The 1,087,828-nt window shown below is 37.6% G+C and overlaps 1 protein-coding gene and 1 pseudogene across 1 annotated transcript; one reads left to right on the top strand and one right to left on the bottom strand.

Annotated features, from left to right (window-relative positions):
- The first annotated feature begins 190,508 nt into the window (after nucleotides 1–190,508).
- On the top strand, nucleotides 190,509–865,771 carry SGCZ (sarcoglycan zeta). Its single transcript, XM_028526929.2, has 8 exons — nucleotides 190,509–191,662; nucleotides 653,632–653,826; nucleotides 752,789–752,890; nucleotides 810,863–810,950; nucleotides 830,905–831,027; nucleotides 850,738–850,810; nucleotides 858,391–858,514; nucleotides 864,277–865,771. The coding sequence occupies exons 1-8, from the start codon at nucleotides 191,624–191,626 to the stop codon at nucleotides 864,466–864,468; spliced, it is 936 nt and encodes a 311-aa protein (XP_028382730.2). The 5' UTR covers nucleotides 190,509–191,623; the 3' UTR covers nucleotides 864,469–865,771.
- Nucleotides 510,335–511,406, bottom strand: LOC114508957 (annotated as a pseudogene).
- Nucleotides 865,772–1,087,828: the final 222,057 nt, after the last annotated feature.

Raw genomic sequence — 1,087,828 nt, 5'->3', positions numbered from 1 at the left:
ATCATTTCCAACTTTTTTTGCACTTTCTAACTCTGCTCCAGCCAGGCTAGCTTTCTTGATTTCCTCGAGTACGTCAACTATACTGCCTCTGGTGTTCACAGTGCCATTCTAATTGGTGAAATTCTTTTCATATGGTTAGATGTTCACATGGCCTACCATGTTCACTTTATTTAGGCCAAGGCCCAGATCTCCTAAAATGTCCTGTCCTCTTTGCTCGGGTCACCCTTTCTGAAAATATAAGTAAACTCCTTGCCCTTCACACACACTCCTTTAGCATTTTTATAGAACTTATCACTACCTGAAATTATGCTTTTGTTTTCATTTATTCCTACTCCTCCTCATTAGGATTCAAACTCCATGAGACAGGGGCTTTATATCTACACTGTCCAGAATAACCCTAGTTTTTCATTTTTTACTGATGTTAGGCTTTTGTATCCATCGATCTGTTTTTTTCCCATGAGAATGTAAACTGCAGGAAGTCGAGGGCTTTATTTTCTTCTTCTTTGAACCCACGCTACCCAGAATGGGGTGTTTGTTGAATGATGGTGTGAGTCCAACCATTCTCTGTTTATTCCCTAAAGTACAGCACTCATTGTGTCACTGTTTTTGGTCCACGGACTTTCAGTCACTCTTTACTAGGTCCAAAAGGAGGTCCAAACTATTGACAGTGGCTCATGGTCAAATGCAACCTTTTAGTCTTGCTCTAATATCACCACCATCAAACTGGAGGATGCTCCAAAGGTTACATCAGCATTTTTAAAAGAATTAATTTCCAAAATCTCAGCTACCATGTGTACTTTCCTAATGACATCTATACACAATATGGATAAATTTTACAACATAAACATCCAGACACAAAACAAACACATTGGAGTTTGTGAAAAGAAATGAAGACCAACCACATGAGAACAGGCAAAAGCTATGTATTCGGAGCTTGCTATAGCAAGAGAGTCAGCCACCATCACCTGAATTTGGGCAGAGAAAAGGCAGGTAGAAGAGTAGAAAAGACTGATAGCAGAAAAAGGGGAAGGTTACAGGTATGCCCTGAGGCTATTGGCATGCGGAAGCTGCAGACAGGCTAACAAGAAGGACAACTTTTGCGATTGGTTGGCGGTGTATATTTGGCTTTCTCTGGTTGGCCCTAAGTTGGAAACAGGGACAAAAATCAGGGAGCCGTCATTATTTGTTACAGAGATTACTTTTGGAATCCAACTGAGGATGGGGGCTGGTTGCCAGAACCAACCATGTGATTAGAGGGATGGAACTTTTAGTCCCACTCCTTGACCTCCAGGAAGGTTAAGAGGGGCAGCAGGTTGATTCAATTGCCTGTGTCCAATAAGTTAATTCTTTCTGGCTATGTAGTGAAGTGTCCATAAAAATTTAAGAGAGTTTCCAAGTTGGTGAACACATGGAGAATCCAGGAAAAAGACACATTCGGAGAAAGTATAAAAACTCTATAGCCCTTCCCACATACCTTGCCCTACGGGTCTCTTCCATCTGTCCCTGACTTACATCCTTTTATAATAAATTGGCAACCTAATAAACAATATACTTCTTTGGGTTCTGCGAGCCACTCTAGATAATGCATAGAATCCAAGGGGAAGGTCGTTAGACCTGCCAATCTATGCCATTTGGTCAGAAACACAGGTGTGAGGATTTACAGGAACTTCAATGTCATAACTTGGGGGCTCGGCAGGTGAAATTTTGTATTTTGAGCTCTGAAGTTGTTTTCAAGGCTTAAAAACCACCTGCAGAACAAGCAGTCTCCCTGTGCTGATAGTATGCTTGATAAAGTGCAGCCACTGCACGGTTGATAAGCAACACCCCCTGTACTGGAACTGCTCAACCAAAAGCCATTGTCCTGTGCGCTTGAATGGGCACTAGGACTTTGAGAACTGCTTAATTGCATGTTACCCCTTGTTCTTACCACTGAAATTCCATTTGCCCCCACCAATCAGAAAATGAAGAATGTAAGTTTATGACCTCCTTTCCCTAGCAGCCCTTGTCTTTACTGATGATCATCCGCACCTTATGCCTTTTGAAATCCCTGCTTCCCCACCCCTGTCCCATGTGGGAATGCATCCTCAGGTCATATTGAGGGCCACATTCTCTGATTTGCAAATCATATACTCTACAAAGTATCCCTCACAGTATTTCCAGTACCCACAGAAGAACACATTTTGACATATATACACACAAAAGAGACAGTCTATGACAATTTTATCAAGCCATAAAATTTAAAAGCCAGAGTTAATTGAACCCTGAAGTTTAGAAATGAAATGGAAGAGGAGTCTTCTAATGAAATAAAATAATCTGCTGTAGACCAGACAATTTCTTCATGACTGTCTTCCCCTTTTTGTTCCAAAGGAGCTATCAAATAAACATTTCGCTAATGTCAAAAGTTCCCTCAGTAGTCACTGCAATTTCAAATTGTCTCTGGGGAATGTCACCAGAGGGTGAGTACCCATCACACTTTGGAAACATTAAGGAAGCAGGGTTTGGCCTGAAAGAGGTGCAATTTCGGGTTTAGAAGTGCCCGTGAGAGCCCCAGCAGTCAGTAAGGCTTGTATTTGTGCAAACTTGTATCTCTGGAACTTGCCCTGATCAGGGGCCAGGCAAACCCCCTGGCTTTGGGCAGCTGAAACTACATAAATCATTTCTCACAAGACTGAGGGAAAGCTCGTTTTGAAATGGTGATCTAAAGCACTTTTACTCAAAGAACACCAGTGTAAGGACACCCGAATTCCTCCTTCCTCAGCACTGGTTCGGGGATAGGCTGTCCAGGTCTATTTCTATCCCCTCCTTATACACCTAGTCTTCCTCATGGAGACTAGAAAAGCAGATGATCATATTACTGGAGAAATTCAGTTCTTCTTGCCGATATAGTAAAGAATTACAGATCAGCAAGCCTATTAGTGTGCAAGCAAAGTCTATCAGTGTTAAGCGCTCCTGAAAGAGAACTGGCCTAGCTAAGGTGGGGGTGAAAGGCAAGAAAGAGCTTGGGTGGCAAGAGCAAGGGTGGCAAGGGGCATCAGGTCCTTTGTTCTGAGGACTTACATAGTTGGTGGGATGGGGGTGAGGGAGTTACATATCAATTAGTGGGTAAAGGTGGTGCCACCTTCCCCTGGGGGATGTGACTATCCAAATGTAGATATGTGTAGGAGTTCTTTCCTAGATAGTGGAAATGGTGCATAGAATTTCAAGGACTCCCTTCCCGCCTTCTATGCCTTGGGATGTTTGGGACACCCAGCAATCTTAGATAGTTACAGAAGCCTATAGAAAGAAGCCCAGTCTTGAGGACTCTCCCCTCCTCCTGTACTAGTATAATTTTGCTTGTGGTGTTCTCAATGCCTGTCAATCTTATTGAATCAGGCTCAAGACTGCTGGGTCAACAGATGATGTGTGCCTTCCTTTGCTTCTAGCCTCTTGTATTAAGTTCTTTTTAGATTATAACAGCAAGGACTCTACCTTTATTTCCCCTCTGGCTGCCCATTCCTAGCTGCTACCTAACAATAGAAATAAATGCTACAAAGGCATTTGTAGCATTTCACCAAATTCACAATATACCAATTCACCAAACAATTCACCAAAAAACAATATACATCTGATCATATGACTCAAAAATCCCAAGATAACTTATTTCTAAGTGATAAAAAAAAATAAATCCAATGCTGAACCACCAGAATTAAATATTGATCAGAACTCAGCTGAGAGTAAAACGAATCTACCACCCATGGCCAGGCTGACCCCTTGAGCACATGAACAAGCAGAGATCTCAAGGGTCTCCAGTGTGTACATTGTTACTAAGTCTAGCCTCCTGCCCCAATAGTAAGGGTGTCTGCTGAATGTTGGTGGAACCTTCATTTCTATTAATATCCTCCAACCGAGGAATATACTGGAAGGCTTATGTTTTGGGGGGGGTTCAAGGAAGTGTGGCTTTGCTCTGGATTGAGACCCATCAGAAGCAGGGAAGCTTCCAAGGTAGGCTATCTTAATACTTTTTATCTAGAAGGTTAGAGGAACAAGGTAGACCTAAAGATAAAATTAACAACAACAACAAAAAAGACACAGTCACTTTATTAGGTGGGAGAGGCAGATGTTTGGGCAAATTCATGGTTTGCACGGAGCCACTCTTGTCTTCGCTCTGACAGATCATGGAAGGGAACTGTCTTTGTCTCGCTCAGCCACCCTCACAGAGTGGACTGGTCTGATGCTCACGTTCCGTGAAATCTTCCATATTCAACAGAGGAACACTAGGGCCTGTCGTTAGAGCCAGACTGGCTCCAACCTGACTGAAGCCAGGAGTGGGCTTGTTCTTTCTCATCCTGGGCAAAATTATCCTAATTTTCTAATCAAAGATATCATAGGCTTCTTGCGAGGATTAAGATGAACAAAACATGCAAGGAAATGATTACAAAGCTCAAAATATATACACTCTTAAAAAACACCTGACAGTATTATGATCCTTTTCCATTCCATTGAAAATATGTCTCCCTCCCATCGAGGACACTTTGGGGACAGGGACTGGGTTTTATTTGTATTCCCTGCACCAATTTGCACTCCCTGCCCCAGCACTACAATGACTAGAGTGTTTGGGAACAAGGGGTGTGGAGTTGGACTCTTTGCCGTACTTCTTCACTGGCAGAGTGACCTCAGGCAGATTATATTACCTCTTCATTCTTCAGTTGCTTTATTTGTAAAATAGGGATAATAGTGGCACAATGAAGATGAAATAGCGAATACAGGGAATTTAGAGCAGTGACTAACACATTGTAAATGCTATTTATTAACCCCCATTGTGGTCAGAGGTGCTGAATAAATATTTAATAAATGCAGACATTAGGGTAAATACAGGAGTAGGGGCAAGAGAAAAGATATGCGTAGTTCTTACCTAAGGAACATGCGTAGTTATTCAGCATGTTTCCCTTGGAATACCTCTAGCTGCTGTGTGGAGAATGGGCTACACAGCCAAAGGATATGAGCAGAGGCTCAACCCACAGCCTATTGATGTATATGATGCAATACAGGAACGTGAAAGTTTTTGCCCTAGACTACTATACAGAGGCTCATATTGGCTGTATGGAGTCTGGAAACCAAAAGTTGGAAATAGTAGGCATTGATATTTAATCCCAGTGGACTTTTCTCATTTTCCTAAACATAAGCACTTATTAGACAGAATATCTAAGTGATTTTTGTATATTTCAAACAGTTGGATCTTTAAACCAAATGCTCTGTGAAGAGCATTTCCTAGAAATACTCCAAAATAAGAATGATTTTGTATGTTATTCTAAACTGTATCTTAATAAATAAATAAAAACTGAAATATTAAAGTATCTATGTAATCAATAGGAATTAAATTATTACTATTATTATTTTTAATCCTCACCTGAGGATATGTTTATTGATTTTAGAGAGAGAGGAAAGGAGAGATAGAGAGAGAGAAACATCAATGTGAGAAAGACACCTTGATCATTTGCCTCCCACATGCACCCCAGCTGGGATCAAACCCACTAGATAAGTGTTCTGACCAGGGATCAAACCCTCAACCTTTTTCTATAACGGACAACCCTCCAACCAACTGACCTATCTGGCCAAGGCTGAATTAGTTTTATAAATATTCTTAGACCTCGACCTAAAACCAATTCCCATAGTATTAAATTAAAATATTTCTTTTTATTCATATAATTTAGTAGCATTTATAAACATTCATTGCATATGATATTTTCATTACTGTTTGATTTTGGCCCTAGAACTTTTATCAAAGTGAATTTAAATTAATACTTAAAACACGGTATAATAGAATAGTCTGGTAAAAGATTTGTGAAATAGAGTCATAATACTGAAGAACACACACCTGTGCAATTACTCCTTAGAACTTATGTTTGTGTTTGGGTTGATTTCAGAGCAATGCCCAGCATATGATTTGATTGTGTTGAACAGTTGGTTATCTCAAACAGCATTTCGCTTGTTTGTTCATCATACTCCGTGTATCTGGAGCTGCCCATGGAACATATGTTAGGATCAAAAAATATCTTTTCAGAGAGCTGTTGGTTGGCTAACTGAGGGGAACATGAGCGAGGACATTATTTTCTCAAGTCCTTATATACTAGATGCTCTAAGGTCGAAGTCCAAAGTCTGGCTGCTTTTTGGCAGAATGCAGCCAGAGTTTCCTAGACACACTAAGAACATTTCGTTCATCTTAGAAATTATATAGAAGGAAAGTAAGGATATGGACAGATGATTGAAGCTGTTTAATTCAAGCAATCTGGAGCAATTTCTTAAAAAAAGGAGAAGACTCCAAGAGGGTCACAGAAGTGTGTAACCAGTATCTCTGAGACTCTTGAAATAATTAAACAAGTGTTCTACGGAGCCAGGAAAACATTGGAAAGGAAGCTATGCGGCCAGGTGAGCAGACGAGATAATTCACTTTCCTTACTATGCCAAGCAGGTTGTCTGAGGCTGGACCGATGCGAGGTTGCTGCAGAATACTTAACCGTGTTATTTTGATTTGTGGTTCTCGTGGCTTAAAAAAGCTGTAATTCATTAGGATGCAAGTGAACAATTTAACTTACTTTTTACTTCCTTTCAATGATATTTTGAATTATATGTGTGTGTATATATGTATGTATATACACACACACGTGGTTAAATTAAACTTTTAAAATTAACGAGTGAACTATATACTGAATCTTCAAATACATGACTTTCTTCCTATTTCCAAAACTCACTAAACAGGGTGTCTTATATGCTTGTATTCATATACCAACATTTTATTTTACTGAATAAATGTTCATTTTAACATTGTCATTTTGAAGGAAAGAAATGATGAGTTGTTTTTTTTAACACCACAAATGCTGAGCTGAGTAGTATGAGTTTTTTTTCATATTAAAAAGAATATTACACTGAATTTATAATCAGTCATTAAGTTTTATTGGTAGAATATTATAACATATTCTACTGGTTTCCTGCAAGAGTTTATAATATATTCTAGAAACTAAATTTGTTATCAAGAAATATGTCAAAGGATATTTTTTGGGGGCTAAAAGCAGGACTTACCAAGAAGTTCTCATTATAAGTACCACAATTTATTAGTCAATTGGATTAATGTGCAATAATTTTATTACTAAAAATTATTTTACCCATTAAATTATATATAAGTTAATACAGGGTACAAAAGGGGAATGTATAAAGAATATTTTTTAAATGAGTGAAAAAGCACTTTAAGTCAGAGATTTATTTCACACAATGACACTGAAGCTGTTGTTCCTAATGGTGCTTAGTAAGCCATAGAGTGCCAGTCCCACTGAGAGTAAAGCAATTTTAAATCCACAGGACCTGTATTTTCTTTATCATCAGGTGAACAAGCCAATAGTGTATATCAGTCTGCAAATTATAGTAAACCTGTAGTGACTCGGCATGATTGAAAATTGAGAATTCATCAGTTATTCAAATTAATTTAATTTTTTCATGCTCTTTGCTTATGAATTCACACAATTAAAAATTCTAATGTAGCCCTGGCTGGTGTGGCTCAGTGGATTGAGTGCCAGCCTGTGAACCAAAGAGCTGCTGGTTTGATTCCCAGTCAGGGCACATGCCTGGGTCGTGGGCCAGGTCCCCACGAGGGGGTGTTTGAGAGGCAGCCACATATTGATGTTTCTCTCTCCCTTCCCCTCTCTCTGAAAATAAATTAATAAAATCTTTAAAAAAGGAACAACAGGTGTCTGCCTTATTTACAAAAATATTCTAATATAATCAGTATACTTAATATTTAAATTATATCAAATATCATTTAGTAGTTATGATCCAAAACCTCTTCGACATCAAATGGTGACTTATCATCATTATTGGTATTTATCTGTACTTCACATCCATGCTGTGTGCTCTGATCCCCTTAATGCTACCCACCACTCAGGCTTCAAATCCTCAAACTCGAGTCCTGGTCCTTCTCATTTTATACATGCACTGCTGTGTAACACTCCTGCTATTTCCCTCTGCATAGAATCGAATCCACCACTAAGATGAGTTTCCTGGGAGCATATTACCCTTATGTCACCCTTCTACTTGAAAACCCTCCCTGGCTCTACAGCCAATGAATACATTTCAAAGCCCAGATTCTGCGTTCCAGCCTTTGTCTTTCTTACCTGTCTCTTGTTACTTTCCTAAGCACTTTGTGGCCAGTCGCTTTCTCGTTATAGCCCCACTGACGCCATTTCGCTACCCCCACACTCTGTGTTTTGCTCAGTGTCTGGGTTTTCTGGCTCCCTGTCTTAGGCCCTTTCCAGTCTACAATGCTGAAATCCGATGCTTTATCATGTATGACCCAATCCAAGTTCCTGTTTTTCCAAGAAGTCTTCCTGGAATCTTCCAGTCCACCATGAGCTGGATTTCTGAGTTCTTTGCCTAGTCCAATCATTAGACAATTAGTGATATATTGCAGCAGTTCTCAGACTTTTTGAACTCAGGCCCGTTTACACTTTTGAAAATTATTGAGGACCCAAAGAGCTTTTGTTTATGTGGCCTATCTGTATCAATATATGCCATACTGTGAATTAAAACTGAGGGGAAAAGTTATACAATTTATATAAACATAATAAGTTCATTGTTGCTTAACATAAATAACATTTTTATTTTTTAACATTTTAGGGAAGAGAGTGACTTTTTTACATTTTTACCAATCTCATTAGTGTCTGGCCTAACAGAAGACAGCTGTATATTCATATTGTTTCTACTTTTAACCTGTTGTGATTTTACACATCATATAATTTCTAGAAAACTCCATGTTTGCTTGTGAGAGAATGATAGTTAAAAAGAGTTTACCATGGAATAAACTATGGGTTTGGGGATCTAAAAATGAGTTTACTTGGCTTATTTATATCTACTTGTAAAAAAATAAAAGAAACAGGGAAGTTACATCAAGTTACAATTATTTGGCACAGATTATCCTATTTCTGGCATTAAATTTCAAATAAACTTTCTTCCAATACTAATACTGGGTTACTTTTCACAATGCCTATTCTTAATTGAAACAAATATATATTTCCATATCAGCATAAACAAAAGCCACTGACTTTACATAAATGTAAGATACTATTTTTGTTATAAGTCCATACCATATTCCAAATTCAAAGGTAAATAACTTTAGGAATTACTTAAGTCACCACTAACTCCTTTCCATTAGAAATTATCACTATAATTTAGTCTATTAATTGTCCCAATTGTTCACTATTATTATGGCTGCATAGTTATAGATTTACTAGATGATATTATTTACAGTAGGCTGCACTGGTGTGGCTCAGTGGGTGGGGCATCCTGCTGTAAACGAAAAGGTTGCCAGTTCGATTCCTTGGTCGAGACACATGCCTGGTTTTCCAGGCAAGTCCCTGGCTGGGGGCATGTGAGAGGCAACCAATCAATGTTTCTCTTGCATATTGATCTTTCTCTCCTTCCTTCTTCTCTTCGCTTTAAAAGTAAATAAATAAAACCTTATAAAAACATTATTTATAATAAATAAGCTTACTCTTTTTGAAAGTGCTAATTAACTTCTATTTAATGTTACTGCTTTCAAGAGTACAAAATTATGTATGTGGTATGATCACAGCACTAATATACACAAAGAAAAAATGATTTTATTTAAGTGTTAGGATTATAGATTGGTTTACTCCTCTATTAAAAATATATTTTTAAAAGTTATTTCAAGTCAATTATTTGGGAAGTTGGCAATGCATTTATTATCTAATCAACAATTATTTAGCATGCTACTATAGGGAATGTGGCACATTGATGGGTATTCTTAGTATTTAAAATAATTAAAATAAATAATCCTAGCCCTCAAAAAACTCACATTTTTTTGGAAGACAAAGCAAGCACTCCTGAAAGTTACATGAGGAGTAAGTGACACTATAAGAGATACAGACTCTGCTTTTGCAATCATTTTCATCATTGTAAATATTGGCTAAGTTTTTTTCTCTTTCAACAGGACTATAAGGATAGGGATTTTGACTTCATCCATGTCTACATCTCCTAGTCCTATCACACAGTCAAAGTTTCCAGTATTTTTAAAATACCAATGGTAGCATTTGTGGGCCATTTGCGATGTGCAAAGGCAATAAGAGGTTACAGACTGGAATCAGAGAGGTAGCGAGAACTATGATGACACCATCAAAGTTATGGAGCAGGAACCCCATGAAAGTCCTCTATCACTTCTGGGCATGTGAAGTAAAAATATTATTGTATAAAGCAGAGGGGGGCTGTTTTGTGGCATCCTAGAGGGCTCTTTTGATTCCACGGAAATATAGATTGGTGGCATTTAAATAGAAAGTAGCTAAGAATAGCCCAAAATCATTTTAGAACCCTATTAGCCCCTGAACCAAGAGGTTTGCATGAACTTTCTCACTTGCACATGAGGTGATGAAGGCTTTCTGAGGCTTCACATCTTGCTCAAGCTCATGATGTTGTTAAGTGGGAGAGCTAGAAGTAAAATCCAGTTTTACTGTGGCATTCATCTCAGTCTTCCTGGTGTCAAAGATATTTAAATATGTCTATCTACTTACACAGTCAGGAGTCCTTATTGACAAAGAACACCTTATTCTCTTTGGTTTCTCTCTTGGTCTTTCTTTCCATAATGCCTTTCAGAAAGGAAGTGCTTGTTGAAGCTGGATTCACCTAATACATGATTAACAAATGCATCGTGCGGCTTGAGAAAAATAGGAGATGAAAGGATAGCAAAATAAGAAGTAAATTGGAAGGATAAAATTCAAGATTTCATAGCCTGAGTCTCACCAGGTACACCGGCAGTGGGAGGAGGGGTTTGGAGGTGCGCTCAAAAAGACCACCAGTGAGGTGGCTGTTTTTAAGACCCACCAGTGAGCACACAGTCTACTACTTCATTTACCCATTGGTAACCCAGTGTCTCCCTGTTGGCATATCGAGAGTTACGGCGGCTATAACCACATGCCAGGATTGTTTTATTCCATATTGAATGGGACGGTCAAAGAATGAGAGAATTTTTATGCAGAGAAATATTTAAAAATAGAATAAGCACCCAGCTGCCTTTGGTGGTGGATATAGACCTTTCTACAACTACAAGACTACTGAGTCTATGATAGCTCCAGGTGCTATAATTTATGACTAATAAACTAATGGAGATCCTGTGTACCTACAACACAGGAAAGAGCTATGAAAAATGGCGATTGGATAAAATATACCTCTGGGACTAATAGCAGAAGATATTAATGTCCTTACAATATTTAATAAGTTTCAATTATGGTTTTAGCTCCAAAGAGAGTTTTAAAACCGTCCTAAGATTAACCAAATAAGAGAATAAAATGCAATCATTATTCTCACAATGATGACTCCTCCATCATGCTCCACCAATTTAATTAAAAGATGGGTGATAAATTTTATGTCAGCAGATGGGTATATGAGAGTGAGCAGGGAGCCAAATCAATGAGCCGAACTGCAGGACTACACACCACGGTTGTAATAATGTCTTTGTTGTATAAGCAAATGCTATTTTATGTCATATTTGCATACAGAGATTTCATTTATTGATTCAATTTTAGGATAGTCTTGTAGTATTATGGGCATAATTCAATAAACAATTTCAAATACAGAAGAGAGAACAATATAATGTAGATTGATTCTACTTTATTTTGTAAGATGGCATTATTTCTTCATATTTCGATGCAAATGTGATCATCAAACATGTTTAATTTTATGAAACAGATGACAGATTATTAGCATTGCTAACATACTCTTTTAAGTATGTGCTAACAGCACCCTAAAATAAACCTTCAGTAACAGGAAGCTGCTTTCAGCCCTATATTTTTCTCTCAAAATTCAAGTGCACTGTCATGACTGGCGGCCATTCCTAAAAATAGGTAGATTATTTAATGTCCCTTTACAAGTCTACATACAAAAAGAAAAGGACATAAACATTATGAAAACTGAGAGTATCTTGACAAGAAGTGACTTGGTGATATCTTAATCCAAATTGATTAATTAAAAAGAAAGTTCTATGTAACACGTGTGTGTATATACACATGCAATATTATGTATAATACTGTACATATGTTAATAATTCTAATAATATGCCATTAACTAATAGATATGTTTATATTATATATAAATATTTCCTCTGCTACAGAGAATAAATAAACACTTGAAAAGGGCCTGACTATAATTTTTTTCCTAGTTTTTTCTATTTACTTGATTCTATTTTTTCTGAATAACACACTACAAAAATAAAACCATAACATATATAATTTGCGACTGTTGTAAATATAAGAACCCACAAATTAAAAGAATATATTCTTGTGGAAAATACTTTCTTCTAAATGATAAAAGATAATGATTATAAAAATACTAAACAAATCATGAAATTGGAAAAGGGAAATTCCAAGATATGAGCACAATAATTATGCTACGTGGAAGGAGACAGACAGAGAAGGACCATATTGTATGATTCCAAGTGTGAAACCTGCAGGACAGGTAAATACTGGGGGATGGACAGCAGATCAGCGGTCATGAGAGGGTGGAGGGAGGGAGGGCAGAAAACAATTGCTAATGCCCACAGGTTTTTTTAGAGTCATGAAAATGTTTGGGGATTAGATAGTGGTGATGGTAACAAAACTTTACAAACATATTAAAACCATTGAATTATATGCCTTGAAGGGGTACATTTTATTGCATGTGAATTATGTACCAATCAAAAACAAAAAAGATTTAAAACTGTATTATAACTTTTACTTCAAGATGATACACATCCAAAATTATGTACAACATTGCTGGAAATCTGTTACTTATGTTTCAGGGGAAAAAAGAACAATCAAAAACAATCATAAAACCTGGAAATACATCATTGAAGGTGAAATATTTATGATATAGCTCATATTCTAAAATTATTTAATGTGATATCTACCAACTGTGTAAGACGCATTGTAAATTGAAATACAAAGAAAGTCTCTCTTTCAGGTTTATGTTGTTGAATTTGATCATTTTGTCAAAAAGTACCATTTATCCAATAATTTTGTGCAAACCTTAAATGTGAATGTTGTTTTTTTTTACCTCATACTAAAAATTAGGAAGATCTCTCAATCATTTGGAGTTTTTGTTAATCACCCTAGCCTTGCTGTATGTTTATGTGTGTGTGTGTGTGTGTGTGTGTGTGTGTAACCATGCTTGACTCTGTGTATGTGTGTGATTGGCAATAGAGTAGGGAGCAATGGTGTGGAGGTCAGCTGGGTGAGTTGGATGTGTACGAAGGATACTGTATTAGCAAGAAAGGGTTTTGGGTTCTTATTTGGGAATAACTTTTTATGACCTTACAGAAATCAACTTACTTCTTTGTTCCTCAGTTTCTTCATCTATAAAATCATGGGATTGGATTAAGGTAAATTATGGCAAATAGGTATGATCTCAAGTGACAACTCTGAGCTACTGGTAGAGGTTCCCTGGAGTTCTTGTCCAGAAAGTCCAGGCTCCCAAGGCGAGGCCAGGTATTAAGTAGTGACAGCACTCGCTGTTATACGGGAAGGGGGGGATTTAAGCATTGGTACCATGGACTAGTGGAATTTTAGAGACCTTCAAATTTCTAACATTTGATTACATTGTATTAAGACTTTAGCCCAGCTGGCAAAAACTTCAACCAATTGTATTAAAAACAGCACAAAATTAGTCATGTCGCTCTTTAAAATTAAACTTAAGTAGTATTAACAATCTAACATTATATCCTAGTGTTAAAACCATAGACTCATTTGGAAATATATTTTTTCTAATGGATAATGCCTGTTTTTATCTTTTGTGGGATTGTCTTATTACTCATCATTTTTATTACTCAACAAACGTTGGGTCAATAGTGAATGGCCTTTTATATTTCATAGGGTTAGTTGTCTAAATAGAGCCTGTCTAAAGCTGAAGCATTTTTGCCTTCTGGTTAAAGGTAGTGTGAATTTAAGAGAACACTTCAAGTAATGAATAGTACAACAGTTTTGTGGAGAAGCCACAATCTTTCAGCTCCAATTTATAAACCTGCTACCTTTAGGAGAAGTAATCTGCATGGTAATGGACACCCAAACCATTTTGGGGGAAAATAATCACCTGCCATAATATGAAGTGGCTATGTACGTATCAAAAAAAATACAAAAAGAGCCCCAATGTAATGTGTTATAAATGAACAATGCCAGCAACAGAGTGGGGGGTAACCAAGGAAGCTAGTAAACAAAATGAAATTGTCAGTGATTAAGGTCAGGTGAGAACATAGACACATTTTAATAACTTGCTTTAATAAGTTGAAGTGATTTCTATATATTGGTTGGCAATGCATTCCTCTGTAATTGTCTTAATGGTCATTACATGCTGAGTATATCAAGGACAAAATATAGGAAATATATATCAATTCTAGGATCAGTGAAGCTTTGCTGATACACTAGATGAGGATGAATCAAATTCAGTTAACTCAACCATGAAAGTCATTAACAATAAGTAACTATAAAAATCTATACTAACTTGACCTCTTTCTATACTCTTCCAAAGTCCCCTAAACCTTTTTAGGATAGTTTTAAAAAATAGATAATTCTGGGAAAGTACTAAGAGCATGATAAAATTATTTGCATAAAAAACCTCTCATATAATAAACTGTATAAATTTTTGTGTCTAAAAGCACTTGATTAATAAAAACTCCCTTGCCGTCTTACTCTAGGTGGATGTTTGTACATCCAACAAAATTTTTTTTCAAATTTCACAAGTAATGACGATCCAAGGAAAGTGTAACATTTTGACACTGGCTAGAGTCAGGGAGACTAAATATTCATACTAAGTATCAGAGAGTAGGACTTGAGTAAAATACACATCTATGTTATTCATCCACCTTCCTTAAATTAGTCCATCATCCAGTGGTCTTATTCCTCAATGGAGCAAATTAAGAAAAAAATGTAAGTATGTTTATCTTTGACAGTATTTTCATCTCCTGGTAGCTGGTAGAGGTGGATTAAAAAAGAAACAACAAAAAAAGTTGTCCTTCAAAAAAACGGTAAAGTAGAAATTGATAAGCGCATCCTAAATTTTACGTGGAAATGCAAGAGCCCCTAAATAGTGAAAACAGTCTTTAAAAGGAAGAACAAAGTCAACAGATTCATACTCATTCTAAAACTTTCTACAAAGCTGCAATAATCAAGACAGTGTCATCTTGGCCATTAGATTTCCCATGGGGAGAAAATGGATTCCAGACATAAACCCAACATCTGTTGTGCACTGATTTACAAAGCATAATTATATACTAACATTATCATTTATGGAGTATTCATTACATGCTAGACATTGAGCTAGAATATTTACATACTTCTTATCATAACCACAGCCATGGTGGGTAGATTTTATGACTCCATTTTACTGACAAGAAATTTGAGGCTAAGAGAGTTTAAGTAAACCAACTAGTAAATGGTTGAGTCCTAATTCTGAATCCAAGTACACCTGATTCTAAAGTGTGATTACAAAGAAATCATGAACATCACTGTATGTGAGGAATTATTCCAACTGATGGACATTGGGTAGGCCTTGTGGATAGAGGACACTCCCTCCTACTTTCATAATGTGGGAGGAGCGTGTCCACACTCTTGCCATTCGGCAATAAGATCTTTATTATTTGTTTAGCGGATGTTGAGGTACTATGGTTTAGGAAGATTCTGATACTTTTGAAATGGAAAAGACACCAATTACAAAAAAGAAAGGCATTTCAAAAATAAAACTGAAATGCTGCCATTAGTAGAAGAATTTGGTTTGGCAAACAGGGACAGAGTCCTGAAGAACAGGAACAATATGGCAGTATTAGGAATGTGTTTCCTTTTCAGTAATTGAGTAAACTGGTATTAATAAAAATGATGATAACTAATACTAATAAAACCTATCACTGCTGAGTGCTTGCACCTTCTTCGTACCAGGCACTGGGTTAACTTATTTAATTCCTACAACACCTCTCTGAGATAGGAATTCTAATGGCCTTTATCACTGAGGAAACAGCTTACCAAGTTAGAAAGCTGGTCCATGGCTGTGTCAACAATGGAGCCAGGCAGCCGGGCTCCGAGGCCCGCACTAGGAGCTGTTACTCTGGAGTATTAAGTCTTGTCTTTGCCGGATGCACTTTGGGCCTGGCTGGACTCTAGTCTGAAGTTCAGGGTGAAAGGCTGTAGAGACACCAGAACTGATGAAGGTAGACGAATGGTGGGGACAAGTTTTTGAATGTTCTAAATTTTCATAAACTGTCTGAGTCTCGAACTTTGACGGGGCTAGGAAGGTAGGGAGAATAGACAAGAAAACAATTATTTGGGATCTATCCATAATGGAAGACTTAAATTTTGTGCTTTTAAACATTTCAAGTTATTTTGTTCTGTTGTTTTTGAAAAACGTTCACCAGGCCAAGGCTAGTGACCCGTTGGAAGAAAGAGAATTGAGAATCTTTAATTTTGGCAGTCACTGAGGCTTAATGTGCATGAAGAGAAGATACATCATGGAAACTTTTAAGTTCTAAAACTGTGTTAAAAATAAATTACTACTGATGTTTCCTGTCCCATTCTCTTTGTCCTGGTAGCTTAATAACTTAAAAAAAAACACAACTATTTAATGTTATTTAGTGGGACTTTTTTGTTTATTTTTAAAAAAGAATTTAAAAAGAACATGATCAATCTATCAGGTTTAACTGGAACCTACACTATTTTCAGTATTTCTGGAAACGAGACAAATTAAAAAAGTTATTTCATTTATAAAGTCAGGTCACCTAAAATGCTTCTCTTCTTTGTGACAGCAGTGATTAGTTCATGATGATCTACAGATCTGATTGGCAGTTAGATCATTGATTGACTTTAAAAAATCAATGTACTTGATTTAAAAAAATACTTTCAAAAAGGGAATACCACAAGGGAAAAGAGTCTGGGGCCTTTGGTAATAAATTGAGAACAAATGACATAAAATAGGGGCTCTTGAGAATATTAAATGTGCATTAAGTGTGGACTAAGGTAAAACCTGACTTTCTCTTCCATTTCCATCAAATTTACTCCAAACTTGTGTTTGAAGTAAAACCAGCCACCCAGGCCTCTTTGCCTCTGCAAGGTGACTTCCAGATATCCAATCTGCCTGTCTTCTGCCTTCAGAGCCTCTCTACCCTGGTCGGCCTGGAGACCTCCAGCACCAATCACATGACACCCTATTATCCTTATTATATGGCTTTAATAAGCACTCATGTCCCCTGTCACCTTCCACATTTACACCCTAATCTCCTATTAACTGGTTGCATTCACTCTGTTGTCCCAATCTATTGCACAGTGCCTCTCCATCTACAGAAATACTGCTATTCCCACTGGAATTCATGGCCTGTCATAATTCCTCTGAATGTCCTTTCACTCTCTTGTTCTCAAGGGAACCCGGCTTTCTCTTCAGCACCTCGCTTCCCCTACAGCCTCTCAGGGGCTCACGTGGTGGCTTCGAACTGGGTCAGCTCAGCCAGGCTGGAACCACGTTGCTCAGAATTCTCTTCCATGCAAGGCTCTGGGTGGAAATTGGATGGAAGACAAATCTGTAAGAGATCTGGAAAGCAGAGGGAAGCGGCAGCCCTCATGTTCTTCTACAGGTCTGTGATGCATGCCAGTGAAAGTCTCTCTACTCTCCTCGCTCACCTTGTCTGCATGCAGAGGCAGGTTGGGCCCTCCCTTGGCTCCTCCAGAACCTTCCAAATCACCTCCTTCCATTTCTCCAAGTTCCATGCCAGGCAGGCGTGATGTTCCCTGGAGAAAGCCTCCACTTTTTTCTGCAAGTCACCTGCTGCAGGCAATGTTGCAGGCAATGGGAAAGGGTGTCAAGGGATTAGAAGGTACAGGAAAGGGGGTGATTATAGTGAGGGTCAGATAGTGTAAGGTGGGCACGGAAGAGAGAAAGGGCATTTTGGAGATGAGGAAAAGTAAATGAGAGTAGGGTTAAGAAGTGGTCCTGATAAAAATCAAAGGAATGTTGCAGTGAGGATATAAAAAATGTGTTGACATAAGGTGGTGATTGGAGGGTGAGAAGCATAGAATTAAGATTTTAGGAATGGGTGGATTCTCTTTTTGGTAATAATAAGACTAAGGTTAACCATGGGAATGAGTAGTTAAAATCAGTTAAAAAACAAAATCACTAAAGGGAATGAGTTCAAAATACAGGGTACCAGAAATATTATCTATAAAGTTTTTGAAGTTACTAAAATTAATATTTGATTGTAAATTATATTGAGTGACAGAATGCAGATGCAAAAGAATATACAGTGTATGGTTCTATTTAGATGAACTTCAAAAACAGGCAAAGCTAATGTAATGTGATAGAAATTCAAACACTATTGCTTCACATGCGTGCAGGGGCAGGGAATGGAGACTCATTGGGAATGGGCACAGGAGAATGTTCTGGGATAATAGAAAAGTCCTACATCTGGTTTAGTGATGGTGACATGGATGTACCAATCTGAGAAAACTAATTTGATTGCATACTTTATTTTTTGCATTTTTGTTGTATAGAAAGTATGCCTTATAAGGGAAACTATATAAAAACAAATAAAAATGTTTAAAGAATTTCAGATATGAAAAAGAGAGATATGGAAGAGCAGGCAGGTGGAGGGAGAAAGAGAGGCTGGCTTGGCATTGGAGAGGCTGACAGTGAGCCAGGGGTGAAAGCATCAAGATGAAAGCAGCCATGGGAAGTAGTGGGTGATGCAGTCTGATGAGGCGAGATTTGAGACCGAGGTGTGGGCAGCGGTTTGGGAAAAGCAGGGAGAGTGATTTGGAAGCTGCAGTGAAAAAGAAGGAAAATGTCTAACTGACCCCCACACCCAGGTTCAGAAGGTCTGTGGGGAAAATAAAGGGTCATATGTATTTTCTGAGGTTTAGTTGGGTAAACAGAAGTACTAGGAGTGATATGGAATAAAGGAACTTATTATATGGATTAGACCTGACACATTTGTAGGAACTGGAGAAGGAGTCTATGGAAGCCTCCAGCCTGTGGATCTGAGGGACTAAAAGTCACTATAGGTCAACAGGGCCAAAAATTGGGAGGAAAATCTTGAAGGGGAGAAAAACAAGCAAACTGAAATGCATAAGGATGTACCAGAACATGTGTATTTCTCCTTGTCTCCAACCTTGACAATGCAGGTGATCTGCAAAAGAAGATGAGAAAACCTAAAACACTGTTTATTTCCAACGCTCCATTCAATCCACACCTGTACTTGAGCAACTAATCAAGGCTGATAAACAAAAACCATGCTGGCTGATTTAACTTCATGGCTAGAAGCCTCAGTTGGATTTCTTGGCAACCCATGCAGTTTTCTGACCCATGCCCTCTTCCACTCTCCTGGAATGCTACTTTAAACCTATTCCTCTTTCCTCCAATCTTTAATACTTTGTTGTTTTCACGTTTAAGTTTTGCCCTAGCTTCCCATTTCACTGAGAAAATCAAAACAATCAAAAGAAGCTTTCATGACTCACCACCCCATCTGTTCATTCATGCAATTCGTCTTCTTATGGTCTCTTTCCTCCGGAAGCTATAATCTTCAGGCTGAAACCTACACTTTCACACAAATCTCATCCCCATTTCTTTATTCAAAGTAACCAATTTAGGTTTTGCAACCCCTTCTCCACATTATCAATTTTTCCGTCTTTAATAGGTCATTCTCATCAGCATACAAACATATTTTTGTCTCTTCCATCTTAAAAAAACAAACAAAAAACTTGTCTTAAGCGCGTTTCCCTTCCAGTGCCCTGCCCTGCTTTGCAACGCAACTCTTCAAAAGCATTGCTTATAATTGTTGTCTCTAACTCCTGTCCTCCCTTTCTCTGAGAACTTAACTCCAATTAGGCTTTAAATCCTGTCACTCCAATGAATTGCTCTTGTCAAGGTCTCATTCACTGAGAGGTGATTTCTTCTAGTTCTTTAGTGTTTTTATGAGCTTTGTGAAAAGAAACTGATTCCCTTTGCTCTAGGACATCTTTTACGGATGGTTTTGTAACAATCTGGAGAGAGAGAAATAGTGTCTCATTCTGGGAAAAAGTCAAGTATTATCAGCATTTAGATAGCTTAAGCCTAGGGACTTAGAAAGGGTGCAGGAGGGAGGGTCTCCATCTTACCTCCATTAAATGAACCAGTGTGGTGTCCACACGACAGCCAGGGGATCCTGGAACATTAACTTTCTCGATTAAATCGAAAGGAACCCCAATGGCATTTGCTATGCCCTATGTGCTTATTTTTGCTGGAAAAGATTACTATGGCCTCAGGTACATGGTTTGCAGCCATTGATTTGATGAATAAGTTAATTTGCATTCTTATCTAAAAAGGGGGTCAGAAACAGTTTGCATTTACACAGAAAGAAAAACAGCAGTTTCAGTTTTGCCGCTAGACTATATTGTCTCTCTCATCCTCTGTCATAATATTGAACAACCCACAAAGGTCTCTTTTGTCAGGACATTCTGCATGATATCACATGCTTGATGTCACCTGCAGAATGTGCAGAGAGAACATTGGTCTATGATATAATGCTGATCAGATAGGATGTACAAAAGGTGCTCGCGTGCTGGAAACCTTGGTAAGATGGCCAGACTTAAGTTCTATGAAGATTTACAAGCCTGCTTTGTCAGTAAAATTCTAGGGCTCCGGCAGTCAGGGAGATACGTAAATATCTTATCAAAGGCAAAGGGCAAATCATTGTGATTTTCAACTTCCATTATGGCGAAGGAACGCCAGGGAGAACTCTCCGGGCTCCTGAGGCAGCTTATCTCACACCGCAGAATAATCTCTGGAGCCGTGCGTACTGTACTCTGGATAACACTACGTGCTGCCAGACTCGGGAGGCTCCCAGGGCTGGAAGGGGCTCTGCAGCAGGTCCAGACTGTGCTGCAATCTTCCCTTGCACTTGGGCCATAGGACTCTGAAGATGCCATGACGTGTAGTCGTATCAGTGGTGGGAAAAGATGCTACCCATATGGGAGATTCACAATGTAGATGGTCAGGTTTCTTTTTTTTTTAAGATTTTATTTATTTATTTTTAGAGAAGGAAGGGAGGGAGACAGAGAGAGAGAGAGAAACATCAGTGTGCGGTTGCTGGGGGCCACGGCCTGCAACAACCCAGGCGTGTGCCCTGACTGGGAATCGAACCTGCGATGCTTTGGTTCACAGCCCACACTCAATCCACTGAGCTACGCCAGCCAGGGCATCAGGCTTCTATAGCAAAGTCATGACACCTTCAGCAGACAATACACTCTTTTGAAACATAGCTTCTCAGTTTGCTACTGCGTGCTGGTAGGCATGAAGAGCCTGACCACGAGGTACTGCCAGAGGCTAACAATGGCCCCCCAAAGGCACCCACATGCTAATACCCGGAACCCATGAATGCTTTCTTATATGACAAAAATCTTGGTAGATGTAATTAATTAAAGATCTTGAGATGGGGAAATTATTCTGGATTATTTGCGTGGGCTTTAAAAGCAATCACATGCACCTTTATAAAAGGGAGGCCGAGAGAGACTTACTACAGACAGATGAGGAGGAGGCAATGCAACCTTGGAGGCATATTAGAGCATTGCAGCCATAAGCCAAGGAATGATGGGGCTGGAAGCCACCAGGGGCCGGAAGCGGCAAGGAATGAATCCTTCCCTAGAGCCTCTTGAGAGCATAGAGTCTTGCCCACTCCTTGATAATTGGCCTGGGGATATTGATTTTGGACTTCAGACCTCCAAAAGTATAAGAGAATAAATATGTGTTCTTTACGACACCACATTCATTGTAATTTGTAATTAGGACACTAATAGAGATACGAAAGGATCCTGTAGCAATAACTACTAATTATGAGTGAGTCTGTGAGGCACACCAAGTCATGATGTTTGTAAGGCCACTGTAATATGGAAGTGACACGCTGGATTCCAGCATGAAGAGGAGCAAAGGACTCAAAAGCAAGTGTCCCAGACCCCCAGGCCATCTGCTACTGTGAGACCAGCATCTCTTCTTTAGCTTATATCTACAGACAAAGGAAGATCTATGGCTGAGCCCACGTTTAGTTCACAGAGTTTGGTTTCCCTGCTTAGAAAGCAGGTCTGGTCTCAAGATACATGGGCTAAGGACATAAGGAAATGGGCACCAAGTGTGAATGTTTGTATCGCATGCTAATACCCACCAGTGAGCACTTACCAGGGAGAAGGAACTAACTTGACAGAAAGGTCTGGCTGATTGATGCCAGACAGGCTCTGCCATTAGTCACCCCCACGCTGGTACAATGGCATATAAATGGAGTGGTCCTGGGGGCTGGGACGGAGGAGGAAAATGATCAAGGTTAGTTTAGGATTTAAGACGAGCTGCAGAGGTAGAGGTTGCCGTTTGTTCCACTGAGCTTTCTCCTCTGAGTTTCCCTGCAGAAGAGTGGTTCACTGGGTTCTTGAAGGAGATGTTCCCAGAATGCGTACGAATGGTGGCTCCAAGCGGGACAGGCACAGGGTGAGAGTGGGCACTGTGGTGTGCTGCCCGCCAATGATATGCTGTTGTTCCAGCTGCTGAAAGCTGCTGGGAAAGCCTTTGTCAGCCAGTCCTCTTCAGGAATGGCCGTGGCCCTGGGAAGTCTCTTTGCTTAGTATCACAAACCTTCCTGATCATCCCCGCTGCAATGGCTGATCTCAGACTGGCTTGTGTCTACTCTGAAGGCAACTTCCAGCTCCAGAGCCCCCCAGGGCATTAGCTTGGGCTGTCATTTGTCCTCCATCAGAGCTCAGCTTCTCTCTCTGTCCATTCTTGCTTCTTCTTCTCTCTTCCACACATACCCCTTCATAAACACCCTACGCGCTAAACTCCATCTCAGAGTCTGCTTTCCGGAAAAGCTAATCTGCAACAGACAATTTAAATATTCCTTGATTTAAAAAGTGATAAGAGGCTATATAAATTCAGCAACTGAATAAATTTGTTTTCTTAGTCATACATGTTTGAAAATTAGTGTATATATGTTTATGACGTATTACTTATTCAGCCTATGTCAAGAACATGAGTTTGAGAACAGCTTGCGGTACATCTTTAGTCCAGTAGAGATATACTGCCCATAAGCTGGAAATCCTTGGTCTACTTGTTACGTAGGTATCTTATGTCTAAGGCACATTGTTTTATTACCTGTTAGATAAAGCATTGCCCCATGTCACTCACACTATTTAGATAATAGACTCCCTATGACATGTGCACACTATGAAGGAATGCAGGCCTAAAGTGAGTTGGAGTGTACGTGGCGCCCTGAAGGACCAGTGGGGACAACAGAGCCTGGGAGAAACTCGAGGACAGCAGCCACAGCAGAGAGTGGAGCAGCTGGTGGAGCAGCAGGCTGGGGTGGCGGGCTTATTCTTGAACAAAGATTTCAAGCATGTTATGAGTCTAAAGAGAAGGAAGTACAAATAGTACCATGTTGTGCAAACAGCAGCTGGCCTTGTAAATCAAAGGGCAAATTTCATGTGCGCAACTCACTGAAGTGGTTAGAGCATATTTAATGCCTTTTTCAGTAAAAACCATTAGTGGACCCCTTTGGCCATGAACAAGGAGGTATTTAGACATTCTTATATCTTACTCTCCAAACCCAAATGAAAGTAAAGTTTATAATTGGCTAATTGATTACTCAAAAGGAACATATAAATTTTATATTCCGGGTGTAAAATTAATTTAAGATTTGTCTGTAGTGCCAATGTTTGTGACTTGTTAGACTTTCAAAATATAGCACCTACTTTTTCTAACTGGACAGTTCAGGCTCTGAAGGAAAAAATTAAGTTTTATATTTATTTTTAAATTTTGTTGCACCTTCATAATGCAGTTCCAGTACCAAGTGTTCAATAAATATTTAGGAATTCATTTTTTAAGGTGATGTTTAAAAGTTCGACTCATACAATATAGTAAAGTAGTACAGAATTTGGAATCAGACCAGGGTAGAATTTTAGCTCTTTGATTCAATGTATGACTTTGGATAAGTATTTAACAACTCTAATTCTTATTTTTTTAAAAATAATACCTACCCCAAAGGATGTTTATGAGGGTTAGAGGTTGTATCTATGAAGCACCCAGCACCGTGCATGCGGCACAGGAGGGCTCAATAAGTGGTAGCTGTTTTGATCGATTTTGTCTTCTTTACAATGCAGTATAGCACTACTAGACAATCAACTCCCTTATTTTTGCATACTTTGTATATTTTCTATATGTAAAAGGATAAAACCTAACCTGGATATCATTAAATGATATATTAGAAATGACTTAATTTGTGTCTGAAGTAACCTGCGAAGTCATCCCATCAAATCTCCTACTCAGTGCATTGTCTGCCACATTCCCAGGACCACCACTTCCTGTTTGAATACTTCCAGGTACAGGGCTCCTTCCGCCTCAAGTCTTCAGTTTGGGACAGCTCTTAGCATTAGAATATGTGAACTTTAAGGTAAACTAGATTAGGAAACTCTTCATCTTCTTCCCACTGGCTCTCTTCGCCTTCTGGAATTGTGTAGGCATGCCTCTATTACATACAAGATCTTTGAATAATGAAATACTATTAATAGTGAAAAGCTAATGTCAACTGTCACATTAGCATTATTTATATGAGAGGTGGACAGTCAGGGGAGACTTCAAAGACTCAGCTTTTCTTAATTTAGTACTAACTCCTATTGCCTTCACATTGTCCCGCTACCCACATAGGATTGGCCACTCACTAACATATTGAAAGGAGTATATTGCAAGGCAAACCATTTGGTTTTAAAGATAATAACTTTGGAAAGTGATAGCTTGACATTTTTAAAGTCAGTATTTTCAGGGTAATTGAACACAATCAATTAGAGAAATTAGGTCACATCATCAAAGGAAGAAAGATATGAAGCAAACTAAGAAGACTGAAATAAAACTAAACAAATGGTAAAATCAGGAAAAATGGTCCTCAAATATAATACCCAATGAAGAAAAGAGTGTTTCATTGCTCAGCCAGAGAAGAAGAAAAAATGAACAACATATCATGGGATACACACTAAAGATTTTCAGTTTATACATTCCTGTCCCTTCAGATAAGATTATATGTTAGGTGATTGGCTGAATCATCTTCCCATTATATTCAAAGATTCAAGATTGAAGCTATTAGGAAAACATGCAGAATATCTGAATAGCATACTTAAGGAACTGCAGATTTTTTTTGCATTACTGTTAGCTTCAACTTTTGAGAAAAGCAGTATAGAATAAATTCCTGAAAATTAGTGAAATAAAAATAATGTTTATCTTAGGAAATGTAGAAGAGGAAGGGAGGATTATTCATGGAAATTACAGAATGATCAATCTAAAGAATGTCAAAACCAAGTACAGAGAGCCCTTGCTTTGCATAGTTCAGATATGCACAAATGTCAGTTACCACACTTTAGTTAAATAATACCTGCCCCACGACACCAGGGCGCATGGTTCCAGTGCCACTATATGTTGACCCAAATAAGTGCACAAAGCACAAACTTAGCTGCTAGCTCTTCAGTCCACAAATTACTGCATAAATAATGGATGGGCAGCATGATCAATGACCAATCACATCTTTCAAAGTCTATAATAGGTTGCTCTGCATCTGTTATTTAGTGTATGCGCAGACAGCAAAGTGCGTACTTGTGGTCCTTCCTTGTCTCCTAGTGACAAACCTACATGCCATTTTAGAAACATAGTAATTGACAGAGGGAATTAGCCAATAAGGAGGGAAGCACAGCCAAGAAATAAAAAGTGACAACACTGAAACTGACATTCTAATTGAACATTAGGATGTCAGTTAGAGAAGTAAGAGCTGGTAATGGGAATGTTGACATTGGGTTCCCCCAAAGACTAGATGTGCAGCCGGGGGAACTTCATGAAGGGGAACTTATAGACAGAAAGAAGGAATATGGTTGTGACAAAAGAAATAAAAGTGTCCTCGAGGACGTGCTACCGGCAATTTCTCCACTTTCGAGGGATTCTGGGGGATATGCTCTGACACTCACAGTGCAGAAGGTAAATAAAGTAGCTAATCCAAACTTAGGACAGAGTATTATGATTCACCAGGGAATAGAAAAGGTGCTCACTCCGTATCATAAACTGCACTGGGAAAAGAAAGCGAGCACTGTTCAAATTACTCCTAAGTTTTTCCGCGAAGAAATAAGACACTTTACTTCTCAATTTTCTAATGTTTTAAATTATGGACAAAAAAACCCCATATTTACTTTACTGGTTTTAATTTCCCTATTTATTTATAGTGAACAATAAGAGCTTTTAATATTTTGAAAAAAATGTTAAAGATCATTGAATAATCATAATTCTTCCGATCAATTATTGAAATTGCTTGGCACGGTTTCAGCTCACACAGTCATTTTTACGACTCGGCGCCGCTGTTCAAAGCAAGAACTATCTGCACTAAGCAACTGGTTTGCATGCGCCAGAAGAATATAGCACAAATTATTTTTATAGAGCAAGGTGCTCATAATTAATTTTACAAAAGTAAATCTCTGTCCTACTAAGAAATGAGAGAGGGACAGGTATGTTAGATCTCATTTCAGATGAGGCTCACATACATAACTCTTCTGGGGTTGTTGAGCATTTACTGCATGTCTTCTAATGTGGAGAAAACAGAAGCATTTGCTTTAGTAGCTTTATAAAATAATCATAAATCTAAATGAGCACAAATGAGGCAACTAGAGAACAATTAGGTATTGAATTCTATTCATTCCTGATAAGGAGAGATTAATGTGATGATAGGTTTCTGGGGGAATTGGCCTTAGGGTATATTGGGGATTTGAGTTAAGATGAGGATCAGCCCTGGCTGGTGTAGCTCAATGGACTGAGCGCTGGCTTGAGGACTGAAAGGTCATTGATTTGATTCCCAGTTGGGGCACAAGCCTGGGTTGCAGGCCAGGTCCCAAGTTAGGGACATGTGGGAGGTAATCGATTGGTGTTTCTCTTGCACATCAATGTTTCTTTCCCTCTCTTTCTCCATCATTTCTACTCTCTCAAAAAGTAAATAAACAAAATACTTAAATAAATAAATATATAAGATGTGAACATGAGAAGGATTTGGAAAAATGGAGAGGATATTCTAGAAATGAGATGCTTTACATCACCACAAGATCACAAATGGCCTGTTCACATACCTGATATTCCTGGGGCAGGGAGTACCAAAGGAGTCCACCAGGATATACAAACACGTACTGGGGAGTCCACAGACACAGGAGAGCATAGACTCTTTGGAGCCAAATGCATAACCCTCTGTGGGTCAGTGCTAGGTCAGAACAAGGGGAGGACAAGACAGAATGTCAGACAATAGAGGGTGAACTTGCCACTTACCCAAAGGATCATGCAAAGCAAAGACTAAATTCAAAAGGCTAGAAAAACAGTCAGGAATGCAAAGGATAGCATGAGTTCTAAGAACACTAATTTTGAACCTGACTAAAATTTACCTCCACCAGGAAATACATGGTTCTTCCTCGGGAAGGCATCCCTTTATAATTTCCAGTTGTAGTTAGCCTGTGACCTGAAGATGGCAGCATTGCATTCATTCTCTTACAAGGGGGTGGAGATGAGGGGGGAAAGACAGCTGTTGACAGAGCCTCTGCAAAAGCACAAGAAAAATGACTGTATTCTGGGAAAATGATGGAATAACGCTGTCTCCAAATGATAGCTCGTAGGAGATGATACACAATTCTCTAATTAATGGGAAGAGTGTCAAAGATAGTTCATATATAAGAACTACAAGTAGGTCTGTACAAACCTGCCTTATTTAATCATGAACAAGATGTATAAAATAAGCTGGTAACTATATAAGCATACTAGAGGCACAATAATGGAAAAAAAAAGAATAAAAAGGAATATGCAGTAAAAGATCAAGGATTAGAGACTTTTCTTACAATGCTGTATACCATAGAAAATATTTAAAGAATATGAATTAAATAAAACAAAAGTGGATGACAAAGAACAGGTAAGGCATGGTCCAAAGTAAGGAAACATAAAGAAAAATGGGATTTCTTATGAATGGACCACAGAAAATAGAACACAAAAGGTAATCAGTTATAATATGGCATGTTTTTCCAGGCATGAGAAGGAGCTGATTCCAAAGGGCATCATTCATACCAATAAAAAATATCGTCACTGATGTGTATCCTAGTAGGTAACTGAACACTTATGAGAATGAGAGACCTCGCTGGGACTGTGGGAAATAACAACCAGTCACTTCCAAGCGGTGAAAATCAGACTGACCGCTGACTTTTTCACAGGAACATTCGCTGCAAGGGACAAATGAAGCAAAGACTACTAAGGGAAGAAAATCCGACCATAGAATGAGTACAAGTGCAAACAGCAGATTTTCTTGGATATGAAAGATCTCAGGGAATAGACCATGGACAAGCCCCCTTACAAGAAAACAAACAAAACAACAACAACAACAAAGTACTGGAAGGTAAACCTCCAGCCAACCCAGAGAATCCAGAAATGGAAAGTTTGTTACAAAGGGCTGGTAGAGAACATTGGATTCATTTAAATCACAGTTAAACAATTTGAAAGTTTGTGGGTTTGTAACCAAATATGAACATTAAAAATCCCACTAAAATAGACATAATATTAATATACATGATAGGCTGGTAGGAAAGAAAATAAGAATATGTAGCAATGCAAATGATTTATTTTTTTTAAGATTTTATTTATTTATTTTTAGAGAGGGAAGGGAGGGAAAAAGAGAGAGACATAGAGAAACATCAATGTGCGGTTGCTGGGGGTCATGGCCTGCAACGCAGGCATGTACCCTGACTGGGAATCAAACCTGTGACACTTTGGTTTGCAGCCCACGCTCAATCCACTGAGCTACACAAGCCAGGAAATGATTTATCTTTTATCGTAGAAAAGCAATCCACAGGTAGCTAAAAATCATAATGTTTTCCTTTATTCTTAATCTCAGAGATATTTTTTAAAAAGAACTAATAACTCATTCTCTTTCAGAATATTTATCTGAAATTTAAAAATATATTCAGTTATACCTTATTTCTCTTTTGTCTAATACAATTAGCAACAAAATTTAATAGGACTTAAAAAGAACATAATATTGTATTAACACATTCTCCTCATATCATACTTTACTTCTCCCTTTTCTCCTGTTCCATATGTGTGAGGACAGAAGTATTTTGTATGTTTTGCAAATGATTTGGTAGTTTTTATTCTGTCAGTGGTTGTAGTTTTAAATGATTTTTCTCCCACCTAGAATTTTAATGTAGCTTGATTTTCTGTGTTTTGTACAGATATTATTTTAATTTAGTAAAAGTCATAACTTAAAGTAATGTGTACTCAATGTTCAACTTACAAGAAAGTTGAAAAAAGAGAAAAAATCACTTATCCTATCATACAAATGACACTGCAATTAAAATTGTGCTTCCTGGAATTTTCCTTTTTTTTTCCTGTCCCTAATAATTTCTTACATGTAAATTTGCTATAGTTTGTGTATATCATGCTTTACTCCACCACAGAATTACTTTTCTATGCTATTATAAACACTTTATAACCATCCTTTAAATGAATGTGTACTATTTCACAGTGAATATATATGTCATAATTTAGATTAAGTATACTTTACACAGTTTTTCAATTATATAAACAGAATTGAAAGTTCTGTAGTGGTTCATACAGGTGAATACTGGAGTGACTGCATGCTCATACTCAACTTCTGTTTTGATTATATTAATCTTTAACCATGAAATCACCAGGATAAAGCTAGAACTTGTTTTCTTTCTGTGTTTCAAAGAATGAGGACTTGGAGAGTGAGGTTGAGTGTACAAGATTTCTGGATTTAAAATGAACCACCTAATTTATGGAACTTCATTTAATTAATCAAAATTAATTTATTGTCCTAGTTTCTAAGCCAGTGTAAACAAAGTGAGGAACCAGGTACTCAACTTTTACTCCTACAGTGTAAAGAACCGTGAATGATTTAATAGTACATCAATGATGTATGCACATATCTATATTAATCAGGAAAAGCTGTATGCTGCAGGAACAAAATAATCCCAAATATATCAACAAACATATATCTCTTGCTCACCATAGATATCCACTGAAAGTAAGATTTAGGTGTGCTCTGTGTCATCGTTACTCCAGGATCCAGATAAAGAAGACTTTATCTGTTATACTGCCCAGGGGAAAGAGGTCATGGCTTTTAAGAGTTCTGCTTATATTTCCCACCAAGGAGTAAGAGGCAGGGATGTGCAAGGATAAGCTTCCCAAGGGGAAGGGCATCAGAGTGAGGAAAAGTGGACTATTTGGCTGGAAAACTAGTTCAGTCATGAGGACTGAATTGTGGCCAATTCATATGTGGAAGAGCTGACCCCTAATACCTTAGAATGTGACTGTGTTTGAAGACAGGACCTTTAAAGGGTGATAAATGAGGCCACATGAGTGTGTTTTAATTCAATCTGGCAGGTGTCCTCATGAAAGGAAGAGATTAGAACATACCTAGAGACACCGGGAACATGTGTGCATAGAGAGACAACCATGTAAAGAGGGAGCCAGAGGGTAAGCTGCCTGTAAGCCATGGAGAGAGGCCTCAGAAGAAACCAACTCTGCTAGCACCTTGACCTTGGGCTTCTGGCCTGAGAAAATAAATTTCTGTTGTTTCACCACTCAGTTTGTTATGACAGGCCTAGCCGACTAAGACAAACATAGCATTTCTTCATGAAAATTTCTATGGATATTTTACTGATTTGTTTAGCATTGTAGAATCCAATTGGGAAATAAGCAAGGAAGAGAAAAATAAGAAAAAAAAATAAAGCAGGAAAACAAGGAGATAATTGAGTCAATATCTTATTTATGATCTAGAATTCTTTGAGTGTTTATACAAAAACACAATATGTGCATGCACAAATATATTTCTCACTATATTTTTTTCATATAAATTGTTCAATGTAAAAAATGTGGTAAATTTTCCAAGTTGATTCATTGATTGCAAGTCATTCTTTGCAGAATTAAACTATCTCTGCAATGAAAGTTTGATGTTAGGTTGTAGGCAAAGTTTCTTGAGTATCCATTCTAGAAAACTTAAAAAAAAATAGAGGATGGGGGACACAATATCACAGAAAACTAGAGGGAGGTAAATTTACCCCCTGGTCAATGGGATTTGAAAATTCCAATGTTTAAGCACAATATAGAATAATTTTTTTTGGCAAATAACATTTTGAAAATATAAATGAGCTCGCTCTTAAACCTTAATATCTGAGGATTTATTAGCTTTGGTGATACAGGTGTTGTGTTCCTTAGAGGGGAAAAAATCACTTTAATAAATAAAAAGACCATAGTGTATTAAAATCAAAACACCCTCTAAACCTCTGAGCTATACAAAATGAACAGAGTATGAATGGAATACAAAGGAATCCAATACATTAAAAGTAAGATACACATTTTGGGTGATAAATATATTTCCTAGGACTTATAGATTTTTAAGTTAGTATACTCTACTCACTGTTTGCATTGAATCAGGTATTACTGTTTCTTTTTTTCTTATAGAAGAGCATTAACCCTATCTGAAAAATCACACAATTCCATAGTCATTCCTTGGGTAGAGGCTGCACTTCGGTGTGTTAAAAAAATCACATTTTTTGAAAATGGAATTTCTAAGTAGGAGCAAATAAATATTACAGGAATAATTTTAAAGATGTCTTTGAAAGCTTGATGTACAGAAAGCCAAAAAAAAAATCTCATTATGTTGTTAAAGTTCCAGAAGTTCTATTCTACTGAGCTCTAAATGTTCATCAAACTGAGTTATCCTTGTTAGAACAACCTAATTAGAAAGGAATATATTCTGGAATCACTTAAATCTATCAGGGGAAGAGAATTAATGCAGCTATATCATCTAGACTTTCAGAGTGCATACATCCTATTAATGCTAATTACATTTATAAAATGCAAATTACTTACTTCCCTTTGCTCTGTTTATTTATGTTAATGTGCACAATTTAAACTAAGGCAAAAAAAAAACACTTAAGCTGATAATCTTCATATAAAACTAAAATGATCAGTTTATTTAAAAAACCAGCTATTGTAATGGTATGAATCCCAAACTACTCTAAAGCTTTAATTTTCCAGGTTACTTATTTATACTTTTCCTTTTAATTTGACAGAAATAAAAATATCTGTACAGGGTTAAACAGTTTCTGATCTCAAAGTTTATCTTGGGGAATTTAAAAATTGCTTTTGGGATCTGTCTAAGAGGCTGAGAGATCAACAGAAAACTGGCAGATGGGAAGAGTAATATTGGTACTAATTAACCAAATCCAAAGATGATACTACTTAAAAACTGTCTCAAATGCTGCCTGAACTGTGAGAGCCCCGTACAAAGGTGTAGGGAACTGTGTGCACACTAGTTCTGTCTCTGGGGACAGACCGATTTGGATTCTGGCCTCAGCTCTGCCCTTTACAAGTTCTGTAACTTTAGGCAAGTTTCTTAACATTTCTAGGCTCATCTATAAAATGAATCGCATCATCGTATAAACCATTTAGGGTTATTGTGGAGACCAAATAGGGTAACTTAAGCCTTCAGGGCTCAGCGAGGTTCCTGTCCATGTAATAATTGCCCCATAAAACAAGCTGTTATAATCGTGTAGCATCAAATCTTGTATAAAAAGGGACACCTATAAAAGTAAGTTGTGGGATTGTAGCAGTTGATGGTTATCACAACGTTTAAGGAGGTGATAGCAAAATAAGGTAAATGAATCCCTCTATCAACACGTGTCGCCAAAGAGAGGGGCGCCTGGAAGAGAAAGGAAGAGTCCTTTCTTGGCAGAGTCACGTGGGCACTTCCGAGGACGGTGGTAGACAGGCGTGTCGGGATGCTCGGGGGTGGAGGGGCACAGGACTGGGGTGTGAGTGCACGTGAGCACAAATGAGACTATGAGGAGGGAAATGATGAAAAGAACCCCGAGGTCGAAGCTCTGAACACTGATTTCCTAGTTACTTCACTTATTTTTAAAATGTATTCTCTTGTTTTCTTGATTGTTCCATTTAAAGATTTTCTGCTATGACAAAACAAACGTACATGTTCACCTGTTAGGAAGTGTCACCCAACCTCCCAGCTGTGAAATTCCACACGACAGTCCCTGTATTTTCCCAGTAATGATGTTGCATTCTAGAAGGCATGCAGCTTTTCCTGTGCCTGTCCTGTTCATTGAAATGAAGTAACTTTGCTCAGTAAACCAGAATGTTTTACTTGCTCTAGGAACCCACATCTCCCAACCAATGCTTCCCGTGCAATGCCAACAAGACTGCAACTTGAGGGGCAAATTCTGATGAAACCAGCTTTGTTCTAGAATGTTTTTGTGTGAAACTCTGTTTGTTTGTTTGTTTGTTTTTATCTTGGCCAAAGGACCAGAAAAAGGGCCACGGAAAGTGAAGGGTGTGGATATAACGCCCACTATTTCCTCTCATTTCTTTCGTGACCTGCATGACCCAGCCCCAGGTGAGGCAGCCAACACACTGAGAGGAACCTCACCTTTGGGGCAGAGAAACCAGGGAGAGAGGGCCCTGTGTTCTGACTTGTGTGTGTGTGTGTGCGTGTGTGTGTGTGTGTGTCTTTCTGTAGCTTTTCTGTTGCTGTTTTGCCCATATGGTGGCCGGAGTCACACTGAACTGTACTTGGAAGCACGAGCAGCTACAATTCTGGCTGGAACCTACTCGCTGGCCCAAGGTCTCGGGAAAGGGCTCCTGGGATCTAGGGAAGTGCATAGGACCTTGGGGGTGGAGAAGGGTTGTCCTGGTGTGGGTAGGAACCAGCACAAGTTTCAGACAACTGATCCACAGGATGAACCCAGAGCAATGTAGAAAAGGCACTGAAACTTGAACCATGATAAATGTCCTGGGCTTCCCCCTCAGTGGTACCTAAGCAAGAGAGCCCAGAATTGGAGAAGTTTTGAAAGCTGAACAGGTGTTTTAAGTGTTGCCACAGGAAATGGGATAGAGCTTGTGAGCTGAAGCTAAAGTGACTGATTTCCTGCTAGAATACGAACAGCAGAACTCTACAGAGGATTTTACTAGGGCCCAGAACCTCACAATATGTAACAGTACTCAACATGCTCAGGATAGAATCCAAAATAACCTAACGTAGGAAGAACAAGGAAAATGTGACCAGTTCTCGATGGAAAGGAATAATCCTTTTCTAACCTAAGATGACTTAGATGCTGACTTATGATAAGACTTGACATCAGAACAATATGTTCCAATGAGATAAAGGTAAAGACATGGGGGAAAAAGACATTTTCAGGAAATAAAGAGAAACAATGAGAAGAATAAAAAAAAAACAAATACAATAGAGAGAAAAATACTAAAGAATACAAGAATGTCTTAAATTAGGGGCATTGAAATCACAGTGGTGAGATTGGTGAGGTAAAATTGTTGGGAGAAATAATGGCTAAAAATTTCCCAAGTTTGGTAATAAAAGACATAAATATATAGGTTAAAGAAGCTCAGGATATGCCAAATAGGGTAAACTCAAAACAGTAGGGTCAGACTCATCATAGTCAAACTGATAAAAAAACAAAGATAAAAAAAAAACCTCGACAGCATCAACAGAAAAATGACACATTATTCATAGGGAAACAATGACTGAATGCTTCTAAATTTAGTAATCATGGATGTCAGAAGGCAAGATAAACACATTATTCTCGGTGACTTAACACTCCTTGTTGTAGTAACCAACAGAAGAAGCAGACAGAAAATCAGTAAAAATACATAAGACCCAAACAACCCTAGCAACCAATTTTTATCTATTTGGTATTTATAAGATTCTCTACTCAATATAATTACTGAATTTTACTTCATCAAAATTCATATATATATGAATTTTTATATATATAATACAAAATTCATATATATGAATATATATATTCATATATATACATACACATACTGTCAAGAAAATAAAGACAATCCATGGAGAAGATATTTGCAAATGATATATTTTGCAAAGTACTTATATCCAGAATATATAAAGAACTCTCAAATCTCAATAATAAGAAGAAACCAGGCAACCACAATTTTAAAAAAGGCAAAAGATTTGAATAGATACTCCACCAAAGAAGACACACCATTGGCAAACAAGCACATGCAAAGATGCTTTGTATCAGTAGTCACTGGGAAATACAAATTAAAACCATAAAGAAATGTAATTACATGCCTATTAGAATAGCAAAACCAAGCAAACAACAACAACAAATCCCGGAAAAAAACAAGCCTTGGCAAGAATAAAAGGGGTAACTGGAGCTCTAATGTATTGCTCGCACTATTTATAAAACAATGTCAGTTCAGCTGTTCCTTATAAAGTCCAACATGAACTTATCATATGACCCAGCAAATCCCCTTTTAGAAATGTATCCGAGAAACATTAAAGCTTATCCTCATCCAGGAACCTGTACATGGATATCGACAGCAGCATTTTTCATGATTGCCAAAAGCGGGAAAAAACCCAAATGTTCTCAGTTAGGAATGGAGAAATAGTGGCCCATCCACACAACGGACTCTTATTCAGCAATAAAAAGGAACAAACAATGGATGAATCTCAACAGCGTATGCTAAGGGAAGGCATCAGGTGCAAAAGGTTGTATACATTATGATTCCATTTATGTGATATTCTAGATCAAGAAAACTGTAGAGATGGGGAAGATAGCGGGCTGTCAAGGACTGGAGATGGAGGAGGGGCTTGCAGGGTAGTGGGGCTCTTCTGGATCCCTCATTTCGGTGGTGTCACGCTTCACTAACAAGGTGAAAACTCATAGGACTGTGCAAAATAATGAACTTTAGTTTGCTCACTATGCATTAAAAAACAAAGACCTCAAGTTAAAAAAAAATTAAGTCCTTGACTGTTGATGATATCCTTGCCTTGACATCCACTTTGTGTGGTTAAGGGGCCTTCAGGGCCTTAAATGTCCACTAGCCCCCTCATGCATGCCCATGACCAAGTCGCCACCTGCAGAGGCACAGGTGAGTGTACATTCCTGACATGACTTTCCCAGTGGTCCTTGTGATCAGCAGGCCGAACCTTCCTCTGGGCGATTCTTAGATAAGATGCACAGGGAGCTTGCCCAAGCCCCTGGGTACGGGTCTTTTTGGTTTAGGTTGACCAATTCAGCCTTAGCCTGGAGACCCCAAGTTACTCCACCCACGCATGCCCATAAAGGCCCAAGGCCTGCCTTCTCAGCCTGCACTCTCACACAACAAGAGAGGTTTTGATTATTTTCAATGTATTTTTGTCTTTAATGGAAGAAATAGCCAGACAAACAAAATTCAGAACTTCAAAAGTCACTTGCACCAGTGATTTATTTATAGCAATGCAATACATTGACGTAAGTATGATCTTGAACTTTTAGTTCATTCCCGTGGATGACAAAGTTTTATAAATGTATTTTATATTCACGTTTTTGTGGCCAACTATCATTGGTCTTGAAAATCTTTCACCATCTCTTAGGCTTTAAATTACAGACACTGTCTGAGACAGACATTTTGGAAGTTCACATAAAAATGCAAGTCGAGTATTAGGCATAAGTTAGAGAGACTTTTATTTTGCTCTCTCTATGTGGTATTTGAAGCAGCTTAGCTCCAGTTGGAGAATTCCTCTTAGATAGTCCCACTAGAAAGATACCAAAGAAATGTTCTCAGCTAAGAATTATTTTATATATTTCACAGGGATTATTGGTGAATTAAAAAAATTTTCACTATGATTATAACTTGATTGAATAGGGTAACCTATTAATTTTTCCTTGTGCATATAGCCGGAAGACACACTGAATTATGTGGCTCAATTATGGTATTAAATCTGTGGCACTGGGAAGAAATTTCACAGTTGTAAATTTATAGCACTATAATTCATGAAGTCTTTTATGAGAATGTACACTTCCTCCCTAAAAATTTGAGTAAAATTAATACATTTTCTCTTAGAAGTGAAGAAAAGATTTAATAGTAATACATACATAGGATATATATTTCTCCAGAAACAATAAAAATTCTTTTAGGATAATGTTTTGCATTTTGGAATTGCCAGGAAATGCAAATAATAGCATTTTATAATGAATGAGCACTGGGAAGCAAGTTTCTTGCAAATTATGTTATATCCATTTCTCATAAAACTGACAATGTGATATCGTGGAAAGAGTATGTTGTGAGGGGAATAAAATCTTGAGTTCTATTTCCTGCCATGCCATTCTCTAGCACCACCCACCCTGAGTTCCTTAGCTTGCTAGATACTGATTATCCCCTATGTGAAATAGGAATAATTAAGAAATACATCTGATTTGTTTATGACTATTAAGTGGATTAAATGAGATGTTCGTATAATGCCTGCATATAATAAGTGCTCCAAAATATGTCCAATTTTTTCAGGCACTGGAGGGAATTGACATTCAGTCTCATAACCTAATCTCCAAATAAATAAATTCTTACTCTATTCTTTTTGCATTTTTAGAGTTTCATACTTTTGTTGTAACATGAAAAAAAGACATTTTGGTACTGGAATAATTTCAGTCTAGAACAAAAGTTTATTTCATTTAAGAAATTTACTGTAATATACATGGAAAAACAACAGAGTAATGTGCAGATTGGAATGCAGACAGTTTAAGGCCACACCACACCAATTAAGTCAAATTTGATGTCAGTGGCTGTCAACCTGTTGTATTGTTTTTTTTATTTTTAAAACAACTGTACCGAGTTATAATTTACATAGAACACAGCCACTTTAATTACACAGTTCCAGTTTTGACAAATCTATACCAGGTGTAACCTCCACAACAATCCAACTATCAAAATATAGAATATTTCCATAAACCCAAGATTTCTCTTTTTTTAGCCACCCCCTCTCCCCTTTGATGACCCTGTCTCGGAGGTCACACAGGTCACTTCTGCTGCATATTATTAGTTGAGACAGTGAAAGGGGAGGAGCATAGGCCACTGCTGAATGGAATCACGCTAACTGATGCCAGATTGTAAGGAGAGCATGTGGAGCCCAAGGCATATTGGTGCAGCCATCTTTGTGAAGTACAACCGGCCACAGATCTGAATCTCAGCTTCAGCAAACACTGAGCATCTACCGTGTCCACAGCCTCCCTTGCTTTACTGTTCTGTCTGAGCTAACTCGGTCTGCAGAATAACCTTGCCACCTAGCTATCACGTCCTCCATTTTATGCAGAGAAAACCGGGGTTAAGAGAAATTAATTAATCTTTCTGAGCTCTTCACATAAGCTGTATGGAGCACAGAACATGAGGCTATAGGGTAAATGTGAGTTTAAACTCTGGTTCCACTATTGGCTGTGTGATGGAAAGCATAATGAATAATTAGCTACAGAATTCCCAGAACTTTTAGCAAAATCTCATGCTTTGTAATATAAACTGAATCATTTGTGTTGTGTTTCAGTTTGTAAGTGCCCTTCACTTCATTCACAACTGTAGATAAATAGGGAAGCCGCAGCAGTAGGGGAAATGCCCACATCTAAGAACAGGCACAGTCTGAGGTGTAAGCCTGATCTTTACTTTTTGTAAAAGGCAATTTATTGCAGGGGCAATGTAGTTTTACTTTTTGTTATTTTGTATCTTGCTGTTAGCTCAATAAACCTTTTCCCATTAAGCAAATTTGAATTTGCAGCACTGTTGATATACTGTTAAATAATTTGCCACTTAAAATCAATGAAGAAATATAGAAAATGTGCCAATTAAAATAATATGTGTTTGATGTAGTTCCATTCCTTTACATCTCTTTCCTTTTGCTTCCCCTGCTTTTGGGGTGAAGTTTACTCCTTCCAGACCAAGGAGTTTAGTGTCTATGTTTTCTTCTATGTATTTTATTGTTTCAGGCCTTATATTCCAGTTTTCAATCTATTTTGAGTTAATTTCTGCCTATGATGTCAGATAGCAGTCTAGTTTCACTCTTTCACGTGTGGCTTTCCAGTTCCCCCCACACCATTTAACTAAAAAGCTTCTGCACAGCAAAACAAAGCATCAACAAAAACAAAAAAGCAATCGACTGAATTGCAGAAGATATTTTCAAATGTTCCCTCTGATAAATGGCTAACATTCAAAATATGTAAAGAACTTAACAACACAAAAACAGTCTGACAAAGAAAAATGGGCAGGGGCAGAGGACCTGAACAGATGCTTTTCCAAGAAAGACATATAAATGGCCAACAGATACATGAAAAGGTGTTCTACATCACCAGTTGTAAGGAAAATGCAAATCAAGGCCATAGTGAGATACCACCTCATGCTGGTTAGAATGGGTATTATCAACAAGACAAGAAATAAGAAGTGTTGAAGAAATGTGGGGGAAAAGGACCCCCACTCACTGCTGGATGCAGCCACCATAGAAAACAGTATGGAGGTTTCTCAAAAAAATTAAGGATAGAGTTACCATATGACCCAGCGATCCCTCTTCTGGGTATCTACCCCCCAAATTCTAAAACATTTATGTGTAAAGATACATGAACTCGGAGTTCATTGCAGCCTTATTCACAATAGCTAAGACATGGAAACTCCCAAGTGTCCTTTGATGTATGACTGGGCAAAGGCTGTGTGATTCATATATAATAGAATAATACTTTCTCAGCCATAAGAAAGATGAAATATTGCCATGTGCGACATCTTGGGAGGATTATGCCAGTGATTTAAGCCAGACAGAAGAGTACAAGAACAGTATGATTTCACTCATATGAGTGACTATAAAATCCAGAATATAAATGAACAGAATATAAAATACAAAAATAAAGAATGAACAAATAAAATGAACAAGTGAAAAAAACAAAGCCATGGACATAGACACCAGAATGATGGTGTCCAGAGGGACAGGGCAGTAGGGAGAGGATGGAGACGGCCAAGGAGGTCAAATGTAAGGTGAGGGAAGGAGACCGGACTTCAGGGGGTGAGCACACAGTACAGTATTCAGGTGTCATGTCATAAAGTTGTACACCTGACGTTTATGTTATTAACCAACACCCCAATAAATTTAATAAATAAATAGGATGAACTTGAAAAATATTTTTTGCCATTACTTAAAAGTTTGAAGACACATTAACCTTCTAAGGTGAAATGTAAAAGTTTTCTCTGAAATCCTGAAAAGTTCTGTTTGCTTTAAAACATTGTCCTAATCATTATAACCATTATAATGATATTAACTCCATGAACAAAGCATAGAAGATCATTTCAAAGTTCAAGGGGCAAAACGCTTCCACCAGCGGATGTGTGTGCCATTCATTTCATCAGATAGAACAGCGGAGGATGGCAGCTCTCGGCCCTTTGGTCCAGGTGTGCAGGCTTCTGTGCACTGCGTTTCTAAGCAGATTTCATTGTTTTCAAATGTCTCTGGCACATTGCTTAAAAGCATGAAGAAATGTGTGATTTTAATCTGTGGCAGTGCGTAGAGCTCAACTACTTTGGTTGGAGGGGTGTAGCAATAATAAAGATTTTTAACTTTCTCTCACACTATTTTAGAATTCTGAAAGCATTAAGAAAATGCAGCATAGATGAAATACATCCGGACAATCATCTTCTATTAAGATCTAAAGCTCTACCTAGATAGGAAAAGGTGTATGACTGTACAGCTAAAGGCAGAACTGACTTTGAGATAACAGAAAGAGGCATGGAGTCTCTGCACCCTCCGAGCCATCCCCCTGGGCAGTCCCAGAAACCAGTCACCTTGTTTTTGCATGAGAACCCATATCTATATCTCTCATTTCATGGTTTTTCCTGCAGTCATATCTTCAAGAACTCGGGGGAGAACATCTTCCCTGCATACTAATCTATTTAACTCAAGACTACTGAGGCATAAAATAAATGCACTCTATTCAGAGAGCAGGATAATTCCGAGTTGAATAAGTAATGCCAAAACGGTAGTATGAGAAGTAGACAGAGGAATGGCTTTGCAACCAGCTAGATCTTTGCATTAAATACTCTACCTGTTACTGGCAAGTGGTTCAATTTTTCTGAATATCAGTTTTCTCATTTGTAACCTGGGGTTGCTGTGTGGACTGGAGACACTGACTGTGACTCGCCAGCACAGTGCTGGAACATTCCCAGGGACTTATTAAATCCAGGGCAGTGAATGAGATATTTTTGGTGCTCCTACAAAACACCTGAAGGCCAGTCTACTGATACAAGCCACGAGCCCACCTTGATCAAACTCGGTGCTTTACATCAGTGACACACTCAGCAAATGAAATGCTTTCTATGTGCCAGGCAAGATCTTCTTTATAGTAACAGTCCTTGACTTTAGAGTAGGGTGTCGTCAGTCTCAAACTGCATTAAAAAACATTATGCCGTGTGATTTTCTCTTGGCAATCCCAGGAGTGAGGCGGAGCAGACATCATTATCCCCATTTCAGAGAGGATAAAATTGAGTATGGTACTCAGGGTCCTGGCAAGAAACATATGGCTCATTCAATTTGGGCAACATGAAGAGTATAATAAATATACCACTTAACAATTACATGGTCATGACATGTACCCCAGAGCTAGTGGCAAAAGAAGCTTCTGGTCCCCTCTGGCCTGAAGGGGCAAAGAGCGGTGGGAGAGTGTTACCCAAATCCAGAGAGAGAGGCCTGCCTGATAGGACTGTGGCCTGCTTTAGGAACACAGCCAGTCCATAAAGATTCAACAGGAATGAAGCCAGAGGAATAAATATCTGACCATCCTCTCTCTCCCTTTGGCCTATTGCCATTGCTCTCACAGGCCAATTTCAATGGGAAGCCAGGGGCTAGGGAAGCCCACTAACATAGCCTGTAGCATTCACCCACTAATCTACTGAGCAGAGTGGTGAGGGGCCAGTGTATACGAAAGGGCAGCCAAAATGATCCAGAACACGGTGTTTTAACAAGGTTAGACGATTTGGGCTGAGATTATACAGATATGTGCTCGAACTGGACCTCAGGTGCTTTAGATCATACAGACTCATTCCTTTATTTTCAAAACCTGCTGTGTTATCTTCCTTTATTTTAGTATCGCCCTCCTATGCTTGTTCCCTTTAGAGTCTTTATTAGTTTCTGTCTTCTACTGTCCTGTCCCCTTCCAACACATTCAACCAGTTTGCTAGTTCATTAGCAGTAAGGAGCTTTCTTTTTAATCATTATATTACTTTTTTTTCAATAGAAATAATGGAATAGATGCTCGCTGAATGAATGAATGAATTCATCCATGCATTCAGTTGTTCACTCCTTTAACAACTGTATGAAGAGTGCCTACTGTGTACCAGGCACAGGGGGCAGTAAAAGCAGACATGGTGCCTGCCCTTGTGCTGTTGTAAGATTTATACCAAATGATCACATTAACATGTGCACAACTTCTCAAGCTGAACAAAAGGAACAGTTGCATGATTATGACCTCGGATTTTGGGGAGAGCTTCCCCGTGGAAGTCATGCTTTGCCTGAGACCCGAAAGGTGAGCAGGTCGGGTGGAAAACTTGGAAGACATTGGGAACAAGATGTGCAAAAACCCTTTGGCCAGAGGGAACGTGGCGTATTCAACAACATAAAGCCTATGTGGGAGAGACATGGAGAAAACAAGAGAGAGGGGAGGGAAGGTGGCCCCGAGGAAAAGACCAGGAATCGGTCTTGTGTTTCGGTGTTTCTCCCAAGAGCAATGGAGAAAAATGGAAGGGTTTAACGGGGGAAATAACATGACTGAAATTTTATTTTAATGAAAGTCACAGATATTGCAGGGCTGGGGGAGGGTCCAGGGTGGATTCAAGGAGACTGGGAGTAGTAAGGCTGTTGAAGACACTGGCTGTAGTTCCTCTTCTTACAGAAGGAACTTCTTACTGAGGGAGATAACCATTCCTTTACCGATTGCTTGTATTTCCCCTCATCTTTTAAACAATGCTGCAAAGAACATATTCCCATGAGCTTGCTAGTATGTGCATGTGTGAAGTTTTCCAAAACACACCTAGATGCCCTGATTTTCTTTAGGAAGCTATGTCTTCATCTCTCTAAGCCTGATGTCTTTGGTAAACCTGGGTTCCCCTTAGCTCCTGAGGTGCCCCTGTGACTTAGGCCTGGGCTAGCAGAATACTGATTTGGGAGATTTGAGAGATTTTTCAGGGGACTCTTCGGAAGAGTGAGAGAGAGACAACTTTGATGGACACATTGATGAGTACCAACTATAAGCTGGAGATGCTAGCAACTGCCATCTCAAGTGAAGAGCTTGCTTGAGGACAGATCCAACAGAGAGGGGGATGATGCCAGGTTATGCTGATACACTGATTTTCTCATAATTTATTTGGGCCTGTGGGCTCAGAGATGCTCTGGGCAAAGGCTACTTCAGGAATCACGTGTGCTAGTAAATTTCCCATTGTTTTCCGTTTGAGTTTGGTTTTGCACTTGAAACTATAAGTGAAATAATAAATAATCAAGTATGTCTAAGTCACAAATGAAGTGAGATCTGTTATATTGCTATAAAAATTAACATATACTAAATTCTGAAGAATTATTTAGGCCCTGGCTGGTGTAGCTCAGTGGATTGAGCGCGGGCTGTGAACCAAAGTGTCGCAGGTTCGATTCCCAGTCAGGGTACATGCCTGGGTTGCAGGCCACGGCCCCCAGCAACCACACATTGATGTCTCTCTCTCTCTCTCGTTCTCCCTCCCTTCCCTCTCTAAAAATAAATAAATAAAAATCTTTTTAAAAAAAGAATTGTTTAGCCCTCACCAATATTAGTTATATTCATGTAGCACAGGCATTTGAATGGAAAGAAATGATACTCATAGGCACAGAGAATTGTTACAAAGCATATAGTAAGCTACGTTGGGAATTAACAAAAAGACAACTGGGAGAGTCTTTGAACAATATTAAGAATACCTCGTGTTCCTTGCTAAGCATGTCTACCACCAAAAATTATCCAGGACGGAATAAACATAACTATTATCTAAGTTTAAAGTGCTTGAATATTATTACAGAGAACATGGAGAGTATATTGAAGCAGTCACGTGAGCCTCCAGGACCTGTGCGGTCCATACTGAATGGCTCCGCAGGGCGGGTGATTTGGAGCCTCCTGATTATGCTCCTCTATGCGAAATGCAGAAGCAAACAAAGGATCCTAATAGTAGCAGCTGTACCAATGGGCATTATATCCATTTTTATGATCTAGAAGTGGAGCCCTAGGAGAAATCTCTATTCAGTGCTATTCCCCCAAATAGACGCTGTTTTTCTGAGAACTTGGTTTTTGTCTTTCAGGCATGTGAATTGACTGGGTTTCCCTAGGAAAAGTTTAGTGTGAGAACTGATATCAAACTATTGAGTATGGATGTTTAACTCTTTCACATACATGTTTATGTGTATGATATATTCACATGCATACATATGCATGATTTTTAATATTATCTCTACCTAAATTTATACTGTCCATGCTATTCATACCATCCTATTATATTTTATTTACAGTTTTGAGTTACACTAATTTTTTTTAAGATTTAATTTATTTATTTTTAGAGAGGGAAGGGAAGGAGATAGAGAGAGAGAGAAAGAGAGAGAGAGAAACATCAATGTGTGGTTGCTGGGGGTTATGGCCTGCAACCCAGGAATGTACCCTGGCTGGGAATCGAACCTGGGACACTTTGGTTCCCAGCCCACGCTCAATCCACTGAGCTACACCAGCCAGGTGTACACTAATTATTTTTGCACAAAAGTAATTAAAAGTGACTTGAAGCATTTTCAATGGTAAGATATTTATCTGGTAAATTATAGGAAAGAGTAAAGAGTAGAAGAAAGCATAAACTTATTATCAGAAATGCTTTAAGATACCGAGCACCTCTTTGAACTCCGAGTTCCTGTTCGTCTTTCTATTTTAAGCCCCAGTGGAAGAAACTCCACACTGACTGCAAACTTGCTGCCTTCTCATAAACTAGTAAAGTTCTGTCAGAAGAATGAAACCTGATCACATGTTCCCAGTGGACTATTTGTTTCCGTTCTTACTAAAACATCCCTAAAAATGTGGTACAGGATGAACACGGACACCACGGAAAGTAAGCTTGACAAATACCCCCATGATGCCCGGTGAGGGAATTGATGCTTGGAGGGCAAAGCTTTGAACCTTGACCCCACTCGGGTCAGGCTCCTCTGCGCCCCCTTCTCCACTAGGCCTCCACGGTGGCCTTCTGTGTCTATGGCCTGCTGGGCCTGATCTAAGGAGAATCCCCTGACCTTGATTGTGACCCAGCTCCTTATCCTCCATCCTCCCAGCTAAGACCCTAGTCTGCCTTTAGGAAGAAACCTGTTAAACCCGTTTACCAAGAATCCTACTGTTCTTGATGTCTCCTCTGAGTAATTTTCTATTCATGGGGACTCTTCGCTCTGTTTCTAGGTTGCAAATTCTCAGCTGTCATTGCTGTATTCAATGTTGAGCTTAGTTCTCAACTGAAGTCTCTCTCTTTGATGGCAGTAATATGAATAAAATCTGTCTGGCCAGTGTTATCAATTTCCTGGGGCAAAATTTTTCTGACCTTAGGAAGCAAACAGTTGAGGCAATCACAGACACACACGTACACACACTCTCTTCAGGCTGTTGCATATGACTCATTGTATCTTCACTTCATGAAACAGATGGCCTGAAAAGAAAAAAAAACAATTATCCATGAAACATGTTAAAGAACAGTGATGCAGACTTTATTCAACAGGACTATTGCAACATTCAGCTCAACTCCAAAAACAAGGAAAAGTGGAAACACATCCCCAAGGGGCATGGTGTATGTGGTGGTGGGGTGTGGGGATTAGTGGATGGAAAATTACTAAGAGGAAATACCAGGGGTAAGACGAGGATTCTGGCTGAACTAACTTAATAGAATTTTTGCTGTAGACAAACCAGGCTGATAAGACATCACCTGGGGGTTGGTGGAGGATGAGGAATGTGATGAGATATCCAGGGTGATCCACACACACACACACACACACACACACATATATATATATATATATATAGAGAGAGAGAGAGAGAGAGAGGAAGAGAGAGAGAGAGAGAGGGAGAATGAATCTGGGATCTAGCTAAACTGACAGCAGGGTTTCTGCTAAAACTGAGCAACACAGAGGTGAACACAAAAGCCCCCAAATAGGGCCTCGGGGAGAAGAGGAGTTCAGAGGAGCATCTCTAGGGTTCCGGCATAGAGAGAATCTTTGTCTATACCTCCCAAATATCAGTTCTTTGACTCAGTAATTTAAAATTTACTCTACATAGAGAGGAAGGTAAATGTTTTCCTACATCCTTAATGTGATATCCAGTGAGGCAGGAGACTGCACTTCTCCTGTACCTCGCCTCTTCGTTTGTTAGCTTCCTTCTCCTGGGGAGAAACGCAAACATCCCAGCAAATGAGCGGACAGGAAGTAGGAGTGCGGAGCTGGTGGAGAACATTCTGGGACGAGTGGACCCAGGAGAAGGACGGGCTGGGAAACTCATTTGATCTTGCTCTACGTCGGTTGAGGTTCTGGAGAAGCAGCAGGCAAGGAGAGAAGCAGATCGATAGGGGAAGGCTTATCAGATACAAGATGCTGGGCACAATGCTATGAACATCAACACTGTTCAAACCGCAGACATGGCGGGGGCGGGGGTGGCGGCGGAGAGCAGGAGGAAGGAAGGAGGAAAATGAAATGACCCTGACATCCTCTTGTCCCAGGAGTGAGTGAGAATAAAATCAAGACAAACAAACAAGCAAAATGTAATAAAAAATACTGAAATAGAGAACAGGCTGACAGTGACCAGAGGGGAGAGGGGAGGGAATTTCAGGGGGAAAGGGGAAGGGTTCACAGGAACAAGTATAAAGGACACATGGACAAAAACTAGGGGGGTGGAAATGGGAGGGAGGTGGGGAAGGCTGGGGGTGGGCTGGGATGGGAGTAAAGGACAGAAAACTACTTGAACAACAATTAACATAAAAAAAATTAAAAAATTTAAAAGAGAAAAAAAGAATGAAAACAAAGTGTAGGCTATGAACATTACTACACCACAAGGAGTCGAAAATCTCTCCTGGTGGGTAAAAGCAAACGTCAGAGTGATCCATTCAACAGCCTATTAAAAAATTCCAGCAAAATGTTTGGAATAATTGACAAAATAAAGGAAAAAAGGCAATAGTTCCTATGCAGAAAACATGCTGAGATGAAAAGTGAAAAAAAAATTGAAGTGTTGATAACAGAATTGGACAAAAAGAAGGTAAATGAAGTGAAATAAGGATTAGAAATAGGTAAAAACATCAGAGTAAAATGGGGATTCATCCTGGCAGTGAAGAATGAAAATGGTTCTGAGGAAATAGCAAAATAGGGATGTGGAGAGCAACTTTTTTTACTCTTTCCAAAATGCGAAGGATGACACACAAAGTTAAAACCATGAGATAAGATGACAGCGAAGGCAGGGTTCCTGTGCCTGCCAGATGTTCCCGCATTTAGTTCAAGACAAAGTAGGAAGAGGAATCGCAAGAACATCTGGGCTAGCCTGCTGGGACCGTCAGGGCTGATTTCTTGGGGGGCCTCTTCCTTGCTGAACACAGCTGCCTTTCCGCTGTGTCCCCAAGTGGCCTCTTTTCTCTGTGTGCGCGGAGGGAGAATCTCCACATTATCTTCCTCTCAGGGCACCAGGTTTGTGGTTTCAAAGCCTCCCCCCTAGGACCTCATGCAACCTTACTTTTCTCTGTAAAGGCCTTATCTCTGAAGATAGTCACATTGGGGGTTAGGACCCTAATAATCTGAATTTAGGAGGGGACACATTTTGGTCGATAACAACAGCCATTCAGGAAAAAAACTTTGTACAAAAACAAAACAAAACCATGAAACAACTAGTATCACAGTTCAAGGATATGACCTTTTTTTAAGAAGATTTTATTTATTTTTATTTTTAGAGAGGGAAGGGAAGGAGAAGGAGAGAAAGAGAGAAACATCAATGTGCAGTTGCTGGGGGTCATGGCCTGCAACCCAGGCATGTACCCTGACTGGGAATCGAACTTTGGTTCACAGCCCACGCTCAATCCACTGAGCTACGCCAGCCAGGGCAGGATATAACCTTTAAATCCAGAAGACATTTCAGCAAGGTCTAAAGAGTTGTAATGGTACAATATTATAACTCAATTCATATACATGTTAGTAATTTAGTTGTTAGAAAAATAAAGAAAAATTAGCAATTTGTCATTAAAAATTAATGAAGATTAAAGACACAAATTGTAATTACTGTTATGTAGTTCATATAAGTAAGAATAAATACTGAAAAGTATTTTAGGAAGAAATGTAAAGTTTAATAAAATATTTCTAAATTAAAATGCTCAAAACCTAAAAAGTTGGTGGCTAAGCAGCAATGAAAAGAAGTAATAAAAACGCACTAAATGCCTTGTTTAAAATAGATTTGTCTCAAAAGATTCTTTGTCACTTTTGACACTCTTGACACTAACTTGCTTCAGAAATATAGGCTAATGATAACCTTTGAAAAACATAAAGGTAATTATGTCACTTGTTCAGTTATTTTCATTTTTCCTACATAGGGGACGTTATATCCACCTCCCTGAAGGAAGGCAAGTGTACGTGATGTAAAATGTCAAGAAATTTTACCAACAAAAAAGTTGGTAAGCGGCAGCTTGCAAGAACGTACGAAGCCAGAGAGGGTCTCACAGTGCTTAGATGAGATAATGTGCAGCCAAAAGAAAAAGTCATAAAGGTGCAGAGCTGTATTGTTCAACACGGGAGCCCCCGTGGACTTGTGGGTATTTAAATTTAAAATAATTTAAATGAATTAGAATAAAAAATGAGTTTCCTCAGTCACACCAGCAACGTTTTAGGGGATCGATAGCCCCATGTGGCTGGTGGCTACTGTGTTGTGCAGCACAGGGAGAGGACACCTCTGTCCTGGCAGGCAATTCCCGGGTGCGGTGTTGTCCCGAGAGTGAACGAATAGTGACAAAGGTAAAACGCACCTGTCAGAGTCACCGTTGGAGCCCTGCCCTATTTCACAGAGGGACCCACTTCGTCTTTCGAATGTTCTCCTGTTTGAAGAAACTAGTGAGGCAGATGTGAAAAAAAAATGCCTGTAGAGGAGTGTTTATTATAGTGTTATTTGCTATATTGAAATATTTAAGATATTTTGTCCAATATCCTGAGTTGGTTAAATAAATAATGTATCCAATCCAATTAGGCAAGCATTAAGATTTGATTTAGACTTTTTAAGTGAATTGAAAAGATATTTATGATGTATTGTAAAAAAAAAAGAAAACAATGGTGCTAAAATGGATGTGTCACATAATTTTGCATATGTGTTTATACTCATATAGAAAAGCTTGGAAGGATTTACTCTTCACATTTGTTTCTGAATACTGCGATTTTAAATTCTGTGTGTGTGTATCTAGACTACACATTATCTTATCTGTTTGTTACTACTCTTTCATCTCAAGGACCAGGTTTCACTTGTGTGGCAAGTTTAGAAGATGTTATTGAAAGGAAGCATGCAACAGACTGATGGCTGTAGGAGGGGAGGAGGGAGGGGAGAACAGTGGAAGGAAGGGGCAGGGACTGGTCAAAGCCCATGTGTGGACGATGCAGGCACAGGGACAATGGAGAGGGCATTAACTCTGGCTAGAGGGGCGGAGGGGGGCAAAAAGGAAAAAAATGGGACAACTGTAATAGAATAAATAAAAAAAGATGATTTAGAAGACTGGTGCTTTGTGTGTATTGGCACATACGTTATTTGGGAACTAAGTGTTTATAGGGCTGACTCTTTGTTCCACGTAAGAGATGCTCTTTTTACAACATACAGTGAATATATTCTTTTTTTATTGTTCAAATACAGTGGTCTCCACTTTCTCCCCATCACTCTCCTCCACCCCCTCTACCCCCACCTCCCACCCTCAATCCTACGCCCCTTTGGCTTTGTCCATGGAGCCTTTATACACGTTCCTTGATGACGTTTCCCCTTCTTCCTCCTCCCCTCTGGTTACTACCAGTGAATACTTTCATATGGACAGAGCTTCACTGACCCCAGAGTTCTATCAGTCACCGATCTTAATTACATAAAAACAGACTCTGAACGACCGTTTTAAGGAGAAAAGAAACTTACTAAAAGGATCTTGGGTGGATCAGAGAACCTCTGTGGCACTGGGAAAACAGGCTGAGAGGCTCCCGAGCCAGAAGAGATCCAGAGCAGCCCGTTGTGAGGGCATCGCTGAGATCTAGACAAGCAGCCTGCTCGGCTGACCCTGCGGCCCTGTGAGCGGGATGCCACAGCAGCCGTCACTGCTCCCGGCTGAGAACTGCAGCTGCTGGGGAGGACACACCGCAGACTTTCGTCCTGGACATCCCTAGCTCTTGATTCAAAATCCGACTGATGGTATTGGGGCAGGGACCTGTGTTCTAGCTGCAAGCGGAGGCCAGAGGAGCAAGGACGGAGCATTGTCAGCTTTTATAATGCGAGGTGTCTCTAGATCCTGAGCAGTTAGCTCCCCGGGGGTGGTGATGTCTCCCAGGTGTCAGTAAGGTAAACGAGTAGCAATTGGGATTAAGATTTAGTGGTAACAGTAGTTTGTGTGAATTGAACCATGAAATTATTGAGGGTTTGCCATATGTGTTAAAAAGACTTTCGACAATTGTGATTTGAATTTAATAGTAACAGTAGTTTGCAATTGTGATATGAATTTAATGGTAACAGCTGTTTGTATGAATTGAACCATGAAATTATTGAGCGTTTGTTGTATGTGTCAAAAACACTTTTTTGAAAAGTGTTTTAACTGTAAGAGCACATTTAATTTCTACAAACCACCATCTCAGATGGTTATTGTTAGTGTCCCCATATATTTAGCCACAGAGATGTTATCAAAATTGACTGGGGTCACAGAGCTAATGAGCCATGTGATAATGATTTTAATCCAGGAAATTTGGTTGCAGAATCCATGCTCCGAACTCTGTTGCTAGGCTGTCTTCCACATCTTGAAATAAGGCTTTTGTGGTGGCAGTGGGGGATGTATAAATATTTACTGTAAACCAGCTTCATTAGGTATCTTTCCACACCAGTAATACAGAAGTGGGAAAAGCTATCATTTTGCCATCAGTGTAGCTGCTCTGGCTTCCCTTGCGCACAGCGAGCCTGGGACGTTTTTGTTTGTTTCTGTTTATCCCTTACGTGAGGCTGATATGCATGCAAAATGTCAGATTTTTTTTCCGGGAAAGAAAACATTTGCCAACCATGGAACATTTCCTTTGCTGACATTATTTCGACTTTCCCTTCTTCCCATACCTACTTGAAAATGTTTTCATTTTTGGTATAAATACTGCATTTCTCAAGGTCACAAAAGAAATTTGGATGGACTAATAAGTTAAATATCAAGAGATCTTTTAATAAAGGCAAAGAGCAACTGATTACTCATTCCTTTAATTAAATGCATATGGAAATTACTCTTTTTTTCTCCAGAGTAACAGTTTACCGCTTGTAGATGATATTTGCTCGAATTTTACAACTTCCCAAATTTTAAGAGAAGGCAAAACATACTGGTACTATCCCTTTTCAAGTAAGGGCACTACAGTGCACCGATGAACTATGTAACTAGGGTCAGTGGCTAAATTAGACGGTCAGTACAGATAGGCTGGTGGTTTTAGTACACAGAGATGGGTGACCCGGTCCATCCCCTTTGCTTTCTGTAAAGGTCAGCACACAGCTTGTGACTGGGACAATGGTTTTGAAGACTGTCTATCCATGTCACCTCACATTAGAGTAGTATAGTGATGATTATTATTATCAAATTATTTGAAGTTTTAGTAGTGTCCTCCAAACAATGAAATCAAGACTCTTTTTCCCAATCATTAAAAAATAAGTTGAATGAGTCTATATATTTATTAAATGCTCATTTAAATCTCAATGGCATTGCCTGTTTACTTTTAAGGCATCACTAAATAACAAGTCACTCCTGTCAGCATCTTTCAAGAACAACTGATTTTCCATCAGACTTTTGACTTGTTAATTTGTGCAAATTGCCAATGCAACTGCTCTGAAGCATGTTAACAAATCAGTGTCTTTTCCCATCCAGCTGCAGTTTCTTTAGCTGTGATCATCATATCTTCAACAAAGACATAAATGCATGGATTTCCTGAGTAGCCAAGAAATAGACAGACAAGACTGAAGTGTATTTATAGAACTTTCTACTGGAGGTAATCACCTGGGACTTTATAAAATTACACAGAGGGCTACTTCTCAGGTACAGGGTAACTATTACCAATGTGTTGCCTGGGGGTCATGTGTAGATTATATTGAGCTAAAGGAATCTATTTTGTCTTGCCAGATTTGCTGTCAGGTATTGATGCTCCAACTAGCTTCCAGCTAGCTTCCACCAAGAGCACAACTTTCCTTGGCTAGCAGTTCATTTTCTTTTTTCAGGGTTCCTTTCATTTTGTAAAATCGATCAAAGATGGCCATGACTCAGATGGAACCCCTGCTGTGTATGTATTATGTAACCACAAATAATTTCGAGAAAGAGGTTTTAAATTTGCCTGCTCAATTCTTATAGCTAAGTAGGCAGAGTTGGCTTAGCTTAAATCCTAAACTGTCAGCATATGATTTAATTGATGATTTAAATATGCATGTTGATTGGCTTGTGTATGTTTTTCATTCTAAATATTAACTGTTCCTGCATCATTTCCAAGTTTGTATAGTGTATCAGTTTAAATTTTTAGAAATTTTTGTTAGCAGCTCTGACTGTCTCCTTCCATCAAGATGAATCCTGGAGGAATGAAAGATGAAAGGAACCAAGAAAACTGTGGGAAACCTTAGGGCAATGGAGAAGGGCATGGAGTTAGGAGATAATTGGGTGACTTGATGGCTTTGACCTGGGCAGGAGACAGTTTCAAAGGACTATGGCAGAAGGAGTAAAGGAGACTTTTATTGGAGTTCTGCTCTTGCTTATCCCCACCATTGCCTTGAGACAGGCACCTGAGCATGAAGACCCCAGAAAAAGATGTGCATTATGTGCATACCAACTGTTCTCTAGCATTTGCTTTCCCATCCCTTCTTTTCCAAAGGGCTAACAATCGTAATCTAAAGAGTGTCTAATGTGGCTTTTCTTTGGGAAGTGAAGAGCCAAATCCTAGATAATGTTTTATACACTGAGAAGCTGTTGACCAGTTTTTGATGCCTTGGTTCCTTCATCATAGGACTTACAGGTCAAAACAATGAGATATTTGAGGAACATAACTATTTAGAAGGGGAAAGAGGCTTACTAGACTACGGATTCTTATTAGGAAAAGATATATCAGAAAGATGGGCCAAAAATATACAACTAGTCTAATGAAATGTTCTAATCATTGGTAGGAAGAGGTTAGCAATATGACTATGAACAAGGAAACATGAGAAAAGACCACGTATAAAAATTAGGAATATTTCTGAAAGAATGAACAGAATGTATGAAAATTAAATAATTCATTAGAAGTCTATATTAAGGAAATCTTCTAAAATAGAAACTGGAATTTTTTTTCTGTACATGGTTAAATAAATTCTAGTTTTTTTGTGATTTCTGAATCACACATGGTCTTTGTTATAATGTAATTAAAATGATTTAACATGTAAAAACCAGTCTGAGCCTTTGGTCATAAAAACTAGCAATCAGGCCAATTTGAGCCCCAAGTTTGCTGAGAAGAAGAGCAAATTGAGTAGAAAACATGAAATATCATTATAAAATATGCATGGGAATGTAAAGGAATAATAATAGTCAGGAAACTACAGAAGAATAGGAGCAGAGAGGAAGACTTAAGAAATCAGTTATCAGGACCTATTATGAAGTTAAAATAATTAAGAAAAAGTGAACACTTTTGGGGGGGGTAGAAAAATAGTTTTCTATGGAATAGAATAGAGAGCTTAGAAATAGAGTAATTTATTTGAATTTTGATATAGAGAGAGGTAGAGAAAAGAGGAACTTTTCAATGAACAAAACTGGAAAAATAGTCTAAATAGATAAAGAAAAAGTTAGATTTCATATCTTACAGATGAAATTAGGAAAAACAAACCAAAGGCAGAAGAACGAAAAGGAGAAAGAGAAGTCAAACTCAACATCTTTAAAACTCTTAGAAGAACATTTGTTGTGTACCTTTTACATACATGGTAGAGAAATATTTCTTAAGATTTGAAAGGCACTGTCTTAAATAAGAAAATGTAGATATATTTGTTTATATTAAAATGAAGAACACTTATTCACCAAAGCACACCATTATGAAAGTGAAAACACAACTGCAAGTCAATGGAAGATATTCATGATACAGAAAACCAGTGGAGGATTAATATCAAGGATATGTAAAGAACTCTATAACCTAGCAAGGAAGGCACAAATAGCAAAGTGGGTTTTCCTGATTAAACAAACAAAAATGTTTGGGCATTAATCCTATGTGATCAATAAAATGCAAATGAAGACCACAAAGAAATACTGTTTTATATGTCTTTTACAGTCAAAATGTAAAAGTTGCATAATACAGAGTTTTGGAGACACTGTGGTTGTATATTTCCATACCCTATGACTTAGTAATTCCAGGAAATAAGACAAATTTTTACACATATGCAACATTAGAGAATTACAGAAATGTTTATAGCAGTATGTTCGCCATAGCAAAAACCAAGAAATAATTCAAAAGCTTATTATAGGAAAGTGAATGAACAAATAACATTATAGTTACAAAATGAAATAATTTACAGCATTCAAATTATGGATTAATCTTAGTTATATACTATTAAATAAAAGAAAATGTTTCAGATGATATTTCAGAGCCTGATACACTTTCTTTAAAATTAAAAAAAAATCCAATGTTCAACATACTTCTTAGGAACACATTCCTACATGTAGGAATACATGTAGAAAGTTGGGACGAAATGGAGTTAAAATCAGATGGCAAAATAGGAGCTAACGGTCAAGGTCTTCACTTTTGTTTGGGATCATGCACTGAAAGGTGCTTATTTCACTATTGCAGGTAACCACTTAAACAAAATCAGACCATGCATGAGTCAGTGATGAGTGTGTCGATGATCAAGGATGATCAGGATGAACATACAACACAATTATTGCACCTAAGGTCCAATTGAACAATGTTAGAGTGCATACCGCTTCTCCCAACTTTTCAGATAAAAAGAATTCATTTTCTTTATTATTCAGAAGATAAGAGACTCAGAACTAAAAACCAATCATCTTCAGTGGGGAAGCATCATCAGTTTATATTTACTAGAACAAATGGCCACTTTCTTCTAAGCAATATTTTAAAAATGTATTAGACTTCAGCTTTGAGTATGGCAAAGTATTAATACATAAACTCTGCCTGCAGGAGGCTGTGCTGGGGCCACGAGGTGCATGAGCCCAATGGCACTGAAAGGGTCTAAGATTGTGAGTCAGTCTTGGAAAGTGTTTAATGAGGGCTGTTCTTGCCTTTCTGATAGAAATCCTGCTTGAATATTTTCACCAAATAGACCAGATTCATTTTATTAAATATCTGTTGAAGTTCCTAAACCTGTTGTACAATCTCCTCAGATGTTCAACACCTCATAATTCTTCAACTTTCTATATCCCCAGCCCTATCACTCATTTTGCACTTTTGATAAAAGTCCTGAGCATATCCCAGATATGACAAAAAGTTGCATTGGTATAGTATTTACTGTGCTTAACTTGAAGCTATGAACAAACATCTAGCTGAATTAATTTCATTTTACATCCAACAATGGTGTTGCCCTTGTAGTTCTGAAAGCTCTTCAGTTCTACAGTGATAAAAATTATTTCAGGTATTTATTTTGTGGCTGTTATTAACTGTTAGTATTCCAGCTCAATTGGGAATTAAAGAAACTCTTAATAACCAATTAGTATAGACATTTGTATGTATATCAAATTTTAAAAAAATGCAAAAATAGAAGATTGGTATGTATGTTTACATTAAAACATTAAAATTATATAAGATTTAAAAATAAATTTACTTAGCCCAGTATAAAGAAACATTTTTCTGCAAATATGAATATTAGGAGATCATAGCTGAGTCATAAGGGTAAAAACTGAATAAGTGGCTAAAACTGCTATCAGTGATGGGACAGATATCAATTGTTTATCCATTAAGTATTTTCTTTCTTCACTTTCTTGTGAGCAGGCTGTATTATAGGGTCCTAGGAGTTTGTAAAATAGTGAAGGTTCTTTAATAGATGATAAGTGTTTAAGGACCAGGGGGGCGGCATTTCGTGACTTATAGGTGACTAAGAGAACCTGGTCCAAGTTGCATAATAATACTTTATTTATTGCATATCCTATGTTAAAACCAATTCTAAGCACTTCCCATACCTTAAATCATTTAATTCTCACCTGACAAGTGACTTGGATATAAATTATATAACCATTGCAATTCAATAATAAAAAAAGCGACTGAAAATTGGCCAAAGGATCTGAGTAAGTAGATTTGCACCAAAGACTTTATACAAGTGACCAACTGCAATGTTCACTAATTTATAGATGACGAAACAGTCACACAGGCTAAAGAGATTGCCCATGGAGGCAGAGTCAGGATTTGAACCTTTGCAAACTGGATCATAACCTCTGCAAGATGACTACCTCTTGATGTTATCTTCCCTATGGTAGTAAATCCATTTTCAGAATTCAGGATAATATTTCTCCAGAAGAATCAAGTTTCCTTGCCTTAACCAACTGCATTATTTTAAATAGAAACCAACCCTAAATTTAAACCAACATTTTTTTCTAACAAACATGGCAAAAGGTTGACTTAGAGATATTCGCTTCTTAAAATTCAGTCTATTTTACTGGCTGATGGTGGTGCTGATATCTATTTCCCTGCCCGACAATTTACTTTTGCATCCATACAAAGTTGTTAAAGTTCTAGCTTCGGAAATACAACCTGGCAGCGAGCAGAAGGGATGCTGGTACCTTAACAATAATTCTAAGTCACCAATACCCTCCATCAGAGAAACCAAAGGAAAGAGAATTTACTTTTATCTAGCGAGTGTGGGACAAGTTCAACACCAATTTCTCAATTGTGATGGTGTATTAAACAGTGATGATACAAATGACATCTTTGGGCAATTATTTCCTCCCCCCCCCCCCACTTTCCTTCCTTTCTTTCTCTCTCTCTTGTTTATTTATAGATATTTAGGAGACAGCTGTTTTGATCAAGCAGCACGTAAGTTTGAATAATTATGGAATATTTGGAATAAGAATTTTCATCAGGAGACTAGTTTACTATAAACTGCTTAGCATGAATTTTAAATAACGTTATACATATTGGTAAGAATAGAATATATATGCTATTATTTTAGCTAGTCTGAACTTAAAGAGGCTCTCCATCTCTGCAATTCACATAATAAACTAGGCTCAGAGGAGCTTCCCCTCTCCCCACAGTGGCTTAGAAGAATGTCAATAGGAACATTAAGAAAATAATTGACTAGGTCAAAATTACAATAAGAGATATTTACTATTGGCACTAGAATTGGACTGGATAAACTTTCCCGATTGTGCATCTCATGTTCGCCTCCTTTTATATGTTCTTAATTAGAAAGCATCTGGCAAATGAACACCTGAGTGGCACAAAGGTATTAGGATGGAATAATAGCTCTTCATACTGTTTAATGGGCTGTACTGAGGCAACTTTTTCAGATCATGAAGCTTTTTGATTATTCCCAAATAATTAGTGTTGCAAAGCACCATTAAGTTAAGTTATCTTTTTCATTCACCTGTACTAAAGACAGAAGGAAGGGATAACTCATGTAGCTGGGTTTACTATGGTCTGGAGTCAGAGATGGTTATCAGTACAGAGTTTCTCTAAAACCATCATGATTGTGCTGCTAGAGTGAAGTGATTTACACTCACTTCTGGGTGCCCAGAGACTGCTATGGCATCACATATTTTCAAAAGTGGACGTACAAAGCTCTGTTCTTGCCCATGAGCTTTACTTGCCTTTTTAATCAACGGTGCACTTGTGCATTTCCTTAATAGTGTTTCTTGGCTTCTGAAGCTCCTATAAGACTTAGTTTAGTAAGAATCTATCACACTATGTTTAAAAGCTTCAAAGAGTTAATTAAGCCATATGCATAGACAGGGAATTGGAACATAGTAAATTGGTCAGTATGGTTCCTGGTGACCAAAATTACTGGTTCTTCAAGATACGGACTGGAGTCTGTTATCTAGAGAGTGTCTCAGCAGAGTAGATATAGAGTGACTAGTGACAGCCAGGTTGATGGTTTGCTTACTGGGTTAAAGTCTCATTAAATTGACCCAACAATGAAACAAGCACACATCCAAGCCATGAGCACTTGATAATTCAGGAGGGACTATATGATACACATGCGAACAGCTATGCATCACAGCTATACATCACTGGATGTGCCTCCACCCATTAGTTAATTCATTAACTCAATATTTTTGAGTGCTTATGTGCCAAGCAATAGTCTAAATCTAGGCACAATAGCAGTAAACAGAAGGAGCAGAACCGTTGTTTTCATGATGCTTTCTCAAGTGATCTCCTTGAAACATAAATGAATACATGGGTTAAAACAAAGCTATTCACTATTTAAATATGTTATTGCATATTTGTTATATTATTTTTTCAATCAACAGAGTTAATTTTCCTCAGGTTAGCAATGCATTTTACATTTTCAATTGAAGGTATGGAATCTTCATATTTAACCAAAGACATAATAGAGTTTTAAACTTCTATTGTCTATAAAGCAAATGGACTTATAACCCATTTTATTTACAGTTAGGTTTCCTTTCTCCCTCAGAGATCACATGTTCATGAGGCATATGATGGTTTTTTTTTCTCTGTCCAAAACTTGGTCATAGTTGGGATCTCCTGGAAATCCTTGAAGACTTCTACTGCACATTTCTGTTTTATATTTAATGTAAGAAATCTTCCATTGTCCGAGGCGTCATTGTTTTGGGCAGCATTATGAAAGCAGAAATGTCCCTCGTGTGATACCAAAGGGCTGTCCTCTTAGTGTAAGAATGAAAATAAATAAAAGCACCAGGTGGAAAGAAAGAGCAAGAAAACCTGCATGTCTCAACCGCAGCACTGAGTAGGGGGAGGAAAAACAGCGTGTATCTCCTATGAGAATTTGACCAACCAGATATATGTTCTGAACTCACATCGCCAAGGCATACCTGTTTAGTTGTCTTAAACGACTGATATGCTGAATTGGTTAGTTTTCTCTTGGGCCTGTTCTAGGTTCCAGGTGCTCTCCAAGTTAGCAAGCCCGCCTTCATTTTCTGTCATGATCCACTCAGTGGTTCCCAGTTCAATACAGAGTACTCAGGGAACACGCAACAAATACAAAAACCAATTTAATCTGTGTTTTGTAATGTTTGGGTTTATAGTACACTTCTCAAGAAAAGCATTATTAGAGTAGTAACATGATGAAAACTCAAATTCAAATTTTTTTTTTTTTGGTCAGAGGAAACCTTTGAGTTTGTGAGTTTTAGTACATTCTTCTTTTACTTCTTGAGAACAATACTTCACATAATAAACAGTCAAGTGGTGTCACATTTGTTTTACTGAAACAAGCTGCAGTGATTTCACTGTTATTTTGAAAGACGCAGTTCTAAAATTGCTTTCCTCTTAAAAGTCATATCTTTTGTACGAGGGCCTAACTGTGGCAGACGTATTTCTTTGGAAACATTTCAATACATGTAAAGAACTCTCTACATCATCAAGAGGAAATCACTGAAAGAGGGAAAAGGGGAAATGTACAATCATTTTGTCTTATGATGCTCTGTGGAAATTTAGCTGCAAGATACTTTTAATGTTCAGTTCTTAATCTTTCTTAACTCCTAGGTATTGACACACATAGCATTGCACTCTTAATCTAACCCTTATTGGCTTTCCTCTCATTATGCCCATCTCTTTTCTACTGTTTCACATTCTTTCTCATTGCCTTTTGGGGCCAGTTTCATTAATTTTTATTTTCTGAAGTACCTCTCTCTTAATAGTTCTTCTTGACAGCCCTGTGGGATTACTAACAGCTTGGTAAAATAAACATTTCACAGGCAGCAGTAGAAGGAGAAATACTACTTGAAATAAATACTTGTGAAGACCTAAAACTTTTAGGACAGTGGCAGATGTAAGCATTTGCTTGGAAAACTGCATAATAGAAGTTGGAAAATGTGTGTTCCAAAAGTCTTTTTTATTGACAGTCCTCAGCCTGTCCAGATAAGAATCCCATCCATGTCTTTTATAGGACACACAAGCTCTATGCATAATGCTAATAGGCTACTCGGGAGCTGGCCAAACCACAGGCACCCCCAGCACACTTGAACTTCACAGTCGGTGCTCAATGACTAGTGCTGATTAGTTACCTATTGTGCTTATTGGTTACTGATTCTCAGTTTCTTTTGAACATAAAATAGTACATTGCTTTTCTCCCTCTTTACTGAGTATAAAATTCTCATAATTGCCTATGTAATGGAACAGATACCTGGAAACTTTTTGTTTTCAAAGTGTTATGAAATACCACAGTTTCTCAGGCTTCTAAAGTTTGAATAATTAGTTGTTTAATGTTGCTAAGAACTTTCCACAGCTCATTAGTATTGGCAGGTTTCTACACCTTCTTCCCTTTCCTCAACTTAATTAAGATAGCTCCACACTGAGAGTGGAAGAGAAAGACCACAGTCTGATTTGCCAGCCCAGAAACTTAACCGTAAGCCAACAACTAATCAGGAACATTAACTGTAAAATATTACAGCTGGCTTCCTCCTAGGAAATATCTCACCAACAGGGCACGCCATGTCTCCAAGATCTGGAGCACAGACCACAGGAGGTGGTGATTTAACATTTTCACAGGAGGCTGACGTGTAGCCCCATTGCCTCTGTACTGCAAATTTACTCTAACTCATTCTTTACGTTATTCCCTGGCGTGGGCATGTTAAGACCTAATTAATAAAAAATCCCGCAGTGACTTACTGTCACTTGACTTCTAAGCTGGACACATACGATTTTGCAGGTAAGGGTCCAAGTCTACATTCTGCTCTCATCCCGTGACCCTTGACCTTATGTAGTCCATGTAGCATCTGACTAAACTTACTCCCTGAGACTTCTCACAGCCTGTTCTTTTGCCTAGATTTTCTCCCTCTCCTTGTGTGTGTGAGGAATTTTTGCTCATTTCAGCTCAAATGTTGACATCACCGGGAAGCCTTTGCTTTTTTTCCAAGCAGAATTACTCACTCCCTCCTTTCTATCACCATATGTATGCCCCCCGGTAGCATTGCATTGTCATGGTCACTTGCCCGCTTACACCTCCTCAAGATTAGAAACTAGAGCTTAACCTTCATCTGGCCCCCACCACAGCTTCATACTGTGAAGGCTCCTCAATAGTTAATAAGTGGATAGCTCTTGTCAGTATGTCATTTGGCATTATTTCATAAAATACTACTGTCGTACCTGGGACACTTTCCTTAAAATATTTCATTAAATAAAATAACATAATTTGGGGTGTGTTTTTGTCTTATGAATGTGAAGATGACATGTGAACATAGAATTAATAAAAGACAATAATATCAATGAACAATAATTAGCCTATTCTGTGATGGTGAGTTATATTATACATCCCATGTAGGAGAGTCCTACAAAGCTTCAGTTCTCTTAGAGATGCAATATAATATCCTCTCCTGGTGGTTAGGAACCTTGAAAGTCACAAAATTCTTCTTATGGGACAAATAGAATCTTTCTTAATGAAGTTTAATAATGTTTCTTGGTTCATTCCTCAAGGGTAATTGCCAGTGGCTGAGTCTCATCAATCAATTAACAAATCAGTAAATGCTATTTATTGAATTCTTACTACATGGTCATCACTATAATTACAAATTGAAAAACATAAGATGTATAAGACATCATGATTGTCCTTTCGCAGTTTTCAGTTACCTATAAGATGCTTCATGGAAAAATCATTTATTCATTAATCCTAAAATATTCACTGAGTATCTGATTTGTTCTAGAGACTGAGCAAGAGACCAGGGTTGCAAAATAGAGTTCATCCTCTCTGAAAATACACCCTTCCTATTTTTAAAACATATTTATTTATTTATTTATTTATAGAGAGAGGGGAGGAGAGGGAGAAAGAGAAGGAAACATCAATGTATGGTTGCCTCTTACGCGATCCCCACTGGGCACCTGGCCTGCAGCCCAGGCATGTGCCCTAAATGGGAATTGAACCAGTGACACTTTTGTTCACAGGCTGGCACTGAATCCACTGAGCCACACTATCCAGGGCCACTCTTCCTATTATAAACACTTGTACAAAAGAGTCATGAGTTTTGTTTGAAGCAGGATGCTGGTCATATTCAGTGGCTACAGAAGTCATGGGTGTTAGAGTACCATTGATTGTATCAGTTATTTATTGCCAAATTAATTATATATAACAAACACCCCCAAATATGATAGATTAAATAAATAACCATTCATTATTTCTGCTAACTGGGCTCAGCAAGGCTTATGCATGTGTCTTTGGTTCACTGTGTGTTGGCCAAGTGACTGCTGATACTGAGTAGGCTCTCTTGCTAGTCTAAGGTCTCACCTGAGTCAAAAGACTAGGCTTTATGACAAAAAAAATGGCCACTAGTACAGTCAATCTGCCACAGTAGAGTAAGCTATCCATTGAGAAGTGGATTCCAAGCTACAGTGACTAGAACCCTTGTGTTAAAGATTTTTCAGTCCTTTTCCATTTCAAATGCAGGTGGTAGGGGAGGTTGGGCTGATTCTGATTAAACAGATGGTCATCTGATGGATGTGACCACTGAATCACTAACCACAAATGAGCTTGTAACAAGTGAGCCTGTTAGAGCAAAGAGGGGGCTATAGGAATATGAAGAAATCACCAACACCACAAGCTGACCCCCAAATTCATGTCTACACTACAGCAGATACACTATTTCTCCGTTCCAGTTGCTGCCTGTAAATGGTGACTGGGGAAGAGACTTCCCATTATCATACTTCTCTGAGAGGCCTGAGTTACTGGCATTTTTCAAATTACTTACTGTTTGGGTTGGATTGTGTCCTCCAAAAAGATATGATGAAGTCTTAACCCTAAGTACTTCCGAATGTAGCCTTATTGGGAAATAAGGTCATTGCAGATGCAATTAGTTAAGAGGAGGTCATACCACAGTAGAGTGACCCTTAATTCAAAATGACTGGTGTCCTTATAGGGATAGGAAAGAGACACACAGAAAAGAGAATGCCACATAAAAAAAACAAAACAAACAAACAAAAACAAACACAAACAAAAAACAAAGAGAGAAACCCAGGGAGAAGCGGACCATGGGGCGATGGAAGCAGAGATTGGAGAGATGTATCTGTGAGCTGAGGAATACCAAAGGTTCTGGGTTCCTTCCAGAAGCTGAGAGAGAAGCATGGGATGGATTCTCCCTCAGGGCCCTCAGAAGAAAACAATTCTGCTGACATTTTGGATACAAGTTTCTAGACTCCAAAACTGTGAGGGAATACATTTCTGCCATTTTGACCTTGACGTCAGAGTACTTTGTTATGGAATCCCTAGAAAACTAACATAGATTTTCGATCTTGGAGTTGGAGTGTTGCTGCAACAAGTATTTAAAAATGTGGAAGTAGCCATGAAATTGGATAATGAAATTGCATAATGGGTAGAGGCTGAAGAATTTTGAGGAGCATGACAGGAAAAGTTTAGATTGCTTTGAACAGAAATTGGCTGCACAGAAAGCTCCTATCATCTTAGAGATGATATATTCCATGAACAGAATATCAGAAATAGGAAGGGTAAAGATGCTTATAGTGAGGTCGCAGATAGAAGTGAGGAACATGTTACTGGAAAATGGAGGAAAGATAATCTTGTTATAAAGTGGCAGAGAACTTGGAAGAATTCTGTTCTGTTGTTTGGTAGTGGAGAGTAGAATTTATCAGCAATGAACTTGGACATTTAGTGGCAGAGGTTTCCAAACAAGATGTGGAAAGTACAGCTTGGTTTCTCGTTACTGTGTACGATGCGAGAGAAAGAGACAGATGGAGGAATGACCTGTTAAGTAAAAAGGAATCAGAACTTGATGATTAGGAAACATTTCTACGTTGCTGTGGCTTCTACCACAGCACCAACCCCAGCAATTCCAGAATGGTCACCCCATCTTTTTTTCTTTGTAAGAAATTAAAAATTTTTTCAATTACACTTTACATTCAACATCATTCTGTATTAGTTTCAGGTGTGTGACATCGTGATTAGACAATCATATACTTCACAAAGTGTTCTCCCTGACATCCAGTACCCAACTGGCATCAAACATAGTGACTACAATATTATTGACTACAGGGAACTGGTCCACTTGGAAATGGCAAATGTAGCCCAGCCCTACTGGAAAACCGGCAGGCATGAGTCGGCACACAGAAGCCAAACCCACGGATTGGCTTTCCCATGGGAAACCAGGCCTGCGTTGCACCTAGGCGGCTTTGAGGCTTGCTTTTGCTAAAATCCCCTCACCCTGAATTGAAGCTGTAAATGTTTACTGCACATCCTTAAAGTGACTTCCTAAAGTCTGTGCTAATTCTCCCAAGGACGGAGTGTAACCAGACCAATAACTCTTATCAGTCCCTTGCATTTGCAACATTTTTTCCTTGTTAATTTGTAAGAAGTAATCGGTAACATCCTTTCCTTTGTTATCTGTAAAAAGTAATCACCTAAAGCAATCCTGAGCATAATGAATGAGAACCTTCTTTGATGTATGCTGTTAGAAAGCAATAACGGCTTGTCCAGGCAAGGGTCGAGGTGCTCTCTTTCTCAGAGAGTGGCCATGCTGGCCCTTTTTCTCCACGGGACTTCGGTAGTCCATGTGAATTTGTTTGCTTCATCCACGACATACCAACCCCGCTGGATGGAGTCCGCATCAATTGACTATACTGTACTTTACCTCATCTTATCTTGACTGTGGTACAATTGGTGACTGTTCTGGCTTTTAAAACCACACATTTACTCTCCAAACACCCTGGTAGGGCCACTTACTAACTATCCAATAAATTTACCTTCTGAGGCTTTTACCTTGAGGAAATCTCACATCCCCCTGCGTTCCCTCAAGCACCACAGGCCCTGGATCGCTTCCCCTCCCAAACTCCTTCAGCCGTCACTGCAGGTCCCACGGGAGCGCATGCTGGCCCATCCTGTTCTCTGGTATCGTTGGGGATTAGGATTCCTGCCTGACAACTGCTGTGAACTCTCACTTCCTTTTACATCCCCAGAGTGCCCAGCACCTTGAAAGGAATATAGTGCTGCTCTTAACTTGCTGATTGACTGATTCTTGACCTTTTGCTCTGACAAGTAGTTGTCATGAACCCATGGAGCAAATTCTCTGGAGGTTTGCTGGTGGTGTTGGGCGTGGGGGTGCGGGAAGGTGAGGATAAAAGGGAGGAAAAGCATCGCACAGAGCTGGAGAGGCAGCTCCATCTATGCTGCCATTACTCTCTGTCCCAGCCGTGGACCACAGGGCCTGGAATAAGGACCATTAGAGTCCCTTCCCAGGGATGTTTATTGAGAGACACTGCATTCTCACTGGTAAGAGGTGGATCTAACACATTGGGAAGCTGGCACAGGAGACATGTTACCTGTCAGCACTAACCCTTTGTTCCAGTCCTAAAGCTCAGAGCCTGGAGGTAGGTGAAGTGGGGGAGAGGTTTCAGGCTGGGGAAGTGGATGGCTGGTGAATGGGCTTGCCCTGTGCTCCCTTATGGGGCCTTTGATGGAATGAGAGTAGTTTAGGGGCCTCAAGGGAAAAAGGTTAACAGCAAGAAGATTTCACAAGTTGCAGAGGGTGGCAGGATGGAGCAAAAAAGAAAAGGGACCCCTGGACATGGACAACAGTGTGGTGATTGCGGGAGCCAGGGGCTGGTGGAGGTGGAAGAGAATATAAGGGGTATAAGTGGTAATGGCAAAAATACAGACAACAAAATTTTAAAAAGTGGAATACAATGAAGAATAACAAATTGCCAATTTCTGAAGACTGATTTATGGCAGGAGAAATGGGGTGCTCATAAAAAGGACAATTTTCTTTTCCCATGGTGCCTCCTCGTTGTTCTGACGGGGCATGTGTGTCTGGATTTCTGCTTTATTTGTAACAGCCCTTACATTACAGAAAATATACTCTGAATACTTGTCTTAAAAACACTGAGCCCAAGGAGCTTTTCACACAAGCAATTAAAAACATCTTCAGCTTTGATTCACTCCTTTGCAATATTTTGATTTCAAATCTGACACTTAAGTCCTCCACAAAAATAGCAAGCAAATTTCACAACAAATACACATTTAAAGTCTAAATGTTCTCAAGTGATATTTAGAATAAACCAGGATTCGCTTTATTTTTTAAGTTAAAAAAGACTCCCATAAATTATAAATATATTCTGCTTTGGAATTGTGAAATGACTTTTCAGCAAATCAAAGTATTTTTATACCAACATGAAACTTCATTATGAAAAAGTACTTTTTTGGTGCCAATGCTTTTCTTCATGTTTGAATATGAAGGGCAATTAGATCTTGAAAGTAGCAGGTAGTCCCTGGAGCACTAACACTGCTTGACAAGGAAAAGGTTCCGTCTCTTTACCTTTACCTTGCTCAGAAATCATCTCCTGAGCTTAAGTACTCTAGAATTGAAGGCCTCTGATCTAAAGGGGTTTTAGTGTATGCCTGAGTTTCTTTGCTTTACAAAAACCATGATTTGAAACAACGCTACTTAAGTAAGATAGAGAGTCTGCAATTTGCAAACCCCAGGTAGGAGGACAAGATGCTCTAGTCCTTGGACTAGCTATGATGAGGAACAAGATCTTCAGCAGTGAATGTTTTAGCCTGTTGACGTCCTGTTACCTGGGAACCCCCTTAACTGTTTTCCTAGATGCTGTAAGAAACTAGAAAAGAGCGCTGAACCTCTTTTTGATGGTAATACTCAACTCTCAGCCAACACACAAAAGAAATTTTATTTGAAGGCCTTCTCTTAAGACCTCTTACATGTCTTTATTGGTGTAAGTCTAAAACTATTGTCTGAGCGATCAGTAAGAAAACGGATGTGTCTTTCTTTAGAAATTATAAAATGGTAGGTAAATGTTTAATAGAGGGATGGATTCTTCGGTGACCTTGACTCCTTTGCTAATGCGGCCCTGCCGATGCTAAGCAGGCATCCCTTTTGCTTCCGAGGAAGGCGGCTCACCAGAAGGATCCCCCCTGGCTACTTTGAAGGCCTAATACAATTCTCTCTGTTTTTTGACATTTGTTACCGACACCACAACCAGTTTCTTGTCTTGTTTAGGATCCCCATGGAGTCAATCTGAAGGCAGAACACGAGGAGAAAGGAGTCCAGTGGTTAGGCAGCGGCCAATAAAGATGACCTACATTCCCGCTCCCAACAGGTAGGCCTGTAAACCTGGAGTGCGTCTGCATAGGTCATTGCAAGGAGTGCGAGACACAGCACTTGTCTACAAGAAAAGAATTTTCAAGAGGCTTTGGGAATAGTTTCTCTGACTGAAAGAGAGAGTTCTGTCTGAAGGGCAGAAGAGAGAAAGCTTTAGAAATAAAGCATAAACTCCCTCCTGTGCGTTTAGACTCTGAAACCTGCAGGTAAACAAGGCAGCGGGGGAATTGGGAGCATTTGCACAGGGGGTGAGGAGAGAGGCAAGCAGAGGGTGGTTACCCCTCGTTAGAGTCCTTGACATTAATTAAACATCTTTTAAATAAAGAAGGTGTTCGGTTATTGTTCTATTGCATGCAAGATTTACATTTATTATGCCAAATGCCGAAACTGTTTTGTATAACCAAGTCATCTGCGCTCAGTAAATTCATGCATCTGGGGGACCGACAGGATGTGTTAGCGGAGGATTCCAGCATGCCTTACTCTGTGTGTGAAATTCAAATGCCCTGCTGGAGTGAGCTCATCCTCTGTTTCCACATCAAACACTGCTCCTGGTTCTTTCTCTCCTGTCCAGCCATTAGTGAGCGGGATCCTCAGCAGCACACTGGGGGAGGAGCTGTCTCCTGCTGTCTCAGCTTGTGGCCCCGAAGGCTGTCCCCGCCGGGGGCTGACACTCTGACCGAGGGCTGCTGGTTCACATGAACAGAAGGCGGCTTTGGCAGTCTCCTTCCTATTTCTTACTGGTCTCCTGTGTCTATTGATTTGTAGTGCTGCTGGTTATGAGCCTGGTACGGTGACAATCGATGGCATTTCATAAAAGTAGTAACTCCCCACTCCCTCATCCATCCAGTCTCTTGGACATTCTTCCGATCTCTTGCACCTATCTTGTTCCTTCTCTCCGTAAATCTTCACACATGCCAACTATTTGACCTGGAAGACTGTTCCTTCCCCTTTGCTTACTTGTCCATCTTCCCATAGATAGATAAATAGAAGATGCTTATTATATCTTCTCATAGGCCCATGAACTTTTTTAAAAAATAGGACCTGTTAGAATGACAATTATACCTTTGTGGTGTGATTATTTGACAAACGCTGTTCCTCCCATTAGAACACGTGCCTGCAAGGTGCAGGGATGAGCCTCTTCTGGTCTGGCGGCAGCCTATCAAAGCTGCCCTGTAATTCTCAGAGGACCCGGCACAGAGAAGGAATGCACACAACCTGGGTAGAATGAATGAACAGGTGAATAAATGAAGTGGATGGATGCATGCAAATAAAACCCACAAATGCTTCATTGGTCTTTTGTCTCAAAGTGCTCTTCTGCTTATAATGTCCTCTGGTGTTTCAATATTTGGATTACCTTCTTTCCTTCATCTGAGAAGGGTCAAGTCCCAACTCCTGCATGAAGTAATTTTGAACTATTAAATTCTCACCTAATCCTTTCTTCCTCCAGCTATCACACATCATGGACACACTTGGCCTTGCATTTCATGGTAGCCCCCTACATTTTGTCCCCTACATTTGTAAAATGTGCCTTCCTTACCCGATTGTGGGTTTATGATGTCACACAGAGTAACTTCCTACCGTGCTGAGGACAGCACTTGACACATAGTGGGTGCACAAATCAAGTTGATGCAATACATTTTGATTAAATACATTTAACATTTCTGGTTTCGTTAAACTTTTATCTCAGCCCTGGCTGGCATAGCTCAGTGTATTGAACGAGGGCTGCAAACCAAAGTGTCGCAGTTTCGATTCCCAGTCAGGGTACATGCCTGGGTTGTAGGCCATGACCCCCAGCAACCGCACATTGATGTTTCTCTCTCTCTCTATCTCCCTCCCTTCCCTCTCTAAAAAAATAAATAAATAAAATCTTAAAAAAAAAACAACTTTTATCTCAAGCTCTATGAAGAAATGCATTTATGGCTATAAGGATAATAATTACTTTACTCATAAAAAATGGATTGGGTTGGGTTAGGGTAGGGGTTATTAGCAGAACATTTCAGGATTATTAAAATACTTCACTTATGAGAACAAAAATATAAAATTAAAGATTAAAACTGTATAAGTCTTTAACATTTTTTATTGTTGTTCAATTACGGTTGTCCCCATTCTTCTTCCCTCATTACTCTCCCCTGCCCTACCCACCCCCCACCTCCCACATTCAATCCCTCCCCATTTTCTTTGTCCATGAGTTCTTTATACATGTTCCTTGACTTGATTCTTCCCCTTCTTTCCCCCATTACCCCCCTCCCCACCCTCTGGTCACTGTCAGTTTGTTCTTTATTTTCAAGTCTCTGGTTCTATTTTGCTTGCTTGTTTCTTAAGTGACTCAATTCTTCCCTTTTTGGGGGAGAGGTATTTGTCATGGTGTTAACACTGTTAGGATGCAGGGTGGGGAGCAAGTCAATCTTTGTATTATATTGTTCACCCCTTCCAGGTCTTCCTTGTTATTCTCTGTCCCTGACTCCCTCCTACCTGAAATCCTTCAACACACAATCAAAATCCAGTCTCCATATTTCCCTGTCATACTCTGTGCCCCAGAAGGTTGACACCTGAAGACTTCATGACCCATGCTCTCTTGCCACATGGATTCCAACTGGTTGACGCATGAACAGGTCAGAGGAGAGAATGAGAGTGACATCAGGGTGAATATACCTAGTCTTGACCTTCGTGTGCTGTGTTTCTGGCAGTGGCTGCCATCTCTTATGGATTATAGCACCTTTTCGTCCCTGTCTATGGATTCAGTACTCACTGAAACATTATTTCCAAAACATTATTTTCTCCCCTTAACTGTTTGCTGCTGAGAGTACCAGGGGCTTTCTCCTCTGGTCTCTGAGCACCTTGAGTTCATTGTCCATCCCTTTAGCACTGTTCAAGCCTCTGTAAGTGTTCCTTCTTTTTTTTAAGAAAATATTTTGAACCATTGAAGTTAGATTCTGTTTGCTGGTAAGAACCTGAGTTATTCACAGGTGCACTGGAGCATCATCGAGATGCCAGTTGCCACATCAGAATAAAGTCCAGACCTTATGTATTTATGTGTGTGATTTTTAAACTTAATCTTTGTTTTAATTACTAAACTGTAAGCTACATGAGGGCAGGGACCATAGTTATATTCCAATCAAATAATACTGCGCCACACAAAGAGTAGTTAATAAATATTAGTTAATGAGTCATTGCCTTCATTCAGTAAATATTTATTGTATTTTGTGTGTTTTGTGCACTAATTGACATTAGAAGTATTATAGTGAGGAGACAAGGGCCAATGAAGAAGAAGGGTGGGGAGTGATGGTGGAAGAGCTGGCTATGTTTGCCACTAATTTGGATGAGGTGGTTATGAAATGTCTCTTTATAAAAGGTGATTTTTGGAGCAAAAATTAAAATAAGGGGCAAGTAAACTAAATGTAGTTAGAGATGAACTACTGGCAAGTGGCCACAATGAAAACCACCAATGCACAAAGAAAAGAGCAACAGAAGAAAAAAGGAATAAGAAAACCACAGAACAGCCAGAAATCAATAAGATGGCATCAATAAGTCCTTAGTTATCAATAATTAAATGTTAATGGGTTAAATTCTCCAGTCAAACAGCAAGGAGTGGCTGAATGGATAAATAAACAAGACCCAGTTCTATTCTGCCTATCAGAGATTCACTTCAGCTTTAAGGATACACGTAGGCTTAAAGCGAAGAGCAGGGAAAGATATTCATGAAAACAAAAACCAAAGGAGAGCAGGGATGGCTATACTTATATCAGACAAAGCAGACTTTAAGTAAAAAAAAGCTAACAAAAGATATGAGGTAATAGAAGTGGTACACCTTAGACTTATGTATATGTCCATTAGATGTTCATGAAGCTAGAAAAATGAATCTAAAGCTGAAGGGTCACCCATTTCTTTTACAGAAACCAGTAGATATGTTGGTTCCTGGCAGGAGTGAGGGAATAGAATCTACAACCTTAAAAAACTTACTTTCTAAAGTTTTCCAGTCTTTCAGAATGGAAAAAATAAACCCGATATATAACTCATGTTCTCATTTTATTGTTTAGCCTTATACTTAAAGAAAACTCACAGGTGATCATTCCAGCGTCCTTTGAAGCCCTTTACAGTCTCACTTTGGTCTGAGGTCTGCCTTTTTCTTTTTCTTTTGACTTGGTGATCCTAATTTCATATGATTGCTTTGAATGGAGGGCAGTGATAAAATAAAAGAGTATCTCTGAAAATTATGGAATGTTCAGAAGCTCACAACAATAAGGGCTAGAACACTTCTGGTAAAATGCAGTCACGATACAAGGGTCACAGTGATTTTTTCCTAGCTCAGACGTCATTTATTTTTATGAGAACATCCATCTCCCCCCAAAATTCTTAAATAACTGAGGTTTCTCCAGGAACAGCTCCTATGCGTGCTGTGACAAAGCCCTCTGGGCTTTGTCAAAGCATCTGACATTTTCTTCTCTTATCTCCATGCTCGTCTTGGATCCCACTGCAGTGGCTTTGACACAACGGTGCATTGCCAGCAGAGGGGCTGCCCAAAGGCTGTGCTGCCTCTGTGGTTGGTGTTCGTGCAACGCCTTCCCCTGCACTGCTACCTCCAGTGACACCTGTCTGGAGTCTGACAGAATGCCTCCTCCGGGAGCTAGGGGAGCTTGTGACCGATGCTAGGCCATCCTATAGGGTCCATGCTTTGTTCATTTCTTTTATCCCCTCATCCTAGAATCCACAAATGAGTTCAGGAAAACCAAGGGGGACCGAAGGATTTTGCAAACTGTATTGAGGATCCCTGTCCCCCTCAGTCTTGACCCCTGAACAGGGCCTGATCAGTGTGCCTGGCCCTTTATTGTTTTATCATAAAGGAATCACAGTGTACTGGCTACAGGCAGGGACACTGATTAAGCCATTCGTGGGTTTGGGACTCAGCTCTGCTGCTGACTTGCTATATGCATTTAGACAAATTAGAAATAAAAACAAAACCAAAAAACCTCTCTAAGGCTGACTTTCCTCACCTGTAGAATGGACAAAATAATGATGGTGAACATTACAGGAAGTATTATGCTGTTTCCCAAAAGCTTTAGATTTAATGGGTCACTAAAATAACACAAAAATGGGAGGGGGGACATGCCAAGTGTGATCATCTACTATCGCCTCAACTTCGAGAGAGAAATTGCGTGATAACGCAAAACAGAGAATATGGGGCTGTACTTACCAAGACAAGGGAATTGGCAACTTCATACAGCTCTCCGTCTGTCCGCCTGCCTGTCATATGTCTACATATCTATCTTTGCATTGTCCTGGATCCCTCAGAAGTGCTCCTGGTCCTCTTCAGACAGAGGATCTTCTATAGACCCATGTTAACTTTTTAGTGTTTTATTTTTACTCTGTCCGGACCTGCGGTATCTTGAGCTATCCTGAGTTTGAGGCAACGTGTGTTCCAGACTAGCCCTGACCAACTCAGCCGTTTCACATCCAGTCCTAGATCTTCCCAGATCTGGGATAAAATTGAAATAAGAGTGTCACAGGCCAGTTGAGAGCCTGAGTGTGTTGCTTGTTCTACATTCTTGTTTTCGGCTCTGCAAATGGTATCTGATTCCACGGTGACAGTGATGTTATAAGGCTCTACATACCAGAACACAAGGCAGACGGGATTTTAGAGACGGAGTTTAATTGTATTTAGGGCATTGATAATGCATGAGTTTCTTTTCTAATAAGTAAAAATGCTTAGAGGTAACAGAGTGCTTTTAATCTTGAAAGAATTTTATAAATATTGATTAATTTATTATTCTTTACAGGCCAATTAATTTTCATTCCTTTGAGGTAAGAATTGTAATTATGCCAGACCAACAGATGGGAAAAAAGAAAATGGGGAGAAAATAAAAAAAAAAGAGTTGCAATTTGATAATCCTGACTTAAATGGATATTTACTGTTTAATTTAAATACCATGAAATAAAATTTGCAGTGGATATTTTGGTAAGATACAATTAAAAATACTGCTACTTGTTCTTATCTTTATTATTTATTATTTCTTCCTTCACTCATTCATTTATTTACTCAGTTTATCCTTTTAACAACTCTGTATCAAGCACAGTGGTAGGTACTAAAAGTATAATCTTAAGTAATATATGTTTATAGTTCTTAAGAAGTTCCCGGTCCCCTAAAAGAAACAACCATGCAAATAATTAACAACAATTAGTGCTATAGGGACTGTCAGGTGAGTAAGAAGTGAGTTACCAAATAGAACTAGAGAGTTGAGGATAATAAAGGTGTCCCACGTAAGATGTTGCTCCCATTAAATCTTGAAGGATAACTAGTATGTATTATACAGAAATGGTGGCAAAGGATAACCAAGACAGAAGAAATATTATGCTTGAAAATGCAGATGTATGAAAGAGTGGGAATATTTAAGGGGACCCAAGCAATTCTTGAGGGCTGCAATAGAGGTATAGGTGGAAAGTGCAGAAGGATATAAAGTTAGAAAATAGACTGGACCAAGGTCTTGGTAACATGGAAGTCGGACATTAACCCGAAGGCCAATGGGATTGTAGTTAATAATAATATTTCAGGGTCCACTCTCAAAAATTCAGGCCCAGCAGTCTGAAGAAGGATCTTGGAATCTGTTTTAAACAAGCTCTCCCAATTCTTCTGATGCCAGTGACTTTTGGCTATGCTTTGATAAACTGATAGGCATTATGGCGAGTTACTGAAGGGACTTCAATAAGGAAACAATGTAATCAAATTTATATTTTAGAATTATACCTCTGGTGGTTATGTGGAAAATAGATTAGAAGAGGCTGGAGATGAGGGAAAAGGTGAGAGAAAAGACTCAAGCCTATTACAATTGTTCAAGAAGAAAAGAAGAATTTTGATCTAAAGTACTTGATTTTTTTGATGTTGAGTTTTGTAAGTTCATTATAAATTTTGGATATTAATTGCTTATCAGATGCATTGGCGAATATGTTCTCCCATTCCATGGGACGTCTTTTTATTTTGTTGATGGTTTCCTTTGCTGTGCAAAAAACTTTTAGTTTGATGTAGACCCATTCATTTATTTCTTTCCTTTGTGTCCCTTGTCTAAGGAGATATATCAGTCAAGATATTGCTATGAGCAATGTTCAAGATTTTGCTGCATTATGTTTTCTTCTAGGATTTTTATGGTTTTGGGTCTAGTGTTTAATATTTAATCCATTTTGAATTTATTATTGTGTGTAGTATACGAAGGTGGTCTACTTTTATTTGTCTGCATATATCTGTCCAAAAAACAAACAGTCCAATAAAAAATGGAGAAAAGACCTGAATAGACACTTCTCCAAGGAGGACATACAGATGGCCAATAGACATATGAAAAGATGCTCAATGTCACTAATCATCAGAGAAATGCAAATTGAAACCACAAAGTGATATCACCTCGCACTTGTCAAAATGGATATCATCAATAAATCAACAAACAAGTGCTGGCGAGAATGCAGAGAAAGGGAAACCCTTTTGCACTGTTGGTGGAAATGCAGGCTGGTGCAGCCACTCTGGAAAGGAGCATGGAGCTACCTCAAAAAACTAAAAGTGAATCTGCCTTTTGACCCAGTGATCCCACTTCTGGGAATATATCTGAAAGAATCCAAAACACTAATTTGAAAGAACCTAAGCATCCCTCTGTTCATTGCAGCATTATTTACAATCACCAAGATAGGGAAGCAGCCCAAGTGCCCATCAGTAGAGGAGTGGATAAAACAGCTCTGGGACATTTACACAGTGGAACACTTCTCAGCTGTACAAAAAAAAGAATTTTACCCTTTACAACAGCATGGATGGACGTGGAGAACGTTAAGCTAAGTGAAATAAGCCAGTCAGAGAAAGACAAATACCACATGATTTCACTCATATGTGGAATCTAATGAACAAACTGAACTACCAGGAAAATAGAGACAGACTCATGGATAGAGAGCAGGATGGTGGCTATGGGGGGTATTTCAAGGGTGGAGGGATCAAGCAAAAATGTAAAAGGACTCACGGACATGGACGACACTGTGATGATTCTCAGAGGTGGTATAAGTGGGTTGAATGGCAATGGAAAAAATTAAGTAAAAATAAACAAAATTAAAAAAATTAAAATCAGATTCCTGGGCCCTATCCAAAAATAAGTCAATAAACGAACTAGTTGAGAGGGTTTAGAAAGGAGAAGTTAATTTGAGAGACATTTAGGGAGGGAGTTGGCAATTAATTCAAGGTGAGGAATGGGAGAAAGAAACATTTAAGATTACTCCTAGTTTCTTAAACAAGATGGTAGAGTGGTTGTGGAAAGAGAGAATATTCCCATGTACTGCCTCTTAAGTATGTGCTTAAAGAGAAGAAATTTGTTGTTGAAAACTGATCTATGCTCATGATCTGATTGGAACAGAATTATCGGCTATACCGGGCTGTAATTCCACCACTTGAATAGTAAGAAAGATGAAGCCATTCAATGTGTTGGATTGTAAAAGAGATAAACCATAGTCTGGGAGGCCAGTCAGCTGGCTGTTGGGATTATCAGTGAAGTTCTCACTATACTTATTCTAATAAACAAGAGGAAGGGAGGAGTCCGATGTTAAAAATATTTCCGAAGAAGAACCAACAGACTTTTGTGTCCACTTAAAGAGAGATGATTGATAAGGGCAATGACAGATAAAATTAATATTTTAAGCCAAATATTGAAAAGTTGCAGTCAATGATGAACTTGAGTTATTGGCAAGGAGAATGGGGGAAGGGGAGGGAAGCAGCTGGATTTATTTTTGGAAGTCACAGCATTGAGCTGCTAGTGGGACAGTCAAGGGAAGGAAGATTCAATGCGCACTTAAAGCTGCCGACCTGGGTCTCAGACGAAAGGTTTATGTACAGGCTGAGTGTTGTCAGCCCTTAATTGTGACTCTGCTTGTGGATGAAAACCTGGAATAACGTCAGTTGCTCTATACTGGCCCATGGTCTGAGGGTTTGTCAGAGGACACAGCTAGTTACAAACTTGGAAAATTTGCTTCCTTTTGATCCTTTTCCAATGGCTGAAATCAGAATAGTGTAGAATATTAATCAAGAATGTGTGTGTAATATTTTTGGAGGTGAATCATGTCTTGGTTTTGTACAGAAAGTCTGTAACTCAAAGTTCTTGTTTTTCTTTGGTATTCTATCCACAGCAGCAACTGAATAACAGCCTTCAAAAAGATGTGTGAGTTTAGATGAGTTCTTCAAGGTAAAAGTTATCCTCAAACCTACAGGGAGAATCCTCAAATGATTTTCTGTTTCAAGTAAAAGAAAGGGTTGAGAGGCTTGTCTCAGCACAGGTCTTTCAGAGTGAACTCAAATAAGAACAAAAATACAATTTTAACCACTTCTAATTTATTTTTTTTAAATCACAGTCACCCTAATGTCAAGTTAAAACATCTATTCTGTATAGATTAAAAACAATAAAAAAAATGCTGCCCAGGCCTCACTTCTGATTAAAAGACTTAGGACAGGCAGTTACAGGAAAGGCTATTTCATTGTTGCCTTGTGTTTTTTTGTTTGTTTATTTTTTTTTGTTTTTCAGAAGGAAGCTTTACTCCGCTCTCAAACCAGTGGCATACTTATGTGCAAAAACACATTGGTACTCTGGGTGTGCTAGTGATAAAATCTTGTCTAGTGAATTCCAGTTTTTTTTTTTCAGACTATTCTGAGAGAAGTGTAAATGCGTTTCATGGTGTCCATGTTGTACAAGTGGTCCCTACCAGTTTATTTCACTCTGAGTTGGAGCTCTCTGACCTGGCTGTTCTGTGGCACTGTGACGTCAGCTATTTCAGACAACCAAGGGCGTAACTCCTAACACGTGGACCAGTCTATTAAACAAATTACCGTGGATTCAAAAACAGAGTCAACTTCTCTCTGAAGAGTTTCCCTGAATGCGTCATGAAAGAACTTTCTAAAAACATTCATCAGTGGAGCAAGTGTTACAAGTTTACTCTCTGATGACATCATCACCCAGTGACTGCAATAGGAAAGCTAGGTGCCGGCAAGGACCTGTGGCTTACTGCCTGTGGTCAGGGGCGTGTGCCTAGGTCACACCCCTTCTTCTGTACTAGCACAACACTGCAGAGAGTGGCCCCTAAACGAATCTGCCCCATTTTATATTTGAATAAGTAAGCTTCTAAAAAATTTTCATTTTGCCACTCATGCTTTTCAGCATAAACCTCCAGATTAGTGAGAAAGAAATTGCAATAAGAACAATAAGAAGCCCTTATTTTACATTTTATACTACAGTGTAAATGACCTTCACCTATGCAATCTCACTGGTGCATTTGGCCGGGGTTAAATACTCAATGGTACAAATGCTACACTAGTGAATTTACGTTCTGGATATCATCCACATGCTCCACGGCAATCCTCCTCACAGACTGTCTATAAATGTGCACTCCAGCATCAGTCATTAGCCTTTTAATCTTAACAACTTTAATCCACTGTCGTTACATGTCAAATAGATAAAAGATGGGAAAGACTACTTAATACACAATGGCATGTTGCTAATCATGTCTCACAGACTCAATCTAATAGCCATGAACTCATATTGGAGTTTCTCAGCAGGTGAAAGAGCAGAAAAGAATGGGCTGCCCACTTGTAACTATATGGACAATGATCGAACTTACTTTGTATATTAGCTAAATTTGAAGAATAAATTTTACTGGAAATTACCTGTAGACATAAAAGACGTTGTAACTGAAAAAAATTAAAAATATTTCTGGACACAAACCATTAGAAAGCAATGTGCCAAGCATGATGGGAAATATGAAATAGAATAACGCCCTTGATGTTTTTAATGTATTCGCTCTATGCCTACATAAATTTCAAACTCAGTGATGACTGGTACTTTTATCTTGGGTTCCATAGGTAAGCCTCAGGAATCTGTAAAATTCTTGAAATTGTGTGCAAAATTTGTTTCTATATAGAAATATTTTTCTTAGATGAGTACTATCTTATCAATTCTCCAAATTTTCTTAATCACAAAGGGGTTGAGACCTATTAAACTAGATATGTACTTTCCTTCATAAAATACAAGAAATGACTCCTTCATGCCTCTATGAACATATAAATATAAATAGCAAGAAATGTAAATAGCAAATGCCAGAATTTTCTGTTGAATAATTCCTCTGTTAAAGTAGGACAACTTAGCCTCAACTTTCTTTCAAGTTTAATGTATCACTTGTATACCTAGTGCTCCTACTAAAGCATTCACTGTAACATTTTCACAAAACTCTGTTGCATGCTTCCATATAAAGTATGTGTTACATTTATTTATGCCATTAATTCGATTCACTATCAATTTCAACATTTCACTCTTTAAAAAGCCAATGGTCTGTACACTGGTTAAACTACCACAAAAATAGTCTGTGTTTCCAGAGCCATTTTAAACGATTTACTTCACAGGAGATTATGTACGTAGGGTGTGGGTAGAAAACGAATAAACTAAAAGAAATCCCGCACTGAGATATGGAAGCTGAACAGTTGGGTAAATTTTCTCATTAGCTAAGCAATTCACTTCCACACAGCAGTCTTACATCACACACAACTGTAATTTTTGGCTTGGAAAATGGCATCTCGTATGAGTCACGACTTCTCTGCCTAGCTAACGCTAGTTTTTACTATGAAGTCAAACCCGGGCAGGCAATGGTGTGATTTAGTGCTAGAGTAATGCTATAACTGTACTTAATGACTAGTTAAGAAAGGAACAATGGGGGTCCCAGTTCAAGATGATGGCCTTGGAATATCCAAAATTCACCTCCTTTCACCGACACACCAAATCTGCAGCCACATGTGGAACAGTTGCCTCTGAAAAAAACTAAAAAAAAATGGGCAGAGCAACCTCTTCACATTGGGCACATGAGAAGGAAACCCAGCTGACGTGGGTGAAAGGGCCGAGACAATTGCACCATAAACCCTGGCCCTAGCACAGCCACTCACGACTGGGAGGAAACTCAAAACACGAAGTTCGTCCTTGTGCAGCAAGGGGCTTGCCACTCACAAAGGGTGCCCCAGCTTGTAAGACCAGCACCTGAGGACTGAACTCCCCAAACACCTGCCTTTAAGACCAGCTGGGCTCATAAGACCCGTGGGGCTGTGGCCAAATGAAGGGTTTAAGGCACTTGAGTGTAGGCTCACCTGCCCGGGCCCAGGGCAGAAGCCACCCTTTGAAAAGACCCAGGCTTTGTATGAAGAGGTCTCAACTGCTTACTTCACAGCGTTGGTCTGAGGGGCAGAGGCCTGCTGGGCTTATCTCTGGGGACAGAGGCTGGTGGGGGCCATCTACCTAAGCTCCCCTGGGCACTGTCATTTCTTCCTTTTTCTTGTTTCCTTTCCAGCAGGTGCCAATTTCAGGCTGCAGACGACAGGCTCTGTCTTCTGCACTCTCCCTCCACCATGCTGAACCTGAAAGGTGCCATCTTTTCCTCTCTCAGTCATCCTTTCCTTCTTTTCTTTTTCTTCTTATTTTTTTCTTTCTCCAATGGGTGCTATCTTTACACTCCTTATCTGCTGTGCTCCAGCCGGCTCCAGAGCACAAACATTTCACAGACAGGAGCTCCTGCACGTGTCTGGGGACCTGTTTTTTTTTTTTCCCCCAGTTGCTACACAGAAGATGCCTGTTGATCACCTGGCCTTGGAGCTCAGGGGGTTGTGGGTTCCTGACTCCTATGGGACTGTAGCAATCAGAGATTCAGTTCTTGGCAGGCTCCCATTCCCAGGCCAATACATGTAAAACAAACTGGAAGGCACTCCCCAGCCTTTCTGTGACAGAGGCATACTTGCTGCTCCTGGAGATTTGGACCTAGGGGCAAGCTTCAGGGTTGGCATGCGTCAAGAGTCTACAGAAGTGTTTGAGGGAATGCAGGCCAGGGAATGCCATCCTTGCACACTGTCCCTCTGCTTTGTTACAGCTTAACAGTATCTTCCAGAAAGGAGCTTATACACTGTTCTAGAGTTTCCGATTTTTTGACTTGCCCAGCGGACACCTCCAGATCTCCTGGCTCTGGGAGACAGCAGGGTTTATGCTTGCAGTCTTAGTGTCTGGTTTTCCAACAGCATGGGTGTAGGTGCTGCATGAGGTCCTCCCTTTGGGATACTGACCGGTCTTACAAGCAGCCAGAGAAAACAACTGGTTACATACAAGGCAACCCTCAGAAGATTGTCAGAGGATTTATCAGCAGAAAGTTTGCAGCAAAGGGGAATGATAACACATATTCAAAGTACAAAAGGAAAAAATAAATCAATCCAAAGTCTCTACCTAGCAGTTATCATTTGCAACTGAGGAGAGAAAAGAGTTTTTCAGATGAGCTAAAGTTAAAGGAGTTCATCACTATTAAACTAGACTTACAAGGGACTTCTTTAAACTGAAAATAAGGGGCATTAATTAATAACAGAAAATATGAAAAAGTAAAGGTAAGTGTATGTTAAAGGTAGTTGATTACTTTTAAAGCTAGTGTGAAGATTAAAAGACAACAGTAGTAAAAATAACTGTAACTACAATAACTAGTTAAGGAATACCACAACATAAAAAATGTGTAATTTATGACAAAGGAGCTGAGACTATACAATAGGTAATGAACTGTCTCTTTAGGAAGTGGTGCTGGGAAAACTAGAGAGCCACATGCAGAAGAATGAATCTAGACTACTATTTTACACCACACACAAAATTAACTCAGAGTGGATTATGGATTAAAGACTTGAATAAACGATCTAAAATTATAAAACTTCTGGAGTAAAATATAATATGTAAGCCCCTTTACATTTGCCTTGGTAATAATTCATTTTGGATTTGATGTGAAAACCAAAGGCAACAAAACAGCAAGACTCAGTAGCTGGGAGTACATTAAACTAAAAATCTTCTATACCGCAAAGAAAAGCCATCAACTGAATAAAAAGACATCCTACTGAATGGTAGAAAATTTTTGTAAATTATACATCTGTTAAGGGGTTAATATCCAAAATCTATAAAGACCTCATACAATTCAATAAAAAGAATCAACAATGCATTTAAAAAACAGACACAGGATCTGAATAGATATTTTCCCAAAGAAGACAAACACAAGGTCAACAGGTATGTCCAAAGATGCTTAAGATCACCAATCATCATGAAAATGCAAATCAAAACTGCAATGGGACATCCCCTCACTCTCATTATGATGGCTATGACCCCAAAGACCAGAAATGGCAAGTGTTGGTGAGGAGTACACAAAAAGGGGCCCCTTGTACACTGTTGGTGAGAATGCAAAGTGTCACAGCCACTGTTGAAATCAGTTGGGATTCCTCAGAAAACTAAAAATAGAACTACTGTATAATCCAGCAACTTCACTTCCAGGTACTTATCTCAAGAAAATGAAAAAAGATATCTGCACCCCTATGTTTACTGCAGCATTATTTACAATAACCAAAACATGGGAAAATAACCTAAGTGCCTGTTGATAATAAATAAAAGATGTGACGTATGTGGCATACATACCATATACACGATATGTATATAGAATGGAATATTACTCAGCCAACCAAAAAATGAAATCTTGCCACTTGTGACAACATGGATGGACCTTGACACCATTATACTAAGTGAAATAAGTCAGACAAATACCATATGATCTCACATATATGTGGAATCTAAAACAAAAGCGAAAACACGCTTATAAATTACATGGAACATACTGGTGGTTGCTAAAGGCTGGAAGTGTGGGGCTGTGAAGGGAACAAAACACACAGATTCCCAGTTCTAAAACAAATGCCATGAGGACACAATGTACAGACAGTCGATATGCTGTATCACATATTTGAAGGTTAGTAAAGGAGCAAATCTTAAAAGCTTCTAACACAAGAAAATTGTTACCTGTGTGGTGGCGAATGTTAACTAGACTTATTGTGGATGATCATTTTGTAATATATACAAATATCAAATCATTTATTGTATACCTGAAATTTATATAATATATTATATATCAATTATACTTCAATTTTTTTAAAAAGAAAAATAACCAAATGATAGCTGGCAGCAAATTAATAATAAAATTTATTTTGGTTTTAAAATGAACTCTGAGGTCAGTTTCAAAGTAGAATTTTTCTAAAACAATTCCTTTTAAATTGATTGTAATAAAATAAGTAGATACTCTCTAGGTTTTACTTTGGAGAGAAGTACCATTTGCACATGCAAATGTGATGTTTTGTTTAAAAGAAAATGATCTTAAAAGGTTATGAAGAAGTACGATAGCATTTCAGAATTTTGGAGGGGATTTCCTCTGGTGTGATTAAATAAGGATGGTAAATATAAGGAGACACAACTAGACCTGAACTTCGGAAAGTGCTCAGAGACAGCGGAGAAGGGCAGGGGATGTGTTCCTGGAGTGGAGACGGAGGAAGGACACGCACAGTGCAAGGGAAGTGCCAGACACCCCAACAGGACAGTCAGTTTGTCTTGTGTCACTTGCATAGGAAGGCAAGAAAAATTATTTCTGAAAAAGTTGAGATTAGGTCATAAATAGTCTAATTCCAAATCTTCTGTGCTTTTTTGTTATCCATCCAGATTAAGAACATTTTTTTTCCTTTGACCTCTAGTAACACTTTGTATCTGTATCATTCATTGGCATTTATTATTTATAGTCCTTTTTATCAGTCATCTTTTCATACATATTTGTCATTTTTCCAACTACATTGTACATTTTTTTTTAAAGGAAGAGCTCTGTTTGTAAGCTATATGGCACACCTAGCTAAGTTTTTTGGTATATTATAGAAAAAAAACAAATAAATGTGTGTAGATGGAAAACTTCCCTGTATTTTTGGAAAGTTATTACTTTTGTAGGATCCATCTACAGAGCAGAATCCCTGTCTGATCCTCTCCAGATCACACGCAGGGACAAGTGAGGCTTTATGTGTTAGAGGAGGGAGATTACTGGCTTCAATTTATATTGAGGATTTTAATTCCAATTATATTATTGGCTTCCTTTTGGACCTAGGCTTATAGATTCTCCTCTGTCATCTCATTTGTAAAACTGAGTTATCTCTACCTCCTTTAATTTCAAAAGAGTTTTCCCACAATTAGGGCTGACCAATAATAAAAAAAAGGTAGAAATAAAGAAGGGATGAATGACCATATGCATGAGGGGATATAGGATATAGAAAGGACTGTACTGTACAAGAAATAACCTCTGGAGTCACAGCAAACTTAAAGATTTCATAATTTTAAATGATTAACTGCAAAAACTTGACAAACTGTGACAGTAGCTATAAATTAAAGGCTGATCTTTAATCCAGTGCTGTGGAGAAAGAACATTCAAGCACACACCGGTCTGCTAAGCCATGCTGGTATAGAGACAGCCGCCATAAAGATACAGTGCAAGGAACAGTAACGATTAACCTCTCTGGATGGCAATTTCTTCACCTACAAAGTAAGGGGGGGTGTGGCAGCGACCTTCAAAGACCCTTCTAGTTCTGAGTTTGTTTCCAGAATCCTTCAGTTCCTAAGTCATTTCTGCTGGAGAAATGGGAGAAAGTGTGATATTGCTCTTTACTGGTGGAATGGAAGAGCTGGCTCTCACTGGATGGTGAAAGAGTTTTACATTTGCAGGAATTTAGGGAGCTGGTTGGCATCATGTGCGTAGCTAGAAATTGGCCAGATGACACTAAGGAGATCAGCAACTCTACAAATCAGGACACCTCCCTGAGAGTTGGCTGTTAAACTTTTATTAGCTCGTCAACACTGGTTCTACTTGACCATGCCATCCTGGGGACAGGGGGAGAATTATACAGTCATGGACACACACACACACACACACACACACACACAAAAGAATGGGAAAGACTTAGACAGCAGCTTGGAAATACTTTAGAACCAGAGAATGTACGCGAAGACCAAGACATGGTGGACAGAAAGCAGAAAGCAAATGGTAGTGGGAGAACGGACTTTTGGCTTGCATGGCTGGGAAGTATAGACTTGAGTTACAGCCTCCGAGTGCTCATCAGTACAATGTATATCGAGCAGGGGACAGTGGCTGTGCGTTACAGGTTTGATTAATACAACATGTAATTGTGTCCGATCAAAAGTATAGATTCTATGTTATTCATCGGAGCATAGGTATGAAATTTCTTTAAACACATTTTAATAGTTAGTCTGGTTATCAACGATGGTTGCTATTAACCAAGTCTGTGTACAATGGCAGCTCCTCTGCTTGCTCTCAGCTGACTTGCTGCTCTGCTCGGTAACAAACATGTCTTCCTCTCCAGCCAAATGTCCATGTTATTCAGTCACCAGTTGTAAGAAAATTGGAAGTCATGAAAACATAAAAAAGTTTTAGGTTGGAAAGACTTAAAATGTGATGTAACCCATTCATAAGTAGAATGACAAATTATTAGGCTAAAAGTTTGAGATCTTTATGCCCATCTACTCACTAGTCACTTCATGATACTGGATCTACTTTAACTTTTTTTAATACTTAAAAAAATGCTCTTCCTTTGCTGATATTTACATTTAGACACATAGGTGATATTTAAGCTACATTTAACTTTCAGAAAGTAAATTCAGTGCCTGCTTTTCAAAGATTCTGATTCTTAATGAATGTATTTTTTTCCTTTAATGTGTCCAGTGATTAAGCGGGAGATTGATAATTGAATCTGGCACAATATGAGAATACAATTCTAAGAGAATGAATTGTGTATATAGATTACACTTTCAACTTTTTTAAAGAAATTGCACACATTATGATTTTTCTCTTAAGTACAAGGTACAGTTAAAATATGTACTATTTTCCGTATGAGTTCAGGATTGCCATATTTAGTAAACTTAAGACATTTTTCCTCAAAATCATCTTATTTATGGTCAAAATTAAATAATTTATAATATTTTTCCTACAGTTTCTATCACCTTATTTTGTTCTATTTTTTTGTAAAGGTTTCATTTATTTATTTCCAGAAAGAGGGGAAGGGAGGCAGAAAGAGAAGGAGGGAAACACCAGCATGCGGCTGCCTCTTACACATGCCCAACTGGGGACCTGGCCTGCAACCCAGGCATGCGCCCTGGCTGGGAATGGAATTGGCCACACTTTGGTTCACAGGCTGTTACTCAATCCATTGAGCCACACCAGCCAGGGCTATATCACCTTATTTTATTTATTCATTTATTTATTTATTTACTTTCTTTTAAATATATTTTATTGATTATGCTATTACAGTTGTTCCATTTCCCCCCTTTACACCCCTCTGCCCTGCATACTCCTTCTCACCCATGCTCCGCCCCCTCTTAGTTCCTGTCTATGGGTCGTGCATATAAGTTCTTTGGCTTTTCCATTTCCAATACTATTCTTAACCTCCCCTGTCTATTTTCTACCTACCATTTATGCTTCTTGTTCCCTGTACCTTTTCTCCCACTTCTACCTTCCCCTCCCCACGATAACCCTCCATGTGATCTCCATTTCTGTGATTCTGTTCCTGTACTAGTTGTTTGCTTAGTTTGTTTTTTTTGTTTTTGCTTTTTTTTTAGGTTCACTTGTTGATAATTGTGAGTTTGTTGTCACTTTACTACTTATACTTTTGATCTTCTTTTTCTTAGATAAGTTCCTTTAACATTTCATATAGTAAGGTCTTGGTGATGATGAACTCCTTTAACTCGACCTTATCTGGGAAGCATTTTACCTGCCGTTCCATTCTAAATGACAGCTTTGTTGGATACAGTAATCTTGGATGTAGGTCCTTGCCTTTCATTACTTCAAATACTTCTTCCAGCTCCTTCTTGACTGCAAGGTGGCTACCTTCCTGGAAGTCTATTTCCTTTGCCAGGTTAGGGAAGCTCTTCATTATATTTTCAAATAAGTTTTGATTTCTTGCTCCTCCTCTTCTTCTTCTTCTTCTTCTCCTTCTTCTTCTTCTTCTTCTTCTTTCACCCCTATGATTTGGATATTGGAACATTTAAAGTTGTCTTACAGGTTCCTAAGCCTCTCCTCATTTTTTTGAATTCTTGTTGCTTCACTCTGTTCTATTTGAATGTTTTTTTCTTCCTGCTGCTCCAAACTGTTGATCTGAGTCCTGATTTCCATCCCATCGCTCTTGGTTTCCTGTACATTTTCCTTTATTTCACTTTTCATAGCCTTCACTCTTTCCTCTATTTTGCAACCATACTCAACCATTTCTGTGAGTATCCTGATTACCAGTGTTTTGAACCCTGCGCCTGGTAAGTTGGCTATCTCTTTATCACTTAGTTCTATTTTTTCTGGAGCGTTGATCTGTTCCAAATGAAAGATTTGGGACTTTTTGTTTGTTCATTTGTTTGTTTGTTTCAGCATGCCTGTTACATAGTAAGGGGCGGAGCCTCAGGTAATTGCCAGGGTGGGGCAACCCAGGTCACTGTATGTGGGGGAGAGATCTGAGAGGGAGCAATGCTACTTGCTCAGCTCTTGGCAGCTTTCAGTCACTTCCTAGTCACTACCTCCACAACCCACAAGCAAACGGGCCCTTCTGGTGCTGATTCCCAGTGAGTAGTTTTGTGTACGTTCTAGGACCCTATGGATCTCTCCAATGAACTCTCCTGTGAGGCTGAGGGTTTCTCCTGCCACCTTCAGTTGGAGGTTTTGAGGCTTTATTTTCCTGGTGCTGGAACCCTGGGTTGTATGGTCTATCTCGATCCTCAGTTGTTCCTTCTGGTTTATCCACACACAAATGTGGGACCACCTGGTCCATCAGCCGTCGCCTTGCCATGAGTCCTCTCTACTAGGCTGCCCATCTCTGTCCCTCCTACTGGTCTAGATGAATGTTTACCTCTAACTCCTTGGTTGTCAGACTTCCATGCAGTTTGATTTTCTGTCAGTTCTAGATGTTTTTTGTTTTTAAATTTGTTTTTGTCCTTCTTTTGGTTGTGTGAAGAGGCATTATGCCTCCATCTTGGTCAGCAGTCTCTAACTCCCTGTATTACCTTATTTTAAAAATATACTTAAGTTGCATTTGAAAATCTTAGAACATTAAATTTGCAAAGGAAGACAGTCCAGGCCAATAAAAAAAACTTTTAAATATGTTCTTACTACATTCCAAGCCTTGCTAAATTTTACATTAATGTTATTTTTTTAAATCTATGTGGAAACCCAACTAGGTAGGTACTTGTTATGTGTTGAATTGTGGCCCCTCCTAATCATATGTTGAAATCTAAACCCTCAGTACCTTAGAATGTGACTACATTTGGAGATAGGGCTTTAAAGAAGCAATTAAGGTAAAATGACGCCACATGGTAGGCTCTAATTATACATATATATATATATATATATATATATTTATTTATTTATTTATTTGTTTCACTGTTGGTTCCCTGTACATTTTTCTTTATCTCACTTTTCATAGCCTTCACTCTTTCATCTATTTTGCAACCATACTCAACTATTTCTGTTAGTATCCTGATTACCAGTGTTTTGAACCCTGCATCTGATAAGTTGGTTATCTCTTTGTCACTTAGTTCTATTTTTTCTGGATGGTTGATCTGTCCCCAAGTTTTCCAAGCTACCATGTGAGAGGAATAGCCGGGCATGTGACCCAAGAACCCCGGAAAAATGGTGGGTTGGTGATTGTTTCAGATTCTGGAAATAGCACATATATGGGATCCTATATGGGATTATATATATATAACAGACAACACACAGACAGACAAATGAGCGTGTGCAGACAAGATGAGAGTATGTTCATCTACAAGCCAAGCCAGAGGTCTCATAATTAAATCAGTCCTTGGTCTTAGGCCTCTAGCCTCCAGAACTGTATGAAAATAAATTCTTGTTGTTTAAGCATGGCCCCTTCCATGCCCCAGTCTATGCTGTTTTGTTATGGCAGCCCTAGCAAACTCATACAGTCTGTTTTTATTTCTATTTTATATGTAAATAATCTGAGGTCTAAAGAGATTATATGAAGTATCCAAGACCACATGGACAGAAGGCAGTTAAACTGAGACTCAAGCTCTTGTTACTTACTAAACAAATATCTCTTTATCACATACCATGTGCCAGACACTATTATTTCCAAAGATATGAAGGGAAAGAAACAAATTCCAAAATTGGAGCAGGATTAAGAATTCCAGAGAATAAGACTAGTTAAGTAGTCCCTGCTGCAAAACTGAGCACTGAGTGTAGACATTCTAGGTGTGGCTAGTGGCAGTGATGGCGTCTCAGGGTTTTTGTCATGTCAGGCTCCTCCTAGTGTCACAGTGTGAGTTTACTGACTGTCCCCAGAGTTTAAAATAGAGGTTCACACATGTTTCCAATAGAAAATAAAATGAAAAAGTAAATCAATAAAAGGAATCGTTAGCAAATAGAGTTGGACAATTCCCTTCTCTCCCATCTCTTGGAGCTTCCCATTATATATTAGCATATTAAAGATTCTAGAGCAAAGAAACGTCTTTATCTTTGCCTACTCCTGTTTTCTAACTTGATTGATAGCAAGACCCTTATTTTCCACATTTGCTGTTTACACGCCACAGCATTAGTTTTCTCAGGCACACATTTCTAAAAAACACTCACGTAGTAATAGGTTTTTTTGAAGGAAGAGGGAGTTAATGGCGAATCCTTTACTTCACAATGAATTATTTGAACTGAGTTTCAAAAATTGGGATCCCGTTACAATTTGCATCATTATTTTAAAACATCAAAATATCAAGCATACATATTTAATCCAAATTAAGAATTTCTAAAGAGCAGTTTGTGTTTAAATGGGAGAAATATTAAGGAAGATTCTATGCAATAACAATTACATTTAACCACATGAACTTGTGTCTGTACATGAAGAATCAACTGCATCAAACTCACTAACCTGAATGAAAAAGTTTTAAAATTTCAAAGTAATAATTTTCATGTTTTCCATTGCATCTAAGATGTTATCTCCACGACAGAGAGGATAAGTACATATTTTGTTGAAAGCCATATGTAGTAAAAGTTATGTAAATACTATCTGGCATCCATCTGATGTCTCATCTTTAGAATTGATTTTTACAAAACATGTGTGATGCAAGGGGAGTTTTCCAAGCTACCATATAGTCAGGCATGTGATCTGAGGACCCCGGAAAAATGGTGGGTTGGTGATTGTTTCAGATGCTGGAGATAGCACATGGTATTTGTTGTCACACTTGTCCTAACAAATGCCAATCCCCCGTCCCAGGCAGGTCTGTCTCTCTGAGTTTGGCGAGTCCAGCATCAGTCCTTGTGCTCAGTGATTTAGAGAGAACACTACTTCACGTGTGTCTTACTTAAGACAATTCAGAAACTTAAAAAAAATGAAGACTCCATTTTACAAAATCATTGCAACCTGAAAAAATTTATTTTATAGAGCTATCTATTGTAAGTTTTCCTTTTATATTCCTTTTAATATACATACAACTTTCTAAGAAAATATTTTTTACTGGGTGAATCATATCAACATAATAATAGATTTTCTCCATAGTCATTTTTATATATTCAATTATAATTTATATTTAGCCTTTAAGGCACAGAAACTTAGACTATTTTAAAGGTATAATCATTTTGCATATAAATGGAATTTCAATGGGATAACTCTACACAGTGTAAATTATGATCTTTATTATAATGGTTATATATTTTAAGGAAGAACTAATTAAAAGTATTTTAAAATAAATACCTTAATTAATTTTAGAGATACTCATGTGTATAGAAGTAAATGCTTCTATTTCAGTGGTGTGTTTTATAGATCACAGAATGCTAATAATGCAACATTCATTGTGAATAGTTCTCATGTATATAGTAAAGATTACTAAATGCTATTTTAACAAATTATAATTATATTTTTCACATTACACAAGTTACATACAAATAAAAATTATTTTTAAAAACTTATTGAAAATCAGACACATGTCTTTAAAGTAATTTTAATATTTATTATTTTTGAGCTTTCTAAAACTTTGTCTTTTTTATTAGTATGGTTACCTAAATTGTATTCACTTACATATAGGCATAACAACATACTTGTATACAAGTGAAAAATACCTCAAGATTATATAGAACTTAATAGTTAGATAAGTCTGTGTAATCTAATTATATTTTATAATAAAATTTTAATAAAAAGTTGGAAGATATTTTGTTAATTTTTTTTGTTAAGGAAAAAAACTATATATTTTGCTAAATATTCTCCAAGCTTAACTTTTTTCCTGAAATTGAAGAAACTTACTTAAAATATTATTTATTTTTTGGCTTAAAAACCTTTGGAATGATTTCTGATGGGGCATACTTCCAATTTCAAAAGGGTATTACTCAAGGATAGTTTCTGTTTTTTTTTAATGTTAGATTTTTCAGGGGCTGAATTCCATGTTAAAAAATAACAAAGAGACAAAAAAAATAAATGTTTCTCAGCTCTCTTTTAGTTCTGGAGTAGACATGTATTTGTCTGTCCAGTATTGTATTTTAGGGAGGTCACCTCTCCCTCTCTCTAGATACAGTCTACGCAGTTTCCATGACCCTGAAGTGTTCGCCCTGATTGTGCCTGACCGCCACCTGGCCCTTAGCGTGTGGCCTGGGATCTAGGCCTGGCCCCGCAGATCACTGCCAGGTGTGACTGGCTCAGTAATTGGCTCCTACCGTGTCCTACCTGGGACTTTTGAGGTTGTCACTGTGATTTTTATTTCCAAAGATCATGTAAACCTAAAGCTTTTTGAGGCCACTTCTTCTCTAAGGGGGTGATCTTCCCAGAGAATGAAGCAAACAGGAAAGTAAAGAGTAAAGAGATAGAGGTGTAACCTTGTTGGTCTTCTTTGAGGGACCTGAATTCCACTGAGACTAAATCTAGCACAAATCTGGACCATCTTGTTACATGAATAGGACCAAACGAAAGCAAACCAGACCAAAGTCAAACAATTCAACCAACCAACCAACCAACCAACCAACCATTCTTGAGGTGGCTGGATTAGCTTTCTTCCACTTGGAATGAGGAGTCTTGCCTCATAACCACATTATTTTATCTGAATATTAAGACTTTGAAAATTGAAAGAAAACTTTCTGTGTTTAACAAACATTTATTGAGTTTCACATATGTTCCAGGCACATGGTATTTAGAAAAAAGAGACTTTGTCTTTTGCAAACTTGTATTTTAGTTGCAGGAGATAGGCATAATAGCATAATCACAAGTTAGTAAATTCTAATGTAGCTGAGATGATAAATTCTACTGAAAAAAGTCTGAGCAGAACAGGGAAATAAGGAGGCAGAAGTGGGAAGGAGTTATGGTAATTTGAAACAGGGAAGGTTGAGTGTGCCTCATTGAAAGGGTGAATAGACAAGGCTGTGGAGGAGGTGAGGGAGCCAGGCAGGAAGGTACCCAGAGGAAGAGAATTCCAGACTAAGCAAAAAGCTGTTATCACTAGAGAATCTGCCTGCTGTATTCAAGGAACAGTAGGGAGGTGAGGTTTTTATATAAAGAGCACAAGAGAGATGGGGTCAGTAGTTCATGGGGACATTAGGATCAAGAGAGTACTTCGGGGAATGAACCAGGGTGGAAAGAAATGCAGATGAGGGGGCAGAGTTGCTCACCGGGAAGAGAGTGATGGGGTCTCATCATTTGCCTGAAGGACCAGCCGTGGACAGGAGATGGAGCGGGCGGCAGGGCAGAGCAGAGGAGTGCTGATGCAGACAGGTGAGACAGTGCGATGGGAGTCAGAGGCCATCTGCGGAGAGGGAGGATGGAAGAGGAAGGGCTGGAGGCTTGAGGATACAGGGCAATGGGTAGCCGGGGGTCTAGGAGGTTGGGAGAACCAATGGGCTAGGGAGCTACAGGGAACTGCTGGGCTTTGCAAGGGCCTACTTACAGTTTGTCATTTATTAAAAGTAAGAATAACTGATGTAGTTGCTTTTCTCCAACTCCATTCAGCTACATAGGTGCAGAGACAGAGACAGCAGCAAGCCGAATTTAACCAGGACTGTGGCTTTGCTAAGGGAGCATGACAAATTCAGAGAGGTAAGTTAGGGGTGTATGCAAGGGCTGATTTTAATGGTTGACAGTGAATTTTGAGCTGAGTAAGGAATCTACTGGAAACCTGAGTAGGTTAAGTGTGGTTGGTAAGATTAGAAAACGGAAAATACTGGGGATATGTTAAAAGAAGTATATGGCCAAGATAAGCGGTGGAGGACAGTTGAGTGGAACGCAGTGCAGATAATGGGGGGGTTGCAGGTATTTACAAGACATGACCTTGAATGTGACCATCAGAATGTGAGTGAATATGGTGTCTGGGGAAGGACAGATGGGGTCACTGAAAGAGAGTTCAAAAAAGTGACAGGCTCCTATTGAACTTGCTTGCCCCTTCTTCTGGCTAGAGTGAGAACATACTGTTGGGTCTGAAACTTCCATCTTGGTTGGACCTTGAGGTCACCTTGGTAATGGCATCCATGGAAAGCAAAGCAGCCAAGTAGAGGAAGCCAAAGGCCCTGGGGACTTTGAGGGACAGAATCTATTTACCGGATGAGGTAGACTGCCTGCCTGTGCACACTCATCTCAGCTGCCGTTGTCAATGCCTGTCACTCACAGCACAGTCTGATTCTAATTGATATCCTGCGAGCCCGTTGTACCATTTTCTCACCTTACTGTATCTAATTAGCTTAAATGCTGGAATTAGCTTTAAAAACATCTCTTTCATCCTTCAGGACCCAGAATAAGAGTCAAGCTCTCCATAAAGCATTAGTTGTCTCCCTCGGGCAGAATGAAACTCTCTCCTTCCTCTCATGCACGTGTTGCTAAATTCTGAATGTTAAAAGTTACATTCTAAATTCTTTGTCTGTGGAGCATGCACAGCCTCGTGTCCTCCCTGCTCATGCCTCGGTGTGGTGTTTAGCAGATAGTGAGCTCTCAGGCACTGGTTGAATGAAAGGCTGAATGGTCAGCGCTACATGGAATGAATTCACCACAGTCTCCAACGTAATAGAGGGCAGCTCGGAGCAAGACTCGCGACGGCTCTCGCCAGCGTTCGCAGATCAGAGGTGAGACAGACTCGGCCTCGGCGTGTATATCAGAGAGGTCTCTGAGACCGGAGCACGTCCCAAGGACAACGCACGTCACTGAGGTTCGCTTCACAGGCATGATACTCCCGTCCCTCCCAGTCAAGAAGGAAAAAAAAAAAGCTTGGCTATACGATGAAATGCCAGTACAGAACCTGACCACAGGCATTTGTGGACTTCTATTTCTTTCTTTTTTTTTTAAGATTTTATTTATTTATTTTTAGAGAGGGGAGGGAGATAGAGATAGAGAGAAACATCAATGTGCGATTGCTAGGGGTTCTGGCCTGCAACCCAGGAATGTACCCTGGCTGGGAATGGAACCTGGGACACTTTGGTTCCCAGCCCACGCTCAATCCACTGAGCTACGCCAGCCAGGGCTGGACTTCTATTTCTTAGTAGGATGGTTAGGATAACGGTAACTGAAGCACAGGACTCTCGTGGGATATTCTTAAAAGCCAGCGGTTAATGAGCGTGTCAGAGAAGCAGTGTGTTCTAAGACAAGTCAGATAGACCAGGGCAGGCACTCCTTCGTCTGAGACAATCCCCGACTTAAAAAGACATACAGGTGAAAATCATGTCACAGCAGGAATGTGCCTCAAGTTAGAGTCTGCACAACGTTTTGCCTGAGCAACACTATTTAAATGCTATTTCAGCTCATCATACCATGAATGAGGCACTCGACTTTGGGGTGTGGTCTTCTCCAGGAACAGGGGCACCGCCGGCGGATGCGGTGAGAAATCGGTTCTGAGTTCTAATCGGCTTGTTTCCCTGCAGTAGCGCTTGGCAAAAGGCTCGCTGCCTGCTCCACTCGCGCCCTTAGAATGGCTTTTAGATTGTGTGTTTGGGTCTGCAGCCCTTTTTGCAATCTGAGTACTCAATCCCGTTTCTGTCCCTTGTCAGCTACACACTGCTAGTTCACTGCTCATTCTAGCTGCCTTTGCTTTTTTTCTTTCAGTCTCCAAAGAGGTTTTATTTAGCTCATTTTGAATGAGAAGATCAGGTTTTCCTAGGGCTTCAAGCTGAAAGCTATCCCCACCCTCTTTGGTTAATACTATGATGCTGCTTGTAAATCAATCATACCAATGAGGACCCCCAAAACTCAGAATTTATTTACAAAAAATGGTGTATTTATTCTTATACATTTAAACTTTAGTCGCCTTCAAAGTACTCTCCATTGGATGCAGTACACCTAATGAGATGTTTTTTCCACTGCTGCACACAGCTTTTGAACTTGTTGATTTTGATGTCTTTTGGTGCTTCTGCTATTTTTGGTCTTACCTCTTACACATCAGCAAAACATTTCCCTTTGAAGACGTTTTTCATTGGGAAAACAAGCAAACAAAAAGAAGTCAGTTGGGGTGATATCTGGGAATACAGAGGGTGGAGCATGGATGTCCAGATGTTTTGGTTATAAACTGCCAAACACTCAGCAGGTGTGGGCAGGTGCACTTGTAAATCACCTATCACGAGATGAGCAAGTGTGCCGAGTCTTCAAAACCAATTCACTGAGGCTGACCACAGTCTCTCACAACTACGCCAGCTGGTGCACGGATACAGATGGGTTCCTAGAACACTCACCTAGTAGGAGAAGACTGTACTACAAGGGACTGGCCCCCCAGCAGATAATTCCGGGGGTTTTTTTTGAGTCCCCATCAATGACAATAGTTATAATTTAGCACCTCACAACCACAGTAATACAGGGCCGAACAAACTTCTGTGAAGATACAAAAGGAAACCTATCAAGTGTAAATGTTCAGTTTTAAGCTTTGTATGTGTTCTGGGGTTAAAGGGACATTTAGGTAACTAAAGTTACAAGAGTGTCTTTTTCCTAAAAATTTGATTTCTCTCCACCCACTGCTCCTTGATACATTTTATTATTTGATTTCAAAATTGCCTAATTTTCTCAGTTCACTTCTACATTCATAGGACTTGTCTATGTAACGCTTTTGAAATGGTTCTTTCTCTACTATCTACTGAGTGCCTTCAGGAGGCACCAAATATATTTTGCTTCTGTAGTTGTGAGTGGCTGGGGGTTGGGACATGACAGTCCCTTGCTTTTGCCTAGAGGTCTCCACAAGCATATCAGCAGAAAAGAAGAGGTAGTAAAGATTACTAACAAACATGTACCTTTTTCATGGCATTTTAAACCCTGAGCTGGACAGGGAGAGGTAAATTTAGGCCAGATGGCCTACTTAGACAGCATTTGACCTGGATCTTCTAAATAACTAAGACATTATAAGTGCAGATCTCCCGCAATATAGGTTCAGTTTTAGTTGTGTTTCAACAAAGCCCTATTTTTCTTCCATGCTCAAGCACGAAGGTAAATGGATGACCCCCTTGAAATGCATGCCCTCTTTTCCTAGCAGCCCACAAATGTTTTGCATAAAAGGAGATTGGGTTCTTTATTTCTAGGAGGCGGAGGAAAGTTCATTGTGCCTTATTACTGTAAAACTTGCCTATATGTAAAACTACCCTAATGTTTACTAGCTATTTTTAGCATGTACTTGCTTTCTCAGGAGAGAAGCTATAAATATAAAAAGGCACCTACTTGGTTGAACAGTAGAACTTGTGGAACTTGGTGCATGCTGAACCCTTGAAACTTTGGCACTGAGTGTGGTAGGATGAGCAGTAAGGGGTGGGAGATGGGATGGGATGGCGGGAAGGGGCTGTAGGCGAACTTGGATCTGAGTCTTAACTCTTCCTGGTTACATGACCTTGACCAAATTAGGTTTTAATCTTTACTATATCTCACCAATATGTAAAGTGGTAAATTTCTAAAAAAAAAATAGTAACAGTATCCAAGAACCAGAAGTGAGCTCATCACTTTACCTTGTCCTTTCTTTAGGGCAGTCTGTATTTACTTCTCAAAGTATTTTATAGTCTCCCTTGATTAACTGTGAATTAGAAGCATTTATCATTTACCCTTTACCAGCACTAAGTATAGGAGACTGTTCTGCGTGGCATGGGCCCAGCTCCCACTTGGAAAGGCCGGTGGGAAGTGACACAGGACCCAGGCCCACGGATGGGTTCCCCCATGTGGAATCAGGCCTGCATTGTCCCCAGGATGTCTTCAGACTTGCTTTTTGCTAAAACTCTCTCACCCTGAATCGAGGCAGCAAACGATTACTGCGTATTTTTAAAGTGACTTCCTAAAATCTATGCTAAGCCTTCCAAGGACAAGTGTAACCAGTTCAACCATTTTTCCCTTTGCATTTGCAAATATCCTTCTTCTGTGATGTGATTAGTGGCATCCTCTCCTTTGTTTTCTGTAAAAGGTAACCACCTAAAGCGAACCTGTGCATAGTAAATGAGGACTGTCCTCAATGTAATGTGCCCCCAAAAGCAATAAAAGCTTGTCAAGGCAAGGGTCAGGCGCTCTCCTCTTGAGAGAGTGGCTGTGCCATCCCTTTGCCTCCACAGGGCTTGGTAGTCCGAGTGACTCTGTGCCGTGTCTCATCCACAATGTCGCAGACCCCACGAGCCGGGGTCCGCATCAACTAAGCAGACTGTTGAATTTATAAAACCAACAAATGCATACTTCCTGTTCTCAGTAAGCTTGTACAATTTATTGATGGAAAAGGCATATAAATAGTTTTGCATATATTACTTGCATTGAATATTTACTTACAGTATCTAAGTTAAATTCAAATAACTCAATAAATACTTGAGTGTCTCCACTGTGCTAAAACCTACGTTAGAAGCCAGGGTTACAAAGACTGTGGAACCTGGAGGAGAATTATTGACCTTGTTCCTAATCAAAGAACTTGCATTACAAATTTAAAAAATATCCAAACTCATATGTGTCAGATAGCTTATTATATCCTCGTCTACAGCACTCAAAGTTATAAGCAAGTCATTAATAATATTGTGGGTCTGTATAAAGTTCTTTGGACATGGACATAATGCTAATTGATACTTTAATTACATAATTTCACAAATGTGTATCATTTTTATTTCATGAATATTATTAATCATTTCAAGATATTTTATAGCATTAAGATATTATCGATCCCATTGCATTTCTGGTCATATTATTTTATATGGATTTGCTCTTAGTCTGTGTAGCCCTATAGCAGAACCTAAGAGTGCTTTTAATTAGCTAATGCCGTTTATTCAAATTGCACTTTATACAAATAATTTTCTGCCATAGGAAATATGGCTACTTCTTGGATAAAGTGGCTACTATTCATTCATTCAATCATTCAACACTTTTGAATACTACTTACTCCTTTCCTGGAAACGATGCTTAGGTGCCCCTTCAGGCGACTGAAAAATAGACACAGTAGAGATGGTAAATGGTATCTACTTTCATGGAAAGTATGATTAGTTTTCATTTTTGTTTTTCCTTTTAAATGACCATCGGATATAACTATTGACAGCTAATAATTAATAATTTAACATATAGTATCAAACCATGTAATTTATTTAATAAATTTGGTATTTTCAAATTAATTTTAACCCTTGCTTCTCCCTCCACCCCCTTCAGACTACAAAAACTATTAGCTTGTGGTCTGGTACATAATTGCAGTGTTCAATCTTCCCAGCAGATGGCGATATGTGGTGAATGACAGCTATACGAAATCAAGTCTTTCGTTTTTCAGCTTTCATCCCAACGTGGATGCTTTCTAACAAGACTATAAAATGATCCCAGAAACTGACTAAATGCTTGAAGTACATTGAAACTTTCTGATAAGGTTCATAAGCTTTCTTTACATCTGTGAAATCCATGCATTTGAAGAGCCTAATACAAGAAAGGGGAATTAAAAAAAATAGATTTCCAGTAATTCATTTCCTAGAATTTGCTATGAAAACAATAAAAATGCACTCGGGGGAGATTAAATAAAAGCCTCCCATATGGTTTATTTTAAAGGTGAGTTGTTTTTACTTTTGTTCCAACACAAATCCAGACAAGAAATGAAAAATGCTATGGTGGCTAACATAAAAGTTGTTTAATTCTGTTTGGGGGAGAAATACAGGATGACATTAATGAAAGAGCTATAACATAAATATTATAGGAGTAGAGAGTAGCTATTTGATTAGAAATTGATTTTAGAAGGTTTGGCCTACTCTTCTCTGAATTAAATGCAAACCCCTAGAGATAGTTTGAATACATGGGGTACTTTTAGAAATTCAGTTACTATCTATTTCTTCTTCAAAATCCTTAAGGCAGTTTTCTTAATGCTATATTTCAAATTGTGTGCTCCTAAAAAGAAAACAACAAAATTCTGTCACAGACAATCAACAAAATTAGGACAGGTAAAAGAATGAGTAAATTACGAAATGTATTGATTAGTTAACAAAGTATTATAAAAATCCTTCTAAATAAGACACATTAATAAACTTCTGGCAGAATTTTTGTCGAATTGCTTTATTCGATTTTCCCAGAGTTGGGATCATAGGAATGAGCTATTATACAAGTTCAAGTAGGAAATTAGGTTCTTGCTAGACTATGTTCGCAGCTGAGGGAGAGCAGGAGATGCGTGTCCGTGGAAGACTGTCTGCTTGCCTCTCCAGCAGCCTCATGAACTGGAATTTATTACCCGATTTTATCAACATGCCAAAGGAGATTCTCTGAGAGGGACTAATCAACCACCCCCCTGAGACAGATGTATGAAAACATACTGCCAATTTATCTCACTCACACTAAGTCCAATTGTCACAAAAACTGGAATACTTATAATCGATCATATAATTTTCTCTCTGTAGGCAGATAATTCAGGCAGAGAGGCCACATTATAATTAGAAGTCTTCCTGGTGTTTATGTGTTGTATGACAAAGCTTAAATCAGAGGCCTGATTTGGGTACTTTTAAAAATGTCAATGAATTCAAAGTTTCACAATACCAAGAAATCAGGTGATCAGTCATAAATACACTGCTCCTGCATTTGTTATTCAAAACAATACTATCATATTTCAAAAGTCGTATGGATATATAAATTATTGCATGTTTATACCACAGTTACATGCATTAGAAATGAGTGAACTAAAGCTACACATAACACACAATGAATCACACAAGACATAAAATGTTACATGATTATAAACTAAACGTATGCAATCCATGCCGATATGAACTAATGACTGGATAAATCAATAAATGGGGGAGAACAGACAGCCCGTATACAGAAGAATTACAAATAATTTATGCAGATACTTTATCCCCAAATGGGGAAGCATAGCTCCCCACTCCTTCATTGTTTTAAGGCATTGTTTTAAATAAGAGCTAGGCCTAATTTCGGTTCTTTCAAAGTAGCAATGAATTTCATCCCTCAACCTGATGATCAAGGTCAACGTCAACAGTGATAACTTATGTGGATCGTACATACTCTTGATATAATGTAATGGGAATAGCACTTTATCCCTGTATTCATCGTCCCCCAAATTCACAAACCCACCCAAATAATGAGGAAAAAAATCACACAAATCTCACTTGAGCGATATTCTATAAAATACCTAATCAGTATTACTCAAAACTCCAAGGCCATAAAAAAGGCAGAAAAGGTCTGAGAAACTGTCACTTGTGGCATTAGTCCAGTCTAACAAGAGGTGATGACCAAATGCAACGTGATGTCCTGAATGAAATTCTGAGACAGGGAGAGAAAATGAGGGGGGAAAAAACTCATGAAATCTGAATGTAGTATGGACTTTAATGAATGATAATGCATTAACATTGGTTTATTGATCATGACAAATGGACCATTACTAATGGGGCGCTCTGGGTGTGGAGTTTATGTGAACTCTCCATGTTCTCTCTGCAGTTTTTCCATAGTTCCGAAACTGTTTCCAAATAGGAGTTAAAAGAAGTTGGCGTGTTTTCTCACTTTTGGGGAGGTATACAGAGAGCATTGCTCATGACTAGCTAGATATGTTTCCCAAAGCAGGAAGATATTATGACTTTATTTGTAACTTATGTGATTGGCTGTGGTCCAACGGAAACTCCATCATCATGCAATGGACAGAACCTTGTAAGGAAGTTCGACAGTTTAGTTCCATTGAATCGAGGTCGAAAGAGATGGGTAACATGGCGTACTCATACCCATTCTGAGAAGGGGTTTGACCACCTGCAGCGCTTGCCTGTGGTTCTGGGACTGAGGGAGACAGGGTTGTTCCAGCGTCTCCTCATTGGCTGAGCATTATCGGAGGAAGGCAATCTTGATAAAGCCTCCGAAGAATAATCTTCAGCCAGTGGGACCAAAGCCAGATTTTTCGTATTTGCAGATGTAGTTTTGTGCAGCTATGTGGGGGATTATTAAAGTACACTGCACATTTTCCAGTTCATGTCCATTGATATTCTGTCTCCTCAAACCGAGGCTAGGAGCTCGGGAGAAGATGCCTCAGACACATGGCCAGAGTTTGCCGTTGCTGCGTGTGACTGTGAGATGGGAAACACTCCTAGATGAATGTGTACGTGTGGAGGACACACAGGGAGGCTGAGGGTGTTTATATGCAGGGAATGGCATTATTAGAGGGTAAATATACAAATAGCTGTGTCCCATGGCTGATCAAAGCGGTACAGAATTCTCTAGACATGAGAATAGTGCCTTTTATGCCCTGGCTGGTGTGGCTCAGTGGCTTGAGTGCTGGCCTGCTAACCAGGGTCACTGGTTCGATTCCCAGTCAGGGCACATACCTGGGTTGTGGGTCAGGTCCCCAGTAGGGGGCACTCAAGAGGCAACCACACATCAATGTTTCTCTCCTCTTTCTTCCTCCCTACCCCTCTCTCTGTAACTACATAAATATTTTTTCTTTAAAAAAAGAACAGTACCTTTTCATTTTGCACTGCTCAGACTGTAGCTGAGTCCTGTGCTCACTTCAGGGCAAGGAAACACAGTTTAAAAGGGCCACAGATGCCTGACCTGTGTTAAATGAAAGCAAATGAAGAGATGAGAAAACTGGGAGCCATAATATTATGTGAGGAAACCTGAGATATCTTTAGCCTGAAGGAAAGGCACTGTTTCTATATTCAACTTCTTTTTTTCCAAGTTGTTATTATGAGAAGGATTAGACTTATTTCATGTCACTCCTGACAGATCAAAGTAGTAACAGGTCCAAGTTACAGGAAATAGATTTTGGAATATTACAAGGAGGCAATATCTAATAGAGCTTTGGGGGGATAGGTTAGTTATCTTACAAGGCGCTTTTCTCTGCTACTTTTTATGCAGAAGCTAGACACCTTCTTGAGAATGTTGAAGGAGGAAACCACTTTTGATGTAGTTAGACGATGGCATAAAGAAAAAGGAGAAGAGGGGTGAGGAATACAGGGTGCGTGATGAGAAGGCACGTTCTGTGTGTGGCGGTCACTGGGAATGAGCAGTTTGGCAGCCGTGACTCACAAGGGCAAGCCGACTAAGGCTGCCGACTATTCAGGGTTCTCCGGAGGACAGATCCTAAGGTCTGCAGTCAGCAAGCTGTGGGCTCAGGAGACCCAATGATGCAGTTCAGTCAGAAGGCCTTTCCAAAGACAGGAGAAACGTCAGTGTCCCAGAGTGGAAGAGAGTCAAGCAGGAGAAATTCTATCTTGTTCAGAGGAGGTTCAGCGTTTTGTTCTACTGAGGCCTTCAGCTGATCAGATAAGGCCCATCCAGTTTAGGGAGGGCAATCTGCTTTACCCAGTCTACCAATTTAAATGGTAAACACATCAAAAAACACCCTTACAGAAATGCTCGGAATGATGTTTGATAAAATATCTAGGTACTCCGCGACTCAGTCAAGTTGACACGTTAACTAATCATCACAGACATAAGACACTAGAAGCTACAGGTCTGGATTAAGGGAACAGTCGGGAGTCCTAGACCAGCTGAACTGGTTTACCGTGAGGAAAGCAGAGCGTGGCTGATGGGGGAGGGAGGTGATGGATGGCAGCTGTGGCTGTGAGATCAGCTGGGCAAGAGGACGTGTCATCAATAACCTCAAGTCCTCTCAGGCATTGTGGCTGGCCAGCGCCTTAAGGATTGGGCTTACTAGCAGGGTACAGGTGGATCTAAGAAGTGAAAGGGGTACGCCCTTGTGCAGTATATCACATCCCCTTAGCCCCTCCCTCACAGCAAGCACTGTCGTGGCGACCAGCATCACGCTGGTTCGTGCAAGTACAGCATGACACCATCCTGGGCCTTCTTCCATGCCACCGCTCAGAATGCGCCGAGAAGCTACTCAGCACTCACGTGTGTACGAACCGGAAAGACAGAGGAGCCAATGCCCCGGAGGCCACTCTTGACCAGTGGGGGGTGACAGCTGATGGACAAATGCTTGTCCCCTTCATTTTCCTTATGACATGTGCTTCAAGTAACAGAGGCTCCCCAGAAGAGTTCTTAGGATTGATCATTAGTCCCCAGTGGTTGTGGTCAACTTGCAGAAATTTGTCTCTGCTCCCCTAACCTTAACGACTGCTCCCTAAAATCACCTTCCAAACAAACCTTGGCCTTAGGCTCTGCTTTCCTAGGGAAGTCGGGTCAGCACACCAGATTAATGCTCATAATTCTCTGAAGAACCAAACTGGTCTCCTTACTGTTTTCAGAACATTCTCTCCCTGCCTGGACTTCAGGTGTTCCACTGTCTGCATCTTCTGCTTTCTGAAGTAAGCAGTGCCCACACTAAAGTAAAAAGGATCTAACGAGGTGGGCGTGAAGCAAGAAGCATTTGCCTTCGCAGGTCTCTTTTCAACTGACCTCCCCATCAGCTCAGAAGCATGTGCAGTGGGGCGGCACAGAGATACAATACCTGGTCTTCTCTCCAGAGGGGTGGGAGCTCCTTATATCCTTCCAACATCCTTGCCCTGGTAGGGCTTGAGCCAATGAATTCGTATTTCAAGCTTTACATTACCCAAGAACTCTTTGCATTATCCCCAAACTCCAAAAACAAGAAAAATAGGACCTATCCTGAAAGTTTGGTATCATTCTCTTTCAGTGTATTCTGGTTCACATACTAAGGCAGAAATGAAAGTTCAAATACAAATTTGTAAAACTAATATTTTTTGTTCAAGTTTCCAACAGTGCCGTTTAGAGGAAAAAGGGCCTTTAATTTTTTTTTTCTGTACGTATCTTGGTATGCAGCAAAACCACTGTCTATTTTATATTCACAGATGTCTTTCTAATACATTGCTGTTCTCGAGTCAAGGATTAGCATCAATGCTTGTCGCAAACAGTTAAAAATAGAATTTCATTATGTGACTACATAATAAGGAACTTTGGAGTGAAGATGGCATATATTTTAGATTTCAGAGATATTCAAGTATAAATGCCTCGTGTTTATGCTGTATGCAAAATACCCTTTCAAGAGGAATTTTGTGTAACTGAACTAATCAAACAATATATGCATTTAAAACTGACATGCCCATAGCATAATTATTGTAAGTATGCCGTATACAGAATGAATGCCTCTAAATGCAATATGAAATTCTTAATGATTCCAAATAGACTTCCTCAACTTGTTGGGTGTCCTTGTAGGAATTTGTGGACTTAAAGCTTGAAGAGGGAAGGCAGAACCTGGTTGTGAGTTCATAGGTCATGCCAGCTAGAAGTGCCGAGTCAGTAAAAACAAAACCCTAAAATTCATAACTAGTTCGTTGTCCACCCAACTCCAGGACAGCATAGTTTTAGAAATGTCAGGGTAAAAAAAAGTTCATATCAATAAAATAAAAAAAATATTTTGATACTGTGGAAAGCAATCCACGTTTTTGGCCAGAAGTTATGCCTAGCCATATCTAAACTAAGTATTCCAGGTAATAAGTGGAATATTTTATATTCTAATTAGAATAACTCTAGTTAGAGTTTCTTTGGATTAAAAACCAGATTTTAACATAGTAATAAAAGCCATTTACATGAAACTCATAAAGGAACATTTGAAACTCATTTTTCATTAAATATTAAATTCTTACTTAAGGAGCAGGAGCTAGTAAGGTTTGACCATTACTGGGATCTGTGAACAGAAATTTAGCAGCAATAATTTTCCTGCTTCCTTTCCTGCCTCCTACACTCAGTCCTTCCCACCCTCCCTCCAGCTCAGTGCTTTAAACAACAGAGATTTATTTTGGAACAGTTCTGAAGTTTGGAAGTCCAAGATCCAAGTGTTGGCAGAGCTGACTTCTCCCGAGGCCTCTCCCTTGGCTGACAAATGGCTGCCTTCTCGCTGTGTCCTCACACAGTCATCTCTCTGTGCTCATGCCGCCTGGTGTCTCTCCCTCTTCTTATGAGGACCCCAGTCCCACTGAGTTAGGGTCTCACCCTATGACTCCATTTAATTTAATCACCTCTCTAAAGACCCCATCTACAAACATAGTCACATTGGAGGTTAGGGCTTTAACATCCAGATTTGGGGGGTCACCTGGTTCAATCTGCAACATACACGGCATCTGTCCAGAAGGTATCCAGCCGTGTAATAGGAAAAATAGAGACATTCACTTCAGAAAATACAAGTTACAACAAACATTGCACACAGGACAATGACACCTCAGTCCCCTTCAAAGTAGTCACCTTGGGACCTCACACAGTTCTCCCAATCACCATCAGCTGCCCCATCATATTTTCCTGAATCTCACTGATGGTCTGAAATTTCTTCCCTTTCAAAGGTGATTTTAGTTTTGGGGAAATTCAGAAGTTGCAGGGCATTAAATCAGGAGTTAGTGGGGCTAAATCACCTGGGTGATTTGATGTTTTACCAAAAAATGACACGAGACATGATGCATGAGCAGGCATGTTGTTGTGATGAAGCTGTCAATAACCAGTTGCTCATAGCTGTGGCCTTTGGAATCATCTGAATAGATTCTGCAGAGCAATGTTCAAGCTTAATGCAAAATTGGCTCTACTCACTCAGTCATTTTGAATGCGACAGCCACACAGTACACATGCTCCCTCAGTGGCATCTACAGCCCCCACTGACTACTACAGTGAAGTCATCACTGTTAATGCATGCACATTCCAGTCCACTACCCTTGGCTGCCAGATTACATCAATGTCGGGCAAACCGTTCTTGTTATATTAACAATGGCTGGACTTTTCCCAGATAGACCTTATTTGTAAAGAGGATTTGATTGATAAAGTTTTTTATTCTCTATGACCACTACATACATAATCTTCTTTAGCGAACTATAAAATTGAAAAAGTTAATATGACATAATTCTTATCAAAGGAAAAAATTAATAGCCTAGCTTATGTGCATTGCCATGTCCATTGGGTCCCCTTGTAGCTAATGTGAATTAGGTGAAGTTTGTTTCTAGCATTTTCTCTCTTCACTCATCTGTGTACTTTCTTTCAGCATTGGTTTCTCCAGGAAGCTTCTTCTTCTCCTAGTCCCTTGTATTTCTTCTATCTTGCCTTCCCTTTTCAGAATCGAACATAATCAGTTCCTATCCACTTATAAAAAAATCCAGTTGAAAGGAATATGTCTCAGTTTTACTTAACCATCTGGCAGTGTTTCACAGTGTTGACCAGTCTGTTACTCCTTATATTAGTTTCATTTTTTTTTCAAACACATTCTGAAAATTTCCCACATCTCTTGATTTCTAGCTCGGACCTATGTCTACTTAAATTCCAGACCCACATAACAAGTGGACTACCAGACATGTCTGTTTGGGTATCACACAGACACTTCAAATGCAGCTGACTCAAACGGGGACCACCGTTCTTCATGCCCACCCCCACAGTCTTCACATTCTGTCTCAGCTGCCCTCTCATTCGTGTCTAATTCAGTTGTCCAGTCACATCTTTGACTCCTTCCTCTCTTCCTACATCCAGGTCACTGTGCTTTATCAGTCCACCAGGTACATTTCCCCTACATTGCACATCCCCGAGATTGTGGCGCTTCTAACAATCAATCATATTTTATTAATTAGCAGGTTTTTCCTTTCTAGTCCAGTGTAAAATGATACATTTTAAATCAATGAAGTTTTAAAATCTGTGAAATATAACCTTGTCATATCTAGTAAAGTGTACAATCTCCTATCCTTGAACTATGCCCACTTCTCTCCACTTCCTCTGCTGCTTCTCAAGGTCACACTAGTACCATTTGTCCTGAGGATTATTGTGAGAATCCTTCCACTTCTCTTTCCATTCACTAACTATCAGGGCTACCCTGCACCTCGGTTGTCTACTTTAAACTAACATGATCTTCTAAACTGAGAAGATTCTGGGTTTTGATTTGGTCTTTCCTAGGCTTAAACATTTTAATGAGCCCTGGGCAGTGTTGCTTAATTGATTGGAGGGGTGTCCTGTAAACCCAAAGGTTGCAGGTTCGATTCCTGGTCTCGGCACATGCTTGCATTACGGGTTCGAACCTCAATCTGTGTATGTGCATAAGGCAACTGATCAATGTTTCTCTCCCTCTTTCTCTCCTCCCTTTCCCTTTAAGAATGACCTCAGGTGAGGATGAAAATAAACATTTTAATGGCTTTCTCCTGCCACAGAGTAAAAATCAGACTCCTTACTAGGGCTGACAAGCTTCTCCATCAGTCCAACCTCTTAAGCATGTCACTCAGCACTTGGTTCATTTTCTGGTCTGTGGACTCACTGAATTCATGCCTGGGTTTCAAGCCTGCCTTCTTCTTCCTCAGAGAGCACATGCATTAGCTTCCAAACCCATCCCCCTTTTCCTCTTTCAGGTTTCAGCTTAGGCATTAGTTCTTTCATGAAATTTCCCTGACCTTCCCAAGTCTGGGTTAGACACACCTATTCTATAACATTTGATACTTCCCTGGTCAGCATTTACCTCTGTTCAAATTGCCTGTTTTTCTGTAGGACAGGATAAATTTTATGTTTATTACAATGATTTGTGTTTCCTCTGCTTCATTTCCCCTTTCCCCAGGAAGAAGCTAGAGCCTTTGCATATTTTTCGCCTTAGGCCTTTTTTCAAGGCTAAAAGAGCTTATCTTTTGTAAAACCAAAACTTATTGAAGAGATCAAGATAAAAGTAATTTTAGGATAGCGTTGGAAAGTATTATTTTCCTCTGTGAATGCTGCAAGCAGTGGGGACTTTTTCCTTATTCTCTCAAGGCATCTACAAAAGGTGCCAAGATTTGATAAGGTTGCACTGTTATACTTAGGGAAGGTTGCTTCCTTGACATGGGCCCCAACCTCATCTAAAATTCTAGCACTAAGGATGATAGATACAGATGCATCAGGGCAGCTGACATGAGGTGGGGTACCACATGGATGAGCCAGTGCGACCCAGTGCACACGGCCTCATAAAGATGAGGATATCTCTGGAATGGGGTGAGGAAGTTGGGTGAGAGTTACGGTTGATACTGAGCCTTTTGCCAGACTGGTAGGTTGAGGACTCCAAAACAGAGTTGAGCTGATTCCAGACAATTGCAAATCTTCCAAGTCCAATTTTGTGGACTTAGGTTCCCTCTCGCAATATCTGTGTCCTCCACCACACTTTCAGGGCATTTTTTCTTCTCCTTTATCTTGTTTATGTATTATTCAATGCCTTATTGAATGCTTTTCCTGACTGTATTAATAGAAACATGTGATTTTTCTTTTTTAGTCTGTTGATGTGGCAGATCACATTTAGTTGATTTTTGAATGTTGAGCCAAGCATTGCATACCTGGGATGAATTTCACTTGTTCTTGGTGTGTACTTTTATTTCATTGAAGATTTTTGCATCTATGTTCATATGAGATGTTGCTTATAGTTTTCTTTTCTCATACTGTTTTTGTTTTGCTTTGGTATTAGGGTAATGCTTGCCACATAGAATGAATTGGGAAGCATTCCCTTTGCTTCTAGTCTCTGAAAGAGATTGTGAAGAATTGGTATAATTTCTTCCCTAAGGGGTTTTGATAGAATTCACCAGTAAACCCAGCAGGGCCTTGTGCTTTCTGCTTTGAGAGGTTAAAATTATTGATTCAATAGGCCTATTCAGATAACCTACATTGTCTTGTGTGACTTTTGGCAGACTGTGTCTTTCAAAACAGTTGTTGCATTATACCTAGATGATCACAGTTGTGGACATAGGGTAAGTCAAGACAGTTTATAGCTCACTGAAGCTCTGTTCATATTTTTTCAGTCTTTTCTATCAGTGTTTCATTTGAGGTGGTTTACATTACTATGTCTTTAATGTTTAATTATTCGATGTCTGTTTCTTCTACAATGTTTAATCTGCTGTTAATGTCATCTAGTGTATTTTGAAATGAATTTTTTTAATTTTTAGAGAAGTTTTAGTAGTTTTACAGCAAAATGGAGCAAAAAGTACAGAGAGTTCCTCCACGCTCACTCCCCCCTCTTACCGCCTCCACACCACTGACCTGTCTATACACGGCGGTACTTGTACCACAATCAGCGCACTGTCACTGGCACATCACGATCATCCAAAGTCCATTGTTTCCTTTATGGCTTATTTTTCCTGTTGTACCTCCTGTGGTTTTTGGCAGATGTCACATGCCAGTTATCTACCCTTATTGTTTCAGACAGTGTAGTTTCACTTTATCAGAACTTCTCCGTGTTCCAACTATTCACCTCCTCAGCCTCCCCCGCCCAAGTCCTGGGGAACCACAGACATTTTTGATGGAGATATAATCGACATATATACCACTGTGCCGGTTTTATGCATAAAACACAGTAATTTGGCATGCGAACATACTGCAAAATAAATGCCATATTAAGTTTAGTTAATATTTATCACGACACAGTTATAATTGTTTTTGTGTGTGTGATGAGAACTTTTAAGATCTACCCTCTTAGTAACTTTCAAATACAGTTATGCATCACTGAATGGTAGGAATACATTCTGACAAAGGCGACATTAGGTGATTTGTTGTGTTTTGTGAACATCACAGAGCGCACCACACAAACCCATGTGGTGTGGCCTGCTACACACCTGGACTATACAGAGAGCCCGTTGCTCTCTGGCCCTAAACCCACACAGTGTGTTACTGTCCTGAACACTGTAGGAAACCGCAACACAGCAGTAAGCATCTGTGCATCTAAACACAGAAAAGCTTCAGTACAAGGGCTGTGTAAAATATAAAAAATGGTACACCTTGCGGGACTGAAGTTGCTCTGGGTGAGTCAGTGGTGAGTGAGTGCGGAGGCCTAGAATGTTACTATATACTACTACAGATTTTACAAACACCATAAACTTAGGCTTCACTAAATGTAGACAACAGCAGATTAAGTCAAGCATAAGAGAAAGTAATGCCACTAGGAGATGCGGTAAACGGGAGACATATGAGGCTGGTGCTGGCATAACACAACTTACTGTTTTACAGTTAACATTTTTTTACAGTAGAAAGAGTACATGCTTGAAAAAGGGTAAAAAGTGTGGTAAATATATAAACCAGCAACAAAGTCATGTATTATCATTATCAAGTATTATGCACTGAACATAACTGTACACGCTATACTTTCACAGGACTGGCAGTGCAGTAGGTTGGTTTACACCAGCATCACCACAAACGTGAGAAATGCACCGAGCTACGACACTGCCCTGGCGATGGGAAGTTTTCAGCTCCATCATTATGTGATGGGACCACTGTCGTGTGTGTGGTCTGTTGTTGGCCAAAACACTTGTCATGCAGAGAGCACCACTCTACACAGTATAGAATTATTGACTATAATCATGTATATAATGGACTGTGCTGTCCATGAGCTCCCCAGGATTGATTTATCTTATAACTGGAAATCTGTATTTTCTGATGCCCTTCACCCATTTTGCCCATCCCCTCACCCTTGCCTTTGGGAACGGCCAATCTGTTCTCTTGAGGTTTCTTTTTTTTTTTTTCTCTTGATTCTAACTGTAACTGAGATCATACAGTATTTGTCTTTCTCTGTGTGACTTATTTCACTTAGCATCTGCTCCTCCATCCATAGGGCTTTTCTTGTCCTCCCTCTGTTCCCATCCATCTCAAAGAATCCTACAATTTTTAAAAGACTTTATTTATTTTTTAGAGAGAGGAAGGGAAGGAGAAAGAGAGGGAGAGAAACATCAAAGAGTGGTTGCCTATCATGTGTCTCCTACTGGGGAGCTGGCCCTCCACCCAGGCCTGTCCCCTGACTAAGAATTGAACCAGCGACCCTATAGTTCACAGGCCCACACTCAATCACTGAGCCACACCAGCCAGGGCTCAATTCTTAATCTCTGAAATAAAAATATTTTCAGATTGAAGAGATACCCCAGGGAATACCCTGGTTCCAGACGTAGTTCACCTGAGTGGATTGAATCCTGGAACAGAGATGGACAATGGTAGAAAAACCCGGTGAAATTTGAATAAGCTCTGTAGTTTCACTTCTAACACTACATCAGTGTTAATTTCCTGGTTTTGATACTTTTACTGAAGTGATGTAAGCTATTAATATTAGAGGAAGCTGAATGAAGAATATATATAAACTGTACTATTTAAAAATTTTTTTTGATAGATATAGGGCTTTTCAAATTTTCTATTAGATTTTGTGTTGTGTTCATTTTTAAATGACAGCCTTATTAGGGTGTAATTCCCATACCATAAAATTCATTCTCTTAAAATGCACAATTCAGAATTGTGCAGCCATTACCCTATGTAATTTTAGAACACTTTCAATCACCCCAAAAAGAGATACCATACCCATTAGAAGTCATCCCTCCTCCCCCCAAAGTATCTCCTGCCAATCACAAATTTACTTTCTGTCTTTATGGATTTGCCTGTTCTTGACATTCACATGTGTCTTTTTGTGACCGGATTCTTTCACTTAGTACAATGTTTTCAAGGTCAATCAATGTAGCATGTCAACACTTCATTTCTTTTCATGGGTGAGTAATGCTCCATTGTGTGAATATATCACATTTGTTAAATCCATTCATCAGTTGATGGGCATTGGGATATTTTTATTTTTTGAAGGGGTAATGCCAGCTTTACCCATTTTCCTTCTCTTGGTTCCATAACTAGAAGTAGAATTGCAAGTCCATGTGGTAGCACTCTGTTTAATATTTTGAAGATCTGTCAAACTCTCCCAAAGTAACTGGACCATTTAACATTTCTGCCAGCAATTTTTCTACATATCTTCCCACAGAGATGTAATTCTTTGCCTTTTTAGTTTTAGCCATCCTAGTGGAGATCAATAAAGTACTATCTGTCCTTGAGGGTTTGACTTGCGTTTCTCTAGTGACTAATACTATTAAGCATCTTTTCATGTGTATATTGAACATTTGCATTTTTAGAGCAATGCTTATTCAAATCACTTGCCCATTTTTAAGTTAAATTATGTATAATTTTTATTTTCGAGTTGTAAGAATTCTTTGTATATTCAAGGCATAAGTCCCTGATATGATCTGCAAATCTGATATGTGATTTGCAAACATTTTATCTTCTTCTGTGAGTTTTTTTTTTTTTTTCATTTTTTTGATGGTGTCCTTTGAAGCACAGAAGTTTGTGATTTTGGCACTACCCTGTTTACCTACTTTTTCTTTCTCACTGGAGAGTTTGGTTCATATCTAGGAAACTGTTACTGGATACAAGACCATGTAGCTTTACTTCTATGTGTTCTTTTAAGTGTTTTGTAGTTTCAGCCATAACATGGAGAGCGGTGACTTATTTGGAGTTAATTCTTGTACACACGGTGTGAAGTAGGGTTTCAGTTCCACTTTCTTGCCTGTGGGTATCCAGCTGTCCCAGTGCCATTGGTTGAAAAGATCTCTGTGCTGTTCCTGCAATTTTTCTGTCAGTGTGAAATTATTTCAAAATAAAAATTAAAACTAAAAGACAGCTTTGTGAACTTGTAGTGCTACCTTTTGGCTCTGACACTCTGAAATGTGACCTCCCAGTGATTCTAGGGAGCACAGTGTCCGGAGAGTACGGAACAGCAGCAACTGTCAAAGGCTGACATCCTCACGCTTCCCAAAGACCCTGGTGTCCTCTTCACCAGTACAACCTTTTTTTGCCCAAGTGTACACGGGGCCATCCCATGATCATAGGGAGGGAAGGGAAGAATACTCCATTCTCCTATGTGAAACCCAGCCTCACAACCCCCATCCCTGAGACTTTTGACCTGGTTCATAGTGTTTTGTCAAAGCAATTCTCTGACGTCCACTGCATTTACGATTGCCCATTATCATGTCCAGCTAAAAACAAACAAACAAACAAACAACAACAACAACAAACCTCGTACCAGCAGAGTATTTGGCCATGTTGCAAGTATTCTTGCCTTAAGGTTGAACACTGAATTATTTGATTAAATTATCCGTTAACCATCCCATACTCTGCACCCACTGCAGGCCAAAGCCATCTCACACTCATTCTCACAGCTGCTGCTGCTGCATCTCAGTCAGGTCCTGTGTGTTTCCTCCATTTGATAAGCTTTCCCTCCCGTACTCTAGACTGGCTTCCTGCGCAGTCTGTGCTGACCCTGACCTTGGGCACTTTCCTGGAGACAATGGGAAATGCCCGGTACAGGGGCAGGCAGGCATCGCGTCTCAACGCATCTGCCAAATGTTTAGATTCCCAGGCAAGGGGAGGCTGCTCTCCTTTCTCAGGAACTAGGTGGCTCAATGAAACAAATAGTTCATTTAGTCAACGAGTACTTTTCAGAAACGATCCTTCCCAGGCACACTCCTGCCTGTTTCTGATTTCTAGATGTGTGTCCCCTGTCGGAGGCAAAAGCGTTTTGTTGTTGTTGTTGTTGTCGTCGTTGTTTTTGTTTTTCTGTCTGCCAATATTCTCTAAGAATGATTAACTGGTGATTCCATCTTTTGTAACTGGGTCTAATCACTAGTTCAAGCTTTAAAGTAAACGCAGCCCTCGTTGGAGAACAGGAAATCACATAGAAATGGGATTTAATCAATATACTTTACAAAACCTTACCCCGATCACTCTGTAGCTGTTGCTATTCACTCAGAATATATGCTGTATGTTCATTAAGGAACCAATTATGTAACAGGAAGAAACAGGTTAAGGAAAAGAATAAAGGGCATGCAATTTATTTTTAAATATAGAATTACTGAACTGATATGAAAAACACATAATAAAGCCAAGACCAACAAATACTGATAATGTATCTATTCAAAGTTAATTCTGGAACTTTGCTGGTGTTAGGATATTTTTTTTTACTCTCTCACCCTATTTCTAGAATTATTCTCACTTATTGAAGGAAAAGCCACTCTTCTGGCTTATCATATGTTGGAGAACCAAAGAGAAGAATTTTAAAAAGAATGTTTAATATTACCTTTATTTGTCTTCAGTAGCCTAAGAAAAATGATAATGAAAAAACAGGCCAGTATTTTTTACTTATTTTTGACCCATGAGGATAATTTTCTTTTCGGGCAGGATGCACACTTATTTTTTCCCTGTGTATCTGAATTGGAAAAATAATCATAACCTATACAATTAGCAGTTTCTCTTTTGAGCCATAGGGTTGCATTTGTGGCTATTTTTTGGAGAGAGTTCAGAAGTTTCATTTTTCTGTTTTTGCTTTGGGCTGTTGTCAAGAGTAGCTCTCTGTACGACTCTGGCTTCTCCTGAAGTTTTCTCTGTAACCAACTTTTGGAAACGTGCTAGGAGGAAGAGCAGCTATGTTAACTACACCAGCTTACAAGGGATGTAAATGTGAATAGCATCTCTCACTTCATAAATTATGTCTAATGGGAAATTATGTGTTTTCTCTCCCGGCAACTCTGCATCCTTCTGGTTTGTAAGTCCTTATTCCCAAGACACGAATACTTTCATCAGCTGCACAACAATGGTCCAGGGAATAGGATGCTGACTAGCCCAAAGCTATTGATGACTCCTCCTGTGCTAACGGAGTGAACAATAAAGAGGGTTACAATGTAATCTTAATGAGTGGAAAGAAATAGGGCTGCTTATAGGTGATGGAGAAGGAGGACATCTGTCCAGGCCCAGTGCTTCCTCTGCGGCACATTTTAATTGTGTCACGTGCAGGGTATGAGAAATTTTGGCAATCACACGCCGGCAAGCCCACCAAAAACTCACATCCTTTAGAAATAAAAACTTGCTTCACTCTGCAAAAGCACACTGACCAGCTGAACTGCTGACTAAAAGACAAATGGAATGTGAGATGGGAGGAGTATCAGATGAATGAATATTAGTAGTTATCTCAGATAATAGGGATCGGTGGCATGCCTAGGATGTTTGAGACCCAGAGCAGATAATTTTTCAACATCTGCCATGTGGTAGAAAGAAAGTTTCTAAGATGGATTCTAGTGATCCCTCGTTCTTCGTATTTATCCTGTGGTGTAATTTCCTTCCACATTGCACCAGGGTTGGTGTGCATAACCAACAGAACATGGCAGAAGTGATGCTATGTACTACCCAGTGTAGATTATTGAAAAACAACAACAACAATGAAAGAAACAAACAAAACAAAGAAAACATGGCTTCCGTTTTGGTGAATCCGTCTGATAAAGGTCACTTGCTCTGGGGAAAGCTGTGTAGTGAACACTCTACGGAGAAGTTAACATAGCAAGAAACTAGAGTGTCCCACCCATTTGTGAATGGGCTTGAATCAGGTCTTCCTGCGCCAATGAAGTTATCGGACACAGCCTGGTCCAGCAGTTTCACTGCCTGGAGCAGAACCACCCAGCAAAGTGGCCTGCATCCCTAACTCTCTAAATCCTTGCGAGACAATGAATTCTTGTTTTGAAGTTGTTAAGTTGTGGGGCCATTCGTTATGCAGCAATAAATAGCTATGCACAGCCTTCTTAGTGTTGACAAAATTATTTCCAGTAATAATGATGAAATAAAATATAATAATGGTCAGAAAACAAAGGTAGAGAATAAAAATTTCCCTTTTTTGAAATTGTATATACAATTATGCCAGTTTCAAACAAAGAAATAACAAGTAAAAGTGAATATTATAGTACAATAAAGAATGAAGTCAGGTTAATATTCTTAATCACATTAATATATTTTTTTCTAAAAAGGAAATAATTTAAGTCTATGCATGGTTGTTGCAGTTTCTGTTTTGTGGACTCTTTATAAACTTGATAATTTTGTTAAAATTTATCTTCTTTGCATATTTATGTTCAATACACAGTATAGCTATATTTGTCAATCTACCTTAGCTTAGATGTTTGACAAGTACTTATTAATTTAATTTCAATTTTTTTTATTGTTGTTCAATTACAGTTGTCCGGCCTTTTTTCCCACTGCTCCCCCCTGCCCCATCCCCTCAACTCCCACAGTCACTCCCGCCCCATTATCCGAGCCCACGAGTCCTCTATCCATGTTCTTTGGCTTGGCCCTTCCTCTTCCTTCTCCTGCGATCCCCTCCTTTCTCCTCTCTGGTCACTGTTGGTAACAGGTATAAAATTGTTTAAAAAGAGTTACCTACTGTCTTTTTCTTCTCCTATATTATTATTATTTTTAACCCTGTTGGTAATGAATCATGCTAAATTTTCTTTTCTCTTTATCATGTTGATGTCTATAAAAGAATTGATTTCTTGTCATCTTTCAGTCCTGTGTCATTGGAATCTTGTCTCATTGCCGGAATATAATCTCTGCATGTATTTTCAGAATTTTTCTTAACTATATGTGATCTTGAAAACATTACATTTTCCCAAGTGGGTCTGGCCTTATCATGGTGATTCCAATTGATCTATGAAAACTGGACTTGGTTCAGCTTAGAAATATTTTCGTTTATTAAATAATTTGTTCTATTCCATTTTTTATTATCTCTTCCTCAGGAAGTCCTAGCACCCATGTTGTCAAATAGCTATTTTCTGTTTCATATCTCCCATCCTCTTTCTCATTTAAAAAATCAATCTTTCCCTCTGTATTCTGCGGAAAATCTCATTTATAATAACCCACTCTTTTTGAAACTTTCTGCAGTTATATTCTTCTACCACATGTCTTTCATTCTATCTCTCTCGCCTAATTTTCCTTTTAATCTCTGCTGGACTTTTGGGCAGTGCTTGGTTATATCATCTCATTTTTATCATGTCCTGCACACAAATTTCATTTTTGTAGAATTGTGCATGCATGCACATAATGTATTTTCTCTTATCCATTTATGAGAGCAGGCTCTAAAAATGCTCAAGTCCTCTTTTATTTCTGAGGAACTTTTGGCGGGCCACCCATCTCTGTTGTGGAGCCCCACATTTTGGCATTTTCGGAAAAGCATCATGTATGGATCCACCAGTGCCTTGGACTATAAACCAGCCCCCTCGAAGTATGTGAGGGGAGAGGCACCTCTAGTTTTACTGCTCTGGAATATGAGCACATGTCTCTGGGGAGAGAAAGAATGTTCCATCTTTACCAACCTGGAACATCGCAGGAAAGTACCTCTTAAATCTTTCCAGAGGAAAACGCCGTCTCTATCTCCCAAGATCGTTATTTAATATGTCTTTTCTTCAGAAGGCCCTGAGCATGCAAGAAACACGGGAGATCCATACAGAACTGTCTCCCTGCAGGGCCCTGATTTACAGCCCAAGCGTGCGTTGTGGCTCTCTCTGGACTCCTTCCAGCACTGATCCCGTTCCGTCAGGTCTTGCCTGGCTGTTCCCAGATAAGCGCCGCTATCCTGTTGATAGTCTGCTTCATATACCTGTTTAAAAACCGTAAGCCTCGAGAACAATTGGTTTGGAAGTCTGATAATATGTTGTGGCTAAATACATCCTGGAAGGATATTGTACTATCATCTCTTTCCCCTCCAGCCTTTGCCCATGGAATTAAGTCAAGCAAACATCTCGTATTATCACTTATCAGGGTTGTGCCATTCTTTTTCAGAACACAGTGTTGGGCGTTAACTTCAGCCTGTGTATACCTCCTAGTTGCTAAATTTTTATTTGTACTGCTTTCTAGCAGGCAGCCGGCTAGCTACAAGGCACATGAAGGGTAGACTTCCTTAGGTTCCGATTCTAATACATCATCTTTTTAACATTATATTGGGACTTTGGGTAAGAATGAAAATAATTCAGGGGCCTGTTCTCACCTCATCATTTAACCAGGATTCTTTGACATTTTATAAGTGGTTTCTGTCTTACAAAAAATCTTTTTAAAGAAAATATTATATATTTTTTATTATTGAATTTATTTTCATTTTTTTTAAAACCGTCTCTTGATTGGTTCTTGGACAACCTATGGAGACGGTAAATTGACTTGATATTATTTACTACATTTAATGATATAGGCTCTATTCTTTAAAATATTTATAATATGTTCCTTGTATGCTTGTGGACAAATATAGAAAAATAAAAAAATTAAGAAATATTTTCCCTGGCTGGCATAGCTCAGTGGATGGAGCGCGGGCTGGGAACCAAAGTGTCCCAGGTTCGATTCCCAGCCAGGGTACATTCCTGGGTTGCAGGCCATAACCCCCAGCAACCGCACATTGATCTTTCTCTCCCTCTCTCTCTCTCTCTCCCTCCCTCCCTTCCCTCTCTAAAAATAAATAAATAAAATCTTAAAAAAAAAAAAAAAAAAAAAGAAATATTTTACATGAAGTGTGAAAACTTCTTTTCAATAAAAATAAAAACACTAGAGAGGGAGCTAAAGCATACCAAAACTTCAATTTTTGAGCAAATTAAGACAGAATTCAGGACATTTTACAAGGAGCAAATACTCAAAGTTTTAGGATAGCATTTATTTCTAGAGCATGAAGGTTAGTTTCTTATTTATTTAACAGCACCATTTATTTATTATACAATAATGAATTCACAGTAGACATATTCAAAAGAACATTTATGTACAAACTGTAAGAGGTTGTTAGGACACTGTAACCATATTATCAGCATGCAATGTAATTTCTGAATACAAGGATGAAAGATACCATTATTGTATAATCTGGATAGAAACTAACTTATAAATGTTCATATTTCTTTCATAGTGACAATTAGAGATGTTATTGCTTTTATTGCTGAAACAATGTTTCAGTTTAGAAGTTGGATTTCTTGCAAAACGCTCAATAATCTTCCTCTTTTATTTCTTTAAGATGTGTTTTCATTTTATGTTGCATGCTTAACAAAACCGTTTCCCTGTGAAGTCGCAATAGTCATAGAACAACGTGGTATGGAATTCCATGAAGTAACTGACAGGTAAATCCCCCCGTGAAAGTGCAGAGAGGTAACAGAAGGCATTATGTGTGGGACCCCACCTTTGGGAATTCTTGGGTGGGCTCACTGGAAAATACCTCGGCTCAGCGCCTTTCTCTCCCCCAAGAATAAAACTGCCTGTTTTAGTATTTAGTAAACATGTTCGACAAGTTAAATACATTTTTACACAAAACGATTTCAAGGATAATGGTGACTACATGTATCAACTATTAATGAGATGTTTTCATTAAATTCAAGAATTTTACTAGGTTCTATCTAATCAGCAGTAGTCTTGTATCTCAATTTCCTTATTCGATAAAATGACTTGAAAGGAAAACTCCTATAAATTTGCGGGAAGACTCCCTCAATGTTTTTTTTTAACATATTTGTGAAGAAAGAAGAAACGAAGGGACCTGTACTGTATCTGGGCCTGGTTTGTGCCAGGCTGTCCCCAAGGGGTCGGCCCAGGCGATCCCATCTGATCCTCTCCTGTGGTTACATCATTACACAACTTGCAGACCAGGAAACTGAGGCTCCAAGAGGCCGATCAGCCTAGCCAACCTGGAAGATCAAAGTCCTCCCAGATTCTTCCTCCCACCCTCTCCCACATCCAATGTTAGGTTCTTTATATTTTTAATCTCTTCAATATGTTTTTAACCCCTACCTTCCTTGTTACCCCTATTTATACTCTACTAGTTAGGTTTTTATCTTTTTCATTTTGCATAATGCAATAGCTTCCTACCTTCTCTCTCCGATTTCAGTCTTCCTCCTCAAGCCAACTACTAAAAATGCCAATAGAGTACTTCATTAAAATATAAATCAGAAAATGTCATTCTCTTTCTTACAGCTCTGTAGTGCGGAGCCCAGGCCTCTAAGCACGGCACATACTGACTTGCACACGTGGCTCGCAATGATTCCTCTACAACTGCTCTCCTGTTGTACAGCTACCACCCACTGTGTGGTTTAGTAAAACGGAAATGTTACTAGTCCCTGTTTAATGCTACTTTATGCCTGTCTTTGGTATTCAGTGTGTGCAACTTTGTGTTTTTTCATCTTTCTGTGCTTAGATATTTTTATTCTTCCTTTTCTTGCCGGTGAAAATGGGTTCTTGAGGTGTTGTGAGAAAGGGATTTCAGAGGGCATATGTGTGGGGAAAATTTAAGTGTACTGGCAAGATCTGTTGGGGCGAAGGGAAATAATATGCCCTCAGGGATGTAGAGGGTGGGCAAATCTAGCAGCGATTGCTCCAAGATCCTTGATAATCCTCTATGTATTTTCTTTGCTTTGGGGATTGAGCAGGCTTTCCCTCAAACTATCCAACCGACTTCCTGGGTTTTCCCAGGCTTGTGCTGGGCCGTCCCCCTAAATAATCCCTTTCCTGGACCTTCCTGGGTTCCTTGCCCATATCCAAACTCATTCCTTCCCCAGACTAGACTGCACCCCTCAGGTCACCATTTTAGCTCTTATTACCCATGTGTCAAATTAGAAGAACTTCTCCCTTGCCTTCTTGGCTTCTACTCTTCATGTGCCAAAAATACTGCTGTGTTATCTGGTTTCTACTGCATCACCTAGGAAAGGCATTTCCTCTTTACTGGCTCTTCCTCCCCTCCCCTCCCCCCAGTAATCCCTGAGGAACCAGACCAGCAGTAGTTCCCTGGGGAGACTGGGAAGCTGGTCCCTCTTCCTCAGTGGGGAAGGGAGTGGAGGGATGTTAATCCCTTTAGCAGGGGTTCAGCTACCCCCTGGGGTGTCTAAAGGTAGAACTTCCAGATCTAAGCTTGATTAAGTATAACGTTCAGACTCAATCAGGCCCAGCTAGTTTAGCTGCCTTCTCTTTTGGTAACTCCTAGCTGCCTACACATGTCATCCTCTTTAGGGAGCTGCTGATACTTTCAAGACTGAGTGTTCCTTCTGTACATTTTCATAGTGTCCTGTGAATAGCTCCATAATCACACTTACTGATTGCACCAAAACAGTCTGAATATTTTACATAAAATTGAAAATCCATATTATTCAGAAATACACGGTTGGGGATACAAAAGTTATTACTCATTGTGATTCTGCTTTTACAAATGTGTCATTGTCTTTATTAGGGTTCCCTCTTGGTTCAGGACATTTAGCATTCTGACTCCCTGAATAAAAATGTCAGTAAGTCATAAAATTAATAAATCACTAGTTTTCTTACAAAAAAATCCAAGGTATTTTAACTGTTTAATCATGAAAAAGATGTTGAAATTTTCTTAAAATGTTGAAAAGTTTTGATTCTTCGAGTAATTTTTCCAAATTGTATTTATGCTAAAACTCAATATCTGTTGTAAAATTAAAAAAAAATATGTCCCTATGGTTGGACCTGAGGTTGAGAGTTAAGTCCCTTTGTCTCTGATGACCACTCCTGGAAAATTCCAGGGACCGTAGGATTCCCACTGCATGCTGTTCAGGTATCATTGATTTATTGCAGCCCTACACTTTCTCTTTAAATGGTAATGTACCTTAAAATAAGTTTATTCTCACTTTCTGAACACTGTTCTTTACTTCATAGTAGTTTCAAAACACAGGTTATGAAAACTCTGCCTCTTTCTTTAATGTTTGGGAGTAATGTCAGCAAAATGATGGACTAGGAGACTCCAGGCCATTTTCCCCCCACGGAGTTACCAAATAAGTGATAATAAATGGATCGAAATACTTTTGTAAGAACTGTAGAAACCAGTTATAAAGCTCCAGCAACCAAGTGAAGACCAAACCAAGAAAAGAGTGCATTAGAAACAACTGGGAGTTCTTTGAAACATTGCTCATCGTTGCCCCTGCCTCCCTAGTGCTGGGTGGGTGGTCAGGAGGAGGCTACATTTCCTTGCTCCTTACCCAGAACAAAGGGAAGTACTGGAACTTGCTTGTAATGCTCTGGCTTTATGGAGGGCTCCCTTAGGACTGGCTTCTGTCTCTCATGACTTAAGCACTAATTGGACTGATTGGAATGGTGGCGCAGTTTGGGTATTAGGCTGGAGATGCTGAAAGCGGTTGGAGGCATCACGGTGCATTAGAGCTGCAGGAAGTATGCAGACCCTTGGGTACCTGAAGACAAGAGATTATAGGCAGCAAAATACAACAGCAATAAAAGGCATCAAAAAATGCAGGGGTAAGACCCCTGGGAAAATGAATATATTTATACAGCCATGTATAGAACGGGAATAAAAACCAAATGCACAGAGCCAGGAATGGTGCATTACCAAAAATGGTTTAAGAGAGCCATGAGTCCTTAAGCCAGACTGAATAGTAGAGTCCTTTTTCTGCACAAAGTTAGTCTGTAGAGACTGTAAGAGGTGACTGGTTTTCAAATATTCTAAGCTTCACAAAAGGTCACAAAGCAGAGAAAGATACCGGGAAGCATTCAAAGGAACACAATAAGTCTGGAAAGATTCTGAATTGCTTGGTAAAGAATTTAGAACACGTTGTCTTAAATATGTTCAATGAACTAAAAGAGAACATGGACAGACAACTAAATGAAGCCACGAACAAAATGAGAGTATAAACCAAGGAATAGAAATTATTGAAAAAACAATCAACTAAAAATTCTGGAGCTGAAAAATACATAACTGAATTGAAAAATTTACTGGAGGCAACAACACCCTTAAAGAGGCAGATGAAAGGATCAGTGAACTTGAATGCGATCATTTGAAATTAACAAATTAGAGGAGCAGCCCTCAACAACATAAGAGAACAAATGTTGATGAGAATGTAGGAAAATTGAACCCATTTGCACTGTTGTTGGGAATGTAAAATGGTACAGCTGCTGTGGAAAACAGTATGGCAGTTCTTTAAAAAAATAAAAATAGAATTACCATATGGCTCAGCAATCGTACTTCTGGGTTACATTCAACAGAATTGGAAGCAGAGTCTCGAAGGGATATTTGCACAGCTATGTTCATAACAGCATTGTTTACAATATCCAAAGGGTAAAAGCAACCCAAGTATCCGCTGGTGCAATGAAGTCATATTTATCCTTAAAAAGGAAGGGAATTCTGATACATGCTACAACATGGATGAACTTTGAAGACATTATGCTGTTAAAAAAGGCAGTCACACAAACACATATATTGCATAATGTTACTCATAGGAGGTCTCTAGAGCATCCGATGCACAGAAACAGGAAGTGCAGTGCTGGACCCGTGGCTGGGGTGAGAGGGGATGGGGGTTTGGTGTTTAAAGGCGACCCATTTTGCTTTTGCAAGGTGAAAGATTCTGCATATTTCTTGCACAACAATGTGAGTATCGTTAACACTATTGAACTACAAACTTAAAATGACCAAAATAGTCAATGCATGTTATGTGTATTTTACCACAATTAAAAACATTTAACGATGTATAGATTTATAGCCTATATTAAACAGTATGTTGGAAATAACTAATAAATTATTGAAATATCTTCTAAATAATATAATACAATTTATAAAAACCCTAAACAATAATTATTAAAAACTATTTCACAAGGGTCTGGAGAAACATAATATGTCCTTGTTTCCCAATTTTTTAATTTCTATTTCACCTAGGAAATATATAATTGTTTTTCAGACACTGGAAACTTCTTTATAGCCATTCAAATTTGGCATTTTTCTTACAGGATTTTACATTTTGATGGTTTTCTTTATGCATGGTTTGTAGTTATTCAACCTGACATACTATTTCAATTTTTAATAGTAATAGTTTACTCTAGCTTACCTCTTTTTATCATTATCACTCACCGATCATTTCGAAAAGTTTGACTTTCAGTTGCTAGAAAATTTTCCCCTGCACATGACTAAATGTAAGGCACAATGCCCTTAGACCCTTTCGTCTTACTGAGATTATTTTCACTTGCACCTTTAAATGTAAATATCCTGATCCCTCAGCCCATACATAGTTGAAATCCTAGCATTTCCCCAGTAAGAATGAGGAGTCTTAACAGGCATTGCCCCTCCCAGTCCCGCTCATGCTGGGTCCTTTCTGTGCTGAGTGCCCTGTTGGTGACGTGTGTCACCTCGTGCTCACGGAAACACATGACCAAGGCTGTACATTCCTTGATTTCCACAAAATCATGGTTAGAAAATGTTTCCATGCAGCAGATTTCACAGCTAACTTAGGAGGAAGTCATGCCCAACCACTGTAAGTGAATGTTCACTATTGCTCTTTTTAAAACTTCTCTGGCTGTTCCTGCTAAATGGAATTTACTTTTCTATGGATTTCCTACCTACAGCCTTTTTCTCTTTGCAGGGAGGTGACCACTGCTCCTCACTTATTGCTGTCCCCTCCCACCCCCTTCACCCCATTTCACCTCCTCATTTGTCAGGTCCCCCATACCTTCAGACTGAATCCTACAAGCACTTCCTCTCATTTTTGAAATCTTTTGCAAGGCTCAAATTCATAATGTCCAATCATTTAAAACACACAGAAGCACAATATAATAAAGAAAAGTGCACACATCTTTAAAGTATAGTTCAGTGAATTATCATGAAATGAACAAATGTATGTGACCACCATAGAACTAAAAAATAATGGAATATCATCAGTCCCTGTAAGCCCCATTATGCCCAAATTTCTCTATCTTTATTTAGCCACATTCACATATGACTCTTACAGAAGTTATATTCTTTTTTTTTAAAGATTTTATTTATTTTTTTAGAGAGGAAAGAGAGATAGAAAGAGAGAGAAACATCAATGTGCGGTTGCTGGGGGCCGTGGCCTGCAAACCAGGCATGTGCCCCGACTGGGAATCGAACCTGGGACACTTTGGTTCACAGCCCGCACTTAATCCACTGAGCTACACCAGCCAGGGCCAGAAGTTATATTCTATATGTTGTGTTTTTGTCCTCTGCGTTTCACTCTGCATATTTTAACCTTGTCAATTTTCCTGTTAAGCAAATCTCTCTTACGTTGTGTAATTTATTAAACCCATCCATGAATTTTAGTTTGTTTTTATACTTTTCAGTTTTGAGTTTCCACCCAGCTCCTATTTATAGCTCTATAGCTTTCAGTACTGTGTCAAAATTCTTCATCCCATAGTTTAATCCCTTGGGCATATTAAGTAAACTTGTTTCAAAATCTGTATGCTATCTTCTTTCTTCTATATCCCCTGCAGATGTGTTTATATAGCATGCTGTTTCTCTTGGTTTTCACTAATGGCCTTATTTTCTCTTACACCTGATATTTTTGCTAAATGCTGGACATGATATAGGAAAAAATTAAGAGCTACTTGGAAGCTCTGGATGATGCCATTTTTCTCTAGGGAGCAATTATGTTTGCTTCTGGTTGGCTGTTACTTGAGGGATAGTTGTAGTATCAGATCATCTTAATCCAAGCAATACTTGAGGTGATTCAAAACTGGCTTCTGGTTTTTGCTTCTTAAATTCCAGATCAGCGTTCCTTCAATGTGTGTTTTGTTGGGTTTATCACATCATTCCTTATTGGTGGCTCTAAACTACCTTTGTTTAATCCTTGTAGTTTCATGAATCTTTGGAAATCTATGATCAGTTTCTCAGGCTCTTAGTATCTGCTTCAGGTTGAGTAGAAACATCTGGTGAAAGAGCTACCCTTGAATCTGGGTTAACTTCTCTGAGTGACCTTTTCTCCTGCCTGATGTGTTCAACATATATCTTATAGTTTGTACTGGTTTTCTCGTATCTCAGCAGGAAGATTGGCATGAACCATCTCGTCTGCCAATGCTTGAAATGCAACTCCTAACTTTCCACTTTCATACAAAGTAACTTTTGCTCCTATTACCTATCTGGCTAAGGGTTTCATTTCATATTGCCAAAAATTAATTAATGTGTTCTGCTTAATCAAAGGGGAGGAAGGCCAATCATTTCAGACTTTGCTCTTTAGCAGCAGTAAGTCTCTGACATTTTAGATTTTTCCTTAGATCATTCACATTCAATTTATGTGAAGGGTAGAAATGCAGGGCTCTATTTTTTCCATCTATATGAATTATGACATCCTTGCAAGAAGCAGAAAGAACTACAGTTTGTTGTACCTGTTGCTAATAGGGAGACTCATTTCTTAGAGGACTGTAATATTTTTCTCTTGTTAGATCAATGGTAAGTTTATCAAGGGCAAGGATTGTATCTTAATTCTTATTTTTATGTATTAGCCATACAGTAAGTAGCTGCTGAATGAATGAATAAATAAATGAAATAACAGCTAAGCCAGTACTGCATGCTGACAGCACCATTGAAATAGTGTTCTGAAGAGTTCCAGAAAAAGGAATCGGAGATTATCTGATTGTCTTTGAAATACTACCCATGGAGCATGAACATTTTCCTTTGTATTATGAAATAAAAGAGAAATCAGAAAAACGTAATTTGACAATTAGAAAATTTACTAATTGTTCAAGTATAGTTATCTGCATTTTCTCCCCACTGCCCCAGCAAATGCAAGTGCAGACAACTGTACTTGAACAACAATAAAATTAAATTAAATTTTAAAAAAGAAAATCTACTATTTGTCATGTGCTCAATTACATCATGTGAGTGATATGCTAGGAATTTTCTTCTCCTCTTTGGCTCAATGAAAATTACATTTATTTTTAAATTATGTTAGTTATTTATTTGCACATTCTGATTGCATAAGGCATAAAGTTATAGAAGGAAAGAGAATTTGCTTGAAGTTTTTGGTAGGGTAATACAAAATTTTGTGTAGATAGACTTATGCAAACTATGTTGAATGCAATCTTGCTGAATGTACTTCAGTAATAAGTAGAAATATCTAACATCTTCTAAGCTGATGAGAATAATATATGTGAAAGTATTTACGTGAAAAGAATCCATCTAAGACATTAGCCTGAGCAGAATTTACGTTGCTAATGGCCTGCATAGAGGTTGCTAGGTACACTCTAATGCAATAAAATGGAAGAACATTATTTCAAACTTACTTAATTCAATTCATTTGTTATTTTTAAAGTCTTCAAATCAGAAATTGGATGCGTTGACAGGCTTAGGAGTAAAATTACAGTGTTCTATCATTTCTTAGAGAACAGAAAGAAAAAATCTAAAGTGACAACGTTTAGTTAAATGACATAGTACCCCACTTAAGCTAGGCTTGGATATGTTAGGTCGTTATTAAAGCTTGATTTCTGATAAGTATGCCTCCCTACACCCGAATATCTTATGTTTGGTTTCAACTTCCTTTTCCCTATGATGCAAGTGAAGTTTATGAAATGACACAGGAAATGCAAGGAGAGAACACCAAGGTAGTTAGCTGCATGGTGCGGATGACAGTTGACTTGAGATTTTCTCTAGGGTTACTTCCAACTTAGATGTGATACTTGAAGCAAAGAACAAGTTTTGGGGTATTATCTACCCACAATTAAAATGAAAGATAATTATAATGTTCTTTCCAGTTTTGCTATTTTTATATCCAATTCTATTCTATACAAATCCCTTCCCCAAATACAAATGCCATCCACCTTAAATTTTCAAAAATATTTATTTTTCTATAAGCTCTACAATAATGATATTCTACAAATTTTATAAAAAGGAAGGAAAACACCTAATTTCTCTATCTTATTTTGGCTATTTTTATTCTCATGGGTATAACATGAATAATTAAAATGATAATCTGTCTCTAAAACTTCTTGTCTACATTCACTTAACCTGGGTTATTAATAAAAATATCGAACCCATCAGAAACATATCCTCATTTCTTTCTGTAAAAATTATATTTGATAAAATTACAGTCATTTCTTTAGTATTTCCATATGAAGAATAGAAACTTATTCTCAAGCAATCATCTTTTTGATTTAAAATGCACAAAACTATTACTTGTTTTCCATCTAAATTATTTTCTTTTATTTAAGACCATGTAATTTTCACAGACTAATTTTTTAAGTGCCACCAACTGATAGAAGTTAAAAATAATCTGGAAGCATACAGGGTGCTAAATGAAATGGTGTGTAAACTTTTTTTCTTAATTTCCTAGGAAATTATTTTATGCTAGAGTATTAAGAGGAAGCTTTTTAGGTGGCAAAGTTTGCTGGAAAAGTTATCTAAAGAGCTGTTTAAGACCTTTTATAACAAAACATTGAAGGAAATTTTCTGTAAATATGGCAACAGAATTTTTTTAAGATTGAAGGAGGAATCTTTCCACTCTTTCCTTTGTGACCATAATTCTGCTTTCCCATTTTTCTAGTGACTGTAAAGTACTTGAAAACAGAGTTACTGCCCTCATCTCCCAAAGCAAGTAAGTGCACTGCAGGGCACCGTTTTTCAAATTTGTCTAGCACCTACACCTTCCTTCCAAAGGACTCTGTGCATGAAGAATACAGTCATTTGTCACACAGCTAGAGAATACAGACGTTATCACACAGCTAGGGGTCAAACTGCTCCAGCGGGGGCTCCCGAGAGACTCAGACCTCTAGGCTTGTAAGGTAAAGCATAGTTTGAAAACCATAGCATAATTCAGAGATCTTGCTTCAGAACCAGAAAAACATAGTTTAACATCAGATTCGCCACTTTATAGCAGTGTGATCTTGGACACTTTAATTTCTCAGACTTCTAATTTCTTTGTAATAGATTATCTTCAAAAAGAGCTGCCAGTAATATCTACTATCTCTTTCTGTACCTGCTACTCCCTTTAAGTTGAGCCAGGGTTGTCACTCGAGAGATTAATAGAAAATGGTCGAATAGAAGCTATGCCAGTTCTGGGACTGGGTCTTAAGGACACAGGCAGTGTTTGCCTTCACACAGGGGCCCCGAGCCACTGTGTAACAAGTCTGATTCACCTGTTGGACGTGCAGGTGTGTCCTGCTTCCATCGTTTCCAGCCATCCCATTTGACGCATCAGATATGTGGATGAAGCCACTTGGGGTGTAGCTATGAGTGAACCCAGCCATCATTAAATGGAGCAGAAGAACCACTAGGCTAAATTCAGACAAGACACAGGATTATGAGAACTATTACATCATTACTCTTCTAAGCCCCAAAGGTTGTGGGGGGATTATTGTACAATGATGAAAAAAGAAAGCATTTTTCATCTACAAACTTGGGTTAATTGTCATTAGTTGCTAACATTATTGCAAGAATTTGAGACTTTATACATAATTTGGCCAATGTAGGTGCTCAAAGATTTTTTTCTCTTTCTTCCATTTTCCTCCCTTCAATGACTTTTCCCCTTCTCATCTAAACTCCATTGCCTAAGATGTTGACAGAAGTGGGAGTAAGTTTGACTAGAGGGAGCACATACGGACACTTTGGGAGAGAGGAACACCCAGATGGGACAAGTTCCCCACTATCCATGCCTCCCTTCTCACTTGCCAATCAAAATAAATCTCAGCTGCAGAATGACCAATCAGCCTCGTTCAAGTGTGTGGTCTCTTCAAGGTTCAATAAATACTAAACCTCTTTATCACATTTGCCCTGAGACACTTGAGAAATTAAACAAAGGAGTAGAAGGGAAGCAAGAGCATATCCTCACAATTGCTGGTTGAGGAGGGTTGGAAGCTTTAACTTGTGAGAACCAAAGGCGGTTCCAAACCCTGAATCCCAGAGCTATACAATGACCCCATTATTCCCGGGGATAGCTGACCTGGTAGAATCCTCTGCACTGGGCAGAAGCCCATGGCAAAGCTGAGCTGAGTGCTACCTTGGGACTGAGTCTGTGAAGAGGCAGAGAGAGGCCAGGAGCTACTCTCACAGTTTTCTCTGCACAGAGAGAGGTGTCCCCAGAGTAAGGGAGCAACATCTCTCGTTAATCTCAACTTCTGTCCTGCTAGAGATTTCCAACTCTGCAACCTCAGAGTATTATTTAGGTACACATCGTGCATGAACTCTTTCTTACTGTCTGCTTGTTTATACCTTTCCATAAACTCCCACACTTACAGTATTTATGGGGTGATTAAGTACATGTAAATATGTATTCTTTTCTGGAATAACTGCCTAGTGAATGCCTTACTAAAGTACAATATTAAAAAGTAGCACTTCATTGGAAACAATTATTTTTGAAAAAACAACTTCGTTCTTGAAAATGGACTTTACCTGCTGGAATGGGAGTAAAATGGAGAAAACTGTACTTGAAAAATGATTAAAATAAAAAATATATATATACTAAAAAAACACAACAACAACAACAAAAGAAAATGGACTTTACCAAAAAGCCCTTATAGTCTAGTTGAATAGCCTCCATGTAGCTTAGCTTGTAGGAATTGTTCTTATGCATGAAAACATTAATAACATACAGTAAATCTCCAACCATTTGCGAGCCTTTCTAGGAAGTAATCATGTATTTGTTCTATGATTTTCATCACAAATTGTGCCCTTAGAACCCTTTTGTAAATGTTTTCTTAGGAAAGTACTGTGAGAGCAGATGCATCAATTATACAGACCAGTAAAATATTTGCATTTCGGTAGTATTATATGTGATAGAAGGAAGCACATTTCTGAACTGAAAGTTTTACTTGTCTTTACCATTTTTCTAAGAAGCCAAGTCTAACTACAAGTCTCAAAGATTTAACTCAAAGAGATACAGCTCTTTTGAGAAAGACGACCTGTTCTAGATGTGACATGTGGTTGGGTGGCTAGACATTTTGGTTTGCCCAGGATAGGTCTGATTTATGCCAGCTGTCATGGTACAGTTATCAATAGTGCTCTCTTCATCCATAAAACTGTCTATGGCATGAACAGCAATTATATAGTCATCCTATATCTAACTGTAGTATTTGAACAAGATTCACCACAAACCATATACAAAGGTCTACACTCACAAATAATTAGATCTCAAGCTTAAATCATGGTATATTTACCTAAAATTAAGCATTCCTTGGGAGAAATTATTTGTAAACCATATGTCTTATAAGGATTTAATATCCAAAATATATAAAGAATTCATGAAACTCAAGAGCAAAAAAATACTAACCCAATTAAAAAATGGGCAAATGACCTAAATAGATATTTTTTTCAAAAACAGGTATATGTGAATGAAACAATGTTCAACATCATTAATCATACGATTCCATATATTTGTCTTCTTCTGCAATATTTTAGTTTTCAGTGTATAAGTTTTTGCCTTCTTAAATTTATTGTAAATATTGTATTCTTTTGGATACTATTGCAAATGGAATTGTTTTCTTAGTTTTTGGATTTTTATGCTACTGTATAGAAAGATATTTGTTTTTGTGCTGATTTTATATTCTGCAACATTACTAAATTTATTAGCTCTAAAAGTATTTTTGTGGAATCTCAGGATTTTCTACATAGCAGAGAATGTTACCTGCAAAGAGTATTTTACTTCTTCCTTTCCAATTTTTTTGTTTTTTCTTTTTCATGCATAATTTCTCTAGCTAGACTTTCCAATATTATGTTGAATATTAGTGGCAAAAAATGGCATCCTTACCTTGTTTCTTAAGATCTTTTACCACTGAGGGTGATGTTAGTTATGTGCATATAACTTTATTTTAAAAACTAACTATAGTTTGTCTGTAAACATTTTATGATGCTTAAAATGAAATTGAAATATTTATAATATCAGTTTGAGAACTCATTTTGTAGATTATCTAGATTTATTAAGGAAAAAAATTAAGGTTTTTGTTTCCAGAAAACCCACCTTGACAAACTGTACCTAAAGATACCTGTTTGTGTCTGAGAAATGATCAGATAACTTCATCTTATGACAAACTCCATTTTTTTTCCCTTTGACAGTTGCCATAAAATTTCATCTGTTGATGAGATTAGGATGAAGGATGAATTTTTGAAACAAAACATAACACACACACACAGGCACACAAAACAAGGAAGACCCTTGTCCTTAGATTAAACATACTTTGAGAAAAACTTTCTGAGAAATTATGGGAGGAGGCTTCTGATAAGAGCAACAGATGAGCAGCAGATTCTGAGGTCTGTGAGAAGGGGCTTTAATAGTTGGTTGTCATTGCTCTCACCACCATTCAGTGTTTCATCGTGGTGCACTGTGCGTGGGGCACATGGTACGCTTGTCCATCTCGCTGCGCAGACTGAGTTGTTTGGCAAACAGCGAGCAGTTGAGAAAATATTTTCCGTCTTTGTACTGTCATAAAGCAAAATTATAAAGAGTTATCACTTGAGGAAATGAGGGAAATCAACTGAAGTTTTTTTTTTATTTTTTTAAGTAAAATATTTACCTTTGCCTAAGTAAAATATGAAAGAGACCAGGGTTTTTAAAGATGATTTTATCATCAGTGGATGCATGCATCTTTGAAGAAATCCTCCCTATTGCACTACCCCAGGTTTTAATATCCCTCCAGTTCATCCCCCCCAACTTTATATAGGCAGTGAGAAGACCGGAGAATGAAATACACTTCATGAATTTAAGAAAATAGCTCAAGCTTAAAAAAAAGAAGTTCATGTTTAAATGTTTGGATGTTGAAGGAGAGATTTATCATTGTGTGGAAGGTTAAACCAGATGACCTGTCTAAGCCATTCCCATTCTAAATTCTGCAATTGAGGAACTTGCCATTGTGTTTAACTGTGTGGTAGGATCCAATTAGCTATCCTGTCAGGACCTTTGTGAACCTTGCAAAAATTATGCAAACTTGTAATGAGTGTTAACAAGGAGTTAGGTAACTCCTTTTTCTAGCAGGAGAAAATTCATTTTAATAACATTAGAGTAATGCAGTTGCCTTAATTGCCCGAGCAATGTCATTTAAAGTTAACCAAGTACATATGAATACAAGGCATTGCACAGAAAATAAAGACAAAGTACATATTAGACTTCCATTATTCACAGCAGGCTAAATTTAGACCATCAGCTTCATGAATTTGTTGCTGAGTTTTCAGTATAACTGTCAAAAAATAAAATAAAAATAATTACGCCTTTAGTCAGATATTCAATATGATTGGAGTATGTCTATTTTATATAATCTATGCCTTTTTTCCTGACATATACAATTATGTGTTTGTATGAATGTAAAGCTATTATATTTATCACTTTTATGTACATATATATTGTTCTGTTCACATAATACATATGCATAAATTAGCCATCGATTTCTAAAAACTGATTTGTGTATGAGTTTTATGAGACAGAATAACAATATTGTGTCTGGTAAAATGAAATAATACTTTGTCAAAAATTGATATTCTATTAAAATTAAATGTAAAATAAATGATTTCTTACATAGAAGTTAAGTTTCATTTGAAATCAAGACTAAATATATAGAAAGATGAGAAAAAAAGCAACTCATGGCAGTATAGCTCTTTTAAATTATGGTTGTTATATCATTGCAATTGTCATTTACCACAGAGAGAATAGAGAAAGCTTTAACATGCCATTTTACATATTGATTTAGATTGATTTAGATCAGATGATGGTGATGGCTGGGGTGATGATAATATAGTAGGTAAAAGACCCAACAGGTTGGTGAAAATAGAATTAATTAGGAAGGTGCTTATGGATGAGCTTGACCTTGATCTGGACTTCAACTATTTGGTGGAATTTGAATAATCACAAAAAGACTTAGACATCCTATCACTCTGACTGAATGAAAAGCACTACTTTTTGTTTCATTTTTCAAAGTGAAACTGGCTTAATATCCCTCCCAATTACAAAGATAAAGATCATGTAAGAATGATAATGGCGGCGAGGCTGTGATCTTGGTGTATGCCAAGTACAGAAATTTTATGTTCTATAATCTAGGAAAGATGACAGCACAGGTAAACACAGTTGACCTCCTTGCAAAACCACATCAAAATTACAACTAAATTATAGAACAACCAGCACTCAGAACAGTCAGAAATTGAACTCAATGGAAGTCTGACAACTACAGAATTAAAGAAACCACATCCATCCAGACAGGTAGGAGGGGCAGAGATGTGGAACAGGCTGGTCCCACATCCATGTGTGGTGGATTAAAATTCAGGAGAGATATCTTGGGAGCAAAGAGCCCCAGCCCCATATCAGGCCCCCAGCTCAGTGCCAGGAAGTGCCCACAATTTCTGGCTGCAGTGGCGATTAAGTTAGTGGAAGAAACTACTGGAGTCCCAAGCAGTTCCTCTTAAAGAACCCACACAAAGACTTAATCAGACTCACTCCCTCTGAGCTCCAGCTCTAGGGTAGCAGCATGAAATGTACCAATGACATTCAGTGAAGAACTGAAAGGTCTGGTATCAAGGCAAGAGCTGGGGGACAGCTTTTTTCCAGATAGAAGGGGGGTGAGAGGCCATTGTCCCTTTTCTGAGCCCTCCCCTCACAGAATGACAGAGACACCATCAACCTGGCTATCACTGTTTGCCCTGCCCTGGATATCTCCTGAGGCCCCGTCCCACCCAACTTAACAACTTTTAACGGTGGCTTTTCTCCACATCCTCATCAGTATTTGGTGTTGTCAGTGCTCTGGATTTTGGATATTCTTGTATGTGTTTAGTGATACCCCATTGTGGTTTTAACTTGTCTTCCCCTGATGTCATGTGGTGTAAAATATCTTTTTGTATGCGTATGCCATCTGTATGTCTTCTTTGGGGAGGTGTCTGTTGAAGGTTTGTGCTCCCACTTTAATTCTTTTTCTGATTGTGGAGCTTTAAGAGTTCTTTGTATATTTTGAATAACAGACCTTATCACATGGTTTTTTTTTTTTTCACAGATATTTTGTCCCAGGCAATGGCTTGTCTTCTAATTCTCTTGATGTTGTCTCTCACATATCAGAACATTTTACTTTTAATGAGGTTTAGTTTATCAATTATTTCTTTCATAGAGTGGCTTTCGGTGTTTTATCTAAAGAGGCATCACCAGGTCCAAAGTCGTCTAGGTTGTCTCCTGTTATCTCCTAGGAATTTTTAGCTGTATGTTATATCTATGAGCCATTTTGAGTTACTTTTTCTGAAGGATATAAAGTCTGGTGTCTAGATGCATTTTTTTTTGCATGTGGGTGTCCTGTTATTCCAGGATCATCTGTCGAAGAGACTATCTCTGCTCTATTTTATCGCCTTTGCTCCTTTGCAAATATCAGCTGGATAGAATGTGAGAGTCCATCTCCATTCTGTTCCATCTGATTATGATCAACTAATATCTGATGGAAAGCCAAAGTCTTTGTTAAAAAATGCATGTGTCTCTTTAGGACCACAGTATTCTTATGGACTCTGATACAATATGTACGAGAAATTTGGAACTCTCCCAGGGTTATAACTTCTAAAGATTTTTACTGAATAAGTTGAATGACTAAATGTTGTAATTGTAATACACACGATAAAGCGACTGTTGTCTATGTTGAAAGGAGTAAAATATTTTGAATAAGAGAGGTGATTATCTTGCTCAGTTGTGTGCTAGTCAGTAATACTCGACACATTAAAGCTTGAAGAGGTCTTTTAGAAAGTTGTGGAAGCTTTGAATAATGTAAAATATTCTAAAGAAACTATACTGGAAAAGAGGAAACTTAAAGTCAAAACAAGAGCTGTCTTCAAATATGAGGAGAGCTGTTCTTTGGAAAAACACAAGAGACTTTACAATGTCTCAAGGGCAGAACTCGGGTCCCTGTACAAAGCCACCACTGTGGCTGATAATTGTCTCAACATGAGGACTAGCTGAAATATCTGAAAATAGAATAGCTGCTTTCAGAGATAGGAACTAAGGGATTTAAGAATCAGACAGGAAATAGGATTAGATTGTCTCTAACATTTATTCAAGCTCTGACAATCTGTCCTTCTGAGAAATTTATGACTTCCAGATTACCTGGTACATGTACTATTTATGAAAGGGAGTTCAGAGACCACTGGCTAACAGTATTTTCTTTATCCTCATCCACATGCATACATTAATAATGTTATCCCAGTGTAGACATATCATTTATTATGACTTTGTGACATAGAAGATTAGAAAAAAAGGGAAGCTCCAGCCCTAAGCACAGATGGAGAGGTGAGTGAGGAAGAGTCACGCAGGTATGGTTTGGAAGGGTGATCCCATCAGGAAAGGCAGCTACCATCAGGTCATTTAACAAGGAATGCCAATCACCTTTATCTCATCTTTTCTTTTATTTTTAAAACCATTGCAGTTTCCTGCTTTCCTTTCCTTTCTACTTTCAATGGTGCACTAGAATAGAAGGATGGTTTTCTCTTTAATCTACCCTTCTAGCCCTAGGCCAAAAGAGTCATTGCTGCTCTACCCCTATGGTATTCTCATCATCAATACACACGCTTCCTCCAATCCCCTGTTCAACACAACTTAGCTGAGCTATACTGCATTCCCACCACTGTGTTAGGCATTGGGAAGAGGATAATCAAGACAGACATAACTCCCCTGTATGTTTCACATGGCAAATGCCAAGCTCTCTCGTGACCAGCGGTGTCTGCATGGGTGAGCTCCGATGACCCTTTCTAAACAGGTATGGTCTGTAGGCTGTAGTTGGAGCCAATGTTTCCTTAATAAGCAGCCTGTATTATGTTGAAACTGATCATTTTAACTTATAGCTTGTAGCATACAGATGTGTATAACTACTGTGAAGTGTTTAGCCTAAGTTATACTGTAGAGTATTAGGTCTAGAATAGACAGAGTCACAGATGAGTTTAAGAATATGGGGAAAGCCATAGGCTCCTTCCTAGTGTAATACATACATGCACACTCGCACAAAAGGGTGCACAAAATTTGGGGCATTGATGGCCTTCCTTAAGTTCATTTATAGATTTTTACATCTAGGGTCATGAACCTTTCATAAATAAATTCACTTTAGAAAAAAAAGATCCACTTTTATATTTCCACAATGTAGTTAAGAATTTATATTCATTCAATAAATTACTCTTTTGCCATGGCTCTCTATTCTGAGGTGTCTTTTGGGTGTGTCTGTTGGTAAAATTAAGGCCATCAGCCTCCAGGAGAACACACTTACTCCTCAAAGATTGAGTGGCTCTTCACTCTTTGTACTGAGCTGGACTGTAAGGCTCCGGGGGTTCAGTGGGGAAAGTTCTAATCAGGAATGCTTTGTACAGATGGGAAGTAGAGTTGAACTAGGAGGGTACGGGATGTCACTGCTATTGCTTATTGAAGCAGTGTCGTCATTTTTGGTGCACTGATGCAGATTCCATTGGTGGTGCTAGAGAGTTGTTCAATTAGGTGTTTTATTTCCTTTTTTTGGAGTGTATGCCTGGATATTAGGGGAATTCATAGACAGAATATCAGAGAATACAACTTCTGCTTTTAAAAGAGCCACTTTTGAAATTATAATTTTAATGTCCATTGAATATGAAATGAGATCTGTAATGAATAATAAAATTCCCTGAAAGGATGATAGAACGGCGTTTCTGACTCAGATTACAAGATTTGAAAACCAGGATGTTGGATTTACACTTATTCTCGACATTCTCAACTCCTTCTATGTTTTTGTGGTTGTTCATTCTGACTTGGTCTGGGAGACAGCTTCTCTCTCTGATTCAGCGTCCTTTGCGATTAATATTGGTCAGTTTTGTAAAGACATATGAAGTGATAGATAATTCAAATATAGAGGAGTTACCCATGAACAGAATAAGCTTAAATAAACACAGTTAAAGGCATGATCAAGCTTAACCAATTATGGTGAATGTGCTAAATCACCAAATGGGAAATTTAAATAAGTATAGAGCTATAAATTTTAGGGGAAAAAGACACTAAACAAATAAAATTTTGGGCATATCTGACAATGCACAGATAGAACAAAAAACCTAGGAGTTATAAAATGGAGAGCAAAAAAAACTACAGAATAAGTCACAGTTAACTATACCAGCATGAAAGCTGAATACAGTAAAATAATAATACTGAATTTAAATATAATGTGGTGACCTTTTTATTATGTCTTAGATTTTACAATGAATAAGGACCATGCAAAACTTGATATGGTTTGGATTTCATCCACATACCATTTGTATTCATTTCTTATCTTTCCATTCTAATTTTCTCAGAGGCTACATTTTATAACTTTGCAGTTTCATACAAAAAGGTGATTAAAATTCAACTAATAAAAAAAGGAAATTGGGGTGATTTGGTCTGAATGAAAAGGACTGGGGAATGATTTGATTGCTCTTAATCAGATAATGGAAACTAGACTATTTTTATTTCCTCATATTATAGGATAAGTGGCAGTCTACATATTTGTTTATAAGAATTAAAAAAAAATGAGTTCCACATCAAATGTATTTCCAGATGTTAGCCTGATTGAAGTTTATTAAAAGTCTGGTGAATTGGGGTTTGTTAAATAGTTTCTTGATATACGTCTTATTCCTGTGATATGGTAGAGTTATGTTTACTTAAACCTTTTAAAATATATTAAGTCTGTTCAGTTTTTCAAGATATATTATTTTGGGTGAAGTTAGTTTTATGTTACTCTAAAATTAAGTTTACTAATATTGAGGTCAAACTCTATCACTTTAAAATATTAATGCATTTGAATATTAATATATTTGTTTTCAGAATTATTACTCTCAGTAAATTCTATAAGACAGCTGAAGACTGCCTCAAGTCAACAGGGTTAGAGGACAAGTCTTAGAAATTAACTATTATAAAAATAGCAGTCCTGGCTGGCGTAGCTCAGTGGATTGAGCACAGGCTGAGAACCAAAGCATCGCAGGTTTGATTCCCAGTCAGGGCACATGCCTGGGTTGCAGGCCACAGCCCCCAGCAACCACACACTGATGTTTCTCTCTCTCTCTCCCTCCCTTCCCTCTCTAAAAATAAATAAATAAAATCTTAAAAACAGAAAATAGCAATTTTTAATAATATAGGTTTTTTCTTCTGTTCACAAATGGCTTAAAAATGATCTAAATAAGAAAATATCTATCTATCTATATCTATACCTGTATCTCTATTTATTTGGCTACATGAACATCATATTTGAATATCTGTATACATATATGGGTATATATAAATTCATCTATATGTGTATAAATATGTACATTATATATATTTAAAGGGAGAAAGAAAATGGGACAATATAAAATTTATTCCTCCAATCAATAGTTTATGAAAATATGTACTTTAAAATCTGTTTATATTCTTTTAAAGTCAGACCCAAGAGCATGGATATATACAGAGTTCAGAATAGGTAAAAATCCATTTTTTTAAATAATAAATATACAAAAGATGACTGAATATTGCCCACTAAATTAGTGTGATAATTGAAGGCAAAAGAGAGATATTTGGAAATACACTCCATTTAAAAAAAAATACCTGCTGTTTTCCTTTCATTTCAAGAAAAATAGACATCTTTCTACTTAAAAGAAGATGATAGCATTCAGATAATGTCAATTGTAACCCTAATGGGATTCCAGAATGGTGCGTAATTATATCAGTAGGAAAGAACTGTGTGGGCCTCGTTATTTAGGCTTAAGCTTGGAGGTAACAGAACTGACAAGGTGAAAGCCAGTCATAGGAGATAATAGTGAGAAATGTCATTCTGTGTAAGTCAGTCTCTTATGCTAATAGAGATAAATAAGGAAAAAGGTTTATAATATTACATACAAGTTAAATACAAACTAAAATTATTAATTTTTACTAAGTTTTTGACTACCAGGTATTAGATTTAAAATGATGAGAAGTGATCTTTTGAGAAAATTCACATGTAAGAGTTTGATAAGTGGGAACATTGGCAAACCTTACTTTTCAAGACACGTTAAGCCCATAATTAAACTCGACAAGAAATCTACAGCTCGGAAGAGGAGTCTCACCAGCCCCTGACCATGCTAGGCTCATCTCAGACTTCCAGCCTCCAGACCTAGGAGAAGTCAGTTTCTGTTGTTTATAAGCCACACTGTTTATGGCATTTTACACAACAGTATGAGCTAAGACACACTTTTGTACTGAGTGATCTATTTGCTAAAGTTCAAAACCAAACACACCTAATCCATGGCGCTAGAACTCTGGATAGTGGTTATCTTTAGATAAAAGGAGGAGTTAGTTATAATTTAGGAGGTGGCCATGCATACAACTTCTTGTGAACTTGGGCAGTCTTCTTGTTCAACAGAATCTTGTGCAATCCCTCACATAAGCAGAGGTTCACGGATTCATTCCATAGAGTTAACTGAGCTATACAACCCTGACTCTGAAACATTCCTTGAGAGTCTAATATGCACAAAACATTGAACTGGGCTTTGATTTAGGACTTCACAGATGACAGACACTGTCCCTGTCATGGAGTATACACTTGGGTGGCGAGGTCAGGCAGCCACACAGCAGTGAGACCTGGGCACATGAGAAGGAGTAGCAGTGGTCCCCCAATTTGGATATGGTATGGTATGGCATGGTAAGCAAAAATTTTCTTTAGGGAGTAACATTTATGTGAACGCTTGAAAGAATGGTAGGGTTTTTTTAAAAAATGGATATGTGTTACAATACACTAACAAGTACAGGGGCCAGAAATGAAACTGCATTTGTGTGGACTTGCTGAAGGTATCAATGCTCCACACACAGAAATATTCATTTTTTAAATTTTCTTTGCAACTGCATTTGCAATTTCTTCTTAATAATATTTTGTATATTGGAAATACATAATGAACCTTTTATTTGCAGCTACTGTATTAATTAAATTGCAGGCTAAACTAATGTAACAAAGACTCCAAAATGCAGTAGCTTAAAGAGATAAAAATGTATTTATCTGATATATAATAATCTAGAGTTTGGAGGTGGTGTAAATCAAGAAAACAGGTTTGATTACAGAAAGTTTTTCAGCAACCTAGTTTCCCCATCTTACTGTTCTCAGCATATTGTCTTCATCTGTGGTTAACGTGGACTCGGCTCCTTGTCTACCTTATAGACCAAGGGAAGAAAGAGAAAGGAAGATTGTGGCATGCAATTTGCATTCATTTGAGGAAATAATAAAGAGGTTTTAGGCATCACCTCCACTCATCTTTCATTGGTCATTCCATGGTCATGTCTACACTTAGCTGCAAGGGAGGCTGGAAGGTGTGGTCTCTAGCGGCATGGCCCTGTGCCCAGATACAACTCTATTACTATAGAAGAAGGGCTGAATGGACTTGGGGGAAATGAGCAGCCTATCCCGACTACCTATTTCTCAAGGCCCTTTGTGATGGTGAGAAAAATGTCATGAATCAAACACAAGTTAAATGTGGGAGATCATGAGAGTAATTTTGCATTAAACAACTCTTCCATCATTTCAATGGAATCACATTTCCAATGCATTTCTTTCCTTTCCCAGATCCATATTTCTATCTGACAGCAGTTTACTTGTGCCTAAAAGACTTCCTTAAGCATTTCTTATAGTGTTTGTAGTCTGCTGGCAATGAATCCTTTCAACTTTTGTATGTCTGAAAATATCACAATTTTATTTTAGGAATATATTTTCACTGAGTTTAAAACTCTAGGCTGAATTTTTTTTCAGCATTTTAAAGATGTTGCTGTATTCTTCTCTTTTTAGTGTTTTTTCAAATAGGAAATCTATGTTATCATTATCTTTGTTTCTCAGTACATAATGTACCTTTTTCTTCTAGATGCTTTTAGATATCTTGGTTTTGAACAAATTGATTGTGGTTGATCTTGCTGTAGTTTTTTCTTTTTTTTTTTGCTATGGGTTTGCTGAACTTCTTAGATCTTTCAGCACAGGTTAATTTTTTTAAAGATTTTCATTTACTTTTAGAGAGAGGGGAAGAGAGGAAGAAAGGCAGGGAGAAATATGAATATGTGGTTGCCTCTTGTGTACCCCCAACTGGGGTCCTGCCCTGCAATCCAGGCATGTGTCTTGACTGGGAATTGAACTTGCGACCCTTTGGTTCACAGGCTGGCACCCAATCCACTGAGCCACAGCAGCCAGGTGTAGTACAGGATAATTTTTATGCTGGATATTAATAAGATGAAGAAATTCCCATCTGATGACTGTTTTTTTTTTCTGTGAAATAGGAGGCCATTCATCTATCGAGAATGAGGTTGTAAGTGGTATATCAGATGTTTGAAGTGTTGAAAAATGTTTACTATGAAAAGCGTGAGGGCTTTGCTGGTGTTGATGACTATTAACGTATGGTTTCACCAATCTCAAGATTTTGCTGATGTTCTAAAGAAGATTTTACCTTTTCTGATACAGGCATCAAGTTATTGATGGTTATTTGGAAAAAAAGAAGATACAGATTTTGCCAGTTGAGTGATAGACTATTAAGTTTGTGTTATGCAGAGAAAGAAGTGAATGGAAGTGGTAGTTGAATGATGAGGACACATTGGAAGGGGTCCAAGAATCAAAGATTCTGAAGTGATGAAGGAATCGGTATAGATGCATACATTAGAGGTCTAAAAGAGTAGGAATCTAGGGATAAAATATGACATATTTTAATTTAGCATTTCAGAGTTGCTGCATTTCTGTACAGTGGCATGATCCAGTGTGACCATGCAGGAGGCAATGCCAGCATAGCATGGACATGGGCTATCAAAGAAGTAAGAAGGCAAAGAACAGGCTAGATTATCCACATAAAGGGTGAAACGCTCAGGGCATTAACTAGTGCATTGTGCTGGAGAGGAAATCAGAGAAGCAGGGACCAAAACCTCACTCCCTGAGGTGGCGTTCTAGGAGTCTGGGAGCTGATCAGAAATGAAGAGGAGTCAACTGTGGTGGAAAGGGGATCAGTGGCCTGAAGAGGAGCACCCGTGTTCCATGATGGTGGAAAAGTAATGCCAGAGAACCGAGAAGGTGACAGTACCGACTCCGATCCTCGAAAAGCAAGTGCGTGGGGCATGGCTGGATGGGCAGACGCATTGAGAGGAGGTCATCACTCAAATGGGTGAAAATGAAGTCTAAAGGACCAATATTCTCTTTTACTGGTTAAGAGTTACTCTGGGTGGATCTGGTCATAGCACAATTGAATGAAAAAAAAAAGAATAAAGAGGAAAATAATCACACAGAGAAAAGTACTACTGAAAAGAGAATATATCGAGCTGTGTAGTAGGAGGACAAATAAAATTCGGAAAATAATCACTGCAGTACTCTACAACAAATCATCAGGAAAATGCTTGACAAAATAAGATAGCTTCTATTGGATTAAAAAAAGGGGGGCGGAAATTTTTAAGGAATCCCCCAAAAGGCAATTACAATCCATACTGGAGTCAGTAGATTGAAAAACTAATTTAAAAAAATCATCTCAGCAATGTAAACTGCTACCAAGAGTTGTTGTTCAATGTCTGTGAAAACCATTTTTTTTTTCCTGAAATAGAAAAAAAAATGAACGCAAAACAAGTTAGTAAGTGGAGGAGTGGATATCATAAAATAGTCTGTGAAAAGAGCTCTTAGAGTTGGAAAAGTTTCTTTACTTAATAGAAATGTTAGCACTTTCTGGGCTCATTTATTGTTTGGGAGTTCACAGAAGTTCATTTGCTTCCTATCGGATCTCAAGGTCAACACTATTATCTTCAGTTAAATCCCACACAGTCTCACTGAACATTCAATAACGGTATTTTGGTTCACTTTAGCTACCATGGTGATATCAAGAAAGGTGGAAATGCCTGGATCCGAAGTCTTTAAAAAGGTTTATTTATTTTACTGAATTGGTTACAGAATAGCATTGATTTCCAAGCTGAGACTTAAGGTAACCTGAACGCTGGAAATCAAACTCATAGGCATTGTTCTGCAAATATCAGAACGGTGCCATCCTCCAAAAGGAGCTCCTCAGAGGAGCCCCGAAAGAATTAAATGAGGGAAAATGCCTTTTTAGTACTTAAAGGAGAGCCTAAAAAAATCTGTTGGAAGACAGCAGTCTATCAAGATGAGCTGGAAAATATTTATCACTGATTAAATTCAAGTGTTTTGCGTAAAGGACCGGAAAATAGAATGTAGCATCAGACCCAAATGCTATCAGTGAATAAATGAAATGACCTAGAATACTTCTCACGTGCAGTTGTCATTTCTTATATGATTGTTTTCATTGCAAATATGACAAGAGCCCAGATTCCTGCCATTGTTTTCAGCTATTTTGTTTCACAGTTGTATTCTGTGATTGAGAAGTAACTATCACATTTGTAGGAGGAATTCAGAGGGGTTTCAAAACTGTCATAATTCCCCCAACAGACAATCCTTTCTCAGTTAAGAATGTGGCAACACACTAGTATGGGAGAGGTTTGGGGTCCTTCCCTGCCATTTGCCGGACTGTCAGATTTAATGTCAGCTGGCTGCCTTTTTCCTGAGATGTTCAACCGCTTTCAAAAAAACAGTTATATAATCTCATTAATTTTCTCAGAATCCCTGTGCATATGGTACTGATATTGTTCTTTTAAAAGTGAAAGATTCTGAAGCAGGGCAGCCAAATGCCTGATGATGAAGCAGCAAAGAAAAACTGCTTATACAACCTCAGACAATTGGCGTGGACGCTCTCAATTAACATAACTCAACTTGCTCTTCTTTTTTGAATGAGTCCCCTGGTGCCCTCACCAGTCTGTTTGAAAGGTCTCTGGGAGTTGGGAGAAGCAAGCAATAACGAGAGATGTAGGTCAGCTCAGGCTAGAAAATGCTATTTGCACAATTTCCTCTCGCTGTTTCTATGAAGCCCCCTTTCTTCCTAGTTTTTAGCATGCTAGAATTGATGGATGAGAATGAAAGATAAAATAGGGCTGTAGAGGCGGGCAGTGTAGATGGGCAACCAGAACGGTATCCTTTTTAGGAAAAGTGTTTTTTAGTTTTATTTGAGAGGTAAAGCAAGCGAAGCCCTGTTCTTGACCTGCATCTCACGTGGGGGGTGGGAGGCGGGTGAGCTGGAGTCTTGAAGAAGCCTGCTTAGATGAATGAAAACGGGAAAAATAAAAACAAATGAGTGAAGTTTGATCCAAGTCTCAAAATAGAATGAGTGAAGTCCCCTTTAGAAAGCTTTTCTTATTTTTACTGGAATTCATTTTAACAAATAGCTACTACAGTTCATTAAATATTTTGACTGGGACTATTTGAAGCACTTACTTATAGTAACTCATGCAATCCGCATACATCCCAAGAGGTAGCTATTATGGTTTCCACCCATTTTACAGCTAGGGACACTGAGTGAAGTTTTGTGACTTGCTTGAGGTGGCACGTGGAGCTGCTTAGCATGGCCCTGGGGTTTATACTCGTAATGGTGATGGCATTTTACCACTCTAGTACTAAAAGTTTCTTTCTTTACATTTCGTTATATTACTATTCATACTGATTTTAATTCTGTGGAATATACACTAGTAGACACTGCAATGCTTCTTCTGACAGCTCATGGGATTAAAGCATAGTTTGGCAAAAACCAAAAGCATACTCCTTTGGACACCACCAGCATGGTTAGACTCAACTCCTCCATGCAAATGACAGAGAAGGGGAACCAGAAGCATCTTACCCTTGGTAAATTAGCTACCCCCTGAGGCATGTTGGCGGGCTTTTGGGACCTATTGTGCAGTAGATAAATGAGAGAGAGAGAGAGAGAGAGAGAGAGAGAGAGAGAGAGAGAGAGAGAGAGAGAGAGAGAGAAAGAAGAGAGAGAGAGAATGAATAGATAAATAGATAGATCCTGCCATATACATTTGTTTGACTAGCATTCACATGACCAGAAAGTTTAAATCTTTCTTTTCTGGTTTATACATGCTTTATCTATGCATTCAGTACATTTTCTGAGACACCGTCTTTCATTCTGATGAAACAGGATTTGAACAAAATAATAGGAAACTGCTTTCAGAACCAGGCTGACATGCAGTGGCTGCCTCGACAGGGAGTGGGCGCAGAGGGCAGAAGGCGCCACCTATTTGGCTGCTCTTGCTGAGATACTGAAATACGTCCCTGTGGACTGGTGTCCGATGGCCTTTCTGTTTATGGTTTATCAGGCCTCCTTGGAGTTGCTTCTACCTTTGTTGGCTGTACTTTCTGGCCTCTCATTTATATTCTGGGATACCGTTTGCCAATTTATTCTTCTCTGCTTTTAGTTTTGTTGACATTCTTATGCTTTTTGGTCCTCGGAATTTTCCCTATGTAGCTATTTTTAAAAACTTGTATTTCAATTATTTCTAGGGGTTTGTGCCAAGGGAGGAGACCTTGGTGTGTGCTCATTCACCATGTCAAAAGTGAAATTCATACTACGATTGTTTAAAAGTATTTTTGAAAACCCTGCTTTGAAATTGTGTTCACGCCTTGATATACAAGGCCTACTCAGGAAGTATCCAGCCATGCAATATGAAAAATAGAGACATTTATTGAAGAAGACACAAGATACAAGAAACATTGTACATAGGACAATGATGCCTCAGTCCTCTTCAAAGTAGGCATATTGGGACCTCACACAGTTCTCCCAGTGAATTTCACTGATGGTCTGCAATCTCTTCCCTTTTAAAGGTGATTTTAGTTTTGGGAAAAGCCAGAAGTCACTGGGCTCCAAATCTGGGCTGCAGGGAGGCTGAATCACCTGGGTGATTTGATGTTTTACCAAAAAACTCTGCATGAGATGTGATGTATGAGTGGGCACGTTGCATGATGAAGCTGCCAATTACCAGTTGCCCATAGCTGTGGCCTTCTGAATCATCCGAATAATTTCCCTGGAGGAATGTTCAAGCTTCATGCAAAATTTGATGCAGAATTATTGTTCTACTTGCTCAGTTGATTTGGATGCAATAGCCACACAATATACACGTTCACTCAATGGTGTCTACCACCCCCACTGACTAGTACAGTGAAGTTGACATTCCTCACATGTATGCATTACAGTCCACTCTCCTTGGCTGCCTGGTTACACTGATGGTACGCAAGCCATTCTCGTTATATTAAGAGTGGCTGGAAGTTTTTCCAGATAGATCTCATATATTACTTGGGATTTATTAATAATGTATATATATTTTTTCCCCTCTGAACTGACCACAAGAAATTTGAAGTTAATTCTGGATAAAATGGGTGATTAAGTGGAATAAAGACATTTTTGGCAAAAAAGAAAAAAGAAATTAACAAGTGGTATGGCCATAGAATCATGAAACTGATTTTGTTCCCGAAGTAAGAGTTAATCAGCATATTAGTCTTCAGTTATTTATTTGCTCATTTATCACATTTGTTCAAGAAATATCTATTCTGTGCTGAATATTTTGTATGCATTCTTTAGGCATTCCCCACTCTTTGTTCCCTGGTCATTTTGGAAAAATATTAAAATTGAACATGCAATTCCCAACAAAGTGTCTTTATGTCTGAAGAGCGTTTACCAACTACTTCTGCCTGCCCAAAGCACTGCATACAAGGGTGGTTACTAGACGTGATATTATCTCTCGATGATATACAGTGAAGCATCTGGATTAGCCATGTATTAGCCAAATTATTTTCACAAAGGTACAGTGCAGCAATACTCTGTAATTCAGAGACATTGGTATTCATGTCAGAGCCATGAAGCGCTTCAAACACTCAGGGTATAACAATTACATAAATTTTGTTCTTTGATGTGTCTCAGCTAAAGGTTAAACTGTCCAACTGCCTGTCCATCATGTCTGATTGTTAAGGTACAATCATATAGTTTTTGTTTATCTCACACCGTATCTCAACTAGTGAGTCGGACAAATGCAGGGCTGAGACCTAAGATCTTCTCCTTTTCTCCTCAGTGTGGAAATGGCACTTGTGGCTCCAGAGCCCTTTCTCCAAAAAAGGACTTTCCTGGGTGTTGTGTTTCCAAATTCATGTTTCACACGTGGAACCCAGATATAGAATGCACACAAGAAATAACATTAGGGTTTCAATAAGTTCATATTTAAAGAAAACTATGAGGATGCTGTCCTCTTAAAAAAGGTTAATAAATAATATTGCTACTCATATTGTAAATGATACTATAACATAGTTATGTATGTATGTATATATGCATGAATGTATTATATATGTGTTTAGAGTTTTTATATACTAAGTCTGAATAATTGGCTGTGCACTAGAGCCAACTTTTTGAAAACTATAATCATAATTTTAACCTCCTATCCTCTGCAAGAAATTCAAAGGGAAGAAATTCAATATTAACCACCAATATAAAAGGAAGAGTTAAAATGAGAAATCAAAGAAATTGTTTAGGTAAGTTTTGCCTTATATATAGTTCCATAGTTTTTATAAGAAAGCACTTAGCACATTTGGACAATAACAATAATTCCCTACTTTAAAACTGAGCAGTCTCTAAACTTTAAGATAATTCTTATACACCGCATCTTTAAATTGTCAAAGATATCACATGTTCTAATTTTGACCACTTAAATTCATGGTTTTGACAAAAAGTTGTAGTTCTTAGCCTATTTTATGAATTTAAAATTGAAGATTACTTTTTCTTGCTTCTTGGCTTATATTTCTTTTAATTTGCCTACTGTATAAAAAGTTATTAATATTATTGTTAGTAAAATGCATCTTCCTTATTTATGTTAAGTGTGACCACTAAACCATAGTTAACTTCAGTGAATATTTTCAAGAAACTGTATGTGACAGAAGGTACCGCTTGCATTCTTTGTCTCCCCTGGATGCTGCAAACATTTAGAGGACTTTGGAGAACAAGGCTACCAAGTTTGCTTGGGCTGACCTGAAAGAAGCCCCCTTTCTCAGCACGAGACTCCAGCTGCACCTCAGGGAGAAGAAGACTACACTGGGTCAGTGGCATGGCCTCCTTTGCCATCTGGAGTCTCAGAGAAGCACGAGGAGCCTGGAGAGAGTGCCATGTTCATGAGCAATGCTATCTCCTTGCCTTTCGTCTTGGAGGAGACGTGAGAGGGAATCTCACCTGGTTTTCTTCCCTAAGGTGAAGAGAGTGAGTGAGCCTTCAAAAGAATCATTCTTTAAGTGTGGTTGCATTTCCAGGAGGGATCATCTGCTGGATTGCTGCTTTGCCCCCGGACTACTCGTGAGCCCTGGTGCCAGTAGAACAGTGACAGGGAGACATGGCAGGGTGGGATGCTGAACCTAAGTGGAAACGAAGCTGGCCTCTCAAGTCCCTAGGTGAGGCAGCTGGAAGACGGCTCCTGCATGTGCCCACAGCCCCAGTGAGATGACACTGGAGTCTGGAATTTTGCGTGGGAGCACTACAGGATGCCAAAGACAATGGCGTCTCAAAAGAAGGAAGCATGGGTACTATCCAATGAAGATTTGAAATGACAGTTTGATTTTAAATGACATATGCAGTTGAATGCATAAATAATAAAGTTTAGAGGTGATGGAAGAGCTGGAGAAATAGCTTAGGGTGTCACGCAGAAATAGATGACATGCAAAGCCTTGGCACTGGATGTTATCTAAAGTGGCTGGGACACAGAGAAAAAAAGTGGCTCAGGACGAGCCCTTGGGTCACCTCAGTGTTCAGTGGTGAAGCAGATGGGTGCAGTCTAGTCACATCATGACATTAGCTTGGGTCGTGGCCCAGGAGTCTGAGATTCCCACTTCTAGTCACAATTTATCAGTCTTAAAATTCGCCCACATGGACACTCCTGCTGAATTTCCCATAATCATCGTAGCTTTTAAGCCCTTTATTCTTCCTCCCTACCAAAATTTATCATGTCACCTTTGGGCTTTTTTGTTGGTTTCCCTCTCCTTTGGCTGCCATTGCAACAACACCTTTATCAGAATCACAGAATTCCCGAGTCCGTCGACTTTCTCTTCTGCAGCCAGAGGGTCCCCAACCCCGGGTGAGTTTTATACTGACTTTGCACTTTCTTGCACTAAGCTGGATGAACACCTGCAGTAGTTCACAAAAGCATGACAGAGCATCCACCGCAACTGCTTGGTATCTGTACATAACCGGTGCACTTGAAACGAGAGTCCTTTCTCTCCCCAGGCAGTTTTTAATTTCTCCCCTGAGTGACCGTCACTGCTACCAGCCACAGGTGCTTCCCAGAGAAGTGTCCCACTATTTTAAGCTTCGTCTCAGTTGTTTATCCTCTCGCTCTTAGAAGATGTTGCGTCCATTTTTCTCTGATCATGGCAACATCTTTTGAGCACTTACAACTTCATATATCTTTCATTCAAACCTTCCCATTCTTGTGGAGCCTTCCTTTTCACCAGCTCTAATGCCGATGCTACATGTTCCCATTCCTTTTTTTCCTCCTTGGTAATTGGCTTTGAAGGTGACTCTCCCACAGCTCTTTTCTACTTTGTACTTATTTTTATCCATGTCTTGCCACTTTCTGCCTGCGAACACAATTGTTTATGTCTCCTCTCTCTGAAAACAATCTCTCCCTCAAGTTACCCTTCTTAATCTTTCCTCCCCACCATGCGTCTTGGAAAAGTAGTTACACTTGTTGCCTGCACTCCATTACCATTTTTCCATCTCCTGTCACTTCAATGCTTAGCCCCCCACGTTCCTGACTCTCTAATCACTGATTCCGCATTAATCTTCCTAGTGTTCCTCTCCTTTGCCTGCACACGGGGTGGCCAACTCTGCCTTCCTTTGTGAGTTTCCCTCGTTTCTGGAACATGAGCCTATTTTTCACACTTATTTTAAACTTCTTTGGTTTTATGCTTGATCTTCTTCCCTTTTCCACATTCTATTTGTTATGTTTTCCTTAAGTTTGTTTAACTGCTACTGTCACCGTCCTGGCAGTCGTCTTGCCATCCTCAACATCACTGTCATTGCCATCATCTCCTCCTTTCTCTCTGTTCACAGTCTGTTCCCCCTCAAGGTTTCCTCTTTCCAGACTTGTTCTCGGCAGAGTGCTTATCTGGCTTTTAGAAATAGATCTGTCAGATCTATTTCTATATTCTGCTTTTTTTCTTATCGGTACCTTAAATTTAACAGATTCAAAAATGTACTTATTCTCTTTTTCCAAAACTGATTCTTTCCCCCAAGTTTGAAATTTTGATTTATGACAGCGTTATTCTTTCAGTTACTTGGACCAGGAATTGTCAAAGATACAGCTGGGTTTTTTTTTTTTTTTTGCTGTATTTCACAACCTCCCAGTCATGTCAGTGACAAGTAGCCACTTTTCTAGCCACAAAATCCAGAGATAAAGAAGAAAGGATTTTGTCTTTCCTGTTTATTCTTTTTGCCAAGTGCTAGTTCCTCTAGACTGAACTTGTACACTGCTTCTCAGATTGTCTTTGATATTTCCATTTCTTGATAATATAATTTATGTATCTACTTCTATTTTTTTACATGTAACTCCCATGTTAATCTTCCCTAAGCACAGAATTAATGATTTAATTCTCCATTGCACAATGCTTTTCCATTACCTAATAAATTACATTATGTACATTCAACCCAATGTATGATTGCAATTTCCCCTTCCAAACGTATGACCCATTGCATCTTTTTCTGTGTGTATTCTCTACTTACATGATGATATTTATCAAACCCTGAATCTTCTTTTTATTCCCCCAGACATTTATTAATTTCTCATACTATTTTCTCTGCCTGGTACATTTTATTCTCTGTGTCTATTTATTGTAATTTAAAAATCACTCTTCTATGTAAGACCATTTTCTGATTTCTTTCTGACTTAAGAAACTAGAAGTGGTTTTGGACTCCCTCAAAAAAAATCACCTTTTAATTGGAAGCAAGAAAGAAACTACAGAGGTGTTAACAGAAACTACAGAAGTATTAAGAGGTAAACTGGTCACCACCTGACCTGGAAGGGTAAATGGTAAAGTTAAGCTCAATAACTGGTTCTTTTAAACACAAGATACCAAATACTAAATGGGAGGGAGCTGATTCTGCTGCGTTGGGATCAATGATGAGAAAACAGTAAACTAAATAATGCCACAGATCTGGTATCCTGTTATGAATTCCAGTTCATTATGCCATCCTTGTTTTCACACCACCCCCTTTTATTTACATGAACAAATTCAACAGTTCTGACATCCCTATCCATAGGAGTGGCTCATCATGGCAGAGATTCTCATGGGTAGAGGCAGGAGTGGGTCAGCACTCTCTTTGCTGTAGAGAACATATTCCAATCTTAGTGGAGGTGTCAGGCAGAGGTTGAAAAAGCACCACGAAGATCATGGGCAGTCACTCCCAGCTTCCCTCCCTAACCAATGTACTCACTAGCATACACTATTTCCTACACCAACCACTGAACGTTTTTGAAGGCAGATGCTAGGTATTATCCATTATTCGTATCTCCAGATCACTTAATAGAGTGAGTGTGTGGCACACAGTCGAGACTATATAAATCTCTGTTATGACTGAATGAATAGGCAATTTGAATTAAAAAAATCCACATAGTTTCCTTAATTACAGAATTAGGGTAATTTTTCCTACTTGAATATAATGTAAATCCTCTTCATTTATAAGCCATGAGGGTAGATACAATGATTTCCTACTTGCTTCTGATAATTATTTAACAAAGTACCTGATCTTATTCTTGTTATAATATTAAAGCCTGGAAAATCATATTTTTAATCACTGACCATAAGATGTAGTTTTATTCCAGACCCTAGAGTTTAATAATCTTTAAATCACTTTTTTTTTGTGAGTGTGAATATAATGAAACCTTAAAGAGAGGGGAAAAGAAAATATGAATGAGTATAACTGATTACTTAAAATTTCTATTGAAGGGGCATTCATGCACAGACAAATTATTTTGTTGAGACAAAATAAAGTACTTGACAAACTATCTCACCCAATATTTAACTTTCTTTTGAAAAACAATTTGACATGCCAAACAATGATATAAAAAATATAAAAAAGATCAGTATAAATGATATATTTTAAAAGAAATATTAATAAAAATCCATCAAGCCCAATATGAAATTAAAATATTATTCTTGATAAAATTTTATATTATTTCTAATATCAGTTCAGACACATGTTAAAGAATGATACTACAAGGGCTTAATTTTTAACTATTGGGGCTCAACCTGTGTCAGGCAATTTTTTAAATTATATTGTATAGTCTGTATTAATGATTATTAATCTTACCAACTGCTTTACACATATTATCTCTAATATCTCAATAACCTTGCAAGGAAAATACTATTATCTTCACTAAACATAAGAAGCGACAACTCTCATGAATTAGTGCCACACTAGATATGAATACAGGTGTGCCTAACTCCAAACACTATGTCATCACATAGATAATCTTTTGCAATCACAGTGCAATATTTATTTGACATAGCATGTTTTGTAGAATGTTTCAGTAAATATTATTACTTAATTTCCTCTTTTGCTTTCTCTAAGTTTAGATACAAGTCAAGTAAAAACAACGTTAACAAGAAATGACCTATTGTCCACCAGTGAGGAAGCTTTCTTGTACAAGTGATTCTCTAGCTATACCACTACATACCATTTGGATTTGAATATTTCAAATAAAATGTTTCATGCAGAAAAACTAATACTCTCACACACATGCCACATACATACATGGATGCAAATTATATGTTTTGCATAGCCAGAATTCCAAAGAGAGGGACAAGTAAACCAGAAGTCAGTATGTCTTAAAGAGACAGGAATACAAACAAAATGGCAGGCAAAAAAAATAATAATCTCAGTTGTAAAACAAAAGTAAAGTTCTTACTATAAAAGTACCCTGAAAATCAGAATATTTATAAGGCTACAGGTCCTAACAAACCCCTCAAAGAAAGCACTTACTATTGCCTGTAGTCTCATACACTATCTGGGTGAGTCCATCTGTTGTCAACAAATGCTTAGTTGTCAAAGAGAGAAATTTTGTTCATGTTTGATGGTGAAATAATATTACGTAAAACAGTGCTTTATGTCATCATTTCTGGACCGATAACTGATAATCACCAATTGACTCAAGTCAAATTGTGACTCTTCTGGAGAGGCCAGTAAGAAAAAATCATAGTGTAGATGCTTATAGGGTTTGTCAAAAGAAGCTAAAGGATTTTGTAGGTGTCTTGGTCAGGAGAAATCATTCAATAATTCATGTGCCATAAATTGAAGTAGATTGTTCAGGTGAATGATGTCTGTTCATTTGTCTTTGTACATGTGGCATCATAAAATGAAACACAATACGGAGGTCCTCTGACAGGCCCCTCTGTTTGTAGAAATCTAAAATTGGAGGATCCACTGTCTACATGCTTGCAGAATAGTTAGTCCTGGCTGGATCCACTCTCAAGGCTGGGTCTTGCAGCCCTGCTTTTCTTCATTTGATGTTAGCACTGAATTTGTTACTGGTCCCTGCCTTTCTTCATTTGGATGCTGTAACAAAATCACATGACTTATAAACACCAGAAATTTATTTCTCAGGAGTCTGGAGGATGGGAAGTCCAAGGTCAAGGCACTAGCAGACTTGGTCTCCATTGACAACCGTCTTCTTATTTGGCCAAGTTCACAGGGGGGAAGGGGCAAAGGATTTCTCTGGGCCTTTTTATAAGGACACTGGTTCCATTCATGAAAGGTCCACCTTCATGACTTAATCACCTCCCAAAGCCCTCACTTCCTAGTGCCATCACCTTGGAGGTTAGGATTTCAATTTGTGAATTTTGGAAGGCCACAAATATTCCTAATGTAGCAGATTCTATATGTAAGATTCAAATAACAGAATATATTATATGAGCAAGGTGGAAGTTGTGCATTAAGACTATAGAATTAACATAGAAAGCTAAATTAAGTGATTAATGATTCTGCATCCATTTTGAATTTAGAATGTTAGGATAATATTAAATGGATCATAGACAAATCTACATGTATTATTTGGATGCTTAAATATTGCCTGTATCTGAAAGCATTATTTTTCTGAAAGCAGACCTAACAAAATGTGTTGATAATGTCACATGACATTTATGCATTTATATTTCCAGCAGTTAAGAAAATAAGTACCAATAATTTAAAGATTTTTTAAAAATATATTGGTTTTATTTTAAACAGTATTTTTTGAAAATGTATTCCTGAGGAATAAAGTCTCTGTAAGCTGTTAGTAAACATTAGGTGAAAATGGGTTCTGGAGGATAAATATGTTTGAGAAGATAAGGGTTAAAACCAGTAGTCTCTTTCAGGACATCAGAGAAGTTTTTAAATGCTAATGAGGGGAAACCTGGCTCTGGGTAAGGTGGGTGCCACACACTTCCATCCTGCATCTCTTACCAAATGCAGCTTTAAAAATGGAGCAGGAGTTTTGTAAGACTCTCTTCACATTTTTAAATCCTTGTTTCTTCATTTTGTTCTAGTTATATGTTTATTTTTTCCTTTTGTTCCAAACTGTTGCTTTGACTCCTGGTTTCCTTCTATCACCATTGGTTCCCTGAATATTTTGCTTTATTTCAATTGGGTGTCTGAATTATAGGATACCAGAGGGAGAAGAACAACAGCAAGAAACTGAAAATTTATTTGAACAAACAATGAAAGAAAGCTCCCTCAAACTGGTGAAGGAAATTGACTTCCAGGAAGTCCAGGAAGCCCAGAGAGTCCCAAAGAAGTTGGACCCAAAGAAGAACACACCAAGGCACATCATCACTAAGTTACCCAAGATTAAATATAAAGAGAGAATCCTAAAAGAAGCAAGGAGAGAGGAGAGAGTTACCTACAAAGGAGTTCCCATAAGACTGTCAGCTGACTTCTCAAAAGAAACCTTGCAGGCAAGAAGGGGCTGGAAAGAAGCATTTGAATCATGAAAGGCAAGGACCTACATCCAAGATTACCGTATCCAACAAAGGTTTCATTTAGAACGGAACGGCAGATAAAATGCTTCCCAGATAAGGTCAAGTTAAAGGAGTTCATCATCACCAAGCCCTTATTATATGAAATGTTAAAGGGACTTATCTAGGAAAAAGAAGATAAAAAATACAAACAGTAAAATGACAACAAACTCATAATTATCAACAAATGAATCTAAAAAAAAAAGAAAAACAATGAAAACAAAAACTAAGCAAACAACCAGAACAGGAACAAAATCAGAGAAATGGATATCGCATGGAAGGATTTCAGAGGGGAGGGGAAGGGAGGAATTGGGGAAAAAGGTACAGGGAAGAAGAAGCATAACTGGTAGGCATAAAATAGATGGGGAGAAAGAAAAAAATGGTATAAGAAACAGAGGCCTAAAGAACTTTATGTACAACCCATGGGCATGAACTAAGTGAGGGGAATGCTGGAAGGTTGGGGGGCAGGGAAGAGGATGGATAAAGGGGGAAACATTGGGAAAACTGTAATAGCATAATCAATAAAATACTTTAAAAAATAAAAAGGGAGCAAGATTCATAGAGTAGCTATTTGAGTTTTCTTAAAAGTAAGTGGAAATTATAGTGAATGGATTGGGGAAAGTTACCAGAATAAAAATAGCACTGACAAAGTTGTGAGCTCACCAGCGTGCTCCTGTTGTTTCTACTGTCCTGGGTTCAAGGCTCTCTGAACCCCTAAGTGGACTTTGATATAGATGGAAGGAATTCCAGGAGAAATTCTCTGGTTTAGATTTGAAGAATAAGAAAGGGGTCCTCTGGCAGTGACTTGGGGTGGAGGAAAGTAGGAGCATGCAGTCATCTAAAATTCTGAAGAAGAGGATGCTTCTCTGTTCGGAGGAGCTGTGGTCCTCCAAGGTGGGGGTGAAACTCTGTTTTCTCTCTGTTTGTCCTTCTGCCCCTTGGCTCCAGATGTGAGTGTGTTTGGGGAAGTACATGGTAGAGGTAGGTAAATAAAGTCCCAGCTTTTTGGTCAAAGGCCCAAAAGGGAGATCCTGAGGGGGGGAAAAGTACCAGAATGATCACAGAGCTCAAAAAAAAAAAGTGACCCAACATAGTTTGTTATGACCTCCTGTGCTCAGCCCAGAGCTGCACATGCATGGATCTAATCGTCAACAGTTCACCACAGACTTGGAGAGCTGTGGTGAGTGATAGACCACCTCTCAACTCTCAGAATGGCCACAGGGGTCACCTACCTGGGGCAGATCCTACAAATTCTTCAAAGACTTTGAAAACAGAAGTGACATTGGAACCAAAATGTGTTTACAGTCTGCTAAAACAAAGATTTATCAGCATTCTCCCAAGGATTACAACAAATCTCATATCATCATATTTAATATGTCTAGGATGAGGATGCAGTCCCAACTTACTTGGCATACAATATCTACCAGGTTTTGGGGATAAATTTGGAGGTTTGGGGCATTGTAGGAGAGTAGGTTGGCTTTTTCTGTTTTCATAAAGACTCCGTTTGTAAGACACGCCATACCAGTTGTCCTCAATGTGGAGGGCAGTTGTTTTTGATTCTGTGGAGATTCGGGCTGGCAGAAAGGCACTGAGCACCCCCACCCCCCCAACATCCAACTACATTATATCTAATTGTCCACCCTTCTATCCAGGAGATCTTCAACTGAGACAGAAATCAAATGTTTCCTCTGTTCTAGATTCAGAGCCCTCTATCTTTGGGATGTTTTCTTTCCCTTTGGGAACATAATTTTCATTTAGCTTAGAGGAGGAGGCCTGAAGAAACTTTCTATCGAGCTCTGAATATCAGCTTCCAATTTTCCAAGTTTTGACTACAGGGTAACTTTTAAAAAAATCATTTCAAATATCTTGTCAGGTGTCAGCTGGGAGAAACAGTAAATATTTCTGGCAGTATTAAAAAACAAACAAAGATTCTATGGTCCCAAAATATGGAGTCACTTCCAGAGATAGCCAAAAGAAAGGAGACAAGTGCCCTGAGACATGGCAGCAGTCAATAGGACCCTCCACACAAGTGGAGGGTGACCCACATTTCTGTCCAGCCGTTTTTGGGAGCTGCCAACCTGATGGAGAGGCTGCCCGGGCATGTAAGAACCACCAACCTGCATGTCCCAGACAGGTAGAGAGCCAGTCCAAGCAAGGGCTCAGGACACCGCACCAGACAAACAAGATGGCAACAGTGAAAGGACCAATGCCCATTGGGCACCCTGGAACCGAATTCACATCAGTGTGAACTTGAAAAGAAAGGGACAATGCATGTGTACTTTCATTTCTCAGCCGGGAACTCCAGAAATCTGGAAGAGCTGACTCTGGTAAGAATTCTCACTCTTTGCTGGTTTTTGCCAGTTTTCCCAGAATCCCATCTGCAGGGTCCAGAGTAAGTGGGATTTCAAGTAGAAAGTATAGTTCTGTTATTTACCAGAAGTTGCTAAGATTTTTACTAATATTTGTTTTAAAGTCTCCTTGGCTGTTTAATGAAGTAACTTGGAACCCTTGAGAAGAGAAACCCTTGGAGTCCTGTCCACCCCAAGAGAAACTCACGCAGGGACCCCATCCTCCAAGGGTATGTATGGGGCATTTGAGTTGGTGTGGAACGATTTGACAAGATAAAACCTTCAAGGACATTTTTTCCCACTGTCCTGTTCGATTGTAAATGATGCACTGATTTCTGGGCAAGTGTTTTATGATGGACCATTAGGAGAGTGCCACGAGCTGCTCAAGATGCAAGGCTACCGATTTGGTGGACTTTGGGGAACAATCTTTGTTCTCAGCGGAGCAGAAAGTTCATTCAGACAGAGGGTTAGTAGCCTGAGTACTCAAGTGATGCAACATAGAGGAGAGTATGAGAATCCATATCAGTCTTAAAGTCTTTTGATTTGGGACCTCTTGTATCTTTAATTTTTCATTAGCCTTTGATGAAGCTCTTTCAGAATCTTGAAGCCTTTGAGAGGCTTCTGCATGCCAATAGGTGTTTCATTTTCTTTGATTTGGGAACCCATGCTTTCAAGTGCATGTCTTAAATTAACAATCTTGTCTAACTGGAACATCCCTGTAGTGGCCGTTATAAATCTAGCTTGTCTTAAGACTTTGCCATTTTTGTAGATATGTACAGCTTTGGGACCATAGTTCTCAGACAGAAAATAAGCAGGTATGCCAAAAGTGACACACTTCATTTTTTTAAAAAAATTTCAAGTACACTATCTCTTTAGCTAAGTCTTGGTGTCTCAAAGATAAATGAAGAGCCAAGAGGAAGATGCTGTTGGGCTGGGGGTTTGTGGTGTTTTACAGTGTATCTTATGGCACAGAAGGTTCCTGGAGTTTGGAGGCTGAGCTGGTATGGACCCAATCTGTTCTGTGGCCAACTTGTCCTAGCATGGAGTCTTAGAGTTCCATGGCCAGTGCTCTAACAGCTTCTAAGTGCTCAACTTGTGTCCACCAATTTTGCAGCTTTGGCTTCCAAGATTCCCATGAGTGAGAGATCTATTATTCCTTTAATGAGATTTAAAAAATATAGGTAGTGGCAGAAGTCCTGTGACTTTTAATAGCCTAACTTGATCTTGATGGTCAAAATAGTCTGAATTTCTTAATCTATTTTCCCAAATCCTTTAGTGGTTCATGTTGTGGGCCTCAAGGCTTTGTGAGTCCCCTAACGCCACCGATTGTGGACTCCTGATCCAGTGGTACCTGGGTACTCATCACTAATTTGTTTCCACAAGTGGCGAGCAAGCGGCGATTGCTGAAGCATTTTCTCTAGCAGGGCGGCATTGTGACTCATACGAGTGCTGCGAGAGCTGAGCAGGCACCGAGTGCTGGAAGTCTGTTTTCTCATCAAAACATGATGAGTACCAGGTTTGATGAGTTCTGAAGCCAAAGGACACCTGGGAGTGACTGTATTTTGGAACCTTTCCAAAACCACAGAACATTTCTAGGAACAATCAATCAATCAATTTAAATAAAATTTGCTTGACTCCGAGAACTGCTCGAAAGGGAGTGGAACTCAAATCCGAGAGCGACTTACCCGCAACCGTCCATGAGAGCAGGTGCCTCGGCTGCGGGTCTCCTTGTCCCAAAGGCCAGAGTCTGTCAGCAGTCACCTTCAGCTTCCATTCCTCCTCACCAAGAACCGTTAAAAAGAGATCAAAGAAATCTTTTCGGTTCATACAAACAAACTTTATTTAATACTTCATGAAGTAGACAGTCTCTTGTAGATAACTTCAAAATGAGGTGGAAGACAGAAGCTCTTTTGGATAAACAGTGAAAAACAAGGGAGAGAAAAATAAAAACTATGTGATTGGCTGGGACCACATAGTCAGCCTACTTTGGGGTGAGAAGTCCAAGCTATTTTGGCATTTGGGGATTGGCTGACTAGAAATACCATGTTTCTGATCGAGCAGAGCATTTAAAAGGGCACAAAAGTTATCTACTTTTTGGTTGGCTGATGTGGCACCCTTGGCAAGAGCAGTTCCATGTTGAGCCTAGAAAATTATTTCAATGCAGATACACTGTCATAATCTCATCTGAAACATGTGCTACTGCTGTCATATACCTTGATCATCTGTTATTCTGCATGAATAAGGGTTTAAGTAGAATTAAACATTTGTCCAGCATTAGTTTTATTGTCCATAAATAACAGAAAGACCATCTAGAAAAGAGTGGCCATAAGTGAGAAATAAATCTCACATTGGCTTTATGCCTAGGTCTAATGAAGGAAAAGAAGGTGGGCCAAAAGGAACAATAATTCAAAAGGGGAAGCTGTATGTTCTTTAATTGATTTTTTTCAGAGGGTTCATTAATCCTGAGGTGTTGGAACTTGTGACCAAAATTGGGGTTTGTCAAGTCTACAGCAGCGGGGTTACCTTGGGCATTATCCACAATAGAAATTTGGGCTTCTCAGAAAATAAGCTGCAGATTTATTTTTAAGTAAATAAATTACACACACACCCTCATACACACATAGGCAGTAATTTCTTGGCAGTCACATTGCCCTAGTCTAGCAGAAGCCACTTTCTGCCTTTTGTTAACATATTGGCCCGAGAGGCAGAATTCAAGACTGATTGCACTTTCCTTTTATAAGATGAGGCATGGTAGGAAAAAAGACATTTGGGTAACAGCACAATGTTTCTGATACCCTCAAATAATTAGTTACTTATATATAGAAAAAAATTAAAACAAGCCTGACAACTAATTAAATTTACCAACTCAATTAATTACTTAGCTTTTAATTTTAAGAAGTATCATGCCTTCCTGATAATCTTGAACAATCTCCTAAGACTTGCATATGTTAGGAAAATGTGAAAAGCCAAGAGGTACATTTGTAAGGGCAGGACTGTGGTTACATGCCACGTGGTAATTCTGTGACATGTGTTTTAAGCATGATTGTACTGCCAGAAAAAATTAAATATTATAATATCACTTTTATTGTTTTTATTGCCTTTGTGTAGGGGAAATGTTTATAAATGATTTACTCTGTTTATCGCATCCAGTACTTGTGTTTCCTCATTTCATAGGTGCTTCCTATCAAGACAACATCATACAAAAGCCAGCAGCACTGAGGTCAGGCTCCATCGCTGGTAAGTGTGCTTGGCAGATGTTCTACACCCTGTTAAATAGGAGTAGCCCCTGCCCTGCCTGCGTTACCAAGTTATCACGAGGGTCCAATGAAATGGTAGCACTCGGTTAAATGAGATACTAGAACAACATTGATTCTTATCATTGGCATGATTGCTCATATTCTCTGAGAACCCATCACTGTTGAAATCCTACTTTCATTACATTGTCAGGTTATTTCTATGTAAACTTTACATTTGTTCACTGTCCTTTTAATCTTGGTATTTGTGTTGCTTCTTTAAGGGTTCATTGTAGTAGAATAATTTGTGGATACCAATATGATAGATATCACAGAACCTACCTTGGTGCTTTGTTCATCCCTTGCATTTAACAGACGTTCAATAACGGGAACCCGCCAACCCCGGGGCAAGGGTGGGGAGCTGGGGCCGTTCGTTCCTTGCTCAAAGGTTTCCTGGGCTTTGCAATGCTTGGTGCAGAGTTAAGAGGGAAGCCCTTGGAGAAAAACCACCTGTGTCATAGCTCACCTTGCTCCTTTCTTAGTTGTGTGAGCTTGGACAAGTGACCAGAGCTTCTCTGAACTCTGTTCTCCGAGGACGACATCAGGACAGCAGGATGTACTTTGTGAGGTTGTTGTGAAATACAAAGCACGTGAAATCAAAAAGTACTGCTTGGCACATAATACATGCTTAACCGACATTCACTGCTGTTATGAGAACACATGAAAATCCACAGCAAGATTCTGTGCCACTTGGCCACAGCTCACCCCATCTTGACTGTTCTACAACCTCTGCCCTGAGCACCCTTCCCACACACACACTTTTTCAGTCTGGCCACAGATTGGTTTTCATTACATGCTTCAGTCATGGGATGTGGACTACTTTACCCTGCCTTTAAGGTGTTCGTACTTTGCTTCTCATCTACTTGGAATACTCTTTCCATTTCTTAATTCCTACCTGTCTTTCAGGGCTCATGGAAACTGTCACTTCTCCGGAGATGTCCTCCTAATCCTCCTTAATATACACAATTAGGTCAAATCTTCCTGTTGATTATTAACATAGCTCCCAGGACTTAATGTTTAGAACACTTAACACAATCATTATTAATTTTGCAATTCATTGTTTATTGCCACTTATGCTAAAATTTTCCTGTTTACTTCTGTACGTCTAGAACTTAGCTCTGTGTCCTCCAACAGATATCTGTGGAATACATAAACACAAGAATAAGTAATCCAATCACTTGGTAATCTCGAAGGCTTAACTTCAATTGGGAAAAAGAAAAGGCACTTTTCAAAATGTCAAAGAGCCATGGTTTCGAGCACATTTAAATTGTAAATACCAAATGAAATATTTGTTATCTTGTTAGTGCTACATAAATTTAAAGCATTGTTGTGATTATGATTACCTAGGAGCATTTGGTTTTCTAAAGACCAAAATAAAAAACTCATGACCTATAAAATTTCCTATTCAATTCATTCTCCCCAAGAAATCATATAGGTTGGGGAAAGGCTATCACAAAGCTGTCCATATACAAGTGAAATTTTAGAAAATGAACAGGTTGCTCAGAATATTTCTACAGAACAGTTTAGAGTGCAGCATAATGGATAATTATTAAGTAACATGCCTCTAGCCTAAATTAGACTTGAACAAGCTGATCAACCTCCCATTCAAGGCAGAGCTTTGAACAGGTTTTCATTAACATCTGGTATTTCCCAACTCACTTTTCTCATTATTAAAGCCAATAAATGGCCTGGGTTGAGTTTATTCTCAAAGGGTCTTTAGAAGGGAATTGACCAGATCTGTTTACTACTTTGCTTCCCAAATGTTGCCCAAAATATCCTTTGGTGATCAATGCATGACTAGCATTCTAGAACCTATTAAGAACAAAGCATTTGGAATCTGCTATGCTCCAGGCTTCACTCCTAGTGGAACTGTTAATTAATTTGCTAAGAAACCTTTTATATAAGGAACTTATTTAAAATGCCCAGACCTCCTTGAAATTCAATTCAAGTAAAAAGTTTACCCTTGCAGATAATTTTGTGTATTTTCTCTGATAAGTCGGAGTTCTGTATAATTAAAAATATTTCCATTTGTTCTTTTTCTTCTGATATAGTCGTGGCTGACTGTAGCAACTGACTTACCTGAATTCCCTATAAACATCTATATAATTTATTTGCCCTGTGTAATATACTGCCAGGTCTTGAAAGGGCCTAAAAATCGAGCAGATATATGTAAATTCTAATTTGCAAACAAGGAAACAAAGAAACCGACAGGAACTCTATAAAGTGCCTTCTGTACATGGCTGGTGATTCCAATATCCAGACATTCCCCAAAGCGGCTTGATGCTTAGAAAGCTTTAGGGAACCAGATTGATTACTTTTTTCCCCCTTCATGTAATAACCATTTAGATAAAATGATATGTTGTGATTTTTTCCCCGAAGCATCAATAAAGGAACATCATGGTAATTTATTAGATCTTAACTGCAGCCCAATTCTCTCCTTGTCCTCTTTTACACTGTATCGTCCTCAAGGACGTGCCCCATTTCCAAGCTGTATGGTATGCACTCAACCAACCATACAGCGAAAGACGCTGCAGAGCGAGAAAGATACTGTCTGGAGGCGGGGTCGTGATCTTTCCCCTTTCCATTTTTTACTAATTAGAGAGAAATGACGTGGGATTCTGGCAGAACAGAAAGACAATGTGATTTCAAGGGAGTCAGTGGTAGGTTTGGATCCCGATTACTTCACTCAGTAGGTAGACGCTGACCAAGTTACTTAACTTTGTGCCTCAGCATCTGCTCACGTCAAGTCGGTGCGATGCTATTACGAGCGTCACATGAAGCCGTGTATACGAACGGCCAGCCAGAGAGTAGGTGTTTTCCGGGACTAGTTGTTGATTTTAGTGCTGTTGCTGTTCATAAGAGCATTGGTGGCCTCTGCATGTCCTTTCTCCTTTTGCTCTCTGCTTAGTGAGGGGAAATTGGTAAGTGGGTGAGTTTTTGGTTCCCAGGAGGGACTAGCTAAAATAAAATCCTCGTTCAAGCAAAACAATAAACCAAGTGAGAACTCTTAATATTTCTCACTTATATGTACTGAATGGGAGGAGTTAACAAAAAAAAAAACATGTAATAAACCTAATAGCAATGGCTGGTCAAGGAGAAAAATGGGTAGAAGCTCCTTTCATCAACAAAATGTTCTTTAGGTCCCTCACTGTGGCCCAGGATGGCTGTAAATGTGGCCCAGTGCAAAATCGTAAATTTACCTAAAACATTATGAGATCTTTTTGTGTGATTATGTGTTGCAGTGTATGCAACGTGTGGCCAAAGACAACTATTCTCCTTCCAGTGTGGCACAGAGGCGGCAAATGCTTGGCGGAGAGTCTTTCTTTGTAGGCTTCCCTCCTGCCCTGACCTTCCCTCAGGGTCCACCCCTGTACACAAGGCTCTCAGGTAGGTTGGCAAATTCACTCCTGGTGTGATGTTAATGGATGACAATGGCTTCCGATACTAAGCCTTTCTTGGTGACTTTGCCCTTGAAAAGGACTTTCAGCAGATGAAGTGGGAGGCATTTTGAAATATGGGTCCTTTTGGGTTTCACCATGGCAACATTTACCAAGAAATTTCTGAACTGAATAGTACTTACAAGAGATGCTAATTGGAGGGAAGTGATTAAATGCATTATGGAGATGCTAGGTTAAACTAACTTGAGCTGATTCACTTGCTGTAATACTGCTTGGTGCCCTGCATAGGCGATGTTCATTGTGTACAGGACTATGCAAAATCAATAATTAAACAACTGATGACTGAGCACTTCCTATGTACCAGGCATTGTTCTAGGTGCTGGTGATACAGTGCTGAATAAGGCAAATAGAGCCCTGCTCTGGCAGAGACCAAAGGTCAAATGCTAAAGCTGTGTTGAGGAAGGGTGGGGGGAGGTCAGGAAATAAATATGTAAACAGGTACATAAACAAAATACTTTGAGATAATGTTAAGTTCTAAGAGAAGATAAAATACCACGAAAGGTAGAGATTAACTGGTGAGAACAGTTTGCTTTAGATGGCATGATCTAGAAACTTCTCTGAGAAGAAAGGAAGAGTCCTACAAAGCTGTGAGGCAGGAGAATTTCAGAAAGAGAGAAGCGGAATAAGCTAATGTGGGAAGGAGCTTGACGTGTTCACTCTTCCATAACATTGACTTTGAAAAGCTTTCCCCCTAAATGTCACAAAAAAAGAACAGTGTCCCACGGGACACGGTGTGAGTAAAGGTGCTCCATGGTGTAGGCAACCCCCTACTGTTAGGGGCCAGTCCCTCTCTGCCTCCTGCCGTCACCTGCATGGCGGGCTGGAACTCCTATCTCGTAGATGTTGCAAGATTTTTAAAAAGAGCCAAAGAGAATGTCTTCTACATAGAGATACTAAATAGCTGTCACTTTCTTTTCACTCTTTCATGTTGAAAATCATCCAGGGAAATAAGATGTTTACCGCTTAGTGCATGCTTACACTAGTTAGTAATCTCTCCTGCTAAGTGTCCTCTCTAGTTTCTTCATGCTAAATCACTTAATCTTATTATTAATACAATACAACGTAATACTCACAATATCAGGGGAAGAAAAGTAGGTATAAAAGTTATGAAATGACGAATAGTTTCATTTCCATAATAAAAAAGCAATTCTTTTTTTACCAGTAAAGGGTACCCTCAGAAACTTGCCATTGGTTTCAGATTAAATCCTAGAGTAACTATTCATGTTTTTTTGTGGTTTTCCTGAAAATAAGTTTTAATCATAAAGACATGTCTTAGTAAATATATAGGCAATTACTAAATATAATTATAGAAGATTGTTTCATCTCTCAATTCCATAGAAAGAAGTATAATCCCAGGCTATTTAAATTAAATTGAGTCTTGTATTTTTTTAAATGTAAAAAGTATTAATCTTTCAATTTATTCAAAAGGAAAATATTAGGTGAACTTTTCTTAGTGACTCATTTTCCACAATTTCAGAGAAAAAAAACGATAGAAATGGAGTTGACTTTAGACATGAACAGAAGATTATCTGTCAAAACAAATACTTTCATATGACTTAGAAAGGACCTATTTAAAGAAATGATAAAGATGTCTGTCTAAAAGATTTTAATCTTAAATGTACAGTATTAACAAGTTTCACACTTTTACTTCCATTAGTATAGGCAACTTACAGGTAAAATAAGATTATTCTAGTAATTTGTTTTCATCCTTGCTGCCACGGAATTCATGTGGGGATTTTTGACAGGCAAATTAGTCAAATACAGGATAAATGAGTAAAATGGAAATTGAAAGGCTAGTGTAATAAGGCAAAACAATAAAATGACTAAGGCTTTTAAAATTAAAATAGAGCTCATTCATTCAAAAAAAAAAAACAACAGAAAACCAACAACCAAACAAACAGTACAGAAGGTAGAAAGGGGAAGACCTTCCACTGTCCCCAATCCATAGCCCTACTTTGCAGTGGTGTCATTATTAAGAGCACATTTTTGAAATGCTTCCAAACCTTTGACATATAGGTAAACATGAAGTCTGTCCAGAAAAAGTTCAGCCATTATTAATGCAACAAGAACGGTTTGCCCGACTTTGATACATTGATGGAATCTGGCAGCCAAGGAGAGTGGGCTGGAATGCGTACGTGTAAACAATGATGACTTCATTGTACTAGTCAGTGGGTGTGGTAGATACCATTGAGTGAGCATGTGTACTGTGTGGCTGTCACATTCAAAATGACTGAGTGACTAGAGCAATGACTCTGTGTCCAATTGTGTGGTAAGCTTGAACATTCTTCTGCAGAAACTACTGGGATGATTCAGAAGCCTGCAGCTGTGGGCAACCGGTGATTGGCAGCTTCATCAGGACCACATATGTGCTCACGCATCAGGTCTCGTGCAGAGATTTTTTGTGAAACATCAAATCACCCAGGTGACTCAGCCCCCCTACAGCCCAGATTTGGCGCCCTGAGACTTCTGGCTTTTCCCAAAACTAACATCACCTTTAAAAGGGAAGAAATTTCAGGCTGTTGATGAGATTCAGGGAAATATGAAAGAGCAGCTGATAGCGACTGGGAGAACTGTGTGAGGTCCCAAGATGCCTACTTTGAAGGGCACTGAGGCATCATTGTCCTGTGTACAGTGTTTTTTGCATCTTGTATCTTCTTCAATAAATGCCTCTATTTTTCATACTACATGGCTGGATACCTTCTGGACAAACCTCATACATCAAATATTTTTTTACACAAATGGGAGTATTATTAAACATGATATTCCTCACCTGTTTTTTAACTTTTCAGTATATTTTGGAAAACGTTTCTATTAAACACAGAGCCTAGCTTCTCTTAGTAATGATACTTGTTTTCCATCAAAGGGATTTATAACAATTTGTTGTGCTAATCTCTAACTGTGGTGAGCAGTTAATTATTTCTATTATGTCACTTTCACAAACGGTACTTTTCTGAAATCATATCTGCAAGCCCTGCAGTGTTGCCTGCCGGTTGTGTTTGGTTCCCATGGTCTGCCCGGCTCTCTGTAAAAGGAGGCTGAAGGGTCTACAGAAGTGGTTTGAACACAGCCCAGTGAAAGGGCTGCGACAGAGCCACACAATAAGGGGCAGGAGAGCGGCGAGGACACTGGCTTTGCCCTACCCTCCGCCCCGCCCACCTCCTGTACAGCTGTCACATGTGGAATTCTTCTCTTGTTTTCCTACTTGTTCACGTACGAATTCACTGACACGCTTTGCAGGTAATTTTATGTTATCAGAATATTGAAAGTAAATCCCAAATGACATTGGATAAGCATGTGTTCAGGTCCTCTGCCCCCTTTCTCTAACACACACAGATGCACACACACCCACACTCACTAAAACCACCACCGTCGCCGCCCATCGCTTTGCTGCTGCATCCCAGCACACGGGCTTGTCCGGGATGGCAGCGACTTCCTGTAGGGATGTCTTTCTTCATGCTTTTCAGCACCTCATCTTGTGACACCCCCCACCCCTACATCTACAGTGTTATAAACATGTGTGTATGCATATGTATAGGGGTTAGCAACAGTAGGTTTATGGTTGCAATTACACAAACCACAGCTTATTCTTGTATGAGTATTTATTTATTCATTAACTATTATATGTATTATTTGTCTTCTTCCTATTGTTAGTATTTCATATCCTTATGTATGATTTATCTTTTAAGTAATGGCTAGAAATGTAACCTACTTTGCCCACCCCTACATATATCTAAAAAAATGTGCACCAACACTTACCAGTGATCATTTTTGGGTAATAGGGTTATGTATAATTTGTATCCCTTAATTTTCTTTTTGCATCTTGATAGCCTTTCTGCATAGACCAAAAAACAACTGTTTTACAAAAACAGCCAGAAAATTTTTTCCTTATCTATAAGCCAAAACTTTTATGTTACTGTCAAGACATATTTTCTCTTTTTCTATCTTTATTTGAACAGAACAGCTAAGTACTATTTTTGCACAGATTATCACCTATACATTACAACCCTCAGGTATTGTAGACCTATTTTAAAATTGCCTTCAGTCTTCTTATCTTTTGGGCAAATTAATCTGTTCTTCCAGCATTCTCTCTTGCCTTACTTTCCAGTCTTCCTGATCACTATGGATTTTTCACTGAACTCTCTGAACTCTTAGATAACCAAAAGTTTTTTATGACAGAAGCAGACAAAATATAGTGCCTGAACAACTGTCAGCATGGCTAATTGGAGATCTGTTGCAGAGAAATGCCAAATGGAACGTCAGTGGGTAATGGCAAGAATCAATGTGTCCCCTAGCACTTCTGCGTGGGCAAGCCGTCCTTACCGATGTCTCCCGGCAACGAATGGGACCCTTGAGTGCAAAAAGAGTTAATGTAGCTTCCCAATGCCCCTAATTTATTTCCAGAGACTGTTTTCTGCTCTTAGAGAATTTGACTTACCACACTACAGGTCCCTTTGCTCACAGTATCAAGAAACAAAACCCCTATTTTCCTTTCTCATTGTTTACTTCCACAATTATTTCTTTTATACGGCTCACATATCAGATTGGGTGTGTTATGGAGTGGTCTGTGAATACAGTTTGGTTCTTCTAACACTTCTGCTAGCCCAGAAATCGGAATATAGAGGAAAAAAAAAGGCTAGGTTCTATCAGAAAATATTTATTGACCTTGCCTTAAACATCTTGTAAGTTTATAAAGTTAGGACCCATCTATCATTGGATTATGGAACTATAAAATATATGTTGAATTAAACATGAATATATTTTTAAGAAACACAATGGATTTGAAATTCATCCAGTTTTTCATTTTATGCCTTGTTTCCTGCTGTATTTGCATCTCAAAACATTAAGATTATATGTGGTATTGTGACATATTATAATGATATGGAGGATTACTAGATTTTGTTTACATAAAGACATTATAATACATATTAAGATAAATATCTGCTATTACTCAGGTTTCAGGTTCTTCAACTAGTAGCAGCTTACACAGAAATGTCTCAATTAACCTTATCTTTCATACCAATCTGTGATGCTTTATATTTTTGCATCAGATTCTCCCAAACCAGAAAAGAATCCCTGATTATAAATTAAGCCCCTTTCAAAGCTGCAGGGATTTTTTTTGAGACCAAGATAGTTGAACAGAGAATATTTCATACTCCTTGGCACTTTGCCAGTTGGGTGCTAAGCTTCCGTGTATCCACTCTGCTCTAACTTTTTTTAAGTCACTGTGCTGGTTAAAGGCGACCTAAGGATGATCTTTCTTTGCACAGAAATCTTTGTGAGTTTCTGTATGAACACAAATGCTTTTTCATTTGTTATGGAATCTTGAGTGAGGACATTGAGTGTTAGAATTTTTTCTTCACGAACTGGGATCGTCCTGCTTCTAGAATTTCTGCCAGTGTTGCAGGAGGTCATGGAGTGAGCGAGCGTGGCTAGGGGCTGACCCACAATCGGAGGCTCCTCACCTTCCCGCCCAGGTACCTCTGTCCTCCCGCCCCCACTCCGTTCCCACAGTGGGAGTCATCTTCCAGGTTGCAGCCTCAAGTCCTCCGTTATTGAGACCACCTGGACAGCGTACTGACAACACCGCTAAGGCCTCCATGTAAACGCGTGAGACTCTGGCGGCCGTGCGGCGATTCGCTCATGCTGCCGCCGCTGAGACAAGCCTTGTAAGTAAGTTCCCTCGCTGATGACACCTGATGACACCTGCCACCCATCCCTCAAGAAGTCCCTTTCTCAGGTCTCCCCTTGTCGTCTCTACATAGGGCCAGTGAAGCTCCCCAGATTTCGAGGAACAAACCAGCTGTGATATAAATTTGAAATGGTCTAGGTATCTCTTCCCTTGGTGGTTCCTGGCCACGTAGAACTTGGGAAGAGAGACTTGGAAGTGGGAAAACACCCTGCTCTGAGGCTTACCTCCCCACATTCCTCTGCAGCCGGACCCAGACCCGGGGCCTCATCAGGCGTGTGGGCGGAGGGATCCAGCAGGACAGTCAGCTGTCTGGACATGGCTGTGCTGGGCAGGTTCCGTTTATGTGGCCACCGTGACGGCAGGTGCACCTGGCTCAGGTGACCGTGGTGCACGTCTGGCCTGGGTCCCCGTGCAGAAGTGGCTTTCCAGCGAGCGCTAGGTGCAGTTGCCATAAAATCAGCTTCTTTACAAATTCGAAAAACCTTCTAATGTATAGCTTGTGAGCAGGAGAGCCAGCGATTTAGGGGTGGCTCTTTGCCCCGCAACCGCAGTGTGTTGATGAGTCCAACAAAAGTCGTTGATTTTTAGTACGTTACAGTTGTTTATCTTTTATTTTAAGAGTGAGAGTGACAGCCTCCAAGCTCCGCCGACGCTGTCGCTAAAAGCTGTATATCCACGGAGTTATTTTATACACATAGAGAAGTTTTGAAAAGATATATTGAAGAGACTGCACTTAGCTAATGTGTTTCTTAGCTTTGGGAGAATAATAGCTTAGAGATCTATCGGGAGAGATCAGATTAGATGTTAGGTTAGATAGCGAATGGGAAGGAGAGCTTGCTGGTTGAGCTTCTTAATCAGCCGCCCTGTTTTCGGGCAGAGGAAATCACCTGGGGCCTTGCACGGGGTCAGATGAAATCGCTGCCCCCAAATAAGTTGTTCTCCCAGTGCCCCGGGCCACTGATGGGAGAGTGGACAGCTCATGACTGCCTTCACCCTCAAAATTGAAGCTTTCCATCAATATCAAAGTTCTCTAAACCAAGGAAGTAAATCTAGAGCATCCGGGCCTCCAAGCAAAATCGGCCTGCAAAGGCAGTTTCAAACTAACATACCACTAATTACCCGGGGACGGTTGCTTCCCCTTCAAGAATCTACCTTCTCCGTTTACACTTGATTTACAGCAGCAGTTTTAAAACGGTGTGTTCCGCTGCACTTGGTGCTCCTTAGAGAGGTTAACCTCTGTTGGAAGCAGCTTTGTCTTCCTGACCAGCAGGGACATTTCACAAACCCGCGTTGCTCAAGGCAGCTTGGGCGACTCTGCTCATTGCAGCATCGGGTCAGCTTCCAAACTGGTGCGGTCTCGGAGGCCGTGGGTTTTACCTGACTAATCCAAATTTAGAAAACACAGTAAAGGATTCCAATATTATGTATCTAACAACATTTGTAAATAAGGATATTTTATGAGACACACTGAGCTAGCTGGCAGTCCATGAAGCTATCATTTATCTTCTCTCTCTCTCTCATTTCAGGGAACATTTTTAGTTTTGCAGATCTATTTCTTGCATAAGGAGCTTTATCATTTTTTTAAATTGAACATTATTGCCCAGAGTGAAAAGTCTAAGTCCTCCCAACGGCCCCAAGTGCCTCTCAGCATCCCGATGCCCGCCTCTACTTCTGTTCCTCCAGTAACGGCCCTCTGGCCGTGGCTTCCTCACTGATTTGAACACATTATGCCTGTTCTTGTCTAAGAGCTTTTGTACTCGCCGTTCCTTCTGCCTGAAACTTTTTCAATGGCTAATAAATGCATGTGTAACTCCTTTATCTCCTGCAAGTTTTTAGCAAGATGTCGCCTCCAAAAGGTGTGCCTTATCACCTCCTTTAATGTCCATCTTGCCCTCTCCTGGTTTTCCTCAGCCCTGTTCATTTGATCTCTTCTTGTTACTGAGCCCTTTCCCTGCTGGAATGCCTGCTATTTACGTATGTATTTTCTTTAGTATTTATTGTCTGGTGTCCTCTGTCGGAACATAAGCTCCAGGAAGGTGGGATCTTTCCAAGTTTTGTTCCCTCAAATATCCAGAGCATCTAGAAGAGTGCTAACATAGTCAGTGCTTGCTACATTATTGGTGAATGAATGGATAACCAAGCATTTATACTGCAGTAATTCTATGTCCCAGACAATGTGCTAGGGAAAATTACCGTGAATAAAACATAGATCTTGCACTTGATAAACAAACTAGTGAAATACACAACAGTGGTGGTAAAATAATTCGGTGGTGCACTTATGACAATGGAAATGAATTAAGGATAAAATCTGGAGAAGTATTTAAAGAAAAAAATCATGAAGTTTTTGCAATTGATTGGATAGTAGAGCATGAAGGAGAAACAACAAATTTTCAACATTTTAAAATTGAGATTAGAAATACTGAGAAATAAACACATTTAGGAAGTAAATATATAGATTTATTTCTCTATATGTTAAATATAGGATACGGGTGGTAATTCAGGGGTTGATGTGAAATAAGTTGAGAGCCTGAGAGAAAGACCTGAGCTGCAGATAGAAATCTGAGGGTCATTAATATTTTAAATGATAATTGAAGTTGTGCTTTGAATGATATTTTCAGAGATGGGGAGAGTAAAGAGGATCCAGAAAAGCAGATATGACATTGAGAACAATGATTTGAAAGGCTGGAGAAGAAAGACAACCTACAGAGGAGGATGAGAAGTTGAGCCTGGAAAGGTAAGAGAGAATTCAGATGTCAAAGCAGCAGAAAAGTTCAGGAAAGGAGCAGGCAATAGTGACGTGCTGCGGAGACATGGGCACACCACGGAGAGGTAATATAGGGTAATGAATCATCCCAAAACAACAATGTGCAATTCATACTTCCCCGTTTAAAGATAGATGTGCTTGAAAGACATGTGTACCTATGACTTTTGGGAGCAAGGGTTTTGAGTAATAAATATACAATTGATTGCATTTCAGAAAGTTCAGTCTTAAGGTTCCATGTACTCTTTGCTATGTTGCAATATCATGTGGTTCTTACTATGTAATGTGGGAAGACACTAGAACAGATGTGTTTCCATGAGCTGTCAGTTGGTGTGCTTATAGGGTGAAGAAAGCCTATTTCTATTTGATAGAAAACACTTATGCTATATTTATATGTGCTTTATCTAAATATATGCAAATGTGTGCACAGGTCTTTTATTTATACATAGCAGTAAAATGAATGACATCGATGGTGATTTAGCTATTGTGTTTAATACAATGTGATATTAATTTCCCGGATAAATTTGCAGGCCCTAATAATGAGGCATATTGCTCTGAATATTCGGTGTGGATGAGAAGTATTGGTTATATCTATTTCCTTAGGCATTTTTTTATCTTTCATGGAGAAAGGTAGTATTCCTTTCCTGCAAATAATAATGTATATTTTTATGAGTGTCAACTTCTATACTTTAAACTTCACTATAAGGAGGCAGTGTAAAATGCTTTATGCTTCTGACTTCTGGATTTTTACACAATTAGTGGCTGTTTTCTTCATGTATATTATTGGTTGAAATGATAATAGTGGGAAGAACACATTTTGCATATTTTTTTCTTATTGAGCATCAGAATAAATGCATTTTACTTTCCCCTATGAGATATGTCTTGGAAACAAAGAAAGAAGGCATACTTCTAAACCTTTTAGGACATGCATTAGAGGCAAGGTGTGTGAGGAAAACACGCAAAAGCGGACAGGACAGGAGAAGTTCTATTGTGCATGACAGCCTTGTGAAAGATATATGAGAAGAAACATAATGCGAAGCCATCAAAAAGCTTCAGAGAAATGGTTAAGAAAGTCTGATGTGACAGCATACCCAAAATGCCCCTTGCTATGGCCATGAGGTTGGTGATATTAGAGGTGGGACATATGGTCATTCTCATGACATGAGCCCCAAATATTTTCTTAGATACTGTAGGGGCCTCATACACAGCTGCTGAGCCAAAGCAAATGCTCTAGGCTGATCTCAGGAGTACCTCCGGCAAAGGAAATGTGCACAGGCTCTGAAGCATGAAAAGTTCTGGCACATTGAGAAACTGCATACGGCTCAGATGGAGTTGGTCTTATGAGTAGACCATTCGTTTTAAAAATTAAGCCTTGTAGGAAATGGGGGGCCCATTCTAGATTTAGAACAAAATGTTTCCTTAGATTTACACTGTAGAAAGAAGGTTCTCGTGGGGACCTGGAGGCACCAACTTTTAGGGGAAGGACAGAAGGAGATGGACCTACAAAGGTAAGCTGGGATGAGGAGGCAAACGAAATGTTGTGGAGACCAATGCAAGGGATTCAAATAAAAGATGCAGAGATGTTAAGTAGAAGCCACTGGATTTAGAGTCATTTCATTATTCTCTTTGCTTTTCCTCTGGGGAGTTTAAACAAGATTATAAGGGATTGAAGAGGGAACGGGTAAATAGGCAAATGGAGAAGGCAAGTTTACAAAATTATTTCTAAGAGCTTGGCTGGGAAGGGAAGTTGGACACAGAGAAATTGTAGGATTCAAATTTTTTCTACCTTTGGGGGAACAAAGAATTGGTTGTCTTTATATAGCATATATAACAATGGAGAGAAAGAGCTTGAAAATATGAGAGGAGAGTAAGCAAATTCTGGTTGAAAAACTGAAAAAAAAAACAACCCAGAACATAGGTGAAAGGTTTACTTACTCTCAGATAACAGGACAGAGATCTAGCTTTTTTCTGTCAGGGGAGGGGAGGAAGTTATAATGCGTACAGAGGTAGATGAATTTGTAAGTGGAGTTGAGGGGACGACTACTGAAACAGACAGGTGGTGGTTGGCCCAAACTGCAGAAATGCATTAGTAATGCTCAGGAAGCAATTTCCAATTTCTGAAGCAATGGTCAAGAGCTTACTGTTTCAATAAGATTAAAAAGCACCATTGAAGCCCATAATACGAATTGGACTAAAAGCAGATTTATGGACTAATGATGCTAGTATCTTCTAGACTCTTCCTTGCATTTTACTTATTTATTTTATGTAAGTTGGACAAGAAGATCATTTACAAAGTGCTATATTTACTTTCTTGATGATGAATCAATAAATAAAAATTAAAGATACATCCCTACAGCTCTTTTCTAATTTCTCCCACTTCAAAATTCTCTCTACTTATTCTTAATATTACCATTTCTCAAATTGTTGTCTTTTGCAATTACCTTGCAGCAACACATAACTAATTAATAATAATTAACACATAATTAAGGCCTTTCAAAAAGGACAAGATTGTCACATTTTGTGCATTTTTTTTTAAAGATTTTATTTATTTATTTTTAGAGAGGGAAGGGAGGGAGATGGAGATAGAGGCAGAGAGATACAGAGAAACATCAATGTGCGGTTGCTGGGGGTTATGGCCTGCAACCCAGGAATGTACCCTGGCTGGGAATCGAACCTGGGACACTACATTTTGTGCATTTTTAAAACCATGTACTGTATGTTATCTTATAGTAGCTGACAGTCTATAATAATCATGAAGTTCAAAAGAAAATCACCACTATAGCATGACATAATTAAAACAAAAAAAGAAGGAAGGTCAAGGAAAATACCTCGCATGGAAGTCACTCAGTAAATGTTCGCAGAATCCAAATATGTGTTGGAAGCCAGACCTAATGGAGACCCAGTCTCTGGCACGGGTGTATTCCGCTGTGACCGGGTTGTGTCTGATGCATCAGCAGTTGTGACGGAGGGCATTGCAGCTCAGTGAGATATTAGCAGGCCTTGGCAGGAGCAGCCTTGACATGGGCAGGGACCGGGAACCGTGGGGGCACCTTGGGGAGGCTCAATGGTGATCTTGTCAGAGGACATCAGAGGCCTAGCTCCTGACGCTGGCTCAGTAGACCCCCTTGGGTGCCACTGAGAGGGAATAGCAGACACTACACTATTACCAAAGAACTCCTCTAGGGAGACCAGTGAGATATCTCTATGGCATTCCCAGAGGCATCGGGGAGAAACTGAGGTGAAAGATGTAGGTTATCTAAAAAGCAGACGGAGAGAAATACTGTGCCAGAGTTGCTATTGAGATACTTGTTTTAATCCCCAGATGGGATGGCCAGGGAAATGAAGGTTTCATACTTATGGGTCTTCAATCCTCCTTTTCCCCCTCTACTCCTAAGTCCTTATCACTTTTTACTGCTGTCACTACTATTACTACCACTGCGGAAGTGATGGAAATAATAATGATTACAATACTTGACAGCAGCAACATTTTGTAGCGTACTTCTCTGCTATGTGCTAGTTTCATCTGAATCATCTCATTTCATTCTTAAAAATATAAACCCATACCATAGGTAAGACCCGGATTTTACAGGTTCAGAGTACTGTGAAATTGAAACGTAAAGAGATGCCTATCAATAGTCATATTCACATACCTGGTACGTGGAGCCAGGGCTCACCCAGCTAACTCTGCTCTCAGTACCAAAGTGTCTTTCTGCCTTTACCACAGAGGGGTCATCGGAACTCAGGGTGCTCCTTACTCCTGTGTGCGACAAACTTACATGGGACAGTGACAAGGAAAATCCCACGTGGCCAATAATTCTGTCGGAGACGCTTCACTTTTCTCGTCTCCACCCTTTTTGTTTTTGAATAGGTAAATTTGGTTAGCTTGCATAAATAGGACCATGTTGTATTGTGAGTTGATATCAAATGTGAAGTTATATATATTAGTTTGATTACAGCAGAAATTACAGTTGTACTGCTCTTGGATATTGGATGGTTAGTTATTTTGCATTGAATGTATCATTGCTCTTAAGCTATCTATATTTTAAGATTGTAAAACTTCCTTGTGAGTAAAATAACCCCAACTCTTTTATATTCATAGTTTTGGGTTTATTTATAATATGATTATAATATTATCATGAATATTAAAAAATAAGTTAAAGAAATCTTCCTACTTCCTCAATATACCTATTTTTTTCAGTTGATATAAAATTTTTATTGTGCAAAACTTTTCAGAACTTCTCCTTACAACAAGGTATAAGCCACTTATTGTGAGCACTATGAAACAAAGCCTGTCACTCATGCAAGAGTAAGGGATAGCAATATAGTTAGCAAAGGAAATCAAATATATCTTGATTTCACTTTAATTTAAAAATTATCCTTTTTGGGTATTACTATTGATTATATATTTCTAAATTTAATGGACAAGAATTACCTAAAATCATAGCTACATCATAGTGAATATCATCCTCTAGATTTCCATTTAATGAATGCACATTATAAACATGGTCATTCTCAACTGATCTCTTAAAGAAAATACAAATATTTTCTCTATTACTGAAACTTGACAACAGAAACAATAATACGATTTTTTTAGAAGCAGTTGGTCTCTGCTACAATAATCAAAATAGAGCTTTAGTCACTTCATAAAAGGAAATTGTTGAGATATCAAGGAGAGATTGGTTCAGCCAACAGATGCATCAAGTCAAAAATGACAGCATTGGTAAGAAAACGCAAATCTGTTTAGTAATAATATCCCATAAATTGATGGGAACTTAAGGCACTGATTTGCACCCCAAATCACAAGCACAAAGGCACACGGCAACAATCCCTACTAGGGAAGGTGCACAAAACCTCCCCTAAATGGTCCTGATGTCTCATCCAAGGACCATTCCTTCCCCGCGTGTGGAATATCCTCTGCCGATCATCTGTTTCAGTTCCATTTCCGGCTCAGCCACGGGGTCTCCCAGCTCCTGCATTTCTCCCTAACTCTGAGCCTGCAGCACGGTTGCTAACAGCAAGGAGAATGATAATAAAAACAAGGGCTTACACTTAGCTAGTGCTTACCAGGTGTCAGTTATTTTAAGCACTCAGAATTAATTAACTACTTTAGTTTTCACAACCCTCCCACCCCCAATTTACACATTAGCAAATTGAGCCAGAGTGAGGCGAAGAAACTTGCCCCGAGTTCATAGTTAATAACAGCGGACCTGGGCTCTGGGGCCCCCATCGCTGTGGGTATGCAGTCCTTCCTCTCAGGACCTTGCCTGGTCCTTTCTGGCTGAGCCTCGGCCCCTCACTCACCAGCTGTTCTCGCGATGACCTCCTACTGACCAGTGCCGCACGTGCGAAGTGCAAAGATTCACTTACTTCATAAACAGTTATGGGACTTTACTCCGTGCAAGGTATTGTGCTAGACAAATAAATGGGGGCCCGTTAAAAAGCTTAAAAGCAGGTTGGAGAGATAAGTAGTCGTGAAATGCTGCTTTAGGACCTTCGAAGAGGCACATATTGATTCCAGTTTGGCTTATGCAATATGTTGTAACAGTATTTTTTCCATAATAGAAGAAAGCACTGCTACCACTTGTTTGAAACATTGCATAGAAAATCTGTCATGGATGAGCTATTAGCAGTACTAAAACTGAATAATATTCGACTTACAGGTAGAGCAAGAAAAAGATGTAAATTGAAACACTGGAGGGAAAAAAATGAAAAACATAGTTTATCTATAGAGGATATAAGCATATTTTTAGCATGCAGGAAATCACTTCAGATAATTACATAAAATAATCCTATTTAGGAAACCATGATCAGTTCTATCATTTCTTTCCCTTATTTTATTGTATCACATAAACATATTTGTATCTGTTGAGATAGCTTCCCATTTTAATACTTCTGATTCATCCTTGGATAGGTCCTAACTCTGGGCTGCCCCACTGCCTGCATTAGACAGTTCTGGGGTGCATCTGGGCTTTTGTTTCTCTGTTTTGTTTAGAATGAAGGTTTTCCTACATTGATTTTATGGTCTCTCCCTGGCTTGGAAACAATGCTATGATTCCATGAGACAGTATGCACGAAAGTCCAAGTCATAATTGTGTTTTACTATGAACGTTGTTCCAAATATTTGCAGGAACACACAATGTCTGGAAATGAATTTTTGGAACAATTTGTTTTGTTCATCTTGACCATTCGATCCCTGACCTCATGGGTTGTTTAATAATTAGGAGATGTTTCCATTAGAGGCTTTTACTTTGGCACGGGGCTGGCTTTTGTTAACAGTCACTGGGCTATTCCACTATAACATGGACTGTAAAGGGCTCAGGACCTGAAAGAGGGAAGGTTTTCAATGCGTATTTGTGAATGAATGCACCAGTGGGTGGGTGGAACGATGCGGTGTGGTAACACAGGGGTGAATACACCTGCCAGCTGCATGCACCAATCTCCCACGCCTTTGGATTTCTTTACAGTGTGAGAGCATATGTTTACATAATTAAATGGTACCAACCATATTAATATTTTACTCAGTTTTATAGGCTTTTAAAATGTACAGAACCAGACTCCATGCATACAAATACTTTTATATCTATCCACTGTTAATGCAGTTTTGAGCTCTTCTGTTGTTTTTTTTTTTTTGCTACAACGAACAAATGTGCAAACATTTTTCTAGGGGCTTGTGTTGGAGAATGTTAGTGCTCACACATGTCTATGATCTCTGCTTTGCAGCTACACACCAATTCTGCATTTTCAGGCTTCCCTGCAATTAGGTGGGGCCCTGTGACCACATTTTATTGTCCTGTAAGCAGAAGTGGTGTGCAACATTTCCTGGCTTATTCCCAAGAATCTCCCCATGCCCATCCCTTTTCCTTAGCTAGAAACACCTGAAATGTGGCATTGGCTAATCCGTCAACCATGGCGAGGGGTCACATATCAGAGATTGAAAGGCTGCAGGGCCCCGTCGTCGTGTGGCAGCAGCAGGGTGAGTCTGGTGCCAGTGATAACTTGGAAGGCAGATCACCTACCCACTGAGCTTGCAGCTCGAGAGGGAAAAGTTTGAAAAGGTGTTGAGAGTGTGTAACTCACTAAAATTAGCTGCCTTTGGCAAGGTCTCAGAAGAAATATGAGGGGAGCTATCCAGGAATAGAAACAGTCCAGAAATTCGGGGCACCAAAAAGATAGCAATGTCGGCTGCTTTTAGGACCCGTAAAGGAAGAGATAAAAATTGTAGGAAGCTTCATGGGACAAAGGGTTAGTAAAAAAATTTAAGTTTCATAAAGTCAGTCAGACTTGTGGAAAAATTCAGGTACACAGTGCTCTCCAACCCAAGCCGTCTGTCTCTGTGTCATCCAGTAATCACCCGTTACTTTAACAAAGGAGACACTGAGAAGGAAGCAGAGAAAGTCCATCTGAGAATTTTATCTAGGAAAAAAATTAGGGTGTGGTCACCAACCTCTGAAACTGAATGAAGCAAATACGCCTATTGGCATCTGAGGGAATTCCACTGCCAAAGATTGTACTTTTAATATTGGATGCTCCAACTGCAAAACAGCTTTTGAACTCTTGTTATGAATTGAATTGTGTCATCTTCAAGAGGTATGTGTTGAAACTCTAGCCCCCTGTACCTCATCATATGACGATAGTTGGAGATGGGGGCCTTTGAGGAGGGGGTGGAGGGGAGGCTAGTTGGTGGGTCTGAGCCCAGTCTGTCTGGAGGTCTCATACGAGGAGGACATGCGGACACGCAGAGACGTGAGGGAGGCACACACTCAGAGGGGGCCATGCGCAGACAGTGAGGAGAAGTCAAGGGCAGGCATGCAGAATGGTTCTTCCTTCATGTTCCTCAGAGAAAACCAAACGTCCCAATGCCTTGGTCTCAGACTCGTAGTCTCCAGAACCGTGACAAAGCAAATGTTGTTTTTAGGCTACCAGTTTGTGATATTGTGTTGTGGCAGCCCTAGAAAACTAGCACAGCTCCCAAACTAACTTCAGCAGGAAGTGGCTCACCAAAGTGTTCCAGCTGCTGATAAGAGCCTACACCCCAATACCTGTGTCTGATGGGGCCAAGAGGGAGGAGAAACATGGAATAAACTTACAGAGCATGGAGGCAAGACCCCTCGGGACCAGGGGGTTCCTCACAGTAATATGAGGCTCTAATCAAGAAACACCATCTGCTCCCACAATTAGATGCCTGTGTGATATGTCAGGTTTTTTTTTTTTTTTCATAATTGCTAGAGGTCAGTGGGTGTTGAGTTGTCTCTAGTTCTTCCCTTTTTTCATGGGCCTGATTTCTCATGGTTATCTTGTACCTCTGGCACATTTGCATACAGCAATTTTGAAGAAAGTTGACTGAATTTAACTCCTAGGTGGCTGGACAATGAGAAGCCGCATCTGGAGAAGGCTGCTCTTAAGTTATGTATTCTAGACACTGAACTGGACAAAGTGTCTGGATGGGTCAGTCTTCCTTGGAAATAGGGTGATGTATTTTATGTGTGGTAATAAGGGAGTCAAGAGATGTTTGGTGGCTGAAAGGCGTCATTGTGACAGAGATCGCTAGTGCTCATCAGTATCCATGTTGTTTTTTCCTTTCTCTCCACAAAACCAGACTTCATTACGCAGTATCCCCTAAACTAGGTCAGGATGTGCAACTGAGTTTAGGTCATGAGAACGGTATAAAAGTCTGATATATATCAGTTCTAGGTCTATTCCATAAAATCTATTCCACATATATTTTCTTGCCTGTCTCTTGACTGGTTCAGGGTAATCCAATAGATGACTTAAGACTCTAGAATTCAGAAGAGCCACCAGATGGATTGTGTGGTACAGAGCTCTCACCATACTACCCCATATCGATATGTGATGTGAGCAAGAAATAAAGCTTTGCTGAGATTTGGGATTTGAGGAGCATTATTTATGTTGACCGATACAGAAATATGCTTGAGTAGACTCGCTGGATCATAGGCTGTGTATATTTTCAAGTTTACTAGAAAATGCCATTTCCCCCAATATTGTTGAACCAATTTATAGTTTCATGGGTACACTACAAAATTATCCTAGTAGCTCCATATTCTCCACAACACTTTCTATTGTCAGATTTTAAATTTTTTGCCAATATAGTGGCATAAAATAGTATCTGCTAAGAATTTAATTTGAATTTTCCTAAGTACTAATGAGGATGATTATATGTTTACTTACTCTTTGGCATATGTACGGGCAGCATATATACGGGCATTCTATATACATACAGGATGGCTTCCTGTTGGCATGCCTTTCTTCAGTACCCACGTCAGTTATTACTTAGTCCACTGCTTAACATATGCAGATTGCAGGAAATTTGGAAAAAATCACTTATAATCCCACCAGTAAAGGTAGAAACTTTTAATAATTGCTATATTTTTATTTAGTGAACACCTGTGAGAAAACGGAAGTATATCATAGATTTTTTCCTTCCTTTTTTTAAAGATTTTATTTATTAATTGTTTTAGAGAGAGGGGAGGGAAAGGGAAGTACAAAGAGAGGGAGAGAAACATCAGGGTGTGGTTACCTCTCGCACACCCCCAGCTGGGGACCTAGCCCACAACCCAGGCATGTGCCCTGACTGGGAACCAAACCAGTGACCCTTTGGTTAGCAGGCCCACATTCAATCCACTGAGCCACACCAGCCAGAACATGTTTTTTTCTTTTTAGCCAGAAGGGACTCTAAAGAAAAATGTACTCACATCTTTTGACTTTGTCTTTATGGTTATGCTCTTCACATGTGTTGTTTTACTTAATGGCTTTACAAAAAAACAGTATGTGATAACGTTGCTTTAACATTTATAATAGGAACTCATTATTTTATGGAGCCTGAAGAGATAAAACACTAATCACAAGATCACTAATCAGTGAGGGGAGAAGCCAACACTATAACTGATTTCCAGTTTGGTTCTCTTTCTGAGACATCCCATGTTAAAATATTTGAGGGAACTGGCTGGCGTAGCTCAGTGGATTGGGTACGGGCTGTGAACCAAGGTGTCGCAGGTTCGATTCCCAGTCAGGGCACATGCCTGGGTTGTAGGCCATGGCCCCCAGCAACCACACATTGATGTTTCTCTCTCTCTTTCTCCCTCCCTTCCCTCTCTAAAAATAAATAAATTTTAAAAAACCTTAAAAAAAAGTCTTCTTAAAAAATTGAGGGAGTACAAAAGATAAACACATTTTTCTGTACCTGAAATCCTAACATAAATGTTGAGATCTTGTCCTGATTTCCAGTTTTGTTCTCTTTCTATGACACCCCACATTAAAAGTTTTGAGGGAATAAAAATATAAACACATTTTTCTGTACCCAAAATCCTAAGGTAAAGGTTGAGAGCTTGTCAAATCCTAACCATAAACAGAGAACAGGATCATGGCAGCTGGGTATGTACCTTAGAACAGGTCATCGCGTCTGCTCTGTCTGCTATTGATGATGTCATAGAATCTATTTGCTCAGAGTCTCACTGCTTCTTCACACTGGGTGACTTCAAGTGCACTGACTGTCAATAAATATTATTGATTAATTTAAATTACATCATTACAAAGATCACATTGTTAGTGGTCCTAACATTCATATCACTCAGCCAATTTTGCCTTACGAGTTCAATGCCTTCTGTTACATAGCAGTGAAGTTTGATTGGCATATAATAATGGATAATCTTTTTTTTAATTCAGTGCTATGTTAAATATAGGCAGAAGTGAAAAAAGTTTAACTTTTCAGTCCCTTAGGTAAGTTCATCAACATTTATAAAATATATTTAGGAAATGTATTTTTTGTGAAATTAGTTTTCGATTATAAAGATAGAAAATTCACATTTAGCTCCCAGCGCAGCAGAAGAAGAAGGTGGAAATTTGAGCTTAAAATATTATCATGTGAAGTAGAACAATATAGTAAGAGAGAATTATAGAAGTGATTTTGTACCATAAGCTACAACTTACTATATACTGAGACTGCTTCTAAAATGGATTACTGGGAGAAAATCCATAAAGATGTTTCATTGTCTCCAGTGTTCAGGCCTCTGATAAACATGCGTTTACCCATGTGTGCTTTCCAAATCAAAACAAAAATACTTCATGACAGATACATTTACTCCTTAATCTCTAGATCCTAGAAGTTCACACGCCCCACCATGTTCTTAAGAAATGGCATCCTTTGCACACACGAGTTTCCAGGTGCATCCTCTTTGACAAGGAAGAGGGGCTGCAGCCTGGATTACAGACACACTCTGAGGCGCACCAGTGAGACGAGCCGAATCTCGAAGCGCACTAAGACGGAGCTGACTGCGTTTATAGCAGGGAAAGTTTAATAGTAAAAAGGAAAGAAGCTAAGGACCCCACGTTTGGGAAGAAACGGCTCCTGCCTAAAAGCTATTGCCAATCACATGACATTTTATTTGTAATTTAGGACAAAAAAATAGATATTTCTGGGGTTTTTAGGAAACCTCTTGTCATGCCGACACATGGCATCGTTCAGCTTGCAGCTTACAGGGAATGGACTCTCCGTTCGGCATCAAGAGTGGCTCAGTTTAGGTAACAACATTGTCACACGTTATTAGGCTTAAAAAAACTCACACACGGGCTCCCTAACTTGGTCCTCCCAGCAGCCACAAATGGGTAGGGTACGAAGTGAACCCAGGCGGGATCATCACGCTGCACAGGCTTCCGTGTTGCTACAGCTGGTGAAGCAGTTTGCGACCACTGGCTGGAAACATAGTTTATCATGAAAGACAGATGATTCCAAAGCTCCAGCCCCGTAAGCCCCGACTGTGCCTTCCTCTGTTTTTTTCTTTTCCCTTTCAAAGCAATTCAATGACAGTTTTAAACACTGCAGTATTGTACCTATTTATTTACTTATTTATATTCATTTTTAGCTGTTAGATCTAACCAATGAATTCAGTCAAGTTGCCAGAGGCAAAGTTAACATACAACAATTTGTAGCATTTCTATACGCTACCAACACATTTTTCTATTCTGCCATCTAGACTGGAGGTATCCCTTTTTAATTTATCACTATTTTTTTAGGTTTTATTCTAAGTTATTGGAGAACTCTGAAAAACATATGTAATAAGAATCTTAACAGTGACCAACAACTCGAAATTCTCTTCTTAGAGAAAACTGTCAAAGTTTTAAAGGTCCATGACAATACCACATGTTGATGATAATAGGGAACTCGTTGCCAACAGATATTAGTAAAATTTAAGGTTGCAAACACTTTGGACCCTATTCCATGCTTTAAAATAAGAATGAATTAAAAAACATTAAAATATTATTATTATTATTATTGTTATTTAGGTATGGCATATTTTTTGGAATTCAGTGTTATATATAAGCAAGCACTTTGTTAAGGTACATCATAAGAGATTACTTATTAAATTTAATTCTATTCATTTAATCATTATTTTTGATTTATTTTTTATTGAATTTGTTGACATTGATAAAATTATATAGGTTTCAGGTGTACAGTTCTACAATCCATCATCTGTATATTGTATTATGTGTCCATCATCCCAAGTCAAGTCTTCCGTCACAAGAGAGTCCTGGTCACCCTCTTCTACCTCCCCTTCCTCCCCTTCCCTCTGGCCATCACCGTGCTGTTGTCTGCGTCCATGAGTCTTTCTTTTTCCCTTTGTTTCATCCCTTCACCCTTCTCATCCAGCCCCAAGCCCCTCCACTCTGACAGCTGGCAGTCTGTTCTCTGTATCCATGAGTCTGTTTGTATTTTATTAGTTTATTTTGTTTGTTAGATTCCACATTGAAGTGAAGTCATGTGGTACTTGTTTTTCTCTGACTGGCTTATTTCACTTATAATACTTTCCAGATTATCCATGCTGTCACAAGAGGTAAGATTCCCTTTTTTTTTATGTCTAATAGTATTCTATTGTGTAAATGGCCTGCAGTTTTTTTACCCATTCATCTACCGATGGGCACTTGGGCTACTTCCAAATCTTGGCGATTGTAAATGACACTGCATGAACATAGGAGTGTATATACTCTTTTGAATTAATGTTTCAGGTTTCTTTGGATATATTCCCAGAAGTGGACTTGCTGGGTCATAAGGCAGTTCTATTTAATTTTTTGAGGTGGCTCCCTATTGCTTTCCACAGTGGCTGCACCCTGAATTCCTATCAGCGGTGCATGAGGGTTACCCTTTCTCCATGTCCTTGCCAGTACTTGCTGTTTGTTGGTGTATTGATGACAGTCATTCTGACTGGAATAAGGTAATATCTCACTGTGACTTTAATTTGCATTTCTCTGATGCTTAGTGATGTTGAGCATCCTTTCATATGTCTGTAGGCCATATGTACATCCTCTTTGTTTAGGTCATTGCCCATTTTTAATTGGAGTGTTTGGTTTTTTGGTGTTGACTTTTGTAAGTTCCTTGTAAATTTTGGATGCTAAGCCCTTATCAGATGTATCATTGGCACATATGTCCTTCCATTCCATGGGTTGTCTTTTTATTTTGTCGATGACTTCCTCTGCTGTGCAAAAACTTTGTCATTTGATGTAGTCCCATTTGTTTATTTTTTTCTTTTGTTTCCCTTGTCCTAGGCAATACACCAGAAAAAAATATTGCTATAGCAAATGTGCAAGATTTTACTACCTATGTTTTCTTCTAGGATTTTTATGGTTTCTAGTCTAACATTTATATCTTTAATCCATTTTTAGTTTATTCATGTGAATGGTATACGCAGGTGGTCTAGTTTCATTTTTGGCATGTATCTGTTTAATTTTCCCAACACCATTTCTTAAATAAAACACCTTTATCCCATTATATGTGCTTGCTTCCTCTGTCATGTATTAATTGACTATAAAGTTGTGGGTTTATTTCTGAGCTCTCAATTCTGTTCCATTGATCTATATGTCTATTTTTATGTGCCATACTGTTTTGATTACTATGGCCTTGTCCTTTAATCATTATTTTTATTTTATTTAGTGTAGACAAGGGAATAAAAGGGGAAGAGATTTCACATTAGTTCCCTAAAACAGAGTTTCAAACAACAATGGTATGCTAGTAAACAGACCATAAAATAATAATGTTCCATTTTATGGTATTATTTTGGTTATTCTCAGAATAGGGAAATTTTAAAAGTAGAAGTTAACTGAAAGCAGGTGGCTTATTTTAGAATTTAATCACATTATTTTCTTCTAGATTCTTAGACTTTCTTTTTCACTCCAAATGTACTTCATTCAAGGCCAATATTCCTTTCAGTTTTTTCTGGCTATTCAAAATGTTCTTTTAGAATCTGTTACTGTTTTACTCATCCCCCTCCATATCTGTGGCTGTGTCTCTCATATTTCTCCACTTCTTGTTAGAAAGGTGCCAGTAGAGCACATTGAAACACTGACAGTTTTTGGAGGCTTTATTGTTCTTGGTATTATGTTGGTTTCTCCTTCTGTGTGTGTAGGTGGTTGGGCGTAGCAATTTTAGGTTCTTCTATTGCAATATTTTCAGAAAAGTCACTTCTCTAAGCTCAAAAGCTTAGTTTAAAAAATTGGTATTAGGCCTGTTTACAGATATTCATTTTGCTAAAAAAAAATGAGCTCTTGAACTTAAACAAACCAACTCACACTGTCCACATGAATAATAAAGCCAGAGGCTTTCCTTTTTTCTAATTCTAAGATCGTTGATTTGAGGATGAAGGTGGAGATTTAGAAGATTCTTCAGACTTTGGTATGTGGTGTATGGTGAAAATTATTAGGGCTCTCTATTTCTGACCACATAAAGCTTTAGGTATATTGATAATCATTTTTGATGGAAAAGCGCAGTGAGGATCAAAGCACCTTGGCTGAAGATGTTTGACAACATTTCCTCCCCGTGTATTTTTTACAGTGTGTGCTCTTTGACATGTGCTGGTGTGCTTCTATTTCATGTGAATGACTACTTTGTTACAACGTTAGTTGCTGTACATTTCTTGTGAGCCTGAATGCGAGTTTTGATCAGGCTATTTTCTTTTGTAGATTTGTTATGTTTCTATTTCTTATATTGCATAGCTAGTTTAACATTCTGAGGTGGTTTTTTCCTAAAATTTCAAACTCTGACTATCAATGTTCATGACTCTGAGATGCAATTAATGATGATTTGGGGGATGTTTTTAAAACAGTATTTACCACAAATCTCTAAATTCTGCAAAGAAGATCTTCATTATCTTGTAACACTACTACATAAAAATGTATTTTCATGATATGGTTACTTTTAAAGTCATATGGCTAAATTATTGAATATAATTTTACCTAAAGTCTGCATTTATCAATATTTTTCCATGAAGTCTAAAAGGACAGGGGTTTATGTTCCTAGTTTCAATTTTTTGGTAGCTTTCATGATATCTTCTGGCTTCTTTTTTGGGATGTCTGTGTAGGCAGACATCCTGTGTCTCTTACTCTTTTTATCTTTTACTTTCTCTCGTTGTCTGACTTCTCCAATTTTTCTTTTCCTTTTCTTCCTTTTCTCTTTTTTTATTAAAGAAAAGTTGGAGTAGGAACACAGTATGGAGTTGAAAGTGAGCAGATTTTTTTAACTTAATTTCAATGTAGATTTTCTTTCTAGATAAGAAATGCGTATCCATGCTGTCATAGAGATGGCCACTTTGGGGAAGAGCTGAAGGATGTCTTTCCTGCTATGTCACAGTATTAACAGCTCACTTATTGTATCTTCCTCATCTGTTCACTTATCAAGAATTACATCTCTTACTCATAAAAATCTAATATTTTATATTTTAGTATGCTCTGTTGTCTATGTTTAAAATATCATGGAACAAAAAGTAAAATTTTTGAGAAATAAAGCTTTTCTGGGGCAAGTGTTTCAAGTATATGAACAGAAATGTAGGAACTAACCGGGGTCAATTATGTAAGTAAATTTTCTATTACTCTATACTAATGAATCATAATATTATCACTTTTTCATTTAATAATTACATAAAATTTAAATAAAATATGATCTCACTGTGTAGTCAACTAAAAAAAATAAAAGCACAACAAATGGAAAACAGGCTAGAGAGTTGTGAGAGCGGGAGGCCCACAACATTGTGAACTGTGTTCTTAAACCATACATGATGAACAGAAATTGTCTTGTCTACCGGGAAAAAAATATCTATAAGGTCCGCACTTCTGCAAATTAGTTAAAATAAGAACCTCAGAGTGGCATGTGCACATTTGCTTTACCCTCCTGGTGGAAGGTGACGCTGATGAATGTGTCCATGGACGAATGACTCTGAGCTGTAGCATCTCATGACCTGCAAGTGTTGCCATGCTGTTTTGCCCCTGCTTGGGGGTTATAACTGCTATTTGCAGTTTGTCTGTGAGTGATACATCTTTGCTAAAATTGAATCTTGCTGCTTTCACATACCCTGCTATGTGCCGGCATGGTCTCCGGGAGCAGCCACGGGTAGTTGTCTTCGTCTTGAAACTGTGGTTCAGGGCATTTAGATAAATCCCTTTTCTCAATTCACGTCCCCATTGTCCCATTGCCGTGTTTCAAATGGTTTAAAGTTACTACATTTTTGGATGATTGTCTCACTTACTCACATGTCAGTTGAAGTGGAATTGAGTTTTGATTTCCTTAAAAAGTAATATAAATAGAATTCAGCACATCATCTTTTATGATTAAATTTCATTTTTGATCATAGGAAGTTTTATCCTCATAAACTTGCATAAGAATTTATAAAATGGTGAAAGAATGGAAAGCCTCTGGGTAGATACTAAGACTCTGATTTGGAACTGATCTGGAAATCACATCCAGTCTCTATAGCACATGTAATGCCAATCTGGTCAACATGACATGTCGAACATCATTTCATATTATTAATGATGAGTTAAAGTCATTACATGTAACTTTAAAAAAATACAATTAAGCTTAACCTTTACTGTTAAATATAATATCACTTTCTTTTCCAACTGTGATTTTATGCCATACTAAGAAACTCTATGGAGTCTGCCTTTTTTGAATGGTGATTAAACTTCATGTTTATATTTGAAGCTACCTTTCTTGAACTGTTTCCACAATTGCAAATTTTAAAGTGATCTAAGAGATACTATCACTGTTAATATGCTCAAAATAAATTTGCTTATTATATTCATTTTTCTAAAGTTTAGGCCATAACAAGCTGATAGGAAATGTAAAATTACTTTATGTGGAAAAATTTGACTTTAAAAACCATACGTAATTGGTATTCATGTTGAATTGCTGATAATTTTTGGAAACAAAGTTATTAAGACATTATACATTTTATATAAGTTCATTTGCTCTCAACCCGGACCCTGATATTTTATCATATATTATGTAAAATGATTATGTAAAGTGAATGTTTAAAATTTATTTTGAGAATTTGATGTTCAGATCTGCCAATTATGGACTATCATGTATTTGGTGTTAACCTGGAAAGCTGTAGACACAAGTCAAAGTTTGAAAGAAAGCTAGCTTTGATAAGTTTTTGGAAGAGAACAGGCTTAAACTAAAGAACCCTTCAAGCTTGATTATAAAGCGGGGCGCTCTAGGCTTATCTGCAGACTGGGAGGGGTACACTGGCATTTGTGCATAGAGGGGGAGGAAGTCATGGAAGTTTTCAGACATTAGAATGGTGACCGCTAGAGGTTCTTCCCAGACGTACTTGTTTCTCCCAGGCATAGTTGTGTGCTTAGTACATGCTAGACTCCTGGGATATATCGCCGAATAAGAAAGGTACAGAACTTGACCTCCAGAGCTCATGGTCTACTGGAAGAATTAGACCAACAAATAGATCACAGATGCACACATTCAGTAGTGATAAACTGAACTGACTGCTATGAAGACACGACAGAGGAGAAAAATACCTGAGGGACTCACCTGAGGAAAATCCTCTGTGAACAGGTGAGTTTGGTCTGAAGCACGAGGGTTGAACTAGCGAGGAGGGCGAGAGAGCTGTCCCGAATGAGGGACAAGAGCCTGCGGCAGGTGGACAGGTAGACCATGTGGCTGGGGGACAGACAGGGAGGAGGGCGAAGGTGAAGTGAGAGGCAGAGCCCAGAAGACTGGATGGCGAACCTCTAAATCTGCAAAAAAAAGAGAGATTTTTTAGAAACAAATTTAATTACTTGCTCAGCTCCTTTTCTGAATCAAAAAACATTTTTATGTCTCACTAGCTTATGTGTCATAATAAAAGAAAAGGAGACTGTTCAAACAAATCCTTTCAAAAGTCAAGCTTTTACACTGAGACATTTAAATGAAGAAAATGAGCCTTTCCCCCAAAATGCACACCCTACAAGTTAAGTGTACTGAATGCTCACTGTCTATTTAAAGAAAAAAAAATTCCAATAAAAGATTGCTTTACCATAAGAAGCATTACTGCAGGAAATCTCCTTTAATATTTCTATTTGTCACTTTCTTTAAAAGGCTTTCTTAACTTAGAAAAATTCCATGGCCCTGGAAGCAGCAGAGACGTGAATACATGTGCATGAATACAAGAACATGCATGTTCTTCCCAGATCCGGGAAGAAGATGAGGCGACATGGGAAATGAATTAAAATGCTTGTCACCTAGTGGATTCCGGGCAGAGGGCAGTCTTTAAGACCCAGCAGCATAGTATTTGTCTGGAGAGGAAATGTTGCTTTTTGACAGATGAGAGAAATCCCCTTCGTGCTGGCTGTGGGAAGAGAGAAGTGCAGTCAGTCACCTGGTGGCCAAGGCCAGTAAAACAGCAAAGCAGGAAGGAAAATTTTTCTCTCTCTCTGGCTTTCCCTCTCTCCCTCTTTCCTCTCCTCTGTAGGAGCCACCTCCTAGGCTCCCAACTCTTTTAGCATAACCTTCCAAGGAGGACGCTTCCTTCAGACTTTATCTTCTTTTCTCCACTGAGAGAATACCTCTTGGCTGCAAGACATTTTTTTAAGTCTTATGCAGGACTTCGGGGATTTGGTGATCTCGCCAGAGACACTGCGAGCATTGCTGAAGCTTGGGACTCACAGGGTGCGAAATTAGCTCCCGAGTAAGCCTGGCGGAGGAAGGCTTTCATCAGAGACACTTCGCTCCAGTTTGAACACATTTGCTTGAAATTTGCCGCATGATGCTGTCCAGGGAAGCCGCTTTTTTTCTTGGGATGCAGCAATTCGCTGGTTTCTAAGCTTATTGCAGAAGAAGTAATCTTAAATAGCGTGGATCCCCCCCCCCTCCACACACACCCCACCCTTGCTTGATTCAACTGAGCTGCGTTGCACCACGGTCAAGATCACCTGTCACTAAATTTTTGAGGAAGTAAAACAAAGTGAATTGTAATTATCGTTTATTTATTTTCATCATTTCTAACCGGTGGAGGCGGCGGGATCACGGAGATGCGACTGAGAGGAGCTGCCGGGGCTTGGAGGAGGATAAAGCTGAGTTTAGGCTGGAGACTGAAAGACTAGGTTGTTTTTCGGTACAACTTGCCCGGTTCCTCTCCACTTCCTCCAGTTTCGCTCCATGGACAGATCAACAAACCTGGACATCGAGGAGCTCAAGGTACGTGGTCCTCCGGACGGCTCGGTTCCTTCCTCTCCGGCGCTCCCTGCTCTTTCCTCCGCTCTCTCTCTTTTTTCTCTGCCTCTTCCTCGCGCTGCTAGAATAGTTGGTGGCCCCGTGGGACGGCCAGGGGGCTTTTGCAGCGAAGCGTCCCCGAGCGCAGGCACCCTTCCCAGGGTCGAGGACACGGAGGAGGGCGGCTTTCCGGAGTCGCTGGCGCGCCCGGGCTGGGCTCCCCTCCCTGCCTGCTGCTCCCGACAACAGTCACCCTGTCCTCCGGCTCAGCTACAGCAGCACTTAGGGTGCGAGACCCGGCGCCGCCGTACCCTCGCTCCGGGAAGCGTGGCGGTGGCCGCGCAGTCCCTGACCGCGGTCGCCTGGCTGCCCCGCGAAGTTGCCCCAGCGGGGCGGCCACCCTGCCTCCTGTCGCCACTCCAGGAGCGCTTCTGCCCCGGCCCACACGGGGACAGCCTATTTCCGCTGGGAGGTTCACGGCCACTTACTCCATCCCAGCACTTAGCGAGACCCTCTCTCCCTCCGCGGCTGGCCAGGTGTCACCCACAGTTGCGTGGCCCTGGGTGCGAACTCCCGCTCGCTAGCATCCCTGGGGGGTGGGGTGGGGAGCGGAGTGACTGGCAGCACGTGAGAGGACTGGAGAGGTCCCCTGCTGGCCCAGGCGATGCCGGCACCCCGGACAGTGGTCTCTGACCGTCCTGGCGTGGCAGCGGGTCTAGGAAGTGGGGGGGAGGCTAGAGCTGGTCTGGGCTGCGGGGTGGGGGCCCGGATGGTCGCCTGGGCGGGCTCCCCGTGTTCCTTTCCCCTGCTGTCGGAGCACACTGTCCCGCACCGGCTCTGAGCGCCCCCCCCCCCCCCCGCCCCTCCTGCTGCCCACCCGGTACCCCCACCGCGCCCCCTCCCTCCAGGGTCCCTGCTCAGCTGCGAGGGGCTGGCTGGGGGAAACGTACACACTGACCGGTTACCCCTCTGCCTGTGGGCACTGCTGCCTGCAGTGCTTGTTTAACACACACACACACACACACACACACACACACACACACAACAACAACAAACCAGAAAATAATTTAAATGTCCCGCTCACTGGAAATGAAAAAGCGGGAAGGGAACATCCATCCTTTTCACTTGTCACGCTTCCTCATCACTAGGCATTTTCGGCACTCGAGTATGTTGCTTCGAAGTTTATTCATCTATTATTAGACATTCCATCCAGATGGACTCTTTGCTCAGGTGAGGATTTCAGTCACCCCTACCCACTGGGGACACTTGACCAGTGGAGGTTTTCCCCCAAATGTCAGAGGAATGCATTTGCCCAGTAAGCTGGGAGCGTTGGAGAAGTCCCCTGTGGAGGGCTGAAGGCTCCATCTGCAGCCGGCTCTCTGACCCGGCCGCGGAACATGCCCAGCCCAGGAACCCAGTTCTCCTGGCATGTGGAGCCCAGGTTTCCTGCCCAGGTGCTCTGAATACTCAGAAGAAGGGAGAAGGGACGGAGCAATGCGGTCTGGTGTTGGGCTGATGCAGGTGAAGGCGGTGGGTAGGGGACGATCAGAACTTACACACCACTTCATTAAGACTGGGTTTGCTGGAAAAAGGGAAGTAGAGATGAGGCATATTTGCTCCTCCAGTTAAAGTTGGGGAACAACAAGTTTCTGTTATGGCCAAGGTTGCAGTCAGTTAACCTTGGCCTGGAATAGAGATCTCCTGTCATCCCTGTACCACACTGACATAGGACACATGGCACTTGTGTACGAAAGGATCCTTTGCTCCCTCTTCCCAGCCATCCCAGTCACTGTGCATAGGTTTTGAGGTGCAAAGAACACAGGTCTGTGATGTATATTTCATGCGAGGCAAAGTCTCTAGATTATTTTTTGTTAAACATAGGGTATGGCACAGAGGAAAGCTGTTTATGAGAAATGGAAGGGAAAATGATTAGGGATCATCATTTCCCCTGATATCCTGTTAGTTGCCTACTAGTTGATTCCGCACCGAACCCCGGCCCCACTTAAATGAGTCAAAGATCAAACCCACTGTGGAAACTTATGTCAACTTTAGAAGAAGATCCTAGCTTCACCTCAAACCCACATTCAGATTCTCACAGCCAGAGTGTGCCAGGCTTTGGGGAGGAGCAGCAAAGGATGGAAGTGGAAAGGACTTGGGTGTAAGGGTCTGCCCTGGCAATGACTGGGAAGACACGAAGGGTGTTAGAGGCAAAGGTCTGTTGAGGTTGCTGAGAAGTTATGTCGGGGCAAGCCACTGCTGAGAGTCAAAACTGGCAAGAAAAGAAAGGTAGTCAAGCTTCGTGTAAAAAAAAATGAGAGCTTCCAGTTAGGGAACTAAATTTGTGTTGTCAGGTTTGACTACCCTTGTGGAACACGCAGGCTTTGGAACACCTGCGTTCTGGAACGTGTAGACTTTGTGCAGGTGGGTCACCGCGTGTGGAAGACCTCACCTGGCTTTCCTCGTACCAGCAGAGTCCATTGGCTTGGGTTTTGTAGACAGTTCCCCTGGAAGTTATTCTCTGGGGGCTTCTTGCTGAAGAGACCCTCATGGTGGTCAGCAGAGAGAGGCAGGGGGTGGGGGAGAGCTGGGGATACTTACTGTTGACATTAGTTCCTTGTTGACATTTCTCCCATGTTCCAAGGATGCTTCCATTAAGACCAGTCCACATAAGAACTTTTGTTTCTGTGATGCTTTAAATAACATGAAAAGAAAACCACTGTTCACTGAAATTGGATAAATAAATAAGTGTACATGAGAATACCATTTGGCTTAATTTTAGATCACTGGCGTCATTAGTTGGTAAAGTTGCTTACCTTAGGTTTTAGGAAAGAAAGATTAGGCTAAGGCTTTATCTTTTCAGTAAAGTCTTTTCTCTTTAGGAGATTTTTAAACAGAAATATACATTTGTTGTGCTGCATGTGTGAACATCAGTTTTTAAAAATATTCTGCTCAGTCAATGGTGTTGTCTTTTGCAAGTTTTTAAACTGAAAATAAGGTTTAATAATGAAGTGTTAAGCCATGGATGCCATTATCACAGAACTGAACATACTCTGCATATTAAAAGATTTACTGCTGGGAAAGTAAAATATAGTTACGTGTGCAGGACTTGCTAATGAAGGTGAGCGTGTTTCATCTTCGGGTCTGCACTCCAGCACCTGATGAAACAGATCGGCGCTGAACAGGGAGAGAGTTCTCATCCAAAGAATTTCTGTCTGTTCCTTTCCCTTTGATCTCTGTCTCTCTCTTTCGCCAATAAATGTGTAAACTTTGCCTGGATTTTGCCCTGGTGTTTGTTTTAAAGAAGAAACAACATCAAACAACACAAAATATGGGTTACTGCTTTGGAAATGTGGGTGTTAATGAATACTGATGTAAGATAAAATGCCCTCTATCGGAATCTCTCTGAGTTATTGAGCTCTTTGAGGAGTTGGTATTTCAAATAATCACTTTAGCTTTTATTTTAGCTCTGTCGTTGTCCCCTCTTTTAAACAATGTATACATACGATGGCCTGAAACAGAGAATACTTTGAGCCAACACTTATAAATTTGCTTTTCGTAGCATTTATTTATGAGATAGTAGGCTGAGTAAATGGGTATATTTAAATATTGCACATGACTTTTATGATTCTTTAACTGAGCTTTTCAAATACAAGTGTTAATTCACTTGTATTAGTTTGGCAATCCAGAAGGTATTCTTTCAGATGCTAAGTGTGTATTTGTAGGTAGTTGTAATTTAAGATCAAAAGCATAAAACACAAAATCGAGTAGCACAGTTTTTGCAATGTTGTTTGATCCTGGTGTTTACTTATTTGTTGGGACTGTTGCTTTGATGGGATGACTGGCTAGAAGTTAAAATGGGTGTTTTCATTACTTGCATAACGTAAACAATATCCTTCTGAAATGCATTTTTAATGATCATTTTGGAAGGTACAGAAATTATAAACTACATAGTAGACCCTGAAATGCATAAAACAACTTTTCAATACATGTAATTGTATTTGAGTTAATTAAATGTAGTCCAGTCACTGATGCTTAATATTATCTCTCTGATGTAAGTAAATTTTCATCTGTCAAGAACTTGACACTTGCCCTAGATAGACAAGAAAAAGCTTCCCAGAATAATACAATTAGGTCATTAAGAAAGTTGCATGGGTGGGAAATAATAATCTAGCAAAAAAAATTGCACAGGTCTTTTAACAAGTGGTTGGTTCAAAACTGCTGAGATCTTAAACCAAGTCTCATAGTACAGTCATCTATAATTTCAATCAAATAAGAGAGTTGGTGCTTAGAAGAATTCTAAAAAAAATTTTCTTTTCATCAATAAGATAGTCAGCCCAGGAAAGTCAGGCTTACTGCAGTGTAGGAGGCGTTATGATGAGTATAAGTAGGTGGTATTTTTTGCTAGTCATCCCATAGTGAAAAATAGTACACTCTAACAAATGTCATATTTTTAGCAATCTGCCTTACATATTCATTTCTTGGCTTAGAAGAAGGAAACATATTTGTGGATACTGAATGATTTGACCTGTTTCACATCTAGGAGAATTATAACTTCCTTCCATCCAGGTCTAGTTCCAACTCTCTTCTGGTACAAGGACCAGTCATGAAGATGTAGCAACAGTTAACCTTGATTTCTTTGTATACAAAGAATAGGCTTGTTGCATTGAAATTGAAATGAATTGCAAGTAGAAGTAGTGACACATGCTTTTTTTAATGCAGTTAGGAGCAGTGAGGGAACACTTTTGATATGAGTGGGAAAGAATTAAGAAAAATACTTTTGAGGTAAGTTGTGCAAATGACTGCTAAGGAAATCGTTAGTGGCCCACTGTCATCACTAGCGTATACTCCAGTCTCCACACTGGCCGTTGGAGCTTTGCTGATCTACAGACTTTACCAGTTGAAAATACATCAAATTTTGAAGGTCCGCTTAAAAAGAATATTTGAAGATTTATGGATTCAAATTCACAGCTCTACAAGATGGCTTAATGCTGTAAGACAATAATAAATCAGCATGTGTCTTTAGGGGCATTCCTTTTCTATGATATTTAGTGCTTCTCTTACTGTATTGGAATTTCAGCTAAAATACGATTTGGCAGAGCTTACAACTCTAAGTTGCTAAGGAAAATGACCATGCACTTTTGTTTAAATCTCTGTGAAGTTTTTGAGTCCATGCATTTAAATAGGTCAACTGCATACATGAATAAATGTGTATGTATCAAAATAAAGGTGTATGCGTTTAATTGTTGAGAATTGTTGAGAATTGTTGTGCTTGATTTGTGGTAAAATTCTTAGCTTTGAAATCTCTGTGACTAAAAGTCAGCTATATTGTTTCATCTAAATGTAGATTTTAATATACTAACATCTAAGTTTTTCTTTCCCTACTTTGTCTCTTTTCTTTTTCTTGCCAAGTGTTTAGAAGCATGGGATGACCTTATAACCTTAATAAAACTTACTAGAGACATCTAGGGGAAACACAGAACGAGCAACTTTGAGGATTACCAGCCGTCCCTTCAAGAGAATTACAGACTTGCACCCTAAATATTAAAAATAGCCTCATGACTCGATAATTTTATTGACCTTCCTAAACAGTAATATTGTAGATTCACTCTGAAAAATACTGATCGTGTTTTGTAGCAGTTACATGGCTTTGTTGGTACTAAATAGGTTATCTAGAATGCTTTGTGCCAACTTGACATCAGAAAGCTTTAGCAATAAGGGATATCGTTATCCAGCCAGAAAGGCTTTAATTGCCATGGTGATGTCCATCTGTGAAACAAGAGCTCAAGCTTCAGCCATCGACATTAATTGAAACGATCACCTCACACCAAAATTAAGTTCAGCAGGAGTTAAAAGTCACAGGCACCCCAAAGAACCAAAGCTCTCACCCCAAATCTAACAATTTGTTACCATTTGGGGGAGTGACTTGTGTGGTGGAAAAGGTAGTGAGCTGGCTGACGTACAAACCCTGGGCTTTGCTGTCTGCCAGAGGTGGCATCTCGGGCACATGCCACTGTCGTCTGCCTCAGGTTTCTCAGGTGATGGTGGTATGGCAGGGCGGGGCTTGCAGGGCGGGGTTTGATTTGTAGCTATCATTGTAATCCTTTTTAGCTGAAGAATTTGTTTGAAAGGTGTCTTCCAAACACCCACAATATGTGAAACCAAGAAGGGGTGAAGAGCTCCAGTTGGGGCAAGACAGGGCAGGGGCCCTATCCATTCTGCTTCCTGCTGGCCCTGCAGTGGCCCCGGGACACTGCCTAGAATGGTAGGACAGAGAAACAACGGTGAAAACCTCAGAGCATCGGTCTCTTATCTTGTAAGTCAGAGAAAATTTTTGAGAATGACTGTTTTTTTTTTTTTGTGCCCTCCTGGTTGAAAATCATTTTCAGGTTGATCAAGTTAAAATAGTTTTTTTAAAAAAAATTCCCAGGTATTACCTTGTCTGAACATGATAAGAGGGTTTTCTGATGACAACTGTATTCTCAGTTTATGGGTACCACAGTGGAGACCCGGAGAAATCAACTGAAATGCCGAGGATCACGAGGTGAGGGAATAGTGGAATGAGAGCTCAAACCCAGGCCCTCTGTTTCCAAATACTATGCTCTCATCCAGCACACAGGCCAGAACTGCAGGAAGTTCACAGAACTTTTGGTGGCAGAAGTTTCAAATCAAAGTGAAGGTGTTTGAGCTGTAGTCAGGGTATTTACTCTTGTCACAAAATACTGTTCACACTTCACATTTTATTTTCAACCAAGATACTCATTCCTAATCGGTTCCTTTGAACTGAGTTACCATTGGTTGATATTTATAAATAAAACACTAAGAGAAAATGATAGATAAACCATAAATTTAGGCCACTGGATAACAGTTTGATAACCTGTACCAATCCTTTAAAATAAACACAAAGAATCTTGTCCAACTCCACTATACTCCTTCATTATTCTACCTCTTGGATCACTGCAAATAATTTTGATTTTGTTAGGAATGTAAATTGGACTTAACCTCTAACATGGATTTAACAATCCAGCCAGGAGTACATTTGGAGTCCATTAATTATTGGTCTTGAAATAAAAAAATAGATCTGAATGATTATACTTACATTAAAATTATTAAATACTTAGCTTTTACAATATCCCAAAATTCTGGAAATAAATAACATAATTTAATCCATAATAAAACTACAAGTCTTAATAAAAATTTTAAAGACAACAGAATTAAGTGTGATTGTAATATAAATTTAGTTTTGAATTTTAATGTGATTTTTTGTGTCGTTTTTTCCAAATTGTATTTATACTGGGAATTACAAATGATGATATACAGATAACTCAGTATTATTCTGGAGAAACATTTCTTTTATATTCGTAATGGGGTCAATATTGAATAATACCTTTTGTGAGGAATGCTTTTCAAAACCTTTGCAAGTCTCAACATTTAAGAGTCTAACTAAAGGGTATGATTTGTCTAATAACACATATTTTCTCCCTAAGACCTGTCATTTTCTTGCATCTCTTCCCTTTCATCATCAGAACTAGGTATTGGCATTCCTCTAGAAGACCCTCAAAGAAGCACAGTTTCTATCATTCACCAAGTGACTGCTGAGTGACGTGGAGAAGAGAATATAATCAGGCTGAGCTGAGTTTTGCCTTCTGGGTTGTGGATCAGGTTGACTTAAACTGCTAGCACCTTGCATAAGCGTATCTGCTTTGTCAGTGTGTCCGCTGAATTATTAATGGCTGTATGTCTCAAACATTCTGGCTACTCCGAAACAGGTAAAAGTGCAAACCTGAAATTGGTAAGCGCTCAGAGGCTACTATATTCTTCTTTTCTGGAGGCAGGTAGAGCTTCATGTACTAACCCCCACATTATCATTACCTAACTTCTTTTCACATTGGCTTTTAAACTCCAATGTATTTTATAGAATGGTTAGAAAAATACATATTCTATACCTAAGATAAAAGAGCCTTTGATTCTTTCTTGGGTAAAAACAACCAATTCAGCTGCTATAAGCAAGATTTTTTTGTGTGTCTGTGTGAAATGTGCTATATATAATAAATCAGTGTCATAAATGGAAAATACTGTCGTCATTGTGATTACACAGTTCTCTATCTACTCAGAGTCCATGAGTCTTTTAAAACCCAAGTCAGAAGGAGAAGCGGATTAATTCAAGGAAAGAAATAGCTTACTGAAGACTTACTGCATTATGTTCTGGGTTTCTACCTTCCTCTCAACATGGGACTCATGACAGAGAAATTATACCTAGTCTGAGTACTGGAGTTAGTTAGACTTCTAAGAAACTGGTTTGGTATTTAATCTTATGAACCCTTTCAATCATGAAGCTCATTATATTGCCCCTTTGCCTTAGGTGCTCGAAAGCTTAGGGGAAGATTTGTGGCCCATCTCTAACAAATATACTTGTGTCTTAACCTAATTCCTAGTCTCAAAATACTTTCACTGTTCTTAAATACTTGTATAAAGAATTAGTGGTTATAAATGATTATATGCCTAAAGATTATTAAGATCCTTTGCAGAGGCTCAATTATTTTCATAATGTTTCAGTGGGCATGCCTCAGTATTTCACATCTCTCCCGAACAGCTTGTACCTCTGTTTCCTTTAATTGGCCAAGGGCTGCAAAGTTCAGAGTTTGACATGCTATGTGTACCCACGCTGTGGGCATGGCTTCCACCGCATGTAGCAGCTGCATAATTTGTAAACCTGTTTGCCACAAAAGGACCCCCACTCAACTCCTGGAGTAAAAGGCAACTATTAGCACTCACATTATCAGAACCTTTACTTGTTCTAAGACGTTCTGCCTGAAATCATCATTATTATTTTTATTGTAATCAAATTGGCCTTTGTGGAAAATGATCACCCACATTTGTAAGTCTCTGCCTTTTTAATGCCTGTTACTTTGGCCGGGCGTGGAGACATTATTTTACGGAGCGTTAAAATTAATGAGCTCATTATAACCAGCATTGTGTTGAACTGTTTTTAGATCCAGTTTGTAAAATCAATGTTTTGATCACTTGATTGCTCGAAGCCACTGAGGCAGTTAGACTTTAAATGTTTTACCTCATCTCATCAAGTTTTGGAAGTTGATGCTTCGTCGTGGTTCCAAGAGTAAGCATTCTGTGTACTGTCTTGGGTCTTAATGATGAAGATCCTCATCATGAGGTCATTCCTGGGAGAAATACAGGCATGTTATAATCATGGTTGGGAATACATAGCTGGATTAAGTTAAACATATTTCTTGATATGTGGCAAGTGAAGTTGAAGTTCATTCTCTTCTGAATACAATTACCATACAAACCTTTCATTTTCTAAATACAAATATGTTGCTACATATATGTGTACAAATATGTACATTTATTTCACTTGATTCCTAAAACAAGAATAGCTCTTAATACATAATAAAGAAAAACACAACTGACTTAAAAATGTTTAACATTGGTAACTAGCAATGTTTCTTGTATGTTTTCTTTTAACGTATTTCTTATTTACATGTCCCTGAAAAAAATTCCAGAAACATTTAGAAAGACATGATGCAAACATGCTAAAAATTTAGTATTATACGTGATAACACACTGCCCCAGATGATTAGTGAATACTATACTTCAAGTTGATTTCGTAGACTCTCAGTCTAGTAAAATTACTTGTGAATGTGCTCAGAGTATGATGTTTTTACCTGTTTTGTATCAATGTTGGATGTTTCATGAGATGCACTCCCCAGTCTACATCAAACTCCGTGGTCACTCAAATTCGTAGTGTGGGACTCCAGTGTTGTCCAGTGTGCACAGTGCGATCAACACGCCACAGGCTGAAATCCCATTTTTTCCACTTCCGGTTTTCTGATGAATCGCATCGGAGCACAAATGAATAAAAGTAAGAAGAAGAAACATCAACAAAAATGTGGGGAAGTTAATAGTCGTTTAAAGCTTCATTGAAAAATAAGATTTGCTTTAAAATCATCTGTGCGGGAAGGGGAGCTAGGGATAGGTGTGGATAAAGGAAGATGGCCCTATGTTAACAATTATAGAAGCTGAGTGAGGAACACATGGGAGTTATTTAGATTCTATTCTCTATCTTTATGTTTGAAAAATTTCCATAATAAATCAGTTGGGTGTTGCTCCGCGAAGTGAAATGTCGTGGGTTTGATTCCTGGTCAGGGCACGTGCGTGGGCTGTGGGCCGGGTCCCAGACATGCAAGAGGCAACTGACCCATGTTCCTCTCTCACATCAGGCTTTCTCTCTCTTTCTCCCTCCCTTCCCTCTCTCTCTAAAAAAAATGAATAAATAAAATCTTTAAGATAAACAGTAAATATTATGCTCACACCTCAAGAGAACATTGGACTTGACCTGATTTTCTGTCCTTCTCTTTGATTTTAAATAACCCAGGGTCTACATTTCACATGACAAGACCCGTGCTCCACGGAGGTATGTTGTTTGTTTAGCATGTTACCGTTCATTTCCAAGCTCGAGCTCTTAGGACCCTTTTCCATTTATCCCACTGACTCATCCTACTCATCGGAGTGATGGACACGCCATCATCCTGCATAGTCTGAGTTCTGCCCACCACACCTTCCATTAACACCCTAGATCAAGTTTTCTTCTTCTCCAATCTAAATTTGTGTCTAAAGTTCTCTTGTTTCAAGAAGTAGCCGTGGGTTTTTTTTTTTTTTGGGGGGGGGGGGCAGGTTGCTGTGATGCTGGCCATACTGCAGTGAATTCCAATGCGGCTTTGCAGTTGTGGCCCTAGGATTAGGGGTCAGGTTAGAATTACTGTGGATGGATTTATACATTCTCTTTCTTAGATTTAGGAAGTCATCTTGGTATAACTTGGGGAAGCATGGAGCTGGAAAAAAGAATGAGGCTGGTTATGAATGAAGAGGGATGTGGAAATTTTTAGAAATGCCACAGTTACCCTCAAAAATGAGGAAAGATGGTTTTTGGAAGCTAGACATGATCATCTTCACTGATTAGCTATGACGAGAGCTTTTAAATTCGGGGAAAGGAAACTATGGGTTTTTAGCAATAATGATGATAAATTTTGGTTTTCTAGCTTCATGAAACCCTTGCATTATACTCTCCCAGAATCATGAATTGTGTTTGACAATTTTCTTAGCTGATTTTCTGTATTTTTGACAGTTTGATCAGATTTCTCATAGTCAAAAGTATTCTCTGCCTGCGGGAATTTGCCAGCGCTGTCTCTGCAAGGTGGCCTGAGGACAGGGTGCTAACGGAGAAGGAAACCTAACTAGGGAGAGAGGCCGGTCTGAAAGGAATCTCAATAAATATAGGCCCAAGTGTTTGTTTTCCAAAATGCACATTTATCTGGTGAACTTGGTTATTCAGTGACCTATAAATCTCGGCTCTTTGTTCAATGCCTTTGAAATGGTTTTTATTTTTGTTATCTTAGTCTTTCAGTAAAACTTACTTAATCATCACAGCTGTGTTTTGGCCACTCTCTGGGGCTTATAATATGGGGTAATAAGAGTAAGGTAATGTTGGTATTTATAGATCAAAGTGGGAAGGCGGAACCAACATCTGTCTGAAGATGCCTGGTGGTAACAATAGCTGGTGAGTGAGCTTTTAAGAAAATGCAGTTTGCAGGAATGGGAGATTCTAGGAAGCAAGGTCTGTTAATGGTTCTTCAAAGGACATTTTCCCTTATTAAGTAACCAGCCAGCTTCCTGAAAATTTCTAACTAGTCTTGCCTCTGTTCAGCCTATTTGATAAGTAATCTACATTCCACATATCCAGACTTTCCTTTTAGAGTCAGATAATAATATTTAGTCCTGCTTAAAAGTCTTCATTGATTTCCTGTTGCTTACTTTATAATCCGCACTCTTCAACTGGATACAACATGCTATTGAGATTGCTCATTTCCAGGCTGTCTATGACCACTGTCTTCCCTACCTTACACACACACAGGTGCACAAAAGCAGGTTTGTGAAAGTCTCTGTGCCAAGTTGTCCTTGAATGTAGCAAGTAGACTACAGGAACGTGTAAACAATGAAGGCTAGCGATTTGTGGCTTTAGGAGATTGAACCTAAGTGCACTGCGCCACTGAGACATTCTTTTGAGTTAGTAAAGCTATTGTAACGGTCTTAGCTTGCATGTCTTTTTCTATATAAACAACTATAAAGCTACTTTGGCCCACCCCTATATATATGTTAATGTGTATATATGTACACATACATATATATACATGTACCATATATACACACATTCTACCTCGACTTCAATGAACTGCGCACTTCTCCTTGCTCATGCCAGTTCCCCTCCTTTTTTTGTAATATCTTCTATGTGCTTTTCTTATATGCACAGGAATGCAATTCTGTTTCTTTGCTGAGAGAATTCTGACTTGCTGACTGATACTTAGCCCCTGGAAGCGATGGTTGATTCTTCCTTTGTGTTCCTACACACTTTGTACTTTTAACTCCACCGTCCATTCTCAACTAAATTGTGTGTGGTAGAGAAAATGGTCTGTGTGATATCAATCTTCCGAGGCTTGGTGAAGATTGTTTAAGTGGCAGTATAAACTCAATATTCCTAAATGCTCTGCATTTCCTTGGAAAAATGTATATATTTTTTACTTGTGAGAGATCAAGTCTTATTAGCTAAGTATATTGTTATTACTGTTTTTTTAATCTGCCACAATTTTATGTTTTTGTTCAAGCTATAAATTATGAAAGACAGATGTTAAAATTTTCTGTTATGATGGTGTTCTTGCAGATATCTCTATTTTGCCTCATATATTTGAGACTACATTATTAGATACATATACAGTCAGAACTGCTATATTTTCTGGACGAATCGAGCTCTTTATTGTTGTAATGACCCTCTATCTTTGGCAATGATTTTGCCATGTTGCAATGACCCTCTATCTTCTGCCATAAACTTATTTTTTTCTGATTTTAATGTAGCTACACCAGCTTTAACTAATATCGTTAAATTGTTACCCAACTTTATTTCGGTTACTGTTTCTGACACGCACACACACACACACACTGTTTCTGAGATATATATAGTATATATAGTACAGTATATATATATTTCTTTCATCCTTTTATTTTCAACATCTTTGTATAGTTAACTTTTATATTTATCTCTTGCTAACAGCACAGAGCCAGATTTTAGAAATACATTTGGTTTGCCTTACCATTTACCACATTTAGCTTATTTATATTTATTGTAACTTGCAGTAGATATGGATTTTTTGGTACTGTCTTACTTCATGATTTTTCTTTATTCCAGGAACCACTTTCTACTGTCTGAAGTATACATGGTGGTAGCAACTACTATTTTTTTCTGTTTTTTTTTGAGATATTTCATTAATATATCTTTGTTTCACCCTTATGTTTGAAATATTTTTTTCTGGATGTACAACTCCAGATGAATAGTTTTTTTTAGAACACTGATGGTATTATTTCAATATCCTTTTGCTTTCAATATCTTAGCCCACGTGCCATTTTATAGAGATAGTGCTTCTTTTCTTTTTAGCTACTTCAAAGATCTCTTTTTTGCTATGATAGACCTATTTGTGATTTTCTTTTTATTCATCTAGATTAATATTATATAAGTTTTCTAAATCTTTGTGAATAAAAATATTGACTCTGTTTTTAATAGAGATTGCTAAAACGATTTTATCATCTTTTTCTGTAGCTTTGTTTGGCTTAGCAGTTTATTCCTTTTTTATTGCTGAAGAGCATTTCATTTTATGGATGTTCTTCAGTTTGTTTACTCATTCACTTATTGGAGGAGATCTTGGTTGCTCCAGATTTTAGTGATTATGAATATCTGCATTATAAACATTTGCACGCACATGTTAGTGTAGACATTAGTTGTTAATTCAGTTGGAAATACCTAGGAGCATGGCTTCTACATTATATAGTAAAGCTATGTTTACCTATTAAGACACTTGCCTAGCAACTGCAACTCATGGTGATTATAACATAGCTGTTTTTAGATCATATGTATGCATGCACATATATGAGGTTTGTTCAGAAAAAGTTCAGCCATTTTTAATATAACAAGAATGGCTTGCATGACATTGATGTAAGCTGGCAGCCAAGGAGAGTAGACTTGAATGCGCATGCATGAACAATGACGACTTCACTGTACTAGTCAGTGAGGGTGGTAGATGCTGTTGAGTGAGCATGTGAACTGTGTGGCTGTCACATTCAAAATGACTGAGCAAGTACAGCAATAAATCTGCATCAGATTTGGTGCTAATCTTGATCATTCCTCTACAGAAGGCTGCAGCTATGGGCAACTGGTGATTGGCAGTTTCACTATGACAACAAGCCTGCTAATGCATCATGTCTTGCGCAGAATTTTTGGCAAAACATCACATCATCCAGATGACTTAACCCTACTATAGCCCAGATTTGGTGCCCTATGACTTCTGGCTTTTCCCAAAACTAAAATCACCTTTGAAAGGGAAGCGATTTCAGATTATCATTGAGATTCAGGAGAATATGATGAGGCAGCTGATGGCAGTTGGGAGAACTGTGTGAGGTCCCAAAGTGCCTACTTTGAAGGTGACTGAGACATCATTGGCCTATATACAATGCTTCTTATATCTTATATCTTGTACCTTCTTCAATATATGTTTATTTTTTATATCACATGGCTGGATACCTTCTGGACAGACCATATATATATATATATATATATATATATATATATGTGTGTGTGTGTGTGTGTGTGTGTGTGTGTGTGTGTATGCATGTATATATGTATATATACATACATATATATTCAAAGCTGCAGCATGGAACCAACTTGATCCTATCTGAACCATGCAAAATATAAACATGTAAGTATAAACACTGAGGATTATAGACGATGTTTTATATTTTACATAATAATGCTACATACCACACCTCTGACATGTTAGATATTTATTACATCCTGGTTGATGTATGTTTAGCAATATTTGATGGTTGAGCACACTTTTATATTGGAAGAAATAGTGTTTTTTAATCTGCTTTTTTTGTTACCGCCTACAATACTGTCTAAATACATGAGCTAAATGATGAAGTAAGTAGTAGCCAGTTCCTGTGACTAATACTTAGCTACATTAGGCTTTTAGTAGATTCAACATTACTCTGTAGTGATGGGATAAGATGTCACCTTTGGGTCAGGCGGAGAAATTTCTTCTTTGCATTTCTGCAGTCAACTTCTAATACATTGCACACTTAACACATTATAGAAACTCAATTTTTGTAGCTGAGATCTTATTGCAAACTTTGCATCAGCAAGTTGATTTTGAATTTTGCATGTAACATTTAGCTTAGAGAGAATTTTTTTCCATTTTCCATATCTTTGCTGTTTAGTTCCAGGAATTAGTGGCAGTAATCCTGGTTCAGCTCAATGTCGGGCTGCTCAGAGGGAGAGATTCTTAGGCATCATGAGTCATCTCCTCAAAGTGTTGGTAAAATAACAAGAAACCTATGTGGTATGATTTAGATTCTTTATTTTCCCTCCCTCCTAGAAAAAATATTTCTGAATTGTCTGAGCTTTCAATCATATTTTTTGTTGTTTTTTAAATTAAATTTATTGGGGTCACGTGATTGATACAACTATGTAGGTCTCACATGGACATTTCTACAATTCATCATCTGTACATTGAATTGCATGCCCGTCCCCAAAGTCAAGCCTTCTTCCATCACCGTATATTCGACTCCTTTATTCTTTACTACCTCTGGGTCCCCGCTTCTCTCTGGTAACCATCCTTCTTTTGTCTATGGCTGTGAGTGTTGTTTGTTTATTTTTCTTGCTTGCTCGTTATTGTTTTCAGTTTTATATCCCACATATGAGTGAAACCATATGGTTGGGTTTTTTTTAAAGATTTTATTTATTTATTTTTAGAGAGGGAATGGAGAAAGAAAGAGAGAGAGAAACATCAATGTGTGGTTGCTGGGGGCCGTGGCCTGCAGCCCAAGCGTGTGCCCTGACTGGGAATCGAACCTGCGATACTTTGGTTCACAGCCCATGCTCAATCCACTGAGCTACGCCAGCCAGGTCATATGGCTGTTTTTATGTCTGACTTATATCACTTAGCATGGTGTTCTCAAGATCCATCTGTGTCACAAATGATAGTATGTTATTTTTCTTATGACTGAGTAGTATTCCACTGTATATGGGCACAACATCTTTATCCAATTATCTATCGAAGGACACTTTGGTTGTTTCTATGTCTTAGCCACTGTGAATAATGCTGCAATGAACATAAGGGTGCGTGTATCTTTGTGAATAACTGTTTTCAAATTTTTCAGATCGACACATTCCTTTAGATTAAGAGAGTACTTCTCAAACTACACCCTCATAACACCCTAGTTATCTGCAGCCAAAATACAGTGTTGGCAATGACCAATTTTACATTTTCTTTTCTATCTTAATTTTTAAAATTGTTTTCAAGTTGCTTCTCTCCATCCATAGGATCAGATCTTTTCCATTTCAAAAAAGGAAGAAGTTTCTCCCAGTTATTCCCTCTCACATCATCATGTCTGGTGTTCTTGTTGAGGCAGTTTCACAGTCTAATATAACCTTTATAGATATTTCTGTTTATGTTTTCCCCCCTGCAAAGTATACATGATCTGCACAAGGGCAGTGGTCTTGCTTGCTCACTGTGTTCCTAGTATCTAGATTAGTGACTGGTACATAGTGAGTGCTCAACTGTACTGAATGGATGAAGGAGTGAATAACTGGGGGAGAAGGCCTGTGTTGGGCAATCTGGCACGAGGTCCTGCATTACCAGAGAACAGGGCAGGCCCTCCTAACGGCAATGTGTAACAAGGAATGGGGAAAGGTAAGGTGGCGTTCCGAAAGTCGGGGAAGTGCTAGTTGGGAGAGGTGGCGTGATTTATATGACCGAGGGTTATCATTGTGCCAAACCTGTGTCATTATTAGAAACATCTCTTCTGCATTTTGCGGGCTGGACTGCACCATTAAGGATGGACTTCTAGTGACTTTATTTTCATTTCTCCAGTCTGGCTACTTAACCATAGCTATATGGAGCATGGTGAGACATCTGACCCATGCTGAGCCAATGAGATTCTCTCTCCCTGGTACATGGATGGGACAATCAGATTGTCAACTGTAGTGGATCCAATGTATACTTCTATATCAAATCGTTTTTGTCAATACTCCTTTAAAATGATTCTATAAAATGTGTTGATAATATAACTCACTTGCAAAAAATCTTTTAGAAAGCTCCCTTTAGCATTATTTTATAAGTGCTTTGATAATATAACCTACTTATACATGATTTCAAAAATACGTGACCTTATTGAAATGCAAAGGAGAAATACAATGAACTAAAAGGAAAGCTTTTTAAGAGATTCTACGTATTTCATATGTAAATGCCAGGATACAGTGGATGCAAAAGCTGCCACGGAAGATTGACAAGGCTGAGTTGTGTATGCCCCTCAAATGTCCCTGGTGGTGGCAGGGTATTGCCTCTCTTGCTGAACTCTGAGCAAAATAATATACAGCATTTCTTTCCATTTACATAGACGTTGTATTCCTGGACAGCTCATTAATTGTGCAAAAATTCATTAGCTTTTGCAAACAAAAGAAACAAGTGTCGAAGAAACGTGGGTTCAAGGCATGGCAGTATACCATGGTGCCTCGTGTTGCTAGGTTTTTAGGGCTCCCCAAATCACTGTGACAAGGACAAATGTCTTCACAAATTAACGTTTTCACTCTAGTGGGCAGTATTGCCCCAGTTGCAATATATTGAATTAGCTGATGAGGAAGTAGACCTATGTTGGGGGGTTGCCAGAATTCGAAATGGTTGAAAAGTAAACTTTTAGTGCACTGAGTACAGCACACAGCTGTGAGTGTGGGCCCCTGCTGCTGAGGAATGGGGAAGCCAAGCAGAGAGGAGGGAGAGAGTGCCCTCCTTTCTGGAGTCTTATGATTTTCCCTTGGAAGGAAATTTCGCTTCTTGCTCCTCTTCGACCTCCCCTCTCCTCATTCACACATTAGCCTGGTTTGATTTCTCACACTTGCGATTAAAATAACTTTGCGTGACTGTCCGTCTCTTATCAAACCCAGAGAAACTTTGGGATTTTTCATATTGATTTCTGTTTCTTGGAGCAAATAAAATTAGCGTTTATGCAATTTTCTAGAAGCTTATACCCTAGTTGAATCAAAATGGTGCAGAAACTAGATGCAAATTGTCTCTGGTTGTGACCAGAATGGCCCAGACTATCAAGGTGGGGACAAGGCAAGGTCTGTTCGCCAAGGCCGGTGGCCTCGCTGCTTGCCACATTCTCTCTCTTAGCCTCAGTGAGTCACTGCTGTAGGTAACGGACACGAAGTAGACATGCTGGCTAAGTAGCTCTGATTCTCACACTTTTTGGAGTAAGACTAGGTAACAGGAAGTTTGGAGTAGGACTTCGTTTATTTCAACAGAGAGTTTGTCCAAAGAGAGCTACGGAAATGATTTCAATAGACCAATTCCACATATAGTTATTACCTCCAAGACCTCTGGGATTAGTGTATAGTTTAGACTACATTGAGAAAAGTGATTTTCCCCTGTTGTTTCAGTTGATAAGTATGTTAGTAGGCATTGGTGTTTTCTATTTGTTCTTGAAATTGTTTTAAGATCTCTATTTTCAGCTATACATTTCTATTGCAGATACATACTTCAATGGCACCGTAAAAAGCTTTTGTATGCCTCTGGTTTTATTTTGTTCATCAGTTTATTTTGTTCATGAGGTTCCACTTGTGAGTGAGATCAGATCAGGAGACAAAGGCAGGGGAAATGAAATCCTGTCAACAATAAAAAAAAAAAAACTTATGTAAAGCACTAGTAAGGATTATGTTTGATGAAATGAGTATCTCTTGTTTCTATTTTTTTGCAGCAATCGTTAAACTATTTTTACATTTAAAAAGTGTGCTTCATCTCCAACAAGTGTGATACTAATCTTACCTCTCTTCCCTCGAAAGTCATTATGAGACACAAGTGAGTATGTGATTAGAAATGACCTATGTGCACAGGAGAGATTTCTTTAAAAAAAGATTTTATTTATTTATTTTTAGAGAGAGAGGGTAAGGGAAGGAGAAAGAGAGGGAGAGAAACATCAGTGTGTGGTTGCCTCTTGCGCGTCCCCTACTGAGGACCTCGCCTGTAACCCAGGCATGTGCCCTGACTGGGAATCGAACTGGTGGCCTTTTTGTTCTCAGGCCCAGGCTCAATCCACTGAGCTACAAATAGCCAAGGCAGGAGAGATTTCTTCTTAGTTAAACCACCAATTTCATTCAGTATTCATTTAAATGAGGTGGGTAACAGTCAGCATTCAGGTAAACGCGTCATCTGCTGTGCTCTGGCTCCTGAGACCCTCAAACTATTGTGTCACACGGTTGTTGGGATGTGAATTGTTTCTCTCTGAATCCTGGGGTGAAATTCCCATCACCACACAGCAGCCATCAATGGAACAGTGTGTCTTTCCCAAATGACCCTTCTGCTGAACTTGGCATTCTGTCTTTATCTGTGAGTAGCAGGAAGTAAATGATAGTATATGCAAGTAGCACCTGCGGTGGAAGCTTTACAACGTGTGCATCCAAGTTTATAAACTGTATCGACTCATCAACATACTTCAACTCAGCACAGACAACTCATAATTGTTATTTTGTATCTTGCCCAAACACACCCTTACATGTCTTTGAAAACTATATGCAAACAGAAATGTTTTGTAGAAGCACATGAGGAACTTAAAGACAACAAGTCTTATGACAGTAAATCACACATATAATCTCTAAGAGAGTTAAATTTATAGCATATGTGTCTGAACATAAATGAATTTAAACAATAACTGATAGACATATTACAATAAGAGCCACCCACTTAGCCAAGTGTCTTGTACAATAGTACTCCATACCTAGTTATTGAGCAGATTTTAATTTGACTAGAAGAAATCTTAACTTTCCCAGTCATGGCAAACTTGCAGTAAAACGAGTTGCAGCCTGACCAGGGAAAGAGAAACTAATGTAATCTCACAGCCTCTGAGGAGTCAATTATGTATCAATGTTCTCTGTCTTCTCTCGGCTTTGGAGCCACGTAAACATGGATTCACTTCCAGCTCCATTTATGAGCTTTGTGAACTTGGCCAAGTTATTTATTTACCTTCACTGAATGCCAATTTCCTCAAAGAGTAAAATGGGATTAATAACAACACCTACCCCATAAACGTTGTGGGACTATAATGAGATAGTTTTGTATTACTGTCACCAGTGCTTGACACAGAGCTATCCATCCATGTATCAGTTATTATTCCATTATTATTGTTAATATAATATTCATGAGAGCTGGTGTGACTGCTGAAACATGACTGGGATGTATAAAACATGGGTGTATTCACCTGTGTAGGGTGCTGGGCTCACCCTGAGCAGGGCAGCTGATGAGGTGGCCGTGTGGAACCATATTGCCAGGCAGCCGTGTAAAAATCGATCCTCAATGAGACTGGAGTGTTGGTCTTTGCGTGGCTCCATGGTAGAAGTAAATATAAGTGCTTGAGCTTAATAATACCAAAAGCTCTCTCAAGGTTCTTAACTGCCTAAAGGCAGTTTTTAATTTTAAGCACTAAGAAAAGTCAATCAGCCTCTACCTAAAAATATGCATTGGAATGTGTTTTGCATGCATTAAAACCTAATTTCACATCTCACCAAGTTTAACTACGTTTTTGCTCAACTAGTCTCAGATTCTGGGTATTTTATTTATTTATAATAGAGCGCATAGGTTGTTTAAACTTAGGTCTGCATTAAATAACTACTTTGCCTATTCACGTACTTTCAGCAATGTTGCTTCTTTGAGATATTTTAAAGTATAAAGGCTTTCACTAGACACTTGGGAAAAGTTATAAACTATACATAAGTTCTCTTTCAACCCACTGGGAGTGCAAAATCTGATAGAATGAAAAAGCAAAAATTTACTAAAATATATTCTTATTACATAGTCAGCGGTCTATATTGAACATAGTTTATTGCACGTATGTTTACCAAGGTGGAATTAAAATGACACATTTACTTGTTGTGCTGATTTGCACATCACTTCCGTGTGCAGAGTCCTTGTTTTGTAAGCCTTATTGCTATGGCTTCGCTTTGCTTGCACAGTTTATACAGGGGAATTTCATCTTTCACTTTATAAGTGGATAAGCTGGTTTGGGTGTGCTGATACTTCAAAAATGCAGAGTGGAAAAATGAATGCCTGCAAACCAGAAAACAAAGAGCAGGCATTGCTGGTGAAGTTCCTCTCCACATTTCTCAGTGTGGGGTTCAGGACAATGAGGGGCAAGCAGGAGACCAAGACGTTTGACTGTGGCCCTTGCCTGGGTTGGTATAATTTGTCATCAATGAGAATCCAGCTTTCCGGTATGGCACTCAACGAGAAACCACCACTGAATTTCTAAGAAGTTAGTTCTGTGAGTTCACTTCCTAAACCCCCCTTCATGGGTTATTGTATTAGCTGTTATAGTAGTCACTTTTTTGATCCTACCAATTTTGTAAAAGAATATATGCATACAAGCAGGACAGGATGTCTGAAAGGTAAAGAAAGACTATCAGTCCTCCCAAAAGATTGACTTCAGCCTGATGCTAGGATTCTTTACCCTATGGTCTTCCCTCCTGGCCAGAAATCTTCCCACAACTTTCTTACAGAAATAGTTCAAGGCATGATTCTCTGTCAGTTCTAGCGTTCCATCTCTTGGTAACTCTGTGTCTCCTTCAGCTTCATCTACTATACCCATTTTGTATCCTTTTACTTCTTTAAAATACTTGACATTTAGAAGATGCAATTCCAGAGGTTTAAAGTAGCACCACATTTTCTATATTTTCTTTCATAGTGAGTTCATAACAATAGCAATATCCATATAGCTTTTAAAAAATTATTGACAGTTTCCTAGGAATTCTGTATAGTTAGTTATACAGGAACTTCCAGGAGGCCTTTGATATGTCTAACTACTTTCGGAAAAATTTTGGAATAAAATAAAATGCTATATTAAAACTTCCTTTTCCTTGGAACTAGAGATGCCTTAGAATTCAATCTCATCCCCAGGGAATGAAATTATGGGCTCTGGGCAGGTGTTAGGAGTAATGGTTAGCGGAATAGAGGGGCCACACACGAGATATTCTGCACGCGGCTGTGCTGTATTAGCTCCATGTTTTCCTAAACTACAAGGGGACGGGAAGGGCGCCCTATTGATGGGAAAGGCTCAGGCTATGGGCAAGCATGCACTCCCACATTCAAACAGAACGGATGGAAAATAGTGTTCTTGAGAACACTAACTGATATTTTTAATTTTGGATTAGAGTTCCTACTACATTATCACCATCACAGTTTGCACTCTATATCCCCAGAATATTTTTTAAAATGTGTTTCCACTGTTTATTAGTGATGAAAGCACAATTGGTCCTTTCAGCGGGTGACTTGTTAGTAGTTTATTACTATTCCAGAGCTCACCAAAACTGATCCAAGTTTGGCCGGAGTCAGACTGCCGCCACATGGCTCAGTTCAGCTTGTCGTGGTGATGAAGCTTTGTAATTTGGACCAAGAAAGCCTACATTTGCTGCTCCTGTTGAGCTAAAAACACCCCTGGCAGGCTTCATGATAATCTCCCGTGGACTGGCCCCAATCATCCTGAGTAACCATTAAGAGGCTAAATGCACCCATAAACACCTATAGGCATTGCTAGATGGATAGTGGTGGGTTTATGTGTGCTCTAGACAGAAATATGAAATCTAGACTTGACCTGGAGCAAGTAAACAGTGCCTGTAAAAATAACGAGTTCAGCAAGATTTCAATGGTTTGTGTTATATTCAGAGAATGGAACTTTCCTGAAACTTCAAATAGTTTCTTCTTATGAATACCGGATATGATGAACTTGAGGGAAAATATTTTACGTGCGTTCTACATAGAACTGCTTTTATAAAGTACAAAGATTTATCCAAATGCAAAGTATTCACACATTAATATCTTGAAGAGCAAGGGTTATCTTAATTGTAACTCGGATGGATCTAGTTTAATGCCACAAGGTGCTACAATCTACTTCAGTTAAGTAAGAGGCTTATAAACTAATTCCTCACAGTGTTTTACATATTCATCAGTCTACATTGTCATTATTTTAAGATGGAAAGAGGGAGTTGTTTCAAGATTAAATGTTAAAAGATGCAAACTAACATGCTCATTTAATTAAGAACGCAGGCAGATGAGCCTGTGGGAAGAATGGCAACCTTAACATTGTGCTTTATACGTTGTACCTTCCACTAGTTTTCATCATAGTCTCATTATCTGAACTTCTCCTTTCTTTCTAATTGAAAGAACACCTGCTCTTCATTTCTTATTGAGTTTGCAGTTTCCATTTGTTTTTAGTAACATCTCTGAAGACCAATTGTCAGATTAAATCCTTAAAATTGTTCCTTCAGCAGTCTGGCTAGGCAATTATCTTGGAAAGGGGAAGTCAGCTCAACACTTTAAATTGTTGTGGCTGAGGTTTCTTAAGTATGACCTCTATAAGGAATAAGCCTCTTTTAGGAAGATGGATCGTAATGCAAGCCCCCCGCCATTCAGGAAACTAGCCTGAGATTGCGTGGGAAGATGTGCGTGTCTAGCATGACGGAACACCTGGCAAAACCCAGGAAGCAATTAGAAACTCTGCAGAGGGTTCGGATTTCCAACCTAAGTTTGATTAGCGAGTACACTGGATATTGTATAAGCAATTATACTCACAGACACATCAAAGTTGGATGAGTCAAAATTAAAACAATCAAGTGAACCTCAATGAGTGCTAACTTCCAAAACATGAAATGAAAGAAGCAGTGGTAGGATTTTACTTTCTTTTAATTTTATTTTTCAGTCACAGTTGATATTCAATATTACTCTATATTAGTTTCAGGTGCACAGCACAGTGGGTAGACGATCATGTAATTTACAAAGTGATCCCCCTGATATTTCAAGTACATACCTGGTGCCGTAGTTAGTTATTAAAATATCATTGACTGTAAGCCCCTTGACTATTTCGTAACCACCAATCTGTACTTCTTTGTCACTTCACCTTCTGACCCAGCCCCCAACCCACTTCCCCTGTGGCTACCATCAAGTTTGTTTTTCTGTATGTATGGATGTATTTCTGTTTTGTTTGTTCATTTATTTTGTTCTTTAGGTTTCAGTATAAGTGAAATCATATGTTTTTTGTCTTTTTTGTCTTATTTCTTTTTTAAAGGTTTTATTTATTCATTTTTAGAGAGAGGGGAAGAGAAAGAGAGAAATATCAGTGTGTGGCTGCCTATGGAACGTCCCATACTGGGGACCTGGCCCACAACCCAGGCATGTGCCCTGACTGGGAATCCAACCGGCGACTCTTTGGTTCACAGCCCAAGCTCAATCTACTGAGCTACACCAGCCAGGTGTCTGACTTGTTTCTTTCAGCATAATACCCCTCAGATCTATGCATGTTTCACAATTGGTAAGAGTTCATTCTTTTAGTGACCTAGTAATATTCCATTGTAGATGTGCACCACAACTTTTTTATCCACTTGTCTATCGATGGGTGCTTGGGTTGCTTCCATACCCTGGCTATTGTAAATAATGCTGCGGTGCACGCAGAAGTGCATATATCCTTTTGAATTAGTATTTTGGGTCTCTTTGTTTATACACCCAGAAGTAGAATCGCTGGGTCATAAGGCAATGCTGTTTAAAGATTTTTCAGGAATCTCCATACTGTTTTTCACGGTGCCTATACCAGCTTGTTCTGTTGGTAGGAAAATAATGCTGGATTTTAGATTTTACTATGAAGTAAAAATTGTAAGTAACAAATATCTTCACTTAAATGTGCACTTTTCAGACTCTCGCTTTGCATATTTTCATGGTAAATGAAAACAAATACATCAAATTATTTATTTACTTACATTAAGTATATTTTATAATTCCCAAAAAGAAAAGAGTAAATAATTTCAATTTGTGGGTCATTCATATTTTAGGAAATATTCTTAATGCCACTTTTGATTCCTTTTTCATTATGTGTAGAAATAGACTTTTTAAAAAATTTTTGTATGTATGTATGTATGTATGTATTTATTTATTTTTAGAGAGGGAAGGAAGGGAGAGAGAGAGAGAGAGAGAGAGAGAGAGAGAAACATCAATGTGCGGTTGCTGGGGGTTATGGACTGCAACCCAGGCATGTACCCTGGCTGGGAATCGAACCTGCGACAATTTGGTTCGCAGCCTGCACTCTACCCACTGAGCTATGCCAGCCAGGGGAAATAGACTTTCTTTTAGATGGCTGAGCATCGGGTAGCACATTCTTATACTAGATTAAAAATTGCAAAAGGCTAAAGTGAATATGCAAAAGCCTTTATTCGTCAATGGAATTAAACAGGGACACATTTTAAAACAGAATAGTGGCAACTTATGCAAATTAAATACTACTTGTATTCTTAAAGGTCACAGGGTACAGCTGAATGACAACAATCAATATATAATTTCACATCATTAATAACATGCTGCGTGCTTAGAATTACTTTTTTATTTTTGGAGAAATCTTATCCCTTGGGAAAGGTAGAAAACATTCTTTTGTTAAAAAGTATTTCAGTCCTTGCTGGTGAAGCTGAGTAGACTGAGTGCTGGCCTGAAAACAAAAGGGTCACCAGTTCAATTCCCAGTCAGGACACACGCCTGGCTTGTGGGCCAGGTCCCTCGTGGGGAGCACTTGAGAGACAACCACACACTGATGCTTCTCTCCCTCTTTCTCCCTCCCTTCCCCTCTCTCTAAAAATAAATAAATAAAAATTTTAAGAAAAAGTATTTCAATAATTATAAATTAAGAGTTTTTCATTTTCTCAAGAAATGTATAACATTAGTTTGTGGATCAGAAAGTTGGTGGGGTTTCATGTCAAGTATATTCTTTCTTCTTGTGCTGTAGGAATCCTTTGAAAATTACTTACCAAATGTAGAGATTCCTATATTTCACAAAATTTATAAATCTCTGTAGGATTAGGGTACTTAGGATTTGTAACATTTTTATGTGTATGCTGGTACTGCATTGTACATGAGCAAGTATTAGAGAAAATTTTAATATTTTACATAATTATTATTGGTACTAATAAGCCTATATTAGAACATTTGTTTCACAAATGCAAATTTTATTCCTTTGGATCTTCAAATGTTTTACATATAGAAACACTGAAATTTTTCCCTGCAATTTACATATCATTTACCAAAGGAAAATAAATGTGTATATTTTACTTTTGTGTATGTTTTATTTACACAAATAAAATATGACATAACATTTTTTAAAACCAAAACTTCTAGACAATACTTAAATGATTTTAGCTATAGAGTCACTCTTCTGGAAATTATATAGTTAAAACTTTAAAAACTAATATACACTAATTTTCCTTAAACTCTATGTGAGCTTATCTCCAATTAAAAGAGACTTACTTAAAAATACATTTAGTATAAATTATGTTTGGCTGATAGAATCTATTTTCCAACTTTCTCCTTTGAATGTACCCCTCAATGGTAGAAAAAGAAATATGGAATGCTTTTGTGCATTTAAATTGTAAATTTTACTGAATTCCATTTGTTAGAATTCTAATTTTTATTGTGTTGAGCATAAAAATAGACAAATATCGACACCAAGTTGTCATAATTTTCCATTGCAACAGATCATTGATCAGTTATAATCTATTGCCTGAAAGAGGAAGCTGAATACCATCTATTTTGTAGGTAATGATGTTGAAACATATTATAATATTTTCCCCATTTCAGCCATAGATTGTTCTATAGTTCCATGGAGAAATCTAACATCACCACTTTTAACATCTTAGTAGATTTACCAGCTAAAACTCCACATCATCCCTATGAAATCTGTATCTATTGCATAAGATAATGAAACACCTTTGTTTTCTTACCTGTAGGTCCATGGGGTCGACTTAGGGGAAATCTATGCATTTAAACACATTAGCAAATAACATTTTCCGAGTGTAGGCCAAAACTCTCAGTCAGGCCACATGATGTACTGATGGTGAGAAGCTGGGAAGTCAGATCCAAGAAGAGGGAGCAGCCCAGTAAAATGCCTCCCCAAATTGAATTAAAACAGTCACAACAGATAGCCAAGTGATCTTAAAGGAGTCTTACAAAGCTCTTTGAAAGAACTGACATAAGAATCCTGAGCTTAATTATTCTGATCCTTTTACGGTGGCCTAATACAAAATAAAAATGGCTAACTAGAGTTAATCCATTAAGATGTGGCTTCAAAAGGGTTTTTCTCACGTGCAGTTCTTTACAACGTGCTTCTCTTCTTAGAGTGTTAGCTAGTGTTGATGTGAGTGCAGACTAGCTAAATCATTGTAAGAACAACGCTAATTAAGAATGAGGGATCTTAAGAGATTTCAGAAATCCCTTGAGAACAGGAACCTAGAACCAGTCTTGAACTTACCATTATTTAGCTGCGCATAAAGTCATTTCTCAAGACCCTCTCATCAGCATGGAAAAACTTTAAAGCATTTTGCATTTCTTCTATGCATATAAATGTGACTGTTTTGAGCAACCTGATGGATACACACACTCAAAAGCCCATTTGATAATACTTCTGCTTGTTTGTTAATCAGTCTGCCTTTCGCACAGTGTTCAAGTCAAAACTTACATACCACATCACTAGAAAACTTATCCCCAAAGCAGAATCTAATAAAAATATTTCTGTTAAAAGAAAAACAGTCCTCATTATGTACAGAAATGGAACCTGTCCAAGTAGTCAGTCCATTTTCTGATAGCTTGGTCCAGCCTCACAAGGTGGTAGGAGTTTATAAACTAAAAAAAACAAAAACAAAAACAAAAATTAACTCAAATTCCCAATGGTTTACCTTACAATTACATGTCCCCAGAGTGTTTCAATACACATTTTTATTTACTAATTTTTTTTTTGCTGGAATATGACATGATGTAGAATATCTAAATGTAAATATTTAGATCTTCTTTAATATTATTTTCCTCTCCCCCTCCTTCTTCTTGTCTTCTGTTTATGAGAAATCTGGTCCTGATGAAATATTCTTCTCTCCACCAGCACACTTACATAAATGGGGAGGAGCTAAAGGAACGTGTGGTGCTGAAAGGTGCTGCATTTGTTTCTAAATAAACACATTTACTATTTTAAAGCAACAAAAATGTATTCTGTCATGCTGCTGGAGGCCAGTGGTCTGGAATGAGTCTTCCAGGGTTGAGAGGAAGGTGTCTGCAGTGACGGTTCTTTCTGGAGGCTGTTACATTGGAGGCAGGTTTTGCTGGGAATGGAGGGGTAGTAAGTAGTGCGGTACGAGGTTTGATAAAAAATGCAGATGATGAGAAATAGTTGAATGGTTAATGAGAAAAAGAATAAACACAGGAAACACAGAAGGCATATTGATCAGGAGAAAAGGCCCAATTTCTATTAAAGGTGGTAAATTCCGCTGGGGGCTCTGAAGTTTTTTTTATGTAAATAAGAGAAAGTTATATATTTTTGTGGCAGAGACGTACAGTGGAATTGATCTAAGATTTCTAGGCAGAGGCAAAGGAAGATTTGGGGGAATAAGGGAGGAGAAGCTTTTGAGACTATAAATATTAGATTCTAAGCTGGTTGGGGGAAAAGTAAAGAAAGATCCGTGAGAGTTAACTGAGTGAGAAATCAGGACTAGGAGATTGTTGGCGGAGAATAAGAGGCCTAAGTCTAGATGTTAAGAGCCAGAGGGGTCCCAGCTGAGTGCGGGCGTGGGAGTGCCCATCTGAAGGGGGATCGGTGATAAATCCTACTGGAGTGCGGAGTGCAAGGAGCTGAGAGAGTATTTTCTCATTCATTCTTTGTGTAGGGTTCTAAATCAGTTAAGAAGATGGGAGGACTTGTGTCCAGAAGACAGGGAGTGAAAGTGAGTGATTACATGGCTGGCGGTGGAGAGAGTAACTCCCTAGTGATTAGCCAAGCACCGGGGTGAAACGAAGGCAAAAAAGGCAAAGGGTGAGTGGGATGAACAAATTGTGACTATAGGGAAGTTTTTAATGGAGCAGAGTTATAAAGGACATAGTAGAAGAGTTTAGGAAGAAAAAATCCTGTAGAATATTGGATTAGAAAGAAGGAATCACAGAGAATTTTTATGGGGTAATACAATGCGGGGAGGGAGATGGAGGAATGACTTGATTCCATGCAGTGAGTGTAAGCTGGAGCTTTTGGCTGAAAATAACAGTAAATCCCACCTAGAGGTGCCTATAATACTATGAGCATTTACTCCCCCACGTATATAGACATCCAGAGTTTGTTCAGTTCCAGGGTTAATTCAGCAGCTCGGTAATGGTGGGATTCAAATTCTTTCCATCTTCCCACACACAGAAATCCTTTCTATTCGGGCCATTTTTTCAGGCTTGTCCCTTAAGATCATGGAATAAAGTATAACAAGCATTTTCAAAACATAGAAACCAGTGGGAAAAGAAGAAATGCCACCCTACCCTCTTTTTGAGGGCAAGTAAAGCTTTTCTAGAAACTCCACCTTTGTCATCTCTTAAGTATAATTGGCCAAACCTATGCCATATGTCCACAACTAGACACGGTTTGGAATGTTAGAGAAAACGCCATGATTAGCTCAGAACAACAAATATTTAACTCCAGGGCCTGGGGGAGATCCAGCTTCCCATGAGGGAGGATGGAGAGCTTTGCTTAGGCAGCAAAGGGTGGTACCCCAAGATAAGAACAACGTGCATAAGAGTTTGCATCATATTTTTGTCTGTTGATAACTGTGTGGCCTTGGGCAATTTACCACCTCCTCCTCTATTGAACTGGGATTTAATTTATGCAAAATCTCCAGCCCAGAAAAGGTACTGAAATAGCAGCTGCTGCTGCTTGTTTTTAATTTTTATTTTTTTGATTCTTGGAATAGGTATTTTAAGACAAGCCAAAAGCCGCCACTTTTACTTTCATGTTGACCTTTAATTTTTCTGTTCTTAAAAAATAAATGAAAGAAGAGATTATGGGAATAAAAAATGAAAATAGAGTGTGGGTCTTTCTAATTCCAGAGGCCTTAATTTAACAGCCCTTTCAAGTAGTGTCAGAAGTCTGTCAAAAGAATTTTCTTCCCACTACATGCCATATAAAAGTCAGAGAACTTTAGAGGCTTTGCAATCCAAGGACTTAATTTTCCTTGTAAATCTTGCTGAGTACATCAAATAATGCAACACAAACTGATCATAGAAATATTTAGTTTTGGTTCTAAAAAGTACTTTAAAAGTCATTTAATCGGAGACATTCATTTTAAGATGGAGAAACTAAAGGTATTTGTGATGCACTCAAGGTCATGAGTGAGTATCAATGTTAGAAATTCAGATAGTTTCTTAGAACTCCAGGTCTAGGTTCACAGCACTCTGAAGGACAATTTTTTTTTGCTATTAAAAATACAGTATTTTATTTAAAAATTGCATCTGTTTAAGGATAACTCTTTCTTACTTAAGGAAAGTATTAAGGATAACTCTTTCACTGTCTCTATGTATATATATTAATATATATTTTATCATATTAACTATATTACATATGCTATGTATATAACTATAAATATCATATATATTTTATATAAGGTAGGAGTTATTAGTAATGTACATTTGCAATGAGATTACAAGCAAATTATTCAGATGGGTTAGTTAGAAATTCTGTCCCAAACTCTACCTGTCACTGCAGATAATTAACTTTTTGCTATAATGTGCCATAACTTATGTTGGAAATAGCCAATGACATCACTGGCCTGTGTCTGGTGAGCTCCACCCCCACTCTTTTTCTGCAAACCACAGGGATCATGTGCTTCGACCTCCTTATACATTCTGCAAGGAACTTCTGTTGGCCTCCAAAGAAATGATTTTTCACGATATCTTCCAATGGGACTTTGTTGTGTTATGGTTCCTCTTTAAACAACAGGAGTAAACAATGTGTAGGAGACATATAAAACAATTTTATAGAGGTTAAAATTTTTAACTTAAAGGTCACTGAGGTTTGGAGGAAATCTGCAAGCACACTGAGCAACAAATGGGAGTGCAAAGCTTTTTCAGTCTATAATCCTTAAAGATTGGAGTGTTTGGAAAAAGTAAAAATTAAAAATTTTGAACTGCTAGATATAAATGTGTTTTCTTTATCAAACTTTCTTTTAAACTCACCCAGAATTTTTTAGAATCTCCTTCGCTCTCTACCTCTCTCTTTGTATAAAAGTGCTCTGGTTTCTCCTTTCTTAATGATGCTCTGCCCTAAATCTCATCATTCTTTCTAGCTACTGCCTTTTTTCTTCTTTCCACTCCCACACTGTGTAGTTGAATGATGGGGGAAGCCTCGGCTTCGAGACTTATTCCTCAGATCTTCTTTCCCGAACCCCTTGTGCTCGCTGATGTAACGTGCCCCTTTTAGCCTTCCTATCCTTCCTGGTGCCAAGTGCAATGACTTCCTCTGGGTCCTGAATCTCCTTATTCTATGGACGCCGCTGAGCTTTCTGCTCGCCACACCCCTCTCTCTGCCTGAGCACTCCTCCCTCCCTCATCTCTACCATCTACTTCTCATCCTTCTGCCATTTGGTTGATCATTCTGCTGGCTCTTTCCCTCATTTCTTTCCAACCACCTGTCTCTCACATATGAATACTTTTATGCATTTCTAGTAGCTTAATCTTTCCTGATGCTGTCTTTTTGGCACACTTCATTTATTCTTAAGCCTAAAACCTTCATCCCGGAAAATGATTCCCACTGTATGTCTAGCCCTCTCTTCTCTCAAAGGTCTACTTTTCCAATCACTGCCAAGCCTTTCTGCTTGATTAGCCAGCCATCAGCTCAAACTCAGTGCGTCTGGAGTGAAACAGCTTTCCCCTTATGAAACCCCTTAGTCTCTTGATGTCACTGTATCTTTTATTGTCTCAAAAATGCTCACTCTACAAAGACCTGAAGCATAACAACCATCCTTCTGCTTTGTCTGTCTCTCAAGCTCCATATCCCTTCAGTCTTGGACCTTCTGAGAATTATTTCTTGACAATGCCTCTCTCATTTAATCCAGTTTTTCCCCCTCTACGAGTTGTCCTAGTTTAGGCCCTAATTTGATATTATTTGTCTTATTGAAGCAATCTTTCTGTTCTTATCTTCCATCCCATCTTTCAGTCTAATTCTAATCTCTTCTGCACTCTAAAGGCAAATTCATCTTCCTGCATTATCACTCCGATTATGCCATTATAAATGAAATTTTAGATGGTGCCTATATTGGAAAAAAAATCTCTTTGGGCACTCATTAAAGACTCTTCCCCATGTAAAAGCAACCTATATTCCTATTCTCATCTTCCTTCTCAAAAGCACCCTCTGCTCCAGCTAATTGGATCAGTCACCACTTTCACAAACTGCTGATGCTCTTGTTGGCACCCTTCCCAGAAGGCCCTTTGTACTGCTCACAACCAGCGCAGCCAGGAATGGGAAGCTCAGTTCTCACCTCTTCTGCAAGGCCTGCCCCGACCGTCCTGGCACGAAGTCCTCTTCGCTCCCATAAAATTTGATGGCGTTTATTAACCGACCGATTCATTTTGCAGAGTTGTGCACTGGCGCGACAACCTGTTCCCTCATTACCTTAAATTTTTATTAGAAATGCATTTTTGAGAACTAAATCTATTTTAAATTTTACTGTAGATGTGCTTATTTCTATTTACGTAATTAAAACAAAAGATCTTAAAGCCAAGGGCCATGTTCCTTCATTCGACTTTTACTGTTTTCTGTGAAATATTTGGAGATGTGGAACTGAGTCATACTTGATCTTGTCTATAAATAGTGACCCTGTTGAGGCAGCCTGGTAGGTAAACGATCAATTTTGGCAAGTTGTTTAAAATGTGATAATAGAAATACGTGTGGGACCTAGTTAGAATAACAAGATGACCAATGCTATGAGGAGTATTTAGAAAAAGCCACTATGATAGGTGAGTTTGAAAAGGCTTTGTTGAGGGTAACATTTAAGAGGAGCCTTTCTTTTGTATCATGTTTCATTCTTTGGAGTGCAGTGAGCATTCCAAAGAAAGGGAAGACAGTAATTAAGTGAGGAAACAGATCACATGAAAGCTAATCCTGAATACATACATTTTCTAGTAAGATAGAATGGGTAAAAACTCAAGTCACTTTTGAAAACAAAGTAAGCTGTCTAGTTTGACTGAAGCATGTGTGTTTTATTGCTCATAAAAAATTAAAATAAAAAGTAATATAATTATAGATAATGTGGATTTAGTTCATGTTATTTTGTTAATCCTATCTGAAGGAACGTTCACTCATGTGTTGCCTTCTACAAGGAAATGTTAAGCTAAAACCCTTGTATAAGGGTTTTAATTTGAATTGTTTGAGTTTTATATTGGTGAAAACGTCATCTGACTTTGGCTTTCTGGAATTTGTACATTGCAAACTCTACCTGTGGCCTCAAGTCCATATAATTATTGCGAAACCATCTTGAGGTCATCAATCGTCTCATTATTACCTTGATTACGGAAAGTTCCTGTCAACAGTTTTCAATAAACCAGAGAGACACAGAATGTCAGGGCATAGTTCTCATTAAAGGTGGAGTAGATAGCTACTAGAACTGGCCATGATTTGAAAAATGAATAATTCTGCCCACACAAGTTTCTGTTTCTCATATATTATAAATATAAAGATAATGCAACAAGAAAATGAAAAATATTTTTTATTGTTAGTCACCTAAATGTAGCCCAGAAGGGAATTATTTAAATAAGACAAACTTCGGTTCTGTAGCAAAAGCTATATAACACAAAGTAGAGTAAATAAATTAGTTTGAATTCCATTTGTGTATTGTTTACATGAACTGCAAAATTAGTCATTCTGCTTATTTTAAGATCATTGTCAGTTCTTGGATAAGAAATACAAAGGAGGATTGTTAATCCTTACATGGGAAAGGAAATGAGTTATTCTGAAACACTGACTAAATTACATGTGTTATTTTAGTGAAGCCACAGGTATATTTTAAATGACTTTCCTGATGGTAGACTTTCCAGCGTTTTGGCAATTCATTTATTCTCACTTTTATTTGCATTCTGTTTTTATCACTCTACAATATCACTATATGATATCTACAAGCAGAACAAAAATCAAAACCAAAGCCCATTTAGATTTTATGCAGCCTGTGGCATTTGCATGGAGAATCAATGTGCGTCTTGCTACACAGTTACATCCACAAGGTGAAGATCATGTTCTGCGTAAGTCCTGTGCACTCTAATTTGAGCTGAACCTGATAAAACTGTGCATCATGAAACTGCAGTTTTGTCAAGGGGGTTGTACACTCAAGCCTGACATCAGTATAATAGAGAGGCCAAATAAAATCCTATCACCACAGATTTTGTTATTCCCAGTGCCAATGGCGATAAAAAATGTTTCAGAGTATGCATCTATATTTTAATTTTGATCAAACACTCAGAATAAACAAATATTGTTTCTTAGAGTGGAATAGAGTATGAAGTACCAGCAGGGGGGCCAAAGCAGAGGATAACAGAAGCAAGGAGGGCTTTGGGGCCAGACAGACGTGGGTCTGTGTTTCGTCCTAGCTCCGTCACCCCGCCCAGGTTTTTTGTAATTTTCTCATGTCTCAGTGATATCATAGTTCCCACAATTTAGAAATATATGTAAAACATTCTGGCTATAGAAAGTACTTACAGCCCTGGCTGGCGTAGCTCAGTGGATTGAGTGCGGGCTGCGAACCAAAGCATCACAGGTTCGATTCCCAGTCAGGGCACATGCCTGGGTTGCAGGCCACGGCCCCCAGCAACCGCATATAGATGTTTCTCTCTCTCTCTCTTTCTCCCTCCCTTCCCTCTCTAAAAATAAATAAATAAAATCTTAAAAAAAGGCACAGATTTCTTAAAAAAAGAAAGTACATAATATTCTTATCAAAGATGCTGTTATTTAGGCACATATTAACAATGTTAAAATATTACATTTGGAACCCTCCTTTGCTTTGAGATTTTGACTCAGGATTTTAGGTTGCAATACTGTTATCCAGTCAATTATGTGGAATTTTAATATTAGAATGCTGCCTTTCAGATCCTTACCTGGACCTACTCGCCTCGGGGTGGCTGAGGATGTGGAACAAGATGAGGACCTTCTCTAATTATTTTAATCATGAAAAAAGAATGAAAAACAAAACTGTGTCCATGGATAAAGCCTTTAGAAAAACAAGTGAATATGGAAAGAGCATTTTTAATATTGTTGACCCAATTAGCTTGCTATTTCATATGCATACATGTATATTAATATATTTTATATATACATACAGAGTGGGGCAAATATAGGTTTACAGTTGTTTGTAGGGAATATAATACAATTTTAGCCAGTAATAATACAAGAATAAACTCTGTTTTGCATACTCCAAGGGTAAAACTACCTTTGCTGACCCTGAACACATTATATGCTTAGAGAAAGGACTCCGCTGTGAACATGTTCCCCATGTCTATACCCTGCTTTTTCAAGGAGAGGAAAAGCCCAAATTTTATGGATTGCAATGGGTTTCTTTTCAGCAGCATAATTGCAATGTCTGAGCACATTTTTCTCTGTTAGCCAAGGGTGGTGGCATAGCAGGTTCACAAAGCCTTGAGTGGTACTGGGTGGGAAACCCAGAAGTGGACAGGAGACAGCTGACTCAGGGGGTTCATGCTGTTCGTTCCAGCACTGCTGGAGGTTCAGGCTTGGCCTTGAACTTACATTTATTAATGGTGTTTCCTTAGGCAAGTTTCAGTCCTCCAAGGATACCTCTCCACCCATGAAGAGTATCGATGATACCACTTGCTCTGCCTTGCTAGATTGTTATGAAACGTTAACTGTGATTCTAAGTGATGGAATGTGAGGGAACTCGGAGTCATCGGCAGGTGTCTGGGGTCCTTTCTGTGGCAGCCTCTTTGACCCGCTTGACGATAAAAGTACGAAGAGAAAAGAAAGTGTAGGAACTTTTTGAATGTTCATTTATAGTTGAATTTTGACTTCAGTTCTTATAACAAACATATTACTTCTGGTAATGGATTGAACACAAATTCCAGACAGGAGACTGAGGAAGGGGAGGCCCCGGGGGTCCGTCAGACACGGGTTTATGGCTCAGGGAGCCCCAGGGCCCTGCCCACGTGCTTTTATTCTGCCTTCTCTCAGTACTCGTGTTGTGGTAGTCAGTCCCTACAATTCCAGAACGTGGTAAATGCACATTTCTGTCTTCAGAATTGACTTTAGATTTGAATATGTTAGTATAGAAGCTTATGAAAACCCAGCAAGCTCATAACCAGAAGTAAATTTCTATAGCTTTGAGCCTTTGGGTTAAAAATTTCCCAAGTCAAAATTTGACTTGGGTCCTTTAAAATCAAGAAAAAGAAAGCATCTACCACAGCAAATATGCCATCAAACCTTAACACATGCTTTCATTCTTTACAAATCCTATTTATTTTTGTAATTGGCAGTTAGATTTTCTTTATGTTGTAAGTGGTTATGTAAAATAAAATAAACTAATACACTTAAAAAAAACACTTGCCCTAGTCCACCCAATTGAAAACAACAGGAAAAAATATTTTTCTCTTACAGATTTGACACTTTTCAGCAGAGGTTTTGTAACCATCACTGGTTTCTTAATTGAGGATTAATTATTCTAAAGCTAATAAAGTATAGCCTTGGTATTTCTGGCACAAAGATTTTATGGTAATTAGTAATTTCCTCTTTAATATTATTGGCAGGTATTAGCAAACTGTGGATTTGTTTTATTGCATGTAGAGGGGTATCAGCTGGTTTATTTCTTGTTTATAAAGATGATCAATTAATTTAGTTTTTAATCCTGAATTGAAGCCATAATTTGCTTCATGCTTTCCCTCCTGGCTGAAAATCATCATTAGTTATGACTCTGGAGCATTGCACAATGACAGTGATTTTAAGAACACAGGGATTATTCCAATCTCGTAAGTAGTGGTATTACTCAATTTTATTGCACAAATTTAAAAGATTAAAAAATTAAACATAAGACAGAAATAAATGCTGTGTTTAATGGGGATGAAATTATTTTAATGGTTTGTAGAATCACATTTATGAGCTAGACTGAAAATGAACTACAGATTTCTGCTGCTTTTCTACTAAAAACATGATGCACATTTTTTAAAGAGTAACATTGTGATTAGATATGGCAGTCATTCAAGAGGCATTTGTTAAAAGATAGAAGAAACGAATGAATGAGTGAATATGAAATACCATCCAAATTGTGTGAAAATTCCAGGATCCTGGACTTCATCTCTGTCCAAAAATTAAAGTTTCTAAAAATTTACAAAGTTATGGTAGCTAGTTTGGGTAGAAGAAGGTCATGAAGTATCTTTTGGACAAATTATTGTATGTTAAAAAAAGGTTTAAGTTACTTAGTGGGTTAAAAATGACAAGATTTTTATATAATAAAATTATTTCCCACTTTGTGGAGATATTCCACTAGCCTGCTAACCTGTGCTTTTCACTGACACCCCAGTTGGGCTCTAGGTTGAGTTCCTCGATAGGAAGGGGCAATGGAGGGGAAGAACTGGAGTCCCAGAGTGACCTTGGCCTTGAGGCTGTGATGGAGCGTGAACAGTGTGCTAGACACTTCTGTCACGCTCAGTGTTGTGTGTTTGGCTGTAGCGGTTGGCAAAGAGACTGGCATATAGAGCCTCTTAGTAAATAGTGGCCATGACTGTGGTGGCTGTTGTTCCAATTACTATTCCCTGTGCGGCATAAATTTAACAGTATGTGGGGAGGAGTTGTAGCTATTTGCTGTTGTTATGTGTTCATTTCAACTATTTGTATTCTAAAGTAATATAATTATTTTCATAAGATTTCTATGCATATGAACTATACCAGCTTGATAGGAGTTAAAAAAAAAAAAAAACTCTCCTGTTTCCTAACTTAAAATTTCAATAGCTTTTGATCACAGTGAATAGAATAATGTAGGCTAGAATAAAGGTACTTGAAGGGCCGGTGAAGTTTAATATCTACACTTATTATAAAATACGAGTCCAGTGAAAAATACTCACCACTTCTCTTTTCATAGTTTAACATTGTTATGGGTACAGTTTTGTGTCTCCTCTCCCACTTGTGTGTGGAAATCCTATCCCCCTACCCCCCAGTGTGACGGTACTTGGAGATGGGGCTTTGGGGCGGTGACTGGGCTTAGATAAAGTCACGAGGGTGGGTCCCCTAGAATGGGATTAGCTCCCTTACAAGAACAGAGAGGTCAGAGCTCTCACTCTCCACCACGTGAGGGCTCAGGGGAATGGCCCTCTCTGGGAATCAAATATGTTGACATCTTGATCTTAAACTTCTCAGCATCCAGAACTGTGCATCAGTGTCTGTGGTTTAAGCCATCTAGTCTATGGCATGTTTAATAGTAGTCCTAGCAGGCTGATATGAACATTAAACCATATTTTGGTATGAAAAATAGAAGTAGTTAAGATTTTGAGCCAAAAATTACTTTTACATTTTTTAATTAGCCTACTCAAAAATGTTAAAATGTTTATAATTGAAACAATATATAATCTCTCTGTATCTCTTTCTTTATACATATGCATCATTATATATATCATATCTCTCTCTATATATAAATATATAGATATATATAACTATAATGATATATAGTTACATATATCATTATAGATGTCATTGTACATATAGTATAATCTCCTACATAAAGGACTAGATGCAACAACTAATCATTGATAAATAAGTTTAGCTGAGGTGTGATATTAAAAGGTATTATAAAAATTAATTTGTTGTTATTTGTAGGCTACCCCCCTTTTTTTTTCAGGCAGAGCCCGCTGAGTCTAGCAGTGGAATAAGGGCACCACTAGGTCCTAATTCCAGAGCTGAGGTGTGAACTTGGCTGCCTGTCATTTCCTGGATCATGACTGGTTTGTAACCTTGGTTCACCAGCATTTTCTGTGGGCTAACTACTTTCCTACAATGAATTCTGTTCCTGCTTAAGCTCCTGTTGTCTACAATTGAGAATCCTGTTTGGAAAGATGGACATGCCTTCTTCTCCATCTTATTTTCATGAAATACACTTTTAATTTGTGATTTAAACCATTGTGGGCTTTTTGATATGTTTCCTTCCCTATTTCCACTCAGGTAATTTGATACATGTGTGCTGTCTTCACTTATTCACTAGTAATAAGTGAATATGTGCTACGTGATATATATTGGTATCCTAAATATTATAATAATTTAATACTAAATGATAAAATAATATTTAAATTATTCATAGCTGTTTTTCTTTAAATATTAGGGGGCATAACTTGAGATAAATAGAGATAATGAAATATTTTCAAATGTAGTTTTGAACTAAACAAGTTTCTCATTAAGAAAAGAACTAGATAGATCTTTGTACTTAAAACAAAAGCACCTAATGTATAATGGGGAATTTGGGAGGGGAGTTCTTGCAATTAAAAAAAAATCTAACGCTAAGAAATTATAAATGTATAAATCCCATTAAGAATATATAAAAAACAATTAGTTTGTATTAAGTCTCACTTCATAAAAGCCTACAATTTAAACTATTGCAAATTCCCATAGAAATGTGGGAGGTGAAATTTTGAGATGACAATGGGTCACAGCCTAAGGCTGCAGTATTGCCCTTCAGCACACTGAACGGTAGCATTTCAGGGTGAACTTTGCAGAGAGATATTTAGTTGCCTTGCAGCAAAATTCCCCTGATGAAGTTTGAGCCCCAGTCAGGTAGGGACTGTTGTCACTAAAGGGATAACGTATAACCTTTCTCATTATTGCAGCGTTGCCAGAGAGTGGGCTGCTGAAGAGAGAGAAACAAAGCTGCTGTGACAAAAAAAAATGCACAGGTTAGAAAGAGTGAAGAGGGCATGTGCCAGGGGCCAGGACCATGGAGGAAAGTCAGTCTTGTGTCAACAGAGCCAACAGCAAGCCCTTTGCAGAGCAAAGGTGTGCCTTCAGAGAAATCAACTGTCAGGCATTCTGAATGAGTAATCACACACGGATCCTATGCATAATCTTCAAAGGTTAATGAGGGCTCTGGCAGGAGGACAGAAGGCTGGAGTCAGTATACCCTGGGGCAAGAAAAGTGAGCACACTCAGAACAGGATTAGTAGGACAGCATTAGTTCAGTCTGGGTCTGCATTTGCAGGGTAAACGTTCTTACTGGTTCCCTCATCAGGAAAAGCTGAATATGGATCTCTGGACTTCACTGTATAGTATTTACCGTTTATTGTGTGGATACCGCTGTTTAAAATTTTTTAAAATGAAACTTTTGCCCTAAAAGAAATGGTGAGTCATTTTTGACATTTCCTTTGCATTTCCATTGTATTCTTTTACAAACATTGTCCCAGGTTTTAGGTACTTTACAAGTGTGTTAGTTTCTGATTGCCGCTGTAACAAATTATCATCAACTTAGATGCGTCCAACAGTACAAATGTAACTTGTTTACAGTTTTGGAGGTCAGAAGTTCAAAATAGGTTTTATGTGGCTAAAGCAAGTGGATGGTAGGGTTGTGTGTTGCTGAAAGCTCTAGAGAAGAATCTATTTTCTTTTTCCAGCTTCCAAAGGCTGCTTGTATAACTGGCCCCTTTCTATCTTCAAGACCAGTACAGTAGCAATTTTAAATTTCTTCCTCTATGTTTTTCTCTTCCATCCTGATGTCACCTCCCTCAGACCCTGACCCTCCTGCATCCCTCCATCAAGCACCCTTGTGATGACAGTCAGTGCACTCTGGTAATTTGGGAAGTTTTCTATCTTGATACCATTAACTTAATGACGGCTGCAAACTCCTTTTTGCCAAGTAACTTGTCATCGTCATAGGTACCTGAGATTAGGCTGTAAATATATATTTTTAAAGATTTTACTTATTTATTTTTAGAGAGAGAAAAAGGAAGGGAGAAAGAGAAGGAGAAAAACATTGATGTTCAAGAGAAATATTTGTAGGTTGCTTCTCGCAACTAGGGACTGGGCCCACAGTGCAGGCATGTGCCCTGAATCGAATCTTTTGCTTCTCAGGACAACATCCAACCAACTGAGCCATGCTAGCCATGCTAGCCAGGGAAGGGTGTGGATATTTGGGGGCGAGAGGGTGGATTATTGTGTCTACCGCACTAAGTTATGTACTGATATCGGTTTGAAGTTAGAACCTACCTGACCTTTAGGGTAGGGTTCTGATGGCCACCGTGAATAAACTTAGAGAATGCTTTATTAACAAGACCAAGTTCATTCCTGGCGAGTTGTCCCAAACAGAGGGCACGGTGAGGGTGTGTGCATATGTGTGTGGTTAGGGCCTGGACATGGGGAATAACTCGGGCCAACCCTTATTAGACAAGAAGTACTAAAAAACTACATTGAATCTTTGTTTATTTAAGCAAGGAGAAAAACGGATTTGCATAAGGGTCAACTCAAAAAACATTGAATGTTAACAGACCTGATTTTATTTTAAGCAAAGTGCAAACTAGTCTTGTCAAGTCTGTAAGTAGAAGCATGTGTATTCTAACAAGTTATATTGTCTACTTTTAGAGTAGAAGAATGCCCAGAGATTTTGGTTCAGCTGTTTAGCTACTAGACCATTAATATAGGAAATGTTTAAGAAGCAGTAAATGCTATCATTAACTTCTTACGTTTTCTCTTAAAATAAGGGTCGTGGCTATAAGTGGTAAAGCTAACTAGGCCCTGGTTAATCCTTCCCTGCCTTAAATAAGTTGTTGATTCTATATGGCAAGTGATGCCACTGTTACTGAACACAAGGGGGGTGGGGCAAAAGGGGGCTGATACACTGTTACCCGAAAGAAACCCCCGGGTCCGTTATGTCCGCCGCCTTATAGGAAAAGATGTCTCTCAATGCCAGAGATTTGTGAAAAGGAAAGGAAAAGTTTATTTAATGCTATACAGACTTAAAGTAGTGACCTAATATCTTCATCAAAATCCCAAAGTCCCTTAAAACACCCACAAACACACAGTACTTCCTTCCCCCTTTGCCCAGTCTGGGGTACCATATCTCAGGAAAAGAAATAGAAGTCCGTAGCTCAGGCAGTCCTCGGTTCTTCCCAGTAATCTGTCTCAGCTGGTAGGCCTCCCTCGGTTCCCGGAACCATCAGCTATGTCACTGGGATCTCTGCTAAAGCTGGGTGGTAGTTCCCCTACTAAAGCTGTGTGGTTCTGCCTCCCATAGCTGCCACATCTGGGTTTAAATCCCCGCACCAATCTTCCTCTGCAGCCCCATTTCTGACTCCTCCCACAATTGGCTACACCTGCCAGCACTCTCATATCCTTCCAGCTTTACTGGGCTGCCATCGTGAGTCTCAGCAGGCATGGCCCCATGTCATGGAGCCGATCTTCTCCAAGCTCCCACACAGGTGCTGTAACTCGGGGGACCTGACTCCAGTTACGTCTTGGTGGGGAAGTTACTTCCATTGCCCTGGCTTAGAGCATGGCCACAGCTATTTAATATATCTCTGTAACCAGTTCAAGGTTCTATATATGTTAAATGACCATGCCAGAGGTTAGCTGCAAAGCTGTTGTTATGCAAAACAGCTCTCAATGGCCCTGCTCCGTGTGTCCCTCCCCCTCCAACCCACACCTGTGGAGAAAGGGGTGAGGACATCCTAATATTTCCTGGACACCCTGAGTTTTGGGCCCTATTCCAAATCCTTATTTGGGGCCCACCTCTTGGCTGCACCCTGTAACACCACCAGTGGAAAATTATATTTCTATAAGAAGTATTCCACTATGGAGTTGCCACAGTATTTCACTAGCTGCTAATATTTTGGCCTGAGATGTGATTATTGGGATCCTAACTGATATTATTGTAAAACAACAAGGGAAAATATCACCATATTGTTTTCTGGCTTCCTTATTCTTTCCCCTCCTCCTCTTTGAGGAGTGTAGTGCTTGAAAATGGGGTACCATATGTAGATTACTTGAGTTCAAATTCTTGTCTCCACGACTTCTTGGCTGGGAATATTGGGCAAGTTCTTTGACTACTCTGTGCTTCATTTTATAGTTCTTGTTGCTTTGTTTTTTTCATTTTCAAAGTACCATTTGCTAGTAGCTGCTACATAGAACTATTATAAGTATTAAATGAGTCACTACATGGGAGGTGCTTAAAACAGTGCTGAACAGACAAAAATACTTAATACATGTTAAAATAAATAGCCAGTCCATCCAAATTTGCTGAAAGTCCAATGTGTGGCAGTTCTGAAGTTTTCATCTGTGGTGTTTTGGACCTCAGTGCTTCAGCATGCTTGCCAAATCGTACACTTATATTCAACCATGTATTGAAATAATCTTCCATGTTTCTGATCATTGTCCTACTATCATTCATAAAGGCTATTATGATTTTTATTCCCAGTCACATTGGGAACTTGAAGAAAAACATGCATTTAATTATTGTAATCAGGGAGACTTACCTGAAGGATATTCGCCTTTTTAGTCAGATGCTTCTAATTTAGGCTTCAGACAACCATATCACTGATATCCACCCCATGCTCAATATTTATCATTTCAAGTGGCAACGTTTTAGTGGTGGGCATTAAATAATTTCCACTGAATGGGCCAAAGGGGCCAGTTGTAGTGTCTCTTTAAATGCTTTTTAGTATTAATTGTTTTTTAATCTGGAAACTCTTCTTTCAATTTTTTGAAAAATGTATCCAGATTAAAATAAACCCAGTTCAGGATGTTTTTGCTTTTGTGGGAGTGAGAAACCACAAGGACACAGAACCCAGAAGGATTTCCTCAATGCAGCTCGCAGTTCTCTCTGAAGGTAACTATGAGGAAGCAGAAAATCTGAACAGAAATGATCATTTTTGGAGCCGTACAACGGCAGACTAGGAAAACATCACAGAACTTCACGGTTGTGAGCCTGGTTTGTTTTACTGATGATCTATGGGATCTTTTGATGTGTTTGACATTGGTGCCAGTCAGCCATTAAACATTGATTCTGAGGCTTTGGATCAGCTGCTAGTAGCTCTTTCTTTGAAAACAATGAAGATTTGGAAATCCAAATTTCAAAATGATCGAAGAGAGTGAAGAAGGCATGTTTTCAATTCTTGCTTAGTCACAGTAACTAGAAGATATTCAAATGGAATCATGCAATGCTTCTTTTAAAATGTTTCCCGGCAGGTTTGATTTACTATAAACTAAATAAACTGTGTGGTCCAGACCTTTTCAAACAGATTTTTATCATTCAGGTGCATTTGACATGATATTAGTGTTCATGCTTCACATTTCTCCCCGCATTACTCATTAAAACAATGTTCTGAAGTAGCCAAAGCTGTGTTTACATCATCTCCTGGGATCTGGCCACAGAAAAGAATAAAAGGATGTTGCCAGGGCAATTATCTCTACAGGCAAGAGGATTCAGGAACAAAAGTTTACACTGATGCAGAAATAGTTCAAAAACTAATATTTGGTGTAGGGATATTGTTGTTACTGGGGGAAGAGTTTTCAAGGCAGAGTTAAAATCACTAGACTAACAATACTAGCTCCCGTTGTGGAGTTTCTATGCTGCATAAGGGTCCAAGTGCTTTTTCCATATTAACTTGTTTAATCTTCACCATCCCTTCATGGAGGTTCCACTTTTATGCCATTTTTCAGGTGGGGGTGGGAACTGAGAAACAGTTTTGCCCAGGATTGTATAACTAGAGCTGAATTCCAAAGCCAGGAATCTGGTCCCTCCAAGATCCTGCTATAGGATTGGGCAGATGGAAGTATAATTTTTTTTCCTCCTGGATTTTTTTTACCTTTAAATATTTCAGAATTGTTTGGTATATGTAAGTGAGTAGGACTCGCCATTGCTGAAAATTTTAAGCAAAGACCTTACTCTCTTCTGGAATATAAGCATACTTTCTCAGCTCCTTTTATTCCTATGACGTTATTTGCGCATATGCCTTATTACCATAGATAAAGCTCATGTGAAACATTCACTAAACATTAGTTATTTTAATGTCCTTGCTGTCTGTTTTCCTCCTATCAAACATTCCCTACATTCATACATAGTAGATGATACGCATAAAGTAGACAATCTGAAGAAACAGAGACGTATTATCCAGGAGGGCTTGAGATCCTAATGCGGCTGGTTTAAAACTTAAGGTTTTGTTTTTTCAAATGTGATCACCTTAACTTACATTGTTTTCAAGCTTGAATAAAACTCGCATTTTTCAAATTTATAATTTAGTTTAAATCCCTTAAGCAGTGACATTCAACTTGGTCAAACATATTTTCCACATCGTTTGTTGTGATAAGTTAACCTGCCTGGGCTAGGTATATTTGCAAATATGAAATGAATACAATTTTTTTTCTTTTGGAGAAGGAATGAAATGAATGGAGACTAGATTACTTGAATATTGAGAATTTTTCTGTCTCAAGTGATGTATATATTTAAGTTTAGGCCCCTTTACATTTATCAGATGAATTATATGCCCATAATCATCTTGGAAAAATGAAATCAAAGGATTTTAGTTTGCTTGTTTATATATATGTTGCATAATTATTAAGCTTTTAATTGATTTCAATTATAATTATTATTATAATTCAAGTAAATATGGGAGTTTTTATTTTTTGTGACACTGTATTTTCGATCTTTATACTAGAAAGTTTTAATAGAAAAGAGTAAAAAGATACAGATCAGGTTAGGTCCTTGGGTACCACTGGAAACTTGAAACAAATAATTACGTACCTTTTCCCCTTGCAATTGAAATAAATAGTATTTCTTTTGCTGCTACAAATGTATTTTGGAAACAATTTGTCATGCCATTATTAATGAAGAAGACTTTATACAACTGCTAATCTTTGTGGACAGTTTTGATGGCTAACCAACCTAAGCACACACATTCTCAAACACAATTTTAAGCCAGAGTTTAAGAATGTACACAAACAATTTGATGGCTTTGAAATGCTCTAAAGAGTATCTGAATGGTACCAGTCAATATGTCTGTACCCTGCTGCATGCAGGGAGGGCTGGTTTCTGGAGGGAGCCGGGCCACTTTTTGAAGAGGGCTGGCCTATTGCAGCCACGAGGGTCTGTTTCTCCTATGAGTCTGTCAGCTAAGGGACAGGCAGGAATTCATCTCGTTCACCCCTGTGTTCTCCAATCCTGGTCATGCTCAGTGCACGGTAGGTGCCTAACACATATCAGAATGAATGAATGAATGAGTAAATTAGTTGTCTTTCATCTTTCCTTTTCCTGATTTGCTCGCAGACACTGTGCACAGAGTGCTCTATAAAAGTGAAGACTGATACCAGGGCTTCTCAAAGGCTGAACAAACTATAGCATAAAGGATCCAAAAATGAGCCAAACATCCTGTTTCTGGCTATGTGAGGGTGCAGTGTGGGAACTGGGGGTGGATGGGGAAATGTCGGGTAGAGCGGATGTCCAGGCACGGGTTGTGAAACAGTTGGCCTGTGCGGAGCTGGGAGAGAAGGTCTGCTGGGCTGCACCACAGGCAGTGCTGTGGGACGCTGCAAGAAATGAAGGTGGGTGGGTTGTAACCAGCTTGTGAAAGGCCCAGAATGGAGTGCCACGGTGAGGTTTTTGGACTGTAGAATACAGGAGGTTAATGGAGAGCCAAGGAGGAGATGAAACAAAGACCATTCTTAAGATGGCAGGAAGTTGTATTTGGGAAAACCCATCACCATCCTCATGGAATATTTTTAAAGGACAACTGCACATGAAGAGTCTTTTAAGCTTAGCAGGAGACAAACGCCAAGACTGTTGTTTTGACCATCGTGACTCAGGACCCAGGTAGATTTTTGGAAGGAGAGCACTCCTTATGAAAGCCAAGAATGACCACTTGAAGCAGGCATTTCAAGGAAACATCCCCTCAGAAAGTCGTAAATCTGCGGGGAGGGGAATGGGTTTGTTTTTGTATAGTGAGCATGTTAACACCATGAACAAGCCATTGTGCAGACCTATGTCAATTCTTTGTCCTGAATTTTTGTATTCCCTCATAAAATTGTCCTTCAAAATTTATTTCCTGTTAAAATGTAACCTAGAATCCTTTCCTTACAGAATTCTTATTTGTAAATGAAAGGATATAAGCATTCAGCTACATTAAACCCCAAGAAACCAACCAGTTTTTGGAAAGTATGTCCTGCTTCCTGAACCTCTTTGAATGAACAACTACATGTTTATTGCTTGCTATGCAATATACTCTTAACAGTTTTACAGTTTCTTCTATCTCTAAGAACAAGTTTATGCTATTTTCTGGATATTTAATGAATGGTTAAGTAAATGGAGAATTAAGTATCAAACTGATACTATTGCATTAAAAGAAGGAAATGCATTATTATATTGTTTTCTGGCTTCCTTATTGTTTTATTTTTTTCCTCCCTTTCCTTTTCTCTTTCTTCCTTCCTCCTTCCTTATTTCTTTCCTTTTCAAGTTAACACCTCCTTACACACTATAACAAAGGAAACAATACTAGTTTCAATAAAATTTCAGAATATGTATTTATTATTCCTCATGTGAAAATAACAGATTGAAAAACGTCAACACATTGCTTATATGCAAATATATTTTGCTAAGTACAAATGATCCTTCTCTGTTTATTAAAACAAGCACAACAGGATTTTTACTTGGAAAATGTTTTTAGTATTTAGAGCTATTCTTTGTGGGAAATGCTAAATGAGTCATGCCAGTGAGTGAAAACAAAACAAAATTATCCCAACACATTTCGTGACTACCAAGTAGAGAGACAAAGACAAAAATGTTCCCCAGTGAATTGATTTTTTATACTGGCATATGCCAATCTTATATTTATATTTTTAGCTCACTTAGGTCTACAGATACACAAGGACATTTTAAAATATACTAGCCAGAGAACACATCTGTACAGGACAATTCCTAGAGTAAACAATGCTTTAAGAGCTAATTCTATTTAAAAGTTCATAGGGATTCGATAAGTAGTCTAGAATCACACTAACTTTCTTAGAGCCCATTCTTTTTAATTTATTTGACTTGTAGAAGTCTCACATTATTTAATATTAAGATTAATGAATTATGATGTTTGGGAAAGCATTCTGCTGTCAAATTCTCTAAAGAATATTGAAATACATGAGAATGGAAATTATTGCTATGTAGGTATGGTTAAAAGTATATATGCATACATTAATAAATGTATTTATTGGCAGATTTATATATAAGATATATACTTTTAAAAAATTATAATAGTGACTTGTCACTCATCTTATTATTTTATTACTTATATTATATATTATGCTGTTTGAGAAGGCATGGGTGAGTAGATAGACGGCCAGAGTTAGAGACAGTAGATAAGCAGATGCCCCGTATTTCAAGTGAGTAAATATACAAAAGTTTTTTTGTTTTGTTTTTTAATTTTTTTAAGATTTTTTAAAATTTATTTTTAGAGAGGGAAGGGAGGGGGAGAGAGAGAGAGAGAGAAACATCAATGTGCAGTTGCTGGGGGCTGTGGCCTGCAACCCAGGCATGTGCCCTGACCGGGAATCGAACCTGCGATGCTTTGGTTCACAGCCCATGCTCAATCCACTAAACTACACCAGCCAGGGCACAAAAGTTTTTTTTTTTTATTTTATTGTTTATGCTGTTATAGTTGTCCCACTCTTATCCCCTTTGCCCCTCCTCCCAGCCCACTCCCCACTTCCATGATCAGTCCCCTCACTGTTGTCCATGTCCATGGGTCCTTCGTGTATGTTCTTTGACTAATCCCTTCACCTTCTTTCAATCTGTCCCCCCCTCCCCCCTCCCCACTTATGGCTGTTAGTCTGCTCCATGATTCTATGGTTCTGGTTCTATTTTGCTCATTAGCTTATTGTGTTCAAAAGAGTACTTTACATGGGGACCTGTATGTGTATCAGACAGGGTGTGGTAGTATCCCAGCGGACACTTAAAGCTGTGTCATCAACAGAGTACATTTGTCTGAAGCAGCAAGTTATGTAAGTGTTTTGATGAAACTGATTACATTAGCCTAAAAACAAACTTGCTGTGTAATTCTCACACATTAATGGTGAACCTGGGAGTTTTGTTTGGCTCTGTAGTGCATGAGTCCGTCGTCATTACCGGTCCTTCAGCGGAAGCTTTGGAGGACACTCAGCAGAAAGAAAGCTGACCCCCAGCCCTGCCTTCCCTGTCTTTCTCTTGACTCTGAGTTGTCAGATATACGACTTTGTTTCCAAGTGTGTATTGTGAGATTTCCCTAGTCCCTCACTAAAATTGCCATTGTGATTCTACTGCTCCTAAATTCTGACTTTAGGTTTTTACTTTACATATAGCAGAGTGACATTTGCGCCTGGACCTAAAAGACACCTTGGAAGTAAAGGGGACATTGCCAGCACGAAATCATTTTAGACTGAATTGCTCTCAGAATCTCCAATTTTTGGTTTCCACTCGTTAGTTAGGGGCCGGGCAGGAAACAGGTGACACAATTATCCGGATTATCTGGGCTTTCGATGAAAATTTAAGAAAGAAACGATCTAAAGGGGACCAACCAGGGAAGTTGAGGCGTACAGAGATCAGCAACACCTAGAAAGGATCATCAGGCCCCAGGCCAGAGGAAGGACCGCCTCTATCAAAGCCTGGTGAGGACTGACTCCGTTGGCTGCTGCTTGCAATAGTCCGCTGCCTCTCTTCTCCTCCCCCAGCACCTTGTGGTGACTCATTGCCTGAGCATAGTGACACCAGAGTGCCAGAGATCTCGGGTGATGAGATCTTGGAGGGCACTTTCCTAAGGCAAGGAGCAGGACAAAACAAATGCAAATGAACACACCTAAAACAAAAACAAAAGCAAACTAAGCAAACAACTAGAACAAGAACAGAACCACAGAAATGCAGATCACATGGAGGGTTAGCAACAGGGGAGTGGGAGGGGGAGAGAGGGGGAAAGGTACAAAGAATGAGTAGCATAGATGGTAGGTAGAAAATAGACAGGGAGAGTAAGAATAGTATGGGAAATGTAGAAGCTAAAGAACTTATGACCCATGGACATGAACTAAAAGGGAAGAATGTGGGTGGGAAAGGGTGTGCAGGGTGGAGGGGAATGAAGGGGGGGAAATGGGACAACTGTAATAGCATAGTCAATAAAATATATTTAAAACAAACACAAACAAAGAAGCAGGCAGGAAATGAATGAAAAGTGGCTAATGACTTATAACCAGCAATTCAGTTCCCAGCACAACTTCCCACCTTTGATCCTAAGAACCAAGTTTGTTTTTTTTTTCTTTTTTTTAATTAGGCCACATTTCCTATTTTGAGGGGATGGAGATGTTACCTTATCTGCTTTTCAAAGCTGTGGGTTTGGTGCAATCGTTTGCTTTAAATTTTACGCTAAGAGTGAACAATTTGGTTAGATCACATAATTAGTCTTCTATGAACTATTTCTTTGTTAAGTCCCGGGGTGCTTTTAGCACAAAGATAATATGTTTAAAAGTTCATCTCTGCACACTGGCATATTCATATTTTGTTTTTTTTCTCAACATGGCCATCCTGTAAGACTTTTCAATTAGACTGTTTTGCTACCAAAGGCCAAATATTTATAGCTGTGCCATATATAAAAAAATCATTGTGCTTAAAATGTAAGGTATAAAATATTGTATATGAAATTTAAACAAGAAAGAAAAGAGAAGAAAATGCTTTGGCTAACAGAAGAAAAAACTCGTGGAGGTGGTTTCTTTTAACACATCACTGGAAAGTACCCTTCATGCCGCAGTGCGGGAGCCAGATGAGCAGGAAGCCTCGCTGTTTCAAATGACCAGATCCTTCAGATCAAGCTTCCAGGCTGATGTACAAGGACCTTCACTTCACTAGAAATTTGATAGCATATTTATTATAATATGTATAATAAGATCTTTATTTCTGTTATTCATTTAAATAATTTTCAAAGTTTCTGTGCACAGTAAATTTTAGGAAGTGGAAACTCTTCATCTTCTTATTTAATGCTGTCCACAATAAATTCTCAAATGATTTTTTTATTCTTACTTGAAATGAGCCCACTTTTCCTCAAACTTTATTACCTTGGGTTCTTGACGTGGCTTTTCTCCTTTTAACTTTGCTTCTTGGTCTTGCGAGTCCTCTCTTTGAGAAGTCCTTTTCTTTCTCTACTTAATCCAAATTGTGCCTGTGTTTCACCATTTTTTAAAATTATATTTTATTGATTGTGCTATTATCATTCTCCTGATACTCTCCCTTTTCTCCCTCCACCTAGCCGCCCCCCCGCCACTCCCTCAGGCAGTCCCCCCACCATTGTTCATGTCCATGGGTCATGCATATAAGTTCCTTTGGCTACTCCATCTCCTGTAATGCACCTCATACCCCCATTTCTATTCTGTAACTACCCATTCGTACTTATTAATCCCATCACCTCTTCACCCATTTCCCCACACCCTCCTCCCATCTGGTAACCATCAAAATGTTCTCTGTATTCATGATTCTGTCTCTGTGCCTGTTTGCTTAGTTCGTTTTTTAGCTTCAGTTGTTGATAGGTATGTATTTTTGTTTTGATGTTGTTTTTCTTAAATAAGTTCCTTTAACATTTCATGTAATAATGGTTTGGTGATGATGAACTCTTTTAGTTTTTTCTTGTCTGGGAAGTTGTTTATCTGCCCTTCGATTCTAAATTATATCTTTGCTGGGTAGAGCAATTTTGGCTGCAGGTCCCTGCTTTCCATGACTTTGAGTATTTCTTGCCAGTTCCTTCTAGCCTGAAAAGTTTCTTTTGAGAAATCAGTTGACAGTCTTATGAGAACTCCCCTGTGGGTAACTAACTTCTTTTCCTTTGCTGCTTTTAAGATTCTTTATCTTTAACCTTTGGCATTTTAATTATGGTGTGTCTTGGAGTGGGCCTCTTTGCATCCATCTTGTTTGGGACTCTCTGTGCTTCCTGGACTTGCATGTCTATTTCCTTCACCATATTAGAGAAGTTTTGTTTCATTATTTTTTCAAATAGATTTCCAATTTCTTGTGCTTTCTCTTTTCCTTCTGGAACCCCTATGACCCTGTGATGTGAATTTTGGACCTCTTAAAGTTGTTCCAGAGTCGACAACTTTTGAGGAGGGGTTCTTTTTTCTTCTTGTTCTGATTGGTTGTTTTCTGCTTCCTTATGTTCCAAATCATTGACTTGATTCTCAGCTTCATTCATTCTACTGTTGTTTCCCTATAAGTTTTTCTTAATGAAAAACAATATTTCAACATTCTTGATACGTTACCTACACCTTGAATCCCCAGCTAGATATAATGTTAATTTACTTTGTATTCTCTTACCACACCCACCCCACTCGACCTAGCAGTTTATTTACTGATGAGCGTTGCTAATCCCAGTACCAGGGACTTCGGGATGAGGATGTCTTACTCCCCTGTGACTATCAGCGTGCATGAGGTGTTTTGCACTTTTAACATGTATTCCACCTGGTCTGTTTCTAGAATATATGGCATAATTAATCATGGCCCATAACTGAAGTACAATGTAAAAAGGATATTTAAATAAAATGCCTATTCATTAAGAAGTTATATCTGAGGCAAATTATAAATACCACTTAAAAACAGTCTAGTCACCATTTTAAATTTACAAAACACACAAATTAGGGCATGCCCTGTGTCCCATCAAGGATTATTTTCAAATGATCTCCAAGAATAACACAAAAATAAGCTTTTAAAAATGTGTATCTTATATATTTGAATATTAACCCCTTGTGGGAGCTCTTGTTTGTAAATTATCTTCTCCCATTCTGTTGATTTCTTTTTTTCAGTGGTTTCTTTTGCTGTGCAGAAGCTTTTTCAGTTTGAGATGGTCCCATTCATTTATTTTGCCTTTACTTCCCTTTCCTCTGGGGTCAAATTCATGAACTCTTTTCTAAAACCAAGATCCTTAAGTTTAGTATCTAAGTCTTCTATGAAATTTATTGTTTCAGATTTTTATTTAGGTTTTTGATTCATATTAGTTGGTTTTTGTATAGGGAAACAAACTTTAGTCTAGTTTCATTTGTTTATATGTGGCTTTCCAATTTTCCCAGCACCATTTATTGAAGAGGCCTTCTTTTCTCCATTGTATGTTTTTGGCTCCTTTGTCAAAAATTATGTGCACATATATATGTGGGTTTAAGTCTGGGCCTTCAGTTGTGTTCCATTGGTCTGTGTGTCTGTTTTTTCTGCCAATACCATGCTGTTTATATTATCGTCACTTTGTAGTATAATTTGAACTCAGGTAGTATGATACCTCCAGCTTAGTTCTTTTCTCTCAGGATTCTTTGGCTATTCAGGGTCTTTTGTGGTTCCATACAAACCTGATGATTTTTTGTTCCGTTTCTTTAAACAATGTAATTGTGATTTTGATGGGGATTGCATTGAATATATATTGCTTTGGGTACTATGAACATTTTAACCATGTTGATTTTTTCAATCCATGAACAGAAGATATCTTTCCATTTTACTGTGTCTCGTTCAATCACTTTTAATAATGTTTTATAGTTTTAAATACATAGGTCCTACATATTCTTTAAGTTTATTCCTAGGTATTTTATTCTTTTCGTTGCAATTGCAAAAGTAATTGTTTTGGGTTTTTTTTTCATTTATTTTTCTGAAGTTTCATTGTTGGTGTATAGGAAGCAGTGGGTTTTTGTCCATTGATTTTGTATCCTGCACTTCACTGTATTGGTTTGTTGTTTCTAATAATTTTTTTGGTGGAGTCTTTAGGGTTTTCTATATAAAGAATTATGTCATCTACAAAAAGTGACAATTTTAATTTTCCATGCCAATTTGAATGCCTTTTATTTCTTTCTCTTGCCTGACTGCTCTGGCTAGGACTTCCAGTACTATGTTAAATGGCAGTGGTGAGAGTGGATGTCCTTGTCTTGTTCCTGATCTTAGAAGAAAAGCTCTCAGTTTTCCACCATTAAGTATATTAGCTGAGCATTTGTCATATATGACCTTTATTATATTGCAGTACTTTCCCACTATTAACATTTTATTGAGTGTTATAGTGATAAGTGGATGTTGTATCTTATCAAATGCTTTTCCTGCATCTGTTATTAAGATCGTATGATTTTTATCCTTTATTAATATGATATATTACTTTGATCTATTTGCGTAGATTGAATCACTCTTGTGCCCTTGGAAAAAATTCCACCTGATCGTGATGTATTCAGTTCGCTCATATTTTGTTTAGGATTTTTGCATCTGTATTCATTAAAGATATTGGTCTATAGTTTTTTGTTTTTTTCTTTTCTATGTGTTGTCCTTGTCAGGTTTAGGTATCAGGGTTATGTTGGCCTCGTAAAATGTATTAGGAAGTAGTACTTGTTCTTTAACTTTTTTTGGAAGAGTTTGAGGAGGTATCAAATCTTTTTTGAATGTTTGGTAGAATTCATTAGTGAAGGGTTTACTTTTTGGAGTTTTTTGTTGGTTGGTTCAATTTCCTCACTGTTGATTGGTCTATTTAAATTTTCCAATTTTTTGTGATCCAGCCTAGGAGAGTTATATATTTATAGGAACTTATCCATTTCTCCCAAGTTATTGAATTTGGTGGCATATGGTCTTTCGTAGTATTCTACTATGGTACAGCCACTATGGAAAACAGTATGGAGGTTCTTAAAAAATTAAGAATAGTTACCATATGACCTAGCAATTTCTCTTCTGATATATCTACCTAGAATATTTGAAACATTTATTCGTAAAGACATATGCATCCCTATGTTCATTGCAACATTATTCACAGTGGCCAAAACACAGAAATAACCAAAGCGCCCTTCCTTTGATAGACGATTGGTTAAAGATGGGGTGCATATATACAATATAATACTACTCAGTCACAAGAAAAGATGAAATACTACCATTTGCAAGAACATGGGTGGAGCTTAACAATATCATGCTAAGTGAAATAAGTCAAACAGAAAGAGTCAAGTACCATATGCTTTCACTCACATGTGGAGCATGAAACTGAAAGCAATAAATGAATAGGCAAGAAAACAAACAACTAAAATTCATAGACGTGGACAACAGTATGGTTGTCACCAGGGGGGAGGAGTGAGGGGAGACAGTAAAAGGTAAAAGGTGTCAATGCAGACTCCGGCTCCTGGGGTCCACGACATTGTGGATGAGACACGACAAATTCACATGGACTACAGAGCCTGTGGGGGAAAAGGGATGGCATGGCTTCTCTCTCAAGAGGAGAAAAGCTTCGGAGTGCCTCGTCCACTCTCTCAAGGGGAGAGTGCCCCCCCTTGCCTTGACAGGCTTTTATTACTTTTCTAGGCATGCTATGTGATGGTCCTCATTTACTATGCAGAGGTTCACTTTAAGTGGTTACCTGTCACAGAATACAAAGGAGAGGATGCCGCTAATCACATCACAGAAGGAGAATATTTGTAAATGCAAAGGGAAAAGTGGTTGAACTGGTTACACTCATCCTTGGAAGATTTAGCATGGATTTTAGGAAGTTACTTTAAAGATATGCAGTAAACGTTTGCTGCCTCAATTCAGGGTGAGAGAGTTTTAGCAAAAGCAAGTCTCATAGTGGCCTAGGTGCAATGCAGGCCTGATTCCCCACAGGAAAATCTGTCTGTAAGCATGGCTCCTGTCTGTGCCCATGCCACACAGAACGTGGGGGATCTGGCCTGCATTCCCCTATAGGGTGTCAAATATGTAGTGATGGAAGATGATTTTTAAGCTTTATTGGGACATGCTTGACAAAAATCATATATATTTAAGTGTATAACATGATGTTTTGAAAGAAAATTTATAGCTGGCTAGCTAGATATACTGTGAAAAGATTATTACCATCAGGCTAATTAACAAATCTATCTCATTACATTGTTATCATTTTTGTGTGTACTGAGAACACTTGGGATCTATTCTTAGCAAATTTTAAGTATGCAGTACATTGTTACCAGCTATAGTCAGTATGCCATACATTGCGGCTTTGGAACTTACTCATTTTGAACTGAAAGTGTGTATCCTTTGACCAGTAGCTCCCATTTTTCTCTGCTCCCAGAATGGTCACTACTATTCTCATCTTTATTACTATGAGTCCAACATCTTAAGATCCCACATACACGTGAGATCATGTGGTATTTATCTTTCTGTGTCTAACTTACATAGTGTAATATCCTCCAAGTTCCTACCTGTTGTTGCAAATGAAAGAATTTTATTCTTTTCTCAAGGTTATGTATCATTTTCCTTATCCATTTACTATCAGTGAACACTTAGGCTTTCATATCTTGACTACTGTGAGTCACGCTGCAGTGAACCTGGCTGGGCAGATGTCTCTTTGAGATAGTGATTCTAGTTACTTTTGATACACACCCCGACTTTGGAATGTTGGATCGTATGGTATTGTAGTTCTGTTTTTATTTTGTGAGAAACATCCCTGCTGTTTTCTATAGCAGATGTGCAAATTTACATTCCCACCAACAGTGTATAAGGGTTTCATTTCCTTCACATCCTCTTAAATGTGTTATTGTTTGTTCTTTTTGGTAATAGCAATCCTAACAGGTGTGAGGCCATATTTCATGGTGGTTTTGATTGGCGTTTCCCAGATGATTAGTGATGTTGAGCAGTATTTCATATACCTGTTGGACATTTGCTTCTTTTCTTTATAAATATGACTATTCAGGTACTTTGCTAATTTTTAATCAGCTTTTTTCTTTTTACCATTGAGTTGTATAAGTTCCTTAGATATTTTGGATAGTAACCCCTTGTCAGATAGATGGGTTACAAATATTTCCTCCCATTCCATAGTTTGCTTTTACATTTTGTTGATTGTTTCCTTTGCTGTGAAGAAACTTAAGTGCGATATAGTTCTAAATGTTGATTTGCTTTTTTTTTTTACTTTTGTTGCCTATGCTTTTGATATCAAAATAAAATCTCATTGTCAAGAGCACTGTCAAGGAGATTTACCCTATGTTTTCTTTTAGTAATTTTATGGTTTTAGGTCTTATGTTTGAGTCTTTAACCCACAGGTGGCAAATACAAGGTCCAAGGGGCGAATCTGGCCCTCCACCTTGTTTTATCCAGACTGGCATCTTGTTTCTACCCAGTGGCAGCACCAAGCTCCTTGCCCCTAGTTAAGGAGTAGTTACATTTATACAGTCCTAAAATTACATTTGACCCTTTGAAGGCAACCGTGAGGCCAATGTGGCCTCCAGTGAAAATGAGTTTGACATCCCTGCTGTAATCAATTTTGAGCTAATTTTTGTGTATGGTTTCAGATTCCATTCCAATTCCATTCTTTCTCATGTGACAATCCAGTTTTCCCAATATCCTTTTTAATTACTAAATTTGTCGAACTTTAAGACACACCAGGCCATAAGACACACCCAGGTTTTAGAGGAGGAAAATAGGAAAAAAACTTTTGAAGCAAAAAATGGGGTAAAATATTTAATAACATAAACAACATAGGCTGCTGCCCCCACCCCACAGCAAGCCAGGCAAGCTACATTGGGACTATAAGATGCACCCCCTCTTCCCCCCATCAAATTTGGGGGGAAAGTGGGTCTTACAGTCCAAAACTGTGGTATGTATTCTTGGCACCCTTATCAATATATATAATATATTCTGTTCCACAATAATATATTCTGTTCAGTTATAATCTGTTCCACTGCATTTTAAATGCTTTGGTTTATTTCCCACTTTGTGAAGACAGACTAGATTTTATAATACACAGTACATTTTTATATTTACTATGCCATTAAAGAGATCCATGAAATTATTCCTGACATTTCATAGGTCCTAAACATGTGCCAGGTACTGTGTTATGTACTTGATAGAGACTGTCTCATTTAGTAACCATAGAAACATTAAATGATGCTTTTGTCAACGTATACTCATTGGCACCAATTGGATGCCAACAAGAATTCCCAATTCAGGGTGCAGTGAAGAAGGGCAGTTTATGTAGTGCAAAGCAGCCCCATTTGGATACAGCATGGCTGTGAAAACAGCATGGCTATGGGGCAGCCCTGGGTCCCAGTGGCCCTGGGGCCAGGTCTACATCTAGCTAGAGACGTCTGCTCTGCTCTGGAGAGACAGCTGTGTTTTGGCACCTGGGAGACCCTGGGAGCTAGTTTATGTGTACAGAAGTCTTCACTCCTGGTACCTGATTGGTCTATCTTCATGTAAATGAGGACTCTAAATCCTGACTGTTCAACTGGTCCAAAAGGTGCTGCCTGATTGGTCAGACTAGGGTCATTCTGATTGGTTGGAGCTGTGTAGCTCTGATTGGATGGAAAAGCCTCAGTTCTATTCGTTGAAACAGAACCCTGGATCCCCTTTATAAGGGCTGGCTCAAATGACAGAAACACAGTGCAGGCAGGCAATTCAGCCCAGAGACAAGCAGTTCAGTCCAGGCTTCTCTGTGAAGTGCAGTTTGTGTCAGAGGCCCCTGTGCAGAAAGGAAGGGCTAATGGGTCTGCTTTCCTTTTTTGTTTTTATTTATTTATTATTTTTAAATATGAGCCCAGTTAGCCACCAGGAGTCCTTCTTAGTAGGTCTTGCTCTCTTTCCCCCACCCCTCTCAGGGATCACACTATCATTCTCTCTTTCATAAGTCAGACTTACTATTGGCAGCAAGTTTGGGCTTTTAAGTCCTAGGTTTACTGCCTTTTCCTTGAGGCTGTATATAGTCTAAATGAGAAGTCTTCCAATGAGAGGAAATTAGTTGACCAGCCTAATGTGAACGTTGTAATAGGTAAATCATCGCAATATTGTTATGCTCCTCCATCTCAGTTTAAAATAATGATTTCTTTGATTTGAACTGCTAATAATCAGTTTTTAGTAGTGTGAATCCTTTAGTCTTTACAGACACATTTTAGAAATAAAATTATCTACTTATTGCTGTGAACAATTTAAATAAAACCTTTCTGTGCTCTTGCATAATTTTGAAAAATATCCACTTTTGCCAAATGTTCTGAAGAGATAACGTACACATCAGAAATGCTTCTATACATTTTAGTAAAGGTAAAATTCTATTCTCGGAAGATCTTTTAAAATAGACAGAGCATACAGTGTGGGACTAAAGTAGGTTCACAGTTGTTCACAATAATGACAAAACGACACAATCATTAATAAGTGATAAGAATACAAGTGTAAAGTCTGTGTTTTACCTCCTCACATCTGTACACCCAGTTTTGTCCCAGCCTGTGTTTCATAGGGTCAGACACTCTTTATGAGATTTGATACGGATTTCTTTGATATTTCATTCGGTACATATACAAATGGGTTGTGCACACAAATTTTGGGAGAAAATCTTTATATGTTATTTTAAATATTTATGTTAATATTTTGAGAGTTAGATGAAATGGTTTACTTAATTTCCTGACTCCTAATCCTTTCTGCTTTCCACTAGTCATACACATAAAATATTTGGTTTCTACTTTATGCATAAAAATTAGAGTAAAAATGATTTTTCCCTTTACACTCAGCAAAAAATAATGTTGAATAATTTAATTTTGCTAAATTGGCTTTTGCAATTCATTTTGTATAACCATTGACTATTCTAACATAGAAACCTCCATTTGGAAGCTATTAGTTCCCTTGGCTTACACAAATAACATGCATGGGATCAAGATCTCTTTTTCCTTTTCAGTGGAGAGAAAAAAACAGCATTGCTCACCATGTAGGTAGAAAACATGAGACGGGAAATGAATATACACTTACTCGTGGTTTCAGATGGAATTGAATAAAGGTTTTAATATGAGTCCCCACAGTTCCAACCAAGATAAAATATTTGACAGGCACAAAATTTCAGATGGCAAATACACCACCTGCAATAGGCACGGTGTTTGCCTTAGCCATAAAGATGATTGAGGGCTCACACACTAACAAGATTAAGAGGCAACAGTTATTCAAAGTGGAATCAGAAGAACTTCTCACTGTAGGAACAGAGTTTATTGCTGCAGAGAAACCTGAGCTAATTGAACTTTTACACGATGCCCACTGGATTTCCAGGTAAAAGTGAAAGAGCTTTCAGACTTTGACTAATTATCAGAGCACAGTGGCCCTGAAGGGTGGGTGTCCTTCCAGTCGGGGCTTCCTTTTTTATTAGGAGATCAACCTATTATCTCATGTGCCTGATAAAATTAAATAAAATGCAATGAAATGTTTTAAATAGAAAAAGATGTTCCACTCTACATCTGTTTTCAGCTACTCAAGCGTGATATACCGTTTCCTAAGGCTGAACAACTCCGTTGACAACTGATACTGGGTTCTCTTACCCTGCAAACACTTTTTTTTCCCTTTCAGCTTTTAAATATACTTCTTTCATTATTACAATGCAGGCAAACTAATTACCTGAAAGACTAGTTTATCTTATTGTAATTAAAAAGTGGGTAGCAGATAATATCTGTATGCAGAGACGTGGCTCCAACAGAAAGGTATTTAGCGGTCATTCTCCTTATCTCTCTTCTTGGTGAAACCGATTGTTTTTGCTGTTTTTAATTACTATTCTTACTTTTCTTTCTATTTCTGAGAATATTATTTTATTTGTTAGCCTAAATACCAGCTGTGCAATCAATTCAACACTTAGAATACAGATTGCTTCAAATAATCTAAATGTTGTCATTGCCATTTCTCCAAAGCATTTCATAGAATTATATAACAGCACATCTCTTGTTGTTGGATTAAATAACTCGTAGATGCTTTGCAATTTCTTACCTTTTCTTAATTTTGTAAAATCCATATCAAAATTCTGGTTGATTGTTAAAAACTCTGATGGACAATCAGAAATATTATATGGGCACCTTGTAAGCCTGTGTCCTGAGTCATTTAGAAGTTAACTATTGAAATATTTATTTTGGATAGAGCACTTTTCTAGTTGCTTTTGTGAGAGGGTAAATAAAAATATTAAAAACAAGGTCTCTGGATTCCAGACACACCTGATCTAGGAAACTCTCTAGTTTCAATGGGCTGTCACATTTCAGTCTGTTAAATAAGAAAATGGGTCAGGAGCTGTGGCACAGAGAAAGAATTTGAGCTGTAGTAACAGAATGGTCTCCAATAGGTATCCTGACTAAACCGGTGTACAAAATTATCCATTCATTTTTCTGTTTTCCTATTAGACACGGCAGCCTTAAGGCCAGTAAATCCCACTTGTCCCCCTTTGTCTTTCTATCTCTGGGAACAGGAAGCATTCAATTAGTGCTCATTTTGTAAGTGACTGATGGACTGACTGAGGAAGTGAAGTTAAAGTTCAAGATCCAAGGTGTCCTTGAGCAGCAATGGGACAATCATGACTGTTTGATTTCCACACGTGGATGGAAGTCCAATGACCTGCAAACTTAAGCTGTTGGACAGGCAGACAGGGCGGGTCAGAGAGATGGACATAATCTATGGCAAATGACTTCAGTTTACGTGGGGAGAAATGTAACTCGTGATCTAGTTACTTATATTAACACAAAGTTTTCCAGCTGCCATCTAAAACTTGCTATGAATGAGCTCTCCGTCATTCAATTCAGTTGTATCATTTAGCTGTTTCCTCTTACCACAATAGTATTATTTTTTCATTGGAAAGCGGTATCTGTGGTTGAATTAAATAGCTTATTCTTTAGTAAAACAATGTCAAAGAAAATATTTCAATTATAAAAATGGTCAACCATGGTATGGGAAGGTAAATTTTTCCATTGACATTGAAATTTAGTTTATTATTTTCTTAAACATCTGCTTGCCACATTTTACTCATGTTCAACTTATTAAAGGACACATTTCTCTAACTAATAGAAATGTTTTTAAGGGTTAAAAGAGCCTTCAAGAGCAATATAACTAAAATAGGCAGCTAAACAGAGCTCTAAGCAAATAAATCAACATTAAATTTGATAGTAATATATGTTAGGATCTCTAGTTAGGCAATAGGTACTAAAAATTTTCTTTAAGAAATAATATAAGCAAATTATTAAATATTTTTATTATAATCTCAATATTGAGTGAAAGGAAAAGAAATCATAACATCCAGGAAAATAGAGTAAAAGGAAGTTAATGAAGAAGGTTTCAGTATTAATATCTTCTATCCTAAGAACATAGACAGGAGTGGGAAGAGGTAGGTTTACAGCTGTAATGCAAATAAACAATATAATAATAAATAATGATGCACGAATAATTAATAGTGATACATGTTTTGCATACTCACAACTGTAAGCCTACTTTTGCCCACCCCTATATAAATGCAACTTAGCGTGATGGTCAGCAGCACAGCCTCTGATGGAGAGAGCTTTGAGACCGAATCTTGCATCCACCACTTTTTGCCCTGCCTCCATTTCCTCAGGTCTGACAGGAGGCTAACAATAGTTCATGGAAAAATTTAACTTCCCATACCATGGTTCACCATGTCTGTGGTTGAAATATTTTCTTTGACTTTGCCTTAGTAAAGAATAAGCTATTTAGCCCTGGCTGGTGTAGCTCAGTGGATTGAGCGTGGGCTGTGAACCAAAGTGTCGCAGGTTCGATTCCCAGTCAGGGCACATGCCTGGGTTGCAGGCTATAACCCCCAGGAACCGCACATTGATGTTTCTCTCTCTCTCTCTTTCTCTCTCCCTTCCCTCTCTAAAAATAAATAAATAAATAAGTAAAATCTTTAAAAAAAAGAATAAGCTATTTGATTCAATCACAGATACTGTTTTCCAATTAAAAAAAAAAACAAAACAAAACACTGTTGTGGTAGAGGAAACAGTGAAATGATACAATGAAGTTGAGTGACTGAGAGGTCATTCAAAATAAGCTTTAGATGGCAGCTGGAGAAATTTTATTAGTATAAAGTAACTGAAGACCAGTGACGACCTGATAGGATGTGGTGAAGATTAAATGTATGCGTGTTTATAAAGTGTTTAGAACAGCGGCTAGCACACAGTAAATGTTACGTAAGTGTAAGCCAAGAATAAGTAAATAGCCCATATGTAGGTCTTGAGAGAGGATCCCGAGTGAGGCCTGCTGCTTGCAGAGGCCGTGGGACCACAACAGGGAAACAAGAGGCTGGGAGGTCATGGTCGCTTTCTGCGGTTCCAGGCCCACGTCTCCAGCGTGCCCAGGAGACGCAGTGAGCGCGGAGTGGTTTTAGGGCAGTGTTTGAAAGGACTTCCATTGATTACGGAAATGTACTGCTACCTACCCTCACCCCTTTTCTTTCTTCTATGGTCCATCTTCATTTTCTGCATCTCGACTATCTAGGCTGTTTCCATGGCTTCATTGTTGCTTTACTATTACAGCATAATACTTAGGGAATGTTTATCAAATGGTTCTGCTAAAAACTCTCCATATAGTCTTTGAACTCTTGAGAGGTAAGACGCTATAGAAACCTAATACATAATTTAAAAGTTACAGAGACAATACGAGGAGCAATACATAGAAGCGGCGTGCTCAGAGGATGGCGTTTAGGTGTCCTGGGCATACTTCTTTTCAGAGAGCCAGGTTTTTCCTAACTCTCACACAAAATGCAGTGCAACCCCAGATTGCGTATGATTGCAAAGTCTGATGCTTTGAAGAAACGTCTGGTGACAAGTTGGAAAATGGCAGCTCTTTTCTTGCATTCATATTGTCTACGTATCAAAACACTTAGCAACATAGAACTGAGTCATAAAAAAATCACTGTCTAGGTGCCTTTAACCTGAAGTATGTAAGACTCTCTGAAAGTAATTTTCATGCAACTTGTGATAAAGAAAGAGATCAATTTAGTAAAACTTGAATGCCCTTTTCTTCAATGGCCCCATTTAAATGCTCCTTTTAGGGCAAATGAGGACAGGTATGAACTAGAAGACTTTTAGCTTCATTTAAAAATTCTTTTTTAAAATTTCAAATTATTTTATTGTTGTTCAGTTACAGTTGTCTGTATATTCTCCCCACCCTGAAAAATTCTTGATTATTTCTCCATCTCTCTTTATTGAATAATGTAAAGCTATAAGCATGAGTTCAGTTATTTGCCCACCACCTTACCAGGTCTAAGAAAACTTTGGCACTTACGAGCTGGTAAACTGAGATGCTCAGAATGTCACAGGTGTCTTTATTCTTTATAAGTATTGTTCAGAGTATAAGATCAGATACTTGAAGATAAACGATTCTGTTGTGGTGAATCTCTATAATCATAAAGTCAAAGCTGTTTGCTTCTTTTCTTTCTTCATAATTTTAATTACTATTTATCATGCCATGTTTGTATTTTGTCAATTAAATAAAATGCAAAAATCTTAGTTGACATTTTGTAGTTTTCACATTTTACGACATTTTTACTGATCTCTATTTTTCCTTTCACTCTTTCCACGCATGTATTTATTCATCCTCACGTATCCAATCAGTTCAGCCAACATCTGTGATGCACAAACTAAGATGGGTAAAAGATAAAACACTGGGTAAAACATCCAGTCCTGACCCTTGTGAAGCACACAGTCTAGTGATGGAAGATGGACAGTGTCTAAGAAAAATAAGTAAAATGCAGCATATTTTAAGAAATGATAAATGCTATGAAGGAAAATAAAGTAGAGAAAGAAAAGGAGTGTTTTAGAGAATGGAAGATTTGTCATGGATACATATGGTTGCCTGGGGAAGACCAAATAGGAAGGTGATACTAAAGAAACCAAGGATGACCTGGAGCAGGGCATTAAAGTGAATGTCGTGAGGCTGGGGCGGGCTGGCATATGTGAGGGGCAGCAAAGAGCTCAGTGTGCCTGGAGCCACAAGAGGAGAGTGGAGAGTAGCAACAGGTGAGCAGTAAGAGCAGAGAAGGAGCAAGGACCAGATTATGTAAAGACAGAGAAGCAATTGCAAGGACCTCAGATGTTACCCAGAGTCAGAAGCTTTTGAAAGATTGAGCAGGAGAGCATCAAGATTTGACTCAAGTCTTGAAAGGATCCTATTATGTTGAGAGTAGATAGAATGGGACCTGGACCAGTGACAGGCAGGCAATTAGGAGGCTGTCACAATGATCCAGGTAAGAGACATTAGGGGCCTAGACGGCAGGTGGTGGGAAATGGCTTGGGTGAGTATGCAGTTTGCAGCTGCAGTACATAAGATTTTCCAACAAAGAAAAAGAGACAGGGGTAAAAGATGGCACTATGGCTTTTGGCTTGAGCAACTGAAAGAAGGTGGTTGCCCTTAACTGGGCAGAGAAAAGCACCAACTGGAGCTGGGTTTGAAGGGAAGATCAGGAGGTTAGTTTGGATGTTAATTTGAGATCCCCGGCGGGCATTTCAGTGGAGACGTCTGCTTCAGTATATAGTTTTCATATGATAATATGTTATCTGCAAGACTTAGAGAAATTTGGTGATGAGCGTAACATGTTTGGTTTTCGCTCATGCAAATCTGACCCTCTTGGAAAATAGGGTTATGCTGCTGGGTCAGTCTTTGCTACTGGACTGACTCCTACTCAAAGCTCTCACCTTCACATGCATGTTCACAGCTGCATTACTCCAATAGTCAAACTGTGGGAGCAACTGCAGTGCCCAGCAATGAATGGATGTGTAAACAAAAGGTGGTATTGCAGACTATGGAATATTATTCAGCCTGAAACAATAAGGAAATTCTGACCCATGCCAAAACATGAATGAACCTTGATGACATTATGCTGATTGAAATAAGCCAGTTGTAAAGTGACAAAATACTACTTGATTTCACTTATATGAGCTACCAAGAGTAGTCAAATTCACAGACACAAAGAACTTAATGGGCATTGTTTCAGTGTTGCAAGATGAAAAGAATCTGGAGATTGGTTGCATGCACTTCAGACTACTGAACTTTGTGCTCAAAAATCATTACAATGGAACATTTTATGTTACACATATATTGCCACAATTAAAACTTCAGAAACCCTTCTTATCTCACTGCTACTGCTGCTCCTGCTCTCTCTTACTAGTCCATCCTAGCTACCTCCTCTCTTCCTCCATTCTTCCAAGTTCCTATCAGCCCAAGATTGTGGCAGACTTAGAGTTTGTAGACTGTAAGATCTGTAGACAGGGAAAGGCCAGAATCACTAGGCAGAAGTCAACCTCAAATGAAACATCAGGCATCACTGGCCCCAGAAAATTATCTGCCATGACCAGGCACAGACCGATCACAGCCCCCTGGGGCTCAGACTTAACGTTTTATTTCTCGGACCTTTCTTCCTCCCCAGACCTTTGTTCCCACCCTTGGTGTTGCGATCCCCAAGGACCTCATCTTCAGTCTCCAAAGAGAAGCTGTCTTTGGGAAATTCCGAACTCCTCTACCTTTATTTTGTAGACCATGCCTTGGCAGCCTCGCCACTCACATTCAAAGAGTCTAGCAGGGCATTTTCACATGAATTATGGATCCCCAATGAATTACAAGTTCCAAATGAATTTCTAAATGAGAAGAATTATTGCCCTTCTTTAGCATTCGGAGTGTGCTTCAGTAGGCTTTAGCATAAAATATTAGTGTTTTTTCTTAATACTACTTGTGAAAAATATTAAATCACTATGTACCTTATAGATTAAATATTAAGGAAGTCTTTTTAATGCAAGTATATATCAAATGCTACAGCTGTAATTTTGTATTTATTGCTACATGTATATAAGGAAATGCATGAATATGGTCTTGACTGAGAGTCTCAGGTAAATTACAAAATATCCCCAGTTTTTATTTGTAACTGCTTGAAGTTCAACTTTAAGTGCATTGGCTTCTTCAATACTTTATGAAGGATGGTTGCTCCCTCCAGTTTTCTGTACAGATTGTCGACCACCTTTTACTCATAACACACACGAGGCCTGATGCTCCAGTATTCTGCTCCTTCTGACTCTGTTGCATCTGCTCAGCATATTTGCTGCCCTCGGCACTCGGCCCTGTGCCTTCATGTCCCCTCTCTAGTGGCCTTCTCTCCCCTTCACGTGAGCCTTGTGCACGTGACACTCTGGCCAATGCCAGCTAAAACTGAGCAGAAGTTCTGTAGTTCCATATTTTCTTTTCCGTCCAAAGCAGGGGTCCCCGACCTCTGGGCCTCAGACCAGTTAGGAACCTGCCCGCACAGCAGGAGGTGGGCTTGAATGTAATGCCTTGAGTCATCCCAACACCATCCTGCTCCCCCTGGTCTGTGGAAAAAGTGTCTTCCACAGATCTGGTCCCTGGTGCCAGAAAGGCTGGGGACCGCGGCTCCAGAGAACAGCCTATTTCAGGTGAGGGCTCCTTCTACAGCATAGCTCTCTCAGTGAAGGGATGCACAGAACCAAGAAGCAGCTGACCCAGAGCCAACAGGTGCCGTGGACGAAAAATACACGTTGGTTGTTTTGAGCCATTGGGGTGTTATTAGCAAGACTCAGGAAAGCTGACGAGTGCAGACTCCAAGCTCTTTCTCTGTGTCTGGCAAGGTGCTTCGGTATTCTCCCGTTGCTGAGGTGGTGGACTTAGTTTTTTAATGCCCTGGTTTTGAATGGGGTGAGCACATTCCACTTCGGCACCAGCAGGGCTTTCAACATATTTCTTATGCAAATTATATATTAGACATCTATTTCGGTTCAGCAGCTCAAAAGTTTAATGTTTATATTTCCAATCCAGCCGTGCAACTAACTGGCTTTGCAAGAGAATTAGCCCCTGTTGGCCTGAGCCATTCATTCTGCGTAATGAAGTCTCTCATCCCCTATACATCTAGACTGGTCCTAGTTATATACCATCCCGGGGAGCACTGAGCAAAGAGTCTCTCAAGTAGTTTTCTGTGTTCTTTGGTTCGCATGAAAAACCTTGGGTAAGTTGGTGGTGGCCACGGAACGAAATTTCATTACTATTCTGCAGTTTCATTTACTCGAGACTTCGAGACTGCAAGGCAGGACTCCTTTATCTGGTTCCTCCCCTCCACCAGGCAGCCAGCCCCTTACCCACCATCCGCCGGTTATTTTCAGGTCACTTCAGGACACCTCCCTTTTTAACAAACAACAGACAGATGGAAAACAATTCCACAAAGTGATTTTCTCGGAAGAAAATTCAAGTGAAAGACAAACAAACAAAAACACTTATGACCTTATGATTCTCTTTGTTTTCACTTGATAGCTTTCTTCAATCATAATTTCACAGACTGTTGAGATCCGTTTAATGTCACTTTGGGTTTTTTGGCTTTTAAAATCTTTTCCCTTCAATTTATGTGGCTAACGTAGAGAGGAACTGGTTCTATCACACAAAGATGATTTCCCAACCAAGGGTTCTCTGAGGATTGGAAAGCCTGTACATTGATGGATAATTACAGAATTGAAAAAAAGCAGAGTGACTATTGGAAGATTATTAATTTGCTGAGTTTCTCGTTCAAAATATTTAGTTAGTACTTAGATCTTGCTGATACTTCCTATAGATCTGTGTTGTTCTTTGATCTGAAATACTATTAAAAAGCAATTCATGGTATAGTTGGCTCATTTTGAATATATATTATGTATATATAGGTGTGTATATGTAGCTATATAGATGTTCATTACCAGAGAGCACTAAAAATGACAAAAGTTGTAATGTCATATTTTAGCTTTTTACTGATAACTATTTAATTTGCCCATTTCTCCTACAAGAAAAGGAGTTATTTCAGAAGAGATTATGTATTCATCATCCATTGCAGCATATCAAAAATGTCTGTCTCACAGTTTCCTTTGGTCCACGTTCTGGGAGCAGCTGGGCTGGATGCTTCCGACCCAGCGTCTCTCTTGCGGTCACACTATTGGCTGGGGCTACATGCTCTCAGGGCTTGACCAGGGTTGGAGGGTCTCACGCACATGGCTGGCGGTTGGTGCTGGGCGTTGGCTGAGTGCCTCTGTATTCCTTCATCCTCCCCTCATCCTCCAAGGGAGAATAGCCTGGGCTTCTCTTCATCGTGGCTGGACTGTGTGTGAGAGAGAAAGGAACAGGGTGGGAGAGACAGAGACAGAGAGACGAGACAGACAGGGAGACAAGGCAAAGATTGGACAGAGATTCAGAGAGAGAGGAGAGAGAGAGAATCTAGGACAGGAACCAATATAGCCCATCACGTAGGACCCATCACTTGCACTATATTTCACTACTTAGAAGCAAGCTGGTAAATCCAGTGCACACTTCATGAGCGTCAACTACCCAGGGCTGAACACCTGAAGGTAGGGATTATTTCAGAAGCTGCCCACCAAAGAAATCAGAAAGCCACAGAAAGCCACAGAAATTCAGTTTAAGCCAAAAGAAGAATGCATGGTCTCTTCCAGAAACTAAGAAGAGAGTATAGTTATGCCTGGTGAGAAGCTTGTTAAAAAAAAATCAGTGTCTTTCTTTATGTGGATATCAATTTTCTAATCTCTGTTTCTCTTGTAGTGCCTGACTAGATATGGGCCTCCAAAATTCAAATACATTTTTTCAACTTGAGCGCCAACAGGGACCAACTTCGATTGCTTTGTTCTGATTCAAATCCCTGGTAATGAGACTCTCATTAGCCCAATTGAATCTTATTGCAATCATCTCTGTGTGTGAGCCCGTGGGTGGGGGTAGAGTTTGTTGTGGGCGTGGGAAGGCGGAAATGGGGGTGAGGTCACCTGACTTTACCTCAGCTTAGCAGGAGTTACGGATCCAGGCGTTTGAGAGGAGACCTTGTCAGAATGGAAGTGCAGGCCAATTAATTAAAATAAATGGCTGACTTAAGTATAATGCAGGTCTGAGACTTTACATTTTCTGCTTGGCAGAGCTAAACACTTCTGTTTTTTTCTCAGTTGTCATAACTCTGTACAAATTATTCATCTTAACTTTCTTAGTATCTTCCCTTCCTGATTTCACTGTTTTAGAAAGTAATGGACAAGTGCAAACAAAAAGTTACATTAACACTGCTGTTCAGACAGATCATGAGAGGTTTTGAAGTGGAGCTTTTACACGTCTGTGAAATTTCCAAAATATTTGCATATCAGAAAATGTATAAAAATCAGATTTTGTACAAAAGCTGTTTGGGGTTTATCAATGTCCAAGGAAGGACAGTGCAGATTGTTTAAAACCTGTATATGAATTGTAAAAATTATCTACATTTTAAAATTATAAAAGCAATACAGCTTCCTTATTAAATATCCAGACAGTACATAATTTTGTCAAGAGGAAATTGAAAATCACACATAAATCCACAGGCTAGGATAACAACCACATATATTTTGGTGAAGAGCCTGTCAGACTTTTTCTCAATGAGTATTTTCCAAAGATGGCTGTTTGTAGCTTGCTTTTCTCACTTGAGAACACACTGCTGATTTTCCTCACATAACTAAATATAGACGTATACAATTATTTTTAATGACTACACTGTATTTCTTTGTGTGCTGTCTCATGATGTTTCCAGATTCCTATTGATGTACTTTTTTGTTTGTTTCTAATTATTCTCCATTATCAATAGAATATCCTTGTACTATATCTTTGAGCACTCATCTGGTTATTAGTGTATATCTTTAGCAGCGGAATTGCTGGGTCAGTGAACATGAATTTGCATTTGAAAACAGATTCACCAAGCTCTCCTCCAAGAAGAGTGTTTTTTTGCAGCTGATTATTCTACCAGTAGTCTAGCAGTCTCTAAGGGGGCCTGACCCCCTCACACCCCATCCAAGCAGGCTGTTGTCGATGTTTTTAGGCTCAGCAATGATGTAAGTGGAAAGTGATATTTCACTGTTGTTTAATGTGCATTTAAAATCTTATCCTTAAGGCAGAAGGACTGGCCAGAGCATATTAAGTAGAGTCAGAGCGCTTGGGGCCTGGAAACGTGAAAAGCAGGGCTATCGGAGACTTTTTAATGCTTTTCACTCAAGTAATTTGCAACCACTATGTTGATGCTAGGTCCATAAAATTGTGTGGACTCTTCTGCTGCCTGGGCACAGTGGTGAGAAGTCTCGTTAGCCTGTGTGTTTTGTGCGCCTGTAATACTACACACCTACCCTCTGTCTTTCCGTTGCACTAAGTTGGTGACCAGTTCGTTGATACATGTGGGCTCTGACCCTGGGATCTACTTTCCCTCCCAGAGCTCCTCTCTTTGAGGAGCGGTGGTTATCCTTTGGACATCACTACTGTTAACTGGTTGTTTAGTGAACAATGAAAAGGAAAAGATAGTTGCTTCTCCCCAGCCCGGACTGGCCTGCAGAGCCTCCGACCTGCAGCGCAGACAGGAGTCCTCATCTCTAGTACTCGCTTCTGCAAAACAGGGAGGATTAACAGAGACCTCCAGAATTTTCTCTTGTGCCAGCTTTCCCCGGAGGGCAGATTCCGTGCAGCGTGCTGGCCCGTGATTTCCTTTGCTTGAGTTCACACAGCAGTGCGTCTGTGACATGCGGTCAGGAATTCTCCTGGTGTCAGTGCTGGTGCAGTCATACTCCATGTTCTTTCAGTCAAATCTTGGATGACGTGGACAGCCTGTGGAACAAGTATTATACGAGTCACTCCTTCCTGGAGTTTAAACATGTTGGAGTTTAATCTGGCAGTGACATCCAGCATTCAGTTTCTGCATGAGCATTTGTCTGAAACTCAGTGACAGGCCAAGCATCCAGGCATGTTTGGAAAACGGGATCAGTGCCACCCAATGAACTCTTGAAACGGGAAGCATCTTCTATCTGCTCACCTTGTAATCATAGTGCAAGTAAGACTCAAAAATACAGAAGAAAATTTTGGTGGACTCTTTATGGTTTTCTCTATAAAGAACCATGCCATCTGCAAACTGTCACTTTTACTCCTCCATTCCCAGCTTGGATTCTTTTTATTTATTTTTCTTGCTTGATTGCTCTGGCTAGGACTTCCAGTACTAAGTTGAATGAGAATGATGAGAGTGGGCACCCTTCTCTTCTTCCTGATCTTAGAGGAAAAGTCTCCAGGTTTTCACCATTGAGTGTGATATTAGCTGAGGGTTTGTCACGTACACCCTTTGTTACACTGAGATACTTTCCTTCTATTACCATTTTATTGGCTGTTTTAATTAAAATGACTGTTGTATCTTATCAAATGTGATGTCACTCATATGTGGAATATAAAACTGGAAGCAACAGATGGGTAAGCAAGAAAAACAAACAAACAAAAACTCCTAGATACAGACAATAGTAGGGTGGGTGCCAGAGGGAAGGGGGTGGGGGACTATAAAGGGCAAAGGGGGTCATGTTCATGGTGATGGAAGATGGTTTGCCTATGGATGGTGGGCACACAGTGTAAATACAGACCATGTATCATAAAAACATATACTTTAAATCTATGTAATCTTATTAACCAATGTAATCTCAATATGTATAATAAATAAAAAATACAGTAAATTCAGGAGCTGTACTAACCGGGGAAAATAATTGATGGTTACTAGACAGAGCATACTGAGGACCAGAGGGAGCACACGTTCTTGTAATTTTTATCACTCTGGAAAAGACTGTTTGCACCTTTGATTTGCTAATTAATTAGGGAGAAATGTAGTCATGCTATGACACCCAGGAGGTCATGCAGTGACACAGCTGCACACGTAACTCCCTTTCATGTGGAGGAAGCAAAGGAGCAAAAATCAGGTTGAGTCAAGGCGACTTTTCTTTCTCCACAATGAAGTTCATTAGCCACCAATGAAGCCATTAGGCCCAGCGTGCTGTATCAACGTAATGCTCATCAAATTCTCAGCGTATCCCCACAATTGTCACCCCAATTTTTGACTAAAGCCATCAAAGACAGGGTAAGTTTTTTGTTCATTTTATTAAAAAGGCATCAATGCATGTATTTCACTTTAGAAAAGTCCTTATTGAGTGAAATTATTAACTGAGTAGAAAATATTTTTCTCACATAGTCTTTTGTGGGCTGTGTTCTCTCTTCCCTAGCCTTTGCCTTTATAGTTGACTTTATGGTTTATCATCAATCTTCCCCCCTTCTGAGAATAAAAGGCAGCTCTATCCATACTGACACCAGGGCAGTGGATGTAAAAATTTGGACCGTGCGACCAAACTGGGCATTTGGGGTTTCCTACTCAGAAGGCAAGACTTGGCTGGCGCTTTGCCATGATCCCAGAAAAGCAGGTCAAATTCTCCCATGAATGATAAATAATGTACATCCAATAAAGTTTGTCCAGAGCATTCAGAGATAAATGTTTACATTGCATATCACATGGAATAATGTAAGAAAAAAATCCTTCTTTAGTGTCTCTGCCCCTCACATCAAAGTGCCTTCCCAGGAGCACGAGTTCCTTCCCTCCAAAGAGCCTTCCCACTTCAGGGATTGCACTGTGGGCTCAGCTTTCTCATCCGTGCAGACATGCCTGGCCATGAGCCAACCTCCCATGGACAGCTTTCCCTCAAGCCTGGTTCTCGAGGGGTTCCGCCATCCAGCTCAAGTAGAATATCACAACATTAACCAAATGAAACACATCTTCCTTCCTTTCCTTCCTTCCTTCCTTCCTTCCTTCCTTCCTTCCTTCCCCCCTCTCTCTCTCAAGGATGGAGGTCGGTTGGGGATGAGGAAGAGAGGGTGTGTTGAAGGTGAATTCTGCTTCTCAAAGGTTTTAGATAATTCAGGTTTTCAGGTTTTACACTATTATACTACCAATGTAGGAATGTACTAGGTATACGGTTTAGATTATTAACAATGAACATATATTTTTAATTTTGATACTATTTTAGATCTAAGTATTGGAAGATAACTTCAAGATGATCTAGACCAAATACACTGACAATGTGTTTCAGTTTTCAGAGCTTGGAAAGTAAGCTACACATTAAGGACACGTGGCATTTTATTTTCATGAGACCTGATGTTAGGATTGAGTTAGGAGATGACTAATTGCATTTCTTTGTATGCTATATAATTTTAACTTAATAATATTAAATTAATGGTAACCTAACCAAATGGTATTTATTAGGATGCTAATAAACGCCATTCAGGGGTTTATTAGCTAATATTGATGAATACTTCAGAGACAGTATCATATATCCATTAGATTCTGTTATCAAATTATATTTGTCTAAATAATTCATACATAATTTGAAAGAAAAAGAGCAATATAAGAATTGTAATGCAAATGAGTCATTGTTTGTTCCACTCATTCCCTGGAGTTTACTGTCAACTCAATTAGAAATTTCTTTTAGTATCACCTTCATATATGGAAAACAAAACCACACAACTGTAGCTACTACTTGTACTACTAGTTCTTGATTTTTTTACAAATTTACTTCCCTAAATAATTGATTAGAATTCACTTCTTTTACATTCCTAATCTCTACATATAAATTTATATCCCTTTCAGATAAAACTGTATAGTGAGTATTCACATCATTCTATCTTTATAAGCAGTGTATAAATTTGAGTTATTATATGCTTTGACTATATTTCATTTTTGCACAGTTTTTTTCCTGCAGTTAATACTTGTCTTTTTTTATTTGCTTAGTTTTCTATGTTCTTCTTAGTGATTTATTTGGAATAACTCAGAATTATTGATCTTCATTTCTAGTCACTCTGCCTTCCCTCATTATCTGACATCTTTTGTGGGCTGTTAACCACCCCCCTTACTCTCTTTGCCCTTGTGGTAGTTATACAATTATATTCTCTTTACTGTCATTTTATTCTGGTTCCGGGGAGGCAGATGAGATAAAAACATGTTTAATCTTCTATGAATAACAGGAATTCCTGTGCCACGGTCTTGAAATATTTTACCTAGTCTGCGTATCAGTCTAAAAGGCTGATATTATGTCCCCCCTTCTACATACAAGAAGACAGGAGGAGTCCAGAAATATTAAGTGGCTTGACTCCTCAAATCTGTCCACCTGGTAGGTCTGGGCTTTCCCAGCGGCCAGTGGCCCCCAGAGCTCGTTGCCTCGTGCCGGCATCACAGGGCGTGTCTGATGGGACAGCCCTCGAGCTCCCTGATGAGTTTCTTATCAAAACAACATTTTAATTTTTGTGATGCTTTCAAATTATCGTATTCTTTGGACTATAAGGTGTACTTTTCCCCCCTAAATTTGGAAGGAATATGGTTGTTAATGCTGCTGTTGAGTTCTGTGTACATTTGCATTGGTGAAGTATTATGTTATTGATGTTATTAAATATTTTACCTCATTTTTTGCTTCAAAATTTTTTCCCTGTTTTCCTCCTCTAAAATGTAGGTGTGTCTTATGGTCCAAAAAATAGAGTAGTTTAACTACTGGTCCTAATTTAATAGTCGATCCAATGAAGGCAAAGAACAGAAGATATAATGAGCATGTCTGAATTCCAAATTAGTAAGGAATTAGTACAAATGTTCACAGAGAAGCCAGCAGAACTGGAGAAATGCGTCAGTGCTTGGGGAATAGGGCCCTCTGATGAAAAGATGGCTAGTGGCTCTATGTAATCAAGTGAGAAGAAAAGGAAAAAAAAAACCGTCAAGTGCTCAGAGGAAAAGAATTCAGGGCTAAAAATTACAGCAGTTTATTTCCCTGGACAAACTTGATTTCTATTGTTTATAAAATTACATAGTGCATGAAGAGAATGTGAGAAACAGCTGGGAGGTATTGGGACTTAATTACAGCATTTGATATAGTACCCTAGAAAATGTTAGGTAGAAATTAATTAAAATTAGTGTCTCTCCCTAAGTATTGTTGTTTTCACTGGAAACAACGGAAAGTAAATACATCTTTTTCAACATGAAACCTGCTAAAATAAAGAGTATTTCCAAAAACAAATTGTAGGACCACTTTTAAACTTGGTACCCTGAATACCTTCATTATACTATGGAACAAGTTAATATCTGAGGACACAAAACAATTCTATGTAACCCTGAGATGAAAAGTAGTGAAAGAAGCATTAGAGGCATGTTAAAAATATCCAATATATAACTAAGAGATATATGATCAAACACTTAGAAATCAATGTTTTAAGTCTAACCCTCTTCCAAAACCTGTGACATCATTTATAAAGTTCAACTTATCTGATTATAAATCGGCAATTCATTACATCAACTTTAAAAAAGTGCCAGAAACTGATGTTTTACTTGATTCAGAAAGCAGAATTGAAACAGATATTTTGGTACGTCAAGGTGATGACCACAGACATGTAAACAAGAATGACTGCAGCCTCATAAACAATGACAATGACAATGACCAGGCTATGAGGAAATGCTAACTTACTTGAAAAAGTGGAAAAGCTAAACCCAAAGACGTGTTAACTCTTCAAGTCTCAAACTTATTAAATCTACCAATGATTTTTCTTTGTACTCTCATTTTCATAAGGCGTGGTTTTCTGAAAGGAGTAATTTATCAGAAACAAGATTAAAGGGGCACTGCTAACTATGTTCTGAAGATGTGGCTATCATCCATAAACTTTGGAAAACTAGAGAATGAAGATATTCTAAATGCAAAACTTCCATTTGTATTTCTCTGAAAGGCATTTTATTTCTTTTCGTAAGACAGTTCCCTTGCTTGAACCTTGGAGAAACCATTCTGCCTTTGAGTACTAGTGAGAAGAAGCTCTTTTATTCCTCCAACAGACACTTTTGTAATCCTACTATGTGCTAGAGTTGTGCCAGGTGGAGGGTGGGAAGCTGAATCAACATATATGGTCTCTGCCCTGATGGAGCGTTCATTTAAGTGGAGAACCAGGCTTTGCGTTACGGTGCAGCAGCCAGTCCCGTGATCGTTTTCCTTATTTCTAACGTCCACAACTTACGGCTTTACCACCAGCTCTTATCATTCTTCTGACGTTGTGCCTGCTCCTAGATGGCCATGGCTGTGAAAGGCGGTTCCTTAGCAACTGTAAATGCACCTTTTAAAGGCAAAGAAATTGCCATTAGATACTCCACGACAAGTCCTGATCTAGAACTATAGGATAACTTGCAATGTAATATATTGTAATATGCAGTAGAACTGTTTCAGATAGAATGCATAATGAATAAGAAAAAATGTAACATTTTCCCAGTGATGGTTCACCTGAAACCTCTTACCCAGGTCTGTGGTGTGCAGGGCAGGGCTAGGGCCTGGTCCCAGATTTGGTCTGCTACCTGTGTGGCACATTATTCTGAGTTAAAACAATTTGAAAGGAAAATTCTTTAGGCTCTAGCTGCTCCTCATTTTACAGGCTCCACCTTATGTTAAATAAATAATAAGGTACCACACCCTACATGGAATGTAATCTAACATTACTGGGGAGGTGAAGGAGCAGAACTTCGCAGAGTAAATGCAGAAGCAGCATTCATCCCGCCCCGCTATCCAAACTCTCCCCGGGGTAAATTCTTTCCCTAGCCTCGATATGCACTTAGACCCCAGAGCCCACCTGCTTACTCTTAGGTGGTCAAAAACCCTCTAGTCTCTTGGTCAAAAGGATAATCTCATGTACGTGTAATAAATATGTCCATTCCAATGGGAAGCTCACCCCAAACTTCCGAATCAGAGGTTCTCTCTCCTTCCAGATTCAGTAGCAAGGCAAGGTCAGCTGTTGCTCTTGTGGGAGCATTTCTGAGTGCCCCAGAAACTCTGACGCCAGGGCCCTCCAACGGAGCTCCTGGGTACATCAGCGCCCCTCCTGGGGCTGTCCCCTGTCTCTTCCCTGAGGCTCTCGCTTTGTCTGAGGCCTTCTTGGAAGGGGCCTTTGAAGAAATGCCCCCAGCTAGGCATCTAAGCACTCAGATCACACTTTCGTGTGTTGTCATTGTGAGTACAGTTACTCCCTAAAAGCCTTCCCTGTCTCGCAGCTGTAGGAAGCCTCAGCTAACCACGGACACGTAGGCATCTTTTCAAGGTGTGGATGGGCTGCAACTTGCTCTGTGTTTCCCAAACTCCAGGTCATGCATGTTATGTAGTACAAGCCCTAAGAATGTATATCTTGATACATTGTGATACAAGGTTAGTGTGGAAGCAACAGGCCCTCATCGTGATACAAGGTTAGTGTGGAAGCAACAGGCCGTGCCAGAAAACGTGAGCTGTGAGATCGGACCTAACTGGGTTCATTTCCACAATATCCCCCATCACCCCCAGTCCATATTGTGTGGGTGGTATAGAAAAGGCAAGTTATTAAACTGCCTGGAGTCCCAAATGAATTAATTGATAATTCCTCAGTGTGTGGCATAAAATACAATAGGGGAAAAATTTAAATGTAAGATTATACCACAAGGTGAAAATTAAATAAATCCAAAAAATGAGATCAAGCGGAAAGTGTGAGCAGAAACTGAAGACAGAGCCAGGGTTAACTTTAGTGCACACCGTGTATGCCATCCCAGTTTCCCAAGGGACAGAGTGTAGCTGCGAGCCCCTGGCGTGTACAGTTACTCGTTAATTTGATGGTGATCATCACTCCTGCAGGTACGCACAACTCGTCGCTGCCAAGACTGCACAGGTGTATTTGTTTCCATTTCCACAGTTCTCAGTTCCACAGAGGTTATCATGAGAAGGCAGAAATGAATGGATTTTTGAAATAAGGATGGATCGAGCCGGGTGACTGAGCTGTCATGATGGATAATAGATAAATTGCCATCTGATTTAGGAAAGCACTCTGAACCCAGCAGAGAAGCAGACGATACAGGTGGAGAAATAAATCACATGATTATTAAACAAAAATGTAAACATCTATAAAATTATTGTAGGATAAGAAGAAGGTATGAAGAATAACCAATTTGGATGATTTTCAGTTTTGCTGGTATTATTATTAATTTGCAGTTAATCTTTGTTGAATTGTTAACATGAGTTAAGCTCTTTAATGTATGTTACCTCACTTAATCCTCAAGGGAGAAAGCTTTCCCTCGACTCCGATAGAAGGATGAGGGTGCTAAGGTTGAATTTACCCAAGGTCACAAAGGACTTAAGCCCAAGACTGATTTTAAAGCCCCTTTTAACCATTATAGTGTTCACATTATTTATGATTCTTAAATAAGTTCTATAACCAGTGTGCATACTCACCCACATTTACATAGAGTAGAGGTACAAACAGTTTATAATGTGAGCTGCTTTAGCACAGAATTAGGTATACAACAGTAATGTGACGTGACGTGGGGGAACTTCAGTGACCGCTATGTCTTTTGTAGGCTGTCTCTAAGAAGAAAAAAGCTTTAGCCATCACAGTAATAAAGACACTTTCGAAATGGATAATTGATCTTATAAAAAGTGTGAATAACAGCATCTTTAGAAAATTTGTGTATTGATCCCTAACATAAATTCTACAAAACCAGTGTCTTGAGGCTTAAAAATAGCCCCCTAGACATACCCGCCCTCTCCCACAGTTGATAAATGTCCGTGTCCCTAGCCCTTTCTTTAGAGAATTTTGAAAGCATTAGGACATGAACTATGTTCAGAAAATGTTATTACTGAAATTGCTAGAGGAACTCGGTTTTGATGCTGATTCTCTAGTAATATTTACTGGCAGGAACTGGCAAGCTGCCAAGACCTCAGCAAAGACCTTCGTTTTTCCGGCCTGTTTATATTGATATTAATTTACACAATTTGTCAGGGAGGAAAAGAAAATTTAGAGAAATCTATATAAAAAGCAAAATGCTTAACCCAGGTAGTGCTTGAATTCAGCAGTAAGTGCCCGTCTGTTTAAAAATAGATAAATCAATGGAGCTGATACAAACTCTTTGATTCGTCTAATTGGCAATTTCTCATTACGTGATTCAGACTTCCTTCTAAATTTTGAGCTCCATCCCCTACACTTCAGTTCAGCGAGTCTTTATTTAGTTCTTCCTTCTGAGACACATGGAATGTGTCTCGTCACAAATAAGTCACCAGTGAGATGGTACTTGTGGCCTAATGCGCTGGGGTGGGGAGCTAATATCCACAGGAGGGCACAGGGAGTGCCCAGTCACGGGGATACCCTCCCAAATGGTGTGAAGCATTGAACCATACAATCAAGTCATTGCTGGTTGGAAGCTGTCCATCAAAGCTGCCCATCAAGAATGTTTCAATAAGCATGAACCATGCATAGTGGGACTGAGCGCGGTACTGTGTGTAACCTGAACATTGTTTGACACGTTTACCCGCCCTGATGGGAATACAGAGCCACAATTTGTAAAGGCCACCAGAGTTTGTAGAGGTCTACCACCTATGGTGTGAAGACAAAATAATATTTCCTCCCACAAATTTAGCTCCATTTACTAGAGTGGGTAAATGTTTAGAAACCTGAATATACAGATTTCTAGCCATTCTAATACAATACTGAATATTTTTGACCAGGTGACTTTGTTTTCTTCCTTTGTTGGAAAAAATGTGAACGAAAGAATGATAGAAAGCCATTTTAAATTTAACGTCATTTTATAACTCTCTTTTCAAATGAAAAACCAGATTAAAATGCAAAATCAGCTAAAATCGTCCAATGTAAGCAAATCTGATGTTTCTGAATTGTTTGCCTGAAAGTGTTCGGCAATATTTTAGGTGGAAAATCTCATCTGAAATATAATACCAGCCTTTAGGGAAATATATCGATCTTCTTAATAGCACAAAAATATAAACAGTAAATTGAATGCTTAAAACCAGAATTTGACTACAATGCGGAAAGAGTGAAAAATCAAGCACTAAACTTGCACTTGATTTTTGCTCTGCTTGCCCGCTGTGGGGAGCCGGACGTGGGCAGCCCCATGGAGAGCGGGATGTCTCAACGAACCCAAGTCGCTCTGACCCAGCAATTAAAGAGCAAGGCTGCAAGCAACGCAGCAGCAAACTCGTACAATAACTGCAGTTCAAAACAACATTCCTTAAAAAGTGTTGTTTCTCAGAAACAAAATGTTCAGAATGAACTGTTTTATATTTAAATGTCTTTGGGAAACCCTGCATACTATGTTCCCTACTTAGAGATTCAAACACTATATTTACACATTAAGAGCTCCCAAAATACCCATTTTCTGTTACATTTTCTAAATTTCTGAAATCTCATGTCTAACACAAGCATTTTATAGAGAAGAACTTGAACACTCTGACGTGGACTTCTTTGGTGACTACGTGGATTATGTAGAATTAGCTGCTTGTCCTTAAGTCTTCCCCATTCATATGGGTGCATGCTAGCAGGAGAGTCCTTCAAAGCTTACTTAAAGTCATATCCTGAAACTGAAAGGATTTATTTATTCAAAAGAAAAAATGGATTTTCAGTACAATTACAGAGACCTTTTCACTGCTTAGTTTAGGAAAACCTTTTGCTTGAGGAGGATGATTATTCATGAACGTGCCTTAGCTTAAGGTATATAGCTTACCTTAGATTTTCTGGTAGTTTTTTGATCATGTAATTTAGTTTGCATTTGAAGGTATAAAGGACACATAGAGAAAGCCCAAGTGGGGTAGGATCGAGGGTGGGAAGTAGGGATGGGTGGGGTGGGGTGGAATGGTGGGGGGGGGCAGAAATGGAGACAACTGTGCTTGAACAATAATAAGAAAATGAAAAAATAAAATCAAATTATTGGAAGTTAAAAAACACAAGATCCAGTGTTCCTATTGCTCAGCTCTCTTTAAATATCGTAGTCCTGTTAGAGTTGGTGTTGATATGGAAATGAAGGTTTTCCAGTGGATGTTAGAAAAAAAATGTACTGTAACGGAAAGTAAGTGTGACAGAGATAATAATGTTTGATTCTAAAAAGATGCTTAAATATTGATGGAATAGTCTTAAAAAGGCAGAGTACAGAATTAATTGGCCTCAGTCATCAGCCTTAATTAGGTATATTATAGATGTTGATCAGCATATACTTGAAAGATAAAGCTGGCATCTGATATTGATAATGTTATTAATTTTCCAGAATGCTTTTATATTTATTGGTAGTGTTAAATAACAGAAAATCAAAGACGCCTAAAAGTAGGCTCACTGCATCAAATAAACTTCACTAGAAAATTAGAAAAGGAGAATTATTAAGTGGTGTCCACACTTTGATATTAACACTGATTTTTCACAAATCTAAAATTAAAAATCTAATTAGGTTCTTTTTCTGCTCAGAGCAAATATAAACTTCAAAGACTAAGTGCTTTGGATATGATCTGATTTTTTTTTCATCTTTGTTTGTTTTAAAGCCCGATGTTTTGTTTTGCTCTTGCTGTTGTTAAAATGAAGGGCATTACTCACCTTGGCTCAGAGACACTGGCTCTCTTTCTGTCCCCCCCTCTTCTCCCCCCTCCTTCTCCCTCTCTCTCCTTCTCTATCTAAAATCAATAAGCATACCCTGGGGTGAGGATTAAAAATAGATAAGTAAATAAATGAATAAATGGGGACATTACTCATCAGTGAGGATGAGAGAGTGAATGGTACCATTCTTCTGTGGTTGTGTTGTAGAGTTTCTTTCCCCTGCAAGTGAGATGCTGCGAACGGTCTGATTGTCACCTTTGAGTAGAGAATGAACTGGGAAGGCTCCAGAGAAGAGTGCCTAAAAAGAGTGGTGATGGAAGGGAAGTCTAAAATAAATAGGCTTTTTCTGTCTGAGAAGACCAAGGCTGAGAAGGGATTTCAACAATGGCTGTAAAATCACCGAGCATACAGATACAGAGGACCTGGCTTGTTCTTCAAATCCATGGACCTTTTAAGATATGCTTGTTAACAAAATGGCTAATGAAATTTTAAACACTAAATTGAAAATACTAGTTAGACTTGATAAAAGACATATAGAAAATGTGAATGCACATGATGGGTAGATATTAAGAAATTAGGAGCATTGGGAATACTCTTATTTTTTTTGTATCAGAGTTTTATGAAGGGCTGTGTGTCTGGCAAACAAAATAAAAAATAAGGAAGGAAGAAAGGAAGGAAGGAAGGAAGGAAGGAAGGAAGGAAGGAAGGAAGGAAGGAAGGAAGGAAAGCAGGTAGGAAGGAAGGAAGGGAGAGATAGGAAAGAAGGGAATAGAATCTAAAAAATGAAGCCCTGGCCGCTAGTGTCCGCGCTGACCTCCATGGTGTAAAGACCCACCCTGACTGTTTCTGATCTGTTAATAGTTCAATGAGTGGCATCCCAAATTTGGGAATTTTTAACAATTGGCTCCCCAAACTCACCAAACACACCACTTAGCTCATATTTACAACATCTGTGAAAAAAGTCACTGTCAGAGAAAGACTATTATGGGTTGGACTATTAGTTTGAGCCACCAATGGGGAAGAAACCTACACTACTCCCATAAATTAGCATAATTGGATTAAAATGGCCATTTACAAATCTAGTTTCAGATGTCTTGTCTCCCATTTATATAAATTCTTCATTCTATCTCCATCCATCCATCCTCTGCAACCTCATAATGTGGTATGTGAGCTGCAAGAACAGGAAGACTTGGTTGAAGAGGAGAGTACAGTGCAGGATTCCGTAGTTAGATGAGACCTATCTCTTTGGCCATGTGTGTCTGGGAATACAGGTATCTCATACACAGTATCTATAGGGAAGTAAATGATGATGGTGCTGATGGTATGGGGACCATGGAGCATCCAAGGTGACCTTTCTTTCCCAGCTATGATTTCCTTAAGTGTCTTCCTTTCTTTAATTGTGCCCACATGTGCATGATTCTTGCTAAATAAATGGCTGTTTTGAAAGAAAATTTTATGAAAAAATAATAGCAAAATGATTTAGAATCAACTGAGGTAACAGCTTAGTGTAAGCAAAAGGAATGCTTTTGAAGGGCTTTTATATGCCTTTATCAATGTGGTGGATAACTTACATTTAGTCATTTTTTAGGGAGTGGCTGGAAGGTGTTAAATTCCTTGCCCTCTTATAAATAAAAAAGACTTGATTAGTAACTAACATCAAGTTAATGTCTTATTACAGAAGATCCAAAGACACATGAAATGATGTTCAATATCACTAGCTATCAGAGAGATGCAAATGAAAACCACAATGAGATACCACTTCACACCAGTCAGAATGGCCATCAGAAACAAAGCAACAAACAACAAGTGATGGAGAGGTTGTGGAGAAAAGGGGACCCTAGTGCACTGTTGGTGGGACTGCAGACTGGTACAACCACTGTGGAAAGCAGTATGGAACTTCCTCAGAAAACTAAAAATGGATCTGCCTTTTGACCCAGCAATTCCATTGCTGGGACTATATCCTAAGAACACTAAAGCACCAATACAAAAGAACCTTTGCACCCCGATGTTCATAGCAGCACAATTTACAATAGCTAGGTGCTGGAAGCAACCTAGATGCCCATCAGTGAATGAATGGATCAAAAAACTATGGTACATTCACACAATGGAATTCTATGCAGCAGAAAGAAAGAAGGAGTTCTGCCCTTTGCAACAGCTTGGATGGAGCTGGAAAGCATTATGCTAAGAGAAATAAGCCAGGCAGTGAAAGACAAATACCATATGATCTCACCTTTAACAGGAACCTAAACAACAAAACAAAGAAAAAGCAAAATATAAACAAAGTCACTGAAATAGAGGACAGACTGACAGTGACCAGAGGGGAGAGAAGAGGGAATTTCAGGGGAGAATGGGAAGGGTTTACAGGAACAAATTTAAAGGACACATGGATAAAAACTAGGGGGAGGATGGTAATGGGAGGGAAGCGGGGAGGGTTGGGTGGGTGGGCTGGAATGGGAGTAAAAGGGAGAAAACTGTACTTGAACAAAGATTAAAATAAAAAAAATTTAAAAAATCAATGTCTTGTCATAAAATAAGAAAGATTAAGGATAAAGATAAGGAACAAGCAGCTCTTTGAGAAATAACTTTCACTCCCACCAAAACTGTATTTACTTTTCTCAAGATATTTTTAGCCACTCCCCATGCCAGTTTCATGGGTGGCTTTGTGGGATAGGCAGGACGGAGGCCTTTGGTGATGTATATGAACAGAGCTGGCTCCAACAAGAGAGTGCAGTCCTGTTCTTTAACTAGGAAGAAGCCATTTATTGGTGAAAAATTTGCTTTAGGTTAAAGAACTTGTCTTATGTTTATTCCACTAGCCAATAAAAACTAGAGTGCAATACTCATGTAAATACTTACCAGTCTTCCAGGAATCAAGGTTTCCTTCAGTTAAGAATAAAAAAGACCCAGACTATTTCTGATTTCACTTTACTTAGACACGTAAATAAAATGTTATTGGGTTGTACATACAAGATATATTTGGAACTGTCCGAGGCACATTGCTTATTTTAAGTCACTGGGTAATAATCTATCACTACTATTTACAATGAACACATTTTCAAATCTTTGGATGTCCATCCTGAAGCTTCCTAAGCTTCCTTATTGATTGCATTCTGAGAAAGAACAGGTGACTCCCTTATGAAAGAGCAAGCTGCCCGGTTTGCTCATGCCGTAAACACCACATCCAGCACAGTGGTTCAGGCAATGTGAGTGCTCAGTCAATGACTGTAACACAGAGAGAATGTGTTAAGAAACATTAGGTAACAAACACTATCTTCAACTTGATGGAGTTAGTAATTACTTTATTATTCAGATCCATGCTGTAGATCTAGGTGATAAATATTCAGAAAACATAATAAGATATAATCTTAGGCAGTGTGTATAATTTTGGAATATAATCACTGCTTACAATTTGTAATTATTTATAATATTTAATAGTGGTAGAAAATATTTCTATCAAAGTCATCATACCCACGTTATATTATTTATTCTTGAAGTAACAGACATCAAAAGGGATTGAAATAAATTAAATAATGATGTAATTTAACTGTAGACAAATACCGTATTTTTCAGACTATAAGACACACACACACCCACAATTTGGAAGGAATAATGGTTGTTAATGCTGCTGTTGAGTTCTGTTTACATTTACATTGGTGAAATATTATGTTATTTATGTTATTAAATATTTTATCACATTCTTTGCTGCAAATTTTTTTCCCTATTTTCCTCCTCTAAAACCTAGGTGCATCTTATGGTCCCAAAAAACACGGTATTTCTTTTAAAAGGTGACTGTCAACCCGAAATGAGAAACATTTTCAGAAACTATTTAGCTTAATACAGTTTAGCGCACTGTAGGATGTGTCTAGAGATGATAGAGACCATTTCATTTTCAGGAATTCTGTTTGCTACAGAATAATAACACTCTCAGTAATTATGTGTGTATGAACTTTTTTTTCTATTTGCATGGGTTTTTTAACTGCCGTTCACCATGTCATCCCTTGGTCTAATTTGAGCAGGCTGGGTGTGTGAGCTCTGTGCAAAGTGCTGAGCTTGCAGATTTGTGTCCAGGGTCCTTCTGGTTAAGCAGACTACCCTGAAGTTAGCCCTTACAATGATGACATGCTCCATGGTGTTTCCCCACCCATCACAGCCAGACGCACGGGCCTCCTGTCCTTGGCTCTCCAGGAAACTTGAGAAGCATTAAGGACAAAGTATCTGGTTGGATACGACACTTTCAGGAATTTCCAAAACCTCCTGATAAAGAAAGGCTTCAAATTCATTTCAGGTAAACACCATAAATCATCCAGACTAGGATGTTTCATAACGATGAGGAGGAAAGAACAACTCATACCATTTGGCCTATCGAGTTACACAGGATGCATCACTAGTGTCATTTTTGAAATGCTGAGATTACTAATATGTGTGTGTATCTATCTATCTATGCATATGTGAAAGCCTGTTTATCCCACTTCACAAAGCAGGGTCCTGTTGTGGCCATTTGAAGGCAGAGGACACGCTCAGGGGGCACCCAGCCCCATGCAGGCTCCTTCCCATGCCACCTGATGCATAGCATCTTCGCAAAGGGACTGACACTGAATCTATGTGTTGTCACAAAGAATGGAAGGAAGAACTGTGATTCATGAACAAAACACATCTCTGGATGCACCAAAACTCAGTATTGTGACATTTATGTTTTTCCAGTCTTATGTTAACCGGTATCCCTATCAATGGCTTGTGATCAAGCTCTTTTCTCAAGTAATAAGAAGCCCTTTTTTGAATAATATAATTTTTCTCCTTACCTGTGAGTTTCTGACAAATTCCTTAAAATCTCTGTCTTCCATTCTGCGTGTATGAAATGAAAGGACATTTTGTGGCAATGAAATGTGGGCACCTTGGAAGAATATTCGATGAAAAACAACTTGGATGTCGCTGTCTAGATTCTGACTACTAAAAGATATTATGAATTGGATGGGTTTTGAGATGAGAAAGCCGACATAATCCTTTATGGTGTGAAGACTCCCCTGTAATGCTTTGAAAGAAAGCTTGGAAGGGTTCAGGGAGCCGTATGAGGGGTGGCTGTGTGTGGGTGTGTGCCCCAGTGGGTGCAGTGAGAGAGAGGAAGGGAGGCACAAAGTACCCTTGGCAAATGGAAAGAGTCCAGCCATTGAGTCACGCAGGCAGAAAGCTTGCTGGAGTGTGCGCATTTGAAAACTTGAACTCAACTAAGGAGAGACTTTGTTCAAAAGGACTATTGCCAGACAAGGGCAAGGGTTTCCTGTAATAGGAGATTGCCCCAACCATGAAATCTGAGAGCGTGTCAAGGGTTAGGCCAAAGAGGTTTTCTTGTATCAGGGGGAGTAAGGAAGACTTGGAGGGGCGAGGTTTAGAGAAGCAAGTGAGGGATGTTGGTGGGTGATGGGCAGTTGGTCACAGACTGGTTTACTCGGAGGTCAAGCCTGCTGTCCAGTGGGGCTGTGAAGGGGATGGGCCAAGTGCAGGAGTCTAGGGGAAGAAGAGCATCTAGGCTAAAGTTTGGTTAACAAGCATTTTGTTCCGATCGATCAGCTACTTATTTATGAGGCAAAGAGAGGACACTGGCAGGATGCGTGCCAGGCCCTGCCACAGATAAACAAGAGCATCCATGAGTCCTACGATAATTGTATGGGGAAGAATGTCTCTTTGCCATTTATTGGAATCCAAAGGGTGAGAAGATTTTGTCACTTTCACAGTTTTCCAGGACCGCAGGACTTGGGGAAAATTCAACATTGTCAGAACTCCAAGAACTAATGAGAGGAGTGAAACAGGCAGAGTGTGGTGATGGGGAGTCCCTGAGCAGATGGCAAGCCGAGATCCATTCGGGCAGGCCCGGAAACCTCTGTGTAAGGAGTGTCCGTTGGCAGCAGGCTGGAGTCCAGAGGCAAAATTTAATTCCTCAGAAGTAGGGTGTTGGGAATAAGATGGGGCCCCAAGCCTCAAAGTATATGAAGTGGCTTCTGGTTTCTAGAATAGATAAGCATTTCCATTTAGAGGGGCCAAGACATCAGTGCAGCTGTATTAAATCAGAAGTAGATTGGAGATTATTGAAAATAACTCTTCTACCACTGGGTAAGATGGATTCCAAACTCCAGAACTTAGTTCAGCTCTTATGGAATGGGGGAAGAGTGAGCAGGCCAACCCGGCATATAATATCTTTAAAAAAGATTTCTTCTTAAAGAAAATCGGTTTATTTTCAGTCTGAATAATAGCCTACTGCATCACGAACCTCTATCATTTCCATACTATATACTTAGGAGTTTCTTTTTATTTTATAGGTCAGCATCTTGAGTCTCATATGGGAAAAGCAAAGTTAAATTTAGGAAGGAAATAGAATATAAATAGCTATATTAAAGGATTGTAAGGTTTGAAAAATTACATGTCAAAATTGAAAATGTAAAAGTTAGATTCTTTGGGGTTTCTCTATTTTTAAGTTTCTGTATCTCTTCTGTTGATAACATTAATGTTGAATATTGAGTTATATTTTCCAAATGTTGAGTATAGTTTCTACATGCAAAAAGTGAGACTTTTATAAATGAATTGCATGTGGTTTATCATTTACTTTCCTTAGATTTTCTTTACTTTATTTAATATCCAAGAAGCTCAGATAATATATAAATATAAATGTATGCTACAAGAAGCTTGTCTTATTTTATTAATTTACAAGAGTATTTGTGAAAGTTTTATGTACAGGCAGAAAACATATCATCATTTTCTTGACCCATTATAACACAATTCCCCAGATGAATTCAAATATAGCAACAGCTTCAGAACAGCTCTCCATATCTGATTTAGTAAGCCTGGAGTTATTTATTCAAATTCTAAATGTGTATTCAGGATACAGAATGCTACTTAACAAGATTTCTGTGCTGTCTCATATCACTTAGTTATAACTGTGCTAATAACACCTGCCCTGGTATGCCTTATTTTGGTTTTATATATAACAAATTTAATGTATACATATAGCTGTCCAGAAAGTATCTAGCCATTCAATATAAAAAATAGAGACATTTATTGAAGAAGATACAAGATACAAGAAACATTGTACATAGGACTACGAGACCTCAGTCCCCTTCAAAGTAGGTTCTTTGGGACCTCACGCAGTTCTCCTGGCATCTCTTCCACTGCTCAAAACACTCTGCAAAATCCTTTGTTGGAATCACCATCAGTGGCCCCATTGTATTTTCCTGAATCTTATCGATGGTCTGAAATCTCTTCTCTTTCAAAGGTGATTTTAGTTTTGATAAAAGCCAGAAATCACAGGGTACCAAGTCTGGGCTGTAGGGGGCACTGAGTCATTTGAGTAATTTGATGTTTTGCCAGAAATTCTGTGTGAGACATGATGCATGAACTGGTGCATCGTTTGATGAAGCTTCCAGTCACCAGTTGCTCATAGGTGCAACCTTCTGAATCATCTGAATAGTTTCTATGGAGGAATATTCTAGCCTGATGCAAAATCTGATACAGATTCTTTGCTTTATTTGCTCAGCCCTGTTGAATGTGGTGGCCACACAGTGCACATGCTCACATAGTGGCATCTATCACCCCCAATGACTAATACAGTGAAGTCGTCATTGTTCAAGCTTGTACAGTCCAGTCCACTCTCCTTGGCTGCCAGGTTACATCAATGTCGCACAAACCATTCTCATTATATCAACAATGGCTGGACTTTTTCGGGACAGACTATCCCACATACACATACACACACACACATATAATGTCTTATTTTTATATCTCTGTCAGGTATAAACATTCAGTATGTGTAGTGATTCAACTAAAAAATAAATCTTAAAATGGAGTATTATCCTTTTTAATACTATGTATTTCAATCAGTCTGTAAAATGACATAATGCATAGAATTATTAAGTGTACATGGAATTAGAATGTGTCTAGAGACCCATATGAGACATCAAAGAAATGCTGAAGTGTTTTCTCCCTTAGTTCCAGACCGTAAGCCCAGCCTCGAGTCTCTGCTTCCTCTCTTAGTCCCCAGCTCCTCCCCACAAGAAAAGCCCAAGGGCTTTCCTCGCATCAGAGCCCTTTACAGATCTGATCTCTGTCCTCTAAACATCATCTCCTGATTTCTTTTTTTTTATTGATTGATTTTAAAGGGGGAAAGAGAGAGAGATCGATTTGCTGTTCCAGTTGTTTATGCACTCATTTGTTGATTCTTGTATGTGTCCTGACTGGGGATCAAACCTGCAACCCTGGCCTTGGCATGTCAGGACAACCCTCTAACCACCAGAGCCACCCAGTTGGGGCCATCTCCCAATTTCTTCCCACTTCTGCCACACACTTCAGTCATCCTTAACCGTAGTCAGGTCCCTGAATGGGCCATCGTTTTCAACTGCTCTGTACACACCCTTTTCTCTTCCTGTTAATCCCATCTCCTCTCATTTTCTGGGGGAACTTCCACACACCACAGGACATTTTCTCTGACTTCCCCATGTAGAGTTGGCTACTGTTATCTTTGCACCCTCACTATACCTTGTACTTACCTCCATCTTACTCCCAGTTCCTCGATGCTGCACTTATCTGTTCTTACCCTGTCTACCTCCTGCACTGAGAACTCTTTGAGGGCAAGAGGTCCACATTATTCCTGTTTGAATGTCCAGGGTTTTGCTGTGCACAGTGCCTTGCTCATAGATTACCAACGAGTGTTTCCTTAATTAATAAATACAAAGTTTGTTTTCAATTTTTTTTCTATGGAATAACTGGGGTAGACTTTAGTATATGAATACATTTGGAAACTATTTCCAAATATTATCTGATCTATGCACATAAAATATCCTATAGATTTGATAAGTTAGCTGTCAGGTATGTAAAATTTTAAGATCTGTCCTTTATAGTCCTATGTTAATTAATCTGTTTGAGTCAATCACACATTTTTTAATAGCATAGCAAGCACTATAAATGTGGCACTTCATGGTAATTAATAGTCATTTATTATTATGAAATGAGCTGGTATGTGTGTTTGCATATATTTATACTATGTCTCTAACCTCCATTTCATTGAAATCCTCTAGTAATCTACAGAGAATATAAAAATATAGCAGATTAAAATATGTTTTTTATTTATCTATTTCTGAACTTTGTAAATCAAAAATATAGTTGAAAAGTTGATAGAAGCATAACAATGAGAATAATTCATTCTTCTTGGAGAAGTCAGGGAAGTTTGCACCAAGGAGCTGCTTTTTATTCTAGATGTTTGATGATAACTAAGACTTTTCCAGGTTGCAGGTACCGTTCTACTCAGAAAAAATAGCACAGGCAATGGAAAAAGGCCTGAGCATGCTGGGTGTGCTCGGAACCCTGGGGCTCAGGTGAGAGTGGCCGTGGTCCCACGTAGATAAAGGAAGATGAGTGTGAAAAGATGGCAAGAAAACAGGTGTTTGAAAATCTAACAACAAAAAACGTAGCAATTATATGCAGATATCCTTTCCTGTTTAGAAAAAATTTATTTTTCTTTTGTGATTGGATCACATCCTTTATTTTATTGATGGGATATTCAAAAGAAGTAAATAATGTGTTGCCAAAAAAGTACTTGCTAAATAACAGAGATGTTCAAATAAAAGATTAACCTCCATAGAATAAGTATAAATCTCTGCAGATATTTCTTTTTTAACATTGTAATCATTTTTATAAAATACCAAGTTTGGATGTGCTTCCTTAAAGCAACTATTGCTATGTGTCATAGTTAAGTATTTACTCAATTTTTAGACCTGGTTTTCAGAATTTATTCTCACAATGTATTATAGTATAAAATAATTTTTTTTTACTAATTTCTTTTGCAGCAAAATCTATGTATTTCTTTTATGTAAATACATCCCCCTCCTTATTCATTTTCTTTTTTCTTTTTTAAAAAATAAAAACCACAATTGCATTCTCTTGCCTAGGTAATGGACAGATTTGAATTATAATGCAATCGCATTGTTTGATTTTATTTTTCCTCTTTGGCATTTCCAGTGTTCACACTTCATACTAATTTTTAAAAATTAGCTTGGCAAAGGGAACTGCACAACCACGAAACTAGTCAGAATCAGCAGAGAAACTGAGGGCTGGGCTGATATTTTGGCTCTTGCTTTTCCATCGAAGAGGAACCCTTTAAGTAAATAGGCTATTCCAGTATTTTTTGTTTGTTTGTTTCAAGAACACTTATTTTAAAGTGCTTTTAAAATTTTGAACTGAGCCATGTCCGTCATGGCTGGAAAGGCTGCCCTGGTGCTGCCAACATGGACTGTTTAGTTCAGGACTGATGTCTTTAGAGCTGAAACAGTGCTGCCCCTCATTGGGTTGCAATGGACCATTTTAGTTATTAAGGCTCATGGTTTCAATGACCACACTATGAAATTCTTCCTTGCCAAAGTTGATTTAGTTCTCAAGGATAAACACATTCTCTTTTCTTGCCATCCTGGTAACAGTGACACAATAGTAAAGGTGTAGTTTCAAAATATCAAAGCAAGCTCCCTCCTTTTTTAATTGAAATCAAAGCTATTACTGTGGTTGGATGGATGCTTACCAGAGTTTTCACTACTTTTCTGGTCTTATACCTAAGCTTCCTCTAACCCCATTCGTTCCCTGCATCACGTAGTTCTCATACCAAAATACACATTTGAAGAAGTCTCCTCCCTATCTACAATCTGAGAATGAATTTCAGAATAGAAATATAAACTTACCAGTAAGACTGCAAGGTCATTCATGACCAGCCCCACCTACCTGTTTTCTGTCCCCTGACCCAACTTACCTCCATCCTTTTTTGTGAATTGCCCTCTATACCCTGACCCTTATTTTGTTCACTTACTCTTCGGTTGTTGCATGACATGTGTTATTTCCAGAAAGCCTCATTTTCATCCTCTGAGCCTAGGATAGATGTTGCTTTAGTGAACTTCCCATAACGTTATTTTACTGCAATGCAGTTTGTGTTTATTCTCTATTTCTGCACACTAGGCAGAATCTACGAGAGCAGGTGCCTTGTTCACCTTTTGTCCATGTGTCATGCTTGTTACTTAGAAGGTAGTCCATAAATATGTATTAAAGGGATGAGATAAGAAATGTGGAAAGCGTGAGATAGGTAAGATACCAAAGTTCTTGTCATCAACTAGGTGACAAGTCTTGATCGAATTATCCAGCTCTCTGAGCCTGACCCCATTTCCTCAACTATAGAATGAAATCGTCTAGACTACACAAATTATATACCTCACCTGACCTAAAATTCTATTATTAAGCCAAAAATTACCAAGTATGATGGAAACATCAACAAAGTATTTTATCAACCAAGTATTACATATAATATCCAATGTGAATTATCTGAAAGAAAGAAACTAATAATGTAGTTGGAGAAAGAAGACCTAGATATGGTAAATAATAAGAATAAAAGACATATATCTTTATATTTGTCAAGGAAAGAGAGCTAAAGAGTGGTAGCATTTGGTTAATTTTATTTTGGAAAATGTCCTTAAATTTTTTTAAGGTGCTACATAAAGTAAGAAAATGCCTCCAAGTGAGAAGTTAATGTGGAAAATGTTGTCAGTGTCATGGCTGGGAACCCGTTATAGCTGCAGAAGAGCCTGAAAGCTTCGCAAAATGAGATTTTCTAGTCACGGAGCAGTACCAGGGTGCTATCGGTTGACAAATATCCACAAGTAGATTTTAGAGGTAATGTTTTGGGTCTGTTTACTTACATTATAGCCATAGGCATTGATTCAATACTATTCTCATTGAAAGCTCCAAATCTCCAAGTAGTAATAAGGACACTTTGCTTAGCGTGACACTAGGAACGATATGTGATATCTGTGCATTTTAACTTTTCCTGTCTTCAGTGGAAAAATTTAGTTTTTCCAGACCCCCTGAATCCTTTACAGGTAAGTGTTTTTACAGGTAAAATGTAACAACCAGAAACTTAATGATTAATCTTTATAACTAAGCTTATCTATAGGTACATGCATTTTTAATAGTACCAGGAGGCAAGATAGGAAACCTGGAAAACATTTATAACTGGCCATTTTTGGTAAATGAGGTACTCTAAATAGAGCAGCTAACATGGAGAGAGGGACATGCTAGGCTCACAGTGTTATCCCCATCACTTCTTGTTTGCTGCCTTCTTGGTCAAGCTGTTAGGCCGCTAGGCCATTAGGTCACAGGTTTGATTCGCAGTCAGGGCACATGCCTGGAGTGCAGGCCAGGTCCCCAGCTGAGGGCATGTGAGTGGCAACTGATCAATGTATCTCTCACACATTGATGTTTCTCTCCCTCTCTCCCTCCCTCCCTTCCCTTCTCTCTAAAAGTAAATAAAGAAAATCTTTAAAAATATATATGTACCTTCAACACACACAATTATTTGTATTTATTCTTTCCTATGGAGAACTTTTCTATCCAGAAAGATGACCAACAAAATACCAAATAATTTAGTTTCCAGGAAATGAGATTATTTGAAAGCATTTTCTAATACATAAGACTAGAAGATGATTTTCTATAAGGGAGGGAAAATGAAAAACGATCTCACTTATCAAAATTTCACTGTTCCTAAATATTGAATGTTTTGTTTTCCATATCACATTACTTATTTTTTTTACACTGTAAGTTCCTATTCAAAACGCCACAATCTCATTAGGTCTTTCCTGAGTTCCTCACTTTGGTGAAATGAATTTTTTCTCTGTACTCATTGTATATTGTTTAGTACATCCATAAGGTATTAGAGCTGGGAGGGAATTTATAGTTATTTTATGCAATGTCCAAATATATATGGATGAAGAAACCAGAAAGGATAGTAAATTAATCATTGTCTATTTTATATAAAATTTATCATATTTTTGTATTACATATATTAATTTCAGTGTTTCAATATTCCTGTTACTTTTAACAAATTTATTTAGTTCAAAAGGTTCTCCAAAATCCCAACCTATCTATCTGACCTTTATTTTCTGCAACTGTCCAACAGAGGTATTCAAAAGAGAACCTCTGTTCAGGTCAGAAGTTTTTGTTTTGTTTCTATTTTTCCAGAATATACTATCTTTTCCCCACAGCTTAGCACCATTTTTAAAGCTTTACTCACTGGACTTTGTCTTTTTGGTTGAAATCATTTCCATTCATTTTCCCACCCATCTACTTTGTTTAGGGCCCAAAGAAGCTTTCTAAATGACTCCAGCATGAGATCTTTCTCTACTTCTTTGTGCATTGAATTTTCTGTGTCATAAATTCCCACATTGTCATGTACGCATAGTATAGATTTGTTCATTGGTTGTTTCAGGCACTTACGCCATACGCCAACAACTGGATTGATATGGTCATCTTTCAGCCCAGTGCTGTTGCCTACGTGTGCTCACTGATTACTGAGAGCGTTTTCTTGGTACTGAGGAGAATAATTTATTATGTGCCACCATTTGTAACCTTGGAGGTTTAGATGGAAGCCCTCCAGAATGTGCTGAAAGCCCTGTGTCTAGAGGCCATGTACCATCTGGGTCTAAAGGAAATGCCATTTGTTGTCTCCTAGTAGAACAAATTGGAAAGACCTGGGAGAAAAAAATGAATGGTATCCATAAGTGTGATGAGGGTGCATGGGGACTTTTTTTGGACAGTCCTGGTTTGCACAGCTGTGAAATATGACTCCAAGTAGTCCTTGAAGAAGATAACTCACAGTCACCAATAAGGGCACAATGAAGTTGCACTGTAGATTCCGTGCACACACCTATTCACCGGTTCATATTCTCGTCACAAATGCACGTGGCAACCCAATAAGAAAGAAGAAAAAGTGAGGCTGGAAACCATTTGTCCGTTGGCTCACCTACCCAGTGTGTTCGGATGAATGGAATCTGACAGAATTCCCAGCAGGGCTGCTGCCATGGACTTGATGCTTTTGATTAGATATCAAAGAAAGCCATCTTCAGAGGCTGTCATTTGGATTAATTCCCAGGGCTGAGAGCTACCACAGTATCTTTGAAAAGAAATACTGTTACGAGGTATTCGTATGCAAATGTGGCAGTGATTTAATATATTGCAAAGTTTGAGAGAATTGGGAAAATCGACAAAACTGGCCTTTGAAGGTTTTGTTACTGTCTAGTTGCAGTGAAAGAGATAACAGTTTTGTGAGGCAGACCAAGAGCATGGGTGGTGGGTTTGCACGGATGTCTTTTCTCAGGGGGATAATGGAGGCTCTGTGGAAGCCCCTATCTATCCCATCACAAGACGGGATTTCAAAACCTTAATATCAGATTGCTGAGGTTATCACCTAGTCACTGTAACATCTGGTACATTCAAAAGAAATAAGCTTGGAGTTTTTTAATCTGAAAGTTAGTGTCACTTTAACAGAAAAAATCTAGGATAACAATAGGTATTAAACCACTGAAATTAGTCAATAAATTTATTGCAATAATGAGGAACACGTAGCCTTGAGCTGAGACATATTTAATAGTGCTGGGGTTAAATATTGTGCACGTCAGAGATTTTGATAGAAAACACCTGACCAACCTGATGAACGGAAACTTGATTATAGTTACATGACATCTTCTCACACTTTATGTATCCTTAAATACAGCATTTTCAAATATTATAATCCCAAGCAAAACTATAGACCATTGTTGAATCTACAAGATCTTATTTTTGTATGTATGTATGCATGCGTACACTTAGGTATTTATTTATGTTACAGTGCTTCCTTGGGGCGGTGCAGCATTGTTGGAAAAACATAAAAAGCAGAACCAAGGGGTGGTCAGGCCAGGTGGAGAGGACAAAGGAGGGCCGAAGGAGGCCTCAGGGGAGGGAAGGAGCTAAATGGAGGGCAGGGAAAGAAGAAATTTCTGCACCAGAGAACACAGGAGGAGCCATATCACTAAAGACAGAGCTACTTGAGGGGAATTGAGCTGTCATCGAACCTGAAAATAACCTGGCCCGATTTTATCATGCAGGGACGTTGTAGAGGGAAAAAAAAATAAGAAGATTTTAAAAAGTCAATGTTTGCTATTTGGAGCTATTTGCTTCTGCATAAATGTTTTTAATGTTCATTGCTTTTCTATCAGTCATGCTATACCTAGAATATTAATAAATGCTTCATTACATCCTTAAAAGGAGTAAGGACTAAAGCATAAAAAATAAACCGTACTTGTGAAAAAATTACCAAATCATAACGTATTGCCTAGTGTAATTTTCTGAAACAGTGCCTACTGCTGTAATAGCAGTGAACTAGGAGAAAATGTCCACTTCGTAATTTCGGAAGCTCACGTTAAGAGTAACCTCGCCGAGCTCTTCTCAGTATAATGCGCCTGATGTCATCGGGAACATGTCTACAGTCCTGGAAGAAGCCAGCAGCACAGCAGCGGACACCTCTGACTCACAGGCCTGCATTTATAACTATTTGGACCTCATCTGTGGGACTGTCACATGGGGATAATAACCTGTCATAACATAGAAAGCTTGGTTTCCTCCGGGGCCTTTCAATTCCCGCCCCCCCCAAATATCTCACTTTGAACAGAATAGAGATTTTATTCCCATTACAAGTCGAAGCTGCTCCTGATCAGGGGTTCTCAAATCTTCCTTTTGATTGACCTATTAACTACATTAGTGAAAAAAGACCCTTCGAGCCACCCATCCAAATGGCTCAGGTTTGTCCTATTTCTCACAGGCGTGCGCACGCGGAGGTTTCCACACACCCGCTCCCAAGAAGGATGGAGAGAAGAGATGGACAGGGAGCCGGTCGTTCAGCCACAGCGGGATCTCAGCCCAGGCCAGGAAGGCGGTTTGGGGGTGGGGGAGGGGGGCAGTGTGTTTCCTGCTCCTGTTTCCAGCCTTTTTCTTCCTTGGCTCTCTAGAAGGCACATTCAGAGAACCCAACTGAACAAAAGATACGCTTGAAGCCTCAAGACATTTTGACATGTAAAAAATAAAAACGCTCTCTGGGAAGACTTTTATCCACTTTCTTTGCCCTGTTCTGTCGTATTGGAAGTCTCTAAGAAAGGCCGACGATATTGACTGAATATCAAACCCTAAGTGCTTTGATGATTTAGCTGTTGAACTCCATAAATAAAGTCTGGTAGGAGATTTATAGAACTTACAACACAATGAGATTTGAAGACATTTTTCCTCCTAAACATCAAAGTGTTCCATGGAAATCTGCTGTAGCAAAGAGACAAACTGCAGGGAAATCTTATCTTTCATAATCATTCAACATAGATTTATTTAATCATTTCATTTTAGCTAGATGCATACTAGGTTTAAAAATATTTCTCCAAGGGTAAAAATCCACATTTATTATGTTAGGCATAGTAATTAATACCTAAGTGTAACTGGGTAATACATATTGAGCTTTTACATTTGTTCTAATATATAGAACATATATTTGTTCTAATAAATGGAGATTTTGGCCTTCGAGCACAGCTGACTGGTTACATGTTATTACTGATGAATGTGATAAAGCAGCCATTTATTTCCTGAGTAGTTAAATTGTCAATTTAGCAAATGGATTTTCTTATCCAAAGGGAGATTGGCGAAATAGTAACAATAACTCACATTTGTAGAGCATGTAAGTTGTTTACAAGTATATTATCTTATGAGATCCTGACAACATAATGAAAAGGAGGCAGAGCAAGTGTTCTTGCCTGTAATTTACAGATGATGAGGCAGGAATTCAGAGAAGTTGTGATCTGATCGATAGCACACAGCTGCACAGTGTAAAACCTGAGGCTTGAAGTCTCATTTTCTGGCTCTGTCTTTCTGTTGTGCTGTGGTTGATTTACAAATTAGTAACATTTGAATGGAGACAATATTTGCTGTAAGAAGTAATCAACACCCAATATGTTTGGAACAAGTATTCTTATAAATGAAATTTCAATGAATTGTTATAGAACTGTAATTTAAAGACATAGCATTTTTTAAAAGATTTTATTTATTTATTTTTAGAGAGAGGAGAAGGGAAGGAGAAAGAGAGGGAGAGAAACAACAGTGTGTGGTTGCCCCTCATGTATGCCTTACTGGAGACCTGGGCCACAACCCAGGCATGTGCCCTGACTGGGAATCGAACTGGTGACCCTTTGGTTTGCAGGCCAGCGCTCAGTCCACCAACCAGGGCTAAAGACATGGCATTTTTAAAGTATAATTGGCATACAATTTTATATGAGTTTCAGGTGTACAACATAGTGATTCAATATTAGTATATTAATACCTTATGAGGTGATCACCATGATAAGTCTAGTGACCATGTGTCCCTGTACAAAGTTATTGCAGTATTATTGTCTGTATTTCTTATGTTGTTCATTACAGACCCATATCTTATTTAGTGATAACTGGAACTCTGCTCTTCATCCCCTCCACCTTTCTGGCCCATCCACACACACACACACATCCTTCTCCCCTCTGGCGACCATTGCTTTGCTCTCTGAGTCTGTGAGCTGAAGAAATAGAATTTTAGTAGTGGTATCATTGTCATTGTGCTGGGTAGGTTGACGGATGCCATGAAAATTCATGAGCACGGCTATCTTAGAACTACCAGTCTAGAAGAAAAATAATACAATTCCTATCCCTAAAATTATACTCGTACTGAGACCATATATCTACAATTGCAGTTGCGTTTCTAGAACATTACTTGATGACAGCGTTTATTGATTACTAAGTTACTTTCAGTTTTAACACTACAACATAATGGTCTGTGACACTTTAGGAATAAGAAAAATAATAAAGGACTAAACAAAAATATTTTGAGCAATAGTAAATGTTCCTCTAAGATTTGTGTAAAGATTAGAACATTTTTTATTCTTCACTTTTCATGTATACTTTATTATGTATATTTTATGTCTTGCGAGATTCTTTCTTTCAGACAGCCTTCTCATACCAGTATTATTGAGAAGCGATAGGTGAATGTAGTTTAATAAAGTAGGACTTGTAGCCCAGATGAAACCCTTGACAAAACTTATCCTACATTTTTAAATTGATTAAAAGCCATATTTATCCAGTCTACTAGAATTTTTACCCATTTCTTGTTGGAATATATTTTATATGAAACAAATCTATGTTTGGATTTAAAGTAATAATTTAAACAATTCTTTTATGCAAATGAATTATTAGACTATTTTACACAATAAGATTTGGGGCAAAAACTATGTAATAACCCACTTGGTCTGAATTAATTTTTGCATTTAGTCTGCCCAAATATTGCTGATAAAAACAAAAGTTTATATTCCGGTTTTGATTGATTATTATCTTCTTTTTTTTCTGCCCAAAGTTAAATTTTAAAATGATTAGAAACACAATATTTAGCACCATTTCAAGACTGTAGATCAGACTTTGGAAACCCATTGCCCACAGACCCAATCTGGCCACACCATTTGTTGTTAATAAAGTTTTATTGAAACATAGCCACTCTCATTTACTTACATGGTATTTAGGGCTGCTTTTGCACTTCAATAGCCAGATGGAGTAGTTGCAACAAAAACGGTGTAGCCCTGAAAGCCTAAAATATTTACTACCTGGCCTATTACAGAAAAGTTTCTGAGCTTTGTTACAGAGGTTCCAATTTGTAGTCTAACTGCTACTGTTTTTCTACACACATTTTCCTACTTCATTATCTTTAATATCTCCCACCTTTGGGAATATGACTGCTTTCAGCAGAAAAACAGCTGTTCATCTGTGAATGAACCTTCTTAACCTTTTTGAGTGCGTGGGGAAGCTGTTTTTTTCAGTAGCTTACAATTCTTCAAAGAAAATTATTCAGTGGAAAATGGCCTAAACAACATTGGTTTGAACAATAGAGTATCTGATTCAGAGTGACTAAGACTGATTTATTTTATGCAAATTAATATTTCCAAGATAGCTTGCGGTAAGCACTGAAAATATTTCTCTCTGTAACCCTTAATAACATAGCTAGTGTCTGTTTTGAGAGGAAAGGCTTTGGCATGTGTTTCTAAGTAATAGTTATCTGTAGCTAATGCGTAATTTTCACCATATGATTAATAATTTGAAAAGGCACCCTAGGCAAATATGCTTGTCCTAGCATCCGAGATTCCCAGGTTAAACAGTTTTCCCATTTCCTGTGGCGATCTCTAAACCTTGCATGCATCTCCTTTTCCTCAAGGCATGACCTCCTAGGAGGACTCCACTTCCCAGACCCCTTGCAGTTAGGAGTAGTTCTGGTCAAGGACATGTGCCGGAAGTCACATGTGTGGCACTTGCTGCCAAGGCATTTAAAAGGCAGTATGCTGCCCTGGCTGGCATAGCTCAGTGGATTGAGCTCGGGCTGCGAACCAAAGTGTCACAGGTTCGATTCCCACTCAGGGTACCTGCCTGGGTTGCAGGCCATGACCCCCAGCAACCACACATTGATGTTTCTCTCTCTCTCTCTCTCTTTCTCCCTTCCTTCCCTCTCTAAAAATAAATAAATAAAATTTAAAAGATAAATACATTCTTTAAAAAATAAGTATTGCACATATTTTTTTTTTAAAAAGGCAGTGTGCTCCTGTTTGTCCTACCTCTGCTACCTCGGACACATGGGTCGAGATGGGTAGGGAGGAAGTCTGGGTCCCTGGCTTACTGGATGGAGGCAAGGCCCTGCTGACCCATCTGACTGTGTGAAGCAGAGATAAACTCATCCTTTTTTCTTTTTCAAGATTGTCAGACACTTAGATTTGCAGTGTATTGGTATTGCAACATGGCCAGTTTTATCATAGCTAATGAACTGTTTTATAGTAGCCTTGCTTGCAATAATGTATTGGTGCCTCTCTATTGTCTCTATTGGTGGGTTTGAAAGAAAATGTTTTCCTTTTCAGTGCTGAGTTGAGAGGAACACCTCACTGAACTTAGATTCAAAAGTTCAACATTCAGCCCTGGAAGGTGTGGCTCAGTGAATTGAGCATGGGCCTGTGAACCAAAGCATCACTGGTTCAATTCCCAGTCAGGGCACATGCCTGGGTTACAGGCCAGGTTCCCAGTAGTGGGGCGTGAGAGGCAACCACACATTGATGTTTCATTCCCTCTCTTTCTCCTTCCCTTCCCCTCTCTCTAAAAATAAATAAATAGAATCGTTAAAAAAAGTTCAGCGTTCAAGTTCACTTTCTGATACTTTTGACTAGGTAGCTCTGTTCACAATTCGAAAAAAAATAGATGAGAAATAGAACACAGCATTTATCTTTATTCTGGAATTGAGAATCAGGGTGCTCGCTGTGTGTAAGCATCTAGCTCTGGTCCAAATATGTGTGTTTTGGGCAACTACTATTACTTCAGGTGTCAGGTCAAGATTATTTTGTACTCCTGACAATAAGTAGAGCTCTCTATATACAGGTTTCTGGAAAGTAATCTCACTTTGTTGTTGTTGCTACTCAAGTAGTGATTTAAATATATTTGGAAGGTGGCTGGTACAGGAGTGTCTTCCTGAATCATTTTATGAATCAAAATATGTGTATAAAGAGAACAACAGCTAATTTTTATTTGAATAATAATTTTAACTTTGATAACACTAATCAGGCTGGAAAAAAATCAGAAGCTGTGAAAGCCAACATTTTTAAGGCCGCGCAGTCTGTGAGAGAAGTACAGTAACAAGAAGACAAATGTTTAGATATCCAGGATAGGGTTGTTTTATTTTTAACCACAAAAATGACAGAGCTCCATGATACTTATTTCAATCAAAAACTTGATTAACTAGAAACAGCTCCAATGTATCAGGATATATAATATATCAGGATCATATTAGATGAAGGTTATCTTAAAATGAGTAAGTTACGTGTCATATTCATCAGTAAACAATTTAGTTCTCTAATCTTGGGGGTCCAAGGAGGGAAATGCATACCCCCGCTTAAAAGCAGAGTTGAAGGACAGGATCGCATGGGCTCGGACAACCTCGAAGTGACTTCGGGACATGGGGTGGGGGAGGGGTGATGGTGGAAGAGGGTGTAAGGGGGATAAATGGCGATGGAAAAAAATAAATAAAACAAAAGCAGAGTGTTCTTGTTCTCAGTCAAAACATCATTGCAGGGGCATATGCCTAGGGGGAGAGGGGACCTGAGGCTGATTGGCAACAGTGTGCTGCAGCCGCGTGGACTCCATGACGAAGTGGGAAGATGCGGCTTTGCAGGGAACTGTAGGAAAACGGGGGAGAACGTGGCGGTGAAAAGATGATTGCAAGTGGATTGTCGAGGACCAGGCCGACAAGCTGGAGCTAAATACATGAACTTTTCATAATTTGAAGCAATGATTTTAGAAGGTGACCCTCAGGCAGGCTGCGCAAGGAATCTAAGAAGGAAGGACTGGAAGCCAGAACTCATTTGCATCATTTAATCTCACAGAGCTGGTTCAAGGAAAAGGAAAGTGACTTAAACAATGAAAATGACTGGGGAAGAAAGCCACTGAAGTCAGAGATGTTTGGAGGAGTAGCAATTTTGTGTTTGGTGATTAATTAGTCATTGGGCAGGAGTAAGGGAGGGTTAGGGTTAGAAAATGAGGGATGTTTAGAGCCAAGTATGAAGTCAGGCCCATTGGTTTCATTAGCTGAATTGAGGATTTGGGGGATAAAATTTAGCATGTTTAGGAAAAGATTCAATGAAATATAGAGATAAATAGAAACATTTGGTAAATATTTTGAGATGAAGTTAAATTAGGGCTTTCACATGTAAGAACTGATTTCATTTATATTTTGGTATTTAACAAACTAAGACTTATGGCGTCCCGTTAAAACAATGGTTTATTTTGCTCACGGATCTGCAGACAAGGTTGAGCTTGTCAGGGACGGCTCATTTCTGCTCCACACAGCATCAGTCCGGCCAGCTGGCCAGGGACTGGAGGGTCTCCCATCAAGGTGACTCTCTCCCATAGCTGGTAAGTAGGGGCTGGCTGCCATCTGAAAGGCCAGCTGGGACTGTGGGCAGGAGGGCCACCAAGGATTCTCACTAACAGGACATTTATGTTGTGAATTCACTGTAGATTCCTGAGCTCATGCTATATTTTTAAAAGCCATAAGATAACTCTAAATGTGCAGCTCTGGGAGAAGAATCTAAACTAAATGACCAATCATGTCTACTTTCTAGATATTGGTGAGGTCACACTCCTATTATTTTAAATATCAAAGTTAGTAGAAACCTGTTGTCTTTCATTTGTATCCTGAACTCCTAGAGCAGTTGTTCATTGGTTGTTTGCTGAACATATGTGTACACGTGACATGGCATTTAAGATCCACTTGATTTTATGAATGGAGCTTCCCAACTGGTGTGCAGCAAATGAGTTACAGATATGCGAAGATCTTTATCTGCTTTAGTCCCCAGACCCTCAGGAAACGGTGTTGAGTCCAGAATAGCCCCACATTTACCCCTGTGGGCTGTAAAAATATTATCATTCTATGAGCATGTCATACCATGAAAGAATTGAAAACCACTCGCTTAAGAACATTACTAATTAAGAAGGAATTTAATGGAGTTGATTAAAATTCAAATTAAGAAGTTATTAAAAGAGCAACCAAATGAAGCCATGGAGAACAAAAGAAATACATTAATGAAGACAAAAGGAAAAAAATAAGTTATCAAACAGAGGAGGAGAATTGATTAATAAATCAAAAGTTCTTTTATGGAGGTGAGAAGAAAAGACAAACTACTAGTAAATCTAATAAAAAAGTATATAAATTAGGCAAATGGCAGAATAATCACAGTGAAAAGGTAAATTAAAAGGTTTAGAAGAGAATAATTTGCCCGAGACTATTCGAATCAAAATGAAAACTAAATAAAATCGATGACTCCTAAGAAAACATAATCTCCAAAATTGATCTCACAATTGATCCATAACCATGGAAAATAATGAGGAACGTTTTCAAAGAGTAAACCTTCGAAAAGTGCTGGACCAGTCACTTCGGAAGTGAATTTTGTAAAACCTTTGAGGCATCCAGGACTTCAAGGTGATCCAAAGTGTTCCTGGTGCAGAGAAGAGAGATTTAGCTGTCACTACTATTTCTAGAGACATGCCCAGCATCTGTTCTCCCAGCAATGGGCATTTGTTCAAATTTGGTGATATGTGGGGTAAGTCGGGGTGTACTGTGACAATTTTTGCATTTGGGTCAGTCAGTCTTCTGCATGTCACAATTACGTTTCTGTACTCCAACCACTATTGAAGCTGAAAAGTTTAGTGCTTTCTCTAAGAAGCTCAGAGCTTCTTTATATTAGTGAGCTTACTCTTAGCATCATGAAGTGGGTGAAACTGAAGGGAAGCTCTAACATAGAGGTTTTTGGTAACAGTGCCCCAGATGGGTTTCTTCGTTTATCAAAGGTGTTTATAATGCATTAGACTCCACATTTCTCTGTGAGGCAATGAGGTATACATTTCTAAGGGCTTCCAGTTCTCTGTTTCATAGATAGGGAAGCCACGTGTCCCATTTTGCCCGGGATAGTCTTGGGTAATGTCTATGGTTCCTCCCGCTCCCATAGTTGTTGATAGAACCTCCTTTTAATCTTGAAAGTGTCCCAGTTTGGAAGATGAAATATATGGTCTCTCTATTCATGTACCGTAATGAAGCCAAGTGAGCAATTTTTTTGTCTGCATTGGAGAAGGCAGTTTGCTTTCTCTCCTGCTAGCACAGGCTTGCTGGTGAGTCCATGCAGATGAAAAACAGCCTTTAGCCTTTGTGTTCTTTGTCGCATATACTGAGACATTCCTGATTGATTCCAACACTGAATTGCTCACTTTTGTGAACAAGTTCATCAGTTTGATTAGTTGACCAACTAAATAGCTTCTTGAAAGGTCTGATACTTGAAAATCAGCCAGATTTAGAGGAGAAGTGGAACTTTCGGTTGAGTTTTCTGGGGAATGTGAAATTGTCGGATTTGCACAAAGAAAGACACATTGTGTGTGAGTTGCCCACTCTTTGATGACAACTCGTCCATAATGGTAAAGTTTTGAAACTATGCGCAGCGACTGCACTCACCCTGCGTTAGCCTGCTGCTTGCTTCTGCCTGGTGTCTGTGAGAGAGACTGACTGACCTGACAGGGTAGAGCTTCTGGTCGAATGAATTGTGCTTGGTAGCAGAAAACATCTGGGAGAATATGTATCCCTTTTCTGAGCATCCGAAGTCCCCATTCTTTTGGGGGATCTAATTTAATTTTAATTTAAAGGAAAGCTGCTAACTCAACTGCATGCCAACACTTAGGGGATAATTTGTGAGTATGAGGAAAGTATGAAAATGAAAACTTACGCCCTGGGTGGTGTGGCTCAGTGGATTGGGTGCAGGTCTGAGAACCAAAGGGTTGTGGTTTAATTCCCAGTCAGGGCACATGCCTGGGTTGTGGACCAGGTCCTCAGCAGGGGACGCGCAAGAGGCAACCACACAGTGATGTTTCTCTCCCTCTCTTTCTCCCTCCTTTCCCCGCTTTCTAGAAGTGGATAAATAAAATATTTTTAAAAATGAAAAGTTAGTAAAGGACCATCACAAATCACACAACTGAAATGAATAAATGGGTCAAATGTTATCATATAAGTAAAATACCTCTTCAATATATATTTAAGATAAACATGTTATAATTCTCCTGACTTCACAATAGAGAGCCTGCTGGCTTTGGGTCAGGTGATGGTGGTACTGTGGCTCATCTCATACTCCTCTTCGTCTTGATCACTGTGTTCCAACTGCGCTGCCTTCTCTCTATGAATGGAACGTTCTCGTCTGCCAATGACTCGGGGGTGTGGAATTGCTATTCTTTATTTGGGAGTGCTCCTCACAGATAGGTAGTTCCTTTCTATCATCCAATCTCCTGCTCAAATGCCCCACACTTGATGCTGTCCAATCTAAAGAAATAGCCCTGTTACTTTCCATCCCATTGTCCTGCGTTATTTCAGCCACAGGACTCTATTTAGATTTATTTTTTATTTTATTTAGTTTATTTTCTCTCCCACTAGCAGGTAAAGTCCACAAGAACAGAGGTCTTGTTTTACTGTGTACATTGCTACATCCTCAGGATCCATAAAAGATTTGGCATGCAGAATCTACTCAATTGTTGTTTGTGGGAAAAATTATATTGATACTTTTCTATAAGTTTTTTTAAAGATTTTACTTGTTTATTTTTAGACAGGGGAGAAGGGAGGGAGAAAGAGAGGGAGAGAAACATCAATGTATGGTTGCCTCTCATGTGCCCTGCACTGGGGACCTGCCCCACAGCCCAGTCATGTGCCCTGATTGGGAATCGAACCAGTGACCCTTTGATTTGCAGGCTGGCATTCAATCTGCTGAGCCATAGTAGTCATGTATTTTTCTATAAGTTGACATGCATAAAATTATTGAGCAATCATACAGATTGTTTAATGAACACATTGTTGTATATATTGTTGGAACTTCTCATTTCAATTTATAATTTAAATTGTGCCTAACACATGAAATCATCACAAATCAATTAACCTTGAGGCCAAAATAATACAATAAAACACCACTTTTCACTTGGAGGCATAATAAGCAAGTCCTAATGTTCCAACATTGCTTAGTGAAAAGGTACAACAATGCAGTACTTAAACCAAATACAAAATTGGGAAATTTTGTACCTCAATTCATACAATATATACTTGCTTTTCCTAAATAAATTATATTCAGATTGACACAAATAGGGTAAAAAACAAATATTTTTCTAAGCAATTATTGAGCTTTGTTCTGCAGAAATATTAGAAAGCAAGTACACAGTTGCATGATAGAGAGAATATGAAAGACTAACTTTTAATCTGTACATAAAGATACTCCTGTTTTGAGTTAGGATAACTCAGCTTTAACTCCTACAGAGAAATCTCAGCTTCTCAGAGAAGCTGGTAGAGTGGCTGTGAGTGCGTATACATTTGTGAGCTTCTGTTAGAATCAAGTAGGCAGCAGCTTATCTATTCTTAAAAACGTTTGAAAACTTTCTTTATCCTAAGTCTAAGAAAACATAACATTATCTTTTTTATTGGTTTATTGTTGTTGAGGTCGATAAACTTCTAAAGAATGGGCCAAAGTTTGAACTTCCTGTTTTTACAGTAATGGCCAACTCATCTTCAGACAAACTCTAACACTGTCCTGGAGAATGTGATGTGAAGAGCACGTATTTGTCTTGTGTGGTCAATAGCAATCTGCAAACAATTTCCAGATGACTTTCTGCGTATCCAAGCTTTATTTGGGTGCCTACACATCCACTCTCCTGTTAGCGGTATTATCAAATAGCTTCGAGTGGGCGCACCTTAAGCATTTGAAAGCTTTCCCATTCCGGTGAAGCCCCAATAATGCATGTGATGATGATCTCAGTTCTTTTCTGTCGTGATGAATTCTGTAGGACGTATTCAGTATGTAGCAGAGAGATATTAAAATATGCTTTCCTAGTTCCTTTGAAATGTAGAATTTTAAAAGTTATATTAAGATTACCAAGGAGATTTTACAATTGGCAGGTTGCTTTGACATCTTATGTATCCAGATGTTAATGTACAAAACAGCTTTTTAAGAATGTATTTTCTTTCTTTGAGTACAAAGAAATGAATATTCATAAGCACATGTAAATGAAAACTTTTCTCCTATTACATTTTTTATTTAATTCTCAAGCTAGCTATATCTTGTTTAAATTTTTTTCCCATTTCCAAATTATTGTAAAGACAAAGTAAGCATTTAAAAATAGTTCAGTGGTAGCAATACACATTTACATGTAAGTACTAAAACTTGAAACATAAGTGATCTATATCCAAAATTAATTATAGAGTTCTAAGGACTTATAGTACTAATGTAGCAGTATAATATCAACTCTATAATTATGGCTATTAGGACTGAGAGATCACAGTCTTTGACCGTTCAGTGGAACAGATAGTTAAGCCAAAGGCTGGAGACATAAAAGACCTTAGTAAGGTTTCAGAGCTACTAAGTCATAGGACTTACGTTCTATGATTCCAAGTCCAGGGTTCTCACTGACCAAATCATGGGCTTTTCACATAAACATTCTTCAAGTAGCAAGTACAAAAGCAGTGACTAAAATTAGTAGTTCTCTTGGTATATCTTTACTGTAATATTTATAGCAACACATCTCAGATTTTGAAGGTGGGCATAAGAATTATATCAGATACTTCCTTAAGATACAGATTTTTAAAAATTCCATCTTCAGCCAGCCCGTGGTAGAATTTGGGTCTGCATTTTTAATAAGTTTGTCTAGTGTTTCTTATTTTTTTAATAAATATTTTGGGTTATTATAATCTTTACACTCAAGCATAAAATGTGTAGAGTGTATACTCTGAAACACGTGTATCAAACATATAGGATCTCTATATGTCATTGAAAATTTGCCTTCCTGAATGACGGATTTCTAAAAATACAGGTTAATGTAAAACATATTTTAAAAATATTACTTTATTTTTTAGATTCAAGAGTTTTTGTTTAATTGAATCATCTCCATCAAAAGTTGTTGACAGGATGTCCTTATCCGCCATCTATTCTGGCCAAAAGAGGAAAAGAAAAAAGTGTCTGTTTGAGAGGAGTGATTGTCCTATCAATTTAAATGTCAGTGGTAATAAATGAAAACATTTATTTTAATATGAAAGCAGATTACTGCACGACTCCCATTTTCTATTCTGAGTATGTATGTAGCTGTCAGTCAAATAGGCGCAACAAAATTAATGTACAAAATCAAAGTAATCAGCTTTAATTGTTTAAGGAAAAATTCAGGACACCTATCAACCTAGATGAGGAACGACGTCCAAATTTTATTTTGGCTATTTAGCATTTCCCATGGTAATTTGCTATTTTAATTTTCCAGCCTCCTAAATTAACTATTCAACCTTTCCCTATTCAAATTTCTGCACACCTGTTTGGCATGAAGACATAAAGACTGAGAAGGAATGTCTGAGTCTCAGGCCAGACCGTTTACCCACCAGAAAGTCACTGACCATCTGTTTGCTTCCTGTTAACCCCTAGCTGTATCTTCCAATCCCCCACCTGCTGGAGCCTTGGCAAATGAAGTCCTCGTTTGTTGACAGCACATATGCCCAGTTTTTCTGGCTCCTAATCTTCCACTCGATGCCAAAGATCAGAGCGTATCTCGTGCTTTCAGGGATATGCTCAGGTTTGAATTGTACTGCTAGAGATGGAGACTTCCGGTTCAGACTCAGGACACCTGCGCCCCGCCCACTGAGCATCTCATTGGTATTCATGTGGTCCTCCTTTTTCTCTAGCAATCTTGGAGCCTCCCCACCCAGCAGTATTGCCAGTTATTGATACGATGCTCAAATAATAATAAAAAAAATACATAGATATTGGTCTCGGGAACTATGGGGTGTATGAGTCAAATCTAGAGTACTGGTTTTGAGGACTAAGCTGGGTGGTTTGACCAACCATGTGGTACCTTTTATTCACCTTTAGTGCACTCTTTGTAATGTTTGAGGTTTAACCTTTGGGTCATTATGTAAGTAAATGGCAAATAGTGATTAATTTTATTCTTTAGGAATATGAAGACCACTGCCTGCAAACTGTAAAATTTAACCACTTTTTTTCCTCTGAAAAACATGTTTTCATTTTTAACATACTCTGCTAGAAATAGAAAAGTTGGCAAAGAATATGTGGACTAATTAAAACTCTACTGAAGTTACGTAAATACTTTTACTACCTTCATGAGGCCACAGACTTTGGATGTAGATGGTCTGACAACTGTAGTATTTCATACTATACGTTTGACCCACATTTTGTGGGAAGTGCCCCCATACTTGATTATTTTCTCATTCAGCCTTCTTTGTGTATAATATTAACTCACTCAACAATAACTTCACCCATAAATTAAACGCACATTACTACATTTCAACAGCTACATTGATAAAATATGATGCATAACAATAGCTGATTTACTGAGTTCTTAGTGTGCGCCCAGCACGACCGGAAGCATTTTGTGTGCACCTCCTCAGTGCCCAGGACATGCTCATGGGATGAGCACTGTGACTGTGAAACTAGCAAAATACCTAGTTAAGTAACTCACTCAAGGTCAGGAAGGTTCCACTAATTTAAACTCAAGAACTATTTTAGTTGTCCGGTGCGAGACAGGCAGGAGAAGTGTTGAAATTAGTATCATACTTATTTGGACATGTGAAATTCTACTCTTTTCTAGTCAACTTAGTGTAATAATAACTAAAAGGAGCTAAAGTAATGAATACTAACTAGTCACAGTTTGTTATATAATTTTACAGCAAATTATTAGACTTCAGTGTATTCAGAGACTACTCCTATGTGATTATTTATAAAATTAGATTATACATTTATATTATACGACTATAGCAATAAACCAACATTTAATGTCAATTTTTCAACAAGTTTAAAGCATTTTTTCTCACTCATAATAGAAACAAAATGCATTACAATGAATACTTTATGATCAAATACATTTAGAGAAAGGATAATATTTTCTCTCAGGACAATTAAGAGCACCCATAAGTATTGTTATGTTACAAACAAAATTTACACTGTCGTTAAATTTTAAGTAAAAGGAGAAATTTTAAATACTGGTTCACCTCTGTAATTTTCAGAAGGAAATCTCACAGTAAAAACAGAAGTTGTTGGCAGTTGTGGTACAAATACCATGTAAGTTGAGCCTAGTTGTCTGATTATGTCCCAGAGGACATTGTATGCTTTATGACACATTGATGGTTTAGAGATGGCATCTGTAAGCATTATATCTTTGCTCGATGGCATGCAAGTCAAAGAAGCTGATGTGAGGGCAAGAGGGGAAAGGATGCCCCATGAGCAAGGCGCAGCAGTATTCTCACATGGGCTTGATTCTCCTTTAAAAAGAGGCTCTCATATTTCTCCTAGTTTTCAGTCTCTGGTGCCTAGTTTATGAAAGCATCATTTATTGTATCTTAAAAATATTCTAGACTCTGCAGTGTTACCCCAATACTTAACATCTCCATTTATGTAAAATAAATGCATTGCAATTATGCTTTTTAAGTACACGTTAAGACAGTCATTTTTATGGCAGAGAGAAAGAGTGAATTTCCTGAAGTGGTTACAGAAAAATGCATTGATACTTTAAAAATACAGAATTAATAAAACTGTACAGCAAAAAAAAAAGTAATTGTAGGCTTTCTTTAAAAAACAGATTCTTACACAATAGATGAAAAAGTGCGGGCCGAGGAGATAGATTGAACTTCAGCCCCAACACATACTGTGAGTGTGAATTTAGTCATCCCTAATTGCAGGTCCCTTATGTCATACATGAATGATCAATAACATGATCAAACACCAGAATATGTAAAGTGTTGTAGATGTGTGAATGCTCGGGAAATGGTATTTTTATACCTCCAGATTCCTTTTAGAGGAATCTCCAGATAAGATCAGTCCCCGACACATACTTTGGCAGCTGGACGTTTGCATTGTCCTCTTCCTGCTGCGTTAACACCGTGAGGGGAGAGACATGAAATATGAGGCGTATGATGATGATGGTACATAAAAGTGACACTTTATTTAAATGCCATAAATAAAAACATAAAACCTCATTTTAATTTAAGTAGCAAGAGAACTAGGTTAATAAATGCATGCTATGCATTGCATTTTCTTAGTTGAATGTTTATTAGGGATGCTAGCTTGTTTGTAAAAAATGACTGAACACTGAGTAAATACCACGTTTTGACTCTTTTCTATGTTGTTCTTTCTTCTTAAGCTTTTGAAGCTTTCATATGGTAGTTCAACTTAGCTGAACCCACATAAAAAGGAGATTTACATTAATGAATAATTAAATTCAGTATCTGAAATCAAAATCAGCCTTACTAAATAAACACTGTCAATTTTTCTGGCGAATTATTTAGTATACCCATGTGAACAAGATTTATTCAGGATGACAATTCATCGACCACAATGGTGTCTGAAAATGCTCTGAAATCAATCAGACTTTTGTTATTGGCAGAAACACATTAAGCCACTCAAAATTTCAAGTGTGCCAAAAATGACACAGGAAGTAAAACTAGTGTTTGAGTTGTCTAGAATCTGTCTCATTTTTGCTTTTACAGCAGGGCTGTTAACAATGACACCACATATGTAAATACCCCGACACGCACACAGGACTAGGCTGAGAGGCATACGGCAAAGACTGGAAAATGACACATCATCTCTGCAGGATAGAAGGCTTCGTGAGCCTCTCGATGTATATAGAAGATTCTGTTCCAAATTTACAACACCCAGCAGAATGTCATAAGTTAGCAATTTCAGAGCACTGATTATATGTCATACACTTTTAATCCCACAATAGTTCTATAAAGTGAGATATTTTTTACCCTAATTTTACAGATGGGCAAACAGAAGTACAGGGATGTTAAGTAATTTATTCCATTTAACAGTTATAACAGAAAGCTTAGTACAAATATAAACCAAAACCCATTTGTGAACCCAAATCTCATAGCTTACGTAATGAGGTCTCCTGATAAGATAAGCTATTTAATCACTCCACCAAAACTTTCTCTCAGGCAATAAAATAAATATCTCCCTAAAAGGAGATGTATACAAGGTAAGAAATTTAGAAATTTACTGACATTGTTAAAAGTATTAACTTTGGTTAAAGTATTCGTCTGGTTGGAAAAATGGATTAAGGTTACTCAAGGAAGAAAATGTAGATAAAAATAAAATTAATTTTGTCTCACTGAGTTATAAAGAATCCTGTATTTGAAAATATGAAAAGTTCACAAATCTAGTTGAGAAATAAGTAAAGATTTAGGGGGAGAATGTCATTCAAAAAATTCCCAGGATCACTTGGATTATAGAAGCAGAAGGAAGTGGGGATTAATATGATTAAAACTCTACAGCACATAGATTCAGGTAACTAAGTATCTTTCAGTAAATGATGAGCTTACTTAAGGACTGAGCTGCCCAAGCATCTAAGAGAAGACTATTAGACTAAAGAATATGAACAGCCTTTTCCAACCCTAAGTCTGTATGTTTCTTTAGCAACCATAGTGTATTTCTAAGATTATAGAAAATGTTTTCTTATATGAGCACAGAGATTTAAGGAGAAATTGGTATATTGTTCAAATAGTATTATAATAAGAATTTTTCATGTTCCAGTAAGATTTTCATATTTGGCTTATTAGAATATGCCTTTTATCAACAGTGTTAAAATGTTCTTTCTTCAAGAATGCTTATGAAGTTTAGGTTTTATTTTTTAACATTCATGGAAATTACTTACATTTCATAAAATAACCAGTTTGTAAGTCAAGAAACACACAGGCATACATATGAAGATACAGCATATATTTAAAATGCATTTTCTTAACCACAGAAAAATTAAACCTGATTCTAGAGCCTCAAGTAAATGAAACATAAAAACCCATACTGGGGAACAATTCTGGGTCCTGTACCGTGTAGGGGGGCAGGTGAGGCTGGGTGGAGAGATACCCATAAGAGCATGCAAACGAGAGAGTGAAAGAGAGGCTGACCTAGATTGGGAACAGCACAAGAGTGTTGACTTTTTTGCAAAATATAGAGGCAAGTCCCAAAAGAATGGCTAATTCATAACCAGCTGAGATGTGTGGACCTGAGTGAAAAAAAGAAGTAGTTGGTGGCTAGGATAGCAGTGAAACATGAAGTCATTTTTATGAAACTAATTTTTACAGAAGGATTATATGTTAGGTATTATTTTCTTGCCAAGACCAAGATATCAGGGGACTTAAAAGTGCTAAGTTAGACTAAATAGATCATTGACATATGTCACATTCCACATTTTACCATTTTAGTGAAATTGGTAATGCCCTTTCAGGGAATTAATTTCTCTTTTGTTAGAAACTGAAAACCAGCCTTTTGTTTTTGTTTCCCTGATAAATGCACCATCCTGTGTTTGTACTCTTAGGTCTCAGCAACATACCTGATGGTCTACATGATGTCTTTCACTGATTACTAGCCCTTTTTGAAAATCAAAGATCACTTATTCATTTAAGGGTCTAGGGCATTATGGGTAATACAAGGAAGTGCAGATAGGACTTATATCTTTAAAGAATTCAAGGTCCAAATGAGAATATAAGACTTAAGGACATTAAAATTAAATAATCAAAGGTAAAGCTTGGATATTGGAGTTAAATTAACATGGGTCAAATGCCAGCCCCACCTCGTTTTGCCTGTCTACATTTTTCTGAGTTATTTAATGTTCTTGAAGCCTCATTTTTTTTCATTAAAACCCAGATAATTGATTGTATAGATGTCCCAGGATTATTTAGAGGATAACATTAGATAATATGCATCTATCAAATGTTTTGCGTCTAACCAAAGGTCACTTGGCACTCAATAGATTGAGCACATAATCATCATTATTGTCACTAAATTATACTGAGCACTACTAATGAAGCCAAGAGGAAGACAATATGTATTTGGTGTGGTTTTATAAAGTAAAATAAGCTTCTCTTATAAGAGAAAGTCTTTGGTTTGTAGCTAAGTGAGACTCACATTGTATTAGAGATTAGTAACCAAAAAGATATTGCATTAGCCATTGGGATGTACTAAGACCCCGATTTCTTTGACAAATCATTTCATATTGCCAGCTTCATTGCTTTGAACAACTTTTTTAATGTCTTCAAATGTTTATTTTACTCATCTGAGTAAGCAATGGCATGAAATCAATAATCTCTGGGTGCCCTATAATTCATAGCAGACATAAAATGATTACAATATCAATATAGGCTGTCTTTCTTTGTGGTACTTAAAAACATCACAGACATACTTATCAAAAAAATACCTGTGGTATCTATAAGAAACACTGAGCAGTGACTGTGGTCACTATTGATTCGCAGAACATTAATGACCATGTACCAGCCAGGATTTCATATTCTTCTAGAAAACAGACTCAGTCATTTGGAGATGTGCCACAATGCCAGGCAATCACTTCTTTAAAAATTTCAAATGGCATGACAAATATTGTCAAATGTGTTTTCTTAGCCTTGAGAATATTTTGTGATTACTTTACTGATTTTTAGCAAGGTGGTTAAAGAATATAAAAGACTACAGAATATTCATTTGGAGCATAAGAAAGAATTTAACTCTTAAATTCAATTCTTTTAGGAGGAGGTAAGAAAGCTCTCCTGGATTTAACGAAAGAGGAAGTCCATTCATTAATGGAAAATCCATGTTTTTAGAAGCCCATTTTGATAGAGTGGGAAGTGAAGGAAAATATTTTTATGCCAGATAATTTACTTGAGATATTAATTTTTTTAATGAGGAAAGTAGGCTGTATGAATTATACATGTAAAAATTAGCAGCGTTTTTATTTCTTGGAGGAGATGATCAGCTATGTGCTTACAGATTCTTCAGTGATTACTGGGCTTGTTATTTGATTTAGCTTTATAATGAACCGATTTGTAATTGATCAAAGGAAGGTGGGAAATTGATGTGTACATTTCTAATCTGTGGTTTCCTTGCTTTCACCACACAGTTCTAATTTTCTCTGGGCATTAGTACAATCCACTTTGTATTACTGTGTCTGTGTTAAGGTCACCTCTGCTTCTAAGGGTAGATATCAATATTTCATCTTAACATGACTATGAGTTCATAAGCTGCAGATACAAGAGAGCATGCCTGTTTTCAAGCAAAAATTTGTTTGTAGAAGTAAATCAAAGGAATAAATAAATAAATTAAATTCAACTGTGAAACTCACTGCTTTGATCTACCCTTAGGAAAGGAAAATAAAAACCAAGTAGTTAAGTACTATCCGGATAAACCTTTTGTACATAAAGGAGTGTTAAATCAGCCTTTCAGAGTAAGGTCATTTTCAGAAATGACAGGAAGTCAATGGGGCAATAATCAGAAAATTATTGCTTTATTCAATTTAAGCCCCACTAATGGTTCTTTAAGTCGTATTGGCTTGATAAGAAGATAGAAAGGGAAATAACCCCAAAGTTCCAAAGGTGCTCTGAGGGATAATAGATGTAAATTGCAGACAAATAAGTATTGAAATGTCATTCCTACGTCCAGGTCACTTGGTGATGACTTTGCACTGGACATTTACATATTGTAAGCCATATGTCCCAGTTTACAATAATGAAGACAGAGATCTCATTCTTTCTTATCTTCACATGGATTTAGATAGACATTAACTCCCATCAACCCTACCCCCTCTTCCTCTATTGCTCTGTCCTTTACTCTTTCTGTGTGTGTGTGTGTGTTAATAGCCAACATGTGTTTATTTTCTACTTAACATAGCCTAAACCCCATGTTGTGGAGGGGTGGGGGTAGGTGGTGGAGATTCAAAATAAGTCAAACTAAATTACTTCATCTCTATCACATATATAAAGTATATGGCACATGGCTCTTATACTTAAGAAAATCACATTCTTGTTAAGAACCCAGAGTAATAATAGAAACAAATCTAAAGGACTACACAAGATAATAAAACGCCTCATGAAATTTCGATGTTCACATTTTTTCTCATTTAACTTCAACTTCCTTGTTTTTCCTCATTAAAACGAGTGCCTTACAAATGCAGTTCACATTCTGAGGTTAGAACTACGATGTGAATTTCGTAGGGACGCAGGTCAGCTCATAACATGTCCCACCAAACTGCTCTCTGGGGAAGGGGGCAGGATGCCAGGCTGGTGCAGGGAACTTCCCGGGCTCCCGATGACAGAGTGAATGTGGTGACGCCAAGCTCACTCAGAGTCCTTCAGTCAGGCACGTGGGTGGAGGATAGTGACTGGGCCTTGTGAACAGTATCGTTGCTTCTGAGAAATTGGCAGGGAAAAGCGAAGGCTAAATGCCACGTTTACACTGGAGACCCCCTGTCACAGCTTTCACAGAAAATCAGCCCAGAGCGTGGCCTGGAGCCTCCCTGTCATGGCCTCCCCGCAATAAGTGGGCCAGGACTCAAAGACAGGAAATAATGGAAAGGAGACCAGGATGGACTTTTTACAGCGATACACAAAAAATAAAAATTGTGAAAAAGAACAAGACAAAAAAAAGCAAATGAAAAACAAAATCACTAGAGGACAATCCAGAGAAGAAGTGGGACAGAAAAGAAGAGTTAAAGAGGATTAAAGAAACATGACCAAAAAAATCTGAAATGCACTTTGTTGAAATATCTGAACAAAACTAGGAACAGAAAACCTTTAAACAATGCAACTGAAGGAATTTTTTTCATAAAAAGGGAAGGCTTGAATCTACAGAATGAATGAACCAAACATACCTCAAGAAATGAACACAAACTGATTACAGTTGAGACATAGCCTAGTACAACCACTAAATTCTGAAGGAAAAGACTATTGCCTAAGCAGATAGATAAATTCAAGCCATCTATAAGGCAATAAAGTTAATTTAGTCTTATACTTACCCACAATAGTCAGGACTAAAAGAAAATGGAGCCTATAAAGTTCTTGGAAAAGAAGTAAAAGCTGAAGAATTTATAGACCAAAGCAAGCAAAATGTCTATGAAGGCATTTTGAACATGTAAGAAATCTGTGAATACAGTTTCCATGGTCTTTGATGAAATCATATGATAAGGCCCATACAATAATAATTTATGAAAGATTGTCTTGGAGCACTGAGTCCAAGTAAATGTATGCCAAAAGACTCAAATCACTGTGAATGTTATGGTTTTAAAAACAATGTGAGTTTTAAGTCCTGACAATGTAAAAATTACATCTTCAAAAGGCTGAGCTTGGGAGGAGGGAAGAAGAGAGAAATTGGGAGGCTGTGAATATATAAAGTTGAGGGTCAAAAGATATAGTTTAAAACTCATAAAGCAGGTAATATAAGTATTAGTATACTTAAGTAGCAAAATGATAACCATTAAGAAAATGGCATACTCAAGGAAATTGGGAAGGGAATGAAAATGTATAACTTACATTGTAAAGAAACGTATAGTAGAGTAACTAGAGAGAAAAGAGGATTAGGATATTATAGAAAATTACAGTTATAAGTGTAACCATGAGAATAAAAATACATCTAAATTATCAGAAGTAGTGTAGAGAAAGCAAGGACTGTATGTGTAAAGAACATTGCCTGTGATGATAGAACTAAGATCAAACATATCCATTACATCAATACATGTAGATGAATGTAAGTGGACCAAACATCCTATGAAAGCAAATGACTCATCAATTGTATCAAGAGGCAAAATCCAACATGTGCTATCTGCAAGAGAATCAGATCCTGCTGACGGCTTTGCTGGGACTGGATTCCAAAGAGCCAAGCCTGGAAGTGGGGAGACCAGTCAAAAACCTAGCACAGGTTTTCACAGGAGAGAAGATGGAGTGTTGATCTGGGATAGAGGGTGGAGTTAAGAAATCAGGAGAATTTGAGAGAAGAAGCATTTGTCTTTGACCAGATGTGGGACTGAGGGAGAGAGAAGGTGTCTCCAAGTGTTCTCATGGGATCACCATTAACTGAGGCGGAGAATGATTAGTCAGGGTTTTGAAGAGAAAGATGGTTCATGCATCTTCATCTCTTTAGCTGGGTGGACCTCTGGGCCACCTGAGTAGCTCGCTGGGTGCTTGGTGTTGACATTAACCCACATCTCACTGGCCGTGTCTAGGAGGAAGATACTAATTTGGAACTTTCCCCAGTAGAGGGAGTAGAACAAAGTTTCTGTCTAGTCTGTAAACTATATGGTAAAGATGGAAATGAAATTAAGGACAGTTCTGGATTCCAGCATAGGAGGGCGATGCAGATGGCAAATGGGAGGGAGAAGAAATCCCATTCTTCCTCATGTAGAAAAATTGAGTTTCGTTGATTGGCAGCCTTATTTGGAGACATACACTGATTTGTTAATATGCTAATATGTTAAGGATTTTATAATGCTTATGATAAAATAATTTTCACAGCAAGATCTTATTTCTGTTATTTTATAGTAGAAAAATCTTCCAAGCACAGCATTCCAAATTACTACAATAACTGTTATAAATACATGGAATGCACTTGTGTTCTGCTGCATGGGTTTATTTAATGTTAATAGCTCAATTTCTCCAATTTATTTCTTATCAGATACAGATGTTGAAATAATTTTGTAATGGTTCTTAACATTGAAACCATTGTAAGGCTTATTAGTGATACAATAGAGTTAAGTCAAATGTAGCCTCAAAATACTCTGAACTTCTCACTTTTTCTATTACATGTGACCAAAAAAATATATCTATTTTATTACAGCACCACGGCTCCATATGGAGCATTCCACACAAGTAATTTCACATTTCAAGTTGTTAAAATCACTTTGCTTTGGGCTTCAGAGCTTAAAACACTACCCACAGCTCACTGTAATTATGTAGGAATATGCGACTTATAAAATACCCTGGATTTTAAGCTCCCAATCAATTGAAATGAAGCACAGCCCATGAAAGTCTTTGCCAAAATGATGTTCCTTATTGAGAGGTAGCGCTCTTAGAAAATATCACATTTCCCCCCGTCTGTGAGATAGAAGAAGAGAATAGTCCAAGAGGAGACTCAGGGGGAAGCGGAGTAGAGGAAGCACGGCTGGAGTTTGCAGAGGAACCATATAGGAAGGAAAAAGAAAAGACTTTCTTGTTGACATAAATACTTTTGGGAGCACAGAACAGTTTAAAGACACAGACCCGGAGAGAGCTTCACCTTCTGGTGGACTGGGACTGGGGTGGGGATGGAGATGGTGGGAGGTAAGGAGGGCATCCCTAATACTAGAAGGCAGTTAGAGTGCGGCCTGCGATGAAAGGTTGGGAAACCAGAGCTCCTAGTGTATCTCCTTGCTAAGAGGACAGGAATCAAAGGCATGTTTACAGTGAGGTGTGGTCATACAAGAAAAGTTAATTCTGTGTGATGTGCGGGAACACTGAAGAGGTTCACCTCCTTGTCCTCCCTTTTCCTTACCTCCTTTCCTACTAACGTCGAACACTCTTGCTGTGGTCATTATCTCTCCCCTCCCATTGCTCCCTCCCTCTGTCTTTCTCCAATTGCCCTCTGGTCTCCAGAGTCACTCACGTCACCTCTAATATGCATACTTTCCTCCTTCCTCCTTATAATAAGTCTCCCTTTTCCTCAAATCCTGAAAATTTTCAGAGAAAGGCCACATGAGTAAATGAAAATAAAAACTCACAAAAATAACTTACTATATTTAGATGTGATTAAGTTTCCTTCATCTTCTTAGACTTGGGAGAGAAAAAATGCCCCCATTGTATGGTCTGGCTTCATCTTTTAAAAATCTACTGGAAGTCATAATATTCCAGATAGAGAGTCATATCTTTTAATTTCATCTATGTGTAATGTCAGTTCCAGCACCTATCAGTGATGCCTGGATGCTTACATTGCTTTGAAAATAATTGATTGGCATGCACACATTTCTTTTAGTGAATTAAATGTTCCAGCAGGCAAGCGTTGCCTCAAAATTCCAACATGTGCAAAAATTAGAAGCATTTGTCCATTGTGCATGTAATACTAAAGGCATTTTGTGTAATTTCTCCTCTAAATATAGGTAGCTTAGGTTAGTGTGTGGAATGAAGATGAGGTAACTGATGACAGTCTGCAGGGCAGAGTTGTCGTCCAGGCTCTGCCACTAAGCAGCTTTGCGCCTTTCCTCTCTTCACTCAAGATCCCTGGGCTTCAGCTGCTCATTTGCTAAATGCTGAGTGAGCTGCGCTGGAGCCACAGGCCCCGTGTAGCTCTGTACCACCTCGTGGCTTTATAAAAGATGCTTTAAAAGTCATCATCATGCTCATTTCCTTCTTAAAGTTCAGTCTGCTTTTAAAAGGAAGTGACCCCATCAAATGTCAGGGCATTTTAAAATGAATGCCATCTTGGAATTTACATGTGGTCCTTGTCTAAATTATTTAGATACACTCTAAAGGTAGGAAGCATATTGCTTTGTCCAGAAGCACCATTCCCTAAAGTAGGAATGATACCCATGTTCTTGTCTGAATACTACTGTCGGTCCTCTGGATCTATAGGTTCTGCATCTGTGTTTTCAACCAACCCAAATATTTGGATAAAAGATATGTGGGGAGAAAAATCCCACCAAGTTCCAGAAAGCAAAACTTGAATCTGCCATTCACCAGGTACTATGCTGACCCCAAGTAAGTGAAGGAATGTGTAGGCATACCCTGCGGCATTCTATGTGCAAATATAGGTTATACGCAAGGGCTAAGCCATTTTGTATAAGGGACTTGAGCAACAATGGACTTTGGTATCTAGGGGTGTCCAGGAGCGAATCCCCTATGGACACCAGAGGGACCACTGCATATATTTTAGCTGCAGTGTTTATATTTTCTAGAACAAACTAAAAAGTGATATGTTTCTATAGTTGGAACTCTGAAGATGAGATATCTAAAGAAAGATGTGAATTTACATAATATATTATGAAATTTAATTTCAAGGTATATGGCCCCAAAGAGAGTAAAGCTATGGGCCATGCAATACAGTCTTATTGAGGGTTTGCTCTGTGACCGCTGCTGGGTTAGGTGCTGAGGGTGCAGAGAAGAATGAGAGAGTTCTGCGTTGTAATGGAGAATGCTGAAATGTAGTGATTAGAGACGTACAGTCAGAGGTTGGGGTAGATGTATCAGGTTGAGCTGCTGCATCCATAAGGTGATGTCTCAGTTCAGGTAGGAAAGGTGAGAAAGTGTGTTCCAGGTGAGCAGGAGGAGGAGGGCCAGAGGGATGGTCATGGCAGGCAGATGACAGAGCATGGGCAAAGGCTCAGAGAGGAAAACAGTATCGTGGGTTTGGAGAAACACGAGTGGTTTCACATGGCTGAAGAATTAAAGGCAGAGAAAGCTTCAGTGGCAGGAGAGGAGAAAAGGGAGCAAGCCAAGACACAATGATGCCTTGTGTATTGTACTGAAGAACTTACAATTTACCCTGATGACATCGCAGAATGAAAAGAGGGATGTATGAATAGGATGCCTTCTGAAACTACTATAAAATACTAAAGGGAGTATACTTGTGTGGTGAAGTCCAGGGACAGGGACAACAGTTGGGGTGCCATTGTAAAAGTCTATTTGAAAGACGATGAGCTATGCTTTGTATAGTGGGGTTCTCCAGAGAAACAGGACAATACATAAAAAAAATCAAAGAATTGACTTGAGATTTTGGAGCCTGGCAAGTCTGTTCTTTGTGTAAGCTGGTAGGCTGGAAATTCAGGTAGAAGTTGACACTGCAGGCTTCTATCTGAAATCCACAGTAGGCTGGGAACACAGGCAGCGTTGTTATGTTTCAGTCTTGAGGTCAAGTTCCTTCCTCTGCAGGAAACCTCAGTCCTTGTTCTTTAGGCCCTCAACTGATTAGATGAGGCCCACCACCTTATGGAGGGTATTCTGCATTACTCAAAGGCTATTGATCCTGTGGTCAAACAGTAATCATATCTAAAAATGAACCTTGGCAATATCATCTAAACTGGTGTTGGATCAAACTGGGCTCCATAGCCTACCTAGCCAAGCTGACACACCAAATTAACCACCACAATGTATTTTTATTGACTGTGTGCATTAATTTTTGTGAATCATTACTCAGGATTTTCAGATGGTGTGACTCATCCTCTATTTCTGTCCCTCTCTTTTCCTCCTTCATATTCACTCAGGAAACTGAATTAGGATAGTGCTAGCAAATGCAAAATAAAATTACAACTGAACAACATTTTTACAGGTCTTTATCATCCGTTGCGAGGATACTCTGATTATTAAACCGGTGGAAAGGATCATTTCTCTGAATTAAAAACAACAACAAGAACAAAGACCCTTCAGTGTCTGCGTCTATACAGGAAGCCCACACTGGGGTGGGCGATGGTCAGTTTGGAGGAAACTGAGGATATCTCTGTATTTAAAATGAGTCTTCTCAACAGCTCTTAACCTTATGCATGTAACTCTTGAAAAGATCATAGAATCACTCCAACAACATCAGCAAAGCCACTGTTTTGTGGACAATATTTGCAAGTCCACATGTGATGCTTTTCTGGACCCTGGAAAAAACATCATTCTAAGAAGCACATATTACTTTCTAAAAACAAGTCTTGTATTTGGGAGCAGAGTGTGTGTTTATTTGGACCAAAAGCTGATCACTTAATGGAATTAGCTCTATTGAATAGATTCAATTGTTTAGTAGTGGATGAAATGTGTTGTAAAGGCTTTTCGATCTTTCCTTTTGAGGTTGGTATTTTCTCTCTTTCTACCTCCCTGCTGTGATTTCTTAATCTTAACTTTCCTGGTTATATTACTGTACCACACTGTTGTCCCATCACTGTCCCCAATTTAGTGTTCTCTATCCACTTTCTTAGCTAACAAAGCAACAGAATTAATATGTGACAGTGGGTTACATTGTAAGTCAGGACGGGTTGGTGTGCCTTATATTTAAGCCAGTGTGAAGCCCTTGAACATGCTACCTTTGTAGAGAAAAGGCTTGAATCACTGAGGTGAAATGAGTAGGAGGGATTTAGAGTTTCGAAGAAACCTGATGGGGGTGGGATGGGTTTGCTGTTGCTGTCGTATTTTTGGTACTCTTCAAACGACACTATGGATATGTAAATGGTTCCAACTAATTGTAATATCTTTAAGGTTCTGTACTACTGTGATGAGCTGAGCTGTGAGTTTCGCACTGATGAGTTTATATATAAGGGCGCACTTCGTAGATGGCCAGGCTATAGAGTCATTCTGAATTCCCTCCCTGTGCCTGGGGACCGGAACAGGAAGGTAGACTGTGTTCAGGGTAGACTGTCTTCAGTCAACTCACAGTCGTTTCATTTACCCTTTGTTCATACTCACTTTTTAAATTATCTTCCTGAGCTCCTCCCTGGTGAAGGGTTAATCAGATCAAACTACACATACAAATGAGGTACCTACAGAAAACCTCCAAAGCTAGTCTTTGTTTTGACTTTGAGGTTGCAATCCAGACAAAAATAGCACTATTATATTTTAGAAGTCATGTATATATTGTGAGTTTTTGAATGCATATTTTTCTCAATTCAGAGAAAGTTCATTTATTGGTAAAATGGAATAGTTGCAAAGTTCTTTATGCTGTTATAAAGCGTATTTGTATTATTTTATTTAATCCTTATACCCCTGGGAAGCAGATGTGTCAGGTCTTTTGATCCAGTTCTACAGGACGTTTTAAGTGTCTTGCTGAAGATCAGATGGACAATAAAAGAAGAGCACAGGTGAGGAGAACTCAGGTTTTCCTAAGTTTAACCTTGCTCCTTTTATCACATCTCATTCGGCTTTAAGAATTTCTCAAAGAAGCTTAGTTACCCTGGCAAAGAATTCATGGAATTATATGCCAATTGTTCAAATTGAACAAACAGAAACCGTTTCCAAAAAAAACTAGTAGGAAGAATATGATCATCTCTCATTTTATGCTAGCTCATTTTATTAAGTTGCTTCTCTAAGTACTTAAAAATTATACAATATAAACTTCATCACTAAAGACTGTACATTAAAAGAGGGAACTTAAGTAAGTGATTACTTTAAAACTCACGAACAATAAAATAATTTAAATTTAAAAATATCACGTTTTTCTTTTTGGTGAGAACATTTATGTTCTGCTCTTAGCAAATTTCAGTTATGCAGTGGACTGAGATCAACTGCGGTCGCTGTGTTATACATTGGATTATCAGACCTTTATGCTATAACTGAAAGTTTGTGCTATTTAAGCAACCTGTTCTTATTTCCTCCAGCATTTGTAATTTGATACCCACCTGGAATCCTTTTTAAATTTCTTCTCAGACTTCTCATTCTTTGGAGCCCTTAGCCAATACTTTTTAAAGCCTTTGTTATCACACCATAAAAAGCTTTAGAAATGTTCTCACCAAAAAGGAAAAAAAATAAGATAAATGTGAGATGATGGATGCGTTAATTAACTCAATGGGAGAAATGCTTTCACAATGTACATTTATATCAAATCTTCCCATTATACACATAAAATACCTTACACATTTATCTGTCAGTTGTATACAATAAAGATAAAAAGTATAAAAAATAAAAATCATGTTTTTCTAAAGGATTGTTTTTCTCCCCTTTAAAAATGAAGAAGCATTCTTAGGTAGTCAGAATGTTCTTAGGTATTTTCTAGGATAAAAGTTACCGAACACTTACTGAGCATCTGCTACTTACATCTTCTCTAAACTCTACTAAGAGAGGTGTATATTTACCTCCCTATTTTACTGGCCACTTTACTAACTTGTCTGAGGACCTCGGGCTGAGTGGCAGATCCAGGGTGGGAACCTCAGTGGTCTGACAGCAGCTCCTGTGTTTCTCCTGCTATACTCTGCCAGACTGGTCTCTACACCCATAAAAAATAAAAACGCTAGCCCTGGCTGGCATAGCTCAGTGGATTGAGCGTGGGCTGGGAACCAAAGTGTCCCAGGTTCAATTCCTAGCCAGGGTACATTCCTGGGTTGCAGGCCATAACCCCTAGCAACCGCACATTGATCGATCTCTCTCTCTCTCTCTCTCCCCCTCTCTCCCTCCCTCCCTCCCTTCTCTCCCTAAAAATAAATAAATAATAATTAAAAAATTAAAAAAAAATAAAAAATAAAAATGCTGATACACTCATTCAGCTAGCAGACTATGTCACATTTGCCTTTCCAAAGAGTTAGAAGAACTTAACTATAAGGCTTGTAAAATATTAAATCTAAATATCACTTTGAGCCTTGAATTACTCTTTAAGTAACATCCCTGTGCTATAAAAATCCATTTGCAATACATTTTCAGATGCAAGCTAAAGGATTTCAAAGTCTTTCTGAAAAGCCCATGGGCCCTATGCAATTTGTACTCCTTATATTCTTTCCTCTGAGTGCCTAGAAATTCATTGTTTAAATTACCTTAAATTCAAGCCCCAGCCAATTACTACATGTGCATTTTCATTTTATGTGTATAAATGTCTTACTGTTGCAAAAAAAGGAAATAAAGAAGCTGTGCATATATCATCAGTAGCAGAACCATGAAAAAATCTGTAGATATAGGGAGTTTTTCCAATTGTCCTGGTACACAGGAAGATTTCAGAGACGATGACCCTTAAAAGTGAGGCCTCATGATAATATGCAAATGTGAAAATAGATTTAGTTTATATAATTTTCTTAATGTAATTACTTATGTATTGTGGTTCTCTCAAAATTGTGGTTATGGTGATCAGAGGAATACTTTGAAGCTTGCTGAGAGTGACTAATATTATAATTAAAAATTTAGGTATCTTTCTTTGGGATAGTTAGTGTTGAAATGACATGTAGAGAAAGGAAATACTGCACATGTCACACTGGAAGGATTTTTATTGGATGTTGATAGTTTTGCTCAGTTCTGTGAGTCAGCGATTCTTAATTCTATTTTCACATATGTCTTTACCCCAAATCATTCTTTTGTCTCATCTTGCAGGAGTGGCGTATTTTGTGTGCATGGGTGTACATGCACTTACGTGTCTAGGCCGAAAAAAGACACACTTACAATGAAACTCATGTACACACATCCGCCTCTAGGGCTTGTAAAGGATAGCACAGGGTTTATAGTAGAAAATAAGGAAAGTGGAAAATTTCAAGATGCATGTGCATTGTTTAATATTGGGATAAGTGATCTGCAAAAGGGTGTGGGGAATGCATTCTCTGACTTTGCAGAGGATCTTAAAAACTTCAGGCTAGTGATAGGCCAAGGTGACCAAAATACATAGTGGATGCTAGAGAAGACCATGAGTTTAAAGTGAAGTGATATATGAACTCCAGGGTAAGGCAATACATTTAGGGGACAATGGTCAGAACGGTACTCATAGGAGGTCAGAAGTGAAATTAAGAATCGAGATCAGGAAAAGAACCTGCAGGCTCCCAAACACATTAGATCGGAGTACTGCAGGGAGGACTTAACCAGAAACAGTGTAAGATGAAATGTGAAGGTGCATTCTACCCCCATATAAAATTCTGAGGTGTGCACAAATGGGAAATACTAACTACTCTCACACGAATTTCTTTGATATCATAACAACCTTGTAAATATTAAGCATTTCTATACTTTGAAAAATATCTTTTCAAAACCCTGAGTATGGGATGAAATATTTGACTACCTTCGATACTTAATGTGTGAATTTTGATTATTAAATGAAGAAAACTGTCCTGGGATATTGTGTAATGGTGCCGCCTACTAGACCATACTTCTGCTTCAGCAGCAATCCCTTTTTGTCCAGGAAGGTTTAATTTTTTTGAATGTTGGATTTTATTAAATTTTGCTCTTATTGTTTCATAAAAGTTAATGTAAGACTGAAAAACAAAAGTGCTGACACTAGTATTAGAAGCATAGAACCTATAAACCTAATACTATAGAGAAAAGTTGGACTTGAAGGAATCAGCAGATTATTTAAACGACACCTGCGGCCTGCCTGGTTTAATTGGTTGACTCTGTGTGCAAAGATTATTACATAATTTTTAAAAATAAGAATATTTTATTAAATTAGGGAAACAACTTAAATGATACTATATCTTTGAAACTTTTTACAAGTAGGTACTTTCTTCTTATAGAATGTACTTACTGTTTTCAAGTTTTGCCTATTAGGCTTCCATTATATTTTGCAAATCACAGTGCATGTAACAGAGCTACGGAGATGAAAAAAGTAGTGAATATAACACTGGCACTATAATTTTACTATAAGCTATGTGATGTTTGACAAATTAGTCAACCATTCTAAGTGTCAGCATTCTCATCTGTAATTTGTGGCTAAAATGTTTTTATGTTGATAAATTAAGACAACTAATGTAAAACATATAACACAGTCCCTAACACAGTTGGATACTCAATACGTTGTGGTGGTTTTATGTGCTCTAATACTTAACCCACAATTGTTACCGTGCGTTTACAGAGTGGACAGACCAGGAGACAGATACAGAATTGGGGAACTTCTGCACAGGGTGATTACCAAAATGATGAGTCCCTCTGAAATGGGAATTAGAAAGCAAGAATGAATATCACAGTCACGAGGAGTGCTTTTCTTACTGTGGGACATTAGAATAAGAGGTTAACTCTCTATATCTCATTGTCTTTAGGATGAAATCTAACTTCTCACATATGGATTTTTAAGTTCATGTTGATTTGACCCCTGTTCACATCTCCAGGTGCATCTTTTATGACAGTGCTTTTATATTCTATGATCTTGACATTTTATCATAGTTTTAGTCACCAAGATGTTAAGTGACCTCTGTGCATGGCTACTTCAACTCATCCTGTAGGTCTCATTTTGCTCATTGTTCTCCCCTCCATCCCCATTCCCATTAGATGCCCCTCTAAGGTGCTGCTACATGGCAGCATGGCACAGGATTGCTTAATTGTTTGTATCTCTCGCTAGAGTCTGAGCTCTGTGATGAAGGCTTATGTTCAACTTCCTTACTTTGCCCAATACATGGCATACAGTAGGAAACCAATAAATATTTATGGATAGAGGTAGAGTTATAAAGTTGTTAGAGATAGAAAATATAAGTGTAATCAGTTAAAATTATATGAAATCATTTTATCAAGTGATTCAGAACACAAAGAATTGGTAAAAATTAAGTACAAAATGCCTCAAAAAATAGCTTGACAAAGTCGAATAGCAATTAGAAGCACTTACATAAGTGTTGCTTGAGAGACTAGGGACAGGGCTAAGAACCCTTATTTTCCAGACATCTCCACCGATTACTCTCTTGGTGACTGTAGTCATTTAACTTCTTTTGGCTGTAGTAGGTTTATCTGAGGAGTAGGGATAGTAAGTTTTATATACCTAAATGCAGAGGGTGAATAAAATAGATCCCCGAGGCCTCTTCTAGTTCTTAGACACATGATTCTTCAGACCATTGTGAAATTAAAGACAGCTAGAATTGGCGATATAAAAATTTCAGCCTTGTCTATTTAAAAATACTCATGTAAGAACAGGTGTGTGCTGTCCACAGGAGCTGGACCGTCTGGTTTTGAGTGAAATAAGATCATATGTAGAAATAAGTGACTAAAAATGACATAGTTACCAATTTTAAATTGACAGAATCATTTCAGCTTAAAAATTATATTTACTTACACACAATCTGCCTGTATATTTTAAAAGATACAAACTAATTTGTAAATAATCACACATTCAATCATAGTTTATGGTTGCATCTGTTTGTTAGTTCGGGCCAGTTTTCATATATAGAAAAATCATCCTGCTTCTGAGTTATAATACTTCTCCATGATAATGTATCAGGTTTGGAGTCATAATTTTTTTTGTGAAAAAAGATGTCAGTGAGAGGCGGTGGCAGAATTTGAGTGTTATGAAATGGAAATAAGCCAGTCTAAAAGCCTAGTGATACACATTCTCAAAAGGAATAAAGAGAAAAGGAACATATTTAATATATAGGGATTAAAAATGAAAGAAGTGCAGTAATTGAACACACTAGTAGTAAATTTTGGTTTGAAGCAAGTGTGTCAGAAGGTGCCAAATAAAGCAGAAAAAAATCATAAAATTTGATTGTGAAAATCTTAAAAACAGTAAGCGAAAGGTAAAATAAATATGAAAAGCCCAAATATAAAGCTTAGTAGTCATGGAACGTATTATCTTTACACATATAAAATAAACCATTATTTTAGAATATTAGAATAGTTATCATAATGTACCACAGAATGGAAATAAATACCTAAAATAACCCCCAAATGACAGACGAAAGAAAAAGTAACATAAACTCTTAAGTCCACTAATAAAAATACTAGAATCAAGTTACTAACCATAAGTGAGTTAAGAGTAGAATAGGTAGAGGACTGAAGTATGAATCATCTAATCATTCAAAAATGCATTTATGCATTTCCAATTAAGGTCATGCTGTAAAGCACTGGGCTTATAGAAGTAGACACTGTGACTTTGAAGAATGAATCACTTACTCAGAGAACTGGATCAGTAACTCAGTAATTACAGTGCCATGTGATCAGTGATGCCTTAGAAAATAATAGCAGTAAGCTCAGCATCCTAACAAGGCCTCCTGGGTTAGGGTGAAGAAGTCTTATCAGGAAGGAGTGTTTGGATATTACCCTGAAGATGAAGAAGGAACATCAAAGTGTGCATTTGTAGGTGTAGAGGTAGAGGGAAATGGAATTTGAAATAGAAGCAAGTGACAAGGCACAGAGAAGTGTGTAAGGCTTGGAGTGAGTAGCTCTGTATGGTTGGGGGGGTGCATGGATGTGGGCAGGCAAGAGGTGAGGCCAATGATCGACAGATGATCAGGGTCCAGATTATAAAGGGCAGAAATGATCAGGCTTGTGCCTTGGAAAGTTCCCTTTGCTGATGGCATGTGCAATTAATTCAGTGAAGTCTCTTAGAATAGCAAGGGGCAAAAATGAGGATGACGTAAACTGAGACTGAAGTGGAGCGGACATAATGATGAAAATGAACTAAAAAGTACTGATAGGACACAATTATACAATATATGTGTAGGCTAGGAGCAAAAAAAAAAAATAGAACTGCTAAGTTTTGGGCTCAGCGACAGAGAATGATGGTGTTTTTTTAACTTTTCTTTTTTGATTTTTAATTATTATTTTTTATTTTTTAAATTTTATTTTAATTGTTGTTGCAGTACAATTTTCTATCTTTTACTCCCATCCCAACTCACCCACCCAGCCCTTCCCTCCTCCCTCCCATTTCCACCTGCCGCTAGTTTTTATCCATGTGTCTTTTATACTTGTCCCTGTAAACCCTTCTCCTTTTCCCCTGAAATTCCCTCTCCTCTCCCCTCTGAACTCTGTCAGTCTGTTCTTTATTTCAATGTCTTTAGTTATATTTTGCTTGTTTCTGTTTTTGTTGTTTAGGTTCCTGTTAAAGGTGAGATCACATGGTATTTGTCTTTCACTGCCTGGCTTATTTCACTTAGCATAATACGTTCCAGCTGCATCCATGCTGTTGCAAAGGGTAGGAGCTCCTTCTTTCTTTCTGCTGCATAGAATTCCATTGTGTAAATGTACCATAGTTTTTTGATCCATTCATTTACTGATGGGCATCTAAGTTGCTTACAACACTTGGATATTGTAAATTGTGCTGATATGAACATTGGGGTACATAGGTTCTTTTGTATTGGTGTTTTAGGGTTCTTAGGATATAGTCCCAGCAGTGGAATTGCTGGGTCAAAAGGCAGATCCATTTTTAGTTTCCTGAGGAAGTTCCATACTGTTTTCCATAGTGGTTGTACCAGTCTGCAATCCCACCAATAGTGCACTAGGGTCCCCTTTTCTCCACAACCTCTCCAACACTTGTTGTTTGTTGCTTTGTTTATGATGGCCATTCTCACTGGTGTAAAGTGATATCTCATTGTGGTTTTAATTTGCATCTCTCTGATGGCTAGCGATATTGAGCATCGTTTTTCACAGAGACATGAACTGCTAGAGGCCTCAGGCAGTTAAGTGATGAATTCTCCTTGAAATATTTGGGGTTTTGTGCTTTTGCAACATATACATAGACATGCCCAGTAGGTATTAAATATGTGGATTTGGGGCACAGAAGTATAGTATGAGTGATGCATGAACATAAATACAATCATACCGAAATACAATGAAGAAAGAGAAAGGAATTTCCAGGGCAGGGAATTTTTGAGAATACTGATATTTGAAAAGTAGCTAGAGAGAATACATATGATGAAGGGGTGTCCTAAAATGTGGCAAATGTGAGTCTTAGGTTAAGGCCTAGGCAACTATATGAGGGCCAGACTAAAATATAAAAACAATAAATAATAAAGTAATTTCAGGGAAGCAAATATTTTTTCTAATACATAGGGAAATGCAGATCCTGAATCAAGGCCGCTCTCAACTATAAGCTAAGCTTAGGCAGGAAATGAAATAAGAAAGATGAAGCAGTAAAAATTCTCCTTAGAAAGAAACTACGGTAAGTTAAATATAAATAATATTAATGACTCAATTTCGAGTAGAAATGTCCCATGACTTCACTTAAGTCTTGTTCTGGATGTGTTTCAAATTATGACAGTAATAACCAGTCACACATGCTGGTTCACCAGGCTTCTGTGAAGCACTGTATGTGTAAGAATAATTTAAACCCGTGGAAAAGCAATTATCAAAGTCGCTTCAGAATAATGAAAACAGCACAGCAATGGCAAAAGTTGAAGTTCATTAAAGCCATCTGCACTTTACAAAGAGATTCTAAAAGACCATTGAGGGCTGTGAAGGGGTAAATTGAATTTTTTCCCCATTGTACTAAAACTTATATTATTGCCAATAATTTGTCAGTAGAGTTCCTAAATTATTTTGTAAAACTGAAAATTATTGCTTTCTTTCCAATGTAACTTTTTCTACATGTAGGGATTATTATGATGATGTAAGCCACCTCTTTAAACGCTATGCAAAAACCATCTCAGTAGAGGAGGGATAATATAAGCAATCAAATAACCAATCACATTTCTCAGTGGGGACTAGTATTGCATATTAAATGTACCTATGCCAGCTGGCACATTGCATGATTTTGATTGTTTGTATATTATAGTAATTTTCACTGGACTCTGTTTTTCTCCTAGGAAGTTCCAAAGAAAAAGTTTGTTAAATTAGTGGGAAATCATACACAGTAAAATGAAACTGCATTAATGTCGCTCCAGAGAAGAGATAACTTTTGATTTAGTCTCTAAAAAAAGGACTTTCTAGGCAAACTGAAGAGGTACCTGAGCTATGGGAAAGAAATTAAATGTCTTCAAATCATTTTCAAGTATATTGAAAATGCCAGTCTAAACAATTGATATTCATGCTCACATGCCCTTTGAGGACTCCTACAAGGCAGTACTTTGTTAGTCTAGGACTATTTATTAAGTACTCTTGAAAAAAATAAAACTGCATGTCTTTGAATACATTTTCTAGTTTGGTATCTAACTCAAGTGGGCTGAATCAGTTAATCCCATGTAGTGATATTTTACATGAGACTATAAAAATCATCTTAAATCCTTAAAACCTTAGGTAATATTTCTTCAGCTGAATCTCAAAACAACTGCTTTACCTGATGTTTCTCTCTTAAAATTATATAGTGGTGTTAAGATGTCATAACTAGAGTGTTATATTTCAAACTAAGTTTATTAGTATATAATGGGCTCATGTTCCATAAGGAACTAAAACATGGGCATGTGCGACTGATATAGATCTATTCAAGTGCCCATTCAGCCACCCTAAAACTCACTACAACTAAACAAAAGAAGTGAGATGGGAATGGTGGGCTTTTCCTAGGAATGTGGAATCCAAAAACTTGATTTAGTCAATAGTTTAATTACAGGTCTTAAATTTAAATTTTAAAAAAGTATATGTCACTGTTTTTGTAGAAGAGTTGATTTTATTTTCAGGTTTTATTTACACATTAAGTCCTATAGAGCTTGCATCATTATTTGGATGAAATACCCATTTTATTTTTTGCGGTTGTAAGTTTACCTTTGCCCTAAATGTAAAAGATAAAAGATGAAAGTGGTTCTTTAAAAACACTGATCTCACCTATAAAGGGAACCTAACCAACAAAACAAACAAGCAAGCAAAACATAACCAGAAACATTGAAATTAAGAACAATCTGACAGTAACCAGAGGGGAGGTCGGAGTGGGTAACGGGGGAAAGAAGGGGAAGGGCGATCAAGGAGCACGTATAAAGACCCCAAGGACAAAGCCAAAGGGGCAAAGGATTGAGGGTGGGAGGTGGGGGGCAGGGTAAAGTGGTGGTGGTGGGGGGGGATGGAGACAACTCTACATAAACAACAATAAAAAAAACAAACAAAAAAAGCCACTTTAGCAAAACTATAGTGTTTGTTGAAAGCAAGTCTGTAGAACATTCAGGGATAGGTTGCAATAAGAATTCCTTTATAATTTTCACTTTCTCAAAATGGAAGAACAAAGTGTCTAGCTCTGGTTCAGCAGAGCATCTCCAGAGTATCAGATTTGTCTGATCCTTTCACAGAGAAACTCCGGAAAAAATGTGGAAAGTGACTATGTAATGCATTGGAGAGTGACAACAACACAAACAATCAAACAAAAACAGGCAGCTGTTGCACAGGAGTTGACCCCTGTAGGGAGGGAATAGCACTGAGTAAAATTTTCATTTCAATGGCTTTTAGCCTGAGCATCTTGTGAGATGTCTCACAGTTAGATAAAACACTTTGCCATTCCTGCCTCGGTAACCAGGGGACAGAGTTTTGGTTAATCACAGCTACTAGGAATAGATGGGGGGAATTCCAGGAAGAAAAGGTCCAGGAAAATGGGGAGGAATTTCATGTTCTGTGTATAAACTTTACTCAAGTCTCTGGCTGGTCTCTGAACTTCACGCGCACATGAACCTTACACGCAACCTCACATGGCAGAGAATCTAAGCCATCCAGCTACGACTAAATTTACAGAGACTTGAACTCCAGCCATGGCAGGGCACAGAGACTTTTGAGTTTGAGTTTAGCTCTGTTAAGTCCCTGCTAAAACAACAACAGCAAAAGCAATACAGCTCCCTTCAGGGGACTAGAAGAACCCCCAGTCTCTACAGTGCATGGGTCCCAGAGTGGAGGATGCATGCCAGCTCTTCGTCCCAGAAGGAGACAGGACCTCATCCCTCAGGGGATTCCTGCCACAGACGCAGCCCTGACAGCAGCTTGGGTGAAGAGCAGGTGGCACCTTGAGTTCTTGGCAAACCTTGTAAGAACTCTTTTTTTAAAATTTTAATTGTTGTTCAAGTACAGTTTTCTGTCTTTTACCCCCATCCCAGCCCTCCTACCTCACTCCCATTTCCATCCGCCCCCCCAGTTTTTGTCCGTGCATCCTTTATACTTGTTCCTGTAAACCTTGTTCAGGGAAGCTCAGAGCTGTGGCACATCACGTCCCTCAACACCCATTGTTCTATTCCCCCGTTTTCAACTGGTCTGAGGGTAAGGATGAAAAATTCCTAGACTGGTGAACGGGAAGACTTTGGGGAGATCTGAGGACACCAAAGAAGAGTTCTTGGGCCACAGGACGGGGAGAGAGCTCCTCCTCACTATGCATGATATTTTCACTGGTTTACCAAGTGATGTTTTCCCAGTCACCCACTTTTGCTCATGACTCCAAATGTTCAGAGAATCAACATAACAACAACAAAATAATACAGAAACACATTTTAAATGGTGTCATTAATTTAAGAAGATTGATTGCATTTTAAATATCTGAAACCTACTTGTATATTTTCAATTCGATGATTTCTTATTTTTCTAACTTGAAAACATTGAACTGGTTGGTGATTATTTTCTAAATTTAATCTACCTCCAAGTTCTAATGCAATTTCCAGAAAAGCTTTACCTGTGGACATGCTCTTTTATGGAGGACCTGAAAGAAACTATTGCTAAATAACTGGTGTAAATAAACTAGTAATGATTTTGCTTTGAAAACGTATTCACTAAAACAAATTAGTTCATTTTACTAGACATGGCAATTCCTTTATTGGAAGTTTTTGTTTTTAATTTTATCATTTTGTTTCAATTACAGTTGACATTCAATACTATGTTGGTTTCAGGTGCATGGGGTGATTCCCTTGATAAATCTAGAACCCCTGGCAATGTACATAGTACAATATTATTGATGACATTTTGCATGCTGAAGTTTACATCCCTGTGACTATTTTGTAACTGCCAATCTCTTTATCTTTTTCATTCAACTCCATAAACTCCCCTCCTATGTGGCAATCATCAATTTGTTCCCTGTATTTATGAATCTGTTTCTGTTTTAATTATTTGTTTTTTAAGATTCTAAATACAAGTGGAATAAATAGTAGTGTTTGTCTGCCTTTCTGTCTGACTTATTTCAGTTAGCATAATACCCTGTAGGTCCATCCCTGTTGTCACAAATATTAACTTGGGTTTTTCTACTCTATGAAAGATACGATGCAGTGCATGCAATTTGACTAGTATTTATGCAAACTATATAAAAAAACTGAGAGTTACTATTTTGTTAGCTTAGGGTAACTAAAATCACTTAAGACTATGAAAATTCTTATTTTTATTTTATAATTTTTATTTAAGAAATTTATACGAAAGGAGTATAATTATAGATATTTTTCATAGAAAAATACTTTATCACCATGCTTTAAATAGGAAATGTAAAATAAATTCAGGATGATAATGCTTTTAGAATTTACAAGAAACTAATATTTTAATAAAATAATTTGATACAGAAAACAAAAAAAGTGTGCCCCATGAAGACATTTTAAATATGCCATTAGTTTTTAAAAAAGTTTTGATGTAAAAAGTTTCTTCCAAAACCACACATATTTAATTCCTTATTATTCCCCTTTTCTCCTTCCAAATTAAAATTTCTAGCTGTGCACAATGAGCATAGGCACCTTATGTGTGGATATAGTACAGATGGCTCAACTGTTTTTGAGTTGCAGTAGTGAAAATGCGAGGTAACACATCTTGTAATCTTTATGGTGAACCTGTAACGCGAGATTTCTTTAAGAGAAGACCTAAGATCCAGGAAATGTAACCTAACATCAGACGTGTTGACAGGGAGTCCTGCGATCACCGCTGTGCCACAGGCTCGCCCAACAGTCCGGACTTGAAGAGGCAGATGGAAATATCGGCAAGGACCGGCTCCGACACACAACCAAATGGAATGAGCAGATTATCTGATAAGTCAGAACATTTGGTATTCAAAGGTGTTTGACAAATCTGCTATAATATTAGCAGAGGTAGCACTAGGTACATGGATCATTAAGAAAAAAATCATTAGACTTTTGGGTGAAGTTTATTATTATACATGGTGGAAGGTGTGTTGACTGGTAAAGATGATCATGGGATGATGACCCTCAAGGAATTCTTCACTGGCTCTTGTTTGGATGGCCAGATGTTCGTATGGATTTACTCTGGTATCAAACATTGTCAGACTTTCCCAGTGAGCACTTTATAAAGTGTTCACTGACAAACTGAAAACTTTACAGTCACAAGTTTTGCTTGTGACTCCATATGTGACCATATGTCACCTACTTGTTTCTCGATGGCCTCATATCCATAATCCACTGCTATAGCCATCCGATAGACCTTGTAATCACTGACAATGGTACTGTCTCTGAATCAGCCGGAAACTGTTAAGGAATGTATCAAAGGTATTCTGAATCAAACTCTGCCATAGATTCCAGCTGGTGGGTCACGGATCGCAGTGCTCCAAGGAGGCTGGAAAGTGAATTTTAATTTCTACCTTGGGGAGGCATAGACTCCTAAAATGAGGAACTTCTCAGATAAAGGAGGGGTGGTCAGTGTCTTTAACTAGCTCTTCTGGTATGAGAGAGAGGGAGAGAGCACGTGAGAGAGTGCAGTATTCCTGAAGTCTCTGAAATATCGCTTCATCGTGCCAGGCATTTCACTGTTCCACACCCAGCCTTCACTGTTCCTGCTCTTTTGATCTAGCACCCCCTTCCCAGAAGGTCTGCAAGTACAACTGGACTGCTGATCCATTGACCCCACTACTGCCTCACTCTCCATTCAACTTTCTTGCCCCTTCCTTACCCAGCATAGATGCTATGGGTTCATCATTATAACCAAGTCCTTGAAAGCTGTCTTCACTCCCACATTGCTGTTTCCCTCTGCCATACTCAGGAGGCGGAAACTCTGTCAGGGGTACAGCCCTATGTTGCCCTGCTTCATGACTCCTGCTGAGCACTGTCTACTGCTCAAAATATCACACAGTTGTACCGACTAATTCCTTTTAAATTATCACCAAAATCTCAACTAGGCATTCAATGCTTCCTGGCATTCTAAGCTACCCTGTAATGCTTGCGTATTCAGATGGCACCATGCTCTTCTGGTTTGCTTCCTGCTCAGTCTCTTCCCCACTCCTCCTCCCCATTGCAACTTCTTTAAATCCTACAACACAGATTTTAATTTCCCCAAGTCTTCTCCAGTTTGGCAAATAATACTTCCATTCTCTATGTTGCTTAGGTAGAAATTAGGAGTTATAAAGTTTTCTCTTTATTCGCTGTCCTTACACCCTATCTATCACACGGTTCACCTCTGTAAGTTCCTACTACTTTGACGGCAGGCCAGCCACTGCTGTCCCTTACCTGGCCTCCTGCAGGGCCACCCATGGTCCTCCTGCTTCTGATCTTACCCCTCTTACAGTCCCTTCTCTAAGCACAATAGCCACAGTATACTTCCTGTGGTATAAAATTGCCACCTCAGTCCCTGATGTAAAAGCATTCTCCTTGAACTTGTAATGATAGTCCTGATCCCCCCAAGGTGGCTGTGAAGTCTAATATGACCTATGACTCCACTTTTACTAAAAATCATATTATGTTTTTTAAAAGACATTATCATTATCCAAACATATGTTGTTAACTGATTAGTGTGCATGTTTATTGTCTTTTCACTAAAATATGATAGAAGCATCTATGTTGACCATCCTAACTAAATTAATTACCTACTGACCTCTATTTTATTTCCTTGTTTTGCTTTTCGTCACTGTCCTGATGACTCCTCCTTCATATGTTGTTTATGGACTCAATGACATTTTAAATTTGTGTTGCCACACCGGAACATAAGCTCAGGCTTCTTATCAACAGAGTGTCCCCACCACCTAAAATTGTGTCCGGAACAGACTAAGCTCTGAAATTCTTGAATGAATGAATGAGTTAATGAGTAAATTAACTACATGATAAGAAAGATGAAGAATATAAATTGATAACATTTTAGACCAGCAATAGGCATTTTTATTCATGTAGTTGAACATGATTAGCTCTGAGTAAGAAAAACTGAGGCCCAAGGAGCACAGTTAATTATTGAAAAAATTGGGACTGAGTACTTAGCGGTCATCTACTTTACATTCCACCATGCCACATCGTGTCCTTTGTAAAGAAATGAAATTCTTTTTCTCTCTCTTTCTTTCTTTCTTGTTCATTTTTTTTACATGCCTAGGTCCATTATCCCTTCAATGTGTTTGATTTATTGCAGGTGCATAATAAATTTGTTTAATAAATGAAGGAATAATGAATACTGTAATAGTGTGTGTTGATAAATTATGTAACCTGGTAATATTCGGATTGCTTTACTTCTACTTGCCGTGAGAGAATATTCGATTCTCTCTGGTGTAGAACGCTATTGACACCTTCTCTCTCAGTCAGAAAAAGAGGCAGTTACTGTTTGTGTGCTTCAAGGACGCATTTTGAAGTCATGGTGCCTAATCAAAGAGCCAAGTGGGGAGCCTTCGACTAGGAAACGACCAGACCCCTTCTCAGACAGCACTTTCCTACGGCTCCTTCCCGCATGCACTTACTCAAGATGGGATGTGATAATTCTTCAAAGAGGGCTGCTGGCTGCACATGGGGTGAAGGCCCCCTTTGAACAGCTGCACCTCCCATCTGCTCTTCCCCTAGCAGTGCTGTGCTCCCGTCTAGTGCCGATCGGCCCCCATTGTGCTAATCAGGGCAAAGCCATGCCAAAGCATGTGCACCCAATTAAGGGCACTGCAGCTCACGCTCCCATCATAGCTGTTGGCAGCGTGACCTCGCACACTTACAGCCTCGTACACGCAATCTGGCACAGTCGAGTGCTCGGCTGTGTTCCACCGTTTATGCATCCATCCGCTTCACCTTCCGCTCGTCTGTCAGAAGCCTTGCCTGTCAGAATGCTGAGCAATAGCATGGAGAGGTGAACTGGGTCCGTGATGACTAACAGGTGTGGCGTTGCTGACACAGGCACGACTCGGAGACTTTAAAAAAAATAAATTTTATGCAGCTCAGGTCCCTAGAAAGGTAGATTTAATGAAGTGGAGCAGTATGAATAATACTGACATTTTAGTTCAACTTAAACTTGCATATAAACTGAGTTTTGTAAAATCTCCTTCAGACAGCTTTGACAATGGCAGAGAACTTTATTTAGAAGAGAAAAAAATGTTTAGATCAAGGTACAATTACAACGAAAGGAATGCAAGCATGTCATATCTGGATTTAGACACTCATTTTAAAAATATTTTTTAAATTTTTAATTATTGTTGACATACAGTATTATATTAGTTTTGGGTGTACAACCCAATAATTAGACATAATGTAACTTACTAAGTTATCACCCTGATAAATCCAGTATCCACTTAAGGGGATGTAAAGTACACTGTCATTTGTAATGCTTGTTTTTTTCGTGTGCACTAAGGCAAAGGTCACTTACATAAACAATAGCCGTTCATTTATTTACTCATCCATTTACTCATTAAGTAATAAGTTTATTGTTTATCTAACAATGGACCTGGTATTACATTTGGATGCCAAAATAAGACGTCTTGTTTTCAATCACAGAAAATATAGTAAGAGGCACAAGGAACAAGATACTTTTTATTTTAATTAATGTTCACAATAGAACAGGAAAACACCAGTGTATTCATCTCAGATCTCTTCATATTATCCTATGCCAGCAAACAGAAGAAAGACAAGAGCTCCTGGGCCACAGCTGGAAGTCCCAAAGGGCACTCAGATCTGAGGGCTTGGGAGGAAAGGGTCCTGTGATTAATGTTAGAAACAGCTATCCCTGTCCCAGGGCGGGGGGCAGGGGTGAGGAGGGCTGTTTCACAGAATAGACATTCTGGACCAGGGCATTCGGAGAGGAAAGGACTGGCTCAGAGACAAATGCCTGATTTAGAAAAATTTTCTAAACAGGTTTAAATGTGAACTGTAGGAGAGCATCTTCTCACTACATACCTTTATCTAGTTTTACTTCTTATATGTCACGGAAGTCAAATATTGAGTTCAGTTATTAGGAGAATAAAAGAAAACAGAGGTTTAGGTGAAAAGGTTAGGTCAAGGAGGACAGGCCTTTCGCGGAGCTGGAGCAGCAAAGGCTTGAAGAGCGTTTCCAAAGGATCAGGCTGGGTGTGTGGAGAGATGCAACTCAAGGACAGGGATTCGTTCTGCTCACAAGCTTTATTGAGCGTCACCAGGATGTGATTGAGCTCGGATAGCTGAGCAAGCACTGCTTCTCAAGGTCTCTCTCATGACCCGCTCTGGTCGGCGGTGGCAGCCGACAGCCCTGGATGAGTGAGGACTCCACAAGGTGCAGGGAGCCTGGGCAAAAGAGCTCCCAGGCCTTTTCCGCTCTCAACGCCACAGGGCCAGCCTGTTGCCCGGAAATGGGTATGCGTCCGCGTAAACCAACGATGCTGCTACTAATCAAGTCCCAGTGCCAGACCTAGTTTTCATGCTGCTTCTGAAATTCTCATACAATCGTGCATTATCTGTTCCTATAGTCGAGGACTGAGAAATCTTCCATATACACCCAGGGGCATGTTTTATATAAGGCCTACCTTAAATATGAAAGGGTAGCCAAAAAATAAAAACAATTACAAATACTAATAATTAATACTAACATTTCTTCAGAATGTATATGCCAGGTATTATTTTGAGTATAATATCCACATGAAGTATATATTATTAGAATATTTATTATATGGATGTGGCAAGTGGGGCACAGAGAGGCCAGCAACTTTCTCAAGGATGCACCACAAATCGTTTGCAGTGACTGAGTGTCCCTGGAGCTCGGGCGTGGGATGCGATGATGGGGAGCATGTTGTGACGAACCCTGTGTGCTATATGTACCACAAGGCGTGGGCATTGATCCTGGCGATGGGGAGCACCTCAGAAATTAAAAGCAGAGATGTGACGTGGTCATGTACAAACTAGTTTAGAGGCCTATGTGGATCGAGTCTTAGAGAATTTAAATAAGTTTGCAAAGATGACACACCTGGGACACAGCAGCGCTCATATATCCACCCGTGAACTCAGAGCCCACACCTCAAACCACTTTACCCTACTGCCTCTTCTAATCTAAGGCGTGGGGCAAGGGGGGCACATAGACAGAGGGGTCCTCCTATGGGGGGGAATCAGTGTCCCACCTGGCAGCACTCCAGGGGCTAGTAACTTCTGGCTGTTTCACCTGTGTGGTGTGGGAGTTGCGGAAATGAGAGTAGGAGGGACACAGGCATAAGAACTTCTGCGACCTCCACACCGCGCTCCGCCTGAGAAGTGGGGGCTGTCATGTATTTAAATGGAAGTTGAGGACCCCATGGGTGAGGCTGGAATTGAGCTAAACTGATCCACATGGATTAACATCGAAAGGAACTAAGAGAAATCAGAAGTTGGGTCACTACTTTTAAAATATTTTGATTAATGTTGAGATGATTTTGAAAATAAATGATTACTGTCATTTGATATTTACATATAATTTCATTCTGAACAAGATATTTACGTCAGCTCATGGAGGCATGCTGGTCAGTATCTGCAGGATGGTGCAGGTAACACCATTGTGCTTTGTTCTTGTCAAGATACCTGATTTTGAAGCATTGTTCAGTCTTAGAGTTTTCACATCACATCTACTTTGCAAAGGTCAACTACATCATGTTAATTTATACGTTAGATGCAAAATTCATTTCTTGCTTTCAATTTTGTCAAGGCATATAAAGAAGTCATGATTTAAGAATGGGAACTTCTGGGTCTAGGTGTCAGAATTTTGATACTCATAGAGCAGTGTGACATGCTGGTCTGTGTCAAATCCATAAGAAGCATATGTATAAATGGTAAGAAATGCTTCCTTCAGAACCGCTGCTCAGAAATATGAATGAAGGTAATCTATGTAAATGTCAGTGAGAAGAGAAACCTACATGACAGTGAAACATCTCTTAAGAGATGATTTCTCTGTTTCAATGATAAAGAAAGAAAGGAAGAAAGAGAAATCAAACTAATCCTCCCCCAACTTTCTCTTCTATGATTTATATATTTCATTAAACTCAAAAACGTACCAAACCTTATTCACCTTACTTGACTCTCATAGGCCAGCTCTCAGTTATTTGTGGCTCTAATGATGGAGGGAGGTAGTAAGCCACCTTTCCAATTGGATGCTAAGGACCAAGTGTGCAGAATAGCACAGGAAATGATACAGACCAGACATAGATCTCATGGAAGCAAGGACTCGTGTGCAATCAATCAGCTGCAGAGAATGAGAGGAAACCCAGGCAGGCAGAAAGGGCTATAGGAGGAGAATGGAGATCATCCATATGCACTCAGCAGAAGATAAATAAGTGACTATGTATCAGAATAAAAAAGGAAAAACTCACAATTATTGGAGAAGCAATAAGAAGGATGCGGTTCGTATCATGCTGGTGGAGTTTGTGCTGCCAGCTTCCAGAAAGGCTGACAGGAACGTGAGAGGGTCTTACGCTTGGATGGCTGGAATGTGAGACCTGCCGTCAAAGCAAAGTCTCAAAAAGAGGAAGATTACACTTGTAATTTTAAGAATTAGACACCAGCAAAAGCTCCAGGAAGGAGCTCAGTTACCGAACCTGCCTCGGAAGTAGTGTTCCTTAGATTTTCCCTGTTGGGGTCGTGGGGACTGAGCCTGTGGTGGGGTTAAGGGGACCTAGTTATGTGGCTTAGAGTGATGTGGAGAAGAATTCCAGGTAGAAAACTGTTTAACACCAGGAATAAACACACAGGGGCAATGTTTTCCATACAGAGTTCAGTGGACACCATTATCCCTCGATTTATTTTGTGATCAAATATCTTGGAAAATAGTGGTTGAAACAACATTAAAATTAGCTTTTTTTTTTACCATGTAACTATATTTTATTAAAATACTCTTCTCTATGTAATAAGAGTCAGTCCAAAAGCAAGTTGCCACAAAAGAAACTGTTCAATGTAAATGAGTGACAACATAATTGAATGGAATGTAGTCTATATAACAGGCATGGATGAATGAATGGTAAAGACTACAGCAGTCTTCAGCATTCACGTTAGGACACATATTTACGCGGAAAAATCTATTGACCGGTCTCTGCGTGTGTTAGTTCATCGCATTAAGGGGCGGTGGAGAGTGTTCCCGGTCCTTCCCTTCTAATTTGGTCTCCCCCTGCCTGGCCGGGGAGCATCTGCCTGATTGGATAGTGTCTGCACCGAAGAGAACTGACTACTGCTCTGATTAGCCACTTTGTCAAATGTCACTTGCAATCAATTTGGCTGATGGAAGGAGCCTTCAGCTCTGATGAGAACATCTGTTTTGTCAGAGCAGCGGAGCACCGGGACGCGGGTCAGTGCAGTCACGCTCGGGGTCCCGTGTCTGCGCGAGAGGGATGTAAACAAACAAATCTGCTTTGCGCGCATACATGGTGAATAATAAGTGCTAAGCGCAAACATGGCATCTCAGAGCCCTACCAAATTAATCCCAATCTTAAAACCCAAACTACTGTGGCTTTGCCCCCAGAAAAAAAGAATTTAAAGTGCACGTATACAAACATGTTTTAACTCAGTTCTAAAAAATATAAAGATCCAGGATGCCATCTACATTTGCCCTAGTACCTGTCTGAAGAACACTATTTTCATTTCTTTCCCAGAGAAGATACATAAAACACAAAGTCATTTTTATTCATCCCGAATCCACCTTTCATTTAAGGCCTGGCTCGATTGCCATCAAATCTACGGAGGGTCTCCGACTCACCAGACTGAGTTACACTGTATCTCTTGTATTGTTTGTCTCGCTAAAATAACATTTGATTCATGTTTGGCCTTGAGTGAAAATAACCTCTTTCTGTATGTATTTCTTCCTCTAGAGAGGTACTTTATAATGCTTATTAACCCAAGTATAATGTTTCTTATGTCGGTACATAAATATAAAATGCTCACAGTATTTACCATGCACGTGAGTTCCCTACCTGATATCTGGGGTGCATTCCCGACGTTCTGTATTGATGCGGTGACCGTGAGCCGAGGTGGTTTTGTTGAGCTTTATTTTCTGTAGTCTAAATACAAGGTAGATAGAAACAAACAAAATCATGTAATTTTCTATTACATCAGTTTTTATTCATACTGTTATAGTCATTAATATTTAGTGTAATGAAATAATATAAAATTACCTTTGCAAAACTACCTATAGAAGCTCTTGTGTCTATTTGAGCTGTGCTCTTGGTAGTAGATAAGTCTCCGTAACTTTAACCAACCCTCACCAGACCACATGAAGGCTAAGTAACTCCCAATTAACCTAATCCCATCAAGTTTTGTAATTCTCACAGCACCGAGCTGAATGATTTTCATTCAGCAAATTCTCAATGAGTGCTTTTCAAGTTGAACACAATTATGAGTATTAATGTTTTAAACTCAATCCTAATAACTTTGTTTCTTTATCCACTGTAGGTTTTGGAAATCTCTAAAACTTAACTATTTTTAAGACTAATTCTTGATTCCATATGCATTTTGGGGGAAACTATTTTATCTAGTTGGAAGCGAAACATTTGCACCAAAAAGCAAAGGCGGGCTCTCTTAAGGGTTCTGCAGAAAACTACACATAGGATGCCTGTTAGATGCCTGCCGAAGAGTTTCCACCTTCCCACTGGGACAGTTAATAGCTAATGAACCCAAATGGAAAGTGAATTTGTCCAATCGACTTAATAAGAGTGGGCAGAACGAGAAGCGTGTGATTCATGGAGAGCCAGGTTCAACTGTGCACTCCTGCCAAATGGATGTGTGGCCAGCAAAAAATAATTTTTAGTTGAGTGTTTTTGCAGCCCATGACATTTAGGCTTATTCAGTGTAGCATGGGCATTGTACATATATATTTTTAGTTCATACTCCTTATTTATTTACTTAGTGAAATTATTTATTAAATCATAATTAAACTCTTATAACACAGAAGCTGGCATACAAAAGGAAGCCACTAAAAGTCTGGTGAACGAATGAATGAATGAATGAAAAAACTATCCTATCTTGGGGGCCAAAGCCTGTTTTTTAAGTATCTTTTATTGATTATGCTATTAGAGTTTTCCAAATTTTCCCCCCTTCATCCCCTCTCTGCCCTCCGCCTTCCAACCCTGCAGGATTCTTCCCCCTTAGTTCATGTCCATGGGTTGTACTAATAAGTTCTTTGAGTTCTCTGTCCTCTATGCCATTTTTGATCTCTACCTGTATATTTCATGCCTACCAATTATGCTTCTTATTCCCTGCATCTTTCCCCCCTATTCCTTCTCTCCCCCTCCCCACTGAAAACCCTCCATGTTATGTCCATTTCTCGGATTTTGTTCCCGTTCTGGTTGTTCGCTTAGTTTTCGTTTTCATTGTTTTTCTTTTCTTTTAGGTTCATTTGTTGATAGTTGTGAGTTTGTTGTCATTTTATTGTTCATATTTTTTATCTTCTTTTTCTTAGATAAGTCCCTTTAACATTTCATATAATAATGACTTGGTGATGATGAACTCCTTTAATTTGACCTTATCTGGGAAACACTTTATCTGCCCTTCCATTCTAAATGATAGCTTTGCTGGATAGAGTAATCTTGGATGTAGGTCCTTGCTTTTCATGACTAAGAATACTTCTTTCCCGCCTCTTCTTGCCTGTAAGGTTTCTTTTGAGAAATCAGCTCATAGCCTTATGGGCACTTCTCTGTAGCTAACTCTCCTTTCCTCTTGCTGCTTTTAGGATTCTCTCCTTGTCTTTAATTTCGGGTAACTTAATGATGATGTGCCTTGGTGTGTTTTTCTTTGGGCCCAACTTCTTTGGGACTCTCTGAGCTTCCTGGACTTCCTGGAAGTCTATTTGCTTGGCCAGATTAGGGAAATTCTTCTTCATTATTTGTTCAAATAAGTTTTGATTTCTTGCTGTTGTTCTTCTCCTTCTGGCACCCCTAAAATTCGAATATTGGAATGTTTAAAGTTGTCCCAGAGATTCCTAAGCTTCTCTTCACTGTTTTGAATTCTTGTTTCTTCATTTTGTTGCAGTTGGATGATTATTTCTTACTTTTGTTCCAAATCGTTGATTTGAGTCCTCGTTTCCTTCCCATCACTGTTGGTTCCCTGAATATTTTGCTTTATTTCACTTTGAGTATGTCTCTCATTTGCTCTTTCATTTTGCAACCAAGCTCAATCAGTTCTGTAAGCATCCTGATTACCAGGGCTTTGAACTCTCCATCAGATAGGTTGGCTCTCTCCTCATCATTTAGCCCTCTTTCTGGAGTTTTGCTCCGTTCTTTCATTTGGGCCATATTTCTTTGTTATAAATATATTAATAATGTGCTATATATTTATTTTTATAGTATATGTTTTATATGTATCATATATTCATACACATAAAATATAGATTAGGTAGGTTCACTTAGAATCAAAGCTTTATCCATAAATGAATCAGCACCCAAACAATATGCAAATATAGGAAGGCTTCATTTCTGCAGGAAAGTGAGGGAGTGTGGGCAGAGGTTGTCTGGAGCACTTGGCATTAAAGATCAAGAAGGTTACCAAAGGTTTTAAAACTTTCGTGCAGAGAACCCTGTGGGGGCAGATCTGGGAGAGTGACCCAGCATAGTGCAAGGCGCTGATTGTCTCCTATTTAACTTAAACCAAACACTGTCCTATTTACTACTTTGTATGTTTGGCTTTCACAGGTGAGTCCTGCCACTTACAACTCAAAAGCACTGAGAGCCACAGTTTATTGAAACAGGAATTTTCCAAACCTTTTGACTCACAAACTTATTTTATTATAAAATGTAATCTCATAATTATTCTAAAGAATTACAAAGCAATTTCTTTATACTTATGTATTACATGCTTAAGAAATTATTTCTCTTGAGAAATTATTTTAAAATATAGACAACATATTTTAAAATACGTATTTTAATTTATATTATTTTAATAAGTTTCAAAAATATTAAGAAAAATGTTTTTTTTACCTTTGCTTGTTTCTAACAACTAACGTGCTGTTTAATTTACCTCAGATTAATTATGTAAGAAAAGCATGATATGTTTATTTCAATCTATATTCAAAACTACCCATTCTATTGTTTGGTGTGGTTTATCTGTTTAATGTGCCATCCAAAATGAGCCAGCATAAGTCTATACCATTATTAGCATGAATTTAACTAAAAATAAAGTTACTTGAAAATAATATTACAGTTGAAACCACCAAGAAAGTTAGTCAATGTCAGGCCAACTTTGTAACTGAGTTTTCTAGTCTTGGGACACATTAGAAGTTTTCACACTATTCTGTTTGGTGGGGGGAAAAGGTTATTTTATTAACCAATTAAAAAAAATAAAATCAAAACACTACCCTTGTCTTCTTTACTATAGTGAATTCTTAAGACTCCCAGTCAGTGGTTGAAGAAGCTGTGGTAAAACACCCCATGCGACTAGTCTAGCCAGGGCACAGTAGCAATGCTGAGTGCTCCGTGGTCAACAGTTAAATGATGAAGGAAGCGAGGGAAAATTACAAAGCCCTAGTCAGGAAGTTCTCATGTGCACGCCTTTTGGGAAACTGCTGAGGACTCCTGGTACCAAAGTAGAGAGCGCTGCAGCTGAAGAGCAGGTGAAACAGGTACCATCTGTCCCCATGCGAGGCAGTCACAGACAGTCACAATCCCCCCTTTATATCACAGGGGAGACCTAAGCTCGACAGAGTGAAAGTTGTTCTTGTTTGGTGTGGGGAGGGAGAAGATGCTGTAATATGAAAAAGAAAACATTTTATTAAATCGATTCTTATTTCTCAGAAGTTTATTAAATATGTTTATATTTAGACAGGCACACAGAGTTTCAGACCAAATATCTATTTCATTAGATGTAGGAGTATATAGACTTTTGATAAGGAAGAAAGCTATTTATATGTGGCTCCACCCCCATCTGGTAATAAATCTGGTCATAGATTTGCTATGTTATTCCCAAGGACCTATTGGTTAGTTTGGTTTAGGTCACCTTTAAATCTTGCCAGTTTAGAGTAAATGCAATGAGCTATTTGAAATGAATTATTTGGTGGCGCTGCGGGGTGCAGTACCTTGAAGGCCAGCAGCTGACACAGCAGCTCCCCCAGCTGTGGGCTGATGCAAGCCGAGCTTGCTCCAGAAGAAATGTGCACAGGATGGCAGGAGGCTGGGGAGCTGGCACAGAGGGTGGTGAACTCCAGCAGAGAGGGGTCAGCACTAACTTTCTTCTGATCCAGTGGTGGGGTTGATTGGAGAACCAAAGGTCGGTTTCAATACCTGTGGCTTTTCTGTAGGTAAATTTAAGTGTTCTTTTTTTTTTTTTTTTTTTAATCCTCATCATCTTAACTCACTGCCACAATGTGCTGGTAAAGAGAATATCTTTATCAGCTTATTATGAACACAAATGACTTTCCCCACAAAGTGACCATTGCTCATAAAAACAAGATGAAGAAAGAGAATGCAGCCAAAAATAAACTAGAAGAACAAACTACTTGTTTTCCTGTTGCTCATTTAGCCTTTTCCATGTTCTTATGTTCAGCATTACGTTGTGTTTCAGAATTGTTAGTTTCGTAATTGAAAAGGAAATAGAAAAGATTGGGACCGCATCTAAAAATTAACAGAATATTGGTATCTTTTGCTTGGGTTTCAATTATCTGGCTTATATATTTCATTGATATATAATTGTTGATATCCGTTTGTCTCCTACATAAATATTCAAAGTATTTTCCCATCTAAAAGTCATTTGTGTGTTTGTGTACATGCTTAGAGGCCATGATAAAATTATTTTGTTTTTTCTTTTATTTTATTTTTAAAAGATTTTATTTATTTATTTTTAGAGAGGGAATGGAGGGAGAAAGAGAGAGAAAGAAACATCAATGTGCGGTTGCTGGGGGTTATGGCTTGCAACCCAGGCATGTACCCTCGCTGGGAATCAAACCTGGGACACTTTGGTTCCCAGCCCGCACTCAATCCACTGAGCTACACCAGCCAGGGCTTGTTTTTTTATTTTCAATAAAGGAAAAGTATTAAGTGTATTAAAATCAGTATGTGAATTTTTATGTAAATTCTTGTTCTGAATTTGACTAAGAATTATTTTTGATGATTGATTAAATCATTGCATATGTGCTTTAACTGTGTATATATAGCCAATTAAAGAAATAAATATCAAGTATATAATTATTATGTATTGTATATTCATCTTATTTAGAGATATAGTCCTTTTGTATGGTAATAAGACAACCAAAATAATACTTCTCTCTATATATGTACAATTATGTAATTTTCTAAGTTATATTTGAAATACATAGCCAATGTAACTATGTCATGATCTAAAAAATACTTCAAAATGATTTTTTAAATGATACCAAAACATTCATAAATATACTAATCTAGTAAGTTTAAACTGATTCTGTGCATTTAAGATTTTTTTCTCAGTGTACAAGAACATGGTGAAATATCTATTTAAAATGAATGTATTTAATTGACTTCTTTAGAAAAAATATTATTTCTAAGGTTTAAATAATGTAAGCTGCCTCATCAGTCTGTAAAACATTCAGAGGATATATTTTATATATTTCATATCCATACATTTAGAAAATACAGTTTAAGCCCTGGCTGGTATAGCTCAGTGGATTGAGCATGGGCTGCGAACCAAAGGGTTGCCAGTTTAATTCCCAGTCAGGGCACATGCCTGGGTTGCAGGTCAGGTCCCCAGTGGGGGCCATGTGAGGGGCAACCACACATTGATGTTTCTCTCCCTGTCTTTCTCCCTCCCTTCCTCTCTCTCTAAAAATAAATAAAAGAATTAAAAAATAAATAAATAAAAGAAAATACATTTTACTTGTTAATAATTTTTTATTATTTCATTTATTTTAATTCTGGGGAGTAATTAAATTTGGTATATATGTGTGTGATTTTTAGAAATATTTTTCAAATAATATAATTGAATCTTATTAATTTATTGACTTTGGTAAATATATAGATTTAAAAATAAAAAAATATCTTTTTAAATAGTTGAATTCAACTGTAGCTCATCCTCATTAGTGATATTTTCTAAGACTAGACAGTCACTTCTTACCATTAAAGAATATTTACCATGAAGATGCAATTTATTTAAAATAAAACATATGGTTAAGTATATGTAACCATACTCTTGGAACCAAAATCAGTTTAAACAAATAAGAAAGAAAGAAGGAGCTCCTACCCTTTGCAACAGCATGGATGGATCTGGAGAGTATTATGCTAAGTGAAATAAGCCAGGCAGTGAGAGACAAATACCATATGATCTTATTTTACAGGGAATCTAATCAACAAAACAAAAAGCAAGCAAAATAGAACCGTAGATATTGAAATAAAGAACAAACTGACAGTAACCAGAGGAAAAGGGGAGAAGGATAATGAGGGGGTGCAGGGGAAGGGTCATGTATAGGAATGTGTATAAGGAACCATGGACAAAGCCAAATGGGTGTAGGATTGAGGGTGGGAGGTGGAGGTGGGTGGGGTGGAGAAGGATAGTGGAGGGAAATAGGGACAACTGTACTTGAACAACAATAAAAAAACACATAAGAGACTTCAGGCTAGTTTATCACCCTGATATACCCCCTAATGTAGCCATTAGGAAGGAGGAAAGAAAGTGAGGAGGAATGTGGTATAAAAGAACTAAAACTGTTGTTTTTTTAGAACCATTAGTATTTAAAACATAGAATCCAATTGGATCTATCCATATAGCTACTTAAATAACATACTTGCTACTTCATGGTCTTGTAAAGTAACTCATATATGTACTGAAATAGAAAATTTCCTTTACACCTTTGATATTAAATTTGCATTTTCAAAATTCTTGCTGGCTATTTACTTTGTTTATAAGTTAAGTGTATCAAATATATGAAGTATCAGTTACAACAGAGAAATAGCCTGCTGCTTTCAGTAAATTGTGTGCCAAACAGAATTAAAGACTATTGGAATCACATGGTATGAACAATAAGTGGCACTGCAGCCATAAAATCGAACCACAATATGCAAAACATGCATATATGCAAAATGCAAATAAGCACACATACTCAAATTCCTAGTTCTCAAAAAAATACAAACTTAAATTAAAATATTATTTTCTGGCCCTGGCAGGTATGGCTCAGTTGATTAAGTCACAACCTGCAAACCAAAGGGTTGCCAGTTGGATTCCCAGTCAGGGAACATGCGTGGGTTGGGGGCCAGGGTCCCAGTTGCAGGTGTGCAAGAGGCAACCACACATTGGTGTTTCTCTCCCTCTCTTTCTCCATCCCCCACTAAAAATGAATAAAATAAAAAAAATTAAATAGTATTTTCTCCATAAGTTTGCTAAATTTTTAAGAATATGATCATAGCCAGCGCCAGTGAGATTTCAGGGGAACAGGTTCTGTTGTACTGCTGGTGAGAGCGCATGCTGCCACACTCTTCTTGAGGCAGTGTGATAACATATTGGCTGAAAATTTCCAATTTAAATAATGTGTTCAGGGAACAACCACGGATTCTTACAAAGATCATGAAGATGACTGATTTACATAGAAAAATGAAGAAAAAATTAAATGTCTTCCATTGACCTTTTATAAAACAACTTATAGTGTATACAAATGATAAAAGCCTATGATACCATTTTGAACAAAATATAATGGGCATTTCTTCTGCTGAATTGGACACTAAATAGCATAAAAACGCTCCTGTGATCAAAAGTCAGGTAGGGGCTGATCACACAGCTGATAAGCTGCATTGCACGCAAACATTCTGGTTCCAAAGTTCACTTATGCTCCTACTCACTTGCCACATGGGAAGAAACTAATGTGAGCAAACACAGTTTGTGAATGTAATGATGATTAAGAGAGTCATATCATAAACAATATCGTAAGATAATTTCTGCAATTGAGGAGCATGCTAAAATGCAATTACACAGAGGGCTATATCATTAACTGGTATTTTTCATAGAAATGATTTCAAGTGAACACATTTTAGATAATGGCCAAAGCCTCAATATTACTGAAAAATGAAGGTATTATCCAGAATACAAAACCATATTCAACATAAGAGTTTTTAGGTAAAGAGAGGGTCTTGTGCTTTTAATAATTTCCCTGAGTTTGGACTCATAGAAATGAGCCATAATGTCATCAAACAGAGCCGTGCTATTTGTGTGTGTTTATTTTACTTTCCTAAACAATTCTGATACAATATTCCAATGAATGCCTTTGTGAGCTTATGGTAACATTTACTTTACCAAGTTCCCCATAAGGTTTAAAAATATATATATTTTTTTAAATTTTGCATTCAGGATCATTTAAACAAATACTATTTTGTCCCAAATATGTTAGCACAATATTGGGTACTTTGCTATTGAGCAGCCTAGGTATAGACCTGGAAATGAAAACCAGCTACAATATTTCAACGTATCATAATCTCAAAGACAACATTAGAGAACTGGAGGATTCATATGGCTCTCTTTTGAAAATACCTCACATATTCAGTGTCTTTTTTTGTCTCTGTTCATCCAAACTGCCCATTTCCCACAAAATATAGTGTCAAAGGGAAAAAATGGAAGATGGAACACTGCATAATGATGCCTCAGTCAATGATAGACCATATATAAAACAGCAGCCCCATAAAATTATAATGGAGCTGAAAAATTACTATTACTCAGCGATATCGCAGCCATCATAACATTATAGAGCCACACGTTACTCATGTTTATGGTGGTGTAAACAAACCCATTGTGCTCTATAAAAGCATAGCACATGCATTATGTACAGTACATAATACTTGATAATCATAATAAACAACCATGTTTCTGGTTTAGATATTTACTATACTAGACTTTTTATCATTAGTTGAGAGTGTACTCTTTCTACCTATGAAAAAAGCTTGCCGTAAAATAGTACGCCGTGTTAAGGCGGCAGGAGTCCCATGCATCTTGTGTGTCCTGCATCTCTGGATTGCATCATTTTCTCTTGTGCTTGATTTAATCCTGTGTTGTTTTGTACTGTGATGTGCCATGCAGGCTCGTAGCCTGGGAGCAGCAGGCTATACACCATACACCCTCGTTGTGCAGTAGGCTGTACCATCGAGGTTCGTGTAAGTGCATCCTGTGACGTTCGCACAATGACAGTCACCAAATGATGCATTTCTCAGAAGGCATCCCTGTCTTTAAGTGGCACATGATTATAATAACCACAGATAAAATCCTCTTGTTTATAGTCAAATAATTAAAAATAGAAACGTTGCATTTAAAATGGTACCCTAACTTACTTATTCATGTAATACGATGACATGGAAATTTAGAAAGTAACATTTTGGAAGGTATACTGCGTATCAGGCCTTGTGTGGGGTGTTCAGATATATGTCATCTTGGTCCCAGCCCATGGACAGTAATGTTCTAGGTTAGGAATGGCTGCACTCCTAGTGAGCCCTGCAGGCTTCTACCCCACCCTCGTGATTGTTGGGATTACAGGACACCTACCAGCAAAATCATTAGGGGAATTTGAAGAAGAGTATTTATTACTCACAGGTTCTGGAGGGTATGTGGCTCGTCTAAGGGTCACACAGGAAGGTCAAGAGAGGAAAGAAGCCTGAATCTGGGGTTCTGTCTTTTTTTAGAGTTCAGCTTGGGGGTGCCTACACTTTCTGGAGTTTACTCTTTATTAGTGACTTTAAAGCATAAGAGTGTGAATTTGGACACAGTCATTCAACAGATCAGTTATCTGGTTTACCCAGGAGTTTCCCTAAAAGGGAAACACCACCAGTGTGATTGGTCTGCTTCCTCATCTGTGTCGTTTTGCTAGAGGCTGCGTCAGACAGCTGACAACACGTTTATTCGAGATGGATGTCAGGCACTTACATGGCAATAAAAAAGCTTAATATCAGGCATTTACACTACAGTGTGCCATCTCATTTTACCCTAATTAAAGCAAATCGAGGTTATTTTAATATTCTCATTTTAGACATCAGGACCCTGAACTCAGGGTCTCAGAGACACTGAGATTTGAGTCTGTGCAACTCCCAAATCATGCCGTGTTTCCTCCCCCACGTCTGGTGCACTTTGGAGGAAACTAACCCGGTTAGAGGGCTGCAGAAGTGAAACACCTCTGGCTGATTCCAAAGCAGAGGAGCTAAGGCAGGTTGCTATGGCCTGCTTGGTTCCTGTTGACTGTTTATTTGAATAATATTTGAATATGTATTACCACTCTTTGGGGGCACTTCTGATTGCTCTGACATTGACCTATGAATAATTTAGCGTGGATGGTTGCTGGGGAGGCTCTGATGCGCAGCTGGCACAGGCACTTCCTGATAGCCTACTGCCAGAGTTAGAAGCACTGCTCGCTGGCTGCCATCCTTGTACACATTCCTTGACTTTCTCGTGCCTTCCTTGCTACCTCACAAGGTTGTTGTAAGGATTAAGGGAATTGATGCATGTAAAGTCCTTCAATGGTAGAAATCGCTGTAAGTGCTTAATACGTGTTAGCCATCATTGATATTATGGATTCTGTTTCCACGGGCTTCAGCCTAATGCAAAAATAAATAGCTTCCTAAGGGATTAGGTTGAGATTCAACACTCCTTCCTCCCTGGTGAGTGGCAGACACCACTAATCACAGGTGGCATTCTTTAGCTTCAGGCCTAGACAAGGCCTACAGGTCCTTACACCAAATCTTCAAGCCGGCTTCTAAGAAGTAATTGGGTTTGACATGTCGGAGTGAATTTATTTTGCCATACTGAACAATAAGACTGCTTTTTTCACGGAAAACTTTATGCATGAAGAGCCAAAGCGTCCTAGCTAGAGTTAAGCTACATTGATGCAGATTAGCTTTATGATGCACCTTTCTAAAAGTTTGTTTTAAATAATTCACACACACATACACACGAAATGAGGCATAATGATCTAAAAGGAAATATGTATTTCTTTCTTGAATGATTCCTCAGGAAACTTGTCTTCATCTATTAAATGCTCTAAAACTGCAGTGGTGATACCCTTGTGGCAGCATTTGTAAGTTCTATAGTAGTTTGTAAGTTCTTAAACTGCATCTCCCAGGTTCCTTTAAGTGGCCCTTGCTTTGTAGCCCTTTCCTTGTTAGTACGACCTCTGTGTAGTTTTGTGGATTACCTCTGCTGTAGTATTTAATGTGTAGTTGTCACTTAGCAAGTTTTCTCTTTAACCATGTGTAGATGCTCTAATGAAATAAAATCGCTTTTATCTCTATGTTCTAGGAGCCAGGACTGTCCCCTGTGTGCAGTACATATTCCATAAATATGTTACTTAGTCAAGTTCTGGTGACACTACCTAAGTCAAATGATATAAATCCTTCACATTTTTTCTTCTAATGTTTTATCACTTCTCATATTTTTTTTCCAGTTCCTCCAAGTACTTGGGCAGCCAACATATACTACTTTAGACAGAAACATATTCCTGAAAGTTCATCAGCCATTGCCCTGAAAATGTGAAAGCTTTACCATGAGTTTATCATCACATTATTATTAATATTTTATTTTATTACTCTAAAGATATTGTGGCTATTAAATTGACCTCATTTTTGCTCACATTCTAGGATCAACATATGTTCAATGCGCTATTATCTGAAGATGAAAATTAAGTCACATTTACAGAAAGATGATCTTTGGTATTAAGAAAACATTTATCTTTCACAAACCATCTTAAATATTATTTAATACACCCTTTGTCTGATTCTTCCATGAGGATTCTTTCCAATATCTATATTGCTTCTAAGCCTGGTGCACATTGCAATTATTGCACACATAATTCTATACTATAATTATTATTTGGCATAGATTTTATTATTAGGAAACATGTAGCTTCATGGAGAAATTAGCAATAGGTATACAGATTTTTCCACCTGCCCCCTAACCCACACATTCAGAGCTTCTCCATTGTCAACATTCCTTTCCAAAATGACACATTTGTTACAATTGATGAGCCTACCATGACATGCCATTATCACCCAAAGTCCATAGTTTACATTAGGGTTCATTCTTGGTGTTGTACATTCTATGGGTTGTATAATGACATGTATAATGTATACATGTCATTTGTATAATGTATAATGACATGTATCCACCACTACAGTATCATACAGAATAGTTTCACCTCCCTAAAAATGATCTGTGCTCCACTTTTCATCCCTCCGTCCCCTGTAACTCCTGGAACCCCCTGATGTTGTATAATGTTCATAGCTTTGCCTTTTCCAGAATGGCTGCTTTCACTTAATGTACATATACACTTCCTCCATATCTTTTCATGGCTTTATAACTTATTTCCTTTTAGTGCTGAATAATATTCCATTATCTAGATCATCCATTGTCAACCTTTGTCATCTTATGGCACACATACACTAATCACCAAAATTCTGTGGTACGCCAAAAATATATTTTTTGCAGATCTGACATAAAAAAATAGGTATATTTTTTTATTTATTCACACTGGATTGGCTATTGTTGTGTTGGCTGTTGTCATTTTTTTACTTGACAATTTAATGGAAAAGAGGTCAGTGCCCCTGACTAAACAGTCAGGTAAGGCCTGTTTTAAATATTCTTGTGGCATACAGGTTGCAAATCTCTGGCCTAGATATAACACAGTTTATTTATTCACTCACCTACTGAAGGACATCTTGATAGCTTCCAAGTTTTGGTGATTATAAATAAAGCTCTATAAATGCCATGAGCAGGATTTTGTGTAGATATCCACCCGTCCATGAGATACTGCAAGCTCATCCATGTGAACTCTTTGAAGACTTTGCTTAACACCTTTTTGTCTCTTGCACTAAGAACAATGCCTGGTACAGAGCAGGTAATTTTGCTGAATTGAAAATGTGTGGCATGGTAAATTGAATAGAGGCACATATTCCATTTCAGATCACTTGCTTGCTTTAAAAGAGACGGCATAAAGGATTTCTAATTCAGAATGATCTATTATAATCATCTCATGGAAGCCATTACTTTCAGAAGGCATGATGATGGCTTTATTGTGTTGAAATAGATTATAAAGGCTTTGGCTTGAAACTCTGCTACTCAAAACAGTGAAAGCATAATCAAAAATTGATAAACTTGCAGTGAAACAAAAATGAGATTCAGTATATTTACTTATTCTACAAGGGACACAGGACTTCTGGTTTGGTCTTTAAATCCTCAGATAACATTTTTCTCTCATAGGTAAAAGAAAAAAATATCCTTTTCATCTATTCACTGGGGAATTGTGCCAAAATTGCAGTTGCCACACTAAGGTTCTTTGATCCAGTTTTAAGAGTCCAGTCTAATTTATCTTTAAGGTTTTTCACACATACACACCCACACGCATCACACCCACATGGGATCCAGTGAAAACTTCACAGATAAATAAAACATTACATGTGTTTGGAATATGGCCTACATGCAATATTATGCGACATAGTCCTAAATACATTCACATATGGGCTTAGGTTTTTTTTTTCTATAAGTAAACCCCACTGTTCAAATGCTATTTCTGAGATACTTGAACTCCAATTTTCCAAGGCGAATTTATCAGAATCTTGGAAATTATTAAAGTAAGAAACCAAATCACGTTGAATTTCTTTATATTGCATATTGCTTGCTCTTTGGTTTTGTTAGTATAAACATTACACATAGACTACATTTAAATCAAATTTGTTCTATAAAAATACATCATTTGGAGCTCTAATCTCTGCTTAGGCATTGGTGTTGTACTAGGAAGTCAGGTCTCATGTGCATTTACTTCCTCAAAAGGAAGAAGAATGGCTTTCTCTGTTGGTACATTTATACTCAATCAGAAAAATTAAATTATGAACATGTTTGCAAATTGGACTTTAAGTTCCCTTGAACTTATGCTTCCCAAATGAATAGATTTGGGAGGATTTACAAACCTATAAATACCATGAAAGTACACGATTTTATTTTAGTAGTATGAGGATGAACAATGCAGTCCTGAGGCTAGAAATACAGATCCTAATCTCATAAATAAAAGTGCCAAACCTTTGCATCCAGAAAAGAAATAATTGAAGCTATTTGTAAAAGAATCACCTCCGAGATCGATGTACTTAGCATTTCCACCATCATTTTAAGGTTTTATACTTTACCCTCTTGAATTGGCAATGACTAAAGGAACCTAAGGAGCAACAAGCAAGTTATTTGGAAAATAAGCTTTTCATGGGACTGAATTCTACTTATAGGAGTAAATAAAGGATGCCTATGACTTTTCAGCCCTCGTCAAAGCTATAGAATTGGTACAGCCTAAAAGGCAGAAAGGCAAGCTATTGGTTAGGAAAAAGTCACTCTAAATTCCAATAGAATTAAATTTTTCTTAATACTATGATTCAAATATTTTATTATTTAACAAGTCAGGAGACAGTTGTAGCAACATTTATACTCTCTGGAAATAAAACAAAGCTGTCAGACAGCATTGTGCAGTGCTTAGAATTATGAGTGCCTTTTTAGCTTTTGTTTACTAGCTGTGTGTCCTTGGTCAAGATACTTAACATATCTGTGCCTTTATTATTTCACCTTGAGATGAAAGTGGGAAAATTTTCATGCCTTGTAGGTTTGCTGTGAGTAATAAATATATTAATATATATCATAGGCTTAGAATAGTACTATAGTAGAAGCTAAATAAATGTCTACTATAAATTGATCTTAAAGTTTAAATACAAATTGTGAGGCAGCATTGTACATTTCTCTCTCTCTCTCTTTTTTTAATTGATTCCAGAGAGTGGGAAAGGGAGGGAGAAAGGGAGGGAGAGAAACATCAACATGAGAGAGAAACATTGATTGGTTGCCTCTTGCACACATGCCCACTGGGGCTCAAACCTGCAACTCCGGTATGCACCCTGACCAGGAATTGAACCTGCAAGCTTTTGGTTTGCAGTATGATGCCCAACCAGCTGGCTCAGTTCCCTCTCTTTCTTTAAGAATTACAGGGAGAAATTGAAACTAGGGTATAACACAAGGGAATGCTGATTTGATAAGGACAGGAGATTTAACATATTTTTGAACTTTGAAGATTATCTGATATTCAGCCTAGCTGAAGTCACAACTTAATCTCTTGCAGTATCTTCAGATTTGCTAATGGAATTCTGCTTCTGATTACATACCATCCTGCATCTTTAGGTATAAGTGTTATATAAAAATAGAAGATAAGATATCTACCTGTAAGTATTCCAGAAAGGCAGAATTTCACTTAGAATGTGTCAAGTTCAATAAAACTATGCCACAAAAAGATGAAAATCCAGTAGCATAGATGCATGTGTGTGGCAGGTTCTCAAAATTTATTCCTTTTGCTGTTTGATCACAGACAAATTTTGGTCACAACAAAAGATTCTTTTTAAATTAGCAACCCATGAAATAACTTTCCTGTTTGTGTTAAATAAAGCCCTGGGCTGTTGATTACTATTATAGGGAGAAGGGTTCTATAGAGAAGCAATGTCTTTTGAACAGAGATGAATACGTTTCTTTATTCCAGAACATCTTGGGATCTTTAAAAGGTGCACATTATTCCTCTGTAAGAGGAGGATCAAAAACACGTTTGACCAAAGATGGTTTTTATTTGGTAGCAAAACAAAAACCATCTCCAGGTGCTCGGGTGTTAGAAAAACTGCCTGTGGTAAAGCTGCTGTGTTTGCGGCACCCAGCACGTACCAGGCCGGGGAGACTTCATTTCAGGTGCAAAACAATAATAATGGCAATTAATCTCCTCTGCAATGCTGTCAGCGGTGCCACTTTTGTCCCCCGAAACCATTTTCAAAGGGGGATAAAAGGATATTAACTGTCAATAAACCTACTGATTGCCAAGTAAACACGAGGGACTTACGTCATGGCTCACTAATACTCTATCTCATGTGTGTCCTCAAAAACAGAATTGTAGAGTGGTAGAGAAATCCACTGTTGAACTCGGTGTCAAAGCGAGAGGCCCTTCCAATAAATAAGTGTAATAGAGAAATGCTGCCCGTCTTTAGTCACACAATACATGGCTGTTCATGGAGACACTAAGTGAAGCAGACCCGGAGTTCCAGGGGCTTTATTAGGGAATGGCTTGGACAATGCATCTCTTCAGCCAAGCTCTGATTGGCAATTGAGTCCCTTTTATAATGTCACAGCTGTGCAGCTAGCTGTAGTAGTATCTGAACACAGCTGGCATCTGGCGTTGACAATATATGTAAATGGGAATTACTGCACTTTTGTTTGAACTTCTTCATGCCTTACATTAAGGAACAATAGCAAAGTTCTTATCCACAATTTTTTTTACCTTAATCTGTGATTTGTGTGCCTTTGTTTCCTGAAAAAATCCACTATGCAGTCATTACAAAGTTTCCTGATAATTGTTTTAAAAAAATCAGGACTCTTGCTTCACCCACAAAATATCAGTGCTTGTAAACAAATAGAAATTGTAGAACATTCAGAAATCATGTCCCTTCTATCATCGTAGGTTTTTTTCTTTCAGAAAAGAGATCAAATTTTTTTTGAAATGTTGAAAGGAAAACTCAGGTAGTTTGAGAATTTCCTTCTTCTTTTAATGAACTTGAAAGAAAGGTCTGGTCATTCAAACTATAATATTAAAAAATTCAAATTCTTCATATTAGCACTATTGAAATCTTTTGGACCTTAACAAGTAGAAAATGTTGTTTTACAGGGTATTCAAAAAATCAAGTATGTAGAGTTATGGCTTTTGGTATTTTAATTTTGTATATGTAAGTGTTTAGGGTCACCTTTGAAGACACAAATGTTTAAGCTACATAAGCCAGACTAATAATATGTAATATGCTAGCATGGTCTAAAGCACCAGGTAACATTTACATACACTAAACAAAAGGTAATGTTAGTAGATAAAAGCATATATTAAGTACTTCTGTGTAAACATTTCTAAACATTACAGCTTAGAATTCCTTCATATATATAGGGGATATACACGAAGCAAGAGTTTAGAAATAAATGCATATGTACAATCAATCGGGTACTTTCCTCACTAAATTCTAATCTCAAATATCAGAAATTATTCCCATTGCCACTGAGAATGTGGTTATAAAAATCAAAACCTAAACCCTTGCTTGGATATAAGAGCCTGTACCGCCTATTAGCAGCCCCGGGATTCCAAGTGTTGGGCTTTGGCATTTCAAACTAAGAACACTTGGATGATGTCAGCTTTCCTTCTCAACCTGTGGGTTTTTAGGACTGTCTTTTCACATTTTGTCAGCCTCTCCATTTTTCAGCCCAGGTTTTCTTGCCCTTCTAAACTGTAGCAGAAAGAAGAAAAGAGGCAAAGATCCAATTATGTGTCTTCAAGATGACAGCCTGAAACTCATGTCTCCCTTGTCTTGATACGAAAAAAATATAGTTGGTCTCTTAAAAGATGGAAATTTGTCCCAGATATGATCAAGCCTCTTAACGATGGGCACACAACACTCACATTGTTTTGTTTTAACTTGTTCATACTTTTCTTGGTTTTGAAACTCAAACATCTTATAGCAGGCCATAAATATTGCATTTCATTCTAATACATGTAGCCCAATAAAATAATATTTTGCTAAGTATAGCCATTTAATGTGAGCACCTCTTAGGTTAATATTCCATTAAATCTAGTGTTCTTTACAGTCAACTGCCTAGTGCCAAGATTCTGCTCAAATTTTTGCTCAAGACTGTTTGAAAATCACATTTCAGAGACTTGCCCTAATTATCCTGTTATTAGTGCTTCTAGTTCTGGCACCTGGCCCTGGTCACCCTGCTCTTCTCTGTGTTTTATTTGTAGCACTTAACCCCTTCTAACATATTATATAACTCACTTATTTAATAAGTTTCTTGTTTGTTGTCTCCATCTGTTCCCTTGCTAGAGAGTAGACTTCCCAGAGCCAGAAAATTTTGACAGTCTTATTAATTCATCCCAAGAATCTAAAAATGAAATGCCAGACACAGCCCACACTTAATACTTGTAGAATGAAAATCTCTGTCAGAAACGTTTCTTTGAATTTATTACCCTCTAAACAATTGTGATAATTATTTTCTCTTTCAGTTCGTATAAACCAAAGAAAGCCTCAGTTGTAGTTAAATTTGTTACTATCTCATTACCATCATATACAGCACCATCAAAAGCAGAATTTACTCAACATTTATTTGTGTGTGGTGCCTGATTACCTACAAAGTTTCTTGTTGGAATCATTATCACATAAACCCAAGACAGACTAGTAAACAAACATATGAAAATGAATCACATGTCAACTGCTTTGGGTATGAAAAGCCCCAGAAATTTGAGTATTAAATTCAAGTTACTATTATAATTGTGCTCTTTCTAATGTTCTTATATAATAGCTTCATGTAATTTATCCATGTTCCTGATTCTATAATCTCTATTTAACTTGGATGTCAATGATCTCAACAAAGCAAATTGGGCAAATTTTCCCAATGACCAGAGAACTAAACAAAGAAAACGGGGAAAGCAAGTCAGGCCAGTACTTGAAACAAGTTAGTATTTCTTATTCTGGGAGGCTCACAGGCCAGATGGATTCTCACATAACCTTTGTGTCTACTTTTTAATACTTTATTTGTGGATATACCAAAGTCTGTGCTTCTCAAACTCTCTCTGGCATGGGACCATTAAAAATATTTCAATTTGTTCCATGCCAATATTTTTAAAAATACAATAAAAATGTTGCTGCACTGTCAACTTGCTATAAACATGTCTAAAGGCTTACTGTTCATTTCCATGTTCATTTTGATGAGTGGGAACAAAGTCCAGACACTGGCATTGGACCTCAGCCTACACTTCCTGTGGCAGGGGCAACCACGCACTGAGGAGGAATCCACGTGTCCATCAATGGCCCATTTAGAACACTAGATCAAAGAGGGATGCCAAGCAGGAGAGGTGGGTGTGGAAGTAAGAAGGCACACCTGTTGGCAAGTTACTGTCCCCCACTCGAGGACAAAATATAAATATAGTCACACTTCACCTGCCCAGCAGGCAGGTTTAACAGAAGGTCCTCCTTTTAAAACCTATTCACAAACCAAGAGGCTTCCGGAGAAAGCTCAGGAGTTACCGCAATTGCTTCGGTGCGACTTGTGCACCAAAGTCATGAACTTGACTGACTCCACCGAAGAAGCTCTCCCTCAGACACTATTTAATGTTTCATGTCCAATTTTCAGCAAGCTTGATTATCTGATTTTCCAGCTCACAGACTAGAAACCGATGATGACAGCTGGCAGCAGGAAGAAATAATTGTTCTTTGGCAACTGGAAGAGTTGATAGCTGACTGAATAATCAGACCAAAAAAAGAGGAAGAAAATGCACACAGTAGTCTATGGCCACTTAGCGTGGGGCTGACAGTTGCTATTCACTTGTCCATGGCTTACTGTTCAAACATGTGGCTGTGCTGTGTGCTTTCTGTGAATGTTAAGTGACTTAAACTCTCTAGGTCCAATCACCATCCATGAAATGTGGAAAATATGTCTTTCCCAGACTGTTGGAATGTCAAACGGTGTAACATATATTAAAGGACTTTGAAATTGCTAAAATAACTATATCGTTGAAAGGTACTATATTATTATTATATCTATGTTTTAGCCAAGTAGAATTGTGTTATTTAGAATACTAATTGTATATCATCAAGATTCATTTTACAAGTATTTCACTCTAAATTTCTTAACATTTCATTCTTAAAGCAGATTTTACTAATTAAAACATTCACTCCTCTCATTACTTAATAAAATATCTAATAATTTCTATTATATGTATATTTGAACAAAATGAATTTTGTTCATTATAAATAAATAAATGCTACTAATTCACTTTAGGGAATGCATCATTCCTTGACAATGACAGACCTGCCACTGTTACCTCAATCAGGTCACCTTAACATTTCTGAGCCCGTCTCATTATGAATGTATGTGCAGTACCCTCAGGGCCAGTCCATGGTGTTATAGCAAAGACGAAACTATGAAAAGCAATTTCCATGCAAGGTTATGTTTTTATTTTATTACCTTATTTCTATAAATTGGGGACATTAGGATGTTTCTTGGAAAAATTATAACATGAACTTAGTCTGAAAAAGAGAGAGTAATATTTCAATAATTCCAGAGAATCTTAGAGGGAATTCTAGGCAGTGGGCAAGGTGTGGGTCATGCGTGGGTCATAGGTAGTAATGCTCATTTTCAAATTCCAGGAGTAACAAGAAAAGATATAGATCATTTGGATAGATCTAATAAGGCTTCAGCAGTGAGGCAAGTACATAGACACAAATCCTAATCAATGGAAGACAGTAGAGAGTATGAGACATGTGGCGGGAAATCAGACCCAGATTAACAATTCACTGACATGCAGAATGAGTCCTCTGAACTTTACTGCTATTTTTCCGCTCTCTTAAGTCCCAATGTGAGAGGTTTTCAGTAAGTCGGCTAAGAGATCTCAATTTCTAGCCAGTTGCCCTAAAGTGAGCAAGGCTTGTTAATTCACTTACAAAATATTTTATTTAATTATTTTTAGAGAGGAGGAGGGAGGGAGAAAGAGAGAGAGAGAAAACTCAATGCGTGCTTGCCTCTCACACGCCCCCTACTGGGGACCTGGCCCGCAACCCAGGCATGTGCCCTGACTGGGAATCGAACCAGACACCCTTTGGTTCACAGGCCAGCACTCAAACCACTGAGCCACACCAGCCAGGATAATTCACTCCCTGATTTAAAAATTCAAAATCAGAAGGGTATATACCCTCAGATAAGCCGGGAGATTCTCATCCACCTACAATGATTGGGGTTCCTGAACACAAATCTGAATAGGTCTCCTCCCACACATCTCCAAGCCTCTTTAGAATCCAGGAGATTCAAGCAGCAGTGTGTCCAGTGGTAGATAATGCCATAGGGTCGGAATTCATCATCCTCTTCAGATTTAATCAAGCTAATTTGCAATGAAACATAAGTTGTGGGGTTTTTTTTGCTTTACTCCACCACTTACATATTAGGTATCAATTCTAAATCTATCAGACTATAATGACAACAGCATTTTAACTCAATGCCATTATTAAATGACTCATTTTCAAAATAAAAACAGCTCCTGATATTGGTCTATTTTATGAATTCTTCTAACATTTAAATCCAAAGCATTTTAGGCAGATGAACTTTCTGGGTTGCAACACTGGCAAAGATTGATGAATATATATCTTTTTAGTCAAACTCTGAAATATTGATGGATTTTAATATTTTAAAAATTTTCTTCTGAACATAAAAATTTGATAATTTTGAATTTTTAGGATCTGCTTTGAGATCGGGAAACTAAACATTTTTAAACATGAGATGCTTTTTCAAATCCACTAAAATCATCACTTTTGGAGGAATTTTTAAAATTTTACCCCCTTCCAAAATGATGTAAATAATGAAGTATTCCTTTTTATAGTAAGACTATCTGAGAAAAAACCCTGTATTTATGAAAAAAGAAAACCAATGTGAATATTTTAAATAAGCACTGTTATGGTAACTATACTTTTCATCATTTACTAACATATATTAGCTAGGAACATGGCAGGTGGAATACTGACCATAATGAAAGGAAGTATTTTATCACCAAGATACATTGTAACCATTCTGTTGAATCATGCCAATCATATTGTTTGATATCATCCATCCACTCACAATAATACAATCATGCATTTCAGAAGTGACTTCAGAAGGTGAAGTCAATATTTTCTGGTGTGGAACTGATAGTGCATACTTCTTAATGAAGAATTACAGTGAGAGCCAGGAGCATTGACAGCGTGCATGAGGCCCTCTCCTCATGCACACATGCACCTCTGTCCCCAGCTGTGCTCCCATCTCAGTCCCACACCAGATCGTCATTTAATCAGTGTGGAAGATTCAGCTCCGCGAGCCTCTCCAGACGCCTTCCGTCACTGTGGCAATGTGCGCCCTGGACGGAGTCAGAGGTGAAGCGTGTGGGATTTTTAATTCAGTTTTATCTGCCTCGAAGCATCTGCACTGAGCAAGCCAAGGATACAGATTGCTGATGGTTGATCTGTAAGAAGTCTGCCTGGGAGGCCTTCTGGGCAGCGTGACTCAGCAGGGACGATTTTCTCCGCCGTTTGGCCTTGCGTCACCCGATCCGGCTCAAGGAGTCTGATCTCTTCTAAAAAGTATTTGATACAGCGATATTGATGGCTACTGCTCTAATCCACCTTGGATCCTCCTACATGCTCATCCAATGTATTCATTTATTTAACAATGGCTTGCCAAGGAAATCATCTGTGCATTCTTATGATATGTAAACCAGTGACTCTAAAGTCGACATCTATGCTTCTGGTCTCTCCCCCGAAGCCGGTGATGATCTCCATGATTTGACTTGAAATATCCAGCTATTTGTCTTTCAACTCTGATATGTCCCAAGCAGAACTCTTGCTTCCTGATGCCCCCAAATAGGCGAGTCTCCCAATATTTCCTCAGAGAAATGCTGAGGTCAGATGGGGTGACAAATGCCAGGTTTGTTAGTGATCAAAGCCATGTGGGAGGGTACACTGAATCACAGAGTCCCAGTGACATTCCTAAGACTACACTGACTCTCAGGGTAAGCTGCAACCCTCCCTGCCCCTTGCCGCCGCCCAGGGCCTGGGTAGGCTGGAGGAGCCAAGCATGTAAGCCTTCTGATGCCAAGTGTCACGAATAGCGGGAGGGAAGCAGCAGACTCCTTTCGCTTAGTTTCTTTTCCCAAATGTCACCAGTCAAGTAAGTCAAGCCCCCTCCCCTAGAGAGGGGCGAAGGGACTGAGAGACGGCTAAGGGGTGCTTTGCGGGAAGATCCTCCATGTGGAACTGTGAGCCCGTGAGCAAGAAGGTCCCTGCAACATACCCCATCACAGTGAATGACCCTGCTCAGGTGCATAAACCGCAAATCAACAGTGTCCTCAACTCCTCCTTTTGTCATGATCTGCCTCAATCCAGTTCTGTTTTCCTAATCTTCAGCCATGCCTTGAATTATCCTCTTCTCTACACATGGAAAACTGCAAAAGCTCATACTGACCCCTCAACTTCTACTCTTTTACCCTTGCTATCCATTCTCAGTGCTGTTGATCACATCGAATCATATTCCTTTTTAAAACTCTTTGGGGGCTTCTGAACCAGACGTATGGTATTTAGAAGGTAGGGCCTTTGGGAGGTATTTAGGTGATGAGGGTGGAGCCTAATGAAATTAGGGCATCAGTAATACAGACCCCACAGAGCTCTCTAGCCCCTTCCACATTGTAGTAAGGATACAGTCAGTAGCTTGCCACCTGGAAGAGGGTCCTCACCCAAACATGCTGGCACCCTGACCTCAGACTGCCAACCTCCTGTCTGTTGCTTAGAAGCCACTCAGTCTGTGTTTGTTTTTTTTTTGTTATAGCATTCCCACACCATCCCTAGAGGATGAAATAAAACAGGAGGGGTCAGAAACTGATATCAGAAACACATTATTTATTATGTATTGCTTTTTCTATATACTTATATTTCAGGTAGCCATATTTTAAATTGTACTCAGTTATATTGTATAATGTTAATTCATATATTCTAAAATAGTCCATGCATCATCATGTTTGTCAATTGACTTAAAAAAAGTTCGAAGTTTGACTGGAACCATTTTAATTTAGTAGGCTCTCCTAGGACTTTCAGAATTCTGCAGTCCATACAGAGCAGCCCCATTCTTATGGAAGGCAGCTTGGGCTGGCTCATTCCTGCCTGGAGGTAATAGCTCTGCAGTATTAACTGGGAGATCATGAACTGAGCCTTTGTATCGAGCCATAACTGTCCCAGCAGGATTTTGAGGCTGTCACAATGCCTGCGCCTACTCTCAAGAAATCAATGCCTTTATAATGTCATGATGGACCACTGGCCATGAAACCGATGGACCGAAGGGCTAACCATATGGAGCTCATGTCCGACAGGGTGTTTTAGGGGAAAGACCCGCACGTGGGTGCAAAATGGCCCAAGGCGATGGGCCCTTGACCATGGGTTCAGGTAGCTGGTGACTACAGCCTTACGTTTCTTGAATTCAACATGTTAGGGCTTAAAACCAATCAAAACAGCAGCATTGAAACTTTCTCAGCAGTAAGCATAGCTGTAAAATAACTATTTTTAAGTGCTCAGTGAAGAGATGAATAATAAGCAGCCCTTTCCACAAAGTCCCAACCAAAACAAAGCCACCATTCCTGCGAACATGGATGAAGTCATTCTGGACCTGCACCTGAGCCCATGCGCAGAAACAGCAGGCATGTCCCCCAGTGTCGACGCCTTGGGGGAGTGGCACCAGGCCTGGCCCATCTTTTGGCCGCCACGACTGCTCTGTTTCCAGAACGAACGGTTGCGCCATCTCGTTATTGACAGCTGCCTGCCAGCAGGTCTGGTCCACTGCGGTGGTTTCCCAGCTGTCTCCACAAACGCTGCAGGGCCTCAGGCTCGTTTTCCGGAACATCCTTGAAGCGTTTCTTGAGACCACTCACCCTTGGCCTATTTACCCTCCCTCCTTTCAGAAGAGAGATGTCTGAGCAGACAAATAGTTTTCATTATCCTCACTAGCCCTGAGAAATTGAGGAGACTTTGACCCGTCTTAGATCCAGCTCCCAAATGCGGCTGCAGCTTCAGTTTTGCTCCAGGTCATCCAGTCTTGACGGTGGATAAAAGGCATCAGTAGCACAAGTGGCATTTAACGGGGGAAGCGTGTGCCCTAAAGGTCTATGCCTAATAGAGGCAAACTGTCTTCCTCACCTGTCCCACAAATTCGTCATGTTTTCTATTTTCTTTATGTTTTGTAAGTTTAACTTTTAAAATGTAGATATGTTTCTCCTTAACATTTTTCTTTAAGATTTTATTTATTTTTCAGAGAGGGGAAGGAAGAAGGAAAGAGGGAGAGAAACATCAGTGTGTGGTTGCCTCTTGTGTGCCCCCCACTGGGGATCTGGCCGGCAACCCAGGCATGTGCCCTGACTGGGAATCGAACCAGCGACCCTTTGATTTGCAGGCTGGCACTCAACCACTGAGCCACACCAGCCAGGGCTCTCCTTAATGTTAATAACTACTATTTATTGCGAATATAATGTATGATAGAATGTACCATAGATGTATGGTAGATTTTGTTGCATATTATTTGTTATCCTCTAAAACAACCCTGAAATGAAGAAAACTGAGAGTCGTAAAGGTTAAGTCATTGGCCTAAACACAGAGTTGGCAAATGCTAGAGTCAAAATCTGAATACCAAGTTTGCCTGTTCTGAGATTTTTCACATCAAAAGATTACTGTAGAGAGTAATCAAAGGATTGGAAAAAAGGAAGGAGGGAAGGAAGGAAGGAAGGAAGGAAGGAAGGAAGGAAGGATTCATTAGGAAAAGGAAATAGGCATACTTAGTAATTTCAAGTACTATTGAGAGGAACTATTTGGTATTACATATTCCTTTGTATTATAGATAGTAAGGGAAAAATTAAATAAACCCCACTTCATTTTGTGGGAGTAAAATATATACTTAAAGAAGCTCTTTCCATATATAACAACTTTATGGTTCCATTATTCAGATCATGTTATTTTCAATCTGCTAGCTTGCTCATAAGTGTTCATAGCTAAGAATCTTATTTCAGTACAACCGAAGCACAATGTATTAAGACAATCCAATCCATCTGGATTTTTATTTCAGAAAAATGATATCCATCTCTGAATCAAATAATCAAATAAGGGAGATAAGTCTAATATATTTTCACTTAATGATTCACCATGTGATGCATCCCTTTTCTTCCAATTGCACATTGGATATCATTTTTAAAATGTTACTATAACTTCATTCCTTAAAAATCCACTTATTTACCATTAAGAAGTTGGCACCAGATGCTATTTCTGCAGACTAGCTCTTCAAAGTATAAACTTACTTAAGAGCAAGATAACGTTTAGCATCTTACCTGTGCTTTTGTACTTATCAGTGCGTGAGAAATCCAAACCAAATGCCATCTTCTGGCCTTAAAACCAAGTAGAAAAAAATTCACTGAAAAGCAAATGCTGAGCGGTGATAAAGAATAAGCATTTAATTTATACTGTCACCCATTGGACTAATAAGTAAGCAGTGAATATAATGTGTATGCAGAGTATAATTAGAAAAATCTCTACCTAGTCAATCAACCCATTAATATAGATAAGGAGGAATTGTAATAGCTTCTTTAATAATGTGACAGGGTAGATACATAGAGAATTCTATACGTAGGTTCACAAAGAGATGCAAATGTGACCTACTAGTTGAGATATCTCTGTTTTGACACAATTGCTTGGTAAATTAGGCCAAGACTAGATAATATATTTCTACTGTTAATCATTATAGTTAAATGAAAAAAATAATGAATTGATAGTATCATGCATTCGTAATTTTGTAGTATTTCTTTATCAACATCAACATAATTAATGTTACTGTATTTCATGTACATTGGATATTTGAGGTGGAGTAATAACATGAAATGATATTTTAGCAAGGATATAAATTTGCTTTACCAGAGAAGAGAACATAAAGTTTGGTGACTATCCAATTTTCTTTGGGAAAACATTTATCACCAACTAGAATTTGCTAAGACAATTTGGAATTTCAGTATTAAAATCTAGTATGTAACATCACAGCTAGTATAACAAAAAATATTACCATGTAATTGGCAACCTTAATGTCCTCTTACAAATAAGGCCATGTAATAATTTTTGATCACTTTTAAATTTTATTAAAATATCCATACACTCATTGGAGAAAACCAAATTTTACCGTTTTATTTAGATTTCTCACTTGAGCAGTTAGAAGCCCACTGCATGAATTGCTTTCACAAACAACACCAGGATGACACGCCCAAACGGACTGTCTGTAACGGCCAGTCATTTTCTTTCAAGTCCCAGAGACAAAGAATGTGATTAACAGGCTTACAACTCCTGGGATATTCTGGATGAATTTCAATAGCCCCATTTAAATATTCAGTCATAAAAAAATGTGTAATCAGAGCTCAACTGCTTTAAATACATAAAGATAATGAAAATTTTTGTCTGAACATTTAAATAACATGTCTATCTTTACTTTCCTGCCTTGGATGCATAAAACATAAAAACCGAAAGACAAGCAAATGAACAAACAAGACTGGTTTTGTAAATTTTTGAAATTTAAAGAAACGTTGCAGAAACAAGTAATCTTGATTCCATTATTTTTTGATTCATCAATAATAGATAAAACATCTGTCTCCTGGACAGGAAGTAAAACATTGTATTATGACGACATTTGAGAAGCCAGGGAAGAAGTGTGAATGCCTCCCCAGTTTGCCCAGGAACTGAGTTTTGAATAAGGACCATGTATGGGGAGGGGCGTCTGTGCACACTTTTGTTGATGGAGAACATCTCCAAGCTTCAGTGTCACGTTGTGGTTGTGGAGGACAAGGACCTTGGGAGGAGATGCGGAAGATTTCTGGACTCTCCCCGATGTGCTTTTTCAGCCACAACCACAATGTAGAGAAAATGCTGGGAGCACACAGTGTGTCTCAGTCATACTGTCAGAGTTAGCTCTCACTGGCTTCATCGCACGTCCTGCAACGCCAGCCCGAGAACCTCAGTCATCAGGCTGTTGCTGTGAGGACTTGCATCCCAGCCACGCCTCACATGGCGGTTCAGCTGTCTAAGCACATGTGTAAGGAGATGTGACTTTTGATCATTTAAAAATGTATTTTGTCTTCATCAAATTCCTAAATTTTTATATAAAATCACACTTCTCAAAGAAGACCACAGATATATAAGAAGTAAATGATCCTGGCTTTTTAAAAATTAAGAAATGAATACAATAGAAGCATAACAACCCAATGCAATTTGGAAAAACTTGAAATATTTTGTATTGAGATGTCTATGTGTATATGATATGTAATGTTAGTGTGCAACATTTCGGTAAAATCAAAGAATTTAATAAGCTTGGTTAAGTTTTTTTTCAATTCATCAATAGATGAAACATCAAAACCATTAATAAAGAATTTTTAAATTAAGAAATAAACATATTATTTATAAACTATTCATAATTGAAAGCACTCTTCTTTTTGTTTTTCTGTAGAAAAAAAAATATTTGTATTTGCTTCCTTTCACTAAAACGTAGAATTTCAAGGTTGTTTCTTTCTCGCTATTATTACAAACAGGCTAATGTTTTCCCTGTTGCTAGGAGATAGTTATTCATTTCTCAACAAGATCAAAGAGCCTCTTTTTCATGAAAGGTAACAAATGTAGATTTATGTTTATGCTTATATTTATTTTATACATATATTTTTCTTTAAAAACAAGCTAAATGTCCTTTATTGATAATCCTTTAATTATTAATTTATTAATGATTAGTATGTCTAATAGCATTACCATGTATCATTTTTAAACTTGAGTGAAAGAAGTATAAAAAGGCTTTAAAAATTTGGCATGGTTTTGGTCCGGGTTATGCAATGATCTCTTCAGAGGAAATTATTTTTGGATAATTATTAAAATTATGTTGAGACTCACTTAAATAAAAGCATTAGACAAATGCCCGTCTATATTAGAAATGCCATTTGTTCAAATTTTGCACTTGCTAAGTATGCATGTATATATATATATATATATATATATATATATATAGTAAACAGCTATGAAGAAAGTGAAGGGCATACACAAGGAATAAGCTTACCAGAGCCTCCGAGTTATCTTCTGATCCAGAAAGTTGAGAGGACTTACTCTCCTCCATGGGCAGTTAGCTGCTAGGAAATGACTAACTGGGGTTTATTTCTCACTAAATAGTTGCATGACGCTAGACAGACATTTGCTCAATCTCAGTGGGCATCCTTTTCTGGCTCTGTCCTGAGAAAGTAAGACTGGATCCATCCCTAAACTGTTTCACTGAAATAGATGGCTAAAACTCTGATGTTGATATGAATGGAGATTTATAATAGTTTCTAACACTATCAGCTGGACAACTGTAAAGTGTGGGCCAGGATATGTGAATCACAGGATATAGGGAATGTTTTCAAATGTGTGTGTGTGTGTGTGTGTGTGTGTGTGTGTTTTGGAAAACAACTTCACTATGAGGATAATTTTAACTGTGAGGGGATTGAACTTATTTATTTCTAGCTTCAGCCTCTTCTTTTTGTAAACTAACTCAGTGACTGTTTTTTTTTTGTTTGTTTCTTCATCTTATAGTTGAAGATATTGGGCCAATGAAGTAAATTGTGGCGGTCTTTGAATGGTTTTTCTTAACTATAGTTACCTCTACTATACATTTATGATAATGTCAAAGGCTCTTTGGATGGGGAATTAAAACAAGTAACAATTTCCATAGTCATAGTTCCAGGACCCAGGTCTACATTCGGGGGCCTGCATGAGGACTGGACCCAGACCTACCAGTCGGGATGGGGTGTCCATATGGGGAAAGGACCGAGTCTATAGGGAGGGGTGTCCCTACCGAAGCAGGTCCAGGTCTGCACTGAGGGTCTGCACGGAGCAGGCCCTGGTCTCTAAAAGGAGGAAATTGAAATGCAAAAGTAGAAACATCACAACCTTTGATAAAACATGATAGAAATTTAATAACCCATTTGCGAAACATAAACAGCCTCACCAGTTAATAAGAGAATACCTGAGCACATAAGAAAAAAATCAAAGGGGAGAGAGAGAGAGAGAGGCCTCGTGAACACAGGCAGCAGTGTGGTGATTGTGGGGCACTGGGGGGATGGGTGGAGGTGGAACAGGGTATGGGGAGCAAAAATGGTGATAGAAAAAATAAAATAATAAAGAAAAAAGATTAAAGGCAAATTCAAGAAGACATGTCACTTGGAATGAGTACACAGTGAGTGGATTGATACACAAAGAGACAAAAAATGGGACAATTCCCCAGCTTATTAAGATCCTTGGGATAAAGGGAGTTAGAATGAGCACTTTTCTCAAGGGTTATTTTTTCTGCTTAGACGTCTTTGCAGAATATTTGGAAAATACAGAGAAAAGACAATACATTTATGAGGTTAGAATTGATTTATTTGTACTTGGGGGTATGAAATTAATATTTTTGTGGAAATACTGAGTAGATTAAAAGGCGATATAAACTGTAATGCATATTTGAGTAGATTTAAAAATTTGTATTTATAGCATGCTGTGATTCTAACATATTTCTTGTGTATAAGTATAAATGACTTTTTATCTTCAAGGTAATACAATAATAAATGCTGCTGTCTGTTCCAAATGGTAATTATACTTCAAATAGTATTTAATGGGATACTTAAGCTTATTTGTTAGTTATTTCAATATTAGTATTCACTCAACTTAAGGACATTTTTTATTTAAATTTGGTCCTTTTAATTTAAGACAGTTGTAGCTAATACATACAAACTTAAAACATGTCAGGCATATTAATCCCTATTTTACAGATGAGGAAACTGAGGGGCAGAGATGTGCCCACAGCTGAGCATGTGACAGAGCCAGATGTCCCCTCAGCCACAGGGCGTGAGATCCATGATCTCACATTATACTACTATTTGTTCGAATTGAGAATCATAACTTGGCAGAACTATAATGCTGAATTAAGAATTTAAGAAACATTCTGCAAGATGTTTTAAAAACCAAAACCCAGAATTTTTCAAAAGTCACATTTAAATGTTTTATTTTGACACTGGACAGGGTTTTTCTGTAACAATATTATCATCAAAATCTTGCTTATAAAACTGGAGAAAATAAATTCCCTGTCTAAATATACTTTTGTATTTGCGGTTGGAAATGCTCATGGTAAGAGCATTTTGATATTGTGATTAACTATCAAATGGAATGTTTCCATTTTGGGTTGTTTTTTTTTCCCCTTACAGATATATATTTTCCCCTGGAACAGCTAATTGCTTATCTGTGGAGGGCAGAATGTTTTCACTCAGCTCTTGAATGTTGGCACTAATTGTGTTGCAGCAATTAAATGTACCAGCCAGAGTGCCAACTTAGTATATTATATTCCCTCTTACATTATTTTTAAGAGTTATTATTTCCATTTTTGAAAAATAACCAATAATTTGTTCTTCAAATGCATGGACAGCACTTTTTGCTTCTTGATATTTTAATATGCAAAAGTCAACATTTTAGCTAGTTTTCGTTGCATTACAGAAATGTATAAAGAGGTACATTCGAAATTTCCTGCTGGCATCATTTCCATTAACAGTCTTGCAAAATGAAAATTGAAAATTTTGAGATAGATTTTGTCAATTTATTTGTCAAAATGTCACTGGTTTAAAATGAATCCAGTCACAGAATTTTAAAAGGGGGATAGGTGGAGATGGAAGGAGACTTCACTTTGGGTGGTGAACACACAATTCAACATACAGATGATGTGGTATAAGATTGTGCACTTAAAACCTATATAATTTTATTAACCAATGTCTCCCCAATAAATTAACAAAAAAAATTTTAAGTGTCTAATCTTTTGACACATCCGACCATTGGTGGATTGCCAGCAAAATAAATTCCAACTTGAGTCCTATGACTTCTTATATTCTTGAGTGCATATTTATTAATTTTGGTCAGTTTTGGGGACTTATGCACAACATGAAAGTTGGTTAATTACTAATTATCTTTTTTCATGGGACAAATGACCTGATGGTCGCACTTTCCTTTAATATCAATGGGCTCCTAATTTTCAAAACAAATTAGAATGAGTTTCTCTGTTTTAAATATATTTTCTCTGATTATGCTATTACATTTTTTTCTCCCCTTTATTCCCCTCCACTCTGTATCCCTCCTCCCACCATCACTCCCCCCCACCTAGGCTGAGTTTCTTGACGTAAGTTTTCTTCAGTGTTGGATGCCAAATCATTGTTTACCTTTCTTTAAATCAAACGATCGGGTAGCAGAATTTTCCCCATTTCTCCTTCTGCTTCAGCACCAATACATGCTAGTCATTATTGCCAGACTCTAACCACCTGGCTGTGCAAGTGAAACTAAAACAGAATAATATTGAATGTAAATGGTAATTAAAAGACATAAAATAAGAAAAAACAAAAAAAGCAAAAGACAACAGCAATGCTATCAATTAATATTGTTTCCTTAATACATGCCATACAGTGTTATAAACCACATTATTATCTTGTTTAATTTAATTAACAGCCATTCCCAAGTCGAGTCCCCAGGCAACACCAGGAGGAAGCAGAGGGACTGGCTTACATCCCTCAAGTCTGTTCTCAGAGCCTGTTTTTCACCACGGCCTCTTGATGATGCAGCCCGATCATGCACCATCATCTTCTGCGTTATTAATTTAAAAACTTCATAAGAAGCAAATTGAAGCTTAGCTGATATTTAACCTTATCATCAAAAGATTTAACTAGTCCTTGTTATGCTGACACCAGTCTCCCAAAATAAATAGTTCTGACCTTAAAAGGTTGGAATGTTTCATTGTAATATGACATTTCAGATTCCTGAGAATAATTGCTGTGCTATTTTATTTTAATTGCCATACATAACATACGATGGACTGGGGAATTCTTCTCTCATAAGACTTGAACTATCAGATACTCCTTTCACAATGAATCTTGGAATTTTACATATCTGGTCCCGTTTTGTTTATTCGGTCATGATGGCCCTCCCACTGCTTGTGTTAGCAGCTTAGGTTGACTTCAGAGTGATATCACCCTATGCATTATGATATTTTTGTATTTTCAATTTACATATTCTGGGACAACACAGTGGGGATACATGTGAAACTAATTTTAATGCATTTTTAGACATTCCCCGAGATGACAGAGCACTCTAAAAATAATATTAAACATGTCTATGATAAGCATGCTTCAGTCTCTAGAACAGCATAGAGACCGGCTCCTGCAGCCTGTAGAAGCCTCCAGGTCTTCATTTGCAGGTCTTCAGCCCAGTGTCCCTGTCTGAGTGGAACTCTTTCCTGCCCGGTGCTGCTGTTGTACTACAAATTGACAGACCGTTTCAGGAAACATGGTATTTTTCTTTCGTGTTCTCTTGGTCTTACCCCAGTTTCTTGCCTTTTGCTAACTATAAATTGCACCTGGCAGCTGTATACCATGCGTGGCTAGTTCCTCGAGAGTAGAAAAAAGAAATTACACATATTAATCAAAATTCAGCGGTTGTACTGTGACTCCCAGGCTGATAACTTGAGGAACTGTGATGTACCTGGAGATTCCTGTGGTGTATGGAGATTTCTATGTTGTCTGATGACATGGATTTAGAGTGGTTTAGAAGGTTGTGAGCTTGGAAAAGGGGCTGTCTCTGTTACTGAGAAACGTGAGTGCTAGGCTCAGCATTGCGTGATTTTCTGGAACCATCAAAAGTTATGTGTAATTTGGATGTTTACCAATTTTAGTAGCTCAAATATTTCATATTAAAAAGTTGTAAATGTTCCAAACATGGGTAACTTACTGAAGGTCATGATGTCCCTTTTCTCCGCGGAAGCCTCAGCCATCCAGAATGTCGTCTTAAGCTGTCCAGGGAGCAGAGCACCAGATACAGCGGCAGTTTGCAACCTCTCTCCATTCATTGGGACCAACACGGGAGCTCACTTAGAAACACAGGTTCACAGACACCACATCAGATGCGCTGGATCAGAATTTGAGGCTTAGGGTCTAGGCTTCAACATGTGAAATCAAGGTCAGGGTCAGGGCCTGTCACACTTCTATTCCAGTCACCTTTCTAAAGCAAGGGATGGATCTTTCTAAACACCCACTGAAAACTTTTGCTATTTCTCTCTTGCCTTCCGGAGATTCCACACTATTTTGTACAGCATACATGACCTGGCCCTCATATCCTCTTTAGGTAAATTAATTGAGACTGCCTGGGTTGTACTGAGAATTGTTAGACTATGCAGAAGTTCATAAGAAAGGGTACTTCTGTCAACTGAGTGTTTATGTCCCTCCAAAATTCATATGTTGAAGTCTAACCTGCAATGGGAGGGTATTTGGGAATGGGCTTTTGGGAGATGCTTAGACCATTAGGGAGGAACCCTTATGAATGAGATTTGTGCTGTCATAAAAGAGACCCCAGCGACCTCTCTTGCCCCTTTCCACCCTGTGAGGACACAGAGGGAAAATGGCTGTCTATGAACCAGGGTTCTCATCGATACCGAATCTGCACATACCTTCATCTTGGACTTGGCAGCTTCTAGGACAATGAGAAACAACTGTTTGTTGTCTAAGCTACCCAATCTATGGATTTGTGTTGCAGCATCCTGAAAGGACAAAGATAAGTTCTGTGGTTTATTGATGAAGTCTGCCATAGCCTCAGGAGGTAGGGGTGCCATACTGTGTACAGTGAACTTGCTATCTGCCCTCTACCTGGTACTCCACGCTCGTTCTCACCACTCCCCTCTACCTGATACTCCACGCTTGTTCTCACCACTCCCCTCTACCTGGTACTCCAAGCTCATTCTCACCACTCCCCTCTACCTGGTACTCCATGCTCGCTCTCACCATTCCCCTCTACCTGGTACTCCATGCTCGCTCTCACCACTCCCCTTTTATCTGGCCCTAGGAAGTACCTGGGCACCCTCTGCATGTGCCACAGTCTCTTGTTTTTTTCTTGTTTTTAGCCAATGTTACTGCCTTGTCGGGGATTGCCTTTTTATCTTCCTCCTTCTTTTTCTTTGCCCGGCTACCTCCTGCTCACTTTCTAACTTCAACTCACATTTCACCTTTTCCAGGTAGCTTTCTTGATTTCTTTTCCTTGTTGTGACCTCTTTTATGAGCAGGAATTAATTAACACGTATCTCAGCAAGTATTACCATACATTACAACTGTTAGCTCGTTTTTCTTTATCTCCAAAAAATGGATTGACCTTGTTTTATTCAAGCAAAATGTTTTAGACTTAAAAGAAACCCTATGTGTCTAATGAGTGACTAAGTAGCTGGAGCTGCTTCTCACATAGGTGTGGTCACATGGTAATATTCACACTGTTTTCTGTAACCAGAGGAGAACCCGTCAGAATCAGCAAGAGAGAATCTAAAAGTTCCATTGTCCACCTAAATACTTCTGCCAACTAGCATGCATTTAAAAATATCCTGGGTGTATCAGTGGTTAGAGTGGGTTACACCCAAGATTACAGAAGTAGCTAAACGCCTGATAAATTCAAGTATAAATGCAATAAATTATTTTATTTTTTTTAGATTTATTTATTTATTTATTTTTAGAGAGGGAAGGGAGGGAGAGAGAGAGAGAGAGATCAATGTGTGGTTGCTGGGGGTTATGGCCTGCAACCCAGGAATGTACCCTGGCTGGGAATCGAACCTGGGACACTTTGGTTCCCAGCCCACACTCAATTCACTGAGCTATGCCAGCCAGGGCTTATTTGAGTTTTATAATAAACTTCTTTGACTTCATAGCCAATATCAATAGCTAGGATGTTGTAGACACATATAAAATAGTTTCTAGTGTATTTTTTTAAATCAATAGTTATACATAGATCTGAGTTGAATCTGGGCATAAAAGTACATTCAACATACAGCTGTATCTGAACAAGACAACACTCTAATATTAATGATTGCCTTCAGATAGAGATTTGTTCCTAGTAAAACCCCTGGCTGTTGCTGATGAAACTTGTAGTGGCAAGCTAGAAATGCTCTAAAGCCATGAGCAAAGTCAAAATGATTCTTGCACTCTGAATGGTAAGTTTGATTGTTCCTTAATGAAACAGTTAACTTTTCAATGGGTTTAATTGGAATTTCTACCCCACAGCACTAAATTTAAGGGATTAGTGATGCCAGGCTATCTATCATCATTTTTGCTGATATTAAAGGCATGCCACTTAGGCATTGAAAGTATGTATAGATTGGGTCAAAGCATTTTTTCACTGGAAAGCTTATAATTATAGCCCAGCAGTTTACTCAGAGGTTACTTTCAGCCAAGGATTATTTGTATCTTTCATGAGTAAATGCCTTAATCTGAGTTAAACAGACCTGTTCTATTTTGAAGAGTTTTTTTCATTATCTTTGCTGAGGAGCTAGGAAAAAAGTGTTTATGAACATCTGCTCACCTCTTTTCCCCCATGTAGGCCGGTGCTTCTGGGCCTCCAAGTATTGATGATTGGGAACTAGCTACACTACTTTCGGGGTATCTGTTTGAAAAAAGGGCATACTATTTACTTTAGTATGTGTTTTACTCCTTAACTGAATCTTTTTAATGTGTCTGGCAAAAGAGAGAAATACAGTGGGGAAATTACATTTCTTTACGCCATATGTTGAACGCAGCGACGTGACTATTTTCCAATTGCAAAAACTTTGAGTATAAGGATGTGTTATATTTTAGAGATGTGGGAAATAATGGAATGCTGATGCTGATTAATATCATCACATATTAGTAACAGCTAATTAATTTTTAATTGAGGCTGTGAAGCTAGATTATATGATCTTTGAGTAAATGTTACTGTGATAAAAAGGATCTGCATACTAACATATTTTTGCTTTAATCTTTATTAGTAATTAACTCTCTTATAGAAATATGCTGCTTACTTATAGAAAATGCATCACTAGGATTTTTTGTAGATGAGAGAATGTGTTCTTTGTCACAAAGGCATGTGACAGATAACATTTGCAGTCATCTGATGGAATAATCCACACAATAATGCACGTTTTAAAGTAGAAATATATTTTATCATAGTTAAAATCCTAATAATTCTAAAGAGTCTCCCTAGAATTGAATATTATTAGCCTATTAAATATGTAAATAAAATACTTAGGCTGTTATTAGCCTATTAATTATGTAAATATAATACTTGCCGATTAGATGTGGAGGGGAAAAGAAATAAACAAATATGTGATCATGAAATAAATGATTAGCTTTAAATATCGAAAATTTAGAGAGATCAATTCAATCTCAAACAAGTTAAGAAAGATAGCAGCACCCTCAAGAAAAGAGAAGCCCCCCAATATCTACCCACTTTTCAAAAATATGAACACAAAATAGCACCCTCCTTATCAGCCTGGTTGATAACAATATTACAAATATTTTCATTAAAGGCAAACCAGAGTGAGAGCAGTAATTATGGACTATTAACCAAGCATCTTCTCGTGTAAGTGGGGTGCACTGTATTGAGTGGTAGGAGCCAGGGCGGAAGTGACAGTACCTGCCAAACCTACCAAGGAGCTACATTTTGAATGGTGACCGTGCACAGGGAGTGGCACCTGTGCACACCGTTGTTTGGGACAGAGTGTTTCTCAGCCCAGTGTCACACTGCGGTCACCAGTGATGAGGACCTTGGGAAAAAATCCAGGTGATTACTGGAGTACTGATGAGCTTTTCCAACCATAACTACCACTTAGACAAAATGCTGGGTGGATACAGACACCGCAGTTAAAATTTCACAGTCAGTTCTGATTTTCTTCACCTGACACTCTGCAGTGCCAATTTGGGCCCCATCATCCGCCTGTTACAAGGACTTTCATCCCAATGGCCCTCACATGGTGAGCCACCTGTCCTCTGGTGCATGTTTAAAGAGATTTATTTTGGGGGGTCATTTTAAAATTCATTTTGCCTTGATCAGAATCTTCAAATGAATACTTCCAGAAATGACCACTGGCCTAAAGATAAATCAATGAATGCTGCCAGCTTCTTCAGGGCTGGGGGGTGTGGCTGTCATTTCTTTTTCCAACTGCCACCAGATTTCCAGTTTGTACTCTGATCTCCCACGCTGAGCACAGTGCTCGGTGATTTTAGTGTGCTGTGTTCATTGCCACTGCTTTATCCCTTCACTTTGGAAAGTGCCAAGAGACGTGGCTATGTTGGGGGGACAAGATCAGATCGAAGGTTTTGGAACTGGGAAGGGATGGTGTTGGTTGTCAGCGAACACCAAATGCAATTTTATTTCTCTTATATTCTCCATGTCTTTCTCTATTTCCACTCAACTCGGGAATGCCCATTTCTGGTGAAGACAGAAAATGTAACCTTGACAATTGAGGTAAACTAGGTTGTTTCTCAATCAACATGGGATCAGTCCAGGGCTTCCTTGGTTGATTCAAGATTTTCGTATGATCTGTGCTTCCCTAGGGGACAGAATCCCAGAGGCCCCTTCTGCTCTGTGGGCTCTGCTAACCCATCCTTTACACCCCCCCCCCCTTAGGGCACAGGAAGCCCATCTCTTCTTTCTAACACCTTATTTGGGAGCAGAGGACACCCTTGGGACCTCCTTCTCTGTCGCTTCTTCAGTTACTACTGAAGTACCACTCGAACACCATTTCAGATATGCCTTTCTTACTACTTTTGTATCTCTCAAGTTAACAAGTCTGTAGCAAACTCAGGTTACAGACACTTCTGCACTGGGAATCCCTTGAGTGTGACCGGGATTCCCACTGCCCTGGCAGCTCCGCTTGAAAGAACCCCAGGAAGGTTTCAATCTTCTATCTGGAGGACAGAGCACAGATTCTGTACCCTGAGTCTTCCATGGACATCCACACACTTCGAGTCCTGTGAAAGAGCATTTCTTTCTTAAAAACCAACGATAAAACAAGTTTTTTGAAACTTTAGGTTGAACAACTAATGTTTTTAGCCTAATGACATTAGCTTTCCCAAGGAGCCATGTGGCAACTTGGCATATCCAGTAATAAGATTAGAAATTGATTGTTTATGATGGCCATTCTGACAGTTGTGAAGTGGTATCTCATTGTGGTTTTAATTTGCATCTCCCTGATGGCTAGTGATGCTGAGCATCCTTTCATATGTCACTGGGCCCTCTGTGTGTCTTCCTTGGAGAAGTGTCTGTTCAGGTCTTTTGCCCAGTTTTTAATTGGGTTGTTTGTCTTTCTGGAATGGACTCATGTGAGTCCTTTATATATTTTGGAGATCAAATCCTTGTCCAAGGTCTCATTTGCAAATATGTTTTCCCATATGGTTGGTTCTCTTTTCATTTTAATGCTGTTTTATTTAGCCATGCAGAAGCTTTTTATTTTGATGACATTCCACTTGTTTTTTTTTTTTTTTCCTTTATGTCCCTTGCTCTAGGGGACATATTGGTGAAAATATTGCTGTGTGGAATATCTGAGATTTTTCTGCTTATGTTCTCCCCTAGGACTTCAATGGTGTCTCAGCTTATATTTAAATCTTTTCTGCGCCTCGAATTTACTTTTGCATATGGTGTAAGTTGGTGCTCCAATTTCTTTCTTTTTTTTTTTTTTACATGTAGCTGTCCAGTTCTCCCAACACCATTTGTTGAAGAGGATATTTTTACTCCATTTTATGCTTCTGCCCCTTTTTCCAAATATTTATTGACCATAGAGACTTGGGTTTATTTCTGGGCTCTCTCTTCTGTTCTGTTGATCTATGTGTCTGTTTTTATGCCAGTACCAGACTGTTTTGGTTACTGTGGCCTTGTAATATAGTTTGATATCAGGTACTGTGATCCTTCCTACTTTGTTTTTCTTTCTTAAAATTGCTGCAGCTATTCAGGGTTATTTATGATTTCATATAAATTTTTGAAATGTTTGTTCTATATCTGTGAAATATGTCATTGCTATTCTAATAGGGATTGTGTTGTATCTATAAATTGCTTTGGGTAGTGTGGATATTTTGATGATGTTAATTGTTGTAATCCATGAACACAGTATATGCTTTCATTTATTTGTGTCTTCCTTAATTTTTTTCTTCAGTGTTGTATAGTTTTCTGAGTGCAGATCTTTTACCTCCTTGGTAAGGTTTATTCCTAGGTACTTTATTTTTCTTGTTGCTATAGCAAATGGGATTTTTTTCTTACTGGGATTATACCCTAAGAATCCTGAAACACCAATTCAAAAAACCTATGCACCTCAATGTTCATAGCAGCACAATTTATAATAGTCAAGAACTGGAAGCAACCTAAGTACCCATCAGTAAATGAGTGGATCAAAAAATAGGGTCCATTTATACAATGGAATACTACACAGCATAAAGAAAGAAAGAGCTCCTACCCTTTGTGACAGCATGGATGGAACTGGAGAGCATTATGCTAAGTGAAATAAGCCAGGCAGTGAGAGACAAATGCCATATGATCTCACCTATAAGTGGAACCTAAATCAACAAAACAAACAAGCAAGCAAAATATAACCAGAGACATGGAAATAAAGAACAGACTGAGAGAAACCAGGGTGGAGGAGGGAGAGGGATAATGGGGGCAAATAGAGGGAGGGCTTTCAGGAACATGTATAAAAGACATGTGGACAAAGCCAAAGAGGGTAGGTTCGAGGGTGGGAGGTGGGGATGGATGGGGTGGGAGAGCTTGGTGGGGGGAAAAGGGAGACAACTATAATTGAACAACAATAAAAAATTATTGAAAAAAAAAGAAATTGATCAGTTTATATTCCCAAAATATTTCTCTTCTATATATCTTAAGAAAAAATAGGAAGTATATCTTTCTTCCTTAAGCCAGAGTATATTAATTTTACAGTAAAATGATTCATTTAGGGTATTTTTATATATGCAGTAAATATCTTTGTGTAATTCTATGGCCAACTATGAGAATAACAGCTATCATTTTCTTTTTGTCACACTGTATTAGAAATGTTAAAAAAGATCACCAGCTACATAAAAACTACAAGATGATTTGCAATGCAATCAATTCTACCTCCCAGAAAAAAGAACACTATTTTTGATCCATATTTGGCTAATAATGAGCCTTGTCAGAGAGGAAATTTCAAGCTTGTCAAGATGGCTTATGTAAATATCAGTTTTTACAGGAAATCCCTGGAAGAGCTGTTAGCGACTTACAGAAAGTCTATCAGGTTATACCATTAAAAATTAGGATGGTAGACTCAACTATAAAAAGTCAAATAGAAGCATAATTCCATTTTTAGTGATTATTGTAATTAAATTCACTGTGTGTTTTACATGTGAATGACTTGACATTGAGATGACAAGGAGAAAGTTCCGCTGCTCTGAAAGTTTGGGAGTAAATTAATTTTTCAAAACACGACCGGCAAGTTAATATACATATTAATTGATATTTAACTTTGTACAGTGAAATCATTTCCTAAAAATTAATTACTTTATCCTCCATTTAGGTTAATTATGCAGCAATGCAACTTTATATTAAAAGTGTAAATGGTTTTGATTTAATTACATTGTGATCATTAATAACATAGGTAAGTTTCTTCCAGTTAAGGTACCTGTGATCATGGAATATTTTCCCCAAATATTCTTGGAATATATTTTTATTTTATTTTGCAGAGGAATGGCTGGGAATGTAATAACAAAAGTTACCAGTGGGGTTCCTATGCAGAGTCAGAATAAAAAAAAAAATAACAACCATTAATTAGTATTTGCTTATTACAATGAGAACGAGATTTAGTAGTAGGAAGATTATCAACTTATCCTGAGCATGTCAATTCAATTATTGACAGAAATGTTGAAAAAAATGAATCTGTAAAATGTATCACATACAACAAGTTGGGTATGTAAAGGACACATACTATTTTTTCTGTGTATAAGTCAGGTGTTTTAATATTTGGGATGTTTTTATTTCTCTTTTAAGTATTTTCTTTCCAGGGAAAATTTAGTTTTTCTTTAATTTCAGTGTTTTGAGTCAATATCACAGTATCACTCCTTTGAAAAGTACATTTCATCCTAAAAAGGAAAATGTCTTGTTACTTAGCTATTAGTCCTTAAGAACCTAGAGGGATAACTTAACAAATCATAGGGACATCGTGATTCACAGCTTTCCAAACACAATTACTTTCAATAGTAGTTCTTCCTTAGTGTATCTTCTGTGTGGAACAGAGGGTTTAAATTTAACCCACAAACATCAGACCTGTAATATTTAGTTTGAAATCCTTTAAACTCATTTAAGGAAAAATATTTCATATGAATCATCGATTGAAGTTCATAAATCGACACTTTATATTCTCCTGTTTTGATGCTTTTTGCAATTATATATTCTAACACCTTTTATTCTTCACCTTGTACTAATTAGTGATAAAAGAATTTTCACCCATGTTGCCACCCACAAAAATAGTGGAAACTTATAAAAAGAACTCAAACAGACTACTTAAACTGTTATTATGCAATTGCCGAGTCAGGAAAGCTCGCCTTCGGCTTCTGCAGCTTGGTCTCATGTGGAGAAGAGGCAGGTCAAACTGAGTACCCTGCACTTAAAACATTCTCTCCATCTAGATTTCACGCTGGCAGTCTCAAAAGAAAAGTTATGCAAGATTTAATAGCATTGGAAGAGATAGCACTTAACCTAAATGTATAATTGGCAAAAATGTCAAATACTATTCCAAATTTCTACATATTCAGCAGGAAAATATAATTGACCTAAGATGGAATATTTCACCAGGAGCCAATCATGTCAGATTTATGCAGTGACTGAAAATGTGAATGTAATAACCCAAATCCCAAAGTCCACCACAGTCAGTGTGGACGGAACCGCACAAAGCACTAGATGGTCTCCCGCTTAATAACTGTGTATTTAGAGATAGGTGTTGTGTATCTGACAGTAAAATGTCTTTCCTACAATTTACCACAATAACATCAACAATACATACGCTTCTCAGTTTACCACATATCAATAATACTGGTTATTACAGACTTGAATATGAATTGGAACCCCACCAAAGACCAAAGCATGTGGATGTTTTTGTGTATTCTCTTTGTTATTTATTTCCTTGGATAACAAGACATGCATTATGTGATGTAAAGCTTTGTTATTCCATAAAAGCTTAGCACTACAATAATTCTAACTACCCAGTGAATGAGTTTGGGCTCTCCTTGGTGTTTCATGGGGTGTTCCTCAGCTTCCTCTCCTTTCGGGGATAGACTGTGTGCTAATGCCCTAAGAGAGTTCGGTGATACCCTCTACTTCAGCCCAGGCTTGAATCACTCCTGGATACACGAGGCAACAATTCATCTCTGGCCGTGACCTGAATAAGAATACATTAAACATGCACCCTGCATTCTAAATTACTTTCTGTTTTCTTGGAATTGTAATTGAAGGCAATGAGGTCAGTCTCTAAATCTCTGGGTATTTTAGACACTAGTGTTTTGCATACATGGTTAACCCTTTTTGCTGTGTCCCATGGCAGAAAATGGCCCAAGTTAAGGTGACTTCCTGTGTGTCATTTGGGTGTAGGAAAAGGAACGAATCTCTGCTCTCTCCCTTCCTCAGAAAGGTGTGACAATATGCTTTCTTATGCATGTAGGGATAATAGGGGAAGGACCATCAAGGAGCATGCATAAAGGACACGTGGGCAAAGCCAAAGTGGGTCGGTGGGGATGCATGGGGCGGGGTGGCGTGGTGCTGTAAAAATGGAGACAAATGCACTTGAACAACAATAAAAAAAGAAAAGAAAAGAAAGGTGTGGCAATATGCTTTCTCACACATGTACCGGGACATGAGAGCACACCAATGATACAGCCAGCTTTAGGCTAACGTCGTGATTTCTGGTGCCTTTTTCTCTCCATTGCAAAGTAAAATACAGAGAAAAGTGAACTTGATGTAGTTTTCTTCAACTTTAGTTTTCTTAATTGGCTGGAAAGTCAGGGAAGAGGCAAAAATAAGAATCCCGTTCCAAATCCGTCAGGAATATTTATCTCTTTTATTCATGTTTGACCATTGAGCATTTATTTGCCTTCAGATAAGCAGAGCCAGAATATAAAGTAAGGTGAGTAATTATCAGTTTAATAAAGGACACTGACACACTGGAAGGAAAAGGACATTAATAGTCATTTTACTGGAATCCATACAAGTATCTGGACACAAGTATAGAGAATATCAAAACTTCTGTGTTAAGTTAATAAAACATAATAGCTGTTGAATATAATCCTATACCCAGAATGTTGTCTATACTAAACAGAATGTTAAAAATATAAATGTACCCTACCAAAATTAATTTAATTTTAGTTCAGTGATTCAAAAATATCCTGGGAAGGCACTAGATAAATAAGCAAGATCTATCAACTTTAAAGTATTACATTATTGAAAAGATATTCATTGTCAAAATATCAAACCTGAATATGATTAAGCATCTAGATCACATGTTCAACTTTCAGGACACTCAGTGATCAGAAAATCAAGTTAAATGATATCGTGGGTTGTGTCCACCTAGTCCAGACCAAAGGACACTGAAAAGAGTGAAAAACAGCCTGTTTTCTTACACCCAAAAATGCTAGATAAAAAGACACAGATTTTCATAGAACTATAGAATAAAGGAGAATTAAGACAGGAAAAAGAATCTCTAAATGAGGACTTTACTTGTATTTGGCTTAAAACAAACAAATATTTTTAAAAATCATAAGACAGGGAAATGTGGATTCAGATTTGTGATTTGCTTTTACAATGCAATTTTTGCTGGTTTATGGATAATAATAGAATTGCAATAATGTCTTGCCAAATTGCCACTATTTCATACTGAAATAGTTAAAAACTGAATGCTATACTCTCTGGAAATTACTTCAAAATAATTCAAGCGGTTGGGCAGTATGGATGAACCCATATTGGCCATGAGTTGATAATTACTCAAGGAAATCCATTATAGTGTTCTCTATATTTATGTAGATGATTGAATTTTCCATAATAAAAAGAAAAGAAAGGTTCTTGAAACTAAATTTTATGAGCATAGCACTGCTATTCAAATACCACTCCACTCCGGTACATCTTTATAATGTTAGGTAAGTGTGCACTAAAAGGGAATATTGATTGAAAGAATCTGAGATAGTAAAGGCTTTGTTGTACATGTATAATAAAATATAATTCTAAATAGTTGAATATATAGAGAAACAAAAGAATATAAAGGGACAAAAGAGATGGAATATAATGGGGGCTTTAATGATAGATAAAATATAGACGAGTTTAGGGGATAGAAAAACAAGGGTTTGATGTTTTCATTTGCTGCTTGTCTAGTTAGGGAACTACTGAGTCTTCTGAGCCTCAGCTATCCCTTCTGTAAAATGGCAATAAGTGTACTTAGCTCAAAGAAGTATTGTGAACATTTAGTAATCTGCGAAAGTGCCTAAAACTATGAAATAATCCCTGGTGCTTACATAATACTTACTAGTGTGTTATTGACTTATACTATTTAATCCTCACAGCAACTCTGAGGTAAGTAAGTATTTTTGCTCTCAGGTTGTGCAGGGGAGGAAGTACAGGCACAGGGATTAAAAGAATCATTTAAAGACAATCAGCTAGGAAGTGGCTGAATTGGGATGCAAGCTAAGCCCTCAGCCTCCAGAATCTCTGCTCTTGAGCCAGGCATGTGCCATCTAGCAAAATGGCGCAGAGTAGGTGCTTAACAAATGTTTGAAGGATAAGTAGCAGTTGTTGCTTTTTGTGGTAGGACACGCAAACAAGCCAGTTTTTATTCATTTGGCTAACCCCCTTCCAAAATTATACCTTGATTTTGAAAAACAAAGATGAAAAATATTCTGTAATTTAATTTCTCTTTGGCAAACTGTTAAATTGAGCACTTACATTTTCACAATCATTGTTTATGCTCACAACAGCCACCGCAGCCAAATTAGGTAGGAGACAGTCTCCTTCTTGAACGGTTAAGAAAAGTGAAGTCAGGCGATGGTGAATGACTCGTCAGATATCATACAGCTTGTAAGTAATGGAAACTCTTTGTATAAAATATGTGTGAGAGTTGAATCCAATGCCCATTTGGATAATTTTATTATCCATGTACCTCGAGAAGGGCTGGAAAGCTAGCAATTAACTTGCATCTATTGTGGTAAAGATTTCAACAATGATATTATACTAACCTCTCATTACAATCTTCTGAGAAAGGGGCCATTATGTCATTTTTCCATAGGAAAAGACTGAGGCTCAGTGAAATTACATAATTTGCTCACAGTCACACAACCAGTAAGTTATGAAGCAGGTATTTAAGCTCAGTTTGGCTTCTCTCAAAGTCTATGTACCTTGAACTCTTGCAAATATTGGCAGTTTCTGCCTTCACTCACTTGAGAAAATAGCTGCCTGTATTAGTGTCCAGCAAGAAATGGTTCATTTCAATCTTCTTTATATTTTTCTGATAATGCCATTCCCTTTTGAAATGCTATTTTCTTGAATAGAGAATACATTTGATCTGGCTGTTATCCTTCCAAATATAAATGCATTATGATTTATCCACTAGGCTTAAAAGTGCAGCTTATTCATTGTCATGCTTGTTTCTCCGTGTATGTCCTAACACTGATGCTGTTCAGAGAATCATCTATATTGCCTGTAGAAAATTGGAATCTTCACGTTTTTGAATCATATGAACAAAAAACTCAAGTTGGGATAGAAGAAAGAGATTATTATTCCAATCTAGTTTTCAATGCATTGCTTGATGAGTTAAGGCAATTTAATGCTGAGGATTATTCTTATGAAGAAATGTGCCCCCCAGCCTCCTTGCTTTTTCGTGTAGGAGGCCTGCAGAATTAGCTCAGTTTATTTCAGTGGTCACCCAACTTTTCCCAGGTGTGTCCTTCCTGGGTGAGTGGCAGGAGTGGGCTGAAAAGAAATCTACCTTGTGCTCCCTTCATTCTGGTCGCATCTTAACACAAGTGGAAAGATAAAATTCTGTTATATAATATGTTCTGATAATAAGGAGTATGGAAGAGTTTGTTCCTAATGGGAACAAATTAAATCGGTGCCTATTTAGTTGGGCAAGATTATATAGAAGAAATGGGATTTGAAACGAGTAGCTAAGGGGTGATTTCAGTAAAGGACATCTGGTGACATCAGATTAGAAAGGTTTTCAGTGCAAGGTTAAGGCAATGTGCTTTATTACAAAGCAAATTAGAATTGATAGTAGACTTCTAAGCAGGGGAAACAATTTTATACCAGCCATATTTAAGTTAAGATTTAGTACGGCAGTCTTATCTTTAGTGACTTGTGTCAAGGAGAATTTATGAGCAAAGAGAGTGTTATTAGAGCCATCCGGATGTCAAGTAATGAGGTATGGTGTGGAGTAGGTGGAGGAATTGAGAAGAAAAATAGACTAAGGATGAGAATGAATAGAGAATGCATAAATGGATGAAGATGAATAGAGAGAGAAATAGACATTTTTCTATAATAATTAAGACAAACATGAAGATACTATATGAAAACAACTAAACCCTCTAAATAGAGTGGCATAAAAAAGGTAGGAGGACATTTCTGGTTTTATGCCAATCCTCTGGGACTCCTAGGCTCTCCGATCAATGAGAAGTAGTTTCCTTTTTACTCTTTACTCTGTCTGCTTCCTCTAGTGTCAGATGTAATCTGGCTCACTTTCCCTAGGGTGGGGAAAGCTCATGACCAGGCCGAGGGATTTCCTTTCCCTAGAGGGCCAACCATAGTCCGCAGGTAAGCATGCCACCCCAGGCATCCCAAGCACTGGCGTCTTTGCACTTATGTGATCTCCGTCATTTTATGTCTATAAACCTTGGTATGTCTGTTGGCCAATCAGTGTCTGCATAACTCCGAATTCTTTTTTTGTGTGAAGAATATGTGAGAGAATCATTTCAAAGTGATTATTAATATATTAAAATAGCGTATGAATATATCATTACCAGTGGTTAACCAATAGCGAGAAAAACAAAATACACAGCAACAAATTAGTGGAAACTAGGAAAATACAAAAATTCCTTTTCAATCATTTCTTTTTCATTTTAGGAGTATTTGTTTTTACTGACCCAAAGCTATCAATACCTATTCACATCCTGATAACCAGTTTTTTTTTTAAATATTTTATTTATTTATTTTTAGGGAGGGAAGGGAGGGAGGGAGAGAGAGAGAGAGAGAGGCAGAGAGACAGAGAGAGAGAGAGAGAGAGAAACATCAATGTGCGGTTGCTGGGGGTTATGGCCTGCAACCCAGGCATGTACCCTGGCTGGGAATTGAACCTGGGACACTTTGGTTCCCAGCCCACGCTCAATCCACTGAGCTACGCCAGCCAGGGCGATAACCAGTTTTTTAAAAAGTAAATGAATAAAGTCTTCAGTGCAGAATGTCAGTTGATTTAAAAGGCATGGTTTTGAATTCTAGGGACAGGTAATACTAGTGCCTTTGATTCAAATATGCTTAGTAAACATTTTCCAAAGTGCAGTCTGTGCCCAGGGTTTGCTCCGTTCGCTTCTGGGTGTGAAGTTTTCCCACGGGACATAATGAGGTACCATTTAACATTAAAGCTGCACCAAACAACCGTAACCAAAGGACATTGAAAAGGCATACCTATTTGAAATCCCCAAAGGGATTATATAAGCATCTTGCATTCCTTTCCCATCTTTGTAGGTCATTTAATTATTAATGGCTACATATTTTTTGTGATCCTGGTTTTTGAATTATAGATGCAGATAATTGACTATAAATACTTGGAAAATGAAATTTAGCAATTCTGAATATTTATCTATTGGAATTTTAAATGTGTGCCTCTGTGTATGAGTATGTTATGGTCATTCACATTTATGTTTTTATGACAAGGATGAGCCATCATAAAAGTTTACTTTTATTTTTGAGGTCACCTGGGACAACACACTTGTTTATGTTCAAGTTAGTGCCTTTCTAGTATACTTACCATGCTATTTTTCCACTGTTTGTACTGTGTCTTGACTTTATAAGAAAAGTAGACTCTAATGGTAGGAAATGGGTAATAAATTCTTGGTCTCTTTTTGTGTTAGAGAAATAGTAGGCACTCCATGAAGCTTTACTATATTAACAGAAAGTATTTAATGACATAAAGTGCAGAGAAACTGAACTTTGAAAAAGTATATCAGGTTTACCGAATGCCAAGGAACAGGTAGCAAAACCCAGATAAGGCTCTGTGGTAATAAAAGCTCATATACGAAATTAAGCAAAGTCATTCTGATAGACATTTAGAGCAGAAGGCAAAGGCAAGCAGACATACTTTATGTAAAATAACTTTTAGAGACTAAAGTAGAATTGTAAAGAAGTAGAGATGAGTCAAGATGGTATATGCAAAGCTGATAAAAATCGTGTAAAAATAACTGAGTATATAATATACTTTTTTCTTGATTTTGAAGAGTGAGAATGGGTTTATTATATGCTTACTATTCCCAGAAAAATGTATCTCTTCACCACAAGAGAGATTTTTCCTTTTACAAGTATGAGGATCAAGGTACAAGCCTTAGAGTGGATCTGGGTTCAGATTTGAGCTCTAACATGGTATACTGCCTGTATACTTCAGGCAGGTTTTTAAAAAAATATCTCCAAGTTTTTTTTCCTGTATTATAAAAGCAAATAATAATTTCAATAGATTTAAATGAGACAGCATGCAAAGCACATTACAATGTGCCTGGCATATAAATTCTCAGTGTTAAAGTGTGAGAAAATATAATTATGATAATACAAATGAACAAGAATGATGCTGTAGTTATGGAAAATGATAAAGTATTACTGCTTAGAACTGGTGATAAAATGAATGCTTATCAACATGTAAGTAAATATAAAAGGCTGTTCAGTGCTGGGTGCGGAGGTTCCCTCATTACTCATTCAGCATTTCTTATTTAGCGCCTGCTTTGCACCAGGCACTATTCTGTGTGTTAGTGACAGAGCCGCTTGCAAGGGGGATGTCCCCGTCATTTCTGGAGATCTGGAGGCTGGGTGGGAACTCGTCTGTGAAGGCTATAACACCTGTCCTCAGAACACTCTTGCATAGGTTTCTGTATCAGAGTGTCAGGAAACCTGCCTTTAGGTGAATAAATGACACCCACGAAAAGGGTCACAACAGCACAAAGCACTGAATTTCCTTGAGGGCAAATACATTGCTAGGCTCTTGTGTTCTCCATACACCGTGATGGATGTGGCATGCACCAGTGACAGGGAAGTGACAGCTACAGATAATTCTAGGTAAAGCTAATTTTATATGCAGCATTATTTTAAGGCAAATTATTTCTCAGTACCTAAAACACTACACACTAACAAATTAACTAATGAACAAAACAGAATCACAGGCATGGAGACATGGAACAGACTGACAGTGACCAGACGGCAGGGGGAAGGGGAATCATGGTGGAAAGAAGGGGAAGGGACTAATTAGAACGTGTTTGAATGACCCACAGACACAGACAACGGTGTGGGGACTAACTGTGGGAGCAGGGGATCGATTGACTGTGAGAGGGGCTGGGCAGAGGAGGGCGAAAGGGGAAAAACTGGGACAACTGTAGTAGAATAACAATAACAATGATTTAAAAAAAGAAAAACAAATACACAAACAAAATCCTGCATACTATGTATGGCAGCTCAGGTACTAAACTGGGCCTGTCTCCACTTTTCTGATTCTTAACGCTCAGAGATTCGCCTCTGAGTGCTGAGAGACTCTACCACTGGAAGCATGGCAATTGTTCTATTATTCAGGAGCTTTAGAGCAGAACTAACATTTATCTCAAGATTAACACAGGTTTGTGATGGTGAAGGGTTTTCATCATTTTTTTGCACTGCATATCTATTCAATACTCCTTTTTATTTTTTTCACATTGTTCATTGTTGTTCAAATACAGTTGTCTCCATTCTCCTACCACCACTCCCCGCACCCAGCCATCCCCACTTTCTACCCTTGATCCTACCCCCCTCCCCTTGGTTTTATTCAATACTCTTCATGGAATGCTGCAAGTATCCTGCTAATTTGAGAGTAGCACTGCTCTATGTGAGAATATGTTCGCACCTTATGTGTTGTGAGAAACTTCACAGGTTGTGGTAGTCATCTTGCAAGGGCTATACGATTAAATATCTATAAATGTATTTGTAAGATGCAAGGTTGCTTATAAAACACATATGTGTTAAAAATGATGGCAACAGCAATTAAAGATATATAGTTTCAGATGGAATATTAGTGTGTAAAATTTTGTGCTTCTAGATTTTTTGATTATGAAACAGAGGCACTAATTAGTATCTAAACTTTCTGGTCAAAACACAGGAAAAAAGTAGAGTTCTGAGAATTACATTGTTGATAAGGTAAAAATGCACTATTTCCTATGGGAAAGCACAGCATTTTCAGACCCCAGCACAAGGGGAAAATAGCTCTCGTGGATTATTCCTGAAATATTCACTGAGTTCTCTAATAAACAATAAAGGTACTAGAAATAGTTCTTAAAATACCTCTCAAACAAGTTGATAAGTCCCATGGTAAAATATAATCCAGTGAAAACACTCCTATAGGGTAAAAAAATCTGGACCATTGGGGCTAGCTTTCCTCACTGAGGGAACACTCCAGATTCACGAGTGTGGCAGCCTACACACCCTACAGGCCGTTGTCTGTGAATACTAAGTTATGCACCCCCACCCAGATTTTCTCTTCCATGTATTTGTTTCCTTTTACTTCCCCTTTAGATGAGCCTGTGATCCTTTGGTAATTGTCTCTTTTTGGACATTGTCATGACTAGATCTTGGGTACACAGCAGGCAGACAACCTGATGTCCTTTTCTCACTTCAGACAAGCTGGGAGTTTCAAATTTCCAATCACTGGGCCACTTAGAGAGCTGAAGTGATGTCATTCAATTTCCTTCCCACCTATTTTTGTCACCCAACTGAATTTTCCAAAAGTAAATATGTGTCCAAGCACTTAATTGTGGTATTATGGACTACAGGTTATATATAACAGGATGTGCACATGCTAGGGGGGTTGTGAGAACCATCATAAAATCATGCATTCAGAGTACTCTGCACAGAGCCCAGCGCCGTGGTTCCCACACGTGTGTGCACTGATGCACCCGGGGAGCTTTAAAAAAGACTGAGCTTTTGTTTCACCACCAGAGACCGTTTTCATTGGTCTGGAGTGTGCCCTGGGCTTTGGAAGTTTTAAAAGACCTCTAAGTAATTCTAAAGTGCACAGAAATGTGGGAAATACTGGGGGGGGGGCACCTAGTAAATGATCCTCAAGCTAGCTATTCCTATTCCTAGATGTATTTTGATAAAAGCGGTGGTACAAGAAGCATAGCATGCTAATTTCTATATCCCACATGTATATTCAATTTTACAATGCATGCCATAAGAAATAGCAATTTTGGTGTTTCAGTTAAGGTAAATTACAGCATACACTTCTCAAAAATACCCTAAGAATGTCTGATGCAACTTGACTACTAATCATATCTTTTCCTGTAGTGAAATGAAAAAAAGCAAATCATGGGTCTCACAATTATGAGCAGTTCGAGAGCTGACTTTGCACAATGTCAACAAGGAAAATGATGTGCTGAAGCATTCGGTAATGATATGCAAGTCAGCAAACAGTGATAGCAGCTGCTTTATAGATGGAAGGAAATTGGACTTCATTTTCATCCTCAGGTGACATACGTGTGTAATTCATTTCTCGTTGTAAATTTGAAAATAATCATCAGACTTAAAAAAGCAAAGTCTCCTATGTCATGTATATAAGTAGATGTAAATTAAGTGATTAAAAACATGAGCACTGAGTTAGCCAAATAATCAACACAGCTGCAGCAAGAATAGAATCAAAGAGGTTCAGAATTCAAAGGCAGATTAACAGGTCTCCCTACCCAGGCCTCTCATCTTGCAGAGCAGGAAAACATTTATCAAAGTATCAGCAACTTTCCCAAGGTCACAAGAAGATTTAGTAGGAGAAGATAGAGTTGATTCTTCCCATTTGCCAAACCATTGAGCCTTTGATTATGTGATTGATGCTGACTTCCAGAAAAGGAGCTGCATTGGATACTTAGAAGTTCAAAACCAGATTCTTTTAAATCAGAGAAGAAAGTGAATTCATTCAGGTGGTGTCAAAGCAAAATTTGTCCTGACAAATGCAAGAGAGACTTGAATGGTTTTGTGTGTGTGTTACTGGTGTGCATGTGCACATATGGGGGTGGGAAGAAGGCCATCTGTGTTTGTTTTATGCAACCTGGTTTTACACGAAGGGGAGTAAATGGTCTCTGGAAGCACAGAGCTCCAGCTAGGTGCCTGCCGGGTAGGCTCCTTGCCTCCCAGAGACACTGAGAGACAGGGGGCTGTCTTCCCTGAGGACTTCCTTTCACAGCGATGGCCACCAGGTCCTTGAGAAAGATATTCCTGGGTTGTATAACTGGCAAAAAGCCAGTGTATTTATTTATTTATTATTGATTTTATTTATTTATTTTTTAGAGAGGGAAGGGAAGGGGGGGAGAGAGAGAGAAACATCAATGTGCAGTTGCTGGGGGCTGTGGCCTGCAACCCAGGCATGTGCCCTGACTTGGAATCGAACCTGCGACACTCTGGTTCGCAGCCCACACTCAATCCACTGAGCTACGCCAGCCAGGGCCTAAAAAGCTTTTAAAGAGACGTATGTCAAAGAGGCAAAGAAAAATGGCCAAAAAGTAAGGATATTAATAATAATTAATAAAAACAAACTGTTTAAATTTTAAGAAGAGAATGGATTACATATTTAACTTTCTAGCATGCCTTCATTAACTTGAGTCCTGATTAAAACATAATTTTTCCTATCACCGTGGAAAAGAAAAAAAGTGGACAATCACAAGTTTTCCAGTCAGGAGCTTAGAGGCAGGAAGTAGCCTGTCTAAAGTTTAGTCAGAAGAAATTTTCCATTTTAATTCTTAGTGGTATCTTATATTTTCAATTCTCTGTTCATTCACATCAATGTTCTTATCTGATTTTACAACAAATTATGGATTTGAAACAACAAAAGTGATGCTTACTTAGGAGGCAGGGAATATGGAGACAAAACTGTTACCAGTCTCATTCTCAGAATTGACAACTGCCAGGGCCAGCCTTAGTCGTGGCCAACTGGAGCCCAGTGACGAAAAGTCTTCAAAGCAGCCAAAGATACTGTTGGTAGTTTTTGAGCATTTCCTCTACCAGTTTGTATATGGGTGAGATATGGCTCATTAGCATGCCAGACAAATCAAATCCCAGAACTGCTTTATCATGGTTGCTAAAAATGACCTCAAAAGTACTATCTGTATCTGACATCCACCATGGTAGCCAGCAGCCATCGGTGGCTGCTGAACACCTGAAAAGTGAGTCTCTGGTTGAGATGTGTTTTAAATATTAAATATCCACTGGATTTTGAAGTCTTAGTGTGAAACAAAGTATATAAAATCTCATCATTAACATTTCTTTCTTATTAACGAAGTGTTGGAAAAAAAAACATTTTGGATCTAGGGATCCAGATTAAATATAGTACTGAAATTAATTTTACCTGTTTCTTTTTGAATTTTTAATTTCCCATTAGAACATTTAAAATTTCATATGTGGCTCATGTTATATTTCTATTGGACAATATAGATTTAGATAATTAAATACATATAAAAAAATAAATAGGGTTTGTCATGCAAAATTGTGTATAATTTGGATAACAAATTAAGTGATTTTATGAATATTTTGGAAGGTAGAACATTGATAGTTTATTTAAATAAAAATAATTTTCATTTGTAGTTAAAGAAGACCTATGGAGAAGGTAAAGCTAATTTGAAAGACTTGAGTATTTTGAAATCAATATTTGATGAAAGTGTTTTTGATGAAATGAATCAAAACACATTACACATATGAAAAGAGATTTCAGGGAAGGGTAGCAGGAAAGCCCAGGTGCACAGCCGCACGAAGCCTCGGACCAAAAAGGCATTCCAGACACAAAACAGCTGCTGGAAGTGGATCTGGGAACATTTGCTTCTTAGTGCTGAATGTGAGTAAAGTGTTTTGCAAAACTATACACGAGATGCAAAGATGAACAATTGAGCAAAAAGATAAAAAAAGGAAGGGCATGGACACCATTGTGGTGATTGCTAGGGGAAGGGAGGAAAAGGGGACTAAATGGTAATGGGAACAATTCAATAAAGATTAAATTAATATATAGTAAGTAGAAATTAACATCTATATGTTATATATATTATATACATATAACATGCATATATACAGATTACATATATATATGTAATATAGAGAGAGAGAGACAGCCTGCACTAAGTTTTAGAGTCCTGTTTCAGGCATGCAATTTTACCTGAGACTTCGACAGAGAGACCAAAGCATGCACCTGTTTAATAACTCCTACCCAAGATGTCTGCTAAATGTGATACTCCTGTGCCCTTATAAAAAATAAAATATGTCTATAAAATTGACAGTTGACTCCATCTTCAGCTTACAGCCAACAGAAAGTAAAATGAGCCAGATTTATCCTGTGACTTGATACAGCAAGAATAATGGACAAATGTCTGAAAGAGCAGTGATCAGGCCACAACAAGCAATGACAATGAGGCCTGAGAGACGTGAAACTAAAGAGGTCAGCTTTATGGTTAACACAGCAAAGTTCCTTGAGAGAGTTCCAAGGCCATACGGTTGGGTAGTGAGACTCAAGGGGCCCAGTTAAACTCCCTGAATCGAGCAGGGGAAACTTAGGGTTCTACTTTCCAGCTCATTCCCTGAGGCCCATGATAACCTGAAACCAAACACACACAGGAGTATTTGGGGGAAACTACAAATTAATATACATCATAGACACAGATCCAGAAACTTGGAACAAAATGTTAGCAAATAGCACCCATTGACATAAAAATGATAAAATTTCCTGACCGACCAGGATTTATCTCAGTTTAACATTTGTCAATCAATATAATTTACTACATTAACAAAATTTTAAAAAATCATCTCAGAAAAAGCATTTGACAAAATTCAGTATTCATTGCTGATAAAAAACTCTCAGCAAACTATGAATAGAAGAGAACTTTTTCTAAATGAAAGGAAACACCTATGAAGCACATGAAGCTAGCATTATGCTTAATAATGAGAGACTTAATAATGCTTTCCCTCTGAAATGAATAGCATAACAAGAATGTTTTCTATGGTTACTTCTATTCATTATTATGCTGAAGGTGTTAGCGGGTGAAGTAACACACACACATAAACACACACAGATGCAAGAAAGCCTCTTCTGCAAAAGGAGACATTATACTGTCTTTATTGGAAGATGACATCCATCAAAATAGATAATCAGATGGAATCTTTAAAAAAGGCTCTGAGAACTGATAATAGCAAGGTTGCAAGACAAAAGATCTATATATAGTCTGTCCATGTATCCATGCCTCTGGTTTTACTTTGTCAGTTTATTTTGTTCATTAGATTCCACATATGGGTGAGATCTCATGGTATTTGTCTTTTGCTTATCTCAGAGCGGGGAGGGAGGAGGTTTACTGGAAGAGATTAGCCAAAGAGCATGTATGCCTATTCGGAGCCCATGAACACAAACAACGAAAAGAAGGTGGGGGGAGTCTGGGTGGAGGGGGGGAAAGGGGGAGAAAATGAGGGACCTCTGCAATAATGTCAACAGTAAAAAATTAAATTAAAAAATCAGTATATAAAACCAACGGTATTTCGATAAACTAGCTATAAATATCAGAGATAAAAGATATTAATAACATTTACAAAAGCATTAAACAGATACAATATTTTTGTTATAAACTTACAAATGATGGGGGAAAAAGCATTGCAAAATGTAAAATCCTGTGAAGAGAAATGAAAAAATACCTATTTAATAGAGATACATGCTGTGTTCATAGGTAGGAAAATTTAATATTTTTAAAATGCCAGTTTTCCCCAAATTGGTCTACAGTTTTAGTGCAATACAAATTGTTACATAAAAGTTGACAAACACAAATGTGTGTACATGTAAAAATAACTAAAGTAGAAAAAGAACTACACTGGAGAATTAACAACCTGCTTTCAAGAGTGATAGAAGTACAATAATCAAGCCTGTGAAATACTGACACAAAGACATGAATGCCACAGAGTGAGTGCATGCATATGGGAACAACTGATTTCCTACATAGCAAAAAGGTAACTGTATGAAAGAGGTGACACTGTTCAAGGAATGGTGTTAAAAGTCATGTATTTACATGCAAATAAGCAAATCCAATCAGTAACTCATGTCATATAAAAGATGACTCACAATTTATCACAGACTTAATTATGAAGTACAAAACTATAAAACCTCTAAAATAGAGTGGGGGAACCAAGGCTTTTTTGCATTAAGAAAGGTTTCCTTTTTTACACCAAAAGCACAATCCCCATCAATAAACAAGTTAATAATTTGGACTTCATCTAGTTAGAAAAACACCTGTTCTTTCAAGGGCAATGTTTAGATGTTTGAAAAATAAACCAGAGTAGGTGAGAGTATTTGCAGATTATGTATGTTAAAGGGCTTATATCAGAATACATAAAAAACATTCTCAGAACTGAATAACAAAATAAACAGACTAATTAAAAATGAGCAAATGATTTGGACAGTCATTTTACCAAAGCAAATAAAGTAACAGGCAGCAAGCTCATGAAAAGATGGTCTATAACAGTAGTTATTAGGAACCTGTTAATTAAACTTCCAAGGAGATACCAGTATAAACCCATTAGAATGGTTAAACTGAGCTTCAAATGACTGAGATTACCATATGTTTTAGAGGGCATGGAGGCACAGAAACTCTCATACTGCAGTAATGTAAAAGGACACAAACACTTTGGAACATAGTTTGGGAGTTTCTTAAAGTGGAAACATATGCCCACCATGTTAGTCCTGAGTATTTAACCAATACAGATGAGAAACGTATGTCCATACAAAGACTCATACACAAATGATCCTATCAGCTTTATTTATAACAGCTCTAAACTGGGAATAAACCAGATGCCCATCAACAGGTGAACAGGTCAAAAAAATGGTGGTACGCCATGCGATGGAATACTACTCAGAAACAAAAACCAACAGCTACTAGATGCTCCAACCTGGAAGCACTTCAAAATAATTAAGCTGAGTGAGAGAAGCAGACCTTAAAAAGTTCATTCTGTATGATTTCATTTATAGAATCTTAGACTAATCTACAGTATCACAAAGTAGATCAGACACTGCCTACAGACAGGGGTGAGGGACTGGAATTACGAAGGCGCAAGAGAAAACACCTTGTGGTGACGGATATGTTCACTATCTAGACGGTTATGATAGAGTTACAGTTGTATACATACATCAGACTTATCAAATTATGTACTTTAAACATGTGCTGCTTATGTCAGTTACAACTAACAAAAGAAAGCTTCAAAAACACTATAGAGTTAACATTTGAGTGTACAGTTACAGGATCCAGATAGGGTGGGTGCCACAAACAATTACTGTGATGACTTGGAAATTCAGTATCTCATAGACATCCGCATTTATTATGTCTTAATAACAAATGTACTTTGGAAACTGTGGGCGAAACATGTTGAATCTTAAGCCACAAACACAATTCAATGTTTTTTATTTAAAAGAGAGCAAGAAACCTAAATTTATTGCATGCGAGAGTACTGTGCTAATTGGATCGCAGTTTTTCAGCAACTATCTCTTTCTCAGTCCAGTCACATTTGCCAAAACATACAGTAGCATTAGTGGCATATTGACTTAAATGTTTCCATAAGGTTAATGCAGGCTGTATGTTTCCGGGGATATTCTCCTGCCCTTCACAATTCTATCTTTTATTTCCACAGGAAAATGTTATTTGTGGGAAAAAGCAAGGCCCAAATGAAAAGTCATCCAGGTTGTTAAAATATTTTATTCAGAACATCATAAAATTTGAAAGGCTTAGCCTCCAATTATTACCGGTAATATCCAGTAAGCATTTGTTTGAATTAAATATGCACGTTAAATAGATACAAGTGAAATCCCAGAAATGCTTCCTCTGCCCAGAATGCCTTCCCGAATACCACAGCTGAGATCTCTTAGTCCTTGGACACTGTGGGGAATCATTTCTCAAGGCCGCCTCCCCATGTCCATGCCGTGTCCCTCAACTGTGCCCGTTCCGCTCTCGTCTGCGCGTCCACCTATACGGACATGCTCCATAGCACTGAGCGCCTCCGTTTCAATGACCCACGGGTGGGTCTCTCTGGCCCGTTAGATGATCACATCCCAAGTTAATGTCATCATGATATTTTCACATGATCCTAATCTAGTATCTGCTATATGATAAATATTTAATAAAATGTTAACTGAATTGATTCATTTTGGGGTTATTCCTGGTTTATAGCAAATCCTGGTAAATCCTCTTTTTCCATATCCTTCTTCCTCCATTATGTCTGTTCTACAAATCTTAGTACGAGTATATAAAATGCTGAGGTTCTAAATGTTCTCTGCTGATCTATTCAAGTGATTTTAATCAATCTGTCACAAAAATCAGAATAGAAACTACAAATATGTTGTATACTGTGTGTTTGATAGTATCAGGATGAGATGCCATGAAGTGCTTGAATAAATCAAATGAAAGAGCCATATGGACTGTGAATTCTGATAGTAATTTAATCACTAAACTCAAGCCACACATTGATTTTAACCAACCTGATGAGACACCAAAACGGTTACATTTTTGTGATACGACCGTGCCCAGATTGGGTTCAATAAATTCTAGTTGGATTAAATTTTGTACAAGACTGGTGCAATGCTTCGCCTATTTATTTAATTCAAACAAATGCCGACTGGACATTTTGTATTTAGAAATAATTTCCCAGCGGAGAGTTGTATAATAGGAGTGACTGGCTCTGGAATGGGCAGAGCTCCCGTAGGTTGCTCGGTTAACTGGCTGTGAACATGCAGATTTAGGCATAGATCATTTTTAATCAACATTTTACTCCAAGTATTTCTTGAATATTAACTTTGTTCAGATGCTGTTCTAGTGCCTGAATATATATGGGAAATTCTCCATATCACTTCTTCTCTGCATAATCTATGGATTCATTTAAAAAGCGTTTTATTATTTCTAATTAATACTGTGGTGCTTTAAATTCCTCCTTGTATTTCTAGCTGCTTTTCACTCCTTTTGTATTGTAGTTTCTAGGCACATAAAGCTTATGATTATTACATAATATCTTGCTTATAGCTACTTACTATTCTGGCCTAAAATTCTACATTTTAAATAAGAATTACGTATCACCACCCATGCTTCTTGTTGTTTGCTTGTTTGTTTGTTTGGCATTTTTCTACATTCAGTCATTTTGGGTTTCTCCTTTATTTTCAAGCTTTTTTGTCATTTTTTTTCAGGTGTGTGTCCCTCTAACCCCAGTCAACAGTGGTATGCAGTTCTGGGAATTATATGCTAGAAAAAGTGGGGCAGCTAGAGTTAAACATCTCGCCCATCATTTTGGCGGGTCCAATAAACCGGTTTTGTGACTTTCAGTACATAAAAGAATTACCCCAGGACCAGTGAACAGACTCTCCTCCTGGGTGAGTTCGAGCTCAGTGGGCCCATCCCAGAACAACCACTAGGGAACTGCGAGGCATCGGCGTTCATGGGCTTCGTTCCGTGCGAGGGACATGAACAGTGGTGGCAGTAGAAAGGGCTGGCACGGCCTTCTCCTTCTCCCGTACGTGCCCAGCAGAAGGAGCTGCTTTGACACGACTGCAGATTCCCTCTTCTGGACGGACTGAGACACTCACTCGGCTAGGTCTGGGCATTGTGAAAGCTGACAGCTCTCGTTGAGCTGTTTTCTGAGAATCTCTCTGGATTGAAGTGAGCTAGTTTTCCTGGGGGCAGCCCAAGACCAACAACTTCTCAGAGCCAAGTTCTAAAGAACCACCTTCCTTGCTTCATTTCAGAACAGTGCTCAGGGTCATCCTGTGTCCAGAGTTCCCCATGGGACTGACGGACCTTGAATTCTCCCTCCGCCCAATCCTGCTTTCTCTATTTCCCACAAGTGCCAATCCTGAGAGTTTGTCCAATGAAATCCCTGCATGCAGCTCTCTGCCTCAGAGTCTAATTTTCAGGTAAACTGATGAGCAAACACCTTCTCCGCAGAAATAGGGAGATTTAAAAAAAAGGCCTAGGCAGTAAACCTTTCTGATTTCTAGTGATGGGAAAATTTTCCTCTGTATATGTTGAGTTGTCTCATCAGGGAATAAGAAAAGAAAGACAAAGCTTTCTATCAAGGCACCATCTTGGTTACATGTCTCGTGATGTGGTTTAGCTGTGTCACATTAATGGGTTAATGTGTTTTGCACTTCAGTCTTGTTCAATCAGGCTACACCAGGAAAGAACATTTTGATTAGGTGAGCAAGCAGTTTTCATGGTGACAGAACCACAAAGTGGGAGAAGTAGGTTAGGGAAAAGGCTTCAATTAAATCAAATTCTTCAATTTACTGATATGTATGGCTTAGGCTGTTTCTTCAGTGCATGGTGTGTAAGACAAATTTATTTCTGTAAGTTTTGCATAGGATTTAAAGGAAGGTTTTATTTATTCTTGTAACTTTTAAAGAGTGCATTCACTTAGGGACTCTATTGAACAATGTAGAAAAAGTATTTTTTCTAGGATAAAAAGAATGGTTAAGTAAAGATTTTGACTTTAGAAAGCACTGGATAGAAATGAATAAATTTAAAAGTATGAAACTTTAAGACTATACTGAGTAATCTCTGCTGCATAAGAATAAACAGTGTCTTAAATAGTGGGCTTTAAGAAAGGCTGCAAAGGATGAACTGCCTGGGAGTATTTCCCTACATTTCTACCAGTTTAAAAAATTAGCGATTAATTTCCTTGACTTATCTTGAATTGGCAAAAAATATTATTTTGAAAATTAGAAAATAAATATATTCCTAACTGCAAACAAGCGAGCAAAATAGAACTGGAGACATGGAAATAAAGAACAAACTGGCAGTGACAAAAGGGGAGGGGGGTAATGAGGGAAAGAAGGGGAAAAGTTGTCAAAGAACATGTATGAAGGATCCATGGACAGACTCAACAGTGGGGAGCGGGAGGACTGAATGTGGGAGGTGGAGTTGGGTGGGGCAGGAGAGAGTAATGGGGGGGGAATGGGGACAACTATAATTGAACAACAATAAAAAAGTTTAAAATAAAAAATAAAGGTAGTTAAAACCAAAAAAAGTGTTAATTGGCCAATCTAGTTCCATTTTGTCATATGTATACATTTATTAATTTTTTAAAGATTTTATTTATTTATTTTTAAAAGAGAGGGGGAGGGAAAGAGGGAGAGAAACATCAATGTGTGGTTGCCTGTTATGTATCCCCATGGGGACCTGGCCAGCAACCCAGGCATATGCCCTGACTGGGATTTGGACCAGCAACACTTTGGTTGACAGGCTTAATCCACTGAGCTACACCAGTCAGGGCTTAATTTTCTGTTATGTATTTACTGAGTGCCTAGTGTATGCCTTACATGGTGGGAAGCCTACCTGCTTAATTTCCTATTTCCCAGTAGTATAAATCATGACTTAAATTAAATAGATTTGTGGGCTTTGGCTTTAGTAAAGGAATATAAGAAAAGACTGTTTTCAAAGCAATGCCAGAGCATGAGACATTTCTGGAATCATGGATTATAGCTAGTGATTCTGAGCAGCATTAGGCAGCAAAAGACTAGGAGGCTGGTAACTAGAAATCAGAGAAGAGGGTTACAGTTAGGGTTGTAGGAGGAAGGGCTGTGTGGTGTGATGAAATCCAAAGAAGACTGTTTATAATTATAGGCTTTTTGTGATTAAAAGGGGATTCAGAGTTGTTTGTTTTTACAAGTAATCAAACTAAGATACAGATAAATGGAGAGACTTGGACAAACTCATGTTGCCATTTAGTTGATAAATTGGATGAAATGCAAACACCCAACTTCCAGTCCAAGAATTTTCCCTCCTTCTCCTAACTTGTTCCTCCTCCTATTTCATAATTTTGCCTAGAGCAAGCCCTGAGGAGACCTACTTTTCACTAGACCAGGGCTAATCCCCTATTGCCAGGAACATTTTATATGGGTTTTCTTTTTTCTTTTCATGTCTGCAGTGGAAAAGAACAAACTATTCTTACAATATATTGCAGAAGTTATTCAAGCTCTCTGTTGTGCCTATCTTATCACTGACAAATTTCTTTATGTGGGACACTTGCCCAAGTGTGAACATCATTTGTGGCATGGTCCCTGTCTTATGTTTAAACATGCTATTTAAACAATTAGCTTTATGCCAACCTTTCACATAAAATCCAATCAATCTAGCGTTTACTTGAATGCCTAGAGATTGTGTCACTATTCTTATTCATTACTATGTCAAATATTCCAAAATGAATTTTCCGTATTTTCAAATTGGAAAATATTTTCCCATTTTACTTATAAGGTACAAAGAAACCAAGAACTTCTAAACCTGGATAAGGCTGAGTATTTCTTAATTTAGTTATTGCAGAGTATCCTATGATATTTATTGTATCTATAAATATAAATAAAATACTAATTCATTTTTCTCATGGACATGCTAGGTCATAAATTGTACAGACATGTATGTGATGACCTTCATTTGACATTTTTTTCTTTTTTAGTTATTTCTCATTAGGAAGGGTAAGTGCTAGTAACATTTGAGGCAATATGTCTTTTCTTAATCTCATGGTACAATATATTGAGGAATAAAAATATATAAGCTATTGTCTATATAAGAAACCCTCATCCCTTGAGGGGAAGAGAGACTGGAAAAATAAATCAGAAACTGAGAGACATAATAATTCATACACCATTTTGGGAATTCAACGACACACTCAGTGCTCAAGGACGCAAAGGAATAAACCTTCTTCCTTTCCTGCCCTTTTCCTTGTCCTTGTTTCAGTCCTGTGTCTATTGAATGCTTTTCACAAGGTCTTGAGCATTTGCTGACTAATTGGAGAGAGAAATAGAAATAAAATAAGGAAAGGATGAAGTAATAAATTCTCCAAATAAGGGATAAAGAAGTATACAGAAACCAATGAATTATGAAAGAGATTGACTTTCTCCCTTGTGATTGTGGCTAGGGAGTCCGCACGTTGACGGCCAGCTTCTGCGTTGGGCAATCTTGTGCTGCCTAACCACTTCTTCCCTTTGCGACATCCTTTCCTCTCTGCCCTTGCTCCTCCTGGGATAACACCTGTAACATACCTTCTATTCCTCTGAAGTCATGCTCATTTGAATCTAGAAGCCAATGTATTTTCCAAAATGTTTCCAAGAAGTTCGCTGTTCCTACAGTCAACAACTGATCAGTGGTACTCCACTGGAATCTAGGCTGGTACCTAGGATTGGGAGAGATCTACTCACTGATAAAAACTGTTGATAAAAGGAAAGGGGTGGAGCAGGAAATGTCAGTAGATCATTTAAGATTATTAGAGGACAAAAGGTAGCCATGGATTAAAAGGCATAATTCAGTGCACTTCAGAACCCTTAGAGTATTGATGCCTGCTGTCACAGGGGTTACTGTTTAAAAAAGGTAGCACATAAAAGGACATCAACAGATAGACAATAATGCACTCTATTTCTTGGCAAAATTTAAAACTGGCTTTGCAACTCCTGAGTGTGTGTATGTATGTGTACCATTCCCTTGGAATAGGAAGGTGATATTTCTATTCCTTTCTGAGTGGACATAGTCTACTTTCAGTGACTCTGTAATTCTGAATTTACCACACCAAACCGCCTTCAGGATGTGGAGATTATTGTTAATGTCTTTAACTGACCTACCAGACAACAATAAATGCTCACTGATTCCATATAAATAGGCATCTTTGGCTATTTCACAGCTCAAAAGTGGTTTAGTAGTTTTAGCCACTAATTAATCACATACTGTATTGTATTGTGGCTTTACTCTTTCACACTGATATCTCAGTCATGGTCAAGTTTCTGGGATAGGGGTGGGTGCATTTCCCTCATACTTCAAATACTCTGCAGCCCCCAGCCCAAAAGTATCACTGTTGCAGCCTGAACACAATGAAAACAATGAAGCTGCTCGAGACATAAAATGAAGATCATGTTCTTCAATTGCTCCTGGTGAAGTTAAACAGTTTCATACTGTGTAGGCCTTCCAGTATATGAAAGTCTGACTGCCAACAGTTTCTTAGAACCATTGAATCTTAGGACTTATTTCCTACTCTCAGAAGTGCTCCTTTGGTACCGTTCCCAAAACCATCAAAGAAAAGTGGGGGAAGCCACTTGTATTGAACGGCTTCTAAACCCAGGGCTAAGAATAAAACGATCAGGCCAAGGAAACTGTGGAATTTTATTACAATAGCAACTGATCCATGGATCATAGTAATTGGAGCATCTATGCTGTAATCCCTTTTATGAAAAAAAAAATACCATTCCCTGTCAAAAGCCCTAAAAATGTTGTTTACGGATATATAAGTTGGCATTCTAGAAAAAAAACCCTTCATGGAAACATTTTCACCATGTTTTGGGTTTGCACATGTATTTCATTCTTCATCTTTATAATATGAACAAGCCCTTTGCTTCTTGATTGCTATGGGGCTGATTTGGCAGCAGGGTCGACCTGAAGGGTATTGAAATGGCAGCATGAGCTCTGTAATGAAAAGATTTTGGAAAACTTTTGATTGGTTGCTTAGTTCCACAGTAATCAGTTAAAACCGGCATTCCCTTCAGGGCATGCCCTGAGATCAGGAAAAGCTAATTACCTGCTCCCTGCATTTTGCCTTTACTCCTGTTTTCTAAAAACAGGGTGGTGACTTTTTATTTGGAGTAAAGACTAGTTTCAAGTGCAACCGGGTGAAGAGCATGATGCACCAACGAATAGAATTAAAAAGTGAATAATTACATAGAATCTCTAAACTGCAATGTAAGAACAGTTTGTTTCCAATGGACTGTTTTGCTCGATAATTTGTATGTATAGTAATAAACTTTAGTGTTCAGTGATGACACATTTGATGCTGCAGGTAGATACTGAACAGAAGAATCTGAAAGCCCGTATAAGGATATCACATTTTTTAAAAACAAAATTCTGCATTAGGTATCATTAAGTCATTTATTCTACCATTTTGTAAACAAACAAACTCACCCTATGTTATTAAGAAAAGATTATGGTACATATATTATAGGCAACATTGGATTTACCCATTAATTGGTGGGTTACTTTATATACAACGTCCTTGGAAAATTTCATCTGCTAATTTTGAATCTTTTTTCTGTCTCATTCCCACGACAGTGAAATCAACATTCAGTTAAACAAAGAAACAATATTATTAGCAGTTATAAAGGAATCATGACCATGTAGTCAAAATTCAGTTATGTTTCCATTATATCAATATAGATATAATGGTTTCCCAGGGAACCATAAGGTTCATGTGGCCTTAGGCGAATAGCCTCTGATACCTATCAGCCCTCTGAAATATTTATGGCTTTGTGCTGTTATATTTGATAGTATTGTTGAGGGAAAAAATAATCTTCCCAATACACTGGTAATATAAATTCAGTTGACAGTGGCGCTTTTATAGTAAATTGGTGTTCCTGTTTACATATTAAAATGAAGAAAAATATTTGTTTCCCGTAAGTAGCAGGGATTTTTGATATTTTAATTTCATTTAAAATGTTAGACATTTCAAAGTTATAGAAGGACTAAAGGAATTTTATAGTGAACCTGTATACCTAACACCTGAGATTCTAAAATGAACATTTGCTATCATTGTCTTATCTCGTAAGTAATTGTCAACTCATCTGTCTATTTTCTATCAAATGACTAAAATTTTTTTGCATGTCCAAATAAATTGCATACCCTGGTGTGCACAGATCACAATGTGAAATTTGAGTTTATGCAAATGCACACAGCTTGTGTAATTTAAATCCTTATCAAGATATAGATCTAAGCACCAAAGAGGTTCCCTGATGCCCTTTTCTGGTTAGTTTCTATCTTCACAGACAATTGCTGTAACTTTTTTATACCCACCATGGATTAGTTTTGCCTGTTTAAGAACTTTGCATAAACAGCATCATATACAATGTCCTCTCTCATACAATTCTTCTTCACTCAACACTATATTCTTTGCGTTTATTCCTGTTACCTCATGTATCAATATTGCATTTCTTCTTATTGCTCAATATACCATTGTAGGACAATGCCCTCAATTTCTATCCATTCACCAACAATATTTCATTTGTTTCCAGTTTGGGGATATTATGTATAAAGCTAAAATTAACAATGTTGTATAAAATTTGTATGGATGCATATTTTAATTTCTCTTGGGTGACAACCTTGGAGTGAAATTATTGGGTCCTTTCCAACTTTTACTTACAAGAATAAATAAAAAAGAATTATTATTCTGTTTATTTGCAAAAACATAAAAAAGAGAAGAAGACAAAAACTTCCAATGAAATAGCCCAAAGAACTCCTACTGATTGTATCCATCATGATATAAAGTAAAAGAATTCTTTCATGAGTAATATGCTCAAGTAAACATGAATATATGATAAATTAAACTCAGTTTTATGACTTTTAAATGTGTTATTATTTATCCCCTGAAAAGACTACAGGGTTCAGTCAATCCTTCAAAGTATTTTTGTGAATTCATTTCAGACTCTTATACCCTCCCGTGATTTTTTCTGCAAGTCTTGTTGTTATCTTGTTATTAAATGAACAACCATTCACTACAAGAGACCTCTTCAGCTTTCAGGGGAGCAAAAGCTAGCTATTTATTACTTTTGTTTTATGTGTATTTCCAAGTACAGCATCCATCATGAGAAGATAACTTGAATTCACAATAAACAAATATATATAGAGATAAATAGATATAAGTTACTATTAAAAATAAGGGAGTAAATAACTTCTGTGGACACTATAGATTCCACAATAGCTTTAAAAATGTGTCTGGACACCATGTGTATAATAAAGTTGAACAGTTCACCTCAAATAAAACATGGCAAGTAAGGTAGTTTTATCTCAGATTATGTCAACAATTTGTAAAATTTAGGTTTGGGGACTAAATATGTATAGTAAATAAAAAATATATTTCACTGTCAAAATGATTCTATTGTTAAAAGTCAACAATAAAACCGAATGATTAAAAGTGGAATTAATATATCATAGCTTCCATGAAAATATATCTAAATAATGTAGATATGAATTTTCCACACAGGGAGTGTAGCTATTCAAATATATTAAGCACTAAAGTTTTGTGCTAACCATTAAATTTAAAAAAGATGAAAGTTCATATTTGCCGAATACATTTGGATGCATATGTTAATACATATTCATTCATTCTACAGAACAATATCAACATCTGTTTCCATATTTACATGTTGATTTGCATAAGAAAGATAAAATTATACATTTGCAGAATTTATTTAGTGATAATAATTGTAATCAAGTCCAATTTTATGTGGAGATAGCTTTTCATAGAGCCTAAGAAGTAATTTTTCCTGAGTCCTTCCAATTAACTTAAGTGTAAATGATCATAAAAATTAACATAGCCTGGCTTTACATTATATACAAAAATTTCCATGTTTTTCCCCATAATACTAGGGAACTTGTGTGTGTGTACATGTGTGTATGCACACAGAACCATTTCCTCTTTGCTTGGGAAAAAATACGCTCTCACAAAAGACTGGCAATTCACTAAAACTGACAAATGTTTAAATTCATTATCTTCTCTAAAATGGGAAAAGTTGTAAAAATATATTATCGTATTTTCTGCCAACAATTTAACAATATGCAAAAAACAAAACTGGACATTGTGCTCTGAGCATTACTTCTAGAAATATGTATTTTACATCAAAAATCTGAAAATCAGTGAATCAGTTGCATGATGACTTCTATATGAGCCAATTGTCTAACTCCATCATCAAAAGTAGAGGTTTATACTAGTGAGGTTCATTGTGCTATTAAAGTGTTTCTTTATCTCTTACAAGATATTCTAGGTATGAAATATAAAAATTGCTGCATTTACTTCTGTTTGAGACCTGGTCTACAATTTTACAAAATTGATTTCAATTATAGTTGTATCTCAGGTCTTTTCTCTAGAGGATTTTGAGCATAGAGTAAGATATGCTGAACACTTTATTTGAGACATTAGTAAGAAGAATCCACTGGGTAATATTAAGTACTTTGCAAATCGAGAGTCCGACGCAAATCAGTATTCTTGTCCTTTTTTTGTGCTTGCTTAGAATTTCATTTTAATGGAACCCAAGTCATGGAGATTATCTCCTGTGTGCCCATAAAATGTCCTTCATCACGGTCAGAGTTCTACTAGCTCAGCATTATTGCAAAAGTGTTCTATTAGTTGCTAGAGGATGAGGAAAGAAAAGTAGGAATAAAATCAAAGCAAATTCATCAACACTATCAAATAGAGGTCAACTTAATATATTCACCTTTCTGATGGTAGATCCAGAACTTAACATCATCATAAAAAATTCAGTGTTACTACTAAATGAGCATCTCCTGGATAGAATTGACAATTTAGGATTCAAATATAGATGTAACTTCAAAGTGCTTATAAAATAAACAGTTGACTTTTTTCCTTTCTCCCTTCCTCCTTCCTTCCTTCCTTCCTTCCTTCCTTCCTTCCTTCCTTCCTTCCTTCCTCTCTTTCTCTCTTTCTTTCTTCCTTTCTTTTTCTTTCTTCTTTCCACATGGGACTATGACTTTAATCATTTGACCATTTCAAATTGCAACTTATCTCTTAGTCATAACATTTATAGTAGGGATTGATTATCATTTTTAAATGTTTAACCAGCTATAATGTCAGCAATATTGAAACTTCTAAACCACTCATTATTATCAGATAAAACTTGACATGTTTTAGCCACATTTAATAATTATTTTGTGAAAAAAAATACCTAGTATTTCACTATGTAATCTCATAGCAGTATTTAAGAGTAATCCATCATGGTGAGCATGAAAAAATATTCTCTTTTTCTTTCTAAAGACAATGAATTGGGCAATACCTCATAGGTATTTGGATTTACTCTCTAGGAAATATGATGTTTTTAAATATTCTAAATATAACACTAAATATTTTTACAGCTTATTTCTTGAACTATTTTAGTATGTTCTAACATAAACATTTTTATGTTTTAATCAGCACAACTAGGATTGAAGTATAACTGTAAAAACAAAATTATTTAGCCCAACTTCTATAATAGTTGTTGCTCCTTAAGACTGATTTAAAACCATTTGTTTAAATATTGCCCTCTCTAATAACGCAGATAAATAAAAACAAATCTCAGTCCCTCATTTGATTTTGTTCACAAAATTAAGGATAGGAGAAACATGTTCATCTACATATAGACTATAATTTCTTGCTTTTCAATTTTGACTTCTTTTCATGTAACTTTCTGTTACATGAAAATCTTTTAATTTTAGCAGAGTATTTATTAATTTTTTGCTCTTCTCACTTAAATTTAAGACTTAATCTATTATCAACTCTGTAATTTTTAACTTTTTATTAGAAGACATCTAACTTAATTTGATTATGGACACTATCATGAATAATACAGATTTAATTTACATTGTTCCATCCTACATATTCTCATGTAGTCAACTCTTGTGTGTTGTTGAAGTTTCATTTTTGCTCAATCCATCCACATTTCTCAAATAGTATTCCTTCTACATGGATGCTTGTATCACTGGAAGTTTTTACTGAAGAATCATTTCATTGCCAAAAGCTTAACTTGAAGAGTAATATTTCCACTAGCAAGTTGAAAACACAAATCCACATAGACATGCCCAATGTTATTTTCCTCAAAGATGACTGCTAATAAAAATATGTCAATAGTGATTGTTACAGATTAAAGATGTTTAACTCTTGGCCTTTCTGGTACTTCCAAAGGAAAGGGAGAAAGGAAGGAGAAGAAAAAGAAGAGTAGAGGGGAGGGGAGAGAGGGGACAAAAGGGAAGGAAGGAAGAAATATGCTTGGCAATTCGGAACTTTTTTATTTGGTTTATCTCTACTTTTCAATTCCCATACAGATCTAAAGATCTTCTGGCCCATTTCCTTCTCTGCAAAATTTTGAGAGTGGCCATTGATTTGTTAGATGCTCCTGAAGATGAACTTCACCTTGAAAAAGAGATAGACTACTCCTGGAGAGAGAATAATGTCAATGTTTTAAAAACTGTTTAGCATCTCGTGGATCCTGGTTTATTGAAATCTGTTTTGACAGTCTTTAACAGAGGGCCCGGAACAGTATTTGCGAAGAAGGAAATCTGAGCAAAGAAATAATCTGGTGTTCTCATTTACTGTTACACTGAGACCAAAAATACTTCACTTTTACCTACAGTAAAAACATTAATTTTAAACACAAATTACCTAACTTTCCATCTTTGCCAAACTCTTATATATTTCTTTGGATGAAATGGCCTTTTTTTGTTATAGAATTATTACATTGACTATAAACCTTTATTACTTCATTTCTCATCTGCCTTGGTTTTATTGATTACAGTTATAAAGCAAAACAAAACTTTGTAATCAAATGTAGAGTAGCACACATTGTTAAAAATGCAACAGAGATAATACAAAAAGATAGTTTGTTTACCTTTGTTTAAAACTAAAGTAAAAAGAAGAATGTCAGCAAAATGACCTCTAGAGTTCTGAAAACACAAATGCCCCAGTGCCCCTACAAAATATATTGCTTTCCGTGCTCCATTCATGCCAAGATTTAATGATCTCCAAAGTATTGATTTTATTTTCAGTTCCTGAAATAATAACTTCTTATGATAATAAATCTTCATACTCTGGACAAATCAGTCATGTGTAGTGAAATCAATCTTTTTACACAGTAACATTTTGGTCTATATATTGAAGGCTCTTCTTTTTAAAGAAATAGGTGCCTATTTCAACCCTAATCTTTTGTTCTTTTTTTATTCAATCTGTATACAATTGTCTAAGGTCAAAAGTAAAGCAAGGCTTCTAGTCATTACTTTCCACAGTAGAAAATGATCAGTAACTTCTTTCTTATACAGTAAAAAAAAGCTCATCTCTGCTATTTTCACTTAAAAGATGTATGTATGTGTGTATGCGTGTATGTATTTCATGGACTGTCATTTGTCTTACAGTTTAAAAAGGAATGTGAACTTGAGAGATCAAATTCTGGGACACTGAAAGTTTCAGAAAAGTGTGTTGATTGTAAATATTTTGGGAATGGTGCATTGGAGGCATGTGTGGGGAACCTTTATGGATAGGTCCATATACAATACCACCCAAGGACAATGAAGAAGAAAAGAGAACAGCTGGGACCCAAATAAAGGCAATGGCTGAGAACTCCCACCTTTGAAGGATAGGCTGGAGAAAGAAAAGCTTGAATCTTAAAAATATACATATTTAAAATATTTTATTTATTTTTTAGAGAGGGGAAGGGAGGGAGAAAGGGAGAGAAACATCAATGTGTGGTTGCCTCTCTCATGCCCCCTACTGGGATCCTGGCCTACAACCCAGGCATGTGCCCTGACTGGGAATCGAACCAACAGCCCTTTGATTCACAGGCCAGCAGCACTTAATCCTTTGAGCCACACCAGCCAGGGTGGAAAAGTTGATGTTTTAAGTCAGAGAACAAAGGTGCAGGCAGATAGAAGGAAAATCAAAAGGCCATTTGGGTACTGTGATGTGGAAGTCAGGAGAGGAAGGAGTTCAAGTAGGGGAGGAGGTTAACTCTGTGAAATGACGTGGGTGATGGAACTAACATCAGAACTGAATGCATCCACAGAGTTTGCAAAACAGGCAGTTGTTAGTGACCTTGGTGGGAGCAGTTGGTGGAGTAGTTTAAGGAATAAATGTGATACGAGAAACTGAAAACTGGCAGCTTAGGTTTTGCTCATGAAAAGCAGAAGGGCAGGGAAGAGTAGTAATAGCAAGAGTTAGGGGATAGTTATTGTTGTTTCCTTATTTATTTATATTTGAGATGAGAGGGATAAATTTGAGGACAGTCTGTCTAAAATATCTATGAAAACAGAGTTAATATCTCCATTTCTTTCTTAGCACAATGAGTGAATTTTAGAACTTCAGCGATCCCTTTAATTTTAAATTGTCCCTAGCCAGTCTATTAGGGGGGAAGGACAGTCAGTCAATTTTGGTAATTTTATCAGATTCCAAGTCCTTTCACAGTGTTCATCTCACCCAACTAGGAACTATTAAATATGACATCCGTCCATCCATCCTCTTTAGTGAGGAGCTGAAGTCTTAGTCAGTCCGGGATGATTCCTGGGGAGGGAATGCACGTGACCATTCTGTTCACAGAGAAGGGGAGACGGAATGGTGGCACCGCGGGTCCCCCTGCCTCTCGCCTCCCGTCGCCGGTGGCAGCCCCTTGCCCTTCCCCACACGAAGCAGCCTCAGAAGCTTTGCCTTTTTCACACACAGCAAAAACGCCTTTTAAAAAGCCCTTGCTATCGTTAGATTCAGCTTTGGTGGGAAAAGGTAGAAAAATAATTAAACCAACTCACATCGTCAGATTTTGAAATTCGATCTGATAAGTTGTATAAAGAAATTGGTGCTCTTCAGGAGCCACCTGCAAGGCAAATGAAGTGGCGTATTAAAGCGCGCATGCTACGCTTGCAGTCAGTCAGGCTGAACGAGATGGCCTGATGGGTGTCTTATACATTAAAGTTCCAGGATCCTGGGGAGGTAGCATTTTATTTCATGCTTTTCTTCCAAGTGCCATCTATAATGGATTAAACACAGTGAATAAAATACTTAAAGATATTTGCTCTTGCTTACCTCTCTAAACCGATCACGTGTGCTGAAGAGGCACGTGCCTTCGCTAACACAAGCACGAGAATTTTATATTCAGTGCAGGGACTGAGCAACGTGGTCTGTCACACTGTTCCCCCTCTCTCCCCTCACACCACTATTCTAGTAAAAAAAATGTGTATATATATTTAAGAGTACCAGAGATCTGGGAATTTTTCAGACTTACAGAGGCTGTTCACATCAGGACAAAGAAACAGTTATAAATGAACAAATAAATAAATAAATAAAACAGGTCCAATCAATTTGCTCTTGTGCACTGCAATGCTCCAATCGATCCCACTCTTTGATTTTAGCCTGAGATCACAAGAGGGCCATCCACCCAAATCCAGAGCGCTGCCTCACTGAGTGTTTGCTAATGGTCCATTAAGGACTTGAATTGCTTCCAGGATATTTTGTTTTCGTCTGACTCTCATTTTTTTGGCTCGGCAGTAGGATCAACTTGTCTTTCCCCAAACACTCTGCCATCACTCCCACTGTGGATGGGAGTGTTTCTACTCAAAGGTGGATTCCACTCTATTGATGTAGCTGGGATTTCTTTTTGGAGGGTGGACAGATAAAGGAGATACAGAGGCTTTTGCTTTGCTTTATTTTCTCAAAGTTCATGTTATGTTTTTCAACTCAATCTAGAAAGAAGCAAAAATCCTACCAAGTTATTCGATGTGAATACCAAGTAGCTTTGACCTTGTTATTCAATGGCATACTTCCACACCGGCTATGTATACTAGCCTTGTGCCAGACACCCAGCCTAATACAGAAGATGGAGTTTGGATCTCTGCATGGTGATTTCATACCTTAGATGGAGAAACCAATTACACAAGTGGGAATACCCAAACCACATTTGGGGACTGACACACTTGCGTGCCCACAAAATACCTTGCCGAGACTGGCCAGGGTGCAGCTAGAAATGGATCACGAAGTGGTACTGTGCATGGCAATATTTCCTTCTGTTCTGAATATTGAGTGGATGTCCCCCCCACCCCGGCCTAGCAGCATATGAGATAATTAGCCTGCAGTCTTTTAACTTCTCTGACTTAGAGACTATCCTCCCTGTTGGCTGCATGGAGCACTGGGAGGCTCTAGGGAGGCTTCAGGAATCTACACACTCACTGGGAGAGTGATAGCAATACCCTCTGCTCGGATTGCTTCAGAGTCAGTAGTGAGGCTGCGTGCAAGTAACCTTGAACCAAAATCAAATTGTCATTCTTCCCAGTCTTTGAAATTCAACCAACTCTTCCTGCTATTACTTAGAATGACTGCCAAGCACAGAGACCTTAGAATAAAAGAACATAGAGCCTTGTAAGTCTTACAGTAAGAGGATGTGAGAGTATTAGAGAAGACAACTTTATGGCAGAGGTGATGGAGGAAATGGGGAAGTCATAATGCAAATTTTATCTGTATGTCTCTTTTCTTGCATCACAGTTTGTCTTATTTAGAATAGTGATTTTCTATAAACTCGGCTTAGAAATATACCATAATGGTTCTCTGGTCTCTCTCTACAATAAGAGCTTTCAATGGATCCTACTGTAACTGCCTCATTCTCATAGGATTTGCTTGTTCATATCTTGCTTGAGTAGGTGCCTCTCTCTAGCACTAGTTTTCACAGGGTAGCACTGGGGAAGGTTAGGCTCAAATCGTTCTAATGACTAATGGTTATGTCTTATGTTGATGACAGCATGTTCTCCAGCTGCCTAACAGGAATTTTGAGCAGTATAGCTCACGTGGCTTGATTTCATATCTGAAAATGTTATAATATGGATATACATAAATATAGATATAAATATAAGGACATATTTTACTTATATAATTTATGTAACTATTGTTACTGTCAAGTATAAACTAATGTTCTATTATTTTGCTAGTAAATTAAGTTCTGTGGTGTTTTATATGCATTTTTATTTATCCTCTTTTATTAAGTTAACGTGACATAACTACCTAAAGTTCATTTTCAGAATAAAGGACCCATAACATAGCTTTAAATTTTCTAGTGCACTCATAATTCCAATATCTGTTCATTGTTATTAAACCACACCCCTACTGGCAACTATGTGTATTATGCTATTGTTCAGAAGATCAGATCACAAATTCAGCCCTGTGTTGAATATTTTAAAAGACAAAGACAATACTATCCCGTCACCCATTTATGACAATCTGGTGGCATGGCATCACTGGTTCATTTCCTGATTCACTTTGTATCTTCCATGGAAGAAAAGTTTGTTCCACGGAAATAGCGCTTGGTGCATTAACACCAAATTGTCACCTAGTTTCTAAAACTGACATGTAGAATGTACTTAAGAGGCCTTCCAAAAACTGTGGCAACATGTACCAAGAGATGGAAGAAATAGCTACTTTCAGCCCATAGACATAACCTTTCCTAATGTATATAATTAGAATAAAGAGGAAAGAGGAGGGTTAATCAGAGCCCCCAATTCTTAGCTTCACAGGAAATGCACTGGCTCTTCCCTTCCATTCTTCATGACGAAAAGAGGTTAAGACTAGTTGTCTCCCAGCTGGACCCAGCAAGCCCCACAGAAAAAGTCGACATGCATCCAAAGACTCAGTATTTTGTCTGTTCCAAATGTCCATGGCTTGACTTAGAATGTGAGGTACTTCGTGTTTTGGGAGGGGTTAAACTATATTATTTATTACCTTATTGGGCAGTTTGGGAGAGCATAAATCTTCCTCTGACCATCTTGTTACCTGTTTAAAGTGGAAGAATAAAATATCTTTTACTTCTTCAGAATATATAGCACGTTTGTAAATGTTTGCATCTTCATTCAGAGGCTATTGCATAGCTTTGAAAATAGATCCTTTGCTGAGTGAGTCAAGGGAACAGCACAAGTATTCTGAATGCGGTGTTGTGAATCTCTTTTTGTATACTCTGAGAATACCAGTGAAATATTACCACATTATTATGATTCTTCATTGTAAATAATGTTTTATTTCCCACATTCAGAAGATATAAGAGCTGAATGTGTCTGAATAAGACTGGTATGATTCAGCAATCAATCTAAAAATATGGATGCATACGTTGAACAATACTCTCTGAAGAATAATAATATAGCCTATTGTGAGTATTTGGGCAACTGCCATATAAGAACATGAAAATGAGGGAAATAAAATGGCCTTTTTTAAGTTAAACTGTGAGATAAATACCTAATGAATCCATGTGTAGATATGAAAATGCCTGAAAGATGCAAAATTGTTCTTACCATTGGAACACTGGGGCTATAACGTGATCGAATGTGTTAGCACATCCAAAGAGGGAGAATGAAGTGGTGAATAAGTTTGTCAGCCTTGGAAACTTGCAAAAATAAGCAGTACAGATGTAAAACTTGGCTCGTTCAAATGCTGCCCAAGAGAAGGCACTTTATGGATGGAAGTTTACACTGGTATCTTTAAACATTTGGTAATTTAACTGGCCTGATACCTGACTATTTAGATATCAAGCAATCTTCTGATCATGCTCTCCCCATTCTGTCACCCTATAGGAAACCTGTGGGTTTCAATTTCTCTAGCCCATGCTACTGCTATTTCTCATGAAAGATAGATACAGATCCCTGGCTGGTGTGGCTCAGTGGATTGAATGTGGGCCTGCAAACCAAAGGGTTGCTGGTTTGATTCCCAGTTCAGGGCATATCCCTGGGTTGCTGGCTGAGTCTCCAGTGGGGGATGCGTGAGAGGCAACCACACATTGATATTTCTCTCCCTCTCTTTCTCACCTCCTCTTCTCTCTAAAATGAAATAAAAGCTTAAAAAAGAAAGATAGATACATTAGGTTTTGATTTTATTCTGACTAAAATTGTGTTTTAAGTGAATGCGTTAGGATTCTGTTTTACATATCTCTCTTGGCTGATCATGAACACTTCCATGAGAGAAAGGTCCTCATTTCTATGGGGAGAGAGTAGGTTTAAAATATGCTCAAGGTGGAGGACCAGACCCTGGACCCAGGCAATGCTCACTAGCCTAGGAGGTTTCTATAGAAACAGCCTAGCTCCTAGGTATGTCTCCTCCTGGGGAATCCTAATGATGCCACCACCCCAGCTCATTCTAAGGATTTTAATCAATTCTTTTGAGGTTATTAGCAAAGCTCCAATATAGTGATGCTATATTATATGTAATGATATTTATCATCACATCAAGTTCAAATATTTACAATTTTATATCTTAATTTTTAAAAAATTTTGAACTACTTTAAATTTGCATTTTTTAACTATAAAAACTCTATTGGTTTATTTGCATTATTTTCTAAAATGACTGCAGTGTTTCCTTCTTCCAAGTAATGTATAAAATGTCCAATTACCAGCTTACTCATCAACTCTTAATTTTAACTCTTTGTAAACTTTGCTTATATGATGGGCACAAATGGAATTTTGTCACTATCCCAATTAGCAAATTACTGAATATTCTAGATGTTCCACCTCTATTTATTGCAGATTTGCATTCTTTTATGTAATTATTTGTTTATATGCTCTTCGTTCCTATTAAATGTCATTTCCTTATTATTTGTAGGAACCCTTTATTACTGACCGTGTAGTTCCTTTTCGGTTCATATGCGTTGTGAAACTATTCCACTATTCTGTGGTTTTATTTCTGATTTTATTTATGGAAACTTTGGTGATCTATAAATATATACCTTTTATTCCTACAGAGTCAAATATGCTTTTCTGTTTCTTTTGGCTCCAACATTGTCTGCCTTACCAGAAAAAAAAAAAAACATAAAAAAACTTTCTGTCTTCCAAAGTTAATGTTTTTACAAAATTATTGTAGTATTTTATTCTTTTACTTATGTTTAAATGTTTAAACCCATCTCTAATTTAACTTATATATGCTTTGACTTAAGATTCCAAGTTTATTTGTTTTTTAAATCCTCACCCAAAGACATGCTTATAGATTACAGAGTTTTAGAGAGAGGCAAATGGAGGGAGAGAGAGAAGGAGAGAAATATCTATGTAAGAGAGAAGCATCTATCTGTTGCCTCTTGTATGTGCCCTGATCAGGAATCGACTTGTGGCCTTTCCATTTATGGGAGGATGCTAAAACCAACTGAGCCACACTGGCCAGGGCCATGTTTGTTTTCTCTCTTTTTTAAATTTTTAAATTCAATTGCTAATTTATTTATATTTAGAAACAGAGCCAATTATCATATTCCAGGGTATTATTTTGCATACAGATATCATCATGGCTTTCTAGAGTTATTTTTAATGCATAAGTATAAATAAAAGAAGTAAAAGCATATATATGTAGATATGGAATTAGTGCTACCCATGTAGAATATGCATCCTTATTTTTCTCTTAAAAATTTGGGCAAAAAATGTGCATTATACATGGGTAAATATGGCATTTGTGGCATTATTCATGATCTTGAAACACGCACACCCTGCTGGTACCAGAGGTTACTGGTAGGAAATGGGATGCAAAGAACTAGGTGATTAGGGTAGATTTTATTTGTTTTGCTTTGTGTTTGTTTGTTTGTTGTTGTTTTTAGTTTATAGGCATCCTTAATTTTTGCTTCACTTTTATAATATTTTTAAACTGTTTTATTGTTGTTCAGTTGCATTTGTCCCCATTTTTCCTCCATTGTTCTCCCCTGTGCTGCCCACCCACCCTCTTCCACATTCAATCCCCATCATTGTCCTTATTCATGGGTCCTCAGCTTGACCCTTCCCCTCCTTTCCCCTGTTATCTCTCTCCCCCTCCTCTCTGGTCACTGTCAGATTGTTCTTAATTTTGATATCTCTGGTTATATTTTGCTTGCTTGTTTGTTTTGTTGATTAGGTTCCACTTATAGGTGAGATCATATGGTATTTGTCTTTTACCTCCTGGCTTATTTCACCTAGCATAATACTCTCTCTTATTAAAGCACATATATAAAGTCTGTCTGGAAAAAGTCCAACCATTGTTAATACAATGAGAACAGTTTGCACCATATCAATGCAGCCTTGTAGGCAAGGAGAGTGGACTGGAATGAGCATGTGTGAACAATGATGACTTCATTGTATTAGTCAATGGGGGCAGGAGATGCCAATGAGTGAGCGTGTGTATTGTGTGGCCATTGCATTCAAAATGACTGAATGAGGAGAGCAATAAAAGTGCATTAAAGCTTGTGTTAAGCTTGAACATTCATCTGCAGAAACAAACTGAATGTTGTAGAAGGCCACCGCTGCGGGCAACTGGTGACTGGCAACTCCATGATGAACATACACCCTTTCATGCATCATGTCTTGTGCAGAGTTTTTTTTTTGGCAAAACATCGTATCACTCAGGTGACTCAGGCCCCCTCCAACCCAGATTTGGTTCCCTGTGACTTCTGGCTTTTCCCAAAACTAAAATCAACTTTGAAAGGGAAGAGATTTCAGACCATGCATGAGATTCAGGAAAATATGATGGGGCAGCTGATGGCAATTGGGAGAACTGTGTGAGGTCCCAAGGTGCCTACTTTGAAGGGGACTGAGATGTCATTTCCTAAGTATGTTTGTTGTATCTTGTATTGTCTTCAATAAGTGTCTCTATTTTTCATATAACATGGCTGTATACCTTCTGGACAGACCTCATATTTTAGAACAAATCAAAACATTACTGACAATAATAAGATGTACATTCTTTGCTGCATGTTAATAAAGTGTGAGAGCATCTAACCAAAATTAAAGTCATAAAACTTTTTATAGTTCTTCAAATGTGAAGACATTTTGTATATATTTTATACTATTCACAATGCATTAGGTAAGATGACAAACTGTTATACTGTTAGAAGGTGTGCTATATTGTTATTATTCCTATACTGATATGTCCATACGATGCTTTCGGGTTTACTAAATCTTGGAGGGGGCTCTCCAGGTTTTTAGCTTAACTAGTACAAATTGCAAGAGACTGGGTTGCCATACTGTTTTGACTTTTTGATTATCGCCAACATTAGAAGATAGAATTGATAGGTTCAGTGGGAAGATATTTCCCAGTAACTTAAGGAAGAACCTTAAGAACATATCTTTTATAAATACAAACACAACTTGTAAATTATTGCCCAATTAAATTCATTCCATTGATTACATGCTGTGCTGATTCCCTAAAGCACTGAAATATGTTATTTAATAGGTTAGCCATTATTTCATTAAACCACATAGAAGTAAATGCGATGAATATTTGCACTGAAATCAATGTGATTTTTGTTATTTGAATTGTGAAAATGTAACGTGAGTTCTAGAGTGGAGAAGAAAGCAGAGGAACAGCGTGTGGAAACCTTCAAGTCCCAGAAGCCGCTCCCCTTGAGTGACTACCACGGCATTAGTCTCACCTGCGAGTTCTTTTGTTTTCATGTCAAACATGTGCGTTGACTGGTGATGAATTTTCTCCAGCTCTTAGCAAAATGAATATTTATATAGGTCAATATTCATCTACCAGTTGTCAGGGATTCTGAGATGATGTCATTCCTTTTTTTCCTTTAGTTGCTAAAGAACCATTTATTTTATGAGGCTATGTTTATCATTTTTGTTGCTTAATTAGTTTCATTTTATTTTGTTTAACTATCCTCTTGCAATAAAAGTTGTCTGCACTATTTTATTTTCTCATTAAATTTGCTTCGGCATACTCAAGGTGTGGGTGTGTTAGTGAGTGAAATTCAAAATTAGAAACTACTACCTCAGAAAGCGTTATATTTGAAAGCACATCAATCCCCATCATGTTCTGAAGAACATACTGACTTCAAGGTAGGTACTTAGCAGGTCTAACAAGTCCTAAATTTTCACTTACATATCACGCCTCAAGTTTGCTTAGCCATCCCAAGAGTGTAAACAGAGACAAGAGCAGGTTTAGGTGTGGGATTCACTTTGGAGTTGTTCCAGCCAACGTGCCCTAGATCTGGGAAGGGCCTAAGGTCTTCAGCGTTTAGTGTTAACTGGATGCTGGCTGGCACAAAGCACCTGAGACTGAAACAGAAATCAGGAATCCTGGGATGGACTGAAGTACCTGGGAAGGCCTCGGAGCTATGTTACTGAGTTGTGTATGTGAGGTGCTGGCTCTGACTCTGGCCCAATGGCTGTGGTCCACCAATGCCAGAGCTGAGGCACCGCGGGACAGGAACTGTATCAGGACTGGGCTCAGCGGGAAAGAATGCAACACTTTACTAGTCCGCTGGTCTGCTCTGGCTCAGGTGGAACAAGAGGTGAAGTATCCAAGTGTTCGTCATTCCCCTTTGAGTTAATTTTGCTGGAAGAGCCAATATAACGTAAGGAGGAGTTTTGCAGCATGGTCAGCATGAGATAAATGAGACCGTTTACAACAAGGTAGTAATTATATGTAGTAAATTGAAAGAAACATAAAAATGATGACCGTAGAAAAAATAATAATCTTTTTAGCGGAAAGTTTAGTAATTTAATTATTTTTTTTTTTAGGAATTAGTGAAATTTTATTTATAAGGTTACATATGCTCAGAAGCAATGGGAATTTTAAACTAGAGTTTTTAAATCTTAACGATTCTCATAAGTTAGTCCATTTTCATAATGTATATCAATTTTAATCACACCAAAATTAAAAGATTAATAAAATTAAATATTAATTGGCCATTTGAAATCAGAGGAAAAAACAATTCTTTCTCTGTCACTATTTTTAAAAGATCTATTTATTACAGACAGACTTTGATGTGAATTAAATTTTAGGATAAATTATAATTTAATATGTTGAGTCTTTAATATACTGATCACATACATAGGTTTATTTATATATTCAAGTCGAACATAGTGACTTGCATATATATATGCAATATATACTATATATATACAATATATACTATATATACATGTATATACAATATATACTATATATATGTTTTTGGACTCATCCTCTGCTAATTCATATTTCTGGCTTATTGTATCTAAAGTTGTTTCCAATTATAGCTATGCTATAAAATTGGGTGAATTTATACCAGCCAGTATAAAATGGCAAATAACACTAGAGAAACATTTTAAAAATGAAATATACGTTGTTATGTATAACATATACTTTAAGTGGAAGAATTATGGAGATGAATTTCCAGTGTTTCATCATGTACTTAAAAATTGAATGTTTCTTTTATTATTATTATTACTTATTTTTAGTTTTGTTCAAGTACAGCTGTCTCCATTTTCAAAATCAAATGTTTCCTTAGCTGACTTAGCAAAATGAAAATATGCACTGAATTCATAAATCAAGGTGACCTTCCCATAGAATACTAATGAAATTGTATCATTTTACTAATCTATTTATCATGAAACTTTAAAAAACTCTGTTTTTTTCTCTATAACATTTCTAATTAATATGTATTTTTATTTTATTATAAGCTGCATTGCTTTGAGTTGATTTATGAATTTGTTATATTACATTTAAAAATAAAAATGACATATTTTTAATGAAAATGTTATGTTTTAGAAAGAGTTTTTGTAAAATAAATTGAGTCCCTACTTTAAGACTTCAATATAACCAGTGTTATTCACTATTGTGGTAAAACATGAGCTCTAGAATAAAATTAAATTCTGCTTGTGTAATACTTTTATTCATGAGTTAGTTTGATTTTCCTCTTCTCTGATAAAGTTCTTTTGTGGTTAATGTATAAAGGTTTTATATTTAAAAATAAGTTGTAGAGTTTTTGACCATTTTCTTACTTTTATTTCTTGTGGATGAATTGATTGGAATTATTATTGTTTTGAATGTTCAATACATATGTTCTGAAAAACCATCCAGGACTCTGTTTTGGTGGGAAGATATTTTACTAAAGAGTCAGTACTAATGTTTATAAGATTTTTCAGTTTTTCCATCTCTTAATTACTCAATGTTGGTAAGTCATATTTTCTATCAAATTTTCTATACCAAGCTGTAAAATTGAATGGTTGCTGATTTTAAAAAATATTTAAATATCTTTTAAACCTGTGATAGCTACATTTTTTTCTTGTTTTATGTTAATATTGCAATATTGTTTTCTTTTTCCTTGAAGAATATTGACAGTTTATTTTTGGTTAAGTTTATTGATGTATTTAGATAATTAACTATTGATCAATTTTTAATGTTATGTTATTTTCTATTTCATATGCTCTTATCATTATAGTCTGTAAACATTCATTAGTTATTATTATTCATTTTTAACTTTTTAAGTTAAACATTTTAATTTTTCATTTTTAGTATTTCATTTTTCTAATATAAGACATCAGGGTAATACATTTTTTTAGTAAGTACAATTTTGCATATCACACAATTTTGGGTATATTTTATTTTCATTTTATTTTCATTTGCTTTATTTGTTTTTTTATAAATAGGAACTTTTTTTTAAAGATTTTATTTATTTATTTTTAGAGAGGGAGGGGAGGGAGAAAGAGAGAGAGAGAGAAACATCAATGTGCGGTTGCTGGGGGTCATGGCCTGCAACCCAGGCATGTGCCCTGACTGGGAATTAAACCTGCAACACCTTGGTTCGCAGCCCACACTCAATCCACTGAGCTACACCAGCCAGGGCTGCTTTATTTGTTAATATAAAGATATTTTTATTTTTTTCTTCTAACTCCTAAACTTATTTTTCAAAGCAAACTTTGTTTAATTTGCTGATTATTATAATTTTATTTCTGATTTAGTTATGTTGTAATTAAGGTTAAAAAAGAAAACTAATTGCTTTCTGCAGTTTTCCTTTTATTAAGTTTTTGTGGAAAATGCTATTGTTCGGGTGCTCATTCACTGCTGGTGGGAATGCGAAATGATACAGACACTTTGGAAGACAGCTTGACAGTTTCTTACAAAACTAAGCATACTCATGGATCCAGTATTCACATTCCTAAATGAGATAAAACCTACACCCACACCAAAACCTGCTCACAGTGTTTTAGCAGTATTATTTGTAATTAGATGTCCTTCAGTAGGTGAATGGATAAATCAGATCAATGAAATATCATTCCACAGTGAAAAAAAATGAGCTACCAAGCTGAGAAAGGACACAGAGGTCCCTTATAAAGGTATATTACACAAATAAATAAAGAAAGAAGCCCATCTGAAAAGGCTACATACTGGATGATTCTAACTATATGGCATTCTGTTAAAGGCAAAACTACCTCAACAATAAAAAGATCAGCGGTCCCCAGGGTGGAAAGTCGGTGGAGGGGACAAGACAGAGCACAGAGGATGTGCAGAGCAGTAAAAACACTCGGTAGAATATTCTAATACTGTTTTTGCATCATTAAACATTGGTCCAAATTCACAGAACATACAGCACCAAGACAACCCTAAAGTAAATGATGACTCTGGGGGATCAGTTGTATCAGTTGTAGGTTTACTCTTCTTAAAAAACGCACCATTTTGTTGGTGATGGATGTTAACAATGAGGGAGGGAGGATGTGCTTGTGTGGGAGCCAGGAGTGGATGGGAGACCTCTGTACATCCCTCTCAATTTGTTTGTGAACCTGAAACTGCAATAAAAATAAAGTCTTCATAAAAAATAAAAGATAAATAATTAAAATAATCCATCAAATAAATAAATAAATAGAAAAGTAATGTGTAATGGTGAAAGAAATAATGCAGCCAGTATGATATCTGAGACATATAACTAAAAACCCTAAAATAAATTTTGATTCTGAAAGAATGTAAGATGTGTGGGAAAAGTAAGCAAAAGAATTCATTCAGATAAATCACATTTAGGTTATAATCTCTTCCAACTCATAAACCATTCTCAAATTTTCTAAGTATCTACTGAGGGCACCTTTAAATTTTCTAAGTATCTACTGAGATTCTAAACTGACCTTCTCCCATGGTGCAGAAATGCCAGGACTTACCTCACACTGAATATAGTATTGATAAACCACATTTAGAAGGGTGAAAAGCTATTATTAAAGTAGTTCAATAATTAGGTTCCTAACCGTAACTCTCTTGGTGAATGTGATCAACTTTAAGTCCTAGCCTGTGTTTGTCATGCTGTTAAGATAATGATAAGTAGCTGCTTTTGCCAAATTCCCCAACTTCACAATGTTAAAGCACTCCCTGCTAACAGACAATGAAGATATTAATTAGCCTTAAAAACCTAAATTCAGACCTCCTGTGTCAGCCTTGGATCTCATCCATGGTTTGTTTCTGATATATTGAAGGACCTTGCAATAGGTAGTCCCAAAATGTGGATGCAGGGACTAATGGGGGACTGCTGGGAATGTTTTCAGTTTTTTGGAAGGCTAAGAATAGGTTAACAAAACTATTGCCTTTAGATTCACCTCTGGCCCCTGAGACTCATAGGCAAATGATCAGTGAGCTAGACTGCCTGAGCTTCAGATTCTGCTAACACTGATAGAGCATTTAGTTTTTATTTTAGTTTTTAGTGTTTTGGGATTTTTTTTTATTTCTATTTTTTTTTTATTTTGAGAGAGATGGGGAGGGAAGGAGAAAGAGAGGGAGAGAAACATCAATATGTGGCTGCTTCTCACACACCCCGTACTGGGGACCTGGCCTGCAACCCAGGCATATGTCCTGACTGGGAATTGAACTAGCAACCTTTTAGTTCACAGGCCTGTCCTCAGTCCACTGAGCTACACCAGCCAGAGCTGGAGCACTTACTTTTGCAGGCACCTTGTGAGTCAACAGCAATGCGTCAGGGTGAGAATATTATCATGGCACTTACACTTTCATAGCGTAATAATGATTCAGTCTCCCTGTCGTATCCAAAGCCTCAGCCTGTCACTTGATATAGTCGCACAGATTGTCTACATTAGGGGCATTATTAAGAATGCAATCATGAATTCAATTAAGCTCCTCTCAAAGAAATGTATTTGATATTTTAAGAAATTTGATATTTCGGGGATGGTCTAAATGTGCAGGCTAGCCATCCATTTCTCTATATTAAAATACATGTTCACTTTATTAAATTAGATGTTCAGGAAGGAAAGCATGAAGATAACATTGTCACAAGTCCTACATGTGTAAATATCTTCAAAGTTGTTATGCCTTTAGTATTTGTAGAAGTTCTGTACTTTAAAATGTCAATTTGATTAACAATTTTGTCCTTAATGTATCCATAGTGAAATATTTTTCTGCAAGTGAGAACCCAAACAATAATTTTCCATAAAAATTAAAAAAATTAAACCTGTATAATTAGTTTTCTTTTTTTAAACTTAATTAGCAACATACCAAAATCCAAAGTCAGAGCTAAAATTATGATAATAAGCAAGTTTAATATGTCTGGTAATAGATGTTTGCTCCACTTACTTTAGGTAGTTTCTACTCTTTTTCACTTTTATTTCCTTTTGTCTCGTTTTACATTTTTACCTTCATCTCATCATTTAGTTTAGAAGAGCTCTGTAGAATGTAAGAAGAGTTACCACATGTTTCCCACTAAGCATAGGCTTATTTATAGGAACAATAGGCCAGAACACTTGACTTTGAGGTTTAACTAGAAATGTCAAGACATACGAGGTCATCATAACTATGTCATATGTCAATATTCAGTTCTACATATTTGCTGCTGTCAGTCTTCAATCTTGAATGATGTCATTGATATTAATTCTCTTATTACTTGGAAAACTCCTGCCAATAGATACATTTATCCAAGCACCCTGGCTTTCACTAAACATTGTTACATTTCATGAATGGCAGTGTGACAAGTCAGTCAAGAGGGACCAGGACCTCCAACTACATGAATACAGAGGCATCTGGCAGATGTTGAACAGATAGTCAAGCCTCTGAAGGTCAGCTAAAGCCAGAAGTTGACTGTGGTGGGACATTGGTAACTCCCAGATTTTCCATGCTCCAAAGTCATCAAATGTGTACTGACTGCTGAGGGCGGTTGAACTCCATGACAGCCATTTTTCTCTATTCTGTTATGTGTGGGGAAATCAGGGTGTTCTTTGTACTAAGAAGGAACTTAGAGTAGAAATATAACCCCTTAATGAAGTGGGATAATGCTAAGTTATCTCGTTTTGCTTTTAAATCTCCTAAATTGATTTTTTAAATATGTTAATATGTAGAAAAGATAAAGAAATACTGTAGTAAAATTATTCAACAATTTCCTCAAATAAATATTTGGATCTTTTCCTTCCAATGCTCTGCCTCCTTCTTTCTCATACCTCTTTCTCTCCCCTATAGCAACCTTTCTTCCATAGTAGCCTCTCCCTCTTCCAGTTAATTCTTTCCTTGTTCCTTCTTTATTCCTGCTCTCTGTTACATTTATATACTACAAATAAAAGCTACCTTTCAAGTTTTTCAAAGTATTTTCGAGTTTAAGGATCAGATACTTTAGTATACATAAAGCTCATATTTTATCAAAAATGCAGTTGATACTGAGAAACTATATGGTGTGGCCATTGGGCTGTGACATTATGGAAATTTTAGGAAGTTTTTTGATGTTTAGTTCCCTTTCAAAATCAAAATATCAACTGAGTTTAAACAGCGGCACCTATAAAATTTAGAAAATACAATGGCATTCCAACTTTTGTTTAAAATTTAGAAACAGTGCATTTGAGGCGCTCAGAGAGTAAGTGTGCATGCTCCAGCAAGTTTTTCATAGATGCTTACCTAGATTTAAAAAAAATAGCAAGGTCGAAGAATAAAAGTTTTAACATTAATGGTTCTACATATATTTACCTAATCGATATAATTTAGTTTAAAAATTTGGATTAAGTATAATAATTTGTATAAATGAACATAACAAAACCCTTTCTTTTAACTATTTATTATCTTGTATGCTTATTTTATATAAATTGGCTGAAATTTGACTTACAAATTAGGAAAGGAACATGTAAATGCTGTTAAAAATTTTAATATCTATGTTGCTAAAATATGAAATACATTCATGGAAATCAAAGCTTGAGTTTAATGACCAGTGTTCTTTTTAGTGACTGTGCTATGCATTAATCATGATTTATATTTTCCCTTTTATGAATTCATCTACATTTTTCAGATAATTAACTTTAAGACGCATCAGGATAATCTGCACTTTAGCTATCTACTCACAAATCATATTTTTGCTATTCAACAATATAAAAAATTACCTCTGCTCTGCTATAATGCTATAATTATGTTGCCCATAAAATATGTCCAGAATAGGTATATTTCCCTTTTTGCATTCCTTGCTAAATTTCTAAGGTATCCCAGCAACTGGACCTCATGTCCTTCTCTGGTACTCATAGAATACAAAGACCAGAGGATGGATTAGTATTGCTTTTCCCGTCCATCCGGGGCAGTTGAGAAAATCTGAAGCCAAACAAAAGTAACCATATACTTCCTGGATGAGGAATCTTGCCACTTAGAAACTAGGAATACCACCAGGGTTCTTGAAGGAGTCACTTGTCTTTGCAGGCGACCTCTGGCACATTGTCAGTCTCAGCCCTGTGGGCCCTTCTCTTTGCAGGCATGCAGTCCTTGAGGAGGAAATGTCAGCCTTTAGAAGCATCTTTTTATAAAATGCTCTATCTGCTAGGTCGATTCTGAAAACATTTTGATTCTTGGTACGTGAAAGTAAATGACAAAAGTGTTAGGGTTAAAATTTTCTCTTTTTTTAAAGCTTGGATTCTTACACTGTGAGTGTAGTAAATTACTGATATTGAGAGATCAAAACAAAAAGAACTTCCATGTGAGTTAGAATAATGTTCTGTTCGAAAGAGAGCTTTGTCTTTGGTAATCATAACCAGAGAGCATGTCGATATTGTACAGGTGTGTATCCATGTAAACTAAATAAGAAAATCAACTACAGCACAGTGAATGCCTTATTTTCCTCAAGATATGACAATGTACTTGAAATAAATACAATTAAGTGGTATTAATAACAAAACTTTAATAATGAAGCTTTTAACATATTGGAATATTTAGTGTCAAACACAATTACTATGTTGAAAAAATTTATGAGAAATTGATTTCATTTGATTCTTTTGAAGTTTATTTACAGAGATAATACATACTAAAAAAATGTCACTTTTAAACACATTCCTGCTCTTAACACTATTGTATTTTATTTATAAATAATCTGGAATTATATGAATATGCCTCTGTTTTCTATAAATTGGAAGGCATTTTTTTGCATCTAGTTTTGATTATTTCGATTATCTTCTTTAGTTAAAGAATACCAAAATCTATAAAACTTGTTATAGGATTTTACTTTTAATTAAACTATAATATTTTTTCTAATATCCTTTATTAGATCAAAATAACTTAAATTGTCTTTTGTCAAATGACAAAATGGCAAGTGCTTTCACATGCTGGATCTGTGCCCACCAAAGTGTAGCTCTGGCTTTGGAGATTCTTTTTTTTTTTTTAATGTTTTATTTATTTTCTCATTTCTTTTTTTTTAATTTATTTATTTTTAGGGAGGGAAGGGAGGGAAATGAGAGAGAGAGACAGACAGACAGACAGAGACATCAATGTGCGGTTGCTGGGGGTTATGGCCTGCAACCCAGGAATGTACCCTGGCTGGGAATCGAACCTGGGACACTTTGGTTCCCAGCCTGCGCTCAATCCACTGAGCTACGCCAGCCGGGGCTTGCTTTGGAGATTCTTATGAGGAATCGATGAATTATTCTTTTTATGTGATTTTATTTATACTGGTGGTAGCCCTAGTGGTTTTAATAGTCTAATTTATGCCCACGTAGATTTTCATGAACCACTAGTCAAAACAGTTTAAATTTCTTAATTTATGTCCCTAAATGCCCCAGTGGTTTTTGTTGGGGACTTGGTGAGTCTTCTAGGCCGCCGTCTGGCTTTATCAGATGGAAGGGCGCCCATTAGTTTCCCTTGTTGAAATAACCCTCCCAGGATTAGAGTGAATGTTACCATGTTCACTCTTCTGGTGCCTCTGCGCAGTTCCTGAGAGCTGGCAGCGCCTCTGCAAGGCGCCACCTTGGGGAGGAGGTGGGCCTCTGACCCACTGCCGCGGCCCCTGAGGCTCACTGGGAACACCTGGAGTCTCCCAGAGCCCCAGTTCCCACGGAGGGGGTGGGGGGGGGATTAAGACGCAGAAACCAGACGCGCTCAGAACTCACACAAGTGGAGCATGATGGGAGAGAAACTTAGATTTTCTGTGGGAAGGCTGCCCCCTGGAGGGCTCTCTGAGTTCCTTCCGCTGCGTCTAGGGGCCCGCCCTGCAACCCAAACAGCTGCCTTCACGTCCCATCTTGCCACCCAAACTGAAACAAGTTAGTAATTTTTGTTATTCTTTATTCAAAGGAAACCAGTGCAAGGATGGGGATTAGTTCAGTGCATCACCGGCGGTGGGATTTGGGGCAAAGAGCGTTTGAGAGCTAGAAGCAGCGAGGTGGAGAGGGGCATACAGGCCAAGAGGGCCGGGATTTCCTTTAAAGCCCTAGCAGGTCCTGTTTTCTGGGGGCAGGTGAGGTGGCTAAAGCTGAATTGGAGGATTGCGATTGGTGTCTATTAGGTTTCCGTGACAAGGGTTTTGCACAGACTTAGGTTTAGCTCTGTGACCTGGGCAGGGCCTCAGCGGTGGCCTCCTTTCTGTGGGTCTTGATACACGAATTTACTTGATCACATGGGATGTTTGAGATAGTATCAGGGTGCCTTGATTGCTACTGGCCGGGAGGCAAACTGTTGACCCTTTTAGGTTAATGAATGTGAGTTTGTGATTTAAACTGACAAAAGACAGATTGACAGGAGAAAAGCAAAAGATTTATTCTTATGTGTGAGAGAAGTAATAAAAGAAGTATCTGGCTTCCTAAATGAGCCTTAAAGGCTTATATGCCTAACTTAGGGGAAGGGGGAGAAAAACTTATATAGGAACAAACAGGTTTCTTTAGGAAATGCTAGCTAATACATTTTTAGAACAAACAAAATGTTTTTTAAAAAGGGAAAAGGAAAAAGGTTTTGATAATGTCTGTTTATGTAGGTGCTACTGGTTTCTTCCCACTGAGGAGATTTTTGATGAGTTTACTCTTGGTCTCTCACCTGGGAGTAGTTTATGGCAGCCTCATTTTCTACAAGGTCCAGCTTTCTGCCAGTTAAAGGAAACCCCCCAAATGGCTTCTTTCTGCATCTGTTGACTCTCAAATGACTTTAGTTTAAAAGAGTTGTCATACCAACTCTGGGGTTCTGAGTGTGTCCTCACACTGGAAAGTCTGTGATTCCATTTTAGATGTCCTTGTGGCCTAATCACTAGCTGTACTGATGATTAATTGTAAAATATAATTTGAAAACATTATTTTTTTAGAAAAACTGCAATAGCCTGTAAGCATATGGCAGAGACTGAGCTTTTGCTTAGGCAGCAATTGTTCTCTAGTGACATAATTTACCATACAGCTTGATGTTTCCAATGGGTTTGAAACTGTCCGTTGCCTTTGAATCTCACCCCACCTACAGTGAAGTAGGGAAGGGAACATGAAGTGATTTTTAATAAATTTTATATAGCGGCACAATTATATATGGCCTCTTGGGAGTTTTTCACAGGATTGTAAAGGAAATAACTTCTTGAACTCAGTTGATAACCGGCTGTATTGTAGCTGTAGAGAAATTCCATATGAAGAACAAACACTATGGAAACAATTTCAGTTTGTTGACTGTTACTATATTCTGTGTAGTGTATTATTGTATATATTGACAGTATCTATATTGCATCTGTGCAGTCCAGTTCTGTTATCTCTGTTGTTCTGGGGATACACACAAAGAGGTTCTTTTTTTTCCCTGAAAACTAAAAAAGCTAAGCTTACATATTTTTAGACAAAATAATAAATAAAGAATTTTTAAGTTTTCTATTAGAAGTATTACAGTAGATAATAGCAACTATTTCATGAAGTCAGAGCAGAATTAAAAAACATTTTGATTATTGATCCATAGAATTGTGCTTTTCATCTCTATGTCATTTAATTCTGCTCTGATCTTGGTTATTTCCTTCCTTCTACTTACTCTAGGCTGTCTTTGTTGTTTTGTTCCTTGAGTTCTTGTAGGCATAGGGTTAGGCTGTTTATTTGAAATGTTTCTATCTTTTTTATGTAGGCCTGTATTGCTACGAACTTCCCTCTCAGGACTGCTTTTGCATGTCCCGTAAGTTTTAGATTGTTGTGAGTTCGTTTTCATTTTTTTCCAGAAACTTTTTGATTTCTTCCCTATCTCATTCTTGACCCATTCATTGTTTAATAGCATGCTATTCAATCTCCATGAGTTTGAGTGTTTTGGGGCTTTTTTCCTTGAGGTTGGTTTCTAGTTTCAGCCCCTCGTGGTCAGAGAAAATGCTTGATATGATTTCAATTTTCTTGAACTTGTTGAGGCTTGTTTTGTGTCCTGTCTTGTGGTCTGTCTTTGAAAATGTTCCATGTGCATTTGAAAAGAATGTGTATTTTGCTTCTTTGGGATGAAAGGCTCTCTATGTATCAATCAGTTAAGTCCATTTGATCTAGGGCATTGTTCAATGCCACAATATCTTTGTTGATATTTTCTTTGCAAGATCTGTCCATTTTTGACAGTGGGGTGTTAAAATCCCCTACTATAATTGTGTTGCTGTCAATATCTTTCTTGAAGTCCTCCAAGTTTTTTTTATGTACTTGGACACTCCTATGTTGGGTGCATATATATTTACAATGTTTACAACTTCTTGATGGGTTCTTCCTTTGAGTATTATGAAGTGGCCTTCTGGGTCTCTCTTTATGGCTCCTTTTATGAAGTCTGTTTTGTCTGATATGAATATTGCCACCCCGGCTTTTTTTTCCCTGTCCATTGGCTTGGAATATTTGTTTCCAGCCCTTCACTTTCAGTCTGTGTAGGTCTTATGTTCTGAGGTAGATCTCTTGTAGGCAGCATATGTGTGGATCATGCTTTCTTATCCAGTTAGCTATTCTATGTCTTTTGATTGGGGCATTTAATCCATTTACATTTAAGGTTATTATTGATAGGTACGTATTCATTGCCATTTTTTCATACCCCTGTTCCTCTCTCTCTCAGTGTTTTTCTTCCTGTTCTTACAGCAGACCCGTTAGCATCTCTTGCGGAGCTGGTTTGGAGGAGGTATATTCTTTGAGGTTTCTTTTTAGTTAGTCTCCTAGAAGCCAGTACTACTTTGCCTGTGGACTGAACCATTGTTCTGACATTGTAGAGCAATTTAACTTGAGTTCATATTTTCCTGCCAGAAAATAACCTTTCAAACACATACAAATGTTTAAATTCTAGTTCAGAAAAAGATATATTATTTCATTTTCAAAAGGCCAAAGATACACTTTAATGTGTAGATGTTCAAATTCCACTTGTAAAATTAATTCAGTCAGTCTTAAAAATTGATGATGGAAATTTCACTTCTTCCTCTATGGTCGAGTTTAAAATACATAAATCTATGAAAGACAACTTTCTCCAAGAATTTTCCTTGACCTCCCTGGATCTTGGCAATTCAATCTTGAAATTTTTTCCCTCTTATGGTACCTTTTATTGCTTGTTCTACATTTATTACACATACATGTTGCCTAGAATTGTTATTTTGTCTTAAATATATGCAAAAATACTTTATGCTTTATGAGCTAAGAATCATATCTTGCATTGTTTATGTTCTTAGGGTCTAGTGGAGTACTCTGAACTATTCTGTATATATATGTTTTGTGCTTGTGTTTTTTAAGATGAAGTTATAAACATCTTATTTGGGAATGTAGGCAATAGACTAGGATCATGTGACCTATATTTACTTGAATCACAATTTTCTCAAATAATATTAATTTAATACAAGTGATTTTTTTTGACAACACATTTGATAGGATGAATAGTATTTTAAGTTAAAGACATTATTCCTTAAAGATTATTTTCATTTAATCCTTTGAAATCAAATGTTTTAAGGCATGGGGAGCACAAGACTAATGCTTAGCCTGGTGATAGTGTCATTAAAAAGACAGTTGCAAGCAGTCCTTTCCTGCTGGTGATATTTCACTAGCTGCTACTCTTCATCCCTTTCTCAGCTGGTTCCCCAGGGCTTGAAGCTGACTAAGCATTATTTGAAATAAAGTCAAATAAATTAAAAAGCTAAAGCAGGGGCAATCACCATTTGGCATGGCTTCCAGTTCCATCAAAATCTTGGTGGTAAAGGAAATAAAATCAAGGCTATTCAGATAAATGAAAGGCGATCTGGATGTGCTTCAAACACCAGAAATGTGTCATTATACAGCCACCCTCCCCGTTACCTGCGGTGTCAGTTCCCCGGTTTCAGTGACCTGAGGTCAACCAGTCTGAAACATTAAATAGAATATTCCAGAAAGATGCATTTCATAGGTTCTAAATTGCATGCTGTTCTGAGTAGCAGGATGAAATCTTGCATGGTCCCCCTCTGCTCTGCCCAGGACATGACTCATCCTCTGTCCAGTGTCTCCACACCATAGACACTCCCTGCCCTCAGGTCACTTAGTAGCCTTCTGTTATCTGATTGTCATAGCATCATAATGTTTGTGTTCAAACCATCCTTGTTTTAGTTAATACTGGCCCCAAAGTGCAAGAATAGTGATGCTGGCAATTCAGATGTGCCAGGGAGAAGCTGCAAAGTGCTCCCTTTAAGTGAAAAGCTGAAAGTTCTCAGTGTAATAAGGAAACAAACAATGTATGCTGAGGTTGCTACAATCTAGGTGAGAATAGATCTTCTCTATGTGAAATTGTAAATAAGGAAAAAGAAATCTGTGCTAGTTTTGCAGTTGCACCCAAAACTGCAAAAGTCATGGCTGTCATAGGTGATAAGTGCTTAGTAGAGGCCGCTAGTAACCTAATGCACTAGTACTACACTAGTAGTTACTATCGCACCACTTTGGTTTGGGTTATTGTGATCTTCCAAGGGCTCTGCCCTGAGTGGCTGACAGCCCATTGTGGTAGACAGCAATCCCAACCCTGCAAAAGTCATAAGCCAGAATGCCCTCCACATGTTATTAAGTTCATTCAGCTCTCAAACAATAAATTACCTAAAGCAGTCCAGATAAGTGACAGTCTTATCGCTACCATTTATTGGTATTAGTTTCGTCATCTTTACAATGAACAAAAAACAGCTCTATGTCAAGGAATGCGGTGAAGCTAAGCAAAATGATGTATAAAGAGAAAAGTATAGTAAATATTATTAATAGATGTTTAATAAATCATAGACATGGTCACTATTAAGGGTTACTATGGGTATAATATTAATGCTAATTAGTTTTAATTATACAAACAGGATGTGCATTTTAACTTTCATCTTTTTATTTGTGTGCTCTCCAAAATGAATAAAAGAACAATATACAGTTGACATCTGGGATTTTTTTTTTATTTTAATTGACAAACATAACTATTACCAACCTGTAAGCACATCTAAATGATTAAGTGTTAACTCACTGGATTATCCCAGCAGTGTAGAAGCTAAATATTATCATTATCCCCACTGATGTGTAGAAAGGTGAACATCTTCAAGTAAGAGAGCTGAACACTGGGGAAAGGTTTTGAAACCACTCTGGGCTTCAGAGTACACGCTAGTAACCAAAAACATATGCTGATTTCAGACTGATTAATCATATTTATGTACCAGCTTACGGTTTTCAAGATATTTTTATGCCGTGTATTAACTGGCTCTCGGCAGCCATCCTGTAATGTATTCTGGTCAGTGTCCACATTCTCACAACAAGAAGAGCTGATTCTCTGGAGATAACTGGATGTTCTTATGCGTCCGTGCTGAGCCGTGGGCGCACAGCCACCCCGGACAGCAGGCTCTCTCCAGCTCAGTAAGGAAGCCTTTCCCAAAGGTATTCCCTCCAATTATCGGTTGTTTAGTCAGCGGAAATCATCTTCTAGAAATATTTAGTGATAATGTTAGCTACATAGTTATTTCCATTATAACGAAGTACTCCATTTGATTGATTATTTTATTGTCATTTCTTCTGTTCATACTAGAATATTTCTAGACTTCAGTTAAATATGGCACATTCCTAGTGGGTAGGAATAGCATTCTTCTTAAAATATTCTTGAGTTTATAAAACAATTCCATAAAAATTTGAGAGACAGTGACAAATTTTATTTAAAAGTAATGTTGTAAGAGACTAAGACTAGTACTCAGAAAAGTGGTTTTAATATTTTCTGAATAAAAAAGTGAAGTGTTCTTAACTTACACCACATGCAAACTGTAAACTCAGTTCTGAGAACTAGTGGGGTGAGGCCCACAGGCGCTCCCATGGCGACAGATACTCTGCTGCTACACTCATGTCAGATGCAGCAGTCTAGTCACTTAAACTCTTCCTCATAAGAATGAGTAAAGAAAATTGTGAAGAAGGAAATAGGAGGATGTTCACCTCCTCTGTCCCTTAAGAGGACCTTATAGTATCTTTTTGATTCTGACATACAAAATTAGACAATTGCTTTTAATAGAAACCTTGGCGTTGCTACTGTCTGTCTTCGTGAGTTATCAAGAGGGTGAAACTTTCCTGGTTTCTTCTTATGGATATATTTACCATATTTAAATAAAATAGTAACAGGTGTAATAATAACAGCCTCAACACCCTGTGGAAATGTTGTAAAGTAGGCATAATAGAAGAGAGAGCACTTCGAAATGTTAAAAGCCAAGCAAATTTGATGCATTTTGACTCGATAGTTTATACTCACCTCTTATTCACTCTCACGATGAGAGAAAGGTACAGGTGGTACAAGAAGACAACAAAAATCATCATTAAGTTTGATTTGTTCAAATGCAGTCAGAACACATACACACCAGGAAAATATGTACTTACAAATACAGCATCTCTCCTTGACTTCTGTTCGTTGGGCCTCACTGTGAGGCAGCAAAGTTAGTGACCTGTTAACACACTTCAGGGCTATAGCTTCTGCATTTGGTTGGTCAATTTATAAGAGGTAATTGCTGTGGAACAATAGGTCACCATGAAATACCAAACCAGTGGAAGGATTTGAAATTCAAATAAAGTATTTAATCTTAATGTTATATTACTAAGAAGGATTTGGACAGTCTCTCTTGCCCAGTAGTTGTACTGATTAAACTTTGTAAGAAACTTTGAGCTAGGAATAAAATCATCCTTCAGTATCCCCCCAGTAAATTTTCCTCCTAGGTAGTTAAAATTTTAATGGAAAATAATGAATAATCATGGATCAGCCAAAGAAAAAATCTCATGCTTAAATGGGCTACCTTGTTACTGGAATTTTCAACATTTTATTTATTTTAACTTACTTTTGTCAATACAGCATTATATAAAATTAAGTATAATGATGAGATTGCAGAGTAACATACATTATGACTGATTTCCAGGCAGAGATTTATGTTGTAATGGATATTTTGATTAGCTAATAGCTTCACCTGCTGAGTATACCAGGACATATTTTATCTAATGAATTTGATGTATTGTCAAACTGTCCATTTGAAAAGATGTGCCTACTTCCAAAATTATACTGTTTAATGAAAAGTGTTACTCATATCACACTTTAAGTATGACTGCTTTTTCTGACATTGAATAAGGATATCATGAGCAAACCTAGCAGTAGATTAATGTAGAAAACAAAGTTGGTAAATAATCAAAGGACATTATTTCTTCTGAAGATAGTTACACCTCAGCTGTTATATGCACTCACTCAAACCCTCTGGTGTGCCTGCACATTCGTGAATATAGATTAATACCATTGATGAAGTCAGGACTGGCTACCCGTAACAGCTCTCTTACAAAAAGAGGAACTCTGCTTGTATCTAGATGGACAAAGTAAACCCAAGGTAAGGTACTGTCTCACAAAATGGGATACTAGTTATAACACTGTAAAATAGGAAGTCACATTGCTTGCTTTCCTTTAAAGAAAGGTTTGTTAAATTTTACCTACAGATAAAAAATTATGATCTTCCACAACCAACTATTGCCTTATACCAGATCTGGTTCTTAAGGCCACCGGTAAATTTGGGACCTACTTGAAAAAATAGCCTGGCACGGTAGCAGTTCCTCATTTCTACGAGCATTTTGCTGAGAAAAATGTTGCATTACTTCTTACATTATTCTTGAACTATTGCATTTCTTTCTTCCATGGTACCTATATCCTCATAAAACTTGTGTTAGGTATTCACTATAAGTTATTGTTTGTTATTTAGGTTGTCAAAAGTTTTGGCTTTTTGAGTAAAGAATCTTGTTTTGGTTTCCTGTGGTATACCTATATTATCTAAACAGCATGACTATTCCTATATTTCTAGTTATAAATATTTTGTGATCTTAAGGCAGCAGATAAGAAATCAAAGAGATTTAGTAAAAATCTTGTATGTTACTTTATTATTTGCCAATTTCTCATAAAATATATTTTTAAATCTCATTTTAAAAATTTATCTAATGTACAAAAAGATGTTAAATCTTATAGTATATAGGTAGTACCACTAGTATCTTACTATATAAATCTATATGTATGACATATTATGTATTTAGTTTATACTTTAAATACAAAGTCTAGTTGATGTTTTAAAAACTCTACAATTTATCAGTCTACTGAAAAACATGTTAAAATAGCTAACATATATTCGAAATATAAGACTACACTTGTGTGTTATTCTAGAGCACACAGTCTCTCAAGCGAAATTGCCGATGTACATATATGAATGGATTTTTTTCAAATGGCTCAACACTGAATTTACAGATACTATTGTGTGGTATCATTTATCTGGTTGCATGAAAACTGTGTAAACTTTGTATGCCTTTAAGCTATGCATACTTTACTATTTTCTAAATCTCAACTCTCTTCAAGAAAGTGGGTGGAAAACAGTAAAAATAGTAAGATAGGTATGGAAGAGCTTTTGCTGGCTGTACTAAGAAACCTGAATGAGGTACAGCAAATATGTATCACGCTCAGTTCCAAGTGATACCACCCCAAGCCAGTCCAAGGTCTTGCAGTGTTAGCACCTAACGGAAATGGTCTGCGGGCTGTTGGGCTGGTTCCCAGCGAAGTGGCAAGTTCTTCCATAACGTGAGACCTTCTGACTTGTGTGCATAACAGTGCCTCCCAAACTAGCTCCTTAGTGTGCTGAAAGGCATCATGTGCTTTCCAAAGGTACACAAAGGAATTATTAATATTTGTGGAGAACCCATCCTCTTGTACCTTTACCTACTTGCTTGATAAGATTTTTGGGACAACACTTGAAAACTATTTTACAAATTGTTTTAAATGCCTTCATTATTTTGTATGTTTCTTCATTTGGATTTTAAAGTGTTATCCTGGTAGGTATTGTCCTTGGAATTTATGTACTGTGACTAGAAGAACTCGCTTGGTATACCTCGGCTGTAGGCATTTTTCATTGTATCTTACTGTTTCCAAACAACCTTTTGCCAAAGTGATTTCTTTGTTGGCCAGGAAATGCCAGTGATCAGAGGAAATTCCCCTGGCATAAGGGCTTTAAGATGTAACCAGGAGCACAGAGATAGGATGATTGGAAGGAGCTATAGTTGCCAGTATGAGAAGGAATTAGAAACGAAGCTGAAGGATGCAGAGGATAGCATAGATACAAAAATGGAAATTAAGATATTTATACCTCTGACGCCCCCTTATTTATTGGTTGTTTATGACATCAGTGCTTTCACATTACACATATGCAGATGCACGGTTTGCATGTGTGCACCTTACGTATGTGTGTTTGCATAGAAGCATGTGTGATTGAAGGTCTCACAATTCCTCTGAACACATTTTACCCTTTAGAAGTGTTATTTCTGAGTAAGACTCACCCTTAAAATAATGCACTCTTGTTCATGTAAGAGTGATCTTCTATATCACAGAATCTATCTGTTTTCTGCTTTATATAGTCACTATCAAAATGTCAAAACATGGTTACTATGTGAGGCGATGGCTATGTTAATTAACTTGACTATGGATATTATTTCCCAAAGTGTTTGTATATCAAATCATCAAGTTGTATCCCTTAAACACAAACAATTTAAAAATTTCAACTTTACCTCTCTAAATCTGGGGAAAATGTGAGTTTTATGAATATGCACCCAACTAGAACATTTTTGTGTATTCTTTGGCGAACTTGGTCTTTTTCTCTTCTCACATTTATGAAAATCAGACGTCCTAGGGATTGCTCTGAGACAAGATAGTGTTAGTTTCGTCATTCCAAGAGCCAGAGAGCTGTATTGATTTTTCTTTCAAACAACTTCATTTGGAAAGCCTATTACTAAAGAAATCTTTGTTGCCTTTCCTGCCTGCTGCCATTTTCCCACATTGATTTCGGACAGATATTTTTCTGAGGCCTATTATTTTATACAAATATTTTTAATGAGCATAAGACTGTCATTTATTAAGTATGTCTCACATGTAAGGTAACACAATGGTTGTGAAACAGATTTTATTAGAGTTTCATGGCAGAACTAAGTGTGCAGCGCAGCGATGGAGGAAAGTCGGTCTGAAGGGTGGACCGTTGCACGCTGTGGTTTCCGAGTTACCTTAGTGTATCCTCTTAGGGAGACATTCCACTTTTCAGGCCTATATGGTAAAAGTTTGTTATGAATAAAAGAGGTTATGAAAGAAGCAAAGATACACTAGTGTTCTTATAGTTGGCATAAATATTTCAAAGCCTTTAGCATGCAGAGAAGAATCATGAATCTTTATGAGTGTTTTTTTTAATTTTTCAAAATAATGTTTTAATTTTCAATTACAGTTGACACGCAATATTTTATATTAGTTTCAGGTGTACAGCACAGTGATTAGACATTATATATCTTACAAAGTGATTACCCCAATATATCTAGTACCTATCGGACACCATTCATAATTATTACAATATTATTGACTATATTCCTTATGCTGTACTTTGCATGCCCATGGCCATTTTGTAACTACCAATTTGTACTTTTTAATCCCTCTCCTTTTGACCCATCCCCTCTAATCCCCCATATGTGGAATCTGTAAAACAAAGTAAACAAACAAAAGAAAAACACACTTGTAGATACAGAAAACATTTTGATGGTTACGAGTGTTTTTTTCACATTTATTTAACTCAAGATTTTCTTTTCAAAAGCCATGTGGATTTGGCACACAGTTAAAGAAGTATTAGCCTGAATGCTTAGAATTATAGTAAGAATGTACACAAATACTTGCTACACATTACTTGCATGTATTAAATTATTTTGTTTTTAAAAGCATGCAAATAAATATTTGAACATTTTGTTAATATCAAAATCCTAATTTTTAAAGGATACACTGAACAATTAATATGAGATTTTCTCCATTTTAATAAAATCAAAATGAACTATGAAGCTATTTACAAATATATGCCTCCCCATATTATTTTTGTTTCTATTCACTCTACCACATTGAACATACCTATGAAAGCATGTATTATTAAGATTTTATTATAATTTTTAAGTCAAGCAAACAAAATTAATTGACAATCTAAATCAAGCACAAATGATTAAATAAATGGGCAGCTACACAATATATTCTGTCACTGTGGGGTGTTAGCCATTTTTGGAACCCAGTTAAGAACTGAAAGCAGATCTGACGCAAGGAGTTACTATTGGTTGGCCTCCAAAGAAATAGAAAGACGTATTTCGTTTCCTGTTGAGATCACTTTCAATTCAAAAATTTGTCGTCAATTCTGGAAGCTTCTGGGTTCTGGCAAATGAATGTTATTTCAAATTGCAGCCAAATCTGTACATACACCATCATTTTTGGCAGTTTCGTCTTGGCCTTCACAGGGGAGTGATGTGCAGAGTTTTGCCCTGTTGCTCTACTGCTCACAGACGTGGTGAATGAGTTAGAAACATTATTTGATGAGCAAGTAACCATGACAACCCGGATATATCATTATTACCTTCCACATTTTGTCTTCATTTGAAGTGCACAATTACTTATGATGTTTTTATTAAAACAAAATGAAACATTCAAAAGACTTGGTGTTCTAAAAATATATAGCTTTCAATATACGGTATACAGCAGTACTTAATCATCCCTATGTTGAAGTAAGATGGATTTGGTTTTCTTCTAAAAGGACATTTTATGAAGGGAGACTTCCCACTTTGGACCTCCACGCCACTTCTGGTCTGTCACACATGTAAGCAAACCGCAGAATGTAACTTGGCTCTTAAGTGAAGTAGAGCGACAGCAGGGTGGGTCTGTGTGCGATCTTCAGAGAACGGCTTTGAGAAGGACTGCTTACTGTCAGAGCTCTAGTTCACTAATTACCAAAAATACCATCTTATCTTTTAAATTGTGTTGGCACTTAAATGCCTATAAACCAAGAAAACTAGATGTAAACAAAATAGATGCAAATAGCTTATATGAAATCAGCACAGCTGCCCTTCACCGTGGGTAGGAAGATGAAGAGACAGTTTCAATGATCATTTATTAGAAAAAATATTTATTAATCTCAGTCAAAATTTTGAGAATGCTATTTATAAAAAGGTGTGTGTGCACTTAAGAGTAGTGAGATTATAAGTTTACTGAAAATGCGTTTTGAGGAAATGCCACAAAATGCTGAGAGAAACAAGCCATTTGGCAAGCTGTTTACTGATATTCTTCCTTATGAAATGCAGATGTGAGGAATGTAGGATGGATTTTAACTAGCTAAATGAACACATCAAGGTGTGTGCTGATGATAATCATTATAAATTGAAGAGATTCTGCCTTAACCAACTGAGAGTTTCCCTTATCAATTTTGACAGTGATTGATTGAGTGTATGTATGGTGTATTGTTGGTTTTGAAGATGATACCAGGTCAGAAAGACTGAATAGCATCGTAAGTTTAATAGGTTCCAATAGTGTAAGATTAAATAATAGTTAACATAACATTTTATATTTAGATAAAGAGCTGATTACTGAAGTACAGGGTGGGGATCTGATTGACCCAGTCAAAATTCATGTATTGTAAATAGCGGGTTAACTGAGTACAAATGCGATGATGGCTAATAGAGCTATTGGTTATTCAAAGTGTGATTCAGTATTTGGCTGTTGGTAGAAATATGCTGTCCAAAATGAAGAGGTTTCTCTATATAGCTACACTGGTCGAAGCACACATAGGCAGTTATTGATTTTAGGTGATGGAACTGAGGAATGTTTTGAAGCATCAGACAGACAAACCAGAGTGCCTAGAGGAAGGTGACCAGGCTGGCTCAGTGGTTAAAACAATGCCTTTTGAGTAAAATCATCATTTTTCTCAACTCAAAGCTTGATGTTATTTAACAAAATTACCAAAAAAAGTCCACCCAATTTAAATATTTATGTGAAAAGTTTTACAGCCTAACGAATCACAATAATTTACAAAATTTACTGAAACATTACATAAGACTTGCAAATGCTTATCATGGGTAAACCAGGTGTGAGAAAGTTAAGGTAATATTTTTAGATTTTGAAAGAAAAAAAGAACAACATTTAAATGAAACATGTTTCCACTTAATAGAAAATATTGCAATATTAAAACATGGAATTACTTACTTTGCTAGGTAGTGAACTGCACACCAAGGAAAATATTGAACATTTTTATAGGAATTACCTAAAAAGAATTTTATTTTGGGGAGTAGTTGGTTTGCTCCAATTAATTCTTAGAGCTTCAGATTCTAACAATTCCTGATTTGGGTACAGAGAGATCCACGTAAAAAGACTAATTTGATCTGCTAATTAAAAAATTATAAATAATTTACATAAGGAGTATGCTGGAAGGTGAAGTAGAATGATTAACTGAATGGATTAATAGTGTAAACAAGATGAGCTATTTAATTAACCTGATACAAGTGGTTTTCAAACCTCTCCTTAATAATTTTTGAAAAATTGATCCATGTCACTGGAGTCTCTATTTTATGCCAAGAGTTGTCCCAGGTGCTAGGAGAGAAACAGTGACATATATTATGAGGCCTGTCATCAGAATTTTACAGAATAATTAGACAAGTTTAGCCTCCAAGTCAAAATTTGAAAGCCACAAAGCAATGCAGTCCGAAATCAACCAGCTATTGGTCTCATTAAGTGCTGTGAGAATTCCAGGAATTGGGAATATCAGAAACTTTGAATCCTTGACTTGTGTATGCTAAGAGTTTGAATTAGAGTCGGTAAATTTTGATAAAAATCTGTAACTTGACAAGTCGTATGTTTTCTTGTTTATAATATTCCTTGGTACAATATGGCCTTCTGGGACTTTGCCGCATCCTTAGTTACTACCTGTTGTAGATGGCTACCAGGTAAAGCTTTGTTAAATAGATGAGTATTTCCCCTCACTTTCCAAAGAAGGACCATCCTGTCTTTCCAAACTTACTGAACATTTTGAGTAGCAACTGAGGCAAGTTACGTAAAAATAGTTTAAAGTTGCCATGATGCATAAATATCTAATATAATTGTTACAAACTATTACTAAATACCTTTCAAAGAGATATGGAAAATTCTGTTAGTAGTCTGTTGTGGTTTTACTTCAGGTATAGTGTATAGCAGCAAATAACAAATGAGACATTTTCCTCTCTTGTGATCTCTATTTTTCTGGTTTTGACCTAAAAATGATAAAACACACACCGATTTCACATGATTCAAACTAATATGCATTTTTTTCTAGCTCAAATTCTTTTTTCCAAAAGAGCATTAATTGACAATACTTTATTATTAATAAACTGTTCTCACCCCCTCCAATATGGTATTCCAATTGTTATTATTTGATTTACTCCTAGTTATGTACATCCTGGAAATCAGGAAAGGTTATTTAGTATTGTTGGAAAACAGGGATTGGAATAGGTGGAATTAACCACCTTATTCCAAAAAATGTTAATGAGTTGTGTTTTTTTCTATCCATATAACTCGCATGCACCCCAGAGTGCAGAGCGGGACATGGAAGACATAACTTTGGTGTGCTCGAACAGTTTTTATTCTTCATCAAGACAAAATTCCTAATAAGGACAAACTAGTTACTGGAGACATCTAATTAATAAGTAAAGCAGAACTTTTTAATAATTTACTGGAAGCCAAAAAAAAACCCACTGTGGGATATAGTAGACCTCATATTTTAGAAGATAAATTAACTGGATAAAGTAAATTACCATAATTTTATATATTAACGATCTACATTTTACTGATCCACTAACATGTATAAAATGAGCATCATGTTTCTAAGCAGAATAAAACCAAAAGAAAGTTTTATGGTACCAGTATTGTTTATCAGACATTATTTAAAATTACCGAATCATTATAGATTCTCCAAGAGTGTCAAAAATACCACTTTTTCCCTTAAAGTGTATCTATTTGAAATTACCCCGACTTCATAATGATGGTGTATTCTGTGTGCTGCCTCAGTCACTCTGTGACACCCACTGCTCACGTGGAAATGCCTGCTCTCCCAAGGACCCGGGGTAGGCAAAGATAGTTTTCTAAAATCAAACAGAACTGTGCACACCTCTTGGGTGCTGTCCACCTGCTCTCACAGAAGTGTGTGTGAGGATCACATGGTTCTGTGGGTTAACTTTGTTCTGAAAAATCCAAGTGACTTGATTTCAGTATTGATGAGGGGCATGAGGTGAGTAGATTTGGGGCACATAACTGACTGAGTAGTTCTTTTAGAAAATAAATTTGAAATATTTGAGAGGCCAGAGTCTTTCTTTAAATTAAATTTTATGTGGTATCAATATAAACTTTATTGTTTGGTAGAAATGGTTTTTTGCTTGTAGATAGCCTGATACATCATCACAGCACCTAAGAGTTTTCTAGGATATGATTTAAGAGCATTGGTTTGGAGGACACCTTGTGTCTTTCTTCTTTATAAGCTTTATAGGCATTTATATGAAAGTAGTCTTTTTTTTTAAAGATTTTATTTATTTATTTTTAGAGAGGGGAAGGGAGAGAGAGAGAGAGAGGGATGGACACATCAATGTGTGGTTGCCTCTCACGTGGCCCTCAGTGAGGATCTGGCCCACAACCCAGGCATGTGCCCTGACTGGGAATCGAACCGGCGACCCTTTGGTTCACAGCCCACGCTCAATCCACTGAGCTACACCAGCCAGGGTTAAAAGTAGTCTGTTTTGAAGAATGTTCAAAAACTAACATTTATAAAAAATTTTGAATAGTCTCAAGTATTATGTAAATATGCACATAAATTATGATCCTCATAGTTTGCACAAACAAGTCTTTATATAAAACAATAGGGGATGTGTTAAAGCTAGTGTAAGCAATTCTAGATACTATAGTATGTGAACCCATTAATACTTCTATTATATAAGTAGCTTTTATTGTAGTTACCTTTTCTTTTTATGTCTGAAGTGCAGTGTTTTGTTGGTCTCACTGTATGGAACAGTATGAACAGTCTTTGGAAAGCTTTTCTTTGGGCTTTTAAATTTTTATTTTATTTTATTTTTATATTTTAACCAAAGCCTATCTCTCCTTTATAAGAATAACCTTTATAAATGTGCTTTTGATGTCCTTTCTTAAATTTACTAAGGTACACACATCCTTGTAGGTATGGTTGAATGTATTTATAGGTGTATGTGTGTATACACATATATATTCTGTGTGGTTTATATAAATGATTTTGAGCTTTAAATACCATATTTTTTGGACTATAAGATGTACTTTTTTACCCCATTTTTTGCTCCAAATTTTTTCCTATTTTCCTCCTCTAAAACCTTAGTGTGTCTATTTTTTGGACCATAAGACACACCTAGGTTTTAGAGGAGAAAAATAGGAAAAAAACTTCTGAAGCAAAAAATGGGGTAAAATAGTACATCTTATAGTCCAAAAACTATGGTATCGTTCTTTTTATTTCCTTCTTTTTTTCCTCACTCACTGTTTATTAATTGAGTATGCGTCCATGCTGCTGTCCATTTGGTCTGTGGCTTCTGACTTGCTATATATATTTACTGACGTATTTCCCAGGATGCATTCCTCTGTTGGTTCCAACTGTTTGACACCGTGAATAACACTGTGTGCAAGTTTGTCTCTGGTGCATGTGGAGAAGTGTCTGGGTAGCAGGGCATGCCCATAGCGGTTTCACCAGATGCTGGAGATTGTGCCACAGTTGGCCGTTCCAGTTTCAACTCCAGCCAGCAACGGATGAGTGTTCTTAGTTACCCTTTCTATCTAGGATTGTGTTCTGTTAGCCTAAGCCAATGTATCATTTATGATTGTTTGTGCTTTTTAAGTAGTTACTGGTATTCATCAGTGGTTAAAGATGAGAGTAATACATTTTGTTCCCTGTTATATATCACTATTAGAATGATGACCAGTCTTAGAAGGAAATTGGTACACATCCTATCATTTACTTGCCATTAGTTATGGGAACCTTTGCTTAGTGAAATATCAGTTCTCTGTCACTTATTTAGGTGCTCTGACCACATATTATATAAAAGGATAAATGGGGCAAATGCTCTAATATTCTAGGGAAAGCATTTAATTAAACGTACTGTGGGAATAAGGGAACCAGAACCCTCTGCCTGCATAGCTGAATACAAGACACTTTTGAAATCAAGCCTTGGTACCATCTGAAGAGCACAGATGAGGGTCTCAAAAAGGATCTATATTGTGTTTATGCAAGAGAGGAAATACTTTGAACATATTTATAGCCAGTTCACATGTTTTAAATATCACCAGTTTTGCCAATAAAATGCAACTTCTAACGTTGATTATGTTAAGGGATTAATTGTTTGGGCTTTTGAATAAATGCCAGCTCAACCTCCATGGAGCAGGTATTTCTGATTAAGGTAACTGATCTTTCCAGTAAACTAGAATTTTTCCTATGCTTAAGAGTGGTAAAGAAAATTAAAGAAAATCAGATGTTGATTTTGTGATATTAATATCTATCTTGATCAAATTCAATGTTATAAATAGAAACCAAATTGCAATAGACAGCTTTCTGAAGAGGAATACACGAGCAACATACAAAAACATTCGCCAAACCTAAGAGATGCTTCTTCCTTTTGGTGAACTTTGTCAGAGGGATGGTGTAAGAATGTCCATGTCAGAACGGGGGCTCTGAGGAGGAAACAGGGTTTCTCTTTATGCTTAGGTCATTGACTTAAAAACTGGTGCCTGACACTTGAACTTCCAGGCAAGGAAAATGCAGGCCCAGAGAACTCTTGGACACAACCTTCAGAGTTGACAGTCATATTATGCAAGGGAGTCCCACGACCATATTATGCAAGGGTCAGAATGCCTGGAAATAGTCAAGCCAGGTCTGGTTAGGAGAGAGGAGTCCAGCCATGGAAGCAAGATCTAGGAACAGAAGCGAGACCAGGGGAAGACCAGGAGATGAGAACTGGACAGAACACAGGTGGGGCGGGGGGGGGGGGGGTTGAAAAGGGAGCCAAGCACAGAAGGTGTGCAGCACGTGTCTTCCAGAGGGAAACTCGGGCTTTTGTGAGGTTTCTGTCCTGCCCGAACTAGTGTGGCCCTAGGCATTTCCTGAGCACAATAATTTAAAAATAAATAATAGGCTTCTGTCAATATTTATATTGACTTCGATATTTAAATGGTTAATCATGATTATTTATGTTGCCAGTTAATGAGTGATTTTTGTGCCCCTCCAAAAAATTGACCATCATCATTTATTTTTGCTATCAGTTGTCAACGAGGATCATTTTCCAATGATTTTTTCATGCCTTATTTTCACTTTAGATGAATAGTTCCTTCTTTTGCAATTAGTTTACATTAATGTGACATTTTCTGCACATGAAAAAAAGAAAAATATATATTATCTCTAATATGTGCAATCTGTTTTTTAGGTCTCATTTGTCTATCTGGATGGTAGACTACTTGACATAGTTTTACTCTTTTTTTTCAAATCACTGTAGTCTTTCTTCCTATAACATATATACACAAGCTCCTTTAAATAATAATTTTGACAGTAATTTTTGTTGTCTGAAACTGGGTAAATTTTTAGTAACTACTAAAAACACTCTACTGTTAGAGAAAACATTTATAACCCTAAATTTTATTCTTCATGTTCTTGTCTTATCATCACAGGAAAATACTCAGGTCCAGTTTGACCAATGGCCTTGTGTGTGGTGGTGACTCACTAGACATGCTCATGGGGCACAGCCATGGGTATGGGGCAGGTTCCTTTTTATTCCTCCAGCTTGTCATAGAACTGCTGCAACCAGTGAGTCATCATGGGAGAATTCTATTGGCCAATGATTTCTTAACTATGCTTATCTAATGTAGGCTTCATTGAGGACGATATAAGAGTCTCCCAACTAGAGGTTCTAACTTGATCCAGGATTTTATAGTCCATATGTGTAGTTGGGCTAATATTTACGTTGGGAATGTGCTATGTTTGGGAGTGACAGAAGTTGAAATTCTCTTCCTTTGAGTAAGCATTCTTTCACAACATAAAGTATATAGTGTTAAAAACTCTTGGTATTAATAAGTTTAATTATCTGTGCTCAAAGCCTGAGCTATTTAGAATAAAACAATCTACAGGGGAAAAAAGTCACTTAATAAACAAGACTTTCAGTTCAGGCTATAAATCTTATAAATCAGAAAGTAGAAATCAATCAAAAACATTTTCACTTTTAACATGTCTACAATGTGTCAATATGGCAAGTACCTATTCTTTTAAAGGATGGTGAGTTTTGGCTACATTATCTTTGGAAATACAGCTAACAGTCAATGATATTCATGCATATTAAGTGATTCAATTGCATTTTGTTTGTATTACAAGAAAAATATCTTCCAGATTTCCTATTGTAATTTTAAAGTGAGATTCAACATGAGTTTTGCTGATGTCTGAACTGAAATGCAACCTAATGTTCAGCCTAAAATGACAGGCCATCATGGTTTCAGCATTGATAATTACACTGACTTTTTTAATATACAGGCTGATGGATACAGTCAAGGCTGTTATTCAGCCAGGACACAGTAGTAAAGTTGGCTGTTCACGAGCTAGAACACTCCGTGCTGCTGCTACCGTGTTGTTTTTGATTGGCTGGTTTCTGCGCCACACGAGTTACTGAGTATCTTTACTAGGTACCAGCTTCCTGCCTGAGGTTATTGATGGTAGTGTCCCTTTCACCGTCACTCACTCACCAGATAAATGAAGTAATGGCAGACACTAGAACCACGGGATGCTTAATAAATTATTAATTAGAAAAAGTGTACAATTTGATCTTTAAATTTTACTTCCTGTTCATGGCTTATTTCCTTTAAGATGTGCTCAGTATATATTTAATTATTAATGAATTTATTTTGATTTTTTAAAAATAAAGCTACTACCTAGAGTCAAGTAGATATTTGTACTGATAAAATTTTTATGGAAAGGGTTTCAAAACTTCTTTTTGACAGCTTGGAAGAGTTTATGGTGTTCATGAAATATCCAACTTCCAGAGGGTAGCCAGAGAGAAATCGGAGGATCTCCTCCCAGAAAATGGGGGGGACCCCCTGTGTCATACATTTCTCCACGGTCACCCTGCGCTGTAATGGTACACTTCCGGGTGCCCGTGTCACTTCATCTCTCTGCTCATGTTGCAGTGTTCAAACGTTTGCCTTTTCTTCTAAACATGCTTTTTCTCTTCCTCATCCTCTCTTTTCCTTCCTGACCTCCCTAACTGCCTTTTCTCCTCTATGTTTCCTCATTCTCAAGTATAGGCTGGTATAGCTAGCTGCTGTGTTACCTTCCCACTCCTCTCCTCCTCCTCTTCCTCCTCCTTCTTCTCCCCCCTCTCCCTCTCCTTCTCCTTCTTTGATTATTCATCCTCCCAGCTGGAAAACCAATTGGTTATGTCATTTAACCCAGTATGATGTCTGAATCAGATACTGTCCCCAGCATAGCCATTTACAACAGGGGACCTCAGAACACCTAGCCGCTTTTCCCTGCAGGAGTGAGTATAAATGGCAAGCTTCCTCCATCCTGCCGAGTGAGTGCACCTCCCGTACCTCTTGATGAAATGGCTACTTCCTTTCAAAGATTAGCATGTTTCTAGAGCCTTCTTTAAGCCATATTCTTTGCTCCTTTACTTAGACATTTCCAAATCTCTTCTAACTAGACTATAAAATCTTTAAGGGCAGGATATCCCTCATTCATTGTATATATCTTCAAAGTGTAGTAGTCATTCTATAAATATTCCATGGATGGATGGAGGCTGGCAGCGTGGGAGGGAGAAAGGAAGGAAGGACTTCAGGCTGGAAACACTTAACCTGCAAATTGATGTCGTTGTCATGAGATTTCCAAAGCATTGTAACTCATGTTTCTCCTAATATATGTATTCATTGCAGCTGGGTTGCATTATGTATAAGGATTTCTGATAAACTATGATTAAGGCAGATATTGTATCATTAACCTTCACTCCGGGAACACAATTACAATTTCCTGTTAAATAAAATGGCTTCTCTTTTTAAAAACAACTAGAATTGAATATGGTAAAAAAAGTCTACTATCTAAATAGACCCAGTTATCTCAGCAATCCTTTTTTTATACTCTGTATTTTCTTCATTCTCGTAAATTTATTTACTGATAAACCAAAATACCCCAAATTCATTTCCCCAGAAAAGTATTTTGTCTCTCATCTCCAGGCTGCATTATTCAGTAACAGTCCACATCGCATCTTCACTCGGAAGCACAGGCATCTTCAATGGATGGTGCCTTACGTTGAATTGTTCTTTTATGTATCCAAATAGGATCCTCAACAGGTATCTCAATCTTGGAGATTGGCAACCCATTCATATTTTAAAACCAGACAACAGAGAATTGCTCTGAAACTTGACTTTTTATAACTCATTATCCAGTCGTTTTGGTTCTACTCATACATATTCTCAAATCTTCTCACTTATACTCCTGGCATTCAATTCCATTAATCATCTTTCATATTATTCTTGCTTTTCTCTATCCATTCTTTATACTGACACCAAAAATATTTTAAGAACACAAACTTATCATATCACTCCCCTGTTTAGTAGTTTCTCATTGATTCTAGAATAAAGCGAGAAGTCTTTAGCTGAGCCCACATGCCTGTACATAATCTGACCCTCCAAACCCTCCAGCCTTCCTTACACCACATTTCCTGCTGCTTTCTGAGGCAGTGCTGCCATCTTGGCTGTTGTTTTTCCTCTCATCATAGCGCCTTGACACAGGCTCTGCCCGTGGCACAGAAAGTCCTTCCCTTCAGTCTTCATCTGGCTCATTTCTCCTCTTCTTTTAGATTCATCCTAAAAGTTACTGCCTCAGAGCACCTCACTGGATGACCCAGTCTTCGCACCCTAAGCATGTATGTTCTTTTCACTCAATCATACTTCTGATTAAGTGAATTACTTTCTTCTTATCATTAATTTTAAAATAGAATATAAGCTTCAAGAAGACATAAATGCACCTCTTGAAACTTTTGGGAAATACTCCATTCTTAAGTGATTGTTATAGAATGACAGAGGATATAAAAGTTGACACCAGACACTTTCAAGGCCAGTGGTCTAGACTCAGGCCAAAAGTGTTTTTGAGGAGATGACAACAGTCTTTAATTAATATGGTAAATTTGCAGGAAAGTAAAGAAGTTAGTATCATGGCTGTGTGGTCTATGCAGAGATACATGAATTATGTCTTATAATATCTAGGGACTTCATTAGGATCTATACTTTTTGATCAATTAATGGCTAGACATGGAAATAGCACTGAACTCTAAGTAGACCTGTACAATGATTAGGCCGAAGGCACAATCTGGGAGCCTGCTGCACCACTCACATATTGATGAGGGAGGAGGCCTTGTGAGAACAGAAGGAACAGATCATCCCTACCTGTGGGGCACTGTCTCAAGGACCCTGCATGAAGCTTAACAGGGAGAGCTGCATCTTACAGATTACTCTCAGGAGAGATTCAGTACAACAGTTTGTCTTTGACTGCTTCTTGTAAGCTGTGGTTTTACATGACTCTCTCATTTATTTCTTTGAACACTGTCAACCCAGTACCATCACCCTCTTTTTGCAGATGGGCAAAGCAAGGTCTAGAGAAGTTAGGAAGATTTCCCATGACCAGTCAGCATGAAATAGTCTCTGTACCCAATAACTGGTTAAATCATTTACACAAGATTGTAGGGCAGATGTCGGGTTTGGGCACAGGTAGTTCCTTTTGAAGTTCCTGTCCTCGGCTGTCACGTTAAATGACATAACTTTCTGGGAATAAATGCGATCAGTAAAATAAAAAATTAAGTTGCTAAATTATTAATTATGTAAAATTAATACTGAATGTTAATGATTATAGTGATATTTTATTAATTCTGAATCTGTGTGTAGCAACTTCTGTTGAAATCTGCATAATTTATTATTCCTGTTATTCTCAACCAAATTTGACTTAAAGAAATTAGTACAATATACTCTTCTTTCTGGTACTATCCTGGTCCCCCAAATGTCAGCATTAAATGTAAAACATATAAAGATTTATTTATATTAGGGGTCCTCTTGATCGTCAGTTTTCCAGTCCTGCTGATTATTTATATTTTTAACATACCTCTCCTCCATTCTATAGCCTGTGAGTTGTCAGGAACCTTGGAAGAGAAGAGAAACGTTGCTCTCTGAGATCAATACCAACAAGGGAGGGAGGGTGTCATTCGTCTGTTTATTTACGGTTTAGAGCGAAAAGACGGCAAGCTGTTTTTACCTGAAGTAGTTTCCAAAGACCAACAAAACCTTTTGCTCCTTCTTGCCTTACTCGAGAAACTTGTTTCCGTTCACCCGGTAATTTAAATGATTGCCCAGTGAGATCAACAGTTTCTCATTTGGGGAATGTAAAAATTGTTTCACCTATATGAGAAGCCCAGCAAACAGAAGACAAGCTCGTGTTTTCGACCCGAAGGAAAGACCCTTGGGGAGTGAATTTGTAGAATCCCTATTTCTGCCTGGAGTCATCACGGAGGAGACACTGGAGGTTTTTTTAAAAAAGCAGTGAAAGCCCTGGCTGGCATACTCAGTGGATTGAGCGCGGGCTGGGAACCAAAGTGTCCCAGGTTCGATTCCCAGCCAGGGTACATGCCTGGGTTGCAGGCCATAACCCCCAGCAACCGCACATTGATGTTTCTCTCTCTCTCTCTCTCTCTCTCTCTCTCTCTCTCTCTCTAACACACTCTCTCTCTAACTCTATCTCCCTCCCTTCCCTCCCTAAAAAAAAAAAAGCAGTGAAAAAGCCAAGTTCACCTTTCCCTTTAAGACTTCATATTGACATTAAATTATTTTTTGCCAGAAGGAAATGGATTTTCTGATGATGAATGCATATACTTTTGAAGTATATGCTTCAAAAGACAACTGAGAGGTGATGAGACATTCATCAATTGTAGTTATTTAACTTAACTCTCAAAGCAATTCTTTATTTGAAAAAAATACTATACTGAATGTTTTGTATTTAAATATTATATGAAAACTCAGATGCAAGTCATAAATTTAAGCTTCATACATTATATTTAAGTTAAATTTTATTCATCTTTTCTGTGAGTGTATTTGAGTCTTATTTAAAGGAAAATTCAAACCAGTCAGCAGCATTTTTGATAAAGTTAATTCTTCCCTGGATTTAAAAGTGTTGCAAACAGCATAGAAGGAAGAATTGAGAGGCCTGTCACATGCTAGAATAATGAAGCTGAACATAAAAGCATAAATAAATCTGAAGTTACTAGATAAAGTCGGCACTTAGACTTTTGACATCTTATAAAGACACCAAAGTCTTGCCCTGTCTGGTGTGGCTCAGTGGACTGAGTGCTGGCCTGCAAACCAAAGGGTCGCTGGTTCGATTCCCAGTCAGGTCACATACCTGGGTTGTGGGCCAGGTTCCAGTTGAGGGTGTAGAGGAGGCAACCACACATTGATGTTTCTCTCCTTCCCTTCTTCCTCCTGTCCCCTCTGTCTAAAAATAAATAAGTAAAATCTTTTCAAAAATAAAGATACCAAAGTCTTGTGAACCGATGATTATTAGTGATGTGTTCCCCAGTCAGCAAATTTGCGACGTTAAATTATTTACCATATTCCTTAAGATTTTGTGTGACACTGGCAGGTAACAGTATATTTATCACAGCTAAAGAAGGTCAGTCATGGGCATTAGTCAGCATAGTTTATGCTATCTCTTGCCTGGGGCAGTATTGCTGATAAATGACAGCAATATTTTTAAAGCTTTATGAAATTTCTAAAATTATGGAGATTGAATGAAAGATAGTAGTCAGTTACTCACAATAGAGCATAAATATTATTCAAGTAGAGTTTCATTTCTTCTAAAATGATACAACACATTTGTTACATTTTGGGCCTTATTACATTCTATTACTGCTTTAACAGATTGCCTCCCTTTGTGGTTTAAAACAACATAAATTTGTGATCTTCCTGTCTTATGCATCAGAAGTTTGTCAGGGGCTCAGTGGGCTAATCTCGAGTTGTTGGCAGGGCTGTTTCCCTTCTGGAGGGTCCAGGGAAGCATAGATTTCCTTGCCTTGACCAACTTCTAGAAGCCACTCACACACCTTGGCTTTTAGCCTCTCCCTTCCAGCATCAACATCAGCTGTGCGCCAGCTCTCTGACCCTGCCCCTGTGGTCAGTCTGCTTCCTGACCCCACGCTAGAAAGGTCCTCCACTGTCATGAACCCGTGCGATTATATGGGGCCCATCCAGATAATCCAGGAAAATACCCGCATTTTAAGGTCCTTAATTGAATGGGATAGGCAAAGTCCTCTTTTCCTTATAAAGCAACATAATTATGGGGTTAGGATGTGGACCCTGCCATTTTTCTGCTAACCAAATGGACTGTGTGGAAAAGTGACTTCACGATAGTTGGCCCTTGGTTTACGAGTCTTGTTTGTGTTTTGGGTAGTTTTTCTCTAATCACTGCCTAGTCATTTCCTGATTGTAGAACTACAGAATATTGGATTTGGAAGGAAAACATAGTATCCTCTTGTATAAACTTTGCATTTTGAGGATGAGATAGATAAAATTCACTGGCAAAGGTAAGCAATCTCAGGCATTGTCTTTAAGACTTTATTTTTTTTTTAAGATTTTATTTATTTTCTTTTTAGAGAAAAGGGAAAGGAGGGAGAAAGACAGGAAAACATCAATGTGTGGTTGTTTCTCAAGTACCCCCTACTGGGGACCTGGCCCACAACCCAGGCATGTGCCCTGACTGGGACATCGAACCAGCGACCCTTTGGTTAGCAGGCTGGCACTCAGTCCACTGAGCCACACCAGCCAGAGCTAAGACCTTATTTTATAGAGAGGTTTTAGGTTACAACAAAATCCAGCAGAAGGCACACAAATTTCCCATATACTCCCTGTCCCCAATACATTCACAGTTTCCCCCATTATTAACATTCCCTACCAGAATGGTACACTTCTTACAATGAATAAACTTACATGGACACATCACCATCACCCAAGGTCTGTAGTTTATATTAGGTTTCACTCTCAGTGTTGCATATTCTGTGAGCTTGGACAAATGTATAATAACATACGAGGTCTGTACAGGAGAAGTCTGACCATTGTTAATGTAACAAGAATGGTTTGTGTGGCCTCAAGTAACCTGGCTGCCAAGGAGAGTGAACTGGAATGCGCATGTGTGAACAGTGATGACTTCATGTACTAGTCAGTGGGGGTGGTAGATGCCTTTGAGTGAGCATGTGTACTGTGTGGCTGTTGCATTCAAATTAACTGAGTAGAGCAATGAATCTGCATCAAGTTTTGTGTTAAGCCTGAACATTCCTCCATGGAAACTATTTAAATGACTCAGAAAGCTGCAGATATGGCAGCTGGTTTCTTCAGACAATAAGCCAGCTCATGCATCATGTCTCATGCAGAAGTTTTTGGTGAAACAGCAAATCACCCAAGTGAATCAGCCTCCATATAACCCAGATTTGGCACCCTGAGAATTCTGGCTTCTCCCAAAACTAAAATCACCTTTGAAAGGAAAGAGATTTCAGACGTCGATGAGATTCAGGAAAATATGATGGGGTAGCTGATGGCAATTGGGAAAACTCTGTGAGGTACCATGGTGCCTACTTTGAAGGAGACTGAGGCGTCATTGTCCTGTGTACAATATTTCTTGTATCTTCTTCATACTCTATTTTTCATACTGCATGGCTGAGTACCTTCCGGACAGACCCAGTACATCCACAGTTACAGTATCATATGGATAATTTCACTGCCCTAACAATCCCCTGTGCTGAGCTCACTCATCTCTCCTCATCTTCAGCCCCTGGCAACCACTGATCTGATCTTTCTATTATCTCCACAGTTTTGCCTTTTCAAAATGGCATGCAGTTGGCATCACACAGCATGCAGCCTTTTCAAAGTGCTGCTTCTGCCAAGTGATAGACATTCGTTTCCTCTATGTCTTGTCATGGCTTGGTCGTTCACGTCTTTTTAACACAATAATATTCCATTGTCTGAATGTACATTTTATTTACCGACTGTCTTAGTTTGTTCAAATGCTGTAATAGAATACCATAGACTAAGAGACTGTAAACAACAAAAATGTATTCCTCATGGAGTTCTGGAGGTTGGGAAGTCCAAGATCAAGGTGCAGGCAGACTCAGGGTCTGCTGGGGATGTGTTTGTAGGCTTGTACATGGTCATCTTTTTTGGCAGAAGAAACAAATGAGTACTCGGGGGTCTCCTTACAAAATTACTAATCTCATTTACGAGGGGTCTATCCTTATGAGCTAATCAAAGGCCCTAACTCCTAAGGCCCTAACTCCTAAAATATCATAACATTGGGATTAGATTTCAACATGTGGGTTGTGAAGGACCACTAACTTTCAACCTAGAGCATCTATGACGGACGTCTTGGCTACTTCTAAGTTTTGGCAATTTTGAATAAATATCAAAATGTGGGTCTGTGTGTGGACACAGGTTTGCAACTCCTTTGGGTAAATACCAAGGAGCACAACTCCTAGATATATAGTCAGAGTATGTGTAGTTTTATAAGAAATCACCAACTTTTCCAGGTGGCTGTACCATTTTTATTCCCATCGGCCTTGAATGAGAGTTTCTACTGAGTCACATCCTTGCCAGCACTTGGAATTGTCAGGGCATTAATTCTTTAATGATGATGTTCAGGTTTTCTAATTTGCTATTTAACTAAAGCAAGTTAATTTTAATGTTAAAACTGTCATTTTTTACTGTTTCAAGACAGTTTAATATGAAAACAAGCCTCATTTTCTTCTGTATTTATTGTTCCTCAACAAATGTCTAAGACCTAATGGCATGTGTGTATCAATAATATATGGAATCATTAACTACAAGAAAAAATCTTTAAAATTTGATTTTACAAGTAAGAACAGAACTTTGGCTTTTTTAAAAAAAAGGAGCAGTGATATAAATTTTGGGGGCTGTCAGAATTTCTAGACTGCTGCTTCTGCTGCTTTTAATGTTACAGGGTCTTTTTTAAAAGCCACATCTCAGTTATTCAGATGAATAGGCAGCTTATATTATTCAATGCAGGGAGCTCTCTTTTATCCACATTGTTACTTGGAGACATAGGAAGTTTTGGAACTGTGGCCTAGTCAAGGAGGGGAACTTGGGGCTGTAATGACAGGGTCTTTTGAGAATTTCAAAATTGAGTAGGAGCCATAAGGTAACGTTTTTACCTAACTATGATTTCTGGTTTATATTCTTTTTCTATTTCTTTTAAGGGCCTGAATACCTGTTTAGTGAATTTATGAGATTTAATTATTAGGGTTATTCATTCTGGTCAGTCATACTTCTCACAACTGTTTTTCCATTTGCTGTTGACTATTTAATTTCACTTACATGCTTATAGAACTTTTTAAAACTTTTTTTTTGGTAATTTCTTTCATTTAAGTTTAAAAACTTAGAAATTAGAAAATAATCTGCAGTTAGATATTTTGCATAATTAATAACTTTAATTACGTATGTAGTTTATGATATATTTAGCAGGAAGCAAAGAGCTCAGCTATTTTTTTCCCAAATAGAATAATAATGAACTCATCACACCTTGACTGTTTCTTCTTTTCTCCATGTTCCTGATACTTCTTTTGCTTCGTACTAATTTAAATAAGTACAGTGGCTTGCCTGCAAATTTACCTGTTTGTTTTGGGGGTCAGCATTTTACTAATTATTTTTACTTTTAAAAAGATATTTAATAGGGCTTAATGCTTTGTTCTTCAGTCTTTTCTGGCTATTCATTCTTTTAAGCAAACTGTTGGTATTTTAAATATCATAAAGTGATATTGTGTGGCTGTGTGTGTGTATATATATATATATATATATGCATACATTTGTAGATTTTTCTGTTTTTGATGGAGTTTTGCTTCTGTATTGGTGAAGATATTCTTCACCAATAATCAAGGTAATGCAAGATAGTGGTAGAAAACATATATGAATGTAGTTTGTTTTTTAAACTAGCATGTCCAAAGATGCAAAATGAAAATGCAGGTGGAAAGCTTGAATTGTCACAGTATTTTGGGGAAGATAATATATATGCATTAATCAAGAAACTGAGAATCCAATATCCTATGTATAATTACCTATGCAATAATAATACTGAAAATATGAATGAAGATGTATACATGAGAATGCACAGTTTTAAATATAATCTCCATGCCAAAGATACCCGTATTTATGTCTCCAGTTAGGATCTCCTTTGAATTCCACATTTGTACATTCAACTGCCTGGTTAACACCTGCAGTGAGATATCAGACTTGAGGGATGGAAAATGGACATGGCCTTGACCTTCAACCTGTTCTAGTAATCTGCTTCATCTCATTACATGCAATCTCTTTACTTCCATCTGCTCAAGGCAAAAATGCTGACATCATCCTTAACCTCTTCAGTTCTCTTCTACCCCACATTTCATCTGATAATAAATTCAGAAGTTGACTACTCCCGATCTCCATCGCAGCGCTCCATTCTGAGCCAGGTGTGCTCACCTCTTTCATGGCAGTCGCTTCTCAGTTGGCCTCCCAGCCTCCGAATTGCCCCCTTTGTTCTATTTCAACCTAGAAGCCAGCCTGATGTTTTTAGAGCTCCCCTCATTTATGCTGCTTAGTGACTCGAAACCATCTAGTGACTTCCCAGCTCATTTGGCGTAGAAGTCAAGTCGTTTCAATGGCCTGAAAGGCAAAAAAAAAGTGATCCTTTTGGGATATTTGTGGCTTTACCCCTTACATCCCCCTCAATCGGTGTGACTGTCCGCTGCCCCTTGGGCATGCCAGGCTTGCTTGCTCTCAGTGTCTTGCTCCCCTGGATGGCCTTGCTTCCTCCTCCAGCACCGCCCCGTTTCACGGTGATTCCATTCCCTCACATGCTTGAGGTTTCTGCTCAAACTTTTGCGTAGTGAGGGCTGCTGTGGCCCCCTCACCTCAAATGTGTGACCACCCTCTGACACTTGCTTTTCCACTTCCCTGCTCTATTTGCTTTCCCCTTGGCATTCATTTCCCTCCAATGTACCGTATGTTATTTTATCATGTTTGTATTTTGTCTCTCCAACTAGTACATAACTTTTATGAAGGCATGGATTTTTGTCAGCTCCTTCCCTGCTATATTCCAACATGTGAAATAGTACCTGGTACATAAAAGTCCTCAGTAATTATTTATTGAAATAATAGGAAATTATTCATAGTTGTGAAAAACTATAACCTTCAACAAATAATGTGTAATACTGAGGAACTGGTTTTAAAAGCTTTGGACATTTGTAGATAGAATATTTTGTGGTCAAATAATTTGTGATGACAGAAAGCATGCTATTTCATTGAAAAGGCTAAATTTACAGTAATTTATATGGTATAAGGTCATCTATGTGTGAACAAGACTGGGTCGAAATGTGCTAAAGCTCTAACAGTCTGCTGCTTTTTTATATATTTTTCTGTTATCTTCAAATTTTCTACAAAGAGTTGCATTACTTTTTCAATCAGAAAAAAAATTAAGAATGCCACCACCAACAAAAAACAACAGCAAGAACAAACTCCCCAAAAGGCTGAAATTATTTTAAAGAGACTAATAAAACAAAACCTGACATCAGTCTGGCCTTTTTAAAATCCTACAATGTTTCTAGTCCTACAATTAGTATGCCAATTTTGTGGACCAGGCACGGTGGGGAAGATAAAATATGAAACACGCCCTCTCCTACCTTCAAGAGGTAAGTTAAGGGAGTAGACACATTACATCAATGACAAGGAGTAGTAAAGCGGGCTGTGATGGAGGTTAGAGAGGGCGGGGGAGACTGTGATCCCATTCAGCTGAGGTATTGAAAATGAGATCACTCTTATTTTATAAAGTTTTCAATCAAAGAGGGGTCCTACCCGAGTAATTATACAGCACGACAGCACATATTTGATGTATCATACTCAATAATCACACGAAAGGGCCCTGAGATCACAGGCCGAAGTGGTGTTGGTGCATAGGTCAAACAAGTGGGTAATGTACTTGTCTGCCCAACCATATGAGCCTTCATTTACCCCACAACAGCAGGTACCCGCTGTACCTCAAGCACTGTGCTGGGTGCTGAGGGTACAATGCGGGGCAAGGCTCAGCTCCTTTCTAGAGGAGATGACTAAACCTGTGTGGAGACAAGTAGGCACAGGGGCACATTCAACAGAGGGTTGCACATGGTACAAAGTTAGGAAAGCCCATTGGAACTGACAGCTCAGCCTGAGATGGGGTGTTCAGGGCAGGCTTTCCAGAGTTGATATTGGATAGAGGAAAAAATACATCAGGAATTTTCTAAGACAAGGGAGGAAGGAGAAGTCATGGCAGGTGTGGAGAACACTGTGGACTTTCTGGAAGAAGAAAGACCATGCATAAGGCTCAGCTGAGAGAGACAGACAGACAGACAGGCAGAGTGTGAGCAAGCTAGTGCGTGCTTGAGGGCACTCCTGGGAGCATACGGAACCACAGCGACCTCAGTGTGATCGGAACCGAGAGGACTGGAGGGTTGAATGCAGGAAGGATAAGTAGGGAGCAATAACTTGGGTGCTTTTCAGAATATTACATGTAATGCGATGTTTACAGTTTGCAACAAATATAATGTGAAGATATGTACAAAAAATGATTAATTTTATGCAGTCTACCTAGTATGTAAATATCTTTTGAAAGTAAGGGAATGCTGAATCTTTATTCCTACAGTATCATGTACAGGTATGAGATCCCCACATTTTCTCTGCAAGCAGAACAGCCTTTAGCACTCATGAGCATAATATTGTTTCTAATTTTGATTTAGGTTTAATTTATAATAAGTTTAGTTTCATTCCATCCACGAAGAATGAAAGTACATAAGAATAAAGATCTTATTTATTATAGTTTATTGCATAAGGCAATCATTTACCTTACACTAATACAGAAATAATTACTTGTGATGTTACTAATGCAGATTATGTGATATTGGTCCTTAACTCAATGTTTTTATAAACCTTTCAGTAGACTCAGCCCAATGTCATGCTTCAGAAACATGAAAGGTCTGGGAATCTTTTTTGGCATTAAGGGAGGATGCGCATTGCTTATATTCAGTGCAGTGCATTCTAAAGAAGACATTTATATTTAGAATTAATCAGACTCTTAGAGAAACACAGTGGCTGTTTATTCAACCTGATGCTTCAGATGATCTCTTTCCATAGTCTTTGAAACCAATCTGTCAAATAATCATCAAGAGTAATTAGTTTATGCTAAACTCCCCGTATGAAATTTAAGGATGACAAAACAAATGGTTGGCTCCATTGCAATTCAATTTGTTATTACTTGATTGCTATTCTAAATATATCGCAAGAGGATACTTTCATCATCATCCCTTTCCCAAGATGCCTTCAAATACTTACTGCTCTAAACATAACAGACGACCTGCCGTGCTACTGTCAAGCCCTGTAACATTGGAAGGTAGAACAGAAACAAAGAAGGAAAAGACTACTACTGTTAGAACAGATAGAAACCACAACTAGATCCCAGCAAAGGTAGCTATGAGGAATCTGTGAGTTTCAGACCAGGCCAGAGCCTTAATCTTGACTAGTAAGAGCTGGGGTATAGAACCTGGGCCTGGGTATGACTTCCAGAGGTGCAGGGCTGCTAAAGCCAGTAACCAAACAGCTATTAGTAAGTAGCCCTTGAAGAGCAATGAGAGGAAAACGTGAAGTAAGAGAACAAACGTTGGATCTCTAACAAGTGAGTTTCATTCTGGGCCTTGGTATTTCATTATTCAGTAAGGTCAGAATTAGACCAATAATTCTTAATTCTTTTCTGCTCCAAAATATAGATGTTTAATAAATAATATTTAATGTGTTAGAACCATACATTGAGGTGAGCCCAGAGAACCATCTTCTCCACAGCCTCACAGCGGCCACTGGAGAACCCCTCAATGACCTGGGACTCCAAGGAACACAGATGAGAAACACAGGGGTGGGGGTTCCTTCTGAGTCTCGCTGTGTGCTCGTTATTTCTGGGTAGGCCAACATGGAGATGAGGACGGTTCCTAGGCTTCCACCCACGTCGGAAGATTGATTAGTTTGGAAGATAATGTATAATACAAAAGGGAGTTTAGTTCTGAACTGGGAAACCAGAAACAAGAACAAGAGATTAGGTAAGCACTAATCCTTTTGTCATTTCCAAAAATGAGATTACAAACTATTTTTTTCAAGATGATGATTTTATGATTCCATTCATTTAAAAATATGTATAATTTAGGTAGACATAAAATGAGATAGAATCAATAAATTAAAAATGTTAGACATTGTAAAATCAATAGCTACTGTGCACTATTCTGTATCATGTATTTGTTATATTCTGGGGGAAAAGAAGTTACAGGGGTGGACCTGAATCCAAATCGTTCCGCTCCTATGGTGGCGAAGGCAGGTAGGAAAGGAGAAAAGCCAGAGCAGAGTGGGTCTGGAGATTTTACACACACACACACACACACACACACACACACGTGAGGCCAGGCTGAAGAAGGCGTTGGAAGGAGCTGTGCTGCTGCCAGGAACCGAGCTGGACTAACCGCATTGGGCCTCGGTGAGAAACCGAGACGGCGGACGATGCTCAAATCAAACGGATGGCAGGATTGCTGTTCAGAGCGACTGGCGAATCAGAGTGAAGGACCTACCTGGTGTGTGTGCAACAGCGTGTTTTGTTCAATAGTGACCCTTCTACACAGCCACGGTAGATGGGCTGGGCGGTGCTGACTGATGCAGCACCACCAGTGTGTGTCCTGTTACACAGAGGCATATGTGCAAAAAATTTTGTATTAACGAGATCTACACCTGTCAGCCTGGGTAAATCTGACAGACACACTTTGAAGGTAAAATAGAAAGAGATATCCGACACAACACCACGTTGACAGAGCACCTGCCAGTATGGGATATTTATGAAAATCTTAGACCAAAGCAGTGGGTTTTACCAGGCAAGGCTTCCCAAGGGTACGTCTCACTCTTGGCAGAATGAAAGAGCTCACCCAGTTGTGTATATTCTGACAGCAGTCTCTATCATCCATCGTTCTCTGAATCTGTGATCCTTTTTAAATAATACATTCACTTTTAATGTTAAAAAGCTTTAACTTCTTAATACAGGTATGAGTAATTAAAGCTTCAATCTATTGTCTTTATGGAAATATAAAAGCAGCTCTAAGACTTCAGTTAACCTTCCATAGTGCCACTTTCACTAATGTATTCATATTAGCTGTCCGACTGTTTCTTGAAATTGTTTTCCCTATCACTGGAGTAGAAATCACGCTCCTTTCTTGTTACTGCCGTTTCGTCCTTATGCAGGGGAGACTTGTGTTTCACAGCCTCGCCAGGCTAATTTAGGGCTTGCCTCTTAGACAGCGTGGGAATTATTTTCATTAGAGACCTCATTCTCTCTGTTCCTCATATAGGTCTCGACATAAGCTATTATGAAAGTCATTCCATATGCATATATTTCCTAAGCCAACAGTATCCTGAACACTGCTGCATTATTCTGGAAGATATTAACATTCATGTTAAATACTGTGTATAGGCCTGCCTATCTCATTCCCAGATAACCAGACATCAGAGAATACAGGACATGGGCAAACTACTGTATTTTTAGGACTATAAGATGCACCGGACCATAAGATGCATGTAGGTTTTAGAGGAGGAAAATAGAAAAAAAATTTGAAGCAAAAAATGTGGTAAAATACTGAGTAACCTGTGACCCTGCTCCACCCCCACCACCCCCACAGCAAGCCAGGTAAGCTACATTCAGACTATAAGATGCACCCTACTCTTCCTCCCAAATTTAGGGGGTGTATCTTATAGTCCAAAAAATACGGTATATCAGAACCACCATGCTACATGTTTCCTGTTTAGGCAATAAAACACAAGTACTATCTCTCTCCTTTTAAATAACTCCTATATTTTTTGTCATAGTTGTTAATTCTATTTTAATTTGAATAATATATCTGCAAAATGTGGGAAAATTATACAAGGCATTTGTCTAAAACAGGACAGGTTCTTAAAATAGAACACTTTTAGGGAAGATTCTGAATAGTCAGCATCAATGTACATCTTCTGTTAGCATCAAAAAAATAAATGTAAGAGAGAGAAAAAGAGAAGTGTCTTATTTTGGCTTTCACGTGCAACACCATGTCTGCTTTCTTGGTACTTCAAGTTTCCTCTCCAATACCACACTATCACCACAGCTCTTCTGCTTCGGACATGGAGTGTCCGAGTCACTCACTGGGAAGAAAATGCTCCCTTCCCTTGCTCTCTCAGATTTTGACGAGAGAGTATTCCGTGTCGGTACAGCTCAATTCTGTGCCTCCGTCGGGAAACAATGTGCACACGTGCACGAATAACAGAAAGAGACACAGAGCTTCATCAGGACCATTGCAAATTACCGGGATTATCTGTTACTTCTTATCATTGGTTGTATAAGAAATAAATCCATTTATTTTATAAGAAAATGAATGCTTCAGAAGCTTCAGTTGTGAAACTAATTTGGCCTTATCTCAAAAACTCATGAATTAATTAAAAGAAAATCAGCATATCTGTGCTCGACAGCAAAAGGCAGAGTTCTTACAGTTCAACATAATAGAGAAATATGACTTTTCATATCTTGAAAATCTTAACTCTGTTATTTTCAAGAAATGTCTTTGTGTAGATAATAAATGCCAGAAATTTATTCAAAACATACAATGTATGGTGGAATACAAATCAGATGCCTACCTGGAAAGAAAGTAGGTGGTTAACAGGACTTAGAAGCAGTCTATTTTTTTAATAAGAGCCTGGATCATGTTAGCACATTAAATAATACACTGTAGACACTTAAATATAGCTATTGTGTCATAAAAAAAAAAACTATTGCTTTGTAATGGTACCCGATGTGGAGTAACGGAGACTTGAGCCTGCCCAAATACACAGATTGATAAATACAGGCTCTCAGACACAGTAGGAGGGTCGGCTCCCCACCTCTGGTCTGAGACACGCCTCAGTGCTCTCTGTTGGGTGCAAACTCCATTACAAGGAAGGGGAGCTTTGGGGAGGTGGCCCGAAGAACAACAGAAGTTAATGAATGACATGGGGGGGGAATGCAGACAACTGTAATTGTACAACAATAAAATAGTTAAAAGAAAAAGATTAGGAACAAGACAGGGATGTCCACTTTAACCATTCTTATTCAACACAGTACTGGAAGTCCTAGCCACAGCAATCAGACAAGAAGAAGAAATAAAAGGCATCCAAATTGGAAAGGAGGAAACAAAACTGTCATTATTCATGGATGAAAAAAATTTTTAATAAAAATAAATAATAAATGTCACTTGCTAGCACTTAATTTCCCTTTGTTATATACAGTCTCTTTTGCCTAATTCAAAGCAAATACAAGCTATTTAAGTTGTTGTCAATAACTTGATGTCACAATGTATAACTCTTTAAAAAAACATCAAGTGCCCAGAACTAACATTATGTTTTTTTCTTTTCTTTTTTTTTTGGCAGCTTAGCTAAGGTATCTTCTGTTTTGGAGATATATTTCATATACCGTAAAATTCACCCTTGAAAGTGTACAGTGCAGTGGTTAGTGTGTTCACAGAGTTGTGCCACCATCACTAAAATCTAATTTACTTTCTGGCTTTATGGTTTTGCCTTTTGTGGACTTTTCATATAAATGAATTACATATGTGGCCTTCTGTTACTGCCTGCTCTCAGCATATTTTCAAAGTTCATTCATGTTGTAGCATCTATCAGTACTACACTTATTTTTATGTCCTAATAGTTTTTCATTGTTTGTCTATATCACAACTGATAACCACTTATCAGTTGATAGACATCTTGGTTATTTCCACTTTTTCTCTACTATGAATAATGCTACCATGAAATTCACTCACATGTTTCTGTGTTGATCCTGTGTTTTCAGTTCCCTTGGATATATAACTAGGAGTGGAACTTCTGGGTTAAAAGCAATATTGAGTGTTTAAGGAACTGCCAAAGTGTTCTCCAAAGTGGCTGCACCATTTCACATCCCCACATGCAGTGTATGACTGTTTCACTTTCTCCACATTTTCACACTTATTTCTCTCTCTCACATTGTAGCCTTAATAGTAGGCATGAAGTAGTATCTCATTGTGTTTGATTTGCACTCCCTTAATGACTAATGCTGTTTAGCATATTTTATGTGTTGATTGACTGTATATCTTCTTTGAAAAATGTCTATTCAAATATTTTGTTCATTTTTAAGTGGGTAAATTGTCTTTATTGTTGAATGGACAACTTACTCATGTTTCTGTATTCAAGTCCTTTGTCATGAATGTGATTCATAGATATTTTATCTCAGTCTCTGAATTTTCTTTCCACTTTATTAGCTATGTCCTTTGACACTCAAAGGTGTTTTTTAATTGCTTCTATTTTGTACATCAAAACTAAGAAATCATTGCCTGACCTACTAAGCTCACAAAAATGTACTCCTATGTTTTCTTCTAGGAATATATAATTTTTGCTCTAACAATTAAATCTAGGATACATTTAATTAATTTTCCTTTTGGTGTGATGAGAGGTAGGGTCACAAGTTCAGTCTTTTGCATGTGCAGATCCATTGGTTCCAACAACATTTGTTGAATGACTATATTTTTTCCTTTTGAATCATCCTGGCACCCTTTTCCAAATTAATTGACCCTAAATGTAAGGGTTTCTTTATGAACTGTCAATTCTATTCCAATTCATGTATGTGTGTATGTTAGTACCACAGTGTGTTGGTTACAGTATGTTATTACTGGGTTTTGAAATTGGTAAATGTGAGGCCCTCTGACTTTGTTCTTATTCAAGAAGATTTTGGTTGTTTGGAACCTCACATTTTCATGTGAATTTTAGATCAGTTTCTGGCTTCCCCCGAGGAAGTTTGGTTTTTGAAAGTGATTATATTGAGTCTATCGAACAGTTTGAGGGTTATTGACATCTTAACAATGTTAAGTCTTCTGATCCATGAATATGACATGTATTTCCATTTACTTAGATCATCTTTCATTTCTTTCAGTGTTTGGTAGTATTCATGTATAATTTTGTACTTCTTTTGTACATTTATTATTAGATAGCTTATTGTTTTGTTATTATTTAAGAGTTGGTTTTATAAATTTCATTTTCAGATTGTTCATTGCTAATGTATACAAAGTATTTGATTTTTCCCAAGAACCCACTTTTGGTTTGGCTGGTTTTCTTTATTGTTTTTCTGTTCTTTATTTTATCTATTTAAAATCTCATCTTTATTATTTCCTTTCTCCTGATTGCTTGGGTTAAGTTTGCTCTTCTTTTCTTAGTTTCTTAAGGTGGTGGATGAGGTTATTTATCTGAGTTCTTTCTTCTTTCTTAATGTATGCATTTACAGCTGTAAATTGCCCTCTATGTATGGCTTTAGCGATCCTGTAAGTTTTGGAATATTGTGTTGTTTTTTATTTATTTCAAAGTATTTTCTCCTTTCTTGTGATTTCTTCATTGATTTATTGGTTATTTGGAGTGTGTTGCTTAGTTTCATGTGTTTGCATGTTTCACAGGGATTTAAAGGTTGGAACAAAACATGGATGGTGCTCTGAGGATGGTCGTTTTAACAGACTTCCCAGGGTGGTCAGGCCTCTCTGTCTGCAGTGCTGCCAGCTTTTGCCGCTGCACCACCGAGCTAGGAGGAGGGGTGGGAATGGTTTCAAGTTAAACATCTGCTGTCATAAGAGGTTTGGTAGTTTTTCTTAACTAGAAGGTTTTTCATTTGTTCTGGGGCTTTTGTAAACTACCAGAGTTATGAAATTGCTCACAGTGAGTTCAGAAAGTTCCACACTCAGAATAACTCTTTTAATCTTCACAGAGTTTGGAGTCACGGTTTTATTCTCATTTTCAACCAAGTGAATCACAGTCTAGAGATGAAATAGTCTGTTTGTGATCATGCTGCTTGTTTGTAAGATAGAATTTATCCTGGTTTTAGCTTTTTTCCACATCTCTCTCACTGCACTACCGTTTACACAAATCTCAGATGCCTTGTCCTAGAAGGAGTCTCAGGGATAACCACTTTCCGTCCTCTCATTTTATAGATGAAGAAGCTGCAGTACAAAGGGGTGAGGTGCCTTGTGCAGATTTTACTGAGAGCCACTTTAATTCGTGCTGTTTGTACTTAGGCCAACTGACCCAAACTGAATGATAAGTTAATTGTTTGTTATGGGTATAAGACGAAAATTACTACTTTCACAATCAATCCTTTCTTCTGTTCAGTTTTAGGACAGCCCTACCACGCTCATTCATCTATAATGGTGATGGTCTGTGTAACTGTATCACAGATGCATTAGTTTCTCTTGATGTGTAACAAGGCTCCACAAACTTAGTAGCTTACAGCAATACCCACTTCTTATCTCACAGTGCTGTAGTCAGAAATCCATGGCATCAGTGGGTCATCTTCTAATGATCTCAGAATCAGAGAGCTGAAAGGGTAGTCTCATCTCTTGAGTGGGGCTCTTTTCTGAGCTCATTCAGGGCGTTGGAAGAAGAATTGAGTTCCTTGTGATTGTAGGAACGAGCCCCCAGTTCTCTTGCTGTGTTCCAGCTCGCAGCCCATTGGAGTTTGCCTTCAGGCCCTGCCCCAAAGTCATCCATGAGGCGTCTTCCTCCCATTCAGTCCCCCTTGTACTGTAAGTCTCTCCGGGAGCAGCTAAGTGCCTTCTAAAGTTAGACTCACCTGATGAGGTCAGGCTCACCCAAGATAGTGCCCTTTTCTTAAATCAATTCATTTGGGACATTAAGTACATCTGCAAGTCTCTTCCCAGCAGCATGCGGGTTACTGTTTGACTGGATAACTGGGGGAAACTGAATGTACTCAAGGGAGTAGAAATCTTGGGAGCCCTCTATTGTATTTCTAATACAATAGATATGCCTTTGTTTCTTTTTTTTAATTTTAATCATTGTTCAAGTACAGTTTTCTCCCCCCTACTCCCATTCCAGCCCACCCACCCAACCCTCCCCCCTCCCCCCCATTACCCCCCACCCCTAGTTTTTGTCCATGTGTCCTCTGAATTTGTTCCTGTAAACCCTACCCATTCCCCCCTGAAATTCCCTCTTCTCTCCCCTCTGGTCACTGTCAGACTATCCCCTATTTCAGTGTCTTTGGTTATATTTTGCTAGTTTTTGTTTTGTTTTGTTTTGTTGTTTAGATTCCTGTTAAAGGTGAGATCATGTGGTATTTGTCTTTCACTGCCTGGCTTGTTTCGCTTAGCATAATGCTTTCCAGCTCCATCCATGCTGTTGCAAAGGGTAGGATCTCCTTCTTTCTCTCTGCTGCATAGAATTCCATTATGTAAATGTACCATAGTTTTTTGATCCATTCATTTACTGATGGGCATCTAGGTTGCTTCCAGCACCTAGCTATTGTAAATTGTGCTGCTTTGAACATTGGGATGCATAGGTTCTTTTGAATTAGTGTTTTAGTATTCTTAGGATATAGTCCCAGCAGTGGAATTGCTGGGTCAAAAGGCAAATCCATTTTTAGTTTTCTGAGGAAGTTCCATACTGTTTTCCATAGTGGTTGTACCAGTCTGCAGTCCCACCAACAGTGCACTAGGGACCCCTTTTCTCCACAACCTCTCCAACACTTGTTTGTTGCTTTGTTTATGATGGCCATTCTGACTGGTGTGAAGTGGTATCTCATTGTGGTTTTAATCTGCATCTCTCTGATGGCTAGCGATATTGAGCATCGTTTCATGTGTCTTTGGATTTTCTGTATATCCTCCTTGGAGAAGTGTCTGTTCAAGTCCTTTGCCCATTTTTTAATTGGGTTACTTGTCTTCTTAGAGTGGAGTCGTGTAAGTTCTTTATATATTTTGGAGATTAAACCCTTGTCTGAGGTATCATTGGCAAATATGTTTTCCCATACAGTTGGTTCTCTTTTTATTTTGATACTGTTTTCTTTAGCTGTGCAAAAGCTTTTAATTTTGATGAGGTCCCATTTGTTTATTCTTTCCTTTATGTCCCTTGCTCTAGGAGACAAGTCAGTAAAAAAGTTTCTGCGTGAAATATCTGAGATTTTCCTACCTACCTTCTCTTCTAGGACTTTAATGGTGTCACGCTTTGTATTTAAGTCTTTTATCCACCTTGAATCTATTTTTGTATAAGGTGTAAGTTGGTGCTCGAGTTTCATTTTTTTGCATGTAGCTGTCCAGTTCTCCCAACACCATTTGTTGAAGAGGCTATTTTTATTCCATTTTATGTTACTGCTTCCTTTGTCAAATATTAGTTGACCGTGGAGACTTGGGTTTATTTCTGGGCTCTCTGTTCTGTTCCATTGGTCCATGTGCCTGTTTTTATGTCAGTACCAGGCAGTTTTGATTACAGTGGCCTTGTAGTATAGTTTAGTGTCAGGTATTGTGATCCCTCCTACTTTACTCTTCTTTCTCAAAATTGCAGCAGCTATTCGGGGTCATTTATGGTTCCATATAAATTGTTGAAGTGTTTGTTCTATGTCTGTGAAATATGCCATTGGTACTTTAATAGGTATTGCATTGAATATGTAAATTGCTTTGGGTAGTATGGACATTTTGATGATATTAATTCTTCCAATCCATGAACACAGTATATGTTTCCATTTGTTTGTGTCTTCCTTGATTTCTCTCCTCAGTGTTATGTAGTTTTCTCCTTTGTTTCTTTTATAACATTCTGACTCTTTCAGAGAACAATATTTAGGCCCACATGTATTCACTGAAGATAATACATCACTTGATACACACACTGAAATTCACTATGCCTAGCTGTCATTGAGTTTAAGGAAGAAACCTTAAGGTTCGATCTGGAGTTGATATTAGTAGACAGAAGCGAATCTTCATATCAAGAAATACACATAGTTGAAACATAAAATAAAGCATATATATTATACATATTATATATTCATATTATACATATACACATATTATATATTTTCCTGCTTTATTCAAACTTGGTCAAATTTAAACCAGTGATTTATATTGATTAATTAAATACTATTTGATGAGCAAATAAAAATTTCACTCCTCAAATTTTACTATATTTAGTAACAAATTTCCTTCATAAAATTATAATTGAAAATGATCTACAAAAATGTGCTCATAGAACAAGCCAGATAACCTTTGTAACCCAGGTCACATTTAACACCAAAGCTCTGGCCAATTAAGTTTCAAGCAGCCCGAGGTAAATTATGATGTTTAATTAAAAAATATAGCATAACAGTCAGGTTCACTATAGGAAGACTGTTTTCTTTTCCAAGTTGTGGAAATGCATGCATTATTTTCAAGGAGAACTAAAAAAATCACTTTACAGAGGACATTTTTCTTTGTCATGGGAAAAATGAAGTTAGATGTTCTCAAATTGCTAGATAGTATTTGCAGTTGAAAAGTATGTTCCTGACACTCACTGCACTTTAATATATTTCTTTAGAAGTTCCAAAAGTCAACCACAAATTTCCTTTGCTTTCAGCATTTGTTGTAATTATTTCTGCCCTATAATGTTGCTAAATCGTATGACGATAGCGCAGTCAAGGACAAATGTCTGCATGTGATACAGACATTTCCGTGCCTTATAAAAAATGCTTGCAGTCAAGTAATATTACAGAAAGCACCCTTCTGAAATTTAATTTCCTAGTTAAAGATTGCTTTTTCCAATTAAATATGCATCTGGCCAAGTGTTTTTAAAAATAAAGCAGTATTTTCAAGCAGTATCTGCACATGGGTACACCAAGATCAGCTGCAGGAGGTAGGGTTCCTCATGTAATTCCAAAGAAAATTAATCTCTTCTCTTCTTAATCTTACAGGGAATGGATTCAAACCTTGGCTGACAACAGAAATTCTGTTCTAGTGATGAGTTAGGTCCCTGGACTGATCTAAGAATTTTACTTCCCCACATGCACAGTCCTATCATGACTGCTATTGATCTTCAGTTACAAACTGGAGGCCTTTCTACCTGAGGAATTTTTTCAAGACTCCAGCAGTCCCACTCCTAGGAATGTGATGATCACTTCCAGGGTAGTTTATGACTTGTCCTGAAGTCCAGGGGAAATTAGAGAAGACATTAGAGTCTTAGAGGGTTTTCTGAGGCAATCTACAACTCAACAGCATCAAAGACATATGTTATAAACTATGCAAACACATGGTATCACTCTAGAAGCTAACTGGATAAATCAACACATGCACTGAATATACTCTTCTATGCCTTTTTCTCTTTGATGGTCTCATGGGATTTTAGATCCTTTATCTCAGCCATGTAGCCAAAGATAATCTTCTATCTTCCAGACATTCTGTTTTCACTGTCCACCAATGGGACACATTTATATAAAACTACTCTGTTTTTAGGTAACTCCTGTCATTAAAACAGTTCCTATTAAGTTTAATCAAAATCTGACTCCTTCTAATTGATGGCATGGATCCACATGGCTACCTGGAACCACACACAGTTAATTAAGCATGTCAAATACTTGCAAATTACTATCATTAAATGTTTCTTCTCTATTTTATTTCTCGTTCCCAAAATCAATGAAATTTATCCAGGTTTCTTGTAACAGCAGTAGGAAACCCACATAAAACTGACTTAATATTTATTGTGAATTTCCTGTGGTCAAGGCAATATGCTAAGAAGTGGGATGAAAAAAAGATAAAATAGGATAGCCATATGCAAGGAACTTATAATTAATTCAACAAAGTATCCTATGGTTTTCTTTACTCTTTAATTAAAAAAGAAAACGTATTTCCAAGAAGGACAATGAAGTTTGGCTGATGACTCAAGCCCAGCAGAATCTGTGGTGCCTCTTAGGTTACATTGAGATTTAATGCATACGTATGGACACTGTGTGGTTTCAAGAGCTGCCTACATGTTTCTGAGCTGCATTCTGTTCATAAAATATTAGGAGACTTCTTTATCCAAGGCCAACTCTTCAGCTTTTATAAAAGATTCTGATTCTATTACCATGGTGAATTTCAAATTAAATAGCATATTTCTTCTGAAGAGTTCAACCCCTGTAGATATTAATAGTAACCAACCACCCTTGTAGTAAAACATACCCATACATACAGACAGAACCACATAATTGTGATTATTTTGGAGAACAATAGAAGAAGAGTATCCTGAATTTTTATATTTCAAGTGGCATAAATGAATAATTTTGAGTTGTATTATAAGAGGATAGTGTGGTCATGTAAGAGATTAGATTCACTGTAGTGTCTAAATTCACAGCTTCAAATTCTGTGTTAATACATTAATATACTCTTTGCAAACACTTCAATAGTACCCGTAAAGCAACATTGAGACTGAAATTCAATTTACTTTCTCCTGAAAAATCACTCAATTTAGTCATTCCATTCATTAATTAATTCAGTGTTGAGCACTGTACTATAATATAAAGATGAAAGAGGTACAGCAAGTTCACTGTCCCATAAGGGAATCAGGTAGGTAAAGGATCACATGAGAAGCATTTTGGTAAGGACTCTAACAGCAATAGTAAACTGTACCAATGTCTCTAAGTGTTGACAAGTCTTGCCTGGGATGGTTGGGGACCACATCCCAAAGGAGAAAACACAGAAGCTGCAAGGTGCGAGCAGGGTTTGCCAGGGAGGAAGGATGCTGAGTCATGTGTGGGCAGCAACTGTGAATACATTTTTCACCCTGTATTCCCAGGACCTAGCACCATTCTTTGCACAGAGTAGATTTCAGTGAAAATGTTCAGTGAGTATGTGGTTTTCAGACAATGAAAATGGCAAATGCAAAGTCATGGAAGTGTGAACAGTTTGACAGAATCCTGAAACTGAAATTAATCAAGTCTGTCTAAAATATAGAGAGAATGATAACATGAATTCAAATATGTGGAGTTTTGTACATTATATAAGATTTTTTTTACAAAGATTTTTATCATATCGTTACTTCCTTGGGTATTTTTATTTTTAGTGTGTAATTCATATGTAAATTTTAGAAACCTGTGTGTTTGCTTTTCCAGAAAAGGAGAGAAAAAAAGGATGGAAGAAGAGAGGGACAGAGGATGGAGAGTATACAATAAATTGCATCTGGGAGAAGGATTAGCTTAGAAATTAGGAAATAGGGTTGAAACCAAGAAATGGCTTGTAGAAATCTGAGCTTCTCCAGAGTTTCCATCACTTGCACCAAAACAGCCCATATACACCTGCATCCCAGGGAAAACAGAACCATACAGTGTGCTCACCAGTAAATTCCCAGCTTCGTGGCACTCCTCAAAGGCGGCTTCTGCTTCATCTTTCTCCAGCAGACTGCCACCCCCAGAACCCGTCACACAGCAGAAGGCCATAGCTGACATTTCGTGAAAAATAAGGCCCATATCCAGTGTCAGTGTGCGATCCTCTCTCAATGTTACTCAAATAATCACCATGCTTGCTTCAAAAGCTTCTGAATGTTAACGATAAAGTAAACACTGAAAGGAAAATCAGAGCTTAAGTCTTAAGCCATAGTAACAATTCAATTCAGCTGCCCTTGGGAGGTGAATTTGTTGAACAACAACAAACTTCACAGTAGACACTTTTTAAAATTATCGTTACTCAGACGGAGGAAGAAGTGCCAAAATTTTGCTCCCAAATCAAAGGTACATAAATAACACAAAAGCTCCTTTATTTAATCATAAAAAAAACTTGCAAAACTTGCATTGCCTGAAACAAAAGGATTGTAATATTAGAATGTTACCAGTGCAGACATTTTTTGTGTCAGTTCTGTGTTTAAGGCTTAAATAGGAAAGCAAATGTGGCCTTATTAGCATTCTTCTATAGAAGATCAAAATTAACAGCTTAAATCATCTATACCCCAATTTTCTACAGAACCTTAGAGATTCCTTCAGTTAGGTGCTGATAGAGGCAAATTAATGATGAGGGGTCCCTAAAGTGCCATTTGGTAATATTGGAAGCACCTACCTCCATAAGTACTTTATAAATTAAGAAATTAAGAGTTGATTATTTGCTTTGCCAAAGAATTCTCCCCTTTACAACAAACACACCGGAGGTTTCCTCTAATTAGCTGGGTCCCCAAGTGCATGTAAAATAAGGACGTACTAAGGTTCTTTGCCTTTAGTTCCTTTTAGAAGATTATCCTGTTTCTGTTTTTAACTTTTAGGGATTAAGAGTTGCCTTTATGTGGATCTCATGGCCTGATCCATTACATAATTAAAATGCACACAGACCTCCTGAGCATCGTGTGAGGGTGGAGTTTACCCTCTAACGGTTAGACGATGGAGTACGTACAGGCGAGTGAGGCTGCACCTGCAGGCACAGAACAAAGACCACCCCCTTCCAGGTGGCCTTGACCAACTCTCAGCACTGGAATGACACAGAGATTGTTCTTCACAGGGGTTTATTGTTCTCTGTGACTGCTGGCCTAACACGCAGTTGATTCATAGAGGAAAAATATTTGCTTTTAATGGTAGACATTGTAAAGAGGTGTGGGGTAGGGAGCTTTCCAGAAGAAATACATGAAAAAAGCTAAGATAATTATGTAAGGCAGGAGAGGTTATGAAAATTAGAGCGGAGTTACCTGAAGTAAGGGTCAGAAGAGACCGGAAATGGAGGAATGGGGTGCGGTGGGGAAGGTGAAGGAAAATGAGTGTAGCTTAGGGTCCAGTGATAAAGGGCATTGATCGTATTGCTAAGGAGGCTGCGTTTTGCTTTAGAGGTAACAAGAACCATGAAATGTTTTTAAGAATTGGAACATCGTGATTATATCATGTTTTTTTTTTTTTCTGACTAAAACTTGCACGAGAGCATAGGAGGGATTTGAGGGTAGAGAGAAGCACAGTCAGAGACACCAGAAAGTTTTCTAAAGTCTTTCTGAAAGAGGAAAAAGATTTGAGCTGTGATAGCATTAGAAAGAGGAGAGAGAACACAGATTGAAATGTATGGAGAGGAGACGGCAGAATTTGCAGACCAGCCTGAAAGCTGGACCGGGACTGTAGGTGAGAGGAAGAGACAGACACAGGGTCCCCTGGTCCAGTCCACAGGGTGACCGGCAATGCCCAACAAGTACCAGATGAGAGCAGGAGGATAATATAATTTTTTTCTGTATTTACCAAAAAGTTTTGTGTTTCTGACCACTTCTTAAACCATCCTTTTTATTTTATATCATATGACAATTTTTATTTTATATTTATATTTTATAAATATAAATATATTTATTTTTATTTTATATTTATGACAATTCTTTTTATCTTATATTTATGACAATTCTAAAGAATCTGGTAGAGATATCTTGTTAAGAATTGTGATTTTGCCCTGGCTGGCATAGCTCAGTGCATTGAGCGCAGACTGTGAACCAAAGCATTGCAGGTTCAATTCCCAGTCAGGGCACATGCCTGGGTTGCAGGCCACAGCCCCCAGCAACCGCACATTGATGTTTCTCTCTCTCTCTTTCTCCCTCCCTTCTCTCTCTAAAAATAAATAAATAAAATAAATAAAATCTTTTAAAAAAGTTGTTTAAACTTTAATTTTAAAAAAAGAATTGTGATTTTAAAACGATCTTAATATAAAAATGTTTTGACACATTTTTGAAATCTAAAACAAGCCATTATCAACAAGCAATTCCAGCTCTTTCCCATTGTCTTGGCTGTGTGCTTGAGGTGTCTGGTCCCGCTGGGGAATGGATGCTGCATTACTGCGAATGATAATCACGTGATTTCATTTAACTGATATAGAGTCAGAGAAGTCTTTGTCTTGATCAGATAGAATTCTCTCCTTGTTCATCTTACCTGTTCTCATTATTTCTCTGACCCTAATAGAGAAAACAAAATGCAAATATGTAATTTCCATCTTATTATTGGCTGATTTTTCAACAAAATTTGTCTAGACACTGGATTCTAGTGGAAAAGGCCATTGATCTATTCCAAAGAAGTGACTTTTAAGATGAAAGATTGTGTGTTATATGCTAATAAATATGTGCATAAATCATATTTATATTTTACTAAATTTCTGACAGATTTTCAAAGACAAAGGTCTAGGTCCTAAAATAGTTGATACTTTGATTTAGTAATTTTATCGTACAGTTTTACATTTTTGAAGAAGTTTCAAAATATCAGGCTGAGTAGTATAATTTTTTAATGCAAGTGGACCTGGGATGAAATAGGTAAAAAAAAAAATCCAGTAAAGATATAAATAATGGGGGGGGAGGGCGGAGGGTTGGGTGGGTGGGCTGGAACAATGATTAAAATAAAAAAAATTTTAAAAAAGATATAAATTTTAGGAAGTAATATTGGGAGTTGAGGACACTTTTGACCATATTAGAATGCATGGCCATCATTGCTAAAGGTACAAAGATGTTTTGTCCTTACCATCTAGATGATCGCTTCTAGTTCAAGAATATTTTGAAATAATAATTTACTATCTTTGTGCCATAGGGAAATATATTGATGTGGGAATTGGTGCAGTCAAAGAGAAAGTTGCATTCTCTCTCAAACCTGTCAAAGCCTTTCTATAAATAGTTTGCACTTTTTTTAATGTATTTGGATATTTTTTTTACTGAACAGTGCCCCTCTTTTCTTTCACCCCAGAAGCGGTACAGTTTTACAAAGAGAAAGAGAAGTCGGGGCCACCTCTCAGTGTAAGGCACTGCTTGCCCTTGAGTACATGCACGTATGTCCAGCCTTTATAAACAGACCTTCACAGCTATTTGTTTGGCTAGGTCAGAGAGGAGGGTGGCATGGTTGTTTTAAAGAGTTCCCCTTCCTTTTATCAGCAGCAGCCCTTTATTATAGTAGAAATAAAACCTTTCCTCATGCAATATGGATTTCCTTGGTCTCCTTTTCAGAGCCACAGTTGACATGGATCCTCCTGTGAGTCTGAGGTGTGTACATCGTGTTGATTTGAGGCACGTGCATGTTGCAGTGTGGTTACCACCATGGTGTCAGCGGACGCCTCTCTCACATCACATAACTTCCACTCATTTTTTGTGGCGAGAACATTTAAAACTAGTCTCTTAGCAACTTTGAAGTATATAATACAGTATTGTTCATTAAAGCAGTGACAGTTTTAATAAGTGATAGGACTCTAGTGCTAAATTGGTTTTCCTTCTAGGAAACTCAGTCACTTATTTGGAATTAAAGCCACAGAAGCCTTACTGTTTTGATGGTAGGGGCACAGATGACTGCTCATCCATGAGAGCCGCACGCCCACTGCAGAGCAGTGAGGATAGCTACATAAGCGAGACTTCACAGGGGACAGAAAGTGCAAAGGCTTTGGAGTAAGGCAGGGCTGGGGTCCAGCCTCTGCCCATTCCTGGCTGTGTAACCGAAGGCAGGTCAGAGTTTCTGATCTTTTAAATGTGCGAAATCAAGAACCCCGTGATAAGTTTATCTTGTAGCTTTTCAGTAATCTCAGTAATTAATGGGATTTTCAAAAATGAAGGAATTTTCTTTATCTTTACTCCCCTTTGACTTGGAGTGACACCAGGCACCAGTCAACTCCGAAGCCCACGTGCCCCGCAGCAGCCTGGAGGAGCTGCGTCCTGAAGCAGAAGCTGCACTCCCGTGGAAGGAGAAAGCGTTCTTTTGTCAGGGTGACTTCTCAGGCTGATGGACTGTGGTCCTTAGTGGCCGTACGACTCTGGAGGACAGGATAACGCCTAGAGGGGAAGCAGGTTTCTCTGTGTTCATTCGTTTCCTGCTCCATCAGTACGCAAAGGGGGGGAGGGAAGGTCACTTTGCTCTTGATTATAATCACTACACTATTTCTTCTAATTACAGTATTTCTGCAGTGGTCATTTTGCATTAAGACCAAACATAAAAAAGTGTGTTTGAGAAACACTTTAAAATTTGTATTAATACGGCTTTTATAAAAATGTAATATGATGTCATCATAGACCACACTTTCATTTCATACAGTGAGTGGACTCCGAGACTTGGCCTCATTTCTTGACGTATATTAAAATATATTTTATTTTGCCAACATCCTCAAGCAATTGGCTCCTTAAAAGCCTTTTGCAACACGATGACTAAACGCAGAGATGGAGTTTTGCATTCTCCCCGTTGGTGCGACAGTCGCACCGGCAGATCCCGTGTCGTCCACTGGGAGGAAGGCGTCTGTGCTGCTCTGCGGGCCAGAGTCCCGTTCTCCAGACGGAACCCGTGGAGAGGGCGTGCAGAGGAGGTGGTCACCGAGGAAGTCTCAGGATCTTGGGGCCTCCCGGTTCAGTTGGATACCAGGAAACCAGTGGCCTGACGCCTTCAGCCTCCTCAAACCTCTGCCAAACCCCCGCCCCGACAAAGAGCCGCTCAGGCAGTGGATGTGCCTTCCTAGCGGTGCTGACAGCAGCGATGCAGGATGTTTATATTGCTACAGGAAAACCATGCCTTCGTCATTGTTTTCTTCTAGTTAAAGATTAAATTCTTACTTTCAAAGGTGGAAATGAGAGCAGTCTCTTTTTCCTTATAAATGCATCTTTATAGAGGGAACTGAAGTTCTGTGAATAGAAGGAAACAAAAGTAAACATTTTACTTACTATCGAATATGCTTTTATCCTACGTGGAGAGGACAGCATACTTTAAGGAAGGAACGACGCATTATAGCTTTCACCAAAGAGGAGCTGATATTTCGATAGCCTGACTCTCCCCCAGCAAGATCTCAGCTGGTTGGCGGCCCTGCCAGCAGATGTAAAGGACATAATTTGTGGGACCCAGTGCAAAATTAACATGCAAATCTCTTTGTTCAAAATCAAGGGGAAAAAGTGCCATTGATTTTTTTTTGAGGATATATATTGTTTTCCTTTTATAAACTCTCAATTTATAAAGGTGTTTTAATTTGCTATTTAATGTCATTCTCTGTAAAGAAAAATCAGTTTTAATTATTAGCATGAATTTTACCTTTCATGTATATGCAAATATAAGAGAATTTAGTATACAAAATCACTAAAATACAGTTTTTATTTTGTAGCTTGTACCTGCATGTGTTTTTCATTCTTACCAGAAGAGTGAAATGCTGCAGAAAACAATCTCAGCTGTTTTTACTTCAGTTAGTTAACACAGCTGATGCACCTACATTCCACCAGCACGTTCTGCCTTCAGCTCACTGATGAGCAAGGAAGGACTAAAGGAAAGGGGCTTATGGTGTTTCCTACCTTTCTGTGGTTTTTCTTTGTCATCAGTGGTTGGCTAATACATGGAAAACATGCATGAAAATGCACATGATAGGTTCTGTGGCCATTCATGTTCCTTGTGAACAAATATTCTCCATTTGAAACAAGTGGTAGTGCTAACAGAAAGGTAGTTTTTTACTCAGCTGAAATGTAGGGCACTCACCTTGCATTCACCTGTATTGGAACTCCGAGGCATTGTAGACCCCCTGCAGTTCCGTGCTCAGGGAGCCGGCACACACTGGATCCGAGCCCGGTGCAAGCACTGGCAGACGTGTGCCTCGTGCATGTCAGTCTGTTCGTACGTGTGTCTGCTGTCCCACTGGGCTTCACTTAAAGAACAGGAGCTCACCGTTGTTTAAGAATTTCAACATGGAAATAATGGCATTAAACCGAGTTCAGGACCCCTTTGAGTGTGAGGCCCTGTGCGGCCACTCTGCTCACACGCTGTGTCTGGTGAAGACACAGAGGGGACCCCACTGTCTGTCCTTTTAGCTCTGGCTTCCTCCGATGGGGCCACGGGTCTGGGGCTGTTTATTACAGGGCTCACCGAGGTAAACTGGGCTTTTATCGAATGCAGTCAGACACTGAGGGGATGCTGTCTCCAGGCATAAGCAACCAACCAATGTTTAGTCACATGCATTTCAAAGTAACCTCTGAGTCTAACTTCAAACTGCTTAATAAACAGGTCCGTGGTCCTCCTACCTTTTGCATATAGCTTATGGAGCTAAATTCAGGGATGGTGTGGCTTTCAAAGAGTCTCAGTAATGTTACAATATGAAATCTGCTTGGGAAGAGCCAGCCTGCAAAGTCAGATTTTGCCGGGAGTGCTGAAGAAACACACCCACCCACATCTCGTGCTCTTTTTGCTTCTCTTCCTTGTCTCCCATGCTGCCTCCCACCTACCTGCTGACCTCCACCCTCGGCCCGCCTCCCTGCACTGCATCGCCTGAAGAATAGACCTGGGTGTGGACTAAGTCTCTGCCGACTGAGACTTGGGAAACTGTTGAACGACTGAGTATTGGGAAGCTGTTCAGAAGTGACAATAGCTGGGAAGGTTCTTTTCTTAGGAATATACATTCGAGCAGAGAGTGCCATTATAAATGTGAAGTTACTTTCAATGGCAGAATGTCACAGTTCTGAGACTGACCTAAAGGGAAGGTGCTTTCCCTCAGAACACTGTTGTTTGGTTTCCTTCACATTCCATGGTTGGGTAGGCAAGTGGCAACCTGTGTTCCCCCTGCTGGGAGCACCCTGCCTGTCAGGGACCATTTGCTGCCTTTGCATTCCCTCTGCTACATCCTATCCACCACTGGGGATGGCTCCGAGATGCATGCCCCAGTAGTGACGTTACCACTCTTTCTATCGTCTACCATACGCTCTTATGTTCGACAGTTTTAGCTAAAATGTACAAGATGGGTCAACTTTGTCATCCACTCCTATTTTCCTGTTTACTGCAGAGCAAAAGTGTAAAGAATGGTCATAAAGTGATTCTTCACTCTGAGAAGATAAATATTAAAAGAGAATAGGAAGAACATTTAAAAATAATAATCTGGATATCTTAAACAGATTTATATGTTAAATAAAAAAAAAAAAAACCTTGAATACCAGCTTTGAAATGTAAATGAAGGTAAATTCAAAGCCTGTGAAAGGAAGTGCCAGAGCATTCACTGCATCTCAGTCCATTTTCATCCCCCCTTCCCTCCCTCACTTCCTTCCTTTCTTCTTAGAAACCATTTTAAATAAAGCCAAGGTCAAAGGTCTGTGGTGTGAAGCCTGCAGTTTCTTCCCACTGACACTAGATGGAGGCGATGCATCAGCGAGGTGAAGTGTTGCCAGCATCCCTTTGTCCTTGGGTATCACAGATGGAAGGACTCGCAGGAGTAAAGTGATTGCTGGGGGAAGGGGTACAATGGGACTAGATGGTAATGGAAAAAATACAATAAAGGTTAAAAAATAAAAAAGAAATACTAGCAGTATTTGTCAAGTATTTTTAAATGAAGTGGATCAAACTGTACATGAGAAAGAAAACAAGACATTTGATAGGAATTGTTAATCAATGCAGGAACCTCTCCAACTTTTATACATGAGTTACACCCCTGTGTCCTGTGTGATGTCTAATTTCCACTTATTCAGAGAGTGAGCCTAAAGCAGTAAGGATACCAACTCCCAGATTTCTATCAGTTTTTTCCTTTTCCTCTTGTCCTGCTAGCATATAATTTGGCTTGTAAAAACTGATACATTCAAAAGATTCACCCTATTTTCACAGAAACAAAAAATCAGATATCCCATAGATGACTAGCATATGTGTGCTACATGCTGGGCACCGTTCAGGGTACTGGGGATACGGCAGTGAATTCAAAGCTAGAACCCCGCCCTCCCCTTGTGAGTCTGCACTGCAGTACCAACTTCCTTTTGCACTCACATTTCACTGGTTTATATGTTTCATTAATTTGTAGAATAATGACAGCATGAAGACATGGATTTAGGAATTCACCCAGGGGATGCTGGGTAAGCTCCTATGCGAACTATGTCAGCAAAAGTATTACAGAGTATTAGAGATGGAAGTTCGTCACATCGAGGGTATAGGCATTATTCTATGGGCAGAAGGAGAGCTTCTACCTATTAATCTTGTTAGTGGAGCTGGGCTGGCAGGTGCAATCTGCAGGCCCTACTGTGTCTCTAACACTCCTTCAAGGGGCTTCTGGGTTAAAAAGATTTGAATAATAATTTGTTGCTTCTTGATGGGAATCAAATGGATGGCACCAAAATGCCTTAGTGGTAACTATGTTTTTGATCGCAAACCCTCTTAATTCAATGTGTCCTTGATCAAGCACTTGCAATGACTAGTGTTTATTAAATGCCTTTCGTCCAGGTGATGAAGTATGCGCACACACACACACACACACACACACAAGACTTGCCTGCACACTGGAGAACGGGGGCTGTCCTCTGGAAAAGGATTCACAGGACTGGTTGGCCCATGAGCTGAGCTTGCTGCCTTTTCCTGCAATGCCTTCCTTCTTAAAGCATTGACAGGAAAGTTACTCAGACGTGGATATTTGGCCATTTTCTCAAAGATGGACAAAGTAAGTGTGTCACTTAAGAGAAAACCAACGGTGGTTGTTCCCAGAGATAAACTTTGAGCTTTTTATGAAAATTATAACTCTGGAAAACTTGCACTTACCCTCATGAGCTTGGCAGCCACCTCATAGTTAGACATGTTGTGATAAGATGGGCGGGGCTTTAACAAATGGATCCTTTAACACTGTGTAATGAACCGTGTCACCATTTAGAAAATTGGCATAGTTCAGTGAGCCATTATTTCCCAGATCACCAATGAATTGTATTATAGCAACAGCTATGGGCAAAAAAATTCACTCCAATTGCCAATAAACCAATGATTTTCATGAAGAAAGTGGGGAAAGTTTATCGACGGGTTTCAGATAACACATGGGAAGTAGCATTTAAGAAACTAGCACTTACTGAGTTTTATTACTGTAGCAAAGAAGAGTGTCTGACTAGCTGAATAGGCCAAAATAGTCTCTCCTCCCAAAGAGATCCAGTTTATGTTTGCAGGAGTCCAGATGCTGTTCATATGTCAACATAGCAGATCGAAAGCAGAGGCAAGCGTGACACAAAAAACTGTGTCCTGTTAAGATAGAACTCCAAGCGATTTGCAAAAATGTAAAACACTGCCACTCTTCTTGCTAATTGTTTTTCTGTTCAGAAATATTTTTCATAAAATATTATAGCTGCCAACCTCAAGTGAGCTTATTATTTTTAAGCAAATTAGTTCATTGATATTTAAATAATTTCTTGGTTAAATTTCTCATTTGGTAGAGGCCAATACATGTAACACACATGAAGAAGAGATCTTTGGGGTCTTCCGTAGTTTGAAGAATGCAGAGGGTTCCTGAGATCGAAAAGTCGGAGAACCGCTGGGGCATGTCCTAGAGGAGGTGCTAGTTTAAACGCTACACGAGGTGTGTTAGAAATTGAACTCATACCTTGACCCTCGCCGCCACCCTTAACCCTGCCCTCAGCTTAAGTATTTCCCCATAATTTCTATTTTGATGAACTCAAAAAGTGCTGGTCCTAAATGTAAACACTTCAAGTAAACTTGAGGATGAATTTATCAAACGACCTCCTCTGTAACATCCCCCGGTGTTTCTGGAATATGTTATATATTAGAGGAGAAGTGTCTTTTACAGCCTATACCATTCTCAAACTGTTTCATACATTGGAATCACATAAGGATTTTATTCAAAGCACATATTTCAGGGCTTCTGCCCTCCCAAGAAATTCAGGACTCTTAGCCTTGAGCAGGGCAAAGGATCTACCATTTTTAAGACATATTTGAGGTAATTCTGGGATTCTCAAAGCTTAAGTGCCTATGAAACATCATTATGAAGTGATAGGTGTTTTTACACTGATCTCACAGAAATAATTTTTATTAATTAAAAACCAATGCATATACATTATATAACATTTGGGAAATACAAATTAACCAAAGGAAATAATAATAATTATAATCACATATAAATCCCTTACCTATAATCTCATTTCCTAGAAATAAATATTAACATCTGAGTATAGTGTCAGTCTTGGATACGTGTCTGCATTTCTGTGTTTTCAAAAAGAAGGTGTGGCTTGCTTTTAATCACTTTATGTTGAGCGAACTTCTTTCCCTGACATTGTCTGCACAAAACTGTGGTTCCCAAGTCTGGCTGCTCCAGTGTCCCCTGGGGGCTTAAGCAATACTGCTGCCTGGGCCTGGTGCCTGGATATTCTGATTTAATTTGTGAATTATTCTGTATTGGAACAATCAGCAGACACTGTGGAATCAAAGGTTTTATAACCTTTATTTTTGGATGTCAAATTTCACTCCAGGAAAGCTGCCATTCACTTACATCCTTATTAGTAGAGCACGAGGTCCCCAGCTTCTCATCCGCAGTCGGTATTACCCTCTTCGCAAACAGTCAGAGGAAGAATGTGGCCTACGGATATTAATTCATAGGGGTCCGAGTCCTAGAGAGGGTCGAATATGTATCTGTCCTTGCTATCCGTTTCCATTCTTTTCTTTGAATGGCCTCCTCACCGTACACTGAACCTTTGGAGGTTGGTGTTAAGCAGTGCTAGTGAGAATTGAACAATATCTCCCCCCGGAACCATGGCTGGTGCTGGGTTTGTGGCAGTGGGTGCGACTGAAGTGCCAGTGGGACAATTCCTCTGTCTGTCTCCGTGGAATCGTAACTTCACAGTCTTACATCATCTCTTAGCCACATTTGTAAATGCTGCAAGAGGTGTGTTAAAAATTGAACTCATGTCTTGACCTTCGCCACCACTGTTAACCCTGCTCACAACTGAAGTATCTAACCCTAACTTGTATTTCGATGAGCTCAGAAAGTACTGGTCATAAATGTAAACTCTTTGAGTAAAAAATACTGAAGAAATTATGGACATCAAACAGGAATTGAGTCGTCAATAACTCTACGATAGTGTTGTTTGTTATCACTGAAAATGTCTTGCAAAATTCTGGTGGACCCTTAGTAAAACGTTGGGTCTGTTCCTTTGTGGCCTAATCTCAAGGCACCAACCGTGTGAGTCATGAGAAATCATAAATTCAGCCTTTAGGATAAATTCAGGCTTAGAATTCTATCAAGTGAATTATATTCTGGCAAAGCTGTCCCAGGCTGCCTTTGGAATTTGACATTACTGTTTTGTTACTGGGCATGTTCTGCTTTTAAGCTCATGAAAAGTAAAAGGAGAAAAAATTTCTGAAAAAATTTCCTGAGGCTTGTGCCTCTGTGGGCCTTTGCAGTATACAACCGCCATCTGACCACGTTTCCCTCCAGCGCCTTAGATAACTTTTCAGAGTCCGCTCCAGCCCGTCAGTGCTGATGCAAAGCCGCTTGGCCGCTGTCAGAGGTGCCTTGAGTCGAACAGCCCAGGGCTGTCCTCCAGGCCCGGCTGGTTGTGAGTTGACCCCCCTAATCCAGACTGGGTGCTGCACGGGAGGAACAAGTGTAAACCGGGATGGAGATAGCTGTCCTGTAAGCATGGAGTACAGGCATCTGACACAAACTGGAGGAATTAAGGAGGCTAGAGGCTGCTGGAAAATTCATCAAAGCTGGGAACTGGGGGAAGAGTGAATTAGCCAGACGAAGTAAAGGTTAGGGGTTTCCCCACGAAGGCCACACAGGGAAACTGTCCAGGCCCCTGCAACCGTGCCCCACCATGCCCCGTGTCTCTGTGAACAGCGGTGTTGGGCCTTGGATGGCTAGGGTGGCGGAGGCTGGGCAGGGACACACTCCGAAGGGCAGTGTGCCCAGCTGGGGAGTCTGATGTGATAAGGAAAAAAAAAAGCATAGGAGCAAAGAAAATGCCTGCTGATGTTACTGAGAACATCCACAACCATATGAAAAAATCAGAACCACCAGCAAATCCTTCCCCTTTTCTCCTTGGTAATATGAAAACCTATATTAGTGTTGTTAAAGATATTTTACATTTATTATAATAATATTTTAAAAGACTGTTGACACCCAGTGAAAACAACTGGTTTAATGAGGACAAAATTAAAGACTGTTGAATTTAATATATTGGTTTTAGAAGTAAGTTCTACTTGCTAATGTATTCTTAGTATATATTGCTAAAATAAATGTGCACATTTTAATGTTTTCTTACTGCTTTACATTCTTTATGGAACAAGGTAGAGTATCACAAACTGTAAGTTACACATTTGTAACAATTCTCATGTACTACTGTATTTTAAGTAATGCAGATTAACTTTCTGTTTTATGAGTTTTGAATGAAGTTGTATGGTAAGTCGTTTTTCCTATAATCTTTTTAAATCACTATCTCTGTGTTAAAAGCCCAAATATGCAAGGCAAAAGTTTTTATTTGTTTATTTGTTTAGGAATTGCTAAATAGTTAAGGAGAGTAAGTGGACACAGAAAAGCAAAATAACAATTATGTACTTTAATTACATCTTGTGACTGTACCAGGAGAGATACTGTTGCTCAGACAGCCTGTATGCCTTCGTGAGAGCAATCCCAGGGCGTTTGGGGCGGTGACATGAGTGACCGAGAAGCAGATAACAGTTGACCTGTGATGTGGGCATTCACAGATGCTTGAAAGATGGGTATGACTTGTGTTGGCAAGGAGGGAGGGAGGTTGAGGGTAAATAAGATGTGATAATGAAAAGGAACTGGATATTGTGAATGAACTGGTCCTCTGGCTCACTGGCAGAAAGAATGGAAAAAGTAAACTTTCAAAGGCCATTAAAATAACCTTGTTTATGTGTCTTCCTGCCTCTCTCCTTGCCCACACATTTCTCGGGGAAAGAAACATTCTTCTCTGGGTACCCATGTAAATACTCATTTCTCAGTATTGTCATGCTAAGAGTTGCCAATGATTGATGATGAGCTATTTATATTCAGTTCTTAAAAGGACAAAGCAGACCACTTCAGTGACTGAATGGTTTTTTTAAATCTGCTATGTGTACTGTTTGCTGCGCCTGCATAATTTGTCAAGACACTTCAGAACGTCCAGTCACCTGCTCCTCAGATCAGAAGGTGATTGTGGCTTTGGGTGGATATTAATCAGCCACAGCACTGCCTGGTCAGAAAGAGCAAGTGTCCTAGCCTTTTTGCCTCATGAGACCTTGGTGTCCCTCCAGCACAGGCCCGGGGGAGCGGCCAGCGGGCTGCAGGTGAGGTGTGGAGCACCATGCACGACCTGCGTTGAGAAGACTCTCTTCCTCGTGAAAAACCTCGTTGTTGCTCGTGCGGAAACTTTTCCTGTTACTCCCTCATCCCCATCCTTTAAAGACTTTATTCTGTAAAGACAAGATACCTCCCCGAGATTCCATGATGGAGTTCGAAACCCACAGGCAATCTTAAACTGCAAATGGCACCAATTTGCTTTTGCTTGCTTTCATTTTTCTTCCTGTAAAGCTGAGTGCTGGCGGGGCTCGTGAGTGATCGGGGTATTATGGGGCGCACTCTCTGTGCTCCCCCAAAACAGGGCTGGCTTCTTCCTAATGAACGTGGCTACCAGATACGGTCTCCTCCACAGCAATCCCCGTTCGTGGGGAGGTAAAAGCACCTCCCGAGCTCACACCTCAGTGGACTTAGTTAAGGAAGATCTGGTGACAATTCCCCAGGAATTCTGCAAGGACCTCGATGGGGAGAAATGCTATTATTCTGTGAAATGCTAGAGGTGGGAGGTGAAATGCAAAGAAAATTCTTACAGTGTTCCAAAGTTTGGTCCTGTCTCAATATAATTATACAAGTTGCGGTTGCCAACATCTAAATATGGATAAAAATGAAAAACACGATATGCTTGTAGGGAAGATTACAGGCATCTGGTGATAAGACCAAAAGTTTGTTCAATGGATATGAAAAATAACTAATTCTCTAAGTCTTCAGGCAACAGTTGACAAAGTGTTTCCTCAGGACTACTTATATCCAACAGTAACTATTGCTGATTAAATTTTTATTTTGATAGACTACTCAATCCTATATAAAAATGAGAGCTCCCTTTATTGATATTTTCACACTATTCAGAAAAGTCATAATCTTCTATAGGCATATAGCAACTGGAGATATCTTTGAATATTATATTTTTACCTACTATTTACAAAGTTTCAAGATTTTATAAAATACTTTTTACCTTGATGAAATCTTTCCATATTCAGGGATATTTTGTATTACTTTGAGAAATATTGCACTTGAGATTTTATGTTCTGTTTCCTGAACACAAAGGGGGATACATTTTACTCTGTAGGCAGAAGAGAGCAAATGGGTATTATCTCAGTTTGTGAAATCCAAAATAAGACTGTTTAAGAGAGTACACATTTCTCAACGTCCATATAAAAAGAAGCAAAAAAAAAAACCCTTTAACTTTCTTGTGTTAAGGTGATTTGAAAATGATTAAGAAAAAAACAAAAAGAGACCCTTTGTTCTTCTTAATGTACTTAACTTTAAAATGTTTCTATCCTAGATGGTGCTGGGAACTATATAATTTCCAATTTCAACCTTGCTTTGTTTCACCTTTTAAAAACTTTATTGAAACATAATTTTACATTTTTTAAATGTAAAATTGATACATTTGACATGTGTACATCTATGATATAATCATCAATTTTCAAAGTAGTGAAATTGCTTGTTATTACCCACATATTTCTAGTGCCCTGACTTGCCCTGACCTGTATCTGAACAATTACTGGTCTATTTCCTGTCATGACAGATTAGTTTGCATTTTATAGAATGTTACATAATAAGAGTCATGCATTACATACTACTTTGTTCTCTGGTGTCTTTCACTGAGCATGACTATTTTGAGATTAACCCATGCTGTAGTGCATATCCCTAGTTTCCGTTTACTGGTGAGTAGTACTCCATTGTATGGATATACCACAGGTTACTTATCCATTCACCTGCTGCTCCCAGGTTTGGTTATTATGAGAAAAGGGTGCTATGAAAATCAGTATGAAGATATTCTTAGTGATATATACTTTTATTTTTCATAGATAAGTATCTAGGAGTGAAATGTCTGGATCATATGGCAGTTGTATATTAAACTTTTGAAGAACCTGATGAACTGCTTTCAAGGTGATTTACCACCTTACATTCATTCCCACCAGCAGTGTGTGAGACAGAGGTCCAGTTCCGTGCACATCCACCGCTGCTTGTCAGGATCAGCGTCTCTGACTCAGGTGTTTTGCCGCGTGTGTGACGGTGTCTGACTGTGGCTTTAAATTGCATTTCTTTAATAGCAGTAGTGTTAAACATCTTTCTTTGTGCTTATCTGGCATCCATGTATCTACCTTGGTGAACTGTCTGTTCAGGTATTTTACCAATTTTGAGTTAGGTTGCTTATTTTCTTATTATGAATTTTTGACTCATTTATATATTCTTACACAAATCCTTTACGTGATATAATAACCTCCTCCCACTCTGTGGCTTGTCTGCCTTTTCTTAACACTGTCTTTCAAAGAAGAGAAGTTTTTAATTGTGTTGATGTCCATTTTATCAATTTGTTCTTTTAAGCATCATATTTTAGAAATTGTATCTGAGAAATCTTTTTGTTTAATCCAGTGGGGCACAATGTTTGCCTGTGTTTGCTGTTATAATTTCTACAGTTTAGGGTTTACACTTAGGTCCGAACGCCTCAGCACGTTTTGCAGACCGTGGGAGAGAGAGATCAGTGTGGCTGGTGGGAAAAGGCGCTGTTCTCAGCTCAGCCTGAGCTCTGGGCGGAGCAGTGTCTGTTCTTCTGGGCGATCTTCCCCTGGCCTCGGGAAGCCTCCTGCACTGACAGGGTGAGCGCTGCAGCTGGGAGCTCTGCCGATGTCCAGTGCCTCTCTCTGCAGCACTCTCTGCTGTCAGGCTTTATGCTGCCAAATTGAGCTTTCATACCCTGAATTCTCAGATCCATTTGTTTTCTCAGAGTGTCTGCTGGGCTCTGTTTGGGTATTCCCTCCCCTCACCTGCTAATACAGGCCCCACATCACCTCATCTCAGAGCATCTTCATTCTTTGTTTAAGTTATTTTTTGAAATTTTATTTTGTATTGGTATACAGCTTAGTGGTTAGAGACTAATTTATTTCTCACCCAGCTGATATAAAACATCTCTGTTCTATATCATCTGAGGATCATTGCTATCTGTGTGTTTTTCATTCCAGTATCTAGATGGAAGGAGCCCCAAATTATGACAATTTTCATGGTAGAAGGAAAAAGAGTAAGACATCTAGAACCAATGAAATCACAGCATTTTAAGCTACTTATTTTTGTAGTCATGTTACAGAACAACAAGGGGGGCCTCAAAGGGCAATATACTATTCCCTGAAAGGACCCCCCCCAAGGTTCGTTATGTCTTCCCCCAGAGGAAAGACATCTCTCAATGCCCGAGATTCCATGAAAAGGAAAGAAATTTATTATTCATTTGAAATAACACAAACTAAAGTTCCCCACAAATGTACACAGTCCTCTCAGCACCCTCCACGTGGCAAAAGGGAGCACTTCCAAAGCCTCGTGGTCCTGACTCGTACCCAAGCTTCGTGGTCCCAACCAAGACACCAAAGCCACATGGTCCTAAACAGACACGTGGTCCCTAAGAGAGAGACATCAGTCCCAAAGAGAGACATCCAGTCCCAAAGACAGACGTCCGGTCCCAAAGAGAGATGCCAAGTGGCTGCCTCGCTGGGTTTAAATCCCAGCGTCAATCTTCCCTTGCAGCCCCATTTCCGGCTCCTCTCACAATTGGCCACAGCTGCCCGCATTCTGGGCAGGTGTGGCCCTGTGGTGTGGAGCCAATTATCTCCAAGCTCTTCTGGACCCTATTACAAATCCCTATTTGGGGCTCCCCTCTTGGCTGCACCCTGTTACAGTGATGTGTGTTATATTTCATTGGATAAACGGGTCCCAGTAGAGAGAGGTGTACTCCCACAAGGTCACTGTAAATCTCATGGCAATGGGAAAGTAAGTACCATTCTTGTATATAGCAAAGGGAAAATGAATAGTTAGGAACAATAATAAAATCTGCCCTACTTCTGTATCCACTCTCTGAAAGTATGAGAATAAATACAACAATGAGTGACAGTAGGATTATTTTCCATACAGCTTTTTAAATGTTTAATATGGAAACAGTGTCAAATACTCTCCATCTCACACCTGTTTATCTTTTCAACAGAAATTCTTTTAAAACTATCTGGACACAGAGAAATATATACCAAGTGAAAATTTATCAACCATCCTAAGAATATGTAGATGAAAATAAAAGTCGCATTCATTAAAACTCTCCTGCAGTCTTGACCCAGAGAAGCAATCCAGCAAGGCTGGCTCCAAGCCAGACTTGAATCTAAATCTTCACTCCTTTCCTCAGCAGCTGGGGAAGCTTAGACGTGTCATTTAACTTCGCTGAGGATGCGCTCCTCTGCGTGTGAGGATGATGCTAACACAGCCTCATGGGACTGATGTGAATGGCTTAGGAGTTAATATATTGAAGCACTTAGTATCTAGCACAAAAAGTGCTTGACACATATGTGCTCATATTTGTATAAAATAAAATACTTTTCTGTGATGTCTTATTTTTACCCTGAAGTATTTATAAACAAAATATAATTTACACGATACATGTTCTACTGTGATATATATAAAACACATTTCCCCAATAATATCATTTTCTTCACTTCCTAAAATTTATTTTATTTGGGGCATAATACAGCTGTTCTGGGGGGACATGGTGTTTGGCCAGCCTCCACTGAACAGAACTAAGAATACAGTAGGAACACAAGTACTGTTGATTGTGATTAGGCTTAAAAGTCACTAAGGCATTATGAGAAGAATAAGCTGTATGCACTGTCTGTGATGATTTGTGGAATCCTTACAAGTATTTCACAAATAACGCATTCATTTATCTTTCTGTAGTACTTGGTTTTTAGGTTTCTTTTTTTCAGAATTGCATCCTGTGTTTTGGACGTGCTCTTGTGTGTATGGGCATGTAATCATTCTCTATGGGTCTCTCGGCAAGGACACATTTATTACTTATACAGGTGATTCATCTTTCTATTATTCTAACTGAAATATTGTAAATGCACTGTAGAAGAAATAAGAATGCTTAATTTAGTGTTTGTTCACCATGAATGAATGGGTAGACAATGACGAAAGGGCATTTAGTAGCACTTAACCACGTGCCAGACATTTTCCAGGTGTATCTGTAGATGCTAAGTCATTTTCACATAACAGATTTGTAGAATTCTAATCAGTGTCTTGATTCCATCATTTATATGGTAGTAAATGAGAAACAATCGAATAAGCATTCTGATAATATGCTTGTGGGTCATGCTTTATAACCTCCGGATATATAAAAAGGCTTAAACTGATCTTTAATTGCTACAGTCTGGGTACGAAGGAAATTCGTATTCTGATAACTTGGAAGAAAATAAGTATCATTGGTGAATGACGAAAATACATTGTCTGAGATGAATTTTAGGGCCTTCTTGGGAACCTCTCCCTTCCAAATTGCTCCCATCACTGACTTGAACTGTTAAAACAGGCTTTCCTGCCCAAGAGGGCTTCATTTATCCTGAGGTGGGGGGAGGCTTTTTCACATCAGCTTTATGAATTGCTAGCACAAAATGTCTTTTCAAAATGCAAATTTGATCATTACACATTGAGCTAAAAATTTCCAGTTTCTCATCTTTCTATAGAGATAACACTTTGTAAATAGGTATATTATTCAGAGTCTCTAGAGAAACAGAAACAAAAAGAGGTGTGTGTGTGTTTGTAAAGAAATGTATTGTAAAGAATTGGCTTATGGGATCATGGTCAGAGAGGTTCAGACCCAGGAGAGCTGATGGTGTTAAGTTCCATCCCGAGTCTAAGAACCGGGAGAGCTGATGGCAGAAATTCTAGCTCTGGCCCAAGTCTGAAGGCAGTAGTAGTCTGATGTCGCAGCTCTGAATCAGGCAGAGAACAAATTCTCTCCTATTCCACCTTCTTCAATGCATTGGACGAGACCAATCCACGTGGTAGAGGGCCGGCAATCTGCTTTACTCAGTCTAACAATACAGATGTTAATCTCACCCAGAAACATCTTCACGGACACACACAGAATAATGTTTCACCAAATATCAGGGCAGCCCATGGCTCAGTTAACTGGTCACATAACATTCCCCACCACCTCCGACTCCTAAGCACTGTGTGTTATGACCCCAGCCTGACTCTCTGCCTCATGACTGCCCTGTGTCCTGTGTGCCTCTAAGTAGACTTCTTCCTTCCTTTCTTTTTCAAAAGTCTCTTTACCTGCCCTGACTGGTGTAGCTCAATGGGTTGGGTGTGGTCCCAGGAACCAAAAGGTCACTGGTTCAATTCCCGGTCAGGACACATGGCTGGGTTGCAGGCATGGTCCCCAGGTGAGGGTGTCGAGAGGCATGTTTCTCTCACACATTGATGTTTCTCTCCCTTTTCTCCCTCCCTTCCCCTGTCTCTTAAAATAAAAATGTAAAAAAAACCTTTACCTGGCTGGCGTAGCTCAGTGGATTGAGTATGGGCTGTGAACCAAAGTGTCGCAGGTTTGATTCCCAGCCAGGGTACATGCCTGGGTTGCAGGCCACAGTCCCCAGCAACCACACATTGATGTTTCTCTCTCTCTCTTTCTCCCTCCATTCCCTCTCTAAAAATAAATAAATAAAATCTTTAAATTAAAAAAAAAACCTTTAAAAATATTTTTACCTGACCATAGCATTGTTCATATTTCGCTCTTTAAAAATCATCATCCCCTTTCGGATTCGTTTTCTTTTCCTTACCCTGCAGCTGCCAGCTTAGGCCTCACCAACAGGAAAACATTTCCTACTCACTGCTCTCCATGTGCTCCCTGCAACTCCGTTTTTTAAAAACACTTATTTTAATATGTAATTATGTATCCACTGATGAAAGTTCCACAGCAGCTGCCTTCTCAATTTTGTCTTGCCATTGAATTACTAAAGTCTGCCGCAGTGGATGCTGGGTATCTAGTTGCTAAAGGAACACTTAAGCCTGCACACACCCACACCCACATAATTCCAGCTTGGAACGGAGGACCAGTCGGGGATCCTGACCCTTCCATGGGAATGAGAACCATGCGGAAAGCCATTGGCTGTGTGCCAGGAGGTTCAGGGTCACGTTCTAGCCTTCTCCTTACCCTTAACAGTTTCACTGGAAGAAAGGGAGAACATCCAGGCCTCAATTTTTTCTCATTTGTAAGATGAGAATATTATATAAAATGACTTCTGGAATACATTATTACCCCATGACTGATTGGAGGACAATTTTAAATTTATAATTTGTGTTTCCTGCTAGTAATTCCAAATTACATGAGTTAGTCTCTTGATAGCACCCTCCACACAGCTGAGCCACTGACAAATTAAATTCCCACAGTTTCTTAGAGTTGAAAAAATGACTCATCTGATATACATTTTTAATTTTTAAAAAAATATTCTATTTATTTGTTTTGTAGAGAGAAGGGGGGACAGGGAGAAAGAGAGGGAGGGGAACATCTTGAGAGAGAGAGCCCTTGACCCGTGGCCTCTGGCACGCCCAGAACCGGGGACCTGGCCCGCAACCCAGCGCGTGTCCTGACCGGGAGCCCAGTCGGCGACATTTTGCCTTCCAGGGCGATGCCCAAATGAGCCACACTGGTCGGGGCAAATATTTACCTTATTTTTTTCTGGAAATTAACTGTTTAAAATTCTTCCAAGCGATTACATTTTCTTCTCCAGTGGCTGAAATTTCCTGCCCATCAATCATTTAAGTATGCGGTCTGTATGATTCTCAAAAACAATAGAATTTTCATTTTTTAAATACCATAAATATTAACTCCCTCATGATAATATTTACCTGGGTGTAATTAAAATCCAATTTAAAAAATTATGGATAGTAGACTTTTAATTAGGTTAGTATGTAAGCTTCTTTTAAGTTTGTGCTTTTAAATGCAGCAGAAGAGAAGCATCTGTTTGCAAAGCTCTTTAATTTGCATTTGATGATTGAGACACAGCATAGTACTTGTTCCGTTCTTGATATTTTTTAGGTTATGTATTTCGGGCATGCCGTGTTTACACTGAAGGAGCCCAGTTTTGCAATCTGTTTTTTTTTTAATATCCTCACATACGTATTTTTATAGTGTTAGAATGGATTCAGTTCTCCATTTTCCTGCTATGGAACCCCAGAAAAAATACTTACATTCTCTGATGAAATCTCTTCATCTATATATAAGATGAAAACAGGAAGCGTAACTTCATAGAAACGATGGGAAGATTAAGGAGCATTCTCGATATATTACCTAATACACAGTAGATGCCCAAAATACAGTGCTAATTATGACAGCAATCAATAACTCACAAAGCAAATGCACAAAAGTGGCACATCCACAAATTTGCCATTTTTAGAGTCCCTTAAGACTAAGGTAAACATAAATTGACAATGTTTTCTCATGAACTCCCTTCATTTAATAGGTAAAACTAAGTTCTGTGAGTATTGAAAGGCTTAGACATGATAGTTCCTGACAAGACAATACTGTTTACGTCTCCCTAATTTGTGTGTCATGCTCTACTACTTAGTGGTCTGAAGACAGTCCGCAGAGCAGGGGACAAGCTCATTTTAGAGAAATGCGGCTGGTTGGCTTTGACAATGGTTCTGATTACCTTCCCCATTAGCCCTTATTATCTGGATATAGAGTTTTAATGAGCAGAATCAGAAGTAATATTTTCTAGATTTGATAAAGTATTTTGTATCATGGTTTCTACTGGCTGTAACAACCTTGATACATTATTTTTCTTAAAATTACTTTATTATAATATGACTGACCCAAATTCAAATATGGTCTTTAATGTTTCATATGAATAAATATTTCCTTTTTGATATTGCTCTAGTACCTATATTTTAAAATATAATAGTTGGCAAGAACACTTTCTTGATCATTCTAATCAATAATCAGTTCTCCTGTGTTTAAATTTTTTATGTGTTTATATTACTTAAGCAAAAAACAGTCTTTCCTTCAATTTCAAGTAGATCATTATATTAAAATTATATCAACGAATCTTTATTGAACATCTGCTTAAAGCTTGCCTGTTTGCGATGTGTTTAATTAATTCAGATCTTTACAAAATGCCAGTAACACATGTCTAAGCATGTTGTTTGGTTCCTCTGCATTCCTGCTGTGGTGCAAAGCATGTGAGTCTTTAGAAATGAAAAATTCAAGGAGCAGAAAGGGACAGTGGTCTTTGGGGTTGCCATGTGATTGGCCTGAAGAGAGGTCAGATAGGCAGGTGTGCTGAGCAGCTGGCAGTGATATAACGTGGGGTGCTGTAATAACAGAGGACAATACCGCCAACCTGACTGCAGGAGGTGTTCCATTGTAGACGGGCCGTGTGTGAGATCAGGAACCCCTATGGCATAGGCTTAGTATCAGTGACACAGGCTTAGTAACACTGGTTACCACCGTCATTGTAAAATGGCAAGAAAAATGTCAACTTTTCTGTGTTTATATTGTGTGGTATATCCCGGCATGTAGTATCCAAGAGTCAACTTGTTTAAATGCATCAACATTTCTCCTTTCATATTTGGTGCTTTAAGAAGTCAGGACAGGGTTGCATTAATTTCTTGGCCTCCAGTGGTTAGCCATGGCTGTCCCTTTTCTTCACTATCAGCTCTGGGGAGAGGTGGTAAGATAGAAGGGTCATGCCGGTATTGGAAAACAGAATAAGATGAGACTGAACTGGCAAGATAAAGCATTGTTAGTAACGTGCTATTCATTTCATTGAGTACATTCGAGCAACCAAAACTTAAGGCTTTCATTACCATTGATGATGAATTCTAGCACTGTGGCTATAGCTAAGCCTTTCTGGCCTATAAGAAACACTAATATTAAAACTATAAATTATCAATAGAAAATGAACTCTAAGAAACCCTTCCTCCTGACCTGCCCAGCCACTGATGCTTCACACGCATTCATCCTTTCAACCCTTGCCAAAGGGCTGAATGGAAGTAAATAGGGTAGAATAATGAATTAATCACTGTATGAATGAATAAATGCCGTGGACTTAATCAAGATTATTTTGGTTTACAAAGAATGGATACTAAATTGAGATGGCCTAAGAAAGAGTAACTTTTGAGTTATTATTAGAATCAGTAAAAAAAAAGAAAAGGTTTTTTAAAAAGCGATTCTTTGAGAAGGAAGGAAACCAGAGTGTTTCTGGGTAGATGGGTCATCAAGACAAGACACTCACTGTAACATGGAGCACTGGAGGAAGAAACACGTTTACTGTGTAATGCCGATGACTGAAGGGACGGTATTATAAAGCAAGTGTGCATCTATGGGTATAAATATACAGATATTCTGATGACTCTCAAATTTGTCTCTCCATTTAACCTCTCTCTGGAACTCCAGACGTAAGAATCCAGCTGTCTTCTTGACAGGCATTTATACTTGGATGTCTAGTAGACATCTGAGAACTAGTATTTCCCAACAGAGCTTCTTATACACGCCCCCCACGGATGGGTTCTCCATCAGTGAGCATCGTCACGGTACACGGCTCCTCCGTTTGCCCACGTGATCACACGTGAAACTACAGTCATCAGTGATGCTCTTCTGTCCCAGAGAAGACGGCTCCACAGCAGCTATTATTCTGTCTCTACTTCCAGGATATCACTGGGACGTCACTGCCGCACACTTTCATGGTGTCGTGTTCGTCTGAGCTGTCATTGTTTCTCAGGTGGATCTTCCTGAATCCAATTCAGTCTTCCTCCCTTCCCTTGGAAGCCAGTTCTTTCCAGGATCATGCTCCAAAAAAGGAATCAGAATGTGTGTGTGTGCGTGTGCGTGTGTGTGTGTGTGTGTGTAAAATCTGATTTCACTTTCCCAGGGTTTATTTTTTTTCCTACTGAGAACATCACCTAAAGCATCACCTTACTGTACACACCCACATTTGCTCGACCTGCCTCCTGGTCACCTTTTAGAGTCACTTCCGACCTTTGTCCCTTTGTTCACTTTGTTCTTGCAGTTGACTTCATGAATTGGTGTAATGCTTGGGTACCAGTCCTCGGGAATTGTGTTCTTTAATGTGAAGGTCAGTCAGGTGGGGTCACAAGTGGAGACACAGGAGAGGCCCCCAAAGAAAGTTCCTTATACTCACGGGTCCTAGAGATGAGTCACAGGGAAGGGCCAGGTTTAGAACAGAGAAGTAAGGCGCACACTCAGGCTAGACACTCTATTGGTGTTTGCACAGGGAAGGCAAGGTGAAACAAGGCAAACAGTTTAGGACTGGCTAACTTGAATAATTTCCTAGGTCTCTAATCTATAGGCCTGACCCCTAGGTACCTGGCGCCAGGCCCTGGGATGGTTCCCGCAGAGGAACAGTGCTGCCCCCAAGGGTTCCTGGGCCAGCTGGAGGTGGTTTGGCTCTCAGCTGGTCAGTCTGCATATCAAAGGCATGCTTCCTCCTGAGTCCTTTGCTATCTCTAAGGACTGGCTAGGCCCTGGAGGGCCAGCCTCTCCCCAGCCAGAAAGTTTGTTAAGATGTTAAGATATCATGATATACAGAAAATAAAAGACGAAGGATAGAATACAGGAACACAGAGTCCTCCACATTCCAGTGAGAGAAGCGAGGTTAGGGTAGCACATCTCTTTCTTCTGCCCTTAGGCCAGGAGATGCCACTTACCGTTTTTGCTTACATCTCATCTTCGGGAGCTAGTCCCACGGACACCTAGATGTTGGGGCTGCTGGGGAACACAGTCCATGAATGGGCAGCCAGTTTCCAGAAACAACTGGACACTCCAGAATAGGGGCTCGAGTCTCGGAATCTTGGGTGAATTCCTCCATGCCTCATCAGCCTACTGCTTGCTATTCCTTGAAAACCCTACAAATGTTCTCTTGGTGGGTATTTTATTTGACATTCCTTTTGCCTTGAAACACTATTCTCAGACCTCTTCACGGCTCATTTCCTTACTTTATTCTGTTCTTTGTTCAAATATCCCCTATTTACAGTGGCCTTCCTGACAGCTCACTGTGTCTTAATAGCACCTGGCTCCAGTTGGTGCCACACCAGTATTTACCATTTATTTTCTTCACCCCACTCGAAAGTAAGCTCCGTGACTTTGGAGATGGCTTGTTGTAGTTCCCGCACACAGCAGTGCAGAAAACCATGTATGGTCAAGTCTAGGAGCTAAGAATATTTAAATTGTGAGCTTTGAAAATTAAGAAAATAATATTTCTAAATACTAGGAAAGGAAGTATAAAATCTTTGAGCAAATATACATGGACTGATATAGTCTCAGCAAGTGGGGAACTACACTACGCTCTCAGACTTACAACTGGGTTCATACAAAGTGTTATTCTGGAATGTGGATATTATTTTCATGAAAGTTGCCACCATAAAATATTTTTGAACAAGAAATAACATAATCTAATTTGTTATAAGAAATATAATTGTGAATGTAGTTTAAACAGAGAGAGAGAGAGAGAGAGAGAGAGAGAGAGATTGGGGTAGGGAGAAGACTGGAAGAAGGGGTACCAGAGGATGATATGGGAAGGGGAAGAAGATGGAATGTAACAACTACATTGTCCACACAGAGTAGTGGGGCTTCAATAATGGTCCCTGTCTTCAAATGGTCTCCCAACACCCTCGTGACATAGGCATTATTTTCCTATAGTTTACAGGTAAGGATACCAAATTTTTGAAGATAAGTGACTTTACTCATGATTATACAGTTAATAATTGGCTCAAATAGATTTGTGTGGCTACAAGCTGAATTTCTGTTTTTAGGATATTGTGGCAGGCAGGGCAATAGATCCTTCCAAGGATGAGAGGGCCTGTTTATCGGTGTCAGCTAGTGATGGGATGGCAGGTGAGTTGCGGGGAGGCAGCGATGGGATGGAGTGAAGAGGGATGGCGCCTGATGGCAGCAATCATGAGAGCAGGCTTCAGGGGAGGAGCAGATTTCCCGAGGATGGCAGGGGTAACTTCAGCTGCTCTGCCTTGGGTTTCATATACTGGGTGACTTACTTTGGGTTAACGTGTAGAAAACCATTAGAAATCTGATTTTAACTATTCACTTACAGATGCTGATTAGTTAACAACTTTATTCTTCAATTCTGATCTTTATAAATTGTTATTTTTAAGATTTTGTGATTAATATTTCTACCCAAAATACTTCCTGGCAGTGGACACACAAATAAATCCACCATTGGACTAGGAATTAATGGCTGCTGGCCTCAGCAAGGTAAATACTTTCATTCATTGAGTTCACCAAGGATCACAGAGGTGCTGTCGAAAGGCCAAGCACAGGCTGGCTGAAGAGCCACAAAGCAAATCACGATAAATGTTGGATATCAGATTAGAGCAGGTGTCTAGCAGGAGGCCTCAAGCTTTGGTACCGGGCCCAGCCTTATTTAACACTCTCGGTGATAAACTGGAAAAGCAGGTAAGCAGCCTGTCAAGCTTGAAGACATGCTGTAAAAAGCAGAAATGCAATAACTTGCAGACACATCTAATTCCAAAATACAGTCTAAGGCAGATAACTGTTATGTAGTTTGGAGCCATATTTAATTAGATTTATGGAACTGTAGAGTAAGTGATGAGGTATGCAGGTCATCATTTGGATTAATGTTTTTCCAACTTTTTAATACATAAACCATAGAGAAAAAACCTATTTATTTGGAACCTCATTGTAAAAGGAGGGTTTGGCTTAGGAGATGACAAGGGTCAGCTGCCACAGGCTCTGTCTGTCTGCACTCAACACTGAGGGGAAATGCCTTCCCATCCCCGTAGCCCATTTGAGGCAGAACGTGGGGATGCTCTAAGAAAAGCCCATTTTTTGGCAAATCTCTTAAAAAACTTATTTGATTAGATATGGCAATAGAACTATTTATGAGAAAAGAACGAAATTTGAGCCTGTTAACTTTATATTAATTTTAGAAAGGAATTGTTTCTCAAAAGTGTAATAAGAAGGGTTTGGTGTTTTAACACAATTAAGATTATTGTTGTTGTACTCTATTTTTATGTTTATTATTGATATATTTCTAATGCTAAATTATAACTACCAAAGATTATTAATCTTAAACATTGCAATAAGGTATAATACAATTAGCTACCATTTTAAAAGGTATTGTTAAATGGGGATTAGGATTTTTCATTATATATGTATGAGGCTGTTTATTCAGAAGAGGTTTGGTGAGGGTACATACTTGCCCAGGGATATGTAACTAGTAAGTGATAGACCTCATATTCAAACCCACAATCTGTCTGATGTCAAAATTTCTTGAAATCTGGAGCACTGTGTCCCAGAAATGTGAGCACCCCAAAGACAGTGGGGGGAGGTTGGCAGTGGGGTCACAATGGCCTTAAGAACACAGAGGCCAGCTTGCTCTCATTTCTTAGGAGTTAAATTAGACTTTAATGTAGCTGTCCCGGGGCCTTCTTTCAAGAGTTTGTTTGTTTGTTTATATTATTCTACTTCCTAACTAATGTAAAATAATGTAAATTTCATCTAGATTTCTGTTCAGTCCAGAAGGCCCTGATAATTTCTTCCTTATTTTCTTTCTCCTAATACCATTTTTAAGGGGCTCTTAAAATTGTATTTTTTCACTTAATGTACCTGCATATTGTAAGACATTGCATGCTTTCTGTAACAGAATGTATATTGATTTTAAATAGTATCACCTGACTTGTAACATGGCCAACTCTGACTACAATAATGTAAGTCAGCAGAATTCTTCTGCAGCCTAAAATCGCTATGGAAAACAATCTTAGTTTTTCCCACTCTTAATAGACATTGATAGTCCTTATTTAACAATAGTAGCACAGAGCATACTGAAATTATATTGACTATCACAAGCCATTTGCAATTATCAAAAAATGACAAGGTTACAGGGGACACGCGATATAATTAAAAACATGGTTCTGATATCTATATATAGGGTACCTGTAAGACAAAGAGCAAGGGGTGATATAAATTCTTTTTAAGGTCTAATGAAATACTTGCAAAAACTGGTATGTTTTAAACCAAGAAACGAATTTAATTTTTTAAAATATGTATTTATTTTCAGTGAGAAGGGAAGGGAGGGTGAAAGAGAGAGATAGAGGAATATTGATGTGAGAGAAAAACATTGATTGGTTGCTTCTTGTAGTGACCCCGACCTGACCGGGGACCAAACCCACAACCCAGGCATGTGCCCTGAATGGGAATCGAACTGTCGACCTTTCACTTTGTGGGATGATGCACAACCAAGTGGGCCACACCACTCAGGGCCTGAAAAATAAAGTCTGACAAATGCTAATGTATTGGTATCCTACAGAATAATTTTATGAATGAAAAATCATTAACTTGGGAATATGAAACTAAATGTAATAACTTAAATAAATTCAAAGAAAGGCTGGGAAATTAAACACACATGTTTATTACATTAATATACTTTTAAATAACTAAGGCACTAATTAAATAAATTAAGAGATTAATAAAAAGTGATCCATTAAAGAATCAAAGATAAAAATGTATATGCACCAAGGATTATTTTAATTTAATTTTTGTTACTGAAAGCAAATTTAAAAATAAAGATATAACTATGTTAACATTTACCTTTAAATGCTTTTATTAAGAAAAATGTTGAAAATAATTAAGATTAAACTCAAGAAGTTAAGAAAAGACAACAAAATTAGAATAAATAATAAGTTTGGTAGTATATAAATTATTTAATGAAAATAGTAGATTGGATAAGTAAGTGGAAATTTTCTTAATTTAGGCATTTATCATTTACATTAACATTTATTTCTTGCTCAAAGATTATATGTCATATTTAAAGATGAGTATTCAAAGTTGCTTCTCCATTCTCTACTGACATACAAGAACTCAGGTTGAAAAATATACCTGGTGCGAGTTAATATGTATGTATGTTTTTATATATGTGCTTGTGTATATGCATATGTGTATACATTGTATCTATATTAACGTGATGTCATGTAGTTTAAAAATATAAAGATGATTAAATCTCATCATTCTTTGGGTGCATTATGGTCAGAATCTTATTTTTCACAGGTAATTTGGGGGACCCCATGACGGATCAATTTAAGATAGGATATGTTAAGGGCAGTTAAGAGGGCCCTACTAAGATCATGCCAAACGTACAAAGGATCAGAATGGAGAACTATTTGGTGTTGATTGAGGGAGCTTGGGGTGGAGTAGTACAGGACCCCCACCAGAGTACTAGCTGAATGCTCCTGACAATGGCTGACATTAACTGAGAAAGGAACTATGGGAGGAGATGCAATTTGAGATGGTGTGGAAAATGTTTCCAGTTTTTGACCGTGCTGATTTTGGGTTATTTATTGGTCTTACAGGTGAATACATACTACAGAGAAAATGTAAGGCTCATAAGACCAAATAGAATGCAGACCAATACTTAGGATCCATAAGCATATAAACTGCAGTTGAAAATTCAGGGTAGGGCCCTGGCTGGTGTGGCTCAGTGGACTGAGTGCCAGCCTGTGAACCAAAGGATTGCCAGTTCGATTCCCAGTCAGGGCACATGCCTAGGTTGCAGGCCAGGTCCCCAGCTGGGGACATGTGAGAGGCAACCACACATTGATGTTTCTTTCCCTCTCTTTCTCCCTCCCTTCCCCTCTCTCTAAGAATAAATAAATAAAATATTTTTTTAAAAAGTCCGGGTAGGAAGATACTGCTCAAGGATAATCCTTGGAGTGAGGAAAACAGTGGCAAGGTGGAGCTCTTGGGACACTGCTGTAAGTTGAAAAGCTTCATGTAGAACAGCTGTTCCCAAGCTCCTTGACATCAGGGGCTGGTTTTGTGGAAGACCATTGTTCCACGGGCCTTGGGTAGGGGGGACAGTTTCAGGATGATTCAAGCACATTACATTCAAGCTCACCTTTTACTGTGTGGCCCACTTCCTAACAAGCCCAGATGGGTATGGGTTTGTGGCCTGGAGGTCAGGGACCCCTGGGGTAGAAGATATTGGGGGATAAGGAGATCCAGGGCTATGCAGGTTCAAAACATTAAGAGATGATCAAACATACTAATTATCAACCATGCCCTAAACAGCAGGAATATTTATTAAAGGAAATCTGAAAAGCGAGGAGTAGGGAATGTAATATTAAATTTAGGTCTTACTATACAAGTAGGGTGTGTGTGGAAATAGGGTGCAAGTTATACACGGTGTTAGTCTCAACAGGGTAAGTAGGTAAGCAAATGAGGCCTTTAAAATGCAAATGGTCTGTGTTAGACTACTAGGCCATGTGAGAAATAGAAGACTGTATTGAGAATAAGACCCTGGATGTTAAGATTTAGTAGATAGAACAGTTTCAAGTAAGTAATGACATATCATTTGGCTTTTAGTATGGGTAAGTAGACATGAAGGTTCTTGAACTTAAGAAAAGTTACTATCTGAGGATCTTTCAGGTGCCAGGTGAGTCATCCACAGTAATGTTGAGGTCTCCCAGGATGATTACAGAACCTAAGAAGGCAGATCACTGTTAACCCAGGAGCGACATTTTTTAGAGATCACTAGGGAATGCGGAGAACTCAGTGGGCGAGAAGAATGAATCAATGAACACAGAGTAAGGACTGGGGAGCAGCGAATGCAGTATCAGGCAGTCTCTAAAGCAGGAGGATGATGGAGCTTGTGCTGAGAGTGAGAGTGGTAGGACTGAGTGTGCAAAGTGTAATGAAGTGTTGGTGCGACCATTAGGATGGGGAGCAGGAACCTGGGCATCATGAAGGGGGGAAGGGCTGGCGCCACAGGTCCTGGAGTGAACACAGTCTTTAATGTGGATTTGGGACATAGTGGTGTCATCAGACTTTAGTTTCTAAGTGCCTCCCTGCTGTAAATAGCGAGTTTAGACATAGTCATATTAAAAACAAGTAATTGTGATAGCTGTATATTGGTGTTAGGGCTGAAATTAGTAAATGTTGACATGGAGAGATACAAACTTTCCTCTTTGTCCTATTAGTAGATGCATTTACTTTTTACTTAATATACTTTGCTAATTAAATGAGTCAATAAAAAAATAGGTATGGGAGGTTATATGAAACCTACAATTCTGTTATGGGTAGACTTCCTCTACTGGTGAATTCAGTGTTACTAAACTTTTGTGTAGTTTTCCCACGGTTTTTCTTTTATTTACCTCATGGCCTAACTGAAGTAGAGTAACTGAGTATGACTGAGATATTAATGTCTTGGAAAATTTTACTTAACCAAAGCTATTCAGTTGCATGTTTTCATGGTATATCATTGACATATTCAATTATACCGATATACAAAAAATGGAGTTTCAGTATTAGCCACATGCCACCATGAAGAAGAAAAACCTAAACCAGTTATTGTAACATTGAACTTTCCGATTAATTAGTAGAGTCTGAGGTGCCGTGTATATCATAACACACACTTTTCGGTAATTTTTCGAAGTACTTAACTTTTGGAGGAGGTGCTCCCCAGCTTCACAGGTGCACAGGAATGCGAGTTGCGGAGGGATATGAGCAGGTAGTGGGAGGCGTGCCATGCGGTCTCACAGCCACGAGTGGGGTGAGGACACTGAGCGCATGGAAAGCGGCCGGACTGAATTGAAGACGGTCTGAAGGGTAAAATATGCACTGGATTTTGGACTTAATATGGAAAAACGTAAAATATCTCAATAACTTTAAAATCTGACTACACATTTAAGTGATTGAATGTTTTAGCTACGGTGGTAAATGAAATATATTATTAAATTTTTCACTCTATTCTTTTCATTTTTCAAAAATAATCTGACTTCCAACCAATTTAAAATTATATATATAGCTCATATTATATTTTTATTCAACGGTACTGCTGGGAAAGGAGGACCAAAGGCAAATAGGTCAAATCGATGTTTTTTGCCTTTGGTAGTGACATCGTACACATGCAACTACTCAGCGTGAAGTCTGCAGAATCCCCTGTAAACTTTCACACGTAATACCAGTGTTCTTTCTTAATGTCACACGTTCCCATACGATATTTTAGATTGCCCTCAACCCTAAGGGATTTTTTCACCTTCCTGCCTCCCCATTCTGGCCGGAAGCCTCACGCTGAATGAGATCGTTTGTCTGCCCTGCCACTGATATAATAGCTTGCGTAGGAGGACGTGTCAAATGTCCATACTTCTGCTGCGGAGCCGGCCGGCAGCGATTGTTGTCCAGGCAGTAATACCTAAAGAATGCCTTCCTGGCGTCTGGTGCTACTGTGACATTTCAATGCGATGGCTGCGACAGTGTCTGAAGAATCCGTTGTGATTTATTCCTGTCAGGTACACTGCCAGAGGGGTATTCTCTTTAAAGGGCTTGTTATCAGTCCACCCCCATCTCTGAATACATCTAGGCCTAGCTTTTTGTTCAGGTAGGCAGGTATGAACCATATGTGGGAAAAATATCATATAAGTTGCCCAAAGAATTGGCAAATGTATAATGAACGGGCAAATTTTATTTTTAGCATTTTTGACTAATGACAGGTTACAAAACGGATTTTTGCTTTTCAATTTGTCTTTTAGTTGCTTCTAAAATGTAAAAAAAATTGTCTGAAAGAAGAAGGCTTAGATATAATCTACTGAATGAGTGAATGATTCTGCAGAAAAGTTTGAGCAGCCTGCAAAGATATTGAACAGTCTCTTTCCAAAGTACGCTGAGTAACTGAAGCATAAACAGAACTGGCTCTTGACAGGAGGTCATGTGGGGACAACTTTCCCCAGTTAATAAAGCCAGTTACCACATATGAGAACCTCAGCTTCATCAAACTCATCAGAAACTAGAAAACAGGAGAATGAGTAAGTAACCAAGTCAAGAATAGTACATTTTTTTTGCAACGACCTATTACAAAACCAATAAACATTAATTAGGATAAAAGAGCAATTATATTTATATAATAAAATGATAACTCTCCCTAATGTATTATACTTACGAATTGCTGTCTGTGTAGATTTACTAGGGTTTGGTAGAAGAATGATGTTTCCAAAGTAATAATACCCTGCTCAGATATTAAGGAAATGAAACCTTAACTGACCTCTTCAAGGACATGGGGACTGTGGTACTGACAGAATGATAGGCTCAGCCTGGGCAGCAGGGTGGGCTTAGCTGTGTTTTGATAATAGGTATCAGACCTCTCTTTTCGGGGCTTCTGTATTTTGGAAACTCCTCCATGCTTCATTCTCAGGGACAGTGTCTTCCCGTTGCCTCCAGAACGCCCAGCACCCATGCATGGTGGCTATGAATGTGAGCGGACAAAAGGGTAAACCAAAAAATGTATACGGTGTATCACTCCCACCTGCTGAGCGGCATGCAAGGCAATCCCAGCCTGAGCTCTCTGTTCTTCGGATTCATGCAAGAATCCTGTGCATAGTAGGGCCAGGTGACAGGATGAGCATCAGGTCATTTACCTCTGACTGCATGAGACTTCAGCAGAGATCGAGTCACTGCCTTCAATTCTGAAGCACTTTAGTGTCCTCCGAGAGGACCCGGGAGGGTCTGGTTCACTTACGAAAGACAGAACAGTCCCATCTGTTTCTCCCGCCTCCAGCTCTGCTGATGGGGACATAATTCTCTGAAGCTGTGTGTTTTCCTCTTCTCTCTTCTCCCTGTTTCTTAGGAGAAACTCAGCATGGCCCCTCATTCTTGAGCTTGAGCCTCACCCATTCCCCTCCCTCCTGGCCCACCATTTCCAGAGATAGAGGGCAGCCTGGGTCAGAAAGACTTTGAAAAAGAAAGCACAGTATGGCTTCTTGGTTCTGAGATATGAGATGTTAACACTGGTCATTTCTTTCTTAGTTCTCTCTGTTGCATAAGTTTCAGAGTGAAAGTCTTTTTCTGTCTTGAATCCTTAATACCGTCTCAAGTTATTTAACATGCTCCTCATGGAAGACATCTAGAACCGGGTGTTGAACTGAGGGCTCCACAGCCGCTACCTTGTTCTCCCATCCTCCTTTCCCGTATCTGTGAGTTTTCATTCAAGTTTTCTTCAGCTCTCAGCTGAGGTCATGGTCACCCACAGAACTGAGGGAATTTGGCTCATCTCAGTGTATCATGGGGCTGAAATTTCCCAGCAGGACTTTCTCAACCCAAAGCTTTATATTATGATGCTCGACTTTCCCTTTCATTCAGTCTTACTTAACTCCATTGTAATGAAAGTAAATTAATCTGTATTTCCCCCAATTAAGCAGAGAAGCATAATGCAACTACAAATTTCTGGATGTACACCCTAACAGTTCAGGGTTAACCTACCCACTCTGCCTTCCATATTCATTTGCCTGCATTTTCTCTCTTCGCTCTCATCAGAGAAGAGGTGAAGAAAGATTGAGGATTCGTTTCCTCACTCTTAAAATAGAGATTATATAAGCAACCAAGGAAATTTCAATGACGTGAATGCCATGTGCATTCGATGGGAAAACTTCCAGATGACTGATGAATTCTCAGTATCTCAGGGTGCTTCTGTGCATCAAAATCAAACCTTTGCCATGTTGGAACTCTTGGAGATGTCAGAGAGCTGGTTATGGCTCTCTCCTAATACTTGCCATGCACTGGCTTTCCACAGCCAACAACATACCTCAGACATTTTGTATTTTGTGATTTTAAGAATATTTAATATTTTAATAAGCCCAATATATTTTAGGGTCTCTTCAGATGTACTGAGACTTTCATGTCCATCCAGAGTCCCCTCTTGTGTTATACTATCATGCAGGCCTGACATATTACTTACGAACATTTGGGAATATTCTCAAAAGCAGATTACTGAGTGCTAGGGTCAGAGGGTTTGCAAAACGCAGTGCTCTTTTCAAAGTGCGATAGGCATGCCTGATAATTGTGAAAGCTCGTATATAAAGTAGGTGAGACTGTCAGGAATAACTATAAAAATGGCATTAAGTTAAATCTCTTAGAAGATAAATGGAAGAATGAATGTGGAATAGTCATTTATACCATCTAATTGTCTTCAGAATCCTCTTAGTTATTTGTTCATTATGCCCACATGAATCATATGGTATATCAGCTCACTGACATAGTTTTGTGCTGTATATGTTCTATAATGTTTGGAAATTTAGGATATGCCATTATCAAAACAAGATATTTGGTCATGAATTGTGGGAAGAATTCAAATGAACCAAGCCCTTAAGCAGTTTGCCCACTCACATGAGATGTTTTCCTGAGTCATTTCACTGAGTCATACTCCAAACTTTCCTCTTACGTTGCTGACAAACAAGAACACAATAATAAAAATATCCAAAGGCCTGAAACAACTGCAGGATTTATGCAACAATAAACAGACATTTGAAGTTGAGATGCATTAACAATGATTTCTATTCCTGTTACTTTGACCAGAACAGACCCATCTTCTCCAAACACAGGTTAAGACTTAAATGTGAATCAGTGTGCCAAAAAAATAAATTGTAAACGTAAAGTAATTTTTCACATCCAAAATGTTTTAAATTTCTTTCAAAACATACTGTTTCAGTTGGGTGTAAGAAAACGCATAGGTACTGACCTCTTCTATAAGCGTGGGCCCTTTTTATTCCCGTTGCCACCTTCTCTTGAAGCACATGTTACCACCATACGGTGCAGATGACGGCTACCGCTCAGAAAATGAAACCTGCAGCCCTGGAGCGCACAGCCTGAAGAGCGCGTGTCCACCTCCAGTGCTTTGGGAATGAAGCAGAATAGAAACAGTAAGAGAATGTCAGGAGATCGACGGGAGAACTGACCAGAGCCTCTGCTACTGCTCTCTCCTCAAGCAGTGATTTTCAACCGGCGTGCCACAAGAATTTCTTTTATTTTATATAGATATTTGTATTTTCATTATTCAAGTACAGTTTTCTGTCTTTTACTCCCATCCCAGCCCACTCCCCCAGCCCTCCCCACCTCCCTCCCATTTCCACCCCCCTAGTTTGTGTCCATGTGTCCTTTATACTTGTTCCTGTAACCCTTCCCCTTTCCCCTGGAATTCCCTCCCCTCTCCCCTCTGGTCTTTTATTTTTTTTTAATACATGCAATACCTGACATTTTAGTCAGGGGCACTGACCTCCTTTCCCTTAGATTGTCAATTTTTTTTTTAAAGGACAATAGCCATCCCAACAATAGCTCTTTCATATGAATGAATCGAAATTATACCTATTTTTGTCAGATCCTCCAAAAATATAATATGTTTTCTGGTGTGCCACAGAATTTAGCAATTAGCTTATGTATGCCATGAGATGAAAAAGTTTTGAAAGTGCCGTACGAGAGTAATTTGATGAATGAAAGTAAAAAGGAGTTATAATTACTTTAAAACTCAAAGCTTATATACGAGTGAAAGACAGGCACCGCTATCTTTGTGGCTCTGCTAAAAACATTCATTTTCCCAAGGTGCTATTTCCTATGAAAGAGAATTAAGATAGTAGCTTGGAAAATGACTCAGGTGAATAGCTCCATGTCATTTCTCAAATCTGTAATTACTTCTTTTCGATCATGGGCAGTGCCTCTAACAGTCAGGATCTGTGCTTTTGGGGAAGAAGAGGCAATGGGTGATTTCACTTGCTTTTTCCTGACCTGTCTCCAAGCAATTTATTTCAAAAAAAGATTTCTTCAAGCAAAAATTTCTTTTGTTTGGCTGCCTACTGTAAGAAATATGAAGTGTGAAGCTTGAGTGTGCTGCAGGGGAAATAAAGACACTGTCTCGCTCTGACTGTATTTTTGTAGGTGAAAGATTTCGTGTCTCTGGTGTCCAGTTTTTTAGGTTTTATGTCTAAACTCTAACCAAGGCAGCTGGATTAGAAAGATGCTTTTCGAACTTGTTTAAGCAGCACAACGTCTTTATTTAAATAAAGTTTTAGCATCAGTTGTTACATATAGATGCATAAGTAAGATTTTATTGAAATAAAGTTTCTTACAAGCTTGAATTCATCATGTTTATATGTGACAAAGACACTAAATGGCATAAGGAACTTAATTTAATCAACACACAAAAATTGAAATCTAATTTTATGCTTAACAAATTATTCTATTAACATTAGATTCCAATTTGTTTCTGTATTCTGTGTATAGAAAAACCCGACAGTTTTTTAAAACCTTTTTAAAGCATGTTTTTTCTATTCCGGGATTCTCTAATTAAACTAATCTAGAAGTTTATAAAGGATGCACTAGGAAATGTTTATGTCCAAGGTCAACCACTTAAAATTTCTATAAATTCCTCACATTCCTCTTAAAAATTTTCCAGGTGGAGGAAATTTAAGGTTTTTTTTGTTAGAAAATTTCTTTATTAGTGGTTATTAAGCACCAGCTTAATACTGTAGAAAATTTCAGATCACCCTTTGACAACTCATTCTCCTCCCCAAATTCTTGATAATCAACTTTTCAAATAAAGGCACGTTCTCTTCTCTCTTCTGCATGAAACTTGATGAAATAAAGGCGCAGAACTGTGTGCATCCAGCTGTAAAAAGCAGCCCTCGGCTGTGGAAACTGTGTCTGCCAGCTCTCCTTACTGTCCGGGTCCTGAAAGACTCTTGTTCGTGAATTGTCCCTTCACCAAGCAAACCCACCACTTGCTGGGTTTATCATTCTGAGGGTCAGAAACTGTGAGGGTCCAAGTCTCAGCCCAGTCTCTTGTCTCAGCCGGTGTGCATAGGCCCGCATCACTTCATCTTCCTGTCTGTTCGCAGGTTGCCATAGATTGCGTGAAGTGGAAAACTGGGCTCTCCAAGAGTGGGAAAATGAGTGCTTCCCAGTGTGTGCATTTCTTACTCTCCTTGGCTTTTGGAACTGCACTTCTGAAGTTTCTTTAGACACTCCGAAATGTGGAGCATTGTGTATATCAAGGTTCTATCAGCTTCATTCTTAACGTCATAGTTTTTGAAGAAGACATTGGCCTTAGCATAATAGATGGCTTCATCCACAACGTGTGTATCTTTTGTCGCTCTGGGGGCGGGTCCTGTGAACTGACGTGTGGCAGGCAACAGTGCCCTGTTTGCAGTGCATTGGGTGTCGGGCCCCGTGAGGGAAGAGTGGTAAGCCAGCATCTTTGCGGCCCCCGAGTTTCCTAAAGAAGGCTTTTAAATAGATTTAATTCTTCAAGTTATGCAGAAAATGACTAAATATTTTGTATTATAGTCAGTGATGTGCGGGTAAATGTTTAACAACGGCACACAAAGTCCTGATTCGTAGTGTCTGCCAGTGTTTGTGGTGTAAACATTCAAAGCCTAGCTGATTTCAAGACATTAACGGGAGCTCACTGAGCTGGAAACCGGGGAAGGATGCAGCCTGTGGGCACTCCCGTTCTAACTGCAGCTGGCCCAGACATACAGATGAATTAATGCTGTTTGTGCATATAATGTGTAATAACCTCAGGCACTTAGAATCTCTCTCTCTGCTTGATACCGAATACAGGTTTCAAAACAGATTTGTGCATGTGTGTGTGTGTGTGTGTGTGCCTTTTGCATCTAAATTTGCAACATCAATCTCATTCCTGATAGCAGTACATACTTAGTGTGGTAATAGTCTTACTGCACTGGAAGTTTTAGTTGGTTAAAATAATATCAGTTAACCATACACACTGATACATTTGTGCTTGAGAAATGTAAAAGAAATATGGTATGTATCATCACTTCAAATATTTCTAGCAGTACCTTGCTTCAGAATAACACATAAAATTCAATTTAAGTAAAAGTTAATTCTGGAATTTTTTCCCTTTAGATTATAGATACCTGAAACTTTTAAAATTCACAATTCATTAAATTTACTAAAATTCACAGTTTACTTTTAAACTGCTGTGAAAGGAGCCGGCATCCATGCAACGTGCCATAATGGTATGAACTCACTTATAGTCACTCCTGAAATTTTCTTGTTATTACTTTTGTACCTTGAGCAATAAAATAGTACTTTTGTATTACTAAAATTATATGGAGGTCTGTTAAAACTGATCTGAAAGATAGGCTTTCTCTTTATTTGTATGTCAGATGTAAACACCTTCTTAAATATTAGCCTTTAAGAGATCAAAGCATTTTTTTGGCTTGTATTTTTACTCAGCAGAACTGAATGCATTCTGGAGGGTCTTGCATATGTTAGGCGTTTGTTGTAGTGTCCGCAGCGTTGGGGTGAGGAAGGGTTTCCTGATAGTGAGAGACCCTTCCTTGTGCGCCAAAGTCACTGATTTTCACCTGCATTTTCATTTTCAATTTCAGATCTTAGAAGCATATTTTTAGAATGATAAAGCTGTTTAAGCTGAAGAGAACTATCTTATATTTATTCTTTGCACTGTTCTATCTCAAAATGATGTTATAATTTGATGGCAACCACTGAAATACTGTAAAACATTTTTTTAGTAAAAAATAAAACCAGGGACTGGTCATTTTTATTATCATTAAAGTGGCCTCTTGGATACTATATATATATGCATAGTACATAGTATATATAGTATATAATATATACTATATATATATACTTAGTATATAGTACTTAGTATAGTTATAGTCATACTATACTAAGTACTTAGTATACTAAGTACTTACACTTAGTATATACTACATATAGTATATACTATATAATATACTATATACTGTACTATACTATGGATCTATACTATACATGTAGTATATATAATATATACATATAGTATATACAAAGTATATGTAGTATATAGTATGATATATATATAGATATATATCCTAGGTTTGTCTTTAGGTGACTGTGTTTTTGACCCAAAACCCTTATTTTGTATCCTTCTATTAATATGATCAGCATTAAAGAAGCATTTGTTGCTAGTCCAGGCAAATCTTGTTTTATGTGCTTTGCTTTATTGCTCTTTGCAGATATTGAGTTTTAAAAAATTAAAGGTTTGTGGAAACCCAGATGAGTCTATTCATGCCATTTTTTTCAACAGCATTTGCTCACCCTCAAGTCTGCGCCACATTTTGGTTAAAGTCACAGGTCATTTTATCAGTCAGTGTGAGAAAGGATGACGCCCTGGGAAGGGTGGGGGAAGTGAAGGTAAAAGGAATAGATTCAAGCACATTTTGGAAATACCATCCAGACTTGCTGATAAACACTGGGAGTGAGAGGAAAAGATCTGAGAGTTTTCACTTAATCAACGGTGTATTGTTTTCTAAAATGGGGAAAAATATAAGAATGTGAGAGTATAGAGAAAAATAATTAATTACCTTGGATTGTGTGTGTTGTGATGCTTATTAGAGATTCAATAGCGATGTCAAATGAACATTAGAGTCAAGGGTTCAAGATGGAGAGGTCTGTAATGAAAATAGATGTTCGATAGTGATCAGCATGCCAAAGGTATTTAAAGCCACAAATCTGGAGATCAACTACAAAGAGAGTCTAGTGAATAAAAGTTGTAGAAGCAAGGTCTTAGATACCCCATCTTCAGTGGTAAGGGAGAAGATGAGAAGTAAGAAAAGGGAGTGGGAAAGTAGCCAGTGAAAGAAAAAGGAAAACCCAGGTGCCCAAAGAGGAAATGCAGCGAGAGGGAGGGGACGGCTGTCTGTTGAAAATCGCTGGCATGCCCAGGGAGGTGAAGCAACAGGGGTTACTGGATTTTGCAACTTGGAAATGTTTGTTACCCTTGATCAGCACGAACAGGACAGAAGCTCGACAGGAAGGGGTTCGGTGTTGAATTGGTGATCACAAGAGGGCACTTAACACAGACATGTCTTCTGTGGAAGGGAATGGGAGAGATGGGGACTGCAAGGGCTTTCGTGTGGAATCAAATGATGGCTTTTTAAAACATACTGATCAGTATTTCTGTAGACATACTGAACTCATCTTAATAGTAAAGAAAATGTTTATAGCCATATATTTTATAATCATATTACCATATACTATATATGGTTATAACATTTCAGAGAAAATGTAACATTAAATTATAGATGAACTATGTTGATTATATATTTCTAGCATAGGTGCTATTTTCTGACAATAAGTGAAAATGCAGAATCAATGAAATCCTGGGTTAATGTAATGTTCCCTTTCTATTTATTGGCAGTTGTTTTCATTACACTCCTGAGCATCTGCTAGACTGCTGTATATTTTTTCAAATGAATTACATAATTATTTACATCCTATCATTTCACTTCTATTTTGTGAAATAATGAGCTTAAGGCTGTGCTTTGCATGTTAATAGTGTGGGTAGAATTGATTTAGGTAACCCTTCTACATCATTGTAATGCACGGAAGACCACAGGGTTATTATCGCCTAATTGTTAACACAAAAACTTCTGAAGCCATCTAATTGGCTGGTGGTTCAGGGCTGCTCACTGGAACCTACTGCTATTGCTTTGCAGGTATTACTGAAGGTTGCATCAAAACTACAGAATAATATGCACATAACATTCTTCTGGGTTGCCGTAAACCAACAGGCTGCTGCTTACATGTGGGATTATTTGAACAGAACAGTTGCCTTGGCTTATGCAATCAGTTATACTCTGAAGTTTAAAAAAAAAGGTGAGATTGATGGATGGGGGATGGTTTGGCCAACTCAGAAGAGTCTGTTAGGTAAAAGCTTTCAAACATAAGCACAGGGAGATACGAATTTCAGGTTGTCAAAGGAGAAATAGGGAACCACGTTAGCTGTGGGACTAGTTTTATTAGAGAGAACTGCTCTGCAGCTGGTCCCCCGCCTCCCAGGACAGCTGCAGGCCCACTCACACTGCGGTGAGGTGACTGGGGCCCCCAGTGCTGTGCAGCGCGCCCCTGACATGAGCGTGACGGTCGTGTCTGGAGGAATTTGATCACAAACTCGAAAGAGAAGCCAAACCAAGAGAAATGATGCAGAACTTGGAGGGTGGGGTGTTAGAATTAAAAGAGTTTATAAAATAATGAATTGTTCCAGTGAAAGAGTTAATATGTACACATTACAGGATGTGTAGAATAAACAGTAGCATGAAGGAAATGTCCATTACACAGCGTTCACCTTGCAGCCCACAGTGTTGCTTCATCAAAGCCCCGCCTTGCTCTTTCCTCCTTGCTTCCATAGCTCTCCTCTCCTACCGGCTGTGCCACCGTGCATTGTTGGCACAGTTGTACAGGGGGGAGCTAATAATGAACTTAGCTATGTAGATACATAATCTGCATTTGCTGCCCATGAAAATCACATTGCCTGTTCAGTGATGGAATACACTTTAATGACCTAAAACAAACAATAACAATCTATCAATCCCCCAATTACTACTGATTTCTAAAATCTTGAGAAAATTCAATATAATTATCAACATATTTCTTAATATATTCATAAAAGACTGGCCTAGATTATTTTAAGATCAATCTCATTATTTCCTAAATATTAAGCAAGATTGAAAGTTTATGAAGAATATTCTTCATCTTGATTTTTTATAGCCCAAAGATCATTCTCCAACCACTTCAATTAAAATTATCTTAATAAAGTAATAAATACTAACATAAGAATGAATGAATAAAAATGAATAAATGGTAAGAAATGTTTTGTTACTTTATATTTTAATTTATTTTATCTGTAATGCTTATCTTGTTAAATTTATCATGTATATTTAGAATATGTATTTTTTTAAATATTTTGAAAACTTTTTTTTTAAATTGTACTTTTTTTAAAGATTTTATTTATTTATTTTTAAAGAGGGAAGGGAGAGAGATAGAGAGAGAGAGAGAGAAACATCAATGTGCGGTTGCTGGGGGTTATGGCCTGCAACCCAGGCATGTACCCTGGCTGGGATTCGAACCTGGGACACTTTGGTTCCCAGCCCAAGCTCAATCCACTGAGCTATACCAGCCAGGGCCCTATATTTTGAAAACTTTTAAAAGAATATATCACTGTGAGTGAAACAATACAATTAGTGCCTTAAACAGTATTTATTACCTATGTCCTTTCTATTAATTGGTTATGTTTGCTATTAAGCTCTTCTGTTTCTTGATAGTCATTTAAAATTATGTTCTAGTTGTGCCCTAGCTGGTGTAGCTCAGTGGATTGAGCGCAGTCTGCGAACCCAAGTGTCACAGGTTCGATTCCCAGTCAGGGCACATGCTTGGGTTGCAGGCCACGGCCCCCAGCAACCGCACATTGATGTTTCTCTCTCTCTCTCTTTCTCCCTCTCTTCCCTCTCTGAAAATAAATAAATAAAATCTTTAAAAAAATCAACGAGTTCAAAAACTGTTAAAAATAAAATAAAATAAAATAAAATAAAATAAAATAAAATAAAATAAAATAAAATTATGTTCTAGTTGTGAAAACTCTCCAGGCCAATTCCTCCGTCATTTTTAAACATGACTTTAAGTCAGGTCACTATTGGCCTCTAAAATATATTTACTTATCACCCTCATTGGTCTAAAAAATTTTTGACACCAAATTTCAGGGTAAGTCTTCTTAGTAGTGGAGCTGTATAGTTAGGCTTTCGGGAACTGGTGTGGGTTATACATGACTTCAGATCTACCTTACTCAAAATCTAAAACTGTGACTTAAATATGACAAAAGCCTGAAAAAAATGACTGATTTTCTTCTGGCATGCATTCAGTTAGTTCAAAAAATGAATACACAGAATTTATAAGAAAGAATTATCTTAAGATTCTCCTATGGGAAAATGGGCAATAAATCTGAAAAATAAGGATGATCCTTTAAATGCTCCAATTTATTACAACCCAAATTTAAAAATAAACTCCAAAACTTCTCATTTTACCTTTGTTCTGCATTTTTCATCACTGTGTGGTGAACAGGGATGAAGTTTGTGACACCTAACAAATAGGAATGTACCAAGCACAATGTCATAGTCATGTTTGAATTTTACATTTCATATGTTTTCATTCTCAGAAATGCCTGAAGGCTGAGTTTTTCAGTTTTGATTTTGGTTTTCTTTAATACCACTTTTCTTTTTCATTATCACTTCTAAATTCACTCCTTTATTTTATTTCCAATTATCTGTGACTACAAGTCTCCAGATTTCATGTGATATGAATGAGTTTGTGTGACTTTCGAATTTAAAGTTATAAAATCCTAAGTAAATAATTTAGTAAGTCAATAAGAATATAGGTTAATCACATACATTGATCTATTGCCTATATTATCAGCATTTAGATAACAAGCATTAAAAAAACAAAAATCTCTACTTATCTTATTTCTAGACTAGATATGATACTCTGATGATTATATTTATGCATCAACTTGACTGAGCTAAAGGAAGTCCAGATAGCTGATAAAACATTATTTCTGAGTTTATCAGGGTGTTTGGGGAAGAGACTATCATTCGAATTTCTGGACTCAGTAAAGAAGATCTGCCCTCACCAGTTTTGGTGGGCATCACCAGTCTGCTGAGGGCCCCAATGAAACAAAAAGGCAAAGGAAGGGCTAAGGTGTCCTCTTGAGCCGAGACTTCTCTCTCTCCCTGCCCTTGGGCATACAAGCAGCTGATTCTCAAGGTTTCAGAGTCCACCAGCAGTACCCCTCTCCTCTGATTTCCCTGACCATCTTAAGTTCTTGGAACTTTCACCTCAAACTGAATTGCCCCACCCGCTTTCCTGATTCTCCAGCTTGCAGACGCATATCACGGCCTATCGCGGTCTCCATAATTGCTTGGGCCAATTCCCATAATGAATCTCGTCTTATCTATGTGTCTTATTGTGTTTGTTTTTCTGGAGAATCCTGACTAATAGAGGTACCATTTGGCTTTTGAATTATATAAATGATACGATCAGACCAGCATAGATGCTCAGACCCGCAGTATGCTTGTGTCCAAGAAATGCATCTTACCAAATTCATAATATATACTAGGAAGTACAGGGTAGGATTTATGGGTAGTCCCCTCAGAGAGAAAGGTTTCCTGTTTGTTTCTCTTCATTGTTACCACATCTGGTAATAATTTCTTTTTATAACCATCTCGGTGATTCATTAAAATCCCTTATCTATTCTCAGTCCAGGTCATAATTGGGTTCTTTATTCATGTTTATAGCAGGTTGTCAGTGCTGCATTGAGTCTTGTTTAGGTGGTTCCAGATGGTTAATTCCTTTATTTCTGCAAAATGTTGTGACAAATCTGTGATATATGTATTTTTGGAGTTTGAGTTCTAAAATATGGAGGAAGAAACATTAGACCTTAGGAGGGTAATAGATCAACACACACACACACACACACACACACACACACAATACAACCCTAAAAAGAAGCTTCCAGAGACTCACACTGTGACTCAACACATTTATGCCGATAGGTCTGGGGCAGGGATTTGCATTTTCCACACATTTAAAGCCCATCTTCATGAAATTAGACTTTCTTAATTAAAATGGCAGATTTTGACACTAATACTTCCAGAATATTACTTTAAACTGAAGGAGTGTTCAATAAGTATTAGCATAGATAACCAGAACATTGTGTTCTAACAGAATTGTTAGCAGTCATTGAAGCCAACTTCTTTATTTTACTGGTAAGAGAAGTGGGCCCAGCTGGGTGAGGTCAATTGCTGAAAGCATCAGTATCGGATTGGCATTGCCTAAGCTCCTCAGCAACTCGTCAAGCACATATCAGCCAATCCGTATATATATTGTCACAAAAATTAATTATTATTATTTTAAAGATTTTATTTATTTATTTTAGAGAGGGAAGGGAGGGAGAGAGAGAGAGAGAGAGAGAGAGAGAGAGAGAGAGAGAGAGAGAGAGAGAGAGAGAGAGAATCAATGTGCGGTTGCTGGGGCTTATGGCCTGCAACCCAGGCATGTACCCTGGCTGGGAATCGAACCTGTGACACTTTGGTTCCCAGCCCACGCTCAATCCACTAAGCTACGCCAGCCAGGGCTTAAAATTAATTATTATGATTAATGAGTAGTCAGAAGAAAAGTTTGACAGATTAAAAAAGAGACCTATGTGTTAAAGGAGAAGAGACTCTTATTTGTCTCAGGCTTCTTCGGAGTATAACTCCTCAGAAGGAGGGTGGTGAACACAGTGAGTTGTCTTTCCAATTATACGGTACGATGGTCACGCTGTCAGAGGAGGGCCGGTTCCAGCCTTCAGGCGCAGACACTCAGTTAGTTCGTCTCACATATCCGTGGGATGGTTAAGAAATTCTGCTGGTTGAAACTAATTGCTTCACGTCTTAGTTTCAAGATATTCTATTTTTTTCTTTTTCTCTGTCTCTTAGACAACACAAAATGTGCTTACTCATTTTCTTCAACTTTGAGAATTTTCTTTTTCCTGAATGTTTTGTCTTTTAGACAAAACATGTTTTAGAATTCTTTAATTCAAAAGGAAGATTAAATGCAGCTAATGTGATTCATAAAAAAATACTGATTTCAATAAGAAAGCAGGAAGGGTAAAAATATTCAGGATAATGAAGTTCAAGTTGGACATAATGTCAGTGGTCAAGTGGTACTTAGTGGGTCCTTTCCGTGGATCTCATTTGTGCAGAAGCATTAGAGAAAAAAATAACTTTTTTATTTCTTTTACCCACATTCAATCAACATTTTGCCACATTGGCTTTTTCCTCTCTCTCACTTTCTTGCACACACATATACACTTTTTTCTTTTTTTTTTAAGATTTTATTTATTTATTTTAGAGAGGGAAGGGAGGAAGATAGAGAGAGAGAGAGAAACATCAATATGTGGTTGCTGGGGGTCATGGCCTGCAACCCAGGCATGTACCCTGACTGGGAATCGAACCTGCCACGCTTTGGTTCACAGCCTGTGCTCAATCCACTGAGCTACGCCAGCCAGGGCACATATACACTTTTTTTCTACACCATTTGAAAGTGAGTTGCAGACCTGATGTCCTCTAAATAGTTTAGTGTGTACTTTCTGTGAATATAGATATCTATGCCTTACATAGCACATTGCAATTTTCACAGGCTAATGAAGCATATTAGAATATAGTAGGTGAAAGATACATGAAAAATAAATGCAGAAAACAATCTTTAGATTTTCAACTAGTACAGGAAAATAATTCTGTTAAATATGTTCAAGAAACAAATTTTAACATTCTTAAATTAAGCTGCACTGATTAAATTGTTTGCATTAGTCATTTAACATCGAAACACTTTCTTTGTCCCTGAACTGTGCAGAAAATACTGACACATTTTTTTGTTATCACAGTGTTTCTTTTGAAAACTAAATATGTTATTATCAACTTATCATATCTATAATTATGACATCACTAAATATTATGGCTTCTAAAATAATTTAGATTATATTTTCTATTATACTGTTCTAATTTACGTTTGAATGATGAAAGTTCTAATGAAATGCTCTAGATTCTCTTGCGGTGGATTAATTCTAGATAAGCTTCCACGTATCTTGAATGCCACATCCTTAAGCATTTGCTAAATTTAAGTCACAGTGACCTATTGTGATATAGTCTATGTTCACTGCAGAAATTCAATACACTTCAGACTCAAAGCTTCCTGCTTGTAGACCCAATGCATGCTGAGCTGCATCTGGTCTGCTTCAAGGTTGTCTGAACCTTTGGGTGCCACTTAGTGAAGTGAAAATTATATTTTACCCCACTGTCTTTACTCCACTGTGCGCATCAAATAATTGTTATCAGCTCTTCTGAGGAAATCTTCTAGTTACTCTACAACTTGAAATTTAAAATATTTCAGCCCTGACTGGCATAGCTCAGTGGATTGAGCACGGGCTGTGAACCAGAGTGTCGCAGGTTCTATTCTCAGTCAGGGCACATGCCTGGGTTGCAGGCCACGGCCCCCAGCAACCACACATTGATGTTTCTCTCTCTCCCTCTTTTTCCCTCCCTTCCCTCTCTAAAAATAAATAAATAAATAAAATCTTAAAAAAAAAACAAAAAACTGCTTAAAAAAGAAATTTAATTTATTTCAGTGTTTTGGAAAGTGAAAAAGTATAACCATTTTCATCTTTTAGATATTTTTTGTGAAAAAGTAAACTAAAACGCATAAAATCAGCTTTAATCTACCAGATTAGTTCTTTACAATAAGGATTCAGAGTTCACTTTCTTCTTCCTCTACTCCCACCATCTTATAATTGCTTTAACTTTTTGCTGCCTGCCATCTCTCAATGATGCTGCTACGCACACCTGGCGATGCTTCTGTTTGTCCACGATGGGTCTCCTTAGCAGGGGAAGCCCATATGCAAGGGGGTCTGTCCCCTATTTTTATCTCACCCCCTTGCCCCATCGGGGCCGCGCTATTTTAACCTTGGCTGTAATGAGAGAGGCAGCAGTTTGGGAGAGAGTGATATTAAACTGATATTAAATTTATTAGAAGCTGATATTAAATTTCACCTGATTTCCTTTCTTGCTTTTATCCAATTTTTAGAGAAATCAAAGTAATTGGGTATGAAGCATTCTCTTTCTTTCTTGTATTGCTGCTTTAGATTTATGAACCTTCATTCACCACGTCACCGCTACAGCTTTGTATGGTGCGTGTTGCATCCTTTGCTCAGACTGAAAGGATGCACTGTAGTGGTGACAACATAAAGAAAGATTAGAAGTAATTTGATTTCTATCATCGTGTTTGTTCTAAGAAATGCTTGTGTTCCTTGGGAGGGCATGACTCTTTACGTGAGGAATGTGCACTCGGTCCCCGGATGGACGGAAGGAAGCAGGCAGAAGAGTGTGAATAGTCGATCATATGGCTGGGCTTGTCCCATCTGGATATAAAATGACATCATTAATCTTGATAGAAAACCCAAGAGCAGAAACAAAGGAATTTTGTTGTTTTCTTTTCAGGGTTGGGCATAGAGGGCAAATATGAGTCAAGATTACATTTGAAAACTTGCAAGAGGAAATGTGCGAGTTTTGGGGGGGGTCCAGTGAAAAGTTAGGGCACATTGAAAAGTCCATCATGTTCTTGGAAATAGTAGAAGTCATATGCATTTTTTTTAGTAAAAGGGGCTAAAAACAATTAAGTAAATATTTATGTTCCATAAAACTTTAAATGATATTTATAATAGATCATATGAAATCAAGTATGATATATCTAAGATGTTAAATTATTTCCAGTCATGACAATAATATGTTGATTCAAATTGAAACCACTTACATGAAAATTTTTCTAGAAAAAATAACTTTTTACTACATTGTTCTTCTATACATAACTCACAATGAATGTATCCTTAGTTTGAAATGACACATTTCCTCACTGAGAAAGTGGAATATGAAGCTTATCTTTTACTTGAACCTGTCTGTCTTATGAAATGAATATCACATGTTGCTGTTTCATAGTCATTTGATTGCAAACATATTTAGACAACTCAATGGAAATTTTAATAATGATACACTATTATTTAAATGTATTTTACAATGCCTCATTTAAAATGTGTACCAATAATTAATCAATGTTCTATTATGTTCTATAAAAGAAAAAACATATTAGACTTAATGCAGATACTTAGATTGAGTTGACGTATTCCACGTGACATGAAAAACTGAAACATTGAAAATGGATATGGTAATTCCAGAAAAGCAAAAATCAGACTTTGCCATATTTAATTGAATGTGCATGTTAAGAGATGTGTTTCCAGGCACACAAAATGCACTTCTTTTCATGAACATAGACTTGCCTGGCTTAATTTTCAAATTTCTTCACTATGTGTTTTTATCCCCATTACTCTAACTGTTAAAGGAAACATCTAATGTTCCTGATACTACCTATCTATCTATCCATCTATCTAGCTAGCTAATCTATCTATCTCAATTTATTACTTATTTTATACATTTAATTATATGCATAAGTTACATATTATGCAGATTGCATTTAGGCTGTCATGTATATAAGCTATGTAATGTCTAAATGATTCACTAGATTTATATTTTGGGGATGTCCTAAGATCATTTACAGTTAACACATTTTATCCAATACCTTCTCTTTTCCCCATTCATAACTATCTTCTTATCCTATCCTACCTTTTTTATTTACTAGATCCAGGAGAATAGATGTTGTTTCTTCTTTGCAGATGCACCATCTAGCTGTGATTTGGACATGCCTACCTCCTCTCCTTTGACACCGAGTCCTCCTTTCCGTGAGTGGCAACTCAGTAGGCAGGTACGCGTTAGCCGTACTCAGCAACTCAGTAGGCAGGTACGAGTTAGCCGTACTCAACAACCACGACTTCCTAAACCCACCACGCTCCTTCATGGATGCATTAAAACTTTCATTCCTGCTGTCGCTCCCAAAGTTCATGTAGTCAGTAACCACTCTCTAGATTAGAATCAACAAAACTTTTCTGTAAATGTGAGACAGTAAGTATTTCAGGCTTTTTAGGCACAGAATGTCTGTCATAATCACTCACCTCTGTCGGATCAAGGAGCCCGCTGTCCAACAAACAAGTGTGGCAGCGTGCCAATGAAACTTCCTCAGAGATATTGAACTGTTCCAATGGGCCATTTTTTTCTAAGCAATGATAAATAAAATTAGAGGTTGCTTTTCTACGTTTTGAAAAAGAGTTCTTCCTTTCCCCTCATCTTTCTGTCCTACTAGCTGTATGGGTTTTTACCATTATCCGCCCAGGTTTCTCACGTAAAGAACTGTTTATCTGCAATCCATTTTTCATACAATAAGCCCCTTGTGAGTTCCTTAGATGAGAGGTATCATACAATGGAACATTTACTGTTATTCTCATTAGTGTTTATTCCCATAATTGTCATGATCATTATTGCCATCATTCGTCTTTCTCCAACTGTCTTCCCCTTGCTCCCTAAGGCTTTCCTGCTGCACTTCTTTCCTTATTAGGAATTTGTTTTATTTGGTAGATTTATATTCATTATTTTCTCACTGATGTATTTCTCCCCACCAGTTTACTGGTGGGTGTGTGTGCATGCACACACACCTATGTATCAGAGTGTCCAACCATGCTTTAAAAATCAGCTGGTATCTATGTCTGTGTATAAAGTAATGGTCAGGACTTAAGGTCCATCGTGCTGCCAGTTACATCTCTGTATATGCATCTGCCATGTGAGGAATACTTTGGCTTTATTCTATCTGTTAAATAAACACTCCATCAAGGATTGAGTAACTGGTACAATGAACAACAGCCAAACTGGGACAAGCAGAGAACTATTTAAAATAAGAGTTCTCTTGGCTGGTGTAGTTCAGTGGATTGAGCGTGGGCTGCCAACCAAAGTGTCGCAGGTTCAATTCCCAGTCAGGGTACATGCCTGGGTTACAGGCCATGACCCCCAGCAACCGCACATTGATGTTTCTCTCTCTCTCTCCCTCCCTTCCCTCTCTAAAAATAAATAAATAAAATCTTTAAAAAAAATAAGAGTTCTGTGAATGATCAGCCCAGGTCTGTTTCATTCCTACCTTCCCAGGTGCTCTTAATGTTTGGAGGATGTAAGTTTGGTAGGAGCATCTAGGTTTTAGATACTAATGGGGAACGGATGCTGAAATGACATTAAGTCATAGCCAAGAAACTACATAATTTTAACAGGAAGCTACGGTCACTATTTTTTTACAAAGGTTTTCTTAAATAAAGTAAAATTTAGGTTCCGAGAAATATTTTAAAATAAAGACATTGTGTCTTTCTTTCTATTCCTCACAATGCTTAAGTTCTTCCTTAAGATAAGCAATGCAGAGGAAGAAACTGTTTCAGTTCCTCATGACTGTAGAGCACAAGGTGGAGACTCAGTCAGTGGAAACAAATATTGCACTTCGCAAAGTGTCTAAAGGGTTTCTGTTGAAGAGCTCAGTCCTTAGAACACAGACTCTTCCTCATTCGATGTTTTTCTTTACAGAACATTAGAAGATCACATGTTAGAGGGTTTTATAAAATCAGAAATGCCACCCACACAGCAAAAATCTTTACAATGCATAGGTAAGCACAGTTAAAAACCATGTACTTTCTACACCTTTTCATTTTTGTCGTTAGATTTTAGTGCTTAATAAAGTGCAATATCTAGTGTAATAACATGCATTATCTGAAAACATACAACACAAAATGAAAATAAAACAAAAGTAAATAAAATTGGGATTCCTCTATTTGGACTTTGTTAGTTACTATTACGATGTTCTCTAGCTTTTTCTTATTCATTTATTCACTTATCAAATACCAAACAAGGGTCTATGTCCTACGAAACATTGACCTGACAGTGAAGAAGGGTCTAGCTATGAATTAGATCGAGTCTCTGCTCTGAAAGAGTGTTTGGTGTTTTCCACAGTGCCTTGCACAGAATCCAGAAGAGCTGTCAGAACCATCCTGAGCCTATGAGGTGTGCAGGAACCACTGGATGACACCTTCTTTTCTCTACTGTCACTGTAGTAGCTCCTTTCATGTCTAACTTATATATTAAGATCCTTATTAATATTTCATTTGAAATAAGGATAATGACTAAAAATTCTGCTAGAATATATAGGTGGGCCTGAGATTTACCTTAATCCCACTGTAATTGGGCAACTCATTACACCTGCATTATTATTTCATTCTTCTACCTAGTAAAATTATTCATTTTTTCCTTCTAAATGGCTAAAGATGATAGTGGGTGATTGTAAAATTGAGAATGTGGTGCTAATCTCCAGTAACGTTTTTCTGTTTTACTGGATCGACTAAAACCACCTTCTAGATTAATAAACAATGGCTTCCTTACTATATAGACTTACTTTGGTCTAGAACTAAGTATACTATGTTTAAAACCAAACACATTCTATGATGCAGTAACTTAGCAAGGGCTTCATTATACAGCTGCAGGGCATTTCCAAGAGGGTAAGACACTGTCTGGAATTTGTACAATGTCACTTCTGCCATATCCCATCATTCTACTGCACAGAGTAAATCAAAGCCAGCCCAGATTCGTGAGCAGGAAAAAATGTTTCAATGTACTGACAGGAGGGGCTTAAAAGTATTGTAAAGGAAGGCTAAGAGGATTGTTGGAAGAAAACACCATATGATAAGATTTATATACAATTCTGAAATTTTATATTGTTACCCACAGGAATTTTTAAAATTTAGTATCTGAAAGAACTTACATTCTCAAAGTATTTCTTTTCTATTGTATTTCTCTGTAAAACTTTCAGATAAATTTGAGCTTAATAAAATTCTATTATGAAAGAGAGATTATCATTTTTTTCTGTTAAAACAAATACTTATTGAGTTTGTGTAAGCCAGAAATTTTGTTATATGCTGAATAAAATTATGAAATGCAGTTCTAACCATGAGAAGCTTGTCATTCAGAAAAAAGTTCCAGTAAATGAATATATAAGTATGTTCATTTGAATTACATTTCTCTGGCATTATATACAACTTTATTAAGCTATATCACAAGTAAGCCTTATAACTTTTTTATATTTAATGGGGTTTCCTTATGAATATGAATATTACACATAAGAGTTGGTCAATAATTGGTGAAGACGAGGATGATGTAATTACTGGCGTCTTATCTTTTCCAAGATTAAAAGCCTCTTTTAAATATTTATCATTTATTTTTTTACTTGGATTTTACTTTTTCACAGGCTTTTATGGGCAGAATTTTGACCATTTCTAAGCAAGGAAATTAGGTGATTGATCTTCCCTAATGATTGATCCCCTGACTTCCTTCTTGTAATTTCTCTTGCCATATTACTTAGCTTTTGTCGTGCCATAAAATGCACTTATTTACTGAGGCTTTCAGAAAATTATAATTTACATCACACACATAGCAGTTTAATGTGCAACTGGTGCTTTACTGGAGCAACGTTCTTCCCTGTGGACTATGTGGAGGGGTAACACGCCAGCGCTGTCTGCTCATCTGCCTTCCGTTTGTGGGGGTCTCCGCCCAAGACAGTGCGCACGTGTCTAGGGAGGGACAAAAGGTGGAGTTTACTCAGTCTCAGAGCAGTAGAACTAAATTACATTTCAGGCTTCCAGTTATGAGTCTGTGTAGTCCTCATCTCTATAGCTTATGAGAAAATAAAATGTTTTATAAATATGAATATGTTATAGAAGAGAAGTTTGCTCTTTCAAAAAATTCAAAATGTAATCACTTTCATGAAAAAATTTATCTTATTCTATATCCCTATCATAAGAAGGTTACTAAATATATTTCAACCTTTCTGAAAACTCTGGGAGAGTACCACAGGATCAGCTGCTGTTGTCTGAAACGACCTAGGGGTGTCGTTTTCCAGGGCTGGGGGAAGGCTGAGTCATGGGAACTTGTCAGAAACTCTGACACCTGGGCCTGGTACCAGAGGTGAACTCCGGAGTGCTTAGTATGTATCTGTAGCCATTGTACGTATCGGTTTTACCTCCACCTTGTTCTGAATACACGTTAAAGCTCTGGGAAAGTGAAAAGAATGGTGTAATGGCCACCCTTCACCCATTGTCAACATTTTGCCACAAGTTTTGCTGCTGAACCATTTGAAAGGTCTGGAAAAGAAGGAGGCAATGAATTAAATAATGGTGATAAGTGAGCAGATGTGAAGGATTTAGGGTCCTGTGGATGGTGGTTTCAGCAATTCCAAAGAAGGGGCTTTGTCAACGGTATTCTGTCAGAAAGATGCTGAGCTGCTTTTGGTTCAAAGTTGGTTGCCATGGGCAGCATTTCACAGGCTTGTGACAGTATAAGGTGCTTCCAAAAGGCTAAAACCCAGGGTTTTCCTGGACTTGACAAGCAAGCAATCTCAGAGACTACTTTAGACAGTATCTGACTGTACAGGAGAACCAAACATATAAACCCCATTTTGAAGAAGTTAGGAAATATCAGTAACTAACTTAAATAACTTTTTAAATATGGTGATTATGGTTATTAACACTATTCTGGAGATGTACAATCTTATTTAATCAATATACTAAAGTGCAAATTAGATGTTGTTATACTTGCTTTATAAATATGGGCACTGATGATGTAAGAGGCCCAGCAAGTTCTGTAAGCTCACACAGCTGACAATGGTGTACATGGAATTTAAATGTAACATTATCTGGCTCCAAAACCCATGGCCTCTCCGCCTCGCCTTACCAACTGTCCTTTTGAAAAACAATACCTCTATGCAAAGCCTGCTAACGTTTACTTCCCCAGTGATAACTTACTCATATAGTTTGTTATTTATAAAAGGGTCATGGCAAACAGAGTATCCAACAGCAAATTAGCATAATGAGTTTTAGAAGACAGTGGGAACACAGAGTTAACAAGTAATACGGTAGGAAATCTCTGCATATTTTTTTATATTTTTGATCTACCTTGAATTTATTGTGATACTAACAAATAGCTATGAAACCTGATTTTAGTTATATTCAATTAAGAGCACTCTCAGAGATTTTGTGTAATGTACCTTTCTACTTGTTCAGCCTTTATTATATACTAACCACTATGCTAATAACTTTGCATAATTTAAATCTTTTAATTCATAGAAAGTTATTATTTCTATTTTACACATGAGGAAACTGAGGCTCAGTAAAGTTAAATGACTCGCCAAAAGCACATTGCTGTCAATTGTCAGTATAGGCAATTAATTCTATACTGTTTACGTCTCATTCTGTAATGCCCTCCCCTGTGAGGCTTACGAGCAATGCGGTATAAAATTGTATTCTTCTCAATATCATTTTTAAAAATTGCTATTCTTATAAAATGTGAAGGTACATTTTATAATTAGGCATTAATTCAAGTTATTTTTTAAATATGTAGTCTTAGGTATGATCGGAATGAAACCATTATTATAATAATTGGGAAAGGTAAAAACTAATCTGTTTTGTTTCTTTAGTAGTTTAAATCAGTGAAATTGATTTGTAATATATCATAACCTTGTATTCTATTGAAAATGTTCAAAGTATGCCCATTCTCTGCCTGGCACTGCTCTGAGCCCTGGCTGTACAGGAACAACACGAGCAGATAAGACACTTTCCCTCACAAAACTTACACTCTGCTGTGTGGTTTGATACATCTACAAACAAGACACATGGAGATGCAATAGATATGATTTAGACCTTGTGTGCATGTGGTTGTACAGCCTGTCAGGTGTTATAGTATTTAATCAAAGAAGAGATTACACAACTGACATCTGAAGAAGGCTCTATTTTAAATAGTTCACAGTAATTAGAAGAAAAAATACTATTTTTTTTGTAAGGATCTGGTACCCCTTGGAATACCTTGATAATCTCTGGCAATAATGCCTGTCACATATTTGAGGTGCCGTGATCAGGCTGCCCTGCCAAACACTGGGAAACTCTGAAGTTTTTACCCTCTTGCTGAAATGTTAGGCTGCCACAGTTGCATAAGATCAAGACTCCTGCCATGGAGACAGGGGTTTTATTACACATATACTGCAAGCAGCATGACCTTGATGTGACCTTCACGTTCCCAGTCCCCCCAGCCCACGGGGAGCCTGGAAGCCAGCCCCGAGTGATGCTGCTGACCTGTACCACCCTGGAGGAATCTTGAGTTTAGGGAACTCAATCTTTTGTAAGAGATTGCAAGCCACCTTTGCCCCCCAAGGAAGTGTTTCCATATTATAAAGGACAGCACAAAAATATCATCTGGAGGAGGATGATGTCTCTGTCTTCTCGGGCTGATCACTATACAAATGTTTTGTGCACTTACTACTCAAAAGGGAATATCAAAGCTTCTGCTCACAAAATAAGCATAAATGTGAAACATAGTTTAAAAGTGAACTATCGCTAAAAATAATTACTTATGTGTGTGCATGTAGGAGAGAATGGCATATTTAGATCAAAATGTGATAGGACTGGTCACAGTGCGTCTAGCTGATAGATGAGGAGAGTGAGGGTCATGGAGATATTTTTATGACTCAGTATTCCATAGTTAATAAAGTTCAGTGCCAGGATTTGCATATTGAATAGTGGATTTTTCTGATTATGGAAAACATCTGAGATTAAATCCTGGCACTGAAATTTCCGTGCTGAAAAACAATGGCTTTGAGAATATCATGTCAATGTGACATCTACATCTACTTGGCATTCACCCACATTGTTGGCTTTCACCTGAGAAAACCTTTCCATTATGTAGTTCAGTCTAGTGAAAAATGTGCGGGCGTGAGCTGCCTCTCATGGGCCAGAGGAGCTGGTGCAGCTCTGACTGTGTGCATCTGGAAAGGTGGTCTCCCCAGGGCGAGCTGCTGAAGGACCTCCCAGCCCTAGTGAGCTCTGCATGTGTCTAGATGAAGAACGTCTCCAATTTATTCATGAGTTAGACTCTGCAGGTGGATCGAAGCAGGACACAAGAGCATCTGATGGGCTATGTGGAAGAACTGCTTTTCTTTCCCACCCCCCGTAAAATAAACTTTGTTTCCTACAGTTTGGTAAATATTCAAGTGTCCTCCGTGAATAGATTGGCATTTTTAAAATATCAACATGGTATAGCAACTAGAAACATTTCAATGTAATATTTAAGGCTCTCACAAATATACATTTCAGAAATTACTGTTTAGAGTGGTTTTTTGCATGTGATTTCTTAAATCCCCATTTTCCAGCTGACCAAGATTCATACGATTATATATTTGAATTAATGAAGACCATGAAAGCACTGTGACAGAATAATTGTCTTTAATTATACTAATTACATAAATGAATAAAAATTGATGATTAGGGCATTGCTCTGTGAAAGTAAGAGCTTTATATTAACAATCGGATCTTCTCACAACTTGTCTTCACTATCCCTCTACCTCCGCTGACCTACACTTGACATCTAAAAGTTTAAGAAAACATTTGAAATAAAATTGCCCCATATATAACCCGAGTCCTATGCTTTTTCAAATTAAAGATAATTCAGGTTGCCAGGTTTAGCAACTAAAAATACAGGCCCTCGGTTAAATTTGAATTTGAGATGAAGAGTGGAAGTTTTTTTAGTATTAAGCAAGTCCCAAATATTGCAACATTTGAGACGATTCCACTCAGAAAAGCAGTCCATTTGGTAACTGTTATAGGCAAACATGTGTTTAGAGGATACAGCCTGTACTCTACTCACTATTTTCACAGAATATAGCAGGAAGAGTTGTAAGGATTTTATTGAAATTTGAATTGGTGAAGAGTTAAATTTTTAATGTTTAACTTGAAACTATACCAACAAGTATCCAGTTATACCCTGTAAAGTTTAAATTAGGGTTACATGCCATCCTTTGATTATAAAATGCCCATACGAAATTTTTGTTAAAATGATGTTTCTATTCCAGTGTATCTGTTATTAAGGCAGGCAAATTATTTTGAGTCTATATATTTTCCCCAATCTAATTTTAAAAGAAGGACAGGTATTTTTATGATTTTTATTGATTAACCACAATTTAAATTCCCACATCTCCATCAAACAGCAGTTCTTCTATCTTACTGTTAATGGACAATGCCCACGAATTACTTATCAAATAGTGTTATGTGACGACTCCCTCCTGTATTTGCTCACTGTGTGTACATGACTGCAAGGATTGCCCTATTTCTGTTGTGCCCGGGTTATTTGATGAAAGTAAAAAAGCCATCTGTGATAGCTTTACTTCTGAGCATAAGAATCATTCAGTTGCCTAAGAAAGTCTGGAATCTTGAACACAATGCTATGCAGCCCCCCTCCATTCGAGAGCAACAGAATATACTTAAGACTCTATCGCTAACTTTAAAACATCGCTCGAGTGCTAATGGTTTTCTTAGAAAAAAATAGTTTATGACTACAAGTTTTTAAATAAAAAGGAGATTGGTCCCAGAGTCAAACCTTAATGATCGCTTTGCTCTTTTGGACCTGGGACCTGGGCCACGTTGTGGAGCTCTGACCTTTCCTCCGTTTGAGACAGCTCGGAAGCAGTTGCAGTAGAGAGCCTCTGCAGACGCTGCTGTGAGTTTAAATGCGGTGGCGTCCTTTACCAAGGAGAGCTGACACACTTCCAAAGCTGTCACAACTGGCTAACTCTGGTCGGATTCATAAGGAATTAATTGGCCATGGGTGCTTGTGAGCTGAAATACTGTCGCCATGGCTGTAGATCTGTCAATTTAATACACAAGGTAATCAAGTCCGGTAATAGACTCTCCATGAATGCTAATAGCTTCCCTAAGCAAGAAATCATTAGAGGCTGTTTACTTGATGTGATATGGAAAAGCATAGTCTGGACTTTTAGTTAAAGATCATTAGGTATTTTGCGGAGTAAATTTCCTTTCCAAAACTGTACTAAAATATCAAATACGTTGGGGTTATTTTGAAGACTGACTACAAAGGAAAATGAAGCCTTAAGATCCAAAGCTTGAGAAAACAACTTCAAACTGAAAGTAAAATAGAATTTTTTCTAAATATGTTTACATTTTTTTGTAAAGGTTCAACCAGAAAAAAATATATAATTGAGTAAGAAGTGAACGTTGACTTTTTACTTGTCTCCCTTGTCTTCCAGAGATAACCTGGTTTCTCTCTCCAGAAAGTTTTGTATTTACTTATGGACAAAATTTTATATACACAGGTAAAAAGATTTATGATTTTTCTTACATAATGGGATTATAGTAGTCTTTTCTTCGGCAGCATTTCAGTTGCCGATATACTATAAATGTATTGCATTCTAACTGTGCATGATCTTCCCCATAGAGGTGCTCTTCAATCTGTGTAAATAGTAATTACATTTTCCTTATATTTTTCTAAGAAAATGAAGAAATGAGAAATAAATTATTTAACTTCGAACTTAGTTACTTGACATATTATTTGACTCTGCACCTGTCACACGTTGTAATGTGTAAGGCAGAGTTCGACTCCTGCAGCCTTGTGCGCTAAGGCACTGATTGTTTTCATATGAAATTTTCCATGTTTCCTCATAGTTCTCAGAAATGGTTAAACTTCTCATTGGACACCGGTTGAGGATATTTTCTTCTGGCTTTGGTCCTTAGTAGCTGTTGTCCTATGGTAGGATATTATGGGAAGGGAGGGGAGGATGATGAAATTGTAAATTGATTAGACAAGAAGCTGACTTGGATGCAAAAGGAATTTCAGTGCTAACAGCTGAGTTGAGCAATATTTGCAATGCCAATGTGCTGGGAAGGAGCCTTGAGGACTGCCAAAGGCTTCCTGAGATCAAGCACCATTGATGTCATTCTAGTAGCAGCATCCAGAGAGAACTTACTACTCAAGTTCTATACACAACCTTGTATTTTTGACTGGCGTTCTGTACGCAAGCTTTTGTACGCCAGGTGGCTGACTGTGGGCAGCCAGCACACCTGAACACGTGCATAGGGAGTGAAACAAACACCACTGCACATCCTCAGCTATGGAGGTATAAATTTAGCTGCAACAAAATTCATGCCGAAAAAAAAATATAAACTACTGGATTTAAAATTTTTTAAACATTTCAAATGGAGTATGCGAGTAGAATTGATTTATTGTGTTTACAGTCTTGTTAGTAACCATGAATCCTAATAGTTTCTTATTACTCCTAATGTAAGATATCATTTGGGCATTCAATATGTTTAAAAATAAGTTAATTCAGAATACCTGTACTATATTAAAGAATGTAAAACAATATATGAAAACAACCAAAAAGGTCATAGAAATGGGGAAATAGACATAATGGGATAAGTTTACATGCAGAGGGCATTCTTGTACATTTTTGGAGTTACTGGGAGAATTGACACATTTAAAGCATCTTCAACACATTTAAATTATTTAACACATTCAAAACAATTAGTATAGAGACTTTACATTGTAGCTATGTACTAAATTTTGGTTTTCATCTTATAGTCACCACTCAGTTAGTAGATCATCAAAATATGGGCACATATCTTCATGCAATAATAATAAAATCACATCTGTAACCACTTGTTAGGAATTTTAAGTTTTAACAAAATAGTATGTGTTCTTAGATTCTGATTACATCTTCATGGACAAGTCTTGGTGATGTGGCTGGTTAGCAGTGTAACAGAATCAGAAGGGTTCTTCATTGCTTCTTTTGTATTCTCCTGTACTCAGAACTGACGTTGACCTGGCAGGTTACCTCTTCCACCTTTTTATGTAAAAGAAAATGATTGTTTGGTTAAGTACAGATGTAAAAGGTGAGAGCCCCGTCTGCCCTGAGGTTATAGTCTGGGGATCCTTAGTGGAACCAGAGAGGAAGTGCAGCCTGTATTGGGTCTATCCATGCATCTACTTCAGAGAGCCAGGGAGCCCTGGCAGAGGCCCAGAAAGGTGGTGGCACCTGGCTGGAAAGAGCACTAGTTAAAAAAAGATGACATGATGAATTGAATGGTGAGGTAAGCCCAGCAAGAGAGAAAGACTTAAATGCACCTGGGACATGTGAATGTTTCTAGAAGTAATTCCAATATTGCCTAAGACAAATAAAGTAAATGTTCTGCACTTTTACAAGGTTTTAATACTGACATGTCGGAATTTTATAGTTAGTGTGATAGATACCCTCTGAAATTTCATGCAATAGTATTAACATTAGAACAATTCCATATCTGAATGTTTGGCATAGTATATTAGTTACATCCTCACCCATTTCAGTCCACAGGATATTAAATACAAAGGATATTTACTTTCATCATCATTGACTGATCATCTGCTATATGTGGCCAAAAAAGTAAGCTCTGAAAATGAAGAAAATAAATTAGACCCATGACCTTTACCTTGCAATTGAGTTTATATTGCAATGCAGGAGATAGAAGTGTAAAAATAAAATGATGAAGCAGAAAAATACTAAGGTGGAAGCGCAGAGACAGTAGTGTGGGAAGAGAAAGGAGGAAGCTGTGCAAGGAAGACCTCTAGAAATTATTTGTAATATTGCCTGACATTCCTGCCACACCTTAGTTTAGCCTGAATGTCTTGCACAGTATTGCCAACCTCCAATGATAAATAGTGACTGAAACCTAAACAGGAAAATCTCCCTTCTGAATAGTTAAGTCAACGTTTAACTTTTTTCTACTAAAATGTCTTAGAATGTATGTGATGCTTCCCTCTGAACCACACATTTATCCACTTATCTTAAGCCTGGTTTTAATATGCTAAAGTGGAGTTATACTGAATTTGCTGCAAATGAATTTTTCATGTCCTTGTTTCTTTCTTATCTACATCCTATACATTGCAGAGTAGCATCTGCAGAGGGCACGGGCTGCATCTGCAATTTTATTTGTAAAGCACTCATTACAGTTATGAGCTGGCAGAGTACTTGGCAATGCTTTATTGGAGGAGAATTGTATGAATCGAGGTCATGGACCCGATATAGAAATTTATGTGAATCTCGTTCTGTGCCAGATTATTTCTTTGTGTATATTTTCTTACATGGTCAGATCACTTACTCATGAAAAAGGTTTGGCAAGGGTCATTACTCACAGCAAATAAGGACTTAAAATTGTTAAGAGCGTATGAAAAGAAGACTATCAGAGGCAGCTATAAAATGCTGTTCCTTTGCACTTTCTGTATGTGGAGACCAGTGAGACTGCCCTAGAATTTTAGAAAAACTAGCTGATACTTTCAAAAGCCAATGAGTGGAGCTACATAATTATTTATTTGGATTTATTTCCCTCTCAGTCATTTTGTCCGCTAATGTTTTCACTAACAACAAATAGAAGTGCAGTTCAACATGAAAACAGTGTTTAGTAGAGATCAACAAAACCGTAGCCATAAACAACCTTTGAACTGCCATTATTTTTAATCAGTTCACACAACAGTTTGAATTCTGTTTCACTGAATTCATCCAAAGAAAGATGGGAAAAAAAAGATGAGTCAATAGCTAGAACAAATGAAACAAAACAAAACAAAATTCATCAGAAACAAATATATTACCAATATATTTCCAGAGGTATTTTGAATAAATAATAATGCATTGAAATATTAAAACTCATTGTGAAGTCTAACATAACATTAAGATTTATAAATGCAAATTTCTTAGCTAGAACTTTTATGTATTCTGAAATTGTAGAAATGTAGCTAAAATATTGTTCAATAATTTCTTTTCAAATATTTATTGGCTATCTATAATATGTCAGACATTATTCTATACTCCTAGAATACATTTGTATATGAAACAAAGAAACTTTCCCTCATTGAACTTAGATTTAATGGGGGGATAAGTGAATGGAACATAAGCAATAGATAAGTAACATTATACAAATGCATGTATAATATAGAATGTTGAAATGTAGTATCTGTTATGGACAAAAACGAGGAATGTGAAGTAAGTGGAAGGGATCAGGAAGTACAGTGGTAAGAAGAGGAAGATGGTGATTCGGAGTAGGGTGAGCAATGTAGGCATCATTGGGACCTATTATTTCAAATATTAGAAGTACATGAGGCTGATATTAACATAATATGTTTTCCAAGGGAATATGAGAATGATCAAATCTAGCCACTGGCTTCAATCAACCCTTTTGCTCCTTGATGTCCCCAAGATATTATTAAGGACAAAATATCTGGTATCTTAGCTAGAACTTTTACTGTAAAACTCAACAGAGAACTGTTGACATGGGCTGATTTAAAATTTTTTTTCTCATTTATGAGGTTGTCCTGAGTGGAAATAATAAAAAGGTAGGCTTCATCTATTTCTTTTCCTTTTTGAATAATGGACCAGAATCGTACAGCTTCCCAGCTATATGCAAGGGCAGTGAGGTTTTGTACATGCGTTCCGGTGCCAGGTCAACACAGATCCTGGGGAGAGTCAAGTCTGTCTGTCCAGAACAATGGTTCTGAGCTTAGCTGTCATGTAGGGACATGAGAAAGAAAGAGAGGATCAGGGGATGCATCCTCTCTACTCTGCCACTTTGGGTTATGAGAAAAAGGAAGACACAAGAAATACTACATCTTACTTCAGTGCTCCAATAACTAAGACTTATCCTTAATATTCCATAATTTTAATGGCCAGACCAGGGAGTGGATTAAGTGAGCAAACCATCATACCCAGGACTCTGAGTTATTTTAAAGCAGCTGTCAGGGTGGGGAGGCTGGTGCTGGGAGGCTGGTGCTGGGAGGCTGGGGGTGGGGAAGAGGGATTGAGCAAAAAAAGAAGAAAAAGAGAAAAACTAATGGACACAAACAACAGTGTGGTGATTGCCAGGAGGTGGGGGTAGAGGAAGATAGAGGAAGGTTTAGGGGGATAAATGATGATGGATTGAAATTTGTGGTGGTGAACACATAACACAATGTACAGATGATGTGCTGTAGAACTGTGCACCTGAAACCTGTATCATTTTATTAACCACTGTCACCACAACAAATTCAAAGAAAGGGAAAATAAATGAAGGGAATGGTAAGCAGAAAGGGCCTTGAGGCTCTTTAGAAGTCAGGACATATCAACAATGGATATATTGATAGGTATACATACTTGAAAACATTTCTTCTCAATTGTTATTGTAACCAGTCTCTTACTGACAAAACACATTTAGTCTTTTAGTCTTGTTTTTATTTTGTTCTTAATAAAAAGCTAACCATCCTGACCGGGTGTCTCAGTTGGGTAGAACACCATCCTGATGTCCCAAGCAAGGTTTTGTGTTTGGTTCTGCTCAGGACACACACAGGAACCAACCAATGAATGCTTGACTGAGTGGAACAACAGATCAATCTCTCCCCACTTCCCCTCTCTCTCTCTAAAATCAATCAATAAAAAAATAAACTAACCAAAGGTAAGGTCATTTTCTATAAAAAATATGTACATCCTACATGCATGTCTTATTTTAAATACAAGTTGAGACATGTAGGACGGGGATGATGTTCATTGAGATCTTAAAGCACATTGTTTAATAAGAGACACACAACACAAAATTTTAAGAAAAGAGGAACCAGTTCATCTGCTTAAAATAAGATGATAAAGTAAGGAAGAACTTGGGAGAAAGCAGGTCAAGTATAAGGGTCAAGTGATAATCTATTACCAGATAAATGCACACTGAATTACTGCAGAAATTTGCCACCAAGACTGATGGTAGCTAGTGTGGAAAGGAAAACTGTCCAATTACACAACTGAGAGTTTTCATAAAATGAAAAGAATCTCATTGCTGGCAATGCAACTATTATAAAAAATAATATCACATGTCTACTATTTCAGACATATCTGTTATATAGGTCACCCTGGACTTCATTTTCCTTAAACATAAAGTAGACCTTAATGATTTTATATTTTTTATTCTTGGGCATAATATCTTTGTTAGACTGCAGACCTCATTTCCCTAGTAAAATTTAACTCATCCAAGTCTCAGCTGAACCAACACCTTATTCTCTTGCTTTCTCTTCAGACTTCTTTACCATTTCTATAATTCATTTTTTCTTCCTACACATTTAGTAATACATTGATTTATTTCACTAATTGACTCATTGCACAAATATTTAATGTGTCATATATGCCAGGCAATATTGTAGTTGTTGATAATACATAGTTACATAGCAGAGAGTCCCTGCTCTCATAGAGCTCATAGTCCAGTGGGACTACACAATTCATAAATCAGTTATTATAATAAATTTAGAGGGAAATGAGTAATTTAAAGAAAAGCAGTCATGGAGATGTAAAGCAAAGCATAGGAAATATAGTCAAAACATTGTAATAACAATGTAAAATATTGGGGCGGTGGTAGGCTTACTGGGTGTATCACTTATACATGTCTAACCGCTATGCTGTATAACTGCAACTAATATATTGCATATCAACTGTAATTAAAAATTTAAACAATAAGTATCATGCAATATGCAAATGATTTCATAGAATTACACACTTGAAACCTACCTTTATATTTTGGACCATAAGAAGCACCTAGGTTTTAGAGAAGGAAAATAGGCAAAAAATTTTAAAGCAAAAAATGTGGTAAAATATTTAATAACATAAATAACATAACATTTCACCAATGTAAATGTAAACAGAACTCAACAGCAGCATTAACAACTGTTATTCCTCCCAAAATTGGGGGGGGGAGGACATTCCTCTTATAGTCTGAAAAATATGACATATAATCTTATTAACCATTGTCACATAATAAATTTTACTCAAAATAACTAAAGAAATAAAATGGCAATAAAAAAGAATAACACAATGAAGAAAATTCAGCTCAAATTGGCAAGATATCTATATATGTGTATACATATACATATATGTTTTTTTAATTTTTATTAAATTTTGGGCGGTGACATTGGTTACTAAAATTGTTTATATATAAGTTTCAAGTGTACAATTCTATAATATACTGTCTGTATATTGTATGGTATGTTTGCCACCCAAAGTCAAGTCCCCTTCCATCACCGTTTATTTCCCTTTTACCCTTGTCTACTTACCCCCACCTTGCTTTCCCTCTGGTAGTCACCATAGTGTTCGTTTGTGTCTATGAGGGTTTTTTTTTTCCTTCATTCCTTCACAGTTTTCAATAAGGTCTCCAACCCCTTCCCTTCCAACAGCTCTCAGTATGGTCTCTATCTGTGATTCTGTTTCTATTTTGTTTGTTTATTTATTTCATTCCTTAGATTTCACATATAAGTAAAATCATATGGTGTTTGTCTTTAGTTGCCTGGCTTATTTCACTTAGCATAATACTTTCCAGGTCCATCCATGCTGTCACAAAAGGGAAGATTTTTTTATGGCTGAGTAGTATTCCATTGAGTACATGTACCACAGCTTTTTTATCCACTCATCTACTGATGGGTGCTTGTACTGCTTCCAAATATTGGCTGTTGTAAACATTGCTGCAGTGAACATAAAGGTGCATAAATTTCTTCAAATTAGTATTTTAAGTTTTTTCAGGTATATCCCCAGAATGTAATTACTGGGTCATAAGGCTGTTCAATTTTTAACTTTTTGATGCAAAAATTACTGTTTTCCACAGAGGCTGCACTGTTTTGCATTCCCACCAATAGTGCATGAGGGTTCCCTTTACCCCGCATCTTCTCCAAGACTTGTTTGCTGATTTATTGATGACAGCCATTCTGACAGGTGTGAGGTGATATCTCATTGTGGTTTTAATTTGCATTTATCTAATAATTAGTGACTTAGAGAATCTTTTCATATCTCTATTGGCCATCTGTATATCTTCTCCAGAGAAGTGTCTGTTCAGGTCTTTTGCCCATATTTTAATTGGATTATATTCTTTTTTGGTATTGAATTGTATTTTAAAAATAGATAAATTTAAAAATTAGAAGTAGGGCTAACTTCTCTTGTAGATTTGATTAAATAGCATAAGAGATATTACCATTGCATTTATAAACATACTAAATAGCTGGTGGAAGCACCACCCAATAAATGCAAGTTAATGACCATCACAGAAGACTTTCAGCTGCCAATAGAAGACTCAGTAAAACCAGTTTAAATGTCAATGAGCTATAATGATCCATGCAACTAAAAGGTCCAGAGGAACAGTATGAGTATTTTCTTTTGTTATTCAGAATTTTGGTTTTGTTGCTAAATAGTCTTTTCATCTTTGCCCTCTTTGTGCTTGTTATTTTCCTTACTTTGGTGCCTTTCATCATAGCAAAATATTGGCAATAGTTCTATTGTGTCCTAAAAGCCCCTAAGATTTTAAATGCTTGGCCCATGCCAGAACCAGTCCCTCTTGTCAGACCTGAATATGGCAGGTCAATCAGACCTCCTAAACTGCACAGCTCCTGTTAAAGGGGAAAGGGTGGGGGGTGGGGTAAGGATTTGGGACAACTGTTTATCAACCACGGCGAACATGTCTGGAATTAGAGAAAGCTGGTAGAGTATTCTGGATTCTAATACATGTGATGTTTAAACGTTACATTGGATGGGATTTTTAGATCCATTAGATTGTGCTGATATGGTCTATATGACACTCTTACCATTATGGACAATGCATTGCATATTAATTAGTGACTACCTTTTTTTTTTTACTAGAATGTAAGGATTGCACAGGAAAAATACTCTAAATACCACTGTTCAATGGATTCATTTTTTTTCTAATGAATTCCACTACTGATTCCATGCTTTCCAGGGCATAGTGAAGTCATAGACTCTTAACTCTTCTTGTATAAAATATGTGTCCTTTGCCAATTCACTAAATTATGTAGAGAGAGAAAAAGGTCCCAACAGGTCATTGATCTGTTCAGACTTAGTGTTCATGATTTAAAAGAAAATATAAAAAGATACTAAGATCACTAAATTGAAAATGCATTTACTTAAAAAATAGGCTTACATCAAGACATCTTAAAATCTGTGACTTTTCTTACTTTTATACAGTGTCTGATCAAATTGTACATTTGATAATACTAGATTTCAGTGTAGTAAAGACATGCAATATTAATTTAGTTGGTGATGACGCTTCAGTAGAAATGCCTGTTATTAACTATGCCAGCGTGTTTCCCCTCTGACTGGAATTTTCAATTAGACATAATCTGTTCTATTGCTATGAAGAGGAGGGAAAGAGAAAAGGATTATTCAGTTACCAAATCATGAACTAGAATGGGCACTTCCTGTAATAGGCACTGTGCCAAGCTAGTTTCTTTTGTATACAAATAATTCTTCGAGGTTTAAATAAATGTAGCTAACGGGATTAAAGGTATATGTCTGGAGGTGGTATCTTTCACAGTGCTTTAAATATTCTAGTTTATAATCAGATGAGCTTCTAACCATGCCGACTCATAGCACCACTGAATTGTCTGGCTTTCTTCGTATTACATGTGTGTTAAAGGCTTAAAGAAACACATGGATTCTTGAAAGCTACATGTCTAGAAGTCTGTGATGGCAGTAAAATGAATGTCTGAGATTTTCCACGGTACTGAGAGCAAAGCTCTCAGACAGATCTCTACTTAGTTACTTAGGGAGAAAGCTCTTACATTTCTCACGTACTGAGGCAAAAATGGGAGGAACATTTGTTGCTCTGAAGGCTCCAGTGAAGTAAAACTTACTCAGATCTTTGACACTACTGTCTTCTGAGTGGTTTATTTCTTTTTGTCCATTAAATGAAGTATTTCTGTGGATTCTTCATGTGCAACAAGTTTACATGACAACATATTAAAAGTTATTTTTTTCCTGGGCCTAGATGCAACAACGCTTCAGTACTGGCTTTCAAGACAGAAGACAGGAAACCAGTCTTCTTTATTTCATCTTATTTAATTCCTTTTATGTTATTTAATTATCTTACTTCTGCTTACCCTTCTTTCTCCTAGATGTGAAATGTCCTCCTTCAATCATACTTCAAAAGATATTGTACATATCAATTCACTGTACTCAGTTTAACTCACATGAATTAATCCTTTCAGTAACTGGGGCTCAGAAACAATCTTAAATCCCCCTGTCTTCATACAGTTATTCTACTGATATTTTTATTTTTAACTTCATTCTAGCAGTTTGAATGATAAACTTATATCATTTATCATACTTAATTTTCACAAATATATTGATTCAGCAGTACAATGTATATTTTTGGATTTTGAACATGATGTTTTTCATTCAATTTGCCATTCTGGATTTAAATAATGTCACTTATATTGAGGTTGAAACTATAAAAATGTGCATAGGTAATATTCGAATAGTTTTTTTCTCACAAAGGGAGAGGCACAGACTTTGGGCAAGAAACTGAGAGCGTTCTGATTTTAAAAACTACACTTATTTTCTTTGAGTTATTTTCTCTCTGTATCTCTTTGCTGCAGTAACAATTCTACTAAGCATGGCGATTATTTACCCAGTAAATTATTTAAACCTGGAAAAATTGCTTTTAAAATCTGCCCCACAATAGGCCATCATCATCTACAAAATCCAAAAACACTTCGCTATTGCAGTCATACGGAAATGAAACCCTCTCTCCATGATAGCTCTCCACGGGTAGCAACCATAAATTCATCATATTGCATGATGTACTTTGGCCAAAAGACACCCACGCAGCATCGGAGTGCTCATCCCGGGACCTGGTGGGGGTGACGTTGGCAGTATTCTATTTGCAATGTAAAAAGTGACTTCTCTTCCTATTTAACAGTATATAGGAAATTGTAGTGGCAGGGTTAACATTATAATGTTATTTTTTGACATGACATGAATAAAATATTTTCTCTCCTTTATGAAGCGCTCTGCTCTCATCGGGAACAAAAACAGGGTGAGAAACGTTTAGGGCCGTTGAAAGATTTTTATCATGTTGAACACTCGATGCGGAGCAGCTGGTCGGAGAACACTGTGGCCGCTCCAGCCTGATGGCAGCATTTTGGTTCATTTTGGTTTAATATCACCAGGTGGGTGATAAAGGAAATCACATAATAAAAATAAATCAGTCTGGTGTAGCTTGCTTATTTTGTAATTATACATATAATCTAGGTTATGTAGTGTAGGTGTATTGGCAAATAGAATAGAATTTAATGTTATAAATATAAGATTAATCCCTTTAGTGAGCTAAAGTATTATAAGATTTTGGATGACATTTGCATGATGTATGTCAAACTCATTATTGTGTATTAAGTAAATTAATTAATGAGTATACTTTAAAGGGATACATTTTAATTTCAGAAATAAAATACAGTATAATATCTATTATTACCTATTAAGCAGGTATGATGTGTCCAGTGTCCAGTACTGTGTTATAATCCTGACATTCCTTATTTTATATAATCTTCACAGCAGTTTATGAGATAAGTAGTGTTTTTACCCCTATTTTTACAAATAATTTAATAGCAGCTAAGGTAGTTTAAATAATTTTCTTCAGCATCTGGAAATAAATTATTTTCAGATGTGTATATATATCTCACATATTACATATAAAAGTGAAAAATTGTTTACTGTATAATTTTTCCTATTATTTACATATCATAAAATAAGGGAATAGTTGCTGTTAGGTTTATATATGAATTATGACTATAAAAATTAACTAAAATGATGAAGTAAAAAAATTTAATCATAGTAAATTTTTAAAAACCTGGTTTTGTATTTCCTGATGAGGTTTTTCAACTTCTGAAGGTTTAGAAAAGTAATGCTTATTATACAGCTTGTTATGTATAAAAGGATACTAAATTATCTACTTGGGATTATCATTGTCCAGAAAAACTATAATCGGGACAGATTTTTCTTTTCTCTCAACCCATATTCTAGTTCGTTACTGCTTTTTTCCCCAGCTTTATTGAAATGTATTGACATACAACATTGTGTAAGTTTAAGGTGTATAGTGTTGATTATATATATATATATATATATATATCAAAATGATTACCACCAGAGCATTAACTAACAGACGCATCATGTCCCAAAATTAACACTTTATTGTTGCTGTGAGAACATTAAGATCTACTCCCTTAGTAGCTTTCAATTATATAATACACTATTATTAGTTACAATTACTATGCTATACATTAAATCCTCAGAATACTTGGCTGGGAGTTTGTACCCTTTGATCAGGGACTCCCTATCTCGCCCACTCCTCAGCCTCTGGTAACCCCCATTCTACTCTATATTTCTACAACGTTGGTTTTTTACGATTCCACATGCAAGATCATAAAGTATTTGCCTTTCTTTGCCTGAGTTACTTTATTTAGTATAATGCCCTCAAGGTCCATCCGTGTTGTCACAAATGGCAGAATTGTCTTCATTCTCATGGCTGAAAAATATTCCGTTATTTATAATCCCACATTTTACTTATCCTTTCATCCACTGAAGAACTCTTAGGTTGTTTTCCTGTATTGGCTTTGGTAAATCTCTTTGAAACCCCGTTTCACTGTTTTTTGGAATCACTAACCACTTGGGCCACTACTATTCCTGCGGCTAGATTCTGAAAGCACGTGGAGACTGATCTTTGACTTCCTGTTCACCCTGGGCCTGTTACACAAGGAGAGGATTTTGATGGAATAACATCTCTATGGAATCCCCACAAGGCCTCTGCTTTATAACTAAACTAAATTAAACGAAACTGAACTAAACTAAACTAAAGATAAGGGCTTACTAGTGCTGTGTATGCTCAGGAATGTTTGTCTCCGACTCAGTGTCTCCTCCATGGATCAAACTTCCCAAAACTTCTAAGTCAACCCACCCAGTTCCGATAAGTGACTGCCATGCATTTTGCATCTCGCACATATCTCGTGGTGTGTATGCAGGGATGTGGGGACCAATACGTGTGTGTGATGTTGAGCATCTTTTCATGTCCCTGTTGGCCATCTGCATGTCTTCTTTGGAAAAATGTCTCTTCAGATTTTTAGTAGTAAATTTATGGGGAATTGTGTCCAATGGAACTATTTGAAAGGATAACATTAGATATTGTCTATAAAATAGGGATTTTCGTAGAGAATAGAGGAATGAGATCTTTGGTTTAGCATTAAAATGAACATATTGGTAATCATTAATCTATTTTATTTAGAAAAAATATTATTTTTTGTTAAATTCAGTGGGGCAACATTGTTTAATAAAATTATATAGGTTTCACTCTGGTCAGATAGTTCAACTGGTTCAAACATCATCCTAATATTCCAAGGTTATGGTTCAGTCCTGGTCAGGGCACGTACAAGAATCAACCAATGAATGCATAAACATATGAAATAACAAATCAATGTTTCTCTCTCTCTATCTCCCCCTTTCTCCCTTCTTATCTGTCTAAAAAATGTATATGTATGTATATAAACATATATATGTTTCAAGTATATTACAATTCTATAATACAATAGTCTTAAGGGAAGAAAACTCTGGTACTGTATACTTGTCTAACTTCAAGAAAATCTATGCTTCTGTAATATTTGAGTTAAGTAGGCAGGTCAGTGAGGTCATAGCTGATTAGTAAGAAAATTCAAAGTCTTATGGCACAAATATTTCAGCAACTACAGTTTCCTATTAAGAGCATACATAAGCTCAGGGTTTCAGGTAATTGCTTATTGGAAAATAATCCTTAAATATTTATTTTTATTAGTAAGCAGACTTAGACTGAAATTCAACCTTGTGATGGATACATAAAGAGTAAATATACATTGAGTTTACACTATTATGTAACAGAAATATATAAGGTTTCTTATACATAAGGAAGAGATTGGAATGCACTGGAGCTTTGCATTCTTAAGGGTATTTGTGTCAGTAAACATCTTCACTTTCATTAACTAACTTAAAATTCATGGACTATGATTTTTGCTAAGGATGAATCAAAGTATTCAAGGTATATATCTGTTTGGAAAAATATTCTTAAAATTTATTTTGAAGTATATCAGATAGGTAGTTTTGCTTGCCTACCTTTCATTCCCTGCATTTCCTGCATTGCAAATACGGTGTGACTGGGTTTTCCTATATTGTTGATGTCACAGCTTCGTAAATATTCCTTTTAATGCACGTAGGTGAGAATAAAAAAATGGGAATCTGCATAATTGGACTAAACCATTTCTAAGTTTTAAAGTTGATAATTTTGCAAAACGGTTACCTGTTGCCGGTGTGTATGCGTGCTTGTGCACTGTAATTCAAGAAATTCATTGTGACTGTTCACCTGTGCTGTCCGTGCTTGAACACCCCTGCAGCTGGGTCCTTGGACAACTGCAGATGGCTTATTGGAAGTGCCTGTTTAGACTGCTAGTTTGGTGTGTAAACTGTAGGCCTGTGTTTCATCCCTAGAATATATGAATATTATAAAGTTAAATCTAGTGCTTCTCTCTAAATGCAGTATTCTAGTAATCATTTCATACTGTTGCAATCAGAGATCAATAAATAAATTTTATTTGTATTTTAATGGTAAATAAATTTTACATAAATTGTAAATAAATTTTACAATTAAAATTGTAAATAAATTTTAATTGTATTTGTGTATTGTGTATACACGAGACTAAGCAGATAGAAATATTTAACTAGTTTAAATTTTGAAACAAGTATATATAAGAGTTAGAACAGCTTCCAAAAAAGGGTTTTTTTTAAATTGAGTTTGTATTGATGTTATTCTAATTCTAATATTATTGAATTAAGCTTTACCAGTGTACAATAATTAAACCTTTGTCTATCTTTTGCAGTGCTTTCAATTTATTTAATGGCTCATGTTGTTCAAAAATTAAATGTGGTCTCCATTTCATTTTCTTTTAAAAGTGCTTTTAGAAAAGCAACTTAGGAAAATATCTGTATTCTATATCTTTGCTCAAGTGTCCTAGCCAGGTTTACTGTCAACCAATTATGGCAATGATATAAAAAACATTTATTTAAGTTAATTGTTTAGATGATACATTTAGCAGTTCTGTGAAATATTAGCATGCTAATGTTTGAATGTAAATGTTTATTGTTATGACCCATAAAATGTTATTTTATGGAGAAGCTAAATGCTTAAAACACTTTTTTAATTTAATGCTTAGCCATTACAAAATATGAAGTGATTGTAGTATTATAAATTTAGAAGAGAGAATGGAAGGGAACAATATATACAAGGGGCCTTCAAGGCTTCCCTTGGAAGGACCTACTGTAAATGCTAATCTTACCATTAAGTGGGTTGCTTATTTCTAGGTTAATGTGGTTTAAAGGATGGACTTTGTTTAATAGATGTCAGTTATGGAGCACTAGTTGTTTCTGAAAATGCAGCGCAAGTCAAAGGAAGAGTACCACACAAAGCAAGCACATCCTCCCTTGTCCCCAGGATGGAGGGAAACAGTGATGAACGAGCCGGCGTCATTTACCATTATATGCACAAGCTTTAGATTTAAGCTAAGTGGGTTTGACTTCCATTTTGCCTCTTACTATAAATGACCAAGAAAACTTTAGTTCCCTCATCTGCTTTTGAGGTCAAATATTTTAAGGCAATATACTAAGTATATAATTAAAGGTGCCAATTATTTTTATGATAGATTTTACTGGTGGATGCTGTGCATTGCAGTATTAGTAGTTTTCATGCTTTATCCTGAATTATCCATGTCATCTAAAGATTACTATATATATGATATATATTTTATATATATATATATTAGCATATATATATGGATCCCTGACTTATATCTACCCACTACTTTTTCAAAGATGATTAAAAAACATTTTCTATTGAGAAAGACCTCAGATCAACTCAGGGCAAAGGGGGAGATAATAATGATCAAGTGAAATATATAATCGTATTCCCCAATGTGATCCAAAGTCCGGTGTAAGCACTCTAGTAACCCCAGAATGCCTGAGAAAGCACAGGGCTGACTAATATTAACCGTGCAGCACCCCAGGAACCCGAGTTTGCCTGTGTCAGCTCTCAATTAGTGCAGCTCCACACTGGGATAGAGATTTAAAAACAATGGGACATCATTAGTGGACATTCATAGTACAATATTTTGCCAACCTACCAAATGTCTGCTTATGAGCCATCCACAGGGTCCCACTAAAAAGGAAAGCAATTTCTTAGCCCTTTTGGTAAGCTTTGAAACTGGGAGCACAAAGGCGAAATTATAAAGCAAAGGGGAGGAAAAAACCATGCACACTTACCCACTGATGGGTCCGTGTACCTCAACAAACCTGACAGGGGCAGTGCAGGCAGTTAAGTGGCTTAAGGATCCTCCTCTGGAAGTAACAGTTTGAGGAATTCCAACTCTCTTGAGTAAAAGGTAAGCATTTCAATATATCCAGATATTTGATTTGGAGTAATTTATAGTGTCTTCCAGGAGATACTTTTAAGTCACCGAATCTGGAATGAGAGTTGAGGAGGCTGGAAGTGACCTCTAGAATTCGCATCAGCCTGATGGCTTTAATCACTTACCTTTCTTACTGGCTTTTAACCACCAGTTTTAACCCACCGCCAAAGGATAGAGAGCGGACGTAGTGCACCTGCAACGTGGCCCAAGGATGTGCTTGTGAAATAAGCCAGGGAGACCCCTTCCCTATGCAGATGCTGCTTCTTATGTGTGAACTTAGGTCTGCCTCCTCTCCTCTGTGGTACAGAAATGTTATGTTGTAGCAAAACTACATGTGAAATTGTGATAGCACTTTACTGGATAAAAATGGAAGTTTTTAATGGCCTAGTGTGGTAAGCATTCCCTCTGGAATATGATTGTAGATCACATTGAAGTGTCCTTTTCTTGTCCCTTTTTATGTTGGGATCTTTTCTAGTAAGGAGATTAATTGTAAGTAGTATCATCACTATCATCTTGGGGATTTTGTTACTCATTATATGCATGGCTGTACAGAAATGGAACTGTTTTCTAAAATGAACACTAATATAAGAAAAAGGAGCATTATATTAAAAATGCATGTGACTGGATAGTTTTAGATTCTTTAGTATTAGATTTCTATGGTGTATATTATGTAGCTGTTGGATAATTTTTTTTTTAGTTCACTAGCAAAGGCAAATAGAAGCACACAATCTCTATTTTCCTAAATGGTTATCTGGATAATTAGTGTTTCAGTTTGTTAGTGTCTGTGTGTATTGTGTGTGTGTGTGTGTGATCTAAAGATGCTGGTAAGTCATATCAAGTCTCTGGAGAATTGATTGACTTTGATTTTTATTTTCCTGTGCAAACTGAATGTGAATAAGTGCAATTAATGACTTACTCATCATTGGATAATATTCTAGAAATTATTTGTTTTTATCTACTGATTTTTCTTTTCATGCTGCAACTTTCTTGGAAGATGCTGTGTAGCATGTAGGTATTAGCTTTCCCCTTAGGAGGAACATCATGGCTCTTAAGTCCTATTCCTCACCTTAGAAACTACAGTCTCTGAATTTCCTTGAAGACTCTACTTGCACACACAGAAAAAAATAATGAACAATATGTAGCCATTAAATATTTTTCAGAGAAAGAGATAAAAATGGGATACACTCTACAATCCACAGCTAACATTTAATGACCTCACAATACGTGTATATTCTCCAAGGTCTCCTGTTAGCCCCTTAGCCACCACTGTCTGTGGCTGCAGTAGTTGCTGGTATTCACATCTCTAGGATCTTCCTCCCAGAAAGATTCTCCCTGCTGGAGTGTCCTGTGTATCAACAAAGAGGTTCAGCCCAGCCTAAGTTTACCTGCCCCTGCCCCTGCTTTCATTTTAAGATTCACTTCGGAAAACAAACAAACAAATAAACAAGCAAACTGCATTTTTGTTTTGTTTAGTTTAATAGGGCCAGCTTTTTAGAAAGCAGTTTAACAGCCAACTTCTGTTATCATTGAATGTCCCTGGGATACCTTCATTCCTCTCTGTTTTGACTTTCCACTGAAGGAAGGGATATTAATGAATGAAATATTATCAGTCTGCTAAGCCCAAGTGGTCTTTAGAAAGTGGTGGAAACTCCCTGCAAAGCATCAGATGTGTCAGGGGAAATAGAGAGTAGCACATGAGAGCAGCAAATGTGGAGAAAATGGTATGAATTAAGAGCACTGCTCCTAAATGAGGACTGAGCGCCAAAGGACTATTGTGAAATGATTGGAGTTTCACAAGGAAGAAAAAGCATTATTGCTGTTGAGTGAGTGTACCTAGGTAGCTGACACCACTTTATTTATTTAGTTTTATTTGATAAATTTAACATGTTAAAATTTGTAATTTTAAGGTATAGAGTGTGCTACTTTGATACATTTATATGTTGCAATATGCTTGCCATTGAGTCAACACGGATCACTTTATATCATTATAATGTATTATTGACTATATTCATTACATTATTCTTTAGATCTCTGTGACTTATTTATTACTCACTATAAGTTTGTACCCATCCATCTTTATTTCTCTACTCTTTATCCCCTGTTAATTTGCTATCTTACTCTCAATATTTTTTAGAGAGTTGACTTTTTTAGATTGCACATATAAGGGGCATCATACAGGGCTTATCTCCCTCGTCAGACGTAACTCACTGAGCGTGGTGTGCTCACAGTCCGTTCATGCCGTTACAAGTGACAGGATATCTCTCCTTCTCGTGTCTGAATAATATTCCGCTGCGCAGCATGCCCCGTCTTTTTTTTGTTTGTCCTTTCATCCATCGATGGGCATTTGGGTTGTTTCCATATATTAGCTACTGGACGTAATGCTGCAGTAAACAAGGGTGTGCATATATCTCATCAAAACCCTGTTTTCATTTTTTTGAGTATATACCCAGAAGTAGAATTTCAGATTGTATGGCAGATCTGTTTTTTAATTTTTTGAGGAACCTTCATATTATTTTCAGGGGTGGTTGGATTAATTTACTTTCCACCCAAAAGTGTACAGGGCTGCCCTTTCAGCACCACAACTCTGAAAGATTCTCTTTCCTGTTCCATTAATGGCCTCAATTGCGCCATGTTGGAGTCTGAACCTGTGGTGTGTGAGAATGTGACTGTGTTTGAAGATAGGGCCTTTAAAAAGGTCATAAAGTTAACATGAGGTCTGTAGTGTTAGCTGGAATCCAGGATGACTATAATTGAAAAATTTTTTTAAAGTGATAAAAAAAGAAAATGAAAGTTCTAAAAAAGTAACAAAAATGTAGGGGAGTTTATGTCTCTTAGTTATAATGCTGACCCAAATGAACACATTTGCACTGTGTATTTGTTGTGAGATGTATGAGATATTGAAGCTACAAGAATAAGCAGTGGTTTACTTGAACTTCCACAAGATATGGCCAACATCTTCACATTCCTGCCAGGAGGTGAGTTGAAGTGGGGGCATATGGGTTAAAAACAGCAGCAGAAGGCACTTAATTATAGTCTATGATCTGAAGATATTTAGAAATAAGGCTTAAATGCAGAGTAAAAATTGAACACTGAGATGGGTTGTTGACATTCAGTCTGTTTACAGTCTTTATATTCATCTTCATTTATCAGAAGTTCCAAAATATTTAATGGACTTCCACACATGCCTTTGTGCCTTTGCCTATGATACTTGATCAGAGTGGAATGGCTTTACTCATTCCTGCTGCCTCTGCCCCTGATAAACTCCTATGCAGGCTGACTGCCGTCAACTCATCAGGCCGCTTTAAGAGAACAAAGTAAAACTTCCCATTATGTGTGTTTCCATGACATGTTATACTGATATATTTATATTGATGTAATACAGAAAAAGATTTGCATCACTTACTTTGGGCCAGGCACTGTGCTAGGCACTGGTTATATACCTGGGAAAGTGTTAAAATCAACATTGCTCAACTCACTTCGGGATTCTTCATCCCGGAAATGTGTGTCCCTGGGATTTTGTGTCCCTGCCTCAGTCATCATATCACTGGTGCCTGATGCTTACTTGGGTACACTAAGTTTGTTTATTACAGTTTTACTCCTCCAAAGTTGGTATTCTGTTTACTGTATACATAGCAAGGTACTATTAAGTATTTGAAACACCCAAATTCCCGTTCCCATTGCAACCTAAACAAGAGAAAAGTAACTATCAACATTTGATGCAATTATTTAGTGTCCTTAAATTTTTTAATCATGATAAAATGCACATGCATCTTTGATATAAAAGTGAGTGGTGAGAAAATCTTTTAGTAGAACAATATATTGTCATCAAATAGAGTAATGGATGGTTTTTTCATTAAATGTTGCATTTTCCAAACAGTTTATGTTGTGGAGGAGGGTGTTTGAAGAAGGTGGCGATGCAGACACAGCACATTTGAATTGACCATTTTCCATATTGGTTTAAGTGGATGAGATTAGAGTTCCTTCAGTATTCCTTTAATATCCCATTCGTACATGAGGCATTTAGAAAAAATATTAGTTAAATACTTATGGAATATGGCATTGATATTAGACTCTCTGAGCTGTCAGTTCCTTAGTATGCATCTTAGAAGGCATGAAAGTTACACTTTGATGTAAAAGGTTCAGGACAAATGCATATATATTCTCTTCTGTGCTCTGTTTAAATTTAGAACTTCAAATAGTCTGACTTCTTGTTGAGTTTTCTTCCCATTTATTATTCAGTGGTTGATTCCTACGATTTTATTATATTTTACGGATAACTTATCTTCTCTTTTTATTATTCTGCCTCAATTCACATTCTTAGGAATTCAGTGTTGCTAGAACAACATAACCTTATTGTACCCTCCCCCCTTTTTAAAAGCTAGCTACCACCATCACAATGCACTCCAACATTTACTGTTTTATTCTACAACTGTGCATAAGGGCCCTGCAATACTCTCCTCTGACTTTTTGATTTGTAACAGCTTCCATGATTGCTGCTTCTGTTTTTATGTCAAGCCCTTTCAAGGTACATAAATGCTAAACACAACGGTTTAGAAACCTAGTTCAGCTTCTCCATTAACTGATTTATGGACTGAAGATAGGAGAGGATAAAACGTCTTTTCAATGGGGGTTTATTCTCTGTTTCGATTCACTCCCTAGACAAGTGTCTAGTCAAAGGAAGAGACGAGTGAGAGCTGCACGGGTATATGATTAACAAAATATATTCTAAAGCTTTGGATTTATTCTGTTTTATAGTAGGACTTACAACTGAGCTAAAATTAACCCTGAGGTTTGGCTTCTTACAGAAATATTTTTAAGGTATGACTACTATTTAAATTCTTTATCTTTGCCTCATGTTATCATGTCTGCATTTATATAAATGCTTTTAAAATGCTTTTGTAAACAAGCTGTAAATACAAAAGGAGTGATCACTATGTCCTGTTTTAAAAATCAGTATTTTATAAAAATATTGACAAAGTGCTCAAAGAGGATAATTATTTATTTAAAATTAATATTAGCATATTATTTTTTATTTTAAGGGTACGCAGGATGCATTTGAAAGTAGATAGGGGAAAGCATGCACACATGGAAATTACTGTCATGGAAGAATTTCTTACAGTCACAGATCCCTAGGAACCGGAGCTCCTGTAGGACATTCCACAGAGGTCAAGGCACCCCCGTTGGTCAGGAGGCAGGAAAGAGGGAAAACTTGGGCAAGTGCCTTGATTATGGTTACCATGGGGAAAACTCGTTGACTAAGCTAAGTAGGCTTAGTGGGTTTAGTATCGGATAGTCTGAGTGAGTGTAGGAGACTGGGTTACAGAGGACAGTGGCCCGGAGTGAGACCTGTAAGAGCTAGACAAAGGAGTTGGGGGTGAGGGCTCTGCCTTGACTGGCTTGCATGTCAAATGCATCTTTGCAGGTGAGTTGCTCACTGTGTCTGGGAATTGGCTACCCTTGGGAGGGACAGTCTCTCTTGGGCCAGGAAGGACTCAGATGTCAAGGCATCAGAAACCCATGGTTAATACATTCCTTATATTATAAACCCATATATAACCAATTAAACCTACAAATAAGATTTAAAGTGTGTTTGTTTGACCATCAATTATACTCCTAGTGTAGCAGTCAATGTGGAGCGTTATTGCTTGTGCCTGAACTATAAAATAGACAACCACGGTTTTAGAGTGAGTATAGTTTATAAAGTCTTTTACACTAATGTTTTGTTAGTCTTGCCCACAATCTTGCACATGTGTGTTTTTCCCCGTTATAGAGCGACACATGCCGAAAGAGGCTAAGTAACTGGCCAGAATCATTCTATCGGTTCATAGTTATAGAACGCCAACTGTCTGCTTCTAAGTCTCATTGTCTGCCTTGTGCTCTGCTGACTGCTCCTCTGGGGGTGTGTGAGGGGCTCAACACACAGGTTTGACAGTCAAAGGTATGGCTGAGCTTTACCAGCTGCCAGATCATGCACAGGGCTTAGAGAAGTTGAGACCATTTTGAACATGTTTCCCCACCATTCTTTTATCTCTTCCATATAGCATTCATCATTTACTTTATTTAGCTGCTCTACTGAGATAAAAATGAGGGATAATGAAATTGATACTGAGGAGGGGTCCAGGGTACAGAGATGGGGGTCCATACTCAGATACTAGTGTTCCTCAGCAGGGCTGTAGCACCCTGTCTTTCCTTAACTGGGGTGAGGGCTTTGGGCAAGCTCGGGTTTAAGGCTGTGAGTAGGGAGTTACAGAGATTGAGAAAAGAGGGAAGAAAGGACCTAGATTCTGTTACTGCTTAACTAATCAGAATATACTCTGGTTCTGCCAGCATTAAAGCCAAGATCAAAAGCAGTATTGCTTCTTTTCTTAATTTAAATTAAGGCTTTGTCCCCAAATCAGGCTTTCTTTATGGGTACTGGTCAAGGACCCACATGTGTCTGAAAAACTAAAGAAGCATCCTTTATTTCAATCACAGTGGCAGATTTTTATAGCAATGCTTTGTTTGCTAGGGCTGCCATAACAAAGTGCCACAGGCGATATGGTTTAACAACAGAAATTTGTTTTCTCAGCATTCTGGAGGCCGGAAGTCCAAGATCAAGGTGCCCATGGGCTTGATTTCTCTGGAGGTCTTCCTTATTGGCCTGAGGATGGCTGCCTTCTTGCTGAGTCCTCACATGGCCTTTCTCTGTGCTCATCCTAAGTGTCTTGTCCTTTTAGGACACAAGTCATTTCTTTTCTTTTTCACTTTTTTTTATTTGTTGTTCGAGTACAATTGTCTCCATTTCCCCCATCACTGCCCCCACTTCAGCCACCCCCACTCGTCACCCTTGATCCTACCCCCTTTTGGTTTTGTCCATGTGTCCTTTACACATGCTCCTCAAAATCCTTCTCCATTTTCCCTCCACCCCACTAACCACCCCCCACCTCCCCTCTGGTCACTGTCAGTTTGTTTTTAAATTCAATGTCTCTGGTCATATTTTGCTTGCTTGTTTGTTTTGTTGGTTAGGTCCCACTTATAGGTGAGATCATAAAGGCCTTATTTTCTATTATAGTCATATAAGGGTCAGTGCTTCAACATATGAATTTTGAGGATACACAATTCTGTCTATAACACTATCGTGGAATTTGAAGAATGAAGTAACTACAGTCATGCAGCACTTAGTTAGGGGAATATGTTCTGAGAAATGCATTGGGAAGTGATTTTGTCATTCTGTGAACATCATGGAGTGCACTTTGCACAAACGTACAAATGTACTTAGATGGTATATAGCTTACTACCCAGCTAAGCCATGTGGTGCCGCCTATAGCTCTTAGGCTGCAAGCCTGCACAGCATGCTGCCATATAAAACAACATGAGAGTAAGTCATATACAAGAGAAAATAGCGCAGTTCAGAGACGTCATAACTACAAGATGTGTGAGGCTGCTGCCAATGTGACACTGCATACTGTTTTACAGCAAACTTGGTTTATCAGTAGAAAGAGTACACTTCAAAATAACAATGAGCAGTACAGGATAGTAAATGCTATATCAGTAACAGGGCTGTTTCTTATTGTTATCGAGTGCTCTGTACTATAGATAATTGTGTGTGCTGTACTTTTATTTGACTGGCAATGCAGAAAGACAGATTAACTCCGCAGGGTACATGATAAAGCCAAGTGTAGTGCACCGAACAAAGAACCTAAGTGCTCTCAAAAACTGAAACAAAAATGATCTGCCTGGGTTCCGGCAGCATGATCAGAAAGTGTGGCTGCCATCTTGGTTGTGGCATGGTTTCACCAGCGCATCACAAGGAGAGGACAGGCCAGTGCAGTACAATAAGATAACCTGAGAGAGACCACCTTCACACACCTTTTATCACAGTGCATTGTTTAATCCATCTATTTTATTGTTGTTGCTGTTAGTCTCTTATCATGCTTAATTTATAAATTAAACTGTGCTGTAGGTGTGTGTGTATAAGAGAAGACTTAGTGTACGCAATGTTGAATACTCTCTGAGGTTAAGGTGTCCAGTGGATGTCTTGGAACTTTTTCCTGCAGATAAGGAGCAAATGTTGTAATATAGAAAAAGAAAGTGAAGCAAGTATATATATTTTCACCCTACCTTCTCTTTAGTACTCTTTCAATTGTTTTATCTAAGCAGTATAGAGCAGTCCTGGCCAGATAACTTAGTTGGTTAGAGGGTTGTCCTGATATGCCAAGGTACAGCCTCTGTCATCTACGCTTTTAACTTTAGAATTGCTACTTAAGATAGGCTAAATTTTTCCACTATCTCATTTTATATAATTTAGTGATATATAGTTATTTTGAGATTTCACAGACTGTACACAATTGTTCATTAACACCAAGAGTATGAGTAAGAGATTCATTGCACTTAGCTATTTATTTTTCTTAAACATTAGCTCGTTACTATAGTCAATAACCTGTGTGTTGCTATAAAGGCAATGAAAACCTGTTTTAAAATGAGAGAGAAAAGAGCCACTAAAATTTTATTAATGTAGTGTTTTAGAGAGACTTTTTATTGAATGATTTTTTGTGGTATTTAGAAAATTCAATATTACATGTATACACATGTATGTATGTCATGCATACATGCTTATGTATATTGAATGTGTGTATGCAATACATACTGAGATACACTGTTTATATATACACAAATTTATAAAAATATAGATACATTTTTTTTATGTTCTAAACATGTTTCCTGTTCTAAAGTATTTGATGTATTTAAATGACATATGCTTAGGAAAGTTCTTTCTTCTTCTGGTCTCTCAGGAGTTATTTTATTCCATCCTCAGTTGATCCATGCATTAAAAGATAAATGTGTGTGTCTGTGTGTTTCCTTTGTGTTTTCCAACAGTTTTCAGTGCGCACTACTGGGAGGAGGTCTCTCTGAACATTGTGAGAAGGAGCAAACCATTTCTGTTGACTTGATTTCTATTCTTATGTGTTTAACCTCAACCAATAGCTCAACATATTTTATCACTTTTAGTCTCTCAAACTATTTACTTTTCATATTTCTTGAATATGTAACACAGAGAAATATTCTTTTCCTATTTTTAAAGAAACTGCCTGAAGTGTAAGCATTTAAAAAACTGCATTCACGTTGTTGAAGATTATCCCGAGGCCACACCACACTAGTGGAAGGCTATGAAATAGGAGAATGGTACTATAGCTCCTTGAAAAACCACAGCCTTACTGATACCCTTGGCTCTAAAGAGGGATGCCACAGTATTCAGCCTCATCAACCCAGTTCATTTGATGTAGTGGTATCACTAAGGGCATCTGCCACTTGTGTTTGTCTCATATGTGTCAATAAACTTCTCTAATATGAAACCTCACAGTGTTCATTTTTTAAATTTAACACGAAGAAAATCCTCTGCACTTCCTGGCGGGTTGTCCAGTTTCTGACAGTGAGGGCTGTGAAACTGACTATTTCGCCTGTTAGGAAGCTCAATTTAATTTGAAATTCAACTGTTCTTAAATATATGGGTCTTATGACATGCTTATTTCTTTTTACCCTTTTCTTAGTGTTTCATTTTTATTTCTCAATTCACTCTTTTGGTATTAAAGCTTTATTTTTTATCACAGTTTTAGTTTAGATATTTTGTTTTAAATCTTTTTCAGTCATATGTATCTTGAGGCACATGATAAAATGAAAAAAATTTGTTCCTAAAATATTGAAGTTATTATTAGATAAGATAAATAAAGAGTTTTAATAGGAAAATGCTTTAGAAAATCGTTCCGGATATAAGACATTTTATTCATTACTAAAACTATAAACTGTACAGCTTTTTTAGAGATACACATTTTTAAGTATCAGTTTATGTTGTATGAGAATAATGTTATTAAATCTTTGACTTAAAGTAATTATGACTTGGAAATTATTATTGTGCTTTAGCTGCACTATTGCACTGTCTTCTTTTTTTATTTTTCACCAATTTTAAGGGTTTTTCATTTAACATCAGGAAATGGTAAGGAAATTTTCAATTGTTTTGCTTATGCTGTAGAAATATGCAGTCAAAATAAAGTATATGCACTGATTAAAAGAGTATTTTCCCTCAAAGGACCCAAAAAATTATACATAAAGTGTTAGTGACTATGACATACTAACACAAATAACATTACTGTATTGAATGAGTGGGATGAATATTTCTGAATATAACTTAATTTAGAATGTTTTTTCTCTAATTGATTTTAATGGTTAGATTTTTCTTCTATTTTTTTTGTCTTGGTCGATTCCCTTATCCAATGTATGCTGTCGATCCAAGTGGCTATAATTCTTTGTGACCACAATGATGAAAATGGTCTTATGGTAGCAGGTTAGTCTGACTCACCTTTAGACACCATGTGTACCTTGAAGGGCGCCTGTCCATCAGCTTTATCCCGTGTCTTCACCTTTTCAGTTGTTCTCTTCTTCTGACTTCACACTCACCTTCCTTCTCTTGTGACTGCTTCACAAATTATAGCAATAATATCGCCTAACATTGTAACATTTTGGTTTAAACAATGAATCAAAATAGTTGAAAACATTAGTCAGTTGGTCATGTTGATGTTTTTGGAATTTTAATTTAAGCCTGACTTTGATACACTTGGGCATTTATTTAATTTCATTTAGATTTCTTATACAAATTATTAGGCATACTATGTGAACAATGTTTGCAATTAAGTCTGGTACTCTTAGAGATTTCATTAGTTCTAATCACAGCTAATTTATCTAAATTTTTAAGAAACTTTCCTAATATGCTTGTCAACTATTATATTGTGCTTAGTTGATTACTTTTTAGTAAAAATGATCAACTAGGGGCTCCTACACAGTAGTTTAGCAAATGAATGCATTTCTCACCCAGATGTCCTGGACTTGAGGAGGAAGTGTCTTATGTGTCAGCCATGCTGGTCAGCCTTCTAACTGAGCTATTTTTAAAGAACCAGGCCATGATTTGGAGCTGCCTTTTTGTATATGCTTTATTGGCAACACGAAAGAGAACCAAATGACTCATTCCCTTTGCAAAAGTACGACTAAGGTCATGTTTAAATACGGTTTTCAGAGTTTATGGGGAGCAATGCTGAACCTGAGCTAAGACTATTTCTACAATGCAAAAGCAAACATATGTGTGCTAGCCAATGAAATAAATAGCTAGATGCATGGAATTGTTTCAGGATTCCCGCATACAGGTTTGCAGCATGTGCACTGCCCTGTGGGGAACCCAGCTGTGGGGAGGAGTGGGGTGTGGAGTCCAGGGGATGCTTCCTTTGAAAATTGTGGGCTGGCTCCTGTTTCAGCGGTGCCGTTGGCTTCCCCAAGAAGGAGCACATTTTTCTAGTATTTCTGTCCAATCAAGAGACGTTTTTGTCATTACAAAGTGGGGTTTATTTAAATATTAGAGAATCTATAAATAATATAGGAAAAGAATATAAAAAACTTTAAACCACCCAGCATATTAATTTATTAGAGGAAAAGTCAGGATTATTTTCATAGTTACCTAAAAGACACCTTACAAAATTCAACATTATTCAACCTAACCATTAAAATTGGGCTGTGCACTTATCATGAGGACCATAAGTTCTAAAAAAAGCTTGTGAATGAGTGAACATAGACGTAATCTTTCAAATGCTTATTTAGGTGCTGTTGGTCTCCATTTTCATCCTTTAAACCTTAGGACTGGAAGAAAGATCAGCCTTTGAAATTAAATATCACCATAAAAGTCATTGGGTTGGTAGTTGTTAATCCATTTCCACATTTTCTACTAAATGTGAATTTCAGATCTATTAAAATAATAGGTTTTTTGGAGACTTTTCTTTGTGTATGTGTTGGTAAAATGAACAAAAATTGATTAATGGTTGTCTCAGTTCTTTCAACACCTTTGAATTAAAGAAACTTGGCTTGCTCATAATATATTTGTGTGGCTAGCATTTGGTTTATGACTAAGAACTAATTTTTTTAAAGAATGGAAGGATGAATGTGTCAAATGTGTCAGTATTTTAAGAGGGGTAGTGGAGTAGAAACAACATGTATGAAATGTCTACTGTAAGTCAGTATTTTACACAAGTGTGTGTATTGTAGCTGAGCCACGCAGCAATTCTCTCCAACAGATTCACCCTTATTTTAAAGATGGAGAAATGGAGCCTTTGAGAGATTAAGCTAACTGCCCAAGGTCACAGTTACTAGGTGACTGATCTGGTATTAAATTCAGTTCTGTCCGACTACAAAGGACATCATTTTGAGAAGCATACTTTTTTCTGCCATATCATCATAAAATTGACTACCTGAAGTGTCTAGGAAATCTGACCGCACATGGAAGAAAGACGAGTTTTAACACTTAGAGAAGCCTATCAAGATTTAATTTTGGGCGTAAAAACAGCATGATTTTAAAGAGCACTATTAACTAACCTATGAAAGTGCATGTTATAATTTTTAAATGGTTAAATTTGGTCTTTTCCTTGAGATGATAATAAAAGGAGCTATGTTAAAGAAAGTCAGTTAATTGAAGTATTTAGAGTGTCCATTAAAGGTCTTGGCAGTGCTTACTGCTGTTGTTAGAGCTTACTGTCTTACACAAACAGATTAGATAAATATGTGAATACACATTACTATGTAACCACGAATTAGTTACCACAGGGCTAAATCCAGATATTACAGTATGTGGTGTGTAATATACTTTAACAGTATAAATTATATGACTTCTGATTTTTAACACTGATACAACTCATGTACGTGAATTTCGATTTGGAGGGTTACGTGGGCTAATTTCTCATGAAGAAGAAATTAGAGAAGAAATCACTATTATTAAAGCATCAATTCAGTTCACTGACATCTTACTGCTTCAGAAAAATTAGAGGGAAAATTTCTGCTCGTTAAACTTCAGAGACACCATAGTAAATTCTAATGAGTTGCTTATTAAATTAGCAATCTTCTATAACTGGCATGATTCATCAACTTTTCTGTCATTCGCAGTTTTCAGATTAATAACTAAAGCCCAAATAGCTTGACACGGCTCTTCAATCAAACTTACTGTTATTAAGAGACCACAGCCACTCAAACCATTTTACACATTCTAGTGAAGGGCAGTATTTCAGAAAACATTGTTTCCTAGCTGCTGTCCAAAAATCTTTTGGAACTATATATGAATTTATGACTGCAAGGAATGGTATATGTTGTATTTGCTTATTTAATGTATATTGAGTATCTTCTACAAATATATCAGACCAGAACAGAGTTTCTGTCCTCATGTAGCCTGAATGAATGGTGCAAGTATAGTATTAGATATTACAAAGAAAAAAATGAAGCCTTATAAGGTGGTGGAGAGTATTGAAGATAATACATTAGATTGCATGAACAGGGAGATCTTTTAGATGGCATAATACTCAAACAGAAATTGTAATAAAAAGTAAGTCATGCAAGTATCTGGACTTAGACCACACAGTCAGAGAGAAGAGTGCCTGCAAAGGCCCTAGGGCAAGAGCAGGCTTGCTGTTTTCAAGGACCAGGAGGCGGCCAATGTGACCAAAGACAGAACAACGGGCAAATGTTAAAATACAATTTTTTTTCAAAAAGCCAGAGCCAGATTTATGTAGCACCTCAGACATCCAGACATCCAGTAAATTGAGTTTTGATTGTGATAGGAAGCTGTAGAATATTCTGATTAGAGTGGTAATATAATTTGATTTAACATTAAAAGAAATATGTTGGTTAAAATATAAACTGTTAGAGGCAAGTTATAAGGCTGTTGTATCAACATTTGGGAGACAAGATGGAAGCTTGCCTCTGTGTAGTAGCAATGCAGAGGTGAGGGGTGCTCAGCTAATAAATTGTAGGGCCAGCAGAATTTACCAATATATATGAAATGCCATTTGAAAGAAAGTCATCAGAGACTCCAAGGTATTCAACTTGAGTACCTGGGTAAATAATGATATTCTTTGTTAAGATGCAGAATGACTGAAGGGAAATTGATTGTGGGGATTTGGATCAATGATTGTGTGTTTTGAACTTGAGTCTGAGTTGCCTCTCAGTTATCATGTGGCCATGTCATGTAGAAATCAGGATATAGCATTGAGGAGATCGGGGTGACACAGAGCTGGGGCTGGAGGGCTGCGTCTCACAGTCAGCAGTATACAGAGTCTATACCTTGCGGTCTCAAGGACACAGAAGGGCTAAATTGAATTTCTTGTGTAGGGTGTGTAGGGTATACATAGATAGAACACTGAGCCCTTGCGTGTTCTAACAGCAAATGTTCGGAGACAAAGAAGGCGCCCTAAAGGAAAGACAAAAGGAGAAGACATTAATGTGGGGGGGAAATTAAGAGAGATTTCCAAGGTAAACATGGAAACAAAGTCAAGAGAGTACTTCAAGAAAGAGGAAGTGATCAACTGTGTTATTACTTACGTACCAGAGGATGGGAAGTAAGAGGACAGAGAATGTATCACTGGACCTGACAGAGTGCAGGTGATCTGTGCACTTGTCAAGAACAGTGGGGAAAGGAAAAGCTTGATTAGAAACTCTTAAGAAGGTAAATCTGTCTTAGTAAATCATTTCTAGGCATTGTATTCTTTTTGAAGAAATTGTAAATGGGATCGTTTTCCTAATTTCCCTTTCTGGGTTCGTTATTGGCATATAAAAATGTAACTGATTTCTGGATATTAATTTTGTATACTGGTATTTTACAGAATTCATTTATCAATGCTAGTAGTTTCTTGGTGGGCTCTTTAGGGTTCTCTATGTACAGTATCATGTCATCTGCAAATAATGACAGTGTTACTTCTTTGCCAGTTTTGATGCCTTTCATTTCTTCTTCTTGCCTGATTGCTGTGGCTAGGACTTCCAGTACTGTGTTGAACAAGAGAGGTGAAAGTGGACATCTCTGTGGTGTTCCTGATCTTAAGGGACACATTTGTAGTTTTTGCCCATTGAGTATCCTGGTGCTAGTAGGTGTATCATATATGGCCTTTATTATGTTGAGGTATGTTCCTTCTCTTCCCACTTTGCTGAGAGTTTCTTTTCATAAATCGGTGCTGGATTTTATCAAATGCTTTTTCTGCGTCTATTGATATGGTCATGTGGTTTTTATTCCTCATTTTGTTTATGTGGTATATCACATTTAGTGATTTGCAAATGTTGTAAAAACACTGCATCCCCAGAATAAATCCCCCTTGATTGTGATCTTAACACTAAGTGAAATAAGCCAGTCAGAGAAAGGCAAATGCCTTATGATTTCACTCATATGTGGAATCCAATGAACTAACTGAACTAACAAGCGAAACAGAGACAAACTTGTAGTCAGAGAGGAGGCTGACAGCTATGAGGGGTCAGTTAGGGAGTGGAGCAGTTGAGCAAATGGAAAAATAACTCACTGATGTGGACAACAGTGTGGTGTGTAAAGGGGGAGGAGCATGAGGGCGATAAATGGTAATGAAAAATACAATAATAAAAACATTTTAAAAAAGAACATTTTAAGAGGGGATGAGCCTAGACAATGTATAGACAGTGAGTGTAGGAACTTTTAAGGAATTTAGCCATGAATAGAAGGATGTAATGAGGACATAGAGGCAAAGGTAGATCAAGAGAGATTTGTTTGTTTTAAAAATGAGGTATATGTTTTCATAGTTTAAGCCCGTGAAAATGACCAAGTAAAGAGAAAAATGCTGACAATGAGGAGAAGCAGGGTTTTATTGGAGAGCTGAGTGGATGCGCAGATAAGAAAGGGTAGGATCCAGGGCACCGTGGAGGAAGCCCATCCACGGGAGGGGCAGCGGTCACTCGTGCGGTGAAGGGCAGTGAGAGCGGGTAGAGACAGCAGTGAGGCCCATAGAGCGGTGGCACTGGTGGTGATGAGAGAATGAACTCCTCAGCGGGATAAGGAGCAAAACAGTAAACTGACCCTGAGAACAGCAAAGGAAGTTGGAAGGGCAAGAATATGTAGCAGGTTCATTGCCTTGGAGACAAGAGTTTACTGACAAGGAGATATAGTAGCCTTATCGGGCTGCATGAGTGTCCACAGACTTGGTCTTGCTAAATTAAATGGATGAAGCCACAAAGCCCCAGTGCCATTTTTCTCCACCACCTTCTCTGTCCATGTTCATCCCTCGGCAGTAGGTGTGGGAGAGAATAGAACTGGGTTTAACTAGGGCCAAAGCTTTGTTTCAGATGAGTAAATAAGAAAAAATGTGAGAGAAGTGTGTTGTATTCACTGGTCCAAATATTTTCATTATTATAAGAAGACAAAGGTCCGATTGTTGATAAAAACTATTGTTCATTTTTAATAGTAGTTGGATAATTCATTCTCAAATAGTTTATAAAATAGAAAAGAGAGTTAAAAGCTTGATGAGGTCTGTAAAAGATGGATATTTGAACAATCTTATGTTGCAATTACCTTTAGTTATATATTTGTTCTAACATTTAATTTTCACTCAGTTTCTCAGAGTGATTTTTCCTTTGGCAACAGTTTTGTCCCGTGTACCATATGTCTGCATCCTGTACTTTTACATATTTTCAGTGCCTTTCAGTAACATTGTATAACTTAATGAAATTATAATATGTAAATAAAGGAATTAACTTCTTATTAATATGAGTCTCTTCACATTTATCTACCTACTCCTCCTCCTCCATTCCTTCTTCTTGCTCATTATTACTTTTTAAATTTCCAACTTTTTCATAATTATTGACTGATAAGCCTTTTACTACACGACCTTTCCTTTCTGGTGAAAATTAGCCTTTTATTAAAAAGAAGTACTGGTTTTAAGAACTGACTTTTTTCATGCACTTCTTTTTCACAAATGTGCTAACATTCTAAATGTGTTAGGTATTTTGTGGTTGTTTGAAGAAGAGATTTTCTAAAGAATTTTCATTTTCATAAACCTAAATACATCAAACTCAGAGGTCGATAATTATCACCATGTTTCTTACTAAAGAGTAGAATTTCACTTATGGAATGACATTGATAAATGCAATAACAGTTTCTACTTATTATTCACCTACTACCTATAAGACATTATATATATGTACATATATATTATTTTATTTTATTTTATTTTATTTAACCCTCACAATGAAACTTACTATGAATGACCTTGGTCTTGTTTGCAGAGGAAAAAAAGTGAGGCTAATAGAAACTAAATAACTAGTTTGTAGGTACCCAGAATGTATATTGCAAAACCTGGATTTTTTGTGCATCAATGTATGTCTTTTACACCATGCTAGTTTGTGCCTTTGTTTTGTGATAGGTGGTTATGCAAGATATGAAAATTACACTTATATTTAACATAAAATCTAAAATGTAGATGGGAAATTTATAAATACTCAATATTATCTGCTAGCAAAACAGCGGTCAAAATAATGGGAAAATACAGATAACTGCTTACCTTTAGTTTGCTGTTGTTATTGAATACTCTATTAGTGTCATATAATTCACAGCTGGGAGGCATCCCCCCCATTTATATTTATTTAAATTAAAGTTCAAAGTGGTTAAGTGCTTCTCATCTCGCTGGTATATTTTTTCCTTAATTAATTTCCTAACTTTTGTCCCACCTCATTACCTTATTTTATTTCATCTCCTTGTGTATACTTACACAGTAGGTACTATTCTGGTTGAGAATCCACTCCTTCCAAATTTTCGGGATAACTTGATATTTGATCTGCCCCTGGTTTACCTTTATACCCCACAATGGGTGAGAACACGTATGTTTATGTAGATCACGCTCCTCTCATTTCTCGTTGTATCTCATTTTCCTCCAACACAAGATGGCAGGGATATGACATTGGCTCTCTCGGTGACACGGTGAGTGTGCCCCGGCTCAGCTTGGTCCACAGTGCTCATCCTGACTGAGAGCAGCAGGGGGTCCCAGGCTGAGGATCATCTGCTCGTATTTAGAGATTATAATATGTAATTTCATGTAGTAAACAGTCATATAGACATATATAAATACAATTATATATGTATACATATGGTTTTATTGCATGTATATGCTGAATGCAGAAAACATGTAATTTTAAATATCAAGCTAGTAATTAGCTACTTTCCTGGAAAATATTGTGCCTGGTGCCAAATTTCTATAATTATAGGATTTGGGTTATAACTACATATTATACTGATGTATTTAACAGTTTTAGTAAGATAAAAATACTTGTAAGAAAAAAGTCAAAACCTGTATTTTTATTACCCCTTGACTCTTGATATGATCTTATGACTAGTTAAATTTAACAGTTTCATTTGCAGTTAAACTATAGCAACCTTAGATACCAGGAAAGTCTTTGCTCATCAGTCTGCAACATGTATTTCCCTTTCCCAGAACCGGTGCTTAATGGGACCAGTGTATTAGGAACTATGATGTGCTGTAGCTTAAGGGTCTTCCGAATACTTTCACATAGGAGCTCATTTTGTTAAGTTATTGGTGCTGAACATCAAGAAATGTAGTATTTTATTCTTATAGGAAAAGGAACACATTGATGTTTGCTTTGACCTCTAGAAAGGTGATCATTGGAACGATGTGTGCTTATTCAATAGGAAGGGGTCCTTCTATTCTTCAGGGGAAGGGACTAGATAAAGAACATGTACGAATGCCCCACGGACATGGACAACTGTGGGAATTGACTGCGGGAACTGGGAGTGGGATGGGCAGAGGAGGGCAAAGGGGGGAAAATTGGGACAACTGTAATAGAATAAAATATAAAGTTATTTTTAAAAGTTTAAATGACTGAATGTTGGCTTCTTTAAATGATGATAATTCTCAGAAGCAGACTGAGCATCCAGCAAACAGCGGAGTGGTTCAGCTGCGTTTGAAGTTTCTAACCGTGGGTGCTAGTGTGCTGACTGGGAAGAGGGAAAGAGGAGGAGCACAGAAAGCAGCAAGGATTCCAATGTCAGCGATGAAAAGGGCCCGTTCTGAGGAGTAAGTGTATCAGATAGCAGGACAGGCTGTTGTTCTTAATATAAAACAAGACTTAAGAGTCAAGGTGTTGAAGATAAAGCTATTTAAGATATCATAAGATCCAGCATTGGAATTGTGGATGTCTTGTGGGAAGATGGAGATAACTGGCAATGAGACAGTAAAGAGATTCTCAAGTACATTTTAGAAAGGCTCGTGGGTGGATTTACTGACTTTAATAAATACCAGACATGGCGCAAGATAAAAAAAGATAGAAGCTCATTGTTGAACTCACTAAAGAGCCATGTATCAAACACAACCCACTATATAAACTTAAGGGTAGGAATACACCTAAGTATGTGAGCCTTTAGCATGGGACTGGAATTCACATGTGTTGCGAATGGAGGAATTAATATGGTTTTAAAATAAGTAATACATTAAAAAATAGTATGTGCCAGTACTGTGCTGAGTGCTTTACATAAACAATTGATCTTCTAAAAATCCTCATTTGATCTTCTAAAAATCCTAATATCTTTTCCATTGTGAAGATAGGGAAACTGAGGCTTAGAGAGATTTGCCAAAAGTCAGTGGTAGTAAAGCCAGAATTTGATTCCAAGCATTCTGACTCCAGGCCCCTTGCTCCCCACCATAGCGTCCTGGCCATTCTATTATAAAAATTGAGTTGAGTGAATCCATATCAACTAATTTATCCTCAGTACACAATGCTTCGTCATACTACAGAAGTAGCAGGCATGTGTTTTCTGGATTTAAACCCCTACTACTGGTTGTAGAACATTGGACAATTCTCCTAAACCATGTGGGTCTTTGCTTCCGTGTATCTAATGTGAGATTACACTAAGCTCATTTTGTTTTGTCCTTTACCAATTTTAAATTTCCAAATTATCTTCTACTATGACCACGTGTGAAAACATATCTTTGTTGTCTTCTGCACTTTAACATTGCGTGCTTTTGGCAAACACACAACTCCGAATGCCATGCATTATTCGTGTTGAAGCCCGTATATACCACGCAAACTAACATGAGACAGCATGTCCACTCAAACACACACTTTCCCCACGCAGAAGAGGAAAGGCAGAGGAGTGGAAGAGAGATTGAATGATAACAAATCTTGACCATCAGAAAAGAAACTGTCAGGAATGAGTATGTCCAGAAAAAAAAATTGAATCTAAAATACAGTAATTTTTGCCTGTTATTACAAATGCAAAGCAGCATTCTTTTTGCTCAGTAATTATTTTCCCATGGATGTGTGAGGAGAGGAGGCTTTGACATTCTGGAAGCTCAGGGAGGCTAATGCTTTAATGAACAGTTTGTTATCAGCTGGCACTGGCTCTGCCTTGCTTGCAATTCCCAGGCCCATTGAGTCAGGAGAGAATCGTTGTGTTAAGTGTAAACATCTTTCATCCTGATACATCCTCAATGCCTTAGTCCCTAAAGTTCTCCTATCTGTTATTTAATTATCTGTTAATTAAATCACACAGTTTAGAGGTGTTTTAGATTAAAGGAATATTAAATGTCTGATTCACTTTTATAAATGTGATACAATGTCACCCCATATACAAGGGAGGCATTAATGGAATATGCATTTTAGGAAAATGCAATTTTCTGTTGCCTGAGAAAGCAGCCAAAGGACAATGGTAGATAAATCAACTATTTTTATAAAACTCCTGTGAACTGCCAAATGAACTCTTTGGAGGGTTAAGGTGAAAGAAGTAAGGAAACTGATACATATAAAATTCCTCTGATATGATATAGCTGTTGGAGGCAATTTGGAAGGTTTTAGTTTTTAATATTTTATCTTGGTTGTGCAGACTAGAAGTTCTGTGCCCCTCAGTTCACTGACTATTTTCTTTATTTATTTGGTAATTCCTTTGTCTTGTTTTTTAACATGCTCCTGTCAATTCTAAGCCTCCTCCCATTCCCATCTCCTCTGCAGGTAACTGTCAGTGAATTTATGTCCTTAGATAAGGATGCATCTTGGAAACTATATAACATCTGTTTGTGTATGAGCACATTTAATTTGTATTAATGACTGTTATGCAGATTTCAGACTCATTCTTTTATATGTTAACTAAAATCAAAATATGTACCCACGTTGCTGTATGTAAGTTAAGATCGTTCAGAAGTCTGGTCTTCGCACAGAATGTGGTCCAGGTTTGCACCATGTCCACCCTGGTGATGAGACCCAGGTGGCTCCCTACTCCCAGCTGCCACCACAACTGTCATGATACGTGGCCTCCTATATGTGACTTTGAACATGACATAAATTCCTTAGAATATTGCTAGTGGTGCCTATTTCATGAGCATTTACTATAATTTCCTCTACTGTTTTACATTGCTGTGATAAATAAAATTGTGTTTTCTTGTAAGGGTTTATTTTCTAACCTTCCTTATTGTTCTAGGTTATTGCTCTGTGCTAAAAAGTGCTCCACAGGAGAGCCGTGAATACTCGCTACTGGCAAAATATCATTAATATCATGACTACCACCATAAAAATCACCTCTAGTCATTTCCTATTACCTGGTTGTGACGCCCCAGCCGACTCTGATTGAGCATCCCCTTCCCTGAGACCAGCTGTGGTCATTCATTTCCTTGGACATCGGCCACTTTGTTTTTTCAGGCAGGACAAGCCATTTGTTTTCCAAAGCACCAAAGAGTATTTTCATTTTTGTTTCTTGTTTTGGTTTAGGCTGATGTGTATAGTAAGACCTTTCTGTGAGGCAACCTTTTTGAAATCGTTTTATTTTCTCTTTACATTAAATATTGAATTTTGAATATAAATTTGGAATGAACTTTGGATAGGCAAATTGATTAATATTTTCTGGGAAGTACGGAACAGGTATATTGCTAACCTAACCATCTTTTTAAGTGAGATTTTAGATGGCAACATAATATTTTGTAAGCATCAGTTTAAGATAGTTCATTTCAGTAACCATGATTCTGTAAGGAAGTCTATAGAAATGGCAATAAGGTTTACTCAACTAAAAAGTATGAAGCCAGCCAATGCTTTGCTAAATGCTGTGACCAAGAAAATCACAGCTCCTGTCTTCATGCAAATGAGAATCTGTCAGGGAAAGCTGGAAGTACGCAAATCTTCAACTAGTTTCTTGAGTTCTAGAATCTTACTTTCCATCCTGAAGACCCACAGAGAGGTACTCTCAGCATTAAAGGGTGACCAAGACAAGGGGTGGGGAGGGTTGAATGTGGGAGGTGGGGGTGGACAGGGTGGATGAGAATAATGGGGGGGGGTTGGGATAACTGGAATTGAACAACAATGAAAAAAAAGGCAGTCAAGCCCTGAGGGAACTGATTTATAACATTATAATGGGCAAAAACAAAAGTAAATGCTGGAATGCTAATTAAATAATTTGCAATTAGAATTAATTGTAAAAAGAGTATGAATATGCAAATATCCCAGATCAATAGATCCTTTAACCATATTAAAGGGCAGTCAACATTTCAAAGAGCACTTTTGTAAGAACAGAATAAAAGAAAATTTAATTCATACTGTTTTATAAGTTTTCCAGTTAAAATACGTTCAGGGAGATAGCCTTGCCTGGAGAATCAAGGTCTTTTATGGCACCCAAGGTTCTCTGCCCTCCCTGTGCGTAATATGCACGGAAGGTCATATGAGCCTTCACTTGATTTTATTGTGTATCATAGTTCATCAATTTTATAATACACTTTCTCCAAATAATAATATTGGTGGATTGGTTCTGTGTTTTGTAGTCAATGGCATCTTACAACTGCTATCAGCCAGTCAGCAGTTACAATATAGTTGTCCTTACCTCCACCAATGCAAATTATTAGGAATCAAAATATCCTTTCTCAGGTGATGTTACTCGTGAAATAAGGATTAGATTATTCTCTGTTTCCAAGAGGCACTTAATCATTTATTAGTTGACATGTATTTTATAGACTCTGCTACCTAATGTGTTCATAAAGACTTTTAGCTTTTTAACACGTAAGGTAAGTAATCCAGCATTATATTTAAAATGCATACAGCTACATGAGTATTTACTGCTTCTGTGTTTTCCAAATCAAGACCATTCGTTCATTAATTCAACAAGTCATGTGCCTCACCCGAGTATTGTGTGTTCATTCAGGTAGAGGTCATCCATCACTGCAGAAAAAGACATCCTGTTGTTTAGGAGCCTCAGTTTTCGTGCAGAGACAGACAATAAAATAATAAATAGGTAAATGCATAATATGTTAAAACATGAATGTAGGTTGAATTCTAAGTTTATATTTGCCTGAACATATTGCTCATAATACCTTCACCATATGAAATTCTTTGTGCTTATACCACCTATGTATTTTTTCTTTTTGCATTAAATGACATCTATTGGTTTGACAGTGGTTAGTAAGATTATATGGATTTCAGGTGTTCAGTCCTGTGATGCATCCTCTGTCTGTTGCACTGAGCGCCCCCACACCCCCAAATCAGGTCTTCTTCTCTTACCATGCATTTGACGCCCTGTACCCTTTGCAGACTCCTACTCCCTTCCCCTCTGGTAACCACCATATTGTTGTGTCTGTGAGTTTTTGTTCTTGTTTGTTCAATTTTTGCTATCAGTTTTATGTCCAATATATCTGTGAAATCATAGTTCTTAACTTTTCCTGTCTGACCTACTTCGCTTAGCGTGATATTCTCAAGATCCATCCATGTTGTCTAAAATGGCAGTATTTCATCCTTTCTTATGGCCAGGTAGTATTCCCTTTATGTGTCCACCACGTGTCCTTTATCCATGCACCTGTTGAAGGACACTTTGGTTGTTTCCATGTGTTGGCCACCGCGAACAATGCTGCAGTGAACACAGGGGCTCATATACCTTTGAAATAAATGTTTTCAATTGTTTTGAGTAGAAGCCCAGGAGATGGGTTGCTGGGTCATGTGGTAACTCTACTCTTAATTTTTGAGGGGTCTCCATACTGTATTCTGTAGTGGCTGTAGCAGTTTACATTCCCACCAGCAGTGCACGAGGGTTCCTTTCTCCCCACAGCCTCTCCAGCACTTGTTATTACCTGCCTAGTGGATAACAGCCGTTCTAATAGGTGACATCACATGCATAACTTTAAATCCTGCAATTCTAAAACAATCTTATAGCCCTGGATGGCATAGCTCAGTGGATTGAGTGTGGGCTGCCAACCAAGCATCGCAGGTTTGATTCCCAGTCAGGGCACATGTCTAGGTTGCAGGCCATGACCCCCAGCAACCACACATTGATGTCTCTGTCTCTGTCTCTCTCTGTCTCTCTCTGTCTCTCTCTCTCCCTCCCACCGCCCCTTCCCTCTCTAAAATAAATCAATAAAATCTTAAAAAATACAATCTTATGAGTCTCATAACTTTAAATCTTGCAACACAGTCTTATAAGGCACATGCATTTGGTTATGGAAGTACAATCCATATTCAATGTATATAATAACCATGCAGAACCAATTTTAGAATTGTAGAACGATTATCAAACAAGTCGGAGAAATTACTTCAAGGTAATATACGAATAATTTTCAGGCCGTAGTATAAGTCTTCCTCTGAAAACATTTAACTAGTTCACTTGCTGCAGTACCTTAAAACACTCCTTAGGTGCTCCAAAATGACCCTGTAGCAACCCACAGAGTTTCTGTTTTTGTTTTCATTGTACCGCTTATTTGCTTTAGCTAATCGTGACAGCATGATTAAAATGTCTGTGGGACATTCCCTTAATTCTCAAACTGCGTTTCTATTCCAAAATCTTTCTTTAAAAATAAGGGGATTTACCATAGTCTGTTTCATTAAACTTTTTTCCTAATTGTTTCCTAATTTTTTCCTATTTTCCTTCATCGGTTTATCACTGAACTTTTCTTAGGCAATCCCTTCTGTTTTTGCAGCCTTTTCGTGAACTCCCAGTCCCTTCCCGTTGTTCTTGGTGCCTCCTGCGCCCATGCCACTCACTCTTCGGCTAAGTCAGGATAACACAGCAAATGGGGACTCTCTTCCATTATGCTTCTGTTGTGTTCATGATTCTCCTCTGCCCAGGTCCGGGAGAACTGGCGGTGATTACACAGTTCCCTGCTAAAAATAAGAGCAGGTGCAGCTGTAAAAGTCCCTGATTAACAATTTCATTTAAATATTACAACAGGTTTCTGTAGGGCAAATTATTCCCAATGGCAAGTAGGTGTGCTTTGGTATATAATTCACTAAATCTAGAATTTAATTATGCTGGCAATAACCAAGCCCTTAGTGTGATCACAGTGTTCCAAATATTACTGGCCCTTCTGTCCAAACAACTCCTGTGAAACAAATGAATTGTAACTAGAAATGCTTCTGGTGAAGGAACATTGTAAATCATCTTTCAGAGTTGTACTTCTGAGCGTCGTGCATATTGATTAGTGTTAATGGAATGAGAAATAAAAATAATTGTTTTTAATATTAGCATGCAATTTGTATTTTTTCAGTGCTGCCTGTAGTCATACATACTAAAGCTCTTAAATGAAGTAAAATATTTGGAGTTTTCTGAGAAATGTTGATTTTAAAATCATTCAATATGTTAGGTATAAAATATGTTAAGTTTAAAATATAATGTTTCAATTTATGATTTTATAGTTTTAAAATAAATTTGTAAGTAAAATATTTTACTCTAAATAATAATATATGGTTATTAACTATGCAGAGTCCCAACTTCTTTGTAGAGCTATAAACTATAGTGAAAAAGAAGTTTTGACTTTGCTTTTCCATCTCTCGTTGTCTTGCTTATACTTGTGGTCATTTTACTACTATTGCAAATTTAAGTTTTTAAAACCTTTTTATTCTTTCAGAAATCTTTGTGGATAATTACAATAAAATAAACCAATAGTAGAAATTGTAGATAAATATATACCTAATTTTTCTCTCATAATACCCATTTCAACATTAATATTAATCACCTTCTCAGTAGAAATCAACTACCATTTTATTATGTCAGAATTAACATAAACTCTTACAGTAGTTTTAATACTCAAAATAAGAAAATTGATACTGCTTGATTTAAAAATTATAAAACAGAATTTTCTTTAAAGTATAAAAAAGGCCTTGGGAAATAATATTTCTAATTTTTTCAATATTTGAACTCACTATTTCAAATGCAAGACATAATAAAATTTTGGTAAGGCTTTAAAATGACATTTTTAGCCATTTTAAAATAAAGTCAAATGTAGAGACATTTGAAGCAGGCAGAGTTTTGCTTTTTACTTCAATGAGTGCTCTGCTTATTATTTAATAATTATGTGTAGCAGGTATTGTTTTAATATGGCCAATATTTTAAAACATATCTGTCGGATAATCTGTAATATTTAAATAGAATTTTTGGCAAATTAAATAATTCTGTTTAATTTGCATAATTGACCCACACATGCACTAGAAGTCCATATTAATTTAGATATAGGTAGGAATGATATCCACAGTACTCCATGACTCACATGCTATCAGCAGTGGTTAATTAGACTAATGCGGTAGTCCTTCAGTGTCAGCCCTTAAAAATGGCTATGTCCTGATTAGAGCATTACAGTAAGTAGATATAGATGGGTTACCCAAAGGATGTTGCAGTTCAGATTTTGCAAACAGGTTTTCTGCCAATACCATAAACTATGGGACTAAAAACGATTAAATTTGTTAAGTTAGAGAAAATAACTGTATTTTCATTTTTATAAGTAATTTAAATGTCTTAGTAGCTTAAGCCAAACTTTCAACTGTGTCCAGTTCTCATCGTAATTCAGAAATGTTTTTTATTCTTCTTAGTATATAAGTATCTTCCCTAAACACAACATAACAATGAAAAACTTTCATTTCATTAATAGGCATTCATTATTTTAATTGTTTTTTTGGTACAAATAACTTCTTTTTTTGCGACCATAAACATATCCCAGCTAAATGCAATATGAATATTTGACTTTCCTTCTCCCACAGTATCAATGTTAAAATATTTAAACAAGTTCAATTAATATGGTTCAAATAATTTCTAAAGGAAATGACTTCCACGGTACAGTCAAGATGTTAAAAACTTGCCCCAGAGACTTTGAATGAATGGTTTCCAACAATTGCAAATCATAATTTAGCATGCATGCCAATCCACAGCCAAAGTTTGGATGTGCAATTAGAAATTTAATTACAGTGAAAATGCCACTGCATAGTTAAACAGATGACCCGGCATTACGGTCAGCAAAGATAACAGCACCTCCCCGACGCGAGCTCCTGAAGGCTCTGCTGCTTGCCGAAATGACAGCGTCCAGCTGCTCAAAAGGTGTGAAACATTATAGAATTGTTTTAAAGGTTATACCTCTTTGAAATAATGCCATACATGATGTGGTTTCTGTTAAACTCTTTGCCAAAATAAGTGTCTAAAAATATTTATCCTTACAATCAATCAGTTACATTGTTTACATTAAATCTTTAAAAGTGCTTGTATTTTTATCTTCTTATTTGTTGGAATGTTTTGCATATATATTTACCACCAAAAAAATTGTCTTTTAATGAAGAAATAGAATTCAGTAAATCAACAATTAAGTCATGAAAATAATAGATGCAATGCAAATTTGAATAACTATAATCATTTAATAAGGCATTCATAAATCAGGAAATGGTTGTGTTGATAAATATATAACATACCTAATTTTATGACTAATAAATTTGTTTGGCATGATTTAAGAATTTTCATGTTGTTACTTAAACTGTACCAAAATATACATGTACAATTGAAAGTAATAATGCATTGAACATATATAGTCAAAACCAAATTTCTTCATCATGTGTGAGAAAAATTCTAACTTAATGTTGTAATTTTTCAAGAAAATAATATTTAAGCAATGTCTGTATACTATTGTAAAAATATTACTTAGCAGTAAAACATATCCATCTGTTACAGGATGATAGGGAGAGAAGGAAGTCATTCATATATCTTTAATCCATGGCTCTGACTTTTGTATCTGGTTACCTTACAGTTAGTCCAAAAGTGTGATGGAGAAAGACAACACTTTTGCAATCCTATTCCCACATTCACTCAATTCATGCAATCTACAGCAATTGATCACCTTCTGTGGCTGGAGGCAATTCTAGGCCCTGAGGTCAGTGAGTAAAATGAGCTAAGTTCCCATCCTCATGGAGTAATATTTTCGTAGGAGACACAGGCAGTAAATAAACATGCAACATAATAACAGTACTTTTTTAAAGAAGAGACTGATAGATTTTTTATTTTTACCAAGGACACTCTTGGTTAATTTTGATATCAAAGGCATATTTGTTGCTTAGTAAGTTGATCTGTAAATGCCATATTTACAGTAAGTATAAAACTCTATTGTAATGTAAAATGACATTTTATTAAAAAGAAAATTTTGGGAATTGCGATTGACCATCAAAACAAAATTTAGGGTTCATCACATGGGTATTTGTAGAATGTCCTTTTCAAACAAGTAATGTAACAGTAACAACTAATAAATAGCCTTTTTATTTTTTTTTTCTTGGAAGATATAAGCCAGTTATAACAGAAATGTCTCCATGTTTGCAATATGTATGCCATGAGAATATTAGCAAAACTTGGCAGCTGCAAAGCACCAGCCAACTGTATGTTCCCACAGGTCTTTTAGCCTTGAAGACAAACAGCCAAAAGAAAAATGTGTTAAATTCTTTAAAGTTACAAATACATACAAAAATGATCTAACAAAGCTAAATGTAACTGTGCATAAATATGTTACTTTGATTCTGGCCCTTAAGAAATATTTTTTAGAGCAGCTTTAGGTTAACAACACAATTGGATGATAAAGATTTCTCATAAACCCTTTGCCTCTCAGAAGTATAGCTTACCCTATTATTAACGTCGCTCACCAAAACAGTCCGTTTTTACAAAGAATGAACTTACATCATCACCCAAAGGCAGTAATTTATATTAAGGTCCACTTTTGTTATTATATATTATATAGGTTTGACAGTTGTATACTGACATATGTCTATCATTATAATATCATACAGAGTAATTTCATTGCCCTAAAAATCCTCTCCACAGTGCTTGCTCATCTCTCTCCCACTCCCACTCTTGGAAACCACCCATCTTTTTATTTTCTTCATAATTTGTTCTTTGTTTAGAATCTCGTATCGTGGAAACACTCAGTATGTAGGTTTTCAGATTGGCTTCCTTCATTTACTAATATGTGTTTGGATTCTGCCATACCTTTTCACGGCCTGATAGCTCATTTCTTTTTAATGCTGATAATGTTTCATATTCTGGATGTTTCACAGTTTATTTATCTGCTCACCTACTGAAGGACATCTTGGTTGCCTCCAGGTCTTGACAATTATGAATAAAGCTGCTGTACACAACTGTGTGCAGGGTTTTGTGTAGATATATGTTTTCGACTCCTTTGGGTAAATACCGAGGGCAGTGATTGCTATATTGTATGGCAAGAGTGGTTTAGTTTCGTAGGAAATTGCTCAACTACTAAAATGGCTCCCCCGTTTTGCATTCCCACCAGCATTATGAGTGCCCTGCTGTGCAACTTCATCTCTACTTTGTATTGTCAGTGTTCTGAATTCTGGCCATTGATAGGTGTATCATATTCTCGTGGTGGTTTTATTCTACATCCCCCTGATGACATGTGATGTGCAGCATCTTTTCATTTGCTATCTGTTTTGTTTTGTTTTTTTTTCCCCCTGAGGTGGGTGTTCAGGTCTTTGGCCAATTTTTCAATCAGACCATTTGTTTTCTTCCTGTTGTTTTAGGAATTTTTTTCTCTATTTCGGACTAAAGCTATTTATCAGATATATCTGTGCAAAATTTACTCACAGTGGCTTGTCTTCTACTACTCTTGATACTGGTTTGTTTGTTTGTTTATTTTCACAGCAGAATTTTTGTGTTGAAGTCCAGCCTATCAGTTACTTGTTTCGTGGATCATGTCTTTGGTGTTTTATTGAAAATGGCATCAATATACCCTAAATCATCTAAGATATCTCCTAAATTATCTTCTCAGAGTGTTTCATTTCACATTTACATGTATGATCCATTTTGAGTTAGATTTGTGAAGGGTGTAGGGTTTGTGTGTAGATTGATTTTTTTTCCATGTGGATGTGAAATGGTTCTAGGGCCATTTGTTGAAGAGACTCCATTTGCTGCATCATATCATTGCTTTTCTCCTTTGTCAGACAGCAGCTGATTATACTTATGAGGGTCTGTTTCGGGGCTCTCTATTCTATTTTAGTTAAATATTTGCCTCTTCTTTAGCTACTGCCACACTAGGTTAATGCGGTTTCAAAATAAGTTTTGAAATTGGGTAGCATCAGCCCTCCAAATTTGTTCTTCTTCAATATTTTGTTGGCTCTTCTGGGGCTTTTGCTTCTCTATATAAACTGTAGAATCAGCTTGACAATATTTATAAAATAACTTCCTGGGATTTGGATCGGAATTGAATTAGTCCAGTTAAGAGGAACTGACATCTTGACAATATTGTGTATTCCTATTCATGAATATGAAATATCTCTCAATTTATTAGTTTTATTTTCATTTCATTCCTCTGAGTTTTATAGTTTTCCTCATTAAATCTTGTAAATTTTGTTTGATTCACATTCAAGTGTTTTGTTTTGGAGGATGCAAATTTAAATGGTATTTAAATTCAAATTCCACTTGTTCATTGTTAGTATATGGGGAAACAACTGACTTTTGCTTATTAACTTTATATCTTTCAGCCTTGCTCTAATCACTTATTATTTCCAGGAGGTTTTGTTGTTTTTGAATCTTTTTGATTTTCTACTTAAATGATCATGTAATCTGAAAACAAATATAGTTTTATGTTTTACTTCCAATCTGTATACATTTTCTTTTCTTATTGCATCTTGAAGGACAAAGAGTACGATGTTACAAAGGTCTGGTTGTTTTTTTTCTTTTTTGACTCAATCACGTTGCCCCCCGCCCCCCACTCAGTCCCCCAAACCCCTGCCCCCAACTCTGACAGCTTTCTGGATGCTCTCTTTCTATAAGTCTGTCTCTATTTTGCTGGGGGAGTGGAGGAGGTAGCTGAGAGTGTAGGGGGCTAAATGGTGATGAAAGAAGACTTGACTTGAAGTGGTGAACACAAAGTACCATGTACGTATGATGTTTTGTGGGCTTGTGCACCTGAAACCTCTATGATTTGTTAAGCAGTGTCATGACAATGAATTCAGTGATAAGGAATATAAAGGAACAATAATGATGAAATAGTCAAAGCAGAAAAGAAAAGAAGAGAAAAAAGAAAAGACGAGAACTTACTGAGGGTCATCCTTGCCTCGTACCTGAGCTTAGTGGGAAAACGTCAACTTTCCCACCACTAAATGTGATGGTAACTACAGGTTTGTCTGTAGATATTGTTTACCAAGTTGAGAAGTCCCTCATGATTCCTAGGTTACCAGGAGTTTTTAATCATGTATGGGTATTGGGTTTTTCAAATGATTTTTTAAATATCTTTTATTGATTATGCTATTAGAGTTGTCCCATTTTTTTCTTCCCTTTATTCCCCTCCATTCTGCACCCCTGTCCCACCAGCATTCTCTCCCTTAGTTCATGCCCATGGGTCATACATAGAAGTCCTTTGGCTTCTCTATTTCCTATACTATTCTTAACCTCCCCCTATTTTCTACCTACCATTTATGCTTCTTATTCCCTGTACCTTCCCCCGCCATTCTCCTCTCTCCTCCTCTCCACTGATAACCCTCCATGTGATCTCCATTTCTGCGATTCTGTTTTGTCAAGTGATTTTCTGTATCCATTTATATCATTTGATATACATGTGTATTTTTTAAGATGTTGATATGATGGATTAATTTTTTAAAATGTTGTACTTGTTTTGCATGCCTGCGATAAATACCACCAGGTTGTGGCATAATTCTTTTTATGCTTTTTGGATTTTGTTGAGATTTTTCTGCATCTATATTTATGGAATATATTGGTTTATACTTTTCTTTTTTTGTAATATTTTTATCTGGTTTTTGGTGTTGGTATGAAACTGACTTCATAAATGGAGTTGGGAGGTATTCCTCTGCTTCTACATTCTGATAAAGATTCCAGAGAGTTGACATGATTTCTTTAAATTTTGGTATAATTCACTAGTGAATCCATCTGCACCTGAGGCTTTCTGTTTAAAAGATTGTTCATTGTTGATTCAATTTCTTTAGTAGATAGAAACCTATTTAAACTGTCTATTTGTTCCTGTATAAGTTTTGACAGATTGGGTTTTTCAAGGAATTGGTCCATTTCATTGAGTTTATCAAACTTGTGGGCATAGAGTTTTTTTATAGTATTCCTCGCTTATCCTTTCAAGTCTATCAGATCTGTAGTAATGACTCCTCATTCGTTTCTAATGTTAGTAATTTGTGTCTTTTTTTCTCTGTGTTTAGTGTGATTGAAAGCTTATTGATTTTACTGAGCTGGTTATTTTAAAGAACCAGATTTTAACCTTATTGATTTTTCTGTATTGAATTTCTATTTTTAATTTAATTGATTTTGGCTCTAAAAATTATTTTTCTTATGTTTATTTTGGGTTTAACTTCCCAATCTTTCTGGTTTTCTAAGATGAAAGCTTAGATTATTGATTTGAGATATTACTTCTTTTCTAATGTACATATTCACTGAATATAAGGTTCTGTATATTTTGGTAAGTTGTATTTTTATTTTTGTTTAGTTCAAAATACTTTTTACTTTTTCTTGATATTTCTTTTTTGACTGGAACAAGAAATTATTTAAGATTCACCAGACTTTAAGTAAAAAATATATTATGAAAGGAGTGAGTACATTTATATTTTTATGAGGTAGAAATGAATCACTTTTAAAGCTTAAAGAGCAATTTGAAGATATTTTCATCAATAGAAAAACATCTAATTTATCCATATGAAATGGTATGTCACATTTCATTATCTCTAAGAGTATACCACACACTTTTTTTTATATATTACTATCACTACTGATGAAAGTACAGCATACCATTGATAGTGAGAAGAGATGCATTCTGATATATTTTGCATGGTTCTGTGCAAGAATAATATTTTCATTCTTATCAACTTGTCTGAATATATAATGAAACAATAGACATTTATAAACATAATTATACACATATACTATATATTATTTTGTTATAGTGTATTTATCTGATTTAAAATTCTCAAAGTAGAAGAAATCTAAGTTACTAACTAGTACCATTTGGAAATGAAAGAAACTGGATTAAAGATAACCTAAACAGATTTTCTCATGTTTAAGGTATTTGGTACATGTGGGAAGAAGTCTTTTAGATTTTCTATTTCAAGTTAATTTTAACAAATAATGCATATCTATTTTTCTATTTTCTAAAATAAATATTTGCCATTTAAAATAAATAACTTAATTTTAGTTATGTACTTTTTCAACTTTTAAATTGCTATTTTATATCTCCTTTCTGAGACTTTTTGAATTTCTACTGAAATCCTTAAGACTGCTAAGTGCTATTATGTAAATGTTGGTGTCTCCTAAGATAATGCTAATGTCATTTGTTTCTTAATATTAATGAACTATTAGTATATTTTAGGTATAAATACAGTGTAATTATACAGAGTTATAATTATGAATCAGTCTTTTCTGAATATTTCTAAGTGGAATTAAAGCATATTTTATATTGCATTACATTGTTGAGTCACCCAGCTTTCTGTTTTGGGGATATCCTTGATCTGCTCCTATTTTTATCATGAATATATATATATATATATATATATATATATATATATATATACTCATTACTCATCATGAATCTGTACAACTAGTCTATTTTTCTCCTTGGTCCTATTGAATTGCATTGCATTCTTTTCTTCTTCTGTTGTATTACAATCATCCTGAATTCTAGTCACAGAATCAGAGATGTTGACCTTCACCATCTGTCAGCTAATGTCATCTATGCAGTTATGGGTAAAATGTTAAGCAAGACTGAACCTGGCCTTTTCTACTTCTGAATCAATCGATTAGGATTTAGCATCGAATTTCAAGATTCAGGAGTGTTTATTCTATATTTTAAAAGTAAGTTTATAAGATAGAGTACTATATGTGCTAAAAGATATATTTCTCTTTTAAGAATATGTGATGGCTATTTCTAAAATTTTGATTATATGGTGTGTATATATATTTAGTGAGGTTTTATATATGAAGTGTGTAACTTAAGTATCATCACCATTATTGGCATCACCTGGTGGTTAACATTGACCTTTAATACCCTTTTATATCTAAACAAGTATTGCACAATTTTGCAGTATCAAATTAAGCTTCCCATAATATAACCCTAAAATATTTTATATTCTTGATATATATTTCTGTTGTATTTTCCATTTTTTTTTTCAATTATAAGAGAAAGTTTATTTAGAAAGTTACAGAGGTAATAAAAGTGAGCCAGATGGGCTATGTGGGCTTAGGAAACATGTTACAGAGGCAGAGAAGGGCCCTTGAATCTTAGGAGAGAAAAAGAACAAAGGTAACTCACTGGGGGTGGGGGGAGGCAGGGAGAAGAAGTGGGAGAAGGCAAAGGCAGAAGTGTGCTCTCAAGAGACAGAGTGCACCGCAGCATTTTTTGGTCAAATGCATGGATTGGCTGTTCTCTGAGCCTGCTTCATCTCTTCCGTCATCATTTGAAGCATCTCAGCATAATGGCTTGTGCTCATTCATGGGCCTGAAATCAAATGGTCTGGGGTTGAAAGCTAGATTTAACACTTTTCAGTTTTTTGGCAGATATTTTTTTCCTTGTGCCTTGAATTTCTTCTGTTATTATAGATATTAAAGTCATGATTACCATGAATTAATATTATGACTACTAAATTGCTGGGGCGTTTATATGCTTAACAATCATTAACTATCAGCATCTCCATTTATTGCTTGAACTGTGTCCCCCTACAATGCCTGTTGAAAGAAACCCTTTGTGTCATTCAGAGGACATCTTCAGCACTACCTGGAGCCGTCTTCTCATCGCACTCTCATCACCCTGCAGAAAGCACGCAAGGTTCTCTAAGAAAATTCCATTACTAGGGAGAAGGTTGCTGAAATAGAAGCTGAAGTGTGAAATGTGGAATCTGAAATTTTATCATTTTTAATCTGAGTAATATTTGTTCATTGCTCCCTTTTGAGATCTAATATCACCTTAGGCACTGCTGTGTATTTTTTATTACTTGTCTAAGATAGGCATTTTTCAAACATGTCGCAAACTTTGTTTTTCTCTCTGCTTCATTATCTTTGAAGTCTCAGCACTATGACCCACACTAGACATTAACACTGAATGCAGCCTGTTGAGTATCGGCCTTGCCCTCTGTTGGCTGGAAGGTGCTGCAGACACAGTTGTTTCTTTTGGCATCGACTGGTGTTTCTTCCCCTTAAACTGTGTTGACGGGATACAAAGAAATATTTTTTTTGTACATAGTCGTTATACCTTTTCTTTCTTTAAAGTAGGTATTATACATAAATAGTAATACTGTGTTTTCATTCATCTAACCATTGCCATCAGATAAAAGCATTGAGTGTTATGTGGATAAAAGCCTTCTTTACTTTAATGGTTCTCAATACTTTCCCAGAGATCTGCCATGGGGCCATGTCCAGGCAGATGTCAGCTTCTTCCTCCTGACGTTGCATTTTAAAAGCAATTATGCATTGTCTATCAGAAGAACTTATCATTGAGGTCATTGTCCCAAGGGTTGCAAAATGTTTATTCATGGGAATTTGAAGTTGGGGTAGTGTGTGTACGTATGCATGTATTTTTAAAGTTTATGAGAAGAAGCAAATTAGAACAGTTTTTGCAAAAAGGAAAAAGGACCCATAGACATGGACAACAGTGTGGTGATTACCAGGAGGGAGGGGGGTGTAAGGGGACTATGCCATAATGAAAAAAATACAATAAACTGTATTAAATTAAAAAAAGAATAGTTTTTGTACTCATTATATTTGATTTACCTAATTGTATATAATTTATTTAAACCCTAACTGATAGTATTTTTCTAAGCCTGGTGACTTGCTTCCAACTGGCCATTCCTGTTTCTGAGCGGCCACCTGGTATACTTTTGTCTCATGGGAAGGAGCATGGAGAGATTGGGGACAGTGAAATGAAAATGATGTAAATAGCTGCACAGAACCTCAGAGTATGTGTCACTATTTCCAAAGGAGACAAAGTTTTCAGATTCATTTTGGTTAAACTTTTAGCAGATTTCAGAATTTTATGTTCCACGTACAAAATTGCAGTCCTTAAAACACCTGAAACCATAAGGTAAACAAAACGATAATTGAACATGTGATGATTTAGAATACTTTTAGCTGAAAAACATTGTTATTTGTCTTAATTTTATACATTAGTTTCTGTCAGATGTGGAGTTCTGGGCTGATGCCCCCCCCACCCCCCCACGCCCACGCATGCCACCACCCTCCCTGTAATAATACTTCAGTGATGCCCCTCGGTTGTCCTCTGGGTGGCACTGTTTCTGATTAGAGGTCTATAGCAATTTTTTGTTTTGTTTCTCCATACATGATATGTGGTTTTTCCTTCCTTTGGGATGACTTAAGATTCTTAATCACTGATTTTCAGAAAATGATGATATATGTTGGAATAGCTCCCTTTACATTTTTTTGGTTTAGGTTTTCTTGAATTTCTTGGATCTTTAGCTTTATAAGTGGCAAGTTTTTGCTACTATTCAAATGTTGACTGTCTACCTCATTGCCTTCTTTATTGTCTTCAGTTTAAATGCATGCTAGGTCTCCTTAAATTGTCCCCTAGTTTTCTGATGCTCTGGAGTATTTCTAGTCTTTTTTCTCTGGTTTTTATGTGGCTAGTTTGTTGCTATGTCTTCAAGTTTACTCAACTGTTTTTACTCAGAGTCTAATTGATTCTTAATATATCCAGTGTATATTTCATTTCAGATACTGAATTTTTACCTTTAGAAGTGGAATTTTGTCTTTTATCACATCTTCTATGTCTGTCCTTATGATGCTTCTCCCTTCCTCTACTGTCGAATATTCTAAGTATATTTTTAATAAGCTTTTTAATGCCCATGTTTACCACTTATATCTGTGATATTTCTGGCTCTGCTTATGTTAGTTAATTTTTGTTCTGGTTATGAATCGTGATTTCTTGCTTCTTTGCATATCTTGTCATTTTTAATTTGATGCAAGATGTCTTGATTTACATTTTTGAGTAATATTTTTTGTTTTCTGTAAATAATTTTGAACTTTGTTCTGTGAGACAGTTGAATTATTGTGACATATTTTGAGCCTCTTGAGTTTTTTTTTAGTTTAAGTTCACAAAAGCCTTTAGTCTAGGTCTATTTTGGTTCCATGAATAAGGAAATCTTTATTCTGCTTGGTGGGGACACAAAATATTCCTGATTTTGTCTGAGACCCAGTATTATTCTATTTACTTCGGTATGATGCTGTTTTTCTCCCCTAGTCTCAGTAGTTGCTCAGTTTATACACAGATCAGTATGGCCAAAATTTAGGAGGACCATTGTGCACATATCTGGAACTAACTTTGACCTTACTTCTTTCTATTCTGTCCCCAAATTCTAGCCACCCTAGCTCCCCCCAAATCAAACATGTCTCCACAGCTCAACAAGCAAGAAAAATCAGCTATGTTTGGGCATCCATAATCTGGGTAGCAGAGTGGACATTTCCACAAGTCAGTGAGCTGGAGTACTCAGAGCTCACAGCTGTTTGCTCACCTCAGTTATCGCTGTGCTCTGTGGGCTTCTCCAGTGCTTGTACAGCTGACAGTTTGTATATGTTGTTGGGAGTGTCCAGTTGTTTAAGACATGGTTGCACATCTGGGCCATGTTTCCCCCTTTTCTCCTTTCATCCTCTCTCTCTCCCCCTCTCTCCTCCTCCCCACCCTTCTGTCCCTCCCTCCCTCTATCCTTCTCTTGTTGTGGTTCCCTTCCTCCTCCTCCTCTTTTTCCTTGTCCTTCTTCTTTGCCACCTCCTTCTTTTTGTCCTTTACTTCTTTCCTTCTAGACTGAGGATATTTCTGGTTTTGCTTATTATATTCTTCTCAGTGTTTGACCAAGTGCTTGACACTCAAGACGGGCTCATTATGCATTTATTAAATCATTGGGTAATATGTGTATTCATGTGAATGGAGGAAGCTATATATACCATGATGCTGTTTAAGGAAACAAACAAAAAGAAGGAAATTAACTGTCTTAAATGTGATTTTAGTTCCTGGAATTTATATTATAGAATATCTTCTATGTATTAGTATGTGAATTATCTACCTCTAAGGAAAACCTTTCTGAAGCAACAAATGTATGTTGTGCATTCTAAAGAAATTCTAGACAAATTTTAGTTCTAGTACAATATACTATATATTTAATGATAAAAATTGTGGGATGGAAAAATGGATAACCTAGATTTGCAGCAAATATTTTATTATATATAATAAAATGTTTCATATATATGATATATTATATATAGATATATATAGCTATACATATATAGATCTATATGTCCATATATAGCTGTATGTATCTATATTACTTATAGATATATATATGACGGGATGTGTGTATTGTGTATACATGTGCACATACACACACACACACACACACACACACACATGGCTGCAGTACCATGGGCTAATGTATACCCAGGGATCAATCAGTGAGACATAACTTCATTTTGCTATGGAAATGTATTTTTGTATAATTAATCTTTTAATTTTTTTCTGTGAATTTGATCTTGTAGATGAACTGTTTTGATTAGTTCAGATATTAAAAATTTTCTAAACTGTTTTTTAATTAAATAAAGAGAAAATAGCTTCTTTAAACAAATTGAGAGTTTCCCATTTGCATTCAGATTCAAATGATAATGATTTTAGGTTTTTAAAATAATCAAAATATGATTCAGAATTTTTAAAAGAGTAGGTTATTTTTTTTGTTCAGAGGTTAACCATTCACGTTTCTTGTTTTTTAAATGTTCTTATTGTTGTTCAATTGCAGTTCCCCCAGTTCTCCCCATTGCTCCCCCCTGCCCTGCCCTCCCCCTTCTCCCACACTCAACCCTCCCCGCTGCTGTCCTTGTCCATGGGGCCTGTACACATGTTTCTTGACTCCATCCTTTCCCTTCTTTCCCCTGTTATCTCACCATTCACATTTCTGATTAAATGAGTAATTTAACTTAACCATAACACTTTATCTACAAATCACACTTTTGCATTTAGAGCTGAACATTCTTTTAAAATATCTAAAAGTAGTTGACATACTCTAAAACAAAGATATTTTAATGCCAGTACCTTTTTCTTTTTAACTTTTTTCATCCATATACTTAAAATAAAATAAGACATCTTTATATCAGAAATTATACATTTTGATGAAGATTATGAATTGTTCTTTTCTTTCATAGATATTTTAAGCTCTAGAAAATATAAGTTGTGTCTGTATTGAATATAAGATTATCTTTTATTCCATTTTGTTTAATTTTATTTACCTTGTACATTTATGTATTCATTAGTTAAAAATGTGTTATGGCCTTTAAGTGTGATCTGACCTCACACACCAACCACCTAGTTTGGAAGGGAAGTTCTGTGGTATCGCTTGCAGTACAGTAGAGAGAGCGGTATTATGTGTGATCACAGTGTGGAAGGGGAATGGGATGAGGTATGATGGGAACATAGAAGAAGTAACCAGAGCATTTGAAGTATGCACCTAGAGGAGAGGTTGGCAACTATAGCTAACAATCCAAATGCCACCTGCTGCCTGTTTTTATAAGTTGTATTTTATTGGAACTCAGCGCAACCAATCTATTCCCTTCAGCTTGTCTGACAGTTTTCTTTTTATAACAGCACAGCTGAATCATTGCAACAGGCACCAAGTCATTCAGAAAGCCTAAAATGATTTCTATCTGGCCCTTTATTTTAAAAAATTCGCTGATCTTTCTGTACACCATTTATCCTGTGCTTTATCAGGTAAAGTGGAGAGGTTTTGGTAGCAGGAGGAGAAATTGCAGAATCATATTCAAAGCTAGTGTTAAGAGAGTTTTAGAATTTAGACAAGAGGGAAATAGTAGGCGTATTACATGGGAAAGTGTTTTGACTTCTGTTTATTAACCTTTAAATTCTGAAACCTTCCTGTAATCACTTACTAGTTCCTCTAGTGTTTGTGCTGAGTTTTTGGATTTTCCGAGGAAAAGACAGTTTTATGTCTTCCTTGCCATTCTGTATGTTTTAATTTATTTTATTTTATTTATTTCATTTGTAAGTTCACCAGTAAAATATTGAAAAAGACAGGTGAAAAAGGACATTCTTGCCTTGCTGCTGATCTCAGTGGGAAACTGATTTTTCTCATTGAGTGTGGGAGAGCTACAGGGTTTCTGGAGATACTTTTAACCATGTTGAGGACATTCTCTTCTGTTCCTAGTTTACCATGAGCATAGCAATAATGGTTATTGGATTTTGCCAAATGCATTTTCTGTAGCTATTGTCATTGTCATTGTGGTATTTCTTTGTCAGGCTATTGATGTGATGAATTACATTAATTGTTTTTCAAATGTTGGCCCAGACTTGCATGTCTGAAATAAACCCCATGGATCGGGGTGGACAAATTTTTAATACATTATTACGCTTGATCATTACATCTTTTGTTGAAGAGATATTGGTTAGCAATTTTTTCTTATAATGTCTTTGTTTGATTTTATGTAAGTGTGATACTGGCCCTGTAAGATGATTTTGAAAGTATTTTCTCCGTTTCTTTATTCCGAAATAAATTGTAGAGATCTGGTATAAATTCTTCCTTGAAAATGTGGTAGAACTCACCAGTGAACTCATCGAGGCCTGGGGCTTTCTGTTTGAGAAGATTATTCATTGTTCCTTCCATTCTTTTAATAGGTAGAGGCCCGTTCTATTGTCTTTTTCTTCTTGTGGGCATTTTGTCAGATTGCATTTTTGAAGGAAATGGTCCTTTTCAAATAGGTCATCGAATGTGTGGGCACAGAGATGTTTCTATTATTTTGTGATTATCTTTTTAAAATTCATGGGATCTGTAATGACTCCCCCTCTTTCATTTGGATATTAGTAATTTGTGTCGTATTTCTGTTTTTTAGTTACCTACCGATTGTATTGATTTTTTTTTCAAAGACCCAGCTTTTAGTTTCATTGCTTCTCTATTGATTTCCTGTTTTCTATTTCATTGATGTTTGTTCTTATTCTTTTTTTCTATTTACTTGGATTTAAATTTCTCTACTTTTTCTACGTTTCTAAGATATAAGCTCAGATATTGATATTAGACATTACTTTTCTTCTAATATAGTTGACCCTCATCCACACAGGTTTGAGCTGTGCAGATTCACTCATGCTCAGATTTTTTGCAGTAGATCCCCAATTTCTTTGAATCCCCAATTTCACATCTGCAATTTAAACAAAGGTGGATCAAAAACACAGTATTTTTAGTGGGTGGTTGGGAATTCTAGGATGCAGAGAGCCCACTGTGTTCATTGTTTTATGCTATTTTATGTAAGGGTATGGAGCATCTTGTGGATTTTGGTATCCATGTGGGGTCCTGGAACCAATACCCCATGGACTGTAGTTAAGATTTTGAAGAGCCATAAATCTAATACATAGATTTCAACTGCATGTGGGGTTGAGGGCCCTAATTCCCACACTATTCAAGGGTCAACTGTATGTGCATTCATTGCTTTCAATATCCATCTAAGTACAGTTTTGTGTGCCTACCTTACACATTTTAATTGGTTTTCATTTTCCTTTAGTTCTAAATACTTCTAATTTTTTCTGTTAGGTTCGTTTGTTCTAAGGTATATTTTACGTCTAATGTTTCCTTACTGATTTTCTGTCTGGATGATCTACCCATTTTTTAATATACAGTACTGAAGTTCTCTCATATTTTTGCATGCTGTATATTTCTTCCTTCATAGATGTTATTATCTCATTATAGTTATGTGTTCTATTTTTGGATGCATATATATTTAGGATTGTTATGTCTTCTTGATAAAATGATCCCTATATCATTATATAATGCCATTTTGTGTCTCTTGGTATAGTTTTAACTTAAATTCCATTTTGTCTGTTATAAGTTTAGCTTATCTCTGCCCAACTTGGTTTCTATTGCTAGGAATAACTTTTTCATCCCTTTACTTTGAGCTTATCTGTATCCTTAAAGCTGAATTAAATTTTTGTAGGCACCCTATAGCATTAGTTTTCAATTCATTCTCCCACTCTATGTCTTCAGAGAATTTAATCATATTATACATAATCATTGATGAAGAAGTACCAACTAATGACATTTTATGCCTTTTCTTACTGCTTTATAGTTCCCTGGTTCCAGTCTCCCTCTTCTGCTGTCTTGCTTGTGAATTGATGATTTTCTTTATTTTAATGTTTTGATTTCCTTTTTAAAAAATATTCTGTTAATTTACTATAGGTTTTGGCTTTGTAGTCACCATAAAGCTTACATCAGACATATGAAAGATATAACAAAGGGTCTATTTTAAGCTGATAACAACTTCTCATTTCTGGCACTCTCCTCCATTGGGGAGAATGTTTTTTTTCCATGTTGGCTGCCAAGGCTTGAGAGAAGTATCATGTGGATAATGTGCATCTATCTTTCCTACTTCCTTAGTGCATCATTTCTCATTTATGTGCTTCATCCAGGTGCTATAATCCCTTACATGGAAGCCTCAGCTCTTATGAAGTTATTTTTGTGCATAGATAATGGTTCACATATTTCTGGGAGAGAACAGGTGCTAAAAATACTTTTTCTGCCATTTTGCTAACATCATTCCATATTCTTTTACATTTGTTAAGGTATGATTATGGCCCAAGAATCACTCTTCAATAGTATAGAAATGTCATATAGTAACTCTTTGGTAATGATTGTTGAATACATGCATAGATGAATTAAAATATTAATGAGCACCTTGTAATTTGAATGCTTTGTGATATTTCTTGTAAGAATTTTCTTTAAGTAATAGATCTGAGCAATTAAAAAATGTTCAGCTGAACCCTCTAGTACATACTATAGATATAGGACCCTAGATGCTTAGGAAATCATACATTATCTGTAACTTAATGACCAAAAGTTATTTTAAGTAGTTCAGTAATATAGCTTTCAAAAATCAGGCTATAATTAACTGCCATAGAGACAGTATAGTTAGTGCAAAGCTGTCCAAAGGATTTAGAGGGCACAGAAAATGTTTTAAGCATTTTAAAATTTCTACAGCATTTTCTATTCTCAGTACTATTTTCCTGTTTACAGTGAAAGGAATCAAAATAACTTATGAGTCTGTAGGAAATGTTTGTAATACTAATACAAAATTGGAAAAGTATCCTTTTTTTAATGTAGCTCTATCTTCAGGTTTTAGAAATTTTTTTCTCAGGAAATTAAAAAAACTGGTAAAAGATGTTAGAATCATTATAATTCATAATATTGGTATATTTATAGTGGGAAAGGCATTTTCTGGAACTAAACTGTATGGGAAAAAGGCCTTCATAGTATATTTATAATTAGAGAATTAAAATACTTATTTGGGTTTTTTGTTTGTATTTTTGCAGTTACTCATATTGTTATCCCTATTGTTTTATACAAACATTTGTACACGGTAATATAAATGAAAATGAAGGATCTGAGTATAAAAATAGAAACTACTCATGCTTAATTTATGAGTTTTTTTGTGTTTTGTTTTGGTTTTTACTTTCTTAATTATAATCTTCCTCTTGTATGCCCTTGTAATAGGAAGTTACACAATACTTTCTTCTTGGGGAAATTTAATCATGTTTGTGCTAGCCTATAATTATGCCTTTCCCAAGAATTGCATAACTGTCAGTTAAAAGTGGTAGCATTGCATGCATAAAAGCTTTCAAACTTGGCTTTTTTCTTTCCTGGATAAAAATTAAAATCAAATGATGCCATCCCATCTGTTCGTAGAGGGGAATCTTACTTTAACACTTGATGAAATATACTTATTAAGTAAGTTAGGCCCGCGAAGTTGAAGCCCGGTTATGCAGTGCAGAGCTGCTACCGGCAGAAGAGGTCACGTGAGACGCCCAAGTCAGGGCATCACTGTGGGCTCAGCGGAAGGCTCTTACCTGCGCATTTTACAACATCCTGAGAGGTCGCAGAGGAAATTAGATCTATAAGTGGATAAGTCTCCCTTCTCATCTCTGAATCTGGAGTGCAGAGGACCAGTGACTTGTACAAACCAGAGGAGCTGAAGAAAAAAAAAAGGAATACACGCTGGACCACTGCTTTCCTCTGCCCAAGTCAGGAATGGGGGAAGCCTGAGGGTTGGACATGGCTTCTTCACACACATGCAAACCAACCAGTTCTTTCTCTCAGCACTTCTCACCCTTGGCTCCATCCTGCGCACTATCACTGGCGCTTCAGCGCAGTACATTTAAAGTGAGGACTGTGCAGCCAGATTGCTGGGGTTGGAATATTAGCTTTGCCACTTATAAGCTGTATAAACCAGGGCACCTCACTGAATTCCTTTGGACCTCAATTTCCACTTCTTTAAAATGAGTGACCAGCACCTACCACATGGGTTATTTAAAGAGTAAAGGAGTCAAAATATGCAAAGAATTTAGAAAAGAGCTTGGAACTTTGAGAGTGCCAATTGGTTTTTGTTGTTGCTCTTATTATTAAAGAATGTGCTTCAGTTCCAATATATTATTAGTCAGATTATTTTCCTCAGAAAAAAAGCATTTTAGTAGTTCATATTTGTTAATACTTTGTTGGTCTCAAATATTATCTAATTAGTCATTTCTCTTCTCATTGCAGGTTGTTAGCCTGTGAAAACACTAAAAGATACATGACAATACTTCAACTCAGCCATTACAAATCACTTTTTCAGGCTCATCAAAAAGTACCAATTTGAGCTACTAATGATAACTTCTAAGTAATACGCAATGCAACTAAGACAGTGTTAAATATAAATTTAAGTGCAGACTATTTTGTTCTGATTTTGAGGAGAGTTTTAAATAATCATCATTTTCTACAAGTTAATATACTTAAATCACCAAAGTAATGAATGCATTATATGTACAATACAAAATTTTACATTAACAGTGTATGAGGAAATGCAGCCTCTCATTTTTCAAAGTCTAGAACATGGACTATGGGCTGGAGAAATTCTTAAACATACATGAGCACAATTTGTCACTTTACCAAAACTGCCAAAGACACATACTTTTAAATTCCTGATGGAGTTAATGTCCCTAAGGATCAATTTGACTAGTGACAAACTATTTTAGCTAACAAGGGCAAATTCGTTATTGCTTTCCAGTGTCACCGTAAATGTGTATGCATCATAATGCGTAACAAGGAGAACAATCTGTCTCTATACCTGGATCTTCTGCCCTTTGTCTTGATGTCTATGTGGATTAAAAAGGAATGAGGGGATAATGAAGTTGCCTGATGTTGGCATTTTGACGCACACCCCTCATATAAATCCTTTCAGGTTACCATCTTGGCTGTTCTGTGACAAAATAGTGCTTCCATATTTTCTCCTAACTTCAGCCTAGGGTCATATCTGAATTTATTGCTTCTGGACAAAGGCATTTTTTACAAGACACATGAGGAAAAAGTAGTCAAAATTCAGGTTTTAAAATAAGTTATGAAGTTCAAAAGAGAACTAAGAGCCAATTCCTGATTATAAATCTGGGTAGTTTTCAGGTGTTAAATTTTATCTAGAAAGGCAACAGCCTGATTTATCATGCCCATTTTTTAAACTTCAGAGATCAACACAACCTAAGCAATCAAACAAAAGATCATCTAAAGTCAGGGGTGTGATTAGGCAGAAAAAAAATATATATATATTCAAGTGTTGGGTATGATCATAACAAAAAATTCTGTCTCTCAGTATGAACTGAATATATTTGAAATTAACCTAGGCTGCTTAGTGGATCACAGTTCAAATTTCCTTGAAGAGGTATATGCAAACTCTATTTTTAGTCCTCCTTAAGAGATCTGAACTCCTTATATATAGGAAAATATTCACTGTAACAATTTTGTGCTCATTATTTTTCACTCACATGTAGTTTTCCATTTTAATGACCTGTCTCCATCACCAACCCTTTGCTTCTGAAGGCCATGTTTTATTCATTCGGAAATGACAACAAAACAAAATGCCTACCCATAAAAATCAATAAATGTTCAAATATAATAATTCTAAATATTGTGATTTTACAGTTCTAAAATAATTATAAGTTTTTGTGTATCTTTATAGACTAAATTGCCTATCAATGTCCAGTATTCAATGCAGGGTAAAAAAATTATAAATTTTTGCTGGTGTTCAGTACATCAAAAATATAATAAGACTGTTTTCCTAATAGCTCTGTTTAAAAATAATGATTCAGATACAGTTCTCTGGAAGCTAATGTAGTCTGGCAAAAAGAGCTTTCATGACAACATGAGGCTGGCCAGGTGCTGTGGCGGCTGGGACCCCCCGAGGATTTATATGTGGTTCCCAACATGCCAAGCGAAGCCTCAGAAGGTGATACTTTGAAAAGTATAGGCTTGTGAATGCTGCTTGTCATGCATGTCTCTTGTGTCCATATACATTTTATAGTTTTGAGTATTAGACTTATTCATGAATCACACATGTCAGAGGGATCATGCATGGCTACTTTAGGAACTGTACGCCCTCGAAGCATTTTGAATTACTTTCAGTTCTTTCACCTTGAGAAAACAGTTTCAAAATGGGTCCTGGAAAATTTTGAGTTTCCATTTATATCATACCTGCTTTCAGACAAATTAAGCATTGAAGATAATACTGTAACATATATCTATCTATCCCTCTCTCGCTCTCTCTCTTTCTCTCTACCTGTCTTTGTAGAGTTTATTTTTATAGACTACCTTATTATTTACTTAGATTGAAATTAAAATAACTTTTTAATAAGGCTAAAGAGTTACTACTCCACTCCCCCAAACCTGTAGATATAAGCAAAGTGATGACAGATATTATTTCTCTCAACGTGATAAAAGAATGAGTAAATATACCCTGGTTTTATCTTTTTTCCTTAGAAACTGATACCTCAATTCTTTTCTGCAAATCTTAGAATCAAATCTTATATGTCATTGTCTATCAGAAAAGTAATTTATGATTTTCTTCTCACCTTCAAACTGTCAAATCTGTTTAGATTTATCTATAAAAATAGCTAAGCAAAATAGTTTGCATTTATCTATGTGTTGTTGATAAGGTGTAATGGACATATTAGTTCTGATTCACTTTCACAGTCTTTAATCCACTGTCTGTTTAGCACAAAAAAGATTGTGGGGTTGAAAGGACACTAACAGTTTCCTGATTCGCTGCAGCTAGTCACCAATTACTATCATAAAGTGAAAACTATTAATTCATTTGCAAGACAGCTTCTCCAAGACCTTGCATGTGAGTTCTGCCATGCCATAAGCCCCTGATTGTGAGTAACTGTTGAAAATAGTAATGTGGAAATTACAAATAGCATAGAGAGCACTTATGGCTTCACATAATACTGCCAGGGTTTGCTTTTATGCCCTACAAATATTTGGGTAATGGAATGTTTCATGGGATTTGGATGCGATGAAAGCATTTCGTAGGACATTTGAAAGGGAGGTGGGTACCTGGCAGAAACAGCAGGAGCTACATGGTTGTGGATGTAGAGGTAAATGGTTAGATGCTCAGAGGGAGCACATGTTTACTCCTTTGCCTCCATCAGCTTCCTGTCCAGTTTCCTTGTAACCCAGGGCCTAACGTTGCAAGTGTCACCTGCTGCCCAGGAGGTGGGGCTGCTGTCCCTGTCTTTCCCTCAAAGCTCTTTGTTTAGGATTATTTGTATTGAAGAGCTTAAATTCACTTAAAAAAAAAAGAAAAGAGAGAGAGCAGAAGACTTAATTTTTTCAATTCATATAATCTACACACAATATTAATTTTTGAATTTCTTTTATTTAATTTTAGAATTAACATAGGATGTTTTTATTTTTTAGTGGCAGCTGGTAAAGACTTATACATCGACATTAAAACAATGGGAGTAGAAGATGGAAACACACCTCTTTTCCTTGGTTGGTTGTATTAAATACTGTAAAGATGGTAAATGTGATATGCAAATTTCCACGTAAAGATGGTTGGAGTAAAACTACAAGAAAAACTTTCCTTTTTTTTGAAAAATAGAAATACAAATAACTGACATTTATGGAACACTTATCGTACTGCAGATAAAGTGCTAAGAGCTCTATATCTCTTGTCTTTACTTTTCTCCTGAAAATGTAAAGGGCGTTTACAGATAACTTGACCAGAGTCACATAGTCACAGAGCTGGGATCCAAATCCAAAACGAGGGGACTGGCTCGCAGAGCTAGCTCCTCGAACCACAATCCATATCATAGAGCTTTTCTTTAGAACAACGCAAGATATTTAGCAACAAATGCTACCTACATTTCTTTGAACATGTTTCTCATAGAATCCAAGTTATTAGTGCAAGTGATATCAACCGCTGATGTAAGGTTTTTAAAACCAGCAATTTTTGAGAGACAATTTTTGAGAGATAAAGATAAACCATACACTAACTGAGTCACATGAAAAATGGAATATACTAAAGCAAGTCATTTAAAAAGTGTGATACCACTAGTTGTCCTCACCCTGGTTTTAATGAAAAGCATCTGAGCTGTCCTCTTTTAGGGGATGACAATATCAATATCATGTTTGTTTCTCTATACGAATCCTGATTCCGTTATAGAATTCCCCCCATATTTTGATTTCTGCTCCTCTTTAATCTGCTAAACAACATTTAGAGCCATGTAATTTAACTGACCAATATTGGAATATTTCCTTAATTTCCAAGACACTCTTCTAAGTACAGGAAAATGGATGAGTAAAAGATGGCCTTTGTCATCAAGCAAACTCTCATAATTCTAGCCCGAGATTCCCCCGAGCCGCAGTGGCCAAGCATTGTGACTGACTCCGTGGGTCAGGCCTGCGCTGTGCAGTCCCGGATTCATCCGCTGAGTCGGCCTGTTGTGTTGTGTGAAGCGGCCAAGAGCTGAGTTCAAACAGTGCTTAATGCGTGGTGTTTTTTTTTACAGAATAAAGACAGAGGTGAATGCAGATTTGCAGAATCTGGGAAAGTTACTTGAAACCATTTTGTTCTCTTTCCCCATTTATATATAATTACAGAAACTTGGGATGTAAGTCTGGGGGTAATCCGCATAACTGGAGTGGACCTCGATTACCCGGAGGCGCTACTGCTCCGACACAGCAGAATAAGAAAGGGCGTGCGTTCCGGGGCTTGGTGTCCAGGCAGCTCGTTCTCTGAGATCATCTCCTACTTCCCTTCTCTCCTTGCAAGTCGTCTGTTTTCCCTAGGGCTGAGGATGGAGCCAGACAGGTCCAGGTGCTGCTGACCTGTCACCGTGATCAAAGGAGGAAATGGAATTGAGGCAAATATTTCATGAGTCTGCACTTTAATCAAGGCACTTTTCCAGGTTTTAAGTGAGAAAAGAATCATTCTAAGGTCACACTAGGATGTCAGGAATTTACTTGTATCTGTTTACTTAGAATAAAGTGCATATGTGTACATAACCAGTAATTTTATAAATGGTCATATGGAAGTATGCAAATATTGCAATCAAATTTAGGGGGAATGAAATGTTTTGGGGATTGTCAGTGTGCATTCTATATAAAGATAAGTGAAAACTGCATTTCCAATTGTATTTTAAATTACCAAACCATTTGCATGATCATTTCTGAAGCATAAGGTGTCATTCACATTTATAAAGATAACTTACTACATTGAAAAGTTAAACAACTTGTGGTTATTATAACCACATTTTACAGCCCTAATTTTTATATGATAAACTTAATGATTATTTAAATATATTTTATCATTTTGTACATTAAATTGCAATTTCAACTACATTTAAGAACTTTTAAGGATCAGTGGTTTTCAAACTTTAGGGGCCATAAGAATGGCCCGGGATGCTGTTGGTCAAATCGATAAATTTTTAAGTTTCTTCTGATAGGTTTGCTAAGATAATTCAAGAACCTGCTTTTTAATAGATATTTCAGGTGACTGACATGAATAATATGTGAGGATTGTAGTTCACCATCTAAGAAATACTGTTAGAGATTTTTTTATGTAATCGTACAATGACTTTATATGTATGTCAAAGTTTTATTATCTAAATCAATGAGAAATAGATGTCTGGTATTATTGGTACTCGGTTCCCCCTTACAAATTTTCCCCTTACAATGATCGACCAGTTATTTGAATGAGTTGTAAGTTTACTCAAGAAGTAAAACTTGTTTCGTTAGCTCCCTAAGAATGCAGAGAGAGAAGGAAGCAGAGCAACAGGAGAGAGAGACTTTAAGGAATGAGCACACACGTCAGTGCAGGGAGGCGCAGGTGAAATCTGTGGGGCGGGGCTGGCCGATGCTCAACCCAACTAAGAGTCAATGTTGCCGTGTTGGTCAGAATTATTCCGGGCAGCAGGGTTTCTGGGTTGTAATCTTGATGTGAGTTTTCTTCTCTCTTGGGGAACTTCAGTCTTGGATCCTAAGGCCTTCAATTTATTGCATAAAGCCCTCCCACATTATGAAGAGTAATCTGCTTTAACGAAAATCAACCGCTTTACATGTTAAATCTTATCTGAAAAAAAAACATAGCTTCACAGCAACATCTAGACTGGTGTTTGGCAAACAGCTGGACACGCTGGCCTAGCCAAGTTCACACAGGACATTAACGATCACCATAACTTAAACAATATTGGTTCCTAATAACTCCTAGAAGGGTTTTTAATTTTTTTCAAGTTATTTTTGTGAAACCTTACATGTAGGAATACTGTCAGGCATCGACTCTGTTTTTAAGTATTGTGAAAGTATTGTTCACTCACGTTGTCTTCTAGTTTTTTTTAAATCTGTAAACCGAATTTTTATTTATTAGCTGTTGGTTATTACTTAACAACTCTATCTTAGTTTATTCATCAGCTTGTGCTATTAACATCAGGTTTCTGTGGCTCATAATAGAGGCATCCTTCAGTTTCAGGATGTGATTTGTTTGACGGAGAAACAAAGGAAGGCATATTACATTATTCAAGACAGCTCTGGTTTGTCTTTCAGTGAATTCCGTGCTTTAATCTTTCAGTGCCTTGGAATGATTCTGTCATCAGCATGTATTATAATGGCCCCGCTAAGTTTAATTTATCAGTGTTCCTTATGCGGAGGAAGTTGAAGGCAGAGCGCCATTATCACACAATTCCAGTTTTGCAGCGGATCAATCTCTTTTTCTTAGAATACTATTTTTACCTCTCTCTCTGCTCTTTTCCCTTTTTTCATCTGCTCATTAAATATGACCTGTATTTATGAAGCTCCACTTCTCATTGTCTTAGTCACTAAATCTGGTCTACTTGGCCTTAATTTTGAAATTATTTACTGCACTTTGATAGTGATATGTTCCATCGAACAGGTACATTGTAAAACAATTGTAATACTTTATGTTGCATTGCATTTGGCTACTTTTTCAATGTTGACATCTGCTATTTTAAATTCTTATGTTCCCAAAGTAACATTGTAATTCACTGAGGAAGTGAGAAAGCATTTTTCCTGTAGACAAGGAAGCACAGGGTGTTATGGAAACTTATTCTGGACAGAGAATTAGATCTAAAGAGAAACTACTGCTGTGGCTTATGTGTGTGTATGTAAAACAGCCTAGCACAGATATACTGTTAAAGGGCCAGTTATCCATGGGAGTGTAGTTCTTGCTGTGTCACGAGGAAAAGAATTTCCTGAGACCCATACGGGGAGAACGGGGTTCCTGCTAAACTTTGTTGATGCTGTAATCCCCTGGAGTGTGAAGTCACAGCTTCCTGGCTAAGGAAGCAGGCTCATACTCCTCAGTTTCTTGTGCTCAATGTCTAGTTCCTTTAGCTCCCCTTTCCTTTATTAATAAGTAGCTAAGTACTGATGGTAACAGGTCCTTCCATTGCCAATATAGACTTTTTCAAATAGTGCAAGATGAGGCCACCAGCATGTGCTCAAATCATGCACATTTCCGGTCTCTTGTTGCCGATGCTCCTCAGAAAGCAGAGAGCCAGTTGCGCCCCAGAGGTAAAGCACAAGCAAAAGGCTTCCCTGCACAATGTTGGATGCAGGGGTGGTTATAGGAAATGTCGAAAATGGAACACTCATCATTTCTCCTTTTTCTTTGTACCTCTATTCTGTTTCCTGGAGCATTTCCCACAATCTCAAGATGCCTTGTGTTTTCCTGACCAACTTCCTAAGCAGAATGCTCCAAAAGCACTTATATTTCTCTTGGAACAAAGCCTTTTATCTATTTCATTAAAGTGATAGCAGATAAATTTGTGGTTCGAAATAATCTGATTAAGCTACTTTATTAACTACTCCTACCCTTCTGAGCTATTTGTATTTATAGCAATGGCATTCATAAATCCAAATAAATATCTGCCAGACAATATTTCAGGTACAGCAACAAAATGAAGTGAAAAATAATGTAACCTGCATTCAATTTGAGCAAAATGTTGCAACCTCTGGGGCCCGCCAGCTTGGTAGGGGAGTGACACTCCATAGTCAGTGATGCTAATAGGGAACAGCTTTCTTACTTTTCACTGCTTTTTTCTTTAGCCCATTTACTACTCGTTGTTTAAATTTATTTTTTAGAAGTGTACATAAAGAAAGGAGAAAAATCCAGTTGAGTGCATTAGTATTGCATCTTTGCTTTAGGTAAAAGAATACCAAAGTCAAAATATATTTATTTAACAAATAATATTGAGCACCTGCAATGCACAAGTCATTTTGCCAGGAGCATGGAATACATCACTGAAGGAAAGAGAAATCTCTTGCACTTCTAGGCTTGCATTCTAGTGTAAACTAAATAATACAAGTCCCAGCAATTTATCGCCCTGCACTTTACAAGGCAATATCAATCCTCCTTTGTTTTATTGAAAACCCATGGTTTGTTTTCTTAGATATTCCAAGTTATTTATTTTCTTAAAACTGACAAATTTCTAAATCTGGTTAAGAAATTAACTATATTAAAAATAGACCAGTTTTCTGATGCCCATATTGATGTTAAGTAGGAACAGCATTGTAGATAAAAAAGGAAGCTATTGATAAAGATTTCCATAGCAATTGGAGTGAAAGTATTTGCCATGTACACTAAACAGTGTGGTGATGGTGGGGGGGGGGTGAAGGTAGAAGAGGATATAAGGGGGATAAATGGTAATGAAAAAATACAATAAAAACTATTAAAAATAGACCATAAGGAAAATAAATAACAAATACAATTTTCATTGGGTTGAGTATTGAACCAAGGTATCAGAAGAATCACGTGTGTGACATAACTAATAATGCTTGTGATACCTCCCTTGGAACAGAATCTTTCTGATCACCAGAAGGAAGTGGCTGTGTCTACAGGCAACGCAAATGGTGTCTTCTTTCCGGTTCCCATCTCTTGAATAGGTATGAGGGAGAGGCACCTTATTCTGGTTTATCAAGTACATGCTCTGCCTTCCGTACTATTTTATACCAGTTATAGAGACACAAGTAATGGAAATCAGAGTGATGTTGTTGCATTTATTTTACCCACTTTTTAAATGATTTTACCCCATTGGATTTTTTTTTCATTACATTCTGTTACTCTCAGAGAACAAGATAACATTCACACTTTAGTGTTTTCATTGCCCATGACTTAGATATGTAACTGAGCTGAAGTGTCATATTCTAAGACATTCAGTGCTTTTCCATTATTTGAAAAACAACAACAACAACAAAAAACCAGCCCTGGCCAGTGTGGCTCAGTGGATTTAGTGCTGGCCTGCAAACCACCAAAGGTCGCCAGTTCAATTCCCGTCAGAGTTTGGGGCTGGTTGAGAAGCAGCTGACCAGTGTATCTCTGCCACATCGGTGTTTTCCTCCCCTCTCTTTCTCCCTCCCTCCCCTCTAAGAATAAATAAATAAAATCTTAAAAAAAAATACCAGGTACACTGTACAAAAGAAGATTTTTTTTCATTTTGTTAAGTACTAAAGAATCATAGATAAGTGGATTTATTGTATAGTGTAAAAGAGGAGATTATCCAGGTGAACTTTGAGGTCCTTCTTCCATAGAGTGTGATGAGTAACACAACTTTAGGAAGTAGGTGGCTTTTGTTTCAAAGTAAGTTTATGCGTCATTCCTCTTTGTCAGCCTATGTGTCTCTGCCTATTTTTGCTACCAACAACTATAAACCGTTGAATCACACTAAAACTGATTTTATATTTTTTTGTTCCCATTGGAGTAAGTATTCCAGAACTGGGAAAAGAACTCTAGATTCTGAGTGGCTCATAGTCTGAAAAATGAGTTTAAAATAAAAAAAAATTACATGATTAGAATTCCATAGAAGAGGTGATCATTTCAGTATCCTCCAGGGATGAATAGAAAAAATGTGAATTTTAAATGAGATCTATTGTGTTTTGAAGACTGGCTAAATAATTCCTGAGTAACACTCACATATTATCTCAGACGCAATACAGTTTCCTTGTGTCTCTGAACGGAAGGCAGGACGGAACAGAAGACTGCTGACTTGGCAGCTCTCATACTGTTTTAATGATGGGATTGGCATTTAGGAGTTGCGCAGGGTCCTGGAACTGCTGCTGAGGAAATGACTGCGGCTTCACATCATTTGCTATAATTCCACTATTTTAAATGCAATGCTTTAAAAAATAATGTTAAAATTCTTTTAAAATTATATATAAATATATACTTATGTAAGCAAATATATCTGCATATATTTGAATACATTTGTTTATATAAATATATATAAATATTTGCACATATTTACATGCATATATTAATATGTATAAATATATACTTTCTTTTATATACTTATGTTTATATAGCTTGAATGATGGGGTCATTTTGAAATCTTAAGCTATTGTGTGTACTTTAAATATGTGCCATATATTGTACATGTGTGTTATATGTACATGTGCATGTATGTTTGGGAGGTTTTGTTGTTGTTAACTGATTAGAAGTAATGCTGCAATTGAGCTGCAATATAATTGACAGCCTGTGGCCATGGCAAACAAAGCAAAGTTGCTACTAGTTTTGGGGAAACTCGTTTAGGGGAAAGATAACTTGGGAGGAGTCCTTGGATCCTACATCCGCTTAGCTTTTTGAAGTTTTAATTCAGTTTGGACTCTAAAAGAAGACAGGAACGGAGAATATTTGCCTATTTATAAATTCCTAATGGACTTCTCAATTTGATATTGTCTGCATTGCATAGAGCAAGATTTCACGTCAATATTACCTCTCGTAGAACAAAAGAAATGAACAAACCAAATTGAAACAAACTCACAGACAGGGAAATCAGACGGGTGACTGCCGGGGTGAGGGATGTCGGCAGACGGGGGAAAGAGGTAAAGGGATTAAGTACTAGCTAGCAATTAAAGAGCAGCCATGAGGATGTGAACGACAGCCTAGGGAATATTGTCAGCCTACCGGAGTAACTGTGTGTGGTGACGGGTGAGTACCGGAAATATCAGGGGGAGCCTTTCGTAAAGTACAGGATTGTCTAATCACTATGATGTATCCCTGAAGCCAATACAAAATAATACTGAAGGTAAACTGTAATTAAAACTTAAAAATAAATTAAAATATTAAAAAGCAACAAAAATGAATGATTTAAAAATAGCACCCCAAATACTGTGGCCTTCAGTGATGAAGAATATATTATAATGACTCCTACCTACATGCCCCCGGATCTTTCCCTAGACATGACATTTGGCGCGGCTGGCTGGAGCTCGGAGTATAGTCCACCACATCCAGAGGATGCAGAGGTTACCGGGACTCTCAGTGTTGGTAGTGAGGGGATGTGCCTTGTGCCTCTTGACAGAACATTAGCTGTGTGAGGCCTTCTCAGACTGGAAGAAGTAGGGTGATCTTGTACTCCAAGAAATGCCCTAAATTGAAGTTCAAACTCCACTATAAAGCAATTTTAATTGCCTTTACTCTTCTGTCCAATTTTTTTCTAAATATCTTAATTTAAATCTGATCTTCCCTTTGTTAGATAGTAAATATGAGTAGGGTGTGCTAAAAAGTTATATTAACATTTTAATAGAGGGCTTTTATTAAGAAACCATTTCAATATAATATATGAATATATATCAAGATCTGTCCAGAAAAAATCCAACCATTGTTAATATGAGAACAGTTTGTGTGACATTGATGTAACCTGACAACCCAGGAGAGTGGCCTGGAATGCACATGTGTAAATGATGGTGACCTCACTGTGCTAGTCAGTGGGGGCTGTAGACACTGTCGAGGGAGCATGTGTACTGTGTGTGTGTTGCATTTAAAATGACTGAGCCAGTAGAGCAAATTTTGCATTGAGCTTGAATATTCCTCTGTAGAAACTATTCAGATGTTTCAGAAGAGTGCAGCTATGGGCACCAGGTGATTAGCAGCTTCATCACGACAATGTGCCTGCTTATACATCACATCTCAGGCAGTCTTTTTGGTGAAGTATCAAATCACCCAGGTGACTCGGCAACCCCCCCCACAGCCCAAATTTGGCACCCGGCAACTTCTGGCTTCCTCCAAAACTAAAATCACCTTTGAACAGAAAGAGATTTCAGACTGTCGTTGAGATTCAGGAAAATATGATGGGGCAGCTGATGGCGATTGGGAGAACTGTGTGAGGTCCCAAGGTGCCTACTTTGAAGGCATCATTGTCCTGTGTACAGTGTTTCTTGTTTCTTGTATCTGCTTCAATAAATGTCTCTATTTTTCATATGTACATGGATGGAAACTTTCTGGACATATCTTACATGTGTTATTCTCAGTGTGAGTAAAGGCTTGAGTAAACCGCGGGCATCGTTTTTCTGTTCTAAGTTAAGCACTCATTGTTGTCTTTTGATAGTATCTGAATTTCTAGCACAAGATCTCTAAGCTGTACCAAGTTAAGCCGGATAAAATCACGTGACTCACATGAACTCACTTTCCTTGGAACTTTCCCTCTCTCAACTAAGAAAATAGCCTTTCACATGATTTTTCTAACTCAGTGTAATTTTAACACAGGTAAAAGTACTGCATATATGAATATATCCATGTGAAACAGGCCTTAAAATATTGTGGACTATATTAACAACTAATACCACTGAGCCATTAGCTTCCTGTGTTATGTTTGGAAATCTGCTGATTTGCCTAAAGTAACGAAGTACAGTCACAGCGATTTGATTTATCCCCTGGTAATCCCTAGTGCGGTTATGAAGCTCTCTGTTCCCTTGTTAAAGACTATGGCCCTTAAAAGCCCTGCACTTGGACTTCATGAGCTCGTGGCTAACAGAGGGAGCGTGAGGAAAAGTCATTCTTTTTTTTTTTTAAGATTTTATTTATTTATTTTTACAGAGGGAAGGGGGGAGAGAGAGAGAGAGAGAGAGAAACATCAATGTGCGGTTGCTGGGGGTTCTGGCCTGCAACCCAGGAATGTACCCTGGCTGGGAATCGAACCTGGGACACTTTGGTTCCCAGCCCGAGCTCAATCCACTGAGCTATGCCAGCCAGGGCGAAAAGTCATTCTTAATGGCAGTTCCCAGGTGGCTTTTGGGAAGAATGTATTAGCTGTAAACCATACACAAGTATTGCTGTTCTGACTTTAAACAGAATTCTCCTGATTAGTTTTCTTACAGGGTTTCTTTAAAAGTGGTCTCACCTTTTTGAGATAGTACTCCTAAATACACTTTTTCTGTATTCTTATATTGTCTAAAGGTAGGCTCTTGTTGGTATAAGTGAATTGTGAGCTTTTTATATGTAATTTATTTATTTTTTTACTATGCTAACATATGTTGAGAGCCTAGCATGAGTTTGTAACCGTCCTAAATGTGGAAAACAGAAAATTAAATTTACAAATAACGTTTGCATAAAAGTCACATTGAAGGTGGCAGAGATTCACAGGTTAACTAAGCTTTAAAACCTCTAAAAGCATAGAAAGTGTTCACCTCTAGGCTGAGATATCGTTCAGAGGAGGCGGCAAGTGAGCTGAGACAGAGGGGAAATGAGTTCACTGGACTATGAAGAGGACATGCTCATTCTAGAAGAGGTTAAGAGGATTTTGCAGGTATTAAGAACTATTCAAGGGGCGAGGGTGGGATGGCTGGGGTGGGGGAAGTGGTGGGGGCAAAATGGAGACAACTGTACTTGAACAACAATAAAAAAAGAACTATTTAAAACTATTGAAAGGAGGGGAACTGTTTTAAGTTTGCCTTTAAGTACGGTCAGTTATGGAGGAAGAATGCACTGGGTATGACGCCCCAGCCAGATTCCTCCCCACGTGTCGTCTGCTCCCGCCTCGCTGGCAGGACCGTGCAAACACTGTTCAGTAAAGCCAGAGCAGCGCCGCACTGTGCTTCTTCTTCGGGTTCCATCTCGGGCTGCGGTGGAGTCGAGAGGGTCTGGTTTCCTTCTGAAAGCCTGTGCCTGCTGCACCCAGCGGCCAGGCATCCGCCAGCGCGGCTGCTGTGACATGTCACCGGACGATCCGTGGAGAGAAACCCGGGATCAGTTATGAAGATTTCAGAATACACAGTTTAATCAAGATGTATTGTAGTATGTTAAAAAAAAGTTTCAATTCTACTGAAAGAACAATAATTCTCAAATTACTGAGCACTAAACAAACTGAAGAAATTTAAATAGCAAGGCATTATAGCGCAACAATATTATCAGTTTCACTGTCAGATAAGGTGGCAGAATTTGTATGTTTACTAAACACAAGAATAAAACAAATAGTTTTAAACATTGAACATGTTGACTAATACATAGCAGATACATGGAAAAGGAATGAAAATACCCCAAGAAGCATTTTATCTATAAAGGAGAGTGTCTGCCTTTTGTGAAACCTCATTTTTATAAGAATTGATGTCAGGCATTTGATCACTGCAATGATATTAATGTTTTCTCACAATTTCTGTATTTTATGATGGATCTGCATTGAAAAAACTACTGGCCTCATTAATATGTGTTTCCATTGAACACATGTATCTTTAGTCAATTCCTCTATCATTAATATTATTTGCAAATTCACTAATTTTATATTCCCCACTGCCAAATGATTTGATGTGTCTGTGATGAACTTGGCACAGCAGACATTAAAACCCCAAAAAAGTCACTTTCTTGGCATGAAAAACATTTTTCATTGGGGAATTCCTAAGGCTTTCAATAGAGATGAGCATTCAGTTGAGGCTGATTTACTGCTTTTAGGAAATCTGGTAGTGTAAGCTACCTAAGAAAATAATATTATTCATGTTTCTTCATTGGCACTTTCAGAAATTAAATATGCTTATGTAAAGATTGCTAAAAAATTTAAGGGCTGTTGAAGGTACCGAATAATCCTGCACATATTAAATATTTGTTGAATGTATGTTGAATTAAATGGAAAGTGGTGTATACTTTGCATGCTGGAAATTATGCAGGACCTATATATGAATAGGTTAGGGTATATGCTGAACAACAGTAACAGAGAAACTAAATAATGCTTTGGACAAATATAGCAGCGTGTGCTGTGTGCCTTCCAGGGTGGGGAAGCAGCTCTGCCCCCCACCCCGTCATGACCTCCAGCACCTCAGGTTCTCATCTGTGTCACTGCCGTCCTTTCAATGATGAGCACATTCCATCTGTGCAAGCTAGCTCTCGGCACCAAGACCGTACTCAGCCCCAGGGGAGGGCAGGACTGAAAGGCCATCCGCTTCTTCATGGAAAAGGGTTAAAAATTGTCCCCATCATCGTCACTTCCATTCATTACCCACTGACCACAGGAAGGGGTTGAGTAGGCTGGAATATACCATCTTCAACTGAATATTAAAAGGGTAAAATTTTTCAAGCCTGTACTTAAAGACCCATGAGGTGATTTTTTTCCTCCTGTGACCGTCATAAGGTGTATTAATTATTCCCGTTGTTCTGGGAGAGACAGAGGCGGAGGAATCTGCTGCTTCAGCTGGTTATGGGCTCAATAGTAGATGCTTCTCAGGATGTTTTACCTCATGCAAAGAGATGCTCCTTTGAATCACAAAACATCCAAGTGTTATTTCTGTGCTTTTTCTTTTCAATGGTGCAAACTAATGTGGTAAGAATGTTGTATTCCCACTACTTACTTGTTTTTCAAGCTTGATTTTAATTTCTAATTTTTCTTTGCATTAGTGTTATATTCATAATCATTGGTTTTCCCTGTTATTTTGCCTTTTTGTGCCTGCACTCTTTTTATTTTAAATAACACTTTGTGGTAAACATTGTTAAGTTCAAACAGACTGCATGGGGTTCTGATAAGGCCTGTGAGGGTGGTACTTGTTCTGCTGTGTTCTGGAAGACAGTTCTGTCCTCGGAGGTATCAGAAGCGTCAGCACCCATTCTAGGGCACATACGTTCTTTCATCCCTGCTACTGAGGAGATCACGTCCATGCATGGGATTAGCCAGAACATCAGAGAGAGTTGGAGCTTTGCCTGCTTTTACACCAGTTCTCCACCTAGCTAACTAATGTAAAAGATATGATGTGTCTCACATTATTTAACTAACGATTTAACATTTAAAAATTAACTTGAAGGCAGTCATTACATTAATGTAAGTGACTCTAATTTATTATCGGCACCATGAGTCATCCGACTTTCCAAACCACATCTCTCACACTTTTCTCATGTGACAGTATTATTTCTTCATCCAGGTGTTACCACAAGCACTTGCCTATCTTGAACAGTCACCTAAATTTTTTCCATCACATTTTTATTGGCTTCCAATCTGTCTTAAAACACTCAATATGGTATTTAAAAAGAAAACAAGAAAAAAATAAAGGGACATAAATACCAATGCATGTTCAGACAGCACCTATTGACCATTGTTCATTGTTTAAAGTTTGCGTGGTCTGGCGGATTGAACCTCCCTGTACTCTGGGAGCACCTTACCTAGAGACTCAGTTCTTGGGACGAAAGGAGTCCTGCCCTTGGACTCTTTCAAACTTTACTGGACTAGCGGATGAGTGAATATGTACACACATGCTTGCATACATAGTCCTGCCCTCAAGAAGCTTGTAAAGAGTCTCATGTTATTAAACCCAGTGGGCAATTGTCAGGAGACAGCAGCTGCATTTGATGGTTGTACACAACTGTTGATATATATATAAATTTTGCTGTCAGGACAATACATATTCTGAATTGTCTCCAAATTCAACAATAAATCCTTTTCGTCACCTTTGCAGATTCCTGTTCTTTCAAACTCCTCTGTGGAGGGTTCCAGGGGTGAGTCCTTGGGCCTCTACCCTTCTCTTTCTATACAGACTCCTTGGATGACCTCGCTTTCTCTTAGATCTCCGAATACCACGAGGATGTGTGGTTCAGAATTTTTATCTATAGACCATATTGCTCAGTTGAATTCCAGAGTCATATCTTCACTAGGACATCTGCCAGATAAATATGAGATTTTCTTATTGTTCTACAAAGATGTTTAACCCCAGTCTTCTACATCTCGGTTTATCCTTACTCTGTTATTACATTTACCCAGGCCAGATTTTGGCATTATACCTGACTCTTCTTTTTAACTCACACTCTCCATTTAACTGTTTAAATGACTCTCTGGGCATGCCTTTGAGGTATGGTGTATCACAACCCGCTCACTTCTCACGACTTCTGTGGCTCTTACCCAGTGAGCCTCCTTCATCTCTCGTCGGCATCAGTTACTGTCTCCCTAGGGCAGCTCCTGTTATCCCTCTGCTCAAAGTCCTCCAATGGTTCTCCTTCTTACTGAGTAAAAGAGCGTCTTTCTAATGACTGTGAACTACTGCGTGAGCTGCCTGCCCCTCCCCGCTTGTTGCCCTTCTGCCTGCAGTATTTCTCACCTGAGCTTCTGCAACGGTCACCTGCCCTTCCTGCCATCCTTTCAATATGCCAGGTGAATTTATGATTTAGGGCCTTACTCTGGCCCTTCTCTCTGCGGGTACTATCATCCTACAGGTGTCTGGATGGGCTTTTCTCAAAAAGGCTCACCCTAATAAACCTATTTAAAAGTGCGATGGGTTCTAGTCAACTTGTCCTTCAAATTGATATCCCCTTTTCTGTGGTCTTTCCTCTAACACACTTGCATAACACACCATATAATTTACTTTTTATTGTGTTTACTGTCTGTATCTATTATAAAATATAAGCTTTGCAAGAGTTGACATTTTTATATCAACCCTTGTTCTATTGCTAAGTGATTCTAAGTACCTAGAACAGTGCCTGGCACATAGTAGCCACTTTGTAAATATCTGTTGGGTATAAGAAAGGGCATGAGATGAGTTTATGACCAATCATTTAATAGGTTATTCCCATTTACTTAGAAAAAAATGGAAACTCAAGGATGTCTCTGGACTGCACACTTGTTTTTGGAAAAGGGAATTATGCATATTTTCTCTACTTCCTAAAGTTTTGGAAGGTGAAATAAGTGCACACGAATGGAAGTATTTTTCACGTTAAAGTTCTACACACACACACACACACACACACACACACAGAGAAAAAAGTTTACACAAAATTACCGTCCAACACTGGGGACTCTCTCCTCATCAGGAAGGCGTGGGCGGTGCCTCTCGCATTTCCTCCTCCTTTCTCCTCTTCCATCCCTATGCCTTGCTTCTTGCCCCCCGCCCCTTTGCTTGTCAGTCTAGTTCAATGCTATCTTTTCTCAAGGCCTCAAAAAAAGCCATTTATGTAATTTTAAGTTTTCCTTGAATAATCCACTTCATGTTTATTTCTGTTTTTTCTGAACTTCAAGTGCATTGATGGTTCAGACAGAAAAGCTTCCAGACAAGGATCCCTGGCTGTTTGCCAAAATACATTTCTGGAAACTCCTTTATACCCTTCATCATTTTACAGCTCAATATTCCAAGGATATGATTTTCTGATCAAAGACATAACTTAAATCACAAATGTGCCTAATGAGATATCATAAACACCCAGATAAAAGACACTTGATAGAACAGTAAAATGACTCCATATATACCAATTCTATACCCGTGGTATAAAGTAGTGCACATATTGATTTTCCCAAGTCCCCTAATGTTCTTTATAGTTACACATAACACATATGACTATAACTTTCTTGCATAAATTTTATATAAAATATCTGCTAAGGATAAACAACATCTGCTAAAAATTTAATTAACACTTATTTTTACTCTCTTGCCATTAAAGGCTTTGGGGAATTAAAAGAAATAGCTATCAAGATAAGTTTAAACTGATATCTTCTTTTCCTTACAATTTTGTATTCATCAAAATCATTTCATCTTTTCTAGAACTGCGCTCCATCTTAGAATCCTTTCTTTTCACAAATATCTAGCTTGCCCTCCTCTTGCTACTGGAAGGCATGATAGTGCATGAAATTGTATTGAAGGAATGAGAAAAGTGGGGCAACAGGAAAAATAGGGGCCATCTAAAATAGTTGGGAAATAGGAAAACACAGGTGAATGTAATTGTGCTGTGCCTCTGCCAGGAAAACTCGAACTTCCTCAAGGACAGAGCTGAGTCGCTTTGTGGATTGTCCATATCGCCTGCCTGCTTTTACCCCTGAGCCTACTCTTGTGCCATTTCTCCAGCTGGAAGAGGCAGGCCATTTTGTCAGTTTCTTGACGACACATTTAACCTAGAAGCAAGAGAGGAAAATTGTGCCAGATGACATAATTCGGTGTAATTTATTCTGGAAAATCAAAACTATTACTAGTCACATGACTGTTTTCAAATGTGGTTCCATGAAGGACTCGTGCTTCCCTGAAGGCGGAGGCTAACTCGGCAGCTGAAACCGTCACTGACGAGTTAAACATGTGATCTGTAACCGTCATTAACAAGCCAGTCAGTTGTTGGATGGCAAGAGAACACGTGCTTGATCCTTACATTCTTTGATTTTTGCTTTTTGTTCATAGTATCAGTTGATGTGATGCAGATAATGGAGTTGGTCACCATGTGCATTTCAGCTTTTCTTCCTAGCTGTGGATGACCAACTTCATTATATTCCTGCCCAACTTTCACATCGTATCCAAACCCGTTCCAAAATAATATACCTTTGAATCTTTGTAAATTGCAAAGTGATTCAAGCAGACTTGGTTCAGGCTTTGTCATCATCATCTGAGAGCTATTCTTTCCAATAGCCAATTGCACAATACATAACTTTACTTTCCTCTCCCTAATCTCTCTGTGCTTGGCGTTCTGGTAGAAGGCTGGCTCTCTGTTTAATATGTTGGTTTAATATAATAGTAACTCTTTATTTCTTTATGTTATGGGTAATGGCTACTTAGTTTTTCCCTAAGCTGAGTTTCATAATTATAATTATGTTTTAAATAAGTAATTTAAAGGTTTTTAAAGCTGTTGCATTCCTTTTTGTTAATTACTCTTACACGTTTAAACTTTATATTTGTCTCAGAATGTAATTGTTCTAAGTGTGGTCTGCATATTACTTATGCAACCTAATGGAGTTTCACCTTTGCACATTCTTCATGCACTAATGAGTGAGAAATAACTCATCAGCTCCTGTCACAGAAGTGACAAATATAATACTATTTGCAAGAATGCATCAGCTTCAAATTGTTATTCAATACAATTCAAGCTACCCTAGTTCCATGATTTCAAATGATCAGGCTTTATAAACTTTACCAAAGAGACTATTTTGAGTCTCTGTATTTTACCATTTCTTATGTTAATGACCGCCTCAGTACGGTTTTGAGCACACACTTACAATCTTACTAGTTTTATTCCATGCAGTACACTACAAAGGAGAGCTTATATTGTTATGAAAAAAAAAGTCTCTAGAGGGAAGTAATAATGCATGTTAAGTTCTAAATTTAGATTGTAGTCAAAAACATGATTGAAATTACCCTGGGCCTCCTGAGCAGTGTCCTCAGGGCTCCGTGGGTGGCGTTCACCCAGCATGCACCTCCACGCAGGGTCAGTCCGGCACCAGGGAGAGCTTGGCCCCTCTGCTTGTGCGCACCTGCCCCTGTGAACAGACTCCTCTCCCTGTATCTGGAAGGGTTTTTTTGGTTGATTAATATTCCTGTTGTCCTAAAACTGCTCTCATAAAAACCCTAAATTCTTCCAAATCTATGGCCTTGGAAAAAAAACAAAACAAAATAAAACTCTAGGTTCTGACTAATCCACGCTGCGTAGCTGTAAATCCTAAATCCTCTTTTCCTAGCATATAAAAACAAGAACAAGAACAACAAAAAACCTTGCTCTTGCATAAGGAAACAGCAATTTTCATAGCTAATGTTTCCTGCAATCCTAACTTGGGGAAAAAGCTGAAGGCTGTTTTTGTTGTTGTTTGCAATGGCTTGTTCCTTCTCCCTCTTTAAGAAATAATGCTTTGGCCTATAGAAGCAAGATACCAAGAATTAAAAAGCATATCCCAAGTGACTTACCAAATATTTACATGTCATACATACATATACTTTGCATCTGCATATGCTATCTACATTTATTGTGTTTACTCATGAATGACATACCTTTACATCAAAATGAATTTGTTTCTGGTTATTTAATGGTTGCTTAATAATCTGTTGTGTTGATAAGCAGTATTTTTAAACTGCTCTCTTAATATTGATTCAGATTTTTTCCAGTCTATCAGTAGCATATTAGCACTTTAGCTACGTATTGAAATATTTCTTAATGATCCATATTTTACTGAAGTTTTTTCCTGAAAATAAAAGGTTCTCCTCAAAAAAAGAATTTTCTTGTTAGCATTTCACAGAGTTTTAGGATGAGAATATTTTTCAGCAAAAGACAAACAAATCACCCAGAATCAATGTGTAACTCTATTAACTCATGTTAATTTCATTTATTAATGACTGTTTATTTTATAAATTTTAACATAAAGACCAATACAAATGGATTTTCATACAAGTCTGAAGTAACCATATTCCCAGAAACAACTTTTAAAAACCAATAAGCTATAAGTGACTTTTTTTGCAGAAAGAATTCCTCAGTGCAGCTCATACTTGCATACGCAGAGATCCACCCACACCCTCGCTTATCCTATCAGTTTGAGGGAGCAAAGATTTTTTCCCCCCAAAAGTAATAATAATAAACATATTACTTTGGAAGAATCAGTGTTTACATAGTTTACAGTAAGTATCACTTTGGAGTCCATGATTTTTAAATGAGAAATAAGGTATCAAAGTATGATAAAGAAAATAGGCATTTTAGATGATTCTAATCCCCAAATCTTTATTATTTGATGACTACTTTTTGACTGTTTTATAACAAAAGATTCTTTCCCTGGTATTTGCTCATTTTTACTAATTGTTAAACATTTAAATGGTGATGGGTGGAGACTTGATTTCAGGTGATAAGCACAGAACATGGTGTTCAGTTGTGCTGTAGAATCTAGCATCTGAAACCTGTATAATTTTCTTAACCAGTGTCATCCCAATAGATTCAATCAAAAGAAAAAATACATTTAAGTCTTTTGTGGCCAGTGGTAACAAACAATTCAGTAAATTTAAATTTGAAAAGAAATAACTGATTTGCGGATTAGGTATATATGGTAAATATTATTGGGTTTCAATCCCATTAATATTATCTGAATATTTAATGAGGACTTTTGCATTCTGGTCTTCAATTTTGTAGTTCATTGTGAAGACACAGTCATGTCCATGTCTTCACGTGTGTGCAGCTGTGAACACCTAACCCTCCAACAAGTCCTTCAGATTTGAGTCTTCCCTCACTTGTGGCGATGTCTGTGCATTGAAAGGTCTTATAACAGACATGTCTTATCCTTTATGAAGCATCTTCTGCTTTGTAAATGGCATCTCTATGAGTTCTCTAAGGAGTCCTCTGTTCCCACTTAAAACAGTGGCCCCACCTTGCAGCCAGAAATGTGTCTTACTCATTGTGGATTTTCTGCAGGACCTGAATAAATATCACTGAATTGAATTTGTAGCAGTGAAATAGCAGCACTGTAGAAATTCCCAATATAACATTTGCTTACTTACCATAAGTTTATTTGCCGATTCATTCAATATATCAGGGAGCTCAAATCGATCATACTGATTATGAGTAGAAAAATAATCTTATGTATAAATGAATAACTTCATGTTCCGGCTGCCTCCTTTTCTTCTTCTGATTTGTACAGTCTTTTTCTTTTCTTTATTGTACAGTCTGAAAATACATGAAAGTAGCCCTGGCCAGTGTGGTTCAGCTGGCTGGTGGGAGCTCCCACAGTGAGAGGTTGAAGGTTGGGGTCCCAGTCAGGGCAAATGCGCCCGCACCTGGATTGTGGGTTTTATCCCCGGTCTGGGTGTGTGTGGTCCCCAGTCCAGGTGCTTATGGGAGGCAAACAATGAATGCTTCTCTCTCTCTTCCTCTCTCTCTAAAAGGCAATGAGAGAAATGTCCTCAGTTGAGGATTAAAAAAGTATAAAAAAGAAATAAAAGTATATATGAATCACTGCTCTTTGAGCAAGCACCTTTATCAATCCTTAGAAAACAAATACAGCTCTGATTTCAGTTCTGGGTGCTAGGTTTTAAAATGATGTATCAGAAATGCTAGTTTTTAAAGAACTGAATAGTAGGATGCCATGTTTTATATCTAAACTTCATATAGTCTTAATCAGTGGAAGAAATTTACCTCAATATATTCAGTTAAATTTTATTTTTTCACGAGGTACTTCTCATTATGCCAGGAGGCCTAATTAAGACTTTTTGAAAGAAACTTATGCTGTTATTTACCTAACATCTTTCTCCCAGGGATCTCAAAGTAACTTGTAGATATCTAGTGGCAGATATTGTCACTTGAAAATTTCTGTTGACATAATTTGGTACTGTGCCAAGGTAATTGTCAACCAAGAAACTAATTTATTTTATTGTGATCCCAGCATTGTTATTATATAACAGAATAAAGAAGTTAATAAACTAAATGCCACCACAAGTAAAAATCCTGTTTATTCTTAAACACTGAGAAGATTATTTCCGTAATACTGATGAACATTATTATTATACAAGAGAATCAATAAGTTAGTAAACTGAATGTCACCATAGGTAAAAACCTGTTTATTCCTAAATACTGATGAGTTTATTACAATCTTCAATGGGATTTATATTTAGCTAAATGTGACCTTAGAGATCTTTAAATTGCCTTTCTTAAAAATAAAATGACACATAACTAATTAAAATGTTTAAAAATAGTTCATAATAGAAATAAACATTTGATCACTTCATTATACAAAACAAATGAAACAACGCCAGTAAAAATCCCTCTATCACCTGTGAAGAATTTTAAATGTGGCACTGTTTATTCCAAATGTTTTTATGACTATGCAGTCATGTAAATTTAATTGCATCTAACTTGTACCCTAAAAAATCTATTTTTACTTTGGAGTATTAATGATCCTGGGCAAGCTGGATCTTCTTTTGCCATTTTTCAAGTCCAAAACTTTAAAATGATACCCTTGTATTTCCCAGGCTTTTAAAAGAAGCCTCAAATAAAGCACATACATTGAAATGAATTTGTGGAAAGCTGTGTTTATAGGTTATTTTCATTACATCTTGGAAAGAGTTTTGGCACTTCATTTTTGAAAAGCAGCTTTTTAGAACCTTTGCATTGTAATTATCTTTTTGTTGTGTTCGCGGCAATTAAGTGACAAAGGAGTGGGATGCACTTTTCCTGCTGACGGTAATTGACCACACTGCCGTCTTCCTCTTCCCTGGTAGGAACAGAGAACTTCTCTCGTCAGTCACGGGAGACCCTGAAATCTGGTGTTTGTTCCTCACATCAGGAACGGTGATTCTTTCACAAGTGGTCCAATTAGATTTTTAACTGCAAGTAAAAAATATTCTACAGTAATACTCTGAAATCTCTTTTGACAATATTATGGAAATATACTTATGAGTTTACACAAGGTATAGTTGGTGTATGTGCTTCCATCTGTCTGTGTTGACATAATGGTCAAGATAAGCCTGAAATGCTTGTTTGCTTGGGTATTTTCCATTTCCCATCTCTCTTTTCTTGATTGTGTAAATCCCACAAGTTGAGTTCAAAAATCCTTTCAAGCTATTGGGTAATTGTCACATTATTTCTGTATCCTGTGCATTTTGCTAGGTCTCACAGTTTTGATAGTGAATTGAAATTGTTGAAAATTTGGGTGGCATTCAAGAGTGCATGTGGTTTAAAACTGCTGCCAATTTTTTTTGCATTAATGTTATGGAGAATCAATGTGCCATATTGGTAGGGAAATGTTTGAAAATGTCTTTTAAACAAATTAGTACATTAACTGTTATTAAATTATCAAATTGAATGAATTAATAGGATAGGAAACAAATCTATCATAGGCTTTGAAAGATAAAGAATCGCATGGAAGTTATGTTTAAGCCATCACAGTGCAGAGAAAAATGTATCAGTGCTGGAAATATGCAATATAAAGGACAATTAACTCTTTGGCAACCAAAAGCAACTAAATGTATGCTGGTAATCATTAGGAAGGAGAAGAGACAGAATCCAATTTCATTCAATTCTTGTTATATGTCTCTTGCTCTGTGTGTTTGTTTATATTTACAACTTTGGTCAAAATTCAAAAGAAGTTAATGGACCCAGTTTACAGATTTAAAACAAACAAACAAAATGCAAAAATAAAACCCAACCATGAGGACGAAGCCCATGCCATGAATAGGGGAGCCAGGGTTGAAACCAAAGGCTGTCAGACTATCAACCACAGGTTTCCCCGTGTCCGTGTGCTCCCTGACTGTGTGGTGAGTATGAGAACAGTATCCTGTACTATAGAACCAATAATCTTGACATTGGACAGTGAATTATACCCTGGCTTCTCTACTTACTGGGTAATTTACTCAGTACTTAGTAGTCTAATACTTAATAGCCTCAACTGTAAAAACTTTCCACAAATAAGCAAATGACCCATCACCATCACTAATGAGAGCAACACTGCCAACCACAGAAACAGTAACACCAGTAAGGTACCTCATACAACTCCTTCTTATTCTCTTTGTCCACAAGTACGTATTTATCGCTAATACATGTCAGACATTTTGCTGGATACTGCATGCACTGTGGTAAATAACATATTTCTGTACCTTCCCATTCAGAATTTTAGGTTAGTGGAGGGAAACAGTAAACAAATATATTTTTTTGGCTTCAGGATGTATGACAAATTAGATGAACTACTAGATGTTAAAATGGGGGTAATTTAGGTGATATAGTCGTATAACATGTGACAGGTGAGTTGATACCTGAAAATGTAGGAGGATGAGGAGGAGCCAGGGTGCTGAGAAGGCAGGGTAGGGACATAAAAGGTAGCAGGAACGGCAGAAACTAAGTCCTCCAGGGTGTTGAGTTCTTTGCGATGTTGAGGAACTACAAGACCAGTGTAGCTAAAACCTATACAGAAGGGAGACAGTATGAGTTGAGGGGTTTAGAAACCAAGTGAGGACTACAACAGGGAACTGTTGGAGAACATGAGGCAAGAAAATGACCTAGTCAGATGTGTGATAAAGGCAGATCACAAGTCATGAATTGGAGATGATGGGATAATATGTGGAAAAGGTGAAAATAAAGGGATTATCTTAGCAATATTAGTATGGCTTGATTTTATCTTACACCTACATGGTAGTAGAAAAGTTGGAGAAAATAGATATGTCAGTGATATAGTTTAAAGGTGCAATTGGCAAAACTTCTTGATGAATTATTAGATTCAGTCCTAATAGAGAGGGATAAAGAATGACTCTTAGTGTTCTCACATATTATAAGAATGTTTATAGGAACTGTAATTGTTTCTTGTATAAAAGAGAACTAAAATTACAGACTTAGGAGGCTACACTTCATTTTTTTTTACTTGAGCACAAAATTCATCTTAGTCATTTACTGTTTCTTAATTGCTACTTAAAATTCCAGAATGTTCTCTAATGTGAACATGTTAATGTTCACTCCTATCCCCAAAATGATATTACATAACTCCTGAGGGAACATTGCCTGTATCTGCAAAAAAGAAGTTAACTAAATTATCTTTATGATTTTTTTCTCTTTGGTACCAATCCTAAATGAGTAAAATTCTAGAATTTTCTAGAATTTTTTTTTACCAAATATTTTTTTCTGATGGAGATAGGAGTTTCTTGGTACTTATGGATTGTTACATTTCAAGGTAACATTTTTCTGGCAAACTAGTGTTCTGTGGAATCTTTTTGGCAAATTAATTGGAGCTAGAGTGTAGTGCAAAATCAAGAGACTAAAAATAAAGCATCTAACAAAGTTAGAAACAGGAATTGGACTCAGAATTCTAAGACTAGACTCAAAATCAGAGAGCAAGGTTGCAGTTAAAAGCAGAGAGTAAGTAATTATAAAAGCATCAATTTATTAATCAGCATTTATTTGGCACAGCACTTTGACATTTATAGTTAGTTAACACGATCCCCACTGTCACTGTTGCTGAGTGGACTGTTTGGAGAGCTTTTTCTCAAATAATAGGACAGCAGAAACCTGTAGAGACAATGACCTTTTTTTGAAGTTCCAGTTTTCGTTCAGTAAAATGGGGATTTTTTTTTTTGACATCAAGAAACACATCAGAATGAATTTAAGTAAAAGTAACAAATAATTCTCTCTTAGCTGCTTTAAAAAATATCTGGAAGACAGTTATAACAATTTACCCTCAGAGTGGCTTGATACTGGATACAGCAATATGAACACAGATGTTCAATTACTTTGACAGTGGCATCCCGGGGAATGACGATAGTTCTGGGGTCTGCTGTCACTTCATTGGGACATGCAGTGAACAAGCCTCCTAAAGGTCAAGGTACATCCTTAGAGTTTACTGTGCCTGTCATAACATTCATCTGGCAGGAATATGCCTATCTCTTAATACTTGAAGTGACTACATAGTTTAAGCTCTATTGCACAGCGAAGGAAACGCATGGCTTGTGTATTGTCACTCCCTCTGCTGCGTGCACGTGGCAGACATCAGCAATTGATCTTGGCCTGCTTTCCTGCTGAGCCTACACTTGGCCTCACAATGCCTGTGAAAAAAGGGACACTCCAGGCAGCCCCTGACAATCGATTGGGGCTGGCAATGGAATGAAAGTGATTTGTCATTCTTCTTCTATGGGAGTCAATGTGTGCTCTGCTTAATATAGAAAATGGCATCCTGGCATTACATTAACATCGTGATATATGTTTCAGAGGTTTAAAAAAAAGTAGCACATGAGAGTGGTATATTTTAAGGAAACGGTAATAATTTCTCTGGGAATAAGCAGTATGACATCTGAGTTTTAGTGGGGCTCCATTGTAAAGAAAATCGAATAATTGCTAGGAAACTTTTTTCAACCATTGTAACAATGCAAGATACGCGGCCATGCAACCTTATTTTGACACAGTGATACAGCAATAACAGGTCATGAATGACTAAATCATTTCATCATATAGTTTTTGAATACTTACAATGTAGTAAAAAATTTGACAGTATTCAGAAAAGCACAAAACAAAGGTAAGACTGGGGCCTAACCTCAAGCAGCCTAATCACCAGATAAGTGGAATTGCTCGGAAGAAAACAGCAACTTCATTTTCTCCTAAAGACTGTGACAAAGAAAAACCTGTTGTCGTGGGAAGAAGGTGACATGTTACAGAGAACTAAACTCAAGTTCTTGTCTGGGGCGAGGAAAATGATCAATCTCATCTAAATTCCATTTGTGGGTTGTTCTAGCTCACAGTGTAAACTCAAATGATGATTTAAATTTTACCTTAAGTAAACAACCTAAAATCTTCTTTATGATCATGTGTAAAATTCCATTTTTTTATTGTTCAATTATAGTCGTCCCAATATCCCCCCATTGCTCCTCCCTGCTCTGCTCATCCCCTGCTCCATCCCATTATTTTTATTTTTTAAAGATTCTATTTACTCCCTGGCTGGCGTAGCTCAGTGGATTGAGCACGGGCTGGGAACCAAAGTGTCCCAGGTTCGATTCCCAGCCAGGGTACATTCCTGGGTTGCAGGCCATAACCCCCAGCAACCGCACATTGATCTCTCTCTCTCTCTCCCCCCCACCCCTTCCCTCCCTAAAAATAAATAAATAAAATAATTTTTTAAAAAGATTCTATTTACTTATTTTTTTTTTAGAGAGAGAAAGAGAAGGAGAGAAACATCAATGTGTGGTTGCCTCTGGCACACCCCCTACTGGGGACTTGGTCTGCAACCCAGGCCTGTGCCCTGGGCTGGGAATCGTACTGGCGACCCTTTGATTCTCAGCCCGGTACTCAACCGCTAAGCCACACCAGCCAGGGCCCCATCCCATTATTTTTAAAATAATGTTAGTTTAAAGCTACTTGAAAGCATAAACCATTTGCTTTATATGTTTGTGTGCTAACCTTCCTTAGCAGTATATTTAAGAAAGGTAAAATTTCTTTTTGAATGAATACAACTATAATATGTACACAGATGACAACCATTCCCTGGCATTTTACTTTGCTGTGTGACTCTGCTCAAGTAACTGCTCAAGTGACATAATTTATCAGGTTCTCAGTGTCCCCAAATGTAAAATGAAATGTTCTCTTTGTATTATTTTTTTTAATTTCAATGGTAAAGAAAAAGTAATTCTTTGCTGAGTGTTTATTATTTTCAAGGCATTTTTCTGGACCGAAAAGCCCAACTTTTATTTCCAAAGCTAATCATCTTCAAGAATCAAGGTTCGGGTTGGCCCAAGGGTGGCACTGTCTCATCGCCTGTGGGTCTACTCTCAGGCCTCCCGTGCAAGAGTGACCTTGACTTGCTGCTCCAGATGACCTTGGCCCCTGCTTTTTCTCCAAATTCTCCTGTGTCTCCAAAGTCATGACTGCAATTTTTTCTGGCTCATATATTGTTTCCTTTCCTACTGATTCAATTTCTTTATGCCTAGTATGTGATTTCCCACTTCTGACAATCTTGTCTTGCTTATCTGCTTGCCTTTCCTCAATGAATGTTCTTATTGCCCTTTATGCTGTAGATTTCTAGGTTCACCTCTTAGACACTGGACCTTTAGCTGAGAAGTAGTGACTAAGAGATACTACAGATGCACAGTTTAGGTACTTATTTTACAAAGCTTAATTCTTGTGAGGAATATTATATTCATGGTTTTAACAGACAATCCTGGAATAGTACAGTAGGGTATAAAATGATGCCAGTGAAGATCAAAGGATGAAAAATTTCAGTCTACATATGGAGACTGGATTCCCTAAGGAATTTGAATTTGTTTGGAGTTGGGACTTTAATATATAAAACCTATTTCAATTATTTGGACTGTGCATTATTAATTAAACTAAGTTTACCTAAGTGTCATCCATACAAGTCAACTTCATAACTGCATAATGAAGACAAATTTGAATTATAATCCTGGATTTTTTCATTTTATTAGTTGTGTAAGTTGGAGATAGTTATATACTTCTCCAAAGCAGAAAATTTCTATATATTGACATTATTCGGTTTTAAGGATTAATCGAGGGCATCTACATATTTTTGAATATGGGACTTAGGTCATAAAAGAAATGCTGTTTTATCCACGTTTCCCTCTAATGAAGTCTGCAGTGCATCCTTGTAGATATTTTCATATGATTATGACATACAGTCCCCATGTGGCTCAGGATCAGCTTTTCTGAACAATTAAAGGGCAGGCACCACCTGGATGGCTTCCTGTATGGGAATGCATTCAGGGAGAATAATAGTTCATACCTTCATGCATAAAAGGCATGAAAATTATCTAAAAAGTCAACTTTATAGCCATTCCTGTAAATACTTTTTATTATTTTTTAAAAAAATAAACCAAATACAAGAAACTTAGTGTATAGTTTTACTGATTTAATTTCATAGCATTTGGCTGTCCCTGATACCTTTAATTGCACTCTCTAGGTATAAGTCTTAGCGAAAACCTTCACGTGTACAAAGATGCATGGACTGGAATATTTAATCAGTTATTTTTCATGATGAGAAAGACATAAAAATATCTAATGCCCATTGGTAGGATATTGAATTTATAAGTTGATACAATTATAATTGGGGTTAGTTGTGAAATTTATAAATAACTGCTCATTAAATATCATAGAATCACATAAATAATGTTAGCAAAGTAATAATTAAGTTGTAAAGGAATATACAACTTCCCCGTGTGGGGTGGGGGGCATGGTGGGGTGAAAATGGAGATAGTCGTACTTGAACAACAATAAAAAAGAGGAATATATAAGGTATGAACACTGTGTACAAGTACAAAAGTATAATATATACTTTTACACACATATATGGTTTGCCCAGCAAAAGTCCAGCCATTGTTAATATTGAGACTGGTTTGCATAATATCGGTGTAACCTGGTAGCCAAGGAGAGTGGACTGGAATGCGCATGTGTGAACAAGGACAACTTCACTGTGCTAGTCAGTGGGGGTGGTAGACGCCATTGAGTGAGCATGTGTACTGTGTGGCTGTCGCATTCAAAAATGACTGAGGGAGGCAGAGAGAAAGTGAGCCTAATGCTAAGATCTTTGAGGCATGGTGAGAGGGGTGTGTGGCCTGGAGTCCCCTAAGTGATTGCAACATGGGGGGATCATAGTCTTTTTCTTTTAATCTCTTGAAAAAAAAATGGTATAGAATTAGAAGAATATGAATTAGGGAATTAGAAGAAAATATTGATAAATAATACATAAAGTGCATTTGCAAACTGGCAAAAAAACATTAAATCCAATATTAAAATGAATATAATTTAAACTAACAATTCAAGGAAGCAGTATAAGTTGCTAATCAATACATAAGAAAATGGTTCACTTGAAATCAGATAAAGTATTATTACCTATAATAATACTTTACCTAAACATTTAAAAGGGTAATTCTCAATGTTTTTGCCTATACAGTTGAAATGGGCACTATTCTCTGAGACTGGCCATTGTATAACATTTTTGGGTGTCAATTTAGTAATAAATTATAGAAACGTGAAACGCTTTTATCTCTTCTCCAATAATACCTCCTAAAACATCAGTGGTTTCAGACAAAGACTCATGCTCATGTGTATTCTTCAAAGGATTGATCGCAATGCAGAATAATTGGAAATAATATAAATATTCAGTGATATCTGTCCCTTGTTTTGAATATTTATTTACTCTTCAGGCCACTATGTTTGAGAAAACAAAAGGTGACTTGACAGTGTTACTGTTACACATGGTGACACTCTACGTTGAGTCAACCTTGGAGGAGAAAGTGACATATAGAGAAAGGTACACCACCTCTTCCCAGCCCATGTTCCTGGGAGCAGACTTGTATCTACATAATCTACTGATTGAGATGTTTATATCTACATAATCTACTGATTGAGTTATTTATATCTGCTATTATTCTTCCCTCTCTCACTCCAGTTTCAAACGCCTTGAACATCTTCCATGTCCCCTAGGCAGGGCCTAGCACAGTGCCACGGGCCACTGATTCCTCAGGAGAGCCTGCGGAATGCCTTGGTTGGAGAAATAAACCAGCAGCTCTCGCAAAAAGCCAGGTTTGGTTAGGAGAGTGCACTTGCTGTTTGTTCCGTTAAAAATCTTTTGACATAATCTAAATGCCATTGAAACTAAGGATGTCTGTAAGCAGTTCATGGTTGCTTATAGCTGAACCTTGGAAAATGCTGTGATATTAAAAAAAAAAACAAACATGACTTCACACATTTTGAGGCAGCTATGAGTTGTTTTGAATTCTCTAAACTGTTACTCTCTTCAGGTTTCAGGATTTCCAAAAGTTTGATGACAGGTTTTACTTTTGGGCTTTTATTTTTAACTGAAGCACATCAAGGACAATGCTGCACCAATTACTTAATGTTTTCAAAGTTGCTGCAGTCACTGCAGTGCAAGGAAATTGTGCTTCAGTTTGCAAGGAATTAAAACATAAACAGTGTTACAGAATAATTCCATAACCTCTATGGCTTTTTAAGCCATATGGACATATCTATTTATGAAAAATTATGATAAAACATGTATTTGGCACATCAAAATGCTAGTCATCCTAGTTCAAAGATCCAATTATATTTTGACTGTTGAATGATAAAATTATCTTTTACCAAATCTGCTTACATAACAAGTGAATTTACTGTTCAGCCATACTTGCTCTGAAATCACTTCTGCAGCAGGGCTACCCCGTGTGCTGGGTAGAGGGAGGTTAATGCAAAGGTTCCGACTTCTGCCAAGAATTCACGGGATAATTGGGGAGGCTCCGGGAGAGATTTTGCTGGAAGCCAGTCATAAAGCGCCACATCTGGGGCCATCAATCCATTAAAATGAAAGGCTTACAAACACTGCGGAATATATTTTCACCCGTCATTATGACAGATACTAAATAAGATAAAGATCACAACCTGTCCCCGGGACTCCAGGTCCATCTGTCTGAGGGTGGCAGGTGTTCTCCCCCTCATTATTTAACACCAAACTGACGGGCTGGCGGCCCCAGGGCTGTCCGCGTCTGCGGCGCCTTCTTGAACACGCATTTTTCACTCATTCTGAGGTCTGTTATTTTTCCTCCATACTAAACAGTCTCAAAGTTTCTGTTTGGTCAAACTGATATGGAGTTCAGGCCCTCTGTTGTGTTAGCGTGACCAACTTGTACTTTTCAAAATGTAAAAATCATCAGAACAATCTCATTGATTGTTCATTGAGTGAGCCTCCACCCTTGTTTTCTATGAAGCTACTGTATACTTTTGTTCTGAAGGCATCCTACCAGGACTAAATCACAGAGTATTCAACATGGAAGGGGCTGGAGAAGGTGAGCATACCTTAATGGTTATGGAAGACGTATGAGGCTCCAGACCATGGGAGTTGCTCCAGGCCAGCCAGCTACTCCTGGGCGGAGCTCTGTTGGGTCTGAGAGGAGCCACATGTAAAGCCCCTGTTCTGTCATCAAAACATGCCTGGTCGTTATTGTTCTCCTTGTGGATCAGTTCCTTTGCCTGTTCTGGCTGTGTGTGTGCATGTTGTACATTTATGTGTGGGTGCATACACATGTACGTAAAGACACGGATACTTGTATGTACTTGGTTTGAAGCTTGCCAGCTGTAGATAGACCTTGACTTTGAGGAAATATTTAGTATATATCCTTTAAAAAGTCATTGCTATTTTCAAATGATTTGTGTTTAATTTTGCCTGAAGGGCTCTAAACAAAGGCAAGTAAGGGACAGTGGTTCTTCAGGAGAAACAGCCGAACGGGAAACATGAGGGAGTGGAACTAATCCCAGGTGCTTTCATCGTGATTATTGGTGCTGAAATCATAAGGTGATAGTAAATGAGAGAGCAAAGCACACACAATAAAACCATTTATATGATAGAAAAAGTTAGAAGAGATTAAGCTTATATAATAATTTTTTGTAGAAAATGTAAGTAAACTAATGTTTTACAAATCAGGATAAACAAATATGTCTTTCTCCATGATGAGTATCTACTGAGTTTTCAGTAAGGAAATACAGCAATGTGGATATAGCAATGTTGCTGTACTAGTAAGTACACAAATTATTTTTAAAAAGAAAAAACATGCTTAAATCAGAGCATTAAAGATTTGGTTCTCAATTCAGGAAATAATGAATTATTTGGGCCCACCTAATTATTATAACATCTACACAAACAAACATATACAATGTACACACATACATATACTTTCATGTATACTAGAAACAATCATGCATATTTTCTTTTTAATTTGACAAGTAACCAATATACATGCAGAGAGCTTGAAAAATAGCAAGTAAATATTTACTATATCCACCCACAGAAAACTATCCAGAATATTAAATAACATTACCATAGGCATAAACTGCTGGCTTTTATTAACTGCAGTTGCTATGTTTCATATGACCTTACAGTCTTGCTTAAATTTTTATGAATACTGTATTGTTCTATCATCCCAGTGGATCTATGAGATTGTTTGGATAAAAAAAGGAAGCTAAAAGCAATTTCATAGCTAGAAAGTAACAAATACATGAACGCAGATCTTCTGCATTACTACATTAGGGTTTCTTAAGTACTTGTCTCTGGGGGAAAAAAACTCATTAAAAGTTCAAATTCTTGGCCTCTCCTCCCAAACTCTGAGAGCAGGCCTAGCCCAACTGTATTCAGAAAAGCATTCCAGTTGATTTTGATGCACGCAGGTCAGGACACTGCTGTCTACTGATAATTTGCTGTTGTTGAAGTGTAGCCCGTTTCTCTGAAGGAGCAGGGAATGACTCTGGGGATAAAATCCGATCCCTTGTAAAACATTCTAGCATGTAATAGGTTCCAGTATCTAACAGGTCCCAATACAGGATTGTTTCTCAGTAAGAATATACTCTTTTTCATTGTTCGCATTCTACAGCTTTACTTTCATGTAGGAGACGTCTCAGTGTTTTGGAAATGCTTATGCTTTGACCGCTGTAACCATGCTTTCCACATTAAAAATCAACACTTATAAGGGGGGGGGATTAGAGAAAATACTTTTGGTTTTGCAATTTCTTGATAAGCAGGTGCATTAGCTCCCCGTAACTGCTGTGACAAATTGCCACAAATTTAGTGGCTTAAACAACAATACATTTATCCTCTTACCGTCCTAGAAGGTAGAAGTGTAAAACCAAGAATCCAGCCATCCTGTATTCCTTCTAGCAGATCTAAGAGGCAATACCTTTTACAGCTTCTGAAGTCTGCCTGCATCCTTTGTTTAGTGGTCTTTTGCTTAAATCATTCCAGTTACTTGTTTCTGTTACCGTGTCTTGTATCTCTTCCTATTAATGTTGACGTTCTTTCTTCATTTATATAAGGAGCTTTGTGATAATCCAGAATAATCTTCGCATCCCAATATTCTTAATGTAATGCCCTCTGCCAAGTCTCTTTCCCATATAAGGCTCTAGGTTCTAGGTTCAGTCATAGGTTCTAGGGATTGTAACATGGACATCTTTGGGGCAAGGGGGCCTTACTCAGCCTACCATATAGGGGCAGATGTAGTTAAATTATTTATTTGATCAAAATAATTCAGTACCTATCTGCAGGCACAGTGCCAGAGGCAACAGAAGCAAACAGAAAATTCATTAGATTCACATGTTATAGACCTTATACTAGGGTTAAAGTGGTCATTAAGTTACCCAATGATCAATGGATGCACATCGCGAGGCCAGGGCATTGCAGAAAGACATTGTACTGCACTGTCATTGTAACTCTATGGGTCGGTCTACTGTCTCCGAGCACCATTAAGGGAGAACCCTGTTTCCTGCCATAATTTTGGGGTTTCTGAGCTCATCTCAAGGCCTGACATAGAGTCAGCAATAAAATTAGTAAGTTTTAGTTGAGTATCAATGTAACATGAAATGAAAAATGTCTAGTAAAACATTCTGCTCTTTCATTAGAGAAATTTCATGACTATTAATATTTTACTTATCTGCTAGAAAGTGTTTTATTTTAAGGCCATTCTTGCTTCTGATAACAAGAAAAGTAAAATATGTGAGTTTTTTAAGACTCAGTGATGTGCACAAGATATTGTACCAAGGCAGATGGCAGAAATTAGGGCATAAAACTCAGAAGAGATAAACCTTCTATAATTAAGAAAGAAAGGAATCAATTAGTATGCCAATTAAAACTGGAATTCTGAATATAAATCCCAACATATATAGTTTCATGTTATGGTGGTGAGAAAAATACTGGACTACACCAGCAGAAAATGTAAGCTTTAGTTCTGACATTGGTATTGTGAGCAAACACAGTCTAATCAAGAAGAATAATTTTATTATTCTTCGCTGTTACACATTTTCTTGGAGGCATATCAGATTCCATTAATTCTAGATCTCTCAAATTTAACACTAGGAAGAGAAAGAAGGCCTGGAGATAATAATGAATTATGTTTAAATGGATAAATGAGAAACCGCTGCTATGCAGTAACCTTCCTACATCAGAGTAATGGTAAAAACAAAAGTTCCACTGCCTTAACACATGTAAAGGTGTGGTTACCTTCTGTCAGAGGGTATAATGGCACAAGAGCATTGAAGGCAGCAGCTTTTATTGTCTCCTTGCAGACCATCGTTCCAGTAACTGTCTGGTCGTGCTGGCATCCTAGGAGGAAAATTGTGTGCCTCAGCTGCTGCCTCCCTGTGGCTGTAATGAAGTCCCTGTAGTCATATGATTGTATCGACTTAGCAAGAAAGTGGAATTATAATTGACAATAGGAAGCCAGGCAAATTGCACTACCAGAAGAGACATGCTGACTTAAGCCCTGTTGACACTGATGTCAAAGTACTTTTCTTTTTAATGGCTAAACTTTGCTGTCCCTAAATTACTCAACTTCAAACATTAAAATTATGCAAGCAACTTCATGTTTTGAGTTCAAACTTTTTTATTTTTATTTTTTCACTGCCTAACATCCATGATTTAGAATACTGTTGATAGACTTTATCTATATACATTTATGCTAACATCTTACATGGTCCATAAAAATATGAATTCAAGGATAAAAATTAATTATGGACAAGTTTCCATCACAGATCGATTCCAGTTTTATATTTTTCCCTTTGAGGGATAATAAGTCTTTTTTATATTCTGAGTATATAATCTGTATATTACTATTTCTTAAACTTTTAAAATTAAGCTTATGCACCTCAATTAACAGCTGGGATTCACTATATAAGCTCTGGAAATCAGCATTATGATATGAAATATAGGAAGAATAACCTATGAAGAGGTTTACTTAAAGGGGACCTGGATAGTTAAAAATAGGAATTTCTGTAAAACATGTTTATTTTGTAAATAAACCTGCTTCTAAATCTTCAGAGAAGTTACAGAAATAGCTAATGATAAAAAAAAGGACCATAGAGTTCCAATTTAATAGATAATTTATTTGATAGTATTAAGATAATTGTACTCCTTTCAATTATTTAGCCATTATTTAGAAAGAAAGAGAATATAAAGCATTGAAAGAGTACATGAGATTTATTGGATGGCTTTGGCCTATGGCTCTTATTTCTCATTTCCCATTGCACCACTTTGAACAAATTTCTTGGAATATCAGTCTCAAAATGATGACAAAATATATGTATAAATAGTGTAACATAAAGCACTGTGTGTGTGTATGGAAATATCTCTACAATGAGAACACACAACTGAAGAAAAGATTGTATATTAGCTTTGCCATATGTGTCATTTGCATATATTAAACTTGAAAACAAATTCTGGTCCACTATTCAAATTAAGAATATAATAGAAAAAATAATAGAATACAGTATAAAATAAAAAAATAAAGTTATGATTTGAAAAGATAAATATGATAATGTATCTGAGTAAGGTAATTATTTCCTCATTTCAATTAATCTGCATAATGCACATGACAGTACTGTGCATAAAATGGAATGCAGAAAGCAATATTTCTTGAATTAAAATTTATCCCTCACATCTTTCAGAAACTCCTCCCTGATTTTTCAAAATAGTAGCAATTGCTCTCTCTAATACTTCTTCATTGCTTTTTCTTAATCTATTTATATGTGAAGAAATTATTACTTGGTAGCTTATTCTAATTTATTTATTCATCTAATTTCTCCTGCTATATATTAAGCACTTAATACAGATTCTTCTTGGGTTCACTGAAGGCATAACACAGGCACTAGTTGAATAAAGTTCAAGACATGTAACTACTCCACCTTGCTGAGTAGTAATGTATTTGTATTGAAGAATGTTCCTCGTGTATTTGGGGAGGCCATCCTTCCTACAGTGCACCCCTGCGGGAGTGAGGGGGGAGGGACGACCAGCCTGGCCTCTCAGCGGGTCACTTTCATTGGTTGATGAAGATGGTCACTGTCACCTTAAGTTTGCCCTTACATCTGAGTGAGAGGAGTTGAGGTGACATACTGGACTAAAATACTCATTTCAGGTTCTACTAGGGCCAGTTCGGAGTTAGGCACATTGTGGGGGACTTTTTGCTTGGCCTCAATATTCATATATGTAAAGTGAGAGTTGGATAATTTATTTCAAAATATATCCACATATGTCTTCCTAGTGGAATAGACATGCTGTATATTTTTCTTTTCCTCCTGTCATTTCCTACTAATATGTATGATTCTGTCTTACTAAAAGAATTTCTACTTACTTGTGCCTCTTCTGATTAAAAACAAATAATAGTACTGTGTAATAATATTTATTAAAGTTTGAGATTAGTAACTTCTTCATCAGTTTTATAAATAAGAACTCCAGCCCTGTCTGGCATAGCTCAGTGGATTGAGCACAAGCTGTGAACCAAAGCATTGCAGGTTCGATTCCCAGTCAGGGCACATGCCGGGGTTGCAGGCCATGGCCCCCAGCAACCACACATTGATGTTTCTCTCTCTTTCTTTTTCTCCTTCCCTTCCCTTTCTAAAAAAAAATAAATAAAAATAAAATCTTTAAAAAAAGTGATCTTTAAAAAAAAAATAGGAGCTCTAAAAGTCAAAGAGATGAGATGACTTGTTCAAGATTTCCCTGTGAAAGGCCGGCCAAACCAGCCTTGTCGGAAGCTCAGTTTTGTCTGGTCCCAATGGTTTTATCTTCTGACATTATTTTATATAAGATATTATGTAAATCTACAGTATTATTACCCAACTTTTTAAACATCATTGTTTAAAATTAGAAGCCACTGACAAATATGTGATCCATGAAGTAGTCTGTAAAATTGACAAAGGAGAGGTGGAGAGCATTTTAAGTCTCTTACAAACTTGGCTGATATTTCTATTTGTAGCACAATCATTTTAGCTAACCCAAATAGTAAATCTACTTGCTGGGATATTTTAATATTTGTTGTTTGGAGCAAGTAAAAAATAAAAACTTTTCTCTTCAATTTGATTGATTTAGGCATTATACTTAGGATTCAACACCACTTAATAAGGTTAAATTGAGTAGTAGGGATGAAGTACAAGATCTACTTCCTGTTAGATTGGGTGCATCTATTCTATTGAGGAGGAAAGATACCCATTGCTACAAGATTTTTACTCTGTTGCTAATTAAAATGTCATGGACAGTTAAAAATCCATTTTAAAAATATGAAGAAGGTTCAGGTATATCTGCAAATCAAGTTATCCACAATGCTGAGCGAGTACAAGACCTGCCATGGTGGTGATCGTCAAGGGTAACCAATGATTCGCCTGTGTGATATTTTGAAAGTCTTTGGATTTATGAGCTGAACACAGCTTGCATTTGCCTTCCTCCTTACTGTTCATTGTTGCTTGTTTTTGCTTTTCAACTCCAAATATAAGCATAGGTGATTTCATTGTATCAGATCCATCACATGTTTTCTATAATCTTTTCTATTTTTATTATAAAATTTTGATTTTTAAAGACCCTTGCATTTTAAAGGAAGTCTTGCTATACCGTCTGTTATACTTTGATTTGAACTCCATGTCATTCAGCCATTTTTTAAATTTCACTATGAAATGAGAAAATTTTGCATGACATATAATGAAATATTTATTATCAATTGTATAGTATCTTTTATTTGTATACCTAACATTAAGAATATATTTCTCAATTTTAACATAAAATGAATACTAAAAATAAAAGGTATTTTTGTTTATTCACCTAAGAATTAAGAAAGGATAATTTGCAGATAATTTGATGTCTGATATGTGTTTTAATGAATTTGTTCTACATAGCATAAAGACATGACCTTGTATAATTTGTAATTTAAGCAGGTGATCACCATCATCAAACAAATTTATTCTGTCAAAATTTTTTCTTTATCCTCTATCTCAGTAGCATTTGTGGAAGTTGGATTTCTAAAAAATTTTTGAAAAAATAGATTGTAAATCATTTAGAAATGGTATGCATAATTGTTAAAATATAGATATTTAAAATGATAGTGATAAACAGTATTTTTTTCTAATACAATTGTAGTCATTTACCTGGATATGCCATATTGATCACAATAATTAGACTTTCTGAAATGCTTCATTGAATAACTTTGCTTTGCTTAGCAATACATCACTTTGCATTTATGAGGACTTATTGGATTTTATTCTTTGTAATAAAAGCAACCATGTGGTCAGCTTCAATATTTCATGGTTGGTGGATGATGCTTTAAATTCTCTTCTTGGGATACTCATGGTTTGCTAGTTCACAGAATTGACAATCACATGAATCCTTTGCTTTGTTTTCATCAAACCCTCTTATCTATTTCCTGGCAATAAACATTTAATTAGCCTTTGCATATCATATATGTGAATAATATATGTACCATTCTTTGTTAACTGTTGAACTAATCCCCCATTATTAATTTTAATGATAATTATAGTTTCAAGTTAAGAGAATGTATATTTTCATAAAAGAATAACCTTTATAGGGTAAGAGTAAAACTTTACAGACTTCTAAAATACTCTAAAATGTTTGTTTTTGCTTTGGTTCCATGTCAACTCTCGTAACAATTATTAATATTGTAATCTTTGGGGACATACATTCTGCATAATGTGGAAGTCATAATGTATTTAAATAGTTGAGTAGCCCTACAATAAAAATGTGAAAAAATAGCAAGTAATCTAGTAATAATAATTCAGGATGTTTAGAACTACAAAGATAGGAAAAACAAATATTATAAGGTCATATTCAATCAAAATTTCTTTGAAATATTCATGAAACTACAGTTGAGATTTCAAAATGAATAACACAAATACAAATGCAGTCTTTGAAGTTTTTATTATTTGAGTGAGGTATATAACTGTATAAACAGAAGAATATAGTTATTGTGAAATGTATATTAAACATTAAAGTTAAATTTTACTAATAGTTTTCATGTCTTTACAGCTAAAAACTAATGTTTTGGCAGAGATCTGAAATTAGGGGATTACTTAAGCATCTACATTTTCAGAATTCTTTCAGGTTTATTTTGTCCTTTAAGCATCCATACTTACCACTTGAATAAGTTAGAATTTTTTCCTGTAGCCAGATGTGGCTAAAAATCCCCAATGTGGGATTGACATTTATGAAAATTTACTTACTGTTCAAGTTTTATAATGTACCTTCAAATGCAAGAATATATTTCCTAATACAATTTAGTGTGTTTAATTGTAGGAAAATGCATATAATACTGCTTACCTTAGAGGTGAACATGTTTATACAATAAATATTGTATATGAAATCACCTACCTCAATGCCTGCTGCCGAACATGTTCAATAACCAGCTTTGCAGCTGCCTCAGTTCCTTCCTTTTTTACATATATTATGGAATTCTACCATACTCCAGACACTATTATAGTTATTGTAAAAAAATAATAAATTTCACATAGTTTTGGCCATAAAGGACTCATAACTTTTATTTTCACTTTTACTCTCATTGCATAGAATCAATTAATTTATAACCTAATATTTCATAATTATCTTATTTCTAGGTATTATCATTTCACACCTATTGTCCTGTTTCCTTTCCTTATCTTAATGTTTATAATACATTAATTACTTTAATCATTAGCTCAAATTGCTCCAGTGTTCTCCTTCACACACCTATTATTTTTATCATAAAACTTAAAATTCTTTAGCAAAAGTAAGCCCTTCAAGACCTAGCCTACATCTACATCATAAAAAATATTCACACTAATTTCAGCCCACATTCCATACAATAGTCACTGCACGTTGCAGCTTCTGCAACCTTCTCATGTTGTCTGGGATTTCAGCCTCATGGGAATTCCATCTTCTCTCCTGACAACCGATTCAGACATTACTTGTCCTTCTATGCACATTCTAACCCTGCTGCTTCTCTAAGTCTAATACTTAATAATTATTTTCACGTCTGTCATTTAAATACACATGGTCTCTAGCCCTCATGGCCTGACTGTCTATACCTCACATTAGCATAAATATTCAAATAGATTCTGAAGGACTTAAGAAAAATGACAGGACATTATACTTTTACATTTCTAACAGAATAGTGCTGAAAAAATAATTATATTTAATAGTCTGCCCCATTATAGAAATAATTTAGGAAATTTTACATATATGCACACCTCAAAATGGGAAAAATAAAAGAGAGAAGAAAGAAAATGCATAGATAAAATAAAAGATAAATAATTATTAATTGATATAAATTGTAAATTATAATTATTTTGGAATATAAATTATTACATAACTTGGGGGTATACATTATTTTGGAAAGAAAGATAGAGCATTTGGAAGATAATAATTGAATATGGGCCCTGGCTAGTGTAGCTCAGTGGATTGAGTGCAGGACTGTAAACCAAAGAGTCACCAGTTTGATTCTCAGTGTAGGGCACATGCCTGAGTTGCAGGTCAGGTGCCCAGTAGGGGGCACATGAGAGGCAACCACACATTAACGTTTTTCTCTCTTTCTCCTTCCCTTCCCTGTTCTCTAAAAATAAATAAGTAAAATATTTAAAAAATTTAAATATCTTAAGAAATAATTGAATACAGGTGATAAGAATGCTTATTGATGAATAGTTGAAATTTTTCCTTTAAAAATATTTAACAAATTAATCACTGAACACTTTTTCATCTCCCTGGAATTATTAAAGAGTACAGTGACTTTCAGGAGAGTTTTATCTAAATGAGAGGCCCTAAAAGATATGACTATATATCAGTATATGTGTATATGTGTCTATATCTGTATGTGTATACACACACTTCCTTTGTAATTATGTATATAAAAACCAGCCAGAGTAAAGATTTTTTGGAAGCAGTACACTCTAGTTTTGTTTTTTGTTCACTAATTTCTGTTTGTTTCCTTTGTCTTAACATCCTCTTCCCTTTTCTCAGAGTGTTCTGGCAGAATGGACAGTTTGGAGAATTGTAGGAAGTAGTTTGCATTTTTTTCTGTAATAATGAATAATAACCCTTGGTAAAGCCATCCAGACTCTGATGCAACATTATGCAAAACATGAGTGATTCTATTTTGTTTCCTAAAACTAATATAGTTTACTCTCTGCTCTTCCCATGAGTGTATTGCCCCATGATGTGGACTTTGGACATTTATTATGGACTTGGATTAGAAAATATTCAGTCAGTAATGAACACTGAGCACTGTGGGGAAAAAACAACAAACGGATGAGACAATTCATTCCCTAGCTTAAGAATTTCACTCTTTTAAAGGAGAGTATCTCACAGGGTCATATGTCAGTGTGGTGCAGGAGATATGATTCTCAAGCAAGACATTTCCTTTTGAAATTACAGTGTTAATGTCAAACTTTTGCTAAACATAGAAAGGAACATAAACATGGGCAAATTGTGTTTAAATGAGTCTGCCTGCTGTATAGTAATTGATCATTGTATGCCTTCCCACCAGAGACTGGGGGAAGCCCTTCCATCCGTCTCTCCAGGCAGCTACCACAGATTGATCAGAGTGGCCACATGTGATGTAGCCAGTCCCTCTGTTAAACAACTCCCACAGCTTCTTTAAAGCATCTTTCATGTGAACTGTAAAGAAAATTACTTACCAGCACATTTTTCCAAAATTTATTCTAGTCCATATATTGATAAATGTACCTCTGATTTAAGATACAATGTTTTACTACTTAATTTTTCTCTGTATAAATATGGTTTTATTTCTACAGCCTATTAATTTTATTTTATTTGTCAGTTTATCTATGTGTGTATTTATTTATATATACTACCATTATCCTCTAAATATTTCTGGTAAAAGTTTTTCTTCAAATAATTATTATAAGAATGATTTTAATGACAATGAATAGCCTTACAATCTCTTACCTATACATTAACTTTTAGTGCTTTTGAAAGTTTCTATTACAAGCCCTGGCTGGTATAGCTCAGTGGATTGAGTGCAGGCTGGGAATCAAAGTGTCCCAGGTTCGATTCCCAGCCAGGGTACATGCATGGGTTGCAGGCCATAACCCCCAGCAACCGCACATTGATGTTTCTCTCTCTCTCTCTCTCTGTCTCCCTCCCTTCCCTCTCTAAAAATAAATAAACTATAAAAAATCTTTTAAAAAATAAAAAAGAAAGTTTCTATTATAATGATCTTTCATTTAAAGTATTGTTTGTTTAAAATTTTCAAAATGGTTTTCTTGAAACTTGCTCAGATGCATAAAAATCGTAATTGCAATTAGCACTAAATCTATGACATTTTATTATTACTATTAAAAATATTTTGAGCCCTGGCTGGCGTAGCTCAGTGGATTGAGCGCGGGCTGGAAACCAAAGTGTCCCAGGTTCGATTCCCAGCCAGGGTATGTGCCTGGGTCACAGGCCATAATCCCCAGCAACCGCACATTGATGTCTCTCTCTCTCTCTCTCTCTCTCTCTCTCTGTCTCCCTCTCTCTCTCTCTCTCTCTCTCTCTCCCTCTCTCTCTCTCTCTCTCTCTCTCTCTGTCTCCCTCTCTCTCTCTCTCTCTCTCTCTCTCCCTCTCTCTATCTCCCTCCCTTCCCTCTCTAAAAATAAGTAAAATAAAATCTTTAAAAAAGTATTTTGATGGTTGGGATGATATTTCTGTTTTTGTAAACTGTTGCCTTTCAAATTCTTTTCCTATTGTTTTTCCATTTCACTATTTGGCTGCTCTTGCATTCTGTATTTGTGATTTTCTATTCGGCTATTCTTCTTCAGGCCCTTTTCCTCATAGTCTGTGAGACAGGCCACATGTGAATAAGGCTTCGGCCAAGTAGACCTGGTGTGCTTCAGAAGCACTCACAGCGAACCGCACCTTCAGTCACTTCTGTAGACAGCCAGGTACTCAGTGGAACAAAACTACCCATCTTAATCCACATCACTCTCTGGCATATGCAACATCTGCTTAGATGCAGGGGAACATGGAAAGAATTTTTTAGTCTATCTGTCTAGATATGGAACTGGACCTAAATTAACTATACAGAAAGAAATCAAGAGAAAAATATGGCCTATGGACATAAAATCCATGTATTTATTATATTACCATATGTCACTGTTAGCCAATCCCCAAGTCTCAACTAATTTCCTTTGCCAGAGTCCTCATTAATCCAACTGTCTTAGAAACAGAGTACTGGGGCAATTTAACACAATTAGTGTATAGGATATGATTGTAGTAAGTAATTGCTAGAAATCTATTTTTCTCAGAAAACTGCACATTTTCATAATGCCACATATGATATTATTTAACAGAAGTTTTATTAAGTTTAATAATGTCAAGTATTTGCTGAATTAATTCAGCAAATACCCAAAGCAAGAGCTTGGGAACATCATTGGATTTAAAAGATGTGCAAGACACTGTGCCTACTGTACTGTTAAGGGCATAGGGTGTGCGTCATTGGGTGAGCATGGAATTGGAAAAGAATGATGAAAATGTGCAATTCTGATAAGATTCTCCATTTTAAACATTTGTTAATTTACATACATGTACCGTTTTTGTCTTTCTTTTCTAAATATGTAACCATGTACAAACAAACTCCTTTGGATTCTGATGGGGTCTCTCATTCCATAATGCACTCCACACTTGAGATGGCTTGGGTGACATTGGTTGTTGACACTTTAGCTGATAACATATAAATAAAAAATGATGCGTTGGCCTAAGTTCTAAACACTTTCCTTGCTCTTTCTGTTGCTAGTGAGCAAACCAAAATAAATTATTTAAACATTTTCTGTGAGCTTGCTATGTGTAAATAATGATATTGATAGAGGTAAAAACAGAGGCAAAGATCATTTAATTGTAAATATTAAATGTGGATAACTTTTTTGCTTTTATTTTTTAAAGTATATTTTAGCCCTGGCTGGTATGGCTCAGTGCTTGGGTGCCCGCCAACAAATCAAAGGGTTGCTAGTTTGATTCCCAGTCTAGGTAGGGTGCATACCTGAGTTGCGGGCCAGGTCCCCAGTAGGGGGCAGGCAAGAGGCAACCACACACTGATGTTTCTCTCCCTCTCTTTCTCCCTCCCTTCCCTCTCTAAAAAATAAATAAAACCTTTAAAAAATAAAGTATATTTTATTGATTACGCTATTACAGTTGTCCCAATTTTTTCGTCCCTTGATCACCCTCCTTCCTGCACTGCCCCCCTCACCCTCCAACATCCTCCACCGTATAGTTCTTGCCCATGGGTTGTACATATAAGTTCTATGGCTTCTCCATTTCCTATACTATTCTTAACCTCCCCTGGTCTATTTTCTACCTACCTATTCTGCTTCTTCTCCCCTGTACCTTGTCCCCCCATTCTCCCCTCTCTCTTCTCCCCACTGATAACCCTGCATGTGATCTCCATTTCTGTGATTTTTGTTCCTGTTCTAGTTGTTTGCTTAGTTTTTATTTCTGTTTCTTTAGGTTCAGTTGTTGATAGTTGTGAGTTTGTTGTAAAAACATGGATAGTATACCTGTCCTAGATCCTAAAGTATATGATAGAGTAAGAAATAAAAATTGTGAAAAAAGAGGTAGAAATTCAACTATAAAAAGTATTTAAAATGGCAAATTATAAATGGGATATTATTTAGTAACAATTATGTTTTGCATATCCTATTTGTATACAGAGAGATAAATTCTTCATGCATATGCTGGACTCTTATAAATGAGGAATTTTCTTTTGTGTGCCAGTGACCCCTCTCTTCTTCACCTTTATCCATGAATCTTTTCGAAAACAAAATCACTAAAAGTAGAATTATCCACCTCCTCATTTATTGCTGAATTTACCAAAATGGAGCTCACCATGTTTCCTAAAAGTCCACTATTTTAACACATACCTATTAACGTTAACTAATTGAATTACATTCACGCTTTCTAAGTCTTCCTAACTACTTTTGAGCAGAGTGATAATAAGTTTCCTTTGCATTGAGATTCTACAATAATTTTGTTTTGTTATCTGGTTGCATGGTCAGAGAAAATGTGATACTGTGCTGTAGTCAGACCCAAACCTGAGGGGTTGTTGGCCAAGCGGGGAGGCAGAGGGGGGCTCAGGCCCTGGAGCTGGTGGACTTGCTGGTAGTGGGAGAGGACATGAATGCCCCCTCCCTTCCTGGCATGCACTTTGGAGTTCTCGGAGTGACCTGGAATTTAAGGGGCTGCAGAGGGGACTGGCAAGGTGGGGTTGACACCTGCTGGAGTCACCTGGTGACTCTAAGTGAGTTTTATTTGTCATCAGTTTTCTTTATGTCACCATGTCTGAGTGTGTGTTTCTAAAGTATATATCCCCTTCCCATTTTAGTCAAAATAGTATCAGTGTTCAAGGTGGAGTTTAAGTGTGAAAGGTTAAGTGCAAGGATTGTGAAGGCCTGTCATCATTTCCCAGTCCCGTTCCACACTGTACAGTTTGTTGTGGTTCACACCGAGGTCACTGTGCCTAAAATAGACACCAGAGAGTGAAAATTATTAGTGCACAGAAACGGGAAGGTGGCCAGGGCCTGGGGGTGTGGGAAATAAGGAGGGGCTGGTAAAAGGGGACAAACTACACTGATAAACTGTGTTGAGAATGGGGTTTCTTTTATTTCTTTCTAGTTTTAATGTGCAGAAAATAATGAGTTGTAGAGTCACTTTGATAATGTTGAAGATAAGTAAGATAAAAAAATTGTAACATATATGATGTTTCTGTATGGAAACAGAAGAATAGTGGTGAATCTTTTTAGAAAAATTTATCTATTTATATTGAGTGGCTACTAGGTCCAGATAGCACAATAGCCTTCTTTGTTCAATTAATTACTAATTCTTAAATGCACTTAGCATGATTTTCAGGCCTTTAGTATGAATTTAATCATGTAAACCTCATTTAAATAACTGTTTTGGCAATTGGAAATTTTAATCAAAACACATATTACCATTTTGATATCAAGGTTTATTTTTAAAGCATTATTTAAAATATTTTTCATACACTAAATCTAAAGTATGTACATTCTTGTTGCCTCGTTTCATGGAAGCTTTCTGAGTAATGACTCCTCAGATGAATACTCTCTCAGATGGTCTAATAAGGAAGGTGATCTAATAAGGAGGAACAGTACAGCACTTGCCATCCTTCACATGTCCTTACACCAAGAGGGTCACAATGGTCTCATTTGTGCCACATTCCAAAGTAGAGGACACTGCATTGCACTGTGCAGCCACTGCTTGTGCTCACATTTAGAATGCTGAGGTTCAAGTCTGTCTGAGAATATCGTGCTGGTCTGTGTCCCCTCGCTCTCTAACCTGTTAAATTAAAAAGACTGTAAAAAGTAGTTGCCAGAAAGCACTTCTCGGGCTTTAAGCTGTCATCTTCACATCGCTGTTTGCAGGAGATGGTCTGCTGGCACCCAGCTCAGGGACATAAAACTAAGTTCCTAAAAGAAGTCCATTCAAGTTCAATTTTGTCAATTTTCTTGCTTGTAGATGGATAATGAATGTTCCATTCCTAAAAATCACTTCAACCACCTTATCCTTAACTCTTACTCTTGCCGCATGGCCCCCATCCGACTCCACCAGTGCCCTGTGTTATGCAGTGCCTGGGTCCTTGGTTATCGTCTCGCCTTAATTACCAATGTCAAGATGTTCATTTCCTTCACGGAGGTTCAGCTCAGGATAAATTTTCCTCATGGAGCAACGATACACAAATTTGTCCTCTGACTATTTTTCTCTCATCCTTTTTTTTAGCTTTATATCTGTCTATACATTTTCAATATACAGGCATAAATGGCTTAAAACACATCCTGGGCAGATTTTCATCAACTTCCTTTTACAGAAAAAGAACCTAGAACACAAATCTCATGTCCAAGTTCACTTACAGGATAGAGTAAATCTATACCAGGAGCTAAAAACCATCCTAGTATAGGTTTATGTGCTGCTTTCAACAGATTTTTCAATATTTTTACTGATTTGCATGTGAGCAAAAATTATATGTGGGTGTAAATATATGTGTGTGTCCATATTGGAGGAGGATTGTTTTTGTCATTTAATATTGTATTTTTTGTGATCTATGGATTTTAATATGTGTAGACATAATTCATTTTAATTATCTATGATATTCTACTCTTTAAATAAGCCACATTTACATATGCATTCCCCTATGGGCAGTCATTTGTGAGATATTTTCCCAGCATTTCAGTATAACAAAACACCATTTGAAATGGTTTGTAATACTGGGGTTTCTGTAGTATGCACATATGTGGGGAAATTCCATGAGGAGAGGCTGTACATCTTCAGCTTCACAGATATTTTTACTTGCTCTCCCAGGTGAAATACCAATTCATTTTCCTACTAATGCTTTTGAGAATCACTGCTGTGTTGTGGGTGGAAATTAGGTTCTTGCACATGATCATAAGGAAAGCATTCCAAGGACCCGTGAACCAGAGATGGTGGGGTGGCAAGATGGTTTATTTGTGTGGAAATAGAAGCTGCCCCCTGGGTTCCAATGCCCCATGCCTCTGTCCATGGAAGACATCCAACCATGTCTTCAGCAAGGCCAACACAAAAGCCAGTGTCCAGAGTTTCTGCTTGATATTAAATTTCAGCCCTTTGGAGCCTGCAGGTGACTGCTAAGTAGTGTCATTCCTTATCTTGGTAGTTAGGCTTGTTCCTGGCTGCTCTCATGGTGCAGCTCACGTGGCTGCTGTCCACAGGCCTTGGAGAGAGAATGTGTGAGTCCTTAGGGTGAGCGTGTTCCTGGGGGGGCAAGAGAGTGAGAGAGCTGAGTCCTTTTGGAGCCTGTACTGTCTGCTTTGGGCCTGTAGCTGCTAGACTCCTGTGATCATGTGCTTCCAGGAGGAGAGTGCATGAATGAAGAACAGAGTCCATCACCAGTTATGGAGGTGGGGGAGAGGGCGGGGGACAGGGAGAGAGTGAAGAGAGAGAGAGAGATTGAGAGACAGATTCTTTGTTCCTCTGGGATTGTGTTTGCTTGGGTTGGGGACTGATCAGGTGCCCTTTCACAAAAACCAATCAACTTCCCAGGCTTCCTCCTCAGACTTTAGATAGATTTACCTCTCAACCAATCCCTTCTTTGCCCAGGCTAGACTGGCAGGCCTCTTTGGGCAAGCACCTCTTCCTGCAGCTTTGAACTTCTATTGCACAGGTGCCTGCCTTCCCCTGCTCCCACCTGGCAATCTGGTGCTGGAAGTGGGGAGGGAGGAGTGTTCACCCCCTTAGCAGAGAAGTGCCGTAACCCCTGGGGTATGGAGCTGTAGCTTCCTGTCTAGCGATCAGGCTTATGCTCCCCACCTTATTAGGTCCTTTTTGTTCCCCTTCTCAATACCTAGGCAAACATCAACAGTAACAGTTTTGCCATATTTTTCCCAAGAATTGGTAATCTCAGTAACTTCAAATTTATAATATATGTTAGTCCATTTCTGGAATTTCTATTAGATTCTGGTGGTTAACTTGACTCCCCCTGCATTAGTGCCACACTCATTGAATATAACTTTATGATAAATATTGATATCAGGTAAGCTGAACACTGCTTTTACTCCTTCAAACTGTTTTCCCTACTCTTCACTTATTAATATGAGTTCATTTCCATTTTGAAACAAAATAAGTTCACTGTGATTCAAAATTGGAAAAATAATTCAGTGCATTGATATGGGTATACCTTCATCCTGAGGAAACAAAATTATTTTCTATAAATGTAACTATAAACCACTGTCTCTCTTAATAACTTTAAATTTCTCATGTGTTTTGTATGTTCTCAAGAACATATTGTTCTCAAGAAGTTATTGTCATATTTTCTTTCTTGTGTAGCTCAAGTTTCTTCAATATGGTTGACAAGTGTTGCATTCCTGTTCTCTTGCTTTTTCTTTGCCTGGAGTGCCGCCATCCTGGCTTCCTCTCTATTTATTAAAATGTGAAAGACTATATGGAGCTGGCATCAAATGCTTCTGCAAAGCCACCTGATAACTTATCCAGAGAGTGATTGTTCCCTCCATCAAATTTCTAGAGCATCTCCACTCACATGGAATTTATCAAGATGGAGGGCTGTTGCTGGAAAACTCAGGGCTTCTTGGAGCTTCAAGAACTAAGCGCCTCCCTAGTCCTCCCTACAATATATGTGTGGATCCTCAGCGTGAACTTCCATGCAGACATCCATGTCTACTCAGTTCCTACAGCCAAGGGACCTCACTCACGCAGAGTTGGCCCTTTTAATTTGTGACAGCCTCGTTAGAAAACTCTTTTCCTGTTTATGGGGTCATCCGAACATTAACCACTTCCTACAACCTCACAATTTTCCCCACATTCACATAGCATGCCAGCATGCTGTTTGTTGAATATTATTCTGTTTTAAAAGATTTTATTTATTTATTTTTAGAGAGGGAAGGGGGGAGAGAGAGAGAAACATCAGTGTGCGGTTGCTGGGGGTCATGGCCTGCAACTCAGGCATGTACCCTGACTGGGAATCAAACCTGTGACACTGAATATTATTCTTTACATTAACTCGCCACTGCTACTTAAATAAATCTGTGTTTAAACGAAGTTTCAGATTGATGTAGGAAATTGGAAAGCAGTTCTGTCTGCCAGAAGATAACAGGAAGCATATGGCCAGTTTCGCCCACCACAAGGTAACAGGAAATATAAATACAACGAAAACAAAATAAAGTTATTCCATCTTAACTAGAAAGATAATGCTTGGCTGAAAACTTCTCTAATAGTATTTTTTTTGAGGGTTGGTTAGGATTTAAGAAGATGCCTACTAGCATGAAACGGACTTTCTATATGACATGCTAAGAAAGCTTGGAAACAAACACAAAAGGAGAGACTTCCCTTTATATGAATAAAAAATGTTTAATATTGTGTTGATGAACCATCTGAAATTATTACCCTTGTCACTTAAAACAATGGCCTTACTACCAGTGATACAAATCTCACATTAGGAGAAGCACTGATTATATTCACTTGCCTAATTGTCTATGGATTTTAGAGGCAGTGTAGTCTATATTTAAATGTATTTAAAATGCTTTGTACTAGGCAGTTAGTGAATATTTGTTTGGAAAGTCGTCAAACATGGTTAAGGAAAGGAAAACATCAATAACATCTCCCATGTGAATCTGCAGGCCTGAACCTAGAAACAAATTCTTTACTTATTTTATGGGACTTTAAATATGTTGGCTGTTTCGAGTTTCAGATTGTTAATTATTAAAGTGAGACTTTTAAGGCTCACCTTTATAGAGTGTTGTCGATAAATAAGCGAGGTAACTCGTGAGAAGGAAAAGGGCTGACTGTGGCCCGTCGACAGTGCAGGGTCTGTCCAGCTAAGAGAGAGGGTCCAGGGTTCGGAAGGTGCTTTTTGCATTTCTTGCCCTTGCTAACTCCTGCCCCTGGTGGCTCTTGAGGAAATGTCCTAACTCTCCAGGCTTATTTTCTTTAACTGATTTTTTAAAAGGATGATAATAACATCTTCCCTGTCTGGATTGTGGTCAGGACTAAATAACTTAACACTTGGGTGGCATTAATGTATGGTACATGAAAATCTCCATGCACTCATTTGCTATTATCATTATTAAATTCCCTTTCTTCCCTTTGAATGAAAGATCAGTCGGTGTTAAATGCACTGTTCCTTTTTAATGGAAAGGGATTCTTTTTTATTTTGTTGTAGAAAATAATTTCAATGGCTATGAATAAAAATGAATTACTTCCTGTTTCTTCATTTTCAGGTCAAATAGGAGCACTTAGCCTTTTAGTTTGGGGTATAACCAAACAGAGCTGGTAATAAACATATCTGTCAGGGAGGGAGCACCAACGTACTGTAAAACTACCCGTCTGGGAGGGAGCACTGAACTACTGTTAAAATGCAAAATTCTGCAGATGGCACTAGAACGTGCATTAATGTAATTGCACCCTAATACTGCATCATGGAAATAATCTAGTGAATAAACACTGTGTAGTTTATCGTTATATCTGTATAATGTTTCAAATGAGTTTTAATATGTGAATTTTTGCTTATTCCAAGAAGAGTTTTATGTGTTTTAAACAACTAAGTGATTTTTATTTTTGTTCCTTTTCCTGTTCATTCCAACATATTTTTAAACTGCTATGTGCAATATGTAAGAAAGAAACGAAATGAATATGTACATATATAATGCCTAAATAAATACATAAATAAAGGATGGTATTGTCTACTAATATTGTCAGTTATTCTTAGAACCAGCAGTTGACATATTGTTATGTTTGTTTTATATTCATCTGGTTAAAATCCCTATCTGTGCTGTTTCTTGATGGTAAGACAGGTACTATTAAACTAGTTAAACACAATTTACAATGCTCTCCAATTTGTAATATGACCAAGGCCCTTATAGATCACCAGGTAGAAGCCTAAATTAAGTATTGTGGCCTGGAATACACCTTTCCAGAACTCTGAAGAGAATGCATTTTTACAAAATAAATAATTTTGTTAAATGCAATCAGGAAACAATTTATACATTGTTAGAATTTGGAAACAAGTCTTTTTTTAATATTTTTATTGTTGACACTATCACAGATGTCCTCTCCGCCCCCCTCCCCCAGTCTGCTCACCTCTGCCCCAACCCTCCCCCCTTCCCTCTGGCTGTTACCACGCAGCTCTCTGTGCATGTGGGTCATGTATGTGTGGTCTTTGGCTGATCTCTAACTCATCTCTCATTCAACCTCTCCCCTCTGACAGCTGTCAGTCTGTTCCATGTCTCCATGCTTGTGTTTCTATTTTGTTCATCAGTTAATTTTCTTTATTACGTTCCACATATAAGTGAGATTATATGGTATTTGTCTTACTCTGACTGGCTTATTTCATTTTGCATAATAATCTCCAGGTCCATCCATGCTGTCTCAAAAGGTAAAAGTTCCTTATTTGTTACGGCTGCATGGTATTCCATTGCATAAGTGCACCACAGCTTTTTTATCCACTCCTCTACTTGACACTTGGGCACTTGGGCCGTTTCCAGACCTTGGCTATTGTAAATAACAGCGCCAAGACATAGGGATGCATATATTCTGATTAGTGTTTCAGGGTTCTTAGGATATATTCCCAGAAGTGAAACAATTCTTTGTGAAGCTTTGGAGAAAGCACTTTGTTCACCGCACGGAGGAGGAGAGGAGGTGGTCAGACAGAAACACAACAGCACGCTCTGTGCAGCCAGCTGGTTTTCTGCCCCGCCGACAGGTGTTCACTGTGCAGGGGAGGAAAAATAATTGCGTCCACCCTTTTGAGTTCTTGGCTGAGGGCCCTGTAATAAAGGACCGATTACGAGGAAAAAGCAAAGTTTATGAACATACATATCTAACATACGTGTGAAAGATACACAAGAAAAATGAGTAACTCCTTGAGTTGACTTAAAATTCACGTTTAAATACCATTTTTAAAAGAAAAGGGAAGGGGAGATGTAGGCCTCTTGTGGGAGAGTAAATGGTATTTGGGAGAGGTGAATGGGCCCTGGAAGAAGGGATGAGAGGCATGATAGGCTGTGACAAAGCGTGTCTGGGTGTGATGTCAGTTTCCAGTCTGTTCTTCTATGACATGAGCCAGACCTCCCTGGTTGGTGACACTCCTGGCTGTCTTCATTCAGGTAGTCAACATACAGTTATGCTAGGAGAAAAAAAACTTGCTTTGGCTTGATGAGGTTGATCTTTACAAGGTCGTCTCCCTTTAACTCCTTGAAAGCAGAAAATTCTATGTTAAAATATATTATTTACGAATCTTCTATTCTCCTCATCTCTCAAAAATAAGATAACCAAAAACAACACCTTTTTTAGCAGTTTCTTACACCTTAGAAAAATTTATATCAAGGCAAATTTGACTACACTATAGATGATTTAAATTAATCTGATAAAATGTTACTAAGTTTGTCAAAGAGGGAAAAATGACTTTCAATAGTGTAACAAATTTTTAAATTTGTTTGCAAATTTTTTCAAACAGTGACATTTTTCAGTGAATCATCAAGACCCTGGAAGCCATACCCTCTACCCTCCTTGTTCTCATAGAGTTTTTCTACTTGCTGTTAAAATCCAATAATCCTTAGTCTTTCTCTGATTCTTTTTGTTATCATTTTTCCTTAAACATGTTTTCCTTTTGCTCTTTATTCCTTTGAATAGTGTGGGTTTTCCACTTCCCCAGTGAGGCACCCCAGCTGTGTTTCTGGCAGATTTGTTTTTCCTTAAAGATGGTTCCTTTCCCCTGCTGTGCGCGTGCAACAGCGCTTGCTATTGGCCTCACCCTGCTCGCAGTCTCAGTGCGTGTGGTCCTCAGGATCGTGTGTGTTGTGTCCTCTCTCGGAGCTGATGCTCCTCTGAGTGGGCAAAAGACTTCTTTACCTCCTTCAAAACAGCTTTCGTGGTTAAGTTGTTCTATTAATATTACAGGAGAGGATCTGAGCACTGAGTTCCTTCTGTGTCAGGAACCCAACTTGAAGTACGTGCCTTAGTAAAGATCAAACACTGCAACTGAGCTTTCATTCAATTAAATACTGAAGCATTACTTTGTGCATAAATATGCTGAATTTTTGAGCACACAAAGTATGTAAAATAAGCTCAGAGTGACTACTGGGTTACTGAAAAATCTTTCTTTAAATGGCCATGTTTTTATATAATGTTTCATCGTCTAGGAATATGTGTCCCTTTTTAATGCCTCTTCAGTTCCTTTCTCTGTCAGGCTTGGCTAGAATCCTCTTCCATTTCCTGTCTCAAGAGGAAGCCCATTTGACTCAGATAATATCTTTCATCATTCTTGAAATTCAGTTCCTAGGTTGCCTCTTTTCTAGGCTATAAAACCTGATTACAGCACTTTCCATAAACCAACTGGAAAAAATACCCACTCCCAATAGGCATTTTTCTTAAATAGCAAGCTGTAACTACAGTCGTGTTGGAACGTGCCTTTGAGAATTAAATGCCACAGAGAGGGGAAAGCCTCTATTGCCCCGGAAAGTGGACTTTGCCGCATTGTTTTCAATCTCTCTCAACATTAGTAGCTGTTTAGAGACTCATTTTCAGAGAACAGAAAAAAAAGCCTTTACGCTGTCTAAAGTTCATCCCATGTCATTTGGACGCTTTAATCATTTTGGTTTTAAACTTTTATTTCAATCATATTTTTAAATATATTCCAGTATAAATACTTACACAGCATTTAAGTAGGAAACCATTAGCTAAGGGTAGATGATCAATTTTAAAATGAGTATTTTTACCATTTAAAATAAAAAAGGCATTTTAACACCCCACTTTTCTATTCCCATATTGCTCTTACATAAGTCAGCGTAGTATTCATTTGAGAGTGGAGGATACTGGGGCAGAAAAGAGCGAAGGGAGTTACCCTAGGAGTACAGAAGGAAGGACCAGGCTGGGATGGCCATTTGGAAAATCGGAGACTGCCTTTAGTCTCATGTGCTCCATCCCCTGTCTGAACAAATAATGTGATTTACCACTTCTTCTAGAATATGGCTACTCTCAGTGAGAAGGTTAAGGGCTTTTGGAGCCAAGATTCGATTTTTATGGTCACAAGGATGGCGCATACTGCTGCTTAAGTGTGCCAAGTGCTAGCTCCGTGATCAGAAAATAAAATCAATTTTTCCAATCATCTAGCTCATTTTCCAGAGATACATGCTTCTCTTTTATGTCCTTATTTTCCATAACAGGAAACACAGGGAGCAGGGCTAAGCAGAAATTAGATGCTCAAATTATATTTTAATATAAAGAATCAAGTTCATGAGTGAAATCACAAGTAACTCACTACTTCCTTCCAGTCTTTGTGCTTACATCTCTGCATTATATCCTGTATTTATGTAAGTAGTATTGTAAAAGTGGTTAAATGTCATTTTAAAAATCAATTATAGAATTATATCACTTCTGGTATAAAATTGGGTTCTTGTTACAGCTTTGTCATCACATTGGCAATTTAGTGGTAAAATTATCTGGATGCAGGTAGCAGGCTCTCAATACCTTGGTTCGTACTAACTTTCAAACATCCACAAGCTTTTGCGTAAAACTGGAGAATCTATTCTTACTAAAACTTGTTTCTTAAAAAATCCTGTGCTCCACAATTCACCTCCAAACTTCTCAGCTTGCTGCCATTTCAAAGTTGTTCAAATTCCCTCCCCTTTAGGACCACGAGGATACAGACCAGGGATGTGGTCACTCAGCCATCCTTCCACACAACATTTCTTCCTTCCGAAACATGAAACAGGGCATTGCATTAACAGCTCTTAGGTTTAACCAACAAAATTTTAAAATGTATGCATTATAATCTTCCTTCACCTCTTATTTTTTCCCCCTATTCTCACAAATAGTAGCAGAGGAGGAGTTTTCTTTAGCTTTCCCTATCCATCTGGGAAGATCTCATGTGTGATTATATTCACACACGCTCTCCTTTCTCCATCCCTATCCTAGAAAATAACTAATAAAACCTCACTGAAAGGGGGAAAGGGTGTTGGAGTCAGAAAGGAGAAGACGGCACTTTCACATACTGGCGTTCTAGGTGTCAGACACTGAGATTCAGATGGAACGAATCTCTGGTAACGGAGGGGACATGAAAATGAGTGCTGTGGAGAAGGTAAGTCTCGGTGCCACCTGCCGCCCCATCGGGCACCTGTAAACTTTAACCACAGCACAGCTACTGTCAGCTTCGCATATGCCGATGTCAATTCTCCAGGTCAGAATTCTAGTGTATGAGGTCTAGAATTGGTCTCGTTGGTTTATAATAATTATAACTTGTTTGTTACCCTTACTTGTGGAACCCAGATGCCGGGGTAATTTGTTGTTGTCTCTAGCTGCTCCACCACCACACTGCTGAGAGTGCAAGTCAGCAGCCCTGGAGCCCGGCTCCATCACCTCGACAGCTGGCCCGGGGTTAAGAGTCCTCATTTCCTTCCCGTCCTCGGTCTCATATCCTGTGTGTGGACATGCACTGGCCCCGTTTAATGCTCCAACAGCAGACCCTGTACTCTCGTAGGAAATCCCACTTTTGCTCCTCTTCCCCCCTCAGAAAATGGCCCATAAACTCACTCTGCACTTCGTTTTCATTTTCCAGTCAGCCCACTCTAATTAAGCCTTCAAATACTCAAAGATTTTTTGTTTACCTTTCTTCTTAGAAGACTTTCATCATTTCCGTCTCGTCTCAGGTGCCCTGTTTATGAGGTGTTCTATTTTTATCACATTTAAAGGAGTCCCATTATATTACCTTGCCTATTATTTTCATAGACTCTATCATTATTCAATGTTATATTGCTTGTATAATGTATATATTATATTATTTATTTTATTATTTACATAATGTATTTATTAATATCTTTAATTTTATATTATTATATTTGTTATATTAATATGTGTGTTATGGCCTTCAGAGTAGGCTACTATTTGATATGTTATTTTTCCATGTATTTATTGTGTTTTCCCCAAGTATCTGAAATTCATGAGTGTAACAGTCTTGAACTTTACCTGCACACAGTTGTCACTAAGAACATATTTTAGCAAGTGAAGAACCACTTTTGCCTAGAGTCTCAATTACTATGCCCTGCTGAGAATATGAATACACACACACACACACACACACACACACAATAATGCCAGCTAGATTGCAATAATTAGTACATTTCTTTGGCCTCAGTATTTTATACCGTTGTCTCCTCCTATGAGGTATGGGAGTAATAACGAATGGTCTCTGCTACTCTAGTTAATATCTCCGCCATTCCATCCACTCAGCAGACTTCACCAGAATTTCCCAAAGTTAGGTTATCAATGATGAACTGTGTTAAGGTCGTTCCAGAATATTTCATTCCCTTCTAGTCTCTATTTGCTGTGTTATTAAATTTACTGAACAAAATGGGCCTTTCTGAAAATCAGATTTCTATATTTTTGGAGAAAAATGTTGAAAATTGTACAAGGTCTAATTCTATTTTCCCATGTATCTCTCATTTAACCACATAATATCTTCTTGAAAATTTTATTCACATTATCAGGATTAAAAGTATACTTTTTCATATAGAAAGTACAAAGTCCAAATTTAAATCAGCCCTCACCTGAATTACAAGGGGTTATAAGTAAGTCCATTTACCTTATTGTGAATGTTGATAATCATTTTGATCCAAGAAGATAAAGACTTTCTTGCTATTACCTAAGAAATATTATATTTTAGAAGTTATTTGATTTTAATGAATGCTTTGTCAGCGAGAAATATGGTATGAAATAGAATTGCAAAAGTAAGATAAAGATGGTCCTAATTACTTTAAGTAGCCAGGAGGAGTGTATGCAACCTTGAAATCCAAAGGAATTCCAAAGAAAGTTTTTGGAGGGTATTGAATTCATGTTACAGATGGGGTAGAAAGGACTAGGCCAGAGAAATATCTCAGTACATGTTATTTTCCTCAGGAAATTGTGATCATGTTCCTCTTGTTCATGAGACCTACTTGGCTGTTCGGAGAAAATAAGTATCTCTGAAATTGTAGGTTTGTTTGGTAGATTCCCTTAGAATAACAATACCACTTAGTGAAACAATTTTCTGCATTAATTATAGAAATCTCATAATGTCAACCAAGATATTTTAGAATATGCTCAATACTTGAAAAGGGATCAACATATAATATTTTAGGCAAAGGTTTTAAAAGTTTCCAATTTAGGATTGTTTGCTTAGTCTTCTAGAGCAGGGGTGTCAAACTCATTTTCGCCGGGGGCCATGTCAGCCTCGCTGATGCCTTCAAAGGGCCGAATGTAATTTCAACTCCTTAACAGTTAAGGGGTAGTTACATTTACACAGTCCTAAAATTACATTCGGCCCTTTGAAGGCAACCGCGAGGCTGATGTGGCCCCCGGCGAAAATGAGTTTGACACCCCTGTTGTAGAGTTAGATGCTGTTATTCGTCTTTGGCGGCACCAGCCCTGCACTGTGACACCTACTGAAAGCTTTTGTGACAGAGAAAAACAATCTGTGAGATGTAAGAAATAAAGATTTTTTAAAAGAAAACTCTTTGCAGTTTATATGCTCTAAGGTATTTTGTGATGAAGATGGTGTATAAGGTAATAATGTTAAATTCATCTTTAAGGTGAGGTAATAAAAATAGCTTTCATTAAATAACACTTTTTTCATGTTTTCTTGATATCTTTTTCTGTTGGCCTTTTGTTATCCAATTTGCTCTTCAAAATTGTTAGAGGCATTGGGTATGTTTACTGAATCTCTTGCTTTTCAAAAAAAAAAAAAGTACACACAGAGAGAGAGACTCCTGAGAGAAATAGCTACTGTTATGGTTAGGCAAACGTGGCTAAAAATAATATATATCTTACAGACATAGCAACTAGTTAAATAGCTCTAAAAACAACACTAATGATAATATGTTGAGGGAATTTGTAACATTTGAACTATTTTTAATTAGATGAATTAACTAATTTTAATTACATAGCCATAATTATCTAAACACTCAATACCCATTATTCTTAGGTATGTTGTATCTTTTGATTAAAAATATGTAGATTTTGCCCTAGCTGGCCTAGCTCAGTGGATTGAGCTCGGGCTGCAAACCAAAGCATCTCAGGTTCGATTCCCAGTCAGGGCACAGGCCTGGGTTGCAGGCCACGTTTCCAGTGGGGGTCACGTGAAAGGCAAGCACACATTGATGTTTCTCTCTCTCTCTTTCTCCCTCCCTTCCCTTCTCTAAAAATAAATAAATAAAATCTTTTTAAAATGTAGATTTTAATTTTGAATGCTTTTCTCTCTCTTCCCCTTTTTGTTTCCCAGATGACACGAGAACAGTATATACTAGCAACACAGCAGAATAACCTACCCAGGGCTGAGAATGCACAACTGTACCCAGTGGGAATTTATGGATGGCGAAAGAGGTGCTTATACTTCTTTGTCCTTCTGCTGTTGGTTACCATGATAGTTAACTTAGCCATGACCATATGGATATTGAAAGTGATGAATTTCACTGTGGTAAGTACCACCCTGAATTTATTTCACATCTATTGCTTTTTGGTTCAAAGACAATACAACTTCATTTTACTTTTTTAGTTGAAAGCTATTCATCTAAAGTTTTACATTTGATGTGTCTTGAAATTCCAAAGGCTTTCATATACTGTTTTAAGAGTGTATTCTATATATGTAGTCATGAAACACTTCTGATATAATATTACTACTTGCCACCTAAGTGTGGGAAATCTAGATAATGAGACAGCACAGCGCATTGATTCATCAGAAATTTGGAAAACTTTTAACCAATACACAGGAACGATTGCTCGTTCTACCTGGGAACCTAAGAAATGAGTCAGACATTTCACAGTAAAATTAGGTGATATTTTACAACAAATTAATGTCAGAAATCAAAAGTCCCTTTGAAATACTGCGTATAGAGCATTTGGCACCCTATACCTGCTTTCCATGTAGCATACCGTATGATCAAGTCTAACCCTTAGGATTCGGTCTGGGCTGTGTGAACCAACGTGTATAGTTGCCGTCAGATGGTAATCTCATTCTTTTGGAGCATAGATGTGATAAGTAGAAGCAAAAAAAACAGAAATTGAATCAAGTTTTTATGAAAATTAACCATAGTAAGACAATTTTATCATTTACTGATGAATTTGGAATGTGTGCCATAAACCTAGTAGCATGACTTATCTGGAAAAACTAACTGCTTCAGCAAAGTCTAGCTTAGCTCATTACATATTTCCTGTTTAAATTCTCACATTTCTCTACTCTGTCTTTAAACTTTTTGACTTTTACTTAGAGACAGATAGCTTCACATCCAGGCAGGTATCTCGCACTTGCTGACCAAACCACTGTTACTCTTTAAAACTCTGCATCCTCAGGGGCAAGTGTAAAGTGGGCCATTTAACTTCACTGACCTTCCTGCATTGGATGTCATAACAAAAATAAAATGATAACCTCTGCCATGTATTGATTTAGAAAGAGTAGTTTTGTTTGTTTTTTTCTGACTTGACTAACGTCCGTCTCTGGCTTTAAACACCGCCTCGGTAGGGAAAGGGAGCCTGCCTCCATCTGTCCACAGTGGAGGGCGCTGGGGTTGCGTGCAGGAGGGGCCTGAGAGGGCGGGCGGCCTGACTTTTGAGAGAGGAAAACCCATGTGTGTGCAAATCATGGTACAGCAGCATATGCTCACAGAGAGCTGCAAGCTGAGCAAGGGTTTCATTTTATCCAACACAGCGCAGATTTTTGAAAGACATTCATCAAAAAAGAAATGAAAGACAGAAAGGATGGGCAGGAATCGATATGTTCTAGGATTGAGTAATTACTTGAGAAATGACTGCATCCTAGACATGGATGTCCGTTCAGGGTCATTGATCCAGGCCTGTGCGCCTGCCGGTGACAGGAGGCGGTACTGAGGGCCACTAGGCCAGTTGCTGCTTCATGAGACCCTCTGTAATACATCTGAACCGTTCCTTCGTCTCAGGAGTCGGCGCCGTCCCATCCCCTGCTCTTCCCTCTACACACACTTGCAAGTATTGGGGCACAAATGTCAGCAGTTGTACCCCTAAGCCTTTCTGTTCCTCTGATCTCTGCTCCTCCCTTCTCTTCCTGGTGTCCAAGCTTCGTTAATGATTTATTTATCACATTAGTCGGGGCACAGTGTATAACCCTGCGGACTCTTTTACGCTGCCGTAGCCATCCGTCAAACTTGCCGTTGCTGACAGCAGTTTTCCAACCTCCTTTCCTTAATTAAAAAAAAATTAAAAAGAAATAAAGAGCAGAGTTTTCTCCAAGTTTTGAAAGTTTGAGGCTTCAATTTCCTTTACCAAAAGACATCTTTCAAAAGCTCGTGAAAGATGTGATCAACTCTCGCATCAGGGAGCCTCGATTCTATCCAGTGACCAGGCCACAGGTTTTCAGACTCAAGCCGTGAGAGCGCCTCATGCATATTTAAATTAATTAGGAAAATAGACTTAAATGCATAATTACATGGCTGCATGCATCAAGCTCCCAATATCTTGCCCCATGCTGAGGTCAGGGCTAGATAAGCCATTCAAGGGAAATAATTGAAACAATCACCTTTGTCCTCAGGATCCACACAGGCCTCAGGGTTTCTGTCGCGTATGGAGCTATCTAATTTGAACCTCAGCTGGCAAAATAGTAAATGTCATCATATTCCTGGTGATAATGAAAAAGAGTTTATTTCCATAGGAGGCTTGATATTTATATATATGCATTAAATTTGGAGCATATCTTATTTATTTTGAAATTACAATGTTACTGTTTCATAATCAAAATAGAAGACTAATCTTCCTTCAGCCATGTAATATATTTGCATGTAGCTGAAATGAAAGGAAAGATGAAATTGTAGTTATTGCATCAAGGTAATCTTTGCAAAGTAACATATTCCCTATACAATGCAGTAATTCATAATCATTCAAAGAAATTCAAAATTACTCCAATAGTTGCAGAATTGAGCAATTCTCAATATTACACATCAGATTAAGTTGTATATACCTGAAAAGTGTGAAATAATTTGTAATCCTTTCATACTGGAGTAGTAAAAAAAAAATCAGTTTTATGTTTTCCCTGGTCCATTACGACTGTATCCATCTCTAGAGTGACTACCAAACTACCTGCTGTAATACAGTAAGAACTGGTAAATGATATGTAAATTGTTTGGGGATCATTATGGATCTGCACAAAATGTATATCATTTTTATTTTAACTGTTGCCATCCAATGCATAAAAATATGTGGCTGTTAACATCTTTTATTTGAGCAAACTGGGCATGTTATTGTTATTAAAATATGTGTTTTCAACACAGCAAAGGTAGCTGCCAACCTGTTTTATAGTACTTTTTGGAGTCCATCATTATGATCAGCATTATGCATAATCTGTAGGGTTATTGTGATTTTATTTTGTTTTTCATTTTGTGGAAAATAAAATCACTCTGCTATTGAGATATTCATTTGCAGAGAATAAACAAAAAGGAAATGACTTATACTAACAGGGTGAAAGACTTTATTATTTTAAAAATGTTTTCCTAGTTTCCTTTTTATTGTATTTTTTTCCATCACCATTTATCCCCCTTTTACCTTCTTCTGCCTCCACCCACCTCCCTTCCTTCACAATCCCCACTCTGGGCTCCACGGCCACGTGTCCGTGTTTTTTTTTGCTTGATCCTCCACCCTCTAACAACCCCCCCAGAGCTGGCATTCTGCTCTCTATGAGTCTGTCTCTATTTGCTTGTTAATTCAGTTTGTTCATTAGATTCCATGTATGAGTGAAATTATATGATATTTATCTTCTTCTGACTGGCTTACTTCGCTTAGCATAATGTTCTCCAGTTCCACCCATGCTGTCGCAAAGGGTAAAATGTTTTTCTTATTTGTGGCCAAGTAGCATTCCATGGTGTAAATGTCCCATACTCATCTACTGATGGACACTTGAGCTGTTTCCAAATCTTGGCAATTGTAAATAACATTGCAATGAACATCAGAGTGCTTATATTTTTTCAAATTAGTGTTTTGGGTTTCTTTGGTTAAATTCCCAGAAGTGGAATGAATCACTGGGTCATAAGGAGGTGAAATAAAGTCATGCCTTTATATTCCATTAATATTTGGCAGTGGAAGTAAGCACATACAATGGGCTAAAGATAGTTTATTCAATAAATGGTGGTAGGAAAATTGGACAGGTACATGCAGAAAAATGAAACTAGACCACCTTCTTATACCACACACAAGAATAAATTCAAAATTGGATCAAAGACTTAAGAGTTAGACTCAAAACCAGTAACATCCTAAATGAAAACATAGGCAGTAAAATCTTGGACTTCATAGCAATATTTTTTTCTGATATATCTCATCAGGCAAAAGAAACAAAAGACTTTAAATACAAACAGTAATTTCCTGGCTATGAGAGTTGATGAATATAGGAATAAGTTGAAGAGAGAGACTTCAAAAGCCCCTTCTCCCTCGATCAGTATAACTCAAGCACATGTTTTTGCTGCTTTTACTGTTATTGTTGTTGTTGCGCTATTGTGTTATTATTGTCGTTGTTGTTGTTACATGATTGGTTGGTATATCTTCGTGGCTCAACATGAATGAACAAGTCCAGCAGAGCTACCAAAGTGAGGTATTCTATGAGACAATATTCTTTTCTTGTCTCAAGTGCCCTTTCTAAGTAGGTAAGTTCCATATTTGAAAATTGGAAATTAATGTAATATTAAAGTGTTCATTTTAATCACAAGAGTACCAAGTAAAGGTCAGTGGCATTCAAGGACATCTTAATTTGATTAGAAATGTTAGCTGGCCATCAGAAAAAAGAATGGAAACTGAAGTGTCATTTATTAAGCAAAGAGGGAGAGGAAATTCATGAATGTTGTGACGAAGAGGTCAGGAATACCCAGACGCGGATAATAATTGAAACACTTATTTCAACAAATTGGAAAAAATTTCTTAGAGGCTTGTTTGATCAGTAGAATGAATGTTGGCTGAAAAGCAATCCCAGAACCTTCCAGATATTGCTGGAGGTCACTCAACAATATTTTCTCCATTTGGTCCCTCAGCACCTGCTTACACACTCCTGCAATGACATGCAAACCATCTTATTAAACCCCTGGGTAGTTTTATTCTTGTTTCATATCTTGCTATTGTGTTGTAGTTTCCCTGTGTGTCACTCTAATCATGGGATCCTAGTTACATCCTTTCAATCTGACATAAATTTATTAATTAATTCATCAAGACCATGACACATCATAATGGACACATAGATCGACACAAACATATATATGCACATACACATATATACATTAAGGATACATAAGTTTGTTTTATGTCTAAAAATCAAAATATAGAAGAGAGATTCTTATGCAGTCACTTTGGTTTCTTTACTTGCCACTTGCTTTTCTTCATTTCAAATGTATTACCTAATTGCAATTATATGTCTACAATACTGCCTGCCCCTTTAAGGCATTTTTCTGTTTATAGCTGTTGTCTGTAGAGTCACTGATACTATTTATCATACCTTTTTTCTCATAGTGTACCTTTCTAAAGGAGAGAGCACATGCATTATATCTGGTGTCTGCTATCTAACTGTTTTAAGTTAATATTTTAAAAAGTTAATTTGGAGGGAATATGGAATAAAGAAACACTTTCTGAGTCTGAAATCCTGGGCTTTCTTTAATACTTTGGTAAATGAAGAATCACAAATTCTCATCTCACTCTTGTGAATATTTCTTCTTTTTATCTTTTATTATTAACCTGCTGATATATTATCCATAGCAGTGTGAGTCGACCTGTCATCTAAACTATGTTCGCAACATGCTGTCGTTGGTTAGTGTGTCCATCCAAAAATCTTCTAAGGGCACAGCTTTCTTCGTTTTACTCTCTAACAGGACCAATATATGAGAATGAAGTTGTCCATCTCTGTGTATCCAGCCACTTCACATGTATATCAAAGCTGTGTCTTCATCCCAAAGGCATTTTATTTCTTACCCAGAATCTAAGGATATAGCCAGACATATATGAAGCTTAAACATCAAATGGCCATATTTCATGAACTTTAATAACTTTTCTCCTCTCCTTATTCATCACAAAATAGTTTCTCTCTATATAATCTTGTTTCCTGCCTGGCCCCCCACCCCCCTGCTCCACCCACATAGAGAACGTGAGCTCCATAAGGCCCAGGGTTTTGACACCTGCTCCACCACTGTATTTCTGAGACAGAGGACTGGCGATTATGTGGTCTCTGCAGTGGCATTTATTACATTCTACATTGAAAATGCAGGATTTTGTTCTGAACATGAAGTTTGATAATCTCTGGCAATCCCTGCATTTAAGATCTAACACATTCCAAGGAGACAGGCCCAATCTTGATTATCAATATGAGGAGTACAGAGAGCTGCCATTATTAATGCTTCAATTGCTTTATCATCCTACAAAATAACATACATATGCCATATATTGAAGGCCTAAATTATAATAGTGATAATAAACACTAAACTGTACACCTGTGACATCATCACCCAGATGGAAAAATAAAGTTCCCCAGTGCTACCAACTCCATAAAGAAAACCAGAGTCCTGACTGCTTCTCATGCTTCTGTTTAGTTTCATTTGTGTATATGTTACTGTTTTTAGTTCAACAGCATGTCTGTGACGTGTATTCCTGTTAATGTGTGTAGCTGCAGTTTACTTACTGCTGTAAATTTCATCGAATGAACATGCCTGATTTATTTATCAATCAATTCTCCTTTTGATGTGTTTCCACTCTGTTGTTGTTGCTTAAATCACTCTCACAAACAGTGCCTCTATGAACATTCTTGTGTATTGATAATCGTAGTCGCACATATACAATAGTTTCTCTAGATTCTAAAGTATAAAGTGTATGCCTAGGGGTATTGACTTCCAATATCAATTATTCCCCTAAGTGGTGGAATCAATTTTTACTACCACCAGCAACTTATAAGAGTTCCTTTTTTTCTCTCTGTTAACACAGAATTACCAGCTCAAATAACTTCTGCCTGGTGAGCCACAAATCTCACGGCCAGCTATCTCAGGGAGATCTGCCTTATTTATTGATTTGTTTGTTTGGGTGCCCTGTATCTTATCTTTATTCATATATTATATCTCGATGATAGGACTTACCGTAGTAAATATTAAATCTATAATTATGGTTCATCTAAATATATATTTTCCCCCCCACCAACTTTCCTCTAGTCTCATTTAATGTGGGGATTCCTAAAGGAGAAGAGGCTGGTGGTGTTGTCTTACTTATCTTGGTGCCTTCCTTGTCCAAGCACATAATAAATGTTATGTTATTTTTAGTTGACTTTATCATTTTAAGTGATCGAGATTGGCTTTTGGTAGAGGGAACCTCAAATTTAATATCTTAAAATGTCCACCTCTTTTCTCTGTAAAACTGCTTCAGACTCCATTTGGTTTCCGACTTTATGTGGTGGGCATTTGTGTTTAGCTGAAATCCCACCTTACCTTGTTAACAGAGTGACAACCCTCAAGTCCTTGCACGATGTTCAGCAGGGCGACAAGCTTCCCCTAATAGGAAGACAAGCATAGAACTCTTTCTCCCAAATCCCAAAGCACTGAGGTATGACAGGTTTGCAGGGAAAAAGTACAGTCTTTTCAAGTGCTGGTTACTAACTCCAACCGACTCCTTCAGTAATAAGCACAATCAAATCTGGTTTATTTTTTTCTTTTTCACACACACACATACACACACCCTTGGATTTTATGTAAAAACATTCTTTTCCTGCTTCACCTTCCTTTAGGCAAGATCAGTTGCTAATTAAGAGGTGCCACAGGCTGCCAATTACTTGCAAATGACCATCAAATCCCAGATCCTCTGTGCAGCCACTTTTCACAGCCCCCCTAGAGAAAGCAATCTGGCCTTCAGGAGTGAGTGAAAATAACTGTTTCCTGACTCGCAGCCCCCCCTGGCGAGGGCGCCCCCTACTGCAGAGCTTCTGTCTGTGCACCACAATCACACATAACTTCCCCAAATGCCTCTTCATTTAACAAGTCCGATCAATGAAATATTAAGATTTTCTACAGAAGTCCGTTGACCCAACTTGGTCAACGGATCCTGTATGGCATATTTGTGATTTTTCTGAATTTACTTTAAAAAATGAAATAAAAGACACACACACACACACACACACACACACCAAACTAAGCCCCCACTAATTTTAATTTATTCCCCAATTTACTGAAAGGGATCAATAACAGGGATCAGAAACTAGAAACAGAGAGGAATTTTATTCAAAATAAGGGATGAGGGTTTTTAAATTGCATTTCTCATATCATTGTCGTAAAACGTGGACTGAAACTTATACTCTATAAAAAGTTCTGAACCTCATGCTGTTTCTAATAAGTATTTATTCCACCCCCAAACCCACAAACATATCAGGCTGTATTTTGTGAATACAACCATTTACAAACATAAAATGAGTTCACTTTTATATTCGTAACTATTATATTACCAGGCAAAATGCTTGAGTCTCCACTAGCTGCCATTGAGGAATTTTCCCAAACAAGATTCTTGTCAGTGTCAGGCTTTCCTTGGATTGCTGGTCCACCTCTCATCATCTATCCAGCAGTGGACTGTCAGGTCCACATCCTGGTTTTACTGTTTATTAGCTGTATGTTACTTAGGGCAAGTTATTTACATTGTGGCTGCTTACTACTCTGTAGAATGAGTGAAATATTATCCTTTATTGTATTAGATTATTGTAGAAATCAAAATAAGATAGTGAAAAATTCTAGAAGTGTCTAGCATATCTTAACAGTTCTCTAAGAGTTGCTATTATTACTCTTAATTACTTTCTGGTGTTCCAACTTCACAGGTGTTCCAACTTCACAGTTGTTCCAGACATTGTGGGAATTAACTTGAATCGTACAAAGTTGAGCATAAAATAGTCCTAGGCACAAAAGGATCTTAATATATGTGTATTAAGAAATAAACTGTTAGTAGATGAGGGCATTTATAATCATGTTCATCCCAATGATATGCATGAAGGTTAAAAGCATGAGCACTGGGGCTAGGTAGCCAGATGCACTTTCTGGCTCAATGATGGCCGCTTAGGAACATGACCTTGTGTGAGATACGTAACCTCTTGGAGTCCATTCAGTTTCTTCATCTGTGACAGGGTCAAAGATTGACCCATAGAGATATTAGAAGTACTAAGTGACTGAACACTTATAAAAGTGCTTAAATTTGAACCTCACAGTAAGCACTCAATTGGTGCCAGCTATGTGTAATGACACATATGATTTCCATTCATTATTAGCTGTTCATGCTTAAAATTATTTTATAGGATACATTTTATCACAGCAAATGGATTGTTTCCTTGGGATGACGAGGGGATCACGAAGGTTTCCTTTGAAATTCTAATGTGATGCTGAGATACAAAACAGGTTACCTGAAACTTCTAAGAACAGCCGTTGAGCTGTCAAAATCATCATCATTTTCATGACCCTAAGCAGTTTATTTCCATCACCTGCCTTACCTGAAAGTGAACCTACTGGCCTGTCTGAACAAGAGAGCTCATTTTCCAGAAAGTGCTAACCTCTTCTTGAAACCATTTTGAAAAATGTAGCGTTTAAAAAAACAACAGAATGATAGAGTGGGATTTCCATTTTTGATCCTAAATGTTTCAATATTCTTTAACGTTCTGGTTTTAAATTATTACTGGATGGAGATCCTGGCATCTGAATTATGTGTATAATATCCTGAATTATAACCCTTCGGCTCTAGCTCTTTAGTTACGGGATTGCAGTTTACAGTGCTTGGGCTCCTGTTTTTATTCAGCATGTAGTTTACATTTGGCAAGATTATGTTCCTTGAAGACCTGACCTTCCAGACTTTCACAACAACCCTTCAGAGTGAATAGGGTCCCCTTTGGCAGCTAGAGACACGACAGGGAGGATCAGGAAAGTAAATGTGCCTCCTTAGGGCACCCTGGTGAGCAGAGCTGGATGCAAGGGCCTGCACAATTTTAAATCTCACGCTTTTTCTACCACTTGTTATTGCCGTAATGTTAGTAAAATTAATTTAAGTAAGTTCAATATTTTTCATAAGTGACTTACTTCCCTGTAGAGCTCAGTCCATTCAAACACCACCCTTAAATATCTACCTGTGATATCACTGCCTTTTACTTAGGTTTTGAATTTGTTGGACTAAAGTTACCCCCCTCCCCTCATCTACAATTAATGTGGCAGAGGACTGTACCCCATCTCTCATGGTTGGCGAGGAATCAGACCCGTGAAAATTCCTCTCTACGTTCCAGGCATGACTACACTTTTAAGTTGGGAAGAGTGGACATTGGACTTTAATTTCTGGGTGGAGCACTGACACTCATTATGAAACCTTTATAAAACAGACAGTGGTTTTCATAAAGGCTGTTGGACCCTTACCATCCCCATCTATTTACTGCCCTGGTTAAACTATATTTTCCTGAGGAGTTACAGTTTCTCCATGACAACATACCAGACTGAAAGTGATTTAGGATCAGAGCTTTTGTCCATTTTCCTGGGCTGACACATCCCTTTTCCTGGTGAATTCTTCAGTGCGTGACTCACAGTGCCCACCCCACAGGCTCAGATGGGACCCACCTCCGGTGGCACACCAGCCACCCCACAGTTAGTGCCCCCAGTGGGAGCCTGCCTGCTGGAGAAACATCAGGCCCACCCCACCCTGGGTGTGCTACATGTGGATTTATTACAGAGTTTATGGGAGAGAATGATATAGTTAATGTTGCAAGACCACTTCCATTATAACTCTCTGTCTGCACCTCCTCGTAATTTTCTGACAAATTGTCCCTCTCAGATGAAATCTTTCATGCTTAGTCCTAGCCCAGCAGTACATTTCCTTCCTTTGACTTTATAAAGAAAAATTTAGTCATTTTCATCCAGATTCAGACCAGCACCAAGGGGTAGTTCATGTTACTGAAATAAACTACAAAAATGGTAGCATTGGGTAAATCACAAACTATATGTAGAATATGCAAAAAGGAGTATATTAGAATACTAGATATTCCACAGGAGAAAGTAAAAGATTAAGAAAATTAGCCATTGGTCCTGGCTGGTGTGGCTCAGTGGATTGAGCACCAGCCTGAAAACCAAAGGGTCGCTGATTCAATTCCCACTCAGGGCACAGGCCAGGTCCCCAGTAGGGTGCGCACGAGAGGCAACCACACACTGATGTTTCTCTTCCTCCCTCCCTTTCTGTAAAAATTAATAAATAAAATATTTTAAAAAAAGAAAATTAGTCATTGAATAATAAGTTATAAAAAGGCTTGTTAGTTCATGTTTTAAAATATTTTTATTTTTTAAGTCATTGACATATAATATGAAATATATTTTTTAAAAAGCCTTGCCCTATTTTATGTAACTGAAAAGTAACTAAGTTAATAATTGAATATTTATTTATCTGAAACAGCAAACCAAATTTGCTACAGCTCCTTAGAAATTATTCTACTATTAATATTATTCAGAAGTGAGTTTAGCTGAAAGTTTTTCACATGGGCAATATTCTAATATTTGACATTAATTTAACAAATTCACATATGAGCTCTCACACCTTTATAGGGGTATGCCATTGATCATTTTATAGTTAACTTTGAAATGAGATAAGATTATTAGTTTAATGTCTGTTAATAATAATTTATATTCTGTTGCTAAGTTTATACTTTTGATTCATGCTCATATTTATAGCATATTAATTATAACAAAACTACAGGATAATGGTACTTTCTCTTAACTTTTTCTGACATTTGTATAAAGAAAAAGTGGTCTCTCATTTGCGCACTGTTTTATTATTACAAGAAGTTGTAGGAATGCTTTGGCTGGAGTGGCTCAGTAGGGTGGGCATCACCCTCAAACCAAAAGGTCTCCAGTTTGATTCTGTCCAGAGCATGTGCCTATGTTGAGGGCCAGGCCCCTGGTTGGGGGCGTGTGAGAGGCAACTGACTGATATCTCTCCCACACATCAATTTTTTTCTCCCTCTCTTTATCCCTCCCTTTCCCTCTTGCTAAAAATGAATAAAGTATTTTAAAAAAAGAAATTATAGGCATGCTTAACTTTTTATATACTAGTGGGCATTTTAAATAGGCCCAAATGTATCAGTGATTTATTGCAAAAAGAATGTTCTACAGACACAAATCCAAGTAGTTGAAAACAATAAACACTCAATTAATTTAGGTATCTGTGGATTACCTGTGCATTTCCATGGTCTCTAATGTTGGCAGGACTTTCTCATGGATCTGCATTCAGCTGACCAGTCATCTTGTAGCTGTCTGGTTTAGGATGCCTCATTCCCCTAATTGGCAGTCATTTGACTGTTGGCTGGAGTTACTGCACCATGTATTTCATCCCTCAATGTACAAGTCTTTTTTAAGTGAGTTAGAAGTTTAAAGGAAGAGCATAGCCATTGTATGACCTCTAGATGCCTGAGACTCAAAACTGGTTGACAATTATTGCTCAAGTGCGAGAATTCTATCTGCCAAAGAGTCACAAGTCCAGGAAAGATTCATAGAATGAACCGATTCCCTTCACTTGTCCTAAGAAATGCAATTAAAACAAGAGGTACAAAACTTCTTAAAATTTTTTAGGCTTTTAGAAAGACTTTATTTTTAGAGCAGCTTTAGGTTCACAGCAAGTACAGAGCTTTAATACACTCTCCACCCCAATCATGCACAGCCTCCCACTGCATCAGCGTCTCCCAGCAGAGGGGCATAGTGGTACAGGTGGTGGACCTGCATTGACACATCCAGAGCCCATGGCTTACATTAGGGTTTACCCTTGGTGGACATTCTGTGTGTTTTTTAAATGTATAATGAATGGCATCTCCCCACTATTATAGTATCGTGTGTAAGCATTTAATTTTCATTAAAAATCTCCTGGTATGTACCATAAAAGAACTAGAAATGAGGAGAAAATTGTGTTTCCAAAGAAGCACATCTTCTACTTACATGAAACAACACAAAGATCTAAACAAGAGAAGTTAAAGCTATAATAATAATTTTGTGTAGTATTAATGATTAAAATTAATTTTTCAAATAATAATGAGTGTTTATGGTATAACAAGTAAAATATACATATTTAAAAGAATGTTTAGAAAACTAAATCCAGTCTCTAAAAAGAATTACATAGAGTAAGATATTAAATACAAAACAAAATCAGTGGTGTTCTTATAAGTGTTTTTTCAATTTTCTTCTTGTACATTTGTATAATCTTTACTCAATGATCATGCATCTTATAGGAAATATGTGTGAAATATATTGAATTTCCTAACTTAAGAAAATGCAAAAATAAGTTTCCCATTTTCAAAGCAAACAAACTATTTTCTTGAAGATGAAATGAAACTCTCAAACCTGGCAAGATGGGGTCCATGCGCGTTTTATACGTTTTATAGAAAAGCCACCTGATCCTCGATCAGCAACACACTTTTCTGATGTTGTCAGATGAAAATATCAAGTGCATCAGAAAAACATTCCTGACCTGGAAGAACCTATGTGGGAATATAATCTTTAGTTATGAGTCATTGAATATTAGGTCAAGAACTATTTTAATTTTCTTCATTCATTATTTTTACATTAAAGTGAATTTAGTTAATGGGGCATGGACAGATCTGAATTACTAGAGCTGTATACATCTATTTTCCCACTGGTTGGGAAAAAACTAAAAACCTGCCTGCCCTGGTTATGTTTTTTTCACATAGTACCTGACTCTCCCTCTAACCAACCTGGTCTGATTCCTGTACCTACTGTGATATATCTGAATAGCTTAAAACAGGTCACTGCTTTCTCAATTGGTGGTTTCATTTAACTCACTTGAATATCTTGTGAATATTTAAGTTGATAATTTTGCTGTGAATATTCTTTTCTTGAGATTAATTACAAAATAAACTTAAAAATCTCATAAAATAGCAAAACACATGCAGTTCTTAAACAACCTCTATATTGCCTCCTTCCTTCATTTACTTTTCTGATGTATTCCAGGCAAGCAAGGTTGCTATTTAGAATTCAAACTATGTTTTGCATGAAGCACTACCTTCAGAAGGCCGATAAACAATATACATTCAGTTCTCCCTAAAAATTATGTTTAAGGTAACAATTGCACCATCCTATTACACTGAAATAATTTTCCAATTGTAATCTTATTTTAAGTAAAATGAGTGAAAGATCATGAATTATTACTTAACTAAACACTTGTATTTGTATTTTCTCCCTTCTAAAAAATAAATAGCTGTGGTCGATTTCCTTAAGGTTGTAGATAAGACTTCTTCTTGTGCATCATTTATCTCAAGGTCTATAAAATATTCTACTGGTAATTCTCCTACATAAAACTTTTGTCTTATTAAAACATACAAGCAAGTGTAGAAATTATCCCCCTAAAATTCACATCCGTGACCCTTTGCATCACTTCCTCAGGGTATTGGTGATGATATATTAAACATTATTTTTAAGAATACGCATCTGAGCACTGATGGTTTGGATATTTGAGTAGCAAACTTGTACTTGTAGATCATCTACCATTGAATTCCAGCACAATTGTGGCAGCTTCTTGATAATAAGCAAGCAGCGTGTACTCACAGTCATACGCCCATGAACAAACAAAAAAAACACGGGAGAAAAGGACCTCTCCTGACCTGATGTTCTTTGTTTGGCTTCTCAAATAAAACACAGGCACTAACTAGCCAGTGTTTGTGTCTGAAAAGAAGGAAGGGAAAAAACAGAATACAGTGTGTATATTCCTAAGCTTAGGTGCTTAGCTTAAATTTGTCTTAAATTTCATTGTCTTTTATGCTTATTCTATGTAAATTAAAACCTGAATAGAAATTTGCTCACAAATAAAGCTGAGTGTTAATAAAATGAGGAAAGTTAAATTTTAAATGTAAAACCTCTCCACTCAATTAGCAAATTGGGAAAGGGAAGGGCCCATTGTCATTTTGGATTCATGGCTAGTATTTCAAAGGTGTTTACTTTCTGTGGCCTGTACATTCATATAATTCTAATTATAAAATAAACCTTTATGTTATTACATTCCTAGTCATGGAGTTATTAATTCAATAAATGTTTAGAGTATAACAGGAATGAATCCATTGAAGAATAGTGTTGAAAATTTACCCAAAATCTATTAAAACAATACTATACAGAGAGAAATTTTTGGTATTAAATAATTAATAATCAAATATGAAAGTCTGAGATTTTGTGGATCTAAAATAGTCACTCTAATAATTTTAAAATTTTTCTTTGGAGAAATGTTACGTTATTTATAAACTGACTGTTCTAAAATCTGTAAAATTACTAGGTAAGAGGTACTTATGGTAATGATACTGATATATTGCTTAAAGATTATTAGATTGAGTTTGAAATATGTTTGAAATATCTTAAAAGTTAACTATAAAATATATTTTTTTGTGTAATGAATTATCTATTTTTTTCACATCACATTATTTTTGATATAAAACAAATCAGATTGCCCACAGAAATATTCTGGGAAACTGTCTGAGATACCTGACTTTGAATTGACTATTTCCATTTCACTGATTAAACCAAGGATTTCATTCTGTTCACAATAATCTCCTTAAGATCGTGTGCTTGAATGATATATTTATCCTTGCTTACAAGAGTGCAACACACATTACTGATAAACAATCATACTTTTATAGTGAGCACTACTGAAGTTCATCATTCTCTAGAAACATATTAGGCAATGTGTATTGAAGTTATTTAATAGGAATTGCCATTATAATATATCCTGTGATAGCAATTAGTGTAAAAATATTTGCTTAGATACAAGTGAAATATATTTACCTATTTATGGGTAATACAACATGAGAAGACTGAATATAAAAGAGTAATTGCCACTAGACATAAATAAAAATCGTATTTACCCTTAACTCACAGCCTGAGAAAATGCCTTTATCTACTAGAAAAGCAATGAATACCAACAGTTAAATGATCTTAGCTTTCCTAAAGACAACTTTTGATATTTTTAATGATTGCTTTAGTTACTGTTTATGTTCAACCATGTAATATCATATAATATGGTAAATGGTTGAGATCATATCTTCTTATTCACAAAATGCCCAGTACACAACAGAATACTAGGCTGATAGGTTTTATATGTACAATAAGACAGAGTTTATTCAGGGAAATAAATCAAAGAAACTACCAATACACATGTGTTCCAAATTTGACACAGAGTAAAGAGATAATTAGTAATGATTCCATTCAACTGGATAGGCAATTTATATGCATAACTTTTCTCATTATGACATACTTAATACTTCAGGGCCTAGGAGTGAATGGAATTTGATACAGGAAGTTTTATAAAAATGCCCTAAAATGTTGAAGGCACCTTTGCTAAGTGTTTATACTTCTCTTTATTTAGTTATTTGTTATTATTGTTTGGTTACAATTGTCCCCATCACCCCTCCATTGCTCTTCTCTGTTTCTTAAGGTTATTTAAATGGATCCTTTACAAATTAAATTGAGGAACATGTTTCCTTATTTTGTTAAGAAAATCAGCTCTACTAATTTTATTTTTTGGGGGGTGTTGCTTAATATAGCAGTGATGATTCTTTATTAGCATATACATAACTCTATCAAACTTTTCAAAAAAAATTGCGTATTCTATTGCATATAAATGTAATTCATAAAACAATATATTATAATTGTTTGCAACAAGGCATATAATTAAGTTGCTTTATTCATACGACAATATGTATATTACATGCAATTTAAAAATCAATATGCTATTTTCTTTTTAAAAAATTATTTTATTGTTGTTCAATTACAGTTGTCTGCATTTCCCCCCCACACCACCCCAACACCCCAGCCAAACCCACCTCCCTCCCTTGCTTCAGCCCTCCCCCTTGGCTTTGTCCATGTGTCCTTTATAGTAGCTCCTCAAAACCCTTCCCCGCATTGTTCCCTCCCCCTCCCCTCTGGTTATTGTTAGATTGTTCTTAATTTCAATGTCTCTGGTTATATTTTGTTTGCTTTTTTCTTTTGTTGATCATGTTCCAATTAAAGGTGAGATCATATGGTATTTGTCTCTCACTGCCTGGCTTGTTTCACTTAGCATAATGCTCTCCAGTTCCATCCATGCTGTTGCAAAGGTAGGAGCTCCTTTTTTCTCTATGCTACAAAGTATTCCATTGTGTACATGTACCATAGTTTTTTGATCCACTCATTTACTGATGGGCACTTAGGTTGCTTCTAGCACTTGGCTATTGTAAATTGTGCTGCTATGAACATTGGGGTGCATAGGTTATTTTGGATTGGTGTTTCAGGGCTCTTAGGATATAATTCCAGCACTGGAATTGCTGAGACAAAAGTCAGTGCCATTTTTAGTTTTCTGAGGAGATTCATACTGTTTTCCACAGTGGCTGCCCCAGTCTGCATTCCCACCAACAGTGCACTAGGGCTCCCTTTTCTCCACACCCTCTCCAACACTTGTTTGTTGATTTGTTTATGATGGCCATTCTCACTGATATGAAGTGGTATCTCATTGTGGTTTTAATTTGCATCTCTCTGATGGCTAGTGATGCTGAGCATCTTTTCATATGTCTCTGGGCCCTCTGTATGTCCTCCTTGGAGAAATGTCCGTTCAAGTCTTTTGCCCACTTTGTAATTGGGTTTTTTGTCTTCCTGGAGTGGAGTTGTGTAAGTTTTTTATATATTTTGGAGATTAAATGAGATCAAACCCTTGTCCGAGGTATCATTGGCAAATATGTTTTCCCATACAGTTGATTTTCTTTTCATTTTAATGCTGTTTTCTTTAGCCATGAAGAAGATTTTTAATTTGATGAGGTCCTATTTGTTTATTTTTTCCGTTATGCCCCTTGCTTTAGGGAATATATCAGTGAAGATGTTGCTATGTGGAATGTCTGAGATTTTCCTGCCTATGTTTTCCTCTAGGATTTTATGGTGTCATGACTTATATTTAAGTCTTTTATCCATCTTAAATTTATTTTTGTGTATGGTGTGAGTTGGTGATCAAGTTTCATTTTTTTTGCACGTAGCTTTCCAGATCTCCCAATACCATTTGTTGAAAAGGCTATTTTACTCCATTTTATGCTTCTGCCCTCTCTGTCAAATATTAATTGACTGTAGAGACTTGGGTTTATTTCTGGGCTCTCTGTTCTGTTCCATTGGCCTATGTGTCTGTTTTTATGCCAGTACCAGGCTGTTTTGATTCCAGTGGCCTTGTAATACAGTTTGATATCAGGTATTGTGATCCCTCCTACTTAGTTCTTCTTTCTCAAAATTGCTGCAGCTATTTGGGGTTGTTTATGGTTCCATATAAATTTCTGAAATGTTTGTTCTATACCTGTGAAATGTGTCTTTGGTACTTTAATAGGTATTGCATTGAATCTATAAATTGCTTTGGGTAGTATGGACATTTTGATGATGTTAATTCTTCCAATCCAGGAGCATGGTACCTGCTCCCATTTCTTCATGTCTTCCTTAATTTCTTTCTTGAGTGTTGTGTAGTTTTCTGAGTACAGGTCTTTTACCTCCTTCATTAGGTTTATTCCTAGGTACATTATTTTTCTTCTTGCTATATCAAATGGGGTTTTTCCTGATTTCTGCTTCTGATATTTCATTGTTGGCGTACAAAAATGCCTTTGATTTCTGAATATTGACTTTGTATCCCACTGTTTTGCCAAATTCATTTTTAGGTCGAGTAGTTTTTTGGTGGAGTCTATAGGATTTCCTACATACACTATCATATCATCTGCAAACAATGACAGTTTTGCTTCCTCCTTTCCAATTTGGATGCCTTTTACTTCTTTTTCTTGTCTGATTGCTGTGGCTAGGACTTCCAAACTAGGTTGAGTAGGAGTGGTGAAAGTGGGTATCCTTGTCTTATTCCTGATCTTAGTGGGAAAGCTCTAAGGTTTTGCCCATTGAGTATAATGTTGGCTGTAGGTCTCTCATATATGACCTTTATTATGTTGAGGAATGCTCCCTCTATTCCCACTTTGTTGAATGTTTTTATCATGAATGGGTGCTGGAACTTATCAAACACTTTTTCCACATCTACTGATATGATCATGTGATTTTTGCCTTTTGAGTTTGTTTGTGTGCTATATTATGTTTATTGATTTGTGAATATTGTACCATCCTTGCATCCCTGGGGTGAATCCCACTCGATCATGGTGTATGATCTTTTTAACGTATTGCTGGATGCGATTTGCCAATATTTTGTTGAGGATTATAGCGTCTATGTTCATTGGCAATATTGGCCTGAAGCTTTCTTTCTTTCTTGTGTCTTTATCTAGTTTGGGGATTAGGATGATGCTGGCTTCATAAAAAGAGTTTGAGAGTCTTCCATCTTCTTAAACTTTTTAGAATGTGAAGGATAGGAGTTAGCTCTTCCTTAAATGCTTTATAAAATTCTCCTGTGAAGACATCTGGTCCATAATTTTAAATATAATACTTAGTGATTAATAACTTTTACTCCCAAAATAAATGTAGACTGATAATGAGGAACACTGTTAGCTGCTTACTGATAACAGTGACATGAAGTTATTGTAATTACTTTTACCCTTGCCATGTTAGCAAATTGTATAGAATTATCCAATAATAACATTACATTGGAATCTATTTTTAAGCAAGAAACTGGATATTTCCAGCTAAATGAGGCAGATTATTATACATTTTGATGGTAAGTTCATGAGTTTAAAAGCTTTAAAAACATTGAAGTCCACAGTAGCAGCAGGATAGGTCTTCTGATATGTGGACATTGCTACCACACATACATTTGGTCATTAGCACTGCTTATAAACTCAGGCATTGAAGCACTGGGTTTTGACGATTACTACAATAGAAAAGGTATGTGAGAAAAAAAAAAGCTTATGTTATTTGTACAGTTGATATTAGTGTGTGTGTGTGTGTGTGTGTGTATTACAACAGCCCAGGGTAAAAAATATTGGATGCCTCCCTGGTAATCTCACAAAATAGTATTTATTATGTCATGAATTTACCTTAGTTTAAGCTATAGCCTTCAGCCTGGTAAGGTTAGGAAACTGATTATATTGTCACACCTAGGAGGAATCCACTACTCAATATTAAACTCACACTCAATATCTTGTGACCCCAATGCCCGAACTTAAAATGCAAGCTTATTAACAGATGAGAAATACCACGGACTTGGGTACCAGAGACTCAGTGTCTACTGCTGTTTCTCCCAACAGGCAAATATACAATCATGCTCCAAAAGTTATATGATAATCATAGGATCAGACCTAGGAGAGTAAAATGAATTCACTCTTTAAGATCATCAAGATAAATTTGCCTGAAATAATTCACTGACCAGGGCTAATATTCCTCTGTATGGATTGGTACTGCCAAATTTACCTCTGGGCCATTTCATAGAAGGGCCAAGTAGTTTCTGATTGACCCCATCTTCTTTCAGATAGTTATTGTGTTCAGTTTGGTATGGAGTAAGTGTTGGAGAATAGAAATGTCTTTGGGCAGTACTGCCAACTCTTTAAAACCACTAGCTTTGGAGTCAATGCCCTCAATTCATTAACTGGTCTTGACATTTCTAAGGTATTTGACATGTTACTAAACCATTTCAAATCTTAGCTTCCTTTCATGCAAGTAAGAATGATAATAATACAAGCAGTAATAAGTGGCCAGAGCAAATGGGTAAGGGAGCAGGAATCAGGATTCGTTTATCAAAGGATTTTACTGCAGTGAGACAGTTTGTTGTCACTACATTGCTACTTACTCCTTCATCCCAATAAAAGAAAGTAACTCTAATGTGCTATGATTCTTAAAAGAGAAATGCAAAAAATTAGACTAGTTATATTTTTAATTAACCTTTCTGAAAAATCGTTACCTCTTTCTAAAGCCACTCACTACTATTATTTTTATAAATTTAGCAATAAAGCATGTTTAGAATGAAGACCTCTTTGATGGTAAAGGCAAAAAATGTACTGTCAGAAAAATCTGTGGGAGGATGAGCACATGTATGACTGCAGTATCAGTAATTCTTCATGCAGGGCCTGGAAAACAAGCTTTCTTGCTTGCAAACTATTAATTTAAGCTTTATGCATTTTCACTACATTTTTAGTAAATTATAAATTGTATTAATGCCTCCTTAGCCAGAAATGAAGTGGCAAAGAATTTCTGAGGATTGTTCATATGCTTCCCAAGAGTGAACATAAACACTAATGTAGATATGTATATGTAATGTATAAAACAAATGTATAGATATTATTACATATTATATGGATGATCAGTATATTTGTTCATGAGCATAATTTTAAAATATTGCTGTATTTTATTATGATTTTCAAAATTCCAAATATATAGGAATATTTGCATTAGTATATATTTCTAACCACTATATATCAATAATTTAAAAAAATAATAATTTATGAATGTATTGTTGCATATATTATATATAATTTTAGGAAGCCATCTACAAAGGCCTATAAAGTATTGATATATAAGAAAATATTGTTATTGTTATTTTAAACTATATAAAATTTTAGAAGTTTATACATTTGAAATTTAAAATGCTGCTCCCATATGATCTGAATACTCTGAGACTTTGGAAACTGTTTAATATTCTTTTTAAAGTGTGTTATTTTTTTCTTTCTTGATTGTAGGGAATTTTAAAATTTGACTACTTGGACCATTTCCTAGGTGCCTCAAATTGGTCAAATATGTAATGGGCTATACTCAGTGGCCTATTATTTGCTTAATCTCTTAGGGATTTATTCTCATACAAGTCGTTTTAAAATTATACTGGAAAGGGCCTCTTGATTTAATATAAACTTGACTATGCTATTTAAACTTACTTTTATGCAAATTTCATACTGCTTTTAATTTCTCTTGAAACATCTAATTCTAAATCATCTTAAAAAATTATTCTGACATATTTAGTTAAGTAAGATAATTCATCAGAATTCCATATAACTTTCCTCTGGGATTAATCATTGGACCCCAAATATTCTAATATCTGAATTTTTGGAGAGGTCTTTGCAATAATTTTATAAAATTGTAAATGATACCAATTTTTGAAAACTAATGAAAAGAATTGATCTTTAGGATGAATAACCAAGCCAGCTGGCAAACTGGTATACATGAATATGTTCAAGGAGAATCCCCTAAAGATAGAATATTTTTTAAATTTCAAAAAAATAGCTGCTTCTTCTTATGATTTATTAGAAAGCTATACTAGAGCTTAGTTTCTTTGACCACTCCAGTTTCACTGTGCATTTGAGGTTAAAGATATTTTGTTACACATATTAGGAGTTTGTTTGTTCTCAGCCTCTCTTCCCTGATTATGAAGAATTACCTTAAAAGCTATTTTCCCAAGTACATTTATTAAATTTCACTTTTTCCTTATAATTGGCTTGTTTGTATTTCTAGAAAATAGCAATACAATAAAATTACTTTTACTGGCATAGTGTTTTTTGGCTTAGACTCCTGAAAAAATCTATAATCAATTTACAGTTATCTTTTTAGTCTAATCAATATTAATGCATTCTGGTAAATGGTAGGGCAAATGAGAATGGAAGCCGACTTGGGGATATGAACACATAATACAAAATACATATGATGCATTACTGAATTGTACACCTGTGTAATTTTATTAACAAATAAATTCAATTTAGAAAAAACTTGCATTTAAATAAATTACATTGAAAACAAAAATGATAAATACTAGAAAAATATTACTACATTCTGATTTTAGAATGACTAGTGATTAAATTGGATTCTTAATTCACAAATCAAATAAAAAACATATTATAATGGTATTTAAAATGTAATGCTATAATCATAATTTCATATTTTTAATTAAAACATTAAGAAAGATTATATCTCTGTTTCCAGTTGGTTTTTATATCCCTTAATTTATAATTAGATTGGACTATATAAAGGGCAGCACAGGGAGCACAAATTTGGATGACAAATAATCAACATTAATGAACTTAAAAGGTCAATTAAAACAATTGACAAAAAGATATAACATATTATTTTGGTAAACTAATTTATAATAACTATCAAATGACAAGAAATTTTCAACTTATGTAACATATACAGATCATTTAAAAATTATTTTGGCCCAGACTGGTGAGGCTCAGTGGATGGACTGTTGTCCTGCAAAGTCAAAGGTCACTGGTTCAATTCCTAGCCAAGGCACATGCCTCAGTTTCAGGCTGGATCCCTGGTGCATTCGAGACGCAACTGTTTGATGTTTTTCTCTCACATAGATGTTCCTCTCCCTCTCTTTCTTCCTTCCTTCCCCCTCTCCAAAAATAAATAAAAATCTTTTAAAAAGCCAACATCTTTAAAAATATTTTGTATGTAGTTACACGCATTATAATAAAGATTGTACTGTCTATTTTTGTGGGTGTTAGTACATCTTTTTGCTCCATGATTACATGGGTTTCATTCCCTTTTTAATTTACATAAATGTTCTCAATCAAGTATATAAATCAAAACACATTTATTTTAATAATCCATGAAAGTAGATTTGAATTGCTATTGCCTAAAAAGGTTTTATTTAGACTGATTATAGTAGAAGCATGAATGTTTGTTGATTGAAAGACAGAAGGAAGGATCTCCCGCACATACTTAGTTTTTCCATTTAATTCTTGCTTTTCTCTAAATGTCTGTTTAATGTTTTCTCTAAATGTTGTTGTTTAATTCCAGTGAGCAGATAAAAAATGAGCAAAGCCTCAGAATGCCACATTTTTTTTACAAAATTGAAAATTATAAATTAGGCCATTAACTAAAAATGAAATAAGGAAGAGTCTTAGAGAAATTATTAAGAGACAAAGAAGCTTTACAACCTATGAGCTGAAATTATCTACATACTCCACCTGAATCCAGTGAGATCTATTCTACAACCTGTATGGAAGATTTTTCAGAAGATGAGGACATTTTGCAGAGGATATTGTCAATTAAAGACATTTGCAAATGCCCACTTTTAAACACAGCAAATAAAAAATAGACAGGAAAAGCTATAGAGATGCAGTCAAAGAAGTCTGGGTAATTAAGCCTAACTATCTTTGCAACTAGAATATAGAACATTAGAAATTGCAATGAGCCCTGGATGGTGTGGTTAGTGAATTGAGCGCCAGACTGTGAACCAAAGGGTCGCTGGTTGGGTTCCCAGTCAGGACACACACCTGGGTTGCAGGCCAGGTCCCCAGTAAGGGGCACTCGAGAGGCAACCGCACATTAATGTTTCTCTCCTTCTCTTTGTCCCTCCCTTTCCCTCTCTAAAAGTAAATAAATAAAATCTTTAAAATAAGAGCATATAGAAATTGCAATGAGCGTATCAAAGACTCTGCATTTAGTGCTGGTACTAGGAAGCACTCAGCCTGGAGTACAGAAAGAGACCATAGGTTAAAAGGTGTAGAATGAAGTCACAACCACACTTGTCTAAAAGTTTTTGTGAAGGCCTGGGGAAGACACAGCAATAATGTACAACACACCTATTTGTCATTATATACACATATGTGTATGTGAAGTATCTTACCTCAGGGAGTGTATAAGCCCTCTTTTACAGGACTTTTAACTGGTTAAGTCATGCACACTAAGGGAAATCTTCCTTTTGATTACCTTAAAGCCAAATGTTTAGGGAATCTAATTACAGCTGAAGCCCCTAGATTAATGTTTGATTGAATAACTGAGATAAATGGCCACTGCCCCATTTTTTTCTCCAACTATTTCAGAGTTTATTCCTCTAGCCTACCCTAACTAGAATCATATCGAAAGAGAATTATGAAAAATGTAGTTCTGCTTAACCAAACTGACGTATCATAAAGCCATCACTTTAGGCTTATGTTAGCTGTTTCAGTTCCTTCAGATTTCACTGGTATTATGCACAACCTTTAATTAAACAAATACCATTATATTCTATGTCAAAGAAACCTAGAAGTTAGTGATTTAAATTTGTCATTTCAAGTCATCATCTTGGAATTAGACTGGGCTAACCTGGAGATAAAGTAATGCTCATAAAATGCAGCTCCATTTCTACCTTCATCTTGATTCAAAAAAAAGAAAACCCTGAAAATCATTTCTAAACATGTACAGTTACCAACAGTACTAACAGTGGAGACATAAAATGACTGTTTCAAACCCTAGACATACTCGTAATGCTTACATGATGAATCTGAACACTTTTGTTTTTCTGACATAGTAGTTTGGCCAGGATATCCTTAAGGAAGTCTCTACTTCCAAGTGCATTGTCAAATAGCTGTTATATTTTTATATTTTAATATTATTTTTTATTGTTCAACTGCAGTTGTCCCCATTTTCTCCCATCACTTTCCCTCACCTTACTCACCCCCATCTATCACTTTCAATCCTCCACCCCCCATCATCTTTGTCCATGGGTCCTTCATACATGTTCCTTGGTGACCCTTCCCCTTCTTCCCTCCTCTCTGGCCACTGTCAGTCTGTTCTTTATTTCCATGTGTCTGGTTCTGTTTGGCTCCCTTGTTTGTTTTGTTGATTAGGTTCCACCTACAGGTGAGATCATCTGGTATTCCTTTTACCACCTGGCTTATTTCACTTAGCATAATGCTCTCCAGTTCTATACATGCTGTCATAAAGGATTGGAGTTCTTTCTTTCTGCTGCATAGAATTCCATTGTGCAAATGTACCACAGTTTTTTGATCCATTCATTTACTGATGGGCACTTAGGTTGCTTCTAGCACTTGGCTATTGTAAATAGTGCTGCTAATGAACTTTGGGGTGCATAGGTTCTTCTGAATTGGTGTTTCAGGATTCTTAGGGTATAATCCCAGCAGTGGAAACTCAAGATGGATAAAACACTTAAATATAAGTCACAACACTATAAAAGTTCTAGAGGAGAACACAGGCAGGAAAATTTCAGATATCCCATGCAGCAATATTTTCACCATTATGTCCCTTAGAGCAAAGGACGTAACAGAAAGAATAAACAAAGGAGACTTCATCCAGTTAAAAAGCTTCTACATGACTAAACAAAACATCAGCAAAGTGAAAACATAACCAACTGTATGGGAAAATATATTTGCTGAAATATATAAAGAACTCACATGACTGCACACCAGGAAGACAAACAATACAATTAAAAAATGGGCAAAGGACCTGAACAGACACTTCTCTAAGGAGGACATACAGATCACCTAGAGACATGTGAAAGGATGCTCAGTATCACTAGCCGTCGGAGAGATGCAAATGAAAACCACAATGAGATACCACTTCACACCAGTCAGAATGGCCATCATAACCAAATCAAGAAACGGCGAGTGCTGGCGAGGTTGTGGAAGAAAGGGAATCACATAGCTGTTTTAGAGGGTGGACCCGTGAGAAACAGACCTGAGTACAAATTTGGTTTTGACAACCAAGTACAAATAAATGTAGACAAGTTACTTAGCCTCTCTGAGTCCCAGTTATCTCCTACTTAATAGAACTATTGTGAATACTAAATGAATGCTAAATGAAATATGAATTGAAAAGGTTTCTCCCAGTGCTTGGCAAATCACATGTGCCCAATAGGTCTTATTAAAATGTACTTATCCATACCTAATGAACAGGCACATTTACAATTTCCAACCATTGCTCAATCAGTGCCCCTGTTGTTTAGGACAATCACTTGCATACCTTCACAGTTGAATTTCGATTTATAGGCTTTTGCCTATCATGTACATAATAATTTTTTAAGCTTCCCAGTAACTGAAATGTTTTATAAGAGTCCCTTTTCTTCTCTGGTCAACAATGGAGACTGAGGGACAGTCAAAAAGATTGCTCCTATTTTCTTACAGCATTTGTATCTTTACATTAAGCCATAACGGTATTAAAATTGAATGAGAAAAATATCAAATGTTCTTGCTCTGTTAAAATGTTCCTTATGATATTTCGTATACACACAATGCTTTGAATACATACTAGGGTCAAAGAAATGATGCTTAAATGTTTTCATGCTTTTATTTCCTGGAACAGTATTTTACCCAAAGGAAAAAAAATCATCAGTTTAAATCTTTGAGAGATTTTCATTTTCCTTATTCAAACAGTTTGTTTCATGACTGCCATAGGCCAGGGTAGCAATTGTGCTCAATGGGGATCATGGAGAATTAGATATAGATCTTCTCTTCAAATAGCAGGCTCTCACTTTTAGATCAAGTTTAAACAGTATTCGATTTTCATAAGTTCTTTGTTTTCATTGTGATACAGGAGGACTCTTCATAAATATTATTTTAGATCATTTTTGGCACTATAGCAGTTTTGAGCAATATTCAATAATATTTATACTTAATGCACGGGCATATTTTCTTATGGACATATGTGATGAATTGGTGCCCTTACTATTTATATTTAAGATAATGAGAAAATACTGAAGTTTACCTCTATTTCATCAGTTTTATTAATTAACTAAAATATATCAAAATTATTCCGTATTTTACTTTACTGTTTAATCACTATGGTAATTTAGTTTTATGGTTATGTAATTTTTATTTTGAAGTAGTTAAGACTTACAAGAATTTTTAAAGTAACACAAGAGCCCCATGTGCCTGTCACACACCTTCCCCATTAATAAGATTTTCATAACCATCTCACTGCTTAATTTTAGTTCATGAATATTCCTCTCCTTTAGATTCTTTCAGTGCTATCTAATCTGTCACATTAATTTCTTATGTTCTCAGACCATCCCCTAAATGTCCCAAGAAGTATGTTGAAAATCCAGTCACTGTAGTCCCTTCTTAAAGTAATTTGGAGCAATCCTGAAAACACCGAATGATCTAATCAGAGTTATAAATGAAAAATACTGTTATATAATTTTAATAAATTGTATTTCTCTTTTCAGTAAAGTGATTATTCCTTAACAATGCAAAACAAACCTAGTTATAGTAACATTTATTTTTTCTTGTTTAAGTAATATTTTTGATAGATGGAATAATTTTAATTTCCAGAGAGAGAATATAATAAACATGTCACTGCTAATCAAGTGATAAACATGATTTATTTTTCTACCAGATGTATTTTTTATTATGAGCCACAGCATTGATGTTACTAAAATTATTATTAGGTACATGCTAACTCAATTACATAGTGGTTTTTTTGAGGAAAGAAAAAAGATTTCTTTCTTACTCATTAAAATATATTAAACTTTGTTCAACTCACAGAGATTGCTCAAAATTAAAAAATTTTAAAGCATTATTTTTTTCCATTTGTTCACATAGAACATTGGACTGTATCATAATAAAATCTTAAGTAATCAAATTTAAATAATATTTTATTTTAATAATGACACTTAAGCCCTAAACAAACTCATTTATGCTGCTTCAGGTGGGCCAGATATTTCAGGGCACCATCACCAACAGCATGATTAGGGACCAGGAACACGCCTCCGGCCAGCTACAAATCACTGAATGACATTTAGGTGTCGAACTCTAACGGAATCACAGAATGTCGCTGAGTAAAGCTAAAGGTTCACAAAGACCTTACTGAAGAAATATTCTTGTTTTATTGATTTAACTTGAAGTGTAAAAGAACTAAGAAGAGTATGATCATAAAAGCTATATTCCTTTCCTGTGTTTATTCATAAGAGGATTCAGTGAAAGAGGACCTGCGAAAACATTTCAAAATTGCAGTGGCTCTCAGTAATATCAGCCTGACATATTCAATACTCTGTGATATGCACTGGACATCGGAAAAGACGTAAAAGTTGTACTTTCTTTCAGTGAGTTTATACTCTTGTTTGAAGATGGCAGAGTCGCATGTGTAGACTCCTCACGTGCTTTATCCTCCCACCGGTGCAACTGGTCACTTTTGCATCAGGGGGGCCACTCCCCTGGGTATGGTCATCAGCTCCTTGCTTTCCAACCTCTTGCCCTAGAAGGAAGGATGCCTCAGAAATGCAACTTCTGCGTCACTTTCCCCATTACTACAAAGTGGCCCTTGTGTATTAGATAATCAATAACTATTTAGTTATTGATTTGTTGAAAGAACAAAGGAAAGAAGGCAGATAAGGTAGGATAAAAATTCTAAAAATGGAATGCATGGTGGTTCACCTTAAGAACTTGAAGTATGAGGAAAGTCACTCAGCCTGTCTCTAATGTTAAAACTTCAACAGCGGTTAGGCAGCCGGGAATGAAGAGGTTCTGGTCACCAGCTTCTCTCCCATCTTTCTCATGGGCATCTCATTATCCTTCCTTCGCTCTGTGCACCTGCTTCATTCTCCCTTTTGTACCAACAAGCTTTCTGTGCTCCCTCATAATTTCTGCTATCTCACAAGTTCAACTTTCTGGCACTTTTAAGACTTCTCTGGTCTCAATATCTGCACTAGAGCCTCCAGCTGAGTGGCCAGGATTTGGATCTGTGTGGCCAAGCTCATGTTTGTCTGACTATTCCACGTGCTGCCTCAGTGCTCATGGATTCAAACACACCCAGAGACATGTGCGCAAGAAATTTGCACCGTAAGTCAGCTCATGAGGTTTCCTCTCATGTTTTTCTACATTACCATTTCCTATGAGAAGGGGATGCTTTTCCATGTGATCTCATGGAGTTTAACAGCTGTTAGTTTTCCTTGTCTTATCTCAGATTCTTCTGACAGAATGGGACAGTTGAAAATCCTGACCTGAGCCAATGCCTGGTCTGTCTCATTCACCCAAAGAGGTAGCACTTAGCATTATTATGGAGGAAACGGATGATTTTTCTGCAAGTGTCCATTTCTGCTAAACTATCTACTAAAGACTGTTAATACTCCAGTTAGTTTAGCTTAAAGGTTTACTCTAGCAACCTCATACTGCCTAAAAGTAGATGTATTCTTGCAAAGGAAACCTTAGTGCTTTGAGATTCTAGGGCACAAATAATTTTCTTCTCTATGATCTGACACCTCTATGGTTTTTAGTGCTATATCTTGCCGCACAGGCATATCTGGGTCCCCATGGTTCTTAGAAAATGACATTCAGGTATTTCAACAATGTTTCTAATATGACCTTTAGATATTAACTAAAACATTTAATTGGCAAGATTTGTAACATATACTGTTTGCTACAGGAAAGACATTGTCCATTCAAGCTATTAATTGCTTTTATATTTGATTAATTATTTGTGTGATAACATTATTTTAAATCAAATTATACTGAAAATTTTGATTGCAATATCTATTTTATTAAGGCTGGTTTCCAAAGGATTGGTAAGTTTTCTTTAGGGATCAAAATACCTTCCAAGGTTATTGAACCTTTAGCCATTTCATGTATAACAATACTAAATCATTAATAAAATTACAATCTAATAGCTCTAAGTTATAGTGCTTAGAAGTTTTGGAAATGATTATAGTATGAATAGGAGAGGGAATAAACTAGTAAGGAAGGAGACAGTAGTTGGAATTGGTAATAGAAGAAAAAGAGAGGCAAATTATTGATTGACATTTATTAGATTCCTTCTCATTATCTTGTGGCTGTTCTTTGTATTCTCTTCATAACTATTAGGGTGATCTGAGGGTTCTTGTATTCATTCTTGGCAGCCCTTGGACTGTCAGCTACTATGGAGTCTCAGGTCTCCTCTTACAGTAGTAGAACCTCCTCAGATCTACCTACAGTAGAACCTCACTTATTCTTTATGGTCAAAAAATGAATTTTTCAATATAAGTGAATTTTATTAATAATTTTGTTACCACTCAGATAATAGTACAAATCATTCTTGATAAAAAATATTTTACTCTATACAGTTGTAAAGTAGTTTAACTATTTTTGACAACTCATTTTTTATTATTAAATATTCAATACTGAATCATACAGCATTATATTTGAATGTCAATCTCATTATCCCTTCAAAGCATTCACAAGAGAACTTCTGTATTTGAAACATTGAATGATATCTCCTAAGTGCCAGATATTTAAGCATGCCCAAAAATGTACATTTTAAGGCCAAGATGCTCAGAAAATATTTGATCAATTCAACTGAAATTGTTAATAAGTAAAGAAAAATATTGTCAAACAGAGTCAGATGATTCTTCTTTACCAGAAAAAGGTAAAAGATTTATTTACAATAAATCTTTGTATTAGAAGTAATAGTGCCATCATTCATGTGTTGAACGGTCTGTGAACAGGTCATATGTTGTAAACAAGTAATACATCTTAGATTACTTATATTTGGAGGCTCATTGAAGAAAGAAAGGCACTGCTATGTTTTGAGGTCAATAAAATATATTATTTTATGTTCACAATTATTTTTTTCTTAGATATCTTAAGAAAGGCAGGTAATTATTATGACTTCAAATAATTATAATAGCATAATATGCAAATGAATGTTTCTGCATGCTGGAGAATGTGGATATTTTTATTTAGTACCTTTCAGTTGAGCCTTTGACAGATTGAAAATGCTTATATATTTAAAGTACTTTTGTGTAGAAAGCCTAAAATCACACATTGCCTATTATGCAGTATTTCCACATTTGTAATTGATAGAATAATTTTTCTTTAATTGCCATTCCCAACAGGGATCCCATAGATCCAATTTCAAAGTGCACCAGAGATTTTGGAAATGTGCTTCCACAAATGGGCACCAATATGTTTACATTTTATTATGGTCTGCAGTGAAGATGGGAGTAACAGAATGCTCCAGAAGTTGAAGTCAAAAGTATTTGTTAAAGCATGTGAACAATATGGCACAGAGAAGCATTTCAAGAAGAAAGATATACATCCAATAGTTGATAAAAGTGTGCTATTCATCCCAGTAGATATATTTAATATTAAGGTATCATAAAGCACATAGAAATATTAGAGCAAAAGCCAGGAGATTTCTCTTTTGATAATATAGGCACGTTAACATTAAACCTCTCCATTGTGTACTCAAGTGCCTCATGAGTGGGTCTGAGCCTGTAAAGAGCGATACCAGGTGAAGGCTAATGCATATTAGTGAAGTTCTCTACCGGGCTGATTGAAGCTGACAGGCCTGTGCTATTTGCAAAGAAAACTTCATGGAGAGTTAGGAACAGATGCCAAACAATATGGCACATTTGATTTCATGCTGCTCACGCAAGCCAGCCCCTGGCAGTCTTTATGAGGTCAGAGGATTAGCAAAATTGTAGTCAGCAGGAATACAGGGCACAGAAGTAGAAGGGGCCAAGCAGGTGTGCTGAAATGAGTTAGGTGTGGGCTTTCCCCAGGTGTGTCTTCCTTGCCCTTCAGCATATGGCTGTAGAATCAGAAGGGAAAAAGCTAATGCTCAAATAATTAAATCTAAATAATGCAACTAGTTAAGTCTTTATACATGTTGAATGTGAAGAATACATATATGTTGGACTAAGTATATGCTGATCTTAAATTTGTTTCCTTTTTAAAATTATTTTTATATTACAGTTGATATTTTTCAATTACAGTTGATATACAATGTTATATTAATTTTAGGTGTGCCACCCCAGTTACTAGACATTATATAACTGGGCGGCTCAGTTAGTTAGAGTGCTGTCCCAGTACACCAAGGCTGCAGATTCTATCCCTGGTCATGGCACAGCCAGGCACATACAGGAATCAACCACTGAATGCATAAATAAACGAAACAACAAATCGATGTCTCTTTCTCTGTCTCTTTCTCACTCTCCCTCTCTCTGTCTCTCTCTCTCTTTCAAAAAAAAATCAATAGAAAAGAGTTTATACTTTAAAAAACCCTGTGTGAGTAGCTCAGTTGGTTAAAACATCATCCTGATATGCCAAGGTTGTGGGTTTGATTGCCAGTCAGGGCACATACAAGAATCAACCAATGCATGCAATGCAACCAATCATTTATGCAATGAATGCATAAATAAGTGAAACAGCAAATCAATGTTTTTTTCTCTCTCTTCTCAAAATCAATAAATAAAAAGGATTTTTTAAAAATGAATATTTCTTTAAAAATATAAATTTTCATAATTCATAAAAGTACATTGACATAAAATAGGAAAATGTGTTGATGACAAAGCATTCAGTTAATATTGTAAGCCATTGGGGTTAGGTGGTTCTGGTTTTCTTTGTCTCAGTTTGTTCTATTTTTCTCTATTAAAGTAAGTTCATGTCTAGTTTTGTTTTCATTCGCAACTATAAATGATTGTACTAATTTTTATAAACATTAATGATGAGCATACTCACTCATGACTATATATGTACAAATTGTCTTAGATTGATTGAGCAGTTCCTAAGTAAGTAATGGCTAGAGTTGTATTATTATGTGATGATAAAGGATTTACAATATCCAGTCTTCTGACATATTTTGAAAATTAGATTCTATATGGGTCAAAACTTAAATGTCACTGATACATAATTCACTCAAATACATTCTTCAAGACCAGTTACTAAAAAGAAAAACCAAAGAAATTTCCCAAGACAGAATTCATAATCTGTATTGTAGCACTTAGACTAAAGCACAGGGTAAAGACAAGTACTTTTTTTCTTGACTTCTTTTTCCTGAGGTGTTTTTTACTGACAGTCTTCTTTAAGCAGAAGCACATTGTTAAGGAAAATATAAAATTGACAAGAGGGTGAAGATGATGCATTATAGTAGCAAAAGAAGCAAGTGTTTTAAAGAAATAGATGAAGAGAATAGAATATATTTCTAGCTGGGATACTAAAGGGAAGATTTAAGAACTCCTTTTTCTCTTGGGTTAAAACTGTATCTTTATTTCTAACCTTGGAGACCTGAAAATATAATACAGTAATTCTTGCCCTATTATTTTTTGATAAACTTCATATGTTAGAGCAGCTTTATGTTCACAGCCAAATTAAGTGGAACTACAGAGAGCTCTGAGTATCCCATGTCCATTCGTGCCCAGCCTCCCCACCATCAACATCCGGCACCAGGCTGGTACCTTTGTTATCATCCATGAACCTACACTGACTTATCATTTTCACCCAAAATCTATGGTGTACAATAGGGTTATACATCTTTAGATTTGGACAAATATGTGACCTGTATCCACCATTATACTGTCATACAGAAGAGTTTCCCTGACCTAAAATCCTTTGTGTTCTGTGCATTTATCCCTTCCTCTCCCCCAACCACTGGCAAGAACAAACTTTTTCACCCTCTCCATGGTTTGGCTTCTAGATATCGTATAGTTGCAATACTACCACATACGGTGTTGAGCCTTTTCAGATTGGCTTCTTTTACTAAGTAATATGCTTTTAAGTTTCCTGTATGTATTTTTATGGATTGATGTCCATTTCTTTTTAGCACTTAATATATTCCATAGTCGGAGGTGCCAAAGTTTAGCTACCCACTCACCTATTGAAGAGCATCTTGGTTGCCTCCAAGATTTAGCAATCATGAATAAAACTGCTATAAACATCACGTGTGGGTTTTGTGTGAATGTTTAGTTCTCAGCTCCTTTGGGTAAATACCAAGGAGTGCAATTGCTGGGATGGATGGTAAAATTATGTTCACTTTTGTAAGAAACTACCAAGTTGTCTTTCAAAAGTGGCTGTACTGTTTGTCATTCCCACCAGTAAAGGATGAGGATTTCTTTTCCACATCCTCACCAGCGTCTGGGGTTGTCCATTCCCATTTTCATCAGGTTCCATGCCAATTATTTTTATTCACTTATTCTTACAGTGAATGTCCTCAGCTCACCCCTAACCTTCTTTTATGCACGACTCTAAGTGAGTTCCTTGAAATCTGAAAAATTCTAGGAATAAAACAAAAAGGAAAAAGTGTCAACCATATATTAAAAGCTGTAAATTTCAGAGTAAAGAAAGGATGCTAAATTCATGATGATACACAACTTTATTAACTGGACATGTTTCAATAGCTAAAGAAGAGGTGTGATGTTTCATTGTATATTTTCTATACTTCCTTCTGTTTTAAATTTTCAACATAAAATAGTCTAAAGTGTTGTATATTGTGATGAAAATTAAAGCAGTTTACAAAATTGCTTATATGTTTAAAAATTTAGGAAATTTAGGCCTAATGTTTTTATGGTTATTAAACCAGAGTAGATTTAACTACACAGAAATGTTCATTAGATATTGTTTTAATAGGTAAACATCTGCAAATATAGACAATTTTACTTGATATTTTCTAATTGTATGGTGCTGTCTCGGGTCTTAAGTACAATGTGGAGTAGAAATGGTGAGAGTAGACATTCTTCCCTTATTCCCTACCTGAGGAGAAAAGCATGAAATCTTTCAGTGTTAATTATGAAATTATTTGTAGACTTTTTGTAGATGTTCTTTGTCACATTCAGGAAGTTCCTTACTAGTCCTAGCTTGCTGTTCATTTTTATTATGAATGGATGTTGAATTTCATCAGATGCTTTCTCTGAATCTATTAAGAATATCATATGGTTTTATTTTTAAATCTGCTAATGTGATAAATTACAATGAGTTTTGGAAGTTAAGCTAAACTTGCATTTTTGGGACACAATCCATTTGCTCATCATATATAATTATTTTTATTTATTGCTGAACTGGATTTAATAAAGTATTTTGTTAAGTTAAAATTTTAAAAAGATATTGTGTTAGACAGATTTAGTAGATGATAAACTACTGAAGGAAAATAAAATATTGTAAAACTACTATGAGGAGGTATCTAATAAAAATAAGATAATTGTGTCATTTCTACTACCCAAACTCAATTTGGAATACTAATAGGGTAATAAAATCACTAGTATGTAAAACAACTCACAGTGGTAAAAAGCATAAAAATGTAGGTAGTAAATGTCAATAAAGAATATTAACATTCATTAATGAGCTCATAAAATCTAAAGCTTAAAACCAAAGTGCTCCAGTATTACAAAGTTTGTTTTAAAGGTTTTGCCCATAGGTTAGGGCTTCTTATTAATGACATGCAAAAGTAGTCTGTCAGTAGAAATTTATGTAATTTTAAGAGATATTTTATGGAGTTAAATATTAATAAGTTTATAATTATTACTGTAAATTATTTACAGAAAAGAAATACAAGTTGACCTTAAGAAGAAGAACATACTATGAAAATTAGAATTAACTGAATACACCCAACTCATGAAGTCAAGGAAGAACAATTATCCTGGGAACAAAATAGATGTGTTCTGTGGGTCTTAGGTAGGGTCACAATTGGTTTATAGATAGTTTTTGAAAAGTACAATTAGTGGGAAATAATAATTTGCTAAAGAAACACGAGTTTCTGCCTTTTTGGAGGTGCATAGAGGAGCTTGGGGATGGATTCTTCAAGACAATGGGGCACAATGCCAAAAATCTGGCCGTAGGAGTCAGACATGGCTGAGTTCTACTCCCTGCTCAGCCACTGGACGGTGTGAGACTCTGGCAAGTAACTTCCCTTGTTGCAACTCCATCCTGTCATCTAGAAGCGGGTTGATCAATCGCTGCTTCACTGAGTTGCCACAAGAATCAGTGCACTAGCATTCATGTATTCTAAACTTACTCGTTAAGTTTAGAATACAGAAAATATACAATAAATGGGAGCATATTGTTCTTATTCAACTCTGACTATCCATAGGTAAATGGAACTTCTCTCAAAAGATAGAAAGGTTTGGTATCTGTGGGCTTTGTTTTAATTATTAATTTGTTTAAGATATTGATTTTTAATTTTAAAAATAAATTATACATGCACATACATATACATATATATACAACATTGACCATTTACACTAGTATGTTTGATGCATACGTGTCACCCACATGGAACATGTCTTATACTTCCTTAACCTGGAACCACTTCTGATTATTTTATCCATTGCATTTAATATCCTGATTATAACATACCAGAAAGCTGGGACAGGGATTTTGGTTTTGTTTTAGTTCCAACAAATTCCAGCACAGAGTCAAAGTTTTACTGTAAATAGAAACCAACCAAAGAAGATGTGAAATAAGTTAAATGTTAGCTTTAATTTGAGCCATCAATGAAAATTGTATTACATTTTCAATTAAATGTATTATTTTCTATCTTGAAAACAATTTAACTGTCATTTAACATGAACCATTTATAGAGATGATAGCTTAAATAACAATAGAAGGGAGTTTCTTCATAAAAATTTTTAATACTGCTAATATTCTTTATATTACTTTTTAGTACTTTTGCATTTACTTGCCAGTTATTTTAATCGTCCTCTGCCACTAAATCCACATTTTTTACTATCAACTAGAAAACATACCATTTATATAAAGTGATAATACCTAGACACTGATATGTACATGAAATAAAAATAAAAGTTTTTACATTTGCGTCATATTAAAATATGATTATTTTGTTCTTTAATACCACAAAATTAAGTATCAGTTGGTTGCTGGTTATATAAAATATACAGCTCTACCATAATGTTCTTATATGATTTGAAATATTCCATTGTCCAAAACAACAACATAATAACTCATTGAATAATTCCACATAATCATGTCAGATGGGTGAGGAAATGATACATTTCTGAATGTGCTACTCTTTGGGCATTCAACACCGAATTTGGCAACTTCCATTCTAAAGAGATCCAAATAATAGCTTTAATTATAGCAGATATGACCTTTGCAAATTAGCTCACACATTTTGGAATGATGCCCTTACAAGATTAAAGCTGTCTATGACTTAAATTTTCAGTATCTCTCCGGTGGCTAAATTCATTTGGATACAATAAAAGGTTCTGTCAAGGGCAAGTAATTGATTTTTCAGAGTGAATCAAAATATAGCCATGAATTTCAGGATTTTAGCTTCTAAGTACAATTTCAAAGTTCTTTGGAGGAGAATGTCTGCAATATATAATTAAGAAAAGCATTTTCTCTTTCAAATGGACAGATACATTTTAATTTTGTGTGAAGGGTTACCTAGTATGATTTATCTTTCTTCATTCTTGAAATTCATTCATAGAGCGTCCTATAAAGTAAAAATGCACCTAACATTAAAAGAGAATTATGATGACTATTACTGCAAAATGTATTCTGATATTTAAGAAAATGGGTTTAAGAACAGATTTCTAGCGTTTCTGAGTGAACAGATGATTTAGGTATGTTCATGTATGTCTGTGTGCCTATAGGTTTAGAAGTACATGCACCTCCCTCCTTATAAGGACAGCACCTATCTCAATCTTCTATACTAAATTTGGAAGACCTGAAAAGTAATTCAGAAGTTCAGATATTTACATGTGGGGGAAGTAAGTTAGGTACTATTACAGTCCAAATTGAAACAATTTGGTTATCTCACCCATGTATTTTACAGAATATGCTTTATTTTTTTTACAGAATACAGTTAATACTTTAGTTTTTAGTGAAAAATAGATTTTTAAGAAAATGTTAAGTTATGTTGTTGCAAGTACTCTTCCCACAGGAGATGCCCTTCATCAATGTAAAGTTTCTATTCTGTTCACTAAGGAATTTCTTATTTCATCTTTAAATTTTCCCCACACAATAACTTACTCAAGTTTTGGCAATGAATACTACTACAGATGAAAAAAATTTAAATATTATTTTTTATGAAAGCTATTTTTCCTGCTGAACTATAGTTTGAACAGTCAATTCTGTTCACTTTATCTTTATCAAATGTTTTCACTAACTCCTATGTAGTTGAAAATACTAGTGGAAAATTAATATTATTTTCAGTGGAATCATTTGTTCATGCAATTAATTCATTATTTTCATATTGTATGCAACTTCTTGCTTAATATTTATTCTGTGGTTGAGGGTAGAAAATCAGTGATGTTTTTAATCATATTATCTCCTATGTATAATATTATAATAAAATTAATGAACACTGTTTTAACATGAGGGCAATAGCAGATGTAGGAGAAAATTTGTTTTCACTCATAATTATCTTACACATAAAATGTAATTTGTAAACAGTTATAATTCCAAGCTGTTTTCTCAGTGAAATAGAACTTTATTTCATAATAAGACATAAAGAGAGTACTTAAACTATTGCAATGTATCTTACTATTCTGCAATCAGATGTTGAATTTATTATAGATTTTAATTTATTCTAAATTACTTATGTAATATTCTCTGACCCAGCTCATTTTACTTTAACTAAGCATTTGTTTTAGAAATCATTTAAAATTAGAAAAACCTATAAAATGTAAATGCTATTTAATGTTGCAAACACGCTGGTTATTACTTCACAACCAGTAACTTCGAACAGGGTCTTGAAGTTCTTAAGAAGACAAGCTACTATTGTGATTAAGGATGAGACATTTACTAATTTTTTTAAAGAGATTGTTATTTAGCATTTATGCCATCACTTTTTTGTGTATTTAAAATGAAACACAAAAATTGTTATTATAGAATTATTTACAAAAACAATGTTAGCTTTTAAACCATAATATACCCATGCCCATACAAAGATTTTGTATTTATATAAGAACATTTATATTTGTATTGGAATAATATTCAAATATGGATATATTTTTTTCTTGTAGTTCAGTAGCAATTATACCTGTGCCCTGTGAGATCAATGTAAGAGGATTCTTTTAACATGGAGAAATATGTGTTGCCAGATTATGATACTACATTATCACTGAGCTTTCTTGTAATTTCATAATAGTCTAAAATAAATGAAAATTATATAGAAAATATAGGAACATTTTAACACTGATGCTTTGATCTGATAGATTTTTTTACTTTGTTATTTTCTAGTGTATTTTAATTTGTGTTGCTCAAACCAAAACATTTTAATTAGAATTATATTAACATGAAAAATTACCAAAAAGTTTTCCAGGGTAAATTCCACTAAGATGATATGACTTCTTGAAAATTACAGATGCCTAGAAGTATAGATTGAATGATTTATTGTAATTAAATATAAACTATAATATACTTAATACCAAATATAAATTGTCATATTACATTTTCGTTCCTACATATGAAATCAAGTACACTTCCCAAGAAGCTATAACTACAAGATGTGTGTTTCTGTTTTCTCCCTCTGTGCTGAACCCTGGAGGAATTACTCATTAAGAATTGTTTGTTTGCTGAAGTCCTGTGGGACCCACACAAGCCCACTAGCCAGAAAGCCAGGCAGTAAACTGGTACGTTCCCTGGGGGCAGCCACAGAAGTCAGTGCTGCAGATGCATCCACAAACCTGCCAGGGAGAGACGGGCAGTGTCAAGGTGATGAGGAGGACCATGTGCAGACAACAACCTGCTGTCTCCCCAGTTGCAGGGCAGGAACACAATCAGCTTCTAGTGGTTTGCTAAATTAGAGTACTGAGCCCGAGGCAACAACTTTTTGTACATGAACATAGACTTCTCTCACAGGAAGGCTGAGAGATGTGTGTTTTTATCTGTTCCTCCTGGGCTGGGCCCTGGAGAAATAGCCAAAGCTATTATGAGCTATTGTGAGCCTGTCAAAAAGATGGAGACAACAGAAGTGTCCTTGATAGATGACTGGACAAAATAGATGTGGTACATATATACACAGGAATTCTACTCAGTCATAAAACAGACAGAATACTGCTATTCATGACAACATGGATGAATCTTGATAGTATCATGCTAAGTGAAGTAAGTCAAGCAGAAAAAGTGAAGAACCCTGTGATTTCACTCATATGTGGGATATAAAACTGAAAGCAATACGTGAACAAACAAAGAAAAACTCATAGACACAGGCAACAGCATGGTGATTGCCAGAGGGAAGGCAGGTGTAGGTGGTGATAGAGAAGATTTGATTTGGGGCAATAGGCAGACAATGCAATACACAAGTTGCGTACCATAGAATTATATACTTGAAACCTATATAATCTTATTAACCAATGTCACCTCAATAAATTTAACTTAAAAATATATATTCTGAATGTGTTACCTTGTTCACTATAGTCTTATGGGTCTCATGGACACAAGCCTTGTTGGCTTTCAGCACTAAATGTTTTGGGGGCTCCTTCTTCACACGGAGGTCTTAAAGGTGGGTTACTAGATACTAGGTCTAAAGCCTTCTCTGCTCAGAAGTATCTGGGAGTTGTGAGTTCACTTTAAATTGTATGTTGCTGTGCCAGGGGTGGGGTTTATGGATACGGTGTGTCTTGGCCTTTTTTTTTTTTTACCAATTCCAATGTTGGTATTTTCTCATTTGCCTAATGTAAGAGTTGCTACGTAGTTTCTGAATTTTTTTTCAGAAACAATTGTTTCTTATGTAGCTAGAGATTCCCTGTATCCAGGGGAGGTGAGTTCAGGAACCTCCTACGTTACCTTCTCGGACCAGAACTCTAGGTATCTTTATTTTGAAGTTTGAGAAGAATAAAACAAATCAGTTATTTTGTCTGAACAAAACTTCAAGTTTATCTGGGCATTCAGCACGTCCTTGTCTGATAGCATGCATTTGACTTAGCTTGACAGGTGCAGGAACTGCAAACCCAGACACAGGACTGAAATGTCTGGAAGGTGGTACCGACGTCGCATGGCTGTATGTGCTCTGGGACCCTGCAACCAAACATGTTTGCACAGTTCCAGCCAGTGAATAAAGCGTGCTTTCAGGAAAAAAAAAAGTGATGCATCTGAGTCACTGGGAGTTCTAGTACTCTAGAAAACATTTCAAATTGCATGGTACTGTTCTCTCCGGTAAATGGGAGGAAGACGGGACAAAGAATATTGTCGTCTAAAAAGAAGCGTGGTGTGGTGCTGACCTGTGGGGTTGTGACAGGAGGGGAAAGGGAAGCATGGGACAAGTACTCTAAGCCTTTTGGTATTTATGATACTATTTCACATAAGAAAATGTTGGACCCTTCCCATGAAAGTGTTCTGACAAAGTTCTCTGACATTTTTTAACATACATTTCAGTTAACTTAATGACAGAAGAATGGGGGGATGACAATTTAGAATAATTTAGAATAAAGTCACCTTATTAATGTTAGTGTACCTTTATCTCAAAAACTTCAGAGTACTATAACAGTAACTTTGAAATAGTGTGGTCAATCTCTAACAGACATAAAGTGGAAAAAATTATCAAGAGCATCTGCAAGCCATCTCATTAAATCTGAAAGAATCACATACAAATGTACAACGAACGACTAGTTGTTTCTAAGAAACCTATTCAATAAGGGAAAGAAAGATACTTTAATGCTGTGGCACGCACATTCTCCAGCCAGGGCCTTGGGAGGAACTTTGCACTTGTTATAGTTCAGCATGCCAATCACATGTATTTTCTATTGTCCTTTTGCTAAGTGGAGCCTGACCTCTATGTACTGGGCAAACAGGTTTCTGGGGTCAGAACTTCAGGGCTGTCAATCATTTTGGTATCTGTCAGCAACTGAACGAGGAAAGTGATACATAGAAGAAGATAAGAAAAGTGTTGGAGAAAACATTAGAGCTTCTGAAGAATAATGAATACGGAATGCAAAACTGAAATACACTGAAGCCAAAATAAAGAAAAGAATTGAATAAACACTAACACACCAAGCTGAGAAAATAAGTGTTGAGATGTAAGCAAAGATGTTGTCAGTGGTGATGAGGTGATAGTGACAGCGATGATTAGAAACTGTTACTCCTCTTTTCTGTGCTAAGGTATAATATGGTGTCTGGAACAAATATGCCCCTTTTTATTACAGAATCTTTCATTACAAAATCATAAGCATGTAATTCTGTAGCATAACAATATCATACTCAAGCACACCATATGATATTTTAGGTGAAATATTCAAAATAAAACTATAAATTATTATACCCACATTATTACCTCACCAACCACACTCAAGCAGATGTTATTTCTGCTGGACCCTGTATAATATGACTTAAAGACTCCTAGCTTTTTTGTAGTTTTTCAGCCATCTTTGAGAGAATTTTGAAAACAAAATAAAAAAAAGATTTTTAAAAATTAAATAATAAAATTAATGGATAATACAGGATAAAAAAGATAAAATTATTACAGTTGAAAATCATAAGCCATTCTATACAGTTTAACAACTGAGTTATAATGCAGAATATGAATGCCATAAAGGCAATAAGATTAATATGATTTCTATAATAGCGATATAGGAAAGAATTGTTAACAGCAAGGGAAGAAAATATACTTCCAGCAAATCACATTCAGTATTTAGCCCTATGAATTTTGAAGCAAAAGATAAACCATTGATTTGTAATCATATTGATGAAAAGATACCCACTTTCTATCACAATAGAAATAAATTCTAGTTATTTTAGTGTAACAGTATACTTTGAATTCAATAAATTTGATATTCAGTACTCTTAACAGTAATAATTGGATAATACCACATACTAAGAAAGTCTACATTGGGAGTTTAACAGAAATGGAATTGAACACACACTACACCAAAGCAAGTTCACCTTATTGTCCAGAAATGGGGGAATCAGATGTGGGTGTTTGGCGTTTTGTTTCCATCAGCACTGTAGTTGCCACTATATTCAGAAATGATTTAAAACGTGCAAATTCTGTATCACTGAAGTAAGCAAAGGTCTACATAACTGAAAGTGCTATTTTTATGCTATGGTCATAAGAGAGATAAAAAAGAGATAAGATAACACTAGATTAATAGCAAAAGACTTATCAGACAAAAAGACTAATGGGATAAAAATTGAAAAAGAAAACAATCGGTAAATACATAAAGAGAAAATTATATCAACTCTAAATGGGGAAGCACTTTTCCAAAACATTATTTATTTCTTAGCAGTCAAAGCCATCCTCAGAATAAGATGAGTTACGTAACTCACGTCACCCAACAGTTTGTTTTGCTGCATCTGAGAACTCAGGTAGATGTTGGCACTTCAACTTGCTAAACCTGCCAGATTCCCATTTCATTTCAGTTTCTGAATTAATTTGAATCAATTTTAGTCATCCTTCTTATTTCATGAGTTTGGCAATATGCTAAATATTTTATAATACTTTTCTCAAACCTTAAATTATTTGATCTTGGTCTCCTTACGGGCTTCGCAAGCTGCCAGTGGTTGAAAGCAAACATACCAGTAGATACTTTGTAGCAATATAGATGCTGTTGTGAGGCAGTTGAATCAAAAGCACTACTAGATGGTTAACGTTAAAATACAGGTCACTTTCTCCCCAGCCTGCAGTGTTGACGGGTGCATTTAAGGCATCCAGTAGATGCCTTCCTGATAGGTTTCTGATTAAAGTGATTTGAATCTATAAAACTTGTGATTGTATGTGTAACCAATTTCCATATGTCCTTGGGTATTCATAGTAGCAGTGGTCTGCTATCCAAACTATCTTTGAAGAACAATGCTTTATGTTGTATTTTTTAAAGTTTATTTCCAATTGCTTATAGACACTTTTATACAACACAGTAAATTTGTTTTGGCAAGGTCAAATTTTTGTAAGGTACCTAATTATTCATCTGTTTCTATATGTATCTTGTTGTAGGGCATAAACCAATAGTTTGCAGACTTTGAATACTGACACCCATCTGTGAACCAATTCATTAAATAGTATTAAGTAAAAGAGTGAGTATCCATGGACACAGACAACGATGTGGTGAAGGGGGGTGAGGGGTAGGGGCTGGGTAGAGGGGAGCAAAAGGGGAGGGGATGGGGGGCACCTGTACTTGTGTCAACAATACAAATGATAAGACTACTGTTCATGAGCATGGCAGGTGGTCAATAAATTCTTGTGAAATAAATTAACCTTCAAAAAAAAAAGAAATGATACAAATCAATTCATAATGAAAAGTGATAAAATCATTTTCTTTCAGCAAAAGTAGTTTTTGGAGGAAGGTGTAAATGTCCCCTAATGAATGAATTTTTCTCCTGCAGGAAGCCACTGTCACTCTGTCAGGGTAGTCCTGCTTTCTGCCTACACCTTAGGGGCCCCTCTCTAAGAGCTTTGGCCTCTTAGCACAGGATGCTTCCATAAGCACCTCTGTAGATGCAGCCAATTTTCTGTTCTTTGGTTTTTAAACACTAACTCTCACTGCCCCATCCCATAGGAATACTTTTAATGTGATGTCAAATGCCTTAATGGTGTATATCCCCTTAAGCTGCATTTCTCCATATTCCTTCCTCCCTTACAATAAAGGTCCCTCCCTATACGGCAGGAAAACAGGATTCTGTTCTTGCCACCCTTCAGTCTAACCAAGCAGAAAAATGTATAGCATCTGGTGTGCAGAGCCTATCAAAACACTGATATAAAAGATCAAACTCAGGGAGGACACCAGCCATGTTAGAAGGAAAAATACATTTTTACAACAATTAGTATTTAATATGTGATGGAAACAATTGAACCTATAATAAAAATTTATAAGTCTGAAAAAATATAATGCCATTTCAAAATTGAAAGAAAGACTAAAACTTGTAGTTGAGGTCTAAACAGTAAAAAACGGGATGACTTTTAATTATTATTTGACTATATAAAGAGAAAAAAAGTTATTGGCCTCTAATGCTAGAAACATTTTTCTTTAAGTGGACCAAGAAAAGCGATATTTAATAATAAAACAAAAGAATCTTTTCCAGAGCACCTGGCCTACCATTAATCAAATTTCATATATTTTTAATAACGTAATTTAATTTTACTGTTTTCCATCTTCTTCTGCCAACACGCTGGACAAAGAACACTCAGCTTTGTTATGACTTTAGAATGTAAATGCTTGTGAGTATGACAATGCAATAAAACATAGTTGGCAGGATATAGGAATTCAAACTGAGGGAATGAAAAAAGGTGATGATTGCAGTTGATGGAACAAAGTGCAGGTATATATATCTGCACTCTTATGTATATATAAAATATATATATATATATATCTGCACTTTGTTCCATCAACTGCACTCATCACCTTTTTTTTCAAAGTTGAGAAAATAATCAAAACACCAACAGAAATAATGGTCATTGCATAAATAATCATGGACAGGAAGAGTGATGATGTGATATATTTGTAGTTGGTAAAGAAGGATATTGAGTTCTAAGTATGGTATCACAACCACTAGAGGAATTGAAACTTGAAACATTTAAAATTTATATATTTTTCTTGTTCAGTTACAGTTGCCCCACCTTTTCCCCCATTGCTCTCCCCTGCCGTGTACCCCCATCCCACTCCCACAAAGAAAATAGTGTATGCCTCACTACTTAGAATTACTGAAGAAAGAAATGAATGGTTTCCATGTTGGTCCATACTTGCCAATTGTATTACAAACTCGGTCACAGATTCCTTAGGTCAATAGTCAACCACCTTATACCTAACTAGAACTACTTTTCCCGCTATCCTCATTTTCACAAAGGAGCTCAGAAACAGGTTGAGCATGGAGCAAGTTCCCTCTTTATGTCCTCCTTGCCCCACTGGATTCTTAAGGAAATTCAGGCAGCTAGTTTGTTTATGACAAGGAAAAAAACCTTGGAGGTACAGAATTGTACCTCCATATTCTTTCTATAACCCTCAGCTATGTTGGGCCCCATTGGTGACATTAAAATGATGTTATCGATGCCACTTTTCTCTCATAATAATACTTTAGCCATTAGAGGTAATCACTTTCACTTCCAATATTTTATTAAACTTTCACTAAGCTATGAGATCGATATTATGCTCACTAATTTACAAGAGGAAATCAAGACCCAGAAAAACTAAATTGTTACCATTGGTATTAACTAGATTTCAGTAAAGAGAGCAAAGGGAATTAGACATTGAGCTTAATACACTGGGGAGCATGCGCCTGTTTGCTCCATCAGGAAGCTATGGCTTCACACCCCAGGGGACCACAGCATTGCTCCGCCAAGGGAATTAACGCTCCTCCTTTTCCCCCTGTAGTATTGGATTGTTGGGGGGAGAGAGGTGCTGGACCGCAGAGGCCTGTTGGTCTAACTGGGGGATGTAAACCTATCAAAAACCCTGGAAGGCTTAGAAAGTTGACTGGTCCTTTTGAAAAAGCACCTGATTCGGCCCTGGCTGGCGTAGCTCAGTGGATTGAGCGCAGACTGGGAACCAAAGTGTCCCAGGTTCGATTCCCAGCCAGGGTACATGCCTGGGTTGCAGGCCATAACCCCCAGCAACCGCACATTGATGTTTCTCTCTCTGTCTATCTCCCTCCCTTCCCCTCTAAAAATAAACAAATAAAATCTTTTAAAAAATAAGTAAATAAAATCTTAAAAAAAAAAAAGAAAAAGCACCTGATTCATCCCAAACCCAAGCTAATATAACCCCAGGGGAGCAAACAAGCTTCTCTCTTTTGCCCACCCAGCAACACACTCGTGGCCTGCCTTTGTGCCTTCTCTTGCTCGCCCAGGAGCATGAGACCACGTGGGTCTAGCAGCCACCAGCACCTGCAGCAGACTGTGTGGGCTCCAAAGACTAACCTTTAATATGAAGAGGAAACTTTGGACACTGTCTTTTGTTTTGGCCTTGCTGAGGACATGGTTGGGCTTTTCCCATGGCCAGATCGAGGGAAGTAGGAAATGGGAAACCCAGAAGCAGCCTTTCACGTGAATAAACAAGCTACCTTGCCACATCACAGTCTCCCATGCCTGACTCCTGGGAATGCTTTCTGCACAGTCCCACGGAAGAGTCTGAATTGCACCGACAACAGAGGGGCATACATAGTGCCACCAAGCTGGGAAATTGGCCAAATGTACTGACAGATGTTCCTCACCATTAAATATTTCTTCCAAAACATCAGTGGCCGTTTCAGAAATGATGAAAACAAGGCCTGTTGTAACAATGTAACAGAAAATTATCAGGTGTAATTTTGAGACATAACATCATGGAATTTGATTTTAAATCCAAGTAAGTGGGGCATTAACATCGATGTGAAGTTTACCATTTTTGACCAATACCAATGGGCAAAAGATGTAAGCAAGAGAAAATTGGATTGCTCATCTCAAACTTTCTTTATCCTGGTCATCTATAGCCTCCCCCTGCCTCCTGGCCGCTCAGGACCCCCACACAGGCAGCGGTTCCTGGGGGCCTCTGGGGGCTCCAGGTTATTCTAAGTGCTCTCCCATTCTTCTCCATAACATGTTTTTATTATGTTCTTATTTATGCTCCTAATATAATGGGACTATTTATTCAGACAATGGAAAAATTCCATGTCGAAATGAAACACAAAATAGAAACTAGGGATAGTTTATCTACATAGGACAACAGTTAATCTTGCAAGTGGATTAATGTCTATTTCAATTTCTAGATATGCTCATTGTCACAAGAAATCTCTATCTTAAAAGAGGCTTTCTAGAAATAACGTGTTTCTTCGCATGGGTAAAAAACAGTATGGGGTGTGTGTTTCTGTTTTAATTCAAAGGCCTGGTGTAAGGCCAACTCATATGCGTACTCTACTCTAAGCACATGCTATGTAATCTCTCCAAATAGTATTAGAAAATTAACTTCAGTTGCCTTCCTTCACTCACAGGCTTTTCTGGTGATGAACTTAAATAGCATATTGGAAAGTTCCTTGCAAACTGTAAAATAAATAAGCATGTTCCCATTATTGCAAAGAAACAATTGGAGTGATTAGTTTTTCTTATACTGAAGCAAGTCAGGGAAGGATATAGTTTTTGGCAGCCTGGGCAGTTCTAATTACTGGAAGCCACGCTGGCCAGTCCACATTCACTCAGTCCACTGACTCTCCACGCACTGCAGTGTGAGCAGACTCGGGCAGGCTTTCACTTCTTCCAAAAATTAAAAGTGCTTTATCTGAGGTTGTTTTTTTTTTTTAATTTTCTCATCCATTTGCCAAGGAAAAATCTAAACAAACAAAATGTATCTGCAGCAAATCCCCTTTCCCCTTCAAAAGCTGTTCAAAAGTCCTAATACTGAATCTGAATCAAAGGAAGTAAAATTCCATGGAAGATGTCATGAAGGTGAATTGTAACAGTGGGGAATTACAGCCCACTGCACCATTCTTTTGACATTGTTTCTGTAAGTGCTGACCATGACTGATATGTAGCTTGTACATGAACAGCACGTTTGTGTAAGAATCTAGGAACTAGCTTCAAAGGAGAGAGACTTTCAGGCATCCCAGCCCTGGGAGATTTGTTGACCTTCAAACATGGAGCCAGGATGACACGAAGCCAAAATGACGAGAAGCCAGGATGACTAACCCAGGATGACGCACACCGGACCACCGCTTGCTTACTTGAATGGACTGTGCTCACCTGCACGTGGAGGACTTGCCAGCTCCTCCCCCACCCGATCTCTTGGTTCTCTTCCCCTCCCTCCTTATGAATTCTCTGCCACCACTGAGAGGTGAGGATGGGCTTTGTGACAGGAGTCCCCCATCTTCCAGATTCCTGCCCCTGAAAATAAACCACTTTCCTTTCCATCACATCTGCCTCTCGCGTCTTGACTTTCCCGGCAGGCGGTGGGACCTTGCTTCTGTTTAAAATGTCATTTAATTTATTTACATTAATTTTCTTGTTAAATAGAGTGATATGATTTCTAAGACAGCATGCACATCTTCTTGACTTGATAATGTTTTATTTATTTCATCCTAGCTATTTTCAGGAACTAGGAGGCATTAATTTTTTATTCAAATATGCATGAAAAAACATTCCATATTGAAATAGTTATCTCACTGGCTCATTTATATTTATCAGTATTTTACAGTTTAAAAAAGTGTAATATACCTTTGGTATTTCTGAAAACACTCAAATTCTGTTGTAATAAATGAAATTATTTTATTAATTGTAAGACATCAAATGTACTAAGTTTGGTACTTATATGTTTGAAAGTTTATATTTAAATGCATTATGAACACTTGTGAAACATAAACTTAATGTTCTCCTTTTCATTAATAACAAAGGACTGAATGAATCAAGGGTAACTTTTTTGAAAGTCACTAAAATTGTAGAAATTTTCTACTTTATTCATTTAAAAATTATCAATCAAAAAATAAGTAGTAGGAAAATTTTATAAAATCTTTAGGTGCCTCACTAAGCACAATTTTCCAAAATATTGTTAAATGAGCTAAGAAATGAGTAACAGAGATTTTCTTAAAGTGCATTCCCAATTTTGCATCTAATTTAATCAGTATGTTCCGAAACAATAATTTCCAAGTAGCTTGTCAGTTATATTATGTCTTCCAAATTCAATTTTATGATCATGATTTCATAAGTGTTTTACTATCACATTTGTTATGAAACATTTTCAATACTAATATATGTATTTATTCACCTACCTCATCACAGGCTGACTAGAGTGCACGCCCTCTATTTCCAAAAAAGTGCCTTATGATACACTTTTGAGCATGACTGGCAGATTTATTGTTATGCTCTTATAGTGGATTATCATTTTTTGTGTTTGTGCCTGTATCATTGGTTTGAGGTGTTAGAGCACATGTTGTTGTTTTTTCCTGCTGATTTTAAACTAATTCTTTTTTAATTCCATGATTCATTAATACACTTGAGGTGGTTTATAAATTTACCATATAACATATAAAGTAATGAGGGCCTTTTTATTTACCTAATTTGATCTCAGGCAGATTTCAAAAGCATAACAATTGAAGACCCTTAGACCTATTCTAAACTTACACAATCTGAATCTCTGATGAATGGCCCCACAAATTGAAGTTGAACTCTTTAGGGAGTTCTTGTTCACACTCAACTGTGAGAAGCACAAATTTAAGAGCATGTGGGCCAGATTGTCACAATGATATGACATATCCAAGCTAAAAAAGCAAAATAAGAAGCTGATGATAGATTAGGAATGCCAAATCACATTTTGGTTTAAGAGATTTATATGCATGTGTATGTTTATTTCTTTCTGTTATGCTGCTTTTTGGTATTTTTTTAAATCTCCTAAAGTATATGTGCAATTCAAACTAAACAGCTAACATTGCAAACATTTATCTGATATTCAAAATAATCTTAGGGAATCAACTGTTGTGAAACACATACATTCAAGTCATGTTAATTAACTTTCATGAGCTATGAATTGAGGAAAATACTAGATTAAATATCTAAATAGCAATAGTAGTAGGAATCAGTCCTACTAGAGAAAAGTACATTATCTGTTCACACACTTTTATTGTAAATTTGCCAAGTGCCAGGAGTCTAGATATATCAGAGAACGAAACGGAACAAAGAAAAGACTCCCTTCCCTAGGGTGTGTGATCTATCTAGAAGATATGCATATGAATGGAGGGATAAGACCCATTCTATGTTTAGTATGCAGGTGTGCTCTTAACATGGTTTCAGAGAACAATTAGGCAGGTGAATACAGAGAAGTGTGATTTTAGTGCTCTAGAATTTAAAAAAAAGAGATGGGCAGAGAGAGGGATACTGAACGTTACCTTCAGAGCACTTAGCAATTTAAAACCTGTGAAATCTAAGGAATCAACATCACCAGCATGAATTTAAAAATTACTTTACCTAGCATCATAATATAATGACATCCAAAGATCTAACACACTTTACTATGCACTCATGATACATCCATTTAGCTTGAACAAGATAATTGCATTCAACAGGATCCATTAGAACAATTCACTTGTGCTGGGAACCTTAAAAGAAAATAAGGAAGAACTCATCTTTTTTCAAAAAGGGTAGAAAAAGTTACAAGCAACAAAGTTTCAAACTAGTGAATAGAGAGGTAAATACACATTATTAAGCCTAAAAAAGTAAGGGTAACTTTGGGATATAAGAAGTGAACTAATCTTACCTACACAAAAGGGGTTCTGGACTTCCCTCAATTTATCTGCACCCTTCGTGTGGATTGGTATAAAGTAATAATACCTAAGAGATCTTCAAAGTGTTACCAAACAACAAGGGGGGCCTGGAATGATATACTATTACCCGAAAGGAACCCCCCAGGTTCATTATGTCCGCCACCAGAGAAAAGATGTCTCTCAATGCCAGAGATTCATGAAAAGGAAAGGAAATGTTTATTTAATGCTATACAAACTTAAAAGTAGTGACCTAATGTCTTCATCAAAATCCCAAAATCCCTTAAAAAACCCACAAACACACATAGTCCTTCCTTCCCCCTGTGCCCAGTCTGGGGTACCATATCTCAGGAAAAGAGATAGAAGTCCATGGCTCAGGCAGTCCCCGGTTCTTCCCCGTAATCCGTCTCAGCTGGTAGGCCTCCCTCGGTTCCCAGCACCATGAGCTGTGTTGCCCGGATCTCTGCTAAAGCCAAGTGGTGGTTCCCCCTACTAAAGCTACAGGGGTCCCCACTCAGGCAAAGCCGCATAGCTCTCCTTTCTATTGCCACAGCTGTGTGGTTCTCTCTCTGCAATGGTTGTGAGAAGGGGGTTGCCACTCTGCCAAAGCCGAGTGACGGTTCTCTGCTAAAGTCGCATGGTCATTCTCCCTCACAGGGCCACAGGAGTCCCCACTCTGCTAAAGACCCAGTGGTTCTCTCTTCCATGACTGCCACATCTCAGTTTTAAATCCCTGCACCAATCCTCCTCTGCAGCCCCATTTCTGACTCCTCCTACAATCAGTTACACCTGCCAGCACTCTCATATCCTTCCAGCTTTACTGGGCTGCCGTTATGAGTCTGGGCAGGCATGGCCCCATGTCATGGAGCCAGTCTTCTCCAAGCTCCCAAGCAGGCGCTGTAACTCAGGGGACCTGCCCCCAGTTATGTCTTGATGGGGAAGTTACTTCCATTCCCCTGGCTCAGAGCATGACCACAGCTATTTAACATATCTATGTAACCAGTTAAAGGTTATAGATATGTTAAATGACCACATGAGGTTAGCTGCAAAGCTGTTGCTATGAGAAACAGCTCTCAATGGCCCCGTTCCATTTGTCCCTTCCCCCAACCCACACCTGTTGGGCAGTGGGTGGCAGGGGGAGGGTGAGGACACCCTAATATTTCCTGGACACCCTGAGTTCTGGGCCTCATTCCAAATCCCTATTTGGGGCCCCCTTCTTGGCTGCACCCTGTTACAAAAGCAATATTATAGAAGCATACTTTCACGTTATTACGTTGCTCTGGCCAATGAATGATACTTTGTTATGCTCCTCTACCAATTCAAGGACACTTACAAGAATGCCAAAGTTAAAATTGTAAGTAATTAGTGGTAAGAATGTGATGGATTTTTTACTGTATTTTATGCAAAGCATAATGATTATAAAATTATCTTAAATTTTGAAGTAAAATTTGACTTGTGCAGTTCACAGTAAGAGTTTACAATATAATTTGTAAGTACTATTTTTTTGTTATGCCTTAACTTTCCTCCTGTAATGCACTTGATTAAGTGCTACTCATTTAAATAATAATTCACAAAATAAAATAGAATATTTCTTATATGTAGTCCATATCCATCAAGTTTCCCAATATCAAATATTCTTAAAATTCAACTACTTTAATTAAAATGATGTTATCCTCATAGTTGTGCCTGTGTACAGTGATATCTTATCACGGGTGCACTTCTAGTGAGCTTGTTAATATGCAGCATAGGTGTGTACTGAATACATTATCCCCTGTGAGAAATTTCCACCACAGTTGGCTGTAATATTTGATTAAAATGAATAGCTCAGGAAAATGAGGCTGAGTTAAAGGTTAGGTTACTCATTAAGATGCTAACCGTTGTGCACGTCTTTAAAGATAATGCAAAGTATGTGTTTTTACCTGATGACTAGGTGAATTATTTAAACAAAACCATTGCAAACGACAAAGCCTGGCAGCATTTACACCGAGATTATCTTTCTAAATTTGGAATGCAATTCATTTGAATATTCCACCACATTTTTGTCCATATCAATGAGACATTCTTATACACACAGATCAGTAATCCAAAGGGAAACACACATAATTACAATGGCTGATGTTTATTGGATACAAACGATGTGCCAGATTCTCTACTACACACTTCACATATATTATTTTTAACCCTAAGGAAACCCTGAGGATTTGAGCTATTGTTTGAATTTTACAGAAGGGGAAACTGAGGTTCAATTTCTCAATATTGAGTCAGAATTTGAGTCCAGGCTTATGAAATCCATGGTATCCTTTTCATCACTGCCCCTCGGTGCCAGTCAGAACTTGGCAACGTATGTCTTTCTGTTCTGTAAATCAGCTTTGGGTGTCAACTCTGACCCCAGCACCCACTTGGCAGTAAGGATGAACACACGGTTGTGAATGGACACAGTTTGTCCCTGCAGAGTGCAGTCTGTCCTTACCGTTCTCTCCCCATGCATGTGCCTCCCTCCTGCCAGCCTCTTTCAGCTCTCCAGCAGAGGGACTGGCCGGTGGAAACACCTGCCGTCCCTGCTTTTCGTAGATCACGTGGGAATGTATGCAGCGTGTGTCCATACTGGAAAGAGACCACACGTCTAAGACTTTGATGAATTAATGTGCTTCACTGATCACTAATATGGAGTATCTTTGCATATAATCATGTAACTCTATAATGCTACTGTTCAAAAAAGTACTGAGTGAGGATTATGTGTTAGACATTTTATTACATGGTGGGTATACAATGGAATACAAAAATAGATATGTATGGTCCATAACCTCAGGAGTTTAGATTTGGAGGGAAGCAATGTAGGGAATATATTAACTACTCTTATGTTAGCTTAGTCCTTATATACTGTAGACTTCGAAGTGAAATATTATGTTTTTCATCTTCCTTGGTTATATCATTAGAGACTCGATACTGGTTTCAGTATATGCAGACATTATGTGTAATGAACCAAAAGTTGTCTTAACTGAAATAGACATGGGCTTAAGAATTTCCCTAAATAACAGAATGCTAGTTCATTTTATATGCTTTATGGCTAAAAATGATGATTTCTTTGACAACATTTATGCCAAACATTTTTAATTTTTGTTTTTTTTAAGAGCACAAATAGTGTTTTAAGAAAGTGTTCTTCATGAGTGCCTGCCTGCAAACCAGAGGGCCGCCGGTTCGATTCCCAGTCAGGGCACATGCCTGGGTTGTGGGCCAAGTTCCCATTAGGGGGTGCTCAAGAGGCAACCACACATTGATGTTTCTCTTCCTCTCTTTCTCTCTCCCTTCACTTCTCTCTAAAAATAAACAAATAAAATCTTTTTTTAAAAAAGTTCTTCAGGCTATTTAAGAACTCAAAAGTGGTTTCTAAGAGAAAAATGTTTATGTTCTTTTACTAAGTATCATAATACAATACTTCTAATTTGTAAAATAAATCTGAAGAATAGCAAAGAGCAATACCTGTTAGTTGGCACAATGATCATACTATTTCATCAGGTATTATAGATTTGAAGAACACAGGAACTTCCTGACTCTTTTTCTTTTCAAAGTTGCTTTTGAAAGAAAAAAATGGAGGAAAATCTTGAAAAGTCAGCACCATCATTCAATTTAAACTGTCAAACTAAAGATTTCTATTTGTTTTATTTTTTTCCTTAGAGTATAGGAGTGCTTAGTTTGAAAAGAAGTGGGCTTGAAATGAAAGCTTAATTGAAACTGTTAAAATTCTTGTTTATTTTTTGTTAACTTAGAATTACACAGAATACCCATGTGACAATCCCCAAATAGAATATTGTTTTTATAAATTTTGACATAGAACAATTATACTTGGAGATCCATGTGGGTTTTTAAAAATCAACCCTGTCTAATTTTTTTCTGATATTGTTGCACAAATAGAAGTTAATTTGCCTTTGAAAGTCATCAAAACAATGTACTTAAAGCTTGAATATGTAAGCAAGTATGTTATAGTGAATTCATTGATTTTACTTTCCTTATCTCTAGTGAGAGTTATAAACTCACTTTCAAAGTGAGTGCCCTTTTTTTGCCCCTTCTGTATATTATCATATTTATTAGGCCTATAAAAATTGTGCATATTTGGAAATGGCATAGAAATGTCTTCACGCTGCTAATCTACTTTGCAAAACAGTATATATCTACATATGTTTTGCAACATAGGTATGTCAACATATTTATGGAAGACTAAGATAAATTTCTAGAAAACAGTTTTGGTGATCAGTGATGCCGGGGGGGGGGGGGGGAAACAGTAAGAGAGTGACTGTGTGGGGTGTATGGGGACCCCATTCAGATTGTGTAGTCAAGGACCCCGTGTGAGACAGAGCTGAGTTGTACATCCAAAGAAGGAACCGGCTTTGTAAAGATGTACAGAGTGAAGCACAGAGACAAAGCTGTCTCTGCAGAACACATGAGTGGACTATCTATGTTCAAGGAGGAGGGGGAGCATGTGCGGCTGTAGTTTAGACAGCAAGGGGCAGGGCTGGGCAAGCGGAGGGGACACAAAGGTCTGATGGGTTATTTACCAAGACTTAGCAAACAGGATATGTATTCACGTGAATGCAGATTTTACAAGGTGATCTTAATTGCTCAGTGTGCAAACTTGCTTACACCCCAAATTACCTGCTTCACTCCATTGAGAACAAAATCCTTACTGAAATGCTAGTAATTGAGTAACTGTTCTAAAAATAATGCTGAGAATGTTCGAATTATTAAGAAGTAAATTATTTGCCAACTTAATACTTACATTTAAGTAGCAAGCTCATTGACAAATGCCACAGCTGCGCACTGCAATACGGTTGGAAATCATAGACTTAAAATTTAGTCATTTAGAGCTTTGATGTGGTTACAGATACAAAATTTTAAAGCAGAATTATTTCAATGTCTTTATGACATTAAATTCCATATTTTATCTGTTTTTAAATGCACAAATCAGCCAGAATGTAGACAGACGTGATTCTCAACATCAAGATATGTTAAAATGAAATGAGCCTGCTGGCCACATTTGATATTCTGTGGAAGAGGGTAGGTTAGTTAAATAACCAGTAATGTGCACATTGAAGTAAAGAACAGCAGTTCACAAGTCAAAAAATGTCTTTCCTATCTGATTGTTGAATTTTATGTGTGTGTTTTAGTTTGACTCTTAAGGCAATGCATGAGAAAAACAGTTCCATGGGGAGGATTTGTAAAGAAATAATAACTCACATCCTGGCCTTAAAATAGTGAAATAATTTATAATGCTTACATATTCAGCCAAACTGCATTTTATCTGTCAGCTTCCAGACAGAAGATCTGAACTCATATCGTGTGTTTCAGCGGAGGGAATTTAACATGGGGACCAGAAAGAGAGGAGTTAGGAACAGGCGAGAACTGGAGTTCGCACTTGCATGCAGCCCGTACCAAACCTAGGGCTGGGCAGAAGAAACGAGAAGGTAGTGCTGGAGTTCAGGGACGGTGACATTCAGAGAAAGAACAGAAGAGGATACTTGAGAGGTCAGCTTGCTAGGTCCACCAGGCTGGGCCTAAAACCGTGGACCTTAAACCACCTGGCCGGATCTGTCGTCTGGAGGCTGTGATGCCACTGCCAGACCTGCCACAGAGCAGCACCTAGGAAGGTGGAGCAAAGGGACTTCACGTTCCCGTGCCCTGCATTCTCATATCAGGGCCTCCCAACTGGCCCAGACTAGCTCAATGTACAGCAGGCAAAGGAACCAAGACAGCGTCACTTCCCGGTTTCAGATCCTTGAGATACAAGCAGAGCGAGGAGAAAGCAAAGCATGGATGTGAGAGCAAACAGGAGAATGACTGGAGCCTTGTCAATTATAACGACCTCACTGCAGGACTGGAGAAGGCCAGCCAGAAATTCTGTGCTTGCTTTCACAATAAAAGTCAAATGTCCTCATGAATTCCCAGTGTGCCAAGTCGGAAAGGTCTTTCCTAATAATTAAAGAAAATGAGTGCACCATCTAATTTGAAATGACAACCTGTGGTCTGAATTTTCTCACCTAATTTGAAAATCTAAATGTCATTTTAGTCATTTCTTATTATTTCTGAGTATGAAAAGAACTGCTAAACTTACTTGAATTTCCCTCTAACTTCCCCCCACACACATCTTCCCATGTTCATAAATGCCTCCGTACTCTGAAACACGGTCTCCTTTTAGAGGATGTGTTCCCGTTACACTAGTGCTCGTATCTCATAAAATGGATGTTTTCTTAGCATTTACAAGGTAATTCATTTAGTACAATGTAATGTTAAGATTGTCTAGTACAGTTTACACGCACTGAGCAAGGAGGAAATCTGTGATAACAAAACAACATTGCACTAGATAAATGGAGATAGACGCGGTATTTATAGCTAAGTGTATGACTGTTAAAACACGAGAGTGAAATTATAAATTGAGTTCAAAGTAATGCATCTCCTCCTCTGGTATCATCTCACCTCTAATCTCATGTAGTTTATTCGCTCTCCTTCAAGATGCTCCACTGTATCATTTATTAGTCTCTCCATCCATCTCCTCCGTCTCCTTCTGTGTCTTTGCCTTCGAGCTTTCAGCGTGGCACTTACCAGTCGCCAGAATACTCATTTCTCTTCCTTTAAATTCCTATCAAAATACTTCTTCCAACTGAAACCTAGGCTTTCCTACATGTCTGATGATTTTTAAAGCTCTGAAGATTAAGAAGTATATAATTGACACGTGTAGCAGGTTTACAGCTCCAGTGAAGTCTTTTTTTACTATGTATCTTTTTTAATCATTTTTATTGTTATTCGAATACAGTTGTCTCTATTTTCCCACCACCACTTTCCCCTGCCCCGCCCACCCCCACCTCCCATCCTCAACCCTTCCCCCCTTTGGCTTTGTCCGGGGGTCCTTTATACATGTTCCTTGTGGACCCTTTCCCTACTTTCCCCCGTCTTTAAACATCTAGTTTATATTAATATTGTATGTATACTTTTATTTCTTAAACTTGAGTAATACACAGACCTCCTTTTGGAAAAAACAGAATAATAGTTTGAAAAATATTGACTTACTAGACTAAATTTTTCTACACAAACTTAAATAAATAATTCACAGTTATGATTTATCATTGCAAAAGTAGTTTTATAACTGTAAATCTATTTTAAGATAATCATTGCCAGGATAGGAAAATTTTTTAAAAGTATAGAGATTCCCAGACCCCAAAGAACATGTTTCTGCAGCTCCGAATACTGTCTCTTTCCCTCTCCCTCATCAGTACAAAATGCTCTAGACTTGAGAACAAGAACGCTTTTCATAAGATCCACATTTTTTGACACATGTGACTTGCAACCTGTTGAACAAATAAAACACTGTAAGAAAACAAATCAGTGTGCTTTTCATTAGAGTTATTATCTACTATGAGCAGGTGTTTTATTGATATGATGGGTAATGCAAAGAAATTTAAGAAGTAGTACACGGCCCTGGCTGGCGTGGCCCAGTAGATTGAGTGTAGGCTGCGAACCAAAGTGTCTCAGGTTTGGTTCCCAGTCAGGGCACATGCCTGGGTTGCAGGCCATGGCCCCCAGCAACCACACATTGATGTTTCTCTCTCTCTCTCGTTCTCCCTCCCTTCCCTCTCTAAAAAATACATAAATAAAATCCTTAAAAAAGAAGTAGTACACGTTGTAGCATTCTTATGGACAAAAGTAATCTGGAAAAGCTACTTGTAGGTGTGAAATGAGCTGTCTCTTAAATGGCTAGGATTGGGGAAGTGGAAGGCAGACTATGCAAGGGCCATTCATAGTAGAAAGAAATCAGTACAGAGTGGGACTGGCTTGCTTATGGTGAATCATTTGTTTTCAAATCATGTTCCACTGCCTGTCGAGACTTTAGATATCATGCAGATTTATGGTTAAATTTTCATTGTTAGAAACATATTCAACATAATAAAACAGGAATATAATCACCACATATATTTATCTACATAAATTATTTAGAATTCTTTGAAGATCAGCAAAGTAACTTGTGCAGCCAGGCTAACTCATTCTTGAGTATTCGAGGAATGCAGTCTCTTTTTCCATCTCTGCGCATGTAATTGACTTCCTGCAAATAAGCTATTGGTCAGAAAGTTGTGGGTTTGCAGTTTAACAAATGCAGATGTGAGAATGGCCACTCATGAATAATTGCACACAAGATAGCACAAGTGTGACCTTTTGATGAAGGCAAAGTTCATGTCTCTAGAACATGGTCTGGTCACATAATGAAATAATGGTCATGACATAAAACAAGTGAGTATGATAATAAAATAATGTTTCTAACACATTGTAGATAATTTTTGCTTGGATTGCAAGACCCAGTGTCAACCAGAACTTCTACGTGTAGGTATCTACCAAAGATAAATATAAACATATACCAACACAAAACTTGTATATGCATGTTCATGGCAGAATTATTCATGATAGCTAAAATATGGAAACAACTGAAATGTTCATTAATAGACGAATGGATACCAGGGTCATATATACATACTATGGAATGTTATTTTATGATAAAAAGGAAGGAAGTGCTGATACATGCCATTGCATGGATATTATATTTCTAAAACATTATGTTCAGTGAAAGTAGCTACTCATAAAAGACCCCATATTATATGGTACCATTTATAGGAAATTTCCAGAGTAGGAAAACAGAGAGATGTGAAGTAGATTTGTGATTTCTTTGGCTGGTTGGTAGAGGAAGGAGGAGAGGGTATAAGAAGCAGGGAGAGGAAACGGGCAGTGATAGCCAAAGGACGTGGTTTCTGTACAGTGCGATGGTAATGTCCCCAGTGTTGATTACGTTGATGGTTGCACCACTCTGTAAGTATACTAAAAAGGTTGAATTGCCTGTTTCAAAGAGATAAATTTTGTAACATGAGTTATAGCTCCATTAAAATTAAATTATAGATGAATATTATCAGCTATTTGGTTGTTAGTACTTGAAAAAGCCTTATTAAGAAGTATAAAACATATTACCAATTAATACTGTTGGTTCAGCTCAAAACATGATGTTGGGTTGTGAAGGGGGCTAAAAACTAATAGAATAAGCTTATGTTTTCAAATGCCTCATTACACAGTAAAAATAATGATATATATTTTTAAATTTGCAAAGTTCTGAAAAAATTATTGCAAAATGTCTCTCCAAAAGGGCATTGTAACTTACAGCTAGACAGACTAAGAAAGATTTTCTTCATATCAATAAATCATCCATTATGTGGGAAGGAACTTATGTATCCAGAACGTCAGTGAATCAGCCCATGAGAAACATGTTACAGGGATCTGGCCTGTCCAGTCCCACCAGGCATCACTGAACAGATGCATTGTAGGTGCTTTTTGAAAGTAGGGGGGTGATGAGGCCTATGAAATTCTAACACTAATGTAAAAAAATGGTAGGAAATAAATTCTGATTTAACAATCATCTAAGCAGTTATCACATATTATTGTATAATAAACAATAAGTATTATATAACAATGTCAATAGAAAAGGCATCCAAAAAAGCCTGATACATAACTAGTAAATAATAAAGTAAACATTTATAGTCAACATAATTTTAAATTCTTAAATACTCTTATTCTCCCCCAAAGAAATGATAGTGTCATGTCTTCTCATATGTCAAAGCAGTAATGATCAAGTTTAGTTTCTGAAGCCAAAAGGCCTAGGAACTGGAGCTTAGAAGAAGAAATTTTCTTTTTGGAAATAGTTAATAATCACAAGCAAACATTTCAGTTTTATAGGAGGAAATATTCAAATGTGTAAATTAAATCAGTTATTCATTTTGGTAAGCACTTATGCTTATTGAATTAAGCCCCATAATTGATGGCTAAACTCCAGCACATACTGCACGGTCCTAAACTAGATGCTTGTTGCTAAGAGTGAAAAGACAGGTACTGGGCTCCTATGTAGGAGGAGAAGAAGCATCAGTGACAGAGACCTAATCGGTAATCAGGGCACTTTGAAGATGGAACTTTGTGCAATTCGAAAGCAATTCTAAAGACTAACCAGTGCTAATTCCATTTAAAAGCTGAGAAGATTGGGTCAGAACATTCACATAACTTGCACAGGGGCACCCAGTAAGAGGACAGGTCTGCCTGACGACAGCCCTCGTCACTTGGCTTTACTCCTGATGTCCACCAAACAAGAAGTTCTCACTGCAGTTGGTGGAAGGAAGCATGAATTTACACAGGCATTCTTAGAGAAAGATGATCTCTTAAATCCAAGGAATTTATCTGGTTATCTGCCAGGAGGCAGAGAGCAGTGCTCAGGAGACTGAAATACAGAGAGAGGGTATTTGGATGAAGAGGAGGATGAATGTAAGTGTCCAAGGCTCTGCTCAGCTCGACAGCCCTGAGGGACGTCCCTGGAAGGACCTTGGATGAGCCGGAAACTCAGCTGAGTGTGCCGATGCCGGGGAGGGGGGTCCAGAGTGCTGCTGTGAGCTTGAAGGATTTCTTTGGATACCAAGTACTGTTATGTGTTCTTTGTATTTAATCACTAAGAGAAGTTATGGCCATTTTTATTAAAAATGATATTATGTTCATCTTGAATGCCTAAATTTGAAAAAAAAGTTATGTGTTATGTTACAATTTAAAAAACTGTTACAATATTTATTATATATGATAATGCAGACTTTCAATATCATGAAACAGGTAGTTATTGTCATTCTTTACATTAAATTAATAGGTAGTATCCCAACTTGATTAGAGATATTATAGGTCAATGCAAAGGAAAGGAAGAGGAAAAATTATTCCTGTGAAGTAATTGCTTCCACTGTTTACAATGGTGAACGCCTGTTAGAAGCAGTAATGGCTATTTTAATTATGAATAAAAACAGTAAAAATACAAAGTGATTTGTGGAGCTTGACCTACTTATAAAGTATCTAATTTTAGTTATCATGCTTTCTGTTGCACCAGAAATGTTGTGATATTCTAATATTAATAACTTCTATGATCAACTTTAAAAATAGTATAGCCTTCAAAGTATCTGACATATGTTAACAGGAAGTCAGGAATAAACGTCTTTCAAGGAGAAATGAAAAACCAGTAGAAATTTTGTATCTCCCATTAGTAGACTACACCCAAGTCCAGAGATTTAAAGTGAATAAAGATAGAATCATTTGTCCCATTTTAAAGATGAGAAAATTAAGTCGTACAATGCTTACATAACTTTGTTAATATTTACCAGCAGCGTGTCTTGGGCTCCTCTCGTATATTGTCATGAATTCCCAACAACCTTGTAGTGAAGAATGAATGTGACCACGTGGCAAATGAGAGAACTGCTTCTCGAAGAGATGAAGCACACTTCCCTCAACTAAAGTTCCAGCTTTCCACAATACACCTGTCTGTTCCCGTGACTTCCTTCAGGTAGCACCATACTGCTGTCTCATCCCTCCCAAATGTTTCTTGGGGGCTGTGATTCACATTGAGCATAAGAGTAGAGACAGGACAACCAGTGACAGCCTAAAGTGCAGCGTCTTGTAACTCCGCTCACCTGAGCTCAAAAATAAGCCTTGAATTAGCCTGACAGTGAGAACTGCTGTTAGGAGAACCCTGAGCAATTTGAAAGGAGGGTGTATCTGCCAGTCATTTTGTTAACTACCAGCTACTCTCAATACAATGTCTAGAGAGAATGGAGGCCTTGTCTGCTGTGTCCACTTCAGTTTCCTGAGCATCAAGAAAAGAGCCCAGCACAGAGAGAATTCTCAGTAGATGCACACCAAATGTCAAGTGAATGGATAAGTGGGAGTATGTCAGGAGGCAGAAGTGATAAGCTGAGTAACATTCCCAAGTCCTCCACACCTGACTGGTCTCATTCTCACCATTGCCTATGATTCGCTCTCAGGGATTTCATTGAATCAATTGCCCAGTCATCATTGGCCTTTCCCTGGGGGTTGTCAGAGGTTAGAAATCGCAATGGACATCAGAGCAGTTAAGGAAAACACAAAAACCACCACTTTTCCTGTTGGAAAATATGTCCACTGGAAGTCCTCACCTTACACTACATTGAATATGTGTTGTCTGGGCACTGAAAGAAGAAGCCAAGAGTAGTTATTCACAGACAACTTAGGTCATCTCTCCGGCTGGACCTCAAGGATAATGGAGCGAATATGGGCAAGACATAGGTACACACAACAGCAGGGGTGAAAATTCATAGGAAAAGGAAGCAATTAGTACCTCTATCCTGGTCTCACCTTTAAAAATATTTTTGTTGTACTTAGCCTCTTTCTTAAATATATATAAAATTAAGATATATGGGATACAAATCATGCCTATTTTAACTCTCATTTTAATCCTTTTGACACTAGAAGTGTTGCCTAATACAAAAGCATCAGAATTTATTGAGAAGCCTATGGTTGCATTTTGCAATTGCCTTATTGGATATACCCACTTGTGCTTTAGCCCCTCCTGTGGACCTTGTGTGCTGGGCAGCATGCATTTGTCTTTGCAGGTTTACTCTCCACCTTTCTCCCTGGTATTTGCTCTGGGCCCCTTGATCTCTGCTAGCTGGCCGTGTTCACCCAACAGGCAGCCCCGTTAGGAAAGCAGGAAACGTGAGGAAAACGAGGTCAGGGTGTTTTGCAGCATTTATTCCCTAGGCTCTCTCCGGGTCACCACTGACTGGCTGTGTCCTGTGCTGAGGATTAATGATCCTCTCAACATCCCCCCTCCTGTTCAGCGCTATTCTTCTAAATTAGGGTAATTGCCCCTCCCCATGTGCCTGTGGACCCGAAGGCCCCACACGTATTAGCATTAGTGTGCTGCGCTCTTCCTCGTCTTACAAGAAACTGCCCTTTGGAAAATGTCCTCTGTTTGCAATACTTCTTGTTTTAATTGTCCTCAAGCATCCTAATCTGAGTGTGTCCACTGTTGCCTTGTGCAAACCTGATGGATAAGCACTGCAGCCTCTTTCTTTGAGAATCCTACTCTTCTTCTCTTCTTTTGCTGCTTTTTATTTGCCATTTTCACGATAGTAACTTCAAGTTGAATGCATGATTCTAAACCCCACGACAAGGTCCGTGTTCGATACAGAGATGTTTGAGTCATCAAGTGAAAGTGGAGATTATTGTAGAAGATAAAGTGACCTAGAAAGAGTGTACAGACTCTGACAGACTAAGAACAGAATAATTACAGCCCGGACATCTTGAGCACAGGGACATGTTCTGTGTCCCTCACATTTTCCTAAGGACTTTTGTCCTATTTCATTTGATTGAATCCTCAGAATTCTCTGAGGTACGTACTATCACTATGCCAGTCTTACAAGTTAGCAAATGAAGGCACCAAGCGGTTAAACAGCTTGTCCATGTCACCGTCTGGGAAACAGGGGAACCAAGATAAAACCCGAGGAGTGTGACAGTTTTATTCCTGAAACCTGCACAGCCCTGCCCACACACTGACACCACACCTGGCAGCTAAATAACATGTTTATTTAGCCCTTTCTGTCTTTATTCTGCATTTAACTTGATGTCAACCTTGACTCCTCCTCTTCCTCCACTTTATCAGTGTTACCACAGTGCTAATGCGGGCCTCTGTCACTTTACCCACAGACAGCTACCTGTGAGAGCATGGGAATCCACACGAATGAAATGGATGAGACCTTTAGAAAAGCCACATAAGCCACATATGAGCTCAAGTATTTCAGTTTGACTCGTGTTATATGTGTCATCTTAAAAAGTGTTTTGTTTTGTTTTGTTTTTAATATCAGTATGTGTTTTGAAGATATTGGAGGTAAAGAAGTGCATAAGCTAGTTCAGGATACTATTGTTCAGTTATACTTTACTTCCTTTTTATACCAAATATGAAAAATACATCTTAAAAAAACAGTAATTAAGGATACATTAATATTTGCTTTAAAGAGAAGGCACTTCTAGTGTAAGTTTACACATTAATTAAAGCACCAGGATAGGAAATTACTGCATATAAAAAGCTGGCCCGATTCGAAAGTTAATTTAGGCAGCGGTAATAGAAAATTCTCTCCTAAAATTTTATGGTTTGTAAAATGTTCCGAGTTCATTAGGATCTGTAAATCAATGCACTTGTTGGAGCAATTCTCGGAGCATCTGAAAGGTGTAAGTAAGGGCTGTTCGCCTTTCTGGTTTGTAAACACAGGGTATAGCACCACTGCATCATCTGTACACGAGAGGCACTTACCTTAGACTCTAGAAAATGGAGACACTAACGTTTAGAAAGTCAGCCGAGTCAAGGTAATGCAGGGGCATTTTCTATTCCTCCTTCACCGGGCCCCACAGAGATCACTGCTCACTTAAGTATTCATTGCTTTGCTCCGTCATGTGTACTTGTACCTGACACTTATAAATCCTGGTGCTCTGAGCACTTACCGTTTCATCCAGCACAAAGTTTGTTTGTACACATTTTTTGGAACTTCTCCACAATTATTCCTGAACATTCCAAATAATGACTTTATGCCCCATATCTCTCATCACTGTAAGGGTCTTAGGTGTGCTGCCGTATGCATGGTGGTACGGGGGAAAGCATAGCGGGCTCATACGTACCTCATTCAGTGCATGGTCTGTGTGCTGTGACATTATGGTATTTCTCTTTAGTTGGTGACTGGCAGACAAGTCTTTATATTTCTGAACCCTGTAACTTGAGTCTAAGTTCTTTTCTACAGGTCTTGGCCCTCATGCAAAACAATTGACAGTTATATAGACATAAACCTCTTGGATGTAAATAAATTCTGTAAATATTCTTAAATTAGGATAGTGTTCTGCTCCAACTATTGTACCAACAGGGCCTCAAGAGGTAGTGACATCTCATTTTAGCAGTGACTGTCAATTTAGCAGATCCTAGCTCAGGTTTGTAGGAAGTCTGAACACAAACAAGGCTTGCCTGTAGTCCCTTTTCTCGGTTTCTCAGTGTGTGGTAAGAAAAGCTGATGGAGTATTTATCCCTCCTGTCACTTTTACTCAATATTCTGGGCAATAATTTCTCAAGGAGTTATCACAGTAAAGCTCAGGAAATGGTAAAGCTGCACAGTGAGCATGTGTGACTAAGAGCGAGCGATTCTCCCCAGAGGTGGTATGATAAGGCTTAGTGAGGTTTCAGCAGAAACTGGAATGCTTAGTGGAGATGTAGAAGCATTTTTCAGGGATTAACTGATGAGTAAAAGCATAACATTTGTGTGGGTGAACTCTGGGGTTTTCATGTGTTTCGGGAGCACTGTTGGAGGACAGGGAACCATGTGGGACCAGTGAAGCAAGACACGGTATAATGTGGATTATTATGCATAATGTGACCCCATTTAAGCTATCAGGGTGACTTGGCCTGAGCAATTTCCGATTGCAGAAGATTTCATATTTTTACACTCAGAACCCTTTTCTAACTCTATTCAGACCTTTATAGATTTTCTGAGAATCGAATTTTATATATAATTTAAGAAGTTTTGCAATGGCCTCGACCAAAAATGTTAAGAGTTCAGACTTGACCATGATAATTAATACAACCATCCATGTATCTAAATCCTATGAATCTGGTTTCAATTTTTATCAAATATTACAAGGTATATTTTTTACCTCTTTTGCTGATCACCAGGTCAAATGAAAAAATAATGTGGTTCAGAAAATGATTGGTTATGAGGTTAAAAAATGTATGCACAGTAAAAAATGTGTCAGGAAACATTGAGAATACATACTAAGGTGTTTAAGATGGTTACTTCTGGAGACTGGAACTGAGAGCATGAAGGGTAGTTTCACATTTCACAGCATACTGTTCTTTATTGTTTGAATCTTCCTGGCTGTATTGCTTAAAGTAAAATGCAAACAAAATCAACAAAGAATTGATAAGTTATTTAATACATTGAACTGTGAAAATTGACTAGCTCCTTGGAAAATATTACTTGGATAATAGTTCATCATATTATACTCCAAAAATAAATTCTGGATGGATTAGAGTTGAAGCTAAAATGATGACATCCAAATGTGATAGAAAAATATATGTGATTATCTAATATTAATGGAAGAACGCTTTTCAATGGAACATGAAAACAATGGGAGAAAGTAAAGGTCGATTTGACCATGTCAGTGACGTCATCATGCAAACCACAGACTGGAAAGGTCTTCACAATGAATTGGCACGTAAAATGTTAATATAATATATGAAGTTTGCATATATTAGTTATGCAATTGCTTATATTATATCATAAGAAAAATTCTCATGCCCCAATTAAAGAACATGAAAGACTGATGGAAGAGAAAATGCAAATGGCTGATAAGATTAGACATAGTCAGCATTATTTGAGTGGAAGATCAAAACACCATTTTAATTATAATATTTTAATATCAGGTAAAGCTAGACAACTCTTCCCTTGTAGCTGTTTTCTTACAGCATCTGCTGAACTGTTGATAAATGCTTGCTTGTTCATGTAAACACAGCATCAAATTGACTAGGTTCCAAACACTGTATCTTTGTTGAGATTTTATAAATTTTACAAATTACCACAAGACCATTTGTCATCTTTATGATATGTGGCTATCCTGAGAGCAGAGGATGGCTTTCTGTTTGCTCACGACGTGCTCATGACTTACAGGAGTACATTACAGTTTTCCTCCTGTAGGTTTTGCAGTTTTAAAGTTTATTTTTAAGCATTAGATATTCTCTACCTAGTTATTGTTTGTGTAACCTATGAAAGACTATTGATGTCTGTAAGTTAATTTTCTCCTTCCACCTTACCAAATTCTTTTATTTTGAACTTAAAATGGAAAGTTCTTTCATTGATTCTGCAGAATTTCCTAGGTATATAATCATATCAATGGCAAAGAGAAATAGGTTTCATATTTATTTTCCAAGCCTGAAGATGGTAATCGATTTCTTTCTGCTTGCATTGGCTGGTAGTTCCAGAGGAATTATAAATGGTAGTAGAAATGTGTGCATATCTGTCTTTTATTCTGAGATTAATGGAAAGTCTTTAGTTAATTCTTCACTAACTAAATACTGGGCCAAGGATTAAGGTAAATATGTCACTTTTTTAACAAAACATCTATCAATGTTTATTTTTAAGTGACCTTAAAGAAACAAATGGGTATTTCAAAGGCTTTTAAGTCTATAAAAATAATGTTTCCTTAATCTATTAATATGTTTTATCAATAGTTTTTAAATACTTAACCAACGTTGCAGTCATTACACAAATCCTTCCTGCTTGTATATTATTTTCTTAATGGGATGCTGAATTCTGCTCGCTAAAATTTTGTAGATTTTTTTACCTTGTATTCACAGGTAATATTGTTTTGAAATTTGCTTTCCTTTTTTTTGTGGGGGTGGTTATAGCTTTTATCTGAGTTAGGTATTCGTATTAATTTTTTCACTAAAAAGAATTTGGAAATTGTTTTTTATTTTCCATGCCTGGAGCAAAATGTGTAGCAATGGGGGCAAACTGCCTATTTTTGAAATCGGGAAAGATTCCCTTGTAAAACATTCAAGGCCCAGGACATTTTATCTTTTTCTCTTCTGTGGAAATTGGTCTAAATTTCCTATTCGTAATGGAGTTAATTTTCATAAGCTGTGCTTTTCAAGGAAATTATACATTTCATTTAACTTTTCAAATTTATTAACATAGGGGTCTTCAAAATACTCTCCTCTTTATAAATTTGTGGTTGTTTGAATACTTATTTTTCCTTTGTCATTTCTTTTTTGTATCTTTATAAAATAGTCCTGCTTTTTTTTCCCTTGAAAGTTTTATCTAGCAAAAGCCTTTTTAACGAATCTGATACTTTTTCCAATCTCTTATTCAGAAGGCTTAGTCACTAATTTTTCCACGAATATGTTATAGTAAGTTACATTCTTTTCTAGACATGTAGATTCTTTGAAGACAGAGTTAGCCGTTAGTTCCAAAGGTGGTAAGTGCCTGATATTTCCTGAAGGTTCCTACCATCTGGGATCAATATTATGTCTTTGGCTACTTTAAGCATTTTTGTATGAAACAAAAGAAGAACAATGGCATTGGTCCCAAAATATAAAAGTGCATCTACTTTTCAGTGCTAGATTATTTACTTGCGAGTTTCGTGTATAACGTCTCTGGAACGGTATGTTCACGATTGTGTAACAAAATCGTGAGACGTGTACTCTGAAGCTACTCATTCTCCGGAGCTTCCATAGTACATGTGTTTCAAATGTCTATCATGACAAACACAAACTATATTTGCATTAGCTGATTTAAAAATGTTATCAATAAATATGAGTGTTATCAACTAATATAACATACAGGATCAGGCAGAAGTAATGCCTGTTTGAGTGTGTTTGGTAAGGTAATAATATGGGTGTAATAATTTGTAGTTTTAATTTGAACATTTCACCTAAAATGTCATATGGTGTGCTTGTTTATGATATTGTTATGTTACAGAATTACATGCTTATGATTTTGTAATAAAAGGCTCTGTAATGAAAAGGGGTGTTTCATGTGCCGGGCCCTGTACTTACTCAGTGGACACTGTCCAAGTAAGGAGTGTCCAGATGTGTAACAGTGCTTATGAGTTCATTTGAGCCCAGCGGACAACTACCACTGAGAAAAAAGAAAGGCTGAAGGGATTGAGAAGGTGCTCCAGAGAATGCCAGTTCTGCACCTTATTTTATACATTACATTCAAAGGAGGAGGCCCAAGGGGGTCACATGAAATCCACTGGTGATAGACTAGGGAGGCAGGAGAAAGCAAAACTGCGGAATCTCTGGGATTTGGTACAAAGTAAAAGTAATAGACGTGTACTTCTTTTACACTGGTGGGTATAAAATAGTCCAATAACAATGAGGGGATTTGTATTCTCTGCTCTGGTGGGAGGTTGTGCCCTGAGGGGTGTGGAAAACTCGAGCATTCCAAAAACGCGTCATCATGGGTGCAAAAAAGACAACAGACAGGCTCAGTTAGGTAAAGATGGATACTGGCCTGTGACCTGACTACCTTCTGTGATTCGATTTAAGCTGGAAAGTTTTAATTTCAGCCCATCCTGTGTGGTGATGTTACGGCTCTGAGTTTGTGAGGCCACCACACAGGTGCCCCTGAGTGTTTGTATGTGGTCCATTTTGTGTCCACTGTACCACATGCTAATCTTTGAGCCAGGTGTCCATCACTTAACACACAGAAAAAGTCCAAGAACTCTACCTATATCACTACTATGTCTAATTGAGTTTCCAAGATATCCTCTTTCAATTAATTGTATAGGAATTAATAAATTATCATTTTAATATACATATAACTAAAGGATATTTTAGATTAGTTATGAAGAGAAAACTTTGGTAAAATATACAGATAATTTAAATCTGCTTACTCTCTATCCTCTTAATTGAATAGTACAAATTCTCAAGTTTATGTTTCATATTTAGAAATTTAGCAATTATGTAAATTTTTTTTGCTTCAGGAACTTTACATAGCTGAACGAATCTTCTTGTTGCGCTTGTCAGAATACTTGAGTTTTGGTAGCCATTTTATTTATGAAAATTTGATAAGTCAACACACTACAGACTGTTTAATTGGGGAGTACAGAAGGCTGACCTGACAGGTCCTTGCACGTCGCAGCCACTTGATCATGGGTGTCTGTATCTGCTGTGCCCCAGAATCCTTGCGATGTCCAGAGAACAGCGAAGTGCGTGTTTCTATGCCAGTTCACTCTTTGCCATTTAAAAATGCTCCTTCCTTCTCCTTTGTGCCAGCTCTTGTGTCAAACTCGTCAACTCATTAGAATTAAAGGTCTTTTTAACTCCTCACGGAGCTCTGAAATGAATATTTTGGCCACAACTGTAGGAGCTGAACTCCCTCTGAATTGCCCTGTAATGTCCCTAAATTGTGCGAGAAGGCAAAGCTATGTCAGCAACAGAGATTTGAAGCCTGGCCTATATCTTAGGGAATATTTTCTGAACTTGTTTTTGTTTTTTATCTTTAGTTGTCCTTTGTATTAATTTCAAACATCATACATATTTTGAACAGATCTGAACTCCCTGAGTCTAAATTTTCTTCTTATGATATAGAAGTTACAAAAAATATTTCAACACATTTAGATCACTGTACTCATTAATTTACCCATACTCATGCAGGTCTAAATTGAAAAAAAAATAACTCAATCAATGAAATACATTTTGAAATAAATTTTGAAAATTTTCATTTTGCCTTTTTCTTTTCCTGTAACTATTGTGTTTTAGGGTTTATATTTTTATGACACTATGAGGTATTTTCTGTCCACTATTGGATTTAATTTTAAAATAGCCCTACCAAGTATACAACTGAAAAAATTTAGATATGATCATTGAATTGCATGCCCAGTTAGTGATTGAAGTATGATGCGAAACAAGTGCCACGTGGCTTCAAAATCTGTTTTTAACCGCTAGCCTATGGTGTCTTTATAAAGTAAATGAGTGCTTACTCTTAATAAAGTAAAGCTAAGATAGCTGACTGACTCAAATATCCTCCCCAATGTAAGTAATTTGAGTGAATGATAAAATCTATGATCTATCATTTGAGTGTTCCTAAATTATAAGCAGTCACTTTTTCTCCTATTGCTCACATTTAAGAGATCTCACATAAAGCTAGAGATAAAACTCAGTTGAGAAACAAGATGAAAGTGTTTAGACAAGTTATTTAATATGTGTTTAGATGAGTTAGTGAAATTTAAAAAGGGAAATGATACTGCTTTGTAGTCAACCAAAAATAAATATATATTTTCAGTAATCCTGAACTAATAGACATTTAATGATGAATTTTAATATTTGAAAGCCATCAAACCATACTAGATACATTAGAATAGTTTGCACTTATGCTTTTAAGAGAAGCAAACTAGTTTGTAGGGGTATAGATGGATATCATTATGAACATTTGTACAAAAATACTAATTTATTATTAAGTAGAATCAAAGCATTTACAGGAAAAGCACACCAAGTAGAGTTTATTCTATGAATGCAAGGTTGATTGCAGACTAGAAAAGCTATTAATACTAATATACCACATTAATATATGTAAGGAGAAAGGAAAGAAGGATCTGAAAAAGATTTGTCATATTAAACACCCATTTCAGAAAAAAAGACTCTTCAAAATAGGTTTTAATGGGTAGTTAACATGAATATATACATATATTTACACACATATACATATATATATATATATATATATATATACACACACACACAGATATATATATCTTTCTCTACCTCTATCTCAAATTCTTTGTCATTATCTGCATACCTTAACCCTGAAGCCAGCATGTTATCCTGTGGGTGAATAATAGAGTCATTTCCGCTAACAACCTAACAAAGACTGCAACAAGGAGAGCTCCTATCTCTGCCTCCCAGTGACCCCTTTGTACAGTCTCTCCAACACGGCGAAAATCAGAAGCCCTGGACTCCCGATATGGCAGTGCGGACCTCTCAAGTGGTGTTTTCTGAGAGTCTCGGGCAGAAACTGAGTTTGAAGACACATAGGATCCCTTCTGACATACTCGTAGGTACATCTAGAGCCCAGAGGAGAGAACCACCGCTGAGTGTCAACATTGTGTTGAAAGAAGAGTCTATGAGCTGGGATATATCAGTGTAGCCATGTTTAGTAAATCACCTGAGCCCTAAATAGGTAGGCAACTAATAGTTCAGATGTCATTTATAATAATGATGAAGATTCAATACTAAGGAATAACAAGAAATGTAAACAATGTATTTAAAGAACAGTTTCAATGCTCCTTGAAAACACAAAGGTAGACTTGAACTAATGGGAAGACAACTCTGTTTATTGAATAAGAGCACACTCTTCCTGGCTTAATTAGTAAATTTAATGGAATCTCAACAGCGATTTCAAAAGGAATTCTTATGGAGCTGAACAAAATGATAGTATAAACTTTATTTGTTAAAATAAGCATGCAAGAAAAGTTCACAGATTATTGAAAATTAAGGCTAGAGGGAGAATTGTTTTAAGATGTTAAAACATTTAAAAGTAACAACAATGAATGAATAGAAAATGAAATAACGTAAAAAGTTGAGAAATAGACTGTATGTATACATATGTATATGTAAAAATTCATTATATGATGAAAGTGAAAGTGGCATCTAAAATCTCAGGGGGAAATTAGGTTTTTATAATAAATCACACTGGTATTACAAGGATAGATAGCCATTTTGAAAGAGATTAACTTAGATTCATACCTCCAGCCTTTCAAAAGAATAAAGTACAAATAATACCCAGGAATTCTGCCCCCAAGTTACCATATTTTTGAATTTGTCTGCCTTCCCTCATGATTGAGAGTCAGGTTATATAGTTTGCCAGGAATACCACCCAAGTGAGGTAGTAGTGTGTTCTCTCTCTCTCCTCTGTGTGTGTGTGTGTGTGTGTGTGAATATATATACACATATATGTGTATATATGCCTTTCTGTCCCTCTTTACACACACAGATTATGTATAAACACCAATTTCTTTTTCTGTCCACTGCATGGGCTACTTGCAATGGGCACACCCAGCACTCAGATATTGTCTTCCTAAGATTTTCAGTAGGTAGGAACCAGTGAAAAGAGCTGTTTTTACAGCCCAGGAAAACAAAGTACAAGGTGAGCAGGAAATGTCTTCTTGTGCTCAAAAAGCAGAATTTTTGGAACCTGTCAAAAAGACAAAGAATCCAGCTACAAGCACCTAATCTGGAAAAATTTGAACATCGAAATAAATAATGATATGACAGTTATAACCTATGAAATAAAGTAAAAATTAATGAGTCTACCATCACATAAATAAATACATGCAGGCTAAGTAAACACTCACACAGCGGAATGCAAACTAATGAATACAGAGGAATAACAGAATTGATTTCACAGTTCAGTAATTAGGCAAGAATTGTCAGTAGGTGCAAAAATTCACTAGTGAAATTTTGAGAAATAACAGGATGCTTGTATAGTCTCAAAATATCTCCCTGAAAGGTCCTTATTAATTACAATGTGTAAAATAATAAAATAATAACACTGCAGTGGGAAAACCTAATGGTCAAAGTTAGCATTCCCAGTAAAGGCTAATAGGCAGCATGCACATTCTGTTAACATTCACTGAGAATAACTCTCCTGCACTTCCGTGTGTTCCTGCCAAATGTATCCTCCCACTCTACTCACGGAGGAAGGCAGACACATCCCAGTGGAGGGAAAGATTACGAACAACTGTCCTCTTCAAAATATCAATGCATGACATATAAAAAAAGACTCTGGGATAATTCCAAATTAAAGGATATGAACATAATTGTCAACTGATTATAATGGCTAATTTTAAATTTGGGGAGGATGCAGGGCTGTGTGGCAAAATTTGAATGGAAGTCTGTGGATTAGATAACAGCTATATGTTTTTATCAATGTCGATTTATTGATTCAGTGAATTGTACTTATATACTTGTGTAAGTAATTACCTTGCTTTTAGAAATCATGCTGATTTGTGCAGGGATCGAGGAATATCACGTTTTGAACTCAGCATAAAATGTGGCTGGGAAAAGTGCACAGGCACATCTGCACACACAGACTAGGCAGAAAATCAGCAAAGCCAGAAGTTGGTTCTGTGAAAAGATTAATTAATTGACAACACATTTTCAATATTAGGTAATAAATAAAGAAATTTCAAAGCTTTAATTTCAGGTATAAAATATAGAAATCAATATGACCATAAAGAGAAAAGGTGATATATGGAGATTTTATTAAGTATCTTATGTCAATAAATTTGACAGTTTAGATAAAATGAACAAATTCCTTGATAAAACATTTACCAAAAATGACAAAAGTAGAAAAATCTAAGTAATATGCAGTTAAAGAAAAATAAACTATTGCCTATTTAAAAATTAATGTTATTTTTAACCTTTCAGATAGAGTTCCTAATTAATTTACTCAAATATTTAAGAGAGAAATAACACTAATCTTAGATAAATTCTTGCACAGACCAACAATCATAGAAACAATTTCTGATTCACTTGTAAGACCAGCATAACATTGCTGCCAAAATTTGTGGCAAATGTCATAATAAATGCAATTATAGAGTTGCTTCCTGGACATAAAGGCAGAAATTTCTGCATGATATACAAGCAAATCAAATCAAATAATATATGAAAACTTTCTCAGTTGATTTAGAGAGTTTAGAGAAGGTGAAGGCATTGTCCAATGAGTACAGCAAAATGCAGAACATTTTGTGTGCACTATTCAAATATTATTTGACAAAAATAATTATTTTTTAGTGAAATGGCCAAAAATGGAGAGGGGCATCTTAGAGAATGCATGTGTTTGAGAAACTCAGTGCAATTCTAAAATGTTTATTAAAGTATAAAATCTCTTACTGGTAAGACCAGTTTGAATTAAAAATCAAGAAGGTATTTATATAACTTGTTATTCAAAGTACATAATGACACTATAACATATATGGTAAAATAGAGTGAAAAGGTCATCCATATTATTTAGAAGAAAGAGGCAAGAAAGTAGCCTGCATCATTAAGAAATTAATGTTCTATCTCTACTTTTTACTATGTAAAATGATGGAAGGTGAAATAGACATAAACTAAGTTTAAAAGATAAAAATTGAGGGCTAACAAAGTAAAATGTAGAGTATTTTGTGACACTAGGGTGGGAAAAACTTCTTAAACAAGAATACAAGGAATCATATATTTTATATTTAGATTAGACTATATGAATTTTAAGCAGTTCTTCAATGAAGAACACCAAAGTTAGCAGATGGTTGGCAGGTGGGGAAAATGTCATATCAAAACAGACGAGGGATAAGAATCTGAAATATACTGAACTCATATAAATCTTAAGAAAGTGACAGGAAGCCTAATGGACTACTACATAAATGATACAAAATGGAAATTTCGAGAAGGAAAGCCTGTATGTCTAATGGAAGCACGACAAAGCATGCAGCCTCTCGAGTGGTCACAAAACGCTAAATAAAACAATGAAATGACCATTTCCATCGGTCAGTTTGAAAGCCTTAGGAAAAACTATATCAAATGTTGAGGGACAATAAAGTATAAAAATCCTTAAGCACTGATGCTAAGAATCGACACCAGCAGAGCCAAGCTGAAGAACAGAGAGGACACACTCAGGAAGGCAGAGAATATGAATACACTTCCCACGACCCACCACCCAGTATTTTATGTATATGGGCCAGAGAATACTGCAGAGTGGGTGTCACAATACTTGTGTAGCATGCAGTGAGAAAGGACCTATGAGTCCGTAAACAGAAATGTGTAGATAAAATGTGTTGATATTTTTGACAGTGCTATAAAACATTAAGAGGACTAAGGTATTTGTGCACAAAACAATGCGGAGTGGTATTAAACGCAAGTATAAAAAAGGATGTGTGTGACTAACTATAGAATGCATGTACATGAGGACCTATGCTCTCTACTTGGTAAGCGTATGCAGACAGTAAGTTTCAGTGTCCATGGAGTAGTGAGAAAGAGAACAGGAGGTTAGAGGGAAAGGGGGAGATAGTGATGGCTGGTGAAAGTGTGCCATGAATTTGGGAGTGTGATTCCTCTATCCAGAGCTAAACTCTGAAAAGGACAAATAAAAAGGAAACAGGAAATTGTGGCAGGTAAACTGGATAAGAATTTTCTAAATAAACAGTAATTAGAGAGGAGATGTGTGTGTCAGCTATGCATAGTATTGGAGACATGCAGTCCATGAAACTAGAAGACCAGATGTATCTAAGTGTGGCAGACTCCGGCCAGCAGAGTCCACCTGTTGTGATTGAAGATGAGAACAAATGCTCAGGTGACAGCAATCCTGTGGAGAAAAGGGGGGCGGCACAGCCACTCTCTCAGGAGGAGAGTGCCTCGACCCCTGCCTAGACAAGCTTTTATTGTTTTTCTTGGGTCCTATATCAAAGAAGGATGTATTATCTATTCCATAGAATATTATTGTCTACCTTTTAGGTGCAATCAAGGAAATGAAAATAACACACGCAGAAGGGAAAGATGGTGAGCTGATTAGCTCCATCTTTGGAAAAATTTACACAAGCTTTGGAAATTATTTTGAAGATAGACAATACACATTTACTGTTTCAGACCAGGGTAAAGGAGTTTCAGCAAGAGTAAACCATAACAGTCTGTATGCATTTTCTAGGCCTGATTCCCACGGGAAAACTCAGTTTCAAGGTCTGGCTCCTGCCCACCACCTCGCTTCTGTAGGTTTTCCATACAGAGCTGAGTCACAGCTGCCAGACCGAAACGAACCGGTCCCCTGCACGTAAGTGTCTGTTTACAGGAAGTGTTCATAAAGGAGGACACGCAAAGTCTGCGGTGCCGTTCGCAAACGAGCCTCGCGCGCCCTCAGTATCTGGCGCAGCAGCTGCGGCCGGCAGTTGTGCAAAACTATTTGCTGAGTAAAAATGAGAAGTGATTGAATGTTCTCTACTTTTGGTTAGCCAGTTGGTATGGGAAAATGTGTTAAACGCACTAAATTATCAGATTTTGTTTTTATTGTTGAAAGTAAACTGTTGCTTGGGCGGAAGAGAGCCAGGAAAAGCAGCAGAAGGATGCTGTCTGGCCACAAACACCCTCTGTTCTCACCCCAAGTCCTGTGCCGTTACCTGTGGGTGCAGAGCACAATGCCCCGTGCGGCTGGCAACGGGTCCCAATTTAAAAGCGCTGTATTGTAACTTCTGGATGTGAACGGTGTCACCTCTAGATTGCAACTCCAGGAGTTTAGTCTCAGCCTGAAAGTCAGTACTTTTCTCTTATTGCTTAGCTCTGGGCATTGACAGTGTATAGACTGCCAGTGAATAAAGAATGAGAGTAAACTAATGTGGCATGAAAGCTCTCATATATTTCATATTGTCATTACAGAGCCCTCCGGCCTCAAAGGTAAAATATGTCAACTGCCAGTCACGTTGATGTTTTCAGATGCCTTTACTCTGATGGAGGCAGAAAGGTAATAAAGAAATGCTTTTCGTCCAGACCGCAGATTAGGAATGCTTTATCGAATTCTCTCCTGTCTCCACACTGTCACCTTGAAAGGAGCCTTGGAGATAACATGCAAAATTGGCATCAACAAATTGAGCCATATGTGAAGTTTATTTATTAAAAACCTGTAAAAATCATTTCAAAAACTCACATTTTACCATGTCATATGGCATATAATGAGGTATGCCAAAATACATGTATTTTGTATTACATTAATACATGTATTAATATTACAATACTATATCTGTATACATATATTGATAAAATTTGCATGGTTAAGGAATTGTGTAGATCTCTCAAATTATGTTTTAAAATAAGAAAATATAAATAGTCATCAGAGAAGACATTTGATCTGTAAAAGTCTGACTACAGAGGGACATAATCTAAAGAAATAAAACAATTCAGCAAAACAAACAGCTCTTCAGTTACGTGAGGGACAAGATCAGAATGGGGATAGTCAAAATAATAAAACTAGGAAATAAACTCAATAGACTCAGAAGCTGAGTAAATTCTCACAGAGAAAGAAAGATTTCATGAAAAGAAATTTGTGTAAATGTTGTGTTTCTTTATTTACAAAGATTAGAAGATGTAAACTAGAGATTTTTTTGGTTTCGCATGTGAACCATCTCTGAGAAGCAAGAATACAGGGTTCTCCTGGAGACCCTGTAGGAAGGAAAATGCTCCATTGGTAATGATAGAACACCAGAAAGTAGCCTGTATAAAGATTGTAGCCACAGTATTATATTAGACATGTAAACAAAGCCTTTTGTACATATGCACTAGAAAGAATTGCATTGAAATGGTGAGTTTTCATGTCTCTCATGAGCAAGCTCTATTGATCTGTAGGCCTCATGCAATTCCTATGAAAAATCCAAGCAAGATCCTTTGCAAATATAGACAGGCTTATCCTAAAATTTGTACAGAAAGGCGGAGACCCTAGAATAGCTAAGCAATCTTAAAGGATAGAAAAATCACCCTACTGGATTTTGTCCTACTTGATTACTACAGTAATCAAGAGATAAACAGAGATCAATGGAACAGAATGGAGAACCTTACACAGACCCACACAGATATGCTCAAATGATTGTGAGGAAGCTACAAAGCAACTCCATGGAGAAAGCACATCCTGTTCAAAAACTGTGCCAGGGCAATTGGACATCCATAGGCATAAAAACAAACTTCTACTTAGGCATTACACTGTATACAGATTAGATCAATATAGATCATGGACTTAAATATTAACTGTACAATTATAAAATGTTAGGAAAAAAGCACAGTATCTTTGGGATATGGGACTAGACTTAATATCAAATACATGATCTATAAAAAAAATTGCTAAATTGGATTTTATCAAAATTGGGAACTTTGCCCTTTGAGAAGGATGATAGAAAAGCCACAGGGTGGGCTAAAATATATTAAAACTACATGTTTGATTAAAGCCTAGTATATAGAATATATAAAGAATTTTCAAAACAGTTAAACAATTGTTAAAAATAGACAAAATAAATGAAGAGCTATTATATCAAAGAGGATATGCCAATGGAAAAAAGCAAATGAAGAAACTCTTCAACATCCTTAGCTACCAGAGTAATGCACATTAAAATCTCAATGAGGGATGAACAGACAGCCGTCAGAATGGGTTTGTAAAGAAGTGAAGGGAAAAGTGGGGTGACGGGATGAGGGTCACAAAGTGTCCACAGAGCGTCACTTCCAGGACAGGCGTAAAAGCCATCATCATCTGGTGCCTCTGCCCTGTTGGTGTGAACTTTCGCTTCAGAAGAATAATAGAGGCTTACATGCGTGACTCTGTGTTCGTGTGTGTATTATGGAAAAACCCTCCTTTGTGTCTTAAATGCCTAATATGGACAGTCTGTCCGATGCATTTAAGAAATAATGAGATCTTGATGAATTCAAATTACAAATAGTTTCTTGTCTCGTTGACTCAGTGTTTGTCATTGTTATTGTCATTTTCTTCTTACATTGTAGTTAATTGCACAGACTTTGGATTTAATGAAGTTTACATTTAAATATTATTTCTACCAATTTTTAACTGTATTATTTAGGTGATATCATTTACATGTTTTGAGTTTAATGTTTACATTCTTTAAAGTGTTAAATGATATAGCACATACTAGTACAGGTTGTAACAGGGCCTAGGTTCCCATGAATTGAGTTAAGCATCTATTTTTTATTATTATTACTTTCTGTTAGAATCTCTCCTGATGACACTGAGGAGAAACACAAAGTGGTAATCAAGCTGCTAATGTCAAGAGTTACGCTGTTACAATTATGTTTATTTTAATTGGGACTATATGTTTGAAAGCATAGAAATTATTTGACTAAATATATTCAATGCCATCACTAGTATAGTTGCTCAGCTTAGCCGATGGGTAAAGTTGCCAAGATTACTTTCAAAGTCATTAGTGTTGTGTAGGAAGTGATACATTTTTGTATTCTAGCACTATAACACTTGAAACAAAAACCACCTACCAAACATCTTAAAACTTCACTATAGCTACTTCAAAAACAAATAGGGCTTGTGGGAGAAACGCCAAGTCCTCAGTGATTTGAGCAAACTAGGTCAGTTATGTTCCCTCGGTGATCACACACAGATACAGTCAACAGCTTTGTCAGCCTTAACCGACTCACATCCTTTTGTAAACTCAAATCACACTGGGAGGAAAGAAATTGATTTGGTTGGCTGTAAGTTACATGTATTTCCTCCATTAGTACTCATATCACGGACCTATGTATCATCTTAAGAAGGGTAAATATTAAACAAGCTTAATTGAAATCTTTTTCCTGGAATGAAGTAATGTCTCTCAATATATGAACAGAGGAATTAAAAATATTATAGAGGCACAGACACATGAGCAATGACCTGTCGTCTCTAGAGCCAAGCCAGAGAGTAGGTTGAAGTCTGGAATCGTCATTCTGAGATTCTGCAGAGACGTTCAGTCTGAAATACTGAGTGAAAATGTAGGTTAGGGGCCTCATTTGGAACTTTCTCCTGCATCCTTTACTAGTGAGAAGATCATGGGTTCAATAATAAACGTGTCACAATTTCAATAGAGTTACAATGTAATGATATGATATTTAAAGGGAGATACTACTAGCATGAATGTTATATTGCTAACTTTAGGAAACTATCTACTACTAACCATCAAAACTTTAAATTGTATACTTATTTCTTGATTCATCAATTTTAAACAGTACTTTAGGTCTACCATGTAATATGAAGGATTCAATAAAATTTTAATTTCATTTATTTCTCTACTGAATCTTCCAGTTTCTCCTGAGCATTACATTACATATGGATTGTCAGGGTTTATCATGTTTACGTTCTGTTTTTTATATTATCTCTAGATCAAATCTAAATATGCCATTGCAATATAGAGGAAACTAGTATAAGTTAATTTTTATTCAAAACCAAGTGGTTTTGGGCCTGCAGATCAGTATTAACAGTGCTATCTTATTAATATTGTGCAATGAAAAAAACTTCAAAATATTATAAGCAAAGACCTTTACTTCTACAAACTTTATCAAATGCTCAAAATTATGCCCTGAGTTAGTGTGCTTTATATGCATATAAATATTTTTTCACAGATTATGTTTATTATTGTGAGGAAAAAAAGATTATTTCTCATCACCAGGAATATCCAGATTTTTACATCACATGCTTTGCTAAATAAATTTTTTTCCTTGAATGCACTGCGGTTAACCCTCTACTTTTATCGACATTTTGTTATATTATTTTCTTTTTCTTAATATATGGTATTCTAGTTTGTTTATCTTTCTTTATATTCTGTTAAATTTCTTCTAGTATTTAGAAGTTTTTGATAACTCACTCATATTGTTAAATACATTACTCTTGACAGATACCAGTTGCTTGGGAAGGATTTCAAGTAACATATATATGATATTATATATTATTTAACATATCATATGTATGTTATATATGTTATATATAATTAATGACACCTCTCAGAATTCCTCAAGCGTCAGAATTGAGAAAATCTGATACTGGAGTAAAGCATTTACTGTTTTGTACTATGAGGTATGATATGTGTCTTTCCCCACTCCTCCCTCAACTGGCTCCACTATATATTGCAAGACATTGGCTGATTGGCCCAGAACTTCCAAAGAGTAATTTAATTAATCATTCTTGTTCATGACTGTATTATTTTATAAGCCTTTACAATGTTCAGTAGTTTCCAAAAATCTTTGATAGTGCCATCCATTTTATCTTTCTATCAAATTTGTTCAGCGGAATGGGCATACGTGATTATTGAATTCTATAAATTATTAAATTAGATCTTAGATTAAATGACTTTACCAAGATATTAATATTATTCACCTAGAGATACAGAAAATCTGCATAAGACTTAAATAACTACATCAATTTTTGTTGAAAAATAAATGAACATCTCTATTTCTCTTATTTGTTAGGTTTGTGTACTTCACCTGCACAAATAGAAACCAGACTAGCTATTGTTGGCAATCAATCTAGTTACTATTTCTAATAATAATAGCTACTAGTTACTATTCTTAGCAATTAAATTAAAAAGTGATTTGGAATCAAGAAAACAAAGAATATACACTTGGAGTTTTTTAGTACAAATAAAACATTCATTCTTGTTTTACTGCTGATTGAATATATAAATTACCTTGCATTTCTGACATGATTATAGCAAAACATCTGCTGGTAGCTTATAAACCAACAAAGTACACAAACTTTGGAATGAATAAAATGCGTGATAAAGATGGAAGGGACCGACATCGTAAATTAGAGATAATAACCACATTTTTTATTCAAGGACAGTGTTAGGACAAATGCCTTATTTGTAACAGTGCAGTGTTAACTTGCAAAATTGAAATTGAAATATACCTATAGCTTTTGAAAATAGTCATCATATATTTTTGTTATCAGTATTCTACAGAAAACTGCTTGGGAATAAATCCAGATGCTTGCAACTCAGTTATGTCAGCTTCTGAGAAAAGAAGTGTATAACATTTATGTTGTTTCACTAACAAATTATTTTAATATATAGGTGCAAGGAATTGGTCAGTAAATAGAAGTTAAATGAGAATTTAAAGCAATGTTATTTAGTTTCAGAATTTCATTGCAAAGCATTTTTGAGAAATTTTAAAAAGCCATCTATCAATATACAGGGTAGAGCAAAAATAAGATTACCTTTGTGAGTACAAAAAACAAAGTTTAGTCCTGTCTTATCTTTTATTAATTATTATATTATTTTACATACAAACAACTGTAAACCTACTTTTGCCACACCCTGTAGTTTATGTGCTATACATACGTTTGGGTTACATAAATAATATGCATATATTTGGGATACCTAAATAATATGGGTATATAAGTATACATTTATTTATTGAACAAAGATAGTCAAATGCTTAGCAATTTGATACTACATAGATACTATAATATCATGATTTATTTCTTTGATTTATGTTTTGGTCTTTCTGATTGACTCCTCTAGTATATTTATGTCTTGTTAGTATGTGTAATATTAGCATACAACAAACATTAGATTCTCAGTGTGTCAGAATACTATCTCTTTTCTACTAGTAAGATAGTCTTAATTTGCAAGGCTTACTGGTATTTATTATATTTAACTTATTTCCAATAGAAAACCTTGTGTTCACATGCGTATGGTGACATTATGAGGATTATTTTCTCTTTAATGTTTTTCTATATTTCCCATTTTGTGTAATAAAACTTATTATTTCATAATAAAAATAAATGATTATGTTTTCATGGTATCAAGGTCAGATTGTTTTCTTAAAATCAGCACTTCGTGGTAAGTCATGCAGCAAACACTGTTTCCGTTTCCCTAGGAACTGCTCTAGGCACTAAGATGACTAGTTCAGCTTACTGGGGGAACAAATAAATAACAGGCAATTAAAATGCAGTGAGAGAGATGCATTTTCGTAAACAGATATAGACTGCTATTCCGCCTAAAAATAAAGAAAGAGACTTAAAGGACGTATTGATGTCTAAGTTGATAGCTGAAAATGAGTAGAAAATGATCAGTAAAATTGTTGAAAGGCTTTTCAGAATTTAATTCAGGAAGAGGTCTAACTTCTTCAGCGAATGTCTACTAGTCCAGAAAGCCAGCCTGTAGAATGAAAGCGGTTGTGGGGGAAATCTAGAACAACAAATAAAGCTATGAGTAAAAATAAAATCAAAGTGAATCAATTCTATTTCATCTTAAAAATTATGTTTATCATCCTTAGGTCACTACATAACATCTAAAGATATTAAAAGGTTAGTAATGTGAACAGAATTACATTTTTAAAAGTTCTGACTGAACGTTACAGAATACACTTCAGAAGAATGGACACGGGAAGAACTGCTGGAAAGCTATCACAGTTACTATTACACTAAAACACAAAACAGAACAGAGCACAGTGGAAGATAACCAGTACAGAGGAGAATGTGGAGAAATTGGAGCCCTTGCACTTTGCCGATAGGGTTGTCAAATGGTGTAGACGTTGTGGAAAACAGTGTGGGGTTGCTTGGAAAATTAAATGTATAATTATCGTATGATCCAGCAATTTCACTTATGGGAATACACCCCAGTAACTGAAAGTATTGCCCCAAAGGTTTATTGGTATACCTGTGTTATGGCAGCATTATTCGTAATTGTCAAAAGTTGGAAGCAGCCTATGTATCCATCGATGGATGAATAGATAAATTGTGGTGTATACATATAGTGGGATGTTATTCAGCCTGAAAACAGAAGAAAATTCTGACACATACTACAACCTGGATAAATTTTGAAGATGTTATGGAATGAAATGCAATAAGCCAGACACAGAAGGACATATATTGTATGATTACGCTAGTAATGAGGCACCTAGAGTTGTCACATTTACAGAGGCAGAAAATAGAACAGTGACTGCTGGGGCTGGGGACAGGTGCTGGGAAGTGATTATTTAATGGGGTACAGAGTTTCAGTTGGGGACAGTGAAGATTTTCAGTGATATAGGGGTGATTTTGTACAACAGTGTGAATGTACTTAATGCTATTGCATTGCATACTTAAAAATGGTTAACAGTAAATTTTATATTGTGCATATTTTTTCACAATACTTTAGTAGTTTACCTTCAAAAACAATTAGTTTTACACTTTATTTTTTCATTGCACATTCTGTAGACGTTTTCAGTGGGTGTATTTGTCTGTCATGAGCTTTTCTGCTATAGGTACTCTAATTACTCCTACATGTTTGAAAATGCATTTTAAGCCTCAATGGGTGTTTATGAGGTACTGCCAAGTACTTTGCTTGTATATTCCAGTTATTGTGAGAAATTAGAGATAAAAGAGAGTGAATAAGTGAAAGTATATATAATATTAATTATATATGTATTATATATAATTATATTGCATATGTGTAATATATAATTGCATAAATGTGTGTGTGTGTGTATATATTTTTTTCCTGCCCTAAGACGGTTGAAATGTCCTGAATGATCAGACCACCAGGGCTGTCTTTTGTTCTACTATGTGTTCTTCAACCCCAGTTTCTGACACAGAGCTACTACATGTCTTGTAACTTCCTGGGTGACAGAAGTATCTTTGACTCTAATAGGGGACTATTCCTGGGCTCCCAGATAGCTTCAGGGTGGGGGCTGGCCAAGACTGGAAGCTTAGCATTTTCAGTCCCATCCCTCCATGCAGAGAATGGGAGTAGGGCTGGAGAGTGAGCTGATAACGGACCATTACACGACGAAGCCTGCATAAAAATCCCCAAAGCACAGTTTGGGAGTTTCAGGGTTGGTGAACATGCGGAGGTGTGGGGAGAGTGGAGGTTTGGAGGGCGTGGGAGCTGTGCGCCCCTTCCCGCACACCTGGCTCTGGGCATCGCTTCTATCTGGCTGTTCCTGAGTTGTACCTGTTTATCAATAAACCAGTAACCTGGTAATTAAGATGTTCCCCCTGAGTTCTGTAAGCCATTTTAGTAAGTTAATGGAGCCTGAGGACGGGGGAGGGGAGTCACAGGCACATCATGTTTTATAGCCAGTTGGCCAGAAGCGCAAATAACAGCCTGGACTTGCAATTTGCATCTCAAAGGGGGAGCCAGTCTCCTGGGGCTGAACCCTGAAGGCCTGGGGTCTATGTCCAGGTGGAGTGTGTCAGAAATGAGTCAAATTGTAGGACATCCAACTGGTGTCTCAGAGAATTGCTTGATGTGCAGAAACCCACACCTCTACTGTCAGAAGTATTATAAGCATAGGAGTAAGGAAAAAAACACAGAAGCGTTTGTTATTTTCCCATTCAGAACATGATACAGTAAATTTAGACCACGAAGAGCGTTTCCAGATAACAATGAATGATAATGCATTACAATGAATGATGCTTGAATGAAAGAAGAATATTTGTTATGGAAACAAAGAAGTAGGAATAGTATACATTATGAGAAAATTTGGGAAACAATAAAACTATTATTGCCATTGGATCATAACATACCAGAATATGGTTCAGAATATAAAAGATATTTTCATGTTAAGTTTGTCTTTGGACATTAATAAAATAATATTTGCTTTATAAGAGGATAAGAGCTTCAAGAGTATGAAAATATTTTAATTGGACACATTAATGATAATGAGAATATTTAGAAAACTGATAATATAACAGACTTTTTTTTCACAGAGAATGTGAAAAAATAAGAATTAAAACAGTAGCAATGAGGACAGACAGGGAGATTAATAGAATGGATCTTTCCGTGGTAGTTTTTACTTTGTTTTTAAGTTCAGGTGCAGAAGATTGAGATAATGATGTCAATTAATTTATGAAACCTTGTCATCATTACATCATTGGCCCCTGCAAAATCTCACTCACTGTTTGCTATTTACTGTTTATTTATTTATTCTCCTAGCGTTCCTTTTAGTTATGTCTCCATTCCCACTTGCACTTGCCCTCTTTGCAGTCATTCTATTCTCTTTAGTGATCATTTCATTCCTTTGTGTTTGGCAAATAAACTTCATCTATGTTGTGCACAGATTTTTAATTTATATAAATGTTATTATAATTTTTCCTTTTAAGTTTCTAAATGCTGTTGTTAATAGCCGCATATATACCCATCTGCTGCACGTGGTTGCATGATACTTCATAAGGTACATGCACTGTGTTTTACTTATTTACTTTTCCAGGGATGGATGCTTTTACACCACCCCCGCACCCCTCCAAAACCGCATAGACACTATGCAAGCATATCCGACAACATATTCATAACACATAACCACTGATTCATTGTGTGAAAAAAAATCACTGACCATGACTCGGAATTTTGTGCTAAAAGCTAGAGAAGAGGATGGATAGTGAATCCATTCCCTACAATAACTTCTCAACCAATACGCCACCAAACACCATATTTTATCTCTTAAAAGTTGTCTAAATGTGCATATGTTTAAATATTTGGAGAAACAATCATTCCAAGCAGCTATTTTAACAAGTGTGATTTGATGTTTATATAGAGAAGAGATGTTCCTTCTCTGACTTCCGGGTAGACAGAAACTCACCTAGGTCCATTGTCTGGACCTGAGTAATTATACAAAATTACCATGGTTTGCCATCAAACATTTTAAGAAAGTCTGTGATAGCTGAATTAGTATAAAGGAAAGATTGCAGTGCAGGCACTAAAAAGGAAAGCATTTTCCCGGTGACGATGGGACCTTGATAGAGCACTGTGGGAAGGAAAAAATATGTTTGAATTGTCAATATAAGTATTGTCTTATCATTTTTCTTTCCACCTGGAAGAAATATTAGTGTACTGATTTCTCTCATGTGGATTATACTTCACTTTCATTTTCAATAACAGCCTTACCTTTACCCTAAGATTTAATTTAATTTTAATTTAAAAAGTATCAGGGAGTTTATTGCATTTTAATAAAAATATTTCTTAATAATCTAGATGATAACATTACTTCAAGGGAACAGGATTGAGCAGAGAGAGAAGTCAAACTGTGATGCAGAGGAATGGCGGCCTTGACTGGCCCCACAGGGAGCTCGGGGCCTGGATTAGCCTGAGGCTCGTGCAGACGGGGGATACAGTGGCTGCGTCTCTGTCTCCTTTCGTGGATCAGTGCTCCTGTGTGCCTTCCCAAGTAGGCGAGGTGTGATTTTGGATAAGATGGTTCTTTGCAGCTGAGATATTTCCTGACAGCTAAAGTTTTTGCACCATTGGGAGTCCTGGTAGGTGGGATAAGTCGTAAATTGAAGCGGATCTTGTCTTTTGCTACCTTTGGTGGCTTACCAATGCAGTGGCCAAAATCCATATTTCTGAGGGGCCTCGGGATATGGCAGCTACACTTGTCCAGTCACTGACAAGAGGGTCTCGTGTCCTTAATGGATTTTTCTGACCTTACTCAGTTCATCTCCATCATATCTACTTCCCGGAAAATGTAGGTCATGGGTTAGTTAACATGGGTCATTGTTTTTCCATGCAATGGAAAGGGGGGGGGCAGAGAAAGAGAGAGAGAGAGAAAGAGAGGGAGGGAGGGAGGGAGGAAGGGAAGGGGGGAGAGAGAGAGAGAGAGAGAGAGAGAGAGTGTTAAGAGAGCTTGTGGGATCGTGACCCTGAAGGAAGTGTTGAAAACAACACGGCACCACGTGGGGAGGATAGCCAGGAGAGAGCGCTTTAGGACCAACTAGAAATAGATACGGTTGCCCAGTGGAATCAGCCTCCTTTATCCTCTGTGCTGCCTCTTATCCTAGGGATATTCTGCCATTCTCTAAATAACTTAACTTCAGTTTTACATTCAAAGAGCAATTGTTTAATTGGTTGCTCTTTATTCTGAGTTCAAGATATATTGGTAAAAGCATTCATTGACTGACATGGGTTTAGTTCTCAACTCTTGCTTGAATAGTCTGGATTTAAAGCATATTAGAACAGGTAAGGAAATGGCAATTTCTGTGGGAACCACGTTGCTGAGAAGGGATTAGCAAAGGGTCTGTCTTTGATATCACTAACAAACAAACAACAAACAAAAAAAACTTGGAAAGGATGCCATTTTGAACTATAGTAAAGTATAATAGCTAAAATATAGAAAAAAGTCATATTAAATATTTTCCAAATGGATGGTTGTTACTGGTACTCAGAATGGAACTTATATTAAAGAGATTCTAGATGCCATGCTTTAGAAAAAAATCCATCCTTAAAATTCAAGGGTCAAAGAAATGGAAATCTATAGTATCTTTCAAGGAGGCTCATAGAATCTTTTAAGATTTGGCTGAGAGATGGCCCATTGCATTTCTGCATGAAAGGCTCTTCTTGATAATGAATATATTTTCAGATATTAAAAACCTAGGGGGCTACTTTAGTTTAAGAAGCCAAGTGCTACAGCTTTAAAAACTCAATATGATGCATGCCGAAATGCCACGGGGACAAGAAGGTCTGTGAACCATGAGACAAGCCAAGGTCAGCAAACTTACCAGTAGTCCCACTGTCTGGTCCCTTGGGGAGACTCAGCTTGCCCATCTGTGTCTTTACGGTGGTCCTGTACTATTTCTAATGACATTTACCTAACATTCCCTCAGTTCCTGGCTAGTAGGATACCTGCAATTTCAAGTTCAACAAGTTCATTTCACCAACGCCTCCTGTGCAGCTCTCCTCTTTCTCAACACACACATGCATGCACACACACGAAGCACACACATGCAACATAGATTTACAGGATGAGAGTAATTAGAAAACCGCTCATAAAAAGAATGTGAAATGCAGAATTTTTATTTTTAGAAAATGTTGTTTTGAGATTCCCTTAAAATGGTCTAAGACTGTACAAATATCAGCAATTTGTTCTGAGGGGATTCATTTCCAGGGCGAACTTTGTAATCATTTGGAACCAGAGTTCTGTCTTACCAGAAACACTTTCCAGATGGCCATGACGAAGATCTGAGCCCAAAGAGAAGTGTATGCTGGTAAATGCAGTCCGTCAGAGAAGGAAATTTTAAAAGCAAAACAATGCAAAACATTTAAGAGAGAAGAAGATATACAAATTAACTCAAATAATCATAAAAATATTAGAATTTCCTACTGGAATTACCTACTAAAATGAATGGAGCTTACATTTTCTGTCTCTATAGTGACCTAGTAATGACTAGACTTCGGGGTAGCTTCCTAGTTGCACAAAGTCCACTTAGCTCCCTTTTTTTGGTATTTTAATTAAAATGAGGACAATAATGTGCCTATTTCACAAATTTGTGTTGATGAACCATTGGCTCTGCCAGCATGCTCTCTGAATTAAGCTATTACACTGACTTTTATAACAGGGTAGAAATTGAAGATGTTTTCTTGAGAATCTGGAAGGACTTCTTAGTCAAGACCTTACACGTGGGCTGCCTATATAGAATGACCATCCCTTCAGGTATCATCCTTAATTTTCAGGTCCAGAAATGTGATTTTGCTCAAGGCAAGAAGTGATCCCCCTTTTAGGAACTAACTTATGCTTATAACAACTGACAACTCTCAGATGCAGAACCAGAGCTCTTTCTCAGTTCTTATTGACTATAAAATGTCACTCCCGTGAAGCAGCACAGATGCCTCCCAGTGTTCAGCATGTTCTCTCCAGCATTTAAAGGCGGCTGGGAAATCCAATTATAAACAGAATTTAGTGGTACTATACATAGTCTCTCAAAAATATTTGTGGAGATATATTAGCTTTTAACTCTTTTTTAAGCCTCCATGTTAAACAATGCACCTCCCTTTTAGTAAGTATTCCTACAGAGTTTGTAAAATACAGGCGATTAGACCGGTTTTTCCACAGTGTATCCCGGGGATATTATTCCACCTATTCTAAAATGTGTGTGAGTGAGTAGGGGACCCATTGGGAAAATGTTGGGGGATCTCTGTACTGAACACAGTAAACAGGTTTCTTCACTCCAGACTTCTAGAGTGTTTAGGGTGCTGACATGCGTGATGTGTCTCTGAGTGGGAATATGTCATACAATGGCTTTCTAAATTTACTTGAAAACTGAACCTTTTTCGGTTGATTATAATTGTGGTGTTCCATTAAACATGTTTGGGAAAAACAGGCATGCTAATAGTGAACCTTTGGCTTTATACTCTTGTTATAAAGATTAAAATATGGATGTTCCTCAGTCACTCATTGGTGGACAGCAGTCTGTTGGGTACACAGCATTATTATTAATTCATTATTTATTATTTGTCTTAAGTCACATCCCTGGGGTGTTTTTTCAGTTGTCACATTTACCACTGAGAAATATGATTTGTCTTTAACAGCACACTTGGTTTTCCTACAGCACTCTTTCTTAACCAGACTCGTCTCCTGCCACAGTCACTTCTCACGTTCTTAAGGTGTAACTTGAACTTCAAGTTAAAGATGTACAATGCCGATGTTTCCATGCAGACTTAAAGTTGTTTATACGCTTAATATTAGATTATTAGACCGGGTCATAGAAATAAGTTTCTGACCGAAATTTCTGTGGGGAAATGTTTTTTTCAAGCGCATTGAACATAAAGTACACACATATTACAGATGCTCCCACTGGATTGGATAGCTATGGTCTGTTCTCCCTTACTGGAAGTAAATGATGCTGGTCACTTATGTATAATCTTATTTACTATAGGCTTATATTTTTGCTGGCCCCTTATATATAATATAATCAAATATTGAAGACATCCATTTTTTCACTGTTTACTGGAAGACTGTGATCATATCTATTATGTTTTTTCGTATATTCTTGTTTTTTTATTTCACTTTGCTTCAGCATATTTTCATTCTGATGATTTTCTGGGTTGTTAGAAAAAGAAAAAATATTTGTCAGGGAATTATATTTTAAGTAGAGAAAAATTTGGAAAAAAAAACATTTACCTTTATTATACTTTTAAAAAATCCTTCACATAGAATAATAGAATACCAACACAAATAAGAGATACGAAGTGCAATGTTTATCGTCTTATTCAATAAAAGAATATAGTTAAAACCTTTTCACAACTCTGACAATTGGTGATGTATAAATTATGAAACCTTAAACCATGTTGACTAAGAAAAAAGGGAATAAACTGTGCTCAGGATGATAAAAGTTATCTTTTTTAAGATTTTATTTATTTATTTTCGGAGAGGGAAGGGAGGGAGATAGAGAGAGAGACAAACATCAATGTGCGGTTGCTGGGGTTCATGGCCTGCAACCCAGGCATATACCCTGACTGAGAATCGAACCTGCTACACTTTGGTTCGCAGCCCACGCTCAATCCACTGAGCTACGCCAGCCAGGGCAAAAGTTATCTTATTAACAATGATATATAAAGATATTTCTATACAAGCTGAATTAGAGGTCAAATTTATATAGGTCTATCAATTATCAACACTGTCGAGTTTATTTTCTAAAAATAAGCAGAAAGAAGAAAGGCTAATTAAAATGAAAATACAGGCTTACAGCAAACAACAGTAAAAACTTTCTCTTATACTTAAGAAAAAAAACAGCTCATGATAAATTATAAGTAACATTAACATAAAACAGGTTAAGAAAAAGAAAATGCTTAGATATTTTAAAGAGAACTTTTTTCTTTAATTAAAAGTTGGAAATTAAATTTATTTTCCATTTTTTACAATACCTTAAAGAATAAATAACAAAATTTAAAAGTGATTTGCAATTACATTTAAACAATCTAATATTTATTTCAGCACTTGTTTATTTTATTAAATTATTTAATTACCAGAGTTTCATGAATAACCAATCTAATAAGCTCCATTTGTCACTAAATTGCCTAAGGTCATTTTCTAATGTAAAGTGAAGTATAGAATGTATATTAGATCATCAAAGCCATAAAATATTTATTTACCTCTTTTCCTTACTCAGTTTTTTAAAAAATGCACGATGCTAGTAATTTGGAAGAACTTAACATTTGGTTTTAACCAGAAAAAAATGTCTGAAATATATATTTAATTATCTTCTGACTACCAGATTCTTTCAACTTTCTTGAAAAGTTTTCTTCTTTTTTAAAATAATTAATTATACACCAGATTTTCTGCATTATTTAATGATGACATCATTTAAAATTCTTCTCTCTATTCCATGTCAAAACTCTCATTACTTTGGTAATTAAATTTGCCTGTCATGCAGTAACTCCAATCCGGAGGGTAGCCATCATCTAACTGATCTTCTATGGCCAGGCAGCCAAAGGTGATCAAGAACCCCATGTAAGCAAGGACACGGTGAACTGGGGGCAGATCCCTGGAAAGTAACGAGTGAATGTTTTACGTTTAAAAGGGTGTGGCTATCAGCATTCTCTTTATTACATTCATGTCTATGATTTATTTTAAAGTCAGTCTTTCACAATAAATTTCAAAAAATATTTCTCAATAAAGTATCCTTCACTGTGTTCAAGAAATCAAATGTATGACAATTGTAATAAATATTGCTTGCAGTTTCTAAAGCGCAGGTGGCCAACACATTTTCTTATTCTAGTTATAGCTGGGTATTCACAGGGGATTCACCTCCTGTCTAAATCCTGTCTCCACCTTGTTTTATCTGGCCCGGTACCTTCTTTCTACCCAGCATCAGCGCAGAACTCCTTGCCCCTAGTTCAGGAGTAGTTACATTTATATATACCCTCCTAAAGTTACATCCAGCCCCTTGAAGGCCAACCACAAGGCTGATGTGGTCCCTGGTGAAAATGAGTTTACCACCCTTGTTCTAAATGCTAATTATTTGAATTTTGGTGATAGCATGGTTTTTACAAAGATATCTCTTTATTATTTTTTACATTTTTATCAAGTAAAGATGTAAATTCTAGTGATTAATTAAATAATGGAGCATTTAATGACCACATGCTTTATGAAATCCACTATTGAAAGGATTATGCTGGAAGAGGAAGTACACAGATAAATAAAATCATACACTTTTATGAGGTGATAACAATGAACACCCAGCTATAACTAGAATAAGAAAATGATACATTTTGTGAGAAAAATAAATATAGCATTTTGACAATAGAGCATAGAGAGAAATGTCATTTCTGACTATGATGTTAACCATGGCTTTCTTTGCACTGGGCCTTGAATGATGGGTAAGAGTATTAAGGACAGGTGTCAACAGATCAGTTCAGGCAAGTAAAATACATCAATTAAGAAATTCTAATGGCAAAATGAGAGCTTTCTAGGTAATTGCTAGCAGTTTAGTGGAAGGTAAGGATGAGTGATAATGAGAAAAGAGCAGAAAACCTGAAAAATTAAGGATTATATGAGACACTTAAAGGTCTTAAAAATTATTCTAGAGAAGGAGGAGGGGCTATAGTAGAAGAGGTTGTTGTGTGATGTTTCCCCTCCATGTGAAGTGATATTGTTTATAATAGACTAGAAAGCATACTGAATATTCAAAATAAAGTACATAAATCAATAATCTCAGGGTTGAGGTGATGTTAGGGGTTTTTGAGCAAGAATAAGGAATATTTCATTAAACTGACTGTGTAAAAAATGTTATCTTGCTGTCCAAAGAGAGTGAGTTTGGGGGCAATGGCCAGGTTGCAGATGAAGTGGTCTTGAATTTAATAGTGCCATAGGGAACAGAAAAAGAAAAGCAAATGGGAGAGATTGATTTAAAAACACATGGTGGACTCATAGAAACAACAGACTGACAGCTGTCAGAGGGGAAGGAGGGTTGGGGGGCTGGATGAAAGAGGTGAATGGGTTAAGAAAAAACCCTCAAAGAAAACCATGTGATGACAACTGGTGGGAAAGGGGGTGCGGGAGGTAGAAGAGGGTAAAGGGGGATAAATGGTGACAGAAGGAGACTTGACTTTCGGTGCTGAACACACAATTCAATAGACGACGTATCATACAATGGCACACATGGAATCTATATAATTTTACTGATGAATTTCACCCCAATGAATTCAGTAAAAAATTCACACATGTTGATTAGAGGTTAATTATATTTTATTATTAAAGTGTTTATTTTAAATAAACAAGTACAGAGAATAATTATCAAAAATATGCAGATCAAGTAATCAAGTTCGCATAGTATCTTGTTAAATTATTATAACATCCCTGTGAGGAATACTATTATTTTATGATAATGGTAGAAAAATGAATTTAAATTTAAGTAGATTAAGCAACAAGCCAGAGTCAAGTGTTAATAAATAATAGTCAAGTCTCAAATCCAATCTGGCTGGCTCCACATTCCCTTGTAAAGCAACACCACACTGTTTGTCAAAAGTAGGTAAATGATTATGAGATTAATCTTTTAATACTAGATGATGAATAAAAGCATGGTAAATGTAATGATATCAAAGCTCAGTACAGAGTCTTGATGTTCAAAGATAATCCCTCTGAAAATAAACAATATGAATTTGTATAATGTATAAATGATTTGTATTAAACAATATGAATTTATCTAATGAGAAAAAATAAATTATTTTAATAAAATGTTAATAATGGTTCAAACTATTGAGTACAATAATGCCTACAATTTTTTGCAGTTGCTACATAAGTTAGACATTATTTTAAGCACTCTAATCCTCATGCAGTCCTTGCAATAAACACATATATTCTGATATTATTTCTTTTACAGATGACAAAAGGCACAAAGTGTTTGGTTAAATCATTCAAGTTACACAGGGAGAAGGTTGCAGATTCCAGATTGGGGCCTGGGAGATAGAGATACACTAGATCCTGTTACTTTCTGAAGTTTTGGCAGTGTTTTTCTTAACAGTAAATTGAGAAATTACTTTCTCCCTTTTAGATGTTGAAGGAACCAAGAATGTAGTGAACTAGGAATAAATTCACTTTTTAATGCTCCTGCAGAAGGAAAACCACATTATTTCATCATCTCTTAGATTATTAGTAGACTTGGTCCATGAATGCGAGGATCAGGTTGATTATATGCTGAATATATATTATATAGATTTATGTATTTTAAAACTACCCAAAGGTGATATGGACAAAATTAAAAATTTATTTTTAATACAAAACAGGAGAAATTAAAGGTGGAACAAACAGACATGTTGGAGTTAAGTTAGATTCCCAGCAGAGTACTTTACTAACCATTCTATAGTTATACAGGAGATTTTCTATTCCATCTAGTTTAAAGGAAATATAAATATTGATATGCACCAACATATATATATACTATATAGAAAATATAAGAAACCACTGAGCTGAAGATTCAGAACTTTCCAAAATTAAGCATACATATAAGTATTATCACACTTAACTTTAGATGTCCAATTCTTTTAATTCTAACCCTTTTATGAAAATAATTTTTTAAGGATTGTATTTATTTACTTTTAGAAAGAGGGAAAGGGAGGTAGAAAGAGAGGGAGAGAAACATCAATGTGCCAAAGATGCATGGATCAGCTGCCTCTAGCTCGCCCCCCAGCTGGAGACCTGGCCTGCATTGCAAGCCAGGCATGGGAATCGAACCAGCGGCCTCTCTGTGCACTGGCTATCACTCAGTCCACTGAGTCACACCAGCCACCGCTATGAAAATAATGTTTAAGATTAATATTGAACTGTGAATTATGTTTATGCTAGAATTTTTTAACTTCCATGAGTTAGTTACATTAGATGTTTCCATAGCAACTCCATGGTGGCTACTTAAGAACACTTCTTCCAACAGGCTTTTGACAAAATATATGGACAAGTCACTGTGTGAGATTTAATAAAGACAGGCCCTCTGAGAAAATGTTATGCTTTAAAGCCACGTGTCCCTTATACATGCTAATATTTCCAGCTTTCTGAATGTTAGAGAGTCCCGCCTCCACTTGATTTCTGCCACCACTGCTCCCATGTTCCTTAGGCCTCTTCAGGTCTGGAAATTCTCTCACTGCCAAGATCTCAGAATCTGAAGCTCCATGTTCTGGTGACCAACCTGTCTTAGCATGTCTCGAATTTCTTAACCCCTGTTGATCTTGAGCCTTACTTTATTATCAGTTATCACTCTTGGACCTTGTGCTACTTTGCAGCCCAACACTGCTGTTCTGGCATTGGAGGGGCATCGTTTTTTGCTACTTGAGACACCACATCCTTATGACTTCCGGCCATTCCTGCCTAGTACCGTCTCAGTTTTGAATTTCAAACTTAATTCTGCCTTTGTCTGTTCCTAGATAGGTAGAATGCTGCAAAGCCACGTTAATTGGAGCCAATTTACCAGTGACTACACAGTGAATGCCTAAATCAGAGACACTTTTCACTTTTGAAAGTGAAAGAGAATATTCCAAGACTAGGATAAACAGCTCTCTCTCAGAGAAACCAGACTGTGTCATCATCCCGGCAAAAGGAGACCATTTACTCATCAGAATCAGCCTTTAATGATGCTTACATTTCTCATATGTGTGTTATTTTTTTATTTTTAGTCAGGTCCCTGTTAGACATTTCCACTATCAGTTTTAAGTCAGAGTCTCAAGAAATGAATCCCTCCTTCCTATCCCCAGTTCAATGCACCAGAATCTACTGCCTCCTCCTTTGACAAGAGATTTGAGACTGCCCACATAAAAGTTTCTCCATTTAATAGTCATTTCTTTGTCTAACTTAAAAGTCTTTTAATTCTTACTGAAAAGTGTTTTTATATTACTCGGTTGACTTTTTTAGGGGGTTCAGGACTGGAGCCAGTATAATCACTAAGTTTTCCTCTTATTCTACTGATCGCAGCTGCCCAGAATGTATAAGATATTTCTTTCCAACCCACAGACCAAGTCATTATCTGAAGGTTTCTCCTTGGTTTTATACACATCTTTCCTCATGGCATTTGCTCATCCATCATGATAGATTCAAACATGGTTAAGTATTTGTCATCGCCAACCTACTTTGTACAGATGTGATGGTTTGTGAATAAATACCTGACTTTTTCAATGATACCTCAAAGTTAGAGAGTCCAAAACTGAATTTATTTTTGTTACGGAGTCTACAAGTTTCAGGGTCCCCATGTAATAACCACTGTATTTCCTTCTTTGGTCGTGGTGGCGCACTCGTGGGTTAATTGGGAACGCTCCCTTTTCCGGCATCTCCCGGCACAGTCAGTCACCGGGTCCTGGAGACTGTGTTCCCCCCACGCTGCTCACACCTCTTGCCAAGTTGTGTGTTATTCACTGATACTCTGTCACTGGGCCCCGCAGAGTATTACTACCAGATTAACCTTAAAGCTGAAACATCCGATAATTTGAGCTGTTCAAGAACTTTTTATGTTTCTTATCCTGGAAGCTGAAGTGGGTACGGACTCCTTAGCTTTGCATTTAAGGTCTTCCTTTCCTCTGGCCTTAAAACATAATCCCCTTTATTTTCTTTCACCATCTTTCATGCATCATCCAGACTGGATGGTTTTGTTACTCCCTCTGTGTTACCAGGATGTTCACTGTGTTCCTCCCTGTATGGACATTTCCTTTTAAAATTCCGTATTCTTAAGGCCTTTATTGTAGTCAGCCTCTTCCATGAGACATTGTACACTCCACTGCCTGACTTGAAATCTCTTTTGTAAAAATTCCTATTAGCATTCCTTCTTACTTTTTTATTTATTTTACTCTGTTACATAAACATTATCTGTGTACTTGTTTTACCCTCAAAGTGTTATTTTGTAAAGGAGAGGACGTATGCTTTTCTCATTGTTTGAATACTCAAACACCATGCTTACTTATGTTAGTCAGTCATTAATTACCTGTTGAAATTACAGACATGTGACTGTTTGAATATTATAGAAATATGTGTTTATAAGTACAGTGTAAAAATGTTATTAGAGCTCTGCAAATAAAGTTCTTCCCACAGTTAGGTAGCGAGTATCATTATACCTAATAAATAGTTAAACTGGCTGATGCATGAAGAAATTACAGGATTTATTCACGATAAATCCTAGCCTTTGACAGAGCTGGGCGAAGATACCAAGTCCTTTATATTCCTCTTACCCTGTTCCTTTTAAACAGAGCCCTCTATATGCATGCAAATTGCTGCACTCATTCATTAAGTAGATTCAATCTCTCATTTTCCTTAAATCATCACTGACTTGAGCTTACTGTTTTCTCAATTTAGGCCTAAGAAAATTATGGCCAGTTATTCCTTCTCCAATCAACCTAAAAGTGAACTATATTTCATTGCTTGTAGGATGGTATGGGCAATCTGAGAGTCACCACGAAGGGCATCCGACTTGAAGGTATATCTGAGTTTCTGCTTCCATTGTATGTGAAAGAAATTCATTCCCGAAAGGTATGTGATACTGGCTTTGGCTTACCTGTAAAAGATAATTTCGAGGTTATGTGTTAGCTTGAAATAGGAGGCTAGAACCCCCATATCTCTTCAGTATGTATTTAAGTTTCCTTAAGCTAAAGACTCACTCAAAGAAATCAAAGCAATAAAACAACAGAAAAACTAGTGGAAGTTAGTTTTAAACTAACAGACTGGAGAATCTTTTTGAATTAAACTGCAGTGTCGTATTTGTTAGTCTATAAAATGTGCCCCTCTGTTTTCAATGGAAGGTAAAAATACACACTTATATCAGTTCCAAAAGGGGCACTTGGTATGTCTTGAGTAATGTTTGCTGGAAGCATTGACTCGAATATAAATGATTTTAGTTTAGCATATTATAAACCTTTTTAGTTTTAATGGACATGCATTTTCTAATTACAATTAGACATTACAATGAGTTGCAGTATAGAAAGTAAATTGATTTATAAATGTACGTTATTTAACCCAAGGAAGAATACTGCCCTTTCAACTGTGTGTGTGCTTCCTGTGTGTGCCACTCAGCAGCATGTTCAAGTTCAAAAGGTTATAACTTAGACAATGTTTATTTTGGCTTCAATGTGTTACCTCTCAGAAGGTAGTAAGTATTCTTGGGTATGTAAAAATTGAACTAGAATATTTCCATTCTAGTAGGCATTCCCCTGGGGTATGTGTAGAGGTGTGGAAGTAAATTTATTCAGACAGAAAAACTAGAAATTGTGTTATGTAAAATGTGGGAAGTTTGCTAACCTTATTTCATAAACATGAAAGTCCTTTTTAAACTAGAATTATGTTTCAATATCACTGATATAATAATATCTTAGCAAATGAGTTACATAGTAAGACATAATTTGATCATTTAATTCAAAGCCCTTTTTCCCTTAAATATCAAACTGAAAACAGAATAGAATTCTTTTTATATGAAATTTTAATTAGGACAATTAGATTAACTTTAAATTTCATTTTGTTTTATGAGAACCTGCACAGTTTTATTAATATACTATATTGACTGTTCCTCTGGGTACTAGAAATCCTGTATTGAGATTTCCTTGCTTTCTGGATTTTGGTCAGACAAATAACACAGTAGACACATGCATGATACCTAACCTTACCTGGTTAACTATACAAATAATTAAGCTCAAAATTTAAACATTGGTTGGCTTTTTGTTTTATTTTTGTAAGAATTGAAAAATAGCCTGCTGCCACATTAGTCTCTCCTCTGATTGAAAGTCACCGCCGCTCAGTTATTTTCTGACTTCTTGTTGCGTTGGGCACTGTTAAACAACTTAATATTTGAAGAAAGGCAAACTTGTACATGGAAATAAAAAAATTACTTAGCATGGCAAGAAGGGGAGAGTAATCACAGGCAGGAACTTCTTTGAAAAGGCATCCCTTTAACCCAAACTGTAGTGGCCGCCTGGGAATACAATGTAGGGAAAGACAGAATTCACCCCGCAGCCGGAACAGTTTTGAGAGCACAACCGTGACTGTGAACTAGGATTCTCCTAGGAAAATTGGATGCATGTTTACTCCATCTATTGACCTAATAAGAAAGAATCCACTGATTTTATAATGTTAAAGTGTGAGATGGTGGCAGTCGGGCCTATTAACATTCGTCCCAGGACAGTTTGCAGCCTCAGTTCACCAGCACTTCTAAAACCCACTGTATTGACTGGAATCTCTATGCAGTGCTTCCCGTCTCCAGCCCTGCTGCTTGTCCTCCCCACGTGGCCGCCCATCACCATGTGCCTCTAGGTAGCTGTGCAGCATGTGGCTCAGCACATCCGAAGTCAGGCAGGGGTGTGGCTTGAGACTAGAAAAGGAAGGAGACCCATTTACTTGTTGAAAATTCTCTGCACACATGCTACAAAAATAAATAGTTGAAATAAATAGAAAAATGTACATCCCATCAGCAGCCCCCACATTAGGATCATGGGCAGGTACGGTCAGGCATTCTCTGTCCTAAAGCCTCTTAACTATTTAACAAGCCAGCCACGGTTTCCCTGAGCCTTAGTTTTCTCATGAATAAAGTGAGTTCGGTGGAAACTTATCATATCCTTAGTTCTTAGGTTAAGAAAGAACACAAAGAAATTCAGCAGTACTAGTAGACATGAGATGTACATTTTAAAAATTCTGTTGTACACATTAGTCTCTTCACACATTTTTATGTATTTAAATATTTGTATGATAAAACATCAAGTTCCTCTACATCTAAGATAAGCAAATTTATTAAATTTTAAAGCTAGTTACAAAGATTCAATTAAGCTAAGAAGAGTACTACTATGTACAGCAATTTGGATGTGTACAGATTTTTTTCCCAGCAATTTTGACGTGTGTATGTGTGCGTGTGCGTGAGTTTGTGCATTTTCTTGTAAGTCTAATGGGTTGTCTTCTTTATGTTTAGCCAGTATTCCATTCTGTAATAAATTTTTTTCTTATTTCACGTTACCTTCTGGTTATGCAGGAATTTAATCCTACACATGGAAATGTAATGGAAAGATTTCTATTTGTCAGAAAGACACACATTTCTGGTCTCTCAACCTAATAAACCAGGGGCTGTCCCTACATTCTGCAAGCTGTCTGGCCCTTCTCCCATCACTCAACTTCTATAGATACTTGAAGTTCTGTTATTATCTATCAGAGTTTCCTCTCTTCTTCATCTTTAAAAAAATCTAATTTATCTAAGTGATCCGTCTTATCAGTACATGGAAAAACTTGGGGTGTATTTGAAATATCTTAGAATTCAATGCATCTTTCAAATGTAACACGTTGTTTTCTGGGAGTAAGCATGCAGTAAACATTGTGAAATTAAATACCCAGTTTTGTTCAAAGAGGAAGTATATTGAAGGATATGGTATTTGGAGCTACCTTAAATAAAAACATTCTAAATCAGTCATCAGTGCACACGGTCCAACATTAGGCCAATACTTTTGAAACAGCAGGAAATGAGGACATGCTAATCCTCATGCCTTTTTGTTTCCGGTGTAACGTGAATGTGTTTCCCAAGGTTTCAGGAGTCCAGAGTACAAAGGAGGTTAAGTTAGCCACAGTTCACTGATTCTTACCAGAAGCTCTGCATCACACAGGTCTCTAGGGCTTCTTTACCATTACTTAACTTCATCTGATACCAAGCAGTGTTCTTGTTTACTTTTACTGTTCACGAATCCTTCGTTACAGCGGTGACTCACCACTGCCCCCTGATCCCAGCATCCTGCATGACAGATTGATAATTGTGCCAGGAAATTACTACCAGCTAATTCCAATTTCAATAACACCCCAGCAAATCAAAGACGTTTGTCTTCTTTATGATGCCTGCATTGGCAGGGCTGAGTGAGGCTCTGCTCTCGCCGTCATGCGCAGTCACTTTGCCCGGTGTCGGAGCTGGGGTGCTCCTTCACTTCTCGGTTACAACAGCTTATTCCTGTGTGTGATCAGTGCTTCTTCATCGAGTTCAGACACAAACCCACGGGGTCAGGCAAGCTCAGCAAACCTCTTTCCTGGTTCCGCACCATTCTGATCACTTGACCCTGTCTTTTTCAGGTGCACATCTCCCTTATAAATCTCTTTGCAGGTTTATCCCTCCCACATAAACAAATTCATACCAAGAGATATCTGCAGGCTTCTATAATCATCTCATCATTATCATTATTGTGTTGCATTTAGATGTTTAATACAAGTAAAACTGACTGTTTTAGTGTAATGTCTTTATTCAAGTTAAAAAACAAAAACAAAAAGCTAAGCCCTGGCTGGCATAGCTCAGTGGATTGAGCACAGGCTGCAAACCAAAGTGTCGCAGGTTCGATTCCCAATCAGGCCACATACCTGGGTTGTAGGCCAAGGCCCCCAGCAACCACACACTGATGTTTCTCTCTCTCTTTCTCTTTCTCCCTCCCTTCCCCTCTAAAAATAAATAAATAAATAAACATTCATATGCATTAAAAAAAAACTAAAAATTATTCCAAAATCTTTACACTCAGGTTAAAAAACAACAACTGTTAGCACACATGGAATATTATCACAATCTCATGTTTATACATCTGTACAAACAGAAAGATAGTTATCTAGAGAGGCATATACATGCTATTTACAATAATATACTCATTTACTAAAAGAAATATAATCTGAAATAAATTAAAACGAATCACTGAACTTAAATACATTTCCTTCACCACAAGAACTCTTTAAAGCTTGTCTGTAGGTTAAGAACAGGAGTTCATGAACATCGGGAAGAAGCCGGATGCCTTCGCCCCTGGCGTCACTTCCAGGCGGTGCTCATTAATGCCCCGCAGTGCAATTTGAGGTGATGAGCCTCTCTCCGATTTGTCCTCACCCTTCTTCATGTTCAGTCTGGGGACAATTATATTAGTTTAACTTTGCCAGTGTTCATAGTGATCGCATTCTGCTCTGCCACACTCATCGCCTGGGCACGTGGATCGCAGTTCCTTGAATAGGTGCTGCTGTATTCTCCACCAGTATTATATTCAGGCTTCTCGATGGTTGAATTCATTCTTCAGGGATTCCTCCTTACTTGTCTTTCCCTGTTAATTGGGGGGGGGGGGTGTTTGTTTTCTTGCTTGCTTGTTTGTTAATTGTTGAAATATTTTATGCTCCATATGCTGTTTATTTTTTTCTGGGAATATTATGAATGGTTCATCCCTTCTTTTCCTGTTAACTCACTGTTCTGTTCATTCTAACACTAAATATTGCCATAAAATGTCTGAAGGCAGCCTGATTCTGTTCTCTTGTTGATGACATGAATGTTGTGTCCAGATACCTGGTACATGTTTTTACCCTTTCACTTGTTCACTTCAGGGAAAATTTCCCTATTGTATCTCTCAACATCTTTCATTTCCATTTGAGTCTTTACCTTTGAGAAAGCAGTAATTCTTATGTTGGACCATAATTTATCCAATTATTTCAAATTCTGTATTTTTCCCCTGAAAAAAAGTGTCATTTCTAGAAGGGCAAAAATGCCCTTTTGAGTCTCAGAATTCTCCTTAGGTCCACCGTCTCCTTTTGAATTGTGTCATTTTACTGTCTTTGAGCTTCAGTTTTATTAAATTTAATTTTTTATTCTAAAACTGGAAGCACTTGCCTTACCCAGCTTGAAATATCCCTTATACATCGCAATTTGAGGTAGAGGAATTACAGTACAGCTACTTTCTTTATTTTACCGGAGAGGCTGTGGGTGAGAAGGAGCACATGGAATGTATCAGTTTTCTCTTATCTGAAGTGCTACCAACTGGCGTTTGCTCACCAGACATGGACGGTTTTACATCTCTAGGTCTTAGCGGCCCTTTCTGCTGCTGCAGAAAACCACCCGCAGTAGGTGCTGCTTTTCATTCTCGGTAGATTTTCCCGGGACTACCTACTTTACCACCCTTTTCCCCTCCATCCAAGTTAGTTTATTTGAGTTAGATTTCTCAGAAATATGTTAAGACACTCTTTTTTTCTTCCTGAGGTATGGACAAAAATATTATATGGATACCTGTTATATGCTACTCTGAAATAATCTCTTTTCTTGGGTTCCACTTTTTAAAGTTTATAGCAGCCTAGAAGTCGTAATACTGTGACTACACAATCAAAATTGTGCCATGCTGATTCGTTGCTCTTTAACAATTCATGAGACTTTTCAAATTAATCTTCTTAAAAAATTCTCCAGAAAATCTATATTTCTATTTTATGTGTGTGGAGTGTTGGGCAGGACCCTTAAAGAAGTATGAAGATAGTTTGAGCACAGCAGACTTTGTTTAGAAATGAGAAAAAAAAATACCTTGGTGAGAAATCCTCATGATACTGAAAGACACGCTGCTAAATATATAAGTGTAGGTAAAATTAGTTGTAGAGGTACAATACATAGGATTTAAAAGCAAATTAAAACAAACAAACAAACACAAAACGATATGGAGACTCCAGAAGGAGTTTTTCCTGACTGTGTATTTTTTTCTAGAAATTACTCTATTGTCTCCTCACTCATGTTGTCTCTAAGACAGTGAGCATTCCAACATCACCTCATATTTAGTGGCTTTTATAAACAGGGATGTAAACAAAGTACCTGTAGCTTCTCTCTTTCTCTTCCAGAACACACACATGCACACACACACACACACACACACATACACACACAGCCCCACACATATTCCTTTCCAAGAAAACGTGAGATAAAGAGATGGCAAACCTACCCCAGAAGGGAAGCGCCCGCTTGTTCAAGTTGCTGTTCTGTATGGTATTAGAGTTTTTTTTAACAATCTATTGCAAAGAAACCAAAACAAGTATATACAATATTTAATGTAGAGAGAAGTGGAGGTGTGACCCTTTTTTGTTTGTTTGTTTGTTTGTTTTCCTGGATGAAAAAAGTCCTCAAAGGGGAATGTATTCCTGATGTGGAAGAGGTGAAACAAAACACAGCAAAAGCACTAAAAGGCATCAAAATTAACGAGTTCAAAAACTGTTTTGAGCAGGCAGAAAAAACTCTAATGAGCAGGTAGGCTAAAACATGTAAGAATAAATTGTGATTTGGGGGAAAATACATTTATTTGTAATCTACTAAATTGATTTAATGACCCCATAATGTGTTTGATTTGAAGAACATTTCCCTAGCTATTAGCAACTCTACCAGCTTATTCAATAAATTTATGGCCACATATTTTCTCTTCTCTCAGGTGTCATAGAAATAATGGATTTATAGGGAACAGGTAACACTTTATTTGAATTTCAAAGGATAAAGTGCAAAAGGTATAAATACCATGAAAGCCGCAATCACGTTTTTGACCACTTTCTGCAACTCTGCCTGATGGAGGAAAAGCTCAGTGAAAAATTTTAAACTCTTCATTCCAATATAAGTGCACATATCTCAGTATAGGTTTACTTTATTGAAAAGACTAGTGGGTGGTGTATTCAAACATATAAATTAAAGCCATACAAGATATTTCTACGTCACATTAAATAAACAGAATAGGCAACTCTATTGAGCCTGATCTTTTATATTTGTTTCACTAGTTTTTACCAGTATTGAGTCCTAGAGTTGCCCTAAATTGCATAAGAAAAAGTAGTCATATTAGTTTTACATTTATAAAGATACAGACTAGTTCCCATGTGCACGCCCTGGGACAGATGATCTAGCTTTGAACTTTCAGAGCTTTATGATTTATAATGATCTTGCCTATATAAATGTAACTGGCTCATCACCTACATCCCTGTGTTCGTTGCAGGGACCAAGTCACACTAACTGGGCACCAGTGTGCTACTTAGGCCACTGCCTTGTGTTTCCTGTGTCTGTCATATTTCTTGATGAAATATCTTTTATTAGTTTATATATTAATCTTTTAATTTATATTTATTTATTTATAAGGTTGTTGTCCTCAGAGGTCAGGCCTTGGAACTGAGCATGGCAGTAATTTTAGTGAGATTATTTCAACTTTACATGGGGTCTTCCACACTAAATAAGTAGCCATGGATAGAGCTGCTATGCCTCCATGTGAAAGAATTTCAGTTGGGCTTTAAAGAATGATTGGAATTTGATTCTCAAATTAGACCCACTTTTGTGAGCAAGAAAACAGTTTATAAAATATAATCATTGTTTGTTTAGAAAACAGAGTAGAACAGTTTGATTTGATGTGAAGAATCCCATAAAGCAACAGTCTCAAACTCAAGCAAGCATACCTCCAAGGGTGCACCAAGACTTTTCCGGCATCATTGAGGCATGAACATCCCTCTCCAGACTGTCAGGCTGCGCATGCGCAGTCGCTGAATCTGCTCTGCCCCAAGATGCCCATTGCCTTGTGCCTACTACTTGTCTTTCATCAACCTCTCCAATGCAGCCATCCTTTCCTTATTTTACATAAGGGGGTAACTATCATGAGTCTTTTTTAACATTTAAAAAATATTGCTTAGGACATAGGAATTTTAGAGTGGAGGAGGAGGATTAGCTAAACTAAAAGGGAGTTTGAATATATATTGCATCTGAAGTAAAAGTAAAAAGATAGATAGTAATAGATAGATAGATGATAGATAGATAGATAGATAGATAGATAGCTGGATAGATAGATAGATAGATAGGTAGACAAACAGATGTAAAAATGGACAGAGACAGGGAAGTACCAGTGGCAAGTAAGAATTATTGAAGGGGCAGCGTACATATTCATTCAGGACATAAACTCATGGCACAAAATATCTCTCTTCCTTCTTAAAATTACAAATGAAAAATAAGTTAGCTATCAGGATAACACTAATATATTTAGTTGAAGTGAAATATTCAAACACTCTTCTCATGGAAAGTAAGGCTGGTTTCACAAATGATTTCAGTCACATAGCAGAGTGTTCTATCGTTTGGCTAAGCTCCATTTGAGCTCCCAAAAACTGGAGTATTAAACAAAATACATTTGAACTATATATATGATATTTAGCTTCAGATATTATATCTCTTACACACATTAAACTTTTTATACCAAAATATTGCACATATCAACTTAAAAATAGCTGAGAGAGCATCATTTTTTAAATATTTTAGGAGATGAGTGAACAAAAATATATTTGAAGAACAAGATACAGAGGAACGGAGGAACACTGATTTGAAAAGCAGTTTAGGGCTTCCCACATGCAGGAATGTTAGGGAGTTTAGAATTTATCCTCAAAGCATTGAAACTCTAAGTGTGTATAGTGTCTTAAAATCTGTAGTCTACTGTATTTTCAGTTAATAAAAAGCATCTCTTTAATTATAATAAACTGGCATTTCATTAACTGAAAAAGCTATTTATTCTTCACCATTATTTTTGGCAATTGCACTTTAATGTATGTGATGATCACTTTTTTTTAAAGATTTTATTTATTTATTTTTAGAGACGGAAGGAAGGGAGAAAGAGAGAGAGAGAAACATTAATTCATGGTTGCTGGGGGCCGTGGCCTGCAACCCAGGCATGTGCCCTGACTGGAATTGAACCTGCGACACTTTGGTTCGCAGCCCATGCTCAATCCACTGAGCTACGCCAGCCAGGGCTTTGATGATCACTTTTTAAAAAATATTTCTAAGACATAGAGTGCTGGAAAATTTATAAAAGGCACTATACTGAACTACAGATAAAGAACAAGGGGGAAAAGAGGGGATAAATGGTGAAGGAAGGAGACTTGACTTGGGGTGGTGAACACACAATATATTATATAAGGGATATATTATAGAATTATGTACTTGGAACCTATATAATTTTATTAACCAATGCTACCCCAATAAACTCAATAAATAAAAATGATAGTGTTAAAAAATTTAAAAATAAGAACAAAAAAGACAATTTTAAAAAAAGAAATACTCAATATCTTAAAACTAAATTCTTAATTATTACAGATTATAATTTCATTTCCTGGATTAGTTGTTTACAAATGATTTTTAGATGTAAGATTATTCTGTCGAGTAAAATCTTACAAAAAGCCCCATAAAATCAATATAAAGCAAATGGACATGAAGATCTGCCCCATCCATGGCAGGAATCTGTTGGAATTTTGATACTCTTGCATTATAGCTTAAAACACACTGGTTTTGACCAATATCTCCAGTGTCATCCTACACTTTTCTTATTATACAATCATTAACGCAATCAAATTAAATGAATCACAAACACTATAACAACTTCTTAATTAATATTTTATCATGAGCTTCCTCCTCACTATCAAGGCACATAATTTGCTGTAGTCATCATGTTGCCTTTTCATATAGTTCCACCGCACTTCTCTGATTTTCCCTACATTAAGCAAATGACTGAAAAATTTAGCGTTGTCAGTCTTAAAAATAAAATAGCCAGTTATTTACCAACAGAAATTAATCTATTTGTGAACAGCACAGGAATTGCAATTTGGGACATGTAAGCTTCAGCAAACCAGAGGCATGTGGAGAGAACAAAGAAAAGTTCCTTGATGAAGAAAAAGGGGAAGCTGGGAGGGGCTGCTTTGAATGAAAGGCCATTGGAAGAAAGTGAGGAGTTGGGGGTGGTAACAGTTTCTCATTGGCTGAAAAAGTTGGCTTCAAGTGTTGGGGAGGACAAGGTGTACTTCTTCCTGCTGGAGTCTGGAAATGCCAGTGGGTAGTAGAGGGAGGAAGAGCTCAGCTTTCGGGACTTCTCGACTTCAACTTTAATAAAGTTTCCTTTATTCATTTTCAAAGGGTAACATTTCTTCCTCTTAATTTTGCATCTCCATAGCTATTAAAATCTCTTTGGAAGTAGCAAGCAGCCTCCCGTAAATCAGAACTTAATTTAAGCACATCTGTGACAAAATAAGTAATCTTTATCACAAATTTACAAAGGCATATCAAGATCTTGAAATTCTCAAGAATTAAGAAAATTAAAAATGACATGTGATGTGATATTTGTTGTATTAATTTTATTGATGCTAATTGTAATATTTTTAATATGATGAACCCATGCATTACCTTTGATGACCCTGCTTTTTAGAAACTTAAGAAATTCATATCCTACAACTTTGTTGATTCGGATGATAAGTTCCAACAGGTTTTCAGTTGAGTCTTTAGGATTTTTTTGCATATAGCTTCAATTGGCGTTCTCTGTCCCATGGATGACCCAATTATATCCATAAAAACTTCATGGATTTCCAGGGGACTCAAGTTATCTGGCCATGAGTGTCTGTCACTGTTGAATTCTTTCTCCCCTACATTACATGGAAGTTATTTTCTCTTTCATGACAGCTAGCATTTGCTGGATTTCTCCACTTTCACCCCCTAAAATGGACACGTATATTTGCACATGATTTTTTTTTAATTTTGTAAAAGCCCCATTAAAGTTTTTGGAGATGGACTGTTACCATAGTCAAACCTTTCTTACTCTTTTGTCCATCCTCTTTCTTTTCCTCTTTTTTGAGATCAACAACCAGAAACCGTTTATATGTTTATGCTATACATTAAAGTTATAGAATATAAATTTCTGTATTTTTCATAAAAAAGGAAAATGGAAAGAAAGGAAAATTTCACAAGAAAGGAAAAAAGGAAAAATGCCCAACAATGTGTTACTAGAATTAACATCAGCTAATGGGATTGAACATGAAGAAGAAGGCAATTTCAATTTAGGAACTTTTGCATCTTTAAATTATTACAAGAATGTATAAGCGGACAAAAATATTAGCTCAATTCAGGGCCCTAGATTTAATGCTCTTTCCCTCAGTGATAAGAGAATCCTATAATTTTTTTTTCTTCTTTTTGCAAACCCAAAGAGGAAAGAGTTGTTTTTGACAAAGAAAGGTTAAATTGACCTAAGTAATTCAGGAAAGGAGAAAAAGAGTGAGGAGAGGGAGAGAAAATCTGAGAGATACTGAAGATATTTGTCAGATTCTATAAAAGTGGATAGGGCCAGAAAAAAAAATTCATTCAGATATTTTCATTGATTTTACGATACGCAAATACGTGTTGTGAACTGTTCAAATTGACTTGTGCTGCTGAAGTGTTCCTTTGACTCTCACACCACTCTGAGGCTTAATTACATGAGTCTGGTCTTTAACCAGGTTACTGAAGTATTAATCTAGAAAGTGGATGACTGGGAAATGAGAAAAGAGACAGAAAGAATAGCTATTTAAAGGCCATATCTTTTGCGTGTCCTATATTCACTGTTTCGTTTCTACCTACATTCCAGTTTTGTTAAGTGAAAGTTATTTTAACTGTATCCTTGTTTTCTAATGAAATATTTGTTTAAAATATCTTTTCATGTTTCTCTCATTTCTTAAAATGGAAATCAGTGCAATTATTTCCCTTCAATAAACTTTAGATGTAATGAGTAATTGTCTGCCATTTCATTTTTTTTTTGCTAGGAACTGTTTATGAAGTGAATTACTAAAACAAGCTGCTGTAAACCAGCATCTTCTTCCTGTCTTTTATCCTCTGGTGCTTGTGGGACATAAAAGATCAGGGCAGTCTTTTTAATATGTTGTTTTATGGTTGGTCAGGCACAGTTGTTTCCATTTCCCCCTCCACCTCTCCCACACCCCCCCACCCCCACCTCCCACTGTCAATCCTACCCCCTTTGGGTGTGTCTTTGGGTCCTTTATACATGTTCCTTGATGACCCTTCCCCTTCTTTCCCCCATTATTCCCCTCCCCCTCCCCTCTGGTTACTGTTCCATGTCTCTGGTTATATTTTGCTTGCTTGTTTGTTTTGTTGATTAGGTTCCACCTAGTACCATTTATTTTTTTCTTTTTATGTCTCCTCGGTTCTTTTTCTAAGTTTCATTTGGGTCTGATACTTTAAATTACCATTTTTATTTCATTTTGGAGAAATTTAACATAAGTTCTGTAAATGCCTACACTTATTGCTTTAAAAATAATCAGTACCTCTGTAACACCATGCCATTGTTGCTGTCTCCATTTTCTGTGATTTGCGACAGCATCTCACATTGCATCTCACTCAACTTACTCCCTCACACCATGTTGTCCTCTTATTTGTTCATCCAAAACTGAAACAGAAAGACTCAAAATACCCTGACCATGCCAAGTAACAGTTCATCAAAAGAGCAACAGTGGATTATCACCCAACAGAGGAAAAGGCTTTTGCAGAGAAATGAATTCTAATATCATCCCAGTGTTTTACATGTTACATGGAATAATGTCTAATTAACTAAATAATCAATTAGACACCTAATCTTGTGCGTCATTTCAAAAATTTTTATATGAATGAACGTAATGCCTGAGGGGAACTATACAAACTATTATTTTTGATTAAGATTTTTATGTTACACTATAGTGTTATCACATTTATTGTTTTGCTTCAGTCCTGTTGTTCTGTTGACTTTTTGTTGTTATGATAGTTATTAATATTAGTTTAAATGCCTAAAAACAATGTATGAAGATTGATTTAACTATCTTTTACTGAAAAAAAAAAAAGCGGACTTGCCCAAAACGTAAAGCCAGAACCGTTCATTATTCCCGTCCGTTTTGTGCATTAGCCAGGCAGGGCACTAACTGGTCTGGGGCTGAGTGATCTAAAAGGTCTTCACGGGATGTCAGGGCTGACATGGCCCCTCTGCAACCTCGAATCCTGCAGGAGGTTGGTCCCAGCTCGAGCACATGGTGACAGAATGATTCCCAGCAGCAAGTCCCAATGTGCAAATGCCGCTCCAGCTTCCGCTGGTGGCAAATGTGTTAATGACCCATTAGCCAGCATAAGTCACCAGGCTGAGCCCCAATTCGAGGGATAAATTGATTCTGCCTCCTCACAGGGGCACAGTGAAGTCATTTTGCAAATGGGCATGGCGTATCGGGAGGAATCTTTGGCCACTTGGCCGGATCGCAAAGCCTATCATCGTACTTCTTGTGTTAAAATGGTATCACACTTTCTCAGCTTAGAGTTTACAAGTAGCACTTTCTATGAAATACTGAATTATGTACTTAGGCCTTTGTTTCAAAAGAAGTAAAGGTTTGTTAGTTAATCTTACTAATATTCATATTATCTTTTCATTTAAAATTATATAAAATTCCTAGATTTTTGCTATTTTGTGTTTATAGAATAACTTTCTTTAAAAGATTTATTTATTTATTCTTAGAGAAAGGGGGTGGGAGAGAGAAAGAGAGTGAGAGAAACGTCAATGCAAGAAAAAATATTGACTGGTTGCCTCTCCTACACGCCCCAACCACGGTGGGGGTGCGGGGGACCAGGCCAGCAACCCAGGCCTGTGCCTGGCCCGGATCTGAACCAGAAACTTATCCTTTGCAGGATGACACCCAACTGACCTGCACCGGTCAGGCTAGCAGAAATTTGCTTTTAAGTAACTCTAAAGCAATAATTTTTAAAGATATGAAAAACCTGCTTTTGAGTTGTTTGGAAGTTTTGGTATCAGGGCACCGAATCCTTCCTACAATTTTTTAAAAACCAATAGAAATTTGAGTTCATCATCACCAAGCCCTTATTATATATGAAATGTTAAAGGGATATATAAAGAAAAAGAAGATAAAAAAATATGAACAGTAAAAAGACAGCAAACTCACAGTTATTAACAACCACATCTAAAACAAAAGCGAACTAAGCAAACAAATAGAACAGGAACAGAACCACAGAAACAGAGATCACATGGAGGGTTAGCAACAGGGGAGTGGGAGGAGGAAAGAGGGGGAAAAGGTACAGAGAATAAGTAGCATAGATGGTAGGTAGAAAATAGACAGGGGGAGGGCAAGAATAAGCTAAAGAACTTATGACGCATGGACGTGAACTAAAGTGGGGAATGTGGGTGGGAGGGGGTAGGCAGGGTGGAGGGGAGTGAAGGGGGGAAATGGGACAACTGTAATAGCATAATCAATGAAATATATTTTAAAAATATGAAAAATATCGGATGCTATGCCGATATCAACAAAATGTAATTTATGGGGCATTACTGTGACTTATGAGGCATCTTTCATGCTAAACATTACTTATCTCTTTGAATTTATGTGATTATGTTGTTCTTCTGATAGCAATATTGATAGATTAGTTGTTGACAATGATTTCCCTATGAAGATTGATAGCTTGGCTTTGTATTATATTAAAATAAATACCAGTGAAAATTAGATATGTGTTCAATGTATTTTATCTGGAATCTTTATACAATAAAGCACCCTAAGCTGGGATAGGTTGTTATAATGCTTTGTAAGTGCTACTTGTCTCAATACTTGATTAAGTGAATTACAGATTTTGATGTAAATACCATGTTCTATTTTCTCTAAGTTGCTATTAACTGATAATTTTAGGAAGGCCGCAAATCTCTAAAACTTGATTATTTTAATTTTCTATATCAGGCAATTTCTTAATGCTATAACAAAATTATGCCCATAGTTAACATAAGATAGGTGTGCTACTTCTAGAATCATAGTTGAATGAATACAGTGTTCGTTTTACACTGGTAAAACAACCTAAAGTTTAAAATTGTAGCCACAGAGTGCATTTATTGAATAGTCTGGCCATTTTTTCACGAAGTTAAATAAGTCACAAGGGATGATGTATTACCGTAGCAATGGGCTGTAGAGCTGTATGTGATACGTGCAGTTTAGTTTTTTCTGGAATATGAACACCCTCATTAATACCATTTGAAAATGAGATTGTGGCATTATTTAGAGGTGATCTTATGATATCATTCCTTTTAACATGTAAAACTATGTTTAAATGATAGCTAATTGTAAGAATCATCATTTGCATTATAGTATTTCATATAAATACTAGGAATAAACTCGGGAAAGAATAAATATTAATTGGAGTGGAAATGAGGTTTTTGCTCTTAAAAAATGTATTTTATTCATTTCAGAAAAAAATGTAACTATTTGGCCAACTAAGGGAATAATTTATAACTCCTGTAGATATAACGTAACTCCATTATTGCTCTAGTACTAAAAATAAAAATTTCCAACATTATTATAATTACTTAAAATGATTGAGTCAATAATGAAATGAACATGATGCATACATTTGTAGTTTTAGAATAAGAATATATTGATTAAAACCTTGCTACTTAATGTAATTGGTGACCCATTATTTCCACTGACAAGAAGACTGATGTTATTGGATGTCATTGTTAATGGGCTTTGCTTCCTTGGAAATAGTTTTGAGTCATTCAGTTGTAATAAAAATATATATTTGTAGCACATATTTTAGTTTGACATGTCTATGAATCTACTGACTCATCATTCATGGAAGCAATGTTTGGTTTTCTACATAGTATTTGTAGTTTATTATCAGAGGACAGTTCTGGCCTATGAATAGCCTATTCCTCTGTGTATGTGTGTTTGTGTGTGCGTATGAGAAGGGGGGTGTTGGTTTCATAATAAGTCCATGTCCTTTGCAATATTTAAAATCTCTATCTTGATATTACATTTTTGAGAGATATGTGAAAAGTTGTATTTTATTTTTAAATTAATTTTATCCTCTGTGTTTATGCTATTCATATGTTTTAGCTAGGTTTAGTTTCCCTTATAGAAACTGGTTCCAAAATACATTTGGAAATTAAAATAGGTTGTTTCATTTTATATTTAAGATTTTTTTATGCCTCTCCATATCTGGGACAAAAATGGCCATTGAATGTCTCATGCAATTAATTGCCTTGATGAGGGCCTTGAACAATGATGATATAGATAGATAGATAGACGATAGATAGATAAGGTGGGTATGCTAGTCAGAGGGTTTACTTGAGCAAGTGGTCAGAGTTAGAAGTTCAAATGTGATAGTTTGTGTTGATTGTCCATGTAAACCTGGACCATAAATATAATTTAGATTTTACACACCGAAAAATAGAGGGTCATTAGATACTTTTCAAGCTTTTAAGTGACTTAGGCTTTTATTTAGAAATAGGATTCTGGCAGATATACAGATGAACAGCAAAATAATGTTACAACTTAAAAACAATGCATGAAGTACACATGAAAAATACATTTTTTAAAATATTAAAGTCAGTTTCTTTCTCCCAAACTTTTAAGTTATCCACCTCGATGTGTATTTTTACTTTTCTAACACCTAATCAAATGGATTTTGGGGCAGAGATGTCACATTGAATAGGTGGAGGTTTTCAATAAAATAAACTAATGTCAAGTAGAATTATCCTTATTTCACAGAAACTGTCACTGCTGCAGACCCTGCTTCTGCTGAGGCCCAACCCTGCGTCCCTCAGTCCCTCTGTGGTCAGAATTCACACTGGCCCCACAAGATCAGTCATTTCCCCCCATCTTCCATGTTGCCCTTCTACAGCAATTTGCCTCAGGAGCAGTACTAGGGCACTAAATATTTTAGTGACTGTTACATACTGACATGGTCAGAATATTGGAAAAGTTTAATGTGGTCTCCTTTCTTCTGCCCGAGCATGTTGCTGAAGCAGCTGGGACCTTTACAAAGAAAATGAGGGCCCGGACTATGCAGTTCTCTTTCTTAGTATGCGGGAAAAGCCCAGCAAAGACCGGGCTCACTCAATATTTTTCTCAAGAAAATGCTTATAAATAATTTTCATGCAGCCAAGATTGCTTTGCATCTTATAATACAGACAGAGAGGACCGGGAACATTTGCACGCTGAGAATACCATGCAACTTCACAGGAAAGGGAAATACTCCAAAGTGAGAATTTATAAGTTAGAGGCCTGTTGAATGTAACAACAACAACAACAACAACAACAAAAAACAATTATCCTGAAACCAGGATACAAACTATTTTTTGTTTATTCATTGTTCACATAACTGACAGTTTAAGAGATATTTTAACCTGATTTGCATTAGTGAAGCAACTAATACTTCAAATAGGGAAAACTGTCTTGAAAAAGAAGCCCAGGCTTGACCCAAACCAGCCACTGAAAGGACTGATGTAATCAGTCTCTCACCTCATCTGCCTGAGATAAAAAAGGGAAAGCATTGTTGGTGGAAGAAACCATGTGAAGGCATCTTTTGTAAACCTCATATACAATGCCCAGCATAAAAGTAAATATTACTGACACACAAAACACATAGCTGGATAATATATTCAAAGGATCTCAGTATTGGAAAAGGCAGAAAACATCAATAATTTACATTGAAAGATATGGATAATTTGAAAACTACAAGAGGAAAAAATATACCATGTACATAACATTAAAGTGCATCAGTGTAGCTTCATTAAAATCAGATAAATTCTTCCCTGGTTGTATGTCTCATAGTTGGAGCATCATCCCATACACCCAAAAGCTGTGGGTTCGATCTCTGCTCAGGGCATATACCTAGGCTGTGGGTTCAATCCTCAGTTTGGGCACATGTGGGAGGCCACCAATCAATGTTTCTCTCCCTCTCCCTCTCTCTCTCTTTCATCTCCTTTCCTCTCTCTCTGATATCAATGAATGTATCCTTAGGTAAGGATTAAAAAAAAGCAGACAAATTGTACTTTAGCATAAGAATATTATCATGAAATAAGGACAGAAGTGTCTTAATTAAATGGTTAATTCAAGAGGAAGATATATCAATTCTTAATTTACAGATGCCCAATAACACTTCAAAATATACAAAAGCAAAAGCTGGAAAAATAAAAGAAAAAATCAAATAAGCAAAAACGTGATCATAGTGAAGATACATTCTACATGGAAAACTATAGTTTTATTTGACTATTTTTTTCATTTTTAATTTTTTAGTGTATTTTTTCATTACCATTTAGTCCCCTTACACTCCCCTCCCCCCACAATTGTAGAATATAAACTGTGGTCTATTTGTGCCTGCCACTCATTTTTGTAAATAAAGTCGCAGCAGAACACAGCCACACTCACTGGTGGGTGTATTGCCATCGGTGCTGCTGCAGTGGACTGGAGTAGCTGAGACAGAGATCATGTGGCCTCCAAATCTTGAAATAGTTATTATCTGCACCTCTGAAAAAATAGGTTTGCTGATTCTTGTGTTAGATAATTGTATTTAAGCAGTGTTAAAAATCATGAATTTGAAAATTGTGCCATGATTCTGTAAGAGAATGTTGCTGTATTTTAAATACACACTTAAGTTTTTAGCATAAAGGAACATTGAGAATACTCAGGGTATTCTCAAATGGTTCAGGAAAAGTAATATCTGCTTATATATGGAACAGTTTTTGAGAAGATCAGAGGGAAGGTGTCTAAGCACCTGTGGTTGACTTAGCATTTTTCTGAGGAGGAAGACAATCTGCTGAACAAAAATGAAAGTTAAGTACTCTCATCTCTTGAGTTCCTTTAAAGAGAACTTACAGTTAGTTATATGCTGAGAGAGTTAAGATAGAGAAGAGATAGCCAGTTTCTGAAAAGTAAAAAATAGGTAAAAATTAATTGAGCCAAATGGGAAATACTACAGCTTTTTTAGGACACTTAGTAGGATTACGGGTAATATTCAGGTTCTACTTGGGTTTAGATAATTGGGAACTGATGTCATCCTCCTTGTATGTGTAGTTATTTACAGCAATTCTCAGTTATGTGGGAAAAAGCATAGGGAAATAAGGACTAGACATTCATTCAAGGTTGGCATTTCTAAGTCTGGATCAACCAAAGCAAGAGTAGCATTTTGAAAGAGAGTGGTTATAATGATGAGCTAGGGAATGGAGTGTGAAAAGCAGGGAAACAGTCAAAACTAATGACTGGGTTGGGAGAGAAGGGCCACTCAAAGGACTGGAGGTCTTGATGAAATGAAACTAAATACCACAGTAGGGGGACTGGAGCAAGGGCCATGGTGACGGACAGAGGATGGGAGGCTTCATTTATGGATTTGAAGGCGGTTTATGATGTGGCCACAGAGGTCGTCACCATAGGGGCTGAGCAAGAGCTGAGGAAAAGTAATTGCAAGTGGGGAGGTGAAATAAATGAGGCACTAAGTGTTCAAAACACCAAGAATGCTCACAGGAATACAGAGATGAGAGTGAGCTGGTTTGTAAAATATCCCTGAATATGAGTGTGTGTGTGATTTTGTGTGTGTGTGGTAGTAGGAAGAGGAGGAGGCAAAGGAGGAGGAGAGAAAGGAATCATAGGAGGAATGACCAAGAGGCAGTTAGAATGGTCTCAGTGGGGCCTGGAAGGGGATGGGATAAATCGATGAAAGTATTCTCAAAAACATGAATTTCTAAGAGGAACAGAAACGACAGTGTGAATATGAAGCAGAGATGTGTAGTGTACTTTCTGAATCTGAGCTACATGGTATCTGAGAACTGACAGTTTTCAAGAGGGGTATTAGGGGATTAATATCCTTAGGGGCTAGTCAGGATTCAATGAAAGCAAAGAGAGACAACAGTTGTTCTGAAGAATGTTCCATGCATAAGACAGTTTACTTTGATCCTTTACATAATTGATGTAAAAATCAACATTTATTGAATTCCTTGTTTTGTCAGTATGAAGGAAATAAAAAAGAGTGTAGACACTGTTTAACCAGAGCCAATATGGCTTGAAGACTGGCTTACCATAGACTAAGCTGAAAATGAGGGGAAACCGTCGAACAATGGAATTATCTTCTGGAGGGCAGGTCCCTTGTAGTACAGGCTTCCCCCACTAGGTGAGTGTTCTAGGAACCCATCTGTATCCGTGTGTCAGCTGGTGTTTTGGTGAGAGGCTGCATTTGGCTTCAGTGAATTTTTTAAGAAGACTATTTCAACGCATTGCTCATTTCATGATGGGTGATTTACAAGCACATCTGCCCACCTGGCGCTGAGTGTTGAACAGTTTTTGACCAAAAGACAGCAAGACCCAGGTGCCCCACCCTCTCTATCCTCACCAGCAACTTTTTGTTGCTGTTTCCTCCGATGAAAAACGTCCCCAAGGCAAGCACTTTGCCAATGCACAAGAGGCAAAACAGAAAACGACAGAAGCAGTAAAAGGCATCAAAATCAATGAGTTCAAAAATCACTTTGAGCAGAGGAAAGAACACTCTCTCTAGGTGTATTGCATCAAATGGAGAGTACTGTGAAGGTGACTGATGTTTAAACATGTAAGGATAAATACACAACTTTTTATAAATAAATTCTGTTTTTGAGGGTCCCCCCATGCATCTAGTAATATCAATGTTTGTAGCAGGAGATTGGTGGCTTTTAGAAATAAAGAACAGAGGCAAAGAAAAGAACTCATTAAATTTGAGATGCAAAAAAATTTATGATTCAAGGACAATCCTGATTATTATCTCAAGACATACACATATTTCTTGAAAACCTATTTATTTTTATTGTAGTAAATTGTCATATCAAAATTCCCTCCTATATGTCCTGGATTGACCCCAAGATTCATTGCTGCTCTCTCAGATTATATATTTTCAACTCAAAAAGAATGCTTTTTGGATGTGTTTTTGCTGAGAGAGTTGGCCATGGTCATCTTGATTCCATTTACCTAGTGTTTAGATTTTATGGCTCTTAAGTAGCCTGTAAATATAAGTCCTACTTTCAAACTAATCCTCAAAGATTTTTGATATGAAAAGTTAATAATCTACCTTAGTGAATAAAATGTTGCATAAAATTAAAAATAACATGGAGACTCAAAATTGTGGGAAAGAATGGAACAAATAATGGTAAATTGCACATTCATTATTTTAAATAACATGATAAAGCACTTTGACATATTGCCTGGCACATAAGAACTCATAAATTATTATTAATAGTATATGACATTATTATCTCATCTAATAATAGAAAAGTATGTATATTCATGCCAATTATACTATGTAGGTAATTAAGCCTCACTTTACTCTACTTTAAATTACTATCTTGAGTAGATCCATTTTACAAAATGGTAAAACTAGGACTTTATCCCAGAAATGTGACTGCAATTTTTATTATTACAGTAATAAAAATCATATAAGGTCTCCAAATTTGTAATTGTTGGTAAAATATATACAGTAGCAGAAGAAAAACTTTCATCTGGAATAATATCATTTTCATTTAAAGAGGGATATAATTATAAAAATATAAGAACAACTTTTATTCTTTCTTTTAATTGATATCATTTTCTTTTCTTATATACTTCTCTTATCTTCCTAATCTTGCCTCCAGGTATATGATAACTGGCCAAGCAAACCATATTTGATACAAGTTTAGTAAAGAAACCAAAACAGATAGATTAAGAGTACTGAAGGCAGAGTCAAATTATTAATGGAAACAGAAGTGTAAAGACATACATACTTCGTTAGAGGGATGTTTAAAGTCAATTGCACACAGATTTTCTTTTCAACCCCAAAGGAATTAACAGCAAAAATCATTAGTGGTGTTGTTTTCTAATATTTAAGGAACCAATATATAAAGTCTAAGTGCCGTTAAGACACTCTCAGAGACCTGAGATTTAAGGGTTCAGTAACGAAAGTAGTAAGAGAAGCCAAAGCAATATTTCTCTTAGAATCACATTTCATATGGATATAATGTTCATGATGAAATTGCATTTAGTCCAGTCCCTTAGAAAATGTAGTGATAGCAACGTTACCTCATTTTAAAGAGAAGAATATAATAGAGTTATATAAAGGAATGAAAGCTCACCTTGATATTACACAAACATTTCATCACTGTGACCTCTGCTATAGTATAAATTATATTACCCAAATGTATATCCCTACCTATTTTTGAAATGCTGATTCTTAATATGTTGTCCATGTCTTGCTACATCATCACACACAGGCCATCCATTTATGTGGGTTTGAAATAGAACAATTCCTCATTATCATCCAAGCATTATGTTATAATTAACAATGATGGAAGATTATGTACGTAGTTGTCTGCCTAGGAGATTAGATTAACTTCTCCCTAATTCAACTTTGATTTCATTTGAACAAAATCCCAAATTATGTGGCTCAGAAGTCAAGTCTGTGTTTGACTTCTGCAATTTCAACAGATACTGATGAAAGGAGAAAGAGTTAAGCAAAGCCCCAAAGCTGATTAACTTTTGTATTTAGACATAGTTCACTTAGACCAAGATCAATATGTTATTTAACAAATTGATTTAAAGAGTGAGCTTTCAAAGGAGCCCAGTTGCTATTAATTTTCTCTGAGGAAAAAAATTAGAAAAAATAAAAAACTATGACATGAGGGTTCCTATTAAAAATAACAAAAAAAAATTTCTTTTTTTCTTTTGTTTTTTATTCCTTTTTTTTAAAACTAGCATTTTTTAAAAAGATTTTATTTATTTATTTTTTAGAGAGGGAAGGGAAGGAGAAAGAGAGAGAGAGAGAAACATCAATGTGCGGTTGCTGGGAGCCGTGGCCTGCAACCCAGGCATGTGCTCTGACTGGGAATCGAACCTGCGACACTTTGGTTTGCAGCCCATGCTCAATCCGCTGAGCTACTCCAGCCACGTGTTTTTTATTCCTTTTTATTGTATTTTCCCGTTACCATTTACCCCCTCCCCACACCGCAGTCACCACACTGCTGTCCGTGTCCGTGAGTCCTTTTCCCTTTTGCGCAGTCCCTCCACCCCTAACCTCCCCGTCTACTGGCTGTCCGCCTGCTCTCCATCTATGAGTCTGTTTCTATTTTGCTTGTTCATACAGTTTGTTCATTAGACTCCACATAGGAGTGAAATCATATGGTATTTGTCTTTCTCTAGCTGGCTTATTAATTTTCTGAAATGTCAGTTATTAAATATCATAATGAATATTATTCAGGCTTTAAATTTTCTTCACAGATGCTGAGATAGATCTTTTGTCATCCGTGTGGGGTAACATGTGTTGCCAAATGTTGCACAGTGAAGGTGACTTTATCTGACCTTGTGGCAGTATGATATATGCCTTAGTTAAAAATTCTCCAGGTATCTTTCCTTTTTTGTTAATAAAGTGCATTCAACATTTTTTATTGTAAATAAATTGAAGAGGTTTCCGAAGTCATCTACTCATTTTTTGTTCTCTTTGGTGTACAATGGGTTAAAAAAGAAGTGAAATATAGAAAAATAATTTTTTTCTGCAGAATTCAAAATTTGCATGCATATTGTTGGAACATAGAGGCTTTTGCACAGCTGTTGTCTACAGCTGAGGTTAAAAATAAATAATATATAGATGAATCCTAAATTGTTTAATGTTTTCTAAAGTCTATAAATGTATGTTTTAGTAATGATCTTTATCTAAATTCTTGATGAAAACCAAAGGTGAACTAATATCACTAGTTTTTTAATGTTTCCACAAAAAATAGCATGTTATACTTTGTAGCTTTTCAATCATTTGTTTATATCCATATTCAGCATGCTCTGGAATCTTCAATACACTCCTCATAGAAGTAGTTACAGTTATTTTTATAACAAGCATATAGCAGTCACAGGGCTGAAATCAGAACCTGAAATTGGACTTTATTGAAATTTAAGGAATAATTTTTTAAGGGACATTCTTTATTATTGTTCACTGGTTCTTTCTAATCCCCAATCTGCCTCGTGATTTCTTTTTTTTTCCTGCAGTCTTTATTTTTATTTTTTTTATTTTAATCATTGTTCAACTACAGTGTTCTCCCTTTTACTCCCATTCCAGCCCACCCACCCCACCCTCCCCACTTCCCTCCCATTACCACCTTCCCCCTAGTTTTTGTCCATGTGTCCTTTATACTTGTTCCTGTAAACCCTTCCCATTCTCCCCTGAAATTCCCTCTTCTCTCCCCTCTGGTCACTGTCAGCCTGTCCTCTATTCCAGTGTCTTTGGTTATATTTTGCTTGTTTCTTTGTTTTTGTTGATTAGGTTCCTGTTAAAGGTGAGATTATATGGTATTTGTCTTTCACTGCCTGGCTTGTTTCGCTTAGCATAATGCTTTCCAGCTCCATCCATGCTGTTGCATAGGGTAGGAGCTCCTTCTTTCTTTCTGCTGCCTAGAATCCTATTGTGTGAATGTACCATAGTTTTTTGATCCATTCATTCACTGATGGGCATCTTGGTTGCTTCCAGCATCTAGCTATTGTAAATTGTGCTGCTATGAACATCGGGGTGCAAAGGTTCTTTTGTATTGGTGTTTTAGTGTTCTTAGGATATAGTCCCAGCAGTGGAATTGCTGGGTCAAAAGGCAGATCCATTTTTAGTTTTCTGAGGAAGTTCCATACTGCTTTCCATAGTGGTTATACCAGTCTGCAGTCCCACCAACAGTGCACTAGGGTCCCCTTTTCTCCACAACCTCTCCAACACTTGTTGTTTGTTGCTTTGTTTGTGATGGCCATTCTCACTGGTGTGAAGTGCTATCTCATTGTGGTTTTAATTTGCATCTCTCTGATAGCTAGCAATATTGAACATCATTCCATGTGTCTTTGGATCTTCTGTATGTCCTCCTTGGAGAAGTGTCTGTTCAGAGGAATAATTATTAATGATATGTAGAAATAAGAGAATAAATTGACCTTCTTTCTTATAAAATATACAAGACTAATTAATAAATAAGCCAACCTGTCCTTTAATTCCCTTTCAAATAATCAGTGAATTTCAGATTATTATTATCTATATACTTAAAATATTATAAATTTTCATAACATGAATATACTAGTTTAACATTTACTACAGGGATATTGTTACAATAAGCATTGATGTTGGTTTTATGGCTGTAAGATTTTATGTAGACATTTAAAAGTTTCTAGAATAAAATTTTAACAAAAAACAAAGAATTTTTCAGTTCCACTAATTATTCGAGATCTTTAAGCTAAAAAACATATGCACAATTTTGAATTAAATGATGAACCAGTACAGGCTGCTGATGCTCTATGAAAACTCAATCAGGAGAAGTTCCAGAAACAAGACAGGTTTATGAATCTCATAAATGAAAAAAACATGATAATAGAGTTATAAAATCAGTATGGTTGTGTTTCAGTAAAACTTCATCTGAGGAAACTTAAATGTGAACATCTTATAATTTTCATGTGTCAAAATATTACTCTTGATTTTTTTACTTTTGACACTGTTACAGATGTCCCCTTTTTCTCCCTCTTTTCCCACCTCTACCCCCCCTCCCCTGACCTTCACCATGCTGCTGTCTGTGTCCAGTGGTCACGTGTATACGTTCTTTGGCTAATATCTCCACCCTGTTTCACCCAGAGCCTCCTCAGTCCCTCCCCTCTGACATATGTCAGTCTGTTCCATGGATCCATGTTTTATTTTGTTTGACATTTTATTTTGTTCGTTATATTCCACACATAAGTGAGATCATGTTAATTATCTTTATCTGACTGGCTTGTTTGGCTTAGTGTAGTACACCCCAAGTTCATCCATGGGGTCTCAAAGAGTAAAAAATTCCATCTTTTTCACAGCCTCATAGTATTCCATGGTATAAGTGTACCACAGCTTTCCACTTGTCTACTGATGAGCACTTGGGCTGTTTCCAGATCCAGGCTATTATAAATAGCATTGGTATGAATATAGGTGGGCATATATTCCTCTGATAGGTGTTTCTGGATTCTTAGGATATATATATTCCCAGAAGTGGGATCACCAGATCCAAAGATAGTTCCTTTTATTTTTTAAAACTTCCTAAAAATTAAAACACTATTATTTGTGTGCTGTAGTAAAACAAGCCTCAGACAGAATTTGTCAAGTGAGCTGTAATAGTTGACCTTACCTAAGCCAGAAGGAAAAAGGCCAGGTCTACAAAGTCTTCCAAAGCTCTTCAGGAATGATTGGAAAAGAATTAGAAAAAGTTGAGGTATGGCTACCTAACTATGTATTTATATAGACATATTCCCACTTTATACAGTGATTTTTTTCCAGGGGTAGGAATTTAAGATGCTTATTAGTTTTTCTTCTGTTGTTCTTATTTCTAAAATTTCTATGATAAACATGTTATATTTTTATTATTGGGAAAACAAGACCATTTGAATATGGAGCAAAAATATGAACTCTAAATTATTTAATGCCAGTTATTCTCCCCATTTCTTCCTAATGCATATCAAGTAGCCATCGGCATTTATAACAGGGTTGGAGAAAGATGTGGAACGTAAAGCCTCAGACTAATGCATCTCAAAATTAGCCATAGTCAGAGAATGTTTGGAAGATACAGCACTCACATGTGATATATTTTTAAAGAATGGAACATTTCCACATCTGTTTTCCTTCTCTTTTCTCTAAAGCCATACTCTCCAAACAATCAGGTTCTTGAATTTGCATTTTTAAAAATGAATTAGGTAGCTGTGGTTTGATGATCAGAAGCTAAAAGAAAAACATATTTTGTTACTGTTCAGTGAGTGGGCAAGCCAAGCCCCTCTTCAGATGGAAACCTCAGAACAGTGCAAACATCTATACAAGGGCCTCAGTTCCATTAGTGACCCGGATGGGAGACCTTCAGCATCACTGTCCTTCCCACCAGACGTGCCCAGGGTGGCACGTGATCCCCCGCACAGACCAGTACTGATTCTTTTCCCAAAAAGCAAACCATTGCCTATTGTTACAGTCTCCAGAGGGTTCCTCCCCACCTTCTGGGTTTGTTTTGCCCGCCGCGTGAGGAAAGATGTCTCTTAATACCAGAGATCAGTGAAAAGGAAAGGAATTTATTATTCACTTGAAATAACACAAACTAAAGTTCCCCATAAATGCACACAGTCCTCCCAGCACCCTCCATGTGGCAAAAGGGAGCACTTCCAAAGCCTCATGGTCCTGACTCTCACCCAAGCCTCATGGTCCCAGCCAAGACACCAAAGCTGCATGGTCCCAAAAAGAGAGACCCCCAATGGCTGCTGTGCCTCCATTTAAATCCCAGCACTAATCTTCCTCTGTAGACCCATTTCTGGCTCCTCTCACAACTGGCCACAGCTGCCAGCATTCTGGGCAGGTGTGGCCCTGTGGTGTGGAGCCAATTATCCCCAAGCTCTTCTGGACCCTATTACAAATCCCTATTTGGGGTTCCCCTCTTGGCTGGACCCTGTTACACTATCACCGCAACCATTTGCCACTAAAAAAGAAAATGTATTATTTTGACTAAAAAGATGTTCATAACAGACAAGTACCATAGAGAGCAGGAAGCATGCTCTCCCTCTGAAGCGGTTCATCAGACTGGTGCAGTCTGCTTTACACCGCTCTCCCTCCGCCATTGTTCCTGCACTGTGAGCCCTCCCCGCTGGAGTCAGGCCGGTGCTCTGACCATGAGATGACTCTGACGCAGGCTCTCCAGTCCAGGGGCCAATTTTGCTTGTTTCTTTGTTTGAAACCGTTCAAGAGTAATTTTTTTAAGTGGAAGCTGAGCACCCGTTTGCTCTTAATTGGTCAACTCAAAAATGATATACAATTGCTTCCTCCAAAGCAAGCAAACATAAATAAACCAACGAACAGAGAAATCAGCCATCTAAGATAGGTAGGTAGATCTCAGGCAGTGCTGGCTTTTACCTGTTGGCATGAAATGCAGGTAAAGCAGTCTGTCTGTGCTTCTCCTTCGCTCCATGCATTTGCCTTCCTTACTGCTGGACAGAGCCGAGCAACTGGTTGAATTTGTTTTCAGTTACTTGACCCAGTCTCTACTGCAACTATTCTTCTATGACATCATGAAACTCCATGCTTGATATTTACTGACAAAGGATTGCTGTGAACTTGACCGATCAGGTTCTACTGGAGCTGTGGCTTCCTTAACAGATGCCTAAAGGGACCTGGTACCACAGACCTCCTGTGTGTGTCTTGGGGGAGGGAGTTAATAACTGTGGCACAGCCTTTGATCAGTAGGCGATAGGGATTCAATAGGTACTGCCCCTGACAGGAGATTGTCTTTGGATAGCATTATGCATAAAGCTTCTCTGATGATGGATGATTATCAGTGGGCATCTAGGTAACCCTTCTCATATATATTCTTTCTTACTGCACGTCTCACTACTTTTTTCTCGCCTCTCTCTTAATCTCTATGGACTGAGGGAATTCAGTACTAAAATATTACCACATCATCTTTTACCTCAGGCTCTGATTCGTAGGGAATTCAACCTAAGATAAGTAATTAAGATTAAATTACACATCAAGAAAAAAAAATGAAGTAATGTGTTCCTGTTATTTCACTTTAAAGAGACATGTCTCCATTAAATGTCTAGACTGAGAATTAGAGCCACTTTCTTCATACATCAATTTCTCAGGGAAGAAACATGGCATTCTAAAGGTTTATGATAGCAATTTCCGTATTTGTGTGAGCTGAGAATTTAAAACTACCTTGTGGATCATTAAAGATCTAACTCAGAGGATCCCGCATACTCTGAGTACATCACAAACACAATGTCTCACGTAGTCACATGGGTCACAGTAGAATATCAAACTCTGTGAGTCTCTGGTCACAGTAATTTAGGAAATACAGAAACCCCTGTGAGTCTGTTGTCACTGTCCCACAACCTTTCATTCTCCTTTAAGACCTTTACAACTTGACATGAATTGCCCAATAACTATGAGTAGTTGATCAAGAGAATCTTAACATACGCCAATACTGATTCTGTGCATACTTTTACCATTGAGGTCACTTTGCTCACTGTAGTCTTAGTTTGACTAAACTATTTGGAGGTCTGAGTAGGGAGAATCAGATGACTTAGATGTTGTAATATTCTAGTGACTGTCATTAAACTGTTTGAAAGTAAATGAAGCTAATAAATAGTATATAACATACACAGTTAATTCATTCATCACATTCTCCCCATTTGTATTCAGATGCTATGCTTAGTATGCATTTTTCTCTCACCAACACAATAGCAATTTAACAACTTTTAATGTATTGCTTTTTGCGATCATTTATTTATTAATTATAATAAAGAAACTTCAGTCAAGTTGAAAAGACAGGTATACAAACAAATAGTGTAGAGTGAAATATGCATTAATAGCATATGGTCTCGGTCGAGCAGAAATGAGGATGAATGGATCTGTAAAATATCATTTGCACTGGAACTCAAAGTTCACCAGATAAACAAGAGAGGAAGGTGTTTCTTGAAAGAAATAAATGCATTTACAAAAGTTGGAAATTATGAAGGAATGTGACCCAATCTGTAAGCTCTTCATAGTTGAGTGTTGTTGAAATTCGAGAGGGTAGACATGGTGAACAATACTAGTCAGTCACGCGGAGTGAGACAGATGTCACAGGGAAAAAGTCGATTGTGTCATTTTGGAGAACTTGGACCCTCTTCAATGGGTGAGAGGAAAACAGAGTGCTTTAAACAGAGGGCAGAGTAACGGGATAGAAAAAATTATCAAATTTGAATTTTTAGAGTAATAACCTTGAAGACAGCATAAAATACTGATTAAAGGGAAAAGAAAGTGTTATTCAGAAATAGGAATGCTTAGAATACTCCAAGTGAGGGGTGAACTCTAAATTAAGTCAAAGGGTGAAGAAAAAAAAGTGGGGTGGCACAAGAATCCCAGTGACAGAAAAGGTATGAAATTAAGACTTAGGGAAATGGTTTCTGTTGCACTCGTAGGAGAAAATAAATCAAGTATTACTTACATGTTTCTTTCTGAGAACACATGGTACAGGATCTAAATTAACACTCACTTCAACCATTTTTAAAGAGCACAGTTATTGAATATCTGCTGTGTTTCAGTCACTGAAATAAACACTGGGATGCAAAAAAAATGAATGGTGTGTGTTCTCTAAGAATCTATGACAAGATGATTAAATGGAGTTGTTTCCATTACAGTCTCAGTTGAGACCCCAAGAAAATGCACACTCATTCCAAAGTAATGAATGGACTTGCCTAAGAAGCTTAGGAAAATAATTCAGACTACTCATCATGCCCACCACACCAAGGAGGCTTAGGTAGAGGATTTTGTATAAAGAAGAGAAATTTTAGAGAGCTTTTCGTGTCCCTGTGCCCTGCTGCTCCTCAGGGGCGGAGGGTTGCCCCTCTAGCCCAGGGGTCGCCCCCGCTGGAGGATGTGAGAGAAGACCGCAGAACTTGGGACACATCGGGGACCTGTGTTTAACTCTGGCCCGTGAGGCTTTAAAGGTGACAGGTCGGCACATTGGAATGGCTTCCACTCCCAGAGTTTGGCAGACAATGAATGCTGATTGCTCCCCCTCGGGAGGGAGAGCTGGACTGCAGATGTCTTACATCGTCAATAAGGATAAGGTTACAGGTGCAGAGGTGGATCCCAGGATCCCCAGCTACAAGAAAACCATCTTAAATTACCAGCTGAAAGAGAGGTATTCCACTCCATAAAGGATCCTACAGGGAAGGGACCCCCAGCAGCTGGGAGCTGTCTCCACCGAACCAAAGAAACACGTGTTCCCTACAAGTGCAAGGAAGATGATCTAAGCACCTGCCAGGGCCCTGAAGAGCAAACTCCAGCTGAGGGCAGTATTAGTGAAGTGACATTGTTCCATCTTCCTTTCTTTCTGTATCGTTCTCCACCATGTTCTCAGACTGGGGAGAAGAAATAGGAAGAGCAGAACTTCTGAGTAGTCGGAGAGGACGGAAATGCATCGCCCCTTCAGAGGAAAGCAGTGAGGAGCAGCAGGCCCCAGGGGAGGAAGAAGAGAGAAAGACGGAGACTTCTGAGTAGTGCAGCAGATTAAATGCCCTAGTTATTACAAAGAGAACTTTTAATTTCCCGAGAGTATCCCCAAAATCGTTGGGCTTTGACTAGAGTTCATCCAGCGGGACCGAGAAGAGGTTGCTCTGCTGAGTGGGTTTATTAGAACATAAACTCTGTGGGTTTACATTTGGTTTTTCTAGTGACTAGCAACGTGGCAGTTGAAAGGTGCTCAAGTATGTGACCTGGGTGAGTTAACTGAAATTTGACCGTGAGTCAGGAGACCTAGGCGTTAGCCCCAACCTTTGTTACGGAGCGCCCGTGGTCACGCCACCCCTTCTGCTCTGTGTGCTCATATGTGCACTAAGGAGTTGAACTATCTGCTCCCTGTGATGTCTCACATTCAGTTCTGAAATTCTGAGTTCAGAAAATGAGTCATATGACTCTGATATGTCTCGTTTGTTTGTAGGATGCTAATGAATGTGTAAATCTGAAATGACAGTATGAGCTGCCACACATCTAGAGAGCAGATGAATTTGGGGCCTCAGTTTTTACTTTACACACTGCTCAGAGTATTATTATCATCATCATCATTTCCTTACTGCAGTTTATATGATATACGTGTTATGTGAATGGCTGAGAAGCATAAATAGAAAAACATACACAGTAAATTTTATAACAAAAATAAAAAGCATAAAAGATATATTTCAGGTTGCTGAAATAAACATTTAGTAGATCTCCAGATGAACATCACTAAAAATAAAAGTACATTTGGAATACATTTTGAAGGAGACTGTCATACATCATAATGTGTTTTGAAACTAAGAGAAGACCGTATTGCCTTAATGACACTAGACAGAGAAAGAACAATAATGTACAGAGGTCTTTCATTTTTTATAACTTAAGCATGTCCTCTAGACACAAATTCTATTCGGTCTCATCAAATGTTTCTAAAGTCCATCAGAAGTTGGAAACAAACAGCTTGTGCATAACTTAGTAAGATGAAATATTTATGTAATATACCAACCATTTCCCTTGTGCCGATTCAATCACAAACTGTAAAATGCTGAAAGGGAATCAAGTGTTGAAGTCACTGGAAATTTCTCATCAACTCCTTTTCCTATTGTGTTGACTACTTTTTTCTGTCAAATGTTTGAAATAAGATTTCCTACAATTTGAAATGACAACAGTAGTTTAAGAAATTCTGTGCTTAAAATTTGATACACCATTTGCAAATAAAATCACAAGAAACAACTGGATATTAAAAGATGAGAGTATATTTGAAAGCGGAGTTAATAAAAGAAAGGTAGATGCTCTGAGGAATCGCCCCTTGACACCCGTTTCTGACACATGCCACCTGGGGACGAGGCCATCTGTCTCGCATTTGCTTGTTAGAAATACGCAGGCATGTTTGCTAACACGCACCCCATCGTTCTTGTAAAATAACAAAAGAATTGAACAACTTTTTTCTTTTTTTTAAACCTATTTTTGGTGGTCTCATTTTTTTTAAGATTTTATTTAATTTTTTTTTAGAGAGGGAAGGGAGGGAGAAAGAGAGAGAGAGAAACATCAATGTGCGGTTGCTGGGGCCTGTGGCCTGCAACCCAGGCATGTGCCCTGACTGGGAATCGAACCTGCAACATTTTGGTTCGCAGCCCACACTCAATCCACTGATCTACGCCAGCCAGGGCTACAACTTTCAAATTTCTAAGATACAGGGTTGTGAGCAGAGATAAAATGTTATATATAATGTTTTGTGATACGTCCCTAGAGAGGTCATTACAATGCTCATTAGTTTTTATAGTTAGTATTCAGGTAGCATCTGATACTGCCTGTGGTCCTTTTCTTTGTTAAGGACAAATACTGGAATAGTTTACCAACACACATGATAGTAAATTATACTGTATACTATCTGAAGTCTTTGGATTTTCTTGGTAGAAGATTAAACATAGAATATCTAAATGTTACAAATCTTTAAATATAAGGATTGGGAGTATGGTAGTGAAGTTCAACATTTTGACTTAAAATATTTAAAATTCACATTTAAATGTCATTACGTGGGTTGGGAACATTCACTAGGAAATTTTGTGAACACTAATTTCTTGGAATGCCCTGAGAGGGTGCAAGAAATTGCATCGGCTGCCCGTCCCAGGGCTCTTCACATGCAAGATATCTGTGGCCTGAGTATCATTTCAGGAAGAATGAGAGAGAGGACTGCTTTAGTTCAAAACCAGAGGCATTTTAGGGGAATATAAAGGAAGGAAATATTGTTATTTTAAAGATGCAATAATCCGTTGTCATTATAATGTAAGCACTTTTTCCCTGGCTGGCATGGCCCAGTAGATTGAGTGTCACTAGCGAACCCAAGGGTTGCTGGTTTGATCCCAGCCAGGGCACATGCCTGGGTTATAGGCCAGGCCCCCAGCAGGGGGCATGTGAGAGTCAACCACACATTGATGTTTCTCTCCCTCCATCTCTCCTTCCCTTTCTCTCTCTAAAAATAAATAAATAAAATCTTTTAAAAAATAACATAAAATATAAGCACTAAACCTAGGACTAAGCAACTAAGAAGAATAACACAGGGAGGAAACATTGTCTATTAGTTTTATTGTATTATTTATTTCTTTATAAATATATTGTACCTATTTAAAATAAGAGCCTTAATGAATTATATTGTCGAGGAAAAGTTTTTCATTATAAGACTTAGATGAAAAAAACATTCCATGAATAAAATTTGAAAATGCTATATCACACATTTTACTTAAATGTAAACTTCATTTATTTTTAATTTGACATTCACACTGATATATATTTAAATTGATGCATAGAGGAAAAAATAGATTGTTATCATCCTCCTCATTTAAGAGCTAATCCAACTGATTTCTGTAACAAAAATTGTTATATATATCACCTTAGGTTTCAAGGAAAGATATAACTATTCTTGTGTAAAATCTGATTTCTACCTTAGTTTCTTCTGTCTGACACAAGTCAGAGCTAAGGTTAAGGCAAGCCCTTCCCCAATATTATGAATGAGGCTTAATATTTTCAAATGAATTTAGAGTTTTACTTAGTGCCTCATAAACTTCCAGTAGTTTAAAAGTAGGTTGAATATAATTTCTTTCTCAACACCGGTACATGTTAAAATGTGAAAGGGTAGCCCCCTGCTACGGTGGTGTGTAAGAGCCTACTCCTAGGGACTTGCAAGAGATGATCGTGCAATGTTTGAAGAAATAAAAAGTTAGGTACTCCAGAACCACAAAAAAACCTGAATAGTTAAAACAATGTTGAGTAGAAAGAACAAAACTGGAGGCATCATATTTCCTGATTTCAACCTATATTACAAAATACTAGTAATTACAAGAATATGGTATTGAAATAAAAACAGACACACAGGTCAATGGAACAGAAAGGAGAGCCTTCAAATAAACCCATCCATATACAATCAACTAATACTTGTCAAGGGAGCCAATAATATACAGTGAAAAATAATAGTATCATCTATCAATGGGATTGAGGAAATTGAATATCTGTATGAAGAAGAATGAAATTAGACCCCTAGTTCCCACCATGAACAAAAATCAATTCAATATGAATTAAACATTTGAACAGAAGACCTGAAATTATAAAACTGCTAGAAGAAAACAGAGGGGATAAGTTCCTTGACGTTGGCCTTGGCAAGATTTTTTGGATTTGACACCAAAAACAAAGGCAACAAAAACAAAAATAAACAAGTGGGACTACCTCAAACTAAAAAGCTTCTGCACAGCAGGGAGGCCATCAACAACATGAAAAGGCAACCTATGGAATGGGAGAAAACATTTGCAAATCACATATTCAATGGGGGATTAATATCCAAAAATAGCAAAGGAATTCAGAAGCAAAATAAACAAAATAATCCAGTTAAAACATGAGCAAAGGACCTGAACAACATTTTCCCGAAGACAACATGCACATGATCAACAGGTACATGAAAAGATGCTCAATATCATCAATCACCAGAGAAATGCATATCAAAATCACAGTGAGATATCATATCACCTTTTAGAATAGCATCATCAAAAAGACCAGAGCTAATAAGTGTTGGCAAGGATGTGGAGAAAAGAGAACTATTGAACACTGTTAGTGAGGATGTAAATTGGTACAGCGGAACCAAAAACAGTATGGAGGTTTTTTAAAAAGTTAAAAGTATAAGTGCCGTATCTCACTTCTGAGTTTACATTTAAAAGAAATGAAATCGTTAACTCAATGAGATATTTCCACCTTCTGTGTTTATTGCATCATTATCCATATAAACCAAGATATAGAAACAACCTAAGTGTCCCTCCAAAGATGAATGGATTTAAAAATGTACACACACACCGACATATACATGGAATGGACTATTACTCAGCCTTGTAAAAGAAGGAGGTTCCTGCCATTTGGGACAATGTGGATGAGTCCAGAGGGTGCAATGTTAAACCTAAAAAGCTAGACAAATAGACATATACAACATGGTATCACTTACAGGTGAAATGCAAAAACAGTGACCAAAAGTCAAACCCAAAGCAACAGAGAGTAATTGTTAGGGGCTGGAGGGAGGGTGGGGCAGTGGAGAAGGTTGATAAAAGTGTAATAAATTTAAGTTACAAGGTGGGTAAGTTCTGAGGATCTAATATATATCATGGTGACTATAGTTGACATTATTCTGTGGTATAATTGAGACTTTCCAAGAGAGTAAATCTTACATTTTCTCAACAATAACCAAATAAAGAAAGTAACCTTGTGAGATGATGGATGTGCTGATTAGTTTAATTTGGGGAATTTTTTCACAATGTATACGTGTATTAAATCATCACATTGTACCTGTTAAATATACTAAATTTTATACATTTTACCTCATTGAAGCTGGAAAAAAAGGAGATTGTATGCATTCATTCCAACTCCAAGTTAAATGTTGCTAGCTTATAATCAGCCAAAGTAGGGTCATTTTCTCCACCAAAATCATCAAATGCTACAAAATCAGGGCTTTCATTTCTGGGGAGCCAGTTATTAAAACTTTCCCAAAACACTGGTGCTTAGGCAGGACAGGAGTGCAAATTTGGACTGACTCAGACAAACCATGATGTATGGCCACTCTACTGAAAATGGAATTTATATAACTTAGCTGTCAAAATTTCATTTAAAGCTTAAGTAAGTGAATTAAATCATGCAAAACATCAAAAGTTCTCCACTGGCCTATGAGAATTACGTCAACACTAAGAAAAATGAAAATGGAAAAGTTTAACCCTATCTTCTCAAAGTCAGATTGAAAGAGCTGCAAGGCTGGGATGCATGGGTGGTAGCAGCGGCTGTTCATGAGTCACCAGGCAGCAAAAGTGCCTTCGCGCAGATGCGATTCAGGATCACCGCTTGGTCGGCTGAGGTTCTGGGGGCAGGAGGGAGGTTGTGTGCTTGAAAGAGCAAGTCAGGCTATCTGCACCCAGACAAGCAGGCTGGTCTGTGTGCCTCTTCCTCAGCAGAAAGCTGAGCAGACGCACAGGCTACGGCTGTGCTGCAAAAGGAAGGCGAGTCTCGGGTTTGCTCCAGTACTTCAGTCCAGAACTTTCCCTGGCAGGGCAATATCAGTAACTACATTTGCTGGCTTAATGAGGCATCTTGTTCAAAGTACAGTTTATCTGAACTTGCTGGATATGACATTTTCTGTATGTCTTCATGGAGAAAATTTTATTATCCTATGTTAAAGTTGAGATTGAGCACCTCATGTCCATGAATCAATAGCACATGAAATTAATCTCATCTAAAAGTTTTCAAACTTGGGTATACATAATTCTGGGAATATGCAAAGAAGATTTTCATTTATTGAATAGTTGACTTCCATGTGTAATTTCTCATGAAACCACCATGCTAAGCTTAGACTCACAATAGTCTTTATTCCCACTTTACAGAAGAAAGTCACAGTCCTCATACAACCCAACCTTAGCTGACACAATGGTCAGGAATGGTACCCCTCCCCTCAGGCAGTAACCAAAGGGGTACTTTGAAACACTGTTTTAGGGAAACATTTTAAATTGATGGATCAAGATACCTTAGCCTATTTGGCGTCCTCTCTTTTCCCGTGTTATACTTATTTTTGTTTAGCCTGAGGCTTGGCTTCTGTTGAGATGTTCCAGATTCAGAAAAATGGAATCAATATAGGTTCGCTTTAATATGTAACTAGAATAATTCTCAGGTTTATCACATCTTGTCAAAATATTTTTTAAAAAATCCACATGCAAAAGTTTCACATGACATTTTTCAGATTTAATTTTTATTTCAATAAAAATAGATGTTATAAAATCATGTCATTAAATGTTCATCAAATACTTGTTCCATCTATAGCCAATCCTTATTTTATTTCACCTTATAAAGCGTTTATGACTTTTCTTTTCCTGTTAGTTAAATGTCAACTAAATGCATGCAAGAGACTATATTCTTTTTTCATAATTATTTCAGGGTATGACCAAGCAAAAATGTTGAAAGACTACTGACCTAGTTAAACCTCTGCTGACACCAGGGGACTGTCCCCAGTCAGATGACCTCCTGTTCATTTGACCTGACCTGCTCACTCACTGGGGACAGCCAAGTTCACATGGCACAGCACCTGGTCCTCCAGGATTTTTGATTTAAAGAACTTTCTACAGTATCATCAGAAATTTCTCTGGCATGAAAAAAAATATTATTGGGCATTAGGGAAATGAAAATGAAACCCACAATCAAATGTCACTGCATCCCTATCACAATGACTAAAATAAAAAAGACTAAGCATTCCAAGTAGGATGAGAATGTGGAGCTCCTGGAACTCTCATGCATTACTTTTCAGAAAGCAAAATGGTAGGAGCACTTTGGGAAAAAAAGAAAGAAATTTTTCTGTCAGAGAGATCAAGGATTCAAAGACAGTCTGGGTCCAGGAGATAAACTAAAAGTAGCTGAAAACTGAATGTGTCATTACGCCACGGAGGGTGCATCAGAATCGCCTCGTGGACAATGTGAATGAATCATAGCTCAGCATTGTCCTCTGAGGTCTGCAGAGATTTCCATCAGAAATCTGCCTAGTTTAGAAGTGGTTGCCAGAGGGGATGGCGATTGGGAAACCAGGTAAAAAGAGGTGAAGGGATTGAGAAGTACATATGGGTACGTAAAAAATAGTCATGGGGATGTAAAGTACAGCATAGGGAACTCAGTCAATAATATTGTAGTAGCTATGCATGGTGCCAGTTGGGTAATGTAGACATCAGAGGGAATACTTTGTAAAGTATATGATTGTCTAATCAGAATGCTGTACACCTGAAACTAATACAACGTAATATTGAATGTAATTGAAAAAAACTGTAAATAAAAAATGTGAAAAAATAGCATAAGGATAAAAAACCCAATACTATATTATTTCTGGAAATTTATCCTAAAGAAATAGTTACACAATGTGTAAAGGACCCATGGATAAAGCCCAAGAGGGGAAGGATTGAGGGTGGGAGGTGGGGGTGGGTGGGGGTGAAAGTGATCATGGGAAATGGAAACAACCGTACTTGAACAACAACAACAAAAAAGAAACTAAAAAAATGAAATATTTACATAATGATTATAGTATAAGAATATTTGTACCAGAAATACTTCTAACAGCCCAAATAGAAACCCCTGAATATCCAACAACAGAATTATTGAATAAATAAATATATTATCACAAAATATACTTGAAAGAAGTGTGAAAGTGCTTATAATATAATTCTATGGTAAAATCCTGAACTGATTTCTACTGTAGATTAAACCCATATTTATGAAAAGAAATCACAAAATCTATGACTTTGTGTTCTTAGAAAATATACAAATGAGGTGGTTAACATTGTGTTTATAACATTAGATTATGTGTGATTATTATTTGTAATGCCCTTTTTATTCTTATCACTTTGTATTCACTGAGTATAAATTATACAAATCTATAACTATTCTTTTTTTAATGATTTTCTTTTTTAAAGGTTTTATTTATTTGTTTTTAGAGAGAGGGAAGGAAGGAGAAAGAGAGGGAGAGAAACGTCAATATGTGGTTGCCTCTTGAGCACCCCCTACCCAGAACCTGGCCTGTAACCCAGGCATGTGCCCTGACTGGGAACCTAACCAGCAACCCTTTGTTTCACAGGCTGGCACTCAACCTACTGAGCCACATCAGCCAGGGCCGAATCTGTAACTATTCTTAAGATATATGATTAAGATTTGAAATAACAAGATAAATTTGAGTTAATTATGAACATTCTTCCCAATAAGTTATACTCAAGTGTTTCATTCTAATACATATTTCACTATGCTTCAAGCATTGATTTGAGAGTTTAACATTCAAGAATATTTAATCATAACTACTCTTTAACAAATGAACAATCCAAACTAACAAATGAAAGTGTGTATAAAGTATTAGTTTAATAATCTTTGTTCTGACAACTTCCCCATATTCTAAAAACGTATTATACCACCATAAATAAAAATGTATTTGTTTTTGTTATAATTGAGAAGCCAATTACATAATTTATGGGTTTTGCAAATATAATATAGCCAATACTTGTTAAAATACTATTATTGACTTTGATTCTTAGGCCAAAAAATGCCTTATGAAAAACTACCTGTAAGTTGTTAGTGAATGCAATAACTTTCTACTGGTTTGTAGTAAATCTAACAAGTATTATCTATTTCAAAGCCATTCAGATTTAACTTGAAATCTGGAAGGTCATGTGCAAAAATTATACATAGCAAGTTAAAGACATTACAGATATGTGTGTGCGTGTGTGATATTTATCTGTACTGGCTACACCAAACCCAGTATTGTATTTTTACATTTTCATTTTCATCATTGTGTTTCATTGGTAAAAATTTCAAAGGGCCGTAGTAAATCCTACCACTGGAAATTAATAAATCTGCAAAAATATGTATCATAAATATATCTTCCAGAAACTTTCTAATAAAATTAATTAGGCTATAATTTTATTATATATAAATATGCCATCATACGTTAATTTTTTTAATGCTTGATTTGATCAATTTTGAAGAGACTAAATTGATTATCCTAACAGCTGTAAAGATAATGAACAAAAACACTACACTTTTTGTAGAGAATATGATATAAATACAAACTGAGTATATAAATATAAGCCATGAGGACTCTTAACTGTGTGGAAGAATTAAAATGAAAACATTTTAGATCAGTGAACCCAGCCTTCTCACCATACAGAGAAGTGATGGTTTTCAGAGATGTGTCGTCTTCACACCCTCCTCGCTCCAAACTGGAGCAGCAGAACTAAAACTATGACCACAGACAAACCTGTCCCTAGAGTCAACACTGAGCACTGCAGGACGAACCGTATTACATGTCACACTGCCATGAGACTGGGTGGCACTAATAATAGTAAATGGGCTCTCAGCGATGAACCGTGGAAATGGCTTCTTTAGCTTAAACTGTCCATAACACATCATTTGTTTCCAGTTCAGTATTTACTTCTATTGAAATCTCACAGCAAACCTCGCCCTCCAATGCACAGCGGTAGCACCATTACACAGGTTGGATGAATAAAATATAAATACCATTGCTTATGCTTCAGCGGTCTTTCTCCATGGAGTTACCCTTATTGATCTTTATTTTGAAGTCTCTTACCATCTCATCATCTCAGTGCAGGATCACCTCAGGACTGCTCAGTACCGGGGCTGTCACTTGTAAACACACATACTCAAATCTGCACATTGGCAAGGATACTTCTTTGATTCATGAAGTATCAAAAAATATGAGCCCTGGCTGGCGTAGCTCAGTGGATTGAGCTCGGGCTGCGAACCAAAGCATCGCAGGTTCAATTCCCAGTCAGGGCACATGCCTGGGTTGCAGGCCACGGCCCCCAGCAACCGCACACTGATGTTTCTCTCTCTCTCTCTCTCCCTCCCTTCCCTCTCTAAAAATAAATAAATAAAATCTTTAAAAAAATATGAAAATTACCTGGTATGTTGGAAAAGCTAAAGAGGCTATTTTCCTAACACACTCATTGAATTCCAAATTAAGTAAGAAATTAAAAATGTTATAAGACAAAGCAGAACACAAACATAAAGCGATCAGCTTCACTGGCCTTTCAACCTTAAGAGCTCACTTCAATTCCATTTTTTTTCTGAGATCCTTTTCACGAGTCACACGTGTTTTCAGTGAAAGGAGCTTGGTCTCGGATTCATGTTCTGTGTCCTGTACCAGCTCCCTGCCCCCACTTCGTGTGGCTGCAGTAACAGATCCCAGGGTTCTCTGGTGATCAGTGGTCCATGCCACATCTGTCTTTCTGATGCTTCCTCATAATTCATTTCGTTTTTCCTCATCTGCTCAGACATCAGGTAGGCTGCTCCCAGTTGCTTTGACCATAGACAGCTGGAGGGCTTTCAGTGACTCATTACTTGGCTTAGAAGGTCCCAGCTCATTAAAATGGTTTTTCAGCCGACGCGTCCCACCCCACCCCGAGATTTTCCCACTCTTCACTGCAGCAGTTTCATTGTCACAATCTTCTTTCCAATAATTTCTGTGAGGGCAAATTCGTTTCAGTTCCCTGCTTTTCTCTTTTTCTTCCATGTTTGATTGCCCTCTTGCCACTACCAGAATTAATTTCTTCTTGGGTCCCTACCTTCCCCTGGCTACACATTATTGAATGTTCAGTGCAAACCTCACGTCTTGAAGAAAACCTTCCCTAACCGTGCCTGTGTGTATTGGGTGAGTCCTTTGGTACTTCTGTAAAACTCTATAAAACATGTATCATTGTGTTTTCCACTCTGTTGCATTAATGATTCACCCACCTCCTACTTCAGATTCTACTCCTCACATCTTATTTTTTATATTTTATAAGATGCCTTATATTTTATAAGACACCTTAAAGACAAGGATCATGCCTTTTGTACTTGTATCACTGGAGTCCCTACCCCGTACTGATGGATCATTGCATTTTGGTTTAATGAACTCATGGTATTCCAGACTTCGGCATTTTCTTTAGTCTTTGTCAAGAAGAATTATAGGGCCAACAAGGAAGAGACAGTACTAGCTCTGGCCATAAGATACTTAAGACTATTTGGTATTAGGGTTTCAGCCACTTCCAGAAAAGAACTAATGCTTAGTCCTCTTTACAATAATAAACAAGGCAGGTACTAGGATTTTATAAATTAAATGTTGGCTATATGAGTTCTATAAACATTGCGTAAACCCAAATGACTCTCAAAGTGTCAGACCTGGAAATACTAAGGCTTTAGTGAAGTGTCTTTTGTTTTCAGAGTTGTGTATTAGCTTGGGAACCAAGCTAATACGTATTTAGCTTGGTCCCCAAGAGCAGTCAGAGGAGGAGGCACGGGGCGGGGGTTTGGGTAGGTCCACCGTGGTCCAACGGAATTTCCGGAGACTTTTGCTGGCCTGTGAATTTCTTCCCAAGCTGAGAGCTGTCCTCTTTAAGGAGAGTGCTGCTTGGAATGACAGTCTTTTTCTACAGACTATATTTTAAAAATAGAAAGTTTTTATGATTTTGAATAAGGAAGGAATGATTGGGCTTATCTTAAATTCCTAGCACTGAGAAGTTGATGTGAAAAGAAATGTCCTTTTCTTGTCTCGGGGACATTGTCAGAAATAGGACACAGACTTATCAAAATACAGATCTTCACAGTAGTACTTTTAATGATTTTTAAGTTTTTTTCATAGACTTGAAATATAGTGCCAAACTCTTCTGGGCTTTTTTATTTCCCATAAACTACTATACTTTCATTTGCATTCTACTGTTGATTTAAAGAAAGTTTTAAAATGTTATTTTTTTTACTATCTAGTATTTAAGAATACCTCTATTTTTGTTATACACAAAAACATAGAAGTGAAATAAAAACTGAAGCAAAAAAATCATGTTTTATTATGAGGCAATTCCAAAAGTAATTATCTTCTCATTCTTCCCAAACAGCTTACTTAATTTAAAATCTAAGAACAAACAAATTTCATGTGGAAAAAACACAAATGCACATGAGTGATAATATGAAAGAAGATGATAAGGGACTCCTCAATTTGGGGTTTATTTAGCTTTTGTGACATAGTCAGTACTTAAGGCTGTAGGATCATACTTCTTGCATCTTAATTTTCCTAATTTAGAAAGCTTTGTGTGCATGTAGTTTTTTTTCCTGAAACATTTTTTTGAAACTTCTTTTGACTAAATTTTACATCATTTAAAAACATTATAGCTTTATCTTCACGTAGTGTGGTATACCATTGATGATGGCAAGTGTATATGTATTATTTATTCAAGGTTTCTGAAGCTTTAACATTTGAAAACAATAAAAAGCCAAAAGGCTAAATGTAAGAAATTACTTTAAGCAGTATACAAAAAAATTAAAACATTTCTGAAAATTGAATATAGAAATAAGAGGGAATAGATTTTTAAAGAAGATACTTTCATGGGGCTGGATAGCTGTATATATCCATGTTTTCCAGTACAATAGCTACTAGCCAAATACAGATATTAGATCTTAAATTCATTCATATGGAATAAAAATGTTAAATTAGTTTATAATTTCCGGTGCTAGACAAATACCTGTGGCTGATGGATGCTTTGTTGGACAGTGCGGCCCATTCCCATGATGGCGGAAAGCTCTACGGCACAGTGCGGGGAAGATGATGTAGAACAATAAAAATAATGGTGAGGCAGAGAACAGTTCGCCTATTAAACAGTATGTCTTTTCATAACATTTGAGCTTATTAATGAGGCTCTGTTTTTTTAAGCTTATTATTATATTTCTGGAGTTACTAATGATTTTACCTACAGAATTAAGGTGTAGTCAATACAAGGTTGATTTAGTGGGATTTAGCATATCCTGTCCCCTTCATGAGTGCCTCTTTTCTCATGTTAAACTGATTAAGGAAGGAATAGGTCATAATTAATTTCCTCCTTTATATTTCAATGTGTTTTACAATACCAAATCTCTTAGGAATATGTTTGTCTTGAAAATTCAGTGATTTTTGTACACTACTTTTACTTTTCTTTTAGAGTTTAGATCCTCTGGTGGTCTTGAAATTCTCAGTTGACTTGTAATAGATTAGGTTATTTTTTGCCATGAAGAGAGAGTCTGTACCCCTCCAAAAAAGAATAATTTATTGGACAATTTGTGGAGACTGTTCCCCTACCCTAATGTGAATACTCAACTTGAAAATGGTTTGCTCACTCTTTTCTTTCAGCTTTAAATTGCTGGATTGGTATTCTCAGCATTACACTTTGGTCAATATATTGACAAGTAAATTTAAGAATAACTATAAAACCTCCAGTCACTCAAAGAGTCAGTTTATATTTGACAGTGATACAAATGAGAAAGTTGGCTTTGCATTGTTTTATGGAAGTTAATAAAATACTATGTCAGTAAAAAATCTTAAGGAAGTAAACTAATTATAGTTGTTCAGTTAAAAAAAAGAAATATTTATTTGCCTTTATTGAATCTAGGTGTTTAGAGAAAGACCTTCCTCTTTAAAAGCTTACTAAGTATCATTCTACTAGTTTCAGGTTCCAGCTCAGTTGACTGCGTGTTAAAGAGAATGAGGACAATATCATTTTGCTTGGGCATAATAATTTCTGATAGCTTAAGAATTTAGTGAAAGCCCCGGCTGGTGTAGCTCAGTGCATTGAGCAAGGGCCTGTGAACCAAATGGTCACAGTTTGATTCCCAGTCAGGGTACACGCCTGGGTTGCAGGCCAGGTCCCCAGTAGGGGGCGCATGAGAGACAACCACATTGATGTTTCTCTCCTCCTCTTTCTCCTTCCCTTCCTTCTCTCTAAAAACAAATAAATAAAATCTTTAAAAAGAAGTTAGTGAAATAATTTCACAGGGCAAAAATGTGGTTGTTTTCTCAAGAAGATTTGCCTTTTTCTTCATTGTTTCTCTGGACCACTTCTCTTTGTGTGTCCTATTTAATAACCCCAGTAAACATTCAGTATTTTCTATATAGTATAGTATATGTAGTATTTCAAATCATGTACTGGAGACTCCATAGGCTAAGTGTCTTTTCATGAAATACATGACTAAAGTATAGGAGGTAACAATTCAGGATACTCTGAAATCAAACACAAAGATGCAGCCAAGTATATGTCATGGTGATGGTTAAACTGCTTATTGAACATTTTGTAAGGTTCAAATGCTGCTCCCTGCCTTTGCATGATGCTGTATTATTTAGCATGTCTGTTGATTTGTAGAAGTTAGGTTGGCAGCATGAAGAAGGCAAGGACATGTTGCAATAATTTCTGTGAACTCTCCTATTTCTCGCTTACTTATACCAAGCTGCACATAATTCTCACACTCGAGGATCATAAAAGTTTTCCTAAACTATCTTAAGATGTTGCACCCTGCACTTGAATGCCTATTTTCCCTGCTTGCAGATAAACTAATCATAAGAATATCACATTAGCCCAGTGAAATGTTCGTATTATCCTAGGTTATATTGAATGCACTCTGTAAGAGCTCACTAATGCAGTATGGAGATGAATTTTAAATGCAGTTTTCATTAGTTGATATAATTTTAGCGCTTATTTTATTTGGAGAAGGTCTTCTGTCACACTTGTATACTGTCCAATAACTGACTGTACTTACAACCTGTGAACCCAGTGTTAACCTGCAACCTGTCAACTTTGGTTCATTCAGCATGTCAAGGGGATTTCTAGAGCTGCTCTAAGGTTCTGAATTATTTTTTTGGTGTGATTTTGACTTTTTTCTAATGAATAATCACTCAGGTGATCATTACTCCATGGAAACTATTTAGATGGTTCAGAAGCCTGCAGCTATGGGCAATTGGTGATTGGCAGCTTCATCACAACAATATGCCTGCTCATGCATCACGTATCATACAGAGTTTTTTGGCAAAACATCAAATCACCCAGGTGACTCAGCCTCCCTACGGCCCTGATTTGGCAACCTGCAACTTCTAGCTTTTCCCAAAACTAAAATCACCTTTAAAGGGAAGAGATTTGTGACCATCAGTGAGATTCAGGAAAATACCATGGGGAAGCTGATGGCAATTAGGAGAACTGTGTGAGGTCCCGAGCTGCCTACTTTGAAGGAGACTGAGGCATCATTGTTCTATGTACAATGTTTCTTGTATCTTGTTTCTTCTTCAGTAAATGTCTATTTATCCTAGTACATGGCTGGATACCTTCTAGAGAGACCTCGTATACGCAGTGCATACAGAGGACTAATTTACTACTCCATATCTTTAATAAAATATTCCAGCCTATTGATTAATGGTATAATTTTGTCCAGAGAAGCTCTGAATTGAAAGAAAAAAATTTATCTTCTTTCTCACAGGAACACATCTGTTTTTTAATTATGTCCATTATCATCTTCATATGTGAAAGCAATAATGTTTTGTTTAAATTATCTTAAGATATGCAAATGATTATTTAACATCTATACTCTGCCAAGCTGTAAAGTAATCTTTCTAAAAATCTAAAGTGGTCTAGTAATTAATGCTATTTCTTTTGAATAACACATTACAATTTTGGTTATTTTATAGTTGAAAGCATAGCTTCAGCCAAAATGTCTGCAAAGTTTTAATTTCAACAAATTCCCCTGTCAGTTCTTATTTAAAAGATATTGAAGCAAATTATTCTTTTATTGATCTTGAATTGTTCGATGGATATATCTATATACCATTATGTCTATGTGTATTTATATTTAGACTTTACAGCATTGCTTAATATCAATTTAAATACTGACAACATTCCTTATGTCATGTTAAATATGTGCATATGCAGTTTTGGCTGGTGTGGCTCAGTGGATTGAGTGCCAGCCTGAGAACCAAAGGGTCACCGGTTTGATTCCCAGTCAGGGCACATGCCTGGGTTGCGGGCCAGGTCCCCAGTTGGGCACGTGAGAGGCAAGCACACATTGATTGATGTTTCTCTCCCTCTCTTTCTCTTTCCCCCTCTCTCTAAAAATAAATAAACAAAATCTTTAAAAATGTATATGTGCATAATTTATACTACCATACATTATTTTCCTATATATACCTTACTTATTCTAGAAACTATAGGGAAAATGACAAGAAAATGCACAAAAATATACAAAACAAAAACAAGAATACCAAGAAATGCTGGGCTGAAAAAACTTACAATAAAAGTAAGGCAAGAGAAAAAAAGAAATAAAACTCATCCTCACATAGTTTTTATCCTTCTGCTTCAACTTTCATTTCAAGAAGAAAAAGGGAAATAAAATGCAATTGGTACATGATTTTAATTTCTAAAATAAAGGAACACAACCAATTAATTAAAGAAAACAAAGCTCTTCTTAGTATACATTGCCAAAAAATTGCTCTTTAGAATTTCATAAGGAGATCATAGAATGAAATAGTAGATAGTGTCGTAAAAATAGTTTTAGAGTAAAAGCAGAAACTGTTTAATGGGGCTTTACAGTGCACCATCCATAAAAGCTATAAGAATATTTTTAAATGGAATTAAATAAAATGTATTGCTGAGAGTGGTTAATAAAGGAATGATGTTTTATATATGTGTCACTCAATCTATATCTATAGAGTAGCCAGAAAAAATATATTTTTCAAAGAATCTTCTGTAAGCATTTCTCTCAGCTGAGCTTGTAGCAGAAGCCAGTATCAGACAGCTGATGGCATAACTTCTATGTTATACTTGAGAGATGACAATTCAGTTTTGTTGTGAGTGGATGCATGTGCGTGAGAAATGAGACGAACCGTTTGTTAGGTTAGCTTGGGAATGTGAAAACTTTTAGGGATTCTCATTCAATAGAGAGTTTTAAATAAGTTGGTGAAAGCAAAGTGAGATCTTCTCCATGTAAGTATGGGTTTTGTTTATCTAAAGTGCAGTGTTTTGAGATCTAAAATCCTTCAAGGAGGAGAAGAGAGAGAGGTGGAGATGCGAAAGTGGTATCAAAAACTCATGGTAAGACGCAGAGGCATGAGGGATGTTAAGCATGAAGCAAGTTATATTGGGAGCAGAGATGTTCTGAGCTCAGTATGTCGTACAATGGTGCAGACAAGTTCCATTTGGAGATTTCGGTTTCCCCGTCCCTGTCTGGACTGGGTGCATCTATTCAATGCATGTAACAGAAAAACAAAGAGAACCGCAATAAAATATACTTGCCCTATACTTAGGGCAAATAAAAGCAGCTTACATATCCCACATCCTTCAACTACCTATGAACTTCTCCAACACATTTCAAAGAATATTGCATTGAACAAAGTACCTCTTAGGGAGAGAATAACAGATATAATAAACGATCATTTGATTTGCTTTAGAAAGCCTTTAGGGATGCCCCCCAACAAATGAGAGAAATGTAATAACTACAATGGCTGGCTGACAATATTTTGCAAGTTATTTGGTTTCCAATTAGTCGTTTATTGCAACATTGAAGATGTACCTAATTCGTTTACGACCAGGCATGACAAATTCCTCTTACAGATAAAAAAAGATTAAATTATGTCTTTCGCTTTCTAAAATGTTCAGTATACACAGTCATTCTACTTCTAAATACGTTCAGCCAAAGAAGTGAAATATAAAAAGGGTTTTCTTTTGTATGTTAGCAGTATAAATTATTCATGGAAATCACATTAATATATTTTTATTACATACCAGTTGTAGGAGATAAAACAAAGTTTAACAGCCGTATCCAATTTTTAAAATCCATTTTTAACATTGTTCACTTATTTATTCATGTATTTTGCCTGCTTCACCTACTTTTTGACACAAACAGGAATTCTCACTTCCTCAGTTTTCAACATTTGGCTCCCAAATGTGTTGGGTCGGGCAGGCCCCACTGCAGACGGTGCTGTGAGCCATTTGCTTGGCCTCAATTTGGACACAAATGCTTTAAATGAGCATCTTCAGACTTCTCAGAGAGAAGATTAAGTGCTAGTAATAGGGAAAAATATTTCTCCCTATAAATTTACTTGCTTGCTTTTATTAAGCCATGAAAATTTTATAGCATAACATTTTTAATTTGCCTGAACTGCCAGGAATGTCAAAGTGAAATTTGGGATTCAACTCCAGCAATACACATGTTGCAACCAACAACACTTTGTGTGTTTAGAAACATTTATTTCTCATAGTTTAAAAGGCCTTTAGCTCTGTTTATAGATTTCAGTGCCCTATTTAACACTGTGTTTAAGTTTATAATATACTTAATATCTGTTTGAAAGAAGTAATGTTTTCATAAAAACATAAATATTTTATGTTTTTTCCTCTGTGTATTTGTTCTTCAGATGGCATCTGTCTTTTATTTTTTTAACGGGAAACAGAACAATTGAGAAATGCTGTAATACTTTTTATGAATAAAAAAGTATTCAAAAATCCTATGATAATTTATCAACTATGATAGTGTTCACTGATTTCTCATATATTACTAATTCTGTGCTTTAATAGAAAAATCCCTTACATCTAACAGTTAATAATATTAAATTGGTTCATTTATTACATTTGGAAATCCCTGTTTCTACAGTTTTAACATAGATAACTTATTTTGTAAAATAAGTTACTTTTTTCTCTGTAAAAAACACATTCTATGAAAACACTTAATCAGCTTTGGATATATTTAAAGATTACTTTCTTTATGTACAAAATCTACGAGTCTTTCTGAAAATTTTAGTAATCAAATCTATTTTTGAAGATGACACTAAATAGTTACCAATCAGGACAAGTGCTGTGCAGTTATCTTATAGCAATATGACATAGTTGTTCATGAATTCACCTCTACTCTAGCAATTTATATGTGTGCATGCACACACAAACACACTTTTTTAGAAGGATCTGATAATAATTTTCTAGGTACTAATTTGTTCTCTAAGTTTTAATTTACTTATTATAGTGTCCTTAAAGTGAGCAGTGTTTATTTTACGTTTATTTCTTCTCAACCTTCATATCTACAGTTTAATCTTTTTATATATTTATGAAGGATAGAAAGTTTATTTTTATGTAAAAATGGTATATATAATGCAGGCTTGGACTTTTAGTAAATTTACACACTCTGTATTCTGGAATAAAATCCCACCCAAGACCTAGATGTGCCATACATTACCGAAAGGTGTATGTAATTGAATTTCAAATTTACAAAAGATAAGGGATAAATCATAGGTCCAAAAGAAATAAAAGCAGTGAATTGAATAAATAGTAGGATGTGAAAGTTGAAATCAGGATTTCCTGAGTGACGATGAACAACACCTGTAGTCGGAAGCCATGGGAGTCCATAGCCAGCCGAACGGCAAGGCCATCTCAGTTAAAAGTCTGTGCCCTTTGAGAATCTGTGAATCTTGGCCCGCCCTTCTGTACCCAGATCATCTTCCCAGATTTACTCTGTCCTCCAGGGCCAAGCAAGGAGCATGAGGGGGGAGGGCGGGTTGACTGAGGTGCTGGGGGAGTTGTAGGGGAGAAATGCAGACAACTGTAATTGAACAACAATAACATATTTTTTTTTAAAATGCAAAGCCTCTCTTCCTTAATCTTGGCTCCTGGAAATCCCTGCATATTAACTATGAGCTAAATAAATAAACAGCAAAAAGAAAGAACAAAAAATGGGCTAACACAAGCAAAATACAACAGGAAAAAAGGATTCACTCACTGAAACCTTTTCATTACTTCATGGGTTGGAATTTTCAGGTACAGAATATTAAACTACTATATATAATAATGGATAAGACATAAACAGCGGAATAATAAAAGAAAATTAAAAATAGCAATAATTCTAATATATTTGACTAGTCAGATGTGAAAAGTAACCAAAAATACTTTGTAATAACAGTTATAACAATGAATTGATAATTCAGTGGCTAGTTTAACAGATAACTAACAGAGCTGGAGACGGTCATACAGGTGAGAGCTGAAACCCTAAACCAGCACACAACACCGAGCCAAGAGCGGGGGTGGGGGTGGGGGGTGGGGGGGGGATATGGGAAATACGGGAGTTACGGATACATAGAGCTAGAATGAAAGAAGATTTATCACAATCTCATGTAAATTCCATATGGGAAGAAAAATATAAAGTGGAGGCATTACTGAATAAATGATCATTTTCCAAAATTGATAAAAGACAGGCCTCATCAGATTCTGGAATTACGAAAGAGCCTAGGCAGAATTTTACAAGGTGAAATTTATACCTAGATTTATCATAGTGAAATTTTTTCTTACATGAATTCTTGTACTAAAAGGTATATAAAGTTAACACTATACCTGCACTATTTATTTTAGAATTATTCAGAAAGTGAAAATCATTGTTTTATATATATATATAGATATATGTATTATTTTGAAACATATGAAGCACATAACAGCTATACCTTTGAGATCTGAAATCTGTTATAGATTCACTCTCTAGATCATGTCAAGCAAACCATGTTTGCTACTGGCTGCCCTTTTTAAAAGAGGAGAAGGAAGGGCACTCTATCAGAACAGGCAAGCTTCGGTAGTAAACAGCTCATGGGTTAACCTGAATACAAAATTATCTACCTCCCCCTGCACATTCTGGTGGTGTGGGTAGGTAGGCCTCACGGCGCAGGTCTGTGCAGACGTTGAGAGCCAGGTTCCCTCCGCAGGCGGGTCTGGGACACGCTGGGGCTTCAGCCTGAGAAGACAGCCCATGGCAGGCTTATACACTCCAGGCCTACCAACATCCTCATCCTAAAACTTTGATCCTAACACTTTCAGGAAATGTAAGCACTGCAGAAGCCAACCAGATTTTAAGAGAAAGGAAAAGGAGGTTTTTTTCAGATAGTAGAAACTTAATTACAACTGAAGGTATTTCTATGAAAAATAATTCAGTCAAGGATTTTTCTTTTAAGTTTCCCATCCCTTCCCCTCCTCAACATAGACATGTCTATGCATCTTATTTGAGAAAGATGATTTAAAAAATATGTTGCAATTTTTAAATTTTGGAGTCCATACTCTTCATATCCTTCCACCAGTACCAATTTCAAGTGAAGTAAAATAAATATAATTTAGTTGAGGTTTAGCTGCCTGCTTAACTTTCTGCCCATCATCATGTCTTGCAGTTGTGTAACAGGAAGTCTGTTTTGTACACAAATGCATACCTGACATACTCTAGCATAAAAGGCTTTCCACAGTGTTTGGTCCAGAATATTTACCAACTCCCCATTGGATAGTTCCACTTGTAGAAGACTTAATTACTCCCTTGTTCCATATAAATAAATGACTTAAGAGAATTTTTTTTCAGGGCATACAAATTGGGTAAACAAAAGATATTTGCATAAGCAATGAAGGTGTTTTCTGCCCTCCAGAGTAAGACACAATGCACGTGTTCTCTCTAAAGCAACCCCTGCTCTCCTTCATCCCTTTACATGGTGCACCCCCAGCCAGGCTCCCACAATGACTGTTCTGACTGAGCAGAGTCCCAGCATGGGAACGAGCAGTTGAGGGCCCTCGGTCTAGGTCAAGTGCAGGGGCCGCCTGAAGAAAGACTGACGGGGTGGCTGGAAGGAACAGAAGCATCCAATGAGGAGGTGGGAAGAGGAGACAGTATCCCTGAGGCTGCAGCTGTCATCTGAAAGAACAAGAGACAATTCTGGGAGTTTTATGTCATCTGTTGAAAACAATAGCAGCCTTTTATTGATCTGGATCTTTATTGTTTTAGGTAGAGATAGTACTTTTCCCTTTTAAATTATCGATTCAAGAAGCATTCGTTTCCTACGCCTGCCCACGGCTAGAGGATGAGTGGCCGTATGGTGAATGCTGCAGAAGGAGCCGACTGCCCCCGACTCCCTGTGCAGAGAATGCTGGGAGCACAACACCCCCACCCCTGGGTGGTTCTGGAGACACACTCAGGGGCAGTGGTTGGGATAAGGAGGGCCTCCAGAGGAGTTTGTCTAGACCGCTGTGTTTTCTACAGAGCTTGGAGGAGTCGGGGAAGAGCCAAGGGCAGTCCCAAGTCCGAACATTCTCAGAACGTATTCCTAGCAGTGCCTTCCATGAACAGATCATTTGTAACAGAAAATAAAACAAAGTGAAGAGATTCTCAGAAAAAAAAAGTGTTGGGAGGTGATTGACGAATAAGTGCTCTTTCTCCTGCACTACCTCACGTTCGAGCTCAAATGTGAACACCAAGAATTTGGCAGAGTCAGTGTAACAGCGCTAGATAGGTTCCTTTTCATGATCAGGACTGACGCCTTTTAAAATATGTATTCCATCGATTAAATACTTTGCATTCTGAAGGAAACAAAATTTCAAGTAATCATTTTATTAACCAAAGAATTTTAAAAATGACCGGTTTTGCAGCTCCTTAAGTGGGTCAAATGTTCAGGAAAGTAATGAAGTGTCTGCCTTGGGCAGCAAGGGGTGATGAATATAAATGAAATCGAAATGTGATATAACTCGTTCCACTTAAATGTTTAAAAAAAAAACCTTACTCCGGGCAAAAAATAAGTAGCAAGAGCTCAGTAAGTTCTGTGTGATCTGAACATGAATCCAGGTGAGCGCTCCTAGCCGGAGTGCATTGTTATACATGCGTCAGGTTCAGTTCATCCACTGACAGGCGTTGACTGAACATGAACCAGGTGCATGAGACAAACCGTACTTTCAAAACCACGTATGTGCGAAAGAAAACGACAACACACTGATTTCAGGACAGTCCAGTCCAATGCAGGGTTTAAACAAAACAAAGCAAAAAATCCTGCAACAGGCATTGTCCTCGGCCCTGGCTGAGGCACTGGAGAGCCGGAGGTGAATTTTAACTTGGGAGAAGCAGGAGAGCTTCCTTAAGGACATGAACTATGACCTGAGGCTTTAAAAATACCTATAGTGATGCCAGTTGATGGAGAAGTGGATGATAATGTCAGACACAGAGAAGAGAAGATGAGAATGCATGACGAGGCATATTTTCAGAAGCGTGCAGATGCGGGCAGCTTGTGCAAGGCGAAGCGGGGGGTGTGCAGTGGAGCTGCCAAAATAAGGCCGCATTACATTAAAGAGTACCTGCCTTACAGGTTAAGAATGTGATGTTTTCCATACTGGGCATGAAGACTCAATGTGTTTTGTTTTGCTTTAATTGAAGTGTGACAATATGTTTTTAATTGTAAATATACATGGATATTAAAAATATCCATTTCAGGAAGAAGTGGTTATTTTTATGTGAGTTATCAGTCTGTTATAGGAGAAGTCGCAGGGAAGATGGGAAAAGGTGTATTTAAGAAACATTTCTGACATAGCTGATTTGATATTGAGGAAAAGGAAGACAGGAAATTTGGGGATAGAGTAGGTTTATTGCAAAACTGTGCAATTACTGTCAATGAGAAGGAGAAAACTTACCTGGTAAAACTCAGGTAAAATTGTATATTAATTTCAGAAATGACATATCAAATTTATACCATCCACACTGAAAACCGTGGATCATTAATGCATGTTCTCCTTCAGGATAGCAATTAGGGACGCTCTCAGACGTGCTGTATTCTAAAACACGTACGCAGGGCCCCTCAGAAGCGTGTCCCCTTCCTCTAGAACCTGGGGAAGCGAAATGAACCGGCGGACAGGCAGGTGGGTGATGGCAATGCGGAGGTCCTGACTCACACGTGAGGGCAGTGTGTATGTCGGGTGTTTCTTAGATATGGGAATGTTTAAAGTGATCTTAACTTGTCTCTTGTTCCAATATATTTACTTATTTTCAGATTTTGATCTGCCATTTTAGAAAGCCTAGAAATGAATCACCATCCAGAGACATAGCATCTTATAATGCTTGGCAGGAGAGATTCTAGACCCAAATTTCTGGGTTCGACTAGATCCTCTGTTGTTTATTAGCTGTGTGATTTACAGCAACTGATGTATACTTTCTTTGCTGAAATTTCTTCACTGTAAAACAGAATGGACAGTAGCCAGTACTATCATTCGCAGAGTACTGGAAATACATTGAGGAATAAATAATAAAAAAAAGACCACTAATAAATAGCGCCCTTAGCAAAGGCTAGACACGCATCTGAACATTTTTATGTTATCTCATTATTTCATTTAAAATACGCCCCCAAACTGTATACTGTTGCCCTGTTTACAGATGAAGAAATCATCGCACAGAGAGGTGGGACTTTCTAAGGCAAGCAGCCAGCATCGGGCAGACTCTGACATCCATCAGGGTCTGCTGTCTCCTGCAACCACTTTATTTCTTGATTTTAATCATGGGAAATTTCACAAAAAGCATCATAGATAGATGAGCTGGTGCATGGGGTCTGGCTCTGACTGAGTGCCAGCAAACCTAGCTCCTGCTTCTGTCACAACTGTTTCGACTATCACTTAATGGTGAGTCTTGAGAGAATGAACGCAGGCGTCTGAAGTGCCTTATGCACACACAACACCTTGTACACATACATACGTACGCATCTTCTGGTCAGAACAACATGCACTCGTTGAGAGAAATACCTATCGCAGCATCTTGTTACTGTAACATTCTCTGTTTTGTTTTGTTTGTTATTTATCTGCTTTATAGTCTGGCTGACTAGTTTATGAACTCCTTAAGAGAAGAAAGTTTGTCTCCTTTGTTTCTGTTCTACACCCACTCACTGTCAAAGAGCGGGACACATCACAGGAAACTCAGTGCATATTTATGATAAACAAAGGTGAACACAATGGAAATACAAAGAAAAGAATCACTTTTCCTTCTGAGTCAATTGCACCGCCTATCACAAAGGCATTACAATGAGAAGAACATCTTGCATTATTTGTCTGTAGCCATTAGCAAAGTTCCAGCCAGATCCGCAGCTAATGAATGTGTGGGTGAAGGAAAAGGTAAGCAGATTTTTCAGGCCCATTTAATGGTGCCACTGCCTTTCTCCCTGGATCTCCTACCTGCTTTGTCTCAAGAGTAGCCAAAAAAAAAAAAAAGGCAAATACATTCCCTGGAGTTACAGCCAAGAAGCATGTCAGCTCCAGAAAACGGAAATACCTGCTAATAATGGAGGATTTCCTAGTTTGGAGGAAGGATATTTGAATCTAAACATGAAGTTTTTCTTTCTCCGAAGGAAAACTAAAATATTTATACTACTACATTGTGCATATAAGATGCCACCTACTCACCTTCACAGACCAGTATGTTTTATTCCTACTCCTTGAGATAATACCACCAAATCATTTTCTCCCCGTTATGTTCTAGAAGGGAATACTGCTACATCTATTTTACTCTCTGAAACTAGACTAGCTTTCCAAGTTTTGTAACACAGAAACATATTATAAAGGAACATGAAAAGAGTATATAAAAAAGAGTGTAGATTCCTATGATTTATTAGTGGAAGCAATTTTCTTATATAGAGACCTTTGGAGAAATGAGCACAAGAAAAAAGATATAAAACCTTCTTCAATGTCATTTTTTTTGGTAAGATGTACTTTCTTGGTACTGATTTTTAACCTAAAATGTCATTATTATCAGATTTATAAATAGTTTAGGATTGTATCCTTTTTACATGATTGAAAAAGTTGCTATCATTTTTATCATATTTTTATCACATGTTTAAATAGAATTTGAACATATTGCTCAAATGAATATGAAATTAATTTTAAATACTTCAGATATCTTCAGAGATGAACCTGAAGCGTAGAAACATCCATGGAAAAATTATTAGATTTTTTTAAAACTGCAGAAATGACTCGATGTGTTGCAAAAAGTAATGAGTTGTGATGAGAGACAGGCAGGGAATGAAATTTTACTGTAGTGATATTTGTACAACTATGCCTCATTTACAAAATGAATATAATCTTCAAAACACGGAAAATTATTTGAAAAAAATCAAGTCTTTGTCTAAATCTCTTAGCAAAGCACCATTTTAAGAGGAAAATGTGTGTGTGCTTGTGTGTGTGTGTCTGCTCAATGCTCTGTATCCGTCTGTCCGAAGGGGCACAAAACAGCTTTAGAAACAAGCCTATAAATCTTTCCCTGTGCAATCAAATCATGAATTTCAGATCCCAATCTCGAAAGTGTTTTTATTTGGCTCATGCATGAAAGCACTAGCAGATTTACATTGATGTAGAAGTGACACACCACCTTGATGGTGAGGACAGTGTTGGGAGATATTTTTAGAATTTCGGTATCTAGACTACAAGCCACAGACTACAAGGCCAGGTATTATTCCGTTTTGAACACTGGAATGTTTCAAGCGTCTAGGATATTGTCCTACCTAGTGAGGCTCAGTAAATACTTGTTGAATGAATGAGTGAATGGAAGTCTGTAAATAACCCGGCTGCTTATGTTTTAGGTCATAAAAATGATCACGTAGCCAGTTGTAAGTTACTTGTCTGAAAAAGGCAGTGACAAAAGCCTAACACATCTCTTCCTTGGGCAGTGATAATGCCCTTCAATAAATTAGTTTACTATTAAGTACTAAATAGGTGATAGAAGAAAACATCAATCAAGGTTATAAATACTAAAGGAGAATTCCCAAATACCTTATGTTTTATATACCTCCTTACTTAAACCATTCTATGATTTACAACACATTTCTTCATGGGATAGATAAGGCAATAATTGTTATCTTATGAAGATTCATTTATCCATTCACTAAGCACTTAGTAAATGCTTTCCTTCAGCAGTATGCTAAGTAGTGGGAATATGATTGTGTATCCCATGGACAGTTTTTCTTGAGACAGAAACAAATTTTTTTTTAAAAAAGTAAACACATAAATGAGCAAAATAGATTTGTCTTCTGATAAGTGCTTTGAACAAAACAAATGGAGACTGGGAGTTTGAGAGTTGAACAAATCTATAGTTACAGTTCTCAGGAGAAGCAATTTTGAGGGGATAATACTTAAGCTGACATCTCTAAGTTCCAAGTTCAACTTCAAAAGAGACTTTAACAGCTGGATAAGGTCTAATATATCTCCAAAGGCAGGCGTGCATGCCATTGGGAGGAGAGAGGAAGAGAGGCTATCATTCCAGCGATGCACAATAATTAGTTAAAGTTAGAAATGCTTACATCCAATACTTAATGCCCGTTTACCAATGGAGACCCATTCCTGTTCTGTACAGTAGTTATTATGAAGCATCCCTATTCTTTATATTATTCAACCAGTATAAAACAGAGAAACAGAATTTTGCTAATACCCAAACAAGTGGAGTATAATTTTATATGTTAAGCTTTGACTCTATTTCTATTTTTTATTTGATTTCTTTATTTTATACGTGTTTCCCAGGATAGTCCACTGGTCTTACAGTCTGACAGGAATGTAACAGTGAATGCAAGAAATCACATGGGGCAGTTAACTGGACAGCTGACAGTAGGTGAGTGCTTTGGGATACAATTGTTTGTGCCCTCTTACTCCATGTAAAACTCTGCGGTTGTTTGAATTGGGAAAAGCAAATGTGCGTCATCTATCTAATGTATAACCAGACATCCCAGACAGACCAATTATCTCGCATACGATCTGCTTTACTATGAGACTAGTTCAAGTTCCCTCTGTTTGGTAGGTATTCCTATTGTTGGTGTGTTATTATGGGACTGAATTAACATATATTGTGCTGCCTATTTATCCTTTATGTTAGACAAATCATTTACCAACAAATATTAATATCAGCTTATATAAATCAGAAATAACATACTAGTTGAACATAATGGATCTTAAAATGTATGATTACTTATAAATTTAATGTTGAATTAGTTACAATGTAAGGCTTATAAGCTTCAGAAGTGATCAGTGTAAGTTAATGATAAAGTATTAGTGTTTTATCATATTTTAAACATTTTTAGAGATTCATATTAAATGACATTATTGGTTGACTCAGTTTTTCTAAGAAGTTATTTGACTCAATTTTTGTAAGAAGAAAGGCAAATTAAAAGTCAGTTGTAATTATGTAAGGTAGCACAAAAATTTACTTGGAGTAATTGCTAAAATTCTAAAAATGAATACATTTTCTTCTATGGGAAAATTGCCTACCACTTATTGGTATTTTGTGTTTGTGTATGTGTGTGCATGAAAGTATATTGCAAATGGTAAATTAAAATTTTGAAGGCTGAGTTACCATTATCCTAATAAGTTTATCATCATTTGAATGCAGAGGTATGTTTCCAATATTTCTAATTAAACTACACAAAAATGTGACACTTAAAGGGTGAGATTTATGAACGTGACTTTGATTCTGTCTACTTCCTTTGTAAGTATATGAAATACTTTTTTGATGTTTTTCATTTTAATGAACCCCAAAGTGGAGCGTATATTTTAGCATATATTTCCAAAAATATATAGTTACATTTTACTTATACCAATTAAATTCTATTTTACATCTGTAAAGTGTAAGAGTTGGTCAATAGGTATCCATTATTACCATAACTAGAAAGTGTTTTATGATACATAGGTGTATGTTAACTATGCAGGGGAGTGATACACAAGTGTAGTTAAGATCAGAGACATGTGTCTGGGGATACAGAGCTGCTTCAGAAGCACCAAGCACTCAGTGTGAATGACTAAGCCAATTCATTATTGTTATGTTGGAACTGCAGAAACAGGCCTGAACAGGCAAGCTTTCCATGTCATACATTTTTAAAAAATTTTTTATTGTTGTTCAGTTAAAGTTGTCCCCATTTTCCCCATTGTTCTCCCCTCTCCTTCCCATTGCCCACCTTCCACATTCAATACTCCCCGTTGTCTTTGTCCATAGGTCCATGTCATAATTTTCTTAAAGTTGAGAAGACTTTAGATAGATGAAACTTTCTTTTATATTCTGTTCCTGATTTGAAAAAGAAAATTTCCCTAGTGGAAATGATGAAGTGTAAATTAAACCCAAAAATAACATATTCCAGTGTCTGCTGTAATACAACAGCTACATGACTACTGCTGATAGAGCAGAGCAGCTCAGTTATGTAGGGTGTAATCAAATGCCATTTGCATTTTGTCATATGCTTTCCTGAAGGAAAGATAAAGAATAATAGTATCATGATTGTACTTCCAACCAGTTTTAAACTGATTTTACTTTTTTTATCATTTCTTTAAAAAGATTTTATTTATTTACTTGTAGACAGAGAATAAGGGAGTGAGAAAGAGAGGAAGAGAAACATCAATATGTGGTTGCTTCTCAGACGCCCCTCCACGGGAGGCCTGGCCTGCAACCCAGGCATGTGCCCTAGACTGGGAATTGAACCAGTGACCCTTTGGTTTACAGGCTGGTGTTCAATCCACTGAGCTACATCAGCCAGGGCTAAATTGATTGTAATAGAGTATCAATATTTGCCAATTGAGAGAAAAAAAGAAGAAGGAAGAAACAGAGACAGAAAGGATGGGTGGAGGGAGAAAGGTTATACTTAGTTTTAACTGAAGCAAATCAATAAGCTAATAATGCAATAGCTTATATTTGTGGATGGAAATATATTCAATCCATTGATGCTTACACTAAAAACTGTTTAACATCCTAGTCGCCAGGGTCTACTGTTGGTGACCTCCATCTTTTCCTGGCTTTGTAATTTTCAGTAAACACACAGAGAATGAAACAGCTGTACAGAAAGGGGAGAGCAGTGGTAACAAAGTGTTCACCTGTGGAGTCAAACCATCTGGGATGCCAAGAAGTAATTTATCTCTTGGAGAGTCAGGTTTTCCATCCCTCAAACAGAAATAAGGACACTTACTTAGAATAACATTATAATAATCAGGGCAATTTCAGTATCTCAAATGGTAGACAATTATGTTTCAAATCTGTTATTATTTTGATGATGATTATAATAATTATATCACTTTAGTCAGAAATACATTACTACTTAGAAATCTCACAGTGCTTTTCTATCCAATGTATCTCTGTGATAGCTGAGGAATATATGTTGGATTACAATACTGTTGTGAAGACATACTACAAAACACATCATAGTAAATATATCTGGTATGTAGAAAATTTTCAAATCATATCAGGATAAATATTTCTTTTCTTTAAGTAGAAGTTGAAGAGATAATAGGATAAATTCAAGCAATATATTTAAAAGACTTTAATTTTAGTTGCATTGACAACTAAAGTAGCTGTTTTCATCTTTTCCTGCTGCTTTTTAATTTTTTTCAGTTTTTGTTTTGGGGCATAGTCTTGATTAAAATATAAACATGATACTATTTTGCAATATTTAAAAATATACTTCCAAAAATGGAGTAATGTTTGTGGAAAACAACTGTATTTATTCCTCAAGTAAAACTATTTAATTTCCACCCTGTATCTAGCAATTTTCATTACAAAGCATAAGAGACTGAATTATCTTTCTGCATTTTGTTTGCATTATGTAAGGGAAAAAGTGTTCCCTATTGGTAGTGAACTGTATCATTTTTCCCCAGAATTCTATATGTGTTTGGTCAGCAAAATAAATATCCATCCCCTTTGTATCCGGTCTTTCTAATTTTTTCATACAAGCCTACTCTCCTGCTGATTTAGCTTGCCGAGGACTCGAGTAACTGAAGACCTACACGGACCCATTGCCTTAATTCCAAAAAAGACTCATTCTGAGACTATAAATCAAGATTACTTCTAATCTAATAAATGCAAAGAAAAGGATTTTATACATATGACAGCTCACTCAAAATTAAATATAAACATTTTTTTAGATTTTTGGTTAAAAATCAACTGACAAATATTTACATATGCTTATAAAATTCTAGGCTTTATGTTAAATTTCTGTTGATACCACAATAACCCTTCTCCCCATGACATCTAAGATTCCAATTTTTCATAGGAGATGAATGAGCTCGAGATTTATTTATACAAATTTTTCTTCTTAGAATAAAACTGAAAGAGAGGAATGAGATTGTTGTAGAAAGGTGGTTAAAGAAAATACACAGTCCCAAGAGGTCAGATTTCTTAAAGAAAAAAACTAGAAGTTTCTTAAGTACACATCAGAATTATTATCCAGGTCAAAATTTCTATTTTTAAATCAATAATGTCTATGTTAACCAGTCATTCCTTTTTCACAGACAAAAATTGTGTGTGAATGTAGGTGTTATATGTTCATATGTCTTGATAGCTTATTTTATATTTTTCAGGGCAATTTCATCAAATAACATGGATAAAATGTCAATTATACACCATTTTTTGTGAAGCTTATATTCTCTTAGGAAACTACTACAACGTGACATACAGAATAAAAATAATTTTCCTAAGGCAGTGCATATGAAATATGTAGTTTTGATATATACTTTTTTCATAAAACTGATAATACTAATAATTAAATCTGCAGTAATTTGAGTTGCTAATTTATGGTGCCCTTTCCCACAATATCACTGGGATAATTATCTTTTCTTTGTCAATAGCATTACATTGATCTGTAATAGAAAAGAGAAACCATTATAAGTAGTTTTAAAAACTATAAATGTTAATTTCATCAAAACGATTGCCCTTCCACAACTCTCAGCCAACTTGGAAAAGAAATTACATGGTGCTTATTCTTACACTGCATCGTAAGCTATTGTTTCTTTTTGATAAAGTAATGGCTAAAAAGTAATAAGATTTTTCCCTTCTCCTACATCTTTTGTTATCAGTCTACAGCAGGAAAGTAGAAATAAAAGGAGGAGAAACTGAAAGGTTGACCATGGACTAATATTAATGAGTAAAGATAGCTTTGTATTTAATTATTTTGGTTTAGTAGCATCCTTCATTTAAATTTCAGTCACAGTGTCGAGTGAGCAACCCAGAACGATTGCTCTGGTCTGGTCTTGTAAGCAAGATAAGCTCCTTGGTGCCACGTCTGCAGCATTATCCCGGTAAAACATTAAGACTAACTGGGTACTAAATAATTAGAATGCCATCGTTCCGAAATTTTACATTTAAAATGTACTTAAAGTCACAATCTTATGCTTCAAATGCAGTCTCATATTTCATCATAACTCTCCTGGTTTTAATGCTCCATAAATTTGGAAAAATGAACTAGCTCCTAGGAATTGCTAGCTGTTGTTGTCAGAATCATTTGCTCATTGTTGATATTCTCATGTTCATTTGTCAAATATCACTGACATAATCACATTATATAAAAATCTCAATGACAATCTATAATTACTCATTTGTGTGTCTTCACTAAGTCGTCAATGCTACAAATTTCTTCAGAGTAATTCTGAAATAAATCCGTATGACAATAAGAAAGAATGCCGCTGGCCAAAACATTAAACACAGTGATGTTTGCGTTTACCACCAGTTTTCACGTCACACTTCACATTTTGAGAACTAAGCACCACATGATACTGCACACAGGAAGAGACGGCTTCTGCAGGAGAGTCAGCTCCTGGGTTTCTTCTGACGTCTGCGGAGCTGGCCCCGTCGCCCAGGGGTCACTGGGGAGCGGTCAGGGGGCTGGAGTGATGCGGGAGCAGCGGATAGACCAGAACGGAGGTCGCTGTACTGGTCCTTCGTCTTTTCCAAGGACTGCCAATCCACCACACACTTAGAAATCCTATTTGTTTTATTTATGATTAGAGAAGATGTGCTTGATAAGAAAAAAATGACACATTAGGATCCTAAGGAAAATATTTTTATTTGATTTGGCTTCTTCTCATTTCGAATCAATGGACATGAATAATACAGGTCACAGGATGAACTATACATGTTTAAAACACAGTAAGTTTTAATGAGATAAAAATGTGCAAATGCATAAAATCGCATTAAAATCAATACAGTGTTTATACATATGAAAGCCATTTGTATCCTATAGAGTAAATTAAACTACGTGGATCTTCCTGGTAGTAAAGGTATAAAGGAAATTGTAAGTAATGACATGATCCCACTATATTTAAGGAATAAACATAGGAGCTTCTTATGGGAAACCAATGTTTTTTTCAAAGTTACACTGAATTGATGTACTCATTGATTAATAGACAGAAAACTGGATGATACAGTGTGTACTGTTTTAGCAACTGTACATGAAAAGGAGAATTGGGTTGGCTAATGCTTTGGCACAGTTGTAGAATGTTGAGAACATGGAAGTCAAGGGCAGTTAGATAGAAATAATTGTGGGTGGCAAAACCATAACATGCTTCCTGGTTCAACTTAATTCCAGGATAAAAACCTAGGCCTACCTGCAAGAGGTGATGTGTGTGACCATTTCTGTAGCAATACATACTCACCTTGCTGTGTCATCTGTCAGCAGAAGCAGGAGCCCCAAGAATTCCCGATGGTGGCAGGATCTTCTCATTTCAGAAAACAAGTAACCTGATTATAAAATCATATCCTTTAGTAAAAACTGAAACCCTAACTGAGTCTCTTAACTGTGTCAATGGTTGTCGGCCCGACTCAGTACACCCCCCAACTGCCAAGACAGACAGACACACACACACACACACACGCACGCACACACGCAGCCCAGAGGCTTCCCCCAGAACTGGTGTAAGGAAAGCAAAGCCAGCACAGAGTCGTAGAAACATTTCTGAGTCCGCTGCTGCACAGAGCAGGGTCGGTGGAGACGTCAGCATTTTATTCCGTCCAATATGCTGCAGGTTAATTTGTTTGGAAGCATTTTCAAAAAAGTTACTAGCCAACTCTCATGGCAACATCAAATCTCTATAAAGCAAGAAATAAAATCATATTTTAAGGATTAATCACATAACTAATCACAAAGTTTTAATAGTAACTGTGTTACAATTAAGAAGTTAATATAGTTTAATGCTTATAAGGTTGTTTAAACCACGGAGCAGAGCAAGATTAGACACAAAACATTTGCTGGACAAGCACTCTGATGATGACTAATTACTAAGAATTGTTATAGAAGCCCTGGCTGGCATAGCTCAGGGGACTGAGCGCAGGCTGCGAACCAAAGTGTCGCAGGTTCGATTCCCAGTCAGGGTACATGCCTGGGTTGCAGGCCATGACCCCCAGCAACCGCACATTGATGTTTCTCTCTCTCTCTCCCTCCCTTCCTTCTCTAAAAATAAATAAATAAAATCTTATATTAAAAAAAAGAATTGTTATAGAAAACCTAGAAAATCAGAACATAAGTTCAAAAATTATTTTATATATCCATTTTAATTAATATTAATATTGTGAGGACCTACATGATATGATTTATATATCAAAATGTTGTAGAAGAGATGTTCACCTAGAAATCATAATTTCCTCACAAGCTAGTTTTAGGGAGGAATTATATTTTAATAGTTAATGGCGTGGTTCTAAAACAGCTAAACCCCAAGTCTGTCACTTCCCAGTTCTATGAGCCAGCCACTCTGGGCATCCTCCTCCCCAGGATTCAGCTTACGTAGTTGACGCAAGAATTAGATAGGCCGTGCGTCTTACTCAGTAATCTTTGCTGCTGCATAATGTACCTCTGTATGATGTTCCGCAGGCTATTCGCTACTTAGACAGCCCTGCTGCAGTCAGTCCTGTACATGTTTCTTGTTACATACGTTCGATAATTGTCAGCATTCTATTTAATTTACTTCATTTCTCCTTTTTTCTCCCCTTGAGGCATTTCAAAGAAAATTGCAGACAGCCTGCCATTTACCCTACAAACGGCAGCACAGACCTCCAGACAATAATAACGGTACTTTTAATAAGACCTCACCAGGAAGCGAAACGAAGAGCTATATTGTTGAGGAAACATATACACATATGGCAAAACTATTAAAAGAGAAGAAGGGAATGATGAACGCATAACCCAGCACAACAGTTCCTCTGCGCGGAAGGGAAGCATAGACGTGGGCAGGGAGATGCGCACAGACTGGCCACGTGCTGGTTCTTAAATCCCGTAGGGGGCGCTCCAGCGTTCATTTCCTCACTGTGCTTTACAACTTACATGTATGTTACAGGCACATATCCAATGTTGTATCACAAATATTTAAAAGTAAAAAATAAAGAGTTAAATAGGCAAGTGTGGGGGAAATTCAGGGAACACTTCCTGAAGCACACTTTGCATTGTGCATAAGTTAGGCATTGCAATTGTGTAATTTTTATTAGATCTACATGTAAAAATTCTGCATACTTGCCAAGCCTCTGGGAGTTAGTGTCCTTATCTACGGCAGAAGTATTGTGCTACTTTGTCTCTACAGTCTCTCCTGTCCCAGGTCTAGAAGTGAAAAACTATGTTTTACCTTTGGAGAAAGAAATGAATCGATGAATAATTTGGCTCATTAAATTCCCCTCTATGCAGTAGTCCTGACTAAATGACATCTGACATGAGTGTTTGACATCTTAACCACAAATAATAAGTGCATATTTTAGATTTAACATTAAGAATGTGAATAAACACAACTAAATCGGCATCCTTGTTATGCTTTTATTCTTTCATCAAATTCTGGCTCTGTACATGTTTTATTATGAAATTGTATACATAAACTAATTCAGCAAGCCCAATCAGCTTATTTTTGTAAATGTTAAACATCAGCATGTTTTCTCCCTAAATAAATGGAGAAAATGTAGATGAGGATATTTATAACAAATATTTAAAGACCCCTAAAGTGACATGTAATCTTGCGTTAAAGCAATTACTACTGTGAACACCTGGGACCCACCTAATTGACTCCAGATGGTGTTGAACATATCAAAAGTAGAAGGTTACAGATCACTCTCACGTACCAGAAATTCACGGGTTTTGTCATAGACTCATATTTTTTAACTTAGAAAATGCTGGAGTGGTCTGGGACAACTTAGTAAGATTGAATATTTTATGCAAAAGAGGCCTGCATAACTCTGAGAGAGTAGATCAACAAAACACTTAGGTTTAATTTTATACATACATGTTAAGCGATTAAATAAATGCATTGTTGATTTTAACGGTTCATTGTTAATATCAATTAATTTGTGTATTAATATTAAACTACTGTTAATTCGTTTAATATTAATTAATAAGCTTAGGAAAACAGGAGGATGGGTTCTTAGAAATTAAGACCCTAAATCAGTGTAACTCCGATATAAGGGAATTTCAGTGTCTGAAGGAAAAGGCAATAATGTGTGTGTTTTGAAAAGTTTTATGACAGATTTTTTTATGTCATTGTCACAACACCCTGACTCACAGCACTACCCTTTTTGTGTTACTGTTTATTACCTTAAAAACAAAACAAATGCCTTATCTCAGAAACGTAATTAAATTCTGAAATATGTGTAGAGTTGGAGTGCAGGATCAGGGAATACGGAGCATTCTTCTTCCAGAGGACATAGACCAAATTCTGAGGTCGATGGTCTGGCTGAGCCACCTCCAGCCCTTGCTGGCCTCTGTCCCCCTGCTTTTATCAGGTGCCCCGTGCCTGCGGGTCAGTCGGCACGGTTCTGCGAGGCCGGTCCACTGAATAGGAAACGGGCGTGTGGCCCTAACAACACCCCTGCGCAGTGTTGGACTCTGCATCTCAGGACCACGGGTAGCTAATCTGCTAAAATGGTCAGGGATGCTGTGATAGGAAAATCTCTGACTGTCCTTTCTTCCAGGCAAAATATGTATTTCAAAATATGCATTCGGTAATGATGCCTTTAGTTGTCGGGGAAATAAATCTGGTCTTGAGTATTTAGAAATGAAGATGTAGGAGAGAATGAGAAATGGCATTTCTATTAAGACGCATTTTAAAGGTGCCATGCTCTACCACGTTAGCATGACCCAGGCTGTCCCATGTCTTTACGTGGTGAGAAAAGGAGACAATATAGTTTTTTCGATAAATGTGATACAAAAATTTGTTACAGATTTCTAATGTTACAATACTAAGGAAAACACTAAAGAGACAAATAACTGTTTTGTTCATTTGGTGATTGCATAAAGTTATTAAAAATATGCTATGGCCAGGCTCAGTGTTTAAATTTTAATGGTAAAAAGGTTGTAATAAATAAAAATGATACATTACAGAGTATAAAAGTAAAATAAATCTAAAAAATAGTAAGAGTGTTTTTTTACATTATATTTTAGATATTTAGTTAACACTAGAGCTATATGACTTACCTGAAATTAATGAGTGTATAATTTATACATTGAACCGAGCTTTGTTTTTAATGAGGCTCCATTTGTGGGACCTCAGAGTTGTGGGTGCATTTGAGTTTCGTATATAATTGACTTACTGAACATGCAATTTTTTGTTGGCCTTAATAAGAAATTTGTCTTTGGAAATTTACTTAATGGGGCATACTGTTCACAAATGTAAGGTTATGGGACTAATTACCTGAAAACATCTGCTGGTAGGAAGCTAAGTATAACCTAGAGGTCCACACGTACACAGAAGATTGTTTACCTTGGTTTTAGAGGCCCTAGCTGAGGTTGCAGTCAAGGCCAGACTACTGAAGAACAGTGCTAATGGCCAATCAGTGGATACAGGGAGCTGAATGGTGGAGGCCGTTACTTATGATGGGCTACTTCTATTAACTACATGAGCTTTTTCCTCAGATTCCACTTTGGAGTATGTGTCTATTCTTGTGTGGGGTTTTGGAGAAATTCCAAGTAAGATCATGCATACATCAGAAAAATAAGGCACGGTGGGAATAGAAAATTGAGTATAGGCAGGGGGGAAATGAACCAGAGCAATTCTCGAGTCCAAGTACTCACTGGACTCTGGACAATATACTCCCCAACAGTGTTGCCAAATCTCTTTAAGACTGCCTTAAAATTACTGTCAGCCCTTTAATGTGCATTCTTTGGTGAAAGTATTTACTCGGCTCTGAATTTACTTGTAACCTTTCCCCACAATATTCTACCTCAATATTTTGTCATATATTTGCCTAAAAGCAAGAATATTGAATGCTATACCTCCCCTCATACATTGATCCAGTTTGGGGATGTCTTGCTTTAAATCTTTCGTCTGAGGTCACGTGTCCGCTGCTTTCTCTCCTAAATGCTCACAAACACATCGGACTGATGCAAATTCCATACTCTACCCTCCTCGTACCCCTCCAAGAAATTAATGCATGTTACTATCTCATAATATTCAAAACCCATCTTCTTTCATGTCACAATATTTAGAAAAAATCTCTCGCTTCTAATTTTACATTGTTCTTGCCATTTTGTATTATTTTACAAAGACTACTGAAAATAACTCACAGACAGACCAGTCATGATGCAAGTTATTTTGGGGGACTAAGGAGTATGTGGCTCTAAAAAACAAGCTTATTTCCCCCATGCTCTTTCTTCCTGAGTGTGCATGACGAGGTCTCCTTTTTTCTTCGTCTGCAGCCCCATTCCTCACTCAAATTTTACTCTTAACTGAATCATTAAATGTATCAACAACCTAAGCCCACCCTGGGGCATTGTGGGAAATAAAGCCTTCAGTATATCTTCATTATATCTGGAGGGTAAAGCCTTCCAGATCATACACTAAGACATCAATTATACATGTTTTCACATTAAAAGCTCTGAGAAATCATAAACAGTAATAATTGTAATTACAACAATAAAAAATACTGACAACATCAAGTGCTGGAATGGATAAGAGCCGCTGGAACTCTCATGCATGCTTGCTGGGAATACAAAACGCAAAAGCCACCTTGAAAAAGTTTGCTTGTTTCCTGTAAAGTTAACAAGATCACACAGAGGCTTTTTAAGAAATTAAGCTAATCAGTCTCCCTTCAAAATACAGCTCCTGCTTCTGTTTTCTCACCCATAATCAACTGATCCTTTAGAATAGTCTGCTGACTGCAACATTGAATAGGTCACCTCAGCTTTTGAATAACCTCCTTAAAACTCAGTGAAAATAGAAATTACCTTTGGTATTCAGTTGTCAAAATCACATTCATAACAAAGGGAACGAGATGAATGCAAACAATGCAAAACTATTGGAAATGAAACAGACTCCATTGTATAAAGTTTCTGGTTCTTAGGGGTGGGAGTGTCAAAGGAGAGCGTATTTAGAATAGAAAAAGGAAGAGACGCTGCAAGACTGATTCAGCCTCAAGCAGAAGCTGGGAGGTCACACTGGCTGAACAAGGAAACTGATGAACAGCAAATATGCCTTTTCAAAACATACCTAGACTTTTCTTACACAAGGAAAATCTAACAGATTAAGGAAAGTGTTAGTAGGGTTACCATGTAAATAACAAGAATAAACAGCTTTGAAAGAGATTCCCATAAGTGTTTCAAAGCAAGAACGTGTGATATTGAAAGTGATTTAATAATGATTATGATCTTAAATGGGTTTTCTGGCCTCCTTCCATTTTCTCTTTTATCACACCTCTTTCTCCCTGGTCATTTTTTTTTAATTTTTATGGTAACATAATAAAAGCTTTTGCATGTCAGAACATCAATAGAACTGAATTTATATGATTTTTTTAAAATTTCTGTGTAGTGGACACATTCAAAGTAATCAAAATGAAGAAATGTTATTTAGCATAACTGAGCTTTCACATATGGATATATTTCAAGACACAGAAAGCTGGGTGACACACACTAAACAGCGACCGTGAGTTTTGGCGCGGAGCCATGGAAGGCACAGTTGGAAAGTATGTATTCTGTTCCAGCTCCCTGTCGCTGCACCCTGTGGCTGCTGAGCTAGAGCTGTCTCCTCCACACCCACCACCACCAGGTCTGTACCCACGTAGTCTCCAGTGCTGTCCTGGCTGCTGCCAAGGGAGCAGTGAAACCTTCTCAGTACGACCAAGGGTCTCTTTTGTCCTTGGTCTTTCCATCCCCTTGGAAATATATTTCTGGATGTAGGAAAGTAACATCTACTTTATTCAACTTAAATTTTTTTCTACTTTAACAGGACAGGTAGTTTGCATGTGGAAGAACTAGGTTTGATACACAAAAAAGTAGTTGGGTCCATATTGTATTGTTTTCAATGTAAATCCAAAAATTTTGGGCGCTTTTTGTTATGCACAGTCCCTTTAAAAGTTTGAACTCAGAGTGGTATAATGGTGTTGAAGATATGCTTTGTGATGTGAATTACAAATAAACCAACGAATGTGCGCAACGAGTAGAGTGTGTCTAGAGGATAAAAGTGTGTTTAACACGAATGTCTTCCATTGGGATTCCTGGAAGCAGATGACCAGCTGGGTGCAGAAAGTATATAGTAGAGTGATTTTTGAGGGGGGCACAGCTACCAGGATGGAGAAGGTACAAAGACAGGACCATGGAGGGGGAGGAACTGACCCTTAATACCCTGAGACTGAGGCCTCAGTTTGCCCTGCTGGGAGGATCTCAGGGACCCACCTGCTGCTGGGAGCTCAGCGTCAGTTCACAGTGTCCGAGAAGCAGAAAAGGCTCTGAGTGAAGGGCAGGGGCTCTGGACCCAGGCGGGCTCCGTGGGTTTATTCTCATGCAAGCATTTACCAGCCTGTGTGATTCGAGCAAGTTAACCTCTCTGTATCTGAGTTTCCTAACGGTGACATGGGCGTAATGACACTACTTGCCTTGTTGGATTATTCTGGTCATTAAGTGAGTTGATGTAAGAGATGGTCTTAGTGCATATCAGGCATTACGGATGTGCTGGCTGCTAATATTATTCATAATAGTAGTATCACTGCCTTAATGGGAAAACCACCAGTAAAGATTTATTCAGACATACTGTAATTTGTATGGGATGGTGATCACTCAAAGTAACATTTACTTCTAGCACTTTAAGGTTATTACGTGTTATCACTTGATTTATCGGCGTGGGCAGGTGCTTTCACGTGTCATGACATTCACAGGACTGCCGCTGGGCGATAAGCACAATTAAATTACCCACAGCATCTGGCCCTTTAACCAATCACTGGCAGGACATTAAGATTTTATATTTGTTCTCTCTTAGTTTTCTGACATTCCAACAGCTGATTAATTCTGGTAGCAATCATCTATTCTAGATGTGAACGTTTTATAGGAACATAAAAATGAATAGTGAGTAATGCCTATTAATCGTATTGTTTTACATTGTTATTTATTGAAAATATGCATTAAAAAGTTTGAACTCTAGAATATACATCTTATTAAAATAATCAGGTTTTCCCCAAATTAACCTACAGATATAAAATAGTTCAAATGAAAATATTAATGGGTAAAATATTTCCAAAATAATATAATTTAATGAAAAGCCAAGAGAATTTTAATATGTGTAGCATCAAATATTACAGACATGTTAACTAACACAATTTGGAATTTTTTTTAAAGTCAAAAGCAATAAAAAGAACAGGATAGAAGGCTAAGAAAGTTACCATGTGTCTACAGTAATTCAATATAAGATGAATACATCCTTCCAAATTAGTGGGGACAAGAGAGGTGGAATGACTAAATAAATGACATTAACTTAATTATTTGACAGTTTCGTAGCAAGAGTTAAACCTCTACATCTTTAAACGGTAAAACAATAAATTGACTGTGGAGTAATATAATGATTTTATTTGAAATTTGAAGTGAATAATGAAAAGTACTTATATTAGAAGAGTTATCTGATCTTGTGTGGAGAAGGTGTCCCTGGGTGTACTGTATGTCAAAAATTGTGGAAGAAAAATTTATTGATTTACATGCATGAAAGTTAAAATTCTTCTGAAAGTCAATGTTCCCGTCAACAAAACAGAACACTTATGTCTAAATATTAACAAACGTGCCATCGCACTGGAGTTGTGTCTCTCAAGAAGGTCTCCATTGGGTGGCATCGGTCCTCTGAGTCTCGTTGAGGACTGCCACTCCCCCTTATGATTGGAATCTACACCGTGATCGCTGCCTGTGGGCAATATTGTGCAAACTTCATTGTGGTACTTAGTGTTTGCCCATTTATATTTAAAATGTAATTATTGATACCATTTCATTTAAATACCATCTTGCTGAAGTTCATAGGCAAGACAATAAGGCTGACTGTTATTAAGAGGAACTATGAAACAATTTCTGTGTAAATTCTAAATGTTCATAAGAGCACCTTAAATATTATTATTGCAGAGCAAAAGGTAGTGCAAGTAAAAATATTGAGTTCCTCCGTAGGGAGGTAAGGTGGCCAAGAGCGCAGTTCTCTAGAATGGCTTCTATGTGAGTTCTCTGACATTGAAAAAGTAAATGCATGGACTGTGAAGATGAATTTCAGTATAATCTTCAAATGATAAATTAATTGTCAGAGAAATATGCTTTTAAAAATAGAAAAGAATATAATTGTGGTATCTGGCAGGGAACTTAAAATTAATTGGTACCCACGAGATTGCATTATTAGTTGAATACATCAGCAAGTTAAACTACCACACTAAACAAGTTATATTACATATTATTTAGAGGAAATGTGTACAACGTATATTAGAATGAATGCATGCATAAAAACACAAAGAAGAAAAGAAAGAGTAAAAACTGCAACTAAAAGAAAGCCAAATCCAAATGTATGAACTATTCAACATGAGTGTAGTAAGTAACTTATTGATTCATATAATTGGTAAGTCCAGGGATAAGATTAGCTTGTCTCTGACTGCATCCAGTTGGTTAAGCAATTATTCAGGAGTGTCTCTCTGCTCTTCTCTTTCTGTTCCTTTCTTGATGATTGGCTGAATTCTCAGGCAGACTTTTTCCACGTGGGAGCTAGACTTAAAAGCCTCAAGTTTATATCACGATCAGTGTCTGTGATCTAAAGAGAAGATGGTGCCACTTTCAAAACATAAAGCAAAAATCAGCAGAGTGTTTGTCATGTGTTTTTGCATGAAATAATTGCTTTGGTCAGAGAGAATGACACTACTCCAAGATAGGAAATGGACCACTTGTAGAGGGAGAGCCAGCCCCACCAGCCCCAGGGGCTGACTGTGAGGAGTCTGTTGTCAGGAAGATTGAAGAGCAGTGGCATAAAAAAAATGTTTATTCCAACAGTAATCAAGGAATTGTAAATCAAAACTATAGTGGCATAGCGCTTACACACTCAGATTGGAAAAAATTACAAAGTCTGAAAACACTGAGTGTTTGCAAAGATGAGGAGCTGCAGGAACACTCGTGCTCTCTGGTAGGAATTGTATGCAAGCGTAGGGGTAGCATAAATGGGTGAGGGAATGAAAGATAAGGCACAAAAGCACAAATGATATAAAGAAATGAAATTCATTTCAGTTAACAAACACACTTTTATTGCAGAATTATTTTGCATTGGAGTAGACATGGGATGGAAGCCTCAGGTCGGGATAGGATGGAGAATGCAACCTCAGGGTTCCTGTAGCTCCCTTTCCTGCTGGAGGAAGAGTGCCTTCTCCTGCACTTTGAAAGCAGAAGATTGTATGTGTGTGTGTGTGTGTGTGTGTGTGTGTGTGAATGCACGCCCATGTGCTTTGGGGGGAGTGGGGGAAAATTGATCTCTGGCAGGACCCTATGAGAATTGCAAATTCCAGGCAGGCCCTCCGGCCTGGCCCTGCCTACTCCTCCCTCCGTCTGCTTCTCTTCCCCCCCCGCCGAGTACAATCAGAGTGCACGCCACATGCAACTCTTCCATGATGCACACAGAGCGAAAGGAAGCCCAGCGCTTATATTTCATGAAAGCAGCTTCTTCCTTTGTTTCAGACTTTGTTTTGTCTGTTGGCTCAGGATAATCCTAAACCCGAGATTTCAAAACATGGAATTTAATTGAGTGTATTGAATTTTGTTTTCGTTTTTCTCATGGAGATTTCTAATCATTTAATAATACTCTTTTTCAAGACCTGGAAAGTACTGAAAGCTATAAAATTGGAGTTATACACACACAAAAATACATCATGATATGCTTAAGGAAAACACACTAGGGATAATCAGACAGACTCATTTTGATCTTTGCCTTGTTTCCTTTACATCAGTACTAAATCATACCAAAAGGCTTGTGGTGGTATATCGTTTTTAGCTCCTTTGGAGATTTTTATTGAAGAAAATTTTCCAGTTCATGTGTTTGACTAGTTTAATGTACACAGAAAATGCAGGCAGTAGATAAATTATTAGAGTCGCTCTCCTTGTCATCAAAAACTTGCCTCTGGCTACCGAGTATGACCTATAGAAGTGTAGACGGGTTAAAGAGGCAATGGGACAGTCTCTGAGGAGAACAAGAAATTATTTAGTTATTATTGTGGTATGCTTCCTTTTGAAGGATATATAAAACATTAAATTAGCAATGAACTAGAGAAAATATTGGGGTATGTACTAAACTCTTCAGTCCTTTCACGGAACCTATTATTTTGGTTACGTATTTTCTCTCTTTTTCCTGCCAGCTCTCACTTGTTCTAACCCTAACTGCTTGTTTGATGTTGAAGTTGTTGGCATTCATTTCCTCAGAGATACACCCAAGGAAACATTCAGTTTCGGTATTTTAGTTCACAAGTTGGTGTTTAGGATGACTAATGAAGCATAGAACTCACCCAGAATCACCAGGTATATGGCTGTCTGGCAATGTGGAGGCCTCCCGGGCTGCGATACAATTAAACTGAACGTTACCTCCCCTCTGTACCAGGAGACCCTGAGCAGGCCCAGCCTACAGAACATGTGATGCCAGGAAAATATAATGCAGAATAGCAACACCCACCATGTTAGGATATAATTAATTTAGTTTCATATAGCCTAATATCCTAACTTGAAACAGGAATATTGACAGCAATGAAATATATGCTCAATTACATATATTTACACTTTTCCATTTGCAGAAAAGGAAAGTGATGTACAGAAGCACAATATGTTCAAAATTATTTTTTAATTTAAAGTGCTTATTTACTATCAATGCACTGCTAATTGCTTGCAATTTTTCCTTCTGTAATTAAACTAATATGTTGAATAAAGTGTAGGCTGCAGTAATAACTTTCCATATACTTTAATTAAGTAATTCTGCATGCATTTATTTCTGACCTAGAAGCATCTCTTCTACTCTAAGTGCATTTTCTTATTTGCTTCACTTATTTAAATTCAGTAAATTAAGATTTCAACTCACCTTTCCATATACAAACAATAATAGTTTAGGACACATGATGTAACACTTTTATGTTAATAAATTATCTGCTATATGATGACGTAAGTATTGGTCCAAGAAAGGCTTTGCTAGTGTGCGTATATATTGTTTGTGTATGCAGGTAGTGTATATGCATGTAGTGTATAGCGATCTAGTTTACTCCATATCATTAAAGTCAGTGGTATACTGTGCAGATCAATCCACCCAATAACAAAGTGTATTTGAAGGAAGCAACATAATATATACGTTAAGGTTTTATGGGTACAATAACTACAATATCTTCCAGGCAATTCAGATTTAATTTATGCCTGAGTTCTCCGAGGCCTCAAAACTCAGAATTCACATTTATCAACACATCAGCCCCAAGCAGTTTTTTGAACACCATCCAGTTGTATTACTAGGTTAAAAGATTAAAAAAACAATATAGCAGAATGAGACCATAATTAGAAGAAAACACTCAACTGAATACAGACTGCTGAGATAACTTTTGCAAGACCGTGTGTAGTAACTGTTACCAAGGACAATGGGTCTTTCCTGGTTTTTCCAATATTGTCATCAAACTCCAAGAGGGAAGTTCTTTGCTTTAAAAAAACTGATTTTAAAATGTAATTCATGCTGTTTTAAACATGACAGACCATGAGGTTAATGAGTTTTTATCTTACTTAACATTATCTCAGCTGCTTTTCCAACATTGTGTGTTGACCTGAGAACATGTATATAGTTCAGAATAGAAGAAAAACATACACCTTCTTTTCAGAGAATTACCCCGCATGTTACCAGGGTTTGGAACGAGCTTCTTCACCTTGCTAAGTGCCCCTCAGGAGTTCCGATGGTGGCAGGCTGCGCGTTACTGGAGCCCAAAGCCAGTGGGCTGGGACTGGCAGGAGGGCCGAGGTGGGAGTGAGGACTAAGGAAAGGGAAAGAGAGCTCAAGTCTAGAATGTAATGGCCTGACATGTTTCCACTAAGTGCTCACTAGAAACTAGGCACAATTTTAAATTTGGAGGATATTTTGGAATACAGAGATCTCATGTTTTCAATTCTAGACGGTCATATATTTAACAAACAGTGACAGTACAGTTCTTAGTTCAGGTTGCTACCACAAAATGCCATAGACTGGGTGACTTAGGCAACAGAAATGTGTTTCTCACAGTTCTGGAGGCTGGAAGTCCAATATCAAGGTGCCAACATATCCAGCCCTACTGGCTCACAGACAGCCAGCTTCTCATTGCGGCGTCCTCACTTGGTGGATTGCAGAGAGAGAGAGAGAGAGAGAGAGAGAGAGGGGGAAGGAGCTTATGTTTGTCCTTCTGTGAGAGCACTAGGCCCATTCGCAAGGGCTCCACCCTGGTGACCTAATTACCTTCTAACGGCCCAACCCCCTAACATCATTGGAATGGAGGTTAAAATTTAACATTTGAATTTTGAGCAGACACAAACATTAAGTTTATAACATATGCAAAAATAAATGAAAAGAACTGTGCATGAAGCGTGATGTGCCTCAGTCTCTGACTGGGCCAGATTGTATTGCACGAGTGTTTCTGATGTAGGTGGATAGCAGAGGAAGGATGATAGAAATGGGAACGTGAAAGAAAGATACAGATCCACCCGTGAAAAGAAATAAATGTTATGGAAATAACAGCTCCTCACCCCCTAACCTGTTTGACCTTTTTACTGAAGCCCTCCAAATTCACAAATTATTATGTTTTCCTAATATGGAGCAGGCTTTGTAATTGATGAGTATATTAATATACAAAACTATCCAATAAATTAGAAATAGATTTTAATTCTATGTTGTAATTATATTAATATTATATTTTGATACATCAGGAAAATTATTGATTACAAGACACATTGGGGAGCACTAAAATACAAATATATATCTATATATGTGTACAAACATATGCATATATGTATACATGTATATATACATACACATATATGTGTATGTTTGCAAGATTGTGAAATGGATTCATGTTCACTGATAGTAAAGGATGAACAAATGTCAATGTTAGACTATATTTAATTTCTCTAAATGCAGAGCAACTAAAGGTTCACACCTGAATAACGCATTATAAGTACCTCGTGATGTGGCAGGATGGGCATTATTGTCTGCTCATAGAGAGAAAACCTAAGAGTCGTTCAGTCCACAAGTGTTTATTGGGATGCAACAGGTGCCAGGTTGAACGCCCCATCTTCAGGCTGCAACCAAGAACAAAGGAGACATTGTGTCTCCTCGTGTGTACACAGAGTTTTGAACTGGCTAAACCCACAAACATTTTTAGTGTCAGGCATCAAGATGCCCAACCATCCTAGCACAGCACTATGTTGCCAAATTCATCTACTGAAAAGTATAACAATTAAAAATATTAATTCAGGGGCAAAATGTACTGCAGAGATAAGCTAAATAACATAAGCATATTTCTCTTATCTTTCTAAAAAGTACATATTAATGGTTTCCTGCCTACCAGTTTCATTTTTAAACCTTTCCTCTGACCCTAGGCGCTGACGCTGTGGAAGCTCAATGTAAAAGGTTCGAAGTGAGGGCGAGTGAAGACGGCAGGGTGCTGTTTTCTGCAGATGAAGATGAGATTACCATCGGGGCTGAGAAGCTGAAAGTCACAGGTACTGTAACCTGAGGTCTTGGAACAGTGTTTCCTCCTTGAACGAATTACAACTGGGGAAAAAAAGCCACTTTATAAGATGTGTGATCCCCATGTCTAAAATGGAGTCTCGCATTCTATCACGGTGTCACAACAGTTGGTTATCCAACCGCCTTCAACAAGAAGGCCCTGATTGTGGATGCTGAAGTCAATGTGAACCGTAGCCCTTATGTATAAGTAAAGGTGTGAGTCTCGGGGAGAGGCGGGGCAGGACAGTGGGTATGAATGGTGGGCAATAAAGTGCAGACCAGACACTAAGGAAAGCTATCTAAAGGTGACCAACAAATAAAATTTAGAGATACTATTTAAAAGATAGGCAAAAGAAAACTAAAATGTAAACATCAACTCTAAAATGAAGTAGGGGAAAAGGTTATAAGTATACTAAATTCTTGTTCTTTGGGGCTCATACTTATCTTCAAAATATATAAATCAAGAAAAAGTGCTAATCACCTATTATTTAGAAGTTATTAAAGCCATTCTAATATTAGGGTCATAAGTCAATCAACAACTGAAATTAAAAAGCAAGGACAAAAACAAAATAGAAAGTTAAAGGCATGATTGGGAGTGGGGAAGAATTTTATAAAGACAATTGCAAGCATAACTTCTATTGAATTATTTGATTCACAACAGCAATACATGTTTTATTGAAATATTTTTAAAGCAGCCAAAAAGACCCACACTATTTCAAAAAAGAGAAAAGATGAAATATGTGTGACTCAGTGCTCCCCAGAGCTGGGTTTGGAAACGGCTCTTGGGATATCTGTCATGTCTGTTTAGGTCCAAGTGAGTTCTCTGGGCCACACAGAAGAGTTAGCAGGGTAACTGGCCTCTGCTCTCCATGAATCCCACCTCTACTTCAAAAAATATTTTAAATCCATTTTCTTTGCCTCCAAGTTTCTTTCCTTTATCTTGATGATAACGATAAATTTAGTGTTCAATCACATCAGTGTGCATGTGCACACCTGTGTGCACACCTAGATACCTATGCACTCATGTGTATGTTTAGAATGTTTTCTACACATAATGAAGACATTGTAAAAGTTAGCTCTTTATTCTTATTAATAAAGATAAAATTAATATTGCCAATGTTCCAGACATGAATGCCCAAGTGGATTTCAGAACAGATGCATTATTAAGTAGCCATGGCATTGAACAAGGGTTGTTGGATGGGGACCCTCATCGGGCATCCCTGGGCTCGGCCACAACCCACCACCACCATCCCCACTGACCACTCCGTGCTCCTACCTTATTATGTCCTGCTGCACAGCCAGAACCTGTGGCATCAGGTTGGTGTTTGGGGGTAGTCACCATGGCTGCTGACGTGCTTCATTTCTCTTTTTTTTTCTTAAAACTCCTTGGAAAGGTCAGGAAAGAAGGCATCATGGGAAGCAAAAATTTACCAGATTGACCTTCCTAAATCCTGAGATTGGGGGAACAAAAAAAGCACGAGGATTATGGTTGTCATAGAACACAGACAGATCAGAAAGGACATTGACTTCAGGGCCCTCTGTGCTAACGTGTGAGTTGCAGGTTGGTGGAAAAGTGGGGGATGTGGTGGGGATGCACTCAGGAGGATTGGGCAGATATGATTTCAATATTTAACAGTCTTTGAACCTTGGTAGTATCTAACGGTTATCAGCTTTTGCTACCAACATAATCATGAGATGGCATTTAGGACAGAGGTGTCAAACTCATTTTCACTGGGGGCCACAGCACCCTTGCAGTAGCCTTCAAATGGCCAAAATACTTTTAGGACTGTATAAATGTAACTACTCCTTAACTGTTAAGGAGTTGAAATTACATTCGGCCCTTTGAAGGCAACCGTGAGGGTGATGTGGCCCCAGGTGAAAATGAGTTTGACACCCTGATCTAGTATATTATGCAATTACTCCCAAATTATTTGATCAAGATTCAGATATTTTCATGGGGCACTTGTATCCATAAGCAAAGGAAAGTTTCAGAGCTCTTGACAGCATTCAGCTGTCAGCATGGAATTTTAGCTTTCCCTGGTCTTTATATCACCTTGACCTACAGCAATTGCAGTGAAGTGCTATCTTCACAAAGCTAGACACATTAAGTAGTTTTTGTTTTGTTTTTTGTTTTTAATTTGAGTTGAGTGGGCACTCAACTTCTTCTTGGTATCCTGGCTGCTCATTTGGGCTGTGAAGTCAGAGGAGACTGTGCCCCCTAAAACATCTGTTTTTCGGCTTTTCAGTTAACTGCCTTAAGGCAGCCATCTCTGCTAACTTGTTAATGTTCCCCCTCTCTCTCCCCCTCTTTGTACATGTGAATGTGTGTGTGACACATGCATGGTATATATGTATACACGTGTGTAGAAGTGGATAAATACATTGAGTCTCACTCTGGCTCTCTTTTTTCCTTTCTCTATTCAGAAAAGACATATAGCTTTGAGATAATTTTTCATGTACTCTTGACTGATCTATATTTTCCAACTATCTCAGAATAGTTGGAAATCCGTGTGATTCCAGAAGATCCAAAATAGTAAAATAATATAATTTTGAGGCCATATCATTGCTGAATTCCAGCACATTTTTATAAGGGGTTGAAGCATAGCACTTAGGACAGAAGAATGAGAGTGACCGTGACAAATAACCTGGCTTCAACCTGTGTCCCTATACAAGTGGTATCGCATCGTTAACAAATGCGTGCCAAGTCAGGGAACATTGTCCCGTGGGGACTCCCGCCCCACAGGATTGCATCACATTCCCTTTCCTCGCTGATGCAAACACGCGCCCATACACACTCTCCCTCAAGGCTCTGCTAGGCCCTTCCTCCTTTACCAGAATGTTGCATATTAACTTTGTAGTAGCTCTGTTCCTTCCCAAGAGACTTCTACAATAAAGAAAAACAAAAATATCAAAGGCAAATATAATTTAGAATTTTCCATGCTTAGAGGAGAAAATTGGGCATAACGTAGCATGTGACTTAGGAGAGCGGGGACTGATCAGTAACCCGCGTATACTTTAAAGCGGTGCTTGGGGCGTTTGACACTGGCACTACAGAGAAGCAGTGATTCCAGGGCGCTTCATGTATTAATGATCAGCTAGCGGTGCTGACAAGACTTCAAAGTTGCCTGTGACAAGAGATCTGTGTGAGATTTATCCTAGAATTTCAAATTCGTGACACGCATTTTTTCTATTTAAGGAATATGCATAGGAATTGAAACAGATTCTTCCTAGCTTTGGCCTTCTCGAACAATGGCCTTTTGTTCTCCTCTTTCAGGGTGACAGAGTGGGTGCATGTACGTGACGTGCGTCTACACACCTGGGGCAAAACCACTTCTGACTGAAATTATTTATTGACTTAGTATTGCTCAGGATACTTAACATTTACCCTTCCTAAAAAGTAGCAGGACTTCACCCGATGCGTGTGAATCCCCCTGGTGTTGGGGAGGATGGAAGCAGGATGGCAGGTGGTCACCAGAACACCACCACCCCTCCGGCTCCCATCACTGTGACGAGCAATTGCATGCTTGAATTTTTTACTCTCAATATTACATGACTTGCTCATTTGCTTACTTAAATCTTAATTTGAATACACTTCCTTGACCCTACCATGCCCCCTCTCTGTATTATTGGAGATATGGGAGTTTTACAGGTTAGTGCACGTATGCATACTTGCAAACTTTATTTGCATTTTGTATCCCCTAATACTGGCCAATGATATGACTTAAAGATATCCTTTGAGACTGAGTAAACAAATAAAGATAGAAACCTGTACGCTCAGAAGACTTTTAAATTTAGTGCTTTCAGGCAGATCAGTCAACCGAAATTTACACTTTCATTTGTGCCCCAAGTAACATATTCACTTAGAAAACAAAGTGCATATGTAAGTCACTTGACTTGACAAAGTGACAGACTGTAGCCCTCCCCGTACAATAGCTTAACTTTAAATTAAAAGCTATTAGTTGGACTCAAACCTCTCCTTTTCTTCCTTTGATAGAAAAGGGAAAAGGAGCTAAGTGTAGGAGGAGAAAGGATATATCTATTTTCTGAGGCATTAGAAATTAGAACTGGCAATCAGAAAGAATAATGAATCCCAACATGCATCCACCCCGTGCCCCCGTGTTTGCTCGAAAACCAAGCGCATGGCTCCCGTGTCACCGTTCTCACTGAGTGATTGGAAAGAGAGACAAGTTCTAATGCTCGCTTGACAGCAGAAGAAAGGATTTTCTGAAGAGCTGTCTTTTAAATTAAACACCATGTTTCGGGGTTTAAATCAATATTTTCTGGCTTGTTTTTTTTATTAGGCTTCCACATCCTTGTTCTTGTCTGTTAAACTGGCACACTGTGAACTGGTCAGCTTTGAAATCAAGCGTCCTACTGTGTGGGGCCATTGTTCCTCGCACCTGTCCGAATGCCAAGAATGCACGCAGCAACACTCAGCCATCGGGATGCAGCTCCTTGGCCCAAATGCCACCTGGAGAAATGTGACTAGACCAGGTGCCAAGGAAGGGACTGTGCGATCATTAATTTACTCTAGGGTGGCATTTCAAGTTCATACACTAGAGTAAATCACTCAGCTCCCTCGACTAGTTTTCCAGTCACTTTTTAAACTTACTGAGGATAAAGATTTGGGAGACACTAAAGATTAGGACCTCTCTATCTTCCCCACAAATCCCCAGGTAAAAACTGATCGGCAGGTTTGGAAGTGTATAAATTATGAACTAGACCTTACTGACTCGCCTCTCCCTGACTTATTTCTTAAAGCTATTATTTAAGTGTTTCCCACTTTTATTAAAACAAGACTTGAAAATATAATGTTGTAATAAACATGTGAAAAGTGTCTTAAAAGAGGACAGCCCCTTTAAAAAAGAATGTGGCATGTTGACATAATGTCTCTGTGCAGTGGTTTTAAAATTTTCCACTGATGTTTAAAATTTTCCCTATAGCTGTGGGCCTTAAATCCCTAATATATCTCGAAGATATCATTTATCCTGCCATTGTGTAAATGCATTGTCTGATTTCTTATATATCATGATGAAGTTCCAAAAATGTACCACTTACAGAATATGGTGTACTGAAAGTACGTGCAGTTTCTTTGCTTGCTGGCTGGCTATCGGCCAGGAGCTGGCTGGCATTTTTTCCTGGGGGCGACCTGTATTCCTGCTTTCTAATGTCCTGCCTCCAGGAACATTGGGTTGAGTCTGTATCGTTATTCAAATCTCTCCCATATCCTCTCCTATTGCCAACAGCTGGGGAGAGGTTATCTGCTTTTAGTAGCTTATGGTTACATTGCCTTATTACTTTACCCGGATACTTGGATAATCCAGGATAATCTCCCTATTTTAAGGTCAACTGATTAGTAACCCCAATTACAAATGTGAAATCCCTTTTGTCATGTAGCACATTCTCAGTCTCCAGGGTGGGTTGGTGGTGAGGGCTGAGGGGGGTCATTTGCTGCCTGCCATACTTTAGAAATTATCGAATCTCTCTAAGCCTATTTGGTCTTCTTCAAGGGACATTAGAGGAAATACCACAGAGGATTTTGGTGAAGGTAAAATATATATGTGAAAATCACTTAGGAACAATCTTAGCACAAATTTGACATGTAATAAATACTACCATATCATAATTTTAAATCCCATTAATATTCTCCTTATTTGTTTGATATTTTTAAGATAAATAGTTATAAAGGGAAATAAAAGAATTGCACAACAGATAAGGGAAGAAACCAAATAAGAGAGTTGAAAATACATGATGTGGAAATTATATATTCAATATTACCAATGGAAAATTGTACACTTTACTAGATATTTAAGAGCTCTTGAGAAAATGTCAAAAAGGATAGAAGATGGGTAAGTAATACTAGCTATTTTCTCAAAATACAGGAGTGCAAACAATATAAATTTTATTTTTCTCTCATATTAAAGTTCAGACACAGGCAGCTACAATGACACATCCAGTGACACAGGCTCCTTAAACCTTCCAAACCCAAAACCCTTCAGCTCGGGTTGCTGCCCCTTGCCATCGGTCTGAGGTGGTCACAGGCCTTCATCTCTGCACTGCAGCCCTGAAGAAGTGAGGAAAGGAGGAAGCAGAAGAAAGGACTTTTCTTAGAATATGGCAACCTGGAAATAGAACTCACCACTGATACACTGACCAAAGCTTAGTCGTGTGCTTGTGTGTGCCTGCAAGGATAGCTGAGAAATGCTAGTTCTAAACGGTGGTTAAAACTTAGGGTGAGGGCTTCTATTAATAAAGGAAGAATGAATTAAACAAGAAAATGAACCATTTCCTGCCACAGGAAGTGATTTAATAATATAGAAACTGAGTAAGTGACTTCGAAGGGAAAGAAAGAAAAACAGTTTTAATATATTATCAATTAGACAACAATAGTCTTCAAAATGTCCCTTAAATTTGCACTTTTCTTCAATCCACAGCGATCTCCCTTACCTTATTTTACCTATTGGAGAAGATTCCTGCGCAGTTAATTTTGACATACTTCTTTCTGAAAATCATTGCTATCATGTCATTCAAAAAAAATAAAAACAATCTCTTTACTCCCTATTGTCACCTTCATCAAACTGAAACCTCACTTCCGGTATCAGGATTCTTAAACGGTTTCCTCTTGCACTTTTTTATTCCTTTTGACGTACACACCCTAGTTAGATCAGCCAACTCACTGAGTTTTCCTTCCCTTTATAATTCTGAATGCTTGATGTCGAGAATTGAGTTCTAGAGAATGAAAGTGGAAAATTACTTTCAGGCAACTCACAAATGTCTAGAGCTGAATGAAAGGAATCAAGTCAAAATCAATAGAGGAGCTTTGACAGCAAAATACCAAGGAAATCACAAAGAAACATCAAGTCCAGAAGATTAATGACTGGGGTGAATTTGGAGATGGAGACAATATTTCAGAGATGGGTAGATAAAAGTCTCTGTGAAACTAAGTTCAAAACAAATAATTGTGTTGTATTGTGTTGAGGGCAGAAACCAGTTGAGCATTTGCATCTTCATTTCTGGGTCAAAGAACTCCAATTATAGATGCAGACGGATGATCCAAGAGGCTGATGGCAGATAAACAGAAAACTTCCTTCCTTCCTTCCTTCCTTCCTTCCTTCCTTCCTTCCTTCCAGGAAATTAATCTGTATTTCCTCACTACAGTCCAGTCTCATTTCTACTTTATCTGTGTTGATACATGCATGTGTATATAATACATTCAAATCCTAAATAAGATTTTCTATAACACGAAGTAGAGCCCCTGGAATCTGATTTATTTGGTAGCTAGACATTATTTCAAGCAGATTTATTTAGTAGGTCAGAAAAAGTTAGAGGTGAAGAGGAATGAGTGCATTTAAATGCTATTTATCTGGCTTTCTCAACTACAGTACAGAGAGCTCCTGGAGTAACCTCTCTGTCTTCATGTAGCTAGGTAAATTGAAAACTTAGGATGTTCCAAGTGACATCAAGGGAAAGATTGAGATAAATGATTGATGTTATAATCACTTTGGAAAACAGTAATATAATCTTGGTCTGCAATTTTAAAGGCCAATTGAAATTTAAGGAAGAACAAATTTTAGTTTTAAATTCATTCATCAGGCTGACCTTTGTCTTCAAAATGATCTTACTAGAGTATGTCAAAATACATTTTATTTCTAATTTTACCTGTGGAGTTTTTGTGAGCATGCTTTGCATAAGTGGGTGGAGTCTGTGCTCACATAAATGATAACGGGGCCATCTCTCATTTCACTATAAAGACAGGCAGGGAAGGTCAGAGATACAGGGGAGAAAGGAAAAGGACATCCCAAATTTGAATGGCTTGCCTACATTTTCTGGTTACTGAGTGGTTGAACTAATTTCTGTTGTTATGGTAATTACCACAAACTTAGTGGTTTAAGACAACACAAATTGATCATGTAGAGTTCCAGAAGTTGGAAGTTTGGAAAGGTTCTCACTGAGCTAAACTCAAAGTGCTTGCGGGGCTGTGTTCTTTCCTAGGAGAACCCGTTTTCTTGCCCTTTTCACCTTCCAGAGGCCAGGACACTCCTTGGCTTCTGCTTCCTCAACCTCATCTTCGGAGCCCGCCATAGGGGGCCAAGGCTCTCTCGTGCTGTCGTGTCTCTGGTTCTCCCTCTTTGCCTCCCTCTTTCATTTGTAATGACCCTTGTGATTATTTTGAACCCTCCTGGATCATCTGGGATAATTTCCCTCTTTTAAAGTAATCTGTAGCACCCTTCCATTTGTCATCTAAATTCTTATTTGCCTGAAGGTAACATATTTATAGATTTCAGAGATTAGGATGTGGTTCTGGGGGTTGGGGCAAGACAAGGCACAGAACTATTCTGCTACTGCACTAAGTGACAATCAATTTCATCATTTTTACCCACTAAACTGAGAGACACTGAACAATTGGAACACTGAGCACAAGTTTCATAATTTCTTGAATACAGATGTGGTAGAAGAAGAAAAATGGAACTAGGAATGAGCAAATTTGTGCTCAGAGCATAATTAGCTTAACTTTTTCTAACTATGGATCATCTAAATGCTGAATACCTTTGAACAACTTATATATTCCCTCTTTGCTTTCATTTCATCCACTGTAAAATGGGGATGTTTTTTAAATTGCTGTCAGAGTTTTACTGTGAGTATCATATTATTTGTCATTGTTTTTCAGTGCTTAATATGTGGCTGAAGAGTTTAAATGTTCGATAAATGTTAGCTGTGATTGTCATGATCTCTAGGAGGTGGTAGAAGGAGCAGTGTTATCGGTCTCTTCATCTGGTAGCTTCTGATCTCCTCACAAGGTTCACTAAGATTCGGTGACATTATATATGAGAGAAGACTATACAAATGACTTGAAATTAGGGCAAAGCATTTTTCTTTTCAAAATGTGGCCAACCCGAAAAAGATTTTCCAAAATGCTTTTCATAACTGTCCAGCTGAAAGGCATGAAACGGGTGACCTTTCATCATTTGTTCATCAGCTCCTTGCCCCCTCGGTTGAAGGTAGCCTTGGGGTGTTAACTCCCTAGCAAGGTATTTTGGGGTAATTCTTGGGTGCTGCGTGTCCTGAGCCTGCCTCCTGGGGCTCTGAGAAGCAGGAAGCAGGGCTCAGTGCACTCTTAAACAGTGGGGCTTACCGACTATGCGTGCCCAGGAGTGGGCTGTGCACCACACCTGTGGCTGAACTCGGATGTGAGCTGAGGAAATGTGTCCATTTTATTCAGAAAATAAAATATATTGATTCTGATCATGGCTCTGGACATGAGGTATTAATCTCACAACATGCATAGAAAACTGGGAAGGAAGATGTTTCAGGATAATGTAATTATAATATAAATGTTGCCCGTCCTTGTGTATTAAGTATAACACGCATTTATACCATCAGTTTTTTATTTATCCTACATCTTTTAACATCGCTACTTTCCCCACATACACATACAAAACCCATACCGACTTGATGAATAACTTGTGTTTCATTGCACGGCCTCTTTAAAGTTTATAACTGAGAAATCAAGTGAATTATTGTTTGGTAATTATCCTGGTTGTTTTGGTCTTTAAAACTAGTTGATAGGAATAGCCTTTCAACTGCCAGTGTATTTACTCATTATACAGTGCTGGGACAGAAGTAGGTTTGCGGGTATGAATACACAAAACATATTTGTATGTTTATTCTTGTATTATTATTTATTAATGATTGTCTTGTATTACAACTGTCAACCTACTTTTGCCCCTAAAAAACTGAGACATAAATGTTAGTAAGATACAAGCTACTTGAAAGTTAAAAATATAAGCAACAAGGGACTCTGCATCATTTCTAATACCGATAAATTTAAGTCTAATGTTCTTTATTAGTTACAAATGATGTATTTTTGAAATATTCTTCATCTTGAAGAAAATAGATTTATTCTATTGCATATTCCATATGATCACCAAGTATCTTTTTCATTATCTTTCTTTGAATTCTGAAATGTTGTTCACAACATTTGAACATTCACAACATTGTTCACAAATGAACAACATGGTGGTTTTTTCATCAGAAAAATAAAAACAATTTAACAACACTGTTTCCCTATTTTACTAGAAAAACTAACATTGGCTAGGTTTATAATAAAAGTTTCAATAACTTCATATCATCACCCCAGGATATTAAGTTGATTTGTGTTAAAGTATTAGACAAAGAAATATGCTAGGAAACAGAAGCAGCACATTTTACATACAAATTATAAAACAGAATAATGATAAATTTATTCTACTTTTATTCTTTCATTCCCATTCTTTCTGTTTTTATTTATTGATCCTCAACTATCAGAATCCAAGAGTGGTACTAAGTCTATAAAATTGGTTAAGACAAAATCCTTGAGTTCGAGGAACTCATATTTACTAGGCATGAGTTTAAAGCTTTATCCTATTATATTGTGATAAATGCTCTAATGGCCATTTTTGCAGAGCTGGGAAAGCTGAACAGAGGAAGAAACTGCAGTAAGGATGCACAATATGCTTCACAGAGAGAAAAGTCTGGAATCAGATCCTCAAGAATGAATAGAGTTCCTATCAAAGGGGAGGAGAGGTGAGAAGTATGCCAGGAAGAAGTAATACTCAAGACAATCCTTAAACATTTCAATCTGTAAGAGGCTTATTGTCACTTAAGCACACGGTGCAGAGAACTGCTATGAGGTTAAGTCTTACCAAGGAATTTAGTCTTGACTTCTATAGGCAATGGGATACTGGAAGTACTTTAAGTGAGAATTATACAGCTTTGTGTCTGGAACATCGTTTGGCAGTGGTGTAGAGAAATAATTAGAGGGGAAAAAGTGATATTGAAGTTGTGGGAAGAAGTAAACTACATAATAAGGAATTTGAACAAGAAAGCATCTCATTTTCTGACTCGACTGTTTAGGACTTGAATGTATCGTTAATCAAACAAGGAGCAGAAACAGGAGAAAAAAGCTTTCAAAGAGAAGGTCCTTAATATATTGATCCTTATCAGTATTTATCAGTTATCTCAGCTATTTAAGACATCATTTTGTGCATAGGAATACCGTAGGATACAAGGGCTGTGTCTTTGACTTTTTTCTTTTTTTAAGCCTAGAAGGGGAGTAACACATAATTTTAAATGTAAAATTTCAGAATAGATATTATAGGTTCCAAATGAGTGATACATGTCGTAAACCCTAAATATGTTCAGGGAATGAACAGGTTACATTTACTTTAACAGGTAGGGAAACTGGTAAAGAGATTTCGTGGATGAGGGAAGGAAGAGCAGGCTGAGGAGATGGATGGGGTCCCATTCCAGAAACCTGGAATGTTGGTCAAAAGCAGGATCCAAGAATAATCACAGCTCTTTGTCCAGAAAAGAGACATCAGTAGGTTTGGCAAGATCAATCTAGTGATGTATAGTTTGTATTTTGTGGAATTTGCTGGAAGCAGGAACACCTTTCAAATTATTAAAATAACACAAGAGGAGACTTTTCTTTCGGGGTTCACAAGAGCTCACTTGAATGGAGTAAAAGAAACTAACTTTAATGGACAGTTAATAATGTACTTTTGCCAATATGGTTGCTCCATTTCTTCCCCCAGATAATTTTTCTATACATATGTGGGGGCAATCTCATTTCTACATGCGTGTAGGAGAATTGAGAAGAGCTGGAGTATACATGTTTTGAGAGGGCTGAAAAAATAATGTAACTGTGACAGTTAAAAGTGAAGGTACCTTAGAGATCAGATTATTCAGAGCTTAATTTTACAAATAACATCCAGAGGACTTTAAATACTTGTCAAAGATCAAAGATTGAATGAAAAGAGGAGGTCTGGGAATAGAGTGAAAACATTCCCTGTCCAGTCTTTGACTTTACCAATTTAAATCTGCGAGGAAAGCGATTGCAAATGAAGGAAAAAGAAAGCAGGGTGTGAGGACTTCCACAGAATTTGAAATACTCAGCAGCAAAGGCTAAAATATGAAAATAATGAATAAATAGGAGTCTTTCTGGCTCTGAGATCTAGATGAATTTGCCCTTGGACCACATCTGTATTGTAGTGCAAAAATTCCAAATGCTACCTAAGACTCCCATAAATTGTCACGGCATGAAGGTGCAGGGGGGTCATGCTGGGGGGCTGCAGATAAAGGCTCATGTTCTCTTAACCCCCTTTGCCTCCTGGGCTTGAATTCCTCCCCTGTTATCTCTTCTGTTCTGAACTGAGCTGGATGTAAGGTTCATTTTTTACTTCGTCCCCCTTCAAATGAACACAAATCCTCAAAAATATAAATGATCATGGTAGATTTTTTTGAAAAACTAAAGGCAGCAGGAGATCTCATTCGGAAAACCTCAAAGCACGTAACTTAAAAATAGAATTTAGATATCATAAACGAGCGTATGTCCATGATAGAGTCTTTCCTGTAAGTCAGCTGGGCAACTGCTCAGCTAGCTGCCTGCCCGGCACCCAGGAATAAAGAGTCACACACAGTAACTATGCGATGCCTTCAGCTTTTATTGAATGCAGGTTCACTCAAAGTGGAATACCAACGTACATTAATACACTACTCACACTCTAATAATCCATGAGAAATGTAACATATACACACAGCAATCGATGAGGGATAATGAACCCAAGTCCCAGGGACTGAGTCAGCAGGTCCGGGAGACAGCATGGTAGGAGGGAGCCATCAGTGTCTTGCAAGGAAGGATCCCCAGAGCCAGGTGGGCAGCAGGGCCAATGAAGCCCTCAGTTCGGCTGGGCAGAGCCTCTAGCAGCCGATGCCAAGGGAGATCAGCGTGGCGTGGCGCAGTGCTCTGGTGTGTGGAGCTCGGCTGCCTCAGCAGTGGTCTGGAGCCTGCCTCAGTTACACCTGGAAAATGGTGGGCTCCACCCTTCTGGGTCTTTTGATAAATGTGGCTCCCCTGATGCCAAGGAGGGAATTTCCCCAGGAGCCGATCTATGGGTGGTCCCGCTCTGCAGAGGTGGCTGTTTTGATCAAGTGTGCAGATATCTTGGGTGGGTCTCCTTGCCAGATATGTGTAACGTGACTTAGGCAGTGTCCCTCTTGAACCCAAGTGTCATGGCTGACTGACAGCCACTCTGGTTGACAGGAGCGACTCCACTTTGTTTTATATACTTTATGCTATCATGGTTGGACCAAAGCCAATTTTATTGGTGCCGCTCTCTTCAGTTTCTACTCCTCTCTGGCTTCCTTTCCCACGGTGACAGGTATCCCAGCCTTTCTTGGTTTCTTTATTCCCCTTCCATCTGGCTTGTCTCTCTTTTTTCTTTTTCTTCCTGGCTCTCCACAACAACGAGCATTCTGTGCCAGGCCTAAGCCTCCCCCTTTGAAGCCCTTTGTGACAGCTACACCGAGGCCCTCGTGAAGGCCGAGGACCGTGCCCTTCCTAGGCAATGCTCTGCCACTCACCTCACTCCCGTGCACTGAAATCAGTCATTCATTCAACAACATCAGGTGCACACATTAGTGAATGTCCATATTATGCTAGGTAACATGCTAGGAAATGCAACTACAGAGTAAAAAGCATTCTTGGTCTCAAAAAGAATAAAAAAAGATTTATAATTTTTAAAGTGACTTTCAGTTTAATTAACCAGAGAATTTTTATGTATTTAATAGCACAGTTTCAAACTTGAAGATAGTGAATAAATAGAAATATTTTTTGCTCCTGAAATCTAGATGAATGTTCCTTGGACTCAGTAGAGGAATTGAAAATGTTTTCTAAGGTTAATTGAATCTGGATTATTTAAATTTTGTAACAATCCCATGGATTGGATGGGAGAGGTGGTGTGGCTAATAATTACTCAAATTTCTCCCCCTTTGCTTCTCATAGCTAATTGCTATATTGCAGTCTTACCAATTCAGTCGATAAGATTTCACATTGAGAAAAGAAATAGTTCAAAGAATGGTGTCTTGTTCTATTCCTTAACTCTTTCTTTGATTTTGCAAAGGGAAGTAAGACCCTGGTAGAGTCAAGAACTGTTTCACTGACGCCAGTTACTCGAATGACGCGTTTCTACGACATCCTGCACAGAGAACATAAGCAGTGCAAAACGCTGAAAAGTCAAAGCTATTCTTGTTTTCATATTTTCTCAATATTTTTTAAACCTTATGATAAAGTTCAGTGAAAAGCAAGATCATACTGGGCCCAGTATTTTATTTAGGAAAAGTCCCTTTTCACAGAGCTTATTTGAGAATTGACTGATCTGATCGGATGCCTGAGCTGCTGTATTGGGAAATTCCTTGATTTACTGAATAGAGTCTTGTTTAACAAAATGCATGTACTCCTTGACATTTAAGAATCTCTTTACAGTGTCTAAATTTCAGGTTTCAAAATTCAGCATGAGGCTATGACCTTTTGGGAATAGAGCTTTCATGTATTAATGAGTGAACCCATGTCAGGCCATTAACTCTACACACGCAATGCGTACACCTTCTGTGGCTGATTTTCATAAAGAAAGGTGATAGAGAAGGGGGGATTGAGAAATACTGAATTTTCACAATGGACCAGGATACATTTATATTTTATTTAAGAAAAATCTAACTTAAACTATAAGGTTGGCTTTATTATTCCTATTTATAGTTAAAGAAATTGACTAAGGTGGGGATGAGAAAGCTGGGGTTAATTCCAAAGTCTGCTTGTTTCAAAGTGCTCAGTGTACACATATGAAAATCTGGAGGCCAAGGTTCTAGCTTCATCAATGAGGTATTTAATTTCTCTGATTAGAGCTTTCTCACTTTTTAGGTGTAAACAGTATATTATCTACTTATATTTAAGAGGTCTGTGAGAGCTCGCTCTCTCTCTCTCTTTCCCCCTCTCTCCCCCTCCCTTCCCCTTTCCCTCTGCCCCCCGTCTCTCATGACTTGCACTCACCCCACTGTTTGTGGGCTCTCTCACTGAGAAGCACACAACCATGCTGGTCTAGCAGCTACCAGGGCCTGGGGCAGACTGCATGGGCTCCAAAGAGTAAGCACTAACATTAAGCAGAAACTCTGGACACTGTATTTCGTTTTGGCCTTGCTGAGGACACAGGTGGACTTTTTCCATGGTGGAATAGAGGGAGATGGGAAATGGAAAGACAGAGGCTGCTGTCCACACGAATACACCATCTTAATACACCACCATCTCCCATGCAAAAGTCTTGGAATACTTTCCTTGCAATCCTGTGGAAGAGACTGATTTCCACCGACAACATTTGGCCAACCAGCAGGAGTGAGAGGACCTGTGGCTTGTGAACACAACAAGGATGCCAGCTTGTCCAACATTTTCATCCTCTAGACTTCGTGTATGCCGCCTTCTCCCGAGACAGTGCCAGAGTGAGCTGGACTTCGCAAAATCCCTCTTCCTGCATGAAGACTTTCGTTTTTGCTCTTGTATTCCTTCGGCAGATAGGAGGACCCTCTGGGCCTGAGATAGGTATGACTGTGCTCCTTTGACAGCAAGAAGCAGCTATAGAAAATGAGACCTTTATCCATTTACCCTTGTAAGATTACAAGGTTCAAGGTTGTTGGGGGGGTGGGAATGTCATCACAGGTAGCTAGCTAATTATTGATAAGAAGGGAACAAAGGAAACTGTGCGTTGAGTTCAATAAACCAGGGAGTATAAGTCTGTTTGCTTCACCAGGAAGCTACAGCTTCACACCCCAGGGGATCATAGCGTTGTTCCACCAAGAGAATTAGCATTCTTCCTTTTCCTTCTGTTTCCGGATTGTTGGATGCCTCGGGTGGAGGTGCTTGACCATAAGCCCTGTTAGTCTAACTAGAGGGTGGACCCATCAAAAAGCCCATGAAATCTTAAAAAGTTCATTGGTCTTTTAAAAAACACCTGATATGTCCCAAACCCAAGCTAATATATTTGATATAATCCCAGGGGAACAAAAACGCTTGTGCCCACTCTCGCTTGCTCTCTCTCTCACTAGTGACCCATACATGCCATTTGTTCAAGCACTCTCTCGCCTGGGAGCATGTGACTATGCGGGCCCAGCAGCTACCAGGGCAATGAGGCAGCCTGTGTGAGCTCTTAGGATTAAGCATCAATGTTAAGCAGAAACTCTGGACACTGGCTTTTTTGTGTTGGCCTTGCTGAGGACACATTGGACTCTTTCCACAGTGGGACAGAGGGAAGTGGGGAATTGGAAACACAGGGGCAGCCATCCACACGAATAAACCATCTTGCAACCACAAAAAAAAAGGGTCTGTGAGAAAAAATGAAATAATTTATGTAAAACTAGTATTTCAAAGCAAAGAACTTTGAAAGAAAGCTCAACAAATACAAGAAAGAGCTTTTCTTGGCTTCTGTGTGTATTATGTATCTTAAGTTCTTCCACACAAAGCCAATAATATCACAAAATTTTATTTGAAATTAACTGCAGGAGAGTTCCTTAAGCTGGTGGCTAGAGAGATGCTACATTTCACAGGATATTTTTCTTTTTCAGTTACTATAAGTTCAAAAAGAACTTGGAAATACTAAGTATTTTTTTAATTTCCATTTCTTATGCTGCTTGTTCTTAGGCAAATGCCTTTCCTAAGGATACATGGATGCCAACAGGTTCATATAATGAGTAGCTTAGAGTATAGCATTTACAGTACACATCGCCAAGTTAGGAAGAATATGTATGAGGGGGGAACCCCCAAAACTGGAATTTATTTATTAAAAAATTGTGTATTCTCACATGTTCAGAAGTCAGTCACCTTCAAAGTACTCTCCATTTGATGCAATACACCTACTGAAACATTTTTTTCCATGGCTCAAAACAGTTTTTGAACTCGTCAATTTTGATGCCTTTTAGCGCTTCTGCTGTTTTTTGTTCCACCTGGGCAACATGTATCCCTTTGAGGACTTTTTTCACCCAGGAAAGCAAAAGAAGTCTCTTGGGGCAAGATTGGGTGAATAGGGAGGGTGGGGCCATTTTTAGTCAAAAACTGCTGAACACTCAGCACAGGGTGGGCAGGTGCACTTGTAAATCACCCATCATGAAATGCACCAACTCAATGAAAGAGTCTTTGAGAGAATTCCACTGGAGCTGAACACAGCTTCTCACAACGCCAGCTGGTACACTGATGATACAGATGGGCTCCTAGAACACTAATCTAGCGGGGGAAGCCTGTCCCGCCATGGGTCCGCCCTCCAGAAGATAATTCTGATTTTGGGGGGTTCCCTCTCAGATACTTAATTTGAATGGTTTTTTCAGTGTTTTTTGTGGGGTAACATTTATGTTAAGCATTTGTAAAGAATAACATCCTAACTTATGTCTTAAACTGTCTTTAAGTATAGAGTAGAAGCACATTCAGTGTACACTTTCCCCTCTCCAGCAAAGCAAACTATATCATCCTTATTCTTTCGTTTTGAAGCCAGAAATTATCACATGATTGAGATACAGTACTTTTTGACCCTGAAGTTTGCTTGCCTCATTTCCCCCCAGCCATTACCCTAGTTAACAGTCTATGTTTTCCTTCAGTCTTATAACATCACTGTCACTTTAAGGTATCCGAAATATCCTTTAACAGCTATATAATCGATCATAATTTCTCTTTGTTTCCTTTGGAACAACCCCTTACAATGCTAATATCAACAAATGTTCATTTAGTCAATAAGCTTAAATGTGCATATTAATAAATGTCTATATCATGTTCCTTTTTGTCCTTTTATTCTCATCCTGTGTGGTTTCCATGGTTTCTATAACTTACAATGTGAGACTCATCACACGTTTTTTTCTTTTCCTAAAGTGAGAATGTCAGATTTGTACTCTTTGTACCAAATAAATGTTGACTAATGATTAACTTAATTTTGAATTTCAGATATAAAACAAATAATTTTTAATACAAAAATGTTCCCTTCAAATGTTGGATATTTATCCTAAAATGATTTAATGGTTACCTAAGATTAAAAATTAATTGAGCATCGTATATTTTTAATTGCTAAGTCTGTGCCCTGTTAATGATGACATTTCCCAATTCATAGGATATATGTTTTTTTTAATTTTGATATTTTATGTGCCTGGCTCAGATGGCTTTCATCCCCCATCATTGATTCTTTCCAAGATGATCATTTTTGCTTATTACTTTTGCCCTTTGGTTCACTCTGAGACAAAAATGGAAAAGATGAGAGTAATTTTCTCATTATCTGGAGGCCTACACTTAGTTGAATATTTGTTATTTTATTCACTTTTCAATTTAGCCCTGCAAGTGGTGTGATTATACATTTATTTCCTCAAGAATAAATTTTTAAAAATCATCAATAATTTTCTGTGTTGATACTTAGATTTGAGACGTCTATCAATTTTTAATCCTCCTTGGTAAATGAGAGTTTTGATAGCATTTTACTTTTACTTTCACTGATATAGTCTGTGTGAATTACTATATGTGTCATTCTATGTTTGAAAATCAATATTGCTACTGTTCTTTAATTATATTTCTGCTATCTTGTCTTAGAAGTTTTCAAAATCATAGAGCGGTGGAAATTAATATTTGAACTTTACACATGGATACCATCCTTTTTGGAAGTTATATCTTATTATTTAAATGCCAAAGAGTTTCTCCTTGAGATATGAAAATTTATATCTTGGAAGGTCATTTCAAATGCCACCCCCATCACAATCATAAAATTAAAATTTTATATAAAACTGTCACTTTACTATCAAAGACCTATTTCTAAGAATTTTTCACACAGAAATAAATCTCTTAAAAATATCAAAAGAAAAAACTACTTAAATAAATAGTTTTTGCAGTTTCTTTTTTGCTTATTGATCAATGTATTCAAATTGTTCTTTACAATAAGCAGAAGCAGCTCTATCTGGTATGTTTAAAATTTGTACTTTTCAGTTGCTGGCATTGAGACCACTGAGGGAGCAGGTGTAAATTCTTACACCAAGATATTTGAGGAAGATTAAACCACAAGAAAATAAAGTTTATTCTGAAAGAAATGATCTGAAACATTTATGTGAAATTACAAAAAATAAGAAGTTTTGTTTTCATCATCTTCTTTAAAAATTGTTTTTGCATTTAATTTTTGAAAAGGAAGGTCATTTTATTTTTGCTCAGTTAAATTATGCAAAAGCTCTGGGAACCTGGAAAATCAAATGGAAGCTTCACTTGCCTGAGGAAGGTGTTGGAGGGCCAGCCTCTTGGATGACTGTGAGCTCCATGTGAAGTCCACTCTAGTGAAATGAAGCCAAGCAGGTCATGGGCTCAGAGAGAGCCTTCCTTCCAGTGAGGTCAAAGGAAGATGCCCAGGTTTCTGTGGCTCAGTAACCTCTCCCATCAAAGGTGGGAGCTCTCTGTGGGAGAAGTACCGAATGCCCAGTAAGACCGATGCTACGCTGCAGCTCGCTCTCCCCATTTTCATTCATGCTCTGCCGCCTGTGGAGACACAGAACTGTGTGTTGTGACCTATCTGTCCCTCAGACTCACTTACTGAGTAAATAAAAAAGAGGAAGGAGATGGGTCTTGTTCTTCGGTAAAAAGTTAAACATTCTGACTCGGTCTGAACTTTTATAAATAACATCACCTTAAAACTAGTCCCGGAGTGACATTGAGATTTGACCTCCTTGGCCCTGCGCTACTTTGAATTCTTTTTTCAGTTTTTCCCTTATTTTCTGTATTCCTGTTTTCAGTTGTCCCATTTTTGGAAGCATATTGCCCCATAAAAATAGAAATGAATATCAATGTATCTGTCCACTTGTTTATATTGACACGGGGTCCATGTCGCCTGCAGGCACTGAAGGAGCAGTGTTCGGGCACTCTGTGGAGACACCTCACATCAGAGCAGAACCTTCCCAAGACCTCAGGTAAGTCCTGGCTCTTACACCTGCCTGTGTCAGTGTTCTCACAACTGTTGATCATCCTTGAAGTAAAGAACTAAAACAGAAAATGCTACAGGCCTGTATAAAGAATTGACATTTTCTCTGGCTGGCGTAGCTCAGTGGATTGAGCACAGGCTGGGAACCAAAGTGTCCCAGGTTCGATTCCCAGCCAGGGTACATGCCTGGGTTGCAGGCCAGAACCCCCAGCAACCACACATTGATGTTTCTCTCTCTCTCTCTCTCTCTCTCTCTCTCTCTCTCTCTCTCTCTCTCTCTTTCTCCCTCCCTTCCCTCTCTAAAAATAAATAAATAAATAAAATCTTAAAAAAAAAAAGGAATTGACATTTTCTGCTACATGGTAGATAGTCAAGTATTAGGTGGACCAGAAAATGTGTGTTCTTTTTCTAAAAATAAATAAGTTAAGCTTTGGGAATAAAAGATATTTTATATAATTTATCGTGGTGATCATTTTACTCTGTGTGTGTGTGTATGTATCATATTATTCACCTCAAGCTAATATAATGTTACATGTGAGAAAAATATGTTTTATGTAATTAGTTTTGGATAGGTAAATTACATTCTAAAATGCATTTGATACATTCAAAAGACAATAGTATTGATATTTAATAAATAAATCAAATATTAAAATCATATTTAAAGCAGAATCAAAATATCAACCTGAGAGGGTCTTTGTACTGGAAACCACAATGAAAATAGTAAGCCAAAAAAAACATTTTATTTCATAAATAGCAAGTTAGGCCTTCCCATTTGGGTAGTGGGAAAAACTACTTGAAGGAAAATAGAAAAATAAAGACAAAAAATTTTAACACCAAAGAAAGTCACACTTTTAAAAGTGTGAAATTTGCAGTCCTTTCTAGTTTTATGATAAAATTTCCTTTAAAAATCTGTTTCTAACTAGTAGAATAACCAGATTCACACAAGCTAGTTAACAATAAACAGAAGGCCCCTTTCTTCTTGTGATCAAGGTATTGTTTTATAAGATAAACATAATTATTTACTCTAGGCAAAACCCCAAAGATTTAAAAAGGTTGAAAATTATGTGTAAATAGTATCTCATAGTGTGTCATAGTCTTGTTTTATGACTCTCTCAGGAATTTAACATTTTGTGTAATTATTGATTTCATCCCATTTTTTGTGTAATTATTACTTTCACCCCTCTCCACCTAAGAAAGCTGTATGCTCGCTTAGAATGGGATCTATTTCTTCCTTGCTCCTCGTTAGAGCTGTAGCAGCCAGCACTGCACCTCACGTGCAGGAGTGTCGGATCAGTATTTGTTAACTTGGATTACTGAAATGTAGAAAAACTGCATCATGAGGACACTGCTAAATGCATGTAAGAAACATGGCCCCACTTGTTTTCATATTGTTAAGACATGTGTGACCAACACTGATTCTAATAGTTTTTGACCTGTGTTTTAATACAGATATCAGCGGCTAGTGATTCACACAATAAAAAGTTAAATTACTAAGATCAAAAGAAAACGTTTTTCCATCCATTGCATTTTATTTTATTTTTTGCACATTTTTTATTGCTGTTCAAGTACAGTTTCTCCATTTTCCCCCCGTCACTCTCCCCACCCCAGCCATCCCTACTTCCCACCCTTGATTCTACCCCCTTTGGTTTTGTCCACGTGTCCTTTACACATGTAAAGGAAACATTTTTACTCCTAGCATTTTAGTAATTATGCACTCATCTTTTGTTTTTCCATAGGAAAAGTTTATTTGCAAAAGTAGAATAAGAACCAACTGCTATTTTAATTACCTTCCTGTCATGAATCAAAATTTGTAAGTGTGAATGTGGGTTAAATTATAGATAGTATGTAGTATTTCTAGTTTTTAATTTTCTAATTATTCATCAATTATTTAAACACTGAGCGAAGCTAGGCTTCTCTGCTGCTGCTGAAAGCAGGTTTACGACCCCCAGGTGTGTGTTACGGATCTGAATTCCAAAACTGAAACAGAAGCACAGCACAGTCATGATGGGTTTATTCAATTATTCATTTGTGTACTGAAGATTGAAATCAGAGCGTCTGAGATTTTTACAAGTTTTGCTGACAATTTTCCTTTCAGGGCAGTAAGTAGTACTCTTAGCTGATACCTGATTCTAATCAACAAGGTGAAATGGTTGGCCAAGTAAATAAAACAGTAATTTGAAGAATAAGTAACCACACTGCCTTCAATTTTGTTTTTGTCAAAAATAAAAGGCTTGAGAAAGGAACATTCCAAAAGTTCACTGTAGAATATAGGTAATAGTTTGGTGTGGAAATGTAGTAGATTTCTTCAATTTATTTATTCAACAGATGTTTGATGAGTACTTATTATGCACAAAGTTCTATACTAGTTTCCATGTTCATTTAAACCTAAACATGTAGATTTAAAAAAAAATTTTAAATATAAGATGACATTGTTTTTCCAGAGGAACCTCTGCATTTTAAAAAGCTAAAAAATGAAAGCTGAATGGTCAAGAAGGAGATAGTGGCATATTTGCTTGAAATATCTCATATATGAATGTTCTTCCTTTTTTATTTCTTAAGTTAATTTTTAAGTAAGTTATTACAGTTCAATAGAGTCTCTGCACTCCATGCTAAGTGATGAAATCCATTATTTAATGCCCATTGCCCAAAGGCTGTGTGAATCCAAGTGCCATGAACTGTTCCAAGAATAAGGCAAAAATGCTGACTTGGAATTAGTAAATGAGTTAATATTTCATGGTGTAATTGGCATCGTCTCATCATTCCATTCCTGTATAAATATAATTTAAAACTGAAATGGTGAGGTTTGCAAGCTCCAAATTACTCTCTGGAAACATCATGTTAATTTCACATCATTTCTGCATTCAAGGAAAAGCTACCATTTATTAAGTAGTTAAGAATTTTTCCCTGAGACATTTTGTTGGTCAAAGGGTAAAATACTTTGCTGGTATTTTTCTACCTATGAAAAAAAATAATAATAAAATAGAATTTTTCTCCTCTCCTCCATTCTCTTCCCCTCCCCCTCTTTTCCCTTTTTTCCCTCCTCCTTTCTTCTTCCTTACCTTTTATTCTTTCATTCTCTGTATGCTTTTATATATTTATCTAGAGTTAGTATTAAATGAGCATTCTGAAAAGCTGGCTTTATCTTGCATGCTTGGAAACACAGAAAAACAACTGATCTAGAGATTTGTTTGCTCTAATGTGAAGGAACAGGGCATGATGACCTGTGCTAGTGGGCAGAAAACAAAAATGAGGAAACAAAACCAATGCCATTTGCATCTGTAAAAAGCTCATTGTATCCTCAGGTGATGACAGTGTATTTTTTTATATGTTCAAATCAGTTTGCATTGAATCTTTTTTTGTCTTAACTCACTTTTCTGTCCAATTCTTCATTCACGCCATCATTGAAACCTCAGATAATTCATGAGTGCCTGCTCTTTCTCTGGCACTGTGTAGAGAATTTACCAAGAACACATTGTATGATGCGTAGGTTTTACTTAAGTTTCTATTCAGTAACTGCATCTCGGGACTTACTTTAAAAGAAGACTGAATTCTTTTCTTAGAATGTTGAGAATTCTGCTAAGACCTATGCCTCTCAGTTTCAAATCTGAGAATGGCACAGCACCATCAAAACAAAATCTTATTGCCTCTTTGCTATGTAAACACCATAAAAGCAGGCTCACTTGGAAAAAAACAGGCAGGGTGATATGAGTTCAACATTAACCCCACTCTGGGTACTTGTTATGAAAAGTAGTCTGAAATTCATTGCTATGAATTTAATGCTTTCAAAATGGGCACTTCTATATTTTAGAATTTTATACTTTGAATAAATAAAATGGGAAATTATGTTCTGAATTTTCTTCAAATGTTCTGTTGAATGTTAGAGTCTGTGATTTCTTTATTAATTTGTATATTTTGAATAGATGAAATGAAGTTACTCCTGCAGAGTTCATTAAGAATCTAATGCTATTTTCTTCAGTATGGCTAGGCAATTTATTAAGCATCATTTATTAACATTTACTAAGTAACCTGATAGTTCCCAATCCAAATGATATCTGCATCTGTCAGATTACTTCAAATGCTTTGTTTTAGAGTCTATTTTGTTCCATCAACCCAATTTTAATTTCTAATTTTAGTATCATTTTAATTAAAATTACTTTAAGTTCTATTTTTAAAAGAAAAATCTCCCACTTTACCTTTATTTTTAAATCTGTTAATTGCCATACATATATTCTATCCCCAAATATTTTTTTTAAAGATTTTATTTATTTATTTTTAGAGAGGGAAGGGAGGGAGATAGAGATAGAGGCAGAGAGATAGAGAGAAACATCAATGTGCAGTTGCTGGGGGTTATGGCCTGCAACCCAGGAATGTACCCTGGCTGGGAATGGAACCTGGGACACTTTGGTTCCCAGCCCACGCTCAATCCACTGAGCTACGCCAGCCAGGGCAAGATCCCAAATATTTTTTAAATGGACATTCTTCTCTTGTTATCTTTTTTTTTAAGATTTTATTTATTTATTTTTAGAGAGGAAAGGGAGGGAGAAAGAGAGAGAGAGAGAGAAACATCAATGTGCGGTTGCTGGGGGTCATGGCCTGCAACCCAGGCATGTACCCTGACTGGGAATCGAACCTGCGACACTTTGGTTCACAGCCCACGCTCAATCCACTGAGCTACGCCAGCCAGGGTGTATCCCCAAATATTTTGACATAGTGTTTTAACTTTCAAGAGATTCTACTGAGATTCTTACTGGAGTTTCATACATATTTTTATTACTTTTTGAAATATGGGAAGTTTCATGACATGATGTATGTATGAGTTTATTTTTATCCAAGAATATCTCAAATTTTTAAATTTTGAGGTAAAGAATATCAGATGTATTTTTCATATTTCCTTCTCCCTGAAATAATTGTAAAATACAGACACTAAATAATATAATATTTATATTAATATGATAATTTAGCAACATAAATTATATCTTTAGTGTATCCTTTGTCCTGGTCAGTGTGGCTCAGTTGGTTGGGCATCGTCCCACAAAGCGAAAGGTTGCCAGTTCTATTCCCAGTCAGGGCACATGCCTGGGTGCAGTTCAATTCCCAGTTCAGGGCATCTAAAAAAGGCAACCGATGATGTTTCTCTCTCACATGTCAATGTTTCTCTCCCTCCATCTCTCCCTCCCTTCTCCTGTCTCTAAAAATAAATAAGTAACATCTTTTTTAGAAAGCATCCCTCCATGCCATTAATAATATTCTTTACACTTTTCTTCTGACATTTCTGTTTATATGCTGAATCATGTTCAACACTAAATGGCTAGCGTTTTTTTCAAACTCACAATGTCTGTAGAATTAAGAAGCTCAAAAGACCTTTCTTTATCAGCTCTGCTGGTAAAAGGAAACTAGTGGCAAAGGATAGAGTGTAGTGAATGGGAAGTAGGGAAGTAGGCAGAGGAATGGGACAGGACAGAAAACGCCATTAATATTTCAAAATACCATTCCACCACATACTTATTTCCCTAATTCTTTAAAAAAATTTCTTACAAATCCTATAAGAAAACATTAAAATTGTCGATTTAGAAATGATAAAACTGAGGCTTCTTGCTGCTAATTTCCCTGAACCCAGGTCAAACCAGCTCTCTGCCTTTACCACCTCTTCGGGGAAGAATCCTCTAAGTCAATTGGCCACGTGCTCTACTGTGTGGCCACAGTGACGACAGACACCTGAATGTGATAAAACTTTCTAATTAAATAGTTAATAAAGATGAAAATGGTAAAAACTCAAGGGCTCTGAAATCCTTTATATATTTTAATTCTCCAATCCCAAATGTAAAACATGGTAGAAATAATGGTACAAAAAATGTGCACATTTAATATGGATATTTTACTATTAAATACATGGGTAATCACTGCAACCCCTTATTCTCAGAAACAAAATAACTCATATCAATCATTTGATAAAGTAACTGTGCTTTTCCTCCCACTTACAATATCACTGAGTTGCATTTCCATGAATGTCAGATTCACAATTTGTTGTAGGACTTTAATCCATTTTAATTAAGTTTTAACTGACATCAATTTTTATGGCTCAATCATATCCAAACTTAAAGAATCACATTTTGTTTTATGGATAATGAACAAATGGAAATAGTAGTGGTCACAAATACACTATTCAAGGTGGTGTGGATTTGGAGGTGTAGCTGGGGCAATTAATTACAAATGTACATTTTAATATTCAGATTTTGAAATGTGATACTGTGTCAAAGTATAAGAATTATGAATGAAAAAATTATGTGTTTTTTTCTTTTTCAGCTTTCAAATAGTCTGCAAAAATGTGTGGGTTTTGTTTTAAAAACAACAAAAATACAGAGTTTTCTTTAAAATATTTATATTCAAAAACTTACATGCCCTCGCTCCCACCAGGGATTTTATGAAGATGTCCAAGGGGCACATAGAGATGAAAGTTTCAAAGCTGGTTTTATGAGTGGGGGGAGAAAAGTGATTTGAATGTGCCCAAATCGTCATTTTCCTAAATGCTGGATCAAGTCCTTCCATATCACCTTCCACATCATTACTGGGAGAGCTGATCAAACAGTTTAATGTGGTTCTCTCTGCTAAACAGCTTTGGGTGTGACCCTGAGGGGACTCCTGTCCTGAATTCCTGTGGCAGAGGGGAGCCCCAGCCGCTGCAGCCCCAGAGCAGAGCGCTTACCCAAAAAGACCAGTTCAGGGATAAAACCTCTTCTCATGCTAGTGCTTTTTACTGCTGTATTCTGTTGTTTTCGTTCTGCATTCTGTGGTTCCACTCTCTGCTTTTATATTTGAAGATCATTTGGAACTGTCTCCCAGCTACCTTTTTTTGCAGATACAACTATCTTAAACTCTTCTTTTCTCAAACTGTATGTGGTTAACCTTTCATCATGCTTGTACTGGTGTATCAGCCTTCATTTAATTTTTCTTCCTCCGACTAATGTCATTTATTGTATGGACATTTTCCTCACACAGTAGAAGTCAGTTGATGGAGGAAACATCTTCTTTCTTTAGTTTAATTAATTTCTAGAGGCTTGAAGAGTACTTTGAAGATTTTCAAGCTGACAGAATTTTTACTGTGCCTGCTCGACAGTTCACAGATTTCATGATTTTCACTGAAGCTCTCTCGTCTTCATGAGACAGGGGCTCTTTATTGATGCTTACGTACATTCTCCATCTGGAAATTTATTTTCTTAAAACTCCATCATTACTTTGAAAATGTATAAAAGCTTTAAACAAGTAAACTTATGATGGCCTACTTTTCATGTGCATTGTGAAGGGAAACAACATAAAAAACTTGGTGAGTCATTATATAAATAAGAGTTAATAATTGTTGCCAACAAATAGTTTTATATAAAGAGCCAAAAAATAAATAATCAAAAATCATTTTAAACATCATTTTGGGCCCCCCCTCTTTTTTTTTTAAATGGCAAGGATTTTTATTTATTCCCACCTGCTTCTTTGTTTTTAGCTGACTGATTTTACCTTTTTGTTGATCTTAGTTTATTTTTATTTTTACTGTTATGGATTGTTTTGTTTTTCTTTTAGGCTGGAGTCACCAACCAGGTCCTTGATCATGGAAGCGCCTCGAGGGGTCCAGGTGCGAGCTGCTGCAGGAGACTTCAAGGCCACCTGCAGGAAGGAGCTGCACCTGCAGTCCACAGAGGGGGAGGTGAGTTCCCGGGGCGGACGGTAAGAATCCTTCCTGTCAAAGTACATGCACGTGGTTCCAGGTGAGACATGGAGAACTGTTTCCTAAGAGAGCTTAAATGTGAATGAACGTATTACTATTTCTTCCTGAATGTGAAAATTAGTAAGCCTAATGTTATTTACTTAAGTCAAAGCTCTGTTTATTTTCTACTGAAATATATTCACTGAGGGGCGGAACAGTTTAATAACTAGCAAGATAACATCAAGAATAAATTAATCTTTGTTTTTTCAAAATCCTATATCATTCTTCAAAACATTCTTCCAGAAATTAACTTGGATGTTTGTTTCCACAAAAACAGTGCCTATATTTTTAAAAGAAACAAAAGGTTCTGTTACTCTTTAGCCCTATTGTTACTTCCTGGATAAGAGTTTTCTTCCATTCACTTTATTTCCCTGCAAGAATCTCCTTTAAGTCTGTTGTCATTCCTTTGAAAATCAAGAATCTTTTGTCTCTGGTCATCCTCTCTTGCATGCTAATGCAATAGATACACACTTATTTCTTTTTCTTGCTGTATACATTGTGATTGTTGTGTCTGTAGAGTCACATTTTTGTCCATTCTGAACATTACTTAGTAGATGTCTTCACATATTTCCTCCCCCCACTTTGTCTGTGACCTTTATCTAGAACTCTCTATAAACGCTATGCCATTCATTGGCCCTCCAGGTCCCTTCACTTCTCCTTACTGTCTATTTCTTTGTCTCCCTGTGCCTCACTCTGCTTACTTATCCCCATCTACGTGCCCAGAGTCCTCTTCAGCATCTAATTTCATATTTAACACCTGCATTGAGCTTTTAGTTTGGGTAATTGTGTTGTTCATTTCTAGGATTCTCCTCTGTTGCTTTTTCAAATCTGCCTGGTCATCTTGGCAGTTGTTCTTTTTTCTTTTTTTTTTTTGCTCATTTGTTTTTAATTGTACCCTAACTATTTCAAAGCCTTATACATAATGCATATTCTATCCTGTATACTTTTATTTTAATTCTCAAAGTCCTTGAAGTTCTAACGTGATGTTTTGCTGTTTGTGCCAATTAGTTCCTTCAGTATTTTCTTCCCTTATGTGCTTATTTATTTTTTATTAGGAGCTTACAAAGTTTAAATTCAGGAAAAAAGAATGGAAGACTAGTTTAAGAGAGATTCTGGAGCATTTTATTCCTCTTCAGGTGTATAGATGAGAACATAAACTAATACAATCAAAGGGAGACTTTTTTTTTACTTTTTTGCCATTATGTCAGTTGTTGATTCAAGATAAATTTTAATTACATACTTTGAACATTTTTATAAACAAAATCATGTTCAGGACCACATTAGCATCTTATTGGATATTAAAACATAAATGATCTATAAATTTGCTTTAGAATATTTAAAACATATATCCATATTACCTTTTAGGGTTTCTTTCCACTACTGTTACAGACTACATATAATAATTTGCCTTCCACAGCAAGACAAAATCCTTTCTAAATATTTCACATCCTTTTTAATGAGTTGCTTTTATCATGCTAATGAGTTCATTCAAATTATTCATAGTGAATTATCCCATAATAAATATTGGTGCTTATTAATCTCTGTTCTGCTCCTACTTGTACACCACTTTGCTGATGTTCTTTTATTCAAAGTATCAGCAGATCCCTCAGATTCAATTAGAGGTTGTCATTTAATTGTGAACGGAGGATTATGCTATAAATAAATCATATCCAGAGGTTTTCAGCTATGGTCTTTTTTATACTAATAAAACAAATATATAGAAAAATACAACATTTTATATTAGCATAAACAACATGTAATTTTCCAATGAAGAAATTTGAAATGATATAAAATCTTTCTCTGTGTTTCATGGTATACCACAGAAAGGCAGATTGACCATTTACTAAACAATATATAAAGCTGTCAAATTTACCTTTAGATGCATTTTAAACTAGTTAAAATCAGAACAGGCATAGCATTGTGGTAACCGAAATAATGAACAAAATGTGTGAGAATGAATTGCGCACAAAATTCTGCACTGCAGAAGATTCAGTTATTTTTGACATAATGTTGCAAGGAATTTCAAATTCAGCTCTGAAAACCACAGAATCATAATTTTAAGAACACTGAAAGCGTTATGATAGCATATGCAAAGCAATAATGTGCATATGCAAGGTCACAGAGGAAAAAGAAAACAATTTTTATTTTGCAAAGCGATTAAGATTTTTTCTTATAGTGACAGGTCTAATTTCAACTGGTAAGAATGGGATATATGAAATCTTAGTGACAAGAGGACAATGAGCCATGAGTTAAAACCTCAGAGGTGTAATTTTGAATACTAGGAAGACTTTCAAAACAAGTGGATTATATGGCTTGTAGGACAATATATAGAATAGAAATATCAATTTTAGAAGCTGGAAAGTAAACAGTATAATAGTAACTGCTTCCGCAGACAGAGCTGTGAGCAAGCCCATCCATGCTGCAGGAGCCTGGAGAAGCTGAGCAATGTTGGGTTGGAAAGAATCAAGACGTATCAGTCCTTTCTGCCTCGTCACGTTTTCTGTATCAAGCCAAGAAAATATCTTCTCTTTTTAATGGCCCTGTTCATTTAAATTTATCCATTAATATAATCTACCTCCCTTGCGTGGTTGAGGCTACAGTTTCAATATCGGAAGTTGATGGAATTAAGTGTTGTCAGAGCTAAATATTGTTAAAGGGCCCCTAAATGGATGGGAGAGCCAGTGGGCAGTGCTCTAGCTAAGCTCTAGTGGGCCACATAGCATAAGGTTCAAGGCTAATGCCCATTGATGAGGTCTCTGCATCTGTGCTTGCTTTCCAAGGCTGTCACCTGCTTGCCCTACCTGTGTCAAAACCTCTACACTCTACATTTATTCCCTCAGGCCACACCAATGGAAAGGCAAATAGTCCCAAACCATAAAACCCAGTGATTCAGGTTGGTGTCAGCAAGCCTCCGCAAACCACCAGGGCTAACCAGCGACGTTTATTTCTGTGCTTACTAATAGTGAACCATTCACAGTATCTTCAGTATCTTGTAGTCATTTGGTCAATCCCACACGAGCCTCCTTATCCACATGTTGTTTTGCTTTCCACACCTCACTGTTTCTCATCTGTGCCTCAAGGTCTCTCAGGCAAAACACCAACACCTAACTAACACTTCTTCAAGGAACTCACCTCTAAGTATGCAGACCTAAACCCCACAGTCCCAGACCTGGCCCGTGTAGTGATTCTGGAACATAAGAGTGTCTGCTCTGCAAGCATGCCAGCTCCTACAGAGAAGTGAAGAAAGGGGGGTGAACTCTGCAAGGCCAGCTTCTCTCTCAAACTCAAACCCTCAGACTCAGTGAGAGGAGACGTCCCTGCCCCCACCCCCCACGTGAAGAAATGCACAGAAAAACCTGGAGGGTGTAACAGTGAGTGACAGTCATTGATGTCCCTCACCATGGGAACAGAGTCGGAAGAAATGAGGCCCAGCATCTGTGCCCAAAAATGTATTATCTTCTTTTGCTGGTTTTGTGCATTTCTAACTTTTAAGTCAGTAAAAAACAAATCTCCTTAAAATAATTAGAAGGCCTTTTTTCTCTTTACTTTCCTCTCACTTAACCCAAGAATAAAGATGCATTCTTAACTTTGAATACTGTCAGTCAAGGTAATCATCCATTTATTTTATAATCTATTCATTTGTTCAACAACTATTTGTCTTAAGTAGACACCGTGTGCACAGGGTCAAACACTGTGGAGGTGTAAAACGTTTTAGGTGTGATTCTACCTTCAATGGAAAATAAGATATATATATAACTATAAAATAATATATAAGATATTAGCAAAATAAGATATTAGTAACAATAAAGTGCTACAGGAGAACCAAATAAAGTCTTTCTCTCGTGGAGCGTCAGGGAAAGGCTATGGAGATAAAGCTGATGAGAGGACTTGGGTGGAGGGTGACATTTGTACCCAGAGCAGAGGGACATGTCCAAGGGGAAGGGGGAGCATTATCTCACACAGCATGTACTGCCACAGTTCTGTGAACTGTCCTGTAACCGTGAACCAAAGGCAGATTCTGCCCTCATAGATCTTACTTTTATGTAAGAGAAGCACAGTAAAGGAACAAATACAATAAATGTTAGGAAGGGATGGTTACTATAAAGAAAGTGAAACTGTCAAGGAGAAATTAATGAATGGATTAGTGTTATTTTAGTAGGAGGAGCAGGGAAGTGCTTTTTTGAGAAGGTGACCCTATAGCAGACACTCAAACAAACATGCTCGTATCCAGATTAATCTAAATTATGCCTGACCATAGTCTAGGAATCCTTTTTCTGGCTCATTTGCACAGGCAATTAGTTATTGTGTTTCAAAATTTTAAAAATATGAAAGAGGCTAACAGTGGAAATCTCCCTCCACGCCTATTCTCTGGCCATCTGGTTACTATCTACCCCAATCGTATATATATATACACATCTGCAGGGAAATGTTTCAAGCTAAAGAATAGGGACTAAAAACACCCTGAGGTGAGCATTCTTTGGGGATATTTGAGGAAATGCAAGAGCTAGAGTGAGAAAAATTATAGGTAACGGTGCTAGAGAGACAGGCCAGGCGTGTAGGGCTTGTCGGTCATGGAAAGGAATTGAGACTCGTGTTAAGTGTGGGGAATTTTGAGCACTGGGGTGATGTGATTTGATTTGCATATCTTAAAAGTTTACTCTAGTGATATGTAAAATAGACTATAGGAGAATAACAAAGGCAGCTGGGTGGGCCAGTTAGGCAACTATTTCAAGAGCCCTAGTAAAAAATGAATAAAACTTGGATGAGGACAAATATGTAGAAAAAACGGCATATTCTCTGATTCTCCTGTCAATTTAAAGATGTCTTTACACTGTAATTTACTACATAACAATATAATAAACGAAAGACTAGAGAGAGGTTTTTGTTTTTGTGTTTGTAGTTGATTTTTTGTTTTTGTTTCTGTTTTCTCATTCAAGTTTGAGATCCACTTTGTCTTTTTTGGATCTTTCCCCATGCATGTCAAAACCATGTGATCACTGTCCCTAACAGTGTTAAGGTCATGCTTTGGAATAAGTGAAGTAATCTTGCAAGTTAGAAGATAACAGCAAAGTGGGTGTTGAGCACAAGTAATATGTTTCATGGAGACCTCGAATCTGATTATATCAACTATCTGTTGTTAATCCTGCAAATTACCTACTCAGTACACCTTTTAGACAGTCTGTCAATGTGATTTTGTGAGTCCTTTTTAAAACTAGGCTAGAGTCATTTTTTCATTAATTTCCCACCCAGTAATGTCATACCCATGAAGTTCCTCCCCTCCCTACAAAGCACACTATTACAGGTATGCGGAAGCTTCATTTGGGGGTCCATGATTGTAGAGACTTGGAAGTTCCTTGTATATTCTTTAAACTAGGCATAATTAAGAAGTTACAATGAGAAACTCTGCCAAAATCATGAATTTCCTGTGGTATTTGAATAACTGGGTTGGCTTCTCGAGCAGATTGTACAATATTGCTTTTTCAGATCAAGGACTTTCCATCAGAATTCACCATGTCTCAAAGGAGAAGATAGCTGTAGAGCTTTTGGGCTGTACCGTAGGAGTGTAATTTGTTTGTTCAACAAAGCATGGCAGCTAAGCCAATAGCATTATTTGTTGTGTAGTCTTTCTTATTAGGCCATGTTGTAAAGCTCTGAGGAATGGAGAAGGCTAAAACGAATTAAAATGCAACTTTTCCCCCTAGATATTTTTGAACGCGGACACAATTCGGCTGGGAAATCTGCCGACCGGCTCTTTCTCCTCTGCACCCAGCTCTTCAAATGCCCGACAGACGGTGTACGAGTTGTGTGTGTGCCCCAACGGCAAACTCTACCTTTCTCCAGCAGGGGTGGGCTCCACCTGTCAGTCCAGTAGCAACATCTGCTTGTGGAGCTGAAGGGACTGATTCCTCCTCACACCACAATAGCCTTTGTTCCTGTCTGTCTGCTTCACAGTTCTGCTCGGTTTCCCTTGTGATCAGTCCAGAGCTTCTTCAAATGGTCCACAGAGCGACTCCTTCTAGCGTAAGCAGGGATTTGCCTCCACTTCTCTTGTGATTATACTGTACTGCTCAACACGGAGAGTGTGGGTGTCGGAACAGCGTCTCACCTTCAGCAGGAGAACTGGATCAGAACTTTCGCTCAAAAGGGAGAACAACATAGGTGCCTTTGCTACATGAAGTGAAGCACACAGTTTTAGATTTTTGCAGGACCTGGATATGAACTGCACATATATCCATTGCGTAGATGATATTCCCAGTATCCAATGGCGAGATGAAATGCTTAATTAACCCTGTAAGAAAACTAATACTACAGTCCGAAAGCACAATTTTCCACTCATCTTTTTGGATGTAAACGTTTTTTTCCCCCGAATTTTAAAATCTTAAAGCATTATGTAATGCTTGCTTTACTAAAAATTTAAACTCAATACATGATTTTTAACAAAACAAAGCAAAACAAGATAGAATCCCACTCTGAATTTTATTTGTTTCTTTAAAATCCATGTGTTGTTACTCTTTGTCTACTAAGTCTAGAATTTTGTACATCAGGAAATTTTGAAAGCACTCAGCAATATAATCTTTACAGAATTAACAAAACGCCATTACACTGTCATTTGTCGGATCTGAATGGCCTTATGTAGTATTCACTTGGCTATTGCATGTGTCGTCTTTACTTTTAACAAAACATCTGATTTATTGCAACATAAGATAGGATTAAGAGGGGAAGACAGGTGGTGTGGAATCCACATGCTATTTGTTACTCCTAGGTTCTAACAGTACAATATTGGTTTGCTTCATTCACCTTATACTTGACTCTGACTGCTAAAATGCAAGCATCCTCTCAATAAATAAGTACTAGTGTGATGCATTAATGCTGAGAATGGATTCACTTTCCACTGGAATATCATCTTCAGAATTATATCAGTGTATTCTTATTGGGGATTAAACTTTAGGGACAGTAGAAATTAAATTCAAAACTCCTGCTCAAAGTAAAAAAAAAAATACAAATGTTAACAAATGTTGAAAATGTGTTCACTCCATTAGATTCAAATTTTAAGGAATTTGCTTTCTTTCAACTCTTAGTATTTAGTTCCTTTTCTCAGGCTGTTAAGCTACCCTACTACCAGAAATCACAGTTCTTTCCATTCTCCACTGCTTATTTTTATAAATTAACTTCTAATAAATAATCCAGAATACTATAGACATATTTATCACAGCACTCCTTAACTCAAAAAAATTTTTTTGAAATTTACAGAAGCCGAGAATGTAAAATTGTATTAAACATGTTCTATTATGGGAAAATGACTTGATTACCATAAGGTAAGTCCTTAATTTTCACATGTTAGTCAACCGTGCCCAGCCCTCCAGCGCACACTGTTACAGGTGCCTGGAAGCTCCAGTCTGGGGTCTGTTACTATGGACACTTGGGAGTTCGGGCCTCTACCGCACAGAGTGAAGTGAGAGATTGGAACCTGTTCAAGCCATTTGGGTAGTGGAAGCAGGGAAATTGGGTGATGTCAGCAACAGAGTGAACCGTTTGGCCAGAATTATTTTGTTTGGATAATCCATCATATCAAATAATTGAAAAAGCCCCATTTCATTAAATGCATTCTATACTTAGCAGAAGAGTCAGAAAGCTAGTGCAGTTTTATTACTTTTAATATAGAACTTGACTTGTGTTTGCACTTATTATATAAAACTTTGAATCAATATTGGAGTAAAAACTAAGGTATGCAATTGCTTAAAAATCATATCATAACACAAGAGTTCAATTTATTTAAGTTAAAATGTTAGAATTTAACCTGAGAAATTCTTGCACTGTTTTTTTTTTTTGCAAAATACTAATAGAAAGTACAGCACAAGAAATTTTGAGAGATTATGGATGCTAATTGCTCTTGTGGATGGACAATTTAGGGAAACATTAATTTGAATCATAATTAAAATTCAAAACATCTCTAAATTTAAAGCATTAGAAAGTTTCTTAATCAAATGGGAACTTTTTTTTTTTTTTGATTAGTGATTAGCTGTGTTTCTAATCTCAGCTCTGTCTTCTACTAATCAGTGAGCTGATTTAGGCAGTCTGGGAATATCTCCAAGCTTCAGTTTACTCTACTTTGCAACAGAACTATTGAACCAAATGTCTCTTGAGACCCCTTTCATCTCTAACACGTTCTAATTCCAAAAGCAAATATCATAAGAGGTGGAAGGGGCCACTGAACGTTTAAATTATGTGGCGTAAGAGGAGAAAAGATGCAAAGAATGAGGAGACAAAGACGTATAAGAACCAAGTCTAGCGAGGGCTGTCAAATTTTGAATTCAAATGTATTCTGAAATGTCTTAGAAACAATTAAAAAGAAATATATGTTAAGAGACTGAGAGTGTGCCTAAATGATGTAAAAATAGCTGTTGAATTTAGCAAAAAAAAAAATTGTGATACAGATGGCTTTCCTTTCCAACACTAAATAGTTGGTTTAAATTACTTGACTGGCTGCTTTAGATTCCTTAGCATCTAAGTATAGCCTTGGAGGTCAAGCTTCTATCGAAAACATAGAAGATTGCTCCTAAAAGTCTTTAAATTTCTTATAAAAGTTGAGATTCTTTCTTAACACAGCGTTCCCTTCATTGCAGTCTGCCCAAGCAGACTCATTATCTGCTTTAACAGTGCCATTTTTACATCACAACACACATAAGTATAATGCAGTTTATGTAGATGCAAATGTCATATTTCCTAAATCAAACTCAGAAAAAAATGATTCTTTAAGTGTAGTACATGAACCCTACATTTTGCATTCATTTTAGCTGGAGAAGGCAGGCATGGGGAAGGGAAAAATGCAGGCAGGCAAGATAGGTGGATGGAAGAGAATGAACTATTCTTAGCATTTAAGTCCTTAGGTGGGAATGAATAAACTGAGATGCATTTGAGTTCAGTTGATAGCGTTAAAAGGAGAGAAGCAAAGATGGCAAATACTGTATTCATTCCGAATATTTCAGTAAGATACTTCTAAAAAAATTATACTTCCAAATTTCATTTTTTTCCCTCAATGTCTCTAAAATTTCTACCCTGTACTTCTTTGTCCTATTTATTTTTTTGTTTTATTATGAACCATAAACTTTATAATCTGGTACAAAGTTATATAACAAAGGATTTAAGATAATGCTTCAAATTTTACATTAACCAGAAAATGCTTTAGACTTTACGTTAACCACAAAATCTCAGACTTTTCTATCCCAAATCTCTGAAAATTGAGCCGGGAGTCCTAAGCTACCTGGACCCCTACCTACTCATGTGACCCAAAGAAATATCATTAATTTTCTTGGTCAGAGCTTACTTATCTCTGAGAGGTGTACATCAAATTAGAAGATTGCTTGGTTACTTTCATTTCTAAATTTCACTGGTTCACTTAAGATTCAGCAGTCTTGAGTTCGGTTGCCCAGTCTGAACTACCATTATTAATCTCCTTCTATATCTTAACATGTTGCCTATAAATGTTGGAATACAAATTTTTCCAGCCTCCCAACCCCTACTCCTTTTTCTGTACTCCCTTTCTGGCTCTTTCCATTTGAACACCGTTGTCCCTTTTAGAAAACAGTACTTTGTTGGCAGGCTTCAGTAATTTGGTTGGCATTAAAAAGGAAAAGAATGTATCTGGAGATTATTAAAAATGATGACTTAAGAAATTAAGAGAAATACTGACTAAATATTAATACTCTGTTGATCATTCTATTATTATTTATTCCATCAAATGAAAAAGCGTTGTTTTCTTTTAAAGAAAAGGTCATTTGATTACAAAGGTCAATGGCTGAATTTCTTGTAATATGTTATGCCATTCAAAATTCCTTTGTATTCTAGCATCTGAAATACTCAATTGGATAGTGCCTCATTTTATAAAATTGTCATTTGACACAATAAAACTCCTAATAAATTATGCCATTGCTAGAATAATATCTCTGTGTGAGGCAGCAATAAGTAGAGGGCTTGAGAGTGTTTAATGCATTTAAGTGACTAAATGTTGTAGCAGATCATGTCAGTATCAAAATACTAAATATTGTAGTGGAAGACACTTAATGGCCAGATTCTCTATACAGCCATGAAGCAAAATTCACATTTGAGTTTCATGTTAGTGAGATACTGTCATCTTATTCTTCCAGTAGCTTTGGTCAAACATACCTGGAGAAATTATTTATAGTAATGAATATCGCAAAGCATTGTTATGACAAAGTAATATTGTATTTTTATTCTTTGAAAACAGTCATAAAGTAATGAATGACCTTATTGAACACTGTTATTCATATTGTTCTACCGTGCAGTTCATTAGCTGTTTAAATGTCAAAGACCAAAGACTGGGATTCCTATTACATTTAACTTTAAAATACTGCTGCTTCCACTAGTTCATTCAAGTGAATAGGAGGGCTTACAATCGTAACATGAAGTAGTAAACATCCTCCTTGCTATATTCTGAGCAGTAGATGATTAATTAATGCTTTTACTTTAGAAGAAAATCTTCCTTAGTGGAGTCCACTTATTTTTTATACATTCATAATAAAACCCTTCATACTCACAAAACCAGTATATAAAGACTATATTCCCAGATGGGCCCAGGATGGATTTACTCAGCTGAGTTTACACTTTCCTTGCTTGCTAAAAATTCTTTGGAGAATATAATTAAATTTCAAATACTTTTAGAACCACAGGGCTATTTTTTATGTGTTGATTGAAGCGGTTCCAATCTTTGAGAAGTCGATGAAAAACATTAAAGGAAATGAGGTATAATGAACTGTGATTCTTTTTGTTTTTTTTTGCAGTCTTAATATCCCATGTGTTTGAATATTTATAAATAAAAGCCAAACAGGGTTAATGAAGTGCAAGGACATTCACTAACAATGGAGATGTGTAATTTTGAGTTTGAGCGTCTCGTTATTTATACAATTCTTTAAACCAGGTCCACTACTCATTTATTTTGTTTTGTAACTTTCATGTAAATGTTTTTTCTTGTATATATATACATATATATATATATATATATATGACAAATGGAACTATTTTCTTACACATACTATGCAATATGTTTGTAAAATTGCAATATTACCAAAATTACAAAAGCTGTGCTTTTGTACTCGATCTTGCTTTGTTTATGTAAAATCTATCTTTTTCTATTTAAATGGACTATCAGTTCCATAAACTGTAGATAACATATCTATTCAAAAATCAGTCTATTGTATCTTTTGTTTAATTTGGGGTGGCGTGGGTTATATTCCTTTTGGGGGAAAATGCAGCGAGGTTTGGCAGTCGGAAACTTTTTTCCTCAGAAAATGAGACATTTGAAGCATGCAATGAGCTCATATAATTTAAGATCTCTCCTGTAATTCTTGTATTTTGTCCTAATTTTGGTGCTACTGTGATACCATGATTAAATGTGATAGTCAAAACAAAGAGGATCAAAACTCATATGCTATTATTTCATTTATTTTATTGAATAGTTTCTGTAGGAGGGAAATGAGCATTAGTAGTGAATAGAGACATTTTTCAATTATGTGTTTTAAATATCCATTCTATTAAGATATATACTTTAAATTTTTACTTTAATTTATAAATTTATATTTGATAAAGATGCTTCTCTTATGAAAATCTGAACCTATGTTCCTTTTACATGTATGGCCAATGAAACTAAGGGATTCAACTTGATTTAAAAGTCAGAGTCACTACATTTTATCAGATGATTAGCTAATGGTTTAACTATGATTTATTTTGGGGGTGACACTAGACAAATGCCATTTGCTCAACCACACCCCTCCACACATACATATCATCACCCATAAATACACATACCTGTTCAACTGTGAATTATGGCCATTGACGTATATGGTGTTGTTTTCTTTGTTTCCTTGTTACTTTCAATAACCAAGAACCCCCACGGCTCAGGACTATGACTTGTACTTCATTACCTTTTGGAGATAGAGTTCCCAGTCCAGCATCTTACACACTTTGAGAATAACATTATTCTTCAGAGTTTCCAAATAAGCAACAGAATCCACTGGAAACTTATTTTTTGTCACTATCACTGCTTTCTTTCTTTACTGCCCAAATATCAATATATACTAAACTAGATATTGGAGTGGGGGACAAACAAAATCAGAATCATTTGTACTTCTTACAAAAGCTATCAAATGTTAATTCTAAATAGAAATGAGGATATTTGTTTTGGGATATCAGATATAATTTATATATAATATATAATATATATTAGATATTATGATTTAATCTCCAACAAAGTTTGGGGTGGTTCCAATAAGCAACCAGACACACGCATACTTATTATCCAGCAGGCCCTCAGACCACTTACCAACCCTTGCAATGCCTGCTTTTCAGTGAAGTCTTTTCTCTAATTAAGCACAAGTATTAGAGAATGGAGGTGGGGGTGGGTATAAACCAGGTAATTCCAATGCAACATTATATTAGTTTTATCAAAGCATTCACTTATCACTGATGGAACAGAAAATGGCACTTATGTGAACTGCAAATGTTGCTGTAGCTTCTTCTAATTATCAGGTAGATTACCGTCCTTTTGTCACATGACAAATTTTACAGAGAAGGCACATTTTCCTTACATTTTTATTTACCTCAATACAAAATAATACTTGTCATGAAAGTAAGATTGGTGGTAGTGGAAAAATTTTGCTTTATAGTATTCACTTGTGACTTTAAAAATCATACATGCTCTGCAAGTAAAAATTATACATACTCAAGAAAAGAATTACTTGAAATTATTGAAAATTTAAATTATTGCCCTGATTTTTCAACAGAGAAGTACCATTGGTACTCAAAGGAGAAAGACTTTGCAATAAAAGAAAGATTTAATTGAACCTCACAAGTGTATATTAAACTTTTTCTCAGAACCAGTCAATTCACTCATTTTACTCCAGTAGTGGATATAAATTTTGAAAATAAAATGAATATATTGCCTTTGTTCAGAAAGAATGCTTGGTATCTTATATGTTATAGTTAAAAATAAGATTAAATTACTCTTGCAGATATGATTTTAGTTCTAGTCAGGTTTTCTAGGTACTAATCATTTATTTTTAATATATCACCTATTTCCAGAAATATTAGATTTCTTACAATTCAGAGTATTGTAAACCAGAAAAAATATTGGAATTACATTAAAGGAAATTCTTAGAGGAGAAAGAAGGAACTAAAAGGTTTGTCACTAAAGTAAAGCTAGTTAATATGTTGAATATTAAAGGTACAGGTACTTTTCCTGAAAGTCACAGGTATTTTTTCCTGAAAATATGCAAAGGGAAATGGCATAGGCTACATTATTTGAGAAAAATAGTACAGCACTTCATAATATATAAATATTTTGTGTTAAAACTAAAGTATTTATTGCTTAAACATTTACCTATGGATCGGTAAAAGAAAACAGTGCCTTAAAGTATAATTTGATTTAAAAATGCTTTTATCTATTAACTTAATTATAGAAGATGAGATGTTAGAATTGCTTAGTATGTTGCAATATATGAAAATCTCGATACATTATTATAAACCATTAAAATATGAATAATCTAACTCAGATATCTAAAACATAAGCATTTGAGAATTTGCCAGATATTTTTCAAATATATAGGATGCTTTATATATAATGCATATTTTCTCTTATTATGCAATTTTTATGTTTTATGTAACAATATCTATAGATGAATTTAGCAAGTAATGTAGGAGAGCAACATTTTGGAAAATATTATAGGTAAAATATCTTGGTAAAACTCTACAGCATTTAAACTTTAATAACATGAACTCGGTGTTTTCTTTCTGTTTACAACTTGATAGGAGATTCTGAATTAATTGGAATAACATGAAGAAAGTTACCTGTTGTTCTCAAAATTAATTTAAAGAAATATAAGCCAAAGAAAGAGCCAAAAATTTAGAAAGATATTGCACCTTTTTATTGGATCAATCTGATCACCCAATTAGATATTGTAGGTTATTATGAATTTATAACCAACATCGGCATTCCGCTATGTTTTTAATAAATGGCACATTATATGAAGTCACTGTTTAAATGTAATCTGAAAGCCCAGAAACAAATAAACTTAATAAGTTGTAGCTTCAAAGAAAAACAATAATATAAAGATGTAAATTTAAGTAATATTAAAACTTCAAATCAAAATATTAAAAGAATTAATATAAGTTTTCTTTTGTATTTTATTTTTTTGATGTTTACAAATTATTTTTACTGTGATCCATGGTCTATTTTGACATATTACAATTTCTCTAAGTAAAATGGATTTTATTTTTGAAAAAGGGTATCAGTACATTAGAAGTCAAAAAATTAAATTCTAACCCCTGAGTTGCTTTGAATGTAGTTTAATAATCTGCATAAACCTAATCAAAGGAGTGGTTGAAACTTTATCTTTGATTGCCCATGGATTTCACCATGCAAGCCAACTCTGACCAATTGGTAAGGCCTACCAGTATGAAATGTTGTACTGAGAATGATTGTAGAACTAAATTCAAGCTCCCCAGGAAGGGTGGCATGCCATTAGTTACAGCAAAGGTTCTGGAGTGGTTGACTAGTTTCAATGCATTTAGCAGTGAGTTGATCTCAAGGACTCTCAACTCAATGAATGGCACTTAGTTTCCTGAATTATACAATAATAGGGTTAAATACAAAATATTTTAAAATCCATCAGTGTTACCTTGTCCTTTAAAAATTTTAGTGCTTAATTCTATTGTATATAGAATTTACTTTTACTCTAACGTAGAAGTATAACATATAGAGCAAAATTTATAGAACTGAAGGAATAAGGAATAAAGGTCACGGTCCATTATGAAATTAAAAATATGTAATGGAATTATCTGAGTTATGTCATTATCTGAGCTCTGGTTACCAATTTTACTTGATGTCTGCTGGTAAATGAAGTAACATGGGGTTAACCATATATTGTTAATTCTGTACTGAATTAAGACAACTTCTATTACTTTTAAAATTATTATCTCAACGTTCTTTTGGATGAAATGTAATTAGTTCCTGTTTTATAAATAAGAAAGCTGTGTTTGGAGAGCTTCAGTAAATCAACTTATTATGCTTTTTTATTAGATTTTAATGAATTCATTTGCTCCTTTATTTAATAAATGGTAGCAAGCATCTCTATATGTCTGCCACTGTGCCACTGTTCCAGTCACTCGTAACAAACTGTGTTCAGCCAAGTGGGGGCCCTGACTCTCTGGAGCTTCTGGGCTGGCTGGGGAGTGCAGACCACTCATAATGTAAAACTAAGTAAATCAGATAATGTTGCAATGTGAAAAGTTCTCTGAAGAAAACAAGAAATGAGCTAATAACCGGGTGAGTCTTCCTCATGATAAACACTTTAGGAAGAAAATCTTATAATTTCAAATCATAAAGGCTTTGTTTAGTACATTTTCCAGTTTTTGCACAGTAGGATGTGCAAAAAAAATACACATTTCTTCTGGGAATTAACATTTAAGTGTTACTTGAGAATTCATTTTGAGTTAAAGTCATTTTGTTAAGTGACTCAGGGTAATTACCTGTTCATTTTCTGATCATAATCACAAGATTGAAAGATTTCCATTCCTGAAAATCAGGAAGTAGAAATAAAACTAATTCAACTGTTTTCCCCACTTTACCTTTCTCTATTTTTGTTATTTATATTCAAAATGTTACTTCTCATTTCCGCAAGTACATGGTTGTATACATGGTATATGGTTGTATTCTACTTTTCATGCTCCTAAGAGTTGAAGTGAAATTGATCTAACTGGATTAATGTAATTGTGTGATAATAGCAAAAAATGTTAAAAGTTTGTCCCAGTATAAAATAGTTATTGGAATAAACTATAGAAGATGATGTACCAGGTAATTTAGAGCAGTATTTGAATGTGGTGGCTATTTTGTCTAAAATCTATGCTTCTTCTTATATAGTTTAGCCACATATCTTTCAAATATAAGAAGCTGCAATGAAAATGTAAAGAAAATTGTCATTTTAATCTGTACAATTGTATTAAATTGTCCTGCTAGGGTGGGGAAATACACTTAATTCGCTCTGTGCAATGGCAAAGACTTGATCTGAATTATAGGGAAATGGGTTTAGCTTTTGTCCTACTATGCCTTTAAGTCCTGTAATTTTGTACAAATGGTTAGTCAGAGAAAGCTCAAATGACTACTTACCTCAGAACAGTGATCAGTCATTGTAAAACACAGTCAGTGTTCAAAGATGGGAATACATTATAGGAACTATATTATAGTTTGAACATTAAAGGGAAATGAATTACCAAAAAATGTCAAGGATTAAAGGCAATTATTTTCACTAAAATGCATAATTTGCTTTTAACTCAAAGCCATTATTTGCAAATATGATGCCTTCTATGATGCTCTCAATGAATTGAATAATGTCTAAGAGGCAGATGATATGCTTCCAAGTAACACCATTTCCACAGGCTTACCTTCTCATTCCGCAGTGTCCAGATGAGTGTGGTTTTCATGACCTCTGCGAAGAATCATCTCAAAAACTAACAAACAGAAAGAAAAGTAGCTGGCTGAGGGTTCAGTCATCCACTGTTTGAATGAGTTGGCATTTCTGAATCTGAAGGTGTATTTAAGCTAATAACAACATGGTACCTAAAAGCTTTCATTCTGTTCTCTGTATTTTTCCTCAGATACAGTTGTCAAATTAATTAAGTTAAAATTAGGATGCTTTTCTTTACCCAGGGAATCCAACAACATGCTCTTAACCCACATTTACTATTTGCAAATACTAACAACCACAACAAAACAAAGCTGCTCTCTAAAATAAAATATTGGATGTTTCTAAATAGTTTTGGTATAAATTTTAAGTAGAATTCCCTCAGTAATTGTTTAAGTATAGAAAACTCAATTAGTTACATCTTACTTTTATCCTGCACTAGTAAAGATATGCTCTATTTTCATTTGAAAATTGGACCATTCATAGGAACTCAAATCTATGGTTTTTCACAGAAATTACTTCGTGAGTATTCAAAAATATATAGGAAACTCTTTAGAATATAATTATGCTTATGCAAAATTTACATGAGCTACCATACATGCCCTTAGATTCCTTTGGGAAATTTAGAAGCGGTGTATTACCTCTTCACAAAGATCAGTGAAAGTCTATGGATTTCACGATTACAAGCCTGGTTTGCAGAAAAACACATTGCCTATATTAAGTGTGTGCTGGAATCACATCATATGTTTTTCTTGGTTAGTGGTTTTGTTTTCTTTTTAACCTCCTATTTAAAAACCTTACACATTTTTTAAGCATGATGCATTGTAAATTTATCAACACACAGAGTACCTTTTAACAAAGTGGAATTTTTGTATCTAAATAAAATCTTAATAATTGTCATATATTTTGGATGATAAAAGAATAAATTTTGACCACACAACTCCATTTTGTGAGACAATATAATTTTTATCTGTTTAGTTAATGTCCCTATATAATTTTAAGGTGTATAAGCATATCTTCCAAAAATATACAGTATAATTTTAAATGTCACTGTAGTTCAGTTATTGTTACAATAAAATTTACATTCTATTTATATTTATAAATAATGTATTCCTTTTAGTAGTATGTTTTATTGGGTTTATTAGAGAAATATATACATGTAATATATTGTAAAGTTTGAAAATGTACATTACACTGAAATTTTAAGAGTAAATGTAAATAAAACTGTTTAGTACAAATTATAGTCAAATTTGAAGCTTTGTCTCTCACATTAGGTAGAAGGCTTTTGCCATTGTAATAACATCATTTGTTTTAAAAAGAAAAATATTCCCTGGGAAAATAGTGGTAAATAAATTATATTTTAAAACATCAAAACATCTACCAAAGTGAATGTCAAATCAAAGTAGTCACTCAGATGGTGAACTGGTCCTTTATTTCTTCTATAATAGTATGCCTTTTATTTTTCATAAGTGAGAATGATCTGCAAATATGCATTTTCTTCAATTTTTCTGTGAGAAACCAGCCTGCAGAAGAAGATAATATTTATGCACTTCTAACCAAACTGGGATGTCTCTTAATGCAAATATATAGTACATTGAATCAGTGTTTCCAAATGTATGTTTCACTAAACACTATTTCCACAAAACACAAACAAGAGTGTGAAAAAACATCATATGGACAAAAAACAAAATTAAACGTAACAAAAAAACAGACAAGACTGTATAAGAAGAGTCATACAAATTTCTTTACTTGTTATAAAGCTTTTAACATGTATTGAATAACTTCAAGATGGAGATAGATTTTGCAGTGCCTCCTGGTTATTTAACCAGAGAAACATTCCCTTACAGAAAACATCACACTGAAGACTCTCTGAGCAACCGCGGCTATAGATTGTCAGCAGAGTATAATACTGCGGAGATGTTGCTTACATAAACCACTCACACTGTGCAAAAAAAAAAAAAAAAAAATGCTCTCAAGCTGCCAGTCCAGAGCATACTCACATAACTTAATATATTTTAAATAAAAAACTTTCTTATTTACCCTAAGAATTTTCATTTGTTTTATTTGCCCTGCCAATTTAAATTCTGATTCTCTCCTCTTACTGCCTTTGCGGTAGTCACAAAGCCTTCTATGTCTGCTTGTAAATGTTTGACAGACGTTATGTATGACAAGTATATAAAATTATGTGTTACATAAAAATTGTTTTAAAACTGGATCATCATCTCCCTATTACAAGAGCTCAGCCTGTAACTGGGCTAAGGCTGTAGAACTGGAGACTTGGGAGAAGTGTGACTTTTTTTATGTTTAGTAATAACATAGAGAACCAGCAGTGCTATCTTCCCATTGTTATTTCATACTATACTTTATTTTTTTAAAAAAAGATTTTATTTATTTATTTTTAGAGAGGGAAGGGAGGGAGAAAGAGAGAGAGAGAAACATCAATGCGCGGTTGCTGGGGACCATGCTCTGCAACCCAGGCATGTGCCCTGACTGGGAATCGAACCTGCGACATTTTGGTTCGCAGCCCATGCTCAATCCACTGAGCTACGCCAGTCAGGGCTTCTATACTTTCTTTATATATTTCAAATATTTTTTCAGAGCATCTTTTATTTTATTTTTCTTTAATTTAGATCTTGAAAGGTTCTTGTTACAGATATATAAGAATAAAAATGCAGTCTTTGATAAAAATATTCTGTTAAGAAGTTGGGCTCCAAAACTTACAGCAGCATCTTTGGCTAGTACTAGGGATGGACACCCACATAGCCCCCCCCCCCAACACCACCCTTCATTGCTTTACCCTCACATTTAGATGCAGTTTTCTTTAAAAAAAATATGTTAAAATGTAAATGAAGATAAACCCAACCTTGAAGATAAGGGAGAACCAGTACTCAGATAATCTGTTATCCACTGCTCCAAATCTCTATGCCTATTTTTTCATGATTTGTAAACATTAAAAACATGATCTTATTACTTCTAGACCATACCTAATGGAATCAGTGTCTGGTGCCCTTGCAGAAAGATACATATATGTTTTGTTTTAAAACAAGTTCCTATATTTTTATTTTATATTCTTAAATATTTTTATTTATTTTACTTTTAGAGGGAGGGAAAGGAAAGGAGAGAGAGAGAGAAACATCAATGTGGTTGCCTCTCTTATGCCCCCTACTGGGGACCTGGCCCGCAACCCAGGCGTGTGCCCTGATGAGGAATCTACCAGGTGAGCCTTTGGCTCACAGGCCAGCACTCAATCCACTGGACCACACCAGTCAGGACCAATTTCCTGTATTCTTAAAAACCATTCATTTACCTTATGATGACATCCAAGGAGCACTACTTCAAGCAAAAAAATACAGAAAAAAAAAGCCACAATTTCAAATACTATGAAAAACCTAACATACTCATAAAGTATTAAATAAATTTTTAATCTTCACTTTGGTGATTGTACATTGTTATGAATATATACTCCCCCAGATTACATTTAGGAAGGAAGAAAATTCAATGCAATAATACATGCAGAAAAATTATTGATGAAGGATTTAAAAGGACCAGCCTTCTGCATCCAATTGAAACAGCTCCAAATGGCCTTTCCAGTTTCAGGGCTCTCCAAAGAATCTGCTGAGGTCTTTGCTGTGACCGCGTGACAGCCATACTGCTCACTGTCCCATACCCTGCTTCCTTTACGATGCATGTTGAAAGCAATGCTAATAATCCACACATGCTCATCTTTCTATCAAAGCCTGCTTCCCATGGAATTCAATTGGCAAGAATCAGCAGCCCATTCCTGAAAACCAATCAAAGAGTAGACTAAGTAATTGGGGCAGGGTACAGAGGTGGGGTAATTGCAGGAATATCTGAAGTATAAATAATTCTTCAGTGTGTCTGTCTTCCTCTCCACAAGAGAAGAGGGAAGCATCATTTTTTCTAATATCCTTAAACCAAGCAAAAAGGGCCCAAGATAAAGAACTCACATAAAAAAATAAAATATAGCCCTGGCTGGCGTAGCTCAGTGGATTGAGCTCGGGCTGTGAACCAAGGCATCGCAGGTTCGATTCCCAGTCAGGGCACATGCTTGGGTTGCAGGCCATGGCCCCCAGCAACCACACATTGATGTTTCTCTCTCTCTTTATCCCTCCCTTCCCTCTCTAAAAATAAATAAATAAAATCTTTTTTTAAAAGATAAAATATAAAACAGGTTGGCAACGTTATTTACAATTGCCAAGATATGGAAGCAGCCCAAGTGTCTATCAGTAGATGAGTGGATAAAAGTAAACTATGGGACATTTACACAATGGAATACTACTGGGCCATAAAAAAGAAACCTTTACCCTTTGTGACATCATGGATGGACCTGGAGAACATTATGCTAAGTGAATTAAGCCAGTTAGAGAAAGATAACTACCATGTGATTTCACTCATGTGTGGAAGCTAATGAACAAACTGAACTAATAAGCAAAATGAAGATCTCTAGATGGAGCTCTCTAGATGGAGAGCAGGATGACAGTTAAGGGGTGGGGGACTAGGATTGGGCAAAAAGGAAAAAAGACTCATGGACATGGGCAACAGCATGGTGATTGTGGGGGGAGGGGATGCAAGGGAGTTAAATGATAATGAAAAAATATAGTGAAATTTTTTAAAAGACTTTGGAAAATTGTGTAAGCCTTCAAGAACAGCATAAGGGTAAAGCTCTGACGCTGGCCCATGCCCATCTGGAGCTATTCTGAACAGCAGAATGAGATGAGACAGTAGGAGTGATAGCCAGCTGTCACTTGCTCTCTGGTGGGTCAAGGGTGGGTGGATTCCCATGAGCCACAAGGTAGATGTCAGATGTGGCTGAGTCAGTCCTCTGGAAAAGAAACTCACCACAAAAGGCTTCTGGCTGGTGCAAGTAGGTGCTGGAAAAGAAATATTATATCTTAACATTAAAGAAAGAAAGGTAAAATCATAACTCATAAAATACATTTATCAAAGATTTTAGCTTATTTGCTAATGAGGGAATCAATAAGTAGTCACACTTTTTATAAAAAGTACCCAAAGAACAAATGTGTAAGCCCATCAGGAATTTTAAAATTAATTTGCTTAATAGATGCAAAGCTGGCAACAATCCAAGAATAATAATCAGTTGCATTGTGCTGGACGCAGTTGGCATTTCTATGGACATGAATCATTTGCATTGCCATCAATGTTCTATAATTTACAGTTGTAAACTAGAGGAAAAAGTAACACTGATGAGTAATGTCTGTAGAAAGCCACTGATATCCTGACATCACCAAAGGACAAAAGCTGAGGGACATCTCCAAATAGCAACAAAAGAGCACATAGTCCAGGTAAATGGAAACAGTTCATGACATGAAGGTCCCCAACCATCCCACAAATAACTGTAAATGGGCCGTTATTTTGGATGTTTTGCCATGACAGAGAGCATTTATCAGCAAAGGAAAGGCATGAAACCAACTGATTTTTTAAAAGTTGGTGTCTTCTTTACTTCCATTCATATCCCTCAGGTCCTTCTTCAACTTCTAATGCAACAGAGGTAACAAAACAGTAAGGAAGAGCAAAGAAAATGTCAGTACAACATGATGGGAAATAAACTGATTCCACTGCTGGGATTATACCCTAAGAACCCTGAAACAACAATCCAAAAGAACGTTGCACCCCAACGTTCATAGCAGCACAATTTACAATAGCCAATTACTGGAAGCAACCTATGTGCCCATCAGTAAGTGAATGGATTAAAAACTATGGTACATCTACCAGATAGAATACTACACAGTAGAAAGAAAGGAGGAGCTCCTACCCTTTGTGATAGCATAGACAGATCTGGAGAGCATTATGCCAAGTGAAATAAGCCAGGTGGTGAAAGACAAATACCATATGATCTCACCTGTAAATGGAACATAATCAACAAAACAAACAAGCAAGCAAAATATAACCAGAGACACTGAAATTAGAATAAACTGACAGTGACCAGAGGGGAAGTGGGAAGGGATGAGGGGGGAGAACGGTTTTCAGGAACATGTGTATAGGACACACGGACAAAAAACAAAGTGGGGTAGGGTCAAGTGTGGGAAGTGGGGATGGCTGGGGGGCGGGGAGAAATGGAGACAACTGTACTTCAACAACAATTAAAAAAATATTAAAAAAAAAGAAATGAATTCACATACAGGAAACAAACTGGTGGCTGGCTACCAGAGATGGGAGGGGTTGGGGGGGTAGGTGAAATAGATGAAGGAGATTAAGACTTCCAATATGCAAAGTCTTAAAAATATTCCTTCTATCTGGATTTCCACACAGGTTGCTCAAGAAATGACATTTATCTTCTCTTATAGCTAATTCCTACTTATTGTTGGAAGCTCAGTCCATATGATACTTCTTCTGAGAAACCTTCCTTGATCATAAAACCAGTGCTCCTCTTATTGGTCCCATACACCAATATGCATATTTTTATAACACATATCATTCCTCCAGTTACTGAATTTTTCTTGTTTCAGTTCACAATGGCTGGGATGTCTCGCTCATTTCTGTGTCTTTATAGTGCCTGGCAGAGTTCCTCATACATAGTGGCCATTCAATAAATATCCTTTCAATAAATGTATAGAGAAAAGTGACATTAGCTCCATTCCCTTCCTGCAATTTATACTAGTCTTATTTTGAAAATAACTACATTTAATCTAAGTCTGCTAACATTCGCAGTTACTGTTTTATCTTTTTAAGAGGAAGTGTGTGAGTTAAAAGTGGTAGGTGTGATATTAAATTAGTATAACTTGGTTTTGCTCAATTGTGACATGTTATATCATAAAAAGAAAAGTTCACATAAAAGCAAGGACACTTATCCATGAATATACATTATTTTATTTATAAAGAGTCTTATCATGTATCTGAAAATTAAACATATCTTAATGTTATAGGGTACAGCCAAGAGCGGGGGGCCCAAATAGGGATTTGGAATGGGGTCCAGACCTCAAGGTGTCCAGGAGATTTTAGGATGTCCTCACCACCACCCCCTGACAGGTGTGGGTTGGGGGAAGGGACAAATGGAGCAGGGCCATTGAGAGCTGTTTCGAATAGCAACAGCCTTGCAGCTAACCTCTGGCATGGTCATTTAACATATCTATAGCCTTTGGCTGGTCACTTAGATATGTTAAATGGCTATGGCCATGCTCTGAGCCAGGGAAATGGAAGTAACTTCCCCACCAAGACATAACTGGGGGGCAGGTCCCCCGAGTTACAGTGCCTGCGTGGGAGCTTGGAGAAGATTGGCTCAATGACATGGGGCCATGCCTGCCCGGACTCCTGATGGCAGCCCAGTAAAGCTGGAAGGATACGAGTCCTGGCATGTGAGGCCGAGTGTGGGAGGAGTCAGAAATAGGGCTGCAGAGGAAGATTGGCCCCGGGGATTTAAACCCAGACGCGGCAGCCATTGCAGGGAGAACCACATGGTTTTGCCAGAGGAGAGACTCCCACAGCCCTGCGAAAGAGAATCAACCATGCAGTTTTAGCAGAGAATTGCCACTCGTCTTTGGCAGAGTGGCAACCCCCCTCCCAACAGCTTTGTGGGGAGAAGCACGTGGTTTTGCTGAGTGGGGACTCCTGTAGCCCTGGGAGAGAGGACCACGTGCCTTTGCCAGAGTGGGGACCCCCGCAGCTTTAGAAGGGGGAACCACCACCCAGCTTTAGCAGGGTTCCCAGCGACACAGCTGATGGTGCTGGGAACCAAGGGAGGCCTACCAGCTGAGACAGATTACTGGGAAGAACCGAGGACTGCCTGAGCTACGGACTTCTATTTCTTTTCCTGAGATACGGTACTCCAGACTGGGCAAGGAGGGGAGGAAGGACTGTGTCTGTTTGTGGGTGTTTTAAGGGACTTTGGGATTTTGATGAAGACATTAGGTCACTACTTTAAGTCTGTACAGCATTAAGTAAACATTTCCTTTCCTTTTCACGAATCTCTGGCATTGAGAGACATCTTTCCTACAGACGGCAGACATAATGGACCTGGGGGTTTCTTTCAGTAATAGTATATCATCCCAGGCCCCCCTTGTTTGTTCGGTAACATTAACATCACATTTCTTCCATATTCACACAAGAAAACAGGAAAAGCAAAGCTGGAAAAGGATAGTGATCAAATAGATGAAAATATAAAGTCCAAGACAAGAAAACCAAAGTTCAATATATTATGAACACACTGCAGTTAATAGTATCACTATTGTGCTTTATTCTTTTCAAATATCAAAATTTTAGCACAATTCATATTTATCAAACACCAGTATCTGTGTATAAATTCTGACAGAAAATACATTATTTTTTTATTCAGATAAAGACAAGACATGTCTATGGATACAGAAAATCAGGAGCACGTGCTTGCTAAATAGGGATCAGTAATGAGATGTGCCAATAATCCTGTCATTTGTCTTTAGAATGCTCATAAAAAGCAGCTACTCATCTAAGGAAAATACAGCCATCATAAAGTACATCAACCATGTCTTCAACCTTTTTTCCACTAAAAAGATACATTATCTTTTGGTGTTAGGGAATGCCGCTGTGAACTATTTCAGGTAATTTATGCTGTTTGGTGCATTTTATTTCCCCTAGAAAAAAAATTGTCACTCAATTACAAATAGAAACCTTTCTCCAGTGGGTGTGATTACTGAGACAGAGTTTCTAGTTGCTGACAAATCAGTTGGTTAAAGCAATTATAATATAACCTACTCTGTTTTGCCAGTGTTCTACATTACACTTGTATTCTGTGAACAGCGTGTCTTGCTTTGAAAGCCTTCCTCGGGGCTGCAGAATATGTAACGTGACGCAAAGAGAAAACCACTGGTTTATCCTCCTTCTTGCCTTTGTGAAGGGAGAGAAAAGAGGCCTGATTCCAGCAGTTACAACAGCTCAGCTTGGTGCTTCCCACATCCGGCATCAGCGCTGGATTTCTTTCTGGCAATCCTCAGGCTGACAGCAGCCCTCTTTGGGCATGAAAGTGTCCTTTGGCAGTTGGGAAAAGAGTCCTCACAAGGTTCTTGTAAATGATATCGGTGCTAGTTCTTAGCACAAGGTCTGCTGACTCAGAGATCAGGCTGAGTAACTTTCTTGTTTCATGCAAATTGAAAAATCAACAGCAGATAAGTCCAAAGTGCAGGTGAGTGGGGTTCTCAGTCATGCCACTTGAAAGCTGGTGGATTCTAGCAGGGGCTAAGATCCATTCCAACTGGGCAACTGGAGTGTGGGCCCTGTTCTAGTGGGCAAGCTCATCTGCCACTTCCTAGATGTGAGGGGGCCAAGAGAGTGATCTTCTAGAACAGTGCCCTGAACCAGATGCAAAAGCTCTGGGGTCCCTTCCAAAAGCTTCTATGTTCTCAGCCATGAAAACTTGCAACTTACCACAGATTGTAATTGAACATAGTGGCCTGTTCTTCCCAAGCCCTTGGCCATTACCAAAAACAATCAAATAAACAAAAAACTCTGAAGAGGGAAGGTTCACTCTCCAAACTCTTCCTTGAAATATTTGGGAGTATGATGGTGCATTTTGCTTGTTTTTGAGGATCTTGAGGGTTGCAAAGAATTGATTTTCTATGTAAAACCAGACTGAGCATCTGAGTATTCATTTGCTGCAATATATAATTCTTTAGATCCTTCCATGAGCCTGGCAACTTCATTTTTGTAGGGGCCTTATGAAATAGGTAATGACCTTACCATTATTACTAACTACAGTGTAATGTCATGGCAAGTCATGCTTACACATACCTTAACTGAAGTTCAGTGACAGCAAATGATTCATCTAGGCTCATAGATTCAATAAACAGCAGTTCATGGACTTACTTAAGCCCTATTTGAGTATAAAGTTGATGTGCTTAGCCACTTTGCAAACTTTCCTTTTCCGTCTTTGTAGATGTTCAAACATAGATATAGGCATAATGTTTCTGGAAAGGGCTAGAGAGGAAATATTTTAAGCTTGAGACCAAGAGGCGAAATAGAGTCTTCTTTAAAATGCATTTCTTCTTAGGAAAAATGCAGTGCTCAAGTTTCAGGTTCACTGTTCTTCATTTAAGCTGACCGTTTTAAAAGAGCACTATGATGTCAATGATGCAATTAGAGATTCTTGAGAAGCCTTTTAACACTATTTTCTTAGCCCCAGGACATGAGTTTGATTTGCTTCTCATGTAGTGTGCTGATAGGGGTGTTTGTTTTAAGAATGCTTAATAATTTTGAGTTTCAGTCACAGTTAACAAGATAAAAATTAACACATTGAAAAACCGGATGAATAATCACCCCTGTCACGCTGCTGTTTGTTGAATAATAAGGGTTTGCCTAAGGTCTCCAGTGCATTCATGATCTTCCAACGAAGTGTTAGAGCAGATGATATAATGACAGAGTCGAGCAGCCCTTCCCCTACTCTTTTCTTAGCATCTGGATTATAATCTTGGTCTTAAGTCTGGTGTCAACTCTGTAAGAGCTTATTGAGAAATCCAAGGCTCAGGTACTGAGTCCATGATACTAATCTTTCTTTCAAGTAAAAAATAAAATAGAAAACTGATGATGTACCTAACTTTGTGTTTAAGACAACCATGAAATGAAGTTCTTGCCGTTATGACTAGGCTTAGAAAGCCAGAGCTAAGGGAAATAAGTTAGTGGCCTGATACAGCGTGGATGGTCATCAGTGATTGGTTTACAGCAGGCCAGGGGGATGAAAACCTCTCCGAGGAGCTTGCAGGGAGATCAGTGATGCTGAAGATGGACTTAAGAACAGCTTAGAAAAGGCTATGACTGCTCCGTTACAGATTGCTTTCTTCGGAAGTGAAAACTGTCAAAAATCTCTTTCCCCTTGGAAAAAGCATACGTTACCATATATCACTTGAAAAGTGTTGGGAGAATTTAGTGGGACAGCTGAAAAGTCCCTTTTGGTTGGTGAAATAGATCTTCTGGAAAGACTGCATCAGGATCAATTACCCCAGGTTTCTCTTGAATGGTGGCAAGGCAACTGAGGAGGAGAATGATTTATAGGACCGTTTAATAGGTGTCATGCTGGGTGGGTAGTATCTATGGAATGTGTCCATGGAGGAGAAAATAAAATCAATTCTTATAATGAAATATTTGGCTGTAGTTGGCAAAAGATAAATTTCAGGCAAGGAGTTTTCCCGAGGAAATTCGGTAGGAAATGAGGGATGTGGTGTGTTCTAGATAATAAGGAAAAAACCACAAACCATGCTACCATCCTAGAGAAGTGGCTAAAGAAAGCTATTAGAATTTACCAGTTGTCAATCATTGGAAAGCCAAACAAAATAAACATAGAAAACCTAAGCCAGAGCTTAGCTAGTAATAGTGCTTCTCAGTCTTATTCCCAGCCCTGAGTTGCCTTGTCTTTCCTGATTGGGACACAAAATTTACTCTAAATTCTCCAGATCAGTTAGTTCACTAATCAGATCCCAAGGCAAGAAGGGTTATTGTTGGCCATGCAACCACAGCACAATTATTGGACCACTAAAGTATGGTAGTCTTTTCAATGCATTAATCCTGTCAACCAAAAATAAAAATAAACTCTACAGGTTATTTGAACCCAGGGCTGCTTTCTAAGTGTGGAGGGTTTGGACAGGCCCAAATCTCAAGGGCCCTGCAGTACGGGCCAAAGTTCCACATGGGTGTCTTGGACAAGACCAAATGTCCACTGATAATTCTTGTTTATCCCATTCTTATGAATTTTAAAGAATCTTTATACAACAAATACTAGCCTTCTTTTTATTATAAGCATTAAAAATGTTTTCAGATCTAGTTTGTCTATAGATTTTGCTTTTGACATCTGCTAGCTATTAGTGCCTTTCCCTGCACACCAAGCTTCCACGTTTCTGGATTTTCAGAATGATTTCCTCAAGGCATTTCATTTTTCTTCTGCAAAACTTCTCACAAACTCCATGTTGATTCTCTTCTGATTACTGATGTTTACATGACAGAAAATCATTTCCTTCCTACTATTTATTTAAAGAAGAGCATTTTCGTCCTTGACCCTGTTCTCAAAGCACTTAAGTTCTGATGTGTGATGACTCCTCACAGTGGCTGTTTGCTAGGGCGGGATTCTAAGGCCCACATGGCTCTGCTGGACTCAGATATGAAATCCGGTTTGTCATCATTTTTATGACTTAGTATTCTTTTGCTTTGTTTGTTAGACCAGGGCTTCTCTGCTCTCCCTTCCACCTGACAGTTGATGATGCTTTATCTCCAAGGACTTTCTAGAATAAGACTTGACATCTTCCTACACACACTTATGTTTCCCCCCTTGTCACCCTGTCTCCTTCCCTCTCTTTCTGCTTATCCTTATACTTTGACAAAATGACTTTGGGGATAGAGACAGTAAAACAGTACTCTGAGTGACACAAAAATCAGTAGTCACATAGTTTTCATCTTTGGAAAAGATTGTATTACTGAAACGAAGGTTAAACAGCAAACAGTCAGTCATGGATGGGTCACCTTTGTACCTGCATGCGCTTTCAGGTAGACACACTCACATCCTGTTGGGGAAGAGCAGGGAGGTCACGAATCGCTCACTCCACTCTCTGTGTCGGCTCCATCAGCCCTGGAGAGAGTGGATGCTCTCCCACGGGGTGATTCCTAGCCTAGTTCCCACTATTGCTGTGAGTTTTCTTTTTATTTTTTAATGATCTGCAATTATTTCAGTAGCAAGCAGTACTAGGCCACATTTGGACTTTCTAGGCCAACCCCTTTTAAAAATTGATAAAAGCGAATATATCCACAGACCTCTAAAATGAGTATCCCACATTGATCGTAAAATATAAAACTTACATTTTTCTCTAATATGGCTGCTCTCATGTGAAACCTAAGGAAGGAGAAGTCACCTCTATGACAAGTAAGTGAGAAGGTTTTATTCTACAAACATAGTGAGTAAGGAAAAATGTTAAAGGAAGGAAATGCAGAGGAGTAGACAGTGTATCAAGGCAATGCTTTCTGAAACCAAAACTCAGAGAGTCATCTGAGAAAGTGCATGCTAGGAGGCAATGAATACTCACTGCTAGTATCACTGGGGTAGACAGACTTCTGAATGGGTCCCTAAGAGCTCCACCCCTTGGGCTCTGCTCCCTTCATAACCTCTTCCCCTGGAGTGTGGGCAGAATTTGTAGAAATAATAGGATTTTACTCCAATGATTAGATTGTGCTCTAGGACAAAGATGGAATTAAAGTCCCTAACTCGTTAACTTTTAAGTAGACCTCACCGAATCTCGTGATGAGGCCTTTATATCTGGGTTAGAGGCAGTTAAAGTCAGAGACTTGGAGTGAGAGAGACAGGCAAGCTTTCCTGCTGGCCTAGAGGCCAGCCAGCAGCTGTGGGGCGAACTGCTAAGGATCAAGCCAAGAGGCTGGCCCCGCGGGGTTCGGGGTGGTCCCTCCGGATTGTGACTGACAGCCAGCAAAAAAAAACAAAACAAAACAAACAACGCAAGGGTATCAGTTTAATAACTGCAGAGTACTGCGTCCTGCCAACAACCGAGTGAGCTCTAAGACCCTGAGTGGAAGACCCAGCTCGGCCAGGCCCACACTCCTGACCCAGGAAGACTGCGTGACAACAAACGCATGCCGTTTCAGGTCACTAAGCAGTAGTAACTGGTCGTGCAACCTGGAGAAAATGAATACAGGTACTAGTGCTGACGCTTTTTAGTTAAATGGACTAAAACATGAAAGACTACGGAAAGTCCCTTAACCCAGAGACTGGCGCAGAGTTGCTATCAGTGCTCACCAAATAATTACTGTTATATCCACTCACGTTACCACCTTTTCCAGGCAGATTTCAGTAAACATGATGAAAGTATTATGCTCCAGTACCGGCATGAAAATAAATGTACATGATCAATTCTGAAGAACTTTCTATTGAGTGTTCCCAACACTGTATCCCGTCGGCTTTGTAATGTAGACTGCAGTCTACATTATAAATGATAAAAAACCACTTCATTTTTCTAGTCTAATTACAAGGAAGAAGGGATGCACTTATCAACCGAGTGGGTAGGCTTTAAGGTGATGACTAGTACTGGGTATAAATGAATGAAATGTTCTATCTGTTTGTTTTTCTGTCTCCTTTATTTTACTAATTTTCAGGTCATCGGTTTTGATATTTCTTTCTATACTGTACCACTTTCCTAGAAGTTCTGTAATAGGGTGCAGCCAAGAGGAGAGCCCTGAATAGGGATTTGTAATAGGGTCCAGAAGAGCTTGGAGATCATTGGCTCCACACCACAGGGCCACACCTGCCCAGAATGCGGGCAGCTGTGGCCAATTGTGAGAGGAGCCAGAAATGGGGCTGCAGAGGAAGATTGGCGCTGGGATTTAAATGGAGGCACAGCAGCCATTGGGCGTCTCTTTTTGGGACCACACATCTGTTTAGGACCACGCGGCTTTGATGTCTCAGTTGGGACCATGTGGCTTGGGTGAGAGTCAGGACCATGAGGCTTTGGAAGTGCTCCCTTTTGCCACATGGAAGGTGCTGGGAGGACTGTGTGCATTTGTGGGGAACTTTAGTTTGTGTTATTTCAAATGAATAATAAATTCCTTTCCTTTTCATGAATCTCTGGCACTGAGAGATGTCTTTCCTCTGGCGGTGGACATAACAAACCTGGAGGGTTCCTTTCAGGTAACAGTATATTGCCTCGGCTGCCCTTGGCCCCCCCTTTTGTACTGTAACAGTTCCATAACACATCGCCACAAACTGGGTGACTTCCAACAACAGAAATGTATTGTCTCCCAGTTCCGGGGGCTGGCTGCTGGAAGTCCTAAATCAAGGTGACAGCAGGTTAGCTCCTTCTGGAGCATCCGAGGAAGGAGCAGTTTCATGTCTCCCTTCAAGCTTCTGGTGGTTGCCGGCAATCCTGGGCATTCCTTGGCTTGTAGTCTTATCACTCACTCTCTGCCTCTGCTATTGCAGGGCCTTCTCAGTGTCTCTGTGTGTCTTTTTTCTCTGTTATAAGAATATTCTCAGTGGATTCATGACTCACCCTAATTCATATGATCTTATGTGTAACTCTCCTTAATTACATTTTAAAGATCCTATTTCCACATAAGGTTATATTCTGAGGTTCCAGGTGGACATGGATTTTTGCGACACAATATTTAGCTGACCACATGCAATAATCACAGCCATAGAACAAAGCACACTCTACTGGACATGCATTGGTTGCTTAATTATTATGCAAATAAATTCATAGTTAAGTAATGGGAGTAATTATATAATCCAATAGTGATTTGTTATATAATTAAAGAGCAAGAGCAGTATTAAAGACATAAGTGATACACTGTGATGAATGGTAGGAATACCAGGCTGATCTTTACAATAAAGTGATCTTTATTTAATTCATTGGCAGATGTAAGATTATTAGCAAATTTTTAATTCTCTGTGTCTCAGTTTTATTTTTCATGAATTAAGTGAATTATACATGATGATCTCAATGATGCTTTCCATTTTCAGCATTCTAAGACTCTATTACTCATATCTGTCAAGCAGTTAATTTGCGATAGTAAAAAGGCACATATGCCCATTGGGAGATACTAATTTTTTGCACTATTTTTTCTGTTTCTATTTATTTATTTATTTATTTATTTATTTATTTATTTATTTTTAATTCTATTTAAGTTTTTATTTCAAAAGAAAACCTCCTTATTGCATCTGATTATGAAATCATTCATTATAAAAGATTAAAATAATACAGAAATATAAACAATGATCATTATTTCTTCTTTTTACCTTTCCTTTTTTTATTAATTATGCTATTACAGTTGTCCCATTTCCCCCTTTATTCCCCTCCACTCTGCACACCCTCTCCCACCTGAATCCCCTCCCCTCCTTTAGTTCCTGTCCATGGGTCATACACGTAAATTCTTTGGCTTCTACATTTTCTATACTATTTTTAACCTCCCTCTGTCTATTTCCTACCTACCATTTATGCTATTTATTCCCTGTACCTTTTCCCCCTTTCTTTCCCTGCCCCTCCCTTGCTGATAACCTTCCATGTAATGTCCATTTCTCTGATTCTGTTCCTGTGCTAGTTGTTTGCTTAGTTTTTCTTTTCTTTTTTTTTTAGTTTCATTTGTTGGTAGTTGTGGGTTTGTTGTCATTTTACTGTTCATGGTTTTTATCTTCTTTTTCTTAGATAAGTCCCTTTAACATTTCATTTAATAATGACTTGGTGATGATGAACTCCTTTAACTTGACCTTATCTGGGAGGCACTTTATCTGCCCTTCCATTCTGAATGATAGCCTTGCTCGACAGAGTAATCTTGGATGTAGGTCCTTGCCTTTCCTGACTTTGAATACTTCTTTCCAGCTCCTTCTTGCCTGCAAGGTTTCTTTGGAGAAATCAGCTGATAGTATTATGGGAACTCCTTTATAGGTAACTGTCTCCTTTTCTCTTGCTGCTTTTAAGACTATCTCCTTCTTTTTAATCTTGGGTAATGTAATTATGATGTGTCTTGGTGTGTGCTTCTCTGGGTCCAACTTCTTTGGGACTCTCTGAGCTTCCTGGACATCTATTTCCTTTGCCAAATTGGGGAAGTTCTCCTTAATTATTTTTTCAAGTAAATTTTTAATTTCTTGCTTTTCTACTTCTCCTATGGCACCCCTATGATTCAGATATTGGAACATTTAAAGTTGTCCTGGAGGTTCCTAAGCCTTTCCTCATTTTTTTGAATTCTTGTCTCTTCATTCTGTTCTGGTTAAATGTTTACTTCTTCCTTCTGCTCCAAGTTGTTGATTTGAGTCCCAGTTTCCTTCCAATCACTGTTGGTTCCCTATACATTTTCCTTTATTTCACTTTTCATAGCCTTCATTTTTTTCTTCTATTTAGCCACCATACCCAATCAATTCTGTGAGCATCCTGATTGCCAGTGTTTTGAACTGTGCATCTGATAGGTAGGTTATCTCTTCATCGCTTAGCTCTATTTTTTTCCTAGAGCTTTGATTTGTTCTTTCCTTTGGGCCTATTTTTTTTTTTTTTGGCTCAGCACACCTGTTAGGTAGTAAGGGGCAGAGCCTTTGGTGTTCGCCAGGGCGGAGTAACCCTGTATGTGGGGGAGGGGCCGAGAGGGAACAATGTCACTTGCTCCACTCTCTGCTGGTTTTAAGTCACTTCCCCCACTACCCACAAGCAAATGGGCCCTTCTGGTGCTGATTCCTGGGTGGGTGGGCTTGTGTACATTCTAGGACCCTATGGATCTCTCCAGTGAACTCTCCTGTAAGGCTGGGAGTTTCTCCAGTTGCTGCCTCGACCCCCACAGGTGTTTTCATTCAGAGGTTTGAGGCTTCATTTCCCCGCAGTGGAGCCCTGTGTTGCGCAGTTTCTAATTTCCCAGTTTTTCCCTGGGTTTATCTACACACAAATGTGGGACTGCCCAGTCCTCCAGCCGCCACCTTGCCATGAGTCCTCTCTGCCCAGCCACCTGTCTCCGCTGCTCCTACCCATCTGGGTGAGTGTTTCTTCTTTAACTCCTTGGTTGATGGACTTCCATATAGTTTGATTTTCTATCAGTTCTGGTTGTTTTTTTGTTTTTAAATTTGTCGTTGTCCTTCTTTTGGTTGTATGACGAGGCACAGTGTGTCTACCTACACCTCCATCTTGACTGGAAGCACTGTTTTTATGTAAAGAAAGGGGAAAACAGCCCTGGCTGGTGTGGCTCAGTAGATTGAGTGCAGGCTGCCAACCAAAGGGTCACCACTTTGATCCCTAGTCAGGGTACATGCCTGGATTGCAGGCCAGGTCCCCAGTGGGGTCCATGTGAGAGGCAACCATACATTGTTTCTCTCCCTCTCTTTCTCCCTCCCTTCCCTTCTCTCTAAATAAATAAATAAAATCTTTAAAAAAAAGAAAAGGGGAAAAGTAGCTAGCTTTCCCCAATGGTGTATACTTACAAGTTCATGCCAAGTAAGTTGAAGGAATCTTTCACTGAGAACACATTCTGTAAGTATCTTATAAGAAGGAATTGGAATTTGGATCAGTACCTAAGGACTAATGAGAATTCACTAGAATTTTATTCATTTACAAATATGTCATACCAATACAAGTTTGGAAAAAAATTAATAGGTTTAAATAGGTGAATGGTGCTCATAATTCTTTTAGGACACTTATAGAAAATATGTATTTTAATAAAAAACCATGTTCTTATTTACCTGGAATTTATAAAATACAACAAATCATTTATTAAGAGAATGATAAAGGAATAGAACAAAGTTGGCTAGAATTTTTTCTTTCTCTCATTCCCGTAGACCTATACAAATAATAAAAATAAAAATTCTAGCTCTGGTAATTACTGAAGGAAGGAACTGCCCAAAAATCCGACCCCATTTTCCAGTCATTCACCCTTCCACTCTCCTCGCTCACTAGTTCTTCCTTTCACTCTCTGCTCAAATCTCCATCTACTCCCCATCTGTACCAACAAATCATGTTTTCCTGTTTCACTGAGAAAATAGCAATGATGAAAAGTAACAACCAGAAGAAATGAGTAAAGGTGGTGAAAGGAAACAAACTCCTGTTTATAAACTAAATAAGTTCTGGGTAGATACCAATGTACTGCATGATGACCTAGTTAACAACACTGTATTGTATATCCAAAAGGTGTTCAGAAAGTAGATATTAAAAGTTCTCATTGCATACAAAATTGCCATTATGTGAGTCGATCAATGTTAACTAAACATACAGTGGTAATTAATAGGCAGTATATACATGTATTAAATCATTGTATTGTACACATTAGACTAGTACAAAGTTATATGTCAATTCCATCTCAATAAAACTTGGTAAACAAGAAAAAGAAAGAAAAAAAACATCCCCATGTACTCAGCAACATCCATTAGCTGGGGCTCTTGGCATTGCCTGGCTGCCTTGTCTCTGTGCACAAGCCTTCTAAGCAGCTGCCCATCAGGAAAGCACATGGGTTCTCATTTTAGGTCCTCAAACACACAACCCCAGCAATACTCCTCTCTCTCTCTCTCTCTCTCTCTCTCTCTCTCTCTCTCCCTCTCCCCCCCTCCCCTCCCCCTCTCCCCTTCCTCTTCCCCCCTCTCTCTCTAATTATTTTGGTTTTTCTCTGTAGTATTCAAACATGTTCTCTTCCACTTACATTTCAAAACTTCTGATTAACAACTATCTTGACCCCACAACCTCCTCCAGTTATCATCCTGTTTTTCTGCTTCCATTTGCAGCAAAATTTCTTGAGTTATCCAATTCCTCTCCTCTCATCTAGTCTTGAGCCAACTTCAATCATACTTTCCTAACCCTGAAAGGCAATGCTCTTTGAGGCCATGGGAACCTGTGTTGATAGCAGTCAGTTTTTGGACCTGTGCTCCATTTGCTCCCGGCACCATTCAGAACCGTGTTTCACCCTCTCCTTAAATAAGACACGTCCTTCACTCGGGCATCCAGGACACTGCTCCCCCTGTGTCTCCTGCCATCAGCTCGGCCACTTACTCTCTTCCCATTCCTGAATCCGCCTTATAGCTCTGACTTCTGAAGTGCCCACCTTCATCCTCACCTCTCCATTCTCTCTGCAGCTTCTATCTCCATCTCCTCCTTCTCAGTATATTCACTCCTTCAAGTCTCTCATATCTTAAATTTCTCAATGTTTATCTCTTCTGAAGCCCTGACTGAAATACCCAGTTCCTTCCCTCTTGGATGACAGTGACACCACACACTTAAAATATCACAAAATCACCATCGATCTCCTCCATCTCCAGTACTGCTATCCACAGCCAAGCTAGAGATCTCTCTTGCTCAGACTATTGCAATAACCATCCAGCTGGTCTTCTTCTGTCTCCCCTCTTCCTGGCCTAGTCTGCTCCACATGGTATCCCCAAAGAATGTTCCGAAGAGTGAGTGAGATCATTCCAACCCTCTGATAATGAGAGGAAAAGCAAAGTCCCGTTAGCCCTGTTACAGCCAAGCCCTACATGGCCTGACCCTGGCTACTTGTCCTATTTCATCCCCTGACATCTCCCCACACTCATTATATTCTGGTCACACTGACCCTCTTGCTGGGCCTTGTCCACAGCGTGCATTCTTCAGCTTCAGGGCCTTTACAGTTTGAGTTTATTCCTCCTGAAATGTTCTCACTAAGTTCCTTCATGTTTCTGTTCAAATGTATTAGATTATAGAAGTCTTTCCTGAAACCTCTAAATAAATATATGAAGTCTCCCAATTGGGGGTAAAGGGACTTTTTCTGATATTGTTTTCCTTAACTCTGATATGTTCTTCTCTACAGCACTCTCCATTCTGGTTCCATGCATTTGTTTACTTGCTTATTAATTGATTTTTCTCCCATTAGAACATAAACTTCATGGGAACAGTTATATCATTCTCATCCTTGGTGTATCATTAGCTCCCAGCTCAGAATGTAGCACACACCGTAGCTGTTCACCAAATGTTTCCTAAGTGAAGGAGTCACACATATTAACGAATAAACATACATTCTGCAATATGACTTTGAAATGCATTTAGTTGATAACCATTATTTTTCTAACTTGCATTTCACATTGTGTGGGTGGACTCATTTATGATGGGGAGACTGAAGGCCCTGAGAACACAGGTGAAGAGGGAAGAGGTTTTTATAGCTGAATAGAAACAACTGTTTCTTCTTTCCAGTATATAGAGAGTCAAGTAAACAGCATCAGTTAACTTCTGTTCAATTGGTTTTTAAAATGCACTCCACAGATTAAACAGCTGACACATTCCGCAGATAAATCCAATAGCTTTATCTAATCGTCTCAGAATAAGTTTAGAAAAGCCCAGTTAAAAAATAAGCTGATGTCTGTGGCCTTAATGAAGCAGGCTCACCTGCCAGAGGGAGAATGAGCTTTGGAGACAGATCTGGATTCAAATCTCATGCTGCCACCTCCTAACGATGACCTTGACTGGGTTCTTCAACCTTTTTAAGCCCCCTTGTCTGCAACTGGAGGGATTTTCCCTCATATGTAGAAGAGGTGCTTAACGCATGTTAGCTTGCCCATATTGTGTTTGACCTCCATCTGCCCCGGGTGTCTCGTTTTACTATCTGACCAGAATAAAATGTTCTAGCATAGAATTGTCTTTTCCTTTCAAAGAGCTCTTGAACGTCTCTATCTTTTTAAATGTAGATAATACTGCCCTACTGTGTATAATTTATATAATGGCTATTACACAAATACTTTGAAAGTTATACAAGAAAAGTATTAATTATTAAACTACTAAGAATAAGGTAATTTGAGGAATATCTAACCTACTTAATGGCTAATAAATACGCACCAATATATATCACTAAAACAATTGACATACCAAGAGATTTATTATAATGAAATACTTCTCTAATAACGTACAAGATAATTAATGTTACAGATTACTATGACCAGTATGGAATCATATTGAAATTGTGAATTTTATTTAAATTTTCCCTAAGCCACACAGATAGTCCTCACTTTGCACACTGTTGTATTAACAGACACACATGTATATAAGAAAACTTCTTACTTTGCAAGATTACCATATGCAGAAGAAAAGAACCTATTCTGTGGCCAAACTCTCAATATCAATACTATCTTCTTTATTACTGAGCTGTATGCCCTTAGAAACCTAACGCTTGTTTTCTCTTCATCCACTCATGTATAAAATGAGGATAATAATAATACCCTCTCGTGTGTTGTGAGATTTAAATGAATTAATAAAGCAAAGCTTTTAGAACAGAGCCTGGCACTTTGCAGCAATCATTAAAAAATAGTGATTTATTTTATTCTTCTTATTAGGGACACCAATTCCCCGTTGAGATGTCTGGGTTGATGTAAAGGCTGAATACCAAGAAATATTACAGCACCCTTTTTAAAAAGTTAACATCTGTTCTATATCAGTAGAAGGTCTGACTTAGGCAGAAAGTGAGCTTCCTTAACTACAGCATTTTCAGGTTATCTCTTAACATTTACATAAAAGGCAGCTGTGAGTTGATTTTTTGGGGTTCGTCATTTATTAGCTTTGCAATCTTTAATCTCTCCCAACCAGATTCTTCATTCATAAAATGGAGATAATAACAGAATCAACTTTCATGAGGTTATTGTGAGCACTAAAAATGTTAATATGTATTTATTAAATATTATCTGTTATTGCCTATGAAATAGCAAATAATCTAAGAATTATCCAATCAAAATGCTAATAAAATCAGCTATAGAATTCTAAGAATTGAGTTATTAGAAAATGTAGTCTCTTTAATCTTTTCCAGTGCTGTGAGCTACTATGTTGCTTAATAGGTAGACAATCATGCTTATAATTGATGTCTTTTTAAATTAAACTGCACTGAGTTATAACACACTTTCAATAAAATACACCCACATTCCATTAGTGTGATCACTTGGAGGTTCAACAACTGAGAAATTTGAGCTACACAGGCCTATTCTTCTTACTGAAAAACACTCTCCCACCTCAGTAAAAATTACCTAGAGCGTTAATAAACATAGAACTTAAAAACCCTAATTTTAGCATATCTTTAAATGCTTTTTCATATTTATAATCTCCTAGGAGAAAGTGGTGATTCTTTATTTTGCTCTTGGGTCCCCTTACTGCTTTACAGAGTTGAGATTTCATCATTTCTTACTCATCCAAAGCTTTTAGGTTTCATATGACTTGGATTCCTTCTTCCTCCCTTTCTTCCCTCCTTTGCTTTCCTTTTCTTTTTTACTATTTAAGTTTAAACCTAAATTTAAATTGACATTTTTTTAAAATTTAGATTTTAGAAAGGTACTGCATTGTGTATGCTATGTACCCTAACAGGTTTTTGAAGCAGCACCTGTAACAATCCCACTAAAATTCCTGCCCCAAAACATATAAATACTCATACAAAGTAGCACAAATAAACACAATAAATAAATAAATAAACAAACATCAGTTTTTTTGAGCTAAATTATTTCATACTAGGTATTATTACTTTATGACTTTTGGAAACATTTTTTATTTGCAGAACTTCTGGGGCTTTGGAATTTTGATTAAGGAATTATGAAATTCTTGCCTTCTATAGTCAAAGTTTTCTTGTTGAAATAATTGCACAATGAGAAAATGAGAGAGCTGAGAGCTACTTTTTAATTTTTCTCATCTTCCTAGGGCTCAGTGTGAAGCAGGTAATCATACATTCTCCACCTAAAGCAAGAGCATCCCTTATCCTCCCCCTTGTCTCCCTACCCTTGTCTGTCTTTTCATAGGAAATAATGGTTAACTCCAGTCCACAGTTTCATTGAATAGGCACTCTGTGCTCAGAACTGTACCAGTGGAGTTGCAGCTTTGCATTTCATTCAGAAGACACACTTTCAATCATTGCTGTGAGACCAACTATAAATGTGTTAAATAATAGAAGACAATATTGTGTTACTAAATTGTAATACTTGGGAATATGAAGTGATATAGTGTTTCAGGAAAGAGAGGAGTTAATGCGAATTATTCTGCAGGATTTAGCTGAGGAAGTAAGGCTTCTGCAGTGTGTGTGTGTGTGTGTGTGTGTGTGTGGCCCAGATGAGAGTCAGGAAGAACACCAAATCAGTTCATGAAAATAAGCAAAGTAAGAAAAATAATATGTATTAAGCAACTACTCTGTGTCAGACAACATAATAGATTTTTTAAATGCATTATCATTTTAGAAACAATTTATGTATAACAAAAGAGAAAGCTCAAATATGTGCTGGTGAAAAAACGTGTGTAGAGATTGATAGACAACAAATTGGTACATAGAATTTACTAACATTGTGGTCTGATACAACAGACAAAACTAATGCCTTCATATCATATAGGTAAATAAAAACTGTACTAGCAGGATGCTTCTGTTACTTCTGTTTTTCATTAAGTTGTTTAGAAATAAAGTTCCCTGGTTGGTCAAGTGGAGTACAAACCCTTTGGGCAAACTCAGACTAATGGAAACTTCCCTTAAATGTGATACAGAATCCTCCCCCACCAAAGAGGTCTTGATCCCTGAGACCAGTGAAATGTTATGTGGGAAAAAGAACTTTGCAGATGAAATTGAAGTTACAGATCTTAAAATAGAGGGATTATCCTGGATTATCCCAGTGGCCCCAATCTTATCACAACAGCCCTTAAAAAGTTGAGAACTTTCTCCTCTGAAACCAGAGACACAAGCAGGAGAATTGGAATGATGAGGCAGAGGGGCAATCTGAGAGATTCAAAAGAGGGATCTGCTGGTGTTGCCTTTGAAGATGATGGGGACCATCAGCCAGGGACTGCAGGAAGCCGCTAGAAACTGAGAATGATCCTCAGCCAACAGCCAGCCAGGACACGAGACCTTCCATCCTACAGTTCCACGGAACTGAATTCTGCCACCACCAGAAAGCAAATTCCCCTGGCTGAGCACACACTTGATTTCAGTCTTTTGTGAACAAGGGCAAAAAACCAGCCAAGGCCAATGGGACTTCAGTAACAAGCACAGAAACTTACAGAACTGCGATATAATAACTTTGTGTTGTTTTAAACATCTCAAAGTCTGACAGTTTTTGGCATGGCAGCAATAGAATACAAATCCACTGTAGGACTGAGTGGATGGACACATTAATAAGCATATGAATGCATTTACTAAAAAAGGCAAACTTTTTACAGTCTAAGGGTCTTGGCTTTGGGGTTTTTAAAAAACCTTTTTCCAGATTCTCCACAAAGGCATCCTTCCTCTCCAGACAACATGGCTTATTAGTGGAAAGTGGTTTTGAAAGCCTTGAGAAAAAAAGGCTTAAAATGCTGACACAAAGCCAATTAATTTTCCATTTCATAAGTTAAAAAAATTAAAGGAAACTTACAAAGAAATTAATTTATTTTCCAAATCATGCTTTCCTTCTTTTCTCTGGGGCAAAACAGCCTCTACCTTAATTAGGAAAATCTTCCCCAGATTTGATGTCGGATAATAAATTCATATATCATAAGCTTACCCACTATTCCTAGAGATCATTTTTCATACAGAATATAATAATTTGCACACATTCATTAACGCTGTTTAGCAGCACTAATTACAATGGATGCTAAATTCTCTCACACTTCTTTTTTTTTCTCACTGTCATCTCATCAAACCTTTAGGACTCATGGGTTAAAAATATTACTAATTACATTCAGAGGGGCAGGAGCCATAGCTAATTTACTAGTGTCCTCAGTGCCTGGTGGTAGGTCCTCAACATTAAATCTCAGGTTGTACAGCTTAACTATTTGCATTCAGAAGTGTCTATAAAAATGTCTGTTGTGCCCTGGCTGGCGTAGCTCAGTGGATTGAGCGCGGGCTGTGAACCAAAGTGTCTCAGGTACTATTCCCAGTCAGGGTACATGCCTGGGTTGTAGGCCACGGCCCCCAGCAACCACACATTGATGTTTCTTTCTCTCTCTTTCTCCCTCCCTTCCCTCTCTAAAAATAAATAAATAAAATCTTTAAAAAAATGTCTATTGTTTCTTTAATCATTCATAATGTACAATATTAACTCAATATCAAAGCTGTTGGTTTGATATCTTCTTAATGGTAATGAATAAAGAATAAATCCTGCACGGACCCTAGCAGAACAGTAAAATCCATGGAAGCCTATCTTTATCACTCCTCTCCACAATGACTAAGTGGCAGCATGCTAGCCTAAAGACATTCTAGTCGAAATTCAGAGATCAGAGGTTTACTCCTGACTAAACTAACAAAAGGCACTAGGAAAGCCGTAGGAAATTTACTGTTTCTTAGGCTGAAAGTGTACTAGGAAATATATTCTTTCCAGTTGGCAATTTGTCCATCCCTGACAGTAAGAATTTAGGCCACCTTCCTCTGAGAGCACATCCATATTTATGACTCTATCTGAATAAAGCATCTAGCTAAAGTAACTTTGGAAACCAGGGTTTTGTCTGTTAAATGTGTGGCCTAGATAGATTGCTACCTGACCTTGAAAAATGGTACTGTGCAAAAGCAAGCCTTTATTCTACTCTAAATGTTGTCTTTTCATTCTCATCATTATCATTTCAACATTATGGCAAGGCTTAGAAGACTCTGGAGGTTATCAACCATGCAGCAAAAATTCTAATAAAAAATAAACAACTTAATGTTTACATTTTGGCTTTAGGTTGGGTGAATAGTTAAAATGGCTTTTTTGGCTTGATTTTTTTTTGTATTTGTAAAATTTATTGTGATCACACTTTAGTCTGCTGTTAATATTTTCAATTTATAGAAGTCAATGGATCATTATCTATTTACTTTAGATCATCTTGAACAAGACAAGAAATGAGTTCATTTTTATGACTCAGTGATACATGGTATGATAGAACTGCATTTTTCATATATTTTCAGTCAACATTTCAAAACTAATTTTGATTGTTTTGTCTATTTCCCATTTGGCAGTCTTAGTAATAAATTTTTAGTTTTTCACCTTGAACTAAAAATAGTAATTTTTAGTGATAAGGTTTATTATCACTGGGTCAATTTTGTAGACTCCTATTAAAAAGGTGGTGATCTTTGGTAAGAAATGCATGTAGAGAGCACAGAGGACAAGGAGATGCAGGGAGAAAACACCACCCCTCCAGGAAGCCAAGATTTTGTGCTGTCTATAAATAAGGACTATTTTCTATCTTCCTTTCTAATCTAGAGGCCATTTATTTACTTGATCAACTATTTATCTGTTCAACTTTCCATATGTCTATCATTTCCTAATTATTTATTTAGTTTTAGTTTTTAATTTAGAGAGAGGTACCGGGACTATGTCATGTGCATTCAGTTGTCTAAGAGAGAAGATGAATAGAAGATATGTCTTCAAGTTTCGGGGTGTTTTTTTTAAGTTTTAAGGCTCCATGGTTGCTGATAAATATATAGAGTACCAACCACTGCACATTTTGTGGGTTACTAATTTATTTTTGACTTTTGCACTAATTGAACTAATTATGATATTCATCTCACTATTTTGTAAAAGTGGTGAGAATCGATATCCTTGCAGTGGTCCTGATCATGGGGGAAAATGCTTAATCTTTCACCAGCACAACAGTTGCTGTAAGTTATTTTGTATATCTTCACCAGGTTGAGAAACTAGTAATCCTAGTTTTCTGTGAGTTCTTTTATGTGAAGTCAGTGTTGAAAATTGTCAAAGATGTATTTGTAGCTATAGAGATAAGCATATTTTTTTCATTCTTAATGTTTTAATTTGTTAATGTGGTAGATTCCATTTATTGGTTTAAAAATGGTAAACCAATTTTGTGTTCCTAGGATAATTAACATTTGGCCAGGATGCAATGGTTTTATATATTCTGTTCAATTTGACAAAACTCATGGAGTGAGTTGGGATGTACTTCTTCCTCTTCTGAAAGAGATTATGTAGACCCAGTTATAGTTTTTGCCCCTAAAATTTTTATGGAACTCTAGTAGTAAATAACTAGTATTGGAGTTTTCTTTGTGGAGAGAAATTTAAAACTAACTTTAGTAAATAGATATGGGGTTATATTTCTTTCTGGGTAAGACTTGGTAGTTTGTATATTTCAAAAAAATGTTCTTTGCCTCTATGTGGTGACATTTATTAGCTAAACATTGTTCATAATGTTGCTCCATTATCCTTTAAATATTTGCTGGATCTCTTAATGAAATTTGTTTTATTTATAAGTATACTTTCTATATCTTGAAACCCACTACTATAAATAATAGCAGCAAAATATTCACACATATGTAACACTGTTTATTCTTCTGAAATATTGGGTCAAAAATAAACATTGTGCCTATTTATTATTACAGGGTTAATGCTATACTGACTTTTAGCTACTTAGCAAAGCTAGTATATGAATTGCAGATCAGAAATCTTTCAGCTCTCTCTTAAATGAATTCAAGACACTGAGTGAACATTAATATCATAAAACACATATTTAGTATGATTTAGAGCTATGATTTAGTCTTCTCAAGTCAATATCAGTTATACACAAAGACACATTCACGTATTTGTGGACTTTATGGTCAGGAAGATGCCACGGCCCCACGATGCATGTTCCCTCAGTATTACTGTTTCAGTGTGTATCTTCCATGCTTCCAACTGTTGTCTCCTATATTGCTCTGCCTGAAGATGTTTTGGTTTTGGTGCTAAAGTTCTCAGCAGGGCGGTGAGTGAGAGAAGGAAGGTCTCTCAGCATCGGGCCGGAATCAGTGCAGACAATCCAGTTCCCTCGTGCTGTAAGTGAAATGATGGAAGGAACAGCACCCTTGTCCTGCAGTCTCCGAGTTGGGCTGATTCTCAGTTTCTGTTTTCATTCATTGTATATTGTTAGCATGCCATTTTATAGTTTATTTATAATTCCGTTCTTCTATATCTACATCTTTTTGTTTGTATCTATATAGTGTTTTTATTGTGAAAAATGGAAAGACTAAATGCCAACAAAGATTCACACAGCTACTAAGGGCTTTGTGACTTAAATCCAGTTGTTTTAGAAAATACTAAAATGAAATCTAGGCTTTTCTCCTTTTTAAGAGTTTAAGAGTTTTAGTTTTTAACACAAAATATGCATGAAAATAAACCTAGAAAATAATTAAAACTATTCAAATGATTTGCTGTGTTCCCATAAAAGTGAGTTATTTAATGGGTTAGAGCATTGCTCTGGAACATTACTCATTCATAATTATGTCTTGTTTATAGAATTAAGGAATGAAAAGTTGTTTTCTTTAATGATCCAATGATGCAGTAATCTTTTCTTTTTCAATTAAAAATTAATTTGCCTGCTAATGAAGACAAATAAAACATCAAATCTAATTAAGACAGTGTGAAAGGTTGTGTTAGCCTCAGTTAAGAAGCCTAACAGACAACTAACTACATAAATACCGAAACTTATCTTGTTCCTTTTTCTAGAAGGTCCTGGGGGTAAAGACAGCTGCAGAACATTATTTCTCTTTTTGTTTTAATTGCCTTTAATAGGTGAACTAGGAAAAACATTATAAATAATGCATTGTATTATTTTGCATAAAGGTAAACAGAACAAATGTGCCAGATGACAAGTTTATAACAGTATATTTTAACAGCCATGATGCTCCTTGAATTATATTTCACCTCCCTCTGTGTCACTAAGCTAGGACAAAGTGTATTGAGAAAGGAACAAGAAAAAATGAATAATAGAATAACTAAAAAAAGCATTAATGATAATTAAAAACAAGAAAATCCAGGTATGTCCAGTTGAAGTGTCTTAAAAATTATGTAAGTTTGGGATTGTAAGAAAAGAGCATAGCAATAATGATGTACTTAGAAGGCTTTATTTCCACACATTTTCACTGAAATATTTACTTAATTTTAGGAACTACATTAGCTTCTGGGGTTATGAAGATGATTAAATAATAGAAGAAGTACTTAAGAATTCACAGTTCAGCAGAGAAAGTAGAAATATAAAATAATTATCTTATGATCTTTAAAATATCAAGACAAAACTTTTTCATTGTGCTTATGGAAACCAGAAGATAAGTGATATATTTATATCTTGGGAAACCAGAAATATTTAATAAGAAAAATAGAAACAAGTTCTTAAAGAATAACAATTCCAAGCAAGTATTAGGCAATGGACACATACATAAAAATGGCATGATATTTTCCTGGAAATAGGAACTCTATTTGCAAGGACAGAATGGGAGGTGTTCATTCTTGAGAGTCATTTCTTTTACCAGTTTGCAAAGGGAAATGCAACGAAGCAGAGGTTGCGACTATCCAACAATGCCTAGCTCTTGGTGTTGTCAAAGCTGTAGTGTTAGATTAAATAATTGGGTTACTACCATAAATATATCAAAACATACCCACATTTTTTGAAAAACATATGTTGTAGGGTTATTTTACCATGAAAGTTTTCTGAAATTTTACCTTTTCTACCCTTGGTGTAGGTCCAGGTTCTCAGGGTGAAAACCACAGTTGGCCTTGCTCACATAGGAGCCGGCAAAGAGTGCAACCCAGCTGGTGTCTTGCACAGAAACAAGGTTCCAATAATTATAAAAGCTTTAGCAAATTTTATTTGACTCCAATTTTTTAAAAAATATATACATTTTGTATGATGAGTGGTTTAAAAAGCTGTGGTGCATTTATTTATACAATGGAATACTACTTGGCCATAAAAAAAGAGGAAATCTTACCTTTTGCAATAGCATGGATGGACCTGGAGAGTATTATGTGAAGTGAAATAAGCCAGCCAGAGAGAGACAAATACCACATGACTTCACTCATAGGTGGCACCTAATGAACAAACTGAACTAACAGACAAAATAGAAACAAGTCATAGATATAGAAACAAACAGTTGTCAGAGCAGAGGGGGTGGAGAGGCTAGGTGAAAAAGGTGAAGGGACTGAGAAAAAAAAAACAACCCAAAAACTCATAGACAGAAAGCAGGATGTTGATTACCAAAGGGAAAAGGGGTGAGGTATAAGGGAAGAAAAAGAGGATAAGGGGGATGATTGGTCACAGGAGACTTGACTTGGGGTGGGGTAGTGAACACACAATTCAATATACAAATGATGTATTATAGAATTGTACACCTGGAACCTATATAATTTTATTAACTAAAGTCACTGCAATAAATTCAATAAAAAAGAAAGTTTAAGCACAGAGAAAAGCAACATAATAAAATATTAAAAATAGAAGATATATTTAAGTCATCTGTTTTTCTAAAAAAAAGGAAGTTGTTCACATATCCAAATGATATGTTCACTGAAATAAAAATCAACATTTTAGTGAAAAATTAGTATTTTATTTTGGTAATAAGTTATAAAGATGAATCTAAGTTAAAATAAACTTGATTCTTACATTTTGTTATCAGGCTTAATAGGGCATGACCTAAGATCAAAATTACATGATTAAATCTGTTTAAATTTTAAAGAGCTTTGGTATTATAAGCTATAAAGGGAGAAGTTAGGCATGGTATAGGGGACCGTTCCACACAGTGTGGGAATGCAGCCCAGCCCCACTTGGAAAGGCCAGTGGGGAGTGAGGTCTAGCACACAGGAGCCACACCCACGGATAGGTTCCCCCGTGGGGTCAGGCCTGCATTGTACCTAGGCTGCTATGAGACTTGCTTTTGCTAAAACTCCCTCACCCTGGACTGACGCAGCAAGTGCTTACTGTCACTTCCTAAAGTCTGTGCTAAACCTCCCCAGTATGGAGTGTGACCAGTTCAACCACTTTTCCCCTGGATCTGTAACATCCTTCTCTTTGAAGTCATTAGCAACATTCTTCCCTTTGTTATCTGTGAAAGGTAATCAACTACAGTGAACCTGTGCATAGTAAATGAGGACCATCCTCAATGTAATGTACCAGAAGAGCAATAAAAGCCTGTCCAGGCAGGGGCCAGGGTCCCCTCTCACTCGGAGAGTGGCCACGCTGTCCCATTTTCCCCATAGGACTTCTGTAGTCCGTGTGAATGTGTTCATTGTGGCCACAACACATGGATCCTGCCGGCCAGGATCCACATCAGTGTGGCCCTATTTTATCCATCTCTTCATGCTGAGATTGAATTAGTGTATCAGCAACTCTGGTGGCTGTTAAATATGGAAACAATTCTATACTGACTTTTAATTACCCCTTCAAGTCCTGCATATTCCCATATTCATGTTACTCCAGTTGCACTGGCCAATTTCTATGACTTCTCAAACTTCCTCACCATTCATTGGCCAAATAGTCAATGTCTGGCATAATAGAAGAGTTCCATTTCCCAACTTGGCTTATAGGTCCATGTTCTAGACCAGTGGTTAAAAGTTCACGCCTACAGTTATTCAACAAATATATTTCAAGTCAATGAAATATGCCATATGCTATACTAGGCACCAGATTTACATTGCATTAGGAAACATTAACAAAGAAGGAAAAATTCTTCTAACATTCATGAAACTCCAGTGAGAGAACCAACACTAAGTAAATCACCACAAACTAGGGGCATAACTTAAAATAATGATAAATATTAAAGAATTAAAAAACAAGACAGTATAAAAGAATGGCTGATCAAATTTGTATTTGGGGATAAGATAAGCCATCAGTGGCAATTTAGCTAAGTCCTGAAAATGAGAAGATATTAGCAAAGCAAAACATGTTTGGGCAGGGCTAGTAATATTTTTCGGCTGCTGAATCAAGAATGGATAAGCAGAGGAAAGCAAAAAAAAAGGAAATAAATATTTTTATTTTCAAGAATTGAAACATATAATAAATACTGTTTCCTTCCCCACCTATCTTAAATGTATTTTCAAAGACAAAGCATTAGTTAAATCATCAAAAATGTGGAGTAAGAATAAGTCATGAACTTGATATCCCAACTACATTTACCAAAAAAGGATAATATATATAAGTATTTTCTTAAAGCATGAAAGCATTGGATCTCAATTAGCAGAGAAATAAAAACATGAGCAATTCCTGACATTGCATAGAAAGATGTAATCACATCGAAGAGGAAAACAATAAACGACTGAATGAGAGGAAAGCACTATTGAAAAGGAGAGTGTCCAGGACCAATGCCAAGGCTGAGTCACTGGTAACCTGAAAAGTGGCCAGTAGGTCTCTGTACTTAATCCCCCGCTTAGGTCTGGCAGCAGGTACAGAGAATGTGAAAAAATGGATCATGGGAACAGAAAGAGTTCATTGGCTTCCATGTTTCAGTCTCATCATTTTCCTTTCATAGGATGATATCTCGAGTTTTTACCTTGGTATGTGGTTGCCCAGTCATGGATTAGGTGTCCTGACTGTTGCTGAAGGTAGGTGGGGATTTGGCCCTTGGATATTTTTCACACTTCCCAGACATCATCAGCCATCTGAAGTATTGATCTGTTTCTCTAACTCAGCTGGGCCAGATCCCATCTAAGCTACGATAACAGAGAGATTCCACAAAAACAGTAAATTATATGTGTCTCTTATGAAATGGTTCAGAGCAGTAGTCTAAGGCTTGTAGTTGGCTGTGCTCCAAAAGATCCAAGTTGATTCATGACCCAGATTATTTCTTTCTCTCCCCATCTTTCACTCTTTATCTCTCTCTCTCTATCATCATCATCATCATCATCATCACCAACTAGAGCTCACCATGATTTGTAATCACACATCCATAGTTGATGGTGATTTACCTAGTGTATCTCTCTTGCTCCTATCACTGGAAGTCTGTGAAGATCAGACATTGGTTCACTTCGGGATGTGCTTTCCAGTCCATAAAATGAAGACAGAAATCAGGCAACACATGTATAAATAAAGTCAGTACCACATGTAGGAATTCCTATTAGTGAAGGAATTCCCTATACTCAAAAAGATGTGACAGCAGCGTGCATGCATACAACAAAATTATTTGGAAATAATGGACTTTAAGAATTTCACCACTGAGGAAAAATAGCATATGTGGGGAAATTAACAAAGTGTAGACACAGTTAATAGTGAATCAGTACGTTGGAAAACAAGTCAAGAAGTTTTGTGAGGTCTCAACATATCAGATCTTGGAAGTATGACAGAAATATTAAAAATTTTAGAAGAGGTGGAGTTTTGAAAAATAGCTAACAAGAGTTTTAGAAAGTGGATAAAAAAGAATGATGGAAAGGTGATGTTTGAATAAATAATTAAGGCAGAACCAAAGAAAACCAAGTGTTTTGGATGGAATGTAGCTTGAAGCATTAAGCACACACTTGTCAGAACAGGCAATCAACAAACAGGGGACTTTGCTATTAATGTCATCACTAAACTGGGACAAGTCACCATAAAGCTGAAGAGTAGCACTTTGCATAAGGTTTGCACAGGATACCTCAAAATAATTATTTTCTTATATTTATGATTAGAAAAAAATCCTATCAAATCACATAACTCTAAATTTGATTATGATTAGTTAATTGGATTGCAATCATGACTAATTTTTGTTTATAGTTATATTTAGTAACAAAACGTTTTTCTTAAGACATTATTTTTGGTCTTCTGTTGGTGGTGAATTTGTATGTTGACATTGCTAAGTAAAAATACAGCATGACGTATGTTTCAACTATTAAAAGAAGTTGTTATTGCTGAGATAGTAGATTTTTGAGGCAAAATTATCCATGAGTTAAATGAGATTTTTGTCAGAGCAAGAACTGTAGAATTAAAACCTTTGTGCTTAGAATGTACAAAAATCGTCGATGCATAAGAGACTGCTCTGCCTTCTCACAATTTTCAAAATGCTGATCTTCTGTAGTTATAAAATGAAACTTTAATATTGATACTATTATTCTTCTTTATGTCATTAAAACAAAATAATTCACATAGAAGCTATTTGCAACTAGCATTGTTTTCAGTCTAAAGCAAAATTAGGATCTCTGTGGCTGGGTGTTGGGAGCCATCCTGCCTCGTTTCAGAAGCTGTGACCCCACTGGCAGGTGAAAAGGCCCCATGGCTAGGGGACCTTGGGACCCTAAGCCACTAAGGAGACAAAACTTATCCTCCCAGCAGGGGTACAGCCTCTGCCCCCTTTACTTCACCCTACTTGGCCCCTGGAGGATGGCTGGATAGTCAATGATGGGTAAGATTCCTCAAGGATGGAAAAAACTAGACAGGCACAGTTGTGAAAGGACCATCAGGGAAGGACTTAGGGGATTATAGAAGAGGGACAAAAGACCCTCACCCCTCGGCTTTGCCACAGCCTGAGTCCTCACCCTATCTGTAAAAGGTCTCCTAATCTCTTGGTTGCCTTGCTTCCCCCACCTGATTCAGGCCTGTTACTATGCTAAAGTGGGGTGCAGCCCTGTGCCAGACCTGGCAGTTACCAGTAGGGGGCAATCGGGCCTGAGAAAGAATGCACAAAATCCTGTGAAAACTGCTTTGCTAAGAATGTCCTCAATTTAAATGTTAAGGGTCCAAGCACAAGCACAAAATAAGTTTGTTTCCCCAGGTTTTATGGCTAATTGGCATCACCCTGTCTACCAGACCCTGATTCAAAAGGACCCCTGCGATCCCAGATATGTTATCTGTAAACCGCACCTCCTTTCTTTGATATGCATTCCTTTGCAAGCTAAACTTAATAAAAACCCATTGAGAGAGGCTCGAGACCTTTCTCCTCTGAGAGATTGGTCAGCCTTTTCTCCCCAAGCAGATCATGTCTTAGCCAACTTATTCTCATCTGAGGCAGCCGGGAGAGCTCTGATGGACAAAGCTCCCCCACAGCTGGGCAGTGTGAAATCATAGTACGTAAAAGGCTAAGAGGAAGACAGTTTGGGTTTTATCTCAGGTTTCAACTTCATCATGTCATATATGATCTGTGGGCTTCACATTCCTTCCCTGTACATAGATTATGGATCATGATTACCCATGCTAATGTGTGTGTGTGTGTGTGTACAAAATTATATATGTGAGTATGTATATATATACACACATAGATACATATACAACTATATGCTACTTCTATTCTATGTCTATAAAATGTTTTACAAAAAACAGAAACAGACCAATCCAAAAAATTTTTATATATGACTTTATGCCATATAGACTTTATTTTCCCTACATAAGTGTGTGGTATTACACAGACTGTTATTATTTATTGTCAGTTCATTTCCTTGCCTTTTTCTGATTCTGGGGGCTGCCTCCCTTTCTTGTTTTGTGGCCTCTTACTCCATCTTTAAAGCCAGCAGCGTGGCGTCTTCGCATCTCTCCCTGGTCCCGACTCTCCTGCCATCCCCTGTGCTTATGAAAGCCTTTGTTAGCCCAGTGAACCCACCGAGACAGTCCAGCATAATCTGTCCACCTCAAAACCCTGAATTTAGCCACACGTGAAAAATCCCTGCCATGTGCAATAACATATTCAAGGTTCAAGGGATTAGGATGTGGACATTATTCTTCCTGCTACAGTGAGTACAGCTTATATAAGTCAGCTTATTTTATTAACAGGTATGATTTAGCAAAAAGGCTAAAACCTTTCTTATATATCAGATTCTTATCAAATGCCCTAATGGCCACAGAAATAAATGAATAAAACAACATCTGTTCATTGTAAAGTATACCTGGCAATGAATTTCTTTTAAGTAAAAGCTTGTTTTGAAAAAGATGTTATTTTTCCAACATTTTGGATTTACCATTATGTAAACTTGAACTATTCTACAAGGTTAGATAAACATAGCCCCAGATTTCTGAAGATAACTTGGTGAAGCTGCAAGCCCTGGATATGTTGCTGACTTAGTATATAGACCAACAACAAAATGACATGGAAAAAGCAATTATCCAGAACTTCTGACATTTATTCTGCCATGATGAGGTAAATCATGGGATAATTGGTTCCAATGCCACTTAATCAGAACACAAAAGGTGAAACAATAATGACATCTTTCAATATGTTCATTGGTTTCCTACATCTGTATAAGATGGCACTAAAAAATTTCTTGAAATCCTAAAATATATTTTACCTACTAGCAGGCACGTTCATCTGATTGACCTTTGAACTCCCATCATTTTGAGAGGTTTTCTCAGGAAATAGGTACTCAATGCAATATTTTCCTCTCTTACACAAGATGTACTGAATTTTCAGAGAACAATCTTTGAGACATTTATTGTCAAACTAGAAAACAAATCTTTATTACTCATTCTAAATAAAATATATGATTTTGAGAAAAATTGTCCGGGGAAAGTTTCAATAATGATTCTCCAAAATTGATGGGCACATGTAGCTTCATAAGTGAGGGAAATCTATTGGTTCAAGGTCACATAAACAGCATCAATCATGCTGCCAAAAAACTCGTGAACTTATTTGGTTCATCTGCCGTTTGGAAGAGGAGACTGGAGGAGACAGCGCTGAGGCACAGTGCATTCTCAGCTGGGCTGCAGACAGAAATCCGCGATCCTTGGACACAGTGCATAGCGCTCTCAGCGCCCTCGGAGGTCACTTTATCTCAGCTAACCCCAGCACTGAAACATGGATTCGTACTCGTTTTCTTGCTGACAAAGCCATCGATGGCAGAGACCCTGCCAAATTGAACCTCACTCTCGTCAGGAGAAAGAAAATGTTAGAGCATAAATTCAATGCGGGGTGGACTGGAGAATCCCGGTTTCCGTGGACAGAAGCTTGTCACTATCCAGCGGCATCAGCAGCGGGAGACCACACTCCATTCTCAGCTGCAGGCAGGCCCGTGCGAGTCAGCGGTTTCAGCACCATAGCGCCATCACAGCTAAGCGTCGAAATTCACTGGATTTTACAAACACGAAATCAAAGACAAAAACAAACAAAAAACTTACTCATTGTTATATCAGAGATCTGGTTAGAATGTCAATATTGTATTATCCATGCCAAATACTAGCTTTATTATTTAAATTCACTTTAGGTTGGAATTACAATATACTTTCCTGTTTAATCTACTTAATTAAATCTATTTTTTAGGAGGAACAATTATGTTACATGAAAAACAAGAAGTATCAGAAAAATATTTTTAAATACCTTTGTATACAAGACATTTTATACATAAGTCATATATTTCCACTTCAAGTAAACTGCACAGATGAAATGTGCATATGTCATCATGTCATTTTTGCATAAAAGCTCATAGTTTCATCAGATTATTTATCATATGGGTCCATGACCCCAACATATTTAAGAACTAGTTTAAGACCGGATCTTTATACCATATACCAATGCACTTATGAGTACACGTACACTTACTGAAAATAAATATATTTATTTAAAATGTGTCCCCAAATGTTGTGTACATTAAAAAGGTAAAATAAAATGAAAAGAAACCTATATACAGGTGGGGCAAAAGTAGGTTCACAATTGTTTGTAAGGAAACTAATACAAGAATAAACTCTGCGTTTTCCGTTCTTACAACTGTACACCTACTTTTGCCCCATCCTGTATGTCAGAGACAAGAGCTGTTAACCTGCTCTCAACCGGCCACAAATCCTTCTACCTCCCTCCAATCCCTTGCCTCTGTTGGGGAATTTAGTTCTTAAAAAACTTGTTTGGGTCTTTTGTGATAAAGAAAATGGGAAATGTCTAAAAAGAGTAAAAATGGGAAATGATAAAAAAAAAACAGAGAGACTAAGTCAGCCTATTTAAAGATTTTATTTATTTATTTATTTTTAGAGAGGAAAGGAAGGAAGAGAGAGAGAGAGAGATCAATGTGCGGTTGCTGGGGGTCATGGTCTGCAACCCAGGCATGTGCCCTGACTAGAAATCAAACTTGCAACACTTTAGTTCACAGCCTGCACTCAATCTACTGAGCTATACCAGCCAGGGCTAAGCCAGGCTATTTAAAAGTTATAATTTGATAGAGACATGAGAAAGAACAGTAGACAAGGAGAAGGAAGAGAGACAGATAGACAGAATGCAAACTTTATTGGGCTAAAAAATAAAATAGGTTAGTTAACACAGGTAAAGCACTTAAAACAATCTATGGTACAGAATTAACACCCAATACATGTTACTTCGTTATATCCATCCTCATTATTTTCATTATTATCATTATAATGACTATCGCCATTGAATGTGAAGGGACTAAAATGTGAAAAGCTTCAAGGACAATGCAAGATCTCAGAGAATAGGAGACGATCGTAGAGATAGCAACTTTTAAAAACTACTTTCTATGTCATGCACTTGGGATCCCCCTCATTCTTTGAGATGTTAAAATGAAAAGTAAATTTATCTTAAATCACTGTTGACTGTAGTTTTAGGATTATTTAGATCTATATCTGAGCAGGTGCCAGGCCCTGGAAAAACCTGAGTTCTTGGATAGGTTATATTTTGAAAACTGGGTTTGAGACCTACCCTTCAATATACGGCGGCAATTCAAATGAACATTGGCAACCCATACGGAAGCCAGAATTGCATGTTGGGGTTCAGAGGGAGACTCAGGTGGGTAAGAGCCATTGTGATTCCAAGCGCCGTGTTCAAAAACAATCCTGCAGACACTCCGAAGTCAAGCGGAGAACTGGGTTTTCCCAACCGTATGAAAGTTTACCAAAATTCCCTTATGAATTGATAAAGTGGAATTCATATTTTTTTTCTTTTACCCTCCCTGGAAATCCATTTTCTTATAAAATCAGTTCTACTCCTCTAAGTCCAGAGTTTTGGAAACTGTGTCTCCTCGGAATAGGGCTGCTATAGTAGACTTTCAATTAAAAAGCTCTCTGGCCATTGGCTGAAGGTATTTCTTTTCAGAAACTAAACCGCCATGTGAGTGACAAGAATAGAAGAGTTTGAATTGTGGTGACTCAGATGATTCAAGGATGGGAAGGTTCAGAACCTAAAAAATGCTAGGCATCATAAAATACTACTGAAACTACTTATATTTAATTTTTGTGGAATGTTTCTCTTTGGTCTACAGCCCACATAAAACTGAGTGCATGATGCTTGGAATATTTATGTTAAGTTTATAACCACATGCCAGCCAGTTTCTCAGATATGGTGGCACTGAAGGAATTACCCAGGCAGGTTACTTGTTAAGACCAGAACAGAACAGTTGGACAGATATGTTTTGTATAGGGTAACATAAAACAAAGTTTGAGTGCGTTAAAGAAGAATGATACCCTCACAGAACCTGCACTGATGATAGAGCTATTTACCTTGAAAGTATACTGCAAAACTGGACGTGGGCAGTTGGGAGAGGGGCTAATATTCCTTTTCTTCCTGGAATTTGACCTGTTTGATGAGGTCCTTGTGTGTGAACAAGCATGTTATCTACCATGGACATTTCCCCCAAGGCCACCCAGGATTGGGGTTGGAGGCTATTACAACTGACCTACCTTCCTTTTCTGTGCCAAGTTCACTTACAAGTGGAATCAGCGAAGCAGGTGCCCATTAGTCCCAAGATGTAGACTTCAGATAGAATGGGGCAAGTCAAGTTCGCTCCCGGTCAGAGGAAAACTTGGGTGTCTGTGTGTGTTATTTTAGCAAGAGGAGCTTAATGATTTCATTACCCTCAGAATCCAGGACATACACACTCTGTAAAAAATATACTGATCCCCTATCCAAGTTCTAAATGAATTTAGAAATAAGATAAAAGTGCAAATACAGAGCCAATATATCCCTTCATTTAAGATAAACCCGGTATTAGAGAAGAGAGCTTATATTTGCATAGACTTGGGCTTCCTAATGCATGATCCTCAAAACAGGCAGCCAGTGCTGTGAGCGCCAAGGTCAGATACCAAACCTTTCCTCCTTCCAGAGACAAAGCCTGCCTACCCTTGGGGGAGCCCAGCATGGTGAATGTTCTCTCCATGGACATCTCACCCTCAGAAACGAGGCAGGAAAAAGGGCTGGCCGTGTGTAATTGGGTTTTCTTTCAAAGCCACCGATTGAAATATGCAAATCTTCCTCTAGAAGAAAGCAGCAAAAAGAGGCCAGCAGAGTTAAACCACAAAAAAAGGAAAAGCCACGGTGTCAGGGCACTGCCCCCACCTGCTCCTCTGGTAACCTTACCTACTAGAGACAGAAATCTTAGAAAGGGAGTGGACTAAAATCCAAAACAGGTATTTCTTGCCCAGGAAATAACCCATTTAAAATATTCAAAGTATTTTCCAGAAATGCCCTTGACAGGCATGACTGAGTTGCGATCGGCTGCAAAGATCCCTTAGTTGCATCTCTTTGCAGAGATGTGCAGAACCCTGGGGGAAATGTGGCGGAATCACTATTTATTAACTCGGGAGTGTGCCCTGCCTTCTGATGAGGAATGAGGGGCAGACAGTCAACTCATTGCTAGCGATCTACATCTCAGGACACAGCAAAGCAAACACTGACTTGATATGTGTGGCTCCCAATTGCTTGTAATTAATTTTTTTTTCATTAAAACCATAGCTTTATCTATTTGGTTTAATCGTTTTCTCTGCTTGCCAAGTCATCCTGAGATAGCCAGTGTAGTAACACAAGACATCTAGATCCATCATCACTTATTACCGATTGGAGAATTGATTTGCATATAGGAAATGAGGAGCAAATTAAATAGACTTTGTAGTGACTTTTTGCCAGAGCGCAAGGAAAGGGAGCCCTTTGTATTGAAATGAGTGCTCTGGGGTCCATATTAAGTGAGAAATAGAAATAAGTCTGTCAAAACCTGGGATATATTGCATATACCTCTACTGGAGGATGAGATAGTCTCAGCTGGGTGGTGTCAATTCGACATACCATCTGTCGGAGGCACGTAACTGCCCCAATGTTTTTATTAAAAGATAACGATCATACCTCCACTTCATTTCATATTCACCATCCGCATAAGCTAGGACGATTTTTCTTATGTTTATGTGGGAAAACTCTGACAAAGGCCATTCCATTTCTTCCTTCAGTATTGCACTTGAAAGTCTAATTTCCCTTGATGAAAATCAGTTTTTCCAATGACAGAGAAAAGTAATTAAATATGTTCCGTTCATAGCTAACTTATCTCATTGCCTGCCATCTCAATAGCTGAATAATTGGGAGAGGAGCATAGCAATAACAGTGATATGAGTTACAGGAAATTAGGAGCCTGTGATTTGCCTTCCTGGACACAGCCTGGTATTGACCTTTCTATGACCAAAATGCGTATGATAGCTCATACTTATTGCCCCGGGTGTGGTGCCCTTGCCCGCCACACACTGATTCGAGTGTAGCTGGAATAATCGAAAGTGACGGGTGTGACAGCGCTGCCTCCATCAGTTTGAACTTGAAATCCAGAGACCACAGTGTTCGGAAAAAAAAGGCTTCAAACGTGCCTTTTGCATTTTGCTTTAGCTTTTAAGCTAAAAGAAAGCTTACCTATTAACTATTAACTGTTTCTTTCTTTGATATAATCTTTATTGTATTTTTTTTCCATTACCATGCCCCTCCCTGCCCCCAGGAAACACCACACTGTGGCCCACGCCCATGAGTCCTTTTTCCTAAGCTTTATTTTTAAATGAAGATTTTTCATTAAATGGTTTGTTTAAAACAAGGCCAGTCCTTGTGCAATTTGGTGGGAAACTAAAAAAGAAAATGAGAATTCTCATAGTTTGTGACTATTGAGCAGAAACTGGCTAATTATCGTGGAAAGTCTTTCGATGTTTTAGTGTCAAAATTGGACAGGGAACACACAAGTCACAAGTGACTAACCTGTTTTGAAGGGGATAGCCTCTGAAATTGACTCACACAGAGCCTGGCATGGCAGTGCAGTTCGCCAGCAGGCAGCAATGACCTTGAAGTCAGTGAGTACACTTACATACATTTACCTCTTCCTTATTCGGGTCATCATCTCTTGAAGTAGCAGAATAAAACTATATATTTTCTCTCCTCAAATAATGTAAGGCCTACATAATAAATAAATACTATTTACATAAAACAGTATGCTGTTTGCCATACTGTAAGTCCAAAATAAAAATATGAACGTTAGCCACTAATAGAAAACATATGAATTTTCAGTCAGTAAGATGGCTTTTTAGGGTAATTATTCACAGATTTTTTTTTCTTTAAACACCCCTACAGGCAACCCTGGCAGGCTGTAACATTCAAGTGTGTCCTTACCTGGATGCCTTTGTAACAGTGTCGGCAGGCCCTACCTATTCTGGGAAGCATGCCGGAGTACAGGTAAGTAAAGGTAGTATTGTTTTAAATATAAAAATGTATGCAATTTATTTTTAAGCAAGAGCTTTGAAAATGTTAGCACATGAAATATTATCAAACAAATTCCTTGCGGAACTTCACTGATGTCAAAAAACCCAATGATGTTTGTGTGAGGCCATCAAGGGCCTTGATGGGTGCAATTTATATTCCAGTCTGGCAAGTGCTACGTGTACTCTCTTCTGTTCATTCTGCTTCAGTAAATGTAAAAACTAAAAGACTGGTTTTATTCAATTTATACTGGATCATCCCTATTCTACACTTGGAAACTAATAAAAGTAATGAGAATCCAGAACTACACATCTCTTAATCCTTTCTTAAATTCCCTTACAGTCCTGCTGGCTGCCCTCTACCTCAAGCCTAACCTTGGTACAGAAGAAGATGAGAATACAGGTAATGTGGGTAAGATATAGATACTGAGCTATCAGTGGGGAGAAACTACTCCAAACCAGGTCACGATGGAGAGCAAATGGGACACCTTTCTAATTATAGGGGACAAGTGGCAAAATCTGGGGCTTAGACCCACCCTGTGAATAACTCTTAGTGTTAACAAACCCACATGTCTTTGGAGTTAATCTGTATGGATGGCTTTACTATGGGTCTCTTTCTCTCTCTTAGCTCTGCTTTCGCTAGGCTTGATTTCTTCCCTAGCTGTGTTCATGGGCTCACAGCATGTTAGGACTCTCTCTCTCTCATCTCTGACACGGCATTTCTATCTGCTGCCTGGCTTTGTCCCTCAGAGACAAAATTGCTACCAGCATGTAATCCTTCTAACTTATGAGGAAAGAACATTTCTTTCTTCAAAGCCTATACCAACTCCAGGAAGAACTATTGGTCCCACTTGGGTCACATGCACCACCCTGAACCAATGAGGTTCAGCATCACCACTGTAGTGTGCCAGTGAGTTACTAATCGATTACCACATCGGGACCATACACACCATCCTGGGAAAGTATGTAATCACAAGTAATCACTTTTGTAGTCTCACACTAGTGTGTTATGTAGATGGGATTTAAACCGAATTTCTGGAAATAAAAATCCTTTTTTTTAAATACATCATGTTGTGTGTTCTACACATAAAGATAATAAATGATGACAAATTTTAGGCAACTCATTTTTAAAAAGATTTCAATTTGTTCTGATTCGAGTGGCCTTATCAATGTGGTTCTCCATGTGCTCTTTGACAGTGATGTATTGATTTATTAAGACACAGATTTTCATTAGTTTCTTTCTTTATGTGTTAATTATGGGCTGAAGTCAAATCACCGGATATGATAGCTCGGGATGCCAATGAACTCTTCAAGTTGAGTGTACATACTTCCTTTTATTGTGCTTTACTTTATTGTGTTACACAGATACTGTATTTTTTCTTTACAAATTGAAGATTTGTGGCAACCCTTCACTGAACAAGTCCATCGCCACCATTTTTCCAATAGGATTTGCTCACTTCCATTTTGGGCCAACGCAATAAAGTGAACATTGTCATTAGCGAGTCACATGACTTTTTTGGTTTTCCAGTGTATATTAAAGTTATGTTTACACTGTACTGTAGTCTATTAAATCTGCAAGGCATTATGTCTAAAAAAGTGTTTTATATATATCTTGATTTTAAAAAACATTTTCTTGCTAAAACATGCTAACCATCATCTGAGCCTTCGGTGAGTCCATGTCATTGCTGACGGAGCATCTCACCTTGATGTTCATGGTCACTGACTGCTCAGGGTGGTGGCTGCCAATGGGTGAGATGGCTGTGACAATTTCCTAAAATAAGACAAAATTAAGTTTGCTATAGCAACTGACTCTTTCTTTCATAAACAATTCCCTGTAGTATGTGATGCTTTTTAATAATATTTTATTCACAGAACTTCTTTCAAAGTTGGAATCAATCCTTTCAAACCTCACTTTTACTTTATTGTCTAAATTTATGTAATACTCTAAGTCCTTTGTTGTTATTTCAACAGTCTTTGCAGCATCTTCACCAGGAGTACATTCCATCTCAGGAAACCACTCTCTTTGCTCTCCCATAAGAAAAAAGAAAAAGAAAACCTCCTCATTCCTTTAAGTTTTATCCCGAAATTGCAGCAATTCAGCCAAACCTTCAGGCTCTGCTTCTAATCCCAGTCCTCTTGCTGTTTCCATCACATCTACAGTTACTTCCCTCACGGAAGGCTTCAAACCCTCTAAGTCACACATGAACACCAGCATCAAACTTCTTTCAAACCCCTGTTCATGTTGATACTTTGACCTCTTCCCATGAATCATGGATGTTTTTAACAGCAACTCAAATGGTGAATCCTTTCGAGAAGATGTTCAATTTACTTCTCCCAGATTCATCAGATGAATCACTACCTGTGATGGCCATAGGTTTACAAAATGTATTCCTTAAATAAGACATAAAAGTCTAAATGACTTCTCGATCCATAGACTGCAGAATAGACGGCGTATTATGCTGTGTTAGCAGGCATGCAAACAACATTCATCTCACTGTATATCTCCATCGGAGCTCTTGGGGGGCCATTGTCAATGAGCCGCTGTATTTTGAAAGAAATGTTGTTGTTTTTCTGAGCAGCTGTCTCATCAGTGAACTTAAAATATTTAGTAAATCATGCTGTAAAAAGATGTGCTGCCATCTGGGCTTTTATATTCCATTAATAAAACACAGAGTAGATTTCACATCATTTTTAAGGGCCCTAAGACTTTTGGAACAGTGACTGAGCATGGCTTTACCAGAAAGTTCTCAGCTGCATTAGCCACTAAGAGAGTCAGCCTATACTTTGAAGCCTTGAAGCCAGCCATTGACTTTTCCTCTAGAACTAGGAACATCCCAAATGCTACCTTCTGCCCATAGAAGACTGTTTTGCCTACCCTTGAAAATCTATGGTTCAGTGTAGCCCCTTCTTACCTAGGTCTGGATAAATTGCTGCAGCTTCTGCCTCAGCACTTGCTACTTCATCTTTCATGTTTAATGTTGTGGAGATGGCTGCTTTCCTTAAACCTCATGAACCAACCTTTGCAGCTTCGTAGTTTTCCTCTACAGCTTCCTCTCTCAGCCTTCCAAGAACTGAGAGAGTTAGGGCCTGACTTCACATTAGGCTTTGGCTTAAGGGGATGCTGTGACTGTTTTAATCTTCTTCCCAGACCACTTCAACTGTGTCCATATCAGCAGTAAGTCTATTTTGCTTTCCTATTATTCCCATGTACACTGGAGGAGCACTTTTCATTTGCCTCAAGAACTTTTCCTTTGCTTTCACAACTTGGCTTAACTGGTGCAAGAGGCGTAACTTTCAGCCTTTCTCAGCTTTCAACATGCCCTTCTCACCAAGCTTAATGATTCCTAGGTCTTAATGTAAAGTGAGAGATGTGCAACTTATATCACTTAAACAATTAGAGGCTATTATAGAGTTATTAAAGAATAGCACCGCCCATATATGTACCATATTGCCCAGTGGTAATTCACACAGCTAGAGCACTTTAAACAGTCTGGAAGAACAATGCTAGAAAGGTTTCTTGTCCATTCCTAAGTGAGTGCATTATCAGTGGTTAAGTCTTATACAAACAGGAAAATATAATACTAATATGGAATGCTATTTATCTGTAAAGTAATTTGAAATATTTGAGTAATTTCTTCTGATATCATAAGCTCTGCTAATATAAAGGTGGACATCAGTTTCAAATATGTTAAAATTGAACATATTTAAAGTCCTTGGGTAATTATTCATTTTTCTATGTGACATAATATACTGGACATATCCTACACTTCCATACTTAATTACTATAATTGTGTCATTTAAGTTTAACTATGAATACTCAAATACTGACAACTCTAATGAAAACTTCTACTTCCACCATGATTTAAAATGTTTCCATTTTTTTTATGTAGGCTTAAGAGAAAAACATCAGCACTTATTTTGTTTGTAAGGAGATTGTAGATGTCACCCACTCTTTCTTTCTTTGAAATGATCACAGTGTAGTTAAAATATTTGCTAACAGGAGGTCATTGACTTGAAAGAAGCATTAAAAATCAGTTTCTGCCCTGGCTAGAGGGTTCAGTTGCTTGGAGCATCATCCCATACACAGAAAGTTTGGGAATTCTATCCCTGCCTGGTCAGGGTGCATGCAGGAGGCAACTGGCTGGAGTTTCTCTCTCTCACTCTCTCAAATCAATAAGCTCGTTCTCAAGTAAGGATTTTAAAAAATCAATTTCTATTTAATTGCAGTAATAGCTAGGTTCTAATTTTCCTGAAATCACTGAGGACATTTGTGTTCCCCAGGCCTTCCTCTAGATTACATTATGTTAACTTTTTTCCTAGAAGCATAAAACCATTGGCTACACTCTAGAAAGCTTGTTTTCCTTGGTTTTGTTCCTGAAAATCTGGGGCAGCAAAGTTTCATTATGAAAATATCTCTAGCATTGAACCAAAATCATCCTTAGGTTGTTAACAAAATCGATTTTGAATGATTTAGAATATGATGGTATGTAAACTGTAAAGCATATTACAAATGCTGTTAATTACTAGAATTCATAAGTCTCTTTTGGAACAGGAAAACATTGACTCTTGGATGCTATTTATAATTTAAGCGGATGCCAAGATGTATGTTTTTCTTGTTCAGAATGAGATATTGGATCATATTTAGTCTGTCTAACTGCATCATATAAAGGTGAGAAACAAGACAATTGAAAAAAACACCTAAAATATTATAATTATTCCATTATATTACAATTATTTTAAATATGTTTGAAGTCATCATCAAAATAGCACTGTATTTACTTATCTAAATACCCAGTATCCTGCCAGGCACTGTAGAAGAGGGAGATGGATTAGATGACACACTTACACTCTTTGGAGGACAGGACAAGCAGAAGTAGCTTGCAAAGGATACATGGGAACTTATACCAGATGGTGTTACTTATCTTCACCTTGGTTAAGGCTGCGTCATAAAGAATTCAGCAGGCTGCTGTAGTATTTGCAAGAGAAGAGGATATTTCCATATGAAGGATGTTTGATCAGGGAAAGAGGACCCATCAAGAGCTCCATTTCCCCTGCCATGAAGACTACTGCCTGAAATGATGCTCAATTTAGAAAAAAAGCCATCAGTCAACTGAAATTTAGTAAAATTTCTTACTACCTCACCACCTTTATAAAGAGAGAGAAGACTGATGAATATTTTATTTGCTACTATGTTTCTTGAAGTTCCTGGAATATAGTTAGTGCTAGATTAATAATTGTTAATCGACCGATTAGCAAGAGGTTCTCTAATCTGCCATTCAAACGTCACTACGTAGAGGCCGGAAGAGGACTACGTGTGGACACGCCTCCTTCTAGCTGAGATTTGCCAATATCTGCCATCATCTTTAATTCCCTTCACCCAGGGAAGCTGATATCTCTGTTTCCTCTTTAAATTTAGTTCCTTCCCCAGCACTTTCAATCGCAGCTCTTACTACCTCCAGGGCCAGACTGAACTACCCAACCCTGAACCTCTCATTCCTGTTGTTTTCCTTCCTCTATTCCTTTAACCAATACGTATGCCCTACCTTTGACCCAGTGTTCATTCTTGTATAGTACTGCCTTCTGTATATGCCCTACTTCTCCCTTGCCATTCAATCTTCCATCGAGTTGTCTCCTTTGTGGTCGTGCATTTCCTTTGATTTGCAGGTCAGCACTCAATCCGCTGAGCCACAACCGCCAGGGCAGGTAGTGTATTTCCTTACTCCTCTTTCCTTATTTGAAAACAATAGTCAGGATTTTGCCCTCACCACCCATTGGGAGATGTTCTCCCCACATCATTCCGAAAATTGGTAAGTTTAAAAAAAAAAATGGGTACCTTGGGGTGATAATACACATATTGATTGCCCTCTTAAAACTCTGTTTTTTGACTCTACAACATTTTCTTCTATTTCTCTGGCAAGTCTTTCTCTATTTAAGGGCTTTCACTATTCATTTATAAATTATCTGTGTGCTCTTCTTACACCTCCCTCTTATCTATTATACATTGGTGTGTCTCAAACTTCTGTCCTTAAACCAGCACTATGTTCACCCTGTGCACGCTCCCTGGGTGGTCTCATCCACGCATACTTTGAACTACTCCTTCTATGCCAGTAAAACCCATTTTCTCCTCCATTAGTTTTTTCATTAACACTAAGATGGTTGTTGAATATCCAAGCCACATACTCACTATTCCACAAACACAGTGAAAGAAACAAGGCAAGTATATAATTTTTGTCAATGGTCTGAGGCTAGAATTACATCACATAGTCACACTTACAGTCAAAGGGAATCCTGATGGATAGTCCGTGACTGCGACACCATGGCTCAGTGACAGCCCTACCCAGAGGAACGGTTGCCACATCTTTGGCAACAACAATTCTGCCATAATTACATTGCCCTCGTTAAAGCTTCTGTGCCTGGAATGTCTAAAATTTTACTGTAGTAAGACTTATGCTCCCTTAAAAACTATGTTAGTCTATGGGCTAACTCAGGATCTATAAAGCATCTTTAATAAAAATCCCCTAGAAGGAATTTAGCCCAGATACTATTATATTTTTAAGTAGGACTTATCATACTTGCTTGCGATTTCTTCTTTCCTTTGCCCTCAAAAATATAAAAACTAAAATTGTTCGATTTGTTTCCAAAGTGGTTTATCTATTCTGTGGAAGTGTTCTAATCCTTATTCTATATCTGTTCCACCTGTCTCACTTTAAGGGTATCTTAAGGAAGCTAAAAAAAAATGTTGTTGTGCTGTTTTGGCTTAATGCTGAAAATAGTGTTGACTTGCTTCTCAAGGTGTTAGCTGTGCTCATCACGTCTGACCCAACGAACTTGAAAGATGTTTTCCACAGCTTGACAGAAACAAAGAAATTCGGCATCATTTTAAGTGTGCTACAGCAGCCTTAAGGGTCCTGATGAGACAGATATTTGAAAGCTGTGACAATAATGCTGAAATTAAGCTTGATATTGGATCTTAAATTACAATTCAGTTGAAACTCCTTTCTGAATACACAGGTGGGTGACACAGGAGAATTCTAAAATGCTGGAAACCTGCTAATGTTCTCTTTACTGATCTTTTAGAGGCAGGGGCCCTTCCTCTCAGATTTGCTTTTTCTCTTAGGCAAATATATATTTGTATATATTGTGGGTGCTTATTTAAAAAAAAAAGATCCCTAGTCTTCTCTTCGAGACCTTCATTGGGAAAATATTTACTTACAAAGTAGGACAAGCTCTGTCCCCCACTCATCTTTCCTACCTGCTCCCTCAAGTGAATTCACGAAAGGCTTTTCATGACACTTTATTCCCAGATGTGACCTCTCATCAAAACTCTAGCAACAAGATTATTTCTGAGAGTTGGACATCTCCTTCTGTGTATATATTGCCATTGTAGATGGTCACCTTTTTGCATCCAAATGTGTTATATTTCCCAAATCCAATCTTTCTCACCTACTCATTTTCTCCAGTGGCCCTGCTTTCTTTCAGCGTCCAACTTTGATGACCAAGAACACTTTTCCCATGGGCATAACCTTGGGACAACTCTTCTAATGGTGCAGTTGTTGGGGTTGGTGTCATGTCGAACATTTAGGGTGCAGTAGTACAGAAAGAACCTTCTCAACAGAATCTAAATATTCTGTTTTCATGAGAATGGAAGGTGTAGGTATTCAAGTTCTCTTTCTAATGCATGCTTTCACAGGTGTTATTAATATATAACGCCCACTCACCTGCATACTCCTATTTCTGTCCTTTTCCTTTCTATATGGAATATAAAAGCCAAACTCGTTGGGTGTTATGGCACTTTCAGTACATGTATCAATGTCTAGTCATAGATGTAGGAAGCATTTTCCTAAATCCAAGAGCTATCCCCCCATGATTGTGAGTTTCCATCCCAAACATAAATATTCCACCATTAGAATATTCTACTCTGAAGGAAATGTTCAGTAACTGTTGTGATCTTAGCTTATAAAGGCACAAATCTTCGTGTGAACAAGTCTAACAAGATCTTAGCCCCAGTGGAGGTGGGGTGTGACCCATTCCCAGGTCCACATTCTATGACACTTAGTGTCAGCTGCAAACATTTTATTACATTGTGTGTCTAGCTTGGGACACAAACATGGGCATGCAATGTCAAGGTTATCTGTATGTAGCGCTTGCTTCTCCAGCCAAATGGTAATATTTGTCTCACAAGAGGCCTTCAAGGTTCTAAATACACAAGAAAAAATCACAATAAATATTTATTGATAGATTTATATAGTTAGGATTTGATAAATTTATGAACTAGACTTAAGATATAGGTTGCTGATATTAAATAGAAAGGGCCACATTTGATTTGCAAAATCTTTAATAACAAATTGGCTAATGGTCACAGTAGCATATTAAACATCAAATGGGAATAGAGTCTAACTTTGTGTTGTCACGAAACCAACATTTATTTTTCTCCAAAACCATGAACAAGGTGTCTCCTCTCCCCTCTTTGTCTCACTGACATTTCACTGTTCCATGTTTTTCTTCTGCACACTTACTGTGACTTATAATATTTGTCAATGTTTTTGAACTCCTATACAACTCAAAAGCAGTACAGAATTTATATTCTGCATCGAGTTATCAATTCTGTGCAGTTTGTCAAAAATCATGATCATAATTCAATTTGAAAAAGAGTAATTTTGCCTTTTTAGGGGACTAATGACAGTATGCTGGGCAGCCTGATTCCAGTCAAGTTCACCTCAAGATCATGGCAGCCAAACTGTACATTTAAGATAACACTACTCACTTAAAACACATGTCTAGGGGAAACGGCTGTGCAATAACATTTAATAATGCATATTTATAAGTGTCAGAGTGAGAGGCTAGACTTGCAGTTTCCTTTCCAATTTTCTCCAAAGTACTAAAAAATACCAGTTTTTCCAGGTGTTTGGCACACATAGAGAAAGTCGTCTGCCTGTCTCCCTCCCTCTCTGAGAAATTAAATGGGGCCCCAAAGTCCTGCTCTCTAAGCTCTGCCATTTCATCACTAGCTTGACTTTTTACCTTGATAGTTTTTTTTTAAATTTTGATTTTTTGGTTATTTCATATTCAGAAGTTAATATATATCCTTTCAAAGTCATTATCTTACCACTATTATTTTCATAAGCATTCTTATATGCATCACGTGTAGTTTTGTGTATTAATTTTTCTCGATATTTTCGCATCTGTCATCTGACCCAGTTGTGGAGGGGGCGGGGCCCCATGCCAGGGAAGTAAAGCACAGGTCCCAGCTCTCCCGGTAGGGCCGAGGGATATACTGAAATACTAAATGCGTTGCATGTGGTCACGCAGCTAGGTATCAGAAGAAGTCAGGTCCCCCGTGCTTATGTAAGTTTTTACCACTTCAATTTATGTATTTCCAAAACTAGAGTTTTAAGCCTATTTAGTTTCTAAAGTCATTTCTTTCCATTTTTAATAAAACTTTCCCCAAACGTCTTTGCATGCCCACTTTCCTTTGTGAAGTGCCTCCCTTCTGGATCACACATGAAAACCCTTTATTTTGAGTTCACTCGCCCTCCGCATGCTTCTAAATGTCGCTGGCACGTCTGTCCATCCCCTGAATTTCTCTCGTTTTCCATTTCGCGTCCTCATTGTCGATCTCATGCATGTCAGATACCTTGTACGGGGAAGGCACTGAAGGGCTAGGAGCAGAAGAACATCATGATTTACTTGATTTCTATTCAACACACACTTATTGAGAACTTGCCCTGTGTCAGGCACTATTCTAAAGCTGTGGGGACAAAATGTCGCCTACATATAGTTTGTATTCTAGTGGGAGAGGACAGACAAAATACAAAGATAAAACAGAGAAAGGGGATAAAGCGCCCCAGTGGTGTGTGGTGTAAATGTGGATTGATATTCTGCAGAGAAGCAGAACCAAATGGCTGTATGCAGAGGGACAGAGAGAGCTTTGTTTCAGGAGTTGCCTGACACAGCTGTATGGGCTGGCAAGTCAGAAATTCACAGGGCAGCGGGGAGGCCGGAAACTCCAAGAATTCTTGTGGTCACAAATGGCAGTATTTCATCTTTTCGTGTGGCTGAGTAGTATTTCATGGTATGCATGCCCCACATCCTCTTTATCCAATCATCCATCAAAGGACACTTTGGTGGTTTCTGTGTCTTGGAAACCATGGGCACTGCTGTGGTGAACGTAGGGCTGCATACACCGTATCTTCGTGAATAAATGTTTTTGAGTTTTTCAGGTAAATACCCAGAAGAGGGATGACTGGGCCATACAGTAGCCCTATTCTTAATATTTTGAGGAACTGCCAGACTGTTTTCCACAGTGGCTGTACTATCCTGTTGACCAATGTCTCCCCAATACATCTAAAAAAAAAGAATTGATGTTGATGTCTTGAGTCCCAGTGCGGTCTAGAGATGGAACTGCTTCCTCTTCGAGGGACTCCAGCCTTTTCTCCTTGGACTGATTAGATAAGGCTCAACCGTATCATGAACAGCAATTTTCCTTCCCCAGAGTCAACTGATTTAATATTAATTTCATCTAAATCATACACATGTAAACGGGTGTTTGATCAGACAACTGAGCACCGTAGCTTGGCCAGGTTAACACATGAAACTAACCATTGCAAACTGTAAATAGGGAGACAGAACTATCTGGGTCAATATGTGGTGTCTGGGGGTAAAAGCAACCAGACTAAAGGCATAAAGAGTGCATTTCATGCTTAGGAACAGAGTAGAGGTAAGTTCAGAGAGGGGCCGATCCTGTGCGCCTTTGCACAGGGGTAAACAACTGGCTTTCCTCTTAGGGGTAAGGGAAGATGGCACATAATCTTAGTCATGAAATAATCCCCTGGCTGCTGTGGTAATTACAGACTGTAGGGAAACAAAGGCAGGCACGGGGGCTCTGTTAGAAGCTATAGAAATCATCCAGGCTGGCGTCCATGGCAACTTGAAATCGGGTGGTAAGTCTGGGTTGGTGAGAAGAGATCAGAGACGTGGGAAAGAGGGTATCTGAGGGCACTGTTGAGCTATTAAGACAAGACCTGCTCTGTCCACCTTAGAATTCTTATTGCCTGTGGGTTTCTGTAACTCCCAGTTGAATGTGTTTCCACATGGCAAAGAGCGGAGTGGCTCAGCTTTTCAGTTTATGTTACTGCAGAGCTTCCCAGCAGATGGGCCACCGCACACTGGTGTCTGGGGGAATGCTAATCCCTTCAGCCTCAGAGCATCCACAGAAGGCTTGGGGTGGTGGACACCACTGGGACCGCTGTCATGTCTGCCAGCCACCTTGCCTGGGGCTCTGAGTTTCCTCCAGTTTACTATGGGGAGCCATATAAGTAGTATGATTTGTGTGTGTGTGTGTACTCTGATGTGAAAATGAGGAGGAAGTACTGTACTGTTGTATAAAGTGAAGCTCCCTTTCCCAATATTTTGAACCGTAATTCCTACTGTGCCTTTATCATTTTTGTGCTTGACAGTAGATTACATCTATAGACTGCTTTTTATATGCCGTGCAATGTTCCAGGTATATTACATGTATTATCATGTATAATCTAAACAACACCTATATTTGATATAAAGCACAGTAAAGAGAAGTAACTTCCCCGAGATGTTCAATGGTAGGGTGTGGAGGTGAATGTAATCCGTTACTTCTCAGAGGCCAAAACCCATCTGGGAGCTACGGCTCTTTCACGACTTTTCACAATATGTTCAGTCCACTCTCCATTTGCCACCTTTTTTCTTAGATTCAACCTGCATGTCTGCCAGCCTATCTTTTATCTTTTCTCCCTTCTTTCAATTTTGGCTTGTATCTTCTGTGCAGTTCCTCTCTGCTTTCATGGAAAGCTTGTCATGAAAACAAGCAGGTCAAACAGGAAAGAAGGAACGTGAAGCCCTGAAAGCACTGTAGCCCATCAGAACCCCATGTAAGTGGGAGGCTGGTCAATCAGCTTGCACCCAGCATCCCGTTTCAGGCTCTGCTCCTCCGGGCCATATCACTCCCCGCTGAGCACTAAACAGAAATAGCTCGAGCTCTTTCTTACTGCAGAGTTATTTTGAAGACCTAAGGCTCTGGAAGAATAGATATATTTAGCAGGGATGTCTCATTATTCTGTTTGCCTAAATTGTCTTAACACTTTAAGATTCTAATTTACATTTTCTTATCTATAGTTTTTAAAATTCTAATACCAGCCACCCGTGTCACATGACATTAATCAAACATCACCATCAGGGATGTTGGAACTATAATAACAGACACAAGCACCGCAAATCAAGCGGAGCAATTATAGGAGTGTGAAAGCATTTTTATTAGATAAACATGCCAACCACTGCTGCGTGTGCAATATTTTGCTATAATTGCTCTGTAAGAATGGGTTTCACTCACCTAGAAATCTTTGAACTAAGATATGTAAAATCATGCAGAAAGGATTCTCATTTTAGCTGGGTTTCAAAATACAGTGTATGAAGCAATGTAGGTATTATAGGCATGTTTTGCTGTATAGCTTGGAGATCACAGCATGTGCTAGAAGCTCATAGATTTGTAGGAAAAATCAATGAAGGGTCCCTTCAGTTGGGCCTCAGACTACAGATTAAAGTGGGGTACACTTTGATTTTTCTCCAAAACGCATATATTGCCTAGTCAAATAAGTAACAATGTGTATGTATGCAATGAACTGCCTACTTAATATAAAATAATTAAATAATGAACAAAAGGAGAGAAGTAAATAAGTTGCAGAACTGAATAAAATTAAAAGCAAAGCAACAAGGACACGAATAAACTCATTTTATACTGTCCGAACTTAGGCAAAAATGCAGAAGTGAAATAGTGGACCAATACATATAAATTTTAAAAAGCCACTTCATGCTGAAAGAAATACGTGCTCAGAGAACAGCAGCTTTAAAACATATGTAGTTATAGGTGAGGAATTTGCCACAGTCCCTTCCTTCAGACCTCTCATGGAAGAATCCTCCAAGAGGAGCACATCTAGCTGATGGCCTTCAGCCACAGTGCCTTGGGGATGTATCATGCTGTTCTCTGGGGTCAAGGACAGCTTCCCTGGCAGCTTCTGGCCAATGACCAAGTACAGTGGAGTGGCTGGGGACTGGCCAGTTCTGCCAAATCTTCACAATGAATCTCGAATTGGGCTGCCCGAGACGTTCTCAGAGGTGCACCCGAGTCTCAGACTCTTTCTCCTCCATACTCCTTCTTCCCCCTTCTCGAACAAGTGTCAGGCCTTCACCAATGTCAAGGTTCTTGACTACTCCTGTGCTCCCCTTTATTTTCCACAGGCATTCTCCCCAATAAACATCTTCTACTTCTGAGTCCTTGGCATCTGATTCCAGGAGGACCCAAACTAATACAGATGTCAAACAGTCCTTCTTCCTACCATAAAATATCTCCTCTGGCAAACCAGCACATCCTCCCAAGCCTTAACAATCTCTAATAGTATAAACATGTGCCTTGAAGAGATGTAGTAGTCACTCCTTTATCAGGAAAATGAATTGAACAATTAGAGAGGTATATAATGTAAATCACTTGAGTAGGACTTAGGAGAGGTTAATTCGGCTGGTGACTAGCAAAGATTGGTGTGGATAAATAAGACCCAATGCATGTGAATCATAACAATGGATTGAACTAAGTGGATTTATTGGTCAATAGTTGACATAAAGAGACAGTTGGGGTGCATTTGATAGGAGCAGATCTGTCACATAGAAGTAAATAGAAAAGTTCCAAAGATTCCTCTACATCACGATTTTGCCTGAAGCTCTTCTGAGAAGTGATTGATTGCAAGACATAGGTACCAAGAGTCATGTCCTGGTGCAGAAACCCATAGTAAAAACTCTGGTTCTGGCCTCAACTATGATGGAGAGGGACTGCGATGTTGAGACTATTTTAGTAATATCTACTGAATTTTATGTGTAGTGAAAGAAAGGTATGTGGAAAATTTTGAGGTTGGAATACTAGCATGAATATTAGTGACTGTTTTTCTTGTCTCATTTAGTATTCTGTTTTTATTTAAAATTAATCTCTTCTCTCTAATATGCCAAAGGAAGTTCACCATTGCTTTTTCATATCTGTATATGCATGCCATCAGGAATATATTAAATATTTAAGTCATATTCAGATCAATTGAGAATTTTGGAGGGCCCTTGAAAACTAAATGGCATCATATTCTAACTCCAAGGCAAAATGTCTTATCAATTTTATCAGCCAAAATAATTTTATTTAAAAATATATCTATACTTCTGATCATTAACATGAGTTAAAGCTGTATTAATTTAACTACTTTTAAATTCTTGTATGAAAATAAAAGTTATTTATTGCTCAAGATGAAAAACATTACATAAGCCACAAATAACAATGACAAAGCCATGACAGGAGCACCATTTTTAGATGGAAATAACAAGTGGCCTCAGAAAATTATTAGCTAAATTTACACAGAGTAATCATCGTGATTATTTTTGCATTCTTTTTCTTTTGACAGTCACAAATAGAATTAAACTGACAGTCTTGAAAGCAGCAAATTGAATAAAATGTAGACTTATGCTACCTAAGACATTTAAGATTAATTTCCATGCTAAGAGAGAAGGATGGACTCTACAATAATCATAAATGTTGAGGGAGTAAAGATAGCACTTGAAGTAAGAATTACTGTGTCTCTGTTTGTGATGTACATGGGTGTTTGCTCATGCTCATGTTAGTAATAACCGCTGAGCGTCCTCCAGTCTCCAGAGGACACTGAGCTTTGTTGAGTTTTTTAGTAGACCCTGTGCTGGCGATGCAATTCCTGGCAGCTTGCTTCGTTATTTTTTCCAGTTGTGTTTTGTTTTGCTTTTTGCTTTTTAAAAAAATTAAATTCATTGAAGTGACATGAGTTAATAATTTTATATAGGTTTCAGTGTACAATTGTATGATACATAACTTGTATATTGCATCGTGTGTCCACCACCCAAAGTCAAATCTTTTTCCATCATCATATAGCCGGCCCCATTTACTCTTTACCTCCACTGAACCTCCTCACCCTCTGGAAACCACCACGATGTTGTCTGTGTCTATGAGTTTTTGTTTTTTTATTTGTCTTATTGGTTCATTTGTTGCTTTCAATTTTATGTTCCACATATCAGTGAATCCTCATACCCTCTACTGTCTACTGTTTACTGTCTATGGTTCTTGACTTTTTCTGTCTGACTTGTTTTGCTTAGTGTGAAATTCTCAAGATCCATCCATGTTGTAACAAATGGTAGTATTTCATCTTTTCTTACAGCTGAATAGTATTTAATAGTATATATGAACCATATCTTCTTTATCCAATTATCTATCAAAGGACACTTTGATTGTTTCCATGTCTTGGTCACTGTGAATAATGCTGCAATGAACATAGGGGTACATGTATCTTTGCTAATATGTATTTCTAATTTTTCAAGTAGACATTCAGAAAAGGGATCACTGGGTCTTATAATAAACTATTATTAATTTTTGGAGGCACCTCCATACTGTCTTCCATAGTGGGGGTACCAGTTTACATTCCCACCAACAGTGAATGAGGATTCTTTGTCTCCACAGTCTCTCCAGGACTTGTTATTACTTGTCTTTTTGATAATAGCCCTTCCACAGGTGTGAGTTGATATCTCATTGGAGTTTCGATTTGCATTTCTCTAATAGCTAGTGAAGTTGAGCACCTTTTCAGATATCTGTTGGCCATTTGTATGTCTTCTTGGAAGAAGTATCTGTTCAGGTCTTTTGCCCATTTTTTAGTTGATATTGTGTTATGACAATAAAAGTTGTAAGTGCTGCTTATTTCACAATGAAAAAAAGAAATAAATGAGTAGACCTAAGAAGAGAAAAAATACATATGTAGGCTATCTTTTCAGCCTCTCCCTCTCTCTGCATAGATGTATGTGTCTGTGCATTTATATTTTTGCTGGCATTTTAAATCCAGCTTTATTGCTTAGAAATTTAAACTGTTACATTTGCATTATATCTCTTCCACATCCAGAAAAATTTGTCTTCTTTTCACTCTCAGTTTTGGTTTCTGCTTTTCATATATTTTTTATTTTAATACTGTCTAGGAAAACTTCATTAAGATGCTAAGTTTTCAACAGTTATAGTGAATTATAGTCCTATCAAAAAATGATCTTGTGCTAGCTGAAAAGTATTTCACTGTGCTTTAGTTTGTTTGTGCTTTTTTTCTCTCACATAATGTGTACTTATAATTTTATGTCACTTTATCACGTGAGAATATTTCTTTAGTCAACTGCCCATTGCAACTAACATACAGAATTATTACACCCCCACAAAGATCTCCTTGGTACTGTTCTTTTTAGCTAAATTCATCCCTCTTCCCACAACTCTCTCTAATTCTTGGCAACTGATAATTTGTTCCCTATTTCTATTATTGTTGTCCCTTTGAGAATGACATATAAAAGGAATAATACAACTAGTGATTCTTGGGTTGTTTTATTTCTTTCTTTTTCTTTTTTTATTGTTGTTCAATTACAGTCCCCATTATCCCCCCCATTACTCTCCTCCGCCCTATCCACCTCCACCTCCCATATTCAATCCTATCTCCCTTCAGCTTTGTCCATGGGTCCTTTATACATGTTCCATGTCAACCTTTCCACTTCTTTCCCCCGTTATCTCCCTCTCCCCTCCCCTCTGGTCACTGTCAGTTTGTTCTTTATTTCCATGTCTCTGGTTCTATTTTGCTCACCTGTTTGTTTTGTTGATTAAGTTCCACTTACAGGTGAGGTCATATGGTATTTGTCTTTCACTGCCTGACTTACTTCACTCAGCATAATGTTCTCCAGTTCCATCCATGCTGTCACGAAGGGTAGGATTCCATCTTTCTGCTGCATAGAATTCCATTGTGTAAATGTACCAGTTTTTTGATCCATTCATTTACAAGCTATGAATATTGGGGTACATAGGATCTTTTGAATTGGTGTTTCAGTGTTCTTAGGGTATAATCCCAGCAGTAGAGTTGCCAGGTCAAAGGGTAGTTCCATTTTTAGTTTTCTGAGGAGATTCCATACTGTTGTCTACAGTGGCTGCACCAGTCTGCATTCCCACCAACAGTGCACTGGGGTTCCTTTTTCTTCACAACTTCGCCAGCACTTGTTGCTTGTTGATTTGTTTATGATGGCCATTCTAACTAGTGTGCAGTGGTATCTCATTGTGGTTTTAATTTTCATCTCCGTGATGGCTAGTGCTACTGAGCATTTTCGAGATGTTTTTAAAACTCAGCCTAATGTCCTTGAGAACTATATTCTTTGTAGATCTTGAAAACAAATAATTAGAATTTAAATTGTTTGAGTCAATAAGCAATAGCCATGAATGTTTAATGTGAATATATACATGTAGAAGTAGCAGGTGAAACTTCTGAGGATATACATTTGACTATCTCTTTATATGTTAGCAGTTGAGAGATATAAGGCAATTGTGTGTTCTTTAAGTATGGTACTTATTTGTAAATTTAACAGAATGAAAATGTTTACATGTATTTATCTGCTTGCTATACTTGATTTTTAATTCAGAATCTTGTTTTAATATTCTAAAATTAATAATGTAATAATGCACATTATCCTTTAAATCAGTTATCTGATTTAACTAAAATACTACAAATATTAAACAATGAAATAGTTTCAAAATTGGTATTGAACTAAACAACAGCTATAAATGGCATAATAGCTAAATGTAATCACAAAATCTAGGGACAAAATATTCAATAACAAAAGACCACTACTGAAGAGTCACCTACTTAGAGAAAAGATATTACTCTAAAATTAGGACAGCTACTGTCCTTGTGATTTCAAAAACAATGCTTGAAGGAATTTGTCTACTTAAATAAAAAAGAAAAGTTAAACATCAAGCACTAAAGTCTTCTAATGTTACTGATTTCTGAGCTCTTCTGGGATTCGTAAACCATGATAGAAAACTCACTGCATGCTTGTCTACCCATATAAAAGTCATGAATAAATTGTTTGAAAACCCTGAAAATAAGGAATAATGATAGGAATGCTCCAAGGTGTGGGGCACATTGGAACAGAAATAGGCCTCTGAGCAACTGCAGTGCTGACCTCTCTAGTTACAGTATTGTTAAATCTGAAGATAGCAGCTAGTCTGCCTAAGCACATTAGAGACACAGCATATAAAGATTATAGAATTAAAAGGATATAACCATGTGCATATTCTAAAGTACATCTAAAATAAACCTTCAAATGTTAGACTTCACTAATCCTAATTCTCTCCTCCGTGTTCCCCAGTGACTGACAACAGAATTTCTCTCTAGGATTTATATACTGTCCACTCATGAATTTAAGAATGATAGTATATTCCCAGGTTAATTTCTGTATCTTCTTCCATGTGTAGTTCTTTTTAAGGACTAATGTTTTTCTTCCTGAGGGATCTTAGAGGTCAAAAACAATCATGTAATTTGTGATTAACAGGTTCTTGAAGGAATTGACTTCCATCAATCATATCATTCTTTCCTGATTTTTCCTTCATAATTTTCCCAACATTTTTTAACATTGTCAAATGAACTCTTTTTCCACCAACCCTTTAAACATGAATATTCTTCATTCTTCTATTCCTGAACTTTTATTCTTATTTTGTACTTACAATCTGTATCCAAGAGCTATATATTGATAGCTCCATTTATTTTTCTACCTAAGGCATGTTTTTCTTAAGCCTCATAGTACAAACTGTCTGGGCATTCTCACACTTTACCACAAAATATCAAAATGTTAAATTGTTTTAACATTTGTGCCCTAAAACCTACTTTTATTCTTCAATCTTAATTATAATTAATGGAAACACCATCTTCACAGTCATCCATCCTCCAAAGCAAAAAAAAAAAAAAATACACATTGAAATTTAAGAAAAAAAATGCCCCTCATAAACTGGCATCAAGTTACTCATGAAGATTTGATACCTCCATCAAAATATACAAAATTATTTAATATTTTTTCCAATATAGTTGTCAGGGTCTTATTTGGTGATTTCATTATTTGCACTGGAATTTCTACAATGGCATATCTATTGGTTTCCCCAATGCTAAGCATTGCCCCAAGACACCATTCTTCGAATAGTAGCCCAAATGGACTTTCCAAGATTAAATTTGATTAAATCACTCTTCTAGCTAAAGGCCTTAATTGCTTATGGGATGAAGTCCAAGTATATAAAGACAGCGTCTAATATCTTTCTCGACCCAATTCAAACTTTTCTTCTAAGTATCACCACCCAATGGTCCTCTTTTTTTCTCCCTCTTTTCCTGTTAACAATTGAACTAGTTGCTTTATTTATATAGAAATAAATGCTCTCCTTTGGGTCCTTCCTGAATGTTCTCCTTTATAGACCAAAATATGACAGTTTCTGCATATTGCTATTGTATGTTTAGTATACTATATTGAAAGTATAAATTTTCATATTTGTATTACTAAGAACAAGAGCATCTTGAGAAAGGGTATCTGAATCCCTAGCTCCTACAGCAATGCTCGACAAAGTGCAGGTTCTCAGTAGGTGTCTGTGAAATTAATTATTTAAGAAAATTAAAATATGCTATACAATGATTTAAGCACTTGGAAAAAAGCCCTTTAACTAGAGGTGTGCAATTGCTACTCTTTTGGAGATCACATAATAAAATAATATCTGACCTGAAATTGACTGCCTCATTGTTATTTTCCTTTTGACTACTTAGTATTTGACAGATACTTCAATGAAAATAGACACCTCTAGCCGAGTTAATAGATCTTTGAACTTGAAAGTTTTAGGAGTGAAAATAAGCTAAAGATTTTTAGAAAAACAATAAAATATTTTTACTTTATGAAGGTGGGGGGGAGGGCTCTGCCCACAGGACCCCCACCCCCAGTCTCCATGGATGAGAATAAATCTACCAAGACATGATCTATTTTGGAAGGAAAGGTGGCAGATCACTCAAAGGAGAAGGACCAGGAGCCTTTTCCTCAATGGGCTTTTTTTTTTTTTTTTTTTTTTTTTTGGAGAGGGAAGGGAAGGAGAGAGAGAGAGAGAGAGATATCAGTGTGCGGTTGCTGGGGATCATGGCCTGCAACCTAGGCATGTGCCCTGACTGGGAATCGAACCTGTGATGCCTGGTTCGCAGCCTGTGCTCAGTCCACTGAGCTACGCCAGCCAGGACCTCAATGGGCTTTTATTGGGTTCATTTGCATAGGAATACAGGGCCTATGTAGAAAGTCATCAGTCATTGTCACTCAGTAGCAACAGTAGATAACGTTCAAAGAACTCTGAGGGCTTATTCTGAGTCAGGGTCAGATAGCTAAAGGGCCATAAAACTTTGGGGAACTCACTCATTTCATGCTTGGACCCTTATCATTTAAATTGAGGGTATTAGCAAAGCAGGTTGTACAGGATTTTATGCATTCTTTCTTAGGCCTGATCACCCCAGGAGAACCCGCTCTTTCCAGCACAGGACCACACCCACCTCCAGCATTGTTTCAGGCTTAAGTCGGGCAGGGGAAGTAAGGCAGCCAAGAGATTAGGAGCCTTCTTGCAGACAGAATGAAGACTCAGGCTATGTCAAAGCGGAGGGGTGAGGGTCCATCACCTTTTTGTATAGTCGACCAGGTCCTTCCCTGAGGGCCCCCTTGTGACCATACCTGTCTTAGGTCATCCCTCCTTTGAGGAATCTTACCAGTCATCCACTGGGGACCAGGCAGGGTGAAGTAAAGGAGGCAGAGCTGGTGCCCCTGCCAGGGAGATGAGCTTTTTCTCCTTAGTGACTTAGAGTCCCAAGGTCTCTCACTCAGCTTTAGCCATGGGGGGGTTACAGCTTCTGAAACCAGGCAGGGCAGTTCCCAACATGAAGGCAGTCGTAATTTATGAAACTAGAAAGATACAGATTAATATTATCAACTAAAATTTGCTCAGGTGTTAGCTAGCATGACTAGAGAACTGAATTTGGAGTGTTTTATGGATTTTCACTTAATTTTCCCGAAACAGGTGAGGTAACACATGCCTTAGTCTTTTCCCACTTCTGTGCAAGTGAACTTATTCATATATGTCTTACAAATCCTATTTTCAATTGAATAGCTTTCATTGTCTTTTAGCTTCTTGGGCTAGGCTTGTTATGGGAAAATATGTAGCCTATAATTACAGCTATTAAGAAAATTAAATACTACTTATAACAATTCAGTTGGCAATTTTGGTGCTTAAGTAGCTTAGGTCTATAACTTCTAAAATGTTTGACTTACTATTTACAGAGCAAAATATTATTTGTCACAAGCCAGCAGACACATAAGCATACACGTATATAAAGCTAAGATTCACTGAAGTATAGTTAATCATTTTATGTGAGTATTTAAGAAAATCCTGATGATTACCCATGAAATTGCTTTAATGAGTCAACCCTGGCATGAACTTCACAGCGTATAAAAATAGACTTATATAGTCTGATTGTTAGTAGTAGAGACCAAATATTTATTTTCTCACCATTTTTCATATGGAAAGTGAGTAAAACTATAAAGTTCTACTATAGATAGCACCTTACCGTTAGTTGTAGATAATCAAAATACTTTATTCCAATGACTAAGCTGCATGGGTGCTTTTGGCTACAAGTGAGTCTCTGTCTTGACAAGAGGGTTGGACACAACCGTGGGCTAAATGGATGCACACCCACCGCCAGTTGTGACAAGTAGGCCTATCTGGCTCTTGTCTACAGAAAGCTGGCCATTAGCTGTAACCACAGTTGTAAGTATTTCTGAGGGGAGACTTTTGATTGGAGGAGGGGGAAATAGGCTATATATACACATATATGTGTACGTGTGTGTGTATTTTTTCCTGGCACCACCCTTAGTAACTTTTGCCTCAGTGGTTATTCTTTCTTTGGGGTTAAGTTAGAGGGCTGTGGTGGCCTAAAGAGTTAGTAATAAGCTTAAACGCATGCTGTAACTGTTAGAAGAAAACATAAGCATTAGCATGCATTGTTGTCATCAAGTGATTCATTTTACAACCTCGTGGCTCTTGATTTCCATTGTAATAATGTTTTTCTTACATTTGCCAGAATTTATTTACCAGAGTCTTAATTCTCTTCTGTAGGTTGCCTTGATGACCCTTGTCTTTCTCCCAGAAGCATAAACCGCTCAAACTGCTTTGACAGGCATCCACGACATGAAGTATACAATCTCCCTGCCCTGTCCTCCCAGTTGCTTCAATTAAAGGTGCCTGTAGGATTGTGAAACCCCTAGAGCAGGGACCCACAGATCCATGTAGAAATAACAAGACTTTGGTCCATCCTAAGTTCTTCTTTCCCCCGGACAATGGAAGTCATTTTCCACTTTGGGCCGTCTCTTGTTTTAGCAAGGGGACAAAAAGTGGTAGGTCAGTCATGACATGACACAGTGTGTTACTCCCTCTAGGCTTACATTGGGGAGCGTAGTAGAGGAATTCCCAAGGACAAGAGGGTAATTACACTAAATATGTACTACACTCTAAGGTGAGCAAGTATACATGTAGCCAGATGTTTTTAGTATCAATATTTTGGCTGGATTTGTCTTTTTTTTTTAAGATAATTTTTTCTTCACAGCGAAATTAAAAGAAAGGTATAGAGGTTTTCCTGTACATCCCCTTCCTCACACTTGCATAGTGTCCCCCATTATTAGTGTCTGCTGCCAGAGCGATGCATTTGTGACAATGGCCGAACCTCCATTAACACAGTATAATCAACTACTGTCCACAGTTTATATTGTGGTTCATTCTTGGTGTGGAACATTCTAGTGTTTGGACACGTCTACAATGGCATGTATTCGTCATTGAAGCTTTATGCAGAGTACTTTCACTGCCCTAAAAACCCTCTGTGTTTTTGCCTGTTCATCCCCCCTCCTGCCAACTGATGGCAACCGCTGATCATTTCACTGTCTAGTTTTGCCTTTTTTTTTAGAATGTAATATTCTAAAATATTCTATTCTGAATATTCTATTGTCTGGATGAACCATATTTAATTTATCCTTCACCTTCTGAAGAACATTTTGATTGCTTCCAAGGTTTGGGCAATTATAAATGAAACTGCTATAAACATCTAGGTGCAGGTGTATGTGTGTGAAGATATGTTTTCAGCTCCTTAGGGGAATTAGCAAGAAATGTGATTGCTGGCTCGTGTGGTAAGAGTGTGTTTAGTTTTGTCGTCAATACCCAAACTCAAAGAGGTTGAACCATTTTGAATTCCCACCAACAATGGCTAAGAGTCCTTGTAGTTCCACATCCTGGCCAGAAGAGGGTGATGTCATGGTTCTGGAATTCAGAGTTGTAATAGGCGTGTAGTGCTCAGATTCAAATGTTAATCTGAGGGAGAAACTCCTTCATGGACAGGCCCAGAAAAGTTATGTCACAAACAAAAGATTGATCTAGGTTTGATTCCCATTCTTGTGAGCTATCCTATTTCCTATCATTATCTTTTCTCACATCGCCAGGCCACAATTAAATACACACCTGTTTTCAGGTTTCCTGCAGGGAAACCAGTGGGAGATACCTTGGCTGTTAATAAATCCTACATCTACACGGGAAAATTAACTTCCTTGATGTTTTCCTCTGCTCTCTTCTCTAGTCTCCGATTTCGGAGATCCAATGAGACAGAGTTCTCCAGAATCTATCTCCATGTCTTTGAACTTTGTGCTCATTAATGTTTTCTTAGTTGTTTTATTACAGGTCCTAAGAATTCCATCCCACTCATTTAGTCTATTTTTTAAACTTCATTTATTTTTAGAGAGAGGGGAAGGGAGGGAGAAAGAGAGGAAGAGAAATATCAATGTGTGGTTGCCTCTCACACGCCCTCTATATGGGACCTGGCCTGCAACCCCGGCATGTGCCCTGACTAGGAATTGAAAATGCGACCCTTTGGTTCTCAGGCCGGTGCTCCACTGAGCCACTCCAGCCATGGCTGTTTATTCTATTTGCACATTCTGTCTGTTATTCAATCTTTCTATTCCATTCTGTTTTTGTTTATTTTCATGTCTTCATCTTGAGTCATTCGCTTCTTTTCCTTAAGCACATACATGTTTTTAGTTTGTGGTGGGGTTTGTTTGGTTTTTTTTTCATTTCTCCAAGGAAGCTATTTATTTTTATGTTAAAGTCAGAATTTTTCAGTCTACTGATTTTCTTTCATGCTGTTGGCTTTATTCAAACAGCCAGTGATTTTATGTTGCCTGCTTACCTTTCACGAAACAAAAGCCGATCTTGTAAATTATTTATAGCTGAAGTGTTTTCTAAGCACTCTGTGCTTTCTGACAATATAAATAAAATTCCTTGCAAGGTAGCAGCTGTGCTGACCAATCTAACGTGGGAAGTCAGAGGTCAGGGGTTGGCACTTAGATTAGTGAGCAAGCTGTGAACACTTAGATAAATGGAAAATGTATTTTTTAGAGATGCATTTTTTCGTGCCCTTAGAAGTAACCAAATGGAGCTAGGTCCTGTTTTATGCTTTTTTGTGTGACACTACTGCCCGTTTTATGCATCCCAGTAGCAAACCTTTAGTGTATTTTAAAAGTCATCGTTGTGCATGTATCTTGAAGGCAAGCATCAAACCTAACAGCTATGATACCACGATAATGGCACAACTTTCCCCTAGTCAAAAACTAATTGATCTAAGGACACTGCCGTCTCTGGCTGTGTGGCTTGTCCAAGGTTTCGGTGGGAATCCTCACTTCCAGGAATACTATGCTTTTTGTCTGTGGTGTGTTATTGTTCTACTCTCATTTTGCTTTCTCCTCCAGCCTCAGCTCATGTAATTCCCGTCTCCATCTGTTTGGTCCAAGGCGCTGTGAGCTTCCTACAGTGCCCGTGACCTGGTAAATCTGTTATAACTTTCCACGCTCTCTAGGCTTCAAGAACTATTTTTATTTGTCTATTACTCTATCCTATCAGTTAAACTGGAGGTAAAAAAAAATAAACTAAATATTTTCATGAAGTTAGACGTCTTCATCGGTAGGACGTTTTGAAAAGTTTTTCGTTTACCTCAGATGTAGATGTTTGAGGTGATCATATTCTTCACCTTAGGACATGTGAGTCCAACAGTCATTGAAAGCTTCCTCCCAGTTCGTTTATCTCATCCCTCATTTCTGAGCCCAGTACAGGTCCTTCCCGCATGCACTCCAGTGTTCTGATGTCAACACCTGGGTTTTTGTAGCTCTTAATTGCTGTAAGATATTTTACATAGGCATCCAACAGATCTTATTTTTATATTACATTTAGTCTTTATTTTTCTGACATGAATGTCTTTATATTAATTCTGTGTCCTGGGTACACTTATATATTTTTTGGCAAATGTACCCAGGAGTGAGGATTTGGGGTGATAGGATGTATGGGTTTTCAGTTTTACCAATTATGGCAGAAATGTTTTCTAAACAGCTGCAACACATTTTACTTAAAACAACAATGTGTTAAAATTGTTTTTTATTATGCCATTGTTAATATATAACTTTATTTTTGCCAAAATGATCGCTATAAAGTAGTAGCTTACGATTGTTTAATCTGGTATTTTTTAATTATGGGCGAGGTTGAGCATTTGATTTTGATATAAATGCCTAGTAAAATGTTTTTATTTACTACTTTTAAACTGGACTGTTTTTGTTGATTTTTGAGTCACTTCTAATCCCAACTTGAATTAATACACTAAATATTTATTCTTATGATTGCTAAATAGTTTTCACAAAAGCATATATGGAAAATATATATGTCCATTGAGGTAGCTTTATCTTATAATTAATTTCCTTCTACATTAGAGGCTACTTCTACAGTTTCTAAGTGAACATATTGATCTATTTCATCATGTGTCTTTCATATACTGTTTTAATTAGCAAGGTTTTGTGACCTATTCTAATATTTAATATAGCTAGTATTTTGTCTTACTCTGTATTTCAGTTTTTTTCCTAAGCTATTTTTCTTTTTAAAATATATAATTCTGATTTTAAGAATCATTTTTTTCTAGGATTAAAAAGAAAACTCAGTAGATATATTTGTTTTGGAATTATATTTATTTTATAAATATCTTGAGGGCAAATTAACATATTTTATGTTGGGTCTTCCCTTCTGAGAATATGATATATTATCTATTAGCCCAGGTGAACATCTAGGATTATTTCAAAATGTTTCTTATAAAAATTTTGCATATTTTGTTTGGTTAAATATGTTTGAAGATCATTTTATAATTACTATTGTTAGTGGAACCTTTACTTCCATTATAACTTCTAATGTGGTTGGCTTATATATATGAAGGATATGAATTTATATATTAATTTTATATCTTACTAGCTTACTTTCTTGTAGTTTTCAGTTCATCTCTTGGGTTTTCTAAATATGCAGACTAATCTCAAATAATCATTTTATATGATCTTCTCCAACACCTATACTGCTAATTTCTTTTCCTAAGTGCAAAAATTGATACATATTATTTAGAACTGTATTGCTTAATTTCAAAAATTTGAAGATTTTTCAGTTAGATTTCCCTTATTGGTTTCTTATTTAATTTCATATGGAAGTCAGAGAACACACTTCATATGATTTCAAATTTTTAATGAATTGTTATAGAATAGGATCTGTCTTGGTGAAATTTCCATGTATACTTATAAAACATGTATTCTTTAATCAACAGATGGAATAATTATGCATATTTTTATAATGATAAAATATGTGAAGTTGCAGCCCTTTTTCTGTATGATTGAAACAATCATGTTTTATTTTTCACTTTCTTCTATTATTATGGTGAATTATTATTTGTAACTCTAGTTGCTACACATAAACCAACACTGAAAATTTTTCTTTGGTATTAATTGAAAACAAGGAAAGTATTTATTTACCTGCATTATAAATTCTAATTTCAAATGTAAATTTAATAGTGTAAACATTTGATATATTTTTACTTATATTTAATTATAAATTTTTATTTAGTCTTAATTACACATTTAAAAACTAGATGAATAAAAAATTTGCAAATAATTTTTGTACACTTCAGGTTCAGAAAATAATTTTTTCAGTTCATTTTCTGGTTGTTGTGAAAAAAGCTATTACTTTTTTTCTAACTTTTAAATCTATTTGAAATTTATTTTCGATTGTGTTTCAGGTGTATAACACTTTCTGCATTTGTGTGTGCGTGTGTTTTTATGTGCCAGGAATGGGGTCATCCAGAGAAACATAATTTGTATGATCCTCTGGTTTTAGAGAAGGAGAGTAATTAAGTGAACACATCCGTTGTCATCCGTGCTGCTACTACAGATGGGTTACTGTGTCAGGCACATAGAGCAGCACATTCGAATGGCTGCTTCCAGGCAGCTAGGTTGCCCTTGCCACTTTTCATTAAGTTTGCTGCAACTGCAGAGGTGCTCAGTTCAAATCTAGTAATTCAACTGAATGTCAGAGGTTTTTAGATCAAGGAGTTAGAAATGTAACCTGAGCCGAAATGACAAGTGTAGCTGTCAAATTATACTTTAAGTTATCGTGACACTATTTTGCATGTTGTAAAATATGTAGTGTAGGATGGAGTAAAGAGTATATATTTGAGACATGAATTTTCAAATCATACTCGACTACTGAGTAGCACTGTGACTGAATAAATTTCTGTTTACTATAGTCCTGTGGGGCATGTGAAAGCAAGCCTTGTTAACTCCCAGAGCTAGGTGATTGGGGTTCATCCCTCAGGTCACATCCATAATAATTAGGGTGTTAGATGTGTTAATAAGCTCCTTCCAGAAAAAATTTTGGTGGCATGGTTTTATTGTTGGAGATGGAAGGAGATGAGGGAGAAGTGTGTATTGTCTTTTGGGGGTTCCAGTGAGGACCACAGTCAGCACCAAGGAGCTAAGTATTTGGGGGGCCCATCACTCAGGTGGACATCTTAAAAGCAGGTTCTAGATGTATACTCTAAACCCTTAGCCCTTCAGGGAGAAGGTGGGAGTTGGAGGTTCCCTCCTGTTTGGGTGGCACTGTTAAGTTTATGGTGAGAATGTGTTTCAGCCTTTATTTGCCAGACATTTAGATATGGGTATTTCACATTGGCTAGTTTCTGGATTTCTCAGAACAAAGTGCCATGCATGTAGCTGTACATTTGATGCCTCCATGGGAGGAGGGAACTTGAAGAGCCTCTTACATGGCCATGCTGGTCCCTCTCTCCACATGTCAAAACAGGCTTTGTTTCCAAGAAACGTTCTTGAGTAAAGACACTAGTGTTTCCCACAGACACAATCCACAAAGTGAAGGGTTATAATCAGATGGAGGAAAATGTTGAACACAGCATTTACTTGAGAACTGAGAATTTCTTTTAGACACTTAAACAAAAGACACAGTAGACTAATTAGGTCTTCTGGGCACATCACGACCTTTGTGTGAGTTCTTGGTCTTCTCAATCCCTGGTCTTCATGGTGCCCTCCTGCCTTTTTTAAGTCATCGCCCCACCGCAGAACCCTGAGACAAAATGTCATCCCTGTCCTTCTCAAAAATTCTTCCATACTTTAATAAGGGCACTCTTCTCACTTGGCCCTTTGATACATGACTAGGTAAGGGGGGGGGGGTGGATAATGGTTAAATATGGTTTTATTTAAATAAAATATTTGCACATGGGAAGTCTAATTCTTTAACCCTAAAATGTGACTGGTGAAACACATCAATGACTCTAGACATTGAAATAAATAGATGATAGGGGTATTATGAAGATAAATCTTCATTCCTCCTGAAATCAAATTCTGTGAGTATGGATGGTGCCCGAATTCTGTCTGAGTGCATCTCTTTTACAAATGTGAAACAAGTTTCAAAACAGTACCTGAGTATTTCAGATCAAATTAGTTATCTTAACTGATCAAAGTCATAATTTAGTTCACTAGATCCATATTGCCCTTAAAAATAATTATGTAATTTTTTAACACATAAAACATTTTTTTTTACCATATACATGCCTCTTAATCATACCCATTTGTGGTTTTAGGCTCAAATGTGGCTCATGTTTTTGGAAATATTTTCTTTGACCCTATTTGTATTTGGGTGCGTTAGAAATAGGGTTTTTATATTAAGTACTTTAATAGACTTTATTAACTTTAACTTCAGAGAATCTTTTAAAATTGTCTGTCAAGTTAAAATAGTATTTTTGCTATATTTTAAAAAGTTAAAGCACCTCATCATTAAGCACTATACACAAAAGATAGTATCAGTTTTAATCCAGGCTACTGAGATTGTCTAATGCTGTTAGTTTGAATAAATTAATTCCAAGATGCTAAATACTTACACAAATGCCTTTTCATTTTTCCCCTAATAAATTTAGATTGCAGTCACTGTTTTTGCCCTTCAATCTTCCATATTCCATTTTTATCATTTAGTGTTCCACCATTTAATCCATGTGTCTGACTAAAGTACTGTTAGCACAATTATGATTCAGTCTTGCTGTTTGACAGCTTTTATAGGCTTTGCATCTCAATTATCCACAATCATCCATTAGTTTCTGAAGTTTACTCTTCTTGTTACTATCATGATACACACTTTCTCCCTTGGAATACTTTTGGAAGCATGTATTTCTATGAGCAACATATTTTGCAATGATCTCCATCATCTTAAATGTAAGTACACAAATTCAGAAACTATATTATGCATTATTATTTACTGATAATTTATCATCATTTTTATCAGAGTAGACTGGGCATAAAATGCAACAATGTAGAATTAGTTCATTTCTCCATAGTTTACTATAAAAAAAAAGCATGCATCCTAGGGAAACATTAAAAATGTGATTTTAAAAATATAAACAATGTCCTAGATAATTCAGGAAACAGGGGCCTGTGTACTCAGCATTTTGGGTATCCTCACAACAGTTTCTCTGCTTTGGTTGATCTTGTATGTTTGAAGTTGTATAGGTATTTGAAATGGTGAAGTCAAGCTATAAACATAAGCAATGTGTGACATTGTAAATTTTCACTGCCTTACTTCCCCCCTCCCCCAACGGAGTTAAACTTCACTTTGCTTCAAAATCTTGCAATCCAGCCACCTCAGCCATTCATCTTCTGCACAAAGGCAATTGACTCATAAGATGACAACACACTTTGTTTCACAGAGAGCCGATGTGAGTGTACATTTCACGACAGCCCATCTGTGATCGTCATATATCTCCCTGTCTCATACAAATTATTGGTTCTTCTAAAGATGTTCACCAAACGAAGATTCTGTACCAATATCCAGGTCTGAGCTGTCTGAGGTCACTCTCTCTCAGCACGGTATTAGGGCTGGCTTTGAGGCACTTGGCTGTAGTGTGGGGAGGAGGGCTGGCTGATTCTTATTGGATGTTCTGGAGCTTAATGGTACACCATGGACCTCTTACAAATACGACATATATTTATATATAATTAAAGTAAAATCTGTCAGATAGAAATTTGAAAGAAATGTTTGTAAACCTACACATAATGTGGAGTAAAAATATAAATAAAATAAAATGTTAAAAGGAAGGAAATGGAATGTTAAACCAATACCAAAAAATACACATGCATGAGATTTTTGGAACCTGAAGATACCATTTCAGGATGCACACTAGTCACTGGCCCAGCAAAAATAAGCTACAAGATTCAAAGAGAACAGTGCTGATGGGCATTCAAGTGAAAAATATAAAAATGATGGGAACATTTTAAAAACTCAATCCTTGTTTCATTTAAATGAGTTTCCATAGTTACTAACAATATATTAAAAAATGTGACTTTTGCTATTGTGGCAGGTAGCCTCTATGAGAGCCTCACGTGATCCCAACCTCCTGGCATCCCCTGCCTTATGTAATTCTTTCCCATTGAGTAACATGATTCTGATCAATAGAATATGATAATATTGAGGGGAAAAAAAGGATGAAAAACACAGTAAAAAGTCAACTTGTCTCTCATAGACTAGCTGTAAATTATCTGATCCCTTTATTAAAAAATAAATTTTTATTTATACATATAATATGTGTATTGTTCTTTATTGCTGTATTGCAAATTACCTCAGAACTTAGTGTCATAAACCAAGACACATCTGTTACCTCCATGTCTGTGGGTCAAATCTCCGCTCTCTCCAGCAGCAACAGAGCACACTCTCCTGTAGCTAACATGGAACACTCTCCGGCAGAGATTATTTGTCAGGCAACAGAACAAGTCTTAATAAGTTGAAAAGATTAAAGTCATATTAGTCATCCTTTGGAAAACAATGTTATAAAATTTAATATCAATCACAAGAAAAAGAAGTAGAAAATTCACAAATGTGGGGAGATAGAACAATGTGTTCTTAAACAACCAATGCATCAAAAGGGAATCAAAAGGTAAATCAAAAACTATCTTGAGACAAATAAAAACAGAAAGGCAACATGTCAAAACATTTTGCACACAGCAGAAGCAGTTTTAAGAAGAAAGCTCATAGTGATAAATGCCTACATTAAGATTAAAGGAAGATGGTAAAAAAAAAAACAACCTAATTTTATACTTCCAGGACTTAGAACAAGAAGACCAAGTTAAGTGAAAGTCAGTAAAAAAGATAAATAACAAAGATCAGAGCAGCAATAAATAAAATAGAGACTAAAAGACAATGGAAAGGATCAATAACATTAAGGGTTAGATTTGAAAAAGATAAACACAGTGGAGAAACCTTTAGGCTAACTAAAAAGACAGTAGCCACAAATAAAATCAGAAATGAAAGACGAGACATTACAACTAACAACAGAGAAGTACTAAAATCATAAGAAACCACTACAAGCATTTACATACCAACAAATTAGGTAACCTGGGAGACCTGTATAAATCCCTGGGAACACACACCTGATTTTAGAGACAATGCTTCCAGTGTTTTGCTGTTGAGAATGCTGTTAGCTAAAGGCCTGGCATTCATGGCTTTTATTATGTAAAAGCTACTACATGCAAATGGTCTCAAAAGCTTACTTGGTCTCTGAACACCACCTAGTCTTTGTAAAGTTTTCTAAATATTCATGTGAAAAAACACAATTATTTAGCACATTCCCAAAGTGTTCTGAATTGGAAACTGGGTATCATTGCTAGGACCAGCTTTGAAGGAAAAAAAAAAAAGTACTCTTTATTTTTAAAATTTTGGGCAACAAATATATTTTATGTGCACTGTTACTTACAAAAGTACCTGTGCAGATGACCTCATGTATATGTAAATGTATGACTGTACACATAAAGATACACCATGAAAATTAATCAATATCTAATATAAGCACATATTTCAGTGTAAGACATGCAGCATCTATGAGGGCACATTTCCATGGAGTTATACCAAACTCATTGCCATTCTTCTTGAAAAAAAAATCAATAAAAGTAGAATATATATATATATATATATATATGCACCTTATTTTAAAATCTGGCAATCCCATTTACTCAGGAGTTGATGATTTATAGTAGTAACTGTTTTCACCATTTATTTATTTTTCTAAATTATTGTATTGATAATCCAAGTCAGTTTTACTACTTGTTTATACTTTTAAATAATAGTAACTAGCTTTCTTCTATTTTTCAATTGAATTCATTTCCCAAGTTTGTATACCATGTGCTAAATAGCACCTTGTAAAAAAGAATAATAGATATTTAATAGACATGCATGCAATTGAAAACAGTTATTTTATCTAAAATAGAAAAGAAACTGATGCCCTGAGGTTTTAAAGAGTTAACACAAGCCTCTCAATATATTTCATTTGTTCTGAGAAAAGGTTGTACGAGTAGTATCAACATTCTACTCACTACACCATTGTCATTAATATCAATAAATTATAGACTGTGTGACAAATTTATTTGTGTGACTGAAGGCAAAATTTTATTTCATCCCAGTCAGAAGTATTTAAAAAATCTGCTCTATCAATCATGGCAACAGTCAACATGTTAACATGTTTTTGGAGAATTAAGATTTTTGACTCGAGTCTATCTTCTTTCCTATATACATAAAAGTATTACTTTAAAAATCTTTTAATTTACATGTTACAAATTGTTGTAAATTGGTATCATGTTACAGGATTTTTATAAAAACATGCTAGTGTTTTTTTCTAACTGCCTTCATATTCCTTATCTTTGATACATATGGAAATTTTTACAATACCACTATTTCCCATAAAGTGGGACAGAGCTTTTCATTTAACTGAGCATAATGATTATCTGTATGTGGAAATATATTCCAAAATGGCAAAGTGACATAAATAAGACTGAATAAGTTTTCACTGGAAAATATACTTTTATCAAATACTTTACTTCTTGTAGTTTTATCTATTGGGAAGCATGGAAGCTAAAAACGGTACACACAGGGCAGCTGTAGTTAAAAATAGATCTTCACTCCCCTGTAGAGAGCATAATATCAAATACATATTTAAATCCAACTACATTTTGTTTAAAATAATAATTATAAATCTCTATTGAGTGGGGTCAACAAAGAGGTCATCATTAAAATTAGTCAATTTTTATTTTATTATAAATCTGAATTCACTTCTGTTTAAGAGCTTCATGCTCTTTGGAAGCCCATCAAAGCATGAATGCTGACTTTTACTCTTTATTTTAAATAACTTCTTAAATGGACTCTGAACTCAAAGCAGGTCCCCTGTCGAGTAGACACTCAAGTATAATGACATGTTCCGTTGGAGGCAAGAGTGGCTCAGGATAGCACATCACACTGGGACTGAAACATGACCACCGTCATTACTCTGGAAAAGGGCTCTATAGTCAACCAGATCAACCACAGTTACACACCCCCGTAGTGAAGGAATTATCAGAGACAATTGATTATATGGAACTTGAGCATTAAAATATAATCCTTACATGCTGTGCCTCCTGAACTCCTTTAATGAGAGAACCCCTTTGCACAGAATATTTGTTGGCGACAAAAGAAACACTCTGGTTTTCTCTGGCGGTGCTTGGAGAAATGCTGGGCCAGGGCATCAATCCGACAAATGTTTACTGCATGCCCAAATTTTGCCAGGGCACAAGCAATAGATGCATGGGATTGAGTAGTGAACAAAACAGACCAAAAAAAATCACAAATCCCTTCAGATTTGTATTTTTGTAGGAATAATATTGTTTAAATTTTGAAGGCTTTTAAATGCTCCCAATCTAATTCTACAGTTGGGTATGTGTATAATTGAAGCACAAAATAATGAATCTTACTTTCAGAATTTAAAAAATATTATCATAATACTTCCTGTTAAAAATAGAGTAATGCTGGTAACAGCATCAGGTCTGGCATTTAAAATGGGAATCATTTATTCTCTAAAACCTCATTTATTAAACAAAGTGGTTTCTTATCCTTCAATGAATTCAGTGTGTGGACAGTGCCAATCTATAATGCCAATGAGTCCACACCTAGATCTTCCTCCTCTCGCATTAATTTTTAATGTAATTTTAAAGTAAAACTCTAAGTCATGATATGAGTAACAAAAGCAACAAATAAAAACTTAATCTTCTGTGCCTCTTCCCCATGTCCTCCTCATTTCACTTCTTTTCAAGTTCAAATATTTTTATTAACAGGTGCCCTACTACTCTCGTTCACAATATTGGATACCATTGAGAATCACTGTAAGAATTTTTAACATTTTTTCATGTTGATCTTCTGATGTTTACTGCTAAACAAGACAATTCTCCCTTTTTAGAGAAAAGTATTTTAGGTAGTGGAGGAAAACTCTTAAATGGAGCTGCGGCCTTAAAAATCACAGAGAAGCAGCTCTCTCAAAATGGACAACTTGCTAATAAGCATAAAAGTGAAGGATCTGTTAAAAGGTCAGCTTCACTCTAAGCTTTTATCTGTTCAAAGAGCAGCCCTGTGGGAACGTGGGTTATCTAAAAGGACAGTGATATCTTGATGATTCCAGGAGATAGGCTGAGAAGGCAAAAAACCTAAGAAACTCCACAATAATATTAAATTTGCATGAAATCTGAGCCTGGGAACAGTCCATATACTTCAGACCCAATGCAGTATCTTTAAAGCATAAAGATACATGCTTATTAATGACACCAAAAGCTGATATTTCCCAGTGTGAAAAAAGTCTATTTAGAGGAGATGAAATTTAAACAGTGTGATGAAAAAACCCCTACCGATTACATTTCAGATCTATTTAATCCAAAAAAGGACTTGCACAAGACTCCCCCAAAATGCTGAAATTAAATGCTGAAATTCCTTCAACTATTTAAGCCAGGGAATGAAACAGGCATAAAAAGAGGTGAACCTGCCCAAAAGCAGTGATTGTTATTTTTTGGAACCTCATTCTCTTTCCAGCAGAGAAATGAGAATGTACTAACTGTTTTCTAGTCTGGATGGAGAAAATTTAGATAAGATTATGTTGCGTTGCCATCTCTTAAGTTGTGTGTTGAAACCATTTGTGTTCAGACACTGCCCTGTATTCATAATCTTTACTGGAACCATATTTGTCATCGACTTATGATGAAGTATGATGAATTACAGAGACTGCATGCGGATGGAGGACACTCTCTCCTGGTATAAAATGCACGCACTCTGCAGAAAGCAATCCCACCGTGGATCATTCATGATTTTCCAAATAATATTTCTTTTTACTCTTCTTTTTAAAGTATACATATTCCTAGACAGTCACTTGTGTAGACCATAAAATCTTAGAGTGGATGAATTTTGGAATCTAAGTGAGACAACCTAGAAAGACAGAGTCAAAGGAACAAATGACAGAAACAGAAGAAATGCATCAGAAACAGATGGAAAATAATAGAAAAGTGGTGGACTAGGATTCTGTGACTCCTAACTCCCAGGCCCATTACTATCATTAACTCACTGTGTTACTGTAACAAAGTCCACATTTTCTTGATCTCTAAAATGAAAGGATGGGACCCTACAGCCCCAAAGATTATTCTCTACTTACAATGTTATGAAATCGGCTTACTTCCTTATATTTTCTGGACCTAATTCTGCTCTTCTTCACTCACTGGAAGTGAATTCAGGACAGATAGTCAAGCCCCGTTGGAGAGAGAGGTACAGAAATGGCCCAAGTAAGGCTCTCCTTCCCTCTAAATCTGGATGACTTAAATTCTGTTACTTGACAAAGAGGAAAACACCATAACATTTACAGCCTTCTAATAGGGAGTATGATATACGTTCAGTGCACTTAAGAATTCCCTCATGGACTGAAAAAGTTACTGCAGGGTGTGAATGCACTTTCCTGCAAGGATATAACTTGTACCCAAGAAGGGCTGGCTCGGTGCTTTGCAGAAGGCAGATCACTGTATTTGCAGAGTGCAAAAGTGTAAAGTAGTTAATTTGGCTTTTTTGTCAGTTTTATTGTCACTGTTTTCTCCAATGGCAAAAGTTTTTCTTCTAGAGAAAAAAAGGATTTTTTTAAAAATCAAATATTCATTCTCTAAAAAAAAGCACTTTTGTATGACCATGCCAAGTTAAGTTTGAGCAGGGAAACAATTGCTTTTGTTGTTCAGTGGAAGTCTGTGTCAAGGCCAAACTTGCACTGGACAAAGGTCAACAGGTGCTAAAGACTTTCTTCAAGGCTATTGCAACAGGGGAAAGAAGCTAAGACTCAGTCTGAGATCAATTCCACTAAAACAAAGGGCTGAAGAGTGTTTAAGAGATGAGGCAGGGAAAGGAGGGTGGGGAGAATTTTACACCATCTACAATGACTAACTACCATTGCACCCCCCCAAAAAAAGCAACTTTCTTATAGTTTATACATAGTCCTATAATTTAAAGCCAGGTGCCCTGTGGAAGTTCGGGTTCTTCCTGCCACAGAAACTGTGAGTGAAGAAGGCACTGTCTTCCTTCTCAGGTTCTTGAGAAAGACAGTCCTAGGGTGTGAAACTGGCAAGAGGCTTTTAAAAATGGTTTCCATCTCCAAGGAGTAGAGAAAAAATTCGCCATTATGTCTTCTAAGGCAAATGCTGTAAGAAAAGGGAGATCCAGGCCCCAAGTCAGAAAGAAGCCTGTTAAAGACCAGTCTGGCAGAGGGGCACGGAAACACACCTAAATCAAATTCAAAACTGTTCCCCCAAAATGTACTGATTTTTAATCTTGAGGGTTATAATCATCGCTATCAACAAAAACAAGTACAGACGGTTGGGAAGATGTGGGCACTGTGCAAGTGTTGGGATACGAACAAGTATAAGATGCCATTCTTGTTGCTTCCCGTCTAGAACAGAAGAGGAAAATTCAGAGATAATGGCCAATCTAACATAAATTGGTGTATTCTGAATACCAACTGAGAAGTGCTGGCAGAAAGTCTCTAAGAACTCACCAAGGAAGCATAACTTAGGCACAGAAACCGACTTGTTTGTGTGAAGTTCTTTCAAATGAACCTTTCAAACTTTATTATTATTATTATTGAGGCCAAAGGGTATTTTAAGTATATACGCATATATGCAAAAAGAGAGTGGGCCGGGAAATTCTAGATGTGAATAGGGCCACTTGAATATGATTTTTTTCAAACTGAGCTCCCTGGGGTTCTATGGAGTAACCAGTGCACCACCAGGGAGTTGAGGTGGGAGAGACTACCCGGAGCCTCAACACTCTCCCTGCACGACACAGCAGCTCTGTTTTCACGTCTTCCCTATTAAGATGGTACGTTTCTTTGTTTGAAAAAAAAAATTGTCTGCTTTAAGAAGAAGGATCTGAAAAGCCATAGGAAACAAAACAAAACAAAAAATTTCATATGAAGAAAAACACCTAAAAATAACCTGATAGTATCACATTTATTTGTGGAGATGCTCACATTTGTAATTTGGCCCCTCCTCTGTGCCTCTCTTGCACAATTACCAAAAAAGGCACTTGCCTCAACTGGAAAGATTGTCATTCTACCTTCCTAATTCAAGTCACACTGCGCTGCAGTGGTGCCGTCTTCGTAATGCTCTTCTGAGCAGCAGGGATAAGGAAAGAGGACAAAACGTGTAAGCAGAGAGCCTGAAAACATCAGAGATTTACCCTCTAAAAGGTCACATCCTAGGGCACCATTGCAAACCTTAGTGGTTCAATAAAAGGGCACGGAACTGTTGGAATTACAGACCTTGCCAAAGCACACAGTAATTTAGGTAGCTCTCACCCAGAACTGGCAACTGTCCACAAGTGATGTGTACCTGTGTATACTTCCTAAGTGAGTTGTGCTTGGCAAATAAGCTGAATATGATAAAACTGTAGGCTAGTACCAGATGGGAAGCCCTGATGATAGGACTTAGGTCCAATATTCTCTAGTAATAAAATTTGATTTTCCAAACTTTTAGTGAGGTATACAGTTATAGGTAAGAGTAAAAAACAATGCAGTTGGTAAAAACAAATTTATGTTAATTTTGCACCAATACTTAACTGAGATGCCCCAGAGCATGCAATTTCTGAGTATAGGAAGAAATCAGAAAAGAAATAGAAAACAATTTGGATGCATAAACCATCTCTGGTGAGCAACTTTGCACCAACGCTGATGTTCAGTGAGGCCTCTCGGGGTTTAGGGAAGAGGAACTAAACAAGCAGATGGCCGGGAAAGAGGTTAACCTACTTCGTGACTTTTCACTGGGCAGACGTGGGACCGGGATTGGTTTGAACATTAATTTGAATATCAAGAAAAAAACAACCCACCTGGAATAATGATCTCAGACTAGTGTAGTGTCCTAAGCTCCTTCCTTGCTGTTTTCTAATATGCTTTTTTCTTTCTCAAAGAAAAAGAGGGAGGGTGAAGCACCAGCTGTTCACCACCTAGTCCAGAGATCAAAGTCCTTCCTCTCCATCTTTCCCCCTCAAACTCCTCCTTCTGCCCTCACTTCCTTAGTGAGAATCCAGCTCCAGGCTAGAGCTTCTCAACTTCCTTTATTTGAACACCAAGGACAGTGAAGGAGTAGGTTCCGCGGGGGGCAGGGGGCGGGGGCTGTTTTGCATCTTTGGCTGCGGAGGAAACCCAAAGCAATTCGGAGCAATGACTGATTTCTACGCCCTCAGCAGTGTGGGGCCTTTCCTGACTCAGGTGACATCTGTCTTCCGGCAGCATCACAAACCCTGACCTGCTGCTCACAGAACTCAGATCCCTTAATTAGAGAGATCTGAAACTTCAGGGCAGAAAGAGTGTTTGCCAACTTGATTTGGCAAAGCCCGAATCTGCTTCCCGTCAGAGAGAATGTTTTCAGGTGTGCCTTTTTAAGACAACCTATTCTAGGAGCAATTTCAATACGATTTGACATTGCTGATTTCATTTCATGTATTTTTAATGGGTCATTTTTTTTATTTTGGTGTCCTGCGTTAATTACCTAATAATGAAGGGCGCCACGTAAGAAAAATCCAATAAATAATTAACCGAGTGAAATGCAGTTGACGCCTCATTATCTCTGTGTTTTACTGGTGCTGCAGCGTAGCTTCTGAGCTATCCTCACTCTCCGCACTGCCTCGAAAGGGCCCAGAATGCTTTTCAGTGTAGAGCAGCAATAATTAAAAGGCCTAGTTTCCTGCCTCTGGTTTTCTGAAGCATGGAATACACAGCACCGTGTGGGAGGAAGTGAGATGTGTCAGCGTAACAAACCTCCGAACCTGTAGAGAATTTTTTAGTTTTTTCATAAATACATCAAAGTAGGAGGCGTAAGGAGGGGTACGTGAAATTCATTGGTGGTAGATTAGGGAGGCTGGAGAAAGCCAAGGTGGGAAATCTCAGAGACTGGGTGAAGAATGAAATACAGAGACAGATGCTTCTTTTACATTGCCGGGTACCGAATGGTTAACAAGTAGCATTTACAGCAGGTAGAGATGGTGTTTGGGCAACAAGATAAGGCAGAGCGGTTCTGCCGGTTCTGCCGCTCTGAGGGGTCTGGAAAAAAGGAGGATTACCCTGTCTTTCCAAAGGTGTGCTATCATTGATGCAAAAAGACAACAGACAGGCTCAGTTAAGGTAAAGATCGACCTTTGTCAAGGAAGATACTGGCCTAGGACATGACTACCTGCCATGACTCGCTTTTAGTTAGGAAGTTTCGATTTCAGACCATCCTAGGTGGTTTTGTTAAATCTCCGAGTTGGTGAGGCCTCCAGGCAGGCCTCCTCTGAGCTTGTCAGGTTTCGTTCGTGGCCCCCTTTTCATCCACAGATGCTACCTGTACAGAGAGCAGCTTCTTCTCCAGCATGAAGGACATCGCTACGGGACAGGTCAGCTGCTAGGATTTGTTCAGTTCCGAGGATGGATCATTCGGTGTCAGCTCTTAGCCACTGTCACTATGAAACAATTTAAGGGGCCCCTGTTTGTACTGAGAGACATGCTGAGGATTATTGAGAGATGTTCCCCTGTTCCTCACTGCTCACTTTTTCGGCAGCACAGTCCCTGGCACAAATCAGGGCGCGCTCAGACTGAATTTGGGGCGGAACAGCTACAATAAGGAGCTACGCTTCTAACTCTTGTATTTCTGACTAGAAGGACCCAGCTGAAGCTGACTGCTACATTTTGTTCCCTCGCCACTTCTTTATTGCTTCCTTACTTCTTTTAAAAATATATTTTGTTGATTATGCTACTACAGTTGTCCCATTTTTGCCCCTTTATTCCCCTCTGCCCGGCACAGTCCTTCCCACCTGCATTGCCCTCTAAGTTCATGTCCGTGGGTCATACATATAAATTCTTTGGCTTCTACATTTCCTATATCATTCGTAACCTCCCCCTGTATTTTCTACCTGCAATGTATGCTATTTACTCTCTGTACCTTTCCCCCTTTTCTCCTCTCCTCCTCTCCCACTGATAAACCTCCATGTGATCTCCATTTCTGTAATTCCATTCCTGTTCTGGTTGTTTGCTTAGTTTGCTTAGTTTGTTTTTGTTTTTGTTTTTTTAGGTTCAGTTGTTGATAGTTGTGAGATTGTCATTTTACTGTTCATATTTTTGATCTTCTTCTTTTTCTTAGATAAGTCTCTTTAACATTTCATATAATAGGGGCTGGGTGGTGATGAACTCCTTTAACTTGACCTTATCTGGCAGGCACTTTATCTGCCCTTCCATTCTGAATGATAGCCTTGCAGGAGAGAGTAATCTTGGATGTAGGTCCTTGCTGTTCATGACATTGAATACTACTTTCCAGCCCTTTCTTGCCTGCAAGGTTTCTTTGGAGAAATCAGCTGATAGTCTTATAGGAACTCCTTTGTAGGTAACTCTCTCCTTTTCTCTTGCTGCTTTGAAGATTCTCTCCTTCTCTTTAATCTTGGCTAATGTAATTAGGATGTGCCTTGGTGTGTGCTTCCTTGGGTCCAACTTCTCTGGGACTCTCTGGGCTTCCTGGAAGTCTATTTCTTTGCCAAATTAGGGAAGTTCTCCTTCACTATTTTTTCAAATAAATTTTCAATTTTTTGCATTTCCTCTTCTCCTTCTGGCACCCCTATGATTTGGAAACATGTTGGAACATTTAAGGTTGTCCCGGAGGCTCCTAAGACTCATTTTTTTTGAATTCTTGGTCCTTCATTCTGTTCTGGTTGAATGTTTATTTTTTTCTTCTTGTCCAAACCATTTATTTGAGCCCCGGTTTCCATCCCATCACTGTTGGTTCCTTGTCCATTTTCCTTTATTTCACTTTTCATAGCCTTCACTTCTTCCTCTACTTTGTAACAATACTCAAGCAATTCTGTGAACATCCTGATTACCAGTGTTTTGAACTGTGCATCTGATAGATTATCTATCTCTTCATCACTTAGTTGTATTTTTTCTAGAGATTTGATCTGCTTTTTCATTTGGGCTATTTTTTTTTTGTCTCAGCATATCTGTTATGTAGTAAGGGGTGGAGCCTTAGGTATTCACCAAGGCGGGGCAACTATGTCACTGCATTGTGGTGCTGTATGTGGGGGAGGGGTCCAAGAGGGAACAGTGCTGATTGCTTGGCTCTCAACCTGCTTTCAATCACTTCCCCCACTACCCACACACAAATCGAGCCCTGTTGGTGCTGGTTCCCAGGTGGGTGGGCTTGTGTACATTCCGGGGGACCATGGGTCTCTCCACCGAACTCTCCTGTGAGGCTGGGAGTTTCTCCTGCGTCCTCAATCCCCCACAGGTGTTTTCAGTCAGAGGTTTTGAGGCTTTATTTCTCTGTGGTGGGACCCTGGGTTGTGCAGTCTGTCTCACTCCCCAGTTGTTCCTCCTGGTTTATCTGCACACAAATGTGGGACCACCCAGTCTGCTAATTGCTTCCTCACCTGTTCTGCCAGTCACTGCCTTGCCATGAGTCCTCTCTGCCCCTCCTACAGGTCTGGATGAGTATTTCTTCTTTCACTTCTTGCCTGTTGGATTTCCATACAGTTTGATTTTGTCAGTTGTGGTTATTTTGTTTTGTTTTGTTTTGTTTTTAAATTTGTTGCTGTCCTTCTTTTGGTTTTGCAAGTAGACACAGTTTATCTACCTACACCTCGATCTTGGTCTTCCTTCTTTCATAGGTTTATATCAACTAAGTTCAGACTTGTGAGATTATCCCACACAAAGGGAACTATGGAGGAAGTACATGTTAATATGTATTATTTTTTATATTGTATACTTGTAACCACACCAGACCAATACCAAAAGCTTCAAATTTTGATATTGTAAGGATAAATAGCAATGAAAACTGAGAATCTTAATTGCTCCTGTTGAAAACAAGGAAATTCCCTTCCCACTTGTTGGAATATTTACTTTAGAAAACTTGCAAGTATAAGTAGTCTCCTCTCTTTTACATGTATAAATCCTTTTGGAAAATGAGGTAGGCTTTTTGGCAGCTTTATGACCTAGGACAACCTTCCTGAGGACCTGCCAGCCATCTCTTTGAAATGTAAATAGTAAAGAAGCTAGAACTCCTTTCTCCCAGTGTCTGTGGGAGGGTCGGAGCCCAGCATTGGTGTCTGCCTGCTTCCAAGCAGCAAAACTACCTCCTGTTAGGAAAATATGAAGGGTTGTTTTTCCTCTGATGAAGTCAGTTAGCCAACACGGACAGTCACTTCAATTACCGGGTGATTTAGGATAAACGATGTGTGGCAAATGATGCTGACAAGACCATTCGCTGGATGACTAGTTATTGTCTATCTTGAAAACATGTGAAATAGATTGTATATGCTTGGCCATATGAAAAAGATGAGATGTCTTTCTGTCTTTGCAATCTCTTCGCTGCCTGCTTACGATGCACATCACATCTGATTTCATGCTTATTCAATATTAGAGCTGCTTTCTTTCTCTGCTACCTTCTGGAAGAGATTTTCTGGGTTGGATGAAGATTTTGTTTTTGATTATATCTCCCAACAATTCCAGCCATGGTTGACCAGTATGGAGACAATGGAAAGAGGACTCATTCACTTCCCACTGACTGGAGAAGGCAGATAGTTGGACTCTACCAATACTCTTATCTCTCAGGGTATTTTCTCACATTTAATTCTTTCCCAACATATTTAGGTTAAAACGTGTCTTTTTATGCATATAGGATGTTCATCAAACTATGTCTCAATGTTTTCACCATCAACTGAAGTAGGTTAGCAATTTTCTTCCATGACGCAACGACAGGTAAGCCCTAACTCTGCAACATAAGCATAACACAAGAGATAAACGCCATTCTTTTAATCAGTGCTAATTAACTCTACTCTGTCATATCCCGCAAAAGATGAATTACAGAAAGTATGTCCTGAATTCCAATTAATTCTGTGACTAACTGTTCTGTAACTGGGTAAACTATGGTTCTTCAGTAAATAGTCATGACTTACAAATATTTAAATAAAAACTTTTCAAAGTAGAGAGCTAAAAATGGCAGAAATTAAAAATTGTAAAATATTTTATGATTATCCCAGTACACAGCTGCCATATGTATGAATTGTTAGGGAGTTCATCATAATTAGCATTAATTGTTGTACCTGTATATGTAGACCTACATTGCTTTCTTCTGTGTTTTCAGTATATTTATAATATTAGTGATGCTTTTAAAAATCCACTGTATTTTATTCAATGTTATTATTTGGGGAATAGCTGTATGTTTGCCCCAGAGATGCTGCAGTCACTTGGAAGAGTTTAGAATTCCAGATAATCCACCACAAGCAGAACGAACCACTGCTGGGGTAGAAAAATCTAGACTGTAATGGAAGAAATGCTGGTAGCTCAATATATACATATAAGAGAGATAAAAACTCCAGGGAATCCAAACTTTTGTGATTTTTAACTCCAAAGGCTCTACCACAATCTCAGAGTAAATGTTGGAGAAAATTCTCCTTGGGCTTCCAGAAGAGAGGAGAGGAGAATAATTATTATTAAAAAAAATCTGTTATATCAAAAAAAGAGTCTTCCCTCAAGAGAAATATTAACTAGTGTCTAACTTTTGGGTGTTTTATCAGAACCTAACCAACCTGGGAGGAGGGAAATACCCAACTCTAGCAGCTTCAGCCATCCCATCCCTTCTGGAGGGGTGGGGGCTTAGACGTACGTCCAGAGTTCACAGTCCGGAAGGAAAGCTTGCTGAAAGACTAAGGCCTCATCACAGGATGTATAGCTTCCCCTCCCCTCCCACCTCACAATCATCTCTAAGGGCTAAAGTACTGCAATTTCTTTCACCTAATACATCATGTTTGGTCTTCAATAAAAATTACAAAGCATACTAAAAGGCAAAGTACCCAGTTTGAAGACACAGAGCAAGCATTAGGACCAGACTCAGATATGGAAGAGAAGTCAGACAAGAGACAATAGAACTCCTAAACACTAACATAAAAGAAGCCTAGATGATGTTACATACAGTGATGACTGGCAAGATACAACTCGAAGGGACAATCTATATAAGAAATAATCAGGTGGACATCAATAAAATTCAAAACTTTTGCTTTAGGAAAGACAATATCCCAAAAATAAGAGGATATACTACAGACCAATAGAAAAATATTTGCAAAGAGAATATCTGAGAAAGGACTGTAGTCCAAAATAGACAAGAAATTCTTGAAACTGAATAATAAGACGAACAGCCTGATTCAAAGATAGAGAACTTAAATAGACACTTCAGCAGGAAGATATACAGACTGCAGATAACCGTACAAAAAATATAAAAAGAGGTCCCACATCATATGTCACCAGGGAGCTGCAAATTAAGACAATGGTGAGGTGTCACTGCATACATATCACAGTGGCCTGGATCCAGAATGCTAATGGCACCAGGTGTCGGTGAGAATGTGGAGTGACAGCAATTCTCCAGAATACAGGAGACAGTGATTTTACTAAGGAGTGTATATTGCTATATATATAAAATATTTGCTTAGGATCACTAAGAAAATGTTTGTAAATAACAAATTAAACAGAGAAGTAAACAAGCACAAAATTGTGTGCCTTAATTGGTCTTGCAGTTTAGAGAAAATAGAATTCAAAATGTATGAGTTTCTAATGTGACTTTTCACACATGCCATTAAAATTGTAAATTCCTGATCTTATTGCAGTATTCAGAAATTACTCTAAAAGTATATGCCTTCTGAAATGTTTGAACAGAAGTTGCTTAAAAATGTCATATCCAGTCATGCTGCAGGATAAAAATCTCTGACTTTTAAATTGGAATATTAGAAGTCTTTGATCCTCAGAGAATAAGATTTAATCATATTGCAGCAAGATAGCTGTGATGGACAGTTATTTATTTAAGAGCAGTATGACTTTTCAGTTTTGATAAGCAGAGATGCCCTCTTTTAATATTAAAGTTGACAACTGAAGGGAACTTACTTTTAAGCTCAGAAGGTAAGATAATGCATTTTTATAGAACTCTGGGAAGGTTTTTATGTTTTACAGTGGGGGAAAAAGTATGCCTGGATACCAAGAATACTCTACCGTAGAGCAGTTTGAGGGGAATTTTAAAACCGTTTCGCAGAGCACCCTCAGGCCCACAAACAAAGCCTTGCTCTCTCCGTTTCTTGGGGCCTCACACAACACCTGGCTCACAAGGTGCAATCTGCAAATAATGAGAAAACAAACACAGTGTCAAACAACAAACACCCTGACAAACAAAAACACTGAGTGACCGTAGGATATGCCATTTCATAGGAATGTACTGTTGTCACTGGAAGTAACATTTTTCTCTCTTTCATAAAAACATATTTTGAGGAGTCATAGCGAGATTCACAGGTAGTTAACAAAACTGCTGAGTGCTTTGTCTGTGGTACATGCTGTATTAAATTACTTTTTATCTATCACTTCATGTAATCCTCACAGCCCCAGTAGGCTGTCACCACGGCTAATCCTTTTACAAACGAGTAAAATTAAAGAATAGAGAAGAAGTATCAGCTCCAACCAAACAGCTGGGATGCAAAGCTCTGAAATAAGATATTCTGACTCCATAGACCAGCTCTCGCCTATACATCAAATTGTCCGCTAATATAAGCAAGCCCTTCACTGCGGATCAAGATGGTTTCACTGATTTTAAGACTGTAAAACAAATGCACGTGTAAGTTGTTTGCCAGAGGCCATCAAGTTCAATCTGGTATGAAAGCTAGCTCCAATATTAGGTATGTCACCTTATGAATAAAGCTGAGATGTAAAAAATATGGAGCAAAAATAAAACTATATACTTTTTTAGAGCTTTCTTATGACTATCACTAAAAACTGCTCTTCATAAAGTTTCTATCTCACAACTAATAATGTTTTGCTAGCAGATTTCCTTACCAAAGGCACAGTGCATAATTTTTATTTTCCAGGCATAGTCATAATAACAAAGGTAATTAAATGGAGTGATGATTTGCAACATTTTTCCTCCATCTACCCCTAAAATGGTATATGGAAAGATAGTTACAAGCTTCAGATGAGATGTTGTGGCTCTAACGGAGAGAAGCGCTCCATGGGAGCTGGAGACAGAAGGTAGGCATGTCTCTTGTCTTCCAGGAGCTTTGCTGCCCCGTGTGGGGCAGGGCTTCTAGAGATGATGAATGAAAAACACCTTTGTAGATGCTGTGGTTTTGCTCACTCCTTAATTACGAAGTAATGTTGGTAGATGCAAGATGAGACCCCAAAATGAAGAGAGTAACACATCCAAATGTTTGTGTCCAAGTCCGTATGTTTAAACGGGGCTGATTCCAGGCACGAGGCAGGAATCTCAAGGCCGTTCAATCCTGGAAAATGCCACATCCACTTTACAGAGCACTGTTGAGATTGATTCTTCCAATTAGACTGTCCAGTTAGACCTCTTCCTCTGAAACTCATACCTCTGAAAAGCATAGAAATGAGGGCATTAAAAGTCCAGACTGAGGGAGCCAGAGGCCAGGGCTCCTTTGCAGCCCAGGTGAATGAGAGGTGCCCAGGGCATGGCTTTGGCAACCTCAGAGCTGTGTGTCCTTATCTAAGGTGAGCCATTCAATTTCTCCAGGCGTGCTCCCGCACGAGTAAAGTACAGTCGGTGGCCTGAAACAGCTCCACGATCTCCCACTGTATTAAACTTCCTGTGGCTCCAGATGTTCCTCACTTTATAAGCTTCTTTCTTAGCTTTGTATTATAGCTCCTTTTCAACTGCCACCTGATTTTCTGCACAGAGTGCATGCACATCAGATGCAATCTTAACCAGGGTCTCTGAGGGGAAAAAAATATGTTAGAGTTTTATACTTTTATGCTAACTCCTGCCTTAGTGTTTACATTTATAAAGCTTTCTTATATGTATGAATCAGAAGTATAATAATAGCTTTATTTACTAGTGACAGTCCCGAAAGATTTAAGTACAGTCGCCCCTCGCTATATAAAACCCGTGATACAGTGAAGCCGCAATAAGTCAACCGCGATATAGAGAGGGATGACACTTCACTGGTGAGTACCCATACAGAATTTTATATGTTGTGCCCTGGCTGGTGTAGCTCAGTGTATTGAGTATGGGCTGCGAACCAAAGTGTCGCAGGTTCAATTCCCAGTCAGGGCACATACCCGGGTTGCAGGCCACAGCCCCCAGCAACTGCACATTGATGTTTCCCTCTCTCTCTTTCTCCCTCCCTTCCCTCCCTAAAAATTAAATAAGTAAAATCTTAAAAAAAAAAGAATTTTATATGTTGTTAAAATTACATAGGTTTAAGAGTGTAGAAAGTGTTTAAGAGCATATGGAGTGTTTATAAGAGTGTGGGAAAGGTTAATAAGAGAGTGGGAAAGGTTTACAGGAGTGTGGGAAGGGTTTATAAAGGCTTAAAATATATATAAATAATAAAAGAAATAGAACACCGCTACTTCTCGGATTTTCACCTATCTCGGGAGTCTCTGGAACGTAATTCCCACAATAGGTGAGGGATCACTGTATTGGCAAGGCAGATGAGATCTTCATGAGGATGATTCTCTAGATAAACATGTAAATGTCCTGTGAAGTTGGACAACTGTGTAATGACATGCATCCATCATTATGGTATCGGACCGTGTATTTCACTGCCCTGAAAATCCTCTGTGATGTGACCCACTTATTCATCCTTCCCCTACTCACCCTATGCCTATTAACCATCGATCTTTTTATTGTCTCCAGGGTACTGCTTTTTCAAGGATATCATGTAGTTGACATTATATAGTATGCAACCTTTTCAGATTGATTTCTTTCACCTTATGTGTTTAAGATTCCTCCATGTTTTTTCATGATGGATCATTTTTTAGTGCTAAACAATATTGCATTATCTGAAGGCTCACGTTGAATTGGTTCATTCACATACTGAAGGACATCTGAATTGCTTACAAGTTTTGGTAGTTGTGAATAAAGTTGCAATAAATATCTATGTGCAGGTTTTTGTATAGACATAAGTTTTCAACTCTTTGGGATAGTCATCAAAGAGCATTATTGCTGGATCACATGGTAAGTTAGGTTTAGTTTTGTGATAGCCTGCCCAATTACTTCCAAGATTGCTGTACTATTTGCATTCCTTTCAGCAATAGATGAAGAATACCCACTGATCCACATCCTTGCCTATACTTGGTGTTGTCAATGTTCTGGATTCTGGACATTTTCAATACATGTATACTGATGTCTCATTTTTATTTGCATTTCCCCAATGATATAGTATGTGAAGGACCTTATTATATGTTTATCAGTCACCTGTATGTCTTCTTTGTTAAGGTACTGTTGAGGTATTTGACTTATTTTTTAATCAGGCTGTTTGATTTTTTTATTGTTGAATTTTAAGTGTTCTTTGTATATTTTGGACAACAGTCCTTTATCAAATGTATCTTTTGAAAATATTTTCTCCCAGTTAGTGGCTTATCTTCTAATTCACTTGATGTTATTTTTTGCTGAGCAGAAGTTTTTAATTTAAATGAAGTCCAGTTTATCAATTATTCTTATATAGATTGTGTGTTGGTTTTGTATATAAAAAGTCATCACAGTGCTCACAATTATCTATTTCTGGGCTCTCTACTCTGTCCCGTTGATGTCTTTGTCTATTTTTTTCACCAATACCACACTGTCATGATGATTGTAGCTTTATAGTAAAGCAGTACTGCGAATATAGTAAAACCTCAAACATAAATACATAGAAATAAATCTGAGGAGTCTGTAAAACATATAAGACACTGATACCATTTTAAAAAACAACTTGAAAAGACTTAAATGAATAACAAGAAATGCTATGCCCTCTTATGGGAATAATCAGTGGTAAGTGATTCCAGCAAACAAGGTAGAAGATTCAAGAAGAAGAAGAGAGATAAAATAAAACCAAATATATGTGTACATTACCTTAGTTGCCACTTTGGAAAACAGGGACATGTTGAGGATTGGTGAACAACACTCTGACAACCCTTTCCGAAAAGATCCTCACTAGTAATTTCTTTAGCCTTCTTACAAATTATTTCTATTATATGTCCCAAAGATGGATGTCGAGTATAAGGGTCTCATAATTGATTTTTCATTCTCTAAGTATGTCTTGGGTAGGTAATCTGACAACTCTTTTAGTATTCTCATCCTTTATGCCTTATGCCAAAACTCCAAGAAAACAAGAAAATCATTCATTATACTACCTTATTATATTTCTGGTAATTGAGATAAAAATAGTAATAGCTCATTTGGTAAGTTGAACCCCCATCTACTAACTCTGTTTCTTATGGAAGGGTTCAAGTTCAAACAATTTTCTCTACTGAGTTTTAACTTGATGGCCCAGTGACTTTTTCCAAAGTTACAAATTAAAAATTCAGAAAACTGGAAAATATTTAGTGTATTAGGCTCAAGTGATCCAGTATCATCATAAAATAAAATGGGACATCCAACTAGAGCTATAATATCTGTCCACTGTGCAATCCTGAAAGCATTTGACATTTATTGCTTTATGTTGTGAACTAAAGTTGCTTCAAATGAACTATTCTCAATGACATGTGACATCTGCAAAATATGAAAATAATCTAGTTATCTATGTCTTTTTATTGTGTTTATTCCCCTGATGGGTTACCCTTCCATCAAGCAATCTCTTTAATGAAATTTCCCAACAATGGAAGGTATCAATGGAATCATTTTATCTTTATTTTAACTTAGCAATAATGTCTGTGTAATTTTGTTCTAGTTTGGAAATCATTGCTCTACCTGATGATCCTAAACTAAGTGATGGAAACAGAAGCTAGAATAAACCAGCCTTTGATTTGGCCTGCTTTATTGCTATGTCAATACAGGCCAGACTTCACCAGTCTGCCCAAGGAAACAGCATTATAGTGCCCACACTTCAGATTAGTTTACCTGCTCTTCTAGAGGCAAATGTACATTTCACCATTTCCATCTCCAATGACTGAGGTGTTACTGACTTTTCAACTATTCCCTAACATGAAATACATAATCTTTTCAAACTGTTTTGAAGTGCCCTTGTTACCTCCACACTGCTGAGGAGGCTTGAGTGTAGGCATTAATTGTCATCCTTTATAGAAGTCTTTAGGAGAAATCAACTTTCCTATCCTTATGTGACATGGGTCCCTTGTTTCAAATATCTTTTTCATATCTGAAGTCTTTCATTTTTGAACAGGTCCTACGATTCAAATTCAGTGATACATAATGCCAAATTACAATTAATTTTTCATTTTGAGGTAATGGATTTCCCTGTTTAATTCTCACTTGAAATATGAGGTAAAAAGAAGACATCACATGAATATGGGTAAAATGTGTTTGAAATACTTTCTCTTTTCAGAAATATTTAGTACTGTCAGTTACTGAAATTTCAATTAAATATGTTGCTTTAAGGTTTAATTTCAATGATGATGCTATCTCAGGAACTGAACGAGAAGGAAAATTAATGTTAATCGTATGAGAAAGTCTACTGAGAAAACATTAAAGAGAGTTAAAGGAAAATGTGCTCTAACCATAAACTAAGCTCTGTGACAGTTAGATGGTTATATTGCAACTGATACTCTCCAGTGGTATGAGACTCGTAATTAGAAGTTTTTACAGTGCAAGATAAATAGAAGAGCCCTACCTCATACAGTAGCTGAAAAATCATGTTGGGAAGCTCATTGTGGCCACTGCCATGTACAGTGACATAAAGGCTTTTCCTAGGTGTTTGAAGATTGGGCTGGATGGGGAATAATGTACATACCGCTGTTCCCACCTCTATAAAATGCAGGTAAATGTATAGAATAAGAGTAGTTCCTATTTAATGTTCATTTACTTAGAAACAAACATTGTCTTGAATATTCTGCATGCATCATAATCATATTGAATCTTCACAAGTCTATATGTTAGAATCTATTAAGTTTTTCATGTAGCAACAAGAGCATTGAGACACAGAGGAGTAGCCCAGGCAACCTCTGTACTAGCACAGGATTTATGTTAAACCTGCAGACTGCAACAATAACTCTAGTATTGCTATAAAATCTATAAAATCAAGCCAGCATACACTGCTGAAAATTTAAAATTTTCTCTTGGATGTGCTTCAAGAGCTTGCCCAGGAGATTGACTATGAGCAAACAAATGCCTTTCCAGGGTCAGCATCGGGATCACCACCATCACTCTTCCATCTGTTGTGTCTAGATCTTTGTAAAAATTTAATCTCTAATATCAATTTCAATCAACCACCCTGGGGGAAAGTTTGTTAAAGTCACTTTATTGACAGAGATTCTCTCATTATAGGTCAGTGCATCAGTTTGGATCAACAGGATCACTAAGAGACGTTAATGAAGGGTGTGGGAATGTTTAAAATCACTAGCAAGAGAAGTCACAGAACCCAAGGACTACTGTTACTGTCGATGTTTAGGCAGATGTTAAGAAAAGAGAACAAAGAGAACTAGACATTGTGCTTAAAAAACTGGGAAGCATAAGCCTGTTGGTTTGTTTAGCCAGGAAGCTGCACCTTTATACTCAAGGGGATTATGTCACTGTTCCCTTGCCCCCTTAAGTACCAGATTGCCAGGTGGGACCAGGGGAAGGCAGGCACATGCACAATAGGAGTCAAAATGGTGCAGAGGGAGGTTCTGGACCAAAGAGACCTGACAGTCTAGCCTGGGGAAAGAAGGGATTGTTTGGAACTTGGATCCAACCTATGCCCATGAAAGTTTGGGAAGTTGATTGTCATTTTGAGAAAACACCTGGTCTGTCCCAAGCCCAAGCTCATGTAATCACAGGGGAACAAAAAACTCTCTCTTGACCTGGTAACTGGTACTTGGCCCCTGCCTTCATGCATCCTTTCTCCATGGCCACTTGGCCCTAGCATCCCTGTGCCCCATGGTCATGCAACTCCACAGCCAAGGTCCAAGAGGAGGGAGCCTGAAATGGACTATAGCTGGAAACACATGCCAAGCTAGCCAGATGCTGGACTGAACAGTATTTTAATATGGAGCATAAACTCTGGGCAGTAGTCTTCATTCTGGCCCTAATAAGGACAAGATTGTAATATTTCCATGACAGATGGTGATGGGACACTGGGAAGTCAAGGGGTGAACTACCTTAATTGTACATCATCAATAAACCATACCTCAGAGCCACAATCTCCCATGTGGGTCTCAGGAAATTATTTTTCCTTAAATACCTCAAGGTCCCCAGTCCTACTGGTAACATTACCAACAGCAGGAAGCTATGACCACCGCTGGGCCTCAGTGGCCAAATGAAGAGTGTTTCTGAGTGTAAGCTAAATGGAAGCAGTGGAGATGCTCAACAGAACCCATCTCTAGTAGAAAGAGGAAGCCACTACCAGAATTATGGCTTCTGTTGCCAGCCACTACCAGAATTGAGGAAGGAGGTGGAGAAGAAATACCCTTGCCACTCTTTCCTCTTATTTTACAATCTGTTGTTCTGCCTTACATTGCCTGAGTCCAACCTGAAGCCTGAAGACAAGTAAACCCAAGAAATGCAGACACATGGACAATAATGAGGAGGGTAGAAATGGGAAGGAGGTGGGGAAGGCTGGGGGAGGGCCTGGGATAGGGGTAAAAGGCAGAAAACTATACTTGAATAACAATTAAAATAAAAATAAAATTAAATTTAAAAAAAGAGAAATGTAGTCCAGAGGGGTCCACTCCTTAGAATAAGCAGACAAAACAATATAGCAGAAAATAGGTCTACAGGAAAAGGGGGAGTGACAAATGGCAATTAGTCAATACTGCACACATTTTGAAACTCAACGTCTATTCTTGCCCAATAGAGATCAAATCACAAAAACCCACCTGTCAACAACTCATCATAGGGTGATACCAACTTAATCATACCCTCCATGAATCCTAAATTACAGCATTAGCCATATGAGATTTAAAAAAGAATCTAATCATTTGGCAAAGGACATAGCAACTATTCCTATTCCTTTAGCCAATCATAAGATCAAAGTTAGTAACCATAGCTGTCTTCTCCCACTATCTAATTTCCTATTTCCTTTACACTACCCAGTAATTCTGTTGGTTAAGGTTCCTTACTCCCAAAGGATCAATGTCTATGTTGGCCTCAACCTTATCCAGTCTTCTAGTTTCCAAATGGCATTATTTTTTAACATGGGAATACAAAGAAGTTCCTTAGGAAGTTCCCAGGTCATTCTCTGCTTTTTGCAATATTTTCCCTTGGTCATTGAGATAAATCACCACAGTTCACAAATTGTCTATTACACTCCTTAGTTCAGTAGAAGAGGAGCCCAAAATGGCCAGGTGGCAATTTCATCTTCCAGTTAAATGGAACCAGGATGATCATATTTTATATAAACATCTCTTGGGTACTAGGACTTACAGTTCAACTGAGCCCAAGTATGTGTGGATGGGAAGAAAATGATTGTGAATGGGTTATCAGTATTAGGTAAGAGGATATGGCTCTCTCCATTAAGTTACATAATGAGTATGGATAAACGACACTATTTATGGTCTATTATTTTAAGCCATCCCACAATCTATAGGACAGGACCTCAAATTTTTGTTGTTTTTTTCCCTTCCCCAGATGGCACTGCAATTGAGTCACCAGTTGTCCATTTCTACCACTCTATCAGGTCCACTGATTTTGAGTATGGGCTCAAAGTGAGATCAGTAGAGTCCTGACCAACATGGCTCAGTTGGTTGAGCATCATCCCAAAAGTGAAAGGTCATCAGTTCAGTTCCCAGTCAGGGCACAAGCCTGGGTTGCAGGCCCAGCCCCCAGTTGGGGCATGTATAAGAGGCAACTGATGGATGTTTTTCTCCCTCTCTTTTTCCCTCCCTTCCTCTCTCTCTAAAACATAAATAAATAAATAAATAAAATCTTTCAAGAAATTAGTAGGATCAGTAGATTCTATGGTATGATCTCTGGCATTCTTTGTTAGTGGTAAAAAAATAAATTCTTTAGACACAATCTTATATTGGCTCAATGGCAAGGAATAAGCCGTTCTGTAAATGTACAAATGATGGCACTGGCAGGGAAGTGTTAAGAAAGGAATGGTCAGTCTGCAACTGTGAGAACAAATCACTCACTCCTTTCATGAAGAGGGATATCATGTACAAATCAATCTTCAATTATGTGGCTGGTTAGTCCACTGGAAAATGAAAAATTGGCTCAGCATTAGCATCCTTTATTTTTTTGGGGGGGGGTGTCACTTGGGCACAAAGCAAGTCAGCTTTGTTGAGGAAAAAACTCCCTGTTGTTGAGCTCATACAATCTCCATCCTTGCCAGCACAGTTACGAAGCAAGAACCAGGAATCTGTAAACACGTGGACTGACTTTCACAAGTACATGAAGAACAAGACCACAAACAGGTTTTCTTGTCTATCTGATTAGTGAGATCCTCCTCAGTAGCAGATGCTCATCAGGGAACTGACATGTGTCACAAGCATCTTTACACTTTGTTCCCATGTTGATAGGTCAATCCAACTTTTCCCTGCTCCCACTTCCCTGCCACCAATCTTCGCTCCTGTCTTTTCAAAGTTCATGACCAGCCAGCCCATTCAGTAGCCATTCCTCAGAAATTACCATAGATTTGGAGCTTCCAAATGTAGTAAACAGTCAAATTTACCTCTCAAATCATTGCCAACTGGAAAGATTTCCCTTCTGCCTAACAGAACTGTGCTTGTGCATTGCCAAATTCCAGCTGATGATGGCTGCACACCACACAGACCCATGAGCCAATCAGGTCTCTGCAAATTTTTCATCTGTTACTTGGTTAATTGGGTTTTCTTATGTTATTTGAAAATTGATGATTCCATTGGTAGTGGGTTAGAGGAGTGATAGTATAAGCAGTCAAAGAAAATACTGTCGGTAAGCCACATGCTATATAATTTACTTATTTCTTTCACACTTAGCCCTTACCTTGAACACTGTTTTTAATAGTGGAATGCTGTTGTATACAAGTAGTTTCATGATTTGGTGGATCAAAAATTACCAGATTACTTGGCAAGCTACATCATATAGTGACCAGGGGCCCAGTAGCAAGCCCGGAGTTTCTTGTCAAATAAAGAATGATTGTAGGGAGAAGAGATTGTGGTAGATTTGCTTCAGACTGTTAGGGGTCAGCACTGCCATCCCCTTTGAGGGCCTCCATACTGCTCCCCATTGGCCACAGACACTTCAAGTACCATTGGTTGCTCAACCTTAAGGCCCAGGTCTCAAAGCAACTTGCACCCAAGGTGGACCTTAAGTTCTCTCTTGTCCTGGATCCCACGCAAAACTGGATCCCTTCTAAGTTATCCAGAAAATGAGTTAACAGCAGCATACCCAGATCTGACATATGTTGTCTTCAAAATACAAATAGTTGTACCAAACATACTACCTCTTTCCTCGTGGTAGGTGGTGAAAGCTACTGCTGATTTTTCTAACTTTAGAGGGTGTATACCCACATATGTCAGACCACTGGGTAAGTAAAAACTTCATAGTAGAACACTTGTATTTCACAGAGTTAAACTGGGACACCTTCTAGCATCCCAGTGTCTTATTGAAGCACCCAAGGTACTTGTCTTCGTCATCATCATATCCAATGAGCAAAATATCATTAATGCAATGGAATTGTAGTGATGTTCTGTGGGATGTATGTTGTTTAAAGACACTCAGGATTAGAGTGTTAGAGGAGAAGTTATAGCATATGTGAATACATATCCTCAGTGTGTATGTGTGTGAGCATAAATACATTTGTTATTTCTGTGTATTAGGTACCAGGTAACATGACTTGTTTTCCTCAGTAAAAATACTGCAGAGTCAGCAAAACCATTTAAAATTCATCATAATTCATAATAGTCTTCAGGAGCCATCTGATTTTTGAGTTAAATGAGCATATGATATCAAGCAATCCTCTGTGTCCCTCACGTCTGGGACGGTGGCTTCAATTTCTGCACGGGGTTAAATTCTGCTCTGGGATTATTATTTGGCTGGGAGTGACATTTCAACCCACTCTCACTTGGACTTTCTTGTCTAAATTGTCTTCACTCTGTGGTCAGGCAACCAATCTGTGGATTCCACCAGTTAGTAAGTATGTCTGTCTCAAGTACACATCAAGGAACTGGGGAATAACCAAAATTTTTAATCCAAACAGTGAAACAGAATAGGTCATATATCTATGCAGTGCCAGACTTCTGTAGGCTCCGTCCTTCAATCTGACCTTGGTTAAGCACCATTATTGCAGTTTCCAACTATTCCCACTGGATCATAAACCTAATTGCATGGTAGCATCTTCCCTAGCTTTTCTAGGATGTTAGTGCTCTCTTCTCCAATGTGTTTCTTTATTCCTTAGTAATAAGAAAGTCCACAAAGAGGGCTCACTGGAATGCTAAGGTTAGCATATGGCTAATAGATTATACAGAGTAAATGAACTTGAACATTCCCATATTTCAGAGACTCTGTACTCTTTCCTCTATAGCAGGGGTGTCAAACTCATTTTCACCGGGGGCCACATCAGCCTTGTGGTTGCCTTCAAAGGGCCGAAATAATTTTAGGACTGTATAAATGTAACTACTCCTTAACTGTTAAGGAGTTGAGATTACATTTGGCCCTTTGAAGGGCCCAATATAACCACAAGGCTGATGTATTTCCTCATGAAAATGAGTTTGACACCCCTGCTCTGTAGTATTCCATATAAGTCCCAATATCCCAGTCTCAAAGAACCCTGGGTCCAGGGTTCAAATAATCAGCCTTTCAGAATGTTACTATTACTCCCCAATGATTTGAATCAATATAATTAAAACAAATTCTAACTGAGTACATCTAAATGTCTAAATTCAGTCAGATCAGGCTTTATATTGAGTTCTCTTTGTCCTAAAATGCTTAGAATCCATTTCGGCCCATATTTTTTAGCCACTCATTGATCAATTTTGGCAAGATCTTGCAACCTCACTGTCTGCATTCTTTCTTTTCTAAGAAGAGGCAATGTACTATTTTTCTCTGATACTTGGAGAATAACTAGAAAAACTAGGTTAAATAAATAAATGGTGGAATCACTGGATTCATTGCGATAATCACACTGATTCGCTCGACCTTGGAAAATTCAGCAATCGATCAGTTAATCTAGAAGTAGATTATAACTGCTCTCCTGTTATCTTACTCTGAGAAGACATTCTCTGTTGATCCAATGGACTATAACACTCCATTCCTTCTGCTTCTGCAAACTAGATGACATAGACTTGACACTATGATGTCAAATGAAGATAACTCATAATTTTTGTTATTACTGTATGCAACTTTTACTAGTATTTAATCATTTTCTTTATATTTACTCTTGCATTTTACAGATATGCATTACCCAGCCTTGTCTTAAACATTTATATCCCTAAATCTTGGCTTTATTTGCTAGCTATATTTTTCCTAATAAATAAAAATGAACATAAATGCGTATTATTTTTAAATTAGCCCCTTCTCCTCTGAAAATTCTGTTATGCATACAGCAGTGGAAATAAACTACAGTTAGATGAGGCAAATGGAAAAACTTCACACGTGCTAAAGGGGGCAAAGAAACCACACACAAAACAGTGTTACCATGGACTGAATGTTTATGTCCCCCAAAATTTGTGTCTTAAAAACCTAACACTCAATGTTATAGCTCTAGAAGAGGAGGTTTGGGCTGATTACTTAATCAGGGTGGCTTTAGGGCGGGGCCCTCATGAAGGGATGTGTACTCTTAGAAATGAGGCCTGAGAAAGCTCATTTGCCCCTTCTGCCCAGTAGGGTCATGGCAAAAAGACAGCCAGCTAGGAGGCAGGCCCTCCCCATCAGATATCAAATCTTCCAGGGCCATGTTCTTGGCCTTCCCGGCCTCCAGAACTGTGAGAAATAAGTGTTTGTTGTTCTGAACTAGCCGGTTGATGATATTTTTGTTGTAGCATCCCAAATGGAATAACACAAGCAAGTTTTTTTCTTATGTATTAGCATTTATGCAGAGAACAAAAATATATCAAATTGATCTAGGTTTTTAGAATTAGTTAGGTACTATCTTTGGTTAGGAGCAATTTTCATTAGTAAGGAAAATAACAGTTAATCTTTCTTAATCTAGGTATTGGTTCCACAAGTGTGTCCAGTTTGTGAAAAATCATCAAATTGTGCATTTGTGATAAATATACTCTACACATCCCTACTGTCTTTTCCTTTGTAAGGTTATTGATTTTTTTTCCTGATTTTTCTACATTTCAAATGTAGGATGATCCATCTAATACTGCCCTGGGCATTGTCTCTTCTACTGGATTATCCAATAATATGCTAAGTACCCAGCATCTTAAGTTTTATAGCCAATCACAAAGGCAATTAAGCAGGGTGTTTTTAACATAAGATTTTTAATATTTTATAAAAATTTTAGGAATAAAGTTTTAATTTAGACCTTTTAGCTTCCATGCCTTTCCAAAGTTCTCTCACGAGGCTGTCGTTAGGACACAACACTGGACTCAATTCTTTCTTTCTGCTCCCCGTCCAGCTTGCTGGACCTACATAGATGTGTCTAGACATTCTCTCCATTTTCTGTCTCAACTTTTCTCAGAACCTTAATGCCCTTGCTTCATTGATTTCTATACCTGTCTAGATACTAAGGCAAAAAGAGTTTTATTCTCAAACAAAAGCTTCCACTACTCATGTAATTTGGATGAGTTCAATGGCTACTTTAGCTATATCCCAGCTTTAACGTCTACGAAGCACCATTACTACATTTAATAGATTATTATCTGAGCATTACTTACTTGGTCAAAACTTCACTGACTCTTTTGTCAAAAGCAGAGTAAGCTCCCTACAATTATTTGGTAAATAATTATTCAAGTGATGTCACTTAAGTAATTAAGTTTAAAGAATTCTTCAAAGAATTGCAGTGGTGGCAATTTTATTCTCATTGGGGGCTGTTTATTTCTAATTACCATTTAAGTTGTGCAAATCAAATTGTATGTGTGTATTAACACAGTTCAGAAATTCAGAAATTAATCATAGTTAATTTAATAATGACAAGGCCAAAATGATTATTAGATTAAAATCTGGATGCTCATTTGTATTGAGTCCAGTAACTTCTGCATTTTGTTTTATTATGAAGAAAATTATAAAGAAAAGAAATATATTTTGAAAATGGACTCCACATCTATCTTAGAAAGTTTAGAAAATCCTAGTACACATTAGAGTATCCTAACTGAGTTAGGTCATGATTTACTCTGATGTTTACAGAGAACTTTGAAAATTGAATGAAAGAAAAAGTTGATTCAGCCCTGGCTGGCATAGCTCAGTGGATTGAGTGCAGGCTGCGAATCAAAGTGTCGCAGGTTCGATTCCCATTCAGGGTACATGCCTGGGTTGCAGGCCACGGCCCCCAGCAACCTCACATTGATGTTTCTCTCCCTCTCTCTCTCTCTCTCTCTCTCTCCCTCCCTCCCTATCTCCCTTCCCTCTCTAAAAAAATAAATAAATAAAATCTTTAAAAAAAAAAGAAAAAGTTGATTCAATGACTTGAGTACTCATCAGCCTAGGCCACCAATAGATACAAAGTTAGTGTTGAAAAGAGTATACTTAATATTCATACTAGAGATCTCCCAGATACTTCTCTAGTTGAAATAAATTTAAAGGTGATTTTTTTATTTTTAGCAATTTGATTAGTGTTCATCTTCAAAGTACAGATGCAAGCTGTGTTTGGGTGCTTTTTGTCGTCTTATTCTTTGCACAGGTATGGCTTTATCCATTTGAATGACCTTTTGATAGTCCATTTGATAAGCCTTTTGATAGAATAAATCTATTCATTTTGTGCCATTTTAACAATTTCATTGTTATATTTCAAAGAACATTTTGGGACACTGGTACGTGAACCCCACGAGAGAATGCCAGTTGTCTGTAGGTGCACAGTGGCTGTGCAGTGGCTGGCCTCAGCGTCGACTCTGCAGAAATCTACAGAATGGACAACTAAGGTCTGCACCCAGGAGTTTTGTGGCTTTTTCTAGGACAGGTTACTTGTTTAAAGTTTTCAAGATTTCTGCATGACAAGGTTCCAAGTGTTTAGGTTTTTGGCAAAGCGCCATAAATCAAAACTTTTAAATTGAAAAAAGCTCAACCTATTTATTTTAAATGAAGGAGCTGACAATTTTGTGATTTATAAGCATTTAAGCTGTCACTGACCACCCAGTGTCTTGCTAATGATTTTTCCCCTTTAAATGACAAATCCAGCTGATTAACTGTCCTAATTGCTACTGTGCACGTCCTTCCTTAGCAGGAGTCTGAGTAATTTGGAAGATGTTTTTTAACTGGAAATGTGTTCGGATCGTTAAAATGAAACCAGAAACTTTCTTTATACTTGCAATATTTAAATTTACTTTGTGCCTGACTTAAAAGGACAAGTGAGCTTAGATGTTTCTGATGATTTATTTGAATAGTAGAACTATGTTAATCTTTAGGGAAAATGTCTATAATGTGATATGATAGATTAAAAACAAATGTTTTAAAGAACGATTATAAATGTAAACCAAAGATTTATTACTCAAAAGATAAATTAACTTAGACTCATTTAAATACTAGCCTTACGGGCTTTAAATTTTTATGGACCATATCCCTAACATATGCCCATTGATACAAAATATGCAAAAATTATACTGATTACTTAAAGGGGGTATAGGTGACAAAACAGAAAGATAAATACTGCATGATCTCAATTACATGTGGAATCTCAAAAAGGCAAACTCATAGAGAGTGGAGTGTTGGTTGCTAGGGGGCTGGGAGAGGGGAAAATGGGGCAAGGTCGGCCAAAGAGTACAAAGTTTCAGTTTCACAGGATAAATCAGTTCTGGAGGTCTAAGATACAGAATAGGGACTATAGTTCATAATAGTGTGTTGTGTACCCAAATTTTGCTGAGAGTAAATCTCAGTTCTCACCACATGCACACACAAAGTAGTGGCTCCGTGAGGTGATGGATTTGTTCATTAGCTTGATGGCACTAATTATTTCACAATCTATATGTAAATCAAAATGTCACATTGCATACCTTAAATTATACAATTTTTATTTGTAAATTATCCCTCAATAAAAATGGAACAAGAAAAGAAAAGAGGCAGTTTCCTTCCACGTTGTAAATGGCAGAGCTACTTGACTCTCCACTTTCTGTTTTTATCAGTCACAGAGTCACGTCCTGGGGGCTTTCTCCTGTCACGGTTATAAAGGGTTAAAGCAAGACATTAACTCTTATGGAGAAGAGCAATTACAGGTTTCATAGGCTACAATTTATGAGTTGCTAAAAGGCTTACTTAAATTACTCTATGTTATATTCTAATAAATGTTATCTCCATTGATTTTCCTAAGACCTCACCCAAACTCTGACATGCATAGCAAAAAAGCTCAGTTTACGTATTCATAAGCTGCCATTACTCCCAATTTCACCCACAGTGCTCCTTTTACTGAAACGTTTACTCTGACTTTCCCCTCTAAGGGTTCTGAAGTCAACTTTGGGACCCTTGACAATTACAGACTTGTTTCCTGACTCCAGTGGTCACGCAGCATTGTCCCTGTCTACCTTTAGATCATTCCCACAAGCCACTTGTAGAAGTTGTAGTGTCACCCTTGCCCATGAGAGGAATCCCAATGTTTACATGTGTATAAAAGCACAACTCTAAAACCAAGAACATTCCTTGTCTACAAGGGTATAAGGTGAAGCATTTTGTCATCTTAAACTTACCATATCAGTCTTAAACTACTCAGTTCAGTCAAAACAGTGAACTAAAAAGTCGTTTCATGTTTAAGTTAGTTGACTATATATCAATTAGCTCTTAAATCTGTTTATGTGTATATACACAACTAACAAATATAAGCAAGAGAAAAATCAAAATTGAGAAGGGGGGACAGTCAAAAAAAGTTTTTCTTTTCAGATTTTAAATGGTTATTCAAAGAAAAAGGTGTTTGTGAGATATAACTTCTGGAAAAGAAAGTCATTCTGTAGACCAGCGATTTTCAACCAGTGCACTGCAAAAATCTTTAAAACACGCAACACCTGACTGTTTTGTCACAGACACTGACCACTTTTCCCCTAGATGGTCAAATTAAAAAACACAACATTAGCTGTCCAGTGTGAATAAATCAAAGTCATACCTATTTTTTGTTAAATTAGCAAAAACTATAATACAATTTTTGGTGTGCCGCAGAATTTTAGTAACTATTAGTTTTTGTGTGCCATGGGATGAAAATGGTTGAAAATCAAGGCTGCAGACCCATACGTGGTTTTTGATGATCTTTTCCTGATGAAGTAGGAGAATGCACAATACATACTGTGTCTAGCTCAGATGGCACTGTTTTTTGTGAAAGGGTAATTAAATACCATTAACCTAACCTGACCGCCCATATCTGACAACTGCTCTAATTGTCAGAGATCCAAATTGCATTCTAGCGCCGTGTATGAGGAGCCACTCAGTGAAGAGCAGAGGAAAGGGGACATCCGTGACTCTGTCCTTTCTGCCAAATTAATTCTGGAAAACCTTGCATAACCAACTCGGTGTATCCCCATCTTCTTGTTTAGTTAACGATCTGCTCATTAATGGCTTTGGAAAACTTGCAGTTGAACAGGAACTGTCTATTTAAAAAGTAATGAGAAAAAATAGTTCAAGCATTCTGATAGATTGTTTTTTAAAACTCTAAGTGAAGGGAACTTGAAAACAGTCACTTCCAGTGGGGGCAAAATATTCCACAGTCTAATTTACATGTTAGCTCCTTTAAAGTACCATTATCTCAAACATCAGTAGCTGTGGTATTTCAAAAGTTTCCAGCAAGCTTTTTGAGTTTTGTTGTATTTTTGTTTCTGTATTTGCACTCCAAAGAGTTTCAACTGGGAATGTAACAGGGCTCTTTAATACATATTTCTGAACACATTCACGCTCTTCAGAGATACCTCAGTCTTAGCTATGGGAAGAAAGAGGGTCTGAAGTCGTGGGGAATTCAGACAAAGGCAATATTTCTTACCTCTCGTCTCCACCTTCATTCCGTGTGTTCCCTACAGATCAGGATTCAAAACACCAGATAAAAAACTGGATATTTAAAGTCTCTTTTTAATTCTAATAATATTCATCTTGTTAGGCACACAGAATATGTATATAGTATGATAGCCCAGAATTAAAGTTTGGCAAATACGGCTGCAGATGAAGATTGAAGAAGCTTATATTTGTCATTGAATTATCTCTGTTGTCGAATGACTGTCAGTAAATGAAGGCTAGCCAGCTAGCCAGGAGGTACTTCATTTCAAGTCTAGACATTAACATTTTTATAATTGTTTCATAATTATTAATATTTTAATAATTATTGATAGTGTAATTAATACATAATTCTGCTACTCTTATAATCTTGATGATGGTGATGATGATGTTTAACAAGTCAAGTTTAGTAATGAAGAAGATAGAATTCAAATCTGAATACCTCCTGATTTTTGAACCTGAACTTCAATTTAGTAACTTGAAGCAAATTAACAGATCTCTTTAGGTAATACATAGGGAGTTGTCAGTAGGAAAAGTATCTCTGTAAATTACTTGTACTCCTGATCAAAAACAGTTAAGTGAGATATAAGAAATGGAAAATATAATTTTAATGAGTATCAAAAATTAATTTAGTAGCATATTAATTATTGTGTCAAAAATGACCATGAACATAATTTTTATTTTTATGGACAGGTTATAATTCAATAAATACAGCATAATTAATTGTTACATGAATAAAAAGTAAATTTTATATTGGGAATGTGTTTTAAGTTACCATTTATTATTTAATGCTGACTGATATTATAGAAAATTTAAATGTGAGAAATTTCAATAATACTTTCTATCTTACCCAAATGAAAACAATTATAAATTAGTTTAAATAATTTTTCAAATATATATATTATCTCTTACAGTAATATATGTTGTGCAATATTTTATATGTGCATGTTATATATAAAACATATGTATGTTTGTGTAAAGCATTTTCCACATTTTTGTTTAAACTGGCAGGTAATTCTGGGTAAATGGGATAGCAAAACACAGTTAAACTCCATTTTAAAATTGTAACTAAAATACATTTCTATATCTGAATCAAACCAAGACAATTTTCTATGAAAACTTTGAAAGTAGAAACAATTTGGTTTGAATTGCATCCACACAGAGAAAGGACTGCGGGAATCTCTGAGCCTGTGTAACTGACTGAAAATGCGGATTGAATAAAGACATGTATTAAAATGGATAAATGCTAATATTAGCTAGAAATTTCTCCATTGCAAACAATAAACCAAGTAATAAAGTAGTGTACATAGGTAAGCTTAAAAATTATGGCCCTTTGTTGTACATATACCTAAAATTGGAACATGTGCAGAAATTGGGAAGGCTTTAGTCAGGTGTGAATGTCTTCAAAGGCTACAATTTGCTGCATTTCTCTTCCCTGTCCTTTATTGTGTCTGCTCCATGCTAAACTGCAAAGCTTCATAGTCGCAGAATGGCTGCCCATAGCTTCCAAAGTTATGGGCTTCCACTCTTCATTCCTGCAAATGAAATTATTCTCTCCAAATAACTTGTGTTGTAAGTCAAGAATGTGTTCTTCCAAGAAGCCTGTATTGAGAATATATATTCTATTCATATCTAATTGACTTTAATGAGACCAGAACGCTCCCCCTGACCACCAATAAAAAAGCATGAACAGCTTGAAGAAATATGTTTACTACCTTGGAACCTCTGTTTGAGCACAGGTTCGGGTTCTGCAGCATTAGATGGACTGATGGGGAAGGGCAAGTGTCCCAAAAGCAACTCAGAAAATGTTAGCAAAAGGGAAGGAGAATGGGTAATGATCTACCCAAACCAGTAAGTGATATTTTTCTCTGTATTTTAAAAATATTGTCATGTGCTATACTTCTTGAGGGATAAAATGGGAATAGCATTAGAGAGTCTATATAGAAATAATAGTGAATACAATAAATGTACTCACTTTATATAGGAAAAATAATATCAAAAAGAAGGAATGGGTCTTGCCAAATAGATGACTACTCCTTCAGTTTTATATTCTAGAACATTGGTGGACAAATTACACCAGTAGACAAAAAATGCACTGGAAAATTATTGGTATAAGTTTGAAGGAGTAAGTCTACCATGTAAGATTTTAATGTAACTAACGATTTTCCTAAACTAATCTGAATTGAACAAGGGATCCTTTTGAAACCCAAAATTTATTGCATTCAGCAGAACTGTTTACAACCAAAAATTAAGCTGATTTTTGTATAAGAAGCTTTGAATAGAGCTGATTTGGGGGACTGCTGAAATTCCAAATGTAAATAACTTTAATGGTATCCCTGCTTTGTAACATATGCAGCCTAGACTGGTGTTTTCATTTTGAATTAATCATTGATGTCTTCCATTCCATATTGAGCACCAAAGTAGCCAATGTATTGGATGGCACACACATCTCAAAGGTTTGGCTCACAAGGGTTTAATTATTTTATGAAAGGGAAATCTGTGTGGATGTGGTGATAGCTCTAAAATTAAAAAGAAAAGAAAAGAAAGGAAAAGAACAGCATTTCAGTACAAATACATGGCTGGTGATTGTCCATTTCCAATCAGCTCAGATATATAAATAAATCTATTTCATGAGGATTCTAAGAGCTATTAAAGATGTTTTGAGAATTAATTTCTAAATTTCTTCCAGTATCTTCATCCATCTTTTAGATACCTAAATCAATATTTTCTCTTCTTTTATTTCTATGTCTGTGGTATTAATGATTCTGTCCAATTACTCATGTTCTAATATGTTCTAGAAACAGGGCCAGGAGCATTATTTAGTTGATCTACAGCAACAATTTCTGTTCAAGTTAGGTATTCTAACCCATATATCAATTATGGAGAAACTGAGATTCAGAAAAAAAAACTTTTTTTAAAAATTAGCCAGTCAATAAAACTCAGAAGCAAAGCCTGGACTAAAGCACAGATCTATGAATATATTTTCTGAGCAGAAAATGCCACTGTAATCTATCTGGTTGCATTTTTTTCTTTTTTCTTCTTTGTATATTTGGGCCCAAAATAAAGTCTTTAAGTTAAGGGAGAGAGGATCCAGAGACACATGAAAAGATGCTCAGTATTGCTAGCTATAAGAGAGATGCAAATTAAAACCACAATGAGATACCACTTCACACCAGTCAGAATGGCCATCATAAACAAAGCAACAAACAACAAGTGTTGGAGAGGGTGTGGAGAAAAGAGAACTCTAGTGCACTGTTGGTGGGACTGCAGACTGGTACAACCACTATGGAAAGCAGTATGGAATTTTCTCAGAAAACTAAAAATGGATCTTCCTTTTGACCCAGAAATTACACTGCTGGGATTATATCCTAAGAACCCTGAAACACCAATCCAAAAGAACCTATGCACCCCAATGTTCATAGCAGCACAATTTACAATAGCCAAGTGTTGGAAGCAACCCAAGTGCCCATTAGTAAATGAATGGATCAAAAAACTGTGGTACATTTACACAATGGAATTCTATGCAACAGAGAAAAAGAAGGAGCTCCTACCCTTTGCAACAGCATGGATGGAGCTGGAAAGCATTATGCTAAATGAAATAAGCCAGGCAGTGAAAAATAAATACCATATGATCTCACCTTTAACAGGAACCTAATCAACAAAACAAACAAACAAACAAACAAATAAGCAAAATATAACCAAAGACATGGAAACAGAGAACAGACTGGCAGTGACCAGAGGGGAGAGGGGAGGGAATTTCAAGGGAAAAAGGGAAGGGTTTGCAAGAACAAGTATGAAGGACACAAGTATAAAGGACAAAAACAAGGTGGGGGGTGGAAACAGGAGGGAGGTGGGGAGGGCTCGGGGGTGGGCTGGGATGGGAGTAAGAGGCAGAAAACTGTATTTGAACAACAATTAAAATAAAAAAATTAAAAAGTTAAGGGAAGAATGCTTCTCAGATTGCTAGCGTTTTAGAAGTGTCGATCTCTATGTATCTTACAAAGAAAAACAAGGCAAAGGGAAAATGTTCACTCCTGAAATCCATAAAACATTGACCCTCTGATTTGAAAGACTAAAATATTTTAGTATGGAAGAACTGACTTTATTAGAAAGAGAAAAATAGAGTCAAAAACTGATGTTTAATACCATTGTGTCTACAGAAACAAAAAAGAACCCCATCAGGGCCATAGAAGAAAACGATCAAGATGGTAGAACTAGCTCTGATTTTTTTCCTCTTGGGCTGGTATTTTGCATTTGCCCTGCCAAGTTCACCCTCTAGACTGGCCCTCCTCCGACACCGGAAGCTGACCTGTAAGACCATAGTCCCCTGATCCTTCATGGTCGGGCTTCTGTCTGTGTTCCGCCCATAGGGAGTTCTAGTAGAAAATGAGAGGCTAGAAATAATTGAGCCTATTTTTATTTCATAGACTCCCTTCCTTCAGGGTTAGAGATGCATTCCTCTGAGAGAGAGAGCAGTTCTTATCAGAGGGTCCTCTCTCTCAGCACACCTACCCACCCTGGGTTTAGATAACTGCTTTCCCTGCTTGCTGTTGGAGATCAGGGCATTAGAAGGCTACCTATCCACTTTCGCTAGCTCCAGGGAACTGCAATATCTCCTGATGGTATCTTTATATCACCCCTACACTTTACTATGACATCCATTTACTAAATTTTCCTCAACTGCTGTGAAGGTTCCATCTTTTTCCAGCTGCGACATTGACTAACAAAGTAATTGGCTTTTGAAGTAGCTTTAGAAAACAGGACTTTCCCACCTTTTGGAATTACAGAAGCATATCAAAATACAATGCTATGATTGAGCTGCTCGTATATTTGAGAAGAGAAGAAATAGCCTCCTTGCTGGGGCTAATGGGCCAGTGGTAATGCCCGTGGCATGTGGCGGTGTCATAAGTCAAATTATCCTCCCTGGCAGCATGGGATGAGAGATGTAGTACAGGCACAGGTCAAGTGGCTAGAGCAATTGGTAACTATAGTAACAATCACAGTTATAAACATCATGGAATCAGTTGGCTTATTCTCACCAGCCTAGAAAGCATAAATAGTGAAAAGGATGAACCTAAGTCCTGGAATGCCCCACTAAGAAAAAACTGAGGAAAAAAATCAGAAAATCTTTATGGCCATTTTGGAGATGCTCTTGTCTCCTGTCTCCTGTAGTTGTAGCAAATATACACTAAAAGCTGTTAGGTTCTAGCACCATTCAAGTATCAAATCTTGAGAGAATTTTATACTACATTAAGGTCATTAACGAGAAAGAACAAGCCTGAGATATCATGTGGGGACATTGGAGCAGAGGCAGTCAATACAAACATTTTGAACAGCCAAATCTCCCTGAATCCACCTTGCCAGCAGAAATGTCCCCCCTCTGTGCCCATACCTTCAACGCTCACACACATCCCTGAGCGTAAAGGGATTCATGATTGAGGCTTATATTAACCATGTGTTTTGTATCCTGCATTCTGAAGCTTTGGCACCCGGGGCCCTGCTGCCCCTGGAGGGTCGGCCCTCCCATTGTTGACCGGTTCCCAGAGACAGTCAGCAACTCCAGTGTGAGTGCACCTCTCAAACAGTGTACAAGCCAGCTGGTCTGGAGCCTATGCCACGGCCACCTCCTTCACTGGCACTCACACTCTGGGGCACCATTTGCCTGCCCTAGTCACCCCAAGAGCCTGGTAGCAGCAACCAGGAACAGTCCCTATGCCCCAGAGCCCACTGAAATTATTCAAACTGGCCAGCTCTAAACTTGACCTCCCGGCTTCACCCATTCCTCTACATGAAAACCACAATAAAGTTTCTTGCTCACAGTTCTCCATCTGCCTCAGCCCCTGCCTGACCCTGGTGCTTCCTTACACGCATCCCACCCAGAGCACAGCATGGCCCCTCCTCTCAGGAACAATGAGTAATAACTACCTTTTTAACGTCAATTTCCTGATCTTCCTACTTTACCGCAAAGCTTCTATTAGCACACAGTATTTTAAAAGAGCCTTTGTGCTGTTTCCTCAGAAGAGGTTGCTGGCTTCTCAGGACATACCCCCATCTCACCTCTTGGCTTCAAGTCCATACAAAGTTAGAAATTCATAAACTAGACTGTAAATTTCATAGCATGCCTCAAGAGAAGATACTCTATACTCCAAATACGTTATGTCACTAATTTCTAGTATCAGGAGTTTGGGGGGCACTTTTTGAGTATACTCTAGAGATATTAAACCAGTGAGGATAAAATATAAGTATTGATGAATATATTGGTAGGTATATTTACCTGGGATTGAGGATTTACTATATTGAATTGAGTATCTTGGAATGATTTTAGTAGGAGATTTTTAAGCTTCCCAATTTCCCTGAATATACCTTGCCAACCCCCTTGCTTTCTTGGATAATTGAAAGTTAAACTCAACAAAAAGCCTACAGTCATCAAGGATCAAATACCAGAACTTTTATGGTTAAGAGTCTGAAGATTCAGGTTGCCATGAATATTAGACCAATTCTATTATTATAAAATCCTCATCTACCTATAAAAATCCCTTTCTCTGCAATTCAAAGCAGTAAATCCTCAATCCCAGGGAAATATACCTATCAATATATTCATCAATACTTATATTGTATCCTCACTGGGTTAATATCTCTTGGGTATAGCCCAAAGGAGACTCAGTTACTAGGGTGTAAGCAGTCTATTGGTCAAAGAGGGACCAGCACGTAAAGCTCTATAGGGGTTCTTCAATAAGCCAGACCTAATAATGAGGGACTCTGCAGTAAAATTGGGCTACATGACCTCAATGCAAATAATGAAAACCTCAAGGTGCACAGATTAAGTGTCAATGTTTATTTGACATAGATTGTGTTAGTTTCATAATAATAATAGTAATAATAATAATAATCCACTGAGATCAGTGATAATCTTAGTTTTGAGAGACAAGGGGTCTGTGGCAAAGTTTAGTTAATCATGAAGTTACCACAAATAAAGTAGTTTAACAACCTAGAAATGGTTAATGTATCCAAGTGAAAAACGTAAGGGCTACTGGGCAGCCCTAACTTAACTTTTAGTAGAAGATTTATGGCAAAGACATTTTGTGATTATTTCCCAATGCCCAGCCATATATTGGGACTACTTACACTCACTTACTGGCAGAATCCCTGCATAGGGTCTATGATCTGTATAGGGAAGGCTGTTATGATAGAAAATGTCAAGTGGAAACCCATGGGTCTGTCCACTCCTGCCAAGAGAGTAACAAAAAGCCAAGGCAACACAGGAAAGATTTGCAGAGATTAGTACCAACTGCAAATATTTTAAAGATGTAGGGGTAGCAGTTCCTACCACATCCTCATTTAACTGCCTGGTAGCCAATGCAAAAAAATAACCAAGTCACAGAGAAAAACTATAGATTATCACAAAATTAATCAGGTGACGATGACAATCACTGTTAAGTTGCTTAAGTTAGTGTAGTGTCTTTACTAGAGTTAATCAACAAAGTGTTGTGTGCAAGACCTTTCTTTTTTCACTCCTATTAATAAAATTAACCAGCAGCAGCAGCAATGTCAGTATACCCTTACTCTCCTTACTTGGGGCTACGGTCATAATAAAACCGAGTGATCTCTTGCTTGTGCCAATATTTTATTACTGTTATTTTATATTAATGACAATATTTTAATTAATCTGATTATGATCAATTAGTAAGCCTTCAAAATGCTATAGTAAACTCCCTGGCTGGCATAGTTCAGTGGATTGAGTGCGGGCTGAGAACCAAAGCATCGCAGGTTCAATTCCCAGTCAGGGCACATGCCTGGGTTGCAGGCCATGGCCCCCAGCAACCGCACATTGATGTCTCTCTCTCTCTCTTTCTCCCTCCCTTCCCTCTCTAAAAATAAATAAAATAAAAAATCTTAAAAAAAAAGAATAGTTCTTACTTTTAAAAAATGCTATAGTAAGATACATCTATACAATGGAATAGACTATAAACCTTTCAAATTTCCGGGAACTTGCCACTTCAAGGAAGTTTACATAGGTTCAGTAGTATAGAAAATAGCTCAGAATATTCTCTTTGAAGTGAAAGCAAGTTGCTGGGCCTTGCACTGCCCACCATGAAGAAAGAGGCCCAGTACTTACTCAGACCCTTGGATTCTGAGACACCATGCATCATGTTTATGTGTACTTCCCCGACCCATTACTGGATAACTCATTAATCTGCCAGGCTTGAGTGGTGTCTAGAATAAGAAAAGACTCTGCGGCAGAGAAAGATGCCTTTCAATTTGGATTCAATCAGCAGACCTGATAGCATTGGGAGTGTTTATGGCAGACAGATGCTCTATGGAGCTCTAGGAAGCCCCAACAGGAGAAAAAGCGGAGACCCATAAGTTTTTAGAGGAAGTCATGGATCTTTCAGTCACCAACTCTTCTCTGCTTGAAAAGCACCTTGTGACCTAATACTGGTCCCCAACAGAAACAAAATACTTGACCACAGGATAACAAATAACCATGTGTCCCTGCCTGCACATAATCAACAGGATATTAACTGATCTGCTGAGTCATAAAATTGGATGAGTACAGTAGGGTACCACTGTGTAATGGAAAAAGAATTTACAAGACTGGCACCAAGCACGTCTGGAACCACCTCTCTCTCTCAGTCTATACCGGTGACTAATGTGGCCATGGAGTTCACATCTAAACCAGCACAGTTTTGAGAGTGAAAGGTGGCACTATGAGTAATTAAGAATGGACAGTGGGTGTAAGTCAGAAGTGTTCCGGGCAAACCAGGATCTACCGCCGCTCCACATATGACATTTAAGAGGGAAAGAAATGAAAGAAAGAAAATGTATGGGTTTAGTTTCTAGAATAATGTGAACCGTATGCCAGAAACTGTCAACACTGGATAGTTCCTACATTATAGTCCCATTTGGGAAGTTCCTTGAAAAGCCATAGTGTAGGGACATCCCCGTAGTCAGCAGACTTTTGGGAAGTGGAGGTCCATCACTGCATGTAAAAGACGTGACAGCCTGAGATGCACATCCGTGGTGATATGTGAGTAGTGGCTCATAGGTTGGCTGGCTGGTCAAGGACTTAAAACAAAATGGGAAAATCAGTGATGAGGAATTCAGGGGTGAGGCATGGACCTGTCCAAATAAGCAAGGAGTGTAAAAATATTTTGATGCCTATAAATGCCTACCAGTGGACTATCACCATAAGTGAAGTTCTCAGTTCTGAGATGGAGCATATGAACTGTGCTCCATTGAGAAGCCATCCAGGTGCTTTCCCAATAGGTCTACTTATTAATACAAAGAAGAGACTGATATTGGGAATGGGAGATATGTATCAATCAAACAAGAGGTATTTAGGTATTTCCTTTTCCAGGCTGCTTTAGCTACTGCTATTGTTCTCAACCTGCCAAAAGTAGAGGCCAATATTTCACCCCCAATCCTGTTTTATTTCTTGGGGGTACTAACTGATCACCTGGTGACATGATTAGCATGAAAGCCTGATATGATGGAGATCTTGATTAGATTGATTTTGTTATAGTAAAATCCAATCTTAAATGATCAATGGCTTAAAACAGTATCAGCAGCAAAAATTATTTCTTGTTCATGTTACATGTGTTTGCTGTGGGTCTGTTCCACTTGGCTTGTGTTCTAATACACTAATCCGGAGCCTACTGTGAAGGAGCAGCTCCAGGTTAGGGTATCCTGCTATTGTGACAAAGGGAAAAATCAGAAGAGACTGAAACAAATTAATTACATAATTAAAATTCTCTATTCTATGTGTGCAAATAATATAATCACAGCCACCCATTTTCTTTTTTAAATATTTTATTTATTTATTTTTAGAAAGAGGAAAAGAGAGGGAGAAAGGGAGAGATATATCAATGTGTAGTTGCCTCTCATACATACCCCTGGCCAGGGACCTGGCCCACAACCCAGGCATGTGCCCTGATTGGGAATCGAACCAGTGATGTTTTAGTTCACAGGCCAACATTCAAGCCACTGAACCACACCAGCCAAGGCTCATTTGCTTTTGACCAAAACAATCCACATGACGAAGCCCAGTAGTAGCAGTGAGAAAGTATACTCTAAAAGTGTTTACCAGGAGGATGAGCAAATCACATAAGCAAGAGGCACTGGCATATAATACTTTTACAAAGAAAGGAGCTAATATTTGTGACAATAATTCAGTCTTCCACAAAATAAGAGGAAACCACTTCACCTCACCCTGCAAATACACATAGGAATAGATATATATTCCAGAAACACATCTGCCATCTCTATGCATAATTACTCTGCTAGAACTACCATATATGCAATTACAGAATGCCTTATCAATTGTTATGATATTCCATACAAAATATCCTTTGATCAGGAGATATATAGCAATGCAAAGGTGATACACAGAATTTATAGGTATTACCATATCTTCCATCACCACAACATGTAAGATACAATAGCCTACTAAATTAGGGTATCAATCAAAAGGATGTATTATATGCCTTAAACCAGTGGCCAATATACACTGTAATCTCCTTCATAGATAGCATGTATTTAAGAATCAAAGAGTAGAATCGGTAGTGATTTCTCTCACTGTTAAAGTCATAGCCTATTGGACAGATTTTAGCTTTTCATCTCCATTGTTCAGGCTCTCTGCTTATTTAGATTTCTGTACTCACAAAAGAAATACTTTCAGCAGGAAACGCCATTATGATTTTCTTAAATTGGAAGCTGAGGCTGTGCTCTGATCAGTTTGTGTTCACTCCTATTTCTCTTGATCCTGCAGACGGAAGAGTGATTATTGTATTACCTAAGGTGACTGATGCTGATTTCAGAGGAGAAAATACCTTCCTGTAACATGGGAGAAAGGAGGGCAATTCCAGGAACCCAAGTGATTCATGATCCAAAAGGCTCCCCTTAGTAATGACTTACTCAATAGTTCAGGTCAGTGACAAAGTACTGGAGGATAACTAAAGACTTAAATCCTATAGAAATAAGAATTTAGAGGTTCCTCCACCAGATAAACAATGCCGTTCAAATGGGGAGTGGTTAAAGGTTAAAAAGCACATGTCGTATGGTAGCAGAAGGTACCTGTGATTACCAGTCTAGGCCTGATGACTAACTAATTATATGAAAACTATCATATCTATGTTTATGATAATTGCTCCTTTTCTTTCCTATTTCTGGTAGTATCTATTAATAAGATTTTATGTAGTCTCCAGAACTTATTGTGTCCTTTGTATTAGGGACACGCATTTTTCAGATGAAAAAATGATGAGTGGGTGCCAAGAGGAAAAGGGATGAATTGTGTTCTATAATTTTTATCTCCCTTCCCAATAAACTCCCCATTTCTTTTAAACCTATTCTGTCACAAGCTGGAACAGTATAAAGTACACCCTCTAACACGTAAATGGATTTATGAAAGTAGGCACAAAGAATTTAGATCTTGTTATTGCATTTTAGCACGCAGAGAGCATCCACCACCAAATAAATAAGAGACATTAAATAATCTGGTAGAAAAAGCAACCTGATCAGGTGATGTCAGGCAGCCTCTGGCATTAGCCATGGACAGCGTTGGCACATTTCTCCTAAATGGAGTAGACATGGTGTAGTGATGTGGGTGGAGGCGAGGCATGGGCTCAGCAAGATCACCCTCCTATCAAGGCTATGCCAGCTACTACCAGTGCCAAGTGTCCAAGCTTTTTGCAAGTGGAACCAACTCTGGAACCTCAGTAAGACACCATTTCTAGAGACCAGTTGGAGTAGTAAGTTTTGTAGTTAGTTTTATCTTCCTACTAGTCATAATCCTGGAAGAGCTGCCCCAGATAAGGTAAAGTTGCATACAAGGGAAAATGGTTATAATGTAGTAGGAGCTATGATGAACCACTCAAAGGCCCCACCTCTAGTGTTGGACCAGTCATTTTCTAGGCTGCTGGGTATATTGGCTGCTAATGGCTAACAGCTAATTCTCTCTTTAACATTATATGCCTTATGTAGGTCTTTACTTAGTGTGGTAGAGGTTCAGCTAATAATTTCAATCTGAAGATGAATATTTTCCATTCTGGGGAAGTTTCTCCTATCATTGCATTGGTTATTTCCTCTTATGATTTTCTCTTTTTCTTTCTGGAATTAATAATAGTTGGATGGTTTTTATTTGTTCTCTTCTGCTTTCCATTTCTTTGTCTTTTTCCTCATTTTTGCAATGGAAGCTTGGTTGTGGTAAAGTAGAAGTTTAATTATTAGAGATAAATTTAACAAAAATAACATATCTTTGCCTATCTTTCACATCAATCACTGATGTTCCAGTTAGTGGGAACTGTATTGTTTTGCCCAGATTGAGGTCAATGTGAAGCAGAGCTTCCCTGTCAGTTTGTAATGAAAAATAAACCTGTGTTCTTTGATGTGCTTGAAATCTGATCTGGTTATGTCAGTGCCATTTGGTCAAAGATGGTCAGGAATAACCATAGTTGGGGTTTGAGGGTACCTGTTGCAACAAAGGAAACCATGCAAAATGTAGAACTGTTAGGAATGTGAGTTACTATTGGGGTTTAGAAGAAACTTGTTCATAAGATTTGGGCTCATGTTAGGTAATTTGGTGCAAATTTCAAGTAAGCAAATGGGGTTTGCGCTGGACTGGGTGTTTTCAGTAAGCAGAGACAAGTAGTCAAACAAGAGGGGTGTTTGAGTATAATCATGGTTTGCACAGAGTTCTTACTTTATTCTGTGCTCAGACATGATTACAGAGTGGTCTTGTTTTTGCCTTGCTTTTTCATGGTTAAGTAACCTTGTCTAGTGATGGTGTTCTGTGGAATTGTTTATGTCCAGTGTGATAATACTACAACTTTAGCTGTTACGGCTATACCAGCTTCCTGCTGAGAGCATTATGGGCTACTTTTAACCTTTTCCTTTTCCAGTTTCTGCTTTTGTCTAAGGTTAAAGTCAGGAGGGAGGACTTTAATCCAAGACATCCACATCTTTTCCATTGCCAAAATTTTGCTGAGGAAGTTGCCCAGATAATGTGCCTGTTCTTGGCCTGGACTTAGTCTCTCTTGCTCCTTATATTGCAGAATTAATTGTCTAGTCATATGACTTGCATTGCTGTGCAGTTGCATCTAAGACCATAGATAGGATATGTAAGCTAACTGCAACACAGGAAACTATCAGAAATAAAATGGTTGTATCAGTTCTTATAAAAAATTTCAAAGCAAGGGAACTAGATTATAAAAAATGCAACAGAAACATGTGAAAATCTAGGTTTCTTCTAGAGGTATATTTTTCCTTGAGCTGAGACATGGATTATTCTATTTGATATATATTATTTAAATGGGCTCAGCAAGAAGAGTTTGCTATAGCACGACCTCCCTTTCCTTGACTAAGCAGAGAGGCGATTATATGATTATAAGGACTCTTGTGATTACATTTGATCTATTCAGGTAAGTCTCCCATTTCAAAATCCTCAATCATATTTGCAAAGCTCCTTTTCCACACAAGGTAACATCCTATTCATAGGTTCCTAGGATCAGGACTTGAACATCTCACGGGGGAGACATTATTCAACCAGCTACAGTCTGCCCCCTGGCCCCCAAGCAAATGCATTCATTTCACATACAGGGTGCATTCACCCTATCCTGATGTCCCAAATAACCTGAACACATTATAATATCAAGTCAAGTTCAAAATCTTCTGTATTATTAGCTCAAGAGCCACAAATCTCATTATCTAAACCATCTACAGTAGGTAGGTGAGCTCTGAGTATATTTCATCCTAGGGAAACATTTTTCTCCATCTCTAGATGTGTTAAGTCAAAAAATAAGTAATATACTTCCCAAATAAATGTCTGGAACAGGCATGGAATAAAAGTTATAAATATTCCCATTTGAAGTGAAAGAAAATGAATAAAACAATGGAATTATTAGTCTTGTGCAATTTCGGCATCTAACAGAAATAACTCCAGCAAAAAGTCTGGGGATGACCCTCTGTGGCCATGGCTCCACACTCCTGGCTCAGAGCTCTGCTCTCAGAGGCATCTTCCCATGTGCATGACTAGTGACATGTGTTTGCAGCTGAGTAGCCTTATTTTAAAAACTACATAGGCAAGACATGAATATATATACATTATAAAAATGCCAACAATACAGAAGTATATAATTAAAGATGAAATATCCTTATATATTACCACCCCACTATCAACTGCTTCCACTAAAGAAACATTGGAGTTGTGAGTTTGATTCTTATTTCTCTAGATATTTTTACATCACTTTGCATATATATATATATAAAATATGGAGATGATAGGAAGGAAAGAAGGAAGGAAGGAAAGAAGGAAGGAAGGAAGGAAGGGAGGGAGGAAAGAATTGGTCCTAATATTTTAAATATGATGGGAAGGTAGGATCTGACTAATGTACTTGCTAATATCTTCTCTATGATCTATAGGAATATAAATTTCCATAGAATGTGCCAAGATGATTAGTCAAGAATAGTCCATTTTTTAGGATGTACAAATGGAAATGTCAACATTTTCTTTATTGACATATAAATAAAGGGGGAGGGAGGCTGGGTGGAAGAAGGAGCAGGGATTAGCCAAGGAATATGTATGCATAACTCATAGATACAGACAACAGGGAGGTGACTGACAGCCAGAAGGAACGAGGCACAGGGATGGGGTTGCAGGCAAAGGCAGGGACATGGGGACATCTGCATTAGTGTCAATAATAAAGATAAAGGGAAAGAGAAAAATAAAGAAAGTGTGAATATGTGCATATTTATAAAATGTTTCAAAATAGTTCAAAATATTCTAATTTCCAAATCAGTCTTCTATTTGCAATAATCATACTTTACCTTCACTTTTGCCAACATCTCACCTGCTTACTTGTCTCTACCCGAAAGACAGGATGTCTCACATTATCTCACATGGGGGTGGTATATATCGTGGCTACATCTCCTCCTAAGATCTTGTAATCCTGCAGTACTCATGAAATGTTCCATCTATTTCTTTAACAGCAGAGGCCGATTATTCAAAGTAGAATTGGCAGCTAACACAGGAGTATGAAATCAATGTTAGCATCCACAGAAGAGTTCTTCATATTGCTTTTTAGTCACACTCTCAGTTTTTCCTTTCACTACCCTGCTGGAAAATATTCTCCTTTTCCCCTTTAACAGGTGTTACTAAGAGTCAATTTCCATGCTATGTTCTTTGTTGAATTTTTGAAAGAAGTTTAACCTTAACAGAGATGATGAAGAAGTGCTTCTCTGTGGGAATCAAATGTTGTTTTATATCCATCACATCGGGATTCATATGATCATTTTCCATTTTGTGTAGAGTTCTTAAGCACCAAAAAAGGGAAGGACCACATAGTCTAACAGTGCTGGCTGCTTAAATTGCCATTTCCACTGCATTTACGTCCTCCTACAGTGTTGAACGTAACAGCACAGATCTCATAAAGCAGAGTGCGCTGTGCTGAAAGAAGAGTTCAATCACATGGAACAAAGCATCTGTGCATCCTTCATGCCTTCATTCTGTTGTGTGACAAATACTGTCCTTGAGGCGTTGGAAGATTTATTGATAGATTCTATGTATTATACTTGGTGAATAGAAGTGCAAGCAATGTTTTGCAAATTTAAAAAACCGCATAGTTCTACCACAAATTTATAGAGAGGAAGGAAAATCTCGAGAAGAGAAAAACAATCAGAACCGTGGATGGTTCTCTTAATCTCTAAAGTAAGACACATCAACAACACTAAAAATTCAGCCAGGTGAAACTAGATATCTTGACGTCTTCACTAATACACATAAGTGAATTAAATAATTACTTAGACTGAGACCAAATCCGACATACTCCAGGAAGCTCCACAACCCAGAATATGGAAAATGTAGGAGAACATTATTAAATTTGGAAACTTCTTGGGTAATGGAAATAGTTTCTATATTAACTGGGATAACAAATTCATGGGTATTACATTTGTAGAAAGTCTAAACTGCATACTTAAAGTTCATTCTATGCCATGGAAGTTATTAATTAAGATACAATCAGATGCAATGGAAAAAGAATGTAAAGACTTCCATGTGGCCTTGCATGCAAGATGAAGTAGAAGTGCGTCCAAAAGAAACCATTTTCAATAAAAAAGAACACCATATCCATTTTTGATAAAGAGATAAATCAACCAAATTCCTCAAACACTATTGGTACCAATGTAATTTGCTAAAACCACTTTGAAGCACAAATGCATGTATATCGTATAACCAAGTATTTCTACTCTTGGGTATATTCCCAAGAGAAATGTGTACACACAAGTTCATCAAAAGTTGTCTGCTAGAATATTTACCACTCTTTTAGTAAAAGCCAAAAGCTAGAAAACAACCAAGTTCCACCAACAGTAACAGATACAAGTAAATTATGATATAGTCATAAAGCATTATAAAAGTAAATGATTTATAACTATATACAATATAATGGGTAAAGTTCTAAAACATAACTTTGAGCAAAATAAGTCATACAGACATAAAAATACATATCATATTTAACATACCAAATATCATATATACTTACATATATAGTGTACAAGAGCAGAACAAGTCGATCTATAGCCTAAAGAGACAAATAGTGACTTGTGTGAACGGCAGGAGAAATGGTGTCTCCAAGCGTGTGATGGGGACTCTGGAGTTTTGAACCACAAAGGGTCTTTCTTGGATGAAGTTGTTGTAAGTCAAGCAGCGGTCAGCATCTGAAAATGTATCAGGTTACACACATATAATATATGCACCTATAACTCAATCCAGTTTTTTAAAAAATCCTTTTTGTGAAATTACATATTAAATAATGCAAAGAGATATTCAATATCCTAATCTAAAAAAGCAAACAGCTAATTGATGACTTAACCAATACCGATTGCTTCAACCACTTGCCACAAAGTTTTGGAATCTACGTGATTTTATGAAAGGAATTCTGAAGCTGGGCTCAGAAGCCACTAGAGTCTTGGCCCCAAATGTAGTTAAAAATATAACGTATCTAACTATTTAACGTTTGTAGGCCTTTACATTTTCACCTACACAGGGTGGGGCAAAAATAGGTTTACAGTTGTGAGTACATGAAATGGTTTATTCTATTATTCATTTATTAATTATTATATCATTTTCCATATGAACAACTGTAAACCTACATTTGCCCCACTCTCTAAAACAGGAGAATTGTATTAGCATCTACATAATCATTTCCACCTCTAAAATTCTTTGAATCGTTTGCACAAAATAGATTTAATAGTTTAAAACATTTTAATTTTAATGAAATTAAAATATAGAATGGTGATAGGATGTTTAATTTTTTATTTAGTTGTAAATAATCTCCTAATATTTACCAAAAGGGAGAAATAACTTGTTAAACTCTTCGTCTCTTTGGCTCTGGCAATAGCTACCAGGTTGATTAAATTGTAAATGAAACCCATTGAAGAGCCAAGGAAACCTCAAGAGTGGCATAATGCCAGCAGCTTTTGTGAGCCTCCATTTCTCTAAATTTTAATGTGATTTCATTACATGAGCTTTGAAATATTTATGTAAGGCTTCTGTTTCAGATAACAATTATCCCATCTTCATTTTTATGATTTCTCAATGCGATGTTAACTGCATTGGTATTGATTCAGATAATAAAATGGCAATCAGTATTCAATGAATTGGATAATATTCTTATAAATATGGGGGCCTAGTGTCTATCTGCTTTTATATACAGGCTTTTATTTCAGCTCCCAGGATGCCTTTCTTTCACAAACCATTAAGTTTCGCAGTGTGTAGAAGCTTTTAGATTGTTTAGATTATCATAATAAAACAGTCCATCCAGTATAATCTCTAGAAAAGGTGGACCACATCTGAAGTAATTTTTATTTATTCCTCTTTTTTATAATAATAAATGATGTCTATTGGCTTTGCAAATGCATAAATAAATATTTTAAGAAAAACTTTTAGGCATCATGACTTTTAATTTTTGTTCTCACTCCTGAGCCAACAGATTTATATACTGGGAGTCTTCTCACTGCCAAAAGAAAACGAAACAAAGTAAAAATTAAAGGTCTCCCTATTGAAAACTATAAATGTTAGGGAAATAATAAATTTAATGGAACAAGAACTGTTAACGTTTATAGCAACCATCTATCACTTCAGAACACAACCTCTCCATCCTTCTTAAGGAGCTCATGTTCCGGCAAGAACGGACCAAGCTAGTGCTAACCCTCTGCCTTTCTCCCTCTGCTTCTTATGTAACTGGTGCATGTGCAAGAAGAAACCAAGTATGCTTGCCTCACATACTTCAGGGTTTGTTTTTACTGAGTCTATAGAGAGGGTGCTGTCCGATCCTCTTTCCCACAATGCCTCTCCCCAAAACAACTCTCCTTATGGCTGCGTGGATCAATCTGTTTAATTCAGAAGTAAAGATTAGAAGTTAATTGTGCTCCCATAGGAAACTGACATACTTCAGTTCTGCTCTATCTATTATATAATTATTATTTTGAGCTCCACTCACTCATATACCTACCTTTCAACTTGGGGGAATGAGGAGGTGGTTATGCAAATAGCAGGTTCACCAAACCTGTGTGTGTGTGTGTGTGTGTGTGTGTGTGTGTTTGTGTATATTTCTGTTTTGTTAGAGATATAATTCAAATACAGTTATATTTACTCTTTTAAGTTGTACAATTCAGTGGGCTTTGGTATATTTACAAAATTGTGTAACCATCACTACTATAGAATTCTAGGACATTTTTATCACTCAGAAAAAACATGCCATACTATTATGGTAAAAACAAACTAATAAAAACTTATCATTGTCCCTGAATGATCTTTTCTTCTACTCCCTGACTCCCTGGCAACTACTCATCTACTGTCTAACTCTATGAATTTGCCTATTCTGGGCATTTCATGAAAATGTGATTATACACTATGTGGCCTTTGTGTCTGGCTTTTCTCACTTAGCCTAATGCTTTCAAGGTTAATCCATGTTGTGGTATGTATCAGTACTTCATTCCTGATGGCTGGACAATATTCCATTGCATTGATAGCCTCATTTTGTTTATCAATTGACAGATGCTTGATTTGTTTCAACTTTTATCTTTAATGAATAATGCTGTTGTGAATATTTGTGCACACATTTTCTCATGGATATATATTTTCAATGACCTTGAGTATATTTCTGAAAGTAGAGCCCTGGCCTATGTGGCTCATTTGAGTGGAGCATCATCCACCCAGGAGTCAGGGTCACACGTTCTTTCAGGTAACAGAAAGGTTACCCGTTCAGTTCCCTGTCAGGGCACATACCAAGGTTGCTGGGTCACTTCCTGTCCAGGGAGTCTATGGGAGGCAACCAACTGATGTTTCTCTCTCACATCAATGTTTCCCCTGCCTCTCTGCCTTCCTCTCTCTCTAAAACATCAGTGAACATATCAAAATAAATAAGTAATTAGTTAATTAAAAGTGAAATTGCTAGGTCATATAGTAACTCTTTGAGAAACTGTCAAGCTATTTCCAAAGTGGCTGAACTCTTACATTCCCACCAGCAATATTTGAGGGTTTCAATTTTTCTATATCCTAATACTTGTTGGCATCTACTGTTTTTATTAGAGCCATCTTCGTGGGTATAAAGCGATATCTAATCATTGCTTTGATTTGTGTTTCTATAATGATCGGTGATGCCGAGCATTTTTTTCTTGTGATTATTGGCAATTTGTTTATCTTCTTTGGAGAAAAAGCTTTTCAGATGCTTTGCCCATTTTTAAATTGGATAATTTGTTTTTTACTGTTGAGTTGTAATAATTTGTATATATTTTAGATCCCACCCCTGATCAAATATAGGATTTGACATTATTTTCTCCCATTCTGTGTGTTCACTTTTCTTGCTAACACCCTTTGAATAATGAAAGATTTTATTTTTTATGAAGTATAATTTATTTTTTGTTTTGTTTTGTTGATTGTGCTTTTCATGCTATACTTAAATAACCATTGTTTAATCTATGGTCATGCAAATGAACACTTAAGTTTTCTTCTATGAATCTTATATTTTGATCTCTTACATTTAAGTCCTTGGTCCATTTTGAGTTAATTTTTATTCATGACGTATAGAAGGAATCTGTGCCTATATTTTAAACATTCTCAACTTGAGAGAGAACAAAAGGGTTATTATTCACTGGACCTCTATAACATCAACAAATACAATACAAATGCTAATGGCTCCGACTTTTAGGTTAGTGAATTCAGTCTTAAACTCTCCTTTGAGCTCCTGTTGTTTCCATGCAACTTTTTGCTGACACCCTTAATTGATAATCAGATGCTTTGTGGTCCTCTCAATAAATCATATGGCCAAATTCTAGACATACCTTCAAACATAATGTGAGTTACACAACCTTCGTAATAAGCACTGTACTCGGCTGCACCACCTTCCCACACCTGGAGAACAGGTACAGCCTCTGAGCTGTCTCTGCTTCTGATCTTCCTTCTTGTGTTCCAGAAAGGGGGACATATATATTCCAGAACAGTAGACTTACAGTCCAGAAAAGTGGACTTCCTTCTTATACCCTCCAGAAAAAGCAAGGTGGACAATTTTTAAACACTCACATCACTCCATTCTTGAAATGCCCCAATGGCTTCCCGGGAGAGTGATTTTGCCTCCCAGGGACACATGACAATTTTTTTGAGATGTATATGGTTGTCTCAATGACAGGGATGTGCTGTTGACATCTAGCATGTACAGACTTAGTATGCTATTACACATCTGCAACAAATAGGAGAGCCCAACAAAAAAAGCCTGTGATCTGGCCACAAATTTCATTAGTAGAAAGGTTGAGACACCCAATATTTCACTTAAAATAATATCCAAAATTCTTACCTGAGACCAGAGGGCCCCAAAGGACCCTGGCCTGCTTCTCAGATCTCGTCTTCCATTCACCACCTCTCTTAGTATGTATGCTGTGTTCCTTCAACATAGTAAATACCTCGCTGAATCCAAGCCTTTAAACTTACTCTTAGCTTTGCCCAGAATACTCTGCCCCCAGGTTTGTGGCCTGAGTGACTCCTTCTCCCTCACTGGCCAGACATCTGCTCAAGCATTACCTCCTAAGAGATTTAAGCCCTCACAGCATACGGGAAAATGGAATTTTAAAAAAGGTGGGATTCTGAGGGAATCATAGGGAAAAAAAGAAAATGAAAGGATTATACACCATCTTAATGAATTGAAGGCATGAGTAGCTGAAATATGTAGTGTATACCGTCTCTCTGAAGGTGAAGTTGCCTGGAATTCACAATGTCAAACATAAATGGTAACTCCTGATTGGGAATTGATAGGTGGATGTGAAAAAATGTCAGTAAGAGAGAAGATTGAGATTTTAATTAGGATTCAAACTGGATGGGAACAATGGCAAAGGAGGTGAAGAAGGCGCTCCTGGAATGTGGAAAGTACGAAAAAGGGGTCATCACAAGGCATACCTAAGTAAAGGGCACAGTAGGAAAATGTTCCATAAATGCAGAGGGGCACAGGTTATGGACAGAGGTATTTCAGAGATTCAGATCTCAAAGGCAATAATTTCCACTAATGATGAGATAAAAACTGTAGCTATTTCATTTACAAAAAAAAAAAAGAGTTAGATGGAAATCCGTGCAGCTAAAGAGATTTAAAAAAACTATATGTAGAAGGGACAAAAGAGTCCCCACATAAATATTTAATTTCACAATGCGACGACAGGAGATCAGGATGAGAAGCTTCAGATTTTGACCTGAAGATAATCAAGAAGGTGTTAAGCAGGACCGAAAGTTCATGCAAGCAAATTAATGTCAATTAATAGTGGCTGCCTGGAACACTCACTGAGTGTGCAGAGAGTGATTGTAAAGCCAGGTCAGGTTCAGCAGGAAAGCATGATCTACGAGAACTGGCAGAAGAGAAAGTGGGGGTGCCTCTTCTGGGGACTCCCCCTGATTATGATAAGAAATGGCTTGGCTGTCAATCCGTCACAGAAAGTATCATAAAGGGTATGGAAATCCTAGGCTAGGAGTAGCGGGAAAGTTATGTAAAAGAACGTGTAGTGCAGAACAAAAGGAATATTGACACTCTCCCCACAAACCTGTGCCGTGGGGACATGGGAGCAGCAGGAGCAGCAGCAGGAGAGTCTGCGTGAGGGAATTGACCACATTGCAGTGGAGGTGAGAGGAAGACTTGGATTCAATTCTTTTGGAAACAAACCCTTTTGGAGAACACAGAACTCAAGACATTTTTATGAGACTGAGTTTGGGTGTGAAAAGCTAGTCCCCTTCCCTGACTCAGCGCCCCTGTGGCTGCACGTGCAGGAGACTCGGGGAGATTAGCGTCTTCTCCGCTTTCTCCTCAAAGGTGGAAATAAAGGGTTTTGTTTTGTTTAATTGCAATAAAACGTCTCCCACTAGATAGCTTACCCTGCGAGTGTTAGATTTGCTACATGAGTTATCATTAGGCCCCATTACTTTTCTTAAGCTGTTTTTAAGTTGTTTCATGTTGATATCCATTACGTAAATACCATCAAAGGAAAAACATAGGATTTGATTATCAGTTAAAATGTCAGTTGAATTGAAACTCAGTGGGTGGAAAAGCTCAAGAGCCACTTAGGATTTTCAAACTGAGCAGACAAATCCCGGTTGAGTAAATAAACGTTGCTTTTAAACTTCACGTAACTTTTGCTATCCCAGCTAAAGAAAATGGTATTATGGATGGTCCTTCCACTGCTGTAATTAGAGTTGTTCATAATTTTGACATGTCTTTCTAAAACACATGACCCACTGTAAAGGGAATCTGGGTTGGATGCGCTTACATTACCTCATGTCAACAAAAATTGAAACGACTTTATGTCGTAAAAGACCTATGTATTCTTATTCACAGACATATGGCTAGTTTTGCATCATATATAAGAATAATATTCTTCCAGCACCTGAAGGACAATAATAGCAGTGTCTTTGGTGAAATTCACCTGTGATATGAGCAGCATTATTTTTTCAGACATAAAGATATCATATAATGAGGCTCCTATTGATAGTACAGGCTTTTCTTTGGTGATATGAGCTGATTGCAAAGCTTTTTTCTGAAGCTGAAATAAGATTCACATATATTTTTATATCCCACAATTACTTCTGAGCCCTGGGGAGCACAGTCGGTAAGAATTCCCTCCCGTCCCCACACTTCGTGGATTCCTAAGGAACACTCATGCATGTTCAGCCATGGAAGAAATATACTTGGCCACAATAGAAGTTACATTTCTAATTTCCATGATGCAACAGAGGCAGGTCTGTCATTATTAGCAGTCTTCTCTTTTTTGCATACTACCCAACTACATAGATATGAGGCTGTAATTTTCCAAGAAATAAAGCATTAAAGTAACACAGCAGTAAAACACTCTGGAAAACGTTATAATAATATGACAGAATGAAATGACATCAAAATAACCAAATTGGTACATGATAACGTTTATTATTTTATTACTTAGCATCTCCTCAGAATGGATAGTGCACTATGAGCTATAGGCCTGAATGGAGTATTACACACACCTGCACGTATTCACACACATATTTTCTCCAGGCATTCATATGTAAAGAAATCTAAAGAAGAGAAGTTTAAACTCAAAATATACTGGATTTAATATGCACATAAAATAAAAATGCCACTTATATATTAACGATTTATTTGAAATTGTACAAGACTGCATTAAAATGAAAAAGTAAAGAGCATAAAAGATCAAGATCTCAAATTGCATATATTATGCTTCAGTTAAAAATCAAACATTAGGAAAAGAACTGCGGGTTTACTCTGAGTACTCATTCTGAAGGATGCAACAGACGCTTGTTTGTATGCAAATGTGTAAATTTATATCTTAGTTGTGTAGCTAAAGATAAGTATCAGTAAGAAAGACAATTGGATTCCCCAATTGTGTTTTAACAATTTGTTTCCAGTTAAGTTCTATTTTCTGCCTCGTTGTGGTCCTGTGCAGTGCAGCCTACTAATGATGTGACAAAAACTGGCTCCAGCATTTCAATGGCCTCCAATGACACACATGCATTTGTCACTCACGTTACACGGCCATGTGAGTCAGGTCTGGCTTTGCTCCCTGTCATTGTTATTCTGAGGCTCAGGCTCAGGAGCCTGCTCTACCTGAGATCCCACAGGTCTTACAAAAGATAGAAGAGAGCTTGGTAAGGAAGCTGCTGGCAAAAACAAGACATCAATATGGTGGTAAAATAATCCTCTCATGGGGAAGGAGACTCTTAGGTAGCAAAAGTAAATCTACTAACAGTAAGTCAAGACACCCTGAGACATTAATATATATTTTCACCTATGTTTGGTACCCTAATCTGAGTGAGGAGGCAAGGAAGTAGGACAGAGAAGCTAAAATGGACAAATTTTAACAGCTTTTATATCCTTATTCCTCACACAACTTCTCTGGCCCATCTCCTATGTTTTTAAGTTGTCTTATTATTTGCTGCCTGTTTTCAGTTAAATCCCTCATGTCTATGTTTTATGCCTTTTCCTGATAAACTGGCTGCTTTCTGATCATGTCTTTGGGATAACAATTTAACCACAGTTCTTGTTTTTCTCTGGGAGGCTTGATAATTATAATTATTATAGACAAAAAAAAGAAATAAGGTTGTGCTTACAGATCTTCTTCTGCCTTGACTGCTGTTCTTACCCTGGTAAATCTAACCAAAACCTCTCAGGGAGAGAGACCGGAGATTCACTTTTTGGCATCTAGCATGTGCTTATACACTAGTCGGGAATTGCATGTTTTAACAGTTCTCACAGCACTCAGGTTGAAAACAGCTGTGCTACAATTTGATTCAAATTTCTGGAAAACCCCTCTGGCTGGAATGAAAAGGAGGAGCATGTGCATGGGGGAAGAGTTTACTGAAGAGAAAAACACTAAGAGAACTTTGGCAGGTTTGGCTCTATCACAGAATTATCTTCATCTCCTCCATTGTTTTGAGTCTAAGAGCACTCTCCTCGAGTCTTCATTGCAAATTCCACCAAGGCTCATTTATTCACTAGTCTCATAAAAAGCTGCATTCATTTGTGCTTTGTCCCATTACTTCACAGTCATGCTGCATACCCAGTCCTATCACCACTGGTGACTTCTTTCTCCAAAAATCAGTTCGTATCCCTGGTTCCTTCATTAAACCTCCCCAGGCCTAGCCATATTTATGTCCTCCCATTTATTACAATGTAATCAATACCACCAATATTTTTATAAAACTACCAGAGATACGTTATTTGTCAACATGTTTTTTCTTTACCCTTCATGGTAACAGAGTGCGTCTCATACCTTGTTTTATTTCTATAGGATAATGTCTCTAGAAAATCAAATAATTTTGTATCACTGTGCAGGTCAGCTCGGCACAGAACACCCCCTCAGCAAAGTCACCAGTAAGAAGGTCTTCCCCGAAACCCTGAGACATAAGGAGACCCAATTGCATACAGCACCTGCCCACCACTGGGCGGAGGTGGTCTGGCAACTTGGGGCTGCATGGTTAAAGCATGTGGGTATGAACAAAATGAACAAATTAATAAACTGAACATATATAGAAATTGATGAACAGTGCGTTTTAACCATCTTCGTTATAAATTCTTCCCATATAATCAAAACCAAGGAGATTAAGATAAATCACTTATACTCGTATATATTTTAAGTAAACCAAATGCATCGGGTGTTTTATTTGCAGTTGTTTCGGAATGCTAATTTCTAACTATTACTTCCACTTCTGACAACGATGATAGCAAATGCTGATATGATGCTTACTCTTTCCCAGGCCCTGTTCCAAATGCTTTGTATACATTATCACACATTTAATGCTTTCAGCAACCTTTCTATTTCCATTCTACAGCTGAGGAAAATGAGGCATAATAAAGTTGAATAATTTGGCCAAGACCACATAGCCAGCCAGCCATAAGTCTGGGATAGGAACACACATACCCAGGTTCTAACGCCTACACGCCCACCCACTATGTCCTGCGACCTCCCTTACATTTAGAGTCTCCCTGCTGTAGAAGCGTGTGTCACTGTGCTCAACGCCATTTCAGAAGTCAACAGGATAAGTCCATCTGAGAAGCACATATCTGCCCGTCTCGTTGTAACAGTCACTTCACTTGGTCACGCATTTGTTGAGATGTTGGCGATAAATACTAAATAAGGGCGACGATCATTCACACAGGTACCTGAGTAACTCTAACCATCCACAGAAAAGAGGAAGAGCAAGTGCTGTGCAAGCAAATGTAATTTGCTTCACCTAAATATATTTTCATATAGTGTAATGGAGATAAAATATAAATAGCATTGCTTAGTGGACACTAGCTATATTTTGACACTTTTTAGTAATGAGGACAAATTTATCACACTTGGGCAAAAACAGCTGCCAGTGTGGTTCTGAGGTGTTTGCAAATAGCTTGCTTATGAGGTGCTCCAGGAAAGTGATAAGTGAAAGTATTTAAATCAATAGGAGAAAACATAAAGTTATGCTTCTGGGCCTCAGAATAATAAAAGAACTACACATAATTGAATTCTGGCCATCGTTTTTTTTTTTCAAATATGGTCATTGAAGCTAAAACTAAAGTTATAAATATACCACAAAACTCATTATAACAAGCAGGGGAAGAATGTTATTGGGCCCACAAATCAATAGAATAGGTGATTCCATTCTGCCTCGGCCTCCAAGAGAATAACAATGCTTTCTTTCCTGTTTGTTTCTTCAGTAAAATGTGAGGTTTTTTGTCATTAACGCAACGAAAAAAATTCTCCTATCTTAGGTTTTATTTTCTTGAAGTTTAGTGTGTTGTTACTTTAACTTTCATCCCTTATTGGATGTCAGAATGCTTAAAATTTTCATCTCCTGGATTTGATGCGCCAAAAGCATTTTTTTCTGTTTCTCTTTTCCTTTTGGGATACTCATCTACTTTTTCTAGAATTTCTCCCCCTCCCTTTTTCCCTTTCCTTCTCCTCTTCCTGTCTCTGTCTTTCACTCTCCTCTTTCTCTTCTTCTTCTCTCTCTTCTTCTTCCCTCTCTTCTTCTTCTCTCTCTCTTTACAAAATATAGGATCTTCGAGAACATTGAGTGTTGAGTATCCTTCAGTTTTTCCTCTTCATTTAAACAGATAATAGACTGAAGATCATGCTCTCCCTGCTCTCATGCTATCCCCCAGAGAACCTGTCTCCATCCTGAAGCCGTCCACTTGAGTACTCTTACAGGATATAAAAATGTTATCCTTTTCAATTTTTGAAAATCATATATTCCTATATTTTTTTCTCAAAATATAAATAAACTATAAATTCTGGACATTGCTGTTTTCATTTAAGATTGTACCTTAGAAATTTGTCTGTGTCAATTCAAATGACACATTTTCACTCTTAATCTTTCTTTTTCTCAGGCACTATAATTTTAAAAAATTACTCAATATTGAATATTATATATATGTTATACAAATATGTATTTACTTATAAGTAAAATAATTAGATTACCATGCATTCCCTGTCCTACATAATAATACAAATATCATTTCACCTATGAATGGGCCCCTTTCTTCTTTTCTCTCCATTTTTCCCCAGAAAAGAGAATTATGCTGATGTTTATGTTACAATCATTTTGACTTTAAATTTTGATCTCATTTGGTTTTGCTCAGGAACAATATTATTTCATATTTTAACCTATGTAAATATGGTATTATATTGTATGTATATGAGAATATTCAACTTAAAAAGAAAACACCATTTTTTCCTAAGTGATGGTACAACTTTATACTTTATGCAATACAACAATACAAAAGTACTTCCATTGATTCACATCCATTCAACCACTTGGTATTGCCAAAATTCTTGTATTTGTGCTCATTTCAATTGTGCATATATGTAGGCACGGATTTACTTGTCATGGGTGGGTAGTTGTATGTTTTACAGAAATCATTAAATGGTTTCCAAAGCAATGATATAACTTCTTTTACCTCAGAAAAGTAATATTTTTCATCTACTTTGATCATTTCTTTTTCTCTGATTTCTTTTGCTTTTCTTTAAGGTCATCGTTCTGTTAAACAGGCACAACTTTTCACTAAGTAAATGTTCAAGCCAGGAGACGGATGCCAATCAGAAAAAAAACACTGACATTTCCTGTGTTTCTTTCTTCTGTCATTACTTTGCCCAGAAGAATTCTGTCCTCCGTTCTCTCAACCAGAGGATATCAGCCCAGATGTCAACATTTTGTGGCACGAGTAGGCTAAGACATGCCTGGAATTCTCTGTTTACTTAATTTCCTTTCTGAACATATTTAATCCTGTTCCTCAGCAGTCTCTAGTGTCTGCAAATCTAGATTCTCTCTGGTTACAATTCTCTATGGAGCAAATCTTCCAGCTACTGTAGGCTGGAGGAAGGGTAGTCACCTATCTGCCCAGGATGGAGAAAGAACTGAAAATACTTTTTTGATAAACAGACTTGTAATCTGTCTTCTCATTCGCAGGGTGTTTGTATGTACATCGCCATTTTAAGAAGTACCACCTTCTCTCAATTCCCAAGTCTTCTGGAGAGAATTACATTGTTAATTTGCTTGCTTCAGCTCCTATTTTGCATTGCAGGGTAGGTTTCAGATTTCTCCTGACAACTTAATTAACACTTGTCTGGCTACTTTTCACCTTTAAGGTTTGTTGCTGTCATGGTCTGCCTCTCATGCCTCACTGGTGAGTGTTGATGTAAATTCAGCCTCATTTTCCGCCACTTTAATTTAGCCTCAGAAGGAAAACTAGGTAAATCAATGTATTTTATCCACCAGGTTCCTCTCCCTCATCTTTCTAGTTGAATCCCCAGTACTGAGACCAAATATTTGTCTGGCTTTTCCTTCCTGGAGGCCAGTCTAAATCCGTTTTGATCCTTTCTGAGCAACTTTCTAGCTAGTCGAAATGTCTTCCATTGCATTATATAATGCAGTTTTTCTCATACTTTTTCAGTCCATGGACACTTTTGATAGTTTTTATGTAATAAGTTCAAAAACACGGAGCATACCTCTCTTAAGAATCACTGTATTATCTTTAAACAACAAATGGCATTTTATTTTCTGTATTTTGCATTAACAGAACAATAAAATTTTTTCAACAGAAAATAATATTAAACAGAATATTTAATGTCATGTCAAACTGCATTGACCCCAAGGGAGTGTGACCCTCTTTTGAATAAATTATTTAGAGATCTCCAGTGGCACAGGCACAAGAGATGTGAGTTGCAGCCAACTTTGTCAATAACTCTTACAAACTTCATTTAACCCCTCTAGAATTCAACCTTCCTATCAGTGATTTGACAGGATTTGATTCAATGGTCGAGGAGCCCTAATACACTCAACTTGGAACTGTATTCAAGTCCCTTCTCTCAGGGTTTGTTGTGGCACCGTAATATCACATCCCTCTCTGTAATTTAGCAAGGAACAACTGAATGTCCTTTGTGTACAAAACGTTTAAAATAAATAGCTTTATAAGGCTTCAAAGAAAAATTGTTTTATAAGATATTTGAGATAAAGTATCTTGAACATAGAAATATTAAGAGAAGTTTGGGGACCAAAACAGGAAAATAGCCATAGATAAGGTGTCAGTTGAGACAGATAGCTTCTACAGAACAAACCAGAAAGGAAATATTTAATGATTCTTTTTCTCTTAGGAAATACTTTCTTAATGTAAGCCATTGATTGAAGAAAAACAAAACCTTTTTCTTCAGTTCTAAGATCTTTTTGAGTTATTCTTCTGGTCTCCTCTGCACTTCTGTATATACTCACACAATTGATGAGCACTAACCTGGCTGTAACACCTTATTCATATTTAATGTTTTAATCTAGTTCTCTGTCTTCTCTGAATTTCTTTTCATTTGTCCTTGTCTTTTGGGCAAATGACTTTTAGTAAACAACTGTATATAGTATTCCAGACACTGCTGTACCTCAGCTGTATATACAAGGACTTCCTACGTATGTGCACATGACCCATCACAACACAAAATTGTGTCTGGGTTACTTTCTGTGGTCATCGGGTGCCTGTGTTCAATATATGAGCAAGGAAATGTGTTGTGATGTGTGGATAGATATTTTTCCAAAGGCATACCAGCATAATTCTAAGAAATCTTTCTGTTTTCAAAGGACTAACACTATGAACTCTTTGTTAATACATGGAGAATGAGATACTAGGTGCTCATTCAATCGAACATAGTAAAAACTGAGTATGACACTCAGCACCCACTAGCCCCAAAGCCACTGGCCCAGGAACAAAAGGTGATCCTCAGGAAAGGCCCAGCCTTGCAAGCAGCCTTCCTGCTGGACGAGGAACACATGAGAGACCTCCCTTCACCACCAAAGTCAGCCAGGAAACATATGGTTCTGTGTTCCCAAATAGGTAGAACACATGTGTTTTGAAACTAAAATCTAGGACCAGAACACACCTTTCAATTTCCCTGCTAGTGATGACTTCAGGATATTTGTCCACCTCGTCCCGGTAACATTAGGGTCTGTTGGAACAGACACCTGGCTTCCACAGGAGGGCTCTGCTTCTGCTAGAACCACACGAAAGGAGTTCCACTAACCTCTCTCTTCGTGATCTCAGTTAGACTTTTGTTCATTGGATCTAAAATCTTTCTGCTTACACAGATTACAAAAGAATTTAGTAGGCTTCCTATTGATTTCACTTCTAGGAAAACCATGACCAACTAGCTAGCACCGTAGAGCTACATGTGCCAGACTATTCTGATTACGGCTGAGACTGCTGTCCGTCATGGTCACTACAAAGCCTGATGTATTGCATTGTATGTACAGCAGCAGGAAAAGTATAGAATTTTCAGTTATCTCTGCTGGGACATCATTTGGGAGAAAAAATAAAGATCTATTTCTGTAAAAATCAATTACAGATGGATTAAGAATTTAATTGTGAATAGAAAAATCTTTAAAACATTGAAAAGAGTGCAGAGAATATCTTTATTGCCTTTTCAAGAAGGTAGTGGATAATATTTCATAGACATGATATAAATCTTAAAATCAAAATGAAAACACTGATACACTCACACAGGGAGAAGGTATTTGAAATATAATTAGCTATCAGAATGCATTAACAATTCCAATGATTCATTTTTTATCTATATTTTAACAATTTCAAGAGACATACAGTTTTATGCAATTGTTTAGAATTTATTGTATAAAGTATAATTAGTAAAATTGTAATTATACATTAATATGCATGTTCACCTTCACTTAAAAAATTATAGAAAGCCAGGAAATAGTAACATGGACTACATGTTAAATAATAAACAAATTACAAATACATACATGTGTGTTAATGTTTTTCATCATTGCCCATTTTTAAAAATTATTTTATTGTTCAGTTACAGTTGTCTATATTTACCCCCATTGCTCCCCCCGCAGCCATCCCCAACTCCCTCCCCTGCTTCCACCCTCCCTTGGTTTTGTCTATGTGTGCTTTATAGTCATCCCTGAAAACCCATCCCCTCTTCTCCCCTTTATCCCCTCCCACCTCCCCTCTGGTTACTATCAGATTGTTCTTGATTTTGATATCTCTGGTTATATTTTGCTTGCTTGTTTGTTTTGATTATGTCCCAGTTAAAGGTGAGATCATATGGTATTTGTCCCTCACTACCTGGCTTATTTCACTCAGCATAATGCTCTCCAGCTCCATCCATGCTGTCACTAAGGGTAGGAGCTCCTTCTTTCTCTCTGCTGCATAGAATTCCATTGTGTAAATGCACCATAGTTTTTTGATCCATTCATTTACTGATGGGCACTTAGGTTGTTTCCAGCACTTGGCTTTTGTAAATTGTGCTGCTATGAACATTGGGGTGCATAGGTTCTTTTGGATTGGTGTCTCAGGGCTCTTAGGATATAATCCCAGCAGTGGAATTGCCGGGTCAAAAGGCAGTTCCTTTTTAGTTTTCTGAGGAGATTCCATACTGTTTTCCACAGTGGCTGCACCAGTCTGCATTTCTACCAACAGTGCACTAGGGCTCCCTTTTCTCCACACCCTCTCCAATACTTGTTGTCTGTTGATTTGTTTATGATGGCCATTCTGACTTGTGTAAAATGGCATCTCATTGTAGTTTTAATTTGCATCTCTCTGATGGCTAGTGATGCTGAGCATCTTTTTGTATGTCTCTGGGCTCTCTGTGTGTCCTCCTTAAAGAAATGTCTGTTCAAGTCCTTTGCCCATTTTTAATTGGGTTGTTTATCTTCCTGGAGTGAAGTCATGTGAGTTCTTACATATTTTGGAGATCAAATCCTTGTCCAAAGTATCATTGGCAAATATGTTTTCCTATACAGTTGGTTGTCTTTTCATTTTAATGCTGTTTTCTTTAGCAACGCAGAAGATTTTTAATTTGATGAGGTCCCATTTGTTTATTCTTTCCTTTATGCTGCTTGCTCTAGGGGATACATTGGTGAAAATATTGCTGCATGGAATGTCTGAGATTTTCCTGCCTATGTTTTCCTCTAGGACTTTTATGATGTCATGATTTATATTTAAGTCTTTTATCCACCTTGAATTTATTTTTGTGTATGGTGTAAGTTGGTGATCGAGTTTCATTTTTTTGCATGTAGCTTTCCAGATCTCCCAACATCATTTGTTGAAGAGGCTATTTTTACTCAATTTTATGTTTCTGACCCCTTTGTCAAATATTATTTGACCATAGAGACTTGGGTTTATTTCTGGGCTCTCTATTCTGTTTCATCCGTCTTTGTGTTTGTTCTTATGCTAGTACCAGGCTGTTTTGATTACAATGGCCTTGTAATACAGTTTGATATCAGGTATTGTGATCCCTCCTATTGTTCTTTCTCAAAATTGCTGCAGCTATTCAGGGGCATCGATGATCCCGTATAAAATTTTGAAATGTTTGTTCTATATCTGTGAACTATGTCATTGGTACTTTAATAGGGATTGTATTGAATCTATAAATTGCTTTGGATAGTATGGACATTTTGATGATGTTAATTCTTCCAATCCATGAGCATGGTACATGCTTCCATTTGTTTGTGTTTTCCTTAATCTCTTTCTTGCGTGTTGTATAGTTTTCTAAGTACAGGTCTTTTACATCCTTGGGTAGGTTTATTCCTGGTTACTTTATTTTTCTTTTGCTATATCAAATGGGATTTTTTTCCTGATATCTGTTTCTGATATTTCATTGTTGGTGTACCTTTGATTTCTGAATATTGACCTTGTATCCCACTGTTTTACCAAATTCACTTATTAGGTTGAGTAGTTTTTTGGTGGAGTCTATAGGGCTTTCTATGTATACTATCATGTCATCTGCAAACAATGACAGTTTTGCTTCCTCCTTTCCAGCTTGGATGCCTTTTATTTCTTTTTCTCATCTGATTGCTGTGGCTAGGCCTTCCAAACTAGGTTGAGAAAGAATGGTGAAAGTGGGCATCCTTGTCTTATTCCCGACCTTAATGGGAAAGCTCTAAGTTTTTGCCCATTGAGTATGATGTTGGCTGTAGGTCTCTCATACTTAGCCTTTCTCATGTTGAGGAATGCCCCCTCTATTCTCACTTTACTGAGTGTTTTTATCGTGAATGGGTGCTGTACCTTATCAAATGCTTTTTCCACATCTATTGTTATGATCATGGGATTTTTGTCTTTCATTTTGTTTCTGTGATGTGTTACATTTACTGATTTGAGAATATTGTACCATTCTTGCATCCCTGGGATGAATCCTACTTGATCATGGATTATGATCTTTTTAATGTCTTGCTAATATGGTTAGCTAATATTTTGCTTAATAATGGTTTGCTAATATTTTGTTGAGGATTTTAGTGTCTATACATGTGTGCTAATTTTTAAAAAATAATTTAGTCTTTAATTTAATATATTTTAACTGCTAGAAATTTCTAAAATATGATTACTTGCATTAAAACAAAAATATGGTTACTTGCATTAAAAATTAGACTTAAATATGTATTTATGTATGTATACATATGTATTTAGACTTAAAATTTAATTGCTAGGAATGAAAATTATCCATGTAATTCCAAGTTGTATAACTACAAAAGAGCAGATTCAGTCAATCCATAATATGTATAAGCAAGTTTACAGAAATTTTACCCCTTAAAGAATATCCCTTTTCAAAACTAAGCAAATAACATTGATCAGAAAGTGCAAATGTGGCTGCACCAAGGGACCTCCCACTTGAAAACTGATAAGCTGAAGCCCTGGGAGGGAATTCCAGTTTTCCACCTCCACACTGTTCTCCCTCCTGACATACATTCCCTCTGAAGCCCTGCCACGCTAACATACTTTTGTACGTACAAACCAAAAATATTTATTGCACATTATGTATATCTGATCCAAGATCCTGAAAGTGCAGAGGAAAACAACAACAACAACAACAAAAAGAATAGAGCAGCTGTCCCTGAAAGTGTCATAGGGAAAAGGGAAATTAGGAAATAATTGTTAAGTATTTATAATTACAAATTTAGTGCTATAATGGAAAAGAATGTACTGTTAGGTCTCAGTTGAGATCAGGAAGGTGAGTGAATAAAAGTCAAATAGTAAAGAGACAGGAGAGGAGTGGAAACATCCTGGGAAGAGCCTGGAGTACAAATAAGGATAATGCATTGAAGGAGCTAGAAAGAAATCATAACAACTGAAAAATAGAGACTAATGAAAACTAGTATGAGATTATGTACAGCCTTGGTCTTTACTGAAAAGCAAAAAGAAGCCAGCAAAAGATGTAAAGCATTGAAGTTACATGATCAGATTTGCACTTTATCAAGTGCGGGAAACAGACTGGGAACAGGGAGGAATGGCCATAAAGACCAGTTAAGGCATCTGGGCAGTGTTCTGGGCAAAAGATGTCAGCAGGTTGTAGACCTACTGGAAAAATGGAGGCGATAGAAATACAAAAAAAGTGTCCTGATGTTAATTCTCTTTTAAGAATTCCAAATAAATAGATACTAGTTGATAATTATTAAATGTTTTACTCTGCACATTTCAGGCAGTCTCAAAGCAATAAAAGTATCCAGAGAGAGACATATGACAATCTGGTAAATGGTGTGATATTTCATCATGGCTCCTATTAAAAGTCTCAAGGTGATATTGTTCCAGTTCTATTTGTTAGTCCTCTCAGTACCTGAATGTTATTTGTAAGGTAATTGTTATTGAGAGATGGTATTTTATTGCCTAAGAAAGGTGGCTGTAACCTGAGAGTTTGGCATGATACGGTAGCTATATTTCATTCTATTCCTGGGTACTAAATTAATCATACTTCTGAACTAGACCTCCTAGGATTTAGTTTAGAGAGCATCTTTGATCCTCTCTTGCTCCCACTCATCAATAATTTGCATTTGTGGGCACAAAGCTGTTCCAAAGTTTTGGCTCCACATAGCTCTACATTTAGCTTCCTTAAGCAAGTGCTAGGTAAGGAAACATTTCTGTTCAGAAGCAAAGGGTAAGCCAAATAAATGCTACCTTCATTCCAATGCTTTAGACATTCTGTTCAATAAAATTCAAGTAGTTTTTCTCTGCACTAAATTTCATCATTGTGCACTCGTGTTTCCAAGCATATTACTTCACTTGTGACAGAATTTTATTTCTGTCACACTGACTATTGGCACTGTACAATAAAAGCGCATGCACTTGAAAATTAGAGTATTTTCCCATATTCTATTTTCATTTCCCACCATTTTTAAAGGCGATTAATCACAGTGTCTATAACTGGTAGTTCTCAGCTGCACAAAGCAAAAGTGGGAGTCCATCACAAGCCATGGGAAGCCAGCAGAAGTCCTTGCAACTTTGTAGTTTAGGTTTTATTACAATAGTATGAGAACTTAAGGATCTCCCAACAGTACTTTTAGACTGATGTCCCACTGAAACCTATGCCAGCAGTGTCCTTGAAAAAACAGGTAATGTAAATATCCAGAGCATATGTGTTCAGAATGTGGCAGACCTTTGCAGTGCAGAATACACGTGTCTTAGATCTGCCCCAGTAACAGTAACTAGAGAAACCTGGACACCTCAGACCATCTAGAAGTCTCTTCACCCACCGTGTCACTGCAATGCAGCTGTAAGTCTTTTGCACTAAAGTTCTCACCAGGAGTCGAAATTGCATCCTTTTCTTAGCAGAATTCTACTGCAGGTCTTCCTAATAGCTAACAGAAGGCAGAGATGGGGAGAGGGAGGGTGGGAAGGAGGGAGACTTGGGAATGAGACCCAGGACAGATCTGAGTTGAAAATCCTGACATGCCACATTACCAGTTGTACGACCTTGTGCATTTTGCTTCTGGGACTGGGAGTACTTTCAGGATGTCCTCCTTTGCTGTAACAGTTACATAACCTCTTCCTTTTCTTGTCTAAATTTACCTGGATGTATAGTGCTTCCCTTATTATTTTCTGAGTAACACTGTAGTGTCAGTGAGAATAAATGTAGAGGGGAGAGAACAGAAGGACAGCTGGGCTTTTCCCATTTCCTGGCCATCTGTCATAGAATGACAGAGCAGAAACAACCAAGGTGAACTTTGGAGAGAAGGGACAATGTGCTAATATTTGGATAGGCACAAATTAAACTATAAGCTAATGTCATTGCCCAGGGTAAGAAATACCCTACCTGCCCTAATCCACAATGAGAAAGTTTGGGAAAGCTTCCAGAATTGGGAAAGACATGGAATAAAAAATAAGTTTTTTTCCTAACACATAACCATTTTGTTTAATTGACGAAAGACTGTTCTATGATCCACCCAGCTCTGGCCCCTGAGATGCTATTTGCTGAAAAAAAAATCTCAATGGTTCTCAATAAGTGCCTTAGATTTAAGAGATCATTGCTTAATACTGCTTTTATCTTTTTAAATTTTAAATAAACACTTGTCCAACTACAGTAATTAAAAGGCTATTTTTTTATCTCAGCTTTGTAAAGAGTCCAGTTGCAAGGTATGAATATAAAATTTAAACTGTAGCGAAGTAAAGGTGGTATTGTCTTAGGAAGCGTGGGTGAGCTCAAGAGCAGTCTCTCAGTTTCTACTGTATTTGGAAGCAGGTGGATAGAAGTGGAGTCCATAGGCCCGCCCCTAAGCCAACAGCCAATGGCTGCCCCTCCCTGCTTCTCCCAGCTGCTACTAACGCTGCCCTCTCTGCATGCTGGTCGCTCCCCAGGGGGCCTGGATGCAATCTTTCCACATCTGTCTGCCTTCCCACATTTTACCAACAGTGGGGGTAAATAAAGAACAAACTATAGTTTTCTTAACTTTCCTACTACTTCCTTTTCCACACAAACACTCTGATATGTTGCCAGATATATCAGACTCTATTAAAATAAACTTGTCAAACTTAAGAGAATAAAACATAAGAGAAAAAAACTTAAGTGCTTGTTTTAAGTAAGTGCTGGGGTATCCCAGAAGAGAAGTTCTTCGTATGGGTCCATTGCAGGCACACTCCAGCTCCTAGCTGAGCTTCATGACCTCAAATCATTCGATGCCGACTCTTTGAAAGGCAACATAAAAGCGATTGATCGAGCAAGTTAGTTTTATTAAACTAGAAGCAATGAAGACCATCACCTTATCAAAGTCATAGTGGGATCTCAGAGGGGTGATGGCAAGGAGCACCGTTTTAGTATTTGAGAGTCTGGGCTCAAGGGGTGAAGGCAGGGCTTTTAATGCAAGGCCTTGGTTGCAACTGGGAACGGTCTGCGATACAGTAGTTTCAGATGAGTGAACCCCAGTGAGGTGGGGTTCCTGAAGCAATTCATTGATCTCTAAGCAAGCGTTTTTCCCGGTGAGCAAGATGTTCGCCCCAGGCATTGGTTTGCACGATTTTCCTGCAGTGAATACTTAAGTGATTTATTGGTTTAAATATTTGTCTTCCCAGAGAAGTATTTCCTTGCCCAGTGGTCAGCCCATGTTGACACAGATTAGGTCAGTCCTTCGTCCCAATGGTTCTGTTCTGTTGATGCAGGGGACCTTAGTTCTCAGGTCTGCCTGACCCTGAGAAAGTAGTTTCTTAGAACTTTTAAAATATAACTCTCCATGCACTCCACTTTAGAGCAGCACACACCCTGTTAAACGCAGAAAGTGTTTTGACTTAAAATCTCAGTGGTCCAATTTTCCCAAAGTCGCCCTACGCAGAGATGAGGCCTTTGCAGGGAGAACAAGGAAGGTTGAAGGCAAGCATCAAGGAGGGGTTCGAGAGAGGATGCTCGGATGGACTCCAAGACTCCAAGCCAGACCCTTCTGACATTTCCCCCACTGATAGCTACAGAGTGGGGTGCTTTCTTGTAACCCAGTGGGTGCATTGGTCAGTAGTGTCCTTAGACCTTGGCAAGAGTGCCTACTAACCTGCACCAGAGCTTTTGCGGCACCTCTCTGGCCCTGCTGCCTTGAGCCTCTTCCCATGTAGTAAGCTGTTTGAGACTCCAAGGGAGCTGCCCCTCCCCCCCCCCACCCCCCCAGAGCCCACAGATCAGCTTAGGGCATCAAAGACCTTAGAAACTTATTAGCAAAGTAGCTCCTGAGCCTATTCTGAGATTTGCACAGCTTCTCTGACTCTGTCCTGATGAAATCAAAAATCATGCAAACTATTTATATAGCCTTAAGTTCCAGGCGTAGCCAAGTGGTAGCTTTCATGAGAAAAAGGAGGAAGAAAGAGGGGAACGAACCTAACAAAGTAGGGTGGCTACTGCACCTAAATACAAGATTCTATGAGACTTTATCCGTGCACCAGAGGCAGGAAGGAAAGAGGAGTGGGCTGTGGGCATGAGATAAGGAGTCGCTTGCCCTGTACTGCCAGGTTTTAGTCCTGAATCCCAAGTCTCTAAAAAATCTAAATTTGAGCTTGACCTTCCAGGTATCTAAGAAATTTTGTTTGTCAAGATATGAAGATAAGATGTATTTTACTTAACAGCTTACTGACTTCATACATAACTTAGAATATTCAGACATAAGCATGTACACGTGTGGGCTTCCATTTGTGCTCAGCTCCCAATCCACAAATGTTAAGGGTATCTCGGTCTTAGTTCAAATACATACATGTATGTGTGCACATGGGTCATGTGTACACACATGCCACAGTGTAGTCTAGACCAGTGTTTCCAGAATGTGAATACACTTTAAGTGGGAGGACTAGACTGCCTACATACTGGTCCTACAGCTCCCAGAGCAACCAGGCAGGGCCCAGTCTGCAAATCACCTGCCCAGTTACCTGAAGCAGCAAGCAGCTGCGTCTCTTTCCACCCAACGTCACCACGTGCAATGCCCTTTTCTAAATGTGCTAGACTGTAACCTTTGTAAAGAAAGGGATCTTTGTTCTCTTTCCAGATTCATTCTAGGGTCTTAGAATGATGGTGCTTAATAATTATTTGCTAATTTAATAAATATGAAAGAGTTGGGAAACACTAGTCTGTATAAATATCAAGGGAAAAAAGTTTCTCAATAAAAAATTTTCCCAGAGGCTTACTCAAGAAACAGTGCTTAACATTCCCGCTGATATCATGTCTCCATGCCCAACAGCCCTTACATTAGAGCCTCTGTCTTCAGGGCAGGATTTACTTGCATTAAAATTGGTTCATTAACAGGACGATCTGCCCAACTGCCTACAAAAAACCCTCCAAAAATTATTTAAAGAAATCTCACTTAAAAATACTTTGATTTTAGCCCTGGCTGGCGTAGCTCAGTGGACTGAGCGCGGGCTGGGAACCAAAGTGTCCCAGGTTCGATTCCCAGCCAGGGTACATGCCTGGGTTGCAGGCCATAACCCCCAACAACCACACATTGATGTTTCTCTCTCTCTCTCTCTCTCTCTCTCTCTCTCTCTCTCCCCCCCCCCCCCTCCCTTCCCTCTCTAAAAAAATAAATAAATAAAATCTTTAAAAAAAATACTTTGATTTTAATCAATGTTTTCACTGCATCTGAGGCCAGACTCTCCCTGCAAAGGCATCAGCAGCGGCTCATATACACGGGCTGGAGGAAGCGTGGTGGCCTCGACCCCTTCTTTTCTTTTCTGTGTTTTTTCTCTCTGCACCCAGACTCCCTTTTACATAGCAGTCCATAAAATGTAATATTCCTTCATGTGTCACTGTTTCCTTTCCTTGGCAGACTTTATGTACTTAAACATATGAATTATATTATTGAAAAACACAGTTATGCTTGTCCCCCATTTCCAAACCTTCTCTCTTCCTGAAATAGGTTAATCATGGCCATGTCTTAACTTCTGACTATACTATATTTTAAAAAAACATTTTTTAAATTTATCTGTATGGCCCTTTCAGTGTTCACTACAGAGTAGATGCTTAGGAAAGTAAATAAGAGACAAAGGAAAAAGGAAGAAAAGATGCATGGAATTCGTTGCACATCTGCTCACTTTATCCGCTTCCCACTCCAGGAAGCTTTCCTTGTTTGAGTCCATTCGAAGCGAGAATTCTCACCTCCTGCAATCCTCTCTGTAATATATATCCTTTTGAATACTACTGCTTAGTGCCTACTTGCTGTGTGTGTGTGTGTGTATGTGAGAGAGAGCGAGGAAGGAAGGAAGGAAGGAAGGAAGGGAGGGAGGGAGGGAGGGAGGGGAAGGAGAGTCAGAGGAGAAGAGAAAGAAGAGATGAGGAAACACAAACATGTTCATAAGTAAATCTAACCAATCAGGAAAATTCCAGCATTCCCAATAAATGAAAGAAAAATGATAACAAAGTATTGGGCCTGGTCACTTGCAGTTAGTTGTAGCCAAACCATGATGTCATTACATGCGCTGCAAGGAGAGATGCCCTGAGATTCCAGAATGTGAATACACTTTATGGTGCTTAATAATTATTTGCTAATTTAATAAATGTGCAAATTTTTGCACATTTATTATGCAAATAAATAATAATGGTGAGGTTTGCACATCCCCTGGGGGCTGCGCAGGTTAGGGCACTGCCATACGAAATGCGTTGCAGGGGGTTGGTGATGATGTCATGTACCTTTTTTTGGCTGCAAATCTCATTATCTCTTACCAAAATTCATTTTCCTTTACAATTGGAAGGTACCGGAACACACAAAAAATATTCTTCTTCCTTTCTTCCTTATAATAGTTTCTAATTAGCTCTGTCTGGAAACCAGTGGGTCATATGCTGATAGAGGTCGTGTGCTTACTGCAACATTTAAAAACCTCGTGATTGTTCAATTATATTAAGCTGCAACATTTACAAGATTATTTTTGTTTTGCCTCTATTACTCATGACAGGAACTAAAGTAAATATGTTACTAAAATAATGTCATTTTCTAAGAATTTACATTTCCACTGGTCGGAAAGTAACTTAGGTATTTATCATTATAGATGAAATGCAGTCCTTACCTTCTGGAAGGCTTCTTCAACTTGCTAATACACTGTGCTGTATTCCAGTAACAGCAGTATTCCATGACTATTTTTTAATCAGTAGAACTTGGTGTTTCTTTTGCTAATTTTTTTCTAGTCATTCAAACGAGAGTGTGGGAATGAGTCACAGTACTATTTCTCCTGCCTTTTCCTCCAACTTTTGGAATTATCCTTCAGATGCTAACTAAATGATCAGCAAGATGCCAGCAAACAGAGGCAAACCGAGCCTTCATGTGCCCTTTCTTTCTTCCAGCAGTCAAGTGCAGTCCTTTTTGAAATTGCAGAAGCCTCTCAAGCATATAATTTGTGGCTTCCAATGAGTTTGAACTTCATGCTTGGAGAGATGCACAAGTCAGTGATTAAATTCATGCACCTGTATCTGGATTTTTTCCAGTCATAATGAAATGGGTAACTACTCCAGGATTTACCTAATGAGCACTGCAGCAAGACATCAGACAGGCGTTGATTGGCATGTCTGGGCAGGACAAGGAAAAATGAGCGTCCAGTAGAGCTGTGACAGGCGTCTGGGTTCCGCCCTTGAGACAAACACTGAGCATTTCTCAGCTCCCAAGGTCAAGCCCTTTGACTTCAGTGATGTACAATTTTCTCATTACAAACACTATTGTACCCAAAGGAATTCCCGTCAGCTTTCTAATTATTTTCTCAGTTTGAAATAAGACCTTGTCTTTAATAAGAAAGGGGATTTGGCATGTGATTGTTTTCAGCGCCGACACACAGTGCAGAGAAAGAGAGCACTGGGAAAAAACAACGAGGCTTCTCCTCCCCGACCCCACACTCAAAATAAAAAGGAGAAAGCCCGTTTGGGAATAAATGCAAATCATTTCCCACTAGTGATTATCAACATGTAAATGATTATGCTGAGGTCAAGTATGATAGTCTTTGGCTACAGAGACTTAAAAAGTAAAAAATGAAAATATTGCCTTGCCTCTCTGTCTTTGACAATAACGTTTTCATATTTATTATTGATGAAGTCACACAGACCCTAATCAAGATGCTTTAGGGTTTTGGATCCACCAAGTAACCACATAAGCCATTTTCTACATACCCTGTAGTCTCCATATATCCTATTCCATGTGGAAACTCGATAAAGCCACAGCAGATAATTGCTGCATTTTTGCAAAGTTTATAAGTGTTTGATATAAATACATTTTTATAGTCAGTATTTTTAACAACCATCCAAGACTGTTTTAAGAATTGTGTTTGTTTTATTTTATATTTTGTTATACTAAAGATTACATTTACTGTATGTTTCCTGTTCTCTCAAACAAATATCAATGGAGTAAAGTGTGGTAATCCATAAACTGGACCTAAACTGAAAATATTCCAATAAACAGAAGAGAATAGGGCATGATAACATCATCAAAAATATTTAGTTGAACATAAGGATGAACTGGGCAGGTGAATCTACAGGACAGAGCACTGAAAATTCTGGCAGTGGAACAAAAATCCTACCAGCATCTCCATGTTTCTCTCACCTCATCCACTCCAAAGTCACAGAACTTTAATGCTTCAATTCCCTCCTCAAGAACAGAGAGGAAAAAGTATAGTTCTTGTACATAATAACATACAACTGCAGGAAAATTAGTTGACTAATCAGAAAAATAAACAAGACCCATTCCACTTATGTTTTCATTCACTGAAACAGATTTGGTTATTTACTCTCATGACCAAATATTGAACAAATTGTTAAGTTGTAAGTCATAAGAAACAGACCGTGTGGGAGAGCTTTGAACACAGAGATCTGTATTGACCACGATGTGAGAAACTGTCACATAAATTGAGTTCTGAAGGGTGAGTGGGATGGGTAGGAGCGAGCTGCTAATATTTCAGGTATGGTAACAGCATGTGTAGAGATCCGAACAAAAAAGAGCATAGGACTTGAGAGGCACTAAAAGCAAGGGAGTGAAAATGTAAACTGTCCTTGAAGGCCATGTAGAGGTCTTTTGTTTCTATGTTACGAACTATGGGAACCCCCTGGCTGGCATAGCTCAGTGGATTGAGCATGGGCTGCGAACCAAAGTGTCACAGATTGGATTCCCAGTCAGGGTACATGCCTGGGTTGCAGGCCATGGCCCCCAGCAACCACACATTGATGTTTCTCTCTCTTTCTCTCTCCATCCCTTCCCTCTCTAAATAAATAAATAAATAAATAAATAAAATCTTAAAAAAAAAACACTGAGAGATTTCAAGTAAAAGGATTAGTAGTTTCAAAATGACTTTTGAAAAATAGCTTTGAATTAAGTATAAAGAAAGACTGAAAGAGATCAAAAGTAGAAGGTAAAAATAATCATGGATTATTGCAATAATTTTAAGATTGACTTGACTTGGAGATGGCTTAGGTGGGGCGTGGTGACAGCGTAAATATTAGGGGTTTTTTCTTCATATAACAATGGATGATGATGCTACTGATTACTTAGGAAAGACTGGAGAATAAGAAGATTGTTTATATGTTTAGGGAAGTAGTTAAAAATTCATGTTTAATTTTAAAAATGTTTGTTTGGACCATAAGAGCCTAGGCAAATAATAATAATAAAAATAATGCATTTGGAACTTGGCATAAAAATGGAAATTAAATACAAAAGAATAGATTAAAAAACTGTAGTGATTGTAGAAAATGAGAAATGCTAAAGTAGACCAAAGAGCTGTTGAGAGAAAGAGAAAATATATATATATAAGTGTGGTGGCAGGAAGACTAAGAAAAGTGCATTTTGAAGAGCAATAGATGGTCAGTAGTACAGAATTCTGCTAACAGATCAAGTAGGATGGAAAACAGAAAAGTGTCTCTAGGGTTAGCACTATGGAAGTCATGGTGGCTTTAGCTGGAATAGTTTCTAAGCAGCAGTACTACCCAATACAGTGTTTTGAGATAATAGAAGTGATTTGTATTTGCACTGTCTCGTGTGATAGCCACATGTAGCTATTAAGCACTTAAAATGTGGGTATGTGGGGAAATGTCCGATTTCAGCAGGTTGAAAAATGAAGCGGGTCATTATACATAACTTGTGCATGAAGTTTGCCTCCAAAGTAAGAAAGTGAGGAAGAGCAGATTCTGGAAGGGAGTTTGAGACTGAGAAGTGGTTGCTTTAAGTGAGACCAGCATTAGAATATGTTCAAATGGTCAGGAGCCAGAGGAGAAGCAGCCGCTAAATACATGGCACAGAGGGAGGGATTGGTCTAGATAACCTTGTACCCAAAGCAAAACCAAATACATAGGTATGAACAGAGGTCAGTTTGTAATTCGGAGGTAAAAATTAGGATAGTTGCTCTTTGGAGTCTACATTCACTCTGTACAGGAGGAGGAAAGGACATTGGCTGAGAGAGTAAAGGACAGTGATAGGATGGAGGGGCTCTGTGACTCGCTTCCAGGTAATTTTATCTCTTTCTGGCCGGTCCACACGCATTTCCCGCAGGCCAGCTCACACACATTTACAGCACAGGTATTTCATTCCACGGTATGATGTGGGGAGAGTGCAAGACCCGCCTCCTAAAAATATCTCACAGAAGAAGCTTAAATAGGGGAGAGTATTGGGGGACAACTCTAGTCAAACAACAATAAAAAATTTTTTAATTAAAAAAAAGAAGCTTAAACCTCTCCTCTATTTCCTACCATTGGAGTCATTTCCTGTGATACTTTCGGAGAAATATGCATTTAATCAGGGGAGAACATCAGATAAAATACAAGCATTTATCTCATATTAACACCAGTTAGTTTACCTGATTCACTCTTTAATAAATATTGCAAAAAAAATGCTAACCGGAAGAGAAGCAAGACACGTTTCCGGTCATGGAGGCTCCTGGAACTCACTAAATAAATCCTAGGCTTCTGTGTGGTGAGGAGGCAGCCTTGACCTTGGCAGCAATAGGCTAGGGGAGTGCCGAAAAGGACAGACAGACAAAGCACTGAGACGAAAACTAGACTCGTAACTACTCTTAAATCTCAGCACTTCAAGTCGCATTTGATAAATCCAGAATCTAATCCCCATAAAGCACCTTCCAAAGCGAATGTTTGGTTTGGACCTCAGTCTGCAGAGGGTACATGTGGCTGGTTGAGGAGGAAATGTGTAAATCTTCCTTCCGTGGCTTATCAGAATTCTATGGAAGAACATCAGACGGATGCAATAAACTTTGACTAAGGCTACATGCAAAGGTCGAGACCAATTGCTGCAATAGTGGGAACATGAAGCCTGAGTCCACTAAACAAGTCTGCGTGGGAAGAATGAGGGTAAAACAATGAGGTGCAGATAGAGTCTGGAAGCCGGCCCAAGAAGATCAAACCCAGAGCTCCCGCAGGATACCACCCTGTAGCGACTCTCAGCTTCTCAGCCACTTAAGGGAACCGTGGTAGCTGTTGACACCAAAGGAAAGTGGGAACCAATGCCCATGGTGTTCAAGTGCAATAAGCATCTGTCATTGTTCTTAGAGTGATGTTAGGTGGCACATAGCCATGTCCAAGAGCTCAGAAAGTAGGCATCTTAATGACCTTTGGACCTAGAATAACTTTAACAATTGTCAACCTGAATGTGGTCACCTAGCCCCACAAACTCATGTAATGCAATTATAACCTTTTATTTTCATTTTTAAATATTATTTTAAATTATGTTAGTTAATATTTTATCATTAAATACAGTTAGAATTTTTCTTATTAGATTGTCTAAGTTCAAAAATACAGTCTTAAGGTCCACAGATACTCCATAGAGTTAACCAAAGCTTAACATAGGCTTCTCCTTTGCTTTATAATGGTCCTGGCCTTTATTTAAGCCTTCTTTCTTTTTTTATTTAAAGTTAATTCTACATTTTATCACAGAAATTTAAGACAACTGCATCTGAAACTTTGTTCTAAAAATATCATCACTAGGCATTAATAACAAGTCCTAGAAACTTGAAGGAAAGAATTTAAGAAACCTTTCTCCAAATTCACTGAGTACCACAATACAAATGTCTAAAACTAATGGCCATGGTGAATGCTTTCAAGCATTCTCATAAATGCATGTCATAAAACTCTTTATTGGTCTATGTATTTTAAAGTTCTCCCATGCTTTCAAACTGATTAATGATGATGAGAAAACTAATAAAATGACTAATCTGTAGAAATATGGTAATAATTTTGTAAGATTAGGCATCAATATGTGTTTAATTCAATAGCCTCACCAAAGCTTCTATATGTTTGCCACCAGTATGGTCTATAAATTGATTAATTAATTACTTGCAGAAGTGCCAGACATAGCAAATAAAAATATTGCATGGGACATGCTTATATTAAAGCTTTTATTCATTGTTTACCTGAAATTGAAGTTTAAATGGCCATTCTGTATTTTATCTGTTGGCCCTATATATTTCATTATTTTCATAAACAATGTGTATAAAATTTTCTTAGAGAGTTCCTAGGAGTTTCCATCCAAGGGATTGCCAAGTTATAATCCCCAAATTTGCAAGTTCCTGCAACTGTGCCAGGTGTATTTACCAGCAAGAAGCCCTTTCACCAAGAACACAACCAAGCTGGCACCCCTAATCTCAGAATCCCAGGCTCCACAACTGTGAGAACTGAACAGTTGTTTAAATTGTCCAGTGTATAGTGTTCTGTTCCTGCAGCCAGAACTAAGGCAGCAGGCTAAACAACAGGGAATTCACTTATTTCCCCAAAACCTGTGAACATAGCCTTGCAGATTCCTTACAAAGCACTCACTCAAGTATTCTAAGGACATTAGAATTGTGTAATTCTACTACATATCCATTTTTGAAGACTTCTTTTGAGAGTATTTTGTCATTTTCTATTCTCTTGGAGTATTGGGGTAAGGGAGAAGACTCTATTAATGTCACTGACAGAAAGAGAAAAATTATGCAGAAGAGCAATGTAAAATAGATTCTAATAACCTCAATTTTCAGAAGCACACTGGGAAATTTACCTATATAGTAGTAAGAGAAAAAGCAAGGAAATAGTGTGGCTGACCTAATAGTAATTTATTTAACCATGATTAAGCCATGAATTTTACTGAAAAAATACCCACTGCTATGTAATGTGTCCATCTTACATCATAGCCACATGTGTATGTGTGGTGTGTGTGTGTGCATAAATTCACTGAACATGCCTGTGGTATACAAATGCTGCCTGAAGATGATGTACAAATAAATGAATATGTACACACATTCATACATTTACAGCCTCTTTAAATGCCTACAACTATTGTTTGTGCCATGCAATTTAACAGTCATGTATACATTAAATATACTTTCAAATCTGTATATGCAAGTCAACTTAAATCCTAAAGTCCTTGGTAGTTTGACTTCTCACAGTCACACAGAAGAATGAAACCAGCAGGGAAAGATAAAGTTGAGAAGAACAACATGAAACACAGGGACCATACTGGGAATGGACACCAAAAGCAATTTGGCAAGGTAGGAAAAACCCACCCTATAAGTCAGGTGCCAAGCTGGACAAGCAAGCTCCATATGCAGGAATAACATAAAAGCAAATGCCAGATGCAAACTGAGACAAGTAGGAGACTAAAAGCTCACAGAAAAAAATCTGAAATCAACACCAGCCAGAACTACAAAACGATAAACCAGGGCCTAATGTAGGCCCGTGAATGACAACATTAACTGGTGTGAATGGTCTCTAGTAACACAAGAGAGAATTAGAAGGTCTAGTGTCCTGCTTCTGGACACATTGCCATCAGTGTTAAAGACACAGCCTTTTGCACAGCAATTTACTCTTCTTTTTTGTTCACTGCTTCTTTTTCTCAGAGCCTTTATTTAATTTAATTTTTAATTAAAATTTGATTCCAATGTACCCAGCACAATTCGAGGGCATTCAAATAAAATGTTGGCTATTAATGGATTCATGTTCACCTTTGGGTCCTCACTCTATGCTGTTTCAACGCCTTACTTTTAATGACCGCTGCAATTTATGTTGCAACAATAATTCACAGAAACACTTTAATGCACAATCTCTATGATTTGTCTAAAATACAACAGGTACATGAACAACAAGTAGAAAGTAAAAAATCATGTAAGACAAACATTTATCCATAACTAACAAATTCAAAAAACATATTTGTTTATCTACTTTGGTTTCTCTAATAATTGTTGAGATTGCATGGAACAAAAACAACAATCTTTGATGCCATATTGAGGAGCCTGATGAAAATACCTTTTCTACCAAGGCAGAATGTAATGTACATTGGGTAGTTCAGCTGTTTCCTAGGCCTGGGAAATGCGCATAAATATTCACAGATAAAATGGAAATAAGCATTGATGTGATGCTGTTCAGCCTGAAGTGTAGTTAAGCCCAGCAATAATGTTCTTGCCATTTCTAATTGGATGCTGGTTTTAAACTATTGGTTGGATTTTAAACAATAAAAATCCTGAAATTGGAAGGACTCGGAGGTACTAAGAACTGGTTATGTGACAGCACATGAAACCTGGCTTCATTTGGCAACAGAAGGCCATCAGCTGCACGTCACACGGTGATGGCCCTCGCAGGCCCCATGCAGCACTCTGCACTGTAAGAGGAAGCATCTGCTCACTTCGGGAGGCAGGACAGCCCTGGAGCTTTTCCACAGACCTACCCAGGTCCATCCAGATGTGTTCGTACGTGTATTCCCAGTGGAGCAACTTTGGATACATGGATCATTTGGGAAGTAAAAATACAAGTTTAGGATAATGGTCAAAGGTTTTCTTCCAGAGAAGGGATACATCACCTTTTATGTTGAAGGATTTTATATTCTAACCCCTAGTGATCAAATCACAGTATGCGCTGTTATTTAAAAATAGTGGTGTTCCACAGCATTTTGGCAAAAATTGAAATTGAAGTTCAGGGTGGGAATGGCAGCCAATAATAACACTGAAAAAAAAATCTTTGGATGACTAATACAAATAATACTAATGAGCATTATTTAGAGCTGACCATGTATCAGGTACTGAACTTAGCACCCATAAGAAAAGTTTATCTAAACTTTGAAACAACCCTGTAATGTAGGTATTGATATCTCCATTGTGTATGTGGGACAAGTACAGTTTAAAAATATTACCTGGTTCGCTCTTTGTCACAGAATAGCGAGTAGCAAAGCCTACATCAAACCGAGGCCAGAGACCCCAGGAGCCTGTGTCCTGGAGCGTGAAATTGTTGTTGATTATCACATCGACTATCAATTATGTGCACGTATTATGCCTGGCTTCGGCTTCTTTCTTCCCCCTGCTCACAGCCACCCGCGTGCCCATATTCATGAGCAACCCAACGGAAGTTTAAAGACGGAACCATTTTACCCTTTTCTGGATCAGAGAAGAAGAGGAGACAGGCCCGTTTGTCATTCGTACAATTTTTCTCTGAAACCACTTGTGATGTTGGGTAATAATCCCAGATGGAAGTCATTAAAGTTTAATTTGTATGCATATGTGACATCCTGCTTTTCAAATCTTTTTGACTTTACTTTTTCCATTACTGAAACTAATTGATATATATGGGAAATAACTAATTAAAATGAGTGTAAAGCAGTTTTCTCAAATATAAAAACATGCCATAAAATGCTAATAAAACTATAAAAATATATGGAAAAATCTGTCAATTACAAAATTAACTTTACATGGAAAAGCAAATATCATTTATCCTTTACAATGCCCAAATAAATGACTTGTTTGACAGCTACATGCTCTTTTTGCTGAATATTAATAACATCTCAAGATTAATAGTTGTCTTTATTTCCTAATGCTCACCAGAATAAAATTTTGAAGATGATCATTGTAGTTATAAGTTAAATTTGAAACAATTTTCTGAGTAGCTATTTGCCAGGACCATTCTTGGTTATGGTTAAAGAAAAGCAATCTCTGGTTAGCAAATCATATGGGAGCGGAAGAGTTTCCTTCTCCTCTTCATGAGTGACTTCCGTCTGGGTGATGGGGAAAGGAGAGGATGCCCTGGGGGGAAGAGAACCGCTAACAGTGGAGGCAGACACAGTGAGGAAATCAGCAGGACTCAGGTTGCCAGATGGCCCTGGTTTTAAAGGGTCCCTCACAAGAGTTCCAGGAGGCCGCTGCACTTGACTGGGACAATGCTCAGGTAACATTCGTGTGTAGTCTCAAAATAATAAGAAACTGGCATGGTTTGTGTGCATCCATTGAAAGAAAGGTTTAGAAAAGACAGTCCTCAAATACATCAGTGTATTAAATAGAATTAAGTCAAGCTATGTGCTGTATTTAATAACTGTAGAAATTAATTTTTTTTAATGAGGTGCTTTTCTTGATGACCATCTAGCTATATTTCTTCATTTCTTTAGTCACTCATTTATTCACTTTCCTTGCAAATATCTATGGAATGTGTGTTTATGTCAAACACATAATGTTTTTATTATCCCTGAAGATAAGCCATCCTCCCCATGGTAGCTGATCTCATAGAGCTTACTGTCTAATATAGGACACAAGTATTTTCTGTAGAATTGCTTAAGTAAGGATTGGGATATAACTTAAATGAGTGCAAAAGTACAGTGCTGGACAACTTTCAACCGGAAACGCTGTCCCTCTGAAAATCACCTTTCAGGAAATGCTGGGTTCAGCAGTCAGGAAGGTAATTGTGCCCTGCAACGCATAGCAACCAACGGAGCTCCTGGACCGTGGAGAATGCAATTTAGGAGAACTTTGCCAAGTGACCCTAAGGGCATACATGTGACCCAAAGGACACAAGTAGGACCACAATTCTTCCTAACTTTATTATTCTCTAGATAAAATTCTTAGCTGGAAGCAAGTAAGATTTGATTATAAACAATCAACTCTACTCTTATCACTATTAAGAAAACAAGATAAAAATAACATTGTTGTGTAGGGGACCGGTTTGTTTCGGTCTCGCAACTGTGACTCAGCTCTGTATGGAAAACCTACAGAAGTGAAGTGGTGGGCAGGAGCCAGACCCTCAAACTGAGTTTTCCCATGGGAATCAGGCCTAGAAAATGCATACAGACTGTTATGGTTTGCTCTTGCTGAAACTCTACCACCCTGGTCTAAAACAACAAATGTGTATTATCTATCTTCAAGGTGATTTCCAAAGTCTGTGTGAATTTTCCCAAGGACAGAACTAATCAGCTCGCCGCCTTTCCCCTCTGCATGTTATTTTCATTTTCCTGATTGTACCTAAAATGTAGACAATAATATTCTATGTAATAGATAATAAATCCTTCTTTGACGTAAAACCTGAGAAAAACAATAAAAGCTGGTCTAGGCAAGGGTCGGCACGCTCTCCTCTTGAGAGAGTGGCCGACACACTCAGAGGTGCTCTTCCCTTGAGAGAGTGGCCGTGCAGTCCCCTTTTTCTCCATAGGATTGCTGTCTCCTGTGTATTTATTCTCGTCTTAAGTCACAACAGGCAGGCTCTGCTGGCTGGAGTCCGAGACATTGTTGGGATAAGAATAGCATTATCATATTATCCTTGGATTACAGGTGTCTAGACTTCCTTTCAGAAGGGGCTATGGCTTTCTTTACTGCTTATCTCCACCCCTGATGAGTATATTGTGGGGTCAGCAGACAACAGCATCCAGGAGACAACGAGACAGGATGGAATACAGGGAAAAAGGAAAAGTTCTGAGTAGACTGGTGAGGAACACAGTCATTTAGGTTTCCCTCCTGACCAAAAGGCCAGGAAATCTGGAGAAAGATGTGGCTGAAACAGAGGCATCTTAGAGTAATTATGATGAGGTTTGAAAACGTTGTCTCAACATGTGCAAGCTACTGACTGGGTTCCCTTTGTATGGACCGCAGGTTTGGGCCCCAGCCCCAACCCCTATGTGGAAACGCTAGTGCCCAGTGTGCTGGTATTTAGAGATGGGCCTTTGGGAGAGAACTAGGTTTAGATGAGGTCATAAAGGTGGGGCCCAGGGGATGGAATTAGCGTTCTCATAAGAAGAGGAAGAAACACAGGGTTCTCTCTTTACGAGCACACAGTAAGAAGTTAGCTGTCTGCAAGCCGGGAGGTGGGCTCTCTCCAGACACTAGATGTACCAGTAACTTAATCTTGGACTTTCAAGATTCTCTAAAACTGTGAGAAACACATGTTTCTAGTTTAAACCACCCTTTAAACCACAAATTACCAGTTTATGGTAATTTGTTACAGCAACTGAGGCAGAGTGAGATGTCCTCTCAGGAGAATATGATCAGCATTAAGATCAGTAGCCAAGTTTCTTCATAAGATATAAGTTCTGTCATATGGCTTTGCAAAACCACTGTTCCTGTTTGTGTTTCAGGTCTGGATCATATTGGGATGGTGCTACAATACCCTAAATGTTTAAATTGTTTGGCCAAAATGTCTGGCTTCTTCATTTACACATAAGTAGACATTCTACATTTAAGGAGGGTCCAGATAGTATTAAATAATCTTCGTCAACTTTGTTCATTGGGAACTAATGAATCAGGACAATTGGGGGACCTGGGGTATAGGAATATATAAGTAAATCAACAACAAAACTTCAGTGCACCCAGCTTTACTTCTGGTTCTTCAGCATCATGATTGCAAGAAATAGCTCATTAAGAATGATTTTCTACAGTCATCAGCCAAAGAAAGAGAAAACATAATATAGGATTCTGAGTACAATACATTGAGAGGGTTATTATTAATGAAAGCCTCAACTTTCCGTTAAGCCTTAACCTAATGAACACCAAAGAGAGGGGCTGACAGCTGAAGAAAGGGATGCAGAACACATAGAAAAATTCTTTTGTTTACAGATGAAGAGAAGAGCAAGATCACTTTAAATTTTTCCGAGTTTCAGACAGAGAAGAGGTAGAGAGGATGTTGTCAAGACTGAATTATTTATAAGCTTAGTAAGTATTTTCTTCACAATACTCAATCAGCTAGGGAGTGTCTTCTGCCACGTGACCTCAGTTTTTGTGCCACCATGGAAATATGGCAGCAGCAGCCACGCACCTCTGCTGTCCCCAAACCTCAGCCACCTCTGGTCCACCTGGACACAGAGTTTTTCTTGTGACTTCCAAAGTTTAAAAGAAGAGATCTAGAACTTCCCAGATATAGGGAATCTAGTGTTCACTTTGCTTATATTCCACAGTGGCCATGTTCCAAAGAACATTTTTGTATACTTCCTCGTCTTAGCACTCAAAACACTAAATTCAAGAGCATCAGTGAAAGATATTTTATAAAATCAGCTCCATTCCTGTTCCTTTTCTCCGAGAACAAGCTATCTGGAAGGCATCTGCCCTGAGCCCCAAGAAACATTGAATGAATTCATGTTTCATTGCTATCTTTTTCGATACCTAGCATACTTAATTTTTCCTATATCAAGTACATTTCAACAAGTGTACTTGACAAGTATAAATTCTTATCATAATACAGAAATAAGCAGGTGTCTGGGGTTAGTCTTTAAGCACCTTGTCAAAAGTAAATGTTAATCCTTATTTTCACTTCTCTGGCTGATGAACTCTGTGTCAGGGGACATTGACTTCGATAAACAAACCTTTTCTGTGGGTTTACAAGTTGCCATCATTGAAGTAAGAGTTGTAAGCAGTAACCTTTCCTCTAATCCTAATGTTCTCAATAAAATAAATATCCATTTTTTGTACAAGAGGCTTCGTAAAAGCAAAAAAATAATTATCAAAAAATTTACATTGTACTGACAGTATTTCTTAAACACACATCATGTGCCAAGACCTGTATCAAACAACAGATTACTTATTTAATCCTCAGAACACAATGAGCTGTGTTCTTTTAGTTTCTCAATTCTGAAAAGAGAACTAGAGAGGTAAGGAGAAATATCCTATCTCAACAAACTTAAGATACTGTAAATTTTTTAAAAGATTGTATTTATTTATTTTCAGAGAGGGGAAGGGAAGGAGGAAGAGAAAGAAATATCAATGTGTGGTTACCTCTCACACACCCCACTACTGGGGACCTGGCCCAAAACACAGGCGTGTGCCCTGACTGGGAATCGAACCAGCAACCCTTTGGTTCATAAGTCGGCACTCAATCTACTGAGCTACACCAGCCAGGGCAAGATACTATATGTTTTAAATTGCACCATTAATTTTACATATCTAAGAGGAAAAAAATGTGGACAAAAAATACTGACTATTCTTTTAAACATCCTGATTAATAATGTAGTAAAATGTGAAAAAATTGACTTATAATCAATAATGTGAAGCATCTTGTTTAAGGTTAATTACCAAGAGAGATATAATACTGTAGAATTCTCAAGAGGAAAGCGGTGCAGTGCCAGACCGTGCAGAGAAATGTAGCTGGAGAAGGTGGGCTGCCTTCCAAAACAGGTGCCCGGGATAGGCGTGTATCTTCTAGAATTTACCACAGTTCCGAGTCCAGTGTCTGCCGTAATAATTCAAAAAATTTATTTTATTAATGTTCCAGAGTTAATTGGCAAGTAAATGCTGATTTATGTAACCAGAATTCACAAGAGACTTTCTAGAAGGTCAATTTAGTAGGTTAATTTATTAATTTGTCACAAGAAATATAGTATCTGTCAAGACTGAACCTGACCAATTTGTTTTCCATGAGTTAGTTACACAGGGAAGGCAAGTTGTCAAGAAGTTTCTTAGTAAGCGCATGTTACAGGCTGAATTGTGACCCCATTCTCATTCATATGTCCAAGTCCTAACTCCTAGCTCCTCAGAATGGGACTATATTGGAACATAGCACCTTACAGAGGTAACTAAGTTAAAATTAGGCTGTAGGGTAAGGCCTGACCCAATCGGATTAGTGTCTTTATAAGAGGAGGAATGGACACACTGATGGACACCGGAAATGTGAGGGCACAGAGAGGAAGTTCTCGGGCACAACAAGAAGGGGGCTTTTTGCCAGCAAGCAAGAGGCCTCAGAAGAAACCGAACCTGCCAGCTCCCTGATCTTGGAAGTCAAGGCTCCAAAACTAGGAGAACATAGATGTGTGTTGTTTAAATCACCACTCTATGACATTTTGTCATAGCAGCCCTAGCTAACTCATAGGGAAGAAAAAAAAAGGCAATTAGATATATGTATCAAAGTTTTAATGGACTCACGTTCTATGACTTGGGGCATTGCTGCTGTGAGGATATACCTTATCCTCACCCCAAAAGTGGGGCTGATCTCATTGGAAAGGCAGAGAGCTTGTCCTGTTAGAAGGTATTTAAATGAGCCTTCCAGCAGAATTCTTTCAAAAAAGAGACATTAAAAAATGTCAGTGTTTGCCAAAGGCCGAATACATATTCTGCAGCCGCATTCGTTTCATCTTGTAAATCCTTTAGGAAACTCTCGTTAAAGGAGTTTTGCATATTTATGGTGATCCGATATATCTTGATTTTCAATATTTACTCTCAGACATTATTTTTACTTTATGATTCATCTCTTATATCCATGCACGATCAACAAGACAAGCATAGCAATAAATCAACATAAGTATCATAAAACCAAAGCACCACATAAAGTCTTAAGAGAGGCGAACTTTATTCAGAAGATCCAGAAAGAGATTCCTGGGAGATGGTCTTGAAGAATGGGTAAGATTTTAATAAAATGGAGCTTAAGAGGCAAGTTTATTTTAAACTGAAAGAAACCTCATATTGAAACAAAAAGAAAAGGGAAGTATTCCGTATAATAACAGAACTTAGCATAGACTTCCTGAACAAAGTGGTTAAGGTAAGAAAATAAAGGGAACCAAGCCTCAGGTGGAGATCATAAAGGCCCTTGAATAGCAAGGTAAAAAAAGTGAATATATTTTGGAAGACAGTAAAGCCAATAGTGGTACATCCATTCAGCGAAATACAACTCAGCACTCAAGAGAAAGAAACAATACCCGGCACAACCTGGATGAGTCCCAAAGGCATTTTGCTGAGGGGAGGAGGCGAGTCACAGATTATTGCGTCCTGTCAGATTCTTCCACATGGAGTTCTAAAGAAGACAAAAATTTGGATGGACTTTGGACAGAGAACAGATCAGTGATTGGAGGGCATTAGAAATGAGAGGAGGGCATGACTACATGAATATAGCATAAAGAATGTTGGTGGTGATGAAACTGTTCTGAGTCATGGTAATGGCAGTATTTATCTAAAGCTATCTATGTTTTAAAATTTGTAGAACTTTAAAGCAAAAGAAAAATAAATGTCTATTACATGATATTTAAAAAAATAAAATTACTAAAAGGTATGAAATAAATAGGATGGTAATTTTCTTAAAAGTATGAAGGATGGATGTGAATACAGTGTTTTAAAAAGATTTTATGGGCTTAAACTAGTAGTTTAGTATACAGGAAGGAGAGATAAGGAAATCAACGATTTTTCAGAGGTTTAACAATGGGCCAGTGGATAAATATTTTTTGTGATGTTAATACAGAAAAAAATAGTGAACTCAGAGAGAAGATTTCATTGAGTACAAGGAGAAGGACGATTTTAGAACTAATGTGTTTTCCTCCTAAAATAAGATCTGGAGATCATCACCAATTAGTTAGAAATATGGCTCTGGAATGTAAAAGAGAATTTTAAAAGGAAAGTCTCATTAAACACATAGAGTTTAGAGTCCGCCTTTTTAGAAGTGCTCATTGCAACTCTAGTCATGGAGAAGGTCATTCAGCAGGGACCATAAATACATGTGATGATGAAATCCTACAGGTGTCAGTTTTATGGGAGACAAGAAGAGACACTAATGAATCTTTCTCTGAAAGCACCAACCCATCATGAGCCCTTCTCAAATATATTGCAATATTCATTTGGCATTAAGTATCCATTTACTATTTTTAAAACCAGTATGAGCTCATTTTAACAAAGTGTATGCAAATTTGAGTGTTTACCCAATAGGAGTACACAGCACACCTACAACGTACAAGACAGTGCTAGATGATATAACCTTGCTATTTATTCCCTGGAGACAGGCCTGGAGTTTTATTAAACTCTAGGAACAAATTATGTAAGTTTTTGAGCTACAAGCTCATTCTTGCAGGGAACAGGTGATAAATCGAAGCAGTGAGTGTGGGAGTGAAGACACGGAGTACATCTCATCGATTAGATCTCAGGCAGATGAAACTGGAGACTCCTTGCTTATAGGACTACGTTTTTCTCAGAAAATGTGCCCTACAGCTAACTAACATTTCCTTACTTTTGTTATAAATAATCTCTAAAAGCGCTTTTATTCTTCTAATATGAACCTTTATTAGAGGCTTGTGTCTTATTTTCTTGTTTTTCTGTCACCGCTGTGCATTACGAGGAGTCATGCTGGCTACAAAGTCAGGTTCAATCACCCAGTCAGATCCATGCAATTTTTAATAACATGTACATGTTGTGAATGATCTAAACATTCTTGAAAAATTATTGTTCCTGCTGATGTGGTTTTTGTCTAGGGATTCTAAGAAAAGCTGAGAACATCCCTTCTACTAAGTTGTGATCAAAGCCCCAGAAATTGTATGTTGGAGACAAAGTTAACGAAAACCATTTGAGAGATGCACCATTGTGGTCTTGCTAACAAAACCCAATAAACTTTATAAAATAGGGGCTTGGTTAACGACACAACTGTTGCAACTTAGAAAAAACCAAACTGGTAGTTTGTCTAAAAGTAGCATATAGTAAAGTATTTGTAGGAGGACAGAATTAAGGTGTATAGAATCCCCCATAGCAATTAATCTTGAAAACAAAAAAGAAGAACTAAAGGACATGGTAGATTGGTTTCCTCAACCTGTATTTCACTTTCCATTTAAGTGAGAAGCTTATAAATCAAAAGGAAACAAAAAAGAACATATTTCCCAGATTCCTTTGAAACAAAGGTTCTGGAGACAAATTAGATCTGTCCATCATAGGCATGGGCATGAGACTTGGAAGGCAAAATGGAGGCACAAGTTATCTTCCTGTCAAATTCTATCTGCTTCTGCTCAGAAACTCATGGGGGAGACCAAGATTTCTCTGCAAGGGTGGGGCATGTCTTCTTCGCCCTGCTCTGCCTTGTGGAGACTCTCCAGTGCCTTGTGGGTATGGAGCACCTGAACTGTGGCTAGTCCAAAGGAGATGTTCTCTAAGTGTGAATGCACACTGGATTTTGAAGTATTTGCTCAAAAATAAAGAAAGAGAGAGAGAGAGGGAGGGAGGGAGCAAGGGGAGAGAGGAAGGAAGGAAGGAAGGAAGGAATGAAGGAAGGAAGGGAGGGAGGGAGGGAGGGAGGGGAAGAAAGTTATTCCATACATTTTTCCATGGCTTATATTTTAAGGAGCTTCAATTTGGGTTAAAACATGGTAAATTTAATTTTACTCTTTCGTTTTACTTTTTTTTAAAATAAATGAGGCTATTAGAAAATTTGAAGGTACATATGTCCTTCTCTTTGCCTTTAGACTAGACAGTGTTGCTGCAGCTTCCTGTGCGGGGAGGGAACGTCATGGGTGAAGCAATTACCAGGCTCCTCTTTGCAGCTGCCCCGTCCCTGGTTGGCTGCTGCAGATGCGGGTCCTCCAGCTCCTTGGCTGTTCAGAGGCTGTGGGGTGGGCTCCTGGTTCCGGCTTAGTCTCCCTGACAACCTCCGAAGTGGCTCTCCCAACGGGTTTGTCTCAGATGGTTCTAGCATTTGTGCCAACATACCCTGCTTAGAGTCCTTCCCTTTAGTACTCTGTCTTATTCTTTAAATACCCTCTTCTTGGTATTATATTTCTTAGTATTTCTTGTTTTTTTGTTGTTGTTTCTTGAACTGACCCTTGATTGATTTTTTTAAAAAAAGGATTTTCTTAAATAGTACAAGTAATTTCTGGAATAGAATTCCTTTAGTTGAATTTTTTTAAGTTTCTTGGAGGAAAAAAAAATCTGATGACAAACCTTCCGAAGTTTTGAGAAGGTCCCTCGTGTGTATTAATGGGGAAGATGTGTCCATCCTCTTGCCTGAATATAGCACTTCTAATACTTGTATTTGCACGTTCCAAAAAGGTACTATCCCTGAAAACTCTAAAAATGATGCTTTAAAAGATAGACCTGTTAGCATAGGTAGCTAGATACTAATAAAGGAAGGAAGCAAAGGGGATTGGACATTATTAAACATAATCAGCTGGGGAGCAGGAGCCTACTGGCCTAGCCAGGAAGTGGCAGCTTCTCACACTCCCTGGAAACCACTGTCTGCTCCCCAAGGATCACTGTGGGGAGCAGCCACACAGAAAACATAGAGTAAATTCATGGGGACTAAGAGCCAATATGGTGGCCACAGAGGCCTGTCAGTCTAGCTCAGGGAAACAATGGATTGGCTGGGAGGCGGGCCCAGCGCCAGCCTGGGAAAGCTTGAAAAGTAGATTGGTCTTTCCCAAACTCAAGATAATATAATCCCAGGGAACGAAGACTTTCTCTCTTGCCCAGTAACACGTGCAACTACGTGGGACTAGCAGCCAACTGGGCCTACAGCAGATCACGCAGACTTCAAAGGACTGAACTTGAATATGAAGCAGAAACCCTGGACATAGGGCGTTGATTTGGCCTTGCTGAAGACAGGGCTGGGCCTCTTCCTTGCTAGACAGATGGAGCTGGGACACAGGGGCAGCCCTCAATTTCCACCCAAAGAAATCCTGCCGCACCACAATCTTCCGAGCATGGGCCCGTGAAATGCTTTTCTTGGGGTCCAGTGAAAGAGCCTCGCTTTGCTGACAACGCCTCCACAAGTAACACTGTTTCTAAAAAACGAAAGTTTAACTAAGAGAAGACTGTAATAAAGGAAGAAGAAATTCGTTGGCCTCAATCTGAGGCATAAACCATTGCCTGGTGGAATCGATTTCCATGATAAGGGCCTACAAAATTACTTGCAGTTTTTCTCATTTCAGCATATCATAAGGGCATCAAAATAGTGACCTCCCTCCCCGTGTTCCCATGTTTGTGCTGTAAAAACTATTTATTAATCTGCCTGGTTATCGCTGGCATCATTCTAGTTTATATAAAGGTTGTTGCCTGTTTCCCATCTAAGCTTCTCCGTGCAGTGGTACTGGGCATTCACTGATGATATCACAGCCTTGGAAAATTGCTGCCATCTCTGGTATATCTCTCCAAGTTGCTTCTGCAGCCGGAGGAAATGCATGTGTTATCCCCAGCCGTGCAAGTTGTTAGGTGTGAATTAATAAAGCACCAGCCTCCACCTGTCACAGTGAGGAAGTGCAGGAGTTGTTTAAGTTCAAAAATGGTACAATAATCATTCGGCCACACACACTCACATACACACACAGGCTGTGTTCCGTAAGGACAAATTCACTTTTCCCCTATCCTTAGTGTATCCTTAGTAACTAAGAGATTTTTAAAACAGTATTTGGAAGAAAAGGCCTGGGAAGTGCTGAATAAGATTTTTAGTTTTGGGTGCTACTTTTAAATCTCATATTTTAGATTGACTTCACCTAGCCTTAGCTCATTACATTTCTTGGTATGGCTTCAACTGCATTGATGTTGGGGTAACGGCTAAAAGATTACATAAGCATGGACAAAGTTTGAAAACTGTGACATGTTTGAAGGAAAGAAGAAAAGACTGCTGTGTGACTTTCAGACCCAAGGTCAGCCTAGTTTTAGGGTGAGAAGCTCTCAAGTTATCTCATGTAGAGATTTATACATTTTTAGGTTTAAAATTTTATAGAAATACAAGTACAGATTTGACAGAAAGGCGTAGATTTACTATAATGTGGAGAGAATGGAAAACGCAGAAAGAAAAAATAAGAGAGAAAGAGAAAAGATATAATGTAGAAAATGTTGGGAATATAAGGAGAAATGGAGACTTAACAAAGGAAATAAGAAGAAAAGCAGGGAAAGGAGAAGAAGAAAGAACAGAATGGAGAATGAAAAGAGACTGGTGGGAAATCTGTGAAGACTTAATTTTTGGTAAACTCAAAATTCAAGTGCTGTATTCTTTTCCTCGGTGACCACTTTCCTGTTGGACTAGAGGGTCTCTCACCCCTAGGTGGGGCATCAATTATTTACAAGAAAGTGTGGCCTAATGGATCCCATTTCACTCCATCTGCCCTCACACCTTACCCTGCACAAATGGAACACCTGCGGTGGAGGGAAGGAAACTCAAGAAATTTAGGAGGAAGAAGTACTCTAATGCCCATTAGCTCTGGATAGGAGAGAATGTCCATATTTAAGAGTAGGTAAATTTCACTGTATTTCCTATAGGAAAGTGTTTGGAAAAATACAGTTCCATACTCTGCCTCGTATGACTAAGCGTGGAGAGTGACTACTAACAAAGCAAAAAAAAAAAATAAAAAACATAAACAATTATGTGCATGTAGACCCAAAAAGACTAAATTTTTCTCTTCCCATCCTGCGTTTATCACAATAAGCTTATGACACAGAAGAAATTTTTTGAGTTATGAGTGAGAACCCCAAAAGTGAGTTAATGGAATTAAAGGGAGAGGGAGAAAGGAGCTTTTAGCAGATTGATTTCTGCAATGGGAAGGGATTTGCATCAGGGGGAACTTGTGAATGATTCACTAAAGATGAAGGATAATGAGGCTGCATCACAGTTCACCAAACTGAAGAAGGAAGGAAGAAGGCAATGCGTTTTTGAACACTTATTATGTACCTTCGCATTTAATTCTCAATAGTCTTGTACTTTAGGGTATGATCACTCCAATTTTCTTCTGAGCAAGAAAAGGACAGAAAGGACTACAAGTACAGATACTAGGAAATAGTGTTCTTGAACCGACTATAGGTTCAAGGTCGACACAAAATAGCATCAGTGAATAATTTGCCCAGAACAAGGGTAGCAAACATAAATCGAAGAAGGAGAATGTAAAGAAAATTTTCTTCTTGAAACGACAAATATGTTATGGTCCATTTGCAATCACTCTTCTTAATTCATATAAAAATATTTGTATATTTCAACAGCATGTTGTCAACCAGAATCATATATGGTATGTACCATCAGAATGATACAGTTGGGACAGATGCAGCATCATTAGTAAAACTGACTTTTACAACTTACTCTCTCTTAGTGTTACATTTGAAGCTCTATCTACAAAATTATTATTTTTAACATATAAAAAGAAGTCTACAACTGACTCAGTAACCTTTTTCCTGAAACAAATAAACTAAACCTAAGTACAGACCATATAAACATCATCATAAACTTAGATGTGAAAAATTTAATCAATTCCTATAGTACTTTTCAGAATTGACTTTGAAAAGGACTTTAGTAGATAGCTTATTTTCAATAACTACTTTATTAAAAAGTAAAATGAAAAAATATTATTACCTAGATGAGAAAAACCTTTATACAAGAAAAAGAAAAATTCAATTATGAATTTGAATTTGGGGCTGGGAGTACGTGGGAAATCTCAGTACCCTCCTGCCGGTTTTGCTGTGAACCTAAAACTGCTCTAAAAACAGAAGACTATTTTTAAAAGTTGATGTGATTAAACATTATTAAGTAATTAAAATAATTTACTGACAGCCACACAAGTCAACACGATTGAGTCTTAGAACATAATGTCAACCGATGAGTGAAAACAAGTTGCGGAGTGTGACCCCACTTCTATAAAGTAAGATAGAATACAGGTCGTTTTCTTTAAGGATATACCCAATGGAGAGAGAGTGTAAAGTAAAGCAAAAGGATAAAGACACAAAATTCAATGCAAGCAGTGCCTTTGAGGAGAAAGGAGTGGACTGGCTTTGTCAGGGGCTACAGAGAACACCGACTGGGTAGATGAAACTCAGTGGCAGTTTCACAAGCGCTAATTTAACCATTTTGCTTCATTTTGTGTTATACTGATTTTTATAAGCAAATATATCTTTTAGATATGTAAAACTATACGATTTTTATTATTTCATAAAAATATATTTTAGAAAGCCCAAAACAAATAAAATTAAACTATAGGTGTTTGAAATAACTTGACTAAATCAAATGTCTTCATTTCTCTTCTGGAAGAACTCACAACAACCTTACAGTTGTGTGATAAAGCAGAGCACGGTTAAATGTTATCTCAGTTGGGAACTTATTTCAAATTGATTTATCAACTAAGTAAATGACTTTATTTAATTGCAGATTTCTTAACAGCTCATAGAGAGACTTTGCAAAATATACCGGAGGTAAAATACTGAGGTTCTCAGAAAATGTTTCCTTTTTTCTGAGAGACTTTTGTCTACTTTTCTCTTACAATCATAGTTGAGGGGAGTTGGAGGAAAACACTGTATTTAAATCTTACTGACTCTTCTCTTAACCAAACAAAGACAATCTTCTGATCTACAATCTTCCCTGGGTGATTTGGCAACACCGGCTTTCTTCAGAATTAAATCTCTAGGAGGCACCTAATTTCCTTCTACTTTGACCCTCTTTTCAACTCTGTTCCCAAGTACCTGTTATGTGATACTTGTCCAGACTCTTAGTGAGATAAGTCTCTTTGCATCTGATTAACAATGTAGCTTAAAGCAACATCTTATCAGCATCAGCCACTCATATGCTAGTGTGCTCCTACACCATGATTACAGGTCCAGTTCTCGAACATACGCACGTTAGGATTTTTATTTTTAGTTACGAATCACATCATATTTAGATTTTAAATCACTGGAAATATATTGCAGCATTTTTTCCAATGTATGTGTAGCATTTATTTCCAATGATACTACACATCCATTTTTTTCCAATCAGAATAAAATCTAGAATCTATTAGTTCTGTAAAAACCATAGTTCTGTTAGTGAAATACACCTTGTAATTTGTAATAAAGTATTGATCGTGTTAATTTTAACTGGTTCTAAAATGTTAGCCAAGTATCTAACTTCTAAAATCAATTGGGTCATTTTACACATTGGGAGAGCTAGAGGCACAAGCTCATCAAACACAGCTGTGACACGCAGGTTGCGTTCCATTTCATTATGAACAACTATGGGAAATTTCTAGTATCCTGGAGGTTTCAAAGGCAGAGCTTTAAAATATATAGATCAAGCACCATTCACAAACATGTAAGTGTTCCAGGTTCTCTTTTAATGACACAGATTCTGTGAGAGACAAGTCATGCAGGGACATTACTGGGGAATGCGCTCAGCGACCACTGTAAGTAAGGCAGTGCAGAAAACAGGATTAGACAGAGGGGCAGTCGACCTCTGAGTGGCTCACCAAAGAATACCTGGATACAGAGGACACCCACATTTTCAGAGGTCTTATTACCCAAACTTTGGAATACATGTGTCGTCACAACAGTCCAATATCCTTTGCACCTCCCACTGATCTTGGATTAATGGGATGTCATTGATAAAATGGACTAGTGAGATGTTGCATAGAATATCTAGTTGGGCCAGGTCCTTTCAGACTACAATTATGAAAAAGAGCAAGGGAATCAACATGATGCTGAACGAGACCATCCATGTACAATGTTGTGCTAGGACGTAATACTCATCAAATCCTCCTTCCTGATGGAAATGGAAAGGTTGTTAGATTCTGGTCCATACCAGGTACTCAAGGCTTTGTTAGACAGCCTTGCAGAGACACCACATCTGTCGCCACAGCTACGAAATGGGTCCACTGCTTGGTTTGATTTGTGTTAGTCTACTGTCATCGCTCAGAAGCCAAGAGTCAAACTGGTGAGTTAGTAAATGGTGATATAATGAAGATCATCATCCTTGCATCATTTAGATTATTGAGGGAAGAGCACTATTATCTGTCATTCTTCCTGAGATGCAATATCATTTTTGATTTACTAGTTTGGCCAGACCTATTATACTCACTGTGATAGCTCTTACCACACAGGCCAAAAACAATTGTGATGCTCCACCAAGAATGCAGTATGTTAAATATATTTGAACCAAAGAAATATCTGCTTCATGGTGCATGAACCCAACGGACCCACTATGAACCTGGCTTTATTGGGGATCTATTTATTATCTGGTCCCCATACTTTCTCTCTTTAACAAATGCTTTGATTCCTCCAGATAACACCTCACTTATCCTGTGTCCAAAAATCTTGGAAATGGTTGGGTATTTGCATTTCCCAGCATATATTTACCCAAGTTAATTGTTTTATGTCTTTGGGCGATATATCACAGAAATTAGTTTGGCATACATTTGCTGTGGTGTTCCAGAATCCTTCCTTAGGGCAAGGTTCTGGGTCTGAAAGTGGTTCAGGTCCACAAACTAAGGATTGGATTCTGACTTTGTTTTGGAGCAGCAAACTTAATATTTATTTTGCCCCCTAAATATTTTTTTGATTGCACAGTTTCAGCAACTCCTACAGTCTCTGCCCATCTCTCTTGCTCTCAGGAACACCATGATCTGATACCTATCATCAGAGCTTTCTGTAGGTTAAGTCTCCTGGACTATGACCTTAACAATCATATTATATCTGTGTCCATCTCATTACTTACAGTTAAGTATCACTGCCTAGAGTTTATCATTTTGAGAGTCTATCATCCAGAGTTCTATAATAGCACCTCCTATCGTTGGTTCTGGTCTACAAGAGGTAGCCACAACTGAACTTCTTAGTAATGCTGGTACCACTCTCAACAGTATATAACTTAAAACACTGGTAATTGTAGGTTTTTCTGGGTCTCCATGGAACATAGCTGATTGGTAGACTTTCTAGTCTTAGGTAGTATGTGCCATTCTAGTCTGCTGATTTCTCTGGGGTTTTGATCCCATTCTAGTCTGCTGATTTCTCTGGGGTTTTGATATCTATTCTACCACCTACCATGGTATGCCTTGTATTTCTACTTCATTATGTTCTGCCACTTTTTGCAAGCTTTCAAGAGTCATATAGCAACATGTTATCACTTTCTCTTCAGGCCCTTCACAAGGTATCAAATGTTCTGTTCCAACTGAGTGTTTTCCTAACAATAAACTCTTCCTTTTCCAACTTTATATGGAATCCCACTAGACCTAGCACCGTCCTATTCCAATGCCATACATTAGTCTTCCAGTTCTTGCTGACACATGTTGGCTAGGTCACACAACTCATTTAGTGTGTAGTTTCCATCCTGGTCTTCCCTTAGCTAACCCAGTATTACCTTAGCTGGGCTATGCTGTGATTTGACCTTATCATCATGAGGACCGGGAGGAAAGCTAGAGTAGAATCTGGGGGTAAGGGCATGATGTTTCACAAAGCAGTGGCTTCTGCATTGTCTTCAAGCAATGGGGGCGGGTCTTAACCTCTAATACAAAAAAGCATGACTCCTGCAGGCCCAGCAGTCTGGTGTTCCAAGGTTCTCAAGTGCATCGACCAAGATATCCCAATCCCAAATTTCATTTTCCTACTTCGTCTACATTAAGGCCGTTGCCTAGGCATTGGAGACATACTGGAATTGAGACTTAAATATTTTGTAGACATCAGCTCCTTCTGAGTCAAGCTATGAGCCTCCTGTTTAGCTTTTTCCATCCTCTAACTGGAAAGAGTCAGGTTCTCTTCATATGCTGCCGAAAGGCCCTCTGACTCTCACACCATGCCTTGGATTGCTGATCGGTCATACTCAGCTTTTTAATATCTTTCTCCGTACATTGATTTTACCCAGCAACAGCCATTACTTCCTTAACATTTAGAATTATTTCTCCCCATATGTCTCAGAAAAAAAAATGAAAGCAAATATGTTCCAGTCTGTTAATGACTAGTGAAAAATTCAATAATTGTACACGAAAGCATGCCAAGGGGAAGACCAGAAATCAGGTCCTAATTGCCATTTAACCAGTGGGCGATCCATTTTACCAAACCTCATTTTTAACCTTCTCTCTAGCACAACTTTGGATACCTATTATCTTGGATAAGTTTTTCTAGAAAGGAATTCCAAGATGAGGTTTGTCTGTAAGAAGTTCATTGGGAAGCGCATTCAGGAACAGCTTGTGTAAGAAAGCGGTGAGAGCGCGACTAGGCAAAGGGCACACCCGAATTATGCTGCATTTATAGCAGAGATCTCAGAGGATTCCAAGGGGAAATGTAGGTCTGGCATGGTAACTTCAGGTTAAGGCAAGGTCTCCATAGCCACTGAGCAGTTATTGGATGTCAACTGCTCTGGGAGAAAGACCATGAACTTGAATGAGGCAGCATTCTTTGGCTGAGGGCAACTCCTGCTGCAGGGGTATCTGCCAGCCATGAACATCCACTAGGGCCATGAATGCCTCACATCACAGCATCTTCCTGACAGGTCAATACGAATATTCGAGAAACATATTTTCCTTTTGGGTAAGAACAAACAAAATATACTCATAGCAATGAAAGCAAAACTCCCGTTTTCTGAGATCAGTCTTAGCCAGTTTATGTTTACAAACCCTTGCTTTCTTCTGAAAACCATTGGATGGCACACAAGAGCCGAGGGAAAATGATAGAAACAGCAAAATACGATTAACGTGCTTTTTCACTCTACGGTCTAAGTAACTATTTCGAACCATTTAGCCACTGACGCTGCTCATTCATTTTCACGTACTGAAGACCTCCATTTCACTGTCTGGTAGATTGTTGTTGTTGTTCTTGTTGTTGTTTGTTACCAAGCTGATTCCTAACGTGATTATTCTATTTTTATGCTGTGAAATTATTAATATGATAAGAAATGGTCAATAAATCTTTTTCTGGCACAGCGATTATGAGCACAACCACAAAATATGCAAGAGTCCCTAGAACAGAGGAATCAAGGGGGAAGCAGTGGAAGATGGGGGAGACGCAGGGGAGGTTCACCCATCATGAAAACGAAAGTTCACATTTGCTCGAATCAGCAACTGCCCTCTGAGAAAAATGGCTTCTCTGCTTACCTCTCTCCCCGAACTCTGATTTTCCCCTTTAATTTCATCTGAAAATTTCACCCAATCTTCTCCAATTTTTGTTTCTTCAAAACAGATAATCAAAATTTATTGTATCCGAAGATTTCGGCTACTTTCACTAGGACATTTGTTCTGGATGATGTATGTGGCATTCTGGAAAACAAAGTCATAACAGTTCATTTCTCAGCATTACACGGTGTCCTTCCACTCCCCCAGCTGACGCTGGCTGATGTGTGCAGTGGGCACGGGGGTGGATCTCGAGGGTGGGACATAATTCATTTGTGAACTGATCTTTACAGTGAGTGCAAGTGGGGATCCCAGACATTTCCCTGTCTTTGACCACATTCAGCTTTACTCCTGGATACTCCATTCTGAAAACTCTCATGGGGTCATGAAAACAGGTTAATACAAACAACATTTCTTCCTCTGGATGCAATCAAGGTGTGTGTTTGCAAAATGCAATTACAGTCAAAATTGATCTGCCTTTTCTTTTTTCTTTACAAAATAACCTACATTATAGGCTTGACAAATTGGGCTGGATTAACAATTCTATTGAGCCAGGTTGGAAAATTAGAAGCATACTAATTACGTTTCACTATTTCTATCATCTCTCCTTTGTTCTTGCATACCATGTAATTGCTTCCGTGACCAAAGAGAAGGAAAATGTCCTTAGATGACCCCATAAATCATTTAAAGGGTCATCAGGTGATTTGGTACAAAAGAGTTTCTTCAGTCTCTGAGAAACTCTCTGAGCATTGGGCCTGATCTTTCAGGAAAAATATAGTGTCTTCAACTTTCTATGTACAAGACATCTTTTCTAGAGTGACAGGTTTAATGAAGGTAAAAGAGGCTTAATAAATGAAGTATATCTCGACATCTAGCAATGATAATAGTTATCCCTGCCCAAAATAGTGTGCATTTTTGAACTTATAGTTGGCTTGTGACTTTACTTTGGAGGACAAAAGGTATTTTGTGCCATAAAAGCAAACTCCGGATTTTTTTTAATTCTTAGTTTTACTTTAGAATCTTTATGACCTTTTTGTGATAGAGAAAAAAAATGAAATAAAGGCCTCTTGTTTATAAGCCTCTTTTGAAAGAAGGCTAGTGGAAGATTAACTACTATCTTATATAAGCACAGAATAGCTAAAAAAAAAAAAAAACCCACAGTATCATCCATGCATCTTGGAGGATTTGAGAGAATAAATGACTTCCCATGTGGCCCTGTAATGCAAGTCTCTTTTTTCCCTCTTATTTTTTATTGTTGTTCAAGTACAGTTGTCTCCATTTTCCCCTCACTACTCCCCCGCACCCCAGCCATCCCCACCTCCCACCCTCGATCCTACCCCTCTTTATCTTGGAAGCTTTGATATAAAAAATTTAAAACATTAAGATTTGCTATCAGGATGAGATGGGAGAGAATAACAGATAGGGAATATACCTGCAAATGAGAAATAGCTGCAGGTGGAATACAGGGAAATACACCAGCCAGATCAGGGACAAATGTAAAAGAAGGGAATATTTCTGTGTTTAGTGCCCAGAGGTGCTGTCCAAATAGAAACATGTTTTCTAATTGGTGATAGGGGTATTGCAATGGCTTTTTTTCAGAACTGTAACTTTTTTGCAGTAGAAATTAGATTCACTAGTTGAATGTTTTCCTGCTCCTCTGGCTACCAAGGATACTGCAGCAAGTTAGGACAGGAATCTGTAACGTTCAGTCTGGTAGTCACTGAAGGTCAGCCTCCTCATCCGACCACAGAGTCACAAACTGATAGGAGGCATAAATGTAGCAGTCTCACGTGAGTTGTCATTGGAACAACCACCTGTGAGTGGGGCCTCACTTAAGTCAACAAGCCCTGAGCATTCTGTTCCGAAATGCTCTCTCAGTGTAGTCCACCCCCACCTACTAGATGGCCCCCCAAACTTGGCAGAGTGGTTTTACCCTTCCTGTAATGATAGGGAGAAATAACGGGGAGGACATTTTTAATAAAATGCAAATTGGCCAGGATAAAACCCAAAGAAACACTTGCAGTGTGAAATACAACATGTGTGTGGCATTAAAAATCTTAGTAAACAAGGGGAGGCCAGGAAATCTTGACTTCTAAGAGCACTGTGGCTCGCACCTGTGTTGATTTTGGATTTGGGTGCTTTTAGGACGTGAGAATGTGCAAACTGTGTTCTAACAACACTGACAGAGCGGAGATGAAATTGTTACTCCGCTGGATATGCTGATCTGGATCAGGAGATGGAAGTTGGATTAGGGCATTTGGCCTATCAAAAGTCTGGGCTGTTCTATAATTCTGAATATGGAGTCAAGATGAAAATTGTTTTCAGTGATCTTCCCCAGAGTGAGGGTCCCAGCACCATGCCTTAGATGGAAACCTTAACTGTCTTATGGTACCCTTTCTGACCTCTTTCTTTACTCTTTGGCATAAGACAGGGTGTGTTCTCTGCCACGCCTCCCTTCCTTACGCCTTTGAATTTCTGTCTGATTTGCCACCATGAAGCATCATAGCTACATATCTTTGAATTGCCAACTTATTTCTCCGGGAACTTAAAAATGCTGTGACCATAGTGTACTGACATGAAATAAGCATGGGCCCACATAGAAGAGATACGTACTTGTTAGGGGATTTTGTTTCCATATTTCAGTTCAAACTAACTTATAGCTGAGCGATCAGCTTCATAATAAAAAAGTGAATAGCACTCATTAGTATATACATTTTACATTGAAACAACTGAGACATGGAAAGAATTATATTCATTTAAAAGGATGGCTGGAGTTCTTCAGCAAAATAAATTCATATTGCATTTTTAATCTTTTAACACTCACTTACCTTTGAAAAGAAATTTAACTAACAACACTAAAAAGCTTGTGCATTGTTATGGGGTGAATTGTGTGTTCCGAAAGATAAATTGAAGTTCTAATATCTCGTCCTTCAGAATGTGACCTTTTGTGGACATAGGGACATTGCACCTGTAATTAGTTAAGAAGAGGTCATAGGGAATAGACAGAGCCTGTAAGACCACTGCCCCTAATAGAAAGGAGAGGACACAGAGAGGCTGAGATGGAGAGACACAGACGCACAGGGGACAGAAATCAGACAGAAACTCAAAGGCATGTGAAAACAACAGCAGAGATTGAAGCAATACATCCAAAACCCAGGGATCCCCAAGGATTGCCAGCGAACCACCAGAAGCCAGGAATAGGCAAGGAACGGTTCGTCCCTGCAGGTTTCAGAATGAGTATGGTGCCAAGGCATCTGGGTGTCGGCCTTCCAGCCTCCAGAACCGTGAGGCAGGAAGTTTACATTGTTTTGAGCCACTCGCCATGGCACTTTGTTGTGGCAGCCCGAGCAACCCAGCCCATGCTTTCGCTCACTTATTTGCCATTGCCATAACCTTCATTCTTTTGTGCAGATCTGTATTTCAACTTAGTATTATTTTCCTTGTGCCTGACGGGTTCCTTTTAACATCTCCCGTAGTGTGGTTCTGCTGGTGGTGACTTATTTTAGTTTTCAGATTTCTGAGAAACCTCTATTTTGACCTTCGCTTTTGAAAGGCATTTTGCTAGAGATGGGATTCTCTGATGACAGATTTATTTTCACCACTCTAAGATGTTACTCAACTCTCTTCTCACTTGCATTGTTCCTGACAAGAATTTCGCTACATTCTTAAGTTCGCTCCTCTTCACATAATGTGTCATTCCTCTCTGTTTTTCTGTTTGCTTTTAAGATTTCTCTTTATCAGTGGGTTTGAGCAATTTGATTATTATATGTATTGGTGCCATTTTCTTTATGTTTCTTGTGCTTGGATTTCATTGAGCCTTTTGTATTTGTGGATTTATACATTTCAACAAAATCAGAAATGTTTCTGTCATGACTTCTCCAAATGTACCTCCTGGATGCCTCCCTCCTTGTGTGGACTTCAGTTACATGTGTACTATATTGCTCTGTTTCTAATTATTCTTTTTATTTTGGACAGTTTCTACTGTTATGCCTTCATCCAGTTGTTGTTCGGTTTTGTTTTCATTTTGTTTTGTCTTACTTTCTATCATTGAGTCACTTTTAATTGATTGATTTTTGTTTCTCTTCTTTATAGTTCATGTTTTCCTGTTCTTATATATGCCTGGCCATTTTTTTTTTATTGGATGCCCAATTTTTGAACTTTAACTCTCTGGGTGGGAGATCGTTTTATTTCTGTGAATATTCTTGAGTGTTTTTTGCTGAGCTCCAGTTAAGCGACCTGGACATTGTTTGATAGTTTTGGGCTTTGTTGTTAAGATTTGTTAGGCATCACTGGAGTAGTGCCCTGCCTGGTACTGATCTTGGGAGCCAAGAGCTTAAGCGTTCTCTGCGAACTTCTCCATGAGTCAGGAGATTTCCTCATCTGTCTGCTGGGAGCAGGCGCTCCTGCTGGCCCTGTGCGAAGCCAAGCCCTGTTACCTCTCACCCTTTGAGCTGGTTTTCGCCCAGTCTTGCCTAGTCTTCTCACATACATGCACTGAATTCTCCAGGGAGACGTCTGACTATCTCCAGAATTTTCTCTCCATGTACTTCTTTTTTCTCTGGTATTTTAGCCTGTCTGTGCTGCTACCTTGATTTCCTTGAACCCTCAATTTCCCTTCAACTCAGGAAATCTTCCAGGCCTTGCCAGGGATTCCCCGCCCCGCTCTGTGGCCTGGAAACTCGGGAAGCTCCGGAAACTTGAAACCTGGGCCAGGCATCGGACTTACATCATTTGTTCCCCATAGCTCTGAGCTCACCGCCCTCCACTGCCTGACATCCAGTGACTTTGGGTTTCAGATGCAACTAAAGTTGCTACTCAAGTAACCTTAAAATAAGGAGATTTTCCTGAATTATCTGGGCTGGCCCGAAGTACTTACAAGTATCCTGAAATGGGGCAGAGGGAGGAGGAGACAAAGTACCAGAGCAATGGCATAGGGAGAAGGGTCTGGCCAGGGGTTGCTGGCTTTAAGATGGAAGGAAACCATGAACAAGGGAGTGTGGCAGGCCTTGGGAAAGACAAGGAAACGGACTCTCCATCCAGAAAGGAGGGCAGCCCTCCTGGCACCTGGATGTCAGCCCCAGGGGACCCATTTCGACCTTCCGATCTCCAGATCTATAATGTAATAATTTTTGGATGTGTTAAGCTGCCCAATTTGGGGTAACTTGTTATAGCAGCAATGTAGAATTAATGAAAGTGGGCTGCTAATAAACGCCATCAAGCATTCAATGCCTACTGTTCATCTTGGGTGAAAACCAAGGCCTAAAGCATGGGTTTTATATTTATTTTTTAGATTTTTTTCTTTTATTGTATTTTTTCCATGACCGTTTCCATTTTATTCCCCCATACTCCCCTCCCCCATGCAATCGCCACACCGTAGTCCGCGTCCATTGGTCCCTTTTCTTTCTGCTCAATCTCTCCAACCGCTGACCACCCCCAGAGCTGTCAGCCTGCTGTCCACCTCTGAGTCCATCTCTGTTTGCTTGTTCGTTCAGCTTATTCATTAGATTCCACATGTGAGTGAAATTACATGACATTTATTTTCTCTGACTGGCTTATGTCACTTAAAATCTATTAAAATTATTAAGAATATATTTTTATATGAGGGCAATCCAGATTTTTTAAAAAGAAAAAAATAATAAGGCAGATATGAAAGTGAAAGGAGGGGAACTTTCAGGAGCTAAATCCTGAAACACGGGTCCAATGCACAAAAGGAGAGTGAGGATTTCATGAACTTGAACAGTGTCTTTGTTTGTTCGTTCATTTGTTTACATAATCCATTTCCTCCAACTCTTAACCCTGTGGGAAAACAGCTGAAACAGAGCAGGGCCCAGTATAGAAGCTGCTTTCTTTTGTACTCCTTGTCCCCTCCCCCCAATATAAAAACCTAGATTTGTGTGTGGGGGGGGTACAGAAATTAATGTTCAAGTAAGCAAACTTCCTCTTCGTATTGAACAGAAAGGTGAATTGAAAATGAAGAGAGGTCGGACTAAAAAGTGGGATGGCTTATTGAAGACAATTAATACTAGATACGGATATTTGGATTTCACAAGTCAGTAATAAGGAGACACTCTAGATTATTGTCACTCTAAAAGCATTGTTCTTAAATATTCTCCTGGGTCATATTCTTCCAATTAAAATTTTTGCAGACTCAGGTTTATGAAAAGACCAGAGGCAAAGCTTTTGCAAACATAATCAATTTAAGACCAGTTTTTGATGACGGGCATTGCTAGATTTATTTTTGTTTTGCTTTTAGAGAATACTCTGGTTGTATTTTATGTGAAAATGTGGATTTGCAAAAGAAAAGCTGAAGGCAGAGAAGCCTGTGGGGAAACGACCATGGAAACATGGGGAGAATAATGAAGAATTACAATAAGACAGAGGCTGAGCTGACGGTGCTGCAAAAACTGGGTACTCGGCTAGAGGCAGAAGCATGTGCCAATGTAGAGAACATAAATTGGGGAGCATTAGATCTGTAAGCAAAACATGGAGTTTCGTGGTAGGCATCAGGCATCATTGTTTGAAGCGACCGTGGTAAACGGAATAAAAAGGCACGATAGGCAACTGAATATGCAGGTCTACAGTGAGAATAGGGACTATGCACCTACTCACCCCAAACGAGTGCTGGCCCACTTCTAGCACAGTGTCGCCCAGCTGGGTGGGAGAATAGATGCAATGAGGTTTGCTACTTCCGGCCACGTCTCTATTTCAAGAGGGCAGCTTACCGCCGCCTCCAGAGAACTTAGCATTCCACTGGCTTCGCAATGTTTCCATTTCATCGGCAGCACAAATTCCTCTGTCTTAAATCATCAGACAAATTAATCTCTAAGGCCGCTTCCTCCATTGCAGCCATTATTCTTTCAGCTTTGGCAACCATAGGAGCTTTCTTTCTCTGATAATGCCAACTAAAGGGCAGGCACTTTAATGATGTTTAGAACCCACCCTGTTTTTCAAATGAAGAAGCATGCTCCTGGTTGATGATTTATTTAGACAGGATAAAAAATAAATCAGAAGGAGGGTGCTGGATTTTAAAAGTCTGAAATGTGTGATGGCCTTGATAAAAGATTGAGCTAGGAACTCTTTGGTGCTCTGCTCTCGGAAAGTGATAACCACTTGATGTAGCCAGAGGATGATTTAATGTCTTGCTAATGTATTTAGCCCTGATGGCAACAATTCTACTTCTTCAGTTCAGCTCTTCCATCCCCCGGTTTTCCATGGGTAGGAAACTGTAGCAAAGATGAGACATTTTTTTCTGAAGATCTTTGATATCCTAACAAGATAATGTGCTGAGTACTGAGCTGATAATTAGAGCATTTGGAGACCATGTATCTATCTCACACATCTTTGACATACTAGAAATTTCTAAACTCTCTGGTCATAGCGACGTCTTTGTATATGCTAGATGGAGTCTGCATCATCGAACCCAGCTTCCTCTGCTAAGTTTTAAAATTTGTTCATGATCAGACCCCACTGAGAAGCAGATTTTCCATGAAAGTAATGAAGCTTCGTATCAGGGCTACTCACTTGCACTGCGGGAAGGGCCCGCAGCACTGCGCTCCCAACACCATATGTGACATGGGCTAAGTCACACTTTTTCTTTTTAAACGTAATTAGGATGGCTGGCTGGCTGCCCTTTCCACCCCTCCCTCCCACTTGCCTTCATGTCAGGTAATATTGAAATGACTAGAGGGGTTTGGGAGGTGCAGCCAGGGGGAAGGTGAGCCAACAGGACATTTCGTTTGTGCGTAGCCGTATGACTGTGCAGCCTACGGTCATCACCGTGCACGGCTGCGCTATCGCCTCGCACGGGAATGACTTCCGGGGAAACATCTCCCGCCCGCTGCACCCGCTTCCCCCATGTCACGGAAAGGGGTGCGGGGAGAGACGATATATAGATGTCCTACAGGGTCCACAATCAAAATAGGAGTGAAGGGGAGGAAAAACAAGGTTTGAAATGAACCGGGGAACATTTTGTAAAGGATTTTCCCATCTCTAGTAATTTAAAACTCTAAGCAGAGGATTTATTTCTCACCGGTCGCTAGTCTAACTCATCAATAATGAAAGATAAAATGCTCATGCTGGAGGAAAGGCAGAACCATCTCTCTGTTTTCCCTGTATTAAATGATACTTCAACGGGATCGTCCTGTGAAGAGGTGATTATAGAGGGCAGAGCCAAATCACATGGAAGAGAGTGTCAGAGAGGCATGCCTGGCACTAAGTAACACAAATATTATATAATTTTTCTGAATTTTTTATTAGCTTTTCAGATTTTTGATTTGTTGTGCTTGCTTTCCTTAATCCAAGCAAATATTTCCCTTTATACGTAAGAAAACATCCCATTGTACTGTCCAGTCTTACTCCTATAATTCACCTATCTTCTTCCCACAATAATTTCATAGACATAAGCAGAGGCAGAGATATGAGGCAGAAACAACGGAGAGAAGGACCAGGACCTAGAATGCAACTCCCCAGGGGATCTCTTCTCACTCTGGAGCCCACGTGAACACAAGACATGGTTAAGCAAAAGGCACCGTCACCTCACTTACAGGGGAGCCATGTGGATCCTGACACATTTCACACACAGATGGTTACATGGTTCCTGGGACATTTTCCAGTAAATTTGTAGATTCCAGGTATATTTCCTAGAAGGGCTCTAAAATGTCAACCTCCTTGTATGTGTGGTGAATACCGTCCCCACCCCACCCCCAGTGCTCCTCTTAGCATGCTTTTGACTATGCTACTGCCTCTTTGTGATTGCCTTTTACTGGCTTCACCATCCCTGTTCAAACTGATGTCACCTGAACCCTGACTGGTATTTCTCACCTGAGCCTCCTCCGACATGGGTCGTTTCCACCGCCACCCATAGAAGCTGCAACTGTTTTCTAAAGGTCTGTCGTGAGCAGCTGCTTCTGACAGTGTACAAATCCAAAACTAGGCTGTCTTTGCCTTTTTTGATGCCCCCCAAAGGCTTTGCACTATGTATATTCAGTTGTGGTTCATAATAACCGCGGGACTGCTTGTAACACCATCTTTTCTGATTGTTTCAACATAGATTTCTCTGCTGGGGCCCTCTGCACATTCATTCATTTTTTTTTCCATTGACTCTGTGAGCAAAGGCCATCAAGATTTGCAGAAGAAGAATATGATTTCACCAACACCCGAAGAGTCCCGATGGCCTTCTAGTGTCTTTCTCGTTGGCGAGGCCTGTGAGAACATATTTCTTGGATAAATTCTTGGTTGTTCCTACGTAATTCCTAGAATTTCATAGACTCGGCTAGGCCTTGACTTTCAGCTGATACGTCGGCCAGCTTCTGTTTGTTCTCCAGTTTCTGACTCGGAGGGATCTGTCCCAATCATGCCATCAGCGCAGTGCATTCACATGCTCTGTGGTTAGTAGCAACTTCAAATCCTGCCTCCACAGATAGTGGCCAAGTGCCTGAGAACTCAAATGTCCCTGTATCAGAACAGTGAACACATGCTAATTTTCACTCCCAAGATTGCAAACTATTCCTTTCTGGACCCCAAATCTGGCATTGAAAAGAATGTATCAGCTGAGTAGGTAACCTGCCAGTCCCTGCTGGTCTGCTGTACTTGCCCTGTCATCTCTGTTATATCCAGTACTGCTGAAGCAACCAAAGAAACCACCTGGGCTACCCTTCAACAGTCTAGTGGCATCCCCTAAACACTGTTTTCCATAAGCACTGGTCAGACAGGACTATTAAAAGGGGAGACGGAGAAATCAAAACCTCACCCCAACCATTATCTAATGACAATAGCAATTTCGTTTCCCTCTTGGGAGTCTCTGTAGCTCACTGTTTATTACTGAGGAAGGCTTGGTCGCCAGGGTTCCCACTTATCACGGCCATCTAATATTGCCTGCAAGGCGGGTTTAGCAGACATCTACCCTCTAAAGAGTAACTCGTCCCATTTGCATGGGCACCCATGCACCCATCCTAAGCACTCATTCAGGGAAAGGGGAAGGGAGTATCCTTATTCAGTCCCTCTTTCCACGTGGTGATCCCACCCAGATGCTGGCTCACTCGGGCAGACCTCTCACCGTCCCAGGGTTACCTCTGTTCATTAAGAGGACAGTTCCTCCCACCACCTCCCCATAGGAGTTTTTCTACACTGGACACCTCTATCTAACACCCCTACAGAGGTTCTGTTTCCCAGGAATTTGATCGCATCATTACAAACAGTCAAAGAACCCTTGTCAGATTAAGCAAGCTGAATGTGGCCTTTTGTCAATCTTTTTTTTTTTATGGCTTAGCTTTTAACTGAGGGAGCAAATTCTTCCACACAGACCGTGTCGCGGAAATTTACCGTGGCCCTTTAAAAGATAAGAGGGAGGCTGAGGAAGCTCCCTCACCTTCGTCTGTTGCAGCTTGTTAGTTGCAGACCATCCAGATGCCTTTGCTCATAAAAGGTCTCAGGCACTTGAGGGTCAGCCATCAACCAATATAATAACTTCCATTCAGCAAGATATAGTGTCAGCAATAGGCTCTCTGACTGCTGTTTCTAAGAGACCGTGCCAATAATTATTCTCCAGGATTTCCTGTGGTTTTTCTTTTTACTGCCCTAATGCTTGAATGGAAAGATTGGGACTCAGTTACCTGGATTGGGCCTGCAGCTGCTTCTGTAATTTTTGAGCAATCAACAATCATAGCGGAGTTTCTTTGCTAGTGAAAGTAACATCTCTCTCGAGTATAAAAGAGGCATGAGAAGCTTTCTAGGACTAGAAAATCTGATCTTACTGATTTTATATTTTCCCACTTCCACCTACTTTTTTCAAAGTCTAGCTGTTATCAAGACTGCTAACAATGGCCAGGAAATAACATTTTTAATTAATTCACCCTTTTTCTGACCACTTCCTGTCTATCCACTTAGCTATTCCCCCCAGATCTAAATGGATTGCCTACAAATGACACTGATAATGCACATCCCAGTGAGAGGCATTGGATTTTACCATTTTATACAAAATTTGATAGGTTGCTAACTTGGCATCAAGTTCTCATCATGATTTCTCCATCTCATCATTTTCTTGCCAAAATAATAATAGGAATAACAATAATAAGCAAATAATAATAATAAATGTCTTTGCCATTGTCACTTGTGGCTCTGAAATAGAACCCTGCTCAGTGTACCAATCTGTTACAACATGAAGGGTCATACTGTCATATCAGGCTCACACAAATCAGAGATCTTACTGAGCATCAAGCTTCACTATCATTTAAAGAATTCAAGGAATCATGAGGCTCAGGCAAAGCAGAGCAAGTCCAGGGCCCCCGGGGCAGCTCCCAGATGCGTCCCGGCCTACAGTAAACATATGAGATCTCCAAGCAATGTGTGCAGTGACCCCTCACATGTAGTTAATGTGACACTTTCCCCAGAGCCATCCCCTGAAAGTCTAACTTTTATGTTTGTTGGCCCAGCAGCCCTAGACAACCAGGTTTATTCTTTGGAGAAAGCACTCCAAAGAAAGTAACCCTTCTGCTAGCAAACACCATCGATTCGCTGGCTGAGAGGTCTGTCACGAGCGAGCTTACCATGAATTGTGACGATGTCAGGTGTTTCTCTCCTGGAAGCATCCCTTGTCCCTGGGAAGGGGATAGAGAGGATTATAGATCTGCTGCCTGCTACTTACATTACAGGGCCTAAATCTGTATTTGTCATCTTGGATTCTTTTTTTTTTTTTTTCTCAAAAGCAGAGGGCTCCAGATATATTTCAAGTCCCCCCAGATGGATCAATCCCTGGCTCTGCTTGCATGAGCAGCTAGAGAAGAGTTAAGATACATTTCCATCTTACTCTCTTAATTCTTATATACCTTTTCTGCCGCGCTTTATCCAGTCTCCTGTACATCCCGTTTATCCTGTGCACATTTCGCCCTGGGCTCCTCCTTATCTGTTTAACTTGGCCTGAAGTCATTTCCTCTGTTTCTGGAGCAAGTGCTTCATATGGCTCGAATCGCAGCTTACTTCTCATTAGCTACGCAAACCTTTCTCTAATTTTGCTGCCCCTTGCAAATGTGTCCTTTCTTTGAAATTTCACGGCTTATGCAAACTTCTTTGAAAGAACATTAATAATAGCTCTTTCAGTGGAGTGCCTACTATCTGCCACGGACTTTTTTAGGCAATGTACAGGCCTAATGACAGCTACATCAACCCTACAAAACAATAATCATCATGCATTGTGTCATCACTTGCCCAGCATCGTATAATTAGCAGGTAGTGGAGTCTAAGCTCCGATCTCATTTTGTGTCTGACTGCCTTCCAAGTGCAGGGTCCCTTCACCATAACAACGTATTGATCCTCCTCCGCCATCTTCTCTAAATGCTTAATTTTTATATTTTTAATTTTCCCATTAAATGATACCCATTCACAGGAAGCATCATGCATTTTAATCTTAATATCCCCATTTGCGTTGAATATTGTCCTATCCATATTATAGCAGTTTAGTATTATCTGCTCAATACATACCTGAATGAATAAATTAGATAGTAAAAGCAAAGACCACATTTTGTGCTTATTTTGCATTCCCTGTGGAGGGAATATAGTAGAAAATGTATCTATAACTTCTTGTTGACTCACTATGTGTTCAGGTTGATATATTTGTTAGGGTAAAGAAATGACTATTGCAGTAACCACTCCAAAATGCAGGGACTTAAAGAACATAGAAGTTCTCTATATCTTTCATAGAGAACATGGAGCTAGCAGGCTGCCTTTGGTAAGTTTCAGTCATCCGTGGACCAACAACACGGGGTAAGCTCTGCCATCCTCAACACGACACGTTCATGCCGACTGCAGACATCATGCTTTCTAACCAGAATGGAAGTGAAAGCGCAGCCCAGGGAAACAGACATCCTTTCAAACACACAATGTAGAAACTGAAAACATCAGTTCCCTACCCATGTGTTGGGAGAAACACAGTCACATGGCTACAAGAATGGACTGGAGAATGGTAGCCCCCGGCCCTGCAGGTGCCAGCATGGCAGACCGACACTTGCTTGACATGTACCAGGAAGGATAGGCTAGTTCATTCTGTGATAAGAGTCCACCCTCATCTCTCGGTGGCTTCAAAGAACAACGTTTAATTCTGACCCATTTGCCATGTGCAGCGCAGGTCAGGCAGGAGCTCCGAACAACATTTTTCTCTTCATCCTTCCTCTGAGATCCTAGCTGATGTACAACCACTTCGTGGATCTATGCCAGATGCTATGACAAGAGGGAAAAGCAAATTTTAAGAGTCTTTCATTGGCATTATATGGTCTCACCCAGTAGCGACACATAATCGCTTCCTTTAAAAGTTCACTGACATGTATGTGTGTGAGAGTACAATACATATACACAGATGCATAATATATACACACACACCACTGGCATACACACACACACAAGATCTCAACAGCCACAGGGACCATGAAGCACAGTCCCCTTTTCTTCAGTATTCAGGGAGCCCCAGTGAGGCTGGCCACAAGTCAGAGAAGGCAAAGGATAGATTTGGTTTTTATTCAACACTGGCTGCCTCTGTATCTGAAAAGAAGGCAACCAACATAATTTTTTCAAAGTTAGGTCCAAATAATTGGCTTTCCCATTTTGGGATTCTTACTATTTGAGGAGAGAAAACTTCCTTTTGGAAGAGTTGATAACTGTTGGTATTATTGGTCTCTTACTCAGGTCTTACCGGCCCCAAGATTCTCGCTGGAAAATGAACCTCCCCTGACTGCACCCCATGGTTTGCATGAGCTGAGTTCCCACTCAAAACCAGGGGTAGGTATTTATTCGTCTACATCAATCAGCATAATCTTATCCACAGGATCATAGTGATTTGATCCAGAAATAGACATGTATGAATTAGTCTAGTCAGCAAAAAAATCCAGAATTTTAATCTTTTTTTAATAAAGTTATCTATTTTATTTTTTTAAGATTTTATTCATTTATTTTTAGAGAGGGAAGGAAGGAAGAGAGAGAGAGAGAATCATCAATGTGAGGTTGCTGGGGGCTGTGGCCTACAACCCAGGCATGTGCCTTGACTGGGAATTGAACCTGTGACACTTTGGTTTGCAGCCTGCGCTCAATCCACTGAGCTACACCAGCCAGGGCCAGAATTTTAATCTTAATGTTGAAGGAGAGACATATTCTCAGCATACACACAAGCAAGATGAGGCTTTGGTGAATGTTAGCACCCACCTTTTCGAAAAGGCCCACCTAAACATGAAAATTATCATTTTTTGACATTGCTTAGCTGCTAGATCAAATCAGCCTTGAAGTTTTATTATTTAATACAGTTTATTCTACTTTGTTACTGATAAAATTAATTCCTAATTAATTAAGCAATTTGACCCACAAGGCTTCAGAAACTGCATGTGTGTCATTATAAGGAAACAAGTGTTGGAAAACCAAACCGGAGCAATGTCACTTACCAAGAAGTGACCCCAGAACTTCTCTTACTGACTGTGTCCAAAAATAACCTCATGCAATGAACAAATCCCTACCCTTAACCCGTGTCTTTGTGTTGGCGTTTGCTGTTTTTTCCAATAGGAGAGCCAATGACTCTGTCAATTGCAGAAGAAAGCATTTAGAGTTCTTGAGACAATCTGAGCTGGAGGTAACAAAGAGAAATGGAACACGGGAAGCAGGGGCTGGCCGAAGGGCAGGAAGCTGTGAGCTCTGTAATCGACCCGTTTCTCCAAACAGCCGATGCCCCCTCCCAACACCTGTATCCAGTCAGTCCACTAACCTGATGAATGCTTGGCATCAGGGGCTTATTTTGTGAATGAGTCCCACCTCAGGGTTGGGGTGGCACAGAAACAAAACTCCACACGGAGAAGCCAGAGCCCAGATGGCAAAGACGGCCCAGAGAACACAACCACACGTCAACCCCAAGAATTAACAAAACTTTGGGTGAGGGCTTTGGACATGATGCCATTTGGAAGAGAGAAGATTAACAATAAATTATAACTAAACTTCGAGAAAATATGACCTCACTTATATGTGGAAACTAATGAGAAAAATAAACTGCCGAACCAAACAGAACCAGAGGTCTGGATGCATAGTACAGATGGACAGATGCCAGAAGGGATAGAGGTGGGGGGGGCGCTGGACAAAAGAAGGTGAAGAAATTAAGCAAAGAACATATAAGTATAGCCCATGGACACAGACAACAGTGCGGTGAAGGCCAGGGGAGGGCAGGTGAGGACAGGGTGGATGGGGGGTGGCAAGGGGGAGAATAGGGGACATCTGTAATAGTGTCAACAATTGAAAAGAAAGAAGAAAAGAAATCTAGATTGCTTTGAAAGTTACATGAATAGAATGAGTTTACCGTCTCCACAGTCTTCGTTCCTTGAATCCACGTAAAGGAGGCACGCTCCTCTCCTGTCCTCCTGAGGAGCATTTAAATTAGCCCTGCTTTACAATGAAGCCAAACCCATCCACACTGCACACACACCGATGAGAAGTCCGTCCAAGATCATGGTATAAACGAGCCGGGCCAGGAGACAGGTGTTTTAAACCCCACTGCAGGTGGGTCGGATGGAGGTTGTCCGGCCTTACATGAGAGGGGATAGTGTACCATTGCCTTCAGTTCTATGAATTGTGAGAAGTAATAGTACCTTGAATATATGACATTAAACAGTTATGTCACGTCTGCCTCTGTTTCAGTTACCCTGCTTGCCTGGGACAACATGACTTAACTCACTTGTATAGGACATTATAACTTTCAAATTCCTTTCCCGTATACCTGGCATTTTCTTTGTATAAATTCTGTGCAGTAGAATGACTAATTAATATTATGTCCATTTCACTGATCAGGAAACTGGGCTAAAGTGAGGGCAAGGTATGACAACCAATAAGTTGCTGAAACAACAATGGAATCCAAAGCTTTTTCACTCTTACTGAGGATGTTGGGACGACAACAAGGAAGTACAGCAAAATGCTTTGTATTGCTGCAGAGAGAACAAGTGATGGAGGAAATAAACACCTTGTGGCGATGTAACCCGAAACAGAGTTATGCGGAAGAAACAAAAGATGCTTAAGAGGTAAATAATTGTGTTTGGATAGGCAAATTTGCAACACATAATATGCCAGCATTTTTATGAAGAAATATTATTCCTTCATAAAATAATGAAGATCTGACTGAAGTAAAGCCCAGTCATAAACCACAGTACCTTAACTTAAGTGAGCTTTTTTAAAAACACATCGCCAACCAAAGATTAATTCCCAAGGACAACAGGCATTGTTGGCAGCACAGCGGAGTGAGTCCAGAGACAAATGACTCCGAGAACGGAGGCTCTTCAAGACCAAGAGTAGTGACAGGGAGGTACCTTGGGAAGCCATACAGAGCCCAATTTGGCTCACTTTCTGTCTCCAAGGCTGCGGAGGAAGCAAGCAGTTAAAACAATGAGGTTGCAAACGCTAAAAGAAAAAATAATAATAATCCCGAAGAGAGGGGATAAGTTAGGAAGGCATAACTGAATTCGGAATAACTTTGACAAAATTGGAGTCCAGGGAAATAATTTACTAATGTAATTCAACGTGAGTAAATAAATATGAAATAATAAGGCTCGTGACAAATATAGCAAAGCGAGCGAGATGCAGCAATGATGAGCAGAACGGGGCCCTCCTGAGGTTTTCAAGTACCCAATGATGGCACATTATGCTAACCAATTCGGGCACGATAGCCGCTGAGAGTAGCAGCTTTCGTGCATCCATCTTGAATCTGGGATGCAGAAGGGAAAGGGACACGGTTCGATTCCTGTGTTGCCTATTTCAGAGGCTCCTTGTTTTATTTTTACCAGATTTGAGTTCTTGCTTGCTCTCGTGTTCCACACGTAAAATATTTTTTGTTTTATGACAATCACAGATATTTATAATTTAAGGAAATTTGAATGTATCCAGTCCAACAGCTTTGCTTCATAGGTGGAGGAGACTGAGGCTCAGAATCAATATTCTATAAATTCATAAGATAAATTTTATGGTCACTTTGGTCCTATCAATCTCTGGAACTTTCAAGCATGCACGAGTGTCATTCCACATGGCTGCACAGGACTACAACCTAGTTCTTATAAGGCAGTGACAAGGGATGCCTTCTACAACACAGATAGCTAATTCATGCGAAGGGGTATTTACATTTATCCCAAATGCCTACCATACAGCTTCTATACATTGTAACTATAACGAACATTATTTTTCTGCTTATATTCTGTCAGCGGAATCAACATTTCCACCAGAATTAGGGATGTCAGATTTAATAGCTCCCCCAAGATTTTACTACTTGCTGTAATTCCAAAACTCCCTTACAATTTATTGTCGCACTCATTACAACTGTGGGACATCTAGTCCCATCCTTCTGCCGAAGCTACTGCTGCTAAAAAATAAAACAAATCATGTTTTGTCCCTCTCAGTGAGGAAGAGGAGAGCTATTCCTGGAGGTGATTTAAGCAGTAGTAAAATCCAGAACCATCGTGAGTAAATAAATATAAGATAATTATATTTATTATATCATATCTGATATCTATAAATATACAATAATTATCCCTGATGGCAGCAGCGCCTCCTACAGGAGCAATTTGGACACAAAGGTAACGGAAAGCAGAGGCTCTTGGGAGAGCACCAGAGAAGAGTGGGCTGGAAATCGCAGGAAGGAGCAGGCTGAGCTGTGGGTGCTGCTAGCCCTTCACTCTCCCGCTTCCTTCCATCTCTGCTGAAATTCTGTCGAGCAGTCCTACATCCAACCACATGCAGAATATCCAAAAACAACCCAGACCAGTGCTAGTGAACCGGACCCGAGATAGAATATCCCAGCTAAGAGGGGTGCCGCCGTTCAGCTCATGTGGCAATAGGGACCCCAACCTAGCCAAACTTTAACTTTAATTTTTTTTAAAAAGCTGCAAATATGACTTTTTTATGTAAAATATTTAATTTTTAAGATATTGACCTTCAGTTCAGTGTTATTTTTAAAATACTGCATTGACCAAAGAAAATGTATCTGCATACTCTCTGTGGCCCACAGGTGGCCAGTTGGGGGGTTGTATTCTGGTCCAAATTCTAACATGTAGTAATATAAAAACACATCTATCCCCAGCCAGGATGTGTTAAGAGAAACCGTTTCCTTTTTCAGTCGATCTTACGATGACATCCGAGGAGCCTTGCGCCCTGCAGGTTTTGGAGGACACCCTGTTTCCCAAAACCATTATGACAAGGAGGGCAAGTTAAAGTTTTGTGTTGTTCGTCACCAGAATTTGTTGAAAGAGTGGCACAAGGCCTGTCATCAATCATCCACATAACCTGACATTTCATTTTGAAATTTATTGCCACAGAAAATTTGGAAAATTAGATTTAGATTTTTAAGTGAAATTAGCACCCTACTAAAAGCAACTATAAAATATCTTAAGTGCATTCAATCTTAAAACAAAACATTGACGACCATGAATTATCCAATAGTCAAGTAGAATAAAATTATAGTGTATGAAACCTATGTTCACACTGATACGATTACTCTATTTTTCATATTAGATTTCATAAGCTAATGGGCAAGGACAGGAAAAGCATTTGCGGTAAGTTAATGATATCACCAGCCAAGAAGGACAAAGCTTGAGTGAACAGAAATTCTGTGGCTAAAATATAAAAGACTCGCTTAGAGATGTTGTTTTCGATCTCAGCTGGATGATTTATAGATCCTAAACACATTTTATTAATCAATGTACGAATTTGAATCAACTCTGTGAGAGTTCCTTTGTTTTTGGTAGTCCTTCCCCCCTCTTCACTCATTTCTTACATGCCCAATAAGTCAAGGAGAAATATTTAGATGTAGAATGTTTCTTCTTTTCTGTTCTTGGGACATCTCTTTAAAAAGAGCATGAAAGTACAGTTTGAAGACTAAGAGAAAGAAATAATGACAACAAAATTGTCAGTATTTAATTTTAAGTATTACCCCTGAAATTAGTATTATTAAACCAGGTGTTACATTTGCATGATGCTATAGCTTTAGAGTCCAAGTAAAGCAAATTTGGAATAAGCAAAATCTTATTTTAGAGATAAGTATTATAATAAAAATATACACTTTTATTTGCAGTGTAAACCATGTTTATGTTACTGCTGATCCTTACTGTCATTTCTCATATTAACAGGTAAAAAAGTAGGGAAGAGACTGCTTTTGGTTTCCCCAATATCTATTTTCTTCTTCCTATTAAAAAACATAACAAAACAAAAAAAGAACAACAACAAAAAACCCCCTGCTGAACAAAGGCTACATTTCCCAAGCGATCTTGCAGCCAGGTGTGACCACATGGTCGATTTCTGGTCAATGGGCTGTATATGTGTACCTAGGATCACTGAAAACATAGACCACACAAAACCTTGTATATATTTGCACATTTGTACAGATTGTACATATTTCTTCACAGCAACATGATTCATAATAGCCAAAAGTGGAAGCAATTTAAATGTCTGTCAACTGATGAATAGATAAATAAATTGCAGACACATCCACACAAGGGAATATTATTCTACAACAGAGAGAAGTAAGGTAGTGATCCATGCTTCAGAGCAGATGAACCTGAAAACATTATGCTAGCTGAGAGAAGGATGTCGCAAGAGGCCACATATTGTATGACTCAATTTATAGGAAATGTTAAACACAGGCAAACCCACAGAAAAAGGAAGTAAACTGATGAGTGCCCAGGGGTAGCAGGGAGGTGGGGAGCTGGGAGGTAAGCATTTTTTCGGGGGGAGATAGAAATACTCTGGAATTAGGTAGTGATACGGGTGCACAACTCTGTGAATATACTGAAAACCACCTAAAATGAACACTCTAAAATTTCAAAATGTGAATTTTATGTAACGTAAATTTAATTCAGTTTTTGAAAAAGGAATTCCAGTAACTTCCAAGTGTTATAAAGAAGGGGTGTGACCTCCCTTTCTCTTTCTTTCAGCAGCCCAGCCAGGGAGCAGGCGTGGTGGCAGGACTTGTCTAGGCTCCGTAGATGGAGGCAGCTCACCAGTAAGGAGGGAGGAAGAGGAAGAAGCGTCCTATCTGATACCGCAAAGTTACCCAAGCAAACCTGGACGGCATTTTCCTGAACAGTCAGGTCGAAGATAAATTAAAATTCAATTTAGTTGAAGCTTTTGTTGTTTAGGATCTCTGTGATAGGAGATAAACCTTTCTCGCAACTCAAGTATTAGAGGGACAATCACGTAACTTTCAGAATTGTGGGTAAATTTTTGCTATTATCGTTGAACGTCAGTCCAGCCCTCTGGATAGAGGCTGAGATTCTAAGTAGCATTTCGAGAGAGGCAGAGTGGTGCTGAGCGCGGGTGCACAAGCTTTGCTGTTAGTCCTAGAACTGGCCCCCTCTCTGAGGCTCACTTCCCACACGACTGACTAATTTATTCCATCGCCCCTGTTTTTTCTTACCCGTAAAAAGAAAATAATGGTATAAACTATATGCTAACGTATAGCAAGGACTCAATAACCTGCAGATCTTTAGGGTGAGCACTTAACACTTGGAGTTATTGTTAAAGGTTTTGATCTTTGGCTCATGATGTGTGAGTTTTTCTCCAGGCAAATTGCTACTTTCCTTTTCTGCCTTCTGCTCTTCCAGCTCTCTATGGTTCTAAAATTGATTGCTCACCATTCAGTGAAATACTGCTTCTCAATTAATGTTCAATAGCACTGATTAGGAAATGAATAAGAGCAGTTGACAGCTATAATTTCTTAACACTAACAATATTAGTAACTAAATGAACAGGTAGTATAAATCAGAAATATTGGTAACAAGCTATTTTTTAAAGCAATTCACATTCGATTGTCTTTGGTAGACACCCTCTGGAGGTAACAGTGCTCTTGAAAAGTTGTTACTCATGCCCACGAGACATGCAGAGAGCAAATTACAATCTCCAAAAACCCGTGTCATCCATTCTGACGCATAGTGCCAAGTCTCGCCTGGCAGTCTGGGGGTAAAGTGCTAAATTACTGTACTTGCTGACACCTTAACTGAACCTTAAATGAGCAATTCATCTCCTGAGCTCAGGAGGCTGTTGGCTTGTTGTTAAGGGAAGCCTAAGGAAATATTGTCTAACAGTAGAATTTCCCTAGTCCATCAGAACCTAGATAATAAAAATTATCTCAAATATGCATTCAACTAATATATAAGCTCAACGTTATATGAAGCACAAGTTATTCCAATTGAATACTGTGGATTCTAATTCATTGCAACTTGATTAAATCAATGGATATGTCTCAAAGGTCTGACTTCAAGATTTAAATTTCTATAGATTGTTTTAACATAAATAAATTGTTTTAACATAAATAAATAAATAAAGCAATCATAAATTGCTTTAACTATTAAATTGAGTAAGGGGAATAATGGAGTGTAACAGATTACTAGATTTATTGTATAGTACAATACAATAAATAGTTAATGTAACTAAACCCTATAAATTATCATATTAGGGTTTCTCGTACTCTGATCTCTAGTTAGCAGTAAGAGTATGATCAGTACTGGTCATATTCTAGTGAATGGTTATTTTTGAACTAGTTGAACTAGTTGAATGGTTATTTTTGTGGGTACCAATCTGTATGTCTATACTTCAATGCCATGTTTGGCTTCTTAGTCAAATACAACATTGATTATGCAAGTTAATTTATTATGCCTTATGACCATCTGCTAATATGTATATGTATATATGTCTGTGTGTGTATATATATGTATCGTACATATGTTTATATGTATATATATATATTGCCTGAAGTTATTTTCAAACATATTCACAACCTTCTTAAAAACTCAGTCTATTGAGAGCTGATGTCTATATCCCCTTCCTTTGAAGCTAGGTCGGCCTAAGTGAATCAGCAGAATAGAGTCAGTGGAACACTGCAGAAGTGACACTGTGTGACTTCCAGAGCTGCCACCTCTTTGCCCACTGGAGCTCTCATGCTTGGAGCCACAAGCCACGGGACATGGACTACCCTGGTGTCACCACACTGCGAAGAAGCCCAGTTCCAGAGAAACGGAGAGTAAGTTCTCGGTTGAAAGATTCACGTTAACTTTGTCCACATTACTTTGTGTGCGTTGAATCTGACTTTGGAGAGACGCGGCAGAGCCCTGTGTTGTTATGCCTTTTCCCTGTCGATCAGGGTGTTTTCTGGGACTTTTATTAAGAATGCAGTTGAGCAGAAGAAGGACAATATTTCTAAAATTCCAGTATGATTCATTGTTGGTAGAACACATTCAGGGGTGCTAACAAAAGACGATCTGGAACAAACTTTGGCCACAGGGGCCTTTGATGACCTTCCACAGAAAACTTAAAGGAGTCCAGACAAAAATCTGTGTAAAAGCTGATACACTGTCGTGTAGTTCGTTCAATGCTAAAAAAGGTATGTTCATCTAGAAAGGATTAGAGACTGAGGGATATTTTGTGTTTGGTATTTTTTGACATGCATTGTTAATTCAGTAATTTGTACTTCTCTGTATTTAGCAACTCACCAAGGAAGACTTCCCCTGGTACTTATTATATATGAATAACTGTAACTTAACTGAATTTTGTTAAAGAAAGTAAATGGAAAGTGGTAGTCATCCTACTTTCCCAGACCTGTTAAAACTAGGTGGTTAAAAACCATTACACAGGTCTTATTTTTAATACTTAGAATAGAATGTTAGAATATGCTAATTATTTCCCTAGAATGATGGGAGAAAAAATTCTGAACCATATATGACACTTGGTCAAGGCTTCTTAAACTTCTAGAATTATGATTATATGCACTCTGCCTTTCTTTAGGGCAAAAGAATTCCGAAGAGAAAGAATAAAATGAAGTTATTAGCCTTGAAGTAGATGCTAATCAATTATGATTCAAAACACCTTTCCTCTGTTTATCTGTCTCATTCTTTTCATCATCCACACATCCAATCAAATATTTCCTTGAGGTATACTGATTGTTGCATTCATAATTTTTGTCTTGTAATAATATAAAGGCATCAGTAATAAATCTAGACCTTAAAATCTTTTCTTCTTTGGAATTGTATGAGATTCTCCAGTGACACCGGTGACTCCCAGCACAGCTCTGGGAGGCCAAAGGCTGCCACCTCAACAGCCTTCTGATGTGGGGACATTGGATCCCCCAAGTCCCAGCTGCAGGTCAACCACAGCGAGCAGGTGTGCAGGCTAGAACTTTCTGGCTCGTGTGTGCATGTGTGTGTGTGTGTGTGTGTGTGTGTTTAAACAAGCATCAGTGCACTTCCTGGAATTCTCCTTTCAATGTGGTATCTGTTCTGTATGAGCAGGACCATAAGAAACAAAACTTTCTAATATTTTAGTCTTCTTCAGGAGCATAAATTAAATATATAGACCAGAAAGCAAGCAGGCATGGCAACTCTTATTTATTTTGTATCACCCATGTGTTGTACTGACACTGGTCTAAAGACCTCAGGTAAAACTCAATCAATCCTGAAAACCCTGATTTCACAGATGAGGAAACTGAGGCTCATGGAGATTAAGCAATTGGTCCTTGTCATATAACAATGATGGGGCACAACACAAGACTCTGAACCCAGCTACTGCTGATCCCACTGCCAGATGAACCTGCAAAGTAGCTCTAATATTCATTGATAGACAGTGGAATCCTTCTGCTTCAGTCAACAAAAATGTAACTGAAAATCTCTGAAGGTTTTGTCAATACTGTACTTTATTTAAATATGAAATAGATTACTTGCATAATAAGTCTTCCTAGTTCATGAACCCTACTTAATTCCTCTCTATTAAAATTCATCAACTTGTAGTTTATCAGATGAAAATGACCTTAAACAGCCAGGTGCCAAGGTTCTAAAAGATCACACTTAAACACTTAAAATATATATATATATATATATATATATATATACTATTTATACAATATTATTTGTACATTTCTTTTATGATGTGAAAATTTAAAAATTAATAGAAATTGTTTTCCAATTAATAATAAAGTTAGATGGACAAATCTGATATATTACTTACTGAACATGAATAGGTAAAGAAAATTCATCTTGATGAAGTCATAGACAAATTTTCCAAAATTAACGCCTGAAAGCAGAAACCATAAGGTCATTGTCCATTACAACAAACTAATATATAGGCATACATTTTAATTTTTTAAAGAAATGTATTAACATATTTTGAAGATATCAACATTACTTTTATGTACTGTAATACCTGTTTAATTTTTATTTTTTAAAAGTTTTACTGGCATTATTGAATTTTGAAAGTCAATAAAAAATTTTCACTGTCTGCAATTTTACTGGCTGTATTTATTATTTCTTTCACTTCATAGTTAATATTGAAAATAATGTCATATTGTAGAGGAAATATCAAATATATGAAGAATACCACCTCTGTGAGGTACATAATACACTTCCAGCACCTGTTTCCTTAGTGTAGTCAGAACAGATGCTGTCACTCACAGCTCAGAGCCCCGACCCGTGAGGTAACCCACGGGGCTGCTGTAGAGATTTCACAGGCAGAGAAACACGGCAGAAGTGCACCAACAGAAGGAAACCGGGGAATCACAAGAGTCTTGTGATTATTATGGAATGTCTTCAAGGTTCAAGTGAAAATTATATCACCTCATATGTACATTTAAATGACAGCGAATATTTTAGGGCCTAATTTCGCATTTCCCTGTCCAAATTCCCATTTATTTGGAGGACCTCTAGCCAACCAAATATTGATAATAAGCTAACTGTATTGAATCTCATCTATGTGTCATATGTCAACTAGTATGAGTTCAGAAACGGGACGGGGGACACATTTTTTGCTGTTGTTTGGACAGGAATGCACATGTATTTTAAAAAAGTGAAAATTAGAGTTGCGTAAGCTCAAATGTCGATGGGCAAAGGTGATAAGATTGTCCTAAATATGTTAAGATAATGAGAGTTTGAAAAATATTGTTTTAACTTTCCTGTTGTTCATTGTTGGTTGTGTCATTAGGCACAACATCCTATGAATATTTGTTTCATGTCATGAAAAGTAATAATAACATTAATAGCTGACTTTAACTGACCATTCTTTTGTGCGGAACATTCTTCTGAGCACTGCGTATGCTTTAATTTGTGAATTTAGATTATTCCGGGCCTTGCCCTAGCTTTCAACCTGAAAATAAAATTAAAATCAATCTATCATTAAAGAAATGCAATCCTAAATCATGCAAGTATAATTTATCAAGGAGAAATGTTTCTTATGCTTTTAAAATTAACAGAAATACTTGGTTTAAAATATAACATAATGATCCTTAAATCTATTTCTCCCTTCAGGTGTTCATGTTTCCTAAACAACTTGGACACTTTTGCTCTCCCAGGGTGTCATCGAAAGCTTCTCCCGTCCACAGCCACGCACTCTGAGTGCACGTCCCTGCCCATGGGAACCTGCCTCCCGTGCAAATGCCATACTCCCTGTGTCTCCAGGTGGTCTCCAGCATCATAGAATCTGGGGGGTGATCATGAAATGCACAAAACATGAACCACATTAAGGAGCAATGGTCTAAAGGACCACATGCACTCGAAAAGTCATTTGCAGCAAGTGGAAGGTAAGAGCTTCTTCATGTAATCGATTTTACTTAAGAGTTCATTTTTTTCTCCACTATAGTGTATTAAATAAAGCGGCCCATTAACTTTAATTAAATGAGTAAGTACACTGATGATCTTCTCAAACAAATACTTTTTAAAGTATTTATACCTTTTATAATTAATAGTACTAATTTATGAACTTTTGTAATAGCTTTATGCCTTATGAATTTGTCTGGTGTTAATGTAGGTGCCAGTTTTTCCGGAGGGCAGTGATAACAGGTGGTAACAAAATGAGCAGGTAGACTTTTCAGGAGATAGATTAGAGCTTTAATAAAAACAGTGTACCTTTTAGGACAACTGAAAGTGGAGATAACAAATGTTATTAAAAGGCACAGAAGCTCACATTTAGAAATAACTAAGAAAGAGTTTCCAGTATCTCTGCTCATTTTGTCATAGCTAATGCTTATGTAGGAGGTCTAAGTTTAGTTGTAAAGCGAGGTTACACCTGAGTGTGTTTGAAACAATCCCCATGCCTCCTCCTGTAGCATTTCACCACCTCCACCTGTCCTTTGCCACACAGGTGACTGATGTCGTTGAACTCCCAGCGATGCTCTTCTCCCAAAGCCTCTCATCACAAAAGCAACAGAATCATCCATTTACCTAAAGGACAAAATAACTGATTACACCACACATATATATATATATATATCTTTACTTCCTATAGGGTGTTTTGATTGTTTTAAGCTATGAAAATAAGTCCATTGAGATCGTTACAAACCTAAAATTACAAGGTAAATCTTCAAACAGAAAGAAAAGTTCTGAGATTTGAAATTCAGAAGTTTTGGTCCACTTACTATGGCTCAGTGAAGAAGTAGCAGCCCTATATTTTGAATAGTTAAATATAACTTATTTTCTCACCAATATCAAAACAATTTAATATAAGGTGGAGTTTTAGTGGTTTTTCAATAACAAAATCCAAATTTTCATACATAGTTGTCCAACTTTTCTTTGTACTGTCTTTTATATTAAGTAGAAATTTCTATATTTAAGCTAAAACATCTATGTAAAGCCATATTTTATTTGAATAGAAATTTGTATTACAATACTATAGTTATTTCAAAGTGTATGAAATTTTCAAAGCACTTATATTTTTTCTTTTCTGGAAGAAAGAACTTCCACAGTTATTCCTGAGTGTTCTTAAAATGTTTTTAACACTTACTTTTACTTTTCTAAGTTTTAAAAATAGAATTTAAAAGTTGCATATATATATATGTATATGCGTATGTATATACATATATATGTATGTGCATATATATATATATATATATATATATACACACAGACACACATTTATATATAAGGGCCATGCACAAATAACATGCCTTTTTATCACAAAATCTTTTATTACAAAATCATAAGCATATAATTCTGTAACATAAGAATATCAAGTCACACATACCGTATGACATTTTAGGTGAAATGTTCAAATTAAAACTGTGCATTATTACATCCATATCATTACCCTACCAACCACACTGAAGCAGGCGTTGTTTCTGCCGGACCCTGTGTGTGTATTTACGGTTTGGGAACAGTGGTTTGCTATGGAAAGGAAGAGCAGCGTGAAAATCGACGCACCTGAAGCGGGCTTCTTTTCCGTTTGCCTAGAGGCAGACAAGGTCCTGCCGACAAACACAGCCTGGGGGTGATCCAAGGGAAGTGACTGAGCTATTGCCCTTGTTAGGAGAGTGAATAGATTTCCATCACCGTAAAATGTTCAGCTCCATTCAAATAACTCATGTTCCCTTATGAATGATAAATGTTGTCCCTAAATGACTCTGTTTTCTACATATTTTTCTTCTGTGGTGATAAAAATGCTCCAATTGGAACAAAAGTTTGAATCCAGTTACACTACGGTAGTCCGTGTCCCCTTTGGACAGTGAAATACGATAGGTGGACACCGTATCCTACGATAGGTGACAAGTGGGCTGGTGTGGCCATGTCTTGGGAAAGCCTTTATTTCTTGAGGAGTACATTTTTGCCTTTTTTCTCAAATGGTGCAAATTGTAGAATAAGTCATCTAAATTAACAGCATCGCTTTTTTACTTACATTTGAGTGCATAAGATTTTTTTAAGAAGTCACAGGCTATAAATTCTGTAGAATTACCAAAGCAATATGTTTCAAGACTCAAGAAATGGTAAGGTAATAATGGGAATCAAAAACTAGAAAGAAAACATTATGGACTGTAAAAAATATATAATGTTAACTTTGTCAATTCCTTAGAAAATCTATAAAAATGTATATATTAAATTTTTGTAAATTTATCATTTGGCAGGTTATTTCTCATAGAAAGAAGATTTCTTTATAAATTTTAACTCCATTAAATGAGAATAGCTTCAGATCTTTAATTATATTTTTACTGAATCTTGCAATTTCTCATTTATAACTCCTCAAGTTATAAAACATTAATGATCATTGCAAGCCCTGTTTCACAAACTACAAAGTAAAGTTCTATTTGAAAAGCTTAACTGTCTGCATTTCCAATTACATGGAAGCTATCTTTAACAGTATTATTACATGGGAGGTTCCTGAGTAAAATCACAGTAGAAAAAAAAGGCACGAATGGGCCAGATGACCCCAGTGCAGCCTGTTAACACCTGAGAGCACACACTAACAGCCACACCTTTTAGTGAAAGCAGCCTTTAAGGCTCCCAACGTTGAATGCTGGGCCTTGTTCACAAACTAGTCTTCTGGAATCAATGACTTATTCACAGGGGGCTACATAGCCGACAGGGATTGAAAGGTTGCTTTTAGCAAAATTTGATCAAATAATTTTTAAAATCTTTATTTTGTCGTCTACCTCCTTTCATGAAGTTTTTAGCCTAATTCGAAATACACGATACCTGAAATACTATGCTATCAGTGAGATAAAATTAGAGTTTTGGAACTGTTTTTTTTTTCCTCCTAACACCTTGCCTATTCTTTTCTCACCGTGAAAACTGGCAGTCAGTCTCTATTTCTTCTCCTAAAAGATGGCTATAGGAACACAGGGAAACAGCAGTAACTCCACGCATTTCCGTTTCCAGCTCTTTTCTCCAAAACTCTAAGATTTGAGGGAATGTCGGTCTTTACCAAAGGGTAAAGATTGTATAGAAAAGAATTTTTGTGTAGCCTGTACCATAACTGGCCTGGCGTTTCTGAGTGTATGTGTTGGGGCGGGGAAGGGAGGTGGGGATAAAAAGAAAGGGGAGAATTAAAATGAGAATCACGGGTCACAAATTATAGACAGCAAGAACGTGCAGAGGAAACAGCTGTTAGTTACACGCCTAGAAAGATGACAGCGGAGCAGGAGTGAGACACCTGTATCACAGGTGTGGTGCACAACCAGCCAGTGACCGCCAGGGGGAGATGTTGCTCCAGGCCCTTGTTTTCCGCAGGCGTAGAGACCAGGCCCAGAAACTGCTCAAACTTCGCTCAAGCTAGCTGCAGCCCTTCGCTCCTGGGCCAACTAGTAGTTTTTTACGTCATCTACAGAAGATCAATGTATTAGCAGTCAAGACTGTGCCTGGTGTCCATCCTCCCAGAAGGAGCGATGTCCATTCGTGTTAGAAATTTTCCCAGAAGCCCCATCTGAGCTTCCTCTGGTTAACATCTTTCCTCCCAAAGCTTAAGGATCCTTTTAAACCCAAGAAGAGGCAGATATGTTATTTTAAATTAAATTATTGTATTAAAGACAATTTTGCCTTTTGATTGAATTGTTTAATTCATTTACATTTAATGTCTTAATAGAGTCAGATGGCATCTGCCATATTATTTTGATTTATATATCTCATATCTTTTTTGTTCCTCTAGTCATCCTTTATACCAGTGAATGTTCCACCAAGTTCATAATTTTAATGCAGTTTTTAATTTGTAATGATTTTTTTTACTTTTTAAAAAGCTATTTTGTTAGTAGTTGCTTTAGGGATTTTTATATGCCACTTAACTTATTAGAACCTGATTTAGGTTTATATCAGATTAGTTCCATGTAGAAAGATTGTTTCCATATAGCTTGGTTACCTTTATTTCCTTTGGTGGCATTCTTATTATACATATTACATTTATATAAGATATAAACAAAACAATACATTGTTATAAATTTTATTATTTTATTTTAAAGAAGCTGAGAAGAAAGAATAGGTATATATTTATAGCATTTATAGTATATGTATTTATATATTCTTATACATTATTTACGGTTCCCTCTATTTGACCCTGTGGGTTCAAGTTACCATCTGGTATCATTTCTTTAGCTCAGTACAGCTTTACTCCTACTCACCTCCTTTGTGCTGCTATTGGCAAATAAATTGTGTATATGTTATAGGTCAAACAATACAATTACATACAAATCATTTCATACAAAATTTTTGTAATTCTCACCTGAAGATATCACTATTGATTTTAGAGATATAGAGGACGGGGAAGAGAAGAGAGAGAAAGAGAGACAGAGAGAGACATTGAACATCAGTCAGTTGCCTCCCGTGCCTGCACCCAGGTGCCTGCCGTGACTGGAACTCAGTCGGCAACCTTTTGGTGCAGGGGACCATGTTCCAGCCAACTGAGCCCCCCAGCCAGGGAACAATTTATTTTTAAATCAGTTAAGAGGAGAAAAGATAAGCTTTTTACCACTTCTATGTCTCTCCAAACTTCAAGAAGGACTTACACTTTGTATAAGCCTTGGACTGTGAATCTGAGTGACTTAGCAGACTCACGACGCTGCTAAGGATTTCTTGGGAATTCATACCTAGATCTTAGTAAAAGTAGGACTAACTGGAAGGGTGAGGATTCAGAAACACATGTCCTGTGTCTCCCCAGTTTGCCCTCAAAGCTTAAAGGACATTGCAATTTTGAAGTGTCGAGGAGCCCGGCCCAGTGAACATTTGCCAGGCTGTTTTAAAATTCCCATATGTTCAAGGTCTGATGACCGCCATATAATGAAAAGTTTAAATTGGTAAATTAACAATTCTGTGTGCGGAAAAAGGGAAACATTAGACTTCGATGCCACAGAGCCCCCAAAACAGATTTCAGGCCCATTCTCCAGGCTGACGTAACAGCAAATTTATTTGACAATGCAAGGGTGAAATAAATGACCCTGAGAAAGTTACCATGCAGCCATGCATGCTGGTGATTTCAATGGTCACAAACATTATTACTCCCTCCCCTCAGTTTTAGTCTATTTTTTTGTTGAAATGTAAAAATCAAATTGTATATGTGGGAGAATAAAGCTTTTACGGAAAGGAAAAAAGAGGTTTTATCTGAAAGAAGCAGTACCTCTCATTTTACAACCCTGGTATCAAAACATATGTATACCTTGACCTTGCATTTGAAAGAATGCTGTATATAGTGTGATAAAAAGTCGTGCAAGGATTTAGCAGACTTGTAGGTACAGGCACTAGAGTCCATGGGTAACAATGCAAAAGTAAAACCATTAAAAAAAAAAACCTGCCTAAGTGGAATGACTCCTGCCCTCTGGCAAAATCATTGCCTCCAAGAAATACAATGTAGCATCCAGATTCTTTCAAGAGAGACCCTCTGATTTTTCCTCACCGTAACCCAGGGGTCATATCCAAAGCCATCCTGCTCTTAATAAGGATCAAGGTTACAATGAACGTAAGAACTATCTAAGGAGCCGCACTACAAATGGGAATGCCTGTAAGTCAGATAAAGACTGCTGAGGAAGGCTACAAAGGAAAGCCCAAAAAGCCAAAAAGAAAATTAATGTGGTACAATTGAGACCAAAAAAAGAACTATAAATTCAATGTATCAGAAAAAAAATGTTTTCTTAATTTTTGACAGTTTCTAACCTAAATTTGGAAGGATTCTGAGAGCTCATCTAATCGAACTTCTTAGTCTTCTCGATGAAGAAATTATAGCCTAAAAAGGTGAATACTGCCCCAAGTATGTTATTGAAGAGTCTTCTGAACCTATCGTTCTAGAAAGAGTAATAACTTAAAAAAGAAAACTCATGCAGTTGGGAGGGTATGGGCACAGGTTTAAGGGAAGAAAGTACATTAAATATAAAAAGTTAAATCGATATTTCTTTGTAGATATACTCCAATGAATTAAAAGAAAAAAATAATTGAAGGGCCATTTTTTAGAGATTTAGTGTGAATTTTAAGATTACAAAATTTATCATAATATTTGGGAAATGACTAACGGGTAAATATAAAAACATGGCATTTATTTTTGACAAGGCATATATACTCCCTTTGACAAGGGAGTACTAGAAAATTTCCACTAAGGAAGCAGGATTATTTTTCAATATCTTTTTCAAAAGTGGAAAATGGTCAGTGTTTACTCCTGACAGCTAAAATGGAAGAGGCTGATGATGACTCTGAAGAAGATTTAAGAATTTAAATTGTATATAATCGTACCTACTAAGATGGATAAGCCCAAGGCTATTATTCGGCTTATATCAAGCAATGCCAGCCTTCAGTTGTATAAAGGCCTTTTACACAGAGGAAGAGTTAGGATCAGTTTACCATAGAAGAAACCACAACACAATAGCTACAAGAGAACAGAAAATACAGAGAATACAATAAGAAGCATCTGTTAAAGTCCTTCCTTTCTCTAGCTCATATTGTGCAGTGGATTATGGAAAGGAAAAGAAAATATAAGCAAGCACATGCAGGTAGACACTTGCAGCCAGGAATACTACATTATTGTAGGTCCTCAAAGAACCTATGAAGCTTGAATTATTATTTACCCTGGATATAGACAGAAGTAACCTCAATAATAGGAATCAGGCTGTGATGATCTTTTCTAGAATAGATTATTTACTTGTGTAACATAAATAAGATGAGAAATTATTTAAGCACTAAAAGGCAAACCTCTAAAATGCCACCTACTACATACTGGTATGAACTTTTCTACCCCCTCAGTTATCTCCTGAAAGCATAAAATTTTCTTGAAAAATCAATGGAAATTTATTCACAGCTTTAGAATCTAGCCTGACACAGATATTCCAGGTAGGTAATGACTAGCACGTTAGAGGGTCAATAGATATTAAATAAATTACAAGACTAGGCAGAATTATTCTGTTTCTATTTTGAAGGGATAGAAGGGCCCATTTAGCTTCAAGGAAGGCTGGAAGTGTATTATTATAACTACACATTAACACTCCTGCTAAAAATGAAGTTCAGGTAGAAAAATAAGGAGATAATGAACATTCAGTAGGTGTGTAACATTCTACTGTAGTACTAATGAAATAATCGACCCACTTCCTCACCAGAATCACTAGTGAAACTGGACCACTCTTTCATATTATTATCACTTATTATTATTATTATTATTATTATTATTACCAAAATAAGTCTAGTTCATTTTCCTTTTTTCTGAAATTCAATTTTTCTCTGTTGCGGCATCATAGTCTACATCACTATGGTAAATAACATCTGTATTTCATGGATTTTTATCTGAGAACAGAAGCCAACATAATGTCTCTCATTTGAACAATATTGGGGTCTCAACTATTAAACTACAATGCCTTGTGGTTTCAGAAGTTGTCTCAAATGGACCCGGGGGCCGATGGACCATGAGAGAATGGAGTCAGTCATTTGATTGATTTGTTTGCAAATTTCTTCAGTAAAGTTACTTCTACTTTTGCAATCACAGCAACAAAAACGTTCACCATTACACGTATGTACTTGGGGTTACGTATGCCTGTAATTTTTGGTAGAAAGACAATAGGAGTAAAGTCAGTGCAGCCTAGGTTCTAGCTCAAAGGTTCTTTGGCAAACAGGCTGGAGTCCCTGAGCCTTCTCTTCAGAACCTGCAAACAAATGTAATAACACCTGGGAAACTGAGGCTGCTACACAACATGCCCACACGTGCCGTGTGCAGCCCGCATCACCTCTGATTGGTTGGTGCTCATGCCATCCCCACTGTTAAATATTCTGAGCAATCCTTGTAATATCTAGCATCCAGGGCATTTTGAGGAATTAAATAGATTGTGACTTTGTCAAGCTTCAATACGTAATTCCCTCCTTTGACTCACTATTACTATGTAACAGAAACACAAACCAAATTGTTGATGCAGTTGGAAATGCATCTTGTATATTTTTTGTTTGAAACATGGTATTGGAAGAAGGTCGTTATATTGCTCCATCTGAAAACAGTAAGTATTCTCTTATAGATACGTAAGGGTGAAAGCTATGTCAATGTCTAAGACAACATTCTAATGGTAACTTATGTTAATACATTAGTATGTTACAGTAATATATTCTTTACTTGACAAATATTAAGAAAAATAGGTTTTGTGCTATATTTATATTACTTTAAATGCTTGTGATAACTCATAACTTAGAAATATAATGAGCATGTACTTTTAGTTGTCTTATTTTTAGTTTTCCAAAGGTTTTAGACAATGTGTCTTAAATGAGTGTGTACAAAAAATTTAATAATTCAGACATCGCAAAATACTGAGAAAGTGTGTTGGTTTTTTAAAACTCCAAGTTCTTTCCAAGGATAACAATCAACTGTTACAGGCAGAAATTTTTAATTTGTTATTTGGAGTTTGACTGCCACCTACAGGGGTAATTTATTCTTGTCTTCCATTTACAAATGGTCAATATAACTAAATCTCTAATTTGATAAAATTTAGGGGGAAAATACTTGTAAAAAAAGCATTTATTTCACTTAAAGATTGCTCTTAAGAAAATTTAAATGACCATCCTTTAAGCTCTATATGTGATGTATTGTGCATTGATTTACTGTCTCATTGAGATATGGACTAATCTTTTTAGTTTACACGATAAAATGCTTAAAAGCTCATTTTAGAACCACAGCATAATAACCTACATACAAAATGATCTCAATTTAATGCCTAGTTTATTCCTTTAAGCATTAATTTTCGTAAAACTTCTAAATGCTTTGGTCAAAGGTATTGATAAGACAATGAATGAACCAAATATAGTTGTACAAGATAAATAGCAAATGGTTTTGTGGACCTGATTCAGGAAATCACCAAGCTAATAGCAAAGTAGAAAATGCTTAAGTTAAAATGACTGAAAGGAGGAAATCCTTTTAAAAGCAAGCTTTATTTTTTTTGCATGGCCCATACTTACAAGCAGTTGATGCATGAGTTTCTCTGTATATATGGAAATATTCATTTTTAAATAGTAGAATTAATGCATATATCCAATAATAGATAAATGTCCATGTGAACTGTAGAATATATGACAAAGTCCTTTCTATCTAGGCCCTTTCCCCGATTTCTAATTTTGTGACTAGTAGTTGTGCTTGTTAGCCCCATGATTTAAAAAAAAAATATATCATTTCAGCATGCGCATGTGCATATAAATATACCTTTTAAACATAGCAGGTATGTATGTATCTGCAGATAAGATTTATTAAGCCACCCTGCATCTGACCCAAGCAGCCCACGCCAGGCAAAGCCAACCTTCCTTAAACTGCCCCCAACTCCCGTACCACAGGCCCAGCTTCTGTACGCACCACTTCTCACACACCTGGTCCAGAGGCCCCACAGCTCCCCACGGAGTTCTTTCCCTGCTGTACCCAGGAAACAAGCCCAACTTGTTCAAATGCAGGAGGTTCCCTAATGGCCTTTGGCTGAGGAACACCAACTCATTTAGGTTTTATCACGAGAACAACGCAAAATATTGGTTACCGAAACTAGATTGAGAGCGAAAGTCAAAATGGAATTTTCTCCAAAAATGTCTGAAAGGCTTGTCGATGTTAACTTCTAGGGTTTCTTCTTAGTTAGGACTCTTTTGATTGAAAAGGGTCCAAAAGTGATCTGGTCCTTCCCCCACATCACCCGTTTGTACTGTTCTCTGCCTTTATTTTGAGTCTGTGTGAGCCGCATTTCTTTGCTGTGTAACCAACATCCATTTTCCTTACACAAGCCTTTGTGTTCAAGTTCCCCTCCTTCACACATAGCACTTTGTCTCGGGAGAAGCTGGGCCACCTTCACGTCCAGATGTGGGCTGTGGGGCACCAGAGGTAATGCCGCTCCCTCCACAGCAATCGCCTGGGAAGGGCGGAGGCCAATGAGGTGCCACAGGCAATCTGCCGGAGGGGTCCTGGGGAAAGATGCGCAGCTCTGGGTGATATCACAGCCGGATGCAGTAACTGCTGGGGTCCCAACAGCCTGAGGACAAGGGCCGCAGTGACTCTGGTAAAGCAGAGAGAGGAAAAGTGCTGGGTCCTTCAAGACACTGTTAATACATAGAGTTAAAAATCCTGATGTTCGCTCTACTTTCTCACTTTCCTAGAATGAGATATAATAGATGCTATTGATTAATCTAGAATTAAGTGAGATTTCCTTTAGAGGCAATCAGAAATCTCGCTAAAGCACTCATTATCTACTTCACATAGTAGATGAAGAATAACTATCCCTTGGTTCTTGAGCCGAAGGTTACTACCCCAAAAAGTAACTCTCTCTCTTATTCTCTCTGTCTGTGTCAAATGCTCTCAATTTTGCTCACTCTCACAATTTCCAACTTTTTAAAAAGATTTTATTTATTTTTAGAGAGAGGGGAAGGGAGGTAGAAAGAGGGGGAGAGAAACATCAATGTGTGGTTGCCTCTCGCATGCCCCTTATTGGGGACCTGGCCCACAACCCAGGCATGTGCCCTGACTGGGAATCGAACCAGTGACTCTTTGGTTCACAGGCTGGTGCTCAATCCACTGGGCCATACCAGCCAGGGCACAATTTCCAGTTTTTAAGGAAAGAACTTGGGCCAGGTGCCTCCCCTTGTTACAGTCAGCTGTGGCCGGTGACTGAAGCAGGGCACGGAGGATACAATGACATTGTGAACTAGCAAAGTCGTGCAGCACGCATGTGCACACACAGATGCCACAGGGCCCACGAGCGGCAGAAGGCACAGTTACAGAAGAAGGGGTGGCTATGAATCGGGAAGAAAACACAAAAGATATCTACTACAAAAAATCATCCTATGAAATAAATGTAAAATAAAACTATATTTGGATCATCCCTTTCAAATATCTGTAACTCAAGTATAGAATAAGCTGCCTTAACCTACCAGCTGTGCAAGCAAGGCAAGGATTTAATTATTCAGGATGATGTCATTTATATAGTTAGAAACATTTTTCTTAATAATTTTTTTAAAACTTAATTTCTTGGAAATATCCCCATTTACTGTTCATGTGGCTTAGATAATTGCTATAAATAGGAATATGGTTGCATTATCTTCCAAGACATTTTCAATTAACCTCCATATGTGTAGTATAAAAGAAGTCATTTATTTAGAGTAGTGGGAAAAATAATAGCAACTTTTCAAAGCTTCTTTATTAAAAGCAATTTAAAATACTAGAGCTATTCTCCTTGTTTCTATTTCTCCATTAGCTGCAATACATATGTCCACTTAGTGCTCCATATGCATTTTGACATAAACATCATGCAATACATGTGAGGACCAAGGCCAGGAACATAATCAGAGTATCTTTCTCAGAGTATGATTTCTAGTTGCCCTGAAATCATAGGATATCAGGTTTGGGAGGCAGCTCAGAGCTCGGTTGTCCCAATAACACGATGTTACACAGGGTGAAATGCGGCTCGGGGTCACACCAGAGCTAACAACTAAGACAGCATCCTATTAATTCTACTCAGTACTCTGGGCTTTGGGAAAACAGGGATCCAGAGAAGAGTCGGAGAACAGCATAGGAGGGTGGATTTGGCTTCCCTGGTTGGTCCTCAGGAAGAACTGAGGTTCACACAGCCATGAAAGAGGCCAGATTTCAATACCTTCTGGGCCCAGGGAGCCAGAGCTAGTTTCCTGTAAGTACAGTTTTATGTAAAACAGTACAATCACCTTGCTTATTGTTATGAGTTGCGTTATGCCCCCCAAGTGCTCAGTTCCACAAGATGTGGTCTTATTTGGAAATAGTTTCATTGTACCTGTAATTAGCTAAGATCATGTCATACTGTAATATGGTTGCCCCTAATCTAATATGACCGGTATCTTCATAAAAATGCCAGTATTACAGGGAGGAAGCCTCGCTGGGCAGAGAGATACTGAGTGCAGTTCAGGTCAGGCAACAGCCTCGGCTGTAGTGACCATTCTCATCAGTCCTGGGGAAGGGCTTGATTCTGGGAGGAAGTTGGCAGATAAAGGCATTCCGTGGAAAGAACTCCCAGGCAATGGGTAACACGTCTTTTCTCAATTGGGATACAGGTAGCTCATCTCCATGCCCATCGCTCTACACTTGGAACCCCTTAGAAATTTCTTTTTTTTTTATTTTACTTTAATCATTGTTCAAGTACAGTTTTCTCCCTTTTACTCCCATTCCAGCCCACCCACCCAACCCCTCCCCACTTCCCTCCCATTACCACCCTCCTCCTAGTTTTTGTGCATGTGTCCTTTAAATTTGTTCCCGTAAACCCTTCCCATTGTCCCCTGAAATTCCCTCTTGAGTAGCCCTAACAATACATGCAGCCCCTTTGAGAATGCTACTCGTGCCTCCTCCTTTTACAGAAAGGCAGTCAGTTTGCCTGAGTATGCACGAGGGTTTTCCGGATTTGGAGAGTGACAAGATTAAATGTGGCACGAAGGGAGGGCCAGTGTGGTGAAGGTGGTAACTGCTGACTCCACAGTTCCTTTTCCAGGTGTGTGTGTGTGTGTGTGTGTGTGTGTCTCCACCCACACCCCATCTCCAGCTTTACCAGCAGGAACCTGCCCTTAGATCGACACTAACCCTGGAGTTGAAGAGTACCACATGGGGCTTTGGCAGTAAGACAAAGCATTCGTTTGAGAAGGTGGCACGAGAGCAGAGATGGACGTCAAGGATGTGGGGAAAAAGGAGGCGCTGGCAGGATCTCAGTAGAGGGGAGAGCAGAGGTACATTTAGAGTAAAACTCCGGGGTTCATGTTCACATTCTACCTATTGAATGTGGTCTTAACATAAATTTCTCAGTAGTATAAAAGATGGACTAGAAAGACAGTGTAAGGGCAGAGAAAATATTAGGGTATCTATGTCAGGATTCAGGTAAGTTGAAAAAGACAACTAGTATAGCCAAGAAGATATATTAGAATGAATAGGATATGATGACATTTTGATTTTTGTTTTTTTTAATTTTTTTAAACTTTTTTAAAGATTTTATTTATTTATTCTTAGAGAAGGAAGGGAAGGAGATAGAGAGAGAGAGAGAGAGAAAGAGAGAAACATCAATGTGTGGTTGCTGGGGGTTACGGCCTGCAACCCAGGCATGTACCCTGGC

The sequence above is a fragment of the Phyllostomus discolor genome, chromosome 11 (assembly GCF_004126475.2).
Source record: "Phyllostomus discolor isolate MPI-MPIP mPhyDis1 chromosome 11, mPhyDis1.pri.v3, whole genome shotgun sequence".
Taxonomy (NCBI): domain Eukaryota; kingdom Metazoa; phylum Chordata; class Mammalia; order Chiroptera; family Phyllostomidae; genus Phyllostomus; species Phyllostomus discolor.
The sequence above is the reverse complement of the archived record's forward strand: the minus strand, read 5'-3'. Positions and strand labels throughout refer to the sequence as shown.

Excerpts from the sequence above, each read along its gene's own strand:
- SGCZ (XM_028526929.2), top strand. The coding sequence starts at position 191,624 with ATGGACAGATCAACAAACCTGGACATCGAGGAGCTCAAG. Across the intron at positions 653,827-752,788 it reads AAGTGATGAATTTCACTGTG|GATGGTATGGGCAATCTGAG; the intron begins GTAAGTACCACC and ends CATTGCTTGTAG. Across the intron at positions 831,028-850,737 it reads TGAGAAGCTGAAAGTCACAG|GCACTGAAGGAGCAGTGTTC; the intron begins GTACTGTAACCT and ends TGTCGCCTGCAG.